The sequence below is a fragment of the Hemicordylus capensis genome, chromosome 5 (genome assembly GCF_027244095.1).
Source record: "Hemicordylus capensis ecotype Gifberg chromosome 5, rHemCap1.1.pri, whole genome shotgun sequence".
NCBI lineage: Eukaryota > Metazoa > Chordata > Lepidosauria > Squamata > Cordylidae > Hemicordylus > Hemicordylus capensis.
This window is the reverse complement of record NC_069661.1, coordinates 193,522,633-194,676,065: the sequence shown is the minus strand read 5'-3', so window position 1 is coordinate 194,676,065 and position 1,153,433 is coordinate 193,522,633. Positions and strand designations below refer to the sequence as shown.

Sequence of the window (1,153,433 nt, the reverse complement as noted above, 5' to 3'; positions counted from 1 at the left end):
ATAAATATTCCCAAGAACGAAAAAAGGGCATTTGCTGGAAGGAGGGAGGAGCAAAAATTGCCTTCAACCCCACTCTCCAAAAGCTTGCAAGGCAAGCCTCTCACAAACATTCTTAGTTTTTAGCCTTCTAGTGAGCACAAAGCTCTTGCTCCACTCTCATAAGGTTGCAAATCATGCCAGCCGGTATAAATGAGAGCAAATATGCTACATATTTTTAATGTTAAAATGTTAAAATCATTTTTTGGTTTGTAGTCAGGCTTTTACAAATTTGGACTCCATAATAATACAGCTGACAGCAGTGAAAGAAGAGAAGCTCGTGAAATGTTGTCTGTAGGGGGAAAGTTTTGTTTTGTGCTTGCATGAGCAGCACATATATGCCCTAGCTTGTGTCATAACTGGGTCTTTCTTTTTAAAAATGAAATTCCTCACCAATCTAGTATGCTTTTAGGCACAGATGGAAAAGAGTCAGTAATGGAATTCCCCTCAGCAATGCTATATCACACTTGTAACATTTGTTGTTTATAATGATGTATCATATTTCAGTTGCCTCTTCACCTCATCTTCGTGGTGGAACAATTGCCTTTGGAAAATTGATTCACATAAAGAGAGCAAGCTTCCACTCAATTTTTAAAGAAGGTATTTGACACCTGGACATGTGAATTGGAAGCATGAGCACCCACTATGAAGACAAATCAGAAAGCTAAAAGAAGAAAAATAAATTCAGATCACTGTAATGCAAGGACTATAAACATAGCAAATGTTATCTGTATATATGAAAATTTCCGTAGTGGCAAGGAACACTTAGAAAATAACAGACCAAGATATCAGCGTAAGCAACCATACACTAAGTAAGTGATAAGAGTTAATGACCAGTTGAAATATCTTTTTCTTCAACAGCAGCAAAGACAGCAGTGTTTCAGAATTAAAAATGCACTGTTATCAGAATACATGCAACTGCCTTTTACCAAGTCCCACCACAGTATTCTCTACTCTGACTACCAATAGTTTTTCAAGGTCTCAGGCCGATAAGTTTCCCTGCAATCTGTTTACATTTGAGATGCCAGGGTCTGAAGCAGGGACCTTCTGAATGCAAAACAGGTACTCCATCACTGAGCTATGAACCCTTCCACAAAATAAGACTAGAATCAGGAAATTAGACAAGAGCTTAGTCTCTTAGCCTCTACATACTATTAATGCCTTCTCAGAGTTTTAAAGATGTGTCTTCTGATTCTTAGAAATCCAACACAGTCTCCATTGAGCCAAACACAGATGACAATTTTATGTAATACCTAATGCTATGTGATACCTAATGTAATATAATGCAGTAATTTCTAGGAAAAGAGATTTCAAGAAAGACACTCCTCATTCTTAACCGGAAACATTTTCCTTTAATTTTTGAGATGTGGAGATTTTCTGTAGGTGAGGGAAGTGCCCTCTGTATGTCACTGGGGACACTGGTTTCTAATCGTATATGCCACAGTTGAGCCTAGAATTGAGAAGAGCTCTCAGAAGTATATCATGAGTCCTGGCACAGAGTAATTCTTGATCTTATGAGTAATGGCTTTTCCATTTCCTTCACTCGTTGAGACAGATCCATGACTGCATTTCCATTGATAACACAAATCTGTCCACAACACTGAAGTTAACTGGAATGCCTTTAAAACACACACACACACACACACACACACACACACACACACACGTATGTACTCTTTCCATGTACATGTAAGAGTTCCCTCAACATGTCCAAGAAGCCATTGGATTAGAGCTACGGTGTGAATCTACATGTTTACATATTTCAATAGTGAATTCATCAGGACCATTTGATACATAATGCAACAATTGTGTTTACCAGTTGACAATGGAGTTACATTGGTTTTACTGCTCACCGTGATAAAGATATACATGCATTTAGTCGGGATTGTTTTTGTCCCTTATGTAGTTTTCCCTTGGAATTTTTTGTTTTCTGTTCCCAATATTCTCTGCCCTGCCCCCAGCCCCCGCTTTTTAAAACTGTAAGATGGTCGTGTTTTTGTTTGTTTTTGGTTTGTTTTTTAAAAAGTGTTTTCACTTTCTGTTGTTCATTGCTCAACACCGTTGTCATTTGGATTAAATCCCTCCTCTCTTATATTGCCATTGCTACTTTGGAATCAGTATGCTCTTCTCATTTATTACATCCTTTTGAGAAATTGTTATTATTATTTATTAAGTACCTAAAATTGCTATGCTGTTCAGTACTTTGCTAACTTTATTTAATCCCCTGCTAAATGAATGAAGAGGCACCTTTTAAAGTGGTGATTTTCTTATATTGTATTACAGGAAAAGCAATGGGTCCTATCCAGGCCCAGAACAGCATCCCTCCAGTGGCTGGTGCTAGTGTCTACCTTATTTCTTTTTAGATGGTGAGCTCTTGAGGAACAGGGAACCATCTTATTTATTTCCCTTATTTTTCTATGTAGACCATTTGAAAACTTCTGTTGAAAAGTGGTCTATAAGTAGTAGTAGCAATCTTAGGCACTTAATAAATAATAATATTTAAGTCAGACATACATTCCTAAATGTGTAATGGACGTGCACATGGACGTGCACCAATCTCAGTCCCCTGAGTCTTTTGGGACATCCATCTCTTATTCACACTCGGGGTTTATTGTACCAGCTACACCAGACTCACACTGGCATTTATTATATTAAATATGATTTTAACATAAAACAAAGCGGTCATGGCTCCATACTCTTTGGTATCATACTTGTGTGCACGAACATTCTCCAATGGAACTAAGAGAAAGTGTTGCTAGATGTACTAGCAGCCCTCAGGGACAGATTTCTCCTCCCCATTCCACTCAGCTGTGGAGAAAGCTTTCACTGTTGCTATGCTCCTGCCTCTCTGTGAAGGTGCTGACCATCCATCCTTGTATCACTGTGGAGCATGTGGGCCAGCAAATTCTAAATAGTCATGGCTCTGATGCAGGGTGCCTACCCTTTACCTCTTCCACTTCCCACCTTGTTCAACACCTTTTCATTTGGATACAGTCCCTCCATTCTTATATTGCTTCTGCTACTTTGGAATCAGTATGCTCTTCTCATTTATTATATCAATTTGAGAAAACTGCAATGGAAAAAAAGCAAGCCTATCAGTAACTAAGTCTTTCTCAGCTACTAAAGCCATGAAAAATGACTTAGCTGAGTAAACCTCAGCTCCTTTCTGGATTCACTGCACAGCTGCAAAGTTAATGTAACCTGTTTCAAAGACTGCCACTATTTAGATAAATGTGCAAGAGGTATAATACAAATGCATTACATTTATAATCTGAACTTCTACCCTTAGCTATTCAATATGAACCACTTTTCAGTTCATTGGCTGTTTCTACATTTTCATGTTGGAGGTTTTCCCTTTGTCTTCTATTTATTCATCATCTGGAGTACTTTAAGAATACAAAGAGCAAAATCCACCAAAGTTCTCTATGTTAAAGATTCACTGATTTCAACCGTTAAGCATATGCTTACCAGTTTCTCATTGAAATCAGTGGGTCTTTTTAGTGCTCAGTTTTGCCTGGAGTGGGCCCTACATTTCTGAAAATATGGGCTAGAATCTCAAGATAGCAGCAGCACATATGGAAATAGTCGATACAGTGGAATTCTGGACCTTTCACTTTGAAGTCATCATTCCAAATCCAGCCATCTAAACTTAAATCAGAGTTGTTACAATCTAACAACTACATACTTGCTCAACTCCCAGTGGAAATCTATATCTACTAACAGCATAAAATTCCCTCTATGGATGGAATTCATTGACATTTTTGTTGGCTGTTGCAGAGTGGCAACATAGCTGAATGCCTATAAAAACTGAATTGCCACACATCTTGAACTGAGGGACTTTAATCAGTTGCAATGACACGTTTTGTATGTGTTCTGTCAATAAAGCCAACTCCATGTTCAACATTGATGTCCAGCTCTAACTTCTTTTCTCGAAGATTATTCTTTTTTATTCTAAGAGGCTAACAAAAGCCACCAAAACACTGTTCATTACACTATGAATTGTGGAAATGAGAAATATTAAATACCTTACTATGCAGATATTATCTTGAATGTATGCAGGTATTTTCTTAAGCACACTTAAAAGCATTCAAAACTGAATGCTCTAAACAGTTGCACATTCCAAATGCTACACAGAGGTAGTCCTAAGTTTTGTCATAGCAGTTCACATATTGCTCAACAAGCCACCTGTCTAAGTGAAAGGCAAGCTCACTGTGCAACAAGCCCCTTTAAACTCCACCAGTGTAACTTGTGAAGGTAGAGAGGCTCTATGGCTACTACGGAGTGTGTAACCACACTCATGCTCCTAGTCCTATCATTCACAATGGGAGTAGCAACAGGAGTGCAATCACACACTCCTTAGTAGTAATGTCCCACCCCCCTTCTCAAGTCATGTCAGCAGGATTTAAAGGGGTTTGGAAGCTGTGAGCAGGTGGCTTGCTGCACTGTACAACAAGAGAAGACTCAAAAAGAACCCAAGTGTATATTTCTGATGCATCATGTCTAGACAGAGCTACTCCAGAGAACATGAGAACCTGGTTTGATGAAAATTGCTTTGAACCAGTTTGACGGTTCAGTGTTGGTTGCCATTTTGTCTGCATGTTTACTGGTTTTTCTCTCTTGCTGCTTGGTTTTCTACCACTGCCTTCTGATTGGCTTGTGATCTTCTTTCCTCTGGTTAGTTTGTTATCACTCCAAATCAAGTGTTGTCACGGGCAACTCTGCCCTCCGCCCATTGGGGAGGGGACAAGGGAAGGAAGCAAAAAAAAAAAAAAAAAGGAGTTTCAAACTGTATTTAAAGCCCAGACAGACAGTGCCTGGCTTCACTCTGCCTCTGTATCAGGAGAAAGAGGGCTGGCTGCCTTGTCTTCCTGCCTCACTGTGTCCGCTGCTGCTGCTGCTGCTTTGCTTTTGCTTGGGCTCTGTCCTGCCCTGCTGGGCCTGCCTGCTGCCCTGCTGGTCCCCTGTTACTGCTGGATCCCCTACTGGGCCTTGCTGGGCCCACTGCCTGCAGTGCCTGTTGAAATGACCCTAACCCCGCCCCCCACCTGTTATTTTCTGATTTTGGGGGTGGGTGGGTGCCCACCTGTCGACAACCATCTGCCCACCCACTCCTGGCTGTTGAGTGCCAGTATGTGTGCTTGGCCTGATTGCGTGGAGTTCCTGGTCACACAGACATCAGCTGACGACGCTGAAAGAAGACGACATCGGATTGTTGAGCCTTCCCACCCAACAAACCTTTTCCCCTTTTAAATAGGGCCCAGATTGGTGGGAGATATTTACGTAGGTGAGTACTAGGACTGGGCAGCCAAGTTAGGAGGATACAGCATAGCTTAGGCCACAGTAATTATCTGCCTTCCTTCCCTTAGACTTACCCCATTATTTCTTGTCCCCCCCACACACACACACACCAGCCTCCCCCTCAAATAAAGCCTGCTTCTTTATTTGGGAGGGATTTAATTTTCCTAGTTTCTATGTGTGCACTACAGTGCTATAGATAGCACCATGTGTGGCACACACAGAATAATACATGCAGTGAACCATTCCCAGTCCCACACCCCCTAAAGGGACTTGGTCTTCCCTCAAAAAAGCTAGGACTTTAATTTAAATCCTCCAAGAAGATGTCTGGATCCTGGAGGGTGTGTAGCAGAGCTAGGAGTGGTGGGCAGACGAAGGTGTGATGATGCTGGTTATAGGGGATGAGGACAGTGAGAAGGGCCTACTTCTGAAGTTGCTGCCATCCTACCAGAGCTTGTTGCATGCAGCCTCAACTATTCAGTGCTACCTGATCCTGCATTTCACCTAACCCTAACCTTGCATTCAAAAGTGCATTAAAAACCATCTTATTGCCCAATTGTTTTGCGGATCGGGTGGTAGGTAGCACCCAATCCACTTTGGATATCCATGGTGCTATAATGGGGTGTTTCAAACCCGTTTGAGTTGGTTTGTCAAACAGACTGGACCAGATGGTTGGACCAGTTTCAGGTTCAAGACTCCACAGTTCAGTTCTAATTTGAACTGAACCATGGAAATGGTTCTGCACACACCCCTAGTAGAGTATATCTATTCCTTTTTAAAAAAACCTGTGTGGTGATACTGGTTTTATTCTTGAATTAAAATTCATTATACATTTTATTATACAGGTGGTCCTCATTATCTGTAGTACCAGCACCCTCAGTTTTGTGTATCCACGTTTAGGTCACAAGAACCCAGTTTCTTTATTCATGGGGTGAAAATAGGGTTATTTTCACCTATTCACATTTCTTGAGTGGCCAGAAATGATTTCTGATGTCATTTCCTGCTGCCATTCTGTAGTAATGAGCCATTTTGTGGCTCTTTTCTGCAAAAAAACCCAACAACCCCCCAAAACCCCAAACCCAATCCTCAAAGAACAAAAATTGGAGGATTTGGAAGTTTGGAGGATTTGGAATTTTGGAAGCTTTGCTGGAAAGCTGGAGAGCAAGGTACTGTGCTTATTTTTGCACCTCCTGCTTTTTGTGACTGAGGTAAATAAAAAACCTTAGTAGCCATCAGAAGCTGGGCAGCCAATAACCCTTTGCCAGTTCCAAGGAACCACCAGTCCAGCTGAAAGAAAGTACAATGATGGGATTTCAGTTCCTGCCAGCGCCCAAGAGAGATCTTAAGCTACAACTGCACTGAGAGAAGAAAGCAGCTGAGCTGGGCATCAGAGCAATGGCAGGATTTCAGAAGAGCCCTAGGATCAGAGGCTGTGTGATGGAAGCCAGTGATGATATTGACTCAGTTTCTCATAAAGAGTCCAAGGCAGGACAGCTAGCCAAGAGCAGGCTAAGGAGTCAGTTTCCATCCCATTTGGCCCACTTGAGACAATATAAGGGCACCTTTTTAAAGGGCATGAACTGACAACCACACAGTGATTGGAAAACTATGAGGTGAGTCCTTCATTCCCAAATATAATGTGTGGGTTTGCAAGGGCTCTGATGCTCTAGAAGCAAAACAACAGTAGCTTCCAAAAGTAGCTGTGTGACAAACTAGTTAAGTTCATAGAACCATTTTTGTTAAAGAAGAATAATTACTAGGGGAGATGCACAGCAAAATAATGTAAGAAAATTCATTCTCAGTGAAACCTTTAGGGTTTAGTACACAGACTTCTATCAGCCAGCTTACAACTCTGGTTGTTTATTTTCTGAGGTTTCCAGCAAACAGCCACTACAGCCAGTGCTGGCACTAACCAAAGCCACCTCATAGTTATCAGATATCAGGATGCCAGCAGGCTAGCAAGCAAGCCACAGACAGCTGGTGTAGCCTAATATAAGTGATCTATACTCCTGACTACTAAAACACAAAGTACTCACTGAGAGGGAACATCAATCGTACAAGTGATTTGGCTTTGCATACCAAATATGTGCCTCATATTACTCCAAATCTTGTTAATTAATCCTGATGAAATCATAATGAAAAGTACATTGACAATAATAGAAGCAGATGAGAAGGAATTTGAGACCCTCATGACTATTCCTGACATAGTTACACATGCCAGATTTCATATTCAGGTGAAACGCAGCAGAAGAAGTGAACCACAACAATAGAAGTGAACCACAACAATAGCATGAGACAGTCAGTGTTTTAAAAAAGCAGTACGACAGAAATCTGCAGACTGGTTTTCTCAAAATTCACTAGACTCGGTTACCGTCTTTCCTAAGAAGCCCCTTCACAGCTTCTAGCATCATTATATTTTTACGTATTTATTTTATGAAAGTTCTATTATTTTCTCCAAGGAAGAATACAGATAACTTAAAGATCGTAGATACATTAAAACTGACATGGTGTTGATAGTCAGTGCCTCATCCAGTTCTATCTCCTTATTTCTATGGCCTCTAAACTAGGGGTCAGGGATGTGTACGAATCGGCATTCGGACAGTTCAGCGGTGGAGGGTGGGGTTACCTTTAAGGAGCAGGGAGGTTGTGCATGTGTGGTGTGTGCATGTGCACCAGCCACTTCTGGTACAATGTTGATCAGGGCTGCAAGGAGGTACGCAGCAGCCCCACACCAGCGCTTTTGGCGACAGCACCTGCGGGGGAAATGTGGTGGGGGGATGGGCACCCTCCCTGCTCCTTAAAAGGTGACACACACACACACACCCCCTACTGAACAGTCCAGATGCCAGACCTCCGGACCGGTTTGGCAGCCCATTAAAGGACCACCAGACTGGTACATGCATATCCCCTACTAAGGGTGTGCATGAACCATTCGATCCCAAACTGGTTCCCCGCGAACCAGGCTTTTTCGACGATTCAATCACAAACCAGACCAGAGGCAGTCTGGTCCAAAATCAAACCAAACTGAGCACAGTCCAGGATGGACCAGTTCGGGATCAAGAGGCTCTGCTTGTATAGGGGAATCCAGTGAGGATGCTCCTTTACAAACAAAAGGGTGGGGGAATCCTTGAAAAGTTTTCTAAAGGGTGGCCAGGAAGTGGTGAGAGGGCAGCTTTAAAAATAGATTAAGGTTTTTACTGGCCTGATGGCCACCACCACCACTCCTTGAAGCCTACCTGGTGCAGCCCAAGCATGCAGCGCTCCCTCTAGCAATCTGCCCATGCAATGGTGCAGTTCTGGCCTCCACGCATCCTGGCCATGGCGTGGCTTGCTGGAGCGGCTGTGCTTGGGATGTATCAGAGCACTTTGAGGATCAGTGACCGCTGCTGGGCCAATAAGAACCTTAATCAACTTTTAAACATGCCCTCTCACTGCCCCACCCCCGGCTGCCCCTTAAAAGACTTTTCAAGGATTTCCCCACCCTGGGGGCTTGTAAAGAGGGATCCTCATCAGATTCACTTTTACAAGCATCACCCCTCAAACCACTGGACTGGTTTGGTCGAATGGATCAGACTGGCCAGTCGATTCAACCAAACCTATTCACAGATAAGTGGTTTGGATTGAATTTGCTGGTATCATCCTTTTTTATTTTGTCTTTCACTTTTTTAAAGGACTGTGACCCTCTTTGGGACAGGGAACCTACTTATTCTTTTGCTGTATAAACCACTTTGTGATTTCATTCATTCATTTATTGTTATTAAGATTACAAACAAACAAACAAACATAATATACTCCCCCATTGGGAGGGTCTATAGCTCTGACCTTGAACAGATGTAGTGTGTGTTGAAGATCCCAGTTCCAGTACCTAGCACTGCCAATTAAAAAGGGCTTACATGACATGGGAAAATCCAATGGTCTGACCCAGTATAAGGCTGCTTCATCTCCCTCTCCTGGACCCAACTGTATCTCTGCTAGTACCTTTCCCTAACCCCATGCTGTTCCATTTGCTACAGTTTTTACAATCTGACTGCTGATCAAAATGATTTATTCAGTAGATGCTATGGCCAACTGCATAATGTGTATTGACACAGAAATTGGCCTTCCTGTAGCCATCAAGCTACTTTTCTTGGACAGAGCGTATGTGAACAGTGCCTCAACAAATGTCTGCAAGCAGTGGCACATCTAGGTAATTTTGGAGCCTGGACCTAAAGACCTTTGGAGCCACACACCTCCCCACCCACCACCCCGCTGCAAGTTAAGCATCATCCCCCTATACACATACACTGTGACACACACAGGAGTTTTAACATGTGAGTTCTTGAGGGCACAAACAAATGAACTTGGAGAGGAGAGCTGGTCTTGTGGTAGCAAGTATGATTTGTCTCCTTAGATAAGCAGGATCCACCTTGCTTAGGTGGACCCTAAGCAGGTTGCATATGAATGGGAGACTTGATGTTGGAGCACTGTAAGATATTCCCCTTAGGGGATGGAGCCACTCTGGGAAGAGCAGAAGGTTCCAAGTATATAAAACAAGTATATTTATGCAAATATGCATTAGCAGAAACAATTCAACATGCAACTTAACATATTCCCATCCCACATATTTCTTTCCCTACTCCCCACTCTGTCTCCAAAGCACCCGGTGCAGGTCACAATCACACTTGGCCACCTGGCACAGTGCGGGTAGGTGGCACAGTACAGTGACCACACCATTCAGAACAGACTAATGAGGATTGGGGGGCCCACAGGAGGTGTGGAGGCCCTAGACTTTGGACCTGAAGTCCAAGAATGAGAGTGCCTCTGTCAGTAAGAATATGTATTACTCAGTAATACGGTAGATGGAGTCTCATGAAAGTCAAACTTGTCAATTGCTGCTCTCTGGTAGCACAGACTTTTAGTACCCTTGGACAGTACCTTCACATTTGCCTTCTGTCTAAATTGCTCTGATGATCTTTGTTGTTATGATTTCATGGTTTGCAGTTGCTGCATCTTTGGAACATACTAAATTCTGGTCACAGAAAACAACTGCTTCCCCAACATTTTGATTCAATCTGCTCATCCCTGGATATTTACACTTTCATTAATAGTATCTCTTAAAATGAAATAATTATAAAACTATTCTCTCAGATAGTATCCTAAGTATGCCACAACTATGGTAGTTTTCTGAATATTTTTCATCAAGATTTCACAATATTTCTAAAATAATTCTTTCACCTTTGGTCATTTCCACATGAATACATCTTTCCATTATAAATAAATAAATCCCAGTCTCTTCTTTTTTGCCAGCCTGATATTAGAATAGCTGGGGGTGGATGGGTAAATGGACTTGATCACCAGAACAAATCCATAGCAAGAACTGTAAAGGATGCCAGATGCAGTTAAAGTGTTTAAAAGCATAGCATTTCTCATTCTGAGCAGGCCTGCAATTTGATGATGAGAGGGGGAAATGTGACAATGAATAAAAATTGAGGAAGACAAACTTGTCTATAACTGTGCTGAAGAATGACCCCTTGTGATCATTTTAAGGAGCCATGAAAAGGTCTCCATGATGTACTTGCTGAAGTTTACACTGACAAGGGACTTGTCTCACAATTTATCTTTCATTTTTTGGGTACATTTCTACTTATGAAATCTCTGCAATGACTGTGTATGGCACCCACAGACTCTGGTTATATCCATCTGTCACAGGCATTAAGGGCAGCTGCATTTTAAATTACTTCATCATACTGCTTTGACAATGACTCAGACCATACAAGCACATCCACCCTAGGGGTGAGGAAATTATTCCATATTCCAGAAACCATCTCTCAGAGCCTCTTTTTAGCTGGAAGATGGTCAATCATGTACCCTACTTGGAGCTGCTTCTATGATCCATCTCCTGGGGACTGACTACAAGAAAGAGCATCACAAAAAAGACAGATCTCGTTACTGGGGAAATGTATTTGATACAATAGCTGCTATATACAAGAAACTCTGTGGTGACTCATGATCACAAAAACAGGGTTAGCGGAGTGCTCGCTCCGCTAATCTCACTTAAGGGGGGGCATTTTAGAGGGCTGGCCGTGGCAGTACACGGCCAGTCAAAACAGTGCTGGGCTCCCTTAGCCTGGTTTTGGCTCGTTGTGGGAGAGGCTATTCCCACGACCAGCCAAAACCGGGCTAAGGGAGCCCAACCCTGTTTTGGCTGGTCATGTGCTGCCATGGGAGCTGCGTGGCTCCCGGCAGCCAGCCCTCTAAAATGCCCCCACCAAATGGGGTTAGCGGAGCAAGCACTCTGCTGACCCCATTTTTGTGATCGTGAATCACCGCGGCGTGGCTCCACACCACAGGAGACTCATGAGGAGATCCCCAGCTGGGAAGCTACAACAAGACTCCTGGCATCGGGGAGGCTCCCCAGAATGCCCTGCGCACTTGTGGCCCCAGCTCCCCAGCGCCCCAACTGGCTCTGTGATGGAGCCGGTAATCATGTGCGTGGCCAATCCGGCAGCCCTGGAGCCCCCGGCTCATGTGTGGGGAGAGTGGGTCAAGCCTACTCTCCCTGCACAAGCCCTCATGGTGCACCATTATCAGAATACACGCAACTGCCTTTTACTAAGTCCCACCACAATATTCTCTACTCTGACTACCAGCGGTTCTTCAAGGTCTCAGGAAAATAACTTCCCCTGCAATCTGTTTACATTTGAGATGCCAGGGTCTGAAACAGGGACCTTCTGAATGCAAAACAGGTACTCTATCACTGAGCTATGAACCCTTCCACAAAAAACTGATTCCACTGGAATGAGGAACTCAGACAAGAGCTTAGTCTCTTAGCCTCTACTGCCCGTGTGAAGCACCTCATAAATTATTGCTTACCATCATATTCAGCATTAACAGGCTAAATACACAAGTCTTTAGCTCTGCTCTAAAGCTCCATGCACTGGACAATTGTATGTGGCTAAGTGGCCTCCCAAAACATCTATTAGGTTTCACTCTCCATTGAAAAATCTTCCTCTTGCTTTCAGGCTTCTACCAAAGCCAAAGGAGCTCCAGTTTTTATTATGCCTCCTAATATAATATCCGGTTTACATACCAAGAGAAAGAAGGCCAGTAAGTTGTGTCCTAATTGTTGTAAACATCTCCACAGCCCTCCAGCAATAGCAGGAGAGCTGCAGGGCTGCACAGAGACTTCAGCATCCCTGATCTGAAGGCTTCTTGTGCAGTGGACCAGTCAGGGAGAGAGAGCAGGAATTATTTTTTCATATCTCCCTCCCTCCAAAAGCCCCTACCACTTGTATACATATGTTCCTGAGGGTCGCTCAGTTCAATGCATATTGAAAGGACTTTTGGAGGGAGCAGAGAGATGTAAAAATTGCGCCTCCCTCACCCACTGTACCTGATCTGCTGTGCAAGAAGCCTTCAGGGCATGGACCCGCAGCCCTCCTATTGTTGGATATTGGCCATTGGATATTGTTGGATATTGGCTCTAGGTGGACAGCACCATATGCCTTTAAAGCATATTTAGATTGCACAAACCTCATAGTGAATTAATGCCAGCTGCATAAATTCTAGACTCAGGAAACTCTCCCAAGATCTCCTATAAGCACTGTTCTATCAGAGGCATTTGCATTTTATTTTATTTTTGTAAATCACTAATAAAACAATGAGGACATTAGTGAGCTAATACCAAATCATGTGTTGGAATGACTTTCAACTAGTAAAATGAAGAGCTGGTAAAACAGAGAATTCCATGATGTTCCAGTTCTTTGGGGTAGGAATGTGTGAAATCTAACTCTTTATTTTTAATAATATTTCAAGGATATAGTAGTAGTAGTAGTATTTCTGCTCTCGCACATTCTGGCATTGAATGTTCCTCAAAACTGGATATGCCATTTTTGCACGGAAGATCTGAATTGTACATTATATGCATACTTGACTGTATTGTTACTTACTTTTTGCATAGAATTTGCTTTTTTCCATAACTTTCATAACAGTATTTTCCCAGCACTCGTTGCACTGGGAGCAGAGAATCACATCTACAGTACAATCAGAGACACAAGTTCATTTCATCATGACATGTAGCCCCAATTATTTTCACCTTCAAATGGCTGTTTCAAGCAATCTCTCTGTAACAATTTAACATTTTTTCCAAGGGGAACTTCTTTAAGCTACAACCAATACACATTTTAATACACTGCTAAAGGCAAGGTAATGCAATATACCTTGGAGTATAACCATAATCCTGTTTAATGCGTGTTTTCCAGCAGAATCTTACAATTCAATTTAGATAGAACTACCTCTGTGAGCCAATCAGAATCCATTGCCCAGTTGTGTCATGTAGGACAAAGCAAGTAGACAGAGAACATCATCATCATTTTAAAATACGTTGGAAGAGTTTTGAGCAGGAGGGTATAGTGAAGAACCAGTAGGCACATTTTACTAGCATTTAGCCCAGAAGATGAAACTGGCTGACATCTTGTCTAATGAAATTTGGGGAAGGATGTGGGGAGACATGCCTGGAGCCCTCACTCAATTCCCTATTTATTCTCCTGCACTCATACTGTTGTGCTGAGGGTCAGTGATGTGTTTCCACTCGTAAGACCGCGTCTAGATTGTGAGCAATGCTAGGAAGTATTAAAGGTAAAGTGTGCTGTCGAGTTGGGGTCGACTCCTGGTGACCACAGAGCCCTGTGGTTGCCTTTGGTATAATACAGGAGGGGTTTACCATTGCCATCTTCCGCGCAGTATGAGATGATGCCTTTCAGCATCTTCCTATATTGCTGCTGCCCAATATAAGTGTTTTCTTTAGTCTGGGAAACATACCAGTGGGGATTCAAACTGGCAACCTCTGGCTTGCTAAGTCAAGTCATTTCTGCTCTGTGGAACACAGAAAACTGCCTTTTAGCAAGTCAGATCATTGATCCATCTAGTACAGTACTGTCTACATTGACTTTCAGCGACAGGAGTCTTTCAGGCAGGAGTCTTTCCCGGCCTTATCTGGAGATGCAAGGGATTGAACGTGGGACCTTCTCTATGCAAGCAGATGCCCCATTCCCTAAGGGGACTATCTAATAGCAGACAGTGTTCACATGTAGTCATCGATCCAAATGAACACCAGGACATACTCTGCTTAACAAAGGGGACAATTAATGCTCACTCCTGTAAGACCACCAGCAATCCTACCCTATTATTAGCCCTCTTGAACAACAATGTAAGTATAGGAGGACCAGGGGATTTGTGTGAGAGCTCCCAGTATGTCCTCCTAACATACACACTTCATTAGTCAGGATGTCAACCAGACTACGCTATCAAGGATACCACTTAGTGAAATCTACTTTTCTACACTGGATCTTTTGACAAAGCTATATTTTCAATATGACTCCCATCCCCCCTTTCATCTTGCCAGACCGACCCATTTAAAACTGTCTGAATGGCAGCCTGAGCTCCTTGAAGAAAGATGGGAAACAAAAGTGATGAATATAAATAAGTGATATGGACCAAGGAAAGTGTTGAGACTCCACTGGAAAGCTGTATCCTGCAGTTCAGCTGAGAGTAAGGAATAACATAGGGAACTACAGAGAGTGTCTTATGGAGCAAGTGGACAAAATAGACACATGCCTATTTTATAGGCATAAAAATATACAGTATTTCATTAAATTTCATAATAGGTTGTAGGGCAATGTATTAGACTGGGAGAAATTACAGGCAGTGTGTTCATATTGTAAGCATCTATCTTATGTACTTCTTGCTCACAACAGTTTTGCATTAACTGTCTCATTAAAATCTGACAAAATAATATCAATTGCCCTGTATATTCATGTTAACTGTACAATTTAGCATTGTGTGCTGCAGTGGGATGATATAAATGCATTTGTTCTATGTACCCAAATTTGCAAGGGGAATAATTGAGACAATAATTGAGGAAGATTGAATATATAATTGTATGTTTGGATAATGATTCCCAGCTTGGATTGCACTATGTGCTTTGATTTGCCATGGTAACCATGAATTGGATTTGAGACAGTCTGTGTTTTGCTTTAAGTGGAACTGATCAAGTCAACAATTCTAAATTTTGAGTTTGATTTGATGACTCCCTCTTGACAATTTATTATGTTGCACATCTTTTCCAGATAAGAATTATGAATTGTCTTGACTATGATGTAGAAAAAGATAGGATTCCCCATGAATATTTGTTCAACATAGGGATTTTTTAAATATTAATTGACACATTTTGGATATGGTTTATTTTGTGCAGGTTTGTACTTTTGTGTACATGTATAATTGTTCTTAACATATGCTTTGTACAAAAGGCAAAAAAGGACAAGCTTTTTCTTATAAAGAGAAGCTCTTAATAATGTAGAGGACTTTTTAAACGTATGAAAGGGATGACCTGTTCTGATTACAAGTAAGAACATAAGAACAGCCCTGCTTGATCAGGCCCAAGGTCCATCTAGTCCAGCATCCTGTTTCACACAGTGGCCCACCAGACACCACTAGAAGCCTACAGGCAGGGGTTGAGGGCATGCCCTCTCTCCTGCTGTTACTCCTCTACAACTGGTACTCAGAGGCATTCTGTCTTTGAGGCTGGAGGCGGCCTATAGTTTTCTGACTGGTAGCTGTTGATAGACTTCTCCTCCATGAAGTTATTCAACCTGCTCTTAAAGCCATCCAGGTTGTTGGCTGTCACCACATCTTGTGGCAGAAAATTCCACAAGTTGATTATGTGTTGTGTGAAAAAGTACCTCTGTTTGTTAGTCCTAAATTTCCTGGCAATCAATTTCATGGGATGACCCCTGGTTCTAGTGTTATGTGAGATGGAGAAGTAGGCATTCAGATGATAAGAAACAGTTTGGGGCAGGATGACTGAGTAGTAATCAGCCAGCCAGGCTAGCAGGTAAGGGTATTGCAGGACCCTGGATAGTTCCATGTAGAAAAGTTGCTCCCAATAATGTCCAGATCTCAGGTGTCCCCTATGTACTCCTCTTTGTTCTGACTATTCCTCCCATGCTTCACCCACTTCTTGAGAAGTGAAGCGCTTTAAAGGTTGGTGGCCTGGACCCAGGCACTCCACCCTTTCTATTAATTCTTGCATGTAACATTGGCTATGGTGGTGAACAAGCACTGGGGAATGCATGGTGCTGAGGGGGTGAGTCCCTCAGGAAAATCAGGCATTGGGGTTGTTGCTGGAGTTCCTGGTTCAGGGGTTTCTGGGCCAAGAAGCTCCTGGCTGGAAGATTCAGATCAGCACTTCCATGCTGGTACCTCTGACTTTCCTGACCAGGCTTAACGTTTGAATGGGACTATTGAATCAGCCCTGGCAATCACTGAAAAAACCTCTTCTACAGGTGTAGCTTCTTCTTGACATGGCTAACATTATGGTTATAAAACAATGTATTATATGACTGATGTAGAATCTCTCTAAGCCAGTGCTATTACATACCTTTCCTGGGATTACTATCACTGGCCTTGGAACATTCTGTACAATAAAGTTGCCTAGCAAATACAAGCCTTATCATGATTCATTGTATAATAAGTGTACAGTGTACCAGATACAGACCTGTACACAGGTACAGTTATTCACATGTTATGTTGAACACAGGCACAGCAGTACACTTCCTTTCTATAGTATGCATTTCAGGGACCTGTACCCAGGTTCATTTTTAAAATGAACTCAGGTACAGGCATTCACACATACAAACATGTATATGTGTACAGACATCTGAACACTCATACAGCATAATTTCTGAATAGGACTATAGTGTCAATGACAGGATAAGGTGAAGAGGTGGAACAATACTTGAGTGGATGATTGGATCAGCCCTAATTGATGTGTTGTGGGGGGGGGGCTAGTTTGGTAATGGTGTGTGTAGTGGGGGAAACAGCATATTCTCAAAGGCATGGTTTTCTTTATAGAGCTGGTTTTTGGCACTGAAAACCAGCTCAATTGCTAAACTTTGGCTCAAACTAAGCTTTGAGCATCCCCCAGTCTGTTGTAATTATAACAATACTCATTAAATACATCCAGTAGTAAATGTCCATAAGGCCCATTTTTGTAATGGACAAATGTTACACTTCGTATTGTTTTGTATATGTGGTTGTGCAAGACCTAATTGGCTTCCACAGCTAACTAAATTAATGATCATATTCATACCAAAGTTTCCAAGGGAATGATTGAAGCATATGAGCAAGTAATTTAAAAGCAAAACTTCCATAAGCATTTCATTATTCCCTGCAATCTCTCTTTACATAGCATTTTAGGTATTTCATCACACATGTCAATATTCTGTTTAATCCCAATCATTAAATGATAGTCATTTCATGGCATGATTAATTATTTTTCTACAGGCACATCTCAAGACCTTTATAAAGCAATTTTGTCTTTGAGTATAATTATGATGCACACTCCTCCGTTCTGCTTTCTTTGTACAGCAGGGGGGAAATCTGATGGGTGAAGACAGGTATAACGTGGAAAAAATCCAGATCAATGTCTGTGATTCTGGCAGATTGATGGGGGAGGGGGATATTCATATTATTTGTTTCTCACATGAACAAATGAAGAAAACTCCAGATCTTAAAAGGGATAACTAAATAAGACTGTGAAACTACTCAGTTCTCCTAAGTGCACTCATCTTTCAAAGAAAATGTTAATTAATTTCATTCATCAAATATTATTAGAATTAAAGCTGTGGCTTTCTACAGTAATACAAATCTCAGTGCACAACGGACAATTAAGTTGATTTGGTCACCACACACACACACTCACAGGTGTTAGTGGCACTGCATAAGCAGGGGCATAGCAAGGTTGGAGTGAGCCCTGGGGCGAAAAGTGAAGTTGGGCCCCTGCCTCTCTGCCTTTTTCAGAGAGGTGTGAGAGGGAAAACAAGCTATCACCCAGTCAACATGCCCCCCCACACACACAATCCCGCAACAGGGTCCAAGGACATGTGTCTCCCTTCCTTGTTCAATTGTAGCTACACCCCTCTGCATAATGTGAGATCATTATGATAATTTATACAATACCACAAATGCTTTACAGCACAGGCAAAAAGGAACACATCTTATATTTCTTAAGACAAGGAGGCCATTCACACAAGTGTGCAAAACCGAGTTAAGGGAGCCCAGCCCGGTTTTTCACGCTCATATGAACCACTGGGATTAGGCTTGATCCTGATGGCTACATGGTGGCAAACTTGCCCATGACGCCTCCTACTTAAATGAGGTTAAGGGAGCGAGTGCTCTCTTGACCTTGTCTTTGTGATTGTGTGTCTGCCATGGCTGCTTGCAGCCACAGTGGGCACACTCGGGGGGGGGCAGGATCCCAGTAATACACCACGCACTTGCATGGTGCATTATTGGGGCTCTGGGGGGTGAGGCACTCCATAGCGGTGCTTCCCTGCAACTTACCCCCGGAGCTGCCGGGCGAGCCACTGGGGAAGCCTCCACTCATCTGGGTGGGTGATCCGCCCACCCAGGGAAGGGTGAGTGGTCATCTGTGGGGAGGGTCAGGCAAACCCGCTTTCCCCACAGACCTCGAAGGAGCTCTTCTCACTGATCATGAGAAGAGCTCCTATGTCTGTGGATTTAAAATCTGACTTAAGAACATTACAGCTTCGATTACTTCACTTTAAGCCTGTTGATACTATTACTGCCAGATTGGGGGTGTTGGAAGGCAACATCTCTCAATTAGAAGATAAAAGTTCTTCTGTTGATTCTGCTCTGGGCACATTACAGATGGTTAATGTGAGATCATTATGATTATTTATACAATACCACGAATGTATATAATGCTTTACAGCATAGGCAAAAAGGAACAGACAATTGTTTCCCCAACAAGTTTACAATTTAATTTGACAGAAGGAAGAGGATAAATGAAGAGAAAAGGTAAGAACAACACCCTAATGCGGCACCAGTGCAACAGTGTTTTCTGTCACAAACGTGGGACACAATTTTCATCACTCTGTGTCTCTAGAAAATATGTCCTTGATGGTTGAGCCTCAGACATATTTTTGGGAGGCACAGGTAGCTGCAGAAGGAAAGGGAGGATTTTCTGTATCTGCAGCAGTTGCATTCCATCATTAGGGGCAGATCTTCAACGTTTGCTTTTGATATTCAAAGATGTACAGATAAGAAATATAAGCCATTCATACATCCCCATGCCCTGCTGCAAATTTACAGTTACAAAAAGAAAAAATGGAAGCTGCTCTGTCAGAATTATCTCTTCACTTATCTGAACAACCATAGGTCTCCTGTCCTCCCCATCTTTGTTCCCTTCCCCACTTAATCTAAATCTCCTCACTCCAGACTTCTTTGAGCTATCACTTTTGTTTCCTTATCACATGGGCCTTTCTCACTTTTTATTACATTTGCTTTTTTGCTCTCCTGTTAGCTTTCTGTCATTGTCCTCCTCCACCCCAGGGTTTATTGTAAGCTTTCCCCCCAACCATACAAGTAGCTGGTGCAACCTCTAATCCACAAGCACTCCTCAAACATTTTCTAATTGAAAAAAAGAAAAGAAAACCATAATAGTGATCAATATAATATGAGAGGAAGTGTGGCACTATAACCGGAGACCTTTTTTACTGCTCTGTAACTGTTGTATAATTATATAGATAAACTTTACATATATAAATTTACTGTTTATATATAGAATTCAATAAGTTAATAAATGCTTTTGACTTCTCAAGTAGTTGGTCCCAATAATCTACTATCAATATAAAGTTATGAAGAGTGAAAGGAATCAGTAATCATCGTTTCCTCATCTATTTCTACAACTTTTTATTAAACCCCCATATTCCCCATTCACAAAAATCCTAGTTCCCACTGAACAATATTTCCCACTGCATGAAATATGTCCAACTGCACATGAGAGTAAACCCTGCCCCACCCTACAGATCTCTGTACCCCATCTCTCAATTTGAGTTTTACTTTCCCAGCAATTGACCCACTGCGTTGGCTGTGCAGAGTTTCTGGCTTATAAATGGGTAAGCCACAGAGGGCAGGCGTGAAATGGGCCCAAAACCACCTGAATAGGGTGATTTGTCCATTAACAGAGGCTGGCAGGGGGAGGGGGGACCTCTGGAGACCCCCTCATGAGAGTTTAATTAATTAATTAATTAATTAATTTTTAAAACTTAGAACCACCACCACTCCTGAACAGGCTGGGGTCGGTCTGATATTGAACCATCGAACCAAACCAGTTCAATGTTGAAGAGGTTTGGAACTGAACCTCTTTACACATCCCTAGCCAGTAGTTAGGATATGGATTTTTCCCTTGGAGGCAGCAAATAGACATGGAGAGGAGTGCAATTATCATACAGGGCTTAGGTCATACATGCCTGGAGTGCATTCTCTCAAGCTAGCAGAGAGAACAGCAGCATTCACTCCAGATTGTTTATTAAGGGAGTCCTACAATGCTGATAACTGTTTTTTGCAAAACCAAGATGGTGCAAGCCTTCTTTTTGAGAGTCCAAAGACATAGCAAAGGCGGCGGTGGGGGTAGGTGGGGAGGTGGAATCAGGTTTAAGAAACTGAGGGTGGTGTGTGTGTCTAAGGGAAATTATAAGACTTTTAACGGAGGTGGAGTCCATCCTCTGGCATCTTTGCTGCTTTTGAAAAACATCTGAAACATTTTAGTTGTTCAGATTTTTACCAATTAGGGCTTGCCGGTCTCTCCTTTCTAGCTGCTTTTTGTTTTTATGGCTGTTAGTAGTAGAGGTACATACCTGCTGTCAAAAATCATGTGCTTTTGTTTACAAACAAATGCACGTGGCTGGAGGGTGACGTCATAGTGACGTCATGGGGGGCAGGGCGGTGCAGCTGTCAAAATGCGCTTACATCAGCAGAAATACATCAGCGGAAATGCATCAGTGGAAATATGTCAGTGGAAATGGTCAGAGGAGACCACCACATGGCTGGAAAGGGTCAGAAGTAGGGGTACGCCTTTAGCCCGGAATTTTCGCCCTCACCCTTCTACTCCTACCCCCAGAATATGTCCAGGCATGTCCTGAAGGTGGGCATGTGACCCCTCTACAAACACGCCTAGCCATCCTGGAATAGGAACAGGTTTCAGACCCCGGAAAGGTCCGTGTGTGCAGGAGTGATAATGGCAGGGCGGCCATTTTGTGTAACTCTATTGGCTGAAATGGGGTCAAGTGACCCCCTCTACGAACAGGACTAGGGGCAGTGTGTCAGAGGGAAACCATTTTACAGCTGTACAGAGATGATGGCTGATGTTAAGACTCTGCTGCGTCCCACTGTCCCATCACCGCGGAGTGCATTTTTTAAAAAGAAAGAAAATAAATTGCTAAAACTAACAAGCAGATTCAAAAACTAACCTCTTCCCACCTGACATGGCTCTCAATCCCTACCTAACAAACAGATTCAAAAACTAACCTCTTCCCACCACATGATCCCAGAGAAAAAATTAAGAAATTGTTAAAACAAGCAAACTGTTTCAATCCCCTCCCAAACTCCCCTCCATTTAAACTACAAACAGGGGACCAATTTTCAATTAATACTTTCCAGTTTTGTTTTTTGTTTTTTTACTAAAAATGAGGGTGCTATTCATACCTTAGTGCTCTTTCTCTGCTGGCTCCTGCTTGCTGTTGGAGTTACAGGAGAGAAAGAGGAAATCTTTCTGTGCCTAAGGTCCACATGGTCTTGCATGGTCTTTCATTGGCTGTCCAGTCTTGCATGCTGATGAGAGGTGGGGTCTGTCATGCTGAGGGTGACCAGATTGGCTTTTTAAAAGCCAAACCCAGCAAATCTGGCTCTTTTTAAGCCAACCCTGCTGCCTTACCTGGCCCTTATCTGATGAACTCTTCTGACTCATCTTGCTTCTAGGGCAGGACCCCACCCTCCCTCCTTGTAAATAAGACAGAAATAAGCTATCCCCAACAAAAATAAACCAGACATTTATTTAGAGTCATGCCCATTTTTATTTTTATGAAATGATACATAATAAAATAGCATTTAATAGAAAAACAAATGCAGTCTGAAGTTGTGTTTCTTCTGCATAGACACCATGGGATGTGTTGACAAAAAACAACACACCACAAGATGGTAGCAGTGTTAAATGCTACATTTAAACTTTTGTGAGGGAATTTATACAGCTTCCTCTGGAACAAGAAATTGTCTGTATTCTCTTTTTTTGAGGACACAGTTCACAAAAGAGAGCATTCTGGAATCTTTCTGGTGCGGGATAGCTTCTAACACCACCTTCGGGTCATCGGAGTCCTTAACACTTGTTATGAGATTTAGAGTATGATCCACTGTTCCACTAGTCAGCTTTAGCATTTTCAGACTATAACCAATTATAATGATTATGTGGAGCACTGCTTTCATACACATCCTTGAAGACAATATTCTAAGAAATCTGGAAATATTTCTTTCAGTCCAGACGACACATTCATGTGAGTCTTGACCACCTGCTTGAACCATACACCCGTAGCATGAATAATTCATGTAATTCTTCAGGCAGTATTTTAAAACACCATATACAGTAGTCCTCATGAGGCCCTTCATAGCAGACCTCATTTTCCTTGCTGGTATGTAATCTGAATCATTCACTTGTAGTCCTAGGAAATTCTGCACAGTAACATGACTGAGTTGATGCGTTCTCACAGCAGAAGGGTTCTGTAGGAGGGGAGGGTATACTGTTATTTTCTTTCTTTCTCTTTCTTTCTTTCTTTCTTTCGATATTTCCACCCAAATTCTCCATACGCACACTGATATGCATGTCCCTGGCTCTGCATAGTTCCACATTGCTAGAGGGTGTGTGTCAAGACATTGGTCCTCACCCTACTGGAAAAAAATAAAAGAACACTGTTTTAAGTTGCAGCCCTGGGGAACTCTCTCATCCCCCCAGTCCTATAACACCAACACTCCTTATTTACATGGGCTCCAAAAGGTTCTACCACTGCAGCCTCCAAGATTCCCTGCCAGATTTCATAAGGTTCTTGATCTTCTTCAGGACGCTTGGCAGGTGGGAATTTCTCATCAACAGAACTTGTGCTAATATACCGCTTTCTCAGGCTAGGCTTTACAACTGTTTGTTGCACAATAGTCTCCAAGGATCTCTCTGGGGACCCCATGATCACACAAACAGTGAGTCTGCAAAACAAAATGGCTCACGGAGACATGGGCTATTCCTACAGAACCAGGGTGGTGGGGCTTGTTCATAGAAAGGTCACTTGACCCCATTTCAGCCAATAAAGTTACACAAAATGGCCGCCCTGCCATTATCACTCCTGCGCACACGGACCTTTCCGGGGTCTGAAACCTGTTCCTATTCCAGGATGGCTAGGTGTGTTTGTAGAGGGGTCACATGCCCACCTTCAGGACATGCCTGGACATATTCTGGGGGCAGGAGTGGAAGGGTGGGGGCCAAACTTCTGGGGTAAAGGGATATCCCTACTTCTGACCCTTTCCAGCCATGTGGTGGTCTCCTCTGACCCTTTCCACTGACATATTTCCACTGACGCATTTCCGCTGATGTATTTCTGCTGACGTAAGCGCATTTTGACAGCTGCACAACCTCGCCCCCCATGATGTCACCCTCCAGCCACGTGCATTTGTTTGTAAACAAAAGCACTTGGGTTTTGACAGCAGGTATGTACCTCTACTACTGCTGTTGCTTTTTGGTGTTTTAATGTTTTTATGGTCTTAATTGATTTTAATATTTTAATGTGATTTTATGGAATTTTATCGTAATAACTTTTGTAAACCACCCTGGGATAAGTTTTAATAAAGGTGGTATAGAAATAGGAATGTGCTCAAAGTGCTGGCACACACATGGCCTCTGCACATGGGCAGTGGCCATGAGTGTGCCGGTGTTGTGCTGGGGTTGCTGGGAGATGCCCGCCAGTGCACAATCATAACTGGGGTGGGAACATCACGATTAAAGAAGTGATGGTGAGTGGAGGTGGAGCAGGTATGGACCTGCTCTCCTCTGTGTTAAAGGGACTGTGTAAGCCCTCAATTTTAAAGGGATTGTGCTACAATTTGAATGCTAAATCATATTTTGAGGACATCCCTATATCGAAATCAGTCAATGAAATGTAGGTTACACGGGATACAGGAAGGGTGAAAAGAAAAGCCAAGGACCTGCATACAAAAGGTCTAATTCTCGTAGTGCTTTTGCCAGCACCAGCAGCATATACAATCCAGTTTTGGCTGCCAACCCACAATCACAGCAGCAGACTCTGCTATGCTATTTTTATTGCCAGATTGATAATGGGACTGTCATTTTGATGCCCATTATTTCTATTTTGTGGCCATTCTTTAAGCCAGGTTAGCTAATATTTTAGTTGTAATAAAGGAGAATAAGAGCCCAGATGTGTCCAGAACTGAACACCTGCCTTTAAAAGTAATTGCCCGTTGTTGTTTTTTTTTAATGGACCAATTAGTGACAAAGCACATATTTCTTGTTAGAAGCTAGGTGGTTTGGCAATGTTTTTATTTTCAGTAGCAAGTTTTCTGAAGATGCAGGAGACAGCTGTGCTCAAAACTGTGCATGTCTCAAATTTTTAAAAAGAAATCTAACAAGAGGGTGAAAGATGAGTTTTCTCCCATCCAAATCTTTGTTGGAAAGTGTTTTAATTTCTATAACAAGTAATAAAACAACATAAAAACATGCTGAGCAGTGTCTCAGAGCTTATTAAACAGAGTTATCAACCTGAAACAATGTGCTGACTGCTCTTCTAATGGCAGAAGTATTGTAAAATAATGGAGAAAACAGACCCTGATTCAGTTTAAGTGTTTTGTTGTACATTGCAAAAGGCTTCTTCAGCTCCTGAATTTAAAACTGTGTTGAGAGGCTGGATGACAATTCCTGCTCTGCGATTTTGGTTAAGGCAATGCACAGCGGGATCCTTTAAAGTGGAACAGACAGGACATCTAAGAAAGAATTCTTCCTCATGGCCTCTGGTCTCCTCTTCCAAGTGAGAATGGAAGTGCTTTTGGGATAGTGGGCCAGCTTGCACCCTTGATAACTAATCAAATCCACTATTCTCCAAACTGGCCTTGGGGAAATTCTGGGTTGGGAAACTCAGGAAAAATACACCACTGACTACAATTGAAAATAAACCACACAACTAGTTCTAAGATGTGCCAAAGGGGTCTTTAGACTTCTAATTCTCAGAGGCCCTTGGACACACATAAAGTAATTCTTTTAATCTTTCACATTTTGTATGCACAGAAGCCTGTGCATATTTATGAACAGAACTCTCTGGATTGGCACAATTGACTAGGCTTGTCCACAGACTACTTTTTTTGTGGGGGGGGGGCACAGAACTGACAGAGTTTACTTCAGAACAGTTGCCATCGATTCTGAATTATGCTATATGCAGCCTGCTGTTACCTGTGGCAGACTTTCCCACTACATCTACTGAATTACTTCTTGCCATTGCTTAAGGGTGGCCTAACAGCTTTTCATGAGGTCCGCACAAAATATACCATATCAGTAGTGGCATTAAATAGCAGATGGTTATCTTACATAATGCCCTCTGAAGCCACTTGATATTTGGAATTCAAACATTTCAAAACACAGGTGCAGGGATATTGCTTACATTAACAAGCTTATGTTCTCCTAATACCATTTGAAGTGTGCATGATGGTTACTTATTTATCTTAAGGCTGTCAGTACTGAATGCTGCTTATGTGTTTAACAAAATGGGATTTGGGGGGGGGGTCCAATTTACAAAAAGTACAAAAGCATGTACATCCCAAAGTGGAGATCCTGCTGTAAGCCTTTGAGGTGTTCCCCCCTAATTTTACTGAACTCCCTCAAAACATATTTTTCTCCCACCATGAGTGTATTTTCTCTCTCAACAACAACAACAAAACCGAGTCATGCATGACTTGTAGGAGAAGAGTGCGTGTAGAGATGTGCAGCCCACTAAATGTAATGCAACTTCAAGTTTTTCACATTGGACAAGACAAGTTCACAGGAACAAGGAGCTCTTCTTCTTATTCTCTTTCTATGTAAACTACTTTGAGAAATCTTGTTGAAAAGCCGTGTAAAAACAACAATAATCATGTGTGTACATATATACACAATGAAGCTCTTGACACGATCTGTGTGAAGAGCTAGCAGGCTATCTGTGGTCAAGGAGGGTTTTACTTACATTCCTCGCAGACAATCAGAAGCAGTTCCCTGGGTGGGCAGATTGCCTGCCCAGATGTGCAGCGGCTCTCCTGTGGGCTGCCCGTGCCTTGCTTGGCCGCTCTGGGGGTCGGGCTCAGGGAAGCACCATCACGCGGTGCCCCACACCCCAGAGCCCCAATAACCATTACTTGCATTATTGGGAGCCCTGCTCCCTCCATGTGCCAGCCGCAGCTGCAACCAGCTGTGGCTGGCACATGATCAAAAGAATAAGGGTAAAGGAGTGTTTGCTCCCTTAACCTCATTTAAGAGGGTGGCTATTTAGGCAGGATTGCCACCGTGGAAACACTGGGCTTGCCCTTGAGCCTGGTGGTTCTCATGAACGTGCAAAACCGGGCTGGGTTCCCTTAGCCCAGTTTTGCATGTTCGTGAGAATATCCTTAGACTCTAAGTGTATATTTGTGACTTGGTCTCTAATGCTCGGAAATCCCTTCATCTATTTGGATGTTACAGAATTGAGAACTGGCAACCACTCCATACCTGTACACAAAATGATAATCTCAGGCATTTATTTAGCTTTAATTATCTTAAGCTAAGCACCATTGTTCTCAATGAAGGAATTACTTCTCCAGGCCTTGCCCTGTCACTCCATCTTTTTCTCTGAAAGCTCACAGGCCAATTTTCCTATGTTTCACTTCACCACCTGCTTCTTTTCTTACAATGCACATTAGGAGGCCTGTATGTCAGCAACATCTGCTGGCCCTCTTAAAACTGGAATAAGAACATAAGAATAGCCCTGCTGGATCACGCACAAGGCCTATTTACTCCAGTATCCTGTTTCACACAGTGGCCCACCAGATGCTTCCGGGAAGCCCACTGGCAAGAGGTATGTACATGCCCTCTCTCCTGCGGTTGCTCCCCTGACATTGGTATTGAGAGGCATCAGGCCTCTGATGCTGGAAGTGGCCCACAATGACTAGTAGCCATTGATGGACCTGTCCACCATGAATTTGTCTAAGCCCTTTTTAAAGCCATCCAAGCTGATGGCCATCATCACATCCTGTGGCAAAGAATTCCATAGATTAATTATGTGCTGTGTGAAAAAGTACTTTTTCTTAGTTTTACCATTCTTTTTAGTCCTGTTATATCTGGATTTTTAGTCCTGTTCTATCTGGTATAAATTGCTTTGCATTTGCCACTGTATGTGCATTTCATAGTCTTTCTATTGTCCTATAGTAAATCTTTTCCTCGATATTTCCATATTGGATTAACCCCCTAACAACACTAGAACGAGGGGTCATTCCATGAAAATGAAGTTGGGAAATTTAGGACCAACAAGGGGAACAAGAAGTTGAAAAGCAGATGGCATACAAACTCAAAGTATAACCACAGCACAAAACATCATATTCAATGACCAAGCCACTGAACAACACAGCTGAGGACCGATGAATGCAGTGTGGCTATTCTATACTTCAATGATTAAAAAACTGTCAGATACCCAGTTCTTAAACTGTTGTCATATGTTTAGAGTAACGTTTGCCTGTCAATTTACATGAGCAATTGAGCTAGTAATAATAATACAGTAACAATTACCTCTTGTAATCTTCTAGAGCTGTACAATATTGGATAAGAAATTTTGGAAATGGCCCGATATTGGCCATTTTGGAGGGTGTTGGAGATAACCCAAATCTGAAATGGGGACTCCCATTTTGGATCTGAGTTCTCCGATTCCATTTGGGGAATTCTGAAGCATTCTGGAAGTCGAAATGGTGGTGGGAATCCACATTCCCCTCACCACTACCCCACTCATGGCTGGGTGGGGGGAATACATCTTGTACCATCTATCTGCCTGCCTGCCCACTTAAGTTGTCCATGCATTTATTTCTTTATTTTTAAATAAAAATAAAGATCATCTTCTTCTATATGATCTTCTACATGATCCCCACCACACGTTAAGGTCATCTGAGGAGGTCCATCTCCAGTTACCACCGGTTCATTTGGTGGTGACTAAGAGGCAGGCCTTCTCTGTAGCTGCTCCTGGGCTGTGGAATGCACTCCCAGCAGAAATCCACAATTTTAACTCCTTGTTGACCTTCAGGAGAGCCCTTAAAACCTATCTGCTTCGCCTGGCCTTCCAGGGTTTTTAATTAGTTTTAATATTGTAACCTGGTTTTCAGGGTTTTAATTGTTCTGATTGTTTAATTGTTTTTATGATGTTTTAATTGTTAATTGATATTTATATTTTTATTTCTGTTTTAATTGTTATTGGTTTTAATGGTTTCTGTTTTAATTGTAAACCACCCTGAGCCATTTTGGAAGGGCGGTAAAAAAAACCCCGGAAATAAATAAATAGATAAATAGATAGATAGATAGATAGATAAATAAATAAAAAGTTTTTAGCTGGTTGTTTTACTTACAATTTTAAAAATAACACAGTCTGATCTTATATCATTTCCCCTGAGATTCTCAGATGTTATATCACTTTTCTTCCATATTTCTATGTTAATACAGTTTCTGGGTTAAATTATGGGTTACATAATTTAAAAATAGCAACAACACTGGATGGCCGGATTCTCTTGTAATTAAATACAAAGAGCCTGGCCATCCTTACCTATTTGTGGTGCAACTTTCAGAGCTCCCTGTCTAACTGTTTTTGGTTTTTTTTCAGAGAGAGGTTGTTTTTTTTTTTTTAACTGCCTTCATAGACATCTTTGGGGATTTTTGCCAATAAATAAAAAATCAGATTTCTAATCTGATATCAAAACTGTGAAGAATCCAAAGGACCCAGAACCAATATCTGTGGTTCCGGATTGGATTGGATCTGATCCGATCCAAAATTTGTGATCATGCTCAGTACTACCATCTTCATGTAAAGTAAAAGTTATGCATATTACATAAATCATACACCATCAAAATACACAATCTAGATGCAACACATTGGCTCATGTGAGTCATTTTCAGTGGAGTCCTCAATGCGGAATTCAGGTAAAGATTAAAGAATTTTACATCATGACATATACTAAACTTGGTTGGTTGACTGTATGATAAGAATTTTGTAATTCTCATTTGTGAATTTTCTAAGTAAAGATATCCTATGACAAATAGATGCTAAGACGTTCTTATCTGGAATCAGTAGAATCCTCTATAATAAAATGGTTAGGTGTGCGTCCGTGTCTTAGAAGGTTGGTGTCTGCGTCCGTGTCTCCCTGGCCTGTTCTGGGCATGCGCGAAGTACATGCCCAGAACAGGCCAAGGGAGACACGACCACTGGCACCAGGCGGCCATGTTGGCCAGTTCTCTTGCCACCGCCTCTGCCCGCCCGGCCGGAGAAAGGACGCCGGGAAGGGAAAGACGGTGGGGGCGGGCAGCACTCCGGCCGGCAGGGGGGGCACTCTGGGCGGCACTCTGGGAGGCGGGAAGGGAAAGGATGCCGGGGAAGGACGCCGGGAAGGGAAAGATGGGGCAGGGAAAGACGCGGGGCAGGGAAAGACGGCGGCGGCAGGACCGGCCTGACAACAGAAGCGGGGGACAGCGAAAAAAGGCGGTGGCAGCAGGACCGGCCCGACCAGAGAAAGAAGAAAAACGGCGGGGCCAGGATCCGGGCCAAGCGCGGGGAAGGAGGGCAGAACCGGCCGACTGCTGCTGAGGCGGCCGTATGGAGCCTGGCGAGAAGAGTCCAAAAGATGGCTGAGGTTTGGATGGCTGTGGCAGCGAGTGGGGCCCAGGGCGGCAGCGGCGGGGCAACGGTTGGTGGTTGCGGGACCTCCCGGCAGCGGAAGGGCAGCCCGCATTGGGCCCCGATACCAGGGGTTGAAGGTGGGAATGGAGGGAGCGGTGGCTGTCCGGCAGCTGCCCGCAATGATGAACAAGCGGCGGCAGCGGCCACGGCAGGCCGTGTGGTGTGGCGGCCCCGCCGCGGTCAGCATAGGACCCAGTGGCCGCCTCCTGCTGCTGCTTCGCTGCCTCCTGCTGCTGCTTCGCCACTGCTTAACTGTTTGCCGCCTGGGAGGAGGAGCGGCAGGCTGGTAAGGGGAAAAAATGCAGGGGGGGGGAGAAAGGGCAGGGGGAGGGGCAAGTGGGGCAGGGGGGAGGGACAAGGGCAAGAGGGAGTGGGGCAGGGGGAAGGGGCAGGGGCAAGAGGGAGTGGGGCAGGGGGAAGGGGCAGGGGCAAGAGGGAGTGGGGCAGGGGGAAGGGGCAGGGGCAAGAGGGAGTGGGGCAGGGGGAAGGGGCAGGGGCAAGAGGGAGTGGGGCAGGGGGGCAAGAGGGAGTGGGGGAGGGGGAAAGGCAAGTGGAAGTGGGGCAGGGGAAAGGGGCAAGAGGGACTGGGACAGGAGGGTGAGAGGGAGGGGAGGGGAGAGAGAGGGGTGGGAGGGGGAGAGAGGGCAAGAGTGTGGGGCCAGAGGTGGCGGTGGGCCCAGCCGGGTGGAGGAGAGGGGGAAAACGTAACCCAACTAGCACCCGTTATTTTAACAAGCTAAAAAATACTAGTACTGTTAATATATTCTGCTGTTTAAGATATTCTTAGTTCTGATATATTACAAAGGGTGGTGTCCTGATAAGGTGTAATGTATCATGAATTCTCAGTTCAGCAATTGCTCTTCATGTAGCCTTTGGAGGCATGGGCAAATATGAATTTGAGTACACCTATTTATGTTATTAGATGTTTTAATATATTCATAATTTCCAGGTCCAAGGAAAGATACAAAGCATTTCATTGCTTAAGCTTCCTTTACAGATGCTGTTCCAGGCTGCAGCATTAGAGGCATATCTACAACTTTCTCCTGTGTCCTCTGCATAACTGAACACCATCTGTCATGAAGGCAGCACAGTGGTGAGTCGGAATAGCAGCCCAGAATCATTTCTGAAATATTGCCAATGACTCCACACAACAGAGCAATGAAGGCTTCACCAGGGAGGCCAGACCTTCCTATTGTAATATCCTGAAAAATAAATGTATCTGTGCTTTTCAGGGATCATAAAACTGACACAGTCTGAAAAAGAAGTGTTTTCTAGTGTGAACTTAATCACTACATTCTTCTGTCTGCACAATTCTTTTGAGTTACTGGTCTTCACCTCACTCTCAGGGAATATATAAAATAAGCATTCTGTATGTGGAGGTGCCCCATGAGATTTGATGAAAATGTGGGAAAGAAGGAAACATTTCCCCAAGCATTAGGAAATAGAGCGAGGAAGGGAACTCTAAGTATTATGTATATATTATTAGAACAATACTAATAAAAATTTTCCTTGTATGCTAGATTTTCCCCCAAAACGTTCACGAGAAACAATGTCGCTTGTCATTCACTAGTTGTGGCTCAATGTTAGTAATAATGCATATACTTTCTAGGTTTAATATATTAATGAAGGAATTTCAAACTCATTTATAACTGTTATGGATAGTTACATTATAATGAAAAATTGTTGGGTTTTTAATGTGTAGGTTGCAATCTATAGTTGCCCTGATCCAGCAAAGAAGATCTGTATGAAGAAGAAGCTTTTGCTCCTATGCTTCCATTCTCACTCTGTAGTGGTACTAGCCCAGTTGGAAACCGCCCCAAACAGCAGTCCAAATCAGACACCGACTCCAATGAGGAATCCACAGATGTGGAGTCCAAGGGGGAAGAATCTTCTCAGAATGAAGGAACGAGACAGAAGAGCCCACTCCCGGGCTCTCACCACTGGATCCTCCTCTGGAGGCTGAGCCCATCATCTACTCCAATGGATTCTCTGAGCTTGTACCAGATGTCACCTTACCCAAAGACATACCTCCCTCAACCCTGGCCAACCCCACCATTGAGGAGACCCTAGGGCCCCTCAAGCAGTCAACCCCCAACACCTCAATCCCCTTCCACACCTCCCCAAGAAAACCCCTGCATGCTGTCCCTATCAATGGTGTGAGAAGACCAGAGAAGGCCTGCAGGCACAACACAAGAGTGCAAAGCTGGCAGCAAGAAACCTACCCTACAATTGGGCTACACAGGAAGAGGGGTTTGTCAGAAAAGGGTGTGGCCCTGCAGGAGACCTTATATACTTTCTTCCTGCCATGAAGCCTTCCTAGTAACAGCAGCTCACTCCAGGGGGAGATCTCCCTGCTCCTGGTTGGCAACTCAGCTTCTCAACCTATCTACCTTTCTTTCTTGCTTGCTTTCTTTGACTTTCCAAGCCATGTATTCTGCTGCTGACTCTTCAAGGCAAGAGCCAGAATTTGTTGTGACCTTCTGTCTTCTCCTGGACTGGAGGCTCACTGCCTGGCTCAGTCTTCCTCGATGCCTCCATCTGTAACTGCGGTGAGTACTGTCTCTGTACCAGAGTCCCACCCCAACCTGCTACCAATGCCAGCACGACATACCCACAGGTATGTCCTCATATATCTGTGGGTCAAACTACATGTGATGGCATCTGACCCATGTTTTTAAATGTGGTTTAATGACATGGTTAGAGTGTTGGATGAGGATAAGGAAAACCTGGGTTCAAATACTCCTTTCTCAAGAATTGTCTAGGCACACATATAGCCAGGTTCACACATAGTGGGGAGCCTCAGGTTCTCCTAGGCCAAGACATGGATGGAACATGAAACTAGCACTGCAGACAGTCACATATCTTCAAAAATTTGTATTAGCTGAGTTCAGCCAGAGGTACACCCCCTGCTCAGACTTTTCAAAAAGGTGCTTAGTGCTATCCCACCCTAGCTTGCACTGCCCTTCAACTGGCAAGCCTCTCTTTGCAGCCATTGGTCCTGATTGCAAAGGCATCTGGTTCACATGGAATGAACCAGAGTTCATGAAAAGCATGGATTCTGACATAGCATGTACCTCAGGGGAAGGTGATGGGATGTTGATGGGATCTGAGCTGTCAGTGATTGACCGGGAGAGAGATCTTGGGATCATGCTGAACAGCTCGTTGAAAGTGTCAACTCAGTGCTCGGCACCTGTGAACAAGGCCAATTCCATGCTAAGGATCATGAGGAAAGGGATTGAAAATAAAAATGCTAATATTATAATACCCTTATGCAAATCTATATTGAGCTCACATCTGGAGTACTGCATACAGTTTTGGTCACTGTATCTAAAGAAGGATATTGTAGAACTGGGAAAGGTGTGGAAGAGAGCAACCAAACTCATCAGGGGCCTGGAGCACCTTCCTTATGAGACTAGGCTACAGCATCTGGGGTTCTCTAGTTTGGAAAAGACGCGACTAAGGGGAGACATGATCAAGGTGTATAAAATTATGCATGGAGTGGAGAGAGTGGACAAAGAGAAATTTTTCTCCCTCTCTCACAACACTAGAAGCCGGGGTCATCCCATGAAACTGGAGGTTGGGAAATTTAGGACTGACAAGAGGAAGTACTTTTTCACATAGCACATCATTAATCTATGGGATACTTTGCCAGTTTGGATGACTTTAAAAGGGGCTTGGACAAATTCATGGAGGACAGGTCTATCAATGGCTACTAGTCCGGTAGCTGAGGTCCACCACAACAGTAGGAGGGAGGGCATGCCCTCACCTCTTGCCCGTGGGCTCCCCAGAGGTATCTGGTGGGGCACCGTGTGAAACAGGATGCTGGACTAGATAGGCCTTGGGCCTAATCAAGCAGGGCTGTTCTTATGGTCTTAGAGTGAGCTGTATTTGGCTTGGCAAGCCCACTTCAAATCTTGGTTACATATCTGTTTGATGTCCCGAGTGAAGCTCAGATGGGTTCCTGTCTTGGTGTGGGTTAAGATAATAACAAAGAACTTTGCAAGTAGATTATACGTTATGTGTAAACCCGGTCTGATTCTTGGGCTCTGGGAACAGCCGCCCTGTAAGATAGAGACAGAACTAGAATCAAGAGCCCTCAGGCTCTGGGTTGACCCTGCCCAGCCATATGACTGTGAGATGCTTCTGGATCATGAAGGGCTATATATGACTTCCTGTTTATGCTAGAACTTTGCCTGAGAAACAAGATATCCTAGGACCTGGTGCGTTACTGTCTGTGACTGCTGACTTGACTCCTCAGTTCTGACATCTAGCTTTGGCCGTGACTCCTGGCTTGCTTCACAGTCCTGACTTCTTTTGAATTCTGGCTTCAGCTCGATCCCTGGCTTCAATCTGCAATCCTGGTTGCTCCATGCCTCAGGCCTGACTTCAAACTCTCCTGTGGTTGCTGTCCATGGCCCAGCCCTGAAATCATTCAAGCATGAAGCTTACTGGGTGATCTTTCTGCATGTTAAGAACATAGGAACAGACTGATTGGATCAGGCCCAAGGCCCATCTAGTCCAGCATCCTGTTTCACACAGTGGCCCACCAGATGTGGCTGGAAGCCACAGGCAGGAGTTGAGGGCGTGCCCTCTCTCCTGCCATTACTCCCCTGCAACTGGTACTCAGAGGCATCCTGCCTTTGAGGCTGGAGGTGGCCCACAGCCCTCCGACTGGTAGCCATTGATAGACCTCTTCTCCATGAAGTTATCCAAACCCCTTTTAAAGCCATCCAGGTTGTTGGCTGTCAACACATCCTGTGGCAGAGAGTTCCACGAGTGGATCACACGTTGTGTGAAAAAGTACTTCCATTTGTTGGTCCTAGAACTCCTGGCAATCAATTTCATGGAGTGAACCCTGGTTCTAGTGTTATGTGAGAGGGAAAAGAATTTTTCTCTATCCACTTACTCCACACCATGCATGATTTTATAGACCTCTATCATGTCTCCCTGCAGTCATCCTTTTTCTAAACTAAAAAGCCCCAGGTGTTGTAGACTTGCCTCATAAGAAAGGTGCTCTAGGCCCCTGATCATCTTGGTTGCCCTCTTCTGTACCTTTTCCATTTCTACAATGTCCTTTTTAAGATGTGGTGACCAGAATTGTACGCACTACTCCAAGTGTGGTCGCACCATAGTTTTGTATAAGAGCATTATAATGTTAGCCGTTTTATTTTCAATCCTCTTCCTAATGATCCCTAGCATGGAATTGGCCTTTTTTTACAGCTGCTGCACATTGAGTCGACACTTTCAACGAGCTGTCCACCACGACCCCAAGATCCCTCTCCTGGTCAATCACCGACAGCTTAGATCCCATCAGCATATACTTGAAGTTGGGGGTTTTCGTCCCAATGTGCATCACTTTACACTTGCTAACATTGAACCGCATTTGCCACTTTGTCGCCCACTCCCCCAGTCGGGAGAGATCCTTTTGGAGCTCCTCACAATCCATTTTGGATTTTACTACCCGGAAGAATTTGGTGTCATCTGCAAATCTGGCCACATTGCGGCTTACCCCTGCTTCTAGATCATTTATGAATAAATTAAAAACACCGGTCCCAGTACAATCCCTGGGGGACCCCACTTCTTCTTCCCTCCATTGTGAAAACTCTCCATTTATACCTACCCTCCGTTTCCTGTCTTTCAACCAGTTAGAAATCCACACTTGTCTTTCAACCAGTTAGCAAACCACACATGTCTTTCAACCAGTTAGCAATCCACACTTGTCCCCTTATCCCATGACTGCTAAGTTTCCTCGGGAGTCTTTGATGAGGAACTTTGTCAAAAGCTTGTTACTCCATCTGTTGTTACTCCATCTGATCTGAAAGCCATAGGACCAAACGACACATGACAGGATCAGACCCATATAATTAAATGCCTAACCAATCTCACCGGATTATTGAATTAAAAGGAGGCATCCCATGTATGCCATCCTGAGCTCCTTGAAAGAAAGTTAGATGATGGGCAATGGACTATGTCAGACCCACCTATGTCACTGCAGGGCTCTAGAACACACAACCACACTGCTGTGCAAGAAGGCAGTATTGGGATCGCTTCCTCTTGCATGATTCCACAGCATGTGCAACTTTAATTGGGGAGATGGGAGTTACTCGCACTGTGCAATCAGAGAAGAACCAGCACTCCCAGTCTTCTTTCACAGCAGCATGGCAGTATGTTTTAGAGTCCCACAGTGGCATGGGCAGGTCTGGTATTGCCCATTGTGACAGCGCAGTCTCAACCAGCACCATGATCTAACAAACTTTACTGCTGCCACCTGGTAGATGTCTTTATTTTACTGGCTATCTCCACTAAACAGCCCTTCAGGCCTCTATCTACAATTTATACTAGGTAGAGTGGTGAGGCAACTAAGCGTGGGGTGGGGAATACAAACAGACACACAGGTGATCAAAAGCGTGACAATTCAAACAGCAGGCTTTTGTAAGACCTTAAATATGAAAAACAGTAACTATAAGTGCACAAGGAATAAATAAAAGTTGGAATAAACACACCCAGCTCACCTAAACTCTAGACTAGGTGCTACAAAGTTCTCACCAATCAGCTTCTGGTCAGCTCTTGCTCTCTGTTCTTCTGCAGCAGGCCTCTGGTTCCAGATTTTCATTAGGCCTCTCTCTGTTCTGCAGCAAACCTTGCTCCCTCTCTGCCCAGCCCTGGCAGATTCAACTCTCAGCTCTCATAGCAACTCAGTAAGCAGCAAGTGGTATCAGCTTCTTCTAACTTGGTGATTCTCAGTCTCAAAGCACCCGTAGCTGCTCAAACTTCCCTCTTTATATATTTGTAACTCCACCCACCTCTTTCGTAGTTATCAAATCAGAATTAACTAAAACGAGACAACATTTTTCAAAACCCAGACAGAACAGTTTACAGTTGGAAAAACAACTTTGAACTTATAACCTTTTTGACAACAAACACAAAATGGAGGACAGGCAGCCATTTTAAAACATAAGGAAACACAATACAAAATGGAGAATAAGCAATTGAAGAATTAAGCTTCATCTGTCACATCTGCATTACACTATGGGTTAGGGAAGTTCATGCACAGGTTTGGAGCCAAACCGTATCTGACAAGGTCCAAACTGGTTCTATGCTGCCGAGCGGGGAGCGGCAAGCAGGATCTTTAAAAAGAAGGAGAGCAGGTCCTTACCTGCTCTCTGCCACTGCATGCAGCTTCCTCACAGTGCTCCCCCAAGAACCCATGTGTGGCACCAGCATACGCATGGTGTCCACGCATGCATGGAGACCATTTGTGTGGTCAGCATGGTGTTACTGACCATGCAAATGGCAAAGGTACATATGCGGATACCATATCCATGCCAGCACAGCGCATGGGTTATTGTGGGGGAGTGCCATTGTAGCAGGAAGCTGCATGCGATGGCGGAGAGTAGATAAGGACCTGCTCTCCTTTTTAGAGGTCCTGCTTGCTGCTCCCTCCTCTCCCCTGGCACCGCCGAACTGGTTTGGACCTTCTCCAAACTGGTTCTGTTCCAAATCTGTGCATGAACTGCAGAGCATGTAAGTAATTTTTTTTCCTTGTTATAATGTGAGTCAGCTTGTGGCCTGAAGGCACATGATAGGGTGATCATGCACACCTTTTGCTCTTTAAATTGCAACTTTTAACAAGTGATTAGGACAGATACACATGTAATACACAGATTTGGGTGCCAGCATGTGTAGTCTGACCCTGTGTCTTGGCAGATGGGTTCTAGCTCTGGGAGCCTCACTGCAGGAGCACATTTGTGGGGAAACTGGTGCTAAATAATTCATAGGTGACCTGATTCCGGGTCAGGATTTCGTACGTAGCAGAGCAGCTCCCTCACTGCACTCTGTTAAAAGTTGGCCCTTGACAAGGAGTAACTTGTCACAGCCCCACTCATTTTTCACTAAGAAATAGTTAGTGGCAACTGTTGTTAAATTTGCCAAAACTTTGAAGGCAATGAATCCAGGCATAAAAATCATTCTGTGAAGTAAGTAAAAGTGTTATCTGCTTCTTTGGGCAAAAGGAATAACAAACTAAGTCTTTCATGCATTAGGTATATAACTTGTAGGATTCCAGTGGCAATGCTAGATACAGTTGCTTATAGTAATGCCCAGAGGAACTAAATTATAAATTTATTATGAGACTCTCCTTTCAAGTCTTAGAAAGTTGAATTCACAATTCTAAAATTTTAAGATAGCATCTCCACATTGCATATGTGGAGATATTTATGTAATTTATAATGCATAAATGTCATGTGCTCAATATGCAATATAGAGATGGCATCTCAGAATTTTAGAAGTTTCAATGGGATTCTTAGGGCCCAATGTTTTGTTTTTCAACTGCTTTGTTTTATGGCAGAAAGCTATAAAATATGCAGGAATGGAACCCCCCACTCTGATCATTAAGCATATTGAGTTACAAGAAAATACGAGAGGAGTAACCCCTCCCCACCCCGCTTTTGAATGGCCAGCAGAAATTCTCAAATTCTTTCAGATGAGTACATGATGATAGCATCAGTTGTGTAGAATTGGAAGGAGATTGGTCTACAGGTTTTTTGTTTGTTTGTTAAGTCTAAAAAAGCATATGCTAAATTAAACTTGTTTAAACCACTTGCTTAAATTAAACAATTTAAGTGCCTGGATGGGGCAGCCTGGATAAGGCATCCCTGAGATTGTGAGTGCAGGGGAGGTGGTGGTGGGCCCCGGGTGGCAGCAAGACAATGGCAGCCCTAGTGTTGCTGCAGGGACTGTCACATTCACCTGTTGACCCCTGAGCAGTGGCAGTCAGTGAGGGCAGCACTGGGGGTAGCAGCGAGAGGTATCTTTAAATTTAAATTAGACAGCGCTTACCAGTGGTACCACCAGCACCTGCAAGCTGCCGCGAGCAGCAGTGCTCCAACCGACATCCCACATGGCTCTGGCACTCACCTGGCTTCTGTGCATGCATGGTCAGCAACACCATGCTGATCACGCAAATGGCCTCCGCAGACATGCAGAGGTCAGGTGAACACCAGAGCAGTGCTGCCATGTGGAATGCTGGGCAGAGCGCTGCTGCTCATGGCAGCTGGATGGTGCTGGTGGTACTACTGGTAAGCGCTGTCTAATTTAAAGAGTATCTATCACTGCCTCGCCTGGCTCTCTGGCTGCCACTGCCCCTGAGATTAAGACAGAAAAAAATCACCCCTCCTCTCTCTTTCTTCACAGTCCTTTTCAATGTGCTTCACACAGAGCAGCAAAATAATAAATAAGATAAATATAGAATATAAATAATAAAGAAATCGATGTCCCGGAATTGGAAAGGAACAGAGAGACAAAGCAAAGTCATTGACCAGCTTGAGAGGTCAATTTCAAAGGACTTTTTCTTCTGCTCAACATTATTCTTCTATGAAAGATCACTTCATTCTCTCCCTTTTGTCAGTTTTGACAAGTTACAATCGCCGGGTTCAGATGTAACAGGGAACCAGAGGCAGAGCAGCCAGAAGTCCTCAAACCTGAAACGCGGGAAACCAGAACCTAACTCAACAAGAGGGTTTACTCGCCAAACTCCCATTTGAACCCTCGGTTTGTAGTAAGATTCGCTGCTCGAACCTCCAGTTTGTGACTTTCTCCATTACGTTCGAATTCAGTAATGGAGGCAGCTCCTCTCTCTCTCCATCCCAATTGGATGCTGGGGCTGTCTATCCATCAAAGGAGGAAGCCGGGCAGTCAGTTCCCCCTCCTCTATGCAGTCTCACAGACTGCAGAGAGAGGTAAGTGCTTACATCTGAATTCAGATAGGTAAGCACATGGGGGTGGGTGTGCAGTAGAACCGTGGGTCCATTGGATCCTCGGTTCCATATTATGTCTGAACCGGGCCAATGTTTGCCATAGGAGAAAGGGACAAAAATGTCTCCAAATAGCCAAAGATCTCCAAATGTATTTGGACACTAGAAATATTATTTGGAGCTATTTGAAGCCCTAATTATTTGTTTCAATACTCAATGGAATATTTGGATCAAATATGATGAAAGCTGAATATTCAACCAAAGCTTCACACAACCCTATTAGCCATGGAGTCTCTTGCCATGGCATCAGCTTATGCAGCTGTGGTGGCATAATATCCACAGTCTACTTGCAATCCTTGCATCCAATCTTTGACATTAATGCTAGTAAAGCAGCTCATAGGTTTTGACTGTGAACTTGTATTTATACAACCTTATTTTACATTAATTTATGCTTGGGCATGGTCCAGCTAATGCTAAGCACTTTGCTGTCCTTTTTATTTTATGTTATTTATTAGAAACATTTAATATAACACCCACTCCGAAGACTTTGGGTGGTGTACAAAAACATGCAAAACAAGACAGCATTAACATTACATTCTAAATTAAAAACTAAAGTAACTAACAAAAAGAAAAAACCAAATAGGTAAACTACAGGGCAAAAGCCTGGTGAAAAAGAAAAGTCTCCAATAGAGATTTAAAAATCAATAAGGAAGGAGAATTTCTATCAATGGGAGATAAGCATTTGCTTTACTCTAACTGAAACCAACAGGACTTAAATATGTGTAACTTTTGCTAGTTCACATCCTTCACATCAACAGTTCAAACTACCCATACTGATTCAGAAGTAAGTCCTACTGGGTCCAGTGGAGCTTACGTCTATGGAAGTGTATGCATAGGATTGCACCCTTAGGGACTGTGCCATGGAGTATATAATCTGTATACGGTATATATGTGGCATAAGCTCACACATCTCACTGTTCATTGAATGATTTGTGTGATGTGCCAAATATGATGTGCATACTTCCATATTTGAGTGTGTTCAATCCACGTGATCCAGGTACTCTCTCTTTTTGTAGCTGACAGATTTCAGACACAGGGGCTCTCATGTATAAATGTACACATAAGTTCACCTCGCTTTATTCACCCTAAATCTTCTATGCACTGGAAGAAGCACCTGAGTGATAGTAAAACTTTTTCTTTCTCCTCATAACGTGTAGAGCCTACATGTCAGGGAGCAGTGTGAAATGGCCATTAGCTTGACAAGCAATGCATACTGGCTTCCATGTTTATTTTACAAAATGAAATTGGGTTGATGCATCTTGCTGGGATTACAATAATTTAGCAATATGATTTTTTTAACAGTCTGAAACTAACATTTCATTTATTTTTAGAGACAGATGAGGATATGTTGAAAGCTAACTTTTATGTAGGGAATGGCATATTCCACTTTTCATTAATGATGGTTTTAAAGACATGTTTCTTTGCTCTAGCAGAGCATATAATTTCATGAGAGACTGGAGCACTAAAGCATTTTTAATTATGAAGCATTATGTTCCTATTCATATCTCACGATCTTCTCTCTTGCCCTCAAGTATAAAAATCATTTATAAAAAAAAGTTTTTGCATAAATAAATGTGGGTCACAGGCTTATAATATAAGCATTTCTATCAAAGTGTAGATGCATCTATGAGGAGCATTTTGAAATATGGCAGTACCTCAGCTGCTTAGGATGCTGTCAGTATGGGTCACAGATACAGACTTTAAAAGCAGCACATGCCAACTCATTTTAGACTTCATTGACTTACAAGTGGCAATTCAAAGATAAACATGCTGAAACATCCTCAAGTAATTGCCAATAAAGAGCTATGGACGCTGCAGGTCATGATAGTATTTTTCAACTGACCTTCCAGCAATAAGGTTGCTGTCTGCTTTTGCTCATGTGGAGGACATAGGACAGAGTAATGAGGCCCATTCACACCTTATATTCAGCACTTGTACAATGAGGGTACAGTGTGCACAGGTACAGTCATTCACATGCTGTGCTGAACGCAGGTATAGAAGTACACTTCCTATCAGGGATGTGCACGGAACCGTGGTCCAGCGGTCCAGCACTGCTGTGGGGGGCTCTTTAAGGATGGGGGACGGTGTACTTAACACCACCACCACCCCGCCGCGTTTCCCCTGCCGGCGCCTTCGTGTAGTAAAGCTTTTGGGGCGGCAGGATACCTCCCTGCTGCCTCTTCCCCCAGTCGTTGGGAAAAGGCTTCACAAAGCCTTTTGTGTGTACGCATGTCGCGTGCGCACGTCACGTCTCTGCGACGTGCGCACGCATGTGACACGGAGACGTGACGTGCGCACGTGACGTGTGCACGCGCAAAAGGCTTTGTGAAGCCTTTTGCCAATGACTGCGGGAAGGGGCGGCAGGAAGGTATCCTGCCGCCCCAAAAGCTTTATTACACGAAGGCGCCGGTGGGGGAAACGTGGCGGGGGGGGGTAAGTACACCCTCCCCCGCCCTTAAAGAGGCCCCCACAGCAGTGCCGGACCACCCTCAAGTCCAGACCAGTTCGGAGGCCTTCAAAATGGCCTCCAGACCAGTCCGGGCTCATCCCTACTTCCTATTTGTATCTTGCGTTTGAAGGACTGTATCCAGGTTTACTTTTAAAATGAGCACAGGTACAGTCATTCACAAAAACATGTGTATGAGTGTACAGACATCTGTATGCTCATATGGCATAATGTCTGAGTCAGGCAATAGTGAAGGGTGGTACATGATTTGCTGGTTGTGATGTGCTCTTTGCTTTGGGACTGTCTGCTCCTGGGAGCTTTGTTTCCGATCTGCCTTGATGTCATTAGTTTGGTGAGATAGGACCATTACCTCAGGGCCTGGGTAACGGCCCTGAATGGAATTCTAGAGCTTCGCTTTTCTTCTAAGCAGGGACGTAGCAAGGTTGGAGTGGGCCTGGAGACGAGATTTTAAAATGGGCCCCTCATTGCTGATTAACAAAGGAGACTTTCAACCATGCAATGCGATCCTATGTATGTTTTCTCATAAGTCCTAACTAATTCAGTATAGTGTGCTTCCAGGTAAGTGTGCAGCCTCAGGCAGCAAATCTAACACATTTAGCTGGCAGTACATTTCACTGAAACCTAAAGGACTTCATAATTTTTTGTCACGAAACAAGCCGCTTATAGGACTTTTTTGATGGTTTTTAAATTTAAAAAATATTAAAAACCAACAATTTGTCCAATCCACTTCAATTTAAAATATACATATTCCTCCCACATCTCTCTGCTCAAAACCAAAGCCCTATGCCCAGTCACTCCAGGTGATCTAAACGCTGGGGCTGAAATTGGGTTGTTTTTTTAATGAAGGCAAAGGGCAGATTCTTCCATATTGGGGTGGAACTACTCTTTTAAAAATATATATTTTAAACCAGCAAATTCCTCAATCTCTGAATTAAATATCCAGAGTAATTTCAATTCGCCCTGCATCCCCCCGCTCTTATATTAAAGCTCTATGGCAAGCAATCCCTAAATATCCAAGTGGGGGGGGGGGATAACCACAAAAAAGAAATCACATCCTACCTCCATTACTAAGCCTGAGAAATCAAAAGCTGGGCAGAGCTGTGGTGGGCAAGGGCAGCCAGCACTGGCCACCTCACCTCCCTCCCTCCTTCCTTCCTTGCTGTCTGCCTGCCGGCACTCGAGTTCAGGCTTCAGGGGGGCCTGCATGGAGGCCTCTCTGGAAGCCCCGCCCACCTGCCAAACAGCTGAGAGGCGGAGACTGAAGAGGCTGTAGCAGCTTGCAGGCTGCTTCACTCCCCTGGCCAGAACAGGAGGGCTAGCAGGAGAGGGGGCCAGCTGGCAAGGCAAGGGGGCCTGGCTAAGGGGCCTTGGGTGGCCCTCCAAGCCCTGTGGGCCTAGAGACATTTGTCTCCCCTTGCCCAATGGAACTTAAATTCTAAGACATTTACAGGGACCCACCATGCTCACTGGGTCAGCTGCAGTCAAAACTTTACACACCCTCCTGTCAATGGAAGCCCTTTGTTCATTATTTTTATCACTTCAGCCCATGGCTATTTTTCTGTTTGGACTATCACCTTTAGATTGTTCACATTCCTGATAATTATTCTATTCTATTCTATTCTATTTAGCATATTTGTATTCCACTCACTACCGAAGGCTTCTAGGCAAAGTCTCTTATGCTTTTGGTAGGTCTGTAGAGGACAATATGTGTTTATTTCCATTTGAGTTTCATACTTGTCTTGATGACAAAAAGGATCCCAGCCAGATTAAGTGTATAATGGAACCTTAGGTGTCTATTCCACACTAGTTTTGTCTTTTTGTGTGTAGAAAGGTCCCCCAAGTCCTCCCTCTGAGGATGTGTGCATTTCTAATGCACGTATAAGCTGTACATATCTTGCTTCTGAAATATACAATTTCCCCTTTGCACAATGTACTCAGAAGATATTTGCACAACATTTACTGCCACTCTGGTACCATACAAATAGGTGTTAACACACTAAGGTAATGGCTGTAGCTCAGTGATAGAGTGCACAAAGCAGGTCCCATATTCAAACTCTGGCATATCCAGGTAAGGCTGGAAGGACCTCTGTTTGAAACCATGCAGAGTGACTGCCTGTGTAGACAATGTTGAACTAGATGGACCAATCGCCTGACTCAGTAGAAGGCAACTTCAGATGTTTATCCATAGATGGCAGCAAGAACAAACTGGATTGCTTCAAAGATCTTTCTTAGGAAATGGTAACAATCTTAAAGGAACTTCCAGACCAAAAAAAAAGATTTTTCAGGGAGCAGACACGTAGATTCAATATACTTGGCCCCTGCATGCCCTATATGAGCCATAAACCCACGCAACAGCCTAATCACTAGCCAGTTCAGCAGAGTGTCCAAAACAGTGGCTGTTTCACAAACTGCTTTCTAGAGCTTCCTTTCAGAGTGTTTGTTTCCCCACTTTTGGTTCAGTCTTGCAGCCTGAAATTAGTCACTAGGAGAGGGGCCGCAATGCCATCTGGGCAATCACAAAGCTGAATCTATTTAAATTCCATTATAAAAATAGAATCTCCTCCTGCCCATTAAAACTGCACTTCTTAAGGAAGAAGGAACCATTCCATTTCACCAGGGTGTGTCCAGATGCTGCAAAAAGTCTTGGGCAAACTTTTTTAAAAATAAAGCACAACAGTATATTGTAGTGCAAAATAATCTCATTTCATAACATGCATCACCTATAAGTATTTAACCATAATGTGCACTTTGTATAATTATTAGCAGCATCGAATTAATTTTTGTAAAACCTCATTGGCAAAGAGCTCCATTTGAAGCAAAGGTTGTAGCAATGTAAATACACCAAAGCAGAGAAATGCCACACTGAGTTATTCCTGCCCTCAGCACAGTAGTCTGAGGTGTAACATGAGATTTTCTCAATAGAAAATCTCATCTTTAGCACCGAGTAAGAAATATGTTGACATCTAGATTTAAAACTCATTAAATAAAAATCATATTCATACCCAAGAGTGTGAATGAATTTTGCATTTTATCTTTATTTAGCTTAACACACTCAAAGCTCATTTCTGTAGCAAATCACAAATGAGAGACAGTTAATTACATTCTGGATTAGAAATCTATCAACTTTGTAATTAAAAGTTTTCTGAGAAATAGAATGCATCTTGTGTGTTCTACCTAGGGATTCCTAAAGATTAAAAAAAAAAACCAAAAAAAACACCCATCAGCAAACATATTATCACATGGCTGAAAATATTGCTGTAGATCATCCTGAGCTTTCAGAACAGAGCAGACCAAGAAACAACTGGTTAACTAAGCATGGCAAAACATTTATGAGAAGGCTCAGTAGGTGTGCAGAAAATCCAAAGCTCAGAAGGAATATAAAGACCCATTTTTAATGTAATTGTACCTTCACTGAATGCCAGTTGCAGGGGAGCAACAGCAGGAGTAGTGGGCTTCCCAGAGGCATATGGTGGGCTTCTATGGGAAATAGGGTGCTGGACTAGCAAGACGTTGGGCATGCTGTTTTTGACAGACTCAGGGGGCTGCAACAATAAAAAGGGTGCTGAGAAAAGGTCTTATGCAAACTTTCTTGTGCTAGCTTCACTCTTGATGCCACCCACTGAATAATCTTACCTGATGCATGCTGACAAATCTCCATTAAAATAAACAGACTTACATTTATATACTGAATGAGATAGTTCTCTAAACATTCTGGGGCATGCTCATGTTTCCATATGAACTCAAACTTTTCATTAGCAGGATCAAAACCTATTTTGTGGATATGTCACATCAAAAATCAGGATTAGCTGATCCCAAGCAATGTGTGAATGATTAAAATTGGCTGAATTACTTTTGTAATTATTTTGAGCAACTTCTAATCAGGATTTAAGAACCATATCCATACTCTCATTTTTAATTACAAGCTAATGCTTGAAGGGCTTTAGCTTGGCACAAGTATTGCAGATGTATTTTCTTCACAAAGTAATCTATGCGGCCTGGTCCACCCATGATAACAAGGTGTTATAATCAGTAGTTCTGGTTCCAGAGGAAACACTTCTTGCTAATGCTTCTGTGGTGCCGAACTGGTGGCTTGAACAATGGATTTGGTCAAAAACAGGAAGAAGACCTTCTTAGGAAAATAGCAAACTCTACCATGGCTATAAATAAACACAGCAGCTAAGTCTGCTTTGTAGCAGAGGACTGAACAAGACAAACCCTGGTGGCAAGAAAGATCTTCTAGTTCAATCATGTGTTTGTTGGAAGTTAAGGACTTTGAGCTGTCTCTTGTCTCAGACAGTGGGGGACAGACTAGTAAGTCAGAGGGCTAGAGGGTCAAGACATTTGTCATCCCTTCTCTACTGCTCTGACACTATCCCTTTGGAATGTAGATTGCTAATCTCAGGGACTTCCTTCCTTCCAGCAACTCACTTCCTCTCTCTCTCTTCCCTACCTGTCCTTCTACCTTGCAACATGGCAAGCTCCTCTCCCTGCACCATGTGTGCAGAGAAGATGCAGAATCCATCTGCATCCAGCTAGCTAGCTAGATTAGAGATCCTAACTCATCACTTTCCTATCTAGAATGGAGTTCCTTAATAAATGCCTTATATATTGATTTGAAAGTATGAATTGGCTCCAAGTTACTTTACTCTCAGCATACATGCATGCCTAGGTAAATTCCGCTGTGTTGTGCCTCTGTGCACTCTGCTATAATGAAAAAGGGTTTCTCTCACCAAAGAGAATTCCCAACAGTTTTAATACAAGCAAGGGCCTGATGTGTTTCAAAAACCAAAGAAACTCAATTTTTGCCTAGAAAACCTCATTTTAACTTAAGGTTAAAACTTAAGGTTACCTAGCCCAAACTCAGGGACATCACTGCTTTGCATGATTAATGTCATTATCCCTCTCTAACTAAATTGTATCCATGAAACTTGCTAACACAGCTAAGCCCACTGCTAGAAAACAGGATCTAACCAAATAAGAGTAATCACCCGATGAACAATGAATCAGGCGTTCGCATGCGTACTTGATCCTTGGACCACCATACTGTATATAAGGTGTCAGCACCATTTAGATTGTTTGTATAAATATAAGGTGCACCTGTAACCAAACTGTAATCAGTTTGAGAGCATGAGCCTACTGATTTCCTATTGCTATTTGCAGAAGCAATAAAACCTCAATTAATAATTCCTAATCTTGGGTCTGACTGATTGGTTAAGCGGACCCAGGAACAAGCGCCATCCACATCAGCCTATGGAGATTTCATGGGTAAGGGCAGGTGGACATGTGCTTCACAGGAAGTGTTTGTTAAAGGCCAATTCTATCCTGTCCTGCAATTCTGGATTAGTCCACTTCATGATTTTAAGGATCCTTGAAAGATATACTAGGTTTGACGAGTGCACCATGCATAAACCCTCCAAGCTTGATATTCCTGAGATTATTTTAGTAGCAAGTGTGGCAATTCCCCCTAATTTAGACCCCAGGATGATGGGAATCCCACTCAGTACCGATGCCCATTGGACTGGTGGGAGGGGCGGACTTTGCGCCCACTCCTTGGGAGATAGGGTTTGCATGTAACCCCACCTCCCAGGGCACAATTTGCCTACTGTCAATCATCCAGCACACCATTGCATTGGGTGGCGTGCCGGCTACCAGCTCTGTCTCAGTCCGAGTAGGAGCTGAGCTGGCTGCTGATAGAGAGCTGCTCCACTAAGCCTGGATTTGCCCTGTGGGGCTTTGGTTTGGTGGCTGTTTGGCTGGGTGCGGAGGCAACCGAGGCTTGTTTCCCCACCCAATGCTTTGATTGCAAAGTGGGGTGGGGTGGGGGGGCTGGATTCCTGAGCTTTTAGGTTAGTGGGGTGCTTGGTCTCCCCCACCCCCCCCCCCCCCCGTTTTCTCTTTTTTGTTTGTTTTCCTTGTCATTGTCTCTGGGCAGATTATAGGGAGCCCCGTCTGCCACCTGCTGGGTCTTTCTGGGTATTGTCTCTAGGCAGATTATAGGGAGCCACATAGGGTGCCAACAAAGTCACAGGCCAATGGGGGTTGAGAGCGGATTTTCTCATTCTTTCATGAGAGTGGATTATCTCATTTCCTACCAGAGAATCTACTCTCAGAACACCTCAGACATTGAAAACAACAATACCCAGTGCCCCATGGTCCTGTCTGGGATGGTTGGCACCCTATGTGCACTACACTGCCACCCGCTCTGAGCCACCATGGCGCCCCTCATGGGGAGTTATGGGGCTGCTGATATCCTTTTTATTCCCTATGGCGAAAAAGCTTAAAGATGCTCAAACTTCAGAAAAAGAATTAAAAATCATCCCTTTGCCCCCCCTCCTTTTAAAAATATGGGTGGTAGCTTCCTTGCACCCATATGATGTTATGCTTGTTGCAGATCCTTTTAAGAATAAAGTGGCCCTAGTTTCATCCATACATGCTTGTCTTGTCTTTCTTGGGGATCCGGGTGCAAGCATGTGGTAGACCTCTTCAACAAGTCTTTCTCACAGCTTTGACCCCTGGCAGTTGGCTTATATTTGCACCCAACCTCCCCCATACTCAGAACTTGGTCTTGCCAGTTCTGGAATTTGTGGAGGAGAGTGGGGAGGTTCTGATCTGTAGAGACCCTTTCCTACCTCTTATTTGCATCTTAGATGCATAAAAATGTTATGATGATAGAGTGATTTGATGAGCATCATTTAATATTTGCAATGACCTCACAGAGGCAACAGTCATAGCCAATTTATTCAAATTACAAGGAGTCCAGGAAGGACTCAGTCTCTCTGCATCTTTTATGATGTTCCCCTTAGCTACTGTTTTTAGAAGGCTATGAGATGGGGCATGACTTGTCTAAAATTTAGGGAAGATAACTTTTATTTCGGGTGGAACGTGTGGATTTTCTTAGGCGCCTTCCTAGCTTTCACTCCCCATAATTGGAGTACTGATTGTAGTAGTTTGTAGACCATTCTGTGGAGTCTCAGACATCTTTCATACTGTGCACATCAACACCTTTGCATTACCACAGCCTTCATTTTAAATGGCTTTCAGACATCACTATGCACTGTTTGCCTTGGTCTTGTTGAGCTGCCAATGATCTGACAGCAATTGCCACAATAGCCTCTGCAGTTTACTAGCAATCATAAATGCTGCTACCAAGTCCGATCACACTTCAACATCACCAGCAGCCAGGGCAGAATCTTATTCATTTTCCTCAGTGTCTGTATGGCCTCTAGCAGACCTTGCAGTTTTCTTTCCCTCCAATCTCTGCTCCATTGTTCTCTGGGTAGTAGAGTTGGAAAAATATTAGCCTCCTTCCCCTCCCCACAAAGCCTTGGACTGCCTCCTGTGACCTCCAGAACTATACCAGAAATATCACTGGGCTGCTAATTAGCTTTTATCAAGGCAGATTCTGCACCAAGAGGGAATATCCCTGAGCATGGAGTCTGTGGTTTCCAAGGTGTCTTCTCTTCCCTGTGGCTCTGCTTAAGACTGCTTCATCCTTGGCGTAAAAAAACAACCCAAAAACAAATCTGTGTAATCACAGCAAAACAGGCACCTGGAAATTTTCACTAAAATTTCCAGTGTACATGGCAGTATACTTATGTTTTTCCTACATGGAGCCTATTAGAATCAGAATATAGTATGAAGATGAATTATTAGATTCAAACAGTGTAATACAATGATTTTGTTACAGTGTAAAAAAAAAAAGGCCAAAAAATAATTTCAAGGAGGCAAATTTGGGACTGAGACAGAGCAGATTAGATGCAGTGTTTTATTTATTAAAAATGTTTTATTGATTAGAAAGATCTCACTCTGGAGTCTGAGCTCTAAAATGGGTCAGACAGGAAAAATGTTTTTCAATTGATGCTCTCTGTGAAGTACATTTAAGATATTACTTGTGCTAGTTCAATCTGATTATTAAAGTAACAGGAAATTTGAGGATAAAGGTAGAAAATGGATTCGTTTGTGATAATAGCCTCACCCTCTGCAATTCAGGAAAATGTCAGTCTCTGTTGGGTACATTAAGAGTGTGCATTTTTAGCTCACAGATGTGTGCAGTCAGTGGGCGGGCAGCAAAAGAACGCAGCTTTGCCTGAGGAGAAGTGTCACTGCTTCAGTGCTTCCACTCCCTTCATGCAACACCCTGCAGCTCAGTCTTCTTTCTATTTATTCCCTTATCAGAAGATACAATTTCTCCAGTAGGTATCTGTGGCTGATGCCCAAGCAGACAGGAGCTCCCAGAATACTTAGCAAACCTCGGCTTTTTAGGCAAATGCCATTACGTAGAAGACCCAAGCATTCTCCATAGAAACCCAAATATTACTCTATGTAAAATTGTGGCTGATATCCTGACTACAAAGGACCAGTGTAACAGAAGAAGCACCAGTGTAACACTTCCCTTGTGTGTTAGCAGCACCCTCAGTGCTAGGAGACCTGTGAAATATAGTTAATCAGGCTCCTACTACCTGGGTTGCTACCATAACAGTATTCTATGGAGAGGAGGGGAAGGAAGGAGAAACGTCTCTCTTCCTGTTGCCAACAGTAGAAGGGTAACTAGAAGAACATGATCTGAAGACTTATTGGTGGGCCAAATCAGACCCTGTAGTGCCATCATGAGTGTGAAAGGGTTTGTCTTGACTCTTAAATGGGCTCAGAAATAGCTAGAAATACCAATTTATTTTCAGATGTTTTAGAAAGCAAGCCCAGCATGATAATTTACCCATCACTACTTAAAACCTTCTAAGCTGAGGCTAGAGGAGTTTGCCTTTCATTATTCAAAACATTCATGTTGCTTCAGTTTACCACAAAATAGGTATATATACCAATAAATTACTTAGGTGAAAGGATGGAAGAAATCTTGGACAAATTTGCAGATGGCACAAAATGGAGAGGGATAGATAACACTTCAGAAGACATAAATACAATTCAGAATGACCTCGATAGAATGAAAACTGGGCTGAAACAAAATTAAGTTCAACAGAGATACAAAGTTTGGCAGCACAAACCAAAGTATGGTTTAGGATGGAGGATATCTGGCTTGGTGGTAGCACATATGAAACAGATCTGGGGATTGCTCTTGATCACAAGTTGAACATGAGTCAGTGGTGTGATGCAACTGCAAAAAAACACAGTTAAGATAATTTTAGTCTGCTTTAATAGAACCATCACTTTCAAGTAATGAGAACTAATAGTTTCACTTTATTCAGCACTAGGCAGACCCAGTACAGTTTCACTTTATTCATTTTCACTTTATTCAGCACTAGGCAGACTCAGTACAGTTTCACTTTATTCAGTTTCACTTTCTTCAGCACTAGGCAGACCGAGTACAGTGTCTGGGCACCACACTTTAAGAAGGATGCAGACAAATTGGAATTGATTCCAATCCGGAGATGATCAAGTTTCTGGAAAGGGTGAAGGAACTAGGTAAGCTTAGCCTGGAGAAGAGAAAACTGATGTGGGACATGATAGCACTCTTCAAATTCCTGAAGGGCTGTCATGTAGAATCAGACAAGCTTAGTCTCTGCTGCACAGAAGGCAGGACAAGATCTAAGGGGCTTTAGTTACAGGCAGCAGATTTTTGGACATCAGGAGCAACTTCTCAGTGATAATAGCAGTTTGACAACAAAACCATTAACTTTGGGGATGATGGACAGCCATCTTTTGGGCATACTGTAGTTCTAGGTTTCCCATATCAAACAGACTAGCATTGGACTGAATGGCCTACAAAGCCATTTCTGATTCCATGATATTCTCAACATAGCTCATCCAACTGGGCAACATCTCAAACTGAAATGCTACTTTCCAGGGCCCAATACTATATTCAATGATGTCTATGAAGTGGTAGATATGCCTTACATTGGCAATTTGATCTACTGAATTCACGATCCCCAACTAAATGCAACAATTTTAATATATCTTCAAGTGATATATACAGATGGAGATGTGATATGAAGACAATAATCAGTGCTGTTTTGTGCAATGTTTATATCCAGATGGCTGTAGGAAACATTTGAAAGTAAATGGATATGTGGCCAAACCATGTTTAGATATCCAAAAGCCAAATTACTCACATTTGCAATGTTATACAAATTGATAAGCATTTATGAAAATGCATTTCTGTTGTTTATCTTTGCACATATTTTCACTGACTTATACACAGAAAAATCAGAGAGATTTTTGACAATGGAGCTGAAGCCCTTTACAATTATTTCCAAATCCAAGGAAAGAAATTGATAAAAAGTCAAAGCTTTATTTCTACATAGTTTTGAACTTTCTGCAGCATTTATACTACAAATGAACATCATTAGTTGTACCTTTTTCGAGCCTATTAGTGCTTAATGATTAATCCAGGAAGAATTTTAATATTGAATTTAGGGTCTAAACACCATTAATCAGTTTAATTGACTCAGTTCATTATGAAAATCATAACAACTTTGTTTTCTTTCAATTAGCAGAACAAACAGAACTAAAAACAAAGCTGTTTCCAGCCTTCTCTAGAATTACTGGGTGAATAATAGTCTGCAAAATACTTATTCCTCTAAAGGAAGAATGGATATGGACAGTTTAACATTTGTGGTGACTTGGAAACCTAGCATGTGAAAATTCCCCCCAACCCAAGTATATAAAGCAAACAAACTGATTAAATATCCTATGCTTGATGAATCATTGCTTAATTTATCGTTGCAAATTATTTAGGGAGTAGTCTGAGATCCCATCCTTACATTCTTCCTCATCGCCAATGCCATGGTGCTGAGCATGGATTTGCTTTCTGCTAGCATTTTGAGGCTAAAAGGAGGAATGAGAGTGCTGCAAGTGGGCGTAGGTGCAGTTTGCCACTTGGCTTTCCCGAGGTAATTGCTATTCACTCCAAGTGAGCAGCAAATTACAAATCTGGCCTTTATTTCCAGAGACTTTTCGAAAAGGCCAAACAAGCACTTACTCAGGAATAATGTAAGTCTAGGGTATTCTTCCTCAGGACAGAGGACGAAAGTAGGTGGTCCATGAGATACTTGCTAACTGAAGGTGTATATTGTTCATCAGGTTTTAAAATGCCTCTTGGCTCTTGATAAACAGCAACATCTATTTTAACAAACAGTGATTGTGTATTTTTATATACAGCAACGTATCTGGTATCTGGCAAGCACCATTCAGAAAGCATTGCATAGTTGTAAAAAGTATGGTGATATCCTGTCACCAGAACTGCCGCGAGATGGTGGCTGGACACCTCAATTATGCTTTTGACTTAGAGTGGGGGAAATTGCTTGGCTAGAAGAGCAGTTTGTTCCAGTATCAAATTTGAACTAGTCGGAAGATGAGAAGACGTAGATGCAGTTCAAAAGTTTTATTAAGGGTAAAATGGGGATACAGAAGGCAAAAGTTTAGTTAGGCAAGGCAATAGATCTTAACTGATATTCTAGACCAGATACATTGCTGTATATAAAAATGTACAATCACTGTTTATTAAAATAGATGTTGCTGTTTATCAAGAGCCAAGAGGCATTTTTAATTTTGATATTCTAGACAAGAATATCACTGGTAAATATTTAAATGAAGTCCTAATTAGAGATTGATTGGCTTCACGAAGATAGTTGACCAGAGCCTGGCTTAAGGCTTGCCATGGAAAGTGCTTGAAAGTGGGGAGGTTGAAAAGAGAGAGAGGGCAAGGAGGCTTAGAAGGGCAAGAGGTTAGTTTACTAATCCTTCCCTGGTTTGTTGGTGTGCTTGTTGCATGTTGGTTGGCCTCTTCTCACAGTCAACAGGCAGAAAAGCAGGGAAGAGGGGCAAGGAATGACGGGCTACCACTCGCCAATATGAGAGTCCATAGCATAGTGATCCAAGCTGATTCCAAAAACAGAGATAGATATACCTTTGGCTAGAGATAGATATACCTTGAAATGTGCCCTGAGGCAGTTTCCAAGCCATATTACCCATCCTGAAGGTGGCAGATTTCATGAACAACAAAGAAGTTCTTTGCTGCATGGCATTAGTCACTTTGAATGTAAATTGCCCAACATGGTTAAAATTGCTCAACATGGTTGCATGGTTAAAATTATGTAGATGTGTTAGATGTGTGGGACAGAGCTTCTGAACTGACTTTCTGAAGAACAGGATGCTTCCCAGGTATACAGATTACACAACTCCAATTTTGATGCTCTCATTTCACCAAGTCTTTGCCAGCTAAGTTGTTAATTTAGAACATGTTGGGAAATGCACCGATTATCTGTGAGCTTCTCAAAGAGTGCTTCACTGTTATCTCCCATGGAAGGGAGGATTCCTTTCCTGATTAATTCACCTTTTGAAATGGAGTCTGCTTGCAGGCTATTGCCTCCTCTTGTGAAATAGCGGGGTGGGGGAGTCCCATTCAGTCTTTGCTCTTCTGACCTTGGGGCATGTTCCCCATGCTTAGCTCATGCTGAGTGACCAGGTGTGGGTCCTGCTAAACCCAGGTTTAGTTCATGAACCCATGAACTGCAGCATCTAAAATGGAGACTGATCCCACAGTCCCATATAGTTAGCACAATCCCATAGAAGGGTGCTTTCTGGGGTATCCCAAAATTGGGCGGTCTGGCAACAATCCTAACAAAACATGAATCCACAAACTTCTCCAAGTTGCCGATCTTGATTTTCAACCACTGCCGGGCACTGACTCAGGTTTGTAAGCACATTTGACACATCAAACACATTCCATGCATGCCACACAGATTTCTTTTCTTTGCCACAAAATGATGATATGGTATGACATCCAGTGAATGCATGGATGAAGGGTAGTTCGCTAATTTTTTCAGGCCCTAGTGGGTCCATGGTTTTGTGGACAGGCATCCATCTGTGCTTTCTGCCTCTTTCAAAAGAAACCCACATGGTCTGAAGGCCAAACTCCTTCAGTGATGGCAGAACTGATATGGCAATGATGGCAATGTCTGTATCATTGGCTTTGATTAACACACCCTTGCAACCCAATGTCATGACATGGCTTTTTACTCAGGCTTTTATTTGTCTCTGCTGCTGCTCTTTGTACTCTGTATTGCTTTTATTTTACATTTTTAATCAGATTTGGTTTATATTTTTAGCTTAATATTTTAATTGTGTCTTTTTTTACAATCTTGTTTTTAAATTTTGCTGTAAACCGCCTTGGGATTGTTTCAATGAAAGGCGGTATATAAATTTAACAATAAATAAATAAATAAATGTTACTGAATTTTTGGCATGGATAAATATGTGAGTGCCAGACTCTTCATGTGAGCAAGGAGCCAAATTATCTTGGCAGATATTTGGTCGCTTAAGATGTTTTCTGCTTTTGTTACAATTATTGTATTCTCTGTGCCAAGTTCTGCTACCTTGTCCACTAAAAAGTAGAAAAGTTGACTCTTGTTGCTCAAATCTCTTAAACTCTTCCAGTCATTTGGTGCTGTATTGCTCCTGCTGCCCTTTTCGTGGGACCTTTGCCCCAACCAAATGAGGTATCTGCTTTCAAGCTGTCCTGCAAGCAAACATCAAAAATTATATCACATGTTTCATACCTTCTACAGTACGCCTCCACTACAGGAAGAAACATATCCTTTGTGTAGCAATCAAATATACTTCCTGATATATGTAGTTTTAGGATATTAACCATTGCTGTCCCATCTACTATATCTGTTGCTGGTTCTTCCTGCAATTGGTTTCAAGAATCTTGATCAATTGAGATGTCTCATGTGTGAAGCTTCTCATTGTCTCTGAGTGTGACTGTAGATGACTGGTATTCATACTGCCAAATACAGCTATCTGTAGCTTACCATCTTTCTTTTTGCTGCCTGAGGAGCAGCAACCTGATGTCTGAAGGAGCACAACTTGTTGTTAGTAGGTCGATGGAAATTTTCAGCTTCATTGTCTAGTTCCACCATGAATGAATTGAACTGTTCTCTACCTTAAATCTTTGCCTCCGGAAGCAGTCTAATTTTCATTCAGTATATGGCTCACTTCCAGTCCAGCAATGATCCAGCAGCACCTCTGTGCTGATGGGTTCTCAGTTGTCCCAATTGCTCCTCAATCAGCCTTAATGACTTTATTAGCTTGCTTGTGCACTTTATCAAGTGAAAAGCTGAGTATTGTTTCTCCAATTTGTGAATCACAATGTTGCTTTTGTGAAATTGCTCAGCTACCCATGGGTTTAGGTTTTCTAATGACATCACAGCTCTTAAGTGGATGAGGAGCCAACAGGAATAGTGGGAATAACAAAATAAAAATTGTATCAATTCAGATAAAACTTCATGGCATAGTACAAAGTTTGCTTCTCTAAATAACCTAATAAGGGTGAGGATGGTCAGTTCCATTGAAAGTATCAGGTACCAGAAATAAATTCTCGGCTTCCCCATTTTTGTTTCTCACACCATGTTGCAAAGTCAATAATATAAAGTTACCTATCTGAATTAAATTTGAGTCCTCTAAATCTGAATTTGATATCTAGTGTGAGGAAAACTAACTCCAGGGCATAGACATGTGTAAACCAGAATGTTATAAAGCAAGAAGAAGAAAGCCAAGTTACATGAAAGTTGACTGAAATACATTTTGCCACAGGCATAGTCCATTTTTGCAATATACGTGTTGACTGGTGTGTCATGGCAGACTCAAAGAGAAAACAAAAGATTTTGATCAAATTTTGGCCAAATCTCAGGTATGATGGTGAATGATTCAGATGGGATTTTTTTTTTTTAACATTTTCTCATTGACCATTGCAACACCATATATATTGTTTTTTTAGCCACCATATTGGCTAAATTGGATTTTTGGGGTGGCTCACATTACTTTCTGAAACCATAAGCATCTGAAAACATGTTTGCGAAATCTCAGGACTGTATCACTATGAATCTGATCTTTAACAGTTAATAGATTTATGTTTAATATTTATGTTTAGCCACCATATTGGATTTTTAGCCATCATATTAAGTTTTTGGAGTACCCACTTACTTTCTAAAACCTTACATATATGACAACATTTCTACCAAATCTCAGGTCTGTATTGCTATTTGAATGATTGGGATGATTTTAAACATTTAATATTGTGACACCATATTTATTTTTTGCCACCATCTTGAGATTTTGGGTTACCTCCTGTGACTTTCTAAAACCATACATATTGGACAACATTTGTGCCAAATTTCATGCTTTTAAGCAAAAGATTCAGCTTATTTTGGCCATTTAGCTGCCCTACTACCTGGTTGAAAGTGGCCTTAAATTCTTTCAAACTTGGCACTGTTCCTGGTCCTGAAAACATCTCATTAATAGCTAAGTCACCCAATATTGTCCAGCTTCTACCTGGATATTTCCCAGTTCCTTACATAGTATTATCTAATCTGCCCTTTTGAGTAGCATATACTGGGACAATTAAACCTACCAAAGTTCATGAGAATCCAGGCTCTTTTGGTTCTAAGTGTTGGTTCTACCAATACTGCTACTGACTTCTGGAACAGCTTAATCTCTCTCACTCATAAAAAGTGATTTTCGTGTGTTTGGAACAAATGATGAAGTATTTGTATTTTTATCTAGCATTTTCAAAGCCCTCTTTACTGTTGAACTAATTACTTAATTTTAATAACATACAAATACTGAGTTACGTCACATGACACATGTGAAGTGCCTGACAGGGCCCTCCCCGCAGATGAGCAGCTGCTCGTACCCGGGCGGCTGGATTGGCCGCCCACATGGCTGCTAGCTTTGCCACGGAAAGTGGCAAAAAGCTGGCGGGAGCTGTGGGGATCGGGGGCCACACGGCCCTCTGGAAGTTCCAGGATACCGCATGTGAGCAGCCTCCCGGTCGAGGGTCTACACATCTGTCACCATGCACTGCAGTGACACACAAGCACAAAAACAAGGTTAACAGAGCAATTGCTCCATTAACTTCATGTAAGGGAGGGGGATTTATTGTGGTTAGCTGCCAGGAGCTGCGCGGCTCACATTGCAGCACACAATCTCCCCAAAGCAGGCTGGGCTCCCTTAGCTCGCTTTTGGGTGATCGTGGGAATAGCCTCACTCAATTGTTGCCAGTTAGCTAAGATTAAAAAACTAGAAGATTAACAATCTTGGTTAGTATCACTGCCTTACAAAAATTAAAAACTGATATACACATTTTGTGACATACAGGCATTTTGCTTTCAAACATTTGTTAACAGCCTGCCTACCTGGATTTATAGAGTTGTCTTCCATAGCTATCATCTGAAAATTGAGTCCTCAAGCAAATAAAAACTCAAGGACTATATAAACATAAAAATCCTGGACTAGCATCAGAAGAATATGAAGTGAGATATACTGAAGTGATACAGCCAAAACAGTCTTATACCCTGTATAGCATCTGAAGCAAAATGTCTTGAAATGTAAAACAAATAAAAACCTTCTCATGAGTTTATTTCAAAATCCTAATAATGGAGGCTCAAGAGTGATTGCTTCCTTTGATTTTTATTTTTAAAAGAAAAGAGAAAGAGAAAAACACCACTTACATCTTATTTTTTCCTATAAAGCTTCCCATAATTCTAGGTCTAATGAGAGAGCTGAATGGTGTTAATGATGAGGGGGAAAATAGTTGTCAGAACAAAGAATGTTCAGAATATTATGCCTCATATTGTGATCTGATTATTAGAAAAAACAATAACACTGTTTTCTAGCAACATGACTACATATTTTGCAGCAATTTATTAGCTGCAGTACTTAATTCTAAGAGGTTGGTATATAGGAAGGAAAAAGCTTGGGTTGCTTTCCTCATTTTGTTATGTGCTCTTTGGAATATTCCAATTCATATTGCCTTGGAGAAACATATTACATTAATTAGTCGTGACATTACTGGATTTCAGACACAACAATGCACCTTAATATGAATCTTCTGTCAAATAAATCTAAACCTATATCGGATGCACTTATTTTGGTTGGCCTAAAGTTAATTATCTGTGCACTGGAGAACTTGCTGTGGTGATTTTCCATCCCTCCACTGTAATGTTAGTTACCATGTGATGCTTACCTACCATGTGGAACATTTTCATCAGTTTATCTTTGTTTCGTTTGGGTTGGATTACACCCTAACATTCCAAGCTGGTGAGGATGCTTGCTGTGTGACAGGAAGGAATTGTATGGTGGTAACTAGTAACCAATGTAAAAGGAATCATGAGGTGATTAACTAGTAGTCATGTGATGCTAATGCTATCCTTGCAAGAATCTAACTAACCGTGTTTTAGTCTTGCCACACAGCTGCAGAACGTGTGGAGGGGAAGGGGAAGTGATTTTTGCTTCTCTTCCTTCTCTACAAAAGCCCTTTTCACATTAAAGAAGGGATTGGGGTCGTGGTGGACAATTTCACATTAAAGAAGGGATTGTCCACAAGGGATTGGGGTCGTGGTGGACAATTTGTTGAAAGTGTCGACTCAATGTGCGGCAGCTGTGAAAAAGGCCAATTCCATGCTAGGGATCATTAGGAAGGGGACTGAAAATAAAATGGCTAACATCATAATGCCCTTATACAAAACTATGGTGTGGCCACAGCTGGAGTACTGCGTACAATTCTGGTCACCACATCTAAAGAAGGATATTGTAGAACTGGAAAAGGTACAGAAGAGGGCAACCAAGATGATCAGGGGCCTAGAGCACCTTCCTTGTGAGGCAAGGCTACAACTCCTGGGCCTTTTTAGTTTAGAAAAAATGACTGCGGGAAGACATGATAGAGGTCTGTAAAATCATGCATGGTGTGGAGAAAGTGGATAGAGAGACATTCTTCTCCCTCTCTCATAACACTAGAACCAGGGGTCATCCCATAAAATTGATTGCCGGGAAATTTAGGACCAACAAACTGAAGTACTTTGTCATAGAACACATAATCAACTTGTGGAATTCTCTGCCACAAGACGTGGTGACAGCCAGCAACCTGGAAGGCCTTAAGATGGGTTTGGATAACTTCATGGAGGAGAGTTCTATCAACAGCTACTAGTCGGATGCAGAGGCGTATCTAGGGAAAATAGTGCCTAGGGCAAGCACTGAAATTGCACCCCTGTCCAAACATCTGACATCCATCTTTCAGATAACTTTACCATAATATCAGCTCAAAAATACAAGTCAAGCACGTTAATCTTTTAATATTTCAAAAACTATTTAGCAGTGGATGTAGCCAGGCCAAAAAATGCTGTAAAACTACAAATTTCAGTTTGCTGGGGCTCATGAAATACCCAAATACTATGTGGAGGTTTACTTGGGAAACTAAACAGTCTGTTTCTGTGCTATGCATTGTAGCATTACATAAATTTTAAAAATAAATGGAGAATTTGACTTTCCCCAGATATTCTGAAAATAATTAAAGGATATTCAGAGTAAATTGTGCCATTGGTTGGAATATATTCTAGTATTTCAGAAAGACAGTTAAAATGAGAGAAAGAGAACAAGAAACTCTCAGTGGCCTTAATACTAAGGATTTCACACTGATTCAAAGACACTCACCATTAATAGTCATATTATGTAGGGATGTGCAAAAAATTTCGGGCACAGAACGATCTGTGCCCGAAATGAACAATTTCGGGTGATTCGGGGATGAACCGAATCACCCCCGATGTCCCCCGATATTTTTCAGGCACGAGCCGAATCACCCGAATTTCGGACCTGAAAAATTCGGGTGATTCGGTTCATGGTTGATTTTTGGCGATTTTTTAAAGTTTTAGTGACTTTGGGGCAGTTCGGGGGCATAGTATGGGATCTGGGCAAAAGGAGTGGGGTGGTGTGGTTTTTTTCCCCAATCCCCCTGAAATTGGGGTGGTAGACTCTACCCATTGGGCACTACCACCCCACCCCAAAATTTTGCCCCTGGGCCCCTTTTTACCCCCCCCCGAATCGATTCCGATTCCGATTCGGATTAAATCCGAATCCGAACCGAATCAAGGGTGATTCGGGTGACCCAGATTCGGGCACAAAACAGAACAGGGGTGATTCGGTTCGGGTCCGAGCCGAATCACCCGAAAACCCGAATTGCACACCCCTAATATTATGGAGGCTGCCACACATGCTCAAATGGCCTCTGCGAGGCCTGGCAAGGCCTATCGCTTCACAGGGACCATTTGACCATGTGTGGTGGACATTTTTTTAATTTTTTTTTTCAAAAAATGGCCAACAAAAACAAAATGGCCACTGTCCATGCTCAAATGGCCTCTGCGAGGCCTGGCATGGCCTTGCAAAGGCCATTTGAGCATGCGTGGCATCACATTTAACTCACTTATCACAAGAAGCAAAGTAAGAGCAAATGAATGCAACTCTAGCTCATAAGCTTCAGCTCAGTATTCACCAGCCCTGATTCTCTGTACATAGTGCCAAACTGAATATGTGTACAGTGACTTATATTATATTAATTTTTTAAAAAAAATTACCTGTAGCCCCTTTGGGGGGCTTCCTAAACACCGTGTGTGTCTGCAAAGGTTCCCCCTCCCCCACCGGCCTCTTAATTCACCACCACAGCCTGTCCCGGGCTGATCTTCGGGCCTGTTCACGCCTGCAAAGATCAGTGTGGTGGCCATTTTGGAGGCCACCATGCATGCTCAAATGGCCTCTGTGAGGCCTGACAAGGCCTAGGGCCTCACAAGGACCATTTGACCATGTGCGGTGGATATTTTTTTAAATATATTTTTTTTAAAAATTGCTGCTGAAAACAAATTGGCCACCGTGCATGCTCAAATGGCCTCTGTGAGGCCTGGCATGGCCTAGGACCTTGCAAAGGCCATTTGAGCATGTGCAGCATCCATTTTGTTTTCGGTGGCCATTTTTTAAAAAAATTATTTTATTTTAAAAATGGCGCCCCCTTTCAGTTGGTTCCTGGAGCACGTGCCCTGTCTGCCTTACTCTAGATACGCCCCTGGTCAGATGGCTATAGGCCACCTCCAGCCTCAAAGGCAGGATGCCTCTGAGTACCTGTTGCAGGGGAGTAAGAGCAGGAGATAGGGCATGCCCTCAACTCCTGGCTGTCTGCTTCCAGCGGCATCTGGTGGGCCACTATGTGAAACAGATTGCTGGACTAGATGGGCATTGGGCCTTATCCAGCAGGGCTGTTCTTATGGCTATGTGACTCTCACAGATATCTTGCTGAATGCAAAAAGGGCTTTCATGGGAAAGGGAGAGAAGCAACAATAGCTTCCCACCCCCCACAATGCACTGCAGCAGCATGGCAGACCTCCTGCACTGTGAGATTCTTATGAGGACAGAAGTCTTGCTCCATCCTCCTAAGGCTATGCAGCATGTGAGCCAATGGATTTAAAGAAGAAGACAAGATGACAATAACAGAAGCATTCATTCAGATACAAAAATTTACAGAGCGCAGAAACAGCAAATAGCCACAAAAACAGTCTAATATTCATTGTCGTGGTAGTAGTAGACAGCTTATAACCTGGTATATCGCTTATATAATAGTTTGTAGGAGCCCTTAAAAGGCTATAAGTTGTTTTCTAACATCAGCATAGGAATTAAAAGCCATGCTCCAAAGATTTGTTTTCTAGATTGTTGAATAGGCAAGTGATGGTATCTAGTAACACGGGCAAGTGATGGTACTGAGTGTATCACACAGGGTTTGTACAATGCCATGAGGAAGCAGTCAGGATGCCGTTAATGTAAGAATCAGAGTAGTCCTTCTATTAATAAGTTTAAAGGTAATGGCACAGAAAATCATACACACAAAGTGGGTGACATGGAAACAACAACAATATATTCAGCATGGAGACACACTTCTTTGCCAGACCAGGTCTGTAGGATGAGGGTTGTTGCACTTTGAAAATTTCATTTTAATTCAATGAAAATTTACATTTGCATTGTAACATAGCTCCCAGTTGAGACTGGAAGAGTATAACACATTCTATGAAATGTTTTCTTGGGAAATAGATTGGAAGTTTTAACCAGTGCAGAATGTGGCAGCCTACCAACTAGTAGGTACACCCTGCTTTTCCTACTTTGCCTACCTTCAAACAGCTCTTCTGCCTGTCTTTTTACTTTTGGCCCCAATTCAAAGTCTGGTTTTTGGCTTTTGAAGCCAAAACAGTCTGTGTCCTGGTTATTTCAGACTGATTGACAACAGGCTGTCAGAACGTTGTTGCAGAAAGTTGGGAACAGTGGCATAGCAGATAAACTGAGGCTAGCGTAAATATGCCTTCCAACTAAAGAGTGCTGAGCTCAAGCAATTTGTGTGTTCTTGTACTCAATCTGGTGCTTGTTGTAGAGGCATTTCCTGTTTGTTCTGCAGCGAGCATATGTGTGCATGAATGTGTCCTCTTCCTGCAAACATTTCTCTTTAGCAGCATGATCATCTTTGCAGAGGTAATGTCATTCTCTAACTTCTGGGAGCTGAGATATGGAATGATGAATATAAGCTGCACAGTGTTGTTCTCTTTCATTTCTTCTATCTTTAATGACAGATCTTAGCTCAGTTAGATTCCATGCAAAGAACCTTATATATTTTCTCCTATGCAATGGAACTTTTGAAAGGAAAGCGGTACATTCGAGATAGCCTGCAGAATGCACCGTCTTAAAAGATCACACATTCTTCTCAAAGCTCTTTCTAGAGGGTTTAGCTACCAGGACTACAGCAAGGAACTTTGTGCCAGGTAAACTATTCCAGTTTGTCTCAGATTCACCCACTATGCCCCCACACCAGCCCTTTCCGTGTGTGTGTGTGTGTGTGTGTGTGTGTGTGTGTGTGTGTTGTTTTTTTAAAAATTAAATGCCATTCTGTTCACTTGCTACATTTTGGACATGATATAGCTAATGTGCTTTGTGGCAAACACATTCTGTTTTATATGCTGTCACCTAAATGACCCCCCAAGTGCCACAGCAGCTGAAGTACAGAACTAAGGCCTTTTTGAAAACAGTATAAATTTAAATTTGTTACTCACTGTTCACCCCAAATGCCTTTTACAATCAGTTCAGCCCCTCTCATAATGTCAGCTACCCTTCTTGGCCCTATCTGAAATACTACATTCTTATCCACTCATAGCAACTTAACCATTCCACACTGCCAACTTTCCCTTTTTCCAATCCATACTCATTTAACACTGATATTTTGCTCCTTTTACTCCTGGGGATATAGCTGTTTCAGTCCAGCCATTAAAGGGCATGCACATATACACGATTACTCAGTGACTCATATCTGAACATGTGTGGACTTGGGGAAGATCTGTAGCTCAGTGGAAGAGCATTTGCATAAATATTTATGCAAATCTCTGTAAACCCCTTTGGGAACTTTTGTTGAAAAGTGGTATATAAATATTTCTTGTGTTTGTATTCTCCTGGTCGGGCAGGGAAATGCCCATTGGAAACCCTGAAGAGCTGCTGCCACTTGTTTAGACCATGCATTCCCAACTGGGGATAATAGTACCTGTAGGGTACCTGAAGGGATCCCAGGGGGTTCTCAGCGAATGCCTGCCTCCCCATGTAGCAGCCATACTATTAATACGCCATCTGAGGATCGCCGGCTTGAAGCTGACGCATCCTCATTGAGGTGTCCACTTTAGAAAAAGAGGGAGGAGAGTGAAGTCCCTCCTCTTATCCTGATTGGCTGGCTATGTGCTGAAGCTCAGCATATCCCTTCCCTCAGGTTTCAGAAAATTAGCACCAAGTACTCCCATTGAAGTTAATGGGCCAAGTTTACTTCTCCCATTTCAGTAAGGATGCTTATGAGTAACTTAGTGTGGATGTGAGCCAGTGACTGTAGTAACCTGTCTCATAACTGTAACACTTAAATGTGTGTGTACACCCACCCACACCCCTATGGGCTACTTGAGCTGAAAATATGTTCCAGAAGGGGTAGACTTGTTTTTAGAAGCTGGGAACCCCTGGTGTAGACAATACAGATCGTATAAGACAGCTTCCTATGTGAACTATGGCTCTAGTGAGTAATATTATCTCTGAGGAAATATAATATTCCCCCAGTGTTTCTAGTGTGACTGCTGTTTCACATATGCAAGTCATCAGTTAATGTTGTGCATGCCACTAAGTGAGTTGGATCATGATCTGGTCTGAAATGTAAGGCAGTAACTTTGCTGAAGTAAAGGTCTAGATCTGGCCTGTGCTTTGATGGGAGCACCCATGGGGAAACCCTTGTACATTGCCTTGAGTTTCAGCATGGAACGAACACACACACACACACACACACACACACACACACACACACACCAGGATATAAATGTAATAAATAAATAATGTCCATGTCGATGACACATACTGAGCTCAGTATGGATTTATACTGACAGCTAATCACAGCATCAACCAGAAGAGGGTTTGCAAATAGGTGTGTCAAAAATGTTGTACACTAGATTCAGTGTGTTGTTCTGAAATGCACATTGATTGCTATGAAGCATTGTGAAGCAGTAACTTCCAGAGAGACTCCTTCCATCAGGCTGCAGCAGAGGGTAAGGCAAAGCAGTGAGACCCCTTCATCAGCTTGAGGAAGACCGCGTGCAATCTGGCATCTCCCTTCTGAGAAGAACCGAGTCCTCCACAGCCGTCAGGTTGGAGCAGCAAAGCAGTGAGCAAAAGCAGCCAGGCCTCTCCATCAGCCTGAGGAAGACCTACTGCCCGAGGAAATACAGCAGCGAGCCTGAGGAAGACATCTGGCCCTTTCCCTCTGAGAAATTCTCTCTTAAAGCATGTGAGCCCCTTGAAGACAGGATTCATTCCACAAAAACTATTGATATACATATAATATTTAAATGTAAAACTAGAAATTAATTTGAGATAAGTAAAACATAAAATAATAAACAATTTAACTGAAATTAACATGTATGTATAATTTCTCTAGCATGCCTTAAACCAGGCCTGCTCAACCTAGGCCCCCCAGCTGTTTTTGGACTACAACTCCCATAATTCCCAGCCACAGTGGCCAATAGCCAGAGATTATAGGAGTTGTAGGCCAACATCTGCAGGAGGGCCGAAGTTGAGCAGGCCTGCCTTAAACTGATTTTAGCAGTTGCCAGAGCCAGCAAAGTTAGCAACAACTTTAATTAACACTACATCATTGGTTTCCATGAAGACAAACAAGAAGAGTCATGCTTCTAGTATTGGGGGTGCACAAACAGCTAATGTAGAGCCATAGATAAAAGATGGTGAATGCCAATAACTGCTTGTTCCTATGTTGCAGCTATAGCTTGGGTCATCTGTGGGTCGTAGGCACCTAGGCACTCACCCTTGATTTGTGCCCCTAGGTGCTGTACATAAGGAATAATGGCCCATTATAGCCTATGAGAAAAATAATAATAACAAATTAAAAATAATAATAATAGGAGTGTCCGATTGCTTTGGGGTTTGGGTGGTAGTTGGCACCCATGGGTGCTTACCACCCAACCCAGTTTTTGAGGTTGAACCAGTTCGAATAGAAACAGGCTCTGTTTGGTTCAAACACGGACTGACATTGTCATGCCCTTACCTTCGGATAGTGAAGAGGAGGAGCAAATTGGCAACCCTCCAACAGAGCAACAGGAGGAGAGTTCATCTGTTGGGCCACAGAAAGAAACTGAGGCAGGCCAAGTTGAGGCTTTAGTTCCTGGGGGGCCATCAGAAGATGCACAGGAGTAGGGGGTGCAGAGCCAAGCCCAGAGCTGGAGAGCATGCAAACATTAACAACGGAGATATGAGCATTGCCAGAGACAGCTGGAAACACTCAGATGGAGCAAGCAGCTGCATAACAAGCAAGATGAATGCTGAATTGTTGGCAGCTGATCGGAGGACGAACCCAATTAGTCAAAGCACTATAAATCAAGTCCCGCAGACAGTGAACACTGCTGGAAGCAACAAGTATCTTCAACCTGCTACAGCCAAGCCTCTGACTCAGAGACCGGGGAGGACTTCAAGGAGTTGCCTCCAACCTTGACAGCGAACTTGATTTGGACACCGGATGGACAGGCTCCTTACAGGCATTGCCAATTCAATGCCCTGTTTGGTTCGAGTTTGAACCTTCAAACTGAACCAGTTCAAATTCGAACCTGTTTCCACATCCCTACCCATCTCCACTCAGTTCTTCCAGACTTCCAAGGAGTGTTTGGGTGTGTGGAGTTGGGAAGAACTAAGGATGGACCCTACATCCACAGCCAGATGGGTCGGACTGGGACCAGTGTCAGTCAAGCAATCAATCCATCCTTGATTACAGTCACAGACCAATACAGTTTACAAACAGAAGCCCAACAAAATAAACCAACAAGGTTATGATTCAGTGGTTAAACACATAGATCAGCTAGAAATGATTCTTAATGAGCTCCTCGTGAATTTTACTGGCTGTTACACAGAATTTAGCCACATTATAATATCTTGAATCATTCTGGTCAGTTAAAAGATAATCATGCCATTGTTTCAATCTCTCCCGAGCAGGGACAAGTGCATTCTTTGTGGGAGATTTTTTGGTATCTCCCTTCCAAGACTGCTGTTTGTAAGGCATTGCATCATGCCTGTGTCAATGCTCTGAGATATTTTGGTACAGTTATTAAATTTAGATATCTATCAGGGTTAAAGGTCAGAGCTTGGTTGCCCAAATGGACACCAACAGGAATAGAACCCTGGTCAATTTGACGCTTCATATCATATATCCTTTGCCTGAAGTTGGCCCTGGTATTTTCATGCCCCAGAGTTATCAATGCAGAAGGGGAGAAACCATAATGAATCAGCCTTTCCTCTATCTCTCTTTTCCACCTGGAATGGTAGGTATCCATTAGCACAAGTGAAGTTAAACCTACGGGGTGGAAAACCAGTTTTAGCCAGAATTCAAAGATATTAATTCATGCTCCGGCCTCTACTTTAAGCAGTCCTGCTTCCAGATGAAGGACAGCACTAGGCACACACAGGGATACTTGAAAAATGTTCCGCAGGAACTTAGATTAAATGGATTTGACCTTAAAGAAGTTAAAGTACATACCAAGTTGGGCTCCATAAAGGAGCTGTGCTCATACTTTAGCCAAAAAAGGTTTTATTGAAGAGGGGATAAATTGGGTGCCCCTAGAGTGGTGGAAAGACTGAATTGCTTGTGCACTCTTATGTGCATTCCACCTTACATATTCTCTATGTGCACTTCATCTTCCTGAAGCCTGGAAGATTACACCAAGGTATTTTGAATACTTAACTTGTTCTAACCTATGCCCATTTAGTGACCAGTTCTGAATCTTTGGTCTCTTTGCAAACACCAAGATCTTAGTTTTGTTTGGTCCCAACACTGGGATCAGTGTTGCAGCATATGTAAATCAGCCACTGTGGGGCATCCTGGGGCAGGGCACCCATGGATTTGAGTGAGCCCTGGAAAGGCTGGTGGCTTGTTGGATATTGATATGTGTTGTGGGGAGACCAGACTGTCAAAGGAAGTGCTTACACTTCACTGGGACCCTTCCCTGGGGCTTGCAGAGATCTAGCAACAAGGCTGAGTGGCAACAGCCCTCCAGCAAGCATATGTGTCTCTATGGGCTATCACTCTCATGAAAGAGCAGTCCTTGGGAGAATGAAACATTTTTATCATCACACTGGGCTTTTGAGCTCACCACTGTTCAAACATAATCCAGGTTTAACACAGGACCGTTCCACTCCTAAGGAATGGCCGAGACTGCATGCTTGCACACAAGGGGAAGGGCCTGGGCCCCTCTTCCACTTCAAACACCTACAAAAAACAGAACAGAACCAAGTAAGAATTCTAGGACCTATCTTTTAACCCAAACTTTGAGTTATTCTCATTGACAGTAGACTTTCCTGTGCCGGTGTGTATGGTGCCACACCAGTCCATGGCACCTCCAAGCCAAGGGACAAGGGCTCAACATTTAGATAGACAGACATTATATGTGCAGAGCAAGGGCGTAGCAAGGTTGGAGTGGGCCCAGAGACAAGATTTTAAAATGGGCCCCCCTTAACTGAAGCTCAGCTCATGAGTAAAGACCTATGTGCCGCGATAGAACATCATCCTAAATTATTTTTTTTAAGGTTTTGTAAATGCTGTTCTGGTAGCTCTAGGTCTTAACACTCACATCACTTTTGGAGGATGAATACAACTGAAGGAAGCCGGGGCGGGTGCGCGACTGGGGGAATCAGTCATGTGACCTGCCTCTGGGGGGGGCCCCCAAGGCAGTGGGCCCCCAGACAACTGTCTTCTCTTGCCCTATTATAGTTACGCCCCTGGTGCAGAGTTCGGGGGACCACTCTATACAGTTGGAGGAAGCAGCACCATCCAGGGTAATTTTAATAACACAGACACTGTCCAGGCATCCAGGGAAATCAATGCCCTGCTGACCAACCAGACTCCACACCTTAGAAAGATTGCCTTCCTGGACAGCTACACTAGATCGGGTGTGCTATCAATGAAAGGGTTCTTTGCCCGTGTGCCCCTTCTCTGGCCCTGGATGGAAGCTGTCAAAACATCTTGTACGGAAACAGCAATTAAAGGTCCTGCATGCCGGGCCATGTGCTAAGCTGTGTGCTGCATGTTGCTCAAGTAATCGAAGAAAATGGACAGATACAGACACTAGATTTTGGGGGCTATGTCTTGTTTCTTTCTTTCTTTTTTACTGCACAACAGGAAGGTTTCCACAGGTTTATACACGGGGTTGGCACTTTGGTAGTACTGCCAAACTACGTGTTATAATTCCCCTGGCATGTGCAACCTTTGTTGGGAAACAGGTGAGTTTCCTAGTTCCTGGTGTCACGGAACTCCATGTGTCTGTGCATGCATTTCTTCAGTCCTTAATTGCTGGAGACCTCTCCTGCAGTGCCCATCTTGTCCCATCCTTTTTGTGTGGATTGACAAAGGCAGGATCATAACTCGATCCTGTTATGGATTGGGTGGGCTTTATCGATTGTGGTTCTCTCCCTTGAATTGCATCAAAGCTTGGAACACAGCAATGTGGTAGGGGTGCAGAGGCTGCAGAGGCTGCAGAGGGCGGAGCAACTGCTCAGAGAGGCAGCCAGTGAGAGGCCTAAGTGTGGGCCATATTGTGTTTGAAAGAAGTTATTTTATTTGAAGACCGGCCATATTTTCAGGGAACGTTTAGGCCATTCAATGAAAAAGCAGTTGCACTTGCTTTCTAGGTGATTTGAAGCTAGTGAGGCCTAGGCAAGATGCAGCATTCAGCTCCAGAGCAAACATACAGCTCTACCTGGATCCCAATAAGAATTCCATGTACAAACATATTTTTAATGATACTGACATAGTTTATCCACAGAGGATGGTCAGAGAACAGCCAGTTTTTCTCACTATAGAACAATTTTCCCACCCACTGTATGGTGGAGCTGAATCATCTGTTATGGTGTGTCTCATGTACTCATTAGAAAGTGACTACACAAATTCATAGAGAATAAACCGATCAACAGCTATTAACCAGGATAGCTAAATGAGCCTTTATGCTCATAACTATCCACCCAATGGTGCAGCGGGGAAATGACTTGACTAACAAGCCAGAGGTTGCCAGTTCAAATCCCTGCTGGTCTGTTTCCCAGAATATGGGAAACTCCTATACTGGGCAGCAGCAATATAAGAAGATGCTGAAAGTCATCATCTCATACTGTGCGGAAAATGGCAATGGTAAATTCCTCCTTTACTCTACCAAAGTCAAACACAGGGCCCTGTGGTTGCCAGGAGTCGACACCGACTTGATGGCACACTTTACCTTTTTCCTCTAAATACCAAATGCTGGGGGGAAACAACAGTGAAGGACTATTAATTAATTAATTAATTAATTAATTAATTATTATTAATTTGATTTCTATACTGCCCTTCCGAAAATGGCACAGGGCGGTTTCAAGCTTTCAAGCTCTGCTGGTGAGATTCCCAGAGGCACATGTGCAGCCTTATTTAGAAACAGAATACTGCATTAGATTAGGCCTGCTCAACTTAGGCCCCCCAGCTGTTTTTCAACTACAATTCCCACAATTCCCAGCCACAGTGGCCAGTAGCCAGGGCTTATGGGAATTGTAGGGCAACATCTGCAAGAGGACTGAAGTTGAGCAGCCCTGCATTAGATGGAGCTTTGGTCTGATCCAGCAGGAGTGTTCTTTTTAGATGATGGGAGCAATGGCCACCACACCTGCAGCAAGCTGCAGCAAGCTGAGGTAGCAGGGTGGAACCTGGTGGCAGGGTGTAACCTCCTGAAATAGGGTAGGAGGTCTCTCCTGCCCTAGTAATTGTGTGAACCCAATTTAGCTTCCAAATAAAAAACTTTTTGCTATTAGTCAGACTTCTGCCTCTGGATCTTACAGATCAGCATCAATATTCATCCTTATTCATTGATATAGACTCTGTTAAGTGTTTCCATTTAATCAACTGCTTTGGTTAGTGTTGACACTGATTGACTCAAGTTGTGGCTACCATTTATCTTTTCTGCCTACCATGATAAAGCTCTCTTAAATCCGTCTGCTCTATGCTAGTGACAGATCATTTTTCAACTTCATCCAGTGGTGTTCATTGTGGAAGAAGTCTCACTTACTCGGCCAAGGGCACTGAAAGAGTGCACAGCATTTAAAAACCTAAGAAAAGCCTCTAAGTTGCTTCAGCCTTCCCAGTTACAATGGTCTCCAACAGAATTGTTTACTGCTATTTGACTTAAGCAATATATCACAATGTGTACTTTAGGACTCAGATTATGTTGCTAGATAATCTGAATTTGGTAAGCATGCTTGGAAAGCATCATCTCGAAAACAAGGAAACATCCATTGAAAGTTAAGTTTAATAATGTCATTTAATGTTCTGTACTGTGCATCGGAAAGGTAAAATGTTATTGATTTTTAAAACTCCTCAGGGATAATCTTATGTTATCCATGGAGTGGCCTTGGCTATTTGCTTTTCCTATCTATTTTACCTGTCACATATAAATAGCTGTTTATTCCAGGAAATTACATCTTACAGATACTGGGACTTTTGCTTGGCTAAGCATTGTCCCTTCTGAACTGCTTTTCCTCACCAGGCCTTTTTCATTCCCTTCTGCGGAGCTTTTTCTGTGCGAACGCTAGTGCTGCAGAAATGCTCTTCCTTGAGTCCACAGCCCTAGCAGCATAACATTTAAAGTGCCATTTCACATTTAAAATAATGACATGGACAGGGCTTGTTGTGTGGGTCTTTGTTACTGTGCTGTAGGAAAGACACATCTAATTTGCCAAGCCAAGATGGTTGCAGGCCTTTAAACATATTACAGTTATGATCATGATCACAATTTGAGTTAAAGACAATGAAACAGTTTACAATGCAAGAGTACATAAAACAACAATAAAATCAACATATTAAAACAGCACGGAGGAACCCATTTTAAAACCACAGAATCACAACAAGCAAAAAGGTCATAGAAGTAGATCTTTCTTTTTTACTTTCTAAACCTCTAAAGGTAAAGTGTGCCATTGAGTCAGTTTTGACTCCTGGAGCCCACAGAGCCCTGTGGCTGTCTTTGGTAGAATACAGGAGGGGTTCCTCCTGCGAAGTATGAGATGATGCCTTTCAGCATCATCCTATATAGCTGCTGCCCAATATACGAGTTTCCCATATTCTGGGAAACACACCTGCAGGGATTCGAACCAGCAACCTCTGCCTTGATAATCAAGTCATTTCCCTGCTGTGCCATCTGTCTGTCTGTCTGTCTGTCTGTCTATTTATTTATTTATTTATTTATTTATTTATTTATTTATTTATTTATTTATTTATTTTTACATTTATATACCGCCTTTTGTTAAAAGACAACCCCAAGGTGGTTTACAAAAGTTAAAATATACAATAAAAAGGCAATAAAAACATCAAGCTAAAAAATATAAAAAACATATAAAAACAGGCATAAAAACAATACAACAGATAAAAACACACAGAAGCAGCAGTAAAAACGATTATGTAAAAGCCTGGGTAAAAAGCCAAGTCTTTACAAGCTTTCTAAAAGCCGTGATGGAGTCCGAGGAATGAATGGCCACTGGGAGAGCATTCCAGAGTCTAGGAGCACCAACAGAGAAGGCCCTGTCCCGAGTGCACGACAGCCGGGCCTCTCTCATTGTCGGCACACGGAGCAGGGCCCCCTCAGATGTCCTTGTCAAGCGGGCAGCAACCCTTGGGAGCAGGCGGTCCCTCAAATACCCCGGGCCCAAACTGTTAAGGTCTTTAAAGGTCAAAACCAGCACCTTGAATTGGACCCGGAAATGAACCGGCAGCCAGTGCAACTCTTTCAAAATGGGGGTGATGTGTTCCCAACAGGCAGCTCCGAATAAAACCCTCGCTGTCGCGTTTTGCACTAGCTGCAGTTTCCAGATATTCTTCAAGGGCAGCCGCACGTAGAGTGCGTTACAGTAATCCAGCCGAGACGTGACTAAGGCGTGGGTAACCGTGGCCAGATCTGCCTTCTCGAGAAAGGGACGCAGCTGGCGCATTAGCCGAAGCCGTGCAAAGGCACCCCTGGCCACCGCCTCCATCTGAGCTTCCAAAAGCAGAGCCGGGTCCAGTAGTACCCCCAAGCTGCGTACTTGCTCCTTCAAGGGGAGTGCAACCCCATCCAGAACCGGTAAAATCTCCTCATCCCGATTGGCTCTCCTACTGACCAACAGTACCTCCGTCTTATCCGGATTCAATTTCAGTTTGTTAGCCCACATCCAACCCATCACGGCCTCCAGCCCCCGGTTCAGGACATCTACCGCCTCCCTAGGATCAGATGACAAGGAGAGATAGAGCTGAGTGTCATCCACATATTGCTGACAACTCAGTCCAAATCCCCGGATGACCTCTCCCAGAGGCTTCATGTAGATCTTAAACAGCATGGGGGACAAGACCGATCCCTGCGGGACCCCACAGGCCAACGGCCACGGGGCCGAGCAGTAGTCCCCCAGAACCACCTTCTGGACCCTCCCCCCAAGAAAGGACCGGAACCACTGCAACGCAGTGCCTCCGATTCCCATACACGAGAGGCGGCCCAGAAGGATACCATGGTCGATGGTATCGAACGCCACCGAGAGGTCCAGCAGAACCAACAGAGACGTACTCCCCCTGTCTAGTTCCCGGCGTAGGTCATCTTCTAGAGCAACCAAGGCAGTCTCAGTCCCATACCCGGGGCGGAAGCCAGATTGAAAAGGGTCCAGATAATCCATATCATCCAAGACCCTCTGCAGCTGGGACGCCACCACACGCTCCATCACCTTGCCCAGAAAGGGAAGGTTAGATACAGGTCTATAGTTGTCCAGGTTGGAGGGATCAAGGGAGGGCTTTTTAAATAGAGGTCTTACCACCGCCTCCTTAAGGCACGATGGCATCCTGCCCTCTCTTAATGAAGCATTAACGATCACCTCCAGCCATCTACCTGTCCCCTCCCTGGCAGCTTTTATTAGCCATGAAGGGCAAGGGTCAAGAGCTCACGAAGTCGCCCGCACACTGCCCAGGATCTTGTCCACATCCTCAGGCCGCACCAACCGAAAAGAATCCAACACAACGGGACCAGATGGTACCAAAGGCACGTCTGCCGGAACTGCCAAAACTCTGGAGTCCAGGTCAGCACGGATGCAAGCGACTTTATCTGCAAAGCGACAGGCAAACCGATCACAAAGAGCCATAGATGACTCCTCCCCCATGATCCGGGGGGATGTGTGGAGCAAAGTTTTCACCACATGAAACAGCTCTGTTTGTCTGCACTGAACAGACGCAATGGAGGCGGAGAAAAAGCATTTCTTCGCCGCCCCCACCGCCACGGCATAGTCCCTAAAATGGGCTCTAGCCCGTGTTCGATCGGATTCGTGACGACTCTTCCTCCAGCGTCGTTCTAGCCGTCATCCAAGTTGCTTCATTGCCCTTAGCTCCGAGGAAAACCAAGGAGCAGAACGGGCTCCACCAAGCCGGAGAGGGCGCTTGGGGGCAACCGTTTCAACAGCCCGGGCCATCTCTCCATTTCAGAGATCAACCAAGGCCTCGACAGGGTCACCAGCTCTGGACACTGGAAACTCCCTGAGGGCCGTCTGAAATCCAAGCGGATCCATAAGCCTCCGGGGGCGGATCATCTTAATCGGCCCACCACCCCTGCAGAGGGCAGATGGAGCAGTCAAACTAAACCCCACCAGGTGATGATCTGTCCATGACAAGGGAGTGATCTCAAATTCCCCCACCTCCAGATCATTTATTTGCCGGTCGGCAAAAACCAGATCCAGAGTGTGTCCCGCCACATGGGTAGGGCCCGATACCAATTGAGACAGGCCCATGGTTGCCATGAAATCCTGAGCTGCACCCATTAGGGGGGCCTCAGCGTGGACACTGAAATCCCCCAAAACAATAAGCCTGGGGGAACCCAAGGCCACCTCCAAGACCACCCCCGCCAGTTCAGGTAGGGAGACTGAGGTGCAGCGGGGTGGTTGGTACACCAGCAGAATCCACAGCCTATCTCGGAGGCCCACCCTCAAGGACAAACACTTGAAATTCTGAGATGGCCTGACCGGGCACCTGGAAATGGGGAAGGTCTCTCGAAAGATGACTGCAACGCCTCCTCCCCGACCCTCGAGGCGGGGCTGCTGCACGATCTGGAAACCTGGAGGACAAAGCTGAGAGAGACCAACCCCGCCCAGCGCATCCAACCAGGTCTCCGTCACGCATACCAGGTCAGCACGCTCATCCACAATCAAATCGTGGATGAGAGATGTTTTTGTGTTAACTGACCTGGCATTCAGCAGCAGCACCCTAATCCTCGAAGGAGTGTTCTCAGAGCTCCCTAGGGTCAGAGGGTTGGGAGAGGGACCGGAAAAAGGAACAGGCCTCAATTGCCTGGACCGATTTCCCCTGTAACGGCCAGCCCAACTCCCACCGCCATACCTCCCTCTGCCCGCTACCCGTGATATTGCTGCCCCCACTCCAGACCCACTTTTTCGCTCTCCCAGACACATCTCCCCAGACTAACCCACCACAGCTTCTTGGCTTAATTTAAAACCAGGACCAGACTTATACAATCTCTGCAATCACTGCAATACAATCTCTGCTGACTTCCTGGTTGGAGGAAGACGACTCTTCGAGGCAGAAGGAAAAGGTCTTCAGGCCCAAGGCAGCTCGCCCCACAGCTGAGAGCCCTTGTGCTCTCTCCAAGAGGCTCACGCCCCTGGCCCAGCCTGAGTTTTAAAGGAGCAGAGGCTGATGCCTGATGGTACCCACCTGGAGAAAAAGGTGGGGCAGAAGCCAAAGCACAGTCAAACACTGCCTTGTTCCCAAGCTGCCCAAGATGTTCCCTCTTCCCTTCCTATCCCACTTGGATAGGAAAGACCTATATCTAATCTAAAGGACTACATAGTGAATAGGTAAGGAGAGAGAGAGAAAGATGTTTCCATCTGCTCTCTAGAAGGAAAGGAAGGATTGTGACTCAGCACAGGAAGTGCTGCAGAGTCAGTTCAGGGGTCATAGAGTAGGGACAGATAGGGAGACCCTGACTCACTGTCTCTACTCCCAATGCCCCTAGTGGTCATTAGGACAGTTGGTGCAAAAGGTCGATGCACTAGAACTTCATCTCCAACAAATAAGACACTCTGTAAGGTACATGATTCTCTTCTACCATGCTTTCAAATGAAAACACTGCATAACTGAAGATGTATATTTTTCTAGGTCTCTACATTCCCAAAGGATGCTGTGTTCAAGAAATAGACAGCCTAACTACTAGGTTTAAAAAAAAAAAATTCCAAAGGGTGTTGCATCTACAGTTGTGATTCATCTACAGTTTTTGCCCTTCTTGGAGATTTTGTGTAATTTCAAACCTTACCAGCACCATCTGTTTTGCAGTCTAATCAGCATCTATCCCAACTTGGGACTAAAATTCTACCGCCATCAAAGTGGCTGATAAAATTGAGCTGGCTCCAAAAAAATCTCCCTCACCTATTTCCCACCCCCACTGCCTTTTTGCAATATGTTTCCAGAGTATTTTATCTGCCAAAGAGTTCTGTGCAATCCCAAAGCTCGCATCCAGCATTGATAGCAACAGGTATTTCAACCACAGCATTACTTGCTCTATATTTTCATATTCTGTAGGAACAACACTGCTATTAAGATTTCGAGAGCAAAAGCAATCTTTGCTCTCTCAACTGAAGCAATATGACAAGAATCCATCTCATGACCCCAAAACATGAAGGTATGCAGAATCCCCATTTAGGAATTCCTGATTTCATCCATTCACAATCTATCTGCATAATGTTTGATGAACGGACATGTTGGTCACAAGCAAGTTCTCTTTTACTTAGCAATAGCATTTTCTGTCTTGCGATTTCTCTTTCTCTTCAATCAACTTTAGAGAAGTCGCCAGTGAGATCTACAGCCTTTTGTTCCCTCAGCAGCTGCAATGCTGCTCAGTCTGAAAGCTATATTTCCATCTTTCGAGTTTTATAAGAGACGAGCAGCTGCTGAAGGAAGATTATAAATTAATGGCACTTCCTTAGAAGGAAACAAAAAAAGCAACACAAAATAATCAGGTGGATTCTGCAATTTCCTCCTTGCCAGTTAAGGAGGTAAAGCTTAGCACTACTCTTTCAGCAGTATCTCCCTGTTTACAGGCAATGGGACAGCAGGAATTAGCCCCATCATGAGAGAATTAAGATGCAAATGCAAAGCAAGGGGGAAAGAAATGAATCTGAGTTCCGATTCACATGCATACATTCTGTATCCTTTGGAAGGAACTGATAATACTTCCATGCAGCAGCTGAGCAGTTTGACTCAGCCATTTTCTGTGTCAGCTAGAGTTAATCCGCCAGCGTTCTTCTAAATGTTACTCCCATTTAAAGTGGTCAAGTGTTTCTGCTGATAGCCAACAATGTATCAAAGCCTGGATAGCTTTACTAGTTCTGATTATATCTCCGTAATCCCATATGCCATCATTCTTACACAGATGCCTCTTGATAGCAGCAGAGCTATCAGCCATATACTCCAAAGAGCATTTGCCCATAAAATTACACACATTTAGTTTGTGAACAAGCATACGATTCAGCACTAATACCAGTGTGATTTTGCGCAAGGATATGAAAGATCCTTGGAATGTCCAGTCCATAATGCCATACAATGAAAGGATAAGGCTGCATATGTTACAGTAAGGGTTCCCAACTTTGGATTTGCAGATGCTATTGATATTGATATTGCTATCCCATCAAGAATTGTAGCAACAACATCTAGGGTTGGGAACCCTTGTGCTATAGGAATACCCTTGGAGAGTCAGATAAAGTTGGTGGTCCTAAACAGATTGAGAATAGATTCCCAATGCTTATGCATCCAAAGATGAGCATGTTACTACCTCAATCTCAGTTCTCCATTCAACCTAAAGGTTAACTTTTAGTCTTATTTTATATTGTATCTTTTTATTAATGTTGTGAACTGCATCAAGCAGTAGTGTACTGGAGGGGGGGAGGTATAATATTTTAAAGAAAGAAAGAAGATTAATGACAAAATAATTTGCTATTGTGTAGCATACATGATTACATATGCAAGGGTCAAGGATTTGTACTGGTTCTAAATTCCTTCCTAGAGTTACTAGTTACATAACCCTAGGAAATTCTGTATTTATGGCCAGTTTTTCTAGGAGACAACAATAAGCCCAAGAGCAAAACTGGATTCTAAAGTTTCAAATTTTTTGACTGCTGAGTCAATCTAGCAGTGAAATGTTTTAGACAATGTCAACATCAATGAACAGATACTGCTTTCATATCTAGGGGTTTAGAAAACAGATGCAAATTATGCTGAGTCACCAGATTTCTAGAATTTACACAGTGCATAAAGCCCACCAGCTTTGTTATCCAAATCTAGTAAACTTTAAGACGAATTTAAATGGCCATATCAAGAACAGAAATACAGATACATTATTTTAGCACAAAGTGTTTTCCTCCACTGCTTTCAGTAGGTCCAGCTAGTCCATTTGACAGCAATTAACTGGACTCCTACTAGTGTTTATCATTTATGCAGCAGCAGAGACAACAATGGTGAACAAAATGTTTGCAGGCATCATATGCCACGTTAGTATCTGGATGAATATTTTGCTCCACAGGAAGGCACTGTGGTATTCAAATAGCTTCAGGAATGAATGGGGAGCAGGAGGGAGAGCAGAGAGATTTGCCTCCCTGAGGTGTTTGTCTCTGTTCTGCTAATTAATACATTGTTGATTAGGGTCATGTGTTTCAGACAGCTACACTTCAAGTTGTGACAGCTTTTCTATTATAAATTCCTATTTATATATTTTTTAAAAAACATAGCTACATTATTTCTCAAGCTACCTGTTAATGATGTCAAGGGAGAAAGATTACCACCACACAATCAAATGAAAGCCAGTCTTTATCTGGTAACAGACATATTCTTTCCCAATGAATTTGTAAACCTTAACTTGCTTCCATGGCACATTTTTGCGAGAAAAAGAAATATTTACCTATAAAGCTGAAACTTTTTCAATTCATATTTTCCCCCAATGTCAGTTTGGTTGACAGAGTTTTTGACTGCACAACAGAGGCAGGCCTGAATTTCTGAGGCATTATCATCTTGCCCCTAAAGGCTGGACAATGTTCAGCCCACTTTTGTTTTTGCTTCACTCCCAGCCAGTAGGCAGGAGACTCAGCTGAGCTGATAGTAGAAAGAAGGATAAAAGATTATTGACAGTGAGAAGAAGTTGGATCACTGTATTGATGAGAAAGAGAAGTATAGGTGATTGCTAACACTTCTGTGAGGTCTATCGAGTAGTGGGAGGGATATGTTTTTGGGAAGCAAGTGGTCACAAATGCTGTCTTCTGCAGTGCCCAGCACTTCTTTGTAGGATCCAGTTGGCCAAGAAGACAAGTGCCTACCAATGACTAACATGGTCCACTGGTTTTCTTCAACATATCTGAACACTTATTTGTGAAAAATCCCACCGAACTTACTTCTAAGTACACATGCATAGCATTGATTGTGAAGGAATAATGAGCTCTATTCAAATCAGGGCTGCACAATTTTGGTCCTTCAGCTGTTCTTGTACTACAACTCACATCATCTGTAGCCACAGTGGCCAATAGTCAGGGATGATGGAAGGTGGAGACAAACTTCTGCAAGTTGTGCAGCCTAGTTTAAACAAATAGTCCCAGGCTACCTTCTGCAGTTCAAATCAGTATATTGATACAGTCCAGCATTCATTCAACCCAAGCTACAGAGAACCTGGGTGAAAGAACTGTCTAGTACTAATACCCTACTAAGTTGCCACTGTTCCCCTAACTAACCTCTGCTAACTGGGCAAAGAGTCAAGTTATTATTTCTCTATGTCAACCGCTTTGGAAACTTTTGTTGAAAAGTGGTATATAAGTATTTGTTGTTGTTGTTCCTTCCTTGAAAAACCTCTTCCTTGGAAAACCACCATGGTGGCTGTGTAATTCTGCCTGGCAAATCAGAGGCTGCTTGTTTAAGCTTGACTGGGGTCAGGGGTTGGAGATAGTGGCATCTCTGACACTTTGGGGAAGGTTCCTTAGTTCAGTGGAACAGTGCATGCTTTGCATGTAGAAGGTTTGAGGTTCAATCCCCAGTTAAAAGGATCACACCTCGTTTAAGACCACTTGCTGATAGAGCAGACAGTACTGGGCTAGATCAGTGGAGTCATGGACCAGTACATTCTTCATGTACAGTTTTCTAGACCAGTGGTTAGTAAAGGGGTCATCCCTCCTCACCCCCACCCTTATCCCCAGTGATGTCATGCGCAAAGCAGGCAGGGCCCAGGGCCCATGGAGCCCAGGCGAGCTCTCAGGAGCTCATTTCTAGGCAGGCAACCCTCGCTGCTGGATAACATTCATTTTGCTTACTTGAAATGAATGTTACAGTATTCGGCAGCAAGAGCTGCCTGGAAATGAGTCTTGGAGAGCTCCCAGTGGTGGCCCCCAGCAGCCCAAATTGTTTTTTTGGGGGGTGCTTTTTATTAGTTATGCCTCATGGACCGGTCACCCAGTGCTTCATGAACAGGCACCAGTCCGTGGTGGGCTAGATGTCCAACAGTCTTACTCAGCATAAGACAGCTTCATATGTCATATAATTTCTGCAGATGACATCTCTCTGGTTTTGGTGGGCACAACCGTCTCAAACCTAGCAGTCAATAAAACCAGAGGTTATTGCTTATGCAGTTGCTTGAAGCAAAGCTTTGCACTAAGCTGTTATATGCCTTGAGTTTCATGTTTAAGAAGAAACCAACCATTCTGTTAGAAATCCTTTTAATCCATCAAATACTGACAGTCTAGGAATTATTTCGGGAGATGTAGGCGTAACAATGCCTCAATCCTTCCATCACATTTTATCTCAGATGAGTACATATCCATTAACTTTGCCCTCTTAGGTGCAAATTTGACTTTGTAAAGGTAAGCAAAGATGAATGTCAATAGAATGAGAGGCAGAAAGGCTTTGTGGGCTTTATTAGATGTCCTCATTTTCCATGAAAAAAGAAAGAACCCTCTACAGATCCTTAGGTTCACTTGCAAAACAATGTTGCACAAGCTGTTGTTAAGTAAGCAGCTGTGCACAAAATATGTAATATTCAGATCCAGAGGCATGATGCCTCTCAATACCAGTTGCAGGGGAGCAACAGCAAAGAGGGCATGCACATGCCTCTTGCCTGTGGGCTCCCCAGAGGCATCTGGTGGGCCTCTCTGTGAAACAGGATGCTGGACTAGATGGGCCTTGTGCCTAATCCAGCAGGGCTGTTGTTATGTTGTTATCTGCATTGAATTGCTTGGCGCTTGAATGGGAAATGTATGACCCGAAATTCAGTAAATTGTACATGCCATGTGCAATAAAGATGCATAAAGATGGAAATATTTTTTTAAATTGATATCTGAAAAGTTGCATTTGGAGATGAGTGTTCCAAATATGTGATTCCATCGTGCAGGAAGGTGGAAACATCTACATCAGTGATTCTCAAACTTGGGTCCTCAGGTGTTATTGAACTTCAACTCCCATAATCCCCAGCCTCAGTGGCCTTTGGTTGGGGATTATGGGAGTTGAAGTCCAATAACACCTGAGGACCCAAGTTTGAGAATCACTGATCTACATAAACTAGATTTGTACCTTGGCAAAAAGAGTGTTGCACATTCTTCCTCTTCTGCATTTTCCTTCTTATTACAAAACTGCTCCCTCTCTGTACCTGATTCCATATTTATCACTGTACCCCTTACTGCACTTTACTTCCCCACATCACTTTCATGCCCTTCTGAATCATTTTTCCAATTGGTATTCTCCCTAACTAAACATGGAGTTTTACAGCTGAGCTGAGTTCAAATACAGAAGGACACAGAAAGATTTCTTTCATCTGTTCTGGTTCGATGCTTGTGTTATAAAGCTATGGAGAGAAAGCTGGCTATGAAGAGAGTAGTGGCTAAACATGTGAGTTATGAGATAAGAATTTCCTGGTTTATAAATCTTTGCTCCAGGGACAAAGCAAGCTTGAAGTGGGCCTTGGGGCAAGAAGTGAAGATGAGAACCTGGGCCTCACCCTCTGTCTTTGCTGCAGAAGAATACAACATAGATATGGTGAAAAACATTCCCAAAACATTTGCATTTATTTTATGCAAATAAAACCACCCGCTCCCCACAATCCAACCAGGAACCAGCAGCTTGCCAATGAATCAGGGAGGTGGGAGCAGGGAGCAAGGAGTGGGCTGTTTATCAGCCAGCAGCCCCACCCCCATTGGCCTAGGGCAATCCTACTTAATTCAGTTATGAATTCACTGAATGGCTTCAGGCACACCACTCTGCCTATCTGTCCCCCACCGCCATCAGCAATATGGAAGTAATAATACTGACCACAACCCATTGCTATAAGTATGACCAAGAGGATGTATGTGAAGCACACTGAATGCTTAGGAAGCTGTTATATAAATATTGAGGCTATTCACACAAACCCCACTGGGGCAGGGAGGGCAGTGGGGGGGAAGGCAGGTTTTCACCTACCTGCCCCCAGATGATCCTTTGCCAAGTCTTCAGCCTGCTGCCGCACACCCTTGTGATCTGCGCTGCTCCATGCAGCAAAGATCGTTCAAGGCTGGGACTCATTTTCCCAGCCTCCGGATATCCCACAATGCACCGTTCAATAAGCACGGCACATTGGGGAAATCCATCCAGGAGTCAGGCACTCTAGGCACCCAACTATGTGTGCTCAGGCTGCAAGCAGCCCAAGCACACACACTACCCTGGCGCTGGGTTGCAAAGTAGGGCTAGGTGGGTAGGAAGTGCCAGATCTGTGTGGATCCCTGCACTGCACACGAGCAGCCTAACCCAGGCTGGGCTGCCCTAACCTGGGTTAGCTAGCTCATGAGAACCGTCTGTCTTTTTAAGTATCATTAGTGACTTTTTGACAGCCCAATCCACTACCCACTGAAGTCAAGTTAAAGATATTTCAGTTGCAGAGGCGTAACTATAGGGGGGGCAGGGGGGGCACGTGCCCCGGGCGCCATCTTTTCTGGTCACATGGGGGGCGCCGCCATGACCAATTTTTTTAAAATTTTTTTTTTGTTAATACAAATGTTTCCTGCTCAGTGCAGCAGCGCTGCAGCAGTCAAGGGAGCGTGTCGGTGCCCCCTTCCCGACGAGCGGTCCCTTCCGTGCCGCCTGCGCCCCCCCCCCATTGCTTTGCTGGCGCCTGGCGGCCAGTCAGTAGCCTGGCTTGGCGGCGGCGGCAGGTGCTTGTGAGGAAAAACCTAAGTATAATGTAGTATGTTGGAGGAGTGGGGGGGGCGCGGTGGGGGGGGCGCCATTTCAGTGCTTGCCCCGGGCGCCGTTTTCCCTAGTTACGCCTCTGTTCAGTTGATTCTAATTCCTTCAGAAATGTTCAGCCCCAACTGTGTCATTTGTGATATAGTATACAAGGACATCACACCAGCATAGCAATGATACCATGCAGCAACAACAGTGCTGTTTTGCAGAACTCCCATTGTGATATTCTAAGACAAATACTGACTCCCTTACAAAGTATTTTTCTAAAGTTGCATAATGTTTTGTCAGTACTCCATATCTAAGGGAACAAATCATATAGATCAAATAGTATATATACCATGTATAAAGATCTGTTCACACATGCAACATACATAGAGCATACACAAATTTGACATACATAGATGAAACACACAATTACTGAAGAAGGAAAGGTTTCTATTTCATAAACCCCAAATGGTGTTGCTTGAAGGTCAGTTAAGTCCACAAGTCCATTTTACATGTAGATTCACAAAGTCCTTCCAAATCTTTACTCTTGCAAGTTCTTATTCAAGTTGTTGCTCCTTGTCCAAATGTTACTCAACAGGTATCCTAGGTAATTTTTTACCTGTTTCTTCCTGCTTCAGCAGGACTTCATCAGGAGAAATGAAATTTAATGCTTCAAAAGTGACTCTGCACTTGCCAGTGGTTTCAAGTTGGAAATCCTGCTGGTTACAAAGTTGAGCAGCAACAACAGTGCTGTTCTGCAGAACTCTCATTGTGATGTTCTAAGACAAATACTGACTTCCTACAAAGTATTTTTCTAAAGTTGCATAATGTTTTGTCAGTACTCCATATCTGTCTGTCCCCCTTCCACTGATGTTAGACCAACATTGTAGCCAATAAACTGGTATAATTGTCAGAGGCGTTCTTACCCTGCACTTTGGGGCCAAAGTCCAGGGCCTCCACAGCTCCTGGGGCCCCCCAAATCCTCTTTAGTCTGTCCTGGGTGGTATGGCTGCCCAGCGGAGCATGATGATGCTTAATTTGCAAGGGAGGGGGGCCTCCAAAGGCCTTTAGGTCCAGGCTCCAAAATTACCTAGGTGCACCTCTGATAATCGCTCAGTCCCAATTAAAGCTGACAGACCTAGGCTGTCTTATAGATTTGTTGGTTTAACCATGCTGTTAGTGTCAGACTGCTAGGGATCTTTCAATCCCATGCCTACCAAAGAATTCTGATTTGCATAGCTAATCAAAGAGACCCACACAGACAACCATAAGTAATGGCACTAAGAAGCAATTCCTAATGACAAAATCTCCACTGGGGAAATTCATGAAAAGGCAACACTATATTACTTTGTGTCAGATATGTTGCTGACACAGCAGCAGTATAGTGTTGCCTTTCCATGAATTTTTATGTCATGGAAACATTTTCTAGCAACGCTTACCAAGCAGATTGGTATCTTTTAAATAATTTTTCAAAACAGGAAGTCATTTGAAGTAATACCTGAATCCAGCTGCAACATTCCATACTTTTCGATCCACTTAATCAAAACTACTTGACATGCCATTTGTGACAAAAAAAGAATGATTGGAAAGTAATGGCTATGTGCCACACAGGCCAAACTAACTAACGCTTCACCTTTCATATTGTTACCAAGGTAAATCAGTTAAAGAAAGAAAGAAAGAAACCTGCTGAAATATTATTGCTGAAGAACCTCTGATAATGGAGCTACCGAGGAACCTGTGTCAATTTTGTAGAACTTCCTTATATGCTAAAAAAATGAAATGAGCCACAGTACTGGCAAAATTTCAAGATTAAAATACATTTGTGTGTTTAACAAAGAGCATAGAAAAAGAAAGGACACTGTCGGGGGCTCACCGCCAACCCACCGAGCGTGGAGGGAGACAGTGAAGATCTCACCCTATTTGACTGGGTGGCACGATCTCTCTTGGAAGTGGCAGGAGGCAACACATCCTCTCCTACAGCTAGGGAAGACTACCTGGCCCCCTGTTCGCCACGAGACTGCATTGTTCCCATATGGCATAGTCTCATGAGAACCGGGCCAACTCTCACAAGATCATGGACTGAAATCTCGCGAGATGTGCCATGTGTCAGGGGCTGCATAAAGCTGGCCTGGTCGATGATGAGGGGCCAGTCTAGGAGGAGGACTGTCCAAGGAAGGAGCCCAGTGACTCCTGTAAGACAGACAGCGGGGCAGCTAGCTGAAGTTCCATCTGTGAAGATAACAGAAGGGGCAGACCGGACATAAACGTTGTCACCTGCCAGGGCCGGAGCTCTGAGGCCCAAACTTGGGTTGGCCCCCAGTAGCCCCTGTGGCTGCCCACTCACAGACACATAATAAAATTAAAAAAGAGATAATAATACCAGGAGTTCTTTCTTGTTCCTGGTGCACTCCTACTCTGGGGTCTGCCTTGACCCACATGATCCAGGGGCATAACTACCAGCATTCTAACACAAAGCCCCCTGCCCCATCGCCACTGCCTCCCCTCTCACCACCTCCTTGGTCCTGCCCTAACCCCTGCCCCCACAGGCTTTGTCAGAGAGTAAACAAAGAAGCATGATAGTGGGCGTTTAAAATCTTGACAGAAATTGCAGCAGGTGTGCATGCACCCTGATGTGATACTAGTAGGGCACATGAACTCCTTCCACCATTCCTGGCCAGCTTTTGAATTGTTTGCCGGGCATGCTGCTGGACTGCTTGTTTTACTCTCTGTCAGAGCTGGGGGGTAGCAGTAGCAGCAGCACCGAGGATGATGCAGCGGTGGCAGCAAGGGTTTGGTGGGCGCTGCGGGGGTGGGGGGCTTTGTGGTGGTGCTGCCAGCCACCACCACCCACAAATAAAGTGTAATTTTTTTGTGTGGTGCCTAATGGCACCACAAAACATTTTTGAGAGGAGGCCATGCTCATTTATTGAACACAGGCGCCCTCTGACTTGGTAAAGCCACTGGCCTGGTTGGTTATTAAAGCAGAGCTTCAGTTCATCACCTCAACTGTTGTTTTACTGCCTTTTCTTACAGAACTGGGTGAAGTGCCTTTTTCAGCCCATGCAGTTTTGCTAGGCTTTTTAAAGACTTCTTAGAACTCTCTTCATTGAACACTCTAATGCAGCTTCAATTAACAAAAAGCCCTGTGGACCTTGGTTCTCCACTCACTGGGTCATAATTCTGGTTATATTCCACCCACCCCCACAAGTCACAGCAATTTGAATAATCTAAAATATCTTGAAAGCATGATTTAGATTGCTAAATTGTATTAGTAACACTATGATGTTTTGATGCCAAATTGAGATAAACATTGAAATTACAAGTGAGTCTACACATTATGGCTTTAGTTTTCAGTTCTCTCTCTCTCTCTCTATCTATCTATCTGAAATAGCTATATATTTCAATAGCTATATATTGAAATATAGTTCAATCGCAATATATTCAATAGCTGGGTCAGCTTATCTATGAGGCAGATGATAAAGAACATTCCGCTAAACTACAGCTTGTTGAGGAGAAGCAGAGCATATATTAGGAGCATATACTTTGAAAGATGGAAGAAGGGAAGAGGGCTAGAAAATGAATGAAAGAGTCAGTCAGACTGTCTGACTCAGACAGATATTTTGGAGGTTGCATTAATGTTGTCACATGACAGTAGAAATCTAAAATTTCTCTCCCCTGATAGAAGATGGGGAGATGGAATAGGAGGCATAAGGGAAAACCACTCTCAATTTCAGGAATTCCAAGAAGTTATTCTCACAACCAGCAAAAACAGGGCTTGAGGTCTGAAGGCAGGGTTAGCACTCCTGTGTGAATCCTCGGCAAGCTCTCAAACAGGGCTCTGTCAAAAGAGGGTCACCCAGTTCCCAGCCCCTCCTCTAAAACCAGGTTTACCAAGCAGGGGAGGTTGCCTACCCCCTCCCAGTACTCGTGTGAAGCCACAGAACACTGCGGAAGGCTGCCTTTTCGGAGCTACCATAGAGCCTGCATACCAGAGTGGGCTGCAAAGCAGCAGAAGTTTGCTTGGGGAAAGCCTGTCCAGCAAAGAGCACTGAGCTTCCTTAAAGTGGCAGGCACCTTGCAAATGAGCCCAAGGGAAAATATGAACATATGAAGCTGCCTTCCATTGAGTCAGACCATTGGTCCATCCAGCTTAGCTGACCCTGCACAGAGCATCTGTGCAGTCTTGCACTGAGCCTGTGGCATCCCACCCCCACAACTCTCTTGTTTGCTCTTGCTGTCTCCCCAAATCTCTCGCTCACTCTCGTCGCTCCCACAATGCTATTGCTCACTCTCACCGCCCCACAACACTCTCACTCGCTCTCGCCACCCCCGCAACTCTCTTGTCCGCTCTTGCCACCCCCGCAACTCTCGCCCGCTCTCGCCGCCCCCTGCAACTCTCTCGCCCTCCCCTGCAACTCTCTCGCCTGCTCTCACCACCACCCGCAATGCTCTCGCTTGCTCTCGCCGCCCCCACAACTCTCTCACTTGCTCTCGCCACCCCCACAATGCTCTCACTCTCTCTCGCTACCCTGCAACTCTCTTGCCCGCTCTCGCCGCCCCCGCAAGTCTCTCTCCCCCCGCAAGTCTCTCTCGCGCGCTCTCTGTCCTCCATCTTTCTATCTCTGTCTCACAGTCCTTGCTTCCCCCTGCCACTGCCAGGGACTGTCACCTGTTCACCTGACAGCCTCCGAGCTCCCTGACACTTCACGGCGCAGCTCAGCCAACCGTCTGCCACCCGCAGGCCCCAGAGCCAACTGTCCAGCTCCTGAAGCTGCCCCCAGCCTCCGAGCTCCCTGCTGCTTCACAGCACCCCTGATTCAACTATCAAACTCCTTTCCAGCTGCCCCACAAGGCGCAGGGCCCGTCTTGAAGAATTAATAATATAGAATATCCCTCTTTTCCTCCAAGGGGCCCAGAGCAGTGTACTACATACTCAAATTCCTCCTCACAACAACCCTGTGAAGTAGGTCAGGCTGAGAGTAAAGTGACTGGCCCAGAGTCACCCAGCAAGTCTCATGGCTGAATGGGGATTTTTCTGCTCCTTCCTGTCCCCTGCAGGTCACTGGACAAGAGCAGGAGTGTCCCTGCCCTTTCCTGCAGCTGTCCTTGCCTGCAGCCTGGTGTAGTGGTTAGAGTGCTGGACTAGGACTGGGGAGACCCGAGTTCAAATCCCCATTCAGCCATGATACTTGCTGGGTGACTCTGGGCCAGTCACTTCTCTCTCAGCCTAACAGGGTTGTTGTGAGGAGGAACTTGAGTATGTAGTACACTGCTCTGGGCTCTGCTGGTTCCTCCTTCTATCTGCCACCTCAGAAGAGATGCTTCCCAACCCCCCAAACCCCCCACCGACCGCCAAGGCAAGGGCAACAGCACCCGTCCATTGCCCTTTCCAGGTGGAAACTGCAGAGGTGATGGGGCTGCTGCTCTCCCCTTCCTGGTGCCTGGTGGGGGGGAAGAGTGCATGATTGTCTACTATATGGTAAACAGAAACCTGCAGCGGGGCGGCAGCATCAAAGGAGAGAGCAGCTGCCATGGGGAGAATGGCTTCCATTAGCGGGGACCCACCAGTGCTCCCCTGCAAGAGGTAGCAGGGCCAGTGCACACAACAAAGAGTGTTCTTTGCCCATGAGTGACATTTTGGCACAAAAAGGCGCAGGAGCTCAAGGCAGCAGCCATGCAGATGTTTGACTTCAGGCACTGCTGTCTGCACACGCTCTGAAACACTGTAATCCATGTGAATTTCCCCTTCGAGGAAAGATGCTGGGTCCAACCTCTTGGAACATAGCCCCCCCTTATTTGTGTTAGCCTGCCCAATGGGCACCTGTGCCTGAGAGGAGAGAGGAGATGAGGTGTCTGGACAGTGAAACCTCGGGTCCTTTGGTAGGGGGATAGGCATGACCACAGGGTGTTGCAGGATGGCATGACAGGGTGAGCTTTGTGGAGAGGTAAGGCTGCTTCTTCTCAAGGGAGGAGGTGCAGTCCCGGTGCAAGATCCCTGGGAAGAAAGAGAATCCCCAAGATAATCCCCACCCATAGATGGGTGGCAAGGGGCACCACTAATAAGGTGATGCGAGTGTGGAGGAACTGCTTGCTCACTTGCCTGCTCACGCACTTGCCCGTCCACTTGTTTGTCCCCTCCCCACCACTTGCATGCTTGCATGCCCCTCCCCACCCACTTGGTTACTCTATTGCCCCCTCTCAGCCCTCTCCCCAAGGCCCCAGCCCCAAACATGTGTCCCTCATTCTGGCAATGAAATGTTGCAACCCCAATATGTATGTGCTTGCAAGTGTAGAGTGCATGTGCCTGCTCTGGTGTGAGATGAGTCCTGCACACCAAGAGGGATGGCGGGGTGGGGGGGGAGCGGTGCGCACATGGTGACTGGGATACTTGCAAAGTGTTTTGGCCTCATGGTGGCAATGGCAGCGGCGGTGGCGGGCTTGCTGTGGCCGCAGCGGGCTCAGCAGTGGGCAGAGCAGCTCCTACACCCACTTGCCTGGTAACGTGAGTGGGCTCTGTGCACGTGCAGAGGACCAAAATGGGTTGCAGATTGACTTCCCTGTTATTTTGGAGGCTGGCAGGAAGTGGCAGTGGCAGATTGATGGGAGGGCAGAGTCGCCACTTGGCTACGGTGGCAGTGGGGGGGGGGAAGGGAGGCTCTTACCATCTACACACACTATACAGTGGGATGGGGGGTGCCGCGGAGGCCACAGCTGTGGGGAGGGTGAGGGGGCAGGGCAGGTTCCCCCTTCTGCCTTCCCAAACCAAGCTGTTGTACAGTGGGATGCGGTGATGGGGGCTGCCACAGCAAGAGTGAAGGGGGTGGTGACACATGTGGCAAGGAGGGCAGGTGCACACTCCCCATTGCCTGCTTGTCTACCCATCCACTGTGTTCAGGGGGGCAACTGGACAGGGGTGGTAGGAGACACATCTCATCGCACTTGCCACCAGCTTAGTGCCTGGACTAGTTGTGGGACATCTGGCAGCTGCTCTCACCGGCATCTGGCAACTGCTCCAAGGGGCATCTGCTGTGTCCCTCCTGGATCTGGGGTGTGTGTTGAGGTTTGTGTGTGTTCATGTTGGCTTTTCCTTTGCTGGCAGCTGCAACTGCTCTCTTCTCTCTCCTGCCATGTTGTGAGCAGGGAGTTTTGGGCATGGGGACGGAGTTCAGTGCCTTTGACAGTGCTGCAGTTGCCAGGAAAGGGTTAACTGAGGTTACCAATTAGGGAGCAGCAAAGCGGGACTGCAGTTTGGAGCCCTCTGAGTGGTCTCCTTGGGTCATGTGCTTGCTCTGTCCACTCACGGAGCTGCTGTTGCCATGAGCGGGGTTGGAGGACCAAAAATGCTACTTGTGGCTGGTGAACCTTAAAATGTTAATCGTGTGTCACTCACACTCCCTGCTGGGTCTGCAGCATGTACCCATCTGTTTGCTATGAGGTAAAAATAGGGTTCTATCTGCCTTCAGAAGGTAACCCTATTTTCTGCTCATCTGAATAGCTTCCAAATGTCTACAACATGCCTTACAGAGAAGCCACTGAAGCTATTCCCACGATCACTAGAAAGCAGACTAGGAAGCCTAGCCTGCTTTCTAATGATCATGGGAACTACCTGGCTCACAGGCGAGCCCGGTGGTTCCAAGGTGGCTAGCCGACCTAATTCCCCATCCCCTTAAACAAGGTTAATGGAGCGAGCACTCTGTTAACCTTGTCTTTTTGCTAAGCCTGCTCTCCCCACCAAGTCTGGTAAGATTATCACTCTGTCTGAGACTGCTCAACCCCTAAGTAAGAGTGTTTTTCATCCATCCAGATGTCCATCTGAATGAATGGCAACTATTCTAAAAATTCTGGTTTTGATTTGTAGTTGTGGTACCCCTTATTCACCCATAGTTGGTTTATCACATGTCAATGAACAAACCATGCTTTTTCAGTACCAGATGCAATCTTTATATTGCCAATCACAGATTTGTAGGCTAAGGGACTAAAGGTGACTCCACAGTTGCTTGAAAATGGACCTATTTAGAAAGTGCCTTTAAGTTAACAATAAGTTTCAAAGTATATCACGAACCTAATTCTTCGCTCAACAGAAGAAAGGTCAAAGTTAGACATCATTCATTCTGCTTCAATCACTTCACATTATTTAAAGAGCTCTTATAGGAACAGTGAAATTGACAAGCTTTTAAAAATGGGGACCTCTATTATTTAGCTAATTTGTCTTGGCTTCTAAGAAACTGTGCACAGTATTGTGAAAATGCATGACAAAGCACCTAATACACAATTTAGACGGCATGCATTAGTCCACTGGAATATTAATCTGGAAATAAAGTCAGTTTTTTTCTGCTTCTAAAAACAAAACAAAACAAAACAACAACGAAATGTATTTGTTCCTTAAAGGCAAAATGTGCCGTCAAGTCGATTTCGACTCCTGGCGCCCACAGCGCCCTGTGGTTTTCTTTGGTAGAATACAAGAGCGGTTTACGATTGCCTCCTCCGGAGCAGTATGAGATGATGCCTTTCAGCATCTTCCTTTATCACTACTGCCAGATAGTATATAGTACCAGTGTGGATTAGAACCGGCAACCTTCTGCTTGTTAGTCAAGCATTTCCCCGCTGCGCCACTTAAGATGGCCCTAGGCTTACTAATATACTGGAGGCAGCAAGTTGCAGTTTAATTTAGCTGATAATAAACTTTAGAAAAGACACAGCATGCAATACTCTGAAAGGAAATTAGCATGTCACTTATTATACAAGATGGTACTCACTAGATGTACAGACATCTTTTGTATTCTTCTCATATCCTGGCTTCTTCACCTCCATTCTCAGCCCTTGAGCAATAGAGAGAACTGTGAATACTTATCCACAAACACACCTTTCCATTTCTCATTTAGCAAGTGAATCAACAGCTTCTAACAGGTGACACTGTCAGCAATTTATTTATTTTTTTACAATATAAGTGCCCCCAATTAACATCTTCCTGGCAACATCCTTACTGTAATGGAGATTCTTTTGTGTCTCAGGTGGTCATGAAGCATGAATACAGCCAGGGAAGCACTGGATTCAATAGTCCTTCTCCACTAATTTCATTCAGCCATTCAGTGGCATGGTCTGAAATGATTATCATTTAGATAACTTATCATCTGACTAATAGATTGACATTGTAAAGCAGAGAAAGAAGCTCACAGATTCCTCGGGTTACTGCAGGGGAACAATTAGGTCAACAGCAGACTCAGAAGCAGACTTTGTGATTAACAGGTTTTCAATGTTACTTTGCTTTGCCCACAGGACTGTCCTCATTGTGTGGGCCTCAAGAGTTTTCACAGACTGTTCCTTAAGTCAAGGGATCAAGGATAGGAAATACTTTAATGTTTGTGTTACAACAGGCCTCTAGTGGTCTGGAAGATTTTCACAATGTTTTATCTGTGGACTACACTGCTAAGATGCTGCCAAATAGGACAAGTTTCAAAAAGAAAGAAATCCTTGAATCCCCTTATGAAAACTCTTCTAAAAGGTCTCTTGTAGCTTCTCAGGCTTATAGGCTGTGACTATCATTGATTCTGAGGTTTGTGGCCAACATGGCAGGCTAAATATGCACTATTGATCGGATACTTCCCATGTTTTCACACCCGGCTTTTAGTTCGCATCTCCTCTGGAATGGAGATGTGTGTTCACATATTGACCAAATTTACACCAAAGTCCCTGCAAGCTATCAGGGAGCACTTCACACAAAATTATGGGCTTTTCACTGTGCATTAGAGTGTAGCCCAATTCATATCCAGGGTAAAAAAAAAATCCACTTTTTGCATCATTTGGGGGAGGGCAACTTTGAACTCACAGTAAACCCACAGTAAAGCCTGCTGTCACAGGAAAGCTCCTGGTGACCAGTTATAATAAATAAAGGAATATTCTTTCTACCGAATCCATATTTTGCTATGTGCCCAAATAATTTGTACCCACATACAGTAGTTCCATACGGAGGTGCACTAACTCCCAACCTTGCGGATCTGGTCTAGTCCTCCCAGGTCCGGGGGGAGCCTCCAAATGGCCAGGGCGGCCCCGACAAATCTCCATTTTGGGGGTTTGTTTGTTTTAAAACTTTTTTTCCTTACCAGAGCTGAGGGGTGCCTGCAGTGGGGGGGGGGAGTGGAGCAGTCCTTCTCCCTTCTCCCCCCTCCCCTACCGGTGGAGAGCCCGGAGGGACGCTGGCTGCGTCCGTTCAAGCCAGCGTCTTTAAAAAATGTGAGGCGTGCTGTGCAGTTTAGAGATTGTCACAAGCTGGGCTTCAGGCCAGTGTCTTCGGGCTTGCAATGATCTCTAAACTTTGGGCTTCAGGCCAGTGATGATCAGGCTTGCAATGATCTCTAAACTACACAGGCACGCCTCACACTTTGTTAAAGACACTGGCTCAAACAGACGTGTCCAGTGTCTCTCCGGTCTCTCCACCCCAGGGAGAGGGGGGGGGAGAAGGGAGAAGGACAGCTCTGTCCCCCCTGAAGGCTCCCCTCGGCCATGGTAAGAGGGGGAAAGTTTTTTTTTAATGGAGGTTTTGTGGGGAAGGCCCCCCGAAGAATGTTTCAGGGGCCTGTGGGGAGCAGGGCTCAGGGCTGGGGGATCAAGGGTGGTCCAGGTGCCAAAATCATCTTGGTGTGCCCCGGTCCCATAAAATACATTAAACTCCAAATGTAATCTTCACTTAATAAGTATCAGAGTTTCATAATGTCCTAGTTACCCTATTAACTGGACAAACAGGTGGCTTTTATGTGTGGCTCTTAACTAGTCATCACAGCATAGCAACTTTACAGGGGTTATTGCTGGTGCCTCCTTGCATTCTTTTAATATTATAAGTTCCTCTGTGACAGGAAAACACATCCTTAATTTACTTTGCTATAATAACTGCTCTGTGAATTGTATTTGTTGAAAAGTAATATATAAATATTCTAAATAAATAAAGCCCCAAACAGCTTAGGCCCTGGGTCTTTAAGAGAATGATGTCTTCGCTATGAGCCATACTGCCCACTGAGATAATTAGGAGAGGGTTGTCTGCATTTGCCACCAGCTCATCCGGTGGCTATTTGGGTGTTTGTGTGTCTTCTCCATTGCTGCTCCAAGGCTTTGGAATGCGCCCCATTCTGAAATAAGAGCCTCTCCATCTCTTGAAACTTTTTAAAAGGCAGTCAAAAGGATAATCACCCAGGTGTTTAATTAGATGCTGTTTTAATAGTTTGATGATTTTTAATAGTTTTAACATTTTAAATTTTAAATTGTTGTAATGTTTTAACCTTTTTACTTGTTATTGTTGTGTTGCAAACCGCCCAGAGACTTGCGCTTTGGGCAGTATACAAATATGTTAAATAAATAAATAATAGTAATAATAAAAGGGTCTAGAAGGACGAGGCCTGTTCTTAGATAATCCAAGGTGATTAGCTAGAATAATATATTGCAGCAAACAGCACTGCTCACCCTGAGCTACACCTGATGTAACTATCTCCTTTCAAGGAAGAGGCTGGTTTGAAGAGGTTCTTCAGGGAGCTGCCTAAGGAATTGTTAGTGCTGCTTGAAAGCCATGGGTTATACCACACCATACATAGTGGTGTAGCCAAACCTGAGGACCCTGCTAACTCAATCAAGCTCCATCATGAAGACACTTTTCATTGACCAATTGGAACTTCTGCCAAAGTTGTAATGATGATAAAAGAATTCATTAGTCAAAATTTAAAATCAACCAGTTATATATAACAAGAAAATCCCACCCAGGTGAAAGTGCACCCAGCCCAATGGCCAATCGGAGCTAACAAAAGATATTTCTTCTCAGTGCCTATAAAGAGTGGCCAGTTCCATTTGTACCTGTTCCATTTTGAATGTATCCTTTCTGAATACATTCAGAAAGTTTGATCCCAAAATGGGATCACTTACATTTATTTAAATACTAGCATATTGTCATGGATGATGTTGGGCTTATATTTTGGTGGAAGAGGCCTCCAGCTGTTCCACCTCCAATTAATGTCATGCTTATTTCTTTTCATGCGCTCCTCCATTGCTGCAGTTTCCCTTGTTTTTGCTCCGGCGTCCTTCCACTCCTCTCACTTACTCCTGCACTCCTGCCATTGTTGCGGCCATTCTGTGGCTTACCAGCAGACTTGAAGGCAGTTCTGGATGCCTCAAGGATCCAGCAGTGTCATTTTACTGAAGAGTGACCACCCTAGAGATGGACCATTAGCCTAATGCTTTTAGGTTGTCACCTCTATCTTAAAGACTCTTCAAACTGGGCAGGAGACTAATGCTGTAATGGGCTGGTAAGGCTAGTCATCTGGATAATACCTTTTACTTGGTCATGGCAGATTTAGAGCTTCTTGGTTATGGCAGCTTTAGAGCATCCAACACTACTGTAGCCGTAAGAAGGAGTCAGTGAGTAGGTTAGGCAGTTGTGTATTGTTCATAGAGACTGAGGTTTTGGTTTTTCTTTCCAGGTGTTCCAAAGTAAGGTTTGCCCTGATATGGGATATGCATGAGAAGGCCTCACTTCCTTCCCCACCATAGCCCTTAAAATCAACTTCTCCAGGTCTTGGCCTGCTAGGTTCTGGGCTGGGAAAGAGTCAATGTGCCAAAGATGCAGCATAATAGGGATGTGCATGAGCCAGTTTGGCGCCTCCTTTGGGAAGCGCCAAACTGGCTTGGGAGCCCGCTGCCGAATGGAGGGAGCGGTTCCCTTAAGGAGCAGGTAAGCAGGTCCTGCGGCTTTTCTGGGCATGATACTTGCTCAAGCAAAGGCCATGTGCAACTGCAGTACTGTAACCTCCAGGCTGTGCATGACATCAGTATGCAGGGAACAGCGCTGCAGCTGTGTGTGGCCTTTGCTCGAATGACTGCCATGTCTGGAAAAGCGGCAAGGCGGCAGCAGAACAGGTTAAGGACCTGCTTACCTGCTCCTTAAGGGAACAGTTCCCCATCCCACCTGCACCTGTACTAACGGCTCATGAACATCCCTACAGTATACTCAAGGGACTAAACTTAATCAAAGATATAACTGTCTAAGCCTCTCCTCAAGAAATGGTTCATCACATTCTATGTCTTTAGCATGCTTACAACATGACAATTCAGAGTGTGATAAAAAGATAGAATGTGAACTGGCTATTTTATATTACCATTACTGAAAATACTCTCGGCAACAACAGTAACAAATTCTCAAAGCAGTTTATGTAGCAAGAGGAATGAGAAAATTGTTTCCAAAAAAATGTGCAAACTGAAAAGAAACACTAAGGATACACCAGCAACATTAAGGAGACCAGCAACACCAGCAACAGCAAATGGCAAAGATGCTAGACTGCGATGAATAGTGACAGTTGCTATCCCTCTAGTAAATACAAGAGAGCTGCCACTTCAAGTTCAAGTTTATTACAGTCCATGACCAAATCAGAACTACACGTAACCATAACAGCAACCACTTTAAAATGTGCCTCTTTGCCCAGTTATCAGGAGAGGGAGAGAGAGAGAGATTGCAAAGGATCAAATATTGACAGATGGCTTATCTTTCTGTCTGTTTGTCAGACAAAAAGTGCATATATTGAAATTAATTAACATATTTAGAGAAATATTTGCTCTCTTTATTTCCTTTGGGGAAAAGTGACAGCAATAAACAATAAAACTGAATGAATATCTATATCTATAAATTAAAGCTGCTTTGGCCTCACTGACTCACTCACTCACTGATATGAAACTCCCAGACCAAACCACGAAAAATAGGAACATGCCATTTTCACAGTTAGTGTGCAGCAACCAGGGAAGGCTGCATGCTAACTAGACCTTGCTCAGAGTACAAATAAAAATAAAATAAAAATAAAAATAATTGTCAAACCTTAGACAAATTCATTACTCTTCCGGAAAATCAGGTAGAGTAGGAAAGTTGGAAAGCACAGGGAATGAGACCTCATAGAGCTAGAAAACATACTGGAGTCACAGACATAAATGAAACTCCAGACCAAACAATGAAAGATAGAAACATGCTCTTTTCACGTGTTTTCAGACCTCGCCCAGACTACCACAAAAATCCAAAATCCCAGAAAAAGACATTAATGTCCCAGAAAATGTGGAAAAGCTCTAGTAGCTTACAATTCATGCTCTCATTTTCCAAAATTCACACAGTTTAGCAAGCCTGTATGTTTAAGAGATCTCTTCTCTCTCCACCTGGCTTAAATAAAGGTTGCTATATTTATAGCAGAGCATGGGGTTAAAAATAGAAGTAGAACAAAAGCTGAAATGGACTCAATGTGTCATATTCTAGGAGCTTCAAGACAGACAAAATTTCACTGATTTGATCTTTATTAATGCTCAGATATTTTGGAGCAGCTATGCAATCTTCTAATTTGGTGCTTCATTTAAATGCCAAATTCAGTACCCAGCAGCTCCAGGCTATGAGTAGTTGTTTCCCTCGCTGGATTATGAGCCTCCTTTCTATATGTCAATAATTCTGGTTGAATGGCTGAAATGTTATTTTCAGAATTTTATGTTAAGACCATATAGAATGACTTAATGAATGAATGAGTTTCTCTAAGCCACAATTCATCCCCTTGATAGTTCACTCACTGGAGTATAATACAGAAATCTTCATAGCTATTAGGCTTTGATCTGGCTCTCATGGAGCTGGTTCAAACAAACAACAGCCCCTACATGTGTTAATGTTCCAGCTTTAACAAGAATGTGCCTGATCCGAAGTCACTCAAAGATGTGCCAATGCAGTCTCAGCATGTCCTATAATTATATGTGAGGGGTGTCCATCTTAATTGCCCCTCTACATGCACTACATATACTAAATGTGCTAAATAAATAATATAAAACCCTGTTTAAAGTTTAATACAAAATCTGACAAACACCCCTCACACACAATTATAGAAGATGCTGCAATAACGTCAGCATGTTTTTGAGTCTCATCAAGTTTGCAGTAGCCTGGACATTAATGCATGTAGAGGCTGCTGTACATGTAAACATGTTCATTTCTCAACTCTGTGAATTATAATATTCTCTTGGCCAGTCTACTTTAAGAGCACCCTTAAAGCCCAGGAGCTCCATATTAATCTTTAAATAGCAACTGCAGGTTCTAATCAAGTTCAAGACTTGAGCATGAAGTTCAAGACTTCAGCATTCAACTCTTTCCTGCCACTGTGGTCTTGATCAAGATTACCTCCCTGCAGGTGTTATTCCTCTTGGAAGAAAAACTCCCATAGATACTGAAAGGGGGTCTAATGCTTTTACACAAACACTCTGTATTTTTGCATTATTTCAACTGCTTTGCACTGCCCTGTCCCCTATAATCTCATTTCAAGCGCACAAGAACAACTTTGTGTGTATGCAGTGGCGGATTAACAAAGAGTCAGAGTAGGCTATGGCAGCAAAATTTGCCACCCCTCTCTGGGGGTGGCTGCAGCTGCAGCAAGGGGGGGGAGTCCCCCCTTTCATCGTCTTACAAATGTTGCTGAGTGGCTGGATAGGGGCAGCAGAGGCCACAGTGGCTGCTGCGGGGAGGTGGGGGAGTTGAGGGGAAAGTTCCCCCCTTTACCTTCTAACACAGCGCTGCTGTATGGCAGGGTGGGCCAATGGGGGCGGTGGTGATAGAGAGCTCCTTCCAGCTCTCCTCCTGCTTCCCAAATGACTGAATGGCCCCGTCTGCAGCCTGTTTTGCGCCTTTCTCTGCACACACTTGGAGAGCAGCAGTAAAAAGCTTAATCCAAAAGCTTAATCCTCAATGTGCTACAGATATGCTCAGTATTCAAGTGAAGTACATAGGAACATAGGAAGCTGCCATATACTGAGTCAGACCATTGGTTTATCTAGCTCAGTATTGTCTTCACAGACTGGCAGCGGCTTCTCAAAGGTTGCAGGCAGGAATCTCTCTCAGCCCTATCTTGGAGATGCCAGGGAAAGAACTTGGAACCTAGATACTCTTCCCAGAGTAGCTCCATCCCCTAAGAGGAATATCTTACAGTGCTCACACTTCTAGTCTCCCTTTCATATGCAACCAGGGCAGACCCTGTTTAGCTAAGAGGACAAGTCATGCTTGCTACCACAAGACCAGCTCTTGAGCATGGCAGGGCTCCCATGTTACTTTTGCCATCAAACTGGGAAAAACTAAAAGTAGTAGGAGCATTTCTTGTCAGCTATTTTGTTAAATTCAAAAGGAAAGGAGGGAGGAAGGAATATGAGGAAGGAAAAGGAGAAGGGAATTGTAATAGTTGATTGAATAAGAGTTGATGTCTGGTAGTATAGTGGAGTCATTGCGTCTCATCACAGCTGCCTCCATGGCTGGGGATGACAGGAGTTGTAGTTCAGCAACAGATGAAGAGCCAAGGTTGCCTATCCCTACTCTAAAAGGTGGGAGAGAGGAAAATGAAGATTGTACATATTTGACTTATGCTTGTTGGCCTATGAATATTTGACAAGTAATGTCAAATTGTTGAGGTGGACTCAGAGGCAGTTAGGCTTCAGTGTGCATAATTTACAATACTTTGCAAATGTGTGAATAGGCTTTTTGTTACCAAATTATTTCTGTAGGAACATAATAGACATGAAAAAAATGCCTAACGGAAAAATTGGTTGAAGCCCAAGAGGAATTTCCAAAGTCTCCTGTGGAGAAAAAGATAATTGCCGAGGCGATTTGCCCCCTCTTCTCTTCAAACTAAGGAGCATATACAAGCAATGTTAGTAATTATACACTCTGATAACAGAAAACTACGTCAATCAGAGCTTAAATAATGGACATAATGAGAGCACTAAAGAAGTGAATAACATCTCAAAATGATTCACGGCAATTTCCATAATTTAACTCTTTCTCTAAATTATGTCAGACTACAATAGGAGACCAAAAAAAGATACTTTCCCACAACAATCTACAAATGATGTTCAGGTTTCAAAAGTTGTCTATATGCACAATGGGCATTTTGTACATATATTAATATTTTGGAAGACGAATAAGAACAGTACTGCCAGATCAGACCAAGAGTTCAAGTAGATCAGCATTCTGTTTCTAACAGTGATTAGTGAGATGTTCCTAAAGTCCACAAGCAGGACTAGGGATGTGCATGAAATGGATTTTGCATTCTGTTTTAAGCTCAAAACAAAATACAAATGGCCAAATTGTTCCATTGAAACAAACCAGCTGACCGGTTGTTTTGACGGAACAAACTTGAAATGTTTCAAGTGTTTTGGTCATAGGGAACAATTGGAAAACCCCAAACACACGATTGTTCCCCATGGTAGTTCCTGGGGACATCTGTATAAAATTTTAACACATTTTTAACCTTTCCCCCAAGGTTAAAATTTTGTTTAAAATCACCCCCTTGCCCATTTCTTTTGTGGGTTGGGTGGGTAGGTAGTACCCATCATACCCTAGCATACAGAAGACTTTAGTGTCCCTAGGAACTATCCATGGGAAACAATAGGGTGTTTTGGTTGTTCCCATTGTTCCCTATGGCCAGGACAAGCCGCACTCACAGTGCAATGCACTTTCCAACCCTGCCTTGAAAAAGACTGCAGAAGCACACAGTAAAAGTGAATCTGTCCCTCCCAACAAAGAACACACATTTCAAACACAGTCCAAATGGCTAAAAAAAATCACTGACCCAGAATCCACTTCCAGCCACAGTCCCTGTGCTGCAGTAGCATAATTGGCACAAGTTGCTCTCTCACACACAATTGTGACTCCTTATGTTCTTAGTAGTGCAACAGCTGTCATAGCAGCACCCTTACTTAGCAGCAAGCATAGCCATAAGCTCAACTAGAGCAACTACAGCCACATTTTGAATGAGTACACCTTGCAGTGCAGATTGCAGAGCAGAGCACAACAGTGAGTGTAGCACAAGTTAGTCTCAAGGCCAGATATGGAGCTCATCACAGCAATCACTAAGAAATATTACATACACATACACAGAGCTGCCACTGTCCATTTCTCAACACAACACCATCTCACAAACAGAGAAAACCACAACTCAAAGAAGGCAGGCACCCAAGTCCTACCATCTCAAAATGTATTAAAATGTATTTCAATACATTTTGAAATTCCCTTCTTTTGTGTTCTTCCCTCCCTCCTCCCTCCCCCCAGCCAATGGGGGCACAGTTGCCCATTAGTAATGTGCACGGAACGGTCCAGAGGCCATTCTACAGGCCTCCGGACCGGTCTGGACATGGGTGGTCCGGGGTTTGGGCAGATTAGGGTGGGGGTTCCTTTAAGGGCAGGGGGAGGGTTTACTTACCCCTCCCGCTGCTTTCCCCCCTCCGGCGCACATATTTTAGTCAGTAATTGGGGCAGCAGGATACCTCCCTGTCGCCCCTTCCCCCGCTCGGCTGCAAAAGGCTTCAGGAAGACTTTTGCGCGTGTGCACATCATGTGCACGCTTCACGTCTCCGCGACATGTGCGCATGTGGCCCACACACACGTCATGGAGACGTGAAGCGCATGCGCGACGTGTGCACGCACAAAAGGCTCCCTGAAGCCTTTTGCAGCCAAGTGGGGAAAGGGGTGGTAAGGAGGTATCCTGCCGCCCCAATTACTGACTAAAATACATGTGCCGGAGGGGGGAAAGCGGTGGGAGGGGTAAGTAAACCCTCCCCCCACCCTTAAAGGAACCCCCACCCCAGTGCTGGACCACAGCTCCGCAGTTCCATGCACACCTCTATTGCCCATGACAACACTTTATCTTTATGATAACAAGTCAACGAAGAAGCAAGGAGATCACAAGCCAGTTGGAAGCCACTGCCAGAAAACCAATCAGCAAGGAAAAAGCAGGCATCCGAAATGGTGCTAGGAATGTTGACACATTTCGATTGAAATGGGGATTGTTCCACTCCAAGCTAAAAACAGGCCCTTTATTTAAAAGTGTTCAGTTTTGAGTGCTAAATATTCAAAACAGCCTGTTTTGAGTTGGAACGTTTCACCGTTGGAACATTCTGCACATCCCTAAGCAGGACATTAAGGTAACAGCCCTCTTTAATGCTTTAGGTAAGAGCTATATACCTCATGAATTTGACTAATCCTCTTTTATAGCCAATTGAACTAGTGACCACCAATATATCTTGTGGCATAGATATTTACGGATTACTTGTTGTATGAAGATGCACTTTCTTCTGTCTGCCCTAAATATCCTGCCCATCAATTTCATTCGCTGACCCTGAATACCAGTGTTATGAAAGAGGCAGAAAATAAGAAACCTTTGTATACTCTATTGCACACTATTCATGACTTTATTAAACCACCTCTCTCATCTCCTCGCCATCAGTATTTGAGTTAGAAGGCAGCTCGAGGGGGCCAGCCCCTTGGCTAATGTTTTTAAAAGGCTTCAGGGGGAGACATTGTTTGGCTAAAACTAAGATGAACTGGAAGAGGAACTTGTGGGTTTCATTAAGGGTCCCTCTACTACCTCCATAATTGGAGCACTGATTTAGTTACCATTTTAAAGGTGGGTCTTTTTTTAAAAGACCCACAATCCCCAACTCTTTAGCTTTTCCTTATAGGAAAGATCTTCAAACTCCTTGCTCATTGTGGTTGCCCTTTGCCAGCTCTGTGATATTGTTTTTGAGATGGGACAATCACAACTTGATTGATTGATTGATTGATTGTTTGGTTGGTTGAATTTATATACCACCTAGTATAAAAATCTCTAGGCAGTGTACAGAATATTATTCCAAATGTAGCCTCACCATATTTATGTCGGTATTATACTTTATCATTCCCTTTCCTTTCCCTAACATGAAAACAGTTCCAGTGACAGGCTCATGGGCAATCAGCCAAATACCTTCGTGGGCCCTCTAGAACAGGGATTCTCAGCGTTGGGTCCCCAGATGTTATTGGACTTCAACTCCCATAATCCCCAGCGAAAGGCCACTGGGGCAGGGGATTATGGGAGTTGAAGTCCAATAACATCTGGAGACCCAACGTTGAGAACCCCTGCTCTAGAATGTCACCTTGCTACCTTTTGTGTGTGTGTGTGTGTTTGTGTGTGTGCCTTAGTTCTTCATCTATCCACCCCCAAAACTTGTTCAGTCAAAAGTATCTGTTCAGTATCTTCCACACTAAGAATTGTTTAATTTATCTGATATCCTGATCCTTCTTTAGCAATCCTTTCCAGTGATATAGTTGCAAATTCAGAAGTACAGGCACTCTCCATGAAGTGCAGGCACTCCCCATGGCCATGCCCACCCCTACGGCGTGAGAAGCCGAGAAGTACCGACACTCCATCCCTGCGCATCCCCCTTCCACTACACCCCTGATCCTTTCATATCTTTGTCTAATGGTTCAACTAACTCCCTTACTGGTTTCCTGTTTCTGATATATTTAAATACAGTTTATTTGCTACTGCTGCTGCTGCTTTAATGTTTTTGGCAATATTATTCTCAGATTATATTTTTGCTTGCCTTTATGTCAATTTATATTAGTCTTGTCCAAATACACCTTTTAAAGGATCCTTTCTTGCCTTTTATTGTTTCCTTGCCAGTGTTCCCTATAACAAGGATTCCCAGATGTTGTTGACTACAACTCCCACAATCCCCAGCCAAAAGAAATCACAGCGGGGGTGCTGGGAGTTGTAATATGGGAATCCCTGTTTCAGAGAATACCGTTCCTTGCTCATGCACCACAGAGACATCTTCATCTTGTTATAAATGGGGAAGATTGCAGGAGTGCTGCTTCCTGCACCACTCACTCAGAGCGGTGTTGAGGCTTGCTGCGCATTGTGTTGGTGGCCAATTACAATGTATTTTCCTTTGGCTGCTTCTCTGTTTTTTTCTTCAGCTCAAAATATCCTCAATATTTTGGTCTTGTGCATGTTAACTCCTGCAAATTGGGCAAAGAGGCACCTTTTAAAGTGGCAACTATCATATTTTAATAAATATATGTATATATTTTTATATTTTATATTCAGGGGAAATCAATTGTTGCTATTCAGCCTAGAACAGCATCTGTTCAGTGGTTTTTGCTGGTATATTGTAGGTGTGTGCACAAAACCACCTGGCCCGGTTCAGTTTGAGTTTGATCTGGACCCAAACTGGACTGGGCCAGTTTGGTTCCCCCCCTCCGGAACCACGTCCCCCAATTTGGTTCAGTTTGTGGGGGTTCGTCCAGCATTTTTGAGAATTTCCTTTCCTTTTTTTTTTTAACTTACCCCCCTCCAGGGAGCTTATCCAAGGTGGTGGCAGTCTGCAGAGGTTTTCCCTCACCTCTAGCCTTTCTTTTTGTCAAAATTGCCAGGTTTGGGCATCTTTGGCCCTTTCTGGGCCTACTCCCTGGTGCGGTGGCCATTTTCGAGGATGCCATGCCTGTGCAGTGGGACCTGCGTGTCCTGGATCATGGTGGGGGGGTAACCTCCATGGACCTCCATGCCACCTTGGAGAAGGGGGTAAGTTGAAAGAAAGAAAGAAAGAAAGAAAGAAAGAAAGAAAGAAAGAAAGAAAGAAAGAAAGTTCCCCCAAAATGTTTGACAAACCCCTGAACTGGTGTGTGTGTGTGTTCAGTCTGGGATTGAGCCAAACCAGGGGACAGCCTTAAGTGTCTCTGCAAGGGGGGTCATGCCCACTGAGTGAATGTGTCTGCATCTATTGTCTGCAACTGTATTCTAGATTGTGAACCGCCTAGGAACTTGTGTATGGGACGGTATAAACCTGTGTTCAATGAATGAAGAACTAGATGAAGAAATGAATTAATGAATGGGTTGCTGTGAACCACCCAGAGACATATGCTTCAGACAGCACAGAAAGTGTGCATATTAGATTGGCAGAACAGCAGCCAGTTGCTGCTTCTGTGCTCTCTTGCTGCTGCTTAGCTGCTGCCAGATGTCCAGTACTGTGCTGGCGACTGTGGGATTTGATGAGCAATTGGATAGGTCCCCTGCTTTTGGTTTCTAATCCATGGAGGAGAGCTGGTCTTGTGGGGGCAAGCATGGATTGTCTCCTTTGCTAAGCAGGGCCCACCCCTGGGTGACTACATATGAGTCTGTACAAATATTCCCCTTAAGGGATGGGGCTGCTTTGGGAAGGGGCTGCTCCTATGTGTTGGAAGTGAAGGACTCTGCGCTATCTCATGCCTCAATGACAGAGGGGGATAGATCAGTGAGTCAGAGGGCTAGAGGGGTCAAGACATTGCTCATTCCTCCTCTCTACTGCTCTGACACTATCCCTTTGATATATAGATTGCTACTCTCAAGGACTTCCTTCCTGCCTGCCTCGCTTCCTCTCTTCTCCCTATCACACATGCTCGCCTCTCTCTCTGCACCATGTATGCACAGAGATGCAGACAGCATCTGTCTGCATCCAGCTAGCTAGCTAGATTAGAAATACTATCTCTCCACTTTCCTATCTAGAATGGAGTTCTCCAATAAAGACTCCTTATATTGATTTGAAACTATGAACTGGCTCCAAGTTTCTTTTGGCTCTTAGCAGACATGCATGCCTGGGCAGACTCCTCTGTGTTTTGCCTCTGTGCACTCTGCTATAATAGAAGGATATCTCTTACCAGAGAGAATCCCCTCTTTTCTCTTGAGCTCATTTGCAGGGTGCCTACCACTTTAAGAAAGCTTGAGCAAGTGCTCAATGCTGGTGATGTCATCTGTTGCTGGGCAGACCTTTGCCAAGCATTTTGCTTGCTTTGCAGGACAGTCCCCAGTCCATTCTGGTATCCAGACTCCATGGTAGCTCTGTAAAGAAGAGGAGAAGGACTGTGTTGGAGCTCAAGCAGTGCCCCTTGGCTCCACATGAGCATTGCGAGCGGGTAGGCAACCTTGTCTGCCTGATAAACCTAGTTTAACAGGTGGGGCTGAGAATTGGGTGACCCTAATTTGAAAGAGGCTGCACCTAATGGTGCAGTGGGGAAAAGCTTGACTAACAAATCTTGGCTTTTTATCCAGGCCTTTACAAGATTGTTTCTATTGCTGCTTCTTTGTGTTTTACCCATGTATAGTTTTTATCTTTGTATTATATATATTTTAAATCAGATTTGTTTTATATTTTTAGCTTAATACTTTTAATTGTTTTAATTGTATTTTTTTTAACTTTTGTAAACCACCTTGGGATTGTTTTTAATGAAAGGTGGTATATAAATTTAACAATAAATAAATAGATAAATAAATAAACAAGCAGAAGGTTGCCGGTTCAGATCCCTGCTAGTACTATATTGGGCAGCAGCGATATAGAAAAATGCTGAAAGGCATCATCTCATACTGTGTGGGAGGAGGCAATGGTAAACCCCTCCTGTATTCTACCCAAAGAAAACCACAGGGCTCTGTGGGCGCCAGGAATCAAAATTGACTTGACGGCACACTCTACCTTTACCTTTATTTTGAAAGAGCAAAGCTAGAGGGCTTGCCGATGGTTCACACGTGAGTGCTAACTCTGCCTTCAGTCCTGAAGCCCTGTTTTTGCTGGTTGTAGCCTTTATGTCTCTTTGTGTATACAGAGACTCCCCAATGTACAAACGTCCACCTTAAGAATGCCCATACTTACAAATAAGCTCCACTGTACAGAAATACTGACACATAAATAACAACCCACCCACACATATTAACGGGAACTAGCTGACCCCGCACAGAGCATCTGTGCGCTCTTTGGGGCTGGCAGCTACCTCTCCCCCCACTTCTGCCCCAGTCTCTGCTTCCAGGCCCAGCCACCTCTCCTCCCCACTGCCACTTCTGCCCCCCCTTTCTTTCCCCGCTCCTGGGCCTTGCCTCCGCGGCTGGGCCGGGCCCACCACCTCTGGCCTCCACAGCTGGGCCATGGCGGCAACCAATCCTCCTGGGTGCGCCTCAGCCAATCAGGTGCATCCGCTACCCAGCCAATCAGCTGGGCTCTGGGACGCACATTCTAAGACACACCCAGGAGAATTAATATAATAGATGGGATAACAGAATGACACAGCCTCAGCTGTTCTTTCTTAAAGGGACTGTCTCCTGTGTTACAGTCTTCAGTGCCATGCATTTGGCAAAGCTGCTGCTCAGTACAATACGTCCCTTCCCTAATAGCCAGCAGCTTGCTCTCCAAAAACAACAGTCAGGATGTGCACACTTGTCCAAGCTGCAAGTCAGTCATGCCCCACTTCATTGTTACCCAGACCCCAGTGTTTGAAGGGAGCCCCAAGCCCTCTCTCCATAGCAGCAGGCTGTGTTTTGGCTGTTAATACCTCCCCAATTTGCACACCCTTTTCTTTCTTTCTTTCTTTCTTTCTTTCTTTCTTTCTTTCTTTCTTTCTTTCTTTCTTTCTTTTTGCAGCTGTGTGCACTCCAGAGCATTGAAATTGCTATGAGAGTGCTTCAGCAGCAGCAACCCCCCAAACCAAACTCTCTCTGAAAGCCACCCCTCCAGAGCAGAGGGCTGCATTTTGGTTGCTGGCACCTCTTCTGCTTTGCACACCCTTTTCCTATTCTTGCAACCACATGTATGCAGGTGCTACAGCAGCAGCATGTGGAAAGGAATTTCTCTCTGCGTGTGAAGCAGAGGAAGAGGACACCTCAACAGCTACTAGAAAGCAGCCCGCCATGCTGGTGGGAAGCGGTGTTTAGAAAAGAGTTTGGCTTGGGACTCCCCACGAAATGCCCAGGGAGTTATTCACACTTGGCCTCAAGCTTCGGAGTAAACATTGAATGAAGTCACTTCACAGTAGACTCGTGGCATTGAGGGCAGCAGCCCCTCCCCCTGCACTCAGTTTTCTTTTGAAACAAGTCCACATGACAGGCATCAGTGTTTTCCTTCTAGCCAATGGGGTGGGGGGGGGGAGAGAGAGAGAGCTCCTTGCACAGATAGATGTGCATTTGTAAAGAGAGTATCCTTCTTATCATGCAAATGATTCTACATAAGTGTTTGCTCCGGCGTTTTCCCATTTGCTCTGGCGTTTTCAGAAAAAGTTGCTTAAAACCAGCATTTTAAAAACCCGGACATGCGTTAAGATAAGCTAGAATTCGCATCACAAAGCCTGGTTTGTGTGTGGAGTGGGTCAAAAAATCTTGAAGGGACTTCGAGGTAAGTTTGGCTGGTGTGTGAATGCACACACTCTCTTCTGAAGGAGATTCAGGGGCAGAAGTCATTTGTGTAAAGCTTCCTGGTCCCCTTCATCTACCTATTGCAAAAGTCCTCATCTACCTATTGCACTCTTTTCCATCAAATTAACCTGCCTTAATTAACCTGCCTCAATTCCATCAAATTAACCTGTCCTCCAACACTAGCATTCAAGGTAAGTTTTAAAAAATGTATTTCTTATTCAATTTTATCATTTTCCTGTTTTCTTGAATTGGTAATATTGGAACAATGTTGTGTTCTACTACTTTTAATTGCAAATGTATAGTATTTCAGCTATATTATGGTTTAAATCAGCTTCTTTGGGCTAGCCTGGGAACCTACCCACTATTTCTAACATTGTTTCTATTGGGAAATGTGTTCAGAGTTCCAAACACCTGACTTAGAAATGAGCATTTGGAACACAACTCATTTGTATGTTGGGGGACTTCCTATATAGAAATACCACCCTTAACCCATCTTTACATGCCCTTTCTGTACATTTTATATGTATGGATAACAGTGTAAATGATTCTTGCTATTTCACCAGGTTTCTGATACCTTTACTATGATCTATTTTCTCTTTTAGTGCCAAGCACTCAAGCTTCTATTTCTTGGGGTTGAGTTTGATGGTTCTGGCACTTCCCTATAAAAATCTATATATGGAACCCCTCTCCAAATGTCCTTGTGTGCATTCTCCTACAAGTCTTTGGTTCCTTTACATGCTATCATTTCTCTATCCTCATATTGCCAAATTGCTTCTCTCCCCACTCTGCAGATCTATAACACCATCCACTCTAACAGATGAGTCATCCTAAATCAGATGGTTGCTAGCTCTTGTTAGCCTCCACATACTGTAAATCTCAGATAATACATTCATATGCATGCAAAGTCCATTTTAGGTACATTTGGTAACTAGCAATACGATAGACACATCATTTTCAGTTCTATATAGCAATAAGCAGATCACTGATTTTCCAAAGAGCTTTTGATTCTTAACAATGAAACCACAAATATGCTTCTTTAGGTAATCATGACTATTCACTGGAAATGTCTGATAAATGGTTTGACTTGTCTACGCAAAAATATTCCATATGTTGTGTGAGATGCCATGTGATTTGTCTCCAAGAAATTACAATGCAGTGCCAGACCACAGGGCCAAGGTCTGAAGTGAAACTCAGAGGCTGCATTTGCATGTAACACAAAACTGCAGTTAAACGGGACAGAGGTTAGAACTCCATTATGTCCAAATGCGTGCAACCATGGTTTCACGGCAAAAGTGACCTGAAGTTTGCTTTGCCAAACTCCACTTTGAACCTTTGGTTTGTAGTGAGTTTTTCCACCATAACCCGGACATGAACAATGCCATAACCATTGTTTTGTACACTTTCTGGAATGGTAATCATAGAGACAGCAGTGCAGACCTGGCCAGGATTGTGCCTGCTCCATGCAAGTGGTGCTTCTTGCTGGACTCCTCTCCATGTATTTGTCCCACCCCCTGTTTCCAATCCAGTAAAGCAGTTGCCCACCACATCCCATCTCAAGCTTGTCAGTCTGTCAAATGGCAAAGTCACACAGGGATATGCCTTCTTCCCACCCTGTCCCTTGCTTTCCCCTCCTGGCAATCAGGAGAGACAGGGGACAGGATGAGGGGTGTGCAATTTGGGTTTTCAGTGATTTGGCTCGGGACCCGAACCAAATCACCCCCGTTCTGTTCTGTGCCCGAATCTGGGCTACCTGAATCACCCCGATTTGGTTTGGATTAAATCCGAATCTGAATTGATTTGGGTAAGAAAAATGGGTCCCAGGGGCAAAATAGTGAGGTGGGGTGGTAGTGCCCAATGGTTGGAGGCTACCACCCAAATTTCAGAGGAATTGGGCAAAGGGCTGATTTTTGGGGAATTTATGAAGTTTTAGTGTCTTTGGGGAAGTTCGGGGGCATAGCGTGGGATCTGGGCAAAAAGAGTGGGGTGAGTGGTAGTGCCTAATGGGTGGAGGCTACCACCCCAATTTCAGAGTGATTGGGCAGAGGGCTGATTTTTGGGGAATTGTTGAAGTTTACGCATCTTTAAGGTTTTTCCCCATAGAGAAGCATTGAGGTGTCAGCAAATGTATAGCTTCACACGGGGGGCAAAGGGGTGGCCTAGAGCAGTGTGGGGTTGGTGGTAGTGCCAGGTAGTGTCAAGGAAGCTACCTGAATTTTTTCAAAGGATTTGGGCAGAGGGCTGATTTTTGGGGAATTGTTAAAGTTTACGCGTCTTTAAGGTTTTTCCCCATAGAGAAGCATTGAGGTGTCAGCAGCCCCATAACTGCACTTGAGGGGTGCTGGGGTGGCCCAGAGCGAGTGGTAGTGTAGTGCACATAGGGTGCCAACCACCCCCATGGGTTTCTAACCCATGGGGTACAGGGTTCTGTTGTTTCAGAGGTATTCTGAGTGTGGATTCTATGATAGCTAATGAGATTTTCAATGAAACACCATGAATCCACTCTAATTTGATATCATGGAATCAACACTAAGAATACCTCTGAAACAACAGAACCCTGTACCCCATGGGTTAGAAACCCATGGGGGTAGTTGGCACCCTATGTGCACTACACTACCACTCGCTCTGGGCCACCCCAGCACCCCCCAAGTGCAGTTATGGGGCTGCTGACGCCTCAATGCCTCTCTATGGGGAAAAACCTTAAGGACGCGTAAACTTCAACAATTCCCCCAAAATCAGCCGTCTGCCCAAATCCTTTGAAAAAATTCAGGTAGCTTCCTTGACACTACCTGGCACTACCACCAACCCCACACTGCTCTAGGCCACCCCTTTGCCCCCCACGTGAAGCTATCCATTTGCTGACACCTCAATGCTTCTCTATGGGGGGAAACCTTACAGACGCGTAAACTTCAACAATTCCCCAAAAATCAGCCCTCTGCCCAATCACTCTGAAATTGGGGTGGTAGCCTCCACCCATTAGGCACTACCACCCTACCCCACTCTTTTTTGCCCAGATCCCACGCTATGCCCCCAAACTGCCTCAAAGACACTATTCTCCAAATTCCCCAAAAATCAGCCCTTTGCCCAATTCCCCTGAAATTTGGGTGGTAGCCTCCATCCATTAGGCAGTACCACCCCACCCCACTATTTTGCCCCTGGGACCCGAAATTCGAGCTGACATCAAATCTCACCTTTTTGCATTGAAATCAATGGGGCAAAAAGGCGGGAAATTCAAAGAGACGTCATCCCAAATCACCTGAATTTTCGGGCACGAATCAGGGGTGATTCGGCTTGGCCCCAAAAAATATCGGGGGACATCGGGGGTGATTCGGTTCGGACCCAAATCACCTGAAATTGCTCGTTTTGGGCACAGATTGATCTGTGCCCGAAATTTTTTGCACATCCCTAGACAGGATGGCAAAATGGGCACTACATGCTTTGCTCTCCAAAAATGAAGCAACAAAGATGTATGTGCACAAGCACTCCAGGTGGCAACATAAGCAGCAAAACCCCATTAGAGTGCTGTGATGGCAACTTATACAAGGGTGGTGATACCAGGGCTCAGATTTCAAAGGCAGCCCCAAACAGTAATTCTTGAATGGCTAAGGTCTATTTTCCCCCAATGATGTTGGGAAAGGGGAGGCCTAGCCTCTTCCCCTTGGGGGAACATGTGCAATCCCTAGGTTTACTCATGAGAAGCGCTAGGCACCAGAATCAGCACTGGCTCACGTGAAAGGAGCGTTTCGACATATGTGATGATGATGGATGCTGTTCTTGAGTGGACTGCTCACTCATGAGAGTGTAAGGTCATGGGGATACCACTTCACAACTCATGAGAAAAACCATCTTTGTAGATGGGGGTTTCGGGCAGAATTACTTATAATGTGTGATGACCTTATTTGGACCTCTCTCTCTCATGATCTCTCTCTCATGACCCGTGGACCACTCTCTCACAAGAATGTCAGGCCATGGGGGCCGGATGGCAGATGCCGCCCAGCCATGTTGCTCTATACAAGCAAGCCACAAGGATGGGTACCCTGGCAATAAGTCTCCCTTTCTTGGTGACTGCTCTGAAGAAGCTGTCAAAGCATGCCCTACGCCAGCCGATCCGCCCATTTGAACATGTCTATCTTTGTTTTGCCCAGAACTGTGACCTGGGGTCACAGACAACTATGGCTCCTCTCACCCGTGATTCCCCATGGTGGCAGATCTGCATATGGTGCAATGCTGGTCTGAACCTGGGGAATTTGAATGAGAGCAAAGATTTGTCCCCAGTTCCTGTGTTTCCCGTGTATGCCCACCTGGCTATGCCTGGAAACATGAGGCATCACAATCTCCTTTGGGTGTGTGAAAGGATTCCCTGGAGAGGGGGGTCACTGTGAAACATTTCTATCATTAACCAGAGAGAACAGGGGCCCCACACAAGCAGGACCCCCCTTTTTATTACCTCAACTCATGAGTGTACAGTCTGACAGCAGTCCAAAGGTTTTTGACCCTAAGGTCCTTCCCAGTAGACTGGCCCTCTCATGAGAGTGGTAGTCTGCCACAGGGGCAGGCGTGTGGTTTGGTCTCCATGGATTGCTTTGCCAGAGTGAGCCATCGTAAGAGCATTCTTGGTCACAGTGGGCCAGACCTCAGGATCCCTTGCCCTGCGTCATTTACATATCCCTACTGGGAAGTCATCATGTCCCTTCCCTTTTTTGAGTGCTCCACAAGGTCACTGCTCCACCAGAAATTGTGCTTGTGCAAGACAGTTTTGTATTGGGGCTTTTATGAGGGCAGTGGTGCAATTGCTATCATATTACTTCTGTATTGAAAGAGTTACACTGGCTACCAATAGGTTTCCAGGCAAAATACAAGGTGCTGGTTATTACCTATAAAGCCCTAAACATCTTGGGCCCTGCGTATTTAAGAGAACGTCTTCTTTGTCATGATCCCCACCGCCCATTGAGATCTTCAGGAGAGGTCTGTCTGCAGTTGCCACTGACTCGTCTGGTGGCTACTCGAGGACAGGCCTTCTCCGCTGCTGCCTCTATTTGGAATGCACTTTTGCTTTTGAATGGAGCTTTTGGAATGCACTCTCTATTGAAATAAGAGCCTCCCCATCTCTGACAATTTTAAAAAAATCTTTAAAGACGTATCTGTTCACCCAGGCTTTTGATTAAATACTATTTTAATAGTTTTAACCTTGTTTTATTTTTAAAAATTTAAATTGTTCTAATTTTTTAATTTCATACTGTCATTTATTTTGTTCTGTTGTAAACCACCTAGAGATGTAAGTTTGGGGCGGTATAAAGGCATGTTGAATAAATAAATAAAGAAGGGCTTGAATGGCACCTTTCCCATTTGAAATGGGCATTCAAATGGATTTCAGTGCCCTTTCCCTGCCAAAGGTGGGCGGACAATTCCCAACAGGAATGATAGCGCTTGACACACACCCTTGAAGATTGTGGCCAATGGCTGCTGCCCTGCATATGAGCTGATGCTTTGCCACAGACTGGTGATGCAAATGCTACAGAGCATTCTTGGATGTGGCTTGGGTGGACCAGGAAGAGGGAGGGGTTCCCCTGCCCTGAAAATGGAGATTGCCAAACTGTGGTTGGATGAACGTCTGTGATGTGATGGTTTGAAAAATTAACTGCAGGTTTGGCAACCTCCGGTTTCACATTGTGCGCAAATGCAGCCGGAGTTTCACTGGCCACAACATTTGGGGATAGGGTTGTAGCTTAGAGGTAAAGCACATGCTCTCCATGCAGAAGGTCTCAAATTCAATCCCTGGCATCTCCAGGATGAATTGGGAAAGACTCTTTTCTGAATCCATCAAGACCTGCTGCTGTTCTTGCAGACAATAGATAGTCCAATGGCCTGACTTCATATAAACAAGCTAAACAAAAACTGCAGACACTTGCAAAATTCCGAAACTGCCATTTTACTCACTTGCGCAATTCATCTTTCCTCAAAGCCTGAAGAATAGAGTGTCTGAGACTATAGAAGTTGGCCACCCATAGCCTACACCTGTAACCTTTATCTTCAGCATAAACTAGCCTTTAAAATAGACCATGGCTCACAATGCATTCCAAAGATATGGAATGTCTCCTGCCAGTAGCTTTAAAAAATAAACTTAATTCCTGGGCAAGGGGGTGCATAAAGCCATATCTTTCTAAAGTAATCCAGTCCTTGTCAACTATATAGGACTTAATAAACTCAGTACTAGTTTTATACTCAGTACTAGTTTTTATTGATAATTTTAATTAGATTCCTCTTGTTTTTTTCATTAACACAAACACTAGAACTAGGGGACATCCCATGAAACTGGTTGCCAAGAAGTTTAAGACAAAAAGAAGTACTTCACACAATGCATAATATCTATGAGCCCTTTCTCATGATTGCGTGAGAGGGCTAGCTGGTGTGGGGCAGGGAAGGCTGTGAAAGCCCGCCTTCCTCACAGACAATCTCAGAGGACCGTCTGGGTGTGCAGATTGCACACCCAGATGGTGTACTGCTACCCAGGCAGCGTGGCGGTGCGGGGGCTGGGACATACCACCCAAGCCCCTGGAAATTCCACAATGCATCACTTGAGTGTGCAGTGCATTGTGGGGATCTCCCCTGCAATGGGCAAGTGCCTATCAGTGCTTCAACATGGGCTGAGAACAACTGGCGCTGGAACACGGTCAGGTAAACATGGCTAAGGGAGTACTCACTCCCTTAACCTCCTTCAAGAGGCAGGTTCCCTAGGAGGATTTGTCACTGAGGCAACAACCACATGACTCCCACTGGTTCCCATGGGCAGCCAAGCCTAGGCTTAGGTGCCCTAGCCCGCTCTTGGCTGCTCATGAGAAAAGCCTCAATGGAATTCTCTGCCACAAGATGTGGTGACAGCCACCAGCCTGAATAGCTTTAAGAAGGGTTTAGATAAATTCATGGAGGGCAGGTCTATCAATGACTACTAGTCTGGTGGCCATAGGTCACCTCCAGCCTCAGAGGCAAGATGCCTCTGAATACCAATTTTAGGGGAGCAACAGCAGGAGAGAGGGCATGCCCTCAGCTCTTGCCTTTGGGCTGCCCAGAGGCATCTGGTGGGCCACTGTGTGAAACAGGAAGCTGTACTAGATAGGCCTTGGGCCTGATCCAGCAGGGCTATTCTATGTTCTTATCTTGTTAGCTAGTTTTAGATACCATGGACTGATGGTGTGAGGTACTGGAATTAAATATTAATAGGGGCACAGCTGAATATTGTCTATTGTGTTCATAACAAGCAACACTGTGGAACTGAACCACTTCCAGATAGTTTAGGACGTGGATATACAGCCAGCTTGCTCTCTTGGCTTGTTCATATCCAGCTATTCAGCCACCCTCTTGCCAATGACCTTCATAAACAGCATAAACATGCTCAGTGTGTTGTATTACTATATATAGTTAATGAGCTGTCACCTTCAGGTCACGATACATAATTCTCCTTGGAGCAGAAATTGCAGCAACAGGAGCCATAACAGCACCAAGATCCAGCTAACAGTTAGTTGCAGAACTGTTTTTTTCCAAAGACAATGCAAATAGAACCATTACATTTTTTTATTACGAATTAGGCATGTAAATTCATAATAATTTGACTGGCTAGAACATTATATTAAAAAACAAATGAATATATTTTCCCTCTAGAGTGTTATAAGCAAGAACTATACATAGCTTTGTAAAAACAGAGCTATAAAACAGCTAGTTTTTAACAAGACCTGCCAGGATATTTAAAGGAAATGAGTCTTTTAGAAAAACTGTGAGTCATCTATAATTACACACTGTATTCTGTAAGCTGCTCTTTGTCAGGTGCACATGTTTAATCTGTTGCAAGGATTTTAATTTTGTCAGATGGTTGGGGAATGCTTTAGGAATATTTTTTAATAGCTTTCATCAAAATAACTAATTTGGACCAACAAAAATGGAACATAACAGGCTAAACGAAAACAAATTTGCACTACAATACCTTTCTTTCAATACCTTTCATCTTTTCTATTGGAATGTAATCCTTTTTCTTCAATTCACTTCAAATGTCTTCACTTCCTTCAGTTCAATTATATTTGTATTGTTTTGCTTCACCGAACACTAGGGTGTTATGAGGGAGCATTATGGGTTGGATTCCTTGTGAGGACAGAAGTGAAGAATTTGTTTTGATTGATTAAGTGCCGTCAAGTCAGTGTCGACTCTTAGTGACCACATAGATAGATTCTCTCCAGGATGATCTGTCTTCAACTTAGCCTTTAAGGTCTCTCAGTGGTGCATTCATTGCTGTCGTAATTGAGTCCTGCTGAACCTTGAATCTTGCTGCTGGTCGTCCTCTTCTTCTCTTTCCTTCAACTTTTCCCAGCATTATGGACTTAGGTCACTTATTTATTTCTCTTAAAGTTTTTCTTTAAAGTCTTTTCTGCCCCCAAAGGTCCAAAGCAATATAATAAAAATCCAATAAAGGTCATATTATCAATGTAACCAGTATAATAAAAAAGACCTATGAAATAAGAACAAATAGGATCTAAATCAGCACATGAGGAGCAAAATCAGCATCAGAACCAACCTACCTCATCAAAGCCATACCAATCCAGACAGACAATATCTGTAATATTTACAAGTATAAACGCAAAACACGTGCGAAGTAGTCAGTAATACTTATAAAGCAACCTCTGGCACTTGTCATTTATTTGGAAATATGTCCCATGAGTTCAGCACTCAAGCTGCTTCTGCTTGTCAAAAACCATTTATTTATAAATGTATAGACCAACTTTCGCCATTGGCCTCAAGGCACTATACAGCGTAAAGTATGCAACAATTCAAGAACAATAAAGGAAATATAAAACAATTCAGAATAAAAATAAAAGCACCATCAGCAGCATCTAAAAGTGGAAGAGAAACTCTTCAGTCAAAACCAGGACCACAAAGCTCCTACTCTTTGAAGGCTCAGGTAAAAACCTTAGTCTTCAGCTGTTGGCAGAAGACTAGGAACACAGGAAGAGAACAGACATTCCAGGAACAGCGTTCCATAATTGGCAATTCCCTCCCCCCCCTGTCTACTTCATAACTAATTCTGATTCCCTGACAAATTCAAAAGGCCCAGTTTCCAGGCTGGGTGATGGTGCAAACTAATTTCAAGTCTCCTACTTCTCTGTAAGTGACTATGAGCCAACTCTCCTTACAGGTGAAATGATTTGCCCCAATCATCCATTAATTAGCATTCTTGTTAGAACTACACATTATACTTGAGATGGGGTTGCTGCCAAAAATGGCATTTTTCTACTGCATTCTGCTCTCCTCCTCCAGAAGAGGTAGGCTTACTGAGGCCCTGTGCAGACAGGGGGGAAAAGGTGTCTGTGTGTGGTATTTTTGGTTAATCCATTCATTGATCTAGGCCAGCTTTTGAATGGTGCTTTAGTTACTTTTATTCCAGTGCTGGAGTAGAGGAGGGGCTAACAAATAGCTGGCAGCAAGAGCACCGAAGGCAGACAGTACCAAAGGAAAGGTTGTGCTGTCAAATCGGTGTTGACTCCTGGCTTGCCTCTCTGTAAATAATATCTGTCTCATTAAACTGTTAATGTTCCTGATTCAACTCCACTGTCTTGTCCTTGCATACCACAACTCTTTCTTCTGGATTCTATGGGGCAGGGGCACACTGTATTTGTGTACAACTTCACTGCCTAGCACTGACACATAGAGAAGCCTCATGCCAAAGCACGCTCCTTGCTTATGGAATTTGTCTGAAGAAGCAAATGCCGTAAGTGTGATGGTGGCTGCTGCTTCTTTCTCTTCACACAAAAAGGTGTAGGGAGAGTGAAGCTTCTTGGAACATCAGCACCAGCGTGGGACTTCCAAGTATACTCTTGGGATGCTGTACATGAGCACATTCTCCCCTTTTCTTTTCTTTTTTCCTTTTGACTGTCGAAACAGGGCTTTATTGATCCTGCCACTTCTGGAAGAGAGAGGGAGGATGCAATACAGAGTTGCCATGTTTAGCAGCTACCCCATGTCAAGTGTAATGTGTAGTTCTGTCCTAACATGAAGTCTAATTAATGGTTGATTGGGACATCACTTAAAAAAAATTACTGTGTGAACAGGATTTAAGTGATCCCATCATGCCATAGATTTTCCCACTTGTTGGACACCATTGTCTGCTTCAGACAGGGAAACATGCAATGTGATGCACTGTGAAACAGGGAAGATTATAATGCACATTGCAGAGGAGACTTTGCAGGAATAGCACTTTTGACATTAGCCTCATGTCAAGCATAATGTGTAGTTGCATCATTGGTAACCAAGCCATGGCAGAAGTAAAAAGAGGCTCTGAAAAGGAGGGGAGTGTGGTCCATGACAACATGCTTGATATGATATTTGACATTCAGTCAAGCTGTATTGACTTTCAGCTACATCAACCAATGACAAATTGTACATGCGCTTGCTGCCACATATACTGAACTCATTTTAGATTACTTTGTTTGTGCACTTCAGCAAATGTTTAAAAAGCTATGTTTGCAATGATACACTAAAAGCCCATCTATGCACCATTAAGCACACAATAGAAGCATGCACATTACTCCCTGTCAGGATTTGGCACTGCTAGGAGTCAGCAGAGGCTGACTGAGTATTATGGCTGTCATGGGCTGAAAAGTCTAGATAAATAGATAGATCGATAGAATCTATATCTTGATGGATCGATCAATCGATCGATTCAGACACTGAGTGCTTGCCAAAGAATGGAAGAAACTATTTTTATTCTTATCCTGAAAAAAGCAGATCTTTAGTACTGATCTTCAGCAAGGGTGCACAAGTCAAATACCCTGGTAGGAACCAACCATGATTTGGTATGCAAGGGCCAAGGTAAATTTTCAGCGCATTAATGATTACATTAAAATTAATTATTAAAAAATAGTAATGAAAGCAATTATTAGTTACCCACAGCATGAGGTGGTAAGAGGAAGCTCCTAGCAACCTTTCCTCTTCCCTGTTCCCCGTGCACTTTCAATGCTTGCAAAGGTCTGTTTTGAAAGGGGGCTGGCCCCCATCATGTCTATGGGGCAAGGTGGCATTTTGCACCTCACCTCAGGCACCACAATCCTTTGGGCCACCCCTGAGCCCAGCAAAACAAGTCCCCGCGGGCTGGATTTGTTTTATAAAAAATGTACCAATAATTCTTCATTTCCATATGCAATTTTTTCTAGGAAATATAATTGGGATCACTATCTTCAGCTCCTGCCCATGAAGTCTGACACAGAAAATTGGTTAGAAAGAAATATACTGCAGTTTGGAAAATAGAACAGAAAGTTGATAAGGATCACTGGACTTGGTCCTAGTGATTCTTTAAATCCTAACAAAACAGGAGCAGATCCAGCAGGAAATTACAGGGAGTTACAGGAAATCCACAGGGATTTTCACAGGGAGGGCCTGTCTGCCTGCTAAGCCAAATAGGTGGCCACTCTAGGTGAGGGGTGCTATTTTGCCCGCAAAGTACTTCCCACCTTGCTCCCTGTTACCCACCACGTCCCTGGGATGGTAGTGAGTAAAGGCACTGGGGCAGGGACCATGGGGATGGGGCATCAGGCATGAATCCCAGTTATTTCTCCTTTCACTGCTGCCCCCTCCTCCTCTCCTCTGCCCACCCATCCACTTTTCCTGCTCCCAGCTCCCAGCTGGAACCAGGAAGAGCAGGTGGATGCACCAGAGGAGAAGAGGAGATGCAGCTGAAGGTGCAGGATGGGGCTGCCAGCTGGCTCACTGGCTTCTCTGGCCTTGCAGGCAGCCAGAGAAGCTGGCGAGCTGGCTGGAAGCCTGGCCTGCCCCCCTCTTCTCCTCTGGCTGCTCGCTTGCTCTGGCTTCTTGTTCTTTCATAATGGGTGCATGGCACATGCTCATAATGGCAAACCATGGTTTGTCATTATAGCTCAGTGTGCTCAAATATTGTAAGGCAGTTTATAAATTTAAAACGTACTACAGGAGAACCTTGTTACTTGTGGGGGTTCTGTTCCTCACCTACTACCATGAGTAAAGAGGCATTAGGGCTATGGGGGAAAGTGGTTAGGTTCCAGGTTGGAAGGAAAAATCAGAAAAAGCCCCCAAATGGTCTCCAAACTGCCCCAATGTGCTCCATGGGTCCCCCACGTGCCCAGGCATGTCCTCCAAAGGATGAAATGCCCCCCACAAAACATGAAAAATCATGGGGAAATGTCCAGCTTTCCCCCCCCCCAGGAAATGAGCCAGAAAATGGCTCTTCCTGTATCCTCCCCTCTCCTCAAGAAGAAATGGCAGCCGGAAGTGACCTCCATGGTCACTTCCGGTTCTCTAGGAATTGCGGATACATTGATTTTAACCATTAGTATCCACAGATACTGAGAACGGGTGTCTATTAGATACACGCAGATACGCAGAATCAAGAATAGAGGCTCCATGAATAACAAGATTCTCCTGTATATACGTTTTCACTTGTCTACCATTTGCAGTGTAATTAGATGCATTACACTTGTAGATAGTTTGCTCAACACTTTCTTTGGCTGGCTGGGGCGGAAACATAATTTTTTCATACAGATGGGCTTCATAAGAACAAAACAGAGACTCCATTTGGAGTGTCAATAAAAGCACATACAGTGAATAAAAAAATCAATATGAACCCTTTTGAAATTGGCTACCTAATAGTGTTTTGGCAGCTTGAGAGCTTAATTTTTTTTATGCCTTTGTACTTCTCTATCTGCTCTGATGTTGCCCTTTTGTGTAACTTTCATGTGCCTTAGAATTTTCAATTTAAAAAGTATTATTAATTCACAAGTCAGTTGTGGTCAGAATAGTTAACTACTGCCAGTATTTACTGCAATTAGTAATAAATGATCAAGCCTCCTCATATCTGTCCACCTTGTTAATCCTTATCCAGAGTCATGATGTTTTATACATGACTTGAATTTCCTACTCCTGAGTAGTCCCATTAGTTACATTGCATGCCCCCCAACTTTTTCAGGTCAAAGAACTCAGAATCATTTAACATTTCACTCCAGTGGAATTTAGCGGTGACACAAGCATAGCACCCTGTATGAATGCACGACTCACTGACAATGTGAGTTCTTAGCTAAGAAAAATGAACACTTTAAATTCACACTAATGAGGATCTATACTTCAACTGCTCCATGCTCAGCAGTTCAGCTGAAAGGACACACTGTGACTGATCTAAATACAATCTGGGAGCTCATCAAATGCATTATACACAGTGGCACTCTTACCCCTGGATTTAGGGGCCAAAGTCTCCACCTCCCCCAGGACCTCCCAAATCCTTTTTAGTCTGTCCTGGGTACAGAGGCGTATCTAGGGAAAATAGTGCCTAGGGCAAACACTGAAATTGCACCCCCTGTCCAAACATCTGACACCTATCTTTCAGATAACTTTACCATAATATCAGCTGAAAAATACAAGTCAAGCTCGTTAATCTTTTAATATTTCAAAAACTATTTAGCAGTGGACATAGCCAGACCAAGAAGGGCTGGAAAACTACAAATTTCAGTATGCTGGGGCTCATGAAATACCTAAATACTATGTGGAGGTGTACTTGGAAAACTAAACAGAAGTGCCTGTCTAATTCTCTACTATGCATTGTAGCATCACTATTACATAAGTTTTAAAAATAAATTGAGAATTGGACTTTGCCCAGATACTCTGGGAAATAATTAAAGGATATGCAGAGCAAACTGTGTCACTGCTTGGAATATATTCTAGTCTTTCAGAAAGACGGTTAAATTGAGAGAAAGAGAGCAAGAAACTCCCAGTGGGCATTAATACTAAGGATTTCACACTGATTCAAAGACAAACTCACAATTAATAGCCATATTATTAAGACATCACATTTAACTCACTTATCACAAGAAGCAAAGTAAGAGCAAATGAAAACAATCCTAGCTCATAAGCTTCAGCTCAGTATTCACAAGCCCTGATCCCCTGTACATAGTGCCAATCTGAATATGTGTACAGTGTCTTATATTATATTATTATTATTTTTTTAAATTTACCTGTAGCCCTTTCAGTGGGCTTCCTAAAGGCTGTGGGGGGGTCTGCAAAGGTCCCCCCTCCCCCCGCTGCCCTCTAGGGCCTCACAGGGACCATGTGAGCAAGTGCGGTAATAATATTTTTTTAAAAAAATGGCCACTGAAAACAAAATGGCCACCGTGTTTGCTCAGATGGCCTCTGCAAGCCTGGCTTGGCCGAGGGCCTCACAGAGGCCATTTGACCATGCATGGTGGCTCTTTTGTTTTCGGCAGCCTTTTTTTAAAAATTAATTTTACAAAATGGCGCCCCCCTTCAAGTGGTGCCCAGGGCACGTGCCCTGCCTGCCCTACCCTAGATACGCCCCTGCCTGGGTAGTGTGGTTGCTGTTGGCCCACACTGCACCAGACAGCCAAGTGTGATTGTGACCTGTACCAGGTGAGACGGGGGGGGAGGGGAGAGAAATATGTGGGATGGGAATATGTTAAGTTATGTATTTCTGCAAATATACCTGTTTTATATGACATTCTTTTGAGTGCTGTTGCTGTTTGTGCCCCCAAGAACCCATTTGTTGAAAATACTCTGTGTGTGTCACGATGTATGTGTGTGTGAAGGGGGATGATGCTTAACTTGCAGTGGGGGCGGGGCTCCAAAGGCCTTTAGGTCCAGGCTCCAAAATTACCTAGGTGCACTTCTGATTCTACAGGCCAGTTACCCAAAATGATCACATTTTTTGCTTGTTTTCTTGTCAGCTGTCCTGGGCACAAACGTCCCAGGTACACACAAATTCAGCGCTGGATTAACCATTAAGCAAAATAAGACGTGCTTAGGGCATCAAGGGAAAGGAGGCACCACAGAGTTTCCTCCCTAGCTATCATGCCCTTAACTCTTTCACTGCCACACTCAACTTTAGTCAATTTTTTGTAATTGTTTTTATCTGCCATGTTCGACTTTGCATTGTTAAAAAAATGTTTTCTTTTCCTCGGTGAGCGACTAAAATTTTGAGAAACTACTAAACTATATATCTGAAGTAAAAAGTCATTGATTTGTGAAAGATTACTGTAAAGAGCAGTACAAAATATTAATAAAACTTCACGTAAAAGATGATCGCATGTTATGAGCCAGCATGTTGTAGTGCTGGACTAGGACCGGGGAGACCTGAGTTCAAATCCCCATTCAGCCATGATACTAGCTGGGTGACTCTGGGCCAGTTGCTTCGCTCTCAGCCTAACTTACTTCACAGGGTTGTTGTGAAAGAGAAACTCAAGTATGTAGTACACCGCTCTGGGCTCCTTGGAGGAAGAGAGGGATATAAATGTAAAAATAATAATGATGATGATGATGATGTCTGACCCTGAAGATGAAATATTTTTCTCAATCATTCCTTCTGTTGTGGCTGTTTATAAGAAATTATAGGCAGTGGAACTGTTGTGTTTTACCTTTTACTGCTTTGTTCAGTCAGGTCTACAGAAAAATAAGAGTATAATACCACAGAAACATAAGTCAAATGAAATGGTGATAGATGTGTATAGAGACATAGCTAGTTTTATGTTTTTTTCAACTCCTGTTTTCATAAGCAATATTTGGGTTATTGTCACATTTGTTTTAGTTTTATTTGCATTAGTATTGCATTATTAATGTGTGTTTTGAAATATTTTATGGTAAGAGTAGTGATATTTCACTGGCGGCCTTCTCTGCCTTCTCCTGCCCAGGCTTCTGGGCTCTCTGACTTGTGGAACCCCAAATGACAAAGTCCGGAACAGAGGCCTGGTCTACCCACAATAGACTGCTATGGAGGTAGACCAGGTCTTTGCCATTTGGAGACCTGGTCTACCTGCAATAGATTGCTATGGAGGTAGACCAGGCCTCTGCGCCTCTTGCTCGCCACATGGGGAGACCCGTTTCTTCCTCCCCCTGGTGCCCCACCCCCCTCATCCACCCCCATTCCCGGGACACAATGCATCACAATGCATCACAATGCATCAGGCCCCCGCCCTCCTCCCCAACCCTGGACCACCACCCCTTCCCAGGCTTAATGCTCCAGTTTCCCCAGGTGAGACAGCCCCAGCTTGCCCTCTGCCCACTCACCCCATGGCTGCCTCTAGTGGAGGGGGGCACCATTGTTGGGCTGTGCTTAGGGCATCTGTTGCCCTTAATCAGGCCTTGCACAATACCAGTGTTTTCTGTCTGTCCAAGCTAAACACAGATGACTGTGCTTCCCTTAAGAACATAAGAACAGGCTTGCTGGATCAGGCCCAAGGCCTATCTAGTCCAGCATCCTGTTTCTCACAGTGGCCCACCAGATACCTCTGGGCAATCCACAGGCAAGAAATATGTGCTTGCCCTCTCTCCTGATGTTGCTCCCCTGCAATTGGTATTCAGAGGCATCGTGCAAACAGCCACCAGACTAATAGCCATTGATAGGCCTGTGCTCTATGAACTTGTCTAAGCTCCTTTTAAAGCGATCCAAGCTGGTGGCCATCTCTACATCCCATGGCAAAGAATTCCATAGATTTATTATGTGTTGTGTGAATAAGTACTTCCTCTGTTGGTCCTAAATTTCCCAACCTTCAGTTTCATGGGGTGATCCCTGCTTCTAGTGTTGTGAGAGAGGGAGAAAGGGAGAGAGGGGAAAACATTTATCTCTGCCCACCCTCTCCACTCCATGCATAATTTTATACACCTTTATAATGCTTCTCCTTGGGCTGAGCAGGCACTGCAGCCTCCAAAATGGTCTCTGTGCCAGGGAATAGGCCCGGAAAGAGCCCAAGATGCCCGAACAGGGTGATTTCTAATAAAAAGAAGGCTGGTGGGAGGAGGGGGAACCTCTGTGGACCCCCCCTGCCACCTTGGAGAAGCCCCCCAGAGGGGGTAAGAAAAAGAAATTTTTTAAAAATGATTGTCAATCCCCTCTGAACCGAACTGAATGGGGGGCGGGTTCAAAGGAGGCCAAAACCAAACTGGGCCAGGTGATTTTTTTGCACATCCCTAGTCTCCTCAGAGACTAGATGCTGTAGCCTAACCTCATAAGGAAGGTGCTCCAGGCCCCGATCATCTTGGCTGCCCTCTTCTGCACCTTTTCCAGTTCTACAATATCCTTCTTAAAATACGGTGACCAAAGCTGTACGTAGTACTCCAGATGTGGCCACACCATAAATTTGTATAAGGGTATTATAATATTAGCATTTTTATTCTCAGTCTCCTTCCTAATGATTCCTAGCATTAAATTAGCTTTTACCACAGCTTCCATGCAATGAGTCGGCATTTTCAACGAGCTGTCCACCACAACCCCAAGAGCTCTCTCCTAGTCAGTCACCGACAGCTCAGATCCCATCAGTGTATATGTGAAGTTGGTGTTTTTAGCCTCAATATGCATCACTTTGCCCTTGCGTACATTGAGCCACATTTGCCATTTTGTCACCCACTCACCCAGTTTGGAGAGATCTTTTTGGAGCTCCTCTCAATGTGTTGTAGATTTCAGTACCCTAAATGTTTAGTGTCATCGGCAAATGTGGCCACTTTGCTGCTTACCCCAACTTCTAGATCATTTATGAACAAGTTAAAGAGCACTGGTCTCAGTACCAATCCCTGGGAGACCCCACTTCCTACTAGGGGTGTGCACAAAACTGGCTTGCCTTGCATCCTTAACTGGATCCTAACTGGGCCAGTTTGGTTTTGCCCCCCTCAAACAACCCCAGTTCAGTTCGGTGGGGAGGTTCATGAGCCATTTTGAGTAAAATAATAATATATATTTTTAGTACTTACCCCCTCTGGAGTGCTTCCCCGAGGCTGAGGGGTGGTGGTCCAAGGAGGTTTCCCCTTGCCCCCTCTGCCCTTTCGTATGACAAAAATAGCCTAGTTAGGAGATATATTGGCTACTTTCCAGTCCTCTGGTACAGAGCCTGGTTGTAGGGGTAAGTTACATATTTTTGCTAAGAGATCAGCAATTTCACATTTGAGTTCCTTCAGAACTCTTGGGTGGATGTCATTTGGCCCTGGCAATTTGTTATTTTTTAGTTTTTCAAGACAGTTCACCCTTGTCACCTCAAATTGGCCCAGTTCTTCAACCACTAAACCTGAAAAGGTCAATTCTGGAGAGCATATATGGTTAGTATCCTCTGCCATGAAGACAGATGTTTGTGTGTCTGATGGTTTTTACTATTTAATTGATTTTAAGGTTTTTAATTGTTTTTGTGCAATTTTATTGTATTTTAACTTTTGTAAACCTCCTTGGAATGTTTTTATGAAAGGCAGTATAAAATTAAAAAATAAAATAGAAATAGAAATAGGTAGGTAGGTAGGTAGGTAGGTAGAGGTGCTGCTAGATTTTAAATAAATTGGTGACAGATTTGGTGACAGATTTTCCAGTCTATTTTGGTGGATTTCACAAAGACTCAGATAGCAAACTTATTGGAATTCGTTATTAAGAACTATTTACCACCTTTATCCTTTCCTCATATGTACAGGTACCTTCTGTGTCTGGATCAAAATGCTTTAGTGAGTTCATGAGCACAGAAGGTATCTTACACTGATGTAAACTGGTGGTGTCATCAACTCAGATGATGTTCATGAGGCTTCCATGCATGTGTGACAAAGTTTACTAGCAATACTGGCATATGTTTTAGAGCTTGGAATGGCAGTTCTGGAATCCACAATCTTGACTGTGTTGTGGAAATTTTTGAATGCAGATGCCAAACTGACTTGGAAAAGCCCCCTTCTAAGTGAGCAAAGAGGCGCCTTTTAAAAGTGGTGATTCTCTTTATTTGGCCCTATCCATCCCCAGCACACCATCCCTCCAGTAGCTGTTGCTGGTGTCTATCTTATGTTTCTTTTTTTAGATTGTGAGCCCTTTGAGCTATTGTAAAATCCAATAAAATTTAAAATGCAAAAAAAAAAAAAAAAGATTGTGAGCCCTTTGGTGACAGGGAGCCATTTTATTATACACACAGACACACACCCTGCTTTGGGAACTTTTGTTGAAAAGGGACCATATTACACCGATTTTGAAAGAACTGCACTGGCTGCCGTTATGTTTCCAAATGAAATACAAAGTGCTAGGTTTTATCTATAAAGCCCTCAATGGCTTGGGCCCAGAGTACTTAAGAGAGTGCCTTCTCTGTCATGAACCCTGTTGCTTATTAAGATCATCTGGAGAGATCCAGTTATGGTTGCCACTGACTCGTTTGGTGGCAACTCGGGACCAGGCCTTCTCTGTTGCTGCCCCAGGGAATATGCTCCCTGCTGAAATAAGAACATCTCTGTTTTTAGGAAGACCCCTGAAGATGTACCTGTTTTCCCAGACTTTCCCAGATGTTTTTTACTCATTGAGAGTTTTTATCTGTGTTATGAATTTTAACTGTTTTATATTGTTTTTATATTGTGTTAATTTGTACACCACCTGGAGATTTCTATATAAGGTGGTATAGAAATATAATAAATAAATAAATAAATAAATATCCATATTCATAAATGGAATCTTGCTCTTCTACTGTCTCTACAGGTATTATTAGGAAGGTGGCTGTCTCTGCATGAGTATATGTGCTCATGATATGTTCATCAGATTTATAGATCTGATGAAGAAGAAATATGGCTGATAGATCAACATGCATGTCCCTGAAATATGGTCTACCATAAGGTTGCATAGTCTTTCCTCTAGCCCTGACAGAAATTACATAACTCTGGAATATCTAGTACTTAGAAGAATAGTGAAATTTGGTTTGTAAGAGTAACAAAAATTCATAAGAGGGTCAAAAAATCTTGGAGGATGGGGCATTTAAAAAAAGTTACTTGCAGAAGAGAAGTTATGTTCATGTTGATCTTGCACAACAGAGCTGAATAACAATCTCCCCATGTTCCCTGAACCATCACATATGAGTTACTCCTGAAATACCAAGCTAACAGACTTCCTCAGGCCTATTCTAGTGTAACTACAAGAGACCACTAAGTTTCTAACCACCATATCCAGAAAATGAACTTTTCTGCCTTCTAAGGCCTTTTCTCTTTGGAAAATATGGCTATAGTACCATATGCTATTTTTGAACATGTAGATTGTCCCTTCTTATCTGAGTATGTTACTTTTTTTACATTGATGTGATAGATGACTTCTTTAGACATTGGATTGAGAAACAATATAGGGAAATGACAATAATTTATTTTCTCTTACATGTTTTTGAACTTTTCCAAGCATGCCCAGTGTTTTGGACAATTATAAAGAAAGGTTTCCAGTTTTTACCATTCTCCTCCCCTCGCTCACATTCCTTGAAGGGGGCGAGGTTGTTCCCGGCCATTCTGCCATCTCTCCAGGTAAGGATGTGGATTCCTTGGCCAGTTGGGAGAGGGAGTTGCCTTTATAAGGGAGCTCCCTCTCCCCTTCAGTCACTTGCCTGACAGCACAGCACCCACCCTTTTATCAGTGGGGGATAGCCGGTTGCCATAAGGGGGCAAAGAGGATTTTTATTTTTTTTTGCTTCAGCCAATTGGTCTTGCTGGAGTCTTTTTTGCCTACTTCTTACTGAGTCCTTTATTGGGCTGTCAATAGCGTGGGTGCGTTAAATAGTTTGTCACACTGGCAGGTGAGTGCAGGCTGGGGTAGGTAGGATGGAATATTGGTGTTCAGCCGGAGGTACCATTATGATGAAAGGGAGTCTACGGACCAGCTCCTCAGGGTTTTGTGGCCTGGGTGGCTGGGAATGGGGAGTTGCTTGAGTCACCCACTCATTGTTTTACAGTTCAAGGAGTGGTGTGTTGGGCAACCCTCCCACACCACAAGAGACTGTGTGGTAGGGAGGGAGCTGGGATTTGTATTTCCGGCAAATTTTACACCTCGGCAACTCACCCAGACATGGGATGCTGTTCTTGCTAGGAGATTGCACCCCATGAAGGAGGAATGCCCGCACTCTTGTTAGAAAGTTCAGTTAGCAACCTTTTGCATGTTTTTGACTGAGTAAATAAAGTGTGGCCATTGTCTTATCCACATATAAGACAATGGGGCCCCTGGTGGCGCAGTGGTAAAACTGCCGCCCTGTAACCAGAAGGTTACAAGTTCAATCCTGACCAGGGGCTCAAGGTTGACTCAGCCTTCCATCCTTCCGAGGTCGGTAAAATGAGTACCCAGAATGTTGGGGGCAATATGCTAAATCATTGTAAACCGCTTAGAGAGCTTCGGCTATACAGCGGTATATAAATGTAAGTGCTATTGCTAAGTGCTATATATGTGTCCTGTCTTCTGTGGGGTGTGGGTGCAGTGAATTAGGGATGTGCGAACCAGCTTGGCCTCAAGCCAGTTCAACATTGTGCTGGCCCGGTCTGAGTGCTAGCTCTTGAGCCAGACCAGACTTGGTTTGGCTCGAAGTTGAGCTGAACCTCCTGGGTCAGTCTGGGGCTGGTTAGGGTGTTTTTTTTTTTTTTTTTAAAAAAGACAGACTTACCACCTCCAATGCTCTGGCAGGGGTATTTCGGTGGTTCCCCTGCCCCCCAGTCTCCCACAGCCCATTTTGGCCCATTCTCAGGCCTCTGGCCCTCTCTAAGCTCTCAGTGGCCATTTTGGAGGCTCCCACTCATGCACAAGGGCCATTTGCATGTCTGGGTCATGACCCGGCAACACAAATGGCCTGTGCACATGTGTAGCAGCCTCCAAAATGGCCGCTGAGAGTTCAGAGAGGGCCAAAACAGTTCATGGAAGACTGGGGAGCCAGAGGGAGGAGGGGAAATACTGGACACCCCCCACATGGCTGCAGCAGCACCCCTGAGGCCTCAGAGGTGGTAAGTCCACCATTTCTTTGATCCCACCCCCCAAAATTGACCCTGGAACCCCTGAGCTGGCTCAAATTTGAGCTGTGCCAGTCCCCTCATTTGGGGTGCCAAAAATGAACTTGCACAGTTTGGTTTGAGCCCTGTTAAGACTCAAACTGAACCAAGCAAACTGGTTTTGTGCATCCCTACAATGAATCCCTACAATCAATGTGTGAACTCCATGTTTTAAAAAGTCATTTTGATATGAGACCATCTGCATTTAGCCATATTGCAAATTATTAACAGCGTGGACTATGCTTGAAATTTGTTCCAGGGGGCATAAATATCCTTGGAGGGCACTGGCTCTCAGCCATTGAGCATTTACTTAAAAATTTGCCATTTGTCCTAGAAGCTTTATCGTAAGAGAATGAAACATCCTATACTCTCTAATCACTAGATCCCCTGCTGCATATTCCTGACTTAGAACTTCATCACATGGACACTTCAGTGCCAATCATTGCATGCCTTGCCTTTGGCTCTGAATAAATATGACCCTTGCTGCAATCCATCATCTGACTAGTGAAGCTAGAAGCTCTCTCAAGTAATAAATTAATGAGACTAATTAATATGTTGAGGGAGAAGGGCATGTTATTTATACTTCTGTTAACACTGCAACACAACTGCAGCTCAAGTTTACAGGCTGTATTCTGACTGATAAAGTGAATAGAGAACAAAAGGTTTCCACTTATACTGCAGGGAAAGATATGTATCTGTATCAAATATTCCATTTGTAGGTTTGATAGCCTTGCATAATGCAGCACAATGGGATGGAACTTTCTGAGATGGATATGGGGTATCACTCCCCCATTTATAGATGACACAAGAAGCTCTTTCACATGATAGTACAGGAGTGGGCTGGAGAGGAGGCATGCTCCTACCCCATGCCTCCCATATGACTCAAACCCCAGATTGGGTATACTTACGCAACCCCTACACGATTGGGCTGCTGCATGAGGGAAGAAAATGAAGCAGGTTCTCCAGTATCCCACAATGCTTTGTGGGAGCAGCGGAGAGGCAGTCATCAGTACTGCAGCAGCTCTACTCTGTCTGGCCCTGCTTTACACAAGACTCTATGGTTCTGACAGCCACCGACAACAGAAGCTACTTAAAAAACCAGATTGCACATGCAGACAACCAAACACTGAGGTAGGAGAAGAGTTGTTTTCATCCTACATCAGTTTGGACCTAGGTAACAAAGTCAGGTTACCCAGGTTCAAACAGGGCAAGTGTGAGCGCATCCCATGGGCACAGATGACCTGGAAAAGCTGGGTTTCCAGTCTACAACCCAGCTTTTCTGTTCATGAGAACAGGCTAAATATGTTCTGTTATTCAGATTAAGGTGTAATGAGAATACTATGGATGATAAAAACAAGATTGCAAATCCCAAATAAGTAATTCTTATTTAAGTTAGGATGTCCAAATTAACAGGGGAGCCAAACCCATATTGTAGGTGTTTTATCAAGAAGCTGTCTGGTTATTACTGAAAGTATTAAAGGGATTAGAAATAGAATGTGCCTTGTGCATGTGAAACACCTGTGATAAAATGCTCCTAAAAATAATTCACTCACAACTAGGGCATGAATTACTTGATTAAAAGAGGCAAAGCTACAGTTGTTTATCAGAATTCTGATCGTTTTTTCCCTTGCAGAGGCATTGTTGAAATGCTGAGAAATGCTGGAATGCTTATCATTCTAATGCAAAAATCTAGCATCTTGCTGATTGTTCTGTTTTTGGCAGAATTATTGCACAGCGAGATGTGAAATGTTTGATGAATAGATTAGTACAATAAAATGCAAAGCAGTATATCAGGAGAAAGAAAGCCAATTACCAGAACCACTTTTCTTTTTGGTGGTAAGTGCAATATTTATAAGATCCCCCCTCTCCCTATAAAATATAGCTTGTGACCAACCTCTGTTTTTCTTGAGTCCCTTCGGGGCAAACCAGATGTTATGCGGAAGATCCATGCATAGAATTTCTCTTGCTTTTTCAAACAAGAATATTTGTTACAGAATATTCTGATTTTCAAGAACAAAAGTCTTCTGCTGTAGTCACCATTTTCCCTCTAGAGTGACTCTCCCCCCACCCCCCACTCCCTAGCATATTGACTGTATCTTGAAAGCACATGGAGTGGAAATCCCATGGAGAATAAGGAAGACATTGCAGGTAATCTACACATTTCCCACTGAAATAATTGTTATTCATAGCACATGAGTGAAACGAATAAGTTGTTTAAGCATCTATGGAACTCTGCAGCATGTCTGCAGCTCAGCTTACGTCTACCTTTCCCAGTTCACTGGCCCTCTTAAATATATTTAATGCCCACATTCTCACAAATGGGTCCATTAATTCTAATTTTATTTCCTCTTTTCGTCCTGAGAAATGAACTGAGCAATAATGCAGTGCAATAATGAAGTGAATACCCTAAAATCTATGAAGTCTGCAAATGGAGTTCACAGCAGTATTTGTGCCTTCTCAGAACTATTGGTAAGGTCTATTTTAAATTAGCAAACATGAGACTATGAGCCTGTTTTGACCATGTGAGCTCTAAGTACTGCAGTGAGGACTTTCTTCTGAGTAGAAGTAGAGCTGGCCCTAAGAAAAAAAGGCCCCCTGGCAAAGAGTGCCTCTGGCACCACCCTCATGATTAGTGGTCTTTTTTCCCTCCCTAGATCACTGTAGACAGAACTCTCAACATATAGTGAGCCACCAAGTTCAGTTTGGTGTCCCCTTCAGGTAGGTGCCCTAAGTGACCACCCAGTTCACCCACTGTAAGGCCAGCCCTGGCTAGACGCCTCACTTAGGATTGCAGCTTAAGGTACACAAGAACTGTTGATGTATCCCTCAATGAAGAGGTAATTCCTGCTTTAAACTTTTAACTTCCTTACTTATTATCTGCATATAACCTCCTAAAATATAGGATAGTAGTTATGAATTGTGTGGCATAGGAACTAAAATAGGGTGCATGGAGAAGATGTTACAGAGCATAGAGGCACCTATTTAACATGATGATTCTCTGCTCAGCAGCAGGAGAGCAATTGGCCCTATTCATCCCCAGCACAGCATCCCTCCAGTGGCTGTTACTAGTGTCTATCTTACATTTTAAAAATATATATTGTGAGCCCTTTGGAGACAGGGAGCCATTTTATTTTTTTATATCTATGTAAACCGATTTAGGAACTTTTGTTGAAAAGTGGGTATATAAATATTTGTCATTGTCATAACAGCCTCCCTTGGACATAGAAATGACCAGTTCTGACATTGTGAAACTCACAGTAAATATGTGTTAGATATCAAGAACATTGCTCCCTTAAATTAAGAGGACTAAAGTAGATTCAGATGAAAACAATAACAATAATAAAAAATCATATACCACTTTTGCCAAATAAAACAGTCTGCATGTTATCTGTAATCCTTGAAGCAACTCTGTAAGGTGACCAGTTTCATAATTTCATTTAGAACTGGCCCAGCCCTTGGGCAGCAGTGACCTTACCTACTTTGGAAAGTCTGGCACAGACAACAGGAATGGAGGAGCAATACGAACTCCTGGGAAATGATGCTAGTGATAACAGGATGGCATTCATCATCTTGAGACTGGGAGAGGCTGCTCAGGTAGGCAGCAGCTTAATAATCCAGACAGAGATGTGGCTACCAACATCGGGAATTTCCTGCTGCATAGTCTGCTTTTCTGGGCAGGAGGTGGAGGGTTCAGGAGTCTTAACCTTTCCCCACGCTTCTCAGTTAATGCACAGGGAGGTTTAATGTTTAATGTCACTCTCCCCGCTTCTCAGCTGACTTATGGGGAGGTTTAAAATTTAAATAGCCACACTCCCCACACAGGCTGCTCCATCCACTTTCAATGTGAGGGAATTATTTAGCTAAGGAACCTAATTCAAATTTTCAGGTTAGGTCAAGCACTCAAGCAATCACAGTTTCCGCGCAAACACTGCTCCCGCGATATTGGAGGACCTCCTGGATTTCATTTCTTGAACATTCCTAGCAGTGTAATCTACACAAATGATTTTGCCTGGTCAACAGTGGACCTCAACTACTAGTTTGATCATATTTCCTCAGGCTTCTAGCCTTGCAGTTGTCGTGTATGTAAGAAATCTATTCCCTGATCCAGGCCAGCTTTCGAAAAATGTTTTGTTACAGCCTAAATCCAGTGTTGGGCTGTGGGGTGGAGCCTTAACACAACAAGCAGGATGACAGGGAAGCAGGTTGGATTGTGCTGGTATGCTAAAGAACTAAAAGACTTCGCTCATTAAATTATTATTATTATTTTAAATTAATACTCCACTTCCTGATCTTTGTGTGTTACATTCTTTCATTCTCTGGATTCTACAGTGGTTAGGCCAGTTGCTGCTTAATGGAGAGGGTCAGTCAGATTATTTCTTATCATAGTGCATTGGGTCAGATTATGAGGTGCTTCACATGAGCAGTGTGAAGCGCCAAAATGGGGTATGCGGGGAGAACGGGCTTGACCCATTCTCCCCACAGACAATCACCTCGCCTTCCCTGGGCAGCTGGATTGGCCACCCAGACAATTACTGGCTCTGGTAATTACCACCAATTACCACCCTGTCTCAGAGCCGGTTGGGGTGGTGGGGTTTGGGAGCCTCCTGGCCATCCCAGAATGCCCCGTATGAGTGTGCAGGGCATTCTGGGGAGCCTTTCAATGCCAGGAGGCTTGTTGTAGCCTCCACATGGGAGGCTTCTCACACGTCGATGCAGTGCACAGCCGTGCTGCAGCCACACATGATCCTTTGACCCAATTTTCAGGTACCTGAAACCCGGTTTAAGTGGCGGGCTCCATAAGCGGGCTTGCCGAGGCTCCTATTGCTTCCAGTGATCGGGAGAAATTGGGCTAGGCTTCCCTAGCCTGATTTCTCCCAATCGTGAGAATAGCTTCAATGACTTCTCATTATATCATTAGCCATTTCTGGTGCTTGACAGGCTGCAATAAGCAGATGCAGCCCTCCTGCTCCTAGGAAATGGTTGATAGTTGGTCTCCTTCTGACCAAGTAGCTCCATCTGAACTAGTTTGTCAGGTAGTGAGCTACCACCATAGCTCAGTGGTAGAGCATCTTTTTGTGCAGAAAGGTTCAATGCCTGGCATCTACAACTGGGACTGAAAGAGACTTCTGCCTGAAACATTGGAGAGCCACTACCAGTCAGTATAGACAGTACTGAGCTAGATGGACCTGTGGTCTGACATGGTAGCTTCCTGTGTTCCTATGACTTGACAGGCATGGTGACTGCAAGAAAAACCCAAGTCCACCCTTAATATGACATTGTTTGTAAATATTAGAACCCACTAAAAATGTTGCTCAGGTAAAGCAACTGGCAATTTCCTGAAACAAAGGAGTGTCTGTCTGACATTTTAATTAACTTTCACTTGAAAGCTATTTTTTAAACTGAACACAGACTGTTTACAACTTTATTGAATATGTTATGATGTATTTTTCTGTATTTTCAATGAACAGTATAGGCTTATGTGAATAAATTTAGAATATTTGACTCAGAAAACAGTATTATTTCCTCAGAAAGCATAGTACTAAACATTTTCAGTAACTTCACAGAATTTAAAAGGTTGCAAACAGGGCTTTTAAAAAGGAAAATTGAGAATTGCACCATGATATGTGTCATTCATGCACATAGAATGTAGTACCACAATCTATATTTGCATTTCTCTTACATATTTGCATTTCCCTTACATACAGGCAAACCTCTGTATTCATGGGGGTTCCATTCTCTAGAATTACCATGGATATTAAAACTGTGAATACTGAATCACTGGGGCAATGGAATTGTGAGGGTTAGGTTCCCATAGGCTTGAAAATTGCTGGGGAAATGGGGAAAAATGGTTTTAAAGGGCCAAGTAAAGTGCCATACTGTGCTCTGCTGGCCTCCAGCGATCCAGCAATGCCCCCCAGAAGTTGGAAATAATGCTTTTTGAAGGGCATTTCCCCATGATTCTTCACTGGGTTGTTCAAGTAAATGAGCCCACAAAATTGCCCCCTTTCACAAAATGGTGGCTGGAAATTATTATTATTATTATTATTATTATTATTATTATTATTTTATTTTATTTTATTTTATTTTATTTTATTTTATTATTTTATTTTATTTTATTTTATTTTATTTTATTTTATTATTTTACATTTATATCCCGCTCTTCCTCCAAGGAGCCCAGAGCGGTGTACTACATACTTGAGTTTCTCTTTCACAGCAACCCTGAGAGAGAAGTGACTGGCCCACAGTCACCCAGCTAGTTTCATGGTTATTCCCAGCTGGCTCTTACCCATGGATACATGGAATTAACCCCCTGTAAGCCAGTTTTTTAAAGTGTATGCTGAGGTCAGGTGTCAATCACCCAACCATGGATATGCAAAACCGCAGATGGTGGATCTGGGTATAGCATAGTCCACCTGTACAGTACTTTGTTGTCTGGAGTCACATTCCATGACATTTAGAAGCCTACATAGAGTGAGAAAAAATAATCAGAACTGGGAATTTGACAGCACTATTGGAGATATTCTATTCATTGGTGAAGACTCTGTGGGGAGTAGAAGTAGAATCTGCAGAAAGCATCTTTGGCAAGGAGAGGAGACATGGGTTTAGGTTCTAAAGAAGCCTTTAATCACTTTACTTTTCTCATTGTTATCAGTCCCTTTTTACATCATCTAACACAGTACAACTTTTGCATGACCCACATTTTTGAACTTTTTGGAAAGTTCTTTTAGAAAGTATTCTTTTAGAACTGCACACTCCTTTTGTTGGAACTGTAGCCAACATTCTGCACAGAGGAATGTCAGGGTTAGAACCCTGCCATGGCTGCTGTACAATGTGGAGCACCGCCGCATTCATGGGAGCATTCGCCATCACAGAAGTGGCATTTGCCTCTTCAGAAGGTTGCTCATATGAGCAGCCTGGCTCAAGCTATGTCAGCCCAGCCTGGGCTAGGCTGGTCCTGTGCAGCACCTGGTACTTGTGTCCAGCCTTAACCTACTTTTAAGCCTGGCTTTTAGCCAGGGTGAGCACACCCTTAACCCCAGAGCCGGGGTTGTGTGCAGGCAGCCTGAGCATACACAGAGATGGGCACCTAGAACACCCATCTCATGGGGGTATTCCCCAATGCACTGTGCTCATCGCATGGTGCACTGTGGGATATCTGGAGGGCAGGAGGCATTGTCCTGGTCTCCAGAGATCCACACTGCTTGGAGCAGCACAGATCATCTGGGAGTTATGAGGCACACTCCCAGCAGCATATTGGGGATCATCTGGGGGGAAGGTGAGTTGCACCCAACATGCTTTCCCACCTGCCTGCCTGCCTGGTAGTCATGTGAATAGGATCCAGATGACCACCACTGTAATAGTGAGCAGCAGACTGTGGGAGTGAGTGATGAGGCCAGGATGGGACATCTGGCCATTCTTTGGATGCTTTACTCATGTAGAGCATCTGCATCATAGCAGCATAAGCTGCCTTATACCAAGTCAGACAATTGGTCCATCTAGCTCAGTACTGTCTGCACAGATGGCAGTGGCTTCTCTAAGGTTGCAGGCAGGAGTGTCTCTCAGCCCTACCTTGGAGATGCTGCTAGGGAGGCAACTTGGAACTTCTGCAATCAAGCATTGTTACCAGAACTGCCCTGGAGTGCTGGCTAGACACTCCAACTATGCTTTTTGACTTAGCTCAGGGATCTTGGCTAGGGGGAGCAGTTTGGTTTCAGTATCACTTGGAGCAAGTTTTGCATTTTGGAAAAGGACGAGGAGGCAAAAATGCATTTTAAAAGGTTTATTAAGGATAAATGGGGGATATAAAAAGGAAAAAGTTATTTAGGTAAGACAATAAAATCTTAGCGAGAATCTTGCAAAAAGTAATTTAGCTTAAAGTCAAAATCGAAGGCTGGCTTGACTAAAGTGATTAGACCAGAGCCTGACTTAAGGCTTGCCATGGAAAGTAAGAACAGCCCTGCTGGATCGGGCCCAAGGCCCATCTAGTCCAGCATCCTGTTTCACACAGTGGCCCACCAGATTTCGCTGGGAGTCACAAGCACGAGTTGAGGGCATGCCTTCCCTCCTGCCGTTACTCCCCTGCAACTGGTACTCAGAGGCATCCTGCCTTTGAGGCTAGAAGTGGCCTACAGCCCTCCAACTAGTAGCCGATGATAGACCTCTCTCCTCTATGAAGTTATCCAAACCCCTCTTAAAGCCATCCAAGTTGTTGGCTGTCACCACATCTTGTGGCAGAGAATTCCAAAAGTTGATCATGCGTTGTGTGAAAAAGGACTTCCATTTGTTGGTCCTAAATTACCCGGCAATCAATTTCATGGGATGACCTCTGTTTCTAGTGTTATGTGAGAGGGAGAAGAATTTCTCTCTATCCACTTTCTCCCACCATGCATGACTTTATAGACCTCTATCATGTCTCCCCACAGTCATCTTTTTTTCTAAACTAAAAAGCCCCAGGTGTTGTAGCCTTGCCTCATAAGAAAGGTGCTCTAGGCCCCTGATCATCTTGGTTGCCTTCTTCTGCACCTTTTCTAGTTCTACATCTTTTTTAGATGTGGTGACCAGAATTGTACACAGTACTCCAGGTGTGGCCACACCATAGTTTTCTATAAGGGCATTATAATGTTAGCCATTTTATTTTCAATCCCCTTCCTAATGATCCCTAGCATGGAATTGGCCTTTTTCACAGCTGCTGCACATTAAGTTGACACTTTCAATGAGCTGTCCACCACAACTCCAAGATCCTTCTCCTGGTCAGTCACTGACAGCTCAGATCCCATCAGCGCATATTTGAATTTGGGGTTTTTTGTCCCAATGTGCACCACTTTACACTTGCTAACATTGAACCACATTTGCCATTTTGTCACCCACTCACCCAGTTTGGAGAGATCCTTTTGGAGCTGCTCACAATCCATTTTGGATTTCACTACCCAGAAGAGTTTGGTATCATCTGCAAATTTGGCCACCTTGCTGTTTACCCCTACTTCTAGATCATTTATGAATAAATTAAAAAGCACCAGTCCCAGTACAGATCCCTGGGGACCCCACTTCTTACTTACTTCCATTGTGAAAACTCTCCGTTTATACCTACCCACTGTTTCCTGTCTTTCAACCAGTTAGCAATCCACACATGTCCCCATATCCCGTGACTGCTAAGTTTTCTCAGGAGTCTTTGATGAGGAACTTTGATGAGGAAGTGCTTGAAGGGCAGGGAAGGAAGTCAAAGCAAGGGGGTGCTGAAGCTCCTCAGATAGGGAAGAGGTTAGTTTACCTGTCCTTGGTCCAGTAGGGCATTCGTTGCACTTGCAAATCTCCTCGAGGGAAGGACAGAGAGGCAGGAGAGAGAAAAGGCAGGAGCGAAGGCTACCTTTTGCTTCTGTGGATAGTAATCCAAGCAGATTCCAAAGCCATGTGTTTTTACTGGGGGTACTTATGCCAATCAATATGCCCGGAGGCATTTTGCTAACCATGCTGTCTACCCAGAGAGTAACAAATTCCATGAAAGATAAAGAAGTGAATTGCGACTTGAGCATAATCTGGTTGAGTGGATCTTGCCCAATAATGACAAGGTGAAATTATGCAAAATGTGTTATTTGGGTTGAAAAGAACTGTGCAGGATAGCATATCTGAAGAGAAGGATGCCTTTAGGGGTTCAAGATTATACATCTCCAGTTGTGATGCATTCATTTCCATGGGTCCTTGCCAGTTAATTTGTTAATTCAAAGATGGGTTAGGAAATGCACCGCTTATCTTGTGTGACTCCCAAGGAGTGCTTTACCATTTTCTTTGGTGGAAGAGAGGTTTCCTTCCTTAATTGGTTCACCTCTTTTAAGTCTAGTCTGCTCACCAGTTAGTGTGCCTTCTCTTTTGCAAAAGAGAGGGGTGGGGGTGGGAATAACACATTCAGTCTTTGCTCTTCTGATCTGGGGGTGCATTGTCCCACACTTTATTCATGCTGAGCGACAGGTGTGTGTCTTGCTAAACCCAGGCAGGTGAAAAGTTCATGAGCCCTTGAACTGAAATCTCCAAAATGGAGACTGTGATCCCACAGTCCCATGCACATAGATGGGTGCTTTCTGCACTACCCCAAAACACAGCTTGTCTGGTAACAGCATGCAGATGCTCTTCCCAGAGCAGTCCAATTCACTAGGAGGGGATATATTACAATGCTCACATGCAATTTCCCATTCCAATACAGACCCTGCTTTGCAAAGGGGACAATTCATGCTTGCCACCACAAGACCATCTCTCCTCTCCTTTCATTAATGTCTAAAAAGGGATTCTGACACCCACCAAACCGAATAGATCCCACCAGCCATGTATTATAGTGTATCTGGGGCTTAACAACACATCTAGTTTTGCACTCCCAAGCAGACAGCCCTAAGGAGGCTGCCATTCATAGCTGGTGGTCAGGGCTGCACTTAGCATGTTGAATGTCTGCAATTCATGTTCACTGTCTAAGTGACATCACATCCCATGACCCAGTATAAGTCATTGTTTAGGCAGTTAGTGTAAACTGGGCTTGCAATGCTCCCAATGAGGAGGATTACCCTGTAAGATATTCCCCTTATGGGATGGAGCTGCTCTGGAAAGAGCAGAAGGTTCCAAGTTCCTTCTCTGGCATCTCCAAGATAGGGCTGAGAGAGATTCCTGCCAGCAACCTTGGAGAAGCCACTGCCAGTCCGTGAAGACAATACTGAGCTAGATGGACCTATGATCTGACTCAAAATATGGCAGCTTCCTATGCTCCTATGAATATAACAGCAAGGTTAGGGTGAGGAGAACAGCAGTTTGCTTTCCCATTGAAATCACTGGAAAGCTTATAGCATGTATACCCCCTTTTTAATGTTCTCAAAAACAGAGTTCAGGCTTTGAGCAGCACCCCTCTTTTTTTAGCAAGTGCATTGGGATCTACCAGCATGAAAGGCAGGCAAAGCCAGTCACAAAATGATGGCTTGGGGATGCATGCCCCATTACAAAATGGCAGCTTGTACAAAGATTTATACTGATAGAATAAGGGATTCTACCATCAAACTCCTTGAGTTACAGGATAATTTTGCTGCAGGACTGGAGGGGAGCAACAGGCACTGCTTTGTGGGGGAAGAAGAAGAAGAAACATTAATGGGAAAGAAAATAAAAGCAACCCTGAACAGTCAAAGGCAGAGAGCTTAAAAATGTCAGCCATACCCCCCACTCAACCAACCAATCAGATTTGCAGTTTTGGTTGGAAGGGGAGGGAAGGAGGAGCAAACTCAAATGCCCCGAGAGCCTAGAAAACCTGGAAATTTCACACTGGTTGGCTGGAAAATGACAGAAAGAGGCAGGAGATGTGCAGCTGTTCTCTGATTGAAATCAGTGATGGACATTCTCCACAGCTGTATGAGTGCAAGTATGCTGCTGTGGACTCCTAAAGCATCAAGGATGCTGCCACCGCCATTGTGTAGACACAAAAGTAGCAACCCCACTGTTTTTCCAGTTGTTGCCTATGTGTTGGCAGCAGCATTCCCACACTTTTCTCCATCTCCATATGGCTGCAAAGAATGTAAGCCAGTAAGAATGAATGGAACAGATTTTCTGCCAATAGAAATGCAATTTCACCAAATAAACACCAATGCAACCCAGGCTTTTAGCAGTGAAAATGCAATGGAGAAATGAAACCATTATTTTTCTTGCACATTCCTACTCAACGTAGCCCGCCAGCCAGGCATGGGCCTATGAGGCCTTTGTTAAGCCTCCTGTTTTTATTGCCTGACTGGAACGGCAGAAATGGATGAGTTGCCAAGCACCTGGGAGGCCACAATATATGGTAGTTGGGCTGTGTTTGGCTTAATGGGTCACAAGTGGTGCATGCTTGCTAAAAAGCAATTTAGCTCTTCAGTATTTCTTTAGATGCAAACAATTTAATGTAAAAGACAACAACTACACCACTTATTTGCAAATATGTACCCTATTTAATTTCTAAAGCTACAACAACATTTTGTTTTGTCCATTTTTTATTATAACAGAACAGAATGGGTAGCTTTAAATATCAAAGCTGTTTCCCGCCTCCCCCCCCCCCGCCCCGCTCTGTTCTGTAGGCAAAGAAGATTAGAAATTCATGTTGCTATAATCGCCAGAAATGGAAAGCTGCAGTTGATAAGCTTGGCTTCCTATATAATCATTTCAGGTAAGCTAGTGACAGCTGAAATCAGATACCAGTGATGAGCAGCTGTGTCTTGTAGATGGTTGAGTTCCTCCTCCTTTTTCTTTGCCATTACAGGTAAAATTCATTTTTTTAAAAAATGAGGTAATTTAAAGATTCAATTAAGTACTGTTCTTGAATATTATGCACACCCAATGATCCCTTTTTCATCTTAACTGCCTGTATATGCCTATAGAGAGGGAGAGTATTCAGCTAAGATGGCAATTTGCTGCTATACCTAGAATCTATTAGAGGAGGAATGTGCTGCACTGCCTCTTTAAGAAGTAAGCCCAGAAGGCCTTTGGATAAGCCGGATATCATACACTTCAGTCATTGACACTGGATATCATACACTTCAGTCATTGACACAGTTGAATCCTATCTAAATGGCTGGACTTGCATGATCCACTCAGGGGGCCTGTCCAGTCTTAGGCTCACGTGGACTATAATCTGGAGATACTTTGCAGATAAGCCAAGCTTTTTCCTCCCCTGCCCCTCAATATTCAGCCATTGTAATTGTTATGCCCCAATTTTTTTCAGTAAGATGCGAACAATGACTTAGATGATATGTAGCCCTTTGTCATCAGAAGGAGACTGCAGTTCTGTAAGTAGCCTTTGGCACTCCTGCGCTGAAGTCTTCTTTGCCAACCCTCAGTCCTCTGTCCAGTGATGGAAAGCTGAGCGTCATGTAAGCCAATAAGCTGTTATGTTATTGGAAGAGGTTTGCTGTCCTCGCCTGTTCAATAGCTCTCCTTCAAACCTCATTCTGAGACACAATTTCCATTCTACTTTTTATTAACAAATATGTTTACTTTTCTCCATATTGGAGTAGGGAGTAGGTCATGGATAAAAGTTGGATAAAGAGCTGAATGTTCCTTAGCATGAACTGTTAATGAATGACTCCTTGTGATGATTGTTGTGCTTCTCTGTAACTAAGAGAAGATAGAAACTAGAAGATAGATATGAACGAAGATTGTATCCTTTGCTTATGAATAGCCATTTGTTTTAGGAAAGATGTGGCAGCTGCAATGCATGTTGAGAAGCACTGCACGAGGAAATTATGGAGATTATGTATCATGGTCATTTTGGGATTATATGGATACTGGGAATGAGTGAATACACTGTGGAGATAAAATGCTAATGACACTTCTGTGTATGCTCTCAATTTTTGGTTGTGTGGAAACAAGGTAGGAGGAAATCCTGGGCAGAAGCGATAGTGTGGAAGCAAGGTAGAAGGAACAACTACCCAGGTTTTCCTCCTACCTTGCTTCCACACAGTCACCTCTACCCAGGTTTTCCTCTTATCTTGCTTCCACAAAACCAAAAATTGGGAACACACAGAGCTCCCAAACCTGGGTAGAACACAGTTTTTGACTGTGTGAATGACCTCACTGAGTGGCCTTGGACAAGACACCAAGGTTCTTCACATGGGCAGTGGAAGAGCCTAAAGGGGGTTTACGGGGAGAGCGGGTTTGACCCCTCTCCCCGCAGATGATCAAAGAGGCCTCCCTGGGTGGCCAGATTGGCCATCCAGATGATTACTAGCTCCATCATGGAGCCGTTTGGGGCGGCAGGGTTTGGGGGGCTTCTTGGTGCCTTTGGGGTGTGGTGCCTTTTGGGGAGCCTCCCGATGCCAGGAGCCTTGCTGTAGCCTCCCGGTTGGGAGGCTATTTGTGAGTCAGTGTAGTGAGGAGCCGCGCCGCAATGACACAACATCACAGCCATGCTGCAATGAACCCACTTTTTGGGCACTCTTGCACCCAAAACCTGGGTCTAGTGGCGGGCTTCATAAGTGGGATTGCCACTGAGCCACTGGGGCTTTCCTAGCCTGATTTTTGCCAATCATGGGAAAAAATTTGCCTCTACTTTTCTTTTAGCCTTTCTTATCTTTTAACCACTACTTCCCAACTGCTAGATGGAAATTTTAATGGACTACTTCAGAGCATTATTGTGAAAATATGTGCAAGGTGAGAATTGTCAAGAACCTTTGCATACCTAACAGTGCTATATAGGTTATAGGAATGGAAGAACAATTAACACAGTGGGGTGGGGAGCAGAAACAAAAGTGAAACATCCACACATTCTTTAATATCTTAGGCTAAGCAGGGGTTCCTAATGTTCGGTACCCAGTCATCAATGGAAGTTGTCTATAACCCTGAGCTGTAATATGGGTATAACAGAAGCTTTAAGTGATATTTCAGGTACTGTCTCAGAATACAGTGAAGCTATTCTCATGATCAGTGGAAAGCGGGCTAAGGGTGCTTAGGCCTCTTCTCACCGATCATAAGACTCACTGGACTCACAGCTGAGCCCGATTGAGTCAAAGCAGGTCACCCGCTTAAGTAGCCCTCCCCTAAGCCCAGGTTAGCGAAGCAAGTGCTCCACTAACCCGGGCTTTCTGATCGTGAGTTGCTGCGATGTGGCTCCACGCCATGGCAACTCATGAGTAGACCCCCAACTGGGAGGCTGAAAAGCAGCCTCCCGGCTTGGGGGTCTCTCCAGCATGCCCTGTGTGCTCGTGCAGGGCATGCTGGAGCTTCCAGGGGCTGCCCGGCCCCTGATCTTCCCAGCCACCGCCGGCTCCAAAATGGAGCCAGCAGTCGTGTGGGTGGCCACTTTGGGCACCTGGAGCAGACTGCCTGCTCGTATGCAGGGAGAGTGGGCTAAGCCCGCTCTCCCCGCTAACCCTCCCCAGGCTCTTCTCACTGATCGCGAGAGGAGCCTCAGTGTTTTACATATATTTATTTTCTGTGCTCTCACAACCACTACAAGCTGTTAGTTTCTACTTAAACATGAGCAGCTCTGATTTTGCATCAGCTTTTTATGTGCCTATTTGAAGTTGCAACCATGTTGAAAAATACAGTGAGGTGCAGTTTGTGCAGGGAAAGTGGGCTTAAAATACACCAAATGTGGTTTGTGCAGGGAAAATGGGCTTAACCTGCTTTCTCCACACACAAACAGTTGCTCTTTGCTGGGTGGCCACATCAGCCACCCAGATGACCGGCTGCTCCAGTCGGGCGCTCCCATGCCCAGCCATGGCTCTGTTTGGCACTCCGGGGGAAGGAGAGCACCTCCGCATGGTTGCCCAGCCCCCCCCAACCCCAGGAAGGCATTGTGTGAGTTCACAGTGCCTTCCTGGGGTCCCCCTTCTCCTCTTCTCTTCCACCCTGAGTGTGTCAGCTGCAGTTGCAGTCAGCCGCTGCTGACACATGACCAAAAGAACAAGGTTAATGGAGCACTCACTTCGTTAACCTTTTTGTAGGGGTAGGGTTTCTTAGGCAGGCTATCCGGCAGAGAACCACAGGGCTCGTCTGCAAGCCCAGTAGTTCTCACAATTGCTCAAAACTGGGTTGGGCTCCTGTAGCCCGGTTTTGAGCAATCGTGTGAATAGCTTCAGTGAGATCTATGAACATTCAGAAATGTACGTAAGAACATAAGAACAGCCCTGCTGGATCAGGCCCAAGGCCCATCTAGTTCAGCATCCTGTTATTGATTGATTTATTTATTTATTTATTATTTATTTATTGTTGCATTTATATACCGCATTTCGTTAAAAGACAACCCCAAGGCAGTTTACAAAGTTAAAACATACAATAAAAAGGCAATAAAAACATCAAGCTAAAAAATATAAAAACATAAAAAACAGGCATAAAAGCAATACAAGAAGTAACAAGTAAACACTGTTTCACACAGTGGCCCACCAGATGTCACTGGAAGCCTACAGCAGGAGTTGAGGGCATGCCCTCTCTCCTGCTGTTACTCCCCTGCAACTGGTACTCAGAGGCATCCTGCCAGTACTTTCAGGTCTTTTCATAATTCAGATCAGTAAAAATTAAAATTACCGGCTGATATCCGGACTTTCTCAATAGTACTGCTCAGGAGTTACTCTAAAAGACTACTAAATACCAATATCGGAGAGGAGAGCTGGTCTAGTGGTAACAAGCATGACTTGTCCCCTTAGCTAAGCAGGGTCTGCCCTGGTTGCATACAAAAGGGAGACTAGAAGTGTGAGCACTGTAAGATATTCCCCTCGGGATGGAGCCACTCTGGGAAGAGCAGAAGGTTTCAAGTTCCCTCTCTGGCTTATCCAGGCTGAGAGAGATTCCTGCCTGCAACCTTGAAGAAGCTGCTATCAGTCTGTGAAGACAATACTGAGTGAGATGGACCTATCGTCTGACTCAGTATATGGCAACTTCCTATGTTCCTATGTTCCTAACAGGACATCTCTAGTAAATTTAGTCAGGAAGTCAGCCACTGAGATATTTATGATTTTCCAAGCACAGACTTCATATCTGAGTAAGTATCCTGAACAGGAATAGTGCTGCAAATCCTCTTGTTGAGTCTGCAGAAGCAGCAATGGCTTAATTGAGCCAGCTGATGCATCGTTAGAGAAGGGGGCACAGCACATACTTTCAGGACCTCTCAGAGTCCAGGGAGGTTGGGCCACTTCCAACATTTTAGGCCCCTAACTATAATAAAAATAAAAATAAAAAATGGTGACACTTGAAAACAAAATAAGCGCCCTCCCAAAGAGGGATACATAATATGGAGGGAGAGAGAGAGAGAGAGAGAGAGAGAGAGAGAGAGAGAGTTAATTGGAGCCCCCTTTGAGGTTAAGACCCAAGCCAAATGGCCACCTCTCTGATTGTCCTTGCATGCTTTGCATAAGCAGGTTTTCAGGTTTAATCCTTGACATCTCCAAATCGAGCTGGGAAGGATGCCTGCCTGAAACCCTAAAGAGCTACTGCCAGTCAATGTAGACAGAACTGAGCCAGATGGATCAGTTTCCTGACTCTGTAAAGGCAGATTCATATGATGTACAAAAATGGTTTAGGATGGCATTATACTGATTTTAAACAGTGGCTGACATGGTGCACAGTCTAATAGAGCGGACCTCTGAAAAGTATAAGCATGCATATGTATTCAGTACTTGGTTTGGGCCCCTTTTGCAGCAATTACTGCCTCAATGCGGCGTGGCATGGATGCTATCAGCCTGTGGCACTGATGAGGTATTATGGAAGACCAGGATGCTTCATTAGCGGCCTTCAGCAATTCTGCATTGTTTGTTCTCATGTCTCTCATCCTTCTCTTGGCAATGCCCCATAGGTTCTCTATGGGGTCAGGTCAGGCGAGTTTGCTGGCCAATCAAGCACAGTACACTGTATACTTTTCAGAGGTCCGATCTTGTTCTATTCTTCAATCCTTGTCTTCTTGGTTCCATGTAATATTCTAATTTTCTGAGATTGTGGATTTGGGGTTTTCATGAGCTGTACGCCATGATCATCACAATTATAACAAATTAAGGCTTGACTTATCTCGCTTTGCATGTAATGTGTCTGTCTCATATATTAGTTTCACCTTTTAATTTGCATTACTGAAATTAATGGACTTTTGCACGATATTCTAATTTTCCGAGTTTCACCTGTATACCCTATGCAATGCATTCTATATGCCTTTGAAAATGGTCCAGAAACTGTAGCTGTTGCAAAATAGGGCTGAAAGATTATTAACGGGGACTGGATGTTTTGAGCATATTACGACAGTGCTTTGTCAGCTGCACTGGTTCCCAGTCAATTTCTGGGCCCAATTCAGGATGCTGATTTTAACCTTAAAGCCCTAAATGGCTTCGGACCAGGTTGCCTGAGGGAGTGCCTTGCCCCATATGTCCCAACCCGGTCCTTAAGATCTTCTTCAGAGGCCCTTCTCCGGGTGCCCCTGCCAAACAAGGTGAGGCATGTGTCTACTAGGCAGAGGGCCTTCTCAGTGGTTGTACCCTGTTGATGGAATAGCCTCCCCCGTGAGGGTTGGCTGGCATCATCACTTTGTTCTTTTAGACTCCAAATAGAGACCTTTTTGTTCACTCAGGCCTTTTAAATTTTAAATTTAAATTTAAAAAATAATTGTGATCTGATTGTAACTTATTTTTAAAATATTTTTGTATTGTATTCCCCCCTTTTTTGTCTGTTATTATTTAATGTATGTTTTTTTATCTCATGTTAATGTTTTGTTGTAAGCTGCCCACAGAACAATTTGTGATGGGGCGGCTAACAAATAAAGTTTGTTTATTTATTTTTATTATTTTATTATTATTATTTATTACCCACCACACTAATGGCAATGGTAGCTTTATATCAGATGAAATCATTACGGTGAAAGACATCTCCTTGTCTCGGTTTCTCAGTGCGAGGGCAGAGGGGAGAGAAGATAATTTGCTTTATTCCAGACATAGGATATAGCAATTCTAAACCAAATAAAACTTCACAATTAAAAAAAAAATCCTAGCATCTGTCCTTATTTATTATTGATAGATGTGATTTTGTACATGCCTGCAAAAGGAGAAAACTGCTGTATTAGTCTTGGAATGAGGGCTTGATTACACAAGTCTTGTTACATGAGAATTGTACCATATTTCCTCTGAAACGAAGAAACATGGCACATAAGCCTGCCAGAGACTAGCAGGCTCATCTCTCTGAGAGCCACTGAGAATTATGATCTTGGAATGCAGCACTGCCATCTGGGGGATGGAGAGCCAATGGCTAAGCTTCAGGCAGACAAGCAAACACACACACACACACACACACACCCTGATGATCTGCTCTTCCTAAACTGTACACAAATCTATCCTATCCTTTGAGTCTTGCTTCTTAAATGGGGTAACATTATCTTCCACTTAGACACAGGAGGATTTCCACCCACCTCCAAAGGCATAAGTGAAGTCATGCCTTTTTCATGTTTCTGGCATTTAGTAGTAAGCTAAGCTGCGGTAATGAATTCCATGAAACACTGTATTATTCCCTCTTTGCACAATTACAGCAGTAAACAAGGGCAGAGGTGATTTGCTGAACTCAGCTAAAAAGGGCTCCCACTCCAGCCTTGCAGTCTTTTGAAACTCATAACAAATAATAATACAGAAATTACCATACCCTTATCTCTTGACATCCTACTGAGCTGACTGTCACATCTTTTACATTCTGCATTTATTTCACAGCACAGCCTTTAGCCTTGTGAACAGAGTTCTTTTTCTCCCCCAGCAGAGGGCTGAACCATTATCCCATTTGGCTCACTAATAAAAATATATTGGATCACTCTTTTCAACAACTAATTGTTATGGTTACTCATCTGTGCTACCTGTAAAGTGGGTATCCAGGGTACCTCCACAGAATAGGCTGTAGCATCTGAAGAGCTTTTAGATATCAAAGAAAAGTGTTCCACTCTTTTCTGTAGCTGTTAAAAACATGCTTATACGGTAATATCTATGCTAGCACTTCAAAACAATGTAATTCATATACCCTTCTTCACAGAGCTAATATTACCCTGTTCACATGTTATATTCAACACCCATACAAAGAGGGTACAGTGTACACAGGTACAGTTATAACTTTTAAAATGAGGTTTACTTATAAAATGAATGCAGGTACATTCATTCACACACAAACATGTTAGAGCATACTAACATCTGTACACTCATACAGCATAATGTCTGAACAGGTCTAATATTGATGGTTGATATCATTTCTTGAATCAAATTTCTGATAAAGAACAGTGAACTCTATGTTTGTATGATGCCTGGTTGTAAGGGATCCTGAACTTCCTGATGCTTATAAAAGGCTACAGGAATACAAAGCATATATAAAAATTACTTAACAATCATTAAACAATTAATGGTTAATGCTTATTAATAGTCAATATAGTATTTATATTGTATCATTCAAACCAAATTATATTCGAACCAAATTCAGATGAAACTGCTGGTATGTGCTCTAGTATGGTTGAATCAATCAGCTGGTCTGGTTGGTTCATCGAACCTGCCTGAACTGGTTTGAAGCGGTTTGCAATAGAACTGCTTGAACCGGCCCGGTTCATGGTGGTTCGGTTCATGATTGAACCAGTTGTGCACATCCCTACATGGTAGTACCTTTCCTCTTTCTTGGTATACATCCCAACTGATCTTCTATGATTGTGGTTTTAAATAAGTTCCATGCTTTCTGGAGTTATTCGACCCTCCTTACTTTCCCTTTCAGCTTTCTTTTTACCAGTCCCCTCATTTTTTAGACTTTTCCTCTTCTAAAGTCCAATGCATCTGTGTAGGATTTCCTTGGCAATGCTCCACTCGCATATAGCTGAACTGGATCACACTCTGGTCACTGTTCCCCAATGGTTCTACAACTCTGACATCTCGCACCAGGTCCAGGGCACCACTCACGATTAAGTCCAAAGTTGCCTTCTCTCTGTTTGGTTCCACAACCAACTGTTCTAAGGCACAGTCTAGGGATGTGCGAAACATTTTAGGTACAGAACGATCTGTACCCGAAACAGCCAATTTTGGGTGATTCGGATCCGAACCGAATCACCCTTCTAGCCCTCTGAAATTTTTCGGAGCGGAAACAAATCACCCCCGTTTCGGCTCTGAAATATCTGTTGTTTCAGCCCTCCATTTTGTGGCCAATAAATGCCTTCTTCTTCCCCCTCCATTTTGAGCAATGACGTCTATTTGAATTTCCCGCCTTTTTGCCTCCCATTGACCAATGCAAAAAGGTCTGATGTGACGTCTACTCGAACTTTGGGTCCCACAGCAAAATAGTGGGGTGGGGTGGTAGTGCCTAATGGGTGGAGGCTACCACCCCAATTGCAGAGGGATTGGGCAGAGGGCTGATTTTTTGTGAATATTTGAAGTTTTAGTGTATTTGTGGCATATTTGGGGCATAACGTGGTATCGGGGACAGAAGAGTGGGGTGGGGTGGTAGCGCCTAATGGGTGGAGTCTACCACCCCAATTGCAGAGGGATTGGGCAAAGGGATTATTTTTGGTGAATTGTTGAAATTTACGTGCCTTTAAGGTTTTTCCTCATAAGGTGTCATGGAGGTTTCAGCAGCCCCATAACTGCACTTGGGGGGTGCTGGGGTGGCCCAGAGTGAGTGGTGGTGTATTTCACATAGGGTGCCAACCACCCCCATGGGTTGCTAACCCATGGCGTACAGGGTTCTGTTGTTTCAGAGGTGTTCTGAGTGTGAATTCTATGATAGCAAATGAGATTTTCAATGAGACATAATGAATCCACTCTCATTTGCTATCATAGAATCTACACTCAGAACACCTCAGAAACAGCAGAACCCTGTACCCCATGGGTTCGAAACCCATGGGGGTAGTTGGCACCCTATGTGCACTACACCACCACTCGCTCTGGGCCACCCCAGCACCCCCCAAGTGCAGTTATGGGGCTGCTGAAACCACCATTACACCTTATGAGGAAAAACCTTAAAGACACGTAAACTTCAACAATTCACCAAAAATCAGCCCTCTGCCCAAATCCTTTGAAAAAATTCAGGTAGCTTCCTTGCCCCTACCTTGCACTATCACCAACCCCACACTGCTCTAGGCCACCCCTTTCCCCCTGACATGAAGTGATACACCCTCCATTATACCTACTGGGGGAAAACCTTAAAGAAGCGTAAACTTCACCAAAAATCAGCTCTTTGCCCACTCTGAAATTGGGGTGGTAGCCTCCACCCATTAGGAACTACCACCATACCCCACTCTTTTGGCCCAGATCCCACGTTATGCCCCCAATCTGCCGCAAAGACACTAAAACTTCAAAAATTCACCAAAAATCAGCCCCTTGGACAATCCCTCTGCAATTTGGGTGGTAGCTTCCACCCATTAGGCACTACCAACCCACCCCACTATTTTGGCCCCAGGACCCATTTTTTTAATCCGAATCAATTCGGATTCGGATTAATTCGGATCCGAATCGAATCGGGGGTGATTCGGAAGGGCGAATTCAATTCAGATCCGAATTGAAACACCGAAAATCCAGATTGCACACCCCTAGCACAGTCGTTTAGCATGTCTAGAAATCTGGCTTCTCTGTCAATACCTGAACATAAATTTGCCCATTCTATGTGAGGGCAATTGAAGTCACCCATTATTACAACTCTGTCTCTCTTTGACAGAGCTCTGTCTCTCTGATTTACATCTCCAACTCCAGGTCACTCTCAGCATTTTTATCCAGAGGGGGATAGCACGTCCATAATAACACATGTCCTTTCAGCTCTTGTATTGCCACCCATAGTGTTTCTGTGGAGGACTCTGCTCCTCCTAGGTTTTCTAGCTTCTTGGATTCTATCCCTTCTTTAACATACAGTGCTACTTCAGCCCCAATCTGCCCCTCCCTTTCCCCCCCTGTAGAATTTGTATCCAGACCAAGAATAACAGTTCCCCACAGGTTATCCTTGTTCCACCAGTAGAACTCCTGGTTCTACTCTGTCCCCTTCTTCAGGGGCGTAACTATAATAGGGCAAGGGGAGACAGTTGTCTGGGGCCCACTGCCTTACCCCCCCCCGAGGCAAGTCACATGACTTACTCCCCCAGCTGCGCACCTGCCCAGGCTTTCTTCAGTTGTATTCATCCTCCGAAATTGATGTGAGTGTTAAAACCTGGAGCTACCAGAACAGCATGTCTTTCTCTAGTCATGAATTGACTTGCATCGTCCACAATTTACAAAACCTTTAAAAAATAATTTAGGATGATGTTCTATTGTGGCACATAGGTGTTTATGTGTGTGTTTGTGTACAGTATATATATGTGTGTGTGTGTTTACTATGCTTTTTGTTACCACTATTCAGCCTCATTTAAGATTTGTTTACTTCATGAGCTTAGCTTCAGTGAGGGGGGGCCCATTTTAAAATCTTGTCTCTGGGCCCACTCCAACCTTGCTATGCCCCTGACCTTCTGGTTTATGTAAAACGTTTGCCCCCTTCTCATTTATCTGAAAAGAGATACCACCTAGTTCCTCTGGGCAATCGCCCAGGAGGCATTTTTGAAGCTGCTCTGCAACCTTTTTTATTTTAAGCGCAGGCTGCCTGGTTCCACCTTAGTGCAAATACAGCCCTTCCCTTTTGTAAAGACTTTGCTTGCCCCAAAATGTATCTCACTGGTGCCCAACAAATCTAAACCCCTTCTCCCAGCACATCTCATCCACACATTGAGATTCCCTCAGCAGCAACCTTCTCACTGGTAGGGATGTGCCCAAACTGGCTCGGGCAGCCACGGCTAGGGTGTGGATCCGCTCCTTTAAAAAGCAGGTAAGCAGCTCTCTACCTACTTCTCTGCTGCACCACCACTTTTCCAGGCCTGTGCACTACTGAAGTGGCACTGGATACAAACAATGTTGATCTCCATAGTATGTCTGCCTTCAGGGTTGGTATTAACCTACCACACATCAGATCGCCAGTTTGCCTCAGGCATAATAACTAGAACAGGTAGCTGGGTATAAACAATTACATCTGCTTCAGTAGCAAAGCCATGGTCCCGAATACACAAAATGTTACAGGCCATATTTTCTAGAAATGGCATGGGAATCATGGTAGCATCCTCTTTGGGGTGTGGGCTTCAGATTGCATTAACAGGGAACTTCACAGCCACTTATAACAACTGGGATTGCCTGTGCCTTTAACAGCTGGGATGTTGGATAGGGCCAGTTACTCTCCCCCTGCTAAATAAAGAGAATTATTAAAATATGCCTCTTTGCTCAGTTAGCAGGGAACACAGGCCCATCTAATTGTTTAAAGTAGTCACTCAGTTTGCAGAATGAGTAAGCAAATTGCCAGAAACACAGAGGTTCTTCACAGAATAATGAACCGTAGCTTGATAGCTGTCTGCATCAAAGCTGCTTCTGGTGCTGCTGAGGCCTGGAGGTGAAAGTGTCATGTGAGATCAACAGACAGTTGGAAGGCCCTCTTCAATTACAAGGACTTTTGAAAAGAGTGGATTAGCCCCACCTTGAAGGATCCAGGTCAATTCAAACAACAGCCCAAATGATGGATAGGGTCCAAAGCAGTCGGGAGCCTCTGCCCTCCAAACCAAACTAATCCAGTCTTGCCAATATGAATTAATCTTTATTTCAATCACAGAACAGAGAAAGGAAGAAAAACTAAATAATACTAACATAATCATCTTGCCAATAGAATGTCTTATTGACATATAGCTAGTTTGCTCAGAAACAGTTGAGAGAAACCTAACTGTTCCCATTTACCAAGAACAATCCCTATTTTCTAGGATTTTCTTTTCTTTCCCTGTTAAATCACTGTCCTTATTCCTAGTATTGCCTCTTGGGCATCCCTTGTTCAGTTTTTGTTTGTTTTGCATGAGCTGAGAGAGTTCTTTAGGATTCAGCTCCTTCCTCAAGAGTCTCTAGAAATTAAATCTCCAAGTGGGTGGGTGCATCATTTCCCTAGTGCACTTGCCTACATTGGGGTGCACAAAACTCACAGCATATCATGGGCGGGATCCAGCCTTCAGCAACGTGTAACGGTGGGGCTGGGAGGCTTGCACAGCAATCCTCAGTATGAAGATTAAACAGGGTTTAATGTGTAGAGGGGCAATTCAAATGAACAACCCTCAAACACAATTGGAGAATGTGCCAAGCGTGTGACAGCATGCCTTTTAGTGATGGGCTGGGTGCATTCTCGCCATGCCCTGTCCTCCTCGGATGTAGAAAAGAGTGTTCATCTGAACTAGCCCCATGCCTCCCAGTTCACTTGGCCATATCCCCCACAACTGGCCCTTCTGCAGATGCTGGCCTACAACTCCCATCATCCCTATTTGTCACCATTGGTGGGGATTATAGGAATTGTAGTCCCAAAATTGGTGGAGAACCAAAGTTGTGCAGCCCTGCTTGACACCCTGATTTCTAGGCCTGTCCCTTATTTCCCAGGCCTCTCCCTATTTTTATCGGTGAAATGTTTTGAAAGGGACGAGGTGAGAGAGAGGCCTTAAACAACAGGCCATTGGCTAGGGAGGTGTGTGGAGAGAGTAGGCTTTGCTGCTACACCACATATGAAAGTGGCTGAAAAGCCACCCAGTCTTCGTTTTGCTGGAGGCCATTTTTCTAGTCCGATCTTTGAAAAAGGTTCTTAAAGAAAGAAGTGAGATCGCATGTCAGAAGCTACCGTTTTCTAATACATATCACTTTTGGGGCTGTAAAAGAAAAGGATTTAACTGGGGGAAAATGTCTAGTTGAAAAAGAACAAGGGTCAGGAACTCCTGCCTTGGCAGGTGCCTGCGGATAGGAATGAATCCAGCTGTGTTAAGATGGCTTTTCTGGGAGCTAGAAGTAGTCTCTGTAGAACCGTGTTTTGCTTGTAGCCTTCTCCCTCCCTCCCTCCCCTCTCCCTTTCAGTGAACCAGTTCTAATATAAGCCTGATCCAGCTGTAATAAATCCAAAAAGCAGGAAGTCCTTCTTATTCCTTTCTTCAGGGCAAGGTAAGGTGAAAAGCAGGGCACAATCTCTATGAATGGAGTAGAAACCCACTGTAGCCTATGGTCAGGTCAGTTCCTGCCATTCACTCTGAACAGAAAAGAGGCTAAAGATCCCCTAAGCTCCACTTACAGTGTATAAAGCCATCCTGGCTTATGGTGTCCTAGATATTTTTAGACACATCATGGCATTTTCCCAAAGAAATAAAGCAAGCAAGCAAACAAAAAACCACCACCATACAACAAAACCATGCCACACATAGAAGCTTCAGATCATAGGCTGGAAAGTAAGCCTGAATCTGTGAAGTTCCTAAAAGCAAAAAAAAAAGAAAGAAAGAAAGAAAGAAAGTACAGCCCTGTATTGCAAATATTTCTATGGATTTGACTGGATATTTCACCTAGGAATGAGAAACTAACTGCAGTTTTCCCAGTTGTATTCCATCTCATATCTTTTAGTTTCTTTCTGCATTTTGCTTATCCAGTAACCCCTGCCCGCCCCAGCTGTAAAAACATCTTTATCCCTATACAAGAAGACATTTTATGGTCACTTCTATAAACCCCTGCTTTCTTCTCCCAAGAGAAAAGTGGGTGGCTGGATTTCTGTTCACCTGTCATGTAATAATTAGAATTTTTTTGAAGAAAAAACTGGAAAGTATTCTGCCTTTAGGAACTCCTAACCCCACACCTATCCTGGACTGCCCATTGAAAGTAGCAATAGGATTAGTGACACCTCATTTCTCCTGTCCACTGAAATCAGCTGAGGACTTGGAGACAAAGTATAATAGCCCTATAGTGTGAGTGGGGTAAATTGATTCTTTTACCCTAAACCTCTCACTAGCGGTGGAAGCTGAACAGATTTCTTCCAGTTCCCTTGGAGTTTCATAACATGTTGTTCATTGTTCCAGTATGCTGCTCCTGTCACCTCACACTGACTGGAGACAGCCCCATTTACCTTTTCTCTGACAGAAAATCCACAATGAATGTAGGGGAAGCAGGTCAGTCATTCTTCCTTTAGAAGTCAGCAGAAGGGGATGGAAAGGGGAAGGCACAAAACAGTTATCCTAAAGAAATCCATTGTTACTCGAAGGCTGAACTATCAAGGGGTCCCGTCCTCAGTGGAAATTGCCTTCCTGAAAACAATGTATGTTGTTTTAAAAAGGGTTTTCCATGGGCCTAGAAGATAACTGATGGAGGTTGTTCGTGATCACAAAGAATAGCTTCTTAGATTGCTTTTTAAGAAATGTTTGCCCTCACAACACATTCCAGTTCAGACTCAGTATAATCAGAACATCAGCATGGTCACACAGAAACAGGAATGATAATGTGTCATATGTGTTCCTCAATTCAAAATGAAATTGAGCAACACATTCCAGTTTGGGAAAAAGATAATTTGTCTGGAAAACGGACAATATCCCAGTTTGTAGGTTTAGGGTAGGGAAACGTAGTTTGTGATTAACACTGTTCTCTGCATGCATAAGGTTCCTGCAGTGTTAGAACTGCAGGAAATGTGATGGGGCAGGGGGGGATTGTCATGAGGTTGGGAGGTAGCCTTCTAACCGGCTGCCATAAAAGATGTGCTAGCTGGTTAGAAGGCGAAAATGGCAGAGTCATTAGGTGTGGCTTATGGATTTCATTGAGGTCTCATAATTTCCCTCTTTAATTGGATTCAAAGCATTGCCTGTAAATCTCACAGACAGACTCATGACTTCACACAGCAGCACCTAATTCACATGTGGAACTCACTGTGAAAAGATGTGTCTTCACAGCGGAGGATACTGACCATATACTTTTTCTAGAATTGAGCTTTCAAGGTTTAGCGGCTGAGGAACTAGACCAATTTGAAGTGTCAAGGAAAGATGTTCTAAACTGTCTTGAAAAACTAAACATTAACAAATCGCCAGGACCATATGGCATCCACCCAAGTGTTCTGAAGGAACTCAGATGTGAAATTGCTGATCTCCTAGCAAAAATATATAACTTGTCCCTAGAATTAGGCTCTGTACCAGAGGACTGGAAAGTAGCCAATGTGACTCCAATTTTCAAAAAGGGATCCGTGTGTGTGTGAGAGAGAGAGAAATTACAGGCCAGTCAGCTTAACTTCGGTGCTGGGTAAATAGATAGAAAGCATACTTAAGGACAAAATTGTTAAGCATATAGGAGAAAAGGCCTTGTTGAAGGAGAACAAGCATGGCTTCTGCAAGGGAAAGTCTTGTCTCTCTAACCTTTTGGAGTTCTTTGAAAGTGTCAACAGGCATGTGGATAAAGGTGATCTGGTTGATACAGTCTACTTGGACGTCCAAAAAGCTTTTGATAAAGTTCCCCACCAATGGCTCTTGAGTAAACTTAGCAGTCATAGGATAAGGGGACAGTTTCATGTGTGGATCAGTAACTGGTTGAAGGACAGGAAACAGAGAGTAGGAATAAATGGACAGTTTTCACAATGGAGGTGGGTAGGAAGTGAGGTCCCCCAGGGATCGTTACTGGGGCCAGTGCTCTTTAACTTGTTCATAAATAATCTAGAAGTTGGGGTGACTAGCGAAGTGGCCAAATTTGCAGAAGACACAGATTTAGGGTAGCGAAATTCACAATGGATTGTGAAGAACTCCAAAAAGATATATCTTTGGTGAGTGGGCGACAAAACAGCAAATGTGGTTCAATGTAAGCAAGTGTAAAAGTGATGCATATTGGGGCAAAAAACACCAACTTCACATATACACTGATGGGATCTGAGCTGCCAGTGACTGACCAGATCTTGGGGTCGTAGTGCACAGCTCATTGAAAGTGTCATCTCAGTGTGCAGTGGCTGTGAAAAAGGCTAATTCCCTGCTAGGAACCATTAGGAAGGGGACTGAAAATAAAAATGCTAATATTATAATGCCCTTATACAAATCTATGTTGCAGCCACATCTGGAGTACTGCATACAGTTTTGATCACTGTATCTTAAGAAGGATATTGTAGTACTGAGAAAGGTGCAGAAGAGAGCGACCAAGATCATCAGGGGCCTAGAACATCTTCCTTATGAGGTTAGGCTACAGCATCTGAGGCTCTTTACCTTGGAAAAGAGATGAATGAGGGGAGACATGATCAAGGTGTATAAAATCATGCATGCGGTGGAGAAGGTAGACAGAGATAATTTTCCCCCCTCTCTCACAACACTAGAACCAGGGGTCACCCCATGAAACTGTAGCCTGAGAAATTTAGGACCAACAAGAGGAAGCACGTTTTCACACAGCACATAATTAATCTTTGGAATTCCTTGCCATGGGATGTGGTGATGGCCACCAGCTTGGATGGCTTTAAAAGGGGCTTAGATAAATTAATGGAAGACAGGTCTATTAATGACTACTTGTCTGGTGGGTGTGGGCCATCTCCAGCCTCAAAGGCACGATGCCTCTCAATACCATTTGCAGGGGAGCTACAGCGGGAGAGAGGGCATGCCTGTGGGCTTCCCAGAGGCATCTGGTGGGCCACTGTGTGAAACAGGATGCTGGACTAGATGGGCCTTGTGCCTGATCCAGCAAGGCTGTTGTTATATTCTTAGGTGGTGATGACCATTCAGATGGCTTTAAAAAAGGATTCGGCAAATTTATTGAGTATAGTTCTGTTTCAGTGGCTATTAGCCATGATAGCTAAATGGAGCCTCATGTTTAGAGGTAGTGTGCCAATGAATACCACTTACTGGGAAGCAAAGCACCGGGAAGTCCAGAAGCATCTAGCTGGCCTTTGTGGGAATCTGTATTGCATCTTTGATTAGATGGATCTTAAAACGAATCCAGTAAGCTTTTCTTACAGGACAAGATAAATGGAAGGCTTATGAGCAGTGGCTTACATACTTCACAGCACAACACTGACAATGAAAGGTCCAGTCCTTGCTGCTGCATGGCTTTAACACTCCTTGTGGAGAGGGGAGGGAGTTCTGCTCCCTTGGAGCATGGCATGATAACACGATGAGACGGTTATTTCATTGGGAATTGTGGAAGTACTGCACCATGTAATGGCACAATACTCTGAGGGAGCAGAATGCCCCACCTCTGCAAGCAGTGTGGGCGTGTGTTTTAAAACTGAAGCAGTGGAGATAGAATTTTTGACCATCCGTTTCATGCTGCACATTACGTAAGCCACTGTATCTGTACAGCTGAATTCATACACTGCATTACTGGCTCCTCTCACATTACCGGAGGGTCCTATATTGCCAGAGAGGTGTGAGAAGAAGCCATGATGCTGGGCAGCCCAAGACTAGGCCATGAGATGTTAATAAGGAGAAGGATGGCTCTCTTCCAAAATGAATCATCATTGCTGTGGTGATTTGGGTTAACCCATTCCTCGATCCAGACCAGCTCTTGAATGGTGCCATAGTTACTTTTAGTCCAGCCCTGGACTAGAGGCGGGCTAACAAACAACTGGCAGCAAGAACATAGAAAGCAGTCTTCACTTGCCACTTGCCTCTCTTTAAATAATACCTGTTTCATTAAACTATTAATATTCCTGATCCTACTCCACTGTCTGGTCCTTGAGTGCCACAGCTGTTTCCTCTGGATTCTAACATTGCTAGTGTAGGCACTCACTCTGGTGTCCTGAAAGATGCTACTTCTCTTTACATAGCATTGTTGCATTGCTCTACCCACATTCCCTCATTGTTCACTGTATGTTTCTCAGCATCATGGGACAATGACTGCATTACACATTTTTTTCCATATTGGGATGACTCAGTATAGGCAAAAGGGTCTTCGCTGCTGTTTCCCAGTACACAAACACTCCATAATATATACACACACAGGTCTGTAGACAATATGAGATGTTTGTATACCACAAGTATTACATGGATTGGGTAGCCACTACACATCTCAGCTGTTTGATGAAATAAACTCTCATGCTACATTTAGTGTAGGAAATAAGAGAACATCTGAAATGTCTTGAGTGTGAATATGCAGGTTGGAAACCAATAGGATCTCTTCTCATATTACTAAATTCCTACCTGGAAATTCTCAACCATAACCCTATGTGATAGACTCATACAACCTGCTTGATCTCTGGTTCTTTTAGGCTCTTTTTTCCCTTCTCTAGAGTGGATCACGATGGATCATTAGGTTACTGGCTAACATAGAGAACAATGAGTGCAGCAAGACAGAGGCCTACTAACATAATTTCTTGAATAATTGCACCAATATTACAGCAGGGAAGCAGTAATTTTTTATTCTCTCCCCTTCCCCAGGAAGCCCTCTGTGCCTCCCAAAAATATGTCCCTGAGAGTTGCATAGCCCTGAGGGACATATTTTTGGGTGGCACAGACACAGAGGGCTTCCTGAGGAAGGGGAGGGAGACAGAAATTGCCTCTTTTCCACTGAACTGGTTTAGTTGGGAAGTTCCATTAGTCTCATCTCCTGCTGCACTGGTGTACCCTTGCTCTTTATGTCAGTCAGTAGCTTTACCACAAATACATTACAATCTTAACCTGAAAGAAGTTGGCAACTTCATTTTCAAGTCTGTTATTCAGATGCTAATACTTCCAACTTTGCTGTGAAACTCTTACTTGGAAAAAGAAGAACCAACACTGTAAAGAATTGTTTCTTTGCAGAGGCTGATGTGCTAAAGCCAGCGTGGTGTAGTAGTTAGAGTGCTGGACTAGGACTGGGGAGATGCAAGTTCAAATCCCCATTCAGCCATGATACTAGCAAGGTGACTCTGGGCCAGTCACTTCTCTCTCAGCCTAACCTACTTCACAGGGTTGTTGTGAGGAGAAACTCAAGTATGCAGTACACCGCTCTGGGCTCCTTGGAGGAAGAGCGGGATATAAATGTAAAATAATAATAATAATAATAATAATAAATGGTGAATGTGGAGTAAACAGTTAACAATCAATGGTGAGACACTTGGACAGGTTAGCATTAGAAGAGGCATTTTCCAAGGGGACTCACTATCCCCTCTGTTGTTTGTAATCGCCATGACCCCACTTTCACAGAAACTAAACAAAACAGGCCTCAGATACCAAACATCTAAAACATCAAGTAAAATCAACCATCTGCTGTACATGGACGATCTGAAGTTGTATGGAAAGTCCCAGAAATTGAATCACTGCTAAACACTGTCCGTATATTCAGTAGCGATATAGCAATGGAGTTTGGACTAGACAAGTGTGCTGCATTAATAATGAACAGAGGAAAAATAAGAAAAACAGAAGAAACAGAACTGCCCAATGGAAGCAAGATCAAGAACCTGGAAGAGAAAGAACCTTACAAATACTTGGGCATTCTCCAGGCTGATAACATTGCACACACTGAAGTTAAAAGAAAAATTGGAAGTGAATACATCAGGAGAGTTAGAAAAATCCTCAAGTCCAAACTCAATGGCGGGAACACCATACAAGCCATAAACACCTGGGCTATACCTGTGATCAGATACACTGCAGGAATAATAGACTGGACCCAGGCAGAGCTAGAGACGCTAGATCATAACACCAGGAAAATTATGATCATCAATCATGCTCTGCACCCCCGCAGTGATGTCGATAGGCTATACCTCCCTCGCAGCTCAGGTGGAAGAGGAATGCTGCAAGTCCATCAAACAGTAGAGGAGGAGAAAAGAGGCCTTGAAGAATATATAAGGGACAGTGAAGAAGATGCACTTCAAATGGTCCATAACGAGAAACTATTCAACACCAATGAAACAAAGCAGGCCTACAAGAAAGAACAAGTCAAGAACCGAGCAGAAAAATGGAAAAATAAGCCCCTGCATGGTCAATATTTGCACAATATAAGTGGAAAATCAGACATCACCAAGACCTGGCAATGGCTTAAGAATGACAACTTGAAGAAAGAAACAGAGGGTTTAATACTGGCTGCACAAGAACAGGCACTAAGAACAAAGGCAATAAGAGCAAAAGTCGAAAAATCCACCACAATCAGCAAGTGCCGCCTTTGTAAAGAAACAGATGAAACAGTGGACCACTAATCAGCTGTTGTAAAAAGATCACACAGACTGAGTACAAACAAAGGCATGACAAGGTAGCAGGGATGATACACTGGAACATCTGCAAAAAATACAAGCTACCTGTAGCCAAACATTGGTGGGACCATAAAAATGAAAAAGTTGAAGAAAATGAAGATGTAAAAATATTTTGGGACTTCCGACTACAAACAGACAAACATCTGCCACACAATACACCAGATATAACTGTAGTCGAGAAGAAAGAAAAACAAGTCAAAATAATCGACATAGCAATACCAGGGGATAGCAGAATAGAAAAAAAATAGAAAAAAATCACCAAATACAAAGATCTACAAATTGAAATTGAAAGGCTGTGGCAGAAAAAGACCCAAATAATCCCAGTGGTAATTGGCACCCTGGGTGCATTTTATCTAAAACAAAAGACCTTGAAGAGCACCTCAACACCATAGGGGCCACAGAAATCACCATCAGCCAATTACAAAAAGCAACTTTACTGGGAACAGGCTATATTCTGCGACGACAACATTGACAATAAAATTCTGGCATCCCAGGTCCTTGGGAAGGACTCAATGTCTGGATAAAACAAACCAGTCAATAACACCTGTCTGACTGTGTAAATAAATAGATAGATAGATAGATAGATAGATAGATAGATAGATAGATAGATAGATAGATAGATAGATAGATAATAAAGGTACAGCATGGCGCATAAGGCTATATACACACACAAGACTAGAATCACAGATCTACAGAAAGACAGTCACCTGGCTTTTGTCACCTGGCAAAGACTTTTATCTAAAACGAATGCAGTCAAAGGCTGAAATGCTGACCGCTGAAGAAGTCCAAGCCTAGCATATTCTCCTAGAAAGCCACCTTAATGTTGTTTGAGGCAGTGTGTGCTTGCTTTTTTCCATTTCCCCATGTTTGCTTATCTTTCACTTCAATCCAGTTCAATGCCTCTTATTCGTTATACACCTGTGAAGTTTCCAACAGATGAGAGCTCCAAGAGAGCTGATATTTTTGCCTCTTCAGTGCCTTTGCAAAAACCTGGATTTTTATTAAGCATCTCTACCAGTTGATTTATGTTTCAAATAAGATGGTAATTATAACATTTATTTAATGACACAATTTATGTGCATTTAAGTTGCTTTGAAACAGATTTCCTTCACCAGACTGCTAATGTAATTTATTAGCACATATTATTTTTTATCAGATTATAATAGGGGCAATATAAAACAAACAACATGCTTGTCACTCAAGATGATCCAGATCGAAAGCCCACCCCACTTGCTGAAAATAATTATATTTATCTTTATGCACTTTCAATGCATTTTCATCATGATATACATCTGTTAATTTCAGAACTACTAAGACATTCATTTTCTGAATATCCTTTGGTTTCATTACTGGTGCACTTAGTATTCAATTTGCAAGTTTGGAATGAATGGGCACACAGGTTTTGAGCACCCTATTCTAACTGATCCCCTAACCCATTTTCAAAAGAGCCAGAAAATAAATAAATAAATAAATAAATAAATAAATAAATAAATAAATAAATAAATAAATGTGGTGTTCACCTTCAAGACCAAGGTATTGGAATAAAAGTTGTTGTGCACATTCAGGATAACATTCTATACTACGAGTGAAAGACAAAATTAGAGCTCAACTCCTGCAATTGTTGTCAGGTGGCCAGGAAAGATACAAAATACAATTCAAAGACATATTATTATATTTATAAATAATATATTTATTCAAACCCTCTTCAATTTATACATTTGAAAACCTCCTTTCCATGTCTGTTGATTTATCAGTTTAATTGCTTCACTTTGTTAAACAGTGGAACATAGAAAACATGGGGTTTATGTTGCTTTAGAACAGTTGTAGCAATTTCTTTCATGATTAAATGCTTAATGCAGGAATAGACAACTCCCAGCAAGACTCAAACAATCCTGAAAATCCTGGGGAGCTGTATTTATCAGGCTGGCATTTGAAAAAGACTAGTTATACCACATTTTAATACTGATAGCTTTAAGTGTGCAGTTGTCTCATTATGTTCATACTAAAACATAATTGGACTGAACCATACAAAGGGATGAGGTGGGTTAAATTTTAGAATCTTGAAAATATTTTAAAAAGAGAGAGAGATAGGATGAGGAAAGAGTAAGCTGAGTCTCTGTTTTACATACTAAAGAACAACGCAATCATTAAAGCGAGAGCCGAAGGCCACATTCACACGCTACATGGAACTGGGGGTCCAATGGACCCGCGGTTCTACTTCCCAACCCTGCTCTCTGGATTCGAACGTAACAGGGAGACTGCCTACAGTGAGACTGCAGTGAGGAGGGGAAATTGTGCTTCATGCACACAGAGACCAGGACCACACCGGATGCTGGGTGGAGCACCACCGCCCAGCACAGGATTGCAGTCAGAGCATGGCAGCTTGTAGGTGTGGCCTAAACACTGGTAAGCACCTGCTTATTAATCCTTAAAGCTCCCTCTTGCCACCCTCCCAGCACTGCCTTCACCGGCCACTACTGTTTGTATTCTTATGGCTGTTAAAATAAAACTATCATCTATCTAAGAAGAAGTAGTTTGTTGGTCATCTGTGAAGAGTAGAAGAACTAAAGGGCTGATTACAACACAAACAGTACTTCTGTAATAGGAGAACTGGGGGGGGGGTTGGTTTTCTATTTCATCTGAATCCATCCAATTGATTAAAGAAAAATAAATCAACAGTGCTGTGCTTTACTGATCTAGATGTCAGGGATGCTTCACTAGTAGAAAACCATGATGGTTGAGCAGTGTTTCTTCTTTTGTTTACAAGAGTATTTTTCTGTAAAGAGGCTGCTGAACCACCATGGAATTGATATGCTATACATTTGGCTGTTGGAACATAATTCATCTTATGAACTTTAACATATCAGTGGCAATGTGATTGAGCCTTGAACTCGAAAAAGCAGTCAGAAGGGATAGAGTTTGGTGACCAAGAGGCAAGTCAGACCCTGGCTGAAGTCCGACAGTCAGTTCCTGAGGCCCCAAGGTCCACATGGCAGGTGCTGGAAGGAGGCAGCAGCAGCACCCCAAGTTCCTCTGTCTCCCTGAGAATGTTCCCACTTGCAGATGGGAAGCAGGTGGGAGAAGACAGTGGTGGTGGCACTACTCACAGCACCACTGCCTTGCCTTGACTTGACCACTGCCTTGACTTGCCTCTCTCCCAGCAAAGTGACTTCTTCTCAGAACCCCCTGCAATAACACAAGGAACTCTGGGGAGGATGACTTGGCAGCAGCTTCTCCTCCTCCTTCCCTTGGTTTATGGGGTGAATGTGGCAGCAGCAGCTCCTCCTTCTCCTACCTTCCCACAGAGGAGGAATGGATACTCCCACCCCCACATTTCCCTGCTGCTGTATCCCCATCACTTTCATTCAGGTAATCTGGGAGGCTGGAATGCCATAGAGGAATAAGGTGGAGGCAGCTGCTGTGGAGATGAAACAGGGGGTGAATCCCTTGGGGAGCCCAATTCCAGACTTTGCCCTGGGTCCTCAGCAACTTGCCACTAGCCCTGGTGATGTGATGGAATTGTGCTACAATGTGAGGATAATGTGCCACAACCAAATGGTAATAGGTCAATTCATTCATTCATTCATTCATTCATTCAATTTTTATACTGCTCTTCCAAAATGGTTCAGGATGGTATACAATTAAAACAAAACCATTAAAATCAATTAACAGTTAAAACAGAGATTATAAAACACCATAAAACAACAATTAAACAATCAAAACTGTTTATGGCAACAAACTGGCCACAATAAATCAATATGGCACAGGAAGGCAAAATCGAAAATGGTCTCCCACACATTTTCTTAGAGGGCAGTCTGCTACACCAGCATAGCCCAAGGTGAGTTGAACTATATGCAGACATTTTCTTCCTAAAAGTGTCCACTTTATGGATCGGCTTAAGAAGCACTGTGGGTTCAGAGGAACCCTCCATCATCCCTTCAGCAATGGTCCATTACACAGCCAAGCAAGGGCAGAGGGGAAGGTGGGATCTGCTCAACCCTCAGGAATGTATTTATCCAAGTGGAAAGGGCTTTTTGGAAAGATGGGAGAGAAGCATGGCTCCCCCTCCCCCTCCATGCTTATTTGGACATGCAGCCCTTTAAAGGTGATACACTGCTGCACATCATGTCAGCCTATCAGCCCTAAGTGACATCTAAGTATCTGAACTAAGGAATCCCATTCTGCAGTGGACTCCATTAGGTAAGTGCATGTTCTCAGGGTATTTATGGAACAGAGAATTAAAAATAAGCACAGGACAAAAAGTTTCTACTAAGATCCTAGTTTATGGTTTTTCATAAAGCTAAAGATAAGTAAAGGAAAGCTAAAGTTTAAAGACAAAACATCAAACATCAAAATAGAATTTATTACATGATAAGTAATTACAAGGAACGTAGTCTTACAAAACAGAAGTCAGTGAGGTGCTAAAAAGCAACCTGACATCTATCTGAATTTCCCCCTTTATACACTATTTTCCCCCATTAACAAGCAGAAAATCCTAAAATTAAAAAAAAAGTCAGCATCCTTATTCTCTCCTAATAGAAAACTAGCTGTCACATAGACATCTTCCATTGTTCTATTATGTGAATCATTAGCCCTTCTTATGTAGATTTAATTCCTTCACTAATCCTATATTTGAGGTACAGGGAACAAACTGGATTAACTAAATAATATCTGAAAACCATCCTGAAAAACGCAAATATACAGTTTCATGTTAAAAGGTTACAGTTAAAAGATAAATCATTATTTTCTAGGCTTAAGCCAAATCAAATGGTTAAAGGAAGGAAGGGGTGATTTTATTTTTAATAGCCATAATCAACAAACATTTTTAAAAATTTATTTATTCATCTATGTATGTACGTATGTATGTATGTATTTAGTACATTTATGTACCGCCCCATACAAAAAGGTCCCTGAGCAGTTCACAATATAAAACCAATTAAAACATTAACATAGTTAAAACAATTTAAAATACAATAAAAACTCTAAAACCAAAGCTTTAAAACTAAAAACTAAAAGGTAAACAGGTATCTTAAAAATATTCAGAGAAGGGGAAATTCTAATTTTGTTAGGAAGCATGTTCCAGAGTCCTGGGACAACTCTAGAAAAGGCCGGGTTTCGGGGTCACCACCAACCAAGCCTGTGGCAACCACAACCAGATTTCCCCAGATGATCTTAACAGGCAATGGGGTTGATGAAGAATAAGACACTCTCTTAAATACCTCAGACTCCAGCCATTTTAGGTCTTGTAGGTAATAACCTACAAGGTTATTTCACCCGGAAACTTATTGGCAGCCAGTGTAATGCTTTTTAAATGGGTATGATATCTTCAGGCAACCCTGGAGACCAACCTGGCTACTGCATTCTGTACTAACTGCAGTTTTGAAACTACATACAAAGGCAGCCCAACATAGAGAGCATTGCAGTAGTCAAGTCTGGATGTTAGCAGCATATGCGCTAGGTCGTTTATCTCCAGAAATGGACATAGCTGGTGAATCATCCAAAGCTGATATAAAGCACTCCTGGCCACTGCCTCAACCTGAGAAATCAGGGAGAGGTTTGTGTCCAGAAGTACTCCCAGATTATGTACCTGCTCTTTCTGGGGCAGTGCAACCCCATCCAAAACCGGCAGATCTAAACCACTTCCTAAGTCTTGACCTCCCACAATGAGTACCTCCATCTTGCTTGGATTCAGCCTCAGTTTGTTCTCCCTCATCCAGCCCATTACCTGGGCTGGATACATCCAGCCCATCACTCCAGTTAGGCATTTAGGGAAGTTAGGCTATTTCTTGATGAAGTTGACATGGAGAAATAGATTAGGGTGTCATCAACATACTGATAACACCCTGCACCAAATGCCTTGATGATTTCTCCCAGAGGTTTCATGTAGGTGTTAAAAAGCATTGGAGCTCTTGTTTTGAAGAGCAACAGTCTCCAAGTGACACCATCTGGAACCTACCCAAGGGGTAGGAGCGAAACCACTGTAGAGTCGTGCCTCCCACTCCCAACCCATCCAGGTGCCCAGAAGGATACCATAATCCATGGTATCAAAAACTGCAGAGAGATCCAAAAGGATCAACACAGTCACACTCCCCCTGTCAATTCCTAATTGGAGATCATCCAACAAGCTGACCAAGGCCATCTCAACCCCATAGCCTGCCTAAAAGCCAGTTTGAAATGGGTCCAGATAAGCTCCTTCCTTCAAGGCAGCCTGGAGCGGAGATGCCACCACCCTCTCAATCACCTTGCCCAACCATGGAAGGTTGGAGACAGGCCTATGATTACCCAATTCTGAGGGATCTAATGCAGGCCTCTTCAAGAGTGTTCTAATAATTGCCTCCTTGAGGCAATTATTAGACCATTTGATGCATCCTGCCATCTCTCAGAGAAGCATTAATGATCTTAACAAGGCCCTCTCCAATAACCTCACTACTCAATCATATAAGCCACGGTGGGGAAGGATCGAGAGAACAGCTGGTGAGGTGCAGTGTCCCAGGTATCTTGTCCACATTCTTGGGAGCCACAAACTGAAATTGATCCAATTTAACAACACAAGAGAAGCTGCTGGACACCTCCACAATAGACTCAGCGGTAACTGTAGAGTCTAGTTCAGCTTGAATACGAGAGATTTTATCTGTAAAAAACTCTGTAAAAACAGATAAAAGATTTTATCTTTTAATACTTTTGCCATGTTGTGTGGTTGTCATGACCCCAGATTCAGAACTACTGCACTTGGTAGATGAGGCAGAGAGTTCAGGGAATGAGACAGTCTGGATTTAGAGACAAGACAGAGCATTCAAGGAATGAGACAGTGTGGATCTAGGATCCAGAGCCTGAGTACCCCTTGCCATTGGTCTCACCTTACCAGAAGAACTAGGGGGATCAAACCAGCACTGCCACCTCAACCCAAGGAACCAACCCTGCCATCATCCTCTGACTTGGAGGAGTTCTCTGAGGTTCTACGAATTGTAGCAAAGGCCTCCCAGCGCCAGCAAAGTCAGCACTTGAAGTATTGGGCAAGGTCCCTTTAAGGTACAGTCTTTCCAAGGAAATGTGTGAAACCAAGCCTGCCTAGGCAGTCAAACCTTGCTGAAGCAACATTATCCTATGATGAATTATACAGCCGTGTTGCTCTGCTTGGCTCTTTTCCTTGGAGCTGTCCATGGCCTAGTGCATTCACGGAACCCCTGATTCGGTCTGGAACAAGATAATGGTCCCTTCCCCTGAAAACACGTTTGCTCTGAAAATGTTCACAGATGAATTTGCAGTGCATCCTATATATGTTTGCCTGTCACTATCTTGGTTACTTTTTAGGCACCGAGTGAAGTCCATCCTGTTTATTTAGTCATAAGTACATAGGAAGCTGCCATATACTGAGTCAGACCATTGGTCTATCTAGCTCAGTATTGTCTTCAAAGACTGGCAGCAGCTTCTCCAAGGTTGCAGGCAGGAATCTCTCTCAGCCCTATCTTGGGAGATGCCAGGAAGGGAACTTGGAACCTTCTGATGCTCTTCCCAGACTTGGAGGAGTTCCCCTGAGGGGAATATTTTACAGTGCTCACACTTCTAGTCTCCCATTCATTTGTAACCAGGGTGGACCCTGCTTAACTAAGGGGACAAGTCATGCTTGCTACCACAAGACCAGCTCAGTCTTTTAATGGCAATCAGGAAAGGATCCCTCTACTTAGATTATTTTATTTGTTTGGTGCTAATTTATTGTTCCACTGCTTTTATTTATTTAATATATGTTGCTTTATTGTTTTTTAAGATTATTGTTAATGGATCTCTTAAGGGAAGCCACCATGAGATCTTTTTGACAGTCAATACATCACTTAAATACATCCACAGAAAACAGATTTGTTTTTATTTACTTTATTTGGTGAAGCAACATCAATGCAAGGCAGCCTGTGCATTAAACAGATACTGTATGTGCATATGTATGTATATTTTATTCTAAATTGCCCTAAATCAGTAAATCCAAATCAGTTTTTTTAAATAATTGTACTGGTAAAGTCAGAATTAATTCCAAAATATCAAAATTAATTTTGGAAATACTTCAGAATTTCAGAGTAATCAAAATGAAACAAGATTTTTTTCCCCATAGAGGTGAATGGGGAAATTGAGAGGAAAAAATTCACTAAAGAACACTGCTCGGTCTTAGAGCCCTGAAACCTGCCACACATGTGGTAAGTAGGTCAGGGCCACACATGTGGATAAGTAGGTCATAAATTCAAAGATAATTGGTCAATCCCCTGATATTTGGTGAATATTTGAAATATTTGTAAAAATGGCTAAAAGAGGTGAAATCTAGTTTGTTTCAAGCCAGAACTTTACAAAAACTTCTAAAACTGAAGACTCTCCTTGGACTATAATTCCACCAGCATGTGGAGGAATTTGTCCTTTTTCTTAATGAAAAGGGGTGACAGCATGCCCCCTTTACCCACTTTTATATTTCTGGAATGGAGGGCATACAATTATGAAATATGGCGCACATGTTGTCCACATTGGCAGAACTCTGTGTAATTTTTTGCAAGGCTGTGGGTAACTCTTGTGATTTTTGGGAAATTTTTTGGTGGGGAAACTAAAAATAGAAAAAAGGGCTAACTTTACAAAACATTCTGCATCAGAAGCCCTCCCTAGGACCATCATTCTGCCCCCATGTGGAGGAACAAGGACATCCTCTTGATTTTATATTAATTTTTCTCTTCCCCATTGGTAATCCCACCCCCCAATTTCCCCATTGGCCACTATGGGGGGGATCCAAATTTAAGTCAGAATTCAGATTCTGATTACAAATCTGAATCCGATCTGCTATCTGCTATCACCATTCACGAATCTGATTCCGATATTGTCAAATATGAATCAGGTTGAATCCGAATCTGAATTTTCTGATTGCGCACAGGCCTTATATGTATATGTATGTGCAAAAGTAGTATTAAGCCCTGTTTAAGGGTACAATTAGGAAAGGGGATTATTCATTTCTAAATGGGCAGATTTAAAACATGATGAAAGATTTCAAAGGGAGAACAGGAGGATTATTCTTTTCTGAAGCTTATTTATTCAAATACTCTCTAATTAATTACCTACATTTCATTGGATGCCCCCTGTGCAGCTCTGTGTCAGTGTGCTCCAGTGTAATCAGTGCCCTTGTTTATTCATGCCACCAATTACTCAAATGTTTTGAATCTTCACCCAACTCTCTGGGTAAATTAGCTTTTTACTGTGTGTATGCATATGTGGATGATAAATAGACAAGCATCTTGCATTGTGTCATATGCTTCAGCTCTTGCTGCACACACTAATAATCTTATCAAATTATGGATATGCAATCCTGCATACTTTGTTTAAAAGCTAAGATTTCCCGTTACTATGACAACGATGTTGCATTTTGTTCATTTCGAGACAGGCAGGACTGTCAGTAGCCCTATTACAGATACAGGGTAAAGAGCATTTTTTAAAAAAACCAAGGCAGAAGAAAAAAAATAACTGTTCCCATCCCTCAAACCAAACAGACAGACAGACAGCTATTCCTCTGTTGTGCTGCTGTCTATCTCGGAGGATATCATCCATCAGGATGTCTCCGAATTTAAATCATAAACATGGCCAGCAAGTGTCCATATTATTGTACTGTGAGTATATTAGACTGAATTTTGAGTAAGAAGGCCTGTTAGCGGCACGTTTGTGCTTTGAGTTTTCAACATCATGTACAACATGATTCCACTCTTGCACCACAGGAGTTGAAGAGTTAAGCTACCAATTATACAAACAGTGGGGAGGATGATGTACTCGATCAGAATAGCTGCATGATATGAAAGCTATGGAGGCACTTACTGCTTTTACTTTAAAACTACTAAAAAGAAAGACACAACGGAGGGACACCCCCCCTCCCCCGGTTCTAACCATTGTATTGCAGTGGCAGCACTAAGAAGAGTATATGGGGAGGGAGACAGAAAAGGCAAGGAACTCTGACCCGCATCACTTTTGTCTCAAGAGTTCTGAACGAAAAATATTATATTATTCACATTAATGCTCCTATCCTAAACAGAAACAAAAGTGAACCCATGGGGGGAAATGCGCTTTATACATACATTGATGTTTTGTAGATATTAACTGATGATAATGAAGAAAAGCACTCTATGTAAAAAGTGCCTTAACTTCAAGTCAGTACAGGGATCCAGCAATGGGGGGGGGACGCAACAGGGGTGGGGGAAGTTACTTGTTTGGGGGAAAGGGCTCCCCCCACCCCCTTTGGCACTGCCAATGGTGCTGTGGCATTCAACAATAGCTAAAGATATATATCCCCACTTCCAAGCATTTTAACATGAACATGCAACAGATCCATTTGTAATTACAATTAGAATGGACCCACAACAAAACATTGAAGTATCTATATCTGGTGTGATTGTGTTACCTGAGCCTGTGGCTGAGCGCAGTGAAAAAACAGAGACAAGGATGCCTGTTATAACTTGGGTCTTGCTTCATATATATATATATATATATATATATATATATATATATATATATATATATATATATCTGTGTGTGTGTGTGTGTGTGTGTGTGTGTGTGTGTGTGTGTATTCTATTTTCTGGATGTTTTTGTGTGGGCGAGGACTGGTGCTTGGCTTGTGACTGTATTGAGGGAGTGTTCAAGCTGATAAATTTCCCACTCTTTTTGTCCAAGCTCTCCTCCCCTTGTCACAGAATTCCATTATCACCCACCTGCTTCTCTGAGAACTGTTAACTGACTAAGCTCACAGACATTCTGTTCCATTCACTCTCTATTGATTGATGGGGGCATTTGGAGGGTGTTGTGTTCTTTTATCCTTTCAGACATTTTGAACACCGACATATCTGTGGGTCACCCTGACTCTGCCAGTACCTCCCACTTGCCTAAAGACACTTTGCTTCTTCCTCTCCATCCGTAAGAGTCCCAAATTTCAGTGCTTTCAGAAATAGTATATAGATTAGCATAGCAACAGAATACCAATCCATCTAGAAAGTGGGTTTAAAAAAATAGATAGGCATCTTGTTCTGAAGTCTGGATTTCCTCTACCTTCTCTCAGTACTTGGAAAGCTGGAAGTTCACGTGCATCTGTAGGACACTTCTCTACATGGGATGCTTGAAAGTTATAATTATTATGCCTTCAATACTGTTTCATATAAGTGGAAATTCTGTACGAATGCACAGTTATGTGAAATGATGCTTTGCATCAGATGGGAACACCACGCGCAATTGCACAAAGAGATTGGCCTCGGGTGCTCTTTGCCTTTCCAATATGTTTATGTGGACAATGGACAACAGGAAATAATTTTTTATTCTCACTAGGGAGACAGACACAAGTTACCTTTTAAAAACCTGAAAGCACTTTTCAGACTGAGGATTAAATCAGTAATGGAGAGTTCATCTGTTCTACTCAAAATGGAAATTCTGTTCGTATTGAACAAGAATACTGGAGAAGGAAGTATTTTATTAGCATCCTTTGGGTTTTAATTTTATCTCTAGTGCAATAGAATACAGCACTGAAAAGCTATAAATATTAAACGGGCAGGGTATTTTTTTTAAAAAAAACACAACCACCATAAGGCTGTGTACTTGCTCTAATCCCAGAGAGGGCTGCTGAATATAATTTTGAATAAGGGCATGTTTTGGCCCTATATTAGATAACATTGCAAGTTGTTTTTACAACCACCATGGAGTAAATTATTGTGATAAAAGCCAATATGGAAACAATATGGCAGAGCACAGCATCTCAAAAGGAATTCAAAATAACAAGCAGAAAAGAAGAAATAGTAAATATTTCACAAGGTAGACTGGAATCTGGTCCCTACGAGAGGCAACACCTGGCAACTATTTTGCATTATATTATGTTAAACCAGCAAATATATTCCCCCGGACTCAACTGGCAGCTTTAGAATCTTGTTACATTTATTGCCCTATTCATTCTGAGCCTCTGTGCTCTAATTTCAGCCATGACGATAAATTTGTTGCTCATTTACATGTGAAAACATACATTGCATCCATAATAATCATTCCATGTGGCTGACAGCAAAATTGCAAACCTCTCACAAATTTAAGTAAGATTCTTTTATATGCTAGCAATTTGCATTTCTAAGAGCAATTGCAGCTTCTTTCTGCCGAACTTCAAGATAAATCCTTAAGTACTTATGCAACCTTGTTATAGCATCTAAGAATCTTAGATCTGATCAAAGACCAGCTGTATCGGCATATAAGTGCTAAATTGGGATGTATCGACAGTCATATGACCCTAATATGACTTGCAAAACCTGGTATATAGAAAGTTCACTCACTTCCTGGGCCTCTTGCAAGTGGGCACCAAAAAAGAGACAATATCAAAAGGTAAAGGTAAAGTTGTGCCGAGTCAGTGTCGACTCCTGGTGACCACAGAGCAATGTGGTTTTCTTTTGGTAGAATACAGGAGGGGTTTACCATTGGCTCCTCCCACGCAGTATGAGATGATGCCTTTCAGCATCTTCCTATATCGCTGCTGACTGGTGTAGGTGTTTCCCGTAGTCTGGGAGACATACCAGCGGGTATTTGAACCAGCAACCTCTTGCTCTCTATGCAAGTTAAATAATGATAAGGAAGAGTTGAGATGCCATACACTGCTCCACAAAATCCAAACACTTTTCAGTTTATTACTTAGCTCTAAAATTTCAGCAGCAAGAGTAAAAGTTACAGGCACAGATTCACTCTTGGCACATGAATATTTAACACCATGTGTTGGTTTGATAAAGTGTGTGCAAATGATCAAATAACAGGATAATTCTGTTGTAGTATAACACATCAGTGGGGCTCAGAAGAGGAAATCTGACAGCAGGTTCCAAGTGCCTTGCTTTTGGCATCACCAAGCAGTTGGTGAACTTGAAATATAGAATTATATTCTGAATGTGTATACCAAAGGTTCTTGCAATATCTCATAGTTCAATTGAGTTACTGAATTATAGACAAACTGACAAACTGACAGAATGCCGAATAGGCATTTTCTACTTAAGCAGTTGGGGGTGGGGTGACATTACCACAATGGTTCACAAACTGTGTTGTGGACAAACATTTAGGGAAGAATCAGGATAGAATCCTTAGGTAGGGAAGCATTTCTCCCCACTAGTCAACACCTGGGAAGACAGAATGACCCTTTTCAGAGGAGCTTGGCTTATCTACAACATATCTGTGGAGGTTACTGAACAGAAGAAGGTTGCTTAGGGACCTTTGTTTCTTTTGACAGTACCCTGTGTTTTTAGGAATTGTCAGATATTCAAATGGATTTGATTCCTGTTTGATGCCTCTTCTGCTCCTCCCCTTGAATTAGTTACAAAACGCATGAATCTTTTCACACAGTAGAATATGAAGCTTCACACATGGGTCTGTGGAATACTATTTTATTTTATTTTATTTAACATATTTGTATGTCACCCCAAACACAAGTAGCTGGGCGATTTACAACAAAACAATAAAAACAAGTAAAAAGGTTAAAACATTATAACAATTTAACATTTACAACAATGTGAAAACTATTACAAACCATTGAACTATTAAAACAGTATCTAATTAAAAGCCTGAATGAACAAATGTGTCTTGACTGCCCTTTTAAAAGTTCTAAGAGATGGAGAGGCTCTTATTTCAGCAGAGAGCGCTTTCCAAAGCCTTGGGTCAGCAACAGAGAAGGTCTGTCTCCGAGTAGCCACAAGACGAGCCAGTGGCAACTGCTGGCGAACCTCTTCTGATGATCTCAATGGGCAGTGTGGCTCATAACGAAGAAGACATTCTCTTAAAGGAGTATATGGTGGGGCGGGGGCACAAGTAGTTTTGAAGTTTCAAGGATAGATATGTTAACTATTATCCCCTGCTAACTGAGCAAAGAGGCACCTTTAAAAAGTGGGGGTTCTCTTTATTTAACAGGGGGAGAGCAACGGGCCCTATCCATCCCAGCACAACATCCCTCCAGTGGCTGTTGCTGGTGTCTATCTTGTATTTCTTTTTTTAGATTGTGAGCTCTTTGGGAACAGGGAGCCACTTTATTTATGTATTTATATTTATCTAAACCACTTTGGGAGCTTTTGATGAAAAGCGGTATATAAATATCCGTCATATTCATATGTTGCCACATAAAGAGTTGTATGAAATGAAGTAGTCATCAAGCACTAACTTTCAGAACAGGAGCAGCCTCCTACTAATGCACTGATCTACCTATGTGGTTTAGACATCATGTGCCACAAGCATGTTTTAAGTTGACAGATTCATTACTCAAGCAAGCAAGACAACCATATGCTCCAGGGGACAGTAGAAGCACTAGCCATCTTGAATGTAATCAATGGCTTGGCTAGTCAATATTGCTCAGTTTGTAGTCATTTGGGTTGGGAGATTTTGATATGAACCCCACCTCGGTTTTATATCCATTTTGCTACCTTGGGCAAATCACATGCATAGAATCATGCAATCTTCTGTTTCTTCAGAAGAGAGAGTTCCTGGAGAGTATGCAGTCCTGGTGGGACCTGGTACTTGCACCCATTTCCATATCATTTCCGGAAGTGTCAAGTTGCCAATGTCAGGTCCCCGCCCCTGACATTTGTAAATCTACATTAGAAGCTGAGAGGCAAATGTTGGGTAATATAGGGAATCCATCATTAGCAAACTGACGTATCTGGTTCAGATGACACAAAAATAGGCGGAAGTACCAGCTTGTGCCGGAAGTGTGCACTCACCAGGAACCAGAAGTTCCCACCAAATTATTTTCTGGCTGTCCTCTAACCCTGCGCTTAGCCTAAGTTCCCTTTTTGTAAATTGAAACATGAGTTACTACTCTGCAGAGTTGCTGTAAAGTAGAGATGTGCATGGAATAGTATTTGCATTCCATTCAGAGCTCAGAATGGAACTCAGATGCCTGGAACATTCTGACAGAATGAGCTTGGAACATTTCAAGTGTTCCGAGGGCCCTTTTGATGGTCTGTTTACTTTCCCCCTTGCTGACTGGCTTTCTCTTTCCTGGCATCCATTCTGAGGGAGGAGGCTCCTCATTGGTAGCACCCCTTGGTGACTTCATCAAGCCACAATGAGAGGCAAAGTTTGGTTCCATGTGGTGGGAGCTTCTGGAGGTTGTGCCGAAGCTTATGGAGGTTGTGCTGAAGCTGTGGCCACTCCTCCTGCTGCTTCTTCTCTTATGGCCTTGCCTCCTGCTGCTCCTGTTTCTTCTCCTGCTGCCCTGGGCTGCCACAGATGGTAAGAGCACCAGGGAATTGGGTGGCAGAGGTGGCATGGAAGCTCCGAGTGTTCCCTCCTTGGCTAGGACATCTTGGGTTTGTTTGAGGTTGCTGTCTTAGCTGGTGCATGTGTAAAGCCAAGCACAAACTCCTGGCACTGGCTTCCTATTGGCTTACAATCTCTTTGCTTCTTGTTTGGCTTGTTATCATTCAAATCAAGTTGATTTGTATGATAATAAGCCAACCAAGAAGCAAGGAGATTGCAAGCCAATTAGAAGCCAGTGCCAAAACTAGTCAGCAAGTGAAAATCAGACCCCCACAAATGGCGCTTGGAACACTCAGAACGTTCTGACTTGGAATGGGGGTTTTCTGTTCCGAGCGCGAAACATTCTGCATATCGCTACTGTAAAGTTGAGCTGAATCAAGATTGCAAGCCACTTTGCTAAACCAAAATAAAGAGATACACAACCAGTATGTCTACTCATTTGCTTTCTATGAAACCCTTCTTCTCTCTTTTTCTTGTTGCTACCCATCTATAAATCAAATAGGCACATGTTAAGAACCTAGTGTTAGAAATGATTTTCTAACACTATTATCTGAGTTCCTCTATAAGCAAGCACATTTCTTAGATCTCTCAGAATTCTTAATCATGTTTCCTGTGAACAAGCCTGGACCTGCTGACAAAGGGCGGGGGGAGAGCGTTTTTCAAAGAGCAGCCCTTAGAGCAATATACATAGCACAGAATCTAACACTTCAAATGCCATTCTGTTAGTGAAGGCATAAAGCTTATTTATTCTTTCAGTCTAATGCCAGTATTTCCTTTCTGGTAATTTACTTTCATATAAAAGTGACTACTGCTTAGTAGGGATGTGTGAACAGGTTCAGATCTGAACCAGTTTGACTTCAGATCAGTTCGGTTTGATGGTTTAATGCCAAGCTGAACCCCACCCAGTCATGGGGTGTGTGTGTTCATGAATATTTTTTTGAAAAATATTTTAAATATTACTTACTTTGGTTTTTGGGGTAATTTTATGTACTTTCACCCATCGTGTTGGCCATTTTGGAGTCCAAAGGGTGATATTTACCCACAGTTCCTTTCAATAAAAGCTTTTTGTGTACAGAGATCGTGGCCATAATCCACAGACTTAAATCAGTTCACTTAAGCACACTTAACAGTTCAATTCCTCATTCCAGTTATCCATTTTTGTCTTAGATTTTACCAACTTTCTACACTCACTTGAAACCAGGATTTGACTTGACAAGGTCTGTAAAATCTTAGGTGGAAGCCGATAACTGGGATTGGGAGCTGGACTTGGCCGGGTTCAAAGTCCCTTCCAATAGGGTTCCTGATCCTGGCCAAGCCTGGTTCAAAATGCAATGGGCATTCAGATATCACACCAGGGCTCAGATATCATGTCTAATGGCAGCGCATACTCCTCATGACCTTTAGTTGCTCTCATAGCTGCCTTGTAACAGGCAATTCCAGGTACCTGCCCAAAGTGTTCACGGAATAAAATCCTGATTAGCAATGCTGCTATTGGGTAGTCTTGATCAAATCACAGATAAGAACCTACCTAACAAGGTTGCTATCATGATAAAATGGGATAGTCCTTTGTATAACTCTCTGGAGTGGGATATGTGGTACAAGGCTAGATATGCTGTATCATCCACTTCATGATACGAAGGATTACCTGCTCCCACAAAGGTCTGCCTGAGATTTCAGATATTTTTTAAATAGGCCCTGCTTAAATCACTTGTGCTTCTTAAGGGAGGTTGGTGGCAATGAAGAGTTGGAACTGAAACGTATTCAAAATGAAATTGGAAGAGAATGTGAGGGTTCTCCCAAGAAGATACTGAAATTCAAAGAGCAATTTCAGGGTTCCTCCTCCCACGGAGAAACATCAGAGAATGTTCACTCCATGTCTCTAGCAGGTTATAAATCATGAGTTATCATTGTTCGACAGAAGCCAAGGGCCCAGTGCTGAACCCTGACGTTATCTTTTAATCATAAAAATGCTAACATTATAATAGGGGTGTGCACGGAACTGTCTGGCCTGGTTTGGTTTAAGGCTGGATCAGCCTCGAACTGAACCGGGCCAGTTCGGTCCGCCTCCCATCGACCCCCCCCCCCGGCCCAGTCCGGTCCCAGACCTGTCCGTGAACTTTTAAAAAAAATTTAAAATGTAAAAAGGAACTACCTGTAGCCCCTTCGGGGGGCTTGCAGTAGCCTGGGTGTGTGTGTGTCTGTGCGGGTTCCCTCTCGCCCCACCGGCCTCCCAAATTTACAACTCAAACCTCCGTATTCTTCTCTATTCTGTTAATTTCCTTTTGATATTCCATAGCATTTGAAGAAATACTTATTTGGCCTGATTGTATTCTGGAGAAGTAAGCTCTATCAAAAGGCATATGAAAGTAACTTCTTTGCAATTTCATACTTCCAGTTAGACAAGTGCTGATCTGACAAGACTAGTGAAAGTAATCCTATCAGGGAAAACTGAACCTTGAGCCAATAGCTAATTATATACCTCCAACCCCTCACCTCAAGTTTGGGCATCCCAGACTCTAATCTGAGGGCTGCATTAGACATGAATCTGGGGGCAGAGAGGATGGTCCTTAAGAATTTAGTGTGAACTGTCTATGGCATTCCGATTAGTATAAATTCCCACATGCCCCATAAAGAAATTGGGCCAGAGTTTTAACCTCAAAGAGCTTTAAAGCTACTGGAATTATTTCTCCTCCTTTTATGAAAAAATACCTTTTAATGGCCATTGAAGATTTTAGTGCTATTTGCATAACATGCTCAATATGGGACTTCCAAATCCCCATGGAATGAAATACTACTCCCAGATAATTAAAATTAAGAACCTGTTCAATTCTGTTTCCCTTAACAATCCATTTTTGTGATCTCACTCTTTTTGCAAATACCATGACTTTCGATTTTTGGAAGATGATAACCAGCTTGTTCTCTTTGCAATATTGGATTATAGATCTCACAGCTCTTTTAAGACTGATTGGAGTACACAAGATGACTGCTGCATCATTTGCATACAAAATGTGGGGATATCAATTTCTGCAGTTTTAGGTGGATGAAAATCTGAGTTGTCTAAACTTTTGGCCATCGAGTTAATATAAAAATTAAATAAAGAGGGTGCCAAGCTATATCCCTGCTTAATCCCTTGCAGGTGGTAATCATTTGTGAGAGCAACCCTTGCAGGTTGTATCTCACTCTTAGGGAAATGTTCATATACAGCTTCTGGATAAGTAAGAATAAACGCTTGTAGATGGATAACTTCTTAACATTCCCCCAAAAGATCGCTTTCAAAATTGAACTGAAAGCAAATCTAAAATCAAGAAAAACCACATATAAAGCAGTATTAGATTTACAAATATAACGTATATATTAAATTATGTAAAACTGGTATATGATCAATGGTTGAGCACCCAGATCTAAATCTAGCATGCTTATCCCCAAGTACACCTTCAAGTTCCCACCAGTCTTGGAGCTTTTGATTTAGGTGCCTTGCGTATAACTTACTCACTACACTCTGTAGACTGTTTGGGCAGAGGTTAGATGGGTCACTCTTGTTGTCCTTTTAAAATTTATTTTATTTTATTTATTTGATTTCTATACCACCCATCCAAATGTGGCTCAGGTGCTTTTACCAGAGATGCTTTTGCACAGCTTTGGCTAGTGCACCAGCTGAGGCTCTTTCTCAAGTAGGCAGATCTAGCCAAAGTTACCCATGCCTTAGTCACATCACAGCTGGATTACTGCAATACACTCTACATGGGGCTGCTCTTGAAGAATATTCGGAAACTTCAGTTGGTGCAGAATGCAGCTGCCAGGGTTCTCTTGGGAATTGCTCACACAGAGCATATTACTCCTATTCTGAAAGAGCTGCACTGGCTTATGGGTCCAATTCAAGGTGCTGGTTTTGACCTTTAAAGCCCTGAATGGTTTGGGCCCTGGATATCTGAAGGACTGCCTGCTCCCAAGAGTACAAGATCATTGTACAAGATCATTGGAGGGGGCTCTGCTCCGCATGCTGATGGTGAAAGAGGCTCGGCTGTCAAGCATGCTGGCCAGGGCCTTCTCAGTCATAGCCCCCAGGCTTTGGAATGCTCTCCTGGCTGGCACCCGCTCCTCAGCTTCCACCAAAATTGTTCAGAATACAAGTAAAGACATGGCTATTCACCTAAGCTTTTAAATGCTATTAGTTTTTACTGCTGCTGCTCTGTGTTTTATGTATTATTTTTATAGAGGTTTTTAAACTTTTAAATAGAGATTTTAAAAATATTTATATTAACTTTACTTTTATATAACTTTACTTTTTGTATTTTAATTGTGTATTATTTTAACTATATTGTAAATCACATTGAGATTATTTTAATGAAAAGCAGTATATAAATCGCACAACAAATAAATAAATATTGAGAAAACTATTGCTGCACCCTAAATCCTTGGGAATGTGTGCTGTTCAATCAATACATGTGAATAGAGATGCCAACAGGGGAGCCCACCAATCTGGGTTCACTTTAATTAGGTCAAGGAGGACAAGGTCACTACCCGGGGCCTTACCCACCTTCAGGGTATCGGTCAGACCAACTACCTCAGTTAGAGTTACCACTGACCAAGCCGGTAGTAAGTCTATACCTAAATCATCCAGTTTCCACTCTGGCTAAGGGTTTGCATATAAAGTTCTAAAGTGTAGAACTTTTGTAGAGTGGAGAGCTGGTCTTGTGGTAGCAATCATGACTTATCCCCTTAGCTAAGCAGGTTCTGCCCTGGTTGCATATGAATGGGAGACTTGATGTTTGAGCACTGTAAGATATTCCCCTTAGGGGATGGAGCCACTCTGGGAAGAGCAGAAGGTTCCAAGTTCCCTCCCTGGCATCTCCAAGATAGAGCTGAGAGAGATTCCTGCCTGCAAACTTGGAGAAGCTGCTGCCAGTCTGTGTAGACAATACTGAGCGAGGACTCAGTATATGGCAGCTTCCTATGTTCCTTTGTTCTTCCCATGCATGTACTGAGACTTGGTTGATTGGACTCATTTGAGTTTTATTAAGGCCTCTGGCAGTGATCTTCCAGAAAAGATAGGAATCTCTTTCCTTAAGTGATCAAATCAACAACTGCATCTCTCTCTTTTTTTTTCCTCCTTGAGGAAAATCTTATATTGTTTTTTGAGATTTGATAACTCTCAGGAGACAAATTTGGGGAGTTTTGCTTATAGGCTTTAAAGTCAGCTACAATTTCCCCCCCTAAGCTCCTCAAATTCTTGATCGAACCATTCCTATCATCTACTACGGACCTCTCCTATTAAAACTGAGTGGATTACTAATATAGATGAAGAATTTAACCACAAAGTTGAAGCTTCTGTACCCCTCTCATTCCACCTAACCTGCACAGCAAAATCACCTTCCTCCAGTATAAGGGCGTACCTTGCTGTAGACCTTCAAGTGTACAGCAAGTCTACAGAGTTCATTAAGAATCAGCATTCTAAAATAAATGGGAAGTGCTCACTATCTAAGTGAGGCTCAACCACCCTATTCACTAAAAAAAAAGTATATAAATCAATAATAATAATAATAATAATAATAATAATAATAATAATACCCTGAAGGTGGGTAAGGCCCTTCCAAAAATGGCTCAGGGTGGTTTACACAGAGAAATAATATACATCATATATCAAATTTAGATAGATAAGTAACAAAAGCTGGATCTTTTATACTTGTATTCCAGCCTGCAATAATCCATGTACTCAAGACAAAGTTTCATGGGTTAGCCAATTGTCAATTTGTCTGCTTCAGCATACTCGATGCAGACAAGTCAATCACTGAATATGTCACCAGCAAAGTACGAGCCATGCCTCCTCCCAGGAAGCTCAAATCAGCACAATGGGACCCAGTACAGGGTGGGGAAGAGGACCTCTCCAGGTTCAATGGGGGAGGCAACAAGGACTTCGGTCAGGTGCACTAAGTGCTGAGACATTTACTTGGTAGTCATCTTCAGATGTCTGAATCTTTTGAATCAAAGATTCCCCAGTTTCTGTCTGAGTTAGGGATTTCAAGATAGCACCATCAGCTAGATCATCCACATGAGATGGCCCTTCCGCTACTCTACACCCCGGTTGATTAGATTGGTCCATCTTTAAGGTTTCTATAAGTCCAGGTGGGGGCGGGGGGGGCAGGGCCCCAAAGATCCATCAGGTCTTCCAACTCTGGAATAGGCTCAGAGAAAAGTGACTGAGTTTCTTCTGAGCCTGAACAATCTATATTGAGGTGTCTCTGTGTACTAAAAATGGATGGTGTGAATTGCTCCAGGGGATAACAGGACTACATGAGGCTTGCTGGGCAGCTTGACTCAAGTGTTTCCCATTATTACTTTCTTTCCTAAGCTTTATTTCTTTCACAACTAACATTAGCAGGTTGTTGTTTCACTAGTTTCATCTGAAGTCTTCTATGTAATGTCTTAGTCACAACTCCTGCACGTGATCCAAAACTTGCTTTACCTCAGAAAATGTAACATGATTTGATGTGCTGTTGTATTCAGTTCCTGTTGCTGGTTGTTTTATTTGTTGATGCTTTTTTGCAATTTTGGATTTGTTAAGCACCTCAGGAGATTCTGTGATAAAGAAGCAAGTTATATATGTTTTAAACATATTTCATTTATTTATATTTATATACCATCATTCAATGCATCTCATAGTAGTTTACAACAAAATGAAATAAAAAATTAAAACAAACAAAACAACTAAAACAGTTAAATGCCATTAAACACAAAATTAAAAACTTTCACTAAAAGCCTGTCAAAAATTAAATGCCACCAAAGACATTGAGCCTTGTATCTCAGCAGGGAGCATCTCCAAAGCTTAGATAGTGACTATGGAGGAGATCCAATTCTGAGTTGCCAACATATGAGTCAGCAACAATTGCAAGCAAACCTCCCCAGATGACAGGAGTGGAGTCAGTAAGCAGCGGAGAGTGTGTAGAAGATGGTGTTCCCTTAGGTAGTCTGGACCTAATCCATTTATGTCACTCCGTTTCTGAATTATTGCAAAAATAGAGCAAATAGCAAAAGCTATGTTTGATATCCAAAACCAGTTTTTGTTCTCTTCCATCCTGCTTCTTTGCAGACAAATCAAACTGACAACCAATTGCCTAGTACAGCCAGCATGGTGTAGTGGTTAGAGTGCTGGACTAGGACCGGGTTTGACCTGAGTTCAAATCTCCATTCAGCCATGAAACTAGCTGGGTGACTCTGGGCCAGTCACTTCTCTCTCAGCATAACCTACTTCACAGGGTTGTTGTGAAAGAGAAACTCAAGTATGTAGTACACCGCTCTGGGCTCCTTGAAGGAAGAGCGGGATATAAATGTAAAAATAACAACAACAACAACAGCAACAACAACTGCTCTATGAACCTGAAGTATTTCCATTAGAAATAGATATTCTGCTTTTGTTGGACAGGTATGGAATAAAGAATTGGCTTTTCCTGATATTATCAAGTATCCAATGCCTAGAACTCTAATCTGAATAATTAATTTACATGGGACACAGAAACCACTGGGTCCTAAAATTAGGGTCAAACTACACATTGCAAAAGAAGTGTTATTAGGAGACATATAAAACTGGAAAACTCGTCTTTAACCAAAAGCAATTTCAGGAGAACTTAATTCAGATTGGGACCACAGCAGATGCATGGGATGGTGGTGGTGGTAATCCTTTTCCACCTATGCTGTTTTCTCACTGAAAATTGTTCCCCAGTTTCTATTTTCCCACCCCCTCAAGAGGCTATTTGCTGCCAATCTGATAGTGCAGACTATTATTTGAAGATGTTACCAGCATCTCTCCCCGAAACCACACTCGTGTGTATGACTATATTTGCACCAAAAGTATCCTACTTTATTTTGCAAACAGCAGAGTTGCCTCTACAACTTTGTATTTCCTGCCTTAATTGAGATCTAATTGTCTAAGATTAGCATAATTATTTATTTGTGCCAGTTTACTAATGTGGATTTATGTTCCCCTTCTGTTTACCTTCACCAGGAGCATTTCCAGATGGGGCTTTTAGCTTGCTTCTCCTCCGGAATGGAGGGTGTGCATTCACATATGGACCAGTTTTACACCCAAAGTACCCGCGAGCTTTCGGGGAGCACTTCACACACGATTTGGGTATTACATTGCACATTAGAACATAGCCCAATTTATGTCCTGGGTAAAAAAATCAACTTTTTGCATCAGGTTTTTTGGGCAAATTCAAACTTGAGGTAAATCCTCACAGGTAAATCTTCACGGTGAAGCCTGCTGTCTGGAAATGCTCCTGCATGAGCTAAGGATGAGTCAGATGCATTTGTAGCATAGTTCTTTGCAACTGCACTGAAAAAGTGTGTGTATGTGGTGGGGGTGGCATTCATAGGAACATAGGAAGCTGCCATATACTGAGTTAGACCATTGTTCTATCTAGCTCAGTATTGTCTTTACAGACTGGAAGCGCCTTCTCCAAGGTTGCAGGTAGGAATCTCTCTCAGCCCTATCTTGGAGAAGCCAGGAAGGGAATTTGAAACCTTCTGCTCTTCCCAGAGCGGTTCCATCCCCTAAGGAGAATATCTTACAGTGCTCACACTTCTAGTATCCCTTTCATATGCAACCAGGGCAGACCCTGCTTAGCTAAGGGGACAAGTCACGCTTGCTACCACAAGACCAGCTCTCCATTCAGTTTAGTCCTGGTGTTTTTCTGTTCTTAGACATATGTGGATTGGCTATAGCTACTCAGATTCAGCCCCTGAAATGAAAATACATTCTGGAGCTGAAGTTTAGCAAGCTGTGTCAGAATAAAGGGAATGAATGGAAATGATTTCCTTCAGATGCAAAGCTCTCCTATGAACAATTCATTATGCAATTGGTATTGGTTTGGATGGAAATTGAAGTGGTTTTTTAAATAGCCTTTAGGGGAAGGAAAGAGACCAATTGCTCTTTGAAGTTCAAGCCAGTAATATTAAATATTTTTCTCTTTACTTCTACTTTTCAGGGCTTTTTTGAGTGGCCTATTTCCAGAACTGTTGTTTTCACTCACAACTTTTAAGGATATGAGATTAAGTGCTTCAATGTAAGGTGCAACCCACTAGGGCACCTTATGAACCCTGTCCCATCACAGAAGGGAGTCAAACAGGGTTGCATCCTGGGCCTGCTCCTATTCAATTTTAACATCAATGACACGGTGAGCCACCTTATTGGCCCAGACTTTCATCCTCCCAAGCTGGCAGAAAGAAGCATTTCCACCCTGCTCTACACCGACGATGCCACAATCCTCTCAAGGACTCCTACAGGTCTCCGATCAGCGTTGGCAGCTCTAGCTCAGTACAGCAAGAACAACCTACTCAAAACCAATTATCAAAAAACTAAAGTTACAGCTTTCTACAGAAGACTCAAGACCCATTCATGGAGTTTAGATCGCCGCAAAGTTCAACAGGCCACTTGTTTCAAATACCTGAGGGATGGTCCTACATGTCTCTGGCTCAAGAAAGGTCCACTGTGACTATGTCACCCTCACCGCACAGAGGAGCACCACTGCCATCCTAAAATTCCTACGGAGTAGAGGTGGCCAATACATTCCCACAGTGCTCAAATTATTTGAGGCCAAGCCATCGGCACAACTCGTCTATGGTGCCCACTTGGGGGACCCCCAAGAATTCTGCCCCATTGGTGTGGGTCCAGTCCAAATTTCTAAGAGCGGCACTCCAAGTGCCACACTGTGTCTCAAATGCTGCCCTACACTTGGAAATGGGCATGATAAAGGTTGAGGCCAGAGTGTGGATGACCATTCTTAACCCCTGGCTTAAATTATCCCTCAACCCTCAGGGCCTGGCCCCTTTGACCCTGCCGGACAATTTTCAATCTTCCTGGAAATGGGTCCTTCAGACTAAATTGTCATTCCTGGGCTTCTCCCCTCCCCCCTCCTACTTGCTAATGACTGTGACCAGTCGATAGCAGTCATCAAGCAGAGGGTAATGGACACTGAGCACCAGGCTGACCTAGGCAGGGCTCCAACCTTTCTGTCCTCGGAAAAACACAGATACTCTGCCTCCCCTGCCACGTACCTGTCACAGTTGGAAATCCCAAGCCATAGAAGGGCCTTTACCCTCACTCATTGTCATGCCCTCCCCATCGCTGTATTGGAAGGCAAATACAGAAAGATCCCAATTGTGGAGAAGCTTTGTCCCTGGGATACTGGGGAGGTCGAAACCACAGCGCATGTTCTCTTCTGCCCCTTTTATAGAAACAGGTGGGCCAAGCTTATATTTCCACTACTCCTCAAGTACCCTGGATGCCCAAGCCATGCCTGCACCCAGATGTTGCTCTTGGATGAAGACCCAGCCTTCGTGTATAACATTGCCAAATTCTGCACAGCAGCGTGTAGGATCTGCCTGGTCCTGACTGCCAGTCCATACCCTTGCATCAGCTCTGTATAGTGTTTAAACTACTGACTATTTTATCTTTTCCTTCTAGTTTCCCCATTTAGCTAATTCATTTTACATATTCCATTTTAGCCACTACCTTATGCATTTTACATATTTTAATGCTCATATCATTTTAATTATAGCTGCTTATAATTAATCATATCTATTATATTTTAAAAGGTTTTAATGATTTCACAGCTGCTCTTCTTTCTAAGGTGCAGCAGTTTTATATAGCAGTCTTATAGTACAGTCTTATAGTATTAGAGTAGCAATTCTAAAGTAGCAATTTTAGTTTCAAGGTACCATAACTTGCTTTTATTATCATGAATCATGCGCTATTGTTCTGTCTTATGCTGGTCTTGGACCGTAATAAAGATGTTTGATTGGTTGATTGATTAAAAGGATTTTTTTTAAAATCCACATATGGGCAGGCAGAGTAGTAAATATGTAATGAGAACTGATGTGGACTATTTTACAAGGCTGATGTTTTAATCAAATACTTTGCAAGTATTTTCTCTAATGTTAAGATTTTGCATGATAGTAAGTTAGGCTTACCATGCCTGTGCTCAGGGTTGTTGTTGTTGTTGTTGTTGTTATAAAAATGAATATCCAACCTGAAAAAAGGGAGACCTGTATACCTTGTAAGTGTGAAGTTTGAACATCTCTTGGTGCTAATAAAAGGCATTACTTCACTGACTTTGTGATATCTGTTTCCCTTTAAGTCTCTGGGCTAATGTCTTTACTTGTCCTCAGCTAGGAAAAGCGCCAGCAGGGAAATTCTGATTGACAAGCAAGCAGTCACCTGGCCACTGGGCAAGCTGTGTGTCCCATGATAATATGATCAGCAAGTAAGAAAATCTTGGTAGCTCCACTGCATGCTGATGCTGGCTTAGTGAGCTTAGTTTTGTTGTTTGGGAGTGGATTGGAGTATGCTAATTCTATAAGCACAAAGCTGATGATGCCAATCAAATCTACAGTATATTATGTTCAGACTAGTGGTATTGGTTTCTGAGCTAGCATACATGCAGAACTTTATTTCTACTGAGCAACCTTCCTTTAGACGTTTAGAAGGTCTTTTAATCCCAGCAACAGCACTGCTGCCAGTTTTGCACTCAGAGAAATAGGTCAGTAAAATCTGTATTGCCAGGAGCCTCTGTTATCTTTGAAGAGCCATGAAACAGGAGCTGTCTTCAAAGAAGAAAAATATGACAGCAAAGTCTGTACCAATAGGATCTAATAGGTCTTGGTCACAGGGAGGCTGTCTGTCTGGGTGCAGACCAGTTCAGACACAGAAGCATTGTTTATGCACCTCAGCCTGGCTATGTTGTTTAGCTCTTTGATTCAGTGTCATATTTCCGCCACGGTATGAAGAAAAACAACACAAATATCCCAATTAAGAATCCACTTTCATGACATCTTCAGTTGGACACAAAATGCAGACTGACCAACCAGAAGTATCCAAAATCTAAACAGTGAAAGCCTATTCTAGTATCGTGTGTGAGTACTTGAAAACAGCATTATGTATGACAGGGGCTGCTGTGATTCAGAGTTCATATTTATTGGACCTATTGGGTGTTGTTTCAACAGACTGATAGATGGCATGTTATCTGAGGAATAATGTAGGCATTAAATACTATCATGTTTGAAAGGTATGCATGATCCCTTTAAACAAAGTTTTTCTTCATATTATTCTGCTGAGCATAATTCAAATTGGCAGTCAGGCTAAATGTTCCCTAGACTATGTATTCAGCTATGATGAGGACTGCCATTAAAGCACTGTACACAGCCCTGTACATAGCTGTGGAGCATGATGTGATAACCTGGAATTTCCAGGCAATCCTGGTCAAACTGCTGTGGTGAAAAAGCATTTAACCAGGATCAGTTCCTGATTCTTGAACCCTGTTAACTGCTACTTACTCACAGCTGATTGATTTGGATTGTCTGGAAATCCTGTGTATTCTCTGCAGGAGTACACAGGGTTCAGCAATTACAGTTAATTCTTCTTGTCAGTCACAGTTCTCCTGGTCATCATGAGAACACTGGCCTAGTAAAGTTACTTGTCTAAATACACACATATCTCTTTTGTGTTAGGCTATGTACATTTTCCCTTTCATTCTTAATTTCTTGAAATGTTGTACTGGAACATACTAGGGCAGGTGCAGGTTCCTAGATAGCAGGCCAGGCAACGAAGATGAATAGATGTGTCCATGTGTGACTGGGATGCTATTTAGGGCATGCAGGGGGCCATTCTGGTCAATGTACTCCTTCTGTCTTTAGCCCTGGAAACAGCTACAAAATATTTCTGTCAGGGCTGATGAAAATTTCTTCCCATCCCACCAGGAAGGAGAAATATCTTGAAAACAAAGGGCAACCATGTGTTTGAGATACATTGGGCCTGTCCCCCTACATCACATAGGCCTCAGCTTCTACGGTATGGCTGCTTCTATCTGAGAGTGGCCTCCTCCATTTTGCTGCATTTTATCTCAAAACTGCACATACACAACTGTTTAAACTCCCCCCTTTGGGAGCTGACTCACCCCATAATGCACCGGGAAGGACACATCCCTCCTAGTGCAGGTGAGTCAATCAGTGCAGCACACCACTAATTGCTAATTGTTGAAATGGTGGGGGGCGGGGTGCAGGCCCTGCAGTGTTTGTGTTCTGTAGCAATGCTTGCTGCTGGGCTGGAGGAGGAAGGAAACATACATACATACATACATACTGCACAGAGGCTTTGCTGCTGCTACAAAAAAGGTGTGTGTGCCCCCATTTTTTAAAATAATATATCTATTTTGGGATGGAAAAGCCAGGAAAACACTATTTTAGAGGGATTTCAAGAAGTAGTTTCAAGGAGAAACGGTTCCAGGCATAATAAAAGGACTACAGTGAATGGGTGGTCTCCACAATGGTTGTGTTAATAACAACCTACCAAAAAGTATATGTGTTGGAGTTGCTCTGATCAGGTTTCACTACTAATTTCCATTACTTGCATCCAGTGTTTTTCTTAACTCCATGCCCTGGTCTTTTGCTAACAATTGCCAGCTTCCTGATATTGTCATCGTGATTTCTTGGGAAGATGGCATTTCTGTCACACTTAGCAAAACAATGCCTCTCATTGATTTGCTGGAGCAAAACCACTCGCTTTGTCTAGTTGTGACATTTACTATTATCTCCTTGCAAAGCATGGTGATCTAAGGGCAGTGGAAAGAAGACTCCAGTATCGATTAAAACAAAATGGATTCATTAAAAATGCCACTGACATTTCTAGTGATCTGTGGCATTCCTTTCTTTAGTATTAAACAGCAGTGTCATTTCCACTCTCAAGGCTATTGCTGTAAAAATGCACCATACAAGGCTTAGTTTTGACTAATTCCTTAGGATCTCTGTGAATGAAGGAAGACAATAAGGTTGAGAGCAGCATGAAGTGGTGCTGTAAGTTGCCTTTTTGGCATAGTAAGCACTGGGTAAATTAAATCTTATTACATCAATTTAGGGCTGTCATAAGAATGAGTTTGCTGTTACCAACAGTACCACTTGATGAACCATGGGGAGCATTGTGGCAGTGCACTGATAAAGACTCACCTGCATGACTTTGCTAGATTATGCCTGAGCCAACAGTGATGGTACAACTCCATGCACCTAATATTTGGTATTACCATATTGTAAGGTACTGCCCAGGGGCGTAACGAGGGTAGGGCAGGCAGGGCACGTGCCCTGGGTGCCATTGCATGGGGGTGCAAAGTGCCTGCCATGCCCCGCCCCTGCCCCACCTGCCATCCGGAGAGGCGCCCCCACCCCCAGCGAGCACTTGCCGCTTATTTCAGGCAGCATTTGCTGCCTAAAAGTGTCTATTCCCCTTTCTCTCCCTTCCAGAGAGGAAGAGAAAGGAAGAATAGATGCTTTCAGGCAGGAAGCCCTGCCTGAAATGACGCTGAAGAGCTTGCTCAGGCTCTTCAGAGCTTGAGGCCATACCCCCTTTGCATGTGATGGCAAAGGGGCATGGCCTCAAGCTTTGAAGAGCAGTCATTTCAGGCAGGCTTGCTGCCTGAAAGCATCTTTAAGCTTGAATTGTAGCCATGGGAAACCTCTTGCATCTTTAAGAAGGTCTTGCCTTTTTCCCTGCCAGAGAGAATTGTTGTTTACACATGCTATTTGCCTTGCAAAGTGAGTGAGTGTGTGTATGTGTGGGAAGGAAGGAAAAGTTACTGTTTTGTTGTTTTGTTTTTTAAAATAAAGGGAGCCTTGCAACCATGTATCAATTCTGCTACTCCACTATATTGTTCTTAGATCATGAACCGGGAGCACTTTGTGTACTTCAGATGTTGGCCTACAACTCCCATAATCCCTGGCTATTGGCCACTCTGGCTGGGTAGTCCACAAACAGCTGAAGGGGGCTAAGTCGAGCAGGCAGGCCTGGTGTGGAGCAATGTTTTGAAGACAACATGCAAGTTGGATGATAAAGAATTTTGTTATACTAGAAACGACTGGATTTCATTTTTCTTCTTCCCCAGAATGCTTTCAGTGCATCAAAGAATTCCACTCTGTCAAATCAACAAAGAAAATTCTGCTTCATACAGAAATCTTATTTATTCTTTTTATGTCATGTTACAAACATTCTCCATTTTCAAAGTAATACCTCAAAGTACTTTGACCTCAGCTGATTGTATATTAAAATGTTCTAAAAAACAACAAAACTTTAGCATATATAAGAGCTAAATGAATTAGCTGAGAAAACACTGTTTCAGCCTCTGAACTTAGATTTTCAAGTTGGTTTCTGCTATGTGACAAAGAAAAGCTGTGCATGCTTGCTAAATAAGAACAAAGTTATTTGTGATATAATGATCAATCAATAGCTTTATTGTCATCTTTGATCAGCATAAGACAAACATAAAGCATAAAACTGTCATCAGAAGTTAAATGTAATGGTACATTTTAGGGGCCCTTCCAGATGGAGGTTTATTCATCGGTAATAGCTCATTAGCCCTCTTCAGATGTTATAGAGTGCAGCAGCATTTGTGGTTACAGCTTAGAAAGTGGGGAGAATGTCTCGCCCTAGAACGGTTACTCATCCCCTCCAACTGGCTACTCATGGTTATGACTCTGTTGTCTGAAGGCGGAAGTGCCATGACTGTAATGGGGTTGATGCTTCCATGAGCAGCAACTTGGATCGTCCAAGGTTGCTACTCACAGAAGCACTGGCCATCACAGTTACAGCACTTCTCCCTTCAGACAAATGGAACCATAACTGTGAGCAGCTGGCTGGAAGGGATGACTGACAGCTCCAGGGTGGGACTTCCTCCCCACTTTCCAAGCTGTAACTGTGAGTGCTGCTGCACTCTATAATCTCTGAATTAGACTATTATTAGGGGCTATTTTGAATGGGATCCAGATGACATTCTCCACATCCCATGAGAGATGTGCCTACTACTATGAACCACTTGTTTATTTTCAAATCTCATTTATTCTGACTTGAAAATCCTAGCAGAATGACTTGCACGATGAGCAAAAGTGTAGGTGGACCATAGCATAATTTGTCTGAGTTTGAAATGGTGTGGAGTACTGCCTAGGTGATGACATATTGGTGAGACGGGTCCCAAGGGCATGCCCACCTTCTCCACACTGGTGTGCAGACCCTCCATGTCCTTCCCCTCAGGCACCAACACCTAACCAATCTACTGCCTCCCTTGTTTTCTGAGTGTGTTCACCTAAAACATTTCATTTAAAAACAATACTAGTATTTCATCACTTATTCTCCATCCCCAATAATTGAAAATGTGTAATGTAACACATTTTTTAAAAGGAAGCAATTTTGGTTTAAATCGTACAAAAAAGTACACGTTTTCATATTTACTCAGAAGTAAGTCCCACTATGTCTACAATTTATTCTCTGGGAAGTGTGCATACAATTGCAATGAAGTCATTGAAGGGAAAAGGTGGGGCAGGAGGAAACTAATACAGGAAGTTATTAATTAACGATCAACAACAATGTCAAAAGAACCAGGAAACACTGAGCCGACTCTAATTGAGCCAGGCTCAAGTTTGAGCCAGCTCAGCTCCAAGGCTTGTGCTCGAGCTGGCCTGGCCCAATAAAAAGGAATGCTGGTCTGAGCTCATGTCGAGCCAGGCCCAGCTCGAAGATCGAGCTCGCAATCCATCTCATGGGGTTCAAGGAGTGTACTTGCAAAGAGGGAATCTGGCAAGGCAGGGGGCAGGGAAAGTTACTTTTAACCTTTAAAACAAAGGTGCCGGGGGTGGCATGGACAGCGGAGGTGGCTGAAGAGATGGCAGAGGCAGTGGCCAGGGCTCCTCCAACCCCTCTGTTGGTCTCCCAAGTGACAGCCCGGGCCACAGGTCAGTTTGGGCCTCTGTGTACCATGCAAATGATATATCACCATGATATAAATGGCCTCTGCACACCTGTGGAAGTCACTCTAATGGGTTCCGCGCAAGCTCAGAGGCCTGAACCAGGCCGCAGCCTGCCCCGTCTGTCACTTGGGAGGCCGGCAGGAAGTTGGGGAGCCCCTGCCACCATACATGCCACCCCAAGTGCCTTCATTTTATAAGTAAAAAGGCATTCTAGTATACTTTACAAGTATACCCTTCAGCCAGTTCGTGAGCCGGCTCTGCTGGCTCAATGCCCAGACCAAAACTGGCCCTGGCTCAATCTAGTGATTTTAGAGGGGTTTCAGCAATTGGGGGGGGGGCATGTTTCAAATGTTCAATCTGCTCGTTCCTCTTGCTGAACATGCTGTCCGTTGCCAATTTAAAATGCCTTGGAGTTATTTTGAGGGGGAGGGGGTTGTTTCTAAAAATGTCCAGAGGTTCATTCTTCATGGTGACTCTTGGCGATATTACAGGATTTTTTGTTACTTTTAGCAATTTCTTTGTCTTCCCCCCCTTTATTTTTAGGTCTTTTTGTGGCCGTGGTTCCCCTAATCCCCTGTTTCCCATAGACTTTAATGCCTCGCCAACCACGAATTTGCCAATGGCGAGGTTTTGCCAGAACGGAACTCTAGCAGTTGGTGGGGAATGACTGTACCTGGAAGACAACTGTGGGAGCCGAACATGGAGCCTCCTAATATGGGCGCTTTGTTATTAAGGATGTCAGCCAATGCCCAGTTTTCCTGGAACTTGATATCCTGCTTTCTTTTCTCTCATAACCTAACATAATGAGTAAGTGTCATCAAACTAGCTGTTCCAATTCAGAATTGTAATGAAACCCACACCTATCACTTTAATGTCCTTTCCTGGCATTCATCTATGGCAAAACTGATGGCAGCAGAATCTTCTCCCAACCAATGTGCATTCATTAGGAAATCTGTATGGAGCCCAGCTCTTATAGCTGTGTGTACCTACAAAAAGGGACTCTGCAAAGGCAGGACACAACTGCATGGATGGGGGCTCATTACACATGTTCTAAAGCAGATGTAAGCACGTTGGCACTCCAGGTGTTGCTGAACTACAACTCCCATCATCCCCAACCACTGGGGATGATGGGAGTTGTAGATCAGCAACAACTGGAGTGTCAGCATTGCCTAACCTGACTCTAATGAATGTGTAGACATTCCCTAGATTATTGTCTGCAAGGAGCTTAAATGAACTACCCAGATTAATGCAGATGTAATACCAAATTGTTATGTTACTTCCTAGATTGTCCCCCAGCATAGCACTACAGTCAGTGATTAAAATGGCTTCGGGACCAGTTTCATATGACCCTGGATCTCTAGACCGGTGCTATATAAAACCTATATTCCACATTGGACTTAAAAAGAACCTCTGAAAGAATTGTTACATTTCTGCTTCTGAAGTAGGCCAAACAGTCCAACTAGGTCAATATCCTGGAGAGAGTCTGAATCCCAGAATAACACCAGGGAAGCTGACTTGAGCCTCTCGAACAATTTTTCACAAAAGAGCACAGAAGCTGGGGCAAAAGCTGGTGCCTTTATCTTAAAGAAACTTATTCCCCTTGAAATTTTCTCAGCTACAAAAAAAATCAATGATCACAGATTTGGTTTTCTTAAAAAGAACTGTAACAACTTTGTGTGTCCAAAAGATAAATTTCCTATAAACTCTGCCATGGGCATTGGTTGTGATAACTTGGAATGATTCTCTGACTTAAACCAGTGTTGGTGATCATTCTAAAGTTTATGACATATGTGTTGCTGAGATGGGAAAAGAGAGAAAAGTTGCTACTCCAGCAACTTCTAATGATAAAAGCAGACACCCAGACAAAACATAGCATGCATATAGCAATGCTGCTTGTCTTTCTAACAGGAAAGATATATGTGGGTTTCCCTTCTTCCCTTTCCTCTGTAGTTGACAGTGACTCCCAAAGATATGTCCTTGGGAGTCATGCAGACTCCGGGCTACAGAGGGAAGCTCAGATCCCTGCTAACTGAGCAAAGAGACACTTTTAAAAATAGTGATTCTCTTATATTTAGCAGGAGGAGAGCAACTGGCCCTATCTAACCCCAGCACAGCATCGCTCCGGTGGCTGTCACTGGTATTGGTTAAGGAGCAGTATATAAATGTCCGTAGTATTAGTCATATAAGTAGTAGTAATAGTAGATCCACATAAAGTGCTACTCCCCCAAAGTACATGCTGTGCATTCAGTGCACAGCACTTTGTTAGTCTGGAGGCTAACTAATGCTAATGAATTAAATAGCAGTGGACCTGTTCAGATGAGCATTGCATGCCAAACATGATAAATTTGGGGACACATAAGTCACAGGAGGACATCCATGGCACTCTTTGGGGCATCCTTTAATCACTGAGGAGTAGGGTGTTTCATCTGAATCGTTCCTCTACATGTGCACCAAAACCCTGTTTATACAGAGTGTTGCAGTGCGTGTGAAGGGGCAATTCAGATGAATGCCACCCCCCTGTGATTAAGGGATTCTCAAAGAGCATGTTGTGATGTCCTCCTTTGATGTCAGGAGAGGTATGCTCTTGGTGTGTCCCTGAGCTTGCCAGGTGGTGCTCATTGAAACTGACCCCATAAATGAAAAACAAATGTTCTACTGAACAGAAATACTAGCTGTCCAGAAGACCGTTGGATTTTCCTCCATTTTTCAAGTTGGGTTTGTTTGTTCTTCTCATACTAAACATGTGGTAAGAATTCAACCCCTTCCCCTTCTCTTAAGACAGCACACTCCTTTTGGAGTCAGTTATTACTGAGGTCACCAGAGATCAAGGATAGAACTGTGAAGGCCTGCGGACCCCCCCCCACCCCCACTGGCCTATTTTTCCCCCAGGAAACAAATGCACCAAGAAACTTGTTTGTTTTTTCTGTTCCCCCCACCCCAGTTTTCTGCCAGTCTTCACATCTCTAATCAACGGTGGACAGAGGAAGAGGAAATCTCTCAGAACTAGGACTGCAAGGATGATGATGTTCGGAGAACTGAACACCCCACACATGTATTCTTTTTTTTTTTTAAATGTAAAACTGGAGGACTCACAAATACAGCAACATTATATATAGCCACTGTTACACAGCTGTATATTTGTTTTCCACAATATTGTGAGACAGAAAAGTTTCCACTATTAATTCCCCCACCCCGAAAATTATACCCCACAACACAGTAAATAACATGCCAAATCCAAAATTAATTAGTGTATCAGGACATTTTTCATAATGAAGTTTTCTGAGAAAAATCTTATGCAAAATCTAGGAAAATTAAGAATATTTGCTGGATTCCACCCCCACCCCCCGCAAAAAAAACCTCATGTAACTTATTTACAAATTATACATATCTCAGCTCTCACTTTTACTCATCGTTATGAGGGTACATATGTTTAACCCAAGAAGGTAAATACTGGCTTTGATATATATCAAGATTTTGGCAGGGATCATCTTGGTTTCAGTCTAATTCACACTTCTTCAGTTGGCTTTAAAAGGAATGGGGGAGTGGAAAAAGAGAGGATTCTCAGTTATGAAGTCCGGTGCTCATCTAATTTGGCCTTTAAAGATAATCACATTCACTACAATTCACATGTTGAACCCCTTCTTGTGTATTGTCCCCATGCCACTTTTGTCATGTGTGTAAATAAATAGGCTTTCTATAGTATACTGAGTTACTGGATAGTACACCCTAAGGAATCCCTAAGTCTCCTATAATGGTCCCTGCTATAGCTGCTAACCTTAAGTGGCGCAGTGGGGAACTGTATTGACTAACAAGCAGAAGGTTGCTGGTTCGAACCCCCACTGGTATGTTCCCCAGATTTTGGGAAAAGTAGAACCTTAAACAGACTATGGGAAACACCTGTATTGGGCAGCAGTATTATAGGAAGATGCTGAAAGACATCATCTCATACTGCATGGGAGGGGGCAATAGTATACCCCTCCTGTACTCTACCAAAAGAAAACCACAGGGCTCTGTGGGCACCTCTAGGAATTGAAATTGACTTGATGGCACACTTTACCTTTTATAGCTGCTAAAAAGTGTAATTTCAAGCCATTCAAGTGATGTGTGTAGGGTCTGCTCAGGGAAGGTTTGTGATCCTTGAGCTACAGAGAGAAGCATTTGGTCTCTAGAACATTTGGAGAACTGTAACAAACAAGATATCTGGCTGACAAATCTTCAATTTTTTTAAAAAAACAACTCGTCTAAATGCAACAAAGAAGGCTGCATTTCAATCATTCCCCAGAATCTCTGGGCTGTAATAAAAGGGCCATAATTATTTATCTGAAGCCTCTTTTCTTCCCAATAGTTTTGCGCCACCCAAATGGATTATATTTCTGTTTTTCAAAACTTTAAAGTTTCTATTCTAATTTAGAATGTATCTACATTTTCTTGTTATCTGTATAGATAATAAAAACATCTTAAAACACTGACACAACACAAACCCCCACCCACACACACGCTTAAATAAACTTTGGGTACTGAAAGATCCTCTGAAAACCATGCTTCATGATGATCAAATAGTGCATGGCTTAATTGAGAGTGAGGTTTTTTTCTTTTGATTATGTGTTTGGATGTGGTCCAGAACCTACCCCCTTAATCAATGTTGAGAGGGAAAGGGAAGAAGCAGGGATGGTAGAAGATTATAGAGGTGTTTTCCATAACCTTTCTGCTCAACGTTTCTTAAAGTAAAATAAGACATGAGAAAATGCTCTTCTCCCTACAATTTGAGAAGAAACCACAGCAACAGAAATTGGTTAGATAATGGTGGTGTCCCTTTTATTTTTGGTAAGTGAAGGAAACATTGCATATGTTTAGTAACATGTAGGCATTGCTTACTGTTAAATCTCTTCCTGTGCAATGAGCCAAATATTCTATTACACAGCACAGTGAAAATAGCTTCAAGTATACACAGAGAAACAATTGAAATGACATCTGCATATATCACACAGTTATGGGGAGGTTATAACAAGCATTTGTTTCTAATTTGATGATTTAATTTCTGTAAGCACACTATGTAGTGTGCCCTTCATGTATGAAGTGAAAAGCAGGAAATCAGGTACAAGCCATGCAACCAGGTAGAACCTTAAACATTACTTCAGTCAGTCTTCTTGGTCCCTGCTAGAAGTGCTGCATGGACTATCAATATCATTGCATAGGAAGGAAATAGAACTGAGCTCCTTTTAGTATCCACTCCCACAGAGTCTTCGGATAACTTATTTCTTTGCTCACCCTCTTGCTTCATACAGAGGCTAATAAACATGATGAGTCATACTTAATGCTTCCTTGATCCTGCTTCGTCAGAGTAAATTTAGCAGCCGTGCAGAGACATGAAAGAACAGCCCCCTTAAGTGGAGAAACTGCCTTTTTAAGTCTAATAGCAATAACCTAAAAAACAAAACAAAAAACAAAACACCCCAGGTATAAATGTGCTTGATAATCAATCTCTCTCTCTCTCTCTCTTTACACTGGTCATACCCTTTACCCTTACAAGAAGCAGACAGTTTTTAAAAGCTATTTCCCATTAAATACATATCGACTGCTAAAACATAGCAATTACCTAAAAAACAACAACAACTGTCACTGAGGTAGGGACGTGGGTGGGAAAGAGTTATGGTTGACCTGGGGTCCAGCTGGCCTCACAGTATCCCAGGTTCCATTTTAAATCTATCAGTAGTGCTACTATTCCTTCGTGAGATAAATTTGTAAAGTCCTCCCTATTTAACCCAAAACAGGGGTGACCTTAAAATTATATCAAAAGGTCTCAAAACCACTTAAAATAGCATCTGGCTCAGAGCAGGTATTGCAGGTAAGGCAGAACTGAGCAATCCCAGCATAGACAGAGAAAGTTTAAAGCCAAGATCTAGTTTATTTAAGTATGAAAACAGGCAGTTTACAAATATAAATCTGTTTACAAAGCAGATGTAAAAAGACAGATATTCAAAATATACAAACAAGGTACCTGTTATCCTGAAGTTCAGAAATTAAAAACAACAACCTTGTATCAGGGCAATCTCTGGAGCTATGCAGCCCGGACTCAGCCAAGAGTCCAACAAAGGAGCAAACTTAGTTTAGTTTATTATTATTATTATTTTATTATTATTATTATTATTAGTTTATACAGAAGTCATTACTCAGTCTAAATGCAGGAACCCAGAACAACATTCAACCACAGACAAAAGCTGGCCTTAACTTTTATAAGAAAGAAATTTGTTAATTCCCTATCTGCCACGGGAAAGATTGTAGCTAGGTGGTAATTTAAAAGTCCTCTGTTTAATTTGAGCAGACATCCATGCTCCCAGGACCAAATTCAAAGACTGAATGTTTCCCCAGATGGTGGTAGAATAGGGGAATCTATTTGCATGATGGCTTGGCCATTTAGCACCATTTGGGTCATTTTCCCAAATGGAAAACACACAAAAGTTACCTGATTGACAGCAGGCTGTTACATGAGGCAGAGAAGGCTCAAAATGAAGTTTAGAATGAAGGAGAGGTCTGGGCTGGACTAAAGGCTGGGTTCAAGATAGAGAGCAATTCCTTAAAGCCTGTTATTTTCTAGGGAACACGGAAATATCTTTTATTGCCTGTTTTTGTTTCTCTCCCACCCCATCTGTTTTTATGTTGCCCCCTCAGCTGTTTTTGGACTACAACTCCCATATTCCCCAGCCACAATGACCAATAGCAAGGGATTATGGGATTATAGGCCAACATCTGCAAGAGGACCAGAGTTCAGCAGCCCTGCTGTAAAATCAGGTGCATATTATTACATGTTTGGATTTTTAAAAAATGTGGGGAGGAATGCACGAGTGGGCCCAGGAATAAATCAGTGAAGCTAGGACAAAATGGCTTTCATCTTTTGGATTAGGTTTTAGACTGCCACTGTTTAAATAGGCAGATCCCCATTTTATACTTATAAGAGGTTCCCTTAATTAAAAGTGCATGCATCAGTGGGGCAGAAATAATCAAAATTTTAGATTCAGTACAGGGAGTTTTGATTAAAGCCTGAGAATTCACACATGGGACTAATTCTAATGGCTCATATAGCCACAACAAAGGTATGCTTGGAAATAATTTATTGACAGTCCAATACCCACAACATTCTAGGTACTGATGGCAATATTAGACATATGCATCTTACTTTCCCATTATTTGAAGAGCACTGGAGCCCCTTGACAAAGATCATGTCATTTTTCTGAGTTCAGAACATTTTAATCAGCTAAAAAACAGGGATGATTTCAGGCCTGTTGACATGGATTGAGCAGATGGGCAGGCAGACGGTGTATCAAATGATGCTACAGAGCAAAGCAAGAGAAGCAGCTTGCCTGCATGCACTGCTGCTTGTAGGTCTAGAGCCATTTTTATGTGATCTGGACCTGAGACAAAGAGTAAAAAGTTGCTAAAAGTTGCTTATAGTGGCCGACATCCAGAGCAGCAATTAGAAATGCAGTGCAGCCACTTGCCCATGCAGAGAAGCTGCTCTTAATGCAGCCAGAATCTCCCCAAGCAGAACATATTGAGGGTGCAGGAGTGATTTTTTATTATCTTTCCTGCTTCCAGAGGCACTCTTTGCCTTCCAAAAATATGTCCCCGAGGGTCATGACAGGGAAGAGCAACATGAATTGCTTCCCTCCTCTAGCACACTCTCCTCTGCTCGGAGGACTCTTGCTGATTTAAGAGCAGCCTTTCTCTGCAGGGACATAGCTCTAAATGTCAGCCAGTGAACTTAGCTTTAATTTCCTCACTTGGTGTTAGCAGCAGCAGGCACTGACCGAACTGGGACTCATCCTTGGTTTCCTCCCAATGCTGTCACTGATCTGCTCTCCCTGCCTTTTGAAAAGTCTACGCTTCCTGCTTACCCCTTCTTTTTCAAATGGTGAGGAAAGCAAGACTGATTTTGGTGGTGGTGGTGATGATGATGATTTATATATCAGTTTTCAACAACAACAACAAAAGTTCTCAAAGCAGTGTAACTAGAAAAAGGGTGAGATGATCCCCCAAAGGGCTCACAAGCTAAAAAGTAAGACACCAGCAACAGCCATGACTGCAAAGATCATGGCCACTAGTCTTGGACTAGTGACAATTGCTCTCCTTTTCCTAAAAACAAGAGGGTCGCCACTCTAAAAGGCGCCTCTTTGCCCAGTTAGCAGTGGTTAGTGGCAGGATATGGAGGATGGCGATCCCAAGTGGTGGTAACATTTTTATCACTGTTACCACCACCACCACCAGATCAGGGAGGGCAGTCCAGTGAAATGGTGGCCATTCATCTCTCCAGTACCTCATCTCAGGCAGCCACATCTCTGGGCCTCATTGGTGGGCTGCCCTATATGGCCCCTATAATTTTAACATGTCAACATGTCAACATAGAGTAAAGAGAAGAATGTAGCATGAAGCTTTCTGATCTCATGGTAAAATTTAGAAGTCCTCCCTCCTGGCATTAAAATATTTACAGATCTATGACTTTTCATCAAAAACCATATGACATCCTATGGGATCCTAAGATTGTGAAGCTTTAGAGAACTGCTTTATTTTTAACAAAAAGGAAAGGAGGGTGAAAAGTTAATATCTACCTTTCACTCATTTGGCACTCTAAATTTTTCCCCATTGCAAAATTATTTCCATTTTCCTGATAATGATTCTGAACGTTTAACCATGACATCTGTTATGTTCTATCCAGAAGAGTATTTTTTAATCTGTTTAACTTCCCATCTGAGAGATCCTTTCTCTCATATCTAAAATACATTTATCATCAAATCCTTTCCGTTCTGTCTGATTCAGTTAACAAATTCACGGTAACTGAACATCATTAAGGAGTGAGGGCTGTTCAGTGACCTACATGAAATGAGCCAGTGATCCCAGTCCAGCTGTTTATATCACCTTTTCTAGCTGACATTAATTGGTACCATAGTAAGTGATGCACACAATCCACTGGAAATTACCCCTGTGCAAACTCCTTTGAAACAAACGGAAATTGTGCAAAAGTGTATGTGCTCTTGTACAACTTTTATTCATTGCAGAGTGGTGTAACTATGCTGCAGTTCCCGGTGGATTACGCCATGCATCATTCACAATTCTGATGACAGATTGCACATCCTGTGCTGAACTTTTTAATAACACTGATGCAATGTGGATTTAACTTGTTACCAAGATATACAAAGATACCTTGTCCAGTCAGAATCACTGCCCATATAGCTCAATGGTAAGACTTCAAGCATTATTATTATTATTTTATTTTTAAAATTATTTTTACATTTTATATCGCATTCTTCCTCCAAGGATCCCAGAGCGGAGTACTACATACTTAAGTTTCTCCTCACAACAACCCTGTGAAGTAGGTTAGGCTGAGAGAGAAGTGACTGGCCCAGAGTCACCCAGCAAGTATCATGGCTGAATGGGGATTTGAACTCGGGTCTCCCTGGTCCTAGTCCAGTACTCTAACCACTTCACCATGCTGGCTCTAGCTGATCCCACACAGAGTATAAAGCAAGAGTATAGCTCAATTGTCCCTGCAAAGCTAGTATAAAGAAACTAGCTGATCCTGCACAGAGCATCTGTGCAGTAGTGCACTGAGCCTGTGGAATCCCTCCCCCCTCTTTCCTCCCACAACTCACCCTCTCTTTCTCTCTCTCTCCACCCACAACTTGCTCTCTCTCTCCCCCCACACAACTCTGTATCTTTCGTCTCCCACAGCACTCTCTCTCCCCCCCACCTCTCTCTCTCCCCCCCCAACTTTATCTCTGTCTGTTTCCCCCAACTCTCTCTGTCTGTCCCCCCCCACAACTTTCTCTTTCTCCCTCCCCTCACAACTCTCTCTCCCCACAACTCTCTCTTTCCTCCTACCACTCTCTCTCCCCACCACAATTCTCTTGCTTGCTCTCCCCCACAACTCTCTCTCACTCTCTCTCTCCCCACAACTCTCTCGCTTGCTCTCCCCCATAACTCTCTCACCCGCTCTCCCCCCCAACAACTCTCTTGTGCTCTCCCCCAACTCTCTCCCCCCCACAACTCTCTGTCTTTCTCTCCTTGCACAACTCTCTCTCTCTCTCTCTCTCTCTGAGCATCTGTGGCTCTGGCTGTGTAGGCAAGCATCTCCTTCTCTCCCCTCGCCTCCCCTCTCTCCCAGCCAACTGTCTTCTGTTGCACAGCCACGCCCGAACACCTTTCTGCATTCTGCCGTTGGTAGCGGCACCCCCTTCAGTCCCTGTCTCATCCCAGTGGCTCCTGCAGGCACTCCTGCAGGAGCTCTCTCTCTCCAAGTCTCTCCCTATCTCTCCTCCAGATCAGCTGAGCGGCCAAGAGTCTCCCCCGGGCTCTCTGTAGCTGGCCAGCTGCCAACTGGAATGTGCTTCTCCCCCTGCCTCTCTGCAGCTGGACAACCACATTCTGTTGTGAGCTCACCCAATGTGCTTGCGAGAGTTCAGCGGCTCTCGCGAGATTTCTGCAATGTATCCCCATTCATCCACGCATGGCCCATCTTAGATAAATAAATATATCAATAGATTGCTGCTGAATTTTGGACATTTGTGGAATGCACTGGGTATATTGGTAAAATACTATGCAAAAAGAATATTGATACAAGAGTTATGAATTGATAAAACACCCTGAAAAGACAAACATCAGGTGAAAGTGTTTGCCATATTCAGTAACACAGTGCACAAAAAGCATCTTACTGTAATCATGCATACAGTCACATCAAGACTGAGTTTTGTTTCTTTTATCAATGCACGTGTGTGTTGGTAATGTAGAGGGAAACGTTACAAAGTCCTGATAGCTATTACTAGAGATGTGAATGCCCGGGGTGGGGGGAGCCTGGGAAAATTTGAGGGAGAAACAGTTTCTGAAGAATCTTTTTGTTTTGGGGGGCGGGGGGCGGGGATTGGATTATGAAATATTTTCTTTGGGAATTATGAATAAAACATTTAAGAAAAGGTGCTCAAATATATCCATGTAAGGAAAGGTGTTCTGGTCTTTACTCTCCTAAGCTTCTTGCTTGCTTCAGATTCCTACATCTTCTACAGCAATTAAACGAAACTGGTCTATGTTTGGAAATATACCAAATCAAGAAATAAAGGAACATGTGAAAAGGTAGAGAGGCTTGTCTCAATAAAGGCAATTCTGTTTTCAAAAGTCATTAAGATGATAAAAATGAAGGAACAGAAGAAGCAGAAACTGCTGGTAGGGATAGAGTACTTCTAAATGTAATATACCAAACATGATCACTGTTATGAGCAGAGCAGGTTATACATAATAGTGTGCCATCAAGTCGATTTCAACTCCTGGTGCCCACAGAGCCCTGTGGTTTTCTTTGGTAGAATACAGGAGGGGTTTACCATTACCTCCTCCGCGCAGTGTGAGATGATGCCTTTCAGCATCTTCCTATATCGCTGCTGCTCGATATAGTACCAGCAGAGATTTGAACCAGCAACCTTCTGCTTATTAGTCAAGCATTTCCCTGCTGCACCAATGATCCTAAATAAACAATGTGACTAGACCTGTGAAGGGTATTGGGAGTGGGGGAACTATTGCATATATTTCAATTTCCCCCAAAATGTACAGGTTTTTTCCAGAAAAAAGTGGGAAGGGTGGACCAGGGTTTTTTCATGTCTTCAAAATTTCCAGAAATTTTACATCTCTAGTTATTACTTAGCTATAAAATCTGTAGAATTTAAACTCCAAGGTACCTCTTGAAGCTCCCCAACTTTAAGGCATTGCTCAGATCCACCAAAGCTGTGACAAATAATAACAATGGGATATCTATCAGTTCAATTGAGCCACAATTCAATAGGTCCACCAGGGAGCAACAGGAATATTGAGTAGGGGTGTGCAATTTGGGTTTTCAGTGATTCGGTTTGGGACCCGAACCGAATCACCCCTGTTCTGTTCTGTGCCCGAATATGGGCTCCCCGAATCACCCCTGATTTGGTTCGGATTCGGATTAAATCTGAATCTGAATTGATTCGGGTAAGAAAAACGGGTCCCAGGGGCAAAATAGTGGGGTAGGGTGGTAGTTCCCAATGGGTGGAGGCTACCACCCAGGTTTCAGGGGAAGTGGGCAAAGGGCTGATTTTGGGGGAATTTTTGAAGTTTTAGTGTCTTAGTTCCTAATGGGTGGAGGCTACCACCCCAATTTCAGAGTGATTGGGCAGAGGGCTGATTTTTGGGGAATTGTTGAAGTTTACGCATCTTTAAGGTTTTTCTCCATAAAGAAGCACTGAGGTGTCAGGAAATGTATAGCTTCATGTGGGGGGGAAAGGGGTGGCCTAGAGCAGTGTGGGGTTGGTAGTTGTGCCAGGTAGGGGCAAGGAAGCTACCTGAATTTTTTCAAAGGATTTGGGCAGAGGGCTGATTTTTGGTAAATTGTTGAAGATTACGTGTCTTTAAGCTGGGGTGCTGGGGTGGCCCAGAGCAAGTGGTAGTGTAGTGCACATAGGGTGCCAACCACCCCCATGGGTTTCTAACCCATGGGGTACAGGGTTCTGTTGTTTCAGAGGTATTCTGAGTGTGGATTCTATGATAGCAAATTAGAGTGCATTCATGGTGTGTCATTGAAAATCTCCTACCTGGCACAACCACCAACCCCACACTGCTCTAGGCCACCCCTTTGCCCCCCATGTGAAGCTATACATTTGCTGACACTTCAATGCTTCTTTATGGAGAAAAACCTTAAAGACGCATAAACTTCAACAATTCCCCAAAAATCAGCCCTCTGACCAATCACTCTGAAATTGGGGTGGTAGCCCCCACGCATTAGGAACTACCATCCCACCCCACTATTTTGCCCCTGGGACCCAAAATTCGAGCAGACGGCACACCAGACCTTTTTGCACTGAAATCAATGGAGGCAAAAAGGCAGGAAATTCAAAGAGACGTCATCCCGAATCACCCGAATTTTTTGGGCATGAATCAGGGGTGATTTGGCTCGGGCCCAAAAGATATCGGGGGGCATCGGGGGTGATTCGGTTCAGCCCTGAATCACCCGAAATTGCTCGTTTCGGGCACAGATCGATCTGTGCCCGAAACATTTTGCACATCCCTAATATTGAGGAGAGGCAAAAGACATACTGGCAGGGGTGTGGGAAGGTTGGAGTGGGTCCTCCAACAAGAGGAAAATGTGGACCCCTGCTCCATTTCTCCTCCCTGTCTTTGCTGCAGAAAAAGGTGAAAAACAGAACATTCTTGGCATGCCCTTTCTCTATCCCTTTCTCTAGTTCCTGTGCAAATATTTCACACTAGCCATGAACAGAGATACTTTCACATACACATATGCATGCATGCTTTCCCCTGGCCTAGAAACATTTGTTTAAAAATATAATACCTTATATATCACCTTGTATATTTATAACATCAACAATGCTTATATCCTTTTTATTCATTCATTCGTGCACATGCTCTCTCTCTCTCTCTGTTACACATTATGTTCAACACTTGTACAATGAGTGTACAGTGTACACAAGTACAGATCTGTACACAGGCAGAGGTACATGTTATGTTGAACGCAGGTACGGAAGTACACTTCACTTTTAAAATGAACCCAGTATAGAATATTCCTTATGTGGAGCGTCTATGCCCTTGTAGTGATGGGGAAGTTGAATCAATCAAACATGTTCTGCTTCATTGCTCCTTTTATAGGGGCTTGCGTCTAGAATTAATATTTCCATTGCTGGCTCGTTGCCCAGGAAATTCACCTAGCCAACAAGTGGCCTTTCTGCTTGAGGATAGTATTCCTGCCATTACTTGGAAAGTGGCGGGTTTCTGTGTGGCAGCTCGAAGATTGCGTCGGCTTCTAATTAACAAATCCAGTGCTGCCTATAGCTTTTTAGTTATAGTATAGTTGGTGGGGTTTGAGACAGTTGACCTGTTATCTTTTCAATTGTTAGTTATGTTTTTATTTCAATTGTATATTCACTTTGTCTTATTTATAAATTTTCGAGTTGTAGTAATTAATTCCGTCCTTAAGATTGGGAGGCTTTTGGTGGTTTTAGTAATATACCCTAGGGTATTGTGATATAAGTGGTATTATGTTTTTATTTTAAACTGTGTTGTATGTTCTATTCTGTTTCCTTGTTGTGCTGGTCATAGATTGTTATAGACCTTGAACTGAACTGAATATTCACACAATACCTGGATTGCAATTTTTAATTCATGCACATCTCTAATTACGTGGGCCTGTCTGCTACAACTCAAAGAGCCCTGTCTTGTGACATTGCCAATCACACTTCCAGTGGTAGTGGAATATGAAGCAAATAAGTAAATGAAAATAACTCCCTGTATGTGGAAAGTGCCAAAAGCTTTTGATGATGGCTGTTCCAAAGTGACCTGATAATTTCCCTCAGAACACGCGTCTTAATGGTTACTGAGGGTTGCATAAGCATAGTTGAATATGCTACTCTTCTCCTGTCATCTCTAGAGGAGAGCTGTAGGTTATTTTGCTTCAGACACTGGTGATGCTGTAGCCTCTGTTTCTAATAAAAATGGATCTCCTGGTTTTAAAGTTGGCTGCTAAGACTGTTTTTGAGACCTAGATGTTGTTACCCAAAATAGGTCTGGGGGTGCCCTTTCTGTAAACATCTGCTCACATGTCCCTTAACAGCAGCACACATGGGTGACTAACCTTCCACAGTTCCTAAAGGCAAGCAGAAATGTCTGCTGTAGTTATTTCAAAGCATTTTGCCTCTGAAGCAAACTAAATTTAGAGGTATGTTTTAACGTTGTGGAAGAAAGACTCCAGCTACCTTCCTGCTGTATTGTTAGTTGCTGTTCTTCTGAAGAAAAACCAGGAAAGAGTAATCCCAAGTCATTATTTATTTTTTCCTGAACATGCTTTATACAAAACAAAAATGAATGTACTGTATTACCTAAAAATTTCATATTTTAAACGAAGTGGTGAATAAGCAAGCCGGTCACCGCAGCTCTAGGTGGCATGACTCGTTTGCCTCAGCCCCCTAGGAGGAGCACGTGATGCTTGAAGCTGACTCCCATTGATCAGTGTCCTCCTTGGGGGCGGGGGCGGAGCAGGTGCCTGCCCAGTCTGTCTCTCGGAACTGCAGAGAGTGGATGTGCGGCAGCGTCTCTCCCGGGCCGGCTGCACACACATGGCCGGGCCTGCGGGAGAGGCAGCTGTGCCGGGGGCTTTAGTCGGGGGCTTTGGGCTTTTAAGTCCATCCCCCCCCTTATTCGTCGGGCGTCCAGGCTGCAGTGCGGCAGATCCCTGCCGGCGGGCAATTTTTGGCCGGCAGCAGCCCGCATTTTAGGCCAGCTCCAGAGGCTGAGGCCATGGCGGATCGCCCACATGCCTCCAGGCCTCGGGCAATTCCCACCCACTTTTTTAGCCTGTCCATCGGGCTATCCCTGCCAGGGGCGGTCTTCGTTTTGGGCCAGCCCCTGCAGCCAAGGCTGAGGTGGATCGCCCGGGTGCTTCCAGGCCTTGGGCGATTCCTGGCCTTTTCAGCCTGTCCATCAGGCTGGCCGGGCAGCCGATAGGCCTCGTTAAGGCCCCAACTCGCAGCGTGGCTGCCGCTGCTGGGCCAGGGAGAACCGGCCGAGCTGCTAATAGGCCTTTTAAGGCCCTTATTATTTCAGGCCTTTTGAGGCCCTCGTAAGGCCCCCACCTCGTGGTTGGTTTTGGGCCGCATTGCGGACTGCCAGGCAATCTGCCCACCGGGGCCTTTCCCTGCACCCGCAGCAGCCCGGGTACCACGGGCAACTGTGGGCTCAGCAAAACCAGCACCATTAGCACCTCCTAGAGGTGGAGTCAGACCTCCAGGAGCATCGTTAGGTCAGACCTCCAGGAGCACTGTTAGGTCGAGTTTGTGCCCAGTCTCAGGTTTGGTTGCGAGCGGCGGCGGAGGGCTTGCTTCCACATGGGAGGGTGGTCGGCGGGCACAGTGAGGCTAAAAAAGGGGCATCGGGGGCCCATACCAGGCAGTGGGTGGCTAGATGGGCCCCAAGAAAGCAACTACCAGAAAGGGAGGGGGGCCGGTGCAACCCCGCAGGCGGCCTCCTGCCCTGCCTGAGTCATCTTCTGATGATGAGAGGGATACAGAACTAGAGGCTATAAAAGCACTCATTGCGTGTTTGGAGGCCATGGAGAAGCAGTGGAAGGTGCACAAGGGGGACGGGGCCACAGGTGGCTCAGGTGGGGCCCCTGCCACCCACCATCGGCTATCTAGGGCTGCCAAAAAGGTGAAACTAATGCAGGGTTTTGCTGACTGTTTAGCTGCGCTAGAGGCCTCAACCTTGGCATCACCTAACCCAGGGAGTGGCAGAGAGTGTAAACCTGAACCCGAGCCTGGAGCCAGCGGAGAGGAGCCAGACTGTGGCAGATCGGGAGTGGGTGAGTCCCCCCAAAGAGTCCGGCCGTGGGGTCTACCTTATGGCCCTCCTTTCAACCCTATGGAATGGTATCCAGGGCCACTTAATTGGGCTTCTCCGCATGCCACCTGTAACCAGGTATGGCAAGGCAGAGTGGGGCAGGTGGGGGAAGACCCTCCCCCCCACAAACCGCCCACGCAGACAAGCTCATGCTGCAATGTGGATGGCATACTCATCCCTCTGGGTGATCACTTGTTACCTGTGGTCAAGGAGCGCATCTGGAAAGGGGAGGTTTTTTTGACATTTTCCAGCTGTTATTCAAAGACCCTGAGCCTCTTGACAAGGATGGGGTGTAGGATAAGGAAAAGGAAAGAACTAAGAGTTAGCCCAATGAACACAATTGGATGAACTAAGTGGTTGGTTTCACTATTTACATGGGGGTAGTTATCCAGAAGTTCCCGGAGAAGGGCCTGGCGCTCATTAAATACTTCGATATAATTCACAGGGCATTCCTGGTCTTTGCAGGTAATGCTTGGGAACATTATGACCAAGCATTTAGGGAAAGAGCTTCAAGCCACCTGGGTATCTCCTGGGAAAAGCAACACCAGGAGCTCTGGCTCCAAATCATGACCCCCACAAGGCCTATTGCAGGGGAGAGGGCCAAGAGTGGCCATGTAATATCCAAGACTCCAGCGGCATCAATGGCTTAGGCTGAGGGCGCCCAGGGGGTTCAAAGTGCCCTGGTCTGCTGGGAGTTCAATAGGAGCAGGAAGTGTGCGTGCTCTCCATGCAAATATTGGCACGAGTGTGGTTTTTGCGGGGGCCGGCATGCAAGCCTTCACTGCCCCCGTGCCAAGGGCTTTAAAGGGGGAGGCGGGCAGCACCGCTTTGGCGGAGGAAAGGGGCCCCAGCCCAATTAAGGTCCCTGTGTTGAGAAAGATACTGTGTGACTACCCCGACAGGGCGTGCGTAGCATATTTGGAATCTGGTTTTTCTGCCGGGTTCAGGATACCCTGTCAGTTTCCACGTAGCTATAGTTTTGCACACAACTTGAGATCAGTGGTAAGTTTAGAACATGTAATAGCTAAAAAGATAGGAAAGGAAGTGGCGCTGGGCAGGGTGCTAGGGCCATTTACTGAGCCCCCTCTTACTGCGCTGAGAGTCTCCCCATTAGGGGTTGTACCCAAGAAGGCACCAGGTGAGTACAGGCTCATTCACCATCTGTCATATCCCAAGGGCAGCTCCATCAACGATGGCATACCAGCCGAGCTTTGCTCGGTGCGGTATACCTCCTTTGACGAAGCGGTGAATATGGTGCGGGCTTGCGGGCCCGGGGCCTTGTTGGCAAAGTGCGACATAGCGTCTGCTTTCAGGCTGCTGCCAGTACACCCAGACGACTTGGAGCTGCTTGGCTTTGCCTTTGAAGGAAAGTTTTACATTGATAGGGCGCTGCCCATGGGATGCTCAGTTTCATGTGCGGCTTTTGAAGTGTTCAGCATGATGCTTGAGTGGGCACTGCGCTGGTGGGCGGGGCTCTTCTCTGTGGCTCACTAGCTAAATGATTTTCTTTTCGGAGGCAGGGCAGGCACTGACCACTGTGCTTTACTGTTCCACACGTTTATGACAGTTTGTAGGGAGTTAGGGGTCCCCCTGGCCAAAGACAAAACCAAGGGACTGTCCACTAAACTCATTTTTCTAGGCATAGAATTTGACATGCAGGGACAGCTATCGCGCCTACCAGCCAGCAAGCTCCAAGTATTGAGGGAATTGCTCGGGACCTGTGTCTGGGCTAAGAAGGTGACCCTCAGATAGCTGCAGTCATTAGTAGGGCACCTTAACTTTGCCTGTCGGGCAGTGGCCCCAGGCCGCCCCTTCCTTAGGCACCTCTGCGACGCCACAATGGGGTGCGATCAACTGCATTTCCGGATCAGGGTGACCGCAGAGAGGAGGGAGGACATGAAGCTCTGGCAGAGCTTCCTGGCATACTTTAATGGGGTGTCTTTTTGGCGGGACATGCAACTGTTGGAGGCCGATTTCCAGGTACAATCTGATGTAGTGGGAGGGCTAGGTTTTGGCCTCTACCTGAGGGGACGGTGGTGCGCAGAGTGCTGGCCGCAGGATTGGGCAGACCGGGGCGTTACGAGGGACCTCACCTTCCTTGAACTGTTCCCCATAGTGGTGGCTGCCTACATATGGGCTGACCAGTTTAAGAACTTGGCCGTGCGCTTCTGGTGCTACAACCTTGCAGCAGTGCAGGTAATCAAAAGTCAGACCTCCAGGTCCAAGAGGGTTATGGGCTTAGTCCGGGCCCTAGTGCTGACCTGCCTACGCCACAACACGCTTTTTACTGCCCATCACGTCCCTGGGGTGCAGAACGACTTGGCGGACGCCCTGTCTCATTTTCAGATGCAGCATTTTCAGCAGCTGGCTCCAGAAGCGGCTGCATACCGCGACTGGATGCCTGAGTGGCTAAGGAGCCTTGGAGCACAGAGGCCTTCCATGCATTTCAAGGCCTCGATTGCACCTAGGACCCAGGTAGCCCACGGCAGTTTAGGGCATTCCAACAATTTAGGTCGCAGGTAGGGATCAGGCAGGAGTGCCCCCACCCCCCGCCAGAACACCTCATGCAATATCTGGTGCATCGCCACACATGTGCGTTGGTGGTCAGCACTATGGTGGGTCACCTGGCAGCTCTGGCTTTTTACGGGAAGGCTAGGGGGCTGCCAGACCACATGGCCAATTTCCGGGTGTGGCGTATGTTGGAGGGCTGGGCCAGGGAAACACCGGCCCAGGCCGACCAACATCAGCCAGTCACCCCAGAGGTCCTAATGTGTGCATCACAACAATTAGAGAGGATCTGCTCTTCCTCATACGAGGAGGCCCTGTTCTGAGCAGCAGCCCTGGTGGCCTTCTTTGGAGCTTTCAGGATAGGTGAGTTACTCCCAAGGGGAGTGCGCAGGGTATCAGGGCGGGTGCTGAAGAGGCGAGACCTCACCCTCAGTCCCTCTTCGGCGGAGCTTCAGCTCCGCTTTTCCAAAACAGATCAAAAGGGAAGAGGGCAGGTAATCACCCTCTACAGGGCAGTCAACCCACACTTGTGTCCGGTTCAAGCACTTGAAGCATATTTAGCTGGCAGGGGGGAAGTGGAGGGTTGCCTCTTCATCCACGCGGACAGCAGGCACCTGTCACAATACCAATTTTGGGCTGTGCTGCGGAAGGCTTTCGTGGCTGCTGGGGTGCCTATGCGGCATTTGTCTCTCCATTCATTTAGAATTGGGGCGGCCTCTGAGGCGGTGCACCTGGGGTTCTTGGGTGTAGCAATACAGCGTTTGGGCTGCGGGAAGTCAGGGGTCTATCGGAAATACATGCACTAGCATGAGGCATTCCTCCCCCCCCCCCACTTTCAGCACACTACTGCACCCTCTACTAACGTTCTCTCTCTTGCTCAGGGGTGATGTCTCCGGCGGAGTGAGCCACAGTCCTCGTCTTGGGCCACTCCTTCATTCTTGGGAGATTAAAATGGGTGCAGGGCACCAAACCTGGAACAGAGTTGGGCCTGGGGCAATGGGCCTCGGTGGAATGGCGTGGAAGGAGGGGCATGCAGAGGGCCCAATTCCTGCCAATGCTGCGTGAATTCTTTGAGGAGAATCCGGTGCCGGATATCCTGCTGCTGCATTTCGGGGGCAATGACTTAGTCAGCCAGTCTGGATTCTTGCTGTCCCAAAAGATCATACAGGACCTGGAGGTGGTGCTGGCATGGTGCCCGGACATGGTTATACTCTGGTCTGATATCACGCAGCACAGTGTATGGAGGGGGGCACACAAGCAGAACAAGATCGATAGGGCTAGACGGGGAGTTTACGCGGCGATGGCACGCTCTCTGGGCACCGGGGTGGTGGTGGTTGCATACCGCACAATGGCATACTTTTTCCCCAGCCCACCCTCTATAGGGGTGTCAGGGTACACCTTTCACCTGAGAGGATGCGGCTGCTCATTGATTGGAGGCTGGGATTGGCAGTGTTCCTGAAGGGCTTGTGGGGTGCGGGGCATTAAGCTAGGCTAACGCCCGCGGTGGCAGGCCCAGTGTGGGTAAAAAACTGGGAAATAACTGGTGCAGCACCTTAGGTAAGCTTTTTGGCTTCAACTAGGAGGCGCTGATCCCCTGAGGCTTGACAGATTGGGGATGCAGCTCAACTCCTACCACGCTCTAGGTGGCTTCCTTCTGTATGACTGAACAGCCTCGGAGGGATAGCGCTGACCGCAGGGACCTGACATTAGGTTGGCTGAGAAAGGCGTTCCCACTTGTCAGCGGTTGAATTGCCTCGAGCCAAGGTGCCAGCTCCCTAGGCCTTAGGGTAAGGTGGCCATGCGCATGGCCGACCTGTGAGTGCCCGCACTGTGGGGGTGGCACGCCAATCCCAGCTGTATGCCTTAACAAGTCCACTGCAATTGGATATGCTGATAAAGTGGCCAGTTTTACCAAAAATAACTGCGTCCGCATCTCCTTGGGTCTGGGTGCAAAACAAAATTTTCTTCCTCTTTGTCCTTGTTGTGAGAAAAAAATTGAGAAAAATTATGCATTCCATTTCACCATTTTTTTCAATGAACAGATGAAATACAACAATTAAAAAACAAAACACCAACCATTATGTCTCATCAATATTATACCAAGTTCACAAAAGACTTCCCTCCCATGTGTGTCTTTTTCTTCATAATGACTACTACTGGACCCATACTCACTTTATTCATTTACTTCATGTATTCTAAAAATTATATCCTAACCTATGCCACACACTTAAACATTTCAATGAGCACATAATAAACTACCGAGAAAATTATAAACTATTAGCAACTTGAAAATAAGCAGCAGGCAAAACAGCCTTTCTAAACTTTTTAACCAGCATTATAAAAACCAGGATAGAGACAATCAAATGAGCTTCCCTAGAAAATGCCGGGAGCCCCCATAAGGTGGCCCTAGATCTTACAGCCAGTGTTCAGGTAGCATGTGTAATAGAGTAGCCTCGGCAGATTATAGGATCTGAGGAAACACATATAAGAAGTGCTCCTGGAGACTAAAACTGTTTACGGCTTTGAAGATTTAAAATCAGCACTGTATTTGGCATAGAAATAGGTCTGCAACATGGCATCTGGTGGGCCACTTTGTGAAACAGGATGCTGGACCAGATGGGCCTTGGGCCTCATCCAGCAGGGCTGTTCTTATGTTCTTAACATGTTGTGGATGGGGTTGTAACCCCACACAGGAGGAGGCTCATAGCTTGGGACTAATTCTTGATCTACTGCTGCTGCCCCATTCAAGTTGCAACAGTGGTAAGGCGCACCTTTTCCTCTACTATGCCTGGTGTGCCAGACGCATTCTTTCTTGGGAACCTTGCTAACATAATAAATGCTATATCAGCTTCCTATCACTGTAGCTCTGCTCTTGTGGGTCTGCTTTCGAAGAGTATCCACATAATATAACTGGTCCAGACCACAGCAAGTAGACTTCTTTCAGGGTCAAGTCATTCCTTGACCATCTGCTATCAGCATCTCCATCTTCTTAAGTTTGTTTATTCACTGTCATTCATCTCATCACCACTTCCACAATCATTCAATGATTTCACCATCTCACAGGGAGCACAGGAGATAGATGGATATAACTGAATGTCATCAATGTACTTAGGACAACTTACCTTCCAGATGTAAACTTCTCCCTGCATGTTAATAAAATTAAATAATAGCACTAGTTATACAATGGAATCCTGTGGCACAATGAGCACTGCTGAGCTCACAGCTACAGCTCCCAAACTGAGGAGGAAGTCCCGCCCCCAGAGCTGTCACTCATCTCACCCTCTACAGCCAGGTGCTCACAGTTATGGTTCTGTTTGTTTGAAGGGGGAAGTGCCATGACTGCGATGGTCAGTGCTTCTGTGAGCAAGAGCATTGGGCAATCCAGGTTGCTGCCCATGGAAGTGCCAACCATCACAGTTACGGTGCTTCCCCCATCAAGCAAACAGAGCTGTAACCGTGAGCAGCCAGCTGAAGGGGATGAGTGAAAGCTTCAGGGCAGGATTTCCTCCCTACTCTGTGAGCTGTATCCATAGGCACAGTGGCACTCATGAACGTCTGAAGATGGCTTATGTAAGACCAAAATTAATAAGTGGAAGAGTCACCTCCTTTTGCAGCTTTCCAGCCAGGTAGGATTCTGTAGCAAAATGTCCTGTGACTGTTGATTTCATATGATTGTGTTGGTAAAATGTTACATTTTATATCTGATCACTGGGTGAAAAGGAGCAGATTTATTGTAAAGGAGTGAAAGGTTTGTATACATGGCTGGCTGGTGCGAGTTCTGTCAGGAGAGGAGAGCTGGTCTTGTAGTAGCAAGCATGACTTGTCCCCTTAGCTAAGCAGGGTCCACCCTGGTTGCATATGAATGGGAGACTAGAAGTGTGAGGACTGTAAGATATTCCCCTCAGGGGATGAAGCCGCTCTGGGAAGATCAGAAGGTTTCAAGTTCCCTCCCTGGTTTCTCCAAGATAGGACTGAGAGAGATTCCTGCCTGCAACCTTAGAGAAGCCGCTGCCAGTCTGTGAAGACAATACTGAGCTAGATAGACCAATGGTCTGACTCAGTATATGGCAACTTCCTACATTCCTGTGTTCCTGACCAACAGTCATTCCATTAAAAACTCAAGCCATCAGGTGATGTCCTGAACAGACCAATAGAAGAGCTCCACGGGGAAAGGTACTGACCAATCAGTTGCAAGACTGATAATTGGTTATACAGTGGAATCCTGTGACACTATGAGCACTGCTGTGCTCACAGCTCCAGCTCCAGAATGTGAAGTTGGTGGCAGCAGAGTTGTATTAGGCCAATTGGCTAGCTCTGACTGAAGGTTGCTGGGAGAGGAGGTTGGTATTTTTTAGGGAACAGGATCTCAGTAGTGTGTCTGAGGGAACTCACAGGTGAATCTGAGAAGAGCTGAGGAAAAATTGGTGGCTCAGGGAAAAGAGTGTGAGGGCAGACATATTGGAGCTGATCTCTGTGGAGGCAGGGCTGAGACGAAGCAGGTTGTATGGCTCCATTCAAGAAGCCTTCAGGAAGCTGTGGGTCAGGCCAGCCCCCTGGCCTAGTCTTCAGCAACTCAAAACTGCCATGGAATCTTCAGTGTTCAACTGCCAACTACTGACTGAAAGCCAACAGTTGACTGGAAGAAAGAAAAACAAAGGCATTTTATTCTGGGGCTTGAGTTACAGTGGTTCCAAGGGGAAAAGGGAATCTGTCTAGTGGGCTCAATACAGAATAGAAATAAGACCTGCCATTTAACAAATCCCTTCAACCTCCTCAGTATATTATTATTATTATTATTTCTTGTTTACACAAGCAGACGGGTATTATTATTATTTCTTGTTTACACAGTCAGACAGGTGTTATTGACTGGTTTGTTTTATCCAGACATTGAGTCCTTCCCAAGGACCTGGGATGCCAGAATTTTATTGTCAATTGTTATAGATATCGTCGCAGAATATAGGCTGTTCTCAGTAAAGCTGCTTTTTCTAATTGGCTGATGGTGATTTCTGTGGCCCCTATGGTGTTGAGGTGCTCTTCAAGGTCTTTTGGAACTGCACCCAGGGCGCCAATTACCACTGGGATTATTTTGGTCTTTTTCTGCCACAGCCTTTCAATTTCAATTTGTAGATCTTTGTATCTGGTGATTTTTTTCTATGTCTTATTCTTCTATTCTGCTATTCCCTGGTATTGCTATGTCGATTATTTAACTTGTTTTTCTTTCTTCTTGACTACAGTTCGATCTGGTGTATCGTGTGGCAGATGTTTGTCTGTTTATAGTCGGAAGTCCCATAATATTTTTACATCTTCATTTTCTTCAACTTTTTCAATTTTATGGTCCCACCAATGTTTGGCTAAAGGTAGCTTGTATTTTTTGCAGATGTTCCAGTGTATCATCCCTGCTACCTTGTCATGCCTTTGTTTGTAATCAGTCTGTGTGATCTTTTTAGAACAGCTGATTAGGTGGTCCACTGTTTCATCTGCTTCTTTACAAAGGTGGCGCTTGCTGTTTGTTGTGGATTTTTCGACTTTTGCTCTTATTGCATTTGTTCTTAGTGCCTGTTCTTGCGCAGCCAGTATTAAACCCTCTGTTTCTTTCTTCAAGTAACCATTCTTAAGCCATTGCCAGGTCTTGGTGATGTCTGATTTTCCACTTATATTATGCAAATATTGACCATGCAGGGGCTTATTTTTCCATTTTTTTGCTCGGTTCTTGACTTGTTCTTTCTTGTAGGCCTGCTTTGTTTCATTGGTGTTGAATAGTTTCTCATTCTTGACCATTTTAAGTGCATCTTCTTCACTGTCCTTGATATATTCTTCAAGGCCTCTTTTCTCCTCCTCTGCTGTTTGATGGACTTGCAGCATTCCTCTTCCACCTGAGCTGTGAGGGAGGTATGCCTATCGACATCACTGTGGGGGTGCAGAGCATGATTGATGGTCATGATTTTCCTGGTCTTATGATCTAGTGTCTCTAGCTCTGCCTGGGTCCAGTCTATTATTCCTGCAGTGTATCTGCAGGTATAGCCCAGGTGTTTATGGCTTGTATGGTGTTTCCGCCATTGAGTTTGGACTTGAGGATTTTTCTAACTCTCCTGATGTATTCACTTCCAATTTTTCTTTTAACTTCAGTGTGTGCGATGTTATCAGCCTGGAGAATGCCCAAGTATTTGTAATGTTCTTTCTCTTCCAGGTTCTTGATCTTGCTTCCATTGGGCAGTTCTATTCCTTCTGTTTTTCTTATTTTCCCTCTGTTCATTATTAATGCAGCACACTTGTCTAGTCCAAACTCCATTGCTATATCACTACTGAATATACGGACAGTGTTTAGCAGAGATTCAATTTCTGACTGGGACTTTCCATACAACTTCAGATCGTCCATGTATAGCCGATGGTTGATTTGACTTGATGTTTTAGATGTTTGGTATCCGAGGCCTGTTTTGTTTAGTATTTGTGAAAGTGGGGTCGTGGCGATTACAAACAACAAAGGGGATAGTGAGTCCCCTTGGAAAATGCCTCTTCTAATGCTAACCTGTCCAAGTGTCTCCCAATTGATTGTTAACTGTGTACTCCACATGCTCATTGCTTTTTAAAATAAATATCTGGATGTTTTTGCTGACACCAGTTGTTTCTAAACATTTTAGTATCCATGTATGAGGTAATAAATCGAAGGCTTTCTTGTAGTCAATCCATGCAACACTTAGATTTGTTTTTCTTCTCTTGCAGTTTTCTAAAATCATTTTGTCAATCAGCAGCTGGTCTTTTGTGCTTCTGGTGTTTGGGCAATTTCCTTTCTGTTCAACTGGAATCTGTTCGTTAGTTAATAAGTGTTGCATCACTTCATCTGCTATTATTCCACTTAACCTGCCTGCCAACCATGTTCAAATTATTATCGGTCTATAATTACTTGGAACTGCACCTTTTGCTGGGTCTTTCATGATGAGATGAGTTTTCCCAGTTGTTAGCCATTGTTCAATATCACTGCCTTGCAAAATGTGATTGAACTGTTTTGATAGTTGTTTATGAAGGCTTGTTAGGTGTTTAAGCCAAAAGCCATGCAGTTCATCGTCGCCTGGTGCAGTCCAATTTTTAATTTTCTTTGCTCTTTCACTTATTAATTCTGGTGTTATTATTAGATCTTGCATTTGTTGGTTACATTTTTACTCTTTCATCCAGCCTGCTTTTTTATTATAATCTATTGGATTATTTCCAGGACTTCTCTAATTTTCCTTGAATCTAGGTGGTATTTTTGGATCAGATACTGTTTGGTGTTTTCATTCTTCAGCTTCTTGTCTTTCATATCTTTCAATTTACTAGCATCTGATCTAAGCCTAGCGATTTTATTTTCTAATCTAATCTTCCATTTAGGTGATGTACTGCTTTCTTTTTTTACAGGTCCACTGATCTTATATCCGCGCTCTTGTGTTGTTATTGTTGCTGCACTGTACATTAGTTGGTTTGTTTCTTGCAAATTATTGGTTGTTATTTCTGCAAGTGCAGCATTGACATCTTTTAATGCCTGAGCAAGTTGTTTTTTGGCAACTGTTTTTAGAGCTGGAAGTCGAACCCTGGCGGTTGTTTGGTTCATGTGCTCAGTTATTTTTTGCTTTAGTTCTTGTTGCTTTTCTGTTAAATGACATTTGGGTTTTTGAGGTGAAGGCAAAGGGGCGGTTGCCTGGTTTTGATTTTGAAACAGTTCAGCAACAGTGGCATCCTCTATTTCCAACACCTCCTCCACCTGCGCCTGAGCAACTTCTTCAGTTGGTGGTAATTCTTCTTCCATATCTTGAACCTGTGTTGCTCTTTGCAGTTCTTCCAGCTCAACTCCTGTGAATACTTTATTTCTTATAATGAATCTTCTCTGGTCTGCCAGCCTTTGTTCTGTTCTTTCTTTATCTGGATGCTTCTCTTTCCAAATTTGGTACATTCTTTTTAAATAACCTCTTCTAGTTGGACTAGACTTGTAATAGCAGATCATTATTTCCTTGTTGGCATTTTTCGTATTTTTTTTCGGTTAAGCGACGTTTCTTCCAGTAACCTTGCAGTCTCCAGCCCTGGCTGCTCAGCTGAAGATCCTGAGTCCTGTTGCCCACTTGCCACCAGATGTCCAGTGACTATAGCACCTGGCACGGTCCTTGTTGACCCGGGCGACGATCGATCCGGTATAGATTTATTAAAGTTATGTCTCACCATATTGTTGATGGGAGAGGCACTCTGTCTGGCTCCTGTGGTGAGACCTGTCCAGTATGGTTGGACCTCTGGCATAGCTCTCACCTTCCTCAGAGCACACAAGCCCCACAACCATGCCAAGGTAGTGCCTCACTGGGGGGTTGTTGTTGTTGTTGTTATTATTATTTTCCTTCACTCTTTAACAACTGACTAAAAACGTGAATTTTACTGTTCATTTTTAATATATCTAACTAAAGCCCTATATTTCACCAGTAACTGAATTAACATCTGCAACCTGCCTAGAGAGCAGGAGGCTGTTGGTTCGAATTTCGTCTGGTGCGTTTCCCAGAATATGGGATACTCCTATATCAGGCAGCAGCGATATAGGAAACTGCTGAAAGGCATCATCTCATACTGCGTGGGAGAAGGTAAACCACTCCTGTATTCTACCAAGAAAACTGCATGGCTCTGTGGTCACCAGGAGTCGATACCAACTGAACGACACAATGTTTCTTTTCCTTTTATTACCTTATTACTATAATCACGGGGTGAGACTCAATGGTGATTTAATATTAAGGATAACTAGAGATGGGTAGCAGCAGAGTTGTATTAAGTGGGCAGAGGAGGCTTTTAAGTCAAAGAAACCCTTCACAGAATGGAATTAGTGTAAAAGAGTGTCACCAAATGAGTGTCACCTCAAAAGAGGAGGTAAAGGATACCACAGTCAGTAATAACACTGAATAGCACACATAGGTTTGGGAGAATCAACAGGAATATGTGTTTTAATTGTTTTATGTTAACTGCCCAGAGATGAAGGTTTGGGTGGTATATAAATGTGATGAATGAATGAATAAGCACACTCTCTGTTAGGGATGTGCATGGAACTGGCGCGGTGGGGGACAGGTCGAGGATGGAAGGTGGATACCTTTAAGGGTGAGAGAGGGTGCTCTTACCCCTTCCACCACTTTTCTCCTCCAGCGCTGCAGTTTGAAGGCATCTGGCAGGGTGGCAACGTACTTCCCTGCTGCCCCATTGCCTCGTTGGACCGGAAGTGACCGGAAATGCCCGGTGCGCATGTGCGCAGCGTGCACATGCACACCCAAGGAATGCAATTACAAGGAATGCAATTGTTTTGCTGTGTGCATGTGCACCCAGCACTTCCAGGAGGTATGCTGCTGCCCTGCCAGACCCTTTTACACTGCAGCACCAGCGGGGGGGGGGATGCAGTGGGAGGTGTAAGAGCACCCTCCCCCATCCTTAAAGGTGCCCCCCCACCTTCGAACCAGCTTGAACGCTGGTCCATGAAACTGGTTTGGCATTCCTAGAATGGAGTGCCAAACGGTTCCGTGCACATCCCTACTCTCTATTTGTCCTGGTAAGGATCATTCACCAGCATGATTTCTGTTCTCAAAGCCCAGTCTCAAATCATGCTGAAGTGACCCCAGACGATCTATTTCACCTGAAGGAACCTAGAACAACATGGCTTCCACATAGTTCGGCAACTGTTGCCCTCTTCAGATATTACTTCTTCTTATGAAGCTTATGTGTATAGCACCAAAAGTGGGAAGGAAGTCTCACTTCCTCATCACTGTCACTCACCTCTTCCTGCCGGCCACTCATGGTTATGCTTGATTTCTTTAAAAATCCAAAAGGAATGCTGAGCTAGGAAGCCAAGGCTCCAGATTCCATGCTGTGAGCTACAAGCATGATCCATGTACAGTCCTGCTAATAAAATAAGTAAATAACCAGCATAACTATATGCAAGTTAGTTCCTTAAAAAGAACTCCTTGCTAGATCTAGGTGCTGTGAATGCCTAAAGAATGCAAAACTGAATATTTTAAAAGACAATATTAGTTCTGTGTATGTACAGCAAGAAAGAGATCAGTAGTAGTAAGCTGTGGAAGCAAAGATTTTAAAAGTATGGATTCATTTATACAGTTTTAATACTTGGCCTTTTCTTTTACAAGGAATACAATTGTTTTGCTGAGAAGCAATTAAAGTTAAGAAATACTTTGACAGTAGATTTGATTGCTGTACATAATAGATCAATTAACATTATAAAACACTGGTTACAGAAGCATCTTGAAGAAGAAGTGTGTAAATGGAAAGGATTTACAAATATTTATCCTGCAAAAGTGACAAATAGCAGTAGCAGCTTGGATGGAAGAAACAATTAGTCCTGCAGCAGACATCTTGAATAGAAATTTTATTAGCTGGTTTTTTCTAACAGGTGTAACTTTTTAAAAAATATATTTCAAAATCTTTAGTAAGAACAATATTTACTGTTGATAAATAGTTTTACATGCACACAGTGGAGATGCTATAACTAGGCACTGATATGTGCCTAGGCACTGGTAGTCAGTCACTTGCTAGTGACTTCTGACATGACTGTATATTCATAGGAACATCCATAATTATCCTTTTGTTGTGGAGGTTAGACTGATGTCTTCCATTTCATAATACCTTGGAGGAACAAAGGCCTTATGGAGATATGCATCTTTGCCACTTGTTCCATATTTAGCTTTTGTTTTCTGGCCAGAAAGGATAAGTTCCACTGTGATCCTATCATGAGTTTAGTTACAGAGAACTCACATAGGTCCTGCACAAATAGTGTGCTCATATATTTAATTAAGATTTTGTTCACTAGCCACAAAAATATGCCTTGCTGGTTCAAGATGACTGTAAATATTTATTGCCTCAGTTAGCATAATATGCACTGAATCTGCCATCTGAATTATTACAGACTTGTTTTTTTGTTAGATGGAGGCGTGTACTTTATTAATGTATTTGTTTGCTTGCTTGCTTGTTTGTTTAACACATTAGTATACCAGCCAAAATGCAAGTCTCTGGGTGTCTTACAACAAAACAATAAAAACAAGTAAAAAGGTTAAAACATTATAACAATTTAAAATTTAAAACAATGTAAAAACTATTAAAAACCATCAAACTATTAAAACAGTATTGAATTAAAAGCCTGGGTGAACAAATTGACTGCCTTTTTAAAAGTTGTAAGAGATGGGGAAGCTCTTATTTCAGCAGAGAGCGCATTCCAAAGCCTTAGGGCAGCAATGGAGAAGGCCCATCCCTGAGCAGCCACCAGACAAGCCAGTGGCAAATGCAAGAGAACCTCTCCTGATGATCTAAATGGGCGGCGTGGCTTATAGCGAAGATGTTATCCTAAATATCCAGGGCCTAAGCTGTTTAGGCCTTTATAGATTATAACCAAGACCTTGTATTTTGCCCAGAAACTTATCGGCAGCCAGTGTAGATCTTTTAAGATAGGACTGATATGGTTTCTCCAAGATTACCCAGAGACCAACCTGGCTGCATTCTGGACCACCTTCAGTTTCCAGACTATGTACAAAGGCAGCCCCACATAGAGTGCATTGCAATAGTCGTCTGATGGTGACCAGCAGATGTACTACTGTTCTGAGGTAATTTATCTCAAGAAATGGATGCAGCTGGTGTATCAGCCAAAGCTGATAAAAGGCACCTCTGGCCACTGCCTCAACCTGGGACACCAGGGAGAGGTTTGTGTCCAGAAGCACCTATAGAGTACATACCTATTCCTTCTGGGAAAGTGTGACCCCATCCGAAACAGGCAGATCAAAATCATCTCCTGAGTTCCAACCCAGCACAATAAGTACCTTCGTCTTATCTGGATTCAGTTTCAGTTTGTTATTTCTCATCTAGCCCATCACTGCCTCCAGGCAGGCATTTAGGGAGGTTATGCCTTCTCCTGATGATGTTGACATGGAGAAAATGAGTGTCATCAACATACCGATAACACCCTACACCAAATCTCCTGATGATCTTTCCCAGTAGTTTCATGTAGATGTTAAACAACATTGGAGCCAATACGGAGCCCTGAGGGACACCATACTGAAGTTCAGATTTTGAAGAACAACAGTCACTGAGAGACACCATCTGGATTCTGCCTGAGAGGTAGGAATAGAACCACTGCAAAGCAGTGCTTCCCACCCCAACCCCCTCAGACACTCCAGAAGGATACTATGGTTAATAGTATCGAAAGCCTCCAAGAAGTCCAAAAGGAACAACAGAATCACACTTCCTCTGTCAATTCCCAATTGGAGATCATCCATCAGGCCAACCAAGGCAGTCTCCACCCCATAGTCCACCCGAAAGCCAGTCTGAAATGGGTCTAGATAATCAGTTTCATCCAAGACTGACTGGAGTTGGGAGGCCGCCACCCTTTCAATTACCTTGTCCAACTACAGAAGGTTGGAGACAGGCCTATAATCACTTAACTCTAAGGGATCCAACACAGGCTTCTTCAAAAGAGGTCTAATAATTGCCTCCTTAAGGCAAGGAGGCATCCAGCCCTCCTCCAGAGAAGCATTTATTATCTCTACTAGGCCTTCTACAACAACATCCCTGCCAGATAGTATTTGGTATACTATCAAAGATATTGTATCTATAAAAAACTCATTAAACACATTACAGCGGGTAATAGGTTGCTTAACGTTCTAATTCAAGGGAGGAGGGGCACTTACCAGCCCTCTCACAACCCTGAACAGCTCTGCTGGATGTGAACTTGTGGACACAATACAGGCTGAAAAGAATCGCTTATTTGCTGCCCGTATTGCCAGAGCATAGATCTTCAAATATGCTCTATGTTGTAATCTGTTGGATTCAAGTCGAGTCTTCCTCTACTTGTGCTTCAGTCGTCTGCCTCACTGCTTCAGCCCCGTAGTTCTTCCATATACCAAGGGGCCAATTTTAAAGTGGGTCAGAGAGGACGCTTATGAGCAATCATGTCTACTGCCCTGGTGAGTTTGCTGTTCCAATTCTCCACCAGGGCATCAAGAAGATCACCCGCAGAGCCAACACTAAATACCTCCAAGGCTTCTTGGAACCCTGTCGGATCCAATAACCTTCTCAGGCAGACCATTCTAATGGGTCCCTCACCTCTGCGAAGGTGGGATGTGACTGTGAATCCAACCTTATCCGGATGGTGGTTTGTCCATGACAATGGGGAAATCACAGGAATCCCCACCCACGGAACACCACCCTGATCAGAGTGTAAAACCAGATCAAGCATGTGACTGGCAACGTGCGGCCCTTGGGATAGGCCCATAGTTATCATGGCCACTATGAACTCCTGAGCTGCCCAGACAGGTTAGTCCCAAAATGGACATTGAAGTCCCCCAGCATCACAAGCCTGAGGGACTTCAATGCCAAACCCAAGACCAAGTCCATCAGCTCAGTTAAAGGTTCCATTGGGCAGAGGGGTGATCAGTATACCAACAGAAGTCCCAGTCTATCCCTGGCCCCCAACTTAGGTACACACATTCAATATGATCAGGGATATTCAACAGGGATCCTGGTCAGGGAGAGGTTATTCTCAACAGGGACCACTTCAACAGAGATCCTGGTCAGGAAGAGGTTATTCTTATAGACCACAGCCACTCCATATCCCCACCCATGTCCCCGCACATGCTCTTCAACAGAGTATCCTGGAGGGAGAAGCTGGGACCAGACTGGGCCACTAGCCTCCCCCAACCAAGTCTCTGTACTACATACCAGGTCTGCCCCTTCATCCAGAATCAAGTCATGGATGGTTTCTGACTTATTCTGGACAGTCACCTGGCATTACAGAGGAGCAAGGTGAGGGTCTGTGGGAGGTTGGCACTGCTCCCCAAGGTCAAAGAGCTGGCAGGACATCTGGAAGGGGAAACAGCCAATAGATTTCTGATTTCCCTTCCTCGCTGAACTGCCAGCTTTACTTACTTCTTCTAATTAAGGTTCAGTATCAATATAACTGTTACATTCTTTAAATAGAGATCAAAATGGGCAGCAACATATAAACTCCATCATGTTGCTTGGGGACTTTTTGTGGAGAGTGGCTGACATCTTAACTACATTTACTTAGGGAAGTACAATTGAAATTATAAGGACAAGCTAGGCATCCTTAACTCTTTTTTTTTCTAATTTCAACAGGATTTCCTTAACTAAATTTAGGCAATGTCAGTCAGTGCCTGCAAGCTATTATGATCAAAAGGGCTAGCAACTTGTTTTTTTAAAAAACATTGAGATATTCAACAATACTGACTTTGTGGTCAGTAATAAATTCTAGATAGAATAATTCCATGTACATGTAGTAACAATGATATGAGTTTACCTATTTATTCGGTTTCTCACCCACCCCTAGAGAATTTCTGTAATTGTTAAGTTCCATTAGAGAAAGTCTTGCCTAGTTCCAGAAAAAGCTACAACAAGCAGTTGAAACTGCAGAGTAGACTGAGGATGATAGACAACTGGAAAGTGAAGTCTATCATTGACAAAGCAAAATCATTTTGTGTAGATTACACCTCTAAGAAAATTCAAGAAATTAAATACAGGTAAAGGTAAAGTATGCCATCAAGTCGATTTCGACTCCTGGTTCCCACAGAGCCCTGTGGTTTTATTTGGTAGAATACAAGAGGGGTTTACCATTGCCTCCTCCTGTGCACTATGAGATGATGCCTATCAATAGTTTGGGATGCAGGAAAAGCGGTTATGAGAGGTTTTTTATACAACAAAATGCATACCTTAAAAAACAAAGGGGACTGAAAAAAGAGGGATTATTTCTAAAAAAAAGAAAGAGAACTTCTATGGGCTAAGGACAAGAAGAAGACTATTCAAGTCATTAAAGTGCTTCAGCAGCAGCTCTCTATGTTATTATTAAATGAAGTTGAACAGAACCTAAAATATGCAAAACAAAAGTCATTTGAATTTGCAAACAAACCAGGCAAGTTTTTAGCTTGGAAAATTAGAAGTGAGAAAAAGAATAAGTATATATCCAAGATATTAACAAAAAATGGGCTTTCCTATGACGAAAAGGAAATAAAAAGGGAATTCTTTAGATACTATTCTGAATTATATAAAGGAAACAAAGCAGAAGATATAAAAATCGACAAATTTCTCAAGACACAAAATGTTCCAAAACTTAATATCAATAATGGAAATAACAGAAGTAATAAATCAAAGCAAAGCTAATAAGGCGCCAGGGCCCGATGGGTTACCAGCTTCGTACTACAAATCTTTTAAAGATCAAATATTATGCCGGAGTCTTGGAAGTATGCCAATATTGCAGTAATTCCAAAACTGGATCAAGATTTAACGCAAGTTATGCCGGAGTCTTGGAAGTATGCCAATATTGCAGTAATTCCAAAACCGGATCAAGATTTAATGCAAGTCAAGAACTACAGGCCAATCTCACTCTTAAATAATGATTATAAACTTTTTGCCGCCATTTTGGAAAGGAGAATGAAGGTTGTATTAAGACATTTTATTCATGAAGATCAAGCAGGCTTTTTGCCAAAATGGCAATTAAGAGATAATGTGAGAACAGTCTTGAATGTATTGGAGTATTACGAAAAACACAATGATAAACAGATAGCTATGATCTTTCTGGACGCAGAGAAAGCATTTGATAATATCTCCTGGCAGTTTATGTGGAGGCTACTGGATGTAATGGGAGTTGGTAATAATTTTATTAGGGCTATTAAGACAATATATTCGGAGCAATATGCTAAAATTATTATAAATGGGGAACTATTAGATAATTGTAAAATACAAAAAGGAACTAGACAAGGCTGTCCACTTTCCCCATTACTTTTTATGTTAGTACTTGAAGTGCTTTGTAGAAATATTAGAGAAGATGATCAAATACAAGGCCCGAAAGTTGGGAAACAGGAGTATAAACTTAGAGCCTTTGCGGATGATGTAGTGCTTTTTTCTAGAAAATCCATTAGAGAAGATTGGAAGACTCTTGGAAAAAATACAACAATTTGGCCAACTGGCCGGGTTTTATATAAATAAGATTAAAACGAAGGTATTGACAAAAAATATGGACCAGAAATCTAATGATAGATTTTTTGAAATAAGTGAACTGAAAGTGGAGAAGAAAATTAAATACTTGGGTGTCTGGTTGACAAACAAAAACTCTTTGTTGTTTTTAAATAATTATATCAAAATATGGAATACAGTAAAAACTGACTTGCAAAGATTGACTAGAATGAACTTATCTTTAATGGGAAGAATTTCAGTTGTGAAGATGAATGTTTTACCTAAAATGCTGTTTCTTTTTCAGACTATTCCTATAATTAACACCTTAACTTGTTTCAAGCAATGGCAAAAGGACATAACCAAATTTGTTTGGCAAGGGAAAAGACCAAGAATTAAATTTAAAAATTTAACAGATTCTAAAGAAAGAGGTGGTCTTACCCTGCCAGATTTAAGGTTGTATTTTGATGCTGCTTGTTTGACGTGGTTAAAAGAATGGATAACATTGAGAAATCCCAGAATACTTGATCTGGAAGGATTTGATAGAAGGTTTGGATGGCATTCATATCTGTGGTATGATAAAAGTAAAGTGCATAAAGATTTTCTTAATCACTATGTAAGAAGGAGTCTAATGAGAGTGTGGGTAAAATATAAAAAATGGTTGGAATTTAAAACTCCATTATGGCTATCCCTGATTGAAGTTTTAGCACGTAAAGAGATAAATATGCAACCTGAATGGGGTACCTATAGGGATTTTTTATGTTTCCAAGGAAAGGGCTGTAAGTTAAAAAACCTAATTGAAGTACAAAATTTGGTTAGTAACAGGTTTCAGTACCATCAGTTAAATGAAATTTATAAGAAGGATCTTAAAGCTGGATTTGAGGATCAAATGTCGAGATTTGAGAAGGAGCTGTGTGAAAATGATGAAAAATTAGTTTCTAAGATGTATAAGCTGCTGCTTCTGGAGGAGACGAGATGAAGTGGTTAAAACGACTATGATAAAATGGGCTCAAGATGTGGGTCATAATATACATATGGCAGCTTGGGAAAAATTATGGAAAACTGATTTAAAGTTCACTGCATGTTATACTTTAAAAGAAAATTATTATAAGATGATGTACAGGTGGTATTTGACACCCAAAAAATTAGCATTAATGTATAAAAATGTTCCAAACAAATGTTGGAAATGTGGACACTGTGAAGGAACTTTTTTTCATATGTGGTGGTCTTGAGGGAAGGCAAAGGCCTTTTGGGATATGATATATAATGAGTTGAAGAAAATTTTTTAAATGACATTTGCTAAGAGACCAGAATCCTTCCTGCTGGGAATAATGCAAGGAGAATTTTCCAGAAGAAATTTAACATTTTTTATGTATGCAACCACGGTGACCAGAATAGTATATGTGCAGAAATGGAAGGACAATGAAATGCCCTCAAAAGAAGATTGGCTGATAAAAATTTTGGAATATGCTGAGATGGCAAAACTTACAGTACTGATAAGGGATGAAAACTTGGAATGTTTTAAAGAAGATTGGAAACCATTCTTACTATACTTAAAGAACTATTTTTCTAATATCGATTTTTCAGCAGGGTTTGAAATTTAGTAATAATAGCAGTTCGGGTAGAGTAAAATCGAGTTTGTAATGTGTAGGATATATGTTTTGAATTATTATAGCAATGGTTGATTTGTATAGTTAATGAATCGCACAGATTGGTGAGCGAGAAGTCAATATTTACTTAATTAGATGTAACGGGATTGCTAAGATATTGTAAAAACCAATAAAATTTTAAAAAGAAAAAGAAAAAAGATGATGCCTATTAGCATCTTCCTATATTGCTGCTGCCCGATATAGTACCAGTGGGGATTCGAACTGGCAACCTTCTGCTTGTTAGTCAAGCATTTCCCTGCTGCGCCACTTAATACAGGAGTCCCTCTTTATTTGTGGACAGTCTGTTCTCGCCTATAGGTCCAAATACAGGAACCACGAAGAGAAACCTTATCCCTATGGGAATCCAGGAATAAGGTTCCTCACACCAAAAAAAAGGGGGGGGGGAAGTGTGGGGAGAATAGGAGAAAAGCACAGTACCCTGCTCTCCAGGTCTCCAGCAATGCCGCCCAAACCCCAAAATTCACTGAATTCTGAGTAAATATTCAAAACCTCCCCCTCCCCATCTTTTAAAAAGAGGCATTTTAAAATGGCTCTACACTGTAAAATGGTAGCTAGAAATGACACCAAAAGTCATTTCTGGACACTCAGGAATCATGAATCGTTGAGTGTTGCCTGTTTTTTATACTACAGATAAAGAAATCAGGTTTCTACGACCTATCAGTGGATATGTGAAACCACAGTTGCTGAAACCGCAGATAACGAGGGCTTCCTGTAGATACAAAAAAGACTCTGTACCACTGAGCTATGCCCCATGGCCAGTGTCAAAGTGTAGTTCACAAAAGGCTAAGGCGACTTTTTCCTCTCATGCTGCTGTTTTCATACAGTTAATATTTATTCTGTTGCATTTAGTTACTTCAAAATTTCTTTCTAATATATGGTGATAAGGACCTCTCTATCAAGGATATGCCAGCTTTGTAATATTGATTTTATAGCATTTAAACTCACCCTCTCTTATCCTTTTCATTGAATTGTGCTAGTGCACTTTCCCCCCACAAACAAGATCTAATTGAATAAAGTATTTTTAAAAATGATGGAAATACATAGCCATAAGGCAGTCAAAGTATTAGCTCACTTAATAAACCTGAGTGCTGTAAAAAAAAACACCCAGCTCTTGGTAACAATGTAATCACTCAGTACAATTTATCCGTGTTTACTTAGGAATGTAGCTGAATGAGGAACAAACGGAACACAATTTAGTGCAGCAGTCAGGTCACATGGCCTGGGCCTCACATAATTTATCTTTTATGACAGATCCCATTTTCTGCTCCTAGCATTATTATGCAGAATACATTTGTTTAGTGAAAGTGAATTCATAGCTACAGCTTGAGTTAACTTAGTGGTAGCATTTAATTTGAATGATATTGTTCAGTTATCAGCCAAAAGTTTTTTTGGGGGGAAGCCACCCTCTAAGGAACCATTAAATGTCATTTAAGCACCAGTTTTGATGCCAAAAGCAAAGACACAACTGTTTTGTGGGACCATCCGAGGCTCCGACAACCAATATCTGTCACTGCCGTCCACGGAGTCATAACTCACATATCTGGACAAAAGCAAGTAAGTGATGCACAGTAAAAGACATGCCATTTTGGCAGTTAAATATTATACTGTAATCCATACAAGAAGGCTGAAGAATAATAATAAAGGTTATTGTCCTTCTTTAAATACCCCATATACATGCAGCACAGGATAAACAAGCTATCCAACTTTTAACTTAAACCATTTGTAACTTAACTTGTAGCTTTAACAAGTTACCCAACTCAAAAAGTGGTTGTTTAGATCTAAACAACCACTTTTTGAGTTGGCTAGGACTTGTCAACTGCAGAAAGCAAAAGCCAGTATGCAGTTTCACAGCTAACTATGGGGATGCTTCTGATTTAATCCATGGTACACAGTGATGAGTTTCAGTCCTCCACAGTTTGTTTGAGATTGATTCCAGCTAAAAGTGTGATTGAGATTGATTCCTGACTGCACACTGAAATCAGGTCTTTTCCAGGTGCTTCCATCTTCTGACAGATGGAAGCACCTGGAAAGGTATCCAGGTGGTGATTGGTGAAAGTACCTTCTCAATCAATATCTTTATTACTGTCACTGACCAGTACAGAAGAGCGCTTTATCTGTTGTGGCACCTCTTCTATGGAAGGCTGTGTCCAGGGAGACTTGCCCAGTGCTTATACAATGATGAGCATGTTGGCAGCTCTATGGCCAATAGCATACTCAGGGGCGTAGCTAGGGGAGAGGGGGCCCGTGTTCATCCCTCTCTCTGGCGGCCCCGCAGAGTGAGGGAGATAATGAAGAAGATAGGGAGGGATGGAGCTGGAGGGCCCTCAAGAGCTGAGGGCCCGTGTTCTTTGAACCCTTTCGTTCAATTATAGCTACGCCCCTGAGCATACTGGAATCCTAGAACAAACACAAAGACTTCTGGCTGCAGCAACTAGTGAGTTCTCACTTGACGATAATCAAATGAGCATGAATAAGGAGGGAAGCTTGACATGTCCACACTCAATAAGTGCTCAGAAGAGAAGCGGTTTGTCAAAGATGGCTGCACAGTAAAAACAGAGGGGAAATGTGAAAAGTAAGGGGACATTCTGAGAATATGCCCATTGGGACATCCTCCACAGATATTCCAGTACCTTCCTGGTATGTCCCTTAATCATTCATGGGGTCTGTTTATCCGAACAGCCCCTTATCACATGCTCCAAATATTTCTTTAAAACAAGTGTTTGAAGCACATCTTTAGGGGCCATTTGAATTAATGTCCCTCACATGTGATCAAGGTATGTAACATCAGGATGTTAATGGAAGATGTCCTGATGGGCACACTCTTGGTGTACCCACTCTTCTTTATGTGTGTTGCTGCCGCTATCATTTAAACTGGCAGTGGGCACAGAGATCTAGACAAAGCAGAGTAAAGCAGATTGAGCACAATCTGATTGGGGATGGAAACCAGAGGACAGGCTAGAAGAAGCAGACCCAAGGATGGTCCCACCTGACAAGGACCTGGAACATACCTCCACCTTGGTCTGAGAAGGAACTGGAGCAGACTGCAGGCTTATATCAGTGCATGCCTGGTTTGAGGAGAGGTAACTTTACTCCAAAGGGACTTTATCTACTGCCTTAGTCTCTGGCTCTAGTGAAGGAGTGATGACCACTGTATTTAACTGAATCTAAGACTAGTTTCCCCCCAAGATGTTAGTATATTTCATTTGTGGATGCCTCAGAATCAGAGGCGCTAATTAGACACTATGTTGAGCACTTGTCTTCACATGTTATTTTGAACACATGTATAGCAGTACACTTTCTACCTGTACCATGCATTTGAGAGGCCAGTAGCCAGGTTCACTTCTAAAACGAATGCAGGTATAGTCATTTGCATACAATAACAGTCTTGTACAACATAATGCTTGAAAAGTCCTAGAGTCTGAAAGCAATGTGATGTCTTCTAGCCTTATGAAGGAGAGATGGGTGAAGTCTTGGGACACGGGGTCCTTGGGGTTGCTGGAGGGTTCTGGGTACAGCACTGTAGTTTGGGGTCCTGTGCCTCATCTTTCTCTTTGTCTGAGGTCTCGTCCAGGATGGACAGGGGTTGGGGTGCGGACTGACTGCAGGTTGTAACAGTCTGGATTAGAAGAGTTCCAAGGTCTCCAACTCTACTATGTCGCATAACATGTTTCACAACACATTGCAGAACTTTGTATGTGTCAAAGAAAATGTTTTCTGCTACTTGCTGTGCAAAATTGCAGAGTGTTGAAAACCACTTTGAGGTACATATTTTCTTGCTTTACACCAGTGCAACACTAGTTTGGATCATGTCCATTATCTTAACAGTAAGACCATTACATATACCTACTTGTGACATAACTCTTCTGTGCTTTTCTTTTGACATACCACCTACTTTCTCTACATATTTTCTAAAAAGCACCTTGGTTTTGAATTGTGTTTACATCAAGGAATCATCTTCCACAGATCAGAAAAATTCAGTTTTTGAAAACCATCAGAACAGCCAAAATCATGTGGAAGCTCACCCTTGAAAATAATATTAAAATTAATAATTAAAAGAAGGCATATGAAGTAGCTTGCAGATTTGCTTTCTTTCATACTGCCTTGCAAGGTATAATTGCAAGGTATAATTTAGTGAAGTGAATTAATCAAGGACATTCTTTATAGTCGTGCTGAATAATGTCACTGTTTTAAAAATGATTTGGAATTGCAGAGTCCCTCTAGTGACTTTCTCGAATAGAATGAGTTCCATCCTTATGAAAAAAGACACGCTGCTAACCTGTGACTGATGTTTTTCAAGTATTCACACCAATGGGAAATTAGCCTGTTCACAGGTAATTTGGAAATTCTAGAGCTTTAGCCAAGGAACTGGCGGTTTTCCTCCCTCTGAAGAGAGGGGTCACTGCCTCAAAAGGTGAGGCTAGTGAGTTCTTGCTCACTTCTTTCTAACCAGCAAAATAGACAGTTATGGGGATGGAAGTCAGGATATGTGACAGCACAGATGACCACTTCAGTTATACATAAGCAACCTGCCTTTTTGTGTATGTGTGTGGTCTCTGTGCAGTCACAGCAATGGGAGATCAGTGAGCTGGCTTAATTGGTGCTGAGTGCTGTTTTCAAATGAAGCAACATCCAAAAACCACATCAGCCTTGAAACGTCTCATGAAAGTTGAGAGCAAGGCCACTTTAGAGAGTTCATCAAGAGGAACACCCCACAGGAAGGCCAAGGCAGCCACCCACTCACGGAGTGTGCTATAATAACTAGCAGTAGGGAAGACAGATAAGCTAGCTGATAACAAAGACCGATAATTTCAACATTCCAGTAGGACAGTCCCTGTGGAGACAGTCATAGTTCTGCTGAGGGAACGGTTGTGAATAAACAGATGCTTGTCAGAGTGGAATGAGGTCATATACTGAAGATAGAAAATCAGCAATCATTGGACATCTCAGGGACAGAAAACGATCTTCCTGTCATCTGTAGGATTGAAGAAGATTGACTTAACAATCTCCCGCTGGGGGTGAAATAAGGAGACTACCTTGGGCAGCTGAAGCATGACCTTTCTACAGTAGAAGCAGAGAAACCATGGATTCCACCTTAGAGCACAAAGCTCACCTGCCTGATTAGAAGCAGGAATCTCGTTTTCCAGGAGAGCAATGGGAGATCACATGAAGCCAAGGGTTTAAATAGCATTTGCAGCAGCTGGGACTATACCAGTGAGAGGCTTTACTGGTAGAGGGAATGGAGGGTGTAAATACACTAAAAGGGTACAACCTCAACTTAATTTTTTAAAAAAAATATAGATAACAATAGCACAAAACCATAACATGGAAAGGTGATATAGTGGTCAAGTGAACTTTGAGGAAGAAAAGCCCATGGCCAGAGCTACTGAAGGAGATAATGTAGTCCAAGATAGAGGCACTGGTTTGGGAACTAGTTCAATCAACCACCCTTGAGTGTATGAAGAGAGATAATTAGTTTCGCTTGCACAGATAAGTGGCTGGTTTTAAGAAACTCAGGAGGATTTCTTGCACCTCCGGTGAGACTCTATCCCTGACTTGATCTGCCAAACCAAAAGCTCAAACATCCAGGTGCCAATATCTGCCAAAGCAGAAGCTTCATGTTCTGCAGGATTGTGAAGAAGGCTAGGGAAGGGCAGGTGAGTATAAAAGAGCACCAGATGTAGGACAATTGGGAGGGGAAAATTGTGCTCCACTGAGCCAATGTATGCAGTGTCACCCCAATGGGGGTAAAAAGAAAACATTAGACTAAGGCTACAGCATGAAGCAAGTTGCCCGCCGCCGCTTCTGGTGGCGCGGCAGATTTGCCCCCAGCCCCCTTTCATTCAAGAGCATGCAGGGACTGGGAGCCAGCTCCTATTGGCCCCTGCCACTTCTGGGGGCGGGGCCGGAAGAGCCGAGCCGGCAGCGCACCTGCGCTGGCAACAGTCCACCTCTTGGAAGCGAAGAGGACGGATGTGAAGGGCAGGAGCTCCGGGTCGGCTGAGGAACACATGGCCTGACCCGAGGAGCAGCTCGGCTGGGGGGCAGTAGCGGAGAATTTGGGCTTTAGGCCCGCCCGCTCTTGCTAGCCAGTGCTCTGCCCGACACGGCTCAGAGCGTCTCTGACTGCACTCCCCCCAGCCAATGGGGGCACAGTTGATTTGTATAATGAGAAGCCAACCATAAAGCAAGGAGATCACAAGCCAATCAGAAACCAGCGCGGCAAGCGCCAGTCGCCATTTTGGCCGCAATGTGGCCGGGGACCGACGGCGGAGAGTTCGGGCTTCAGGCCTGCCCACCTTCCGGCTTATCCGGTGCTCCGCCCAGCGCGGCCGGAGCTTCCTGGCAGTGGGGCCAGGCGTGGAAGCACTGGCCGATATTTTTGTTTTGCCGGCGGCGGCAACTGCTCAGGGTCCGAGCTATTAAGCCCACCCTCTCTGGTGGCAGGCCTGCCCACATGCAGGCCTTTCTGATGGCTGGGGCCGGAGCTCGACAGAGGCAGCAGCAGCCAGAGCATCAGGCTGGGTCCTACCCAGCCCAGGTTTGGGGTTTCCCTTCAGTCAAGTGGGGGTGGTGGCAGGCTGCAATAAGGCCAGGAGGCGGGTGGGAGCGCAGCCGAGCAGGACGGCCTGTGGGTCCAGCGGTGGCCAAGTGCACCCCTTGGTTTTGTTTTAACACCCAGCCGCCCCACCACCTTTCCAGTGGTTCCTACGACCTGCGGGGTGGCTATCTAACAAAACTATATTCTAACTTCTATCTATCTACCTGGCTATCTATCTATATAAATGAATAAATAAAAGGGGGGGCTTCCTTTTTTGCCCAGTCTCCTGCAGCAGAAAACGTGCTGCGTGCACGCATATTCCACCCCTGCCCACCCGCCTCCTTGTGCACACGCATCAATTTTAAGTATACCCCAGGTCATGGGTCCCAAGAAGGTGCCGTCTGGGAAGGGGAAGGGGAAGAGGCCGGCTGTGACACCTAAGAGGCCTCCAACCCAGCCAGACTCCTCTTCAGAGGACTAACGAGATATGGAGCTTGTTGCCATCAGGGCACTTATCGCCAGGCTGGAGGCTCCAGAAAGGGAGCGCACAGTGCGAAAAGGGGACAGTGGTGGTGGTTGCCCATCTGGGTTGGGACTACGAGGGGAGATGGTGGGGAGGGCTCAGCCCCCACATGCCCTAACATGTTGTCTAGGGTGGCAAAGCGAGCCAAATTGATGCAGGGCTTTACCAATTGTTTAGCAGCGCTCGAGGTGGCTATGGCATCAGCGCCCAGTCCTGGAAACAGTGGGGCAGCGGCAGGACCTGGCGGAGTCAGTGGGGCAGCTCCAGGACCCGGTGGAGGAGACGGGGTGGTGGCTAGACCCGCGCCAGGAGGCGCCATGGAGGAATCTGTTGGTCAGGGGTCCGGATCCAGTGAGTCCCCCCAGGGAGTTTGGCCTTGGGGTTTACCTTGCACCACCCCTAGAGGGCCTTGCGGGTGGTTCCCAGGCCCAATGAACTGGGCATCGCCTCATGCCACCTGTAACCAGGTTTGGCAAGGAGGGGCGGGGCAGGGGGGGCAGGTGCCACACCAATGCTGGCTGCCCCAGCAGGGGCAGACAGTAGCAATGATGACAGGCCAGTCCCCTTGGGCGACCACTTATTGCCACACGTAAAAGAGCGCATCTGGAAGGGCGAGTACATGGACGTCTTCCAACTGCTTTTCAAGGAACCTGAGCCTGTAGGCAAGGAGGGCGAGCAGGAGAGGGACAAGGAACGGACCAAGAGGAAACCCATTGAGCGTAACTGGAACAACTGGGTTTCTGGGTTCACCATATACATGGGAGTAGTCACTCAGAGGCACCCAGATAAGGGGCCCTCACTCATTAAATATTTTGATACCATTCACAGGGCCTTCATGGACTTTGCAGGCAATGCGTGAGAGTGCTATGATAAAGCTTTTAGGGAACGGGCAGCTAACAACCCAGGACTGTCATGGGAGAAGCAACACTCTGAGTTGTGGATCAGAATTATGACACTGTCCAGACAGTGCGGAAAGCAGTGACTTAATTTCTAGAACTCCAGCAGCGTCAGCAGCCTCGTCCGTGGGAGCCCAGGGGGTTCAAAGTCCCTTGGTATGCTGGGAATTCAATAGGAGTGGGAAATGCATCCGCTCTCCCTGCAAATTCAGGCACGGCTGTGGCTTCTGCGGGGGCCTGCCAACCCCCGCATTAACTGCTCCTGGGCAAAGGGTTTTAGGATGGGAGGAGGTGGTCATCACCCAGGAGGGGGCAAGGGGCCTGCAGCCACCCATGGGGGCGGTGCAGGAAAAGGGCCCCACCCCAATTAATTTAGCTGCACTGTGGCTGCTGCTGCGTGACTACCCAGATAGGGAGCGCGCACAGTGTTTGGAAGCCAGTTTTTCTGAAGGCTTTAGAATTCCATGCCAGTTTCCACGTAGTTATAGTTTTGCTCACAATTTAAAGTCAGTAAAGTGGATGGAGCAAGGAAAATCAACAAGGAGGTGGCGTTAGGCCGGGTGCTAGGTCGTTTCACCGAGCTTCCCCTGCAGACACTGAGGATATCCCCACTGGGGGTGGTACCCAAGAAAGCTCCCGGGTGTCACGCCCTCGAGCTCCGACAGCGAGGAAGAAGGGGAAGCTGTCAACTTACCAGCCAATTCAGGAGTGTCTGAGGGGCAGAGCCCGGCTGTCAGCATTCATGAAACAGCTGTTGTAGATCCAACTAATGATTTAGAGCAGGCACGGCAACCTGAGTCAGCGGAAGGTGTGGGGGACCAATGCAAAGAAGAGCTAAGCAATGAAACACCACTGACTCCACAACATTTGTCTCAGTATCAGTTCTGGGCAGTGATGAAGAGAACCTTCATCATGGCCACGTGTCACTTATCTTCGCACTCCTTGGAGCAGCGTCAGCGAGTATGGGCTACTCGGCGGCTGCCATCCAGAGCTTGGGCCTTTGGCGATCTGCTGTCTACCGCAAATATGTGCATTGAGAGCGGGGGGGGGGAGCCTCGCCTCACCTCACCTCCCCACTTCTCCATAACACCCCTGCCCCCCCTCACCTATCTTTCTCTCTCCTGCACAGGAGCGAAGCCTCAGGCAGAGTGGAGGAGAATCCTCGGCTTGGGGCACTCTTTTATATTTTGGGCCTTCAAGTGGGCACAAGGTACAGACCCGGGAACACAATTGGGCCTGGGGCGATGGGCCTCCATCGACTGGCGCGGGCAATGGGGAATGCAAAGGGCCCAGCTGCTGCCAATGCTGTGCAAGTACCTGGAGGAGAATCCGGCACCGGATATCCTGCTTTTGCATTTCGGGGGGAACGACCTAGTTAGCCAGTCAGGTATTTCACTGTCACATCAGACCGCGCTGGATCTGGGAGTGGTTTTAGATTGGTGCCCAGGAGTGGTTCTTCTGTGGTTTGACATCACACAGTGCAGAGTGAGGAGAGGGGCGCTCAAGCAAAACAAGGTGGACAGGCTAGGCGTGGGGTTAATGCGGCAATTGCGCACTTCTTGGCCGCTAGGGGCGGTGGATGTATTCCACACGACGACATCAGTTTCTCACAGCCCGCCCTTTACCGGGGTGATGGGGTCCACCTATCGGCTGTGGGCATGAGGCTTTTCATTGATGATTTGAAGCTGGGATTGGCAGCGGTGCTGTTGGGTCTGTGGGGCGCTAAGCTAGGCTAGCACCCGCCGTGGCAGGTAGAATGCGGTGGGGAACAGCTAAGTAAAATGCGTGTGGCACCTTAGGTAAGCTTTCACAGCAAGGAGGAGGGGCGGATCCCTTGAGGCTTGACTGATCAGGGATGCTGCTTAACTCCTACCTCTATGCAGGCGTCATCCTTTTGTATGGCTCTACAGCATCGGAGGGGTGGCATTTGATAGTGGAGATCTGACCTTAGGTCGGCAAAGAAGGGCGTACCTGCTTTAGAGTGGAGGAGCTGCCAGGAGACAAGGTGCTAACACCACGGTCATTTGGATGAGGGCGGCCACAGCTGTGGCCTACCTGTGAGGGTCCGCACTGAAGGGGGAGGAGCCAATCCCAGCTAATATGCCTGTGTGCACAGGACATCTAAGCCTCAATAAAAATTGGCTGATTACACCACAGCGATTGTCTCCGTGTCTCCTTGGGTCTGGGTGCAAACAGCAGTTACTGCTATGGATGTGCAGAACATTTTGTTGGCAAAACGTTCCAACTCGAAATGGGTTGTTTTGAGTGTTCTGTTTCAAGCTGGAAACAGAACACCCTTCAGATAAATGGCCTGTTTTGAGCTTGGAACAGAACAACCCTGTTTCAATTGGAATGTTTTGACATTCCAAGCACCATTACAAGTTCGATCCTACAAGTTCGTTACAAGTTCGATCCTGACCAGGGGCTCAAGGTTGACTCAGCCTTCCATCCTTCCGAGGTCGGTAAAATGAGTACCCAGAATGTTGGGGGCAATATGCTAAATCATTGTAAACCGCTTAGAGAGCTCCGGCTATAGAGCGGTATATAAATGTAAGTGCTATTGCTATTGCTATTTTGGAAGACTGTTTTCCCCTTGCTGATTGCTTTTCTAGCACTGGTTTCTGATTGGCTTGTGATCTCTTTGCTTCTTGGTTGGCTTGTCATCATACAAATCAACTGTGCCCCCATTGGCTGGGGGAAGTGCGGAGGGAGGGGTGAACACAAAAGGAGGGCATTTCAAAAAGGAATTAAAGGGGACATGGAGGCAGAGAGAGCCCATAGAGGAGGAAAGATCGGAGACTGCAGCAGCACAGAAAGCAGGCTGGTAGGGGTGGCCTGGGACCTGCCTGGCCCAGTAGAGAGTGAGACAGACAGTGCCTGCTGGATTATCTGTCTCTCACTGTCTTTTCCTTTTTGTAGTGCTGACCAACTGCTTCCCCGCCCCACCCCCAGCTATTTTCCCCCTAATTCTACCATCAGCCCAAGTGGCATTACCTGGGTGCTGCTGTGGATGTCCCCCTCCCCTTCTTCTGTGGATTTTTTCATCTTGTAGCTAGTCCCCAGAAGCTTTAATAATTGCGGTGCTGTGCTGACGTGCTCCCCCACCCCATTTGCAGCCCCAAGCTGCACCTTTGCAGCTGCTGCTGGATTGGAATTCATTTTTTGTTTTTGTAGGCTGGTGTTTTCTGTGACGTCTGTCTGGTTCCAGCCTGCCAGGCTCTCTCTGTAGTGTTTCCCTCGTGTGCCCCCCCTCCCCACTTTTTCTGATTTTATTTTTAGGTGGGTGGGTGCCTGCCTGGTAGTGCGCCCACTTACCCTACCCCAGCTGTTGAGTCCCAGTGTCTGCTCAGCCCAAGTGCCTCTGAGAACAGCACCTGGCCAGACTCCAACAGAAGATGCCAGAAGATCAGCCAGCCAGCCAGCCCCCACCCCCCCAGTCAGGTTAGAGTTCTTTAAATAGGGCCTAGTTTGGGGAAGAGATTTGGTACTAGGACCTAGGACTGTAGGACAGGAGGGGTGGGCTAGGAGGAGAGGCCACAGTAATCCCCTTTCCCTTTCCTTCCCTCTGACTTACCCCATTGTTGCTCGCTCTCCTCCAAATGCCGTCAAATAAGGCCTGCTTCTTTAGTTTTGGGTGTGGGTGTGTGATCATTTTTCTAGCTTCTGTGTATGCACTATGGTGCTATAGATAGCACAGTGTGTGGCACACACAGCATAAATAGACCACCCTGACCCCACATCCCCTTTTGAAATACCCACCTTAAAGCCGCATCTTCTTTCTCCCCAATCAGAGTTAGGACTCGAATTTTTTAAACCCCAAGATGTCCAGGAGGGTACAAGGCAGAGGCAGGAGCAGAGTAAGAGGGAGGGATGACACTGATTGTGGTGGACAACAGAAATTGGAGCCTTCTGTGGTTGTCTGCAGGATCTCTTTTTGGAAGGCAGGTGGTCCTGCAGCACAGATGCCAGTGGCAGCTGAGCTAGGATTAGGGGAGATGTCCTCCCATCAGGGAAGAAGATCTTCCTGTGGCAGAAGAGGACAAGGCGATTGTGTCGGCTGCTAGTAGTCTAGCCAGATCCTCCCAAATCCCCCTTGTCCGTGAGACACCCCCCCCCCCAGTCTAGGATTGAGGAGGATCAGAAGAAAGTCATTCCGCTTCCTAAACCCAGGAGAGGAGGCTGGGGTGCAACCAGGAGGAGAGTGCTGGAACAACTACAGCTAGTGTGTTGTCCACTCCTAGCAGCAGCATCACCACCGCTTCCTGGTCCAACAGCGTGGTGTATCTGGCAGTGCCAAGGAAGCCGGTAATTCCGCCTCAGTGTTCCACTTGGTGGTTCACTGAGGACTTCCTTGGTGCCTTTCCAGAGGTATGGGAGGAGCCCACTGAGCCCTGCTGCAGTGCTGAGCAGTGTGTTCTGCAGTACCTGCAGGAAATGGTGGCAGGATGGAGCCGATCCAGTTCTGGGCAACACATCGCCAAGTCTGGCTGGACTTGGCAACGGTTGCCAGACGCTTCCTCTCATGCCCAAGAAGCAGTATCCAGAGTGAGATGTTCTCCATGGCCAGGGATGTGGTGACACCCCATCGCTCATGCTTGGAGGCTGACTTCCTCAAGGCTGACCTCCTCCTGCTGGGCTATCCAGAGTTGGCCATGGAGGGTGAGTGATTCATGGTCACCCCCACCCCCATGCACTGCAACAGCACTGGCAATTTGCCCCACTTTGGCCAATCCCCAAACCAGCTGTGTCACAGCCTGCTCATTAGTGCTGTTGACACATGCAGAAACTCATGCACACCACCGCCATGGCCCATGATGAGATGGACTGGTGCCATGACCCATTTGTCAGGCTGTCAGCCAGGCCCAGCACCAATCTGAGACCATGGTGTTATCCAGACACAGGCAGGCGGCACTGTTGTGGGATATATGCTTGAGAAGAAGAAAAGAAATAAGAGTTCTTCTCATTGTAAGAGTCTAGAAGCTTTGCTTGTTTGTCAGACCGTTGGTCCATCCGTATTGTCTACACCAGGCCATGACGGCTCTGTCCTCCTGTCTCTCTATGGCAAGCAGGATGGAAGGAAGGTTTGATTTTATGGTATTCTCAGCACTGAGTATAATATGCTCTGCTTTTGCTGTCTTAACTATCTGGTTTTGCTGGAACTCAAATTGACAAAGGCAGAACTTGGGTGCCTTCCTTCCTTGAGTTGTGGTTTGTTTTGTTTGTGGGATAGTGTTGTGATGAGAAAGGGACAGTGGCAACTGTGTGTGCATGTGTAATATTTCTTGATGATTGCTGTGATGAGCTCCATGTCTGGCCTAGAGATTAACTTGTGCTCCGCTTGCTGCTCTCATCTGCTCTGCAATCTACACTGCAAGTTGTACTCAGTCAAAATGTGGCTGAAGTTTCTCTAGTTGAGTTTATGGCAATACCTGCTGCTAATGGTGCTGCTGTGGCAGCTGTTGTAGCATGGAGTCATAATTGTGTGTGTGAGAGCAACTTGTGCCAATAATATTACTGCAGCACAGGCATTGTGGCTGGCAGTGGATTCTGGGTCAGTGATTCTTTTTTGGCCACCTTGTGACTGCAGTTTGTTCCGGCCACAGGGGACAATGAGGAAACTCAAAACATCCCATTGCTCCCAGTGGGTAGCTCCTAAGGATACCAAAGTGGGTTGTGTGGTAGGGCATGGCAGGAACTACCTACCAGGATGGGAGTGGAGCCATGGGGTTTGGGGGAAGGGTTAAAATTTGTTTAATTGCCTGCTTGTTCCTTTTGGGGCGTGGGTTGGGTGGTAGGTAGCACCCATCATGCCTTACTACACAACACACTTTGGTGTCCTTAGGAGCTACACATGGGAAACAATGGGGTATTTTGAGTAACTGCACAGAGACCATGAAGAACTATTACCTGTCTTTCATCAAAAAGAAGACGGTTGCACTGAGCAGGGAGTTCTGCATTTTCCTTCATACAACAATTCTGCCCTCTCTCTACCAGACTATGAAGTGCTTTTAATACTTGAAAGCTCTATACAAATACAAAGTATTATTGCTCCTGGACCTGAATACTTTCCTCAGGAATCAACACGTATGTTAAAGTCCACTTATTGCAGAAATGGGAGTCCCCTGTGTGCCTCTAAACACGAAATCCATTGTCTGAGATTAAGAAGCCTCTCATATGCATATTACTCCTGCTGAGAATGCACAAGACATCGGGTTGAGCCAAGGAGTGCCAGGGGGAAAACATGGCAGGAAGATCTTCTTGGAAGGACATTTCAAGTTGGGATGAATCCTGAAGCCCTTAGTGTGGTACTTTACTTTCCAGACTGGATCTTGCAGGCTGGGAAAGAGCAGAGGCTTCTCCACGGTTCTCCAGTCGTATGCTAGAATCGGCTAGAAAGTGCCCAATATTTTTGCTGTTCTTTTATGACATCCACTTTTGATATCATCTGTGAAACACTGAGCTCAACATCAAATTCTTTCCTATGATTCTTTGATTATTTTGTCAAATAAATGTTTTAATTTAGGATAATATATCAATATTAGTTAATATTTGTCATGGAAACAGTTATTCTAGTTACTGCAGCAGTTTTTTCAGCAGAGGGATAACTAGAGTTGTCCTTGCAACCAACATTGGTTAGGCTCTTTTCAAGTCATATTATGCATAGCTGATGGTTGCACTATTTAATCAGTTTTCTGGATCACAGAGACAACAGAGCCCGTTGTCAATAAATAATTCCACTTTAATGGCAAAGTAATAATTTAGACAGATACAGTGTGCACACCTGCAAAAAATATATGCAAGCTGGTTTACAAGCTAGAAGAACAATAAATCAATAGAAAATACATCATCCAGTTTAAGTCTGATGACACCAAATACTTATTCTTAGGGCTTTACAAAGACTACAAAACTTTTCAGATGATTTATCTCACTGTTTCTGTCTATTTACATGATATGTTACATCAAAAATGTACAAAATATAAAATGTATACAGACAAATGTTTCACAAACAAATTTTAAAGTTGTAAACTAGGTGGACTCACTGAGATGTATTGCAGGGGAAGTTGTATTATGTCGTACGTACATACATACAGGTTTTGTATGCATGTATGTGTGTATGTCAAAAATGGCAGGAATTCATGGGTTTGCATGTTATTTCAGACCACATACATAATAAAGAGCAGCTGTTATTTTAGTAATTCTCCAGAGTGGCATGTCTTTTAACAATATTAGAAACTAATCTATCATTTGGTGCCTGACATTAGTCTGACTACATTCAGTATGCATAAAATCAAAGTTTTATTTATTTATTTTTAATTAGGGCAATAGCACCGTGCAGGGAACCTGTAAATTCAATGATAAAACCAGGAAAACTGCACTGATTTCTTTGTATTATAAAGTAGATGGCCACAAGAGTAAGTAGCACCAATTACATGTCCTGAAGCTATCTACTGGCTAGTTGGGTTCTCAAAGAATTTCATTGGCACACACCCTCTTGCATTGAACTGGACATGCTCCAAATGAGGAGTTTCAGGATTGTGACTCTGGGTGTACAGTGCACATCCACACAATGCTATAGCCCTTGGATTACTTGTGTTTGTTTGAACCAGCAAATCCAATTACTCTGATCAATTTTCATTCAGTCTGCCAAGGCAGACACACTTAACTCCCCCCCCCCCCCCGGCCTCCTAAGATGTATTGGCTTCATAATGTAAATGGTAACATGCCACTCTAGCACTGATAGCTCCTGCATAGTCATAACAATTCTAAATACAGGACAAACACACCAGGTTAAAAAAACAGATTGTACAGTTTGTGTTCTGGATTTGTTTGCAACGTACAGGTTATCTCAGTAAATGAAACATCTCTTTAACACCAACAGGATAAAATACAATTTCTTATTTTGTTGTTGTTGTTGCTGTTTGTTTGCTTTCATTTGTGCAAGGCTTTTTTGTTTGTTTGTTTTTGTTAATATTTACAATACCCTCCCAGTAGACTGTGCAAAACCAACCCCCCTCCCCTTTTACAGTATAAACTTTTCTCTCCTTCACAGTGGACATCACTGTGTCAGTGTTCTTTAATGCTGAATTTCTTCATGTACAACAATTGCAATCAAAACAACATGCTTCAAACTAGGAAAAAAAGAGAAGGGAAGGAAATAACGAAATATTTGTGCTCATGCTGCATCAAGTGCACCCAGCTCTGCTGGATAAGATTTCCAAACATATCTCTTTCCATAAGCTCTCTTTCATAAGACCAAATAGATCTGAGCCAACTGTCTTGGGATCCCCCCTCCCCCATCATAATTAATTGCGAGTGGCTTCTGGGTCACTTGTATTTTAGATGGTAAGTCATCTATTCACACAAGATAAAAATACTATATATATCTATCTATATCTCTATATCAATAGTTCGTTCTTCTAGCCACTTCATTAAAAAATGATATACAGACATGAGGCTACTGTGTTCACTGATGCTCTCTCATTAGTAAATGAAGAAAGAAAACAGTGTAAATAATCAATGGTTTAACAAATTAAACCAACTGTAAAACTGTTCTAGAAATTGGTTTTAAGGCAGTGAGACAGCACCATAGGAAATGTACTCTTTTTTTCCACTGAAAAGGCTGAAAAGAAACGAAGCCCTAAGAAAGCCTTGAGTCAGTGTCAGATAAGAATTGGTAAAAAATCCTTGTTAAGAGGTGGGCAGGTGTTAAAAAAAATACCCTTGTGGTTTAAAAACAACTTGTATATAAAACGGATGATTTGTACAAAAAGAACCAAAAAACCCCAACCACCAAAAAAACCACCCCAGAAACCTTGGTGGACCACATCACTGCACACATGGCAGTTCAGTGTCAAATTGGCACTTATCCAGCATATCACAGTAGCGTTTTCCTGGCAATTGCACAATACCATTTGTGCTTATTAAGTTTATTTTCATTTTTTCTCTGACTCATTTTGGAAGGGGCAGCAGTGTACAATTCAAACACTACTGGAGTCCTGTAATCAGTGCCATGGGGCACAACGGAGGTTAGAGGACCAAGAAGACCACTAATGCAGCACCTCAGAGTAAACTGAAATGTAAAATAAAAAGGTTTGCACTGTAAACTTTGAGACAGGAAGAAACAAAAATCAAAGAGTTTCCAGTTTGGCTAACATGTGCAATCGGCTTAGTTCCCTTTCCAGTTGATTGATGGAGTCTCACTCAGCTCCATTGATACTGAAATGTCTTGAAATTAAACTAATTCAAGCTTTCCATTTTGATTTGCTTTCCTGACTTTCCAGAGTTAAGTCGCCCATCTATATATGACACAGCACTCTCTCTCACTCTCGCTCTCTCTCGCTCTCTTGTTCTCTCTCTCTTGGGCCACCCTGACATGCTGCTTCAATATTGGCAGCTGTTTAAGTGGAAATAGGTTTTACCGGCATCTGCTAACCAGACCCATCCCCTTCTAGAGAGTTGATTCAAGTGAGGGGTCCAGAATATCATCATGGTGACTGGCAGTATCACTGTCACAGCTCTGTGCACTTGAGTAACTGGCTGCTTCTTTGAGCCTCATTAGCATATTCATCTGAGGAAGAAATAAGGAAATGCTTGCATCACTGCAGTAAGAGTCCATGCCACCTTGGCTTCATTTTCCTTCCTTCTTTCTTAATCAATTGTACAGATCAAGTCATGCAACAAGGAAAATGGATTATATGGTCCTAAAAGTCACAGTACAACCAATGAGGGCACAATGCTTTGAAAAATCAGAATTGAGTTGAGATAGCCCAAGGTAAACCTTTGAATTCCTCCTTGTGTTTTTAAAGGCTCAAAAGGCAGGGAAATGACTGAAGCCAGGGAAAGAATCCAAAGGGACAGCACTGGAAAAGTCTATAAAGAATGGGGAGCTCTCGATTTGAGCCAATTTAGCCCCACATCTCTTTTCCCAGTGCCAAGGTTTATCTCCAGTTTGTATGAGGTAAAAATAGACTGTGCTTTTGTAAGGAGAATGCATTGGAGAAGAAAAGGAAACGTGATCACTTTTGCATACACACTGGGGGATGAAGTGAAGTGGACTGGAGCCAGCTGCTGAATACAAGAGCACCATCTGCTGTCCAGGAGCTGACCTTGGCAAGAGAAAATAGCATACCACAGCTGCAAGGCTGTGTTCCAGTGGAGCCTTTAAGCACATTTTACTTAACGCCAAGAGCCCTAGGGAGTTCTGAGATGCTCAGTGCCTAAAATTACTGTAATTATTATTGGTATTTATAAAGCATCCCTCTTGCCACAGTGTTCAAGGAAATGATCCACAATGACAGCATTCTAAAACGATGCATTATTTCAGATGTGCAGAGAGAAGAAAGCTAGAGACTTTGTTTTACTTGTGCCAGCACTTTCTCCATACATAGGCAGGCCTGATTAGATCAAAGTAGCATTGGTGCTGCCCTATCTGCAGTCCATGGAAGGCCAGTTGCACATCCTCAAGTTGAATAATGTTGTTAGCTTGTGCGTGTGTGTGTATGTGCACGCACTAGCAAAAGGACTGTGAAATTTCATGGATGAGACAGGAGGCTTTGGATTGGTTCATTATTTTGAATCAATAATGTCCACTTAGTCCACTTGCCTTCTTGGCCTCCTGGTGCCCCAGGATTCTTAACCTCTTCCCAGATACAGCATTTGTCTTGCATGGACAGCAAGAGGGGCATCAAGGAGTGTTTTGGCACAGGGTTGGAGCTTATTAGCATGCTCCATGCTGTAATCCTGTATAGTGTACACACTTCTATAATGCCTGAAATATGATGGAATGTTGAACAAGTGGAATGGGATTTTCAGAAGTGGATCTTAAATGGATAGATGATATCTCAGTGAAAACTTAACTTGCTTCATATTTTGACTGTTTATATGACCAAAAATGCAAGCCCGAGGAGGGCTAAAACTGAAGGGAACGTCATGTAAAACTGAGAGGTATTTATTACATTATTTTTAATGTATGGTCAGATTGTGTCTTATTTTAAGCAGCTACGTTGCAAGGAGGTTTTAAATGTTACGAAGCAGCTAAATTAGTTAAATGTAAATAAATGTAAGCTTTTTTAGACCCCTGAGGGCCTAACCTAGCGAGATAAGAGAAAGCGAGAGGAGAAGCCTTTTAATTCTACCTCCTGCTACAGTCTGATCCCATCCCCCTACAATTGTTATTTTGCCAAGGGAAACCATTACTTCTGATACCTGTGGAAACTGTTTTTTCTTGACAAATAGCAGCTGCCTGAGAAGAAAGGAGAGCTGGATCAAAACTGTGACTGGGATAGACTTCAAGCCTGCTTCTCCTCCTGTGGTCCTGATCCATAGGTTGCTCAAGCTGGCTGCTATTTAATTTTTTTTTTTAAGCATGCACTTGCAAAGTATGTTTAAAGTAGCATGTTTACTAACATGTCAGTTAGTAAACAACATCTAACATTATCTTGGGTATGCAAAGTAGATGGAATTGACCACACAGTGCAACCACACAGTAACCCAAGAACACAATACACCAGGATTTAATTGCAACCTACTTGCACTGTTTATGCCAGTCCAGATATTGTAAGAAATCTTACAATCTTACAAAATTTGCTGTAGTATAACAGCAAATCAGAAGCAATGTTGGAAAAGAACTTCTGTGTTCATATTCCTACTTGGCCACAGAGCTCACAGGGTGACTTTGGGCCAACCACTCTCTCTCAGCCTAGGGTTTTTGTAGGGATATGTGGGGAGAAAAAGAGCCATGCATTCTCCTCAGCTGTTTGGAGGAGCACTGGAAAGGAATAATAACTGGATAGGAATAATATAAATACATGCTGCACTGCCATGTCTGGCTATTATTTATCAGGTAGCCAGAAATGTAACCAGCCACCTAATGGCGCAGTGCGAAATGATTTTACTAGCAAGCCAGAGGTTGCCAGTTCGTTTCCCTGCTGGTATGTTTCCCAGACTATGGGAAACACCTATAATGGGCAGCAGCGATATAAGATATATGCTGAAAGGCATCATCTCATACTGTGTGGGAGATGGCAATGGTAAACCCCTCCTGTATTCTACCAAAGACAACCCCAGGGCTCTGTGGTCACCAGGAGTCAACACTGACCTGATGACACACTTTATCTTAGCCAGAAATGGAAGGATCTTAAACAAAGGGACCTAAAGCAACTAAAGAAACAATTAGCTTCCCAATTTTTCAAAACATACAAGGGGGCAGAAAGTCCACTTTACAAGTTTGTAGAAGGCCCAGAGAAATGATACTTTGGCACTGTATGTCACACACAGTCTAGAAATAGGAAGGATGGTGTGATACTGTGGAGAGAGGAAGAAGAGCACCCCCACTGGAGACTCAAGGGGCCAAGAAGGGAAGTGTGGTAAATTACACATATTGATTCAAACTAACCAATTTTTTTGCTATCAAACATACTACCTGGTCATCAGGAAATATGTACAATAAAGCATATGAAGAAGAATAAAAAGCTTCCATCTTACCAAGGGATCTCCTTCTGACTCTGTCTGTGGAATGTGCTTCGAGGTCGTCCCTTCTTTGGCAGATGCATAACCTTCATAACCAACATCTTCAGGTCTCAACTGAAGTAATGAAGACCAGTCATGTTGTAGGGAGCTCCATGGGCAGGTATCTGCTATCCACTTTGAGGGATCCTCCCAAGGTGCTCGTTTACCATACATCTAAATATCCAACCCCAAAATAAAGAACAAGTTCTGCATATCACTGTTTATTATACCAGAAAGATAAAAGAGACATTTCTTAATAGCAGATGGAACCTTCGGGACTGAGAAATGCAGCATTACCTTTGCCTCCACTCTGTCAGCACCTCTATTAACTGTAAGACTGCATTCTATGTAACCCTGTACTTCTATGTACAGTGGATGTGGAAGCAATTGCAGTCTCATAAATACATCTCTGCTGAGTCAGTCGGAAAGACCATCTGGTCCTGGATCCTGTTTTGAATAGTGGCCAGCCACACATCCCTGAGGAAACCAAAAGCAGAGCAGGAAGACAGCAGCCTTCCTCCACTGTAAGTCCCTGGCAACTGGTGTTCTGCAGTACACTCTCTCGGAACGTGAGGATAATGGCTAATGGCTACTGACAGAACTATCCTTCATAGGTTTGCTTAATTCTGTTCAAAAGACATGAGCCAACACCACATATTATGGCAGCAACTTCCATAAATGAATTATGTGATGCATAAACAAGTACTTCTTTTTCTTTAACCTGAGTCTACTGCCCAATCATTTCATTGGGTGACCCAACGTTCTAGCACTAGGGTGGGGGGGATATCTCTGTCCATTTCCTCCATACTAGCCGTGATTTTTTGTCATGTCCTCACTTAGTCATCTTTTTACTAAACTTAAAAGTCCCAAATGCTTTAGTTTTTCCTCATAGGAAAATAGTTCCAACCTCTTGCTCATTTTTAATGGCTGCCTTGCTCTTTTCTGCACTGTTACCAACTCTAGGATCTCCTTTTTGAGATGGGACAACTATGATGCAGGAGCTGCCATGTCCAGGATCCCATAAACTTGATGTTGAGCCTAAGAATGAAGTACCTGAACACAGCAAAAATCCAAACAGTTTGGTAATGGCTTGCCCTTTCTGTCTCTTATACACAAACTATTCAGACCATAAAACATTAAGACAAATAAATAATTCTCTCCCTCTCCCTCACCCCCTGTCTTTAAGCAGTCAGCACAATGAGTAATTAAAATATAGAAGGAATTATGATGATTTTCAGTAAAAGCATAAAAATCCGCACAAAACATTAAATGAAAAAAACTTATATTACAACATCTCAATCCTGGAAATTTTAAATTGCTTTTTGAAAATGCAAAATTATCCTTTGGGAAATGCTAACAGTTAGCATATGCTCTTTGGAATTGTGGCACCCCCTATAAATAACAATGAAACCTACTGACATTTGTCTCAAGGGACTCGGCAACTGTCTGGTGCCCTACCTGAAGTCCTTCTCTCACAGCTTCCATAATATATGGTACTAAGGAATAATTCCAGAGGTCTGTGAACCACACTCTAGAAGCATCAACATCCATAGGGCAGGGCAGAAAAAGGCGAGGACCTGAGAGAGGAACATTTTTGAAAAAAGCAGAAACAATGGGCCATGGGGTTGTGGGGGGGCAGGGGGAATAAACACAACAATCAATTTATAGTATGCATTACACATTCATATTTAAAAACATCAATTAAAATGGGGGAAATAGTATAAAATATATAGACCATAGTGGTATTTTTTCTGCATTTAGCTCATTGCTGGTACTAGGCATGTGCCCGAAACGTTTCCGAGGCCATTATTATTGTTATTGTTATTATTAATCCGATTTCTATACTGCCCTTCCAAAACTGGCTCAGGGCGGTTTACACAGAGAAACAACAAACAAATAAGATGGAACCCTGTCCCCAAAGGGCTCACATTCTAAAAAAACACCCACAAGATAAACACCAGCAACAGTCACTGGAAGTACTGTGCTGGGGGTGGATAGGATTATAAAGGCCTCCGAAATGTTTCGGCGCCGGCATGGGTAGTACTTTAAGGGCGGAGGAGGGTGTACTCACACCTCCTGCCACATTTCCCCCACCGGCGCTCTGTTATCTTTAAGCCACTCGGGGCGGCAGCGTTCCTTCCTGCCGCCCCATTTCCCCCATAAGTAGCGAGTGCACATGCGCCCGTCATATGCATGCACAGCAGACAGCCGTGCGCAAGGGGTGCACGCATGCTCGCTACTTCCAGCCACTTCTGGCTGATGGGGAAAATGGGGCAGCAGGGAGGAAGGCTGCCACCCCGAGGGGCTTAAAGATAACAGAGCGCCGGCGGGGGAAATGCAGCGGGAGGGGTGAGTACACCCTCCTCCGCCCTTAAAGTACTACCCCCGCCGGCACCAAAGTTATTCATGCACATCCCTAGCTGGTACATAAGATGACAATACATATTGCATTGATAACGTCCAGCATTTTCTTGAATGTAATATAGCAATATGGAGTGCTTTTATGAAAATATCCTTCATAGGTTCCAGTTGGCCTTTGTTTACATTTGTGGAAATAATGCAAAATACACTTCATCTAAAAAAACAAGGCATGCTATACCTTAACCGATATACTGAATATTATCCAATTTATCTATACTGCAGCAGCTGCCAACTACTGTGTGATGGCTGCCAAAGTATTTTGGGCCCATTTGAGAATGTTTAGAGATAATCTGCATTTTTTCCTCTTTTTCATTCCCTTTTTAAAAAAATGTTAAATTGCATCATCCAACCTCTTGCAATCTTATTCTTGGCTTCTGATTTCCCTGCTTCTCTTAATGCCATCGGCCAATCTACTATGATGCCATCAAAGGCCTGTGTCTGCAGCAGGTCAAGGGTCCTCTGGTTGCCATTGGCTTAGTTGAATTAACATCACAGAGGGCCAAGCAGCTTTGGGTTAGGCAGCTGAGTGCTAAGGGAAACTTGAGAGGCCACAGAATTTCAGTTTTAAGAACCATGAGAAATGTTGTTTGAATAAAAGTGTTGCTTGCAGGCCATGGACTTCTGAGAAATCTTATTGGTGAATACTGGCTGAGTAGTTCTGAAGACTTCAGTTGTACTCTGGAAGTACAGACTAAAGCAATCACATATGGTGTTCATCCATGTCCCCTCTTCCCTGGTGACCAGCCTAGGCAATGTAGCCCACGGTCTCAGAAATGTTGGAGAGGAAGGGGATTCGGACCCCACCCTTTGCCTCCATTTGATCACACTGGTTCCTTCAATCCACAGTGTATATAAGCAACAGGGAGAATTACCAAAGAAGGAAGAATGACAAAACTAATATTTTGCAATGGTGGAGGATAAATGAATGGCTTTGTATCTTATTTAGTTTTAGCAGGAACATTATATTGATGCAACTTCATCAAGTTCAACTTACTTTTCCCCAATGTTTTCATTATGGGCACAAAAGGTCAGTAACCAATTATTTTTCACATCAGCTGAGCAGACTTGCACTAAGCCCATAAGCATTGATAAGCCTCAAGGTTTAGTTCTGACCCTTAATTTGCATTATTAATTGAAGACAGAACTCACCAATGGTTACATCAGAAGAACTGTGTGTTTCTAAGAAGCTGTTGAGATGATGCCATGTCTTAGGAATCCAGTCAATAATTTTGATGAGGTCATTATTGCGGACATTTCTCTCTATTTCTGTCTCAATCAGTTTCCTCCTCAAATACCTGGATAAAAACCCTTTTACAGGCTCTGTGTGGTTAGCACACAGCACCCACCTACACAGGGAAAGAATCAATACAATAACTGATCCAAAATACAAAAACTCTGGGCCATCTAGTAAAGATGATAGGCAGTAGATTTAAAACAAACAGAATTGATTATTTATGTACTGATTGCCTATGGCAATTATTTCCACAGATTGATGTGAAATCCACTAGCATAACTGGCTAAAGGTTAGATAATTACATGGAAGATGTGGCTTGTAGTCTTCTATAAGACCTAACAGCATCATCTGTGTTCAGAGACAATATATCTCTGACTACCAGATGCTAGGGATTAATAGCAGGAGATGGGTATTGACAACATGCTCTGCTTGAGAACTTGCCTGTGGCATTTGCTTGGCCACTGTCAGTAGGCAGGCAGCTGAGCTAGATGGACTGGATTTGCACAGGAAGATAATTTGTATGTTTCTGCCTCAAAACACATAGATACTCTTCAGTTTTAGACCCTGAGGTTAGCGATAAAAGTAAATTCTCTTAAATCTAATACAGCATTTCTTTTGTTTTTGTCAGATCCTGCCACAAATACCATAAATGTGGCCTTTTAGCCACAGCATCTTAAGCTAGTGGAAACCACACAGTGAACAACCATCTGGGCCACTTGGTGCCTGATGAATAAAGTGGAAAGGTATTTTGGTTTATTTTAATAAGGAGAATATATTATGCTTAGGTCCACAAAACCTATACATCTGATATATGTATCTACATAGGAAACTGCACACTCACTGCTGCTGCTATGTGTGTGTGCGCACGTGCATGTGTATCAAAAGTTTAAAATATGTATTTTAAACACAAAAAATAATGTTTACCTGAAGTTTTGATGCAGTTCTAGGTTAGGTGAAGATGAAACTCCCTGGTTCATAGTTCCAATAATATAGGGGCTAAAGGATAAATGGATAAAGTTTTTCATATATTTATTCACAACATTTTTATCCCGCTTTTCAGTTTTTAAAAACATTTCAAGACAGCTTCCAAGATAGACATTAAAATATGCTTTAAAAGAAATATATGAATATTGTCTTGCATTTCCAACCCTCAACTTCATTTTAAAATGTAATCACGTTCTTCAGTTCCTTTGAAGTGTCTCAAAATGAAACACACTAAATGGGTAATAATGGGATTATGTAAAAATGCATCTCACAAACTGCCATTATTAAACCAGTGACTTAGTTCTTCAGACTATTTCAAAACAGAGTAAAGATCAAACCTACCATTTGTTATATTTACAGTTAAGGAAACCATTGAAGATGTCACTCAAGGAACCAACATGATGGAGGTTGTCAAGAACTATGACTATAGGAAGGTCAGCACTACTGTTATCAGCACTGCATTGTTCAGCCAAATTAGCAAGGTACTGTTGCACATCCTTAAAGAAAATAAAAGCAGATGCTGTAAAACTGAAGTAGTTCTATTTACAGCCTCACAATTGTACACCTTCCATTACAATTATTGTTAAAACCAAGTCGACCGTTCTAACTTGAAATGTTTTATCTGATCGTCTTCTCTGTATGCGGCTTGAATTCATATAGTAGAATCACAGGAATAGAAAGAAGCAGAAGACCACAGGAATCTAACCCTCTGAATCAGAAGCAGCAGCTTTATAATGTATGCCCGAGACTGGCCAAATAAGGCCCATAGGCTATAAATGGTCCACCAGGGTTTTGCTTTACTTCCTGAAACACAGGACAAGGGGGAAAGCTGTGGTAGGGTAGATCAGCTATTATGATAATTGATGCTGTTGTTACTGCTAGTGATGTTGTTCTTTCTATTAACATAACCTACTTTTTGACTATTCAGGCCACCAAGTGGCTTATGTCAATATTAGGGGTGTGTGCCCCCCAAAGAGACCCCTGGCTTAGCTTGAATTCAAGTGGGTTTGGGGGTTCTGAACTTTTAAAAAAATTAACACTCATCGCTGGGTCTGTTGGCCTCTGGGGGTGGCTGAGGGAGGGGGTCTCTCTGCCCTCCCCTGCTGGCCTCCCCCTGGTCTTCCAAGGGCTGTCTCGGCCCATTTTCAGGCCATTTTAGCCCTTTTTCTGGTGGTGGGGGCTATTTTGGAGGATGCCACACATGATGGGCCCTGATCTGGCCACACAAATGGCCAGGGAGCATACGAAGCAGCCTCCAAAATGGCCACCACCGGAGAAGGGGCCAGAATGGCTTGAAAATAGGCCAGAACGGTCCTTGGAAGACTGGGGGGATGCTGTCCCATGGCCGCCAGATCCGGTGGTGAGTGTTTACATTTTTTAAAAAACTTTAGAACCCTCGAATCAGCCCTAAGCTGTCCTGGGGGGCGTTCAGTTTGAGGTTGAGCCGGACTAGTTCAATGGCAAACCAGCTTGACCTCGAGCCAGTTCGCACATCCCTAGTCAATATAAAGCAACAAAAACAACTTATCAACATATTTTTTTCTAGAAGTGCAAAAACCAGCAGGAGATAATAAGGGTGTGCACAAGACTGGCCTCACCCCTGGGGGGTGCATTTTGGAAGCCACTGTTCATGCCCAATGGGCCTCTGAGTGGCCAGGACAATATCTTTTCTCAAACTCAAGCCATTCCAATCTCAAGTAAACAAATTCTGAACCTAAATTCTTACGACTAAATCCTATTGGTTATGCTTGTTACAAATACTGTCAACTTTCTAGCTAAGATGAAGGAATTCTACACAGCTATTATTTTACTAAGAAGACTAAGAGTGTTCCATTTCATTTTGACCTCCCTGGGGAAAGCAAGCCATTGTGATTTAACGATTTATTTGTAAATGTCTATGTATAGTAAGTTTCAGCTAGTCAAACTTACAAGTAGCTTTATTGTATTAATCTAATTTTTTTTTTAAGGAGGATATCAGAAATTATAGACCTGAGTGGTCTGGCACGAAATAGCTACAGTTTCTTAGCCTTAATGATGTCCATGCATCTTAGCTTCTTACATCTTACCTTGCTTGATTTGTGATCGACATTAAAGGTAGCAATGGCATCTTCTGTTTTTTTCCTGCCAGATTTTGTTATCACATATTCAGCAAGTTTGTTTGCTAAATAGGTCTTCCCAGTGCCACTAGGTCCTGACAGGATAATTCTGTGATGCTCCATCAGTAAATTAAAGTACCGTTGACTAATTGGCTTAGGAATTAATGTATCAAACACAAAGCTGTCCAAACTGTTTTCTTCTACTCCTGGAAACAAGGAAGGCGGGGGAGAGAAGAAAGACGTTTCTTAGTTTCATCAATAAAAATATATATCATGTTTCAGAGTAGAGGCTTTTATTGTTGTTATTTTTTAAGATGGCTTAAATTGCTAGCAGGTAAATGCCCTTAATGCAAACCTTTCCTCCAGGTTCTGAAAATCACTGGAAGTGCACGGACCTTTCCTCGGGGCCGGAAAAAAAATACACAGTGCCTTAGCCACTGACTAGATGAGTGGGAGCAATGTAATCAAAGCAAATGTGAAGCGAAAACTCACTGAGGCAGTGATGTATAAATGAAACGTTTGAGGCATTTAAAATAAAAAAGGTCAAAGTGACAGCAGCAAGGGTTAGCAGGAGAGAGTTATCACACCAAATGACACAGAGTCTTTGAAGACTCTCAAAATAGAAAGCCCCGTTGGTTGTATGAAATATTTAAAGTGCCTGTTTGGAAGTAGTTGATTTAAAATTTGAATCCCTTGTATCTGTATTAAAATTGTCTTTTACTCTAGTTTTAGATACCAAAGAAAGCAAGCCACATCAAAATAGGAAGCTCTGGTGACCAAGTGGGTAGAGCTCATAACTTATTCTTGAAGTCTGAAGGAATCTAAACCACCTCATTATGACTGCATCCTTTCCATCCATTAGTAGATGGATATCCTGCCATCAGTACAGTCATCCCTTGCGAACCGCGAGGGTTCCATTCCAGGAAAACCTTGCAGTTGGCGAATTTGTGGTAGATGAGCATTGAAATCAGTGACAAACAGGGGGTTAAGGGAATTTCAGTAGTGAAAGGACCACAAAATACAGTTAAAAATAGAAAAAAAAAACCCACCCCAAATTACCAGAAGTGAGTAAGAGGAGTGAAGGGGACCCCCCAATCCCCCAAAATGACCCTGATCCCCAAAATGACTTCCCCAACCCCCCCAAAATCATGACCCCCCCAACTGAAAAAAAATCTCACCAAACCACAGATACTCAGGCTGCGGTTGGTGAGAGCGGACACAACTTCCTAGTCATGGATACTCAAACCCGCGATTGGGAAACCCACAGTTGGCGAGAATGACTATACATCTTTTTCTATGTGGCTCCATTATGTCATCATATATACTATGTGATCCCTGATTGGCTGGGTTCATGTATGACTGAACATATGAAATATGTGACTTAACTATATGACTTCAGATGGCTTTATACATACTTTGAAACTGAAGTGTATATTTTTATATTTATATCATAAGGGTATATTTATTAGCATAAGGAAGATACTACCCAAAAGCTGAGTTAAGAATGTTTGAAAGATTAGGGAATTCTACTATGCTGAAAAGAAGATGCAGGGAAAAATTATATTAAAGATATACAGAAAAGAGGAAGAAAATTACCTTTAAGGTTCACAGTGATGATGTTATTATCTCCAACCAGATATCCACAAGGCAGCAATTCAGGCACTTCTTGGCAATGAGATCTAATGACATCACCTATACAGTAGCTAGCTATACAGTCGGAGCCTAAACCAAGGTTAGTTGCTGGATCCAACCGGAACACATATTCCTAAAACAAACAAAAAAGAGACAACCATAAGCATTAAAAGTGTCACAAGTAGAGAAGAGTGAGCCTCACTCTAGGATGAATGAATGAACAAATTATTTCTTTTTTAAAAAACCGGGTGGCATTCCTCTGAGAAAACAGGGATGGGGAAGAAAAAGACCACCAAATATGGGGGCCTCCACAGGGGGGTGATTTTTTTTGTCATCGCTCTCATTCTTCCCAAGGGTAGCTCTTCAGTGGAGTACAGAGATTCCTCACTTAATTTTAATTGGATTTTGATCTGAGCTGGAGAACAAATCTCCCCTTTTTAATGCTTTTCTCTCCTTTGAAACAGGGACTACAGAGCCTCTGAAGCTTATTTCCAGACCTCAGTCCAGCAAACTTTGGTGACATCTCTAGACAGAAATTAATGCATCCCCTTGTCTAAATGTCATTCTCATGAGCCCATCATTTACACATAAGGAATAAATACCATGCCTTAAGTGTAAATGACAAAAAGCAGGTTTGTGACACCAACATTTTAGAGACGTCCCACTTGGCCTCATGCAATTTTAAGTCAGTTTCTGACATTTACCATAACATAAAATTTATGCAATACAAAGCAATTTAAATAACACGAAGAAAAGAGAAGATTAAATAGGAGACTTAGAGTCAAACTAAACAGAGGGTGGGGACATTTATGAACAGTTTAAAGCCTCTTAGAAATCCTTTCCCCAAGCCACCCACCCCATTTCAGTGATCTTTGGCTCAGAGACAGAAGAGGCAATGCATCCCTGTTGCCTTGGCAACCTGGTTTTGCCATCCTATACTAGAAGAAAGGAACTGCTGCAGCCCAAGATAGGAGAAAGGGGTTTTTTTCCTGCAAGGATGTGCATTTGGATTCTGGATTCACTTCCAAATTCATATGTTGTCACTCTGCATTTTCTTGCTCTCTGTAGAATGTGTGCACATGTCAATGCTCATTCTGGCATGCTTAGAGCTAGATTAGGGCTTCAGAGCAATGTAGTTTAGTTTGCCCTCACTAACATTACTAAAGAGTTATTACAAATCTAATTCCCTGTTTGGCTTTAAGATTCCATCACATTCGTTATAAAATCCCTGCCTAGCTGAGATTATGTAGTGAAGAAAAAAAGAAGCCTCCCTGTTAGATTTTAAAAATTGCACCAACCAGCAGCAGATCCTTTGAAATATTGCATGAAGAAAGTGGATGGTATGAGACTGGGGATACTTTTTGCACCTTTTAAAAGCATACCAAGAAGAGGAGAGAAGGAGCTTGTGCCTTGAAAACTGGCTCATTAAGAAAGCCTTCCTCTACCTGCACTTGATCTATTTGTTCAGAGAAAGCTATGGGTACAAGAAAGCTATAACAGCAAACAGTAAACAGATATTACCAAATCTAGCCTACGCTCATGCCCCTGAGTTGATTCTGTGAGCTGCACTGGATGGCTTACCTTGAAGAGGCGTCTGATCACACCATCTAACACATCCCATTTTGTTTTACCACTGACCCCGATGGATCCTATCAAATATGCCTGCATTTTTTGGTCCTGAAAAGAGAAAGTTACATAATTCAAAGATAACAAGGCCTTACTTTGTCTGACTTACTGAATCTTTTTTCCAAAGAAGAAAATATTTGAAATATTTCTTTCAGATATGCCAGAGATATCTTAAAAGAATGATGAAAACATGGTATTAATTAGGACACTTTGTCATACATCAGTGCATGCAGATATTTCTGGAAATTATACAGCATAGCACAGACATCTAAGCACTGTAAGCATTCTCTTATACTGACACAAATATGAGGTCAACCTTTTCTTTAATCTAAGGCAGAATCTAACATCTAAGATGGCAATTTTCTGTGACTTTACAAATCTGTGTGGGCATATACGAAGTAGCCTACAATGGTTCCCTTGCTGATTTCTTGATTCAGAAATACCTCTAAGGATAGGTAGAGAATATCTAACATTTCATATCAGCAGCAGACTTTGACATATTGGCTAGGGATTTGAGCTTCCTACTGGGAGGAATTCCATAAATGGGGAAGCAGAGCAATCTGCTGTTTATAATCAATTAGTGGCATTGCCACAATGACATACAAGATGAGAAAAATAAAAGAGGACTGCATTCAGTGTTCCCTGTTGAACTCTTAACCGAATGTAGTACAGTCTTTGTAACGTATATGGCAACATAAAAATAATTATAAAGATGAACACAGCAATAAACCTGAAGTCATAGTACCTTGGATCGACCATAGCCCTTGTTTATTGTGACTATAATTTTAACATTCTGGCCTTCTTTATGGAGAGTACCATCTGTAACATCTTCCAGTAAAATATCTAGCAAGCAAAAAAACAAACAAATACAAATGCCCTTTACAAGAAGATATCTACTTGATTTTACTTGTAAATATAAACTCAACTTCCGTGTCAAATGCAATGGCAAAAGTTACTCTTAAAATGGCCCACAGTATATTTCTTTTCATTTTCTCTGCTGATGAAAGCAATGCATGATGATCTCTTGTAGGAGTCAATTATTCTGTTCCTCAGTCAGATTACAACTTAGTCAAAATTGTGTGTATGTGTATATCTAAGAAATAAGGCTGTGCAAAACGTTTCAATGTCGAAATGTTTCGGCTCAAAACGGGATGTTCTGAGTGTTTCGAGTTCACAAACTCACTTCAAGTCTAAATGTTTTGATGTTTCAAGCGCCATTTGGGAGGCCTGTTTTCCCCTTGCTGATTGGTTTTCTGGCATTGGCTTCTGATCATATGGGGATTTTGGTTATATGGGGAAAGGTTAAAGGTCTCTTAAAAATCACCTTCTTGCCCATTTATTTTGTGGATAGGGTGGTAGGTAGCAACTATTATGCCCTATCACCCACCCCACTTTGGTGTCTCTAGGAGCTGCCCATGGGGGAACAATGAGGTATTTCAAGTTACCTGATTGTTCCCTATGGACGAAACACTTTAAACATTTTGAGTTTTGTTTCATTGAAACAACTGGGTTGATCACCGTTTCGACATAATGTTTCAGCTGTCTGCATTTTGTTTCGAGCTTGGGAAAAAAATGAAAAATCAATTTCATGCACATTCCTACTAAGAAGCTTTTTTATATTGAGAAAAAAATTCACCCCCAGTATAACCAACCATACTTTACTTCCTTTCAGAGTCAAAGGAAATCACTTCGGTGCTAGACAAAGGTGATCTAACATTCCTTGGCTTTGTTATGGGTTTATTTAGAATGGGAAAGATAAATAATTCCACAAAAGGGGGTAGAGTTTTGGTAGCTTTTCAGGGATACTCATATAGAGGTAAGGGAAATGGCAGCGCTGGATGTAGTTCAGTTTACACAATCCCCATGATGCAAGAAATAATGGAATGTGGCTAGTAGGGGTGTGTGGGTTGCTCTAGGCCTCATAAATGTAGCCTTGATAAATGATACACTCCAATTGAGCATATAACAGCAATATTAATAATAAAGTGCCACACAAGAAGGAATAGGGAGGGGACTCAGAAGAACAGTCAGCCTCCATATGTCTTAAAGGCTTTAAAAGGGACTGATGACTTAAGTGCAATAAGAAAGACAGTGAATGTGGTTGTGTAATGATGGTGGTTGTAGGTGGAGAAACGAGAAGCTGATGGGAAGAGATAAGGGTACCAAAATGGGTTCTGGCCCCATTGCCCAATTACTTCCAATAGTTTGGCAAGGATGACTTAACTGACAGGAACTGATATTCCTCAGTTTGGCCAGCGACACAGATAAGAATGTCTAACACTTTGTAGCCAAAGGAACTGAAGCAGATGTCCAGGCTTCCTTTCATAAAAAGAGTTAGGGCTATAAATCAGTTAAGCTAAGCCGGCTACCCATTGGTTTGAGGGCAGAAAACTGGTCTCTAAAATTTCATTCATCACAAGTATCTGGTTGTCTATGCTTTTTACATCTAATACAAAGCTCCTTAAAAGTATTTGGGTTTGTAATGTCTCCCTATCCAAAATCTGGGAGTACAAAACAAGGTGGGTGAATGCTCCATACAGTGCACTGAATCCAGTGGCTCCTTGTAAGTGTGGGAGCTCCTGTGTACATGCGGCTTCGAATATGAATCAGGGGGACAGGGAGTCAAAATGTGCTCTCAGAGAAGTTCTGGGGCTTCTTGCTGTGCCTTACAAGCACATTAAACCCTAAAACATGACAGAAAGCACAGAGAAACCAAAAGCAGGACAAATAAATAGCAGCATGTCTCTGTTATATGTATTTGTGGATCAAACTTCCAAACTCAGTTAGAAATATTAGAGATTCAAAATCAAATGTAAATACAAACTCTAAGCCCAGTATATGGCCCTATGTATTCTCCTACATGCCTACTAAGGCATTATATACCCATGTAATGTAGGGATGTGCACAAACTGGTTCGGAGGGTCGGCGTTCAGATCGGTTTGGAGATGGGGGGGGTTACCTTTAAGGAGCAGGGAAACTGCCCTTACTCCACCCCACCCGCATTTCCCCCACTGGCGCTGTCTCCAAAAATGCTGGCATCATGCATGCGCACTAGCCACTTCAGGTACAACACTGACCAGGGCTGCAAGGATGTGTGCAGCAGCCCCAAGCCAGCATTTTTGGAGTCAGCGCTGGATGGTGTGTGTGTGGGGGTGGGGGAGAAGGGCATCCTCCCTGCTCCTTAAATGTAAACACACACACACACACACCCGCCTCCTGGGAGTGCACAGACCCATTTGTGCACATCCTTAATGTAATGTAACATTGTGCTACAGACATATTAAAACCCCCACTGAGCAGCAAGCATACACACTAGTTAATTTTGACTATGCACTGTTGAAATCAATGAGACAAGGTAGACATGACTCAGTTTGGATGCTGTCCACTGAATATTAGTATTCAAATATTCACAAATGGAGGTGGTGTTTCAGTATTTTTCTTGGTTTGTCTCTCTGTGATTTGATAAGGCAAAGCCCTTTTTTGAATTAAAATAAAAATCTAATTACCAACATTTGAGGTCTCATTTTATATAGCAAATAGCTTTCAGTAACTATCAGTGAACAAGTACAAATATGTATACACATGAAAATTATACAAAAATTTTTTAAAAATAAAACCCTTGCAATTACCTGATGTAACTGAATCAGTGATGTTCAAGTTATTCAAAGAGAGGCCTAAAGACTGCCGGGAAGAGGAGGAAGATGCACTGCTAGAAGACTCTGAACATGGTCTGCCTGGCTTGCTAGTATTCCCAGTCTCTGCTTTCAAGCGATCATTCTCAGCTTTCAATATTTCAATTTCATTCTAGCACATATAAGAAATAAGTATCTATAAGTGGGGTGATGTGGGAATTTAATATCTTTGGGTATAACATATTGCTTCATAGTATTGTTAGCTAGAGTCAAGAAGATTTCATATCCAGAAGAGACTTTAGGAAGTAGTAAAAAAAATCTTTTTTTTGCATAAGAAAAAATGCAGTGCTCTTCACTAAGATGCTGGCTGCAGTTTTAGGTCATTACAACTTTGAAATGTATTATAAAATTGCTGATGCACTGTAAACTTTTACCTCTCTGAATCCATAGCAAATAACTAGGTACAAATAGTAGAGATGTGTAAATCGATTTGAGTTGAATCAATTTGAGCTCAAATTCAGGAGATTCAAGTGGTTCAAACTCAAATCCAATCACCCCTAGAATAAAGAGCTTGATTTGAGTTTGAATTGAATCACCCCCAATTCAAGCTCAACGGGAGGAGAACTGGTCTTGTGGTAGCAAGCATGACTTGTCCCCTTAGCTAAGCAGGGTCTGCCCTGGTTGCATATGAATGAGAGTCTAGAAGTGTGAGCACTGCAAGATATTCCCCTCAGGAAGCTGCTGCCAGTCTCTGTAGACAATACTGACCTATGGTCTGACTATGGCAGCTTCCTATGTTCCTAAACTCGAAGAGATTTGAGTGATTTGAATGTCAAGTGCCATTTTGGAGGGCTGTTTTCCCCTTGCTGGTTGGTTTACTGGCACTGGCTTCCAGTTGGCTTGAGATCTCCTTGTTTCTTGGTTGGCAACACTTCAAATCAAGTGTTGTCATGGGCAACTGTGCCCCCATTGCCTGGGGGAGGCAGCAGGGAGGGGGAGGCCAAAGGAGGGAGTTTCAAAATGTATTTAAGGGACTCCCTGGAGGCAGCGAGAAAGAGAGCCATTTGTGTCTTGAAAGAAGGCTCACAGAGAGACTTCAACAGCAGCAGCACTGAGAGCAGAGGCTAGTGTGGTGGTCTGGGTTGGCCGGCCGGCCTTCCTGGCCCAGTGAATGGAGAGAGAGAGCGAGAGAGAGAGAGAGAGAGAGAGAGCGAGCATGCGCAAGCATCTGCTTGCTGGGCTGATCTTTCTCTCCCTATTCTATTTTCTCCTTTTTATTTGCAGTTACTTTTATTTTCTTTTTCTGATTATTATTTTTTTAATGAATTGCACCAGTCGCTGTGGCTTTAACCAGGTGCTGCTTGGAATTTTATTTTATTCGGATTTCCTATTCTTGCTTATAGCCAGCCCTGAGTGACTTTAATAATGGGTGCTATACTGATTTTTCCCAATTTTTAAATAATTGTACCAGCAGCCCTCAGTGCTTATAGCCAGCCCGCAGCGGCTTTAATAACTGGGGTGCTGGTTTTTGTGGGGTGGAGCTGGTCGTTTTGGTTTTAGTTTTTTGCAGCCCCTGCAACCTTTGTTGCTGCTGTCTGTCTGACTGGTGGATTAATATTTGGTTTTTATTGGCTGGTGTGTTCTGTCTGGTGCCCAGCCTGCCAGGTTCTCTCTGTTTTGATTGTCTGGGTATGTGCCTACTTGCTGGCACCAACCTCCCCCGCCCCCCGCCAGCTGTTTGAATCCTGGTGTCTGTTCGGCCCAGAGTGCCTCTGAAAGCAACACCTGACAGACTCCAGACGAAGACACCGGAAAAGAAGCTCCCAGCTGAAGACACTAGAAGGTGCGATAACCACACCACACACACACACACACACACACACACGCCTTGGTCAAGGTTATTAGAACCCAGAATTCTTTGACCAGTGTCTAGTTTGGGGAACTGGGATTAGGTGAGTAGTAACAGGACTGGAAGACAGAAGGGGTGGGTTTGGGTTAGAGAGGCCACAGTAATAATAATAATAACAATAATAATAATAATAATAATAATAATAATTTGATTTCTATACCGCCCTTCCAAAAATGGCTCAGGGCGGTTTACGTAGAGAAATAATAAATAAATAAGATGGATCCCTGTCCCCAAAGGGCTCACAATCTAAAAGAAACATAAGATGCACACCAGCAACAGTCACTGGAAGTACTGTGCTGGGGGTGGACAGGGCCAGTTACTCTCCCCCTGCTAAATAAAGAGAATCACCATGGTAAAAGGTGCCTCTTTGCCAAGTTAGCAGGGTAATCCCTGCCCTTTACCTTTCCTTCTCTTAGAATAGACTTTCCCTATTATTGCTTGGTCCCCTTAAAAAAAAGCCCCCATCCAAATAAAGCCTACTTCTTTATTGGGGGTGGGGTGTTTAATTTTTCTAGCTTCTGCGTGTGCACCACAATGCTATAGATCAGGGTTTCTTAACCTTGGGCCCCCAGATGCCCATAAACAGACCACACCCAGGCCCACACCCCCTTAAAGGCACTTCTCTCCGTGCAATTCAGAGTTAGGGCAATTTTTTTTTAAACCCAAGATGTCCGGGAGGGTGCGAAGGACAGCCAGGAGCAAAGTGGAAGGGAGGGGTGATGCTGCTGGTTGTGGTGGGTGACAGCGAGAGGGGCCTACCCCCACCCCCAGTCATCTCTATCTCCACTGATATGCTTGTGTGCAGGTTTTCTTTCCGGAGGAGCTTGGGCTCACAGTGCCTACTGCAGCTGAATTAGTAGTAGGGATGAAATCCTGCCCTATTGGGGAAGAAGCTCTTCTTCCTGTAACAGTGAGGGAGGGGTGTCATCAGCTGATACCCCAACCAGATTTCTCTCTACATCCTCCCCAACACCTGTTGGCAGTGTGACACCTCCCTGACCCCAAATGAGACTGAGGAGGAACAGGAAGTACCTCTGCATCCTGGACCTTCTCAGCCCCCAAAAGAGGGTGACAGCAGTGGTGGCTCCCAGAATAAACCATCAGCCCCAGTACCACCACCACCAAGACGGTCCCAGACTGAGAGCAGCATGACTGAGAGCAGCATACTTTCAGCTCTATAATGATGACCCACACCACACTGCCTACATCCACTGAGGGACATAGGTCAGCAGGGGGAGGACCCCAAGCATCTTATGATGTCAGATGCTACAGCACCTGCAATGACATTACCCAGGGGTCCTTCTAATCTACATTCTGTCTCTTCTTCCCCTTGAAGCTCTTCTGATGTGCTTCAAATGGATATTCTTAGAAGTCGCACACAGTAATTTTTTTCTTCTTAAGAAAAGCAAAGCTAGCTTTTACCTTTTCTGTCCATTTAATAGCATCTATTTCTCCTTTCCCCTATATTTTTTCAGCAAGCACTTGCTTATCTGAAAAGTTCAAAACTGGAACATTTACTTCTCTATTTTTTTAATGGAGGCTTTTTTGTTCTATATAACAACTATAAAGGTAAAGTGTGCCACCAGGTCAGTGTCGACTCCAGGTGACCACAGAGTCCTGTGGTTGTCTTTGGTAGAATATAGGAGGGGTTTACCATTGCCACCTCCCACGCAGTATGAGATGATGCCTTTCAGCATCTTTCCTATATCGCTGCAGCCTGATACAGGTGTTTCCCATAGTCTGGGAAACATACCAGCGGGGATTCGAACCGGCAACCTCTGGCTTGCTCGGCAAGTCATTTCCCTGCTGTGCCTAGCCCTATAGTATCTTTCAAATTCCTTTACAATACAGGAGGCCCTCATTTCTCACAGGGGTTCCATTATCGCCTACAACTGCAAATTCGGAAACCATGTATAAAGAAACCTTGAGTCTTTGGGAATCCAAGGGTTAGGTTCCTCAGCACAGTTAAGTGTGTTAAAATTGTCAAAAAAGCAGGGTGGGGGAAAGCAGAAATAAGGGAAGTACAACACAACACCTTGCTCTCCAGCTCTCCAGCAATGCCTACTTCAGCTGCAGCAGGCACTGTGAGACCAGGCCCTTGCAGGCCTCCAATCATCCAATGCCCCCGCAGGCCTCCAATCATCCAATTTTTGCCCCAAACAAAAATTGTTCTGGTAGACAAGAGCCACAAACGGCTCCGTGCTACCTCCAGGTTGGAAATGCCACCAGAAGTCATTTCCGCGCACACAGGAGCTGCAAGTAGGAGGAAATAGCCTGCTTTAACTCCTGTGATAATGGAAACTGGGTCCCTATGGACCCAAAGCCACAACTGGAAAACCTGTGGAAAATGAGAGTCTCCTGTATATGCATTTTTTATTTGCATAACTCCCATTCTCCTTTTTATAGGTGGAATAACCACTCTTCTTTACTCTTCTTTGAATGTATAAGATAACATCCAGTCTGGTTTTCCACTTCTCTGCAAATAGGTTTGTCTTGCAAAATTTAATTTTGTACATGTTTTATAAGTGTCTTTATATAAATTGAACTCTAATAAATGCTAAATGTAGAGTTAGTTTTGTCAGCTGGATCTGCAGACTTTGGTGACAAAACAATAGATCAATTAATGGCTAAGGAAAGGCTAACAGACCAACCAACAACACAAACCCTGTATTTAGTTGGCATCTTTGTGTCCTCTCCTGTAAGACTACACTTAAACATATCTCTGCAACCACTGTGAGTCCTAAAATGCATTTATTGCTTCACCCTATAGCAGGCCAAGCAATAAAAACCAAGGTAGATTCAAGGTATCTTTTCCTGAAATACAACATAGAAAGAGGCCCAAATTCTCAAGCAAAACAAAGCAGCCTATTTGAATCTAACACTCAAGGACTAAATCACAGTCTATCAGTTCTAAAGATAACAAAAGAATTAATATTTGCATTAAAGCTGGGCCGTGGGGTTAATTACCTCATATGAGTACACAAAGCAACACTTTTGAAACACAGTGTGTCCAGAGGAACATCACTCATAACTCTAAACGCTACTAACTGAGCAAAGAGGTACCTTTAAAGTGGTGATTTACTTTTATTTAGCAAGGGGAACACAATTGTCCCTATCCAACCTCAGCACAGCATCCCTCCAGGGACTGCTGTTGGTGTCTGCTTTGTATTTCTTTTTAGACTGTGAGCCCGTTTGGGATAGGGAACCATTTATTTCTTTTTTCTTTTTTGTGTAAACCACTTTGAGAACTCCTTTTTGGTTAAAGCAGTACAGTATATAAATATGTATAATCATATTATTATTAATTATTATTGTTATATTATTAATAATAATCACAACAACTCTGCAAAGTAGAAGTTTGACTATTGAAAATAACTGAACAGGCAATATGAGAAATGGAAAGAGTATAGCTAAGGAGTTAAGAGGTCATTAAGACCTTCGGCTACCTTGACATTTTGATGCAGTACTTATTAAAGCAGCCAGTGTAATTCTGAATACCCAGAAGTCCTCAGCCAACTTCCTGAGCTTATCTCTTAGTAGCATTTTACAGAGGGAAGGACAATGATAGGGGATCACTCCCAACAACTGAGACAAGAACACTAAGCAAAGCAGTCTTTTTAAAAGACAGATGGAAATCTAGGGATCCTGTTCCAGCTATATATTACATTATCTTTCAATCCCATTGAAATCTCAGCTAAATTATCAATGTATGCCTCTGCTCAACACAGGATGATTGTAACTGGAGTTTAAGAAAGAGCTTTGGCGAGTAATGCCACAGTCAATTGTTCCATTGAGCTGACCTGCATGCGGTTCATGGCTTCTCGAATCTGGTCGAGATGGTGAGCTGAGCTGAGGGCCTCAAGACGAATATCTGTTAACTTGAGCTCTTTCTCCCGGAGCTCATTTTTCAGCTGCAGAATTATTTCAGCCTCTGCCTCTGTGCATTCGCAGATCCTAAAATATACATATAGATATATAGATATATATGAAAAAATGAAAAGGTATGAGAGAGAAGATTAAAGGAAGGTTTTCTTTTAAAGGCAGTGTGCTATTATTCCATACCAAATAATGGAACAGGGCTGCTGCTGGTGACTCCTAGGAGCAGAATTTCGTCAAAGCAACACAAATGGGTTCAATTTCAAAACATGAAAAGGGAAAAATATTGGGATAAAATTATTAGCCTGCTTCCACAGCTTTTTTAGTTTGGCACTTTTCATTTATCGGAAGCATAATTGTTGGTTTGGGGTTTTTTTAAGTGCAGAAGGGCTGTATTCCCTAAAGCAGTCCTCATCTTATTAAATGGTTATTTAAAAGTTACAATTTTTCAGAACAGAAGTGATCAAAAGTAAAGTACTGGTGTTGAAGTGAATGGTTTTGATCACTTCTCTTCTGTCATTGTTCTCTGAAAGCTATGATAGACAATATATAGAGCTGATTCACACATGCATGGCTCTTAGTTGATTACTCAGCACTTGACATCTCTGACTTGATTACTAGGTACAGTAGTGAGCTACTCATGTAAACAACCTGCATTGATATATTATGGTATTTATGATGTTATGAATGCTATGATAATGGTATTTCACACATGCAGTCACTTGATGTTCCTTCCATTCACTGAGTTAATGTTAATGTGTGAATTCACCCACTAAGCCCCTTCACATGTTATGACAACTATGTGGGAGGGCACTGAAGATTACAGTGGTTCCAATTTTCCGGGTCGTGGAGAGGATTTTAATTTAAACTATTTGCTTACTAATCCTAATTCGGATGTTATTCATATCGTGGCCAAATATTGTTATATAATATGCCAAATGCGTATAAATGTAGTCTGATTTTATATTATCATCATCTTATTATTATTATTATCATTATTATTTTAATATTGTTGTATTGCTGGTCTATGACCGAAATAAAGTTTTACTTACTTACTTACAGTGGTTCCACACAGAGAAGGCTGTTGAGTAAGAACAGCTCACTACATGGATCAGTATTGTATGTGGGAAATCCCCAGCAGCATAAGCAGATTTCAAAAATGTTCAATGCTGATGTGGAAACCCATCATCCAACATAACTGGATCAGCCCATATAATGAGTGGCAAGTGTGGTTTCCATGTGACCGCACACCCATCTGCAAGGTCACATTCTCTTACAATTTGCATATGGTTGGGAAAGAAACCTTTGCTTTGACGTTTTCAATATAAAGTGATTTGGGTTTGTTTTGGGGGGCAACTAAATGAAATGATAAAATAACTTGAAAGTGTAGAGATGGCTTGATTAATTCCACAATAAGATTCTTCTCTGTCTGGTCTGTCCAACTCTTGTTACTAGGAAAGAAGCTCTGGTGCACAGGATCTCCCTGTTCTCTTCTATAAGCCATAGAATGATCAATATGTAAAATGAGAACTATTTGTCCATCCTATGTAAGATGATGGAAAGTCCTTGTACATGGTTTGATCACCCACCCCCACTTTCCTGAAATAATGTAAGATCTAACTTATGGAAATTCAGTTTTTAATACTGAATTCTTTTCTACTAAGCATCTAGAACAGGGGCAGGCAACCGTGTCTCTCCAGCTGGTGCTGTACTACAACTCTCAATAAATTATGGCTGGGGATGATGGGAGTTGTAGTTCAACAACAGCTGGAGAACCAAGGTTGCCTACCCCGATCTAGAACAATGCCCTTCTTGGTGACTTAGTTAATCTTCAGCCACAGAGCTGAAAAAAACTCTTCTTCATGTCTTATGTATTACATGTTGCTACACCTATTATTACAATATAAACCTGAAACTGTTCTATTTTATTTTTATTTTGTTCATAGAATGCCTGCAAATGTCTTTGCAGGGAAAACTGGACTACTTCATTCTAGCTCTTGGATATATAATTCCAAGCCCACATGCCAGTTTACCGGGATCTATGCTTGTAGATCACGTGACCGTTTTGCCTTTTCTTTGGTGCCCAGATTAGGGATGACCTGCATACACACGCATTAGACAGACAGATGCAAGTGAAAGAAAGTAAAGGCAATGGTTTAGAAAATAAGACTCAAGTCCAAGGTAGAAACAAACTATAAACACTATGCAATAGAATGAAAATACAAGGGGATTAAGGGGAGGGGGAAAGGAAAAAAACAACACCTGGAAGATAAACTAAAGAAGGAAAATATGCCAAAGTTTAGGTAAATTTTATTTATACTAGTCATCACACCAAATGTATGGACAAATAAACTTAAGACTGAACATCTGAATGCTTCTTCATGTCAAAAGCTTCCTGCCCAATGAAACAAAATATGTTAGGGAGAAGGCTAGGTGGGAACCTTTTCTATGCAATATTAGTTTTGAAATAGTTTTCACATGAAGAAGTATTCAAATATATGATCTCCTACCTAAAGTGATCAATCCAGCTAGAGATATAATCTACAATGGGTTCTTGCTTGTAAATTTTAGAGTGCACAAGTTGATTTCTATGGACTGGGAAGCAAAAATAGATAAACAGTATCCACACATCACTATATTTTAGTGCAGGAAATTAGATGTGAGCTGAAAACTTAGGAAAATCCTGAGGACATTTATTTATTTATTGACAGTGCAAGTGCCAAGTACTACTAGCTGTGCGTTTAGGATGTGACTTGATTGTCAAAATTCAAGTGAACTGGAATTGCATGAATCTGTAAGAGTGGACATATATAATCTCTGGTAATAACAATGAAACATGGTAGAGAAATGACTAGCTCACTACAAGACTACTTGATCCTCTCAGGTGTTTAATCATCTTGCTTTACCTATCCATTACTAGCTGGAAGTGGCTTACACCTACTGTACTCCAATTACCACGCACCTTTTACCCTGCTGAGTGGATATCATTTGCACTTGGGCTCTACTATGAATGGTACACATCTTTTCTTGAACTGCTGAGCATTTCAATCTCACTAGGTAGCCGCCCTCACATTTTCTGCCTGAACCTGTTTATCTTGTGACTATCTTTGTATGTACCTCTGTGTTTACCCTGGTAATCTGAGCCAAAAAAAAAAAAAAGGAAAGTAGATACAGAAAATATATTTAATACAAAATCCCAATGTGTTTCGAGAATACACTCTTCATCAAAGGAAAAAGATTCAATAAACCAGAGTGTTCCAGAAGATACTGCTAACTTGATAATCTACCAACTTCATATATGTGACAAAGTGAGTTCTGAACTATTAAAGCTTTTACAATACATGTGTTAGTCTTTGAAGTGTCACACAAGGCTCTTTATTGTTTTTTAGTAGTGAACTAGTGACTTGAAGGGTTTCAAAGCAGGAAAGCATGATGGGAAAGGATTATGAATGTATGTGCCAATAAAAAGGAAAAAAAGAAGAATGCTAGCATAGTATTTCTCAAGGCACAGTGAAGTATAGAAAGCAGTAGAAACAACTGGAAAAAGCAAGTGTCCCCCTCTTTGAGCAGCCAGAAAACTGTTGGGTAAATAACAACAAGAGTAATGACATTCCCATGACCACTAATGTAGGGAGCTTGTCAACAGCCCAGGGATAGGTTACTGCTGGTGGCCCACCACCATCCACCTGTGTGCTCTGACCGACACCCCTTGTGCCGATGTCACACAGATGTCGGCACAGGGGGCATGGTCCAAGCAAGGGTGAGAAAAAAAGCATCCAGCCGGTGAACAAAGCATTGGTTGGGAGTGTGCGAAGGGCTGAAGCTTGTACTCCCAGCCAGCATACGCTTTATTCCCATGAAAACCCGCATGATACAGGGAAATTTGTTCCTCCTTGTCCAACACTGGCTACACCCCTGCCCATGACACAACTGTTTAAATAGGGAAATGAATTCGGGTGGGGGGAAATCACAATTTCTGGAAGAACAAGATTCAAAAGTCAGAGAGCGACAATATTTTTGAAATGTCAGCTGGAAAATCTAAGCTTGTTTATTTATCAAAACTGGTATTTGCCAAGAAAGGGTTGTGCAGAAAGAGAAAAGAAACATACGCTGATGTTGATTGGGATGGCTTTATTGTGGACCCACAATCACCAGAGTTGTGGGGCAACTTGGGTGAGGATGGAAGGGATGAATCTGTGACTTCTTCGATGTCAGAATGTGAGGAAGGAGGCTTAGTGGACTTCTTCTTCCCAAAGGCCTGTTTGAATGAGCTTCTTAGCTAGGAGAAATGAAAGGAAAGTTTTAAGAAAACATTTGGATTATTTTTGTTGCTTTAGCTCAGTATGTTTTGCTGAAAAGTTAGTTTGCAGATGCCAATCTAGCCACTGCCTGCAGTAAGTATATAGATAAAGCAGGGTATTAACATGTGCAACACAGTATCTTTAAGAACATGAAACAGTGCTTTTTAAAATTAACTGAGCAAGGCGCAAACACTGAACGCTATGGAAAAAGTGCAGGATCACGTGGTACAGCTAAACAGATGCTCATTTAAAAGTCTACACCTGTTGAGGAATTCCATGCCTCTGGCATTCCCTTTAAGGTGACTGGTCTTAAATAGCCACTTGGTTTATAAATGATCAGGTTTTTTAAATAAATTGCATTCCAATCATGATCATTTTGTGATTATTATTTACACAGATTTCCTTAAAAGTTTGAACCCTATTAATTCTACAGTAGCACGGATAAGAAATAAGCATTTTTAAGCTGTGATATGATGCTTGCCTTTTTGCTAACATGAAGCTGGAAGGGTTGGGAAAGAGGAGGTATCTGCCGCAGTTCTGTTTTTAAAGAAGCAAGTCTGTATGTACAATGTTCTAGAAGCTCTTATCCATTATTGAAAGGGACAGAATAGCCAAAGAGCCATTTATTTCAGATGCTGAAATGGCACCAGTTATGTCTGCAATGAGAACTATGCAGTTATTCTAGAGCTGTCAAAAGCTACTTATGAACACACCGTTTACTTATAGGAAGAAAAAAAAGTGTGTTATTTGCTTTCATCACACAAATATTTTTTTCTACTAAACATTAGTGTGTTTAAGCATTTTCTTCTGAGAACATCAGTTCCAAGTTGGGAGTGTAAGCACTGATTCAAATGCAACGATTTATTATCTTTCTACTTTATTATTTTTAATAAGAAAGAAATGGATTTTGGCAACACTCCCCCTTTCTAGATTTCAAAGTTGGAGATAAAATGAATAGAGGGAAAAACTAAGGAGACATACAGAATAATCTGTTTTAGAAGGGTACAACAGCCTACTGCCAAAATGAATAGCAATCATGCCAAGATAGAGTTCTTTGAGATGCATGCCAAATTGTCCATGGGTTTATATTCACCTCACTTCCTCTAGAGTTCACCTTGCAGAAACATGAAAGAGTGTGCAATTACAAATCAAGGGAATGAAGTTGGAATCAGTATTTTTAAAATATTACCTGTGTAAACATATTTAAACAACAGAAGTAAATTCTCCCATTATTTCAGCAAAATCTAAAGTCTTCATGATCTGTGTATGCTTTTCTCAATTCAAAGACATTATATTGATCTATTTTAAAAACCTCTCCATCAGATATCTTTCAAATCTTTCAGATTTTAAAGTATTCTGGACCGTTAACCCATGTTATAGAATGAATGGGAAATGTGATATTTTCACAAATAAATTCCTATATCTCTGGCCACAAGTTAGTAAAGGCCATGATGTTATTTGTAAGGAACTATACAAAAAGATGGTCAAAATGTTTAAATAAGTAGAGCACTTACCCAATTTTTCTTTTTCTTTTTCTTGGAATCAGCATCATTACCACTGCCCATACTTGAATGGCTGGTGCCACTATTGATGCTGGAAACACTTTCTGAGGAATGTTGCCGCCGTATTCGTAAATCTATAATGCAAGAAAAAGGCAGTGTGGAAGTGTCTCTCTTTCCAAGGGACCTTCTTTTTCCAGAGTTTCAAAATGCTGTGCAAATCCAAATTTCACTTAAATGCAGTCATTTCTTTGATGAAAGCTATATGGGCTCCAAAGGAAAACTCTAAGAAATTGTATCTTCTAATTTTGGGAGTATACAATGTGTCCTGGAGGAAAGCTTTTGCTCCTGGGACATCCATACAGGAGTGGAAAGTCAATTGTGTGGCTGCAATACCTACACTAATCGCTGTTTGTTACATGGGCAGGAAGAGGAAAATCTATGGGAGGAAGCAAGCACCCTAGACATCTGGCTAGTGGAAGTCAGCACTCTAACACTTTCCCTGCAAATCAGAGCAGACTTGGTATGCCCTAAGAAACATTAGTGAGAAATCAGTTTTAGGAACATAGGAAGCTGCCATATACTGGGTCAGCCCATTGGTCCATCTAGCTCAATATCGTGTACACAGACTGACAGTGGCCTCTCCAAGGTTGCAGGCAGGAGTATCTTGGAGATGCCAGGGAGGGAACTTAGAACCTTCTGCTCCATCCCCTAAGGGGAATATTACAGTGCTCACACACATCAAGTCTCCCATTCATATGCAATCAGGGCAGACCCTGCATAGCTTAGGGGATAACTTGCTCTATAATAGTAAATGTGTACAGAAAGGATACAGAATCATGCATAACAATTGTTCAGTATGACTCTTGTCTGTTCTGAGGTACAATGTGCATAATCCACCAACATTTAGCATTTTTAAGTTCCATTGCTTTCAAGGTTTGACTGAAGGCTATTGAAATCAATGTGAATTAACACTGATTAATTTGCGTTGAAACACTGTCCCATTGCTATACATATGCTTCATATAGACGGGCACTAAAAGGCTTATCTCGTTTTAGCCAGTGACTAATTCTTCAGTATAAAAGCTTGAAAATCCAAGGCTCTCCACAGGGACTTAGCAAGGCTGGAGTGAGTCCAGAACAAGAAGTGAAAATGGGCCCCCAGGCCCCTGCTTTCTTCTCCCCTCCCCCTCCCTCCGTGTCTTAGCAGCAGAAGAATTACAGGTTACTCACCTGTAACGCTGGTTCTTCTAGTGGTCATCTGTACTTCTACACAAATGGGCTATGTGCCTGTGCAGAGACCTCGTCAGAACCTAACAAGCTGAATTCTCCTGCTTCAGGCAGGAACCCCACCCCCAGCCGCTATATGCGGTGGCACCACTCCTCATCTCCTCAGTCATGGAGTCCAGCTTCAGTGAACCCCGCAGGGAAGACGGGAGGGCATGTAAAAGTACAGATGACCACTAGAAGAACCAACATTACAGGTGAGTAACCTGTAGTTCTTTGACATGGGCTCTGTCTTTTACACAAATGGGTGCATAACAAGCAAGCACCCAAGGAGGAGGGAAGAACAGAGGCAATATAATCTGCCAGAAAATACTTATTTCAGAAACAAACATATCAACTGAAAAAGGATTGCAGGACACTCCTGCCAAATACTGCATCATTCTGTGCCCTGGAATTAATGGCATAATTATGGATAAATGAGTGGGACGAAGCCCAGGTAGCTGCCTGGCATATAGCATCCAACGGGACCGCTCGATCAAAAGCCACAGAGGCTGCCACTAACCGAACTGAGTGTGCCTTAATGGTTGCAGGCAACTGCTTGTGAGCCAATTGATAACAGAGTTCAATTGTGGAAACTATCCACCTAGACATGGACTGGGCCGAAACTTGAAGACCTTTATGCGGCCCATCATAGAGAATGAACAAGGAAGGAGTTTTCCACCATTCAGCAGACCTCTGGATATAGAAGGATAACGCCCTTCTAACATCCAGACAATGTAATCATTTCTCTGCATCCGAGGAAGGATTTGGAAAGAACACTGGCAGAGTGAGCAGGGCCAAACGGTGAAACATGGACGCCACTTTGGGTAGAAACCAGACATCTGGTCTAAGAACAACCTTATCCTTATGAAACTGAAGGCATGGTTGGTCAATCCTCAAGGCTCTCAGCTCACTTACCCTCCTGGCGGAGGTAATGGCCACCAAAAAGGCAACTTTCCTGGTCAAGAAACGCGGGTCAATTGAAGCCAAAGGCTCAGATGGCGGGCACAGCAGACCAGCCAACACCATCGAGAGATCCCAAGCTGGTGACATGACAGGATCATCTCGAAACATGTGTGTTAAACCTCTTAGAAAACTTTTTACCACCTGGTCTTTAAACCATGAAGCCTGGTCAGCGGGGTTATGCGCCACAATGGCAGCCAAATATACCTTAAGCGATGAAAGATTTAAACCAGACTCCTTAAGTGACAACAGATAATTACATATATCCTGAATGGATGGATTAAACGCCTCAAAGTTATACAGAACAGCGAAGGAACAGAAACGAGTCCACTTGTGATCAAGTGAGTTCTGTGTGGACTGCTTTCTGGCAGCAACCAGAACTTCCCTAAGTCTCAATGGGAAGTTGGCAGGACCTTCATGCTGTCAGATGGATGAACCAAACATCTGGGTGAAGCACCTGTCCCTTCTCCTGTGACAGCAGGTCCAGCAGGGCAGTCAGGCATTTTCAATCCACTGCCAAGCGCCTCAGGACCGGACCCAAGGCCTCCTGGGCCACCACGGGGCTATCAGGATTGCTCTGGCCCAGTCCAGCCTCAGTTTGCGCAGGACCCTCGGAATGAGAGGAAACGGGTGAAACACATACAGAAGGGGGCCCACCCAAGATAGGACAAAGGCATCGCCCAGAAAGCCCTCACCCTCCCCTTCCCTGGAACAATAGAGGGCACACTGTGCATTGTCTCAGGAAGCAAACAGGTCCAGCAATGTTTACAAATATGTCTCTGATAACACCTTGGTGTAAAACCCACTCTTGGGATACTACTGTCATTCTGCTCAAAGTGTCCACTTGGACATTCAGTGTACCCTATATATGAACTGCCTGAGGCGATACCGCATGTGCCATGCACCAATGCCAAAGCTCCAGAGCCAGAAACAGACGGCTCCTCGATGACGTGCCACCCTGTTGATTGACATAGGCTTTTGCCTTTGTATTGTCTGTTTGTATTATCACTGAATGACCCCCAATCAGGGGCAGGAAGCCTTTGAGAGCATTGAAAATGGCCAACAGCTCCAGATAATTGATGTGTCAAGTCCTCTCCTTGGGGGACCAGTGTCCACTCAGACGAAGCCCATCCAGGTGTTCTCCCCAACCGAGCTCTGATACGTCTGTCATGACCAGCCATTGGGCTCAAGGGGCCTGAAAGGGAGTACTGACACTCAAATGCTGAACCTCCAGCCAACACTCCACCACTGCCCGTACCCATCGAGCTCTAGATGGCTAGGATCCCAAAGGAGATTGAACACGTCTAAAAACCACCTCTGAATAAAGCGCATTCAAAGACGCGCTTGAGACAACACTCACTGCCATGTGACCCAGCAGGTGCTGTATGGAGCACATAGTCTGTGGGTCACCGGCTAGAAAAGCAGCTGCCAGCCTCTGGAGAGTAACTATGCAGCTCATCGGAAGGAAGACCTTTCCCAAGGTTGTGTTGAATATCAATCCAATGACTGAATTCGATGGGTGGGTTCCAACTGAGATTTTTTGAAGTTTATTGGAAACCCAGCTCCTACAGGTATCTACCACATTCTCGAGGGCGTCCAGGACCAAACTCCTGTTGCTCGCCAAGATGAGCCAATTGTCCTCATACGGCAGCACCTGCAAACCTTGCTCCTGCAGAAACGCCACCACCGGGGCCAGACATCTCGTAAAGACCCTCATTGTGGTCGTGAGGCCAAACAGCAAGGCCTTGAATTGATAGGGGATCCCCCCCGATCTGAAAAAGCAGGAAGCATAGATGCTGAGGGCATATTGAAACGTGATAGTACACATCTTTTAAGTCCAGGGAAACCATCCACTTGTTCTTTTCCAGGATGGTCATAATGGTCGGTACCAACAGCATTTGGAACCTTTTGTAGACTAAATGTTTGTTCAGGGCCCTGAGGTCTAGTATAGGGCATTGACCGCCATCTGGCTTTGGCACAAGAAAGTAACGGGAATAGAACCCGGGGCTGTTGGGGTTGGTGACTTTCTTGATTGCATCCTTTTCCAGGAGAGCAGCAACCTCTTGATCCAACTCTGGGGTGCAAGGAGTCACCACAATCCTGGACACCAGCTGTGTCCTGCAAAACTCCAGGGCATAGCCCAAACATATAATTGTGAGGACCCACTGGTCCATAGTCATTTTGTCCCAGCTAGCGAAGAATGGGGCCAGACGAGTCCTGAAGCGCCCCGAGTCATTGCTTCTTCTGGGAGATATTCAGGTGCTGTTTCTGAAAGGCTGGCTTACCTGATGCTGAGGGAGGTCCTCCAAGCACACTGGCTCACTCTAAGCCGTCAAAGGCCGAGTGGTAGAGAATGCTGAGACTGATACCGGGGTCGGGTTTTCGGCCTCTACAGGAGCGGATACCACGCGCTCTAATTGTATTGATGAAGGAATTTTTACGGACTGCTTCAACGATAGGGCTTCCGAGGAATAGAGAGCCAGATCCTACAGGGTTGCACGCAGGTGAGAAGCCCTATTTTTGCGAGCCTGCTTCATGAATTTCTGGCAGTGAAAGCAGGTCTCGACAATGTGGGATTCCCCCAAGCACAAGAGACACCCGGTATGAGTATCGGGGGAAGGGATCTTAGATCCGCAGCAGATACATTTTTTAAAGTTCGTCGTGCCCAGCATAAACACCGAAGGCCGCCTGCCCACTATGCTCCGTCCCAGCCAGGATCGGAGCTACAAGGAAGGGAAAAATCCGCAAAAGAAAAAAAAATACATGCAAAAGAAAAAACACTACTACACAAAAGAACTAAAGAAACAAAGAAAGAAAAACTAAGAAACTAAAGAAGCAGGGAGAAAAAACAACAAGGGAATATTTTGATCCTCCTCATTGCCGAGCTGTAGACTCCACAATGTTCACTGAAGCGCGGATGAAGAAAGACTGAGGGGATGAGGAGTGGCGCAGCCGCATATAGCGGCTGGGGGCAGGGTTCCCGCCCGAAGCAGGAGAATTGAATTTGTTAGGTTCCAACGAGGTCTCTGCACAGGCTCATAGCCCATTTGTGTAAAAGACAGAGACGACAACGAAGAACTGGAAGGATATGGTGAAAACAAAACATTATTGGTATGCCCTTTCTCTGACTCTTATGCAAAAGATATATCACACACTTCTCATGCACACAGACACTTTCACACGCACAACACACACTTGCGTGCATGCATTTCCCTATAATCATGCATCAACAATGCTTCTATCTTGTTCACCCATTCATTCATTCATTCTCTCTCTCTCACACCCCCCCCCAAGTTTTCCATGGAAAACCTAAATTTTGTCACAAAACTTAGGAATAAACTGAGCCCAGTCACTAAGGACTGCTTTGTGGAGGTGGGGAATCAGAGAAAAAGAAATTTTATGGTTTTACCTTGTTCTAAAGAGGACTGGATTCAAAAAGCTCCATTAACTGAAAATCATTTCAGTTTTTCTCTCAGCTTCGACAAGCAAGGGGGAAAGGGAGGAGTGTCAGGCAGCATTCCTCCTTTCTCCTCTCCTCATGACTGGCTGTCTGATGCTCAGCAACATTTCCCTTGCTGTTCAGCTTGGCAGTCAGGCTGGGGGAAGGATGAGCATTAGTCAGCCAGTCAGGAGGAGAGGAGAAGGGAGGGAACTTTGCCTGCTACTCCTCACCCTCTCGCTTAAAGCCAAGATGAATCTTCCAATCAGGAGCCAGCAGTGTGCCAGTGAATTGGAAAGGCAGGAGAGAGTGAGCTGTTATCCAGCCAGTGGCCCCTTTTTTCCTCAAGGGCCCAGAAATTTATCCACCGTGTTCAATTATAGCTACATGCCTAGCTCTTGATATTTTGTTGCACGTGAGTGACAGCGGAGGTTTTCCATCTGTGGAAATATCACAAATATAACTAACATTCAATTGAGAGTATCTGAAAACTTGGCTCAGGAATGGTTTTTCCCAGCAGAAGAAATCCAGGGCTTAACACTACTCTAGAGAGCAAATTAGTTCTCACTGTGACAGTAAAAAAGATAAGTACCTTTATGAGTGTGGTCAGGACCATTCAAAGCTCCTTGGATAGCAGCCTGTGCAGCTGAGTTCTGGGCTTTCAGCATTTCAATGGTTTCTCGTAGTTCTATGAGCTCTGATTCCTTTGGGAACAGCAGGAAAAGGCTCAAAATGTATCAGAGTAACCATGTTTTTTTTCTTCTGTGGTAAAAATTTACAAGATTTCAGCATAGTCATGTGGGCAAAATTGAGGAGAACATTAGGTCTCATGTATATGTCTCATCTGAGCTAATACAGTTGGTCAAAATTCCCACATTAGAAAGCTATTGATCCCTAACATGCTGCATAATATGAATTAATGTTTAAGAAAAAATTAACAATCATTAAAATATATATTCTATTTCACATTCAGTGCAGTGCTCAAATCTTTATCTCATCTTTTGACTTCATGGATGGTTTAACAAATAGAATATATAGTTTTAATTAAAACTGCTTCTACTATTGCTACATTAGTAAGCAATCCTTCCAGTTCTCATTTAATATAATTAGGATTAAAGCTGCTGAAGGAATATAACCTTAGCAGCAATGGGGAATGAGCAGCAGGAGAAAAGTATGTCTGATACAGCTGATTGAGGTCAATGTTCCAATTACAATCTCTTTGAAATAGAAAGCCTGAAAGTTTGCAAAAGACAAAAAGATCAAATTGAGAGAAACTCCTTTTGAGACAATTTCCCCCGAAAAAGAAATCTATGTGAGACGGTGTCTGTTAGCCAGCTCAGTAGACCCAACATATGTACTACCTGATGAAGTCTATTCTCATATGTTCGCCAACTATTTTGTCACTTCTGCTAACTGGGCAAAGAGGGACTTTCTAAGGTGGTGATTCTTACATTTAGCAGGTGCATAGTAACTTTCCCTATCTAATGCAACACAACATCCCTCCAGTGGCGGCTGTTGGTGTTTCTCTTATACTTATTAGATTGAGAGCCCTTTGGGAATGGGAATAATTTTCAAATTCCAATTGCTTTTTAAACCTCTTTATGAAGTTTTTTTGTTGAAAGACATAACTACTATTATTAATAATAGTAGTAGTAGTAATAGTAAATAACAGCAACATGTAAAATAGTAATTAATATAGGAACACAGATTCAGTGTGGGCCCAGTGGATTGGTTTATTAGAATGACAGACCAACCCACTGGGCCCACACATTTTACATTGTTGTTGTTAACAACTTCTACTATTATTGCTATTATTTATTATTACTATTATTACAACTTTTAACAAAAAAACTTCACAAAGAGGTTTAAAAAGCAACTGGAATGAGAAATTGCAAAATTGGGTTTTGATGGGCTCAGTCATTTTGGAATTTGTGTGTCATAATCCCAGTACATAAGCTATACGTTCATTTGTATGAAGACTACAGATGTCAGGGTGATATACATACAGAAGAGTGGGTTACAAATTATTTTGTGGCAAGCTTATAGCCAGAAATGTTCTGGTAGATGCCCTAAGGCAGCAAGGAATCATGCATGCCAGTTATTCCAGTGCTTCTGAACTTTATTGGAAGGAAGAATGCATTTACTTTGTGAGAAACTGAGTAGAATTCTGCATATACGCTTTTCTTTACACTTGCACAACTAGGGTTACTTCTTAAAACTGAAAATGCAGGCAGGGGGCCCCTGGAAAATCCTGATGCGCTAGGTTCCTATGAACACAGTCTTGCTTTGTGGGTTTCTTCAATGCATGAAATAAAATACGCACAGCCATCCAGGCACTATGTAGACATAATCTCAGCTGAGAGTTTGCCCATCAGTATCTCTTATGCTCAACCACCAAGAAAGGGAGGAACCAATAGAAAAAGAGGAAAGGAGTATGTGAAGCTGTAACCCTCTCACAAACTCTTAATTATGGTTAATAAATGTTACATCTGGATCTGGCAACAGCACCAATTCTTAATTCCAAACTACAACATGGGACCCACTTTTAATTTTCTAGCTTATACATTAATTTTACCTTTAGTATTTTGACTCTTATTCTCATCAGGTTGTAGATATATATGCAACATATTACTTATCCTGTCTTTGACTTTGAAAACAGGGCAGTCAACAGTAAACAACAGCCAATCTCCTCCACTGCCCCAATAACAAGTTAGCTAAAAGACTGAAAAATGAGTGACTTTCCTATCCCTAAGACATGTCTTCTATCTAATATTTAGTATTCTGACAAAGCTCTCAGACTGGAACAAGAATTCCAGTTGGTTTATGATCAGCTTTTGTTGCTGGATCTTTCAATACAGATTAAATCCTGAGTCACAAATGTTTTAATTAAACCCTGGAAATGAAAGATTTTATCTTCACGCTGCCCTCTGATATAGCTAAGCTAAACCTGATGGTGTGCAGTTTCTTATTCAGTTTTTATGAAGCATTGATAGTAAAGGTCATGAAAGAAAGATGCACCTGTCTGTTTATTCTTACAGCTGTCCTTTCACTCAGCCTTCTGGTTTCAATACAAACTTTAATATAAGCCAATGACTGTTTTCCACATTAAAGCATCTGCTGTTTCAAACATACCTTTTGTTCAGCTGTCATTGTTAGGCTTTGCAACCGGCCTGTCATATTTCCTAAGCTCTTTTCAAAAGCTGCTACGAGATGGGCCTGTGAAAAAGATGGAAGAAAAGACATTCATATGTCGCCAGGCTTCAAATGCAGGGTATAAAATATGGTTGAATGTATTTGTGCTAGGGAAAGCACATGTCCATGACATATCACAAAATGTTATTTCTACATAGCATTTCAATGTTCTCCAACAACATCCATGTATAGTCAACATTTTCTACACAGTTTTCCTAACACAGGATTTCCTAACTGTAAGAGCTGCTCAACAATGGAACAGTCTGCCTCATGCAGTGGTGGGCTCTCCTTTACTGGGGTGGCAAAACTGGGCTGGTTTTGAGGTTTTCAAACAGTGGCTAGACCCGCGTCTGTCAGGGAAGCTGTAGCCGTTCCATAAACTGAGCAGGGAGTTTGACTGGAACACCTTCAGGGTCCTTTCCAACTCTACAATTCTATGGTTCCGTGATTCCAAAAGAGTATCTCACTGGGCAGTGGATCTTCATTATGGATATTTTTCTCTTTAGCTGCTGAACATTCTTGGTCTGCATGTCTAACTAAAATACTAAATTACAAAATCTGAAACAAAGGAGGAAGCCTGAGAGTATAAACTGTGGAAATTATCTCAACTTTGGTGTTCTAATACTGGGCACAAGGGAATAGGGATACATGATCCCTGCCAGCGACGCTTCACTCCCCACCCCCATCAATCTTGTTTGGACAAAGCCAGAGGCAGTGGCGAGGGGACATACTTTGAGATGGAATTAAAACATCCAGTTCAGCAGGAACTCCCCATCACTGTCACTCAGCCTCACCCCTCCCCTTCACACAATGGTGGTGGAAAGGGGGAGGGATGGAGCCAAGTGTCTCCTCCCCAATTTCTCATCCACTCTCTGTCCCTTAACTTCCATTTGCAAACAAAGAGGAGAGGAAGGCAGTTGCAGTGGGAGCTAGTTCTTTCAGCCTCACACTCAGCAGCAACCCAATCGCTGGGCTCAGTGGAGGGGGCAGTGAGCACCCAACCTGCCCAGCAGCAATAGAGCTGCTGGGCTCAAGGGAGGGGATGGCAGGCAGCATCATGCCCAATAGCAACCCAGTTATAAGGCTTAATGGAGTGGGTGACAGGCAGTCCTCAGCACTGGTTTGCCCAGCAGCAAACCAGCTGGGACAAACCATCCCAGTGACAATCCAGTTGCTGGGCTCAGTGAAAGGGTGGAAGTGAGAAGGAAGTGGATAATTCCCCTGAAAAGTATTATTAACCCCCTCAAATGTGTTTTTTGAAAACTGCCCAGCAGCAAAGCTTACATGGGGGGTGGGGGGAGAGGTTGAGGAGTGAAATGCTAATGCACAGGAAAACTCCCCCTGCCCTGTACAAATTCCATGCAGTAAAAAAGGCTGCTGTAAGAAGTGAGTGCAAAAGGGAAGGAAATGTTAAAATACAGCAAGTATTGTGGGCCAAGGACCCAATCCTAAAAAGTCCCTGGGAATGCACAAGGTTTAGAATTAGATGATCCGGAAGCTCTAACTTCCATATTTATAATGAGGCAAAAAGCTGGAGAAATAGTTCTAATCATACTTTCAATAAAACTGCAAACTGTATGGTCAGTTTTGACAACGTAGAATCTAGAAATGTACATAAAACATCTTGATACCTTGTTTTTTCAATAATTTTAAATGCCAGAATTTTTCTAGGCCTCATACTTTCTCTCCCAACCCAGCTATTCCAAGAAGCTTGATTTTTTCTACTGACTGTGGACATCTTGCATTTTCCTGTATCCAGATACAACTTCCAACTTTATATACATTAAAACCAACTATTCTATCAATGCCCAGTCCAAACCTGTTTAGGCAATGCAGATCTGTTGTGCAGCTGACTGTGAGATTTGTGCCAATATAGATGTGGCCTTATCGGCAAGCACAATAATTTGGTTATTCTTTTACTCAGCATCCTAAATAAGTGAACTAGCAATTTTAGCATTACTGTCCTTAGGTATGATAGCACTGGACTTGGCCATGCCTTCTCCTAAACTTCTAAAAGTTATATTTGATAATTATCTCTTAACTGCTACCTAAGACTAGCCTAAATCAAAATACATTCTCCACAGTCCTTTTCCAGTAAAGAAACTATTTCTCTCACCTCTTCTAAAATGTCCATAAACTGTATTTCTCCTCACCTGTACTTTATATACAAAGTCAGTTTGAAAGAATCAATAATGGAACAATAATTGTGTCTGGAAATGGGAAATGGGTGTATATATCTTTTTATGTTCAGTTATTGGCTTAAACATATTTTAAACTAATTTATAATTCAAGAGTCGGAGGGGAGTATTTGATGGCACAAGTTGGGAGAACAGTCTATAAAACAGAAATACCGCAGGAAAAGATAGTGAAAGCAATTATACAGTACAATATTTACATAGTTCTTTAGCAAGATGGATATATCTGCCAATGCATCTGTTTGCTTGCTTTAAATATGGAAGATTCTGGGTTTACGCAGATAACCTATTGTGCATTTGCTCAGAGGGACATAATCTCATCATGTGAGAACTTTCTCTTTATTTACAGCTACATCCCTTATGAGGCCACCTTGAGGCAAGTCAATATGTGAAAGCATTTTTTAAAAAGCCAGACTTCATATAACAATTACAATCATCATATTTATTATGACCACCTGCTATGCTGATATTAAAACCTAATACTTTTCCATGAATGCAACTAAACTGAATTTATTCTGCCCATAATATTTTTATGTGGTAGAGAAACCATCAAGGGTTTGTTGTTGTTGTTTAAGGGAAAGCATCAAGCAAATCTGTTTGGACACTGCAATTAGTTCAAAATATTGCAGCTGGATTACTAACAGGGCCTGAGCATAGAGGTCATATCTTACCAGTTTTTAAACAACTACACTGGCTCCCAGACCATCTCCTAGAGCAATTCAAAATGCTGGTTTGAGATTTTAAAGTCCTACATGGCTTGAGACCCAGGTATCTTAAGTACTGCCTCCTCCTGAATGGCAGGAAATGTTACAATTATCTTCAGACAGTAGCAGTCCAAACCCTCATGGTGCCGAAGACCAATATGCCATCTCCCCACCCCCACCCCCCGAGAGGTGCACAATGTGTGCCAGCCAAAGTTTTCCTCACCTTCAAGCTCTGTTTATACACCCACAGCATGCAAGCACACTATGCATATTTTTGCCCACTTTGCCAATGTCTTCCCTTCCAACTCCATATCCCAACATACTGCATCCACACACCCTCTCTTCTTCTACCTCTCTTCTTCCCACTCTCATCACATTTCTCTCTCTCTTTAATCCATCCCCCATCCAGCCTGCCACTCTCCCCCTCTCTTCTTCTACCACTATCCCACGCACCCACCCAGCCTACCTGCCTGCCCCACTTATCTTACCTAGTGACAAGAGCCAAGCTGCATTAGCCCTTCTCCACGGCCCTCCTCCACTTCAGCCCCAGTTTGTGAAAAGCCAAGTTTGAGGAGAGAATGGAAGCAGGGGGGTGATTTTAAATCAAAGAGTAGAGTGCTGGCCTAGAGTGTGTCCATAGATATGTTCTAGTGGTCTCAGTACACTTTCTTTTGCCCCTTTCACTGGTCTCTGGCTTTTCACAGAGCACTACAGGAGGAACATGTCATGGGGGAAAGTCATAAACAGAAGGTGGCAGAAGCTTGTCTCAGAGCAGCTCTTTGCCAATGAAGAGCTGTCCCATGACAGCAGAAGGCAGATGAGGCAGTGGGAGAAATATTGCCACACCTCTCATTCCCCAATAATTTGCTACTTGAGGCAACTGCCTCACCTCGCTTCATGGAAGGGCCACTCCTGTATTCAAAGGCCATTCTCCATATCCTCCCATTACCAGTGAGTCATGTGGTGGCCAAAGATAAAGGCCTTTTCGGCTATGACACCCTGTCTCTGAAACTCCTTCTCACCCCCCGCCCCTGATTTACCTGGCTCAAGCCTTGTTTTCTTTTCAGTATTAAGTTGCAAAAAAAATTTTCTCACATGATTTTTAGACCTTGGTTTTAGTGCTATTTTATCTCTTATTTTTTTATCTGCTTTTATATATTATATTATATTATATTAATTATTATTAGTTGTCCCAAGAACACTTATTTTATTAATTAATTTATTTAATACATTTCTATACCACCCAAAATGCAAATTCTCTGGGTGGTTTACAAAACAACAAAAACAATAAAATGGGTGGTTTACAAAACAATAAAAACAGCCAAGATCAAAACTTATGGGCTAGAGTAGATTATAAATGTTTAAATAAAATACATAACTACAATTTGTAGTTGGAGGTTTGTGTGGAACAGTATCCTGAGATCCACAAATCTCAGAGAGCTCTGAGGAAAAGGGTGGTCAGACCCTTGGCTAGCTCCAAGCAAGACTCCCACAAGAGGACACCCCCCCCCCACTTTATAACACAGGAGGGATGTTGCTCCATTTGCTTCTTGAAACAGACTGTTGGTGTTTATGAATTGGAATTGGCAAATTAGTGAATTGGCAAATTAGTTCTACTTGCCTAAAGGGGCCTTGCCTGATTCCCTACACTCTGGCTTTGGCAGTGTTGGAGGTCTTTATTGGGCTGGCAGATCTTAATGGAATTTTTGCATGTCAGATAATGAAGGCAGGGCTGCATTCTCGGGTTGTAGTAAAGGTGTTGCCCTGTATTCTCCTGGTGTGGGGGATCCTAGTGGCATGGTATTGCCCAGGGTCTGGGTCATAGGGTCTTCCCACTTAGCTTCATCCTCAAAACTGCCTTCTTTGTCCTATAATGGGCGGGGGGGGGATCCTAGATACAAGATAATAACAAATACACAGTTCATCTGTGATCGTGAGAGACACAAGTGGTATTTCTCCACCATTTGGTTGCTAGCCCATTTCTGATCTGCAGTTTTGCACAGCAAAATAACTTACAGAACATAAAAGATTGTTGAACTTGAATGATACAAAAGAACTGAAACTACAACTGATCTCAACAGACACTGAATCAGAAAATACATAAGCCATTACAAATTATTCTCACCTGAAAATGCATTTTCTCTTCCTGTATCAAGTTTGCCAGTGAAATTTCCCATCAATTAATTTAAAAAATAAATAAAAATAAAAAAATAAAAATTGAGACACTGTCCAGAAAATTCTGGGGAAATCATTTGAGAAATTATGTAGCAATGGCAGACTCATATACTATTGCCTTCTTCCCAGGTAAGTCACCTGAACAGCACTGTAAAGAATGGTGAGTTTAGTACTGTCCCAAAGTCTATACAGAATGATAACTATGTCAAAATTATTGATTTTGATAAGTCTGTGATAAAAGGCATGTTCCCTGTGCACTGGCATACTATAAGTTTAAAGTATGAACATAACTACATCCAAATGATGATAGATCTTGCTTAGTTTCTTTTCAATATATTTTGTCAAGAATATAAATGAAAACACTCTTCTCAGCATCAAAATCTATACGTTTATATAGCACCTTCACTGAAGATAATCAAAGGCTGCTAGAAGAAATATATAAAATAAAACCCAGGCATGATCTAGTCCTTATTCATGGCAATTGGGCAGTGTGAGTGTGCATAGCTGGACTTCAAGCTGAAAAAGCCCTCAGGAGGAGGTGACATCCCAAGATCACATGGGGATCTTTACAGCCCTACTGGGACTCCTAATCTTAGTGGGCCATAAGAGAGGACAGGAACGAGATATCCAGCAACCTAGCAACTCTAAGCAACCTAGTTCCAGCGACATCAGGGCCCAGGGGACCTAAGCAGTCCAGCTCTCTCCTCCTCCTGCCCACAGCCAGCCTCATAAGTACTGTTGGTCCACTAGGGATGTAGGGATTTCCAATGCATACACTCACAACAAGGACTTCTGTCATGGAACAACCAGAGCAGCTGGCTTTAACTTGTGGTGCAGTCAAGCATGTTCTTGGCTGCTTGCATGTCAGCTGCAGTCCTAGAATGATGACATCATCTGTAAGCTAGAGAGTTTTGTCACCTGAGAGAAACAGTGCTGTCTCCCAGCCGAGGGGGCATTTCTCATGGAACATGGTCACCCATCGCCTCTCTTGCAGGCACAGGTGAGCACTTCAGAGGATGGCCACGCCCCTTGTGAGAGATGCATTGCTTGTGAAGCAGTATTTAAGAGAAAGTCAGCTGATAATGAAGGGCCGGTGAGTGAGGAGGGTTAGCATTGGCTCAAGAGCCCCATGGTCTTGTGATAGCAAGAATGAATTGTCCCCTTTGCTAAGCAGGGTCTGCCCTGGTTTGCTTTTCAATGGGAGACTATATGTGAGCACGGTAACATATTCCTCTCAGGGGATGCAGCCACTCTGGGAAGAGCACCTGTATGCTTGAATGCAGAAGGTTCCAAGTTCCCTCCCTGGCATTTCCAAAATAGGACTGAGAGAGACTCCTGTCTGCAGCCTTGGAGAACCCGCTGCCAGTCTGTGTAGACAATTTTTAGCTAGATGGACCTATGGTCTGACTCAGCATAAAGCATCTTCCTATATTCCTATGATTCCCAGGTGAACCCTGAACCACTTGGCTTAGAGGAGAGAAGGGATAAAGGTAAAGGAAACTTCCCCTCCTTATCTCCAAATGAGGACCACTAAGAGGACTGCCTAAAGGGACCAGTGTTCCCTCTAACAGGGATTCCCAGATGTTGTTTACTACAACCCCCAGCATCCTCAGCTGCAATGGCCTTTGGCTGCTGATTATGGGAGTTGTAGTCAACAACATCTGGGAATTCCTATTAGAGGGAACACTGAAGGAGAGTGTGGTGGGTATGTGACAACTTCTATTTAAACCAAGTGCCAGGAATCTGTGTACTTAGGACTCATAAGTCTAGATATCTTGTTGGAGGCAGGGACAGGGTGAAGTTGGTGAGTTTCCTATTGCTGTCTCTTAGCCTGGTGCACAACAGTGTCCCTGCTGTGGTAAAATGTGGTGCTGGTTTTGCATAAGTTTATCCCTCAGAACAAATAGCATTGGGGGAAGCATCTTACTACAGGATCTCCCTGAGTCTGTTTGCATGTGTGGAAACCTCTACATTCTGCCCACATGTGTAAATGCCCTGTATCTCTTTTGCCCTCTTGGAATTTGAGCTGAGTGAGATCCTACCATTTATGAAGTTTAAAATTCATGTCTCTAACTAGAAGCCATGATCCATCTGAACAAACACATATTTAAAAAACAACTGAGTAATAATGCTGAGAGCATTTCCTTAAAATAACTATACATTGCATGATTCAGAACATAAATTGTTCAACTAATTGCATGGTGCAGCAAAGTATGTAAAATTAAACTTAAAAGCCCTTTGAAAATAAAAACACAAATAACGTTCAGCACTAAAACAAACAATTACATCCTAACCTATTTTGTGAAAGTATGTCTCTCCTGCATTATGCATATCAAAACTGGAATGCTTATTGCTAGGCAACTATCACTTCAAGAGAAAAATAGACTTCAAAAACCTAATTGGGTTCTTGTCTTGCATTAATAAATTTTACATTTTTTACAAGGAACAATGGCCCATTTTTCTCAAATTACATATACAGTATATGGGAGAGATCTTGGATTAGAAAGACAGGTTTCTCACCTGTAACTGTAGTTCTTTGAGTGGTTTTCTATGCATTCACACTTGAATATGTGCCTGCACAGAGCCACGAATTGGAACATCCCAGAACTTTTCCTAATAAGGAAAAAAGAGCAGGGAAAATGATCCCCCTAGTGGATGCACTACCTCCCTACCTCAGTCTAGGAGACAGCTGCAACCAAATTAAGGAATTAAAGAGAAGGCTGCAGCAGGGAGGCTGGGAGGGAAGTGCCAATGCACAGAAGACCACCTAAAGAACAACAGGCGCAGGTGAGAAATCTGCCCTCCTTCTTCATGGTCTCAGTGCATTACACTTGTGATCGTGGCAAGCTTGTCTTACCAGGATGGAGGGATCAGCCTTACTAGCAAACTGAGTGGAGAACCATGGAACCAAATGAGGCATGGGATCGGGACTTGACATCCATGGTGTAATGCCGGGCAAACATAGACGACTGTGTCCAAGTCACTGCCTTGCAAACATCCTCCAGTGGATGGACAGGCTGAATATGTAACTACAATAGACTGAAGATGTAACTACTGCTCTCACTGAGTGAGCACATATGGGGCAAGGTAATGGATGTTTGGCGAGTTGGTAAGCAAGGGCTATTGCTTCCTTCACTCATATTGAAATTTATTGAGCAGAGACAGGGAGCCCTTTCATAGGGCATGCAAAGCTAATGAATAGCAACTGTGTTTTACGGAACTGCTTAATTCTCTTCAGATAGAAAGCAAGGGCACTCCTCACATCGCGAGAGTGGTACATTCTATCCACAGCAGACGTAGGATTAGGATAGAAAGTCGGTAAGCAGATATCTTGTGTAAGATGGAAGCTTGACATGACTTTTGGCAAAAGGTGATGTCAGGGCCTAGAACAACCTTGTCTTTGTGAAAAATAAGGTAAAGGGAGTCACATCTCAGGGCCTCCAGCTCAGACTCTCCTGGCTGAGAATAGATAACAGCAACGAGGAACACCGTCTTGAGAGAAGTAACTTAAAGTTGCATGAGGCTAATGGTTCAAAAGAGTGTTTCATTAACTGATTTTTTAAAAGCTGTAAGTTCTATGAAACTACTTAGGAACAATGGGAAAGGTATTCACGAAACCTTTCAAGAACTTCTTAACTGCTGGCTCGGATAAAAGGCCCCTAACTTTATGTCTTGTGGCAGCAGCTGCCAGATGTACATGAACAGATGAATGCACTAAACCTGCATCCTTTAGGGACAGAATGTAGTCCAGAATGACAGGAATAGGTGCCTCCTGGGGAGATATGCTCCAACTGGTGGCATAGGCTGAGAACCTCTTCCATTTCAAAGCATAACTTTTCAGGGTGGATGTTTTTTTAGAAACGTCCAGCTCTTTTTTCACTTTCTCACTGAACTCCTTGTCCCTTCTATCCTCCAGATTGTTAGGCAGAGAGTTCAAGTTGGGATGGAGTCTTATACCCTTGTCCTGGGTCAGTATACGTGGAGACAACAGAAGGTGCAGGTGAGTGCTCTTGGATAACTGTAGAAGGGCAGTGAACCAAGTTTGTCATGGCCACCATGGGGTGACCAGAAGAGCCTGCACCCCGTCCCATTTCAGTTTCTATATTACTTTTGGGATCAATGGTCTTGGTGGAAAGGCATATACTAGTTGATGGCTCCAGCTCCTCAGGAAGGCATCATCTAGTGATCTGGGGTCTCTGCCCACTCTGCTGCAGAAACAAGCACATTTTGCACTGATCTGAGTAGCAAAAAGGTCGGGTGTGGAGGTCCACAACTTGCAAAAAACTGTTCTCAGTATCCTTGAATCTAGGGAGCATTCATGAGACAGATAGTGTTGATGGCTGAGGGCAGCTGCAACAGTATTGCGCCTCCCCCAATGTGGATTGTGATTGGCCAATCACATGGCCAAATTCATAGGGCTAGATGACCCTGTGCCCTGTTAATTGAGGTACAAACGTGTTGTTGTATTGTCTGTTAAGATGAGAACTGGGCACCTGGAGGGCTTTCAGAGCACAAGAAATGGCTGAGCTTTGAAGCTGTGGTGTCATTGCCTCTTGGTGAAATGGGGCTTGGCCTTGGTGGAAGAAATGGGTTTGGATCCAGATGAGGAGGGCACAGACACAGTAATAGTAACGGCGTTGCTATTGAAAGAAATAACTGGAGTTGTAAGGAGATTGCCTTGTTTGTTGTTGTTGGGACCAAAACCTCTTTCAGCTGTATGCCACAGAAGAAGAATGGGGGAAACCCATAGAATGAGCTGTGGGGCAGAGTTTTTGTATCCTCTTGAGCATGTTGCCTGTCTTCTGGACAAACAGAGCTTCCCCATCAAAGGGGAACTCATTTCGAGTTCCTGCCTCTTGTAACAGTGATGAAGAGCTTAGCCAGGCATATCTCCTAAGGGAAACTGCCATGACCATAGAGCAAAATCCACAGTCAGCAAAATGGTGGGCAGAGCGTAACTGTTGCTTTGCTACTCGAAAGCCCTCCTGTAGGATGGTCAATGCTGCATTTTTTTGTTCTAGTTGAAGTTCACCCAGGAAGAGGTTAGCTTTTCTAAAATAAAATAAAGTGCTGGTATCTGGTCCAGCAAGCCTGGTGGTTGGCCACCCTCAATAGGAGACTTTCCATGGAGTGGATCATTTTGCCTGTTGCATCCAATTTCTTCCCTTCCTTATCAGCAGGTGCTGCTAGAAGCCTAATGAGACTTAAACTGTGTTGATTCTGCAACCACAGAATTAGGTACAGGTTGTTTAGTAATGTACTGTGAGTCCTTCTGCTGCACCTTGTACATGTTCTCCAACTTCTTGAAAAGTTGAGGGCATGGAGGCTGTTTTTCCCCACACTGCCTTAATAATATGGGACAATGTTGAGACAAGAGACAATGCCACCATGTTCTGGGAATCAGACTGGATTAATCCAAACACTGGATCTTCCAGACGAGTATTTCCAGCCCAAAAGAAGACACCATGCATATGAGTTGCTCCATGTACATCTTGAATTCTCCCGATGGTGTTTCCTTCAATGTGTCATCAGCTGCTTATTCCCCTGGAGAACTGGGTATTTTCATAGGCATGATAGGAGCTTTGGAGTCCAAGGCTATGTCCTGGTTTTGTTTGTTTGTTTGTTTCATCTACAGGCAGATTGTTACATGGTTCAGAAGATTGTTGTGGAGGTGGCAGCCGGCCCTCTGGGTGGGTTGACACTGTTCGACTAGGGGGTGGTGGAGATGCCTATTTCTCCTGCAATGCAGACCTGCACATCTCCTGGAATGCAGCTTTCTCCTGCAATGTATGGTCTCCGTCCACAATGGTCTGGGTTCCTGCAAGGTGAGCATCCTGTAGGAAACCTAGAAGGCAATCTAGAGCAGGTGTGGGATCTAGATCCACGGCAATGTCTGTGTCAACTATACTCCTCCCAGTAGGCATGAGGTGGGGGGAGCCATAAGCATAGTAGCTAGGCTCTGGTGCATAGACTTCATAGCAAGGCCTAGGTCATACCTTGGCCTAGGTCAGTAATAGTCCTCATGTTCCCAAGCACCTTCTGAGGAGTGGGAGCTACGAACATCAGGGGATTGGTGTCTATGCCGGTCCCCATGCCTTCGACTTCTTTCCTTGTATTTATATCTTACATGCTCCTTTCAATAAGAGTAATAGCTCTGTGGAGACCCTGTAGGGAAGAGAGGTGGTTCAGGTGAATTGGGGTGGAGTCTCCTCCTCTACCTTGATGTGTATGAACCACACATGAACCGCGATTCACAGCGTGATTCAAAACATATCCCTGACACCTTTAATGGAGGAGAGCAGGCGCATACCTTGCTCCTCCACCACTTCCTGAATCAGTGGCACTCTTCCCACCTATCTTCATGTACTAGCAGCGCTTTCCTCCAGCTGCCCTCTCATGATGCCAGCACGCACATAGTCTCCACACATGCACAGAGGCCATGTGCATGCTGGCATCGTGCAAGGGCAGCTGGGAGTGAGCGCTGCTGGCACATGAAGATAGGTGGGAGGAGCACCGCCGATTCAGGAAGTGGTGGTGAGTGGCGGTGAAGCAGGTATGTACCTGCTTTCCTCCATTTTTAAAGGAGTTGGGGATGTGTTTCGAATCACGCTTCAAATTGCAATTCGTGCACATCCCCACCTCTTCCCCTTGGATTCACTTCGGACTCTTCTGGGTGGCCATCAAAATCAAAGAAAGGCCCATAAGCCTGCTCAGGATCATTGGAAACCAAGTCAGATGAGTGCTTCAGGGATGGTGGTTGAGGCTGAGGTTCCAGAGAGTGTGGAGTTGGGATGATTGGCTGCCCTTCCCACAGATGCTTCTTCTTTCTCTTTCTCTTCTTAGGTGGCGTCAGTCTCAGTGGTAGAAAACAGCTATTTCTTCTTCTTTGATAGAGTTGTGGTCTGCCCTTCCCGTTGGTGCTTTGACTGCATTCCTTGTATTAGCTTGGTTTTAGAGCGCACTTTCCCTTTAAGGAGATGTTTAGTTTGGAGAGCCTTTGGATGGGGAGGTATAAAAATTAAATTAAATTAATAAATAGTTGCACCCTCTGGGGCCGGGGCAGAGCCTTTACTCCACTTTGTTGGTTGCTTAGAGCCCCAAACTCCCTTTGAGTTTGATGTAGCTATCAGTGGCAACAGAGGGAGCCAAGTTCCCTGGCTTTGCCAGGAGAGCCACGAATGAGTAATGTATTCTGTGCCATATGACAGAAAATGATCAGGAAGCAAAACTGTAGTTTAGAGCTGATCAACAGGCACAGTGAAAAGTCAGCATATGTTCTCAGAGAAATAACCATAATGTTAAAAATCAATGTAAAATAAGAAATTCAGTAATTTCTTTTACTTAGAAATTTAGCACATGAGCTATTCAGTTAGCATTATCTTTATCGCAGTGTGCTAATATAAGCGTAGGCTGGAGTTCCATCTGCAGTTCCTCCTGGAAAAAGACAGTCTTGCTATGGTTACCTGTGCTCTTGTAATACTTAGAGCTTATACAGCAATGTATTATTTTGTTATGCAATGCATTATGTCAGGTGTGTGTGTGTGTATCTATATCTATATCTATATTTATCTATGCAATGCATTATGTTGTCAGATCTGTTGCTGAAGACTGTTTGGAAACTTTAACAGTTTGACTACATAACAGCAAGAATATTAACTGAAATATTATTCTTAACCTATTTCATCTGAGTTGAAAGGCCTCTACAATTTACGAGGTGCAATTCAAGATCTTGGTTTTGATCTTTAAAGCCCTAAATGCTGGGAGTCAGGATATCTGACAGACCAACTAGTATCATATAGACCAGTCTGATCTCTAATATCTGATTCAGATACACTCTTTGTGAGTCTCTGCTGTCTGAGTTAGGGGAGTAGTGATCAAGGAAAGGCCATCTAGTAATGGCAACAGTCTCCTCCAAAATGTTTGGGAGGCATCAACATTTGTGTCCTTAATGCACTAGGTTAAGACCTTTTATTTGATGTTACTCTTTTGTTTTATTGTTTTAATTAGGCTGTCTGTGAGCCACTTTATACCCTGGATGTCAGTGGCTGACATCCAGGGTAGCAGAGCATTGGTGCTATGAGAGGAGGGGTGATCTTCTTCCCTTGGGGTGATCTTCTTCCCTTGGAAGCCCACTGTGCCTCCCAAAAACATGTCCCTGAAGGTTGCACTGCATTAGACCTGATGTCAGCCACTGTGTGTGTGTATCTTTAAAAATAGAGAAGTGAGGTATACATACATAATACATAAATAATTACAACTGCAATTGTTCCTTCATTGCACTAATATTTCAGACTTCATAAAACTGTTTCATAAAACAGGTAGAGGCTATCCTTGGCTGGTGCCCGCTCAAGTGCTAATATGCTAATTTTGGTCTTGGCTCTTTGTAAGAGAAAAATTCAGTGTGACATAGATCCAAAATTAATCATTGTGGTCTGGCTTAGTATAAGGCAGCTTCATATGGCACGAGATAATTACTCTTTTTTCTCCCTTTGAGAACTATAACACAATATAAATGAACTGCAGTATTATAGAGTATCTGGAAATCATTCTTGTCAAACGTAATACACAACAGAATCCTTTTACAAAGCTCCAAGCTAACTTACACCTAAGCTGGTAACTCTATTTCTTTACTTAATGCTTTTGGAAACTATGGTAACCATTCCCGACTGTATTTTGTATTCTCTTTCTTATTTCTTCAGATAACTGTCATGAGTTCTTGTGGGAGGAACTACTGAGAATGTATGAGTATGTGTCTGTCTATTATCTACAGATCATTCAGATATGAATACCATGTAATATATACAATTGACAGATAGATATGCTAAAATTGGTATTTTATTCCTTAATAAATTTGCACACTAATTTTTTCTCTTGTAGGAAGAAGTAATAAATGTGTAAGGCAGCTACTCCCAATTAGTTTCACATCTATCATTATTTAATAGCTTGTATGACTGTTAAGAGTTCATGGCTCTTCAATCGGGCACAGTTGGAGAGGGAAAACTGCTACTTAAAGAATTTGCAGCAGTCTATTGAATAGTTTAAAAAGCAAGATCAGGATTTAATCTTAATACACAGAAGCCATGGAATTCTGCACAAATTCTGGAAGCAATTCTGTGACTGGAATACAATATGAAAATAAGATAAGCATGCATTGATTCAGTTTTCATAGTTTGCATTGATTCTAGAGTTTTTTTAAGAAAAGGATTGTTGCATTTGATAGTTTTATCATCTCGTAATGGGATGTTGGAGGCAACTGGAGTGTAAAGTTAGAAAGGACAGATATGAGGGGAGTGGGAAGGGACTGAGCCCACTGATTGATTGATTGATTAAGTGCCGTCAAGTCAGTGTTACAGACACTTCTAAAACTGTCTGGACATTTAAAAGTTATCTGGAAAAGCTAGAAGTTTCTACTCATTTGGGATGCACTATACCTCTCAATGGAAGCTTTGTTTTTGGAAGCTGAGGTTAACAGCACGTCATTAAGAAGTTATCAAGATACAAGCGGATTAAATGCAGGTTTAAACGGGGTTTTGGGAGTTCTTCATGAAACAGCAGCCAAAGACAATTAGTTCAAGAAGGCTAGTCATGGACATGAGCACACAGTAGTAGTCTTATACAACCATATTATTATATTGCTTCAGTTATACAGACTGGTTCCTTCTAAGAGAAGGAGCAATCTCAGAAATGTAACCAGCTTAAATATCAAACAGTTGGAAAATGCTTACCATGCCTGAAGATCAGAACTTGAGAACATATATATGATAAGTATATTACATAACTGAGGAACACATGCCAATGTCACAAGATGAGACCTGATATTTCTTTTTTGTGGGAATTGATGTGCTTCAATAAAAGCTATGTTTTCATTTTGTGGAAACTAAAAATTTCAACTGCTGTTTTCATTCAATTTTTAAATAAGATTTCATACAATTCTTTATGGACTGGATAGGCACTTGAATCAAATATAAGAGGCTGTTATTGCCTGGTAGTAATATCACCGAAATTACTACGACTACAACCATGCACACAGATATGTGAAAGTCGCATTCAAAGAGAGTTCTGTGTGATTAACTGAATACAGGATGGCAGCCTTTTCTTAAAAGTAGCAGAACAAAATAGTAAAGAGAAAAGCTATCCTCTTTATGCCCATTTCATTATCTAATGGAGACCTAAATTAAGAGAAATTAAGTATCATTCAAATGGGAACCAAACTATATCGATTGCTGGAAGGCCATTATAGAAGGACTAGTATTTTTAAGCCCGTTAAAATAACGGGCGCTAGTACCTTTTTTGTTTGTTTGTTTCCTTTATTCCTTCTCCCTCTCTCTCGCCCTCCTTTCCTTCCTTCCTTTTTCTTTCTCTCTCTCTCTCTCTTTCATTCCTTCCTTTTCTCTCCCTCTTCCACTCTTTCCTTTCCTTACTTTCTTCTCTCTCCCTCTCCCTCTCTCTCCTTTCCTTCCTTTCTTCCACCTCTTCTCATTCCCATCTTTCTGTTTTCTTTCTCTTTTCCTCTTTTCTTTCTTTAACGGGCTCGCTCTTTGGGGCTGGCTGCTCCTCCCTCCCTTCTGTTTTTTTTTTCCTTCTCCCTCACTCCTTTCTCCTTTTTCTTTCTTCTTCCTTCCTTCCTTCTCTCTTTCTTTCTTTTCCTCCCTCCCTCCTTGTTTCTTTTGTCCTTTTCCCTCCCTTCTCTCTCTTTTCTCTCCTTCCTTTCCTTCTTTCCGTCTTTCTATTGTCCTGTCTCCCTCCCTCCCTCCCTCACCTCTCTCTCTCTCTCTGCCTCCCTCCCTCAGTCCTCCCGATCCCCCTGCTGCCGTCTCTGCCTTCTCCGTAGTCCGTTCTGCGTCTACCATTTTTCTCCTCTCTGTGGTCGGCGCTAGAAGGAGGAGGAGCCCGCCCAGGAGTAGCTCTCTCTCGGGGCCGCCCACTTCATCGTCAGTCTGCCTGCTGCGCTTCCTCCTTTCGGGCGCGCTTTTAGCTCCTCCAGCCGTTGCCTGCTCCCGGGACCTCCATGGCCGGCCGTGGTGGGTTCCCTCTCTCCCCGCCGCCCACTTCCTCCTCCCACGCCGCCGTCCATTGTCACCCCGCCGGTCCTCTTTCCCCCGCCCGGCTTCGCCTCCCGTTCCCTCCATCTCTGGCGGGGCCGAGTGTGGCCACCGCCGCCAGTGGGCCCAGTCCACCGCCAGCGGGCCAGGCCCAGTCCTCTCCCCACCGCCATTGGCCCCAGTCGCCCTGCAGCGGCCACCGCCGCCAGCGGCCGCCAGCGGGCTCAGTTCCCCCACCGCCAGTGGGCCCAGTCTCGCGGCCGCTCGGCCGTACCCGCCGCCGCCTCTGTCCTCCCCGATCCCAGCTTCTCCCTCCCCGTAGTTCCTTCTTGGTCCGCTGCTCCCTCAACATGGCCGCCGTGTCCCTGCGGCTGTATCTTTCTCGGAAGTTCTGGGCATGCGCTCTGCGCATGCCCAGAACGGCCGAGAAAGACATGGGCAGGGACACGGGATCATGCTTTAGCTCTTTATTATAGAGGATTCCTTTTGCAGAACGACTATGCCCCTATGGCTCAGGACAGATCGAAACCACTGAGCATGTCCTTCTTTACTGCTCATTCTATAAAGGCATCCATGCCACACTCATCCTCCCACTGCTGAACAAGTATCTGGGTTGACCAAGCCAATTCTATAGCTTGCTGCAACTCTCTGACTCTAAGCCTGCCAATACATATAGCGTTGCCAGGTTCTGTGCGGCTGCGATTGGCATCCGTCGGAAGTTGACAGGTTGTGAGCCCTTTTAGCCTTAATTGGATCCCGGTGACTTCACATTCGCTCACGTCTCCCTTTTCTTTCTTTTTGTTTTTCTTTTATTTATTTATTTTATTGTTCTTAATGCTTTGATAATTTTGCTTTTATTGTTTTGTTGCTTTTTGTAATTTTTAAACTGGTTTGCTTAGTTTTATTAATATTTTATGCCCGCCTTTTATTTCCTTTAGGTTTAAAAAAAAATTATAATAGAAATAGTATTGTTTAGCTATTTTACTTGTTTTAGTATTAATGTTTATATCATTTTATCCATTTTAATTTGTCTCTTTTATATGCAATTATTCTTAATTTTAGATGCTTTGCAACTTGTATTTACTATCAGTCCCTTTAGTACTAGTATGTATATGATATTTTATGGTGGTCTCTGACCGTAATAAAGGTTGGTTGGTTGGTTGGTTGATTGATTGAAAGATACAATATTGCATGTAGAAGCAGAAAGGCTTTTTAGTACCTTAGAAAGCTGAGATTTGGAATAAAAACAGGCAGCCCCTACTCTATTTCGCATCCATAGAATTTCCTGTTACACTCTATGGATGCGAAAGCTGGATTTTGGAGAAGCAAGATAAAAAAAGTATTGACACTTCTGAATTTTGGTGCTGGAGACTTCTGAGGATACCATGGACAGCCAGGAAAACAAACGAATGGATCATAAAACAAATCAATCCAGAATTTTCACTTGAGGCACAAATGACCAGGCTCAAACTTTCATACTTAAGACACATTATGTGAAAACCCAGTTGCCTTAAGAAGTGCATAATGCTGGGTAAAGTTGAAAGAAAGAGAAGAGGAGGATAACCAGCAGCAAGGTGGATGGACTCAATTATGAAAGCAATGAATGCACCACTGAGAGACCTTAAAGGCCAAGTTGAAGAGAGATCATCCTGGAGAGAATCTACTGTATCTATGTGGTCGCTAAGAGCTGACACCGACTTCACAGCATTTAATCAATCACTCAATCAATAAGCACCTTCTGCCTTCCACGTACATTAAATATAGCCATAGGGGCTCCTAGCACAGTGTCTGCTTGTGTGCTAAACATATGACGCTGCCTTGCACTGGGAGAAGCTAATTTTGCTCCTTATTCAGTGCACAACGTAACTCATTTACATACATTGTTAATACTGTGAAGGTTAATACTGTGAAGACAGCAAACATACTGCTGTCCTCTAAAAACAAAAGAAAAATGACAGTACTCTTTTCCCTTTGTCAGGCTTCACTGTACGTACCAGATTCAAGAACATAGTGATCCAAAAGAATGTAATGACTAATTTATTCGCTGGAAAGATCTATGCACTAAGTTGGGTAAAACATTTCCATGGTCAGCACACATAACTGGCATGGGTACATGATTTTTACAATGGGAATAATTTTTTTACAATGTGTTTGTGTTTCACTATAATTAGTTTAATGGTACAACATCTTGCACAGATCACTTTTTTGCCTTTTTAACTTATTCTCATTCTCTCTCTCTTTCTTTTGGCAGATCCACAAAAGCCTTTTATAAAACTATGGCCTCTTCAAGACACTTACCAGCAAATGTAAATCTGTGATTTTTGGTTTTGGAGTGGAAAACTGCAGAAATTCACAGCATTCCTTCTGTACACTCAGTTAGACTCCATTTGCCATTTTACCTCAGCAGTATTCATTGCCAAAAAGACAAATTGCTGCTCAGCTTAAAGAAAGCAACTTTGGCAGGGAGAACTGCTATAAAAATATAAAAAAAAAACAACAAAATCCTCTGATTGCATGCAGAGTTCTTCTCAACATGCAGATACTCCATATTTGAATCCTAGCAGCAAGCACCTGCAATCCAGTGGCTCCAGTGTACATGTGACAATGTGTGTACTTCTTTTGTTTGATCTTTAGGGAAAGGAGCAATCTGGGGTCTGTCCCCACACATGGAAATTAAAGAACAATCCATGTTCGATTTTCATGTTATAACTACACATTCTCCCTCCATTTGAATGCTGTCTTCCTTTGTTAATAATGGTAAAGAAATAGGCTTAGTTAGACATATGGGGGGTGCGGGGTAGGTAACACAGACTAAACTTGAGTAGGTATCACTTTTAAAAGCTCTACTATGTAAAAAGTTCTGTGCAGGAGAAAGCTAGCACAAAGTTTTTGGTTTTACATAGAGGAGCACTGAAACATGCGGTCTCTGACCTGCTATCTGAAATAATATGATTTGTTCAACTGTCTTGAGATTCCACCACCTCATTCTGTTGTATGTGTAAAACCAGAGAGACAGACATTCCTGTGTGATGGAAATGGTTTGCATACACACTGTGCATAAGGTATTGTTTCCAGGGGAGAGAATGTGATGCCAGGAATCTTGAACACCTCTGGTAACAGAGCTCAAGAAGCTTACTCACTGCACTACCAAGGCAGCTCACAGAGGAAAGGACCCGCTAATGTAAGCCTCACTACTCCACGGTGTCCCACTAACAGTCACAGAAAGGGAAATGAAAGTCAATCTGCCTAAGAAGAATCGAGTGATCTGTGGAGACTATAGGGTTATATATAAGAACTCCTCTGGACTTGGCTTCCCAGTCTGAGCTTCTCATCTCCAGGAGCAGATACCAAACATATTCTATGACCCCTGTCTCTGGCCCCTTTGATCCTGATCTTTCCCTCACTGGAACCAGACCCATAATTTGTTTGACAACATGTTTTTCTTCACCTAAAGAAAGATATTCACCCAAAGACAAATAAGGTAGGGCTGTGTGAGTTGGAATCAGTGGGATGAGCGTTTTTCCCTATATAGGACTGTGTCCAGCGTTTGCAAGTAAATCCATCTTAGAGGAATACACTTAAAATTTAGCCCGTGTGTGTTTGAAGTACAGTGTACAGTTCTTCTAAAATAATGGATGTCATCTCAAATCCTCTGATTGCAACATGGAATGGAAGTGCCTGTCTTCATAGAACTATTGCGGCTATAAACACACATTTGAAATATACAGAAAGTATTACAGATCATGAATAACTTACATTTGCTGACAGCTGTGATGTAAGGGTGGCCACTTTTTCCTGTGATGCAACCAGCTCCCTTCGTAGCTTATGAATTTGCTGGAGATGAAAGCAAACACATTGTGATTCTATTAATGCCTTCAAGCAATGTCTACACTATCTTATGCTCTGAATATAAGGCTACTCAACAGGCCAAATTATAGCAACAAAATTAGCTGACCGATTTGCCCCAAAATGTGTACATGGAATGAACACATAATAAGAGTTTAGTATATGGTTGCCCATAAAATACATGTACACATCACTGTTAAACACACACATTTACTTTTTTATGTCCTTAACATGCATGAAGAATGGCTGACAAGTTCCACTGCATTACGCATACGGTGCAGACTTGCCTGTGCTGCATTGGGGCTATAAGACGCATGGCAAGGCTACTGCTCAAGAGGGCTGTTCAGGTACAGCTTGCACTAGTGTGCTTACATGTCATGCTCTAATTGACCTCCAAGATTTCTTGGAATTATTGTGAGGATTCAAGTAATGGAGATTGTTCAAAAGCATTTTTTACAGTGAAACATTCTATAGAAAATCTTAATAAAAATAGTGCAATTTTTACCTCTGAATGTGCTTTTTCTTCAGCCTACATGAAGAAGAAAAACAAAACTGAATATTATGATTAAGAAACTGAAAATAATAGCTTGATTTTTGTGTGGGGGGGAACCACAAATAGACCTATAATAATCAATTACAATAAAAATTAAAACAATACCTTCTCTTGTTCAATACACTCTCTTTTGGGTGTAACTTCAATTGCAAAAAGCGTGTTGACAGTTGAGATTACTACAGTTTAATGCCTACAGGTCTGTCTTCAAGCAATGAAAGTATGAAAGACTGCTGGACTATCATCAACTATCTGGAAAAACTGAGGAATTGAAACTGTACACTACCCTGCATCAAAACTTAAGCACAGAAGCACTGATCATTCTCTGATACTGTCAAAGGACTTGAACCTACAGAAGTTGCAAAAGATCTGGAGTGACTCTGACCCAAGTTCTGGTCCAACTCTCCTACTGATTCTCTGTAGCTGGATATGGAATTGCCAATTCCCTTTGGGAAGAGAGTGCTGTACAACCTAATCCAGTCATCAGTGGTCAGAGACCATTCCCTCCTCAATCATCCCTACTCTCTTGTGGGTATCCCTAACATTGAGGCATTCCTATCCTCAGTTACCATTGAGAAATCCCTACCATTCCCTCCTCAATCATCCCTACAGTCTTGTGACATGGACAAACAGGTAGGCTTGTGGAAAACAATGCTCCCAAGTTTGCCAATCAAAATGAATGAATATGAAATTTATTTAGGTTCAAATAACAAAAGTGAATAGAAGGGAATGGGGTTCACAGACAACCAGGAAAAAGGAAATCACCATCATCACCATCACCACCTACTAGGGATGTGTGAGCTGGCTTGCTCGACTTCATACAGGCTTGCCTCGAAGAATCAACCTCTAGCTGAACCAGACCTGGTTCAGTTTGAGCTTGAACCAAACCAGGCTAGCCAGTTCAGAGCCGGCTCAAAGCCATACCGGCAAAGGTGGATCTGGCGTGGATCTCCCTTTACCCATAAAGGGCTAGGGGGGCTTCTCTGTTATGTAAAGTTAAAATAGAGTACTTACAAGTTGCTCTGGTGGCAGCAGGGGGAGGGCAGTTTCCCTGACCCCCACCAGCCTCTTCCGGAGTCTCCTATGCCCAGTTTGGGCTGTTTTGAGCCTCTGGACTGGAGCAGAGGCCATTTTTTAACCTCTGCTTCTGCACACGGGCTACACAAATGGCCAATGTGCATGCATAGAAGTTTTAAAAAATGGCCTCCATGCAGGTGCACAGGCCTAAAACAGCCCAAACTGGGCCCAGGAGTCTCTGGGGGTCCGGAGAGCCACCACCGCCCCCCTGAGGCTGCTGCAGCCGCTGCCAGATCCCCCTTTACCGGTAGGGCTTTGAACTGGGTCTGAACTGGTTTGAGCTTGAGCTGAACCATGGACTGGCTTGAAGGTGCCAAAACCGAGCCAGCCTGTTCTGGTTAGAATCTGGTTTGGATTCAAACCAAACCAGGAAAACTGGTTTTGTGCACATACCTATATTCTACACATCTGACAATCTGGCAAGCTAAAGAGAGAGATACAAGGGAAAGCTGCTTGAATTCCACACAGCCAACATTTTTATGGAGAAAGGGGATACCAATTTGTGTGTATAGCAAATGGGGCAAAGGTTGGGGAAAGTTTAGGAAACCATCCAAAGGGATTTTTTTTTTTCATGGTCAAGTGAATGCCTGTAATGTAGGCAGGCTCTAAGCAAATAAGACAAAGCATAACACAGCATCTGGAAAAGACAGCACTCCTAACATCTTGACAGAAATGATTTGACAGATGCTAAGGATTGAAAGAAGGGAAACAAAGATGGGAAGCACTTCCTGTGCTGTATAGGAAATCAGTTTCAATCCCTGTTCTTGGGATAGCAAACAAGTTTCTTACAGAGGTTGAAAGGCAACTTAATCTTGATGCACCTGAAACTAGGTTATGAAATAAGAAATTTTTAATATCTAAAATGGTTTTTCTCTACACAGGAGCATCTTTTCATCAATCATCTTTATTACGGTCAAAGACCAGCACAGGATATAGTACAGATACAATGAATTTTTTTAAAAAATCATTAAAATTACTATAAACCAGATAGATACACCTAAAATGCTGTAAATGCATAGCTATAATTAGCCTATAAAATTATGATTATGATTATTATGATTATAATTAGTGAAATACAAATCTAAAAACTGTGGGGTGATTAATAAAATAAGATACAGCAGGATAATCCTAGAAGTTGTAGGGAGATTAATAGAGTAGAGCTAAAACAATGGTAAGTATACAACTATGTTTAAAAGTAGGGCATCTGGAAATATAAAATAGTTAACATATAAAAGCTAACGTGAAGTAGAGGAGCAAATTAAAACTATACAATCAGTTAAAATTATCAGTAGTTAAAAATCTGCTGCAAGGGGTATTGACTGGCGATCAGGACCTGGCGGATCTTGCCCCACAGAAACTGGCAGAATTGTATGTGAAAGTCCAATTGTTATCTGAGAGCAGCATCTTGGTGTAGACCTGACTAGAGCGATCAGGGTATTTGAGAAGCAGGGGAGATATGAGGTTGTCATGGCTGTCTTTATAAAAGGGACATGAGAGGCGCACATGCTCTATGGTTTTCAACTCCCCAGAGTCACAAGGACAAAGCCTTTCCATGAGTGAGATCTTCTTGAATTTGCCTTCCAGAATGGCGGAGGGAAGGGCATGACACTGGACAATGCCCTTCTATGGCTTGATATTTCCAATTGTGACAGATCTGCATAGGGGGAGACGATAAATCTACGACTAACCGGGGCCAAAAAGCCAGGTGCCTTACTTAAATCTGCCTGGCATTCCGTGTCCAAAATCCTCTGTTTGATGGCCGTTTTCGCCCTGTCCCAGCCCATAGCAAGCAGAAGGGAGGGGGAGAAGCCCAGATGCGCCAGTTGTAGACGTCCCGTTTCTAAGAGGATTGAAAGTTGTCCTGCAGGGTTAGCGGGCCCAGGCCCCATGGACAAAGGGCTAGTTTGACCCAGTGGTTGAGAACTGTCATCCAAACTTTAGCTTCCACTTTTATCATGCCAGTTTCCAGATGTAGAGTGGCACGGTAATCAATCAATTTATTACAGCCATAGGCCATACAGAGACCATACAAAGATTAAAACAAGATTAAAAACACAATATGCCAACAGTAATATAATACATAATAATCAGGGCAAAACAATAGCTCCTATGAATTAAACCTTAAACAAGATCTTAGTCTAATAGCGACATAAAAGAATTTTGCCACCACCTTAGTAAGCTCATTATTTTGATCCTCAAGACAGAAATTCAAATAAAAGGAGTCAGCTCTTCCTGGAGAATGGCAATGGAGACACAGCAAGGCACTTGTAAGTTCCCTCTCAAGAATTTAGATTGAACACGTTCCAGTATAGCAAGATTGGATGGAGATCCTGGGTGGGTGCCATATAATAATTGTGCCAGGGACTTGGCTTCATATAGTTTGAATGCTACAGGTACGTAATGGCCGCCTCTAGAATGAAGGAACCTCAAGATAGCAGTGGAGCTCCTCTGTGCCGCTGGCCAACATGATCACAATGGGCCCTTCTTGAGCCAGAGGCATGGAGGACCATCCCCAGGAATGTAAAGCAGGTGACCTGCTCAATTCTGTGTCCATCAATATTCCAATGGTAGGTCTTCGGTCTTCTAGCGAAGGCTGTTACCTTGGATTTTTGGTAGTTTATTTCAAGTTGTTCACTCTTGCAGTGCTGTGATAGTGTTGCCATCACTCTTCTGAGGCCTACCAGGGTCCTTGAAAGGATAGCAGCAGCATCTGCACAGAGTAAAATGGAGATGGCTTTTCTGGCCAACTTGGGAGGGTGGAAGTTAGGGTTGTTGAGACAGCTCACCATGGCATTAATATAGAAGTTGAACAATAGTGAGGCTAGGATACATCCTTCTTTAACTCCCTTCTGGGTTGATATGGGGTTTGTAAGGTGTCCTTGGGGGCTACATCTCACCTTGAGTGGATGTGTCTATGTGAAGGGCGTGGATCAGATTAACCAGGTGTCAGTCAATTGAGAAGGATTCAAGCTTTTCCCATAGCTTAACTCAGGAGACAGAATCAAATGCAGCCTTAAGGTCTATAAAGGCAGTGTAGAGGGAGGTAGATTTGCTAGAAGAGTACCTTTCAATGAGATGTTGGAGCACCAGGCACTGATCAGTTGTAGATCTGCCTTCCCCAAAGCCCACTTGTTCATCTGCCAGCATCTCTTCTTGCTCTAGCCAGTCCTTGAGTTTCCCATATATGTTTCTGGCATACAGCTTGCTGATGGTGTTGAGCAGGCTAATGGGCCTATAATTGGCAGGGTCATCCCTTTGTCCCTTTTTGAATATGGGGATGATGATTGCCCACCCCCAGTCCCTGCGGATGCGGCCCTGGCAGTCAATATGGGTAAATAACAAAGCAAGGACTGGGGTCCACCACTCCAGGTTACTTTTTATAAAATCTATAGGGATGAGATCTTCTCCTGGGGCCTTTCCCACTTTAGATTGTGAGACAAGGTATGCAACCTCCACTGCAGTGACCGGTGGCCAGCTGGGCAAGTCTTTTATATCCTCTGGAGGGGGACCTAAGTTTGCCGTTACGTCCTCGTATAGGCTCTGGAAGTGCAATTCCTAGGTTGATGGAGGGATGTGGAAATCTATCGGGGTCATGCCATTGTAGGAAGAATTGGCCATGATGTGCCAAAATGTGGAGGAGTTCTTATCTTTGGCGGCCTAGACAAGTTGAGACCAGGTAGCCCTCATGGCCTCTCTCTTCTTGGTTGTCAGTAGATGTTTATATTGTTTCTTGAGTTGTGAAAGATGTGAGAGGCCCTCTAAGGCATCTGCCCCAGTACTAGCACTGTAGGAGAGGTAGGAGGATGTAAGGGCTTTCTTCGCTTTTTTGCAGTCCTTATCAAATCAGGGTTTGGATGGACGTCTAGGTGGCTTTGGCGCGTAGTCCACTTTCCTAATTAAATGTTTTTGGAGTTCATATACTAAAATGTCATACCTCTCCAAAGGGGCAAAAGATGAATCCTTTGATGTGAGGTCTCACTGGTAAGTCAGGAAGGGTTCTTCTGCAAGCAATTCTTTTACTGTTTGATCAAGCTGAGGTGTCCATTTGGCACGGCATCTCCCCTGGCCCTCTGGTAAAATACTGGGAGTGTAGCAAGTTTCCAGGTGTAGCTGTTGGGCCAAGGGCGCCAGTTGGAGGAGGAGTGGGAAGTGGTCACTATCTACGTGAGGCATGACTTCAAAGTTCACAACAGAAGGGAGCAGTTTCTCGGTAACAGCAATACAGTCTATAGTGCTTGTTTTTGTACCAGATGGGTATGTAAATTCTCCTGGGTGATCACTTTCCAGTGAACCATTTAGGATCTGAAGATTAAGTTTGGCAGTCGTTTGTGCTGAGCAGAGCCCTGCAAAATTTGCTCTCTGATCCTTTGACAGGCGGGACAGGGATAGGAGCTCAGATGCTGGGTGAGGGGTGGGTAGCTGATGTTGAGTAAATAGGGTGTGGTCATCTGGTCCCATCCTAGCTTTGAAGTCACCTACCATCACCACCAGCACTTCAGGGTCGGCCAGCAGTAGGTCATTTGTGTACTGCTCAAGCTCAGTCCATACAGAGCTCATTACAGATTTCCGTTGCTGTGGTGGTAGATATACATTAATTAACAGCGGCAAACTGGGACCAAAATGGATTAACAAGACCATAGCATATTGCTTTAATGAGGTGAGGGATGTCAGCGTTACCCGCAGAGAGGTGGAAACTAGTATTGCCAAACCTCCTTCGAGCCTTCCACACCCAGTCCCAGGTACCGCCGCCAAAGAGAATGAGTGGAATCTGTTGAGTATAAGGTCAGCTGCTGTCCAGGTTTACTGAGCTAGGATTGTGTCAAATTGAAAAAAGAAGCTGTTGCAATCTGTCTCTGCAACAAACCCAGCCTGCGAGGTTCCATGATGATTGATCCCATGCTGATCTGGGGGATGTCACAAGATAAGGGCAGTTGTGAGATTAGCGTGTTCGACAGCAGGTCCATTGGGAGGTTGCAGCTCATGCTAGGGGGGTAGTGGGTAGAGAAACCTCTGTTAGCACCATTCCTGTCCTCCTGGGGGGCTCTGATGTGTTGCTCTAGGAACCCGCTGACTCCTTCAATATCTGTCCTGTCTCCCTTGGGGCTCAACGGGGGGCCATGCGAGCACACTGCATCAGTTGGCTTGTCTAGCATGCTCAGCAAGCTATCGGGCTTAGAGCGCCAGCAATCCTGCTGGATTGTGGGTGTTTTGCCAGGATCATGCCCCTAGATGTGTCTGACCTCTGTGGGCTCCGGGGGCAATTGCTGAGAGATGAGACAGGGTGACCAATCCTTCTGCATGATCAGGCTGTCTGGAGCAATCAGTGCAATGAAACTGTCAAAGTAGGAATCTCTGGCATAAGGCACTCCTAGGCTGGGCGCTGGTGTGGTGCTGCTCCTCAGGGGGGAGGGGTATCATGTAGAGAGCCCAAGCTCCTTCTAAGCTAGAAACATGGGGAGGGGCTGGGGCAGTGAATTTTCTTCTGGGACAGCCTGCTTTCAATATGTCTCCTCTGCATATAGTGGAGTTAGCACATATGGGCCCTCTCTGGGGATAGGGACGTCCACATCTAGGGAGGGAGGTGGCTGATAGTGAGGGACCCACCCCCAACATGGGCTGACGCATGGGAAGAATGGAGGGACCAGAAGATTCAATCTCAGACTCAGGATCTGAGGATATGAGGTCATCAAAATGCACTGAAAGTTTTCTTTTGGGCTTTCTGGATGTATTTTTAGCCCATTGTGTCTCCATTTCACTCAGAGCTCAAGTCAGAAAGGGAGTCCTCTGTGCAAGTTATGATCTTGGTTAGAGCCTTTGTATTGTATTCTTTGCCTCTGCTAGATTAATTTTTAATTCAGCAAAATCCTGGTAAATTGCTTTTATCTTGGAACTTTGTGTAGAAGGGTTAGCTTGAGGTGAGCTTAAATGACTGGGAACTTTGACCAGGGCAGGGGATTTATTGCAGTTTCTTCTAGAGCAGAGTGGTCTGACCCTCACGTCCATAAAGCAATGCCAGGCAGCAAGGCAATAAAAAGTTAAATTATCAGTCAACCTTGAGAGGTGTGAGGGAACAGCAGCTGCTTTAAAAGTGAGAAAAAAGTCTTTTGTAACCAGCTCTAGAATGAAGGAAATGAAAATCTTTCAGTTCTATGGTGTCAAGTTGCAGCGTTAAAAGCTCTGATAACGAAGCCACTATGCATTTCCTGTTTGCCCAAAGTCAGGAGTCCCTCCCAGGCAACTCAGTGAGGACTTGATGTGGTTGCAGGACTCTCTGATAACTTTGTCGGATGCCAGCATCCAGTCAATGTGGCAGTTTTCGAGCCCACACAAGTGGGGGGGGGTGGCTGGCTGGCTGGAGACTACAGTCTGTGTGTGGGCCGCCCCTGTGTAAATTGTTCCAAGTCAAGCCTGAGTTTGTCCAACTTAGTAGAAATCTCATTCAGTTTGGATGTTAATGAAATTAAAGTCTGGGCTGTCAAGGGACATGTCTGTGGGATGGTACTCATTGTTTCTCTTTGCTTTGTTGGTGAAAGGAAGAGATCATGTGCAAGCTGTTTTCCCCTCCTACGTCTTCCAGATTGAGTTTGGGCACCATTTTCAGTTTCAGGGTTTTCTTTATTGTGTCTGCTGTGTACCCCCGCTTTTGATGGCATGATGGATCGAGGGAGAGGTGCCCTTGGAGGGAATTCTGTAAAGAGACTCATTAGGTAGCTGCTAGCCGATCTCCATCTTGGCTCCTCCTTCGCATCCTTTCATTATATTTGGAATATAAAGGCAGAGGTGAAGAACAAAAGGAAAAAGTAAAGTAGGTAGTTCTATAGAAGTTAGTACTGTATTCCTTTAATTGCTTCAGAACTGAGAAGAGTAGGGAGGGCTACAGACAGATGAGCCCTTGAAGTAAAGAAATAAGTTTCCTGTTGTTCTTATTCTGGTGGTATGATCAGATTGTAAATCATATGACAATATCAGAAGATGGAACTGTAGCTTGGTGGTAGTGCACATGCTCTGTATACAGAAGGTCCTAAATTCAATCCCATTTCATAGTCAGGGCTGCGAAAGAGTACTTACTGCCTGAAACCAGAGAACTGCTGCCAGATGCAGTAGACATACCGAGCTAAACAGAGCAATGGTCTGACTTGGTAAACGGCACCTTCATATATCACTCTGGAGTACCCCGAGACGCTAGGGAACACTATCCATGAGGTTACTGTGCAGGTTCAGTACACATTATTGTGAATGTATGACAGATCATGAAAAAGATCATAAGAACACTTGCAAATATGAAATAAGTAATGGGGTACTGCATAATATCAAAGACCACTGAAACTTTGTTCGTAACAGTCAACTTGCCTGTTGCTGAAATCAAGATCTTTTGGCTGACATTTCCAGTTGTGTAGCATTTCTTGATTAAGAACTGAACAATTGTGTGAGCTCTACTCCTTGAAGGTCTTGAAAACCAGCAGGGGAAATACTGATCAAGGATTATGTCCTTCAAGCACAATTCACACTAAGATTTATAATCCAAAAGCTTTCCTTGCCCTTAACAAAAAAGATTCTTCAGCTTCCATTATCACAGTGAGATACTCAAAAGCTGAACAAGAAGTGTTGTCAAGTGGCTACAAAGGAAGACAGTATGGGGTCAAGTAACATAAATCTTTAAAAAGTCTGTTCACAGCTGCTGGTTTGGTATATGATGTGGATAATCATTAACACATGACTTACTTGCCAAAAAATGATAGTTACCTGGTTGTAGGGATGTGCAAAACGTTTCAACATCGAAACATTTCAACTCGAAACATGCCATTTCGAGCATCTCGAGCTTGAAACAAAACACCCTTTAAATGAAGGGCCTGTTTTGAGCTTGGAACAAAACAACCTCATTTTGAGTCAAAACATTTCAACATTTCAAGTGCCATTTTGGAGACCTTTCCCCCCTTGTTGATTAGTTTTCTGGCTCTGGCTCCCAATTGGCTTGTGATCTCCTTGCTTCTTGGTTAGTTTGTTATCATACAGATCAAGTGTTATCATGGACAGCCATGCCCCCATTGGCTGGGTGGAGGGGAAGGGGGAGCCCAAAGGAGGAAGTTGATTCCTTTTTTGGCCATTTTTGGACTGTGTTTGAAATATGTATTCTGTGTTGGAAGGGACAGATTTCCTTTTACTGAGAGCTTCTGCAACTTTTTTAAGGCAGGGTTGCAAAATACATTTCAAATTTCAATGCAAAACTTGTGTGCACTCTGTGAGTGTAACTTGTTTGAGCCATAGGGAACAATGGGGAAACTCAAAACACTCCAGTTCCTTATGGATAGCTCCTAGCGACATCAAAGTGGGTTGTGTGGTAGGGCATGATGGGTGCTACCTATCATCCAGCCCACACAAGAAATGAGCAAGTGGGTGATTTTTAACACATTTTAAACATTTTCCTTGGGAAAAGTTAAACAAAGGTGTTAAAAACCTTTGATGTGTTAATTCAAGGCAGGGATTGGTCCCAAATAGCAGTGTGGCAGCATGAGAACTGTGCTCTGAATCTGAAAATCAGTATATAAATATTCTTAATAACAACAACAACAACAACAACAGCGAAAACAACATAGATGAGTAAGTTATAAACAATAAGAACCAAGGCTTAGGGGAAAGAAAATGCCCTTTAGTCATCATTCATGTGTCAGGAACAATTAGGCCTGAAACTATTGTGTTTCTTTACCACAGAAGCACACAGAAACTTTACCAGTGATATCCCTTTACTACTAGCCACATTCAGACATTATGCTGTATGCGTGTACAGATGTCTGTTCACATGTGCATGCTTTTGTGCTGATGATTGTTTCTTCGTTCATGTTAAAAGTGAACCTGGGTACAGGTTCCTCAAATGCATGGGACACATAGGTTGCGTACTACTTACATGCATTGAATGTAACATGTGAATAACTGTACACACATGCACTTCTGTACATGCACACATTGTACACAGAGCATGTATGTATTGAACATAACATGTGAATAGGGCTAAAAGCTGTAACCATGCTTTAAATTTTAAAAAACTAACACAAAACAGCTGGGATCCAAAGAAACCCTACAATGCCACATAAGGCTTCGTTTGACTGCCAGCAGACATATCCCTCCAATTAATGTATCCCAGTTTGTCACCAAATGTACTTTTATGTGGTAATTTTCTAATTACAAACTCAGCCAATAATACTAATATTGGCAGGCTGAGTAGATTTTCAACCTTGAATACCTGGCTTTTTAGAGGAAGTCTGAAGTGACATTTGCGATAGCATAGCACCTACTACAACATGTCAAATACAAGCCAAACTTTTATTTTGTTCCCTAAATTCAAAATAAAAACAATCTTCCACTGTGCTCCAAGAAACAAATCTGGTCAGTTATTAATACTGAAATCACCTATTGGTCTTCATAGCATATGACACTGTCTGCTTCCCAAAAGAACATGGTACATCAGCACTCCAATTTAGGCCCTCAAAGCAACATTGTAATTTCAGAGTAATCTTTCGCACATCAAGAAGCCTCTATCAGCAGTGCAAAAGCAATCCGCCAAGTGGCCAATTACGACTACTGGATGTTGAAGTGAACAAAAGCCGGAGATGATAAAACAAGCCAGAATGGCAGCGCATGATGGCTCCAAGCAGCACACAGAACAATTGGTCTCCTAGCAGCTTTTCTATAATTCAGCTTTCAAGGGAAAACACAAAACATTTTACAGAGGGCTAAATTCAACTCAAGGAGCCAATTGAACATTGTATTTTGAAAAGTTTAAGGAAAATGTAACGTTCAAGCAGCACCAAGACTTTTTCATTGTACCGCCGATGTCCAATTTTCATCTCTTTCCTGGACTATTTAACAAGCCACTTGTATGGGATGTACACTATCATGAGGAAGAGTATTTTATATACTGTCAACACTTACTGTGGAGTAGAGAGAAGAAGTGCTGGAAACTAGCGATAATGAGGACCCATGTACTAAACAAGAGAAAAACACCAAGAGGATTATTACAAAAATATTGATTAAACAGGAGTTATTCCTTGTCAAGTACAGTAATGGAATATCTCTTCAAATTGAACAATCTTCTGCAAAACGGAAGCTATTCTTGAGGCTACCCAATTAGAAACACACAAACAAACTTGTATCAGTGAAAATTATTTTTCTTTACTGAAAAATGCTTTGCTATTGAGATTTGAATGATAGATACATTATATTGTTGTTGGTAAAAAGAAAAAGAAAGAACACCAAAGCAATAATTTGCTTTGCTCTGAGAGCAAATTATCATCATAATGCCACATTTTGGCAAAGCAAATGAAAAATTTTCTAACAAACTATCTAGAATTCAGACTATCCTCAGAACAAAAATGTATCTTGCTGGGCCCATACAAGTCCCATTCTGAGTTAATGGCCTCTCTGTTTTGTCACTCTGATCATACAAAAAAACAGCTTCAAGTTCTATGTATGAGACTTAGGATCAACCCAATTTCAACCTCAGTCAAAGATATTTGCCAGATTAAAGAATTGCCTTCTAATGTAAATCTTCTTATTTCGACACTTCACTCATTCTACTTTTACTGAAGCTAAATAGCTAGGGCCAACATATAGGCCAACTGTCTGAAGAAAACCTTTGCCCATGTTTTACTTTGTTACATTTGTCATCGCATGGCAACTATGAGTAAAACAAATTAAAACAAATTAATAATGGGGGGAAAACACCTTCCCCAGAATTGTGAAGACATTATATGCCTTAAGCTATGGTTCTTAAAATGTAAAGGCTGAATAATATTTTTGACCAATATATATTATCACTCTTATGAACTGGCCTAATGAAAATATTCTTGGTATCCTGGAATTGTTATTTTTATTATTATCACTTCTACAGCACTTTTCAGAGTAAAAAGGTGTTTTAAGTGTTTATATAATTTATCCTACCAACAACCCTGTTGGTAGGATAAAAGTCAGTTCAGGTAAGTGTGGGATGGTTCAGACATCATGTGGAACTTTGGTTCAAGCCAGATTCTGCAGAATGCACCTTAGCCTCAGGAGCGTGCACACACACACCCCACCACCCACACAAGCCTCCCAGTAGCTCTACATCAAATTTAGGTTAGGAAGAAATCAAAACTGGTTGTGAGATCCAAACCTACCGATCTTGGTTTAATCTCATCAACTTGCTTGAAATAAATGAAGATATGAGGCCAAGGTTTGATGTGTATTACATATTTAGGTTCATTTCAAGCAAGTTGGTTAGATGGAACAAGATCAGTTGGTTCTGTGTGCTGTCAGACCTAGCTGAGTGACTTGCTCAAGGCCAACTAGAAAGCTTCATTGAGAAGCAAGTATGTGAATCTGATTTATTTACACCCAAACTCCAGTACTCTAGGCCAGGGATTCTTAACGTTGGGTCCCCAGATGTTTTTCGACTTCAACTCCCATAATCTCCAACCAAAGGCCACTGGGGGGATTATGGGAGCTGAAGCCCAAAAACATCTGGGGACCCAAAATTGAGAATCTCTGCTCTAGGCCACTGCACCACTCCCACAGAATTAGTATGGAACAATGCTTGTTGTCAGTTTCCTAGAAAGCTTGTGAGGGAAATGTTGAACTTCTTGGCCTAACACTAGCACTGGGGCTTTCCCTCAGTTTCAAAGAAACAATATTTTATTTCAGACAGGACTTGTGAAAAACATAACAAATAATCTCTTATTTCAGATCAGTACAGCTCATTTGTACCCTCACAGTTCAGTCACACCAGCTCTAGATTATCCCCTATCTTTCAAATTTGGATACCAAACTGAGAATGGTCTGGCCAAGGCCACCTCAGTTTGGAGCATTAAATTGTATAAATCAGCTGGGACTTCAGCAAGTGCCAGAAGAAAAGCTTGGGCTGCTGCCAGGCCTAGAGAAAAAAAAACCCAGAGAAAACTGAGTTTGTGTAGTCAGGCTATGTGGGAGAGCTTAACCAGGCAAGTAGCCAGCAACCTTGACAGGAGTCGAGGAAGTGAAAATCAGACTGATGAAAGCGAAAGCCTGGGAGAGCTTCAATAGCTTAGTAGCCAGGGTGGCCTGGACCATCCCCCTTGGCAGAAAGATAAACAGCTGTGAATTACTGTACCAGCAGGGATCTGAGTAGGTAAAGCATATGTGCAGTTGTTAGAGCTTAATTCAAAGACAGGCCATAAGGATACTTGAGATATAGGAAAATCCCATATATCTATAAATGCTATATTAGGTTATATTAATTATATTGCAGCTGCCCTCATTTTTTTAAACACAATTTTCTGCATGTGGAAGAACACATTTGAAATTGAAACTGAAATTGTTAAATAAAAATAAATCTTCAGAATGGCTAGTCTGTGCATGAGCCACATAGGGTGGCAAGGTTGGGGTTAAAACACTTGCATGTAAACCTTCAGGTGCTCATTCAAACTCGATTCCCCATTATCTAGTTTATCCCATTTTGTATCCCCCCCCCCATTTCCAAAGAGTTCAGACAGGTATACATGGGGATTATCCTATCTCATCGTCAGAGTAACCCCATGAAGGCACAAATTGCACAAATGTGTCTGCCCCAGGCCACCCAGTAAGCTTCACGGCTAAGCTGGAACTTGAACTCAGATTTTCCAAGTCACACACTCGGTCAAATACTACTGGGTATATGGGCAGGGAAAAGCAGCTGGCAGTAGGTCAGGGATGGGAAGGGAAACGGGAATAAATGAAACCTTTGAAAACCTTCAACAAACTGTTAGTTGGGGGAAGAATACCCCCCCCCCCCACACACACACACTTACCTTCTTCCATGCTATCTCTGAATGAACCAGAATGACTGATTGCACGTGGTCTCTCTTCTAAGGATGTGGCACTGCCACACAGTTGGGAATCATCGTAGAGATCAAAAGAAGAGTCTTGTGCAGGGATGCTGTTTGATCGCATCATACTGGGCCCAGGAAGTTTAAATTGGGTTAAGCTGGTCGGACTTACTGCAATATAAAGCATATGCTTTGATCTATTATAGTCACACTTGATTATAAAGAAACCTTATTATCACTACTACTGCTACTACTGTTGTTATTGTTATTATCATCATCAATCAACAAAAATATTCACAAAGTTGTTCACCTAGCAGGAGAAATGAAAAGATGGTTCCCTTTCCCAGATGGACTCACAATCTTAAAAGAAACACACAATAGAACAACAACAGCTATTAGAAAGGGTGCTGTGCTGGATTGACTAGGGACCATTGCTATCCTGCTAAATAGAATAACCATCACTTTAAAAGATGCCTCTTTGCCCAATTAGCACAGGCTACAAAATACATAGTGGCAAATGACAGGACTTTTTCACTTTTTAATGAACAGAACGCTGTTAGGATGGTTTCACATATGGTTTATTTTTGTTTCCACACCCCAGACAGATATGCATTATTTTTCTTTAACAACAGATCTTTCCTTAACATAATTTTTCTTCTTCCTAATGTTCTAAAATTATTTAGGATTATGATAATATGAAAATTGCCAATTCTATGGTATGAAGATATTTTAGCCAAGATTACATCTACTTGTGCATCTTTTTTCTCTTTCTGCTATATCTTTATATATCTATCATCATTTTACATGCTTTTACATGGGAGCACATTATCAAAAAAAGAGAAGTTCCAGATTCCTGCCTTAGTCAGATGCTGTCCCAGTCTTTTAAAAAGTTGATTTTCATGAACTGAGGAGTGTAAACCCTTCTAGTCTATGTGGAACTGGGGCCAAGGAAAACAGAATTTATCTGCCCCCTTCTCAGACTCAAATGTTTTGAACTGATGTAGCAGACAAAGATGTCTCCAGCAGTGCTGGCTGTGTTTAAAATGAAAATGTCTGGAACAGTATTTTTCTGAGAGCAATTTAACTCCATAGGAAAGTCTCCCAAAGAGAAAAGAAATCATGAAGTTGGGGAGGAAGCTGTTCTAATAACAAATTATCCTGGTCACTACTCTGAAGAGAAACCAATCCACAAACACAAATGATTGCCTTTTACCAAAGAAAGAATTGGTACTAAGAGATGAATTTAAAGTGAGAAAATCTATGCTGCTCTTTCTGAAATGAACGTTACATTAAGCAACACTCCCTGAAAATAGATCACATTGTAATACATGGGATTTCAGACTAAACAGATTTACAATGGAATCCTAAGGAGGTTTGCTCAGAAGTTCTACTGAGGTCAAATTAGGCATGACATTAAATACAATATCAGGCTCATTCATATAAGTATTAGCTGGGTTCGACAAGAGTCCTACCCAGTTTCAAGCGCACACTCTCTATTTTTGATTGTCTGCAAGGGTAAAACAGGGTAGGAGGCACCAACAGTGATCATCAGCTAGCCTTCTGCTGGGTACAAGGACTCCATCCTTGGCCACTGCTGAATGAAGTAGAAGGAAAAGCTCTCATATCCTGTGGGAGGCTAGCTGACGATCACAGTCGGTGACTCTGACCTTGTTTTTTACTCATAGATGAGCAGAAAACGGGAGCGCATGCAGCTTCCGAAACTGGGTAGGACTCTTGTCCTACCCAGTTAATCATTGTGTGAAAAAGCCTATCATCTTGCTGTCTCTTTTTCGAATAAGATAGCAGTTGCGGGAGGCAGTCTAGACTACAATGCGAGGGAAAGAGGTTAACTCTTTCCCCTGTTCTGTAGTCTTCATACAAATCGTCCTTACCCCAGGCTGTTATTTGCTTTAGAAGTGAAGCTCCATTGGCCCCACTAGAAGCTTGCCTCCCAGGACAAACAGTAGGGATGTGCAAAAAAATTTCGGGCACAGATCGATCTGTGCCCGAAACAAGCAATTTCAGGTGATTCGGGTCCGAACCGAATCATGCTGGATGTCCCCCGATATTTTTCAGGGCCGAGCCGAATCATCCCGATTCGTGCCCGAAAAATTCGGGTGATTCGGGATGATGTCTTTTTGAATTTCTCGCTTTTGCCTCCATTGATTTCAATGCAAAAAGGTCTGATGTGACGTCAGCTCGAATTTTGGGTCCCAGGGGCAAAATATTGGGGTGGGGTGGTAGTGCCCAATGGGTGGAGGCTACCACCCAAATTTCAGGGGAATTGGGCAAAGGTCTGATTTTGGGGGAATTTTTGAAGTTTTAGTGTCTTTGGGGCAGTTCAGGGGCATAGCGTGGGATCTGGGCAAAAAGAGTGGGGTGGGTGGTAGTGCCTAATGGGTGGAGGCTACCACCCCAATTTCAGAGTGATTGGGAAGAGGGCTGATATTTGGGGAATTGTTGAAGTTTACGCGTCTTTAAGGTTTTTCCCCATAGAGAAGCATTGAGGTGTCAGCAAATGTATAGCTTCACGCGGGGGGCAAAGGGGTGGCCTAGAGCAGTGTGGGGTTGGTGGTAGTGCCAGGTAGGGTCAAGGAAGCTACCTGAATTTTTTCAAAGGATTTGGGCAGAGGGCTGATTTTTGGGGAATTGTTAAAGTTTACGTGTCTTTAAGGTTTTTCCTCATAGGGTATACATGGAGCTTTCAGCAGCCCCATAACTGCACTTGGGGGGTGCTGGGGTGGCCCGGAGCGAGTGGTAGTGTAGTGCACATAGGGTGCCAACCACCCCCATGGGTTTCTAACCCATGGGGTACAGGGTTCTGTTGTTTCAGAGGTATTCTGAGTGTGGATTCCATGATAGCAAATTAGAGTGGATTCATGGTGTTTCACTGAAAATCTCATTAGCTATCATAGATCCCACACTATGCCCCCGATCTGCCCCAAAGACACTAAAACTTCAAAAATTCCCCAAAAATCAGCCCTTTGCCCAGTTCCCCTGAAATTTGGGTAGTAGCCTCCAACCATTGGGCACTACCACCCCACCCCACTATTTTGCCCCTGGGACCCATTTTTCTTACCTGAATCGATTCGGATTCGGATTTAATCCGAATCCGAACCGAATCAGGGGTGATTCGGGTAGCCCAGATTCGGGCACAGAACAGAACGGGGATGATTCGGTTCGGGTCTCGAACCAAATCACCGAAAACCTGAAATGCACACCCCTAACAAACAGCAGCTTCAGGAATGGGATTTTTTATTGAGACTGTGATGCAAGGGGAAAGAGTTATCCTCTTCCATTATATCACATTATATCACAGTCCCAATCCAGAATGGGGCCTTCTTGCAGCTGCTATTAAAAAATATACAGAAAGACAACTACATATCCAGTTTGACCCTGAGAATACTGAAATTATACATTCCCAAAACTCCAAAAATTAATTTGTATAATATATGCCCAGCAGTGTTCCCTGTAACAGGAATTTCCAAGCAGTGTTGACTACAACTCCCATAATCCTCAGCCAAAGTCGACTGCAGTTGGGGATGCTGGGAGTTGTAGTCAACAACATCTGGAAATCCCTGTTACAGGGAACACTGATGCCCAGTAAAGGAACAGTGTAATTGATTATTAAGTTTTACCTAAATTGGAAAAATATTTCCCAGTTGCAGATGAAGACATAGCTGTAGGAGATACCAGAGGAGACTGATTTCCAGTGTCTTGTAGCCCTCCAGTGGAATGGGACCGCAGCCACTCCTTCCCTTCCTCCTGACTGGCCTGTCGAGAGGATGGGGTATACCTGAAAAACACCACAGCTTAAAACCCCACAGGCAACAGACTGGAAATGAGCAATATGGCACAGAAAAGGTTACTGACTGGCATCAAGTCATACAGTTGTTTCCGTTGATGTGGGGTTTGTGGGTACTTGGGTTCATGCCACCCAAGAAAAAAAACAGACAGACAACTGACAACATATCTGCATATGATGGTACATCATACAAAGGAAACTGCAAAGCCATTAAGAAAGGTGTTGTTGTTTTTAATCAACATATGACAGGCTAAAGCAAAGACTGAGTGCAAGCGGATCGACAGAGTTGAAGCATGACCAACTGGTGACGAAGGGTAGCTGAGTGACCAATTCCTAATGACATCTGAAAGGGAGAACAGAACACAACTAGACTGAAAGCAGCAGAAAGAGAACAGCAGCTGTGAAAGAAAATACTTTTATTTATTATCGTTAGTGGCATCTGATGGACCAAATGCAGCATTTGTCTCTGTGCATGGTCCTCAGTTCCCTGTCCTACCCCAAAAGATAGATGTAAGGGTGTAGAAATACTCACAAGTACAGAAATACATTGGCAGGAACAAAAGCATGGGGACCCAATGAGACACCCAATGAGAAACCTTTTGGTGTTTCTGCCAAATATAAGAATGTGATTGCAGCTGCATACTAGGACTACAGCCCACTGGCCAGATTCTACGGCAGAGAGCGAGAAAGGGCAAATTCTTGAATGGATTAAGATGGCAAGTTAGCATGTGCAGGCATTTCAGATAGTTCCGATTTCAACCCAGAGATTGCATTTGCCTTGTGAATACAGAAGGCTCCATTCAGCCAAATTTCTTGCAAAACTAAAAGCATGCTCAGTTTTATTACCATTTTAAAAACCTGGGAGGTTTTTCTGGGAGGGTGTCACTTAGAATCTCAAACATCCACACAACGCCCCTTTGCTACCTATTTCAGCTGGACCTTCTTGAATGCATGGGCAGCTCTCCCCCTTGTAACTGCAAACAATAGGGTCCAGTCCACACCATAAAAAACTAGATTAAAGGGGTCAAAGTCTTTGATCAGCACATGGGGCAAAATGATTATTTTCTTAACATACTAACCTCAGGATTGTACCCCACTATGTGCATGCACTATATGTACCCCACTTTATGTCTCCATGGCAATGGACAGGATTTAGATAATTATTTGAAAAATCCAAACCCCTAGATTTTGGCACAATATATAATCTTATAATTTGACCACAGTTTTCTGTAAATAAAAATGAACGGCAGTACTTTCATATTGATCTCTTACTAAATCTCATCATCCCATGCTGCCAAAGTTAGCATTTAGGAATAAGATCTTTACAAAGATTTATAGCCAAGGAAAAGTAAGATCTGAAGTGGGACCCTTTTTTTCCCTTTCCACCAAAGACAGGAGTTGGCTATTTATATTTATCATTTTCCTCTTTTTTTTAAAGTTACTGACCAACATTCTTACTAAGTATGTGGAGGTAACTCCACAGCATTTAGTAATCCGGAATCTGTTGTGTGGGCAGGCTCACATATCCAGAAATACATTTTCAGGAAGAAAAACTTTGGAATCTAAATCTCTCATTAACATTTAGGTGTTGCTGCTGTCACTGTCACTTCCCCCAGAAGTGCTCTTTAACATCCATAAGTATGTCCCCGATAGTCATGCAACAGAACAGTGATGGGGAAAATAAGCATCAAAGTAGAGCTTCTAAAGGAACATTTGAGCAAACTGGGGAGTTCCTCTCTGAAGGGAAACCTCTGAAGACAGCAAAGTATCTAAAGGTTTCTACACACCTCTAGATTGCCACTGAACTTCAGCTAATTTGAAGGTTCGAGTAAAACACCTGAGGAGGTTCAGGTGAAACACAACAATGTTCTGAAGATTTTCTTGCAAATGAAGAGAAAGAAGTGAGATAAGGAATTCTTCCCTCCTAATTACTGAGCTGCGGATTACAAGCTATTATTTCCTGTTCCAATTGTTCACAGTGCCAGAATGCAAGGGAAAAATTCAAATTTCCAAAAATTATTTTCTAGATATCAGTAAAAGTTCTATTAGTTGCTAATAATATTAAATATAATAATTCATTGTTAATAGGCAGGATACACAGTGATAGGAAAAGGATGAAATACTGTAGAAAAAAGTTACAGAACGACAGAGAAACAGCAGTCATGCTGAATAAAACATTATATACCTTAATCCCTTTTTGGGTAGTGTATTTCTGTCAAGCTGCATGCTGTTAAAACAAAGAAAACCCCTAAGGACATACAGTAAACAGAACTTCAAAATTATAAATTCTAAAACTGTTTGTATCACAGAAGGTCATTTGGAGTTCCTTTAATATAACTTGCATGGAATAACTCTAATTCATGAGAGAGGCGAATAGTGCATAGGTTACTTTGCCGCACACATGTTTTTTCAGGGAGAGAAAATCTCATGGTGTTTTAAAGAAAACAGAGATTTACTTAAGAATGTACTTAACCATATTTCCAGTGATTGTGGAATGTGGACTTGAGACTCTTTGGGAGGATCATGTGGGCCACAAACTAGTGAGAAGACTCATCGGATTCCAGTTTCCTATGATAGTCTGGTTGCCTTCGATAAGCAATACACTCCAGTTCAAGTCTAACACCAGGGAACTGATTTTTCAGTGGCTAAGGGCTACATTCCACTCACAGGGACATGTGCAGAATATACTGAGCCTGATTTGAGTCCTAAAATGGTCTTAACATGTGAATGTAGATGGAATAGGCTGAGATTCTAGTATGCCGCTATAGCAAAACTGTACCAGTGTAGAAGATAAATCATTAATCCAAATGCAGATGCTGTCTTTTGCTTTCGGTGAGATATGCTAGCAAATGGTGATGCTGTCCTTTGCTTCCTTGTATACATCACTGAGAGTTTGCATAAGGGCTTGCACATCCTGTCAACAACCATTATTTTTCCTTAAAGAAAGTAGATCAGGTACAATTGCAGAGAAGATGGGTTTGGGATCAATAGTCTGCACCAGTAGTTCTACAATCCAAGGAGAGCTGCTCTTGTGGTAGCAAGCATGAATCGTCCCCTTTACTAAGCAGGGCCCACCCTGTTCTGCATTTGAATGGGAGACTACAGAACATATGAGCACTGTAGAGGGTATGGGACCACTCTGGGAAGAGCATCTGCATGCTTGCATGCAGAAGGTTCCAAGTCCCCTCCTTCGAAACTCCAGATAAGACTGAGAGAGATTCCTGCCTGCAACCTTGGAGAAGCTGCTGCCAGTCTACGTGGACAATACTGAGCAAGATAGACTAATGATCTGACTCAGTATAAGGCAGCTTCCTATGTCCCTAATATGGGATGGCGCAGTAGCTCAGTGGCAGAGCATCTGCTTTTCATGCAGGAAGTCCCAGATTCAATCCCTGGCATCGCCTGGTATGGCTGGGAAAAACTCCTACCAGAAACCTAAGAGAGCCTCTGCCAGTCAGTGTAGACTTTTAGGGCCTCCAAACCAGTTTGAGCAACTGGCTGTTCAGCTGGTTCGAAGGTGGGGGAGGTCACACTTTAAGGGTGGGGGAGGGTGCACTTACCCCTCCCTCCGCGTTCCCCCTGCTGGCGCTCTGTTTTTTAAGGCTCATTCAGGGCGGCAGCATACCTTCCTGCTGCCCCGTCCTCTCCTTGCCCGGAAGTACCTGGTGCATGTGCACATGCTGGGCACATGCGTGTGCATGTCATGTTCACGCGTGCGCACCCAGTGTGCGTATGCACCCGGTACTTCCGGGCAAGGAGGGGACAGGGTGGCAGGGAGGTATGCTGCCATGCTGAAGGAGCCTTAAAAAACGGAGGGCTGGTGGGGAGAAACTGGAGGTGTAAGTGCACCCTCTCCCACCCTTAAAGTATGACCCCCCCCCGCCTTCGAACCGGCCAAAAAGCTGGTTGTTTGAACCAGTTTGGAGGCCCTTAAAGTGTGACCCCCCCTCCTGCCTTCAAACCACCCCCGCCTGGTTCCATGCACATCCCTATATTCTACCAATGGAATGTTCATCACTACAAAGTTGCCTCTTCCAACATTTTTTATATATGTGCAGCACCTTAGATTTGTTTGTTATAATTTTGTCTTCAGTGCCTAAGGCCAGCTTCATGATAATGCAAACTGCCTAGGGTAGCAATTCCAATGGGATTCAGGTCTATTTTAGGCAAGAGCAAAAATATCTAACAAAGAAGAGATGGGTTAATATCATTAAAAACAACATTCATGTGGGATCTCTAAATAATAAATAACCAGTTGCTTCTCATGTGCAAAGATGGTATGCCTCCTCCATAGCAAGTACATGTTAAGAATAATATTTTGGAGGTTTTTAGGGATGTGCATGAAACAGATTTTGCAATTCATTCAAGCTCGAAATGAATCACAAAATGTTTGAATCGATTTATAGAAACAGCGGACAAAGCTGGCTGTTTCAATGAATCAACCTCGATACGTTTTGAGTGTTTCAAGTGCCATTTTGAGGCCTGTTTTTCCTGGGAGAGTTGGTCTACCAATTGGGGTTGGCAGGTAGACAAACCCTCCAAGGCAGGGCAACATGCTAAGTCCGGAGCAGAGGACTGATCTACCTGCTGGCCCCAACTGGTAGACCAGCTCTCTCTGGAAAAATAGGCCTCAAGCACTTGAAACACTTGAAACATTTTGAGTTACAATGGGGCTCTTCCGTTTCAAGCTTGAAATGGGCCCTTTAAGGACATTTTGTTTCAAGCTTGAAATGACCCGTTTCAAGCTTGAATCGATCCAATTTCTAGTTTTTTGGTTGCTTGTTATAATACAGGCCTATATGCTTGTGATGCACCAAGCAAACACAATTGATCAGCCATGCCTTCTAGGTGCTTGACAACCTGCCCACGACCTGCCATTTTTGCAGTTATAGGTAGGATTGGTTCACAAACTGTGCAAGACTGCGTTAATGTATTAAATGTACCTAGTGGCAGATACTGTGATTAAATTTGCTAGAAGTCCTACTGAAATTTAGCAGTCCTTTACAATAACTCCTGTGTAGCACTACTGAGTAATTTCGTAAGGATGCCGGTACTGACAACTCATATGAGCAAAATTATTGTATCCACACAATCTCTTTTGATAAATTTGGAGACATGCTTTTTGTGACAGTATCCAAGTTACTACAGAAATAAATGGAACTTGATTCAGTATTTTCTGCTCCTTTTAGTGAAACTATTCATGGAAACCAACCTTTTGTCTTATGCAACAGCTTCTTCAAAGAATGCAGCAGGGTGCTTGTGCCATCAACATTTATGGGATTTATGCATGTGTAATGTTCTGAGGTTTAGGCCCTACGTCTTATTAGTTATCCCCTCCATGCAACTTTCTAGCATTATTTTCACAAGTAGTGGTAGTGAACCTAAATACTGGGACTTATTGTGGGTGGCAAGTATTCAAAGTAAGGTAGTGATTAGACTGCAGATGTTCAGCCCACAAGATCTACCAGGTGGAACTTTTGGAACTCATCTCTAACTCAATTGCCATGTTGAAAATATCGGCCACATGTGGCTCCATGATGTGCAAATCCAGGCTCGCATTTTCACATCTGAATCATTGTGGATCCCACCCACAGAGGGATAAATGGGCTCAAAGAATGCTAGAGAACTTTTGGCACATAGATTAAAGAGTCTGGCAATAGCTTTGATTTACATAAAATCTGTTTCTTTGCAACCTGGTGCAGAATTTCATTGTACAGTAATGGCCAGGAGAAACAGAGCTGCAGCACCACAAATTCTGGCTCTCCAGAACAGGAGAGTTCAATGGGAATTTATCTATGTGCAGGACCCCATCAGTCTGTTGTGATAGACAATCACCTGCTGCTCCTGGAATAGACATCAACCTTCAGTAAAGGGGCTGAAAGGTTCTGACTTGGAAGTTGCTAGGGCAGGGCTGCACAATTTCAGCCCCCTCAGCTGTTTTTGGACTACAGTCCCCAGCATTCCCAGCCACAGTGACCAATAGCTAGGGATTATGGGAGTTGTAGTCCAACATCTTGGGATTATGGGAGTTGTAGTCCAACTAGGGATTATGGGAGTTGTAGTCCAACATCTTGGACTACAACTTGGGCCAAAGTTGTGCAGCTGTGTGCTAGGACATGATTGATTTTGCCTGTGCTTAGAGGACTACTTGGGTGTTGCTGTGGGCATGTAGTGCTTATGACCTGTCTTGCTGACTGCTTCAGCCCACATCTGTTTTTAGTCCAAGTCCAGCAGACACTGCAGCTCACACAGAGCTGAAAAAAGTAGGAAATGCTCCATTCAGGGGGATATTTTTAAGACACCCCCACACACACACAAAACTGCAGAGATGCTGTATCTGCCAAAGCTTGACTAAGTTCTAAGAAGTTCCGTAACCCAAGCAGCCAGTTGCAGGAGCAAAGACTTTTATTACAGGCCCTGTTAGCTCTCACCCTTGCATCTGTTTCTTTGAACTCCTTAGGGTCACTGGGGAGAAAGACAAACAAACAAGCAAACAAACAACAACAAAAACTTCCTCCCAGATGCTTTGGATGGTCAATGCAAATGCTATACTTTCCTAAACTTCTCACAAGTCTTTTGATATTCTCATACTAAGTTTAGATTATCAAGAAGCTGTGTCACCCCTAAATTACAAATGTGAGGTCTGATCTGCAAGTCACTCTTCCTAGCTGTACCCTTCTACCAAGACAGGTTTTTGGTGCATCTGTGCACACATACATGCATTCCAGTTTCTTTTCCTGCCTCATTATGTTCTCTGGTCAAACAGGTTTTGCAGGCTTTTTGAGGCGGGGGTTACTTACAGAAGCACAACACAGGAAAACATGGCAACTTGTGAGGTATAAACTATACTGGATATTTATCCAGAATAAATATGGTAAAAATGTCCTGGATTTGAAAGCCCTCAATGGAATCTACAGTTCTACTGGGCAACAAGGACAATAGGAGTGAAACAGGTGCACAATTAACAATCGTGTGTTTAGTTATTTGGCTGACATTTAGTTATTTGTCTGTTCCCTGATGATGTAGTGGTGCTTGTGCTTCAAGGGACACTTTTTGTTGTATCCATTTCTCTTTATGGCCATTGTTGAGATATCTGTCTCTAGAGTTAACTCACCTTTCTGAGAGAGTAGACCTCACACTTCCAGTCCTCATGAGCAGGCTCTGGACCTCCTGAGTGCTTGTAGTCAATCCAGACAGAGAGCCGTGATGGCTGAGGGGAAGATCAATAGACTCGGAGCTCGTGTGGAGGCTCGTCATCGACTGGTAACTGGGTGTGTCCTTGCTGCCAGCAGAGGAACTACTCAGGTTTGCAGCCCACACAAGACCACCCGATGTGAAAGAGTGGGCTGATGCTGGACTGGAAGCCAAAGAGTGACTTAAACTTACAACATCTGTATTTAAGTCCGAGGGCTTGCTGAAGAGGGGACTACTGCTGCCACTCTGCCCACCTGCACTGCCCATGCTACCTGTACCTGAAGAGGGAGATTCCAGGCTGCCTTGCCGTGCTAATGTGGTACTAGGGCTGGGCATTGCAGATGTGGATTTCACACCTTCTGTGTTTGATGCAGGGGCAGCTTTGCCACTTGCTTTGGCACCAAAAAGCCTATGGAAAAAACAAAACCAAGTGTTAATTGGAGAATCCAAAGCTTCACGTAATAATATCCTGAAAGCCAAGGCATGCAAAAATTAAAAGAGCCCTTTTCTGAATTAGTTGCTTCTCATGACCAAATCCACTTAAGCCGTGTTTGTTGATATACCCTTACGTTATTATTTCAAAAGCATTCATTCATCACTTGTTCTTTTAGAGATCTGTCCCACTAGATGGAAAGCTTAACAATCTTGTGTTATGTGATTGCATAAAAAGATTAAACTTTCACCCAAATCCAGTAGTTAATTGCAAAGCTTCCATAGTTAAGCAATTAAGTTATCAAACTATCAGTAAACAGCCATGGTTGCAACCAGCACTATTTCAAAAGAATTGGATTTCCCGCCCCGCCCCCATAAATGATTGCATTGATGCTAGATGCTAATTTGGGTTCCTTTCCACATATACATATGTATACATAAGTGTAAAATGGTGTTGAGGATTTTATGATGGCTTTTAGAAAGACGTCAATTTTGGAAGGCTACAAATGTTACTGAAGGTGTTGAAATATAGTAGTTATAATTTTATCCACAAACATTTTCTAAATTTACAATATGATGAAAAAAAGAAAGCAAAAAGCAATAAGCATACATTTTTAATACTAAAAGTCTTAAGAACCCATCACATTTGACAACTAATAAGTAAAAATACTTTGCAGGCAATTGACCACAAGAGGGCAGTATTGACTTTGTTTCAGTAAAGCAATGACTTGTGCTTCTAAGGAGATATAAGGATTTCATGTCCAGATAGCTGGAGAGCTGCAAGATCAGTACATCCTGAAACCCAGCTGTTGACCACAGTATAAAGGAAAATTAACCTCTATTTCTTTGGAGTCTGCTTCCAGGCTGAAAACTGCTGTGATATTAGAATCGTCAAAATAATCTATTTTCGATATTCAATGATTTGCAGATTATTCACTCAATGAAGTTCAAATTTGTATTTTTGAACATTGAGTTAATAAGAGAGAGATTATAATCAGGGAATAATAGACTTTCCTTAATAGGGAACCATTCTGAGGAATACAAGTTTTCTCATGTGCCTTTCTCAATATCTAAAAGATCCCATGGTCTCAGTTCAGCTATGGGACAGCTATTTTTCCATGTGGGGGGCATGTTTCTGAGTGCATATTATTGGTTGGATGTGGTCCAGCCAATTGCAATCAGCTGTCATGCATGATATTCCTCAGCTCTGGTTCTAGTGACATAGCCCTAGTGAGACGCTGAATAGTACCAGATTTAATCCGCCACCCCTGCTCTCTTCCCTTTGCTAAACAGCTGATAGGCACTATTTAGAGTTTCTACATAGGGCTACACATGTGCAGCCTGTTCTGATTCACATGTGTAGGTTTCACTCTTGAGGCACAGGTCTCCAGTAGATATGTATTTGGATTTCCAGTTGGCTGGATATTGTATGGAATTGCAACTGCAGCGAATAGATCACAGCCTGTTTTTTAATCCCTCTCCTCTCAACTCCAGGGCGCTTTCCAGGCTAGCTGCTGGAACAGCAGCAAAATGCTTCCATTCGGGCAAGTCACATTCAGAATATAAACAGCAGGAGGAGCAGTCTCGAAGCAACTAACAACCCGAAATAACAGCAACTTTTTCACGCTGGATGTACCATGTCTTTGCTCTATATCGCAGTGATTAAATTCACAATAAGGCATTGGAAATGAGAACAACACCCTGCTGTCCGCATAGGGAGTGCAGTGTCACGGTGCAGGAAGTGTGGAAGCACATTTCCAAGATATATCCTGACCCCATTGTAGGGTCTAGTCTGGAAAGTGCCCAGGTGGCCATATCCAATCAGATACTTGAAGGCCTTTGTACTTGTCCTCCAAAATGTTCGCAGGGTTACCTGAATTGTCTTGTACTGGGGTTTTGCCTGCCTGCCAGCAAGCCTGCCCTCCTTCCGTTCTCCCAAACTTACCTAGCAGCAAGGCAGAAGCAGCAAGGTCTCTCTCTCTCCCCAACACACACCCCATCCCACCCCTTCATACACTTAAACATTTCTGATAAGGCCTTGGGAAATCAGACCATATGGAATCAGAAGTCCTCAAGAATGACACTTTCCAGGACAGTTTGCTCCAGGTGCTCCAGTGGAGGGAGGGAGGGGGAATCTGACTCAAAATAAACCACTCAAGAACTACATTTTAGAGGGTTCTTTGGGTTTGGGATGTGGTTTTTTTCTTTTCTTTTTATGGTGGTTTTTTTGGTGTTGTTCAAAGCTTTCCAATAAAAGGAATGAGAAAAGTGGGTAGAGGGGGAAATATACCTTAAGAACATAAGAACAGCCCTGCTGGATCAGGCCCAAGGCCTATCAAGTCCAGCATCCTGTTTCTCACAACGGCCCACCAGATGCCTCTGGGAAGCCCACAAGTAAGAGGTGAGGACTTGCCCTCTCTCATGCCATTGCTCCCCTGCAACTGGTATTTAGAGGCATCTTGGCTTTTAGGCTTAAGGTGGCCTGTAGCCCTCAGACTAGTAGCCACTGAGAGACATGTCCTCCATGAATTTATCTAAGTCCCTTTTAAAGCTATCAAAGGTACTGGCCATCACCACATCCCGTGGCAGAGAATTCCATAGATTTTATTATTTATTATTATTATTATTATTATTATTATTACATTTATATCCCGCTCTTCCTCCAAGGAGCCCAGAGCTGTGTACTACATATTTGAGTTTCTTTCACAACAACCCTGTGAAGTGGGTTAGGCTGCGAGAGAAGTGACTGGCCCAGAGTCACCCAGCTACTTTTATGGCTGAATGGGGATTTGAACTCGGGTCTCCCCGGTCCTAGTCCAGCACTCTAACCACTACACCACGCTGGCTCTGTGTTCACATGTGCTGTGTGAAAAAGTACGCCCTTTTGTTGGTCCTAAATTTCTCAGCCTTCAGTTTCATGGGATGAAACTAGTTCTAGTGCTGTGAGAGAGGGAGAAAATCGTTTCTCTGTCCGCTCTCTCTACTCCATGCATAATTTTATATACCTAAATCATGTCTCCCTATAGTCACCTCTTTTCCAAACTAAAGAGCTCCAGATGCTATAGCCTTGCCTCATAAGGAAGATGCTCCAGGCCCCTGATCATCCTGGTTGCCCTCTTCTGCACCTTTTCCAGTTCTACAATATCCTTCTTAAGATACGGTGACCAGAACTATATGCAATACTCCAAATGTGGCCACACCATAGATTTGTAAAGGGCGTTATAATATTACTATTCTTATTTTCAATCCCCTTCCTAATGATCTCTAACATGGAAATTGCCTTTTTCACAGCTGCCGTGCACTGAGTTGACACTTTCAATGAGTTGTCCACCACGATCTCAAGATCTCTCTCCTGGTCACTCACTGGTCACTCAGTGTATAAGTGAAGCTGGGTTTTTTTGCTCCAATATGTATTACTTTACACTTTCTTACATTGAACCACATTTGCCATTTTGTCTCCCACTCCCTCAGTTTGGAGAGATCCTTTTGGAGTTCCTCATAATCTGTTGTGGATTTCACTACCCTAAATAGTTTAGTGTCATCTGCAAATTTGGACACTTCGCTACTTATCCCAACTTTTCAATCATTTATTAACAAGTTAAAGAGCACCGGTCCCAGTACCGATTCCTGAGGGACCCCACTTCCTGCTTCCCTCCATTGTGAAAACTGTCCATTTATTCCTACTCTCTGTTTCCTGCCCTTCAACCAGTTAGCAATCCACACATTAATCTGTTCCCTTATCCCATGACTGCTAAGTTTACTCAAGAGCCTTTGGTGAAGAATATTGTCTAAAGCTTTTTGGAAGTCCAAGTATACTATGTCAATCAGATCACCTTTAACCATATGTCTGTTGACACTCTCAAAGTCCTCCAAAAGATTAGTGAGGCAAGACCTGCCGCCCTTGCAGAAGTCATGCTGGTTCTCCTTCAGCAAAGCCTGTTCTTCTATGTGTTTAACAATTTTGTCCTTTAGTATGCTTTCCATGAATTTACCAGGCACCAAAATTAAGCTAACCAGCCTGTAATTTCCTGGATCTCCCCAGGATCCCTATTTGAAAATGGGTTACATTAGCTGCTGCTTTCCAGTCCTCTAGTACAGAGCCTGACTGTAGGGGCAAATTACATATTTTGCTAGGAGATCAGCAACTTCACATTTGAGTTCCTTCAGAACTCTTGGGTGGATGCCATCTGGCCCTGGCAATTTGTTAATTTTTAGTTTTGCAAGACAGTTGAGAACATCCTCTCTCATCACCTCAAATTGGCCCAGTTCTTCAGCCTCCAAGTCTGAGAACCTCAGTTCCGGAGAGGGTATATGGTCAGTGTCCTCCACCATGAAGACAGGTGCAAAGAACTCATTCAGCGTCTCTGCAATCTCCTCATCCTCCTTAATAACCCCTTCCATGTCCTCATGATCTAAGGGTCTGACTGCCTCCATGGCAGGTTTTCTGCTGCTGACATATTTAAAGAAGTTTTTGTTATCCCCCTTGACCTTTCTAGCTATGTGCTCCTCAAACTCTCTTTTTGGATCCATTATTGACTCCTTGTTGCTGCTGTCCTTTTCCCATGGTTAAGTAAATTTCAGAAGTGGGGTAGGGAAGGGGGATAACGATGGGCTTTTCAGATTCAGAATTGGCCCTGGATAAAAGGAAGCGACTTCCCAGCTTTATTTTTAAAAAATACCTCAGTTTGTTGAGCCCAGTTTCAAATAGACCTAGTGGAATTTGTCTATCACTGCAACCAGGGAGAGTACAATACATGGCCTTATGAATGTGGTGTAGGAATTTCTGGGGATCAGAGATTCTACTAGTACACATTCTATTATACACAGATTCTGTCACCATACATTCCTTGCACTAATCAAAAAATTAGGCCAGAGCACACACAGTTCTGTGCACATTAACACTGCTCTGGGTCTCCATTTGCTATCAAAAAATACCTTTCACAGGAACCCCCTTACCTTCTAAATGTGGGTGAGGCAATATCTGGGTATTTTGAACCCGGCTGCCTGAGGCCTGGTGTTCCACAGGCACTGGCTGAGGTTGGGCTTGATTTTGGAGAGCTGGACAATGACACACTCTCAGAATCTGACACCGCTACTTTTTCTTTCTCCTTGTCCGTCTGGTTGATGGTGACAGGACTGGAACGTCCTGAGCTGATCTTGGAAGGTTCTCTCAGTTTGTTGGTGGCAGCTGCCCCAGCAGACTTGCTGCTGACATTGGAATCAATGCTACTGGTGCTTGACCTGTGTCCACCTCTACCAGGAATCCCAGTGCTGCTTGATTTTGATGGGCGTGGCAAACTTCGGTACTGCAGAGTGGTCTTTGAGCTCACGTGCAATACACCATCGTCCTGATTCTGTGAACCGTCTAGGCTGGTTTTCCTCCCTGCGTTTGATTTCCCACCAATAGCTGCAGATTTGGGCATCTTCCCCAAGGTTGCAGACCCACTTGTTATGGTTGCACCACTTGCAGTGATGATGGTTGAAGAGCCTACTCCAGCTTTCTTGAAACCAAAGGAACCTGTTGCAGTTGATCTGCCAATGCCCGAGGGAGGTTTCTTTCCTTCATCACCACTGCTTTTCCCTGCGTCTGATGGAGAACGCTGTATGGAGGCTCCTTTGAGGGGAGTTTTTACTTTTTCGGAAGCCTTTGCATCATCTGTTTTTCCTGACAAAATGCAGAGTTTATGTAGTCATCCTTATTTATATCAACAGAAATTCAGTAAAAGAACACACATACAGTATGGATGTGCTTAGGAGTCTTCAGATATACCTATTTCACTCTGACATACTCATAGTTCATGGCACTGAAGAACTGTGACTGGAGTATATTTGCTCAAGGACTTATCTAATGCTAAAGCCAGCAGCCCAAATCCATGGAGACAATTTCAGCACAGATTTCACCTTAAATTCCTGTTTAGGTAGAATTCAGCAACACCCCAATGTGAGATTAGGCACATTAGGAGAATGCCGCAAACACTGACTTTCCCCTCCAACAATACACGTCCCACAAATCACATGCAATTATTACACTCAAGAAAGATCTTCCCCAATAGATCTTTGCCTTCTCTGTGTCTGTCTTCCATCACAACCACATGTTGTCCTATCAGCTGAAATGAATGGAAAACCAGACACATGCAGGAGTTGTGTACATATATAATATAACTGATGTAAACCGCCTTGAGCTATTTTTGGAAGGGTGGTATATAAATCAAATCAAATTTAAAAATAAATAAATAATAAATTTATGAAAATGTATTAATATTTGCTTGTTTGCCTGTTTATCTATTTATGTATTTATTATATTTGTACACCGCCCACAACCATCCATCTCTGGGCAGTTTACAGCAATATGAAACAAATTAAAACAGAAATCAAAACCTTAAAACAATTAAAAACCACAATTCTAGTTAAAATTTGTTGAAAGAAATTTATTCACCCGAGCTTAGGTGAATAAATGTGTCTTTAGAGACTTTTAAAAGGTTGTCAGAGATGGGGAGGCTCCTATTTCAACAAGGAGTGCATACTAGAGTCTTGGGGTAGCACAGAGAAAGCCCATCCTTGTATAGCTAACAGACGAGCTGGTGGCAACTGCACACGAACCTCTGTGCTGTAAAGGGTAAATATCTTGTGTACGTGCCACATACTGCTTTAATAAGATGATCCCCCCCCCCCTTTCCACAAACTATTTTACAACAATTTTGTATACTTGTAATCTTAGATAGTTTCTGAAACATGCATATTCATCACAACCCACATTAGAACCCATTGTTGTAAAATTTATCTTGGCACATTCAACTTTTATTAGGTGTTTACAATTTAAAAATACGTTGCATTTTATATAACTAAATTGTATTTACCTAGAAGTTGTTGAAAATTTCTTAAGATTAATAACACAGGCATAGTGAAAGAGTTACATTTCATCTTTCAAATGTTATATGCAAAGAAATGTGTCTATTTTCATTTGCGTTCCTCCATATAGGTTCAGTTATCCTTTATGAATATAAAAATATTAATAGTGCAATCCTGAAAAGTAAGTTCAGTAGGGCTTACTCCCAGGAAAGGGCAAACAGGAGAGCAGCCTATTATGAAAAAATGTTGCACAAGTCTAATGTTATGTATTTAATACGGACTGTTAAATGATTTTAAATATCACACTAGCTCTTATAGCTTAAGTATACTGATGATATGTGCATAGTAACTCTAATCCCGTAGAAGATTGTGCTTGAATTTCTCTACTGAAAACCGAAAGGTGTTCTGTGTTCAATGGAAAGTTTTCCTAAGACATTCTCGGGTTCTAATTAGGGCTGTGTTTCAGGACAATGTACACAATATCAGATCCTAGATGTAAAGTCTTCTGAATGTTTTCCTACCAGGTGTCTTGAGAGCACTTGTTCCTGCTTTGTGCCTAGAAGGAGTTGTCCCAACTTGTGCGGTCATGCCTCTTCTCCAAGAGCCAGTCTGAGAGACAGTCAGAGGGGCTTTCTGCCCTCCCTTCTCAGCATCTTCAAGTAGTCCAGAGGGATGGCCCTTCCATTTGCCACTATTGTCAACATTGCTGTCAAAATCGTCCTCTGGCTTCTTCAGTTCCTCATTGCTGCCCCATGGTTCTCCATCTGTTACGGAACGTTTCTCTGAATCAGTCTTCAGCTATGAGAAATTGATATCACAACCATTATTCAGTAATTGCCTGGGTTTTTCATTCATTATGGTGCAAGTGATTAGAAAAGGAAACAGTTATTTGAGGTAATATCTCTATTCCTCAGCAACAAATGTATAATAGTTTCTCAGTATGAGAAACTATGTGTCTTCAACACATTTTCCGAAAGCAGCACTTTTTACTACTGACACTAACAGTGACACCGCAGGGGGATTTCTCAAATGCTATATTACTTGAAGCAATGTTTGTTTACAAATGTCAAGGAGGATTCGAATAAAAACACTCTCAAAGGATGTAACCTTTCTTTGAAGCTCCCAGATACTGAACCCTAATGGTTATAACGGTAACATTGCCCAAGGAGCAGCAGCAGCAGCTGCTGCTACTATTACTACAGATATTTACTGCTTTTCAGCACAAGTTCTCAAAGCAGTTTATGTAGAGAAATAATAAAGACAGCTCCCTGGGCTCACAATCTAAAAGGGAACCTATGGAAGTCACCAGCGACCACCACCGGAGGGATGCTGTGCTGTGTTGGCCAGTTGCTCTTCCCCTGCTAAATGTAAGAGAATCAGCACTTTAAAAGGCACCTCTTTGCTCAGACAGGGCCCTAAAAGGATGTCTTCACAAAAGGGAGGAAAATCAGAAACCAAAACATAAAAATAAACAATCTAATGATCGGAGGCTGTTCTTCTAGATTTCTCCAGACTTTAAAAGCCAAAGCTTGGTATCTGTTCAGATATTCTCAACTATGACACTGGTCCAATGTATTTAGAATTACATAATCAGATAGGCTGTAATCTTGTGCTCTAATTACACAAGCGTAAGCCCATTCATTTTAATTGCACTAAGTAGATGTAACTGTGTGTGGTGTTTCAGCCCCCGTCAAAATCTCCATAAGCTTACAACAAGGAGCCTAGCATGAGCCAAGGCGACCACATGCACTCCAACACGGAAGTCTTGCAGGAGCCTCATAACCTGGAGCCTCAGGACATGCTCCTGACTTGTTGGGCTGGAGCTTCTGTCTTTCAGTATTCACAGTACAGAAGGCAGAATAGATTGCAGGTGAGCTGCCCACACAGGCTCAATACAGGAGTGTTCTTCATAACATGCACCCCAACTATGGGTGCACCTCACTGCATCTGCAAGGAGCATGATGGGCTTCTAGGAAGAATGGAAGATCCAGATGTTGGCAAAGCAGTCCCATTTTGGAGTGAGGACTCCATGTTGTATAGATGACACTAACACATAGGAAAATGCTAATGCTTGTAGTGATTTTCTCGGGATAGTGGGAAACTACTACCTTTCCCAGCACTTTGCATTTTTAGAAGAAGCTGCCTGACCAGGCGCTCAAGCACCCACTCAGTAGAAGCAGCAAGTACTGTCTCACATTTTCAGCACCCAAGACCCTTTACACAAAAATCAGCATACCCACACATGCCCCTTTGTTACCCAGGAAGCCCCCTTTCAGATGTCTTTTCTGTCCTTTGTTATTTTTGTTCGACTCCCTTAAATTGATCCTGGATCTATCCATGCATGCACTCAAGAGCAAAGTGTTGGACACTTTGCCCAGACAGAAGAAGGTTTGGAGATCTATCAGCATCGGTTGGGCATTCTGTGTCAAATAAGCGCTGCTCAATGAGTGTCCTAGCCCACTCATAACCCAAGGAAAGTAGGTGGGGAGGGGAGAGTCCAAGCAAGGATAGTTTCGCAGATAGAAAGCACTTCCATGTGGTGGGAAGCTGTCCATCAGTGCTGAGGGAGCTAGGCCCATTGGGAGGAGGGATAATCTCAACCAGTAGTTGAGAATGGACAGCCAGACTCTGGCCTCCACTCTCACCAGGCTTCCTTCCAATCATAGAGAAGCACTCGAGACACAAGGGGAGACTTGCAGTACTGCCCCTAGGAATTTGGATTGGGCAAAGCTGGAAAAGGGACCAAGCTGGGCACTGTACAGAAGTTGTGCCATCGACTTTGCTTCAAATAGCTTAAGGGTTGTGGTTATGTACTGGCCCCCTTTGGATCAGAGGAATTTTAGAATGGCAGCAGTGCTTTTCTGGCAGCGGCACTTCTCTCTCAAAATCTATCTTCAGAACAGCTGTCCCTCAGACTCCCTCCTACAGCAAGCCTAAGGGCTAAACTATAATTCAACTTACTCCTCCCATCCAACAGAGGCCTACACACAAACACAGGTTTACAGAAACATGATGAAAAAGGCCACTGTCCTCCTCCTGGATGTTAAAGGAGAGCAGTTAACTCTCAAAACAATCTAAATTTCAAAAATTAGACAAGCACAATTTTATTTATGCATTAGCATATTGATCCCTATGGTAAACATGTCCATCCTTTCTCTGGTTCCCTTTTACTAATTTCCCCCCCTTTAAGTGAATAGGTTTGTTGTATAGATAGGTGACCATCAGCTACATCTCTTCCCACTACTGAAAAATGACATTTTGCCCCCACCTCTGCAGGTGGCTATTATGACATCACCTGTGGCTTGTCTATTATTATGCGCTTATTGTCTCCTTGGTGATGGTTAAAGCTCAGTGGTGTGGAGGAAGCTGGAGAAGAATCAGCATCTCACAAGGGCTGGTTGGTTCTCCTCCTCCTGTCCCAAGAATAGATGGGATAATCATGGCAAAGCATTTGTGCTCCTTTTAAATACACAAATGAGTGGTGAGTCTGCCAGGTAAGACATATCTTTCTGTTCTAGAACAGGAATTTGTAATTGCTGGAGGTGATTTGAAACTACGTGATTCAGCAGATGTGGCAAGTCTTTTAGCATCTCTGCGGAACCGCAGAGGCATGGTTCAGCGCTGAGGGGGGTCTTGATTTAAAGGAGGGGGGTTGTACTTACCCCTCCTGCCACTTTCCCCCCTCCGGCGCTCCATTTTTCAACAAAGTTTTTGGGGTGGCAGTGTTCCTCCCTGCTGCCCCTGCCCCTGTCATTAGCAGGGAATGGTGGAAGTAGCCGCCGTTCCCACCCCCACTGCGCACGTCGCATGTTGCGTGTGTGACGTGCGCATGCAGCATGCGACATGTGCGGTGGATGCACGCGGGGTGGCAAGCGCATGCGTGGTGGCTACTTCCGCCATTTCCTGCTAATGACGGGGGCAGGGGCGGCAGGGAGGAATGCTGCCGCCCCCAAAACTTTGTTGAAAAACGGAGCGCTGGAGGGGAGAAAGCGGCAGGAGGGGTAAGTACAACCCCTCTGCCCTTAAAGCGAGACACACACCCAGTGCCAAACCACTGGACCGGGCCACGTCCAAACTGATTCAGATGCCTCTAAAATGGCCTCCAGATCGGTTCGGGCACACCACTATCTCTAAATGCTAAATTATTTTGCTTCCTTTTCTGTTTGGCTCTGTAAATAACCTTTGCCAAGGCTTCCTTTTAGACATAGAAGGGGGAAAGATACTACATTGCTTGAAGAAGCATCTTCACCCTGAAAATAGACCAACTTGAACAGGAAACTACAGATAAATGGACAACAATAAGGTGACCTTTGTTTTGAGAATCATCTGGAAAAGCTAAATTTAAAGAAATAAGAAAATTATTTTTCTTAAAGAAATAATTTAAGAAAATAAGCTCATAACAGAACTTGTGATGCAAGGTAAGGAACATAACCTGTTGCACTGTTTCATAAAAAGAGAAGTGGACAACTTCAGATATTAGCATCACCGAGGTAAGTGCTTTATTGCTAAAGAAAGTAGCAATAATTGGTTTCTTGCTTAGAAAATGAGAAACACCACCATCACAACATGATTAATTAGCAATAAATGGCTTGGCTTCAAATGCATGGTTTTAAATCAGTTTAAGAAAGCAACAAACTCATAACAAAAAGTCCAATGATACACATAGTTTCAGCAAGAAGGAAGTGTAAAAGAGCACAGGTGGTCACCAACAACATGGAGGTAAGCCCTTAACAGGTAAGTCCTCTCTTCCGAAAGAAAAGTGTTATATTCAATTGTAGATCCACCCACGGTGAGGTATAAACAACTCTTTCTTCCCAGCGTGGTGTAATGGTTAGAGTGCTGGACTAGGACCGGGGAGACCCAAGTTCAGATCCCTATTCAGCCATGATACTAGCTGGGTGACTCTGGGCCAGTCACTTCTCTCTCAGCCTAACCTACTGAGATAGCCTAACCTACTGAGAAAAATAATTTCTCTCACACACATTCCACTTGTGGTGTTACAGACTCATACCCAATAATCAAGTATTGCTTGTATCCTCTTTACTTTTAAAAGGTGTGGCCTATCAACTCTGTTGTGTCTCCAGAGTAGAGAGAATCTGTTCTGAAATTCCACTATTCAGACCAATGGTCCTATCGGTATGCACACATTGCTTTTGATGATTTGGTTCTGGTGCTTGCACTAGCAAACTGAGCCACTTCTACTGGACAGACAACAGCCTGTCTTGCAGGTTACTTACTCAGGGACTGCAGAAGGGAATGACTTCCCCTGGCACCAAAGTAATTCCCTCAGAATTGGTGAATGGGTCAGAGGAAGAACTCCCACCCCCCGCCACACACACACACACAGGATACACAAGCTAAGTGCACAAGTTGCCCAGATCCAGGCAGGCAAGCTAACACAGACCTTCCTATTTATTCGGTGCAAATGAATCATGCTCCAGAGCATGGACTATTTGTTTGGGGGTTAGAGAAAGAAGATGGGAATGCTATTTCCCCACCTAGAATGTTTTGTTGCCAACATGCATGCCAATATCTTTGCATGTGGAGGGGAGCGGGGTGGAGGTGGGGGCTCTATTGAGTTTATGGCAATTTCATGCATATGGGCTCTATGCCTGTGGCACATTGGATTATGCCCAGTGTGTACCATTTACATTGCATATGCTTACTCTAGACAGTCAATACTAATGAACAATTGGTATCATTTGTCAAAAGTGGCAGTTACTGAAACTGTGACTTATACTGATTACCTCATAGTGGGGAAAATAATTTAACGCAACACATTTTGCATAAGGTGATTGTCTTGATTGACTTAAAAATAACAATTAATAGGCTTTTAAGAATTTGATTTCCTTCTTATTTTTAGAGTACTAGAGTGCTATTTCCAAAGCAGAAGGCTGGGAAAATATGCAAATTAAAGAATATTTGCAATATCTTTACATTAAATGTAGAACCATAATAATCAGCTCACTGAATTGTGGATCTCACTGACAGAGGCTATAGTTGCTAATGGACCGACTGAGGGCTCAGTTGCTCCTGGAAACAGACAGGGCTAAGTAGCCTTAGCTTACAGCCTTGTAATGCAAGGTGACTGTGTCTATATAGAAAATTGTGATATACTCAAACAAATAACACTATAGTTTTAAACCCCCCAGAATGCACTACAGAATTTGTAAGGTTTCTGGAAACCATGCTGTTATGAATTTAAAAAACTCCATTAAACTCCAGCAGTGTTTATGATTCTCCACAGGAATTTGATTAGAATGTAGTTTTCCTCTGGTGTACAAAGATACATGTACAGAAAGTGACATTTGCTTGCTTTTATTCAATTAATGGGTTTTACTGTGGTTTATGACATTCCTGTACCACAAGATTTGCATCATGATATCTCTAATTGTGTTGGGAGGGGTGAAGATGGTTATGATTATTATAAAAATAAACATTGTAAAATACATATAAATTAAACTGGGGAAATGTGTAAATATTAAACAAGTATTGAAGCCCCTGAACAGTTGCCTGGATTTACTATCCTGCTGCTAGGAAGAGAGAAAATGGTCAACACTTACATGGGTATGTGCATTCTTCCTGGAAGAGGCCGTAATATTGGAATAAGAACTGACGGACGAGGTGGTGTTCAGGTCATCTGTGCTGATGTTATCCAAAGTATCACTGAGGCCACTGCTAACTGAACTGCTGTCATCCCAGCTGTAGGAATAAAAAAAGCAGATGAGATGACCATTGCAACTATTCCTTGAAGGCAAATCATAAACCTAAGTCAATAACAATTAGAAAAGAAAACTAAATAGTACCAGCTAGGATATTATATACATTATTATTCAAATAATGCATTTATATCTCACCTTCCTTGAATCATGAAGCTCAAGACAGCATAAATGGGGTTTCCAGGCAGTCTCTCATTCAGGTACTAACCAGACCCAGATCTGCTTAGCTTCAACAAGGTTGCTATTTCATTTGTCTTCAAAACATGCTCTGGGACTGACTTAACCAGGACTAAATTAACTGAGCAAAGAGAGAGCAAAGAGCAACCTTTTAAAGTGGTGATTCTTTTCTATTTAGCAGGGGGAGAGCAACTGGCCCTATCCATCCCCAGCACAGCATCCCTCCAGTGGCTGTTGCTCGCTGGCATCTGCCTTTAGGGACAAAGGACCATATTATTTATGTATTATTTCTTTTTCTCTGTAAACCACTTTGTGAACTTTGGTTGAAGAGTGGTATATAAATATCCACAGTAGTAGCAACCATTCATTTATTGCTGAAAATGTCTTGCTAGCAACTCGGTCTGCAAAAGACTGAGATGGCCTTTAAAATGTAATTTCAATTTTAAGTAAGACCGTCTATAAGTCAATAAAGCAGGCTGCTTCATAGTTTGTTGCGATCCCATTCTAGACACTGCCAAACGAAATTCATTACCTGACTTGCTGGCTTAAGCTTTATTATTAGCTTGAAACATTTCTACACATTTCCCAGAAAAATAAAGGAAACCTGGCTATGGTCTAACCAACTGTCTAGGCCAATCCATGTTTTAGATGGCAGAGAAGTTTGCAGGTTATCCACTGCATGTTTTCCAGCCAACATTTCCTATCCAAATGTCTGAAGGGGACATGCACATTTGCAAATACAGAAGAACATGCCGCTGCTATATCAGAACGCATCTGGCATATAGAATGCAGCTCGCTGCTGTAGATAAACTCCCCCTTGGCAATTCCAGAAAGGCAGCAAAATCCTCCTAAGAAATTGTGCTTCTCTTTCTGATCATCATCATTGCTTCCCTCAGTGTTCCTCAGAAGTTTTACCTAAGTAGGAACCACCGGACAAAACTGTTTTCAAATTCCTTCAGTTTAGAATCTATCCATATTTGTTGACTATTGTTAACAAAATTATTTAAACAAAACAATATTTTCACTTTAGACAAAACTGACAATTTCACCTTAGGAAAACTTCCCATTAGGGGCCACTGGTGCTAAATTAGTGTGGTAAGAAAGCAATTTGGGAGCCACTGACTCAAATGTCCATTAAACACATATCACTCCACTGGAATTAATGGGTCTATGCCTGTAACACTTAACACAAACAAGAGAACTGTGTAGTCCTGGACAGTACCAATTTGGTCACTGCAGTCATTGATATAGCAAAGTTGAAGGTGGCACTAGGACCACATCAGTGTAGTGCCAATGTAGTGCCACACCCCGATGTGTGCCAGCACAAGAGGCATGGCTGGCATCATGGGCCCACTGGTCTCTCCCAGCTGGCAAGCACTTTGTTTGCTGGCAAGATGCTTCTTTTCTCTCCCTTACTCAGAGCAAGAGAGAGAAAGGAAGCCCCCACCCCCCAGCCAGTGAACAAAGTATGAGGCAGCTAGGAAAAAACCAATGGGCTGCATGTCTGCATCTGATGCTGGCCATGCCCCTTGGAATGGTGGCAGAAGCACACTGACACACTGGTGTTGGGGCTGTTGCCAACATCATTGTGCTGCCTGACAGTCTCTCCCAGTCAGTGAGTACTTCATTCATGGGATCTGTTGGCCAGGGGATCACAGGAGGCCTCTGGACACCTGTGCCTGGGCGACATTTGGGCCACACCCCTGATTGCAATACTGCTTGCATCAGTTTCCTACCAAATCTTATAGCAGCCTAACAAGATAAACTAGAGGAAGAAAAAAGGTGATTCCTTGGTGATTAACATGGGTTACAGTCTAGAGCAGGAGTAGACAACCTTGATCCTTCAGCTGTTGCTGAACTGCTGAACTGAATTTATTGTGGCCCATCACTCCCGGCCACAATAAATTGTTGTGCTGTAGAACAGCAACAGCTGGAGAACCAAGGTTGCCTACCCCTGCTCTAGAGTGAGCAAGTGCTGGTTCAACAGGCTAGTTGAGCAGTCCAAAATAGCACAGATTAATAATCAAGATGACTAGTATCCAAAGACCAGCATCACATACCCAAGGAGGGCTTGGGCTTGGACTTCTAGAGGATCATTCCCTGTGAATATTGTGATATAGAATGGGGATCATAGTGGGAGTCTGCTCTTCAAGGAAATATAGTTTTAAAAGATCCAGTCTGGGCATGCCTAAAGTAGTAGTAGTTCTTGTTTATTTATTTTTATCTATTGTTGAATTTATATACCACCTTTCATTAAAAACAACCCCAAGGCGATTTACAAAAGTTTAAAAACATACAATAAAAATGACAATTAAAATATTAAGCTAAAAATATTAAACAAATCTAATTTAAAAACTGTAAAATACAAACATAAAAACTATAAATGAGTAAAAACACATTGAAGCAGCAATAGAAACAGTCATGTAAAAGCCTGAGTAAAAAGCCAAGATTTAAGAAGCTTTCTAAAAACTGTGATGGTGTCCAAAGAGCAAATGGCCACTGGGACAGCATTCCAGAGTCTGGAGGCAGCAACAGAGAAGGCCCTGTCCCGAGTGCACGACAGCCGAGCCTCCTTCTTTGTAGGCACCCGGAGCAGAGCCCCCTCAGATGACCTTGTCAAGTGGGCAGCAACCCATGGGAGCAGGTAGTCCCTCAGATACCCCGGGCCCAAACCGTTAAGGGCTTTAAAGGTCAAAACCAGCACCTTGAATTGGACCCGGAAATGAACTGGCAGCCAGTGCAGCTCTTTCAGGATGGGTGTGATGTGCTCCCACCGGGCAGCTCTGGACAAAACCCTAGCTGCCGCGTTTTGCACTAGCTGCAGTTTCCAGATATTCTTCAAGGGCAGCCCCATGTAGAGCGTGTTACAGTAATCCAGCCGTGACGTGACTAAGGCATGGGTAACCGTGGCCAGATCTGCCTTCTCGAGAAAGGGTCACAGCTGGTGCACTAGCCAAAGCTGTGCAAAGGCACCCCTGGCCACCGCCTCCACCTGAGCTTCCAAAAGCAGAGCCGGGTCCAGTAGTACCCCCAAGCTGCGTACTTGTTCCTTCAAGGGGAGTGCAACCCCATCCATAACCGGTAAAATCTCCTCATCCCGATTGGTTCTCCTACTGACCTGTCATTATCATCATCATCATCATCACCATCAATATGTTCTGTCATCATCATCATCATCATCATCATCATCAATATTTGTTTTGATAACCAGAACTATTTCTAGATCACAAAAAATGGCAAGAAGCTGTCAAAGAAAAAATTTAAATAAGGTGCTGCCATCAGACTTATAATAGGTAATAACAATATAAAACAAAAACTGGAGATCACTACCAACTGAATATCAAAATTACCAAGTGGTGAACTATCTGAAATAAATATCTTTCCTAAAAGCAAGGAAAAACAAAATGACTGATTTCTCAGCTGATGAAACATTCCAAAAACAGAGAGCAGCAAGAGAAAATCGATAGCCATGATGATGATGATGTATGCTGATGATCTTCAGTTCTGTTTGTCCTTCTCATCTGAACCAGAAGAGGCAGTGGAAACTCTCAGTGGGCAGGTATAGGGAGGAGGTGGAGGAGGAGGAGGAGGAGGAGGAGGAATGAATTGAAGTTCAGCTAACACAGAGATGTTATTTGGTGCTGTCCACTTCATCTAGGAGTCAGTGGTTCTATTCTGGATAAATTGTATTGAAATAGCAGGTGTGCAATCTGGTGGGGGACATGCTCGATTAAGCATGGGTATGCCAGCTCCAGCTGCAACTGTGGCTGCCTCTGGAGAAAAATAATCTGGCCATTGCTATACAGGAGGACATTGCTATTTGTGGGTCCAGCACTCACGGTTTCGCGTATCCATGGTCAAGTAATTATCAACCGATGACCTCGGTAAACGTGGGGGGAAGTGGACAAAAGAGGGTTAAACCTGCATATCTGTGGGTCGGGGTGGACAGAAATGACCTCAGAGGTCATTTCCGTTGCCATTTTGACTGCCGGAGAGATCGGGAGCAATTTTATGACTCAAAATGGAAGGCAAGAAACGTGGTTTTCGGCCTCAGAAACGACAGTGCAGCATGGTAGGACACCTTGAGGGGCCATTCAGGGGCAATGGGGAGGGGGCAAAACCTGCCATTTTCTGCCAATTTTTGGCCAATTTTCTGCATCCAGGATCCTAACCCTCCAATTCCCATTGCCTTAATGCCCCATTATTTGTGGATTCATTATTTGTGGGGAGCCCTGTAGAACAGAATCCCCAAAAATAACAGGGTTATCCTGTACATGCTTTGGTAACTTCCAGTTTAGGCTACTATAACACACTCCACATGGGGTTATCTTTGAAGACTGTCTGCAAACTTCAGTTGGTTCAGAATGCAACAGTCCACTGTTGGTGGGAGTCAGCTTGGTGGGAGGAATGAATAATCCATCTACATTGGCATTCAGTTACTTTCAGGGCACAATTCAATGTAATGGTTTTGTTGTTTAAAGACCTAGACCAGGGGTGTAGCTATAACTGAGCAGATGGGTTCAAAGAACCTGGGCCCCACAGCTCCTGAGGGCCCTCCAGCTCCACCCCTCCCTATTTTCTTCATTATCTCCCTTATTCCAAGGGCCCCCAGGAATAGGGGTGAACATGGGCCCCCTCTCCCCTAGCAATGCCCCTGACCTAAATGGATTGGGTTCAGGATAGCTCAGATAATGCCTCCATTATTATGAATATGGGATCCCAAGTGGTGACAATGTTGTTATGGAACTTCCTTTATAGAGAGGCTTGGCAGATGCTTGGTTGGGTTTGTAGCAGGTCCATTAAGACTGTAGTTGGAAGAAAGGTGATTCTTTCCCCCTGCCACAACTTGTGATATTTGATTGGATCCTGCTATTATTAGGGAATTACAAATGTTACTTATGCTTTTTAAATCTGTATTTGATTGTATGGCATGGATTTGATTGTATGGTTTTTAGTTACCATATATACTCGAGTATAAGCCGATCTGAATATAAGCCGAGGTACCTAATTTTACCTAAGAAACCAAAAAAATGATTGACTCGAGTATAAGCCTAGGGTGGGAAATGCAGCAGCTACTGGTGAGTTTCAATAATCAAAATAAATGCCAATAAAATTACATTAATCGAGACATCAGTGGGGCATATTGTGACCAGTATGTACAGTACTTTATTACAGGGGGACATTTTAGCACGGGCAGATAGATGACTCGAGTATAAGCTGAGGCTGATTTTTTCAGCACATTTTGGGTGCTGAAAAATTCGGCTTATACTCGAGTATATATGGTATGTTTATTTTTAATTATTAATTACATTTTTATACTGCTTCACCCAGATGGGTCTAGGTGGTTCACAAATATAAAAACAGATTAAAAAAACATATACATAACTGATTAAAACAAAATTAAAATTAGTTTGAAATCATTTCAGTACTCATTAAAGGCCAGGCTAAAAAGATATGTTAGGCTTTATGATGTGTGAGGATATAAGTTGAATGAATGAATGAATGAATGAATGGCAACCATCCTTTAGTCACAGGACTGAAGCTGAACAAATCATTTTTCCCTTGTTGCCAGCTGCCTGATTCAGGTTCTTCTAATCAATCTATATGGGCAGCTTACTACTGCCTTTACTACTCCATTTTGAGAGGAAACAGTGCATTGGCATCCAATCTATGTACACTCAGTGCAAATTCTTAAATCTGATTCAATAACAAACTGAAGATGTGAGTATGGGCTGCATCCAAGCAATGATTTAATTGGGAACTGGCAATAAAAATGAGCTTTATGCTGCTTGTTGAATTGAAGGACTTGGATCAGCCAATGATTTTCACAGTCCCAGTGGGCGCCTTAGCATTTGCAGTCTGTTTTGGTGTGCATTCATGCCACATCAAAACAAACACCACACTAACTATGAAAGGTGTTTTTTTCACTTGAGTGTACAACAGTAGCTTTTTCTGTGACCCTTCTTGATGTGTAAGCAAAAGCAGCTGCTGCCTCATCTCACAGCTGTTGCTTGAACAGTACACCCTTCCCAATCTATAAAAAGGAGCTGGCGGCCGCAGTGAAGTGGCCAGACATGATGGAGCTGGGTGATTAGAAATCAGAAAACGCAACCATTTTAGGAATGTTTAACAACTGTTGTTTTAAAGAAATATAAGCAGTTTTGTGAGTTTCTAAAATAAATGTTTAGAGTCTTTGTTATTTCTGCATTGCATCAAGGGAAAAGCTGGTGTGTATTCTGAAAGGTGTCATTATCTTAAACAAAAATTTCCCTAAGCAGCTGCCTGCGAGATAAAATAATTATCTCAAATTAGACAGTGTCATTAATTCAATTTGCTATATCCTGCAGATTTAATTGGCTTCTCCTGAAACTCATGCAATGAATTCATACCTGGGCTAGTTTATTGGAAATGAAGTTCACACATAAATAAGTTTTTGCTACCCCTGATGAGCCAGAACTCTGAATTTAATAAATGAATCTGCTTCATTCTCATGTAGAGCAAGTGCTGGGATGGGATTTAAAGCGCAAAAAGGGCTCATGAACAAAGGATGCCAAGCCTTGCCTTCTACTCAATACTTTCCCCTTGATGTCTAATCTTCCCTGTATCCCAGCTGCTTTTCTCCTAGAAGGGCTCAGGGTTGAAAGGGGAAAAATCAATTTTAGGATGTAGTGTACTGCTGGAAGAAAAGCAGCAGATGGGGGATAAATATCCCAAGAAGGGTATACTACATTGTTACTATGCCCAGAACAGAGTGCACAGCAATAGCTTAGCCAGGGGGATTCACTGGCTGGGGGCTGGGGGGGGGGGGGTTGCGGTGAGAGGGCACCTTACTGACTTCGGCGGTGGTGGCTCTAAAGCCTGCAGTCACATCCACAAAGGTCATGCAAATAGCCTCTGCGCATCTGCGGAAGGTGGAACTGGAATGTTGGCAGCCTGCGCTGCTGGGCTGACTCACCTCATTCCCCTTTACAAGCACAGCACTCAAACCAGGTCAAACCAGATCGAACTGGTTCAACCGAATGGACCAGACCACCAGCCAGTTCAAGTGAACCAGCTCGCAGACCAGCAGTTCAGTTCAAATTTGGTTCGAATTTGAACCGAACCGCCAAACCTGGTTCCATGCACATCCCTACAACCCATCCAGCATATAGCCACACACCCCTAGCAACTATATCCTTCTTAGCAACTACATGTTCCTATGCCCACTGAAATTCAATCACCAAAACAAACATATTAATCCCTTGTTTAGCATCTCTTCCCTGAAATTCCTCACAGGCATTCTTCGTATAGTTCCTGAAAATGACCTTAAGCTAAAACACATTGGTTCTCTTATGCCAAACGCTGAAGGTGTTGCCACTGTAGTAAGCTGTGGCACACAATGACATGTGGATCATGTGTGTATGTGGTTGCATTAGTGAGAAGAACAATTTATGCTGCTGACCTTATATAGGCAGTTTTGCTCATGAAACAGCTAGTTAAAATTAGCCTTCAAACTGAATTAGGGCAAGTAAAAGACTTTATGACTGATTCACTAACTTCTTTTTGAATTATGTTTAGCTAATTAAGGTAGAAAGAAAATAACTGGAATATTTTACGTAGAGAATCCCACTGTATTATATTCCCATAGCTGGCAAAGTCTACACCACCATATGAAGTTCAATTCATCATCCATTGTTAGTGTTCTGTCCTGGGCACTGCTGCTAATGAGTCATAAAGCAAGAACACTAACCCTGTCTTGTCAGATTCAAGATGGCACAGACTCCATAAAAATCAAGCCACAGACTGTGCAAATCAGACTAGGCAATGAATCCTTCTAGAAGTTTACAGGGGCTATAAATTTTGCTAAAGCTATTCTGTCTTCATAGGCAAATGTCTATGAAGGCTGTTAGACTCATACTTCACCTTCCTTTCCCTAGAAAGTGTAACGCATTACCTGCCATTTTCATATACAACAACCACTGAAGTGTAAATTCTGTATTACTTCAGGGTTACTGAACAGATTTAATCAGAATTTTCCCAGCTAAACTGTGTACAGCTTAGAAAAAAAATTGTAACAAACAAATGGGATCACTGTTTTTTAGCACTTCTTAATAGTTTTTCATAAATGTTAGAACAATGGTAATACATATTTTAGATATACAGTTAAATAAAACAAGTTATTTTCCACATATATGTTATAAATCAGGGGGTGTTCCATGAATGGGGGATCCTGTGTTTTCCCCATTGTCATGGATGGACCACTATCTGGTTAAGGTTGGTTTCACAGCCACAACCCAGCCCTGCAGGGTTGGAGAACCTATTAAGATGTTCCGCCTGAGACGGCTGCTGGGTCCAGTGCGATTCAAAAAAGCCTGGGAGGGTTTGAATGTTGGTCCTGACAGTGATTCTGTCGATGTCCTGGTGTGAACCTGGAACAGGGAACTCACCTGGGCAGTAGACACAACGCTCCTAAGCATCCCTTCCGGCCTGCTTTAAAAGTGGCCCCTTGGTATACAGAGGAGTTGCGGGGTCTGAAGCAGCAAGGTAGGTGACCAGAGAGCAAGTGGAGGGGAAATCGGCTTGAATGTGACAGGACACAGCATAAAGCCCATTTGAAGGTTTATGCAGAGGCGGTGTGTGCAGCAAAAAAACCAATTCAGGTCTGCAAGCCTTGCTTCTGCAGGTTCTTGTTCAGCAGAGCTGTCCTGGGTTGGGAGGAGTTTGATTCAGGCTCCTTCCATTTCAAACCAGTCCCCGGAGACTTTGTCTGCTGTGATGCTCTTAATGGGTTCTTTGCAGACAAAATATCTTGTATTCGGGCTGACGGACTCCACTGTTTTGGCAGAGTCTATTAAGGTGCTGTGCAACAATCCCTCTTGCAGTATTAGACTGGATCAGTTTCAATCTGTAATGCTTGAGAAAGTGGCCTACCACTTGTTCTTTGCATCCTTGACTGACTTGGCTGCTTCTTCTAGCAGGAAAATTGTTGGAGATGACATAGTTAATATCATTAACTCATTGCTGAGGGAGGGTAGGATACCTCCTTGTTTGAAGAAGGCAATGATTAGATGACTTCTTAAGAAGCCTTCCTTATATCCCTCAGTGATGGATAGTTATAGGGTGGTCTCCAATCTCCCATGGTTGGGCAAGGTGATTGAGAGAGTGGTGACTAACCAGCTCCAGGCAGTTTTGGAGGAAACCAATTATCTAGACCCATTTCAAACTGGCTTTAGAGCAGGCTATGGGGTTGAGTCTGCCTTGGTTGGCCTGATGGATGACCTTTACCAGGGAATCGACAGAGGGAGTGTGATTCTGTTGGTTCTTTTGGATCTCTTGGTGGCATTCAATACCATCTACCTTGGTATCCTTCTGGATCGCCTGGGGGAGTTGGGGATAGGAAGCACTGCTTTGCAATGGTTCCACTCCTATCTCTCAAGCAGATTCCAGATGGTGGTGCTTGGTGATGGTTGCTCTTCAAAACGGGAGCTATTATATGGAGTCCCTCAGAGCTCCATTCTGTCATCCATGGTTTTTAACATCTACATGAAACCACTGGCTGAGGTCATGAGGAGATTTGGTGCAGGGTGTTATCAGTATTCTGGTAACACCCAAATCTATTTCTCTTTATCATCATTGTCAGGAAATTGCATTCACTCCCTAAATGCCTGCCTACGGGCAGTAATGGGCTGGACGAGGGATAACAAACGGAAGCTGAATCCAAGCAAGACGGAGCTAGTCATTGTGGGGGACTGGAATTTGAGGGATGAGTTGGGTCTTCCTGTGTTGGATGAAGTTACACTCCCCCAGAAGGAATACATACGCAGCTTGGGAGTGCTCTTGGATCCAGGCTTCACCCTGGTATTCAGGTGGAGGCTATGGCTAGGAGTGCTTTCCATCAGCTTCGGCTGATTCAACAGCTGCATCCATTCCTTGAAGAGAACGATCTCAAAACAGTGGTGTATCAGCTGATAACCTCCAGGGTTGACTATTGCAGTGTGCACTACATTGCACTTCCCTTGTCTGTAGTTCGGAAACTTCAGTTAGTTCAAAATGCAGCAGCCAGACTGGTCTCTGGGGTAAGCTGGAGAGACCATATTATGCCTGTTTTAAAACAGTTGCACTGGCTGCCACTATGTTTCTGGGCAAATACAAAGTGTTGGCTATTAGCTTTAAAGCCCTAAACAGCCTGAGTCTGGGCTACCTTAGAGAGCGCTTTCTTCTGTAAGGTCTCTATCACACATTGGTGGAGAGGTCTGTCTCCAGTTACCACTGGTACATCTGGTGGGGGCCTTCTCTGTAGCCACTACTGGCCTATGGAATGCACACCCGGCAGATATTGTCAGTTTAGGCTCACTATTGGCCTTTAAGAGAGCCCTGATAACTTACTTGTTTGGCCTGGCTTTCCAAGGTTTTTAAATTGTTTTGGGGTATTTTAATTGATTTTAAATGGTTTTGAATTGTTTTAAAATTGTTTTTATATTGTTTTAAGCAGTGTGTTTTATATGGTGTTTTATGTCTTTTTAAACTTGTGCAACGCCCAGAGCCTTTGGATGGGGAGGTCTATAAATGTGATTAACTAACTAACCAACCAACAAACGCGTCTGAAAAATGCATCTGATGGACTGGTTAACAAAACATTAAAAGAAAGACATTAAGGTTATTCTCATGACCATAGCTATGGGGCAAGGGCGAGCTGTGTACCTGCCTTCCCCTCATGAGTGGCTATCCTCTCAGACTCTATCACGCCATGTTCCCACACAGTCAGCCCAGCGATGGAGTCCTGAGCTGGGGTTGGGAGGAGGAAGTCCTCCCACATCTCAGTGTGTGCCGTGTGAGCAGAGGAGCAGCTGCTCTCCATACAGCAGCTATTCCGCTCTGCGTGGCCACTCCTTCACCTCGTGCTCACTGCCTAAAACAGCAGTGGGCCAGGGGGAAGCCCAGCTATCTGGCGGCAATCATACTGATTGCCAGTTAGGGAAGTTGGGCTCGGCAGGTCTGGAGCAGCCAGGAATGGAGGGTTCCTGGTTCTGCGGATGACACAAGCTGCTTGGGGTAACCCAGGCAGCTTGTGTCATGAGAATATGCTCATTTTGTTGTAAACAATTACCCTAGACAGTAGGAAACAATTAATATGATGCTCATAGAGGCTATTCCCACGATCAACAGGACACAGACTAAGGGAGCTTAGCCTGCTTTCCATCAATTGGGGGAACCACTGGGCTCGCAGGCAAGCCCAGAGCTCCCAAGGCAGCAAGTCAGCCTTGAACACCCTCCCCTTAAATGAGGTTAACGGAGTGAGCGCTCCGTTATCCTCATTTCTTTGTTCGTATGTCACAGCAGCACATGGCGACACATGGTGACACACAAGTAGGCCCCGTGTGTCTACTCTACATAAAACAATTAGACACGAGTAGGTCTGTAAGCAGCCTCCCAGGCTTGGGGGAATCTCCAGAATGCCCCATGTACTTGCGCGGGGCATCCTGGAACTTCTGGGCCACACAGCCCCCGATACCCACAGTCCCCGCCGGCTCCATGACGGAACCAGCAGCCGTGTGGACGGCTGATCCAGCCACACAGCTATGAGCAGCTGCTCATCTGCGGGAAGAGCGGGCTAAGCCTTCTCTCCCTGCATAACCCCGTCACATGCTTTTCACGTGTCGTGATAAGTGCCTCATAATGTTGCATCATATATAAGACTGCAGAGAATGGGGGCAGTTCAGATTATAAATTTACGTGTAATTAGGGACATGTGAATTTCTTCCAATCCCATTCCTCTAATTGTGTGTGGGGGGGGCTCAAACCAACCAGCCCCTAACATGTGATCTAAATGAAGGAGCAGTTTGTATGAAACACATCCCAATGCAATTGTGCACATGTGTAGACACACAAACACACACCACACAAAGGGGGAACAGGATTGAAGATGGAATTGAAGGGAATAATTCCATCAAGTAACGATAATTATATAACAACTCACAGGAATGAAGCTTGTTGTAAAATAATCTCTCAGCTGCTTCTAGTTTAGCTTCAAAACATGGTGCTTGCAGCCAAGATAATGTTTATATTTTCCACAGGCAGATGCTGACAAGTTAATTAACACCAGTTAAATTTAGGTCAATATGCAGAAGCTCCTATAACGTGTATGCACAAATACAATCTTAGTCACCTTGCTTCTTTAAGCAAGGTTTGTCATTTCGTTTTCATATTAATAATAAAAGTAATTTTCTACAATCTCTTAGTTACTGCTTAAACCAACAAAGATATTTGTTAATTCATTATCTGGGTTGGGTTCATGGCTCTGAAACAATAATGTTATATTCTCTGTTTTTATCACGTTATTTCTGCTGTATGCACTCTAGTGCTATTTGATTGTTTGCTCTTGTAGGTTAATTATAGTTTATTTTAAATTGTTTTTCTATGCTACTTTGGAAACTTTTAAATATGCAATATAAATTCTTTAAATTAAAAAAACACATTTATTTATTTATTTTAATAATTTATATCCCTTTCAATTGATGGTCAACACAGCATGACCAACAAAAAATATAGTAAATATACAAAATAAATATACATAGTCAAATACAAAATAAAATTATCTTAACATAATCAGCATACATATGGAATTTCCCTGATTTGTACAGTATACATATTCACTGACTAAGCAGCTGGAACTGGCTGTGTCCTGCTGATGGGTGTACCCTTGGGGCACAGCCATTCTGTAAATGTATATGAGTTTTACATTACATTAGCTGTCCTTGATTTCACCAGATAATTCTGCTAATTGGTTGGCGAGATGCTGGAATTCTATTGGAGGCAAAAGCTCTTCCTCGTAGATCTACTAGTTTAAGGGGCTATTCTCATTATCTTCATCAAGATAGGAAGAGCAGCCAGGCTGGGGTCAGTAGCCATGAACACTCCCAGTTGACTGTGAGAATTCTGCAGGTAAGTTCAGAGGAGGGAAGCCCAGAACTTGCACCCAAGGTCCAAAATGAGAGTGGAAGAAAAACTCTTCCTGAGCTTTCCCACACAAGGAGTTCTACACACAGCGGGCTTTATCACGTGTTTACTGGTAGGCTTTACTGCAAACTTGAAGTTATCAAAAAAACCTCCTGCAAATAGTGGATTTTTTTACCCCAGATATAAATTGGGCTACACTGTGAATACGGAGGCATTGGGCCAATGCAAATGCGGAGGTTAGGTTCTCAGAGGTTGGGGAAATGGCCAAAAAAGGTGAGGTGAAATGGCCCCTTAAATGCAGGGCAACATGAATTTTCAGCAACCTACGGATACACGAGGTTAACCCTTTCTTAGCCTTTTCCCCCACGTATACCAAGGTCGTGTGTAAATTCCCCGGCCGCAGATACGCGAAACCGCAGATAATAAGTCTGTAATTAACGAGATTCTCCTGTATTTTCAAATTGCCTATATTTGGGAATATGCTTCATGAACTTTTATACAACAAAATCTTTTGTACCCTGGTAGATCTATTAGGGAAAAGCTGAATAGCTGCATACTAGAATCCTTCAGAGACAACATTATTTTGGGAATTTCCGAGCAGCAACAGCAGGGAGGAGAGCTGATTTTGTAGTAGATAAAAGAATTGCCCCCTTTTCTAAGCAGGATCCACACTGGTTTGCATTTGGATGGATGACTACAAGTGACTGCTGTCTGTTACAAGATATTCACCTTAGGCAATGGGGCCATAGCTCAGTAGGAGAACATTTGTTTGCATGGAGAAGGTCTCAGGTTCATCCCAGTCATCCCAGTCCATGCAGATGCCCATTGTGCAGGCTCAACGGCCTCCCAAATGGCTGCAGTGCTGGAGGGGGAAGGCCCGAAAGGGCTGAAGATGCTGGTTAGGGTGGCAAGGAGGCCAGCGCAGGAAGGAGGAACCCCACCATGCCACCTGGAGGGGATAAGTGATTAAAAGCATTTTTTTTTAAAGAAAAAAAAAATCATGAACACCCAGTGGGGTTCAGTCCGAAGTTGGACCGAACAGGGGGTGGTTTGGTTTGACCCCAAACGGTAAAACCGAACCAGTTTGATATCAAACACATTCAACTTCAAACCTGTTTGCACACCACTAATCAGTTGTCCTGTGGAACTGATTTCATAATGTTTTCCTTACAAACATTACACACAAATTATTTTCACATTTACAGATCCTGTTATAGAGAGTTACAAAGAACAGACTACTGGAAGCCATTTTAAATTGTAAGCCACTGCCACCACTCTCTTACTACCTTTTTCTTATAGGAATGACCTGAATATTATAAAGATTCTCTTCCTCTCTAACAAATAAGTTGGAAAAGGGTAATAGAATGTTAAGAGTTGGAAGGGACCATGGAGGTTTTGTAGTCCAACCCCTTTCTCAGAACAGTAATCTTTAGTGGCATCTTTACAGAATCACTTGCCTGACTTGTTCTCATTTTACATTTATGATGCACATATTTGCTAGTTTAAAAGAGTAAATAAATGTATCCTCTTAAACATACATACACAATAATATTTGTATTTTTCATGGGAGGGGCACTAATTTTAGTTTTTGCACAGGGCATCAATAGCCTAAAGCCAGCCTGAGTTTGATTAGAAAAACATAAAGGCCCCTTCCAACCAGCGGTGGTCAGTGTGGGTGCTGCTGGGGGGGGGGGGGCAGTGGGAGGCACCTTTAACTATAAGTCAGTAGGTGCTTACCTCTCCTCCCACCATACATGAAAGCTGTTCAGAGCAGTGGGGCAGTGCCCAGTGGCAGATGTTGGGTGGCACGGTACTGCTCTGAACAGCTTTTAGGTGCAGTGGGAGAAGAGGTAGGCACCTACTAATTTACAGTTAAAAGCTCTTCCTTCCACCGCCCCCGGCAGCACCTGAACCAGCCACTGCTGCTTCCAACTCTAAAATTGCATGTTTTGATGTGAGCAATTCACACTACATATTTCCATATGTATGTAGTCACTGAAGTCCCATGGCTGGAAATCTCATGAGAAACAGTCCCTTCTCTATCCCCTACTCACTTGTTTCGCAGTGGCCTCTATGCTCCTGGCTACTTCAGACTTTCTTTTGGTCAGGCAAATATCTGCCAGTACAATAAGTCCCCCTATCTGCCGGTACAATGAGTCACTGCCATACCTTGAGACTCAACTGCCTTTCTTCAGCTTTGGGCTTATCAGCAATTGATTACTTTGCTACCCTGAAGTCTTAACTACTCAGTTGACTGAATGCTTATTGGCACTTATTGTACAATTGTCTGTTCTCAGTGGGGGCAATGGAGGCAGTTGTGGCAGAGACATCAGAAGCAGCTGAAGTGGATCCTCTACCCCCTCCCCTGCTAATTGCATGGTGATGCAAATGGCCTGTGCGTGTATGTAGAGGCCCGAACCGGGCTGCAGCTAGCCTGGTCTGTCATTTGGGAGGCTGGCAGGGGGGTTGGAGGAGCCCGCACTGCCACCTCCGATGCTTCCACTGCTGCTTCTGTCACCTGCATCTTTAAGGTGAAATGAAGGCTTTCTTCCAGCCCTTGCTCCGCTTCTACTGGGAATGCCCTTTACTTGTAAACGAGAATCCTCACTTGCCCCTGATCATAACATCCCCTCATGCACCACCTTCAGCAGGCAGGTGGTGCCCTCCCTGTACTGGGTGTACATGGAGGTTGTGACCTGGCTGCTGCACACAGCAGCCCCTGACACAAGCATGCACTTCAATGCGGATCTGTGGACCACCCGCAGTATGAGGCATGATGCTTTCCTGCCCCTCATAGCGCACTGGTGGGGGCAGGAGAATGAGAGGACTTTTGCTGCTGGTGGAGTGTCCAGTCCCTCCCATGCAGCAAAGAACTATGAGGACTATGGAGAAACTTGAAACACCCCATTGTTACCCATGGCTAGCTCCAAGGGACATCAAGGTGGGTTGAGTGGTAGGGCATAATGGGTGCTACCTACTATCCAACCCACCAAAGAAATGGGCAAGTGGGCAGTTCTTAATTTTTTTTAACCTTTCCACAAAACCCACATATGATTCTATGGGGGGTTGGGGGAAAGGTTAAAAATTTGCTTAAAATTGCTCGCATGCCCATTTCTTTTGTGGGTTGGGTGTTAGCTACCACCCATCATGCCCTACTACCCAATCCATTTTGGTGTCACTAGGAACTACTCATGGGGAACAATGGGGTGATTCGAGATCCCCATTGTTCCCAATGGCCATATCACGCAAAACATTCCAATCGTTTCAAAACCGATTTATCAAAACAGCCAGCTTGGCCACTGTTGCAACAAAGAGTTTTGAGGATTTTGTGATTAGTTTCAAGCTCAAAATGAATTGCAAAATCCATTTCATGCACACTGACACACATGCCCAGTCTGAGCTCCCATGTGATAACCTACTCATAGCCCCCATAGCAAAATGGCTCCCCTGAGAATACTGAGCATGAGCATGTCCTCAATAGAGCCCAGACTTGCACACTCCTTCTCCTCTCTATCATACTGATGTGTTTTAACTCTAGTTATAGTTGCTAGGCAACTGTCATTGTGCTTCTCTTCCTGCTCTCATGCCTTTCAAAATGATCAGGATTGAAGCCTGAAGCTGCACATCTAAGAACTACTGGACTAAACGGCAGGGATTTTGGGGATTCAACAACATAATCTATGAAAAGTAATTCAGTTGTTCTTTGGAAAAATGCTAGTATTAAAGTTGTAAAAATTTGGGACAGTTTCTGCACGTTTTCTAGATGACATGTTTATCTGACCACTTTACCTTTAAGTACAGTAGTGACACTTAATAGTTTCATCCTCACCAGGAAAGATGACAGCATTAATGCATCTCACCATGAGATTCCTCTCTCAAATGGATGACAGGGTCTAAATGACTATAATTTCAAGGCTGAATGAAAGGGAAAAATTGCGGCTCAAAGACATTCAGACTGTGAGTCTGCTCTATGTGATTTTAATAGAAAAGGGATTTTCTATTTTCCCTATTAGACATGTTTATCAGGAAACAAAAGCATTTATTCTCCACTGGGATAATGATATGTATAACTAGTGCTGTAAAACAACAAACTGCCCAATGGCAGAGGCATTCTGGGTCGACGTCCAGGGCCCCCACAGCCCCTAGCGCCCCCCAAATCCTCTTTAGTCTGTCCTGGAGGTTGTGGTCGCCTGGCTGAGCAAGATGATGCTTAATTTGTAGGGCAGGGGGGACTCCAAAGACCTTTAGGTCTAGGCTCCAAAATTACCTAGGTGCACCTCTACCTAATACTATTCAGAGCTAGCAATATTTCTAGGATTTTAGTCTGGAAGCATGAATGTCTTCTTCTCTATGGTTAGTAGCAGCAGCTGATATGCTAATTAATGAAACACACATGTAAAGAGGGAAGGAGACCCATGTACAACTTCCTCAGTCCCTCTATGTGCACACTGTTGTACCAACAGGTGAAACGTCCCAGCTCTGCTCATGTTCCAGAAGCAATGTGTAAGAGAGGAGACAGAGTATGCTAATGAGTAATGGGGACCTAGGAAAAACTTTGGTGGAGTGGGGATAAGAAAGGAAGGACAAAGAGGGAGATATTTTTGTTCCTTTTCATTTCTCTTCCTACCTCCACTTACAGCTCCATAGAGCCAGTTGTTTCAGCCCCTTCCTGATGTTCAAGCCAGGAGGAAATTGGCTTGAGAGTAAGGGGCTCTGGCAGGTCCCTTCTGGAGTTGGCTGCATGTGAGAAAGGCCCTGGTGGGTTTCTGGGGGCAGGGTGGAACTGGGCTCAAGAGTACAGGCTCCACAGAGTCTGCATCCTCTATGATCAGTTTTCTTCTCCCTACAATTTGTTAAAAGTAAACGTGAGCAGTCACACTTTGAAACCAATCCTTTTTGCAATTATTTCAAGCGCAAAGGAAAACCCACGCACACTTTAAAGGATCACTTGGAGAAGGGCTCAGCTTTGGCAAATCATATTTTCCTGGAACCCAGTGTTCACCTGAGTTACAAGGAGTAATGCGTATGTCTCATGGTATGGGCAAGACCCTTGGGGAAAGGAATTGGACTGAGCTCAGAGGAAGCTCCTTTCAGGATACATGTCTTTCCCTGCTTTAGGCTTCAGACAGACCACCAGGTGGTAGGCTCCTTGCTCCCCTTTCAGCCTAATTCCCAGCTTCAGACACCTGAGCACTCATGCCTCATATGGCTCTCTGCTGTGTAAACAGCAATGTGTAGGCATTGTTCCCACTGCTCCTGCCAGTTTGAAGAGAGCACATTTTAAAAAATCTTGCATATCTGGGGGTCCTCAGGATATACAGAAAACAATTTTTGGCCTGTACTTTCCCTTGTTGCAGACAAAAGTGTATAAAATATTTCCATGAAGCAATGATGTTGTATTTAATCATGGAAATCACTTCATATATAATGTTATAGGAAAGCATGACTTTGCAGGGGGCGGGGGGGGGAGCAAAGAAAGAAAGCTTAGTGGATAATTAACATTAGGCTTGCTCTGCATCCTTTATTCAGTGATGTTCAATCTTTAGCAGTGATGGCTAACAGTCATTTAGAGACCTCTCCTATATGGATTTCTCTGAACTCTTTTAAAAAGCCATTTGTGCTAGTAAACACCACAGTATTCTGTAGTAATTAATTCCATAAACTAATTATCCAATGCATAAAGAAGTACTTTTTGTGTGCTGCATCTACTACTAATCAACTTAACTGCATGTACTTGAATTACTATGTTTTGGAGAGCATGACTTCTCTTCCTTTACCCCAACATCTCATTCAAAGTTTTAAAATTTGTTATGTTTCCTCTCAGCTGTCTTTTTTGCCAAACTAAAATGCCACATATCTTCCCATCATACTGAAGTTGGGCCATCCTTTTGATACTTTTATTTGCTGTCCAATTCTAATACATCATTTTAAAAAAATCAATGTCGTAATTAAATATAATTAAGGACTGCTTTCTATATGATCCTGCTCATCTACTTATCTACAGAAATTTTGTGGGGGAGATCAACTACAGAAGTCCTGTCCCACAAAGCAGCACTATGGGAGGTGTGTTTGATGGGCAGTGTGAAAAAACAATTTTTTGCTTTGACACCAAAACTTTGCTTTGGGGGTCTTGGTAGTATCATCATCCTCAACACAGAGTTTCAATATTGGGGAGATTATAACCCCAATCTATAGGCCCCAAAGCAAGTAGGAAGTCCCACCCCAGCACTGCCACTCACCCCTTCTCTCTAGCCGCTCACAGTTCTAGGTGACATTTGCGTAGACAGGGAAATGCTGTAACCGAGATGGCTGGTTTTGTTTTTTGTTTTATTTAATTGAATGATTCTGGTTAGTTTTAACTAGCTGTCTTGCGAGAGTCTTTTTAGGACCAAAAGGTGGTAGACAAATATTTTAATAAGGAATAGATGTTCATATATTTTAATCTTAAAGATGGAAACATTACAAGTGGCAAAAGATATGGCATTCTTTTTGGCAGGCTAGGTTTAACTTCTGGAGCCAGGTTTAATTTCTGAAAGGAATGCCAAGGATGAATAGAATGCTGCCCTTTAGAAGCATAACAATGAGAAATAAGTCAAACCAAGAGAATGAGAAATTGTGAACACAGTCAAAGGCTCGCTTGGGAACAGCAGCAATCAGACATGCAAAGGTCAGAGCCATAGGAAAACAGTCAGTGTACAGTACAGCCAATGAATTTGCTTGATCAGTCGGATGGATTCCAGAGAAGTATTATTGATTTAAAGGGTATGACAGTCTGCAAAAATGAATGTTCTCTTCTATAATATTGGAAAAGGAAATTTATCTCCGCATCTCCCAGGATAAGTAATTCATACCATAAATCTAATTCTTAACATATTTAATAAGAATTAATTCACACTGAGTTCAAGAAAACTTGCTTCCTTGTAAATCTAGTCATTTAACCTTACTCATAGTGGAAGGCACAGTACCAATTATAGTTCATAAAGTGTATGAGTAAAATACTAATAAGCCAACCCATGCCTAAAGCCTTATGTATGGGCACAACATAATCATTACAAGGATCCTGTTGTTTAAGGGTATTACAGAATAATCATGCGCAATTGTGGACACTCGAGGGTGGGCTATACCCCCAACAGTACAGACTTCAGTATTCAGGGTACAGAATGACTGTGAGTAAAGTGTGCATGTGCAAGAGTATCTAAGGCATGCACATACAGCTGTAAGATCCAGGTGCTATACATATATTTACTGTATTTTTATTTTAGATTTTAAAATTGTATTCTGCTTAAACCAAAGCTTTCAGGGTAACTCATTAATTAAAAAATAAAATAAAAAGTATACTAATCACAGATTATTAAAACAACGACTAAAAGAAGGTTAGACCAATTCATGGACAAGTCTATCAATAGCTACCAGTCAAGATAACTATATTTTACCGCCAGGTTCAGAGTCAGTATGCATCTGAATTCCAACTGCAGGGGAACAACAGTAAGAGAGTGGGCATGGCTTCATCTCTTGCTTATGGACTTCTCAAAGGTGTCTTGTGGACCACTGTGGGAAAGAGGTTGCTGGATTACGTAGACCTTTGGCCTGATCCAGCAAGGCTCTTCTTACAGCATGATAAGAGTAAAACGGGCTAAAAAAATCAGCAGTATTCAACAGATATGAAAGTAGATTTAAAGACCTGAGTTTTAAAAAAGGGTCTTTAACAGGTGCCAGAAAGACACAAGATTTGCTTCTAGGAACATAGGAAGCTGCCTTATACTAAGTCAGACCATAGGTCCATCTAGCTTAGTAATGTCTACACAGACTGGCAGCGGCTTCTTCAAAATTGCAGGCAGGAATCTCTCTCAGCCCTATCTTGGAGATGCCAGGGAGGGAACTTGGAACCTTCTGCTCTTCCCAGAGCGGCTGCATCCCCTGAGGGGAATATCTTATAGTGGTCACACATCAAGTCTCCCATTCAAATGCAACTAGGGTGGACCCTGCTTAGTTAAGGGGACAAGTCATGCTTGCTACCACAAGACCAGCCTTTCTCAAGAGAGAATTCTGTATATGGGGTACTACCACCAAAAAGACCTTTTCCCCATCCCGTCACTATCTACCTCACCTCCAAATGTGGAACATCTGGAGAAGGGCTTCGGAAGATGATCTCAACATTCAGGCAGATTCATACAGAAGTAAATGGGCCATCTATATGGGCTTTTGCAGGGGTAAATGCCTTTTAGCCATTATCCCACCATCCTGGCTAAGTACTTCTGGGGAGCCTGCATGAAGATCAGTCAACACCTGTTAGGATCAGCACAGGTTCTATTCTATTCTGCAATAGACCATGCTTAAACCCTGCTTGCACAATTTCCCAAATTCATTCTGAATTATGATTTTAGGGAGAATTCAGAATATATTAGCCCTATTCAGGTGACATATGAAGGATATGTACACATTAATGTGGGAGAACGGGATTACCGTTCCCAAACCACATGTCTTCTTTCCTCTCTACTGAAATCTAAAAAAATTGTCAAACTTCATCTGTTTTTCTGGAAATATTCTCTAAAACTATTCCCATACATTAAAATAACCACACTACCCTTGCACTTCATTTGGGAATGGAAGCAAAAGATGCAAAAGACTTTTTAAGGCCATCTTGACATAATGATCACAAGAGTGGCTAAAAGAGTAGGCAATCTCTGTGCTGATCGTGTTAATGTCCATACAACTCTATTAAAAGTGTGGTGTCTTTACTCCTATGAAGAACATATAATGATTTCTGAATCAACTAGTTGATTATATGTACCTTAGATTTTGTACACTAGGAAAAATAATTATGCTTTTCCATTATATTGAATCAGGAGCTAACAGCAGGAAAGAGGGCATGCTCTCCACTCCTGCCTATGACTTCCAGGGGCATCTGGTAGGCCACTGCGTGAAACAGGATGCTGGACTAGATGGACCCTGGGCCTGATCCAACAGGGCTGTTCTTATGTTATGAGCTGTGAAAATATAACACTAATATTTTAAACAAGATAATTTATAAGTTGAAACCTAGTTGGACACAAAGACTCTTTTTTATGGGGCTTAACTTTCAGGAACATCAAAAAACCTATCACTTACTTGGGAAAGAGCTATAAAAGCAATTAGATCACATATCACAGATCTCTGAGAGCACCGGAAAACCACTTACAATTCTCTCCAACTCTGGCACGCCTATATAATTTACCCCTTGATAGTATTTCGATTTTTCTGTTTTTTTATGGCCAAAGTTTGTGGAAGATGAGGTTGATTTGCTCCTAGATTTCTATATCTATATCCTTTCACATCTTTTAGTTTTTATCTCCCAGAAATTGATGAACTTGAAAAACAGTGAGGAATTTTAATGGGAATCTACTAAAATGGCTCTGCTTAATGCTGCTTGAAATATTTTCATCATCTAAAATTTAATCGTTTTTAAGTCAGATTTTCAATGCACTGCAAGGCACGTCAAATATGACAGATTCTTCATAGGCATAGACTAATACATTGAACCTAGCAATTATTTTAGACAGGTTTCACCCTATGAATATTCATGTTTCAAATACACAGTGCCTTTTCTGTGCTCTCTCTTCTTTTCAGGGTTGTTATTTCACTTCTCAGACACACCTATAGACAGGTACAAGTGAGTGAAACATGCGGAAAACCAATAAATAGAGGGAGAAATTGAGCAAGTGCCATTTTCCCCATAAGTGTATCTTCATGCTCTGAAAAGCATCAATTGTTGAATTTCTGCTTTTCATCAGGCTATTAAAAGTATAGAAGTCAAGCCAGAAAAAGGCAGCGACCCAAACACACTGTTGTTTCAAATGTCAAGGAACAGCAAAACGAGATGTCACATGGCAGTCATGTGAATGTGATTTTCAAATCTGCTCAAGGAGCATGCATTATCTCACTGCACTCCATTACTTTTAAGCATTGTTCCACAGCTGGCTCACTCCTGGTATTGGAACTGGCAGGGAGAAAATTGCTGGAAGTGATGTAACACAAGAAAAGGGAAGGATTATTTCAATGTAAAGAGCAGGTCCATGTTTTATATGTCAGGGAGGCAGATATGTAGCTGGGGCCAAAGCTCAATGGTACAACATTTTATCTATCTATCTATCTAACATATTTTAATACCACCCAAAACTTACGTCTCTGGGCGGTTTACAACCAGATAAAGACAAAGGTAAAACATTAGTTATAACAAAGGTAAAACATTAGTTATAACAAAGGTAAAACATTAGTTACATCTGCTTTGTGTGCAGAAGGGTCTAGATTCAATCCCTGGCATCTCCAGGAAAGAATCCTGCCTGCAGCCATGGAGAAGCCCCTGTCCGTCAGTGTAGATGACACTGAGCTAGATGGACCAATGCTCTGACTCAGTATAAGGCAGCTTCCTAAGTTCCACTTTGGGGGATGGGGCCATAGCTCAGTGGTAGATCATCTGTTTCTATGAAGAAGGTCTCAGGTTCAATCCCTGTCACCTCCAGAGAGGACTAGGAAAAAATCTTGCCTATTAATGTAGATGGACCAATGATCTGACTTGGTACAAGGCAACTTCATATGTATATACAGTTTGGTTGCAGAAGACAGCATGTGCACTAGCTAGAATACTGATTTGGACCTAAGAAACCAGATTAAAATAATGGTTCAGCTAAGAAACTCACTAAGTGCCCTGGAACAAGTCAAGATGTCTGTTCAGTTCAGATGTGACAATGAACCGTTACTTGCTGATTGGAGCATGAGCCTGCATAGGCCTTGGGCCTGTATACTTTCCCCTTTCATCCCCTCCTTTGCACTTTATGGAAGGAGACTTAAAGCTTCTTTTCACTGTAAAAAAAAGCCATCACTTCGCATTTCATGTGGACACAAGAAACTATGGATCAGAGCCTAGTTTGATATCCTGGCTTAACTAATAAGTTTGTACAAATCATTGTAGTTTGTATAAACTTCAACAAACTCCTAACAAACACTTTAAATCTCTCTGCCTCCTTGTGTATGAAGGAGGACAGAAGGGGAGGAGCAATGTATGAGTTCAAGGCTAACACTCATAACAATAATCCATGCTGCTTGTTGCTATATCAGAACTGGGCCTGTCTAAAAGTAGCCTACCTCACAACAGATATCTGTGCTTGCTCTGTATGAGCAATTGAAAGCTTACTCCGGAAAGAACAAGAGAAAAAGGTTAGATTAACTTGCTGGTGCTGGTTAGGGTAAGTATGCAACAGCAGGCGGCATTCTAGGCAAGTGCACATCCTCCAGCATAAATACAGGGACCCTTTTGTAAAAGCCCCTACCCAGCCCCATCCTCCCATCAAGAATGACAATGCTTTTTTTGAAGCTTTATCATTCTTGCATGTGAATTTCCCCCTCCAGCTAGGCCATGCGCAAGAGCAATCATACACATTGAAATGCCATGCATTTTTTCGCATTTGATCACATACATCATAGTATTGATATTAAAGGAGATTATACAAATGAACAATTGTAACAGTTTATAACTCGTTTAGAATTCTTTATTTAAAGCTCCTTTAAAATTCTTGAAATTTTATGCACAGGTTTTTGTGAGATCAGCCAATCCAACCACAAAAGCCCCATACCTTTTGTGGGGGATAGAGAGATTGTAAGCGAGGGGGGAGACATCTCTCCATGATGATAAATGCTCTCTGTGCTCCATTGTGCACGTGTGTACCTCACTCATCTTCCTTTCTCCAGGAAGCATTGGCTCCTTTTGTAAAAATCTCCACCATCCCTGTCCGCCCATCAAGAATGACAATGCTTTTCTTGAAGCTTTATTGTTCTTGCATGTGAATTTCCCCCTCCAGCTAGGCCATGCACACAAGCAATCTTCATTTCTCCAGGAAGCATTGGTACCTCACTCATCTTCCTTACTCCAGGAAGCATTGGCTCAAAGCACAATCATCATGCACTGCTATACTGACCTATACAGGCCTCTGGCCACTGTACTGATCAGTGAGTCAGGCTTTCTTCATGGTTTTGGCAAGTGGGTCTGACACACACAGGGCCTTTTATGGGTGGGGAGCAGGAGGAAATTGCCCCATGCCCCACACATGGAGGGGGAAATCCAAAGAATGGTTCAGTATTTGAAATAATCTGATCTGTTTCATTAAAGACAGTAAAACTAATCAGTTAAAATATAACCCCAGGATCAAGAGTTATTTCAGGATTTTGATTTATTACATTGATACCAGATGTAGTCGCTGATGTACTGCACAATGTTACACACAGGGCGTTGCTAGATACTTAGAAGATCTGGGGCCCAGGCCCTTAGCCCCACCTCTGATAATGAAACTCAATTATACCCCCACCCCAGAATAATTACAATTTTTTTAAAAAAAACAACACCTGCAATATTATAATACAGCATCTATGAAGGAGGAGGCATCAGAGAGCCAGGTGAGACTAGGAATTCTCTCTCGTGCTTTGTGCAGGTGCCTCCATGGATGCACTTCCTTTCTGGACATGGTTATGGAGGGAGGGAGTGGCCGATGAGATTCGGGGCTCTGAGCAATTAATTGGGGGTCCATGCCCCATGGGCCACCTCCTAATATCACCCCTGGTTACACACATGCTGGAATGTAATGTTTCTGCAGTTGAGCAAGAACACTGTTGCACAAGCCCCCAAATTGTGCCAATGGAGTTGCACAACAGTGCAGCCATGGCTCCATTTGCGCAATGTTCATGCTTGTGCAACAGAGCTTTTGAACAACTGGGCAGATGTTACATTCCACCATGTGTGGTAACAGTGCACAGTAACAATGCACAGTGCAGAGCCACAGAGAAGAAAGTGGTGGTGGGGGCCCGAATGAATATTCCGCCCCCAGGCCACCACTTATTGTGCCCCCAGGCCTCTCAGAAAAGGCCCTAGCCTTGGCCATCACAGCCATTCTGCACCAAATGCATCTTCTCACATGCACTCATAACTGGGTGCATCTGGGAGGCTTTTCTAGCTCCAGCTGGAAGCTATGGGTAAAATGTAGAAAGTGGACAAGAGAAAAAAAGAAGCACAGCTCTTCATTCTCCCCTACCCCACTTTCAGTCTTTGCTTTTAAAATATAAAGTCCTCTGCTACAGACCCAAGAGCTGTCAGTTTGTCACTGTGAGCTAGATTTAAATGGATCTGAAGCTCCAAGGAAAATCAGCCTCCTTCCACTGTCAGGGAGCAACAGAAATTTTCTCAGTGAAATGCTGTGCACAAAATTTCAAAGATGGTAAAAGAGCTTTAAATTTGACTGTTGCCATCCTGAAAATGCCAAGTTTTCATTTACCATAACAGCTGTGGGTGCCATTGTACACACAATAACATGTTCAATTTTTTTTTGAATGCTCACATTGTTCACACAGGGAATAAAAATTTTGTGTAACGCAAGAAATGAAAGCTATAGAGCAAATTGCATATTTGCTTATTCATTACATTCATATGTACTAATACACTGACCGATTTTTAATGAGCCATCACAAAACAGGAGGTAGAGAACATGCAGAAGAGCCATTCTATGGACTTGTGAACCATCCGTTATGAAATGGAACAGAACATGCTTATGAAAGGGAAATTATGACCATTTTTATGAAATGGAACCGAGAAAATCCATCTACCCATACATAAAGTGTGCCATCAAGTCAATTTCAACTCCTGGCACCCACAGAGCCCTGTGGTTTTCTTTTGGTAGAATACAGGAGTGGTTTACCATTGCCTTCTCCCACACAGTCTGAAATGATGTCTTTCAGCATCTTCCTATATCGCTGCTGCCAGATATAGGTGTTTCCCACAGTCTCGGAAACATACCAGCGGGGATTCGAACCAACAACCAACAACAATTCGAACCAAGTTTGTTAGTCAAGCATTTCCCCACTGTGCCACTTAAGGTGACATACATACTAGGGGTAATTTTGCATCTTATGTGTAGTCTAGTTTGGGGAGAGAAGGTAACTCTAATGTTCAGCCTGGGCTAAATGCAGCACACATGCCAGCCCCTGCATGGCTACACGTCATCATCAAGTTGTCAAATAGCCTAAAGTAAAATAGCTTTACTTTAATCCATGTCTGAAACACTGAAGAGACCTTACTCAATATCCACTACTACTTCTGGGGGAACAAAAACAAATCCTAACTCTAATGGGGAAAAATATTATCTTTACTGCTGTAGTTGACATATTAAGGCAAAATGAGTTCATCAGTATTGTTGTCACTGCAATGAATAACCTAATCTCGGTTACATTAGAAATAGTAGCTTATACGTGGTCGTATATGCTGAACAATTGTGCTGTGGATGGGGAAAATGAACATAAACATTGCAATCTATCAAATGCCTTCATTTTTCTATTTTAAAATGTTATTGAATATTTTGACATCAAGGAGAATATTCCAATTAAAATTGTGATACATTAATAGAGTACTGGGAACAAAAGTACAGTACCATTAATAATAGTTATTTTCTTATTGCCTGGCTCTCTTTTATATTATGAAAAGAATAATGATTCAATGCTTATTTTGAAATATTACCATTTTCACATTGTTCTATCATTTTCTTTCATTCTTCAAATAAAGTAAAATAAAATAAAATAAAACTTTTCAGTTTGAATGAGGAGTCAGTATTACCTGTAGAGCATACTCTTATAAAGAGCACAATATAATTTTATTGGATATTTAGAGTTAGAGATTAGATCCTCTATGTACGAACACCCAAGTGTAAACAGAATGCAGATGAATAGCCACAGGAAGCTCTTTGTGCTTTCAAGCAATACATCCCACGGATATAAAAAGCAGTCATCAGTGACCTCTGTCTAGTTTATGACACTGATAGCATGTTTACCAGTGGAAAAGTTCTTTGGTCTATGAAAGTAAAAACAGAGCCGAGATTTCTGTGTGAACATAAAATGACAGCATTGCTAAAGCAGAGGTATGTTTTGACATTGCCTATTTCCAAAGCATCTAGGCAGTTTCTAGCAGTCCACTCCTTTTTATGCATTTCAGTCATTAGAGAAGTCCCAACCAAATACAGGTGTAATGCATGGTTGGTGAATGATGTGGAGAAAGTGGACAGAAGGACCCTTTTCTATCTTAGAGAATACTAGAACTAATGGTCATACAATGAAACAGATTGGTAGGAGATATAATACTGTACTCCACACAATGCATAGTTCATGTATGGAATCTGCTGTCATAAAAGGGGAGAGTGGAACCACTAAGCCACTAGCTTAGATGCCTTTAAAGTAGCATAGACAAATTCAGGATCTACTGGTGTCCAGAAATCATGATGACAGTATAGAACCCTGAGGTGCAGAGTTGGTATGCTTCTGAGGATCAAATATGGTCTTCAGCATAGATATTATATTAAACACATTGTATAGCTTGGGGCCTACATCCTCTAAAACAGCAGCCACATAGGGGCCTGATCCAGATCAGGACTGTACTGTGAAGGTAGTGGGTTTGGCCACATCTACTTCAAATCAAACTTATTTTATCTCCAGACTTTTAAACCAATATATTGCGCAAGGCATCTTCCAGAAAATAATAAAATCACAATTGTGGTTGCTTCTACCTCCCTGACATACTGTATAGTCTGGCTCTAAGACAGCCACTCCCCCAGCCTCCGATTCTCATTAGGTCATTGTAGATGTTTCCATCATCTCACTCCCCTGACTGCTGTCAGTTGGATGGCCAGCTGGTTGGCTGGCTGCTCCTTATGTTCTTTACATGGAAGCCCTACCCACATATATTCAACATATGTACAGTTCTATGAGCAGTATATATACAGTTCTGTATGCACATAAAGTCATTCACATATTATGTTCAATGTATGCACAGCAGTACAGCTCCTGTCTTTACCTTGCATTTGAGAGGGCCTGTATTCAGAATCGCTTTTTTCAAATGAACACATGTGTCATTCACACAAAAACATGCACAAGTATACACCACAGTCCCCTGAATGCACAAACAATTTAAATTCTGGAAAGGTCTTTTGTTGGACTAAAATGCATGACTATCAGCAAAATGTCAGTCCTGATTACTAGAGTTATATAGTGACCTAAGCCATGACTTTAAGGTTCCATTTGCTGTGCCAGGTATGAAGTATAAAGCCTGGAGACATCAAAATGGCAAAAAAGGCAAAATGGCCCCCATCAACAATAGGTAAGACTAGGGCCTAGTTCTCACTGAGATGACAGAATTGTGTCTAGACAATACAATTCAGACATCACACAAGAGCTTACATGACTGAATGCTCCTCCGTGCTAATAATAATAATAATAATAATAATAATAATAATAACAAGGTGCCCTAGGTGCAATTCCAAAACAACTTGAAGAGCACCTCAGCACCATAGGGGCCACAGAAATCACCATCAGCCAATTACAAAAAGCAACTTTACTGGGAACAGCCTACATTCTGCGACGATATCTATAACAAGAGCAACAACATTGACAATAAAATTCAGCCATCCCAGGTCCTTGAGAAGGACTCGATATCTGGATAAAACAAACCAGTCAATAGCACCTGTCTGAAATGTGTAAACAACAACAACAACAATAATAATTACAAAAAGCAACATTACTGGAAACAGCCTATATCCTGGAATGATATCTATAATAATAACAGCAACAACATTGATATTTCAGCCATCCCAGGTCCTTGGGAAGGACTCGATGTCTGGATAAAACAAACCAGTCAATAACATCTGTCTGACTGTGTAAATCATCATCATCATCATCATCATCTCATCTCATAATGAAAGACCCAGCAAAAGGTGCAGTTCCAAGTAATTATAGACCGATAACCTGCCTGCCAACCATGTTCAAATTATTAACTGGAATAATAGCAGATGAAGTAATGCAACACTTATTAACTAATAAGCAGCTTTCAGTTGAACAGAAAGGAAATTGCCTGAACACCAGAGGCACAAAAGACCAGCTGCTGACTGACAAAATGATTTTAGAAAATTGCAAGAGAAGAAAAACAAATCTAAGTGTTGCATGGATTGACTACAAGAAGGCCTTCGACTCATTGCCTCATACATGGATACTAAAATGTTTAGAAACAACTGGTGTCAGCAAAAACATTCAGATATTTATATAAAAAAGCAATGAGCATGTGGAGTACACAGTTAACAAGCAATGGCAAGACACTTGGACAGGTTAGCATTAGAAGAGGCATTTTCCAAGGGGACTCACTATCCCCTCTGTTGTTTGTAAATGCCATGACCCCACTTTCACAAATACTAAACAAAACAGGCTTCGGATACCAAACATCGAGAACATCAAGTAAAATCAACCATCTGCTGTACATGGACGATCTGAAGTTGTATGGAAAGTCCCAGTCAGAAATCGAATCACTGCTAAACACTGTCCATATATTCAGTAGTGATATAGCAATGGAGTTTGGACTAGACATGAGTGCTGCATTAATAATGAACAGAGGGAAAATAAGAAAAACAGAAGGAATAGAACTGCCCAATGGAAGCAAGATCAAGAACCTGGAAGAGAAAGAACATTACAAATATTTGGGCATTCTCCAGGCTGATAACATTGTGCACACTGAAGTTAAAAGAAAAATTGGAAGTGAATACATCAGGAGAGTTCAAAAAATCCTCAAGTCCAAACTCAATGGTGGGAACACCATACAAGCCATAAACACCTGGGCTATACCTGTTATCAGATACACTGCAGGAATAATAGACTGGGTGGAGCTAGAGACGCTAGATCGTAAGACCAGGAAAATCATGATCATCAATCATGCTCCGCACCCCCGCAGTGATGTAGATAGGCTCTACCTCCCTCGCAGCTCAGGTGGAAGAGGAATGCTGCAAGTCCATCAAACAGTAGAGGAGGAAAAAAAGAAGCCTTCAAGAATATATAAAGGACAGTGAAGAAGATGCACTTAAAATGGTCAATAATGAGAAACTATTGAACAACAATGAAACAAAGCAATAATAATAATAATAATGATAATGACAGTGTTCCCTACATAGAAAACAAGACAGAAAAGAAAAGCTGGGCAAGAATACTTCACCTTCCACCTGCCATATCTATTCTTCTACATGAATGATATTTTATTTACTGGAGGAGCATTCAGTCATTTGAAAGTGTAGCTCCCATGGGTGAGGGGGGAGGGAAATGCCCCTTAAGAAAAGTGAATGCTCCCCACAGCTATCCCACTATTTCTGTTTCAGAAATCTACTGTGTTGAACACAGCTTGCCCACCCAGAAATACACATTGTCCCTTCCATGCTGCCCCTCAGATATTTCACTGGTGCCACCTCTGGTCATGCAAGCCCCCATCTCCGCCCAGACACAACTTTATCAACGCAGTGGGAACTAGGCAGCTAGAGAAAGTGAAAGCTCATTATTGCCAGACTCTACTAGCTGGAGGAATAGAAGTAGCTGAGACTCAATATTAATTCCCCATCACAGGAAGAACCAGCCCACTAGTGATTAAGGAGCTACTTCCACACGAAAAGAGGAATTAATGAGGTGGGGAAGGACTTGGGAGCACCACTTGCTTGCCAAACAGCTGCTGCTTCACACCTTTTCCATCTGGTTCCTGTTTTCATAAGCTCATGAAACAATGTGGGACTGGACCATAGGAAAGCAGCTGCCCATGCTCCTAATGCCTCAACTACTGGAAGACTTGGGGTACAGTGCACCAAACAGGGAACAACTCTTGCAAGAAGGAAAGATGTAGTAACTTCTGAACAGGAATTTGGTGAAACAGGAGACTATAAAATATTGTTTTGGCTAAGAAAAGTTGTTAGGCCCTCACAGACTTCTTGGATGTGGAATGCGTTGAGCATCCCACCTTGCAGCACCATCTCGAATTCCTGCTTATGAGCTTCTGGGTCAAACCCTCAAGGAAAGTAGACAAAAATCACACAACCATTTCCCATCTCTTTATCTATCTGTGTTCAGGGGACTAGGGATTTCTGCAGGGATCGAAGGATGGGCTCACATCTCATTTTGCTTTGATGCCTGGAATCAGTGGGGACACAGTGCATTTTCTGTAATTTGGGGTATTTCTAAACTTACTAATATTTTTGCTTATGTTGGTTTCTACTTTCCTAGTCATATTTAATTTCTGAGGAATGACATCCCACCATCTGTTCATACTTTCTTTCACTCCTTCTGCCAATATTATTTTGCTTTATTTGTGACTCATACATGTTTTGATTGCATTCTGTGATCACTATCTTGGACATATAGCCCTTTTAATTTCCAAACTGGTGTTGCAAGCTGTGAAAATCAAGTGGTTGGAAATACTGAGAAAGAACCAACAAAGCTGACATTAGCATTTGCTAAGTCAAGTTATGATGCAGGGACGTGGATTAGAATCTACAAACTGGAAGCAATTTATTCTAATTTAATATGATGCTTTTGCATTTCAGTATTCTGTGTTATCACAATATATCAGTTTTGCCCTAGAATCTACTTTTATGTGGTTTTCTATTGATCTCAGGGAGCACTTATGGTATCAAAGGGATGGTGCTCTAGGGCTGGATTTTAGAGTTTAACGGTTTAATATATTTGGAAACCCATTCCCAATACAAAATATGAAACAACTATGATGACCTAAGCATGCACACTTCAAGGGACTGTCGAAGTGGGGACAAGCCAGAGCCCTCATGCAGCTTCCCCAGTACCCAAAGCTCCCCGCAATGTATTATCAATATTACAGAGTGCTTCCAGGGCACGGAATGTGCTTTGAATTCGAAGGTCTCTGGAACATCATCATACAACAGGGGGAGTAGGGGAGTTGTGCATGGACTCCTGGAGCATCCCTGCAGTCCCCCCAAGTGTGCATGCTTCATTAGTCAGGATGCCAGCTATTCTCTTGTAGGAATAGTGTGTATATATTTCAATTGTGGCTTTTGCCTGAGAATTCCTGATAGTGAGGTGAACCAAAAGAATGAAGCTGGAGAGAGGATGGTCCTGTCATCAGGACAAAGCCTGGAAAGAGGAATGGAAATGAGGAAAGAGCAGAAGTGTGACTGAAGTTGAGAAAGAATGCAAGAGTCATTAGTTGCAGTAGCAGGATCTGAGCTAAGAGGAGAGCTAATAAAGCTCACAAAGTGCAACGACTCAGTGGAGCCTAGCCATTTGAATCTAGGCCCGGAAGAAGCTGAAAGAAGGAGCATTTCCAGACATCAGGCTTCACTGAGGGTTTACTGCAAGGCTTTACCGCGACTATGACTTTGCCCAAAAAATCGGGCAACACTTTAACGTAGAATGAAAAACCTGAATCGTGTCTAGAGTGCTCCCCAATAGCTCACAGGGACTTTGGGGTAAATCTGACCAGTATATGAATGTACACCCTCCATTCCGGGGGAGGGGGGAAGCTAAAGCAAGCTCTCCTCCATTCCGGAGGAGAAGCAGTAGTGGAGCCAGACCAGCGGCACCCTATGTCCAGCTGCCGCCCCGCTCACCCTGCCCCCTACATCTGACGTCTGACATGTGGGTTAGCCACGCCCCCTGCATCTGACATCAGACATAGGGGGGCATGGTCTGGCTCCCGAACGGGGCCATGCAGCCCCGTTCGGAAGTTCGATTCAGGCCAGCGCTGCATTTGCAGTGCGGCCAGGAGCAGCTCTTCCCTGCCTTAAAGGCAGGGAGAGCCTCTCCTGTCCAGACTGCAAATGCAGTGCTGGCCATCTAACTCCCAAACAGGGCTGCACGGCCCCTTTCGGGAGCTAGATTGGGGCCAGTGCTGCGTTCGCAATGCGTCCAGAAGCGGCTCTCCCTGCCTTTAAGGCAGGGAAGTGCCGTTCCTGGCCGTGCTGAGAACCTGAACGATGGCCATTTAACTGCTCAGGTGCTAAACCAGACCCCGCACATCAGACGTGGCGGGGGGGGGGGCATATCAGGGCTGTGAGATGCGGCCCTTGAGGGGTGGCAGCCCAGGTTCTTTGAATCCGGTCGCCCAATGGCGGCTATACCCCTGAGGAGAAGCAAGCATCTGGAAATGCTCCAGGAGGAGTAGGAAGTAGCAACCTGAAGGCATTACAATCAGGATTGTAATGCCAAGTTCCCAGTTCCAGGCTGGTCATCCAGAGGCCTCATATACCTGTCAATCACAGGAACCAATGCTGTACATCCCCCTGTTCTTTTCTTAAGAGGACTCTGAGGCTTGAGTACTCTTGGTCTCAGGTAATTCATCAGAGTTGTAATAAATCCTGCCACTTACTGAGATCAGATGAGGAGGTTCAGTTACGGCTGTCACCAGCTCATTTGGTGGTGACATGGGACCAAGCCTTCTCTGTGGCTGCCCCAGGGCTTTGAAATGTCAAAGCCCTGTCAGTATAAGACTTTCTCCATTTCTGGCTGCCTTCAAAAAATCACTTAAGAAACATCTGTTTTCTCAGGCCATTTGCTAAAACTATTTTAAAATGTTTTTAAAACTATTTGGGGGGGGGATTATGATTTTAACACTGTTTTGTTTTATTGAATTTTATTTATTGTTTTAAGTTGTGTACACTGCCTTGAGATCTAGGAGGTAGATGGTAGGTGGTGAATGAATGAATGAATGAATGTAGGCCTTAACCTCAGCACATGACAATCCTGGTTCAAACCATGCAGTCACTGACATACATGTGAGTAATACTCCCTCAGTCTTCTAATATCTTTAAACGATCCAGGAAGCAGTTCACAGGGCATGAGAAAAGGCAAGTTAGAGGCTTATAAATCATTTTGATAATCTGTCAGTTTTTAGCCTCCTTTCCAATAGGCTTATGAGATCACCTGGTGCTCTGTGTGTGTGTGTGTGTACACACGCCCCTATCAACTTTGCAATGCCTGGACCAATATGTACCAAATCGGGTACAGTTGTAGGGACACATAGGGATACCTCAGTGGCATAGTTAGTGACGATGTCATCCACCCTGATTCAAGATGGTGGGTGCATAAACATGAGATGTTTATGTTTAAGTAGGCTAACTTGTGAACTACCTATATGATTTGAACCAAATTTGCTACAGGTGTAGTTGGGGCACTGCAATTGTTGTACCCATTTTCAAGAAGGGGGAGAAGAATGTTCCATCTAATTATTGCCCTATATCCTTGTTAAGTGTTGTGAGCAAGCTCTATGCCAAGCACCTTCTTTGGAAACTGCACGACTGGATGGAAGAGCATGGCATACTGGGTGATGAATAGGCCGGTTTCAGATCAGCGCACTCAGTTACGGACCATGTATTAACTCTTCGTCATTTAGTTGATAAAGATGGCAGCAAGCCCAGGTCTTCCTTGTATGTTGCTTTTATTGATTTTAAATCAGCTTTCGATTCTATTTCAAGGTTCACCTTATGGGAAAAGCTTGCTCAAACTAACATTGATAGGCGGCTACAGGTGTAGTGACACATAGGAATGGCTTAAGGGCATAGTTTGTAATGATGTCATGCACTCTGATTCAAGATGGCTGACACATGAATGTTTGAGGTACAAGTGGGAACCAATTTCAACCAAATTTGGTACAGTTGCAGGGACATATAGGGACACCTCACATGCATAGTTTGTGATGATGTCATCCACCCCAGTTCAAGGTGGCCGACACATGAACGTTTGAGGTACAAGTGGGCTAACTTGTGAGCTGCCTAACTGATTTGGACCAAATTTAGTCCACTTGTAAGGATAGTGAAAGGAAAGTAGACAGATTAATTCTTACTAGGACAACTTATTTAATATTTAATCAGTCCTCTTAGAGTTGGTTTTCTGTAACTAATTGCAGCAAAATCATTTCACTGGTAGCATGAAATAATAATGTACAACATTATCTGGCTATTTAAGATATAGGAGCTCCTTTTGCCAAATAAACATTCTGTATTTGTTGAACAATTAGCAATTCTGAACAAAACTGTCAAAATTGAGTTCATAATGATTAAATCATCAGTTTGTACAAGAGTACAGAGTACAAGAGTACAATGGAAAGACTACTTTGATCCTAACATTAACATGCTCCTACTGCCTAAATTCACTGTGGCACACATCTTCAATTTATTTTCTGAGTGCGTAAAAGCATTGTTCATGCACCAGCTTTCTAGAGTGGCTTGCTATGCTTCATTCTTGTCTATGTGCTATAAAACGTGGTTATATTGTTGCTCCATTTGTTAAGGTCATGTCTGCTTAACATTTGCTCAGATCAGCTTGCACAGTGACACTGAGAGCTTACATAAATGTTTTATGCACAGGGTATGCAGAGATAATGGGGAGTTTATGATACTCACACAACATTTGCTACAGCAATGACCAGAGGTGACTGACCATTACACTTTCAATGGCCCTTTTGTAAAAAGGAACAGACAGCTTAACACCACCAGGGCATCATTTTACAGATGGCTGGCAGCACTCATTTTTTTGAAATCTTCAAAACACAAATTGTTTCACGAAACTGCTGGGACAGAAGCCTCTTTTCACATGCCCACTCCCATTTTCTTGGTTCATTCTCAGATTCAGGCCAGCTCTTCATGTCTTCCTGTAACTCAATTCCTTATCACAGTGACAAAATAGCAAAGGCGAACTACATAGATGTGCTGCCTCACTCCTGCAACTCACAGAGCCCTTTCTCACGAGCAGTGAGAAAGGGCTACCGGGTTTGCAGGGAAGAAGCGCTAAAGAGCTTACCCCAGCCCCAGACCATCATTCTGCTTTCCCTGGGCAGGCACCCGCCCAGGCAAGCACCAGTTGCTGCCAGCAACTCCGAAGGTTAAGGTGCCGAGATGTGTTGCCCCCCCCCCAGCTTCAATAATGCACCGTGTGAGTGTGTGGTGCATTATGGGGATACCCCCTCCTCTTCCCGAGTCTGCAAGGTGTGGCTGCTTGCAGACAAAAGACTGCTCGCTGACAGACTATGGCAAAAATGAGGTTACTCGCTCCCTTAACCTCATTTTAAAGGGCGGCTTCATAGGTGGGTTTGCCGCTGCGTGCCATCAGGATTGGGCCCAATCCTATGCATGTGAATAACCTCATATACTATTAAGACTGGTTGATGGGATAGACAAGGTGTGGTACAAACAAAATGTTTATTAAGAAGTTGTATGCATCTGTATACATCTACAAACCCACTTGCCAGCTTGCCAATGGTGAGAGCCTCCAGTCCGCTAGGGAGCAGGACACCCAGCACTTCACAGATCTCTTCAGCAGAGCTCTAGTTTCCATTGCCATTTCTAAGAAGGTAAGAAACAGCAGAAATCTTCCCTAAGCAGTAGGAGATGGCTTCCACTGTTTCTTACCATCTCCATATCCCAGTGCAAATGACAGAAGACCCACTCCTCTCCTCTGCTTGTGTGGCAGAAAAAGATGCCACACAAGAGGAGAGGAGAGCTGGTCTTGTGGTAGCAAGCATGACTTGTCCCCATAGCTAAGCAGGGTCTGCCCTGGTTGCATATGAATGGGAGACTTGATGTGTGAGCACTGCAAGATATTCCCCTCAGGGGATGAAGCCGCTCTGGGAAGAGCAGAAGGTTTCAAATTCCCTCCCTGGCTTCTCCAAGATAGGGCTAAGAGAGATTCCTGCCTGCAACCTTGGACAAGCTGCTGCCAGTCTGTGAAGACAATACTGAGCTAAATAGACCAATGGTCTGACTCAGTATATGGCAGTTTCCTATGTTCCTGTGTAGGATCTGAGGGAAGGGACGAATGAGGGCAGCCACAGATAGGGAATGCCTACAAAGCTAAGTCTAAATTGGTGGCTCCCTGTGTATAATGTCTAAATTCTTCTGAGATTTCAAATTGTAAATGTTTATTATTTTTTATTTATACAATTTCTATACCGCCCTTCCCGAAATGGCTCAGGGCCATCATGTTGCAAGAGACACTTATATAAAGAGGTCTGTTCTAATACATTCTTGCTGGGGCATCAGCCAGTCATTTTGCTTTATTTTCTAATATCTCAGAGCACTCATGTTTCCCATAAATGTCAACTTGAGTTTAAATAAGAAGCAGCCAATATGCAAGAGCTATAACTTGGCAAAGCAGCACAAAAAGTGAGTAAAATAAAATAGAGCCCATAAGAAAAAGCAAAAACAGCAAACTTGTGTATGTGGAGCACATATGCTGGTGACTAAATTACTATACTGACAGCTCTTTAAAAGATCACTTGGCTGACTAAGAAAGCAAGAGATACCAATAACTTCATAACTTCAATTTTTTGTTTTTGTTTTAAAAGTCGTTATTTGAGAACAAAAACCACCGGCTGTCTCTCTTCCCACCCCACAGCACTATGGGGTACTAATCTCTCAAGAACAAACCTTTGCTTTGTAAATGTGAGCTACAAACACAACCAAAGCAATGCAACTATAGGCATCATTTTGCAACTGAAGTATCTCCTGGGCTCTTCTAAATCCTAGCTACTACCGTCGGATCCAAGGATTGCTTTCTCTTTCATTAATCTCATTACCAGATTTTTTTAAAAAAACAACAGTTAGATCATGCCATGTCTTGCTAGCTTGTGATGTTCCTTCTGGACTGGACTGTCCAGATAGCCAAGAAAAATCAAGAAGTGGATAAAGATATCTATCATTAATTCTTCTTGCCCTACAATTTATTTTTTGACACTTTCAGTAGACATGTAGAAAGCCAGTCTTGATTTGTAAACATTTCCAGAACTGGTCAGTCCAATTTCTGGAAATCTTATGCAAAATGTAAGATGTTAAATACCACTAATGTAATAGAAGTTTTCCAGAATTTTAATACATGGAGATCCTTTTTATAGATTGATTGTCAAACGTATACTCTAACTGGCATCCTCTCCCATTTCCCCTTTATGAATTCTGTTTTGCATCTTCAAAGCAGACAAGAATTAATAAATTTGGGATAATAAACTCTGCACATTAACTTGCACATTAGGATTCACATGGGTGAATCCTAATATGCGAAAAACGTATGTCCACAGATGAAGTTGTAGCCTCACAATCGGTAAATGAAGTCATGTTTTTTTGATTGCTTATGACCCTAGTAGAATTATTAGCCATGATGGCCTTTGATAATGCATACCTGTCACCGCCAAAAAACCAGCTTATTAGGTAAGAAATAGCTTTAAATGAATAATAAGCAGCCATGACTGTATGCTGGCCAAACAGCTTTACTAATCCAACATCTCCTATCTGAAGTAACAGACTGACAGTTAAAAATGAAATAGAACATTTCCCCATGGCAATCTATCTATCTATCTATCTATCTATCTATCTATTTCTCCTGGGTGTGCCCAGGAAAAATCCGTCCCGGCAGCCCAGCTGATTGGCTGGGCTGCGGGGGCGCCTGATTGGTCCTGGCGCACCCAGGAGAATTGCCTGGCTGGGTGGCTGCGGAGGCAAGGCGGTGGGCCCGGCCGCGGAGGGCCAGGCGGCGGCGGGCCCGGCCGCGGCGGCGGGCCAGCTAGAGCCACAGATGCTCTGTGCCCAGGCCCACTAGTATTTATTATTGTATTAATATTTTGCTCTATATGGCATATTGCTGTGTGTGTTGCTGTGCACATTCTTTATACATGAATATCAGTCTTGAGCACAGCACAAGACTGTTAGCACCTGCAGGACAACAGTTCAAGAACTGAATCAGGAGCTGGTTTCCCAGCCACCCACTGAACAGTAAGTAAAGGTAAAGGTAACGTGTGCCGTTGAGTCAGTGTCGACTCCTGGAAACCACAGATCCCTGTGGTTGTCTTTGGTAGAATACAGGAGAGGTTTACCATTGCCATCTCTTGCACAGTAGGAGATAATGCCTTTCAGCATCTTCCTGTATCACTGCTGCCAGAGATAGGTGTTTCAGCGGAGATTCGAACCGGAAACGTTTGGCTTGCTGGTCAAGTCATTTCCCCACTGCAACATTAGGTGACTTTGAACAGTAAGTACCTCTTACTATTCTTTTGTCCATAGCTGTCTGGACTGGGAATTTCTGGAACTCATTTTTAAACTACTGGGCCATAGACTACACCTTGCTTATGTTTTATTCTTTCTTTGAGGAGGAGATTTTCCTCTGAAGCAACTTGACCCTTTTTTAAAATTTGGGAAAATCTAAAACCAGGTGTTTAGATTGGCTCATGATCTGCTGGAGATCATGCTAAGGGAAGCCAACATGTATAGTACTTCCTTTTTCACTGATACAGGAAACACTTCATGACTGTAACTGTGCAGCAAGGAATAAAATAGTAGTAGCATTAAATATTATATTTCAGGAAAGAGAATTCCAAAGAATCAATACAGCTGAATAATATGAAGTATATGAAGTAGGGATGTGCATGAATTGTCTTCGGCACCAGCGGGGGTAGTACTTTAAGGGCGGGGGAGGGTGTACTCACCCCCCCCCCACCAGGTTTCCCCCGCCGGTGCTCTGTAGATTTCAAGCCCCTCGGGGCAGCAGCATTCCTCCCTGCTGCCCTGTTCCCCCATCGGCTGGAAGTGGCCGGAAGTTGCAAGCGCACGTGCGCCCGTCGTGCTTAAAGTACTACCCCCGCCAGTGCCGAAACACTGAAAACCGCCCCAGTGCCAAAACATTTCGGAGGCCTTTACAATAGCCTCCGAAACGTTTCGGGCACATGCCTAATATGAAGTGCTAACTTTATGACAAGGTTAAGGGAAGCCAGAGGTCACCATACATCAAAATGAGAAGATTGTTTCCTTTAAAAAAATGAAAGGAGTGCAAGAGTTTCGAAATGGCTTTCTAGGAAATTGTTCAAAGATCAGAGATTAACACTCTAGTATTCTCACAGGAACAGGGAAGGCAGTCAATTAACAGAACACAGTCAATCAACTCATGCAGTGAAAAGATAAGGACAGTTAAAAAATAATCAAGCAACACTATCCATGTGGGAATAACAAAGGGATGCAATGAATATGCCCAAGAAAAACTAGTGGTAGAATAGGTTAGTCAGTAAACACATCCACATTTAATATGGACATTTTTCTATGGCAAAAAGAGACTGTTCATCTCTCACTGAGTTAAATGAGGCATACTCTCAGGTAAGTACTCATTAGCCCTTGCTGGACCATTTGTTTTCCAGTCAAGATACAATTGAATGAATAAATGGATGGATGGATGGATGGATGGATGGATGGATAAGTTCATTGCTGTAAAAACAGCATACATAACATACATAATGAATGCAAACATAAACAAAATATTGACAGAGTCATATCCAAATCATATCCAAGAAAATAACTTGGATATGATTTGGATATGACTCTGTCAATATTTTGTTTATTTTTATGTTTGCGTTCATTATGTATGTTATGTATGCTGTTTTTACAACAATAAACTTATTATAACTGAAACATGTTTTTAAAATGGTAAAAAGTAACTTATATTAAAAAAAAAACAACTTTACGGCCTAAAACTACATACTAAAACACTTACTTTGTGGTACAACAAAAGTAAAAGTAATCCTAAAATTATAACCATGTCTTTTATGGAGGGTGTTTGACAGGTGCTAATTTCTTCCTTAGTTTATATGCCAAGAAGGCAAAAATAGCTGTTTGATGGCTTATGTAAGGTATCATATCTGCCAAAAGATAACCTATGCATTCCTCAAGGTCTGTTAATTTATCAGTGATCGAACCCATTGTTTCCCCTCTAATTACATGATAAAGGGGGAATGTAAGATGTTAATGCTTCAGGTCCTCCACCTACCTTTGGCCACAAGGGCAGAGGTGCTGTTCCACTGAGACTTTATGAAATCTGCCCTCTAGATACATTGATGGCATGGTCTAGAATCAAAGGGAGGTGAATGCCTTTCTTACTGGCATGCTGGTAAGATTAGCCAGGTAATGCAAAACAGACCTATTTTTCTTAAGCTGGGAATTTTGAATATTGGACCAAATCAGCATCTCGACTAGTATCTCACTCGAAAAGCCAATCGTGGATTTTCTTCCTATCCCAGAGTTTAATCTTCACTAGAGAAGGTAGGGAGTAATGTTGCAAGATGGTTTACGGCATATTGGTCCATTGATTCCCTTTAACATAATACAAATAATAAGACTTCACTATATGATTTTCCAGGAGACTATCAAGTTCCTTGTAATATTCTAACAATGCAAAATGAACTCTAACAGAAATAGGGTGCAGGCCTGCTTCCATTCTTAAGTGAGCTGCAGGTGTACCATGGTGTAGGCTAAGAACCTTCCTTAGAAAATTAATCCAGTTTGGCAACCAGATTCTCATTCCAACCCCAGATCTCCAGCCCATACAAGGGTTGAGTAAATCACTTTACTCTGAAGCATCTTAAGTGCCAGTACCACAGGCTAGCCGCCCCTAGAGATTAAAAAAAGAAAAACTTTAAAGATGCCTCCCACAAAAGATTGCACAAAATGTTTCGTGCAGGGAATGGGCGCAGGTGCAGGTAGGGGAGTGGGGGCAAGTGGTAGCTTTCAGGAGCAGGTACATAGGCTTTTACCTGCTCCTCCACTGCCCCACCGCCATTGCAATTGTGGCACTGTATTTCCGAAAAAAATGCTCGCAGCTGCTTCCTTGTTCCAGCAGCTTGTGCACAGCATTGGCACGTACATCATGCATGGACGGCTGCAAATGCATAGACACGATGTATGTGCCGACGCCATGTGCAGGCTGCTGGGAACAAGGAATTAGCCGTGCATGTTCTTTTCTGAAATACAGTGCCGCAACTGGAATGGCAGAGGGGCAGTGGAGGAGCAGTTAAGGACCTACGTACCTGCTCTTTAAAGCTATTGCTCACCCCTGCCCAAAATGTTTTGGCTGTGGCAACTCGAATCATTTTGGCACCTCGAATTAGAGGTTCTAAAACAATTTGTGCACATCCCTACCACTGAACAATGTGCAGTTGTAAGTGCAACATTAAGATGTACACTTCATGAGAGAGACTCTTGAAAGAACACTCCCAGATATTTGAAAGAAGAACATTGCTCAATTTCCTGGGCATTAATTGACCAACTGTGTTTATTTTTTCTACTGCCAAAGGCCACTACCTTTGTCTTGTCATCGTTAATCCTTAGCTTTTCTTTTTCATTCACACTAATCGGTCAGACGAACATTCTTCTGAGTCCATCTCAGCATTAGAGATTAATGCCCTATCATCTGCATACATCAAATCAGAAACTTTCTGTCCATTAACTGAAGGAGAGAGAGGGAAATTGGAAATCCATAGCCCATACAATGTCATTAATATAGAAATTGAATTAAAAGGGTGCCAACAAGCAGCTCTGTTTGACACATCTCTTGAGCAAACTAGGGTCAGCTAAAGACCCTTGAAAATCCAATCTTACCCTAGCTGTTCATCATTAGCCTGAGCAGTTGTCTAGCAATGTCAGTCCCATCAAGTTTCTCACACGTTCTAAATCTATTATTAGAGTAAAAAACTGATGTCAGATCAATAAATACAACACAAGAGTGTTGACAGGTCTGTTCTGAAGTGTGATAACTACCACCCTCCATGACTATGTGTTGCTCAAAGTGGGGGAAATTAGCTTCGAATGGTTGCAGACAAGTCCACAGCTACATTAACCTTAAGGTTCCTGGGAAAGTTGATTGCGGTGTGGACACATTGGAAAAGACAAAAAAAAACCCCTCAGACATGTGCCTTGAAAACAAAGAGTTGCTTTACTGAGGGGTAATAGGGCAACATAAAGTGAAAAAAGGGTGATTAAGCAAAGGAGTGATGTACTCACTAACAATGGTCTTCCTGTAATGGGATTTGGCAGATACGCTGGAGATGTCTTAAGTAGTTCCTAAAGCTCATTCACCATATCATAGCACTAGGAAGTGAGGGGCAGATATTTGGGGGTAAGAAGAAGAGGAAGACGATAACCATTGTTTCATATCTACTAAAGATGTGCATGGAACCGCGGAGCTGTGGTCTGGCACTGGGGTGGGGGTTCCTTTAAGGGCGAGGGGAGGGTGTACTTACCCCTCCCGCCACTTTACCACCACTAGCATGCGTTATTTTGCAAGCATTTGGGTACCTCCCTGTCGCCCCTTCCCCCGGTTGTCAGCAAAAGGCTTCAGAAAGCCTTTTGCCCGTGAGCACCTCTCTCACGCGTGTCACGTCTTCGCGATGTGCGCACGTGATGCGGAGACGTGGTGTGCATGCACGAGGTATGCATGCACAAAAGCCTTTCTGAAGCGTTTTGCTGATGACTGGGGGAAGGGATGGCAGGGAGGTATCCTGCCGCCCCAAATGCTTGCAAAATAACGCACGCTGGCGGAGGAAAAGCACCGGGAGGGGTAAGTAACCCTCCCCCCACCCTTAAAGGAACACCCCCCCACGGCGTTGAACCACAAACCGCCCAATGCTCGGACCTGTCCAGAGGCCTCTAGAATGGCCTCCAGACTGGTCCGTGCACATCACTAATATCTACATGATCTAGCTAAGGTACTTTTCTCCAGTTGGCTCACACATGTGGCAAGCTATGAGGTGCACCAGAGTGGCATGCTCGCAAGAGGCAGTTCAGGCATGTAAGAGTACAACTGCAAGAGCTCAATGCCCTTTTGGGAGAGGTACTTATAGCTGAAGAGTAGTCTGAGACCATGACTGAAGTCTATGGGGGAATGACTGAGGAGTTTCTGCATAACCTGAAACATGACAGTATTTGGGAATGCTTGCTTCATATAGAACATGATTTGATTAGGTTATGTCCTGGGTATTGTCGCCATGTGCTTCATAAACAAAAGTGTGGGCAACTGCTGAAAGTAGCCATCTGAATAGAAATGGGAGGGGGCACATCTCGCTCTCTGGCATTACTCATCCAATCTTATTAACAATGGAAAGGGGGGAATGAAGAGTTTCCCTTTGAAACTTCTTATTAACAGAGGCCCATAGTTAGGGAAGGAAACTAGCATTCCTTTGCCATTTGTCTCTCTGATTTGGTCTGCCTTGAATCTCTCTGCATATGCTCAGATGCAATCTGAGGGACATCTCTATTTCATTACAGACTTGCAATGACCTGGGGGGCACTATGGGGAACTGCCTTATCAGAATGACTTATCATTCCTGAAATGCAGCAGGCTAAAGCTTCTCTTCCAAGCAGACTAAGAAAGAAAGTGGCTAAATACACCCCCCACCTTTGTTTGGGGGGTGCACTAAAGCAGTGTTTCTCAACCACTGGTCCGTGGACCAGTACCGGTCCGCGAGGCGTTGGGTACCAATCCATGAGGCATCACTAATAAAAATCACCCTCCCCCCAAAAAACCTATTTTGGGCTGAAGGGGGCCACTGGGAGCTCTCCGGAGCTCATTTCCAGGCAGCTCTCGCTGCTGGATAATGTTCGTTTCACTTCCTCGAAATGAACATTATCCAGCAGTGAGGGCTGCCTGGAAATGAGCTCTGGTCAGCTCCCCGAAATTGGTTTTTTGGGGGGCTGCCTGGAGGTGGGGTTGGGGGCGAGGGGGTGACCCCCTTACTAACTGCTGGTCCAGGAAACTGCACATCAATAATGTACTGGTCCATGACTCCAAAAACGTTGAGAAACACTGCACTAAATACTGCACTAAAGCACACAAAAATGGCCTAACAAGCGAGACAGGTAACAAGAGATATTTTTTAGATGCACTGGTATATGTTTGGATCAACGCCTTCAGGATGACACAATGATCTATTGTACTGTGACCTTTACAAAAACCTTTCTGCTCTGGGAAGAAAAGGTTCTTCATCTCTGTCCTGTCTTCCAACTTCAATAAAACATGCCCAGGATACAGTTTAAAAGAAATGTCTAATGGCTGATAATTGGTCAGTTCTTTTTTACCCCAGTTTTTGAAAATTGGAAAGAGAGAGAGAGAGAGAAAATTTAATTTATCACATTTGTTCATTGCCCCAAACTTTCATCTCTGGGCGGTTTATAACATAAAACAAGTTAAACACACAGAAAATAAAAACCTTAAAACAATTTAAAACCACAGTCAAATTAAAAAAGCATGAGTGAAGAGATATGTCCTTAGGTACTTTTTGGAATAATCTGCTTCCAATCAGAGGGATCCCTGAATGATCCAGAGTCATTTCATAACTGCTGTATGGAAGGTGGAACATCCCTCATGAGTTCTGTATCATCATCTCAGTTTCATATGTGCAGATGGTTGTTTGGAATGACCCCCATGTGACAATTACAGAACTTACACTGCCAGAGAGAAAGCTAATTTTCCAAACTCTCTCCCTGTAGTACTAGGTCTTATGCTTGCTATGCTGGTTCACATACAAATACCTCCATATGCATGGATCGTATCACCTTGCAGATGCATTCATATATGAATCAGGCCCAATAAAGGTTTATCACCCAATAAAGGTGATAAAGGTTAACAAGCAACATAATAGAAATAGCTACTATCTGCAACTGGCAAATAATGAGATACTGATAGTGGCTCACATGTCATGCATTGTGCAAGGCAGCACAGGTGGTTCTGAACCACCCGCACCACTGCAGGCATCTAAAGCAATACCTGGTGGTGCAGAACATGACTAATCTGCTAATAATAATAATAATAATAATAATAAAATTATTACGCTAGATCGTAAGACCAGGAAAATAATGACCATCAATCATGCTCTGCACCCCCGCAGTGATGTCGATAGGATATACCTCCCTCACAGCTCAGGTGGAAGAGGAATGCTGCAAGTCCATCAAACAGTAGAGGAGGAAAAAAGAAGCCTTCAAGAATATATCAAGGACAGTGAAGAAGATGCACTTCAGATGGTCAATAACGCGAAACTATTCAACACCAATGAAACAAAGCAGGCCTACAAGAAAGAACAAGTCAAGAACCGAGCAGAAAAATGGAAAAAGAAGCCACTGCATGGTCAATACTTGCACAATATAAGTGGAAAATCAGACATCACCAAGACCTGGCAATGGCTTAAGAATGGCAACTTGAAGAAAGAAACAGAGGGTTTAATACTGGCTGCACAAGAACAGGCACTAAGAACAAATACAATAAGAGCAAAAGTAGAAAAGTCAACAACAAACAGCAAGTGCCGCCTTTGTAAAGAAGCAGATGAAACTGGACCACCTAATCAGCTGTTGTAAAAAGATCGCACAGACTGACTACAAGCAAAGGCATGACAAAGTAGCAGGGATGATACACTGGAACATCTGCAAAAAATACAAGCTACCTGTAGCCAAAAATTGGTGGGACCATAAAATTGAAAAAGTTGAAGAAAATGAAGATGTAAAAATATTATGGGACTTCCATCTACAAACAGACAAACATCTGCCACACAATACACCAGATATAACTGTAGTCGAGAAGAAAGAAAAACAAGTCAAAATAATCGATATAGCAATACCAGGGGATAGCAGAATAGAAGAAAAAGAAATAGAAAAAATAACAAAATATAAAGATCTACAAATTGAAAATGAAAGGCTGTGGCAGAAAAAGACCAAAATAATCCCAGTGGTAACTGGCGCCCTGGGTGCAGTTCCAAAAGACCTTGAAGAGCACCTCAACACCATAGGGACCACAGAAATCACCATCAGTCAATTACAAAAAGCAACTTTACTGGGAACAGCCTATATTCTGTGACGATATCTATAACAACAGCAACAACACTGACAATAAAATTCTGGTATCCCAGGTCCTTGGGAAGGACTCGATGTCTGGATAAAACAAACCAGTCAATAACACCTGTCTGACTGTGTAAATAAATAATAATAAATTTAAAATTGTATAATCACACTTTCTCAGCACTACAGCCACTGGAAATAATGTCCACAGTGCTGCAGAAGTGCAATTGTACAATTTGAAGTAGTAGTGGATGAACCACAGTGGGAGTTGCTTCAGATACTCACAGCAGCTCTGCCAAAGTTCTGGCCAAGCAGAATTGCCCAAGCTGCTTTGAGCAACATGTGAACCAATATATTTATCTGCTTCTCAAGACAGTAACACCACTGTTTTCTTGCATTTTCAAATGTACATTTTGCAAGTGCAAGTACATTTATCTCATTATGATTGCACGTTAATTCTGTTGCTTTTTTCACCAAATCTTTTCCTGACAGCATTCATTCATCATTAACTTCAAAGTGTCTATTTGGATACAAGTAAAAGAAACATTCAAAACAAGAAGGAAATAGCTGCTTTCATTCATAAGCAGCAGGAAGCCACTTAGAACCTATCATCAATACAAAGACTTCTGCAATCAAAAGATTCAGATCACATACTACATACAAACCCCCACGTTTTTCATGCAATGCAGGAATCCTACCTCTAAAAGAAGAAGAAGAAGAGACAAGGCATTAAGAAGCCCTGAATTCTCTTTAAGTGGTTTTCCACAAAAATGCCTGCAGTTTTCTTAAACTGAAGCTTTTTAAATATCTCGCTGACGGTAATTCATTGCTCTGAGATACTATACTTGATAGTCATTTCATGCTGTGAGTACTGTAACTACAAATAGGGACTGAGATTTCATAGCAGATGAGACGTGTACAGCTTTCTTTTTCAAAAAAGCAAGCATTTGGATCGTTATTTTCAAAATCAATGTTTCTTTTACGGACATTTTTCTTAAGTCTTATTTAAAATGCTCAGTGTATGGCTTTGTTGAAAGGCAGGGGTTTTATTGTATAATATTCTGGACTACAGACATCCACATTTTGCTTCTAGTACACACTTCTTCCAATTAACATACAGGGCCAGACATATGGGCAACCTTCCATACCTTACCCTGATAAAACTTTTTTGTATACACAGAATCACCATGGCACTACTACATTCCCTGTCACTTTAGGCTCAGGCTCTATAGTAGCAGTGGTAGCAGTTGCAGCAACAAAAGAAGAAGAAATAGGATAATTTAAGAGGACACAAATTTTGTGGCTTCAGTTGCACATAAGGCTTCCCTTTTCCGAGAATAAGAGCTCAAATGCTCTGAAGCCATTCTGCCAGATACCTGGGGGAAAGGAGCCCATTCTTCAAAATATGTACAATGTATGGGAGAGAGGCCAGGCCATAGGTGGTGAAGTGAGGTTAGGTGGTTGACTCAGGTGGTGAATTACTGGAGTGCCAGCCAGATGCTGTTCCCCCTACACACACCACTGCCATCAGATTTATGAGTTATATGATAATAAGATTTATACTGGTACCCTAGTCTTCCAGTCTGAGATGCCTCCTGGCCATTCTAAAGAACACCTTGTTTTATTAAAGACTACTGCCTATTTACACACTAGGATGCTCAACATCTCTTTGGCCTCCCACTCCTTTCTCTTACATGTCTAGCAGCAATCACCTTGTCCTTCCAGTATCACCAGGTGAAAGATTGATTAATTACAATTTTAGAGCAGACTACCTTCCACATAGGAAAGGAGCTGAACTGAAGCAGCACACATCATCAGAAGCTCTTTCTGTGAATGGAAGGAGAAGTGTGCTCAGTGAGCACTGCTCACACAAGAAGTCTTTCTGCAAATGAAAAGAGTCCTTCCATGAACACAACTCTTCTTCCATTCACAGAAGAAAGGTGTGCTGATGATGGAACACTACACTGCCAAAGATTGGGATCCAACTCAAGGTACTGAAAGACAGGATCAGATACTCTCTAACGTATGGCAGAGAGACTAACCAGTCCCAATAGTTCACCAAACAGGAAGAGCAGTCTCAAGACTACGTGAATTACAGAACTACTGTTACAAGCCACCATCTGTGACACATGATACTTTTGCATCCCAAGCCAAAAAATCCACATGTATGGACATACAAATCTTGGGGAAAGTTGGAAAAAATAATATTAATTACCTGTCTTCTTTATACTTTACTCCTCAAATTCAAAGTTTCAGGACTTTGCTGTATCATCCCGCTGACTCCCATGTATCTGGTATATGTCCAAGGTATTGGCTATTTTTCATGGTGTTTTATCTCAAACTGTGCCTAAAACCTTAGAATGATGGTTCACAGAGTAAGAAACATATGATTCACAAAGGAAGCATAGCTGCTCCATGTCTGACTTAGTGCTCTGCTTCTCAACTGCTTCCTCAGCTGTATGTGATGGGAAGACAGGTCAAGGTTTCTCCTGGAACCCTCCCAGAAAGTGTCATAAAAGCAATTCCCACAGAACAAGCCTATATCGTATTTCCCAGTAAAGTGTATATTTAAGTGAAAGACTAAAACCTCTCTTATATTTACCCAGGATCTGTATGACTGCAAGTACTGCAAATTCATATGCCTTGATGCAGCAAACTGGGTTGTATCATGGAGACAGCAATTTTTTTCTCCTATACCTGGCATATAAGGGCATCAAGCCTTCAACAGGCAGTCCTATATTTAAATTCTCATGTATACAAGCTAGTACCATACAACAGATCTTTTCTCAAGGCACTTAAGTCATTTTGCCCCTTATTTACTAATGATATTTAACTGTCTTTCATCTTTGTAATTTTTCCATTAGCATCTTTCCCTGATAGTTCCTCATCGAAGAGACAACTTATTTTCTGTGCAAGAGAATAATAAATGCCTCCTTAAAAATGAGGAATATATTTAGCAAAAGGTTCTAAGGCTGTTAATGCATGTTTTGAGATAAAACACCATGAGGAATGGCAAATACCTGCTCCATCAATTATTATTCATCCCAAGGCAGTGCAATTATTTTCAAAGCCACACATTCCTTTAAAATCCAATAAAGCAATTTTTGCTTTAATGAATTTACCCACTCAGCAGTATGTAATGTAGCCAACCATTTTATATTCTAGATTCAGCCTGAAACTTGTTTCTAGGTGACTAAAACTCTCTCTCTCTCTCTCTCTCTTAGATGCACAGTCATAACACCTGTGTGATGTTATACAGAATCCCAGAATTTATTGTGTATGTGTATATCGCCAACACTGTGCATGGTGCTTTGAAATTTATGGCAGAACAGGCAAAATCAAACAAAAAATTGAACAAATAAAGGGATTCCAATGTCTATAAACCAACATAAGAGAGAAAAGAGAGGAATGGCAGACAAATGGATGCTGTGGGTAACAGAATAGCAGTATGCAAAATTTCAATTAAAACCATATAAGCTTAGTTACAATAGAGTATGGAACCAAAGACCATTTAGTCTTTGCAGTCTAACCCCATGCATGCCATGATATGCCTCAATCCAGAGGCAGATGCACTGACATTAAAATAGCTTCAGAGAGCCACATTTATTTTTCTGTGCAAAATTCAATGAAATAAGTTGTGCAATTATTATTATTTTCTTTTACTAAGATATTTATCCTGTGAGCCAACTGATCCACTTAGCAGGTTTAAATGCTGACAGTATTTTATGTATTTGTACAAAAGATGTTATTGTAATATCAGTTAATTTTGCGCATCTGATCCCGATTAAACTATTGTGACAACGTTTTCATTTATCTGTGGCAAGGAAATAATTGAAAAGACAATGTTTTAGCAATTAGATACAGATGTGATTAAGGGTATAACTTCAAAAGGAAACAAACTGCAAGCTGCAAACATTGCTTGCTAAAGAAACTGGGTTCAGGGGACCCTGAATAAGAGTGGCAAGACTGAAAAGGCCTGGGTTAGGAGAGTCGATTGAAGAGGGAGACTTGTCTTCTGCTCCAGGGATCAAAAGGAGCTTAGATGTGAAAGTGACAGATATGAATTAAAGAAAGCTCTTCAAAGAAATAGATTAACATCACAGCATTTTGTTTGCAGCCATAAACAGTGAGTTATGTACTCTCCTCAGTAACCTGTGGTTTATTTGATTCAGTCATCACGGTCTGTAAAATCGATATGATTATACCAGACATAGAACTGATGGCTTTCTTTTTTATTTTTGGGCATATAAGAGTTTGCTTATTTCTTCAGTGATAAGAGGTTGCTCATACTTGCTGTGTTTCCTACTCGTGGGAGAGGGAGAGGGAGAGGGAGAGGGAAAGGGAAAGAATTCCCATCCATGTCTAAACATGGATGGAGGAGAGCTGGTCTTGTGGTAGCAAGCATGATTTGTCCCCTTAGCTAAGCAGGGTCTGCCCTGGTTGCATATGAATGGGAACCCTAAGATATTCCCCTCAGGGGATGGAGCTGCTCTGGGAAGAGCGGAAGGTTTCAAGTTCCCTCCCTGGCTTCTCCAAGATAGGGCTGAGAGAGATGCCTCCCCTCAACCTTGGAGAAGCCACTGCCAGTCTGTGAAGACAATACTGGACTAGATAGACCAATGGTCTGATCCAATATATGGCAGCTTCCTAAGTTCCTAAACATATAGCAAATTGGAAATGGGATCCATCTTGCTTTCCTGCCAAAGCTACCGTTTTGTTACATTGTGAAAAGGTAAAATTTTATAATGTTTTCCTCATTAACAAGAGGTTTGAATACAGATATGCTACCATCCCACCCACCCACACCCAACCTACTCCATTAGTCTGGCATGGAATACACTCTGAGCAGGATTAACCTATGAGGGACCTGCCCAGACAGCCCAATCCCCTAATAATAATATTTTTAGCAGGCCTTTTATCTTGTCACAGCCTGCTCTTGTGTTATATGCCTGGCACAATAATAATCAAGCATGAGGCTATGGGAAACTACAATTATGTCCAAGTTCTGCAGGACACCAGCTTCCTGGAATTGAGAATATACCATTTCCATGTAGAGGCCTGGACCTGGGTGGGTCGTATTTATAGAAATTAATGAAAATGAATCACTATAAAAAGGAGCCTCTCATCCAGAAGTTAATATATGAATAAATTTGTGACATTTATGTCACATGTGATATTCATGTCAGAGGCAGCCCATTGAGCCTTTTCTGGGCAACTACAACACATCCAAGATGCTTAAAATGCTGGTGAGCATATCAAACAAGATTATTTTAAATTTAGGATTACACAGAACAGGTGCCTAAACCAATTACCTTTTTAGGGTTGGAACTACAATTGCCTTTGCGGTGCACATCGAAATTCTCTAGCCATCAATCAAACCTAGTCAGCTTAAGAGACAGAGTGCTTCCCTGACTCCTGGAATGAAATATAGGTCACAGAGACAAGTTCAGCACAAAATCTTTATATAATTAAGCCTGGTAACGTACTGAATGGTCAAAATCTTTCTATGATATTACAAGTCCAATTAGAGACTGACTATGGATCTGTTTGCTTCCTGAAGTAATTAGCTGCAGTTAAACCAGGAAAATGCTGGCACTGCAGGTGGACTCAAGCACCGTACATATCAGGAGACAGCCTGCTGCACTAAGTGTATCAATAATCTCTTCCGAAGTGTCTGGTCACAGACAAATCTAAATCTTCTAAATATTCCCTAAACTAGGATAACCAAAATTAAAAGGAAATTAAAATCTGCCCTCCAAGCAAATAATTTATAACCATTTAAAGGCAAATGTGGGAGCGAAGCAGAAATCAAGGAAACAAACAGAATGCCTATGTCAGTACAAATTCTGTAGCAGCAGGTCTGTAAAGATTAGAATTCAAGGAATGGAAAATGCACAAGTTGCAAAATGGGAAGCATCTGTCTTTCAATGACCATTTTATTTACTTCCCCGAGTCAGTCTTTTGATCATTTATCACTCTCTCAGTGTAAACTAACAATACGTTTATAAGTAACAATTTCATTTAAACAAATATAACAAGACAGCTTTTCACACTGCTTAAGAAAGCAGACTTCTTTCCTTTTTAAAAAAACTTCTTATATGTTGTTCAACAATTAGATATTAAATGCATGTAGTCAGTGCCAGAGAAACTTCAAAATGACACAATTCTCCTCTCACACTAGAAAGAGATGGAGGCTAGAGGCAGGCAAACGACAGGCAGCTTCTTTGGATTTTGTTGCCTGAAGCAACTGCTTCATATTTCTTCATGGAAAAGCTGACCCTGCTTGGAGTTAAATTCATTTTGTTGCTATATAAATATCTGCCCTCCACCTTTCTCTTTTTGTTTACAATTTCTTTTGGTAATAATTCAAAGTACTCCTGACATTGCTAGCCAGTTGGACTTTTAAAGCACAGTAGTAAGCTTCTCTGTGATTTTAGCCTTGTTGCTCCATTTTCTAAGAACTAGAGTCAGACCCCACATTTTCCTCTCCATTCGAAATTCTACAGAGCTCCCATCCTTAAACAAACAATCTACCAATCCTTAAACAAACAATCTACCACCAAATCTCATGGCATAGACTGTGCCTACCACATCTGCGGTTATATATGTTGCTGTTACATTTGTACTCTAGGTCTATTAAAAAATTCAAGTTGGGCTAGGAAAGGAAAAAAAGTTTTGCTGAGGTTAATTATTCCGCAAGAATGGCCATTTTAGTAGGTCTGAGAACATGGGGTACTGCAATCTTGCTTAAGCAAGATTATTGCTGGTCAATGCCTGGATGACCAGTTGACCAACAATTGCTGGTCAATTGTTGCTGGTCAATGCCTGGATGAGAGACTGCTTGGGAGTCCTATGCATACTGCCTTTCATGATGGAAGAATTCTTTCTATCAGGGGTAGGCAACCTTGGCTGTCCAGCTGTTGTTGAACTATAACTTCCATTGTGGCTGGGGATGATGGGAGTCACAGTTCAACAACAGCTGGAAAGCCAAGATTGCCTAGCCCTGCTTTATATTAACAGCATTTATATGAAACCCTCAAAAGTTTCACCCCCCAAAAGCATACAGCCATGTTAGACCACAACAGATTCCATAACAAAACTTACAACAATTTTGACAGCATAAAAATAGCAAATGTGCAAGTACAGAGGTAAGGACATAAATTATGGGCCAACAATGAAGACCCATTGCAACAAAACCGTCTTCAACACCAATTTATGGAAGGTGAACAGGGAAAAGACAAGGTGGGCCTCCCAAGGGAGTACCAGAGTCTGGTTGCCACAGCTGAGAAGGCTCCATGCAGCCACCAGCTTAGGACAGCAGCGGAATGCAGAGCAGTGCCTTTCCAGAAGAGCTTAAGGTGTAGGTAGGATCACGTAGAAACAGACATCCCAGTTTCCATAAAGCTGCCTTCTACAGAGTCAAAACATCAGTCCACTAAATCCAGTATTCTCACAAAAATTCTCTCTCACACACCCTACACAAATCATCTTTTGCTACCTGTGATAAATAAAACCATTTGCTAATTTCTGACATTTGCTTTAAAATTAATTTTTCTGCAAAACCTTAAGTCACTTGCACTGATTTTGTAAGACTGACACACTAAGCCAAAATCTGTGCAAATACACATATACTGTATTTTAATGCAACATCTTCTACAGTTATGTTTATTTAAGTTAGTAATGAAAACCCAAAATATGAGTTATTAAGAAGAAGCCTAACTGGATTTCCTTTTCAAGGCATAGCTGAAGCAGATGCAAAATGGAGTCAAGATTTATTCAGGATAACCCAAGTGCAAGATTATTTGAAAATAAGGCAAGCAATTGTTGGGAGACGTTAAAACTAACAGATGTTTAGAAAAATTATGACAGCTTTAACGTGCTAAAGAAAGCTATAACAATAAAAATAGAATTGTACGGCTAGATTGCATTAAAGCCATAGAGGGCGTAATGGTGTTTTTCTTGTGATATTAGTGTTGTAGTGGTATGAGTGCTGAAGTCCAGATTGTTGTTTAACTGTGAATTGCCCAAAGGCTACATGATTGAAGTGCCTAAAATCAGAGCCCTGGTAATGCAGAACAGGGCTAATGGCAAGATGAATAATTCCAGTTCTGAAACATTTAAAGAATTTTCTTCAAATCTCTATAAATGAATAAGACTTTGCGTGCCGGTACCATGCAAGGGCTGCTGGGAGAAGCATCCCATCGGCACGGCAGTTGTTTTTAAGTTAAGTTTTAAGCACAACAGGGCTTAACAGGGCTTAACAGGGTAGGACCTGTGTACCTCCTTTTAAAGGTACCCCTTGCTCCGCACCAAAACATTATGGCTGCAGGAGCCCAAATCATTTTTGGCACTTCTTGAAAGAGGCACCAAAATGATTCGGAAACACCTCTGCTCCCTTTTTCTGGTCTGCTGAGACCGCATCCTAGCAAGCTTCATAGTGCTCACGCCACCAGACTGTAGGCAAGGTGTCAGAACGTCTTCAGGGCAGCAGCCATAGGCCACAATCTTCAATGAGGCATGCAGGGCATGATCGTGCCTTCTGAGAATGGACTGCCCACCCTTGGCAGGGAAAGGGCATTTAAATCCCTTTAAATGGCATTCAAGCCCTTCTCCTGACAGCTGTTGCACCACTGCCCTCATAAGAGTCCAGCACCAAAACAGTCTCGTACAAGCACAATTTCTGGCAATGGGAGGGTGCAGCGGGGCACTGTTTTTCTAATTCTGGAAAGTGATCATTATGACTTCCTGGGAGATAATATGTATATGAGGGAGGGGAAAGGATCCTGGGGTCTGATACACTGTGACTAAGGATACTCTTGCAATGGCAGACCCTGGCAAAGCAGTCCAGGAACACCCAAGCACACTCCTGCTCCCGTATCGGTTTGCTGACCAGGGATTAGCCCTCTCATGAGTGGGCCAGTCCACTGAGGAGGGACAGAGGCTCAATACACTTCAGTCCTCTATTGAACTGTGCACTCATGAGATGCCATCCAAATCAAGGGGGACTCGTTTGTGTGGGGCCCCTCTTCTCTCTGGTAAAGAATAGAACTTGTACACCATGACCCCCTCCTGTCCAGGCAACCCTTTCATACTCCCATTCTATGTTTCTGGGCAGTGCTGAGTGGGCAGACTAGGGAAACTCTGGGACAGGGGATATATCTTTATTCTCATTCAAATTTCCTGGGTTTGGACCAGCATTGCAGCATATGCAAATTGGCCGCCATGGGGAATTGATGGAGAGGGGAGTCTCGATTATCAGTGATCCCAGGAAAGTAGTGTAACCATACCAGGCAAGAACTAACATGGATATGTGCAGACTGGCAAAGGAACTGCTTGGACTGTCTTACTGTGGCAGTTGCCAAGACAGGGAAAGGTATTTCTAGGGTACACCTCCCCACTGCTTGCTTCTGTTGAGCAACCAGGCTGGGCAGAAGCTGCCATCAGGCCCACATGCATGTCTCAATAGGCTATCACTCTCATGAGAGAGCAGTCCACTCAGCCTCTGTCATCATCACACAGGAAGAATCACTCCATTAAATTGAGGCAATACCGTTCCTGCTGGACGGTTCTTCTCATGAATGATGCCAGAGACTGCATGCATTTACCCAAGGGGAAGAAGCTGGAAACCCGCCCACCCTTCTCCATTTATGGTACAAAAATAGAGCAGACACATTCAAGAATTCCTGGGTGGGGCTGCCTTTTAAAGCCAGCACCAGGTATCACTGCCCTGCCATATGTTATCTTTGCAGCGATCTAATAAGGATATCACAGCGACTACATGTGCTTGTGAACATACTTCTTTATCAATATATTTTTGGTGAACAAACACATAGTGCCCATTGTGCCACCCCGTCCCCTTCTCTTCTGGTTGCCAGAGAAGGGAACAAGAGACACAGTCAAAAGTGGGCATCCCACAGTGTGACTTTTCCCTTTGACAGGCTTAGAAGCTCAGGATGGGACATGGCAGCATCCCTGTTGCCCAGCAACGGCTTGAAGAACATGGAAACGGGGGATGGGACAAGTGCTCGGAGAGGAGGCCAGCAAGAAGTGCGGCAGGCATGGAGCGGCCACATTCCTGGGCGGGTCTGGGCCACCCCTCTCTATGATTTCAGTTGCAGAAACAGCATGAAACCCCGGTTATGGTAGTGTCTGAAGGCTGTAATGCTGCTGCCTTCAAACCTCAGGTTGGAGCAGTGAAACTCACTACAAACTGAAGGTTCAAATGGAGTATGGCGAGGAAAACAGCAGTTTCACACATTCAGACATACATGAATTCCAACCACTGCCCCATTCAACTCCAGTTTGGCATTACGTGCAAATGGGGCCATAGAGGTTGATAAAATTATGCATGGTGTAGAAGAGATGGATAGAGAGAATTTTTTTCTCCCTCTTTCACAACACTAGAACCAAGGATCATCCTATGAAACTGCTTGTCAGGAAATGCAGGACCAACAACAGGAAGTGCTTTTTCGAACAGCTCACAATTAATCTATGGAATTCTCGGCCACCAACCTGGTTGGCTTTAGAAGGGACTTAGAAAAATGCATGGAGCACAAATTCATAGAAGGCCCCTATTAACTGGGAAAAGTGGCGCATTTCAAAGCAGTTATTCTCATTATATTTAGCAGAGGGAGAGCAACTGGCCCTTGAATATCAGAAACAAGGGAGCAACAGCAGGAAAGGGGGCACATCTTCATCACCTGCTTCTGGATCTTCCAGAGGAATCTGGTGGGCCACTGTGGGAAACAGGATTCTGGACTAGACAGGTCTTGGGCCTTATCCAGCAAGCTATTCTTATATTCTTAAGACATGAGCATACTGATCAGCCAAGGGCATACTGAGCATACTGATCAGCCATACAGATGGCAGCAGTCTTCAATGTGCAGAGCCCTTTATATATATATATATATATATATAAAAAAAATCCCATATTGGCTATTCAGAGGGGTGGCAGGATCTAGTCCCTCTTGCCCTCTCTTCTAAACAACGGATTGGAGAGATATGGCTGCTGCTTCTGCTTCTGCTTCTGAATGCGTAGCCCTGGCTGTTCTATACAGACTCTATTGGAACTGGGTTTAGGTTTCTCTTCCCTGGCACTTTTTTCAATTGCACAGAGAACAAGTAAATTTTGCTGTGATGATGATGATGATGATTAATTCAATTGTGATAAAGGCTGAGCGAGGACAACAAAAGCATATATTCTTTGAAAAAATACACTAACATATGTCCGTATTAAATCATTAATTTCCAATTTTATTATTTAAAGTGTTTACTGAATGACAGCTATTGTCTGAAGATCAGTAAAATACATCTACTGGACTCATCCCTATTGAATATCATGAAAAGATTAAACCAAATAGCCAGTATTTAGACAAGTGAACAACAGTGCAGCATTCACTCTCTCACTAATTATCAAGGACCCGTGGGAAGAGGGAAGAAATTGCCAGACTGATGAGACACAGATGGTCAGCAATGAAGTCTGGACAGGCAGATAGCATTTACTAAGTTCAGAGAGAGAATCTAAGGACTTAAACTCCAGCAAATCTCAGTGGTTTCAGTGTCAAGGTCAAAAGTTTTGACAAGGAGAAAAAATATATAATCTGTTAGAATTTGATGTCACAGTTCACATAATTCCTTTAGATGTCTACAAGAGTTGTAAGCCACATGAATGTTGAGCTTGCAGTAAAATCTTTTTTACAGAATAAACATGTGATTCCTATTCAAATCCTTATGTTAAAGCAAATACCAAGATGGACTTAAAGCAATCAAATCTGAAAGGCTAGTGAACAACTATAAGTAGATTCTAGATTGATATTATTATAATTATTAACCAATTGGGTCGATAATATTTCAGCTAAGAAAATGCAGCAGATAAGAGCAAACTGAGCCTGTGACAAGTGCCAAATCCTCTACATAATAACAGATGGTGCAAGCCCAAGACCAGGAGAGGAATTTGTAGATCACAACTGGAAGTTGAAACCAAGGAGTGGCTTTCATACACAGTGGCTGCACGTGCATATTACACATGTAGGTTCTTATTAAATAAAACACATGTGAGAGTTAGGAACATAGGAAGTTGCTATATACTGAGTCAGACCATAGGTCCATCTTGCTCAGTATTGTCTACCAGACTGGCAGCAGCTTCTCCAAGGTTTCAGGCAAGAATCTCTCTCAGCCCTATCATGGAGATGCCAGGGAGAGAACTTGGAACCTTCTGCTCTTCCTAGACCGGCTCCATCCCCCTAAGGGGAATATTTTACAGTGCTTGTACATCAAATTATTTTACAGTGCTTGCACATCAAGTCTCCCATTCATATACAACCACAAGACCAGCTCTCCTCTCTAGTTACAATATATGAACAACACATTTTAAATGCTCTTTTTCTTAAAAACAAAAAGACAACCCACTAGTTTAACTTTGGTTACCACATGATACACAAGAAAGTATATACCCTGTTTCCCCGAAAGTAAGACCTAGCAGTAATTTCTGATGTACCGCTAATTGCCCTAGTGCATTTTTTGGGGCTAAAATCAATATAAGACACTGTCTTATTTTCAGGGAAACACGGTAAGTACTGACGATGCATACAGATCTTCAGCAGGTGTGCCATCCTAATTTTGTTTATACCTCATGGTATAACTTAACTTTTGAAACAATAACTAACCCAACCATCCTGATGGTTACTTTTCCATAGTGATCTGCTGTCTTATGGAAGCTTATACATGAGGGTTTGTTGGTCACTGAATCCTTGCACTTCTCCCAAGCAGGCCCGTACCTCCCAGGAATAACTGAAGCCTACATATCCATGGCTAATTTGGATTTTCTCATCATCATCATTATTTATTTATTATTCTTAACCTGCTCTCTACTTGTCCACAGATTTGCTGTTAATATTAAAATGTTACGCCTTGCTTTGGGGAACCTGGTCAACATTCCAAGGACACTTTTGAAAACTTGACATCCTTAAACTTCAGAGAGACTTTTTAAAAAGCAGTGTTACCTGTCTGCATCCACAGTCACATCATGAACCCCTCTCTGAATGACATCTCGGGAGGCAGCTATGTCTGGTATTCGGTTCAAGCTTCTCGTATACAGGTTGAGCCCTCCATCTGTCATGTAACTGAAAATAAAAGTACACTGAATTATAAGAAAAAGCTACCATCTGGCGCTACTTATTTATACAGTACCATTTACAGAACTAAAGAGAGAGGTGGAGTTCTTGTTCTGCACAGTGCAAACGCTTTCCTAAAAAAACACTAAAGCAGAATTTTGCAAACTTTGTAAGAGAGTCTTAATAAAGGCTGGATGAGTCGTGACATGGGAGTTCCGTTAACAGAGTCTCACATTTAAAAAAAAATGCTAATAGCTGTTGTGTGTGAAGGCGAGAATAATAGCAGGATGATTGTTCTAAGTGAGGTGACTAGTTATTTGACAGGTCACTTGCCACAGCATAGTTCAACTCAGATATCCTGTTTTCCATGATGTGCAAATCCCAGTCATGCCACATATTTATGACATGCCAAAACATTCAAATGATCACTAATTTCCCCATACATGAAACTAGACATCTGAACTGGTCCTTTGAGAATCATAGACCTGAAGTCCTCACTTCACTGCAAGGGAAGACAGAACTCGCCCACCACATTGTATTAATGCTTCAAGGAGCGGAGAGAGCAGTGTTTCAACATTAGAGCATGCTCCACACTACTATCAATATGTGGTATGCTCTAATGTTAAAACACAAACAAGGGAATTGTAAAGATTTTAATATTTTCGTTAACTTTTGAAATATATATATTTTATAACAGTTCACTTTTGAAACAATACACATCAGATTTTCAACACAGTCACATAGGCTACACACTGCTTTTCCAGACCATTGTTTCATTACAAAAGGAGTGAACAATCATCAGTAAGCTCTTAAGAAAAATCAAAATGTCTCCTCACCCTCAACTTACTACATTATATCAATGTTAAGGCTCAACCAACTGCATTATTTGCAGGAAAATGCTCAAACTATAATTTTCTCTTCAAGGCAAAATGTCTCCTCTCTCTCCCAACTGTGATTGCCACCGTCATTTAGAGGGCTATAGCTGCACAAGTTTCATGGCCACCAAGTGGCTAGTGCCTATGACAACATAAAAGAACTTGGCCCCATTTGCTAGCGAGGCCACACCCCCTGCATCTGATATCAGACACAGGGGGTGTGGCGAGGGTGGTGGGGGCTGCTGGAGGCAGGCTGGACAGGGGCCACTGTTGCCCTCCGTACACCACCACTCTTTACATTTCCCTTCTCTAAAGCTTGAGTAGACATATATACTGCTGCTGTTTTAGGGGGGGCATACATGGGGAAAGCTGTTTTTTAGAAGAGGGAGGTGGTGAACAGAAAATGTACCAAAATCCTATGATATTTTCTTCTGCAGCAAACCCCACCAGTGTGTGGACAAGGTTTTATTTTAGCATTAACATTTACATCACATATATTTGTGTTTATTGTTATTTGGATTTGGCCTTACAGTAAATTCATTAATAATCTCCTTTAAACACGAGTTCAGTTATAAAGCTTTTGAATGGATACAGGTTCTCTCACAAAATTATGAATTCTGAAGTCAGCTCCGGAGGCCAGGTGTTGAATCTTGAGAGCATCTTCCTGCTGTAATCTGTAGCCAGGGCTTGATTCCTGAGAGCTTCTTCCTGCTGTAAGATGCTCCATTTACACAAGGGGAGGATTGATTTTTTTTTCCCCATCTCCCCTCCCTCTGAACCCCATGAAATGTGCTCCTAAGGGTCTCCCAACGCTCAGGAGCTAACTTGCAAGAAGCAGGAGTCAGGGGAGATTGCAGAAAATCTGCCCTTCACTCCTCACAAAAATGGAGCTTCATCCACAAATGGAAGAACCTCTTGGGGCTGATTCATTTCCATCCATACACTGAGCTCACTTTTAGAAATGATCCAGTGCCTGGCAACACTAGTGCTAGATATTTTAAGAGAGTAAAGCCACAAAATTCTTTTGTAAATGCATACTATGTGGAGCATTCTGCAAGTGGAAAAATCCTCCATTGAAGTCTGTTTTTGTAGAAAATCACTGAATAAAACAGAAAGGAAAAGCATAGCCCAGACTTCAGGGGATTTTAATTCTTATATGGGCAAATGCATTAGTAGAGAGGTTGAACGCATGAAACAGGCCTTTCTCATACTAATTCCTAATTATTACTGGATTCCCTTCCCATCCCCAAGTGTTTAAAGTAATTAAAGTGGGAATGGAAGAGCAAAGAGAGATAAGTCTTGACATGCCTGAATGAAGCATGATTTTTCAGTACTTATTATTCATTTTTTTCTTATTACAAAAACTCCAGAAACTGTACTTTAAATCATTCTGGCCAAGAGCACTGCTGCTCACTACTGTTTACCAAATCATTCTCATTACAGATGTCAAAAAAAGACAACTTAATTTATTCTCTAAGGTGATAAACTAATTAAGACATTTTTAGTCAAGCAATACAACAATTCTGTTAATCAGTATATGTCAGAAGAGAAATATTTAAAGGGAAAAAAGCAGTAGGCAGCCTGGAAGTGTTAAAAGTTTCACATTGCTTTGAATATTCTTACAGAAATCATTAAGCTGCATGTGGTCGCTTATATTTGGGTCGGGCAGAGTCAGGCTGTGGGATCTACTTCTATGTTTTTGAATGGTGGTTCAGAGACTGGGACCAGCCTAAAATGGCAGCTCAGGACAGCATGAAACAGAATTAGCTTATCTACCCCATGTGCTATAAATTGTGGTGACCTGCCTATACAAGTAGAAATCAATGGCTAAATGTTGAGCTAGAATAAGACACCTACACAGACTTTTATAATTCAGTCCTTTGTGTACAGAAGTAAACCCAAATTTATTCTGTTACCCCTTGATCCTTTGCATGTTTACACAGACTTCAACCCCATTTAATACAAATTTCAAGTCAATAAAAATCATATAGGATTTTTAGCAATTTAGCAACAATAACAAAGCCACACTTAATTCAATGTGACTTACCTCTTGGTAAGGATTTTTAGGAGTGCAGCCTTGGTTTCACAAATTGAGACTGAAATTGTCAAAATTCTGCTCCCTCACCCCCGGCTTTAAAAAATCTTCCAGGCTTTCAGATTTTAAATATTAAGTAGGCAGAAAAGCAGAATGATTTTTCTAACACAGAGAGAATGAGAAGCTGGACCTTACAACATTCCTTTTAATACAAGTTAAAACTTGGCTATTTGGTAAAGCTTTTGGGGTGGATCAAGTAGCTGAAGCTGACTTTGCTTTTGTGCTGGTTGGTGGCTGTTTGGGATGGTGCTATGATCAGGCAGCAGCGATCTAGGAAGATGCTGAAAGGCATCATCTCATACTGCACAGGAGATGGCAATGGTAAACCCCTCCTGTATCAATGACTCGACGGCACACTTTACTTTTATGATTGTTATTGCTGCAGCTATGTTCATTGTTGTTTTTCTTTAAAGCTGTTTTTATTACATACGTTTTAATTATTTTGAGTTAATCAATTTTTGATTGCAAACTCGGGTGGGTGGGGAGTGGGATAAGATCCTTTTAAATAATACTGATGCTCTATCTGCCTTTTATCTCCACATTAACATCAGAGGAGGATAATTTAGAATGGGGAAAGCGCATGAATGGAAACAAATACCCTCTCCTGGAGAACCACTTATGTCTTCAAAGCAGCTATGTGGGGGTGCTAATTAATTTTTTAAAAACAAAAATGAGCAACTATAATCACAGATCTTCCACAACATGTCTTGTTCAACTGAGTATACAGTTCTTTGAGATAGATAAAATAAACTGAAAGGTCATTTGGCAACAAAATGGAAGTCATCACATTCCACAGCCACAAAATCCAGAATCTGGGTGGAAATAACTGAGCAGCCCACACTACATTGTTAATTTGGTTTTTCCATTTGTAAATAGTCAGCATTTTAAGACATAGGACAGCACCAAGAGTAAGTTAGTCATGACTAAGCACCACTGAAATCAATGAAACAAGTTAATCATCACTAACTTAAGTTCCATTAATTTCAAGGGTATTTAGTAATGTCTAATAAAGTTTGGATGCTTCCCAGAGTGTTTCCCTGTGGTGGTTTAATACCTCTTTGTGCCTGAGGCAGGGCTAAAATACTGTCTCTCTCTTTTCTCAGGTGGGAGTGATACCACCACTGCCACTTGATTTTGTGCACATGCTTTGCATGCACACTGACCTCTGCCTCCACCTCTTCTTCTTTTATGGCAGCAATAGTCATCACCACACATGTGCAGCCTCCTCCGCCTTCTCCCTTGTTTGCTGCTGGGCTGATACTGAGAAGGGAGAGGAAGCACAAGAGGAAATTTAAAAGGGCATTAGGCCATTGAAGCTTCTCTAATGCCCTTTCTTCATTTCATCTTCTGCTTTCTCTCCCTTCTCATTATCAGCACAGTGGCAAATGAGGGAGAAGGTGAAGTAGGGCATATATGTGCCCTGACATAGAGGTAAGGAGGAGGTAGTCAGAAGCAGGTCTTTGTTGGGTGGTGACTATGCCACTTCTCAGCAAAGAGCTGCTCAGATGGCAGAGGGTGCAGAGGAAGACAGGTGAGGTAGCAGACAGCATCTTGCTTCCCCACCAGCATCCCAATAATCCTCCACATGTGGTGACTGTTTCACAATGCCTCATGGAACATCTGTCCCTGATATTTCTAGCAACCAGTAGTTGGCAGATGTTATTTGATATTACTGAATTTGATTTTCATACAATGCAACATTTTATCTCAACAAATAATAGGGATAAAAATTTGCTTGAAAAACAAAAGGCTAAGAAATCAGTCAAAAGGTAGGAACAGCATTATTTGTTGGCAAAGGCTCAGTCCTTGCTGATTTAGTTTATTGGACAGATGAAAATGCTGGTGAATTAAGTCCCAAAACTGCAGTGACAGAGAAGGCTAAATGATTTTGAGGTCCCAATAAAATTGCACCATTAAAGATTTAAGTGTGTCCATATATTGAGCCTTAGTTGACATACATGCTTTAGAAGGCTGGAACTAAACATTACAGAAGACACAGACCAGTTGCTGCTCCTGTCTCTTTGCTTCTCTTCCTTGAAACACCTCCTACAGCACAAAGCACAGCATGGCACTTCTCTTCCCCTGCCAGCTAACATTTTCTCTAAGGTAGAGAGATACACAGCCATCATTTCATGCATTGTATTGTAGTAGACATTGTAGAAGAGTGAGACGGAAGCCCTGTTCAGATCTTTGCCCCATGTATTTGCAGATCACATGAGAATGAAGCTGGATTGTGCCCACTGGCTCCACTCTCTCACCTCCATACACTGGGATGAAAGGGCAACTGATACATGTAGGCATACCTTTTATAGATTCACCCCATTGCATGGAGGTTAGGGGCAGGGCTCAGGGAGATGCCAATACCAAGGTGGGGCCAGCAGATGCAATTACACTCCACCTTCATGTGTTCACTGAACACAAGGAAAAGAAAGGTGTAAAATACTAGACCAGTGGCAACTCCATGTTACTTAAGTTAATTCTGTCCTACCTAATGGCACAGCAGGGAAGTAACCTGCTTAGAGAGCAGGAGGCTGTTGTTGTAATCCCCGCTGGTGTGTTTCCCAGAATATGGGAAACTCCTATATCAGGCAGCAGCAATATAGGAAGGTGCTAAAAGGCATCATCTCACACTGCATGGGAGATCGCAATGGTAAACCCCTCCTGTATTCTACCAAGAAAACCACATGGCTCTGTTGTCGCCAGGAGTCAACACCGACTCGACGACACAACCAACCAACCAACCAGCCAACCAACGTAGAATGGGTGGGTAATAATCTAGTGCATGCAGCAGGAATAAGGCATAATTTTGTCAGCAGGGATAACATGGTGGGGAGGGAATATCTTTCTTTAAAATTTTACGCCACACACAATTCTAAATTAACAAGTCAATATATATAATGCTGAGTAACAGAAAGAAGTGTAAAACAGATGACTGATATATCAAACAGTCAAAGACTACACAACAAAGGAATAAATAGCTCTACTGAAGACAATCACAGGGCCCTGTGGTCGCCAGGAGTCAACACCGGCTCGATGGCACACTTTACCTTTACTGCTAACTGAGGCACCTTTTAAAGTGATAATTCTCTTTATATTTAGCAAGGCGAGAGCAACTGACCTTATCCACTATCAGCACAGCATTCCTCTAGTGACTGTTGTTGGTGTCTACCTTATGTTTTTAAGACTGTGAGCCCTTTGGGGACAGGGAACCATCTTATTTATTTGTTATTTTTTCTATGTAAATTGCTTTGAAAACTTTAATTAAAAAGTGGTATATAAATATGTGTAGTAGTATTCTACTGAAACCTTAAAGACGTCTATGTTGCTGTGGAGTTAAACTCCTTATCCTTGGAATGCAACCATTTTATTTTATCATCTAACAGCCAACAGTTCCTGAAAAATAGAAGACTACAAACAATGGTCTTCTAGCTCCTACTAGATGAAGTTAATGAACGATGCCTTCCCATCTCTGGGAATATCCCTGTGGTCAGCTATAATATATACACTCAATTGAGAAACTGCAGAAAACCTTGTTACTCAAGTCTACAACAGACTGAATCTGACAGGCAGGTACACAAAATGCATGTCTGTAAGAAAAGGTTTTTCCCCTGAAATACGTCTGCCATTCATGTAGAAGAAATGCTAGGCACCACAAAATGAAAACTTTAGTTTATGTGATAACAGAGAAACTGGAACAATCCCCAATACAATGTGTTAAGATCATATAGGCCTTTTTCAGCTTCTACTGAAAAGAGCAGCAAATCCACTGTTAGCTTTAAAAGAATTGATCTAAATCAGACCTTTGCAAATTGTGGTGCACAAAACCAAACACAACCCATCAGCCACATGAGGTAGCCCATATAGCAAGCTGCCTTATACCAAGTCAGATCATTAGTCCATCTAGCTCAATATTGTCTTCCCAGACTGTCAGCAGCTCTCCAAGGTTTCAGGCAGGAGTCTCTCCCAGCCCTGTTTGGAGATGCCAAGCATTGAAGTTGCAATCTGCTTGCAAGCACGCAGATGCTCTACCATGGGGCTATTGGTCATAGAAACATAGAAAGCTCCCTTATACTGAGTCAGACCATTGGTTCATTGAGCTCAGTATTGTCTACTAGGGGTGTGCATTTTGGAATTTTCATGTTTCGATTTGTATCCGAATCAAAACATCCCCGTTTTGTTTTGTACCCAAATTTTCTGAATCCGAATCAGCCCTGTTTTGTTTTGTAGCCAAATTTTCCGAATCCGAATCGATTTGGATTTTTAAAAAGGATCCCAGGGCAAAAAGAGTGGGTGGTGGTGGTAGTGTCCAATGGGTGGAAGCTACCACCCAAATTTCAAAGGAATTAGGCAAAGGGCTGATTTTCTTTGGTGAATTTTTTTTAAGTTTACACATCTTTAAGAATTTTCCCATAGGGAATAATGGGGATTCCAGCAAATGTATTGCTTCAAATCAAGGTGAAAGGAATGACCCAGAGTGTGGTGGGTGGTAGTGCCCAATGGGGGCAAGGAAACTTCCAGAATTATTTCAAAGGAATTGGGCAAAGGGCTGATCTTTTGTGGTTTTTTGAAGTTTACGTGTCTTTAAGATTTCTCCCATAGGGAATAATGGAGGTTTCAGCAGCCCCATAATTCCACTTGGGGGGCACTGGGGTTGCCCAGAGCAAGGGGTTGTGTAGTGCACATAGGGTGCCAACCACCCCCATACCCACAAGCCTGTGGGGTACTGGGTTTTGTTGTTTCTGAGGCGTTCATTGTAGATTCTCTGGTAGCATATGAGATTTTCAGTGAAAAACAAGAATCCACTCTCATATGCTACCAGAGAATCTACACTCAGAACACCACAGAAACAGCAGAACCCAGCACCCCATGAGTTAGCAACCCTTCCCCTGGCCAATGTGGGGTCAGTAAAGAGTGGGAAGAAGCAAAAGAGCCAATGGGGAACAAGGAGGGAATTGTCAGCACGTCAGCCCATGATTTAGGTCACTGATCAGAAGGCTGGAAGAGTGGGAAATTCAAAGAGATGTCAAACACAAAATGGAGACTGACTCAGAGATCACCACAAAATGGAGGTCCGAAACAACAAAACGTTTTGTAGCCGAAACAGGGACATTTTGTTTTGTATGCAAAACTTTTGGATCTGGAAAATGGGTGTTTTGTTTTGTCTACAAAACACCCGAAACAGGCTGTTTTGGGTACAAAACCTTTTGTATCCAAAACGTTTCGCGCATCCCTATTGTCTACACAGACTGGCAGCAGCTTCTCCAAGGTTGCAGGCAGGAGTTTCTCTCAGCCCTATCTTGGAGATGCCAGGGAGGAAACTTGGAACCTTCTGCATACACGCATGCAGATGCTCTTCCCAGAGCGGCTCCATCCCCTGAGGGAAATATCTTAGAGTGCTCACATGTAGTCTCCCAGTCAAATACAAACCAGGAATAACCCTGTTTGGCAAAGTGGACGATTCATGCTTTCTGCCACAAGACCAGTTCTCCTTCCAATGTTAGCTTGATGAACCTTCAGGTTTTGCTATCTGCTTGCGACTTCAAAAACAGGGGGGTCTCTGGAGCACTTAGCAGGCCACAATAAATGGCAGGTGCACAACTCACAAAGATGTAAAAGGAACTAGTAGGAACATCATTAATGCATAGATGATTTAATTCCATTTCTAACCTATCATATCCAAAGGGCCTGAGGATAGTAATACTGAATTAATGTTGAACTAAAATACAATATGAAATTTGACTAAAAATGGTTCCATAACTGCTTAATTATCACTATTCAAAAGGTCTTACAGAGCTTCCAGTAAAGTCTCAGCCTTCAGTGAGTCTCAAGGAGATGTGCATGACCCAACTGTAGGCAAGCTAGCAAGGATACCTCTATATAAGATCTTGATGTTTGGACCTCATGCAAAGACGGTACAGAAATCGTGTACTATATTAGATCACAATGGAATATAAGGAAGTATCAAAGGGGCATAAGAAATGTAAGGGTTTATAGGTCAAAATCCAGCAGTTTGACTGATGGCAGGAAAGTAAAAGAGAGACAGTAAATGTCTTGGGAACACCGGTATAAACTCTTGGTGACTGACCCACATCAGTAGACGGTTTGCACCATATGGTGCTTGATTTTGCATCATCTGTCCTGGCTTTAGTTCTGTTCTCAGTATAAAAGAACTAAAATCGGAACAGATTGTACAAAATCAAAACTGTATTATATGTGGGTTTGGAGAAACAAAAACTTACCCACTGTTGATGTCATCAGCTCGGAGGCTCTTCCCAAGAATGTCCCCATCGCTCATGTAACCGCCAACATCTACATCAGATGAGATGTCCAGATCACTATTTCCTTTTTCACTCATGTCAATCTGGGGTATGTTCCCGAGGCGAGAAACAGCTGCACGGCGAAGAGGTGTAGTGTACATGAACCGAGAAGGGTCAGTATGGATGAAGCGACTAGCACCACTGCGAGGATACCCTGCGCCCAGGGAAGGAGCATCACCTGCCTGGAGACGAGGACTAGCTTGTCCAAGTCTCCAGGTCACTGGAGAGGAACGGCTTGTCAAAGCTGGAATGCTTCGCCCATTTACTTCAGTTGTCACAGTGCTGTCAAATGTTGTCTCCAATGTGCTGTCAAGCAAAACAAAAACTGATGAACTGTGCTTTCTATACTTCTGAGTATAGAAAAAAGTAGAAACAAAAAAAAGGCTTATGCAAAATGGAGGAGTCTATATTTAAAGCCCCCCAATCTGTCTCTCTCTCACACACAAACACACACACACACACACACTCCCTTTAGAAAGTCCTTTCTTATTCAAGACTCTGTGACACTTTCTCACAGGAGCATGCTACTTTCATCATCTTACACGAGAAGGAAAAAATGTAATTCAAAATCTAGCCTGTGGAAAAAACCAGAAATGTGTCACTTTAGTGGAAGAAGATGAATATCTCTAACACACCACAATTCAAATGGAGATTTTAAAAACCTCAAGGCCAAACTAATGCTGGCATCTTGGACAGCTTATCTGTTTTTGGCTTTCGAGCTGTGATGAAAATGATTTTGTGGCTATGACAGACAGGTTGTGGCTAAATAGGATGACAACTGTCCCCAAGCTCTACTATGTGTGTGCTCTAGCTGTAGCTAAATAATTGAACAATGGGGGACAAATGTTCCTGGGCCCCTGAGGGAAGGGGACCACTGGCTGGATGACAACTTACACTTCACTCTCCCCCTCCTACTCTCCAGCTCATTGGCAAGCTGTGGGTTCCTGTTCAGAGGATTCATCTTAGCTTCAAAAGAAGATGAGCCCTCTCCAGGAAGTATAGATGTAGCTATTAGGCATATATGTTAAAATATATATAGTTCAGAGCCAGAAAAATGCATTTGTGCAAGCATTTGTGTGAAAGTGTCTGCATGCATAGGAACGTGTGAAATTATCTGCATAGGAGTAAGAAAAAGGATGTGTCAATAATGTTTTGTTTTTCATCAGTCATTACACTTCTTTTGCAACAAAGGCATGGTGGGGGAGGGAGATGAGAAGATAATGCGGGGCTGGGGGGGGCACGGACCCATCTTCACTGCTTGTCCCAGGGCCCACACCAACCTCCCTACACCCCTGCTAGGGAATGAGTATGCTCCTGCTCTGCACAGAATTTGAAGGGCTCCTATAGTCCATCTGTTTTGACCCCCTGAAAGAAATTCAGACCTAGAGCATCCGTAACAGATAACTGTCCCTCATCCCAGATAATTAATTAGTTCCATTGTCAAACTACTTTTACTATTAAGGAGCTAACATTCAACCAAAATCTTAACAGAATCATATATATTAGCTGGGCCAGGCGCAGAACATCTGCGCCTCTAGTTTGGCCCAGCCATTTTCTCACGACTGCTGCCGCCATTGTTTTTTCGCCAGCCAGCCACCAGTGCTTACTTTCCCACCCACCGCCAGCCACCTCCACCCAGCCAGCCCGCCACCGCTGCCTCTGCTGGCCGCCTCTTTCTGCCGTGTGGTTCCACTGGTTAGCCGCCTCCTTCTGCCGGCACAGTTCCGCTGGCACGGCTCCACTGACAGGCCGCCTCCACCGGCCACCATGGCTGTTTTCTTCCCCGTCCCCGTGGCTATCCTGCAGCTCTCCAAATTCTCACAAGAGTTGCCACACATGGGATTAGCCACAGATATGTCTTAAGAATTAAATATATAGATTATCCAGGATAATATCTGGGAACTGATCACATGATTTGGACCTATGCACATATGGAGGCCCTACTCAAAGATCAACAACTGAGAACAGGGGGTGCACTGCATGTGTGTGTAGAAGGAAGTACTTTCAGTCCCTTCTATTTCATATAGGATGAATTAGGGACAGGTATCATTCAGTCCAGCCAACAATTTGATATTTTATCTTGAACCATATATTTATGTTTTGTTTTTGTTTTATTTGAATAGCAAAAATTTCAATATATGTTTATATCATCATCATGTGATCAAAAGGACCCACAATCTAAAGTAACATATACATGCACACGGGAAACACTAGAAAGATGCTATGCTGGGGTGAATATGGACAGTTGTTCTCCCCCCTGGTAAATTTAAGAGAGCCATCACTTCAAAAAGGTGCCTCTTGGCCATTAGCAGGGGTTGTTTATAGAACTATTCCAGAACAAAAATACGTATTAAATAGCATTGGAGTTTGTGATATCCCAGAACAATGCATCTATGCAAACTTATCCAGTCCATTAAATAGTTTCAAAATGACATTTCAGGCTTAGGAATCTCTACTACCATATCAGAATGAAAGATGAGATAACACTCACAACAAAAATTGTGCCAAATCACAGCACAAGCAGATTTGTAAAACAAGGCCAATATGAAGAGGAACAAGAAACCTTAGGGGAAAAAACATTCTCTTGGGAACTCAGAGGGAAAACTTGCTGAACAAGGAAAGTATGGCAGCCTCATTTAAGGCTGCTAAGGAGATTGTTGAGAACATTAAAATATGTTAAATGTTAAATAAATAAAGATGCTAACCATCAGGAAAGGGGAAAATATGCAACCCAAAGGCTGGAATAAAAAAACTGAACCTCATAAAAAGGAGGTCAGCTATATACAGCTATATAGTTTTGCAAGAGGCTGTAGCATGTGCTATAATAACTGGCCTACTATCTCAACCTCCAGTGAATTTATGAATATTGTACTGTAATTATTTTTCCATGGCTTATACAGTGGATCCTATAACAGATTTTTCCATGGGTGATAGTAGGGGTTCTCATATTTGGGTGCCCAGATGTTTATTTATTTGTTTAATTAATTTTTACATTTATATCCCGCTCTTCCTCCAAGGAGCGGTGTACTACATACTTAGGTTTCTCCTCAAAACAACCCTGTGATGTAGGTTAGGCTGAGAGAGAAGTGACTGGCCCAGCTACCATCACTCCCAGCCACATTGATTGAACCATGGGATGGGGGTGATGGGAGCTGTGGTTCAACCACATCTCAGGATCAGAGTTTGAGAACCCTGGTTATAGAATTAAATCCCATTTCCAGATTTGCTTTGGGTAGTTGAGATTGGGTCACTTAAACCTCACCTTAAGATTTCCCCAAATGCAGTTTATGTATTTGTCAAGAAACACACATACCTATATTTGAGCCCCTGTTGGCGCAGTGGTAAAACTGCCGCCCTGTAACCAGAAGGTTACAAGTTCGATCCTGACTAGGGGCTCAAGGTTGACTCAGCCTTCCATCCTTCCGAGGTTGGTAAAATGAGTACCCAGAATGTTGGGGGCAATATGCTAAATCATTGTAAACCGCTTAGAGAGCTTCTGCTATAGAGCGGTATATAAATGTAAGTGCTATTGCTATTGCTATATTGTAGGGCTCCTACATAAGTATTGATTTCACATGATTAGATGCAGGGAGATAGTGAAATGACTCCCTGACTTCACAGCCTTTGGGATGGTTGGGAAGGCCTGTAGACAGGAATGCTCACAGTTCAGAGCTAAGGGCATGTGTGGCAGCAGTTTCATCACACCCTCAGAATGCTGCAGCTGTTCAAATCACAATTTTGCCAAAGTGAAATCTGAAGGAGAATTTTGAGGATATGCCAAGGAAAAAAACTCAGTTTTTTCTCAGCCATTGGACTGTGGCACTCTTGACAGGCTAATGAAACTGCTGCTGCATCAAAACAGAGATATATCCCTACATTGCCTGTGCAACTGAGCAATTACTTATAGGGTGTGGCCACCCCCACCCCCACCACCCCGGAGTGCAACAGGGAAAAGACCCAATATCTGGATGTTCATTCCTTTCCTGGTGCATTATAGGGCAAGACCAGGCAGAAAAGGTTGTGATTTGAAACACTGCCATGGCTGCCCAGAAGACAGTCTATTTCATCAGAGAAGCAGACTCTTTAGTAAAGGTAAGCCTGCCCACCTCTAGCCCGATGTATCAGTTTAATGAGATCCAGACCACCCTGGAGATTGAGTACATGATCTGACCATTGCTGGGACTGGGTCAAACCATTAATAAATTCATCTGATATATATATTTTCTGGAACAGCACTATCAACAATTTACATGTGATTAACAGGGCCTAGGGCAAACTTGACAGTATATAATATTAGCTACTGTGGGATCAAATATTATTTTTGAAATCCTGTTTGTTATTTGATGAGTCAATCAGTAAAATCAGCAATGAAGCATTGGTATCTAGCTAACATTAATAGGTCATTTAAGCTTTCATAGTGATTTGAGAACACTTAACACTGTATACATGCTTCTCTTTTGTTAAAGTATGTGTCACCCAAATAAGTTAGAATTAGACAAAAATTAAAATAAAGTCAACAAACAGTGCAGCCTTGGCTTCACTGCCTTAAGACAAAAGCCCTCTTCAGATGTTACTGAGCGCTGCAGCGCTGCAAAAGCAGGGAAGTATTTCCGCCCTGCCTCTGTCAACCCCACCTGCTGTGCGCTCATGGTTATGGCACTGCTTGTCTGAAGGGGGAAGCACTGGAACCATGATGGCCGGTGCTTCCATGAGTAGCAACTGGGATCATCCAAGATTGCCACTTACGGAAGCACCAGCCATCACGATTATGGCGCTCTCCCCTTCAGACAAATGGTGCCATAACTATGAGCACCCAGTAGGAGGGGCTGACAGACAGCGGTGAAGGAGGCCTTCCTCGCTGTAACCACCATGGTAGTCAGAAACATCTGAAGAGGGTTTGAATGTCTCCATCAAGATTAACAAATGACAGTATTATCATAGATCTGTTTGCTGCACCTCCAAAAATCTTAGCTTTGAAATGCATTCTTCTCCACAGGGCCACATATCTCTTCACTACTCCAGCACCTAAATGTGATGTTTAGGATGCCTAAATAATAGAAGGCCCTGCCCTCTTAAGCAGAGCCCTACTGGTGCCTTGCCCATGGTAATCAGATGCTTCTCATCCACATCTAGGAGGGATCATTTCCCAGTACCATACATTTTTTTCCTACGTTCTTTCATGCATGAATACATGGTGCTGGTATGGAGCACCTTTACATGATGCACAATCAGAGGTGCACCTATATAATTTTGGAGTCTGGATCTAAAGACTTTTGTAGAGCCCCCTCCCCTGAAAATTAAGCATCATCATGCTCCACCAGGCAACCACACCATCCGGGACATACTAAAGAGGATTTAGGCGGGTCCAGGGGCTGTGGAGGCCCTGAAGTCTAGGGGTAAGAGTGCCTCTGTGCACACTGACTGTTGCCATGCGTTATAGAAGCATGAGGATAAATAATCATATCAAAACTCTTTCAAGCAAGGCCCATAATATATTAATAATGTGCAGAATGTGTGTTTATCTTTGACATAGGAGTCCAGTATTTAGATATCCAGACACAGTATCATTAATCATTAATTTTTGTTCCCTTCCTAAATAGCCACATCTTCTTGAAGCACAAGTTACAGCTTATGCTTTTTGAGCATCATATGCTCACTGTCCATTTGCTTATGGATGATTCTTAAGCTTAGATTTAATCAAGTTTAACCCTTTGCTTAGTCTTCATCAAATTCAGCTCTTAGGAACATAGGAAGCTGCCATACACTGAGTCAGACCATTGGTCTATCTAGCTCAGTACTGTCTTCACAGACTGGCAGCGGCTTCTCCAAGGGTATAGGCAGGAATCTCTCTCAGCCCTGTCCTGGAGAAGCCAGGGAGGGAACTTGGAACCTTCTGCTCTTCCCAGAGCGGCTCCATCCCCTAAGGGGAATATCTTACAGTGCTCACACTTCTAGTCTCCCTTCCATATGCAACCAGGGTGGACCCTGCTTAGCTAAGCAGACAAGTCATGCTTGCAACCACAAGACCAGCTCTCCTCTTTAAGCTCATTACCTATACAACCTAAATTCTTCTATATATTATCCTATACTTCATTCACACCTTCATTAAGGAAGTAGAAAGGAAGTGAGTAACTAAGAACTTTTAGGCAGGGGCGTATCTATGATGGGGCAGGCAGGGCACGTGCCCGGGGCGCCACTTGAAGGGGGGCATTTTTACTTTTTTTTTAAAAAAAAATGGCCGGCAAAAACAAAATGGCCACCGTGCATGCTTAAATGGCCTCTGCAAGTCCCTAGGGAATGCCAGGCTGAACAGAGGCCATTTGAGCATGCGTGGTGGCCATTTTGTTTTTGGCAGCCATTTTAAATATATATATTATTTTAAAAATGGCCACCGCACATGCTCAAATGGTCCCATCAAGGCCCTTAGCCTGGGATGGACTGCAGCAGTGAATTAAGAGGCCAGCAGGGGGAGGGGGAACCTTTGCAGACCCCCCACGGCCTTTAGGAAGCCCCCGAAAGGGGCTACAGGTAAAAAATAATAATATAATATAATTCACTGTATACATATTCAGTTTGGCACTATATACAGAGAATCAGGGCTTGTGAATACTGAGCTGAAGCTTATGAACTAGGATTGTATTCATTTGCTCTTACTTTGCTTCTTGTGATAAGTGAGTTAAATGTGATGTCTTAATAATATGGCTATTAATGGTGAGTTTGTCTTTGAATTAGTGTGAAATCCTTAGTATTAAGGCCCACTGGGAGTTTCTTGCTCTCTTTCTCTCATTTTAACTGTCTTTCTGAAATACTAGAATATATTCCAAGCAGTGACACAGTTTACTCTGCATATCCTTTATTTGTTTTCAGCGTATCTGGGAAAGTCAAATTCTCCATTTATTTTTAAAACTTACATAATAGTGATGCTACAATACATAGTAGAGAATTAGACAGGCACTTCTGTTTAGTTCTCCAAGTACACCTCCACATAGTATTTGGGTATTTCATGAGTCCCAGCATACTGAAATTTGTCATTTTCCAGCATTTTTTGGTCTGGCTACATCACTGCTAAATAGTTTTTGAAATATTAAAAGATTAACGAGCTTGACCTATATTTTTCAGCTGATATTATGGTAAAGTTATCAGAAAGATGGGTGTCAGATGTTTGGACAGGGGGCGCAATTTCAGTGCTTGCCCTAGGCACTATTTTCCCTAGATACACCTCTGCTTTTAGGATCTACTACTGAGAGAATCAGGCTTAGGGAGCAGAACACTGTTCAAACAAAACTGAATTAAGGCTTTTCCTTGCAAGATCTAGTTTATAAGGTTTCACTGCTGACCTTTTATCACCAGATTTAAGTAATTTCAGCCTTAAATAGTACCTGTGGCTTATCTGAGTTCCTCTAAGGCTAGACATAGTTTCTTCCAAGTTCTGCCTTAGATCAGCTATATTCTTTACAGTTCTCATTCTTCTTGCTTCAGGATCTTCCCCTGGAATGGGAAAATATATATACACAAGTAAAGCAAACAGTATATTGCATGTCCAATAAAAACCTGAACAGCACAGAGATCCCCACCTGAATTTTAGTTATACATATGCATCCTTTTTAATACAATAAACTGACACAACAGGAATAATTTCTATCATGTGAACTTTCATAGCAACAAAGTAGCTAATGCTACAGTCAAGATTTAAAATCCAATAGTTTCTTCAGATTCCATAAATACAAGAGCATCTTTAGATAAAAGAATACAGATTCAGCATATATGAAAGTAAAGACACTACTATAACTTTAAACTATTATTTGGTTTTGATACCTGTCAATTGCCTTTATTTCACCAGTAAATTGTACCTTGGAAGTCATGAGGAGTGGGCTTGTGTCCTCTTCCCACTCCTTCACTGCTTGTTCCCTGACCCCCTTACAAGGAGAATACATCAGCAACAGAACTACATGGCCAGGGAGAGCCTTTCTACCAAAATGATTGTGAGATCTCCTTGTTCTGCCATTACATTGTCTTCTGAGGGATGTAAGGAGTAAGTAATCAGAGAGCAGAAGAAGATATGTTTCTGTGTCTGATCTGCATGCTGACCATTTCTGATACCATGTGAAGCCTTTTCTCTGATTGTGTGTGCTTCTAGACAAAATCTAAGTTACCAACATTCATGGAATTTCACAGTAGTGCAAACAACCACACCACACCATATTCTTGTGTGCTTTTCATGATGGTGAAACCATTACTATTCACCATATCAATTCTTTTAACCAATGACATGTAGGGCGCACTCAGTCAGCTGCACTGCCTTCAAGCATGGTTTCTATTAAGAAGGCATTTTTGTTGATCCTCTAAATTCTCTTCTTAGGTCCCCAAGGGGTATGAGTTACTCTGGGGTTCATATATTTTTCTGACACTGCAAACACAGTTGCAAATCATACAAACTACAAATCCCAGAGCCACTCATTCCCCCGGGGGTCGTCAAAAAGGCAAAGCAGCTGGCTGAGTGTTCCTACACAGAGTGAAAAGGATGTTGCAGAGCCTGTCTACTGTCCCACTTGGGTCCCAGGCAAAGGATGTGGAGCAGAAGAGTGCATGAGATTGCAGGGCATGGCACAGGGTAGGCAGGGGTCAAATCTAGATCCAGTTCAACAGACATGTTGGAATCCAAGGAATTCAGCTATGACCGCAGGACGGCTTCCCACCTATCGTGATAGAACTTCCTCTGTCAGATTGACATGACTGCACAGCCCTAGTTTTAAGCAGACATATGAAAAGCTACTGATTTCCAGATGAAAACTTCTTCCTGTGCTTATGTTGACTCAGTTTCTTTCCTGCTCCCAACTTGGGGACTCACCTTCCTTTTGAATAGAAAATGGGCCACTATGCACTCCATCACACACACACAGACACACACCTCAGGGTAATATAACACCGCCTGTCATCTGTAATGACAACTTTTCATAGGATAAGCAGGGTGAAGACCTCCAATGTGTCTTCAATAGAGTGAATGAGTCTCTATTGTGTTAACAGATACATCAAGCAAGTCATCTCGGCCCAGTGCAGTTATTCCCTATAAGCCTATTTACACTGAGCTGTGAGGGCAGGTAGAGCATTCCAAGTGTCACAATCCTGCTTTAGTGCTGCTTTCTGCTTTATTTATTTATTTGATTTCTATACCGCCCTTCCAAAAATGGCTCAGGGTGGTTATGTCTCCATTGTCTTACTTCCAGACTATCTTGGACCAAGAAATCCTTCCTAAACAGGTAACAACCATTTGGGTGAGCCCTCAAAGAAAAGTAGACCAAGATTCCTGATTATCTTGGATTGGCCCATCAAGAAAATCCAGCCAATCATCAACAAACACCTGCCATCACACAGTCTGCCTTTCACAAATACATTTTCTAGGACTCAAAACCATCCTTTATTGAGGAACAAAGAAGCCTCTAATGAAAGAAAATATCCTGAAGTAACCCCTCTATTCTAATATTAAGTTAATGTTTCATATTATGTTGTGTCAAAAACTTGATTAAAGGAGAGGACAAAGCTGTTTCAAGTCTTAAAACCATTATCCATGCATGTACACCTTACAATAGGGATGCAAATGCAACGTGCAGTGCAATGTAAGAACTTGAGCTTGTGGATAGTGGTGAACATTTGTTTTCCCATTGTTCACTAGCAATTGTTCAAGGACAGGTTTTAGTGGGGTGTTACATAGGTTTCAGTACAATATAATACTACGAAAACAACAAATATTTATATACTGCTTTTCAACAAGTCCCCATAATGGTTTACAGATAGATAGATAGATAGATAGATAGATAGATAGATAGATAGATAGATAGATGCTCCCTGTCCCCAAAGGAGCCACAATCTAAAAAAGAAACATAATATAGACACCAGCAACAGCCACTGGAGGGATGTTGTGCTGGGAAGGATAGGGCGAGTTGTTCTCCCCCTGCTAAATAAAGAGAATCACTTCTTAAAATGTGCCTCTTTGCTCAGTTAGCAGAGGTCTAATGAATAGCACAATGAAAATTTTGTCATTTTCAGAGGGGAAACTGAAAAATGTATAGATATTATCAGCCATGTTTTCCTCCTGTTGTTGCCACATTATCTCATAGAAAAGGCAAAAGTCACAAATGATTATCTCTGTTTCACTATCACAACTTCAGAACTGATGTAACATAAAACATCTGGCTTCTTGTGGAAAGCAAACATCAGTTACAGTCATACAAATCTGGCTTTGTACTACAGCACAAAATATTGAATGTGAAAATGCCTCTTTCTTAACCCCCAAGTCATAAATGTGCTGAATGGCAGATAACATGGAGAGGAGTAGGAATTTCTTCCAAGTTGTACAACAGGGCAGAAACACACAACGAGTTCCTAATTTGACAAACCCTGTAATCTCTTTTCCAAAAGTGCAAATTCAAAATTTTCACAAATCATACCTTACAGAGAGCTTTAGCCCCAATATGAGCATAAGTGTGTGTGTGTGTGTGTATCACTAAGTAATCTGCAAAAGGAAGAGTCAAAGACCTGGCAAAGGAGACGACACAGACTTCCATAAATTTAATTACACAAACCTTCTGGATTCAACACTTTCAGTGACCCACATGTCTGAGTGGAGGAAGATGAAAAGTACAACCAGCTGCACACAAATCCTTTGAAGCACCTATGGCTGAGGATTACCGATGCCTACTTGCTTGTGCTGATAGAGCTAGTCTGTGAAGCCTTGGCACTCACAATTCTGTTCAAAGCCTATATTTATGGATGAGTTTTCTGCAGGGAGAGGTTTGAGCCTAGAGCAGAAAGTAGGCCATGGTATTGCCTAAATAAATCAAACCTTATTTCATTTGTGGGTTGCCTAATTTTAGATTAATGAAGCGGAAAGTTATCAACAGTGGATTTCAGCTTAAATAAAATATTTAGAATAAACTGGCTAAACTTACACAGCTACCTGGCCATGACAGCATTCACACTGAATAAGGCCCTAACATGTGGAAGAAAGAGCAACAAAATGAGAAGCAGAGTAAGAAATGGGTAACGAAAGTAGCCATTCTGTCACATCCCCTCTTCAAACTGGGAAACAGCTAGTGTGACTATGGCATTCCCATTTATACAAAGCAAGCATTATTCAAACAGGTAAGTTCACATTCTCCCAGTCCTCATTGTTTCAAGGTGAGCTCTGGTGTGAATAAAGAAGGCAATCATGTGTTGCCCCCAGCATATCCTTCAGAAGAGATTCCCAAAGTAGACTTTATTTAATCTCTATACCTAAAAGCTGTACACAACCCCCCCACACACACCTTTTTACAGTGATCACAAACTGAATTGTGTTTCCTAACATTATTCTGAACAAACACAACTCCATGCAGATGTGCTAATGCTTATGAAACTATTTGTCCATGTCAATCAGTACTTAACAAACTCACCCAATGTATCACTATACAGTACTTGTTCTAAGTCTCCAAGCATTGTTATTATAACATCCTCATCAAGCTGTGCAGTTCCCTCACGTAAACAGCCTTCTTCCTCTTCTACCCAGTTCTGGCGGGTGAAACTTGACTTAAAGGGCACAGTTTCATCACCCAATCTGCTCCTTCCTCCTTGTCCAGATTCATCTGCCGGATATCCTCGGAGCCTCTTACTTGATTTTCTGCCTCCGACAGGTGGTAGCTCTTCTGTTTCCCACGGTGACTTGTTGCTGGCATAGTAAAGTGAGTGTGCTGATTTTGATAGTGCTCTGGAAAGTGAGCCTCTGCTTCCAAGTTCTGTCTCCTTCCCATGATGAACATGGCTTGACCTAGAGGCACTGCCAAACCAGTTTTCCCTGCAAGAATATCTCCTCTTTTCCCCTTCGCTCAGTAGAGTAAGATTGGTCAAAGACTTCTGCTTCTGAAGATGAGCACCCCTGTTTTTTGCATCCTTGCCTCTGAACACTGAGAGTTCAGCAGGTCGTTGCATAATTTTTATCAAGAGTTCACTTCAAATCATGTTTCACATTTCCTTGATGGACAGGGTTGGATCTATAAGCCGGTTTCAGAAGCTAATCTTCCAGCAGTGTACAATTCACACACCATGCAGCCCTTCTCTCTAACAGTATCGCAAAACATAGCTTAAGTATCCAGTGTGCAGACCGCAAAAGACTAGACAGGCATAGTCATTTCGTCTGAATTTATGTTGCTTTTGATGCTAAGCTGGTCTTTCCAGTCCCATTAATCTGCAGTACTTACAGTCATTTTACTTGAATTTCCTTTAAGCAGAAGAGAGTTGATCAAACACTCTGCTCCAGCACAGAAGTAATCCTAAAAGCCAGCGATGTTTCCCTCTCTTCATCCAATCATCAGTCTCATCAGAGTGATTGGCCTGCATCCCTTTCAATAGCTGCCGTCTTCTAAAATCCAAAAGTACGGTGCAAAACTACACTGCTTCTCCTACGCTCCCTCCCTCACTAGATCATTCCTGTGCACAGCTCCTTACTTTAGGCAGGATGATAGAGATGCAAGTGCAGCCAGCACGTCAGAGCTCAATAAGAGCCAAAATTAACCAGCGAAGCAAAGCTCTGAAAAAGCTTCCTTGCATTTTAGTATTCAACCTGCATTCCCAGATCTATGACTGTTCACTGCTACTGCAGTGGATGCTGCTGGCTGCCATGGCAGCAAACAGCCTGGCAAATTAAACCAGAAAGACCCAAGCCTCTGTCTAGATTCAAAATGCCAAGGGTTGCAAGACAGGATGCCCCAGCATTACCTTTAGTACTTTGGAACGTTATCTTTCTTTTAAAGGTAAGATTTAGAAAACTATTTCTTTCCTGTCATTGCTATCCCTGATGGTGGTGGTTAAAAGCAGACTTACAAATGAACCTTGCTGTGTGTGCTGAATAAACCTCTTTCCAGAGTATAAAGAATTTAAGGAACGGAAATTCTCATTATCCCTTTTTGTAGTGAAGAGATTTATATAATGAAGCATTTCATTTCCACCCCCGAAATAACTGAATGCATAGGATTAATAAATCATTCCGGAATGGCTAAAAATGTTGAAAGGAAGGTTTTGTAGTCTTCTGAGGGAAAGAGCTATTAAGCAGAATAGCCCAGCCCCTCCTAAAAAGGAGAATTTCAGATCAGGTATGAAAGACAGTGAATGAGTTCAAATTGTATTTTTGATAGTCCACATAAAAAGATATGCATAAAAACTCATAAGGAAGAGGGAATTAATAGCTATAAGATTGTTTTTTCACACATGGAAAAATCTTGCAAATGATAACCATGCTGAGGAGGGGAAACTCTGCAACATGCTACGCCCTTCAGAGCTTTACTTTAACAGGTGCATTCCCAGATGGGGCTTTTAGCTCATATCTCAACCGGAATGGAGGGTGTGCATTTACACATCGGCCAGATTTATCCCCAAATCCATGCAACATATCAGAGGGCAGGGCACTCCATACACGATTCGGATTTTCTCCTGTGTACTGGAGCCTATCCCAATTTATGTCTGGGGTTAAAAAAAACAACACAAAACCCCACTCGTGGTAAAGCCTGCAGTTTGGGAAAGCTCCAGGTGACATTTTAGCAGAGGTGATGAAAAATATCATCTAAGACTAGAAACAGATGCAACCTGCCTTGTGGAGATGTAGCTTTTACAAAAGAACTCCACATGCTAGCAGAATGAAAGCATAACTACATCTCCAGCACAAATGGAGAAGCACAAAAAGCCCAGGACAATTAAAAGAAACCTTCCTAAATTTACCATGTTTTTGTTCCTTTGGTCATTTCTCCCTTCATTCAGCAACTTAACAGATTCAGCACAGGGTGAACCTGTACATACATTTCATGATATAAGCATGTCTGTATGCATGCACAATGTGCTAGAAAGATATCTTGTGGCATAACCAGATGTGCCAAGGTAGAGGATTAGCAACCTTCTCACTGTATATAGACACTTCAAACTTATCTTTGTTGAACTCTGCTTACCCTAAAGTTAATCGAGACAAGAGCCAACATAAAAAGAGCCAGTGTCAATTCACTGCTAGTGATTTCTATGTTGCTTTTTGTGGGGTGGGGGACACTGCACTGAGTACATACTGAAGATATATTTGCACATGTATGCTTTACAGAAAGTTAGACTTCCCTTCTACATGGTTGCAGTCAAAGGTCCAGTCCATATTATTTTAGACATCTGAACTGAGCCATATGTAGTAGTTCTTACAGCAACATGTTAATGGTATTCACACAATCAGAGGCGGTGGGGGGAAGGCTGCACAAAACCTACATTCACCCCCCCCCAGACAAACTCCATGCCCTTCCCGCTGCTTCCTAGCCACACAGCTCAGCTGCACACATGAGCGGCTGTCCCTGGAGTCGTGCAGTTTTCTGTAAGCTGGGACTATGTGTCCCGTCCTCTGCAAATCCCACAATGCACCATGCGATGAGCACAGTGCATTGGGGGATTCCCCCATGAGACAGGCGCTCTAGGCACTCATCTCTGTGACTGCTTGGACTGCAAGCAGCCCAAGTAGTTGCATGACCACAGAACCAGGGTTATGGGCATGCTCGTGCCCTTAACCTTGGCTAACAGCTGGGCTACAGAGCCAGGTTTGATGGTGTGGATCCCAGAGGTTCTCACGGGCAGCCAAGTCCAGGCCTGGCAGAACAGCCTTATTTCATATCAAAGAGATGACAGAATTACTTCTTGTTCATTCTACAGAAGCTTGCAAAATGTCATTTCAATAGCTCCCCTTATGATGTTATGTAAACATGGGTATTTACAGGGATAACAAAATCAAAGCAACCCTCTGGAGCTGAATAGGTTGGCACAATGCATTGTGGCAGAAGGTGTATGCATTTATATACATGTACTCTTGCCCTATATTACAAGATGAGAGGCTGATCAGCTTGTAATATAAGTGGTCTGAGCAAGCTGTTTGCCTGTCTTGTGACAGGAAGTTCAGGTAAGTAATTACTCACTTCTCTGGATACTACTTGTGTTGCATTATCTACATAAATTACTAGCTCTGTTTTATATAAAGGATGTGACTACATGCACATTCTTGCTTAGGCCTAAGTGTGCAGCACAAAGCCCTCTCAGCTGTGTTATAGTCTTTTAAATAGTTAATTGTGCACATGCTCATGATGCATTCTGACCATCTGCACTAATGGCAAACTTACAGGACGTGGATTTTCCCCAAATCAATTTTATTTCCGATAAACAGTTTTAAAACAAAATGCAATGCTTGAAATAAACATAATAAAATCCTAAATATTTATTTGTAGCCAATTTGCATTAAGGTTGTCTAAATTTCTATATAATATTTCATAATTACATGAGCTTATTCATTCCTACACTCAAAGGTATATGTGATATTTGGAATGTACTTTGCCCAGCCAAGGTCTTCACTCCTGTCTCTAAATATAAGTCTAAGTCTACACAAGCCAGAAGATAAAGTGGTATAAGCAGACTGACTAGTGAAAGGAGGAGTTAAGCAGTTATGAATACAACCTCATGAGACATTTACAGGGGCAGGAGCTTCATGCTCAAAAGACATACAAAAGGAAGGTATAGGGGGTTTTCAGACTCTGCTACTTTGACCTAGTCTATTTCACAGTCTCCAACTCCACAGAATTTTGACTTGGGTGGGGATACTTTCTGCTTTATGCAGGAGGTAAGCAAAATGGGGAGAATGTTCTGTGTCTCCAGACATGTCAAACAGTGTAGTCCACTGCCCAGTCACACAAGAATGCACCTAGTTCCCCCCACACCACAAGTTTTATGCTGGTGAGCCTGGGGGGTGGGGCTTTGGAGCAGGGAATAGACCATCTTTGCTCATATCTATTCCTGAGCTATTAATTCAGGATCTATCTTGGGCACACTGGCCAACACTTTCTTGCCTACACACTCTAGCATTGTGTCCCTTCTGTTTCTGTATAATGGTTAATTTACTATGAACTGGCCATCAGTTACCATTTGATATTGCTGGGAAGGAATTTTATCCAGGTTCCTGACTGGCAGCTGGGATTGGAATTTTTTGCCTTCCTCATAACATAACAAAACAATGGTTATGTTTTGTTACATTGTGCCATTTCAAGTATTGGCACTGGCACTCTCCTCATGCTCCCATGACTGCTCTTAAGGGGCCTTGAAGAAAAGGTTTCAGGGGCTGATTTAGGAGATGGCAGGCTGGCCACACCCTACAGTGATCTAAACAGGAACAGCCCATGGTGTTGGTTACCCTAGGCCACTCTTCCTTCCTAAAGACATCTATCGCACCAGGGCTCTCAGAGATATCAGGGTTCCTGCCATGCTAAATTTTCCTGGAAGCTGTCATTTAAATGGATGGAGCCTGTTTTAACTCAGACATGCTATGTTTCAGTTCTGCCCTCTTTCTCTTTGCCTTACTCCACACCTAACATGGGCACAAACTGATCCTTACTGAAACATAATAAAATGATATGTCATTATCATAGTCTTTATTTCAGTCTTTGACCAGCACAACAGCAAAATAGACAAAAATGGTTCAATCTACTCCTACAAAATAAAAAATCTCTATAAAATTAGTTAGTATAATAAATAGAAGAAGCTAGAAGTTAAAACTATGAACATAAAACTATATATAAAAGTTAGTCAACACTAATACTGAGTATAAAGGTAGCAAGACAGCAAAATTATGTAATTAATACAGAGAGGTATTAAATCACATAGAATATTTAGTTCTTAATGAGCTCTAAACGAATTTTGCTAGCTATAATACAGAACTTGGCCACATTATAGGATCTAGAGTCATTCTGATTTGCCAAGAGGAAATTTAGGTAAAAATTTAGGTAAAATCAGTACAGCCTGGATATGAGCTAATATCTGAAGAGATGAGCTTATGCCAAATATCACGGTAATAGTGACAGTACAAGAGTACAGGAGCTGTCGTTTCAATCTCACCAGAGCCACAGGGGCAAATACACTCTCCATATGGAATTCTTTGATATCTCCTTTCCAACACAGCTGTGCACAAGGCATTGCATTGGGCCAATGTCAGGGCTCTGCGGTAGTTTGGGACTGTTAGCTGGTTTACATAGTTGGCGGGGGCAAAGCTCAGAATTCGATTGCCCAAAAAGACACCAACCGGAATGGAGCCCTGAGCAATTTGCTGCTCCATATCATAAATTTTTTCCCTTATTTTGAGTCTGGCATTTTCATAACCCAGGGTTAGCAGTGTGGTGGGAGAAAAACCATAATAATATAGCCTTTCCTCCACCCATTTTCCCCACCTTGAGTGATATATGTCCTTTAGCACCAATGGAGCTAAACCAATGGGATGGAAAATCAGCTTAAGCCAGAATTCAAAAATAATAATCCAAGCTCTAGCCTCTATCTTGAGCAACCCTGCTTCCAGCCATAGAACCGTTCTAGGAACCCAGCTGGGGACCTGAAATATATTCCTCAGGAAATTAGACTGAACCGCTTCTAATTTAGAGAAATTAGGGTATATGTCCAGCTGCACTCTGTACAAGAGCTGTGCGTGGACTTTGGCGTCAAAGAGTGTAATAGCTGCAGGGATAAAACGGGCACCCCTGGAGTAGTAATAAGATTGAATTGCCTGTGTGCTCTTCTTAGATATGTCATTATCAAGATAACATTAACTGCACTGATGGCAGCAAATAGTGAAGGATAACTAATGGCTCAGTGGGGAAATGACTTGACTAGAAGCAAGAGGTTGCCGGTTCGAATCCCCACTGGTATGTTTCCCAGACTATGGGAAACACCTATATTGGGGAGCAGCGATATAGGAAGATGCTGAAAGGCATCATCTCATACTGCGTGGGAGATGGCAATGGTAAACCCCTCCTGTATTCTATCAAAGACAACTACAGGGCTCTGTGGTCGCCAGCAGTCAACACCAACTTGATGGCACATTTTACCTTTACCTTTCAATCATGATGTATGATTGTGGAAATTCTTCTCTTTCTCTTTCCCGCCACCACCGCCACCCCACCCCACCCCACCCCCACCTATTTGCTGGGCCAGATGGAACTTGTGGTCAGGCACTCATCAGTGAGTCAACCACATGCTACACATGCTCAAAGGCATTCTTTTTAAAGAAAGAATATCACTGTACTGGCAACAAATCAGTTTCCTTTTCCTATTTTAGGAGGAAAGCTAATGCATGCTTTTAATTAGAACTGTAGTAACAGAACAGAAAGGCAGCAAAATGGAAAAAAATGCAGAGAGCAAAATCATTCCAATCTCATAAACCACTGAGGGGCAATTTAAACATTACAGTCTCCACATGGAGGCTACCGATTAGCACTTACAGTGCCAACAATCCACATGGCAGGAGCAACATTTAAAAGGCTCTGAGTGCTGGCTCTATACATGCAGCATCCACATGCAGTGCAGTCACTATCAGAGACAGACAATTCTGGAGTGCCACTCGTATGGTGGATAAGAGCCTTTCGAATGCCACACCAACCACATGGAAATCTGACATAAGTACGTGGTTTTGGCAGCCACTACAGGGAGAGCTTTAATGCTTAAATTCACTGTGATTGACTTCAGGAAGTGATGACATCTCCAGAGATATTTTCAGAATTGTTCATAAGATGGCTAACAATTTCACATGCTCCTGTCTTTGCGGAACAAAGTAACCATAGATGCCAGAGCAAAGGTAGAAGCATATGTACATAATGAGATAATAGCAAGACAAAAAAAAACAATTACTCATTGTTGAGTATGCTTTAATGCCAAGTATCCTCTGTGGTTGCCAGGAGTCAACACCCGACTTGATGGCACACTTTACTTTCCCTTCAAATATAGTATGCTCCATATGACAATATACTCAAGATACTGAGACATCCTGGAATAATGTACTGCACCTCCTGCTTGCCTGGACATTTTCAGTCTGCTGCTTAATTTTCTGTTTTAGCCAATAATCATCCTGTTCAACAAATGTATGGCATATCCCAGTTTTCACTTACTCTCATTGCTATAATGTCATTGTAAGGGAAACATGTCTGCTTTCTTCAATTCATCATGAGCCACTAACTATACTGTCTGTACTATAGAAGTATTTGTAACCTCCTCAGTCTCATACCAGTGACATTCTGAAAAATGAAACCACAAATATTTCTGATCTCACTTGTGTGCCCTTTCTGCCATGTGTGTCAGTTTGGAGCAGAAATGTAAAATCCATTACAGTAAAGAGACTGGATACTTGCTGACTTATCTGCCCATCTGTCTAGGTGCCTGATCATTTCAGCTCACTCCAATATGAGTTTATACCATCTGTAGCTCTTTTCTGAACCAGCTTTTCAAGCATTTATTTGTACCTGAGTATTTTTATATACAGCACAAGTTTGTTTATGCCAACTGACAAGAGAATATACAAAATATTCAGAAGATCAGTAATGAGGAAGACAACTAATAAGAATTAAAATGACACACAGTTGCATGGACGACACACAGGGTATCTGAATAATGATCATTTAGATAAAACAAGCGGGGTCAGCTGAAGACCTTCAGAAGCTCACCATCCTATTTTACAAAGTTCCATTTTACAACTAGCATTTTGATTGGCTGTTTTATGCAAGTTATGTCACAAATGAATAGATGGGGCAACATTTGATGTTGTTGCTCACATTGGAAATTCATCTGAAAGTAGAAATAAGCATGCTCTTGTTTTTGAAACTGTAGGTTGTGGTTTTAAAACAATCCCATTGCATGACAAATTTTTGATAAGCAAAATTCCGACCACCACTTTCTCACAGCAAAAAATTCACAGACCTAATAAATGTCTAATTGTCTGCAATGTGGCAGCCACATGTTAAGATGATATGGAGGAAGTGGATGGAATGGAGAAAAGGAGAAGGGAGTTTACTTCATAACGGTTCTGAAGAAAGGTATCCTACTACAACAACAAATATTTATATACTGCTCTTCAACCAAAGTTCTCAAAGTAGTTTACATAGAAAAAGAAATACTACATAAATAAGATGGCCCCCTGTCTCCAAAGGGCTCACAATCTAAAAAGAAACATAAGGTATATACCAGCAACAGCCACTGGAAGGATGCTGTGCTGGGGTTGGATTAGGGCCAGTTGCTCTCCCCCTGCTAAATATAAGAGAATCACCAGTTTAAATGGTGTCTCTTTGCTCAGTTAGCAGGGGTGTCATCACAGAACTGAATCAGATAAATGTTCTGATATATTCATATCACATCAGCTCCAGAACAGCCCCTTTGCTGAGCTTATCTAGCCCATGTGACATTTACAATTCCCTTAAGTAACAGAAGCAGAGACCTATTTTGGATGAATGTACACTGGCTTGACTACTATCGCAATCACCTTGTGGTGTATCATTGGCTTGATCTTTTTTGAAATCTGAATTGATCAATTTTTGCAATTGATCTAAATACATACATGCCAGTGAACATTTTTAATGAATGTATAATGGAACAAAGATATCAACAGTACTTTGATAACCCATACTAACTGAAAGAATCAATTAGACATACACACAGTTCATATTTTATTTATTTTTATTTAAATCATGATTTTATATATTTAAATAATTATATGCTGTTTTGATATAAAATGGTGGACCATAATGGTACGAACAATATCTGTATAAACTGATTTTTTAAAAATATGTTACTCACCAGATATTTCTTCTAGGCACTGTTTGGCAGTCTTACTGTATGCCAAATCCATTTTTGTAGGACTGGTGCAGGAATCAGCAGGTAGAAGAGAGGTACTGTCATTTTCTGAATGAGTTCTGAAATCAATCAAGAGTACTGATGGTAATATTTGCAATAATTACAGCTGGAAACAGGTAATAAATATTGGTAACAGTTAATCACTCTATAATGAGTGATATGAATTTAATCAGAAGTTGGATTCTTCAGATATCATCAAAATTTTCTTCTACACAACTACAGAGTGTTATGCTTTCAGTGAAGTGTCAGACTCTCAGGGGATAGGGTGGGCTCCTAGCCTTTTTAGACTCAAACATGACTGGGGAAGCACCAAAAGAAAAAAGAGAAGAAGAAGAAAGCTGAGGAAATGAGAATCAGCCTCAGGAACAGCCAGGGGAGAAGGTGAGTTTATCCCCTGAGTCCTCCTCCCAACTTGCTACATTCAGCCAGTTCCCTCTCCTGTAGAACTCCTGTCTCTCATACTCAGAAGCAGCCCCTCATCATCAGCTGTCTTGTCTTTAAAGACACCAGTGCAGAACTGACAGGGCTTAAAGTCTACTTCCAGCCCTGCCCCCTTCCTGACCTTGCTTCCTATTTCCTGCTGCACCCAACCTAGCTGTTTCCCTGGAGCTATTTCCTGCAGCTCTCCATGCCTTGCTGTCGCAGCGCCACTGTGATCTGACCAGCCTGGATCCCTACTGCCCCCTGAAGGGAACTCCTCATCCCTACTGCCCCCTGAAGGGAACAAAAGCCCCACAGGAGAAATGCCACACCCTTCTCCAGACTCCACAGAGCCACCCAAGCAACGAGATAACATGGCATCCTGACATGAAGAAAGTTAGGAATACTGTATATCCATATTGTGCAAAGAAGGAAAGCCTACCACTGAGAATCTCTTAAAAAAAAAAAAAAAAACTAACGAAAGGGCTTAAAAATCTCTAATACACTTTTCCTAAAAGATGGGAAAGAACAAGGAAAAGAGTGTGGGGAATCTGGCTAATCATCCAAGAACGACTGGTTGCTATGCTTGGAGTGATGAGGTTTTAAATGTTTTGCTGCTTTGAGCTCTCTTCTTTATGTATCATCATAAAGGAAAGTGGCCACATGTTTCTGTACAGGTCAGCATTGAATTAGGATCTCTATGACAAGAAGGAATCAAGAAAAACGTTGATACACCATAATCACTGCATCAATAGCCTTATACACCACCTTTTGCTTAAGTTTGTCCTAAACAAAAGAAAGAGAATGGCTCATTGAATCCTTGCTAGATAAACAACATGGCCTGATACAAATAAACCTAGTTGTATTAAACTTGTATTGATGTCAATGGGACTTTAATTAGTAACCACATCTAACTTGATGTCAGTGGGACAAGAGAATGATTACGCTCCTCTGGATCAGGCCAATGTGTATAGCTGGACCAGACTATTTTGCATGGTTTTTAAAAAATAAATGTCTATATGATTGCAAAGAATTATACAGATTCCTCACAGATATGTTTTGTTTGTATGGTATTATTTGTTTTCTTTAGTTGAGTTTTAGCACTACGCTAAGCCATGCAATTTTTATTATACTTATTAAACCTGAAATAGCTGCTATTTATGTAAGGCATAAGAGATTTCCTGATAAAAACTGCAGTCTAGGAACATTTACTTCAAGAACAATAAATTAGAGTTTTGTGAGAGTATTTTTTTAAAACCCACCAAAATACCCAAGGGGCTTATTTTTATGATGCCCTAAAAGTTACTTCTAATCAAAAATATTAACACCCAATGCCCTGGTAAACAGAATGCATTTACATTTGTCTGTTCTCAAAACCAGTTAGTTTCACTAAAAGAACTTGTTTGTCCTTTGAATAGGGAACTGCAAGTTGGATATTTGGCTTTTTCAGCTCCGCTTAAAAACAAAGGCACCTTGAGATGCTTTTCTAAAAGCGTATCTTCTATAAAATAACAACCTGTCAGTTCTTTTGCTATGTTTACTACTTCCAAGTTGCTTATCTAATGGGTTTATTCAAAAGCACAGTGAAATGGATGAAGGAGCACACCTCTGAACAGAATGCCTGATCCTGATAAAACTTGAAAATACTTTTACAGTATTTATAAAGCAGCATAAACAGAAACTGACATCTTGTAAAATATACTATGCTTGAATTTGGGGTGTTTTTTTGCGGGGGGGGGGGTTTAAGTTCCTGAGAAATAGCAAAGGCAGATGAGTCATCTACTCTTATGTATGGCTTTAGCCTCTGCCATTATTAGTTTGCAATAAATTAGGGATATGCTAGGCATGACCCAATATGACCCTCCAAGGTTCTATACTGCAGAGCTTTTGATGGAATGAAAGCTTTGAAAAAACTGCCACACACTGGGACTGGGGAAGTATGGGTTATTCGATACCCTATAGGAGGCATGCTCTGCTTAGAGGCAAACAAATAAACATAATAAGATCAAGAACCTGGAAGAGAAAGAACATTACAAATACTTGGGCATTCTCCAGGCTGACAACATCGCACACACTGAAGTTAAAAGAAAAATTGGAAGTGAATACATCAGGAGAGTTAGAAAAATCCTCAAGTCCAAACTCAATGGTGGGAACACCATACAAGCCATAAACACCTGGGCTATACCTGTTTTCAGATACACTGCAGGGATAATAGACTGGACCCAGGCAGAGCTAGAGACGCTGGATCGTAAGACCAGGAAAATAATGACCATCAATCATGCTCTGCACCCCCGCAGTGATGTCGATAGGCTATACCTCCCTCGCAGCTCAGGTGGAAGAGGAATGCTGCAAGTCCATCAAACAGTAGAGGAGGAGAAAAGAGGCCTTGAAGAATATATCAAGGACAGTGAAGAAGATGCACTTCAAATGGTCAAGAATGTGAAACTATTCAAAACCAATGAAACAAAGCAGGCCTACAAGAAAGAACAAGTCAAGAACCGAGCAGAAAAATGAAGAAATAAGCCCCTGCATGGTCAATATTTGCACAATATAAGTGGAAAATCACCAAGACCTGGCAATGGCTTAAGAATGGCAACTTGAAGAAAGAAACAGAGGGTTTAATACTGGCTGCACGAGAACAGGCACTAAGAACAAATGCAATAAGAGCAAAAGTAGAAAAGTCAATAACAAACAGCAAGTGCCGCCTTTGTAAAGAAGCAGATGAAACAGTGGACCACCTAATCAGCTGTTGTAAAAAGATCGCACAGAGTGACTACAAACAAAGGCGTGACAAGGTAGCAGGGATGATACACTGGAACATCTGCAAAAAATACAAGCTACCTGTAGCCAAAAATTGGTGGGACCATAAAATTGAAAAGGTTGAAGAAAATGAAGATGTAAAAATATTATGGGACTTCCGACTACAAACAGACAAACATCTGCCACACAATACACCAGATATAACTGTAGTCGAGAAGAAAGAAAAACAAGTCAAAATAATCGACATAGCAATACCAGGGGATAGCAGAATAGAAGAAAAAGAAATAGAAAAAAAATAACCAAATACAAAGATCTACAAATTGAAATTGAAAGGCTGTGGCAGAAAAAGACCCAAATAATCCCAGTGGTAATTGGCGCCCTGGGTGCAGTTCCAAAAGACCTTGAAGAGCACCTTAACACCATAGGGGCCACAGAAATCACCATCAGCCAATTACAAAAAGCAGCTTTACTGGGAACAGCCTATATTCTGCGACGATATCTATAACAACTGACAATAAAAATCAGCCATCCCAGGTCCTTGGGAAGGACTCGATGTCTGGATAAAACAAACCAGTCAATAACACCTGTCTGTGTAAACAAGAAATAATAATAATAATTCAATTTCTATACCGCCCTTCCAATAATGGCTCAGGGTGGTTTACAAAGAGAAATAACAAACAAATAAGATGGCTCCCTGTCCCCAAAGGGCTCACATTCTAAAAAGAAACATAAGATAGACACCAGCAACAGTCACTGGAAGTACTGTGCTGGGGGTGGATAGGGCCAATTACTCTCCCCCTGCTAAATAAAGAGAATCACCACGGTAAAGGGTGCCTCTTTGCCCAGTTAGCAGGGGATGACACTAGGGATGTCACTAGGGATGACACTTTGCCCAGTTAGCAGGGGATGACACATGACACTAGAGATCCATAGTTAAGATTATAATCCATAATTAGGACCATATTTTTTAAAACACCACCCATAGCAGCCATGGGGGACATAAATCCAGTTGAGACAACGGCACTGGGTAAAGAAATTTAACCCTCCCCTTCTGTGCCATTTCCCCAATGAAATCTCTACTTCACACACTTGCACACAGCTGTGGAGGAAAACCTATGGGTGCCCATATGGTATCTGTAGGTTTCCCCCCATGAGGCAACTATCGGTTTTGGGGAAACAATTTTTTCAGGGTTGGGTTCCTGTGTCATGTCCATTTTAGCCCTTAGTGGAATGGGCATACTGAAATGTATTGTGTGCAGCAAAACATTACACTGAGATTCCAGCAAGAACCAGATGAAGAAGGGAAGACCACATAGAGGTCATTCACACAATCAAAAATTGTTCTACCCATGTTTAGGAGCTCTGTGTGTTCCCAATTTTCGGTTGTATGGAAGCAAGGTAAGAGAAAAACCTGGTTAGAAGTGATTGTGTCGAAGCAAGGTAAGAGATATTGCTACCCAGGTTTTCCTCCTACCTTGCTTCCACACAATCACTTCTACCCAGGTTTTCTTTCTACCTTGCTTCCACTCGACCAAAAATTGGGAGCATATACAGCAGTCAAACCTGGGTAGAACACAGTTTTTGATTGTGTGAATGACCTCACTGGTTTCTTATAAGAGGCTGTTCCACACCCTGCTCTACTCCCACAGAGTGCAGCGTTGCAGCCTCTGTGTTTATCAAGAGTTGTATATTAAAATTAAAATGGTTGTTCCATCCAAATCAAAATGCTTGTTTCTCCAGTTGACCAGCTATATTAACCTAACTTGTGTCGGACGACAAAATAGCTTCCTTTTTCCCTCCCTCTATGGTCTGTGTTCTGCACTCTGACCTCAATTAACCCCATAACTTAACTATTATTCTTGTTCAATGAGGCTGCACTAGATGAGAATAGAAGTCAGGGCACGATACGCTGATGTTAAGAGCCATTATTCGGTGTCTGAACAACCTTCCCCACAAAATGTTGACCCTTTGCTTTAGCTCTTATTTGACATTATGAAAGCCATAATATAAATATGCCTTATAGCTTCTGACAGGTTTCACAGCTTCAGCTCCCATGGTTGGGTTATGGATTATTTGATTTTAGGGCTAGGGCATTTTTATAACTATAGCAATGCAGAGTGTTAGGAATTTAAACTGACCACTAGAATCATACTTTTATACCATCAAGAAATTAGCCACACACACAAAACAAAACAAAACACCCCAACAACAATAGAATAGAAAAGGTTTCTCTCTTATTTCTCTCATTATTTTTCCTCCTGCTGTAGCTCAAGCCTGGGACATCATTACTAGATATGTATCACTTGAGCAACACTGCTTGAACCAAAAATACAGCCAGTGAGAGCTGGCTCAAATATTCTGGACTATTTTTGTTAGGAATTTTAGTCCTAGCTCTGATTGGCAGAATTTGGCAATCTGCCTTTTTAATTTCACAACAATGGATGTAAATGACAAAAACTGTTGATTCACTGGCATGCTCGTACTTCTGATTTGCATTTTAAGGACAGAAAAGCTTGTAGCAAGTTTAGCATAAATATCGTATGCACACCAGTTCTAGGCCTGGACTGGAAGATGGATGCAGAATAGTTGTTGCATGGACATTTGCTGACTAGATATCTGACAAAAGAGGCAAGGTTCAAACCCATACCCTCTTGTCTCAGCAGTCATCCAGCCCTCTAAGCAATAAAGGGGCAAGTAAAAAATTGAATCACGTTATTTCCAGGATATCCCACTGAAAATAGCAAAGAGATTTCCTTCAATTGGACTAGTCGTCCAGAGTATTAGTGATATGGTCTAAAGAGGAGAGAGGTCAAAATAGGTCAAAATTCAGTGGCAGAGCCCACGTTTTGCTTGCAGGATGTTTCCCTAGTACATCCAGGATGTCGGGTAACAGATGGCCCCTACCTGAAGTCTTGGAGAACCAGAGTAGTCAGTACGTGGTTAGATGGCTCTACTGTAAGGTGCAAGGGCTCTAAAATGGGGAACTCTGGCAGCAGACCTCAGGTGCTTCTCGCTCTACACCACCAGTTCTTAGGGAGAGAAAATAGGCTGACCTGAGCTTTGTGCTATGAGATGGGGATATAGCTTAGTGGCAGAGCACCTGCTTTGCATGCAGAAGATCCCTGGCTCAATCCCTGGCATCTCCAGGTAGGGCTGGGAAAAACTCTTGCTGAAACCATGGTGAACCAGTGACAGTCTGTGTAGACTAAGTTAGATGGGGCCAAGGGTCTGACTAGGTATAAGGCAACTTCCTGGGTTCCAGCACTTCCCTAGCCACATGAAAAACTCCATTCAGCCATCCAGGAAGACATAGGTGAGCAAATAGAGTCCTTACTAGCCCTTTCTAATAATTTCTCAAGGCCTAGCTCCCATGGTTTTTTTTTTCATTTCTGAAGTAACAGACTTGCTTCAAAGTAAAAGACTAGCTTCACCTCCATGACTCTCTGTTCTGAAACCTAAAACGCAAAGTTGACCACACCATCTGTCTCTGGCCTTTGGATATCTATTTGCCCATGCTGAAACCTAACTTCCAGTCTGTCTTAGACTATGAGGTGTGTCTCACGATCAACGAGGCCCACCTAGAGACGGTTAGTGGGGAGAGTGGGCCCAGCCCACTCTCCCCGCATATGAGCAGGGAAGCAGCCCTGGGCGGCCGGATCGGCCGCCCACACGATTGCCGGCTCCATTACAGAGCCTGTGGGAGATTGGGGGCCGCATGGCCCCCGGAAGCTCCAACATGCCCTGCACAAGCGTGCAGGGCATTCTGGAGAGACCCCCGAGCCAAGGAGGCTGCTTTTAAGCCTCCTGGTCAGGGGTCTGCTCGTGAGTTGCCGTGGCACGGAGCCACAGAAACTCACAATCATAGAGCCCGGGTTAGTGGAGTGCTCACTCCGCTAACCTGGGCTTAGGGGAGAGTTAATGGCCTTCAAGCGGGTTAACTGCTTGAAGGCCATTGGCCTCGCCTGCGAGCCCGGTAGTTCTCACGGTCAGGCGAAATCAGGTTAGGCTCACCTAGTCCGATTTCGCCTGATCGTGAGAATAGCCTCTGTGACATCCACCTCTGGCCCTTCAGGATATCATCTGCCTTCTCTGAAACATGACCACCGCTGCTATGCCTTCTGAACTAGCCATCAATCAACTCAACTGTACCATCTTTCTTCTAAGCTCCAGTTCTCCAAACTTCTGAGTTCCTTACTTTTGATTTTGGTAACCTGGGACTGTGCTTCTCCCCTTGCAAATTACAAGCTGCCACCTGAATGCTCATATCACAACCAGCTCTCCACTGATATTCTGATCACCTGTTTGGCATACTGAATTCCTCAGGGGTCAACTCCTGCCAACAGTTACCTCTGTGATCCTGAAGATGCTGCTCAAACTTTGGCTAGCCCTGACACACTATCAAGTTGTCCTAAGATCTGTACAATAAGGTTTATTTCTTTAGGTCCCATAAACATACATTTTCTACTCATCTCATATTGCCAGTGGTTTAACAAAAAGAAGTATATATTAGGGAGGAAAAGATTATGGTCATAAAGTAAGTAATCAGCAGTTCTACACAGATCTCAGTGGCTGCAGTGTGCAAAAATGTCAGGTTCCATGGTGCCATAATATTTATGCACCCAACAAAATGTGTCTTCTTCCCACGCCAAGATTAAATGGTGGGAAGGAAGTGGAATCCTGAAGAATGGCAACTCACACTAAAAAAAATTATCCCCATAATAGGGACAAATGGAAAGGAAAGGAAAAGAGTGTGCCATCGAGTTGGTGTTGACTCCTGGTGACCACAGAGCCATGTGGTTTTCTTGGTAGAATACAGGAGGGGTTTACCATTGCCTCCTCCCATGCAGTATGAGATGATGCCTTTCAGTATCTTCCTATATCGCTGCTTTCCCATATTCTGGGAAACACATCAGTGGGGATTCAAACCAACAGCTTCCTGCTCTCTAGGCAGGTTACTTCCCTGCTGCGCCATTAGGTGGCTCAAGGACAAATGAGAGACAGTGATTTTCCAGAGCCAGCTACCTGGAAATAAGGACAATTGGGGTATATGAAGCTAGTCTTCAAAGAAATTTGCCCCTGAAACTGTTCTTTGCAGCAGTAGCACCTTCAGGGACAAGGAGCACCTTATGGGTTTTAAGAGGGGAAACAGTTTTGGGAATCCTTCCCTTGCACTGTGAGTCCTGATCCGAATCAGGCAGGGCCCCTCATGGCTGTGTTATTTTAAAAAACAGAGGAAAATAATTCCAGAGGAGATTCTGTAGGTTATTTACCCACATAAGTTAACACTAGTTATCTTTCCATGCATCCTTATACAAGTCATTTGGGGCACGTAGTAAGACAGAGTTTTTTAAATGAACCGTCTTCCCTTTTTACAGTATTTTTTGTCTGTTGGTCTGGAAGCAATATTTCACTTGCCAGAGACCACCAGTTGAGTGGCTATTTACAAGCCTAGACTAAGAATGATTTTATATGAGGTTTAAGCAGTTTTTGCTTACATCAGTTTTTGATGCAAATATAAAACTGGCATCCATCAGACTGCTCATTTGAATTACAAATATATCTCTCGGCTTTCTATTCTGCATTAGCCACAATCGCACATTCACATAAATAGCATAAGAGAGGCTCTAAGGTAATTTTCAGCTTCATGTGTAAAAACAACATTAGAATCTGGTATGACTTCCTGAAACAGGGAATAGGATTTTCGTATCCAGAATACCTTCAAATAGTGTACAGCCTACTTTCCATATTGAATGATTTAAGCTAAACTGTATTTATTTGGTTGATTTTTATATTTTGTTGGGGGCGGGAAGACAGGATCGTTGTAGAACTTAGATTTTTACAACAGTGAATAGAGAGCAAAGGAAAACACACACTGCCTTAGTGTCCCAGGGCTTGATTTTTCAAATACTATTTTAGCAATGACTGGAGACAGTTAAGAACTTAAGCATGAAAGCCAGTTTAATATTATTATTAGCCTTGATAGCTGTATAGTTCCATCAGGATATGAGGTGGCAAGCCCTGAACACCAGGAGCTAGAGAACACCAACGGGTAAAAGAGATTGCCCTCTTTCCCCCACTTGTGAGATTCCCAGATACACCTAGTTGGCCACTAACTGAAGCATGATGCAGGATCCTTCCTTTGGTCTGATCCAGAGGGCTTTTTCTTATAGTCTTGTTGCAGCCCAGACATACCCTGCTTAGCCCTCTGGGTGGCACAGGTAAATCAAATGCCTGTGCATGATGGAAAATATTGGATCGTATTAGATCTGATATGATAAGTCTTGGAATTGGATTTTGGGACCCTTGCAAATATTGGATATGGTATGGCTATCAGATTTCCAATTGGAGGAAGGATAAGGCAAAATCGTGAAAAACTAAAATCCTATCTTTCCAAATTGTACTAGACATCAACTGGCTATTATTTGTTCATACACACATATATACATACATGTACTATCCAACATGATTCAGCATAACATGGCTCCCCTCCCACTCACAAAAGGCCTGGTCTGTTTTGAAAATTTGGAAGATTAATTAGTGTTCTTTAGCTTGCAAGCATGACCTACAATTGTTTTATCGTGGTAATGGGCTTGCAGTACCTCCAGTGACTCCAGTGACTGTTGTTGATGTCTATCTTATGTTTCTTTTAGATTGTGAGAATTTGGGGACAAGGATCCATCTTATTTTATTATTTTTCTGTGCAAACTGCCCTGAGCCATTTTTGGAAGGGTATTATCGAAATCGAATGAATGAATGAATGACTGCATACCTGATCCAGCACAAGTTAAATTTTTGCTATGTTTCTTCATCTTGAATAAATGCTATGATAATTGAGACTCAGCATCTTAACAGGCTTGAAATAAGACTTCAGCTTTGTGAGTTTTCATTTCATGCAAAATATAACCAGCTTTGTGAGTTTCCGTTTCAATCATAATTTCATTTCAGTGCAGTTTACTATAGCTTTTGTTTGAGGAAAAATGTTGACTAGATAAAGGAGACAGGAAAATGCACATATATGTGCAATACTGCTTTGGGCACCTTGTGTGGAAAAGTGATATACAATAATAACAAACAACAATGTTTCTGCAAGTTTTGTTTCTTACTGATGAATAACAAAGGGACAATATATGAAATATTGTGAGTCTGGATATTAAGCAAAGAAGGAAGAGCACCAATGCAGAAACAATGGGGGAGGACCTCAAAGATGCACTAGAAAATAGTATTATTTTAGCCCTAATGGGTTCAAGAGCATATCCCATGTATCAGCAGTGTAAATATGGACCTACCTGTGACTGTGTAGAGGGCATGACCAGGCAACCTGGGAGGTATGGTGTATAATTTTGACTAGAAGCATGTCACAAATGGAAAGCAGGAAATAATGTGCATGAGCATTCAGAGCCCTCCAACATTTTGCAGATGAAAAAAGGGATACACTGGTAACAACAATTCTCATACCATTACTGCTCAATCCTCCAACCATTACATAAAGCTGAAGACTAGATTCCACCTGCTATATGCTGTGCACTGACTAATGATGCATCCATTTACACACAAGTGTACGGGAAATATAACGCATCCACAGTTCATCCAACCATTTCTAGCATCTCTGGGGAGGAGCTAAATCTTGAAGAAAAACAACTCTAGCAACTCACATGAATAAAACTGAACAAGGCATCAAAAGGAGGCAAAAATAAGAGCAAAATGGGGACAAAGATTTACCGGGGACCAAGTCAAGAAAACAGGAACAACTAGAGCATGTGGAAGTGGCCACTCTTCCTCAATATCTGATAAAGCAAAACAGTCTTCTGTTTATCCTAAGCAACTCATACTTTCCATGGACATCACAGAGGTTTCTGTTTGGTTTTTACTCTCCTCCACCACCTCTGTTGGAAGCAATCTGGGCTCACCTGTTTCCTCCTTACTACTTCATTGTGCATAAGAGGTAATATCTGAAGCAGAAAATACTGCGGTGATTTAGCTCTTCATTCCTTTCTGCTACTGAGGTACTGAAACAGCTTCCCTTTCAAACCTCCCTTTCTACCAGAGCATCCAGATGCATGATGTTCTTCATTTAAGGGCAGAGCAGTGTAGTCTCTACAGACACAGCTGTGGGACCACAGCCACATGTCCCACAAACCTCCACAAAAGGGGGTTCTTGACAGCAGTCCAGGCTTGCCAGCTGAGGTCAGGAAGGAAGGGTTATGCCCTGACAATGCTGGCTAGAAACAACTCTGAGCTGAAACTGAAACAATGCCCCACTCCCAAGCAAAAGCTGCTAATTATATTTTAATTCTGAAATGCCTACTAGGGATGTGCACAAACCCGGTTTTCCCAGTTCGGTTTGAGTCTGAACTAGGCTTGAACTGAACCAGGAAAGTCTGGTATTGACACTCCCCAAACAAGGGCCCAGCTCGGCTTGATTTGGAGCCAGTTCAGGCCCAGTTCAGGGGTGCCAGGAACAGGTTTGTTTGTTTTTTAAATGGCTGAATTATTGCCTCTAAGGGCTTCGGGGGGTGCTGCTGATGGGGGGGTCCCTAGTGGTTCCCCATCCCCACTGCTTCCCCCCAGTCTCCCCCAGGCCATTTTGGACCATTTTCAGGCCAAAATGTGCAGTGGCCTCCATGCGTATCTACAGGCACATGTGTGGCGGCCTCCAAAATGGCCACTGCCACCTCAGAAAGGGCCAGAACAGCCTGGGGGAGAGTAGAGGTGGTTGGCAGTGGGAGGGGGAACCGGGGCCATAACAGCACCCATAGGCAATTTTTTTTAAAAAAAATTTTAACTGTAGAGCTCCCTAACCAGCCCTGAGCGAGCCCGGGGATTGGCGGGGGGGGGGGTTCCAGCTCAATTTTGACTCAGTGTTGGGCTCAATGTTGAACTGGCTCAAGGGTGAGCCGGTTCGCACATCCCTAATGCCTACCTCCAAAACAAAACACCAAGGATGTCAGATGTTTCTCATTACTCTCTAAATCCTAATACAATTTCGTCTTCCTAGCTTAAAAGATGGTTGGAATCCTCCTCTTCACAAGTAAGCAGCTGTTACTTATGCTTGATACTTGTATACACACAAACACACACACAAATGTACACATTCCAATTTACAATACTGTGAGCTATGCCTATCAGTATTCTACGACCAAAGCCGCAATACTATAAGAGTTTCAATGAATATTTTAGAAAGCTTTCTTATGTATACAATGCATTCATTTTATGCTGAATAGCTTAACAAATCTATATATTTAATTCACTTAGCCAGTGCATGTCCTGGATTTGGCAGCAGAACTCTCGCAACACATTGTGAGAGTTCCTAGGCCCAGCGAGAGTTGAGGGGAAAGAAAAAATGGTGGCAGCGGGGGCGGGGTGGGCCACAAAATGGCCAGAGGAGGAGGCCTCGGCTGGTAGCTGGGAGGCGGAGGCAGCGGGACGGCCTGTCCTGACCAGGCCAGTCCGTCACAGATATGGAAGAGGCGGCAGCCCGACCTGGCGGGAGGTGGCGGGGCAGCCTGGCCACCCAGGTATGAGAGGCGGAGGTCCGACCAAGTGGGAGGCAGAGGGACAGCCTGGCCTGGCTGTCCCAGATATGGAAGAGGTGGCGGCCCGGCCGCTGAAGGCAGGAGGCATCGGAGGCCGGGATGGGAGGGAAACGAAGCCTGCCAAATGCGGAGCCACAAGCTGCATCCCCAAGAACTGGAGTTGAGGGAGGAAGCTCCTCCCTCAACTCTGGTGTTATTGACTGTGTCCTTCAGTAAAGAAGGAAGCCCACACATCCAGCTCCCCCTCCTCTCAATGAGACTAAAACCAATTTTACTTGGGCTGGATTTCTATTACCTTAATATCATGACAAGATGTACAAGCACTGGTTGTCTGGTAAGTGCTTTGATGGGTTTTGTTTTTTTTTAAAAAACCCAGAATATGGTGATTTTCTCTCTCTTTCATTCCCACCTTTCCCATGAAGCTGTGACACTTCTACTCATTGGTCACAAGGACAGAATGGACTAAAAAGGGCTGGTCATGAATCCTAGAGTAACTTGCAACCTTTCTTTCCCCAACTTGTCAGAATATAGTAAAAGCAAGTTTGCTAACACACACCCTACTCATCCTTGAAGATCAACTTCCTTGTCACCAGAGAGCAGAGCAGTCAGCCTTTTCTCCTCACCAGCTCTCTCCCTTCCCTCCTTACAGGAAGCATGAAATGCCGCACAACTGCACAAAAGGCTCCAGGTCTCTCACAAGACATCCCTGTCTGTGAGCAGGACAGTGTCCTCATCACCATGACAACCAGGCTGCAGCCACTTAGTCATACCTTTTGCTCAGGGTCACCCTTCCTTACATTGGGAGCCAGGCTGCCTGTGGCATCACACTCTCATTCAAGCTATTTGAGGGGTACAGAAAGCCCCTTTTTTCCTGGTGAACTTCTACCAATGCTATATTTTAATTATTTAAAGCAGGTTTATTTTTGGAAATGGTTTAAATCATGGTGAAATACAAACATTTGTGAACAATAAAATATAATTACTCATTGAAAATAGCCTCTGAGTTTTAGTGAGAGATGTAGAAAATGATAAAACAGAAGTAATGTTATCTTACCTATAAATAAAGGGTGCTACTGTGGCTGTATTTGGGTGGCTGTATTGCTGTTGCTGAGGAAGTTGGACAATGGTGTTTCCTAATGCTTGGCCACTAGTTGCAGCCACAGAAAGAGCAGCTGAACTAGAAGTAAGAGTTGTGCTGGATTCCTTTCCTTCAGAAGATGATAGACCACAAGAGCTGTATGCTTTTTCATTAACTTGAGATTTTGCTGTTGACTGAGGTTGGTTTCCCTTGGCACTCCTCAGTTTTTCAGATTCTTTATTTACTGTACATGCCGGTGAAGTACTTTGCTTTGATGTTGGGACTTTTGACCCAGGTTTTGGTATCCCACTAGAGGAAGGTATTAAACTTTCCTTCTTAGCTGATGTAGCCTTGCTCCCTTTGGGGATCAGGCTTGCTATTTTTGAGGTCTTTTTTGTAGGTGTCTCTGTGACCTGGTCCTTTTCTTCTTTTACTGCCTTCTCAGTGCAAACTTTATTTTTGTCCCTGCTCTTTTCCTCTTTGTCCTTTGGCTGTAGCAAAGACTTTTTATTGCTGAGATTTTTGCTTCCAGCTTTTGGAGGGGTTAGTTTAGGTGATATTTTAGGACTGCTGCTGGTGGAACCGCCACTGTTGAGCCCACCGCTGAAGCCGTCCATTTCGCCACACTCTAAAAAGGCTTCGTCGTCTCTGCCACTGTCACTGGGACCTGAACTTGATGAGATGGGGGGCCGTAAAACAGTCCTAGCATTAACCAGCTTGAATTTCTCCAACATGGATTTCTGCCCAGAGGAAGGAGTTTTGGGCCCTTCAGAAAGGGGTGGCTTAAGCCTATCCGAAGGCGGCGTAGGAGAGGTTGCGGGACTAGGCTGCTTGACAGACAACATGGTAGAGGTGGCACTGTGTTTGACATTCATGGATTTGCTGCGCCAAGGCTTGCTGGCACTTGGAGAGGGGATGGCAGAGACCGGCTGCTGCCCAGTGCTGGTGGGATGCTGTACATTTCCATTCATGCCTGCAGATGGGTGAGGGCCTTTGGGTGATTCTAATTTTTAAAAATGGAGAGAAAGAAAGTTAAATATGTGGAGCTCATTAACCTCCTCCAAACACAATGTTTCATCCCAATTAGTTATGCATTGGAAAGTATTACTAGAGCTGAGCCTTCCAACGCCTGCTCCCATTGACCTAGTTTATCTGTGTAAGGCTTCCCCCTCCATCATTTGCTTCAGAACCTCCTTTCTTCAAACCTTTGAGAAGCTGGAATACAGAAATACTATTTATTGCTGAAATTAAATTTCTCACACATGATACGTAACTGTAATTTTATATTCACTTAAAAGAGTGCTTGATTAGAAGCTTCAAACACCCACATTTTAACAGACACTCCACATTACAAAAGGATGCGACACAGAGCTGGTGGGAAAAGGGAAGCAGAATAGGAATTTTTAAAAGATGTGATTATTTCCCTAGAACTCAAGTATCATATGAGCTGCTGTGATTGCAAAGACTACTGTGAACCAAGCCAGAGTATTGTACTGGTATGGAAGTGTTGTGATAAGAACTCAGGGCTACTAGGTTGGTAAAAACTGCCATACATAGGATTAATAAAGCATTTCTATATGACAAAGAAGCTGACTAAGAGAGTTCATGCTAGGAATGGGCCAAAGAAAGACATGAAATAACATGCTTAATGTGACATACCTAAGACTTGAGCCTCCTCAATACCTAAGACTTGACATGCTTAATGTGACATTAAGACTTAACATTAAGTCTTATTAACATTAAGACTTGACATTAAGACTTAAGTCTTAATTAACATTAATTAATATTAAGTATTAATATTATCAACATTATTATTAATATTAATTATTTATGATTATTAATTATTAATATTAATTATTAATATTAATAATGTTGATATTAATTAACATTAATTAAGTCTTATTAACATTAAGACTTGACATTAAGACTTAACATGCTTAATGTGACATACCTAAGACTTGACATACCTAAAGACTTGAGGCCTTTTCAACCACTGTGGAGTCCATCAGGTCAGCACAAGTCTACATGTTTGATACAATGGGACTGCAAGTGACAGACAGCACAGCAAGATAACCTCCCCGACTTGCTTCAGGTAAGATCTCACTAGCTAGAGTGGCAGCAGCCATTCTACCTGGACTGTCACATCTATCAAATCAGAGGTGTGTTGAGCTGATTAGTAAGACTAGCAGAACAACTGAACTCTCTGGTTGGATAGGGTTAAGGTGACCAGTGCCTGCTCTCAGAACTGACTCGCTGTGGCTTTAACAACATGGCAGTATGATATTCATTAGGTCTCAAATTTTGTCTCCAGGCTGCACCTTTACCACATGCCCTGGTATGGTGACCCAGAAACTCTACCTGTCTGCTCACCAGCATGGAACCCCCTTAAGTGAGGCATCCATCCTTATCCTTCCTTAAAGGTAGTCCTGCTTTTGCTCACAAGATAGGCTACTGCTCTACAGATAACTGGTCTTTTACCTAAGCAATTGCATGTTCCCAAGGCCCTGTTTGCCATAATGAGAATGGGGGAACAGAAGGGAGAATCAGTGGGTGAGATTGAGGGATCTTTCACTCTTCCTATACCCACCAACTCTCCCCTAGCTGTTTTCCCCTCAGGTTGGCTTATTTCTACTTTCATAACCCAGTTGAAGTAAAAAAAAAAATCAACCTAAATGGCTGAGTGAGAGGTATATTCAGGGAATAATCAGGGGCCAGAGAAATGGTCAAACTTCCCCTCTGCCCTCTAATTCATTCCAGCAACTCTGACAAACATGCCCTATGTACAGGGCCTATGTGGGAGAGCTTGGCAGTCATCCAGCCTACCTGAAGTGGGTGCTGAGGTGAGCTTGGTGTTTGTAAACCATGCAGGGGGACGTAAAAGGCAGCCCTTGCTTAAGAAACTATTTATCCTTGGGCCAGCAATGTACACATTAAAAGGTGGTGGTGGAAGAAAGGATAGGGAAACATGTTTCCCTAATGACATCTATTTCTACCTTTATGCTCAGGACTACAGACTGAATCAACACATTAAAACATGTTTAAACACGCTGAAACATATTTGGCAAGAGCAAGTTATATGAAAAACTCATGGACTTGTAGTGAGCCTAAATTAAGCTTATGTTGTCTAATGTATCTGAACGTGTTACTTGCCCATGAACATAAACTATAGAATTAGAAAAATGAAGTATTAATACTTATTAAGACCTAGTAGAATACCAGTTATAATTACTTAACCATCGTGGATAATTTCATTATTCAGAGCACATGTTTCCAGTTAGCTCAAATGAATTCCCAGCATGGATTCATGCCTTTCAGTTCTATATTATGTCAAAGAATATGAGGAACATATGTACAAAAATACTATTCTTATATGTGCAACTAATGGTTTGATTTTGAACTCTTCATACAATTGAAAATTGAAGCACCAAGGGCCTGATAAAGTAATCTAAGAAGAATAAATTGTGAAGACACTTGTTGTAGCATCATGTTTTATGTCCTGAAAACAACTTTCTGCTTCTTACACAGTAACTATTAGACACCTATCATGCTATTGATTTAGCAAAATCAGTAACTAGTTTTAATGACCAAAAAGCTACCAATCTTTAGAAATACTATCTGGCAACAAAGAAGCCAGGGTCAAGGCTCTGGTTGACCCTAATTCAGATGGCGCCGGGTCTCACGATCAGTGAGACCCGGTTTGTGAAACTAAGCGGAGAGAGTGGGCTAAGCCTGCTCTCCTTGCAGACGAGCAGGGTGGGACCCCTGGGCAGCCGGATTGGCCGCCCACATGACTGCCGGCTCCATGATGGAGCCGGTAGGGGCTGGAGAGTTTGGGGGCTGCGTGGCCCCAGTATGTACTGTGCGAGTGCGCAGGGCATACTGGGGAGACCCCTGAGCCGGAAGGCTGCTTTTCAGCCTCCCGCCAGGGGTATACTCATGAGTCACCACAGTGCAGAGCCACGCCGCGGCTACTCATGATTAAAAAAACTGGGTTTGCAGAGCAGTCACTCTGCAAACCCGGTTTAAGGGGCGGGCTAGTTGAGCGGGTTACCCGCTCAAGAACCACTGGGCTTGCAGCTGAGCGCGGTGGTTCTCATGACTGTAGAAAATCGGGCTAGCAATGGCTAGCCTGATTTTCTACAATCGTGTGAATAGCCTCAGACTGTCTTTTGGCCAAAATTGGGGCAATGAGGGGATGCCCTAAGCTGGGGGAGTGGGGGTTCAGTGGGCATGCACAACCGTTTTCAAAAATGTTGTTGGCATGTGCAATGGAAAGTTTTTCATGGCAGTTCTCTGCCCATGAAAGTATTTTGCTGATTCCATATGCAGCAGCTGCAGTAGAGGTCCCCTGGGTGAGGACACTCCTGATATTGCCAATTTTTCCAAACTGGCCTGGATACAGCATCAGATCAGTGCATTCTGTGAGAACAGCGGCTATCCCCACAAATAATGGTGGCCAGCTTTTGTTGTGAGAGTCACCTTCCACCCACACCACCCTGCTGAAAAGTTCAATATGATGCTGCACCCAGGGCACCAAAAATGGCCACCAGTGATTGATTGATTAAGTGCCGTCAAGTCGGTGTCGACTCTTAGCAACCACATAGAAAGTCGCTAAGAGTAGCCGCCAGTAGAAGAAGCCAATCAGAAGATCGCTGCTGCAGCTGCTACCTCCGGGAAATTAAGGAACTGTGCTGCTACCACACTAAATCAAGTCTCCACCCTGCCTGCCACCACAGTGTTTTCAAAATTCCTGCCCTCTGAAAAATATTGCCCATCCTGCAAATGGAGTGGTGAGTGTGGGGAGAGGCATTTTTCACTCAGCCCTTTCACAGTAAAGCCTATCCTTGTTTTCCATGTTCATAAAATGAGGATTTGGTTGTGGGAATCCCTACAGGTTGCTTTGTCTTCATTTAATAACTAAATTTTACTGTGCTATTTTCATCCTACCCATGCCACCCCAAAAAGTGTTCATTTTGCCTTCAGGCCATTATCTTATGGCCTGAAGCACAAAGGCACAATAAAATCATGAAAACGCATTCAAATTAAAATACATTATTTCCTTTAAGTCCTTTGTCCTCCTGATATAACTGTAAATTCATAAACTACTCATTTATGCTTTGTTCTGCTTATTTTAAGGACTACTGATTAACCTAACATCTGAATTCAAATGCATTGCCTCTAAAAATACGATGATTGCTTAACAGTAAATGCTTAGGATTAAGAAACATGATATTATAGCTGCTGCTTGTCTACATAGCAAATACTCCATAGCTCTTTCTTACTTAGCATCTGGATCAAAAGATATATCTGGTTCCCCCAAAAAAGTAGAGAATGACAGGTTTAACCTGATTACCTTAATGAAAACAAAACCTTATTGTTGTTAAAGGAAGAATCCCAGGGAAATACATCAATAGGGGGGAAAACTTGCTAGGGCAGAATTGTACAACCCCTAAGTGAATCAGTTTTCCAAATTCTAAATAATTGTATTTCCCAAATTAAATGTGAGCTCAAAATTATGTATCAGTTTGCTGAGCACTGACAACTGAACACTGGTGCTTATTAAATGATATCTCTATCACCACCTTGTGGTAACTTTAATACATACTGCTTTTAAGAAATATTGATATTTATATTTTCATATGAAAAAGGAAGGGTGAGCCATGAAGCAAGACACCAATAAGTGAGACAAGATAAGCCATTACTTTACTGAAGGGACATGGCATACATGTAGCAGCAAAGACGTGCTGTAGTAGAGACACTGGGATCAAATGATGCAGCAGAGTGTCAGACTAGAGAGACCTGAACTCAGCCATAAAGCTTACTGAGTGACCTTACTACTCTCAGCTTAACCTACCTCATGGAATTGCTGCAAGGTTAAAATAAAAGGTATGCAAATCGGCAAATATGACTATTATTCTCAATCTAATATTTCAGAAAATATATTTTACTTGTGTCTTGGGCACCATCTTCTAATATTTCATATATTTTCTGAACCTTGGAGATATTTCTACAACTTTGTATACTTGTAAATTGGCATTGGTTGAGCACTTACCTTTTTCATTTCCATTTGCATATTGTGGAGGCTTGCTTTTGTCAATGCTATTAAAGCTCTGACTTCTTCTATTTAAATTTGAGGCTCCCTGGACTTTGGTACTGCTGCCTGCAGCTGGAACCCTTGAGGGTCCGGGAAGCCTAGAACAGTATAGTCAGAAATGAATTTGTTGTATACTATAAAAGCATGTGATACAGGTAATTTTTAAATATAAAGCTACAAAACTGGTCAACGATGATTTTTAGGTAAGGAATGACAATGAACAACATGATTCATGGTTAGTTAGACTCAACACTGCCAACAGAAGGTCTGTCTTAATATGCACAAAAGGGGAGAGATGCTTTATAGGATCACAGACAAACACAAAAGGATCCTTTGCATTTTCCATTAATACTGCAAAAAATATTCACCCATGATTTTCATTACTATACAGGCTTTTATTCAAAAAAGTCACTTCCATATATTTCTAAGATAAATGAAACAAAACTAAAAGAACCTAGACACACAGTTTTGTTCCACTTTAATAAAAAGTTCCACTTGATTGTGAGAGTTTTATTTCTTCTTTTGTTCTCACACATTTGTAACAGTTGAGGAATGAGTTGATGAGTTGAGGAATTCAGGGATTGATATAGTTCAAATGTCCATTGCTTCAAATGAAGGCTCTTGAATGAAAGCAATCCATCTCTCCTAGAAGAATACAGTTCAGGCTATGTATTTCACTTGTTGGTATTTGCTGCCACCATCTGAAATATTCTGGGTAGCAAACTTAAAATTGAGGAAAATGATGCCTGCAATGTGTACAAATCCACATTCTGTTGTGTTTGATCTGATCCTCTGGTTCAGTTATGCAATGTTTGGCTACCTTAAACACTGTCCATAGACATGAATGTCCCCAATACAAGTACAAAAACTGGAACCTCAATAGATTTTTACTGCCAGCTTATCTGATGCAGATCAGGCATATTGCTAGCACCAGGTGGTGTTAGTTTAAGAGATATCAAACAACAACAGCATTGTGACGTGCCAATAACTGGCACAGGGAGATAGAAAATAAAATAATGCAAAGAGAAAATCGAAAGTATTAGGTTTTGTTTTTTTTAAGCAGCACTTAACTCACTGAACTGGCATATCAAGCTGAAATCACGTTCACTTTTCCCTACAGAAGTTATGAATAGATCCACATTCAGCGATATTTCCAATTTCAGTCTTAAACTACAGGTGCTTGACCCTCTCCATCTCAGTTCATGGTCCTGTTATGAAGTAGGTGGCTGGAGAACTACAATATTAGATGTATTAGATCCAGTCGTAAATTTTGGGCTCGCGCTCTCTTTCTCTCTCTCTCTCTCCATATATATATATATATATATATATATATATATATATATATATATATATAAGTTATGTCTCTGGGTGGTTTGCAATAAAACAGCACAAATTAAAACACAATTAAAATGTCAAAACATTAAAATAATATAAAAATATAATACATATATAAAATATTAAAAACATTGTTTAAAATTTAAACGTTTGACGCCTATTCTGGGAAGAGGAGAAACAGACCTGAAAAGGTAGCAAACTTTTCTTTAAAAGAAACCCACAACTTTTAAAATCTTTAAATAAACAAATAAGCAAACAAAATAGGAGCGGGAGATTTTGAGGGGCTGTAAACTCTTTAAGGGAGAAGTCTCACTGTCTGTGTTTCTGTGTCTGTGTTTGGTTTTTGCCAGGGCTTGTTTTTGTGGATGTGTGGCTTTCAATTTTGATCTCTCTTTTTCCTGGAGACAGTGTGTGGGGCAGGGGGGAGCAAGCTAGGGCTCAGGTGAGTCACACCTGGTGGGAGGGGTCACATTCCTGTTGAGCTTGGTTGCATCATTTTGAAGCCTACTCTCTACATAACAGGCGGCGGCCAGGCAGGGGGTGCACTTAGGTATTTTTGGTGCCTGGGCCTGAGGCTGAAAGGCTTCAGAGGGAGGTCCCCCCCACTGTGAGGGACCACCCCTGCTGTGAGTCCCCACTATTTTTTTAAACCCTCTTGTGCTACCCTACCCCCGCTGTACACGCCACAACTATTCCCCCCTCTTCACCGCCAGGAGGGTGAGTGAGCGGAGCAGAGCAGGCCATCCCCCTTGGCGGTGGCAGGTGCAGGCAGCCTTCTCAGCCTGCACGCATGCACAGTACAAGTATGGAATGTTGAAACCCGTAACATCATGGGAAGAGGAAGAAACCATCACGCTGGTGAAAAGGGGCAAATGGAGGGGACTGGGCAGCAGCAGCAGGGCATCAGGTCTCCAGAGCATTTGGGGGGTCCCCAGTAGGCAGGAAGCCATGGATGATACTCTTCCATTGGGTGGGAGCCTCCTAGTAATGGTGATTCAATCACTAGGGGTCTAGAAGGATGGGTCTATGACCCATGTGTAGACTGCATGGTGACTTGTCAGCCTGGTGTGAAGGTTGCAGATGTCACATGGAGTCTAGATAAGCTAGTAGGCAGTACTGGGGAGGGGAGAGCTGTTGTGGTGCACATTGGCACCAAAGATGTTGGGAAATGTATTCAGGAGGTCCTGGAAGCCAAATGTGGGCTGCTAGGTAGCACATTGCAGTCCAGGACCCCCAAGGTAGCTTTTTCATAAATCCCACCTGTTGTACGCACAGGGCCAGCAAGACAGGTGGAGCTGTGGATGAGACAGTGGTGCCAGGAGGAAGAGCTGAGATTTGTTAGGCACCGGGATACATGTAGGGACAAGACGAGCCTAGACAAAAGGGACAGGCTGCACTTGAAGCAAGATGGAAGCAGAATGCTGGTGCTTAAAATTCAAAAGGTTGCAGAGGACCTTTTAAAATGACATCTCGGGGACAGCCAACACAACTTGGGCAGTATCTGGTTCAGTAAATGCCATCCCTTAAGGTATGAGGGTGTAAATGCTTCAGATAAACCAGAAGGAGAGAGTAAAACTAGGTAAAGAGCAGACAGAAGGATGTGCTAACTGGTCAAAGAGATAAATTGCCATAAGAGAGATAGCACACACCAGGTAATATTCAGCCTATAAGTGCTTATATATTGATGCTGGAAGCCTCCAAGCCAAGATGGGTGTGCTGGAGTGCTTGGTTACTAATGAAAACATAGATATAGTGGGCATAATGGAAACATGGTGGATCCGTGAGAACCAGTGGGACACATTCTTGGATATAAACTCTAAAGAAATTACAGGGAGGGGCAAACCTAGGAAGCCCAGAATCCTCCACAGAAACTCTGTGGGTGATACAATCCAAGGCCTGAAAGAAAATGTGCTACTAGGAACACACTATCACCCTCTTGAACAAAATGCTGTCAGTGACTGGGAATTCCAGAAGGAAATGAGAGAGGCATCAAAGAGAGACAGAACTGACTACAAATACCATATGACAGAGGCCAAATTTCTAGATATCCTGAATGACTGTGCACTAGAACAGTTGGTCATGGAACCACCCAGAGAGAAGGCAACCTTGGACTTAATCCTTAGTGGAACCTGGGACCTGGTGTGAGATGTCAGTCTCGTGGAACCTTTAGGGAATGGTGACCATAGTATGATCAAATTCCGCATATACGCAAGGAGAGAATCACCAAGGAAGACACAGACACTCCAGAAGAGGAAACTTCTCTAAAATGAGGAGTTCTTGGGGGGGGGGGGCTGAAAGAGAAAAATCAAAGGAGTCACTTCACTCCAGAATACATGGAGTTTATTTAAAACAACAATAATAGAAGTGAAAATATATACCAAAAAGGAGGAAAGGTACCACCAAGTCCAGAAGGATGCCAGCATGGCTAACAAGTAAAGTCAAGGACGCTATAAAAGGGGAAGAATAATTCCTTCTGAAATTGGAAGGCCTGCTGAAATGAAGAGAACAGAAAGGAACACAAACTCTGACAAAGAAATTCAAGGAGAGAATAAGGGAGGCAAAAAGATAGTTTGAAGAACTTTTAGCTAAAACCACCAATGGGAATAACAACAACTTATTAAAACACATAAGAAGCAGGAAACTACCAGGGAGGTGACTGGTCTGTTAGATGAGGGAGTCAAAGGGATTATTAAGGAGGATATAGAGAATGCAGAGAAGTTAAATGAATTCTTTGCATCTGTCTTTATGGCAGAGAATACTGAGCGTATACCTATGCCAGGACAGAACTTCTGAGGGAAAGAGGCTAAAGAACTGAGTCAGAGAAAGGTGATGAGTAGGGGTGTGCATGAATGGTTCATGCCGAACCAGTTTGCCAGGAACCAGGCCCATTTCAGGAGTTTGGTCCATGATCAAACTGAACCAGGCCCATTTCGGGAAAACTGGTTTGGCACTGCAAGGGACAAGCCAGGCAGGGGCAGTGAGAGAGAGAGAGAGAGAGAGAGAGAGAGAGAGAGAGAAACTGCTTATCTGGGCAGCACAGTGGGTAAGCAGCTTGCCCTCCCAGTATGGCCCCAAGCACGGTTCCCCCTCCTTTACCAAGGCGCCAGCTTAGCAGCGGGTCAGTTTTGGCCTCATGCACAGATATCTGCGTAGTGGTCGCACATGCACAGCCATTTGCATGGCCATGCAAATAGCCTTAGCTCATGTGCGAAGACCAGAACCAAGCCACAGCTGCGTCACTGAGGTAAGCAGATTTCCCCCTCTCTCTTGCCACCCCCAACTGGCTGCCCCTTACCATGCCTAACCAGTTTGCCTAAAGTGGGCCTGGCACCACCGAGATAAGCACTTTTTCCCTCTCTCTCACCACCTCTGCCTGGCCACCCATTATCCTTTGAAGGGTCCCTCATCGCTGTACCTCACTGGATTCCCCTTTACAAGTAATGGCTGCCTAAACCTCCCAAACTGGATCAATCAAATGAACCAGACCAGCTGGTTGGTTTGAACAAACCAGTTTGGAACAATGTGGTTTGGTTCAAAGATATACGTATTTGAAACAAACCATGTTTTTTGGTTTGTGCACACCCCTAGTAATGAAAGGTGACATTCTAAACTGTCTTGAAAAATTTAAAGTTAACTAATTGGCAGGGCCAGATAGCATCCACCGAAGAGTCCTTAAAGTAAAACAATGACTGAGGGGAGACTTGATAGAGGTCTATAAAATTAGGCATGGTGTTGAGAGAATGGAAAGAGAGGAATGTTTTCTTCTCTAGCATAACACTAGAACAGACCTACTCAATTTAGACCTCCCAGCTGTTTTTGAACTACAACTCCCATAACCCCCAGCCACAATGGCCAATAACCAGGGATTATGGGACTTGTAGGCCAACATCTGCAAAAGAGCCAAAGTTGAGCAGCCCTGCACTAGAACAAGGGGTCATCCCATGAAAGCGATTGCCAAGGAATTTAGGGCCAAAGTCCTTTGAAACACAATGCAAAAGTAACCTATGGAATTCCTTCCACAAGATGTGGTGACAGCCACCAGCCTGGATAGCTTTAAGAAGGGCTTAGGTCAGTGGTTCCCAAACTGGGAGCCTCCAGATGTTGCTGAACTACAACTCCCATCAGCCCCAGCTACAATTTATTGTACCTCGGATTGTGGGAGCTGTCATTTAGCAACATCTGGAGGCTCCCAGTTTGGGAACCACTGGCTTAGATATATTCATGGAGGACAAGTCTATCAATGGCTACAAGTCTGAGGGCTATAGACCACCCCAGATTTTATTTTATTTATCTATTTAACACATTTGTATACCACCTATAACTTACATCTCTGTGCAGTTTACAAAAAAAAATACAAACTAAAACAGAATTAAAAATGTTTAACATTAGAATAATTTAAAACTGAACACAATGTTAAACTATTAAACTATAAATCTAATTAAAGGTGTGGGGAAACAAACGTGTCTTAACAGCCTTTTAAAAAGTTGTCAGAGATACCCTGGGTCTAAGCTGTTTAGCGCTTCATAGGTTATAACCAGCAGCTTGTATTTTGCCCAGAAACATATCGGCAGCCCGTGTAGCTCTTCCAATATTGGTCTCAATAATTACTCCATATTACTGGAGCAATATGGTCTCTCTGAGATGACCCAGAGACCAACCTGGCTGCCGTATTCTGTACTAACTGCAGTTTCCGGACTACATACAAACACATTCTTACATAGAGTACATTGCAATAGTCAAGTCTGGAGGTGACCACCAAATGTACCACTGTTCTGAGTTTATCTCAAGAAACAGACACAGCTGGCATATTAGCCAAAGATGATAGAAAGGACCTCTGGCCACCACCTCAACCTGGGATACCAGGAAGGGGTTAAGATCCAGAAGCATTCCCAGCAGTGCCTCCCACCCCCAACCTGCTCAGACATTCCAGAAAGATACTATGGTTGATAGTATTGAAATCTGCCAAGAGTTCCAAAAGGACCAACAGAGTCACACTCCCTCTGTCAATTCCCAATTGGAGACCATCCATCAGGCTGACCAAGGCAGTGTGTCCCACACTCCATGGCCTGCCTGAAAGCCAGTTTGAAATGGTCTAGATAATAGGTTTCCTTCAAGACTGCTTGGAGTTGAGAGACCACCACCCTCTCAATTACCTTCCCAGCCACAGAAGGTTGGAGAAAGGCCTGTAGCTACTTAACTGAGGGATCCAATGCAGACTTCTTCACAAGAGGTATAATAATTGCTTCCTTCCCTCCCTCTGAGAAGCATTTATGCTATCTAGTAGGCCTTCTACAATAATTCCTCTGCCTGATAATATAATCCATGTTGTGCAAGGGTCAAGAGAACAGGTGGTAGGCTGGACTGCTCCAAGCAGCTTGACCACATTGTCAAGGGCCACATAAGAGGAGTTAATGGACACCTCCGCATCAGGCAGTGCAGTGACTGTGGGATCTGAATCTAAGTCAGCCCAAATATTTTATCCACAAAGAACTCACTAAAAATGTAACTGCATGCAATTGGTGCTTCCAAATTCTGATTCAAAGAAGGAGGGGCATTTACTAGCCCTCTCGCAACCCGAAACAACTGTGCTGGATGTGAGCTTGTGGATGCAATACAGGCAGAAAAGAATTGTTTCTTTGCCACTTGTACTGCCTCAGCATAGGTCTTCAAATAGGTCTCTATGTTGTAATCTGTCAGATTCGAGTCAAGTCTTTCCTCTCTTGCATCCAGTGGCTTGCCATTGCCATTTCAGTTCCTGTAGTTCTTCCGTATACCAAGGGCCCGGTTTTGAAGCAGGTGGGAGAGGACCCTTAGGAGTGATCTTGTCTACTGCCTTGGTGAGTTTGCTGTTCCAGTTCTCCACAAGCGCATCAAAAGAATCACCAGCAGAGCGAGCATTAAATCATTCCAAGGATTCTTGAAAACTGATTGCATCCAATTACCTTCTCGGGTGGACCATCCTAATAGGCACTTCACCCCTGCAGAGGTGGGACATGATTGTGAGCCCAACGTTAACCAGATGGTGGCCCAACAATGACCACCACAGGAGTCTCCACCAACAGAACAGCACCGTGATCAGAGTAAAAGACTAGATCAAACATGTTTTGATCATGTGACCAGCAACAATTTTGAATTGTTGTAATGTTTTAAACTTTTCATTTTGTTTTAATTTTAACTAATGTTTTACTTTCTGTTTTTATTTTACTTTCTGTTTTTATTTTGTTGTAAACCACCCAGAGATGTAAGTTTTGGGCGGTATTAAAATATGTTAATAAGTAAGTAAGTAAGTAAGTAAATAAATAAATAAATGTTGGTCCTGAGATGACAGGATAGGCCCACAGTTGTCATGGCTGCTATGAACTCCTGAGCCGCCCGAAATAAATTGGTCCTGAAGTGAACATTCAAGTCTCCCACCCACCACAAGCCTCGGGGACTCCAATGCCAGGTCTGAGACCACATCTGTCACATCTGTCAGCTCAAATAGGGCCTCCATTGGGCAGCAGGGTGATCGATACACCAACAACAGTCCCAGTCTTTCCCTGGTCCCCACACATTCATTATGGTCAGATACTTTGACAGGGATCCTGGTAAGGGAGATGTTATTCTTATAAACCACAGCCACTCCATCCCCCTGTCCAAATCCTCTCAACTGCTCCGCCACAGAGTACCCTGGAGGGAAAAGCTGGGACCAGACTGGTTCACCAGCCTCCCCCAAGCAAGCCTCTGTGATACAGAATCAAATCATGGATGATTTCTGATTTATTCTAGACTGACCTGGCATTACAAAGGAGTAAGGTGAAGCTCTTTGAGTGGTTGGCACTGCTCTCCAAGGTCAAAAAGCTGGCAGGACAGTTGGAAGGGGAATCAGCTAGGAGATTTCTGAATTCCCTTCCCCTGTTAATGGCCTGCTGATTTGCCAACATTACTTCTTCTATTCCCCACCACCACTGGAATAGCTGCCACATAATCAGTGGATACATCTCTCCCCATCTCCAGACAAACCCATACACATTATAAAACAATCTCACCCAAGACTTAAACAGAAGCCAAAAGATAAAATATGCACACACACATAGGTTCCTGGGCCAAGAGACCTGGCCTTGCCCTCACTAGTCTCCTGGTTCCCCCAAAGGGGTGCCCCCCCCTTTGGTGTTGCCTGTTCAGCTGACAGCTGCAACCCTGCTGGTGGCAGGCCTGCAACTACAGGCAGCATCCCTATATAGGCCCAGAGCTGACTAGCCTGGGTAGGTGGTACACAGGAACTGCTGACTCACCCTGGCAGTTGCCTCTAAATCCCAGTTGCAGGCGAAACAACAGCAGGAGAGAGTGCATGCCCTCAGCTCTTGCCTACAGGCTTCTCAGAAGCACCTGGAGGGCCACTGTGTGAAACAGGATGCTGGACACCTTGGGCTGTCCTTATGTTCTTAATTTTAAAAATCTGTACATCTAATTAAAAGTCTAATTAAAAGCCTGGGTGAACCAGACAGGTTGGTGGCAATTGCAGATGGACCTCTCCAAATGATCTCAATAGGCAGCAGCACTCATCATGAAGAAGGCTGCCATCCCATTCTTTCCGTTTCTGGGATGGGAACAAAACAGACTGTTTCATCTTCACAGCTTTTATGCATACTTAACTTTGATGACCTATAATCACAAGTAATCTATGGCTAACAATTCTCTATAATGCCCTAAAAAAACCCTTGCTTTTATTCATAGCCACATTTCTCAGGCAGACAGTTAAGAAAATGAAGAATGACCAAAGTATAGTAAAATAGTTAAACATACATTTTAAAGTACTTACAACACTTTTATGATACATATAACAATTCCAGTATCCCAAAAATTAATTAGAAGTCACTAATTAACCAATGTATTCAAGTTCCAGTCATTCCTCATATTCTCAAATCATTTTAAGCAACACAGGAAATGCAAAGTGTAAAGCAACAGGTAATGGACAATTAACATACTTCTGGTTGAAGTTCTACAGACACTTCGACACTTTTACAGACACTTCGAAGTTTTACAGACACTTATCATGTTATAGGATTAGACAAAGAACAACTGTTAGCTCCCAGACACGATGAATGGTGAATAAGACAAGAGAGTCCACAATAAATGGGACTGAAGTCCTATGACCACAGGTGTACAACAACTGCACTTTGGTATATCTCATTTCAGGCTATCACCAACAGCTCAGATCAAGCTATAAAACTAATTCTATACATTGTATTACAAAACTGATCCATTTTTAAAGAACTATCCATAAAAAACACTGACAGAACACAGCAGAAGTTGCTGGGAGTCTTTCATGTAGAAAACAAATGCACAGATTTTAGAGCTCATAACAGAGGAGGAATTCAAGCCATGGCTGGAAACAGAATAGACAACCAATGTGTACACTGTATAAGGAGTTAAGATTTCCCTTCATTTAAGGACTGCCCATTGTTCCATTTCATTCCAGACCCACAGAAACAATGGATATGGATTCCCCTAGCACTAGAGATTTACTACACAACTTTATCAAAATCAGTTCCGACTGAAGTAGTTCTGGTTCTTCTACTCCAGTGGTTTCAAATGGTTTTCCTAGGAATCCTGGCATTTTCAGAAGTCTATCAGAGGTTCCTCAGAGAGAAAATTAATAATGGCCTTCATCACCATTGCTGATCCTTCCATGCAATGCACAGCCACTAGTGAGTGTTTAGCTTCACTCTAGAGTGCATTTTTAGTGTAGGTGGAATGACCACTTAATAAGCCATGCTAGCATTCAAGAGTGTAGTCAAAAATTCTCTGCAGTGCAGAGAGGTTCTGTGAATAACATGCAGGGAATCCTTGGCAGGCTAATCAATGTAGAAAAAGATCTCCAAAGATGGGAAGTCAAAGTCACTGAACTATTCTTTTCCAAACCTACAGTAATGCTCCTCCACAGTAAGGAGTAGCCACTTACACGCCATTTGTAAAAATACTATTATGTTTCTTTGCGGTAAGTAGTGGCACACAATTCAGTTTCTCTCTCTTGACCTGTACCAACAAACTGAAAAATGTGATGATTTTGTGATATGGAGAAAAAGTCCACTGGGAAACCAGTAGAACTCATTTTCATTTGTAAATCAAATTATGGGGAAAGATAGATGTAACCTATAAAGAGAGGTCATTATGTTTTGAACACACCACACAACTGAGCTGAAAAACATACATACATATCCTTGCTTAAGTGCAGCCACCCCTTGCTTTTCACTCACGGCTTTTGTCCATTCCAGCTGATGAATATGAACAAAGTTTCCTTCAGGTGAGCACCTTACATGCAAAGGGTCCAGGCACACAGATGCAGGGTGCTTTGTTAATTTCCCCCAGACAGAAGAGGAGGAGGAGCAGAAGAATACAGCAGAGAAAGATGTTGGCAGGGAGGACAAGACTGACAGCTGAGTTTGCTGGTATACCTGTCTGTCAGTTCAGTTGCAAAGGTGGTATTGCAGTGTGGCTACAGAACACACACACACACACACACACACACATATATCTGTCTCCATCCCATGTGTGGGGCAAGAAACTTTAGAGCACTGAAATCCCTCCAGAGCATGGAAAGTTCATTTGAATCAATGATTTTACATGCAGTATGCTAAGTTGCAACATACAGATATGCCTACAGCTATTATACAGAGCTGTTATTTTTCAAGTCATGGGCATGGCTTTTCCATAGCCAACAGAAAATTCTGCAGAGCTTGCATTTAAAATATGGTTATTATAAAGAGCTTAATGTCTACTTTGGTTTAAAGAATAAAATGCCAGTGGGCAGTGACTCCATTAAGCATCACTAGCAAGCAATAAATTAGAGATGTTAACTGACCTAGAAGGCTTTTTTTGACTGGTTGCAATTCCACTGTGATTAGACTGAGTTGCATATCTGGCTGTCAGACTGTATGAGAAGAAACAGAGAAATTGAATTAAAGAATTTTTTTGAACATGCATAGAAAGCACAAACTTACCACCAAATGATGAGTTAATGTAATGCGAGAAGAACATGGATATAAAATAAATTAATCAAAGAAAGAGTTAAAATGTAATGCTTACATCGTGAGTTTTCCCAGGTACAGACTATGTTGTAATGCAAAGCATTGTAAACCGCCCCACCTTGTGGAGAAATAAATACTACTTTCTTAAAATATAAGTCACAAACGATCATCATTCTAGCCATTTAAAAACACAAAATGTATTGGTGCCTATGTACTGCCAAGATAACTGCAGATATAAACACTTGATTTGAAGTTTGTAAGTGCCCTAGATTTTTACTCGAAAAACAACTATCAACATTAATGATATGCTCCAGTTCAAGAGAACTCAATTCTTCCTTGTTTGCTTTATACACACTTCATATTATTATATAATGCACCACAAGGACATTAACAAGCATTAATAGGATGTGTCATGGTTTCACAAAGTCCCATAAGCTTAATAAAGAAGTGCATCTTAAGTTTTTACAAAGCAGTTTACAACTGCTTTTGCAAGACTGATTTTTGTGAAGGCTTAATTAGAATGACAGACCATTCACATGACATTGCATAGCAGAGGGATCTGATTCTTTCTTCGCATATAGCATAATTATCCTGTTATTGTCCAACTCTGGCGAAGTATACTTTCACATGGAGAAGATGGTACATTTGTCCTAAACACAATCCATGGTAGCATTATGCAAAACAGTGAGGCAGAAAATGAAAAGTATAAAGAGGCACTGGCAAGGAGCATGCCATGGCAAACTATAGAAAGTAATGGCAGTGCCAAGAGATATGACTTGACAAGAGCAGGCCTACGCAAGGGTCCATTACTTGATAAAACTGTTCCTGGATAGTACTACTCTTTAATGCAGGTGAGGAATCAAACAACGGAATGCTCCCCCATATTAAAGAAGGTAGATAATGAGGTGCCAAGATATCACCAGATGTGTGGGGGACAGTATGCACAGACACAGAGGTAGGAGGCAGTACAGAATGGGTTAAGACAGAAAGGAGGTACAAAGCTGTGTTCCATCCAGGCTATTTCAATGGCCCAGACATTGCTCAGTGTTACATAAGCGTTTACAATCAGCCCGCACTGCTGCAGGCATCAAAAGAAGCACTAGTGTTCTTGCAGAAGAGCGCAAATGTATAACTGCTTTAAGCAGCATGCTTAAAGATCAGCAGAGCTCCTGAAGTTTGGGCATGCTGGTTTAAACATCTGCACACTTGCACAAGAATGCCAGTGCTTCCTTAGACACCTGCAGCAGTGTGAGCCGATCATAAATGTCTGAGTAATGCTGAACCACATGTAGGTCAGTACCTAGGCAGCATAGCTTGCATCAGAAATTGCAGATAAAACACTGCTTCTTCAATCCAGGTATTCATAACTGAGGTGGCATGTAGTCATAGGAGTCTAGAAAATGTCAGGGAAGAAAAAATTCATAGACATGGCCCTGAGCATTCTTAATTTTCCCAAGATGCAGCAGCAGCAGTAGTCACACAAGAAAGCAGTGACTGGATTGAGAAGGCCACGACTGATTCACCTTCAGCATTAGATTTGTTGTATGTTGCCTGTTAGTTCAGTTCCAAAGAGGGAAACAATTGAAAAAGCCTGCCCTGTAAGGATGATTTCCTCCATGTGACAAAACCAGTCACTTCCACGTGGTGATCTTTCACAGCAATGACAGTTGGTTACACACAGTTCTTTGTAACAGGGTGGCATTATTTTCTAGACTCTTCCTGGAAGCAAGAATGCTTCTAGGTGGATAACGACTAAATAGTCTGATTCACAGAGGCAGCTGATGGCTTGGACTTTGGGGTGACAGTGCTAGGGAAAAAAGATCTCAATCACAAAACAGTGGACTACTTCTTTTCAAGTAATAACAGAACTCACAGCATAACTTTTTCACACAGTGCATAATTAAACTATGGAATTCTCTGCCACTGAATGTGGTGATGGCCATGAGCTTGGATGGCTTTAATAGAGGCTTAGACAAATTCCTGGAGGCACACCAGTTGCCTCTAATTACCAGTTGCAGGAGAGCAACAGCAGAAGAGAGAGTGTGTGCTCACCTCTTGCCTATTTGCTTCTCAGAGGCATCGGGTGGGCCACTGTGTGAAACAGGATGCTGGACTAGATAGGCCTTGGGGCCTGATCCAGCAGGGCTGTTCATATGTTGTTATAGTGCAGTCATGAAGGAAGAATATACAGTAAGCTTGTGGTAAATGCTAAAGCTAACATTGAACCTTCTGATTTATTAGGTAAAGGTAAATTGTGCCGTCAAGTCGATTTTGACTCCTGGCGCCCACAGGGCCCTGTGGTTTTCTTTGGTAGAATGCAGGAGGGGTTTACCATTGCCTCCTCCCGCGCAGTTTGAGATGATACCTTTCAGCATCTTCCTATATCGCAGCTGCCCAATATAGTACCAGCAGGGATTTGAACCAGCAACCTTCTGCTTGTTAAGCATTTCCCCACTGCGCCACTTAAGGTAACTCTGATTTATTACTGAACCTTAAATGATTTATTTATTTAGGTGAATAAACCAAATGCTTCAATGGATTAAAAATAGGGTGCAATGTTTAACCAGTATGTTCATAAACTGAAAAGTCACCTATGTTCCTAATTTTAAGAATAATAACTTGATTTTATCATCTGTAACTGTTTTTCACTTATATGAGAAACAGCACTGGAAGAAACCCAGAACTTCTCACAGAACTTAACAGTTTGAGAAACATAGCATTTTATCTTTTATTTCCAAGACTTTAAGGATCACTCATATTTACTGTTCCTTTGTATGGACATTTAAAATGTAAGTATTATATGTTATCTCCCTTAAGGAAACTTTACAGAATGAGAATATATAATGCACTTGGGGAGAAAAGCAAGATCCTAGCCATGGTTATGTCACAGAAAGGCAATGGCCATTGCAGCCATTCAGGAAGGGTTCCCCACATTCAGTGAATGCATATACCACATGGGGCAGCATGTAAAAAGCAACCTGCTGCTCAAAAAGCAACCTGCTGCAGGGCAACATACAACAAATCTAATGCTGAAGGTGAATCAGTCGTGGCCTTCTCAATCCAGTCACTGCTTTCTTGTGTGACTGCTGCTGCTGCATCTTGGGAAAATTAAGAATGCTCAGGGCCATGTCTATGAATTTTTTCTTCCCTGACATTTCCTAGACTCCTATGACTACATGCCACTACATGCCCTGCAGCATTAGATTTGTTGTATGAAGCCCTGCCTATGCAGGCATCTACTTCCCATTTGTTAGACTAAACCAGTTCATGATTTGGGGGTCCTTTTGGACTCTCCACTCCTGCTTGAACAGCAGGTGGAGGCTGCAGCCAGAAATGCTTTTGCCAGCTTCATCTGATTGCCAGTTACGCCCTTACCTTGATCGGCTGGCATTAATGACAGTGGCCCATGCCCTTGTTATCTCCTGCTTACATTATTGTAACACTCTCTATCTAGGGTTATCTTTGAGGATGATCGGGAAGCTACAACAGGTCCAGAATACAGCGGCTCGCCTACTCATGGGTGCCAGAAAATATGATAGGGTAACATCTCTCCTGCAGTCATTGCACTAGTTGGCTATTCACTTCCGAGTTCAATTTAAGGTCCTAGTTTTGACCTTCAAAGCCTTGCGGGGCTTGGTGCCTGTCTACCTACAGACCCACCTTTCCCATCCAGTTACATCCCGTCTGGTTAGATCATCTCAGATGGCCCTTTTGTCGGTCCCAGATTTCCGAGAGGTTCGGGGCTCTAGGACCTGTGCAAGGGCCTTTTCGGTTGCTGCCCCACTTCTTTGGAACTCTCTTCCCCTTCAGATTCGTTTAGCCCCTTCCTTACTGATTTTTAAATCTCTATTGAAGACTTTTCTTTTTCGCCAGGCTTTGTCCTGTAGTTTACCTATTTGTTTTTTTGTTAGTTACTTTAGTTTTTAATTTAGAATGTAATTTATAATGTTGTCTTGTTTTGCATGTTTTTGTGCACCGCCCAGAGTCTTCGGAGTGGGCGGTATATTAAATGTTTTAAATAAATAAAGCTGACTGACTGACTAAATAAATAAATTGTGAAGCAAGCCTTGTGTGCAGCTCATTTACTGGTTCCTTGAGAGGGTGGAGCTCTTACTCCGCCCTCCTTGCATAACATGTGGGCTAATAATAATGATGATGATAGGGGATCTGCCTCTTTCCTACACAATCATACCACAGCAGGGTAGATTCACATTGGGATTTATGGAGATTTTTTTGCAAATTCTAATTCTGAACATATCAGTAAAATAGAATTCAGGGTCATGCAGTGGTACACTTGACATTTCAGTTGAGGTTACAGAAAATAAGAGGAGGCATAAAGTCCTCCATTTTATATCTTATGTCCTTTAACAAACAGATGACAAAAAATTTATAGTCATTTCAAACTCATGGGATTGTTTTGCAGCTATTCTACTTTAGTTCAGCATTTTAGGTCTTGGTTTCTTAAACTTCTTGTGGTTTCTACAAATAGGGAGTAGACAGCCTTGCACTCTTGATATTAGATTTCAGTCTATGACTTCAGGATTTATTCTGCACTGATGGATATCACTTTGCTGTTCTGCTGCTGTACATTTATCTCCTGCATCAGAAACTACAGTTTCACAACCAAATTCACCCATCTTATTAGACAATTGTTGATAATTAAGCATAAAATGGGTCTTCAGAGACCAGGAAGGTTTTATTTCATGAAAATATGGAGAAAATGGGCTAACTCTGTATAATAAATACAATGCTTATTATACTTTCAATAAAATTGCCCACTCTAGATTGCTCAGCACAGACATCTGTGATTTAAATCTGTCAACGTTATCGTGTGCAAGAAAAGAAATCATCATCATGGCATCCTCTATAATAAAAGGCTTGATGTCCATCCGTGTGTTGCCCAGGAATGTGTCCGTGTCTCCCTTGGTGGTTCTGGGCATGCGCAGAGCGCATGCCCAGAACACGGCAAGGGAGACACAGCCGCCGGGAGCAGGCAGCCATGTTGGGGAGACCGGGGGGGGAGCAGGGGGACCCGGGGGGACCGGGGGGATGGACCGGGGCCGGAGCGGAGGCCGGTGGTGGCACAGAGGTCGATGGCATAGGGCCCGGCCCGGCCGTGGAGGCTGGCGACGGCCCGGCCAGAGACTGGGTCGTGGGGGGGGCGGAGGCGGTGGCGGGCCCGGCCCAGCCGCGGAGGCCACAGGCGGTGGCCGGCCTGGAAAGGCAAGGCCGGCGGTGGCGGGGGGCCCTTGCCCGGCCGGGGAGACCGGCAGCGGCACAGAGGCTGCGGGAGGGGGAATGGCGGCGCACAACTCTCCTAGCGCCCGTTAATTTAATGGGCCTAAAAAAAACTAGTACATATACATATTATTATGAGTTACAAACACAGGTAAAACAATAATAAAGTTACTATCAAAGTTCATAGATGAGTAACAGTGCAGAAGTAAGCAATGGTGACAGTGCAGAACCTTATATTCACTCAATATAATCCTCTCTATGTATAAGAATTGTAGTAGTGTGGATTTTATTACATATTCCACTCAACCAATTTTAAAATTTCTACCGCAACTACAGAGTCCTCCTATGCACTGTAACAGACAAAATGCTTAGTCTACCAGATATCAGAAGGATGAAACAACTACCAAGAACATAGCTATTTTATCTCTCTATTTTCTGCCATCATTTTGAATATAATAAACACTCATTCAAATATGAACAAGAAGCATGTTCAATATAAGCTTAATCCTATCTATAAATATAGGATTATAAATATAGACAGGATTAAGCTTATATTGAACATGCTTCTTGTTCATATTTGAATGAGTGTTTATTATATTCAAAATGATGGCAGAAAATAGAGAGATAAAATTGCTATGTTCTTGGTAGTTGTTTCATCTGAACTTAATTAAACATGTGTGAAATGCTCTGCAGTACAGTACTGGTTTTGTGCACATCTACACAGAGAATGTGGATCCCTGAACACAGGCATCATGAAATCATGGTTAGGCATATTTTCGCATCTGAAGTCACAAGAATAAAAACAGGAGTAATCCAATGAACACAGTGCATATTTGCATATTTTATAAGTATTTGACAACTTCTCTCACAAAAGGCTTCTAGAGAAAAAATAGCAATTGTGGGACTGGGAATTTAGATAATTAACAAAATTAGGGAACAAGGGGTAGGAATAAGTGGAGAATTTTTACATTGGAGACACACACAGAGAACTTTTGTTGGCTTTTAATAAATAATTTTAAATAAACAAATAAAAACCCATAAATAATAATTAAAAATCACAATTTACATCTCCCAAAGTTAAGGATAAATTGGGAAGCAGGAGGAAATAGTGAATGCTGCAAATGACAGCAAAGTTTTTCAAGATAATGAGAGCAATGTAATGACACTCAAGAAGAATTTCTGCAACTTGATGATAGCCAACAAAATAGCAGCTAGGTTCAATCAAACAAACAAATTCCCAGGGCACATAATTGTAACTAGAAATATAAGCTTGTTTCTGAACTGGTTGGAACTACTCAGAAAGGAATGATTCAGAACAAGATATTGGGGATATGTTAGAAAGCTCACTCATTAACCAGTTAATGGTTCAAATGATTCAACTTTGACTCAAGAGAGTTAAACAACATACTATATTCAGATGTGCACCTAGGTAATTTTGGAGCCTGGACCTAAAGGCCTTTGGAGGCCCCACATCAGCCCTGCAAATTAAGCATCATCATACTCGGCCAGGCAACCACACCACCCAGGACAGACTAAAGAGGATTTGGAGGCCCTGGATTTCCGCCTGGAAATCCAAGGGTAAGAGCACCTCTGACTATGTTAGGAAGAGTTTCAGAAATAAATCTGAAAGAATCATAATGCTGTTATAGAAAAACTTTGAATATTGTGTAGGATTATGACTACCCTCCCTTTAAAAGGAACAGAAGTAGGTATGATATAGAAAGTGATATGTATGTATGGATGCATGCATGTATGTCTCCTATAAACAATCTTCTCCAAAAAGAAAAGTATAAACAGCTCTTCTATGCTTTGAAACAGGGCAATAAAGAGAGGTCACAATAAAGATTTATAGTATTTTAAATGTTTTGTTAAGAATTGGGAATCCATTTATGTGGATGAAGCTTTGTGAATAGTCTCATATTAGAATCTCAATATGAACATATTTAATTACGTGGCGCGGGAGGGGCGGGATACTGACTAAGAACTATATACTGTCAATATAGGAGCTTTTCCTGATCTTTTACAGTGCTCCTACACACTTTACCTTTACCTAATATCATTTGGATAAGGCTTATTCCTTGTTGTTAAAGAATGGAAACAAAACTAATGAACTGATAGGTTTAGAGGGATAAGGAAAGACTTCTTCAGATAATGAACTTAAGTATAGCCAATAATCACAGAATTTTATGATGTTCACATACAAAGGAAGCTTTAATTTTTTTAAAGGTACATTAAGGCAGAATTCATGCAGAACAGATCTATCAGCAGAATATACTACGCATGAACAAGAAAAACATAACTCTGGCTGGCATCCTCACTAAATCTGCGCCTATGCAATCAAAGAAAGCACATGTGTGGCAGTAATGTCCCCACCTCTGAAATACAGGTGCTCACACAGGGGGGCAATATCACTCATCTCTCTTCCTCCAAAAGCACTCTGAGCAACACACAGTTATGTCCCTGAGGGTCACGCAGCTCTCATAGACATAGCTGCACATTGCTCAAAGTGATTTCAGAGGAAGGGTAGATGGGTGAAAATCCCACCCACAAACACTAGCACCCATGCTTCCAGAAATGGGGATGCTACCACTGTACACGAGTCACCTTAAGTGGCGCAGCAGGAAAATGCTTGACTAACAAGCAGAAGGTTGCCGGTTCGATTCCCCACTGGTACTATATCAGGCAGCAGCGATATAGGAAGATGCTGAAAGGCATCATCTCATACTGCGCAGGAGGCGGCAATGGTAAACCCCTCCTGTATTCTACCAAAGAAAACCACAGGGCCCTGTGGGCGCCAGGAGTCGAAATTGACTTGACAACACACTTTACCTTACCACTGTGCACACACTTTGTTAATTTAGTCAAAATGTACAGCTTTATGGCACAGCTTTAGTCAGAACATCAGCCTCTAATTTAAGAGAATGTCTTCTTTGTCATGATCCCCACCACCCATTGAGATCTTCAGGAGAGGTCTGTCTGCAGTTGCCACCAGCTCGTTTGGTGGCTACTCAAGAACAGGCCTTCTCCGCTGCTGCCCTGAAGTTTTGGAATGCACTCCCTATTGAAATAAGAGCCTCCCCATCTTTGACAATTTAAAAAAAATCTTTAAAGACGCATCTGTTCACCCAGGCTTTTAATTAAATACTGTTTTAATAGTTTTAACATTGTTTTAAAACATTGTTTTAAAATTTTTTAATTGTTCTAATGTTTTAATTTTCTGCTGTCATTTATTTTAACTATTTTTTTTAATGTTTGTTATTTATTGTGTTAACTAATGTTTTAACTTAATTTGTTGTCATTTATTTTGTTCTGTTGTAAATCACCCAGAGATGTAAGTTTTAGGTGGTATAAAAGTATGTTAGATAGATAGATAGATAGATAGATAGATAGATAGATAGATAGATAGATAGAAAAAATTACCAGGTATTTGAAACATGTAAGGGATGGCTGGCTGCATAATAACATATAGTTGTCCTTGTGAACTTTTCTATGTGTGTCTTAAGGAATTTAAGCAAGATAAACAACTGATCGGATCCAGTATGGCAATTCTCATGCTTTTTTTAAAGTTGGTTTTGACTGTGATTTTTACTTGATGGCATATAAGCTGCAACCTGTGATGAGGTACAGGTCATGTACTGTGCAAGGCAGAAGGCCCACTGTGTGTTGGGTCTATTCCATGCTTCTCTAAATACTGGTACATGGTATGAGCTTAATGAGTTTTATATTTTAAAGATAGCAAAATGGGATATAGAAGGAGCAGAATAAAGTGAAGGAATTCTTGTTTAAGAGGTCTTTATTTGATTAACTGCTTAAGTAGTATTGGCTGCAGTCTAAATTACACATGCAAGTGAGAACTATGAATAAAATTGGGTCAAACTTTCACATATTTACCAAGGCAGTTCTGAAGAATAAGCCAATTCTAAAAGTGAAAAATAAAGCATGTTATTTTTCACTTTGACAATGAGCATTCTATAGAAAAATCTTCAGCAAAAGCTCTCACACATCTGCACAGCTTCTTGAAACTGTGTATGAACCTAGTGCATGATAGTACATAAAAGATCACATTTATTTATTTATTTATTTAGCATATTTTTATACCGCTCAAAACTTATATCTCTGGGCAGTTTACAACAAATAGAATGTTAGAATAAAATAGAATAAAATAGCATGATGGAATTGTGGCAGATCTGTGCAAAGCACAATACATACCAAAGTATCTTTCAGAATCTCTTTATGTCCCTTTTATGACCACTTTAGATACTAGCATAGTTCAGATGTAATGCTAAGCCATGGCTTAGCACTATATGAGCAAGCCTCAATGAGCTGTGGGCATGTGCATTACCCACCCACACTCTTCTCCTCCCTTCTCTTCTGCACAACAGAACAAGAGTAAAAAGTTTTGCATTCCTTTTATAACAAACTATGTTAGAACAAACCAGAATATCAAACCATGAGTTGGACTAGAAGACCTGCAAGGTCACTTCCGACTCTAAAATTCCATGGTTTTCCATAATACCCTGACTTGTTCTAAAATAATGAACTGCAGTTTTCAGAGTTCACATGTAATGTTCTTAAAATAAAGAGCTCTCACACTCCTCCTCTGGTGATTATGAGAGGAGAGCATACACAAGCAATACCACCATGTTTCAGTATTGTGGCCATTGGTTGCTTTCAACATTACATAAACAGAACAGACAGAAATTGCCCCAAGGGACGTCCCAAGGGATTCATCATTCTCTTTGCTACTTTTGAAAACCAAACTGCATGTATGTTGCAACAAATGTATAGTTTGAACCTGTGTGTTTGATGGTGGTGGCTTTAAAAACAAATAGCAGTCAGGCAGAGATCAGGACTGATTTCATGCTGCTTAGTGAGGGGAGAATTAAACACTTTGCTTTTGCTCCATGGTCCTAGTGAAAATTGTGATTCTAATGAAATCCCTGAGACTGTGATTAGCCCCAAATTGGAAGCTTCCATTGCCACCAATAAAAACTTCTCTCGGGACCATTAGCAGAGTCAGGGGTGCAATTTCCAATGGGACCACAGAAGGGAATGTTTAAATACCTTTAAATGCTAATATCCTTACCCTGACTTTCCCTCTCTATTATGCCAATTTTACTTTTTTAAAAAATGCAGGACCAAGCCATGCATTTATCATAACATACAGCTACAACCTGAGAAAGTAGCAAAGTAAAATAGGGTTCAGACTACTGATAAGGAAAAAAATTGCTTTAAATGTCAGCCACCTAAATATATTGGTGTTCCAAATGAAATACAGAGTAAATGTTAATGAATCGACCAAATCCAGCTGGTCCTCAAGCTGTGACCACCATTCCTGTACACGATTAACGTTGGTTTGTCTGTATTTTGGAATTTTGCTGACAGTTCCCTGAAGTCAATAACTGACAAATCCATGAATCTACATGTGTTTTCTTTTAGTGTCTGGGTGGTTGAAAGATCACCACAACAGCAAGCTTAGATAAATGCTGTGATGATGAAATAAATTCACCAAACATGGCAAAAAATTTTAATGTAATCATTGTTGCCATGCATTTTCAAGTGAGAGATATGCGCAAGGTCATCAGCATTGTGAACATTGTGTAAAAAACAAAACAAAACAAAAAAAGAAACCATGACTAACTTGTAATTGTACTGTAGGGATAGAAATTAATACAAATATTCAATATAGAGCTGCATGTAGACCCTACACACATACAACCATATATGCATGCTGTTCTCCCAAGCTTTCCAGTTGCGTGGAAGAGCTGTACTCATTATTGTACAAAGAACTGCACAGGTGTACATGCATAACTCCATATATCCTCCGCATGCACACAGAAATCACAATTCCACTCCCCCCATGCCCATCACTCATTCTAGTTTTCATGTTAACTGAAAAGGACTATTGTTAGTTTAACCAGTAACCTTTGGTTATAAATGACACTTCCCTTCCCCCCAAACCTGCAGAACTGCTAGATACAGGCAGTTAACAATGGGAAAAGAGAAGTCAAAGAATAAATGCCTATTTGGATCTTAGAGAAGCCCTATTGAGCCTCTTCTCACAATCCGTGAGAAGGGCTGCAGGCAGGCTGCGGGGAAGGTGGGTTAAACCTTCTTGAAGACAATCATCCCCTTTCCCTGGGCTGGCAGATCACCTGCCCAGACACCAGCAGTTCTCCCAGCAGCTCCGAGGGTCAGGGTGCTAGGATGCACCGCCATGCGCAAGTGTGCGGTGCATTATGGGAATCCCCCTCCCCACGTGCCAGCAGCCACAGCTGACACACACACAAACAAAAATAGGTTAAGGGAGCGTTTGCTCCCTTAATCCCATTTTAAAGGGTGGCTGATTAATGCTTTTACTATCTACACTTATACAGAAGCATAACTATAATGCTGGTTACACTTTCACTTACTCTTTTATTGGAGCACGAGACATGGCTTTAGAATAGTTTTCCTCCACATCCCAGTAAATCAAGATAAATGTGTACATTCTTCTTACCATGCATCCTTCTAACAGCCATTAAGCTACATTCCCCTACCTAATTCAGAATGGAATTCAAAGTCACATAGGGTATCTTATTGATTGTTTGACCTTAAAAAGAAAAAAGAACATTGCATACTCCACAATTATTTTTAATTTAATTCAAATGCAATCGCTTACCAATAACGTAGACTTTAGTATAAATAATATATTTTAGCATTCAAGCACAAATTAAGACAAATTATCCACAAATATTAAGATGAAGGAAAAATTCAATTGGCACACCGATCCATTTAATCATGCCAACAATGGAAAATTAGTGAGTTAATGGATCCCAGATAGTGCTCTTGCCATCAGTGCATTCATCTTCCTTTTGTCCATTTCCCTGGTCTGTCTTTGCATCTATTCAAGCATTAGATCACATATCTATCTTTCACTTCCTGCTATTCCTCAACAGCATGCACCAATGCGATTCTGAGAAAGGACCTTCTTGATCATCTCCTGCTACAGCAAATGCACTTCCTTAGAGTCATATGAATTGTACTAAACACGAATTTCCTTCTCCCAGCTGCAGGAGTCCTCACCTATGCCACCTCCATGGGCACAATCCATATAAAAATCTACATGTGAAGATCTATGTTGTGTGGTTTATTTGGGGGAAAATCTAGAATCAACTATTTGGTTCCAGCATATATAGATTGCAATTCAGATAGGGAGGAAGAAGATATGCCATACCACCCCACACAGCTCATTATGGTCCAAGGCAGTCTAAGCAGTCAATGTGGGTCACGCAGTAGCAAGGTGCTCCTAATCTCCCTATTTTTTCCAATAAGAACTGAATAGAAATACGTAACTTTATATTGTGTAGTACTGTATTTACCAAAATAGAAGGTGACTCTGAATTTAAGACAATGCCTTAAAAGACAGAGGATAAATACAGGTTACACTTGTATAGATCCAAAAGAAAGAGAACTCTGAATTCAAGATGACCCACCTATATTTAACAGGAAAGAACTGGGGGGAAACCTCATCTTGGATTTGTGTACAGATGATATGTCTAATTTTTCCATTCAAAGATCCAATTAAGTTTGCAATGAAAATCACACATGCAATGTCATGACAATTATCTTAAACTTAAACTTTGCATATTGAATGTGATAGTACTGTTAAGATGCAATTATTTCATGGCTAGGTTTGAAAAAAACAAACAGTAGCCAAGGAAGCCACTTTTCATTCATAATTTGGGGTTCAAAAGTGAGTTCCCAAATATTAAATATTAGACCAATTCACTACATTATTCCATACCCAGTCAACATTGAGTCTCAGGGGTGTAGCTATAATTGAGCTGATGGGTTCAAAGAACCCAGGGACCCCATTTCCTATGGCCTCCCAGCTCCACACCTCCCTGTTTTCTTCATTATCTCCCTCATTCCAAGGGGCTACCAGGGAGAGGGGTGAATACGGGCCCCTTCTCCCCTAGCTACACCCCTCTTGAGTCTATTGCATTTTCACTTCTTGTAGACATCCTTGTTCAGATACCATGACATTGTGTCTCACATAAAAAAATAATGCTGTTAAATGTGCTGAGAGAGAGAGAGAGAGAGAGAGAGAGAGAGAGAGAGAGAGAGATTTTCTATCACATTTTCATATTTGTTCATGCATTCTGAAGTGAAGGTTGTGTTGAAGGCAAAATGCGATTCCAAAACATGACCACATGACAGCACACTCACAGGGGCATAGCTATAATTGATTAAGGGGACAAACATATCCCTGGGTCCCTGAGGGAGGGAGGGTCCACGGGGGCGGGATAGCTTTCTCTTTGCTTTTTACCCAGGGTATAAATTTGTGGGGGCAGGGACCCATCTTCACTCTTTGTACCAGAGTTCACTCCAATCTTGCTACACCCCTGCAGACTTGCATATGATTTTCAATTTCAATGGCATAATAATGTACTCCAACAGCTAGCAGTTCCTTTGTGGACTTGAATGTCAATAGCTAATACACCACAGAAAAAAGAAACCACTGCAAAAAAACCCCACAAAAAACCAAAAAACACCCCTCTTTATTCAACACTCTGCATTTAAAAGCACTAAAATCAAGCTAAGTGAGTAATTTACACAAAGGAACATACTCAGAATATATGGCTTTATTATAACCATGAATTATATGCAAATAATAGGTTTTATAAATGGTATGCTTTATCTATGACTAGAAAAATCTGATCCTCTAGTTGCTGGTTCTAGCCGCATTAACAACAATGGAACACTGACAATAATTTAGATAAATAAGGTCTGATGTGTATAATCCTGTCACTGTGGATAGTTTGAGCAGTGCTAAATGCTTCTTGCTTTGAAACATGCTATTTCTTTTCAGCCTTAATCAATGAGCTGCATATTTATGCAACAATCTGAAAAGTACTTCCTGGCAATTGCCAGAGTCAATTCCCAGAGTCAGCAGAACTTGCTGCTGCCTTATAAACCAACAGCAATCGCCAGAACACCTGAGCTAGAGTGTTGCCCCTAGCCCCTCCTTTCCCCTCGACCCACCATCTGGAGCCACTGTGGAGAAGAGAACAGTAGTCAGGAGAAGCTACTTTTACATCTGCAGCCCAAACAAGGAGAAGCTCTGCCTCTTGTTGCTGTCATCCACTGACAGGATTTTTTTAAAAAATTATTTATTTAAATTTTTTGGTGGCCATTTCATTCTCCTGGGCCGGAGAAAATACTCTTGCTTGGAGCCCCTGAGACAGCCCCTGAAAATGTCCCGTAGGAAAACCTGGTAGCAGACAATTATAGGGAGCCCAGCTTCTTTTTCACTCAGTTGCTCTGACATCTACAGCTCATAGGAAAAGAAGCTGAGCTCCCTATAATTGCTAGTGGGCTTTACTGGTGACCATCTTCATGGGGTTGTTTAGATGAGTCCTGCTGTGACCTTAAGAATCAGCAGCAGCTGCCAGGATACCTGGTTATTTCTCTATATTTAATTGTATGTGATCTCCGTGGTTCTTTCTAATGCTAAAATTCTATGATTCTTAGTAAATGTACACAGAACTGTGCTATAAGTTTGTTTGGGGTATTTAATTTTTTTTTGCCGCCCCACCCCCTGCAGTTTTTTAAACCCATTGTTACAAAACAAAAGCAAATCTAGATTTTAGCTGAGGAAATATTCTGACCTACCTGGACTGCATATCTTGCTGTGTTTTGGGCTGGCCAATGTCAACAGGAGGTGAAGAATGAGAGACGTGCTGCTGTAGCTCTACCAAAGACTGGTAATACTGTTGCTGTTGGTGTTGCTGCTGTTTATAACGAGACAAACTGAAAAACAGGCCTAAAATGGCTTTCAAATTTCCATTCCTTATTTCTGCAACAAACAAAGAAGTGAAAATATTAAAATCAGACTTCCACTTTTGCCTTCATATGTTAGTAGAATGGACATGCTGTTAGTTCAATAATAATGCACTCAGTCCTGATTTCATGTCGCTTTAGAATGTTTTGTGACCTAAATCCTACATCTAATACTTTCCACTTGGAAAGTGTTCATTGGTCAATAACTTCATTTCCTAAAGCAAACACTGTTAGTGGACTGGGACTACTTAAAGATCCAGTGGATTCCAGATCATTCAGTGTGACATGTTTAAGATAACAAACTATTTAAATTTCAAAATAAAAGAACATCAGTGGTTTATTATTAAGTTGCTATTGTTGTTGTTACATTGGTTTTGATTGTTTCTGAATCCTGCAACATTCAATCAGAAAAAAATATATTTTACAAGACACAAGAACCATTGAATTTAGGAAAGAAGGAGAGATGGATCCTGCTTTAGCTCTTTGCAATGCTGGCTCTTTCTTCAAAGAACCTGCTTCTAGTGGACAGAGGAGGGAAAGCTATTGGCCTATTGGAAGCTAACTATTTGCTAGCTTGCAATATTGGATTATTGAAAGCTAACCAAGAGGGAGTTCATCTGATATGCCCTAGGAATGTGCACAGAACCAGTTCCGTGCACTCCCGGGAGGGTGCGGAGGTTGCTTTAAGGTGCGGAGAGGGTGTCCTTACCTCCCCCATCACGTTTTCCCCACCTGCGCTGCTGTCAAAATTGCTGGTGCAGGGCAGCTGTATACTCTCTTGACGCCCCAGTCAGTGAAATACCGGAAGTGGCCAGTGCCATGCACACACACTGGGCACACACACTTGGCACTTCCAGTATTCCGCTGATTGGGGCAGCAAATGGGTATACAGCCACCCTGCACCAGCAGTTTTTACAGCAACGCCGGTAGGAGAAACACGGTTGGGGAGGTAAGGACACCCTCCCTGCACCTTAAAGCAACCCCCTCCCTGCCTCCAAACTAGCTCGAACTGGTTTGGCAGTCTTTGAATAGAGCACTGAACCAGTTCGTGCACACCACATCTGGGTACAGGGTACCCAGCTTGCCCAGCGTTCCTAATCAGAGGGAGAAAGTTTCCCCAAGTACAACATTTGCTACAATAGAGAGCCAGTGTGGTGTAGTGGTTAGAGTGCTGGACTAGGACCGGGGAGACCCAAATTCAAATATCCATTCAGCCATGATACTAGCTGGGTGACTCTGGGCCAGTCACTTGTCTCTCAGCCTAACCTACTTCACAGGGTTGTTGTGAGGAGAAATTCAAGTATTAAGTACACCACTCTGTGCTCCTTGGAGGAAGAATGGGATATAAATGTAAAATAATAATAATAATAATGACACCAGTGCATGGCCAGGGTGAGATGTCATGCACACGTTAAACCGGGTGTGTACCCAGTATGCTAAGAGTTCCCAATAATGGGGAAACATTCTCCCTGAGGTGCAACATTTGTTGTTACATACCACCTGAACTGAGCTTAGTCCAGGATTTCTTATCTATCCTCTCAATAGGAGGTGGGTGCTATGTTGAGATTCGGAGTATAGCCTCTCACTGTTCTTCCTAATTACTCTTTTCAGCCTTACAAGAAGGACAGGAACTATTAGGGATGTGCATGAAATGGATTTTACATTTTGTTTAAAGCTCAAATCAAAACAGAGATTGCTGAAACATTTCATCGAAACAGCGGTTGAACTGGTTGTTACGATGAAACAGAACTTGAAATGTCTTGAGTGTTCCGGCCTTAGGGAACAATGGGGAAACTGAAAATACCCCATTGTTCCCTGTGGGTAGCTCCTAGGGTCATCAAAGTGGGTTGTATGATAGGGTGTGATGGGTGCTACCTACCACTCAACCCACCAAAAAAAATGGGCAAGTTATTATTTTTATAATTTTTATTGATTTAAAATATTTCTATACCACCCCAAACTTGCATCTCTGGGCGGTTTACAATTAAAATCATTTAAAACATTAAATCAATTAACAATTAAAATCATTTAAAAGGTTTAAAACATTTAAAACCCAGTATTTAAATTATTTAAATCTATGAATCTAATTAAAAGCCTGGGTGAATAAACGTGGCTTCTGAGGACACCAAAGTGGGTTAAGTGGTAGAGATGGCTGCTACCTACCACCCAACTCCGATAAGAAATGGGCAAGCAATTTTAAACAAATTTTTAACCTTTCACCCAAACCCCCATAGGATCCAGCAGGGGTTTGGGGAAAGGGTTAAAAAGTTAAGAACAGCTAACTTTCACTAAAGACACATTTATGGGATGTTTCGAGTTTCACCATTGTTCCTATGGCTGAAACAAGCTGCAGTCACAGAGTGCACATACAAGATTTGCATTAAAATTTGCAATGCATTTTGCAACCCTGCCTTGAGAAACACCACAGAAGCACAAAGTAAAGGCGAATCTGTCCCTCCCAACACAGAACATTTCAAACACAGTCCAAAAGTGGCCAAAAAGAACCACTGACCCAGAATCCACTCCCAGCCACAGTGTCTGCACTGCAGTAACATCATTGTTACAAGTTGCTCTCTCACAAACCATTATGACTCCTTACTTCCTAACATAGCAACAACTGCCACAGGAACACCCTTAGCAGCAAGCATAGCCATAAGCTCAATGAAAGCAACCTCAGCCACATGTTAACTGAGTACACCTTGCAATGTAGATTGCAGACCAGAGCAGAACAGTGAGTGAAGCACAAGTTAGTTTCAAGGTCAGACATGGAGCTCATCACACCAAGCACTAAGAAATATTACACATAGAAAGAGAGAGTTGCCACTGTCGATTTCTCACCACAACACTGTCTCACAAACAAAACAAACCACAACTCAAGGAAGACAGGCACCCAAGGTCTGCCTTTGTCAATCTGAGATCCAGCAAAACTAGATAGTTATAGCAGCAATAGCACAGTATATTATACTCAGTGCTGCGAAAACCACAAAACCAAACCTTCCTTGATTCCTTCTTTCATTCCTGATGTATACTTTTCACGAGAGGCACACTATATGGGCTCTCTCTGCCTCCCAGGCCTTTGAATAAAATTTGAAACTCCTCCTTTTGTGTTCTCCCTTCCCTCTTCCCTTCCCTGAGCCAATGAGGGCACAGTTGCCCATAACACTTGATTTGTATGATAACAAGCCAGTCAAAAAGCAAAGAGATTGCAAGCCAATCAGAAGCCAATGCCAGAAATCCAATCATCAAGGGGAAAACAGGCCTCCAAAATAGTGCTTGAAATGTCAAAATGTTTCTAATTGAAATGGGGTTAGGACATAGGAAATTGCCATATACCAAGTTGGACCACTGGCCCATCAGTATTGTCTACACAGAATGGCAGCAGCTTCTCCAAGGTTGCAGGCAGGTATCACTCTCAGCCCTATCTTGGAGATGCCAAGGAGGGAACTTGGTGGTTTTGTTCGGAGCTCAAAACAGGCCTTTTATTTAAATGATCTTTCCCCCCAAGCTCAAAAGGGCCTGTTTAGAGTCGGAATGTTTCAACGTAGAAATGTTTTGCACATCCCTAGGAACTAACGTACTCTCCCTGCTTTCACTCCACTGAATGAATGAGTGAGTGAGTGAGTGAGTGAGTGAATGAATGAATGAAATATTTCTGATCACTTTTCAAAATAGTGTAATGGCTGTAGAATGCTTTGTTTTCTTATTAGATGTTATCGCTTCTATAGCCATGATACAGTAAGCTTCTCCTGCATCCTGAGCCGCTTCTTTTCTTCATCCAAGAAGCCTGGATAATAAACTTGCATGAGAAGAAGCAAGAGGCAGACATGGGAGCTATTCCGTATTTAAGTCTACTTTGTATCATTTTTTTTGTAAAATGCTCAGAAGTAATTCTTGTAAAAAGTGTTACAATTATTGTTTGTGACCCGCCAGATCCATGAATGTAGGCCTAATCTGCTCTTTCCTCCTAGCAAACACTTGATTAGCATGATCACCTATTTTCTAATAAGGTTAAGCATGTACAAATAGTTGTATTGGGCTGACTGATATGAATGGAACTATTCCAGTGTTTGAGAATTACAGCCCAGTTCTTAAAATATGGGGCAGGGGGTGACAGGCGGAATGCCCAAGGTATTTCATTATTCACTATCTCCCGTTGGTGTAAGAAAGGAAAAAAGAAAGTTAGTTTCTAAACTGTGGCTTGTTTAGCTGTTGGAAAATAGATGAAACATACAGGCTGACATTCAGATTAAACTACTCATGAGTAATCTGACTGAAAATAATGATATAAGATAGTCATTTCATTTTCAGTGAGACTATTTATAAGCAACTTAGTCTGGATGTCAACCACATGTTTCAGATGTAATAAAGAATTTATCTAAATAGTTTAAAAGCAAGCTTTTGTCCCACATTCCACTCAAACAATCAAGCTGCTGTGATTTGGAAAATACCAAAACTTCTTAAAAAACAACACTACAGACTAAAATGTAAACAACATCTCAGTGCACATCTTATGGAAGGTTATGTCAACTGATTTGCTTTTAAGTGTTTCGAGATTTAATTTCTTAGAGGATGCCCTTTGGTAACCCCAGTGGATGGCTGTCCTTCTAAGAACATGTATAATTCCTTTACTCTTTCAGAATATACACTATGATTTATTGAGTGAGAGCAGCAGTAAGGAATGTCCTGTACAAAATACTTAAATTCATAACCAGAATCAGTAGGGACATAGATAATGCAATGCAGTGATACTCACAAAGCAATGCTAATGCAATGAAAAAACAGAGGTTCTGTGTATTTCCTTTCCTAACTCAATATTTCCTTCAAATATGAAAAGTCATATGCCATACCCTATGTCATTGTCTACAAATGTCAATGTTTCAGTGATTAATTTAAGATTTTTAACAAATATTTTCAAATGTAATTATAAATGCAAAACTCAGAAGTTAAAGTTATGTTAGCAGAGTTGTAATCACAACATACAAAAACACAATTTTAAAATATTGACTAACTATTATATTAAAAAAGTAATTTAGGTCAAATTTTGCCATATTTGTATTGTGCATTGGCACATGGAGGAAGAAACATTTCAATCTTGAACAATTATATAAAGTCTCTAATATTTCTAAATATTGCACCCAGTCCATACCGATCTATAAGCAGTACTGATCAGTATATAGGCTTGGGATGTTTGGAAGAGGTATACTTCATAATAAAGGTGTTTCAGAAGTGTAAAAAAAGAGTGGAATACCACTTCCAGAATTAAAAAAAGAATCTGCTTTGACTGATGTAAACATGAAGGAACTATTATATTTACAAATATTTAACAGCATTTGGCTGTGTCTTTTCGAGTATGTTAAAGAAAATATCTCTCTGAACTTTTCTATTGTGCTCATTTATATGTCAAAAAACCCGTTACTTCGAATTTCTCAAGAGATGGGAGCTTGTAATTGTGCAGAAATTTCTGATGTTTCTATCTTATATTTCCTATAGAAAGAAGCTATAAATCCAAAACTTTTCCTGCTAAATAGTTTTTAACCTCAATGGCATGCACATTATAATAACTACACCATCATACTGCAGCAAAAATACTGAGTCAAAAGGAGTCAGTACTCACCATTTCACAATTTTAAGAGACACTGCATATACCAGTCAACATTACTCAGAAAGGCATTAGAAATGAAATAAATATTTAAAACAATTTTACGTTTAAATACAAATAATTTGCAATATCTAGTATAATAAGACAACGGCTGATGCTCATCCCAAGTACAAACTCCCCAACAAAGTGTATGTATGCTTGCAAAATCTTCATGGCATACTCTATACTTGCGAAAATGTCTATATACTTAAGAAAAATGAACTTCTGCTTAGCACAGTCTATGAACACAATACACACCATTAAGCTAGGTTTGCTGTTGATTTTAATAGAGGATGAACCGTGCACTATTTCAATCTGCATCATAAATCACATTTATTTATTTTTTGATCTGTGTATATGGACAACACATGTACTTGTAGCTATGTAACTTTAAAAAGTGGAAATTGGGGAAGCGGAAATGAAGATAGAACACACAAGGAGAGTGAGGAAGCGCTAATTTAAATAACTATGGACAATGTTGTCCATAGATGTTCATTTTCTTGTACAATTATAATCATATCAAAAAATATAACACTGGAATTATGTATTTTATATCAAATATATTTTCCAACATGCTACGTTGGTTTCCACTGCAACAAAGGGTTTAAGATGCTACATTATCTGTATTGACAATGTGTTTTTCTTACCTTCAGCAGAAAGACCTTGGACATTTACTCCTCTGGCTGCCAGAAAGCTAAGGCAGACATCAACATTCTCAATCTGCAAAATGAACAAGAAATAGCAATGCAGTTAAAGACTATTTTGCAAAACAGACTTGAAGTGAGAAGGCAGCAAATGGGAAGAAAAAAAGAAATGAATACTTTACATTCATTGCATCTACTCCAGTCCTTTACTAAAGTTTAACAAGAATGATTGCTGCTAATTGGGGAGCTGCTATAAAAGCTTTCATTGTCCACTTTGGTGCTTAAAAACAATTCATAAAGGGCTGATCCAGAATGGCATGCTGACAAATCAGCAACCCACCTACTTAACATAAAACTGGATTCTTTCTGTACACTCCAAAGAAGCAACAATGAAGGCTCCGACACTGAACTGAACACTGCGGCATGTGTCCAAAGAAGGGGGCAACTGCTTCAGTGAAAACACATCAACATAAACACTTGACAAATATGTCAAAAATATTTGCCTGGAATGAATGTGATGTCATAAGTAAGGTCAGCTTTAATTAAGCTTCTTCTTCTTCTTCTTCTTCTTCTTTTTAAAGTAACTATCTTTAACCCCTTTCAGATACCACCTCCATGTTTAACACAAATGCACACAGACCACTTGTCCTGCCTCCCTGCCAACAACCAAGTGCACAGCAGGATGTCTGAACACGGCAGCGTATGTGCATTCACATGTAGGCTCTTCATGCAATCAAGAACACAGATTTCTCAGTCATGTAAATGCATCTACTCTTGTGGGTTTTTCAGCTTTGAAAGATTAGCAGATAACAGACTAAGAGCCTTTCAACACCTAAAAGCTTGGCATAATGATGTGACAAATTATTTGGGGTGTGTACGAAACGCATTTTGCATTACAATCTGTCAGAATAACTGGTCGAATTGGTTGTTCCAACGGAACGAGCCCAGTCCATCGGAATGTTCTGACCTGTTCCGACTGTCATTCTGGATTCCAAAATGGCACTCTTCTGGCCTCTGTGCATGCACGGTGGCCATTTGCATGGTGGTGCTGGGCATGCAAATGGCTGGTGCATGTGCACAGAGGACAGAAGAGACCATCTTGGGTTCCAAAATGCCATTCGGAACGGGTCGGAACTTTCTGCCTTGGAACAGGTCATTCTCTTTCAGAGCTCAAAACAGCCACACACACTTAAGGGTGTTCTGTTTTGAACTCGGAATACTCAAAACGGCCCATTTCGAGGCAGAATGTACAATTGCAGAACATTCTGTACATCTCCACAAATTATCATTCTTTGAGGAAGAATGAGGTTCAAGGAATGACAATGCAGTTTGAGGCTGGGCAAAAGAAAATAATGTGACATAGAAGAACAACTGTTTAATGGGACATGTTTCCCAAAAAACGTTGTGGGAATCATGGCTGAGATGCAAAGTGCTATTTTAGGTAAGCCCGTGTGTGTGTCCAGGAGGTTTTTACTCCTCTTCTGTGAACAGAAGACATTCTTCTGCTATTTACACACAACACCCACTCAGATTTAGGAACTTTTAAAATTTAGCTTGATGACATTGATTATAGACATCATTTTATTAGTTGTGTTGTGTTCCCCCCCCACCCCCCCACCCCCAGTTTTTAACAACGGTGTAAAAGGCTTCAAGCTTTTGGAGTCAACAGGGGAAACAGTCTTCTGCATCCATGTAACTAGAGAGGGAAATATAAGTTATGCCCCACAAGAGATGGAAAAGGGAACCTACAGTATATCCGCTTCTTCATCCGAGATTTTCTACTTGAATAGGTGACCATAACATTGTCTCTGTTGAATTTGCCAAACCTTCTGGTATCAGATAAAACCTTAAACATAGGTTACTTTGGAAACTGCCGTATATGAAATCAGACCACTGGTCCATTTAGCTTAGTATATTGTCTACAATGACTGGCAACGGTCCTTTAAGTCCAAGCTAAACACATTTCAGTTTACAAACGAAAGAAAGCTTGGCCAGATACTTAAGCTACACAGATTGTAGCTTAACAGCTACATTGGAACAGGTTGTTCTATTCATTTTTATAACTGTGTCACTCACAATATAAAAGGATTTACCTGGCAAGAAAGTTTGGAACTTTAGAGAATTGGATTTGTTTGTATAATGATTTGTCTTGAATGGAGTTAGACAGTATACATGAAAGGCATCTGTGAGGGCTTGGCCTCAGCTGGCCCTCAGTCTAAAAATCCGCTGCCACCAGTAAAACGTTTTTAGCATTTTTTACTTGTTCTACTCCCAGTCACTGAACCATCTGTCTCCCCAAAAATATCAAAAACTCAGTAGTGTGGTAAATAAAGTGGGCAAATACGTGTGAGATGAGAACAAAAAAACAGAGACACCAGTAAAATAGTTTAAAAAAAAAAAAACATGAGCAGCTTTACTATAATAACTCTTCAAAAATTCAGAAAACAGTACAGGAACAAACGGGAAAATTCAGTTAGGAAAGAGTACAATTTAAAAATACAAAACAAACAAGCTTGCTAGCCTTCTTGTCTAGCCCTAGCAGGTTCCAGTAGGCTCAGCTCCCTCACTGCCACTTTCCCCAGCAGTTTTAGCCCAACCCTACTTTGCTTGGCATAATGATGTGACAAATTATTAGGGGTGTGTACGAAACGCATCTTGCCTTGCATTCCATCGGAACAACCAGTTCAGCTGGTTGTTCCAATGGAACAAACCTTTTCCATTGGAACGTTCTGACCTGTTCTATTCTGGATTCCAAAATGGCGCCATCCCAGCCTTCCAGCTCACACAGCATGCAGCAGCTTTCCCCACTTCTCTTGCTGTCCAGCTCTGTCCTTTTATCCAATTCTGGAGATATACATAAACCAATCAGGGAGATTCTTCCCTCAGGCAGCCAGAACCTCTGTCTCTACCTGGAGACGTACACTCAAAACACTTAGTAACCTCCAAATCTCTGCAGCACAAAACTTGCTACCTCAGACTTGGCTGTCAATCAGAGGCTGCAACCTTTTAACCCCTGCAAAGCTTAGAGGGAACACAAACCTAAGAAAACAATCCACAAAACACAAAGGGAAGGATTCATTCCTTCACATCATCTATAACAGATGGTACTGGCAGCTTAGGAACATAGGAAGCTGCCTTATACCAAGTCAGACTATTTGTCCACCTAGCTCAATATGGTCTACACAGACTGGCAGCGGTTTCTCCAAGTTTACAGGCAGGAGCGTCTCTCAGCCTGATCTGGAGATGCCAAAGAGGGAACTTGGATGCTCTTTCCAGAGCAGCCCCTTCTTACTATGCTCACATGTAGTCTCCCACTCATGTGCAAACCAGGGCTGACCCTGCTTAGCAAAGGGGACAATCTATGATTACTACCACAAGACCAGCTCTTCTCCCTTAGACCAGCTCTCCTCCCTGTTGTTACTAGCTGTTCCTAGTAAGCATAAACAACACAAATGGAGTGCAAATGGAGTCAGGGGCGAGGCATAATGGGAAAATATTCACCTGTACTGTACAACTCTGAACATACCAAGTGAAAAAGGTGGGTGATGGAACAAGAAATGATGCTTGATAGACAGATGGAAGTACATGGTCCACTTTCCCCAAAAGGCAGTTATCCTAGGCTGCAAGCAAGGAATCTCTAAGTTGCAGTGAGTGTGCCAACCTTATTCTTTCTGAAAAATTGATCTGCCAAATACCATTATTCCCAATTATCTTGATCCATCACCTTTTACTTTTTCAGGGGCAAAGGTAGAACTAAAGAGTGTTAATGGGCAATTAATTCACATAGGATCAACTGGGAGCCTACCCTAACTTAAGAGAATATATCTTGCAGGAAAATAGAACCTGCTGGTAGAGGTAGCAGAGGAAGAGGCCCTTAAAATATACCTCTAGTGCTACCTCTTCAAAATAACCTTTTTTAAAAGGAAAAGTTGAGAAACATTTTCAAGCAGGGAGGGCACATAGAAGAAACATTTAAGCAGGGTACATAGAATAAACACAGAAGAAATCTACACTGGAAGCTTCATTTGATACTTGGCTTATTTTTTCAAACCTTAAGAGAATGTGCCAAAAGTCTAGAAGGTTATATTTCATATAAACAAGAAAAGAAGTACACAAAGTTAATGCAGTAAAAAACAAACATTTATCAGAGTAGTTGTTCATACAGAAATCAAAGAGTATCCAAAGGGCAACTAGCATGTCAGGCGCAGGGCGAAAACACCTCTCCAAAGTGTATTTTTCTAAGACCAACAAAATGTAAATAATATGATAGTTAACACATTAAAATAAACACATTGGTCTAGATGTTAATGATACACTTAAACAGATCTGGACTCGCTTCTCCAAAGTAAAAAGACAGAATTCAGAATTACACTAGCTCCTGCAAAGTCAGAAATGTGATTTTCAAACATGTATAAATAATATTTCCTTGGGATAGTTGGGTAAGCAGAAACTTGGTACATTTTATTGTGGGTGGAGGCGGGGAGAGAGAGATGTTATGAGTATCTTCATTTATGTTAATAAATATATGTGGAAAAATTCCTCAGAGTAATTAAGGGCATGATTGGTATTTGTAGAGCCGGGTGCAAAGGGGAGGAATGCTTTATAAAGAATAATCTGGGTAGCTTGAAGTCTGGTATTTTGGGTACACATATTAGCTGCTTAAGTGTCCATTTTTTAAACTCCAAAAGAATGTTTCTCCAACTGACGTCAGTGTCTTATGATGAATTTAAATCCAGTCCCCATCACCCTCACCCAGGGTGCCTGTATTAAATATTTTAATTCACAGAGATTACATTTGATCACCAGCTATTTATGCATACTGGGCAATATAGGAAAAAGCACAGTGGGGTTGTATCTGTTGAACCTTCCTAAACCTATTTCTAAGGGCCAAGACAGACATTACAGTTGCCATGTTAGAAAGAAAAAACACTCTCCCACTATCCTGACTCTAGTGTAAAAAATAAAAATACAAAACTCCCTGTGACATGAATAAACACCATTACATTGGGAGTCTTCATGCTGTCAATCGAGGTTATTAGAGAGATGCACTAGTAGTAGGAGAGAAAAAACAATTACCCAACCCCCCCGCAAAGGATCCATACATCTTCTTGATCATTCACCAAAAACCCACAGATCTGTGCCAGAGTGCATTTGCAAAAAAGAAAAGAAAAAAAGAAAAGAAAAGTGTGGGAAGGGAGAAAGCCTACATAGGCCCCAATGGATTCACAGAGCTTCATGACCATTCACAAACTAACTGCGACACAATAGGTGTCCCTTGCTCAATAGTTCAAACACAAAACCAACTTGGACATATAGTGTATTAAGAAGGCGGGGGGATTAAAACCACAATATGTGCTCCTTGCTTCACAGTTCTCATGCAGACCTTTGCGATCACAAATCGACTTGAGCATGGTGTATTTGCAACAAACAAACAAATGTTTATTGAGATGTAATAGTTCCACTTCCACTAGATGTGAAGTACTCTAAGGATAGAGATAACTCTTTCTGGCAGCTTTACTACAAAAATTTATCTTGGGCTACATGTGTGCCCAATTTCAGAACTCTAAGCCCAGCCATTCTGGAAATCTACATGACTGGGCAAAAGGAGGGGCATGTTGCACTTTTGTATGAAGGCAAAAGGCAGATCCCTCCATATGGGGGTGGAATTATGATCCAAAGGGGGAGATTCAGTTCAAGATGTTTTTGTAATTTTCTGTGCCATGGAATAAGACACACAGGACTTCTTTATTTTTCAAAAAATCCAAAAAACCACACATTAAAAATCAGTGGATTGAAAAATCTACCTCAAAATCAATACACAGAGTCCTCCTATCCTGTCCTACACCTGTGCCAAATTCCAGAACTCTAGGCCACACCATTTCATAAATATAAAGGGGGTCCTCTTTTCCATTGGGAAAAACCACGGGGCACTCTAGGAGAGAGCCTAACAGCACCCTTCAGTACTGGACTGACAAAAGGAAGTACTTTTTCACACCACACTAATTTATCGAATTGTCTGTCATGAGGTGTGATGGTCATCAGATGAGGTGGCTTTAAAAGGGATTAGACAAATTAATGGAGGACAGGTCTAGCAACGGCTATCAGTCTCGATAGCTATAGATTACCTCCAGGTTCAGAAGCAGGGACCCTTTAAATATCAGTTGAAGGAGAGCGACGGTGAGAGAAGGGGTATGCCTTCATTCCCTGGTTGTGGGTTTCCCAGAGGAATCTGGTGGGCCACAGTGGAAAACAGGATGCTGGATTAGATAGGTCTTGAGCCTGATCCAGCAAGGGTTTTCTTATGTTTTTATGACATCAAAAGGGCTGGGCAAAGCAAATTAATTCTTGTTTTTTGGTAATTACTGACTGCATATAAACAATTACTTACATCTTTGCTGGCATTAGTGTATAACATTCTACAAACTCAGCCTACAATGCTTAGCATATGCTGATAGTGTGTAATTAGATCTATATCTGCTGAATAAAGCTAGAGAATTGGCACTGCAAAGAAGTACAAAGGAGCACGAGCCAGGAAATCCCACTTCAAGTCTAACCTGAGCCATGAACTCACTTGGGGGCCTAAGGCAAGCTACCATTCTTTCTGCCTGCCCCCATTTGCAATATGGCATTAATAATGCTGATCTACCTTACAGGACTGTCATTTCAATTGACTTGAAATGTGCTATATGCATGCTGTCCCTATAGATTCAACAAGGCACTGGGCTATAGATACTTGGGGTTATTGTTCACTTTCATTCCCATTCCATTTTTTTTAAACTTTAAAGTCTAACCATTTTGAAGCTTTCAATGTATACATAAACATTGTTTTAATTACCTTCTTATTGCCTTGGCAAACCACAGTTATTCTTTGAACTCAGACCCCAACAGCCCCAAACACTTTTTATTCAAACTTACAAACAGATGAAAATAATTTAGATTTTGCAATTGCAGGAGTTCCAGAAGGTTTTAGCTAGCTTCCAGTCCCTCCATATTGTTTCAATCAAGAGTGGAATGGGTCTCTGCAATCAATGTTTACTTAAGTAGCAAATTATGGGGCTAAACCATATGGGGTAGAGTTTTATATCCTACCAGTGTAACTGCAGCAATACTGCCTTATCTTGTTAGGTCTTAGTGAAGCCAGGATGGTCACTCTATCACTATGACACAAAGCTATGTAGCCAATATGGAATTAAAATCAACACAGTCAGACAATCACCTGCCCACAGCTCACTGGGACAGTGGAAACTAGACTTGCCAGGCCCTCCAGTTTGGCCAAAGTCTGCGGTTAGTCTTTCTTTAGCCAGCAAGGGGAAATCCCTGACCAAAGAGGCCCAGGGACACGCGCATGCCTAGGCTCAGACTGAGACTCTGTGTATCAGTGACCCTTGTGGCAGCTTGCTATTTTGCAGCAACTTTTACATCTCAAGACCAAGATTCCTTCTGTCCAGTGAAACTGACCATTCGCTCCCCTCACAACAGATATGGGAACTTCCTGGTAAGCCTTGCTTCAGCTTGACTCTTGACTGGGATCTGATTTCTGGCTTGCTGCTTCCTTCTGGCACCTGACGGTTTGCTCAGCTTGACAAGCAGTAGCTCAGACAAGTTACTGCTTAACCATCAGCTCTCCTGGTTCCAGCTTCAGGCATTCCCCAGAGGCAGCTGCCCATGGCCCAGTCCCTGACCCAGAAGCAGTCGCCTGTGGCCAGCTTCTTCAGATGAGTGAAAAAATGCTCCCGCTGCTCACCATTTCTCACCACTACTCACCACAGCACACATGGCAGGAGCAGGAGCCCATTATCACTTTACAAGAGCTCTTGCAGCCTGCTACCACTGCCACTGCAGAACAGATAGGCACAGCTGGAAGCAGCAGCAGATGCACAGCCTGTCATCACCCATGCGGTCGCTATGGGAACAGCAGTAGTGAGCAGCTTGTGCCACCAATCACTCAGCCATCTTTTAGATGTGCTGCTGTTGGACTACAACTCCCATCATCCCCAACTATTGTCCACTGTTTCTGGGGATGATGGGAGTGGTACTCCAACAACAGCTGGAGGGTCAATGTTCTGCAGCCCTGCTTTAGACCCATGGATGAGCAGTTCAGCCACGAGAGAGGGAGAATGAATGAATGAATGCATGCATGAATGAATGAATGAATGAATGAATGAATTTGATTTGGAAGTGGACTTCACCACAAAAGGTGAGCAGGCAGAGAATCTGAAGCAGGTATGCAGCAGAGCCTTGGCAGATGTTCTTGCTGTCCCTTCCTTTCTTTGGTGCTCCACCTGAAACCACATTGGTGTGCAGTCCCATGGAGGACTAACCTTTCAGCAAGGACACATGGGACCATGCTGATTCTCTCCCTTGGTCTATGTCCTGCTCTGCCTCCCTCCATAACATCCTGCTTGAACTTAAAGTTGCATTGGCTGCTTTTATCTCCATCACAGCTCTGCTTCTCATCTTCTTCTCACTCCTGTATGCACATGCTGAAATAATATAACTGAAATACATGGATCTACTTCTCACCTACATCTCATCCTTTCCCTCTTACTGCTCCTTTGTTGGGAATACCCTGTTGGCAGGGGCGTAGCTAGGGGAGAGGGGGCCCGTGTTCACCCCTCTCTCTGGCAGCCCCCAGAGTGAGGGAGATAATAGGGAGGAGTGGAGCTAGAGGGCCCTCAGGAGCTGGGGGCCCATGTTCTTTGAATCCTTTTGCTCAATTATAGCTATGCCCCTGCCTGTTAGGGTTACTCTGCTTGCAATTTAAGTTCAAAAAAATATTCTTAAGTAATAAGCTCCTTAAATTCCAACCTCCCTGAAGCTCTGGAAAATACAGATAATTAAGAACTCTATCCAAGCTACCTGATGCTTTCTGGAAATCACAGTTTGCTCTTCCTGTGTGGCAAATTCTGTAAGTCAATGGAACAGCTCACCATCCAATGCTTCCTCTTTAATACAGTGGATTTAGAGTGTGGGTTAAACATTTATAAAACTCTTGTGAATGCATAAGTGTTAAAAGAATCGCATAAAATGTGTGAAATAATGAAATATTGAGTTCTGCACAGACCACTAAAGATACACTTATGCCATGGTCCCTGATCCTGACCCTGCCTCATCTGAAGCGGACTCTGAGCCTGACCTCCTCTTCACATTGAGAATGCATCCTTTCTCTCTTCTTCCTCCTCTAGCTTGGAAGAAGAAGCTGAAGGCACGCCTCAGCTACGCCACAACCAGAGACTGATTAATAATGCATGGGCACTTTAAGATTTCCACATCCCCTCCATGGGGCATGGCCAGGAACCACTTCCCTTGAAAATGGCTCAGTCTGCAGCAGCAACATGGTTGCCCAAGCTCCTAACCTGTTTTTGCCCTGCTCCACCACGGACCTGATCTCCTGTCTCATGACCTCTGCTTTGACTAGACCTGATTTCCCTTCCTCCTGTGTGGATCTGACATTTATTATTTATTGATCTGTCATGTTTATATACCACCTGAAATGTGTATCTAGGCAATTTAAAACACAACAGATATTTTTAAAAAATAAAAAAATAAAATGATTTCACAGAATAAAAAGTTAAAACAACTTCATGTGATAAAAATAATTAAACAGTTTAAAATTAATTTCAGTTAAAAGCCTGAGGAAAAAATGGTGTGTCTTGAACATCTTCCTAAAAGCAAACAGAGATGGAGATTTATTTATTCATTCATTCATTCATTCATTCATTCATTCATTCGATTTCTATATTACCCTTCCAAAAATGGCTTGGGGCAGTTTACACAAAGAAATAACAAATAAATAAGATGGATCCCTGTCCCCAACGGGCTCACAGTCTAAAAAGAAACATAAGACACACACCAGCAACAGTCACTGGAAGTACTGTGCTGGGGGTGGATAGGGCCAGTTACTCTCCCCCTGCTAAATAAAGAGAATCACTATGTTAAAAAGTTCCTCTTTGCCAAGTTAGCAGGGGTTAGTAGGTGATGCTCTTATTTTGACAGGGAGCATATTCCAAAGCCCCAGAGCAAGCCTCAGAGAAGGCCCGGTCGTGAGTCGCCACCAAATGAGCTGGTGGCAATGGAACCGGACCGCTCTAAGTGATCTTAATAGGCGACAGGGTTCATGTCAAAGAAGGCTCTTTCTTAAGTACTCTGGACCAAAGCCATTAAGAGCTTTATAGGTAACAACCAGCACTTTGTGTTTTGCTCTGAAACATATTGGCAGCCAGTGCAGTTCTTTTAAAACCAATGTTATAATATGGTCCCTTCAGATTATTCCAGAGACCAGTCTGGCTGTTGCATTCTGTACCAATTGTAATTTCTGAACTACGTACAAAGGCGGCCCAAGATTAGATTAGTTAGATTAGTTATAAGTTTATTCGGTCATTGACCAGCAAACATTTACAATAAACCTGTATGTATTTTACAGATAATATAACAAAACTTGGCCATAACAGAAATAATATCAGTGTCCTCATTAATTAAAAGATAATTTAAATAAAATTCATCAGACCGGCCAGGCAAATTGTCTAACATAGGAGATAAAAGTCTTAAACGGGGTTCCCTATAAAAATCACAATAAAGAATAACGTGCAAGGTGGATTCTATAACCCCTTTGCCACATGGGCAAAGACGTAAAAATAGCGGAACTCCCTTGAACCTGCCATCCAATACTGCTGTAGGAAGAACATTTAAACGTGCTAAAGTGAGGGCTCGTCTAAATTTAGGGACAAGCACCACATCAAAATATTTAGCTGGTTTAAGATTAATAGCTTGACTCCCTAAGTATAAACCCTGCTTGAGCCATGCACCTTCTTGTTGAACTTCTATATCCAGGACACGTTGCTTAACTAACTTCCGGGCTTGCTCAATTCCTACAAAAAAGGCGGCCCAATGTAAAATGCATTACAGTAGTCAAGCCTGGGGGTTACCAGAATATGCACCACTGTGCATAGAATTTCTTGGCTTCTGATTTGGGTTTGTACCTTAATCTCGATTTATACTGTACCTAGCTCCCCTGGTGAGTCTTCACAGAAAGACTGGTACTGCCTGGCACTACAAAACATCACTTATTGCACTTTGACAAAATGTTGTGATTGCTGAAGTCATTCTGTGTTTATGGAACATGATGGAAATATTGTTCCTTTCTAGGATTTAAACCACTTGTCACACTGTTAGCTGTTATCTTACCATGTTTTGAAGTATTGTTGTTTTGCCCAATACCGAGAGAGAGAGAGAGAGAGAGAGAGAGAGAGAAACAGCAACTTGCACCCAGTGTAAGTTTTATATTAAGTGGTTGACATTCTGCACAGTGCAATGTGAGTGTTTCTGAACTAAAGTGTTGCGCAAGAACACTTTTGCACAAATACTTATAATTGTGTAGTCGCACTTGCATAACTATACTTCCACTGGAAATAATGGAAGTATTGTTTTGCTAGTGCAATTGTGCAGTTTTAAGTATTAGCACAAGAGCACTCTTGTGTAACACCATGGATGTTGCTTTAAAGCCCGCAGCATTGCGTGTGGTTTAGAACTGTCCACATTACACTGTGTAGAATGTTAACCAGTGTTTAAGAACATACAGGAAGAAAGTTCTTCTGTACATCGAGGTTCTACTGAGTATCATGGCTTATGGCATGCATAGACCGGTCCCCTTCCATTCATTTGATTAACATGTAAAAAAACCTACTCAGCATAATGGTAATTATCACATCTTGTGGCAGTTAATTCCACATGTTAATTATGAGCTAGGTTTAAGTATTAGTATCTATTTAATAGGATTTAGATTTAATTAATAAGGGATGCTTTTTAATGTTATTCAGAGACAGAGAAGGGGGTGGTGGTGGTTTTCATTAAAACAAGTTGTTCTGGTAAGGGGAGACATGATTGTGGTGTATAAAATCATGCATAGGGTGGAGAGGATAGACAGAGAGAAATTTCTCTCTCACACACACAACATTAGAACTAGGGGTCATCCCATGAAACTGAGGGTCAGGAAATTTAGGGACAACAAGAGGAAGTACTTCTTTACAGAGCACATAGTATAATCTATGGAATTCTTTGCCATGGGATGTGGTGATGGCCACCAGCTTGGATGGACAGATTCATGGAGGACAGGTCTATCAACGGCTACTAGTCTGGTGGCTGTGGGCCACTTTCAGCCTCAGAGGCATGATGCCTCTCAGTACCAGTTGCAGGTGAGAAACAACAGGAGAGAGGGCATGCCATCACCTCTTGCCTGTGGGCTCCCCAGAGGCATCTGGTGGGCCACTGTGTGAAACAGGATGCTGGACTAAATAGGCCTTGGGCCTAATCCAGCAAGGCTGTTCTTATGTAAGAACTAATCTGCCTGCTTCCCTTTCACTAAGTGAGAGGACATGGGTGGGGACATGGGTAGAGTGGCTGTGGTCCATAAGAATAATATCATCCTTAGCAGGATCCCAGTCAGGGAACTAGCCTATATCAAATGTGTGTACTTTAAGTCTGGGGACCAGGGAAATAATGGGACTTCTGTTGGTGTACCATTCGACCTGCTGCCCAACACAATCCCTTACTGAGCTGACTGAATTAGTTACAGATAAGGATGTGCACAAAACCTGTTTTCCCAGTTTGGTTCAAGTCTGAACTGGGCTCAATCTGAACTGGGGAAGTTCAATTTTGGAACCCCTGAATGAGGGGTTTGGCTCAGCTTGAATTTGAACTGGTTCGGGCCCAGTTCAGGGGTGCCAGGAAAGTGTTTTTTTGAATGGTGGACTTACCACTTCCAAGGCCCTCAGGGGTGGTGCTGGTGGCTGGGGGGGGGTCTCCATCAGTTCCCCCTCCCCCTGGTGGCTGCCCCCCCCCAGTCACCCCAAGGCCATTTCGGCTCCAGCCCATTCTGACATTGCGTTGGCCATTTTGAAGCCATCACACATATGCCCTGGCCATTTGCATGGCCAGGTCATGACCCTGGTAATGCATATGGCCAGGGTGCATGTGCTGCGGCTTCCAAAATGGCCACCAACACATCAGAATGGGCTGGAATGGCCCTAAAATAGGCCAAAACCACCCAAGGTGACTGTGAGTAGGCCGACAGAGATCCCACCCAGCAGCCACGGCAGCACCCCCTGAGGTCACTGGGGGGAGGTTAAAACATAAAACAAATAAAACTGTAGAATCCCCAAACCAGCCATGAGCTGGCCTGGGTGAGTTTGGCTCAACCCAGACTGGGTCAATTGCAGAGTTGGCTTTGGAGTCACCCAGGTTGATAGTGGTTGGGGATCTTCAATGTTCACTCTGGGAGCACTTTGTCTGCAGCAGCTCAGGAGTTCATAGTGGTCATGATAACTATGGGTCTGTCCCAAGTGGTCTTGGGACTGATGCACATTGCTGGTCAGATGCTCGATTTAATTCTCTGCGCTGGATAGGGTGGTGTTACCTATGATTGCCCCATTGTCATAGATGGACCACCACCTGGAGCTTGTCAGACAAACGACTTTACCACAGATTTATCACAAGGCTTTACTGAGAGTTCAGGGCAAAATGGATATTCTGATGCAAAAAGAGGGGGGTTGTTTACCCGACATAAATCAGGCTGGATCTAATACGGAGAGAAAAACCTGAATTGTGTGTGAAGTACTTTCTGAAATATCGCACGGACTTCGGGATAAATCTGGCTGATATGTGAACGCACACCCACCCTCCCAAAAGTAAAGCCGCAGTAAAGAAGTTGTGGTAAAGTCACCATCTGAAAAAGCTCCAGGTTAAGATTGGACTGACAACCACAACCCACCTCAGCAGGGGTGAAGGACCTATTAGGATGGTTCATCTGAGGGGGTTATTGGATCCAATAGGATTTCAGGAACCCTTGGAGGGTTTTAAGGTTGGTTCCACCAGTGATCCTGTCAATGCCCTGGTTCAGGCTTGGAATAATGCGCTAATTAGTAGGGATATGCATGAATAGTGATTCCAAGGGCGATTCACAGCACATCCCTAGCACCTTGAAAATGGTGGAAAGCAGGTGCGTACCTGCTCCTCCTCCACTCTCTGCCACTTCCTGTATCAGCAGCACTAGCCCCCGGCTATTATTGCTTGCCAGTGGTGCTTCCCCCAGCTGCCCTCATGTGATGGCACACAAGGGCAGTTGGGGGAAGCACCACCGGTGCATGATGATAGCGGGGGGCTACGCTGCTGATACAGGAAGTGGTGGTGAGCAGCGAAGAAGCAGGTATGCACCTGCTCTCCTCGGTTTCAATGGTGCAGGGGATGTGCTGCGAATCATGCCTCAAGTAACAATTCTTGCACATCCCTACTAGCTATGGCAGTAAACATGATTGCTTCTAAGTGCCCCTCCCAATCCACTTCTAAATTAGCCCCTTAGTATACAGAAAAATTATGGGGGCTGAAGCAATAAGGCTGGTAGTTAGAGCACAGGTGAAGAAAGACTCCAACAGATTACAGCACAGAATGAATATTAAGATCTATGCTCAGGCAATGCAAAAAAGCAGGGTTTTTCCCCTGCGTGCATTGCATCCAGAGTTGTCTAGGGTTGGGGACAAGTACGTGGCCCTCGTCCCTTGAATCAGAGTTCAGAGCCATCTGTGACTTGCTGTGACACCTTTAATGAGTTTTTTGTGGATAAAATATCTCAGATTTGAGCTGAATTGGATTCCACAGTTATTGCAGAGTCTCTTATGGAGGTATCGACCAACTCCTCTGGTATGGTAAGGTCAGATCAGTTTCAGTTTGTGACTCCCAAGAACATGGACAAACTGCTTAGAGAAGTTCACCTTACCATCTGTTCTCTTGACTCTTGCCCCACATGGTTTATACAATCTAGCAGGGAAATTATTGGAAAGGGTCTTGTTCATATTATCTATGCCTCTCTGAGGGAGGGCAGGATGCCTCCTTGTCTTAAGGAGACAATTGTTAGACCACTTTTGAAGAAACCATGATTGGATCCCTCAGTGCTAGGCAATCATTTATTTATTTATTTATTGTTGAATTTCTATACTGCCTTTCATTAAAAACCCCAAGGCGGTTTACAAAAGTTAAAATTATAGGCCTGTCTCCAATTTTCCCATGGTCGCGCAATCTTAAAACAGTGGTGCATACATTTGTAACATCTAGGCTTGCCCACTACAATGTGACCTATGTTGGGCTGCCTTTGTGCGTAGTTCAGAAACTGCAATTGGTGCAAAATGAAACAGCCAGGTTGGTCTCTGGGGCCACCCATAGATACTATATTACTCCTATAGTAAAAGAATCACACTGGCTGTCAATTAGTTTCCGGGCAAAATGCAAAGTACTGGTTATTACCTATAAAGCCATGAATGGCTTGGGCCCAGAGTATTTAACAGAGCGCTTTCTTCTTCATGAATCCTGCCACCTATTAAGATAATTGGGAGGAGGTCCAGTTGCAGTTGCCACTGGCTTACTTGGTTGCAATCCAAAACTGGGTCTTCTCTAGGGTTGCCCTGGAGCTCTGGAATACACTCTTAAGTTACATCAGAATCTCCCCACCACTGATTGTTTCTAAACAACTTGTGAAAACACACCTATCAGGCTTTTAGAGTATAATGTTTTAAAGTTTTAAAGTTTTATTTATGGTAATTTCAACCTGTTTTACTTGCTGTTTGCTATTTGTTTAATTTGAAAACCTCCCTTAAATTTTATATAGGATTGTATATAAATGTGGCAAATAAATAAATAAAATGCCATGAGTAAACTAAGCAGATAGTATGGTAGCCTGCTATTTAGAATGACATAAACCAAAGTCTCATCCTGTAATTACTGCAGAAAGACTACACCAACACAATAAAAAGATGCTTTAAATTCCACCCCCTTGCCTCGCAGACCCACAGCAGACTAGAGATGTGCGAGCCGGCTCGGAATAGAAAGGGGAAATTGACTGAGCTCGAGCTGAGCTAAGGCCAGCTCAAAAAACCACCTTGTGAGTCGGCTTAAGAGGCTGAATGGGTATACTTGTAAAAGGGAATCTGGCAATGATCCCCCTTTACAAGTAAAGGGCTAAAGGCGGCGGCGGGGGGGGGGGGTTGAGGAAAAAGGTAGTCTTGATAGTTTTTTACCTTTGAAAACAAGCCGCAGGAGGCAGCGAGGGGACAGCAGAGGCGGCAGCAGGGACTCGTTCCTTCACATACACACCCACCAGCCTCCCAAATGATAGGCCGGTCATGCTGCATCCCATTTTGGGCCTCTGCGCACACAAAGTGTTGGGGCACATGTACCCCAACATATTAGACCCAGAGGTACCAGCCCAGAAGTATATGGAATTCAGGCCTGTGTCTGATTTCATTTTATATTAAGAATTCAATTAAATGCCTGGACTCAGGGTGAACTGACACCCAGGTCTGAACTGCTTTGTGAAGGAAGAGGCGATCCAGCATTGTATTGTGAAATGGGTACTCAAGGAAGCACAAAAGCCAGGCCAGAACAATCCAAATGTTAAAATCTAACTCACTATCAGATAATGTCTGTGGAAGAGGCCAGAGGCTGACCTCCCCTTTCCTGTTGCAAGAAGTCTATGTTAATCTTTGTCAATGATTGCTCTGCTATAGAAATTCAACATAGGTAAATGTACACAAAGAAAACACCTATATACTTTAATTCTTACTTTACTAACACTTTAACACCTTTTGAGATCAGGCTAGCAAATCTGAGACAAGGGAAGATGCCCATTTGCAGCTCAGAGATGCAGATTTGCCTTGGGCAATATCCCTTCCTCAAGATAGCAGCTAACAGAAGATGAGATTGAGATCTCTCTGGACTGGCTAATATCCTGACTAATTAAAAGACATTATCCAGAAGGTAACAGCATTGTCGCCCTTTTAGGGACCCAGGAAAAGATGAGGAGATGTGAATAGACTCTATGAGAGATCAAAGGAAAATACAACTATAAAGAGTGAGGCTTACTGGACAGAGAGCTAGTAGTCTTGTGCCTACATGCAATCTTCTGCCTACAAGCAAGACTTGCTCATGAGTAATCCAAGAGTTTGCTGCCCAAGCTGCGGGGCTAGAGGCAGGAACTCTGTCCATGGACAGGAACTGTCTGTGACTTCCACTGCGCAGTGAGAAGTCAAGACTTCCCCAGCCATGATGCTCTGACTCTCAGCCGTGCTCTGAACAAACTGCATGCTTGATCTAAAAGCTCCTGTCTCCAGCCAAAAGCTTCTCTCCTTCAGCTGAAAGCTCCACCGTTCTCAAGCCTCTGATCTGGCTAATATGCTGCCCCCACAAGCCTTGGATCCCTCCATCCTTTCCCTTCCTTCCCCAACCCACTCTACTAATTTCTGATATCCCCAACCCATGCCAGTCCTCAACCTTCCTTCCCCCCCCCGCCTTTTTCCGTCTATATCTGAATTATATTAGGCTTTAGGAAGATTTAATACACACACATATGTTAGTTAGGAACACTGGGTGAATATTGGTGCTGGCTAGGGTTGAAATACTGTTAGTAATATTGATAGAATGTTCTGCTTTCTGCTCAGCTAGATTGATGTTGTTATTCTTTTATACTCAATAAAGCCCATTGAATCATTTAGGATTGGTTTGATCTCCTTTCTTCCTTGCGCCCAGATCCTACATGGTCACTATATAAAAGAACTTGGTGACACTATGAGACAAGCCTAATTTTGTATGCTAGCTAATGAGCATATTTAGTATATAAATCAGGCCTGGACCACAACAAAAGCCACCATTACAGTGCCCTCCATGTGTGCACAGATGCCCTGCCACCAGCTTTTTTAAGTCTAAAAATTTACCAAGTTTACCTTTTTCCTTCCCCGCCCTGCATTTAGGCTCATGAAGTGGCTCGATGGCTGGACTAGAACAGGCCGCAGCTCAATCAAGCCCGAGCCTCCCAGGGTGACTCGAATCCGGTGTGGTTTTGAGTTGAACCAGGGAACCTGGTTCTCTGAACATCCCTACATCAGACCTGTGTGAATTTCAAGACTGGGGCTATTGCTTGTTGTAGACTAGTTTACCAGATACACTGAGATACTCTCCTTGCATGCTACAGTGTTGTTACACAGCTGAAAAACATTCTTGCCCATTTTGGCATTCCAGAAGACTGACTGACAGCAACCCAATTTACAGCAGCAGAATTCAAGCTTGTTTGAACACTTGACAGCTTTATATATATATCACTACTGTACTACCCCCTCATTATCTTCAAGCAAATAAAGAAGCAGAGAAAGCACTGCAGATTGCAGTGCTAAGCAAATTTTACAACAGGAAGACCAACATATTGCTCTCCTAAGCTACATATCCACAGTACTAATACACTAGATACAGCCCACACTAGATACAGCTCAGCAGAATTGGTAATGGGAAGACAAACCAGAATATCTATTCCAAACTTTAGAAGCTTACAAGTGGCACAATCTGATTTAAAAAATGTTGCTTTGTCAGCTTGTAGAGCTGAAAGAGATTAAGAGTATCTGTAACTGGCATTCTTTAGCATGAGAAGTACCACATTTTGAGACCGGGGGGAAATGAGGTCATTCACATGACCACAAGGGGCTGGGCTGGGTCGGAGGAAGGCAGGAACCTACCTGCTTTCCCCAAGATATCCATTTACCAACCAGTGCTCCGCTGCCTGAGCACCAACATGAGAGGTGTGGTGGCAAGCCCAGTGTCAGTTGGGAAGGGGAAGGAAGCTGGGGCTGATGAGGCATCCCACAATGCTCCACATGAGCAGTACGGTGCATTGGGGCTCATCTGGGGCTCCATGCTGCCTGATCGTTCCTTCCCCCACCCACCCAGGCTCCATTATAAAGATGGCTGCCAGCAGCATGGAGCCCCAGATGAGCAGAAAGTGAAGCAGGAGGTGCAAGCTTGCCCTCCTATCTCACTTTAAAACTGGGTAGCCAATCAGGGATACCCAAGGGAGGAGTGGTGGGATCAGGAGAGATCATGGGGGCCGGACGACCAGCCCTACCTGGGCTAGCCCTGACCTACACAGGTAAGGCTGGTCGTGAGAATACTATATAGGCTCAGAGTGTATATAAACGGTGATGGAGAAATGACATGGCAGACTCCAGTTATAATTGGAAGAAGAAGAAAAATACCCAGATTATATGCTATTAAGACAAAGAGTGGAAAATTTAACGGAAATTGCATGCATCTTCTGGTCCTATCTAAGAAGGACATAAACCAAACAAATCCTCACTATATTATACAAAGGCCATTTAATAAAGAATGTATATCAAATACGAATAGGGTGAGAGAATAGTAACAAATACCCTTTGTAGGAACATGCAAAATTGTACAGAACCAGAAACACATTCAACCTAAAATGGTACAAAGTGTCAATTCACTGGATGGAAATCACACTTATAGAACCAAATGTACAGTATTTCGATGAAAGAGTAGTTGAAGCTCTTATGTTTCTATATTCTACATTAAATCTGCTTCATACAAGTCCACTGTGTTGACCCAGTGACTTCTGTTTCGATCTTGATCTTTATCATGTGAAAAACGATCTCACAAAGTACCATATGCTTAACAGAACTATTAGTATTGGTCCAAATGCTTCAAGCTCCAGTAGTGTGTGGAACATAGGAAACTGCCATATACTGAGTCAGACCATTGGTCTATCTAGCTCAGGATTGTCTACACAGACTGGCAGCGGCTTCTCCAAGGTTGCAGGCAGGAATCTCTCTCAGCCCTATCTTGGAGAAGCCAGGGAGGGAAGTTAAAACCTTCTGCTCTTCCCAGAGCGGCTTCATCCCCTGAGGGGAATATCTTGCAGTGCTCACACATCAAGTCTCCCATTCATATGCAACCAGGGCAGACCCTGCTTAGCTATGGGGACAAGTCATGCTTGCTACCACAAGACCAGCTCTCCTCTCCTAACCACTTGTGTTATTTCAAAAAGACTTACTAAAGCAAAAAGACTTACTTAAGACTTACTAAAGCAAAAAGAAAAAGAAAAAGAAAAAAGCTAGAAGCCTTGAAAGGGTTTAGGGTTGGCTCTGCATGTGATTCTGTTGATGCTCTGGTGCAAACATGGAATAATGAACTCACTAGAGCAGTAGACACAATTACTCCTAAGCGCCATCTCCAATTTGCTTTAAAGATAGTCCCGTGGCATTCAGATGAACTATGGGAGCTGAGGCAGCAAGGTAGACAACTAGAGCGCAAGTGGAGGAAGACTCATCACAAGTCTGATCGGGTACAATACAGAGCACATTTGAAGATCTACGATCTGGCAGTGCAGGTGGCAAAGAAGCAGTTCTTTTCTGTACGCATTGCTTCTGCAAACTCACATCCAGCTGAGTTGTTTAGGGTTGTGAGGGGGCTAGTATGTACCCCCTCCCCCTTGAATTTAAACTTGGAACCATCGGTTACTCGCTGTGACATTTTAAATGACTTTTTTGCGGATAAAATCTCTTGCATTCGGGCCAAGCTAGATTCCACAGTTAATGCTGAGTCTACTATGAAGGTGTCCAACAACTCCTCTTATGAGGTTAGACTGGATAATTTTCAGTTTGTGACTCCTGAGGAAGTGAACAAACTGCTTCGGACTACGTGCCCCACAACCTATTCTCTTGACCCTTGCCCAGCTTGGCTTCTCTCATCCAATAAGCATATTATCAGAGAGGGTCTGGTAAATATTATAAATGCTTCTCTGAGGAAGGGCAGGATGCTTCCTTGCTTAAGGAGGCTATTATTAGACCAGTTCTGAAGAAACCCGCATTGGATCCCTTAGTGTTAGGTAAATACAGACCTGTTTCTAACCATCCACGGTTGGGCAAGGTAACTGAGTGGCCTCTCAGCTCCAGGCAGGTTTGGATGATGCAGATTACCTAGATCCATTTCAAACTGGCTTTCATATGGCCCATGGGGTTGAAACTGTCTTGGTCAGCCTGATGGATGATCTCCAACTGGCTATCAATAGAGGGAGTGTGGTTCTGCTGATCCTTTTGGATCTCTCTGCGGCTTTCGATACCATCAACCATGGTGTCCTTCTGGACCGCCTGAGGGAGGTAGGATTGGGTGGCACTGTTTTACAGTGGTTCCACTCCTACCTCTCTGGAAGATTCCAGATGGTGTCATTTGGAGACTGTTGCTCTGCAAAGCAAGAACTGAAGTGTGGAGTTCCACAAGGCTCCTTACTGTCTCCAATGCTCTTTAAGATCTACATGAAACTGCTGGGAGGGATCATCAGGAGGTTTGGTGCTGGGTCTTATGCTGATTTATTATTTATTATTTATTTATTTATTACATTTATAATCCCCCCCATCCAATGGCTCTGGGCAGTGTACAACAACTTTAAAAAGACATAAAAACACACAATTCAAAACACAGCACTAAAAACAATATAAAAACAATTAAAACCATGTAAAACCAATTTACAAACCTTGGAAGGCCAGGCCAAACAAATAGGTTTTTAGGGCCCTCTCAAAGGCCGACAGCAAGCCTAAACTGTGGGAGTGCATTCCATAGGCCAGGAGTATCTACCGAAAAGACCCATTTTCGAGTCGCCACTAGATGTACCGGTGGTAACTGGAGACGGATAGGGAGCGATAGGGATCATACCGAAGAAGGCGCTCCCTAAGGTAGTCCAGACCCAAGCCATTCATAGCCTTAAAGGTAATAACCAGCACTTTGTATTTCACCCGGAAACATATCGGCAGTCAGTGCAACTGTTTTAAGACACGGATAATATGGAGGTACTGACTGTGTGGGGTCAGGACCCAAAAGGTAGTTTAGATCTGCCTGTTCTAGATGGGGTTACACTGCCACTGAAAGATCAGGTGTGTAGCTTGGGAATGCTCCTGGGCACAAAGCTCTCTCTGGTTTCTCAGGCAGAGGCAGTGGCCAGGAGCACTTTTTATCAGCTTTGGCTGATATGCCAGCTACACCCATTTCTAGAGGTAAACGACCTTAAAACAGTGGTACATATGCTGGTAGTCTCCAGACTTGACTACTTTAATACTCTCTACTTGGGGCTGCCTTTGTATGTAGTCCAGAAACCACAATTGGTACAGAATGAGGCAGTCAGATTGGTCTCTGGGACAGCACAAAGGGACCATATAACATCATTTTTGAAAGGAGTTCTCTGGCTGCCGATATGTTTCCAGGTGAAAATACAAAGTGCTGGTTATTACCTATAAAGACCTTAACGGCTTGGTCCAGGCTATTTAAGAGAGTCCCTCCTTTGTCAAGAACTCTGATGCCTTTTACAATCTGGAGAGGTCCGGTTACGGTGGCCACCAGATTATCTGGTGGTGACTCAGGACTGGGCTTACTCATAAGAGCATCTCCTTCTCTGTTTGTTTTCAAGAAGACCCTCAAGACTCTCCTATTCTTGCAAGCTTTTAATTAGAATTAATTTTAATAATTTTAATAATTTGTTTTATATTGTTTTTATTCTGTTTCATATTTTAATCTGTGTTTTTTAATATTAAAATTTGTACACCGCCTAGAGATGTGCATATCAGGTGGCATAAAAATACAATAAATAAATAAGTAAATAAAGCAACCAGCATACTGTAACTTCCTAGTAAGGTACAAAGCTTGAATGTGCTTAATTCTTTCCATGTTAGTGTGCTTTGAATACAAAGCCACTATGACTGTCTTTGAAATCACAACATATTTATAGAGTCCGTATGTTACTTTAATATGCCAAACCACACACACTACACACAGAATAGATCTACAGGACTATTTCTCTAAATTCTCCACTGGCTGATAATTTTTTTTAAAAAAATCTATTTATTAGAATTTTTATTATTATTACTAAGAGTAGCTTTCATCTCCTTTCTTTGGCAGACTTCACCTTCTCTGCTTCCAAAGAATTATAGAATGCACATAATTAATGATGACTAATAAAGCCATACATTTCTCTCCATTTCCATGATATTAATCAGTACCATAAATATGACAATCTGCCAGCTTCTCAAGCTTATAGTAACAAAAAAAAAAAGAATTTGTAAAGCATGTTGAATAAATATTAGAATCCTAAGCACACTTGGAGGAGCAATTTGTTTAAAGAAATGGGACACACTTCCAAAGAAATGTGATCAGATCCATGATTAAAAGATAGCTTTGTTATTTTTCTGTTGTGAAAAAATAACACAACTTCTAGCTAGCCTACAGAAAAAGGCTTTTTATTCACTAAATTGTAATATGGATTCTACAAAAAGGAAGATTGAATATGTTTGGCCAAGTGTGGTTTTTTTTTCTGTGGGTGTTCAAAACACTGTGCTCATTCACATGATACATCTGGCCAACCCCTTCACAAAACAAGCAAGAGCCAGTGGAGATAAATGCAGTGCTACCCCAACACCACATAGTTGTCCAAACTGTCCTTCACAAACAATTTAAATACTACTTCAAGTTAGCTTTTAAATCACACAGTGAGGGCAACTTTGGATGTTTCATGTCCTCCCACACAACTATGAAGCAATTAGTTGGCACAGTGGATGAGCAGAACGCATGTGCACACATTCTCCTCATGTGGAGGACTGGGTTCAATGTGTCAGCTGTATCCTTAAATTAGGGAGACTAAAAAGGTTGCTTGGAGGCCTTCTGGGGAAAAAATAAAGGCTTTCTATCAGCATCCAGGGGTTCCTTGTTTCCTGGCCTAGGAACTACCCCTGGCCTTTTTCTCATGTCTTGCCCACTCTGTCTGTCTATCCAAGTCTGCAGTTTATCCCTGGCTGTGTCTAGGAGAGATCTTAAATCATGGCAAGTCCCCTTAGACCAGCATCCTCCTATCATTTTGTTATGACTCCTTATTGTGCCTTTTTTTTAACCTTCATTGCACGCTTGATTCTATAGTCACAACAATCCTAAAATCATTTTTAATTAAATTTTAGGTTTAACCATGATTTTATCTTTGGATTTTCTAATTGTCCACTCATGGACCTGGGACTACATCTGATTTTTAAAATTCAATCTGAATTTGATTCAAGAGTGACTTGGCACCTTTTAAAAAATCATTCAGGCCCCCTGATTGGTTAAAAAAGGTGCCAAAACAGGATCAAATTGATCTGAATTCAATTTGAATTGAATTTTTGGACCAAATTTGATTCAAATTCAAACCAAATTTTTGGAATTCAATCTGAATTTGAAATGAATCAAACAAATAGAACAATTCATTTCGTGCACATCTTTAATCCCCCACTCTTTTGTCTGCCCTTTGTCAGTGTCCTAGTGGTGTACTTCTATTCCAAGAAGCATTTTAATTAACTGTGCTGCTTTTGTTCTTTCCTGGGGCTTGATTTACTTGCTTTTTGCTACAGTACTGATATAATTTGTTTTGCTTGGCTCCTATTTATACTGTGATTCTCCATCAATGGTTTGCCACTTTGGGCACCTCTCTTTTTGATGGATAAAGCAGGATAGCAATATTTCAACAAAAAATAAAATAATAACAACAGCACTAATGAGATTTGCTGCTTAACCCTTCTTACATCCATCACGTTTCCTCAGCAAATGCCTCTCAAAAGCTTTAAAAAAACTGTATCCTCATTAGGTGAGTTCTGAGACCAAAAGAAATCCAACTGCAAGATAAAATGACCTGGATGATATTTACAGGGGGAAATTTACAAGTGGAGGAAGGGTTAATCAATTACCCTCCCCTGAAAATACCTTTCTCCTGCTTCTGCTCCTGCATCTACAAAACACATTTGCCAATGTAACATGTAATTCTGTGCTAACAATATCCATTCTTGAATTAAAAGCGAACCCTCTTGACAAGTCCAAAACGGAAATTATTAATCCATTGGTGTGTTCCAGTTAATTTGGGTGTGCGTCTTACAGACTTTTTCACTTCTGTTGACAAAGCTCAAGCATCAAGTAAATAAGCTCATTCATTAAAAGTCTCTTCCTAAGGAAAGCTGTACTTTAAAAAAATCATTTATTAGGTGGAACTAATAAAATAAAATTTAATAAAGAAACTAAAGCATTAAAACAGAAGTATAAAATTTGACTCTCACAATATATATTGATTATACTTGTGTGGTTGGCATCTAGAAAAAATGAATTTCCTTTGTAAACAGATGAAGTTTGATCTGTAAAATATAACACATACATATATATATAAGACAATATAAAATATTGATAGATAAGAGAATATGGGTACAATTTCCACCTTCCATAATATAAGCATATGGTTTCCGTAATAAAAAGGACATCAATACTTTCTGGAAATTGAAGTAGTGGAAGACTAGCATAAATTGATGTTTTTGTGAGCCACCCCGAGCACTATTGGAGAGTCAGTGTAGATAGATAGATAGATAGATAGATAGATAGATAGATAGATAGATAGATAGTGTGTCTAAGAGCTTTCCTGCTTCCAAATGAATGAATGTGGTTGAGGTGTCCTAAATAGGCTTAAGCTTTATTCAGTCAAGGCTTTAAGATGAGCCCACAAACCCCTGCTAACTTGGCAAAGAGGCACCTTTTACTGTGGTGATTCTCTTTATTTAGCAGGGGGAGAGTAAATAGCCCTATCCACCCCCAGCATAGCACCTCCAATGACTGTTGCTGGTGCCTATCTTGTGTTTCTCTTTAGATTGTGAGCCCCTTGGGGACAGGGATCCATCTTATTTATGTATTTATTATTTCTCTGTGTAAACTGCCCTGAGCCATTTTTGGAAGGGCGGTACAGAAACCAAACCAAATCAAATCAAATCAAATCAATAAAATATAATAAAGTAGGCCCACAGGTGTTAATACGATCAACTAAGTTAATCAACATTAAACCATCCATTATCAGATTCTCAAACCATTTACTAATAGTTACTCTTGTCTTATTAAAAGTTAGAGAGATTGACTGGTTTAGAGACTAAGCTGTGAATCAGGAAGCCCCATGTGTTGTTTTTCTATAGCCACCCTGTCTAGGGATGTGCAGAACTGGCTCGATAGTGAGCTGGACTACCACAAACCTCTTGAAGTTTCAAGTCACATAGATTCATTAACTTCGTTTCTCCAAGTAGGAGGGGGAAACAACAGTCAATCATTAGGATTTCTCAGTACATTTATTAATATTATCTCTCTAGCCATGCTTAGGGTTTGATACATATTTTCAGCTTATTTATGTTTGTAAGTAACTTTTTTTCAGATAATCGTAACTGATATTACTTATTTTGAATATTTGCAGCAGATACACCAATAGTCTGACTAAAATTCAGCATAGTCTTTGCAATTTGGAAGCAGGAATGAGAATGGGCAGTATGTTGGGAAGACATTCCTTCTGCAGGGGAAAGAATCATTCTAAGTATGCAGAAAATCTCTTAAGCAGACCTCTGCCTACTTTCCTTTCACTACCCCTACAATTGGACTAAATTTGGTCCAAATCAGTTAGGCAGTTCACAAGTTAGCCCACTCATGCCTTAAATGTTCATGCATCCACCATTTGGAATTGAGGTGGATGACATCATCACAAACTATGCATTTGAGGTGTCCCTATGTGTACCTACAACTGCACCAAATTTGGTCCAATTCAGTTCCCACTTGCACCTCAAATGTTCAGGTGTCCACCATACTGAATCAGGGTGGATGGCACCATTACATACTCTCTTGAGCCATCCCTATGTGTCCCTACACCTGTAGCAAATTTGGTTCAAATAGGTAAGGCAGTTCACAAGTTAGTCCACTTGCACCTCTAATGTTCACACGTCCACCATCTTGAATTGGGTAGATGACATCGCAAGCCAAGCCACTGAGTTATCCCTGTGTATCAGTCACTACAACTGTACCAAACTTGGTTCAATGTCAAGGTCTGGCCAAATGCCAGGGAAGTTCACGGCTTGGCTGAACGCTGTTGACTGAATGACGTACGTTGTTTTTCAGCAAGGAGTAGATGGCTGGTGACAGGATTTATAGTGTTAGTCGATAGCTCCCAGCTGGCAATAATTCATGGCTTATCAGCCTTCAGCAAGAGGCGTTTGCTTCTTCTAATAGATTCTAATTGCATTTTGCGTTTAGTGCGCCTGGGTTGTTGTGGTGTCAGTGTTTCATTGCATAGTTCCGATTGGTCCCCCACGCCTTCTGCTGACTCAGGTTGCCATGCCTGCTCTAAATCATTAGTTGGATCTACCACAGCCGTTTCATGAACGCTGACAGCCGGGCTCTGCCCCTCAGACACTCCTGAACTGGCAGGAAAGTTGACAGCTTCCCCTTCCTCCTCGCTGTCGGAGCTCGAGGGCGTGACATTCAAATCAATTAGGCGATTCACAAGTTAGCCCCCTTGCACCTCAAACATTCACACATCCACTATCTTGAATCAGAGTGGATGAGATCATCACAAACAATGCCATTGAGGTGTTCCTATGTGTCCCTACAGCTGTAGCAAATTTGGTTCAAATCGGTTAGGCAATTCACAGGTTAGCCCACTTGTGCCTTAAACGTTTGTGTCCGCCATCTTGAACTGGGGTGAATGACATCATCACAAACTAAGCTGTCGAGTGACCCTTTGTGTCACTCACTACAACTTTACCAAATTTGGTTGAAATCGGTTAGATAATCCACAAGTTAGACCACTTGCACTTCAAAAGTTTATGCATCCACCATCTTGAACTGGGGTGGATGACATCATCACAAACTACACCGTTGAGGTGTCCCTACAACTGTACCCAATTTGGTTCATATTGGTCCAGGAATTGCGATGTGGAGGGGACACATACAAGGAATGGCAGGTGATCTCATAGGCCTATCTGAAATAAGGCAAAAAATAATGTTTGTGAGAAAGGGAGAACTTCTCTGTTAGATTATGACAGAGGAGTAGCTACGATTGAACGGTGGGGGGGGTGTCCCTGAGAGGGGCCTCTGGCTTTGTGACAGCTTCCTCATTGCTCTCCCCCTCAAACTTCTCTGAAGAACAAGGTGGAAGGGCAGGGGCCCAATCTTCACTTCTTGTCCCTTAGCCTGCTCCAACCTTGCTATGCCACAGGGTGATGAAATAGTTAGGCACTATTCCAACAAGAGAACTTGTCACAATCTGAGATTTTAATTTGGCAGGCCACCCCCCTCCTGCATTCTTTTCACTTAAATAAAAACTTCATTTTTCAATCAAATTCAATTGTGTCAATATTTATAAAGTCTAGCCGTCCTTAAAGCTGGGGGAGAAGCATGAACATGTAACCTTCACTCTGTTAAACAAAGTTCATATCTATGGGTCAAACAGCAGGCTTGTTTGTAAGAGTAAAACTAAGATAAATCAATTTCTTCTTATCCTCCCGACAACCACCTAGTTGTTTTGGGCTTCCATATCTTTAGAAAGAATTGCTACTCAATTAGTGGCAGAAGGAAGCTTGAGAAAGTCAACAAATGGACACTATACTCCTGAAGCACTTTACTGCAGAGCGTCTTGTGAATTTAAATTGAAGCCATCTAGATTCCACTCCTTCTACGATCTCAAGTCCTTTTTGTCAATTATAATAAAATGCAGAATGAAAGAGGAATGAAAAGTCAAACAAGCTTTTACATTTCCTATTGACTTGGCCTTTTGACTTCTAAAGAATTAAGCGTAAACAATCTGTAGGGAAAAAAACTTATTGAAATATTTCTGCTGCTTTTCAGTTTAAATTAATCTTGCAGTTAATTCAAGAAAATGGCCATCAAGCCGCCTTGTGCATAGCTTTGCAATGTGTAACATGAACTGGACTGGTAAATCCAGCAAGTTACTAATCTGAATAAAGCCATTGCTCACTCCTGTTGAGTAGATAATTGCAAGGCAGATTTAAAATATGAATCTTTTAAATATTTTTGACCTTTGGATTTGAAACAGGAACCAATACGAACACAAACTGAATCCCTCCTCAAATAAAATAATGCTTACTGGATTAAAAGTACTTTTCACCAATTGTGAAAAGGCAAAAGGCATGGCCTATTGTGGAACCAGAGTTTTTTCCATTCCTTTTACCAATCAATAGCCCAAATTGGGTTGGGTTTTCTTCTTCTTCTTCTTTGAAGTAGAAAGGTGGAATAAAAAAGTTTATTTACAAACAATGTGCAGTACCAGTCAGGATTTTTGAACATTACAGAGGAACCTCAACCAGGGCAGAATGAAGAATTAAAATGTTACTTCCCAAATTTCATAATGCATTTCACTCATTTATCTTAATTTATATTTGGTTCCACACACAGAGCACACCTTTCAGAATTTCAGTATATGAATACGATGAAAATTTATATACCACTTTTCAACAAAGTTCCCAAAGCAGGTTACATTGTTATGAATGAATGGATGAATGAATGAATAAACTGGCTCCCTGTGCCCAAAGGGCTCACAATCTAAAAAAGAAACATAAAATAAACACCACCAACAGCCACTGGAGGGATGCTGTACTTGGGATGGATAGGACTGGTTTCAAGCTGATGTCTGAAGTATGGTTTCAAGCTGATGTTTATTATACAGTGTTGCTTGCATAACCCACAGAACAATGGGGAACTTAGAGACTGAACGATAAGAAGTCTACAGATTGAAAGATGAAAAGCTGATCATGTGATTCACCACATAAATGGCCTAAAGATCTACATGCTTAACCAAATGTTATAAATATGTATAAATGAAGCAAGGGGTGGGAAGGAGTAGCAATACCGAGTTGCAGTAAATGCTTACTTTTCCCTGCACCCGCTATGCGTTGCACTCCAGATTCCTCTCCCTGCATCTTGCTATGGGGTCGCATGTGTTTGTAAGGTTAAACATCTGGAATTCCACAGGGTGGCAAAGCAGAAGAGAGGGGGATCTGGATAAATGGCTGATAGGGGAAAGGATTATACACCTCTTCCTCCTGTATCCTCTCCCCTCTCCTATCCCCACCACTACTGCTTTTAGAATTGCCTATTCCAAAAATTACTGACAAGAGTTGTGTTAGGACAAGAACTGTGTGATGACTTTTGCCTCAAAATGAAGTTTTCTGTGAGCTTTCTGTTGAAAGTCCACTATGCTTCCTTGGCAGTTACAATCAGATGAGAGAGAGAGAGAATGACCTTTTGTTCCAATGTGCTAAAATAGGAAATGCTATACATCTGATGAGCTTCCTTACAGACTGATTTTAAAACCCTTGCATCAGTGGAAGATGCCTTGACTTGAAGTTCCTGCTATAGGAAGTGTTTCTAAGATTACAACATTTGGCATCCAACTCCATCAGCCTCTTTAAAATATTGACTGAATTCCAAAAGTAACAAGATGTCTGTTCTTTTCAGGGTTCTGACAAGAACGAAGGCTAACTCTTTTAGAGTTTAGAGATCTCTGCTGGCTCACAGGCAGCCCCACTTCTGCCACAGAGCTACCAACAACCTCTTCCTGGCCAGCCATGCTGGCTACTTTACTTATATGAGATAGTTGTCATATCAGGAAGCTCTTCCTTCCTAAGAGTTAGAAAGGAAATCTTTGAGCCTAGGCATGGTGTAGACACATACGGTCCTCTTCTCTCTCTTTTATCTTTTCTGCTGGCAGAGAAACCGACCACCACCACAAATGCAATGTTTTTAGCTCTCTCCTCTAGTAGCTTGGAGGAACATAGAAAGCTGCCATACGGAGTCATTGGTCCATCTAGCTTAGTATTGTCTACACAGACTTGGCAGTGGCTTCTCCAAGTTTACAGGCAGGAGTCTCTCTCAGCACTATCTGGAGATACCTGGGAGGGAACTTGGAACCTTCTGCATGCAAGCATGCAGTGCTCTTCCCAGAATAGTCCCATCCTCTAAGGGGAATATCTTACAGTGCTCCCATGTAGTCTCCCATACAAATGCAAACTTGCTTAGCAAAGGGGACAATTCATCCCCGCTGGTACGATATCGGGCAGTAGTGATATAGGAAGATCCTGAAAGGCACCAGCTCATACTGCATGGGAGGAGGCAATGGTAAATCCCTCCTGTATTCTACCAAAGAAAACCACAGGGCTCTGTGGGCGCCAGGAGTTGAGATCGACTTGATTGTATACTTTACCTTTTTACCAGCTCTTTTCCCCAGTTGGGTAGGCACTGGGGAGGCATAACATATCTAGGCGCCTAGATATGGGGAGGCATATCTAGGCACTATTCCAATCCCAAATTAGGGCAAAGTAAAGCAAAGTTTACTAAGTATAAACACTGGGAATTTCAAATGGATTTGGGTGAATCAGGCAGAAAGCATAAATTATTATTATTTATTCAATTTCTATACCGCCCTTCCAAAAATGGCTCAGAGCAGTTTACATAGAGAAATAAATAAATAAATAAATAAATAAATAAATAAATAAGAAAGAAAGATGGCTCCCTGTCCACAAAGGGCTCACAATCTAAAAAGAAACATGAGATAGACACCAACAGCAGTCACTGGAGGTACTGTGCTGGGGGTGGATAGAGCCAGTTACTCTCCCCCTGCTAAATAAAGAGAATCACCACATTAACAGGTGCCTCTTTGCCAAATTAGCAGGGGATTAAATAAATTCCATTAAATAAATGGAAAATAAACCAGTAAAGCTCTACCTAGCCTATACATAGAATGATACTAACTTCTGATCATTCATACTTACATTCAGTGATGCAAAGATAGCCCATGTTGTAAAAAAAAAACTAGCAACCTGATGCCAGAAATTGAACTTCGGATCTTCTGCCTGTAAAACAGATGTTCTATCACTGAGCTATGGCCCTTTCACCCTCTCCAGGTGCTGGGAGAGCCAACACTAAGATTAATTAGCAGGATCCCTGTGTGTAGACTTTGTTATGTGCTAGAAGGTCACTAGCTCATGTCCAATACAGGCTGGGTGTTAAAAGTAGGCAAAGGGGTGTCTAAAGAGATAGACACAACATGGACTTTTAGATCACATTGTGCATGTTTCCTCAGTTGTCCCACTTTAGAATGCAGGGGGTGGCTGCATGTTTGAATACACTCCCATATTTTATTTTATTTTTTAAATCTCACTCACTGAGCATCCCAAGTTAGCACTTCAGGCAAGGCTAGAAGAATTTTCCCTGACATGGTTAAATTTCCCATGTTCAGCAAGGTTTTGGTGTAGGCAATGTGCTCCCCTCACTTACTCTCTATAAGTTGTTTACACCAAGATGGCTTCACCACTAGATCAAACTAAATCTGTAGATTAATTCCCAAATCAGAAGTTAGCAGCCTCATCACAGTGCTGCATGGAGACAAAAATCTCACTTGTTAAATAATGGCCCAGCTACTGCCAAAACAAAAATAGCAAAAGCCCCACCATCAAGGGAAACTCTGCTAGAAGTCTAGTGTGGGGAACACAGGCCCTATGTCAACTATCAGTACCATCAAATGGCTACTGAGGCCCCAGCACCCTGGCAGGATTTATGGCTGATGGCAGCTCTCAGGCCACAAGAGGGGATTGGACCTCCTCAGATTTTCCATAGTGCCTGTTTTCCCCACAATGCCTCCAGTGTAGTACCATTCTGGGGTATTATAGGAAACAATGGCAGCTACTGGTAGAAGTGCACCATTTTACATTTTACAGTTGCCTATTCGCTACCGAGTTCAATTTAAGGTCCTGGTTTTGACCTTCAAAGCCTTGCGGGGTTTGGCACCTGTTTACCTGCAGATCCGCCTCTCCCATCCAGTTACATCCTGTCCAGTCAGATCTGGTCAGATGGCCCTTTTGTTGGTCCCCGATTTCCGAGAGGTTCGGGGAGCTAGAACCCATGAAAGGGCTTTCTCGGTTGCCGCCCCACTTCTCTGGAATTCCCTTCCCCTGCAGATTCGTTTAGCTCCTTCTTTGTTGATTTTTAAATCTTTATTAAAGACTTTTCTTTTTCACCAGGATTTTACCCTGTAGTTTATCTATCCCCCCGCCACTGTTAGTTACTTTAGTTTTATTTAAAATGTTATTTTAATGCTGTCTTGTTTTGCATTTTTTTGTACACCGCCCAGAGTCTTCGGAGTGGGCGGTATATCAAATGCTTCAAATAAATTCTCTGAAACAATGCTACATGGAGGGCATTGTCGGGAGGTGGCAATTGTTGCCATTGGCCAGTGACTGCTGAGAGGGATGTTGCTACAGCTGGGGGAAAATATTAATCATCATCATCATCATCATCATCTTGAATAATAATAATAATAATAATAATAATTTAATAATAAAATCATCATCAATCATCATCATCATCATCATCATCATCTTGAATAATAATAGACCTTGAAGAGCACCTCAACACCATAGGGGCCACAGAAATCACCATCAGCCAATTACAAAAAGCAGCTTTACTGGGAACAGCCTATATTCTGCGACGATATCTATAACAGCAACAACATTGACAATAAAATTCTGGCATCTCAGGTCCTTGGGAAGGACTCGATGTCTGGATAAAACAAACCAGTCAATAACACCTGTCTGACTGTGTAAACAAGAAATAATAATAATAAATTTATTATTATTATTTCTTGTTTACACAGTCAGACAGGTGTTATTGACTGGATTGTTTTATCCAGACATCGAGTCCTTTCCAAGGACCTGGGATGGCTGAATGTTATTGTCAATTGTTATAGATATCATCGCAAAATATAGGCTGTTCCTAGTAAAGCTTCTTTTTTTAATTGGCTGATGGTGATTTCTGTGGCCCCTATGATAATTATTTATTATTATTATTATTATTATCATCATTATTATTACTACTACTACTACTACTACTGAAGAAAGAAAAAGAGGCTTTAATACTGGCTGCACAAGAACAGGCACTAAGAGCAAATGCAATAAGAGCAAAAGTAGAAAAATCAACAACAAACAGCAAGTGCCGCCTTTGTAAAGAAGCAGATGAAACAGTGGACAACCTCATCAGCTGTTGTAAAAAGATCGTACAGACTGGCTACAAACAAAGGCATGACAAGGTAGCAGGGATGACACACTGGAACATCTGCAAAAAAATACAAGCTACCTGTAGCCAAAGACTGGTGGGACCATAAAATTGAAAATGTTGTGGAAAATGAAGATGCCCTAACTCATGTCCCTTAGGAAATACGGCCACCCATATTCAAAGAGAAAAAAGAAACATTCCATTTTTAAAATGCTGTGCAAAACCAAGTGGAAACTTTGCCAGGAGTAAATAGCATTCATTTACCCCCTGTACAGTTTCCACTTGGTTTTGCATTGCAGTTTAATAATACATACTGAGGAGGAGGCTGCTGATGCTATTTTCAACAGTGGGAGGCATTCTGGTCATTCTTTAGCTTTAGCTTGCTAACGTCTTTAGCTTGCTAACATGGTTCCTTTTAAATGATCATATAAATATCCTGTGATGGAACAGACATAATTTTTCCTAATCCTTTTGTTATCCTGCGTAAAACTTATTCATTCTTGCCGACAGGTGTCTAGAATATTTCTAACACCTATTCCCTTTGTATGGTTTACACAGCCAAACTAACAATGTGTAAGTCTCACATTGTAAGTTCTCAATCAAATGAGTCCATTTGGAAAACAACTATGTAACTACAAAGCACTTTGTTTCTGTTTTTTTGTTTCTCAATATTTGTGTTGTAAAGTATGCCAATTCTATAAAACCACAGTATGCCACATAGGCTCTACTCACACATTCAACCATGTTATCAAACTATGGTTTGCAGTCCTGGTCCACATGTTAAAGCACATGCCTTGCTATAATACAGTGACATAACATCTAAAGGAGACCTACACATAGTCAGTCCAACACTTACATTCCAGGAAGTAATGATTCCTACCCTTTAAAATCTGAAGAGAAAAGTCATATGTGTATTCAGCATGGGTGCATTTAAAAGGCTGTTGTGTTTAGAGTGAGACACTGTCTGGAAGTTTTCAGATGTCATGGTTTTGTGATCAGGAACAACCCATGTGCTTACCTATTCCCTCCTCTTCCTCCCCCTCAGGCAGCTTAATAAATAGTTTCCTGGTTTAATCAAGCCTAGATTTGCTATTATGTCTGAAGAAGCAAACAATGGTTTTCACAAGCACCCTAAACTAGCACTGCAAACCACAGTTTGATATGTGTGCATACAGCTCATTCCTGATCCTCCAAACTGTGATTTGGAAAATCGGAAACACGATGGAAAAACAGGTTGTCCTAACTAAGCACCACTGAAAGCAATAAGTCATGACTCTGTTCTGTCTCATTAGTTTCAATCAAACGTAGACATTACCAACTTAGTTTGGATCCTGACCACTGTCTAAGTACGGGCACACTATCTCAAAGTATGGCTGTGGGTGGAGCAGGGTAGATCATGGCAATCCAGTTGCCACATAACACTCGTGATGACAATCACTGTACTGGGCTTTGTGGGTCTCATAAATCCCACCGCCTGGGTTTTAATTCTACTGGGTTTTAATTCTCTAATGGGGTTTAATTAACCCAATTAAACCCCATCTTCCTTTAAATGCATGAAATTCCTTAAAATTACCAAGTTGGTAGTAGTGCTAATTTGGCAAAGAGGCACCTCTGAACGTGGCAATTCTCTTTATTCAGCAGGGGAAGAGTAACTGGCCCTATTCACCCCCAGCACAGTACCTCCAGTGACTGTTGCTGGTGTCTATCTTGTGTTTCTTTTTAGATTGTGAGCCCTTTGGGGACAGGGAGCCATCTTATTTATGTATTATTTCTCTGTGTAAACCGCCCTGAGCCATATTTGGAAGGGTGGTATAGAAATCAAAATAAATAAATAAATAAATAAATAAATAATAATAATAATAATAATAATAATAATAATAATAATAGTGGCAGCATTCTGGCTATGGGTATAGGGAAGGAGGAAGGTATCTCCTTCCACAGTGACTGGAGAGCTAGCAGTGCAATGTTGGTAGCCTTGGGGAAAGAACAATTCACAAGTGGTACCAGGATCTTTCATTGTGGTGCATTGCTAGCAATGAGCCAGGCACCAGAGGGGAGGGAGAGACTTCCTTCCTCTCCCTTTGGCTGTGGTTCTACCACTGCACTATCACCAACCTAGCCAGTAAAGCAAGAGGGGAGGCAGTTTAGGAAACTGGGGCTGGGTGAGTGGAGGTTTTCATGGTGGGGAGCAAATTGTGCTTTGTACTTGGAAATAATTCCTGATTTGTGGGGGAGGAGGGGAGGAGATCACTTTATTTCAAAGTCAAAACCAACATTAGCCACAAAGGGAATGCCCATGTCTATCACATGTTAACTTTATCCACATTATGGAATGTATGAATATGTACTCAAAACATAAGCTAATATAACCTTCATAAATGCACTCTTTGCTAAACAGTAAGCCTTTCATGGAAAAGTTAAATACCTTTTACTTTACGGCATTGTATTTATTCTGTGAGCAATATATTTATGTAATATGTTGTTCATTTGAATTTACTGGTTAAATAGTAATTTATTAACTCTACATGAAGAAACAGAAGTGACAGGTTAAATAAATAAGAGATAAGGCTGCCATCACAAGGTGCTAGTCTATGTCCTACATGTGCCCCAAGCTCACTGAAGCAAATATATACAGCCCACGACTCCAAAGTCTAGATTTAGTCTGTCAAACAAAAGGGCACTAATTTAAAGTTCCATTGGTTTCAGTAGAATAATTAAGGATATACTTATAGGATTATTAATAAACATAAAGCTATGGAATGGCTAATGTAAAAACTAAAGTGCTTTAGATACCTTTCCCCCTTAGAAGCAGAAGGGGTTGTGATCATCCTGAGGGAGTATTCTTCAAGCTGAGAAATTTTGCCACTCAGTTCCATTAGCCCAGCTGGTTATCTGTTAAGTGTCCTCTGAGTCAGTGAACATTTTGCGCCATTTAGTTACTTTGGGGCAGTCTGGGAGGATTTTGGCTCCTAGGGCATTTTCCCTTTTTTGAACACTATCATATCAGACAGTCAACCCACATCTGCCAGTATGTCCCATTGGCCTGCAATCCAGTTATGTACCCATAAGGATCATAACATTTCCAGCTCTTTTGGAAACAGAGTTGCTGGCTGTTATCCAGATTAATTTACTTCATAGTACTACTCAGGAGTTACCCTAAAGGACTGCTGAATTTCAGTAGGACTTGCAGCAAGTAATTTAGTCAACAAAAGAATGGTGTTTGCTGCACATAACAAATGCATTTACTTGTGTATTTGTTTAAATCTAATCTTTTAGGTGTAGGCCCAACAAGACAGCTAACATAGCCAACATTTAAAACAATACATAACATAACCTAAGCCTATTATTAATAAACAGAGAAGGCATAGGTATAGTGAAAAATAATGCTTGGAAGCATTCCTGATTGGCATTCAAATTCTAGATTGATGCTGTCATAATTTAAATAAATAAATAAATAAACATACAAATAAAAGTAGCACAGGCCTTTTCCTCTTCAGAGCTTCATTTTTTAAATTTTTTTATTTATTTTGTAATTCGTTGTTGGGTAAAGAATTAGCTCTCTCCAAAATGCACCATCAATATTCTGAGGATATATACAGATTTGGCCATTTCATGTTTTAATCTGTAGGGCTTTGAAGATTTGACTTCTTCTAAAGCTAAACATTTCCTTTTAAAAACAAAGTCTTACAAGGATGACTAACCTAACTGCTAGCCTTGACAATATCCCTTTAATAAGAAGCAGGCTTGCTGCATAGAGGCCACACTAACACTTAAGTGTTTCCAGATTTTAAATATTTAACAGGAAACCAAAATGTGAATTACTGACCTTTAAAAAAAATTAAAAGTAATATTGGATAGTGAAACCAGTCCTTGTTCACTGTATAGGCTTCTGGTGCCATATTGTCCTCTCAAGAACCTGTTGTCTGACAGCTGTTAACAGAAAGGAACTGTCAAGAAGAGCTGTCAGTTAGCAAATTAAAACTGTGCATAAGATCTAGAGAAAATTCTGCATTTTCATGGCTGGTTAAAATACTAATCTCTTCTGTGTCATTGGAGGAGAGGTGCAATGCCCTTTCAAACTTTCTGACAGAATGGCCAATCTATAGTTGAACACGCTTTAACCAACATTGGATTTTGACCCTGATTGTCTTGTATGGTTTTAGTTTGGTGTGACTTTATTCTATTACATTTCTTTTTATGTTTGTTTTTACAAGTTATATTTGAATAATTTTGAGTAGTGGAATATTAAATGCATTACTTCATTTTCAGGAATGCAACCTTTTCCAGTATCATAGGAGACAATCCCATTTTTTAAATACATACTCTTGAAAGGAAACTTTCTTTTTTTTACCAGGAAGAACTGAAAATACAAAGGGCCTAAATTTCATAGCAGATTTTTTTAATTAAAAAATCCTTGCGATCTGCAGAGCACAATATCTATCCAACACACTAAAATAAAGATATGTGCTAGGCAGAAATAAATTTGGAGTTTTATTTTGCCTCTTAAGGAGTGTGCTACCTTGTTTCCTTGGTGGATAGTTTAAAATTTTCCTATGGTTAAAAAAAAAGAGGCTGTTTTCTCACTACATGAAACCAGAACAATAGTTATGGTTCCAAATATGTTCAGGTCTCTGCTCTACTACTCTAAATGATGGTTATCATGGTTGTGCCAGATTTTAGGCAGTACATGGGTCAAAACTGGAATAAAAATTCACCTGGGCTACTTAATTTTATTCTTTGCATAAAGATGACTTATATTACATTACATTATATTATTATATTATATTATTATTATATGTTAGAGCCAGGTGGTCAGAAAACTGTTCCACCCAGCTTTCACTAATATTGAACTCCAAGGAAGCTCGTGTCTGTCGTGAACCTATATTAACCTCATTTGACCCTCAAGGAGATGAGAGTATCCTCTCTAGTTACCAGAACATTATGATGCTTATTTTTTCAGTTTTGACCAAATTCTGTTCCAATTTTAGTTATGCTTCTAGTTCTATATCCAAGGCATGGTTCTATAGGCATTGTCTAAATACAAAGAGGTATCTGATTAGGGCCTTTAAGAGCCATGTGGCTCTTGAGGGCTGCAGAGGAATGGGGAAAATGGTGAAAATAACTCCTCCTCAATTATGTATGAGAACCGTTTTTCAGTGCTCACAGTGTAAGTCTAAATGCCAGCTAGCAGGGCCAGTCTGCCTGCTAGACGATCGCCTAGGGCACCAAGCGGAAAGGGGCATCGACGGCCTAGGTCACATGCCACTAACACCGGAACACATACCTCCGACTGTTTGGCAGGTGGGTGACTGAGTGGGCACTCCCCATTCCGGTCATCTGGCCACCTGCACATTTCACTGCTGCCTGCCCACTGCTCTTGCCATGGCATGTTACAATGATGTTGTCACATCGCGCAGCGACATCATTATAATGTGCCGCAGCAGGCCAACGGCCCAGAACCAGCCAGCAGTGGCAGAAGCGTTGGGCAGAGGCAGTGAGGACAGCAAGTTGGTGGGCGCCAGGGACCACCTGCCCACTTGCTCTCCTCACTGCCTCCACTCGCTGCTCCTGCTGCCCTCCTGCCATGGCACGTTATAATGAGCTTGCCACATCGTGTGGCGACATCATAATATATTGTGTCAGAAGCTGTAGGCAGAGACAGCAAGGTGGGTGTAGGCAGAGGCAGCAAAGTGGGTGACGTGGACTGTCTGCCCATCAGAAGGCGCCCACCCACACAGGCAAAAAGGGCTTTGCCTGGGACACCTCCCAATCCTTGGGCCAGCTCTGCCAGCCAGTATTACTGCCAGCCAGTATTTGTCCATTTTGAAGATTCTGCTGATCAGTTTTATTAGATGGCCATGTAAACTGTTACAGCAGAGAAAGAAACCTCTTTCCACTCCACAGTCTCATACCAACCACAATATACTTTAACAGCCTTTAAGCACTTTACACTATTCCAGTTGTGGTAGTTTTATATTAAAAACATGTACTGATCATTTTCTTTCCAACCCCTCTACTACTAATAATTTCTAACCCACTTTGCGTTGTTTCACCATTATAGTCCAGCCAGTTGACATTTTCAGTAAGCCATCTACTATGACCTCAAGATCCCTTCATTAGCCAGTTCACATTCTATCAGCATATATATAAAGTTAAGGTTGATCTAACTGACATCAGAGGCAGCCATCTTGGGACACAGCCAAGCTGCATCCTGGCATAAAGTGGCTGCTCTGAACACAGCTAGGGCATTGCTAAGCAGCAGGGCATGAGGCAAGTAGAGTGATTTTCACTCCTCTCCATAACCTGATAAATGCTTTTTGTCTTCCAAAAATATGTCCCTGAGGGTTGTGCAGCTCAGCTGCATCCCGATGTGCTCAGGATGTCAGCCAGTGTATATTAAGAGAAACAACCCTAATCTTCATATTCTTATAAGATCCAAATTGGTCAATAAAAGAGATCTTGAGGTTGCAGGAGACTAAAATTGTCAACTCACTGGACTATAATGGTGGAAAAGGGCAACCAGGAATAGAAATTGTCTCATTTATCATTGTGTCGCCCTTTAACTCAGTCTGGAGAAAATTTTCTGGAGTTATTCAGTCTGTTTTGGATTACACCATGAATAATAATTTGGTGTCATTCTTAAACTTTGATGTGGATAGGGCTTCAGCTCAATGACAGAGCATCTGCTTTGGATGCAAAAGGTCCCAGTTTCAATCCTTGGTGTCTCCAAGTAGGGCTGGGGAAAACTCCTGCTGGAAACCCTGGAGAGTCAATGCCAGTCAGTGTAGACAGTACTGAGCTAGATGGACTGATAGTATAAGGGAGTTTCCTATGTTCCTGTTGTACTCCTCAAGCCTGACACCAGATCATTTATAAATGTCAAATACAGCTTCTTGGCATTTCCGGACTACGAGATTTGCAACAGTTAAAGTGTTGCAAAGTGTGACAGAATAGTGCAACCATTTAAAACCAAGAGTAAAGGGTTGTTTAACGCTTAATTGTAGGGTGGTGGCCATTCATATTTTCTGTCCATTGCAATGTGTTTTCAAGGCATGAAGTGTCCATATTCTCCTTGAAAAGCATTTATCTGCCCCCCCTCCTCCTGCATTTGGGCCAATGGAGTCGCGGAAGTGTGACATGTGTACCTCTCTTTTTTAAAAAATTTCAGCTGCCTTGCATTAATCTGCCAGCAGGGGGAAGAACCATTTCAAAACAAACATCATTGCAGCCTTGTGCACACAATTCTGGCAATTAAAAAAAATCAAATTGCAGAGGCCATAATAATAGGAGGAGGGGCAGGAGGCGAGAGGAGGCAATCAGTGAGGGCGAGCAGATGGGGGGAGCGGCGGCACCTTCTAATTCAGCAAAGCCGAATCTAAGAACCAAGTCCGGTAGCCTCAAAGTTTTCAGTGGGGACTGCAGCCAGCCCTCCAAGCATGCAGGGGGAGAGGCAGCTGGGCCGAGCTGGGCTCCCCGCTGCCTGTATTCCCAGCTCTGGCTGGCCCATCTTACTCCTGCTGGCTGGGCTGGGTGGTGCTTCATCTCTGTCTGGCAGCAGCAGAGCAGCAAGCGATGGGAAGCAGGAGAGAGGGATGGAGGCTGCGATCAGTGGCTGTGACTGCTCTCAGCGATTCTCCTCGGCCCCTTTCCCTGTCTGTTGTCGGGTGGATGCCAGGGCTGGCTCGACAACCCGGCCAGGGAGGAGTTTCCTGCTACTTCGAGCGCCCCGATCCCCAGCTGGGAATTGAGCACTCACTCTGCCACAACCTCGCTTAGGGTTGGCTAAGAGGGAGGGGAGGTCCTGCCTAGCCTAGCCCAGCCCAGCCCAGCCCAGCACGTCACTAGCAGTCAGCTTCTGCCTGCCTCAAGTGCAAGAAGAGAGATAATTTTTCAAAAATTCATTTTACATGAGCGGCAACATTATTTCAGGAGCGGGTGGAATGGGGTTGTAAAATCATTGCATTGTAATTTGAACCATCCACACCACAAAGCATGTAAAAATGAGGCAAGCCACCTAAAAATGGGGAAATGCAGCTACTTTCCTGCAACACATTTATAGCATTGTAGGGGTGCAACATAGCAATAGAATTTGAAACAGGGCATGGGAAATATGAATGGCACCTTGCTGACAGTGCAGCGAGCATGATATCAGAACACTGGCAATACGGAGGAGCACATATGGGACACATTGCGAATCTGTGGCAGCATGTCTGGAAAACCCCCTTGAGAACCTTCATCTCTCCTCTTCATTTCTCCTGCTTTCTGCTTTTCTTTCTTTAATCAGTGTTTGATTCATAAGAGGGCTCGTTATTGCTAAGATTACTTATAGCGCCTTGATAAGTGATTTTGAATTTCAAGTATATAATGCCTACTAGATAGTCCCTATCTACATGCCTGCTAATGCTAAAAAAATTCTAAAAAGCTGGTAAGGCTGCACTTCACATTTCCATTGCAGGACTTCACTCAACAGAGGGTGGCTTCATATGATTGCTGACAAGCCAAGTCCAGGTGAGTGTATGCTCCCAGCAGGCATGATGTCTTGAGCCCACCCAAATCTGGTTCCTGTGCCAAATTCCCAAGATTTCACCCAACATTCTCCCAAGATTCTCTTCCCAACTTCAAATGTAGGTTACAAGTGAATGTTGGATGAATCTTGGTAATCCAGCATGGAAACCAAACTAGGGTGGGATCAGACATCACATCTATTAGGAGCACACACTCGTCAGAAACCAGAGGTTTCCATCTTACACACACACACACACACACACACACACACACACACACACACACACATATAATTATTTTTTTCTTTTCAGTTTTTCCACAATACAAAAAAGAAAACACAAATAGAACAAACAAACAGACAGACAGACAGAAAAAGGGGGAAAGAGCACATAAGGACTTCCATCTCATCATTGAAACAAGTTTCAATAACAATACCCAGGTCTTGCCTGTAGTTTCATCGTTCTCCCCCCGGTAAATCATACATCTTTCGGTTTCCATCTTACTGACTCACCGGTGATCGTGTGAAGCCACCCAGAAGCAATGCTAGTCCTTTTCTTTTATATATAAAACAAATTTTAAAAATTGGTGTTATACTCTGTGGAGAATCTGTTTTAGTTAGGGGTTTATGGTTTTATGTATAGACTACCTGCTGTATTGATAAGAGGAAGACTAACCTAGTAACTGTTTTTAAGGGTATTTCTACAGGGTGGCCAGGGTGGCTATAATTGGGCAGACAGCTTCAAAGAACCCCAGCTGCCCAGCTCCTGAGAGTTCCCTGGCTCGCCCCTTACTGTGTTTTGCATTCTTTCCCTTGCTCCTAGCAGAAGAAAAACACGCAGAAAGAAAACACCCAGCTGGCAAGGAAGCCAGCTGAAAAATGAACTCAGGAGGGCCAGGTTGGCCCTTCCAGGTACTGGCCACGCAGGGGCCGTGGCCAGCACTCTCAAGGGCCAGCCGGGCCCTCCTGAGTTCACTTCCCAGCCAATGACAAAGTGGGCTGGGTGTTTTCTTTGAAGGAGAAAATGAAGAAAAGATCCAGTCCGCTTCATTTCCTCTTGGAAAATGAACTCAGGAGGGCCATGATGCATGCCCTTCCAGGTGCTGGTCATGCCACTGCATGTGACATCACATGCAGGGATGTGGGTGGTGCACAAAAGGGGCCACTGGGGAGAGGGGCTAACATTAGCCTCCTCCCCTAGCTATTGTGCCTGTCACATACTGCTCAACTGACATTCGATCCAGAGTAAGGAGGAGAAGTTCCAATAAGTGGCACTTTTTATTACAAACTGCACTTCTGAGTTACTTAAGGACTCACGGATGAATGCTGTTTGGCTCTGGTGACTTGTTAATTTACAGTTTATCAATTCACTTTAAAACTTCACTGTTTGTCAGGTGTCCCCCCGCCCCAAATATTCAGATGTAGGTCTCTAGCTTCCTTAACACTGATGCAAAACATTTATTTTATTATTAATTATGCTATTTATACACAGTCTACCAAAGGTTATGGACTTGATTTGGTACTTTATTTATCGGGCCCCTTCCAAGGGTCTAGGGATAACCAAAGAAAAATTAAAGATATCTTCATAGTTTTCGTGCTGTTCCGAGTAGTGTGGCCTTCTGTAGTTGATGTGTTGTAATTTTTTTGATGCTCAGGGTGTTGAGATGGTGTTCAAGTTCTTTTGGTACTGCACCAACTATTGTTTTTGTTTTTCAAGAGCTGCTCAATTTCAAGCTGAAGGTCCTTGTTATTTTCTCCAATTGTTTTTTGTTGACTCATTAATTATTGATGATGATGACAATGATGATGATGATGATGATTTAACATATTGTTATACCACCCAAAACTTGAGTCTCTGGGCAGCTAGTTGCCTCCCTGCTATCTCTCTATCCTCTTTTCGAGGACAGAGACAGACATTTCCAAGACAGACATTTTTTTCTAATCTAAACTAGCTCCCTGGCTGGTTTCTTTGCTCCTGTTGTTGGTTTTTATAGTTTTAGCAATTTGCTCCTCAAATTCCTTCTTGTTTGCCTTATCAACAACTTAGATTTGCTTTGCCAGAGTTTGGGGGGGGGGGTTATCTCCCTACATATGTCTTCTTACATTTAATGGCTTCTTTGACCCTTCCATTTAACCATCCTGGCACCTTCTTGGACTTATTTGTATCATGTTTAAACTGTCTTGTACACTTTACCTAAAGATTCTGTAATGGTGGCTTGAAATAGCCTCCAAGTTTCCTGAAGGGATTTGGCCTAGCTAACGCTTTTAAAAAAATTCTCTTTTAACCAATCTCCTTGTTTTTGAGAAATTCCTTCTGAAATTATGCATGACTTCATTGAACTTTCAAGGCAATTTCCTTGTAGTGACTCTGATCATGCTGCGGTCTCTGTTTCCAAGCAATTTGGCAACGGTGGCATCTTTATCCCTAACCCTAACCCTGAGCAACATCCAGTAATAAATCTGTTTTCTTCCCTCTTATCAGCTCCACTACTAACTGTTCTAAGGCACAATTATTTGTTGTACCTCCAGAAAAGTTATATCTTTGCCATGACCCAAACAGACATTTATTCAGTCAATGCGAAGATAACTGAAACCAACAATTTTTCTTAATATCTTTTCTTTTAGTTGCCTTCCTGATTTATTTCTCCATCACCAGATCACCATCTTAGCTTTGGTCAGGAGGAAAACAGTATATTACCTTCTTGCCAGCTATGGCGGATTAACTAGTAGCAACTGTAGCATTTACTACGGGCCCCACATTTTTGAGGGCCCCGCACACCCGGCTTCCATCTGCCCCTTCTGCGCTCTCTTCTTGGTGTGTGCAGAAGAACGTGCTGAGAAGTAGGCTCTGTTGACTCCTGCCTCCACTGCAGAAGCAGTGAGTGCCTGCTCTCAATTCACTTGCCTCCGATTAGCAGGCTCAGCTCAGCTATCGTGCGCCCCTCCCCTGTCAACAAGTAGTGGGCCATTACTTGCACAGTTCTTTATCTTTATCTTTATCACTCTCTGAGTGGCAGGGGGAGGGGGCAAGCAGTAATAGCTTCAAGGGTGGGGTGGGGTGGCTAGCTGGGACAGGAAGAGAAAAAGACCGTGACGCTTGCAGGAGATTCTTCTCCAGCCCTGACTCCAATGTCTCCAAGGGAAAGGGAAAAATGGAAAATACAAGTTTACTTCAAGAAATCCCAGAGGCCAGAAAGAAAAATGTTCCAAGTGAAGCTGGAGACAGACCAGGCAGGCAGATCATCTGAAGCAGAGGCTAGGACAATATCGAAGGTGTGAGCAAGTATTTTTTTTTTTAAAAAAAATTGGGCCCGGGGAACAGGGAGGGAGTGCACGAGAGCAGAACAAAGACACACACAGAAAGCCCAGACCTTCTCCAGGGAGCCTTAGCCTTTGCTTTCAAAACCTAAAGCTGCAGGTTGGTGATGCCTTTTGGACCTTTCTTCCCCCCACCCCTTTCCTTCATAAAATTTCCAGTCGCATTGCTAGTTTTGGCCAAGTGAGTTGTAGGTGGGAGGATGCACAGAGAGTCTTGCAAAGCTCATACAAGACCTTGCCGGTTACTTTTCTATGCAAGTCCCCAGTCCTAGAATTTAGCACTCTAATCACTACACAGTTCCACACTGGTTCTCAACTATGTGGGTATTAATTGTAAGATTAATGCTAGATGGTAGATTTAAATGATAGCAGACCTAACAGACTATATGTTTTGTGCCTTTTCCCAATCTTAGGGACATAGGAAGCTGCCATATACTGAGTCAAACCATTGGTCTATCTAGCTCAGTATTCTCAACACAGACTGGCAGTGGCTTCTCCAAGGTTGCAGGCAGGAATCTCTCTCAGCCCTGTCTTGGAGAAGCCAGGGAGGAAACTTGAAACCTTCTGCTCTTCCCAGAGCAGCTCCATCCCCTGAGGGGAATATCATATGCAACCAAGAATATCATATGCAACCAGCATGCCCTGCACGAGTGTGCAGGGCATGCTGGAGAGACCCCCGAGCTGGGAGGCTGCTTTTCAGCCTCCCAGTCGGGGGTCTCCTCGTGAGTAGCCGTGGTGCAGAGCCACAGCGTGGCAACTCACAATTTTTTAAAAAACGGGTTTGTGGAGCACTTTTTGCTTTGCAAACCCGGTTTAAGGGGAGGGGTAGTTTGGCGGGTTAACCGCCTGCGAGCCCGGTGGTTCTTACGGTCAGGCGAAGTCAGGCTAGCTCCCCTAGCCTGGTTTCACCTGATTGTGGGAATAGCATCTGAGTCTGCTGCATTTTGATCTAATTTTTTCTCCTTATGCATGGGCAAATGGGAGGAAGCGAGCCCAAGTTCCACGGCTGCTTCTTCCCAATACGAATGAAGACTCTATGGCATTTTCCAGATTACACACTGCAACAGTTATATTGCCGTTCACAACGTATCCATTAAGCTTCCCTCTGCATTTCTCATGTTGTGATATCATGGTCACTGAGCTGTCACCAGGGTGCAGTCCATATTTCCAGTGCCTTTATTCAGGTTTTATTTCAGCGCTTTGGCCATATAACATTGTAACACTTGCAAGAAAGTGCTGTGTTTTTCTGTTGTACGGAAGCTTGCCCTGTGTTTGATGTGTTGCAGCATGGTCTGTCCAGACACTTGGATTTGCTGATTTTTACAGCCCCTTTCCACCTATTCCTGAAATAATGTTGCTGCTCATGTAAAACTATTTTTTTTTTATTTTTCAACATGAGCTCTTGTGCAAGAGTGCAACCCACAATGGTGCAACTCATTTATCATCAACTTTCAGTTTTTGATTTCGATCATTCATGTTTTTCATTATTATTATTATTATTATTATTTGGACACTTTTTTTGGACACATTCACACTGTGGATTTGCTGGCTCATTCAGCAGATCAAGGGTCTGTGCATATGTAAAGCCTCACAATATATTTTTCTTAATATATTGTCGCCTCTTGGTTTTTCATTTCTGCCTTCGGCCCTAGGTTTCAGTCACATTTGTCTCGGAATTTGATATGTAAAGCTGTCCCCCCCCCCTTTTAAAAAAGATATCTAATGTATTTCCACTTGGTTTCATTTCCGCTTTCGTCCTTGGCTTTTGATCCCATTGGTTTCACGCCCCACATGTTTGGTGCTTCTGCTTGAGCAAAGCAGAAAATTGTTGCCCCTTTGCACAAAAGCACTGAGATATTTTTTTAAAAGAGTTTATCACGTCAGCAGTTCCCCACCCCCTCCGTGAGCCTATTGGCTGGAAATCCCCTGATAACTGGGCAAAGAGGCACCTTTTACCATGGTGATTACCTTTATTTAGCAGGGGGTGAGTAACTGGCCCTATCCACCCCCAGCACAGTACCTCCAGTGACTGTTGCTGGTGTCTATCGTGTGTGTTTTTTAGAATGTGAGCCCTTTGGAGACAGGAAACCATCTTACTTATTTATTATTTCTCTGTGTAAACCACCCTGAGCCATTTTTGGAAGGGCGATATAGAAATCGAATTATCATTATCATTATTATTATTATTAATAATAATAATAATAAATGGAGGAGGAGGACGGGCAGTGTATGAGATCCAGGTGGAATATGGACACCACATGCCTGGGAAATCCACTGCAGTGGCAGGCAATAGGGATGGCCAAAACCCTATCATGTTGCATAGAAAATTGCATTGAAGCCGCTGTGCTTTCGGTTTCAAACTGCTTCCTAATTCTGCTGCATTTTGCCACACTTTAACCATTGCAGATCTCATAGTCTGGAAAATGCCTATGTCTTCTAATTTTCTCTATATATAATTCTCTAAGGCATATCCGTGGCTATTCCCGTGTATGGCAGCTCTCACGAGAGTTTGTGAACAGAACCACCTGATTGGGCAGTGGGGATTCCATATGCAGATAGGGGGGAAGAGCCTGTGGCACCATGGTGATTGGGCAGTGGGGATTCTATATGCAGATAGGGGAGAGGAGCCTGTTATGGTTAAGGTTAGTTGGAATGCAACTGTTACTGGTCGGAAGATGTTCTTGATTGTAGAGGAGAGGAATCTAAAAGGATAGTGAGCAGGGGTCTGTGAAGAGAGGTGCTGCGAGGGAAGAAAGAGACCCTTCAGAAGAAGGAGGCTGTGAATTATTGTATTTATTATTTATTTATTTATCAAATTTGTACACCGCCCCAAACTTTCATCTCTGGGTGGTTAACAATAGCATAAAACCAGTTTAAAACATATACAAAAAAAAATTAAAACAATTTAAAAATTTAAAAATAAACCAGCGATTAAAACCCAAAAAATTTAGGAAGCTGAGAAAGCTTGGGTGAAAAGATGGGTTTTCAGGTGTTTTTTGAAAATTGCCAGAGATGGGGAGGATCATATCTCAGCAAGGAGCACATTCTACAATCTCAGGGCAGCGACCGAGAATGCCCGTCTCTGTGCAGCCACCAAACGAGTTGGCGGTAACTTGAGACAGACCTCCTCAAATGACCTCAATGGGTGGCAGGGCTCATAGTGAAGAAGACGCTCTTAGATACCCAGGGCCTAAGCCATTTAGGGCTTTATAACTAGCACTTTGTATTTTGTCTGGAAACCTATTGGCAGCCAGTATAGCTCCTTCAGTAAAGGAGTAACATGGTCTCTCCGAGTTGATGATCAACAGAATTAGATGAGGAAACAAGATGAACAAGATCTGTTAACTCCAGAAGGGAGGGAGTGAGGGAGGGAGAAAAGAGGGGAAGAAAGACAGAGGTGAAGAGAAAGTGGAGGAGAGAGGAGAGAGAAAGAAGGGAGGGGAAGAGAGAAAGAAGGAAGGGCGAGGGACGGACCCTAGCCTGCTAGCAGCCTGAGGGGAATAAGCGGCCATGGTGGTGGCAGCAGCAAGGAAGGACCCAGTCAACCACTGCTGCTGTTTGAGGCTACTGAGGCCATTGGCAGAAGGGGGCAGGGAGGCAAGGGACAGGCCCAAATCTGTCAGTGGCCTGAGGGGAATGAGTGGCCATGGCAGTGACAGCAGCGAGGAAGGGCTCAGTCAACCACTGCTGCTGTTGCTCCTGAGGGGAGGAGCAGGAGCGGAGCTTGGGTGAGGGTGGGGAGGTCTCTGGGGATAGGAGGCTACAGCTTGGCCAATAGGCACCAGCAATGCTGCAGCCACAGACAAGAAGGGTGAGGGGGATGGAAGCAATGGATGGAGGAGGAGTAGCAGGATTGTGGCTCAAGTGAGGGTAGAGAGATCTCTTAGGTGAGGGGAATGTGGCAGGAGTTGAGGGGAGCAATCAGGTACTAGCGCACAGATGCTCTGTGCAGGTTAGGCTAGTACCAATTAATATCATGCATCTTGGTCTTCAGACAATTACATATAAATGCCTATGTGTTTTGTTCCTCTTCACAGGGACAAGAACAGAGGAGAGCCAGTCTTGTGGTAGCAAGCATAAATTGTCCCCTTTGCTAAGCCCTGGTCCGCCCTGGCTTGCATATGAGTGGGGGACTACATGTGAGCATAGTAAGAAGTGGCTGCTCTGGAAAGAGCATCCAAGTTCCCTCCCTGGAATCTCCAGATCAGGTTGAGAAACACTCCTGCCTGTAACCTTGGGGAAGCCACTGCCAGTCTTTGTAGACAATACTGAGCTAGGCAGACAAATGGTCTGACCTGGTATAAGGCAGCTTCCTATGTTCCTATGCTGCCAGTGCCAGTACCATCTGTTATAGATGCTGTGAAGGAATGACTGCTTCCCGTTGTATTTATAGGAAGAGAGCTGGTCTTGTGTAGCAAGCATGACATGTCCCCTTAGCTAAGCAGGGTCTGTCCTGGTTACATATGAAAAGGAGACTAGAAGTGTGAGCACTGTAAGATATTCCCCTTAGGGGATGGAGCCGCTCTGGGAAGAGCATCTGGCTTCCAAGTTCCTTCCCTGGCATCTCCAAGATAGGGCTGGGAGAGATTCCTGCCTCCAACCTTGGAGAAGCCGCTGCCAGTCTGTGTAGACAATACCGAGCTAGGTGGACCTATGGTCTGACTCAGTATACGGCAGCTTTTTATATTCCTGTGACAATATTCTATTACTGTGATATGTTGTTTTTAATGTTTTTATATATTTTAATTTTGTGATATCATATTTTAATTATTTTAACCACTCTGGGATTTTATATGATAAAGTGAGAAATAAATATAAATAACTTTTAAAAAACTCGATTCAAAAGTTATGTTCAATGCATTTACAATCGGTACATAATGTATGCATACCCAGATCACACATCCAATTATTTATTCATACATTATGTTCAACACATGTACAGTAATACATACTTCCTATCTGAACCCTGTGGGAGTATGTACCCAGGTTCACTTTAAAAATGAACGTGTGTACAGTCATTCACACAAAAACATGTGCATGTGTGCAGACCCCTGTACGTATGTACAATGTAATGCCTGAACAAGGCTCATGTCTGATGCATGTGATTTTGGGTGTAGAAGCCTCTGGGTTGACCTCTTATTTCCTAATGAAAGTAGTACCTACAAGATTCCTCTGCTTGGGGTCAACCTCTTCTCAACCAAATTGTTTGAGTGGAGAAAAGCAATAGCCTTATGGTTAGTCCTCAAACGGCTTGGCTAGAAAATGTCTTGCACTGCCAAGCTAAAGAAACTGGCAATCCAGGCCACATATTAAGGCAAACGGAGGCAGCTGCCTCAGATAGCAGCAAGGATGTAGCGCGTGCGCACATACACATTCACACCCCACAAGGGGGAGTCCAAAAAGCAAGCTGTCACCCAGCCATTGGGCTCCCCTCCTCAGGGTCCTGGGGACATTTGCTCTACCTACCTTGTTCAACAGTAGCTACAGCCCTAGACAGCAGATTATCAAGTGAGGCAATGGCTTCCACTTTCTATTCACCACCCTGCCCATGGCCACCTCAGTTCACCTCACCCAGTACTGCTTTTCGCAGTATGTAAAAGAGTTGCTCCATCTCCTCCAGAGAACACTGCGTTTAAAAAGGAGATGGAGAAAAGGAGAGTGGTGGACTAGACTAGAGCAGCAGGTGGCAACAGGTGGGGTTAGATTTGGTGCCTCACCCCAGGTACCCAAAAAGAAGGGAAAGGAGACAAAAGAGAGTAAAATGGATCTGATCAGGAAATTTGTGGGATGCATTTTGATTCTTAGAAGCTCTGGGCCACAGGGGTCTGCCCAGATTGCCGAAGCTGGATATAGCATCTCACATAACCAAACTACTGCATAAGATTTGCAGGGGAAGTAGTAATATGAACCAATACTCACACCCATTGGTGGTATGAAAAGAGGACATGTCATATTACTCTTCAGTTATTTCTTTATTGCCTTCTCATTGCTGGCTTGCATTCCTCTTGACAGGACATCTCTCACATGTTTAATTTTCATTAATGCTGTCTACCACAATGTAAGAGTAACTTAACTGGGGCTTCTATCTTGATGTCATTGAATCCTCAATTCAAATATCTCATGATATTTTTAAAAACAAAACAAAACAAAACAACAACAACAACAACAACAACAACAACAGGGAAACAGCAGTGTCCTCCACCCCCAGATGATATCTACTTGAATTATTTGTATCTCTCTTGAAAATTATCGCCACCTGCTGCTTAGTTTTGCTTTAGGAAGCAACTGGTCAATTAACAGTTAATTTTAGCATCACTAGTTTCCTGTGTCATATAGAATGTTATCAGGCTTCTTTCCCAAATGTCTAGCCAGTTTTTCCACCCAAAGCTTAGTTATAGTTGCTAGCATATGCAGTGTATTTATTCCACAATGCCATTAGTGCCACAGTATGAGTCTGCAAACATCATAAAAACAAATTGTAACAAATAGGAAGTGAATGAGTTCAGGGACCTGGGGAAAGGGAAACAGCAGATATCATTTCCACAACATCGCATTATGAAATCTTTTAATATCACAGATGCTGCTCAATCTTTTACAGAAAGTAAGCCTCACCTCTGGATGGTAGACTAATTGCCTTGGACTATACACTGCCTTTCAGTGCTTATTGGTTATAGCTCAGTCTGTTCTGTCAGAAGTAACATATATCTTAAGAGAGCTACTTCTGAAAACCATAGTCAGACTATTTAAGTGGGCTTCACTGTGGACAAGCAGAAAGGCTATTTATATTCATTAAAAGTTGGCAAGCCCCTTCCTTCAAACCAGTAGTCCAGACACAAAGACTCCACTCACAATTGGTTCTGCTATTTGCTGTCTTTCAAACAGTTTTGGAATGAAATTATCTGAATAATCTGAAGGATACAGAGATTTGTTAAAACAGGACATTAACAAATAGTCCATTAAGCAGTGGTGTTCTCTTGCTCAGCCTCCTCACTTCCCCTGAACTAGTTTATCTAAAGAGTGAATATATATATATATATGAAGAACAGTTCACATTAAGCCAAATTGATAGCAGAACAGTCCACATTAAGCCAAACTGATAGCTAATAATACACATCACAGTAAAATGAAATGACTTCAAAACAAGTTTATTCTTACCATTTGAGACTGGCTTCGGGGACAGCCATTGATATCTTCAACCTTTTCATTTGCTGGAAAAAAAAAACACCCAGTAAGGGTTAAAAGTGTAAGAGTAAACAAGAAGACCAGAGAAGCAAGCACTCACGCCAGTGTTTTGTAGACACTGAATGTCTCTCTAAGCACACTGCAAGCCTCCAGGAAAAACCACTCTTGTTAGCAGCAGTTTCTTCCTCATGTACAAATCATCATGCAAAGGGGAAGTGCAAAGGAGGTTGCTACTAATTCTCCAGCCCTCACCAAATGACTGCTGACATGAAATCTTCCACAATTGTCTTTGTGGGATCAGGATACAGTTTCAAGGCATCTCAGAAAGTATAAACCTCTCCAGCTAATAAAATGCACACATTGGAGACATATGGCTTAATGAAGCATTCATTTCACACAATGCCAAGTGTGTGAAAACACAGTTCTGGCCATTAAAAAAGAACGGTGAAGCAGACTTAATAAGCATTCTCACACAAACTTCTTTTTTTTTTTTAAAGAAATTTTTAAAAAACTGGAAGAAAAAATATAAACTGGGAAAGCTTAGAGGTCAGGTCAGAACTTATTATTCAGTGCCCATCTCACAGTTATGTAGGTTCCAGTCAAATTGTATTTTTCTTCCCAAGCCACAAGTCAGTTCATGCCATTGCTTAGAGCACAGGTCTTACCGATGATCTGGATGATTTCTGCTAGCAGAACTCCATCTGCAATGTCTTGTTGCAAGTCCTTGATCAGCCGCTTGTGGCCAGATTTTGCTAGATAGTGATTAGCCCAGTCAGTATAAATCTACAGAGCAGAGGCAGAGGGAGAAACAGAGAGAGGGAAAAGAGACAATAAAAATTCTTAGAGACAACTGTTGCTTTGCACATGAGCAGAGCTCTGAAGCACATTCCAGTTTAAGGAGTCAGAGCAAAAAAATAAAAACTATTAACTTTTTTTTTAATTGTCCCTATGCCATCTTTTTTTTTTTTTGCTTCAGCCTTGAATGAATCACTTTAAAACATCACAATCAGTGTGACCAAGCAAAAGCCCCTTTCTGAATGCCAAGAAAACTCCTATCAGAGGTCCGATCTGATTCACTGAAATGGGCTTAGACTGAACCACATTTGACATTTGTGTCACTTGATGCATATGTGTTTTTAACCCTTATTTTGATTTGATGTATTCATTTCATTTTAAAAAATCACTTTCAGACTGTCAACTTCCTGTGTCTTCCAGTCGATGTGCCTATGCTAGCATTGCAGCATGGCAATCAGCAGCAACACACACAGAGACACATGCTTTCTACTGGCATTTTTTAAGAAAACAAACATTTCTCTTGCTGTTGAACCTAAGTACAGGTATGCATAGAGCATATTTAGAGTATGATTCAACATATGTGTTGAAAAGATCTACTTGGCAGGTGTCTGTGCTTCATACAGATCAGCAATGCAACACATCTCTGGAAGGTTGAGAAGTGTCCTGGAAAGGGTAGGTCACATATCTTTTAACTGATCCTTTGAAATGAGGAAGGACCCCCAAAGAGGGGGGAACTTCCCCCACCTGAATATTCTGATCCCATTTTGAGCTAGGTCCTGTTCCCTTCAAGCTAGTCCCAACTAAAAATGGGGGTCAGGGACACCAAAGTTGAAATCCCCATTCCGTCATGCAACTTGCTGGGCCAGTCACTTCTCTCTCAGCCTAACCTACCTCATAGGGTTGTTGTGAGCATAAACATAACCATGTAAACTGCTCTGGGCTCCTTGGAAGAAGAGCAGGATATAAATGTAACAATCACTCAATCAATCATCTGTTAAATGGGTTGCCATAGGATGCGGTGATGGCCATTCACTTGGATGGTTTTAAAAGGAGATTAGACAAATTCAGGGGTGTGTGCCGCATGCCCATCCTGGCTACTCCCGTGACAGCTATATGCTACTTCTAGGGTCAGAGGTAGTAGCAGAAAATGCTACAGAAGAGCAATGGCAAGAGAAGGGATGTGTCTTCATCTTCATCTCCTGCGTGTGGGTTTCCAGAAGCATCTTGTGGACCACTGTGGGAAATAGGATAGGCCTTGGGCCAGAAATACTCTTCGTATTTTCTGGGAATGGAAGCTCCAATTCAGAGGCTATCATTTCTAATATAGTCTGTTTATGACTGTTTTTCAGTCATCTTTGAGGAAATCCCTCAATAATTTGGAAGACTGTGCATTGATTGAAAGGACGTATACACTCTAATCTGAAGAAACTAAAAAAGAAATAAGGGGAAAGTATGTGTGCGGGGGTGGGGGTTAAACTCAGGATTCATAGAGTTTGTCATTCATTACCCAGTGGGTAACAATGTTTCTAGTTCACTGTATGCAGTAGTTGTACAAATGGTTGCTACGGTGAGACGTTTCCCCTGTCACCTATGTTTAAATGTGCAGCAATGTTCACACAGGGCTGCAAAAGTAATGTAGACACAGAGGTCACATGGTTGAAACTACTGCTTGCATTCTGGAAATATGCTTTGTTGACAGTTAGTAGAAACCAAAGATGTTAACAGTGGAAGGAAGTTGGCAGTTTGGGCAAAAGATTAATTGAAGACAAGATGACATTTAGCAAACGTTCCTTCTTGTTGCCATCGGATATGAACGACTAAACTGAAGAAAACTGGGCAAAAAAAAATCAGTTGCTCATCATTCGGAGAACGCATAGCACTATAAAATAAAGTTATAGGGAGCCTCTATAGATATGCTACAATGTGTTCCTCGCAGTCCACTATCAGGAAAAAGCCTCTATAAAAGTGTAAACCCCTGTAAAAGTGCAAACAATGTTGTCTGGTTATAAGGAGTTGACACCAGAGACACCATGCCAAATCTGCTCAAGCAAGGAGGCTTTCCTGCTTCCTTCTCCTCCTCCTTCCAACTGAATGTACCTCATATGCCCCCTATCATCTTGAGAGTCAGAGGATCCTCCAGAAAGGTGTGAGTTGTGCCTGACGTGGGAAAGGAGAGAGACAAAAATCAGGTGAAAGCTTTTTGCACCAATGAGCATTCCTGATTTTTCCCAATTCCCTCTCTCACTGCTGCTGTTCTCATATCCTTCGTCACACTATTCTTGAGGGCTCCCTGACGCTCAAGCGCAGATTTTGTGGGGCATGGATGGTACCTGTAGGGTTAAGGAGTGGGGAATTCCCTGGCAAAGCTATTTTGGATCCAATCCAATACTGATTCAATATACCCCCAAACCATATTACTATTAACTAAGTGTCAAGCTACACGTTACTATTAGTGCATGGCTTGCCCCTGCATGTTTTGGCTCTTTGTGTATATAACATGTGCATGGGGCCCTGATCTGAGTTGAGGCCGTGATAAGGGATGTAGAGTGATTTAATCGTTTGCTCCACCACCACCATTGTCCTGATCTAGATCAGTGCCCCCCCCCGCCCAACACACACATATACTTTGCATTTAGAAAACAGTTACCATTACCACCTATAGGAGCTTTCCCCCCTCTGATGCAAGCAGCCTGTGCGGGGCCCTGGTCCATACTGGGAGCATGGGGAAGGAGAGTGTTAAGCCTTTTACTTTCAAAATCTAGTCCCAATTCGGAACCACACACACCATACATGTGCTATTTACAAAATAAAAGAGAGACATTCAGTGTTAAACCACATATTAAAACCAATGAGTAACCGTAAGCCAACAAGAATAAGTGAAAAAAAATAAAAAATGTAACAGAAAGCACCACTACATTAAATACTGAAGAAAACAAAAATATTTTCCTGTTTACCTAAACTCTTAACAACAGAGAGCCCGAGGTGGGTCTGGGGGGCGGGGGCGCAAGGGTCTCCCTGAATTGCTGGGATGCCACCATTAAGAATCCCATTATTCAGGGTTGTAGCTATAACTGAACAATTATAAATGTCCCTGGGCCCATGTAGAAAGGAAGACTGCTGGCGGGAAAACAGCTGGCTCCTCCTTGCCCTCCTACCACCACCACACTGGTTCCTGATGGGAATGTGGAGAGTATATGATTATTTGCATAGGAGCAAGGGAACGAGCGTGCTGTTTTTCATCATGTCCATATAGTTCTTCTGCAGCAAAAATGAAGGGGGGTGGAGGGAGAAGAAGCAGCTAGGGGGCCTCAGGGATCCATAGTTGCTTCTTCTCCCCCCCATCTTTGCTTCAGGAGCCCATCTTCATTTCTTGTCCCAGGGCTCACTTGGTAACTTGGTAAGTTAGCAAGTTGGCAAGTTAGCCCCTGCTAACTTGGCAAAGAGGCACCTTTTAATGTGGCGATTCTCTTTTATTTAGCAGGGGGGCAAGTAACTAGCCCTATCCACCCCCAGCACAGTACCTCCAGTGACTGTTGCTGGTGTCTATCTTGTGTTTCTTTTTAGATTGTGAGCCCTTTGGGGCAGGGATCCATCCATCTTATTTATGTATTATTTCTCTGTGTAAACCACCCTGAGCCATTTCTGGAAGGATATTATAGAAATCAAATAAGAAAGAAAGAAAGAAAGAAAGAAAGAAAGAAAGAAAGAAAGAAAGAAAGAAAGAAAGATACAACCACATAATCAACTGGGTGAAACCTCTGGATTTCTTTTGTTGACTATACGTTTGCATTGTTTCAAGAGGCATGTTAGGTGTGACCAAATGACTCCACTAAAATTACTATCTGAATTCCCTTGACTCCCATCATTTGAATACATAATCCCATTTAATTCCTATAAAGACTATAAAGAAAGCATGTTGTGAAGCAGTAGGTGGACAGAATTTCAGCATCCCTGATGTGAAAGCTTCTTGAGCAGCCAAGCAGGCATGGAAGGGGAGGGGGAAAGCAATTTTTGCTGTTCTTCCATTCCTGAAAAGGACCTTTTTGTTTGCAGGAATATGTCCCTGGAGGTTGTGCGACCCTCAGGAACATATTTCTGTAAGCACAAAGGCCATTTGCAGCAAGGAAAGATAAATGAAACATGCTCCCCCTCCATGTCCCTTGACTGTGTAGGAAGCCTTTGCCTCAGAGACACTGAAGACACATGCAGCCCATTTACTATTGTAAAGCAGTCATTTAAAATATTCATAATTTAAATAAGCACCTGCTTAAAGTTCCGCATGCTTATTATGCATTCTTCTAATATTTCACTGCTGACTTTCACTCCCTCTGTCATTTGCATTCCAGATGTGGGGGGTTTTAAATCTGTATTTTCCACCCAGGGCTTCTATTTTAAAACAGAATTATCAGTTACAACAGCTGATAATTATCTAATGCATTTAAGGGACAAAGTTTTATATTTCACTTTCCAAGTATACCATAGAAAGTAGCAGAGCAAATCAAAGTGAGAACATGGCTTTGTGCATTCTTCCAATGAACTCTTCTAGTATTCTATTTGAAAGAAATTCCTTGCGAGCCTACACATAAATAAACTCACTGTTCACTCCCACATCTAGCATGCAAATGACAGAAATGATAGTGCAGATAAGAGGATGCAAGTCAGCCATTTATTAAAACTGTCTCTGTGTTGTCAGGGAGGCAATTCTTGTCTCCTCAGTGGAAGCCAAAGGATATCCTCATATGTAGAATCTGTCCCAAAAGCTGTTGCCTTGTTTGCTAATACTGCTTCCAATTATTTTTCATTATTAAAGGTTTCATGTTGATGGGCAGACTCCGTTAAATAGCTCGTCTACAGAAAAACACGCACAGTGTTAGTCACTGCCAATCATCCTCAGAGTCATCGCATAGCTTTCAAATGCTTCTCTGTAACTGAGCTCTGGAATGAACGGCAGACTTACTCATTTCCTTAAAAAGTTTCCTCTCTTCACTCACTGTTCTTTATAAAACAACAGCATTCAATACAGATTGCTTACACCATACACAGGGAGACGGCACCATCCGAGTCTTAACAGAGCAATCTCAACAAGATGACAGCATGAAGGAATACATTCTGCATTTGTGTGGTCCCAAAGTGTGTGAGAACAGCTTGCAGCATGAACCACTAGACAAGACAAGGCAATCTGAGAGCAAGGATGTAGCTTCCTCGTGTTATTATAGTTTCTGGCATTCTTGAACTGCTTGTCATTCTATCTTAGAAGAGCAAGAGAAATTATACTATCTTTGATGCCCAAATATAGATATACAATTTGCCCAGAGGTTACTAAGTGCGCAGTTGGCGACAATCTGAAATTAGAATTTAAAAATCCATTCCATTTGAACAATCAACAACAAAAAGATAGAGGACTCTGAATTGATTCAGGTATATCTGCTTGAATCTGCAGAATTATATACAGCTTGTGTGTGGGGACTATGCAGAAGTCCATATGCTCCACAAAACTGTTGACTTCATAGTTTCCATGTTAGGATGGTTAGAATGATCATCCCCTCGTAGAGAAGCAGGGCTACAGACTCTCAGATAGTGACTCTGGGCCAGTCACTTCTCTCTCAGCCTAGGGTTGTAGTGAGGAGAAACTTAAGTATGTAGTACACCACTCTGGGCTCCTTGGAGGAAGAGAGGGATATAAAATGTAATACTATTACTACTAATAATAATTATCTGACTTGTTTTGGAAAATGCTTCGCCTGAACTGTCCAACCCACATGATTTAGAATTGACTGCACCCATCTCTGTCCCCTGCCAGTACACCGTTCTCCAAATGTGCGGGAGTGGGTTTTATCTGAACCACCTGTTTACATCTATTGCAAATAAAACTTACAAGGAATATTGGAGTTCCTGTAGAGGAGCATAAATGGTGTCCCCATGCAATTAAGGAATATCACACGGGGGTGGGGGGAGACACAATCGTGAGATTTGGACAAGTTGAGCACAGTAGCATCCAAACCAGCCCTCTGTATCTATACAAAAGCTGGTTTCCGGGCTCCATCACACTCTAGTGCTATGCCATGAAACTGAACCAAGCAAGCAATATGCAGGGGTGGGACTATTCAGGTAGGGTCTGCCTCAGTTCTCTCACTGAGTTCAATAGGACAAAATCAGTAGAATAGCACCTGGGGCAAAGGTGAGACGGGGCAAAACCTGACCTTCACTCTATATACCAGGATGAGGAAAGGCAGTCCAATAATGATCTCAGCCCAACTCAGATGTGTCATTTCTTAAAGTCCTGCACTTGTGGATGGAATTCCAGCATGTGGGGAAAACCCACCAGCCATCCTCAACAGTAGGTAGCTAGATCATCACTCCAGTGAGCACACAAATACAAGTACCACAAAGTCAATGAAATATGCATAACCTCCATCCACATACATCCAGCCCAGTTATTTCTGGTATAACAGAGTTCAAGCTGTGTTTAATAATCCATTGCATATAGATACATATTACACACAGAACACATACAGAGCACACACAGAGCACACCAGACAGAAGAGAAAATTGTGAGCTCAAATTTTAGAATCTAGCCAAGAAAAAAAAAAATCACAGTTTCTGATTTTTAAAACAGCATCCATTCTTGGCTAATGTGGAAATAGGTTTCTTGAGGCAAGCTAGTTTACTGGGCTGTTACACCTCTGTGCCAACACTGTACAGCCAAGTACAAGCTATAGCCAACTTCCAGAGCTATAGGAATACAAGAAAGTAGTTCATTTTCCACAGCAAGCAAAGTTTGGACACCCTTTCCAGTCATTAACTTTGGCAGCCAGTGAGAGACTCAACAGACTTTGCTGCCAAAGCATGTACCAACCTTTGGCTGCCTGGTGCTTTGACCTTTCCACAACCTCTCAGAGTCACACTCCTAAGAGCGCCAAGATTTTCTTTTCCTGAGCTATAATGTGCAAGAAGCAAAAGATACACTGCAGTCTAGCAACTACCCCTTTGCACTCTTTCACCGTTTTTATGGGAGAGACCTGCCAAATCCTTAGTGTGGAACAGAACGTGTTAAATGCTACTCTGATGATATAATCTTCAAAATCCCCTTTTATTACAATTGACTACTGCTTTCATATCATACAGAAGTGTTCACACTATTGCAGCACAGATGGACTTTTTCAGTCACTTTGCATCAGGACAAGGACATGTTTTCTTCCCATCTAGTATGATGTCTTTTCAGATGGCAGGTCACTGCATTTTCAGAAATCTAAGATGCATGGCTGAAATAAACTGATTAAGAAAGTAAACTCTTAAATTCTCAAAGACAACTTGAATATATGTTGCACATGAACCCATCATTTCCTCTGCCAGATGCCAAAGAAATCTAGCCTGTACACTGGCCTTGGACACAGGAGATCTGGGTTCAAACCCCATCTTTGCCATTAAATTGGGGCTCTAGCTTTGAACAGGAGACCCACTCTATGAATGAGGCACTGATACAGGTGTACCTCGTTATCCATTGGGGTTCTGTTCTTGGCTGAATAATGAAACCATGGATGAGGCATTGAGGCAATGGGAATCGGAGGGGTTAGGTTCCTAGAGGCTTGAAAAATGGCTAAGAAATAAGAGAAAGTGCCATACCGTGCTCTGAGTCTCCAGCAATGCTCCTCAAAAGACAAAATTCTGCCTTTTCCTGCAAAATATTATGGATTTTTATTCCAAAAAAGAGCCACAAAAATGGCTCTGCACCATAAAATGGTGGCTGGAAATGACCCTGGAGGTAATTTATGGCCACCTAGGAACCGTGAATACATGTTTTTTAAGCCTTTTAAAACTGTGTATACCTAGGCCGTGTTTCAATTGCCCAATGGCGGATATGCAGAACCACCGATGTCAGGACTGCAAGTAACAAGATCCAACTGTATTTGAAAATCCTCGCTCTGAAACCTTGCTATGTCACTAGTATTCAAATTGAGTCACTGACATTGGGACACATGAATTGGGAATAATTTTGTTTATTGTATTAAAATATTTATACCCCACATGGTTTACATCATTTAAAAAACAAAACAAAAACCCAATATTAAAATAAGACAATAGCTGAACACAGCAGATTAAAAAATGTCCAGGGGGAGGGAAGAATGTGTTATTTAACGAGCCAAGCCAAAGAACTCATACAACAGAAGCATCATTAAATGCTGCTAAATGCCATTCAAGAGGTAGCCAAGCTGAGCTCCCAGGGCAGAGAATTCCTGGTCACTGCCACAGAAAATGGTCTCCCATATGACTCTACTACCTGCACCACTTACCATGATAGGATGTGATCAATGGCCTCCCTACTCATGGCCAGTTTGCTAATGAGGCTGGGTGAGATGTGACATGGACAAGGGCCTTCCTTACTCATAGCTGATTCGTTAATGAGGCAGCTGCCACAAGTGGGGATTGACCCCCTGCACTGACATATCACTTCCAGCCCCATGACCACCCTTAAACATCACCCCTCTTGCTCCTTGTCCTGAAGGTCCTGCCCTGCCTTTCTAAAAAAGCAGAAATCTGGAGCAGCAGGAAGTAAAGTTACGGGAATAGGGATGAGGGGGATGGGCACAGCACAATGCTACCTCAGATATTGGGGTGGAATTGGGTCAGGCCTACCCCTTCTGATATGAGTAGACAGGGAGGTTGATTTGGGAGACAGTCCTTCAAGTATTATTGGCCCAAGCAATTTAGAACTTTAAGGTAATCACCATGTCTTTGAACAGATCCAGGAAAGATATCATAAGCCAGTGAAAAGTGATAAAACAACTGAGTTTTGTGTTCTACAAAACCAGCTCCATTCATAACCCTGACTCCAGCATTCCCCACCAGTTGTAGCTTCTGAATGCTTTTCAAGGACAGTCCTGCATAGAGCCTATTACAGAATAATGATCATGTAGATCACCAAGGATTGTGAAGACGATACAAAAAGCTTGCAAAACACACATTAGCAATATTAAATAGATTATGAATACATGGTTTCTTATAAAGCTGGAAAACATTCTGGATAAGCCTGCAGAATCTGTGACACATGGAGACTAATGTGGCCCATACTCCCTGTACAGTAGACTTAGTATCCCTCCTGTTTAGAACTGCAAAAACAAGGGTACTGTCAACAATCTGGCAGGCCACAATACATGGCTATGTTGAGCTTTGTGAAGTCATGCAGGTTTGCTCTAGATACCCTGGCTTCCATGCATTCCAAGTAAATTCCAGTTCTAAAAGCAGAGGCTGGGAGACCATCTGTTGGGAATTATAATTATTAACAATAAACATGTTTATATAACTCTTTTCAAAAACAAAAACAAAAAAGGTTTAACAACAGTTTACATAATAAAAGGTAGGAGAAAATGATCCCCTAACCCTAAAGGACTCACACTCTAAAAGCAAACACAATGAAGATATCAGCAACAGCCACTGGGAGAGACACCGTGCTGGGCTGAATAGCGATAGTGTGGTGAACACGCTGGTTGAATTGGGACCAGCACTGAGGGCCCAAAGGGCTACGTTTAGGCCTGTATCTGGGATTGTCGTTTTGCTAGAAACTGGAGTGTGAAGTTTGGCTCTGCTGAGCCAAAGTAACTAAATGAAATTGTTTATTCTATATTCAAGCCCTGACAAGAGGGGAAAAGACTCGCCCCTCCCTTCTCTGAAACTTATTTGTGCATTGTGCTATGCCAAGGGTAATCATGGGACCCAGCTTGAAATTTGCTAATGTTGAGAGTAATCTTATTTAGAAGGTCTTTGGAAGCAACACATAGATATCACTACCTACATATTTTAGGGGTATATTATATTCACAAAATTAATTGCTGAAACTCTTTGCATGTTATCTCTTATAACATTTCTTGGGACTAAAAGGCACCAACTCTGCTTCGAGATGAGCACAAACCTGTCAATCTAGACAGAGACAGGAATGTTTTGAGAACATCAAAAGGGAAACAGCTCCATCTGATTTAGTAAACAAGTGCCGGATACGAACCCCAAGAATAGTAGACTCCTTCACCAAATATGGTAAGAATATGGGGGGAACCGGAGTTGCTGATATCAAACTGAAGACACAGAGAGAAATGATATGACTGTTTCTGATATGAGATATGGATAACGGGCCTGGGGAAAAGTATAAAGAAGCAACACACACACACAAGGAGGGTAGGACAGGGAGGAAGAGACGATGTAGTGGGGGTCTCTCCACTCAACCCACCCACCAGCACCCGGTAAGGGAGAACAAGAGAAGGCATGCTCCCACTCCATGGGAGGAGTAGCATGTAGCCCCTATCCTGTGAAGGCAACTCGTGCCTAACAGATTGCTGAAGTTGCTCCAGCCTCTGAGATCAGAGGGAATTCCATTCCTGCCTATTCGATTACTCTGCCAAGCCACCTGGACAGGTAGAAGCCTCTCTGCGCACTCAAGATCTCTATTCCTGAATCTCACAGCCAATGCTGGCCTACAGGATCTGGTAAATATACTTGCAGACGTTGCCTTCAGCCCAACATCTTCTAAACTAACATCCCTGCCCAACTCCCCCCACTTTTCCTGTGGATCTCTTTCTCTCCCCCTTCTGCTTCCCAGAAAAGTCTCTGTCTCTTCCTTAGGCTGTGCATGTCAGCCGTCAGTAAATCAGTGACTTGCTTCAGCCTGCTCTCCCCTGTTCCTTCTCCCCTTTCTCTGTTCTCATCTCATTCACTCTGGACTGTTAGACCGAGGCCAGAAGGGGCACCTCCTCCCTTCTCTGCTCTTTTCTCTTCACCCATTCCCCCCTCCTTTTTCTCACGATTGGATTTTCTCTTTTCTCCCTCTCTTTTCTCTCTTTTCTCTCTCTCTCTCTCTCTCTGCTTAAAATCGAAACTGTAAATGTTGTGTCTTAGCAAAAGAACAACTGTGAGATAACACACACAGAGGGTTCTTTGCTAGTGAGAGAGAAAATGATTTCAACTGCTATTCATTTCTAGTGAGGGAAAATGATTTTAACTGCTATTGAAAACATTACATTACATTGAGGAAGAAATCAAATTGATTGATTTTGCTTGCGTGCTTAATTTCTTAGATGTAACCGTTCGCCTTTTAAAAAAAACTTATAAAACTACAGTTGTGTGTGACCTCAGAGCTGAACCAGGGGTAGCCTCTAAGTTGGGAGGGGCTGTGTGCTCCCTCTCTCCCTTGCAGGGAGTGTGTTGCAGCCTGCTCGCAACAATAGCTGCTCTCCTCCCTGTTAAATATCAGACATGCACCACTTTAAAAGGTTCCTCTTTCCCCAGTTAGCAGGGATGTTCTAGTTCAGAATTCCCTGAGTCGAGCAAGGAGACTATACAGCCTTCAGGGTCACTCCATGATTCTATGAATTTTCTGAAAGCCCAGAAACATTGACATCCAATCAAAAGGAGGGAAATTCATTCCCTTTCTCTCTCCCTGACACAGCCTATATGTCATGACCTTCCCTTGAACACTAGCACAAAGTCTGACCGTAAGTAAATGGGAGCATTAAGCCAGATGAGCCAGCTCCAACTCTGAGCCTGCACCTAACAGCTGGAAGATCCCAGCACCATCCACCCTCCTAGCCTGACTGCCCCCTCCCCTGACAATGGATCGGCCTCTTCTACATCAGTACTTTGTGTTCCTCCTATCCTGTACATGAGTGCTGACAGCAGCCAGGAGAGATGTCATGCAGCAGAAAATGCTAGACTCCAGGCCAAAGGCCTGCCTCTTTAAATTTCTGTGCTCTCCAGGTAGGGAGACAGAGTTTGGGAGGGTTAGTCTGAATCTGGAAGCCTCATTCCACCTCTGGCCTTTGTCAGAGCACTTTGCTCACTTGGAGCTTATCTAGAGTTCTGCAAAGGCCTCACTTCACATGGGTTCCTGATTTCAGGACAGAGGTATTCCTAACTATATGCACTCACAGGCCCCCTGATTGATGATTGATTGATTAAGTGCCGTCAAGTTGGTGTCGACTCTTAGTGTGCACATAGATAGATTCTCTCCATGATGATCTGTCTTCAACTTGGCCTTTAAGGCCATCCACCTTGCTGCTGGTTGGCCTCATCTTCTCTTTCCTTCAACTTTCCCCAGCATTATGGACTTCTCAAGGGAGCTGGGTTTTCACATAATGTGTCTGAAGTATGATAGTTTGAGCCTGGTCATTGGTTCAATCAATCTGGTTCAATCATTCTGGACTGAACAGGTCCCCTACCCTCATAAAAACTTACTTCCAAGCCATAGTGATTGGAAGACTACTACTACTACTACTACTACAGCAAATATTTATATACCACTTTTCAACAAAAGTTTCCAGAGTGGTTTGCACAGAGAAATAATAAATAAAGATGGATCCCTGTCCCCAGAGGGCTCACAATCTAAACTACTGGATATATGAAAGCAGTAGCACATGGCAAACCACATATAATACTTGCATATTTGAGTTATTAGAAGATGTATAACAACTAGAACAGCTAACTAGACAGACCCAGTGCATAAGACTTATATTGGTAGGCAAAACACAAGCACAGCATATCTGTCTCTAGTTTCCAGTCCATCTCGGCCTGGACCACCTGGGCCTCAAACCCCTGAGAAGATCATACAGGCTCAATCATTCACATAGGCTTCTGATGCAAAATTGAACCTCTCCACTCCCCCCAGTTCTTTCACATGGCCTTTTTTATGCTGAGGTTTTCTGAACTTGCCCTTTAAAGAGGCAATACACAACAGGTACAAAGGGAAGAGCTGTTCCTCAGACCTTAATTAGAAACTCCCTGCTAACCCTTTAAAGCAGATAAACTTCTATTTGTATTCAATTACCCATAGCATACACATTTACAATAGTATGTACAGTTCCGCCCTAACTCAACAGACCCAGTTTCCAGTTTGGGGAGGCCCTCAGCAATGCCCTTGGAGGGCCACCTATTCCTCACCACTTCCCCTTCCTAAGCAAATGAACAACAGCCACTGCCTCTGAACTCTTGTTCACCTGCCTTCCCCCTCTGAACACATCACAGAAAAGCAGGGAGGATGGATCCCCAGGGGTTGATTTTCACCACTGACAGTGGTGGTGGGTTCTGCCCTGCAGCTGCAGTTGATCAAGGGTCAGCAAAAATTGAACCTCCTAAAGCACTAGGGCCTCAACAGTTGCCCAACAGTGCTGCTCTCTGATGCTGGCTCTGCAAATGAGAAAGGGTACAGAAGACACAGAAAAGGGCAACTAAAATAACCAGGGGGTGACGTCATATCTCAAAAAATGGGTTTTGTACAATGGGGAAACACTCGGTAAGAAGTAGACAATTATAGATTCATTAAAAAGAGAGAAGGGCAGAATTGGGTGTTGTTGTTACATTTTTCTTACTTTCTCAATACCAGAACTTGATATCATCCAAGAAAATGGACTGACAGTAAGTTTAGGGCAGGAAATACTTGACATCCAATAGCACTGATGGAATGACTACGACTTTAAGGAATGATTGTTTGTACTCATGATAGCAAAACAAAGAACCTTTCCAAGTTCAAAGGTATTTTTCTAAAGACAGTGTGTAGGGAACAAACAAAAGGCAATAGAGATCAGCTTTAGGCCTCCTTGGCGAGGTATCTGCATGGTTATTGTTGAAGACAAAATACCAAAACAGATTAATTTTGGTATGGACCAACATAGCTGTTCTTCTGTTTTTGATTATGTGTCTAATATCATCTTTGTCTCCAGATTAATATTAAAAACTGACTGAGGTCATTAATTACCTTTATACTTCACACGCAGATAAAAGCAGATATTACACTTAATTAGACTAAATGATAAATAAATAGTTCTGATTTGCCCCCTTTATCAGGATCCAAGAAAAAGCTTTTTAGGTCAACTTTTGCATCCAATTAGTGACAAAAATGTCACTATATATAAGGATATAATATGTTGGTTGTTGGCTGATGATGACCCATCTATCACATATCGAACTTCAATACTTGCAAAGGGTGTCAAATCTATCCATGCAGGATTCTTAGAGAAGATTGCTGCATATTGTAAACATGATTCTTTTTGTTTTGTTCTGACAAATTGGGTACCTCCTCCCCTCTGCCCCATTTTAAACTTGTTTTATAAAGGCTTTTAGTAATATACAATAAAACTGTAAAACTTGTAAACAATAAGATCGAGAGGCAAAGAGCAAACATAAGACACTTGGGCTCTGCTTGCTGTGCTAAAGCCAAATACTGTAAAATCAGATGGCAGCATAAATTTCAGGACACAAGACTCTATAGTTCTATGTAGCTGAATTTTTAAAATAGTTTGTTTTCCCCTTTAGCGCTCCCTGCCATTTGTCATTTATTTTTGGGATATTAGATCCATGTAAGAGGGAAATTATGCAGGCAAGAAACAAAAAACAGCTCAAATAATTCAAATAACTTTACTTAACTTACATCATAGTTCATGGCCTGCATTTTCAAGTCCTTACTGCGCAAACGGCAACTTCACTATTTCTCCTACACTCCCTTATTATACTATGAACTGCAGCAGCTCCACTTAAAATAATAACTAATTACATTAAATACTTCTTTACAGCCCAAAAAAGGAAAATAGGCAGATCAAATCCTTAACACCCCACTTTTCTTTACATCATGTAAAACCATTGTGCTTTTGCTAGCCATTGATTCACTAAAACTTCCAATACACATTTAATAAGAACAAAACCCCTTTAAAACCATATACATTGCAAGCCCACAAATAGAAAAATACTAAACCATTTAAGTTTGTGAAGTTTTTAAATGCCCGATGCCTGGTATTAGAATTGTGCTAGAATGAAAATCCTGGCTAAATTAAAAACAAGCAAGTAAGCAATCTTCCAATCAGGCTGACATACCAAGTCCCAACTCTCCCCGCCCCCCAAGACACAGTACGAAGACAATAATCAGAGTGATTACAGCAATGTGCTGCTATCCCTTTTGGCAGCTTTACAGGAACTCCTGACAGGTGCTTAACTGACCACAAGCACTAAGGCCAGTTTGATATGGATATCATAAAATGAAGCTTTACAACCTCCACCTTACAGCAAGATGGACCAGCAATGAAATATGATGTTTGGGGATTTCTTCAAAGACATTTGTACACCATAAAACAGGAGAGGGAAGCCTTCCATATACAGCCTGATAATCTTTGCTGGAGGAAGAAGGAGGCTGTTCTTTGTAGTCTAACGGCAACTCCGAATGGTTCAGGTAGCTGTGAATCTTGCAGTACCTGCACAGCACCACAGGAAGGAGCCAGATCATCATGCTGCAGCTTCAAAAACCAAGAGGTTAGCAGCTGATATGTTCCAGCCCTGGAACAAATAATGACTGCTCAGGCAGTGACACATCACACAACTGTTAATTGTGGTGTTGAGTGTCAGAAGTAAAAGAAAGCAACACGAGCTGTCAAAATGATCCCAAACAGAGTCAAGGGATGCTTAAACCAAGTAGTCATCATTTCTTCATAAAAGGCAAACAAAACAAAAACACCCATAAATCAGCTTTAAAGCTCAGTCCAGACCCAGTGTTTCCTTTGAACAATAAGTAAAGAGGATTGCAATAAAAACCACTCATCACATTGATATATATTACACAGACATTCACACTTGGGGAATCACACTGCACTAGATGACTTATGTTTCAGTGTAAACTGAGGATTATGAACATCTTTGATTTGTTAAAAAGAGTAATGGGAATAAAACTTAATGCTAGCAACATCACTATGCCATACACACTAAATACGGTTCTGGATAACTTGTAATTTAGACTAGACCCCAAATATTGACCAGGCTTTAAATGGCAGGCAAGAAAAAATTGCAACAGTGCAACAAGAAAAAAGTGCACCTGAACAATCAGGTGCACAAAATTAACTGCACCTGAACAATCATAATAGAGGAATGTAAAGATGTCAGAGTGGTTGTATATGAAGAATTCCTAACTATAACTGTAGGTTTTCCCTGTTTGGTTTGATCCAAACAAGAGGCACTTTAAAAACAACATCCCAACTTCATTCTGTTCAGTCTCTCCTTTGAAAAATATTGTTATTTCTTAATTATTAAGCTCCTCCGATAAGCTATGATTTTATTTTTAATTAAAAATTAGAACATTTCTTTTCCTCAGAAAGTCTCCACGTTTTTGTTTTAAATGTGCTTTGATTTGCTCTTTGTCTCTAAATAGCAATAGCAATAGCACTTACATACCGCTCTATAGCTGGAAGCTCTCTAAGCGGTTTACAATGATTTAGCATATTGCCCCCCAACATTCTGGGTACTCATTTTACCGACCTCGGAAGGATAGAAGGCTGAGTCAACCTTGAGCCCTTGGTCAGGATTGAACTTGCAACCTTCTGGTTACAGGGCGGCAGTTTTTACCACTGCGCCACCAGGGGCTCCTAAATGTTAACAATAATCTTTGAAGAGTAAGTAAAAAGGATTGCAATAAAAACCACTCATTATTTTATTTGTTTGCTTTTATTGCAGTATGATTTTATCTATATACACATTTCTCCTAGGTGTGCCTGGGGAAAATGCGTCCCAGCAGCCCAGCTGATTGGCTGGGCTGCGGAGGCGCCTGATTGGCTGGCACACCCAGGAGGAGGAGAATTGGCCGGCCCACGTTGGCGGGCCTGGCCTGGCGACCGGTGGTGGCCGCAGACTCTAGCAAATGAGAGAGGCAGGTGGGGGGGGGAGACAGAGTGAGCGAGAGAGGTGTGCGGGGGGAAGAGAGACAGAGAGAGCGAAAGAGGCGCGCAGGGAGGGGGATACAGAGCAAGCGAGAGAGACGTGGGAGGAGAGACAGAGTGAGTGAGAGAGGCGTGGGGGGAGAGACAGAGCAAGTGAGAGAGGCATGGGAGGAGAGACAGCGCGAGCGAGAGAGGAGTGGGGGAGAGACAGCGTGAGCGAGAGAGGCACGGGGGAGAGACAGCGTGAGCGAGAGAGGCATGTGGGGGGGGAGAGTGCGCACGAGAGAGGCGCTGGGGGAGACAGGGCGAGCAAGAGAGGCGCAGGGGAGAGACAGAGTGAGCGAGAGAGGCTCGTGGGGGAGAGATCGCGAGCGAGAGAGGCGCGCGGGGGAGAGACAGCGCGAGTGAGAGAGGCGCGCGGGGAGAGACAGAGTGAGCGAGAGAGGCACGGGGGAGAGACAGAGCAAGAGAGAGAGGCGCGGGGGGAGAGACAGCGCAAGCAAGAGAGGCGCGCGGGGAGAGACAGCGCAAGCAAGAGAGGCGCGCGGGGAGAGACAGCGCGAGCGAGAGAGGCGCGCGGGGAGAGACAGAGCGACAGAGGCATGGTGGGGGGAGAGACAGAGCAAGAGAGGCATGGTGGGGGAGAGACAGAGCGATTGAGAGAGGCGGTGGGGGGAGCAGAGCGAGCAAGAGAGCTGTTGTGGGGGGAACAGAGCGAATGAGAGAGCTGTGGGAGTACCAGCCAACAAATTCTCTCAACTAACCCCCTAAAGGAAGTGAACTACCGCACAGATGCTCTGTGCGGGTTCAGCTAGTTGCAATAAAAACCACCAAGATTCACCATTTTTTAAGGTTACATTTCTATTCTGGTTTAAATTTTGAAGCTGTTGGCAGCACTACAGAAGTGTAAGTGGTTAGATAGCTGGAGTTTTTCTAACATTGAAATTATTAGCAATGCATTATAGGTAATTTCCCAATATCAGCACCCTATGTTTTCACAGAAATCTTATCTAATGCAAGTGATGTGTAGCCAGTTAACTGGCAATTACACTCCTCAGATTATCAGAGGAAGGGGTTCTAAATTAAATCCCCCACTCATTTCTTCTCAACAGGGGACATCCATGAAGCAAGATGAGGTGGTCCACTCAGGTGTGGGGATGCATACAGAAGGCAGGAAGTGCTAGACTTCATCAGAGCAGATGCCACCCCACCCATTGCCTTCCCTTCTCCACTGGGGCAAGTAGGGATGTGCAAAGCATTTCAGCATCAAAGCATTTCAACATGAAATGGGCCATTTCGAGTATTTTGAGCTTGAAACAAAATGCCCACTAAATAAAGGGCCCATTTCAAGCTCAGAACAAAGCAAGCCCTTTTCAGTCACCATTTGGGGGGCCTATTTTTCACTTGATCAGTTTTCTGGCACTTGCTTCTGATTAGCTTGAGATCTCCTTGCTTCTTGGTTGGCTTGTTATCATACAAATCAAATGTTGTCATCGGCAACTGTGCCCCCATTGGCTGGGGGCAGGAAGGAGGGAGGGGGGACACAAAAGCAGGCAATATCAAAATGTATTCAAAGGGACTGGGAGGCAGAGAGAACCATTACAGGATACATCAGGAAAAGAGAAGGAAAAGTTGGATTTTGTGGTTTTCTTTTTTCAGCACTGAGTATAATATGCTATGCTATTGCTGTTATAACTATCTGGTTTTATTGGATCTCAGATTGACAAAGGCAGAACTTTGGTGCCTGCCTTCCTTGAATTGTAGTTTGTTTTGTTTGTGAGATAGTGTTGTGGCAAGAAATGAACAATGGCAGGGGTGTGTGTGGGTGTGTGTGTGTGTGTGTGTACTATTTCTTAATGACTGCTGTGATGACTCCATGCCTGGACTTGAGACTAACTTCTGCTTCACTGACTGCTCTGGTCTGCTCTGCAATCTGCATTGCAAGGTGTCAAAATGTTGCGGAAGTTGCTCTAGTTGAGCTTATGGCCATGATTGCTGCTCTGGTAGCTGTTGCAATGCTAGGAATGCAAGGAGTCAAAATTGTGTATGAGAGAGCAACTTGTGCTAATGATGTAACTGCCATGCAGTGGATTCTGGCAGTGGATTCTGGGTCAGTGGTTCTTTTTTGGCCATTTTTGGACTATGTGTGAAATGTGTGTTCTGTGTTGGGATGGACAGATTTCCACTTACTGTGTGCTTCTGCAGTGTTTTTCAAGGCAGGGTTGCAAAATGCATTGCTAATTGCAATGCAAAACTTGGGTGTGCACTCTATAAGTGCAGCTTGTTCTGGCCACAGGGAAAAATGGGGAAACTCAGACAGACATGGGTAGCTCCTAGGGACAACAAAATGGGTAGGCCATGATGGGTGCTGCCTTCCACCCAATCCACAAATGAAATGGGCAAGCGGGCAATTTTTAAACAAATGTTTAACCTTTTCCTGAAACCCTCATAGGATCCTATGGAAAGAGGTTTAAAAAAATTAAAATTGCCCGCTTGCCATTTCTTTTGTAGGTTGGCTGGTAGGTAGAACCCATCATGCCCTACCTACCACACAAAGCATTTTGTTGTTCCTAGGAGCTACTCATAGGGAACAATGGGGAATTTTGAGTGTCCTCATTGTTCCCTATGGCTGAAACACTCAAAACATTTAGAATTTGTTGATGTACAGGAAGAATGGCAGTTCAGTCCCCAAATAGCAAAGCAAAACCAGTTTGGTGAGAAAGCAGCAAAGCAAGAGGTCTTCAGACATTTCTTTAGTATTGAAAAACTACAAGGATCTATTTAAAGAAAAGGTTACAAACAAATGTGAAAAACCATGCCGCTTAGTTTCAGTTGTAGTTCATGGCTGAATGGAGAGACCAAAACAAACAGCCATCTCTGGAGATACAAAATGGAGACTAACACTGGAAGAACAAAGAGGGGAGGAGTCTAGCACTTTTATCCATGACCCTAAAACTCCCCAGTGGTCACTATGAGACACTGCAGCTAAGAGCTGATAATGCTCCCAGGGTCCTAGCTCCAACAGCTTTGTCATAACAACCGGGGTCAACCACTGTTTCGATTAAACGTTTCAGCCATCCGCATTTCGTTTAGAGCTTGAAACAAAACGCAAATAACAAAGTGCACATCCCTGGGGCAAGCTGTTCATTTTTGCCTCCTTGCCTCTCCTACCCCTGAAATTAGCAAGGAAAACCCCTGCTACCAGTGCCTGGCTTAGTAGCATAGACTGAGAGTACTTGCTTGTCAGTGTCACTGCCTCAGTTGCATGGCCTGAGAATGCTGACCACCCACCCACAGATTGGGGTTGTTATATTTGCCTCAGGCATAAGAATGGCTTGGAACATCCCTTCTCCTGAACAGCTGATCAGGACTTTCATATGCATAGCCCAAAAGCTGAATCAGGCCAGAATTGTATGTATAGCACCTGTTTACATGTGTAGTTTCTAACCCAATTAGAAATATGAACACACATACTTTCATGCAAATGTTCCCCCACCAATACTGGTGCAATAGTTATTATTTAAAACAAACAAACCCCAAAACTTTCAATTAGAGAAGAACTTGTACAAGAAAGTATACCTCTGTTGATAAAGGCAGGCGGGGGGAGCTGTAGTTTTTGGTCTTGGCAGGTGGGGAGAAATAATCTAACTGAAAGGCAAATGCTAAATACTTCATTGTGTTGATGTTAGTGGACATGGCAGTTCACAAACAAGGCTTACTCACACATGCCATATTTAATTACAAAACATGTCCATTGGGAAAGCTACAGAAGAAAGTTAGTCCTCTCATGTTCACTGCCAGGGAAAAGATGCAACTTTAATTCCTTGGACTTATCAAGGCCACTATTGCTAGGAAATTGCCAAAAGTATTTGGTAGGGAGCACTAAAGGCAGGGTTATCTTCATGCTTTCCCGGTTGACTGGCGCATCTTGATACTAGGGGAAAGGTGTAATAGAGCCAGCATGTTTGGGGAAGATCCTAACGAGGAGAGGAAATCAATCAGGTGAAAGGGCAATGAAAATCATTATGAGAGTAGACCAGAGTAACTAGTTAATCAATTTGTGTATCTGTGGTAGTATCTCAGAAGCATGCATATCTAATGGCTCTTTCACATGTTCTAACAAACACATGAGACTTTGGTTTGGGGTGGTATATAAATGTATTATAGAAAATAAATAAATTAATAACGAGAAGGGAATGGGCTCATGGTGGCAGGTTCTGCCCTCGACCTACGTATGCTCATTAGAACATTTGTAGTGAGCCCAAGGACGTACAACAATTCCTGATTACTACTGTACAGCAGGTACTCAAAGCCAATGCAATCCTCTCCTGCCTCTCTATATAGATTCATCAGAATGTGAAAGAGAGACTTCTTTATGTTACAAATCAATCTTTTGCCTTGGTTTATAGTTGTTCATCTCTGTCACAGGCCTTGCCTTCCTATCAAAATTGGAATTCTAAAATTACCCAGTTTACAGCCAGTTTACAACTGGTTTCAAATAATGCTGAAATCAAAGTGTATAGAACTTCACTTCTTCTCTCCTGCAAGTGTGTGAAATTATCAACATTTATAACTTATTCTGAAATTAATATCCACAATTAAATCAAATATTCTTAATCTCATATTCTGCTATTGTTTAATTGTACTAAATTTCTATCCCATGCTAACTGAGCAAAGATGCACCTTTTTAATTTGGTGATTCTCTTTATTTAGCTGGAGCAGAGCAACGGGCCCTATCCATCCCCAGCACGGCATCCCTCCAGTGGCTTATGTTTCTTTTTAAGATTGTGAGCCCTTTGGGAACAGGGAGCCATTTTGTTTGTTTGTATTTAAACCTCTTTGGGAACTTTTGTTGAAAAACAGTGTATAAATTTTTGTTGTATTTGTACTTGTGCTAAAATGATATTCTTAATCTTCTACAAAGAGAAAATTCAATCCCAGTGCTACATTTTAGGTTTCAAATGAATCATTTAACATAAAACAGTGTTTCTTGGGTGAAATTGGATTTTACAAGGAATGAAAGAAGTACAATCTGCTGCTCCCCACCCCCTTCTTCTCTGTACTAAATCACTCCACGCAAAACAGATATTCTTAAGTCATGTCACATAAAATACTACTCTTCTGTGCAGAAAAGTAAAGAATTCCCTTAGTAGAGTTCTCATACATATCCCCAACCCCAACCTCCCAAAAATATAATTAGCTTTTTGGTGGAGATAAAGCAATAAGGTGTTTAAAGGAGGGGGGGGATAGAAAGTTTCCTGTTTTAACACAGAAACATGGCACATTTTTAATCACCAAACAGTTCCTCATATAAAGGCAAACTGCCCACTTTCACTGGAGACAATTCTGCCTTTGCTAAATAAAGCAGATGTTAGTTAATTTACTGTGTCCATTACTTTGCTATGAGGGATCCACAGCTGGCCTTCAGCAACTGTTCAATAAATGGTTCTTTGTTTAAAAAAAGAAATTATACTACACCAAATTGGGGTGTTTATTCTGTTTGATGTACTAAAGAAACAATGACCTAAGAAACAGGCCAACACTCAAAGCAATTCCTTACCTTTGAATTTAATTCTGCAGACACAGGCAAAGAACAACATGAACAATGTGATCCTCCTGGCAATTAAGTTACAATTTCCAGACTTACCTAGAATGTCTGTTGACTGCAGTAATGGTAAATTATTGGTATGGGTAAGATCTGATGACTTCAATTGTGTGTAGGACTTCACATTAATTCTGCAAACACTTCGACCACACATTTTCAGTATTCTGTTCTAAATTGATAATGCTACTCGAATCAAGAACCTAAGGTACTGTTTTGAACAACTGTTTTGCTTATTGAAAGCACTTTTCCATACACCTCCATACTAAATGATTAAAGTGTATTTCCCACCCCAAGAAGCTGCATATCTCTAAACACCTTTGATCAGTATCAAACTCCTAACATCAACATATTGAAACTGGATTTAAAAAGTATTCTACTTTATATGTTCTACCCAGTTAAATCATTCAAAAGAATCAGAGGAGAATAGCTGTCAGGTGTTAGATACAAGGCCGGTTCAGATACAAGGCCAGTTCAGACTGTACATTCTGACTGGACACACTCCCAATGTGATTTAGATTTGAACATACATAGTTTCCACCCTGCTCCGCACACAGCCATGCGCCATTCTTCAATCACATGGGAGCTCATCTAAACTACCTCTCTACACATCTTTAAAACAGCATTTGGTATTTATAATAGTATTGTCTGGTCAATCGGTTCTTAGAGACTTTGCGGCTCAGGGGCTTTGATTCATCAGGAAACCTGCTTCAGGGCTTCATACACCTTAAAGAATGAGCAGCTTAGGGAGTTTGAAGCCCTAGAAGTTGCCCTGACACCTTTGGGGGTTGGCAATGAAGGAGATGAAGCAGTTCATCCCGCTTCTATCCTGAGTCAGGGTGTGTCGCCCAGTTGAGGCACGGGCAAGGACAGCAATGTTCTAGTTAAGCCCGCACTGTGGGGTGGTGGAATTTGTTCTTGCACAGTTCACTGATTGCACTCCATTAATAAAATTGTAGCCCCTTTTATCCATGCTGATTACGTCTGTGTCTTGCTTGGGACTGCGGTGTGGGGACAATGAAGCCAGACCCTTCACAGAAATTTGGGCATGAAACATGGGACATTTACTGTAGCTCAAACCCAGCACTGCACATACCACAAAGGCCTTACTCAGATCTGCAGATCTTGAAGGCGTGAGTTGGATGTGGTGCTTTGCCTACATGACAACTCTAAAAAGAATATTCTGTTTTCCTATGCAGAACTAATTGGTTTATAATAACACCATTCTACCACACAAGTAATGAGATCCTGCACACTGATAGTTACACACATGTAATTATCTATCTATATTATCTCTATTATCTACACATGCCTCTCTTGCCAGTAATTTTTTTGTAAATAATTCCTTTGATTAGTCAGCCTGTTAACATTGATACTAAGGTCTGTTAAGTGTACACACTGGTCAATTATAGAAACTGAAATATCTTTGTTTAAGTTCTATCACATGCTGTTATTGCTTTAATAAAATTAAATGCCATACTTCTTTAATGAAAACAATGTCATTCCTGGTTTTCAAATATTTAATGCATGCAGACATAAATCATCATTTGGGAGGCTTCCACTCACAATTTATGTATCTATTAAATCCATTTTTATTCTCAGTTGTTCTGACACTATTAATCTTCTTCCCTTAATGCAATTATCTCATGTTGATATCAAAACCTGAACAAAGCAGGAAAACACAACCCCACGGGAAAATTAGAGCAAAACTATGAAGGACTACACTGAACTTGCAGACAATGGTATTTGGCTACATGACTCAGCTCACACAGAATGTATAATATTACAGAAGTTATCACTTATGAGATATGCTTTTATCATCCTGTTCCAACCTACACATCACAGTTGCAAAATAAATCACCGTTATCAGGAACTGCTGCTCTATATATGCTACTTAATTTATTCCCTATATCTAGAGCTATTTGCTCTACAAGTTGCTACATGTGGTGTATTAGGAAGATTATGTAGCTTGATCTCTGGCAGCTTGTGGGACAATGGTTCCTGTGACCCAGCAGGAGAATGCCATTTTGATATTTTCCAGTTTGATGATTACATGAAAATTGTACATACATCCCATCTTTCTTTCATCATGGAATTCAAGGTGGTTTGCAGAGGGCTCTCAGGTGGTATTGATCAGATCTAAACTTTCTAGAAAGTCCTTTATGTAGGCAGCCACTTTATGCTTCTAAGCTAGAGCATGCTAAAAGCGTGAATTAGAAAAAGAGCCAGAGTGGTGTAGTGGTTAGAGTGCTGGACTAGGGACCCGAGTTCAAATCCCCATTCAGCCATAATACTAGCTGGGTGACTCTGGGCCAGTCACTTCTCTCTCAGCCTAGCCGACTTCACAGGGTTGTTATGAAAGAGAAACTTAAGTATGTAGTACACCGCTCTTGGCTCCTTGGAGGAAGAGCAGGATATAAATGTAATAATAATAATAATAATAATAATAATAATTTCTTACCCAAAATACTAGGTAAACACTACAATTGAAACCATTGAAACAAGGTAATAATGACTAACTTCAGTCCCATTACTTTCAATGGGATGTAGTTAATATTATCATTTGGATAATATTATATCCAAATATATATCATTTGGGAATATATCATTTGGGAAGCCCCATTTAGTTTATATGATACATGTGTCCCAAAGGCCATTTGTTAATATTTATAGAAAATAAATACATATCACTGCCTGACTTTCAGACAGGAGCACTAAAATGAGAATTTTCCTCTCTACATTCCTGGTAGCAACAAAAGCATCCAAGGCAACAGTGGTTCTAGACAATGTGTGACCATAAGACAGGAATGGTAGCAAACTATATATGCATGTCTGTCTGTCTGTCTGTCTATCTAAAATATCTATGCCACACCTTTTTGTCCCTTAGGACTCCCAAAGTAATTATTGACATAAAATAAATAATAAAACAATTAAAAATTAATTTAAAACTCCTAAGAAAACTAAATAACGAAAAAGGACCAAAGTACAAAGGAACCTCATATAACAGTGGAATCAGTAACCAGCAAATATCTTGATCTAATACTCAGCCATCACTGGTCCCAAAGACCCTCTGAATCAACAGAGTTGTCACTGATCAGTAAAAACTAAGCAACGAGGGAAACAAATGTGCCTCTTTTAGGAGGACATTTCAGAGCCTTGGTGCCACTACCAAGAAAGCCCTGTCTTGTGTCATCACACCACAATCGGTAGAAAGAAACAGAACAGGTCCTCTTATCCAGAACCTGACCTGACTTACAGTATGTGAACAGGTAGGTTCATATGGTACGCAGTACGCAGCTTGGGGGTACTACTGGACCCGGCTCTGCTTTTGGAAGCTCAGGTGGAGGCGGTGGCCAGGGGTGCCTTTGCACGGCTTCGGCTGGTGCGCCAGCTGCGTCCCTTTCTCGAGAAGACAGATCTGGCCACGGTTACCCACGCCTTAGTCACGTCACGGCTGGATTACTGTAACGCGCTCTACGTGGGGCTGCCCTTGAAGAATATCCGGAAACTGCAGCTAGTGCAAAATGCGGCAGCGAGGGTTTTATCCAGAGCTGCCCGTTGGGAACATATCACCCCCATTTTGAAAGAGCTGCACTGGCTACCGGTTTGTTTCCGGGTCCAATTCAAGGTGCTGGTTTTGACCTTTAAAGCCCTAAACGGTTTGGGCCCGGGGTATTTGAGGGACCGCCTGCTCCCAAGGGTTGCTGCCCGCTTGACGAGGACATCTGAGGGGGCCCTGCTCCGGGTGCCGACAATGAGAGAGGCCCGGCTGTCGTGCACTCGGGACAGGGCCTTCTCTGTTGCTGCCCCCAGACTCTGGAATGCTCTCCCAGTGGCCATTCGTTCCTCGGACTCCATCATGGCTTTTAGAAAGCTTGCAAAGACTTGGCTTTTTACCCAGGCTTTTACATAATCGTTTTTACTGCTGCTTCTGGGTGTTTTTATATGTTGTATTGTTTTATGCCTTTTTAAATATGTTTTTATACTCTTAGCATGTTGTTTTTATTGTGTTTTTATTGTATGTTTTTAACTTTTGTAAACCGCCTTGGGGCTATATTTTAACGAAAGGCGGTATAAAAATGCAAAAATAAAAATAAATAAATAAATATGGGCGGAGATGGTCTTTATATCTAACCTCAGACAATTTAAGACTTTAAATGATAAAATGAGATAATAATTTTAAGCCAATGAAGCAGATGATACATTATCATAGTTATGTGCTCTATACAAAGTAATATAGTTAATACTTTAGCAGATTAATTTTTAACCAATTGTAAATTTTAAACATTCTCCCAAAGTAGAGCACATTACCACAATCCAGTCTGGATGTTACCAAGGCATGGATACAGTGGCCAGGTCCATGTTGTCCAGTAAAGGGCATAGCTGGTATACAAGCCTGGTTAAAAAAAAAATTGGCTCCTAGACATTTGCTGCCACCTAGACATCCAGGATCAGCACCAGAGCCAAGATTACTTCCAAGCTACAAATCCCTACCTAAAGACAAGTGCAACTCCATCCAAAACAGACTGTAGTTCTAGATCAGTAGAAAACCCAGGTCTAGATCAGCTGTTCACTCAACAAAAGCAATTATGTAAAGGTTAAGTTTCCATCAGTTTGTTCACATCCAGTTCATTACTCATTTCAGGCACCAGTTCAGGTCCTCATCAGTCTCTATAGCAGTGGTGTAGCAACCAGTGAACGTGGGGGGAGGATGTCCCTGGGCTATGGGGTTCTGGGGAATGCCAGGGCACCCCTAACCCCAGTGCACTCCCCACTGCTGAGGTTGGCACTCCGTGCCTCCAGCACACATGCTACCATGCTACCCTGCATTGGCCATCTGCCTTCATCAGCACACCAAGAAAGGGAGAGGAAAGAACCACCCAGTTGGGCTGATTAAGAAAGCACTTGCCAGCTAGATGGGTTGCACATCTGTGCTTGGTGCCAGCAATGCCACCTGCTTCGGTGTGCTGACACAGGCGGAAGAGGTGTGACCAACATGGGGTAGAACACTCAGCAGTGGCATATGGGTGCAGCACCACATCCTGTCCCAAGGCTAGCACAAACGTTTCTACAGCCCTGCTCCAAAAGATTTCACAGAAAGGAGAGAGAGAGAGAGAGAGAGATCTGGATCCCATCAGCTTATTGATAGTACTATATCCCAAATTATGTAGTACTTACTATATGTTTAGAACTTGAAAATACTATGAGAAAGTAGATTTTTTTTTTGCCAGTTTTGAGTTGAATGGGAAACAAACATGTCATTGTGGGAGGGGCTATTAAAAACCAAATCTACCAAACAGTGGAAGTTATGTTGTTCTATAATAAGGGTAGTAAAGTGATAAATACAGGAAGTAAAGGAAGAAAAGATGTATTAACCTAAAAATTGTGAGAACAGGAGAACAAGAGAAATGCCACTAACAAGTTGTGCTGACTTGGGCTCTTCCCACTCCCTCACATAATAGGTCACATTTCCTTCCAAGTTCCTCGGAAAATGTGATGTGGTTTTACTCTGACCTCTTATCACCACAGAATCGATATGCACAGCACTATTAACTTTTAAGACTTGGGAAACAAGATATTGTTTTGTTTGAATAGAGAGTACTTAATCTTTTGGCTTTAATTTTTAGCAGGAAATTCTTGCAAGACTTTGGTAAAATTCAGACATAGATATTAGCATTTGTGCAGTGGCAAAGAACTAAACTGGAAGTCACTGAGGCTGTTCTCACAAGCAGCCTAGCTTGGGCTAGGCTGCTCATGTGGTGTGCTGGGATCTGTGTTGATCTCTATGCTCCTGCCCAGCCTAACCCTGCTCCTAAGACCGGCTCTTAGCCAAGGTTAAGCGACCAAGTGCTCCCTTAACCCAGCTGCCAGGATTGTGCGTCTCAACACAGAGACAGGTGACTAGAGCGTCCGTCTAAGGGAGAATCAAGTCAATGCACCGCACTCATGGCGAGGTACACTGTAGATATCCGGAGACCGGGAGGCATCATCCTAGCCTCCAAAGCTCTGCACTGTGTGGTGCAGCACGGATCGTCTGGAAGGGCAGTCCATTCTCCCAGCAGCATTTCTGTGATCGTCTGGGGGGAATGTGAGTTGGAGCAGTTTTCCCCTCCGCCCGTTCACCCAGTTGTGTGAATGGCCCCACTGAGCTCATTCACACAATCCCAAAACTGTGTTCTACCCGGGATTGGGAGCTGTGTGTGTTTCCAATTTTCTGTTGTGTGGAAGGAAGGTAAAAGGAAAACCTGGGCAGAAGTTATTTCTGGGGTAGCTTTTCCTCCTACCTTGCTTCTACACAATCACTTCTACCCAGGTTTTCCTCTTATCTTGCTTCCAAACAAGAGAAAATTGGGAGCACACGCAGCTCCCAAACTCGGGTAAAACACAGTTTTTGATTGTGTGAATGACCTCTCTGTATGGTAAAATCTGGACTTCATAGATATTAGCTAACTTGTTTCTGTCCAAATGAATTAATATTATTTATCTTGGACATATAACTTTACATTCCAAGAATGTATTTTCCCAGAACTGAGTTAAAATCCCAACACACTAACTTACTGACACAGACATAATTCTGCTGAGATATAGCTATAACTCTTTTCTTAACCTCAACTCCCTTTTCAAAACCATAGAAGCACCAACAATTCTACTGAAGAGATCAAATACTCATAATTATCCCTTCTCACCTCCATCTTTGCTCTCTCTCTCTCTCTCTCTCTCTCTCTCTCTCTCTTTTGCAGTATTCTAAGGATTATTTTAAATTACTCAGATTTCCAGTCTCAAAGTACAACATAGCTGTTTACCCTTTCAGCTTATAAAGAAATTTTACAAGAATGGAACTGGTGGGGAAGTTCAGATTCGTTGTTTTTAAATAAGTCAAAACTATTGTTGGAACAGAGAACCCACAACAGAAATGAATCCTACAACCAGTTGCACTGGTGAATTCCTCTTATGCTACATTGTTCCTAACATACACTCTCTGGTTATTTTCATAGGACTTCACTGAAATTCATTTTCCTGGATAAAAAGACTCCTATACATACATAAGCAGTGCATGGCCAATGTAAAGAACATCCACATTTTGGAAGTTAGAAGTTGAACATGATAATCTAGATTTAGGCTGCAATTCTGTACACACTTTCCTGGGAGTAAGTCTCACTGGACACAGTGGGGCAATTCTAAGTAAACTCACATGGTATTGTGCTGTAAGAGAGATTTAAGTAAATGTATGTGGACCTATGTTTGAAAATTTCATGTGCCTGTAAACCACTGGATACACGTGAGCTCATTTTTAAAGTGGTCCGCATCAAAACATCCTTCATGTGGAAAATCTTTCCCAGATATGTAAGCTTCCCTTTATCCAAACAAGTGAACTCAAAGGAACATAGGAAGCTGCCATATACTGAGTCAGATCATAGGTATTGTATTGTCTACACAGACTGGCAGTGGCTTCTCCAAAGTTGTAGGCAGGAAGCTCTCTCAGTCCTATCTTGGAGATGCCAGGGAGGGAATTTGGAAGCTTCTGCTCTTCCCAGAGCGGCTCCAACCGGGGAATATCTTATAGTGCTCACACATCAACTCTCCCATTCATATGTAAGCAGCGCAGACTCTGCTTAGCTAAGGGGACAAGTCATGCTTGCTACCACAAGACCAGCTCTCCTATGTGCATTCTGAGGTAGTATAAAAGCTACACAGGCAGCCATTTTATCATACGTTTTGATCACACACTGGCAACCGATGGGATGCTTCAGACATAAGGCTAAACCAGTGCTTCCCAACCTGGGGGCCTCTAGATGTTGCTGAACTACCACTCCCATCATCCCCAACCAAAATAAATTGTAGTTGGGACATCATTCATTTAGTCGTAGTTCAGCAACAACTGGAGGCCCCCGCCCCAGGATGAGGACCACTGAGCTAAATCATGGTTTGGCGTTACATGAATCAACAGTCAAGGAGGCTTGGGCTCCCCCACTCTCTCCTCCTTCTCCCTTTCATGAATGACAGCTTCCTGTCTCCTTTCACAGTTTGTCCCTAAGCAGGAATGCTAACAGGAATTGCTGTACAAGAGAGGAGCAGGGAAGCAAAGGCCCAAACATGACCACTTGTCCATGTAATACCAAACCATTGATTGTTGTTATGTTTGAACCAACTAACTGAATTACAAAATTCTCTTTTATCCTGATGCAGGCTTGATTTGGATGATACAGTCCGGCTGCTACATGATTAGCAGCAATGGTGCATGTCTCCCCCTACACAACAATATGCACAACTCTGCCTCATATGCTCACATGGTGAACATCCAAACTGCCTTTCATTGTAGTTTAAAACCTAAAAGTAGTATTGGAACTACATTATTCAGGATGGTTTATACATTCTCCCTCACAGAAGTATATGAGATAGAATGGCTGATCAAGTAGTTTTAACCATGTAAGGGCCAGGTGGGTCAGATGGTATCATCTGAAATGGCCCAAAGATTATTAAACTCACCCCCGGAATAGGCTGGTTGTCAGTATGGTTCTGTAAGGTTCTGTGACTTGGAAAACTTGAATATTTGTATCCATTCTTAATTACAGAGGGTTAGGGATGTGTAAAACGTTTCGGATACAAAATGTTTTGTACCCAAAAATGGCCGTTTCGGGTGTTTTGTAGCCCGGGTACAAAATGTTTTGTTGTTTCAGAACTCAGTTTTGTGGCGATCTCTGAGAGTCAGTCTCAGAGGTGTCCAGTATAGATTCTCTGGTAGCATATGAGATTTTAAGTGAAAAACAAGAATCCACTCTCATTATGCTACTAGAGAATCTACACTAAGAACACCTCAGAAACAACAGAACCCAGCACCCCATGGGTTAGCAACCCATGGGGGTGGTTGGCATCCTATGTGCACTACACCACCACTCACTCTGGGCCACCCCGGTGCCCCCCAAGTGGAGTTATGGGGCTGCTGAAAACTCCATTATTCCCTATGGGGGGAAATCTTAAAGACACGGGAAAATCCATTAATTCACAAAAAATCAGCCCTTTGCCCAGTTCCTTTGAAATAAATTGTGGTAGCTTCCTTGGCCCCATTGGGCACTACCACCCACCACATTCCACTGTGGGCCACCCCTTTCCACTCAACATGAAGCAATACATTTGCTGGAATCCCCATTATTCCCTATGGGAAAAATCTTAAAGTTGCGTAAAATTCAGAAATTCATAAAAAAAATCAAACCTTTGCCAAATTCTATTGAAATTTGCGTTGTAGCTTCCACCCATTGGGCAATACCACCCACCCCCATTCATTTGGCCCTGGACCCTTTTTTTAATATGGGTGAAATCATAAAGACACTTAAATTTGAAAAATTCACAAAAAATCAGCCCTTTGCCCAATTCCTTTGAAATTTGGGTGGAAGTTTCCACCCATTGGGCACTACCAGCCCCCACCCCTTTTGCCCCAGGCCCCCTTTTTTTAATGTGAATCGATCAGGATTCAGATTCAGAAAATTTGGCTACAAAACAAAACAGTGGTGATTGGGATTCAGAAAATTTGGGTACAAAATGAAATGGGATGTTTCAATTTGGATCCAAATTGAAATGGAAAATTCCAAAATGCACACCCCTACAGAGGGTTAGATGGTTTTGTTGCTTAGTTTGGGGAGTGTAATACCACTACACCTGCAAGAGATTTTACTAGCAAAGCAAACATATTCATGTCTATTATGCAAATAACATATTTTGCCTTATTTCCAATTGATATTTTAAATGGTGCCTGTGGCAAGAAGCAAAGCAGCAGTGATGCATGTTTAACATTAGGATTTTAGAGAAAACCTTGAATGTTTATATCATTTAACAGTATCCATTGCTTTGTACATTGTATGCAAGACTACAAGTTTATAAGGAGCAAAAATAATGCATTAAATGAGATGATTGGTCCTGTTCTGCAAGATTAACATGTAAATGGCATATCTGCTCACCTCCTAGGAAATATTAGGAAGCCAAAATCTAATTAAACTTGCAGTTAAAATTCAGTAGAGCATCTGTTTTTCTGTAGTTAGGAGTATTATTTATTATCTAGATTTTTAACCTGTTGACCTTTCATGAAGAGAAACAAAATTTACAAATAAAATTCATCTGAAATTCAGAATAGAAATATTAAAATATAAACATTTTCATATACAGATGACAATAAATAACTCCAAACATAAAATGGTTCTCCACATTAAACATGCTGAATAACTTTGTATAATTTAGGTTGTGTGGTTAAGACATCAATAAGGCTATTTCTTTTGTGATTAATGTTGCATGTATATTATGTGTTTTGTTATACTATAACATATTCCTACATGCATGCTAAATGTTGGTTTCCACAGTTTCCCTTAGTCAAACAAGGAGCTCTGGAGGAAGCAGTGACATAGGGACCGTGGAACAAGGGGGGACAATTGTTCCCACCAGCCACCAGGGTCTGGAGGATCCCCCAAGGCTCCCCCTCATCCTCGACCAGGGTACCCCCTTGCCCTCACCTACACCCAGCTGGCGATTGAAGTGTGCACTGGCTGGAAACACAAGGCACACCTTTCTTCTCCCCAGCCAGCATTTCAATGAAATGCTGGCTGGGGAGGGATGGGTCCTCTCCCAGGCATTTCCCACCCCTTGCATCTGATGTCAGATGCAAGGGGCTTGACCAATGCTGAGAACAGGGCCATCAGCTCTGGCAGAATTTCATTTCCCCTCTCAACGGTTGGTAGAATCACTGAAAGGGAGCTCCTTTCTTTTCACTGATGTCAGACACAAGAGGGCGGGGTTTGGGGACACAAGCAAAGGTGCTCTTACCCCTAGACTTCTAGGCCAAAGTCCAGGGTCTACACACACCCTGGAGGCCTCCAAATCCTCTTTAATCTGCCATGGGTGGTGCAGTTGTTGCATTGTGCCATTGGCATAACTGTGACCTGCACTGGGTGGCCAAGCGTGACCTCTGCTTTAGAGACAGAGGGAGAGTGGGAAAGAAATATGTGAGATGGGAATATGTCCAGTTGCCGCCAACTTGTTTGGTGGCTACACAGAGACGGGCCTTCTCAGCTGCTGCCCCAAGATTGTGGAATGCACTCCCTGCTGAGATACGACCCTTCCCATCTCTGGCAATTTTTAAGAAACTTCTGAAAACACATCTCTTCAACCAAGCTTTCTCAGCTTTTAAAAACTTGTTTTTAAATTGTTTTGGCTATTTAATTGGTGTTTTATGATGTTTTAAATTGTTAATTATTATTTTATGCAGTTTTATAATTTATGTTTTGTTAATTGATTTTAATGGTGTTTTAATGTAAACTGCCCTGAGCCTTTTGGAAGGGTGGTATAAAAATTTTAATAAATAAATAAATAATAAAAATAATAAATAAAACAAGTTGTGTGTTGAAATATGCTAATACATATTTGCATAAATATACCTGTTTTATATTCTTACTCCTTGTGAGGTTCAGTTGCTGTTTGTGCCCTCAAGAACTCACCTATTAAAAATACTGTGTGTTAAAAATACTGTGTATGTGTCATGGTATATATGTATATGTGTATGTAGGGGGATAATGCTTAATTTCAGCGAAGGGTGGGAGAGAGCCTCCAAAGGCCCTTAAATCCAGGCTCCAAAATTGCCCAGGTTCACCTCTGGGCAAACACACACTTTGCGTGCATGATGAAAAAACCAGGGGGAGGGGGAGCCGCCAGCCATAGCCAAGTTCCCTACGCCCCTGGGAGGAAGACTCCCCCCACATCAGATTAAGAAATCCTTGATAACAAAGAAAATATACTGGGGGTGGCAACTTGTGTGGACCACCATGTAAATCTTGCTTCACCAACCTTCTGGAGTTCTTTGAGAGTGGCAATATAGCAAATGTGGTTCAGTGTTAGCAAGTGTAAAATGATGTTACTGGAGCAAAATGCCTCAACTTCACATATACATTGATGGGGTATGAGCTGTTGGTGACTGACCAGGAGAGGGATCCTGGGGTCATTGTGGACAGCTTGTTGAAAGTGTCAACTCAATGTGTGGAAGCTGGGGGAAAGGCCAATTCCATGCTTGGAATCATTAGGAAGGGGATTGAAAAAAGAACTGCTAATATTGCAATGCCCTTATATATAACTATGATGTGGCCACATTTGGAGTACTGTTTACAGTTCTGGTCACCATACCTCAGAAAGGACATTATAGAACTTGAGAAGTTGCAGAAGAGAGCAACCAAGATGATTAGGGGCCTAGAGCGCATTCCTTATGAAGCAAGGCTACAACACCTGTGGCTTTTTAGTTTAAAAAAGATGACTGGGGAGAGACATGATAGAAGTCTATAAAATTATGCATGGTGTGGAGAATATTGATAAAGAGAAATTTTTCTCCTTCTCTCATAAGACTAGAACAATGAGTTATGCCATGAAACTGACTGCCAAGAAATTTAGGCTACCTCTAGCCTCAGAGGCAAGATGCCTCTAAATAACAGTTGTAGGGGAGTATCACAATTCATGGTTTTCAATGTTCTTAGTTGCAACTAACCTTTAGTGGATTATATACAGCATAAATATAGTGATGGAATTCTGAAAGACAGGAGGGCTACTTCAGAAGTAATCTAAAAGACACCAGATGTGGAACAGAAATATATTTTTCCTTATTTTTTAGGACTATATTGTGGTATTTTTCTTCACAAGAGCTAGACAGTTGTTACTCAGCAGTTGCAGGAGATCTAGTTCTCATTCTCTAAGAGAGAACATTTGGTTACAGAGAAATTGCATCTCAAACTAGTTTTATGATGGAGAAAATTCAATTTTCTCCTCAACAGCATGACAGTTGCAATATTAAGTGTGGCACGAGACATGGTCTGAAATTTTAATAAATTGTGGTGGTGAGAGAAGAAAAATCATAAGCCCTTTATACTGTACATTTCTCACTACATTCAATATTGCATTTGACACACTACATGGGAGACAACTGTGGAAATTCTCACCAGACCTGAAAATAAGACCCAATTCATCTGCAATTTTGTCAACAGTTTGGCAAGTAGAGACCATTAATGCTGTAAAGTTTGGCCAGTGAACTGTACCATCATGCCATTAGTTTCAGTTCTGTTTTTTGGAACTAGGTGGAGGTAGTATTCTGAATGTGGACTGCCAACTGAACTTCATCTAACTCCAGAAGAGTACTGAAAGCAGTCCTGGAGATTTTAATGGTTTGATAATTGTAAATAAAAACGTGTGTGTGTGTGTGTGTGTGTGTCCAGGAACAGTTTCACTCATAGTTCATAATCCTGCCTGAAAACTCTAGTCTTACTATTAGGGTTGCCAACAGATTAAATAATCCGAATTATCTGCTCTTTATATCAGGATATTAACAAAAACCAAATATACAGTAAGTGTCTGGAAGAAATGTAGGACCCTGGAAGAAATGTAAGGCAGGTGGGGGGGATTTCAAGTGATGTTCTTTTCATGAAAGTAAAATATAGTAATGAATTAAATCATTACTATGCCCCCTGCTAACTGAGCAAAGAGGCACTTTTAAAAAGTGGTGATTCTTTTATTTTGCAGAGGGAGAGCAACGAGCCCTATCCATCCCCAGCACAGCATCCCTCCAGTGGCTGTTGCTGGTGTCTATCTTATGCTTCTTTTTTAGATTGTGAGCACTTTGGGGACAGGGGGCCATTATTTATTTATCTATTTTATATTTCTGTAAACTGCTTTGGGATTTATTTATTTTTGAAAAGTGGTATATAAAATATGTGTTGTACTGTAAAATAATTGAGAATTTATTTTAGCCCATAGTGTGCGATCTGAAATCATCCACCTTACCCTGCTTAAATGCTATAGCTAGCCCCATGAAGATAACTTACAATTTAAAGCAAAACCTTAAAGCATTATTAGAGCATGTAAGTAGCGTGTAAGGAAGGAAAGGGCAGAAAAATATCAACAAAATACACCATGCTGATTAAAATTGGCCCTTAATAAATAAATCAAACAACAAATATTTTAGCTGATCAATCTACTGATTACACCAATTAAAAATTGCATTCTTAAAAAACAATTCTTTCTTACTACCCCTTATTAGTAGAGCTATATAATTTCAACCGTTTACCTCCATGGTTAATTAGGCTCTTTTCCCAAGCATAGAGAATAACCATGATTTGTTCAAATGGCAATTTTTCATTTGTGATGAGGCAGACTCAAGATGGGGAAGATGATTAAATTTGAGAAGTGACAGAATGAAAACACATGCCTGCACATTTAAGTAGAGAATAGGAAAGAGATAGTTTTATTTGCCATTCATTCTTATATCTCATTTCTTGACTTCTGTGTGAGGGAAGTATAGTTCGATTCTCTCTCTCTCAAACAAACACACACACACACACCTACACCTTCCTGGCATAATGTACAACCTAGTAAGACAATTGTGAAGAAATTAAATGCCTAATAAATAGATTCTTTGGAAGGTGTTGTAAAATCAGTATCTTGGGTGCGCAGAGTGACCTGTGTGCGTAAGCTATTTGATTTGGGAAAGCCAATTAATGTACCAAGAGAACAGTTTTATGATATACTGGGAGTTATGAATAATGTGACTAGGCTTAACAAAGCACAAGAATATTTACTGTTTTAATATAGAAACAGTATTAAATGAACCAAAATCATTTTTAATTAAAATTCAAGACCTATCCAAAGCTCCCAGAAAATTATATGCACATTGAATTTTCAACGTCCCAGTGTCGTCACTCACAAATTTTAAGAGCACACACACCGTGACATTCTATCAGAGACAATAACAGAAAAGCACCACAGTTATAATAATTTACCTGTTCTATAACATTTTCAAGAGAAATGAGGAAAGCAGTGGGGCATCTACCCTTTGCCCTCAAGAACTTAGTGGTGGGTTATTGTTTTTTAAACAACCCTAACTTCTAGTAAGAACATTTAAATAATACTTTGGGGAAAGGCTTTTAGGTCAGTGGAAGAACACAAGCTGTGCACCCAGAAGGTATCAAATTCATTCGCTGGCATCTCCAGTTAAAAGAATGTCAGTTGGTAGGGCTGGAAATGAATCTCTGCTTGAAACCTTGGAAAGAGTCAGAGTAGAGTACTGAGCAGGTCACACTAATGATAGCTGACTGTGTAAAGGGGAGGTTCATATGTAATGTATAGGAATATTTTTTGTATCAGCATTTCAGCTACGTTTTGGAATAAGTCCGTCCTAAGGGATGTCAGTGACACTTCAAAATAGTTTGGGCACATTTGGCTCAGTCATATCAGTTTTCTGACTCGTACACACATGGGAAAGCAAACACACCACAGTTCACAAGTGAAAGTGTACAATTGCTTCCCCTGAACAAGATTACCTCTGTGTAAGAAAAATGCCATGTGTCTTCAAATCATTAACTGAGTCATAGGGAAAAGGTAAGTTTTTTGCCCGGAAACTTATTGGCAGCCAGTGTAGTTCTTTTAGAATAGAAGTAATGGTCTCTTTGGGTAACCCTGGAGACCAACCTGCCTGCTGCATTCTGCATCAATTGTAGTTTCCAGACTACATACAAAAGCAGTCCAACATAGAACATTGAAATCAACTAGGAAGATCAGCATTAAATGCCATATATTACAATAAGTATTGTTAAACTACAGTGGCAAAATATCAAGTGTTGGTTATTGTATTAAAGCCCTGAACGGTTTAGGTCCAAGGAACCTTAGAGAGTGCCTTCTTCTGCATGATCCCCACCACACATTAAGGTCATCTGGGGAGGTCCATCTCCAGCTGCCACTGGTATGTCTGGTGGCAACTCGGGATCAGGGCTTCTCAACAACTGCTCCTAGGCCGAGAAATTTGCTCCTACAGAAATCCAAGGCTTAGCAACAATACTGGCTTTCAAGAGAGACCTTAAAACTTACTTCTTTGGTCTGGTCTTCCAGGGTTTTTTAACTGTTTTGAATTGTTTAAAACTATTTGAATTGTTTTAAACTATTTTATATTGTTTGTGGTTTTGATTGTTTCATTCTTAATTGACTATATCTTTGTTTTGTTGTTGTGGGCCACCCAGAGCTGGTAGATAGTGCAGTATACAAATATGATGCATGGATGGATAGTAGTCTAAAGGACTATTTAATTTCAATAGGACTACTCAGGAGGAACTTAGTCTGGATGTCAACCAGTAAGTGCAGATGCCAGTCAAAGAATGATTGACAGGTAGGAAGAACTTCTGGACCCACTTTGAGACACCATACTCAAGTACAGCAACTCTGCTGATAATGTCAGAAGAGGGGTATTGATTCTCCTTTTCCCAGGAGACTCACTCGGCCCTCCACTTTATTGGCATTTCAACATGCAGTGAAGGCTCTCATTGTGAAGACACTAATTATTTTTCAAACTGTCAAGCTATGTTCCCTGTAACATAGATTCCTAGATGTTCTTGATTACAACTTCCATCATCCTCAGCTGCAACGGCCTTTGGCTGGGAATTATGGGAGTTGCAGTCACCATCTAGGAAACCGTGTTACAGGGTAAGGGTGTGCAGAACTAGTTCATATTGAACAGGGTTCAAACCAGCCCAATTCAATCAGTTCAAATTTGAACTGAACTGGCCTTAAACAAAAAAGGTGGCCAGTCTGAATTCAAACCAGTCCAAACTGGGCCCAGTATGACCCAGTTTGATGGTTCAAGTGGCTATGCTTGTCAAGGGGAATCCAGTGAGGCAAAGGAGAATCCTGCCTTTAAAAGGCTTCTAAGGGTGGCTGGGGGCACCTTGCTGGTGGTACTGGTGGCTCCTCTGTGCATGCACAAAGGCTGCAACTGCACCACTGCCACGTGAGCCATGCTGCTGGGGGAGCACCAGGGTTTAGAGGAACCACTGGCACCTGTGCCCTCTCACCACCACACTGGCCACCCTTAGAAGCCTTAGAATCAAGCATCATCATGACTACTTTCACTTGTGCTAGTGGATGTCTGGATACAAGCCCTTGTGTATTAAACAAAGGAAACCCAGACTGAATTTCATCTTCAGCATTAAAACCACTGCACTAAATGACAAACTGATAGTCTCTCAAAGGCTGAGCTCATCCTTATTCTCTGTTTTGTGGAAGGCCAAGAGCCCACTGAAGGCCTTGAGAATCTTGTCATTAACTTCCATGGGCTTTGGACCACAGCGGCAGCTCTTCTAGATAGCTGGGTTTTGTTGGTCCCTTGGGTGGCCACTCAAGACATTTCATCTCATATTCAGTCAACACAGATACTAAAAGTTACCTAGTCTGCTAATAGACACATAAAGTTAAATTGATCTATCTCATGATATGATACCCAGCAGGATCCCATTTCCAACCAGTGGAACCTTTGCTAATGAACAAAACAGATGCATGGCTCAGATCCAGCCTTATGCTGTGTCAGATCTAAGTACAGTCAAATAACCAAGCGTGTATTTTATAACAAGGTTATAAAATTTGATATGAAAAGTGGTAATGGCAATCTTTAAAATCTAAAATGCATTTTGCAGGTTTATGAACAGAATCACTTTTTCCATAAGATTAAGCTACAGAATAACCTCTTATAAAACTGCAGTGTGGTAATTGCTGTAAGAGATTTTTTTGACTCCCCAAAACTCCTGCAACCAGGAATAAATGAGGGCTCCAAAAATCCTCACATTCATAGACGCGGGTCCTTTTTGATGGTACTGGCTGTCAAGAATCCCAAGACCCAAGAAGACACGAGGAAAAGTGAAGAGATTATATTTAATCAAAACAGATTTATTTTCTTACCAATATTCAGATGGATCACAGCATACAGCATGCAGCAAGACTACTTCTCTCACACAAAGCAGTCACAATATACCATACCCCCAAGGGAACCTCGACTTGTTCCTCTTTTTGCTAGATGCTAGGTGCCGTCAAATTGATTGATCGGATCAACTTCCTCCTTTCCTCCTCCTGTGAGCTGTGCCTGAGCCACCCTCCCTGAGGGAGAGAGCTCGGTGGGCCCCTATCCTCAGATTAGGGTCTTTAAGTATCCTCACCCTTTTCCCACCTACGCACTCAATAGTGATTGGATAAAGAGGGGGCCCTGACCATTCCTGACCTTCGGCTAACCTGAAACTTCTGACATTTAACACCATTGGCCAGGGGAGATGTGAAAGAGGAACATGGCATGGGCCAGGCGAACCCCCCCCCCCTTCAAATGGAACACCTAGCCTTGATGTACTTTCAATATGAGGTGCCGAAAAATGAGGAAGTGTGCCCGAGCCGACAGGCTGACTCTCTCTCTAGATTTAGGCAAAAAGCTCTAGTCAGCATGGGAAATGTTGCTAGAACAGGGGAGTTTGGCATGATCTCATCTTACAAGGCAAGCAAACAAACTCATGTCAAGCATTCATCTAATACAATATGGCTAACCTATCTATACACTTATTCAATATAAAATAAAATCTTACATTGTACATCCATTACCCTTAGGATTGGGGATGCAGCACTATTGTTGATTGCCATGCCCATGTGTACTTATCAAGGTCTGGCAATATAATTTAGTTTGCTTTTAAAGTAGCTTTCATTCTGCTATGTGACATTAGAGAAAAAACTCATTTTAACTCATTAGAAAGGCAGAGCTGTTCTAAGAGGTGAGCTTGAAAACTTACAGTGTTCAGCCAGGCTCCAAAGAGCTGGGATTAGTCCAGCTGTATTTTTTCTTAGTTTATTTATTAGTTAGATGTATAGGAAGGAAGGAAGGAAGGAAGGAAGGAAGGTAGGAAGGAAGTTAGTTCTCAGAGGAGAGGGACCAGAAGCCACTTGGTTCTCCTCAGAATGATAGAGATGCCTTGCTGCTTTGGTTCAATGTCTCTGCAGCCTGATGGCAATAGTTACAGAGGAATAGGAATAGAGGCCCCTCGCCTTTCTGCTGAGCAGCCTTCCTCCATGTGGAGGAAGCAGAAAGGCAAGAGGCCATCGTTTGGGAGGAGGGAGCAGAGCTAGACGGAGCATACCGCCTCCCATCCCAGAGGGTAACAGTGGGAACACTCTTTGCCTCCCCACCCTCCCTGCAACCGCCACCACCATGCCCCGTACCTCCCCCCTGGGTAAACATCTCCTTAAAGGGAAACTCTCCTCTCCTCATCCCCTCACCCTACTCTCAGCTAGTGCCGCCACTGCATAGCACGTGTGTGTGTGTGTGTGTGTGTGTGTGTGTGTGTGTGTGTGTGTAAGGTGTGCTGGAGCCACCTGGCAGGGCAGGTGCCAGGGGCAGTGCTGGGCTAGCGCAGACTGGCTGCAGGAGCCCCCAACCTCTGGAGGCCCCCCGGACCTAGGAGGCCACAGGCCAGAGCCCCAAGGTCTGGGGATAAGAGGGCCGCTGGGAGCAGGTAGGGACCTGCATGCCTCCCTTTAAATATACCTCTCTCTACCTCCCCGGGGATAAACAAACACTTTGTGCACATCCCTTCTTCAGTCCACATGCCCTCCCCGGCGAACCATTCTGAGTTATTGACTTGGTTCATGCTGTCTACCCACCTTTCTGTCTCAAATGCTTCGAACTCTTACTGAGTGGACAGAACAAACATATATAAGGGGGATGAGAACTGCTGTTATTTATTTCACTGAAAAACTCTATATTTACTTACATAACAATACAGAAGTATGACATGAAGGCCAATGTGGTGGTTCAGTCAGCTAAGATGTTGAGAACGAGGTTATATGATAGGAGATGTGACAAGACAGATTGCCCAGTATGTGAACTGGAGGAGGGGACTTGTAGATTAAAAGGAATAGTGTACAGAATAACTTGTAAAAAGTGTGGGGAGTTTTATGTTGGAGAAACAGGAAGAGAGTTAATCACTAGAGTAAAAGAACGCTTGGCAGATACAAAGTATGTGAAGAAAGAGAGGCTATGGTCAGTATATATGACCAAATATCATCAGGGAATACCAATGCCTATTAAGGTGGATGTATTGGAGGTGGAGCATTGCTTAGTACAAAGAAAGATTAGAGAGACAATATATATAGATAAACTCAAACCCAATGCAAATGGTAGGGAAGAGTTAAAGGAGACTGTGAAGTATATGGGCTACTAAGGAATATGTAATGTAGGAACACAGATACACAGCTGTATGACCTTGGTTCTCTTTGTCTCGTCTTCTCCCTCATTTTTTTAACCTCATTTTAACCTCATTTGTTGATTGAAATTACTGCTAGTGTGTGTGTAATTAAAGTTGTGTACAATATAAGCAGATTATCCACAGAAGATGGCGGAACACTGAGACTGGAGTTCAACACCGAAACGTTTGTTTGTTTTTACTATGCTTTTAACAACATTCTTAACATTTTCCCCAGATATTGTCATCTGTTTTTATGCAATGAATTTGAAGATCTTGAAGGAGTACTTGGGAGTCACATTAAAAATGTGTATTGCATTGCCAGCTTATCAATTTATATTTACTTTTAAAATGCAGGAAGTAGGGAAAGTGAGATCAAGTATGCTAAAACATCTTTTATGACAATTTAGTAGACATTTGCTATTATCAACATGGTCAAGTCAAATTTTTCAAGGAATTGAGCACAAATCTAAAGGGTAAACATAGCACTTCTTAGAAGGCATAGAAATGTTATGTATGGAACGATACTATTGTTAGAAAATGAAGAACCTGACATTCAAAGAAGCAAAAATGTGATATTGTGACCATATAAAGCATGGTTGCATCTTCTCCACTTTCTGGTGTGACAAGTTTTATGGTTTTTACTATTAAACTGATTTTAAGATTATACATGTAATTTTTATGGAATTTTATTCTATTTTAATTTTTGTAAACCACCTCGGGATGCTTTATGAAATGTGGTATAAAAACTGAACAATAAATAAATAAATAAGCAAGCAAGCAAGCAGCTCCAGAGCAATGCTACCTGGATTTGGTTCCCTTTGGTTGAGAGAGAATTGGAGACAAAGTATATTTGGAATTATTTAGATTGTTTCCAGTCTGCTTTCTGGCCTGCTACCAGAACAGAAACTGCCTTGGTTGTCCTGGTGGATAATGTACCCCAGTGGCCTATAGGCTACAGAAAGGTTCCATCACATCTCTCGTGCTATTTAACATCTACATGAAACCACTGGGTGAGGTCATCCAAGGATATGGACTCTAGTATTACCAATATGCAGATAACACTCAGCTGTACCTTTTATTCACACAAACCGATGCCAGTGGGGCAGTGGGAACCCTAAACAAGTGCCTGGAAGTGGATCTGGTTGAGATGAGGGCACATAGATAAGACGGATATGCTCTGTGTTAGTAAACAGGCAAGTGCAGATGGTGGTGCATAGCCTATTCTTGATGGGCTTGCACATCCCCTGAAGATCTAGCTTGGGGATAATCTTGGACTTAACATTATCTCTGGATATTCAGGTGTTATCAGTTGCCAAGAGTGCCTTTTGCCAGCTTTGGCTGGTGTGCCAGCTCCAGTTCTGATGTCCAGAGAAGGAGGGCCTCAAGTCAGTCATCGATACATTGGCCACCTCCAGATTAGACTACCTGCAATGTCTCTACATGAGGCTAGCCTTTGAAGACAATTTGGAAGGTTCAGTTGGTCCAGAATGATGTAACAACATGTGGGTATTCCAGAACCCTATTCTGGAGCAGCTTCAGCTGGTCAACTTTTGCTTCCAAACCAAATTCAAACGGTCCGTGCTAACTCTTGATGCCCTGAATGGTCTGGGATCAGGATACCTTAAGACCCCAGTACTCATATGAATGTCCATGCTTTAAGATCAGCCTCATGTCCATGCTTTAAGATCAACCCATGCTAACTTGGTAAAGAGGCACCTTTTTACATGGCGATTCTCTTTATTTAGCAGGGGGAGAGTAACTGGCCCTTATCCACTCCCAGCACAGTACTTCCAGTGACTGTTGCTGGTGTCTATCTTATGTTTCTTTTTAGATTGTGAGCCCTTTGGAGACAGAGATCCATCTTATTTATTTATTATTTCTCTGTGTAAACCACCCTGCGCCATTTTTGGAAGGGCAGTAAGTAAGTAAGTAAGTAAGTAAGTAAGTAAATAAAATAAAATAAAATAAAATAAAATAAGCTATGCTGTTTGGCTCACTTTTATCCTATGTTCTTATGGTGGTGACCAAAAGCAAGACAACTTCTGTAGTGCCTCTGCAATTATGAAATGCATTGCCTGAACAGATCTGCTAGGCCACAGCTTCAGCCATTTTTAAGAACACTGTACAGATGCTCTTTTAAAGCTTTTAAATTATTGGTCACTTCAGGTTGAACTACTGTGGTTTTAATAACATCTCAGTGGACGATGAGGTGGGCTATGATAGAACACATCACACAGAACATGCAGGATGGACACGTGTCTGGGCTCCAATACTTGCCCTCTGCAATTCGTTACTGAATGGGTGCTTACTAGTGAGAGAGATGGGGAAAGGGAAGAAATGATAGGCGGTCTGCCTAGCAGAAGGGAGTTAGTCAGAAGATCCAGCAGGGGCTGAGGAGAGTAAGTGAGAGGGCTCATTATTAGAACTGGCCATGAGAGGGAAGGTAAAGAATGGAAAGATCCTGAGACATTCAGGAAAAGAGAAAAGGAGAGGTCAGTCAAGGGAACCAGGATAAGACTGCAGGAAAGAAGGACAGGTACCTGAATGAGTTCAGATGCTGAATGAAGGAGGGGCTAATCCAAAGAACTAGGAGGGCAGCAGGAGAAGCTAAGGGATAGACCCAAGCAAGTTCAGGTAAAGTTGGATGGAAAGACCAGTAAAAAGAACCAGCAGAAGAGCGGCGGGGGGGAGGGGAGGAGGGAGATCCAAATTTGAGCAAGGGGGGGAGCAAGGGTTGAGCAAAAGAATCAGCAGGAGAGTGAGAACCAGATCAAAAAAGGCACCCAAGCAAGTTCAGGTGACAAGAGGAGGAGAAGTTAATCCAAAGGACCAGAAGAGAAGCAGGAGAGATAAGAGAAATGACCTCAGTGAGTTCAGGTAAGGGAGAAAAGCAGAACCAGTCAAAAGAACCAGCAGGAGAATGGGAAATGCGAGCGAAGGGCAGCTGAGCAAGCCGAGGCAGTAGGAAGAGGATGGCCCACTTTGGATAACCAGCCAAGCATGAAATATAGGAAGAGGGAAGAGAAGGGTTAAAAGTTGCAATATAACAGAGTGGAGAAAGTTGTCCAGAGGGAAACAGCTTCTTTAGCTATGAAGGGTAAGGGTGGATCTGAGTGTTGGATTATGCAAACGGCAGGAAATGCAGGGAATCAGGAAGTAGAATCCAATGCAGTTCCTGGGTTTGCCAGGGGCCACTGATAGGGGACAGGATGACTGTTCTGGCATTGTGGGGTTTAGGATCAGAAGTGATGGGTAAACCTACTAAAGGTTTAGCTGATCTCTGTTCATCATTTTACTATGGTTTTTGTATTCCAGTTTGCGATTGGATGTGAATTTCATGAACTGGTGGATATGTGGCTTTGTATTTATAACACACATATTACTTTTGGTATGCCAGAACTGGCGTTTTTTAACTCTTATTTTCCTCTCCATTGGATAATCTGGGTTGAAACTGTTTTGCATATACAGTTGCCCAATAATTAATTGAATTTAGGGGGAGTGTTCTGTGAGAGTTCTAAACTCTATTCTCTCTGACGATTAGGTTTTTAGTCGAGCCTAGAGACATTAACAAGCCTTCTCTGTATTGCTGTTTGAATCTCCCACGGATTCTTTAGGAGGTAGCTGAATGATTTTTGGAGGAGAGAGCCAGTATGAAGAGATTGAAGCAATTTAGGGTGCGATTTCAATGCAGAGACGTATAGAACTAACATATGTCTTGCCTGAGAGATCTTTCCCCTTTATTGTATTGTATTATTTATTTATTTATTTATTCATTCATTCAATTTTTATACCGCCCTTCCGAGCAGGCTCAGGGCGGTTTACAATTAAAAGACAAAAATCATTAAAAACAATTAAAACAGAAATACAAATATAAACACCAATTTAAAAAATCTTAAAAAACAAACTATCAAAACAATTAAAACCCTGAAACCAGGTTAACATTAAAACAATTAAATTTTGATATTACAATATTATAAACGGTACTGAAGTGTACTTAATAATGTATATTAGGATATATTTGAGACATATATCTGAGGTACACCTAAAATTATATATTTGTTTTTGAGCTCTTAGCAGTAGGACCATTTTTATTTAGATTCCTGTACCTGTTATTTATAATATTGAAACTCATGTGGAAGAGAACTGTACAGCACCTTGCTGGTGAAGTCTGCTGCTGTGGTTCCTATTGTAAACTGGTTATCCGGTTGGATAGAACAAGGATTCTATCATTTTCAGTTTGGCTAGAATCATAGATGACCTCTGATCATTTTAGATTGCCTCAGCCCACCAGCTTAACATATAAATTAATACATTATATTTCTCATTTAATGTTGATGGCACGGAAAAGGCTAGAAGATCCATGATTTGTTTAGGAAATTTCCTTTTGTTGAGTATTGGAGAATAACACATTACAAAACATACTTTATTAAACATATACGTTACAAGACTCAGTTATCCCACTTATTGAAAGTTTCAATAAATTTTGTTTCTTATTATTACTTATACAGGTCTTAATTCAGAAGTAGGACAAAATTAGAGCAAGGGAACTTATATTCCCCTCCCTATAGAATACAGAATCTTATCAAAAATACCTAATATAATTTTTCGTGTTTGTGATGCTCAAATCACAGAGTATTGGAGATGTCTTGCCCTGTGTTCGAAATAATTGTATCATATCTACTTTATACATCATAGTTGGCTTGGCTCTCTCCTCTTCAGACCATTTGATAGTGGAATGATCAATCACGCTGGGACAGACCTTTTCTTTTCTAATTTCCCCTTGTGGGGTTCAAGATTCTTTACTGATTGCTACTGATGTCTGATGCCTAGTTTAGGACCCTTTAGATTCAACTAACACTATTGTATTTTTCCTTCACTTTGGTTTTGAAGGATAAGACCTTGTATGTAAACTTGTTTGGTCTTGTTGGAGTCTCAGAGATGTAACCTTTCTGTTTCCACTTGTAATACTAATAAAAGCATTTAAAAGAAGAAGAAGAAGTGATGGGGGTGGACATGTAGATAGAGTCACCTGCATTGAAAGTACAACCTCACGGGTACCCTTGGCCAGGAAAAACTGGCTAAAATTTATTGCAATTCAGGCAGTAAAAGCCTGAGTAGAGCTCTGTGACAGTGGTTTACATTATCATGAGAGGACGGACTGTTCTCAGATGGTCAACCACATGCCATTTTGTCTTCCTCTTCACGCAGATAGTCTCTCATGAATTTCAGTTTTGGGGTTGATCTTCAGGGGCACTCTTTTTAACTCAAGGATAGGAGCTGACCACCCTCCCCGCTTGTTCTGGTAAAATATAGGGATGTGCACGGAACCACAGAGGTGCGGTCCGGTACCAGGGGGTGTCTCGCTTTAAGGGCAGGGGGGTAGTACTTACCCCTCCTGCCACTTTCCCCCCTCCAGTGCTCCACTTTGGAGCAAAGTTTTTTGGGCGGCAGTATTCCTCCCTGCCGCCCCTGCCCCCGTCGTTGCCCGGAAAAAGTGGAAGTTACTTCCGCGCATGAACTCGTTGTGGCGTGCGTGCGTCCATCACCGCCATGTGCATGCACGCCACACACATCACATGTTGCATGCGCACGTGCGTGGTGGCGGCAACAGGTTAAAGATTAATGGGAATGATCCTCAATGGAAAACAATAGAACAGTAGTGTATCAAAAGAGCGAGACAGAAAAAAGGGGATTGCACTGGAAGTACCGCATTGGTTTTGGGATTTTATCTTGACGACTCTAAAGCTTACTAAGATCCAGGAAGAATGACTAATGGTTTTAACACCAGGGTGGGGAATGCATGTACGTGCTGCAAGGAAGGACCATGGCTACCTGGCTTGTGTGGTGTTTTTGGTTAACCTGTTCCTTGATCCAGGCCAGCTTTGAATTGTGCTTTCATTACTTTTAGTCCAGTCCTGGAATAGAGGTGCAGCTAAAAAAACAGCCAGCAGCAAGAGCACTGAAGGCAGGTTGCATTTGCCTTCTTGTAAATAATACCTGTCTCATTAAACTTTTCATATTCCTAATTCAACTCCACTGTCTGGTCCTTTTTTATCACAACTCTTTCCCTCTGGATTCTACAGCTTGGAGGTCTCAAGAATGCTTTGGAGTATCCATTAGGGAAGTCTTTTCTGGGGAGTCGGGGTGCCCTGACGGACATCTATGAAAGTGGAATGCTATAAATGTGCTTCCTTTTAAATGGACTCACTAGCATACTCCTAGCTCCAGGAATAAGTACTGTTCCTTTCTGAACTCTCCTAAACTGGGCACCTCTGTAGGAGAACTAAGGGGGTGTACAGGGAGTCTGATTTCTGGACCCTGTAACAATAGTACTTCTGTTGTGAGTATACCACATTTTCCCAGCACTTAAATGACAACCTTTATCACTGGTATAATGCAATTATTCCTCCATATAGCACAACCATTACTATCTAGGTTCAACTGAACAGGAAGAAATATATATGCAAACAGGAGTTATGCATATGTTGCAATGAGCTAAAAAAAGCACAGTCTAGAACATAGGGTTATTCAAGCGTCATGTACTGCTGCACCATATTGTTAGCTTATTAGCATATTTTTAGCTTCTCTTTATACTAGAACATGAACTCTTGCTTCAAAGACAACCTCCAACTATTCTCCAACTGAAGCTTCGCTAACTAGCTTGTTCTTAAACTTGGTTTCCTTCACAACACATTCCACACACACACTTCAATTAGAGAAATTATGATCCAGGATTCAGTAGTTTGAAAAATGTATACTTAACAGTAGGAATTCAGGTTCATCCAAACCATTAGGGATGAGGAAAGCTGTCAGTTGCTATCTAGAGCTATTAAGAACAGACATCCATCTGCCCACTTTTCTGTTCCCCAAATAAAATCTTGACAGTTTATTTCCTAGCCTGTTTTCAAATGCTTGTGGAATTGTTTCTGTAAAATGTGTCATGGGTTCTGTATTTCGCTTTAACCATACCTACTTAACACATACACTTTCTTGCTTTTACTGCACATTTTTTGCATAATGACTGGGTACATTTCTCACCATTTCCTGAATACTGGCCTAAAATGTTGTATGCACTTCCTGTGTGTATGCTGATTGTCACGTCTTTGGCTCCCAGCATTTTCCTTGGGCTTTTTTTTTAAAAAATGAGATTTTATTTTATAATGATTAGTCATTATCCAGAAAACCATAAAAGCAATACAATTTCATGTGTTGTGCATTTTTTATGATTAGGTCAAATACAGCTACAGGTGAAAGATAATAGACTCTTTTATTACTCCACTAAAGAACTGACAGAAAAGAAGTGGGTAGGTGAAAGAAAGCTGGACTTCACCTTACTTTGAGAACAAATTGGGCATGTTTGGTTTGGACACCCCCTCAAACCAGGAAATTCTTATGGCCACCTGAAATTGCACTGTGGGTCAAAATAAGAAAACATTCATAGACCTTTTTAAATAACATGAATTGTACAAGGACATTTAATTATAAACTAGCAGGGCTGGGCGCAGAGCATCTGCACCTCTGGCCAGCCCACCCACCACCACAGCTCCCCCCCCCACTGGCACGTCCGGCTTCTGGTCGACCGGCCGCTTCACCCCCGCATGCCCGCTTCTTGCCTCACCCACCCCCATGTTTTCTGGCAGGCCAGCTGGCCAGCCCGCTTCTTCTCTGCCCCACCCCCTGTGCTTTCTAGCAGGCTGGCCGGCCGGAAAACCGGCCTGCCGCATCCTCCTTCCAGTGGCCAGCACGGCCCGGCTCGCCACCACCATCTCTTCCTCCTGGCAGCTGGGCCGGCCCACTGCCACCTCCTGCTCCTGCCGCCGCCTCCAGCCAACTGGCTGCCACCGCCATTGTTTCCCTGTCCCCGTCGCTATCCCCCAGGCAGCTGCTTGCAAACTCTCGCGACAGCTGCCACGCATGGGATTAATGATGGGTACATGTAGGAGAATTATATATAGAGAAGATTATGCAGCATGTTCATGTTCTGATTGTGCTGTAGAATTATAGCCATATTTTGCTTCTTTAATTACATATTTTCCGCATCCTAAGGATGCTATGCAATATGTTACAGTCAATGTCAATAAAACAATGTCAAGACAATGTACCTTCTAATGTCTCATTCACCACCCACGTGTAGTAGCACTTACACAAAATAACAGAAATAATTTCTTACTCTAATAACTTTGCTTCATACCTCAACTCCAAGTTTTTGGTCCAGTACTTCATGTGCCCCACCCACTCTCTGCTCCTTAATCATCAGCTAAGTTTGCTCCCAGAGAGTTCACTATGCCCATTCTGATTTCACATTTTCTACTCTCCTCATCTCTCAGAAAGCCTCCTCTATCTCATCTTCAGATCTATCCTCAAAACAAGCTTGTTCCACAAATTTAAATCAAGCAACAAGGGAGTGATGAATTGATTAATCAGTTCCTTACTAACTGGTCTCATAGATCTTGGAATGCAAGTCCAGATCCAGTTCCTAGGAAGCCCCTGGCAAAATGCCTTGATGGACCCATCAAGCTCTAGTTGTGGCTTATTTTTGCAGTGTGGAATCCACGGGAAAGAGTTGTGGTATGCAAGGACAAGGCATAGTAGTGGAATCAGGAATATTAACTGTTTAATGAAATAGATATTATGTACAGATATTATGACTTGATTAGCAAGCCAGAGGATGCTGGTTCAAATCCCTGCTGGTATATTTCCCAGACTATGGGAAACACCTATATCGGGCAACAGCAATATAGGAAAGATGCTGAAAGGCATCATCTCATACTGCACGGGAGATGGCAATGGTAAATCCCTCCTGTTTTCTACCAAAGACAATCACAGGGTTCTCTGTGGTCACCAGGAGTTGACACCGACTCAACGGCACACTTTACTTTACTTACAGAGAGGCAAATGCAGACTGCTTTTCAGTGCTTTTGCTGCCGGTTGTTTGTTAGCCCCGCCTCTACTCCAGGACTGGAATACAAGGAACAAACACCACAATGGCAGTGACTTGGAGTGCATCGCAGTGCTGCGCTGGTGACTGCCATCTATCTTTAACAGCAATGCAATTTACCTGTCACTGTGGTTGTGCCACAGTCATGAAGTAACAGGATGGGTGCATTGCACTGTTGTTAAAAACTATGGCAGGCACAATGCAGCCCCTGCAAAGTATACCAGGTTGCTGCTGCCACCCAGGTAAGTCCCAACAGGGGAGTCCAGGGCTTCTTCCTATCCACAAATCCCCATCCTTCAAAACCCCCTGAAATCGAATGCATTCATGGAAGGGGGTGGGGTAGGAGAAGGCAATAGTGAAGTCGCCATTGCTGCTGCTCCAATGTGGGCCCTAGACAGAGCCTCCGGCCTTGGCCATGGACCTTTTGATGACCCTGAGTCTCAGGCAAGGGCTTGACCTCTGACACCAGGCCAGTTGGTGTCCGTTGGCCAGTTGGCCAGTCCGTTGGTGCTGAAACAAATGTCTTATTTCAGCATTTTCTGCTATTGCTAATGCTAACTCCTCTCTAGCCTTATGGCACAACCCTTAGGAAAAGCCCTCTCCTCCTCTGTATCTCTACAACATCAAGGCAAAGACCATTTATTTTGATCTACTATGAAATCTCCTATTATGTTCCTTAAAAGTTAAAAAGTAGTAACAAATATGCATCCTCAAGACACTGAGCAACATAAAGGGGAACATCCAGGCTACATTAGTTATGACTAAGTCCCCGTCTTGAAACTGCAAGGAATCAAGTCTTGTCTTACTTGTAATATTTTTTTCAATAGTGCTTAGTCATGGTAGACTAGCTGGTCTAATAATAGTAATAGTAATAATACATGCTGACCAAAATGTATAAACAATAAGTATTTTTTAAACTTTGTTTTTATTTATTTTGAAACAGTAAGGGGAAATTAGATGTGGTTATGTGCTGGGAAATGACTTGACTAGCAAGCCAGAGGTTGCCAGTTCAAATCCCTGCTAGTATGTTTCCTAGAATATGGAAAACTCCCATATCAGGCAGCAGCGATATAGGAAGATGCTGAAAGGCATCATCTCATACTGCGTGGGAGATGGCAATGGTAAGACCCTCCCGTATACTACCAAAGACAACCACAGGGCTCTGTGATCACCAGTAGTCAACACCTACTCGATGGCACACTTTAGGTGCTCTCTGCCAGTTTTGATCATTTCTAATATTAACTTTGTAATTGGCAGTGTGCCACAGTTTTCTGTTCATATCTCCCACCAGCACCCCACAATCTGTACATATTACTGATGCACAGGAGCACATATGCATATTGATAACACCAAAGAGCAAAGACCATGTAAAGATTACAAAAAGTACATATTTGTAGCTCTGTGTGTGTGTGTGTGAAAATCAAGAGTGGGGGGAAAGCACATGGCTAATTCATTGGTGTTTTGCTGCAAACAAGATCAGATATTTCAGGAATCTCAAACTTAAGAGGAAAATTCACATCAGAAGAATTGTATGAGTGTCCCCAATTGAAAGCAATTACATATCAATGTATCCCATGTGCTCTTAAGCCACTGGCTCCTCATTGAAATAGGATTTGGGAAATTAGACATTGGCCAATGCAATTTATGACTATGCCAGAAGATGATAGACTTCAGTGCACAGAGCGCACTGGTTTTATGCATAAATTCAGTTATGCACTAAGGCAGGGTCTGGATGTAGTTATGGAAAGCATAGACAGGTGGGCTAGTATTTAGCTAGGCTCAGATTTTAACATAACTCTGTCTGTGAATCCCATCTCAATTCCATCTCCTATTAACCATGAAAAACTCCAATGAGCTTAACTGGGCATAACCTTCCAGAAGAGACAACAGATCTTTTGGGGTGGGGAAGCTATTATTGTGTCTAGACAAAAAATGTAAAGTACATTTCCATGATTACAATTAAAGTGTCTTAAGACATAATTCACCTTAGCCTTTGCTTCAATAATATGTTAGATAATTTGCTATAAAGGTTAATTTAGCCAAACCAGTTATTTAGTGGTGGTGGTGGTGGTGGTGGTGGTGGTGGTGGTGGTAGGGTTCCCCCTCTATTGTTTTCATCTAACCCAGACATCATTCAGCTGCCATAAGGTTAATTCAGAATGGATTTTAAAAATTCCTCTTGCTGAAAGCTTTTAATGTTTGCTTTTTGTATCAAAATAAACCTTTTCAAAAGTGCTGTTAGTATACTCAAAATAGGACATATTTGCTACTGTAGGGTTTGTTGATAAGTTGGTGATTCACACCCTATTCTTCCAAGTCATGTCCCACTGATTTCCAATGGGATTCATCATGAACTAGTGAGTTGTTTCAGTCCAAGTATAGAAACCAGTACTGAAACAACAACAACAAATATTTATATATCATTTTTCAACAAAAGCTTCCAAAGCAGTTTACCTAGGTAAATAATTAAGTATTTAAGACAGACAGACAGACAGATAGATAGATGGAACAAGTAGTAGAAGTGTATCTGTGAAAAAGATAGGTGCCAGTTAAGATCCAATCAGTAGCAAAACAGAAAATTTAGCTTCTTCAGATCCCTTAACATCTGCTCCAAAAGAAATCAACAGCGTGGTGTAGTGGTTAGAGTGCTGGACTAGGACCAGGGAGATCCGAGTTCAAATCCCCATTCAGCCATGAGACTTGCTGGGTGACTCTGGGCCAGTCACTTCTCTCTCAGCCTATCCTACTTCACAGGGTTGTTGTGAAGAGAAACCTAAGTATGTAGTACACTGCTCTGGGCTTCTTGGAGGAAGAGTGGAATATAAAATGTAAAAAAAAAAATCAACAGTTTCCATCCACTTATTAACTCATGAACTTAAAACTTTGAGCACAATTTGGAAAAAGGAAATCATGTCTACGAAAAGATGTTACATGCCTGCATTAAAAATAAATAAATCTTCAAGCACATTTCACAGAATAAAACTTCTGTGCTCTGGTTATTTATACTTTAAATAACCAGAGCATAGAAGTTTTATCAAATGTGATGACCTTTTATACATGATGGTTGTGCTCCGCTACACCCCAGCAACAAACCTGTCTTCCTTCTTACTTGATCATTTGCCACTATTTATTCACTACAACTTTCCCTATAATATTTCTCTCCTAAACAGTTAAAATGGTAATTGCCATTGGTATGCTGTAATCATGGAAGCATGTATTCACGAAATGCTATATTCATGGAAACGACACCAACATAGAGTTAATCCATTCAAAAGATAATTTATTATTTCTCCAAAATGTGATCCTTTTCAATCAATACTGAAATTAAAAGATAACTATTTACAGTATTCCTCAGTCTCCGATAATGCTGGACTTCTGCTATGACTCTGGCAGTTATAAGTGGCTTAGTATGACCTTAGAAGCTGTTCTGAAGGTGGATATCAAAGTCTTCACACTTTTTCTTCCTAGCCTTCCCTTCACCCGCACCTTGCGGTAACTCCAGACCATTCCTTCTTCTGCCTTACCCTTTTTATTTTAACCAACTATATTCCTTGTAGGTCCTTCAGCATCTCATTTCCAACCTGTCAGTTAGTTCTTCATCAGCTGTCAGTTAACTCCCCACTGAACTCTCTCCTCCGGCCACCCCAGTTCTGAAACCCAAATCCTTCCATCAATCAAATCTAGCCAAACCCCCTGGAGACCATAACTAGAGTCCAGGCACTTGGCAACAGTTAACATACTCGCCTTTCCGCTAAGCCTCCAAAACAACATACAAAAACAAATGTTAACTGAACCCTTTTTTCCAGAGAGTCAATTTTTTACAACATCCTTCCACTGCAACGCACAGTTTATGTGAATTACCCCATCACAGATTTAATAACTGACTACAATACACACTTGCTTTAACCCTCAAATGATGAAATGAACCTCAAAGTAACCTTCCAAATTTATTGAACAGATTCCACAGAGTCTGGCCATATTGGAGTTATAGCACCCTTCCCTGGAAGTCATTTCATGCAAGTTGGATTAAGGCCAACTGGACAGCAGGTCATAGTTGAAGAAAGTGGGGGGGGAATCCCCCTTCTTTGGGGGCTCATCATAAGCTTTGCAAGTTGAATAGCACATGAACTGCTCCTTTAGACAACAGTAAATTAGGAAAATGGGCTGACAGCAGCACATTTTGCCTACCAAGTATATGAAATGAAATCAAGAATTAGTCTGGGGGGTGGGGGAATCAATGGACATGCCTAAGCATTTGTCAGAAGTGTTCTGAACTGGTAGAGAATTCATTTTAATGAGCAAGGAACATCTGGTAAATCCCTTTGGAGTTACAGAAAGCCAAGTTTAACCATTAAAAAAACCCTCATAGAATTCTACATCTTTGCTGGAAAAAACATAAGTGGGGGCGGGGAGAGATACATTATCTGCGGCTCTGTCCATATACGTGAACATTAGCAAAGAAATATTTCAGGATTGGCAGTAAGAGAGACCTTTAAATTATTGCGAAGTCAGTAACTACTCTGATCATCTGGTGTAGGCCTCACTTCTATATTTGCCATATTTGGGGTCTATTTTATAGTAACTGACTTTATTGTGACAAATTACAGGAAAGGACTTCTTTCTGCAGAAGCATATTTCATGACAGTATATTAACCAAATTTGAGTGAAAATGCTTTGGATCCCTAAAATTCTACTTGTGTGTACAAGGAACATGCACACATAATCACAGACAGGTCATTCAGCACTGTAGATATGCAACCTTCATTCATCTGGAAGAAGCTTATATTTATTATTTATTAATTCAATGCTCCCATATACCAAGTTGACCATTGGTTCATCTCTAGCTCAACATCATCTAAACTGATCGGCAGCAGCTTTTTAGGGTCTGAGGATCTTTCCCAGTCCTATCTGGAAATGCCAGGGATTGAAGATGGGACCTTCTATATGAAAAGCACATGCTCAATCATTGGGCTAGGGTCCTAGTCCCTTAAATTCAGGAATTCAGATAACGGAAGATGTATAGCAGACCATGGGATATGCTCATTGTCTCTTTTCCAGTGACTCTAGTGACATTTAAAACTGGCAGCAGTTTTAATGAAAAAGTACAACAGAACACACTAGCCATTGTTAGTTTAAAAAATCAGATCTATAGTTACTAAGCAGGTTGGTAAAATAGAAGCAGCTGAAGCCAGCACTTTTTTCTCATTGCGTAGACAACTTAATTGAGATTAACTCCTAACAAGTTAAAAGAGCTGACTGCACAGTGCTTCAGTTTTCTCAGCATATTGGAACTGATTCAAGTTCTGGTTGCACTTTGCTGTTCACCTCAGAGTCAGAAGTATCCATTAAATTCAATAGGATTTAGATATCAATATATGAATATGCATGAACACCAGCTATGCATGCAAATCTTCCTTGTTGGGCCAGACACTATTATTTATTATTATTTGTTCGATTTTTAGACCGCCTTACAAAATAGCTCAGGGCAGTTCACAAACATCAAAGACCCTTTAAAACAATTTAAGAGCACTGGAAGGCCAGGCCAAACAGGTAGGTCTTTAGGGCTCTCCTAAATTCCAATAAAGAATTCAAATTACGGATGTCTGCTGGGACCGCATTCCACAGTCCAGGAGTGGCTACAGAGAAGGCCCGCCTCTGGGTCTATATAGTGCATTGATTAGGGATGTGCAGAACGTTTCAATGTTTCAAAGTTTTGTTTAGAAATGGGCCATTTCAAGTGTTTCGAGTTCAAAACAAAACATGCTTTAAATTAAGGGCCAGTTTCAAGCACCATTTTGGAGGCCTATTGTTCCCTTGCTGACTGGTTTTCCTCCAACCACGCCCCCTAAGCCCCTGGGTGTAGGTCAAACTCTCCTACGCCCCTGGGTGAAAGATAACATTTTGTTTAAAATCACCTGCTTGCCCGTTTCTTTTGTTGGTTGGGTAGTAGGTAGCACTCACCATGCCCTACCATCCAACCCACTTTGGTGTCCCTAGGCACTACCCATAGGGAACAATGGGGTGTTTTAAGTTTCCCCATTATTCCCTAATGTCGAAACACTCGAAACGTTTTGAGTTGTTTTGTTGAAACAGCCAGTTCTACTGGCTGTTTTTACAAAACAGTTCAGCCATTTTGCATTTCGTTTCGAGCTCAAAACATAACACAAAATCTGTTTCATGCACATCCCTAGAATTGATCAGTTCAGTTACAAATGATACAGTTCATCACATACTTTTATGAATTCAGCAACTTTATCTCTAGATTAACTGACTCAGACTGCCTGCCTAATGATTTCTGGCTCATGGGTCGCAGGAAGAACCTGAAGGTTCAACACAATGATCCAAAACTAAGATTAGATATTATATGGATTGCCTAACAAAATAACAGCAAAACACGCAACTACTTCAAGGATGGGATGGAAGAAGCAGCAAAAGACAAAGTCCCTTTACTTACTTCTAGTGTCTAAGACAGCATTATTCATTGTAACGCTTGGGGGCCAGTGGTGGCCCACCTCAATCCTAAATGCAGCCCTCTGACTAACTACCTGTGTGAAGTGCTGTCTGACTGAATACTCTGCACAGCCCCCCTGGCACCAATGCTATTCCCAGCACCAGCTGGGGCTCCTTTAAGGGAAACAGCCCTCTTGTGCCCCTGTACCATCTTGGAAGGTGTGCACAGAGTGCTGGAAAGTGTAGCCCTTCCTAGCACTTTCCCCATAGAGTTCTTAAGAGAGGACTCCGTTTCTCTTAAAGGGCCCTACCATCACTGAGAAAAGTGCAGTACTATGTGGAGGTCAGCACAGTGGGAAATGGCTCTCACATTGAAGGCATTTTTGCCAAAGCAGCCCTCACTTTAAAAATAGTTTTGAAGTGAGCATCACTGGTCTAAGAAGTCGTGTATATGTTCTGTGTTGTTGTCTAGGAGGATGAAAATAACTTTCTAACCAAAGCCTGAAGCAAACCACATACTTTGGCAATCAGCTGCCTTTTTTGTACATATTTACAACAAGTGCTTATGGCAAAATTCATAGATGCATAATAAAAAATAAAGCCCTGGACCCTGGAGTACTATCTTTGAAAACATACAGCAAGACTTAATTTGAAGGCTCAAGACTTCACACATTACTTTTGCTGACACAGACATAATGTAGTTGATTTTTTATTTCAGAAATGTTAATCTGCTTTACCCAGAAATTCAACACTGCTAACAGTAGGCTCTAAAGTCAGATCACTTTAATAATCCATACAATTGAAAAACTGTTATAGATTCACTTTTAAATGTCTGTTTGAGCAACAAATTGACTTGAATAAGAACTTCTTTTAGAAAGGACTTTCTATAAGAAAGCAGGCTGAGTCTTCAGTTGTTTCCTACAATACAAAGGCTTCAAAAATGTCTAGTTAAATGTATAGCTTGGAATACAGTCAATCTCTTTCAAAAACTGCATGTTTGCTCTATTGTTGAAAGATGTTTGAACCAAATAGATTTGAACCTTTTAGGCACTCGCAATATTTCACATTCTGTTGATACATTTCATTGTTATTTTATTTGCTGGTAGACTTTCTGATGCCTAACAGGTTTCACAGCCGTGATAAGAGTTACTATCGAGTGCGCATTCGATAGCTCAGAGAGCCTACTAATGTAGCTATTTCAACCAAGAACTCTTCTGTACAAGCCAAAAGCTCTTGTTAGGCTCTTGAAAGTGCCAACTTTCAAAAGAAAAAGGTACAGTATATTCCTTGTGTTTGCAGACTTAGGGTTGAATAAATGATAGCAAACATTTCCTACACTCTCAGTGCCAAAGGAGCTGCCAGTACCTCATTTGGATATTTTCTATAAGCTAAAACTCATCCTTTTAAAAGTCTTCGAAAGGTCAGTAGAGATCAGGCAACAGGCCACTTCCAGTAAACCATATTATTTCTAGTTAGAAGGTATATGGGGATCTGAAAGGTGAATAGACACCCTGCCTCCAAGGCACTGTATATTATGTGGAAAATTAATGAACACTACAAAACATAACCTGAGGGCAGGGAGGGGGTTTAGTGCAAAACCTGTGACATGAGAACATCCCTGCTGGATCTGGCCCAAGGTCCATCCAGTCCAGCATCCTGTTTCACACAGTGGGCCACCAGATGCCTCTGAGAAGCCCAGAGGCAAGAGGTGAGGGCATGCCTGCCCTCCTACTGTTGCTCCCCTGCAACTAGTATTTAGAGGCATCTTACCTCTGAGGCTGAAGGTGGTTGATAGTCACCAGACTAGTAGCCATTGATAGACCTGTCCCCCATGGATTTGTCTAAGACCCCTTTAACATCATTCTAAGCTAGTGGCCATCACCACAGTCCACGGCAGATAATTCCACAGATTAATTATGTGCTGTGTGAAAAAGAACTTCCTTTTGTTGGTCCTAAATTTCTTGGCATTCAGTTTCAGACAACCCTTAGTTCTAGTGTTGTGAGAGAGGGAGAAAAATTTCTCTCTGTCCACTCTCTGATTGATTGATTAAGTGCCATCAAATCGGTGTCGATTCTTAGCGACCACATAGATAGATTCTCTCCAGGATGATCTGTCTTCAACTTGTCCTTTAAGGTCTCTCAGTGGTGTATTCATTGCTGTCATAATAGAGTCCATCCACCTGGTTGTCCTCTTCTTCTCTTTCGTTCAACTTTTCCCAGCGTTATGGACTTTTCAAGAGAGCTGGATCTTTGCATAATGTGTCCAAAGTATGATAGCTTGAGCCTGGTCATTTGTGTCTCAAATGAACATTCTGGATTGATTTGTTCTATGATATGTTGGTTTGTTTTCCTGGCTGTCCATGGTATCCTCAAAAGTCTTCTCCAGCACCAAAGTTCAAAAGCGTCAATGCTTTTTCTATCTTGGTTCTTCAAAGTCCAACTTTTGCATCCATAGAGTGTCATGGGAAAAACCATTAAAAACCATTCTCTCTACTCAATACATAAATTTATACACTTCTATCATGTCTCTCCATAGTCACCTCTTTTCCAAACTAAAAAGCCCCAGAGGCTGTAGCCTTGCCTCATAAGGAAGATGTTCCAGGCCCCTGATCATCTTGGTTGCCCACTTCTGAACCTTTTCCAGTTATACAATGATACGGTGACCTAAACTGCATGTAGAACTTCAAATGTGGCTGCACCATAGATTTGTATAAGGGCATTATAGTATTAGAATTTTTATTTTCAATCCCCTTCTTAATGTTCTCTAGCATGGAATTTGAGTCAACACTTTAGGACAGTCTATACCTACCATGTCCTTGTCATGGTAGGAGACAGCAAGAGGGGAATACTCCAGGAGTCGTCCCCACTGATATGGTTGTCCTTTCAGGAGGAGGGTGGTCTTACAGTGCAGCCGCCAGTGGTGGCTGAAGTAGAATTACGGGGGGAGGTCGTCCCCTGTCAGCGAAGAAGCTCTCCCTGTGGCAATGGAGGAGGAAGTGTCGGCTGCTAGCCAAACCAGATCACTCTCATCATCATCCACAATTCCCCTTGGCAGTGCAACCCCACGGCCTGAGACTGAGGAGGAGCAGGAGGAAGACATTCTGCTCCCTGTTCTTGGACCTTCTCAGCCCTAGACAGAGGTGGTGGTGGCGGCAGCCCCCAGAAGGAACCAGAGGCCCCAGTACCAGTACTACAGAAATGGGGCCAGACCAGCTCCCAAGGCATGGTGTGCAATCACTTTAAGCTCTGCCATGGTGAGCTAAGCCATGCTGTCTGCATCCACTGCAGAGCACAGGTCAGCAGGGGGAATAACCCTAAGATCTTCCCAAGTTGGGAATGCTGCAGCACCTGTGACAGCATCACCGGGGGGGAGGGGCTGCTCCTGCTGGCAGCAGTAGGCCTGGTGTGCCCTTGACTAGCAGCAGCAAGGCAGCTGCTCCTGCTCCCAAGCAGTGAAGGTTGCCTGTGCAGTGGGTGCAGTCAGTTCACAAGTGGTGTGGTCACCCAGAGCCTCATCTCATCACCCGGGTCATTGCCAAGATTACTGCTTTGGACAACCAGCCATTCCAGGTCATGTAGAACTCTGGCTTCTGCCAGCTACTCCTATTGCTCACCTCCAACTATAAAATCCCCTCATGCAACACCTTCAGCAGGCAGATGATGCCCTCCCTTTATTGGGCATGCAGGGAGGCCATGTTGGGGCTGCTGCATGCAGCAGCGCCTGACTCCAGCAAGCACTTCACTGCTGGTCTGTGGCCAAGCAGGAGTGGGTTCCACCAGTAAAGTGAAAATGGGGCTTTCCTAAGGATAGAGCAAGGGGAAGGAGAGCCATTTAGAACTTATAAGTACCATTGGTGGCAGCGGCCATGCCGGGGGGCTCTCCCTCACCCTGCTGAGCTCCTCCAGAGTAGCCAGGACTGGCAGATGACTGAATCAGGCCTTCTTCAGCCCAGTTTGAGCCTCTCTGCATGTGCAGTGTCCACAATGCCTGCACTGCAGTAACATCATTGGCACCTGGGCCCGAGAAGGAGCTGCTGGTCCTGGCTACTCTGGGGGAGGCCAGTGGGGTGGGGAACAGCCACTACCGCCAATGGGGCTTGTAAGTACTAAATGACTCCCTCCTGCTTGCTCTAAGAGCCCCCATTCCCCTTTACCAGTAGAGATCTGAACCGACTCGGTTTGAACCGGGCCTGGTTCGGTTCAAACTCAGACCGGCTAAGACCAGTCCAGTTCGACCCCGAACCTATGAGCCAAGCCAGTTTGACGTCGAACTCAGCTCAAACCAAGCCAGTTCAACATTGAGCCCAGCTCAAACCCTCCCTATTCCAGGCAAAACACAAAGTGCTGGTTATTATCTATAAAAATCTGAATGGCTTGGATCCAGGGTATTTAAGAGAGTGCCTTTTTCTTCACGAAGGAGGAGGGAAGGAGATATAGCCTTTTGGTAGCAAGCATGAATTGTCCCCTTTGCTAAGTAGGATCTGGCCTGGTTTGCATTTGAATGAAGGCATGTGAGATATTCCCCTCAGGAAATATCTAAGATATTCCCTTCAAGGGATAGGGCCGTTCTGGGAAGAGCACCTGCATGGAAAAGGTTCCAAGTTTCCTCCCTGGCATCTCCAAGATAGGACAAGATATTTTTTTAATTATTATTATTTTTTTAGGACAAGATTTTTTTATTGAACCAACAAACTACCAAAGCATACAGTACGTTGCCAAAGCACAATTATCTCCAAGATAGGGCTGAGAGAGACTCCTGCCTGCAACTTTGGTGAAGCCACTACCAGTCTGTGCAGACAATAATGTGCTAGATGGACCAATGGTCTGACTCAGTATATGGCAGCTTCCTATGTTCCTATGAACCCTGCTGCCTGTTAAGATCACCAGGGGAGGTCAAGCTGTGGTTACCCCCAGTTTGTTTGGAGAAGACCCAAATCCGCACCTTTAGTAGGGTTGCCCCAGGGATCTGAAACGCACTCCCAAACAAAATCAGAGCTTCTATGTAACTAACTGTTTTTAAGAAACATCTGAAAATACACCTATTTTATCAGGCTTTCATAATGTTTTAATGTTTTATTGATAATTAACTTAAACTGTTTTAGATGATCTATTGTTTTAATTGTGGTTTAAGTTTTAATCTGTGAAACTCCCAAAGATTTGTATATGGGACTGCATATGAATACTAATAAATAAATAAATAAATAAATGTATCATGTCAGAATACTTGTGAATGAAAAGTGTACATGAAGTTTTAATGAAAGCCATGTTCAGGAGCATTATGGGACAACTAAAAGATCTGAACATTTTATCAATAAAGTCTACATGGTTATGTACCCTGTCCAAAATTAATTTTATATAACTTAACAGAAATAACAAGGAATTAGCTGGGCCGGGCGCAGAACATCTACACCTCCAGCTGGCCCATCCATCGCCACTGCCTTTTTCTCCCCCGCCGGGCTTTCTGGCCAGCCAGCCAGCTTATCCCCCCCCCCACTTCTCGGGGGCCCCCTGTGCTTTCTGGCTGGCAAGCCAGCTGGCCTGCTTCTCCCCCCCCCCCCCCCCCCGCTTGGCTGACTGGGCTTTCTGCTTGCCAGCCAGCCAACCTACTTCTTCTCTCCCCCTTCTTTGCCCCTCAGCACTTTCTGGCTGGTGGGCTGGCCAGCCCACCACCTCCCACCACCCGCCCACCAATTCCTGGCAGCAGTCTCTTCCTCCTGCTAGCTGGGCTGGCCCACCGCCTCCTCCTCCTCCCGCCGGCTGGGCTGGCTCACCGCCACCACCTCCGGCCACTGGCCAGCATTACAATTTCCTCCCCCATCCCCGTTGCTATCTTATCTGGCAGCTGCTTGTGAACTCTCGCGCGAGCTGCCACATGGGATTAACACCAGGTATGTTTAAGAGAATTATACATAAAGCAGATAGTGCCTTACATTTCCCAATATTGTGCTAAGCCTCCTCTTCCCACACCACAAACAGATTAGGGTCATGCACAGATTCGAAGCACAGATTTGGAACCTTTAAAAGTGAGGAGAGCAGATGCATACCTGCTCCCCCACCGCTCCACGCAGCTACCTGCAGTGGTGGCATGCCCCCGGCAGTATACACATGGCTGTCATGCATGTGCCGAGGCCACGTCTGTGCTGCTGCCAGGCTGTCGCCATGCGAGGAGTGCTGGGCAGTGTGTGCCACCACAGCAGGAAGCTGCGTGGAGTGGCAAGGGAGCCAGTGCAGACCTGCTCTCCTCACTTTTAAAGGTGCCAAATCTGTGCTTCGAATCTGTCCATGAATTGAGATTTTGCACATCCCTAACACAGATAAATAGATTAAGATTAGCATTTCATATTCTCTTAACTCAGGGTCTTTTAACTCACTGCAGAGAAGGAAACATGAATGGCTTTAATAATGTTTAGTTATTGCTTTCTTGTCTTTGTATAGAATCTATTCTAGAATACTGACCCTTAACAGCATGATATGTGAAACTGCAAATCCTTGATACTTTCACTGAAGGTATCTGATATGCTCACTCTTCTGGCTGTTAATCCCACCAGATACATTAAAAAAGAAATACAAATCTTAGACAACACAAAGTCTAATTTGCCAACTCACCTCTCTCGTGCAATGAAGGGCACTAAAGGGGCTAGTACAGAATTGCTCTTCTCTGTCTCTACTCCACTGTACAGAAATGACTGAAACATGCACCAAAAGCAGCTACAGTTACATTAGCACTTGCCTCCTACAACTTATCCATGGAAGTAATATTTGAAACTGGCACTGAAATTCTATTTGGTTGCGAACGGGAAAGGAATGAGTGTGCATGATACTGAATGAAAAGGGAGGTGGTATTCAAACTGTGGTTTGTACTTCAGAAACATTGGAGAGTCTTTCATAAACATCTCTTCTTCATCTGACTGAATTCTTCATTTAAAAAAACTTGGCTTTATAAATATGCAAAAGACTTTCGATCAGTGTTTTCCCTTTAGAAAAGCAGTCCAGCCAAAAAAAATTGCCTCTATTTTTGGCAATTGATTGAAAAAGTGGTGTAAAACCACAATGCAATCATGGTGATATAGTTGAAGTTGTAAGCTCTCAAATTCCAGGCAGCAGGGTGGATTTCAGCTAAATCTTCTGGAATAATTCCTTTTAAAATCATCTTGAATGCCTGTTATTAATATTTAAGTCATTTCAATCTAGAATATCTAAGGATAACTCTCCTTACTGCTCTCTTTAAAAAGGCAAATCTTTCTTGACTGTGTGTCATTAATAGCTTCCACTGTCTACAATTTCTGCTCCCATCAAATTCACATTTTTAACTTGCATGGGACAGCCACAATAGATTAGGGTTCAGTCAAGAGAGCTGATTTACCGCAACCAAGTTTCTAGCTCTCATGTGTTGATGTCATGCTTATGTCATGCTTATAGGATTGACCTACGAATATCCTTTTTAATTTAAGCATTGAAATAAAAGAACAGCTGAAAAATTCTGCCACACACCATTTGGGTGATCCAGGAGTGTTAGACAGATAGCTTAATTACACCAGTTTTGCAGCAGAACCAACATAGCCCAAGGCACTGAGTTTTGCATTAAATTTGGCTTCCCATTTTTACCCAGCATCAGCTTCCAATATTTCTGATCAAGGGCTTTCTAAGGCTTTAATCAAGAAAACAATGATGGCTCCAAAGAAAATCTACAACCCCCAATTTCAGCAAAACCAATAATAATCTAAACTAATTTCAAGAGAAAATGCATTGCCTTGCTTCCAAATTGTCTGAATCCTAAAGGTTTTGTGATTATTCCTTTACGATAAATTGCTATGGGTGGGGAGTTCCTTCAGTGGCTGTGGCTGCTATCCACAAACCAGTCAAACAAACAATTCCCCCTTCCAACTGATTTTACCACAGACCAATGTCAAAGGAGTATGCTCTCCCCAGTGCATAGAAAGAGACGGGTTCACTTCCACATACTGTTATACTTTGCTCTATCCAAGCAAACAGAGAGAGAGCGGGGTGGGGGGGGGGGAACACAGGTTTGTTTTCACCTAACCAACACATAAAACACAAAATGGCCTAGCTCTATGGGTAATTAATTTCTAAAGCAAAAGCAAGAGGTGTCTGGCTTGAAATATCTGTTCTTTAACCCCAGTCTGTGGTTTCTCAAAAATGGGAATGATAGAACCCTCTTCAGACAGTACAGCGTATCTAGTTACAATGCCAAAGGAAGCCACATAACCCTCTGCTGGCCACAAGTTTATCTGAAGAGGCAAATGCAAAACTCAAGGAAAGATGTTCCCTGTGCTTAGAAACACTGGTGCCCCATCACTTCTAGTCACAGAGAGGTTCTGGTGTTTTTTTATTATTGTTCATGTATTTGCTGTTGATTAGTTTTTAAACTGTTTTGATTTTTTTAAATTGGTAAGCCATCTTATGAGCTAGGCACAATAAATAGATGGCTGATCGGCTATGTACAGGCAGTCCTCGTTATTAGTGGGGGTTCCATTCGAACCAATTAACACAGATACAGAAACCACTAATAATGAAACCTTCACTCTATGGGGATTGAGCAAGTTCTTCCTGACTCAGCAGTTTGGGAACCTTGCCATATTACAGGCTCTCAAGTTACACAGAGACATGTTGATATGAAGAAACAATGCAACACCATCTAAAACTGTAGCAACCAGTAATAAGTGGTGTGGTCCTCATACTATTTAGAACACCTTGATCCTCTGTATTGAGGCAAACATAATGCACATCTGAAGACCTTCCATTTCCATCCTGATTTTTTTTAAAAAATAATAATAATAACTGCACATAAGTTAATTTAACACCAAACCCATATTCTGAAATATTTGTACTTTCCCCCCTGGAACATTCAGCTGGAGTAACTGGAGAATTTGTATATGCCTGGGTTCCAACGTAGCATGGAACTGCGGGTCCAATGGACATGTCGTTCTGTGTCCCATCCCCCGCACTCTCCAGTCTGCATTCAGACACTGGGGAGAGGGGCCTCGCTGCAGTCTTGGAATTGTTTTTAATGAAAGGCGGTATATAAATTTAACAATAACAATAACAGTCAGCAAGACTGCAGAGAGGCAAGGAGCTGGCGGTGTAGGCTTCCTTCTTGACAGAAGGACAGCTCACACAACCAATTAGACTCAAGTGAGGGAGGAGCTTCCTCCCTTAACTCCAATCCCGTCAGGGCAGTCCTGTCGGGACAAACTGCAGTGCCAGTGTTCAAACATAGCACTGGCACCGCAAAACCAGAGTTAGGGGCGGCGAAACTCCACTCTGACCAAAGGTACACAGTGGAGTTTGGCGAGGAGACCCGCAGGTCCCTTTTCCCCAGTATCTCTAGTTTGCTGAAATTCAGACATACAGCTTCAGAAACTGGAGGTGAAGGGACCTCCAGTGTCCTATTTCATCTCAACCTGGCCTATAGCATTTTGGGGCACTATAGCATTTTGGGCCTATAGCATTTTGGGCCAAAGTTCTGTGCTTTCAAGTCTCCATTATTTCAATGGGTGAGATTTATGCATGTGTTTCATATCCACTGTCAATAAATGGGACTTTAGAAAGCTGAACAATTGCTGAATCACGCCTATTGGCTGAGCCTCATAAAAGTATTCTTTTGTTTTCCATGACCGTTTGCTCTGATCTTATGGACCAAAATGGCTGTCTGACTTTGGCCACACTATGATACCTCCCAGACAGCTTCATCACAGCACAAAGAAGAAATCTGACAATGTTCCAGCTCTGTAGGATATTTAGCATTATGGCTCATATTGCCCTGCTTCGCTTGTATTATGGAACCATCAAGGACTTCAGGTTGTATTAACCAAGTCTAAATGTATTTCTCCAGCTATTGGCATTACATATTACTAAAAACTATTTGATTCCTGAGGAGAACCATCATGGAATTTAAAAACCTTTCACATAAATTAGAATTTACATTCTGAAGTTCTGTAAGAGAAAATAAAAGCAGCCAATGTCTGTTCAAGCCAAGAATTGGCAGCTGAATTTAAAGTCAGATTCAGTTCTTCAACATGGAACTTAAGGACTGCTTTAGTTATCAGCATTTCCTCAGAGTTTTCACACAGTCAGAGGCAATATCCTCTCTTCATCTGCTGTTTGTTCGTAAGTGTGTTGGATTACACAGTGCAGAAACAGACACAAAACTGCACATTGTACCATATTGTGGTCAGGAAGCTAAGGTCAGTTGTGTGCCAATTTGGATTATTCCCAGTAGCTGAGGAAAACACAATAATATAGTGTTCACAGTAACAAAAACATATGCTCCCAAAGATGAAAGGAGCAAGCAAGCTAAATATTCCTCATTCTAACGACTGTAGTTTTGTGGTGCTTCCTTTTAACAAAGAAACAAAACAACTCAGCACAGTTCCTGATACGCAAATTACTTCCTTTCTAGGTAGAGAAAATATCTGAATTGTTTCCTTCTGCAAATTTCCATGCAATATTTCATGTAAGGAAGGAAATGCAGCCCTATAATACAGACAAACAAGTGCATCTTTTCTGTGCATTGATGTTGATTATGCAGCAATTGAATACTTATAAAAGAAGGGGGCTATCTCTTAAAAGATACTATTTTACAATATACTATTTTAAAGAATCCAGTTTTTTTAAAGTGTTCTCCAGCACTTACATTTATTATACAAGACACAATTTAGCCAACTGTATGCATTACAAGAAACGTAAGCATATATTTTATTGGACTTAAAAGTGCTTCATGTGGTCCCTGTAAATGCAAAGGAGGGCTTCACATTTTTAAACCTTAAAACGTTCTAGAGTGCCCAATTCAACATTTATTTATGTAAATGCAAATATATTTTGATCTATGTATTCACAATGCATGAAAACAATTCATTCAAACTTTAACAGAGATTGGGGCTTTTCTTACGATCCCAAAAATCGGGCTAGGAAAATCCTAGCCCGGTTTTTGTGATCGTAAGAACCACTGGGCTCGCAGCCGAGCCCGGTGGTTCTGGAGCGGCTAACCCACTCCTGTAGCCCACCCCTTAGCCCGGGTTTGCGAAGCGAGCCCTCCGCAAACCTGGGCTATCTGCTCGTGAGTAGCTGCGCCGCGGCTCTGCGCCGCGGCTCCGCACCGTGGCTGCTCGTGAGTAGACCCCCGGCCTGGAAGCTTAAAAGCAGCCTCCCGGCTCGGGGGTCTCCCCAGTATGCCCTGCATGCCCGCGCAGGGCATACTGGGGCTTCCGGGGGCCACGCAGCACCCAAATTCCCCAGCCCCCACCAGCTCCATCTCTGAGCCGGACATCATGTGAGCAGGGAGAGAGGGCTTAGCCCGCTCTTCCCGCTCACTTCCCAAAACCGGGTCTCACGGATCATGAGACCTCGTCCAAAATGTGATAGCTGCTAGTTTAGATGGCCTTAAAAGGGGACTGGACAAATTCATGGAGGACAGGTTTATCAGTGGCTATTAGCCATGCGGGCTATATTAATCTCCACGGCTGACACCCAGCACAGCCCTGCAGCAATTGAAAGAGAGATGCAGATCCACAAGCAGCCTTCAGCATCCATGTGTGAGCACTATGAGACAGTCCCCTTAGGGGACGCAACTGCTCTGGGAAAAGCACCTGCATGCTTGCGTGCAGAAGGCTCCAAGTGCCCTCCATGGCATCTCCAGATAGAGGCTCCTGCCTGCAGCCTTGGAGAAGCTGCTGCCAGTCTGCATAGACAATACTGAGCTAGATGGACCAATGGTCTGACTTGGTATAAGGCAGCTTCCTATGTTCCTAATTGGGAGAATGAAAGTAACTTCCATTTTTTAAAAAATTATACACACAATCACACACAGAGTTAGGTTTAATTATTCGGGATGAGGTGGAAGAGCTGTCAATTACCTATTAGAATGTAACAATATATGCATTGTCATAACGTTTACATCATGTGCTTGATTTTCAATGGCTGTATTATGCCACTTACATTTTCTTATCTAAACCACTTTCAGAGGAAAATTATATAGTTGGAATTCATTGGCACCTAGAAAACTACATCAGTTCCAAGAAAATCTGGAATACATTTATCAGTGTTGGGATGTATGAAGTGCTCATGAAGTACTTCACCACCATGGATATCATTTCCTTGACATATCCTTGTAAGTGCTGGGCAACCACATCATATTTTGTATGTTAGAGGAGATCTTTGCAATGAGTGCCATCAACTACATCTAAATTTTTCATGAATCCCTTGATCATCCAACCGTCGTGCCATGTTATAATGTGTTGCAGCTGATGTGATGAGGAAATCATCCCAAGATTGGTTCAGTATGTAAGTTATCAAACTTTCTTGGCAAAGAGGCACCTTTTAACGTGGTGATTCTCTTTATTTAGCAGGGGGAGAGTAACTGGCCCTATCCACCCCCAACACAGTAACTCCAGTGACTGTTGCTGGTGTCTATCTTATGTTTCTTTTTAGATTGTGAGCCCTTTGGGGACAGAGATCAATCTTATTTATTTATTATTTCTCTGTGTAAACCACACTGAGCCATTTTTGGAAGGGCGGTATAGAAATTGAATAAATAAATAAAATAAAAGGAGGCGGCATGGAGAAGGGAAGAAGAAAAGAAAAGACACCTGTAATTACAAACAAAATGTATTTTTTTTTCATATTTCCCAGCAACTCATGTACATTTAGCTTCAGGGCTGAGAAAGATTTCTGCCCAAGGTTCTAAAGAGTCAAGTTTGAGTCTGAGTCAAGACCCCTGCTAACTTGGCAAAGAGGCACCTTTCAACATGGTGATTCTCTTTATTTAGCAGGGGGAGAGTAGCTAGCCCCATCCACCCCAGCACAGTACCTCCAGTGACTGTTGCTGGTGTCTGTCTTTTTCCCCTCTTTTTTTTTTTTTTAGATTGTGAGCCCTTTGGGGACAGGGATCCATCTTATTTATTTATTGTTTCTCTGTGTAAATCATCCTGAGCCATTTTTGGAAGGGCAGTATAGAAATCGAATTATTATTATTATTATTATTATTATTATTATTATTATTATTAATCCTTCCTAGGCTGAAGCCCTAGAACTAATTTTCAGCACACAGGCAGTCCGGACGCACATCCAGTGATAAAGGTACAGTTCTTATAAAAGCCGGGTTCCTTCAGCAGAATCATGCTAAACAGAAAGAGAGATAGAAGGAAAATGAAAAATACAGTAGTTTGATGCTATCACCATTGATTTTGTGTGCCAGTTTTCATGTCACCCTCTGAGCCTGTTTTGACTAATAGCAAACAGTATACGAATCAGCAAAATCCCCTCGTGGATTGTGAGCATCAGGCGTTCTGAAGTGCACTTGTCATTCAAAAAACCTTTGACTTGTTGCCATCCTACAGGAAAAAGCCTCTGGACTTGTGTAGAGGGCCTATTCATTGCTGTTAAATAACCAACAACGACCTCCACATCTGTGAAGTTACTCGCTGGAGAGGAATACATTCTAAATTAGGTATACTGAGACAAATTCATTCAAATAACCTAGCTATTTTACTGTGAATTATCTCCTATCAATAATTTCCCTTTATAGAAGGAGCCGCCTTATTCCATCTCAGGCCAATGGTCCAGCACTGTTAGCTTTGGCTAGCAGCAGCTCCTACTTCCAACTACCTCATGCAAACCACATGCCACTAAGCTACGGATGCGCTTTATGAAAGAGAACATTCCTGTTTTGTCTTTAAAGAAATGCTGAGAGTAACAAATATTCCGGGTTGGTTGCAAAGCCAGGTTTCCTGGCTTCAGTCTTGACTAGACATTCCTCTTCCTCATTCACTGAACTCTAAGCTCAGTTTCTAAATAAAGCTATTCACAACCCTGATCTGTATTGCTATGAAAACACTGCTTCCTTTACCTCTCTTCTGTACTACCAAGCAGGAGTGGCCACAGATAGGGGACTAGTGATGTCCCAAAGTTTGACATCGCCAAGTTCGACTATTAATTTGCCTCATTCCTAATCCACAAATATATCACTAATCAAACCTCATTTCCCTGATAAATTCTTCTACAGCTTGAAAAATTGGGTGAGAATATGGGAATGAGCAGAATGGTGTGCTTTTAGTCTATTTGCTGTTAAAATCCTGGATACAAATCACAGTTCAGAAAGAGCTAAGCAAACCATCCCACAGGGTGGCTGTTAGGGCTCTAAGGAAACCTTTTCCACCACAAGCATTCTCCAATAATGCTTGAAATTGCCAACCTAATTTTGAATTGCACTCTGAGAGGTTTATCATCTCTATGGGCAACCCAAGAGTCCCATTCAGCGATTCATATTGTGTGCATTCTCAGTCTGTACACAACTATGAATCTATTTAAAGTATTGCAATTACAATCAGCCAGAAATTCTTGTTTAATGTAGCTACCGCTACGTAAACTATACAATCCACTAGAGTGTCTTTTCTGCATTGGCAAAAAATAAAATCCTGTTTACTGGTTGGCACGCATTGCCAGGAAATCCCATTGTTGCTGTTAGAGGTGAGTAAAAGTTCTGAGCGCTGATTTATGCCTTACTCACTCTAAATCATGTATGAGCCATACAGACCTTGCCTGCTGGATGAAAGCATACAACAACACTTGCTAGGAAGTTGGCTTTCAATGCATGACCATCCTGATTACTAAGATGTGGTGGTTTTACAGATGTCCTATAAATCAAACCCTGATGCACAACAGGAAGCAGAGGCTGCCAAGTCCTTGGGAGTCCAGCACAGCATCATCAAGATGCTGGGCCAGGTGCTAGAAATTTGGAATGCAGCTTTGCTGAACAATATTTGGAAAAAAATGCTCGGGAGACTAGATTGCCTCCTCTTGAACTTGTTTTCCAGATTGACTGCAGCTGCATTAATTGGATATTTTCAGCTGAATAATGAGTTTGAGCAAGTGTTGAAAAGTGGACCTTTACCTAATGAGAAAACAGGCTACATTGTCCGAAAAATGATAGAATATCAGGTGGGAAAGGTAACCAGGGAGGTTCAGGTCTCATTGAAAACTAGCCACCAATTTCAGAAGAAAAAACCACCCCCAGGAACCACTGTACTCTCTATTTGTTTTTCATCTGTGTGTGGAATGAGTTTTGTTCAGGGTGGCAATATCAAGGCAGTGTGTGCGCATATGCATTCAGAGTGGGGCCTTCCTGATTCAACCTGAGCAGGATCTAAAATTAACTGAGCAGACATAAAAAAGCTTGTGCACACACACACATACACACACTCCCCTTTAGAAGGAACACTACCAGGAACCCTCTGTGGCATTCCTTCACCTAGGACTGCTGCCAACAAATAAGATTTTTAAAAAACTGTCCCAAATGGTTTTCCTTTTTGCCCCAGGGCCAGAATTTGTTGTCTGCAAAAGCCAGAATTTGGGACTGCTTGTCAGAGTACAATCTGACTTTTCTTGCTTGCTTGCTAACAGCACCATTGATGCACATAATTAAGTCGAATCAAACTTATATATGGGGTTGTTGTTGTTTACATTTACATTTATATCCCGCTCTTCCTTCAAGGAGCCCAGAGCAGTGTACTACATACTTAAGTTTCTCCTCACAACAACCCTGTGAGGTAGGTTAAGCTGAGAGAGAAGTGACTGGCCCAGAGTCACCCAGCAAGTCTCATGGCTGAATGGGGATTTGAACTCAGGTCTCCCCAGTCCTAGTCCAGCACTCTAACCACTATACCATGCTGGCTCAAATGTGTATATACGTATATAGTGTAGGCATGTACAGAGCCCTGTGCACATACAATTATTCAACATTATGTTCAACGCACATACAATAGTACACTTTCTATCTCTACACTGCATTTGAGGGACCTATACCCAGATTTACTTTTAAAGTGTGATATTTCCCCATAGCTGAGGTGAGCACGCAGGTGGCATCTGGAGAAAGCATCTTTTCAGTGGACACTCCAGGTATAGAACACCTTCTCCATGAAGGCTCACCTAGTACCTAAATTGTTATAGTTTTGGCATCAAGCAAAGACCTTTTAATTCTCCTAAGCTATTTAAGATAACTCAAGTTTCTATTGTAAGATTTTAAAATAATTCTATTGTTTTAAATTGGTGCTTTCACTGCTATTCTGGTTATTGAGGCTGTTCTTATGATCAGCCTAAACTGGGCTAGGAAAGCCAAGCCTGGCCTTTGCTGATCGTAAGACTCTCCGGGAGCTGCATGGCTCCTGGCAGCAGCAAACCCATCAAAGAAACTACCCTCTTAAACAGTGTTGAGAGAGATAGCGCTCTCTTAGCCCCACCTTCTTGATCATCTGCCAGCCTCGGCTCCTTGCAGCCAGGTCTGGGAGACTGCGGGGATCCCCGGCCAGCGTTGGGGGGATCTCACATTCATGTGATGCATTATGGGAGTTCTGGAAGGCGGGGCGATGCTTCCCAGCCCCCGACGCGCTGTACTGCTGGGTGCAGCCAGCGATCCACCCACCCAGCAAAGACAGAGAGGTTGTCTGCAAGGAGGTAGTGTATCCTTTTTTGTTGTTGTTCTATTTCTAGACCATGCTAGAAAATATGCTTTAAAAACATATTTAGAGTCTTAAATCAACCAACAAATCAAATCTCAACAGATATGGAAGATTATTACAATTATTGTTGTACTTCACTAACTTTCCCCACATTTTACACATGCCAAGTTGCAGACATGGTTAGTAGTTGGCAGCTCCTTAGTCTTTATACCCACAAACTGTACGATCCTGCCTTAACCACTTCAGGATTAGCTTCTCTTTGATTTGATTTGCTTATTTTCCAACTCTCTCAACTTGGTTTATATAGCACTTGCATAAGAGCCACCAGAAATCTGCACACTTTACCCAAGAGAATTATCTGCTTGCACTTACCAGACAAAACATTGTGAATTCCTTGACTGAGAAATTTAAATGTTATGCAATCTTTCAGTAGATTGTCTCATTCCAATAAAAACATAAAACAGAGGCTAATGACCTTAGAAACCACCACAGCAACTTAAAATCCACCAAACAGATCCAGCTGTTAGGATTAAACAGTGGCAACTACTTTTGTTTCCAGAATTGATTCAGCAGTGCCATGTTTCGTTGTGACCAAATGACACCATCAAGCGGAGCCAGCAAGCAAGATCTCACTGCTGCTTGGCTATACTTGCACTGCATGGCTACTTCAGGCTGAAAAAGAGGAAAGCGGACTATGTTTTGCATGGGGAGCCATGCAACTCTCTTGGGCAACAGCACTACAAAATGTGTCCAGATGAAGCCTGTAGCAGATTGTTAGGAAGAGAAGGCAAGCATAATTTGGGGGTGGGAGGGGGGACAAAGAAAGAGAGAAGAATTGTTGTCAACCACTCAAAATGGAAACTTCTGGAGAGCTATAGAACTAGAGAAAGTGGGCTGTGACATTCAACTGCCCAAGAGCTCCAGAGGTACCCTGTTTCCCTGAAAGTAAGACCTACCCTGAAAGTAAGACCTAGCAGTAATTTCTGATGTACTGCTAATTGCCCTAGTGCATTTTTGGGGGCTAAAATTAATATAAGACACTGTCTTATTTTCGGGGAAACACAGTATTTGCTGGTTCTGCAAGGAGAGTCCCAGAAGTGATTGTATCACTCTTTGGTATCATCTGTTAGAATGGAACTTGGGAGAACAAAAGGAGAAATTTAAAGCAGTTTCTACTCTCAGCATGTTGCATCTAATGGACAAAAGTGTGGAAATATTTAATAGGAGTAATCGGCTTCACATCTCCTTGTTAGCAGTTCTCCCAATCATGTCTGTTACAGAGAACTACCCCCCAGTACAATATCATTTAGGCAACATTAAGATCTGGGAACCTATTTCTATTTAAGAAAAAAATATCTGGGGATCTATTTCTATTTAATGATCAGTTCTATAGATGCCAGGGTAGATATCTATATCAGTCAACTCTTCCATTTCAAAAATAGGCTTGATATTAAGAATATTAAACTTTCCTGGAGTCTGCTTTTTTCCTGAACAATTTCACGTCAATTTGGTTCCCTAACCAATGTTTTTGTTAGCTAAAGTACGCTGCCTCCTGGATTCAAGCTAAGTCTGAGTGATCAAAGCACAGCACTTGGAAGCACAGGTCAGCTCTCCCACAAGATGTAATGATCTTTCACAAATGAAGGTCAATTACCTACATCTGTGCTAGTTCAGTTCCAGAGTTTTACAAATATACTGCACCAAACTATAGATCTGAGCTATTCAACTGGTTCTCATTTTCTTTCCCTGGAACTAAACTAGGAGGCAACTAGTTTAGAATTTGAAACATTATTCTCTGTTTGTAATCTACCATAAAACATAAAGCACTGAAGCATCTTAAAAGGGCCTGGCATCAACATGCTGCTGGTACCATTTTGAATGGCCCACTGCTCATTCCTGCCCTTGGGTCCCCTGGAGAAGATTGAGTCCAGCCACCTTTTTGCCTACATGCCCCCAATGTAGGGTTATTGAGGACACTGTGAAAAAAAATGACAGCTACAATTTCCCCCTTAGTTCCCCAAAATGATGAGTCCAACTGGCATTTCCCCCACATCCCTCCCAATGCAGAGTCATTCTGTGGCATTGTGGGGGAAATGGCAGCAACCAGCTGATGGGCACTGAGAGAAGCAGAAAAGACACACCACAACTGTCACCTGAATCTTAGGGGCCCCACCCATGAAAGAAGAGCCCTAATAAAAGGCACCTTGTTAGTGGCTCCCCTCAAACTGCATCAAGAACTGTACATATCTTTAACTTTGTGGTTCTGCATCAAAGGAGTAGAGAAAGCCCAAGAGCACAACAATTAGACTTTCACTCCTGGTTGTTTATTAATCGTATTTATATACCGCCTGATATATATATATCCCTAGGGGGTGAACATAATTTAAAATACAAAACAGGATAAAATGATTTAAAATAGAATTTAAATATAATCTAAAATACAGAACAGGAGAAAATGATTAAAACAATTTTATGAAGTAAAACAAACCGTTTAAAATTAACTAAAAGCCTGAGAAAACAGGTGAGTCTTAAGTTTTCTTTTTAAAAACACCCAGAGATGGAGAAGCTTTTATTTTGACAGGGAGTGCATTCCAGAGCCCTGGGGCAGCCACAGAGAAGGCCTGGTCCTGAGTAGCTACCAAACGAGCCAGTGACACCTGTAACCGGACCACCCTGGATGATCTCAATAGGTGGCAGGGTTCATGACAAATGACAAACCCTGCCTATTTTTAATGGAAACAACATTATCCTTCTTTAGAAATGAGCAAAAGGCACTCCTGTTCAGGGAGGCCACATCATCCCAGAGACTCGACAGGAGCCCCAGGTCAAGGAACACCCACAACTGCTAACTTGATATTTAATGGGGGCCATCCAGAACAGGCTGCACACCTGCTCCTGGATCAGCTGAAGACCCAACCAACAGCATCTCAGTCTCGTCTGGATGAAGTTTAAGTTCATCTCCCCCATTCCAGTCATATATAGTTGACAGATACAAGTTTAGAATTTCCACGGATGACTCCTCAGCCCAAACTTCTGGATGACTTCATTAAGTCGTCTCATGTTGATGTTAAAAAGCATGATGGACAGAATAGAGGCCTGTGACAACTCCTCTGCCAGAGACCATGGGTCAGTAACACATTTGTGTCCTACTTTCTGGGTAATAAACAGAGCCACCTATATATGGTGTCGTCCATGACTGTGACCATCAGGTGGCCTAGCCGGATATCATGGGATTGAAAGCTACTAGTAGAAGGTCCAAGAGAACTAACAGTGTCAAAATCCCCCAGTCCTGAGATACAAGTAATCCACCACAGCAATCAAAGCAGTTACAGTCCCAAAATGGGGCCAAAAAGTCAGATTGAAACAGATAGACAGACAGACAGATAGATATCCTTACCCTGCTTGTTACTTTAATGGAAACTTACATATACTGCAAGCATAGCAGGTCCACGTTAAGAAGGAGGGACATCTAGGGAGCAATGAACTGCTTTCTGCAGCTGTATTCTAAGAGAGACTTGGCAATATAATGAAGTCTGGAAGCCAAGTGCAGTGTCAAAAATCTCTAACAATCAGGAGACATTACTCCAAGGCCACGGAGGAAGCAGCTGGGTGGCAAAATGACCTACTATACTCATATGTGGAAATCCAAAGTTATTTTGGAATTCAAGATAGCACTTCAAGCTATCGATAGAATGCAGAGCAGAGCTTATATATGTCAAGCTTAACACCTTTCTGATAAGACAAGGAAGGTAAACAACTGCAGCAATTGCTCATTCCATTTCCAATTCACTGAAAAAGCTAAACTAGAACCTGAAAGCGGTAGCCAAGCATAAATGTAAACCAGATGATTAATTCATATTTTCCATTATCTTTAACAGAGATAGAGTCATCAGTTTTCCCTCAGAAATGAGCGTTCCCACATATCCAATTATATTCCATAATTGCCCAAACACAAGCAGATTTTCCTTACATTTGGAAATTCTGACAAGGTATTCATTACACTTTGAGTGAAAAGGACTTTTATCTGATCAGTGTCAATGGAAACATTCCTGAAAGTATAGCACTATACACCACACAGCCATGCAGGAATGTCATGTGTTTAATGCATTTGCTAACCCCAAGAAATTCACCTAGGAAACTACTGAATACATCATTTGAACATGTAAAAAACTTTTGGTAGCGAGAATCCACATCTGCTCAGTCTAACCTAGACGGGCATTGAACAATGACAAAGCTGCATTCACACTAGCAGTTTACCACTGGTTTAAAAAAGGTAAAGTGTGCCGTTGAGTCGATTTCAACTCCTGGTGCCCACAGAACACTGTGGTTTTCTTTGGCAGAATACAGGAGGGGTATACCATTGCCTCCTCCTGCACAGTTTGAGAAGATTTACTGCTGGACTAATCTCTGTATATGTCCCTCCCACTGTAGGGATTATACTTGATCAGCAGTTTTAACATCAGAGGATGTAATAGTACTTTCAAGAATCTAAAGCAAAAGTCGCTCTGGAATTCAGGGTAAATTCAAAGTAAATATTCAGTGCATCTTAACCCCAACAGCAAAGCAAATGGGAGCAACACTATCCTGTAGAGTTAAAGCTGTGATGAGAGTCAACTGCTTTTGTTTGAAAGATAGGTACATTCTACTGAGAACAACAAAAACAATCCATTCCACCTTGAAAAATAGGGCCATAGCTCAATGGCAGAGCATCTGCCTTGCATGAAGAAAGTCCCAGGTTCAACTCCTATCATCTCCAGGTAGGGCTGGGGAAGACTTTTGCCTGAAACCTTGGAGAAGGTGCTGCCAGTCAATGTAAACGATACTGAGCTAGATGGACTAATGGTCTGACTTAAGTATAAGGCAGGTTCCTATGACCATAGAGACGTCACTTAGTCATATCAAAGTGTAGGTTTTGCTGCATATTGCAATGTAATCGCACAATAAATACAGATCTACCAAACTACTTAAATTGGAGGGGATTTAGAACAAAAGCTTCAATCTATTAAAGTTAAGGGAATCACACTAAAATCTTTAGAAGTCCCATAGGTTTCAACAGGACTTCTATCAAATCAATTGTTTTGAATACAAATTGACTTAAATGGGTTGGTTTATTGATCTGAAAGCCTAGATTTCCTCACCACCAATACATGTAAGGGTTGATCTCATTTGGCAGTGCTCTTTGATGTGCTTTCCCCAATTAAGTTACTAATGGAAAAATGTTCAAGGGCAAATGGTTTATCAAGTTAGCAAGCACACTAAGCCACCACATATATTCACTAGGCTTCAATGCACTTAACTAAACACTAAATTGCACCTACGGTCTCCAGCAAAGCACGGAACTTACTAGTGCATGCATGGGGCTCTCCCTGCTGGTAACAACTTCAGGTGCAAGGATGATTTACCCTGCTAGTTTACAGTTGGAAAACATTTCCTAGTTATGCAATGCAACATCACTAGATCACAGTCTTGAACTAATGAGCAAGAAGGATCATCCTAAGAGCACGATTAACCAAGCTCAAGTAGCTTCAGTGGTTCATGACGAGCCTAATTGAAATAAACAGATGATGCAGAACAGCAGTGTTGCATTGATTGTATCCTCTAGCACTGTTAATCACCATGTACATCAATGGCACCCCTGTTAAGGAGCTTCATAGGCTAAGATTGTGTAATCTTACAAAGTAGCCCTCTGTGTGCAAGCAGGATTCTCCTAGTGTCTGCATGGTCAAGAGAAGGTGATGAGGGCACAATCCAGAACAGTAAAAACCCCATCCCGTTAAAATGAATGTGACCTAAGCAACTTAGCTTTCTCTGCTTTGTGTATGTTCTTAACCATATATAGCTGTATGTTTCCTAATGTGCACACTTCAGAAATGTGCACACATTCATGTGCTACTCATAAGGAAAATAAACCATTTGTATTCAGTTATTTAAAGAAAGATTCAAGAACTTGGAAGTGTCCTGTTCAATTCAGTGCTCTTACCACCTTTGCAAATAATACTGTTCAAACCAAAAACACTTTCTCCATAGTAACCTGGGAAGGCACAATATTAAAGAAAACATTCTTTGAGCTTCTTTGAATTTATCAAGAGCAAAGAAATATTCAGGGCTCTGTTATAACTAAAAATCTAGCATATGTACTCTATTAAACTCTATGTAAAGGTTTATCTGACAGTGAAATTCTACTGGACATTTGGTAGAGAAGAAAAACTGTAGTTATTTCTGTACAGTAAAAAGCTGAAATAAATCTAGAGCACTGGACCATTTCAGAGAGCCTTCTCTGAGCTTTATTGTACATTTGCAAGTGTGGTAAGACTGATACAATGAAACTATCTGCACCCCAGGATCTGTGGCGAACAGGCAAGATAACAAGTCATCTTTTCATCATCCAATCAACAGCTCACTTTCACAAGGCAGGTACAGTCAATGAAATATCTTCTGAACGTAGTCTTAAGGCATGACACTGTCACAGAACTATTGGTAATCTTCAACTTATGGGCACTATCTACCCAGAAGTTCTCTTGCACAGGATTATTGGAAATGAACTGGCAAGATGGGCAGGGTTCCCTTGCTCAACACTCCTTTGTTTCACTGGGATCTGTGCAGGAGAACATCCTGGTGGAATGATTTACTATATTTAATTATAGTAGCTTAAGAATGTGCAGGAGAACACCTTAGAGAAGGCAGAAGGGATTCTACTGGTACTACTATTCTAAGATCATGAGTTATCTAAAAACCACCCTACATATGTAAGTAATGCATACTAGCTCTTACTTTTAACTCGTAATAAATCAGAGCATTTTGGACCTATCCAAAATAGAGGTACCCACACATTGTCTCACCCTGGTAAATTATGTATAATATACATATACATGTTTTGCAGTTCTGCAGAATGTCTACTTATATGGGTTGGGAACACGCACACGCACGCACACACACAAGTGTTTGTTTTTGTTATTCAGTCTGGAAACACTTCCCTTTGGGAATAAGGGTGAGCGTGGGAACAATGTGCTTCTTAAAATACAGTACACCAGCCAAATGTCAATATTGCCCTAACCACTGTACTTTCACAGCTTTGCTTATCTGAATCTCTGCATGAAACAATACAATATGGGATGCAAGCAACATACTAAAGAAAATAAGATCATTTACCCCCACCCCAAACTTGATTACTGTATATATCATGCATAGCATTATCATGCCCACCACAATACCAGACAAAAGCTGTGCATAAAGTAGGTCATCCCCTCCAAAGTTCAGATCCAATCGGCAGGTAAAGTTTCAATCAGAACTAACCTTGCTATCCTCTGTCTCCTTGGTTTTTCCTTGGAGTGCTTTTACTTCTCCAAAATCACAGGCTGACTTTAATGTAAGCTGACAAGAAAGCATTGAGCTCTCTGCCCTAGGAAGCTCCAGAGACTTTGATGGATATTGCTGTGACCCACTTGTGCCAAGATTTGGTATCGGACAGGCAGTATGAACAGGCTTTGACCCTATAGGTGGCTGTCTTAGCTTTGAGGCAACACCAAGCACAGGCATGGCTTTTATAAACGTCTCCGCTTTCTGCCAAAAAAGAAAATTGCTTCTGACCTCAGCCGGGTAGTCTTGCGCTTCAGTTAGTTCCAGAACAAATGCTTCAAACAAAAGTTGCAGTCCTCTTCTGAAAGTATTTAAAACAATCTAACGGCTTTTCGCAAAGGAGCAAACTCTTTATGTTCATCTCTGCTCTTGTTCTCCCCCACACAAACAGCATTTGGTGAGTCAGTGGCTGCGTAAGACTAAACGCTCCATTGGGGCATGAACTTTTCTTGAAGGTAACTGCCACAAAGCCGTCTGTCTGGGATTAAAGAACTCATAAATTTGCTGCCCCGTCTCTCTACACCATTATATTGCTGTGCATTAGTGAATGAAACAGAGAAACGAAGAGACCAGGAGAACCATCCTTGTATTCCAACTGTCTAAGTGGCACTGAGAAACACAGACCTCTTCCTGATTACATAAATAACCAACCCACATCTTTTAAAAAATCATTTTGAAGAGGGAAAAATGAAGTTGAGCAGCAGCCAAAGCAAACAGCTGTTAGAAGTGTTTTGAGCCGGAAACAATCATAGCAATGAAGCTGTTTGTCCCATTCCCAGCAATTTTTCACTGTTGACAGCCATAAGCTACAATACTTCATTCCCTGTTCCTCCCATGAAATCAGGTTAAATTCACACAGAAGTGTGGCTAGCAACAGACACTGCATCTCAGTATTGATACAGTCTGCCTCTGCTGTTATATTTCCATTCATAAACAAAGGTCAAGAGGGACATAAAGTATATGCCTTATTTATAGGTTTTAGGGTTCACAAATATTCATATCATTAGGTTTCATAATATTCATATCAATCTGGTATTTTCCCCATGCCACACAGGTGACAATTTGCTAGTTTAGAGTGTCTAAAACCTTTTTACTTACCTTTATTGAAATGTAGAACAACTAGGAGGAGTGACTGAATCAAACAGAATAAGCAACATGATGACTTTGTTCCTCAATCATTTCTTTTTGAACAGGGCTGAAACCACTGACTTGAGTTACTCCCCTAGAGTAACAAAGTTGGGTTCTAAATACATTGGCTGACATTTTGTGCAATACCATGTGGGCGTCTGAAGCCAAGCCTGCAGTGTTGCTCAAGAGTGGTCTAGCACTAATACTTAAAAATGGACAAATGCACTTGCATGACAATGCCTCCATTCGCAATAACAGAAGTATCCTCATGCAAGAACAATTGCACATTGTAAGTATTAGCACAAGAGTGCTCTTGCACACCATAGGCATTGCTTTAGATGCCCACAGAACAGGCAGTTCAGAGCCACCTACATTGCACTGCACGGAATGTCAACCATTTACTTTTGGGAATACAAAACTAGACAAAACATACATATGGCTAAAATGCACACACAAAAATAATGAGGTGGCCAAACCTGGGCTGGGAATTTGTGTGGGCCTGGGTTCAAGACCAGGCCCAGTCCAAGCCTTCTCAACACCTGAGGTGGCATTATGAGATGCTGCCCCGCCCAACATGCAGAGTGCCTAGTGTCCCAATTCCCACCCCTCAAGAACCCCGATCTTTCTCCCACAAGCCCCTGAACTCACTCTCCCAGGCCTCTCAGTGTTTGGAGGGTCTAACCACACCCAGATTTCCACCTCCTTACAGTCACTCTCTTCTCCACAGCAACAATTCCCAATCTTCCTCCAAAGTTCCCAATTTCCCCTCTTCAAGCCACTTGGCACACAAAGCATGCCATGTCCCAATTTCTGTACCACCATTATTCGCACTGCCGCCTCGCCTTACTCTGCCTTCTGAGGCAGTCACTTCACCAGGACCCATTGGTGGGTTGGCCCACTCATCTCTACCCATCTCTACCATGAATATTTGTGGGTCTTTATAGAGGCTGCTATTCATTCTCCAAGAGTGAATTGAAAAAAATAGTGGCATAACTTGCAAGACTCTTCAGAGAGTGAGCATAATGAACCAGGGGTTGAGGGAGGCCAGCGGCAGCCTGGGTCCAGGCTTCCGCTGTGGCCCCCTAGCCAGCCCCGTGCATCTGGCATCAGATGCTAAGCCCTGCCCCCTGTGTCTGACATCAGATGCAGGGGGCAGGGCTTGCTTGCAAACCGGACCATGTGGCCCCATTTGCAAGAAAAATCCCCCAGCCAGCCTGCCTGTTCGACAGAGAGAACTGCTCCAGCCACACTGTGAATTCAGCACTGGCTAGGGATTTTGCTTGCCAACAGGGCTGCATGGCAAGCCCCACCTCTGTCTAATGTCAGACACAGGAGAAGGGGTTGGGGCACGAGGCATGACCCCTGAGGGGCTGCGGCCCAGGTTCTTGGAACCTGTTCGCTCAATGGTGGTTCTGCCTCTGCAATAAACTTGTGAGCACATGTGAATTAGAAGCTGTTGATAAATGGGAATAGAAATGTTCTAGGAGGCAACATCAGTACAAATACAGGAGACTCTAGTTTTCCATGGGTTCTCCCATTATGGTTTTGGCTATTCTTACCTGATTTCCATTATTGCAGGGGTGATTTTCAGTTATTCATGTTTCCTGCATGCATGTTTCACACTTCTAGCGACATTGCTGGTTTGGAGGCAGTGTGCAGCCATGTTGGGGCTTTTAAAACCAGTATATAGAGGGGGTTTTTTGGCTGGGGTTTTTTGGCTAGAAATTCAGAGGATTTGGGGGGGCATTACTGGAAGAGCTGGACAGCTGGAGGGTTCAAGGCACTGTGCTGTTGTACTCCTCTTATTTCTGCTTCCCCCCCTTTTTTGTAATTTTTAGCACTTTAAAATGTGCTGAAAAGCCTAATCCCAAGATTCCCATAGGCTCAAGGTTTCCAATACTGCAGTTTCAACATTCATGGCAAGAATGCAAAAACAAGGGCATCTTGTACAGATAATTGTCCGAAATGGTTCATCAACATGTTGGTTGCATCTTTATTTTGGTTATAAAGTACAATATATATTGCTCCTAATCCTTGGCTTTGGCCCTTTATTGCTATCTGGACTGATTTGTACATCTGTCCAGTTTCATTATGTACAAAGAAATTGATGTAGTACTCTGTCACTGGTACAATTTGAATTTAGCATGCCTCTGCTAAACTCACAAAAGCTGTGGTGTGATCAACTTTGTAATGAAACAAAGTGTGGAAATTCATGATGATAAAACTAACATGAAAAATATAGTGGCCATTTGATGGAGAGCAAAATGTCTAGGACATGGACAAATGGAAGGCATCTGGGATATATTAAATTTAAAAAGCTGGGCAAAAGGCAGACAGCGAATGGGCATACATATTTTCAGCTGAGTGTGTGCTTGGATGCTTTCAGAACAGTGAAACTAGTGAATAGAAGATGTTAATCCAAAAAACCGAGATACTTAAAGCACACTTTAAGTATGCTCTCAAGATGGCATTAGATGGATTAGTAAACCCTTAACAGGTTTTAACTACTTTCCCTCACACAAACAAGATTAAGACACCTATTCTGTTAGTACACACTATGGGAATACTTCCTCAATTCTGTCTTAATCTACATGGTTTGTTTTAAATTGTCAAAGAGTGCACAATCATTAGCACAGATTAAAATAACAATATCCTGTAATAGCTTTTTGGAAAAATGGAAAAAGCATATTTTCCCGGTGCAAGTAAAGGAGTAGCTGAAATATTTTACAGAAAAGCAAGCAGTAAAGGTAAAAGTAAAGGTAAAAGTAAAAGTGAAGCATGTCCAAATTGTCAAGAGTTAACAAAATGCAACTGAAAAATTATATGGGAGTGGGGGGAGTTAAGACGCAGTAATGGTATATACAGTGTAAGTACTTATGCAGTGACATATTGGTTTGACAGTATGGACAGCTGACAAAGCTAAATGAAAACAGCAGTTTCTTCTCCAAGAGGAGGGATAAAAAACATTTCTAATCAATTTTAATTCATACAGGAGGTAAAATGCACACAACTCCTAGAGAAACTGCTACAAATAGTCACTTCGGGGGCTAATAGGTGCTTTGAGGGGGTGTGATTTGGGGTGGGCAACAGTGGAAAGAGAAAGAGTTAACCTCCCAGTATGCTACAGTCTTGGTCAGGAACTGGTCTTTCACAGCTGTTTTGGGGGAAAGAGGTGGCACTTCCAGTTGAATGCCCATCTCTTATGTATGCAACCTAGTTTGACCCTAACATCATGCTATACTGTATACTGATGAACAAGCCTTGCAAGATCTTGAGTTATGAATACAAGTCCAAATAAATATAACTGACTAGTAGGTGAGGCCCATCATTGACCGGGCAAAGTTAAACTGCTAGGAATGTTCAAGAAATCCAAGAGGCCCTCTAATACTGCAGAGGTAATGTTGGTGGAAACCATGATACTGGAGTGCTTGACCTAACCCCCCCAAATGGGGTTAGGCTCCTTAGCTAAATAATCCACTCTTCTGACAAGAGTGGTTGCAGCTGCCTGTGCAGGCAAAGTGGCTATCTAAACCTCCTGACATGCCTGCTAAGAAGCAGGGAAAGTTGCTATTTAAACTGTATGCCAATTAAGTTAGTGAGGGTAGAAAACTGCAAATATCTGAAGCTAACCCCTACAATAACTAAATTGGTATACAGGGAAGTGGCCCGCAAATGGGCAAAATTGCTATTCAGTGGCCACCTGTATACGTCATAGAATTTTTTATTAAAGTGCTTGCAAAGGGAAAGTAAAAAGACAGTTTGGAAAATGTAGGATTTCAACTTCAACAAACCATCATTTTATTGACTCATTACTATATGGTAAATTTGAATCATTGTGTAGTAACTATGGGTCTGAGAAAGATCTTCTGCTTTTCTTGGGTATGATGTGATTTTGGAATTATTTATCTGATTATTGAATGTTAAAAATCGGTTGAGAGTAAAAACCGTTAAAATATAATTATATTCAGAATTTCTTCTAAAAATATTTTCTACTCTATTTTTGGAAACTTTCTCAAGTGCTGCATCCACTTTGACAAGCTGTTTTGTAACTGTTGGTTTAAAGCTGAACATTAATTATAGATCTAGAACAGATAATAATACTTGGCATTCCTATGACACATTTCAAGTGCTCAGAATGTTTCACATACCTCATTTCAGTAATCCTTTCAACAGTCCTCTGGAGTAGATCCTCATTATTAATTCCATATTGTAGATTGAGTCAAGATGGAGCAGGAGTGTTGTCCAAGGCTAATTCAGGTAGATCTGAACAGGAAAGCTACCAGCCCACATCCTACACTCGTGCATTGAAATCCTTTGCACATTTACTCAGAAGTAAGCTCCATCATGCTCAGTGGGTCTTACTTCCAGGTAAGTGTGCATAGGATTGCAGTCATCAGCATTTCTGGATGCCCTGAGGGCCTTAGGAAGCCATGTGGTAACACAGAAATAAATGTATTTAAATAAACAGTATTATACCAGTCCCAAAAACAGTATTATACCAGTATCGAAACTCCTTTTCAATAGCATTTTTCAGACTCAAGGAAAATATGGCAGCAAGATCTGAAAAATGTAGGCATAGGAACCACTCGTCTTATTCACTGATTGATTTGATTTCTATACCGCCCTTGCCCAAATGGCTCAGGGCAGTTTACACAGAGAAATAACAAATAAATAAGATGGATCCCTGTCCCCAAAGGGCTCACAATCTAAAAAGAAACATAAGATAGACACCAGCAACAGTCACTGGAGGTATGGTGCTGGGGGGGGGGACTTATGTAAGGGAAAACTTCCAGTTCTCTGGCTAAAGCTCTAGAAGTTTCTGTAGTAGCTCTGGGCAGGCACAGAGACCATGAAGATGGCAACCCATTACCACAAACAGCTCAGAGTCAGTCAACATAACTAAATACTAAAAAACGATCCAGGTGGGATGCAGCAAATTTCAGAACTATCAGTACAATTTCTGTCTTGGATAAAGATTGGAGAGCATTATATTAAGAATTATTTAATATCTAGAAGAATTAACCTTGAGGGAGAAATTAAAACCAGACTTGTAGAATTATTTGTTGTATTGTAACAAATATGCAAATGAGATTATTTGGTGTTCTGTAGACTAAAACATAACATCTAAAACATGACATGACCTCCTAAAATTAAGTAAGGAGGGCCAATATTTCCTAAAGGGTAATGATTATTATTTGCCATCTCTCATGGGGATATAGTCAGTCAATTTGGCTAAGTCTATCAAATTTCAAGTATCCAATCCTTCAATCTAGAAAGAACCTTTCAGTTTATTTGGAATGAATCTCTTTCGAGCCATTAGCAGGTGCTATACTCATTCTCAGTCAATTAACTTGATTTGCCCTTTCCAATATTCAAGAAATACAACCAGGGAAATACATGGAACGTGAGATTTAACCATTAAGTTAATTGTAAATAAAATCTCTTTTCAGAAATATCTCATTCTCATGGACAATCCCACGACATATGAATCAAATCAGCCTCCACCTGCATATTCTTTCAGACTGTCATATGATGTTAGGTACCACTGATACAGTACTTTATCTTTTAAAAATCCATTGTATTGGCACAAGGTGAGAATGCCAGGACTTTTGTGCATATAGATTATCAAACGCTACTGAAGATTGATTTACCCAGCATCTTTCCCCTTCTATTCAAACCCATTTGCCCTTTGGATCGCCCATTGATAACAAATATATATCTATGTAGGATAGAAATCCCTTTAATTTCTCAAATTTTGGTAGCTTTAAGGGTATAGTCTCTTTCCTTATATTTAGAGTGACATATCGGAAAAACTAAAACTATTGAGGCATATTGCCACCCTGTAATTCAGTCATCTCCCACCTTCCATGTCTAGTCCATTTGTGGTATCTGCACCAATTTGAACTACAGCATTGCAGATAAGCAATGGAAACAAAGATGCACCTGGACAAGGCATTCTTTGTCTCATACTGTCACTACTGCGGCTATAGAGTGATTGAATTTTAATACCAACCTTGATTTCTCCTATTTATCTTCATTTTCCCATTGAAGAATTCTTATAGGCACATACACATACACACTTGTTCTGTTGACAGTTAGAGCACATCAGTCTCTCAATTCACTCAATGTGCAATAACATTTAAATTGATAGCATAATAATATAAGGTTTTTATATTAACAGTAATGGTGAGATATGACAGAAATGTATACAATGACAAACAGTTGGCAGGTTGAGAAGAGAAACATTATCCTGTCCTTCAAAATGCTAGAACTCACGTTTGTCCAATGATATTGTTTGGCAATAGGTTCAAGCTTTTAAAAAAGTACTTCTTCATGCAAAAAAAAACCCAAACCAATTTTAGCACAAAACACAATTGGAGATGGGCTATAGGTCAGTGACAGAACACATATTTTCCATGCAAAATATTCCAGTATCTAAACTAAGGCTGAGAGACTCTGTCTGAACCCCTAGAGAGCTGTTACCAGTCAGTGTTCAACATCCAGACTAACCTGTGCTGATTGCCAGGGTTTTCAACTGCATGGGGGCATTTTGATGATCCCCAGAACTATGCCCCTGAAGGCTGGGGAGACCCTTAGGGGCATAGTTTTGGGAGACACAGATGGTTGGAAAGGTAAGCAGGGATTGTCAAAAATTTCAGTCCTCCCTCACATGACAGAAACCCCTTACACATGGGTGCAGGGTTACTCTGGATGTCAGCCAGTGTAGAACATACAAAGCTAGATGAACCAATGGTCTGACTCCATATGAGACAGTTTCCTGCATCACATTTTTTTGAATTCATTGCCACAAGATGTGGAATGCTGACTAAATACATAGCTTAGAAAAGGATTATGCAGTTTCATAGAGGATAAATCTATCAGTGGTTGTTATTAGATATGGAAACGAAGACTAGAACTGCACATTCAGAACATCGCACTGAACCCAGATGCTGGGTTCAGCCAACATATGGTTAACTCCATCATGGCTCATTTATAAATGTCCTAGAGCATTTGGCTGACCAGAGATTCATACTGGGCCAGATGGACCTTAAGGTATAATGCTCCAGGGAAATGATTATGTTTTTTAGGAACTTCTGAAATGAAGACCAACGGCAGTCAACAGTATTGTCAAATCTACTGGGAAGATTTGGAGTTTTCAAGCCACTGTGTATATGCCTTAAAAGCTTTGAAGTTTGGTTTGGTTTGAGATTTGTGGTGTGGTTTGAACTTTAAACTTTTCATTTAAATCTGACCCATAAGCCAGCTTCCTTACCACTGTTCCTAAGAGAGAACACTCACACCTCTTCAGCATATTTTTACGATAAAGCAACATTTATGTTCATAATTAAATAGGCTCCTCTAACATTTAGGAGAGTAAATCTTTACAGTAACTCTGAAATATTCCATATTCTCAACTTTCCCTATTTAATATATACAATTCTATTTTCACACTACCTGTTCAAATTAGTAATGTGTACTAAATTTGTACCAAATGCTGAAGCTCATGTGCAGACTATTTATCTAATATAATGGTCTCTTTTTTCCTTGGGAACTACATACCTTGTCTGCACACAAAGCCAGTCAATAGGGCAAAACAGATCGTGTCCCACCCCCACGACCATGCATGCACATATAGCACATCAAGCCATTACAGGGAATTATGGGTATGTGCATATTCAGATACTCCATCCAGTTTCTCTCTCTACTTAAACAAGAAATAATTGTGTCTATTCAACATTTGTTTGCAAAATATTGCATTTTGATTGTGAAATATTGCAAAAAAATAAGGTCTGGAGAGAAGTATTGCAGAAAAACAGTTATGCTCAAGTTTAAGATGTAAAAACCTACATAACACAATTGATGTTAATAAATTATCATCATCATCATCATCATCATCTTGTGATGTTAATAAACATGGGATCATTGTGTGACCAATCTACTATATTGTTATAGAATGAGTGTACCTAGGTTTCTCTCGTCAGAAGGGCCAAAATTGGTTAAGAAAATGTCTGGGCAAGCTTTTCTAATGAACTATAAGCTCCTCCTGTTACCTCCAGCCTCATCCCACTCCCAACCACCTACTAATTTAAAGGATCAGCTGCTGAAGAGGAGTTTGCTGATTATCTTCCAAGAAGCTGGTAGGGTGGCAAATTAATGCTTTCATCTTCTATAAAAGGATTTTTCCTTTCAAGAGTATTGGCTCACAGCTCTTTGATGCTGATCAATTTTTGTTACTGCGGGTTGGGTTGAGAGTTTTGAAATCACAGCTTTGCTGGCATTTATTTCTGGACTAGGAGTACAGAAAATTGCTCCATAAGGTTCCCATTCTTGTATTATTTTATTTTATTTTTTTAAAGCAGAAACATCTGTTGCAGTCATGAGCAGTCTTGGCCAAGTCTGGCAACAGCAGTTAGACACTTTGAAGTCAATCATCTTTGCTATCACCAACATATATTCTTAGTCAATGGAAATTACTACACAGAGAGACTGCAAGAAAATTCATACAGGCAAAATTATATCCCAAAGAACAGGTGAAAAGAGTCACTTGTGCTTATTGAAAAGGGAAAAGGATTGAGACAGTTTAATGGCCTACTGCAGATGTAGAATAGTTCAACTTTCTTTAGTGGTACGACCTTTGAGACATACACATATGATTTCATGGAGTTACAAATGGGTCTAAATGGAGAATGTAACAATGAATCTTCAGTGGAAAATTGAGTGCCATTTCAAATGGTCATCTTTGGCTTTGTTTCCCACATGCAGTCTCTGCGTACAAGACATCATGGAGAATGTAGTGTGTGACCCAAAAATACGTAGATCAAAAGGTGCAGTTGGGGGAAAGTGTGTCACAACAGTGTAAAGTAATGTTGAGCCATCGAGTCGGTGTCGACTCCTGGCGACCACAGAGCCATGTGGTTTTCTTTGGTAGACTACAGGAAGGATTTAACATTGCCATCTCCCGCACAGTATGAGATTATGCCTTTCAGCATCTGTCTGTATCACTGCTGCCCGATATAGGTGTTTCCCATAGTCTGGGAAACATACCAGATTCGAACCAGCAACCTCTTGCTGGCTAGGCAAGTTATTTCCCCATTAGGTGGCTGCTCACAATAGTGTACATGGCAATAAAAGTTTATCCATGTACTTTTGGAACAATCTTTACTTGACTTCAGGAATGTGTGCACACAAGTAAAATTGCACAGAAAATGTCTGGCAAAGCCGACCACGTTAACTTAGAGTAAACAGATAAATAAAAATAAATATGCCCTGCATTCCTAAAATTAAATACTCTAAAGCTGAACCTAAGGCTATTACAACAGGCACAGCCTAGTAGAAGAATTAGTGTAAGATATAGGGGCATTCCAGAGTGATTCTATGAGGTCCTCCTTGTCATCTCTATCAATATATTTACATATCATGAGATGGTCCTTGTGAGGTTGAATGATGAAGGAAATGAACCCAAAGAAGAATGATTTAATAGGAGTGTTGGCGGAATTTCCAGTCTTAAAAAAACAATTTTCTACTTGCTTCAAACCAGTAACAATTTGCTGTTGGCTTTCGCTGGTAACAAATCACAACACCCTTAGCACTGTCAAAAAATCCAGAACTGTATCAACTCTAAAGTATTTGGCAAGTTCTAACAATTCTGGTGCCAGAGTAAGGGGGAAAAACCAGGATTTTTATTGGAGGCACACCGAGAGATTCCCAAAGTCAAGAAAATAACTGTCCAAACAACTGTAGCTATTGGTAAAAACAGCTGTTAAATCTTAAGAGTGGCTGACCTGGCTTGATGGCACTAGTGCTGCTCTCAAAACAGGCACATTTTTCTGTCCTGAAGCAACCTCAAAAATACTGCTTGGTTCATTATGGATGATATGCAGCCAGGCATATATGATAAGAAAGAGGTCACACCAAGTGCATGCTTGCAGTGATGCAGGCAGAGACCATCTTTTGGATGCTTCAGTATACCTCTAAAACATAGCCTTTCAGCCATTTCCTGTCCTTAGCCTGTTTGGAAGACAAATGATGGCTGCACATTCCAGGCAAAAGATCATTCTGGCAAGGCATTTCCCTAAATGCCTCCCAGGCCCATTTGAAAGGACTACAATAGACCAGAGGAAGTGCCCCTTAGGGGTGTGCACGGAACCGGTTTGTGCAGTTTGGTCTGAATTCAGACTGGACTGCAGTCCACAAACTGGTTCGGTCGAACCAATTGACTGAACTGGTTACAGTCTGACTGAACTGGTTACTGGTTCTCCAGTTCAAGCGCCTGTAAAGGGGAATCTGGCAATGATTCCCCTTTGCTCCCCAAAATAGTAAAAGGTAGCAGGGGAGAGGTGAGAGAGTAGCACCTTTAAAACTGAAAGAGAAGGTGCTTACCAGTAAGCCTGTGTGGCACCCCCGCCCCACTTTCTCATTGGTGGCAGTTCCATGCTCTCTTGGATAGGGTTTGTGGCCTGCATCACCTCGGAAGAGTGGGGTTAAATTCCTTCTTCTTGAGTCAGGGAGAGGTGATGCCTGGCTTCTCACCAGGAGATCCAGACCTGGCTATAACTTGTTTCCCCTGACCCACAGAATCATTGGTGTGGGCCCCTCTACATAGCCTGGTACACTTGTGGCACTCCCTTAGGAACCACCATGCTTCCAGCCAAAAATGCCATTCTTCCAGCCAAAAATTCACATTCAGAGAGGCTTGTAAAATGGAAAGGCAAAAAAACTTTATTTAAATGCTTTGGTCTGAGGCTCTCTCAGCTTTTAGTTACAGGTAGAAGAAATACTCAGTAGGTTACAAAAATACTTCAAAAAACACCCCAGATGATGCTGGGGTGGCACACTTTAAAAATCGTGGTTATCCAGTTGCAAAGAACCTGGATGTAGGAAAATGCAAAAGAACCCTTAAAAGCTTACAGACAGACCATCCCAGAACAGTATCATGGATTTTCAAAGCACACAAAAGAAATATAAGTTTCTAACACAAAATCTAACAAACTGTTCCCTAGGCTCAATCCCCTTTTCATTGAAAACTCACCCACCATCTGATGATAATCTGGCTTCCTGCAATCCTGTCTCTCAAGGATCTGCAGAGGTCCTTCCATGAGAGAAATCTCCAGGCTAGTTTTTGACCATGAGGGAGCAAACCTCCATTACGCCTCACTAAGCCTTTCCACCTGTGCTCTCACCTCCAGCCTAGCTTCCTCTAAGAAAGAACTATTTTCCCCTTTAGGTCCCACCCACCTGGTGTGCAGATTGGCTGATCGCTGGAGTTCAGCAGCCTGTCAGTCAGGACAGGGTTCTTAGCTCTTTAGGGGAGAGGAGTGGCTGATCAGAGGCTGATCCCTACAGTTGCAAAATCCAGCAATACTGGCAATTGTTATGGTTCTACATTAACCAAATAACAGGTTATCAGTTATAAAGGATCCTTTAAGTTTTTTTTTAATTATCTAAAATATGTTGTAGATAAAGATGATGTTGAAATGATTATCAACTTATTAATTGCTGCGAAGATCTCCATAGCAGCATATTGAAAGAAGAATATACAGTAAATCTTCCTCTGACTGATTGCTTTTTTAGGATATGGGATATAGCTTTGATAATAAAACTTATATAAGAGCTAGAGACAATCAGATATATGAACTTTCTTTATTAAGAAATGGTCATTTTTTGGCATCTTTTTGGAATGATAAATTCAGTGAAGATGTACATCCCTACTCATTGTTTTCTTTAATATGAAATGTGAATTTACCATAGTGAGGTCTTTATGGTTATAATTTTGGTTTGTTTTTCAATTGATATACATAATTGATGGTTGAAGCTAAGTCGGATCTTTCGGTATGTTTTTTTAAATAAAACTAATAACATAAATAAATAAATAAACAAAGAATTTATTCACCACTTCCTCCTTCCCGGTTTTCTCCCATTTAAGAACAACCCTCTGAAAATTCCACTACAAGAACTGTGTCTTTCTCTGAAAAGAGACTAGTCTGACAAAACAATGGTTAGTTTTATTTCTGCTACATGTTCATATCTAGTAATCAAAAAGTTCATTTCTTTAACCCTCTTTCCAATCACCTTGTTCTGCTCCTTAATGGATAAGTTGCGCTTAGCCCTCTTTTGTTCCCAAGTTAAAATAGGAAAGAGCCATATGCACAAACATTTGCATCTTGGCCTGCATTTTTTATCCAACACATGTGAAACATTTCCTAGAACACTGTTGCTTCATTTCATTTCAGTTTTGAACATATTTTGGGAGGGAAGCAACAATCATTTTTATGATTGCATAGGACACCATGGAAACAAGCTGTTAATGCAATCCTGTGCATGTTTTCTCTAGAGAAAATCCCACTGTATTCAGTGGAATGTGTGTTTAGGATTTCAGTCTTAGTGACATACTTCCTAGTTCTACTGTTTTCTGGAGAAAGTAAGTGATTATCTTTATCAGTTATTCATACATTGTAAGACAAGTGTATTTGCAAAAGTTACTAATTCCCGTTTGATGGGGGGAGGGGTTGCCTCAAGGCACCCAAGGCAAAGTCTTAAAAATTTCACCATTAAACAGTTCAAAAACCCTGCACTACAACAAGCAGCTTCAGCATCTTTCAGTTATTCAGCTTAAAACACTTGAGAAAACAGAGAGCATTCAGTTAAAGAATGAAGACCTAACAATGGTACCTAGTTCAGTCACTGAGATTTATTTTTTTCACCAGCCTCCCAAGATGTTAAAACATGCAATATATAGACCTGAAGCATAGTTTTCAAGCAAGATTTTGAGTAGTTTTCCAGTCGAAATTCCCATGAGCAGGTGGTTGGACTAGAAGGCTATTTTACCTCTTCTGTGGGATACGAAGTCCAGAATAGAGAATACTTTGTTAGCAACATTTTTTTCTGCTAGCCAGTAGCACATTCTTATTTATTTATTTATTTATTTATTTATTTATTTTATTTCTATACAGCCTGATACTTTCATCTCTAGGCAGTATACACAATTTAAAATATTTAAAAGTCACAAATTAAAATACATGACAATAAAAACAACATAATAAAAGAATTATTAAAACTCATTTTTAAAATTATTAAAATTAATTCTAATTTAAAGCCTGAGAAAACAGGAGTCGTGAGGTTCTTCCTGAAAACAAATGGAGCAGGAGATGCTCTTTTTCAGTAGGGAGCATATTCCAAAGTCCTGAGGCAGCCACAGAGAAAGCCCGGTCCTGGGTCGCCACCAAATGAGCCAGTGGCATCCGTAACCAGACCTCTCCAGAATATCATAACAGGTGGCAGGGATTATGACAAAGGAGGCACTCTCTCTAATAGCCTGGATCCAAGCCATTAAGGGCTTTATAGGTAATAACCAGCACTTTGTATTTCACCCAGAAACATATTGGCATCCAGTGCAGTTCTTTTAAAACCGGTGTTATGTAGTCCCTTTGTGTTGTCCCAGCGACCAATCTGGCTGTTGCATTCTGTACCGATTGTAGTTTCCAGACTATGTACAAAGGCAGCCCCTTGTAGAGCGCATTAAAGTAGTCAAATGCTGGAGGTTACCAGCATTTGTACCACTGTTTTAAGGTCATTTACCTCTATGAATGGACGTAGCTGACATATCAGCCAAAACTGAAAAAAGCACTCCTGGTCACTGCCAGAACCTGAGAAACCAGGGAGAGCTTTGGGTCCAGGAGCACTTCCAAGCTACATATTTAATCTTTCAGGGGGAGTGTAACCCCATCCAGAACAGGAAGATCTAAACCATCTCTCGGTCCTGACCCCCCACAGTCAGTACTTCAGTCTTACTTCGTTTCAACTTCAGTTTGTTATCCCTCATCCAGCCCATTACTGCCTCCAGGCAGGCATTTAGGGAAAATATGCCATTTCCTGATGAGGCTGGCATGGAGAAGTAGATCTGGGTGTCATCAGCATATTGATAACACCCAGCACCAAACCTCCTGATGATCTCTCCCAGCGGTTTCATGTAGATGTTAAAAAGCACTGGAGACAGTATGAAGCCTTGTGGCCTTCCACACTTCAGTTCTTGCTTAGCAGAATAACAGTCTCCAAGTGACACCATCTGGAATTCGCTAGAGAGGTAGGAGCGGAACCACTGAAAATCAGTGCCACCCAATCCCACCTCCCTCAGGTGACCCAGAAGGATACCATGGTTGATGGTATCAAAAGCCACCAAGATATCCAAAAGGATCAGCAGAGTCACACTCCCTCTGTTGATAGTCAGTTGGAGATCATCCATCAGGCCGACCAAGGCAGTCTCAACCCCATAGCCCACATGAAAGCCAGTCTGAAATGGGTCTAGATAATCTGCATTATCCAAAACGACCTGGAGCTAAGAGGCCACCACCCACTCAACCACCTTGCCCAACCATGGAAGGTAATAAACAGGTCTGTAATTAGTTAACTCTGAGGGATCCAGTGTAGCTTTCTTCAAAAGAGGTCTAATAATAGCCTTCTTAAGACAAGAAGGCATCCTGCCCTCCCTCAGAGAAGCATTTATAATATTTACCAGACCCTCTCTGAAAACATGATTATCACATGAGATAAGCCAAGCTGGGCAAGGGTCAAGAGAACAGGCTGTAGGACGCACACTCCGAAGCAGTTTGTCCACTTCCTCAGAAGTCACAAAGTGAAAATGATCCAATCTAATCCCATAAAAGGAGTTGTCTAGGTAGCATATAGGCAGCCGATGAAGATGATATAACTTGTGCCAACTTCAATGGGAAATTAAATTGCTTTCATACTAGAAGGTATGCTGTAATCAAGCTTTCAATATCCCCCTCCTCTCTTTCTCTTACCTCAAAAATCAGTTAAGTATTTGGCTTTTGGTCAGCTTAGACCTAATGAAGTGTTCCTGCTTAATTGACTTGTGGACCAGTCTGTCTGGCTCCCATGTGTGTACATAACATTTATCACTGTTCTCTTGGCAAATCACCTCATTTGTTTCATCTTCTACAAACAAGAGAAATCAGAATAGCACACAGCTGTGAGAACTTCAAATCCTGCAGATGTTGGCTGCTTCCTTCCTGTTGCTGAGTGTTCTACTTAGAAATATTACCTTACAGATGTGCCACACACTGAAATCATGCCAAAGTTATTTATTGCATGGATCTAACCTTCAAGAGCAAAATGGGAGATGAATGGTAACATTAGCCACCATCTTGCCTCCATTGTCTTTGCTTTAAGATCTTGGGTATCAAAAACCCATGTGGGAACTGTAAATGTAAAGGCAATGCTTGTATTGGGGGGATGCATCTCCTATTGCATTTTCAGTAAGATCAACAGCATACAGCGACAAAAGATACATACAGGATACTAAAATGTTTGTTTATGAGCCAGTATTCAAGTAAAAAAAGTGAACTCAAGACAACTTAACAGCCTATTCTTCCCACTACTATCCACTCAAATCCAATCACAAGCCTTTTAATCACACTGGTCCAACAGAAGAAACAGGTAGAGTTGTTAGTATTGGTTAGCTTGAAAATATCTATTGAAGGCTTTGAAATATGTCCACTTGTATAAATAAGTATTGCATAGGGATACTGAATGCTTTTTGCAGATCCACAGCCCATTTTGCAGATCCGCAGCCCTGTCACCAGAGGACTGTGCTGAATGCTGGACACTGATTTAAAAAAACTTGAGGCTTTATTGCCAGCTAATGTAATCATCAAATTCTATGTGCTGATTTGTGATGCAAAAAACCAGCGAAGCAGTGGCCCAATACATTTTGCTGCCTGAGGCAAAGGACAATATGGCAACCCCACAACTGCAGGTGGGTGCGCTCGTGGGTGGGAACACATTTGACATCCTCTGTGCCCCTCCCTTCTCACACCTACGCCTGTGGCAAACACCCAATCCGGCGTCATGGAAGAGCTGCCCCTGGCTGCATATCTCTGACTCTGATCTTAAGCTGGTGAGCTTTTTATTTTGTTTTGTGCTTTGGATTTTTAAAAATCTGGAGATTTAAAAAAAATGTTGTTGCTCATTAACACAGAGGTTAATGAAACATTTATTATGTTGTGACTGATCAACAAACATGGTAGCCTCAATCACATGCAGGCTGTGTGAAATCCCTTGCTGACTGTTACTACTTCCAATAGAAAAATGGAATCTGTGTGGATGATTCTCCAGAACTGCAATGATAAATCTAGATCACCTAACTTCCAGGAGGTACCTTCATCCTCACTTCTGCTGGTGCTAGAAAAGGCATTTGAACTAGCCTTAGAAACAAGAGCAATATTGAACAGTAATTCTCAAGAACTATAATAATAATACCCCCAGTGAGGCACTACCTTGGCGTGGGTGTGGGGCTTGCATGCTCTGAGGAAGGTGAGAGATATGCCAGAAGTCCAACCATACTGGACAGGTTTCATCAGAGGAGTCAGACAAAGAGTGCCTCTCCCATCAACAATATGGTGAGATGTAACTTTAATAAATCTATACCGGATCGGTCATCGCCCGGGTCAACAAGGACCACGCCAGGTGCTGGAGTCCCTGGACATCTGGTGGCAAGTGGACAACAGGACTCAGGATCTTCAGTTGAGCAACCAGGGCTGGAGACTGCAAAGTTACTGGAAGAAATGTCGCTTAACCAGAAAAAATATACGAAAAATGCCAACAAGGAAATAATGATCTGCTATTACAAGTCTAGTCTAACTAGAAGAGGCTATTTAAAAAGAATGTACCAAATTTGGAAAGAGAAGCATCCAGATACAGAAATAACAGAACAAAGGCTAGCAGACCAGAGACGATTCATAATAAGAAATAAAGTATTCACAGGAGATGAGCTGGAAGAACTTCAAAGAGCAACACAGGCTCAAGATATGGAAGAAGAATTACCACCAACTGAAGCAGTTGCTCAGGTGCAGGTGGAGGAGGAGGTTTGGGAATAGAGGATGCCACTGTTGCTGAACTGTTTCCAAATCAAAACCAGGCAACCTCCCCTTTACCTTCACATGAAAAGCCTGAATGCCATTTAACAGAAAAGCAACAAGAACTAAAGCAAAAAATAACTGAGCACATGAACCAAACAACCACCAGGGTTCGACTTCCAGCTCTAAAAACAGTTGCCAAAAAACAGCTTGCTCAGGCATTAAAAGATCTCAGTGCTGCACTTGCAGAAATAACAACCAATAATTTGCAAGAAACAAACCAACTAATGTACAGTGCAGCAATAATAACAACACAAGAGCTCAGATATAAGATCAATGGACCTATAAAAAAAGAAAGTAGTACATCACCTAAATGGAAGATTAGATTAGAAAATAAAATCTCCAGGCTTAGATCAGATACTAGTAAATTGAAAGATATGAAAGACAAGAAGCTGAAGAATGAAAACACCAAACAGTATCTGATCCAAAAATACCACCTAGATTCAAGGAAAATTAGAGAAGTCCTGGAAATAATAAAGCAGCAAATAACAGCAGTGTCAAAGAAGATAAGCAGATACAAAGCCAGAATTACACAACACAGGCAGAATCTCCAATTCCAGTCGAATCAGAGACGTTTCTACCAAAGTGTAGAAGGAGAAACTGCAAGAAATGTAGAAACACCAAATAAACAAGAAACAGTGCAATTCTGTGAGAAATTATGGGACAATCCAATAGATTATAATAAATAAGCAGGCTGGATGAAAGAGGTCAAAAAATGTAACCAACAAATGCAAGATCTAATAATAACACCAGAATTAATAAGTGAAAGAGCAAAGAAAATTAAAAATTGGACTGCATCAGGCGACAATGAACTGCATGGCTTTTGGCTTAAACACCTAACAAGCCTTCATAAACAACTATCAAAACAGTTCAATCACATTTTGCAAGGAGGTAACATTGAACAATGGCGAACAACTGGGAAAACTCATCTCATCATGAAAGACCCAGCAAAAGGTGCAGTTCCAAGTAATTATAGACCGATAACCTGCCTGCCAACCATGTTCAAATTATTAACTGGAATAATAGCAGATGAAGTAATGCAACACTTATTAACTAACAAACAGCTTCCAGTTGAAAAGAAAGGAAATTGCCCAAACACCAGAGGCACAAAAAAGACCAGCTGCTGATTGACAAAATGATTTTAGAAAACTGCAAGAAAAGAAAAACAAATCTAAGTGTTGCATGGATTGACTACAAGAAAGCCTTCGATTCATTGCCTCACACATGGATACTAAAATGTTTAGAAACAACTGGTTTCAGCAAAAACATTCAAATATTTATTTAAAAAAGCAATGAGCATGTGGAGTACACAGTTAACAAGCAATGGCAAGACACTTGGACAGGTTAGCTTTAGAAGAGGCATTTTACAAGGGGACTCACTATCCCCTCTGTTGTTTGTAATCGCCATGACCCTACTTCCACAAATACTAAACAAAACAGGCCTCAGATACCAAACATCTAAAACATCAAGTCAAATCAACCATCTGCTGTACATGGACGATCTGAAGTTGTATGGAAAGTCCCAGTCAGAAATTGAATCACTGCTAAACACTGTCCATATATTCAGTAGCGATATAGCAATGGAATTTGGACTAGACAAGTGTGCTGCATTAATAATGAACAGAGGGAAAATAAGAAAAACAGAAGAAACAGAACTGCCCAATGGAAGCAAGATCAAGAACCTGGAAGAGAAAGAACATTACAAATACTTGGGCATTCTCCAGGCTGATAACATTGCACACACTTGAGTTAAAAGAAAAATTGGAAGTGAATACATCAGGAGAGTTAGAAAAATCCTCAAGTCCAAACTCAATAGCGGGAACACCATACAAGCCATAAACACCTGGGCTATACCTGTTATCAGATACACTGCAGGAATAATAGACTGGACCCAGGCAGAGCTAGAGACGTTAGATCGTAAGACCAGGAAAATCATGACCATCAATCATGCTCCGCACCCCCGCAGTGATGTTGATAGGCTATACCTCCCTCACAGCTCAGGTGGAAGAGGAATGCTGCAAGTCCATCAAACAGTAGAGGAGGAGAAAAGAGGCCTTGAAGAATATACGTATAAAGGACAGTGAAGAAGATGCACTTAAAATGGTCAAGAATGAGAAACTATTCAACACCAATGAAACAAAGCAGGCCTACAAGAAAGAACAAGTCAAGAACCGAGCAAAAAAATGGAAAAATAAGCCACTGCATGGTCAATATTGGCACAATATAAGTGGAAAATCAGACATCACCAAGACCTGGCAATGACTTAAGAATGACAACTTGAAGAAAGAAACAGAGGGTTTAATACTGGCTGTACAAGAACAAGCACTAAGAACAAATGCAATAAGAGCAAAAGTAGAAAAGTCAACAACAAACAGCAAGTGCCGCCTTTGTAAAGAAGCAGATAAAACCGTGGACAACCTAATCAGCTGTTGTAAAAAGATCACACAGACTGACTACAAAGGCATGACAAGGTAGCAGGGATGATATACTGGAACATCTGCAAAAAATGCAAGCTACCTGTAGCCAAACATTGGTGGGACCATAAAATTGAAAAAGTTGAAGAAAATGAAGATGTAAAAATATTATGGGACTTCTGACTACAAACAGACAAACATCTGCCACACAATACACCAGATATCAATGTAGTTGAGAAGAAAGAAAAACAAGTTAAAATAATCGACACAGCAATACCAGGGGATAGCAGAATAGAAGAAAAAGAAATAGAAAAAATCACAAAGCACAAAGATCTACAAATTGAAATTGAAAGGCTGTGGCAGAAAAAGACCCAAATAATCCCAGTGGTCATTGGCGCCCTGGGTGCAGTTCCAAAAGACCTTGAAGAGCACCTCAACACCATAGGGGCCACAGAAATAACCATCAGCCAATTACAAAAAGCAACTTTACTGGGAACAACCTATATTCTGCGAGGATATCTATAACAACAGCAACAACACTGACAATAAAATTCAGCCATCTCAGGTCCTTGGGAAGGACTCGATGTCTGGATAAAACAAACCAGTCAATAACACCTGTCTGACTGTGTAAATAAATAATAATAAATGATTATTATTAATACATTAATAAATAAATTATTATTATTAACATTTTATATCCCACTCTTCCTCCAAGGAGCCCAGAGTGGTGTACTACATACTTAAGTTTGTCCTCACAACAACCCTGTGAAGTAGGTTAGGCTGAGAGAGAAGTGACTGGCCCAGAGTCACCCAGCAAGTATTATCGCTGAATGGGGATTTGAACTCGGGTCTCCCCGGTCCTAGTCCAGCACTCTAACCACTATACCATGCTTATTCAGTCAAAGTTTCTGTCCCATAGTATTCAGAGGTAGAGTTTTCAGCCCACAGTTAACTTTCCAATGAAATCAATGGGATTTAAAAGTGTCTGGACTGGACTCCATGACAAAATAGTTACAGACAGGGGCGTAGCTATAATTGAGCAAAAGGGTTCAAAGAACACGGGCCCCCAGCTCCTGAGGGCCCTCCAGCTCCACCCTTCCCTATTTTCTTCAATATCTCCCTCATTCTGGGGGGCCGCCAGAGAGAGGGATGAACACGGGCCCCCTCTCCCCTAGCTACGCCCCTGGTTACAGATATAGCTAGCAGTGGACTCAATCCCATTGGTTTAGAAGTTTGTTTTGCAAATTCTGCAACTTGTCAAAACACAAGATTGTTTTTATCTTCGCTGTAATCTTCTGAGGCATTATAATGACCCTCTCATAAACTTTACTTCCTCTCATGTACCATTTAGCCTTTTCATATTCTATCCTTTTGGCTTTTGAAAAACTTAACATGACAATTGCATATGAAACCTCTCTGCCCTTTTATCCTATCCAGAGCCTGCCGCTTTTGTACACTATCACAATTTCCAAGTTACTGCCAAACAACTATCAGATTACATTTGGGTTTTGCATGTGACCTAACAAACCTATGTAAAGCAGTAAGAGTGTATGTTTTCAACCTCTCTCTCTCTCTCTCTCTCTCTCTCTCTCTCAATCTCTCTCTCTCTGCATGTAAACCTGGACAGCTCCAGACAAAGTGGACCTGCTCATTTCACAAATTAATGCAATTCAGAGTTGCCGAGCATATGCAGGAATACTAAACAGTGGTTGTTATTGGTTTGAGCACATGCCCCATAATGCAATCCTACTTTCCTCTAGTCATGATGCTTACAATCATTTTTAGTAAGGCAATTTTCCCCTCATGTTCTCTGGTGAACTTTAGCAGAATCATAATTTTTCAGCATAGTCTCAGTCTTCTTCATGACTAAATGTTAATCCTCTTTGAAATGTGGTTATTTTTGTGGGGGAGGGAATATTCTTCAGGGAGTCTTTATCTACAGGCCTTGAAGAAGCAGCAACGGCAGACATCCTGACTAAGTTACCCAATGGAAGTTCTACTGAAATTAAGTAGTCCTTTAGAGTAACTCCTGTGTAATACGACGACTAAGTAACTTAGTCTACAGTCAGGATGTTAGCCAACATTCTTGGGACTGTGATGCAAGCACATTTAAAAAGTGTGGAATTTGCTAGTAGGAGTAGAATTCAGCATCCTGATAATCTTGGCTTTATTTTTAAAACAAACATAATTTAAGTGCTTAATTTATAAAATGCTTCTGAGTGTTCAAAGTAGTTCTGTCCATATACTTGCTGTAAACCTTACAACCCTGTCAGGTAACTCAGCAGGGCCAGCCCTACCATGAAGCAGTCTAAAGCAGACCACTTTAGGCAGCATATGGTGGACCAGTTCTCATGGTGGCTTAGCAGCCCACTCAGCACCCTCCCTCATAGACAGCCCATAGAGGAAGGAAAGCAAAAGGGCACCACACTGGGTTTCCATTTCTAATAGAAAAGGAAGAAAAGCGGGGTGATTTGAAAGGAAGGAATGAGTTAGGAGTGTGATTTTAAACAGAGAAAGAGGGAGCAGAAGGAGCAAGGGAACCATTTTGTTCTTTCCTTCAGGTGGCAAAATGTCATGGACTGGTATTGTAGTTCAGTGTTAATAAGCTCATATTGCAGATGGGGAACTGTGTCTGAGAGAAAGCAGCTTGACTAAAGCAATCTAGTGAGTTTGTGGTAGAGGCAAGATTCAGATCAGGGACGTCTTGATTTGTAGTTCAGTCTTAGTCATTACCTCCAGCTCCAAAATGAGGCTTGAAAACATACAAACAATGCCAGTTGAAATTTCAAAAGCCAGAGGGAAGGCTCTGAAGGACTTTCCATCATAGCAAGAGTGAAGGTAATACCACACACTAATGTGTTGTACTAGCACAGAGCTTTTGCAACAATGGCTGCCATCCAGAGCAAGGAAGCAACAGTGCAGCGAAGAGCAGCAAACATCCCTACTGGAGGTGCCAAACCTCCTCTGGGAAGCTCCAAACTGGTTCAGGCACCAGCATTCGAACCGGCTTGGCAGGGCAGGGAGCAGTTCCCTCAAAAAGCAGGTAAAGAGTTCCTTACCTGCTTGTCCCCGCCCCGCTGCTTTTCTGGCAGCGGCACCCGGTCTCGAAAAGACCATGCGCAGATGCGGCACTGTTCCCTGCTGCCTCGGCATGGCGATGGCATACACATGGCCAGCGTGCATGCCATGTGCATGCTGATGCCACACAGAAGCTTCAGGGAACAGCGCTGCAGCTGCATGCAGCCTTTTGGAGAGCGGGTGCCACCACCAGAAAAGCAGCAGGGCAGGGGCGAGCAGGTAATGAGCTCCATACCTGTTTTTAAGGGAACCACTCCCTGCCCCATCAGCAGCTGCTTGAATAGCTCATGCACATCCCTAATCTCCAGACTAACTGCACCAGTGCATCAGAGGAGGGACAATTTTTGAAAACTTCCCTTTCCTCAAGATAGTTTTTGTGCTACTTGAAAATATAACCCTGAAAGCTGCACAGCCTTCCTAGGAAGGGAGGTTGCCAAAAACTGCCCCTTCCCCAGTGCACCTATGCAATTAGGCTGCTCTTTTCACTGCACCAGTGCTTCCTATGCTGAATGTCAGCCATTTGATTCTAAGTTATGCCCTGGAATCTTTTCAACTTCCATCTATGAATAGGCCTGTAACAAATAATTAGTTATCCTTTGGAATTCTACTCCCCTGTTGCTGTCTCCAGTGCTATTCCTGCTTTCACAGTACAGGTGGACCTTATTATCCCCATATTCCATAGCCATGGATTCGCGTATCCACGGTCAAGAAAAAGACACCCGACCTTGGCATATGCAGTGGGGGGAACTGGAGGTGGCTAGAAATGACCATGGAGGTCATTTCCGGCTGCCATTTTCTTTGACAGAGCCACAAAATGGCTCCTGTCTTTGTTTAAAAATGGGGGGAGTCCATTTGTTCAGATTTTTGGCTGATTTGGGGCCACAACATGACTCAGGAGAACAGCAGAGCAAGGTAAGCAGCTCCCCCTGGCAAAATTTGGCCAATTTTTGGCTGACTGGGAACCTAACCCCCATGATCCCATAGGTTCACTTAACTCAATATTCATGGTTTCCATATCAGTGGCTGCAGTCCGGAACGGAGCTCCTGCAAATATCGAGGTCCACCTGTACTTTTGGAAATGATGTTTTCTTTTCTATAATCTCACTGTAAACTTCACGTTCCAATTTGTCTCTTAGTGTATCATCAAGTTCTTCCTTAGAGCTACAATATTCTGAAAGTCATGTTAAAATTCTCTTGCAAAGAAGGAAATAGATTCACCTTCTAGCTAATCTCTCTTGTGGGACTGAACATTTCTGCTTTAATAATAAATTGGAAATAAATGCCGTGGAACTATTTTCTTCCTTTAATATTATTTATCCCTCCCTTCCTCCAATGAGCATTTTCATTTTAAGACAAATAAATGAAGTTTTCAAACTTCTCTGGAGCAATCTGATGGCATATAAGACTATGGCCACATTCAAATATCACTAGCTTGTTGTGATGGTTGTTTGTGGCTTTTTGATGAGCAAATGTTAGCACAGGCCTTGGGCTTGTGCAGTCTCTCTCCTCTTTGTCCCTCTTTTGTCTGTATGAGGAGGAAAAGTAATGCTTCTGGTCATAGTTTTGAATATCCTACAGTCTCCTTTTACATCTGAGTGTGGGAAACTGTGGTTTGCCCAAACAACCACAGTTAATTCCCAGGGATATAAAACCACAGTTTTATTCTGCATTGTAAGCCAGGCTTGATAAACTGTGGTTTGACCACAGTTTCCCGTAATAAGATGTAACAGGAAACTCCAGAATCTTTCTCCATTTGCTGCACTTGCTGACATCACTGACTGACATCACCAATTGCTGTAAGGGTAATTCCATGTCTTTGCAACCATTAACTGAACAGTTGTAATCTGGTTACTCCTTGTTCTTTTAATCTATTCTATGCCCTCCAACATTTCACTGATGAAACTAGGAACATGCCTGTGAATGTGTAGGAGGCATGGCCAAGCAACCTGGGAAGTATGGCATATAATTCTAACTACAAGGATGCCACTAATGGAAAGCAGGGAATGAAATGCATGCAGAGCACATGATTTTAGATTACCAAAGCAGATGAGCCGAGCCCATACCCTCCAACATCACAGATCAAAACAGGGATGCACTTGCAAGAACAAATTCTCATAGCAAAGATTAGTGCCCAAGTTCCCAACCACTATTATTTATTTATTGCTGAGACTGGATCCCATCCGCTATATGCTGTGCATTGCCTATGCCTTAGTGTTGCGCACCCATTTGCATGCAGATAAACTAGAGACACATTGCATCCACCTACCCATTTAGGGAGTTAATTTCTAGTGATTCTGGAGCTATATCCTGAAGAATAACATCTGTCGACTTAAAGAGGCAAACTTTGATACAGTTTGAGAGCCATTGCTCTGTTCCTTGACCAGTCAGTGGCACCTCAGCCTAAGAGATCTGTACCAAAGTCTTCATATCACAACTTTATCACACTTATCATACAGCTACTGCCCCTTCAGATGGTTCATCGTTACTACGACGACGACGATGACTACTAATATTTCTATACCGCTCTTCAACCAAAGTTCTCAAAGCAGTTTACACAGAAAAAGAAATAATACATAAATAAGATGGTCCCCTGTCCCCCAAAGGTTCACAATCTAAAAAGAAACATAAGGCAGATACCAGCAAGCAACAGCCACTGGAGGGATGCTGTGCTTTTGTTGGATAGGGCCAGTTGCTCTCCCAATACTAAATATAAGAGAATCACCACTTTAAAAGGTGTCTCTTTGCTCAGTTAGCATGGGTTCCTAAAAGCCAATTCCTAGAAGCCTCCTTTTGGGGGGCCATGTTACTAGGAGTCACCTGCAGTTCCACTGCACTGCTTTGATGGTTTCCTGATCCGCATTACACCAAAATGCTTCTCCCCACATGCCATCCGTCACCATCCTTAGATGTACCATTTTTCTAACTAGAACTGATTTGGGCAAAATAATAAACAGCTGCCGACCAGCTGCTACTTCCTTCTCCACCTCAGTGTGGTTAGCAGAAGGGGGAAAGCCAATCTAGAAAACCTAGAGGAGTTTTCCATATGGACAAAAGGAGACAACTGCAATTATAGGAACTTGTCATGTATCTCATAATGAAAACTCTGAAGAGCAATAGAACTACACCTCAGGATTCACAGCTCTCTACTTGCGCACTGACAAAAAATGTTAGACATCTGTATAATAAAGTGATATTTATACATCATGCCTTGGATTGTAGAGAACATGCATCACTGACCACTCTGATGTCATCATTTGCTCAGCTTAGGAAAATATTGTGATCTCTCTCAGTATATTTCACTAGGAAACCCAACTCAGTATATTTCACTAGGAAGCCACCTAAAGCCCTTAAATACATGGATTTCAAACACACCCTATAACTAGATTTAAATTTATGGCCCCTTTTGGTTTGGTTTTGAGGTGTCTCCCCACCCACCCCCCGTTCTCCTTCATATAATGATAGGCTGAAAGGGTTTTCTTCCTTTTTGAGAAACTGGATAGTGAGAGCACAACACTGTCATTAATATAGACAACAGTCCAAGTAGAGAATTAAGTGAGAATTAGAAGACACATTCTTGTTTCTAGAACTGGCCATTGGTTCAGCATTGAAGGTAAAATATTCATTTTATAGAGAGTGGAACAATGCTCAGTGTGTGCTCTCACGTCTGGTGCCAAGTAATATGCTGCTAAGCAAAGTTAATATTCAAGTCCACCCTTGAATACATCTCAGTACAATACTTGCTAGAATACTCTAGTATAATAGGCTTACATTGCATGCCATGGGGAAAGCCCTGTCTCAGAGACACAGAGGGCTTATTTTAAATGTGAGGAGCATTCAGACAGATGCTTCTCCCATGGATAACTGCCTGTACTGTATCACATTCTATTTCTACACATTCAGACTAGCACTAAAACAATTCATTCACTGCAGCTACTCACATTATCACCAGTGTGCACTGGTGCACAGATAGGACTGGTTTAGTGCACACTGTGAACTGTGGGATCAGCACGTACAATAAAGTCATCGCTTCCATTTTACAAAAGAAAAGACAGAACTTGAAACCTTTATGCTAATGTGCACTTACTCTAGGGCACAAACATCCAGTTTAGTCTTATACTACTTTGTGGGATGAGTTTCAGTAACTGTGGTTTGAGGAAGAAGACATGGTACTTGCCAGAGTGCAGCCTACCACTTTTCTGCTCAACCTCTTGTTCTTCATGACTTAAACCATCTAGATTAGGGTAGCACAACTTTGACCCTCCTGTAGATGTTGGCCTCCAACTCCCATCATCCCTTACTCTTGGACACTGTGACTGGGGATGATAGGAATTCGGTCCAAAACCAGCTGGAGAGCCAAAGTTCATTCATTCATTTCATTCATTTATTCGATTTCGAAGTTGTGCAGCCCTGGAGGACTGGCTGGGTCAAAGAGACACAAAAGACTTCCCTTCAGGAATGGACAGTGCTGGACCACTTTGAAAAAGGTTGCCATAAATTGCCTCTTTTAAAAAAAAAAAAAGCTGTCCTTGGATGCCAAGAATCTCAGCAACCATTGGCCAGTCACATATATCTCTTTCTCAGGCTATGTGCTTGAACAGGTGGTGGCTGTGAAACTCCAGACACTTTTGGAAGACATTGATTACCTGGCTCCATTTTAATCAGGTTCCAGATCTGATTTTGACAATCAAGGGGGAGTGCAAAATAGGGCAAACTCCCTTTCTGGTCAAACACCTCCATCTTTTCCATATTAAGCTTCCATTTATTGTCCAGTCCATTAATGATCTCAAACACTGATTTAGCACATCCACAGCTTCACATCTTATGAGGAGGAGAATAAGAGGGATGTTATCATCATATTCCCTTCTTTAGGGAAATGCTCCCTGCCCTGCTGAACTAGTTTGGCTGTGGAAGCCTGGGCCAGTTCGGTGTCTTCCAAAGGACACATTGAACTGGTTAATGTATATCTCTATCACAATCCTCTTCTGGGGAGGAGCAGCAGCAAGGCTGGGTATAGGAGCCCTGCACGTTTCTGATTTCATTCATTCATTCATTCGATTTCTATACCGTCCTTCCAAAAATGGCTCGGGGGGGTTACACAGAGAAATAATAAATAAATAAGATGGATCCCTGTCCCCAAAGGGCTCACAATCTAAAAAGAAACTTAAGTTAGACACCAGCAACAGTCACTGGAGGTACTGTGCTGGGGGTGGATAGGGCCAGTTACTCTCCCCCTGCTAAATAAAGAGAATTGCCACGTTAAAAGGTGTCTTTTTGCCAAGTTAGCAGGGGTTAATGATCAGAAACATGGACTCCCAGCTAAGACTGGTGCAGCAATTGCAATCCCTCCTGAACAGATGTAGTCTAGCCACATTGATCCATGCTTTGGTAATCTCCAGATTATACTATGCAATGCACTGTGAGGCTGTCTGTGAGGCTGCTCTTGAAGACTGCTGGAAACCTCAGTTAGTTTAGTACCCAGCTGCTAAACTGCTAACTGACCTAGAGGTCCCTATCTCACCAGTTGATAAACAGATTCACTGGCTGCTGGCTCATTTCCATATTCAATTCAAAGTGCCGGTGCTTACCTTCGAAGCCCTAAAAAGCCCTTATCTTACATGAACTGGCCTGGCTGCTTTGCTGGAGAGGTCCCTCGCAGAGTCCTTACACCTCTGAAGTTAAGTGGGTAGTAACCAGATATACCATAGGGCTTTTTCAATTCTGCTGTCCAGGATCTGGAATACCTTTCCCAGGGAAATAAATTGGTGGCAAATTTAGTGTCCTTTCTGTGCCAGAGAATACTTCATTATTTGCCCAAGCCTTCCAGCATATCAGCTAGCTGGTTTACAGTCACATACACAAACAGACACACAATTAAAAAACTTAAGAAACTGTTAATGGCTCTTTCTGAATGTCAGTTTTAAGCACATTGTTGCCCATACATTACACAGAATCCAGACAGTTTTATCTCCAAGCAGCAGTGCTGTTGTAATGGTAGCACGTTTCTTTTGCTGTGCTAATTGGGAAAATGTTATTCTTTCACCATATATTTCTGTACAGAATGAGAATATCTATAAGTTAGGCTGTGCTCAAGATTCCTAATAATTTCCATGGATACTTCTATCTTGCCAAATACTGGCACTACATGTTTTTAACACTTATTTGCAAAAGTGGATATGTGATTTTCATTAAGATAGGATTCTCTGATTTTTTAAACATATCATCGTAATTTGCATCACTCCCCATTCAAAAGCACAGACCTAGCCTGATTACATGACTTTCCCAAGAAATGTAATCACATCACCTCATACTTTGAAAAAAAGATGCTCATGTACACGTCCTTATTTTCTCCACAAACAAAAACCCAAACCCAAACCCTGCTCTGTGGTGTGTGTGTGTGTGTGTGTGTGTGTGTGTGTGTGTGTGTGCGCATGTGTGCGCATGCAGGTACATGTGCACATGTGTTATAATACCTGATATGTACATCCCTAGGCAGTGTATAAAATTTAAAATATAAAAAGTAAAGACAGATTAAAAATCCATAAAACACCATTAAAATACCCATAAAACAAGTTGTTTAAACAAATTATTAAAAATTATTTCCAGTTAAAAGCCTGTGAGAACAGGTGGGTCTTGGGGATCTTCCTGAAAACAAAGAGAGAAAGAGATGCTCTTAGGAACATAGAAACATAGGGAGCTGCCATATACTGAGTCAGACCATTGGTCTATCTAGCTCAGTATTGTCTTCACAGACTGGAAGCGCCTTCTCCAAGGTTGCAGGCAGGAAACTCTCTCAGCCCTATCTTGGAGAAGCCAGGGAGGGAATTTGGAACCTTCTGCTCTTCCCAGAGCGGCTCCATCCCCTAAGGGGAAGATCTCACAATGCTCACGTGTGGTCTCCCATTCAGATGCAACCAGGGCAGACCCTGCTTAGCTAAGGGGACAAGTCATGCTTGCTACCACAAGACCAGCTCTCCTCTCTCCTTATTTCAGCAGGGAGCATATTCCAAAGCCCCGGGTCAGCCACAGAGAAAGCCTGGTCCCGAGTCACCACCAAATGAGCTGGTGGCAACTGTAACCGAACTGGATATATGGCTTAATTGTACAAAGTTGTTCCTTCAGAAATATGGTCCTAACTCCTGGCTATTGCAATCTTTCCTCATTCTTTCCTCATTTAAAGTAACAGACGGGCTACTGTAGAAACACAAAAACAAGACAAGTGGAAAACTTGTACTGTCTGGATGTTCAGAAACCTAAAAAAGTGAAACTGTTGCCTAGATTTTTTAGATCCCCCCCCCCAGACCTGAAAATGGGTATAACAGCAATGGATAGTGAAACCAACATTACTTTTTATTTAAAAAAATAAATTGTTCTTTATCTGCTAAAGAAGATTTAGCTGACAAAAATATTAGTGGGAAAACAACTGAAGTACAGGAAGAGGCCTGCAAAGCTGGACACCCACATTTCCTGTGATATTCGCTTCTATCCATTTAGCAGAAGTAATATGAGAACTTAAAATCAGTTGAAGGCCTGCTTTTCCCATTCATAGTTTGTTTTAGCCAGTTACTGCCTTTGTATACCACCCCTCCCCCATTATTCTGGTAAGGCAGGGGCTCAGGTTATACACTGCAGACTGATTTAACCACACGTCTGCCTCCAGTTTGTTGACGATGGTCCTTCCAGTGTTTCTTGGCTCACTAATGCATAATCATTTTTAATTTCCTCTCTTTGATTTATTTTTTGTCCTCGGGAGACAAAGTAAGTGCTTTGTGAACGTTAACTGCTATCTTGAAAACAGCTATCTATCTTTGGATTTTGGATACAGTTGTCATGTCCTTGGACAGTTTTGTAATACCGTATTTACCCGAACCTAAGACAACTCTGAATTTAAGACAACCCGCTTAAAAGGTAGAGGTTACATATAAAAATAAATTGTTCTTTACCTGCATTCACTCAAATGGAACAGGACTCTGAATTTAAGGTGATCCCCCAATTTATAACATCACAGAACTAGGAAAAAAACTAGTCTAGGATTCAGGTAAATACAGTAATTGGTTGAAACATCACAGAAGAAATCTGAATATATCCCCCCCACACACATTTATAGTATTCCTTCAAAGCTCTATGGTTATTACTATTTTACCACTATGAAAAGCAATTGTGCTTCCTGAATTTTGAAACAACCAATCACACAAAATTTTGAAACACCCAATTACCATTTGATAGCATGTCAAAACTAAAGACATTATTTTGTGGTCTCTGGTGGTTTACCTACTGGAGAAACACCTTAAAGTAAAAGACAATTACAGTATCCCCCTTGTAGCTTGCATTATGTTAAATATCACAGGAAATACCAACCTGCTTTGAAGTTGCTTCTGCTGCATTGTGAATGCCAATTGCATATATTATGTACTGAGTTTTGCCACATTTGAAATGAAATAATACTGTGTGTGCATGACAATGACTATGAAAAAGGAAAACTATGAATTGTGGTGTGATACAGAGAATGGCTATTGCCAGAGCAACCCCACAGCAAGGAGGCTATGCTACAGCAATATTACAAGATTAAGATGCGAGGGTGTGTACTACACACATAATGCTTCCACAAATTCACTAGCAATGACATATTTCCAGTTTACTGCAAATTAAGTTCTTTTATTCAATAAACCGGGGCACCTTGTTAATGATCCTAGTTCACGCCACCTATATTCCAGCCCTCATAGTTTGCTGGATCCAGGTCAAGCCATTGTTGGCTCTGAAAAATGAAAGATCCCCAAGTGTAGATTTTTCCCATTCCATAGCTGAGAGAGGGAAACCCACCTGCTTACGGTTGGGACAGCAGCCAGGGATACTGGCCAACGTCTGCTATAATTTGGACATCTGCTGTCCAAATTATCAACTTTATAAAACACTCTTGCTTTACACAGATATTTTGGAAAAGTAACTTATAGTGTTTGCTTTTCAGAGCTATTAAAATTATCAGTTTGTTCTTGCTTTCAAGCTAATTGTCATTTCCCTGTGAAGCAATTAAAAAAAACTGATACTTTAATGTCAGAGGGGCTGTTATAGTAGAATAAATGATGCATTTCTAAATTAGTCAGGATACTTTTTTTGGGGGGAGGGATGAAATTGGTACCCTCATCCGCTGGCCCCCATTCTGTAGTATAATATATATTTAAGATTTTCAAATCATTTTAGAATCAGGTTTCTATAGATTTCCTGTTTAATGTTTTTACAATATTTAAGGTTAAAAGCCAATAAAAACATCTGTCAACTCTGGTTTTTTGAGGCATTGGAACATATGGAACCCAATATATTCTAATATAAATCTGAATTTATTAAATTTGAAAGTAAAATTGATCTGCATGCCAACATGGAGGGTAACCCCCCTCCCCACAAAATGTTTATTTTGCTGTGAATTCACTATAAAATAGAACATAATATCAAACCATAGAAACATAGGAAGCTGCCATATACTGAGTCAGACCATTGGTCCATCTAGCTCAATATTGTCTGCACAGACTAGCAGCAGCTTCACCAAGGTTGCAGGCAGAAGACTCTCTCAGCCCTATCTTGGAGATGCCAGGGAGTGAACTTGGAACCTTATGCATGCAAGCCTACAGATGCTCTTCCCAGAGCAGCCCCATTCCCTAAGGTGCTCTTACAGTGCTCACATGTAGTCTCCCATTCAAGTGCAAAGCAGGGTGGACACTGCTTAGCAAAGGGGACAGTTCACGCTTGCTATCCTAAGACCAGCTCTCCTCCCACATATTAAGTGCACAGTCAAAAACAAATGGGATATGATTTTGATTAAGTTGATTGGGAAAAAGGTAGCCCAGATTTCTAAGCAAAGAATACAAGAAGCATGAAAAACAGAAAAGTGGCTTTAGCTTGAAAATGTTAGTTACATTTAAACAAATCTGAAACTGCAGTTCATTAAACGCATCAAGAGTAAGTGGATCTTACATTATCAAGATTTATGAAGACAGACTTATATCAACAATAGGTAAAGTAAATCACCTGTTTTATAAGCTTTTTGGCTGGAACATCATAACCATCCAAAGTGATAATTACAGATAAAGTAAGAATGCTGACCAAAGACTTTAAAGAGTGTTTCCTAGTCCAATAGCAGGATTTATTGTTATGTTAAGCATAACAATGTTTTCTTTCTATGATCACCTTATGACCCGTATCATGATACACTAAACATCTCTTCTATAAAGTTAATATCTAACCCAGTACTTTTATAAGACCAATTATATTTTTTAAAAAATTAAGAACACATGCAAGTCTTTTTCCTACATTGATTAAATACTTTTTAGCCTACTTTTCTTAATAAAAATAAGCTTATGAGTTCACCTAACTCTGTCTCTGTGTGTGTGTGTGTGTGTGTGTGTGTGTGTGTGTGTGTGTCCCTATCAACTTTGCAATTCCTGGACTGATTTGGTACAGTTATACACACAGGAACACTTCAACAACATAGTTAGATGTCAACCATCCCAATCCAAAATCGAGGATATACCAACATTTAAGGCACAAGTAGGCTAAAGTAAACCACATAACCTATTTGAGCCAAATTTGTTACAGCTGTAATGACACATAGGGACACCTCAATGGCATAGCTTGTGATGATGCTCAATTCAAGATGGTGGACACATAAATGTTTGCCAGTGTGGTGCAGTGGTTAGAGTGCTGGACTAGGTCCAGGGAGACCTGAGTTCAAATCCCCATTCAGCCATAATACTAGCTGGGTGATTCTGGGCCAGTCACTTCTCTCTCAGCCTAACCTACTTTACAGGGTTGTTGTGAGGAGAAACTTAAGTATGTAGTACACTCCTCTGGGCTCCTCAGAGGAAGAGCAGGATATAAATGTAATACATACATACATACATACATACATACATGGTTAACCTGTGAACCACCTAACCATTTTGAACTAAATTTGGTACAGGGACACACACCGTAGTAGTGTAGTTTGTGATGATCTCATCCACCCCAACTCAAGATGGCAGATGTGTGAATGTCTGAGGCACAAGTGGGCTAACCTGCAAATATGGTAATTATCAATTAAGTTAATAGTGAAAGTAAATTAGGCAGGTTAATTACTGTTTTATCACCAAAAAGATAAATTTGGATAAGTTCCGTGAAGGCAAAATGTGAACAGCAGTTACCCACTACAAGAAGTACAAAACCATTACATTTTCTTAACATGCAGGCAAGTAGTTGGTTCACAGTGAGAAAAGGCAACCTTTTCATTTAAAAGTTGTGAAAAGATAAGAAATGTTGGGCTTTTTTTTTTTTTTTTTGCAAATAGTTGTCATAGGCATGCTGGAAGACCCCGAGGAGGAGCAGAGGAGGGAACAGAGGTTACAGCAGAGAAGGGAGGGCAAGGACGAGAAGTTGCAAAGGAGAGTGGGTCCGATGCATGGGGAGTTGAAAATGAGTTAGAGCCGGGTGAGGCAGCTCTTGTGGAGGAGGTGCGATCAGTCTCAGCTGTGGAGAGGTGTTGGTGCAAGAGACAGCAAGAGCTAAGGAACTGCATGCATAGAACAACAGGCAAAGCTGCTGAGTCAAGAACTCTTAATTAACAGCACCGGGAGTCAGCCTATTTAAGATGACTGCACCACAGATACCCTGCTGTTAGCAATGTCAATTTCCTGTGAGCTAATCGGCTGTGTTCATGTTTTGCCTTGACCGTGTTTGGACCCTTGACTGTGTTGACCGTGCCCATGGACTTTGATTTGGACTCCGTTGGATTGATTGGATTTGACTTGGACTGAACCTGGTTTGGAGAATTTTTTCCTATAAGACTTTGCTATTCTACTTCTGCCTCTGCCTGTTTTACACTCCATCTGGCTAGCCTGACAGATTTACGACAATAGTATTCTTTCCCAAGTATATTTCCCATTTAACATTGCATTATAACATTCGATACAATGATATTTTTGCAAGGAATAAATTTCTGGTTACCAGATACTTAAATTATTTATGAACCAAATTAAAATATAAAGTGTTCTGCAATTAAATATTTTATCATTTCTAGATGTTTCTATAAGTCTGCTAAGAAATGCTGCCTGCTTTTACTCTGGGCAAGACCTCACTGTTACTAGAGTAACATTAACAGTATAAAAGGAAGTCGAACAAGAGTGAGAATTGAAGAGGAATAGATCTGGGTGGCTACCCTCATGCATATTGGGACATGGAACCATACTGGACCATGGCAACATGCTCCATGGGGGGCTGCCTTTAAATGTGGAAACTGCAGCTGGTGCAAAATGCCACTGCAGGAGCCCTTGTCAGAGCATGCTATTCCAACTCTTTTCCCTTTGCACAAGCTGTCAGTGGGTTTCTGTGCTAAACTCAAAGTGTTGGTTAATGGGAAGCATCCAGTTACTTAAGCCCCACTGAAATTAATAGAACTTAAGCTAAGTTGGTGGAGGCACGGTAGTGTGCACAGCATCTCAAGAGTGCCTCTCTCTGGAAGTGACACCCTCAAAGCCTCTCCTCTGCACTGAACACACTTACAGTGTTTATCTGCAGAGACAAATAGGAGAGCTGGTCTTGTGGCAGCAAGCCTGACTTATCCCCTTAGCTAAGCAGGGTCTGCCCTGGTTGCATATGAATGGGAGACTACATATGAGGACTGTAAGATATTCCCCTCAGGGGATGGAGCCGCTCTGGGAAGAGCATATAGGTTCCAAGTTCTCTCCCTGGGTTCTCCAAGATAGGGCTGAAAGAGACTCCTACCTGCAACCTTGGAGAAGCCACTGCCAGTCTGTGTAGACAATACTGAGCTAGATGGACCTATGGTCTGACTTAGTATATGGCAGCTTCCTATGTAAATAGTGTACGTGTGGGAAAGGTTCTTTTCATTACAGGAAGGCTGGGACATTCTAGCCATCCAATCACAAACAGAATCTCTACTTACAGAGTGTGAAGGCAAGCACTGTGCAAGAGCAGACAAGCACTTTAAGCATGTTTAGCATGAGGGTGAGTGCATCCGTGCCAGAGTGAGGCTTATCAGTGCTTTTATGGGTTGCTGTACACAGGTGTACACATGGGAGGAGAGCTGGTCTTGTGGTAGCAAGCATGAATTGTCCCCATTGCTAAGCAGGATCTGCCCTGGTTGCATTTGAATGGGAGACTACATATGAGCACTGTAAGATATTCCCCTCAGGGGATGGAGCCGCTCTGGGAAGAGCATATAGGTTCCAAGTTCTCTCCCTGGGTTCTCCAAGATAGGGCTGAAAGAGACTCCTACCTGCAACCTTGGAGAAGCCACTGCCAGTCTGTGTAGACAATACTGAGCTAGATGGACCTATGGTCTGACTTAGTATATGGCAGCTTCCTATGTAAATAGTGTACGTGTGGGAAAGGTTCTTTTCATTACAGGAAGGCTGGGACATTCTAGCCATCCAATCACAAACAGAATCTCTACTTACAGAGTGTGAAGGCAAGCACTGTGCAAGAGCAGACAAGCACTTTAAGCATGTTTAGCATGAGGGTGAGTGCATCCGTGCCAGAGTGAGGCTTATCAGTGCTTTTATGGGTTGCTGTACACAGGTGTACACATGGGAGGAGAGCTGGTCTTGTGGTAGCAAGCATGAATTGTCCCCATTGCTAAGCAGGATCTGCCCTGGTTGCATTTGAATGGGAGACTACATAGGAGCACTGTAAGATATTCCCCTCAGGGGATGGGGCCGCTCTGAGAAGATTACCGGCATGCTCCCATGCAGAATGTTCCAGGTTCCCTCCCTGGCATCTCCAAGATAGGGATGTGCAAAAAATTTCGGGCACAGAACGATCTGTGCCCGAAATGAACAATTTCGGGTGATTCGGGGCCAAACCGAATCACCCCTGATGTCCCCCGATATTTTTCGGGCACGAGCCGAATCACCCGAATTTCGGGCATGAAAAATTCGGGTGATTCGGTTCACGGTTGATTTTTGGTGAATTTTTAAAGTTTTAGTGACTTTGGGGCAGTTCGGAGACATAGCATGGGATCTGGGCAAAAGTAGTGGGGTGGGGTGGTAGTGCCAAATGGGTGCAGACTACCACCCCAATTTCAGGGGGATTGGGCACAGGGCTGATTTTTTGAGAATTTTTGAAGTTTGGGTGTCTTTGGGGCAGATTGGGGGCAGAAAGTGGATCTGCCCCAAAGGAGTGGGGTGGGCTGGTAGATAGTGCCTAATGGCTGGAGGCTACCACCCATCCCCAATTTAAGAGTGATTGGGCAGAGGGGTGATTTTTGGTAAATTTCTGAAAATTTCATGTCTTTTTGATTTTTGGTAAATTTCTGAAAATTTCATGTCTTTGGGGCAGATTGGGGCATATTGGGGCAGAAAGTGGGGGCTGGGGCAGAATAGTGGGGTGGGGTGGTAGTGCCTAATGGGTGGAGGCTACCACCCCAATTTCAGGGGGATTGGGCAGAGGGCTGATTTTTTGAGAATTTTTGAAGTTTGGGTGTCTTTGGGGCAGATTGGGGGCAGAAAGTGGATCTGCCCCAAAGGAGTGGGGTGGGCTGGTAGATAGTGCCTAATGGCTGGAGGCTACCACCCATCCCCAATTTAAGAGTGATTGGGCAGAGGGGTGAATTATGGTGAATTTATTTGTATGAGGTTTGTCTTCATAAGGTGAAGTGTGCTAAATTGATTACTTCCTCATATTATTCATAGTAAAGGAAAGTGTGAAAAAGTGAAAGTGGGGTCATGAGAGTTGTTTAATTGAAAAATAGCTCATTTGCTATGATAGAATGTGAATTCTCATTCTATCATAGCAAATGAGCTATTTTTCAATTAAACAACTCTCATGACCCCACTTTCACTTTTTCACACTTTCCTTTACTATGAATAATATGAGGAAGTAATCAATTTAGCACACTTCACCTTATGAAGACAAACCTCATACAAATAAATTCACCATAATTCACCCCTCTGCCCAATCACTCTTAAATTGGGGATGGGTGGTAGCCTCCAGCCATTAGGCACTATCTACCAGCCCACCCCACTCCTTTGGGGCAGATCCACTTTCTGCCCCCAATCTGCCCCAAAGACACCCAAACTTCAAAAATTCTCAAAAAATCAGCCCTCTGTCCAATCCCCCTGAAATTGGGGTGGTAGCCTCCACCCATTAGGCACTACCACCCCACCCCACTATTTTGGGGCAGATCCACTTTCTGCCCCCAAACTGCCCCAAAGTCACTAAAACTTCAAAAATTCTCAAAAAATCAGCCCTTTGTCCAAACCCCCTGAAATTGGGGTGGTAGCCTCCACCCATTAGGCACTACCACCCCACCCCACTATTCTGCCCCAGCCCCCACTTTCTGCCCCAATATGCCCCAATCTGCCCCAAAGACATGAAATTTTCAGAAATTTACCAAAAATCAGCCCTTTGCCCAATCCCCCTGAAATTGGGGTGGTAGTCTGCACCCATTAGGCACTACCACCCCACCCCACTACTTTTGCCCAGATCCCATGCTATGCCCCCAAACTGCCCCAAAGTCACTAAAACTTTAAAAATTCACCAAAAATCAGGATTTTGCCCAATCCCCCTGAAATTGGGGTGGTAGACTCTACCCATTGGGCACTACCACCCCACCCCAAAATTTTGCCCCTGGGCCCCTTTTTACCCCCCTGAATCGATTCGGATTCAGATTAAATCCGAATCTGAACCGAATCAAGGGTGATTCGGGTGACCCAGATTCGGGCACAAAACAGAACAGGGGTGATTCGGTTCGGGTCCGAGCCGAATCACCCGAAATCCCGAATTGCACACCCCTACTCCAAGATATGGCTGAGAGAGACTCCTGCCTGCAACCTTGGAGAAGTCATTGCCAGTCTGTAGACAATACTGAGCCAGATGGACCAATGTTCTGACCTGGTATATGGCAGCTCTCTATGTTCCTATGTACAGCATCACCTTTTTAAAAAAATGATATCCTATGAGGGCTTTAGTCATGACTAATTTTCTCATTCATTTCAATGGTACTTAGTCTGGATCCTACCCTTTATGTTTAAAGCCTAAATGTTTTGGGACCAGCATTTTCTTTCATACTAACCTTCCTGCCTGCTAAGAACATCCATGGAAGCCCTGTGGTATATCCAACTATTATCTGAAAACTGGTTGATGGGGACACAAGACAGGGTCTTTTTGGCTGTGGTGTCTCTGAAGCTCCCTCTCTGTTGGGAGATCCATTTTATAACCATTTTGTTAGCATTTCGTAGATCAGTAAAATTATGTTGTTTCACTGTGCCTTTGACTTGGAATAGTTTTTCTTCTGCCCGCCCCAATTTCCTGAGATTCTATATTGATGTTGGTTATTTTGTGCTGCAGAGATTTTGTATGAAGTGATTTTATTTCTTTTAAAATGTTGATTGCTTCTTTTATTAACTTTTTTTATTATGATGTAAACTGCTTTGGTGGCTTCTTTGGGACAGAATTTTATTATAAATATAAAGAAACTGAATTAAATGTGACACTGGTACTGAACAGAACAGAACGTGACACTGGTAATACCACTAGGTTTTCATGGGAACTGATTAGATATTCATAGGCTGCTCCTTATCTTACTAAACATTTACTGAGGTCCAGTTCTTTCTTTCCAATACTTTGGAGAAATGAATTAAGGGCCCAGGACAGACATAAAGGTCATACCTATGTAAGCGCATCAAGAATGTATATTCACTCGGAGGTGCCATTTTGGGGAACCAGTCTTCCTATGTTCAATCTGGTGACTGCCATGATTTACTTGACTGAGAAAAAGGGTTATTACTGCTACCGAGTTTTCATGAATCACAGTGCCAACATTTTTATTTGGTGTATTGATTATGCCTCCACATGGGATTTCTGGGTTGGGCCTTGAGCCTCATGGTTGCATAGTGTGCACACAAAATATTTACATGGAGATGCCTGGTAAACTCAGTCTGCCAGGTTTAAACATCTGGAAACATCTCTGAGGCACCCTGATCAAACTGTAGCTTTAAATGTTATAAATCATGCAAAGCCTTCATCTAAAATGTTGACAGATTATTTGAAAATTTTTTACAGGTTTTAAAAACAATTTTTACATTTATTTATTGATTTAATACAAACTTTAGATGGCAATTTGTGTGTGGAAACATTATTGTCTATGGTTTTCTAAGTGTTGTGCTATTTAAAATTCATTGTTTTTCACTGACTTTTGTTATCATCATTTGTTAGACCAGGGATAGGCAATCCTGGCTCTCCAGCTGTTGAACTACAACTCCCATCACCTCCAGCCACAATTTATTGTGCTGAGGATGATGGGAGTTATAGTTAAACAGCAGCTGGCAAGCCAAGTTCCCCTACCCCTGGGTTATATTTAATAAAGATGGGTAAAACTGGACTTTTGGCTCAGGTGAGACCTGTGCAGCACTAAGATCCTTCTTTCCTTCCTACTCACTCATTCAGCTTTATCAGGTCAGTGGGGAATAGGGCGACTTTCCAACCACAAAACACTTAGGTTTAAACAAAGCCTTAAGAACATATCAAGGGGGAAATAAATGGAAAATTGCGTATATACGTGGTATACACACAGAGAGAGACTCTATTCTATTCACTGCTATGCTTATGTCGAACGATGCAGCTTTGAAGTGCATTCTTCATTAGATGTTCTTAGTGCATGAAAATAAACTACATTCATTCCTCCACCTATCAAATGTATATGTCGTCACTAAAGAGAAACAGTGTCAGCACAGCCATCCCCCCACCCCATTGCCTGCCGCCCCCAAGAATGATCACTTAGTAAGTCAGATATATTCTTAACTTGTGCTGCTTAACACCAACACCATCATTTTGCCAACCATTACTTTGTGGCCAAGAAAAGTCCCAAAACAGAAATCCAAATGTATCATTAATTTATTGCATCATATGTGCATTTTCAGAAACCATTCAAGCAGCAGACAAAAGCAGTACTGTCTGAAGCACAGACAAAAACAGAGCCCAATCAAGACAGCAACCAATAAAATGTAATAGCTGTTTAAACATATGGACACATATAATAGATGTTTAAACATGCTGCTGCGGAGGCCATGGTACTCAAATCTAAAAAGATAAGGCAATGTTTCCTTACAAAGCATAACAAACCAAGGCACACATAGGCCAAAATAACTCCTTGCTTACTGTGTGTTGAGGGACAAAATAATCAGTGGAAACACAAACCTCTTTAGAGTTATTAGAACGTCAGTGGAAAAGTCAGATCTGAACAAAGTGTCTTGTGTGTGCTTAGCATTTCATTTTTATTTATAGTCAGAAAATATGGCAATGAAAAAGGAAATGAAACCATGTGTGCATTATTAACAACATTGTTTTTTTAAAAAAACCAAAACACTCTACACTGTATTAAGGCTAAGGCTACTTTCAAGTCTTTTTGTAGAAGCTCAATCCCTCAAAAGTCAGGAAACACAAGTTAGACATAAAAAATTGACTTTGGGTATTTGTTTTGCATTACAGACATGATAGTAGCTTATTAACAGGATTAAGTTTTGGAAAGTTGACAGCACAGCCTGCTCACCAAGACGAAGGAACTGGTGTCCTTCAAGATAGTTTGTGTAGTTCTCCAAACTCTTAAAACAATCCTGAGTAAACTAACTTTTATTATTTTAAAAGGAAGATTCTAGACCTCATTGTAGAGTAGTTTGATGGCAAACTTTTATATGGTAATCCTAGATGTCAGTAAGTGACACACCTCTACCGTATTTAATTCTGCAGTGTCATCTTCCAGACAATCTTCTTCACAAAAGGGTGAACTGAAATATTCAGTGTTGTATATATGAATCATATGCATTCCCAGCAAACCATCCATTTTATACTTTGGAGTTGTGTGTCTTCATACATTTTGAAACAAAAGTACTTCGTCGAAATGATTATTCACTACAGTTCTACTTAGCCCAGGGCTATGCAACTTTGGCCCAATTTTAGACATTATACAAAGCATCGACACTGTATCCAGGTTAGCAAGTATGGAAAAGTAGCAGAGTTGTGGTGAGTTTGGTTAGCTTTAACTTCTTTTTAAAATCTTTTATTAAGTTTTGGAAGTGCCTATTATGTTGGGCCTATTAAAAGATAATAGTGAGGCGTCTAAGTGATCCCTCCTTTTTTGTTTCCTTGGTGGTACCTCCACGATCCTCTTTTTCTTATGAACAAGCATTCACTTGGAAGCCTGACATAGTTTGAAGTAGACTGATCCATCTACTAGGTGTTTAGGTTGGTCACTTCTTTTGGGCATAGGCAGCCAGGAGGGACTCATCCCTCAAGGATTCTGCCTTGACATCCTGAAAAGGATGGGGTAGCAAAGGTGCATTAACATTAACCGTAGCAACTTGTATTGTATATTTATAGGAACATAGTAAGCTGCCTTCGACTGTGTCAGACCATTGCAGATGTGGCCGGTGAAGGTGGTGCCGGGAAGGTAACAAGAGGAACCTTTAAAGCAGCAGCACACTGCCCAACATCCCCCACAGATGCTACCCCGCCTACAGCAAAGGGCAGCATCCACGCAGGATGCCAGCTGCCTCTGGACCATTGGTCCATCTAGCTCAGGGTTCTCAACACAGATTGGCAGCAGATTCTCCAAGTCTACTTGCAGGAGCCTCTCTTAGTCCTATCTGGAGATGCCAGGGAGGGAACTTGGAACCTTCCGCATGGAAGCATGCAGATGCTTTTCGCAGAGCAGCCCAACCCCCTAAGGGAAATATCTTACAGCGCTCACATATACTCTCCCATTCAAATTCAAAGCAGGGCAGACCCTGCTTAGCAAAGGGGACAATTCATGCAGACTTCCAGAAGACCAGCTCTCATCCTAAATCCATCCAGCATACCTCCCTGTTTCATGGAGGTTTTTTCCTTTTTTGCTGAGGGCTTGTGAAGGTTAACGCTTCACAAGGTGTTTTATTTTAAATCATAGTTCTGTGCTACTGTTCAATAAATAAGGTTTTAGCCACAGTTATCTCAGTCCCCCATGTCTGTTATTCTTCTGGACCTGGGCACAATGAAAACCTCCATTTTGTAGATTGACTGATTCTATTTATTGTGTCAATTCCTTCAGATACAGAGACTAAAACAACTATTCTAAAGACATAGAGACAGTAGGAGTGAAAACCAGCAGTGAAAAGTGATGTTAATAAGCCCACAAGAAACATCAACCTTGTTACAGAATTGACATAGAGGAGCCTCAATATTTCATTTGTCTTAAAGTATTAAGGCAATTGGAATGTGGAGAATTATTAACACTATAGTAACATCAGATAGGTCTTTACAACTTTTACAGTTGGTGGGAAAAAATGGAAATCTGACTTTCCCAACCAAACTTTAAGATGCAGTGCCAAAGAAAAGACTGTAAATTGCTAGAACTTGGAGACATATCGAGCTATTATCAGGTCTCTGGGCTTCCTTCAAGATTCTTCAGCAAATCCTCAATAGTATATAACAAAGCTCTCTATAAGTCAGGCCTTTGGAAGGGATGATCTTGAAATTACAGATTGAAAATGTACAGAGATGTTAAAGAAAGAGTTATTTAAACAGATTGGACAGGAAGCCCCAAACCACCAGAAACAGAACTGAAAATAATTCTGCTTGCACAGAAATTACATCAAGAGACAGATAAAGTCTGTTGAAAAATAGAGCCATTAATGTCAAGTGAATTCATAACTGAGTCAAATTTGCCATGAAGACGAAACCACTATTTTATCATGGCTGAAGTACAGGAAGCCCAGTTACATGTCTAGTGCTTAAGAATGAGCCAGGAAGTCCCTGGTTGAAATATTTGGGTCAAATAGATCATTCAGACCTGCATATTTTTGTTGTTCTTAAATAGCAGTTGCAGGAGGCTAGGCTTATCTGAGTGGATGATGCCAGCTTCCCTCCTGAGGGAATATAGCAGACGGCGGGGGGTGGGGGGGACTCCAATCCATATCAGGACCATGGCAGAGGGTGAAAGCCTACTTTCATCCTGTAGTCTCAATCCTAATGCCAGTCCCCCTGCAATGGCACTATTTAGCCCCTCAAAAAACCAAACATGTGCAACCAAACAACATGACCAACTTTGGTCCTCAGCTTAGCTATGAGCTCAATGGATGGCTATAGTGTTCGTCTTTACAACAAGAGGCAGCATTAGTTTAACTTGGGTTGTTGTAAGGTTTCCTAAGATCACATCTGTGAACTGCTTAAAGCATGGGGGAAATAGTATACATTAAGGCTGTAATGCAATGCTTCCCAATTTCCCTGCCACATTCTGAGGTGGTGGTAACATGGGAGAGAGTGGATTTCAGTGATTTTCATGGGGAAGGAGAAATGGGGGCACATGCTCAGTGGTAACAGCAGTACTCCCTCACTGGCTTCTGCCTTTTTTTTTTTTTTTTTTTGCCAGAATGTCACCTTTAGAATGATGTGATGATGTCACATAGCAATATATGCACTACTGGAGAAGTATCACCGCTACCATAAAATTGAGTGGGGTAGCAAGATAAGCGCACGGCTAATGAAAAATAAAAGCTTATTTTGGCCCCCCTTTCATCTCCTGCTCCCCCCCCCCAAAAAAAATTGAAGCCAAAAGGTCTCACTGGAAAATTTTGATTGAGCCCTAAATATTACTGCTGCTACTACCACATAGACACATCTTTTCACCCATAATATAAATTCTTACTCAAAAAGTAAGAATTTATATTCTGGGACATAAGATGTGTCTATGTGGTGGTAGTAGTAGTAACAGTAATATTTAGGGCTCAATCAAAATTTTCCAGTAAGACCTTTCGGCTTGAATTTGTGGTGCATTTCCCACCACAAATTCAAGTGGTGCATTTTCCATAGAGTGACTTAATATATAGCTTTTAAAAATTTACTTCTATTTCTGAAAAGGCAGAAACAGTGAAGCAAGTCAACCCTAAAGAGATACTTAATATTCAGGAAAGTATATTGTCCCAGTTCCACTCTAATAAAATTTAGCAGGTACTGAATCAGTCTAATCTAATCAATCTACACCAGTGCTGGCTATTTTTTCACTGTGACATGTTGAAGCAGCTCTGATTTTGAAGACTTGGAAAACAGCCATTTTACTTTTGCATTTCGTGCATTTAAACCAAATAAATTAGCATAACACACGTTGCAATGGATGTGTTTCTCCTGGTCCTGCAAAGGAAGGAAGGAAGGAAACTTTATTGATCTTATGGACGCTGTGCAGAAAGAAAGCTGCTTGATACCTTTCCTAATATATCTTAGAACCTCTGTGAGCCTGTCCTATTATTATCAGATAAGAACATATAGTTGAATGATTAACTGCAGCTTCTTTCAAGAGCATATATGCAGCCCCCATCCAAGCATTTATCAAAATTCCTTTATTGGGGTTAGGGAATAAGTGAAAGGAACCTCAGAACAGGAAACATTAATTACTATGCTCAAGCAAAAACAGGAGCACACATTTTATATTAGATCAGGGCAGGAATGGTCCTGGTAGACAGCAAGCAATGGCCTAACAACTCTACTTCAATCAGTTATGTTAGCTGACACAGTTACAATGCTTTTCATGCTTACATGGGTGTATTTTTCATTGTGTCCAACTGGATTTGTCATTTCCCATGGCTTCTAGCACTCCTAGACACTGCACTGGACATGCAGTAAGGTCTGAGGTCTGAGTTCCTGCCACCACCACATTCCTGGGAGCTCTCCTGACCACCTTGGTCAGTTTTCCCATGGGGCCAGAATGAGGCAGGTTTCAAGGACCCAATCCATTTCCCACCCAATTAGAAGTTCAGATTAATTTTATGCAAGCAATTTTATTCTGGATAAAATAAAAGTCTTCAGAGTGATGCTGATGTGTGCTATGGAAGCACGGGCCTTATTTTTACTTAGTCCTCAATAAGGTCATCACATAGCCAAATCTGGCTGGCTCTGTGACATCATAACTGAAGAAGGGCTATTTTTCAAATAAAAAATGTGTCAAAGCTGCAGCTGATGAGGGCTGTCACAATGGTGAAAGTGCTGCTTCTACCACTTGAATTCCAGGTTGTTTGTGTGTGTGTTGGAATGTGCATCAGGATGCAATTTTTCTCTTTAACACTGTCCTGTTAAAAAAAATGGTGAGAAAAGTATCTTCCAGAAAGGTCCCTCCACCTTTCTGAAAATGTTCCAAAAAGCACCCTCCTGTTTCTGCTTAGCTACAATTTAACATACTGAACTACTGATTCGACTTAAGAACCCAAAGGAGGCTCCTGGACAAGTGCTGAAGACAACGAAATGATGACATGAACAGCTGGCAAGAAATGCAAGCATTGTTGCCAGTGAGCAGGATCAAAGACTGAATGCTATCAGATAACATTGCTTAATCAGGATGTCACAAAGGAGCAGTTTATCTATCAACAGTCATGCTAAAAGTAATGCTAACAGTCATGCTAAAGTAAAAATGCAAACGTTGTTACTGATTGTTTAAACTGAGTCAGGGAATTTAACCTAACTTCTCAAATGACTATACATCCATCAAATAGTAATCTCATAATAATAGTAGTCAGAAGCAACCATAAATTAAAAGAAAAACATGGCATAATCTACTGAACTGTGTGGATTCCTGGAAGAATCCAACTCAGCTTGACGACCTTTGTCCAAGCTTTACCCAGATTCAACTTCCATTCATTCTGTAGTAATTCTGCTTTGTCAGAAGATTGTCCTTGGTTTCTGCATTGTCTACATCCATCCAATTGGCATGTTTTTACAAAACAAGTCGCACAAAGAATGCAAATGATAAAATTATCTTCTCTGAAAGCCAGAACAAACTTAAGCAAGTGGTCAGGGTATCCATGACTCAGGACAAATTTTTACCTCTGAAAGTTAGTTGGGAATATAAGGTTCCAGAACTATGTCTCTGGCATGGTCCAAGTGATTTTCATAATTGAGTCAATCAGAAATTAAATGTATTAGGCTACGAGGCAATCTTGAAAAAATTGCTTAGAAATTTAGCTTTATATGGCAATACCCTGGGAGCTATGTAAACCTTGCTCTTCTTTTTAATTTTTGGGTTAAAAGTCCTCCATAAAAAAAATCCTACAGCTTTTTGCTAGGACACATGTAAAGGAACAGCTTTAAAAACCTAATTTTGTACTTATTCGGTGTACAGGTTTTGGACTATACCTTTTGCACTTCTTGCCCAATTTTGGCCCCAGAGGATTCAAAATGACAAAAAGGTATGCAATGTATTGAAACAATGCAAAATGTATATAACATATGGAATAAATCTGGTTTTTCAAATTTCACTGAAGGAAAACATAGCTCCTAGACACCCAAGAGTTGGTCTTTCCATTGAAAATTACACACAATTTTTATTTAGTTGTGCATTCAGCTTGTTATCAGAAACTATGCAATAGTCAGAGCAATTCTAGGACAAAATATCACCTTTTTAATCAGTGGGAACTCTGCCAGTACCATATTGCTATATGTGTGCTCAATTTTCACTTCTTATAAAGCAGAGGCGTAACTAGGGAAAACGGTGCCCGGGGCAAGCACTGAAATGGTGCCCCCCCACCGCCCCCCCACCCCCACCGCGCCCCCCCCCGCCCCCCCAACATACAACATTATACTTAGGTTTTTCCTCACAAGCGCCCACCGCCGCCGCCAAGCCAGGCCACTGACTGGCTGCCAGGTGCCAGCAAAGCAATTGGGGGGGGGCGCAGGTGGCACGGAAGGGAGCGCTCGTGGGGAAGGGGGCACCGACGCGCTCCCTTGACTTCTGCAGCCCTGCTGCACTGAGCAGGAAACATTTGTATTAACAAAAAATAAAAAATTTAAAAAAAATTGGTCATGGCGGCGCCCCCCTCGTGACCAGAAAAGATGGCGCCCGGGGCACATGCCCCCCCTGCCCCCTCTATAGTTACGCCTCTGTTATAAAGTAGTGTAGAGCCAATGCATGGACATTTCAGAATAATTTCTTTAAGAACAATGGTAACTGCATATTCTTTCATGGAAAAATAATCTTATTTTCCTTATTTGGCAGCAATAAATAAAATTGGTTCTCATAAAGCTAAAGCAAACAATATTAACATATACAGCTCTTTAACTTGATAGACATCAGTGCTTTCAGTGAAAAAAACCATATCAAGATCAATACTGATCTTGCAATACATATAACTGTACAATGTATATAACTGTACATTTAATTTTACAAGAGCAAAAATATAAACATTTTCTAAAAGAAAATCTATTTTACATTTCTTCGTTTCAAAATCACAACACCTGGTTCAAAAGCATTCTCACCAAATATATCTTCAGTTTCAAATGCAATATTAGATAACTTTTTCTCCATGGTTTTACCATTCTGGTCTATTCAATCAGTGCAAAGTAACCCAGAGGCATGACAGGAATGCTTTCCTCCTTGACATTTCACTCGTTTGCATTTACAGTGTATTCTCTCCAGTATATTATCTGGCACACTTGTAATCCAGGTGATGGCAAGCACCTTGTCTTCTACATGCCATCCGTGGCCTTGAGGTGAAGGAGCATTCACCATGTGAAACAGAGAGTGCTTACTTGTAGCAGCTTGATAGTTTCCCTTTGCTATGCTTGCTAGTTTTTGCTTTTGTATAGAGCATTGCATGTAGGTGGCATGTTCCACTTAAGAAATGAGGACTACTATGCAGAACATCCTGAGACACAAACCCTACTTAGCCATTACGATGTGGGAGTGTACTAGTATTATCTGTACAATAGTACATGTCTTTGTGTGAATTACTGTTTCTGTGTTCATTTTAAAAGCGTACAAGATCCTCAGTGCCTGGTACAGAAAGGCAGTGTAATGTTCAGAAAGCAAGTGTATTCAACATGTGTGAATAACTATCTGTGTACAGATCTGTACCTTTGTACACTGAACACTCGTATGTGTTGGCATTATTCAGCTGTTCTCACGAACAGCCAAGACTGGGCTAAGGCAGCTAAGCCTGGGCTTGGCTGCCTGTGTGCGAACCAGCGGGCGTGTGATCCATATGCCCTGACCCGCCCAGATCTGGTAGTTGGATTGTCTGCAGGGCCTTCCTTGCTGCCCAACCTCAAGCTCTCTCACGTGATCATGAGAAAAGGCTCAATATGTCATAATGTGCGAACAGAGGCGTATCTAGGGAAAATAGCGCCTAGGGCAAGCACTGAAATTGCGCCCCCTGTCCAAACATCTGACACCCATCTTTCAGACAGCTTTACCATAATATCAACTCAAAAATACAAGTCAAGCTCGTTAACCTTTTAATTTTTCAAAAACTATTTAGCAGTGGACGTAGCCAGACCAAAAAATGCTGGAAAACTACAAATTTCAGTATGCTGGGGCTCATGAAATACTCAAATACTATGTGGAGGTGTACTTGGAAAACTAAACAGAAGTGCCTGTCTAATTCTCTACTATGCATTGTAGCATAGCTATTACATACGTTTTAAAAATAAATGGAGAATTTGACTTTTCCCAGATACTCTGAAAATAATTAAAGGATATGCAGAGTAAACTGTGTCACTACTTGGAATATATTCTAGTATTTCAGAAAGACAGTTAAAATGAGAGAAAGAGAGCAAGAAACTCCCAGTGGGCCTTAATACTAAGGATTTCACACTGATTCAAAGACAAACTCACCATTAACAGCCACATTATTAAGACATCACATTTAACTCACTTATCACAAGAAGCAAAGTAAGAGCAAATGAATATAATCCTAGCTCATAAGCTTCAGCTCAGTATTCACAAGCCCTGATTCTTTGTACTTAGTGCCAAACTAAATATGCGTACAGTGACATATTATATTAAAAAAAAATTACCTGCAGCCCCTTCAGGGGGGCTTCCTAAAGGCCATGTGTAGGGGGTCTGCAACTGTTCTCCCTCCCCTTGCTGGCCTCTAGGGCCTCTCAGGGACCATTTGAGTATGTGTGGTGGCCGTTTTTCAAAATAATTTTTTTTTAAATGGCTGCTGAAAACAAAATGGTCACCGTGCATGCTCAAATGGCCTCTGCAAGGCCTGGCATGGCCTAGGGCCTCACAGAGGCCATTTGAGCATGCATGGTGGCCATTTTGTTTTCAGTAGCCATTTTTAATTTTTTATCATTTTTAAGAATGTCGCCCCCCCTTCAAGTGGCGCCTGGGGCACGTGCCCTGCCTGCCCCACCCTAATACGCCTGTGTGTGTGAAGAGGGCTTCATTGCTCATTCACATAGGAGGAAACCATGGATTTCCATTGCACTTTAGTGATTTGCTAACGGAATAAATAATGTGAAGCATACATACAGAGGAAAAGGAGAGAGAATATATGAGCCTGAGGCCACAAGTTCAGTTAGCTTAATAGTAGGGATGTGCAATTCGATTCACTAGCGAATCAATTTACCATGAATTGGAGCGATTCACAGATTTGTTTGCAAATCGAATCACCCCTTAAATGAAGGGGCTTAAATGAAGGAGCTGATTTGTTCATGAATTGAAATGCTTCCAATTCATTGTGAATAGATTTGCTTAGTGGGTGCCATTTTATCTCCATGTTTTTTCCCTATTGTGATTGGTTTTGTGGCACTGGCTTCTGATTGGCTTGAGATCTCCTTGCTTCTTGGTTGGCCTGCATGGCACGCATAACTGTGTCCCCATTGGCTGGGGGGATGGAGCAGGGAAAGGGAAGTCCAAAGGAGGGAGTTTCAAAATATAAGGGGCTGCTTGGAGACAGAAAGAGCCATTGATTTTGTGCCACAGAGGAGATAACTTTAATCAGAGATGGAGAGTATATGCAGCAGCACTGAGAGGAAAGTACAATGACTGTGTTCTGGGCCTGCCTGCCTGGTCCAGCAGTGAGTGGAGACACAGAGACACTGCCCAACAGATAAAATTCAAAAATTTATTAAAAAATCACCTGATTGCCTGATTGTTTTGTGGGGTGGATGGTAGGTAGGTTGGGTCATGCCCTAGCACCCAGCCCACTTTGGTGTTCCTAGAACCTACCCATGGGGAACAATGGGTTGATTGGAATCCCTCATTGTTCCCTATGGGCGATTCATGAATTTTTCATTATGACCAGCCAGTTGGATGAATCTATTCATTTTTTGTGATTCAATTTGAGGTTGAATCTAATTTAAAAAAATGATTTGTGCACACCCCTACTTAATAGTCTTAATACACACAGAATATTCCTTTTTTTAGCAATAGCAATAGCAATAGCACTTACATTTATATACCGCTCTATAGCCGAAGCTCTCTAAGCGCTTTACAATGATTTAGCATATTGCCCCCAACATTCTGGGTGCTCATTTTACCGACCTCAGAAGGATGGAAGGCTGAGTCAACCTTTTAAAAGGCATGAGAAGAAATCTATAAGCATAATGAGAAGAATTCTATTATTCTATAATGGCATAAGCATCTACCTTGGAAGGGCTTTGAGTAATGATTTTCTGCTAATTTGCAGAATACTATATTCTTATTTAGCTGTAGAGGACAACTCCGTTATCCACAAGGGTTCCATTCTGGGGGAGCTGCAGATAGCAAAACCATAGATAACAAGGCATTAGGGCAATGGGAATTTGGGGGTTAGGTTCCCTAGCCAGTGGGAAATGAGCACAAGGGCAGAAAGTGGGAGAATTGAGTGTGTGTGGATACCCTACCATACTCTATATGACCCCAGCTGTCCAGCAATGCCCCCCCAACACTGAAATTTTCCCTCTTATCCCCCCCCCCCGAAAAATCACAGTTTTGTTTTGTTGGTGTTTTGTTTGTAAAACAACCAAAAATGAGTCAGAAAATGGCTCCTTTACTTTAAATGGTGGGCGGAAATGACCTCAGAGGTCATTTCTGCCCACCCTCAATATGTGGATACATGAGTTTTAACCCTTTAGCTGCCAATTTTTCATGCATATACTGGTGTCGGGTGGCAATTACCCAACTGTGGATACAGTTGCACACATGGAAGAAACCGTGTATGTCAGGTCTGTGAATAACAAGGTTTGCCTGTAAACATGTTCACATGTAGTTGATATTTACTATAATTTCTCAACTAGAATGTGTATATATATTAGTTGTGCAGTTTTTTGGTAGTGATTATTTTTTAAGAGATAAAGGATACTTGGGTCAAACTTTTTTTTTTAACGCTACAACTTTTATGACAATTTAGATTTATTAAAGTTCTCAGTATGTGATCACAGCCTACATAAATAGTTGCACTTTAAAATGATACGGGGTTGGGGGACGACCTAAATATAATTAATGGCCAACATCAAGTCTAAATTTGCACACATGGAAGAACATTTCATGCATGCAACCAGAAGGGTGATTTTTACCAATGCCTCCTTCCCTCTGCAACCCACTATTCCTCCCAAAAATATGTCAAAGAGAGTACCACAACCCTCAGCTATATGATTTCAGAAGGTACAGAGGGCTCAAGAGAGAAGGGGGAATTGGTGAATATTTCCAGTTCACAATATATTATTCTGTGTGCAATGTTAGTCTGGATGTTGGCAAATACACACACACACACACACACACACACACTTCATGCTGAGCCAGCATGGTGCAGTGGTTAGAGTGCTGGACTAGGACCGGGGAGACCAGAGTTCAATTCCCCATTCAGCCATGATACTAGCTGGGTGACTCTGGGCCAGTCACTTCTCTCTCAGCCTAACCTACTTCACAGGGTTGTTGTGAGGAAAAACTTAAGTATGTAGTACACTGCTCTGGGCTCCTTGGAGGAACAGTGGGATATAAATGTTAATAATAATAATAGTAGTAGTAGTAGTAGTAATTGGCACCCTAGGTGCAATTCCAAAACAACTTGAAGAGCACCTCAACACCATAGGGGCCACAGAAATAACCATCAGCCAATTACAAAAAGCAACTTTACTGGGAACAGCCTATATTTTGCGACGATATCTATAATAACCAACAGTATTGATGATAAAATTCAGCCATCCCAGGTCCTTGGGAAGGACTCGATGTCTGGATAAAACAAACCAGTCAATAACACCTGTCTGACTGTGTAAATAAGAAATAATAATAACACAATACATATGAGAAAACTAAGTACAAGGGAAGTGCATTATTTAAAAATATATTGGGAAGTTTAAAAAGAAGTCTGGAATCAGAGATATCACTACGTAGAACCTAAAGACAATGTCTTCATTGTGGTGGTTCTGCAAGAGGCAATCTCTACCCTATAGGTGCAGTCATCAGCTCCTGCAACATACAGACCCTTTGGCTTTGTGAAAAAGGATTTCCATTCTGTAATTATCCAAGAATATGAATTATAGAATAGTTATGAAAATGCCAAAATGGCAGAATTAGAAAGTTGTCATTCGTCAGATTCTGACTGGCTTTCAGCCTAGCTCTCTACATTACACAGGACAGGTTATCCCCACTGGAACTTCAGGCAATTAGTTTTTTGGCTTCTGTATGTGCCTTTGTACTTAAGCTTCAGTTCTCTGCAGTTGTTCATTTGTGTGCTTCCTTATAACAGTAATTGTTCATTTCAAGTACCTATGACCATGAAATGAACCTCAGCTCTGAATCATATCCAAACATCTTGTGTGTGCATAGTTCTACTTTCAGGCTTTGGAAGGTGATGTGCAAAAGGCGCTTAACGGAAGCCACAGTGATAGAAGTACCATGCATTTTCAATCACCAGACATTCTGAATATAAAAGATTTAAAATATAACCCTTCACTACTTTTCAGGGGGAAAACAATTTAATTCCATACATAAAAAGTGTTTTGTGTATTATGAAAATGATTTATGATCATGTCACCAGTATAGTTTCTGGGTGTGGTTTTGAGACCCATACAAAGAGGGTAAATGGCAAACAGGCAGAGGCAGGAATTCACTTTCCTTAATCTGGAGCAAATGGCACTCTTCAGTCACACAGAGTCACACTTTTAAATACTATGAAATTGCTCCAGTAGGCCCTACATTAGGGTGATTCAAGATCTATATAATTATGTGTGAAAGCACAGCAAGAATCCCCAGGCTCTTCATACATTTTAATTCATCTACATAATATTGTAAATATTGTTAAGCCCATTCTGGGGAGACAAGCACAAATGGGATAAGCAGCTTGCCAAAGGTCATACAGCAATTTGGAAGAAGAGCAGAGAAGAAAACCCATTAATTTCCTCCAAGTCCTGCAATATTCCAACTAGACTAAACATTCTTCATTACACAATACATAGAACACCACATTATTGCCCATTCATGCAAAATAGAAACACCAGCCAGAAAAAGATGCAATTAGTCAAATGAGAAATTGCAGATTGTATTTTGCACATTTTCAATCTTACATAACATACATAAAGAACAATATGATTTCATTTGTCATAATTTTAACTATTTTAGTTAAAATTTAACATAAGCATTGAACTACATAGTCTCCAACACACACAAAAATTAGGAGAACCAGCTAGAATGATTCATTGGGACTATTTGCCTGGATGGACCATCTGGGAATTTTTGATACTACCCATTGAGTAGTGAGCAAAATTGTTAAGAGCCAGGTATCATCTTCTACCAAATTTCACCTAAAGTGAAACTTTGAAGTGAAACTGAAAGTAAGAAATGCCCATAAGAAATACCTGAGGAAAGCAAAAGGAGTTTTCAAAAGGCTTGCAACGTTTATACAGGAGTTCTGCACACTCCTAGTTTATGAAGGACCTAGATGGAAAACAGACAACTTTTGTACACCTGACAGAGGCAATTAATTTGATTAAATTAATGATTTAATCAAATTATTAGTGATTTTATGGATACATAGTCTCTGTTTTTCAGTTCAACACTCAAAGGGCATTTTTTATTTAACCAAAAGGTAACAAGGTGACAATTATTCAGAGAATAATTGTAGAAACATACTACAGTACTATTGCCTAGTACTCCCACAACAGCCTCTTGTGATATGCAGTGATACTGTAAGGGATCACCTAGCAATATATCCACTTATATACCGTTACTGTACAGCAGAGGAGTGGCTAATAATGTTAAGACTTGTTTAAAAAAAGATCATAGCTCTGTGATCTTTAGTTTGCCTGCACCATATAAAATGGTATAGTAGTTTGCCTATACCATATAAAAGAGTGCCCATGATCAAAGGACAGTAGTTTGCCAATACCATATGGAAATCAAACGAGTCCTGGCAAAATAGCAAGGTTGGAGTGGGCCCTGTGACACAAGGTGGACGTGAGACACGAAGCCCATGCCTTCTTATTCAGAGAGGCAAAAGAGGGAGAGCAAAGAGCAACCTGTCACCCTCCAGGTAGGCCTCCCTCTTAGGGTTGCCAACTAGGGACTTTTATATTGGACATGAGACTATTTGGGGGACCAAACAACTTCTTTGGCATGTTTTGTGGCGTCCTAAGTTCTGGAGAGCAGCTGGAATATTTTGATCATTCTTTGATCACAACTTTGCTCTCATGAACAGCTTATCTTCCTCTATCTCTTGCTTCCTGCTTTTCCCATCCAGTGGGAAAGTCAGAGGGGAGGTTCTGCTTTAGTGGCAGGTTTCAGAGCCACGTGATGTAGGAGCACAGACAGGTGGGCCCAGAAGGTGCAGTTTGCTTCTTTCGTGTGGTGATGGCGGTGGTGGGAGGAGTGAGAAGTTAGCAGTTAGCTACCTAACTTCAGCCAATTAGCAATTAGTTAATAAACATTTCTCAGTTAGCAGCTAACTAACTTTATTCAATTAGCAGCTACATCAGCTGAGGAAAAAGACACGTTTTAAAGTGATGAATCTCTTCTATTTATCATGGGGAGAGCAACTGACCCTATCTAACCCCAGCACTGCATCCCTTAAATGGCTGCTGCTGCTTTGGGGACAGGGGGCGCATCTTATTCTTTATTTTTATTTGAAAATAATAGTTGTTTTATGATGTTGTTAATTGTTAATCATTGTTTTTATGCTTTATAATTTTTGTTTTAATTAACAACTGATTTTAATGGTGTTTTAATGTAAACCGCCCTGAGCCTTTGGAAGGGCGGTATAAAAGTTTTAATAATAAATAATAAATAAATAAATAAAAGCACTGCAAAATCTTCTGTTGAAAAGCTGTATATGAATATCTGTAGTTGTAGAGAATTGCAAGAGAGTGGGAGACCGTCCTTGTACCACTGCACCAGCATGTAAAGAGGCTCACTCAGCAGCTAGTTGGCTGCCCTGCCTTGAGTCAAGAAGTGAAGTTACTGGCCTGGCTGGGAACAGCAGGCTGGGTGAGCCATGGGGAAGGAGGACAGAGAATGGTGTGTGTGGGTAAACATAACCTGGAGATGAATTTATCATTACGAAGCAGGGGCCTTGAGAACTCAGCACCTAGACAGCAGACTGAGTAGACATACAGCTCACCTGGTCATCAGCTTCACAGTGGTGAGCCATATTCATTCTCAAGTTATCCAGTTTTTATCAAAATATTCACATGTAATACCAATAAACGTATGCAAATGTTATGCAAAGTGGAGAACTTTTTTGAGATTTATTTTTTCCTTTTTTGTGAAAAGCGCCCTCTATTTCTACTTTTTTGGTGGTAGATATTGAGCCGGGTCTCACGATCAGTGAGACCCGGTTTGTGAAGCTGAGCGGGGAGAGCAGGCTAAGCCCGGTCTTTCTGCAGACAATCAGGGTGGGAGCCCTGGGCAGCTGGATCAGCCACCCACATGATTGCTGGCTCTGTGATCGAGCCGGTAGGGGATGGGGAGTTTGGGGGCTGCATGGTGCCCGAAAGCTCCAGTATGCCCTGTGCGAGCGTGCAGGGCATACTGGAGAGACCCCCAGAGCCGGAAGGTGGCTTTTCACCTCCCCTCTGGGGGTGGTGCTACTCACGATCGGGAAGCCCGGGTTAGCAGAGCACTCGCTCCGCTAACCCAGGCTTAGGGGAGGGCTACAAAAGCGGGTGACCCGCTTTGACTCAACCGGGCTCGGCTGCGAGACCAGTGAGTCTCACGATCAGTGGAAAGCAGGCTAAGCGCCCTTAGCCCACTTTCCACTGATCGTCAGAATAGGTCCATTGCCTTTTTTCACCATCTGGATCTGGCAACCCTACCCCCTCCCTCAGGAGCCCAGGGAGATTTGTCAGCAGCCCTTGAGTAATTGAGCTATGTCCCTGCTATGAACAGAGGTGTAATTACCCCTGGACTTCCGGGCCAAAGTCCAAGGCCTGCACACTGCCTGGGGGATGCAAATATAAATTTTTTTTTCTGCTAATGCATATTTGCATAAATATACCTGTATTCTACCAAAGAAAATCACATGGCTCTGTGGTCGCCAGGGGTCGACACTGACTCACTGGCACAACTTTACCTTTTTACCTGTTTTATGTTGTTACATTCTTTTGAGTTCAGTTGCTGTTTGTGCTCTCAAGAACCCACGTGTTAAAAATAGGTGTGTGTGTGTGTGTGTGTGTGTGTGTGTGTGTGTGTGTGTGTAGGGGGATGATGCTTAACCTGCAGAGAAGGGAAGGAGTGGGGGGCCTTCCAAAGGCCTTTAGGTCCAGGCTTGAAAATAACCTAGTTGTACCTCTGACAATGAAGGGCTGAAAGGTTGGATCCAAAGTGCCCTTTCACTTTGAATGTGAGAGTGCTTTCCACTTATGGAAAGGCTGTTGAGAACTACATGAAGAAAAAACTAAACACAAAGCTATGTTTTCACAAGTGGTAGAGTGGCAACTACTTTTTAAAAATTAGCTATGCTAGCACTGAGCAAAGTCTTTTGCAAGTGCTTGCACAAGCATTTGCAGAACTGTGCTAGGGGCTATTTTAGTTCCACTCACATTACTTCGGTTCTAACCATCTGGGTTGGGACCCAAGTCTGCCCACCTCCACCGCCACACATACACATACACACACCAGGATCCATTAGTGCTGCTTTAAAGATGCCAGGGACAAAGCATGCCATAGTGCAGGACCAGCCCTGTTCCTTGAGCACTGAAAAAATCCTGTGATGACCTCTACTCATCAAGCAAGGCTTCTGATCTTTTCTTTGTCCTCTTGAACAAAATGCAATACATGGCAAAGTACTTAGGGAGGAGTTTCAAAAGCAATCTGTGATACAGCCTAGTCCAAAAAATCAAAAGAGGAATTCTGTGCATTATGGCCAATATTTATGTACGGCAGCATTTATACCATTCAAGGCACAGAATCTCATCATTGTTTTGAAGTAATCAACAGGTTACAATGTAACTTAAAAAAAATACTTTCTCCTTAAAAAAGAAAAAGAAGATAAAGCCTGCAAGCCATGTTCGCAGGAAGGTGAATGAATGAAATGGAAATGGAAATGGAAAGGAAAGGTTGTGCCGTCGAGTCGGTGTCAACTCCTGGCAACCACAGAGCCATGTGGTTTTCTTGGTAGAATACAGGAGGGGTTTACCATGAAATGACTGTTATATTAATTGTGATCTAATTATTGAAAACTTCAGGATTTCAGACAAGTATCTGTTCTGAAAAACAGTCTGTTCTGAGTAAGAATTCTGGAATTGGGTGTCTCCACTTAAAAAAAAACAAGTTGTGAGACAGAAAATGCTGTTTGGGGTTTTTGTTTTTTACTTGAGAAGGATGTGCTTTCTGTTGGCATCCTTTTATTACACAATTTGTGTGTGTGGGGGGGGGGTCAAATAAATGATTAAAAAAATCCCTGCAGAATAATCTCCTCATTTCTGCAGATGGATTTCTCCATTGCACTGCAATATGCAGAGGAGAAGACTTTCACATGGGGATACAGGTGGAACCAAGTAAAATTTACTACTGCTCTGGAAACAGACGAAAGCACAGAAGTCCGTTCCATAAAACTCAAACCGCAACACATCACAAGCAAAGGAGTTGCCGCTTAGCTTCAGTGTCATGTGGGAGCCTGTTTCATGTTTTACACCAAAGGAAAACATTCTGCCAAGTTTAAATTAAGAACAAAAGCCAAAGTTATACAGTGCATCAGTTGTGGATTTGGCAAGAGTAGATAACAGATAGCCTCAAAGCAAACTCATACCTTTTATGGAAACCAAATATTGACCACACTTGGCACACAGAAAAGTGCATGGACAAACAAAACTGCTGGAAAAACAAATCAAAATTACATAGGAAGCTGACATCCATTCTTTAGAGTGGAAATGTAAAGACAAAATGAGTCATAAATTTGGTATTTTTGGACAAGATAAGCTCATGTGTCTGCTGGTAATGTATGATTTAATTTGTAATGAGACATGTAGTGGTTCCAGTATTGTTCCTAAAGGTCTAACCAAATAATCAAGTAGGAGGACAAGTTAAAATAATGGTTGTTATGGAATAGAACACTATTTTTAATTGCTGATCTCATTTTGTAGAATATGGACAATCTGAATAAAAGAAACAGTATTTTCAATAATTATACTATGAGATTAGTGTCAGATATCAAAAATAAATTTTCTAATGAGCTCAGACTTCATTAGCTATCTAGTGTATTTTAAGAAATCAACTTTACCTGTAAATGATATTATCAGAATGATTTAATGTTTCTCATTGTTTATCCAATTTCACCCCCTTCCATGATCTTAAAGTTCCATCTGATACATGTGCCATATATAATGTTAAACACTAATAATAATTCCTCTGAGATTTGGGTGCAATCCAGTAAAAATGAAGGATGCCTTCCACTGAAATAAATGGAAGCAATTAATAGTCCACTTTTACCAAATTTGAGCTCAGCTGCTTCAACAGAGATCTATTCATTAACTTTTCTGGAAGTGAATATGCTATACGTGACATACAAAGAGAAAATATCATTGGCTCATATACGTGGCTTTAGATCATACTTTTGGGGGAAGGGGTGATGCTATTCCTCACATCTTCTAACACAGCAGTATAACATTTGTTGACTTTTCTCTTTCATGCAGCAATAAAATTAAGTGCACACAACACACATGGGCATCAGATGAAATACAGATCCTTTGTGGAATCCAATAAAATGGTTTCTGACAGACATTTTGCCACTTTATAACAACAATACTAAAACATGCTGAAGTCGGAAAACTGAGTACGGAGAGGAATGATTTTAAGTAATTTTTTTTTCTCCTGACAGTAAGCATTATACCCCCTGGATCAGAGCTGGCATACAATTTTGTTGTTTTGCACAGATACAGTTCTATGAAACCTTGCATTCTGCAGATCTCTAAATATTTTATATTGCACTGTGTGATACCTGACTTTACATGCTTCAACAATATCTCTTCTCCCAGAGAAGCACTACAGTTCGAAATGAATTAGCAATTGTTAGTCTTTTTATAAATCTAATACACTTCTGATATTTGTTGTACAAGTGGACCTCAGCATACATGGGTACAGAAAGGGTTAATACCCGCGTATCTGCAGTTCATATGCAGCCAGAAGTGACTTCAGAGGTCATTTCTGGCAACCATTTTGTTTAAAGGAGCCATTTTTGGCTCTTCTGTTGGAGAGGGAAAGGATTCCCCCCATGATTTTTCATGGAAAATTGACCAATTTGGCGTTTTTTGGAGGGTGGCACTGCTTGACAGAGACCCACGGAGCAAAGTATTTTGATGTTTGTCTCCCCCGCCCCAATGCAGGAAACTAAAAAACAAGCATTCCCATGGCCCCAATGCCTCATTATCCATGTTTTATTACCCACAGAAATCTGTGGGGATGGAATCCCCACAGATAATGGGGTACACCTGTACTCTGTTACTCACTATTAATTTGAGCTATGTTTACATCCAAATTAAATGAAATTTATAAAATGCCTAATTGATATAATCACCTGTATAATCCAATGCCTTGATCCACCAGGGAATTCTTTAGTAAAGGATCAACCTCAGCACAGTAATCATTTAACCATCTTGAGAAGAATTCAAGGACTATCACAAAATTCTTTTCCAAATCAGATACAACACTCTATACTTGGTTAGCAATGTTACAGGGAATCAGTAGATGAGTCTATTTTGATTTGAGGAAGAGAGCTGATCTTGTGGTAGAGAGCATGAATTGCCCCCTTTGCTAAGCAGGGTCTGCCTTGGTTTGCATTTGGATGAATGTGAGCACTGTAAGATATCCCCTTAGGAGATGGGGCCATAGCTCATCTGAAGATCATCTTTATGCAGAAGGTCCTAGGTTAACTCCCTGCCATCTTCAGGCATGGCTAGGAGGGACTCTTGCCTGAAATCTTGGGAGAAATTGGCATTGTACTGCCAATCAGTACAAACAATACTGAGCTAGATGGATCAATGGTCTGACTTGGTATAAGGTAATTTCCTATGTTCCTATAACTTAAAGAGGAACATCACTAATGAAAAAGCTACAGTTAATCTGGAGGATTTCTACACCTTCAGTGCTGTATATTTTCTATATATTTAATTATCTAAGACATACCCATGGCTAATCCCGTGTGTGGCACCTCTTGCGAGAGTTCGCAAGCAGAAGCACCTGATTGGGCAGTGAGGATTCCATATGCAGATAGGGAGGAGGAGGAGCCTGTGGCACTGTGGTAATTGGGCAGTGGGTATTCCATATGCAGATAAGGAGGAGGAGCCTGTGATGGTTAAGGTCAGTTGGAATGCGACTGTTACTGGTTGGAAGATGTTCTTGATTGTAGATAGATAGATAGATAGATAGATAGATAGATAGATAGATAGATAGATAGATAGATAGATAGATAGGTCTGCAAAGAGAGGGGTCGTGAGGGAGGAAAGAGCCCCTTCAGGAGAAGGAGGCTGCTGTTGTGTGAATTAGATGATGAACAAGATGAACAAAATTTGTTAACTCAGAGAGGGAGGGAGAGAGAAAAACATGAAGGGAGGAAGAAGAAAGATTGGGGAAGAGTGAGTGGAGGAGAGAGAAAGAGAGAGAAAGAAGGGAGGGGAAGACAGACAAAAGAAAGGGTGAGGGACAGGCCCCTCAGCAGCCTGAGGGGAATGAGCGGCCATGGCAGCAAGGAAGGGTCCAGTCACCCACTGCTGGTGTTTGGAGCTACTGAGGCCATTTATATGCAATAGAAATTTGAGGCTTAAAATGGTAAGACTTTTCTCTTTTTTTGGTACTTGCTTTAACTAACTCCTGTGCCCCTTTGATTTCATTCAAACCAATGACTCTCTTCCCACACTAATTCAAAGTTAAGATTTTAAAACATCAACAAAAAGTAAAACCTTTTCAACATATACAGCTCATAAAGTAATTATCAATCTTTTCCTTGTTCCCAACAGCCTGCTATGTTACTCTCCTGTCAGCCTTTATGGAACCTCTTCAACAGCAAGAATCTTTCTAGGCAGACCCACCATTAAGAGGTTTTTCTGGGCAACTGAAGAAGGTTGCTTCTTTCAATCTCCTTTGAAATGTCATGGCTCTCTGACAGCCTTGATGTCTAACAGATGGTGTTAAATGATTGTTTCATTCAAATATACACACAAGGACAATGTTTGTTTAAATCAATCCTTTTCTCTTGAAAAGTGTCAGAATTAATGCCTTGTTTACAGTTATATAAAGTTGTGCACTCCAAAGAGAAAATGAAGAGTTTCTGTGATGTCTAAGTGTCTTTCTCTAATGATATTAAATGCATTTTAAATGCAAAATACCAGACTGTTAGCAAGGTTTACAGACCATTTTTTCTTTTAAAAATATTTTGGCATGTATGGTTACATTTTTGGTTATTACAATTGAATCTATAATTAATCAGCAAAATATATGAGTCACATTACTATCCAAATCAAAAGCAAGGAAATTGTGATTCCATCTGGAAAAATAACTTTTCTGCATTATTTTCAATTTTATGTTTTCCCCAGCATACACTTTTTATATTACTGTCTAGTGACATTTTCCTATGCTGAATTATGACCATATGCAAAATATGAAACTATGTACAGACTACCTCAGAGAGAAGCAAGAGTTAATGATTCTCACGATTGCTTTCTGCACATTTCACTACAAATGAACATTATTGATTTGGTTTCATTATTTTTCCTTATATGCTCATATTAGATGTATGAAGCCTTGGAGACCCATTTTGCCTCAAATCAAATTGACCTAATCTAACTCCACTGAACTTGTTACAACCCAAATCAAACTGCCTTCTGATTCAGGTTGAATCACACCAAATTGGGTCCTATTAGGGGCCAAATCTATTCAGGGCTGAATAGGCCTCCAAAGCAACACACACACACACACACACACACACACACACACACACACACACACACTCCGTACTTACGAGACAGGCTTCTCTTAATGTAATTTTATCTGCTAGTGACATGGCTGCTATAGCTTCACTTTCAAGAAGAAATTCCTGGAAGAGGAGGGTTTTTTAAATTTTAATTCTTCTTGGGAATGGCACAGGATTTATTGGGAATCACTTTTTTATGGAACCAAGGCCATTGTGGCAGCCACAGAAAAGACTACAATTCCCTATTCTTAGGACAGAAAGGTTTAAAAAATAACCTCTCTTCCAGGATCTTTTTTTTTTTTTTTGGAAAGTGAAGTCATAACTGCTCCCTCACCACTGAAAGAAAAAATAAATTAAAGAGAGGCCTGTCCAGAAAGTACAGGAGTCAGGGGTCTCAGCGTGGCTGATGTTTTGGCCCTGAATTTAAGCAAAGTATTCAAAATGTGGCCCTAACAAATTGTACTGGCCATTTTAAGCACGAGTTGAATCTGTTTTGCTGCCTGAGCATCATGGCAGCCTCCATATTGAATAGGAGCTACTTCACACAGCCCTGTCATATTTTATATTCAGATATTATATCATATTATATACAGAAACAAGAGGGGGGAAATCACCCCACCACAGCTCATGCCGCAGTTCAATTTTTAAAAGGAAAAGCAATCCTGCTATTATTTACTGATTTTTTAAAGTGTCCTTAGCCTCAGTCACAGACTAAAAGTTAACATCTAGTTTGACTCCTAGTCATTGCCTTTGAGAAGGAAAAGAAAAAGAAATATATATATATATTTTTAGAGCCAGTGTTGGTTAGCTGCAGCACCAAAATTAGTTGTGAAATGCCATCAGTTAGATGCTAGTCCCAATCATGGCTAGGTTTATTACCATATTTACCCAAATACAAGATAACTCTGAATTTAAGACAAGCTCCTTAAAAATAGAGGTTAAATACAGGTTATACTTATACTTGCCCCAAAGGAAAAGGACTCTGAATTTAAGATGACCCCCTGATTTCTATCATGAAAGAACTGGTGGGGGGGGATTAGTCTTGGATTCAGGTAAATATTCAGGTACAAGAGGTACAAGTTAAGTACCTCTTAACTTCTATAAATCTAGCCCTAGAAATTCTTTGCCTAGATCAGATTTTGTGAATTTGAGAAACATTCATATTACCTCTGGACTACACATGCATTAGGAATCCTCGCTGATGAGAATTAATTTACTTCTTACCATCTTAAAAACTGGCACTTCAGTATCACACCCAAAATGGTACAAACAGCATTACTGAAGGAATACCAACCAAACATTTGCCCACCAGGTCAATACTAGCTATTAAATAATGATAAAGATATGTGGAATCCACAACCCTATAGCAAATTGTGCTGGTCTTAATGTTTCTTTTTCTCAAAATGCTCACTTTTTCTTTTGTTTTTCCTTTTCTCACTTCTGCTATGAATGGGGATTTTCCCTAACTCTCAGAGTTCAGTATCAGCCCCATAACTGCATTCAGTTACATACTCAACAGATAAACAAAAATCATTGTTGTAACCTTTACAGAAGATATACTTTAAAATTAATCTAGCAACAGTGAATACTAAAACACACCCCCATTGGCTGATGTGATTATGATATAATTACTTCGCTCTTCTGCGCACAGTAATGATGTCAATGATGTCAACTGAAAATTGAGAGGCTTATTCTGCAGGTTTTACTCTGTTTTCTTCTGATACCTTTGCTACCAACTAACAGGCCCCAAAAGCCTACCAGGCTATTGAGGTGAACAAACTGCAGTCTTTCAGAGGGCGGAAGGTTGGGGGTTCTTCCAGCTACTGTCTTTTAAAGCCTTCCTTTTGCAGGCTGCAAAAATCATGACTTGACACTGCAGGCCTTTGGTGTATGAGGAGGCTGAAGCCCTGATTTGGGAGGGATATTGGTGGACACTGGGGAACACTCTCTTTCTCTACCACCATCTTACGTGAGCTTCGAAGTGGGTGTGGAGTGGTAACAGCAAAAAAAAAAAAGCATCTGTGCAGAGGGGGGATTACTAGATTAGACTGAAAGGCCATGGAAGTTGTGCTTCCGGAGCTTCTCCCATGTTCCTAAAGCGGGGGGGGATCCTGACTTGGGAAGGTCAAGAAAATGAAGGTAGGAGCAGAGCAGGAGGGGTCTGGCTAAGAAGTGTGGGAGGAGTGAAGTGCCTTTTACTTGTTGGGGGGTTGTATATGCAAACCCTGATCTTATGCTGGGGCTCAAGAGAAATCAAGCACACCTGTGGCACTACTTAACTTCAGATAGGTATCCCCCCCCCCTCCAAGAAAGATTCTATCTGCCCAAGAATTCTTGCTCCTTAATCCTGAGTGTAAGTGGGAGAAGGCACATCTGTCAACAATGAAAGAAATACACTCTGTAGTTAATGGTGATAAGAAATATATATTGTCCTTGTTTTGCTGATAATTAAATTGCTTAATGTTGATATTGCTTAACTTCTTTCCTTCCAAATGTCTAGTTAATTTGCAAACATTGCATCAATTACCAGTTACAGTCACCCTGCAGGAAGGTTTTGAGGCAGATTTGAGGCAGTTTAATTTGGGAAATTAGATGGACCATCCACGGAGCCCTCGGCTCCTCCCTGCATTCCCTACGGTCTTTTTCCTGTGCATTCCCACTGGCTTACTCCGGGTTTTTCCTACAACCAATCACAAATCAGAGAGGAGGAGAGCAAGAGAACTTTGTTGCTGTTAGTTTGACAGCTACAGAGGAGTGGAAGACGCCTCCAGGTCAACTACCAGGAATCAATAAAGACTCTGATAGTGAGTTGCTACACGTCTGCAGCCTCGCCTACTGAAGACAGGACATTATCATACTGAGGTTATATTTCAAATACACTGAAGCAGTAAATTGCCTTCCTTGATTAGCTACTGAAAACTCTAAGAATGGTTTTAACTATAATTTTCTTGTTAACTTTTACTTTTTGTATTACTAATTTTTAAAGAAATTTAAGCTTTAAAATATTCATTACTCAATTCTTCCTCCTCATTACATTAACAATATTTTTAAAAGTTTAATTGTTTTTTAGACATCTGGATATTTTAGATCCCGCCCCCCCACAACACACACACACTACTTCCAAACTTTCCTCTGTAGAAGACTTCATTCACAAGTGCATGTTGCCATTTTCACCAATAATTATATGGGCATAAAAATTGTCAAACACTTTCATCAGGGAGATGAAGAAGAAAGAAAGAAAATTGTTTCAAGCAACTCCCTGGATGTATTTTGAAATGTTTAAAAGATGGCTTTGTCAACTTGCCATGTCCACTGCAATGTTGTTTTCAGTGTATGCAAGCTACTGATATCTTCTGTCTTGTGCACTGAACTTTTAAAAGGTGGCCTATCCCAGTGTTTTTTTCAGACACAGGACCCACATTTAATCCCAAACTACAGTACAAGACCTACACTTATTTTTTTAAGCATATATGTCCATTTTCTCCTTTTACATATGTGACCATATGTAAAAAGGAGGGCAGAGCTTCTCTATTTTTAATAGTTATATGGAGAAGGAAATCTTAGCAGATACATCTTGATACAGGCATGAAAAAACTGCATATACCAAACTGTCTTTGATGCAACTACTGAAGTTTAGAAATCTCTGTTCTCCTTCGCAGCTGGTCACCCTGTAGACTCTCTATTTTTCCTCTCCAGCCTCACTCTTTCTCTTTAACAAGAATTCCAGATACAGAAGGACGATTATGGTGGCATCACTGATGCAATCCATCTTGGGTCAAAGTCTGAACAACCCATTTGTGGGTGCCGACCTATGAGTAGAAAGGCTGTGACTTGTAGAGATGGACTCTGTGTAGAGATAGGCAGACCTGAGGCCACTGATTTCAATGTGCTTAGCCATACCTAACTGTGCATAAAAGTGAGCTGCTAGAAACAGAATAAATATAGGCATAAAACTCAATCTGAAAGCAGCAGTGTTAAGTTTTTGCACAAGACTTTTTCACGAGACTAACAAGGACAAAGCAGCATACACACACTCAGAAAATAAAGGCATTGCTAACCGACGTCTTCAAATCTTGAGGTTTTCATTTTTCACAGTACTAATCCAACCTGACTATGCAGATCATCTGGCAATTCTTTCTAGGCTTTGCATACATTTTGGATACATGAAGCTAAATCCTCTAATCTTATTAAGGAGAACAGCATAGAATATAAAACAAACAGAATTGCTTTGTAATAATTTGTATTATTTGAGTCACATGAAAACCACCATACGTTTCACTTACATCCCTTCCTTAGCTCCAGTTTCATTCAGATATCACAAAAATCCTTGTAAATGAGGCCAAAAGAAGTTTTTATTGCCTTATCTAAAACTGGGGATTAATTTGGAAGCTACATTGGCTAGAAGTTAATTTAAATCTAATTTAGTGGAGTAATCGGATGTCAGAAGGTTCCCAACCCTTGCAGAAGTAAGTCCTAACACGAATGTTGACAAGACATAAGCAAGCACTGTAGCATTACATGGGCTTCCAGTCAAAAGCTGAGACTGTAGCAAAACTGACCAGTAGATGGCATGTGCCACATACAATACAAGCCAAAATTTATGCATAAGTTGCTGCGGAAAAAGAAATTTCATACTGTTAATTCCTATTCTGTGTGTCTTGACATTCCAGAACCTTCCTAAACACTTCCTAAAGTAGCAGGCAAGCTCCCCTATCTCCAAGGAGAGGAGTAACCCCATCCTTCCAGACCAGACTAGAAGAGCAGAAGCCCTGTGGGTGAAAAACAATAAACTGTGTCTTCTGCACCACTGGTAGAATTAAACAACAAATACCCCAACATAGGCAACTACCATTAAAGAGAGGACTTCTGCAGCTTAGGTCCAAATTACGGAAAAGAATGCCTTCTTCTGCACGATCTCCACTGCTTATTAAAATTATCTGAGGAGATCCACCTGCACTTGCTATCAGCTTGTTTAGCAGCGATTCAGGGTTGGGCCTTCTCTGTAGCTATTCCTGGGCTTTGCAATGCATTCTTTGCTGAGATATAAGGTCTAACATGTATGATGGCTTCCAAGAGGACCTTAAAAACTATAATGTTCTTAATCAGGCTTTTGGCAGATATTTCTGTTTACTCTTGTTTGGGTGAAACAGCCTTGAGTTTTTATTTGGTGGTACAAAATAAATAAATAAAAATTAGAGAGAGAAAATACAGGGAACCTCCTAGAAATCCCTACCTACCTCCCCACATATACAGCAAAAAGATGAAGCCTTCACAGATCTTGCTGTCCTAGTTAGGGATGTGCACAAATGGTTCATGCAGGTGCAGATGGGGCAGGGAGCGGTTACCTTTAAAAGCAGGTAATCAGGTCCTTACCTGTTCCGCTGCCACCCTGATTTTCTGAGCGTGGCGCTTGCTCTACTAATGGCCACATGTGGTTGTGGCACTGTTCCCTGCAGCCTGTGCGCAGCGTCAGCATGCATTGCATTTCAATTCCTTTCACAATTTCAGCCAGTGCACGGCGTCAGCATGCACAGGCTACAGGGAACAGTGTTGCAACCACACACAGCCTTTGGTAGAGCAAGCGCCATGCTCCGAAAAGTAGGGTGGCAGCAGAGCAGGTAAGGACTGGATTACTTGCCTTTTAAGGAAACTGCTCCCTGCCCTATCTGCTCCTGCATATGCCATTTACAGTGTGTTGTGCTACAGTGCACAGAAAACAAGGTCCTGGTCAATGCATATAAGTAAAAAGCACAAAGGCAAAATAGAGCCTACTAAAATATCTATTTGGGGATTGAAAAGAATTTACAAACACGGAAAATAAAGGAAGCATTATTTACAGAAAAGTTAAAACCAGTGGTCAATGCTTGAGAAGTATTAGCCAAGTGTTATCTGAGTAAGGAATTTAACAGCTAGGGAAGAGAAGAGGTCTTTTTCTGTGATCAATTGTAATCTGATGATGGCATGTACACTTAAACCTTTTTAACTGATTTGTAAGGTAAAGTGTGCTATCAAGTCGAGGTTGACTCCTGAGCCCACAGAGCCCTGTGGTTTTTCTTTGGTAGAATACAGGAGGGGTTTACCATTGCTGCCTCCTGCGCAGTGTGAGAGGATGCCTTTCAGCATCTTCCTACATCGCTCCTGCCCAATATAGTACCAGCGAGGATTCAAACCGGCAACCTTCTGCTTGTTAGTCAAACATTTCCCCACTGCAACACTTAAGGTGACAACTGATTTTTATCAATGTTTTATAAAATACTTGCTCAATAAAGGATCTTTGTGAAGAGAACTGAAGTTTCTTAATAAACTTGTTTGGCTATCTTATGTCCAGCGTTGAGCACAAAGAAACTGGCACCAGTCCCATAACTGCTTAATTGCTTCTGGCTCTGTGAAATGGCTCAGTGGCCTAGATGTCTAGAAGGCACCTCCCCAATCCCTGATATTAAGGGCATAGCATCAGTGGAAGAATGTTTCTTTGGTACTTTTTTTGAAGTCAGAGTAGGATTTCAAACTTGAAGCAGTGCACCAGGGATGTGCAGAACATTCCAGGGTCAGAATTTATGACTCAAAATGGGCCATTCCAAGTGTTCTAAGCTCAGAACAGAGCGCCCTTCAAATGAAGGGCCTGTTTCGAGCTCAGAACAGAATTACCATGTTCTGACTCCTAATGTTCCTAGTGTTCCAAGCGCCATTTGGGATTCCACATCATTCAAAGTCTGGAAAGCCCATTCACAGAGATTCCAAGCACTTGGTTAAGCATGATGTGTGCCACATATCAGAGTTCAGGTTCCTACATTTGGGATAGATGAATGCAGACTAATAGGGCATCCTTCCAAGGAATGCTGGAGAAAGCAACTAGGAAGCATGTATGTGTGCAAGCCTGCTCTCAGAAAAAAACAAACCCAAACCCATAACTAAATTCAGAGTTCCAGGAGCAATTATAGGAATCAAAACACAAGAAACAAAAGATAGATGCTCCCAAATACAGGCTTTGTGTGTGACAAAGGATCAGAGCAGGAATACTAATATTCTAGGTGAAGAGTCATGGAGGCTGAATAGGTGAAGCAGTACTATCTAGTAGGGACGCAAAGCATAGAGAGCTCTGGATGTGTCAGTTTAGTGGTAATTCAATCAGTGCAATTGTGAAAGGAATTGAAATGCAATCCAGTTTGGGGAGGGCTCTGTAGGTATTAATTATTAATATGGTACTGTTACTTACTGAAAGCCTAGTGGAAACCTGGGAAAGGGAGGGGGAAACCCCAAAATAGTTTTAATAAGCTACTAGTTTGACTCGTGCAGAGCATCTGCGCGCTAGTACTTGATTGCTTCCCTCACCCCAGAGCCCCCCTCACCTCAGAGATCTTTCCACCCTCACCTGACCTGCACTCCTGCTTGTCCTCCTCCATCCCATTGCTTCCATCCCCCTCACCCCTCTTGGTCGCAGCTGCAGTGTTGCTGGTGCCTATCAGCCAAGTTGCAGCCCCCTATCCCCAGAGACCTCCCTACCCGAGTCCTGCTCCTGCCCACAGGAGCACCAGCAGCAGCAGCAGTTGACCAGACCCTTCCTCACTGCCACCACTCCATGGCCACTCATTCCCCTCAGGCTGCTGACAGGCCCGGGCCCATCCCTTGCCTGCCTGCCTCTGCCAATGGCCTTGGTAGCCATTCCCCTCAAGTCGCTGATGGTCTTGGAGCCGTCCCTCACTTTTTCTTCTTTCTCTCTCCCCCTCCTTTCTTTTTCTCTCTTTCTCTCCTCTCCACTTGCTCTTCCCCACTGTCTTTCTTCCTCTCCCTTCTTTCTCGTTTTCTCCCTTCCTGAGTTAATAGATCTTGTTCTTCTTCTTTCCTCATCTAATTCACATGACGACAGCCTTCTTTTCCTGAAGGGGCTCTTTCCTCCCTCACAACCCCTCTCTTTGCAGTCCCCTGCCCACTACACACACACACACACACACACACACACACACACACACATACACACCTCTCCTCTACAATCAAGAACACCTTCCGACCAGTAAGAGTTTCATTCCAGCTGACGTTAACCATCACAGGCTCCTCCCCCCATCTGCATATGTTATCCCCACTGCCCGATCACTATGGTGCCACAGGCTCCTCCCCCCTATCTGCATATGAAATCCCCACTGCCCAATCAGGTGCTTCTGTCACAAACTCTCATGAGAGCTGCCACACATGGGATTAGCCACGGGTATGCCTAAGAGAATTAAATATATAGCAGATGGATAGAAGATGGTGACCCAGACAGAGAGCAACAAGCTTGTAAAAGTATCTGCTGAGCTGTGAAGCAATAAAGGTTTGATTTTTTTCCACAATCTCCTTGTATTGTGGTATAACATTTTGGCAAGCCAGATAGGAGGGTGAATTTAACAGATGATGAATTTATGAATTTAATCCCAAGAGATGAACGTATCCAGTTCTGGAGGACCAAGTACTACAAGAGGGAATTTCTGAAAACCATAATACAGTAAGAGGGGCATTGTTAAGAATTGCACAGGAAAGAGGCATTATGGCTGGTAATGATTTAGAAAGCCTGCTTATGGAGGTGGAAAGACTTTTGTATCAACTACAAGAGGAGCAGTTAAAAGAACTGTGCAATTCCTTGAACATTTTGAGGCCAAATCATTCTAAGATTGCAAGCAAGAGTCATTTTGCTTTACTAAAAAATGTAGTGCAACATTTGAGTAACGATGAATAAAGAGAATTAGAAGATGAGGGCCTATCCACATTATTGAAAGTGAAAGATCAGATCAGAACTATAACTAAAGAGAAGGAGCTACAGAAGCAATATCCTGAGAAAGTAAAACCATTAGAAGATCAGCTCCAGAAGAAAATGGAGGCGATAGACAGGAAACTTTTGAAGGAGAAAAAATCACCTATGGGAGTGGAACCAAATCAAAGGGAAGATTTCAAAATAACTGGACAGATAGGTAATCCTCTGGCAAAAGGTCAGACTAAGTTTCACCAAGTTGGCCTATTAGATTGAGTCCAAAAGGGTTACAGTGAGGTGGAAATAACAGAAGCTGTAATTAAGGCTATTTCCCCTGCACTTAGCCTCAGAAACTTTCTGGAAGGGAAGAGAAATATTAGCCTAGCAAAACTGAGACACATAATGAGATCCTACTACCAGGGAGTTCTCCACACAGCAGGCTTTACTGCAAGTTTCCTATGAGGTTTACTGTGAACTCAGCACCATCCAAAAAACCTGATACAAAAAGTAGATTTTTTAACCCTGGATATAAATTGGGTTGCACTCTAACGATCAGTGAAAAACTTGAATTGTGTGTGAAATGCTCCCTGATAGGGACTTTGGGGTAAGTCTGCCCAATATGTGAACGTGCCTACTCCATTCACGGAGATGCGGGCTAAAAGCCGGGTGTGGAAAACTTCCAGGAAAAAGATGCAACAGAGTTGTAGTTATCTTTGTCAAAAGCAGTGCAAGAATCCCAAGAGACAACCCGGAATTTCCTAGTCAGACTAATGGATTTGAGACAAAAAATTCTGTTTGCCTCACAGGAAGCAGGCTCTGGTTTAAAGTATGATCCCACTTCTGTACAAAATATGTTACTCCACTCCTTGCTGAAAGGACTTAAGAGTGATAATATCCGGATCTTAATGAAACCCCATTTAAACGACAGTCAGATCACTGATGACCTTTTATTTGAAAACCTGAACAAGGTTGTCAATAAAGATAAAGAACCAGAAATGGGGAAGCGGGGCCTGGGCTAAAACTGGAAAAACTCTAACTGTACCACACCTGCATCTAGAACCTGAGCCTGAGGGGAGTGCAGTACTACCACCCAAGCAAAAGAGCAATCCCTTGCTGAATGAGATGAAGGAGCTGAAAGCCAGCCTTGCAGAAATTAAGAAGGTTAAAGCTGAAACCAACCTTTTAAAGCAAGCTGTTCAGAGTGCCAACCAACATGCAAACTACAGGAATATAAGAAACACTGAGGCTCTACACACGATCTGTGTGTAGAGCCTAACTGGGCTCTGTGGGGAGAGCGGGCTTAGCCCACTCTCCCTGCAGACAAGCAGGGAGCTTGCCCGGGGCAGATCAACCACCCACACAACTACCAGCTCCATCATGGAGTCGGTAGGTGTGCCGGGGATCGGGGAGATGCCCAGTGCAAGTGCACGGTGCATTCTGGGAGAACCCCCAACACTGGGAGGCTTGATATAGCCTCCCAGTTGGGGGTCTCCTCATGAGTCAGTGCGGCACAGTGTCTCACGATCGGGAAGACGGGGTTAACGGAGCGCTCAATCCACTAACTTCATTTAATAGGGGGGTACTCAGTGAGGTTTGCTGCCAGGAGCCACACAGCTCCTGTTACAGCACATGGCCACAGGAAAGCGGGCTGGGCTTCCTTAGCCTGCTTTCCTGCGGCTGTGAGAATAGCCTCACTGTTAGCCTGTATCAAAGAAGGGGTTGCAGAACCTGCCAAAAAACTAGACAAGGGGACATATACAATCATTGTTTCCAGTGTGGAAGTGAGAAACACTACCAGTCAGGATGTTATGCCAGGAATACTCAGGTGAGAAATGGCAGACTGTCTTTCCAAAGGGAGCAGGAGTGACCACTCAGATAGCACGGTCCCCAAATCAAAACAAAGGACCCTGCCTGTACATCTGAATGTGGCAGAAGCTACTTATGATTTCCATCTCATCCCTAAGCAGAAAGCCAGGATGATCCACTTGGTGGTAAAGAAATGTATTATTTGGTTTCTTCCTCACCAAGTCAAGACCCCAGCTTTATGGGATATAGGAGCACAAGTGTCATCCTCCAGGAATTCTCCTGAGGAAGCTTTGATAACTGTTAGAAATAGACAGTGATCTGAAGAAACTGAAAGCAGCAAATGCGACTCCAATACGTGCGGGATGGATCAAGGCCCAGTTTCAGTTATCCTTATATGATGACATCTTGACTGTTCCTATGCTTGACAGTTCACATGAAATGGAGCACATGAAATGGTCATTGGCTACAAAGTTATTGAGGAGGTTGTAAATGTCATAGCAGCAGTTCAACCAGTAAAGCACTAAATCCAATTTCTTCAGAAGAATGAAGCATTCGTCCCCACATGTTTACACTGGAAAAGTTGAGACTTTAGTAAACTGCGTTAGAGGCAACAATTCTGGTCAATTATGTGGCCTTAAGGTAGGGAAAAGGGATGTATGGATTCCTAAATAAAATGCCATATATGTGAAGTGTTGGATTCATGTACAGCCTCACCAGGAAAGCCTGACTGCTATATATGAACCAGACTCAACTGCATTGTGGCCTGAGGATCTGTACCTTGAAGAAACTTCAGTCTGGATATGAAGAGGAGCACTCTGCCAAGTAAATATCCCAATTAGTAACCCCACAAAAAATGATATCCTCTTAAGAGGATGAACCCCACTGGAAAGTCTCCACCACATCATCTGAAATCTCGGTGGATATTCACGGACTGAAAATATTTTAAGTAACTTAGGATTCAAGAGCCAAAAGCAACAGGCCTACATGTTCTGAATCTCATCAGATGATAGGAGAAGAGAAAAATATGTTGTTTGAGCCAACTGTGGATCTAAGTCACTTCTCAGAGCTACAGAGGGAAATGGCCCAAAAGACATTGAAAGAAAAATCAGAAATATTTTCCAGAGCTGAGGGAGACCTGAGACAAATCCCCACACTGCAAAATGCATATCAATCTGCATGCCCAACAACCAGATCAGAAGACGTACACTAGGGATGTACATGGAATGGATTTTGCATTTCATTTTGAGCTCAAAACAAAACACAAAATGCTTGAAACATTTTGTCGAAACAGCGGCCAAGCTGGCTGTTTTGACAAAACAAACTCATAATGTTTCAAGTGTTTCAGCCATAGGGAACAATGGGGAAGTCAAAACACCCCATTGTTCCCCATAGGTAGCTCCTAGAGACACCGAAGTGGGTTGTGTGGTAGGGCATGATAGATGCTACCTACCACCCAACCCACAAAAGAACTAGGAAAGCTGGTTTGGGGGAAAGGTGTTTTTTTTTTAAAGTTAACTGCCCACTTGCCCATTTCTTTTGTGGGCTGGGTGATACATAGCACCCATCATGACCTACCACACAACCCACTAATGAATATTGTTACTACAGAGGCTTTTGAGTTAATGTCTATTAATTTATTGCATTTAGACAGAAATAAAGGAGGATATGAATATATCTTAATTCTGGTAGATCATTTTACAAGATTTGTGCAGGCATAGCCTACTACCAATGTCTGAAAGGACAGCAGTGAACAAAATTTATAATGATTTTATTCTGAGATTTGGTTTTCCCAAATGACTACATCATGATCAAGGTACAGAGTTTGAAACCCATCTTTTCAAAAGACTTCAGCATTATTGCAACATCAGCTCCACCTGTACAACACCATATCATCCTCAAGGTAATGGTCAAATAGAAGTAGCAAATCATGCACTGCTGGCTATGATGCACACTTTGCCAGAGAAACAAAAGGCCATTTGGAAAGACTCCCTTAACAAGGTAGTCCCTACCTACAATTATACACAACATGAAGCCACTGGATTCTCTCCCTTTTATTTGTTGTTTGGGAGATCACCATGCTTACCAATAGACATTGCATTTGGGCTTTCACCAAGCACTACATCCTCATCAAAAGACTACATATAGACAGATGGAAACAACAGATGAAGGAAGCATACAAATTGGTATCACAATATTCCCAAACATCTGATTTCCGGGGGAAATGCTGTAATGAACAGAGAGTACATGGTAAAACCCTTAGCCTGGAGACAGGTAGTTCAGAATCTTTCTGGAAGAGGAGGCCCTGGCAAATGGAAAGCTTATTGGGAAGACAAAATATATCATGCTCCAGGGGTAGGGTGTACTGTGTATCCCAGCTCTAGTGAGTTGGACACTGACTCCAATTCTTCAGATGACGATCATGTATATTACGCCCTTCTACCAAATACAGGACACATGGTGGATAGCGCTCTTGACGCAAATGCACAAATCATTTCTCTTCCGGATGAGCCAGAGCTTACTCTTGCTCCCCTGACCTTTCCAATACTGCATGTCAACCTATGGATTTACCTGAAGAAGGTATAGAAAGAGTGGAATCTTTTCCTGCACCTGTGGGGAGGTGCCAGAGACTGATTCAGAGACTGAATCCAAATGACAGGTCGTCCAGTGAGAGAGAAATGAGCCCCACCTATGACCAATTAGGAATGCCCTCCTATCATCACCTTCCTTCAGCTGTAACTGCTGTTCCTTGGTGTTTTCCACAAAATTAACTGCCCTATTATTGTCCAGTTCCAGTATTTTATCCTAGTTGATAGGTACCAATGCGAAATGTGGAGTGTTGTTTATTTTTTATTGGGGGGGGGGGGGGCAGGGAAGAGTGTGAAAGGAATTGAAATGCAATCCAGTGTGGTTAAGGCTTTGTTGGCATTCACTGTTAATATGGTACTGTCACTTTAAAAGGAAACCCTAGTTGAACTCTGGGGAAGGAAACCCCAGAATCATTCTAGTGTATTTTTGTTTTGTTTATTTAAAAAACACTTTTATATACCACCCTATATAAAATCACAAGGTGGTTTACACTTTAAACAAACAGCAACTAAAACCTACAAATCATATAAAATAGATTAAAATAACCATAAATAAAATTTAAAACATCATAAACTAAAAGCCTGATGAAACAGGTGTGTTTTCAAAAGTCGTTTAATAACAACCAGAGATGGGAAGGTTCTTATTTCATTTGGGAGTGTCTTGCAGAGCCTCAGGGCAACTCTAGAGAAGGCCCGGATTTGGGTCGCCACTGAGCGAGCCAGTGGCAACTGCAAGCAGACCTCCCCCAATGATCTTAATAGGTGGCAAGGTTCACGAAGAAGAAGGTGCTCTCTTAAATAACCTGGTCCCAAGCCACTTAGGAACCAGAGTATTGTATTTTATTTGTATTGTATTGTACAATACAATACAGAGTATTGTATTTGTATTTTGCCTGGAAACTAGTGTTGGCCTAGAGAAAGAGCAACAAGCTTGTAAAAAGTACCCGCTGAGCAGTGAAGCAAAGTTTTGATTCCCCTGCCACACACAATCTCCTTGAATTGTGGTATCTCAATCTCAGAGAAGGGTGGATTTAGTTCCTGCACAGCCCTCCTGGGGCGAAGGGGAGTGCCTGTGGGCCAACAGTCGTGTTTGGAATAGGAGGGCTGCCAAAAAATGTACCCCAAATCAGGTGAGGGGGGAAATTCCCCCACTCTCCAGTGTGACTCCAAAATCAGCCATCCCTACCTAGATAAATCAGACTGAAGAGGAGAAAAATCAGTAGCTCTGTGGAGCTCCAATGAGAACCATGTTACCCTGCCATGATGCTGGGTGGTCTGGGAGGGTGCAATAGCGATGACAAAAGAAGTAGAGGAACCATCCTATTGCTCCTGGAGGAGGAGGAGGAAGTGCTATTTTTTACCTGATTAGAAACCAATCCCACCTTTTGCCATGTAGTAGAGTTAGCCAGAGCCACCTTAAGGGGCGCAGCAGGGAAATGCTTGATTAACAAGCAGAAGGCTGCCGGTTCAAATCCCCACTGGTACTATATCAGACAGCAGCAATATAGGAAGATTCTGAAAGGCATCATCTCAAACTGCGTGGGAGGAGGCAATGGTAAACCCCTCCTGTATACTACCAAACAAAACCACAGGGCTCTGTGGGCACCAGGAGTCGAAATCAACTCAATGGCACCTTTAGTGTTCAGCCAGGTAAATATGTTGCAATTTCTAACAGCCACTGCTGAGAGTAAGTTGTCAGGATTATTAAGATAGTCGACGCAAAAGGTCGATGCACTGGAACTCCATCTCCAACAAAAGAAGTAGAACAGAGTTATTTTGTCCTTCATTAGTTGTTACCCTTCCAGTGGAACAAACTGGCTTCTGATGCTTAGTAGTAGGATTGTTTGTTTATTTTTTCAGATTTGTAGACACACACACACCCCAAAAAACCCACAAAAATTCCATCTCTGGGTGGTTTACAACAACATAAAACAGATTAAAATGACAACCTTAAAACAATTTAAAACCATAGTCCAGTTAAAAAACGTGGGTGAAAATATAAGTCTTTAGAGACTTTTAAAGAGTCTCTACAATTATCATTTGTTGCATTACAAAAGTGATCATCAGAAAGCTATAACTTTTACAGAGGTTCTCAAACCTGGGTCACCAGATGTTGTTCGACTGCAGTTTCCATCATCCTCTTCCCCAATGGAATGCAATTTCCACCGTCCTCTTCCCCAGTGGGATTCAATTTCCACCGTCCTCTTCCCCAGTGGGATTCAATTTCCACCTTCCTGGCTTGATCTAGCTTTGGCCACTGAGGCTGGTGGTGATGGGAGTTGTAGTTCAGCAACATTTGGCAACCCGTTTGAGAACCCTTGAATTGTGGACATTCTTAAGGACAATTTATAGGTTACCTGTGTGGTTTGGTAGCCATAAAAAACAAAACAAATAAGAGTTCTACATGGGGTTAGGCTTCTCTGTTGCATTGTATAATAATAGGGGTGTGCATTTTGGAATTTTCTCGAATTGTATCCAAATCGAAACACCCCCATTTTGTTTTGTACCTGAATTTTCTGAATCCAAATCACCCCTGTTTTATTTGGTAGCCGAATTTTCATAATCCGAATCCAAAACGATTTGGATTTTTAAAAAGGGTCCCAGGGCAAAAAGAGTGGGGGTGGGGGATAGTGCCCAATGGGTGGAAGCTAACACCCAAATTTCAAAGGAATTGGGCAAAGGGCTGGTTTTTTGTGAATGTTTTTAAGTTTATGCGTCTTTAAGAATTTTCCAATAGGATTCTGCTGGGATTCCAGCAAATGTATCACTTCACATCGAGGGGAAAGGGGTGGCCCAGAGTGGAGTGTGGTGGGTGGTAGTACCCAATGGGGGCAAGGAGGCTACCAGAATTATTTCAAAGGGCTGATTTTTTGTGATTTGTTGAAGTGTATGTGTTTTTAAGATTTCTCCCATAGGGAATAATGGAGGTTTCAGCAGCCCAATAATTCCATTTGGGGGGCACTGGGGTGGCCCAGAGTGAGTGGTGGTGTAGTGCACATAGGGTGCCACCACCCCCCACCACCCCAAGCCCGTGGGGTACTGGGTTTTGTTGTTTCTGAGGTGTTCAGTGTAGATTCTCTGGTAGCATATGAGATTTTCAGTGAAAAACAGAATCCACTCTCATGTTCTACCAGAGAATCTACACTCAGAACACCTCAGAAACAACAGAACCCAGCACCTCATGGGTTAGCAACCCATGGGGGTGGTTGGCACCCTATGTGCACTACACCACCACTTGCTCTGGGCCACCCCGGTGCCCCCCAAGTGGAGTTATGGGGCTGCTGAAACCTCCATTATTCCATATGGGAGAAATCTTAAAGAAACATACACTTCAACAAATCCATTATTCCATATGAGGAAAAATCTTAGAGACATGTAAATTTTTAACAAATCACAAATAATCAGCCCTTTGCCCAGTTCCTTTGGAATCTGAGGAGTGGCAGACTGGCAGGCATCCATTGGGGCACCCAACCCACTCTTCTGCCCCTGAATCCATTCCCAGGCTGACATGCAGTAGCCATAGTAGGCTGGCAGGCTGGGCTCAGACGGGCAACAAGGCAGGCATAGGCAGCAATGCTGCAAACTAGTTCTCTCTCTCTCTTCAATGAGGCAGAATGGCGACTACTAACTTGCTGAATGAATTGAAAACCCCTCCTTGAACTCCCCCCACCCTTGCCCCTCCTTCGACCCTTCCCTTGGACAATGTGGGGTCAGTAAAGAGTGGCAAGATGCAAAACAGCCAATGAGGAACAAAGAGGGAATTGTCAACAGGTCAGCCCATGCTTTAGGTCACTGATCAGAAGGCTGGTAGGGTGAGAAATTCAAAGAGATATCAAACACAAAATGGAGACTGACTCAGAGATCACCACAAAATGGAAGTCCAAAACAACAAAACGTTTTGTAGCCGAAACAGGGACGTTTTGTTTTGTATACAAAACTTTTGGATCTGGAAAATGGGTGTTTTGTTTTGTTTTGTCTACAAAACACCAGAAACAGACTGTTTGGGGTACAAAACATTTTGTATCCGAAACGTTTCGCACATCCCTATATAATAATGCCATTCTGTAGGATACCCAGATCACATTGTTACCTCCCACATCATCAGTGATTAGATCCCAGTGCAAGGCTGGAATTTAGTACTTAGCCAAAGAGGACTATAGACCCTGCTGGTATAGTATTGATATAACCAGATGGTAGTTGTGAATGTAAAGCCTGGGAAGCCCTGCCTGAATCATACGGAAGTAGTCCTTTATGCTTAACTGCCTCTGTGTCGCTCATAGAGCCAAGGAGTAAACAAACCTAGTCTTTCACAGATATCCCTGAAAAGAAAAGAAATAGATCTTGTCACACAAGCAGTTCACCTCTAGGACCAATAACAAAATGGAAACTCAATCCTGAAATTCATATTGCTACAAGAACACGGGTTGCCATCCTTAAATATCCTCAAATGGTGTGAATGACTGGAATGTATATATGTGTTTTATATAAATGAGCAACTATGTTGAGGAAGAAATATATATAACTGAGAACAAATTTCTTTTTAACAGAATCAGGAGAAATAATGAGTTGCTTTTTAAGACACAAAGTGTCATAGTTTTCAAGACATTGTCGTCAATGTATCAATTCACTGAAAACTGAAAAGGCTCTTGTCATAATGTTTAAGTAAAGCCTGACATTTATTTTAAAACAGTCTCTATGGGATTGGAAATGGGAGTTCTAATAGAAGCACCTGCTAACTACAGATCCAAAACACCTTCTGAACAGGAAGCCTCTGATGACAATGTGGAATGTATGAGTTTCACCATCGTTGAAAAAAGCCATTAATTAGCAATTTAAACATTTACTGACTAGTTTCATGTGCAATAGATCCCTTTGAGTATTCGGCGGGGAGGGAATCAATTTTACTTCCTTTAAAAATATATATAAAAGAAATGTATTCATCTCTGAAATAAATTATGGGATCTATTTAAAGAGTCAATCACCTGATGTGAGTTTTTAAATGGGTCAAACTATCGCAAGAAAATATCAGTCCAAATAATGGTAGCCCTGTTCACGTGAACATTTTATGTTTGCCAAATGCGCATGAGATTCAGCATGTCTGCAGTGGTTGGCTCACCCCGGCCACCATGTGATCAGTGGACATGTACAACTGAACATACATAGAGCTCTCTCAGCATAAACAACCTGGACAGGGCCAGCTCAAGGGTTTTTGGCACTCTAGGTGACGTATGACTTTGGCACACACACCCCACACATACTGTTGGAATTATATTCTGTACGGTACAGAATATAATTTTAACTGAATGGGAGGGAGGAGGAATGCCAAAATCAAACTTGGCAGCTGGTGCTATCTGCTGGGGAGGGGGCCATTGAGGAAGCAGATTATAACTTTTAAAATTTTAAGAGCCAGTGTGGAGTAGTGGTTAGAGTGTTGGACTTGGACCGGGGAGACCCAAGTTCAAATCCCCATTCAGCCATGAAACTAGCTGGGTAACTCTGGGCCAGTCACTTCTCTCTCAGCCTAACCTACTTCACAGGGTTGTTGTGAAAAAGAAACTCAAGTATGTAGTACACCGCTCTGGGCTCCTTGGAGGAAGAGCGGGATATAAATGTAGAAATAAAATAAAATAAAATAAAATAAAATAAAATAATAATAATAATAATAATAATAATAAAATGCATAAGATAAGATGTCCCACTGCACTTCGTTGCATGTCCACATGGCATTTACCCCTGCCATACACTCCACCCCTGCCATCATTGTGAGCAGCTGTGCGAGTAGGGGCAGCACCCACAACTGCAAACACACACACCACCCAAGATATGGTGCCCTAGGCGACTGCCTAGGTCCACAGAGTGCTCAGGCCAGGCCTGCACCTGGAAAAATACTGAACACATGAAGAGGACTTGTACCATATATCACAATTTTGGATGGCTTTATCCAGCTCATGGTACACCAATTATGAAAATGTCTGAGAATCGCACTAGATATAAATCAGGCTACATTCTAACATGCAGTGAAAACCCCAGATTGTGTGTGAAGTGCTCCCCGATAGCTTGCAGGGACTTCGGGGTAAATCTGGCTGATATGTGAATGTACTCCATCCATTCTGGAGAAGATGCGAAGCCGGATGTAGAAAACTTCCTGGCATGAGGGCCATGAATGAGGCGCGTGTAAACCCGTCCCCGAGATCCCAACCCTTTGATTCATGTAATTGCTAAAGCAATTGGCCCTTGCAACACAAACCAAATCTGAGCTACCTTAGAATCAAGGTAACTGGCACCAATTGCTAGGCCAAATTTTACACCACAACGTAGTTGGATTTTTTACCACAACACACTCCCAACTAAAACCAGGCTACCTTAGAATTAAAGCAACAGCCACCAAATTATTGGCTACAATTTTACTCAACCTCAACTCCCCACTGCTCTCCAGCTTCCTTTGCCAGCAGACATTGCAGCTTTGATCCAACAGGGGCATGGGGGACACCATTTCCCCAGCACAAGGCCAATTCATGTGTAGGGAGCAAAAAATTCCCCCAGGGCACCCAAATAGTCAGGTAGGACAACCCTGGATCAAAAACTCGGCAGGAGAGTGGGATGAATACTAGCTGTCCAAAAGACCACCGTCCTTCTTGCCAAGACACAATATATACCCCTGCCTACTCCCGCCTCTCGCTAAGACTTGCAAAATAAGGGAATGTTGCATCTCCTAATCAACGCATGCAACCAGCCGCCTTGCAACATGTGCAGTGGGGGGGACATCACTATCTCCAGAGCCACCCTTGCCACTTGGGGACCTAAGAAGGTAATTCAGAGGACTCCAACAATGCATTTTTAACAGAAGCCATGGTGGAAGACAACGTGACTGGTTGAGTGCTCCCAACAAAGAGCAGAGTGGACATTGCACAGCCTGTCTCCTGCTTCTACCTGCGTCCCAGATAAAAGAAGAGGAGAGGAGAGGACAGGGGGAGGTAGGGATAAGTTATGCCCTGTCCAACAGACATGTCAGAAACTAAGAAACTCTACTACAACAGTAGGGGGCTTTCCACAGTTCCAACCTGTTGGAGGTTCCCTGTTGTCATGACAGAACTCCTTTCGATAATGGCCCACAAGGAGCATATTGGCCTGATATAACTGTCTGACCAACATGACAGCACAGACCTAATAGATTTAATCATACAAATATATCATCCAGTGTTATACAAGTTTATATTTATAGAAGTATTTTTCTTCACTGGAAACAAACAAACAAACAAACAACCAAGGAACTCTACTACCCTTGTTCAGCTAAAGTAGATTAGTTTCTACATATTCTAATCCAATTATACAGTTTATTAAGTTTATTGTTCCCTCATCTTATTTAACACTTAACAAATAATCAGATTACAAACCAGATTTTTCAATGCTTGTTTCCAACAAAAACCTTATATAATAATTATAGTGATGAGTTATGACTAGAAGACTAGCGCCCACCCCCCTCCAGTTTGCATAGACTGTTATATGAGGCTGACATCCCATGCATGGTTAACCTGAGAGTAAGCTCCAATAAATTCAATTGGACCTTTGGAGAAACAACCATATGATCATGTTGCAAAATGCTATCACTTTTCAGATACATGGATTAAACAATACAATGCAAATATATCAATTCACACTAAAATCCCCCATATATTTGTGCATATCCAGGCTGTACTGATTCTTTTTATCTTAATTTCCTCTTGACAGATCAGAATGGCTTTAGATCCTATAATGTGGCCAAGTTCTGCCTCGTAGCTAGCAAAATTCATTAGAGTTTAATAAGAACTAAACACTTTAGCACCTGTATGTATGTTGCACACTTGCTGGATATGCTGATGCCATACAAAGTATAGAATACAATATAGAATGAGATTTGACACCGTATTAGGCACACAATTTTGCTGTCTTGCCCCCTTTATACTCAGTATCATTCTGATACCAGTGTTGATTAATTTTTACATATAGTTTTATGTCCATAGTGTTAACTTTTAGTTTCTTCTACTCACTATACTATGTTTTTAGGTAATTTTATAGAGATCCCTTATTACTTTGTAAGAGTAGATTGTCTTAATTGTTTTTTGTTTATTTTGCTGTTATGCTGCTCAAAGAGCGAAATAAAGACTATGCCTGTGCCACTAAAATGCAAACTAGTGTTGCCCTAAACTGTTCCCTGTGACATCAGTTGCCAGATGTTTGTGGTCCTAACATTGAAGGATAAGCTAGAGCATGTGAGTAGCCTGCCAGATAAGAAAATGGTCCATATACTATGGTCTATTGCCTCTTAAAAGTATTTTATAATGTCTGCATTGTAAACCGTTAACAACTGGGCTAACATAGATATATTGAAGGTGACATGTACATTAATTTCTCTCTCTCTCTCTCTCTCTCTCTCTCTCTCTCTCTCTCTCTCTCTCTCTCTCACACACACACACACACACACACACGTACGTTACAACACTCACATCAGGTTGTGAGCCCTTCAGTCAGCACCTCTGACTAAAACAGCAAACAAAAACCCTTGCATCTGAAGAGCTCACACCTGAAGCAAAACTTGCAGAAGTAACAGAAAAGGAGAAAAGAACAAGACAAAATCTTGAAATGTTGTTTGATGCCCAGTCAACACAAAACTGGCCATATCCAATATTATCTACCTATTCATGTTTAGCACCCTGTCATCTTTAGCACCCTGTCACCAACCAGTTCATCTAAAAACCAGTTTAATAGCAAAAAGGCACCTTTCAGAGTGGTGATTCTAAATTTAGTAGGCGAAAAAGCAACTGGCCCTATCCAGCCCAGCATTGCATCTCTCCACCTACCTGGTGTTTTAGACTGGGAGCCCTTTTAGACTGGGAGCCCTTTAGAACCATTTTATTCATTCATTCATCTAACCTATTTTTATACCAAACTTATATCTCTGGACAGTTTACAATAAAACAAAATAAATGACAACAGAAAAAGTTAAAATGTTACAACAATTTAAAAATTTAAAACCAAGTTAAAACTAATACAACAGTATTTAATTAAAAGCCTGGGTGAACAAATGCATCTTTAAAGACTTTTAAAAAGTTGTCAGAGATGGGGAGGCTCTTATTTTAGCAGGGAGTGCATTCCAAAGCTTAGGGGCAGCAGCAGAGATTAAGGCCGTCCCTTTAATCTATGGTCAATAGTATCCAAAAGGATCAAAAGAGACACACTTCCTCCGTCAATTCCCAATTGGAGATCATCCATCAAGCTGACCAAGGCAGTCTCCACCCCATAGCCCACCTGAAAGCCAGTTTGAAGTTTTCTCCAAGACTGTCTGGTGCTGGGAGACCACCACCCTCTCAATTACCTTGCCCAGTCACAGAAGTTTGGAGACAGGCCTGTAGTTGCTCACAACTCCCCCAAAATAACAATAACTAAGAAATCCCCAAAAATAAAGCTATAAATAACAAGAAGTTCTGGTAATAACTAATCTACCCAATTTCCTTTCACTATGTAATTACTACAAGATAATTGCCAGTTTCACAAGTTAGCCCAATTCCACCTCAGATGTTCACATTCCTGCCATCTTGAACTGGGGTGGATGACATCATCAAAAACAATGCCATTGAAGTGTCCCCATGCATCACTACAACTGTACCAAATTTGGTCCAGTTGATCTCATAAGCTTATTTTCTCATAAGCTTACCTTCCTTAAGGAAAGAAGGCTAAAAACACCAAATCTGAAAAACACAAGAATGGAACAGTGGATAAAACTGGTAACAATCCTTCAGAAATTGAGGTCTGGGAAAATACAAAATACAAAAGAACTTTACCTGGCAGTGACTTACAACATAGTAGTACCCAGAAAACTTCCCTGGGGAAAGAATCCCATGATCAGGAGATCACATTTGAGAAAGCCCTCTTCCTCGTTACCACCTGATAATGATCCCAGTTAAGGAACAGACTGAAAGCATTCTCAGCCAAACACTAGAAGTTCTCCTACCAATGCTATACATGACCTCCAAACAGCTGCCTAGAGCTACCATGCACTCCCCAGCTAAAGCAGCAGCAGCAAAGGCAGTGGGAAGATGTTTTATTTTATTTTATTTTATTTTATTTATTTCTATACCGCCTGATAAAGAAATCTCCAGGTGGTGTACAAATTAAAACATAAAACAATGTAAAACAGTTAAAATTCATAAAACAGATAAAATCTCAATAAATAAAAACACATTAAAACACATTAAGATGTTGATAGTGAGAAAGAGTGAGAGAAGCCCTTTCTCCTTCTCAGGGGCGGAGGAAGACCAGTGGTGGCTTGGGTTCAGCCCGCCGCTGTGGCCCTAGGCCCGCCACCTACATTAGACACATCTGACATCAGACGCAGGGCAGGTGGTTAAGCCATGCCTCCTGAGTCTGCCATCAGACGCAGGGAACGTAGCTTAGCTTGCAAACGTGGCCTCATTTGCGAGTGAAATAACACCCCTGTATCTGACGTTAGACGCAGGGGCATGATGTGCCATCCCTGAGGGGCAGCGGCCCGGGTTCTTCAAACCCATTCATGCAATGGTGGCTCCACCCCTGCTCCTTCTCCTCCCAAATGCAACACGATATACTGAGGCTCTACACACAATTGGTGTGTAGAGTCTAATAGGGTTCTGCATGGAGAGTGTGTCAAGCCCAGTCTCCCCATAGATGGTCAGGGGGCTAGCCCTGGGTGGCTGGATCAGCTGCCCACGCAATTACCGGCTCTGTCACGAAGCCAGTTGGGGCAGCGGGGATCGGGGGTGGCCCGGACCCCGGAAGTACCAGAATGCCCCACACAAGTGCACAGGGCATTCTGTGGAGACCCCTGGAACTTTTAGCCTACCAGTCAGGGGTCTCCTCATGAGTCAGCATGGCACAGAGCCGCACCCTGGTGACTCATCATCACAGAAACAGGGTTAGCAGAGTGAGCCCTCCACTAACCTCATTTTAGGGGAGGGGTATTTAGGCAGGCTTCTCACGACCCTTAGCCCACTTTTGAGCAGTCATGAGAATAGCCTCACTGAATACTATAACCTCTTAAATCAAAGTTCATGTAAATCAGGAACATCTTTCTGATAAGAGTGAAAGGTAGAAAACAGGAGGCACTGAAATTCAAATTAGCTTTTCTCTATCTCAACTGAGTGTTCTACAGCAAAATGTAATTATGCTTGCACAGAATTACTATGAAACATAGAAGCAAAATGGGGAAATATGCACAAATTAAGTTTTACTTACAGACAAAATGTGGACCCATACGTTGAAATACATCAAAAACAGAAAAGAGGGAGTTGTAGACATATGCAGGGCTAATTTACCTGTAAGCCTCTGTTTTGTTAAACTGGCTTTAACAGTGGTAAAAACAAGCAGTAAAAATACTGTGTCTTGAAATGAAAGGAATGTTCCACAAAATCTCCCTTTGTATTTCCATCTCTTTCATGTCTACTTCAGCATATTTCAAATGGCAAAGCCCCAGTAACAAAATAAAAGCTTATGCTTCTGATTAGTTGTCTACACAGTAATCAACTCTACTGAATATATGCATAAATCATTACCCATTTTGTGTTGAGATTAGCATTGCTTGTTTCTTGCATATCATGACTGTGCTGAATAGATCTAACCCTATGGCAGAAGCCTCACAAAAGCACTTCACCCGAGGCAAAATGTAGGCAAAGGGATAATCCAGTTTATGAAAATGAGAACCCCTTCATAATTTACACTAAAGGTTAAATTAGGACAAAAAATATACATGGGATAAGACAGAAGTCTTGAGACCAAGTAAGAGGTATTGTAATCCCCACCATTATTACCAGTATTATTGTTAGTTTATGGTGTGGATTAACTTTCGAGGCTCTCTGAATTTGGCAACTAATGGGTGTAGTGATTTCCCCTTCCCTTTTCTTAATTGGCAGAGGAGCGTGCTCAGAAGGTCCTTGGAATCTTCTGGAGGTTTCAAGCCCAGCAGAAGCAGAAAGCTCCTGAACTGAGAGGGAGAAACGATTTGGAAACTATCTGTTTTATGAACTTTCTTCTTTATTGCAGTTTCTCTTCAATCAAGTTGTGCACCAGTTTGAGACTCTGGACAAACACTATCAGCACGTTGCACATCTGTTTTCTTTGTATCAGCTGCCCACCCACAAGACCTCTTGCAGGAGTGGTATGAACTGTGCAAAAGTGCTACTGGCGGGGGGGATCTTAAAAGAAAGAGACTGGTAGTTTGTGTTTGGTTTTCTTTATCAAGCCACATGCTACTTTGTGGATGAGTAGCTATCATAGAATAGCCTTATGGTATCATTGTATGTGTTTTATGGTTTGTACCATTTTGTAAACAGGTATTTTAAGTTTATTTTTATGTATACTTAAATTCATATGTACAAAGAAACTTTAAATACTTATAAATCCTTGAATTTGGCATTAGATTTTTTCTTTCTTGCAATCACTGGTGGAAATACACTGTCTCAGAAAATATAGAGACTTGAACCCAACCTGCCCCCCGCCCCCCATTTCTTGAGCAAGAAGAGGGGTTACATGTCCATGAAGCGTTTTGTGCACATCCGGGGGTGTGGTGGGGTGGGGAACGGTCACTTTAACTGGAGGAAGGCATGTCTTACCTGCCTTTCTGTTGCTCCTCAGCCACCCCAGTGAGGCGCTGTTTGTATTAAGCAGCCTGGGATATCTATTTGGAAACATCACACTGCCCAGCTGTGTCCTGCTTGGTGTTGGAGACTCCCTAACCCCAACATTAGACCCCAAGGTACCAACCCAGAACTATATGGAATTCAGGCCTGTGTCTGATTCCATTTTATTAAGAGATCAATTAATGCCTGAACTCAAGGTGAACTGACACCCAGGTCTGACTGCCTCGGCTAACTGTTCTGTGAAGGAAGAGGCTATCCAGCATTGTATTGTGAAATAGGTACTCAAAAAAAACACAAAGGCCAAGCCTGAGCAATCCAAATGCTAAAATCTAACCCACTATCAGATAAAGCTGAGCTCTCACTTCCTCCTGCAAGGTCTATGCTAATTCTTGTCAATGATTGCTCTGCTATGCCCAAAGGGAATGCTCAATTGCTGTCTATAGAAATTCCACTCTATGAAAATGCACACAAAGAAAACACCTATAGATTTTAATTCATATTTTATTAACACCTTTTAACACCTTCTGGGACCAGGCACCAGAAATCTGGGGACAAGAGAAGATGCCCATTTGCAGCTCAGAGATGCAGATTTTCTTTGAGCAAAATAGAATGTCCCCTCCCCTAAATAGCAGCAAACAGAAGATGGGATTCAGATCTCCCTGGACTGAGCTGATATCCTGAATAATTAAAAGACAATATCCAGAAGGTAACAGCAAATTGTCACCTTTTGGGGACCCAGGAAGGGTGAGGATATTTTGAATAGACGCTATGGAGATCAAGGGAAGATACAACTATAAAGAATGAGGCTTACTGGACAGAGTCAGCAAGCTTTGCCTAACAAGCAGATCTTAGCTCAAGAGCCATCCGAGAGTTTGCTGCTATAGCCGCGGGGCAACAAGCAGGAACTCTGTCCATGGACAGGAACTGTCTGTGACTTCTGCTGCACAGTGAGAAGTCAAGACTTCCCCAGCCATGGTGCTCTCACTCTCTGCCTTGCTCTGAGCAAACTGCCTGCTTGACCAGCCAGCTTGACCATCGCTACCAAGCTGCTGTTCCCAGCTACAGCATCTCTCCTTCAGCTGAATTCTCACCGGTCTCAAAGCCTCTGACCCTGGTAATATGCTGCCTCCACAAGCCTTGGATCTCTCTTCCCTCCTCTCTACTAATCACTGCCATCCCTCTCCTAAGCCCTCCCTCCTTCATTCTTTCTCTGCTTCTCTCTAAATATTTTATTAGGATCTGTTAGATTATTAGATAGCTGTAATTACTGATTGCACACACATATGTTAGTTAGGCACATTGCACCACACCTTGAATTAGAAACATGTCTTTAATTTGGATGTTTTGATCCTGAGGCTTTCTATAATAAAGCCCATTGAACTTTCTGAGTGTGTCTCTATCTCTATCTCTGTTTGCGTGCCCAGATCCTATATGGTCACCATTTAAAAGAACTGGTCACTTTGTGACACTGATGAAATAAGCCTAATTTTGTATGCTAGCTCCTAAGCATATCTCGTATACAGATCAGGCTTGGTTCACAACATTGGGAACAGGAAGTTCCCTGTTCCCAGCAGTCTGTGGGCAGCGTTGGGAAGGAAATGGCATCTGAGCATGTGTGAATGTCATCTTGAGTGGTCAGCAACAATATGCTATGGTGTAAACCACTTTGAGAACTTTTGTTGAAAAGCAGTATAGAAAAGAAGAATAAAAAGAAAATGTTGTGAACATATACATTTGAGAACTGCAATGGAACTGGGATAGGAGTAAGCATGAGCTATAAACTAGGAATATACTGGGTCAACTGTATATCTCAACTGGGTCAACTCACTGGATTGCCTTGTCACAGTGTAAGGCCAAGGCTATAGGTGCATATATGTAGAAGATTTTTCTCCCATCTTGGGACTATGATGTTAGTGCGCTAGAGTATGGATCTGAAGTGCAGCAGGCTGAAGGCATTGCAGAAGACCAAATTCCAAGAATTCCTTAGGGATATGTGTCATTTCAGAATGAATGAATTAAAATTTGAACTGAATTTGGCCTTCAGTTCAATTTTCATTTGTTCTAAAACAAATGCCTACAGGACCCAAATAAACAAAATGGAACATGAGCCATTTGGTTAATTTGCTACCTTCTTCTTCTTCTTTTTTTAAGTGAGTGGGAGGCTAATACTGCAGAACATGGCATCCTCATTAGCCTTCATTTCCAGTGTAGTGATATGACTATTAATCTACAATTTTTCAATTAAAAAAAGTTTTCAAAGATGTCGAAAGAAATATAAGATGGTGGTGTTGTAAATCTGTTGGCACGGCTGACCTGACAGGGTTTACGATCCCTTCAGCTCTATTTGTGTGAGTCAAAATAAAGTTCTGTAGCTAAGAGAAGAAACTTAGCTGCATGAACGAAAGCGAAGAATGATTCTCAAGATAAAGTATTATAAATAAAAGAAAGTCCCTTGAAACTAAACTAGGTACCCTCCCCCTCTACAATAACTGAGTAATAACTGAAATAAAGGAGCAAGGAAGAACAGAACAAGGACAGGCTGAAACAGGGAAGATTGAGAAAGTACAAATATGAGGACACTGTCTGCGAAAAGGCAAAGTTGCTGACAGTAATCTGTGCCAAGAACAGTCTGCTTAATATAGGGCTCAAGATAACCGGCAGCCAATCAGGCTTTCCTAACTCAGCACTTCTGTTTCCTCTCCTGTGAGATCTTGTGCCTGCGTGTCTCCCACTGAGCCTTTCTCTTGAGATGTCTTCTTAACACAGGTGAAATTCCAGTTTCCTCCTGATCAGTCTCCTCAGCCCTCATGTCTGCCAGCTGTTCCAACTCAGCTCCAGAGTCCAAAGAGGATTAGACTAGCTTCCCGCTATAGACTTGCTGCCTGACTGCCAAACAACAAGGGTGCTGTGCTCAAATAAGCTTTTATTTCGTGATCACGAATGGCAGAGTACAAGGCAGAATGGCTGGCTAGTACTGCGCACCAAAGCTGCGCAGTTGGCCAGTTCATATAGGTTTCAAATGAGCAAGCATATCAGTAAAGCAATTAATACATGTCATTAGTAATTAAACAGATACATTCCAGTGGTACTCTTAAAGTATTAGAAGATGAGTTACTACTTCACCTTTTGGGTTGACCCTACTCCTTATCGTATCTCCTGGTACCAGGGATGTTTCTTTTTGCTAAGTGAGGGATTTTGCTAATGGACTAGTTGCATACCTATGTTATCTATCTCCTGACAAGTTCTGGCATTTGTTATCTTTTAGCCGATTGGCCTCCAATCTCACATTCTTGAGAGGGGCCCTGCATTCCTGGTTTGAACACTACGCCTGACTGAATGATTTTCTTTGTTTCAAGCCTTGTGGCTCTTTGTGCTGTTCAGCAGCCCAAACTTTGAATTAAACTGTTATACACTTATTTGTAGGCTTGGATCAAACAATTCCAATTAAACAATTCCCTATCATATTGTCCACAAAGACCTCACAGTCTAAAAAGAAATACAAGGTAGACACCAGAAACAGCCACTGAAGGAATACTATGCTGAGGTTGAATAGCAATAGTTGCTTTCTCTTTGTCACATCTTTGCTCAGTTATAGAAGTAGTTGTGATAACTTGGCACAAAACTTGCATGTTACTTTACACACAAGGCAGACTTTTATTCCCACTGATTTTAAAGTTTAGAAGAACCATCATAGTCCCCTCAGGACAGCTACTATCATGAATTTGGTGCAGGATGCTATCAGTATGCTGTTGACACGCAAAACTATTTCTCCTTATCATCATCATCATCATCATCATCATCATCATCATCAGGAAATGGCATTTGCTCCCTAAATGCCTGCCTATGGGCAGTATTGGGCTGGATGAGGGATAACAAATTGAAGCTGAATCCAAGCAAGATGGAGGTGCTCTTTGTGGGGGATCGGAATTTGGGGGATGAGTTAGACCTTCCTGTGCTGACTGGGGTTACCCCTGCCCCAGAAGAAACAGGTACACAGCTTGGGAGTGCTCTTGGATCCAGGCCTCAACTTGGTATCTCAGGTGGAGGCTATAGTCAGGAGTGCTTTCCATCAACTTTGGCTGATTTGACAGCTGTGTCCATTCCTTGATGAGAATGATCTCAAAACAGTGGTGCATCAGCTGGTAACCTCCAGGCTTGACTATGCACTCTACGTGGGGCTGCCTTTGTACGTAGTTCCGAAACTTCAGTTAGTTTAAAATGAGGCAGCCAGACTGGTCTCTGGGGTAATCCGGAGAGACCATATTATGCCTGTTTTAAAACAGTTGCACTGGCTACCGCTATGTCTCCAGACAAAATACAAAGTGCTGGTTACTACCTTTAAAGTCATGAACAGCTTGTGTCCAGGCTACCTTAAAGAGCACCTTCTTCTGTATGATCCCCATTGCATGTTGAGGTCATCTGGAGAGGTCTGTCTCCAATTACCACCAGTATGTCTGGTGGCAACTTGGAACCGGGCCTTCTCTGTAGCTGCTCCTGGCCGATGGAATGCACTCCTGGCAGATATCTGCAGTTTAGGCTTGCTGTTGGCCTTTAAGAGAGCCCTGAATAATTATTTGTTTGGCCTGGCCTTCCAATGTTTTTTAAATTGTTTGGGGGTATTTTAATTGGTTTTACATGATTTTGAATTGTTTTATAATTGTTTTTATATTATTTTAAGTAATGTGTTTTAGATGGTGTTTGATTGATTGATTGATTGATTGATTACATTTATACACTGCCCCAAACTTTTGTCTCTGGGCGGTTTACAATAGTACAAAACAAGTTAAAATATATACAAAAACTTAAAACAATTTAACAATTTAAAAATCAGCCACGAATTAAAACCTTAAAATGCCTTTTTAAACTTCTTGTGCACCGCCCAGAAACTTTGGATGGGGCAGTCTATAAATGTAATAAATAAAATAAATAAAAATAATAAAATTTTGAATGCAGAAGTGGTTTTAGTGCCATGCAAAAAATATTAATAATTTTTTGAAAGAATATTGGAACATAATTATTTGGCTCTAGGAAAGCAATTATATCCCAATTCATTATTTACAGTGTTTGTTCCATTTAAAAATAAATAAATAAAATAAACTCCATTCCCAAGATGCTGCATTTTGTATGTGTTTATATGCAACATCCAATATGTAGGACTAACTTCTACTTGCAAAAATTCTTTCTGTGTGACACTTGAACTCAAGTGCTGTTGCCATGTGATTGGGAATCAAGTGGGCCTAGGCAGTCCAAACTACTCAGTTTGTTGCCAATCTTAGAGATGAAATTATGGTATAGGCCTGCTGGGAGAGGCTCATGTTTTCTGGGATAATAGTATATGCAAACTGGCAGCAATTTTGCTCTGTAATAAGGCTGTCAGTTCAACATAGCAAACAATCTGACTGCTTAGGCACATAGGAAACTACCATATACTGAGTCAGACCATTTGTCCATCTAGCTCAGCATTGTCTTGCCAGACTGGCAGCAGCTTCTTCAAGGTTGCAGGCAGGAATCTCTATCAGCCCTATCTTGGAGATGCCAGGGAGGGAACCTGAAGCCTTCTGTTTGCAAGCATACAGGTGCTCTCCCCAGAGTGGCCCCATCCCTTAAGGGGAATATCGTGTAGTACTCATACATGTAGTCTCCCATTCAAATGCTTGCTACCACAAGACCAGCTATAAATCTGCAAGATCTTCCGCCTGTGAAGACTCAAATGTCTTTTATAAATTTCAGAAGGAGGAATATCTGCCTTTTTCTTTGACCATCACATGGAATCTTACTATGCAGTAACCGTTTTTGAAAATACGCTTACCAGTAGTGTTAGTAATGTGATCACTTTCAATCATTCATAGGAAATTACTAAGGTAGCTATTATGATCTACTGAATCATTCATGCAACATGCTAAGCACAAGCCACTTGTCATGCAAGCTGATTTGAACAGATTAAATTTTAAATTCAAAGTGCATGTGAACTGTAAGGCAATTACTCTGTATCACTGGAGCTTAACTTTCTATAGAAAAGACCAGAAGCTCATTTTTTTGCAAAAGAAAAATTGAACTAAGGATTTGGAGGAGAGGGGGTGAAAGGAGAGGAAATGAACCAAATCCAATCAGCCAAAAATGTAGTTTTAACAATTAGATGCCACTCACTAAACCAAAGCCAGTGTGGTATGGAAATGAAATAGGTCTTAATTTGAATATGAAGACATCTTCTTGAACCAGGAATGAAGTCTGTTTTATTCCTCGCCAAAGGGATGATTTAATCTACACATATTTCTGAAACGAATGTGCCAACATTTAAGACTATGTATTGCCAACAGGGACTTCTTTCAAAAGATCAATTCAACAGTCTTATGAATAGTTCATGTACACAAGAAGCATACAATTAGCCAGGCGCTTGACAAATCAAAATTACTGTAAGAGCAGCTCACTAAATCAAATTGTACAGACTTTATCCTCCACCCTGAAAGACCTTCCTTTTAAAAATACGAGTAACCCTTCTTGAGAGGTTGAATTCATCAGTGACATTAAAACTCTGTACTTCAAAGGCATCAAATACTGTCTGCAGATCCAGTCACTACCTTGAAATACAAAATTCTTGCATTACAATAACAGGATTTGATTTCATAATTCAGTGTAATACTTTAAGCAGTAAATGTAAGGGCTTTATACAGTGACAAGTTAATTATACCATAGTCCAAGAATTCATTTGCAAGACCATATTAAATTGTAACACTGCCATGAATGTCCTTCAGTAGAGTCATTTATCTAATCCTTATTTGGTACACTGGAATAAAAATGTAATCCTACCAGGTTGCAGAAGACAGCATTCTGCTCTTTAAATTAAGCAACAATTCCTAATCAGTCAATTATAGCAGTCACCAACAGATCTGAGTAAAACCATTAACAATTGACACCATCCTGAAGTGACAGAGTACATTGTTATGGCTTGTCATACTGACATATTTGAAAATACCATTTAATAAGACTGAAAAAAGATTACAGGAATGCCATTCTTCTGTTTTCTTTCATGAGCTAAATTACCCATCAGCTTTTGAGGAAACATTGCAGCCTGAAGAACAGTTATGTCAATGAGTAGGTTCACATTGTTTTGTATTGGCAACAAAATATTTGGTTCATAAAAGGTAGGTCTGCTAAAACAACCTCATCACCACTTCTTATGTCAAGCTCAGCAGGCCCTACTTTGTACTGGGCAGGATACAAGTCTCTGCCCTAAGCCTCCATTTCAGTGGCCCAGTTCAGAAGGCATGTCAAGTCAAGACGGTATACTGGTTTTACATTATATCCCCTAGCCTTAGGAATGTGCAGTCTCACCTTGCCCTCCATTCATGAGGGGAAGAAGAATTCTACTTCCATTCCTGGGTCAGAACAAATCAGGATCTGTTGTGACATCCAAACTGGCTGATACAAGCTTCAGATCCTGAGTATTTCTTTGAATATTCTTGCTAGAATAAGCCAGGATTACCTGGTTCAGATGTCATGATAGATCCTTGCTTGTCCTAGGATTAGAAGTATAATTCTTCCCTGCTTTTTGCACAAAGAGGAGAAGGAAGCATACGTGTCAAGGGCTAGTGTGAAACTAGGATTCAGTCTTGGCTCTGCATGATGCCTGATGCCCTGATCCAGACCTCTGTCTGGATCAGAGGCCAACACACACACAGAGACCAACGTCCAAAGCTGGTATGACATTGACTTTTTGCTTTTGGTATCAAAATGTCTATGACATCACTTGACTATTTCCACTAATTTAGCAGTCTAATTTGGCAGTGTTGGATGTCTCTTCCCTGATATGGAGAAACTTTTTTCTCCCTTGCCATCAACCTCTCCCTTCCACTTTACCTTCTAGAAGTTCAGAACAAAACAGAGTAAATAAAAAGCAAAGAGGATGGAATCAAATGGACCTGTATTACATGTTTGCGGGCAAAGCAGGTATTGAGCCATACATCCCTATGCAATGCTTTCATGTAAGGACCTGCTCCAATCATCATCTTGTTAGAATAGACAGGTCACACTATAAAAAGTCAAAATTCCAGGGTTTTGTTTTGTTTTTTTAATGTTTTCCTTGCATGGGGTCTAAATAGCTTTTGGGATCCTGGCTTTTGTATTTTTAATTAACCTTCAGGTGGACCACTTGGATCATATTCAGAATTTGCATAATGGGCAAGATGTGGCTGAATGGGAATAAAAGAACTTGGATTTTTGAACTGCAGTAAAAGGACAAAGAAAAACAAGGAAAATAAGGTTTTAGAAGTTCTGTCCACAGTTAATAATCAGTTACAACATTCAGTGATGATGTAGGACAGTCTGGCCCTTGCTAAAATGATGCAGTATTCCTATGTGTTAACCCACACCTAAACAAATATCCAGATGTTTTCTGCACAGATGAACATAAAACCATATTAAAGATACGTCCTACAGGAATGGAAGTACATTGTATAAACTGAACAACTGTGAATCTGGTTATTCTAAGATGGATGAAATTCTTCACCAGATAGAATTTATATCACAACTCCAAATCTTCCAGCTGTTTTCCATATTTTACAGCATGATCCAACTTGTATCCAGATGGAACATAAATCAGCCAGTTTAATTAAAGTCCTTGGTTTAACAAGACATTGGAAAATTGCCGAGAGAGAGAGAGAGAGTTAGTTTAATAATTATTTTAGATTAATAGCTGCATATATAATTTTAAATATAATAGAAATACATATATATAGATAGATAGATATAGATATAGATATAGATATAAATTTAAGATTAAAATAGGATTAAGATTAATTATTCAAAACAAAGGGTTGAATCTTGAAAGCCTTATTTGGACAAAGTTTGGGGTTTTACATAGATCAAAGAATAATGCTATTCAGATGTTGATATCTTTTCTTTGAAAAATGACAAACTGCAGAAATTGAATTATTTCAGCATGGAAGCTAGTTAGGTTTAAGTCTGACTCACACACCGGAGTGACCCTATGCAACAGCCTTGGGCTGCCATAATAATTGTTTAAGTCATCATTGTAGTGATAATCAGTAGGCCATGCAACCAATATGAAAGCACTAGTTCAAATGGCACTTCCATACAAGCCCAGCCTGAGTGCAAACTTGGACAACTGCACATTTCCACACAGACTACAAAGAGACTACTTCAAGTGTAAACAAGCTGAAGTGAGCTCAAGTTGAAATATTTCTTAAAATAGAAAAAAAAATCTGGATAAATGTATTTTCTGAAAACAATGGAACTTTAGACAATCAATATGTATAATACTTATACACTCAAGCTTTTGATTTTCTTCCAAGTTAATTTTCTAATAAGTATACATCAAAATGTTCAGGAAACTATGGTAGAGGCCTGCCAGAAAATTGTCTTAGTTCCATTATTACGTTCATTTTCATTAGTAAAAACTTCATTTATATAGCTATTAATTGCCACTATTTTTTCATTTGCTTTCCTCATTTACGTTAATTGCCTTTCAGTTGCTTTCAAAGAGATGTCCAGCTCTTCTGTGAACTGATATTTCTGTATTTTCCACTCAAATAGTTGCATTTTTATTATTCTGCTCTCTCTTCTCAAGGGATCAGGCCTACCAAATTTCAGACAGATCAGAAAATGGGTTCCCTTTTTATAACCAATTTTAATTGTAGCAAAACAGTGTGGAAGGGAATACTTAAACTAAGTGTAGAACTTCTATTGCTCAAAGAATAGATTAATGGAGGAATGTGCAAATGCTCAGTCTCCAAAGATAGGAGCCAATTCAGACATTCTGCCCCATGTGATCATGCAGGGGCAGGAATAATGCACTAGATGAGCAGGGCTGGAATGGCCCACTCATGCTTCTCTGCAGCTCAGACCGTATAATCCAAACCAGCCCACCACATGATCAATCCTATGAGCTGCTCCATTGATAAATATAAATGTTAAGAGTACAATGATGGATGAACCAGAAGAACATTGCAACATGACATTGAATTGGCATAATTAACCAACTCATAATGGATGCTATTAGCATCTAACTAAACTAGTGTAACATCATTATGCAAACATCTTTAGTGGGTCAGGACTGGGTGGAGAAAGGCATGGTATGACCAAGATGGAGTTATTCACCTATAGCTAAGAAAGGTATGCTGGGAGTTATTCACACTTGGCTTCAGGCTTTGGGGTAAATGTTGAGTAAAGCCACTTTGAACTACACTCGTGGCATTGAAGGAAGCAGCCCCTCCCCTCTGCTCTCGGTTTTCTTTTTAAACAAGTCCACATGCAGGCATCAGTGTTTTCCTTCTAGCCAATGGGAGTGGGGGGGGAGCTTCCTACAGAGATAGATCTGCATTTCTGAAGAGAGCATGCCTCTTGTCATGCTAATGATTCTCAGCGCCGCTCCCTGCATTTTCAGAAAAAGTAGCTTAAAACCAGCATTTAAAAAATCCAGAAATACCTAGAGATAAGCTAGAATTTGCAAGACAAAGCCTGATTTGTGTGTGGAGTGGGTCAAAGAATCTCGGCAGGGTAAGTTTGGCTGGTGTGTGAACGCACACACTCTCTCCTGAAGGAGATATGGGGCAGAAGCCCTGTGTGTAAAGCGTCCTGGTGGCCAATGAACAAAGCTGCATTAGTAAAATCTGACATGCCTGGTCTTGGACAGTGATCTTTTATAATGCTGTCGCCAAGGAGAAGTGCAGCAGAACAGACTTTCCAAGCACAGAATGAAGTTGCAGTTACATTTATTTAAGCTATATCTATAAATGTAATATGCCTACTATCTAGAATCAGCATTGGGTAGAAATCAAAATAGTGAACATTTGGCCAAGGAATAAAATAATGTGCAACTTTTATGAAGCTGTCCATTTGATTTTGGCCAGTGCTTGACTGTACATTACCACAACTTCATGCGTATCAGGTTTCCCCCCCTTATGATATTTTGAACAATTTGTTTGAACACAAATACAAACTATGCGTTGGTTGCCAACTTGGTATGAATGGAGAAAACATGAAATTAACCAACACAGTTTAAAAATATAAGTAGCAGCTTAATTATAAAGGGCATACAGGAAGGAGTGTTATCATTATATACAAAAAAAGCTTTAAAACCAGACCCTGCATTTAAAGATTCTATATGGCATGAAATCCAAGTCTGAACAAATACAAAACATATAATTTAATTATTTAATTAATTAATTAATTAATTAAGTTAGATTTTTATACCGCCTTTCATTAAAACAATCTCAAGGTGTTTTTCAAAATATTTAAAACAATATAAAACTATAAAGCAGTTACACAATAATATATTAAATTGGAATATAAAAATACATATTTAATATAAGTTTTAAAAACATCCTATACCATAAAATGGTTAGGTGTGTGGCCGTGCTGCACGTGTCTTTTTGGGCCGTTCTGGGCATGTGCAGAGCGCATGCCCAGATCAGCCCAAAAAGACACGGCCGCCCAGAGACAGGCGGCCATGTTGGAACAGGAGAAGCGGCCGCCGCCAACGGGAAAAGAGTGCTGGCGAGGCGGCGGTGGAGCCGCGGCCTCGGACAGAGGTGGCGGTGGCCGCGGCGGGGCGACTGGCCCTGATGGCAGCCGCCGCCGCCACGGTGAGAGGGCCGGGAGGAGGAGGAGCGGCGGGCCGAGGAGAAGCGGCCGCCGCCAACGCCAAAGGAGAGTGTGGGCCGAGATGGCGGTGGCCGTGGTGGGTTGACTGGCCCGATGGCGGCGGCCGCCGCCACGGCAACAGTGCAGTACACGGTGAGCTGCGGCAGCCTCTCCTTCTCCACTCTCCCCGTCGGGTCTTGGCCTCCAAGAGCAGCACCCCCCCCCCACTAGAGCCCGTTATTACAACGGGCTTACACATACTAGCACACTATAAAATAATAAAAATACCAAGCAGAAGCAACAAATACAACACTCATAAAAGTCTGGGTAAAAAGCCAAGATTGCACTTGCATTCTAAGAACTGTGATGGAGAATATGAACATTATTTTGATATGTATTTTTGAAAAGTGTTTACCATCATTCACATACACATTAAGATATACATTAAGAGTGTCATAATATAAAGCAGAATCCCGTGGATAACTCCTGTAAATTTCATGAGAATCTTTCAAACTTTCCTTTCCTTGCCTGCAAATCTGTTCCTTCACAGTTATTTATCTTGGAGGGAAAAGAATTATATAAGAACTGGCCCTGATATTTTGGATCTCTCAGAATTGTTCAGCTGCTTGTCTCCTCAGAGATTTCAGCTATCCATTTAGCAAGAATGCATACAGAATTATTATTTTCTACAGAAAAAGACTATACAATGCAAAGTGGGACATTTTTTGAAGTAAAGCCAGATTTTAGTTTCTAAATATAAAGTCTTCAGCATTGTCTTGCCTGAAGCATTTTTATTTTTTAGTATAATCAATACTCTGACAAAATAAGATGAATACTCACACCCTACTGAAACCATACTAAATTCTGACACGGTCATTATTAAATTTAACAAGCATCCCAAGACTGACATGCTGACATTTGAGATGGAAATTCATCACCCAACTACATAGTTCAGCAGAGATGTGCTTTGCCCTGCTCCAGTTGAACTATATAAGTCAGAAAAGGTATGATCCCAAATCAAAACTGAGACCTAGGCATTAGGGATGTGCACGGAACCAGGTGGGGAATGTTCAAAGGCAGGGGGGGTTGTCTTTAAGGGTGAGGAGGGTGCACTTATCCCTCCCTCCACTACTCCCCCGCCAGCACTCGATTTGTTGACAGTCCATTGGGACAGCAGCATACTTCCCTGCCGCCCTGTTGCTCCCTTGACTGGAAGTGCTCGCGAGCACACACAAAAACCCAACGCACACTTGTGCGCCAGGTACTTCTGGTCAAGGGGGCAACAGGGTGGCAGGGAGGTACACTGCCGCCCCAATGGACTTAAAAAAACTGAATGCCAGCGGGGGGGGGAGCAGATGGAGGGATAAGTGCACCCTCCTCCGCCCTTAAAGACAACCCCCTACCTTTAAACCGGCACAACTGCCTGTCATTCAAACTGGTTCAGAGGCCTCATAAAGGACCTCCAAACTGGTTCCGTGCACATCTCTACTAGGCATATCATGCAATAGAATCTGGGATGGCCTCATCCCTCTTGTTTATGGCCTGGACTTCCATCAATCCAGATTCAGCAGGGACAGGAAGTCGTACCCTCTGAGCTAACGTAACAGGCTCACAACCAAAGGTACAGGGGTCCACTGTAGTTTTTGGATAACAGTTCAGCAACTTGGATGATGTTTCAGCATATCTTTAAAGTTAAAGAACGGACTGCCACACTGACTGAAATGCCCCTTTTAAAAAGATACCAAGCTATGTGGGAGCTGCTTTCCCATAGAGATATCTCATGTGGTGGAGGTGGCGGGGAGAAAATCACGTTTGTGTGGTTTGAGATCTGCATGATGCTGCCTCATTTTTAAGCCTTTAGACCAAGAGCTTGACAATTTCCAAGTGTCAATTCACCATGGCCCTGGAGAATTAAGTGTGACATCTGAGCCAGGTGATGAGTAGAAGTGATCAGGAGAAGTGAGCAAACAAGGCTCATTCCTCCTGTAAGTTATTCCCTTTAGGGCAGGGGTGGGGAACCTTGGCACTTCAGCTGTTGTTGAACTACAACTCCCATCATCCCCAACCACAATGGCTGGGGATGATGGGAGTTGTAGTTCAACAACAGCTGGAGTGCCAAGGTTCCCCACCCCTGCTTTAGGGAATGGGGCTGCTCTGGGCAAAGCACTTGCATGTTTGCACGCAGAAGGTTGCAGGTTCCCTCCCTGGCATCTCCGGATAGGGCTGAGAGAGACTTGTAGGGGAGAATGGCAGTTCAGTCTCCAAACAGCAAAGCAAAACCAGATTGGTTAGAAAGCAGCAAAGCAAGAGGTCTTGAGGCCATTCTTTAGTATTGAAGAATTACAAGGATTTATTTAAAGAAAAGGTTACAAACAAATGTGAAAAAGCCTGCAGCTTAATTTTGGCTGTAGCTCATGGCTGAAGTGAGAGACCAGAACCAACAGCCATCTCTGGAGAGACAAAATGGAGACTAACACTGGAAGAACAAAGAGGAGAGGAGTCCGGCACTTTTATCCATGACCCTAAAAAAAACCTGTGCAGCTGAGAGCTGATGATGCCAGGGTCCTAGTTCCAACAAGACTTCTGTCTGCAATCTTGGGGAAGTTGTTGCCAGTCTCTTTAGACACTACTGAGCTAGATGGACCAATGGTCTGACTCATTATAAGGCAGCTTCCTATGTTCCTGGTCACATAGTTCCATCATTTCCCCAAACCAAATGGATGTGATGAGGATGGTGATGAGGAGGAGGGAGCAGGCAAGAAGCAAAGTCTGCATCCCCATAAAACAGAGGGCATTGCTAAGAGAAAGCAGCAAGTCTGTTCCCTTGTGGAGTCGAGGGTATAGCTGGGGGCAAGCAGTGAATCATTGCTGGGCAGAGGGCAGTTTGGCTCCACCATTTTGGTCTGGCTTGTAGAGCTAAAGAAAATTTAGATGCCCTTTTAAGCCAGAAGTCTCAGACTGCAGCCTTCTTACAGAAGTTGGTCTACAGCTCCATGATCCTTGGCTACTGGTAGCTGGAAACATGTTTGGGCAGGGCATATCTACTTACTCTCAGCCCCTGAACTCAAGGTCTTCTGAGCTCAGAGGATTACCTCTAGGGCAACCTGGAATGGGTATTCATCCATGCATCTGTATCCCTGCAAGCTCTCAATTTTCTTCATTAGAAAAAAGATAGAGGAAAGTTGCAGCCATGCATCAACTATCAGGCCCTCAGCTAGACCAATTTGAAGAACAGGTACCCCTTGCTGCTCATCCCTGAACTCTTCAAATGATTCATTTGTTTGTTTTATTTTTATACTGCTTAACCCAGATGACTCTAGGCAGTTCACATAAATAAAAGCAAAATAAGCAACCCATTAAAACAATTAAAAATTAAAACCATTTAAAAAATCACCGAAGACCAAGCTAAAAAGATACATCTTTAAGGCTCTTTTAAAAGCTGGTAAAGAACTGAAGCCTCAAATATCTATAGGGAGAGCATTCCACAGCCCAGGAGCAAATGCAGAGAAGGCCCGATTCTAGCTGAATTGCACATTCAGTGATACTCTCCATTATGTACGCTGATCTGTGGCCACAATATCATTAAATGGGCACAGAGGAAAACAGATAGCATAAGGATGCAGCTTAGCATCACTTAGTGTGTCAGCACTGAGTGGCTTAGCAATCGGGGCATGCTGTAGTAAGGAAGCTACTGCTACTATGGATATTTATATACCACCCTTCAACCAAAGTTCTCAAAGCGGTTTACACAGAAAAATAAATAATACGTAAATAAGATGGTCCCCTGTCCCCAAAGGCCTCACAATCTAAAAAGAAACAAAAGGTTGACACCAGCAACAGCTACTGAAGGGATGCTGTGCTGGGGTTGGATAGGGCCAACCTATCCAACAGAACTGCTGCTGTTCTATCTTTCATGACAGAGGCATGGAGGTCTGCAACCGAGAAGTTAGCATAACATAGTTTATGTACAGTTTAATGTAAGGCTTGAAGGGTGGTATTATTAGCCAGGATATCATCTGGAGCTCAGTAAAAAGAAGATACATGGTTTGATCTCATATGAATTCTCAACTAGAATTGGAAGCAGATTGTTCGGACAGCATCTCTGGAACAAAACAGACAGACAAACCTAGGGAAGGGCAATATTTGAGGGGTATCGCCCTTATTAAAGTTATAGGACTTCTCTCCTCAGAAAACAGCAGTGATTTCCAACAGTTATCATCAAAAGAACATTAGGAAATGTATTGTAACAAGTGGAGAGCTGTTGGTAGAGGTGCAGACAGAGGGAAAGTCTGACGAGCAAATTATTTCTGAGGGGAGAAGAAAGACACTTTTGGGGGAGGAAATGTGTTGGGGGGGGGAGGTTCAAATGCTTGGGGCAGGTTTGCACCCCTGGTTGTGGGGCTAGGAAAACTAGCCATAGTTGCCTAGGCTCAAGTGACTCCTTCACTTTACAGTTGGCATGAGCTCCTAGGATAGTTAAGATTTACATTAAATCCCTGTTGCAGATAATTAATAAATACAATGACTGTGTTTACTCCAGTCTAGGTCACTTGTTAGGTCTTCTTTCTCAGATACAAGGGCAAAAGTTATCAGGAATATTTTCCCCTCCCTCAGTTCTAATGTGGGAAAGTGTACACATGAAGTCAGAATGTGAATTATACAAGGTCTGGAAAAGAAAGTTCATGTGAATGGGCTCCAGTTTATTATAAGTGACAGAAATGCACTAACTCTCAAGTATGGCTATTAAGCCCTTGGCAAGCTGGAAATGAGAAATGAACAAATGTGATAAAAAATTCACATGCACAATTGTGAAATCAAATTTCACTTCAGTTATTCATGTCAGCCCTGCAGTAGTCTCAATTATCTTACACACTTTGCTCCATGACACTCTGAAAGCTCCAATGGGAGGAAGTGGCTGTTCTATGAATTGCAGTGTGCAAATCCTTGAGACAGAAAACAGCAGAGTCAGCTAAAGGAAGAAGAAAACTTCAGTGAATTTTTTGTAAGATGCTTGTTTAGCACAAGCTGCCATTTTCCATCATGCACAGCATCTCGAACGACAAGACGAATCCCCCAAAACATGGAGAAAATGTTTAGAAGGGACAGTAATTGTTCAGTGCCATTGTTTCTCTTAACTACTGCTGGGTGCCATTTCCACTTGGCTACTGCTTCTTTCTTCCTGGAATGGTCATGTAAGTGCTCTAAAGCAGCGGCCCTCAACCTGTGATCCTCCAGATGGTGCTGAACTACAACTCCCATCATCCCCAGCCACTATAACTTATAGCTGGTGATGATGGGAGTTGTAGTTCAGCAATATCTGGAGGACCACAGGTTGGGAACCCCTGCCCTAAACCAATCAAGGATTACAAGAGTCATTTCAGACAATAAGTCTGACTGATCTTGCCCATCATGTGGGACATCATGAGAGTTCATCTCTGACTGTCACTCCCAGCATGCCATCTGGCAGCCTCCTAATTAAATGGGGGCAACTCAAGCCCCTACACTGGATTTCAATACTAGTTACATAAATAGTTTTTCAGGCATGCATGAGGTGCTGTTCACTGCCCTGCCACATGTGATAAGGCTATGGGATTGCACATTGGGAGGGGAGCAGGACATGTGCACTCACATCCCAGTTACATGGTAGGCAGAGCCAGCTGGACATATTGTCCAAACTGGCCCAGTGTGAAAGGGATGGCATCATCATCTAGTCAGGTTTGACTACATGAATAGAGCATTGGGGAAAATTAAGTCTACAGTATATGCAGTAAGGGCATTGCCCAGATTAATCACATAGGTGATCCCAAGTACTCAGAGATTTTACAGTAAAGATGATATCACTACTGCATATAGTCAATCAGATCTGGCTACATGATGACATCACTGAGGCAAATGTCAGTTCACAGATACACAGGAAGCTCCCATATACCAAGTCAGACCATTGGTCTGTCTAGTTCAGTAATGTCTACACAAACTGGCAGCAGCTTCTCCAAGGTTGCAGGCATAAGTCTCTGTCAGCCTTAACTTGGAGATGGCCAGGGAGATAACTTGGAATCTTTTACATGCAAACATACAGATGCTCTTCTCAGAGTGGCCCCATCCCTAAGGGATCTTACAGCGCTCACACATGTCGTCACCCATTCAAATACAAACCAACTGGACCCTGCATAGCAAAGGGGAGAATTCATGCTTGCTACCACAAGATGAGCTCTCCTCCCCAAGAGAGAGAACAAGGAGCGCAATAAAGTAAACATGGGAAGCTTTTCAAGTGTCAATCAATTAGTGAAAGGTATGCTGCAGCAGATAGTCCCAAAAACATAGGAAGCTGCTGTTATACTGAGTAAGACCATCTAGAATATTGTCTACCCAGACTGGCAGTGGCTGCTCCAAGGTTGCAGGCATGAATCTCCCTCAGCCCTATCATGGACATGCCAAGGACGGCCCTATACCCTAACAGGAATATCTTACAGTGCTAACACATGTAGTCTCCTATGCAAATGCAAACCAGGGTGAACCCTACTTAGCAAAGGGGACCATTTCTGCTCATTACCACAAGACCAGCTCTCCTACAATGATATGTAGTTTCAGCTCAGCAATATGTTACTTCCTTTCATATTATCCTATTGCAATGATGAAATGTTGACTGGCTCCATTCCAGGCTTCCTGACTACTGTTAGAATCAGGATGCTGCTGGACTAGATGGGTTTTTGGTCTGATAAAGCAGGGCTCTTAGATTCTTATTAATCTTAGTTATTTAGATTGGAAGCTGCCTGCGAATATATCATTCTACTTATTGACATATGCTAGTGCACAACTGGACATAAGTAAACATTTAATAGTCTAGTTAATTTAAATCTTTCTTTGCAAGTTTTAATCTCAAATTTAGGTGGAGACAGAGCACCTGTGCCTCCTGCCGGCCCACCCACTGCCACTGTTCCTCACCACCACCACCACCACGCCTGCATGTCCGGCTCTCTGGCTGGCCACTCCCCCCCCCACTTCTCCCCCCCCACCCCACCCATGCTTTCTGGTTTGCGGGCCAGCTGGAAAGCTGGCCCGCCACCTCCTCCCACCCCTTCCTCTCGGCAGCCAAGCCAGGCCGGCCCGCCACCTCCTCCCGCTGCCTCCTTCCAGCAGATGGGCCAAGCCAGCCCACCACCACCTCTGGCCAACCAGCAGCCAGGACAGGGCCAGGCCGGCCTGCTGCCGCCGTCATTGTCTCCCATCCCTGTTGCTATCCCCCAAGCAGCTGCTCTCACAAGAGCTGCCACGCAAGGGGCTAGCAATGGGTACATTTAGGAGGATTAAATATATAGAAGAAGATTGGGTTTTTTGTCTCTCTGAGAACAGGCAGATATTTCTGATTACAATGACCTTAAAGAGTGAATCAGATTATGTAACATAGAACTTAAAGCCCAGATATAACAAAGCTGCATATATGGAAATAGGAGAACTACGCAGCCAGCATTTCCATCATGGCTGCTATAAATGCGGAGACCATCTGCTTTCAGTTTTAACTTGTGTTACTTGCCTCCTCGGTAGTGCTAGCAACTATGTGAAAACTTCAGAGAGGAAATTCCAGCTGTGTGGTTTTCCTTCCAGATGCATGTAAATGTGTTGGTTCTCTGTGCACATCAGCAGTAACAGTCATGCATTATAGCATATGTGCTAACAGGCTGTTGTTGTTTTTTAAATGATTGGCAAGAGACTCAACATTTTATCTTTAAGAGTGCTTTTTTAATTGTATATTAAGATTTAACTAGCCAATGGATTGCCTGGATCATCTTGAGCACACTGGAAAATTACATTTTTGAATGCTGAACAAAAGCCTTAAAAAGTTTATTTCATTGAATGGACATTGCAGAGGTTTTGCCCATTTTCTCATTAGCATGTGAAAATACTATTTGCTATTTCACGCACGTCTCATGTCTTAATATAGTCCTAGCTCTGTCTTTCATGCTTAAGCTCATTTAGCTATCAAAACTGAGTTGTTCCATGCTCCCATTATAGTATTCCCTTCACTGGTTTTTGTTTTTCAGTCATGCTCATTTCCATGGACATATCTACAATGCACAAGAGGGAACATGGTGGCTCTCTCTGCAGGCTATATTTTGCCAACTGTCTTAATAAGATGTCTTTATCATACACAGAAAGTTTAAATATTGGCTTATCTTCTTAATGTTTCCAACAAATATCTCACCACTGGGATTTTCACAACTTCCCATGTTATTTTTAGGATTTTAGACATAGAGGGTGTGTGTGTGTGTGTGTGTGTGTGTGTGTGTGTGTGTGTGTGTAGAGAGAGAGAGAGAGAGAGAGAGGGAGATCAAGTGAGTGACTGTGTCAAAACACCACCATGGCATTTTAATTCTATATTCTTAAATATTATCAATAAAAATTTAAGTGTGCTTATGCTGGTCGATCCTTGTTGGAAGTGAAGGACTCTGCGCTGTCTCATGTCTCAATGACAGAGGGGAACAGACTAGTGAGTCAGAGGGCTAGAGGGGTCAAAACATTGGTCATTCCTTCTCTACCGCTCTGACACTGTCCCTTTGATGTCCAGATGACAGCAAGGAAATAATGCATGATCTGAACAGAAATGTGGAAGTCAAGCAACTGGGCAATATTGCACACTACTTGGCCATTCAAGTACAAAGAGAAAGAGATGGAAGTTTCTTCATCAACGAAGAACAGAAAATTAAACAACTGATAAACCTGCTGAGACTGGAAGATGCGAATCCTACACCAACTCCAATGGAAGTGAACTACATAAAGCAAGAAGATCAAACTGAGCCACTATCTGACAACCATAGATATCGTGAAGCATTGGGTAAGCTTCTATACATTAGTACACTCACTAGGCCAGGTATCAGTACAGCAGATAGCTTACTTTGCAGAAAGACTGCATCTTCAACAGTCAAGGATTGGAATGAGATTAAGAGACTTGTTAACTACCTAAAGGGTACCACACACTTTAAGCTCATGCTTCCAGCTAGCAGTGGACCAAAACTAGAAGCGTACGTAGATGCAGACTGAGGTGGAGATCTAACAGAAAGTAAATCCACCAGCAGTCACATAATTTTCTATGGAGATGGAGCCATAAGCTGGTCAAGCACCAAGCAAGACATAACAGCATCATCTACCATTGAAGCAGAATATATATCAGCTACACAGGGCTGTCATGAGATACAGTGGCTGTGTCAACTACTAAAAGATCAAGGTATAGATGTACCACAGCCCGTACCAGTGTATGAAGACAACCAAAGCTGCATTCAACTCTCCAAACAAGAAGATGTAAAGAGGTGTACCAAGCATATCGATGTGAAGTACCATGTAGTGAGAAATCTGCAAAAGGATGGACTAATCAAGCTGATCTACTGCCCAACAAATGATATCCTTGCAGATCTACTCACTAAGCCACTACCAAGACCATGAAAATGAATCTTGTGAACTGAATCACGAGACATCGAGAGGGGTGTTGGAAGTGAAGAACTCAGCACTATCTCATGTCTCAATGACAGAGTGGGACAGACTAGTGAGTCAGAAGGCTAGAGGGATCAAGACATTGGTTATCACTTCTCTATTGCTCTGACACTATCCCTTTGATATGTAGATTGCTACTCTCAGGGACTTCTTTCCTTCCTGCCTGCCACTTCCTCTTCCTCCTTCCTTTTCTTCCCTCTTGCAACACTCACACTCCTCTTTCCCTGCACCATATGTGCAGAGATCCAGAAACCATCCCTCTGCATCCAGCTAGTTAGCTAGATTAAAGATCCTATCTCTCCACTTTCCTATCTAGAATGGAGTTCACCAATAAAGACTCCTTATATTGATTTGAAACTATGAACTGGCTCCAAGTTTATCCTACTCTCAGCATACACACATGCCTAGGCAGACTCCACTGTGTTGTGCCTCAGTGCTCTCTGCTGTAAGAGAAGAGTATCTCTTACCAGAGAGAATTCCCAACAATCCTGACACATTCTTTAGTATAAAATAAGTACTGTGTTGGTTTATATGGATGATGAACTCCCTATACAATTAATATAATCCAATACAGAGTGATAATTTGTTTTCTCAAGTTCCCACACTGCACAAAATACTACTAGCATATACAGTATGTACAATGCTGTAATCAAAAGAAGAGTAAGACATGGAGGCAGAATCACCCCAACTGAACAGCATATAACTGAAACAATAATGTTAGTGCAATGTACACTAGTTGGTTTTACATCTTATTTAAAAACAATCAAAATATTGATTTTGATAGGCCAGTATTATCATACTGTCCAGTTAACAGGACAGTAAAAGTTCAGTGACAGGACACACTGGCAGTGTTAACGGAAACAGCTTAACTTTGATCATACTTCAAAACAGTGCAAATTCTATTCACATTTTATGAATAGATACTTGATCCAAAACACTGCAGATGTCCATTTACATGTATGACAAATGGGGCAGAATTCAATCCACACTGGAGAAATATGATTCTGACTGCCCGCTCCAGCTGGCCATGATTGCTGGAAAGTATAAATAGCAGACACATTGGAATATGTAGATCCAATGTATGTGATATTTATACCCAACTTTGAAGGGTAAAGATAACATGTATCTAGATTGACATTCACTGAAATATATGTATCATGTAAACCTTCAGATAAAACATGTAGGAAGGAGGGGGGCAAGGCAGGATCCTATTGTTCATCCATTCGACTTTGGCTCTGTTCAGTCCAAAGCAACTGGAGTTAAGAATGGCCAAGGTTTCCATTTGTAACTCCAAACTGTGCTGCAGACATTCACCAAACTATGGCCTGCAAAATTCCAGTTCCAGCAATCTCCATTGCCCAGCTGTGGGCAAAGTGTCACCACATCAGCAAGGTGTCTGCCATTGGCCATGATCTTAAAGGGGGCATATCCTTCACGCTCTGCTAGCTTCCTCGGGTGGATGACAGCTTAACTCTTTCATCACTCTGTTCCTAGCTATGTTATCCTAATTAATTTTCTGGAAAGCAGTAGATCGCAGGACTAATACTTGGCAGGGGAGGGACACATCCCCCAGCAGGGCCATCCCTAGGGGAATGTGGGGCTCAAGGCAAATCACACACGAGTCCAGGGCTGCAGGTTTGCTGCCTTCACAAAGTGCAGAGAGGAGGGAAGGGAAGGAGGTGGTGGTGAACATGGCATGCAAGGTCCCCTCCTGATTCTCTGCAAAGCAGTTCATCAACTGTCCTCTTTTCCTCATGTTTTTTTTAAGCTATTTTGTATGGTATTTTAAAGAGACTAGAGCGGAGCAGCAGCGCACACTCTGTCAGATCCATTCAATGCAGTCCTTTCTCCCACCCCCTTTGTGTTCTCCCTTTTTTATCTTACTGCAAAGCAGTAAACTACTTTCTCTCCTCTTTTCCTCATTTTCTCTTACTACTTTTCTCGATGCCTCTGTGCCTTCATGCATGCGCACTCAGCCTTTCCCGTGGAGCTCAGTCTGGACATGGGGAGAAGCGGAGTGACAGCCCCAACACTGCACGAAGTGCAGGAAGCACACATGGTGCCTCCTCTCATCCTCCGAGTGGTCTCAGCAGCAGCAAGAGAGAGTAAGAAAGCAACAGAGCAGTGCAGGGCAGGGAAAGCGAGCCCAGGTGGTTGCACACCCCACCCTTGCCTCCCTCTCTGCCATTGCCAGGTGAGAGAGGGGGAGCTCTGAACTTCTAATTGAAACACAACAAACATAGAAAGAATGGTTCTACTTTACTGGGAAACAAAACATTTGCCAGTGCCTTGCAGCAGGAATTAGTAGAAGGTTTGTGTCTCTTTAAATGTCACAGCACATGTTGCTGTTGTCTGGCAGAACAGGGAAGAGAGGGAAGGATGCGGGGGGGGGCAGAGCGAAATCTCCGAGAGGCGGCCACTGAAAACCACAGCACTGCTGCCTCTATAATTGCTGTTTGGAATAGGCACAAAACCGTGGTTATGGCAAGTCAGCAGTCGGGCGTAACGCTTTGACGGCAAAACCTCAGTTGTCGGTGGCAAACTTTAGGTGTAACCGAACGTTACAACTGGAGTTTGGCGAGGCAAACTGGAGATAGCTTTTTATGCTTAACTGCAGTTTCATGTGTTCAAACGAAATGGAGTTCCAGCCTCTGCCCCAATTTACTGCAGTTATCCTGTATGTCTGAACCGGCTCACTGTGTTATGTGAAAAAACATTTACATACTTTTCATATATTGGGACTACTCACTTGTGCTAGTTTCAGTATTAGAGAAATGGTTCAAGTCTTTTCCCTCTCAGATCAAGGATATTAATTTCCCCCACAACAATGTGTGATCATTCTTCAGAGTGATTGGCTATCTTTTTGTTCTCACTAAACAGTATCAAAGACTTCATAGAAAGGCCTTGCAAACTACCCAATGGTAGTTGCAAACTACCCAATGCAGCATCCTTTTTTTAATTTAAAAGAGGCAGAGAAATGTAATAAAACAACAGCAAGTAAAATAAGGTAACTGCTAATTAAATAAAATTGAAGTGATTATGAGGATGTTAAAGGTCAGTGAAATTACACTTGCCAGTAGAGTATCCTCTCTCTTGCATAGTAAAGAAGCCACAGAATATCTGCTGATGAGCAAAGCAGCAAAGTAAATTTAGTTTCAACTATTTACAGGAATATAATCCTCTGAAGATTTCCTGACTCTCTTCTCAGTTAGCACTTCAGAAATTTCAGCGTGCACTGGCTTATTTATGATTTACAATATAGACACATAATATATCAGCATGAATCTAAAATTGAAACACTATACTAATTATGTTTAGTTTGGTATACAATATCAATAATATGTAAAAGTAAGCAAGAATGATTATCGTGCAGCTCAACTGTGTGTCAACTCAGAAGCAAAACCCATTGAACTCAAAGGGGCTTACTGTCAAGTAGGTTTGCATAGAATTGCAGCCTTATCTTGATGAACTGGTTTCTTCTCAATTGTTTTAAAAATGTTTATGGACTTTCTGTTGAAAAGCAAACATATCTGCACTGTAACAAGAGGAATCAATGTAAATCAGTGATCTATTGCCAGACAGCCCAATTTCAGGGTAGCTCAGAGAGCATCCTTCTGTACTACGCAGAAAAACTGTACAGCCCAAGACTGTAGGATCGCAGTCCCCATGGTGAACCTTTCACTTGCTTGTGCTTGGCAAGTTTGATCGCTCAGCATGAGCAAAGGATGGGGCAATATGTCCCAAGGTCAGAATAGCAAAGACTGGATTGGACACCCCCACCCCTCTCTTTCAGAGAGAAGGAAATAGCCAGCTAACAGACCCCATTTCAAAAGATAAATTAATCAGGAAAGGAATCCTCCCTTTCATGGGAGATAACAGCGGAACACTTCTCGGGAGACACACAGATAATCGGTGCATTTCCCAATCCATTCTAAATCAACAAATCAGCTGGCAAGGACTCGGGGAAATGTGCACATTAAAATTGGAGGTATAATCTACAGGTAGACACCTGAAGGGAGGTATCCTGTCCTTGAGATAGTCAGCTCAGAAGTTCTATTCAACAAGTCCAACAGATTTACAAAACTTTACATGTGCCTGTGTTAGGCAGCTACCCTTGGAGTGACTAAGTTAGAGTGGCAATAGATTTTTTTGTCTTGCATGGAATCTGCAAACAGAATGGTATACAGAATGGCTTGGAAACTGCCTCATGGCACCTTTCAAGGTATATATTCCTCCAGCTGAAGCACATGGCCTCAGAATCTATTTGGATCACCATCCTGTGGATTCTTCTCCCCTGTTGTTCTGCCCACTGCCCATGAGAAGAGGCTAACCAATGTGCAACTAATGCACCAACAAACCAGGGAGGTATAGGTAAACTAACCTCTTGCCATTCTAAACCTCCTCAACCCTTCTCTTTCTGTCCCTGCTTTCAAGCACTTTTCATGGCAAGCCTTAAGCCAAGCTCTGGTCAAGCTCCTTGGCCAAGCCAGTGATCTCTAATTAGACATTTAAGCTAAATTACTGCTAGCCATATTCTTGCCTAGAATATCAGCTAAGATGTATTGCCTTGCCTAACTGAACATTTGCTTTCTGTACCATATACCCTTAATAAAAATTGTTGAAGTGTATTTCTGTCTCCTCATCTTTTCCAAGATGCCAAAACTTAGAAGGAGAGCTGGTCTTGTGGTAGCAAGCATAACTTGTCCCCTTAGCTAAGCAGGGTCCCCCCTGGTTGCATATAAAATGGAAACTAGAAGTGTGAGCACTATAAGATATTCCCATCAGCCACTCTGAGAAGCCACTCTGGGATAAGGTTTCCTTCAATTCAATTCAATCAATTCAATCATTCAATTTCTATACCACCCTTCCAAAAATGGCTCAGAGCAGTTTACACAGAGAAATAATAAATAAATAAGATGGATCCCTGTTCCCAAAGGGCTCACAATCTAAGAAGAAACACGAGATAGACACCAGCAACAGCACTGGAGGTACTGTGCTGGGGGTGAATAGGGCCAGTTACTCTCCCCCTGCTAAATAAAGAGAATCACCATGTTAAAAGGTGCCTCTTTGCCAAGTTAGCTGGGGATAACTTGGCAAAGAGGACCCCATCCCAAGGACAAAGGGGTAAGCCTACTGGAGTTTACCAGGAGAGCTGGCCTTGTGGTAGCAAGCATGATTTGTCCCCTTGCTAAGCAGGGTCTGCCCTGCTTGCATATGAATGGGAGACCTGATGTAAGATATTCACCTCAGAGGATGGAGCCACTCTGGGAAGAGCAGAAGGTTCCAAGTTCCTGGAATCTCCAAGGAACTGGAATCTCCAAGATAGGGCTGAGAGAGATTCCTGCCTGCAACCTTGGAGAAGTCATTGCCAGTCTGTGAAGACAATACTGAGCTAGATAGACCAATGGTCTAACTCGGTTCTTATGTTCCTATGTTCTTAACTTGCTCAAATTGATACTAAAGCCAAACTGCTCCCTAAACTTAGCTAATTTCCCCACTTCGAGCCAAAAGCATAGTTGGAGTGTATAGCCAGTACCTCGAGCCAGTGGCCCTCAAACTGTTGTTGGACTACAATTACCATCATCCCCAATCACAATGGCCATCTGCAGCCTAAGACCCCTGATGTAGATAGCACCTGGCTTGATTCTAAATGGCTAAATTCCTTTATTACAATCACTGATCAGCATAGATTCTTAATGGCTGAGATCACTAGGAGTGCTGAGCAAATTTAAGCCCTATGCCAAAGTTATTCCTGTTATATACAAAGATATATACAACCCTTAAAATTCTCCCATATTGTTATTATTACTGTTAAAATACTGATATCACAGTACAAATAGCACTTTTTTGCTATTTAAAACACTGAAAAATTAAGGAGGTAATTAAAGTCTTAGATAATTCAGAGAGGGGAGTGAATGGCAAATCAGCCATGGTGAGTAGGGAAGCGATGAAACTAGCTAAACCTGCTAAGAGGAGGTGTTCAGTTTAAAGATACAGGAGCCCTGAAAAACTTCCATAATTTATCTGCTCACACTAGACATGCTGGAACTGCAATTGCATTTTATCTCAAAAATGTCCCCACAAGCAATCAGGCCTCAAAAAACACACGATCAGAATGCAGAAATCAACAGAAATCAATTCTTTGGAAATGATTAATATGGATACACCATTTTAAAAAGGGAGTGGATGAAGAATGTCAGTTCCAGAGAAAAAAGTTTGTGTGAAAGTCAGATACCTTTTAGATGTGACCTTCAGACACATAAGACCCATGTATCCATGTAGCACGCCCGCAAATTCACATTCTCTTCCGAGTTATTGAATTGTGACACATGTGCACAACTGATTGATTGTGTGTAACTCCACTTATCCAAGAGGTGACCCCTTATGATTGGAAGCTATGTTCAAATTACCCAACTACATGAACAGAGCCTATAGCATGAGTCATGTGCCTGCAAATTTGGCACCCACCCTTGTGCACACTGCCATTTTTTGGGGGGGGAGGCCCTATATGATCTTCTCTGCACATATGAACTGACCACTCATTCAACTCCAGTTTATATGGAAGCACCCCACAGAAAAGCTATCCAGACAAATCTAGTTACTTTGCTTCTTACTCTGTTTTTATGAACCATATAGAAGATGGTTCATAAAAAGGTAGAAGAGAAGCAAACTAGAAGCTTTACTGTACCTCATGTGCTAGTAGATAATTTTCTTCCCTTGGCTGCTTTTGCCAAAAATACCTGTAAAATCTTGGTGCAGTATAATCCTAATATATTCTGCAACTGCATGAGTAAGGGTTTTTTGTTTGTTTGTTTTTTTAAAGTTGAAACTAATTGTTATGCAACATTCAGTTATGCTGAGCAGCCTAGGAAAGTAGCAGAAAGTGAACACTCACTATAGAAAATTCATTCCAGTACATAAAATCGGTAAGCATGAACATAAATAAAACTCCACAGTAGTAATAAAAATAAACTGAGAATCCCGATATTATCTCCCATAAATATGCTAAATGAACCCAATTAAAATGAAGATAGCTTCAATTTGTTTTTAAAAAAGTATTTCTAAGGTATTAACTATTATGCCTCTGATTTATAGTGTGACAGTCTAAGAATGTCACCACATATACGTTCTCATTAAATTTGAAAGATATTACAGTTTTGCATCCTGTATATACCAGAAACCAGAACAGAAACCAGAATAGCTGGTTAGAATATACATGTTCGGTGGTTTATCTGAATGCTTAAAAATTTAGGCTGCATTCACCCAAAACTAGCTTTGCCATTAAGGAATCATCCAGGTAAAATGGAAGTACACAGGTGAACAGATGAATATGGTTGCTTTTCCCTATTAAAGCTAAAGATCACAGCCTGGGGATACTTCTGAATCCAAAATTGCTTCTGAATGCTATGGCATCCATAGCTCAGAGTCCCTTTTCCCAACTTTGATTGGTACACAGATGCATCACCTCTAGTAATACCCAGGCTTGATTGCCATAATACGTTTATGTGAGGATGCTTTAAAAAAGTCTTCAGCTGGTTCATGGCAGCCACACAGCTAACACATATATTTAAGGAACTTCACTGGCTTCCAGGTATCCAAAAGATGATCTCTAACTGTACAACCCTACCCAGCAACTGATATGGTCATCTGAAGCCTTTTCTAGATACCCTCACTTGTAGAGATTAGCCAGCTGAATTTTGGGTCAGCTGGAGCAAGACTTCTGAAATACATAGATGAGGGAGGTTCACATGGAGGAAGACAGTCCTTCAGGTACCTAGGTTCCAAGCTGCTTATGCACACATGAATAGTGTTAATGGTTAGTGATAGTGACAAATACTATTTTATTTTTGCATTGAGGAAAAACATTCCTAATCTAAATAACAGGTGTAACTTTGCTCTGTGATACACCAAAGCAAAAATCGCTGCTTCTAGATGAAAATGGAGGGTGAGGAAGAAGAAAAACTTCAATGTGTAGGAGTGTATCCTTGGAAAATAGTCAATTTCATAGAAACATCTATGTTAGCTTTAACTAAATCGCTTAAGGATTGTCAAAGGTTTCTGTACGTCCTAGGATACAGACCTTGGTGCTTTTTTCTTTTCTTTTTTGCTATCCCCTTAAATAATTCCAAATGTTCTTATAGATGTTCCCTGTCATCTCATTCAGTTATTATTGCATCTCTTATCATTACATTTCCTCAGTTCTATTTATCACCAAAGTTCTACTGTATTTTCCATAGATAAGCAACGCACCTTATGCACACATTTCTTTCAGCCCACAACCCAAGTTGACTGACATCTTCAGCTCCTATTAACAACATGTATCTGATTTCCTCTGTTATTGTCAACAGTAAACCCATTACCTCAACACATCTTACACAGATGCCTTCCATACAGATTAAAGAGACAATCTCCTACTTAGGACCTAAGTCTTCAGGGTCCACTTATGGCTGTTCATTCCTAATCTGGTAGCAGATATTAGACCGCCTATGATTACAAGAGAGAACTAAATCAGGATGCTAGCCTCTCCTGCACATGGGAGATCTTGATACATAACAAGTGAGAGAGAGATGTATAGTCAAGTACCATTATCCAATCCAGGTGGGTTAAAGGAGTTTACCAACTGTGAATAATTATACTAATGTGAGTGATTAGGAAGCATCCCCTACCAGCAGCTCGCTACACTTGGATACCATTCTGCCTTCATCTATCTGATTCCCTTTTATTTTCCTTCCTGACATTTTTATGATAAAGATCTTGGTCTTAAAGAAAGTAGGGAGATATTAAGTAGAAGATGCTTTCAAAAGGAAGCAGCATATCAACAGTTGATCAACTGCAATTTATTTTAAAGCTTAGTGTGCATTTACTATACATGTTCTTATAGTTCACACATTATATACAGGGCTGAGGAAATCCACTCTTCTACTAGTCTGCAATGAGCAAAAAATGATGCCTGGTGAGTGAAAAAAATCTTGATGGATAATGCACCAACATAGTTTGAGATCTGGCACCATACCCCTGCTCCCTATCTATCTATCTATCTATCTATCTATCTATCTATCTATCTATCTATCTACTGCCCTTCCAAAATGGCTCAGGGCGGAGCCATTGTTCTTCCTGGACTGGCAACACTCAAGGAGTCCTCAAGGAATGAGAGCCCAAATAGCTATGATTAGCAGCTACTCTGGCTAATGGAACACATGGATGGATGGAAACCTGAGGGATCGCCTGCTCTCAAGGATTGCTGCCTGCTTGATGAGGTCATCTGAGGGGGCTCTGCTCTGGGTGCCGACAATGAGGGAGGCTCGGTTGTCGTGCACGCAGGACAGGGCCTTCACTGTTGCTGCCCCCAGACTCTGAAATGCTCTCCTGGTGGCTATTCACTCCTCGGTTTCCATCACAGATTTTAGAAAGCGTGTTAGATCTTGGCTTTTTACCCAGGCTTTTATTTGATTGTCTCTGCTGCTGCTCTTTGTACTCTGTATTGCTTTTATGCTTTTGTTTTAAACTTTTAATTGGATTTGTTTTATATTTTGAGCGTAATATTTTAATTTGTCTTTTTTACAATCTTGTTTTTAAATTTTGCTGAAAACCACCTTGGGATTGTTTTAATGAAGGGCGGTATATAAATTTAACAATAAAATAAAATAAAACACATGGAGGAAGCAAAGCAGCAGGAAAAGGAGCTGGAGGAAATTCCCCACTTCCCAGGACGAGGCACAAGATCTCTGCATTCTTGAATTATTTTTGTGCTGTCTCTGACAGGCAGCAGTAAGTTTTGTCATGTGCAGAAGTGCTCCCCCCACCCCTGTTTTTGTGGTGGTGGTGGGGTGCTGCCCTTATCCCCTTTCCTGACTAGCCACCCAGCGATCAAAACAGGCAGGCTGACCCTGGCCAGCAAAGAGGAGCAGCAGCCAGCAGCTTCCAAGGGCACTTGTGAGTCCCCTCCTTGAAATATGTTGGCTTGGCAACCTCAGCCTTGGTGTGTTCACCAAACGTCAGAAGGGCAAAGTGGAGCGAATTGCAGGAAGGCCAGGGCTCGAGAGCATGAGCTCCGTCCCAGACACAGAGCATATTATGGAGTAAAACGGAGTAGTGCATTCAGCAGGATTGCCCATGAAGAACTTGGTATCTGCAGCTCAGTGGAAAGCGTGTTATTTAGAATCCCCCCCCCCCACAAAAAAATCCAACCTTTCCCTGTGCATATTCTGAAGGAAATAAAGTAGTGCATTCAGCTAATTTAAGTGGCAGGATTGCCCATGCAAAATGTGCTATCTGCAACCCTGTGGGAAGCATTTCATAGCTCAAGGAATCATCAGACTAGTAAAAATTTTGTCCGACTGGTGAACTGAGCCAATGTTTCTTCACCCCTAATTATAGGATTGCATTATATGATCAGTACCATGATGAAAGCTTCCTCCCAACAACTTTTAGCCTTCATGTGAATGAATGAGAAAGAGCACACACATTTTTCCAGATACACGCTAAGGGGGAAAGGATTCGTAATCAGTAATATATTTAAAGTTAAGATGATTCTGACATGCAATTATTAATTAAAATTGAAAGGGCCTGGAAATTACAGGAGCAGAAATTACATTATATAGCTTCTACTGAAGAATGGGCTTTTAAGGTCACAATGAAGCACACTTGATACATAATGAAAGATAATAGCCAAAATCACATTCTAATGAGCTACAGTACTGTACTATTATGCAGTAATAGTTCTAAATTATTGTGCCTAAAAAGAAGCAACCAGTCCTTTAAAAAAATAAATAAATGTACAAGTAGCTACATTTAGAAAGGAAACTGTTCAAAGATAGTCCTGTCTTTGGCCTAATACTAGTTTTTACATGTTGTCAACCCAAGATGGCAGCGTTACCTTCAGGGATGGCAGTAGCTACACATACAGAAGTGCTGGAGGGTATCCAGAAAATTCAAACAAGAAGATTTGAATGTCTGCTAACTCATTCCTATCTTGGTTGAACTGAAACACTAGCAGACAAGATTTTGTGTCAGGGTAACAGAAATGCCCCCTCTTCCCCAGTATGTTAATGGATCAAAATGGGTTTTTCCCCTTCTTTGCTGTGTCAAGACAAATAAATGCTTTATCACTGTAAATAGAGTTCTGGGTTATTTTTCCCTAGTATTTCTAAGCAATTTCTTTCCTATTGCCTACTCCCACTATTCAGATTATCAATGTGTTCTGAGAAAGACAATATTTCATTTCATTTCATTTCATTTATTTATTTATTTATTTCTCTATTTAACATATTTTAATACTGCCAAAAATGCACGTCTCTGGGCGGTTTTTAACCAAGATTAAAACTGCAGCATTGATACACTTATCTGTTGGGACCATCACTCATGCCTTTACAATTTCAAATCTAGACTATGTTCATCAGATCCACTTAGGATGATCATATATGAAGATGGTTCATGAAATAGTTTTGGTTGATAGGGGTGGGATATATGTGCTTTAAAATAAAATAAAATATTAATATAAGAGACTATCGTATATAGAGTCAGATCACTTAGCCCATCTAGCCTAGTTTTGTCTACTTTGACTGGCAGCAGCTCTCCAGCGCAGAGTGGAGGGCTGGTCTTGTGGTAGCAAGCATTAATTGTCCCCTTTGCTAAGCAGGGTCTGCCATGGTTTGCATTTGAATGAGGTACACATGTAAGCACTGTAAGATATTCCCCTTAGGGGATGGGCCTGATATGGGAAGAGTACCTCCATGCTTGTATGCAGAAGGTTCCAAGTTCCCTCCCTGGCAGCTCCAGATATGGCTGGAGATATCTCCAGATATGGCTGAGAGAAACTCCTGCATGTAACTTTGGAGAAGCCACTGCCAGTCTGTGTAGAAATACTGAACTAGATGAACTAATGGTCTGACTTGGTATAAGGCAGCTTCCTAGGTTTCTAGGATCTTGGACAGAGGTTTTCCCCATCAACAGCTGTCTGATCATTTTCATGGAGATGCCAGGGACTGAACATGGTGCTTTCGTCATGCAAAGTATGTGCTCTACTGCTGAAGTATGGCCCTCTGCCCATGGTGGATGCTTCAGCAAATGCAGAACTCTTTCCTTTTTCATAGATATTATTAGTTTTCAGAATACAAAGATACGAAAGTAAGGAAAAAGAAAAGAAAAATAATATAAGATCAAAAGAATAGGATGCATCTCCAAACTTACAATATCCACGAATAAAAACAGTCTTACAAACTTATTTTGCAAACTTATTATCCACAAATAAAATAAAAATAGTGGGCCCGGGCGCAAAACATCTGCGCCTTTAGTTGGGCCCAGCCATCCCACCCGATGCCGGCATGCCCAGCTTTCTGGCTGGCCGACCGGCTGCTCTCCTCCACCGCCGGTCCCCCCTGGGCCAGGCCATCCCACTGCTGCTGGCTAGGCTACAGTGGCCTGCCGCCGCTTCATCCATGCACGGACCAGGGCCTGCTACCACTGCCGCCCCACCCCAGTGGGCAGGCCAGGGCCAGGCCATTCCACTGCTGCCTCCCACCTCCTTGCTGCCACCATTATTTCTTGCCGCCGCCTCCTCTTCCTAGCTGGTGGGACTTCGCCCGCCAGCCCTCCACCTCTGCCTCCTGGCTACCTCAATTATATATATCTCTGCTTCAATGCTAGAACTCTCACATGCTCTAGAGCTTCTGCGCACTAGTACTTGATTGCTCCCCTCACTTCAGAGCCACCCTCACTCACAGACCCCTCTCACCTCAGAGATCTCCCCACCCTCACCTGAGCTGCGCTCCTGCTCCTCCTCCATCCTGTTGCTTCCATCCCCCTCACCCTTCTTAGTCATGGCTGCCAGCTATTGGCCAAGCTGCAGCCCCCTATCCCCAGAGACCTCACCACTCTCACCAGAGCCTGCTCCTCCCCCCAGGAGCAGCAGCAGTGGTTGACCAGGCCCTTCCTCGCTGCTGCCAACACCATGGCCGCTCAATCCCTGTGGGCCACTGACAGGCCCAGGCCCATCCTTTGCCTGCCTGTCTCCCTCTAACAATGACCTGGTAGACCAAAACAGCAGCAATGATTGACTGGGCCCTTCCTTGCTGCCAGTGCTGCCATGGCTGCTCATTCCCCTCAGGCTGCTGACGGGCTTGGGCCCATCCCTTGCCCTTCCTTCTGTCTCTCTTCCCCCTCCCTTCTTTTTCTCTCTTTCTCTCTCCTCCACTCGCTCTTCCCCCTCCCTTCATTTTCTCTCTCTCTCCCTCCCTCCCTGAGTTAACAGATTTTGTTCATCTTGTTTCCTCATCTAATTCACACAACAGCCTCCTTATCCTGAAAGGGTTCTTTCCTCCCTCATGACCCATCTTTTTTCAGACCCCTGCCTGCCCTTTTATATTATCCCTGCCCCTGCCCTATATATCTATATCTATATCTATATCTATATCTATATCTATATCTATATCTATATCTATATCTATATCTATATCTATATCTATATCTATTCCTCTTCTCTACAATCAAGAACATCCTCCGACCAGTAACAGTTACATTCCAACTGACGTTAACCATCACAGGCTCCTCTTCCTTATCTGCATATGGAATCCCCACTGCCCAGTCAGGTCCCTATCTGCATATGGAATCCCCACTGCCCAGTCAGGTGCTTCTGCTTGCGAACTCTGTCAGCCAATCGCCTCCTCCCCCTCTTTCAGCCAATCACCTTCTTTCTGCCATATCCCCACGCATGGCCCATCTTGGAGAATTAATAATATAGATCTTATCGTCAGAGTTCTCTGATCCGACCAAACATCATTTTTAAGCAAAGTCCAAAGGAAAAGGTATGATAACTGAAACCTGAATCTCACTGGTTTTTATATCATTCGGGAGTCCAGCATATTATCTACCAAAAAGTATTGAATGATTGCTTCAAGGCAAACTGAAAAGAAAAGATAAAAAGATAAAGGAAAATAGTGGAGTGAAGTAATCTGTAATTAAATTCAGTTTTTCTCTAGTCAATTTAATTTAAGAATAAGAAAAAGACTACCAAAAATGTATCAAAAACTTTGTTTAGAAGCCAATCAGACTAGTTGGAATCCCATTAAAAAAACACAAAAAACCCCACAAAAAACTCATTGAGAACCAAAGTAAAAATAAAAAAGTGCAGAAACAAGGAAATTCCAGAGATATACAGACTAGCAACTAATAAGTATTAAGAAAAATAACTAATGACATAATAGACTAAAAAGAGCAATAGAATAATCATTTTTCTTGAATTAATTGAAATTAAAAAATAATAAAAAGAAAGGGATTAGTAAGAAAATGGTAAAAATTTTATCTGTAGGCCACTCCAATTAGTTTTAAACTGTTGAAAAATCACTGAGAGACTCAATGAAATCTAAAATGAAAATAAAAAATGCCAGAACAGAAAGGTAACAAAAGTGTTCAAGTCAGTAAGTATAGGAAACTTATTTCCTAATAGAAAAAAAAACCTGGTAAACTAGAACAATGTAGTAATCTATGATGGAGTAAAAGAAGGGCCTTTTATCAAAAACTTCATCAATAAATCAGGCCAATTGGTAATGCAGTAAAAATAAAATAAAAATAAAAATAAGTGCAGGGACAAGAAAAAACCACAACAAAGTTATCAAAAACTTTGTCAATAAACCAGTCCAATTAGTAATCCAATGAAAACTAAAGAAAGAAAAGATCATGCAGTTAAGACTTATTTTGAATCTAAAAACATATGTATCTAGATCTTTTTAACTTCAGAGAAAGGATGATGCCAGAAAAGTAAAGCCCATCTGTACTTGATTGAATTTGTGGAACATTCAGCTGTATCAATGATTGGATATGTAATCTTCACCTTAAGTCCCATCATATAGTCATTTCCAAGATCTGACAGAGTAACACGCGGATCTCCACACGGTTGTTTATGAATGCAACTATCCTGCAATAAAGCCTTATGTTGTTCAGATTGCAATGTCTTAATAGACATCATCTGAGAACTAGCCTCTGAATTGGTTTGAAACCCCTCCTGTTGACAAGATAACTTTGCGGTCATACTGTCTATTTGTGAGGAAATCTTATTAAGGTCTCCCATAACTGAAAGAAAAAATTGGTTATAAGACATCATTTTAACAGACATGTTGATCCTTGTTTTAAAAAAAAATCTTACTAAAATAACTCTGCAGAGAAAAGTAAATGCTAAACAAGCCAGTCTTACTTCCCTACTTTGTTTAACACCAAGCAATTTCACAGAGAATAATAATGTTCAATACGTGTATGGTCTTCAAAAAGCAACTTCATAAAGGAGTTTCCTTCAAATTAAAAATACGTGGTATGCCCAAACCAAATTCCCAGCAAATGCAGAACTCAATGGGTTTTCTCTCAAAACAAGTGGGTCTCCAGCTGCATATCACAATAGTAGATACATAAAAATACTGCAGAGTGAATGGCAAATTACTGATGGGGAACAAAATGGAAGCATCCTGATCAGCTGTCACCACCTTCCATGGATAACTGACAAGTTCCAGATAGAATGTGTCCACGTTTGTTCAAGTTTCCATTGCAAATCAATTGATTGTTAATCATGTACTGAAACATTCCTTTAAAAAATCATTCCTATTTAAATGCAGATGGTGGGAGCGTGGCCAATATTCAGCTAACCTTCCACTGACACACCACGCTTTCTGTTGCATGAGGAATTTTGGCGACTTCTCAATCCAGCCACCTATGTCCCTGAGCATCCCTAAACTCTCAAAGGGAAGGTGAGATCAGTGAAATTCACACCTTCCTTTATGCAATGGAAAACCCTGGTGCATTGGCAGAGGGTTAGTCTGGATGTTGGCTAGTGTCTCAGTTCCTCTGGACAGCATCCAGGCTACTTAGCCATGACTAAGCACTATTGAAATCAATGAGACAAGGTAGCCATGACCAGCTTAAGTCAATAGGACTTCATCATGACTAACTTAGTTTGGATGCAACTCACTATATTTAATATTCAGTCATTTCATTATATATATATCAAAACACTTCTGATGAAACTAAAAAGAATGCATCACAACATAAATCAAATTATAGAGGAGGAGGAGGAGGAGGAGGAGGAGGAGGAGGAGGAGGAGGAGAAGAGGAGGAGCATATTACTTATTATCATTAGCAAACATATATCATGCTAACATGTATTAAATGAAATTAAGATTTTGTTCTTAGGGGACTAAAAACTGCAGATTGCAAACAATGATTACTCATCTGACTAATAAAATATAAGATTAAAGGTGTGACTTCCTAACTGGCTTGGATATTAAAAAAAAAAAATTGGCCTTCTAGAATTATTATATATAGTCCCAAAAAATAGATGGCACTTTTTGGGCCATGGAATTAATATTCAGTTTTTCATTCACATATGGCCACAGATGAAAATGCACTGTTACAGCATACATTCAAATACATCATTATTTACAAAATTAAGCCTATTCTTGCAAAATTTTAGAACCACATGAAATTGCAGGAACAGCTATTAGAGTGCCTTGTCATTATTAACATGTGTTTCCTGCACTGCATCTCAAACATAAAATACAAAAGGATGACAGGTTTTATCACTTCTGACAATTCAACTATATTACTATTTGCTCCCTGAATGTTAAAAAAAAAAATAAATCATTAAATGTACAGGAATGTCAGACTTAGTTTCTTATTATGAATAATGTGATACAGCAATGTGAAAGTTCCCCAAATACAACCAACCAAATTAATAGAGTACTGTACAACAGAGAGAGGTCTGAACAACACTCCAGATCAAATAGGACAGTCTCTAGCAAGTAAATTGTTCTCATTTAATTATCACAATAAACAGTAATTCTTATGATCTGCTGCACATATTTGTGGAGAAAAAGAGATTTGGAGGTCCCTGCTCTCCAGTATATAGAAAGCTGTCATATACTGAGTCAGACCATAGGTCCATCTAGTTCAGTATGGTCTACACAAACTGGCAGTGCCTTCTCCAAGGTGGCAGGCAGGAATCTCTCTCAGCCCTGTCTTGGAGATGCCAGGGAGTGAACTTGGAACCTTCTGCTTTTCCCAGTGTGGCTCCATCCCCTGAGGGGAATATCTTACATCAAGTCTCCCATTCAGATGTAACTAGGGCAGACCCTGCTTAGCTAAGGGGACAAGTCATGCTTGCTACCACAAGGCCAGCAATCCTGGTAAACTCCAGTAGGCTTACCCCTTTGTAGCTGGGATGGGATCTGAAGAAGAGGGAAGAGGGGATGTGGAGAGTTGGAGAGTAGTGCAGCCAGTTGCTACTCAACTTGGAACCTGTGGGCCAGAAGGACCACAAATTGAGAGAGACCCACCTTCTGGACAGCCAGCTCAGCACTGATTGGCCAGGGGCAGGGCAACCATGGCAGACTGGAATCAGAGGCGTATCTAGGGAAAATAGCGCCTAGGGCAAACACTGAAATTGCGCCCCCTGTCCAAACATCTGACACCCATCTTTCAGATAACAAAATGGCACCCCCCTTCAAGTGGCGCCTGGGGCACGTGCCTTGCCTGCCCCACCCTAGATACGCCCCTGACTGGAATGGAGACTGTTCCTTGCTGGTCCATGCCTGTACTAGGTGAAGAAGACCCAGTGTAAATTTTGCCTGGCATACTGCACTGACAATAGTTCTGGAAGTAATTGCCACCAACAAAGACAGAATTCACTAAAAGTGAATTCAACCTGTAAATATTTATTACTTTCAAAAGAATCTTCTAATTTAAATTGGATGTCACTTTTGACGAGAAAGTGAAATCTAAGGAGCACATATGGCTGCATACATTTAAAAGGTTTTGGCTTGGCATTCGATCTCAGTTGAATTCAGAGCTTTCAATGTTAATAAGATGGTAAAGTGTCTCTTCACAATGTTAGTATAGCAATATAACACACGTTCATGAGTGATCAAAGTTGGCCTTACCACTTGGCAGCTGTTAAGGAAAACCCTGTTACTGAGTAGCAAATGGAAGACTTTTCTTTCCCAATAGCATGCAGTTTGGGATGAAGCTACTACTGTATAACACAAATCCTCATCATTTGAAGAGAGCCTGCACAAGATATGCTCCCAAATTTTAATTAGGAGAACTATCATATTACATTTTTCATATAAGAGAAAAAAGACAAAAATTTCCATATTAAATGAAAAGCAGAAATACATACGATATTAGCCAATTAGTTACAACCAGTTTACTTTCAAAATATGACCCAAATGTGCATTTAGTTATAAAATGTTTTTCCTCTTTCCCTTGCAGGGATTCGATTGTAAACTTTAAGACAAAGAAAGAGCCAGCGTGGTGTAGTGGTTAGAGTGCTGGACTAGGACCGAGGAGACCCAAGTTCAAATCCCCATTCAGCCATGAGACTAGCTGGGTGACTCTGGGCCAGTCACTTCTCTCTGCCTAACCTACTTCACAGGGTTGTTGTGAGGAGAAACTCAAGTATGTAGTACACCGCTCTGGGCTCCTTGGAACATAGGGAACATAGGAACATCGGAAACTGCCATATACTAAGTCAGACCATTGGTCTATCTAGCTCAGTATTGTCTTCACAGACTGGCAGCGGCTTCTCCAAGGTTGCAGGCAGGAATCTCTCTCAGCCCTATCTTGGAGAATCCAGAGAGGGAACTTGAAACCTTCTGCTCTTCCCAGAGCGGCTTCATCCCCTGAGGGGAGTATCTTGCAGTGCTCACACATCAAGTCTCCCATTCATATGCAACCAGGGCAGACCCTGCTTAGCTATGGGGACAAGTCATGCTTGCTACCACAAGACCAGCTCTCCTCTCCATGCAGGATATAAATGTAAATAAATAAATAAATAAATAAATAATAATAATAATAATAATAATAATGAAGTTTTGTCTTAGTAAGTAAAAGAGCAACCCTGAGCACTTGAAGGGTAAAATGGAAAATAAATGGAATAAATCAACGTCAAATCAATGTCAAAGCAACTTATCTTTCTTTGCACAATGGGTGGTGTATCATATATCAGTGATAGCACCGTGTATCAGCAAGTTAACTTTCATGTCTTATTAAAAGTCCCTTGCTCAGGCTTTGTTCACTGGCTGTGTGCAGGAGGAGGACAAGCGGGTACCCTGGGGGAAGGGGCACCATGGTGCCCCCTGACCATGGTGACCCAGAGTCATTTGTCTCCCCTTGTTGTGGCTGCACCACTGACCAAGCAGATGTCTGCAGTCTCTTGAATCCAAGAGGACAGAATAAGCTAGTAGTCTGAGCCCATGGTTAAAATTCTGTCTCCATAGTATCACATGGTCAGACTTGAGGTTTCTCTGTTCAGCATACTTTACAAAAGACAACAGGGTGTCAGCTAACAAATCGGAATCCAGACCAAGCTCTTCACAGGGTACTCTCAGACAACCCTTCTGCAGCACAGTGGTGCCATGTCAGTGCCTTTGCACCAACCTATGGAGAGTGGAGCAGAAGCAAAGCTTTCCCTTTCTGCATGCTATGGACCTGTAAGGACTATGGTAATACAGAAACGGCTCATATTCTTCTCATGAACACTCCATATGTTCACTACACATGTTCAGGAGGAGCAGGACTATGAATGCTGTCCCTGATCCTGACCTTTGTTTTTTGATGAGAAGGAAAGAATTGGGTTTCTACAAGTGTATGTGCATAGACCTTTCCATTGATTTGGAACCCTAATGGAACAGGGCTCCGAATTTCATGGAGGGCCTGCACACGTACCACTATATGTGTGTAGAAACGCCATTCTTCACCTCAACGCATAATAATTTAAATATTTAGTGGGACTGAAGCTGTCAAGATAAGAATTGATATTGTATGAGACAGTCCTGCTCTGTTTATTATATGCTATTCTTCTGCTTCTTGGCAAGTTTGCAGACACACTAATTTATAATCAGTGAGGACCTATCCAAAAATTAATATAAAATTCCAAATCTAAATACTGAGAGGATAAGTATATAATTACAAAAGCCAAATCTCAAATCTCTGTAGGATTTTAAACCATTGCAGGATTCTAAAAGTACTTACAGAATAAAATCACATTACTTCATAATGATTTGATGGAGGTAGAGTTTTGGTTGGCTTATACCTAGCTGAAGAGAGAGAGAAAAATTAATGACCTCAAGAAAAAGAACTAGTCCCAAGTGATGGAGGAAGCTCACAGAAATACAGGAACTTTCAAAAAGATAAGAAATTGTAACATATTATATTAATATGGGCAGAAACAATTGCAAGGACTGTTTTTCAAAGTACTCTTGTTTTGTGAGTTAAGTCAGTAGTGAGTGCTGCCCGCCAAGATCTTGAATGAAAGAAATACTTTGGAGCAGTTGTTTTAATATTATGCATTAACAATATCCAACATCATATCATGGAAGTTGCATTGCCTCCCAGAGACAAAGCTTTTAACGATATACAAATCTGAAGAATTTTCACAGTTTTTGAAGGTTTTTTTAAAATACTGGATGACATCCAGACTAAAGTAGTCATGACTCAGTGCAAATTGAAACTAATGAGACTTCAATCAGTCACATTAATGACTAACTTGTCTCATTGATTTCAATATTGCTTAGTCATATTAGTGAGTCTGGATGTTGCCAACAGATATTACTTGAAAAATAATTCAGGAGATCTTAATCTGTGCTCTGCTATCCAATAAATATGGTGATATCTATAAGATTAGAGAGAGAGAGACAAAGATTGCCTTTGGAATATCAAGGAGAAATATTTTATCTCTGAAAGGCTTTTATTGATTAAATGCAATTTAAATTTTCACCAATATTTTTAACCAAAAATAGATAGTTATCCAAAAGATACATTTTCTTCCTTGCATGGTGATTTGGATCCTGATAAGATCTCTTGTGTTACAGTGACTTTACAAGGCAAAGTCATATTCACATACTCTATTAAGGAGCGGAAAGAAACTGAGAAGTCAGCTATTGTATTTTTCACCATTCTGTCAGTCATCAAGTTAATAAATATGAGATGAAATTTTGAAGATGGATTTATTTGTGCTGGCAGTGGAATTAAAAAGTAGCTATAGTTCTCACTCTTCAGCCAGGAGACATACTGCAGAAGTTTCATGTTATTAAATTAATACAAGCAACCACATGACTTCAGTTCATTCTGGAGGAATTTGAGAATGTCTGGAAATAATCTCATTATAAAGTTTTACAGAATAATGAGAATTAGACAACAACTGCAATCCTATGCACACCTAAAATGGGATTAGGTTTTGCTTCTCCAAAGTAAACATATATAGGACTGACATGAAAGAATTCCAGTACCTTCAGAGTTCTAATTTGAAAGAGAGAATCTATACAGGCAAACTTATTTAAAACATTTAAAAGCCACTTTTCTGTTAAATTTAAAGTGGCACTGAAAATGAATAAAACAACAACAGTAGAATGACAGGATTATAAAAACTTAAAATGATATACAATAAAAATGCCATAATTTCAACCATGCATCTAGATTTGATGTGTATAAAATCCTCCTTGATGTTTGGCAAAATAATACTGAGTAAGTGATACTTTAGATAGCTTGGTTATTCATATGGTCTCAAAGAGAGATTTTGATATTGTCTATAACATTCTGAAAATATTAAATAATCTAGTAGTACATTTGGCAAAAAAAACCACAGTTAAAGCAGAATGGAGAGTATGTATAAAGCTTTTTTCACATATAAAATCTGAGATTGTCATTAATATTCTGCAAAAACTAAGGAGATGCATAGTTTATTGACAGTGGCTTTCAGCCAGCCTTTGTGGATTTGGAGCTTCAAATAAATCTACTAGTCTGGTGGCTATAGGCCGCCTCCAGCCTCAGAGGCACGATGCCTCTCAATACCAGTTGCAGGGGAGCAACAGCAAGAGAGAAGACATGCCCTCACCTCTTGCCTGTGGGCTTACCAGAGGCATCTGATGGGCCACTGTGTGAAACAGGATGCTGGACTAGATAGGTCTTGGGCCTGATCCAGCAGGGCTGTTCTTATGTTCTTAAATGAATTCAGAAACAGGGATTACTTCATAACCAACAAAAAATGTCTCTTAAAATGTCACTGAGCACATCTAGGGGCTGGTTTAGAAGATACTGGTTCAGAAGTGTCGCCAGACAGCACGATTTCAGGGCAGCCCAGAGAACACTCCTCTTTCTATACTATGTGGGAAGGCTATACTGCCCAAGACTAAGGGATCGCAATCCCTATGATGAACCCTTCACCTGCCTATGTTTGGCAAAACTCACAGCAGGTTGCTCTGCTTGAGCAAAGGGTGGGGCAATATATTCCAAGGTTAGAATAGCAAAAACTGGATGGTACGCCCCCACCCTTCTCTTCCAGAGAGAAGGAAACAGCTGGTGAGCAGACCCCATTTCAAAAAGATAAGCAATCAGGGAAGAAATCCCCCCCTTTCACAAGAGATAGCCATGGAGCACTCCTCCCGAGGCAGTGCATTCTCAACCCATTCTAAATCAACAGATTAGCTGGCAAGGACTTAAAATTAGAAGTGTATAATCACCTTGGGGGAGGCCTCCTGTTCTTTAGATAGTCAACCCAGTAGTTCTATTCAACATGTCCAGCACATTTACATAATTTTGCCCATGCCCGTGTTGGGCAAGCTATGATTAAGAAAGTAGCAATAGATTATTTGTCTTGCATGGAATCTGCCACCCTCTGGGTAAGCAGAATGGCTTGGAAACTGCCTCAGGGCACGTTTCAAGGTGTATATATACCTTTAGCCAAAGCACATGGCCTTGGAATCTATTTGAATCACTATCCTATGGACTCTCATACACACAGGTGGTAGCCCTTCCACTCCTTGCTCCTCTTCTTTGCTTTTTCTGCCCTTCTAAGCCTCCTCAACCTACTCACCAGGCTCCCCATTTTCAAGTACTTTTCATGGCAAGCCTTACGCCAGGCTCTTGTCTAAGCACCTGAACCAAGCCGATCAATCTGTAATTAGAACCTCAGGCTAAATTATTGTTAGCCATTCTCTTGCCTATCAGCTAACATTTATTGCCTAGCCTAACTGAACATCTGCCTTCTGTACCCCCATATACCCTTAATAAAAATTGTTGAAGTATATTTCTGTCTCCTCATCTTTTCCAAGATGCCAAAACTTGCTCAAATTGACACTGAAGACAAACTGCTCCCCATGCCTAACTAATTTCCCTACTTCAAGCCAAAAGCATAGTTGAGGAGTCTAGCCAGCACCTCTGGGCAGTTCTAGTAACAGAAGATACTTCAGAAGATACTCTGACCAGCACATTCTAATCATATGTGGGAGGAGGATAGGTGCTCGTGTTTCCCCCCGGCACACCATGCCACCATTGTTTAATCATGTGGGAGCATGATTTAACCAAACCCTCCCTCAGTACACAGATTAAATACTACATTAAAGTGGCTCACATACTGAGCAAAGTTCCTTGTGAGTTGCAATGGAACATGTGCACCATCACGGAACAGCTTTTCTTTGCACTACAACAAAAATGGTGCAAACGGAGTCGTGCAGTGTATGCCCTTTGGCAATAGTGACTGCATTTGCACAACTGCATTTGCACAAAGAGTGCTCTTGTTCAACTGTGCACACATACTGCTGCAATGTGCACTGAGCTTTGCACAGTAAATGAGCCATTATATGAAGCTGTGAGTTGAGGGATTGATCAGTTGAACAGCCCCCCTCTTGCAATTAGATGATGCTGGATGGCACATTATGGGGCAGGGGGAGGATGTACATGCCCATGCTACTCCTCCCATGTGATTTTGATAAGCCGGTCAGAGCATTATTCAAATGGCACTATGTATATTTTAGTGTCTATGAATAGCTAGCATCAAAACATATAAGCTGAATAAAGCAAGTTAAGTTCAGAAGCTTTTGCATATTTAATTAACACCCTCCTTAAATAAATAAATACCTTAGGGGGAAACGTATGAGATGAGTGTACACAGGTTGTATGGTGGCAAGACAAGCATAATCAAATGCTAATTATGGAATATTATGAACTAAATTATGATTATATTTGTTTTATATAAATTGAGGATATAAACCTTAAAACAATGAACAAGGGATACAAAAAAGCAAGATATACAACATTGTTTATGTCATAATTATGTTATTTATTATTTCTCTGTGTAAACCACCCTGAGCCATTTTTGGAAGGGCGGTATAGAAATCAAATGAATGAATGAATGAATAATTAGGAAGTAGAAAAAAGAGATGCAGTTTATTTTTTCAAACATTTGCTTATATTTCATGCCCAAACTCAGGTCAAAATGCAATAGTAGTACCATCTAGTCAAAATTAAATACTTAAAAGGTCTCACTGTTTCAATGGTACCATAGTAGTGAAGAGATCTACTTTCCCATTGAACTTAGTCATTTCATTTATTTATACTATCTTATTTTTATACCTTTATAACATCTCAGGGTGGTTTACAGTTTAACCAAACAACTAAAATATAAAAAAATCATGTAAAATTACCATAAATTAAACTTTAAAACATTATTTGTTCAGCAACCCATAAAAAGTCTCTTTCCATGCACATTCGAGAGAATAAATAAGAACACTACAGCAAGTGAAATGTCTAGCACAGCCCTTAATGAAGGCAGGCAATACCATATCTTTGACTTGCCATAAGCACAATTCTTCTTATTCTCCTCCTTAGGCCTCTCGCTAGCATTGTTCAGATGTAGAAGCGATACTGGGATCACACCTGCTGATTATGCCCTAAGCACATTCAGTGTAATGTTTAGTTTAGCCTGCATGGTTAGGCCCTGCCCAAGGAACCAGCGGCCTTTGACTAGCCTGGTGTCCCCGACCGTTCATTAGAGCCTAGGCAGGTAGTTTGCACTGGATTCAGCTCTTTCAGACATTACGCTAATCCATAATCACACCAAATGCATTTATGGAGTGGGCCAAAGATGTGATCCCACTTCTCCCCCATCGTTGTGTTCAGACATATGACTAGTGAGGGAAATGCATGGTTTTAAAGCACTGAAAAGGCTAGGTAGCAGCTGATGGAGCTGGTGTGGTTTCAACCTCATCTTCTGAACTGGAGAAGGAAGGAAAAAGAAAGGGGACCAGCGGATATGGGATCCCCTGGATTCTGGTGGGCCTCACATCCTGCTTCTCCTTGGAGTCCTCAGGGTTTGTCTCAGATTAGGAGTGGTTAGACTCAGGAATCAGGACAACTGGCGGGGGAGGGGGGTTCAGCAGGAAAATAGTGTGGAGAAGGGCAGAACCCCCTTCCCAATTCAGCAATCCTGCTATATTCTCCCCCATAAAAACTCTACCTGGTATTTATTACAAAAAATGCTCAAAACATGGTGCTCATGTATCACATATATTGTGTCCCTGCAGGCAGACATCTACAAACATACTTGCCAACTTGCCAGCACCACACAGATCTCTGCACCAGAGGTCTCATTTCTGCTGCCATTGTTGAGAAGGTAAGACATAGCAGGAACCCTTTCGGAGCAGAATGAAAGGGTCCTCACTTTCTTACCATCTCCATATCCCAGTGCAAATTACAGAAGACCCAATTCTCTCCTAAGACCTCTTCCCATGTGCCAGAAAAGGATCTGAAGGAAGGGGGGGGGTCACCACCAATAATAGCTGGCTAGTGAGCTAAGCCTATATTTGTAGATCTCTGCCTGGAGGCGTCAGATGCAGGTGGATGAGGTAGCTGCAAGAGGCTGAAAAAAGTGGCAACAACTCCACTGCATCCAGAGAGGAGGAGCAGAAACATGTCTTCATCTTTATTCCTGCTGCTGGCAGGCCCTTGGAGACCCTTAAGTGTTCCTACAAAAAGATGGGAATGGACCACAAGCAGTGTGTGTTTGGCACTGCAAAGTAAGAGGATATTGGGAAAGATCAATTCTGTAAATTAACATATCCCTTTTCAAAACAGACAAAGCACAGATATTACACACTTAGCCACCACACCAGCAGTATACCACACCAGATATCAAATACAGACATCCAGTTTAGCAGATGTACATGTGCAGCCACATGGGACCACTATGAGGAAGGTTATGCTGTTTCAGGATTAAATTCCCACACCTGTGTGAGCAGAACAGAACAGCATTATTTTTAATCCCCTGATGAAAAGTGACCTGCATTTATGAAAAATAATAGAGCAAAATATCACCCATGAATCTTTAGCTTTTAATATTCTATCACCAAATGAAGTCAGTGTACAGGGATTTGAACCATTTTAGCTATTTAAGAAGGACTGAAGAATCTATGTTGATCAATAATTAAGATAATTCAATACAAGGAAAGAGTCAAACAGAGGTTTCCAAGTTTCTCAAAGGACCACTTTTTAAATTAATTTTATCTCAAACTAATTAGAATATTCATTCTGTGTATCCCAAATTTTTCTATCTGTTATCATGAAAAAGTTTTTAAAAGCATACAATTAATTTTCTAGTGTGCTTCAATGCAGAGGGAATATAATCATTTCTACTCAGGTCTTAATCCAGCAAACTATTTGGGAAGCAATTCTCTGTGGAGTGGTGCTGCATAACCTTTCCATCAAGCTCCCTTGAACTGAACCAAGGTGGTCAGTGAGCTGCTTATTACATCTTTAGAAAACTGAAGATACGTGTACAATCAGGTGGCTGTTTTTACGTAATAACTGCTTGTGCTGATGGAAAGCCACTTCTACTATGACCTCATATAGTCTGAACTCTGTGTACATTTGGCAAGCCCCTGTAAGCAACTGGTCTTATCTGATTCAGAGCTGTGCTAAAGATCAATGTGCACAGATTTTTTGCACATGTTATTATCCATCACATGACTACCTTCACTCATGGTATTATTGAGTCATGATGACAAAATGAATTTTACCCCATAGGAAATGCGAAACATTTTTTTTCCTTTTGCTTTCTTTGTCTTATTGTCCATCTATACTCTGGCTGAGCTAGTTTTGCCACAACACATCTTCAGGTTTAGGCTCTGACAAAATTCACCTCTCTGCCAGGAGCACAGTCCGGTTGATACCTAGGCCATTTTCTTTCTAAAGTTCTGCATGTAGGGGAAATGGAAGCAAAGGCTCACTCTAGCCAAAAGTCTCCAGTTTACAATTTTCTAAAAGCTTCCATAGAAATCTAAAAATGAGAGTAATGTACATCCCCATATGGCTCCATTGGTGTCCCCAAGAGAGCCACCAGCAAACTCAGGAAGTTCAACTAAGAACTCCCTCTCCATTATATGCCTTTGTTTTAGGTTTATACTGGTGAAGGATTTCTTAGTTGAACTTCCTAAGCTTTTTGGTGGCTCTCCTGGGAACACCAGTGGAGCCATATGGGGATGTACATTCCTCTCATTTTTCGATTCTCCAGAAGTACAGAGGGACATCCAAGTTTCAAACTCTAAAAATTATTTAATTTGGGCCTTCTTCTAGAATCATCTAAGGAAGTATACAATAGTCAGGGGAAACTAGAGTACTTAGTCCCTTCTTTGATATGTTCTTTGGCTCACGAGCTTGTAAAATGTAACACTTCTGCATACTTATTTTGTAACCCTAGTTATGTGTGATTATTTAGTTTGACTACAGTCTCTGCTAAATAAACCACATCTATATACTATGCCACCCTAAGGGGAAGGAAAATGTAAAGGCCAGGAGAGATGGTCTTGTGGTTGCAAGCATGAATTGTCCCCTTTGCTATGCAGGGTCTGCCCTGGTTTGTATTTGAATGGCAGACTACATGTGAGCACTGTAAGATATTCCCCTTATTCCTCACATAGGGGATGGGGCTGCTCTGGGAAGAGCATCTGCATGCTTGCATGCAGATGGTTCCAAGTTCCCTCCCTGGGGTGCACTTTCAAAGCATATTCTTAATCTAAACCAACAAAGATTTATTTTCTAAAAACTCTCGTATTAAGACACCTCGGGTACCGTGTGTCAACCAGACTCTTTGAGCAATCTTCTAAACAAACCATTATGATTAGCAATTTCAGAAGAAATCCTTTCACGATCGATGCTCCCTGGAATGAGGGGGAAAACAAACCTCAAGATTGCTCCAGAGCCTTTCAATAACTGATTTGTTAGATCAAACAGACCGCTTTGCAAGTAGGGACACGGCTAGATAAAATTTAGAAACTGTGCCGAACAGTAGAAACTTTAGGAAGCAGTAGGAAGCATCTTTAAGATTATTTGCTAAATAAAAGTAAATATTAAAATATCTTCTTGAGGCAAGTAGTGGAGTATGATTATTCAGATTAGGTTTTTTTGTTGATTCAATTATTAGCCTTTACAACCTAAATGGTGAAGTAAGAGTGTGGAGCTTTCAAAATCAAGGGCAGGGAAGGGCCTCATGTAGACTATCAGAACCTATTAAATATGTTCACAGCAATATCTTCACCACAATTTCTCAAGTTACAATAAAGTACAATCGACATACGGAAATGCTTGTGTGTGATTGTGCAGCACTGACAGTCAGATGATACATGTAAAACTGATGACTTATGTAGCGACTTTTCAAACATTCTGCTAAACAGATTATCACCACAGGGAAGTGCTTTTTGGAAGCTGGAATATTTACTTAGGTCCTAAAAGGTTGCAGTGTAGGCCACTCACACAAACTTGTGTGGCTTATTTCTTGCTAAGCTGGTTTCTCATGCTGGTATGAACTATAGTGACAGACTTGTCAAGTGAATACATTTTCTCATATGCCCAAATCATATATGCCTATAAGATGTAGTCTGGTACACAGCTTGAGATATGGCAATATGAATCTACAGAACTAAATTCCATTCTAATTCCAACCAAGTGGTAACAAGTAGTTCTAAGTAGAACAAATGGAGCCTAATTTCTGCTTCTTTTAGCATGGTGCCGTTTCCCTAAGAAGGAGGAGAGCTGGTCTTGTGGTAGCAAGCATGACTTGTCCCCTTAGCTAAGTAGGGTCTGCCTTGGTTGCATATGAATGGGAGATGATGTGTGAGCTCTGTAAGATATTCCCCTTAGGGGATGGAGCAGCTCTGGGAAGAGCAAAAGGTTCTAAGTTTCCTCCCTGGCATCTCTGAGAGAGATTCCTGCTGGCAACCTTAGAGAAGCCACTGCCAGTCTGTGTAGACAATATTGAGCTAGATGGACCAAGGGTCTGACTTGGTTCCTATGTTCCTATGTCTCTCATACGCTGTGAATTTGGCATCTATTCAACTGCCAGCACATGGGTTACAAAAGATGTGTTATCTATGATGTGAGTGGCCATCATCTTGAAATTATGGCAGGCTGGCCAAAAACAAACGAACGAACAAAAAACAACACCCCACCACCAACAACAGAGGATATTCTCCCATTTGCTATGGATTTGGTTTTTAAATGCAAGCATTAATAGAGGGGCCTGATTTGTAAATGCAAACATTATTAGAGGGAAATACACAGATGGATACAAACATAGTTATCTCCTAAGCCTTCTTCCCTTTGGGAAGTAGGCTAAAAAAACAGGTAGTACAGGTCACCAGGAGTCGACACCGACTTGACGGCACAACTTTATTTTACTGCATGGATTTAGGATTGCATTCTTCCCAACTAGAAATTGTCTAAAGCCCTGTTCAGTCATTATGGATGATGGCGATGCTGTATTCAAAATGCAGCATCCCTGAAAGCATACACACAAGCAGAGGCGTATCTAGGGGAAATAGCGCCTAGGGCAAGCACTGAAATTGTGCCCCCTGTCCAAACATCTGATACCCATCTTTCAGATAACTTTACCACACTATCAGCTGAAAAATACAAGTCAGGCTTGTTAATCTTTTAATATTTCAAAAACTATTTAGCAGCGGACATAGCCAGACCAAAAAATGCTGGGAAACTACAAATTTCTGTATGCTGGGGCTCATGAAATACGCAAATACTATGTGGAGGTGTACTCGGAAAACTAAACAGAAGTGCCTGTCTAATTCTCTACTATGCATTGTAGCATCACTATTACATAAGTTTTAAAAATAAATAGAGAATTTGGCTTTTACCAGATACTATGAAAATAATTAAAGGATATGCAGAGTAAACTGTGTCACTGCTTGGAATATATTCTAGTATTTCAGAAAGACAGTTAAAATGAGAGAAAGAGAGCAAGAAACTCCCAGGCCTTAATACTAAGGATATCATACTGATTCAAAGAAAAACTCACCATTAATAGCCATATTATTAAGATATCACATTTAACTCACTTATCACAAGAAGCAAAGTAAGAGCAAATGAATACAATCCTAGCTCATAAGCTTCAGCTCAGTATTCACCAGCCCTGATTCTCTGTACATAGTGCCAAACTGAATATGTGTACAGTGACTTATATTATATTAAATTAATTTTTTTAACCTGTAGCCTCTTTGGGGGGCTTCCTAAAGGCTGTGGGGGGTCTGCAAAGGTTACCCCTCCCCCACTGGCCTCTAGGGCCTCGCAGGGACCATTTGAGCATGTGCAGTGCCCATTTTTTGAAAAAAAAAATTTAAAAAATGGCCGCTAAAAACAAAATGGCCACCATCCATGCTCAAATGGCCTCTGTGAGGCCTGGCCCAGCCTACGGCCTCACAGAGGCCATTTGAGCATGTGCGGTGGCCATTGTGGTTTTGGCAGCCATTTTTTTAAAAAAAATAATTTTAGAAAATGGCACCCCCCCTTCAAGTGGTTCCCGGGGCATATGCCCTGCCTGCCCTATACTAGATACGCCCCTGTGCACAAGCACCGTTCCCTCACTGATGCACTCTGAGGTTATTCATACGCATGTGCAAAACCAGGCCAGCCCTGTTTTGCATGTGTGAACTGACCACAGTGGCAAACCCGCCTAAGAAGCCTTCCTTTAAAATCAGGTTAAGGGAGCGAGAGTTCCCTTAACCTCATTTTACTGATCGTCTGTCAGCTATGGCTGTAAACAGCCGTGGTTAGCAGATTTGGGGAGAGGGGATCCCCATAATGCACTCCACACTCACATTATTGAAGCTCCAGGGGGCAGGCAACGCATCCTGACACCCCAAGCCTTGGAGCAACAAGCGATCCGCCCGCCCAAAAGCAACCATCTGCTCGTCTGTGGGGGAGGTAAGCTTTTTGAGTCTTCCTCCCCTCGCCCCATCAGAGCCCTTTCTTTGCTTGTGAGAAAGGGCTCACTGAAACAAAGAGGAGAGATCCTCTTTGTGATGTGAAATGCTGGGGATCCCCAGTGCTCTGGTCATGATAAGAATCTCTCTATGACTACAGCACCTGTCTCTTCAGAGCCCTGAATAGGGCTTAAGTGAAAAATAGATTTTCAAATTGCTAAATAGGTGTGTGTGTAAACCCTCCAGAATCCACATGGGCTTTTCTCCTTAACCTTTAAGGGAATCTCTATATTCTGGGAGAAGCTTACATGGATGTTACCAAAACTTTCTTTGTAATTCCAATAGGTTCTCTTATCCTTTTATTTTATTGTATTGAGCTCAATAGAGATTTATCTCTTTCCTCTCATATTATATGGGTACCAGTGTTAGCAAGTGAGATGAAGTTGATGATCAAAGTGCTACACAGTGTTCGGTTTCCTAATGTACTGGCATCTCTTCGTCTCAGTTCTTCATCTGTAGAATAGGAATATTGCTACTAGTCCAGCTGAATTGATTGATTGTGTGTGTGTGTGTGTGTAATAATAAAAGAATTATTATATTATTAATAATGAAAGAATTATGACTGTAAATCACTGTGCATTAGAAGTGCTAATTAAAAGATAAGTAAGGCTATTGTCTGCCAAGAACAGCAAGTCTAGCCTCAGTTAATAGTTGCAATCATAAAAAAGGAGATGGCTGGATCATGTATGCCGAGTGCTAACAGATGTCTTATCAAATAAAGCTTAAAGCTCAAAAACTGTAAGGATATGACCAAGAGAAATTACAAAAGAAATGTAACTATAGCAAAAACTATTTAATATTGACTGCTACTGATCATGTCAGATGGAAAGGTGTCATCCAGGCCAATGGCACTTCAAAAGACTGAAGCAAACTATTATTATATTGATCAGTTAATAGCTACTTGTCCATCACTTTATTTGACAGAATGCTGGCTGATTGTCCAGTGGATGGCTCTGAAGGAGGTGTTAATTTTATGAAGTAACCTGAAGAGGGAAAGCCTTAAAGTCTGGGGAAATGACATTCACCTGATGGGAGGGGTTGATGTGAAAGTGAAAAGTGATTCACACACAAACACCCTGCCACCACCATGTGTGTGTTGAGGAATAAAAATCTGCAGTGTGGAAAACTGAGTGTGCAAGGGACAGAAAGAGACACAAACTGAGTTTGGAAAGGCTGGAAGACAAGCTGGGAAATAGTTGAAGCAACGTTTTATCTATGGGGATCTGATGAAACCTATTGCTGCTCATATTATTTATTTATTTAAAACATTTATATACCACCCAAAACACAAGTGACTGGGCAGTTTACAACAAAACAATTAAAAGAGATAAAAAGATTACAACATTACAACAATTAAAATTTAAAATGTTAAAATTATTAAAAACACAATTAAAGCAATGTCTAATTAAAAGCCTGGGTGAACAAATGCATCTTGACTGCCTTTTTAAAAGTTGTAAGAGATGGGGAGGCTCTTATTTCAGCAGGAAGTGTGTTCCAAAGCCTAGGGGCAGCAACGGAGAAGGCCCGTCCCTGAGTAGCCACCAGAGGAGCCGGAGGCAACTGCAGACAAACCTCTCCAGATGATCTCAATGGGCGGTGGGGCTCATAGTGAAGAAACACACTAGCAGTAGCAGTGCTCTTCTAGGTATCACCATCCAATGATCAATCTGTATAATTGTAAATAAACCCAATATTACAAAGACACCATCAGCCCCAGTGATCTCTCTGCTGAAGGAAGCCAGAATGCACCCCTCAAATTTCTCACTGCTCAGGGAAGTGAGGAGTACATTTAATTATACGGTATCACAGCCTGTAAGAGGCTGAGTTGCAAAGATAGCAGCCTAAAAGATGAAACATTCCTAAGAAATGCAATGTGATAGACAAAAATAGAAGGGGCTGTATGTTCACATTCCAGGGCTGATGCAAAGTTATTTTGTACAGGGACTCTAACTACTGTTCCCTCTAAGGCATGTGCATGTGCTCACAAGTGTTTCAATGTCTGCTCATTTAATTTTAGATTCCGCTCCGGTTGAATTAGGAAGGCCCCACTCTGAATGCATGTGCGCACAGAGTGCCTTGATACTGCCGTCCAGAACAAAACTCATTCCGCACAGAGATGAAAAAAATTAGAGGGACCACTGACTCTAACACTCCAAACATGAGGTGGCCTCATCACAGATGCTTTCAGCCCTGGGCCATAATAAAACCAATAAATATGTATATAATTTATTTATCATTCATGTAGTACTTTCATTTTACAATCTGAAGTATTTGAAAATTTCGAAACAAAAGCCTAATTAGCCAATAAATTGGATGCATATATTTTAAGTGATGAATCACACTATTTCCAGCTTTTATTTTCACACATCAAAACTTGCATTCATAACTGACACTAGGCAGCTAATGGAACAGACTGCAAGTTGCTATGACAACCATGATGTACTCTATCACTAAAGGAAAAAAAATGTCAAAACGTAATCCACTCTAAACAAATGGCATTTCTATCTTTTGTTTCTGATTTAACTTGCAGCTCAGACAAATACACATGAGATGTGAAGATCAGCAGAAGGTGAACATTTACTGTAATAATATCTGGCCAAATAAAGACCTTACGGCACACTGACAACTTATGGAATAGTTCAAGTTACAGCAGAAGCAGCAGCAACTTCATGGCTATTCCTATAAAGCAGGGCACAGCAAGCCTATAGGCTGCCATGAAGAGGTTGGGAAGGGGGAGGGGGGAGATTAGCAAACCAGAAACAGAGTTGTTCCACTTGCAGTTTTATGCAAGAGCCTAGTACATGGTGATACAAATAAGAGAGGCCCAACTTAGTTAAAAGATTTTGCACCATAGGATCCATTACTCTGCTGAAATGGAATTAGCCTAAGAGAGTTGTGAGTGATGAGAAATTAAATGGAATCCATGAGTGTTTCATACGTAGCCCAAAGACATTGTTCAACGATTAGCAAAGTGGTTGAGTGTAAATAAGGAATCTTGCAAAAGAGCACTTCACCAACTCGAGTTAAAGCCATACAAGATAAGTGTGGCCCATGAATTATGACTGCCTGTCTTTGCAAAACACTTAACATTTTGCTGCTGTTTCCAGTGAAATCTAGTGGATGTAATACTCTTCATTGATAATGTAATGTAATACTCTTCATTGATGAATCTTGGTTTCATTTATTGGGCTATGTTAATTCCCAAAACAATGCTATTGACATGCTGAAAAGCCAAATCAACTCCACAGTATCTCCAGTGCTATATGTGAAATTACTCCACAAAGTTTGGGGGGTGGAATCTCAGGAGGTTTAGCAGGGATGTTGCTAGGTACTTAAAAGATCTGGGCCCACAGCTCCCTGTTTGATCATTAAACTCAATAATACCCTCACCCCCAGAATAAGTATGTATGTTTTTTAAAGTCTATAATATTATAATACAGCACCTAAGAAGGTGGAAGCAGCAGAGAGCTAGGTAAGGCTGGGGGCTCTATGATGTGCCTTCACTGGTCTACTTCCTTTCCGGAAGAGATCATGCAAGAGCGAGGTGACTGACATGATGAGATTCATTGGGGGTGCGTGCCCCATGGGCCATCTCCTAATGACATCCATTAGAAGCCAATGGAGGATATTCCCAACCTATTTTGTAACATATTGTAACAATTCAAATAGTCTTGTTTAAAAGGCTTGTCCTATTTAGCAGCCGGACCCATCGTATTTGTGTTTGTACCATCAGGATGCAAAGAGTGTGGACAAAATCCATATCAGCAGTTTCATCAAGAGCAGAAACTCAGGAAATCAACCAATGGGTATTCAAACAAGTTGGACACATTTCAAGAACATATTTTTCATGCTATGTAATAAATCCTAAAACAAAATCTAAAACAGCAACACTTAATGACAATTATTCATTAGATATTATGTTTCATTACAATTATGTGTTGTTGCAGTCCTCATATAAGGCTCATCAATTGATGAGACCTTGACAAATTTTCTTTGGATCTAGGAGCCACCCCAAAAATCTAAGAGCCAGGCAACGGACACTTGACAAAATTACCAGACTTACCAATGAGCACGGTATTCAAGGGAGGTAAAACAGCCTTCTATTTTTCCCCGTTTACAAGAAATATAGAACAGAAACAGGGCTGCCTGGGACAAATACAGATTTTATTAAATAACTCTACTTCCTTCCTACTGCTTCCTATTATCCTTGAAAACCTGTACTTCCCCCAGTTCTAAAAAGGGCCTGAAGTGTTAGGCCAGTCTTGAGTTTAAACTCACCATGAATAAAGGAAACTTTCCCAAAGTCCAATAGAATTGTATGCCCTTATGCAAAGATTATTCAGAAAGATGACTATAAGAACTCTATTTGAAGGTGGGGTTTTTTAAACATAACTTCTATTTTTGTCCAGCCCAAATGCAGAACACAGCCGAGTTTTGCAATTATTAATCCTGAAGATAGTGTCCCAAATTTACTTATCAGTAGTTCAGGGATAACAACAGACACTCAGGCAGGCAGCCAATTAATCTCAGGCTACGTATCCACTCCTGACCTGAGTTTAGAGCTCTAGACTACCCTCATGTGAAGATTTACATTCCTCGGTGTGCTCTGACAATTCCCTTGAAGCATTAGCATTTCCAAAAGTAGCTGGAAGCAAAAATGACCTTAGTTGGGATCAAACCCCCCAAATTAAAGCAAAAGCCATCATTTGTGTCAGAAAAATTATTCAATCTATGTAACCTCTTGTTTAACATTCTCTGCATTAAAATATTTACAAAACAACTACAGAACATATGGGGGGGATCGTAAGAAAACATGGGGGCTGACATCCTGACTAAGACAGAGGCAGTGTGCTAGGAAGTCATCCACGTGCTGTGGAGAGCTCTTTTAGCTCTGCAATATGAAGCACACAGGGTCGGGGTGATTTGCACCAAACTGCTTCCCCATCCCCCCTCAAAAAAATAACTCTTTATCATGCTGCTGATCTCTGATTTTCTCTCTGCATGGAAAACAGAGATGGTTTATATGGAAAAAGAGAGAACATGCATTATGGGAGTCCCCCATAAACTCAAGATGAGCCAGTCATGTCCACCTCATACTTTTCTCTTGCATGAGGAGAACTGGTTAATGAATCTACAGGAGGAGGGCTGGTCTTAGGAACATAGGAACATAGGAAACTATCATATACTGATTCAGACCATTGGTCTATCTAGCTCAGTATTGTCTTCACAGACTGGCAGCAGCTTCTCCAAGGTTGCAGGCAGGAATCTCTCTCAGCTCTATCTTGGAGAAGCCAGGGAGGGAACTTGAAACCTTCTGCTCTTCCCAAAGCGGCTTCATCCCCTGAGGGGAATATCTTGCAGTGCTAACACATCAAGTCTACCATTCAGATGCAACCAGGGCAGACCCTGCTTAGCTATGGGGACAAGTCATGCATGCTACCACAAGACCAGCTCTCCTCCACACAAGACCAGCTCTCCTCTCTTCTGGTAGCAAGCATGAATTGTCCCCTTTACTAAACAGGGTCTGACCTGCTTAGGATGTGTCAGCACTGTAAGATATTCCTCCTAAGAGATGCAGCCACGCCAGGAAGAGCACCTGCATGCTTGCATGCAGAAAGTTCCAAATTCCATCTTGGCATCTCGAAATAGGGCTGAGAGAGACTCCTGAATGTAACTTTGGAGAAGACACTGCCAGTCTGAATAGACAATAGTGAGCAAGATGGACCAAAGGTCTCACTTGGTATATGGCAGCTTCCTGTGTTCCTATGTTCCACTTCCATAATCCCTATACTTGTCTAGCACAGGGGAAATGAGCATCTTACCTGGACTTGTTATATTCTACCCCATGGGGGAAATGCTTTCTTAAATTCCCTTGAACCCAGCAAGAATGTGAGACCCAGAGACTCTGATACCTCCAGGGGTCTCACCTCTTTCAGGGGGCAGCAGCTGTCCAATTGACCCATGTGACTTACTGCGGATTGGAGGAAAATTCCCCCACCCCAAGCTTAAATCTTATATGTTTTACCTGCAACTGTCAGCTAGGGATGTGCATGAATTGTTTCAGTGCCTCTAATTCAAGGAGCCAAAACTAGTTGAGTTGCCCGGGCTGAAACATTTTGAGTGCTCAGCAATACTGCTGAGCACTCAAGATGGCATCTGCACATGCGCAGATCTATTTACATTATGACAATGCATGTGGGATGCTGGGACCAGGGAACTTCCTGTTTCCAAACCGGAAACCCCTGCATGGTGTAGCTTGTAAGAACAGAAAGTGGGGCTGTTTGTTATGGACTGCTCTGCACTGGAGCAGTGGAGGAGCGACGGAGGTGTTGGTAAGACCTGCCTCCCTCCATTTAAAGTGCCTGCTTGCTGCTGCCCCAGGTGTGCATTAAACATTTCGTGCTGTCAGCTGCTCTTATCATTTCATGCTGAACCTGAACTTGGAAAATCTCTGTCTGTAAATACATCTGTTGGATTCTTAGAACATGCTAGGAGATAACTAAACTGTTTCCTTTTATTTCTGATAATAAAACAAACCATCTCTTCCAACGTAATCTCTTGTTCCTGTAGTTTAACAAACTTTTATAAAGGAAACCTAACTCTGAGAGTGGGCTTTCTGAGGTGTTCTGGAAATCGTCATTCTCTCATGTGCCTGTCTGCTGATCAACTGAGTAGCAAGCAAACCTGTTTCTATGGGAGGGTCTAACTTGGATCCTGCTTGGCAAGGACTGGGAGGATAAAGAGGGGAGTTAGGAAACACCAAACCTTGTGCCTGAAGGGATATAATTTTCCCTAAGAGGAGATGGTGGCAGCTTATGTTTAAGTAACAGGGATCTGTTTGAGATGAAACAGAGTGGAAGTTAAGCTCTGAACTCCCAGGATATCCATGTGTCCTGGATACATATATAGCATGTATCCAGTCTCAAAATCTCTAACCATGACAAGGTCATAAATGACACATCCTCCAATTTCAGATCAGCATCCAGTTGAGAAAACCAAATCTAGATATTATAACATTATATTATAATATATAATAAATGACATGATTGATAGAGGTGGTAAATTTTATTAACAGTGTGAGGCTTTACATTTTTTGATATTTTCAGATCTTGCTCAGTAATCACTTCCAAAGTATGTTACACTCCCCAAAAAACGCAACCAAAAAATCAGAGTTTAAAAGTCTGATCACACCTGCACATTTGGCATACATATAATTTGCAGTTATATTTATTTTGGATGTGACAGTCAGCTAATGTGATCAACATATAATTTGGTCTTGCCCTTATACCAAGTCTTTTTGGTCTGAAATGGGAGCTGGGCAGCCGATGGGAGCTGGGCAGTATCCCGTTTGGCAAAAGCCATCCTTTAAAGTGTGAGGCTACAAAGAATTCAGATAAAACAGAACAGGACAGAGCAGAACCGCATAAAGAGCAGATGGGAGCCTGTGCCAGCAGGTCAAAGAGTCAAAAGAATAGCATACTTCAGGGGAGAGATTCAGTGTATCGGTGCTTATATGCCAATGCCAGAAGCCTCCGAGTCAAGATGGGTGAGCTGGAGTGCTTGGTTGCTAACGCAGAAATAGATATAGTGGGCATAACAGAAACATGATGGAACAGTGAGAACCAGTGGGACATTGTTATCCCTGGGTATAAACTCTACAGAAAGGACAGGGAGGGGCGTCTTGGAGGAGGGGTAGCACTGAATGTTAAAGAAGGGATAGGATCTAACAAGTTAGAAAACCTAGGTGGACTGGAGTCCTCCACAGAAACACTGTGGGTGACTATACAAGACCGGAAAGGGAACGTGCTACTGGGGATGTGCTATCGCCCTCCGGATCATAATGCCGACAGTGACTGGGAGTTGCAGGAGGAAATCAGGGAGGCGAAAAGGAGAGGCAGGGCTGTAATCATGGGTGATTTCAATTACCCACACACAGTCTGGGTAAATTCACATTCAAGTCAGGACAAAGAGGTCAAATTTCTAGATACGCTAAATGACTGTGCCCTAGAACAGTTGGTCATGGAACTGACCAGAGAGAAGGCGACCTTGGATCTAATTCTAAGTGACACCCAGGACCTGGTGCATGATGTCAGTGTCATCGGCGCTTTAGGGAACAGTGACCACAGTGCCATCAAATTCAGCATACATACGGGGAGGGAATCACCAAGGATGTCTAACACAGACATTTTGAATTTCAGAAGAGGAAACTTCTCCCAAATGAAGAGTATGGTGAAAAGAAAGCTGAGGGGGAAAATCAGGAGAGTCACTTCGCTCCAGAGTGCATGGAGTTTACTCAAAACCACAATACTAGAAGCCCAGTTAGACTGTATACCCAAAAGGAGGAAAGGTACCACTAAGTCCAGGAGGATGCCAGCATGGCTAACGGGTACCATCAAGGAAGCCATAAAAGGGAAGAAGACTTCCTTCCGAAATTGGAAGGCCTGTCCAAACAAAGAGAACAGAAAGGAACACAAACTCTGGCAAAAGAAATGCAAGGTGAAAATAAGGGAGGCAAAAAGAGAGTTTGAGGAACATTTAGCCAAAAGTATCAAGGGGAATAACAAAAAACTTCTTTAAGTACATCAGAAGCAGGAAACCTGCCAGGGAGGCAGTTGGACCATTAGACAATGAGGGAGTGAAAGGTATTATTAAGGAGGATATGGAGGTTGCAGAGAAGCTAAATGAGTTCTTTGCATCTGTCTTCACGGCAGAGGATACTGAGCATATACCTGTTCCTGAACCAGGCTTTTTAGGGATGGAGGCTAGAGAGCTGAGTCAGAGGGAAGTGACAAGGGATGATGTTCTAAACTGTCTGGAAAAACTGAAAGCTAACAAATCACCAGGGCCGGATGGCATCCACCCCAGAGTCCTCAAAGAACTCAAATGTCAAATTGCCGACCTCCTTGCTAAAATATTTAACTTATCCCTGAAATCAGGCTCTGTACCAGAGGACTGTAGAGTAGCAAATGTAACACCGATTTTCAAGAAGGGATCCAGGGGCGATCCGGGAAATTACAGGCCGGTTGGCCTAACGTCCGTTCCAGGCAAATTGATGGAAAGCATCCTCAAGGATAAAATTGTAAAGCACCTAGAAGAACATAGTCTACCTGGACTTCCAAAAAGCTTTTGACAACGTTCCTCATCAAAGACTCCTGAGGAAACTTAGCAGTCATGGGATAAGGGGACAAGTACATGTGTGGATTGCTAACTGGTTGAAAGACAGGAAACAGAGGGTAGGTATAAATGGAGAGTTTTCACAATGGAGGAAAGTAAGAAGTGGGGTCCCCCAGGGATCTGTACTGGGACCGGTGCTTTAATTTATTCATAAATCATCTAGAAGCAGGGGTAAGCAGCGATGTGGCCAAATTTGCAGATGATACCAAACTCTTCAGGGTAGTGAAATCCAAAATGGATTGTGAACAGCTCCAAAAGGATCTCTCCAAACTGGGGGAGTGGGCAACAAAATGGCAAATGCAGTTCAGTGTTAACAAGTATAAAGTTATGCATATTGGGGCAAAAAACCCCAACTTCACATATACGCTGATGGGATCTGAGCTGTCGGTGACGGACCAGGAGAGGGATCTTGGGGTCATGGTGGACAGCTCGACTCAATGTGCGGCAGCTGTTAAAAAGGCCAATTCCATGCTAGGGATCATTAGGAAGGGGATTGAAAATAAAACATCTAAAATTATAATGCCCTTATACAAAACTATGGTGCGACCATACTTGGAGTACTGCGTACAATTCTGGTCACCACATCTTAAAAAGGACATTGTTGAACTGGAGAAGGTACAGAAGAGGGCAACCAAGATGATCAGGGGCCTAGAGCACCTTTCTTATGAGGCAAGACTACAGCACCTGGGGATTTTTAGTTTAGAAAAAAGACGACTGCAGGGAGACAAGATAGAGGTCTATAAAATCATGCATGGTGTGGAGAAAGTGGAGAGAGAGAAATTCTTTTCCCTCTTTACACAACACTAGAACCAGGGGTCACTCCATGAAATTGATTGCCAGCAGGTCTAGGACCAACAAACGCAAGTACTTTTTCACACAACGCGTGATCCACTTGTGGAACTCTCTGCCACAGGACGTGGTGACAGCCAACAACCTGGATGGCTTTAAGAGGGGTTTGGATGACTTCATGGAGGAGAGGTCTATCAATGGCTACTAGTCGGAGGGCCGTGGGCCACCTCCAGCCTCAAAGGCAGGATGCCTCTGAGTACCAGTTGCTGGGGAGTAAAGGCAGGAGAGAGGGCACACCCTCAACTTCTGTCTGTGGCTTCCAGCGGCATCTGGTGGGCCACTGTGTGAAACAGGATGCTGGACTAGATGGGCCTTGGGCCTGATCCAGCAGGGCTGTTCTTATGTTCTTATGAAATATTGGGGGAAACTAAGAAGAAATGGAGCCCTTTCTCACAATCAGTGAGAAATGGCTCCAATCTGCATGGGAGGGAGCCTTAAAATGCTTACCTCCTCAGCAGATGATCAAGGGCTCTTTCCTGGGTGGGAATGATCACCCAGATGATTTCTGGCTTCTGCTAGCAGTGTGGAGGGTCAGGGGATGGGATGCATCTTCCCAGTCCCTGGAACTTCTATAATGCACCGCGTGAGAACGGGGTGCATTATAGGAATCCTCTCAGCACTTCCCGGGAGGCTACTTGCATGTAAGTGCTGTGCGGCACCGACGCGTGAGCACTAAAGCCCGGTTTCAGGGTGCCCTCACACCAAAAACTCAGGCTAAGTAGTGGGCTCTCTAAGCAGGTTTGCTGCTGTGCTGCCACCAGGAGCAATGCAGCTCCCAGCGGTTCACACATGCTGGCAAAAACCAGGCTGGGCTTCTTTAGCCTGGGTTTGCCTGCACACGTGAATAGCCCCATAATGTATTAAGTGCTTTTAATTCCATTTTCTTCATTGTGGCTTAACTAAAAGGCATTACACTAAAAGATTAGTATGAATTTATTTCCTGTTCATTGGCTGGGGCTAAGATTTATATTGCTGACAAAGGAAAGTCACTGGATCCATCCCCGTTAATGAACAGATATGAACATATATGGTTAACCATATTTTTAACAAAAATGACTTCTCACAGAAATTTGAAAGAAAGTTACCAACAAACTTGGTTAAAAAATTGACTTTATCCATAGTTTATTGGAATTACAGATTTTAGGACCAAGTCAAACCTTATGCTGTTTCTTTCTGAATTGTAAAAGGGATAAGATGTATTTGTTAGTTGATATCCTATATATGCTACAACTTTGAAAAACCATGGCCAGGGAGGAAAACACAAACTCTCTTTTTCGGGGTAATTGACCAGAAGGCAACTAGGGATGTGCGAACTGGCTCGAGATCGAGCCAGTTTGCCATCAAACCAGTTTGGGTCGAGGGTTTGCCCTCGAGCTGCAATAGGCCTGGTTTGGCTCAACCCTGAGATGAACCCACTGGGCTGGCATGGAGCCAGTCTGGTTTTCGAAAATTTTTTAAAAAATTAAACCAGGAGAGGGCTGGAAAGGCCCCAAAATGGGACGAACTAGCCCTATGAAGACCGTGAGAGGCTGGTGGGGGGATGAAGCTTCAGAGACCCCACACAGCCGCAGAAGCACCCCCCAGAGGCAGCAAAGTTACCCTGGGCCTGGTGATGAGTTTTTTTTTTAATTGAACTGGCTCAAACTCAAGCTGAACCAGGGAGGTTTGGGGGTGCACAAAACCAAACACGCCCAATCCAGTTTGACTCCAGTCTGGACTTGAATCAAACTGGGCAAATAGGTTTTGTGCACACCCCTAGAGGCAACAGCAATTAAAACAGCAAGAGTAATAAATCCAGTCTGCCTGTCCCATATCTTTCTGCAGCTTTAGACAGATATCCTGTCTGGCAGACGTACTCCACATGATGCCTTGACTCTCTGGTTAATGACTTCTGGAGCTCCCTGAAAACACAGTGCCTGATCTTGTAGGGACTCAACCTGAATGTGCTTTGGCCACCTAGAGCCCAGTGCTGCCAATCTGGGGGGCGGGGGAGTATCCATTAAGAAGCACAAGTGCTCATATGATAAGCAAGCTCTATCCATGATAGCTATGAGGTGCAATGGGGATTTGTCTTGCTCTAGAATTTCAGCTAGAGAATACTTGTTTGTATCGATGCTTGGGGTAAGGTATGGAGTTATACTAGAGGTTTTGTGCTGCATGTAGTAAAGGCAGCAAAAGCATTGTGGTGAGTGGGCAGTGGGGATTCCATATGCAGATTGGGAGAGACAGTTGGTGACAGTTAAAGTCAGTTACTGTGACACTGTTACTGGTTGGAAGATGTGTTTTATGTTGCTCTGTGTAAAAGAGAGAAATGTAACTCTAGTGTAATTCAAACGAGAATAAATCCTTAGTTGTTTATCCTGTGTGGCAACTTTTACTGTCAATTCCTAAACGAAGACAGAAGGATTGTTGCGCCGAAACAACACAGCTATCCTGATATCCTTGAGCGATCAGGGTGAGTGCTAGAAGTTTCCTCAAGTGGTGGCAGTGGGTTGATTAACCGCTAGAAATGTCTCAAAATCTCACGGCGAGGCATCACAAGCTGATCTGTGATGGAAGCACAATTGTGTGAAAGAAGTGAGTTACACACCACAATATCCTTGTAGAAGAAAATAAAATGAAATAGAACAAAATGTGTAGAAAACCAAAGCACAGTAGGAAACCTCTCCAAAAAGAAAGAAACAATTATACTTGTCTATATAAATGACAGTGCAAATTAAAGCAAAAGTGGCCAGCTCTGTATGAGAATCAAACCAGCCAAGTCCAAAACAGAACAGCTCTGGCAAGAGTTCTCTCACTTGGCTTGATCTTGCAATAGAAGCCACCGCTTCTGACCACTCAACACAGCACTTTGTAATTATAGTTTCCGTCACACAGATTTGGTCTTTCAAATTAGTACCATAAAGGGAGCTCAGCAGAAGTCAGTTTTATTGGCCCAGGGGAAAAAACTACTCTGTTCTTTCCTGTGCAGAAAGGATATTTGCATACTCAGGAAAACATGTGTCCCCAAAAGGCCTCTGACCTTAACTAAATGAAATATCTGCATCAACTTCTATTACTCCATTTAGGATAAGACCAAAAGAAAAGCCCTGCTGGATCAGGTCCAAGGCCCATTTAGTCCAGCATCCTGTTTCACACAGTGGCCCTCCAGATACCTCTGGGAAGCCCACAGGCAAGAGCTGAAGGCATTCCCTCTCCCCTGCTCCCTGTGACTGGTATTTAGAGGCATCTTGCCTCTGAAGCTGGAGGTGGCCTGTAGCCCTCAGGCTAGTAGTCATTGATAGACCTGTCCTCCATGGATTTATCTAAACCCCTCTTAAAGCCATCCAGGCTGTTGGCTGTCACCACATCTTGTGGCAGAGAATAGCCTTTTGACAAATTACACACAAAAAGCAAGTTCATGGGATCTTCAGTTACATGTAGGGATTGTATTTTTGATGTGAAAAAACCTCACTGCAAGGCCCAGCCCATCCACTAAGCAGACTTAGGCAGTTGCCTATGGCACCAATTCTTGTTGGGGGTGAATAAACAGTGCCAGAATATAGTATGCTCAATTATTCTTTCTCTCCCTCTTGTATTGCACCCCTGGAGAACTGCATAGTGGTTTAAGAATATAATACACCTCATTCCCAAATAAGCAGTTCATCTCATAAGTTATACTCCCTCTCTTGAATATGAATTGAGTGCCTCAGTATTCATTTTTAAAAAAACGGCCTCAGACTGGATTTCCAAATTGACAGCAGCATCTTTCCATCATGTTAGAGTTTTGTTCCCATAATAGACTGGGGACTCTCTCCCACTATATCCTCAAACCAGCACAGGCTGGTCATTTGACCTCGATAATGAGCAGGCTTCTTGCCTGTGTGTGTGTGTGTGTGTGTGTGTGTGTGTGTGTGTGTGTGTGTGTGTGTCCCAAAGTCAAACTTTGCTTAGGGTACCACAAGCCCTAAGACCAGCCCTGCATGCAGGAAATTAGCACACCAAGGAAAAAACTTTAATTTAGTCCTCTCCCTGATATTACATGCAGGGATACTGTGATGTGGAGCAGCAGCATTCCAAAATATGTCACCCACCAACCCTTTCTGTTGGAAATGAAACACTCCAAACTTCTAGCATGGTGTTCTGTATAATGTGTAGAACTGGTCTGGGGAGGAAAGCAGATGTGATGTGAAATAGTCACAACACTCAAGCCACTATAACGACATCTAACAGAGATCAATTCTTTGAGCATCCAGCCAAAGAAAGAGTTAATATCTTACATTTTAAATATTACATAGTGAAAATATATGATATTGTCTTGCTGGCTCTGCATTTGTTCTTCTCTGGAGTTAACAGACCAACACTAGGCTTAGGTAGGTTATTTTCTCCTCACATGTACAGTTGATTTCCATCAAACAGGCATCCTAATTAGTCTTTACTTACAGTCACTTCTTTCAAAATGACACTGGTTTCTATTGATAAAGGAGAACACAGAAATAATTACAACCACCTTTCTGGCTAGTTCTCTGTGATATTAAAGGCATCCATTTCTTCAGCAGCACACAGACAATTAATGCAATATATCATGTGTGACCTAAAGTGACAAGGCATACCATCCGAGCAAACATCTTCAGCGCAGCACTGCCCCTTGATATTTTGAATACAAGTAAAAAGGAAGAAGAATTCAGGTTGATCTACATAATCACATTACCTCTTTACATTCATTTCTAGGCTATTCTTTTAGCAAGCTTATAGCAACTGGAGAGAAGAGGAAGATACTATATTAAAATGCATTTGTGACTTTTTAGTTAGTGCTAATAAAGTGATGGGAATAATTCCCAAACCTGCAGACAGGGGAAAAATACTAGGAGGAAGATTATTTATCTATTTCAACATTAAACCAGTGAACTATAAAGCCTTGGGAATTAAGATGCTTAATACTTATTCCACCATTACTTTAATATATGAATTTCAGTTTGTTTTCTATTCCACTGTGACTCAGTTTATTCATTTACCAACTCCTAAAAATGCCATAAAAACCAAGAATAATGCATTCAAATAGTCTAATTCAAATTACTGAAATCTCTAAAGAAACTGTAGAAAGAGATGTATTATAGACATAGTGGACTGGCAGTCCACTATTAGCTCCTCCGTCAAATTCAAGATGCTAGTGATTTTTAATCTCAAAAGCCCTTAATCGTGAAATATCCAGTATATCTCAAGAGAACACCTTTTCCATACAAATCTCCTCATTCTTTGAGTTCTGCTGAAATAGCTCGGATCTGTGTGTGATCCATATGTGAAGTGAGTCTGGCTAATGCATAGGTCAGAACAGGGCCTTCTCCAGTGGCATTGACAGCATTGGACTGCTTGGGCAAGTGGCCTGGATCAATTATTTAGTATCCCTGTCCTCTGTGCTGTCTGACGTTGGTGGATGCATTGGTGGTTAATGGCTAAAAAATTGGAGGAGAACATTGGATAATTGGAGACTTCAGAAAGCATGAAAAGGTTAAATTAGAGGTGGGGACTGTGGACCTGAGCCCATTGGGCCCAGGGTCCAAATCTTGCAATGCCTCAGCCTTCCCAACAGTGACACCCATATTGTGAAGCAGTCTCCACATCAATGCCTAACTTGAACTATCTGTATATATCTTTTACTAACTAGTATAGTCTTCTTAAAGTCTAAATTTCTCTCTCTCTTATTTTTCCTTCTTGCTTTCCATTGCTGTTTACAATTACTCTTTGCTGAATTATGTATTTATTATTTATTTAAAATATGTATACCCCACCCCTCCAGTGCACTACTGCTCGGGGTGGCTCACAACAATAAGATAGACACAGATACAATAAAAGTAATAAAATTAACTAATTTTTTAAAAAGTCAGATTAAAAACCACAGTTATTGAGTTCAAATTAAAACTGAAAATTATAAAAAGCTAAAGACGCTAAAGCTAAAGAACCTATCAGGAATTATGTTAACAATCGTCATGGGGAGGCTGCTCCCTCCTCTTCTTGGTCGTGTTGGTCCATCACCTGGTCTGAGTCAGATGGATGTGACTCCGAAGAAGAGGAACCCACCCCTGCCTTGCATGTTCACTCTTCTTGGTAATGTTTGTGTGATTCAGGCAGGTGATGGGACAATGTGACCAGTAGGAATAATGAACAAACAAGGCAGGGACAAGCAACTGCGCAACCATCAACCAACCATATTAAACACAACTGTACTGATGGGAAAGGGGATTATAATGGTGACTGTGGTGCCATCTTACAAAGGTACACATCTCCTACAAATCCAAATGGTCTAAAATGGAAAAGGTTGGGGGAACGGTTTATAAATTACAGTGTTTGCCAGGCAGCATCCTGCACTCCTGAGAAGCACCAGAATCATCTACCCACTCATCCCAAAAAGAAAGGCTGCTCATGATTTCTGCAAGATCTCATTTGCACAAACAGCAGTGTATGCAGAAGAAATATGCCTCTCTCTCTTTTTTTAATTAATAGTTGCCACATGACCCCAAGACTGCAAAGATTCAGCAGTAAAGTCACTTAGGAATATGAATAGACATGACATTGACTTACAGAGCAAAACAAATATTCATCTTCCCCAAACAATTTATTATTGAGTGGAAGGAGTAAGAAATTAGAAATGAAACCAATAGAAAGCCGCTCTCAAAATTGGGAAACGTTTTATACTATAGAAAAAGGATTTTTACAAACAGAAGACAAATGAGTATAGCTAAGAATAGCACATCAAGTATTTATTAGAAAGAATTACTAAAAGCATTTCGGGTAGGGAACTGCACCATAAACGCACATTCTTTCTCATTGTTGTGCACACCTCGCATGTCTATTTTTGAGGTTGCCCTTCTGATGTTAAAATATTATATTGTTCCCATGTTCAAATTATAACTTTTTGTACCTGAGAAATAAGGTATTGTCAGTAGCACATTTGTTGCTATTTAGTGAGTGGAATGTAACCATGCAGGTGAAATAAAATCTATTGGATATGATTTGTGACATGATTAGTGTCAAGAATCACAATCAGGGGCGAATTAGCCTTTTTGCCACCCACAGGCAAAAAGGATTTCTGCAAACAATGTCACTGTGCGGTGGCAGTAAGCTGCAGGAAGAAGGGTTGAGGGGAAACATTTCCCTTTGCCCAAGGTGCAGCAGTGGCAGCTGCAGCAAGGGTGGGGGTGGGGTGAGAAGAACCCCCCCCAGTGTATTTTTTTAAACTGCCACTGCATGGTGAGCTCCTTCCAACTGCCCTCCCTCCTCCCAACTGTCTGCACAGGCTTCTAGCCTCTCTGCTGAGCAGCCTGTTTCTGGCCTTCCTCTACGTGGAGGAAGCAGAGAGGTGGGACTCGGGAGGCCCGTGCACTTAATTGGGAGAAGGAGCATACCACCTCCCATCCCAGTAAAAGGGGAACTGACCGTTCCTCACCCCCTCCCCCGGCAGCCTCCCCCACCAGCGCCACAGCACATCCCATCCTTCCTCCCTGTCTAAAACATAAAGGATTTGTTAAGCGGAATTCTCCCCTCCTCGCCCCCCTCCCCACAGCTACTGCTGCCGCCATGCAGCAGCGTGTTTTTTTTTTAAACACCGGGGGGGATTTCTCCTGGTCCCCACCCCCACCCTCACTGCAGCTGCTACCGGCATCCCTAGAGAGGGGCAGACAAATTTGAGGGGCAGACAAATTTGCCACCCCTCAAATTTTGCTGCCATAGGCAGATGCCTCCTCTGCCTCTCCAGTAATCCACCACTGATCACAATTCTCTTTCTAGCTGATACCTGCATCACTTTATGAATTAAAAGGAAAGTCATTTTTAGGTGGCTGTGCCTTCATTTTAGCCAGGGTGATTTGCAGGACAAACCCTGGGGAAAGGTCTAAAGCCATCAAGTCCCACTTGTGGAATACCCATAAGCAATATTTATTTAGTAACTCTTTAAGCCACCATTCAGAACAAGATTCCCAGGGTAGCATGTATTTTAAAATAGAAAAGTACCTAAGGTACAAGTGTGAAATCAGTTTAAAATAGCACCTATGACAAAGCAATAAAATGCAGCAGAACCCACAAAACATCAACTAAAAACAGTTGCAAAAAATGTTTAAGAGTCTGCATGGAAGTGTGGCAACTACCACCCTTCCTGACTATGCTTAGCTTCAAATGGGTGACCAGCCCACAGTTATGTTGACCGTAAAATACTTGGGAAAGGGCATGTTGGAAAGGTCAAAAGAGAGTAGACACATGCCTTGAAAACAAAGAGTTGCTTTATTGAAGAAGCCATTTTTCATATCTACCTCAACTAGACAGGGGTCCTTCTCTTCAGTTGGCTTAAGCATGTGGCAAGCTATCGGGTGCACGTGAGTAGCATGCATGGGAGCAAAGCAGGATGGGATGCAGGATGGGATGCATGATGGCCAGTGCAAAAGTTGCAAGAGATCAATGCCTTCTTTGGGAAGGGTTTTATAGGCACAATTATCCGGAGGCATGATTGAAGAGTTTCTGTGGAGGAGACTGATAAGGTGTTTTGAAAGCTTAAAGTGTTTTGGATTACTACTTGCTCCACAAAGGACATGAATATTGAGTATTGATTAGGTTATATCCTGTGTATTTTTCCTGTGTGCTCCATAAACAAAATATATTTCACACAAGATTACTGAAGCCAGTTCCCTGAATAGAAATGGGAAGGGGGACACCACGCTATCATTATTCATGCAATCTTGTTGCCGACAGGGAAAAAGGGGTGAGAAGTTCACTTCCTTTCAAGCAGTTTCACAGGGGAGGGAGAGAGCTAGCATTTCTTTGCTATTTTCTCTTTTATTCCTCTGATTTGGTCTGCCCTGAATCTCTCTGTATATGCTCAGATGCAATCAGAGGGCATTTCCTTTATTGCATCACAGCTTTACCCAGGGGCGCCATGGAGAAATGCCTTATTAGAAGGATATGACATTTTTGGAATGCAACCAGCTAAAGTTTCTCTTCCAAGCAGGCTAGGAAACTGGCTGTTTCTTTTGTTTGAGAGGTGCATTGACGCACCTCTCAAAATGGCATAGCAAATGAGTCTAGTAACAAGCATGCTGGATTGCCTTATCATATTTGATCAATAACAATAACAATACATATATTTATCATATTTCTATACTGCCTGGTATATTTATCTCTAAATTAATGGCCACTTAAAAGATAACAGTGTTGATGTCAGACAAAGCTTCTCAAGCCTATGCACATGTTATATTCAACACTGATACAAGTGTATAGTGTACACTCAGATCAGGGGCGGAGCCACCATTGAGCAAACGGGTTCAAAGAACCCAGGCTACCACCAATCAGGGGCCACGAGTGCGGCCTCAGAAACACACCCCACATATGATGTCAGACATTGAGGCATTATTTTGGTCCCAAAGGGGGCCGCACGGCCTTGTTTAGAGCTGAAATCAGCCCATGCTGTGTTGGCAGCATGTCTGGAGTGACTCCCCCTACCTTAAAGGCAGGAAAAACCGCTCCAGGTCTCGCTGTCAATGCAGCAGGGCTGATCAATCTCCCTCCCAAATGGGACCGTGCGGCCCTGTTTAGGAGAGAGATTGGCCCGCGCTGCATTTGCAGCATGGCTGCAACGGCTCTCCCTGCCTTTAAGGCAGGGAGAGTCGCTCTGGCCCACACTGCCAAATGCAGCATGGGCCGATTTCCTTTCCAAATGGGGCCGTTTGGAAGGGAGACCATGCTCCGCCGGGTCTGACATCAGACGTGGGGGCGTGGCTAGCCGGACCTCTGCATCTGACATCTGAGGCAGGTTGCGGGGCCAGGGGCCACAGCTGCGGCCGCACATGGGCCACCTCCAGCCTCACTCCGCTCCTGACTCAGATACAGATCTGAACACCGATACAGTTATTCATAGTGTTGAACACAGATATGCAGTACACTTCTTCTCTGTACCATGCATTTGAGGGGCCTGTACCCAGGTTCACTTTTAAAATGAACACAGGAACAATCATTAACACAAACAGATGTATGTGAACAGAATCGGTATCACATAATGTCTGAATAGGGCTTCTTACAAAAATACCGATGTTTGTTTTTGTTCTTTAAAAATCAGAAGCTGGTTAATGCCTCTCATTCTTTCTCATGAGTTTTCTACAGGCTGGACTCTGAGTGTGTATTTCACTCCTAAAGATTATGAGATGTGCAAAGTTAAAGTTGCTGGGACTATTATACAGTGCTAGTTCTATCAATGCTCCCCACCCCCTCAACTTTTTAATCTCTAAACTTGCAGGAATAGTTTGACCTTTTAAAGCAAAATAATGTAATTTGTAGATTCAAAGCTGCCCAGTAAGTTAAGGAGCATTAAGAAATATAGGTTAGATAAGCAATCTGTAATATATGACTCACACCACTTTTTACAGTTTGGGCTGTGATTCTTATACTGTTAGCTGGTTGCATAAAGCAGACATTTTCCCCTAAGTAAGTTTAAGTAGCTGGATGATACCCCTCTTCTGTCTGCTCTGCAATTAAAATCAGATCTACTAATTACTACAGCAGATAATTTTATTCTAAGTAGTGCTTGACTGTTTCTCAAAACATAGCAACGTATGGTAATCAAACAAACAGAAGTCAGATATGGTCTGGTGCCCATCTCACAGCTTTAAAAAATATATATCTAAGTTTGATATTTCTTAATACTTTATCATGTACATTGCCCAATGGAGATTAATTTGTCTCCATATAGAAAAAAAAAGTAAAAAGGTTCTGCATCTATCTATTTCTATTTATTTATTTAATACATTTCTATACTGCCCAAAAATGCAAGTTCTCTGGGCGGTTCACAAAACAATAAAAACAGCCAATAAAAGATTAAAACATTTCAAGAATTAAAATGAAAAAATTAAAACTATTAAAACACAATTAAAACAGTATCTAATTACAAGCCTGTGCAAACAAATGTGTCTAGAAGGAAATGGTGTCTGAACATGTGTAGACGCCATCTTGAGTGGTCTGCAACACCCTGGAGACCACTCAAGACGGCGTCTGCATATGCTCAGATGCTATTTCCAGATGCTGCCAAAGGCTACTGAGAAGGGTTGCCAGAACCTAAGGGGTATACTCGTGTCAAATGGGCCATAAGCCAGAATTTGGCTTTTTTAAAGCCAAATCTGGCCACCTAGGACTCAGCTGGAGCAGCGTAGCTTTTTCAAACAGACAGCCTGGCTGCTTAATACAAGCACTTGAAAAATAGAAAGTACCTTTTAGCTTGAGAAAGTATCATAACTAAAGCTGACATTTGTAACACCATTTTTAGATTCTTCTCTGACATACACAGAGCAAGAGTCTCTCCCCTCCATTTTGTGATTTGTTCATCTGCATGTAGAAACCATTTGGTCTGCTTGTTCCCAGCCATTCTGTCTCAGCCTTGCAATTCGTAACATATCATAAATGTGTGTGCCTTCCTGTATAGCCTCTGTGATCAGAGACAGGAATGAAGTTGATAAGAACCAGCTCTGTCGAAACATTGAATTTAGGGTACTAACACAATGCCTGCTTGTGATCTTCAAAGAACTAATATGGTGGTGGTTGTTTTATTGCTGACTGTCAGGTTGTTTTATTGCTGAATATGTGAAATTTGTATCCATTTTGTATAAAATCTCGAGCAGCCTCCATCTTGGGGCTGCACTGTCTTTCTGGAAACGATTCCCAGCATCTAGCCAGGCTCTTTTTTACTCTGCAGAGATAAATAAAGCTTTTTCTTAAACGGTCTTCGCTTGGTGAACTGATTGGCATAGCGCACCAGGTAAAGAATCCCGATTTCAGGTGAGGGGGTGGCAGAGGAGCAATGGAGGGACAGTAAGACCTGCCTTCCTCCAGTTAAATTCCTCCAACCTCCCCAGATCTGCACAAAATGCTCTGTGCACATCCCTAGTATCCCACCCTCTTACCTACCTCCACTACCATAATTATCCAATAAATGAAGGAAAGGGAAGCAGGGCAGGAAAAGGAGGATAAATTACTGTACTATGTCTGAAGGCTGCACAGCCTTCAGCAACATATTTTTGGTAGGCACAGTGGGCCTCAGAGATGAGAGATGGTTGAAAATTGTCCCTTGCGTATGTCAGCCACTGTTGTAACAGTGCAATACTAGTCTGGATGGCAGCCAGCAGTATGTGCATATTGAAAAACAGAATCTAGCTTTCTACTGAATGTCCCTGTATTCCAGTACATGGACCTTATTACTACTGCTTAAACAATCACTTTACAAAGTGAAATACCAAGGAAAAATATTCAAAGTATTTTCTATGCATAGACCTTTCTCTGCCTTTACTTTATGAACAGATTCTCATTTCTTTAGTTGCCTCCCAACTATACCACCCCAGCGAATTTCCCCTCCCAAAGAGATCTTCCATTTATATTCTGGAAATAGCAATAAAACTGCAATCCATCAAAGCCACAGAGCTCCCATAAAATAAATTATCTGAACACTTACTTTAGAAGAGAAATCACTGATGGCAACCATCTTCCTGAAGGACAGGATGGGCATTTACTTGCATATAGCAATGATTTTATTGTACATTCTCTCTTGCTCATAAACTGACAGGAAACAATATTTATTTTCTACAGTGATAGGCATTAAAGCCATTAGTTGTTGTTTTTTTTAAAAAATCCAGGGTCATTAGAAAGAAACACTGACGTTTGCACGTAATATTTTCTTCAAATTTAGCTCCTACCTCTGAACACTACACAACACATTTCCTGCCAATTAGAAGCCATGCAGACATGCTTGAAGAAAACAAGAATTGAATCACACCAGTACTATCCATCTTACAGATCTGTACAGAGTGCAACCACATCAGTTTATTTTCACATAACTAGTCACTGGAAACTGTGGCTAGGATCCAAAGAATTGTACTAGTAAGTCTATGCAGTCATCTCTCACCAAGCGCTATGGTTCCATTCTTGCAAAACCTCGCTGTTGGCAAATTTGTGATTGGCGAGGCATTTAAGTCTATGGGAAAGAGGGAGTTAGGGGAACCATGGCCGCAAAAAGTCCTAAAAATAAAGGGGAAATCCCCCCCCAAAAAAGCTTTTTTAAAAATCTGTAATATCGCCATGAGTCACCAAGAAGAATGAACAGATCAAACCTCAGGACATTTTTTGAACCCCCCCCCCCAAAAAAAAAATCAAAGGCATTTTAAATTGGCAAAGGACAGCAAGGTCAGCAAGGGTCACTAGGAGGAATGAGCAGATCAAACCTCTGAACCCACCCCCACCCCCAAATCGCTGGAATCTCCCCCCATCACTAAAAGACTCGCCAACGCGGATACTCGGGTCGTGGTTGGCAAGACCTGTCACAATTTCCTATTCGCATATACTCAAAATCACAGTTGGCAAGGGATGTCTGTATGCTCAAAAGTGTCTTGGACTTGCATTTCTCAAATAGCAGTTACCCATGTTCTATGGCAACCCACTTTTAAAACTGAAGGAACTTTCAAAATCATACTGCAGTATAGCATGGAGATCTGGTGTTGAGAGAACCCCCACAAACAAACACACATACCACCCTAGGATGCCCAAGCCCTTAGGCTCACCTAATAGCTGTTTGAATATTAGTCAGAGTAAGGAGGAGCTGGTGCAATTCACATTTCATCTGTCGATATTTATATAGCTGTAGCTCAGTTACAGATAGTCTTATATTTTTCTATGAGCAATTATTAAAATATTCCAATAGTCTGTATAATTCTCTCACTATGCTCCTCTTAATGGCCAGTGTCCTGTGCGTCTTCTCAGTGTCCTTGTCCTTGTGCTTCTTCTCATTATTGGCTACTCTAACCTGATTTTGTACCAATACACTTATTCATCATACATACTTGAGTGATTTTGTCAAGTAATTTCGGTTTTAGAGCGGGATTGTTTCTGAGCTTGTATAACATTTGCTACTTCATAATAGCATCCAATGTCCACATTCCTTTAAAAAATTATTTGGTTTTGTGCAGATAGATCAATTCATCATACATAATGTATTAATTTCTTGTGTTAAGTTTCTATCTGGGAGGGAAGAAGCCATTTCTGGCATAGTAAAGGCTCAGTTACTACACATATTTATCTCAGGGCTACCTCTCCCCTTGTCTGAGCTCCCCCCCCCCACTCTCTCTCTGGCTAATTTTGCACTTCAGGTGTACAATTGCATAGGTGGATGATGCAGCTCCATCTATTTATTTATCTTATTTATATATCACCTGATATATGTATCTCTAGGCGGTATACATAATCCAAAATACAACAAATATAAAATAGAATTAAAACAATTAAAAATAATTTCACAGAATAAAAACAATTTAAAATCTATTCAGCTGCATTTCAGAAAAAAGTAGTTAGTCTACCAACCCATGTAAAGTAGGAATGTGTAAAACTATGCCCTTTCCACATTTCATTCTGATTTCCAGCATGTTCAAAATTAATAAGCACTAATTATGACATCTCTGTTCAAGTCCACATTCTTGTTGCATGTAATAGTTTTGTAATTTTTTAAAAGATCAGTGACTGGATGCACAAGTATTCAGTTGCAAGCTCCCCACTGGGGAAAACTTCTCTGTGCAGTATAAACCCCATTGGGAGGACATTGTGGTACGTTATGATCTGAAATTGGCTTAAAGTTGCCACTAACTTTCCCTACTGGGAAGCACATCTAAGCCCTTTTGGAAGACTGATGTGTCGTGATTTGAAATTTAGAGTTGGGAGGACCCAAAAAGGGACTCATTTTGCCAATGCTGTATTTGAATTTTTGCATCACATTGCTGCTTTTTGTTCCAGATGAAAAAAATGGATTATGTTGCACATCTAGGATACTTTCCCACAAACTCAGATATGCAGTCTTTTTGCATTGAAATCAGCATCCATAAGATGAAAGGTAATAAACTAAGGTTAGTGCCAAGCCAAAGAGATGCAGCCCGTAGCAAAATGAAATGTAACAGGAGTGTTTGAGTACAGTCTAGACGATATGGAAGTCCTCTGCTTAAACTAGAACTAGGCAGGAGTGGGCAAACTTGATCCTTCAGCTGCTGTCGATGAGGGTTGATGAAGATGAGTAACTATCATTATCCCCAGCCACAATTTATTGCAGCTAGGAAAGGTGGGAGTTGTAGTTCGACAACAGCTAGAGAGTCAAGTTTGCCCACTCCTGCACTAGAGTGAAGTACTTACTGATGTAGAAATACTCTCATGCTCCAGCCTACCATTTAAAGATGCAAGCTAAACAAGCTACTTGAGGGATTCTACCCAGCTATTCTGAGAATGGAGCTTTCTCAAAAAATAGATTTTGGTCAGGCCTAATCTGTGTTACTCCTGTTTTTCTTTACAAATGAAATTGGCTTGAGAAATATAGCTGCTTGTTAGTATATAGACTCCATAACTGTACCAAATTTTCACTATCAGATTTTCAGGAACGGGTTTGAGGGGGCATAAAGCCCTACTGACAGCAAAGCTTTCCCTTGCAAAGGACTGCTTTTCATGATAAACAATGGCAGCTCAGTGATGGTTCCAGTTTGGCATCCTTCCTCATATTTGTTGTCACTGTACACTGTTTGTCAAAACACAGTTTTGTAAGAACAAATCCATGTTTTGGGAACTATAGTTCCCTGTTAATTCATAACAGCGCTTAGCAAAAACATAGTTCATTAAAAGATGTGCAAAGAAATGTGAGGAAGGTCTCAACCTATATGAAGATGAAGTCTTCTCAACCTACAGACTGACTTGTATGTCTCCAGCTTGCCACCTTGACTCAGAAAGTAATTCCTGGGTTGATCTGTACCCATGTGTGAACTGATACCTGTCAACAGTTGAAAAGGTCCTTACTGCGATGAGGAAGGATAAATCTGAAAAATATGCCCTTCTTTATCTCAAAAACAAATAGGTTAGTATGGATGGGCACAGACTACAGATGAGACCAAGAGAACAGGAAGAGAAAGGCTGGCTTATGCTACTTACCTGCCAATATTAGCAGAAGCAAAGAGTGTCTACTACGATGAGAAATGGTAAAATTTTATTATTGTATGCGCAAGACGGGGCTTTGCCCCGACTGAATCTTTGCGAGCATAATTTACTTATTTCACTAGGTACCATTCTATGGCCTAATCAGTTACATGTCTACAGTTCATCTTCTTGCTAATAAAACACCGAAGTCTTGCATCTCAGCTGTAAAGCAAAACGGTAGCACAGTAATTTACCATGACTATGAATGAAACACCAGAAAAGCAGAGCTCAGATTAGATCATGTCAAAAAGGTATCTTGAAAACATCCAAGATTAGTCACTTATGATCATTTTGCCTTTCAATCTCCTAGCAGTTATGGTATCGAAATAAGATCACTGGCACTAAGGCTCAAACCACACATAATAGCTGCAGACAAGCTAAACCTGCCAGAATCACATATAAAATGTGAAGAATCTAATTTCAACATTAAAAAGTATACAAAAATTGAGTTGCAAAACCTCACCTACCTTCTGTTGGTTATCTTCCTGCAATGCCTCTTCTCAGGTGCATTTATCCTAGTTGAGCTTCCTTCCCAGCTGAGGGAGAAATGACACCAAGGGGCAGGGTATGGGAAGATAATATGTGGGAAATGGTTGAGTCTCCACGTGCCCCTTTTGCTCTTAAAAACTGGACATCATATGAGTTTAAATACATTAATATGCCATTGTCACAAGAAGATTGATCCCAACTGTGAATAAACAGCACACATCTAACACCTCACAGAAAATATTTACAATGTACTTGTGATGGTGAATTAACCGAATTAAGGCTGGTACCAAAAAAAATTCCAAAGTGGAATTTGAAGAGCAGTACAGGGTTCCTCCCCATGAGACATTTTGGAGAATGCTAAGAGGTTTTTGTCCATATCTTAAACCATCCTGGAAAACAGTTTGCACTACCTCTTTCTGTTAACCTGCCAGTTGAAAGGTTTTTGATATATTTTGCGCAGTCTATAAAATAAAGGTACTCAGAAGTGCATGATAGTGATCCTTCCCATTTCTTCGATTTCTAATCATTCTCACTAAGTAGAAAGTCCTGAACTAAAAACCAAAATGAATTTTGCTGTTATGGTATTTAGGACCAACAAAAGAAAGTACTTTTTCACACAACACATAATCAACTTGTGGAATTCTCTGCCACAAGTTGTAGTGACAGCAAACTCCCTGATAAATGTAAAGAGGGGTTTGGATAACTTCATGGAGGAAAGGTCTATCAACAGCTACTAGTCTGAGGGCTATAGGCCACCTCCATCCTCAGAGGCAGGGTGCCTCTGAATATCAGTTGCAGGGGAGTAACAGCAGGAGAGAGGGCATGCCCTCAGCTCCTGCCTGTGGGCTTCCCAGTGGCATCTGGTGGGCCACTGTGTGAAACAGGATGCCTGACTAGATTGGCCTTGGGCCTGATCCAGCAGGGCTGTTTTTATGTTCTTATAAGCTGAAGCCAGACAACTAAGTAAGCAACCAGGCAGGGAATCAGGGCAGTAAGGCTAGAACCAGGCAAACTGTGGGCTTGGTTAGTCTTCCAAAGGAGCTGTTGAACCAGCGGCAGCCAAGGCAGTAATGAGAGATCATATAGATTGAAGAGGGCCACACCCTTTCCTGTACTTCTAAGAATGCTTTAATCCAAAGAAGTCTTCTGTGCATGCTTTCCCCTCCTCCTGAGCATACCAACTTAGTGGCAAGCCGCAAGAGGCTAGTCAGGTACTTCTCATCCTTTCCTGGATCTCACCTCAGGCCTAACATTGTCTCCTCTCCTTCAAGGCAGGTGATTCCAGAATGGAGGGTGGCCACCCACTGGGAGCACCAGGTTCTGCATACCCTCAGATGTTCTCATGGGAACAGTAGGCTCAGATGGTAGTGGGGCCTCTGCAGGGGCGGCAGGCTCAAACAGTTCTGGTATCAGTGGTCCCAGGGGTCCACTAGTCAAAGTTGTCCCTTCTACTCTGGCCAACTCTGTCTCCTCCTGTGGTCACTCACCTCCAGGCTCTAGTTTGGGCTAATCCTGACACATATCATTGGTTCTGGCATGGCTCAGTGAAAGGGCAGCTGTAAATTTGTGTGTAAATTTTCTAAGCATGAACCAAAAAGCATAGTGCCCACGTAAACAACCATTTAATCACACACCTATACTTGATGTGTGGTAAAATCTGCCTTTCTAGTGGGACAACTAAGCATACCCTGGGATAGTCTGGTCACATGTATGGATCAATTGTGGATAAAAATCTAATGCAAACCTTATGTACCAACTGCCATTTCTTATCACTTCCCAAGAAATCCATATAATCTATTAGATATCCATATATATGTCTAAAAATAGCCACATGCAAGTTTAGAACTTTCATAGATGAGCATTCTTGCTAAATTCTTGCCACAACTACCTCTTTCTGGACACTTAAAAATCTTTAACCTCTCTCAGGAGTATTGCGAGAACCTTCATTTTGAATTAGGGTACCAAAGCATCTTAAATTTGGGGGGACTAAATAGTTAAGTTACCCAATCAAACATTTTGAAACTATCACATTAAATAGTCAAGTAAATCAAAGTGATTTGAATAAATCAATAGTCAAATAAATCAGAGGGCAACTAAGATTATCAGGGGCCTAGAGCACCTTTCTTATGAGGCAAGGCTACAACACCTGAGGCTATTTAGTTTAGAAAAAAGATGACTGCTGGGAGACATGTTAGAGGTCTCTAAAAATAATGCATGGTGTGGAGAAAGTGAAATTCTTCTCCGTCTCACAGAACACTAGAACCAGAGGTAATCCCATGAAATTGATTGCCAGGAAATTTAGGACCAACCAACGGAAGTACTTTTTCAAACAACACGTAATCAACTTCTGGAATTCTCTGCCACAAGATGTGGTGACAGCCAACAACCTGGATGGCTTTAAGAGGGGTTCAGATAACTTCATGGAGGAGAGATCTATCAACGGCTTCTAGTCGGAGGGCTATAGGCCATCTCAAGCTTCAAAGGCAAGATGCCTCTGAGTACCAGTTGCAGGGGAGTAACAGCAGGAGAGCGGGCATGCCCTCAATTCCTGCCTGTAGGCTTCCAGCGGCATCTGGTGGGCCACTATGTGAAACAGGATGCTGGACTAGATGGACCTTGGGCTTGATACAGCAGGACTGTTCTTATGTTCTTAAACTGATTTTTTTCAAGGCAGAAATTATTTGCACAGAGAAACAAAATTGATTTGTATGTGTAGTATACAGAACAAATGAGTCAGTGATCTACAATAATTAAAATAAACGTTCAAGTGAGATTGTGACAGCTCTTCCCTATCTCCTCTGAAGGAAAATGCAGGTGTACCAATATAAACATTTGCAAAGGCTTTCTTTCCCCCGTGTATGGAGCAATCTCTTTGTGTATAGTAATAATAGAAGGGGGAAATGATTAGGTATACAGTTATGAAAGGTTGGAGGGAGCAGATCCACAGCACATCCTGCTTGTGACTAGAATAAGAATATTTTCTTCCTTCCTTAACTAGATACAGTTTAAACTGGCACTCAGTTCAAAAACTTCAAAACATTAGATGTCACATCCCAGACTACAGCTGCATCTGAAAGAGCCAGTTTCAGCAGGGGCTGAAGACTACTTTTCCACAGACCTGTCATGCTTGTTAACATTCATTAAAATTACATGCAAAAAAATCCATGTTCTGCTGCATACATCTGTGATTTTAAAAATTGCCCAAAAATCAAAGTTAAGGAATGTTCTGCCCAAGCAATCAATTAATTGCAATAGTAATCTTCCACTACTAATTAATTGTCTAAATTACAAGTAAAATTGTGTAGGGCTGGTCAACATTCTTGGGCTTGCTTGTTCCTCTGGTTTTATTTATTATTAATGTATTATTTCTTGTTTGCACAGTCAAACAGGTATTATTGACTGGTTTGTTTTATTCAGACATCGAGTCCTTCCCAAGGACCTGGGGTGCCAGAATTTTGTTATCAATATTGTTGTTTTTATTATAGATATCATCACAAAATATAGTCTATTCCCAGTAAAGTTGCTTTTTGTGTAAAGTTGCTTGGCTGAAGGGGATTTCTGTGGCCCCTATGGTGTTGAGGTGCTTGTTGTTGTTGTTACAATGAAAGCGATATTTGCATTATGTAGTATTAGTGCTTTGTAGTAATCTTTTCCAAAGATGTTTCTCAGACATGTCAAGAAGCAAAGTGAAAATAAGGGAGTGTCACTATTTCCAAGAGAGAGAAAATGTTTCAAAGGTTAAACAAGGTCAGAGGGCAGACTTTAGCCCTGGATTCTGACACAACAAGCACAAACAGACATAAGGTCACACTTACCACAATGAGAAGATGTGTTCAGGTGATGGTGAGGTGGATGATCATCACATGTGCTCTTCATTATTAACACATTATCGTTGTGTGGTAAGTTTGATTTCAAGAAGATGTTGTGGAAGACATTCTAGGGTTTCTCTCTTCCCACTTTCTCTGGTAGCTTTCCTATGATGCTGTTAATGAAATTGTTCCAGGGTGCTGGCTGGAACACTCTAATTGGGCTTTGGGGCTAATGTGGGGAATCAGCGTGACTATATGGAACAGTTTGTTACAGTGTCAATTTGTGCAAAGTTTAGGTCTGGAAATGATGACATGACAGAAATATGGTGCAATTAGATTTATTGAGGATAACAGGGGTACAGGAAAATAAAAAGATTGATTTGGCAAGGTGAGGAGGCAATCTTAACTAACAATATTAACAAGAGTCTCACATAGAGGTGTTTTAGCTTAAGGTCCAAATTCTCAATTAAATCAGGGTAAGGCTTTACTTGAGAAAGGATCCAGATGTAAACTTAAAGAGGAGAGAGAAGGGAGCAAAGAGATTTTAAAAGGATAAACAATATCATTACTGGTCCCAATCTGTTGGTGCGTTGGATGCAACTGCAGCTTGGAGTACACAGGTAGATTTCCTCACGGGGGCAACGCAGAAAGGCAGGAAAAGGAAAGGGTAAATGCCGCATAATTACCACCCGCAAGCTAGGGAACCAGGATAGTGTTTGTTTCCTGAACAGGTCCAGGGTCCTTCTTTGAGTTCTCTGTTGTGATCCCCTGCTCCCAACGATATGCTTGAGTACAAATAGGCAAAATCATGCCCTGGGGCAATGCAAAAGCCAGGTGCCCTGACTGCAGGGGCTGAAACTCATGTGTAACAAAGAAGTTCATGTTTTTATTAACCAATCCACTGGGTATGATCTTTAAGAAACAAAAGATGGAAAGGCTGGTCGAGAGATCTGTGAAGAGTACTGAATGGGTGAATTCAGACTAGAACGTCTCTTCCTGGGAGAGAGAGAGGTTTTCTTTTCCTATTAATGACCCTATCTCTGGGTCCTTGCCAGCTTGTTGTTGTGGTAGGAGTCTGAGGGTGTGACATGATTATCTAGGGTAGTTGTAGAAGCAATTAGTGAGGCTAATCCCATTGCGAAGTGAATTAGCTATTTCTCTTGTGAAGGACACTTTGACCAGGTTCTGCTTGCTAGCTTTCTCCCTTTTGCAAGTGAGGCCATGGGGGTCTACCTACAGTCATTTGTTCTTCTGACCTTGGGCAGCATTGCCCTATGTTTGCTTGTGCCAAGCAACCAAATCACATAGTTTACCAAATATGGACATATGCATTGTTAACGATTCCGTGAGCTCTGGTATCCAAGATGGAGGTTGCAAGCCTACAACTCCAAATCACACAGAGGAGTGCCATCTGCAGCCTCTACACATTCACCCTTCAGGTTCCACACAAACCCCCCTGAACAATCTCTCCTGTTCAGAACACACACCCCAAACTCTCAACCCACAGCTCAAAACACCTCCTACTCCCATGCAACTAAATCCAGCTCACTCGCTCTCTCCTCTCTGTCTCTACTGCCTTTCTTAAATCCCTCCCGCTCTGAACCTTCTGTGCCTGGTTACTAGGTAACCCACACGCATGCACTCACTCACCAGCTCCTATATACGTTCCACCACAATAGTACCTGTTGTTTTAATGATAGACCTCTGTATAAATTTAGGAAGGTATACTTTAATTTTCAAACTTACATTTAATCAAGTTAAATTCACAGTCCATTCCCCCAGACATATCATAAATACATAATGTTTAAATAAATAAATAAATAAATAAGACTCTATAACTGTAAAAAAGAAATAATACATCTACAAAAGCACCTAGGCTGGGTGCATGTCCTTGTACAGCTTAAGCATTCACTGCAATTGCCATTTTAGGTACATCATTTGTTTTTTCAGCATTGCAACTCTTCTTGCCACGAGTTTTACATTATTATAATAAGAATATATATACAGTGCTTTTCATCAAAAATACATACATACATGCACACATGTGCGAGCACACACACTCTAGCAGTAGCCACACGGAGAGGAGAGCTAGTCTTGTGGTAGCAAGCATGACTTGTCCCCATAGCTAAGCAGGGTCTGCCCTGGTTGCATCTGAATGGGAGACTTGATGTGTGAGCACTGCAAGATATTCCCCTCAGGGGATGAAGCCGCTCTGGGAAGAGCAGAAGGTTTCAAGTTCCCTCCCTGGCTTCTCCAAGACAGGGCTGAGAGAGATTCCTGCCTGCAACCTTGGAGAAGCCGCTGTCAGTCTGTGAAGACAATACTGAGCTAGATAGACCAATGGTCTGACTCAGTATATGACAGTTTCCTATGTTCCCATGAAGCTTGCTATGCTGGGTTAAATGAGACAGTTCCTTTCCCCCAGTAGATAAGAGGCACCACTTTAAAAGGTGTGTCTTCCCCCAGTTAGCAGGGGCTTCATATGGTACCACCAGCCAATTTTGAGGGCAAGAAATTGGCCATCAGTGGAAGCAAAAAAAAAGTGCAACAACTAGTCAATACAAACATCCCATAGCAATGCCTCCCTTCCACCAATGCATGTACAGTGCACGCATCTGCAGGTATACCCAGAAGTCGTCCAAATTATGGATATGTTTTTATAATGAATTTTAATCATGTTGCTGGGTGGAGGAAATTTATATGTGCAATAATATTTGTCAGGTTGAAAATGGGCTTGCAATTCATTTTATTTCTAAACCTCTAGCATTATATCATTTGGAATAGCACACTTTAAATTAATGAATGTGCCAAGAAGATTAGGAAAAGTCAGGATCATTTTGTTTGTATATCTATGCAGCTGTAAACAGTGGAAAGGCCTTGGCTGTCTGTGAGCTCATCAGCTTTCTGCCAAAAGCTTTGTAGTGATAGTCCCTACTAGATCCAATCTGTGGTGTCGGCAGTGACATTGCTGTGCCTGTGCAAATAATTTAATGAGATGGAGGGATCCGCATGTTAGAATGTTTGTGGTTTATTTTAATTCAGATGCCAAAATGTTTGACACAATGAACTGCTGATGAAGGAACATTTGGGGAATTTATCATTTTTCAACTGTACCACACAATGTAGTGATCTGTGCTTTGAATATCAGTTATAAAATTTGAAATCCATGCAGAAATAAACTAGAAATCCTAAAACAGTAACTCTAAACTTGCATTTTCCTACCAATGAAAGGGAAAATGTACACATTTTAAATTTTAAAAAAACCAAACCAAGTCTAATACAATACATATTTTGTAGATGTATTATTTCCTTTTTACAGTTATACAGTCTTATTTATTTATTTATTTAAAAAAACATTATGCTCACACACAGCCTTTGCCAAGTACCATTATGTACTAATAGCTGTCATAATTTCAGAATTGCAGAAATAAGTGATCCAGGTGGTTGGAAGCACATAAAACTGATCCATAAACAAAAATGTCAGCTGAAGCATATCACAAGGTTAATTATCATAGCACCAGGTAAAATTAGGAATGAAAGGAAATCCACTCTTTTCCCTGTCTAAGAAACACCAGACCTGCTCTATTTATTATTTATTCATCTATCGTATTTTAATACGCCTGATATGTACATCTCTAGGCAGTTTACAAATTTTAACACACAACATATAACAGAATAAAAATAGTTAAAATTCCACATCATACAGTAAAAACAACTTCATAAAACACACAAATCAGTATAAAATTAATTTTAGTTACAAGCCTGAGAAAACAGGTAAGTTTTGAGGGTCTTCCTAAAAAACAAACAGAGAAGGAGATGCTCTTATTTCAACAGGGAGCATATTCCAAAGCCCTGGGGCAGCCACAGAGAAGGCCCAGTCCCGAATCATCACCAAACGAGCTGGTGGCAACCACAAACAGAGAAGATCATAATAGGTGACAAGGTTCATGACAAAGAAGTTGCTCTTTTAAAAACCCTGGGCCCACACTGTGAAGGGCTTTATAGGAAATAACCAGCACTTTGTATTTTGCCCGGAAATATATCATCAGCCAGTGCATTGCTTTAAGAATCGGTGTTATATGGTCCCTTCGGATTGTCCCAGAGACCAATCTGGTTGCCGTATTCTGCACCAATTGTAGATTCTGGACTAAGTACAAAGGCAGCCCCATGTAGAGGCAGAACAGACAGTTCTAAACTATCTCTCGGTAGGGATGTGTCCAGTGGCAGAGGAGGTTACATTTAAGGAGCAGTGAGGGTGCCCTTACACACACACACACCCGCATTTCCCTGTGCCCAAAATCAGCACGGGGCAACAGCATACCCTCTTGCCGCTCCAGTTAGTGTCAGACTGGAAGTGGCCAGTGCGTGATGTGCAAATGTGTCTCTGTTGCCTGACACAGATCTTCAAATGTGCTCAGTGTTACGACCTGTCAGATTCACACTGAGTCTTCCTCCACTTGCACTTCTTGCCGCTTCAGCTCCTGTAGTTCTTCTGAATACCATGGGGCTTTCTCTGAAGCAGATCAGAGAGGATGCTTAGGAACAATTGTGTCTACTGCTCTAGTGAGTTCATTACTCTATGTTTGCACCAAAGCATTGACAGAATCGCTAGCAGAGAGAACTCTGAACCCTTCCAAGGCTTCTTGGAATCCTATTGAATCTAATAACCTTCGCAGGCAGACCAACCTAATAGGTCTTTCATCCCTGCAGAGGTATACTATGGTTGCTCTAAGCAAGCAACCATAGTATACTGCTATATAGAACAGTGTGACACATTACAGTACAGTTCAATACCTCACATCAGGTGAAGACAAACCACTACAATGAGGATCAAAACTGGGCTTATTTCCCCCATTAATTAATTTCTTTTCCTCTAGTGAGGGCTTGCAAATCAGTACACCAAGCACTGGTTGCTGGCTACCACAAATGTGTATCCATCACACACACACACACACACACACACACACACACACACACACACACACACACACAGTAGTGTATTAATTGGGAGTGCGTGTCAATGCTCTGCAAGGTATGGCATAAAAATAACTTACTGGATGTGTTTCTTTGAGCATGATAGACACCAGCTGTAAATAAAATAGCAGCTATTCATTACATTTCCCCCTGTGGCAGTACAGAAAGAGAGAAGCAGGAAGATAATAGGGTCAACCCCAGTTTATTTCTGTCCATATAAACACACACACACACACACACACACACACACTCACACTCAAACACACAGAGCACAGCACCGCAGGTATTTCTAACTTTCAATGTCCCATTCAATGCAATTGGGGTACAAAGTAACACCACCAACACCATCAGCTCATACTCTCCTATTATCAAATGATTAATCAAAATTTGATATGACAGCTGTTCACCTGTAATTTCTTTTCATATTTAAAATACTGCATCAGCTTGACTGCTCTAATATAGTGTTGAACAATAATGTGTTGAACAAAAACTTCTATATGTGCTTGTGCAATCACATGCAGAACAGCATACTGTAATAAATACAGGGTTGTATCCTAAGACCTACTGGCAAAACAGCATTAAAGTATTTCTGGGTACACAAACCCAGTAAAGCAAGTACTAAGTGCTCAGAACACTTGCTTGCACTTGACTACAACCTTCTAGGTCTCTATTAAGTTTGTAGGACAATATAGTCAACCTTCCCGGAGCAGACAGAGGCGCTCTTACCCCTGGACTTCCATGTGCAAGTCCAGGGCCTCCACCCTTCCTCTTTAGTCTGTCCTGGGTGGTGTGGGTACCGTGCCACCAGCCCGGACGGCACCAGGCAGCCAAGTGTGACTGTGATCTGTACCAGGCGGCTGAGCATGACCTCTGCTCTATTATTAATTATTATTATTATTATTATATTTATTTATTTATTATTTATTTTTTACATTTATATCCCGCTCTTCCTCCAAGGAGCCCAGAGCGGTGTACTACATACTTGAGTTTCTCTTTCACAACAACCCTGTGAAGTAGGTTAGGCGGAGAGAGAAGTGACTGGCCCAGAGTCACCCAGCTAGTTTTATGGCTGAATGGGGATTTGAACTCGGGTCTCTCCGGTCCTAGTCCAGCACTCTAACCACTACACCATGCTGGCTCTCTAGAGACAGAGAGGGCAGTGCGGGGAGAAATATGTGGGATGGGAATATGTTGCATGTTGAAATGTTTTTGTGAATGCATATTTGCATAAATTTATACCTTATTTTATATTCTTACATTCTTAGTCCAGTTGCTGTGTGTGCCCTCAAGAACCCACATGTTAAAAATACTGCATGTGTCACGGTGTGTGTGTGTGTGTGTGTGTGTGTGTGTGTGTGTGTATAGAGGGAGATGATGATGCTTAACTTGCAGTGGTGGTGGTGGTGGTGATGGGGGCTCGAAAGGCCTTGAGGCCCAGGTTCCAAAATTACCGAGGTATACCCCTGGGAGCAGCCAGAGAACCACTCTTCACTCTCTCTGGAGGCACAGAAGTCACTTTTACACAGGAATACTCCTAAACAACTCCAACTTTCAAGGGTCCAAGAAAATATTTTCCACTAATTTCCCATACTTTTGTAGGTAGGTCTACTGCTCATTTCCACACAGCCCCAAATACCAAATTAAACAGACATATAAGAAGACAGAGCGCAAATCTTCACAGTTCTACGAGGTCTCACATATTTGGTTGCAGGTTGCCTCCCTTTCATGCATTTTCTTTTCAAACAGGACAGGAGATCAAAGCTGATAATATCCTTGTCTGATGACTAAGATTAAATGTTAAGCTTTTGAAATATTTGAGATGTTTATAAAATATTAATTACAGCTATCAAAATGACTCTCCCATATATTTATTGAATGAAAATACAATTTTATTTTAATTTAAGTGAAATGAAATGTTTTCTACCCTTTTCAAAACACTCATTTTATTTAATTGCATGTGTTTAGGTTGCATGTGTGTCTGTATAAATGACTGTGTTATCATTCCATAATGCTTTAAGTTCCCTAAAACGTTATTTATCATACTGATATTGATGAAAAAGCTTGGCTAAAGCAGTGAATTCCTTTCTTGTCAGTGTGTGTCACATAGCATATGTATTCCAGGTTCTATTCCTATTAATAGATTATGTGGATCAATATGGGCATGACAGAGTTCAACAATGGAGTGCTAAAATCCAAATTAATTTCACACACATTAGATGTAAATGTGTACCAGTACAGCCACAAATGGATGCAGCTGTATTTTGCAAACCCTTAAGGAAGCCCACTCCAGCATTAGAAACAATCATATTCCATATTTCTTTGGAGTTCAGCCATTGGTTCTCATTACCATGGGACTCACATGAACACAAACAGAAACAAAGGATATCGAGACACGTTAGCTTGCATCCAACCTCTGACCCATGCATCAAAAGAAAACATTTCTATGTACATGGTCGGGGCGGATCCAGGGGCGGTGCAAGGGTGCAGTTGCACCCCTTGTAAATTTGGATCCAGATCAGCAGCTCCGTGGCGGCGGCAGCATCAAAAAAGGGTTAAATTACTTTCTGCTGCTATTTCAGCCCTCTCCCAGCAGGAGAAACAGCAGCAGCAAGCAGCAGCCTGATTTGTTCTCCAGGAGCCTTTTGCTCCTCCCCTAATCTGTCCAGCCTTTGAATGTACTGCAATTTGCCATGAGGACAATGGAGTTGCTGGATGTTGGGCTTGTCTCCCCCCAGGGAAAGTAAAATATTAAAAAAAAACACCAACCCTTATCTGTTTGTTTTGTGTGTGTGAGAGAGAGAGATTAAGCAATCAACCCCTTGCTTAAGCCACTGTATTCCTTCTCTCACCCCTACCCACGTGTGTGTGTATACACACACACACACACACACACGAGAGAGAGAAGTACTCTCAATTTGTGTGCATGTGTTTCTTCTTTGTGTTTGTGTGAAAGAGTTTTACACTTTAAAAAATAGTTTTCAGTTCCAATACAAACTTGTAAGAAAAACCCTCTGCATCCCAACAATATATCTTCTTGTGGGAAATTAGTTAGTTCAAACGTATTAAAAACTTTTAAAAGATTGAGGAGAAGAGTGAGTGAGCCAGCGTGAGCCAGCGTGGTGTAGTGGTTAGAGTGCTGGACTAGGACCGAGGAGACCCGAGTTCAAATCTCCATTCAGCCATAAAACTAGCTGGGTGACTCTGGGCCAGTCACTTCTCTCTCAGCCTAACCTACTTCACAGGGTTGTTGTGGAAGAGAAACTTAAGTATGTAGTGCACAGCTCTGGGCTCCTTGGAGGAAGAGCGGGATATAAAATGTAAAAATAAAAATAAATAAAATAAAATAAAATAAATGCTCTAACAAAATGGATCTGTTTTGGTTCTGTCTTTTGTTCCTGAAGATACTAAACTCCTTATAGCTCTAATCTGGTCTCTGTATGTGGGTTTCTATCTCTCTCTCTCCACACCCACATCCATGCACCATTAAATATATTTATATGTTGCTTTTTTTTTTTAGCAACAAAGAGGTCTTAAATAGCAAAATATGAGGAAATGGTTCTCTCTCAATACGATTCCCCTTATAATCATTACTATTTTATTTTGCTTTGTGCTAGTAACAGTAGCTCATATATAAATAACTTACATATTATCTTTTTAATAAGCTTGTAATGGACTAAAATACCTCAACTTTTTGAAAGTAGCTTCACAAATGGCTAAAACGAACATTAAGCCGCCTCCTCCACCACCAAAAGTCTATTTTTATACACTTGCTTTAAAACAAGGCTTTGCAAATCAGATCACAAGAAACTCATTTTAAAAACTCTCTTGCCAATGAAATCCTTGGTTGTCTTTAAATCCTAAGAAAAAGGGGTAACCATATATTTATTTATCCTATGCTTCCTCCAAAGAGTTCAGAGTAGTGTACATGATCTTCCTCCCCACTTTTATCGTCACAACAATCCTGTGAGGCAGATTTGGAGGAGAGAGAGAGAGAGTGTGCCTCACTTAAAGTCCTGCAGTGGGTTTCATGACTGGTTGGGAAATGTCAAGTCCCCCAGTCCTAGTCTTAACACTGTAATCACTACACCACACTGGTTCTAAACAGTGTGTGTGTACTGATTGCAGGAGAAACCTGATGCAGGAGAAAAAGGAGATTAATTTTTAGCGGTGAAGTAAACTAGTGGGGAGGAGAATGTTGGATACCTTTAGAAAGCATGAAAGGGTTTAATTATCAATATGTGGGGAGGCTGTGGGTACCTGGCAGGCCCTGTTGGCCCAACTCCTGGATCTTTTAAATACCTAGCAACACCTCTGTAAGGGAGAGAGGAAGAAGGGAAAGTGGCAGTATTATGCATGCAAAAACTAGTATTGGCTGGTATGTTGTTCAGAATTTCTTCTAAAAGATTTTTTTTAAAATTCAGTATTCCTCTGAGTGTGTTTTGGTGTAGAAAGTAGTGCATTCAGCTAATTTAAATGGCAGGGCAAGGAGTGGGGGGCAGAATGAGAGAAGTGGGGGAAGAGGAAGACAGAAATTGGTGTGAGGTGGCAGAAGTGGTGTGTGCTGGCATAAGACTATGTGGGGCTCCCCAGAGGTTCATCGGAATCCAATCTGGCCTTCCACCAGATTTGATACCCCTGGCATAGTGCATTTTCAGAAGAGAAAATCTAAACCACAATTTTCTATGGGGGTGTGTGTCCTATTGCACCCCATGTTATTTCATCCTGGATCTGCCCCTGTACATGGTGCAAAGGTCTAACCCTAAGCCCGTGATGACCAATGATATTTTTTTTGCTTGTAGAAGAGCACCGAATGGCACCCTGCTCTATATCATTTTTTCCTATTAAAATCATATTTCCAATTCCTTCCCTTCTTTCAAATCTACCCCTCCCTTCTTCTTTTTCTACTAGGAAGGAGAAGAGGAAAAGCAGTGTGGTGCCATATTACCTTACTTCCACTTCAGACTATTTCTGGGGGTGGTGCCAGATGGCTTCCATATAGCCCCTGAAAACTGGCCTACAGTCTACCACCAGAAGTGGCATACTTAATTTTTCTCCACATGGTAATGCCAGGCCTGCTCTCAGCTACAGACTCTTGTACTCTCTGAAAAAGCTGCTCTTGGAAATCCCAAACAAAGGCTGTTGCCAGAAAGGGGTACAGAAAAATTCCTTCGCAAAAGTGTAGCAACATTGCACTATTTTAGATCCAACCCAGTGTTGTTTTTTTGCCAAGTCTCAGTGGTCTTTCTGCATTGATTCTACATGCAATACAAATATATATGGAGTATATGTATTCGCCTAGAGATGTATATATCAGGCAGAATAGAAATATGATAAATAAATAAATAAATGTTAATCACGGTTTATTATAAAACTCTGTTAAGATCATGGAGATTCTAACCTTGCAATCTATTAATAGATTATGAGGATCAGTATGGGTATGACAGAGTTCAAGACTAGAGTATTAAAATCCAATTAATTTCACACACATTTGATGCAAATGTTTACTGGGGTGGACTGGAATTACTGTAAAAAGAGATGTCGAAGGATATATTTCAAAAGCCAGAAAGGAATCCAGTTTCACCAAGTGTCCTATTGTTACAAATAGTGCAATCCCATGCATGTCTACTCAGAGATAAGCCCTGTTGAGTTTAACAGAGCTTACTCACAGTAAAATGTGTACAGGCTTGCAACCTTGCTATACACAATGGCCAGGGTCCTGACTTAGACCTACTCAAAGTAGACCCACTGAAATAATGGCATTTAAGTTTGTCCTGAGCAAATGAATTCCCACTATTTCAGTGGGCCTACTTGATTAAAACTAAGCCAGGATCCCAGCCAATTAGTTCAAAATTGGTGTTAAAAATAATGTTTTCTCCTCTCTTTTTTTGGTTAAAAAAAGGCCCCCCAAATCAACAGAAATCATATGACCATGTTTATATAGCACAATTGGCCCAATAATTACTGAGTTAATAAGATTTAATATGCATTGTGATGTGGCCAGCTTGATGATGTCATCACAGTCAAGCACAGTCAAGAGTGACACCATGGTAATTCTTCATCTAGAGAGAATTTCAAATCAAACAAAACCACCCATCTAAACGTATCACAAACTTTGCCACAAAGCAGGTTATTTCTACACCATCTCCTGGACTAAATCAGGAAGTTTCAGGAATTGGGTATCCATTAATGTCCCTTTGAAAATATCACCTTATCAGAAATGGTCATCCACCTATGGACTGGTTGATACAGTGTAATTTTCCGATGTGGGCTGACTCTTACACAGTCTTAGTCTTCTACATCATTGGCCAACAGCAACAATGTAACAGAACTAGATAGGGACTGTATTTTTTCCTTTCTTTTCAGGAACAGCACATTAAGGGTACTTTGCCTTCGGATATGCTTCTCTGGTGCACACAGTTGTGTTGGTCAGGGAATAACAAAAGACCTCATTGCTGAAAGTGAAGCATCCGGCACCTCTGGTTCTGGTAAAAAGCCCCCCACCAGAGTCATTATTGCCATTTCAGATATCCTATTCTATACTTTTGCATTTGAAAATTGACTCTTCCTCCAATCTCTCTCTTTTGCTGAAGTACAGAACATTGCACTCACCTCTTTTGAAGCTCATTTTGTTAATTTCTGCCCCCAACTTTCCATTTTATCTGAAAGGTTGTTTTGAATTTTATTCCTGTCTTCTGAAACATTAGCTATCCTTACCAGTTTTGAATCCTCTACAAATGTGAGGATGACTTCCTACTCTTCCTCTAAGTCACTGATACAAATATTGGGAAAACAGCACCCTACTTGAAACTTCAAGTTTGATGAAGAGCCATAGAGGGGAACTATTTGAGTATGGTTTTCCAAACAGTTGTAAATCCACGTTATGGTATTATAACATACCCTGCACTGGACTAGTTTAACAAAAATATAGCAGGATTTACTTCTTCTTAATACGTAACAGCAGCCCTGCTGGATCAGGCACAAGGCCCATCTAGTCCAGCATCCTGTTTCACACATTGGCCCACCAGATGCCTCTGGGGAGCCCACAGGCAAGAGGCGAGGGCATGCCTGCCCTCCTACTGTTGCTCCCCTGCAACTAGTATTTAAAGCCATCCAGGTTGTTGACTGTCATCACATCTTGTGGCAGAAAATTCCACATGTTGAATTCACAACCTTATATCATCTTAATACTTTGAGAAGATTTAGTGCTTTCATAATTTATCATACCATTATCACATGAAAATGAAAGATAACATTCACATTATTTTACTATGTAAAATATTAATGGAACAATTGAGATATATTCTAGATTTTTGGAATATTCAGAAGCTACAGGTTCCTGCTTATATTATTGTATGCACGCTCCAACACTCTGAAGATACTCTGGGGCTATTTCACACGACCCCACATGCAGTCAGGTGGGTGGGGCAGAGGGCAAGGTTTAATCTACCTTCCACCAGATGACTGCTCCGAGTCCTTGGGGCACACAAGATATGTGCCCACATGACCAGCTCTTCTGGGAGGAGCACTCTGTGCTGCTACCTCCTTTAAAGGTTTAAAACCTTTTAGGGAGGGTGGTTGGTTTAGGGATAGCTGGCTGAACCGACCATCGCCAGTTCCATGCTCATCCCTAGCTGACATCCAGACTGAGTTACTCAATAGTATTAAAGGGGTTACTGTAAAGGACTATTGAATTTCAATAGGATTCTAGTGAGTAATTTAGTCAGGATGTCAGCCAGCAAATTACTGTACCTTAGGGAACTAAATTAAGTCAAAGTATGAAATGGTAATACTTCCATCTTGCCTTAAGTGCAATTCCTAATGAACCCTTTATCACATTCTTATGCAACCTATTTTTCAGGAGTCTGAAGGAGAATTTATAAGTTTATTTTAATCTAACACTTCACAGGCAAGATTAATTTTCTTGTAAAATTGCAATTGCAATAATGTCTCTGAAGACAACAAAAAACAATACTTAACAACTCTTCTCAAATAAGAAGCTGAAAATACTTTAGAAACTAATCAAGATGACTGCATGCTGGTGACAATACAAACATTCATTGTAACAATATAAATGGAATATATTCCATCAGCTATGACCTAGTTCCGCCCCCCCTGCCCGACAGAAGATTTTAAAAATTACATTTATATATTTGTATTTTTTTATTGTTCAGTTTTTCATAAGACATCCCAAGGTGGTTTACAAAAATTAAACTACAATAAAACTCCTTAAAAATCACTTTTAAAATCTTAAAAATAAATTGAACAATAAAAACCATAACACACCAAAAAACCAACCATAAAAAAGATAAACTGAAGCAGGATAGTCAAGAGACCCAGATTTCTACCAATGTTTGCCATTAAAACGACTTACAATAATAAAAGCTGGTGGAATAATAAAAGCAGTTGGAAGGCTACTCTGTGAAGAGCAGACACAGCTGAGAAGGTGAGCAAGCTTTTCTAAACATCTAGCCTTTTTCCCTTCAAACAAACTAACAGAAAGAGGGGAGATTTGCAGGGGCTGTTTCTCTTTAAGGGGTAGGTCTTAGTCTCAGTCTCAGTCTCTCTCTCTCTCTCTCTCTCTCTGTGTAGGGTTAGGGTTTGGATACCCCAGGGCTAGGAGCTGATAGGGTTCCAAATTCCAGTGTTTACTTAGTGCCTGCTTGAAGGGGGTGGAGTCAGCTAGGTCTGGGAGAGGCCCCACATTCCATTCCTTTGACTCACATCCTGTGTGTCAGTTGGAAGGCTACTCTACATAATAGGCAAAGGCCTGAGAACATAGCGAACAGAGCATAGCGGACAGGAATAGCAAACAGGACATAGGAGTTTTGCAGGAGTTTAGCAGGAAGTGTGCGGGGGAGTTTTGAACAAACCCCTGTGATCACAAGGAGCCTGGTGGAGAAGAGAACGTAAGTACATATCCCTTCCTCGTATCCCTCATATTCTTGGGAAAGGCTGTTTGGACAGTTAAATAGCTGACAATTACAGCTGAGACCTATCCTTCTAATAAACAGATAATAAACTACTTACAATAAACTATCTATAAATACTGTAAACAGCCAACAAGACAGTATGAAGACAGAAAGTCAGCAGGGGAAGGGGCACTTCCTAGTGTATTGCACAGAGTGCCACATGTATAACTATTTGCCCCATGGGCAGAAGTCATGGGTGTGTGCTTGGTGCAAGGAGCTCCTGTACCTCAGTGAATAAATCCGTTCCCTTGAAACCAAGGTGGCGGATCTGGAGAAGCTCAGAGAGACAGAGAGGCATGTGGACGAGACCTTCAGGGATGTGATAGAGGCATCCCACTCCAGGGCTGGTAGCTCCTCTGCTGTCAGGCAGAATGAAGGTCTTGGGCAAGGAGGACATCGGTCTGAGGAAGAGGGAAATGCTCCTTTAGAAGGGACCCCTTCCGTGCATGATGAGCTCATATCCTCTCGCACAGGGGATACTCCTCTGGGGGGTGGGGGCCTCCTTGTAGTGGGTGATTCAATCATTAGAGGTATAGAGAGATGGGTTTGTGACCCATGTGTTGACCGCACAGTGACTTGCCTGCTTGGTGCGAAGGTTACGGACATCACGCGGCATCCAGACAGGCTCCTAGGCAGTGCTGGGGAGGAGACAGCTGTCGTGGTGCACGTTGGCACCAATGATGTGGGGAAATGTAGTCGGGAGGTCCTGGAAGCCAAATTTAGGCTGATAGGTAGTGTATTGAGGTCGAGGACCCCCAAGGTACCATTCTCAGAAATGGTACCTGTTCCATGCACAGGTACAGTGAGACAGGCAGAGCTGAGGGGTTTCAATGTGTGGATGAGACGTTGGCGCCGGGAGGAGGGGTTTAGATTTGTTAGGCATTTTGGGGCAAGCAAGGCCTGTACAAAAGGGACGGGCTGCTCTTGAACAAAGATGGAACCAGACTGTTGGCGCTTAAAATCAAAAAGGTTGCAGAGCAGCTTTTAAAATGACACCTGGGGAACAGCCAATGGGAGCTGGGCAGTATCCCATTTGGCAAAAGCCATCCTTTAAAGTGCGAGGGTGCAAAGAATTCAGATAAAACAGAAGGGGACAGAGTAGAACTGCATAAAGAGCAGATGGGAGCCTGTGCCAGCAGGTCAAAGAGTCAAAAGAATAGCATACTTCAGGGGAGAGATTCTGTGTATAGGTGCTTATATGCCAATGCCAGAAGCCTCCGAGCCAAGATGGGTGAGCTGCAGTGCTTGGTTGCTAACGCAGAAATAGATATAGTGGGCATAACAGAAACATGGTGGAACAGTAAGAACCAGTGGGACACTGTTATCCCTGGGTATAAACTCTACAGAAAGGACAGGGAGGGGCGCCTTGGAGGTGGAGTAGCACTGTATGTTAAAGAAGGGATAGAATCTAACAAGCTAGAAAACCTAGGTGGACTGGAATCCTCCACAGAAACACTGTGGGTGACTATACAAGGCCGGAAAGGGAACGTGCTACTGGGGATGTGCTATTGCCCTCCGGATCAAAATGCCAACAGTGACTGGGAGTTGCAGGACGAAATCAGGGAGGCGTCAAGGAGAGGCAGGGCTGTAATTATGGGTGACTTCAATTACCCACATATAGACTGGGTAAATTCACAGTCAGGTCAGGACAAAGAGGTCAGATTTCTAGATACACTAAATGACTGTGCCCTAGAACAGTTGGTCATGGAACCAACCAGAAAGAAGGTGACCTTGGACCTAATTCTGAGTGACACCCAGGACCTTGTCCGTGACATCAGTGTCATCGACCCTTTAGGGAACAGTGACCACAGTGCCATCAAATTCAGCATACATGCAGGGAAAGAATCACCAAGGATGTCTAACACAGACATTTTGAATTTCAGAAGAGGAAACATCTCCAAAATGAGGAGTATGGTGAAAAGAAAGCTGAAAGGGAAAACCAGGAGAGTCACTTCGCTCCAGAGTGCATGGAGTTTACTCAAATCCACAATACTAGAAGCCCAGTTACTGTATACCCAAAAGGAGGAAAGATACCACTAAGTCCAGGAGGATGCCAGCATGGCTTATGGGTACAGTCAAAGAAGCCATAAAAGGGAAGAAGACTTCCTTCCGAAATTGGAAGGCCTGTCCAAATGAAGAGAACAGAAAGGAACACAAACTCTGGCAAAAGAAATGCAAGGTGACAATAAGGGAAGCAAAAAGAGAGTTTGAGGAACATTTAGCCAAAAGTATCAAAGGGAATAATAGAAACTTCTTTAAGTACATCAGAAGCAGGAAACCTGCCAGGGAGGCAGTTGGGCCATTAGACAATGAGGGAGTGAAAAGGATTATTAAGGAGGATATGGAGGTTGCAGAGAAGCTAAATGAGTTCTTTGCATCTGTCTTCACGGCAGAGGATACTGAGCATATACCTGTTCCTGAACCAGGCTTTTTAGGGATGGAAGCTAGAGAGCTGAGTCAGATAGACGTGACAAGAGATGATGTACTAAACTGTCTGGAAAAACTGAAAGCTAACAAATCACCAGGGCCGGATGGCATCCATCCAAGAGTCCTCAAAGAACTCAAACGTGAAATTGCCGACCTCCTTGCTAAAATTTTCAACTTATCCCTGAAATCAGGCTCTGTACCAGAGGACTGGAGAGTAGCAAATGTAACACTGATTTTCAAAAAGGGACCTAGGGGCGATCCGGGAAATTATAGGCCTGTTAGCCTAATGTCCGTTCCAGGCAAATTGATGGAAAGCATCCTCAAGGATAAAATTGTAAAGCACCTAGAAGAACAGGCCCTGCTGGGAGCGAGCCAGCATGGCTTCCGCAAAGGTAAATCTTGCCTCACCAACCTTTTGGACTTCTTTGAGAGTGTCAACGAGTGTGTGGATCAAGGTGATCCAGTCGACACAGTCTACCTGGACTTCCAAAAAGCTTTTGACAGAGTTCCTCATCAAAGACTCCTGTGGAAACTTAGTGGTCATGGGATAAGGGGACAAGTACATGTGTGGATTGCTAACTGGTTGAAAGACAGGAAACAGAGTGTAGGTGTAAATGGAGAGTTTTCACAATGGAGGAAAGTAAGAAGTGGGGTCCCCCAGGGATCTGTACTGGGACCGATGCTTTTAATTTATTCATCAATGATCTAGGAGGAGGGGTAAGTAGCGAGGTGGCCAAATTTGCAGATGATACCAAACTCTTCTGGGTAGTGAAATCCAAACTGGATTGTGAGGAGCTCCAAAAGGATCTCTCCAAACTGGGGGAGTAGGCAACAAAATGGCAAATGCAGTTCAATGTTAGCAAGTGTAAAGTGATGCACATTGGGGCAAAAAACCCCAACATCAAGTATATGCTGATGGGATCCGAGCTGTTGGTGACTGACCAGGAGAGGGATCTTGGGGTCGTGGTGGACAGCTCGTTGAAAGTGTTGATTCAATGTGCGGCAGCTGTGAAAAAGGCAAATTCAATGCTAGGGATCATTAGGAAGGGGATTGAAAATAAAATGGCTAATATTATAATGCCCTTATACAAAACTATGGTGCGACCACACTTGGAGTACTGCGTACAATTCTGGTCACCACATCTTAAAAAGGACATTGTAGAACTGGAAAAGGTGCAGAAGAGGGCAACCAAGATGATCAGGGGCCTAGAACACCTTTCTTATGAGACAAGACTACAACACCTGGGGCTTTTTAGTTTAGAAAAAAGATGACTGCGGGTAGACATGATAGAGGTCTATAAAATCATGCATGGTTTGGAGAAAGTGGAGAGAGAGAAATTCTTTTCCCTCTCATACAACACTAGAACCAGGGGTCACTCCATGAAATTGATTGTCAGAAGGTCTAGGACCAACAAACGGAAGTACTTTTTCACACAATGCGTGATCTACTTGTGGAACTCTCTGCCACAGGATGTGGTGACCGCCAACAACCTGGATGGCTTTAAGAGGGGTTTGGATAACTTCATGGAGGAGAGGTCCATCAATGGCTACTAGTCGGAGGGCTGTGGGCCACCTCTAGCCTCAAAGGCAGGATAGGATGGCTCTGAGAACCAGTTGCAGGGGAATAATGGCTGGAGAGAGGGCATGCCCTCAACTCCTGCCTGTGGCTTCCAGCAGCATCTGGTGGGCCACTGTGTGAAACAGGATACTGGACTAGATGGGACTTGGGCCTGATCCAGCAGGGCTGTTCTTATGTTCTTATGAAAGCTACTGAACAAAAGCAACACTTACTAAAACAAGGAGGTAAACTGTAAATAAAACTGATAAAAAATTATATCCTACAAAAATGGGCAAAAAAGGAAGATTTCTACTTAAAAGGTGGAAACACAGGCACTTGGCATGTTTGCTACAGAGATGGTCCTTAGTTGAGCGCCACCACAGAAAAATTCTTCTTACAGGGCTGATTCACCTGCAGGTGCCTAGGGGGAAAAATGGTGAGGGGTGCTGATGGCCCAGGTCACAGGTTGCCTTTAGGCAGGAGCAAGGCAGCATGCACAAGTGTGTACCCCTTACCCACTCGCTCTCCTCACAATGGTAGCCCGCTGCTCCTGCTGCTGGCCTACTGTAGCACATTGTAAGCACATTGCTGCATCACATGGCAACATCATTATAATGTGCTGCAGCAGGTCAGCAGCAGGAGCAGCAGCCTTTGGGCAGGTGAGTGACAGGGACCATCCTCAGCCAACACGGGCAGAGGCGTCTGCCCGTGCAAATGGGGCATGGGGTGCCCACTTCGCTGGGGTTAACACCAACCCTTGGGCTGACCCTGCCTCCATCCAAAAAGTCACCCATCTTACCTCTGAAAGTAACGGTGGGGTATCCATATAAAGGTCTTAGCAACAGATCTGAACACATGGGCAGATTCATACAAAATTAGGTGGTCCTTCAGATGCATACATTTCCAACACTTTAAAAAAAGTCTCAGACTTTAAAAAGGTGAAGCCCATCACTTTGAGCTAATTCAGATGAAACACAGGACTATGGTTAAGTCTGGTTCTTTCTGATATCCCTGAGGGCCAGGAGTATGCACTCTGTCTTCTCACATTTGCATGAGTGTCTGCTTCCAATTTAGATTACAATAAACCAAAATCAGTTGTGAGAACTGATCAATCATGGTTTATTCTAATCTACTTACTTTAAACTGCAATCTGTACCCAAGGGTTGAAGTGAGTTATAAATTGTAGTTCATGTCAAGTAATTGATTTAGAATATACAGAGACTGGTTTATTTAGACTTCTCAACAGCATTTGGTTTATTGTAACCTAAATTGGAAGTAGCATGGGAAGTGGGAACGTGTGTGCCTCGGCCTTGGGAATGTCATGCAGGACCACGCTTAGCCATGGTTCTGCTTTATGTCTGAACAGCCCTCTGAATTGCAGTTAAACAATACAAGTCACTCTGGGCGGTTCAGACGTACGGGATAACTGCAGCTAATTGGGGAAGACGTCAGAACTCCATTACGTACGAATGCATGAAACTGCAGTTACACATAAAAAGCTACCTCCAGTTTGCCTTGACAAACTCCAATCGTAAGCTTTGGTTAGACCTCAGGTTTGCCACCGACAGCTGAGGTTTTGCCACCAGATCGTTACAACTGACTGCTGACTTGCCATAACTGCGGTTTTGTGACTATTACAAACAGCAATCATTGAGGCTGAGGCGCTGCGGCTTTCACTGGACACTTCTCGGAGTTTCAGCCCTGCCTCCCAAATCCATCCCTCTCTTTCCTGCTCTGCCTGGCAACAGTGCCGTGGAATTTAAAGAGACACTAATTCTTGCTGCAAGGTGCTGGAAGGTGTTTTGTTTACCTGTAAAGTAAAACCATTCTTTCTATATCTGTTATGTTTCTTTCAATTATTAGTGTGGCGCTCCCCTTTTCTCACCTGGGCAGTGGCAGGGAGAGAACTGGGGGTGGGGAGTGTGACCACCTGGGCTCTCGCCCTGCCTTGGACTACTCTGTTGCTTGCTTGCTCTCTCTCTTGCTGCTGCTGCTACCACTTGGTGGATGAGAGGAGGCACCATGTGTGCTTCCTGCACTTTGTGCAGTGTTGGGGCTGTCACCCCGCTTCTCCCCACAGCCAGAATGAGCTCCAACGGAAAGGCTGAGTGAGCATGCATGAAGGCACAGAGGCATCGAGAAAAGTAGTAAGAGAAAATGAGGAAAAGAGGAGAGAAAGTAGTTTAGTGCTTTGCAGTAAGATTAAAAAGAGAGAACACAAAGGGCGTGGGAGAAAGGACTGCATTGAATGGATCTGACAGCGTGTGCTCTGCTGTTGTCTTCTTAAAAAACAAAACAAAATAGTCAGAACATCATGAGGAAAAGAGAAGAGAGGAAAAGTGAACTGCTTTGCAGAGAATCAGGGGGGGACCTTGCATGTCATGTTCACCACCACCCACTTCCCTTTCTTCCTCTCTGCACTTCTTGGAAAACCTGGAGCCTTGGACTTAAGTGTGGTTTGCCCCAAGCCCCGCACTCCCCTAGGGTCAGCCCTGCTGGAGGATGTGCCCCTCTGCTGCCAAGTATTAGTCCGGTGATCCACTGCTTTGCAGAAAGTTAATTAGGATAACATAGCTAGGAGCACAGTTTGGAAACCTGTCATCCACCAGAGGAAGCTAGATCAGCACAAAGGACACACCCCCTTTGAGAGTGTGGCCAATCGCAGTAACCTTACTGATGTGTGCTTTGTCCACAGCTGGCGGGAGAGCTTGCTGGATGTCCTGGAATAGGAGTTCTGAGGGTCACAGTTTGGTGAACATCTGCAGCACGATTTGGATTTACAAACTGTAACCTCAGCCATGCTCAACTCCAGTTAGCCCGTACATCTGAACGGGGCCTATCATAGTTTGTACAACCAGGTTTGTTAACTAACCATGTTTTTATAAACCACTGTTTCCTGTATTTGAATCAAACTGTAGCTTGTTAGAAACCACAAACAAAAGCTTCAAACTTCCTTTCAGTACACTTGGAGGCGGGCCTCACGATCAAAGAGACCTGCCTGGGGAGGGGGAGGGCTTAGCCCGCTCTCCTCACAGACAACCAGTCAGTCTGCTCTGGGTGGCCGCAGTGGCCACCCACACGACTGCTGGCTCCGTCATGGAGCCGGCTGGGGCTGGGGAGTTCGGGGGCCATGCGGCCTCTGGAAGCTCCAGTATGCCCTGCGCAAGCATGCAGGGCATACTGGAGGGACCCCCGAGCCGGGAGGTTGCTTTTAAGCTTCCCGGCCAGGGGTCTATTCATAAGAAGCCACGCTGCAGTAACTCACAAGCAAAAAAACCAGGTTTGTGGAGCGCTCGCAGGCTTGCAGCCGAGCCCAGTGGTTCACACGGTTGTAGAAAATCGGACTAGCGGAGGCTAGCCTGATTTTCTACAATCGTGTGAATAGCCTCATAGAGAAGTAAGCATGTCAGCCCAAGGCTTGCTGCAATGCATTCTCTTGATGAATTATAGTTTGTTGTCACATGGATGTGAGTCTGAGGCTTTGGCAACTTTGGATATTCCTTTCTCGCCACAGAATGAGATCAAGAACAAATCAGACTCACAATCTATCTTGCATTGCTATCCTGCTCTCCCTCATGCATACAATGTATAAATGAATGACTACATTTGTATGTTATTTTCAACATATACTTTTTCATTTTCTCTGTTTTTCACATGCAGCCACACACTATGAAAAAAATGTCATTTGTTATATAGCTCTTATAAGTCAGAAGATCTTTAAAGCACTTGTAGCCATGACAACAACAAACTCCAAGCATAGAGCTTCAGAAGGCTCAACAACCTTTATTTTCTCACCACTTTACACTGCTTGAATTACTGCGGCTTCAACTCATTTAAAGCACTCAACTATTAAAGACATTGTTCTAACTTGGGCATCTGCATGAAAAGGTGATAAGTTAGGCCACCTCTACCTAAGCATCATTAAGCTCAAACACAGGTACAGAAATGATGTCAGGGGAAATAACATTGTTAGATCTATTCATGTGCACTTTGTGTAAACATGAACATAACCAAAGTAAAAATGGAAATCAGAAACAATCTCACTGATCACATATTAATCTCTAAATTGTTTAGAGCTAAGCAGCACATCTAACATTTTCAGACATTTCTTTACTTGGTCCTAAGTATTTTTACCATTTCAGCACCCTGGTTAGCTCTAGGTTAGCAGCTTCAGGATCACCTGTTATCAGAGACTCATTTATTTTACCTTTGAAAGAGGAAGGTCTAGTTAATGATCTTATATGGTGTAAAATCATTCCTAGGCTTTCCCATTCTGTGTTCCCTGGACTAATTTCTCATGCACATTCCAGACCCAGCCAATTAGGTGGATTCTCTTGAAACTACTGGCTGTGGGGAACTGCATTTTTAATTAACATGTAAGAGTTTGTGGAAAGCGGGTTCAGAAAGCCAATTTTAGGCTCTGCAAGGAGTCCTAGAGTGGCAATTGATAATTTTAGCCAAATGTTCCTAGCTCTTAAGGAATATATGTTAAACTTTAAGAGACAAAAATTTTGATTAGTTAAGGAGACAGCATATGTACCTGTCCAAACAGAAAGGCACTGTACAGATGTACAAAGGCAGGATAGAGGCTTATAAAATTATGTATGGTGTGGAGAGAGAAATAAATTTTTCTCCCTCTCTCACAGCACTAGAACCACGGAGCATCCCATGAAATTGATTGCCAAAAAATTTAGAACTGACAAAAGGAAGTACTTCGTCACACAGTGCATAATCTACGGAATTCTCTACCATAAGATGTGGTGATGGCCATAAATTGGGATGGCTTTAAAAGGGTACCAGACAAATTCATGGGAGATGGGTGGAAGCATTTGCATTTGTTTCTCAGCACTTCATTTAATTAAGAATTCAGGATTAACAAGATAATTGTGTAGGATTCCCTTTGCACAATGAGACTATAAAACCTCTCTTGCTATTAAATTATGTTCTAATCATATAGTTTCCCTTATGCATTTAGTATAAATCTACAAGTTGCATACATAAACTGGTAATATTTTATATATGTGTATATAGGATTATTATGGATATTATGGGGAAAATGTTAACTTATGCCACAGTTAAGGTGGAAAGCTTCACATTTTATACCTTGTGTTCTTCTCCAGTTCTTCACTTGGGGGAAAAATTTCTAGATTTGTCCATACTATGACTTGTAATGGATAATAACTTGGTATGTATGATATAAAAGTACTCTTGGTGGCTATAATGCTACCTCCAGGTTCAGAGGCAGGATGCCTTGGAATACCAATTTCAGGGAAGCAACACCAAGAGAGGGGACATTCCTTCATCTCCTGCTTGGGGGCTTCCTAGATGCATCTGGTGGGCCAGTGTGGGAAGCAGGATAGTGGACAGATAGGTTTTGAGTCTGATCTATAAAAAATGTTCTTATACACAAATACCTATTATTAAATGATGGCAAAACATAGGAGATAACATACCTATGGTGGTTTGGGAAAATGGAGGAAAGATAACTTTTCCCTGAATACAATCATTAGGTAAAACTGTTTCAAAGTTATGCTATGGAGCCCCTGGTGGCGCAGTGGTAAAACTGCCGCCCTGTAACCAGAAGGTTACAAGTTCGATCCTGACCAGGGGCTCAAGGTTGACTCAGCCTTCCATCCTTCCGAGGTCGGTAAAATGAGTACCCAGAATGTTGGGGGGCAATATGCTAAATCATTGTAAACCGCTTAGAGAGCTCCGGCTATAGAGCCGTATATAAATGTAAGTGCTATTGCTATTGCTAAGTGCTATGTTGGTGTGCAACAAGTTATATAAAAGATATTAAATCACAATCTTAACATAAATTGCTCAAAGTACCACCAGACCAAGGCTGACTATATATCTATAGTGCAACTGTCCCCTCTTTTAAACGTTTTGGAGAAAAGTCAAAACAGTTCTGGAAAAGATTTTGGGATATTATGTCCCAGGAGGGTCACTTTTCTTCCTTTTGACATAGACACATGACACAATTCAAACTGATGCCAGGGAACTGATGGCATAGATAATCATATGTGAAATATTGGATACTTTCAAACATCAAAAGGTTTCTGAGGACACAAATAATCAAAACATGCAACTGTTCAATCTGCTCTATGCCCAGAATACTATACTTAGGGATAACTCAAATCTTGAGGCTGAGCACCTTGTGCAAGCAAATTTCAAATGTACTCTTGCCACATAAGTATGTATCTTAAGCCATACTGTCAGCATCCATAAAAAATTTTTATCAGCCAAGGCATTATTTGATTGAAAACTGAAAAACCAAATGATACTCATATGCAATGCAGGCTCACCTATAATACTGGAACAAAGAAAATCGTGAGATGCAACCAACCCCATGCCATATATTCCAGTACCTCAGGAATTTTCTGAGAAAAGGAGATGGGAAGTATGGATTCTGATGAAGTCATATTGAAAGTCTGTCTATGATTTAGGGACATGGGCAATTTTATTAGGATAACGGAACACTGCACATTCTTTGTTCTATTGGTGGAAAATTGGTCAGCTTCTGTATGTCACTTGGAAAACACCTTTTTAATTATACAAATAGTTCTAGACCATGTTTAAATTAAGTATGTGAATCATCCATCTATATTGTGGGATTTACCTTTGTCTCAATATGTTGCCACTATAAGTTATAATTATAGTACTGATAGTCTTTGGCTGCTACCTACTGGACACAGCACTCCTGCTTGTGTTGGGTAGTAATTGTGAGGCAAAGTCTATTTTGGAGCCTGGATGATGGCCCCTACATAGCTGTAGCTCATCAGGGCAATCAGAACCGTGGCTGAAGCTGGCAGCAGGATCTCAGCAGGCAATGGTTCTCTGCTGCTCAAGGGTGAAGGGAAGAGCAATTCCAACTCAACAAACCCCCCTGCTCAGGAAAGGGAGATTCTGATGGTAGACCCAGCCTTCCCGCAAGCCCTCCAATCCTCCTCCTCACTGCCTCTATCAAGACAGTATAGAACTTCCTGTTCTGGATAAGGTTACACTCCCCCAGAAAGAACAGGTTTGTAGCTTGGGAGTGCTCTTAGACCCTAGTCTCTCCCTGGTGCCTCAGGTTGAGGCTGTGGCCAGGAATGCTTTTTACCAGCTGTGACTGATTCAACAACTCCGCCCATTTCTTGAAGAGAATGACCTGAGAACAGTGGTACACTAGCTGGTAACCTCCATGCTGGACTAGTGCAATGCACTCTATGTAGGGCTGCCTTTGTATGTAGTTCAGAAATTTCAGTTAGTTCAAAATGCAGCAGCCAGATTGGTCTCTGAGGTATCCTGGAGAGACTACATTATATCTGTTCTCAGACAGTTGTACTGGCTGCCGATCTGTTTCCAGGCAAAGTACAAAGTGTTTGTTATTACCTTTAAAGCCCTGAACGGCTTAGGTTTAGGTTATCTGAGTGAATGCCTTTCTCTACAAGACCACCACCAGTCATTCAGATCATTAGGAGGGTCCATCTTCAGATGCTTCCAGTTCATTTGGTGGTGACCTGGGATAGGGCCTTCTCTGCCATCACCCCTAGATTGTGGAACATGCCCCCGTGCATATAAGAGGATTGTCTTCATTGGAGGCCTTCAGGAGAGCCTTAAAGACCCATCTTTTTAGCCTAGCTTTTAATGATATTTAATTTAATGTTATCTAGTTTTAATTGTAATTTAAATCTGTTTTAATTGGTTTTTTATTTTAATTGTTAATTGATTTTAATAGTTGTTGTTTTGTAAACCACCCTGAGCCACCTTTGGAAGGGTGGTATATAAAACAAATACATAAAATAAATTTACTAGAGAATTAAGAATAAGTTAATTGCAGGGTTATCGTATGCAGCACAAATCACTAACAGTGATCAACTCAGAGGCTAGAAATAGCCAATGAAGGTACAACAGGCTGCCAATCCTACCTAGAAGCACATAATAGCTCAGTGATTGCTTGTAATTTTTGTTCCAAAATCTTTGTCCCTAGTTCACCAGCACAATCTCCCAGAACTGATACCTGTGAAATTAAGAGTAAATGCCACCTCATAAGAGGGAATATGAATATGCTCTCACTATAATCTAAATGTTGCCACCTTAAGTGGTGTAACAGGGAAATGCTTGACTAACCAGTAGAAGGTTGCCAGTTTGAATCCCTGCTGGGATGTTTCCCAGACTATGGGAAACACCTATATCGGGCAGCAGCGATATAGGAAGATGCTGAAAGGCATCATCTCATACTGCGCGGGAGGAGGCAATGGTAAACCACTCCTATATTCTACCCCCCAAACCCACAGGGCTCTGTGGGCACCAGGAGTCGAAATTGACTCGACAGCACACTTTACCTTTTACCTTTATAAGCTAAACACTTTGGCTGACATACTGCATAACAGCATGTCAGCCTAGTAATGTTGCATTTGTATCCATTGTACAAACTGCATTACACTGAAAACAATGGGCTTACTGGTGTGTATTTTTGCACAAGAGTGCAATTTGCACATACACAACACTACTAGGCTGATGTACTGATGTGCTGATGAGTGTCTGTCTTTGCATACATACCTCTCTTTATCTTTCAGTTTATTTGGACAGGAAACTCAGCACTGAATAGAAGGCAATTTCACATGACCACAAGTGATCTTGTGAAAACGTGAAAAGTGACAGCATGTGACAGGAACATGGCAAGTGACAGGAAAGAAAATGGTGGTTATGAACACGACTATACATATCCAAATTCAAGTGGCAATATGCTTCCAAAGTCTTTTTTAGGTTTACAGTGCTAGGAAGACGTCGTTTGACCGAAGTTATGCAAAAGTCTAAAAAAACTCAGGGGTTCTTTAAAAATGAGAGAAAGAAAGAAACCCACACCATTTGTATTTTGGTTTATGAGACTTCACACATTAATGTCATCTTGTCAAGTTTCTCTCCAGGATTTGGAGGGCTGTAAGATAGTTTTAAACACTGACAGCTGAGTTCTTCATAATTTCAGATAGTAGGGCTTTGAGAAAAATGTTTCAGAGGATTAGAGTTGTGATGAAGTCATTAAAGGTGGCAACCTTGGGTGTGACAAGATCTCCATGATGCCACATCAGCCCAATGACAGAGAGTTTAGGTAGTGTTGGTGAATGAATAATTGTATCCAACCAATGAAGTAACCAGAACAAAATTCTCCACTCCAAACACCCTTTATCTTGTGTATGCCAATAACTATGAAGGGCCATTCATTTCAGCAACTCAAAGCAACAGCCAAAAAGCTGACCTGCTGAAACACAGAGCGTTGCCATTCTGTTACAACTCCTATTTAGCATGCCTTAATGAGTTTAATTCTGTATCAGCCATGTGAAAGCAGCAAGAGCTTAAAGGATAACATCAGCCTGCAATGAAAGAAGCCAGCTGCTGGCAAAAGGCATAATTTATGTTATATTATGTTATTTTAAGATTTATATATTGCCATTCTGCAAGGAGAGCACCCAAGGTGCTGAACAGCAATAAAATAATACTGAAGACATTAAAAAGGAAATATTTTGAATTTAACTTTTTAAATACTTTGGTTTCACTACAAGTTGGCAACTTATATGACGTCCGGGGAACATCCAATATAGGAATGAAGATTCATTTAAAAAACACACACACCTTCTCATCATATTTACTTTATTCCTCAAATCTTTATAAAGAGACTCTGGATTGCTCACATTGGATATTACTCCTTGTTTTAAGTTTATTTCCAAATAAAATGTGTATGAAACAACCCATTACTTGAAGTCTCAGGTGACTGGGTCTTTCTTTACAGTGGGCGGGACACCCCAGAGATAATTGTACTTGGAATGATTCTGTATTGGTTGTCACTTTTAGACAAGTCTCTTTTTTTCAGTGTCTGTTGGTTTTGGTGCCAAATGGTTCCAGGAGTCCCATTTGTGCAAAGGGGTAAACTACTTAAGGGAGGCACCTTGCCAGAGCTGAGCTAGGAGAAAGCTGAGGTGGGAGGGGCTTGTTGAAAACTCCTGAAAGCTGGAGTGAGCTCATTCTACACTCCCCCCCCCCTTGCAGGTAACACCACATAAGGGAGGCGCCTTGCCAGAACTGAGCTGGGAAGGGCTGGTGTGTTACTTGGGCTTGTTGACACCTGGTTTTAATGTTTAATTGATTTTAAGGTTTTAAATGTAACTTCTACAAAATTTTATTGTATTTTAACTTTTGTAAATGGCCTTGAGATACATGACAAAAGACAGTATAAAAATGGAACAACATAAATAAAATTTAAAAAGGATAATGAAGCTGACAAAGGGAAATTTCAACCAGTCAGATATGTTCTCTGCTTCTGCCAGCTTACTGACACAAGTAAGGGATTCAGTGGCAGGAAGCCTCTTCATCCGAAGCAGCAGGGCCAAAAGACAGGAGTAGTAGGAAGGAAGGGGACCCCCTAAGCCCTCCAGTAAATGCTCCAAAGATAAGGACTTTCTTACAAAACATTCTGAAAATCAAATGCCCAAACTTTCATTCTGGTGCAGCTCATTTTTGTGAGTGTAGGCAGTTGTCCAACAGCTAACTGTGCTAAATTAAAGTGAAGCACACATGCTCTGTGGACAGTACAATACAACTTGTTAGCAAATTAAGACAACATTGCAAAATCTGAGCTGCTTGATAAATTGTCCTACTGTCTGAATAAGCATAATGTAATATCACTCTGATTGTCTTGTTCTTAATTTTCCCCAAGAGAAGGAACAAGGAGAGTTCAAACTAGCAGTACGGGTTAGATTTCAGAAACTGATCGGTATTGGTATTGGACTCTAGCAACTGGCAGAGACACAATATTCACTTTCACCTTCCGTCAGAACTGTATGGTTGCTATTGTTACTTCAGCCCTCTGTCATTTGTTGTGCCCTTTAATCTCCTCTCCCCTCCTGACTTGCCCTATTACCAATCAAAGCATAGGAAACACTTGAGACCCATGCCTGCTTACTCAAAACACCACTCATCCACAGAATTGCAACATTACTCACAGAACTGTAGCTGTATATCAGAAGAGCAAAAACATGAGATCTTTTAAGTTACCCCTTATTTACAATCTGCTGGTTACAGGCAACAGGGAGGGATACATGTGGAGGCAGACCTTTGGGTGGCAGAGCCTTGGGAATCTAAGAAAGGATTTGTTTGGCCAACTTTTTACCAGTTTTATCAGCTCAACTCGGATTATTAGCATTTAGGGTTTTCTTTTTTTAAAAAAAGAGTAAGTGACAAATTATCTTTGTCAAAATGTATTCATTTCAGGTTATAAAAGTGGAGTGAAATATATTTGATATACACAAGACTCCATGTCAGATGTTTAGTTTCTTTGAAGATTAAATGTCAAGGACAAATACTTTTTCAGTACACAGCTATTCTTGGTGTCCTGCTAAAGTACTGATTGCACACACCCCTGGGCGGTGGCGGCGGGGGTGGTGGTGGTGTGCCAATATTATACAGTAACATACACACACAATATCTATATAACTATCTTTAAGGGGAAATGGAGAGCAGTCGATCACCAATATAAAAATAAAGCTTCCTAATCGTGCTGAAATACTTGTGAATGCATCCCATTCATAGCTCTTCCAGTTTCCTCAAAGTAGTTTTACAAGCTTACTCAAGGGCAAGTGAATAAATGGTGACTGAACATGTGGTAACCTCTATTACACTCTTCTTGAGCACTGTCTATCACTAGGCACAAGTGCATACACAAATAGACACATACAGAAAATTCCACCCAGTACAACCTCTGAACATCACCATGCATTTCAGGAAGAAGTATTTGACTCTACTGCACTGACAAGCATGCATGTTATACAGCAGCACTGCTTTGTGGTTTGTGCACACATACAAAGCACCCATCTCCTGAGCCTGACAAGGCCACAGCTGCAGCAATCACTCAAATGCTCTCCTTTGCCAGCCTGAGGCTAGCAGGTGTCCTTTGAAGATACCAAGAAACCTGGGCAGTTTGTCTCAAACAAATGGCTACAGAAGAGCTCTCATGCAAAAAAATGACTCCATTATGTGAAGACTTGCAGAGGCACTTTCACCTTCAAGTCAGAAAAACTTTCATTTGTGCTAGCTGACCATAAACCAAGGACATGAGCATATCATAGAAATTATACTATAGGCTATATCATAGAAATATTGTCATGTCACCCCAAGTGAACAAAGAGGCACCTTTTACATGGTGGCTCCCTTATCTTTAGCAGGGGAGAGTAATTGACCTATGCATTGACCTATGTAAAAAGAAAGAAATCAGCTGTTGATAAGTCAATAGTCTAAATTATTATTATTATTATGATAATGCAATCCTCACTGTCAATGAGTTTGGCCTGCTATGCAACAAAACAGATACCGATCACACTACAGAACTCAAAAGAGTACATTTAACATACTTTGTGTTAGAAAAAGGACGCCTTGCTGTTTAAGGTGTCGTTTTCCAAACACAAAGCATGTTAAATGTACTCTTTTGAGTTCTGTAGTGTGATATAGACCAAAATACCACCACTAAATATTTAGTAGAACTTCAGGGGCCTTGCTACTTCAATATTCCGAATCTAGCCCTAATCCTACATGAGCTGCAGGGAGGGCTTACAGAGAGAATACAAAGAGATGCCATCCGCTATAATTACGAACAGTGTCACGTATTGTCTGTTGTTATACACTTGAAATTCTAGTCCTATCCATAAGTCTTGATATGATCCAACAGGGACTTTTGTGCATATTTAGTCAGAGGTTTCTTTGTGGTTTTACCCCCACAATTCTGAAAATTATGCAAAGCAAGTCTTCACCAAAAGAAGGTTAATGATCAGATCTCCTTTATCTGTAGAGGATATTGTGCATCTACCAATCAACTTACCTGAAGATCTAATCATTTGGGTTTGGTTTTTTTAATGTCGCAATTCATTCCATCATCCACAGAACTAAGAAGCCTTGCTTTTGGTTTAAGCATTTTCTTTTAAAAATTGAAAACTGTGACATTTCCCCCCCACCCCACCCCCCCCAAGCTGCCCCAAACTCATTGATTAACTGCCTTGTCAATTCTAGAGGCAAGGCTTTATTATACTTGAGCTATCCTCAGTGACCAAGGACATGCTTTTCATGCAGAAGGTCCCTGGTTCAATCCCTGGTATGTACACTATACATGATTCCAAAAAGCAGGCTACAAAAGACCTCTTCCTGAAATCTTGGAGACCTTCTGTCAGACATTCAACAGTACTGAGCTAGATGGATCAGTGGATTTGATTTGGTATAAAGAGGCTGAATAAATCACAGCTGAAAGTTAACTGGTACCTTTCATTCTAAAACATACGTGTTTAAATTCATGGCCAATATATTGTACTGAATATGTATATTCAGTACAACTGGTACAACAACATAATGAAATGGAAAGACTACAGGGGAAACCAGGCTCATTGACTGGGATAACCCAGCAATGATTAGGATAAAAGTAGATCATATTCAGGACTGCAGCTTCAGTCTTTATCAATCAATTGATAGACTTTGAGGAAACACATTAAGACTGTAAAAAAAGGAGCAGGGTAGTTTGGACATTCTCCAGAGAGCATGAAAGAGGATCTTATTAAAATTAGCATAGAAGATATCCAATTTCTTTCAATTATAATAAATTATAATAGAGACAATTTTCAAAAAACATGAAGTCAACAATATTTGTTCATTCCACATATAATACCACCAATAACCATCACAGGGTAATGCAGTTTTCACAGTTACTATCAGAAGGCTTTGAGAAGTGTAAATTGTCATTCTCATGGCAAGGGATAAAGTGTTCAAACAAGGTCAGCAAAAAGTTAACAATACTGCATTCTACAGGAGATATTTGGCAAATCAGCAATGGCAGGAAAGTGAATGCTTTGACAACCAATTTGCTAGATAATTTCAAGACTCTTTGGAAGTCAGATTATCACGTAGTAATGAAAATCAGCTGCAAGGAACAGAATGCTCTGGAGCAATAACCAAAAACATAATGGCATATTTAGACTGTTTGTAAAGTGGTGTGCTTCTAATATAGCATACTGAAATAAAGTAAAAACCATTTTAAAAGGAATTTTAACAAAGGAATTTGAACCAAACTAGCTTTTTACCTTTTTTTGATCTTCTAGCTTGTGACTGAGTGGATTCCTTCCATGCCTGCTCATTTCTGAAGATAAATCCATCACATCTGTTCCTTGTCCCACAAAATGGAATTTGTTCCTCACAACAACAAACTAATCCACAATGTAAGGGCTACAGAGACATGCTGCTGTTTCCATCACACACCTTTGTTGAACTTCACAGATTCCAAGGAATGATTTAAATATCCATTGACTGAGTAGAGAAAAAAAAAATCACGATTCTCCCTCAGGACCTTCTGAATCAACATATCGTTCTGAAAAGCCAATACATCCAAAGAGAAATGTTCATCCACTCCTTTAGCTCCAACTGCTATCTGTTCCTTTCTATACAAGCTTCCATTTTTAAAGGTTACATCCTGTCTGTGAATCTGTTGAGAAAGAAACATTCATTGTAAGTAACTGTTGGTATCTTGTATTTCAATCTTCCTATGGTTTTCTTTTTTGAATTTGGAATAAGCTGGCATTTTGGTTTGCTAGTTCAACAACAAGAAATAAGCAGACATAAAATATTCCTTCAACCCTTTCTATGCATATATTTGCCTAGAAATGTCTTACTGAGTTCAGAGTGCTTACTCCCAAATAATCATGCATTGGATTGCCATCCTTTTTTCCATTCTTGTCGATCACACTGCATTCAACAGCATTTAAAGGAAATTTATTTACTAGAAATCCTATTGATCTCAATGCAATTTCCAAAGACACTTAGGACTGCAACCTCATCACTGATTCTCACAACTACTTGAAATTGCTGCACGTGAGGTGCTAGAACATAATCAGCCATATACCCAACATCATTGTGTGCATTTGGCTTTTTACACAACCTAGCAAATGTACCTGTTTAACAGTTTCTAATGACATTAAAACACAGAATCCCATAAGTACACACTCGAGTACTTATGAGAAGGGCACCACTCAGGCAGCAAGCAGCCATCAGATGGCTGATGATCATGAGACTCAGCCATTACCTACCTTCCTGATCTGATTAACCACTTGCAATGATCAGGGCAAGACACAGTATCAACATGCTAAGGATCAAACAAGATGCAATGAAAGCAGGCCTATTTAAAGCCAGATATGCCTAAATCACATGTAAAGCAGGGAGTGGAGCTTGTTTTTAAGCGCAAGAGGGATATAGGGTAAGGGTGTATACACACACACAAACACCTACCTTCCTGTACTCTATGGTCCCCTTCAGACACAACGGCAAACTGCAGGTCCCATGGACCAGTGGTTTGCCTTCACCACCACCACCACCACCCCTGTGCGAGCTCCCAGACGATCCAGATCTGGAGTCTGAGCCTGAATGAGGGGAGGAACTGGCTGTGTGGCAGCCAACCAGAGATGGCAGCCAACAGCTGCGGCAGCCAACCAGAGACGGAGAAGCTTCCTGTCCTCAACTCTGACTACAAACAGCAGTGGCCTTTGGACAACACAACACCACTGTCTTACCAGAGGTTTGGGGGGCTGAACCAAAGAGGAACTGAAGATTCCAATTCAGGTTTGTGGCCTCGGGTCACTTTTGTCATAGAACTGAGGGTTCCCACCTTCAGATGACCCCAAACCTCTGGCATGGTTGCTTTCAGTTTGCTGTGATGTCCAAAGGCAGTCTACAAATACTTCTCTCCTCAGTTAAGCTCTAGTCAGGCCATAGCCAGCATTGCATGAGGAGGCACTGCTACGGCTGCTGGCTGCCTCCCCAGCTCTCCTTCAGCACTGGGCCTTGACCCAAACTTGCACTAACCACTACCATTTCTCACTAAGAAACAACACTGTTCTCACTGAGAAACAGCAGTAGCTGGTGTGAAATGGGACAGTGAGCTGGTGCTGGCTTAGTTATATCATCAGACCACACTGTGTAGCTGTCCTAGGCAATGCAGGCAGCGGGTGGCGGGGGGACGTGGCAGGCTGCAAAAGAGGCCCATCCTCATATCTTGCCCTAGGGCTGCCTCCAATCTCCCCAGGCTTTAGTACTGGAGTGAGTTCTGCTGGGAGAAAATGACTTGAAACCAAGATGCTAGAGGAAGTAAAGGAGTGTGCATGAGAAGGATTCTGCTCCTCTCACACACTCCTTTTGCTCTTAGCTTATTAGTAAAAAGAATATACATCTTTTCAAACTCTCAGATTAAATAGACACTTCCTTCCAGATTCATTCTCTCCTCCCCTGCCTACTTATCTATGAGTGGGACAGAGCCGAGAGTAAATAAATGAGTCTGTAGCTATCATATCAAGTTTGGCTCCAAGTCAAAGCAATTAAAAGGATCAGAAATGCATACAAAGCTTTGTAACTTATTGTAGGAAGACAAAAAAAATGAAGAAATTTCAAAACAATACTAACAATAATCAATGCAGGTGAAGTATTTTCAACCATGTACAATTCTAAAATCTGTAGAATACTGATTTGCTTAGTGCAATTAACAGTTAATTTCATTTGTACAAAATTAAAAGAATAACATTCACATTAGTTTCAATGCTATTTCAATTTGGTTTAAGTGCATAACATTTTCAAAACATGCATTGTCTCAGGCAAAAAGATGGGAACAAAGTAACTTGTCAAAGCAAACTTTCTTCATTAATTCTTACAACCTTTCTCTAAGGCATGTCTTTTTTTAAAAAAAAAAATCTGATTAAGAAACAATTCTTGTTAGAGTTGTGCAATGTTTCCTGGCTGGACAAGTCTGATAACAGCCTGCAGAATTTGATTATCTGCTGAAAAATATGGAAATTCTTATGAAATCCCACCTTCACATTTATCCTATGCCATTTAACAACAACAACAACAACAACAAAAGTAGTGAAGCAAACCCATTTGCAAAAAAGAAAAGACAGAAAGAAACTCAGAATGGGTTGCTGCAATTTTACCTCAGGAGCCCTTTTTCATACAAATCGTTTAGCAGATATATCTTGTAGGAGGAGCCTAATTGTCACACTATTGCTCAGGGGGAAATGCCATAACCATATATTTTCTACCAAAAACTGGAGACTCTCCTGATTCATTCAGTCCCAAGAACCACTCACCACTAGTCCAGCAATTTGTTATTTCCACACCAAGCATTCTCAGAAATTTATCCCTGGCTGGCTGGAATTGGCTTGAATTCTGACTCTAGCCCTGTCAAAAAGTCAAATGGATATATACTATATCTTCTCCCTCCTTCATTTTAGAGTTAATAGAACTCCACTGTACAGATTGAGATGCCATACCCAGGACCCAAAGCTTCTGTTATTTATCGTTTCATTTCAATCTTGGAGAGGCTGACAGTCACCTTTTATCTCCCCCATCATTCAATTTGTTGGTCATTGAGCAAAAGAGAAAGAAAATATATTGAATGTGTACTCTAGATAGGTAGTCAATAACATGTGTTCTGTCCCTGTTTTTCATCACATTTTCCCTCTGGGTTTAATGTGCAACAAAATAAGTTTGTTTCAGGCAAAAACACCACAGCTTCAGAATAAGTGGAAGTATTTAAAACAAACATGGTTATACCCCAAGGCTACAATTTCCTAATACTCATATGCTTCTGGCCACAACCCCCTGCAAAGTAGGAGGTGTGCAATTTGTAATAATTATCATCCACTGAGTCTAGTAGAAGGAAAGTAGGTGCTGCATACAATTAGTGCAGTCAATGGCCTTGCCCACAAACTTACAAATAACACAAAATGAGCACAAGAAAGATACAGGAAAGAAAAGAAAGGGGAAAGTATATATCAGTGCTATTGAAGTCTGTTGCTTGATAATGTTTGAACTACTTGGTAAATCTGTGACTTCACCATTTATTAATTTTAAAAAACTATACATTAGGCAGCATCCTAACTAAGTTAGTCAATAATTTCAATGGAACTTAAATTACTAGGAGGCAGTATGCCTGCAAATACCATTTGTATAGAAGGAGCAGCAGGAGGTAACATGCTTTCATCTCCTGGTTTTGTGGCTTACTAAGGTGGGCCACTGTGTGAAGCAGGCTGTCGGACTAGATAGGCCTTAGGTCTGATCCAGCAAGGCAGTTCTTATGTAGTCATAATTAACTTGTGTCATGGATTACCTCAGTGCATAGTCAAGACTTTGTCTGTATGCTGCACAATGACCATGAAGCAATCCAAGAACCATCTTGGATCCGGGCAGCCTCCAGCAGGGATTGTTGCACTCAGGTTTTCAGCAGGAAGAAAATCACACACCTGAACTATAATAGGCTGCTGAATATTCTATTGTGAGGCATGTCTTTAAAAAAAAATTTTCCACCTCAGAGCTGAGAGGTCTAGGGAGAAGATATACCCATTAAGAGCCATTAAGAAGAGCTGGTCTTGTGGTAACAAGCATCAATTGTTCCCTTTGCTAAACAGGATCCACTGTGGTTTGAATTTGAATGGGAGACATGCATGAGCACTGTAAGATATTGGCTGCTCTGGGAGAGCATCAAGTATGCAGAAGCTTCCAAGTTCCCTCTCTGGCTTATCCAAGATAGGGCTGAGAGAGACTCCAGTCTGCGACCTTGGAGAAGCCACTGCCAGTCTGTGTAGACAATACTGAGCTAGACGCACCAGTGGTCTGACTCGATATAAAGCAGCTTCCTATGTTCCTTCTACTGTGAAATTCTGAAATCAAAGAGTTGACCATTTAAAATCCATTTAGAAAATCTAGACCCAGATACAGGAAAGAAAGCTATTTTGCTAAGTTCAGCAAGAAGGACTGCTGTCTAATCCAAAACTCTCTGCTAGCAGCAGTGGTGGGGGACATATAGATCAGATAAGGAGAGCAAGAAAGCAAGACAGAGAGTCGAGAGAGGTACAGCACAGAGAAATGCACAAAACAATAGTGGGGGGAGCAGAGAGCAGCTTCTTCAATTAAGGTGGGAGGTGCATGAGACAGAACACAAGAGAAATGATAATGGCCTCAACATTGCTCCAGTGATAGGGGGATCTCCGGTGGTAGGGGGATCTATCCCCTTAAGTACAACCCATGCTCCAGATGTGTCCATCCCTCTCTTTCCTTAGCCTGCCAGGAAGTTAAGCATACACTTATTTAATTACAAGCACTTATGTGAAGCCTGAATAGTCAAGGTTTAACAATGACATATGCTGTTAAAGTGCTATGCATCTTTAACAGACTTCTATGCATCTATTAATAGTTATATTTGAATATTGATTTGTGCCTTACTGAAGCCCATGAAAGCCTCCCATGAACTTTAGTCAGTTTTGAATAAACATGTTTCATTTTCTTGATAGGGATTCATAGCTTTCACTTACATAAATGCATCAAGACAGGATTTTGCTACATTTTAGGTTACATTCAGATATATGCAGAAATAGATTTCACACAAATATGTGTTGCTCACAAAAAGCTGAAAACCAAATTAATATATCTAAGAATAACTACAAAGACAAGGATACATGGATCATAAGAATTAATGTTTTAATCTAACCAATGTCTTGCTCAAGCTATTGTTTCTCTATTGACAGGAAATTCATTACCCAGTTTGATCTACTTACATTTTGAGACATTTACCATTTAATTCCCTTAATTTTTAACCTTTGGCTGATTTACAATAGCCTTAAATTACTATACATTTCAGGTAGCTGACTATACTGTATTAGATTATGTCACTTTCATAACCGTCTTTATATGTATTGGGGGTGGGAATCCAATATTTGGCATGAGAATGAGTATTATATATATGGTGAAACTATTAATAACGATAAACCATATGAATCTGGTCTTAAATCAATACACTCCATAAGGTATTTTTGTTGAATTTAATGTTAGATTTTCACATTTGGACACACAGAGACTCACACAATTTCTATCAAGGTATCTGCCAAATGCTTATCCAGACAAATGCTCCAGATATTAGTGAAGTGCTATTTCTCCATTCTAAAATAGAAAAAAAAAATAGAATGGCAGAGCTTGATTACTGAACAATTGTTTGAAAGTGTTACCTTTAACTTATTTTATTTTATTTAACTTAAAGAAGAAACTGAAGCAGAAGAGAACATATTTATTTTTACTAGCATTTCTGGCTAGTCTGTTCATCACTGTTCAAATACAGTGATAAATTTCTAGCTATTCTGTAAACATCAGGCAGAATTAATAGTACAAAGCTTTCCAAAGTAAAGTGAAATTAGAAAGCTGTCAACAATATCTTTAAAGCCTTATTTGATAGTTTTATAGATGTCTCCAACATTGACAACTAATGGGTAGCTTTCCCCAGTTGCTTTTTAATAGTTAGAAGGCTACTTCTTTGTAGCTGACCAGTTGGTTTCTCATGGCTGTTGATTTTGCTTTGTTTTCCCTGGAAACCATAACAGCAAGCTTAATTTGTCTTTCAAGCCTAGTATAGCTCAATATGTATTGATGTATTTTGGAGCCAGACATCTAAACTGTTTTCAAATAGCTGAAATAAATATATATCTTTTAAAACATAAAAAATGAATGTAACCACAAAATACACACTAGAATCCACCCATTTCCTGCATCAGCAAGTGCTCTGACACAAACATGAAGATCATAGGCATGCAAGAGCTTCCCCAGTCACTAAGACAAGGGACCCAATTGATGTGCATGGATAGGTTTCTCCATTGAAATTAAACTGCAGCAAATAATGTACAGAATCAATCCAAACATCAAACCTGGGTTTTGGGCAAAAACAATGAGAAGCTGTTGCTAGATTTATTGTGCTACACAGTTCTCAAAGTCACTACACATTCTTGAAATGAAAAACTTGTTAGAGTTCATGTTTTTTTTTATGTGCCAAGCACAGAATTGACAGTCTTGAACACACCTTTCAGCTACTGCAATCATAAGATTACAGAAGCTATCTGATATAGCATAATCAGCCAGGGAGTGATAGGGCTTAGACTTATGTTTCTAGAAGCCTTCTCTCAATGTTAGAAGTTTGACCCAACCACTTGTGCTTAAGTTACAAAGGCAGATCTCTTTCAATCCTACGTTATTACATGGCCACAAAAAGGGTAATAGGAAAGAAAGACCTTTTCATCTACTGCTGCTGCAAAATGCTGCTCAAGCAACTGTCTAAAGCCACCTAAGGAAAAGCAGAGTCGTGAGACCATCTTGGAAAATGCTTTTCCAAAGAAAAATGAAGAAGCACATGGTTTTGTATTATTGCTGTTGATTTCAAGGGAGGACATTGCATTCTTCAAAAGGTGTTAAGGCACCATCATTATTTATTTATTTATTAGAAACATTTAATATACTGCCCACTCCAAAGACTCCGGGTGGTGCACAAAAACATGCAAACAAGGCAACATTAAAAATTACATTGTAAACTAAAAACTAAAGTAACTAACAAAAAACAAACGAAGTAAACTACAGGGCAAAAGCCTGGCGAAAAAGAAAAGTCTTCAATAAAGATTTGAAGATCAGTAAGGAAGGGGCTAGATGAATCTGAAGAGGAAGAGAGTTCCAAAGAAGTAGGGGCAGCAACCGAAAAGGCCCTTTCATGGGTTCTGGAGCCCCAAACTTCTCAGAAATCAGGGAACGAGAAAAAGACCATCTGAGATTATCTAGCCGGATGGGATGTAACTGGATGGGAGAGGCGGGTCTGTAGGTAGACAGGCACCAAGCCCCACAAGGCTTTGAAGGTCAGAACCAGGACCTTAAACTGAACTCGGAAGCGAATGGGCAACCAGTGCAGTGACTGCAGGAGAGGTGTTACCCTGTCATATTTTCATTATGAGAAGACTTCAATTGCCAGTTGAAAATATACAAAGGAGGACGATTGCTCTTCCTTCCTCCAGGCTTACATTTCCCAAACTATGCTCATTAGGTGACAAATATTTAAATGTGCTTCACTAGAATCACTTCTAATAAATAAAAATAATGTGCTTTACTAGAATCACTTTTAATAAATAAAAATAATTAGCCAACTATCCTAAGAAACACGAAGACAGCAAATCAAAAGTGGCACCATGCTCAGGAATTACAGTACTTGTGAATTTGCTAATTTTCAAGAGAGAGAAATCGTTAACATTCTTAACACACTATAGGAGAAATCATAAACTTCTTTTTAAAAATCTGTTAACCACTATAGGGAAAACTTTTCTTCCAGGAGATCATGAAAAGAAGAAAAATTATTAAAACATTCAGATTCTCATGAAGCCCAAAAAAGCATGAGAAGACAATAATCAAATGTTTATGTACTAAAATGTAAGAATCTTTTAAAAGTATGTGTTTAATAAATATAGCATTTGCTCCCAAGGTGTTTTGTTTAAGTATGCAAGGAATCACCTTTCTGCTAATGATATGACAGATGAAGAAAAAGTTAACATAATGTTTGCATAGATTTAACACAGATGATACACTAGAGTAGGTTAGTTCCCTTAACTAAAATCCTTTCAACAACAGAAGTCATGTGCAAGACTTAATGTCATCTTCTTATGTGTAGTCAGCCCTATTCATACATTAAGATCATCCACACAAGCAGCCCTACCTGAACAGGCCTGCTCATGTGGAGTACTGGGATCTGACCCAATCCCAGTGCTCTTCACTGGGGCAGCCCGAGTTTTGTACCTGGGCTTATAGTGAGATAAAAGGGTGTGAGCATGCCCTTCTAGCCCACTCCCTAGTCATATGAAAGTTTGGGCTGCCTGCACTGGTGCACTGTAGGATGCAGGAGGCTGAGGCATGCTTTCCCCCTCCCCCTTGTTGATCTCTCACATGCCAGCCATGCGGGCACACGGTGTGAGCAATCGCAGAGCACAGAAGATCATGTCGGGGGAAGTAAGCTGTGTCTTGCCTTCTCATTGCCCCCAGCCCCAGCCCTTCTCGGAAAGGTTATAAAAATGTCATTAGTATGTTGTACTTGCATAGAGATGTCTATACACATGTGTACATGTTTTTGTGTGAATGACTTGTACATGAGTTCATTTTAAAAGTAAACCTGGGTACAAGCCCCTCAAATGGAAAGAAGAGCTAGGAAGTGTACCACTGTACACTGTGAATTGCCTGTATATGGATCTGTACATGTGCACCCTGGCTGACATGACAGGCAGTCCTCAGTTGATGGTAGGGACAGACTGCTGTGGAATGAATTTAAAACTGTTTCCAGGCAGCAATGCAGCATTCTTTTCCAATGGAAACAAATTAAACAGGAGGACATCGTTACATGAGAATTCATTATCCACGGTTTTGCATATCTGTGGTAGGATAATTGGCAACCAACCTCAGTATATGCAGGGGTGTGGGGGTGTGTGTGTGTGTGTGTGTGTGTGTGTGTTAACCTCACATATCTGTGAGTTGATGAGGTTGGCTGGAAATGACCTCCGAAGTAATTCCAGCCGCCACTTTGAGTGCAGGAACCATTTTATGACTCATTTTCATGTAAAAATGGAATTTCCCCCAGTGATTTTTCGTGTTAAAATTGGGATTTTGTGGCTTGGGGTGCAATCACCGGACTGCTGAAAGCAGGCAGAGAATGGTAGTGCCCTTCATTCCTCCCTTTTTTAATTTTTTCAGTGGGGCTTTTTTTTTGTGTGTGTGTATTTTCAGTGGGTTTGTTCAGGCATCTGGAACCTAACCCCCCATAGCAATGCCATAGACTAAATGCCTCAGTATCCGTGATTTTCAGTATCCATGGTACTAGCTGGGAACGGAACTCCCATGGATAATGAAGTCCTCCTGTACATACATTAAACATAACGTATGCATAGGGCTACTGGCAACATTTTTTGAGCCAAAACCAGATTGGATTACAGATCTTCTGTGTCACATCTCCAATGTCTTTTTAAAAAAACCTTTAAAGTACTTGTGCAGAGCTCCAATTTTGATTAGAACTGTAGCACTGAAGAAAAGGTACTTAACCCTTCTTTATGATGTGTGGTTGTGGTCTACAAGAACACTGTCTCACTTACCAAGATCCCTGTCAGGGAATTGGCTCATATCAAGTGTCTGTACCTGAGCCTAGGGACCAAGGATAGATTGGGACTACTGTTGGTGTACAAATCACCCCATTGTTCAATACAGTCCCTGACTGAGCTGCAGGTTGGCATTTGAGTCACCCAAACTACCGGTAGTGGTGGACTTCAATCTTCACTATGGGACCAGGTTGTCAGGAGTGGCTCAGAAGTTCATAGCGACCATGACAACTATGGGCCTATCCCAAGAGGTCTTGGACGGACTCTGGACTGACTCTTGTTGGTCACATGCTCTATTTGGTCTAATTCTGATCAGGTAGGTGTTCCATGGGTGGGGACTCCTGTTATTTCTCCATGGATGTCTCCTGTTATTTGTCATGGATGGACCATCATGGGCTGCAACCCACCTCTGCAGGGATGAAGGACCTATTAGGTTAGTCCACACGAGAAGGTTATTGGATCCAATAGGATTCCAAGAAGCCTTGGAAGGGTTTCGAGTTGGCTCTACCAATGATTCTGTCAATGCTCTGGTGCAAACTTGGAGTAACAAACTAACCAGGGCAGTAGACACAATTGCTCCTAAGCGTCCTCTCCAACCAGCTTCAAAATTAGCTCTATGGTATTCGGAAGAACTACAGGTGTAGAAGCAGTGAGGTAGACAACTAAGGTGCAAACGGAGAAAGACTCAACTCGAATACGACAATTTATCAGCTTTGGCTGATACGTCAGCTACATCCATTTCTGGAGGAAAATGATCTTAAAACAGTGGTGTATATGCTGGTAACCTCCAGGCTTGACTACTGTAATGCACTCTATGGGAGCTGCCTTTGTACGTAGTCCAAAAACTACAATTGGTAAAGAAGGTGGCAGCCAGACTGGTCTCTGGGACAACCCGGAGGGACCATTATAACCAATTTTTAAAGAACTGCACTGGCTGCCAATATGTTTCCAAGCAAAATACAAAGTGCTGGTTATTACCTATAAAACCCTTAACGGCTTAGGTATAGGGTACTTAAGAGTGTCTCCTTTGTCATGAACCCTGGCAACTATTAAGATCATCTGGGGAGGTCTGGTTATGGTCACTGTTCCCTCTAATAGGGATTCCCAGATGTTGTTGACTACAACTTCCAGAATCTCCAACTGCAGCGACTTTTGCTTGGAGATTCTGGCATTTGTAGTCAATAACATCTGGGAATCCCTCTTAGAAGGAACACTGGTTATCATTGCCACCAGCTCACCACCAGCTTCACCACCTCATTCAGGGCTGGGCCTTCTCTGTGGCTGCCCCGGGGCTTTGGAATGCACTTCCTGTCAAAATAAGAGCTTCTCCGATTGCTTTTAAAAAGACTCCTAAGACACACCTGTTTTTTCAGGCTTTGGGTTAAAACTGATTTTAAACTGGTTGTTTTACTCTGTGAAATTTTTTAAATTGTTTTATTCTGTGAATTTTTTAAATAGTTTTTATTCTGTGGAAGTGTTTTCTTTGCTTTGTTTTATATTGTACAGTCATCCCTCACCAATCGCAAAGGTTCCGTTCCTGGAAAACCTTGCAACTGGCAAATTTGCAATAGACGAGCAATAGGAAAGCATTGGAAACAGGGGGTTAAGGGAATCACAGTCACGGAAGGGCAAAAAAAGAGGGAGAAAACAAAGCATCACCCTCTGACACCCCCCCCAAATTACCCCTGACCTCCGGAAATGACCCCCAAACCCCCCAAAATCACCCTGACCCTAGAAATGACCCCATGACCCCCAGAATAATCCCTCCCCTTTTTTGTTTAAATGCAAAACCGTGGATACTCAGGCCACAGTTGGCAAGACTAGTGACAATTTCCCAGTTGTGGATACTCAAATCTGCAACTGGAGAACCCAGGGTTGGAAAGGGACGACTGTACCTTGGTGGTGGGGGTGCACGCATTTTCCCCCATTGGGTAGAATAATGACTTCAGGGGAAGATAACATTAGAAAAACATTCCCTCAGCTCCAGCACTACTGCTCTAGTCAAAGTCAATGTCTCCCTGTGACTGCTTTTAAGTTTAAAGAAAATGTCAGGAGACCCAATCACATATTTTCACATCAAGTCTCTTTTGGCTTTCAGGCATATCTAAATGCATGCTTACAAACCAGCTAAAAACAACAACAGAAAGTCAATTCCATATACCAGACAGCAAAATAAGTGGCAAGGAGACACACAAATCTGAAAGAGCATGAACAGGTGTGTCATACAGGTATTTCTCATTTAATACATATACATCCTTCTGTTTCCAAACAGTCCCTGTTTCAAATTCCATCAGCACAAAGTCTTTCCTAGAGCGAATGTCTTTTCTGCAACAAATTAAAGCCTGTGTTGTTTTTTCAGCTCAGTATTACAGGCTGCAAAAATATTAACAGAATATAAAATAGAAGTTAAACAGTGATATGGGGGGTGCTTATTACACACAAATCTTCCCACCAAGAATTCACAGAGAGAAGTTCAGAAATTCTAATTTGAAAAAGCAAATGCCAACTGTCAATCAAAACAGCTTATTGTTGGGTTCAGATGATTCTGCAGATTCACTTGCAGGCTTGATGCTTCAGAAGTAGCTTGCACCTGAAAGGAAGGAAGGAATGTACACACTCTGTTGAGGCAATTTATTATTTGCCAAACTTTGCTTTAAATATTAAAGCAATTGATGCCCATATCTAACCTTCTTATTGATCAAAAAAAGGAGTCAACGCCTAGAGGAGATTCCTTCCAGATACTATAGTGACATGTGTCAACTTCACTTATTATCGCTTTTGTGGAAGTAGAGAACAGAGCCTGAAATGTTTGTCAATAAGACAACGACTTTGGAAGACACTAATTAAAGCAGAAGAACTAGGAATGCCAAAGGGGTCAGACAACTGTGGCACAAACACATTACTACAGTCTGGAGGCAGAGCTCTTGTTCAACAACAGACTTATCTGTATAACCCAGCAAATCTCCTCTTCTTCTTTTCCCCTCCTCATTCCTTCTTCTGATGCCACCTGTAGCCACCAAAGGCCCAGTTCTTGGACCATTAGAGCATTCCAGAGCTCTAATGACAGCTAAGCATCTTTCTACTAATAGTATTCCAGGATGGGTAATAGGTGAAGTAACTAAGGCTGACTAAAAATAAACCTTAATTTGGAAAATGTAGCCTCTGACGCCCATTAACTTAAGGCCTCATTAAAGTTTGATTTAATGCTTGCTAAAATTGAGCAATATATGCACCATAAAGCAAGGGTGTCAAACTGCGTCCCTCCAGCTGTTGTTGGCCTACAACTCGCATCATTCCTGGCTACTGGCCACTGTTATTGGGGATGATGGGAGTTGTGGACCAACAACAGCTGGAGAGACGCCGTTTGACAATCCAACCATAAAAACAATTATAAAGTGGCGCGAAGCAGTCAAAATTTCTTTCCAGTGTATTGGATAGGAAAATCGCTGGAATTGGAAGTAGTAGTAGTAGTAGTAGTAGTAGTAGTAGTAGTAACAGCAGTTCCTCCTCTCAGGAAACAGCAAAGATCTACCAACTATGAGCATTAATGCTCTTAGTGTCATCTATATAAGATGAAGTCTTTACTGAACCAGCTATAATGATGTTTTAATTAAACTTCAGAAAATTCAGTCCTCCTTCCTCTTCTTCTTCTTCCTCCGCTAAATGCTGTCCACATCACCAAGCAGTGAAGTTCTAAGCACTAACAGACTTCATTTTCTTCATATTAGAGAGCACTGAAGATTTGTGATGTCTTTTTAACATTTGTATTATCCTCTATAATAAAAGCCCTGTGTGTGCGGCCGTGCTGCCCGTGTCTTTTTCGGCAGTTCTGAGCATGCGCAGAGCGCATGCTCAGAACTGCCGAAAAAGACACGGCCGCCCAAAGACGGGCGGCCATGTTGGGTCCATATACCACCCAATACGACACCCTACTTGATGCTTCATTCTGACACCCTTTTCAGCTCCATGATCCCCTCAGAGTCGCACACCATAATGGCCACACGGGAGCAAAACCTCAGCCACGACAATCCACTTCTCCAAATTCGATTAAGCTCCCATGTTTTACGCATGCGCACATGCCCGCAGAGAACGACGGGGAAAGAGTCAGGGATGCCCTCAACGAAGATGGCGCTCGCCTCCTTGGCGCGCTGGAAGCCAAAGAAAACGGCCGCTCAGGAGGTGTTTCAATTTTGCATTCCGGAGTAGCGTTTTGCTCTTCTTTTGCTGCAGAGCACGCGCGAAGGCTCTAGCGGGAGTAATTGCGGAGGAAAGGAAAGAAGCAAGGCAGGAGTTCAGGTAGGCTCGATGGCGGGGATTGTCAGTGCCAACAGTTCGCCCGGGGAGAGAGCGAGCCTTTCCCACAGAACCATGAAAAGACGAGAGGGACAGATCCTCCTGCCTCTAAAGGGCACTTCCTGACTCAAGGAGGAGAAACCCGTTTTTAAGAGAGCGCCGCCCTCAGAAAGCAAAGGGTGACGTCACTATGACGGAGCTTCCGCGTGGGGCACCGCCTCCCCTGAACCCCTACTCAGGTGTTGTTTCGTCGTTGTTAGTGGTGTTTGCAGACAACTACCACCAAACTGAAGACTTGGCTTTTTAAAGCATTTAAATGTAACCCTGACAACGCAAATGGAGGCGGCAGTCAGAGTTATACTTCTCTGAGAACAGATCCCGTTGAACGCAGTAGGATTTACTTACGCGTAGACATGCACAGGTTTGCATTGAACGTCTTTCTCACTCAGGCAGAGAGAATAGTATATAGTATAGCATATACCCTGCAGTGTTGTGCAGTGTTAATATTTAATGTTAGAGGCTGGACTGAGGTTTGTTTGGATTTTAAGCCTCAAATTCTCCATGTAAAACAAGATCAGTCAAGTTCTTTTGTCCCAGCCCAAATCCTCAAGCTCCACTGCCTTACATGTAGACATATTGCACTTCTATATTAAAAATTCCCCTGCATTTAAAAAGCCCACGTGTGAGCAAGGAACTTCTCTCTCTTTTGATTACTGATACTGTTGCCCCGCCCCCCTGAAAAATGGGCTGCATACAAATTTGATGTCCAGTCACATCCTCTATAATAAAACCCTTGAGTGGGGCAGGAGGGAGGGGCAAGAGGGAATGGGGCGGGGGAGAGGGGCAAGGGCAAGAGGAAGTGGGGCAGGGGGGAGGGGGAAGGGCAAGAGGAAGTGGGGCAGGGAGGAGGGGGAAGGGCAACAGGGAGTGAGGCAGGGGGGAGGGGGAAGGGCAACAGGGAGTGGGGCAGGTGGGAGGGGCAAGAGGGTGGAAGAGGACGCGGTGAGGCAGCAGTGAAGCCGGGCGGGGGCGCGGAGACGGACGGAGATGGATGGTGTAGACGGTGGGTCTGGACGGCACTCTTGGCAGTGGCGGCGGAACTCTCCCCTGCTAGCGCCCGTTATTTTAACGGGCTTGAAAACACTAGTTTACAAATATACAACAACTTAGATGTAGGAAAGCAGGCACTCCTGAAATGCAGGAGATCTGCTGGCCCACACCCAATCCCATGAGGCAAAGGCCCTGTGTTCCCAAACTGATTTGTGGATGAGACTGCAGTTTGGCAATAGAAAAAGTGATTTGCATGCTATGATGTTCAGGGGCAGCTCATTAATTATGTGTAGTTAGACACTTGGTGTAGGCAGAGATCTGGATCTCGGTGTTGGCCACCTCACCAGACCCACAGCAAACTACCTCCCTCCTCCTCTGTGGCTGCCACATCCTATTCCCTCCATTCTCCCTCTTTTAAAAAGGCAGGGGGTAAGGGTGTGAAAGGAGCAGGAGACAAAAGGCATTTCCTACTGCTCCAGCATTCTTGCCTCTTCCTTTTGAGCAGACAAAGAACAGGATGTGACAGGGAGGCAGAGGAGGAGGAGGGCAACCAACCATTATGGTGATTGTGACTGCCGGAAAAGAAGCTGGCTGGGGGGAAGGGGGCGCTTTGTGTTCCAAAGGCTTGCATGGATTGAATCTGGAGTTCCTGATCCTTTTGGAATGCAGGGCAAGGAGTTGCTGGCAAACTCCATCACCTTGCTGTGCTCTTGAAAAGATTGCTAGGGTCAGTTCTGATCTAAGCAAGCCTTTTCAAGGAACATTGCAAAAGAGGGCAGCCTCTGATTCTGGCTCCACTCCCTTTGCAAAGGCTTACAAGGGTCAAGAACAATCTTACCCTCACAAGTCAGGGGTCCAGGGCTATGAGAAAACTGGCCAGTAAGCAGCCTCGTCTCCTCAAACCACATCCCTTTAAACCTTGTAGGTGTGGGGCTGGCCTTGTTGGGGATAACCATCAAGGAGATATTTGTCACCTTACCTCAAGTGCCACAATACTCTGGGCCACTCCCACCCATATTCTAACCCTGACATCTCCAGGTAGGGCAGAGAAGGACCCCTGTCCGAAACCCTGGATAGCTGCCAGTCTATGTAGACCAGGGATGCTCAACTTCAGCCTTCCTGCAGATCTTGGCCTACAGTTCCCATAATCCCTGGCTATTGACTGCTGTGGCTGGGGATTATGAGAGTTGTAGTCCAAAAACAGCTGGGGGGAGGGGGCTGAAGTTGAGCAGCTCTGATTTAGACAATCTACAGGTATACCCTTATCTGAAATTCTGGAGAGGCACTGCCAGTAAATGCAAACAATGCTGATTTAGATTGATTAATGACCCAATTCAGTAGGAGGCTGCTTCAAATGTTCCTCACCTTCGGACAACTCACAGCACTCGCTCTCCTCCCTGAAAGTTAACTGTGTGAGAGCAATAGCAATCCTCCAAGCACTCCCCTTGCAGGTATATTGTCTTCCCCTGCAGGTAACTTGTCCATTCAAGACACATCCACAGCTATTAAATAACATTAAGGTTATTTTGTATGAAATCTCCAACTCCCATCCAGAGTCATTTTATGCAAAACCATAGTGACAGACCCATTCACAGTAATCAGACAGCAAACTCACAGCAATACTTTAACTGAAAAGAGGAAAGCAACCCATGGCCATGATAAAATGTTTTTTCATTTTCCTCTGCAACCTTTCAGACAAATTGTTTCTACTTCATAAATTCACATTTATAAGCATTGCACAAACTTTTGAGCTTGGCCATTTCAGCAAAAAGCATCATCTTCTGCTTGCAGCAATTTATCAGTAGATGCCATGTAGCTAATATGGTTTTTTAAAAATAAAAAAATCTAGACTTTAGCAAGTCCCCCAAGGAACTGTAAAAAAAAGGAACAACTTAGGACATTTCACAGGAGAGCATCAGGATAACTTGTACAGTATGTTGCAATGACCTCAGGCAGGCCCCCACATATACAATGTGCTATGTCAGGTGTATGGGATATGCAGTGAGAGTGAAGCTCTCAGTCATGGTAAATGACTACAGAGGGCTGTTGCCAAAAATAAATGGAAAACTCCATGGGCATGCATGGAACACAGCCTGTGACACTTGGCAACTCAGCCACTGGTGTTGGGTGTAGATGTGCAACCCTTCATCAGCAACTGAACGTATGCAACAGTTTGTAAGAAGCAAACTGTATGGCTTTCAGTCATCCACTCATTCTCTATCCTGTATCTCTCACCTATCTCAAAGAGTTGTTGTGAAGCTAAAGTACTGCTGAACTTCTTGCAGAAAAGGTGGAATACAACAAAACAAATCAAGACTAAGTTATGTTTCCTTGTCTGTTGTATTAAAAATAAGCTATGCTTCTCCCTTGTTTTGACAACACTTTCTTACAGGTATTGTGAATTTGATTCGAGATGCCTATCCTGGTTTTGGGGGTTTTGTTTGTTTGTTTGCATGTACTATAGCTTTTGCACATGGGGGAAAATCTTTAATATACAACCCCATGCCTGAATTCTGAAGTGCTACTCTCCCAGGAAGGTTTTCTAATGTTCAGATCCCTCTGTGTAGCCAGCCAAGGGAGCTATCAAGCCATGTATTGCATCTGTGATAAAACTGTGATGTGTGTGTTTTCAGCTTCTCTAAATCCCATTTCTCACACTATCTGAGCAGGCAAATAGCTCAGAATATCAGCAAACAGAATATCAAAATTTCAAATGCTCCACCTTAAGGGGACTGGATAATATATAAATCAAGAATACTTGGGGTGCAATTGTATATACAACCACCAGGGTATTCACTGGAGGCATTTAGTCATAAATATGGAAGTGTACACTACATTCAGATACTTGCAGTCAAATGAACGGTGGGTCAATGGAGGCATATACTAACTCACAACGCCTGGAAGGCCCCTTCTGTGAGCACAACCCACATCTGGAGTACTGCATACAGCTTTGGTCACTATCTTAAGAATGATATTGTAGAACTGGAAAAGGTGCAGAAGAGGGCAACCATGATGATCAGGGGCCTGGAGCACCTTCCTTATGAGGCTAGGCTACATCATCTGGGGCTCTTTACCTTGGAAAAGAGGCAACTAAGGGGAGACATGATAAAGGTATGTAAAATTATGCATGGAGTGGAGAGGGTCCACAGAGAGAAACACTAGAACCAGGGGTCATCCCATGAAACTGAAGGTCGGGAAATTTAGGACCGACAAGAGGAAATACTTTTTCACACAGCACATAATTAATCTATGGAACTCTTTGCCATGGGATGTGGTGATGGCCACCAGCTTGGATGGCTTTAAAAGGAACTTAGACAAATTCATGGAGGACAGGTCTATCAATGGCTACTAGTCTGGTGGCTGTGGGCCACCTCCCACCTCAGAGGTACAATGCCTCTCAATACCAGTTGCAGGGGAGCAACAGCAGGAGAGAGGGCATGCCCTCAGGTCTTGCCTGTGGGCTCCCCAGGGGTGTCTGGTGGGCCATAGTGTGAAACAGGATGCTGGACTAGATAGGCCTTGGACCTGATCCAGCAGGGCTGTTCTTATGTTCTTAACCTTCTTTCTGTTAACAGAAGCCACCTGCAATAAAGCAGGATCCAATCCATATACAACTGTAATATGTATCATCTAATGAACCATAATCACAAGGTGTAAATGCTAAAAATGACCCCCCCAAAACCCCAATGACACACATTGCAATGTATACATACACTTCACTTCTCAAACTCAAAATACTATCCTCTTTAAAGGTAAGCTTTAATATTGTGGAAATTGTAATAGTAGCTAAATGAACAAAAATGGCACTCTGCAAGCAAATCTCATAAATAAAATATGACTGATGCTACAACAAATTTTGTTTCATGAGAGGCACACCTAATACGTTGCTGCATTTACCAAAAAAAACAAACAAACCCTCGTCAGCTATTAATGTAAGAACATTATAAGGAGGATTGACACACAAATATGGAGGAAATATTTGTAACCTATTCTTCTCAGGCACAGCATTTCTATTTATGGGAAATATTTAAGGCTGCTACCTTACCGAGGAGAGTTTAATGCAGTGTCATTGAGGGGGAAATACTCATCATGTAACTGCTGTCAGGAAAAGATGTGTCAGTTTTGTGTATAGTTTCAAATAAACCAGCTGCCAAAGCTGTCAATATGACATATAATACATCACTAATAGGTACCAATTTTCTCGTCATTAGAGGAACGACAAGAGCCAGCATCCTATGTTACATGTCACTGATCTCTCAGAAATTTAACACATCACTGAAATATACAGGGACTAAAATATTCAGGGACTTGCTAATCTAGCTCCTGTACAGAGGAATATGAAGTCTCATTTCCAAAGTGGGCATTTTTTGTATGTCTAGAAGGAGTTGTGGCAGTGTAGAGGAGGAACTGAAATTAACAGTTATATCTGTTGACATTTGAAGGGATATCAATCACAGATTTTTGCCATATTCCTGTACTGAGTTGGTCACACTTAAACCCAGTGAAATTAAAGAGCCTCAGTGGACCTAACGTCCACCTTAAGTGACACAGTGGGGAAATGCTTGACTAACAAGCAGAAAGTTGCCAGTTCGAATCCCCGCAGGTATGTTTTCCCAGACTATGGGAAACACCTATATCAGGCAGCAGCAATATAAGAAGATGCTGAAAGGCATAATCTCATACTGCGCAGGAGGAGGCAATGGTAAACTCCTCCAGTATTCTACCATAAGAAAACTACAGGGCTCTGTGGGCATCAGGTGTCGAAATCGACTTGACAGCACACTTTACCTTTTAGTGTACTGTGTTGAATTGTCATCTTTAGTGTCTTCATTCTAAATGTTATATTCTACCAAAAAAAGGTTGTATTACTAATTAGCATTACCAAGTATCATGTTAATATTGGTTTGCTCCATTACAAGAAATTCCACTCTGTAGTACAGAGTGAAAGGCACAGATGAGCAAATATTTCTAATGGAGGGGAAAACCCACACAGTCTGAAACATCTCCACTGAAAATCACAGAGCGGAACTACTTCTTACCAAGATTGCTGAGTTATTGCCAAAAACAGCCTCTCATCTCACATTTCTTCCTCTGCCTGTGTCTTACCAAGTTCAATTTGCCCGGGGTTCTGGCCTCAATATGCTATATGTTTCCCAGCCCTCTCTAGCAGCTGCCAATGCTATGTTGTTTGGGGATGGGGAAATTCATCACAGCCATTTCTTAGAGAAAGATTCTTCATAAAACACCCTGAGAAAAATGGTGTTAGGACAGATAATGTTGGTTTCCTAATGTAAACTTGGGACCACATTTATTTTGACCAGTGATTACAAAGGAAATGCATTTTTAATCTCATTTGTAATCCCCTTCCTCACTGGAGTTCAGGCTAAAGTATGGGAATGGGGGGGGGGGTTTGTTACCACATTTTATTCTCATAACAACCTCTAAACCAGGTTATATTGAAAGAGAGATATGAGCCCCCAAATACCTAGTGAGCTTGGTGGCTAAGTGGCAATTTAGCCTCTAATTTCCCTGGCCAAAGCCAACACTCTAGCCACTGTACTACAATACCCCTATGGCAAACCGGCATTCTAGTAGACTATTGGCTTTCTCAACATGAAGTATATGGTCACTTCACGAATTATACAATTCCTGCACAGAAATCACTTCCATGACCACACTAGATCATGCTGCTGTGATCATTAGAGCTGTTTAGACGGCTGCTGTGACTGCTGAGTTGAGAGCTGCTGTGACTGCTGAGTGTACCCATCAGTTCTTACCCAATGTTGTTATTGTTTTTGCATACAGGGACTCTGCAGTATAGAACTAGGATCCCTTTTTAAATTGAATATATTTCATGGCAATTTGTGCTCCATAGTAACTAGCAATTCTGAAATTCCCCATTAAAACAATTCCCATCACTCTGCGTAAGTCACTGCTGCCCTTTCATATTCAGAATGAATATCACAGTCTGCAAATAATTTGAGGGATTTTTCTGTTTTTCCCCCCTTTCGTATCAAATTTTCTTTTATTCACAATCACAAGTCAGATCTAACACCATTTCCAGTTAGTTCACCTCATTTGGATAAATTACTCAAGTTCGTAAGCTAAATACGTTGGGTCAGCCCAATGCAATGCTTTCCTCTCATCTCTAATCCATTATTTACACTGTTGGCCTTGGTCACTACCCAATTTATTTCAGCGTTCTGACTGAAGAAAGTAAAGCAAATTAAAACACACTGACAATAACCCAGCAATTTCCAGGGCACACAGGAGCAACTCACTCACTCACAATCTCACATACAGAGCATCTCTGTCCATAGTGGCTACTATATGGACAAGATCAATACACTGGGTGGGCAGCTCCATACGTTCCACTGGAGTGAACAGAAAACTCACTTGAATGGGAGCTTGTTATGCATCTGTGTACACAACACACACAGAACTCTGAATTGGAATTACGGAGCACAATACTTGGCACACTTGTGTGAAAACAAGTATTATTGATAGGAATAATAAAAGTAATGATAGGAGGACTCAGTTGAAACAGGAGCAGCTTCTTTATTGTTTTAACTCTGCTTGAACTGCAGAAGGTCTCCAGAACAAAAGCAAACACACACACACAGCTTGCTTAACACTTCCATTCCCCACAAGGCCTTTGGCCTCTCCCCTTGGTAGGATCACATTTCACTACATTTCACACTTTGAGTTTCAAACTACCCAACCTAGTAAGGAAGGAAAAACAATGAAAGCAAAACTACAAACTATTCCTACCTGGAGGTGATGAGTTGACGATCAGTCATCTCTAACAGCACCTGGGGATTATTTTCCCCCTCAAATGGATGCTGTTTCTAGCTATGCACTGCTCAGTCTCTGTAATGTGCAGGCTTCATCTTGGTTTTGCCCCCAATACTAAGCAGTGTTTGCCTTTAACAAATCATTTAAGGGGTATAGCACTTCTGCCAACTTTGGTAAGGTTCTGCCGAGATACTGTACCATGCCAAGGATCTCTGCAACTCAGCTACAGACTCTGGAGATTTAATCCCAGAAATGGATTCCACCTTCTTGGGATCTGGGCTCACCCCACGTTCATCTATGTCAGGCATCCCCAAACAGCGGCTCTCCAGATGTTGCTGAACTACAACTCCCAGCATCCCTAGACACAATTTTTTGTGGCTGGGTATGCTGGAAGTTGAGGTTCAGCAACATCTGGAGGGCCGCAGTTTGGGGATGCCTGATCTATGCGGTGTTTCAGATAGGCAAGCGTTATCTGGCGCAGAAGGCACACTTTCATTCAACTTTAACCCAACAGCTTTAATGCAGCAGCCAGTCTCTCATCATGCTCGTCCTTGGTAACGCCATAAACAATGTCATCCATGTACACTCCAGGTTTTGCTAAACCTCTGACATGACCCTTTGGAACAGCTCTGGAGGGGTCTAGGAGAACTCTCTGTGGCCAACTCACTGTGGGACACCTCAACACAGCCGACTCACTGCAGGGACAACCACTTCAAAGCAGCTCCCTGCTATCTCTTCATTCTCCAACAAACCCGATAGTGCTCCGCACTTAAAAGCAGTTCCCAGCTCTCTCTTCGCAAACAAACCCGATAGTGCTCCACACTTCAAAACAGTTCCCTGCTCTCTCTATAGGGATGGGAAGTGGGCAAAGGAGGCACAGAACAGCCCGCTCTTGCCAGCAACCAGCGGACACACAATTATTACTTTATTTGAATTTGAGTTTAATAGGATGTCACCAGGGGTGTAATGAGGGTAGGGCAGGCAGGGCACGTGCCCTGGGCACCATATCAGGGGGGCACAAAGTGCCTGCCATGCCCCACCTCAACTGTGGTCAGAGAGGCACCCCGCCGCCCAACTCCCAGCGAACACTTGCTTATTTCAGGCAGCATCTATTCCTCTTTCTCTCTCTCCAGAAGCCCTGCCTGAAATGATGCTGAAGAGCTTGCTCTGGATCTTTGGAGCTTGTGGCCATGCCCCCTTTGACATCACATGCAAAGGGGGCATAGCCTCGAGCTCCGAAGAGCTTGAGCAAGCTCTTCAGAGTCATTTCAGGCAGGATTTCCTGCCTAAAGGTATCTATTCTTCTTTTCTCTCCCTCTCTGGAGGGAGATAGGCAGCAAAGGCTGGCTGAAAAGGCTGGCTGAAATAAACGGCAAGTGCTTATAGCAACATAGCATTCATCAGACTCCACGATAAGAGGGCCAAAAGGCTGTTTATAATAATAAACAAGAAATCCTTGATTACTACTATGCAACAGGTAAATAATAATTCTATTAGTTCCTTCAGGGTCTAGGGAAATGGGACTTAGCTTTGTATGCAAAAAATATTCTGTACACAAATGCTGCAAACCACAATTTCCAACAGAGGAACCCTTTCAGTTGCCATGCTTAAATACCACAGAGTGCAAAGTCTTTTTCCTTGTTGGGCTGCAAAAGTCTTTAAGAAGACTTTTGCGTGCGCGCGTGCCCCTTTCCCTGCTGGGCTGCAAAAGTCTTTAAGAAGCCTTTTGCACGCGCACGTGCCAAAGGCTTCTTAAAGACTTTTGCAGCCCGGCAGGGAAAGGGGCGGCAGGGAGGTGTCCTCCCGCCCATTTCTAAAGAGCAAGTGGAGCGGGCTTGAAGGGGGCAGCAGGGGGCTTGAAGGGGGTGGCAGGGACGTATCCTGCCCCCGAATGTTAACCACGGAGGAGTCATTCGGATATTGAAGTGGGCGGCAAGGAGGTATCCTGCCGCCGGATTTCTATACTAAATACGGCACCAAAGGTGGAAAGCGGCGGGAGGGGTAAGTAAAGCTCCCCCGCCCTTAATGGAACCCCCCACCCTAACCCTTCCGAATCGAACCACCCCGTGTCCGTACCGGTCCAGAGGCCAGTAGAATGGCCTCCGAACCGGTCCGTGCACATCCCTAATCATTGCTTCCAGTCAGGCCATCCTACAGGCCTACTAAAATCAAAGTCTTCTGGTGGGGAGGACTTCACCATGCTAGGCCTCAATTCAGCAGAGGTGTCTGGGTTTCTTCTTTTTGCTTCTTTTCTGCCACTCCAGAGACAATAGAAAGTGGCCCCAACTTCTGACACCATGTTCTTGATAGGAATAATAAAAGTCATGATGTGAAGACTCCGTTGAAACAGGAACAGCTTTATTGTTTTAACTCTGCCTGAGCAGCAGAAAGTCTCCAGAACAAAAGCAAACACACACAGACTTACATACAGCTTGCTTAACACTCCCACTCCTTATCAGGCCTTTGGTCCCTCCCCTCGGTAGGAAAACATTTTACTACAGGATGCAAAGAATTCATAGCACCATGTCATTGGACTGGATTGACAGTTCCTCCCCATCACTACTGAAAATTAAAGTGGAGGAGTTATTTCCATATAACCATAAGATCCAGAAAAGTCAAACCTGCTTAAATCCCATAAAATCAATGAGTCTTGCATAGGTTTCTTTGTACAAAAAAAAAAGATATGGCCCATTTCCATTACACAGGGAATGTGGAGTTTAACATTTTAGAGAGCTAACACATCTTCTTTATTGTTGTCTTGAGGTCTCAAAGGTGAGAGGAGGTGCTGACCCCTTGGTCTCCTAAGAGCTTCCTACCTTTATACTGTAGCTCCACAAAAGCGGGTTATTGTAACTGTGCTCTAGGATTCCTGCTTCAGGCAAGAGTGGTATTTTAAGAAAGGGACTGCAGAAAATAATGATGCCCAGCAGCAGCTCAGTCCAGAGGAGCTCCGTATCTATTCTTCCCACCATCCACATGAAGGTAGGTTTTTATTTCCTATTAAGGAGCGATATCGTCCTATCATGACTCAGGAGAGGAATTTTGACCTCAATGGAGTGTTTTATGGATATAAACTTGACCTAACAAATGTCACTTTAAAACTGCAAAAATCTGTTTAGTTGACAGAAAAACCTGTCAAGTCTGCAAGGCAGTTATGTTGTAATCAATCTGAATGCAATATCTCATTATCTTCCTCCTTTTTTTATTCAATCTCCTAGCCAGCTGTGAAGACATCAAGGGAAGGAATGTTGGAAACTCTTGTATGTGTTCCTCAGTCTACAATGGGCTTATCAGTTAAAATGTTTAAAATGACTGTTAGCTAGGGGAGGTGTGGTTTATCACATGGGCATTGTGTCCTCTATGATACTAGAATCAGATTAGCCAGGGATGTGGGGATCTCACCTGGGAGTAGCATGGGTTTGTTGGAGCTATGCAAGAGCTTAGATAGTTCACAAGCAAAACCATCAACACTATTGTTAATAAAATGATAAATAACCTGTACATTTGCTGAGCACTTACTTCTTTAAAAGTCCTTCTGTTCAATTAAGCCAAGGAAATACCAGAACCCAGACTGGTATATAACAAAGGTCCGGAGACTTAATTAACCATCAGAAGTCTAGTAGATCTCCCGAGCACTGCTGCCCTCCCTTCCACACTACACCATTGACTATATATAGCACTTAAAAAGAAAGAGGTACTGTCCACTGGAATAGTAGTGGGTTCAATGTTTCTATGTTCTAAACCTATCTTTGATTTCTACCTGACAATAGTCTTGATACCTGCTTAGTTTCCTATAGACTGCAGCCTATGTATTTTTAGGGTAACCATTGCTGAACCACTGTTAACCACTGAATGGTGGTTAACCAGGTTAACCACTGAATCAAGGTTAACCAGTAATCATAATTCAGTTTGATTTGCCTGAAGAAATCAACACAATGTCCCAGCTAAGGATCACAGATCAACCACTTTCTAGAAGTCCACTACTTTCAACAACAAGAGTTATGATGCTAATGATCGCCTTTCATCCTTGTGAATTATCCAAGCAATTCATTGACTCCCTGAGAAACATATCAATCATTATTGACAGGAATAAAGGGTGAAAGGAGGAGGACAGGTTTTCAGGAGCCTTGCTTTCTCAGAGGTCATTTTTCACAAGCCAAGGGACTTGACAGTTTTCTATGGTTAAAAGAAAAGTCATCTTTCAGTGTTGATGTTTGAAACATTAATATCTCATTACAACCGAGATCTTGTAGAACAGCATGCAGGGATGGGGCAGTACTAAGCAAGGTAAAAATAGAACTCACAATTTTTATAGGTGCCAGATGCTACTCCTACTCCACTCATGATATTCAGATGGTTTTTTTAATGCTGCAATTCCTCTGTTGCACTATGCTGCAGCATAGCAAGCTGGTACAGTTAAGACAAGAGTGGGGTGTAAAAGATAATGGTGTTGCGGAGAACTGGTGGCCAGTTTTAACATGTAAATATTATCCAGGAAGTGGCTGGTTCGAGTATCTCTCTCGGCAATGGCTTCACTTGGTATGTGAACCAGTCGTTAGGGCTGATTTTTAGGGGTGTGAGAACCTGGGTCGATCTGAACCGGGTTCAACTCAAACCAGCCTGGTTCAAGTTCAAACTGGAATGGTCACCCAAAAAAAGAGGGGATGGTCTGAGTTCAAACTGGGTCAAACCCAGTTTGAATCGAACTGGTTCAACAGTTCGAATGTGGTGGCCATCATTAGCTGTGCTGTTTACAATTTTTCTGCCCTCCTCATTGGTTTTTGGCCCCTGCCTTCCATTTGGCTATCAATCTCCTTGCAAATTCTTCAGGATTCATCTCCGTCTCCAGAGTCTCTAGAAATTATAGCTCCATCAACTCCAGTGCACCTGAATGTAAACAAGTGCACAACACTAAGGCACTATGTAATGCACAGCATATAGTGAGTGGAATCCATTCACCACCAATGTTCACCAGCAATGTGTATTAGCAGAGCTTGGGCAGCAATCCTTGGAATGAGAATTGGTTGTTACGAGTGTATCCTCATTTTCATCTGTAAGGTGTTACAGTGTATGAGCTTGGCTCATCTGCTTTGGTAATCTGGAATCATGTGCTCCACATGCATTTGATTTCATCCTTTCAATTTGTGGCATCCTTATAGACAGAAATATTTGTTAAGCACCCAAGGTTGCTTGGTCATGTGCACCATGCCTCCCAGATTGCTTGGTTATGCCTCCTACATTCTCACAGGCATGCTCTTATTTTCACTGGTGATGAAATGTTGGGGCATATGCTAATATTGACATATACCTAGATCACTGCTAGCCTTCAGAGCTTGGAAGAGGCTATTTCCTGCCCCCAGTCAGCCAACATACAACCTAAGGGCAGGGGCAGATAAAAGGTGTGTATGTTTGAGGGTTGCCAGGTCCAGGTGGTGAAAATAGTCAAAATCTATCACCAAAAAAGTGGAAATAGTTGGTGCTGTTCACCAAAACAGTATATAAAATTCTCCACTTTGCATTAAAAAAATTGCATAAAATTTACATATCCTCATTTGGTATACTATATGCATGTTTTGCTAAAAACAGGATAATCTGAGAATAAATACAACTCACACACCCCTTTTCCCACACAGTTCAAACCCTTCTGACTGGATCACAGGATCCCATGAGACAAATGGTGCATTTTCTTTCAATTTCAAGGGGGAGGGAAACCACCACAGATGCAATTTTTTTCAATTTCAAGGGAGAGGGAAACCACCACAGAATACTTTCTATATAGTTCAAACACCAGTAACCTCGTGAGGCAAATGGTGCATTTTAATTTCATTTGGGTGCAGGGGGTGGAACACATCCCTTCTCCACTGTTCAACACAAGCCTCCCCTCCAGAGTGGTACATACCAGTATTCACGGAAACACGGAAGCATAAGTTTCCTAACCTGGAGAGAGCTTGCTGGCTGCTCATGCAGCTGAAGAGTAGCAGACACACACAACACAGTCAGGCGAAGAAGTCCCTCCTTCGGGTCACTAGGCCAGACACAGTGATTCACTGAGAAAACGGGGAGGCCGGCTGCTGCAAAAAAACCCCATTTGGCTGGGGAAATGGGATGGGAATTGCCAGCACAGCAGCAGCGAAAATGAGCTCTTCCTGCTGCCACAGAGCAAATTACACATGAGTAAGCCCATTGTTTCCAATCAACCTACTCTTGGGTAACAGCCACTGAGTGATCCAGCTGAGTGATCCTGCGCTTGCAGCAAGATCGCTGGAACTCCGGACAGCCTTTCCAACATAAATAGTTTGAGTCCACATCTGGGACTCTGTGTGTGTGTGTGTGTGCGCGCGCGTGCGTGCATGCGTGCGTGCGTGTGTGAGAGAGAGAGAGATATGGGGGGTGTGGGGTGGGATGGAGAGTGTGAGAACGTACTGAGGATAAGCACTCTGATGGCTTCAGGTTACAAGCTGTTGCTTGTAGGCCCTCTCTCTGGGAACCTGATGTGACATACTGGAACTTCTGCTTGTAGGAATACACACATATTCTGCCTGCCTTCATACTTATGCTCAACTTCTAAATAAAGCAAATATTACTAGGTGCCACAAGTCTCTCATTGAAAAGTAACAGCCGAGCAGTGCTAACCTAGGAACTTCATGCCACTCCGAGAAGCAGTGTGTGTACAGCAATATCATTTTTTCAGCTAATGGACTTAGATATTGCAAAGTGAAACAGGGCCACAGAAAAATAAGGAAGTTGTTCCAACATACTCAGGAGACTCCTAGGCCTGCAGAAGCATATAGGTTTGTTAATTAAAAGGAAAGGAATTATATCCAGGACCTATGGAATTTCAGCCTCCAGAAATTCTCCTCCTCTATGAAGCCTGAACATCACTACAAGGCTTCTGCTCCACAAAGTCCTGAACAGAAGTGGTACTCTTAGGGGGAAATGGCAATGCCTTTATCTCCTCCTTTGGACTCCCCAGAGACAGCTGATGAGCCGCTATGTGGGGAAAGGATGCTGGACTAGATACACCTAGAGTTCCAGCAAGGTGTTGCTTATGTTGTTATGGCAGGCGACTGAGGCTAGGAATGATGGGAGCTGTAGTCTAACAATGTCTGAGGACCCAAGATTGGGAACTCCTGGCATACAATATAACATTATATTGCAGGTCCCACTTTTGTTGAAAGTAATGCTGACCTACCTCAAAGAGTTGCGTTAAGACTATTGAAAACATATATAGAAGACAAGCCAAAATTTCCTGCCTCTGGGGTAATATTTAGGAAGATACTATTTTTTAAACAAACCATGCAAAATAATGAATGTTGCATGCCAATTCAATAGAAGTGTGTTTTGTTTGTAATGTGATACTGCTATGCAGATGTAATAGATTCTGATATACAAATGCAAATTTGTTTCACTCTCTCTCTTGCATCTCAAACATTTGCTACAGCAAAACAGAAGCACATCATTATTGAAGTATACTGTTGAAATTTTAAAAAGCTGGTATTTGCGGAGGGGGTGTCCTTAGGCTAAAAGTAAATCCCTTACTCATATTCTATTGTTTCCATAACCTCTAGGCCCCAGTGTCAAGTCTAATCTTATCTTTCATTTCTTGATGCGGTTTATCAACCTCCCATTTCTTTGTTTTCAGCTGACAAGTAGATACAGCACTGCTTTTGTTGCTAACATTTGATTGCAAGTCTTTACTCCACTGTACAACACTCACTTTAGATTCATTTCTCAGATCTGCAGCCTTCTTTCATTTTGGCATCAGTAGAATCATCTCAGCCTGTAAGCACAACTCGGTTGGAAATATATTCCATCTTTTCAAAAGTCCCCCCCCCCAAGATTTTACTTTCTCCATACCCAGTGGAATTGCACAAGAATCAATTTAGTCTACCACTTCTACTCTTTCTCTTTTCCCTTTGTGAGTGAGATCATAGAAAGTTCCTAGGTTCCCATGACATGAGGGGCTGATAACAGTAATGAAATGTCAGCCTCTGATTAAGTGAATGTCTAGGGAATATAAGATTGTGTTATCATTACCACTGCAACTATGGTCCAAACATCCATATGTATGTGCTCATATGAGAGCGTATATGTATACATGCAAAAATGCAAGCTTAAGTTGTACTACAAAATATGCATAAATATTTTATACACGTTACTATTATTTGTACTGCTTCTCCAAGAAGCTCAGAGCAGCATACATGGAGTTATCCTTACAAGAGCTCTATGACATACATTGGACATAAAGAGTGACTGGTCTTATCTTACCAGTGATATCATATTGCCTATGTTACTAAGGCTAAATAAAATGTACTAGCTTTACCTGTGAAGAGCATCTGCACACTAGTACTTGATTGCTCCCCTCGCCCCCTGAAACAGCCCCCCTCACCACAGAGATCTCTCCACCCTCACCTGAGCTGCATTCCTGCTCCTCCTCTATCTGGTTGCTTCCATCCCCCTCACCCCTCTTGGTCACTCCTCTATCCCTTTATTCCACCCCCCTCACCTCTCTTGGTAATGGTTGCAGTGTTGCTGGCACATATAGGCCATGCTGCAACCCCCTATCCCCCGAGACCTCCCCAAACTCACCCGAGCCCTGCTCCAGCTCCTCCCCACAGAAGCAACTGCAGCAGCGGTTGACTGGGCCCTTCCTCGCTACCGCCACTCATTCCCCTCATCCCTTGCCTGCCTGCCTCCCTCTGCCAATGGCCTCGGCAGCCCGCAACAACAACAGTGGTTGACTGGGCCCTTCCTTGCTGCCAATAGGAGCCAGTATGGCCGTTCATTCCCCTCAGGCTCGGGCCTATCCCTTTCTCTCTCTCCCCCTCCCTTCTCTTTCTCTCTCTTCCACTTGCTCTTCCTCTCTGTCTTTCTTCCCCCTCCTTTCTTTCTTTCTTTCTTCCCCTCCTTTTATCCTCCCCCCCCCTCTCTTTCTCCCTTCCTGAGTTAACAAGATCTTGTTTATCTTGTTTCCTCATCTAATTCATACAATGGCAGCCTCCTTCTCCTGAAGGGGCTCTTTCCTCCCTCATGACCCTTCTCTTCGCAGACCCCTGCCCACTATCCTTTTACATGTATAGATTCCTCTCCTCTACAATAAGAACATCTTCCATTCAGTAACAGTTGCATTCCAACTGACCTTAACCATAACAGGCTCCTCCTCCCTATCTGCATATGGAATCCCCAATGCCCAATTACCACAGTGCCTCAGGTTCCTCCTCCCTATCTGCATATGGAATCCTCACTGCCCAATCACCATGGTGCTTCTGCTCACAAACTCTCATGAGAGCTGCTACACACAGGATTAGCCATGGGTACACCTTAGAGAATTATATATAGAGATGGTATCTGATGTGTGCCGGAGATGCCATACATATATGAGAACATTTGTCACATATGTTAGATTGTTCTCTCATCAAATAAAATGGAAAAATAATTCTCTCCTTAAATGGACAATCATTTGGTCTCCTCTGACCTTTGGACTATGCTCTTGTCAGCTTAAGTGGTGCAGAGGGGAAATGCTTGACTAACAAGTAGAAGGTTGCTGGTTCGAATCCCTGCTGCTACTATATCGGGCAGCAGCAATATAGAAAGATGCTGGAAGGCAACATCTCATACTGCGCAGGAGGAGGCAATGGTAAACCCCTCCTGTATTTTACCAAAGAAAACAACAGGGCTCTGTGGGTGCCAGGAGATGAAATCGACATGATGGCACACTTTACCTTTACCTCGGGTTATTTAAATGGTTATGTAAGAATCAAAATGGCTTCTGTATAGCTATGTTCTGTCCCAATCACTTTTAGAGTTCTTTGACAGTTTCAACAGACATGTACTTGGACTTTTGAAAGGTTTTGACAACGTTCCTCATCAAAAGCTCTTGGTTTGGCATGAGCTTCATAGTCATTAGATAAGTAGACAAGTCATATTATGGACTAGTAACTGGTTAAAGTACAGGAAGCAGAAAAGTCCAGTAGAACTGGGTAACTTTGACAATGGAAGGAAGGAGTAGAGTCCCACAAGAATCTGCATGGCCTCTGCACATCCACAGAGGCCGGAACCATGCTGCCACTCTGTGGGTGGATTGCTGGAGGGAGTGTCATGCTTGAACTACACCAGGGGGGCTTCAAAGGGTGGCAGCAACTGCTGCCAGGATGGTAAGAAGCTTAATCTATTTTGCAGTTTGGTTCAAATACAGTCCGAATTCAAACCAAACCGCAAATTTTGGTTCATGCACACCCCTAACAACTGGCCATGGATGAGTCAGGGATAAAGGCTGTATAAAGAAGTCTTTGGGATTTTTGGAGTTACTTTTAGTAAAAGTTATTTCTCATGTTCAATATTTTCCAAAAAGTTGCATCCCCAAAACAGTGGCTATGGTTTCCAGGACCTTGGTCAAAACCTTGGGAGTGGAAAAATATATGAATATTTATTTGATTCTAACCCTCAATAAACCTGTCTCCTGTAAACTCTAGTTGGGAATTGATTAATTTATTATACACAAGCTTAAAGGTTCTTTACTTGTGTGAATTCAGGAATTTATTCATGTACAATTAATGTAGGTAGAGGACCTTGTGCTATGGTGGCATTGCCCCCAACCTATGTCTGTTCATTCAGGGCTGTCCTTAGAGAGCCCTTGTGAGATGTGGGGCCCCCTTCCAGTTAATTCTAATGGAGGTTAAAAGAGCAGGGCCCAGGGCAGTCACCCTGCTTGCCATGCCCTAAGGACAGCCATGTGTTCATTATAACATCTGTAGGGGCCCCACACAGCTGTGTGCAGAGAGAACTCTCTGCTCTGTCTTTGCAGGGGTTATAATCCTTATAAACCTCTGAAAGATCATACCTGTTGCTATTTCCTTCTCAGTTTAGGTGAGCAATGTCCAAATTAGGCATACAAAACATGCAACAAACTACAGGTCTCATGGGGCATACTTACAGAGAATGAGCTTTCATTTAAGAAAAGCCCTATGCCTTTCAGGCTTGCGACAAAACCCTTCCTGTGCAAAACAGAATGTAATGAAAGCACTGAGGTGATAATACAAACAACATGCATTATCTTTTAAGCCAATAACATAGAAATCCTCCCTATAATCAGGTTAGTCAAGAGACGGTCTCTTGAGTACCAAGTGTAAATATTCAGAAATAACCAGGCCAGAGAGTAATGGTCTCACTAGTCAATGCCAAGGTGTCTCTAAAATACTTGCCTCTTCAAGACAGACATGTTTATGTTCAAGACTGTGAAGTACAAAACCATTACAATCCAGATAAACTTCAGGCCTTAGATGTTCATCTGCCAAGTGGCACTATACAATTTTCACTCCAAGAGTGTACCTGGCAAAAACTTAGAAATGTTACAAATGCCAAATCAATTTCATGTAGGCACAAGCCTGACTTTCTTCTGCATCCACAAAATTCACCTGGTAAGTGATAAATTTATTTATCACATAATAATGTGATAAAGATTTTGAGACACTGCATGTAAAAGGAGGGTGAAGTCCCTAAAACACAAAAGAAGTGTTCAATTGTATTATCTCCTCATGGATTAAATGAGCAATGGCATCATTCTGTGTTATTAAATCCTGTTTTTCCTCATTTCAACAACATTTTTATCCCTTTTCAATTCCAGGTCCGTATTGTCTTCTCTCCAGCCTCAATTATCCCTTCTCAATATTAATCCTCACTCAAGTGGCCTAGATTTTTTTGCCCTTTTGTACTAACATCACATCATTTATAATTTGATGCCCAAACTAATTCTTTTACCCTATAATCCCTATTTGCTGCTACTGCATACAACTTGCACCTTATAAACTGCAGAACCATTCAGTTCTCCGTACACTTACCCTTATTATATTGTACCTCAGCTCTGTCAGTGTGAAGGATTACTACTTTCTTTTCCATTAAATAAATCTGGTTCTTTATTTTCCTTTGTCTGGGTAAAGTGTTACCTATAATCTCATTTTTCTTCCTCAAACTTTATCTCAGGTCTTCTATTTTATTAAGACATGTACCGTGTGCAGGGTTTGTATGGCTTGCATTAAAAAGAAGTTGCATCATGCAATACAAATTATTTGTACTGCCTGTTAAAGGTCCCAATAATAACTGAGAACATTTCAGCTTTGGGGAGAAAGTGATCATTCTGACCACCAGATTTATTATATATAGTAGATGACACTATGTTTTCTAATGTATTGCTAATGGTCTACATTTTTTCTATTCATGACAAAAAATACAAAAAATACATATTTCCTCTTATGTTGAGCAAACACTTTCTATGCAGCTAAACTATGCATATACCAGACTGATCCTTTAGATCTCAGCTGGAAAGTTACAATTTTGCATTGCTACTTGGCTGGCACAGCGGGGAAGTAGCTTGCCTAGAGTGCAAGAGGCTGTTAGTTCATACTTCCCAGACTGTGCCTAGCAAATAAATATATATTTGTAGTCACCTATATCGGGCAGGAGCAATATAGGAAGGTGCTGAAAAAGGCATAATCTCATACTGCGTGGGAAGAGGCAATGGTACACCACTCAGAGCCTCTGGATGGGGCGGTTTATAAATGTTGTTGTTGTTGTTGTTGTTATTAATGGTAGACCACTCCTGTATTCTACCACGTAAATCACATGGATATGTGATAGCCAGGAGTCGACGTCAACTCGACGGCACAATCTTTCCTTTCTTTCCTTTACCTACCACTTTGCTATAACACAAACATAAACTATTATCGCCACAGGCTAGGAGAGACTGTAAATGTATGTTGTCTTGGATATAATCTTGGATAATGTTCAACCATTTTTTCTTGGCTTAGAAACAGATTCTCTTAAGGCATTTCTGCAGCCGCATCCTATCCCCTTTTCATAGATATAAATAAAAGCGTGCATTTGGGCCCCTCTGTTAGGAAACTCCTCTGCTAAAATCCATAGTATTGGCAGGAGTAGCAAGGAATTGTTTAAGTCTTAACAGGTCCAATGGATCTCATAGGTAGGATGCGTCAAAAAAGCTGACAGAAAAGTACCCTTCATCTTCCTCAAAGGCAGGGAATGACAGCCACTAGTGCAGGAGCACTGAGCCAATACACTAGTACTCTGGGAGGGTATGGCTCAAGGTCAGGTCTTAGCAAAATGTAGCAAGCTGCAGCTTTACACCTCTGTAAGGACTCCAGCAACAAACAGGGCTTGGCATTTCAATTTCTAGCTTTGCAATGGCTAAACAGTCAGAACCTAGCTTTGTGGTCACTCACTACCTCATCATTTAAGCAGGATTGGAATGGAAGACCTCTCTGTTTAAATTGGATACATTTTCATCACTATCTCTTTGTAGGCAACTAGATTGCAGATCCTTGGACTGGTTTAAGAGAGATGCAAAGATTTTGTCCTTCTCAAAATTAGTGGCATTTCATTTGTGTTACAGTTTTTTGAAAGCCAATTTGGCCCTTCCAAGTCTCGTCTGCATTGTTTTAATCCCAAATGGTGCAGGCAAAATATACATCTAGCCCCAGTCCACCCAAGCATTATTTATAATTGTTTTTGCAACCAGAATCACAATTATATTACCTGAACACACATATGTTATTTTACCTGGAAATATTCATAAGCCCATATTTTAAACAAAACCATTAAATGAAGGGGGTTGAATCCTCAGCCTCAGTACTGTCATCTTAGAATTTTACTTAGAATGATATTTTTAAAACCCTAAGAACAACCTCCTAGACAGTTAAGGCAAGCATGTGTTAACAAAAATCGTTTGCTAAGGCTACAAAAATTTCCATAATACCAAAATGCTGGATTCTCCGAGAAAAAGATTAAATTCAGATTCCTGGAGGGCAGGCATCAATGACTACATGAAATGAAAGTTCTTATCTGAGAATCTTTAATATGCTATATCTCTAGAAATGCATAATGAAGTACAGTTATATAGGTCTCCTAAATAAGCGCTGTTAATTACACACTAATTGGGACATTTTCTAACATTAATTAAAATCTATGAAAGATCATTTAACAGTTGCATGTCATATCTTTGTCAAGATAGGTACCATATTAAATAAAAAGTTACAAAGCATTGAGAATGGCTTATTGTGTGACTCGATTTAACAGTCTTATCGCCTATTTACATTGACATTTTAAGAACAGTTTGCCTCACTTAAGCAGCCCTAGGTTCCCAAGTGTCTGCAGATAATGTAGGTGGAAGGAATCACACAATCTCATTCCTGACAAGTGTGTGCTCTTTCAGAATACAGAGATGAAACTGCTGCACCATCCTGTTGCTGTAGTAGTAGTGGATGGTTACACCTTAGCCTACAGAATTCAGGTCCTCAATTTTTATTTTATTTTAAGAGGAACCTTAGGTGGGCTTGCAAGCAGCATACCTACCATTAAATAGCTGGGACAGGATGTCTGTCTAACCTTTAATATTTGCAGTAACTGATCACAGATGGCAATCTAAGAGGGCAATACTGAATATTTTAGGGTAGAGGGAAATATGGAATCAGCTGGGAGACTATATAATTGAAGTGCTCACTGTAATTATAAATATGCATTGCAGAATATTTAGACAAACACATCCATAGTTTCATTGCTTGCATGTTTTTAAGCACCATTATTCTATTAATGCTCTTCGGGCAACAGTAGCAAATATAGGGGTGGTGGTAAGTATCAAGAGTTTGCATCCATACAAATCATTAAAATAAGATGGGGTTTCCCCCCCACTTTTGACTGTTTGTTTATACCTAGACAAAATGAATACAGTTGGATGGACAAACCATGAGACATACTACTCCTACCAGAGATGTTTGCAGGTTGCAACGAACTTAGTTCTACAGAACCCAAGCAGCCACTTTTTAAAAACTGGTGATTTAAATTTATTTTATTTAGTTATTTATTTATTTTTACATTTATAACCTGCTCTTCCTCCAAGGAGCCCAGAGCAGTGTGAAAACAGAGCGGTGCAAGTGTGAAACCACCCTAATATTTATGGTTTCCTGTCAAATAGATAGACTTCACAGATCTGAATCTATAGCACAATAGGTAGGAACAGATCTACCACACTGAGTGCCCATGGCAGCTGCCCCCCATAGGGAGCTGCCTCTTCTGCAGGCCACCCCACCCCACCATTCACCCCAGCCCCCATGCCTGCCCTCCCTCCCTTCTCCTGCTGGCCCCTGCAGCCCCTGCTAACCCCCATCACCAACATGGCCAGCTTGCTTGCAATATAATGATGTAACTGTCCAGTGCCTGTTATCCCAGGGATGACAGGTGCCTAGTGGTGGCATCATTATACCACACCATGGGTGGAAAAGGAAAGCAAGTTGGTTGCAGCAGTGAGCAGAGGACAGCAGCGGGCAAGTGGGCAACAACAGTGGGTGAACAGAAGCCACTGACAGGTGAGCTGTGATGGCAGCCCTTCAAAAAAAATTTAGACATGGGCTGCCACCAATGTCACTACATCACCAACTAAAGGAAACAAAAACGAATCTGCTAATGAGCTGTTAAAGGCAGAACCATGTTCACATATATGAACAGTGCATCAAATTAAAATAAATAGATACGAATAAAATTGTTCCTTGCTAATGTGAAAAAAGTTGGAGGGGGGCCCATGGTAACTGAAGACAAATGATTGGAACGTCTGGCTATTGGCTGCAAAAGCTGTGGCCAGGTTCTCACCCATCAGTCACGGATTATATTTCTGGGATGTCTTGGAATATTCATAACACTGTAACTGCTCAGGAGCTAAAACTCCTGTTTGAGTGGATTGGCTTGAATACTATTGAAAGAAGAGATACAGAAGGCCTGTTTACCATAGTAATGATCTATCATATTGAAGAGGAAAGAGTACCCTAGTACTCCCTCCCCAATGACTTCAAAGATTATCACTTTGTTTGTTGGAGAAAATGCAATGCCTGTCACTGCTTGCTCTAAGGAACCAAAGAAAGAAGTGCAGGCTTGGATCCCTTTGATATACTTTCATTTTCCTTTGCATGGAAGAATGCAGGAGATTAAAGAAGGAGAAACAGATGCTTGACTTCCATTCTGTGAATTGACAGATAAGCATGTGACCCTGGCTTCTGACTCTTCCCTCATGCACAGTGGTGTAGCACGGCTGGAGGTGGCCCCAGGGTGCCAATAAATTAGCATGAGGGGGTGTGGCCAGCATCAGGGCATAGAGCAAGGCAGAGAAAGGAAGCACCCAGTTGGCGCAAGAAGTCACTGGCTGGGAGAGACTTTGGGTGGTGCACCCATGTCCTGATGCCAGCCACACCCCTTGCGCTGGCTTCAGAAGCACATCAATGTGGGGGTGTGACCGACATCAAGGAACGTACTAAGTGACAGCATCTCCCAGTCAACCGTTTTCTGGTTGGGTGCCCTGTGGGGAGCAAGACGGCCCCAAGCAGCCCCCAGACACTAGTCACCAGGAGGCATTTGTCCCCTGCTTCTCCTCATGATTTCAGTATGCATATCCACTTGTGTTAACACAACCTGTATTTATCAAAATTATGTATGTATTTATGCCTGTACTCATCAATTGCCTTACCTTTATAATAGCCTCTTTTTTCTTTCTTTTTTGAGCACTCAGGAAATTTTTCTGCCAAAGCTATTAAAACAGAAGTCATATTCCAAAGAGCTCCACTAACAAACAGGCACCCCAATTTTTACATTAAGCAGCTTTAGACTTCCTGCTTCAGAATAACTATGTTACCGGAGGGTAGATATTTTTCCTCAAAGAATTACTCTCCAGTTCTAAGCCTCATAAAAAAACCACTGCTTTGAAAATCATATGTATTACACCAAAGGGAATTCTGCTAGAATGAATCAGTAGTTGTGTTTTAGATTGACATCCTAGGAGCGAATTTGTTTTAATGAAAAAATTGTGTAGCACCTGCATGAAAATTAATGGGGTGAACACCTAGTCAGTGTTGAGTGTAATGCATGGACAGCTCTATGGAGATTTTTTGATGCCTAATTGAATAAAGCTGTGCAAAAAATGTGATGTTGTGTAGCTAATGACAGCAAGTGAACCTGAACAAGCATAAAATGGATGAAAGGCAGCCAGATTTTCAAAAGAAATCTTTAACTGAAATCTACAAAAAGGCAGTGGGCAGGGGGAAGAGGTGTGGGAGGGAGGGCTTGCCAATGAGCAGTTTCATGCCTGCTTGAAAGCAGAGATTGGGATCCTCTGAAATGGCAAAGGTAGGATATTAGAATGTGTTGCAAGTCTCTCAAATGCATGTCTTGCATCTCAGCATTAAGAAATCTGCAGAAAAACTGCATGAGCACCATTTCAGTCTGCAACCAACATGGATAATTCATTCTGTTTTATGTCTTATAAAGATAAAAGTGTGAGTCAACTGGCTACAGCCTTCAGATTATGAAATCCTTTATCATAACTTCTGAAATTTGGGTAGTTTTCTTTTGGCAAGAAACCTTTTTCCTAAACTAAGAATATATTAAGATGGAGACATTTCTAATAAATACAATAAGTTCTTTTAGGAAAGTATAAAACTTTGAAAAGAAAAGATTTCCATAGAAACAGATTAGCAAATCAGTGCAGATTTCCTATCTATAACACATATCTTGAGCCAGTTGTGTAGAACAGAAACAGAGCACCATATTTCTCAACCTTAACCACAGATACAACATGTCCAGTTGTGAACATTTTATGGGCCAGTTTACTCACACAAACCAGCCGCTGCTTTTCTTTATACCATTCTAGACTGAACTGGACCACAAAGATAACATTATTTGTTAACTAGGCTGCACATGAATACAGAGTGCAGTTACCAAAAGGCATTTCTGTGATTGCACAACAATGAATTTGAGGTGGAGAAGGTATAAGAGAGGAGCAACTAAGATGATCTCAGAAATGAGGAATTTGATTTTATGAGCAGGGATTAAGAATTTAGCCTCTTTATGGGGGAAAAAAAGACCTGAAAAAGACTACAGTAAGTATATTAGAGGGGGTCATACAGAACAGGAAGATGGATGAGAAGTAAGTGTTGTCTGGTTCAGCCCAGTATTCAAATAAGGAACTTTTTGCTACTCAGCCTGAATCATTCATGACTGAACACCTTAAAAAAGCAAATTGAAATCTATACTGAAACCTGACAATTATTCCAGTGGTGATGAAAACATTTACTTGGTGGGCTAAGTACAATTATCAGTCTATGTATACTTCTTATATATTTGTTTTTAAGCAAGTTTCCTTCTTTAAAAAATACAGCTAGATCCAGGGAATTGTGAAAACAATTCCAGGGAAGGAAAACTGCTGACACTGTTTCACAAAAAGCCTGCACAATATATTGTGCAAGAGTTCGTGCAGTGCTATAACACAGGATATAAAGCAATTGTCATCCTTGTGTTTACACAAAAAATTATGAAAGTGCAAACACACCTTTGAATTTAATTTCACTTATTATGTATAGTGCAAACTGTAAAAAATATCATTCAATGAGTGGTAGATGCCTTCTGCATGCGGAAGTATGCTTTGAAATCTAAACCATTGATTAAAAAAATATGCCCTACTTGCTTCAACATGAAGATTTTCAAGTTAGTAGTGAACACCGTTGGAAAAGGGACTCTTGTTTTTGCACTTTCATAATTTAAAGTAAACAAAATAAAGAAAATATAAGAGCCTATCCAAACTTGCATCTGTTCTCCTACTCTTCAGTTGAAATGTAACAGGTCATGGTTTGACCAGAGGCGTATCTAGGGTAGGGCAGGCAGGGCATGTGCCCCGGGCGCCACTTGAAGGGGGGTGCCATTTTTTAAAATTAAAAAAAAATTAAAATGGCTGCCGAAAACAAAATGGCCACCATGCATGCTTGAATGGCCTCTGTGAGACCCTAGGCCATGCCAGGCCTCACAGAGGCCATTTGAGCATGTGCTGTGGCCTTTTAAAAAATATTATTATTTTAAAAAATGGCCTCCACACATGCTCAAATGGTTCCTGTGAGGCCCTAGGGGCCATTGGGGGTAGAGGGAACCTTTAAAGACCCCCTACATGGCCTTTAGGAACTCCCTAAAAGGGGCTACAGGTTAAAAAAATTAAATTTAATATAATATAAGTCACTGTACACATATTCAGTTCGGCACTATGTACAGAGAATCAGGGCTTGTGAATACTGAGCTGAAGCTTATGAACTAGGATTGTATTCATTTGCTCTTACTTTGCTTCTTGTGATACATGAGTTAAATGTGATGTCTTAATATTATGACTATTAATGGTGAGTTTGTCTTTGAATCAGTGTGAAATCCTTAGTATTAAGGCCCACTAGGAGTTTCTTGCTCTCTTTCTCTCATTTTAACTGTCTTTCTGAAATACTAGAATATATTCCAAGCAGTGACACAGATGACTCTGCATATCCTTTAATTATTTTCAGAGTATCTGGGAAAAGTCAAATTCTCCATTTATTCTTAAAACTTATGTAATAGTGATGCTACAATGCATAGTAGAGAATTAGACAGGCACTTCTGTTTAGTTTTCCAAGTACACCTCCACATAGTATTTGCATATTTCATGAGCCCCAGCATACTGAAATTTGTCATTTTCCAGCATTTTTTGGTCTGGCTACGGCCACTGCTAAATAGTTTTTGAAATATTAAAAGATTAACGAGCTTGACTTGTATTTTTCAGCTGATATTATGGTAAAGTTATCTGAAAGATGGGTGTCAGATGTTTGGACAGGGGGTGCAATTTCAATGCTTGCCCTAGGTGCTATTTTCCCTAGATATGCCTCTGATGGGCATAGAGAGATGGGTCTGTGACCCGCGTGTAGACCACACAGTGGTCACCTTAGAAAAGAGTTGACTAAGGGGAGACATGACTGACGTGTATAAAATTAGGCATGGACTGGAGAGGGTTTACAGAGATAAAATTTTTCCCCTCTCTCACAACACTAGAAGCAGAGGTTACCCCATGAAACTGAAGGTTGGGGAATTTAGGACCGACAAGAGGAAGCACTTTTTCACACAGCGTATAATTAATCTATGGAATTCTTTGCCATGGGATGTGGCGATGGCCACCACTTGGATGGCTTTAAATGGGGCTTAGACAAATCCATGGTGGACAGGTCTATCGAGGGCTACTAGTCTGGTGGCTGTGGGCAACCTCCAGCCTCAGAGGCATGGTGCCTTTCAATACCAGTTGCAGGGGAGCAACAGCAGGAGAGAGGACATGCACATATCTCTTTCCTGTGGGCTCCCCAGAGGCATCTGGTGGGCCACAGTGTGAAACAGGATGCTGGACTAGATGGGCCTTGTGCCTGATCTAGCAGGGCTGTTCTTATGACTTCAATGTAAATCTGGCCGAAATGTGAATGCACACCCACCCTCCCCACAGTGAAGCAAAATGAAGTTGCCATCTGGGAAAAGCCCAGGAGGAGGAGCAGATGTTGGAATATACTAAAAAAAACCCTTGAAGACAGCGGGTAATATGATCTGGAGTACTAAACCAGGGGGACCACATTTGAAAGGACCAAGCACCAACTACTGCCCAAGTATATATACACTTAAGTCTCCATTCACTCCCATTTCACTATTCTAAAATGGGTACTACCTGCAGGATACCATAACAGTACTACCTGTTATGGTATCCTGCTGGTCCTTAAAACAAATTCCCAGTGTGTATTCAGACAAGCAACATACTTCTGTGACCTTTGTTTCAAACAGTTAAACAGAATAATTGAAAGTATAACATTATAATTGAAACCTACAGTATGTTTATTGGCAGCTCAGCTCCAGAGATTGTACCTTTAATCTTCAATTTCCATCTCTTGGTCATGAATAGTATTATAATCAAATGCATCCGCAACCATCATAAGAATGGATTGTTTGTCCAGTAATGCTATTCAGTGCTGACAGGATCATAAACAGATGGAATGAGAGAATAATTTGATTACAATGCATTCATGACTAGAATTCATGCTTTTGAACTTACTTTCAATTAATATTTTCATGAAAAACGGACTGGGTTACCAATTCTTCATTTAAACATGAGCAGGCAAAAAGGACAAGAAAAACATGTGGAGCATATTTAATGTGATTGATGCTCCTAACAAAAGCACTCCAGGGTCAGAGAATTGTGGGTGTATATTTTATTGCTGGGTGCTGTAAACAGAAGAACTTTATCACAGGTGTATATCTCATCTTCATATTTGTCCCATTAATTAATTTCCCTTTTCCTACATCTGAATATTTCTGTCTACTGTGAACAAGTTATGTGAAAATTATCTACATGTATATAACTGTTCAAACAAAACATTTTTTTAGTTTACAAGGCCCACTCTATAGCTCTCTATATTCTCTGTATATTCTATATTCTCTCTATATTCTCTCTGTATTCTGTCCATCTATCTAATTTGTACACTGCCCCAAACTTTCATCGCTGGCGGTTTACAGCTACATAAAACAGGTTAAAACACAGGAAATAAAAACCTTAATACTTTCTTCCAAATATTTACTATTATAGTGTGGTTATTAGGGATGTATGAAGCTTTGGTGTCTGGTCTGACTTCATGCCTTCATATATATACTTTTGCAATTCACACATCTGAAGTAGCAGAAAATTGTCTATGGAAGCAGAGACAACAAACTAGTTAGTCCAATATTCTTGTTGCTGCTAGTAAGTCACATACAGCACTGCACACCGCCCATGGAAGGGCTGAGCACTGTTAATGGAACCACTCCCAGGGAATTGACAGATACCCCTGCCTATGTTTTGGGCTTGTGTGGGGGAATTGGCAAGCTTGAATGCAGCAGCCCACCTTCAGAATAAATTTGTGCAAAGCTTCAGTTACAGGAGGAACTGAACAGAGAGGTTGGAGTTCAAAAATAGAATGAGGTTTATTGTAGGGTTTAGGGGTACAGAAAAGAAATATGGTAAATAGGCAATATAATGGCCACCTAATGGCACAGGAGGGAAGCAACCTGCTTAGAAAGCAGGAGGCTGTTGGTTCAAATCCCCGCTGGTTTGTTTCCCAGAATATGGGAAACTCCTATACTGGGCAGCAGCAATATAGGAAGGTGCTGAAAGGCACCATCTCATACTGCACAGGAGATGGCAATGGTAACCCCCTCCTGTATTCTACCAAGAAAATCACAGGGCTCTGTGGTCGCCAGAAATTGACACTGATTTGACAGCACAATCTTTCCTTTCCTAGGCAATATAATATTAACTAGCAAAACTAACAAAACCAACAGATCAATAAGACTAAGTTATGGCTCACAAAGGGGCAATTTTGCTTGAGTTTCTGAATTACAGTGAGGGAAATAAGTATTTGATCCCCTGCTGATTTTGTCCGTTTGCCCTCTGACACAGAAATGACCAGGCTATAATTGGAATGGTAAGTTTATTGTAGCTGTGAGAGACAGAATAACAACAAACAAACCCTCAAAAGCCCAGTGCCCAAAAGTCAGCGATGGATTTGCATTGTAGTGAGGGAAATAAGTATTTGATCCCCTATCAACCAGCAAGATTTCAGGCTCCCAGGTGTCTTTTCACTATATGCAAGTAACGAGCTGAGATGAGGAACACCCTCTGTAAGGGAGTGCTCCTAATCCCAGCTTGTTACAGTACCTGTATAAAAGACACCTATCCATAGAAGCAAGCAATCACTCAGCTTCCAAACTCACCACCATGCCCAAGACCAAAGAGCTGTCGAAGGATGTCAGGGACAAGGTTGTAGACCTGCACAAGGCTGGACTGGGCTACAAGACTATCGCCAAGCAGCTTGGTGAGAAGGTGACTACAGTTGGCACGATAACTCGCAAATGGAAGAAACACAAAATAACTGTCAATCTCCCTCGGTCTGGGGCTCCATGCAAGATCTCACCTCGTGGAGTTGCAATGATCATGAGAACGGTGACAAAGCAGCCCAGAACTACACAGGGGGAATTTGTCAATGATCTCAGGGCAGCCGGAACCATAGTCACCAAGAAAACAATTGGTAACACACTACGCCGTGAAGGACTGAAATCTTGCAGTGCCCGCAAGGTCTCCCTGCTCAAGGCAGCACATGTACAGGCCCATCCGCAGTTTGCTAATGCACATCTGAATGATCCAGAGGAGAACTGGGCGAAAGTGTTGTGGTCAGATGAGACCAAAATCAAGCTCTTTGGCATCAACTCAACTCGCCGTGTGTGGAGGAGGAGGAATGCTGCCTATGAGCCCAAGAACACCATCCCCACCGTCAAACATGGAGGTGGACACATTATGCTTTGGGGGTGTTTTTCTGCTAAGGGGACAGGACACCTTCACCGTATTGAAGGGACGATGGACGGGACCATGTACCGTCAGATCTTGGGTGAGCACCTCCTTCCCTCAGCCAGGGCATTGAGAATGGGTCGTGGGTGGGTATTCCAGCATGACAATGACCCAAAACACACAGCCAAGGCAACAAAGGAGTGGCTCAAGAAGAAGCACATGAAGGTCCTGGAGTGGCCCAGCCAGTCTCCAGACCTTAATCCCATAGAAAATCTGTGGAGGGAGCTGAAGGTTCGGGTTGCCAAACATCAGCCTCGAAACCTTTCTGACTTGGAGAGGATCTGCAAAGAGGAGTAGGACAACATCCCTCCTGGGTTGTGTGCAAACCTGGTGGCCAACTACAAGAAACGTCTGACCTCTGTGATTGCCAACAAGGGTTTTGCCACCAAGTACTAAGACATCTTTTGTGAAGGGATCGAATACTTATTTCCCTCACTACAATGCAAATCCATCGCTGACTTTTGGGCACTGGGCTTTTGAGGGGTTGTTTGTTGTTATTCTGTCTCTCACAGCTACAATAAACCTACCATTCCAATTATAGCCTGGTCATTTCTGTGTCAGAGGGCAAACGGACAAAATCAGCAGGGGATCAAATACTTATTTCCCTCACTGTAAGTTCACTCAAGGCTGGCAGGACAGAAACAGTCTTCAGAGAGAACAGTCTTGGATTTTAGAAGGAGCAAGAAGGAAAGGAGAGAGAGGTTTGAGAGCAGGGATTAGCTACTACCTCAATCCATCTGGTGGGCTGTTTAGACCCATGTGGCTCTGTCAGTACCGAGGGACCTCTCTTCTCTGGGGTAGGCAGGAAGGCAAAAGGCAGGAGCAGGAATCCAGAGACCAGGTAGGGGTCCAGGAACCAGATAAAATCCAAAGTGGGTCTGATCTCGAGAGACTAGGCTCTTGCAGCCAAGAGGGCTATACAGACCAGGTTAGGCAAAAGGGCCAGTCTGGAGGCACAAAGCTGGAGCAAGAGTCAAGGAAGGGCAAGATGGAGGTACCAATGCCAAGATGTAGTGAAAGGCACCTGGTGCATCTGGGGTAGAGACACACGAGACACACCAATTGATTGTGTCTTGATTACTTATAGCAAAAATCTTGCCTGGGGGCATTATGCTGATCACACCCTGAAAAGGTGGACAAAAGGGACAAAGCCCAGGAGATATTATTGTCCTGTTCAAATGTGCTGGGTGTGCTTCATTTCAGTACAAAGGCTGAAAAGGTTTAAAAGGCATGTGTAGGTGAAATGCAATGCATGCATAAAGTTTATCTTGTGTCTTTTTAAAATATCTGGGAGTGACTAGAAATGTAAACACGCTAGCTTCCTGTGCCCTGAGCCAGCCATTAAAATACTTGTAAGCAAAGAATATGATCGTCTACCTTGTTATCACTCCTTCCTGAGGAGGCGATATCTTGATATGATCCGCTGTGCTAACATAAGGCGAATACTTGGCTTATCCTTGAAAGAATAGTGCTTGATTCAATCACATCTACTCTGGCATTCACCACCAGAAACAACCAAGAGGTGAATGCAGGGAGGTTCTCCTGCAGTCCCAAAATTCAACTTGACTGGAGAGCTACCTTTTCCCAGGCTGCATGCCAGGTGACATGCCCTAAGAGTTAGCTCATGCAAACCTAATGGAGATCTCACGGTCCCGTGGGATCTGAGCAGCAAAATGTGGGAACTACCAGCTGGTAGCCCCAAACTAGGTTTAGAGGTGCTCCTGGGAGCCCCCAAGCAGGCTCTCTTGGTAACAGTGCATGTGCTATCTCAATTCAATCCCCATATCGCATGAAAGCTTGTCATTCTTAGAAGCCATTGAGTTTTTGCAAGTTCACTAGAGCTGCAGACATGGTTTGGGGATTGAAATGTGACAGTGTGCATACACAGGCCCGTAGCCAGCTGGTGGCATGGTGGGTACCTGCCACACCAATAATCCTCTTTCATCCTCAGCCTCACTGACTGTTTTCACTGAACGTTTTATAACCTGACTCGACTTCTGCAATCCCCCACCAAAAAAAATTTTTTTTTGAGGCTGGCTACAGGCCTATGTGTACCTAGTCCTTCCATGGGTGGAGTGCTGCATGTGAGTCACTGTTCCAGATATCTCTCTGTCTGTCTGTCTGTCTCTCTCTCTCTCTCTCATATACAACACACACACACACACACACCAATATCAGATTCCAATCTCACAGTTGGTCCCTTCTCCAGGATTGTGCCCATGCAAAAATATAGGGAACAAAAAAAGAAGTGGTATGAACCCATGAAATACTTACAAAAGTAAACTATAAATTGATCAACTGCACAATACTCCTGCTAAATGGGAAGAGGTACCTTTCAAAGCATTGATTCTCTTACATTTAGGAGGGAGAGAGCAACAGTCCCATCCAATCCCTGCATAGTATGCCGCAGGTGTTGTTGCTGGTGTCTACCTTACTTTTTTTTTTTTTAAGATGGTGAGCCCTTTTCCATCTAGGGCTCACCATCTAAAGAGCCTAGGACAGGAAACTATCTTATTTATTTTTCCCTGTAAACTGCTTTGAGAACTTTTGTTGAGAAGTGTTATATAAATATTCCTAGTAGTAATACAAAACCAGAGGTGCACAATATGAGACATAGATTATTGCAAAATTTTATGTTGAGAATCTTCAAAAAGCAGATAAGGGGCAAATATAATTCCACCAGTACTGCAGGTTCATTTCAACATAAATCTTTTTTTCCTTGATCATTTGCACCCATTTACAAGCTAGAAATCTATGAAATGTATTAGACATATGTCTGTGTAGCACTTTAATTTTTGATAGTAATGTATTATTAATGTAATCATTTGAACAAGGCACATACTGAGGATAAGGAAAATAGAAGGATACAGGAATTAGAAATTCAATAAGAACATTTATTACACGGTATTCATAAGTTAATTCAGTAAAATAAATTAGGTGATTGTAGCTTTTAAAACATAAAAAAAGAAAAAATCAGTCAAAGAGAAAATCCTTTGGAAAGGGTGGGTGACTCATTGTAGCAAAGACTGACTACATAACCCTAATTATAATCTATATTCACTCCGGATTTTTTTTAATGGATTGTTCTTTATTGCAGATTTTAATTTTTTTTTAAAAAAAAATCTCTCTTAATTCACCCCCCTTTACCCCTCCCATTGACTTCATTCTGTAATTAAACTTTTCTTTGTAATTTGTGTTTGGTTAAAAACGTAATTATATTTTCAAAAATCCAGGTGCTGCTGAGATAACCTTAACATGCTTATTACAAAAGCAAGGGAACAAATGTATTTGGTAATTGGAAACTTTATTTTAAAAAAACAAAACTAGAGAAGCTAGTAGCTCTTTTACTGCTAAGCTTGTCAACTCTTACAAGAATAATGATATTGAGATGCCTTGCCATACCACACATTACATTCACCTCTATTTAAACTCAAGACTCATACTGTGCTTCACAAACAATATATCTGTGTTCAGTCAATCTTCTTTATTACGGTCCAAGACCAGCATAAGATAGCATGAGAATATCTGTGTTCACCATATACCTTTACTGCTAGTGAAATGTATCAAATGGGGATGGAGCCATAGCTCAGTGGTAGAGCATCTGCTTTACATGCAGAAGACCCCAAGTTCAATCCCAGGCATCTCCAGATAGGGCTCGAATAGATTTTGCTTGAAACCTTTGAGCTTTTGCTGGTCTCTGTAGGCAATAATATTGGTCCATATTAGATGGACCAATAGCCTGACTAAGTATAACACAGTTTCATACCTACCTATAATATGAGAACATAAGAACAGTCCTGCTGTATCAGGCCCAAGGCCTATCTAGTCAATGCACACAATGGCCCACCAGATGCCTCGGAGAAGCCCAGAGACAAGAGGTGAGGGCATGCCCTCTCACTTGCTGTTGCTCCCCTGCAACTGGTATTTAGAGGCATCTTGCCTCTGCGGCTGGAGGTGGCCTATAGCCACCAGACGAACAGCCATTGACAGACGTGTCCTCCATGAATTTGTCTAAGCCTCTTTTAAAGCCATCCAAGTGGTGGCTATCACCACATCCAGTGGCAGAGAATTCCATAGATTAATTCCATAGATTATCAAAAGTATTTCCTTTTGTTGGTCTAAAATTCCCAGCCTTCAGTTTCATGGGATGGTCCCTGGTTCTAGTGTTGTGAGAGGGGAAAACAAAATTTCTCTCTGTCCACTCTCTACTCCATGCATAATTTCATACACCTCTATCATGTCTCCCTGTAGTCACTTCCGGATCACCTATAACTGATAAGCCCAGTTAAAATTAATGAAAGCTATACAAGAGTATTATGAAATCTTTAGTAGGAGTTATAATCCTTATGTTGGTTTATTCTTGGTATATAATAAGTGGGTTATGCTATCCTCAATAAGTGTTCTATGATACTACACACTACACCTTTGCTTAGCCGAAAAGCAATAGTGCTCTATGGGTTTTTCTGATTAGACCGCCAAAATGGAAATAGGAGTGTATTAGAATGGAAAGACAAGTGTTAAAGAATGAATTGCAAGAACAGTTGAATGACAGAGCATACCATTGTTGGATAAGGAGCTGCAAGTGCAATTTGAAGCAGCAGAAATTACAGAGGAATTTGAAGAATTATGAGAAAGAGAGTCCACTACTGGTGTGGCAAGAGCCACTTGAATCAGAAATTCAAATCAGTGCTTGACATTCTAAGTAACATAGCACAGGCACACCAGGGAGACACATCTGAACTGCAGAAACCTTCCTAGCTGTGCAACATCAGGCCCGCCAGTGGGCAAACTTTCTCAATCTCCTCTGCCTCCATAAGTGCCTTGTGTCACCCAAAGGTGTACCTGAAAGTCACACAGTCCTCAGTGACATATTTGTGGGTGGTACACAACACTAATGAAGGCAGAAAAGATTAATGAAATTCTTACATACACACACCTATTGCGGTAACGGGGAATAGGGGGATGCACAAAACCGGCTGGCCCAGTTCGGTTCAGTTCGGTTTTGCCTCCCATTAAAACCCCCCAGATTGATTCTGTTCAGGGGGAGGGTTCTCAAGCATTTTTACATTTAAAAAAATTTTTTAGTACTTACCCCATCAAGGGGGCTTCTCTGAGGCTGTGTGGGGCTCCATGGAGGTTTCCCTCCCCCCCCCCCCGCTGGCCTTCCCTATGTGAAACCGCCTAGTTTGAGCATTCTTTGGCCTGTTCTGGGCCTTCTCCCCTCGCGGTGGCCCTTTTGGAGGCTGTTGCACATGCACAATGGGCCTCTGCATGGCCTGGGTCATGACCCAGCCATGCAGGGGGCCCCTGTGCATGCGCAACAGCCTTCAAAATGGCCGCTATGAGGGAGGAAAGGCCCGGAATGGTCTGAGGAAAGCCCAAACCAGGCAATTTTGGATATAAGAACAGCCAGCCGGGGAGAGGGAACCTCTACAGACTGCTCCCCATGGCCTTGAAGAAGCTTCCAGAGGGAGTAAGTACTAAAAAGGTTTTTTTAAAACGTAAAAATGCTTGCAAACTCCCCAAACGGCCAGAGGGGGAGGGTTCAGTCTGAGGTTGAGCCAAACCGGGGGTGGTTCAGCTCGACTCCGAACCTTTGAAATGAACTGGTTCTACATCGAACCAGTTTGACGTCGAGCCAGTTTGCACACCCCTAGCGGCGAAGCTCTCCATAGTGTGGATTAGGGGTGTGCATGGTCTGGTGCACCCCCGGTCCGGCACGGGGGGACTGTTGCTTTAAGCGGGGGGGGTGGTAGTACTTCTTTCTCCCGCTCTTCCTCCTCCGGTGCTGTGTCATTTGAAAAATCTTCTTGGGGTGGCAGAGTTCCTCTGCTGCCCCTGCCCCCGTCGTTGTTTGTAAAGCCTTCAAAGAGATGAGCGCTAGTGGCGCACATGCGCCCTGCATGGCGCGTGCTCGTCTCTGACGCTGCCGCGCATGCGCCGCATATGTCATGGCGCACACGCGGCAGCGTCAGAGACGAGCGCCGCACAGGGCGCATGCGCACCGCTAGCGCTCGTCTCTTTGAAGGCTTTACAAACAACAACGGGGGCAGGGGCGGCAGAGGAACTCTGCCGCCCCAAGAAGATTTTTTAAATGACACAGCACCAGAGGGGGAAGAGTGGCGGGGGGGAAGTACTACCACCCACCCACTCCTGCTTAAAGCAACAGTCCCCTGCCCATCCGGACCGCCGGACCGGTCCGGCAGTCTTTTGAATTGTGCCGGACCGAACCATGGACACTCCTAGTGTGGATACATCTCCCTGGCATGCTCATGCTACATTAGTCAGTTATGTCTTTTGATCTGATACCCAATACAAATCAGGATATAAATATACTTATATAGTATCAGTAGATTAAGTTGTTCGCCATCTCCCCCAAGGCAGAGCTGCTTCCCTCTCCCAGCAATCTTAGATTTATCAGAGGGAGAGATAAATATATCTGTCTCTATCCAAGTCCAACACACAGCCTATAGCACTGCAAAAGAAAAAAGAAAAAAGGGGTGAACAATGTTCAGTTCTTGAACATGGGCCCCTTCATAGCCTGATACATCCCTGTTATGTTTGTATATTTACATATTGATTTTAATAAAGATTGTGTATACATTTGCATATTTTGATACCAGTCTTGGAGGTTTCATAGCTTTGAATTTAATGTATTAAAAATGTGATTATACACATTTCCCTAACCGTTTAAGCCTTATTAGGAGTTACAATCCTTACGTGGGTTGATTCTTCTCCCAGTAGTATTTAATGAGGGTGACAATCCCATCATATGTTTTATGTTCAATAACTAATTATCTTGTTTGAAATCCCTACAGCCTTAAATTATATTGTTATTTTAAAATAGTGCAAAAGTGTTTTTTAATTCATTTCTCATAATTTTGATCCTTGTAATCAGACGTTGCTACCAATTCCACTTTTTGTTAGCAAATGCAATATGCCAGACTCTGCTATCAAATAAAGTTGCTTGGTATTATATGAAGTGATGGCAAGAAAGCATTCCACCTGATTCTTGCAGCATTAAAAGCAAATATTTCATGCTTCAGCCAATCTCTATAGGATTCATAAATGAAATCCACTCCTGCCTTCCTGTACAGTGTCCCTGTACAGGACACTTTTTGTTGTTGTTGTTCCCCATCGGAAGTCATTATTCTTCAGCAGTGAATAATATACTCTATTCACTGCGATGTCTAGAAGCAGCGCTAAAGGAAGCTTGGATGAAAATGGATTTCTCCTTGCTTACATCTACAATTTAGAGTTATTACTGTTGTGAGCTGGATGGCTTCAGGAGGGTGAATGAACGGTCAGAGCCTTGACAAGAGATTGTTAATGTTACTTTAATGGCTGTGGATGATTCCTGAATGGGCAATGTACCTGCAGGGAAGGGCGGAGACTAGGAAGTGGCAGATCAGTGTGAGGAAAACAGTATTTTGCAGTTAGTTAGCATGATGTGTGTGTGTGTGGGAGAGAGAGGGAGAGGGATGCAAGTTTAGCTGCAAACAGGGAGAGGTACAGCCTTCAAAGACCTCTCAAATTGCACTTTGGGGATTCTGCAGCCTTACTGGAGCATATGTTTGCTTCCACTTACACTCTGCTTTTGTGTGTTTGTGCAGGCATGGCCAGTGGCAGCCCAGGCTCAGCCCACTGCTGCGGCCCCCTAGCCCCGCCCCCTGCATCAGCATCTGACGTCAGACGCAGGGAGCACTTAGCCACACACCCCTCACCTGACGTCAGATGCAGGGGCATGGATTGGCTTCCAAATGGGGCCGCATGGCCCTGTCCGGGAGCGAAATCGGCCATTGCTGCGTTCACAGTGTGGCCGGATCAGCTCTCCCTGCCTTTTAAAGGGAAGGAGAGCTGCTCTGGCCATGTTGCAAATGCAGCACTGGCCGATTTAGCTCCCAGACAGGGCCCCACAGACCCATTTGGGAGCCAAACCACACCACCCATGTCCAAATCATGCCACCCACATCTGACGTCTGACGTTGAGGCATGTCTGGGGCGCATGGCACTTTGAATTCGTTCGCTCAATGGTGGCTCCCCCCACCGTGTGTGTGTGTGTGTTAAATAAAGCAAGTTTCCCAAGGAAACTAAACCTGGTAGCACTGCCCCCCAATCTTACCACCACTTGGAAGTGGGGGAAACATAACAGTAGCAGTCTTTATGTAGTGCTTTGAGTATTCACAGTGCTTCTGTCATGGATATTAAGAACAAAATCACCCCTTTTTTCCTTCAGTCATTCAATTCAACTCTGGCCTAGAAAATGATGACTTTAACCTGAAGCATCATGATTGTGCTTTTTAGGGTAGCTTTAAGATATTATTATTATTATTATTATTATTATTATTATTATTATTATTATTATTTCAATTTCTATACCGCCCTTCCAAAAATGGCTCAGGGCAGTTTACAAAGAGAAATAAAACAAATAAGATGGCTCCCTGTCCCCAAAGGGCTCACATTCTAAAAAAGAAACATAGAACACACACCAGCAACAGTCACTGGAAGTATTGTGCTGGGGGTGGACAGGGCCAGTTATTCTCCCCCTGCTAAATAAAGAGAATCACCACGGTAAAAGGTGCCTCTTTGCCCAGTTAGCAGGGGGATATAGTTAATCCTGTTTCGTTAAGATAGTTTACTCCCTGCTTCTAAAGTATAAGGGTAAGAGAAGGAATTTAAGTCCACAGGAAAGGGTTATTTCAATATTAGAGTTAGAGTAACAACAGAACCATGGAAGATGTCTGTATGAAGACTAAGGCTTATCCACATGGCCTCTGGCAGGGTAGAAACGCCCAACCTGGGTAAGAGAGCCAGATGTGCTTATAAACAACAGGGCAGCAGGAGGGGGAGTGTGGCTTTGTGTGAGGCAGCAGCTGGGTAGGACAGCTTTTCCTACCACCTCAGTAAAATGCTGGGGATGGAATCTGGGTAGCACTGGCCAATTCAACTCCTACCCAGCTGCAGCCTCACACATGATCATGCCTCCTTCCTCCTGCCTCGATGTTTGCAAGCACACAACCAAAAATCAGGATTATGCCCAGCTCTCTTACCAGGCTGGGCGCTTTTCCTATCCTGCCAGCGGTCATGTGAATGAGCCTCTTGTTTTCTATTAAAAGAGGACTGGAATGCTAAGTATTTCTCTTTGGATTTGTTGCTTCTCACTTTAAAAAATTAGCATAGAATGAGGAAATGCAGATTGATGCTAGCCTCACTTGACTCTCTGGACAGCTTGTAAATAAGATTGTGGTGACACTGAATTAAGAACTGAAATCATGTTTTATGGAGATCCCTTTGTAATGGATTCTGTTTTGATGTCTTATGCTTTGTCTGTGATTTATGTCCTATATGTGCCATGCTAAAAGCAATACAATTTGTAAATACTTTTTAGAGATTTCTCTTGAATTTTTATATATTTTTGTTTAATTCAGAACCCTGGAAACCAATCTATTGGTGTAATCTCAGAATTGGAGCCTTGCATTCTAGAGTTCTGTGCTATAGCTTAAGGCTAATCTAAATACTGGTGTGTAAGAGGTCACCTAACTTGAAACAATCCTCTCCACTTTGTATAGATTAGCTTAGTAATGCGTACAAAACCCCCTGTAATACATTATCATCTCCACAGTGTAGATAAGAGATATGGTGACTATAAGGGCTTGCCTAACTGAAGTAAAGTTTGAATCAGTGTGCATATTTCTCACACTCATAGCCACTACATTGCATCTACTTTCAGGTGCCTACACTCGTAGGGAAAAAGTAGGGTCATTACTAAAGCATTTCAGAGCTGAGTGACATATTTATTTTTGGAGGTGGCAATGTTCACATGGTGGGCAGCGGGAACACAGAGCTAAGCAGAAAGGTTCAAACCAATCTGTTATATATGAAACACTAGTCCTGTTTCAGAACAGCATGGGGCTCTTCCTCAACAGAATGTGAAAAATGTAATATGATGTGAAATGCTATATTCTCGCGTTAATATCCTTTCTCCCAGCCCAATCCTCAGTTATTCAGCTGAATGTATTTCAAAGTATTATATATAGATTACATTTTTGAGAGACTGACTTCTATGAGCATCTGTAAGAACTCTTGTATTAAAAAAAATACCTAAAGTTATCATGTCAGAGAAAATGTATGGAAATTTCTACAGAGGGCCTTTTCAAATAATGATCTTGGCAAACAGTAGCACAATTCCATGCAAACTCCCTCAGTAGTTTTCATTCAGTTGCTTACAAAATATGAAGTGTGTATATTAGGGCTGTGCCAAGTTGGGTCATTAATTTTGGAAATGGACCAACACTGGCTATTTCAGAGAGTGTCGGAAATATTCCCAAAACAAAATAGGGAAGCCTATTTCAGTTTGGAGTTATCCAACACTGTTTGGGGACTTCTGGAGCATTTTGGAACTCCATGTGGCAGGAGGAGTCCACTTTTCCCCCCTGATCATGGCTGGGGGCAGGGGGGAAAGACATCTTCTGCCATTTATCTACCTGCCTGCACATCTATTTTTTAATTTTAAAAGTTTTTAGCCTGTTTTTTACTCACAATTTTTAAAAGAATTCTGAAGATTCTCTGATGTTGCATCACTTCCCCTGAGATTCTCAGATTTGTCATAAATTTTCATCTGCAATTCTCCGGGTGCAATTTCCAGGGTACTTTTAAACAAATAATCTAAAAACAATGAATAGTCAGATTCTATTCTATTTACATACATGGAGTCCAGCCATCCTTATCAACTTGTGGGGCAAATTTCAGAGCACCCTGCCTAACAATTTTTGTTTTCATTAAAAAAAAAAAATTAAAAAAGCTTTTCCCCATGAACTTCTATAGGGATTTTCACAGATTAAAAAATTGGGTTCCTAACCCAATCCCAACATTCTGAAGGGTCCGAAAGGACCCCAAACTGACATCTGTGGTTCCAGATCGGATCAGGTCTAATCTGATCCAAAATTTGTGATCATGCACAGCCCTAGTCTTATCCACATGAATTATTGATCAAATGAGAAGCAAAAAAGGCTTACACATCTTTTCAAAATGCACTCAGTGCTGAAGTTCTCATAATGCCAGATTTCTGTGGAAAGGGGTTGGGGGTGGGCATGCTTATTCAGCAGGTGGGTAGAAGGGGATTCTTTACATGCTTACATTGACCTTGGCCATCTTTCAACTTACCATGCCCTGAGTAATTTTTCTATAACTAATGAGAGAGAGTGGTTGAGTGGACAAGAAAGGACAGACAATTAGTATTTGTCACATTATAAAGCAGGCTTTAAATAGGTAAATAAAACAGTTCATGTGCATTTATTTTCATTTCATAGTATTAGAGAAAGCTTACAGAATATACAAGGCTATATACATGATTGTTCCTGCAAGGGCACGCATTTATTTTCAGTCTCGTGCAAGTAGCTAAATAGTCCTCTGATTAAAGACAGAGACAAATAATAAATTAGTGCCTCCTGCCTGAATTATGCTAAGATCAACCTCTTCAACTGTTTCCTGAAAACATCCAAGCCTTTCTCCCTGCTTGAAGCTGGATAAAGGACAAATATATATAAGTATGTAAATAATATGTGTTTATTTTCTACGTATCTGGAAAATGTTTGAGGCTTTATACACACAAATACCCGTAATAACTCTCTGCTTGTATACATAAAGGACTGACAATCACATCAAGTAAACAAAGCAAGAAGAAAATGAAGAGTGCTAGGTCCTTCCTCACAAGTTGTTAAACATTTACTATACACTATTGTTTGAATGTATCCTTTGCTTAGTAATCATTACAGATGCATCCATGGGAAGCACAATGCAAGGATGGGAAGAGGCAGAGAGGGAACTATAATCAGCAAAGGGAGAATTCATTGCATTGTCAGGGTTTCAGAAGAGGAGACATACATATGGAAAGCACTGGACAGACATGACAAAGAGGTATGAGAAAGCAAAGTAGGACTCATGAGCACAGAACCACAAAAGAAATGCTTAGGAAATGCTGGAGTCTTGCCATATAAGGAATGAGAAATGGTAACTAAGGAAACTGAAAGAGAAAGAAAGCAGACAGAAATATGATTGACTAGCCAAGACAAAGGAAGGAATGAGGAGTGAGTGTAATGAAGGAGAAAAGGTCAAACACAATAATTTTCCTACATGGTTTTACCAGCATCTCTTCGCACAGCCATTAAACCATAGCTTTCTATTCTATTACATTATTTCATGACCAGTAGATTTCATCCACATTCAGAGGTAATGAACCTTCAACCTTCATTGTTTTTACATAATCAAGTGCTATACCCAGGGTGAACAGAGTTGAAAGTAATGGATATAGAGCGTTAATATCACAGCTGAAGAAGAAACTCCTAGTTATTTCTATGCGCAATTGACATACTATTCACAGGCAGGTCAGCAGTACTATTGTCAGTATGGATTTTTAGAGTGGTCTAAAAATGGTCCATACTACAAAGGTTTCCACAAGTCAATAACTAGTTACACTTGGTTTAGCCAATATCACACATTCATCACATTTCTAGTAACCAATTGCTGTTTTCTGGAAGTCAAATAGGTAGGAGATCAGACCAAATCGGAACACGAAATGAAAGCTTTGTATTTTCTTGAACTTGGCGGCAGCTCCCCCATGAGACAAGGTGAGGCGATGCTCTAAGGCAGAAGGTGTTGACATCCTGTCCTGCCCTCCACCACGGCTGTCACCTTTCTGCCCAGGGCTACCACCTACTGTAGCCTCACCTCCATTGCTGCCAATAACTTCCCCATGCAATTTTCCTTCACCTGGAGCCCCACCTTCTGCCCAAGCTAGTGCTAATGCGACAGAGGAAAGAAAACCAGCACAATTGTTACAATCCAGTAGAATGCAGAAACTGTCTGCTGGATCTGCAAACTAACATCGGCATGCTGGAGTGCAAAGTGCACTCAGAAAGTGAAACCAGTGCAGGGGGAAGAGGGGCACCATGTGGACCAATAAGTTGGGTTTGAACTGACAATGTCAGCTCTTTCTCAGAGTGAGGAGGTGGGGCTAGAGAGACAAGTGGAGCAACACGTTGCCTTTGCCTCAAGAGTCCCATTCACTGCTGCCAATCCCACATGGCGGCAGCAGTAAACAGGGATCAGAGGGAGACAATTTCCTCCTTCACAAGAGCCCAAGCAGTGGACTGGGGGTGGTGGTGGTGGTTTGAGGTGAGGGGCGATGGAGAAAGGCAGCGTGGCGGGGAGCAGCAGCAGCTGCAGAGGAAATGAGCAGCAGTTAGGGCTCGCTGTGTGGGAGGCATGGGGGTGGGGGTGCGTGCACAGCCAAGCATCTTAGAGGGAGTGGTGATTCTTCTAACACACAGGTGATGAAGCTCTCACATATTTATTTGCCATTCATGTAATTCATCACCCTTCATTGAGCATCTGTTATCTTGGAGCTATTTCTTTAATTCCCCTGTACACATCTTCATGTGCTAGAATAGTTCTCACTCTCAGATGTTTAACCAACAACCTTTTACAAGTTTCAAGAAATCTACTAAAAAAAATTGCAGTTAAGCATTTCCATGAGCTTTTATCTAACAATTATTTGGGATCCTTGAGCATTTTAAGCCTCTCTCAGTACTTGACATTTAAGTTCCTATCAAATTAGATGGCTTTTAGCCATCTATACTCACTCATTATTTTAGTCGTGCACACTGGCCAGGGGCTTGTCCCATTTAAAATCTCTTTCACATTTGCTTACTCCAGCTTTTTATTATTCAGACATTTGGTCCTTTTCATGTTTTCTCTCATTAACACAGAATTTCACAAGTCCTTGGTGAATAATTAGCTATAGTAGGATCCTTAACTCTCATATATACATTTTTAATTTATTAAAATGATCAGTAAATTACTGATGTATCATGAATACTGGCATACAGATCCACTGGCAAACTACCAAATAATTAAGAACAAAAAAAGCCACTTTTTAGATTAATCACACAAAACCAGCTAAGGGGATGTGCACTGCAATATTGATCAAGGGTAAAACCAAGAGGCCTTGGTTGATGCCTCCCCTGAATCTATTTTAATACACCTGTATTTTAATAACACAGATACATTTGGTTTCAGAAATAAGTTTTATTTTTATCTTTTCAAAATACATTTCTTATACATAAAGATTATACTGGCTTCCCAGTAGTCTACCATCCAAACTACAATCAAGTCAACATCTGCTTAGTTTCAATAATGCTGCAGCATCTGGTGTTCTCATGGTTCCATCTTTTTAATCCAAAAAGTCCCCGTACTTACCCCCAACTGCTAAGCCCCAAGGAAAACAAAAGCATATCACTTCTAAAAAGAGAACACATTTGTTCTGTTCCAGTCTGAGATACTGTTATTCCCAGTACCTGAACTCTTTTTTAAGTTCTGTAGTAGATTGTCTGCACTGCTTAAAAATAGGAAGCAGTTCAGTGAGGATCATGAACGAGATCGACAGTTATTTGAATTTGTTCAAGGAATATTTTTAAGAGGAGATATTGGCCAGAAATATGCAAGTAGAATTCAATTTTTGTAGAAGTTAATACTATTTATTCCCAGTTTCATTAAGTAGGAGTTCTACATGGTTCAGAATTCCATATTGTTCAGAATTATCTTAAATGTTCTAGATTAAAATCAGCTACAAAGTATTAAGTCAAGTCAAGTCAAGTTTTATTTACGGTCCTAGACCAAACAATCCATGCATGCAAACAGCAGAACAATTTATAGAAAACTCTATAGGTTCTCATTATACATCTTAAAAGCAATATAACAAAATTTGGCTACGGAGTTAAAATTTAAAACATTTTCATCAGAAAGTAAGAATTTAACAAGTTGTTCAGCAGATCGATCTGTCTGTTTACAGACCAGAGGTAAAATTAAGTGCTCCCTTGGTTGCCTATGTAATTTACAGGATAATAGAATATGCTCAATAGATTCTATTTCCCCACTGCCGCATCTGCAGTAGCATTCTTCCAAGGGAACACCACTGTATCTCCCGGCTAATAATGCAGAGGGAAAAGAATTTGTTCTTGCCCTTGTAAATGCCCACCGGAATTTGCTGAGTGTAATATGGGACAAATAATTTGCTGGTGAAAGATCCCATCTAGTTCTTACTCCTTTATAGAATTCTGTCAAAGAGGCCCGGTTATTTTGCAGTTCAGTATCTGTCAAACGCTGTTTTACTATTCTTTTCACATTTGACAAGTCTAACTCCAGCAGTTGTTCAGGGTCTATTCCTAGAGCAGCAAGCTTTTTACTAACTACAGTGCACCACTGCGGTTGTGGGTTTAACGATAGAAACTGAGGAATTAGGCCCACCGGGCGTAGGTGGACTCTCAACCAAAAGTAAATAATTAAAAGCCAGGCACGAGATTCGATCTTTATGAGGCCGGCCTCCATGCGCAGTGTTACATTTGAGGTGCATCTTGTAGTCCCAAAGATAGCTCTCAAAAAGCCGGATTGAATTCTTTCTAGCATGTCAAAGTTCGCATAAGGTCCCAGTTGGATCCCGTATAAGAGCTGAGGGATAGCCTTTGCTGAATACAGTTTTAAAGCCGCAGGAATGAAACCTGCTCCCTGCATTCTGAAAAATCTGTTAATTGCCACCACACTGCATTTTGCTGAGTCAGCTACCATTCTCATATGTGCCGCTTTCCCAGCATTTTGTTGAAAAACTACCCCAAGATATTTTATTTGATTGACCTGTTCTAATTTGTGTCCATCCAAGGTCCAAGTAAATATCCTTGGTTTATTTTTAAAGCACATAATTTTAGATTTATTATAATTGATCATCAAGTGTTCCTCTTGGCAATAAGATGTTAGAACATCTAAAGCTCTTTTGAGCCCGACCCTGGTTTGAGATAAAATAACCGCATCATCCGCATACATCAGGATCGGGATCTTTTTGTTGGCTAATTTAGGTGCGTGGATATCAACATTTTGCAGCCGATTAATCAGATTGTTAATGTACAGATTGAATAAATAAGGGGCCAACACACACCCTTGCCGCACACCTTTCTCTGTTGGAATTGAATTGGTGAAATTGCCGGCAGTGTCCAAACGTACTCTTAAAGAGGAGTTCTCATGGAGCTTGATGAGCAATAATAAAAGCCTTTGATCTATAGATGTACTAGCCAATTTAGTCCATAGTAGACTCCTTGAAATTGAGTCAAAGTCCATTTTAAGGTCCACGAAAGCGGCGAACAGTGGTCCTTTATGGACCCTAACTTGTTTGTCCACAAGTTGTTGTAAAATTAAGCAATGGTCCATAACCGATCTATTCGGTCTAAAACCTGCTTGCTCATCATGGATTATATGCTCCTGCTCCATCCAAGAGCAAAGTTTTACACACAGATGTTTGGCGTACAATTTACTTATTATATTCAAAAGGCTAATTGGCCTGTAGTTAAAGGGATCCTCCCTATTGCCTCTTTTATAGATCGGGACCACCATGGCTGAGCCCCACTCCTGAGGGAATTGTGCAGTTTGGTCTATATAGGTGAACAAAAGAGCCAGTGCTGGGGCCCACCAGTCTATATGAGCCTTTAATAGTTCTGGAGGGATGTAATCATTCCCGGGTGCTTTTCCACCCTTCAGCTGCATAATTAGTTGTTCCACCTCATAGGTGGAGACCGTAGGCCAGGAAGGTAAAGTATCTATATGTAGGTCAATCTGGGGTTTAAATGTGTGGTTGCTATAAAGTTTCCAAAAATGTGATTCCCATAATTCAGGGGCAATTGGACAGGCCTGTTCAGAGTTTACCTTATTTTGGGATAATGAAATCAGCCTCCAAAAATTTGTTAAATCATTTTTCCTAGCTGCTTCTATCAAAGATAGCCATTCCTTTTGAGTTGCAATCGATTTCTTAGTTCTAAGAAGAGCTTTATACTCCTTTTTCTTTTTAGACAGTTCTAAATGTGTATGTGTAGACGGGCAGAGAATAGCATATTTTGAGAGCATGACAAGATGCTTTTTTGTCCTTATGCATTCTTGGTCAAACCACTTTTTGGTATGGCCAGTTTTCTTTTTAGGTTTGGCGTGATGATCTTTAGTTAGTAGAGATTTAATTGATCTTGTGAGAACCTCATACTTTTCAAGAATATGGGCATTTTGGTCTCTTTTAATCAGTGCATCCAGCAGCCCTTCCTTAAGTGATTCTCCGTTCTTCGAGTTAAACCATTCGGAGAAAACTTGATTAATTTGGGAATTCCATTTGATTCTGGGAGTCCCATCAGTGGCCTGTTGTGTAAAGGGCATAACTCTAGAACTCATATCTTGCTTCATGAAGGTGTAATTTAATACTAAAGGTATTAAAGTATTAAATTGTATACACCAACAAAAGTTGGCTTGGCTGTGATCTCTTGAAAAAATATTTAGCCTTTCCAAGGACATGCAGATTAACACCCGGTAAACACTGAACTGATATATAGATTTTCCACCAATATAATAATTGAGATTTATTAAACAAAGATAATATTTGTAGTAAGAGTACTTAATTTTCATGAAGGGTTCACAAGACTACAGATTAATAAATGATTATTTTAAAACAACATTTAATTTTAAAGAAATTCTGGATAAATTCATGGATAAATGTTTCCATGGCAATGTTCATATCTAGAAGAAAGTGTTTTGTGGTGGTGCATGTTTGTATACAAAAACCAGTAAATTGCTTCTTTGCATTTTAATTCCCGTCTTCAATCACTTGACTCAACCCCCTGAGGGAAGACTCTGGTAGAGTGACTAAAGCACCACAGAGTTTGAAAGTATTTTTGCTTCTGAAAGAATGGCTTCTGGTGTGAAAGAGAAACAGAGACCTGTGACACCTTAAAGACCAATCATATTTATTATAGTATGAGCTTTCATGGGCTAGTGTAAGGGTGGCCAACCTGCAATTCTCCAGCTGTTTTTATAGTCCAACTCCCATCATTTCCAGTCACAATCTCAATAAACGGCAGCTGAGGAGGATAGAAGGTGTGGTCCAAAAACAACTAAAGACATTCATGTTGGAGACTCCTAGGCTAGTGCCTAGTTCTTCAGATTGATGAAGCACTGTTCTTGTTTTGCGCACGCACGCGCGCACACACACACACACACACGTCAAGAGTAATGCCAAAAGGCCATAAAAATGTAAAGAATAGCAGCAGGTCTGCAGAGCCCAAATGGACATGAAACCAGAATTGGTAATAATCATCTCTATGCCCTGCTCATTTAGCACTTTGAGTGCTAAAACTCAAAACCCTTTGAGTGACCACAGAATCCATTCCGCCCCTCAACTTCTCCTGGAGAATGTTCTAAGAAGAAGAAAAGCAAGTCTTTTTATGTTTTTGTTCTGATTGCTCTCACACACAAAAACCAAAAAGGTGAAGCATCCTCCTCCCTCTCTTTGCCAGTTCTCCCACCCTATTCCCAATCAAAGCTATGTATGACTGCACAACGGTGTTCATGAAGATCAGCAGTAAGAAGGGATTGCTAAAGGCAGACAGGCCTTGTCAGTCTCTCCTTAACATAAGTGCATGCTCCTGAGCACATCATTTCCTAGAGTGTGGGGTTTGTATTTCTTTCTCCTGAACTAAATTTTGGGGAGCAGAAAGAAGGCAGATGATCAAGATTCCCAGGGAGGGTGCACAGACTTGCTCCCACATATTTGTAGGCAAATCCTTCATCAGGTTATGCAACTATTTTAGGTATTTCTCACTGAGGACCTGTGAATAAGGTCCTGCAGAATATAGTACAGGAGAGTTGCCTATCAGGCCATCACACAGTGCCGGATTTAGGCAAAAGCTAAGTAAACTACAGCTTAAGACCTCACATTACGAGAGGCCTCTGAACACCAAAACATTTACTAAATTTCAAGTTTTACATAACTGATTGGAAAATGGAAAAGGGGAAAGGAAAAGAAGATTCTAACAGACATTACCATTCTGATGATACAAAAATACTCTTGTATGGCTACATAATTATTTATCATATTGAGGTTATAAACATGTGCAGAAATAACTGTAAATTATATCAAAATTTTATTAGACCAAGGTCCATCTTCATATTTTTTGTTTGTTTGTTGCTGGTCATAGACTGTAATAGACAACGGAACTGACCAATGCCCACCATCACAGTTACAGGGAATGTTCACCTCTTCAAAGAAATGCGGCTGTAACTGTGAGGAATGCAGCGAAGAGGGGGGTGAGTGCTGCACTGGAGGTGGGACTTCCAAACCATTTTGTAAAGCTATAGGGCAGGCCTGCTCAACTTCGGCCCTCCTGCAGATGTTGGCCTACAATTCCCATAATTCCTGGCTATTGGCTGCTGTGGCTGAGAATTATGGGAGTTGTAGTCCAAAAACATCTGGGGGGCCTAAGTTGAGCAAGCCTGCTATAAGGCCTCTTAAGCTTGACATAGCTTAGGGTCTCAAGATGTCTTAATCTGGCCCTGCCATCATATGCAGCCACCTTGTTAATAACAACCATCACTTCCTCATCAATGTTTTTTTAAAATTATTATTATGTCAGTATTGTGTCAGAAGCTGTGGATGGTGTCACATTTTCTGCATGGCTGGAATTATGTGGCAAGCTTTACTGATAAACATACCATGAGGACTGCAACAGAAGCACTCTGTGTAGAAATCCAGAGCAGCATAGCATTGCGAGATGAAGAAAATGCCTGTATGATGATATCTGGACAAATTCTCCCAATGCTTGTGAAATAACGTTATTTAAAAAGTTTCTGCACAATGGTTTTAGTGAAAACTAAGAACAGCATTAACATTTAAAAAGATCAAAAGGCAATACTGCTTTTGAAGAATGGGATTCTGAGAATTTTCATGCCAACACATACTATCCCAAATATATAAAGTTTTCCTCAAGATGCATTAGGACAAAACTCAAACAGCACACTAACAACAAAGAAGACATATTGCTTTCTTCTGAATTCAGTGCATCTTTAGTGCACTGAGCATCAGCATTTAACAGATTATTTTACTTATAGGAGTCAATGGGAGCTATTGCTATTCAGTGATCTGTTCTGCATCCATGTTCACAAAGGAATTAGACAAGGCCTGCTCACCTTTGCCCTCCCAGTTTTTTTTTGGACGACATCTCCAATATTCCCCAGCTACAGTGGCCAATACCAGGGATTATGGGCGTTGTAGGCCAACATCTGCAGGAAGGCAGAAGTTGATAAAGCAATACAGAGACAGGGTTCAAATCGAACAGGAGCCCATGATGTTTCCTGCCATAAGAAAGAGCTTTGGGAGCGTCAGATAATGGCACTCCTCCACCCTTTCTTTGCACATAGGAAGAATGCTCCTATTTAACAACAAACTTATTTGACAACAAACTACAACTCCATATTGCATATCAATTCAAAGAACTGTGGTTTGATAACTAATTCAAGTTAGAACAAGTTGGGATATTAAACCAGGATCAAATCATTTTATGGAATGTTGGTGGACAACTTTATCTGAAGTGTTACACAAAGACTGAATGAATGCTGCATGTTAATTCATAAATGAATATGCAAATGATGTAACATTTCAGTACAAAGTGGCCTGCCCTACTATACATTAGAAGACATAGGAACATAGGAAGCTGCCATATACTGAGTCAGACCATAGGTCCATCTAGCTCAGTATTGTCTACACAGACTAGTAGCAGTTTCTCCAAGGTTTCAGGTAGGAATCTCTCTCAGCAGTATCTTGGAGATGCCAGGGAGGGAACTTGAAACCTTCTGCTCTTCCCAGAGCAGCTCCATCCCGAGGGGAATATCTTACAGTGCTCACACATCAATTCTCCCATTCATATGCAACCAGTGTGGACCCTGCTTAGCTAAGGGAACAAGTCATGCTTGCTACCAAAAGACCAGTTCTCCTCCACAGACACTAGTTCACCATCAGCAATTCCTGGTTTTTGTCTTTCAGATTGTCATCACTGCTGAAATACCAAGAATTTAATGCAAAAGCTGTTACTAATAGAAAAAGGAATAGACACTAAGAATTTTAAAGGGCACATAATTCAAGAAATTCTAAGTTGAAGTCCCCAAAGCAACAAGGTCACACAGACCACATTAAAGCAATAAGATCTAATAGCACAGACAGTTAAGACTGGGTTCACATTACACAAAGCACAAAGAAGATGGATCTTGGCTATTTAGAGAAATAGCTTTGAGCATCTTCGACTTTTATTACTGAAATTGAAATGCACATCTTTGCTTTATCATTCCATGCCAATTCTATGCAAGATTTAAATAAGATATTTCTAAGCTATTTATGCTCTGACATTGAGAATGTTCTTGCTTTAGACATATTCAAGCACACCCAAAAATTGAAGCAATTTTTCTTGAGCTAGCACTAGACTGAAACTGAACAGAATGCAAAGAGGAATGCTGAGCTTGTGATCAGACCAATCAGAAGAAACCATAAATAAAGAACAGCAGTGATTTCAGAACTGCTTTAACATCTTTTTCCTATGAGCTTCATATATCAAAAGGTAAGCAGTATGCAACAACAATGCTTAAAATGCTGGATTCCGATAATCTCTAATGTCAATCTAAATGCCAATGTTTACTGTCAAGGCAGTTAACTTTACAACTAAGCTTACAAATCACACTTTTATTTCTCCCCCCCCCCCCGCGCCCCGCTTCACACCCACACATGGTTAATAAAAGCAACATCCAGCTTCAGTAATGAGTGCACAGACTTTCTCCCTGCATATACAATTTGTACGTCCTGTTACCTGAACAAGGCTACTGGCAATGCGTACAAATGTAATGAACTGCTTCATGTGGAGGGGCAGGGGGGATGTAATTTGAAAGTAAGCAATTGGTTGCTTTTAACCAATTCTGATTTAATTTGAAAAACCTCAGTATCTCTGCTGTTGTACAAATTAAATAATGGTTCCAACAACATTAAAGGAAGACAGGAAAAGAGAATAAAAATAGCAAACCTAGGGGCAAAGGTTTTAAAAAAGATTGTTTTCCATGTGCTACTTTACAGGTTTTTACTAAATAAAAAACAGAAAAATTAGCATCATGCCATGCTTTGCTATCCATTGTGCAACATGCCTTGAAAGAAAAAAGCCCAAGTGCTTCTCAGAGTACTAACAGATGTTCCAAATACTCCGGGGCAGTTTCTGACCAATCCACTCTGTAGGTAGCATCTTGTTCTAGATGACACTGTCTGTGTGCTCTTTTACTGAACTCTCTGGGTAAGGTACCTTTATCTGGCATCCTTCTAACTTGCCCTGGCCTTTTCAGTCGGCCGCATGCCCAGGGCTTTCTACACATATGCTGTTGAACTTGCACAGCTTGGAGGAGGAGCCTCTTGCTGTACTACGGCTCCTCGCCAATACACTTTCCTCTTACCCTTAACATCTGGTTTGTATTACCCCACTTTTCATTCAAGGTCCAGAGCGGTGTTCATGGTTATATTTATCCTCAAAACAACTCTGTGAGACAGGTTAGTCTGAGAGATATGTGACTGGCCCAAAGCCACCCAGAGAGTTTCATGATTGAACAGGAATTTTAACTTAGGTTCTCCCAGTCCGAGTCCAATACTCTGGCCAGCCCTGCTCCCAGATATGATCCTAGCCCATTTCTCTTGTCATCATTTGGTGGGTCTTCAACACTGATTTTAACAGTGAGCCAATTCAGCTTCTGTAATATATTACCTGGTGTAGAACAATATGTTTCAATCTGGGCCTTGAAAGTGTACAGGCCTTTAAATATCTCTCAACGTATTATTTAGAAGCTCAGGTCAAAGCACATGGTTCTGCTACCTCCTCATTTTGTCCTTACAACCATCCTGTAAGGTCAGTTAGGTTAAGAGAAAGTGATTGGCTCATGGATAGCCACACCAGCTTTATTATTTGAACCTGTGCCCTCTTGATCCTAGTCCAAGACTCCAACCTGTAACAGTACTGGCTATCATGAATAGTTAGGTTACTGGCTGGTGACCAAGCCTGATAATTTATTTTAATTTACAAATTTCTGCATACCCAGGGGAGTGATATGAGTATGTAGAAACCACTATCTTATTTTTGTATGGCTCTGTTCACTTCCAAACTGATAGCACTCAGCCACCTGAGTTCATTATTAGGAGTGATGATGAATCTATTAAGCACAAAAAAAGCAGTCTTAAATTTCTTTTCTGTTCATTCTAAAGGTTGCATTAACCTTTAAAAACAAGGTACAGGTGTTAAGGGGTGAAGGCAAGGAAAAGAAAAACCTGCTTCAGAGGAACTTATACCGCGATAGGTTTTAAAAGAGAGAATGATTTTACCCTTAAAACAGGCACTTTCCCACATATATTAAATGTCATCTGAAGTTCATTTGTGAATAAGCATTCCATCTCTATGTTCACATTTACAACACAGAAGCAGCAACCACATTTATCAGCCTAAATCAGCTTAATGTGACCAAGGCTGAAATCATATGCACCTATCCTACTTAAGAGCAAGGTCCATAGAGACTTACTGCCAAGCAGAGTTACATAAGATTGAGTTGTAGAGTTGCTGTCTGGCATATACTTTCTTGAAAATGCCTCACTGAAATATGTGAGACTAGTTTTAAGATCTGATTAGGACTTGGAAGGCAGCACTTTAGAAAGATTGTACTATATCTGAGGGCCAGAGGGGAAGAAAAAGCATTTCAAAGAAGGGAGTGTTCAGAAAGTAAAAATTCAGTGGCCAACGTGTCCCAGCAGAGAAATGCAGGCAGTTCTGAACCTCCCACACCACTGCAGGCATCTAAAACACTAATCCACGTTGCTGTGCAACATGGCTGTTCCACTACTATGTACCACTGCGTGACTGCACACTGCGATGCAACTTCCATTATTCCCAATGTAAATTATGCTGCAATGTGCTATTGCACAATGGTAAGTGGTAGCAGAACAGCCCTACACCCAGCAATGCAGGTGTGCATTTTAGATGCCACAGTGGCTCAGGCAGTTCAGAACCACCCACATTATGCTGTGAGACACATCAGCCACTATATCTATTATATAGGGATATCTATCACCAGTATGTAGATGCTTCATATCACTGGTACTTACTGGAAGCAAACTGGGATACAAAGAATCTTAATGATTGTCAAATACATAATTCAGAACAATAGTGTACAGTATTTTGTGTTACACTGGGTGTGGTTGGGCTCTCACCTTCTACCATAACCACTCGTGCCAGAGATAAGCCATCCCTGAAAATTGGGGGACACTTCAGGGCAGCGTTTAGTATGTCAACAGGGATGGGAGCCAGAAGGTAAAAGTCAGCAGTTCTTCTGCAGCCATGTAGAAGGACACTGAATGCACATATGGAGCTGCTGGACAAGGTAAACATAACCTACATTTTTGATTAAAAACAACAGACACATTCAGCCTAGAATCTATTGGTTCAAACATCAATATAAGTTGCAAAATACAGATTAAAAAGCAAACAACAAATACTTTCTCTCCTAGAGTAACCAAAAGTTTATTCTCCATTGCCACCATTTCATGTCTGGATTGGATATCGATTGCGAAGGTGTTATCAAAGTTTTACAACATCTGGTGAAATTCAGCTAGTTTTTGACATCCCAAGTAACATTTAAATCTATCACTAGGAATGATCAAATACAACTCTACACAAATATTATCAACTGTAATGAAACAAAGTATTCACTTCTAATGTTGCTCTTTTATTATTGTCAGCTTATCTTCATTGATGCCATGCTAGCTATGCACAAAAAGCTCCAATGATTTCACTGGATATGTATGTTTGAAATGATACTCTTATTCAACAGAGCAGTTATCAAAAGTGTGTACTTTTCCTTAGGTTTCCCATTAATTTAATGGTCCACACGCAGTCCAGTTCACACAAGCATAGAAGGATGTGTTCAGCAATCCTCTCTCTCTTGTTTCCATTAGCAATTTTGATAAGCAATTTTTCCCAAATGATGACTTGAAGGGCCTTTTGGGGTTTTTATGTTAACTCCCAACATATCTTTGAATGATTGTTAATATGGAATGTTTTACGATTCAGATCTTTTATCCCTTCTTGGAAAGCCTTACTGTGATCTCTCAGCTGCAAGGGAAGTGTGTGTGGGGGGGGGGGCGGACAATCACCCACCTGCATCCAATTACAGTCCCAAGTTCTCAATTAACTATCAAGTCACAGTAGCTTCAGAAATCAACTTCTAAATCTCTAGAAAGTTCTCCTTAAACACAGCCAAACCTTTTGTCTATTGTTCCAAAGTTCCAATTTCTGTACTTGTTCCAAAGTTCAGAACCTGATATTATTACAGTCCTCCACAAATTCAAATATATGCACCTGCTAACTAGCGATCAATGAAAAGAACATATTGATTTTCAGGATCTTACCACAGAAGGAACAGGCAAGACACAAGAGAATTTCACATGAAGAGTTACTTACGTCATCTAGGTCACAGAATGTCAGCCTCTATTATTTGTCAAGAGTCGACAAGTAGGAGTAAACATATTACTTTAACTTCCAGAAACTGCATCCTGACAGCTATTACTAATAAGACGCAACTTAATCATCAACCATGCTGGCAAGCAGGTACTGGATACATTTAATATGTAACCTCGTCTTCTTAAACCTTTAAAACTCAAAGGCCTTACAGAATCAAAAGTTAACCGCCTTTTTTTGAGCAAACATTATCACTTCTTACTCTCCATAGCAGAATTTTGGCATTGCACTCAGAAAGCCATCAACCCTATTACTTCAGCAAAAAAATCATTATACCTTTGGTTTCTTATACTGAACTAACTTGTCAAATGGTCCACAGGAAGGAAAGTGAGATGTGGGTATGGATTTTCCTCATTGTCAGCAGCTTGAATTGTTAAGATCTCTTATTGACACACCATCCCGCTCTCATTTCAGTACATCATTTGTTCAGCTGCATAGGCTACCAAATTCCCAAGGGATCAGAGCAGTTACAATGCTTTCTCAAAAGATGATGTAATGTATAGTGTGGTTCAGTGGAGAAAGCATAACTTGCTACACACATAGCTAAATGCAACCTACAAGGAAATTCAGAATATGTTTCTCCTCTACCCACATAATCAAATCAGTAAGAATGGGGAAAGTATCCAAACACCACAAGAGTGTCACATTTGCAAGAAGTTATCAAGTTATCAGTCAGGCACTCTTTACCATCCGGTTCTTGTGGTTCTTTCATTGTAGAATGAAGTAGTGAAATGGATTCTAGAACATGCTTAAGAAGAAATATCACTACAATGACCCTGAAAAATAATGAGATTAAAAGTAGGTTTGCCTGTGGGGAAGAACCAGCTAGTCTGTGACTTCTTAGGCACGCTGGAAAGTATTTCAGGTTTCCTGTCTGGCCAACCCACCTGCATGCCAGGCTTACTGCAGGTGTGGAGGAGATGGGGAGAGCACATGGAGGCCAAGAGGGAAGTCAGGTGGAGCCGGCGCCAGCCCAAGGCCAGGCAGGAGCAACACGGGCGGCCAGTCTAAGGCAGATGGCCCAGTGGGATAAACGGCGTCCTCTGATGACATCAGCCAGGAGGTGCAGCTGACAGAAGTGATAGCCATAAGAGACACAAGGGTGGGGTGAGGAGGAGGAGGGAAAGGGAACAGAGGGGAAAGGGCTAAACTGGAGGGTCTAATAAAGCACATGGAGAAGAATACTTTCTCTGAGGCTTGGCCCAGGTGCTTCCAACTGACCCTTTTAAAAGGGCCCAGGATATACCCTGAATAACAGTTCCATTTTGAATCCTAGACTCCATCTTGGAGTAAATAAGTAGCTGGCTCCTAAAGGCTATGACTCATCCTCCTCAACTGTCCAGAAATCTAATTGGAAGATGATCTCTGCCAACGGGAAAATCCTAAGAAAACCTTCTTAGGAGCCAAAAAAGATACTTCCCTAAGCATGCTCTTCCTCTTTGAGATTAGACTCTTGCTCAGACTGTTCTATATTGTCCATATTTATCTGAATCAATCAACACAGGTTAACTGTTAATTCAAGAATGCAACTTAAAAGGCTTTGTATGCAGCAGTTGTAAACGTATCATCTCTTTGTACAAAATAAATATGATGCGATGTTTTATATAAATATAACACCAATTTATTTCTTTAATAATGTGTACCTGCCTATTTTCAATGAACTGAAGGCAGCTTACAAAATAATAAAATATTGTAAGACAGTAAAACAATAAAATCAACAGTAACATCACATATCTAAATGTACCAGACAAGAAGAAATTAAACAGGTGAGCAGGCTACAAGACTTATTAAAAACAGTCTTTTCTGATATTAGTCTAGTTTTAGTATCTCCATTGCTAGAGGTGAGTGGCTTTTCAGTTCCAACAGAGATCCACCATCACTTTCTTCAGGAACTCACATTGTTTCTTACCAGCAGTAGGCGCCACTTTCACATGGACAAAAATGACTGAGGAGTGGAGCGAGAGAGTGAAATAGAGAATGTACTGGTGGAATAGCACCTGTTCTAAAGTAGTAGCTTCCCAATATCTAGTGAAGAACAGGGGCGGAGCCACCACTGAATGGGGGGGGTTCAAAGAACCCGAGGGGCTGTGCTCAGTGACCGCGCCTAGTGCCCTAGCCACACCCCCTATGTCTGACATCAGATGCAAGAGGCATGGCCACATTAGCAAATGGGTCAGTGTACCATGTTTGCACATAAACTTTGGCTGGCATCGCATTTGCAGCATGGCCAGTAGCACCTCTCCCTGCTTGCAAAAGCAGAGAGACACATTCCCGGCCAGGCTGGGAGCCCAGCGCTGGCTGAAGCTTTTCAAAAACGCTGAGCGCTGCGCTCCCAGCCTAGCCGGGAACATGTCTCTCTGCTTTTGCAAGCAGAGAGGGTCATGCTGTAAATGTGGCACTGGCCAAAGTTTACTTGCAAACAGGGCGTGCAGCCGCATTTGCTAATGTGGCCACATCCCCTGCATCTGACATCAAACACACCCGCATCTGATGTCAGGCACAGGAGGTGTGGCTTGGGGGGCGGGGGCTGACGGGCTGGATAGGGGCCGCCGGCATCCTCGCTTTGCCACTAGTGGAGAAGACCAGTGCTGATGCTGAAAGATCTGCAAGGTCTTTCCTTTTCTTCTTCTCATCTATATTCTAGCAGACAATCAGAGTGCTGGGATTTATTAAATTGATATAAAACAGAAAGGGCCTCTTCACATGATCATTTGAAAGGTTGCAGGTGCCCAGCTGTGATCAGGATCAGGGCAAGCACAGGATCCCCATCACCTCTTGGGTCCAAGGGAGAGGGGAAAGAGAAAGAAGCTTCCTGTCCTTCATGGAAGAGTGGCTGCTAATTCCCCGATGGAAGGAGAGACACAAGAGCTGAACCCTGCCTCTGCAACCCAGCTTCTGGGGGACAGGGAGGTTAGCGGTGCTGGCCTATGCTGATCACTGGAGGTTGCTAGGAGTCAGATAGTTGGACCAAGGGGAAAGGGAGGAAACGTTTAACCAAGCCTGACAGTCACACACACACACACACACACACACACACACACACACACACACACACACACGAATCAAGAAACAAAGGAAGGTCCCCAGAAACAGAAATGCCCCTGTACTACCTGTCCTGAAGTGAAGAAAGGGGAACCCAGATTCTCAGTAGAGAAGGTGGGCTGCAGTGCTGAGGAAGGGTCACAACCTAGTTCAGCAACATCTGGAGGAACCCTACTAAGGGAACCACTGGCTAGAGCATAGAAAAGACATAGCTAAACATCTCATCCTTATTCCCATACTGCCCAAGTTCTCTGTTCCCTTCACCTATGCTTGTGTTCAGCAATGGCTATTGCATTTACATGGGAATTCTTCACAAGGTAATACACCAATATTAGCTGACCAATATTTGAGCTTCATAAATCTGTGCAGTTTTATCTGAAAGGCAAACATATGAATCACCTTGTATCCCTAACATCTTCTTTCGGATCAATCTTGGGTTACTTGTACGATCTAGTTCAAAAATAAATTTAACTTTGTGGGTTAGTAATCCACACAACTCCATCATCAGAGCAGGTTATGAAAAATAATCACATATACAAAATGAAGTATTTTCACAGTACAAATGTACCATGGCTGTATTACCATTATTCTCTATGATAATCTAATAATCCATTATAGAACTAGTGAAAGTTAAAGCCAATTTCTAACACTAATCCTCCTTTAACTATCTTTAAGAATAGGCAGCCACCATAAGTAAAAATGTGAGAAATCCACATTTTTTATGAGCACGGATGGAATTTGGGGGGGGTTACATTTGTAATTTATTGGCCTTCAGAAAAATACTAGACTAGTGGAAAAATAAAATGTCATGAACAGAGGCGTTTTTAAAATAATTTTTGTCAATTCAAATGCAATTCAATCTTAAGGACACAGATAAATTCAACCAATGAAAACCCTGTGAATAATTTAAAAATATATTAGTTTTAATATATAACCACAGTGACTAATGATGTCTGGACTGTGAATGCTTCAGAGTAATGACATTTTAATTTGAAATTCCATTAAACGGTCTTGCTGCAATCCCTCTGAAAAACTTGAGAATCTAAACCCATTTAAGTTAACAAGATGTTGCATGTGCAAAGCAAAAGGCAATACTGATGAACAAAATGCACCCTAAAGTGATTGATTAGAATTCCACTGCAAAATTCTCCAACAGTGACCAAAAGTCTGTGTATCAGAAACTGTATGCATCATGGTGCATTAGGAAAGGTATAATCCTGCAAGCACTACCACCGTGCAAACCTCTTTGAAATCAGTGGAATTTGTGTAAATGTGGAGCATTGGGGGGCGGGGGTGAATACTCAAAACAAACTGTTCTGTACTGCAGTTTTCCAAGCAGAGTTGTACACAATGTTCCCTTCAAGGTGTGCCCACATGCACACCTTCACAAGTTTTTTTAATGTCCACTCAGTTAATTTTAGATCCTGCTCGTGTGCACACACTGCCTTGATGGTGCAGCCAGGGGGAGGGGAAATCATTCCACAAACAGGTGGGGAAAATTAGAGAAAACACTGGTTGTACACACTTAGATTTCTTTGAAAATTGAGTTTAGGTCTACCTCACTCTTTGCTCAATTGTGACTTAGGCTAAAGTTCTGCAAATTAGTACTTATGTGAGAAGGTACAGCCTGTCCACTTCAATGTCAGGCAGTTTATTTTGTAAGCGTTTTAACTGTCTATTGAGGTTTTTAGTTGACTTGTCACAATAAGCTTTCTATTTGAAAGTTTGACCCTGCTGTATTGGAGTCAGCCAAGTTAGCATAAGAACGCTATTATTCAGCCAACATTCTTTTACCCAAACTATTAACTATTAAGTAAAAAGCATATTTTCAAAGTAAGTTTAGGAATAATAAGAATCCTTACAGACAGACATCCTGAAACCTGGCATAGCCAGGTCCCAGGAGCAAAATCTGGAGCATGCCCCCCACTTTGCTTGCTGCTCCTCCCCCTCGCCTTCACTCACTGCTCAAATTTTCTCCCCTTGTTTCCCACCATGGCATGCCACCGGGACAAACCTTGTTTTTCTTGCTTTCCCACGGCTGCCCTGCACCACTGCCCAGCCCTCAGTCAGCCAAATGGACAGCACCATCTGAGAGGTCAGCACAGCAAAAACTTGCTCAACCCGTCAAATGGGGTCTTGCCTGCCAACTCATAAAATAGCTCTGCATGTATGCATTTCCCAGCCAGCACAGAGTTTGGATAAGCACTGTGGCTGAGTGCGTCACAAAGGCCCACTGTATATATCGCTTTTAAAAACAAGTTCCCAAAGTGGTATAGATAGATAGATAGATAGATAGATAGATAGATAGATAGATAGATAGATAGATAGATAGATAGATAGATAGATAGATCCCTGTTCCCAAAGGGCTCACAATCTAAAAAAGAAATATAAGATAGACACCAGCAACAGCCACTTGAAGGATGCTGTGCTGGGGATGGATAGGCCCAGTTGCTCTCCCCCTGCTAAATAAAGAGGATCATCACTTTTTAAAAGTGCCTCAGTTAGCACAGGGATTGGAGGAGACTGCAAGCGTGGTCCTTGCAGCTCCAGGTAGTTCATGTTTTATGCCCGAGCTCGCACAATGGTGGTGATGCCCCTGGTCATATGCCTGACTCACACACATACAAAACCCCTTCTAAAATAGCATATGCACCTTGCATTTCTTCACTACTCCCTACTCCATACTAACTGATGAAGCACAGCAGACAACTTCCCTGAACACTAAAATTAAGCTAAGCAGGTACTGGCAAACAGAACAGAAGCAATGGCTAGAGCACCCACCTCCAGGCTTGACTATTGTAATAAGCTCTGCTTGGGGCTGCCCTTAAAGACCTCAAGGCTTCGGTGAGAGCAAAATGCTGCAGCGCACCTCCTGGCAGGTATTATAGGTACACACATATCCAGAGCATTTGAACCAACTACAGTGGCTTCCTAGTGTAACTCAAAGTGCTGGCGCTCACCTTTTAAAGCCTTCCATGACTGAAATCCACATATATGAAAGACCAGCTTTTTCTTTTTTCTTTTTGCATAGTCTCTTTGTTCATATGGCCAGGACCTTACTTCAGAGTCCATCATCTCATGAAGTGATAACAAATTGTATGGCTGCCCCACACTGTTCTCTGGGCAATCACAAAACATTGTAGCCAGCAGCAGAGCCTTGACATTTGTTGACCCAAGGTTGTGCAATGACCTTCCTCTTGATGTTCGTAAAGCTCTCTTTTGGGAAGAATTCCACAGTAGTAAAACTCACCTCTTCTGATCAACATATATATCAATACTATTCGCCAGTTACAGCCTTTTCTCAACTGGCAGGCCCAAAAGTAACTTATGCCTTTGTTACCTCTCGCTTGGATTACTGTAACGCGCTCTACCTAGGGTTGCTTTTGAAAACGATTCGGAAGCTTCAACTAGTCCAGGATGTAGCGGCCCGCCTCCTCATGGGTGGCCATAGATTTGATGGTGTTACAACTCTTTTACAGTCACTGCACTGGTTGCCTGTTTGTTTCTGGGTCCAATTTAAAGTGCTGGTTCTCACCTACAAAACCTTTATGGGCTTAGCACCTGTATATCTCTGGGAACACCTCTCTTGGCCAGTTGTATCCTGTCTTGTGAGGTCTTCTCAATTGGCCCTCCTTAGTGTCCCAGGCCTTTGTGTAGTGTGTGGTGCCTGGGCCTGTAGGAGGGCCTTCTCTGTGGCTCCCCCCCCTTCTTTGGAACACCCTTTCACACACACACACCCAGATTCATTAAGCCCCCTCCTTGGTGGCTTTCAAAGCCCTTCTCAAGACCTACCTTTTTGCCAGGCTTCTGCCCTTTGATTTGGTTTTTTTTTAGTTATTGCTATTGTTACTGTTCACCACCTAGAGTCTTTGGAGGAGGTGGTATAGAATAAATTTTTAATAAATGAATGAATAAATAATATTTTATTATTTATTTATCATATTTTTGTACTGTCTGACATGTACACCCTATATGTACATATGATTTTGGTCAAGCACATATATCCACAGCAGTATAGTTTTTCACTTGCTGTGGGTGTGATATTCTTCCTGGTAAGGCCAGAAAGGATGAAGGGTTGGTATCAGTGCCAACTTCCAGCCCAGCAAAACAAAAACGCAGGGACTTGAAGATCTGGAGACTGAAAATTGTAGCCCTCCAGCTGCTGTTGGCCTACAACTCCCATCATCCCTGGCTACTGGCCACCATGACAGGGGATGATGGGAGTTGTAGATCAGCACCTACTAGAGGACCACAGTTTGACACCTATGCACTAGAGCCTCAAAAGCTGGTCTGAACAATGTTTTTGGAAAAGTGTTGATTAAGTATTGGTTGAGAATGCAATTTTTCAAAAATTGTTGAAATGCTCAATTTTCAAACAACAGAGAACCAAAATGGGTTAGAGCCTTAGCACTGTATCCTCATGATGAAGATGGCACTTGTATACACATTTTATATTTCTTTGTGACTAAAGTCATGATTGCTGTGTCTGTCTCACAACACTCTTGAGTCATATATTAATGGCCCAGGGAAACATGACCTATCAAGACTAATTGTTTAATAATCCTGTTGTGGAAGTACTTGATGACTCAGAATAGTCTTTGCCAGCTTCTTTTTCTAGGGATATTGTTCACATCAGAGCAATTAAACAACCATGTGTAGTAGAGGTACTTGGAAGGTAAGAAAGGCATTTGTGTCATAATGCCTACAACATTACTTACTGTGTGACACAGAAAAGATTTAAATTGGTGAATTAGAGAATTGTTTAAATTATGGTTAATTTGGCAGTACAGGAGAATTATTTAGCACTCTAGACCTAGTCATTGACAAGTATCTTGGGTAGGACAATGGCTTAGGTGAAGTAACTGTAGCTCAAGAAGATATTATACCTAAACATTGTATCTACACAGTTAGTATTAGACCTACACATTCACACTAAGTGAGCTACCTGTAAGTGAGTCGTGAGATACTGAACAATGTTCAGAGTCATTGGTTACTAGTATCATTTATTCAAGCTGTATTGGTCATGGCAAACCATGACATGGCAGACCTAGGGCATCCTATGGCCTGCATCATCTCTGCCAACTTCCAAAGATGAGATAGACATAGGCCTATCTCACCCATGTATGTTGGAATAATATCACAAAGAATAATACATCAGTGCATAGATCTAATAACATGTTATATATCACAAAACCAGATGAAATAAAGGCAAGGATCACAGATTGTTTATGTGCATATATACCAATGCATCCAATGTGTAAAGGGGAGTGTGACTCAGCTGTGATGTGTACGGCTTGAAAGCAGGATGAATGAAGATGAACTAGACACTTCTAGTAGGGGGAAGTATATTCTAAAGTATCTTGTTCTTTGCCTAATGAAAGGTTCTAAAGTAGGAAACTATTAAGGAGAGGAAAGCTGGTCTAGTGGTAGCAAGCAGGAATTGTCCCCTTAGCTAAGCAGGGTCCACCCTGGTTGCATATGAATGGGAGACTATATGTGTGAACACTGTAAGATATTCCCCTTAGGGGATGGATCCGCTCTGGGAAGACCAATTCCAAGTTCCCTCTCTCGCATCTCCAAGGTAGAGCTGAGAGGGATTCCTGCCTGAAACCTTGGAGAAGCCGCTGCCAGTCTGTGTAGACAATACTGAACTAGATGGACCTATGGTCTGACTCAGTATATGGCTGCTTCCTATGTATTTATTTTTTAAAAATAACAAAAGTTTTTTAGATTCTTTTGTTGTTGTTTAATTTTTATTTATTAAAGGCAGAACATTACATAATATCACAGAATGCATAATAACTCATACAGTTTAGCTTCCTAGAGATCAGGTCTCAATTATTATAGATGTTACCAATCCAAAACATTAACCCAAACAAATCTGAGCATTTTATGACTAGCACACATTTTCCATATCTGAATATAACAGGCATGCAATAGTCTACCATAATTTATTTAATAAGAAATATTAAATCTTGCCAGATTGCAAAGAAAGAATATGGTTTTTATTGTCCTATTAGAAGATGCAACAAATGGGTTAATTTCTCTGTCATAGTTATAAAACAAAGCTTCCTGTACCATTCATCTAAAGATAATATCCCATGCTTCAAATTTTCACCATTCTGGGAGCTATCAATATATAATTTACCAGCTCTTTAGATTTTATTACTTTACTAGCTGGGCCAGGGGCAGAGTATCTGCACCTCCGGCCAGCCCACCCACCGCCGCTGTTCCCCACCACCACCACGCTGCCATGCCCGGCTTTCTAGCTGGCCGGTTAGGGCTGCAACCCCTCCCCCTCCATCACCCACTTCTTCTCCCCCGCAACTCACACTTTCTGGCTTGCTGGCTGGCTGGCAAGCCAGCCCACTCCCTCCTCCCACTCCCTCCTCCCAGCAGCTGGGCCAGGCCAGCCCACCACCTCCTCCTGCCTCCTCCTCCCAGCAGGCGGCCAGGCCAAGCCAGGCCAGGCCAAGCCAAGCCAGGCCAGCCCGCCACTGCCACCTCCTCCCACTGGGTGGCTAGGCCAGGCCAGGCTGGTCTGATGCCACCTCCTCCGGCCAGCCAGGAGCCAGGCCAGGGCCAGATCGGCCTTCCGCCACCTCCTCCAGCTGACTGCCAGCCGGGCCAGGGCCAGGCTGGCCTGTCGCCACCTCCTCCTCCCGGCAGCTGGGCCAGGTCGGCCCTCCGCCACTTCCTCCGGGCTGGGCCAGCCCTCCACCACTGCCATTGTCTCCCATCCCTGTTGCTATCTCCAGGCAGCTGAGCTGCCATGCATGGGATTAGTGATGGGTACATTTAGGAGAATTAAATATATAGAAGATTGTCTTCAGTAAATATTCTGAACAATGCTAGCTGAGGGTCTATTTTAATTTCCTAATTAATGATTTTACCCATTTCTGTAAATACCAAGTTCCAAAAGGTTCTAAACCTTGGGCATGACCACCATAGATGAAAATATGTGTCCTTCATTACAGAGCATAGATTTATTTTTAGTAATATGTGCCAATTTCACAAGAGTAATGTACCATCTATAAATTATTTTATGAAAATTTTCTCTAATTTGAGCAAAGGATGAAAATATAGGTTTAGAAAGCCAAACCCTATTCCAACCCCCTTCATCAATAAACATCCATAAATCATCTTCCCAAACTGATTTTAATTCAACCAATAATGAGATCTTATACTCCAACATAATAGCATAGAGTATGGATTTTAGCCCTTTAGTTTATGTATCTATATCTAATATTTATTCTTCAGATTTAGTAAGTTGTCTTTTGGCTGCTTGGATATTTTGTTGAGAAAAAAAGAACACAATTGTAAGAAATGTAGCCAAGTAAGATTAAATTTAAGGTTGAGCATACCCTATCCACTGTCATCTGACTTAATATACAACACTGTATGAGAAAGCCTTGGCTTTTTATTTGCATGTATCAAGAACAGAAATAATTTTTGACATCTTTGGATTGTAGAAGATAAACTAGATGGAAGAACCTGAAATAGATACAACTCAGGTAATAAAATCCAGCACTGGCCCAAGAAAGCTGACATCTATCTCAACTTCAAATTTTTCTTTTAATATTCTTAATGACTGGTAATTCAATTTAACATTGATAATTTATTAGAAATGACCAGTGAGGTGGCCAAATTTGTAAATGATACCAAACAAATTATTTTAGGATAGTGAAAGCCAAAAAAGATTGCGAGGAGCTCCAAAAAGATCTCTCCAACCTGGGTGAGTGGGCAACAGAATGTCAAATGTGGTTCAGTGTTGGAAAGTGTAAAAGTGATGCATATTTGGGCAAAAAGCCCCAACTTCAAATTTACACTGATGGGATCTGAGCTGCTGGAGACTGACCAAGAGAGGGATCTTGGAGTCATGGTGGACAGCTGGTTCAAAGTGTTGACTCAATGTGTGGCAACTGTGAAAAAGTCCAATTCCATGCTTAGAATCATCAGGAAGGGAATTGAAAATAAAGCAGCTAATATTATAATGCCCTTATACAAAACTATGGTGTGGCCACATTTGGAGTACTGCATGCAGTTCTGATCAACATACCTTAATTAAGGAGGACATTGTAGAACTGGAAAAGGTGCAGAAGAAGGCAACCAAGATGATCAGGAGCCTAGAGCACCTTCCTAATGAGGCAAGGCTACAACACCTGGGCTTTTCAGTTTAGAAAAAAGACAAATGAGAGGAGTCATGAATCATGACAGAAGTCTATAAAATCATGCATGGTGTGAAGAAAGTTGATAGAGATCAATTTTTCTCCCTCTCGCATAACATTAGAACCAGGAGTCATCCCATAAAACTGATGGCCAAGACGTTTAGGACCAACAAAAGGAAGTACTTTTTCACACAACGTATAATTAACCAATGGAATTCTCTGCCACAAAATGTGGTGACAGCCAACACTTGGATGGATTTAAGAGGGGTTTAGATAAATTCATGGAGGACAGGTCCATCAATGAGTACTAGTCTGAGGGCTATAGGTCACTTCCAGCTTCAGAGAATGGATGCCTCTAAAAACCAGTTTCAGGGGAGTTACAGGAGGAGAAAGTGGATGTCCTCAGCTTTTGCCTGTGGGCTTCCCAGGGGCATCTGGTGGGCCACCGTGTGAAACAGGTAGGGGTTTGCATGAACCAGTTTGAAAGACTGGTGTTCGAGCCAGTTCGGAGGTGGGAAGGGAATTGCTTTAAGCTGCAGGGAGGGTGTCCTTACCTCCCCCACTGCATTTCTCCCACCGGTGCTGCTGTCAAAATTGCTGGCACAGGGCAGCTGTATAACCTCTCACCACCTCGGTCAGCATAATACTGGAAGTGGCTGGTACGCATGCCTGTGTGTGACATGCGCTGGCCACTTCCAGTATTATGCTGGCAGTATTATGCTGGCAGTATTATGCTGGCAGCAAGAGGGTATACAGCTACCCCGCACCAGTGATTTTGACAGCAGTGACTTTGACAGCAGTGAGGGGGGGGCATGGCGGGGGAGGTAAGGACACCCTCCCTGTGCCTTAAAGCAACCCCCCACCCTCCTGTAAGTGCACAGAACTGGTTCCGTGCACATCCCTAGAAACAGGATGCTGGACTAGATGGGCCTTGGGCCTGATCCAGCAGGGCTGTTCTTATGTTCTTAACTAATTCCCTGTCTTTATTAAGTTTTGGTATCATTATTAAATGAACCTGATGTGATTAATCAGGAATAGGATTGGCCTGTAATAGTGAATTAAAGAGAGAATGCAAATAAGGGACAATTTCTGATTTTTGCAGTAATACCATCAATTCCAGGAGACTTATTAAATTTTAAATCTTTAATTACTTGCTCTATTTCCTCTTTGGTAAACCGTTGATTTAGACTCATTCTGTGAATTTCAGGAAAGGGAGTAATCTTAACTGAGTCTAAAAATTTATCTATTTTATTTTGATCCATTTGACCAGAAGAATAAAGTTTAGAATAAAACTGCACAAACTATTTATTTATTTATTTAATAAAGAAATTATTTATTAATTAGAATAATTAGAACCTTTTTGAAAAGTGAGTTAATTTTAATCTGCAAAACCTTCCTTTTTGTTAATAATTACGATCCCTTATTACCGTACTCATAGAATTTCTATTGGGTAAATATCAGCTGAGTGGCAGTTTAGAGACTTTAGAGTCTAAAGCCTCTAACTCCTTTCTCTTTTGTAACAATTTTTCACAAATATAATTAATTCCCCAAATTTTATGCTGTTTCTCAAGTTCCATTATCTCCTTTTGGAGAGACTCCAAAAAGACGAATACTTTCCTTTTAAAAAAAGTTAATTCTTTTATACATTCTCCTCTTAATACTGCATCAAATCCCAGCCAACAGCCAATGGTATGTCTGAAGAAGAATTTCAGCTTAAAAATCATCTAAGAGACTTCTCCAGTTTCTCAAAAGAGAAATTTTTCCTCTATTTTCTCAGTTTCTCTATTTTCTATCAGTATTGGATTAAGATACCAAATAGGAGAGATGGGTTGTAAATTTCTACATTCTAACTTAACAAATACTGGGGCATGGTCAGATAAACCTATTGATCCATATTCTGATTATACTATATTCAACCCGAGAGCAGATGATACAAAGACATAATCAGTTCTAGAGTAAGGCTTAAATCTTGGGGTGGGCAGGAGATAAGTAATGTTGCTTACCCATCTCACCCTAGTCGGTCAGCAGAGAAGCAGAGTTATGTCCTGGGCCCCAGGACAACAAGGCCAAGGGTGCAGACCATCAGGCCACGAGTTAGTGGCCTATCGGGAGTGGGGCGGGAGGCTGCTTCCTGAAGCTTCCCAGCCCACTCACTCTTTCTAATCTTCAGCCCTGTCGGCGCTTGCACTCACCTGCCCATCCTAGTCCTGTGGAGGAGAGCCAGTTGTGGGTTTCAAGGATGAGTAGTAGGAATTTTGGCCCCCAACTATTTGGCTATGGGTGGAGTTTTTCTTACTCGCCTTTTCTCCATGGGTTGTTTGGTTGGCATTGGTTTTGAGAGGTTGCCTTCAATTGTTAGTATGGTCACTTTGGCAGGTGAGTGAAGGCTGGGGTACATAGCGCTTCTGTTATCAGTGTTCAGCAAGAGGTATCTTGGGGAGAAAGGGGACTCCATGCAACAGCCTCTCGGGGTTATGTGGCTCAGGGTGGCTGGGCATGGATCCCCTTTAAGGAGTCGCTCACCTCACCCACTCAGAGTTTTGTAACTTGGGCAATCCTCCCTCAACAAAACATTTTTGTTGGAGGGGGTGAGCCAGCTGTAGGATGGCCAAAAACCAAGAAGAACAATAGTGGAATTAATTGTCTAATGAGAACAACATGCTATGTTGTTTTGTAGACTCCATCATGCTACCTGTTTCTACTTGATGATTACTTGCCACTAGTAAAGAGTCTGGATTACACTGTATATTCTTGATATGTCAGTATAATTATATTTTTATACATATGTATTATTGGAGAACAATTTCGAATAAACAGTGATTACATTCATCACTAACAGTTTGCATGGCTATCTATGACATTAGCATGTTATTCTCATTAGACAATTAATTCCACTATTGTTCTTCTTGGTTTCTGATCACTTATTTTCGGGTGGTTTCTTGTTATCTTTTGTGATCCCCGTTTTTTGTTTGTGAGCTGTAGGATGGCACCTGGCAACCCCCAAACCCAGCTGATTTGCCCAGGTGAGATTATAGCTGTCCCTAGGAAGCTGGATCTCACGGGAAGAGTTGCAGGGGAGTTTTAGGAGTTACTTTACACTCAGTTTTAGGAGTTATTTTTTCTGCAGCTGTATTGGTTGCAGCTGTATTAAGTTAATAAAGAGTTTAAATCCATCACTTGTGTCTTGTCTTTCTTGGGTATTGGGTGCAAAATCCTATACTGATGGATTAGGTATTCTCCAAGCATCACATCAAAGCAGTGAATATCTTTTTTTTTAAAGAGCTAACTTTTTTACATCTTTACATTTGTCCATTAAAGGATCCAGAACTGCATTTAAAATCCCCACCTATCATGATTTCACCTTGCCCAAATTTAATCAGCTTTGCCAAAGTTGATTGTAAAAACGTATGCTCATTTTTTTCAGACAGTAAACTGAAGCAATAGTATACAGTATTTAGATACAGACATTTCCCCTTAATAAAGATAAACCTTCCTTTGAAGAGTTTCTTAACAGTGAGATGCTGTATGGGAATCTTCTGGGTAATCAATATAGCTACACATCGAGCTCTATTTGATCCCGGGGCTATAAATTGTTGGCCCCCAAAGACCAACAATTTAGAACGAATGGTTCTAAACTATGAAACTATTAAAAACTATGAAACAATTTTTAACTATTTTAGTTAAAAAACATAAGGACTCTTCAATCCCCCTAACTAATAAAAATGCTACAGAAGCTTTGGGCCAATTCAAAACGATAGCTTTTTGCACTATGAATTAAATAATATTCACATCATGCCTCTAATTTGAACTGTGCATTTATTCCTGTGTTTTTGCACATTTGTATCTTCTTTTTAAGATGTGTGTGTGTGTGTGTGTGTGTGTGTGTGTGTTAAAAACACATACATGCTCCGTTCAAATGGGAGGTATAGTGCAAGTATTTTGTACTACAGGACCATAACCAAGTACAAAATGAAACATATGAAGAAGACACAGGAATACAATTCTGTGCATCTGAAATCTGACATAAAATTTAACTAAGTCATTCACACAATCAAGAACTGTGTTCTACACAAGTTTGGGAGCTGTGTGTGCTCCCACTTTTCTTTTGCGTGTAAGCAAGGTAGGAGAAAAACCTGAGAAGAAGTGATTGTGTGGAAGTAAGGCAGGAGGAAAACCTGGGTAGCTTTTCCTCCTACCTTGCTTCCACATAATCACTTCTACTCAGGTTCTCCTCTAACCTTGCTTCTGCACAACCAAAAATTGGGAGCACACACAGCTTCCTAACCCAGGTAGAACACAGTTTTTGATTGTGTGAATGACCTCAACATCTTGAACAATTGCAGTTTTCTCTTTTTAAAAGAGGATACATATTGCTATGGTAGTTAGAAAAATACAATTTTGAAAATATACAGATGCCAGAAACCAAAGGGGATAGACATGATTTGGCTTTTTGGAGAGGGCCTCAACTAATAGGGCAGTTACTTGTTCAGGATCATCCAAGTACCAGCATCACACAACTAACATCTGAATATAGGTGTCATAGTCTTAAGCTTCACCATGATATCCATACTATGCTTGCTTATTCACAGAGCTAGATGTCTTCAGAGCATTATTTCCTGCAACTTCATTAGCAATGATCCCACTCTTCATCTTATTCCAAACAAGATGGGGATATCAAGGATATTCTTCATTTACTTATCCTAGTCAGACTGCAATTTTCATTATGAGGTTTATAGAGAGCTACTTTGTTTAGATCTTCTCACCCACCCATCCCAAAGGAATGAGGTGGGTCATCATCCTTTAAAATCAAGCTATAAAATATAAACTTTTATAGATATAGATAAATATAAATTTTAAAGAGACAGCATGGTGTAGTGGTTAGAGTGCTGGACTAGGACCAGGGGGACCCGAGTTCAAATCCCCATTCAACCATGGTACTAGCTGGGTGACTCTGGGCCAGTCACTTCTCTCTCAGCCTAACCTACTTCACAGGGTTGTTGTGAAAGAGAAACTCAAGTATGTAGTACACCGTTCTGGGCTCCTTGGAGGAAGAGCGGGATATAAATGTAAAAAATTAATCATCATCATCATCATCATCATCAGAATCTCACTAAATTCTAACACACAGGCTAACACCATGTACCTTCTAGGTTAGGCCATTGAATACTTATTTCAGAACTTCCAAACAATGATTTGGTAAATCACCCAAGTATGAAGTCCTCTCGACTTCAACCAATCCAAATACTTCCCTCATTACATTAACTTGGTTCACAAATGTTACAATCAGTACATTTTTGTGTGAACATACAAAATTGTGGCTATCTGCAATTACAGCTAAGCAGGAGAAAATGCAGTCTAAGAATTACATGCCCAAGCAGTTTAGGTTGATATAAATCAAAACTAATGTAAGGAAACGCCATGAGCTAGTTTAGATTTTTGGTCCCCTTAAGTGTATGAGGGAAGAACTTAGGTGTGCACATCTCCCCTCCCACTCAGTGTGCTGGCACACCGTCACCTAATTTACTAATGGATTGCCACTCGATGCACCGTTTTAATACTACTCTAAAGCAGTGTTGCAAATAGCATATTGAGGGATGATCTGGATGAACAATAGCCCCCACCCTCCACAATTAGATAATGGCATGACGGATGGGAGGGCATGTACACGCTCACATCTCTCCCCAAAGGAGAAACCCACATTGACTGGTCTGGAACATTGTCCAAATTGGTCCCATGCGTTTCACCTAAATACAGGAAACCAGAGCAGACATGGAAGCACAGTTTGACCTGCACATAGAAAACCAACTCCATTAGGATGCATGGCACAGACATTCCAACAATTGCAGCTTCTTAACAGTCAAGGACAGCCATATCTAGGAGCACAATGCAGTAATCAGACTTTAAGAGGAATCTACTGTTCTCAGGTGAATACAGTATAAAAACCTGGATACCTCCATAAGCTAGAGAATTGCAAATACTATAGTATCTAAGATCCCAAAGATGCCAAAACTGCATGCCTAAAAGGCCAAACTTCAATCTTTGTTTCTCCAGGCACAAACTTAGTTAACTATCATTACTTTAGCTTTGTGTATTCATTTTCAATTAGTCTGCTTTCATCCCGTTTTTTGCAGTCAAAACATTTCAATGCATTACAGTGGAAATCTAGAAGAGGCTGCAGCTCCTCAGTCCAATCTTTCATCTCCATATTTCAGAAAACATGCATCAGATTTTAAATTAGAGAATCTGGTATTCACCAATAGTCACTACATGTAATAATGAAGACAATAGCTACAGTCCAGCAAAAAGTTAGGCACACTTACATCACATTCATTTTAATGGAATAAAACTGAAATTCTATGCATTACCACTGAACACAGCAGAACTTGCTTCTGAATAAAATGCATATACTGTAATTGTGCTGCACATGCATGTATATATACACTGATGCGTGGCCAATGTCCTAAACAGCCATATTTGGAAATCAAAAACAGCAAACATATATACAACCTCCCCACCAATTTGAGTGCTTCAAGAGATGACAGAAACACAGAATGGGAGACTACATGCATGAGCACTGTAAGATATTCCCCTTAGGGGATGGAGCCGCTCTGGGAAGAGCATCTGCATGCTTGCATGCAGAAGATTCCAAGTTCCCTCCCTGGCATCTCCAAAACTGGGCTGAGAGAGACTCCTGCCTGCAACCTTGGAGAAGCCGCTGCCAGTCTGTGTAGACAATACTGAGCTAGATGGACCAATGGCCTGACTCGCTATATGGCAGCTTCCTATGTTCCTATCCCTCCCACCACCACAGTGTTCAAGAATATGTCTTGGAGCTGTACACTTCATGGGCCATGGGTGGATTGTTGATAAAATGTTAATTAAAAATACCCTGTGGTATAAATAATTCTAGAGCCCTTTATAGTTCAGCAAGGTTTGATTTTCAAAAGCTTATTAGTTTTGTGTCCTTCAGCTACATACCATTGTTTTGGCATTTCACTCTTGTACTTAAAACTTGGGATCAGTTTCATCTGCAACCTACTAAGGCCATTGTGATAAGATTAAAATATGCATTAAAACAAAACATTTTATAATGAGCTAATAGTAAATTACTTATATATTTCTCAAAAATGTTAAAATCTATATTATTAATTCTCCTGGGTGTGCCTTAGAATATGCGTCCCGGCACCCAGCTGACTGGCTGGGCGGCCGAGGTGCCTGATTGGCTGAGGCACACCCAGGAGGCAAGTGGCGGGCCCGGCCTGGTGGCAGAGAGAAGCGGTGGCGGTGGCAGGCCTAGCCACGGAATTGGGTGGGGGAGGAGGGAGGGCAAGAGAGAGGAGGGAGTGGGGCTGGAGGGAGAGGAGAACAGCCGGCCCCCAAAAGCTCACAGATGCTCTGTGCAGGACGGTTAGTCTAATAGTTAAAATCTAATAGTAAATGACTTCAGGTACTTCCAGTCCTAGGAGTCTCAAAACAATTCTAGTTAAAACCAACTACAGCTGCTAATACTTTCACCTATCTTGCTACTGCATTTGTATATAAGCATATGAATTGCATTTCATGTTTGCATCTAGATAATTCTATGATGATGACGATGATGATGACGATGACGATGATGAATATTTATATACCACTGTTCATCAAAAAAATCTGTCAAAGTGATTTACATAGAAAAATAAATAAGATGGTTCCCTGTTCCCAAAGGGCTCACAATCTAACAGAAACATAACACAGACACCAGCAATTTCTGCTTGATCTGCTGTTCTAGCGGAACCGGGCTACCACTTCTCCCCCCTGGTGTTTGCTGGGCTGTTTGCTGGGCTGTTGTTTCTCCCCCCGCCTCCCTGCCGGGCAGCCAGCCATTCACTGGGGGCATCGCTTCTCCTCCCTTGGTGGCTGGCTGTCCCAGTCGCTAATCATCAGCTCGCTCGCAAATTTTTGTGAGAGCTGCCACACATGGGATTAGCGATGGGTACATCTAGGAAAATTAAATATATAGATAGAGGCAGCCACAAACCAGAAGCCCAAGCAGCAAACCTCACTTCAAACCGAGGGTTCAAATTTGAGTTTGATGTCTGAAACCTCAGTCTGAGTTAGGGTCCAAACTGCAGTTTCACACATTCAGTTACGCTAAACCCTGCCAACTGTAACTCCAGTTTCATGCAATGTCTGATTGCAGCCAAGCTTTTCAACAGGTTTACTTCTAAAGAGGTGAGACCAAAAAGGGACAATGAAAGAATATGATCAAGTCATCAAGAATTGGCTGGTTCTGAAAGCAGAATCAAAGTTAGAGAAAGCAAGAACGAAACTAATTCAAGAATAAATTACATAATTAGAGATGGTGAGACTATACTGAAGGAGGAACCAGTGCTGGATTTAGGCACAGGTTAAGGAAGCTACACTTAAGGCCCTCACATTATGAGGGGCCTCTGAATACTAAAAATTTACTAAATTTCATGTTTTACATAACTGATTGGAAAATAAAGGAGAAAGGGGGGAAGATTCTAAAACAGACATTATCATTCTGATAAGACAAAAATAAACTTATATGGCTACACAATTATTGATCATATTGAGTTTATAAATATGTGCAGAAATAACTGTAAATTATATCAAAGTTTTATTAGACCAAGGTCCACCTTGTTTGTTGCTGGTCATAGACAGTGGAACTGACCAAAGCCCACCATCATGGTTACAGGGAGCATTCGCCTCTTCAGATGAACGCTGCTGTAACTGTGAAGAATGCAGCGAAAAAGGGGGTGAGTGCTGCACTGGAGGTGGGACTTCCAAACCAAGCCTTTTAAACTTGACATCGTTTAGGGCCTCAGCATGTCTTAACTGAGCACTGGGAGGAACCAAAAGAAATAAGCAAGAGGGACGATGTATATTTTAAAGGGTTGTTTTTGGTGTGTGTGTTTTTAAGAAGAGGAAGAAGGTGAATATTGGGAAAGAGCATTACAAGGAGGAAGGAAAAAGAAGAAAAATAGCTCAAAGGGCAGTAGGCTTGACAAGCAGATTAGATTTGGACGAACAGTGAGTAGAAGCTTCATTTTCTTTTGTGTCAATTAATACCAACTAAGAGACTGGTGGAGTAGAAAGAGCTAGTAAAGTGGAAATAGAAAAATAAGACAAGCAAAGAATTTTAAAAGAACTCAGTTAAGAAAAAGGATAGAAAGACTATTAAGATACATGAAAGAGAGTAAACAGAATGAAAAGCTGGACCGGCATTTTTTTCAGGATTGACAGAAAGAAATGGACACATTTTTAAACTATTCGAAAGAACTGATAAGATTTGGCAATGGAATTAATATGTGGAGGAAAGAGGAGGAATAACATAGGGCACCCAACTGCTGAAGTGCTGGGGAAAGTAGAGAAAAAGAAGAGCATTATGCTGACAATCAATTTTGAAAGTAACAAAACAATTAGATAGCCTGTTGGGGTCAAAAAGCTATTCACAGTAACCAACATGTTAATCTCCATTTTCATGATCTGAAGTTTGTGCAGCCTTTTCTTGAGGCAATAATCTATAACTGATAATTGCACACTATCAAACAGAAGAAAGGTAGATTACGCTCAGTGTCTAAAATAATACATTTTTTACAAGTGGATGCTGGATGTTTCACAATTCCAAACATTACTTTCCAAACCAAATGTCACATGAAGCACAGAATTAAACAATTGTGTGGCAGCGGGGGAGACAAAGATGCAGTTATGATAATGAAAGTAAAGTAATGAAAGTCGATTTCAACTCCTGGCACCCACAGAGCCCTGTGGTTTTCTTTGGTAGAATACAGGAGGGGTATACCATTGCCTCCCCCCAAGCATTATGAGATGATGCCTTTCAGCATCTTCCTATATCATTGCTGCCCAATATAGTACCAGCGGGGATTCGAACCAGCAACCTTCAGCTTGTTAGTCAAGCATTTCCCCGCTACATCACTAAGTAGTACTCCTTAATTAACATATCTGCTATTTACCTAAACAACATATTACTATCTACATGTTCTGTATTCTTTACACTGAAATAATTCCTTACATTCAAACAGGCTCTTCCATAGCTAAGGAGAATGTCAACATTTGATAGTAATACAGAAGGTCACAATGTATCTCTGCCGCTATTTTCTGGACACAGTAATTCAGTACAATACAGACTAAACTCTTTCCTGGAGCCCATTTGTAAGCCAACATTTTAATTGCTGAATCCCAAATCTATTTGTTGGTAGAAAATAAGACTACTCTACTATCGACATTCATTGGCGATAATCTGTAAGAGACATCCTAAAATCTGTTGTCGCCAATCTCTCAATGGGAACAGCTCAAATGTCATCACAGTAGAAGTGCAACACGTCCACCAGCTGTGGCCTGAATTCACAATGTCCTTACAAATGTTATGCAAATTGTGTTAATTATGTGTAAATAAAACATGCAAATTTGCCACAGCCTTCCAGCTAATTGTGTGTTCCTAATGTAGCCCTCTGTGCTAAACAAGCTCTCCTCCCCTGTGGCACACAATTGGGTACCGTCCAGTTTTGTCACCAGATGGTGACAGCGTTCTTTTTGCTGCTCCAATTAAGGTGCCATCTTTTTATTATCTTCATCCTAGTGTCACCCCAGCTGTGGATATTTTAAGCTACTTTGGATATCTGATGGGTAAGGGAACAGCCTGAGAATTCCTGTCAGTATTGAACCATCCATATATATATATATATATATATATATATATATATATATATATATATATATATATATATTTCCTCCTGTTCAACAACATGTAATTGAGTAAGCTATCAAGCCAAATCACAAGATGATTCCTGACCACTAGGATAGCTAGCAAACGTCTAGGCTATGAGCTGCTGATAGAAATTAAAATAGCCTCAGGTTATTCTAACTTGCTGGGACACTAGAGATTACTTCAAGGATTTCAACGTTCAAAAAGTAATTGAACGTTGTCTCTGCAGTTGTCCAAAAATCCAGCAATACATATATACATCTTCTATGGACTGACCTGCAAATAGTACCTCATAAATCAAAGTTACCACCAGGATTACACTAGTGAAAGAAAAATCTAGTCAAGTTATTCCAAAGCTTAACAAAAGACTCTCAGACCCAAAGCATTCTAATAAAGGAATCCTGGTTATATAAATGTGCTAAGAAATATGAGACTGACATTTCCAGAAATATCATTTGATTTTGACTTCAGTATTTTCATATTCTTGCAACAAAATTAGGACTGTGGACTGACAGTGCCCATTGAAACACAAAGCATGGGACTAGGTAACGTACATCAAACACAATACAAAGCATCAACATAATTTCTCAAGATACCACTTTAACACATTGCCTTACCTCCCCCATAAACAGCCATAAAATTGCATGCATTAAATTTTAAACCATGTAACCTAGGCTATCCATTTGCTTAATGTCATGTTTAAAAGGTTTTCACTTCCTATGCAGAGGAGTCTCCATATATGTACTGTAAATACACAGAGATGAGCATAGGCACACATGAGCCATATTGCATACACACATCATTATTTTGGAAATAGGGTATTATTATTTTTCCACTTACAAAATGGAGTTACTGAAGGATCAAGTTTGTCAGCAGAATCCAATTCAAAGCCTCAGCCTGCCGATTTCAGAGATTTGCTGCTGTACCCTCAGGGTGCTGCTCTGTAGCTTTCACCCTCATCTCTGCTTTGAGGCTGGAAAAAAAGCAGAATGTTAAAATGTGAGGGAGCAAGCTTCCTTTCTTTGTCTTTAAACTCACATGGATCTCTTCCTTCTCTGTCTCCATGAAGAGAAAATGCTCCAAAAGACTGCGGAGCATCAAAGTCCATTCTTTTTGATTCCTTTTTGAGAAAAGCATGCATTCCAAATAGTAGCCAAATAGGCTGCATTCTTTTTAGGGATTCTGGCTCTCTCTTGTCATTCAGGGAACCTGGGTGCACACTTTTGCCTGTGCAAAACAGCGCAATCTTTTGGACAGCAAATGCACAGCTGTTGTTTATTAACCTTTTGCAATGAACTTTACTACGCTGCAAACAGTTATTCAAATTTACATGTTAATGTCTTTCTACACATTATGCAGACACAGAAACACTGTACTATGCAAAGATTGAGAAATACTCTTTCTTACATTAAGCCATAGTAAAAGAAATAAAAATATCCAGAAAAATGGTAAAAATAACTTTGAAAGACAATTTAAAAAATAAATAAATCCAAACCTACTGTTGGACAACAGCCAATTATGTTAACCTATATTACAGAGGAAGAAAACTCTATGTCCATTAGAATGAGCTGAATACAATGGCAATCAGCTGCATATGTCCAGGGAAAATTATTTGTCTGTTCTATTACAGTAATTTACATATCTTTGTTTCTATGTGGGAGAGACAGAGTGGAAACCATTTAGGTGAGGTGAATGGGAAACAAAATTTAGTAAGTGGAAAGAGTACTTGCTTTCCCAGCTGCTTTTATTTATCTGTCTTAATAATAAGATACATTTGCACTCCTATTTCATCAAACCTTCTTTATTCATCTGCTTCAGCAGCATTCACATTAGGATTACCAAATTTTACCTCAAAAATATTGGCCCGCCTGGTAACATGGCTGGGAACTGGACTCTGCAAAAGGCTGATCATGAGGATCACAACAAACAAATATGTGAGAGTCTGGCTGGCCAGGTTAGGGCCTGTATTTGCCCGTCAAGGTAGAGCCTGGGCAGAATCTAGATATGAATGTTCTTTCAGAACTCAGTCCTGGTTACCTGACAGATGGTTATTTTTCTGACTGAAACAGAAAAATACCATCTGGTTAGCAACATATGAACACTAGATGACAATGGTACTTTTGTAGGCATTGTCAGGATAATGCACCTTACTTTTGTACTGTACACACCAGTCTTAAGTATATGATTAAAGGTAAAAGTAAAGTGTGCTGTCAAGTCAATTTCAACTCCGGGAGCCCACAGAGCCCTGTGGTTGTCTTTGGTAGAATACAGGAGGGGTTTACCATTGCCTCCTCCCAAGCAGTATGAGATGATGATGCCTTTCAGTATCTTCCTGTATCGCTGCTGTGGGGATTCGAACCAGCAACCTTCTGCTTGTTAGTCAAGCATTTCTCTGCTGCGTCACTTAAGGTGATTACCCAATGCCAATTTCCAATCAGAAAATTCATGTCTAGATAAGGCATGGGGAAACAGCTCTATGTTCGTTTGTTTTCTGCAGTGAGGAAGCCTCAGAAGGGAAAAAGCAGGCCCTGTATTCCGGTGAATACAGGATTCCAGTTCAGAAGAAAACCCTCACTTCCCTATCAGTGTGACCGGTAATGGAGTTAAGGAGCAGCATTGATTATTAATATGTATCCTGCTTTCCTTCAAAGAGGTCATGATACATAGCCTTTCGCGTTTATCCTCACAAACACCTTGTAAGGTAGGTTAGACAGAGAGACACTGAATGAGCCAAGTGGCCCCACAGACCTTCATAGCTGAAAGAGGATTTAAATCCATGCGAAGTCTGACACACTATCCACTATACCACATTAGATGCAAGTCCATTAAAGGCCTATAGACCTGTAGGTTTTGCAAAATTGCTGTGACTCACACTGAGCTTATGAGATTGCAGGGACAGGACTAGAAACGACACCATACCTAGTCTATCACTTCAATAAATTTATTAGGTGGTGCACAATAAAAGAAGAGTTCCTGGCCACAGTCTAAGATGGCTGGGATATCAGCTTGCAACACTGGAAAAACATTCCTGAAATATCTGTAGAATGTAATGCTTTGCGACAGCAATAGGCAAACCCCCTTCACAGCATTTAGTTGCTGGCAAAAAAGATCAGGCACAGATAAGAGGTACAGAACTCCAAACAATAAAACACACTATCATCACCATGAAAACTGTAAACTAGATAATTAAGCTTTATATGCTAAAATTCTGTTTGCATCTCATTTTCACCTCAGTATGGGAAAACAACACCCATTACATTTTGAAGGAACTAGGTAGATGGACCTGCTTTATTTGTTTCATACCATATCTAACCTGTATGCTCTTCTCCAGGAGGACAGGTAATGCTCTTTTTCCAGCCCTGCTCTCCAAGTTCCTGTTCAACTGGAAGCAGTAGGGATGCTCCCTGGAGCCTTACAGCTACAAAGAAAGGACTTGAGCTAATAGCCCCAGGACAGTAAGGAAATATCAAAATGGCAACAGCAACAACTGATATTTATATACTGCTTTTCAACAGAAGTTTACACAGAGAAATAAAAATAAATAAAAATGGATCCCTGTCCCCAAAGGGCTCAGTGTCTTAAAAGAAACATAAAAGAGACACCAGTAACAGCCAGTGGAGGAATGCTGTGCTGGAGCTGAATAGGACCAGTTGCTCTCCCCCTGCTCAATAAAGAGAATCATTGCTTTTTAAAAGCTGCCTCTTTGTTCAGTTAGCAGGGGAATGCTAAACATCAAACTAAAGCTCTTGATCCTGGTTATCATAACAGATTATCCTGCCAAGCACAGCAGCTAGTCAAGTCTCCTTTTGACACAGCTCACCCCCACATTTCTGTTGTCATCCATTCATTGTTCCCTTGCAAGCTCCTGGAAAAGCCACATGTCTACTTAGACTCCTGAGACCTAGGTCTTTACTCCCTGTACCTATTGATGCTCCACTTACCCCAATCCACTGGGATCTCAAATCTTAAAAACAAACAAAACCCTGGGAAAGATATTAGTATACAGGATATGACAAATAGATAGAACATTCAGTAACAGGAGAAATGGATGTACAAATAATTAAATGCAAAGCCGCTCCCCACCCCTTTTGGCACGTTAGTGACAGTACTGGGCAAGCAGGGGGCAGAGTTGTGGGCTCAGCCCGAGAGGCAGACATATGGCCCCACTTCTTGTCCTCTGGCACGCATTGCCAATGGACCAATTAGAATTAAGGAGAGCCTGCATAAGCAGCCTGCTCCGTCACTTTCCTCTCGGCTTTGCAGGCAAGCACTCTCCCACCCGTGCCTTAACTCAGTGAAGGATATTCTGGTCACCTTTTGGGGCCAAGTAGGAATTTTTTTGGTCACAGCTGACTGGCTGTGTTTGTGGTCTTTTTTTGCATACTTCTCAATGATGTATTTCAATGATTGCTGAAGTTGTCACGAGGCTCATTTGGTCACTTTGAAAAGGAGTGTGGGTTGGGGTAGGTTAATCACATTGGTGTTGGGCTGGAGGGCTGTTGTGGTGAGTGGGAATACGGAGGAAGGCTTGGTGATCTTGCAACTCTCAAGCTGGATCTGCTCCCACTCAGATGCATGCCAGTGAACGCCACTCAGTATCTCGCGACCTGAGTTGAGGTGGGCTGTCAGGCATCCCCTCATCGGGTGTAACCTTGTGGTCGAGAAGAGGTTCAGTCTGGTACCAAGCCGAATCAAAGCCCAGCCCTTCACCCTCCAGTGGATGTGCCTCCTAAGAAATTGACCCACATAGGGGATACTCACGCTTTAGTTAATTCCTCATTGCAGGTTTTATATTTATTCTGGCCCTAGTTTCTTCCAACCACACGTCTTGATGTTATTTAGGTCTGGATTTGGAATTACACTTGTCAACAGCCAGGACTGCTCTAATGCCTTTAAGTCTTGGTTAAACAAGAGGCTTTTAAGCTTTCCACAGCCTGGATATATACAGAGAGAGCGGATACATTAAAATACTATTACAAGCCCAACTACAGTGACTGGTTGTAAAACCAGTAACCCTAAATGCAACTTTTCCCAGTGTCTTAGAGCAAATTAAATACAAGACAAAGTTCTAAAAAATTCTGATCCTGTGAGCCTATAGCCTCCTTTGTTTGAAACACGTTATGTGTCTATGCAAATTTTCATAAAATAAACTAGATCTGTTTGTCCATTTAACAATAAAACACTCTGTTGGCAAATTATGCATTTTAATATATACCATCTATTGCAAGTCAGCAAGCAGTACCTATAGATCCTTTGTCTCTCTTCAGTGCTTTTTCCTTAGTATGTTACCAGCCATGCTGGTAATAGTAATTAGCAACTGATTCTCGTATCTCAGGAGATAAAAATCAGATTCACAATTTGCAATGTGGGGGGAAAAATGTTGGGAAGGGCAGAAAGACACACCAAGACAGAAAGAAAATTAGAGCAGCTTGGCCTAATGAGCCAGCACACACAATGCAGACTTAATAGGCAGCATTGACAGGATTCAATTATAAAGAAGTCTGCAGCCTCATTACTACCACTGGTTCTCACTTAGGACATTACTGCAGGAGGACCAGAACATCAGACAAAGGGAAAAGGTGAACACCAAGGAGAAGAGATTCGTAGCCCATTAGATAATCACCCAGAGGCTGATTTAGATATTACTTTTCCCTACTTGCATCTTTCCAGATGCCTGAATAAAATAAAGGGCTCTTGTAATAACAGTAGCAGGCAGTTATCTCGATTCATAGAAACAGTTGAGTCTTATTATAGGCAGATAGGCAACACTAAGAGTGAAGCTTTTTCTTACTTTAAACTAACTGCAATCCCAGAATTGGCAGAATGTGGGTGGTGTAAACTGGCTCTAGCTTTTTAAACAGTCATGTTCCCTATATAATGTGTTACAGACCAATACTTGTCTAGTCACCAGGAACAACATTACTAACCATAGGTAAGCAATCTGCATGATAATACTGAAACTCATGTAAGGAATGATCAGAGAGGATCAGAAACTCATATAAGGAAGGATCAGAAATCTTGGGGCCAGTCTCACAATCAAAACATGAGGGTGACTGGGGCAGGCAGGGAAGAAGCCTTGCAAAGCTTACCTCCCCTGCAGATGATCATCCTGTGATGCTATGCACCTGCATCACATGCCCAGACTCTCAGATGCTGCTCGATAGTGCAGGGGCTGGGATTCATTGTTCCGGACCCTGGATATTCCACAGGGCACTGCGCCAGGTGCAGGGTCCCGTCAGTCTTCAGCACCGGTTGAAGGCAGCCGGCCCCGGCACACGAATAGAGAAATGAGGTTAAGGGAGCACTCCCTCCCTTAACCTCATTTAAGAGGTGGGTTTAACAACAGAATTGGGTAGCACTGGCCCACTGGGATTGGGCCTGATCCCAGCGGTTCTCACACACAGACTAACCCAGGCTGGGCATCCCTTGCCTAGGCTAGGCTGCGCATGAGAACAGCCTCCTAATGCAAATGAGCCAACAGTGCACTATTCCCAATAGGTAAAAACATTAGGCCTATAACTAAGTGGCAACATTTTCCACAATTAACCTTCCAAAGAGAGCTCTATGTCTTAATCTCCCATTTGTGGCATGTCTTCTGCTCAAATCATTGTACAGCATCCCATCGCACTTCCAAATCTGCTTCTGTTTGCTAAACAACAATTTCCCACTACAGCCAAAAGCTTTGCAACAGAAGCCACAGGCATTACAACTGCTTTCTGGCGAACATAGTCTTGTTTAATTTCCTGGGTGAAACAATCGCAGAGGATCAGAAATCCCCTTTGTGAGCAGAGACACAGAGACTGAATATCTTTATCCTAAAGGTTAATATTTTTCCTTCCCCACCTGACGCTTCCTAGCATTCAGATTGTTTGCTCAAGTTTCACTCAAGATATTAGGCAAAACTGAATATGCAAGACTCCAAAGCAAAGATTTAAAGTTGTGCCATAGAAAATTTTGAGATGCATACCAAAGAAAAAATATAATTGGTCCCTTTATGCACTACAATTAGTTTGTATATTGATCTGTAGAACTGATATTTCCCGCAGTCTTATAGCCAAAATGGAAATAATTTTCCAGTACAAATTCATTGCTCTTTTAACATAGTACGTTGCAGTAGAGTCAAACATGCCAAAATGCTTAATAGCCAACATTTTTCTAGGTGAAGAGTTCTTGAGAATTTTAACCATAAATAAAATTGTTTTATTGCAGCAGAAAAACAGGCAGATGGGTCTGCTAACGTAGCATTTATCACAAGAGCTAAAAACATAGTCATTTATTTCCAAGTGTGTATTGTCCAAAATGATGATGAAATGATAAGACTCCATGCATTCCAAGTTACTGCTCTTCATTAAAGGTTTAGTATATATGGCTACATATATCTGAAGAGCTTCCTTATTCTTCATCTCTTATAAACAGCAACTGAAGTGTTCTGGGTATTAGTATAGTAATCTTTTGCCACTTCTGCATTCAAAAATGCTTTCCCTCACCTGATTGTAATGGCCTTCAATGGCCATGGTTTCTGTGAGTGTACTCACTTCGTGGAACATTCCAGTGATTCCTTCCAGCTCTCCCATTTGAAATAGGAACAAACAGAACACTGGCTGATAGCAACAGGGTAATTTATTATTAGGCTCCAACAACAGAATGAAAAATAGATACAAGAGGAGAGCCCAGGAGTAATAACTCTGCCCACAGCGTTTTGAGGGGAACACAGCAGGATTGCATATTCTCTTAGATAAACCACACTGATAATTCAGAAATTCTGCCAAACATCTGAAAATTCATGTTACAATTAGTTAAAGCTTATTTAATAGTAACTACAATAATAGTCAAGAGTTGAGAAGCACACTGAAGAGGGTTTTGAAAAACCTAATGTCCAAGCTTTCATAACACTTTTTAAAAGGTCCTCACACACCTAAGTCTAAGATGCCATGCATGGCTTCTGATGTGAGTGCTGAGTGCCAGCAGTGTTCCCTTTAAGGTGTGCAATGCACAAAAGTTTTTTGATGTCCACTCAGTTCATTTTGGATCCCACTCAGGCTGAATCAGGAAGGCTCCATTCTGAATGCACATGTGTACACACTGCCTTGATACTGCCACCCAGAACAAAACTTATTTTGCACACATGGGAAAAAAATTAGAGGGAATAAAGGTAGCCAGTCACCATACAAGCACCTCCCAGCCCCCGAGTGTGAAATGTACCTGCAGGACAAGCAAGAGTTGAACTCATAGTTTTATTATTTATTTCCCTGATGTGTGTGAGCATCCTGGGCAGCAGAAAGATGAGAGTGACACCTAAAGTGGAAATGGAATGATAAAAAAAAATATGCAGTCTGTGGAAGAATGCATCTTCGGTCTTTTACTATATTGCATAATATTGTTTTACTTATCATTAAAAAGACCAATTGAGACATTTGATGTTCCGCTGTGCAGAGCAGCTTTGGAGATGCAGCCATAATGGAGGGAGGAAGCAACATCTGACTTGGCACAACTATACAGCTGCTGCCTCCTGTATTCGCAAGTCCAGGAACTAAGAAAATGGTACACTGGTCTTGCGTAAATCTCCACTGGTGCCTATAGTAATGAATACAATAGATGCAATGATATTTCTTTCACAGCTGTATCGATAGGCTTCTGCTGTGTACAGGAATGCCAAATGTCTCAACCAATCAAAACAGCCTGTTGGAGAACTTTTACTGGTGGTTTACATTAAGACACCATGGCCAGTGGTTCTTGTTCAATGAAGCAAGCATATCAGCACAATAATGGGAGTTAATAAGCAGAAAGGGATGGTGTATTTCTTAATCAGGATTATACTTTAATCATATTTCCAGTTCCTTCAAGCCAGCATGGCCTTGACTTTACCTTATTACAGTCATAGATCAGAGTATACAAGACAGTAAAACAATCAGCAATAAGCATATGACAAAGTAGTTAAACAAAATAACAATACTAAAATACTGGTGCTAAAAAGCCATAATACTGTTTCTGGAATTCTAAGCCAATACTTGTGTCTAAGTGAGCCACCTAATGACGCAGAGGGAAAGTAACTTGCCTAGGGAGCAAGAGGTTGCTGGTTCGAATCGAGACTATGGGAAACACCTATACCGGGCAGCAACAATACAGGAAGAGGCTGAAAGGCATCATCTCATAATGCGTGGGAGATGGCAATGAAAAAACCCCTCCTATACTCTACCAAAGAAAACCACGTGGCTCTGTGGTCACCAGGAATTGACTGAATGGCACAACTTTACTTGACTTGTGTCTAAACAACAAAATTTTGTTACTTGGTGTGTGATGTTTGAGTCTTTATCAACTAAAAGATACATAATATAAAATCCATCCCAGTGATCTGGAATCTTTTAAAATAAGGGTTGAAGATCAAGATAAGGGTTGAAGATCAAGATAAAATACACAACACAAAAGGACATGAGCAATTGACTCAATATCATCAGAGCCGCATGGACATAGCTGTTGGGAAACCAGGATATTACAATACCTGCCCTCTAAAGCCATTGAGGGGAGAGCATTAAGGCGGGCTCTAGAAAAGGCCCATCAACACTTAGGCAGAGTAAGTATAAACAAATAAGCTGCTAGAGGAGATCTCAAGGAATCTGTATGAAGTCAATATATACTAAGCCAGCATGGTGTTAGCAGGGCACTTGCTTTAATAGCCTCTACCAAGAATCGGTCATAATTTGATAAATTCTACTCCCATATTATCTACTTCTAGTAACAGTTTAGGACAAAAAGAGGAGAGGAAGTCTGTCTATTACACGGGGCAGCAATTCTGACAGCATAGTAACAAATGGCAGCATAATATCTTGTAAGGAGAGGTTGTGGTGTTGTGTCAATCCAGATCACTGTTGTGATTAACAAATGATCAATCAAGGTTCAATTTCATCTCAGCTCTTTGCCCAAAGATACTGTGAATGAAGTACTGCCTCTACCTTGAACTTGCTGTAATTTTAAACCGCTTCACTTTATCACAGCTCTTCATCAGAATGACTGGTGCCATCAACTTGCCAGAAGAGAATTAATAACATACTGACATCTTCAACCCTACTGTGTCTATGACATCTAATGTACTTTTACTTTGAAGTGAAGATAAGAACAAAGAGACCTTAGAATCCACCTGACATTAAAAGAAAAAGTCAGCAACATTATAAAGACTAAAATCATATTTATGTGCAAGTATGTGCCGAAAATGTTCACATTTAAAATTCTTACTCTCAGGTGTGGCTTCTACACTAGCCCTTTATTTGGGAATAATTATGTTCATGCGTTCACTTTTTAAAGGACATCCAGAGGATATTATCAACAAAAGTCATTGTCTTGCTTCCTCCTACATTGTTTTGGGGAGCCCATTTATTCTGAGAGGAACAAAAAAGGAAGAGCAATGAAACAGAAACAGGTGTAGATCACCTTAGCTCTGTTCCATCCAATTACATTTACAACCATTCCCCTAATCTTCCTTGTTATGCTGAAGCATAGGTATTGCAATAAATTAATCATGATTTTGATTTTTTGCTTGTTGCATACCTTAGAGATCCAAGGAGGCAAGCTCAGCATCTTCCTGTTGCACTGAACCTTGAAGAGGTTTGCAAAATGGCAAGATGTCCCACTACTTTACAGACTGTCCAGGCTCAGGGCAAGTGATGGTGATCTGATTCTCTCTCCTTTCTCTGACTTGTGTGGAACTGTAGTACTTGAACAGCAACAAGATACCTTGCTGGCTTATTTCCAAGCTCCACAAGTCAGAAAAGGTGTGGAAGAAGCACAGGCATCGCTAGGAAAGAGGGGCCTCATGTTCATCCCTCTCCCTGGAGGCCCCTTGAAGTGAGGGAGATTATGAATAAAATAGGGAGGGGTGGAGCAAGGGGCCCTCAGGAGCTGGAGGCCCTGGGTTCTTTGAAACCATCCATTCAATTATAGCTACACCCCTGGGAAGGAGGCAGAGGGGAATCTCGCTTACTTCCACGGAGCCTAAGGAGGTTTGCAAAACAGCAAGACATCTTACAGCACAAGGAAAAAAGACTATTGTGCTTACACTTCACCAAAAGGAAGTGCAGGAGAAAGTCTAGGATTAACCCTTCCTTCACTCCTCACTCATTCTCAAAGATGTCAACTGAAACAATACATTATCATCTGCCTGCTTCCTTATTATATTTAATGCTTTAATTTTTTTAAAAGGTATTTAAGAACAACATTTGTTCAGCCAAGCGCAATTTTAAAGAATGAACTTTAACTTTAAAGAATGAATTTTAAAGTAGACCCTTCCTCTAGTTTTTCAGGTCAGCATATTCCGCCTTCCCTTTGGATAAAAGATACCACTGGGAAATGACTTGATTAGCAAGCCAGAGATTGCCAGTTTGAATACCCGTTGGTATGTTTCCCAGACTATAGGAAACACTTATATCCGGCAGCAGCGATATAGGAAGATCCTGAAAGGCATCATCTCATACTGCATGGGAGGAGGCAATGGTAAACCCCTCCTGTATTCTACCAAAGACAACCACAGGGCCCTGTGGTCACCAGGAGTTGACACCGACTCGACAGCACACTTTACCTTTACCAAAAAAATGAATCATAGAACAAATTAATCCAGAATTTTGACTCAAGGCACAAATGACCAGGCTCAAACTATCAGACTTCTGGTACATTATGCGAAAACCCAGCTCCCTTGAGAAGTCCATAATGCTGGGAAAGGTTGAAGGACAGAGAAGAAGAGAACAACCAGCAGCAAGGTGGATGGAATTGATCACAACAGCAATGAATGCACCACTGAGAGACCTTAAAGGCCAAGTTGAAGACAGATCATCATGGAGAGAATCTATCTATGCAGTTGCTAGGAGTCAACAGTGACTTGACATCACTTAATCAATCAATCAATCACCATGTTAGGTACCTTTGTTAGGTACCACATTTTTCATTCCACTTACAGCTGAGAGCAGATGAGTGATGCTTCCGCAGTGCTAGAGTGCAAACTGTACTCTAGAGAAGGGTGTAGGAAGAATGTCCATATGGTACATGATCAGAGTCCCAAAGAAACAGGGCTCCTATTTCTGGCTGTGGGACATCAGAACATGTTATGCTTTCATCTTTCAAGGTATAATATTGATCAATCTAGCCCACTACTCTCTACTTTCCCTTTCTACAGCTGACAACGACCCAATATATATATGTAACATTACTGTTGGATTGTGCCCTGTACATGCAGATATTGCTTCTTTCCAATTAATCCTGGGCCAAAATTAGATGTCCTTAGGAACAGCAAGCCGCTCATACAGAATTTACATGATAGTTGAGACTGACATGATGTTACTCTCCATTGGCATCAACCCAGGACATACCAGTGCTTGTTAGACGTACAGTGGCCCTTGAACACCTTTTGGTTTGCATTTGACAACAGTGGTAAGCTTATTTATTATATTTGCCCAAACATAGAGTGTGACACAATAGTCATTATCTCTTTTTTGCACTTGCATAGCAGAACTACCAGAGAGTAAAAAGATATGGAGTCATTTAACACCAACTGTTTCCATCTTACATATCAAGCAAGTCCACAAATAAAGATTTTCTACAATAGTCACACTGTACAAATATCTCCTCCTCCTCCTGCTACTACTACACAGAACTTCTGGATTTTGTGAAGGTGGGGGCAGGAAATCTTGTTATTGTTTCTTTATGAATGCACTAAAAGAGACTGTTCCAAGTACATGAATTGCATACTACTAAAATTTTCTATAATAGTACCTATGTGCAAGTTAGATGTAATCAACAGGTGCATATGTCTGTCCTGGTTCATATTCTGAAGAGTTTAAAACAAGGGGGTATCTTAGCACCATTTTTCTGTTGCTTAATTTTTATTTAGGATGGTTGAGCACTTCTTCACTCAATTTTTATCCCCCCCCTATTAGCTAATAAATCATTATCTATACTATTATATGTAGGTGATGTGGTTGTAATGTCTCATACCCAAGCTGGAATGAGGAAGTTGTAACATGCTTTAGCTACCAATTGTGCCAATGAGCACCTGACCATCAATTATTAGAAAACCAAAGTGATGGTATTCTAAGAGACCGATTATTCATAAGTGGTCAATTAACAGAAATTCTATAGAGCAGGTAGAGATCAATAAATATTTAGGAATATTTTCACGCCACTAGATTTTGGATTGTGCAAAGCAAAGAATAAAAACTAGCTTAACCCGCACAGAGCATCTGCGCACTAGTACTTGATTGCTCCTCTGACCCCGTGCCACAGCCCCCCTCACCTCAGAGATCTCTCCACCCTCATCTGAGCCGCACTCCTGCTCCTCCTCCTGCTCCTCTTCCTCCTCCATCCCGCTGCTGCCATCTCCCTCACTCCTCTTGGTTACTTCTCCATCCCTTTACTCCATCCCCCTTACCCCTCTTGGTCATGGCTGCAGCATTGCTGGTGCCTATTGGCCAAGCTGCAGCCCCCTATCCCCAGTGACCTCTCCACCCTCACCAGAGCCCGGCTTCTGCTCCTCCCCACAGAAGCAGCAGCAGCGGTTGACTGGGCCCTTCCTCGCTGCCAATAGGCACCACCATGGCCACTCATTCCCCTCAGGACACTGGCAGGTATGGCCTGTCCCTCGCCCTTCCTTCTTTCTCTCTTCCCCTCCCTTCTTTTTCTCTCTTTCTCTCTCCTCCACTCACTCTTCCCCTCTGTCTTTCTTCCCCTCCCTTCTTTTTTTTCTTTCTTTCTCCCCCCTTCCCTTCCTGAGTTAACAGATCTTGTTCATCTTGTTTCCTCATCTAATTCACACAGTGACAGCCTCCTTCTCTTGAAGGGGCTCTTTCCTCCCTCACAACCCCTCCCTTCGCAGACCCCTGCCCTAGTGCTTTTATATCTCCTCTACAATCAAGAACATCTTCCGACCAGTAACAGTTGCATTCCAACTGACCTTAACCATCACAGGCTCCTCCTCCTATCTGCATATGGAATATCCACTGCCCAATCACCATGGTGTTTCTGCTCTCACATGCTCCTCCTCCCTATCTACATATGGAATCTCCACTGTCCAATCACCACGGTGCTTCTGCTCACATACTCTTGCAAGAGCTGCCATGCACAGGATTAGCCACGGGTACGCCTTAGAGAATTATATATAGATATGTAGATAGAAATAACCAGGGGAGAGTTGCTGCTATTCTCAGATGTGTGTGTGTGTGTGTGTGTGTGTGTGTGTGTGTGTGTGTGTGTAGTGGACACTTCATTCCATCTGTTAAACTTCTTCTTCTTCTTTTAGGAAAGAAGGTACTGCAATTTCTCTTTAGAATGCAAATATGTATTTATCACAATTATAAACACCTTGAAAAGTGTGATCCAAGTTTCTTAGGGCAATTTTCTCAGTACTCTCCTGTGTTTATTTAATTATTACTGATTATGCCAATGAGTATGTATGATGGTTCTGTAGTTTTGAATGTAGGATTATATTGTGTTTTCATACATGTACTTTGCACTGGTCTATGACTATAATATAAATCATTCATTCAGTACTCTGCTGTGTTTCAAATTCAGTCTTGCAACTGGAATCTGGCCTGATCACAACTGGGGCCTGTGCGTGGCAGTATATTTTCATTTTTTTAAAATCTGATTTTTTTATCTTGTGGGTTTGGCACATTAACCTTGGTCAATACATATCAAATCTTTTGGAAGAAGACCCTTATGGATTTGCTATCATTTTATTTCTTATATCCTTGGGCTATTATAAGCTGTCATTAAGCAGTATATCTGTGACACTGAGCTACAAAGGGATCTGAACTCTGTTCCATTATATAAGACTACCAGGTAGACTCCTCAGAGATGTGTCCCAGTCACTTCCCTTCAGAATCTTACAGTTTTTAAATAATGGAGAGCATTAACATTAGCACATCATAATGCCTGGCCTTAAGCTTTACTATAGGGGAAATATTGCAATGTTCCTTATATTAACAGAATCTGCCCTTGTGACTCCAGTGCTATTGAATCAGTGTACTTGTATATTGCTCTTATATTAATAATTTTATTTTTCCTATTATTGCCAAATTCCCAGGCAGATCCTATGAGTTTAGTTCTTTGCTTTTATCAGATCACGATCAATTAATTACTGGAAAATTAGCAAAGTTTATTTCGGCCGCCATTTGTATTAGTCAGAAGATACTTGAATCATGTACAATTTGAGTTATGTCTGTATGTATGGCTTTTTCTATCTATTTCTGCTGAACCATAGACCATAATAAATTTCTGACTGACTACTACTAAAATGGACCGATATAAAAGTAAGACGCTGTACAACATCATGACTTCTTAACAGCTCTTATCCTCTGGTATAGAAACTTTGAGACAGCTTTCCAGTGACCTGCCTACATTATCTCCAGTTCTAAAGCATAAAAGCAGAGAAGAATAAGGAGCACTGAAGGCAGACTGGACCTTCCTGGCTGCGTCAGAGCAAATGCTCTCACATGCCTTCATCTGCCCTGAATGATGGCAAGGGCATTCAACGGAGGAGGAAGAGCGTCTCAAACAAAAATGGATAGGGGTCTTAATAATATAACTTTACTTGATTAAGCTGAATAGCTGGTTTTTTTAAAAAAAGGTTAGTTCCCTTACGGCGGGACACCTATGGTGAATTGTGAATTGTTTATCACGTGAACAAAGGGGAAAGATGCAGAAACCCATACATAAACCTTCCGGACTTTAAAGGAGCATGAAGCAATATATCCTTGTATGTTGCCACAAGGTTGCTTCTTGCCAGCGAGCTGTTTATTTTGCCCAAATTCAACTGCTCTTTTTTTCTCCTGCTTTCTCTGCCAAACACCTTTCAAGCCCCAGCCAGGCTGGTAGCGGTAACCAGCAAATTCCAGGAGATTGATAGCTACTCCAAAGGCCATTAAGCAAGCAAGCTATACAAAAGCTAGAAAGATGGTCATCTCTTTACTTGACAGAACACAATTACATTCGTATAGCTTTAGTCAAAGAATACTTGTTCATGCTTGAGTTTACTCCTAATTAATTTACTGCTGAGTGTAATAAGGGCACTCCTGAGTCAATCAGGATAAAGAAAGAGGGAAATAGAATAAGAAAGGAAGAAGGCAACTGACCCAAAACATTTACTATTTTAACCAGTAATTGCCATTTCCCCCTTAGTACCTGAATCATTTTTTAAAAATCAGCTCTGCTTAAATATAGCAATTTTGCATTAAAAAACAATCCTTTGGGCATCAACCATTTAGTTTAAAATATATGCAGAAATATAAAACTGAGAACTATTCATGATCACCAATACTAGTTTTGATGCAAGTCTCATGCTTTAAAGTCCTATTGTTCTTGCCATTTAAAAAAACAGATACCACTGCAGCTTCTACACCCAGGACTCTGCCCAAAATGAGGTACAAAATACATCTAAAATCAACTGAGGTGTCATAGGTTCAAAATTATCTGTTCAGAAATCAATCTGTTCAAAATTAATGGCACCAGGTCACTTTCTCACACATCTGCATGATGACCCATTACATATATAATCCTAATGAAAGCCATGCAAATGAGGCTAAAATCCAGCATATCAGGCAAGTTTTAATCATGGCAATTCCATGATACTTGGTATGGGAAAGGAGTGATTTAGCCAGCACTACACACAGCCATCTTTGGACTTTCCAAACTCAATCAACCAGTTTCACATGTCCAGCATGTATGTATAGGCAGGGGTGAAGACAGAGAGAAAGCTTGAGAAGCAACTTCTCACTTTTTTTAAAAAAAGGGGGGAAGAAATACACTCGGGGGGTGGTATATGGATTATTAGATTTGGTGGGATAGTTCAGTAAAATGAGAGTGGAACTCAAATGCTCAAGAGCGATCTGCACCCTTGGTTATGGGGGATTTGGGGTAGGATAGCAGAAGGAGCTTGGCCCTCTTAACTTTTGTGATGACTTCTTTTTACAAGGTTCAGTGGACTTGTGGATTTTATTAAGGACCACCATGCCTTTCATCATCATTTGAGCACCGATTAACAGTTATTTATAGGAATAATTCCCTAGTAGGAAACCATGTCATAATCAAGTGATTGCGCTGGCTGGCCACACATACTCTTGGCACACACTTTGTGGTGACCCTTTAGCATTCTTGAGTAAGTCTGGCACTCCATACTCTACATATTTATGTATACTGGACACCTAAAAAATTAATATGTGAATGAGGCAATCATGTGTTTGTTTGCACATGTGTACCATCTTGGGCCTTTATTGCCAATGGGAGGCCTAGCAGACCTTCTCAGTCATGTGCCCCAGACTGTGGAATGCCTTGCAGGGAAGATCCACTCTCTTCCTTCCCTCCCAGCCTTTTGTAGATAACTCTCTTTTTTATTCAAGCTTTTGGATAGTAGGTAGGATGGTCTTTTTGATGTATTCATATGCGGCTCAGTTTGAACATTATTAGCTTTGGTCATGGGGTGCATTGGTTCTCACTGCTGTAATCTGCAATTGTTTTCATCGATTTTACATGCTCTTTGTTTATCTTGCATTTATATATGTTCTACTCCTATATCATGTTGAAATGAACTGCATGACAGACAATATATTTTATTGTCTATAATATGCAATATATATTACCATACACACCAATGTATATGGGACACCAACGGATATCAGGAAGCTGTGGTTATGGCTGCAGCTTCCTGTTGTGTATACACTCTTTGGCAGAGTTCTGCTTAGTGTGTGAAATTAGGGAGGTCAGATTTAATGCTGGAGCCATAGATAGCACTATCACTCAACAATAAGACTCTTTCATCTTTTTTCCCCCAGCATCAAAAGATGCAACTTTTTGCTCTTTATAAACAGGCAGCAGTTCTTATGGATATTTTTATTTTCCCTGTTCTTTACTAATTTTAGAACATTATAAATATTTGGTTTGAATCACAATTCATCAATATTATTTTTACTTTAATCACTGCTTCCTTCAGCCAAGGCACTGTAGAAGAGGAAGAACAGAAAAGCGTTCATTTCTAGTATAGGTGGATTACCTCTACACTTTCAAAAGAACACAGCAATTTCATTAATCCCTTAAAACTAATCCCAGACACATATTCTGACATTTGTCTAGTACAATCCCCAGGCCATAATTTCTATCTTAATTCAGACATTAATGCTATTACCCAATAAAACACACCAAAAGGTTTGACATTTCAAACTACCATATTGGGCTTTAGGTTGGTTTTTTAAAAGTTTGGTTTTTAATTTTTATAAACAAGGACAACTGAAGTCTAGTAATTCACCTTATTTATCCTAAGCAATGACCATTTCTTAAGAGCAAAGAGGAAGGAAGAAGGAAGCAGGTTTCCAACTACCAGACAGGAGGGGGAACAACTTAAGAAATAGCAGAGAGGGAGGGGGGAATCAGTAGAGAGGAAGAAATAGAATTGGGCATGAAACAGATACTGTTAAGATTGGAAAGCAAAAGGCATCAGGGAATAGCATCTAAAACCTTAGAAAGTAAATTGGAAGGTCACACAAAGGACATTTCATCTGTACACGCAAACCTAAGAAGCATAGCAAAGAAGAACAACGGAACGGAAATATTAGGGCACATCATTTTGAGGTTATCGGAAACCTGGTGAGATAAAGTGAAAAACCTAAAAGTGGTAACTACAAAGTCTTATACCTATTGTAAAGAGATGGTAAAGAAAATAAAGTGTTTGATTTAAAGATCCTATGTAGAATTACTCTCATTAAACCAACCACCCAAGGAGCTGCTCAGCACTTAATATTGCTTAATTCCAAATTGTAACAATCACAGCCTGAAATTATTCTATAAACATCCCAAATACAGTCTGCTTTTTAACACGATACTGCTTTAAAGTTACATAGTGCAAAATAAAACAATAATTATATTTTTTAAATTGTGGTCGTTTCCCAGTCCCCGAGTCAGGGCTGTCCTTACAGAGCCCTGGTGGGGTGTGGTACCCGGGACAAATCAGCCAGTGTGGGGCCCCCTTCCAGTTAATTATATTGGGATTTAAAAGAGTGGGGCCCGGGGTGGTTGCCCTGTTGGCCATGCCATAAGGACAGCCTGCCCTGGGTAAAAGGGCTGACAGCTCAAAATGGCAGATTGGTCAGTCTATCTGGAATGGGTCTATGGTTCTCCAAAGGCTCAAAAGGAGAAAGCATGAATAAAGAGAAGCTTAATCAGAATCTATTAAGAATGAACTGACAGAGCCAAGTGGAGAGGAGCAATCAAAATAAGTTGCAAATAAAGTTCCACAGCGGACATATGGAACAAGGATGAAGGAATGCAGCAAGACAGGAGTCTAACAGAACTTCACAGTGTGGCACCAGTGCAGGAGGGAAGCAGCATTTTTTTATGCCTTCCCTTTCCCCAGAAAGTCCTCTGTACCACCCAAAAATATGTCCCCAATGACTGCTCAACCCTCAGGGGCATATTTTAGAGTATTGCTGAGAGCTTCCTGGGGAATGGGAGGTCATTAAAAATTGCCACGTTTTTGCTGCACTGCTGCAGTTAGTTGGGAAGTTCTCTTACTATACTGGTGCAGCCATGCTCAGTATGTCAGTCTATGAGATTAGTTCAAAAAAAGATGCTTCCAGATGAAGTGTTTACTCCACAATAGTCACCTCTGTTCACTTGCTGGGGGGGGGGCATGTGTACATGATATTGGCAACATACCACTGTCATCCTGTTTCCCCATGCTGCTCCTATTGTTTTTCAAACGTCAGAAAATCATATTTTAGTTTGAAAGGATGAAAAAATAGTCCATTCTTCTAATTGTAGATGTGTTAGCACTGCTGATCTGTCTTTTTTAGAGGTATGCTTTTAATGAGTGCAATGACACTTTGAGCAATTGAGCTCTATCACCATGCCTCTTCACTTCCATATCTGGGCACATGTTCACCACTAGATTTCCAGTAACCAAACACCAATTTTAGCAGTGTATTTATTTTTAAATTGACAATCAATTAGAACTCTGACACTTATCGAAGTTTTTTTTCAAGTTACATATTTGCACAATACAGGGTAATTGTGCTAATAAATGTAGAAAAAAGACAATGAACTGGTGGGGTTAGGGAAATAAACAATTAACAGTTATTTCGAGCTGTAGGAAAACATTTCAGGAAAAGATTAATAAAGAGTTGTTTCAACAATTGCTTCAGTATTTGGAGAACTGTGAGCCACTTTAAATAGACAACAGCTCTTCACTGACTAACAAGTTGAAATTCTATTATTTTAAGCACACTTTCCAAGCATGCCTGTGGTGGAGGAGGGAAGGGGAGAGGGCAAGTAATGCAGTGACGCATCTGCCAATGTGGATGAAATGCTGCTCCCCGTGGCATTATGCAGTTGGGCGGGGGTGGGTTTGTACCCCTGGCCCTTGAACCAGACACAGGGACTGCCATTTTGATTCCCACATCACATGGTGCAAGCCAGCCAATGAGAGCTTGGGAGTGGCTACATAAGCAGCCCTCGCTCTCAGTTGCTTCTGAATGAGCAACGTGGTGTGAGCTCTGGGCTGCTTACTTCTAATTAAAGCAACTAAAAAAGCAGCAGTAGCAGAATCGGTTATCAGGCTATTGGTGGGGCTCATGGATGGAGCCCTTCCAATCCTCAAATTTATTTATTATTTATTTATTTATTCATTCATTCAGTTTCTAGACTGGCCTTCCAGAAATGGCTCAGGGAGGTTTACATTAAAAAAACAAAACAATTAAAATCAATTGACAGTTAAAAACAGCCTATAAAACACCATAAAACAATCAAGTTAAAAATTCAGAACTGTTTAAAACCCTGAAAAACCAGGTTACAAGTTAAAAACAATTACAACAATCTAAAAACCCTGGAAGCCCAGGCCAAGCAGATAGGTCTTGAGGGCTGTCCTGAAGGCCAATAATGATTTCAAATTACAGATTTCTGCAGGGAGTGCATTCCACAGCTCAGGGGCAGCTACAGAGAAGACCTGCCTCTGAGTTGCCACCAGACATACAGGTGGTAAATGGAGACGGACCTCCTCAGATGACCTTAATGTGCTGTGGGGATCATGCAGAAGAAGGCGCTCTCTAATGGTGAATTGCAGCGGCAGAAGGGCTCCAGTGGGTGACTCAGTGGTTCCTCTTCCTTGCAGTTTGGTTTCTTTTTGTTCTTACTTGCTTTATCTTTAACTGTTTTGCTGTAACGCAGCTTCATTCTTCTTGCTTCTTTGTTTATTGTTATTCTTGGTTTAAAGTTCGCCTTTTATAAGTGAAGCTGCTCTTCCATCTCTAAGGGCATCTTGCCCCCCTTTCGGTTTGCTGTTTTATTTTCTTACAGTTGTTTTGTCCTTGTTGTTGCTTGTTGTACTTTGTTCTACTGCGTTTCTCAGTTGTTATTTCTCTCCCTCAGTTTGATTCTCCTCTTTATGAAGCTGGGTATTGTGCTTATTTTGCTTGTCTTTCTTAGTTATTAATTGGTTCCTTTGTGAACTTTTGTATTTGAGTTGGTTATCATGGTTGACACTATATTACTGAGTTGGTGGAAGAGTTGTTGAATGCTAGTTGGTACGAGGAGGGTGCTACGAAACCTCACATGGTTTTGTGATGATGAGTCGCTAGTTATAAATATACAAAAGACCAAAAAGATGGTATTTGCCAAGAGACCAATAGAACATGAATGGCAAATTTATGTTCTATTGCAGGGTTGAGCAGGTTAAGACCTATAAGTACCTGGGTCTAGCTTTTCATGCAAAAAGTTCATGGGGCCCACAATGTGAATACGCGGCAGCAAGTGTGTGGAGGAGTGGAACACTTCATGAATTTGCGTGTCATCCTTGTGCATGGGCCATGCTAGTCTTCGCTGTGTCATTCCAATTTTAGTATATGTGCTGATTCAGGAGCCGGGGGTTCTCTTGGCAGAGGAGAAATCTGAAGGCTCGGCTACATGCCTGACCTTCTTGGGCACTAAAATTGATACCGTCACTCAATGTTGCTGCTTACCAGCTGATAAGGTCTCAATATTGGGCTAGCTCCTGGGTAGGCTACTAGAACCCAAAAATTACATTACAGGAGATACAGAGTGTTATCGGTCATCTGAATTTCGCATGCCAGGTTATAGCACCTGGGACTTTTTGAGGCATCTATGCAATTCCCCTATACTAAGGGGATTCATGCCCCTCATCATGGCATCTGTTACCCGTGAGATTCGGGATGATGCCAGACTCTGGACCAAATTTCTTTCGGATTTTAATGGCATTTCCCTTTGGTGTTCTAAATTTTTACTGGAAGCCAAGCAGCAAGTGCATTCTGATGCAGCTGGTGGACTGGGTTTTGGTTTATTTTTTAGGAATAAATGGTGTTCAGCCAGGTGGCCAACTAATTGGGTTACATCTGGGGTTACTTGTGACCTGACCTTTTTGAAACTTTTTCCTGTTGTAGTGGCTGTACATGTGTGGGTCTGCAAGTTCACCAATCATACTATTCAATCTGGGTGTGACAATTTGTCCACGGTTCATGTAATAAATTCTGGGACTTCTCGCAATCCTTGGGCCATGCGGCTTGTACAGCATTTTACTTTACAGTGCTTGCAGCATAATATTTTGTTTATTGCTTGCCATGTACTGGGTTTGGACAATAACATTGTGGATGCCTTGTCTCGGATTCAGGAGAAGCATTTTTGGCCCCTTACACTGACAGCCAAAGAAGCTTCTGAGGACTTTCCAGTAAAATTGTGGAATCTTGGGAGGCAGAAATTGAACAGGCTATCTGCCTTTCTTTGGTTCCTAACACCAGGAAACGTTATGCTGTGGCAGTACGTGAGTTTGGAATTCATCCAGTTTTGAGAACATTTGGCCTATTCCAGTGGGTTACGCTTTTGCGGAGTTTGGTGCCTAGGTCTATAGGTGCCTGGTTGGCAGCTCTCACCTTCCAGGCTAAGAAGAACAGGTTCTCAGACTCCATCTCTGACTTTCAGGTGCATTGTGCTCTTGAGGGTTGGGCAAGGGCATCTCCTGCTCACCCTGATTCTCGGGTGCCAATTTCCCCTTCTATATTAGATAAGATATTGAGGCTAATCACACTATTGTTGAAAATCGGGCTAGCCCGATCGACTGCGAGCCCGGTGGTTCTTATGCGGGTCACCCACTTAAGTAGCCCGGTACTTAAACCGGGTTTGCAGAGCGAACGCTCCACAAACCCAGTTTAAGCAATCATGAGTTGCCGCGACATGGTTCCGCACCGCAGCAACTCATGAGGAGACCCCTGGAGGGAACGCGAAAAGTTGCCTCCCGGCTCTGGGGGTCTCTCCAGAACTCACGCAGGGCATGCTGGAGCTTCCAGGGGGCAATCGACCCCCACTCCCCCCAGTACCCGCCGGCTCTGTAACGGAGCCGGCAGTTGTGTGGGTGGCTGCTTCGGCGGCCCAGAGCAGACTGTCTGCTCATGTGTGGGGAAAGCAGGCTAAGCCCGCTCTCCTCGCTCACCTTTCCTAGGCGGGTCTCTGTGATGGTGAGACTCGCCTCATTATATATTAAGTCCATATGTTTTTCAAATTTTTAAGTTTTTTTGTTTCAGGCAGCTATTCTTGTGGCATTTTGGGGTGCATTTTGGGTTAGTGAACTTGTTGCAACTTCTAAGCATGATACTGCACGGCTCAGGCCCTGTAATACCAACATGTGTGTATAACTCATAAGGGTGTTGAGCTGGTGATTCATCAGGCTAAGACTGATCAGAAAGGAAGGGGGACCACTGCCCGCCTTTCCCTTAGTGATACTGACTCTTTGTGTCCTGTGTCCGCGATGGCAGCCTACTTGCAGGCCCACGGGTATGGTCAGGGCCCCCTTTTTTGTCATGCCGATTCTTCTGAGCTTACCCGTTACCAGTTGTGGGCAGTGGTTCGTATTGCGTTGTGCAAGGTGGGTCTGAATCCAGCGGAGTTCAGTACCTCTCTTTTTGTATAGGTGCACCATCTTCTACAGCAGCAGTTGGCATGTCAGAAGGTCAAATTAGTACTCTTGGGCACTGGCACTCATCTGAATGTCATTGGTATATTCATCCTTTATGCCATTAGTGAATACCATTATTATTATGAGGTACTAACCTGTTGTTTTTTTCAGGGGTGCAGATGCCATCCCCAGTTTGGATTCTTATTCTTGGCCACAGTTTCGTGTTTTGGGCCAGTCGTCAGACACATCAAACCAACAAAAGCACCTAGTTATGCCTAGCTGGCATGGCCAAAGTGGAATGGCTTGGGTGTTGTGGGATGACCTGGAGCTTCTTCATGCCCATTTTGGATGAGTATATTGCCAAACATGGTGTCCTTCACTTACTGGTGACGCATTTGGGTGGTAAAGATATTGTGCTGTTATGTGGGAGTGCTTTAATTTGCAGGCAATAGCTGATTTCCAAAGTTTGGTGGCCTGTTTTCTGGATATTGTGCTGGCTTGGTCCTGCATGATTCCCTGGTTGTGGTGGCGTGGCCAGGGCACGATTCAATATTTTAATCAGGCTCGGTGAAAGGTTAATCGGGAGGTTGGCCAGGCTGTCCTGACCATGGGTGGGTATGTTATTACACATCCCAAAATACGGATCCGGGATGAGACTCTGTATCGGAGCAATGGGGTCCATTTGTCTGATCAAGGCATTGATTTATTTTTTCAGGCTGTGCAGTGAGGCATATGTGGATTTTGGCTGAGTAGGGTAAGTGGGGCTAAACTGAGGTTTGCCCTGCTTTTGTGGCCGGTAAGTGCAGGTCAATGTAAGTTGATTATTCAGTGTCTGACTAGAGGACCATTCAAGGCGAGCGGGCAAACTGAGGAACAGCCCTTGCAGGTTTTGCGGCCCTTAGGCTGGGATCCACCGCTACTCAGAAGGTAGTGGTGGTACCCACCACTCAGAAGGTAATGTGGAAGGTAGTGGCTGGTACCCACCAAGTTTTGTGACCACTCAGAGTTTTGGCCTGGGTGGGTAGGACTGGCTGGCCTCCCCTCAGTGGGGTTTATGATGTCTGGCTCTCGTGGCTATTATGATATCTGGATTTTTCCAGGCTGAATTAACACCCAGTCTTTTGCCCAGTTCTGGGCAGTCCTCCTGATGAGGCTGACCCTCAGTGGGGTACCCACACTCTTAATTGTTATGCCTCATTGAAGGTTATGTAATATTAACTAATAAAGTGGTCCCAATAACACGTGTCTTGTCTTTATTGGGCCTGGGTGTACAATATGGCAGGATACACACATGAAAAAAGTGCTATTGCCACAGAAATATGAAAAGCCAGTGGCAATTCCAGATGTTGTGTAAAGTAGAAGAGCAACCACTGGGCAAGAGGCAAGAACCTCTTGCCTAGTCATTTTGAAGGCTGCAGTCTTTTCTACAGAAAAAAAAAGAAACTGCCATAAAATGAAACATAAGAGATTTCTAGCCCTAAATAAAGGGAATATATCAACAAGGTCTATATAGCTTTCATCCAGTGGCAACTTCTAAGATGTACTTTCAGAACCAGAGTTTCCAAATCACTTCCATTTTATTCCATACTAGTAATACTTCTGGAGTACTCTGTCCAGTTCTGAGTGCTGATTTTAATAAAGATGTAGACAAATTGGAATGGCTTTGGAAGATGGTCAGGGGTCTGGATTTAAGTAACTTAAATTACTTTCCTAATTGTGGCTGATATGTGAAATTTCTTTACAGTAAGAGCAATTAGACAATGGAACCAAATACCTAGTGGGTAATTGGAGAACTCTCTGTTGCTGGAGGTCTTCAAACAGAAGCTGGACAGCCATCTTTTGGGGATGCTCTAGCTCTGGAACAAGCAGGGGGTTGAAAGAGATGGCCTATAAGATCTGCTCCTATTCATGCCCTTTTCAAACAACTAGTCTAGATAAAATGAACCCCTTTTGAATGAAAAGCGGGGGCACAGTGGTCCATAACCCCTTATCCCTGTGCATTCATTTTAAGGCTGAAATAAAGCCCTCGCATGTACAACTGTCTGTGCACTGGGGGCTTATCACAGGATTGGAAACCTTACTTTTTCAAAGTTTCTGATTATGTAGAGTCAGTATTGTGAGCACCAAGTTGTACATAAGGGGCTCTATTCAGCCTTTAAAATGGATGCATCAGGTGGGGGCTGTCTGGGACAATGACATGCACAACCTCATCCTCTGCATGAATTCATTCAAAGCTAGAGTTGTCAGAGAATAATTATTTCTGGGACACAAGAGCTTGTTTCAGATATGCAGTAATGCACTCTCTTCATCAGTATTCAGAGTAAGTGATTATTTCTGGTTGTTCATACATTCATTACTTCATCTTTATTCCTCCATCATGCCTCTGTTCATTTACCCATTTTTACGTTTGACTTAAGAGTGATGTTAGAATGTTATACATCCAGAGTAGCTTGATACATCAATTGTTATGGATCAACACTGAAGTTTCACAGTCCTTTCAGAGAACGTCTGACCTTCTCATAGACAAGTCAGAAGTAGTCACAAGTCAGAATTAGTGAGGGTGCTGGCACACTGTAGTTTACCTATTGACATAGGCCATGCATATCAAAATGTATGCAATGCATACAAAAACAAGAAACACCTTCTATGTTCTACCCATTATATGTCAACAGCCAACACTGAGAGGGAGTTGTCCAATACTTGGCCTCTCTTTAGAATTCTTTTAGAATTAAAGTTCAAATATGGTAGATATTACATTTATTGCAACATATTAGAACTGACCATCACACATTGATGAGAAACCAGTATACACCACATGCAGCAATTGCATAAACCAAGCCAGTTGCCCTCTTCAGTACAGATGTCACAAACTGATACTCATGTTTAAGTACACTGCTCTCTTCTCCATATACTGCATACCCCATATCTACGTTAATCTAATAAATAAGTTGGATAGGCACTCATGTGTCATGAAGGAGAGATCACCTCCCCTGTAACATTTAACAACAAATATTTATATACTGCTTTTCAAAAAAAAAAAAAGTTTCCAAGGGGGTTAGATTGAGAAATAATAAAACAAATAGATAAATAAATAAGTAAGTGAGTAAGTAAATAAGTAAGTAAATAAATAAGATGGATCCCTGTCCCCGAAGGGCTTACAATCTAAAAAGAAATACAAGAGTACTGGAGGTACTGTGCTAGGGATGGATAGGGCCAGTTACTCTCCCCCTGCTAAATAAAGAGAATCACCACATTAAAAAGGTGCCTCTTTGCCAGAGGAGAGAAGTTGTCAGACTGTTTTCACCAGCCCAAAATCTACAACAATGGTAATTTGGCATATTTCCTTCAAGACTTTTTTTCAGTTTTCCATATGCCTTTCAGAAGACAAACTAATCACTTTTCCTCCTCACAATACAAAGTCATGCCTCTCTATTCCTTTGTAGTTTTCTCATTACTGCACTCTCCCCTATTTAGGCCTAACATGAAAAGTGATCTGTGCCTACATGAATTATGTTGCTGTCTACCTTGATTCCTAAACTAATATATTTCTGAAGAGTTTATGTTTGCAAGAAATGAAACTTCAATGACTTGATTTGCAACTGAAATATGTTATGAACTTAATGGTTTCAAAATAACAAGATATATGAAGCAAGTCACACCACACAGGTCTGCTCAAGCAGAGGTGTTATTTCAGTGCATTATTTACTGATCAAAGCAAGATGGTGAGTTACTCCATGCTGCTTCTGGAGATAACAACATTCCCATTACAATACTGGTAAAAGCTTATGTTCTTTGCCCAGGTGCACCATCACACACCTCCAGTATGGAGAGGAATACACTCTCTGTACCCCACATGTGATAAAGCTTAATGGGGTGTGTATGCAATGGCAGATATCTTCCTGATAGTCATGCTCTTTGACCTGGAAGCACTCTAAACCCAAATTAATGGAGGGTTCCATGTGCAGTGATGAGTAGTCAGTAAGCATAGAGGCTGACATCCAGACTCATAACAAGTCAGGGTTGTTGCAAGGAAAAACATGACCATGTACCCTGCTCTGGGCTCCTTGGAGGAAGAGTGGGCTATAAATGTGAAAAATAATTAAATAATAATAAGTCCCATTAATTTTAAGAAAGTAATTACGGCTGAATGTCAACCGGAGAGACTAGTTTTAGTTGATGCAGAAATGAGAAATTTTTCTTTCAGTCCATAGAAAACATTCTGAGCACCAACATCAGTCTATAGATTAAGAACTTACACCAATGTCCCCCTAGATCTATGTTAAATAATAATAGACCACAAATCTAACTCAGCAGTCTTATGTTCTTGCTAAGGGTCAACTTGTAGAATACATAGTGATACAACTACACCACAAACAATTATCAGTTTCATACTAGTTTAGCTTGACAGTTTAAAAAATAATAATAGAAAAACACTAGTGTATATTCCCAGGAGAAGGATAACTATAATAGTGTCTAGATACATTGTAGCTACTACAACTGAGACACTGTCCTTATTTTAAAAACATCCATGGAAATGCATCAATGGTCCATGTCACAGATAATGTGGCTAAGATTTGAGACTTAAAATAATTTGGGTGATTCCTTTAATAAAGCAATACCATAAAGATTACCAATCAGCATTTGAGTAGTCACAAGATATATATGAAGAACTCACATTTCTCTTACATACATGCTATTTCCTTACAGATATCACTGCAAGCATACATGCACCCACAAACCATCTGCCTGTTCTCAGAGCAGTTAACTCCTACATAATATCATTAGCCAGAAACAGCTTTCATCCCCATGAGTTTTCCGTCACTAAGTTCTACATGAATGCCCCAAGAGTTATCAGCCCGACATGTCTCTGAAAACTCTTACCTTTTTGAAGCATTGGCACGTTCTGCTCATTAGCCTCTCAAGGGAGTGGCCCTCTTCAATGGCATGGACTTATTCCCTTACTTACCATCAGAAGACTGATGTTCCCTACTGTACACACACGTCATGCATACTCAACATGTCCCCATCACTGATCAAAAGTTCACGAGATCAAGGAGTGCTGCTCTTATGGTAGCATGCATAATCTGCCCCCTTTGCTAAGCAGGGTCTACCCTGGTAGTTTGCATTTGAATGGGAGATTACATGTGAGCACTGTAAAATATTCCCCTTAGGGGATAGAGGCATCTCCAAGATAGGGCAGAGAAAGACTCCTGTCTGTAATCTTGGAGAAGCCACTGCCAGTCTGCGTAGACAATAAGGAGCTAGATGGACCAGTGGTCTGACCCGGTATAAGGCAGCTTCCTATGTTCTTAAGTTTCCCTCAGAAATGAAAAGGGAAACACCAAATTTAACTGTCCTTCCTAACATTAAGAGGAAATGAAATTGACCTCAAGTTAAAGAAATAGGTCTATAAATACTGGTCCTTTCCACACAAGGGCCCTTTAGCATTCTGAGGCACTGCTCTTCTTACAATGTGTCTCCTCATAGCACTTTATATATTATTATACTGTATATATTAGAGCTATATATGATCAGGGTCTGAGATTTGAGAAAAGAATGTTAATGTCCCTTAGAGATCAGTTGTAGAGGTTTCCTTATGTAAGTTAATAGTTAGAAGATGGTCTTGGGTACAGAGATCCCTCTGGAATGTTTGGAATAGGAAAAGCCATCAGAATTTGAGGATGGTGACATCCTACTCCTCCAGCTACTATTGGGCCAAAAGCAACAACATGAAGTTCAGCAGAGACAACTATAAAGTCCTGCTTTGAAGAATGAAAATCAAACTCATACATACAGGGGGGAGGGGGTTGGTCTGGCAGCAGCATATGTGAAAAGCACGTAAGTGTCTCGGTGGATAACAAGCTGAACATGAGCAAACAGTATGATGGACCTGCTAAAAAAGTTAACAGACTCTTAAGCTGCATTAACTAGTCAAAGTGTCCAGATTAGGAGAAGGTATTCTTCCACGTGTTTCTGTGCTGATCAGACCTCACTTGGACTACTATATCCAGTTCTAGCACTGCATTTTAAGAAGGACATTGATAAACCGAATTGGTTTCAGAAGAGGGCAGCAAATATGCTGAGAGAGCTGAAAACCATTCTGGAAATCTGTTCCCCAAGTTCCATGTGGGAGGGACCTGGGTATGTTTAGTCTGGAGAAGAGAAGTGGGGGACACCACTAAGGGGAGATATGACAATTGCCTTCAACTATCTGAAGGGCAGTCATAGAAGGAGAAGTGGACTTGTTCTCTAATGCTCCTGAGGGCAGGGCTAGAACCCATGGGTTGAAATGGCAAAGGAACATATTTAGACTAGACAGTAGGAAGAATTTCCTAGTAGCAAGAGTTGTTTGACCGCTTATGCAGCGGTGGGCTCTCCTTTACTGGTAGCTTTCAAACAGAAGCTGAGCAATCATCTGTCAGAGATACTATTCATTCATTCGATTTCTATAACACCCTTCCAAAAATGGCTCAGGGCAGTTTACACAGAGACATAATAAATAAATAAGATAGATCCCTGTCCACAAAGGGCTCACAATCTAAAAACTGTATTATATGATTATATAATGCTAATACTATAGCAGTGCCCTGCACTGAGCAGGGGATTGGATGAGAAGACTAGCTGTAAAAGCTCAGTTGGATTGAGCAGATAAGTAAGATTTGGGAATGTTGAGTAGAGAAGTGAGATTTCTTTACCACCAGCACCACAAAATAGCCCCTCAAATGAGCTCTAAGTCATATTCATTCAGATTCACCAGGATGTTTTCTCCACCTGAATGCAAGCTATTATCCCTGCTGCAGGGCTGCCTCACTTTCCACACTTTCTCATTAAGCCACACAAAGGATGGATTTGGCAGAGTGGGAAGGATGCCCAAGTACTATTATGGCAACCACACAAGACAACTCCTTATTCCAGTAGTCAACTGAAATTTTGACATGACATCTGGCCAGATCCTCTAAAGCAAGGATTTCTGACATTTTTTTAAACAAGTGTATCCCTTCCATTACAAAGTTTCAGCTCGGGTACCCCATAGAGATGTTTTAACACATATGTGTGTTATACATATTTATGTGGCTGCAGCATGTGGAGGCAGGAAGGCTCTGAGTGCCTGCAGGGAGCCCTTCAAGTACCCCCTGATGGGAATCTCTGAACTAAATAATCCTCCATCCATGAGCCTCCAGAGTTCAACTATCTTAACTTGAGCATCCCTGCAGAGACCAGTAGTCACAATGAATCTAATCTTAACCAGATAGTAATCCATTTAGGACAGTTTGATTATGAGCAGACTACCCCTGCTAACTGAGCAAAAAGACACCTTTTTAAGTGATGATTCTCTTATATTTAGCAGTAGGGGAGCAACTGGCCCTATTCAACTCCAGCACAGCATCCATCCAGTGGCTGTTGCTGGTGTCTGCCTTCAGTTTCTTCTTCGATTGTGAGCCCTTTGGGGTCAGGGGACCATCAGATTATTTTTCTATGTAAACTGCTTTGAGAACTTTGGATGAAGAGCGGTATATAAATATTCATAATAGTAGTAGTAGATTCTTATCCCCAGGTCACCAGTCACTTGCTCAGAAAAGTGGGCTTAATCATGGTTTTGATCTGCAACTTGTTTGAGACTAGATGCTTTGGGATAGGTCCATGGTTGTTATTATTATTATTGATTTGATTTCTATACCACCCTTCCAAAAATGGCTCAGGGCAGTTTACACAGAGAAATAAAAAAGAAAGAAAGAAAGAAAGAAAGAAAGAAAGAAAGAAAGAAAGAAAGAAAGAAAGATGGATCCCTGTCCCCAAAGGGCTCACAATCTAAAAACAAAAACAAAAACCCTAAGACAGACACCAGCAACAGTCACTGGAGGTACTGTGCTGGGGGTGGATAGGGCCTGTTACTCTCCCCCTGCTAAATAAAGATAATAACCACATTAAAAAGGTGCCTCTTTGCTAAGTTAGCAGGGGTTATCATGGAAGCCATTCATTCTTCAATTGCATCCCACTAAGAAGACCTTGGTGTGGAAATTGAAATCCCCTAGAACAATAAGCCCCCCAAATTTTAACACCATATCTGAGGCTATCTCTATCACCTGAGCGTGGTAGGGGGCATGGTAGGGGGATGGGATATATGAACAAAATCCCCAACTTTTGTTTGATTTTGCAAGATACTCTTTATTTTTACATTTATATTCTACTCTTCCTCTGAGGAGCCAAGAGCAGTAAACCTGGTCCTGTTTATCCTCACAACCACCATGTGAAGTAGGTTGGACTGAGAGAAAAGTGACTGGCCCAGAGTCACCCTATGAGTTTCATGGCTGAACGGGGATTTGAACTCAGGTCTCCCTGATCCTATTCCAGCACTCTAGGCATTATATCACACTGGCTCTCCCTATGGGCCACAGCAAACTGCCCCCTCCCCAGTCTTCCCAATGTTGTGCCTGAAATGGCTTTAAACCAAAAGAATTCTATGTAGGTCTCTGTAATACATAACCAACCTGCGATGTGAGGGAGGCTATTAAGAACACTAGAGATTAAACACACTCACTCCAACAGCACACCAACCAATAAACAAAACCAGCTCTAAACCTGGCAAACTCAAATGGTATTTCCAAAATATACAACTTTAGTAAAATGCTCCATTAGTCCATAATAAATCTTGGTCTCAACTCAGGTGCTTGGTTGCACTGCCTACCTTCCCAGTATTAGAAACAAGGTCTACACTGTGAGCCCCAAATAGGCTATTCAAGACACAGAATCATGTGCCAGACTGTCTAATAAAAACTTACTCTAGTCCATTTCATAGCAAAGGCACCATCACAGTACTGAGCAAGCAGGGGCTTATCTAGGGTGGGGCAGGCAGGGCATGTGCCCCGGGTGCCACTTGAAGGGGGGGCGCCATTTTTTTAAATGAAAAAATTAAAAAAATGGCCACCAAAAACAAAATGTCCACCACGCATGCTCAAAAGGCCTCTGCAAGGCCCTAGGCCATGCCAGGCCTCACAGAGGCCATTTGAGCGTGCACGGTGGCCATTTTGTTTTTGGTGGCCATTTTTTAAAAAAAATATTTTTTTAAATGGCCACCGCACATGCTCAAATGGTCCCTGCAAGGCCCTAGGCCTTGCCAGGCCTCACAGATGTCATTTGAGCATGCATGGCAGCCTCTAAAAAGGCCACCATGCCGATCTTTGCAGGCCCAAACAGGCCCGAAAATCAGCCCAGACGGGCTGCGGCAGTGAATTAAGAGGCCGGCAAGGAGAGGGGGGACCTTTGCAGGCCCTTCCTCCCTACACAGCCTTTAGGAAGCCCCCCCAAAGGGGCTACAGGTTTAAAAAATTGTTTTAATTTAATATAATATAAGTCATTGTACACATATTCATGTTGGCATTATGTACAGAGAATCAGGGCTTGTGAATACTGAGCTGAAGCTTATGAGCGAGGATTGTATTCATTTGCTCTTACTTTGCTTCTTGTGATAAGTGAATTTAATGCGATATCTTAATAATATGGCTATTAATGGTGAGTTTGTCTTTGAATCAGTGTGAAATCCTTAGTATTAAGGCCACTGGGAGGTTCTTGCTCTCTTTCTCTCATTTTAACTGTCTTTCTGAAATACTAGAATATATTCCAAGCAGTGACACAGTTTATTAATAATAATAATTATTATTATTATTATTTTATTTATTTATTTATTTATTTATTTATTTTCTATACTGCCCTTCCAAAAATGGCTCAGGGCGGTTTACAGAGAAAAAATAAATAAATAAGATGGATCCCTGTCTCCAAAGGGCTCACAAACTTTTTTTTAAAAAAGGCATAAGATAGACACCAACAACAGTCACTGGAGGTACTGTGCTGGAGGTGGACAGGGCCAGTTACTCTCCCCCTGCTAAATAAAGAGATTCACCACATTAAAAGGTGCCTCTTTGCCAAGTTAGCAGGAAATTTATGCTGCATATCCTTTAATTGTTTTCAGAGTATCTGGGAAAAGCCAAATTCTCCATTTATCTTTGAAACATATGTAACCGTGATTCTACAATGCATAGTAGAGAATTAGATAGGCACTTCTGTTTCATTTTCTGCTAAATAGTTTTTGAAATATTAAAAGATTAACGAGCTTGACTTGTATTTTTGAGCTGATATTATGGTAAAGTTATCTGAAAGATGGGTGTCAGATATTTGGACAGGGGGTGCAATTTCAGTGCTTGCCCTAGGCACTATTTTCCCTAGATACGCCTCTGTGAGCAGGACTATCTCAAGCACTCCAGTACAAAATTGGTCCAGGTCATAAACAGCATTCCCTCTAACAGGGATCCCCAGATGTTGTTGACTACAACTCCCAGAATCCCCAGTTGCAACGGCTTTTGCTAGGAGATTATGGGAGTTGTGGTCAACAACATCTGGGAATCCCTGTTAGAGGGAACATCGGTCCTAAATATAAATAGATGAAATGTATATACAGTGGACCCTCGACTTACGAACTACTCGACATCCGATGTTTTCGACTTACGAACAACAAAAATGGCCGCACGCTTACAAATTTTTTGAGCTACAAACTGAAACCGTTGGCGGTTTAGATGCGGTTTCCTCGACTTACGAATTTTTAGATGCGGCTTACTCAACTTACGAATTTTTTTAAACCTCCGTGGGTGCGCTTTTCGACTTACGAAATTTTCGACCTCCGAACGTGCATTTGGAACGAATTAACTTCGTAAGTCGATGGACCACTGTAAGGGATTTAGATGCAGCATTTGCCATAAGTACACCAGCAAACAAAGGCTTTTCATACTACAACCTAGTGAATTTTTTAATACCTGGAATTCTAGAAAAAGAATAAATCTTGTGAAGTTCCATTAAAAGCACTGCATCCAAGCCCAGCAATTTATGCCACTTTGCAGATTTTGCTGACAAAGATGCAATCTTCCCATTTTAAATGATTTCCCCAAGGTCATCATGCCAAGCCATATTGTCTTATGAAATGGTGGAAGGAAGCCAGGATTAGCCCTCATGATTCAAGAGGGAATTAACACCCACTGCATCAAATGTGCAGTGTCAACAAGTAAATCACTGTGAACACTTGATGAGCTGAAAATTGTACCGAGGCTTCTGCAGAGCTTGCAACACGGTAGGCTTGATGGTTACCATAGTAATCATGTGACAGCTTCTGATTTATTACCTTGTACTGCATGATTGTAAAGGTTCTCAGGCTACCTTCTGTGGCGTTTCGAGATTCGAAAGCAATACTATGATAAATGTTGGCCATCTGAAAGACGTGCTCGGTGGAATGCAACATTCGAGAGTGGTGCTTTAAATGCAAATTGGGTGCTTTTTTGCCCTTCTGAGAACATTAAAAACACATGAAGAAGATGCGCTCCGACCTCTGACATCATGATTCGTTGCTGCACACATTGTAATTTTCTGTGGGACTAGCTCCTGAATATTTAAGTAGGTCAAAAAAAATTTTTTTTAAGGTAATAAATCCCACTAAAGACAGCATGAGCAATGCATTGATTACAAAAGTGACTGTGCTTTTGAGCAATAACCAGCATTCAATCACATGGTGCAACATATTTTTTAGCTTTTGAAAGAACCCTTAGGCAGACAATAACCTACATTATTTCAATACATCCAAGTGAAAACTTTAATCAACTACTTTATTTGTATTCATTTTAAATATTACTGGGGAAGAAGTTAAAAATAAGATTTTAAAAACTGGTTCTTAACAAAGCATAAGCATGCTGTTAGCAGTCTCTTACCATTGTACATCCTAACATTGTTAAATTGAACTCCGCGCACAACTGCAGCCATCCTTTTAAGGAAATATTACTTAGTAAACATCTTGAAATATTCCATTTTAAATTTATTGAATGGTTTCTGCCCACAGTTCTTTTGATTTGCACAGCAATAAGAGGCTGAAAGAAAACAAGCTTTTGTGCTTATCAAGCACAGGCGTTCCTTGCACTAATTTGTGTATTAGCAAGTCCCAAGTGGGCACCTTATTATTGATTCTGCCATCTACATTCTACAGTCTGACAGGAAGGAAATTGTGTATAGGTTTAATAAAATGATCTCCTCAAGCACTGTTGTTAAAGCATTGGTTATCTACCTGTATATTTCAAATGTTTTTCATAAGCAGGGAAGGGGAATCCAAGTTGTCACAATACATTTTAAACTGAATACTTTTGTCACCCATTTTATACAATGCTTATTTTCATCAGTTACTTCAAAAGATCAGCTTTGTTTTAAATGGCCCAACACTGAAGGAGGCCTTATAGCTGGTAGTCAATTAACACAGTATAACTATTTACATTTAGAAAAAGCGCTACAAATAACACCTACAAATTACAGCCACAGCAGTGTTCATTAACCTGATAAATGTTAACTATCCGAATTTGAGGTTCTCACATTGGCATCATTATTTAAAAGGCAACAGCTACAACCCTTTTATTGTAGCAAAACCAATTCCAGGACAAATTCTGTTCGAAACAATGAGCACAAATGTCTGTTAAGGGCTAGTTAAGAAAGAAGTATTTGGGGGGTGGAGGGAGATTATGATTTCATCAAAATTAATAAAGGAAAGTTAGACACAGCTTCCAGCAGCAGACAGTTACACATCGGTAAGCATTCCATCCTATTTAATTGAATCTGTCTTGACTGTTCTACACTGCTGGGAGTTCATGGGTATGTCCCATGAGACCATCCTATTGGCTTTAAATCACACATGGAAGCAAACTTAAGAGACAGTAATGGTGCTCTAAAGTCAGAGGAATGAAGCTGCATCCCTGAAATTGCTTGATTAAGAGAAGGGATTCTCAGAAGTATACTGGCATTTTTTTCACACTCCTCCTTTGTGGGACTGTAACTTTATGGAACACAAAAAATGGACACAAACAGGAATGACCATGATGTACTCCAAGCTCTTTATAAGCACTGTGCTTTCTATAACAAGCAATTTCTTCTCCTTCAGTCTACATCAGGGGTGGGCAAACCTGTTCCCCTCAGCTGTTGTTGAACTACAAGTCCCATCATCCCCAGCCACCATTGAGCTGTAGATCAGAAATAGTTAAAAACAGAATGTTAAAAAGAGAAGGCACCGGTTTGCCCACCCCGGCCTGCAACAACTAACCATGATGAGCAGGGCAGCTAGTGGTAGGAGGAGTCAGAGGTAATAATAGGCAGATCCATGGCTGAGAACTCAGAAACAAATACAAACTCCCCTTTATCACAATTACAGCACAAACGTATGCATGTGTATTTCATGTATATACTTTCCAATTCAGAGAGCTCAAGGAGGTTCACAACTTTTATATAAAGCAGGGTGGATTTGATTTAAATCAAACTGATTTAAATCACGATTTAAATCACTAGCAGGGTGGATAAAAATCAAAAAAATCCGATTTAAATCAAAAAAATCCAATTTAAATAAAAAAAATTGGATTTCTTTGATTTAAATTGGATTTTTTTATTATTTTTATCCACCCTGCTAGTGATTTAAATCGTGATTTAAATCAGTTTGATTTAAATCAAATCCACCCTGATATAAAGACTTACAAACTGAGTGGAGAGGGTTATTACTTTAGCAATTCACACTTGCAGTAAGGGCTGGTTATTGTTATACAAATATACCCTCCAACACAAAGGTGGTTTGTTTGTTTTTTTAAAGAATGCTAGTTATTTCAACTGATCATTACAATTTACATAATTAAATTGTGGATAATGACCCTCATTATCCATGGTTTTGTGGATAGGTCTTAGAGACGCATTTTGTTTATCCACGGCAGGAAATATTGGCAATTTTTGCCTATCCACAGTTCCTGAGTGGCCAGAAATGACTTCTGATGTCATTTCTGGCTGCCATTTTGAAGCACAGAGCCATTTTGTGACTCATTTTTGTTTAAAAAACAACAACAATCTTTAAACAAAAATAAGATCATTTGGGGAGATTCCAGGAGAACAAGGTACTATGATTTTATACAATTATTTCGGCTCCCTTGCTGCTTTTTTGACATTTTAAAATAGAGTAAGGAACCTAACCCCTGGATTCCCATAAGGGTAAGGTTTCTTTATTCACAGTCTCCATTTTCACACTAATTGGCAGGAATGGAACCCCCATGAATTAAGGGGGCCTCCTGTACCTTATTCATTGATTGTACAAGATTGCTGAAATGGTTTTCCCTATGAAAACCTGCAGTGGAGCTATGCACAGCCTCCACCCTGCTCTCGAACACAAAACAAGTTGTATGATGGACTTAGCCAGAAAGCCAGAACCAAATGTCTTCCCTGCTTTATAAAATCAATGGGAATCATTCAGTTTCTAAAAGCTTAGGGAATGTTGAAGGATAAACTGGAATTTTAAATTCCTGCATCAATTGTGCCTGGCAATTTATTGCAGGTAGCAAGAGTAATCGGCAGAATCCTATTTGCCTTATGCATGCATGTTAGTAAGTATCCCTGCTCCCAGTGAGGGATTTGAGTCAATAAAGCTGTCTTGAAGATGCATTTCTGAAATCCTTATTTATGTAAATACCACTGCGGGGGGGACGGGACACAGATACACTCAAAATGCGGAGGCCTTCACATTTTCAAAGTTCACTCAAGGATGTGGCTCTTAAATCACAAGCAGAATTAAAGATCTGAAATGAAAGAAATGTATATATGTATATACACACACATACACACACACAGGAGGTGGGAGGCAAATAGGGGCCTATGATGTCTTTTTGCCCATGATTCTGACAGCTCTTGGATGTTATCTGAACTTTACTGCGTTCAGTGTAACGTCAAGATGCTTTTATTCATGTAAGTGGATCTATTGTAAGCGGATGAAAAAATGCAGTCATTCCACATGTATTCGCTTTTGCCTCTATAGAAAAGAATTATCAAGATCAGCAAAATAGCTGGTCTTGAGGTATCATATTGCTGACTAGTCAAAATATCTACGTTAACCTAATATATATGTCAGCAGGGTGATCCACTGGGGACAGCAAATGGGAAAGCAATGCAAATAAATAAGAAACCCCTGGTGTGAACCTAATTTCTTACCAGATAGGTTAAGTTTCAGTTCATTCTTCACCCATTACCGTGTTCAGTAACACTCCACTGCCAGCAAAACAGCATCAAGACAGGCAGGCATTATACTCTTTTATAAATGCCACATCTATTAAAATATATTGTGTCTCCGTCCTCCCATAAAATTATTCCTTCTGACCAAAGAAAAAGGTAATCAGGATTCTTTCCCAAACAAGCAAAGTAAGCTTTTCCTCAAACATCATAAAAGAGAAGTAAGGGGCAGAAAATGTTTTCTAAATAAACCTGACAAATTTTATTTCTCAAGAAATTTTATTTCTCAATAAATAAAAATGTATTTAATATTAATATGTCTCAGTGCAATTTATTTAATTGTGAAAGAACAATAGATAACTCCCCCAGTGGAAGATGGGGTTACTGCTTCCCTTCCCCATTTTCCTCCCGAAAAGGATATACATTGTTACCACAATTGCTCACACGTACACTACCCACATGTACACTACCCATCTTAGACTAACCGGGGATAATTTAGCTCGAAACTGAATTTTCAAGTGTGCATAACAAAACAGACCACAGTTTGGACACAGCCAATTGTGTCAAGGTTGCCCTAGAGGAGCAACAGACTCCAAGATGAGTCTTCTGAAACAAAGAAATAAAGCAGAGGAACACTGCAAACAATAGTATCTGACAAGCTTGATACTGCCACAGTTGCACAGGGAATGAAGGTAGCTCCCAGGAATTAGATAAGGAGGAGGGGGTGAAGGTTCTATAGTAGTTACCCTAATCTGAATGTAAGAGGAGCCCTTTTAAAAACAGGGGTTAAACAGAAGTTATACCTATATTTACTCAAAAGGAAGAATACTCTGGATTTAAGATAACCCCCTGATTTATAATATTGAAGAACTTGGCGGGGGGACCTAGTCTTGGATTCAAGTAAATACACTAATAGCCAGAGGAGGAGAGAGGTGGGAGAAGGAAAAGGAATAGAGAAGAGAGAGAGAATTGAGAGTAAGTACTAAATTCATGTCCAATAACTGCTGCTTCTTATGAAATGCCAAAAGGCATGCCTTTTCAACCAGGGGAACATTCGGAGTCCTCACAAAGGTTCTGCCAAAGTGGAGAGCAAGGAGAAGCAGTGAGGTACCAACATGACACCAAGGTTTGTGATACTTCATGTGTCCACAGATAGATGAACAAAGAGAGCTCACAAGGGGTTCCAAGTTAGCCTGCGGCAAGCCCACATAGAGAATGTCCAGCCTCAGAGGTTCTAGAATTTCACTCAGTGGTCTAGGGGGATGGTCCTATGGCAGGCCCACAGAGTCACTCTAAGATGTTAGGTTCCAGGAGTGTCTAGGGCAGTCCAATGGATGTCTTCCCACAATATCCCATGCAAGGAACACTCAATGATAGTGTGTTCAGCTCAGTAGTGATTCTGAATCCCATAGTCATAAGAACATAAGAACAGCCCTGCTGGATCAGGCACAAAGCCTATCTAGTCCAACATCCTGTTTCACACAGTGGCCAGAGAGCCCACAGGCAAGATGTATATGCATGCCCTCTCTCCGGCTGTTGCTCCTCTGCAACTGGTATTGAGAGGCATTGTGCCTTTGAGGCTGGAGGTGGCCCACAGCCACCAAACTAGTAGCCATTGATAAACTTGTCCTCCATGAATTTGTCTAAGCCCCTTTTAAAGCCATCCAAGCTGGTGGTCATCACAACATCCAATGGCAAAGAATTCCATAGATTAATTATACGCTGTGTGAAAAAGTACTTCCTCTTGTTGGTCCTAAATTTCCCAAGCTTCAGTTTCATGGGAACGACCCCTGGTTCTAGGGTTGTGAGAGACGGGGACAAATTTATCTCTGTCCACCCTCTCCATGCCATGCATAATTTTATACACCATGATCATGTCCCTCCACAGTCGCCTCTTTTCCAAGCTAAAGAGCCCCACATGCTGTAGCCTAGCCTCATAAGGAAGCTGCTCCAGGCCCTTGATCATCTTGGTTGCCTTCTTTTGAACCTTTTCCATTTCTACAATATCCTTCTTAAGATACAGTGACCAAAGCTGTACGCAGTACTCCAGATCTGGCTGCACCATAGATTTGTATAAGGACATTATAATATTAGCATTTTTATTTTCAGTCCCCTTCCTAATGATCCCTAGCATGGAATTTGTCTTTTTAACAGCTGCCATGCACTGAGTCAACCCTTTCAATGAGCTGTCCACCACGACCCCAAGATCTCTCTCCTGGTCAGTCACCGACAGATCAGATCCCATCAGTGTATATGTGAACCTGGGGTTTTTTACCCCAATATGCATCACTTTACACTTGCTTACACTGAACCGCATCTGCCATTTTGTTACCCACTCCCCCAATTTGGAGAGATCTTTTTGCAGCTCTTCACAATCTGCTGTGGATGTCATTAATCTAAATAGTTTAGTGTCATCTGCAAATTTGGCCACTTCACTGCTTATCCCAACTTCTAGATCATTTATGAACAAGTTAAAGAGCACTGGTCCCAGTACCGATCCCTGGAGGACCCCACTTTTTACTTCCCTCCATTGTGAAAACTCTCCATTTATACCTACCCTCTGTTTCCTGTCCTTCAACCAGTTACCAATCCACACATGAACCTGTCCCCTTAACTCATGACTGCTAAGCAGGGGCGTAGCAAGGATGGAGTGGGCCTAGGGATGAGCTTTTAAAATGGCCCCCTAACTGTGCAAGCAGGCAGGCTGCCATGGCCCAGCTGCCCCCCACCCCCATGAGGAACAGAGACCGGGCTGGCTGCCTGCAGGTCTTGCCACACTCGCGCCTGGTGGTGGTGCAGCTCCCACGACCCCAGGGAGTAATTTTTGACTGTTCTAAACCCTCTACCAATAAGTTTCAATGGGTAAGCCCAAGTTCTAGGATTATCCAAGCTTACATTATTTTATACAAATCTGCCATTCTAATGGCGCAGTGGGGAAATGACCTGACTAGCAAGCAAGAAGTTGCAAGTTCGACTCTCTGCTGGTATGTTTCCCAATCTATGGGAAACACCTATATTGGGCAACAGTGATATAGGAAGATGCTGAAAGGCATCGTCTCATACTGCACGGGAGGAGGCAATGGTAAACCATTCCTGTATTCTACCAAAGAAAACCACAGGGCTCAGTCAGCACCAGGAATCGACACTGACTCAACTGCACACTTGACCTTTACTTTACCATTCCCACCATCCTTAGCATAGTTTTCTTTTCAGCTAAGAACAGGCATGTGTTAAAGTGAGTCAGTTTGGTGAATTTTATTTGCTCTTTTCCAATGCTGGATATTCTTTGTGAAATGGAGAACAGAACTATACACTGTTTTCTAAATACAGTATGGCCATATCATGGGTTTATATAAAGGCATTAATAGCAGCAATTTTATTTTCAGACCTTTTCCAGTTGTGAAACCCCCTATTTATCCTGCCTTATGACATACGTGGGGAAACCATTGTATCATAGGAACACAGGAAGCTGCCATATACCGAGTCAGATCATTGGTTCATCTAGCTCAGTATTGTCTTCACAGACTGGCAGCAGCTTCTCCAAGGTTGCAAGCAGGAATCTCTCTCAGCCCTATCTTGGAGAAGCCGGGGAGGGAACTTGGAACCTAGATGCTCTTCTCAGAGTGGCTCAATCCCGTAAGGGGAATATCTTACAGTACTCACACTTCTAGCCTCTCATTCAAATGTAACCAGGGCAGACCCTGCTTAGCTAAGGGGTCAAGTCATGCTTGCTACCACAAGACCAGCTCTCCTCTCATTTCCCACAAACCAAATGAAGTGGGAATGTGCCCTACAGAATATTATTTTCCTTCTTTAGCCATGTCTGAACTTCCTGGGTTGCACTTGCGTGAAGTACATGAAGCTCCCCAGAGAACACATGAGCTAATTCGATTTTGTAAAGCCTTTTATCTCACTAACTATATTGTCTTACCCTGCCGTGAACATATTGTACTCATGTAAACCTATCAAAATCATGGTGTCCCTTTAAGAATCAGAGAATGGAGTGGGTTGGAATTCTGCCATCAGCCTATACAGCACGACAGCAGAAAGCAGAGACTCTACAATGAACTTTCCTTAGGTAGATAGTGCAACGTTGAACCAGCCTTGCTGAAGAAGTTTTAAACATTTTTAAAAGTTTATTTTATTAGTGTTACAAATGATATCCAAGACTATTGGAAGAGGGATGCATTAGTGATGGTAAAATGTTATCTGTAGGTATATATTTCTCCATTCTGAAGCAGAGTATCAGAATAAGGAACTTTCAAAAGCAATCTAGACTCTCATTGGGCTAGTTTAGATGATATTTTCCCTTCAAAACTAACCTATACAATTAAAAAGGGGACATACTGAGAGTGCATCTGTCGTGACATCCTTTGCAAATGTCCCAACACCCTCCCAGCATGCTCCTTTATCACATTTCTTTATTGTCCTAACCATCTAACTAACTCTACATGAGCCAAAAACAGTATTTAGAGCATGTCTAGAGGGGCAGTTTAGACAACCCCCCACCCCTACGTGCAATAAAGGAATGTGCCAGGGGGGCATTGCGACATCTGCAAAAGATGTCACAACAGGCGCCCTCTCCGAACTTTCCCCCTTTAATAGCACAACCCAGAAAAATATCGTTCAAATTGGCACTTTGGAATTGCGCAGCTATTTCTCATTTCCCTTTTAATAAGTGAAACATTTACTACCTTGAAGCATACAGAGGCAATAGGAAAAAGGCTTGTACAGTATAAGCCATTACATGCACAAAAAGTGGCTTTGCTTATGGTACCAGCACACTAGAATCAGGATACTAGGCTAGAAGGTAAAGTCTAGTTGGTTTGATTTTGCTGCAGTATCTCCAGGTGTTTACTAAGCATTCCACTATGAAGTAAGTGCTCAGATCACATGAAGTCTCATGTGCAACATATCCCATTTTCTCATGTCACAATCCTTTTAATATTACCCCCATTCCTCATTTATTTCTGCAGAATGATTTCTTGCCACACTGGCACACTTAAACCTTCTCCCTCTAAGGCCAGTCATGCTTGAGTGCCGACAAGGTCTCCTTTCTCACTGAAGCATAAAATCTTTATTTGAAATGTGGGTGGGGAAAGGTTCAAGTAGATTCACTCCTCACTCAAGACAATTACAAATATCCACACTTCCTCAAACAGATACTGACTAGTCACTTACCAAGTGCAGAGTCACATCTAATAATACTTAACAGCAAGTGTACTTCTCATATTGTTTCTATCCCCTCCTCCATCAGTCATCATCTTTGTCTACTTCATGTTGCCTTGACTATATCTTTGTTGGAGGATATTTCATTTCTAAAATTTCTTACTTAAAAAACCTAGTAAATGACAGGATTTAATACATGGCATGATTGTAGAGCCATGTGAAATCTTTAAAAGTTCATAGTAATTCCATATTATATTTTTAATGTGTGCACATATAGACATGTACAGACACATAAAGGTAAAGTGTGCCATCAAGTCGATTTCGATTCCTGGCGCCCACAGAGTCCTGTGGTTTTATTTGGTAGAATACAGGAGGGGTTTACCATTGCCTCCTCCCACATAGATGATGCCTTTCAGCATCTTCCTATATCGCTGCTGCCTGATATAGTAGCAGCGGGGATTCGAACCGGCAACCTTCTGCTTGTTTGCCAAGCATTTCCCTGCTGCGCCACTTAAGGTGACACAGACATATAACATGGCAGAAATTAACCTCATTCTGCATATCCAAGTCCACAGCATGAATGTATACCATTCCTTTGCTTTGAATGTTCTGTAGACTACATTGCATCGTGTAGGTACCATGAATAGTTATACCTGGGGAACCCAACTTCCTTAACTGTTGTAGCATTTACAGTTTGCCAGGAAGCAGCATGCATCTACAGTACTTTAAACAAACCATTAAACCAGACATTAATGCAATGCTATCAGCAGAAGGCCAAGCTGACAAAGTAGAAACAACAGAAAATGGTACTGGATGTACACAAATCAATGTTTAAACATCACCAATTTCTAGCGGGAGGAGAAGGGATCATAATATAGGGTAGTACAATCACAAGAAAGGAAAATAAGATGTGGGGCAGGAAGGGAAAGACAGAAGAGTAATAAATCCAAGTGCCAGAACTTTAGGTTAGTGATGTCCTCTCTTCACAGCAAATATCAGGAGGATGTATTTAAGTACAACCTAAATGAAGGGGTCCACTTGTACATCTGAAGAATTCTGATTTAAGGAAGTAAAAGATCAGGGTATACCAAAAACATCCTTTTGGCATTCAGGTCTGTCTATCCCTTTGAATGCAATGCAATTTGAAACCTGAAGACTTCTAAAAATTGACCAAGGTATCTATATTCGTTATAAAAGAATAAGTTAGAAGCAAGACAACTCATGTGTTGTCTAACTTACATAATGTAATGGGATTGCATTCAGAACAAAAAGTCACCAGTGACTAAGAATAACGTCACAATTCCTAAGAATAATGCCAGATGGGCGCTGGGGACTGTACCTAGCTAGGCCTTCCATATAAGACTGAATTTTGTAACTAAAATGAGCGCACAAGAATTCTGTCTTGATTCTCCCACACAGAAACGTCCAACACACTTCTAATTTAATACAGCTTTGGATTCACAAATTTAAATTTAGATTCACAGTGTTAGTTGCTGGTCTTCAACAGAAATGGCATCTCAAGTTATTAGTCGGGTCTGGAAGCACAACACTGAAAACATGGCTCATATACATTCTATTCCATACTCAGTTCTGTCGATACCCTCTTGTGGGTCTCGGCCTCACCTCAGACCACTCTCTCCTCCATCTCCCATCCAAACACCAATCATCATAAGTCACTCTTAAATCTTAGCTGTTGAGAGAAAAAACTCAGGAGGAAACTGTATGTGTCATTACATTCAGAGCTGACAGCCTCAGGGCAGTGCTACACATTGATTGCTGCAGGAAACACCAGGTTGTACTAGTGTTTCCCACAGCAATCATAACATGGAGCATTGCTCTCACTCTGGCCTTTGAAGAAACCTGCCTGAGCATATACAGCTACACAGAACTATATGGAAGCAAGCTGAAATATAGGTTGAGGGAAAGGTCTCAGCAGCTGACCTTATCCACTTTTGCTGATGCAAGACAGACTCAAATAGAAATGAAGCTGGCCTATTAATGGCTTTGGAGATTAAGATCAAGACTCTGAAGTGTATCCTCAAGCAAGCAAAGAGTCAATGGAGTGTGCAGAACTTGGGTGTGATATGCTCTTGAGGATTGTTCTTGCTCAGAAAGGCATGCTGCTTCATTTATATACTTGAGAGTCGCTGCATTGGCTTTCACCTTACATACATCTTGCTGTGCTGTCATTTTGATCTAAATCAGAAGTTACATAAAAACTGGAATGAATTAACAGATTTTGCCTCACCAACTGTGTTACTTTCAATTGCCCTGAAGGATCTATTTGCTTCACTTCAGATTTATTTTATTTTTTAAGCACAGAGACACTGAAAGTTCAAAAGCCAGTATTTCCATATATAGCTTCTGCATCTAGCAGTTCACATCCAGGTAAATGTTATGGCAAATGCTGTGAAAGAGTTCTGCATGGTTACCATCCACCTGGGATTTTTCTAGTGCATTTCACCAGTGATAGCAATTAGAGTTCATTTCAGCTAGTAGCGAAGGGCAAGCTCCCAATAGATAGTACCTAATATTAAAAAATGTTCCCAAGATATTTCATTCATTCATTCATTCATTCAGCCCTTCCTAAAGCTGTTCAGGGCAGTTTACGTTAAAATAAAAGACACATAATAAAACAATTAAGTTTTTAAAAAACAATTTAAACCAGATTAAAATTAAAATTAGAACTAGATGATATTAGACAGGCTAAATAGATGGGGCTTTAAGGGTTTCCTGAAGGCCTCCAAGGAAGAGAATCCTCTTATATCTATGGGGAGCACGTTCCACAGTTATGACCACAGAAAGACAACCCAAGGCATCCACAACATAGCTCTTTTATAGTATGACCTGCCTTTTAACAAAAGGTTTTCAAGTGACTCTTTCTATATGACTCTTCCTACATGAACCAACTACCTGGTAAGATCATTATTAGTGAGATAAGGGCCCTGCTCCAAATTCCCCCAATATGGGAAGCAAAGTCATCAGGGCTGATCCAATACCCCCAGTGCCTGATACAGCATGGCAAGGCACCATTATGCAGTAATGCCCTTATGCAGTAGCACGCTCCAATCCAGTGGGACACTCCACTCCCCTCTGAGCAGCATACTCTGCTTCTCCTCCTTACCCAATTGTATACTAGCTCCTCCTCCTACTCCCTGGATGGCAGGTGGGGTCGCATTTGCAATGGTGGAGAGAATGTGGCAGCAAGACAGCACTCACCCACCCTCTCCTGCCACCTGAGGCAACTGCTTCATTTCACCTGGTGAAAGGGCTGGTCTGGAAAGTCATCTCAATAAGCAAATAGGCCATTTTCCAGTAGCAATTGAAGGATTTTGAAGTGACCTCTTGAAAGAGGCACAACTATAACACGCTTCTGGTTCTCAGGCAACTGTATAAAGCTGTATAATCTTTTGGCCCTTAAGCACTGCTTGCTATCCTTGAACGGTTTGGAAAGAATTTGGCTGGATCAGATGTAACTGGAAATTATTGTTGCCATTATGATTTGACATTTGACATGTGTTGATTTTTATTTTGGTGTAATCGAAAGGCACTGTACCGTTTTTAAAATATGGAGTAGAAATATAGATGGCATTATCTCACACATTACATAAACACAATTTTTTTCAGTTGCCACAGGATTGAACAAAGGTGACCTGAAATAAATGGAAGCCATGATTAGCTTTTGAAACTATGGAGTAGAAATTAACACACTATTATATCATACATGAAATACATTTTTTCAGTTGCCACAGAGTTGCACAGAAGAGGTCTGAAATAAATAAGAATGTTTTAATAATTTAAAAAGTGTATATATAAAAAAACCGGTTTTCTCCTTCTAGATATCTGCAAACACATTCATACGTGATAAAACATACCAGTCATTGAGATTTGGGCTGGCAAAGATTACCTCTCAAAGCAAACAGACTTTCTAGGATGCAAGAAAAGTAGCACAGTGTTTGTGTGTGTGTGAATATATATACACACACACATACACACACATACACACACACTACATACCACACACACAGGCTGTATTACATCTGTAGAAAATAACTAGATATTCAGACATCCAGGCTAAAGGCATGCATTTTCGATATGATAATATAGTCAGTCGCATATGAAAGCAACCTGCTAGCATAGAAATTACAATGGGGAAAGATATACCACCACTATTTAAAGAGATTGAAAACAACCAATTTAGCTGAGAGCAACTCTGTCTTGTTGCCTCACCAGCCCCAAACCTACACAACTCCTAAGCACTGTCAAAAAGACCTCAATGCTTGTGTGCAAGCCCTAATTTGATCCAACACTTCTTAAGACAACATTTGAAGGACACAAATAATGAGGATCTGAACAAAATATGCTAATTTCAAGAAAATAAAAAAAACAGAAAGAAGCGGGCTGAAAGCATTTAATGCAGTCAAACATATTCTCTGCAAGGTTGTCCTCCTAATTCATAGAATACGGCTAATCCTCTTGATGAATGCAGCATGTGTTGCACTGTAAATGAAAATTGTATAGCCTCTAAACAAGAGAGGCAGCAACTGCTACAAATGCAAATCAAATGACTGTCAGCTTGAACACTGCCTTTTCATCTTCCCCTTTGCTGTAAGCAAACAAATCACACAAGCAACATTCAAATAATACCGCAGGGCCAAGCAGTGGGGGTGTGGTGGGGGGAGGTATTCCCAAATATCAGTTAAAATGCTAAATTGAGCACGAACAGAAATATGCAAAAAGGCGGGGGTTAGTTTTCTTATGCTCATCAACGCATCACCACCACCCTGTGTGTCTTTCCAAAAAGTCTTTCCATTTGGAACTATTTAGCACTCTGACTGTAAAAACCTGGGTTCACCCTCTACTGTTTGAAGACCAGATAATTGTTCAGTGAGACACAACTTCATTCATTTAACCAAGTCTCAACAGATTGTTCAAATTATCCCTGCTACCTGAGCAAGAGGCACCTTTTAAAGTGGCATTTTTCTTATATTTTACAGGGGAAGAGCAATTGTCTAAGCATAACCTCTCTCCAGTGCTATCACTAATGTGATAGCACTTGTGTTGATGTGATATGCGCCTTGTGTTTCTTTTTAGGATTGTAAGCCACTTTGAGACAGGAATCCTTTTAAAAATTATTATTCTTTTCACTATGTAAACCACTTTGTGAACTTTTTTTTTTGAAAAGTTGTCTATAAAACAATATATTCATCCCTCTCATGTATGTGATTGTGGCTTCAAAACTTCAAGAAGCTCCATTTTGTTTACATGCATTCACATTATTATTTCTTGTTTACACAGTCAGACAGGTGTTATTGACTGGTTTGTTTTATCCAGACATCGAGTTCTTCCCAAGGACCTGGGATGGCTGAATTTTATTATCAGTGTTGTTGCTGCTGTTATAGATATCGTCGCAGAATATAGGCTGTTCCCAGTAAAGTTGCTTTTTGTAACTGGCTGATGGTGATTTCCGTGGCCCCTGTGGTGTTGAGGTGCTCTTCAAGGTCTTTTGGAACTGCACCCAGGGCACCAATTACCACTGGGATTATTTGGGTCTTTTTCTGCCACAGCCTTTCAGTTTCAATTTGTAGATCTTTGTATTTTGTGATTTTTTTCTATTTCTTTTTCTTCTATTCTGCTGTCCCCTGGTATTGCTATGTCGATTATTTTAACTTGTTTTTCCTTCTTCTCGACTACAGTTATATCTGGTGTATTGTGTGGCAGATGTTTGTCTGTTTGTAGTAGGAAGTCCCATAATATTTTTGCATCTTCATTTTCTTCAACTTTTTCAATTTTATGGTCCCACCAATTTTTGGCTACAGGTAGCTTGTATTTTTTGTATATGTTCCAGTGTATCATCCCTGCTACCTTGTCATGCCTTTGTTTGTAGTTAGTCTGTGCGATCTTTTTACAACAGCTGATTAGGTGGTCCACTGTTTCATCTGCTTCTTTACAAAGGCAGCACTTGCTGTTTGTTGTTGACTTTTCTACTTTTGCTCTTATTGCATTTGTTCTTAGTGCCTGCTCTTGTGCAGCCAGTATTAAACCCTCTGTTTCTTTCTTCAAGTTGCCATTCTTAAGCCATTGCCACGTCTTGGTGATGACTGATTTTCCACTTATATTGTGTAAATATTGACCATGCAGTGGCTTATTAATATTATTATTATTATATTCGATTTCTATACCGCCCTTCCAAAAATGGCTCAGGGTGGTTTACACAGAGGAATAACAAACAAATAAGATGGCTCCCTGTCCCCGAAGGGCTCACAATCTAAAAAGAAACATAAGATAGACACCAGCAACAGTCACTGGAGATACTGTGCTGGGGGTGGATAGGGCCAGTTACTCTCCCCCTGCTAAATAAAGATAATCACCACGTTAAAAGGTGCCTCTTTGCCAAGTTAGCATGGGTAGTTCACATGTAATTAGTCTGCATTTTGCATGAGGTATCAGGACAGGAAGATGTGGGGTGGGTAGATTTTCACTAGAATAACATTTTAAAATACATCTGTATTTCAAATTCTGATATTCCAATTGATTGAAATTTGAGGTTCAATTAAAAGTTGATTGTACAACAAATTGGATTGTTACTGTTAGTCCTCTCGGTACAAACATGTATCTAATAATTTAGCTCTGACATCTGTGAACTGGTAAGGGCTGTTTCACAGCATAATGCCACCTCTTTCTTTAAGCTGCACTGATGGGAAAATAAATAGGTTTCAAGAGATTTGCACAAATTATGTCTTTGATATGCATGCATCCTTGTGTAGTATCTGCATACAAATATGTGTTGGAATGTAACAGACAAACATGCCAAGGAGCCGAGATTTTCCATAGCCCTACACATGTACACACATTGACTATAAAGTCACATGTGAAGGACCCTGTGACAATTTAAGTAGTGGCTTTCTCGGAATAGGGCTCTCCTATAAGTTAGTAAATACAAGAACTTGGTAAGTATACTATTCTTGAATGAATTCACTATAAAGTTGTTTGATCTGAAAAGTATTTTTCAGGTTATTTTATAATGGCACAACAATAATGGTATATTAGTAAAGATCCTGCTCCTTGTGACAAAAAATAAAAATAAGATGAGGCACTATCCACCATTTGATAATCTCTCTCATATGCACTAAATTGTGTGTCCACTCACGTGTGTGTACTATCCTGGCATAGAATAAAATCCTATGTACCAAATGGTAACTTGCATGTCTGTATAAAATCACTATGTCAGTTGCCAGCAATGCCTTGCAAAGTGCTGGGGAACAGTTTAGTTGCCCTCCCACTTCTCCCCGCCTCACTGGCAGGACAACTGAAATGACCTCCTTACAAAGTGATTAAAGGTAAAGTGTGCAATCAAGTCGATTTTGACTCCTGGCACCAACGGAGCCCTGTGGTTTACCTTTGGTAGAATACAGGAGTGGTTTACCATTGCCTCCTCCCACGCAGTATGAGATAATGCCTTTCCGCATCTTCCTATATAGTTGTTGCCTGATATAGTACCAGCGGGGATTCGAATGGGCAACCTTCAGTTTGTTAGTCAAGCATTTCCCCACTGGGCCACTTTAGGTGGCCTTTACATGAATATTATGTGATGGCTACTTGATAAATAGTAAGCTCTGCTGTATTCACCCATAGAAGGAACTTGTATTGACTTACCTAGTTACACGTGAAGCATTCAGCAGAAACTCCACAGTGTTTTTCCTTGCCTGGAACCGTAACTAAGCCCTGGTCTACACCTGTAGCAGAATGAGGTAGCAGAATCCCAAGCTGGTGAGTGGACTATGACACTTCAGGCTGAGCGAGGAATGTCTTTTTTTTTTCTTTTTCTTTTTCTTTTTTTAATGCTTCCCCATGTCAAAAAGCCCTCTGCAAGTTAAACCTAGCATGTCAGGGAGAATAGTATCCCACTTCGGTTATGCTGTTTTTTCTGATTACAGGGAGAGATTTTTACATAAGGAATATTTTTAAAGTGATCCCCACCTGCAGTCTGAAATGGTGCAAACCATTTTACCACTTAAGCCCTTCTGATTGCATGTTTGGTCTTAGCCACCACTTTGTTGTTTCTTCCCTTCCAGCCTTGGCAGTTCCAAACAGTCAATTCCTTCAGGGAACTAGAAGCATTAAAGGTTAAAAGAAGGGGAGATGATGTCTTTTCTTCTTGTCAACTTTTCAATCTCTGGACTGAAAGGATTGTTGATTATTTTCCAATTAAGGTAAAGTTGCTGTATGAGCACCCCCTGGTGGCTACATGCATTTTCAGTGGCTGCATTTGAGAAACGATAAAGTGGAGGTGGACTTATACTGGGTTCACATTTTCAGAATACCATGGAAGTTACCATGCCTTGTAACTAGTTATCCAATATTTTTGGACCCTTACTATTATACTGAATCACTAGAAAGTCTAATAAATGCATTGTGTATATTATATAGTTTGTTAAGCACAGGACCAAAATAAATGCCAGTTCTGGAATTCAAACACTGACCTAAATTCTGTCCTAAAAACCAATGCTTTAATGTCTTATATGTCCCATTGTCGGTTTTCAACAGATTAAGGAGGCTACTCTAGATTTTCATCATGGGAGACAAGGAAAAACAACAACAATTCTATTTCTTCAAGGAGGGACATGATGAATTCAGTGACCAATACTATTTCGTGTTCTCTTATGCCAAATCTTTAGCTTATTTTAAAACAAAATGCAATAGTAAGAGTCTATAAATTTCAGTGTATTGTCTTCTTGCAAACAGGTTGACAGAGGGATAAAGACGAAGTAAATGATCCCCTCCAGGACTACTGCTTTTTGAAAGTTCAAATTCATTCATTCAAAAGGCAAGAAGGAAATAAACTGGTAATTTCCCTACAACAATACATAAAACCCATTTCCATGTACTGTTTGCTTCAAGTAAAATAAAAATGCAGCAAAGCCCATCATTTCCCTGTAGAATTAAGACCAACTAACATTCAGGAAAAAAGATTTTTTTAAAGAAGTGTGAGAATCTAACACATCATTGAAATCAATGTAGTTCCCATTGGTCCAAATATTATATTCTATCCACTAAACACTGAAGAATCATTATGCAGCTGTAAAGCTAATGAAAATAAGATTCTATTATCTGGTTTTCCCAACACACAGGAGGGAAACAACAAAACATCGACATCAGTAGAATCTCCATGCGAGGCATCTAGCAAATAATAAAATCTATCTCAGGAGTAATGGGCAATGGCCACAATCCAAACAAAATGCTGGGCTGTGTGCAACAGTCCACAAAAGGATATGCATATTAACCGGCTGTGATCCAACCATAAGACCCATCTTTCGCTCTCTACATTAATCTGCAGCTTTGCACGCACCAGTTGCACAATTATGCATGCTTATCTCTAGGCCACACGTGGAGTACTGTGTTATGGCCAATATAACTAAGACTGATTAAAGTTATGAGACACAAAAGTTACCACAGCCAGATTTTCCTTGTCAAAAATCTTTACTGAAAAATAGAAGGCAGTTCTTGGCCACAGATTTACAGCAAAATTAATTTTAAAAAGAAAAAAGTTACAAAATCATTAATATTATGTGCTTGGCCAGTTTTTAGAATCTTGCAGACTGTAATAAAACAATCACAAAAATAGTTAGACATTATTATTTCTAATGTCTAACCTCAACGGCAGTCTGCTTTCAGTTGATGTTGGATGCCAAGATAAGGGTAAGATCCAAACCAGCAGCATCAAGGCCAGAGAAAACAGAGCAAGATCCAAGGGGCCAGAGACAGAGGTAATGAAGAGGTATGATCAGGGCCAAGCCAACGGTCAATTTCCAAAGAAAATGGACAGGCGACAAGGCAAGTCATAAAAAGAAAAGTGCTCTTGGGAATGTGGCTCCGTGTAAATCATCTGCATTGCATGCAGAATGAAGGTGCCAGGTTCAGTCCCTAGTATCTCCAGGTAGGGCTTGGAGAGAATCCTGCTGGAAACCTTGGAGAGCTGTGGCCAGTCAGGGTAGACAATACTGTGTTGTTGTTGTTATTATTATTATTATTTCTTGTTTACACAGTCAGACAGGTATTATTGACTGGTTTGTTTTATCCAGACATCGAGTCCTTCCCAAGGACCTGGGATGCCAGAATTTTATCATCAATACTGTTGGTTATTATAGATATCGTCGCAAAATATAGGCTGTTCCCAGTAAAGCTGCTTTTTGTAATTGGCTGGTGGTGATTTCTGTGGCCCCTATGGTGTTGAGGTGCTCTTCAAGGTCTTTTGGGACTGCACCCAGGGTGCCAATTACCACAGGGATTATTTTGGTCTTTTAAAATTATTATTATTATTATTATCATTATTATTAATTCGATTTCGATACCGCCCTTCCAAAATAGGCGCAGGGCGGTTTACAAGGAGAAATAACAAACAAATACGATGGCTCCCTGTCCCCAAAGGGCTCACATTCTAAAAAGAAATATAAGACACACACCAGCAACAGTCACTGGAAGTACTGTGCTGGGGGTGGATAGGGCCAGTTACTCTCCCCCTGCTAAATAAAGAGAATCACCACGGAAAAAGGTGCCTCTTTGCACAGTTAGCAGGGGATGGGCCAAGATGGACCAAGGGTCTGACTCAATACAAGGCAGTTTCCTATGGTCCTATGATTACTCCTAGCAATGAGATGCTCAGACTGAGGAAACAAGCCAGAAAGAAACATTTGCATAAGGCCCACCAGAGCTCTTACTGGTTCCCCAGTTCACTTCATCTGGGCAACGATACCTTCTCTGGCAATCATACAGGTGGTACTGCAACACAGCAAGGATAAGGCCACTAACTCCTACTATCCGCAAGCTGCCATGATGGTGCAGGCAGTAAAGGGTCTGCTCCAAGCTGCTGGTCTGACACTGGCACCTCAGACACATCTACCTTAAAACTGCAGTGCCAGTTTAATCTGGACAAGATATAGACAGCATTTTGATATCAAGATATTCATTGGGGAAACAGACACAACTGCATTTGATGCAAGCAACTTTTTATTTTACCTTTTCTATGTAAACTGGCATCTCCCCATCTCTGGCAACTTTTAAAAAGGCACTGAAGGCACATTTATTCACCCAGGCTCTTAATTAGATTTATAGTTTTAATATCTTTAATATTGTGTTTTAAATTATTTTAATTGTTAATTGATTTTAAGTTTTTAATGATTTTAATGGTAAACCGCCCAGAGACGCAAGTTTTGGGTGGTATAGAAATATCTTAAATAAATAACAGAAAAGCTACTTTGATAACTTTTTCATTGAAAAGCCATAAAAAACATCAACAACTTGTCTGGGGGCTGTGCAGCAGTTACAGTAGCAACATTGTCACACAGGAGGAGGAGAAACCACCATACAGTTGTGTTTACTTCTCCTTTGCTCACACTATACTCCTGTGTCACAAGGTAATAACAAACATGGGAAGGAACCTTGTTAATGAAGAAATCAGGGAAGTATAAAGCAGGATTAAGGCTCCACATGTTTAACAGGTACTGCCAGCGCCTGAGTAGAGGAAGTGTGAAACAGTTCTTAATGCACCTGTGCTTCATTTCACCCTTTTCAGAATTCTTCAGCAAATATTCTCTTTTTATGCTGTTTGACAGAAGAGCTGAGAATTCTGCAACATTCATCCAAACAGTAAATCATACCCCATGAAGAAAAATGCCCACGGATTAGGATGAGAGAATTTAGATGCTTTCATGGGAAAGCAACAGACATACAATCCTGCAAAATAGGATGAAAATAAAAACAGTGCCTTTGGCCTGTAATGGTAGTATTTAATAACCACGCACAGCTTTCAAAATGGGCAAATAGGCACAATCCACAGTTTTAAAGTATAGTAACACTACCCAAGGTCACCTAAACCTGGTTTAGCCAATTAACCAAGGTTTTCTCTTAACCAGAATGGGGCTATTCTAACGATCAGCAAAAATCGGGCTAGACTCCGCTAGCCTGATTTTTGCTGATCGTCAGAACCACCGGGCTCGCAGCCGAGCCTGGTGGTTCTGGAGCGGCTAACCCGCTCCTGTAGCCCGCCCCTTAGCCTGGGTTTGTGGAGCGAGCGCTACGCAAACCCGGGCTATCTGCTCGTGAGTAGCCGTGGTGCGGCTCCGCGGCACAGCTACTTGCGAGTAGACCCCCGACCAGGAAGTGAAAAGCTGCCTCCCGGCTCGGGGGTCTCCCCAGTATGCCCTGTGCACTTGCGCAGGGCATACTGGGGCTTCCAGGGGCCACATGGCCCCCAAGCTCCCCAGCCCCCGCTGGCTCCGTCTCGGAGCCAGCAATCGTGTGGGTGGCTGATCCGGCCACCCAGGGCTCCCTTCCTGCTCACAGCCCCAAACCGGGTCTCATGGATAGTGAGACCCGGTCCAATGTGTTCATATTTAATGTGGAGCCAACATAAACCTTAACTATGAGTGTAAAGTTGCAGAGTAAATTCACATGCAAGGGAAGTGCTTAGGGAAGGGACCATGGTACATTGCATCTGCACTAGCCCTCTGCCTGCCATTATTTATTTGTTTGTTTGTTTGATTTTTAGACCACCCTTACAAAATAGCCCAGGGCGGTTCACAAACATCAAAGACCCTTTAACAATTTTAGAGCACTGGAAGGCCAGGCTGAACAGGTAGGTCTTTAGGGCTCTCCTAAATTCCAATAAAGAATTCAAATTACGGATGTCTGCAGGGAGTGCATTCCACAGTACAGGAGCGGCTACAGAGAAGGCCCGCCTCTGGGTCACCACCAGACGAGCATTAGAGAGCAATGCCCTTATAAAGATACAACATTACCACACAGGCAATATCATGTGTAATCTCCATTAATGTGACCTGCATACCATTGATTTTTGATGAGTTGTGCCCATCAGCTTTAACTTTTAAAATTGCTTCATTACACTTGTACCAATAGAATACCATCTCTACCTAGTGGTAATATTAAAAGGCCAAAACTGAATGATAGTATTCATTTAAGCCAAGAAATAGCCAATCTACTTTTTATTCAGAAATTAAGAAAACCCACAAAGTTGGGTATACTAATACAGTCTAGCATGCCTGCTTGGTTAAGTTTAAGTTTTCTTAATCAAGGAGGTCATTCACACAATCGAAAACTGTGTTCTACCCAGGTTTGGGAACTGTGTGTACTCCCCATTTTTTATTGTGTGGAAGCAAGGTAGGAGGAAAACCTGGGTAGAAGTGATTGTGTGGAAGCAAGGTTAGAGGAAAACCTGGGTAGCTTTTTCTCCTATCTTGCTTCCACACAATCACTTCTACCCAGGTTTTCCTCTAACCTTGCTTCCACACAATCAAAAATTGGGAGTACACACAGCTCCCAAACCTGGGTAGAACACAGTTTTCGATTGTGTGAATGACCTCAAGGTCTGAAGAAGCTTCTTATCTGCAGAAGTCAACTTGACCAACAGCTCTTAACTGAGTCACATCTAAGAGAAAAGTCGTGGAAAGAGAATCCTAAGATGACTGTGTAATTTATAAGAAGATAACTTTTATAAATGCAAAAGTAAATTTATACGATACACTAACTAATACAACACACTTCTTAAAAGCAACTTATATGGCTTTAATCAAAACCAAGCAACTCCGACAATAACAGCTACAACATCTTTTAAAAACCACCCCCAATATAAAATGTAGATTTGTATCATTATTTGTAGACATATAAAACAATCAGCTCAACATTTGCTACAGGTCATGTCTCATGAATAATCAGAAAGGGGAGAAGAGAGGATGAATAGAGGCTAGGCCTGCGCTAGGGTAAAGGTTGGATATATTATTCAGATTACTACATGTCAAGTTCTGCAAAAAAATAAGAGAAGCATGTATTGGCATGTCAAACCTCACCAAGATGCCCTTCTTCCTTTAACATTAAAGCATGGAAAGAGGTCACCATTTTTCCCCCTACAGTGCTTATAAAAAGGAACCCTTGGGGACCACTATAGATCTTGCTAGACATGGAAGTATTTTACACCTTTTTAAACAAAATAAAATAACGGCCCTCGTTATGTGTTGTTTCAGCACTTGCGGTTTCACATATCTGTGATTGGGCAGTATATAACCAGCCTCGTTATCCAAGGTATGTGGCTTCACATATCCGCAGTTTTTGGCAGTGCAGTTCTGCCCATACATGGTCATGCTCTTGCTGCATGTGCTCATGGGTTGAGAGAGGAGTTTGGAGGAGGACAGTGGAGTGCTCTGATCTGCATGTTTAGTTTCCCCGTGCTTCCAAAACCCATTTAAGGTAGCATTTGGTATCCCTAGGGAGCCATTAGGAGCCTTCAAGAGCCATTGCTCAGGAAGTTTTGGAGGCTTTTTGGAGCCATGTAGATTTGTAGAGCTTTTGATAGCCTTTTGGAGCCTTTTTTGAACCATTCCTGTGGAGGTTCTTGCAGCATTGTGCTGCCCTCATAAGATGCTAACATATAACTTTAATTTTGATGAAATTTTATTTTTAATTTTAAAAAGCGTTTATTATTACAGGGCCGAATTATTTATTCATTTATTAAAAATTTCTTATATACCGCCTCCGCCAAAGACTCTAGGCAGTGAACAACAATACCAATAACAATTAATTACAATAATAATAATATTTTATTATTATTATTTTATTTAAATTGCATTTAAAATTTCAATTTAAATCAAACACTTTCTCTATTGAAAATTGATTCTCTTCTTACTCCTTGATTCTCACATACTCCTCTGTGTGTGTTTACTTGAATTGGTTTAATTTTATGCTGCTGCTTTGACCAATTTACCAACCAATCGAGCTGAGGGGCTTGTGCTGCTAAGGGCTGGACTTGAACAATGGGGTGAGGAAACATCATGATTATGCATTGCTCGAGAAGCGGGAGAGTGGGAGAGCCGAGGTGGCCAAGGTACAGTGCTGTGCTCCATCCTTATTCCTGCTTTTACCCTGTCTTTTCAGTGATGTTTTGATCATTTTCATGGGTTCCGGAACCCAACACCCCTATTCCCATTGACTTAAGGTACCATTATCTGCGGTTGTAGGCCAGAGCGGAACCCCCTCGAATAATGAGGGCCACCTGTATCAGCGATATGTATAAATTTTATAGTATAAATCTGAGTTCTTTAGACCAATTCTGAACTGGTGAAAAATTAACAGGATCCAGCAATCTGGGCAAATAGTTCCATGTGCCACAGGAATTATTAAATTTGTATAGGCTAAGTAACACACTCTTTAATATATAGCAAAACACTTTTGAAAAATAAACAAAGTATCAAAAGTTGTGTGTGTGTGTGTGTGTGTGTGTGTGTGTATGATATTATGGGGTCTGCTATTTATGGAAGGTTAAAAACACAATCCCCACCACATGCACATACACATCTTAATATTTTGAGCTCATCTAAAGTAAATCTTAATCCCAGCCAACATATTCAAGACATAAACAGGATTGTTAATGATAGTCTTGCGTACTTTTTAATAGTTTAGATTTTTGAAGCAATGCATCCGCTAAATACCTCGACTGGGATGAGATATAATGCAAAAACATGGTTTGTGCCAACTATAGTTAAGACCCCTACTATGGTTTGAGCTTCTGACAGACTATGGTTATGGCCCTACTTCCCCACCCCACCCCACGCCCATCTGTTCAGGATTCAGCTTTATACTTTTACTCCTGTCTCCATGGTACAGCAACCTCTTGAGAATGGCTGAAACTGGTTTTATCAGTTGTTTTGTGAATTCAGGAATTCAGACATACAATAATGCAAACCAAGAGTTAGCACAAACTGTGGTATGAAAACCAACTTCAAACCATGGCTTGATTTCCTGGTTTATTACTCCCAAACAAAATGAAGTTTCATGTACAGTCTCAGTTTCAGCCAATGCAAAACCATGGTTTGGCTAAACAAACAATGGTTTTGTCTTATGTCTGAACCAGCATAAGTACATACAGTGGTTGATAAACCCTGTGCCGATGTGCCAGGGCTGTTGATGCAAAGTTGCCAAGACATTCTGTTAAAACATTTTGGATTGTAAATAGCTGTGTACATTATTACCTTATGTCCTGCAGGAGAAAGCCACAAATTAAGCAGAGTGTTTTGGAGTTCATGAGAACCAGTAGGATAAAGCTGAATATCTGCCACATAGGGATATGTGAACCAGTTCAACCTCAAGCCAGTCTGAGATCGAACTGGTTGAGTCAAACCCCTCAGGCCGGCTCAAGGGTTATAGAGGCATTATATAGATATAGATACAAAAACTCATTGTCAGATTCAGCAGCTGCCTCAGGGGGTGCTGCTGCAGCCATAGGAGGGTCTCCAGCAGTTCCCCCTCCCCCACTGGCCTCCCTCCAGTTTCGGCCCATTTTAGCCCTTTCTGAGGTGGTGGTGGTCACTTTGGAAGCCACTGTGCATGCACCCTGGCCATTAGCGTGTATTCCACACATATAATTGGCCTTTTTCACAGTTGCCGCACATGGAGGCAACACTTTCAATGAGCTGTCCACCATAGGAGGGTGGGTGGAGGAGCTGCTGCTGACAAGGAACTCAGCAATGACATCAGCTCCTCTTCTTCTTATTCTGCTTCCCTATCAGGGATGGGATGAGAAGTCACCATCAAAAACCCTCCCACTTGCTAACAGGGAGGCTGAGAAGAGCCTTGACTGGCTTCACAAAAGGAACATGAGCCCACTGCCCACCACGAGTAAGTTGGGGGGGGAGAGGGGGGGAGCCCAGTGCTCCATGGAAGTTCCAATGCAGAGCTTTGCCCCAGGGCCCTCAGCAACCTGGCACTAGCACTGCCTTCCTGTCTCTAGAAGACAAGCCGAGGTGTAACATGGAGATACTTTCACAGGCCACACAGTTCACACAGTCATTTTTATAGGCTAAAGTCTGCACAAGTTGTTTTATGCACACCAAGCAGCTCCTGGGAATTGTTTCCAAGTCCCTAGATCAAAATTAACTGGGGTGGGGGGCGTGGGGAAACTTTGAAAAGCCGATCAAGCCCAGATTATCCGTTAATATGAACGGGCCTTCTGAATGAGTTCACAGGTAATATGTGGATACCTATGCACTCCTTCAGAAGCCTAGATCAATATAACTTTAGAAGAATCCTATTGAAAGATGCACTTGATCAGGAGAACACTTACGAGCATCAGTCCCTAGCCAAAACCAAACTGGAGAGATGATGACCAAGGACACCACACTCCCTACTGGGTTTAAATGCTGCTATTAAAGCAGCATCAAATTCTGTAGTTACTAATCCAGTCCATGAGCCAGATTTGCTCAGAGGAATTGGGCAACAGCACAGCTGCCTTGCCAGCTACATGGCTAATCCCCACTTAATCTTTCACACAATGCCCAAATATTTGGCCCAGCACAGGAAGGGGAACAGAAACACAATTCAGAAAAATTATGGTCTTCTTCTATCTTCTGAAGGGAGAACAAAACTAAAGGTCAGAAGAATAACAGAAGGAAACTTGTATGCATTAACCTGACTTGCTGTAGCAATCTCTCCATGATCAAGATGATGTCAGGGGAAATGCAGCCAAGCATGCTTTAGGAAACAAAGAGCATCTTAGCACACAAACAGTGATGAGGTCAGTATTAGTGTTTAAAGCTAAAGACTAGATCGTCTGAAGAATGAAATTTGCATGATGGTGGTGTCTGCTGCTGAGGAAATCGTCTATCTATCTCTAATCTCTTATCTTCCTGGTATTCTCATGGGCTGACTTTTCCTTCAATGTTAGCAATGCAGATCTTGATTAGACAAAATTTTGACAAGACAGTTTGCAGAGAGTAATGCTAATTTAAGACCAAGGCTGCAATGCCACGCACGTTATGCTGGAGTAAGCCCAATGAGCACAGCAAGGCTTACTTCAAAGTAAACATGCATGGGATGGGTTGATAGGCTGCAGTCTTATGTGATGTAAACCGCCCTGAGCCAGTTTTTGAAGGGCGGTATATAAATCAAATCAAATCAATCAATCAATCAATCATAGTTGGTAGCAAACCCAATATTCAGTGCAAGTGACATCTGGGTAAAATACACATCAGATCTGGCTGCACAGAACACAGATTTATTCTTGAATACTAACATTTCTAAAAATCAGTTGAATTCTGTGGTGTAACAGAAAAGCATAGCTTGAGAGCCGTTGGTATGACAACTCTTTTTTTTTTTTTTTAAGATTGGTATTTTTCATTATCAGTTCTACAGTAGGATTTCCCCAGTATACAGCTTCTGTACACCAATATCTGCTTCCTAGATTCATTTAAGGAGATATCTGGGCTATCACATTTCTGCACCCCACCTAGCCAGTGTAGTACCTTTAAAAAAAAAAAAAGGCTTTCCAATTGCACGTGCTGGATGGTTTTCGCCTGCTGTTCCATGAGGGATGAGCTTAATTTGGCCCATTTGCCCTGCACAACCACCCACATTATTCAGAAATGAGTAACAACAACAGTAGAAAGTGTATTTATAGTATTGTTATTCTGAAGTTGCCCATGCTTTCTTACTGAAGTTAAATACATGCACTGTTCTCAATACTGTAGCATTAACATATTGGGTTATATATTTCTGGTAAGTCAGTGTGGCTTCTGTTCAGAAGATAAACCCGAGAGTTCCTGCTGAATTCCAAACCAGAGCTAAAAACCTCAGGGCTGAACATTATCCCCTGTGTTATGTCACAATATTTTCATCATTTCAACAGGAAGCTCAGGATCATTAACTTTAAATTGCAATGATACAAGAACCACAACATTGCCTTGGAGGCTGACTTAAAAGGACAAGTATGGCAACATAAATGTAAATGTTCTCTACCAGCTTGAAAAAACAAAACAAAAAATGCCTACAGTCTCCAAACCCAACATTTTATACCTTCAGACATTACTGGAAAATGCCATTAATCTTTGAAATATGGTAAAAATTGCTTTATGCTATTGTGCATAATGGGATGTCACTTTATACGAATAATAATGATATATTTGAAGACTGATAATCATAGAGTGGGATTTTCCAGCCATTTTTATTGTTATGTTCAGGAACTTGATTTGTGCCAGGGTTCACAAGGACTCAGCCTGGACATCAATCGATTTTCAAAGCCAAAGCTCATCGTTGGAGCATTTTAAGTAAAAATAGACAAAAAGGCCTCTGAGCAGGTACAAAGTGTGTTTCTCTCACCATGGATTAGCTAAAGAGGATCAACAAACACCAGGGATTAGGGAGAAGTAGACTCACAGTCTTGGGTCCTGGCATCCTAAGAATATGCCCTCTGAAGGGAGTAAAGTAAAGCCTAATGTTTTCATTTCCTATTATTTCCCCCAAGTTATCTTAAAGAATATTTAAAAGGCTATGTCAAGGAGAGCAGACCGAAATACATAAATACCAAAGTATCATAAAGGACCTCCATCTGTTTGAAGGAAAGTGCCTGTGAAAGATCATTTTAGCAGAGTCTCAATGTAAGAGTTTAGCAGTGCTTACAATTAGCATATTGCGCATATTGCCTGTGCATATTGATTTACTTATAAGGGAAATTAATCTCCTGCAGATTTTGCAAGTTAAAATCCCTTGTCTCTATTTTAAACCACTCTCACTCCTTAGACTAACCAGTCATCTGTATGCTTTGAGCAATAGCTTCATAATGATATCTGGCATGAAATAATTTTAATGAAATAATTGTGCATTTGTCTGGCCCTTGACAGAGACCAAATAATACCAACTTCCATTGTGAAAGACTAAAAATTCTGCAATGTATCTCTAATAATGAATCACTGATAACCTCAATATCAGCAGAATTAGCTAACAGAGTCTTCTCAATTTTGACAGATATTAGTGGCTCCCTGAATCAGGGCAACAGCATACATCTCATGACTAGCTACAGAAATCAGTTCTGCTGGAAGGTCTAAAACGTTGGAGGTGAAGAAAGATTTTCGGCAGTCTCTTCACAGGCAGTTCCAGTACAATGATAGGAATAGTCTACTCCTGACAAGATTGCTATATAACCAACATGCTAAGTTTTGATTTCATAAGAGTTTGTGTGCATGAAAGCCATAGAAATAAGCTATTAAATTCAAGTTGGACTTAGGCATTAGAGAAAGAGAGAGTAGGCCAGTAAAAACACACACCACCCAGTTAGCCTTAACCATGAATGTCATGATACCATTATACTAAAACCTATTCTAGTTCTTCACCACATTGTAGCAGGAAGCTTGTAGCTACAAGATTTCTTAGGCATCAAAGAGCATATTGGTGGTAAAGGAGGAGAGCGAGAAAGATCAACTCAGAACAGCCATAACCTAATTTCACGTAGTGTAGGAAGCTATTATTTTTACTTATAATGTAATATTGTTAAAAGTACCTTATGCTTGATGGTTATCCCAGTGCCTGTGCACTCATTGACCGGATCATGGGAAAGCAAAGAAAATTTACTTCTTTCCGAATGATTGCGTAGAACACTCCCAACATATTTTTCAGAAGCCAAAAGAGTTGGAAACTTTCATTTTAAAAATGTTTAAAAAAATAATTAGGAAGGAGTTCTGGAATAGGGACCAAGCCTCACCCATGTACATCACTGTGTACTAGGCAGCAGCTTGAAAGGTATAACATCAATTAACACTAAATCCAAAACAGTTAAGCATAAGTTGTTATTTGGAAGTATTTCTAGTCCCGAAGCTCTAAATATAATTTACCTGAACTGGGGGATGGGGGGGGGCGGGCAGAGTGGAATATTCAGCTTCATGGCAACGGCAATGACTGAGAACAATAATTATGATCTACTTTCTCAGGGGCAACAAGAGCTTCTCAGGTTCCAGATTTTATTTGAACGTATGCAAGTAGTTATGTGCCCTGGGCAAGAGATAATTTCTTTCTGGAAATGAAACAGCACTGGAAAAATGTCTTTCTGAATACTATGTTATCACATTTATATCCACTTCCCTTCCAGGAAACTCAAGGAGGCAGATCCGACCAGCAAAAGCCATATGTACCGTCCCTAGGTTTCTGCATTATTTGCATTCAAACCCTGTTCTGGAGCCTACATAACAATAACGCTTACCACTTGCATAACTCTTGAGTGTTCAAAGTGCTTCACAGATATATTGGTCTGGTTCACATAGTTGTTCAGTTCTAGGCTTAATGTGAGGTGCCAACATAACATGACTGTGTGATCCATGCCAAGGTGGCTTATGGCCCTCGATGAATCCAAGACTCCCACCTTGGCATAGGTTCACACAATCATACTAATGTTGGTAACCCACATTAAACCTAGATTTAAATGATTGTGTGAATCAGGCCATTATCTTGTTGTAATTGTCACAAAAACCCAATAAGACAAGTATTCTCAAACTAGGGTTTGATTCTCAAACATCCCCAGAATTTGTTGGACTACAACTTTGATCAACCCCAGCCACAATGGCCATTGAGACCGAGGATTTTCAGAGATGATCAGATGGGGATGATTGTTGTCCAACCACATGGAGTTGTCGTCCAACAACATCTGGGGAGCCAGTAAGCAAGTATTATCCCGATACTGCAGAAGTACAGGGGCCTGGGGGAAGAACAGCTTGCTTTATGAATTTGTGCCTAGTGAGCTTATAGCAACAACTGGATTTGAGCCACAGAGGTTCCAGATTCATAGCTTAGTCTCTTAGCCACTGTGCTACACCAGATTACAGCATGAACATCTTGTGTAAATTACTGAACATTGTCCCCTGAAAGGCTAGTTCCACCTCTCATGGAAGATTCCTAGACAATCGAGGAACAAGATGCAATAAAGAACACAAGCCCTTTTCTAGTTCACTCATATATTTCTCTCCATTCCAAGGCAGATAGCCATGTGGACAAGTGGATATCATGCTACCTAGACTCCCAGTTGCATGACTGAAGGGCTGGGACTATATTACATGTGTAGGAACTGCATCTTCAGCAGTACATCTTGACTCAGTTTATCTGCTTGCAGTCTCTTAAGGAGGCTGGGAGGCCAACAATGCAGTGAGGAAAACCTATGGGCAGCAAGTTAAGCTTGTCTTGAGGACACCTTATTGGAGCCTGCAAACTTGATCCCCCTTGCTGGCAAAGACAGGTTCCAAGACTTATAACCAGAACAGCCTAACGTCTGAAATCTCATCTGCCACAAAACATCTTAGACACTCAAAGATCACACTAAGAAACCATTAACGAGCAAATCTTTATGGCCAAAGTAGCCTCTAGGCATGCATGTGTTTGAAGGTGCAAGTGTTTGAAGGTGCATTCCTGCTTTTAGTGCAACCCCAGGATTTTACAACTTTACACACAAAATATCAATGAAATAAACATTCAAACGATCCCCTTCCTTAAAGTATCCTTGTTTCCCTACAAAGTTGTCCTACTCCAGGGGTTTTCTATCATATATGGAAACAGGTGACATGTGTAGAGCAGAGTGCACACTGCTGAGGCATGTGTATGGGTTCTCTCTGGACCATATTTAGAAAGATGTTTTTGAAAACTCTTAACCTTCATTTAGCAATAAGAAGGAATTCAACAAATGGAAATCACAAGTAACACTGTAACATTTCGTTATCAGAATCATCAGCATTTCCTTTTTCTTTATAGAAGAGTTTCTTTTCCCTTATAGCTACATACAGAAGCAGGTAAAGGTAAAGTGTGCCGTTGAGTCAGTGTCGACTCCTGGCACCCACAGAGCCCTGTGGTTGTCTTTGGGAGACTACAGGAGGAGTTTACCATTGCCATCCCCCACGCAGTACGAGATGATACCTATCAGCATCTTCCTATATCACTGCTGCCTTATATAGGTCTTTCCCATAATCTGGGAAACATACCAGCAGGGATTCGAACTGGCAACCTCTGGCTTGCTAATCAAGTCATTTCCCCGCTGCGCCATTAGGTGGCTACAGGAGGAGGTAGATTACATGAAAGGTGAACATATGGAGCTGCCTTCATAAGAAGTCAGGCCATTGGTTCATCTGGGCCAGTGTTGTCTCCTCTGATTGCTAGTCTTAATTGGAGATGTCAGGGACTAAACTTGCAGCCACCTACAGGCAAGCCTTGTGTTCTACTATTCAGCTGGATGCCATTTTGGAAGTGGTGGTAATGTTTACTTGCACAATGCTGAAGCATGTGCTAAAAGGCAAGTTATCAAATGCAATTCAATCTGGACACTATACTTCAAAACCAATTAACATTTTTCTTCTTGCATGCAACAAGAAACACATACCAACAAAGTCACCAAAAAATCTATTTTATGGCATTTTACAAACCTCAGTCACCCAAGAAAGCTCACTGTATCTATCACAGAAGTAAAAAAAGACAGGATACTGGTACGGGGCAGGGGAGTGTAAATTTAAATAGTTACTTAGCAATAAAGTGCAGTGATCATTTTAGTACTTTTATAAAATATCCCATAAAACATGCCACTAGACTCTATAGCAAGGGTAAGAATGATCCGGAACATCCTAGCACAGTTAGGTACTTGCCAAAAAGAAAGAGAAAGAGAAATGGAATAGTGCTAAAAGGATTCAATCCCATCTACTCTGCCTTACTCCAAGCATGAGATTGCAGGTAACAATGATGAACAATTTACAGTTCAGCCACAGGAACCATACAGTCAGCCCATTATCTGGCAATCCATTTCTGTGCAGCCTTCTTTGGCAAGCATGGTCTTTGTTCCAGCAAGCAATGTGGGTGTATGAAAACCTGCTTCTGCACAAACATTACTCCCAATAGATCCAGAGGTAAGAAGATGCCCTTACCTCTGGACTTCTGGCCGAAGTCCAGGGCCTCCACACAACCTGGGCCCTCCCCCCCAAATCCTCCTTAGTTTGTCCCGGGTGGTGTGGTCATGTTAAAAATGTGTTTAAAATACTGTGTGTGTGTGGGGGGGGGGGGTGTTCCAAAAGCCTTTAGATCCAGGGTCCAAAATTACCTAGTTGCACCTCTGAGATCAGGCCATCTGTATGCCATGGACTAACTGGTTAAACAAACTGAATCCAGCATGATCAGAATTCTATTACTTATTATATTCCTGACATTTGAGTCCTTTGTAAAGCATGCTGCTTAAAAGAGAACCAAAGCCTTATTCTTCAAAAACACAGTTTGCATGAATGCTAACTTTCTGCACATGTTATGCACTAGAGGACATCCATATACATATGTATATTAACAGGGCTTTTCCCATATCAAAAAAACATCTGTTGCATCAAAGGTGTTGTCTATTTCCTGATCATGAAGATACTGAAGCAAAGATGGAAAAGGGATTGCACCTCAGGGACAGTACATGCTCTCCATGCAGTAGGTCCCAGGTCCAGTTTTTGCCATCTCCACTTAAAGGGTCCTCCTAACTAGTAAGAATAGGAAAAACCTCTGCCTGAGATGGTAGAAAGTCATCACTATTCAGAGGCTATTGCACTGGGCTACACAGCCCAAAAGCATTAGTTTATTTTCAAGAAGCATTGGAAAAAGGTCTTTAATATATATATTTTTTTTTTCCCCTTGTAGAAAGCCAAAAGAAAACATGCATCCAAAGCTTCAAAGCAATATAGGATCTGGTTTTGCAACAGTGGCTCCCATACCATAATACTTAATGGGAGAAAATGGTCTAGGTTTCAGCAGCATGGGCTACCATGAGGAGATTCTCGCGATCCACCAAGAGCGGGCTAAGGGAGCCTAGCCTGCTTTTGGAGGATCGTGTGTTGCCATGGGAGCTGCGCGGCCCCCGCCAACAAACCCTCCTAATTCCCCCTCCCCTTAGATGAGGTGAGCAGAGCGAGCGCTCTGCTAACCCCATCTCTTTGATTGTGTATTGCCGCACCATGACAACACACAAGGAGATCCCCGCCAGGAGGCTGAAACAAGCCTCCCGGCCCTGGGGGTCTCTCCAGGATGTTCCACGCACTCGCACAGGGAATCCTGGAACTTCCGGCGGCCATGCGTCCCCCAATCCTCACAGCTGCTGCAGGAATGATCGTCTGCAGGGAGAGCCCACTCCGCCTGCAAACCCCATTCAGGTGAGTCTCACTGATCATGAGACTTGCCTCCATTGAATATTATACTTGAATTTAGAGGTATTAAAGATTTTGGACACAGGCCTAACAGCTAACCAAGAATTTATTTAATTCTAAGTACATCTATTTCAGACTTGCTTCCAAATGAATATTTAGGATCAAGATATCGGTACTCCAAAGCTTACATAAACACTTGTCTTTCCTCAGCTACCACAAGCACAAGAGTTGGGCATCTCGCTAACTAGGCAAAGATGTCCCCTTTTAAAGTGGTGCCACTCACGGTAGGGAGAGCAACTGTCTCTATCCAACACCAGTGCAGCATCTTTCCCACACCTGTTGCCAGTGTCTAGCTTGTCTTATTTTTTAGATTGCAAGTCCTTTGGTGACAGGGAACTATCTTATTCCTTCTTCTGTATAAAGAATGTTGAGAACTTTTTGCTGAAAAGTGATAAATAAGTAAGAGGAAGAGTCAGGCCTCTTCTACCATACCATCCTGCCGCAATACATATCATCATAGGTGCTACTAGTAATGATGGCTATATCCTGTCTCCAGGTTCAGAGGCAGTCCCTAAATACCAGTTGTGGAGTATTTCCAACTACTGAATACCAGTTGAGCAACAGTAGGGAGAGGAGTATGGTCTTCATCTCCTGCTTAGGGGCTCCCCCCCCCCGAGACATTGACAATTGTGGGAAACAGGATGCTGGACTAGGCCATCCTTTGATCTAATCCAGCAAGGCTCTTCTTATGAAAACCATCATCTCCCTATGCACAATGGGAGGAGAACTGGTCTTGGGGTAGCAAGCAGGAATTGTCCCCTTTCCTAAGCAGGATCTACCCTGGGTTGCATATGAATGGGAGACTACATGTGAGCACTGTTAAGGTATTCCCCTTAGGGGATGGGGCTGCTCTGGGAAGAGCAAGTGCATGCTTGCATGCAGAAGGTTCCAAGTCATGTAGAGAGCCAGCGTGGTGTAGTGGTTAGAGTGCTGGACTAGGACCAGGGAGACCCGAGTTCAAATCCCCATTCAGCCATGAAACTAGCTGGGGGACTCTGGGCCAGTCACTTCTCTCTCAGCCCAACCTACTTCATAGGGTTGTTGTGAAAGAGAAACTCAAGTATGTAGTACACTGCTCTGGGCTCCTTGGAGGAAGAGTGGGATATAAATGTAATGATGATGATGATGATGATGAAGTCCCCTCCCTGGCATCTCCAAGATGGGGCTGAGGAAGACTCCTGCCTGTAACCTTGGAGAAGCCGCTGCCAGTCTGTGAAGACAATACTGAGCTAGGTAGACCAGTGGTCTGACTCAGTATATGGCAGCTTCCTATGTTCTACAAGACCACTTTCCTCTATAAAGTTCAGTACATCTTTTCATGCAATATCCCCCCAAACACTTTGAATTTTCATGTCCAATGTCAGCTGGGGAGGGGGAAAGGTGTGTGGATGTGTGTGTATACATGTGCATATATGCCCTTTATAAAAATCAAATACATATTTCCTCTCTTGTGAGTCACTACAAACAGGTTGGCCATTCTAACCTTAAGGCACTTCAAAATCCCATTGGTAACACTTTCCCCACATGAGCTAAATAATAAGGCAATCCATTAAGGCTGCAATCCTATGTAGACTTACCTTGGGGTAAGCTCCACTGTACACAGTTGGGCTTACTTCCCAGTAAACATTCATAGGATTGGGCTGCATCTTCATAGTAATCTAATTACGAGCCCAAAGAAACCAAATTAGCATTATATCCAATGATAATTTTGTAATCATATCCTCGGTATCTTTTTTACTCTTTTCTGAATGCAAGACCATTAGGCCCAGAAGTCAGGGCTCACTGGGGTGGGGGGAGCAGGGATCCCAGGAAGAGTTGATTGGCCAGTGCAGTCAATGGGTGGGGCGGGGAGCAGGGATCCCAGGAAGAGTTGATTGGCCTGTGCAGTCAATGGGTGGGGAGGGGAGCAGGGATCCCAGGAAGAGTTGATTGGCCAGTGCAGTCAACGGGTGGACTAAAAAGTCAGAATCAGACAAGACTGCCAACCTTTTCCCAGTCAAGGCCCTTGTCCACTCCTTTTAACAGCTGTCAGGCCAAAGCCAGCCAAAAAATACCAACCCAACCCAAAATGTTGCAGAAAGCATCACTTGCTCCATTTCCCCACAGGAGCCAATGGAGGAACTAGAAAAAATATCTAGGGTGGGGGGGCACAGAAGTGGCAAAGTGCATTTCTGTCTGGACAAGCAAGCTGTGTCCCACATGTTAGATTTCTGAAACAGAAATGGGGGCAGGCAGGGTCAGCTACTTTTCTAAGGGGATACTTGCTTGCCCCCACCCTGTTGCACCCCCTTTACAGGTGCTTTGGCAGAGAGAGAGAAATTACTAAAATATCCAATTAGAGGGGGCTGATTTTCTTCTTTACCCTATGGAAATGGGGACTGAAATCCCCTCCTGTGGCCGTTGGTGTCTTAGACTGTAATGCTGCCCCGTGTCCCATCTCTCAGCACTCAGGTAGCCCGCAGTCCTCAGCACCGGATGCACGCAGCCGGGAACCTGGGGGGCGCTAGGACTCGGAAGCGTCCAGGCAGGCAGCAGGGATGCAGGAACTGTAACCTAGGCAATTAACAACAGGCTGCTTTCTTCTACTTTCGCCCCCTCCCCTCCTAGCTCTCCCTCTCTCACATCCACAGCCAGCGCTTCTCTTCACGCCCCCCTCCACCCCGACACCCAAACTGTCAGCCTCTGCTTTGCATCTCCTCACTTCAGATCCTGCTGCCACCCTGTGCGCCTCCTCCTCCTCCTCGCTCGCTCGCTCTCCCCCCAGCAGCCCACACACCCCTAATGCCGCCAAGCCTCTTGTCTTACGGGGAGGATGGATGTCCAACGTTAACTCCTTTTAAATGACTGCTTCGGGGAGATCAAGGTGCCATCTATCTCCTCCCAGAGAAAACGCTGATCGCCACAATAGTCTCTCTCAAGGCGGGGCGGGAGTGGGTGGGCACTATCTTTTCGCCCGGGTGGGAAAGAGGCAAAATTTATTTGCACCTCCGCTCTCTGAAAAAAGATCAATAAAGTACGGCAAACGTGCCGATCCTCAGCTGCCGGCCGTGGGGTGGGGAATGAATGGTCGCGGTTTTGCCTGGGTGCTCTTCAGGATTGTAGGTTTTGAGGCAAAGTGCATCATGCATTTGACTCCCCGCTCCTCACAAGAGAAGAAGAGAAAGCGGGAGAGAGAGACCGGCAAAGAAACGCGGCGAGCGGGGGGGGGGGGGGGACGGGGACGAGAAAAAGAGAAACTGGAAAATGGGGCGGGGGAGCGTATGTAGGAAGGGACAAACAAAGAAGGTAAGAAAGCGTCATCCGCGCATTCGCTGAGAGCCCCCGCGCAACACATCGCCATCCTAACGCCTGCAAAAGCTGCCCTGGGCCAAAGGTGCTGCTGCTTTGCAAAAGCCTCTGGAACAACCGCTCCGGGTCCGTAAAGTGGCTAGTCCATAGTATACTCCTCCGCCACAGCATGAAAGGTGCATCATCCCCGGCACTAGTGCCTGCCCAGACCTACCCCTTGCAAGACAATAAAGGGAGAACAGGATCGCTTTTAAAACCCTGTTCTCACATACACCCCACCCGGCCAATTTAAAAACAAAAAAACAACCCGTATTGTTAAGGGCGAAGGACCAGTACAATCACAGGAAATTGCATCATTTCTTTAATACAGGTAAACTGAGACTCGGTTCTATTTTTAAAGAGAACTTTTGGAGCATATAAGTGATAACCGTCAGAGAGCAAGAGAGACACATCCAGATGAATATTGATAGAGCCTCGAGACGTGTCTAGGACCAAGGGTTCACCACAGCCTTACCTGTCAAATGTCATCCTAGAAGTGTTGGGAGAAATCCTCAGTTAGCTAAATTGCACCACTTCAGCAGGTTACTATGGAAATCGTCTTCAGGATCATGCGAAACAAGCCACCTCCATCCTCTTCCACAGCCACGCAGGAAACTGAGCTCAGAGAGCCAAAATATACCACAGGCTCTCTATTTGTGTGTATGTCTGCCTCTGTCTGGAGGAGTCACGCTGCCTTTTCCTTCCTCTCTTTCTCTCTCCCTTCCTCCCCCAGAGGACTCAGCGGGGTGATCAGATCTTCTCCTTACTGCCAGAGCCAGGAAGTGAAAGGACAGTCTCACACCAGCAGCCCCAGCCCAGGGCTTTGCAACGAGAGGAGCTGTTTCCTAGCCACACAGCTGGAATTTAAAGGGGCAGCGGCACTTACTGATTTTCCCCCTTTCTGCCTTGGAAAAATGCAACAGTGACCGTGATGGGGGGGGGGGTCGAGCATCGGGAGGGGGTCATGCACAGGAAAGTTTCCAGCAGGAACAATGCAAAGCCCTTGTGGAAATAGAGGTTTCCATGCAGGTTAAGGATCTATTGTTTATCTGCTAATATTCCTGCTTATGCATTATGAATGCTTATCCAGGAACTGTTACACAGCAACACCCAATGGCTTGAGCAAAATGAAGCCATTTAGAATAACAGAGATTTTGAAAACTTGCCTGCACCAAAGACCTGACCATTTAAATTGGGGGCGGGGTGGAGAGAAAATGATTGAAAAGTGTAATTCTGAGCTATTAAGGCCCAAGAAAGGGTTGACTGTGTGAATCCCAGGATAACACCCAAAGCCTACTGGGAAACATGGCACCTATATCAAAGGCAGCCTGAGAATGGGAGGTCTGGATACGGAGTTTAAAAGCACACCTGAGGGATTGTCTAGGTTCTGAACATAATCTTAAGGGATTATCTAGTCTTTTGCTGCAGGTAGAACAGAATGTACACTAGCCTAGCAAAGTGAGGGAGACTTTTGTAAGGGACACTAACTTTGCATCATTTCTCAGAAGTAAGTACCAATAAGTTCCATAGGACATACATAGAATTGTACCCTTGTAGCCCAATGTAATGCATGCTTATTTACTCAGAAGTCCCACTGTATTCAGTGGGGCTCATTCCCTTTGCCTACAATCCTCTAGCTACCTGAAAGTAAGCACAGTCAAACTCAGGGGAATTTACTTCTGAGTAAACATACCTATAGCATCAGGTTGCAGGAGAATACATTTTAACATTGCATCTGTCATTGACTCTCATATTGTTACTGTGGAACAAAGAGCAAAAGGAGCCAGCGTGGTGTAGTGGTTAGAGTGCTGGACTAGGACCGGAGAGACCCGAGTTCAAATCCCCATTCAGCCATGATACTTGCTGGGTGACTCTGGGCCAGTCACTTCTCTCTCAGCCTAACCTACTTCACAGGGTTGTTGTGAGGAGAAACTTAAGTATGTAGTACACCGCTCTGGGCTCCTTGGAGGAAGAGCTGGATATAAAATGTAAATAATAATAATAATAATTAATAAAGGGAGACCAATTTGAAACCCAATGATGAGGGGGTTCAGGATATAACAGTCAAGTTACTGAATCCTGGCCTAAAAAGGTTTTCTGTGCAAGCAACACAAAAGATTGCCAACTGTTTTTACTGATCCTGTTCTTAAGTCTTAAGTCATCGTCAACAACATAATATACAGAAATGCAGGAAATATGCCCCCCCACCACAATATAAAGATAATGGTGGGGAAAGCTTCACCCGCTTAATGTCATGTCAGGTTGTTGTTAAAGGTACAGGAGCAGAAAAAAGAGTTCTCACCATACTGGAAATGTGCAATCTAAATGGACATTTTTCACCCAAGACAATGTTGATGAAGGGAGGCAGGGGGTGCTTTATTCTCCCCCTCCCCACCTCCTCACTTAGAAACATTTAACTTCAGAACATAATTGGACTCTCTATGCTGCCATTGCTGCTAGAAGCTGTGTGTACACCTGCTCCCAACCAGACACAAAGAACAGCCAGAAAAGCTCATCAGGTGCCCATTCGCTCAGATTCCCAGCTTTGTCACAATGCATAGCAAAACCTAGCCCTCACGGAGACTGGGATCAAAATAGCAAAATATCCACAGATGTGTTTTCCACAGTTTATTTCTTACACCTTCTGAATATGTGCCATCTTGTGTTTGAGAGGATGGAGGAGAGAGCCCATCAGTGGAAGACTTTCTTCAAAGACGCTCTTCAAGTTCCTGGCTAGCAATCAGCCTTAGTTCCCTAATATGTAAACCAGGAGAAATTATGACTTGCCTCAAAGAGTTTTGGTAGATAAAGGAGACTATAGCTGTTCCGAACATGGAAAGCACTCAGGGGCTCACAAATTGTCATAATGTATGTTCATTTCTGTACCCTTTAAAAGACTATCAGGGAGACATAGAAATTTGATGAATAAAGACTAGATTTTTCAGCACAAAACAATGAATGACATTTTATATCAGAAATCACAGAATGTATGTAACATTATGTAACATGCCCAAACCTGCCTGGCAGCTATTCTGCTGACCATCATCACCTGTAAACCCATCTCCCAATCACTGCCCAAGCTGCTGTGATATCATAAGAGCATAAGAACAGCCCTGCTGGATCAGGCCCAAGGCCCATCTAGTCCAGTATCCTGTTTCACACAGTGGCCCGCCAGATCCCGCTGGAAGCCTACAGGCAGTAGTTGAGGGCATGCCCTCCCTCCTGCTGTTACTCCCCTGCAACTGGTACTCAGAGGCATCCTGCCTTTGAGACTGGAGGTGGCCTTTAGCCCTCCAACTAGTAGCCGATGACAGACCTCTCCTCCATGAAGTTATCCAAACCCCTCTTAAATCCAGGTTGTTGGCTGTCACCATATCTTGTGGCAGAGAATTCCACAAGTTGATTGTGTGTTGTGCGAAAAAGTAGTTCCACTTGTTGGTCCTAGATTTCCTGGCAATCAATTTCATGGGATGACCCCTGGGTTCTAGTGTTATGTGAGAGGGAAAAGAATTTCTCTCTATCCACTTTCTCCACACCATTATATAGACCTCTATCATGTCTCCCTGCAGTCGTCTTGTCTTTTTTCTAAACTATAAAGCCCCAGGTGTTGTAGCCTTGCCTCATAAGGAAGGTGCTCTCATAAGAAAGGTGCTCTAGTCTATATCATGTGCACAAACTGTGGCAAAAACAGCCATCTAGGCTAAACTTTTTTCTTCTTCTTTCAAATATGCAGCCGCTATGAGAGCCCCTCACCTGAAAATTCATTGAGTTCTTTGAGGTGCAGAGTTGGTCTTGCAGTAGCGAACATAAATTCTCCCTTTTGCTAAACAGGATTTGCCTTGGTTTGCATCTGGAATGTGTGATTACATGTGAGCACTGTCTGCTGTAAGATATTCCCATTAGGAGATGGTAACTTAATGATAGTGCATTTGCTTTGCAGGCAGAAGACCTCAGGTTCACTCCCTAATATCTCCAGGCAGGTTGGGAGAGACTCCTGGCTGAAACCTTTGAGAGCCACAGCCATTGCCAGTCAATGTAGACAATACGGAGCTAGATGGACCAGTGGTCTGACTTGGGATGCTTGCTATGTTCCTATGATAAATGGAAACTTAAAATTAAGGCTTGGTGGGAAAACACTATAAATATCTACACCAGAAATCCTGCAGTCTGCTCTGTTTCCGTTCCTGACCTTTATTTGGTTCCTTGTTTCTTCCTTTCATCCTTCTTTCAGATCTCTGAAGAAAGTACTACTCTGTTCTTGCTGTTTCTGCTGGGGATTTGCAGAAACCCCCTGAAAAATTGCACTTGTCTCATAAAAATGTTTCCTTTTAAGTTTTCTGATGTTTTTCCTTAGTTAAAAACAAAAAACAAAAACAACTTGGAATGTGCTTAGAATGACCACTTTTTCAAAATTTCAATTTTCAAACAGTTTCTGGACTATCTTTCCAGAACATGGTTATGCTATCTCCTAGGTTCTAGGTAAACTTTCCCCTGCCTTTTATTTTATTTTTTTTTACCCCCTCAGTTTAATTCATAAGGATATAAGAACAGCCCTACTGGATCAGGCCCCAGGTCCATCGAGTCCAACAACCTGTTTCACACAGTGGCCCACCAGATACCTCTGGGAAGCCCAAGACAAGAGCAGTTACTTCTCTGCAACTGGTATTCAGAGGCATCTTGCCTCTGAGGCTGGAGGTGGCCTATAGCCCTCAGACTAGCAGCCATTGATAGAACTGTTCTCCATGAATTTATCTAAACTCTTCTTGAAGCCATCCAGGCTGTTGGCTGTCACCACATCTTGTGACAGTTAATTCCATAGGTTAATTATGCATTGTGTGATAAAGAACTTACTTTTGTTGGTCCTAAATTTCTTGGCAATCAGTTTCATGGGATGACCCCTGGTTCTACTGTTATGTGAGAGGAAGAAATATTTCTCTCAACTTTCTTCACAACCATGCATGATTTTATAGACCTCTATCATGTCACCCCTCAGTTGTCTTTTTTCTAAACTAAAAAGCCCCAGGTGTTGTAGCCTTGCCTCCTAAGGAAGGTGCTCCAGGCCCCTGATAAACTTGGTTGCCCTACACCTTTTCTGGTTCTACACTGTCCTTCTTAAGATACGGTGACCAGAACTCCAAATGTGGCCAAACCATAGTTTTGTATAAGATATTAGCAGTTTTATTTTCAAACCCTTTCCTAATGATTCCAAGCACATAATTGGTCTTTTTCACAGCTGCTGCACATTGAGTCGACACTTTCAAGGAGCTGTTCACCATGACCTCAAGATCCCAATCCTGGCCAGTCACTGACAGCTCAGATCCCATCAGTGTATATGTGAAGTTGGGGTTTTTTGCCCCAATATGCATAACTTTATACTTGTTAACACTGAACTGCATTTGCCATTTTGTTGCCCACTCCCCCAGTTTGGAGAGATCCTTTTGGAACTCCTCGCAATTTCTTTTGGATTTCACTACCCTAAATAGCTTGGTGTCATCTGCAAATTTGGCCACCTCACTGTTTACCCCAACTTTAGATCATTTATGAATATATTAAAAAGTCCCAGTCCCAGTACAGATTCCTGGGCAATCCCACTTCTTACTTCCCTCCATTTAGAGAACTGTTCATTTATATGTATCCATTGCTTCCTATTCTTCAACCAGTTACCGATTCCACACATGAACCTGTCCCCTTATCCCCTGACTGCTAAGTTTTCTCAAGAGTCTCTGATGAAGAACTTTTTCAAAAGCTTTTTTGAAAGTCCAGGTACTGTATGTCAAGTGAATCACCTTCATCCGCTGTTGACACTCTCAAAGAATTCCAAAAGGTTGGTGAGGCAAGATTTACCTTTGCAGAAGCCATGCTGATTCTCCCTCAGCAGGGCCTGTTCTATATGCTGAATAATTTTATCCTTGAGAATGCTTTCCATCAATTTGCCTGGAATGGACGTTAAGCTAACCGGCTTGTAATTTCCTGGATCCCACCTGGATCCCTTTTTGAAAATGGTGTTACATTGGCTACTTTCCAGTCATCCGGTACAGAGCCTGATTGCAGAGATAAGTAATATATTTTTGCAAGGAGGTCAGTTTCACATTTGAGTTCTTTAAGGACTCTCGGGTGGATGCCATCTGCCCCGGCAATTTGTTAATTTTTCATTTTTCCAGAAAGTTTATAATGTTATATCTCATCACCTCTATCTGACTCAGTTCTTTAGTCTCTATCCCTGAGAAGCGCAGGTCAGGCACAGGTATATGCTAGTATCCTCTGCTGTGAAGACAGATGCAAAGAACTAGTTTAGCTTCTCTGCAATATCTCCATATCCTCCATAATAATCCCTTTCACTCCTTCATCAGTGGTCCAACCACCTCCTAAGCAGGTTTCCTGCTTCTGATGCATTTAAAGAAGTTTTTGTTATTCCCTTGAGGCTTTTAGGTAAACGTTCCTCAAACTCTCTTTTTGCCTCCCTTATTGTCACCTTGCATTTCTTTTGCCAGAGCTTTTGTTCTTTTCTGTTCTTTTCATTTGGGCAAGCCTTCCAATTTCTGAAGGAATTCTTCTTCCCCTTTATAGCTTACTTGACTTTACTTGTTAGCTACGCTGGCATCCTCCCGGACTTTCTGGTACCATTCCTCCTTTTTGATATACATTCTGATTGGGTTTCTATTATCGTGGTTTTAAATAAACTCCTTGCATTCTGATGTGAAGTTACTCTCTCAATTTTCCCTTTCAGATTTCTTTTCACCATACTCCTTGTTTTAGAGAAGTTTCCTCTAATGAAATTCAAAGTGTTTGTGTTAGACTTCCTTGACTAGTCTCTCTTTGCATGTATGTTGAGTTTGATCACACTACGGTGACCGTTCCCTAAAGGTTCCATGACACTGTTATCTCACACCAGGTCCTGGTCATCTCTCAGGATTAAGTCCAAGGTCACCTTCTCTCTGCTTCGTTCCATGACCCACTGTTCTACAGTACATTCAGCATACCTAGAAATTTGGCCTTTTTGTCATTACCTGAATGAAAATGAATTTATCTAGTCTATGAACGCTTTCTCATGACTAATGAGAAAGGGCTACCCTGTCTTCGGGGAGTAGGCCCAGAAAAGTTTACCTCCCCAAAGACAATTCTCCGGGTTTCTCTGGGCAGGCAGATCACCCGCCCAGACAAGCATGGGGTGCTTCTGGTGGCTCCAGGGGTCGAGGTGTTGGGACGCATTGCCTCGCATCGCTCTGCCCCCTGGAAATACCATAATAACCGTGTGAGCATGCGGTGCATTATGGGGATCCCCCCTCCCCTCCCTGGGCTCCCCGCAGTCTGGCAGCCACCCATGACTGCTAGCAGCCACAGCTGACAGATGATTTTTAAAAACCGGGGTTAGGAGAGCGCTCGCTCTCCTAACCCCCTTTTAGAGGGAGGCTTCTTGGGTGGGTTTGCTGCTGTGGTACCGCCAGGACCAGCCTGATCCCGGCACTTCACACGTGCATGAGAAACTGGGCTGGGCTCCCTTAGCCCAGTTTTGCATGCCCGTGTGAATGGCCTCTATGTGTGGGTAATTGAAGTCACCAATTATTACAGCTCCTCTCTCTTTGACACGTCCCTGATTTCCTTCTGCCACTCCCAGTCACTGTCAGCATTCTGATCTGGAGGGCAATAGCATGTCCCTAGTACCACACTTCCTTTCAGGCCTTGTATTGTCACTCACAGAGTTTCTATGGAGGACTCCAGTCTTCCTAGGTTTTCTAGCTTGTTAGATTCTATCCCTTCTTTAACCTAGAGCCGGGTCTCACGATCAGTGAGACCTGGTTTGGTGAGCTGAGCGAGGAGAGCAGGCTAAGCCTGCTCTCCCCACAGACGACCATAGCAGGAGCCCTGGGTGGCCGGATCAGCCGCCCACACGATTGCCAGTTCCATGACGGAGTCGGTGGGGGCTGGGGGAGCGGGGGCCAATTGGCTCCTGGAAGCTCCAGCATGCCCTGCGCAAGTGCGCAGGGCATGCTGGCGAGACTCCCAGAGCCAGGAGGCAGCTTTTCGCCTCCCCTCCAGGGGTCTCCTCGTGAGTAGCTGCGGTGCGGAGCCGTGCCGTGGCTACTCACGATAAAAAAACTGGGTTTGTGGAGCGCTTGCTCCGCAAACCCGGTTTTATGGGAGGGGTACTTGAGCAGGTTACCCGCTCTAGAACAACCGGGCTCACAGCCGAGCCTGGTGGTTCACACGATTGCAGAAAATTGGGCTATTTGATCCAACAACACAGAAACAGCACAAAACATAGTATAAATAGTACAAATCCATAATGTCAGAATCTTCATGGTACCATTAAGTATAACTTGGACCATCTCAGACCTAATCTTACATGCAGTCGCACAGAATCTGGCCACACACACAGTGTTATGGGGGCATAGCAATCAGCTAAAAGATAAGAGGTGTATTCATCATCCGTTCGATTAGGCATGTTTAATAAGAGAGGAGAAATAAGGGAAATACAAATATCTCTATAAAATGAACCATATAAAAGAACAGGAGTCACAGACTCAATGGCCTGACCACAGGGATAAATCCGGCTGTTAAAGTGAGCTTGTTGATACCTGCCCTCCAACCATGCAGATAGATGCCTTCAGGGTTACCAACTCTTCAGAAAGACAGCTCTTGTGCATTCAATAGTTTTGGGCCTACGGGAATGATCAGGTAAAGCCTTTCAAGGCTTTAAGAGATTAATATACCATCAGGTGATGGCTGGAGCGTAAGCTGCTGTTCAAGGTACAGGAGCAGGTGCTAGTTTTAAAGTTGGCAAGCTTACAGCACAAGCATAGGTTACAATTTCTAGCTCACTCTAGAGGGTCTATACCGAATAAGCAGTTTGGAGGTGGAACTGCTAAAGGATATTTTAATGAAATGAAATCTAAAAGTAAAGTTAATAAGATATAGCAGAAGGTAGCTAATAATGTTAAGGCAAGCTAAATGATCAGTTACTCAATTTTCAGTTAGCTGCTGCATACTAATGACACTACATAAGCAGATAGATTATATGTTTGCCATTAGCCAAATCCAACAAAACGTAATTGAACCACACCTAAGTATGAGCTATGCTGCTTCATAGGCTTGTAAAACAGGGCTCTTAACTTTAATAAGCAAAACAACTATACACTTGGGAAAGAAGGCTTCAGATAGCAGGACTTACTTATAAAACATAAGATATTATGTAATGACCAAATTGCGTGGCACAGAAGACCATGCTTAAATATCGCAGATTTGATGGCACATTTAGTAACAATGGCTGATGTCCAGTGCTGCAAAACACAGGCAATGCCAACCCACTCATACAGCTGTGGTCTTGCAGTGAAGAGCTGGTCTTGCACTTTTTTGCAAATACACAAAGACTTTGAGTAGCATGCCTGCACTCTGGAAGGACTAGTTAGATTGGAAACACATCATTTCACCAACAGTGACATGTTTCCAATCTAACTAGCGCTTCTGGAGTATGGGTGCTCTACTCAAAGTATTTGTGCTCTTGCTCAAGATGCACTTTAGTGTGAGCCTACAGCAGTGCAGATGGATCAGGTCCACCCACATTATGCTGTGCTGGATGTCAGCCACTCTATTTAATGTAATTTGCATTCCAAATATGAATAGCCATTTCCTGTTTTTGAGATTTTTACTTCCAGCTTTTGAGCCTTTGGAATATATCGCCACTACACTCCCCCACCCCCACCCCACCCCGATTTATAAGGGTTAGAAACTGAAGTCACAGTCCAACTTTCTTCATGTGGAGGACAGATTGTGGAAACTCTTAATGTGAGACCAAGGAACAGGGCACCATCACTCCATGAGTGAGAGGAAATGCTGCTCCCTGTTTGTGAGGTGGCTCCGCTGTTGATTATTCAGCCATGATAATAGAGTGCCCCACATGGAGAGATAAGACTCTCCCCTCCTCTATGACACAGTGGCCTGGTTCACAATATTATTCAAATCTAGATTTAATGTGGGTTACCGACATTGACATGACTGTGTGAATCCATGCCAAGGTGGTTTATAGTCTGTGAGTCCCACCTTGGGATGAGTTCACACTATTATGCAGATGTTAGTAACACACATTAAACCTAGATACAAACGATTGTGTTTACCAGCCACTGAGTGCCCCACGGCCCATGGACACATCTGTTCCTGCCAGAAGCATCCTGAATATTAATCCCTGGATCACTGGATACAACAGTGGAGGAGTAATGGGTTTTTAATTGTTGAGCCATGGCCTGGTGTTGCTTCATGCTCACAGTGGAAGAATGGATTATGAAAGCAGTGGCTCTTTATCAAGTAACCGGGAGGCAACCTGCAGTTCAGATGCATTTGACCTGGAAACAGGGGCATAGCAGGGTGGGAGTGGGCCCTAGAACAAAAGTAAACATGAGCCCACTCCCCTTCCCCCCACCCCACATCTTTGCTGCAGAAGAAGTGTAAGGTCAGGGTAAAAAATGAAACATTCTCTGCCCATCCTTTACTCCTATTCAAATAATATCACACGCAGGGCTGTCTTTAGGGCAGGGAAAGCAGGGTGAACACTCCAGGCCCCACTCTTTAAACCCCCATTAAAATTAACTGGAAGGGGCCCTGCACTGGCTGATTTGCCCCAGACCCTGCACCCTCTCTAAGGACACCCCTGATCACACACTCCCAGCGCATGCACACACACACACACACACACACACACACACACACACGCACAGACTGCCCTGGCTCAGAAAAATATATATAATATATATACCTACTACCTAAATATATGGGTTAGGGATGTGCATGAACCTGTTTGGAGGCCCTTTGTGTGTGCCCGTGCGCCCGTTGTGTGCATGCATGGCATACGGGTGTGCGCGCTCAAGACGGGCGCCCAGGCACCCGGTACTTCCAGCCACTTCCGGCTGAGGAGGACAACGGGGCAGCAGGGAGGTATGCTGCTGCCCTGAAGACTTTTAACAGTAATGAGTGCTGGCGGGGGGGGAGCAGCGGGAGGGGTAAGTGCACCCTCCCCCGCCCTTAAAGAGCCACCCCCACCACGTTCAAACCACCCAGCTGCAGTTCTGTGAACATCCCTAATATGGGTCCTAGAGAGGGCTCATCCTTTTTGAAACCAAGATTAATCCTCCAATCAGGAGCCAACAGTGAGTAGGGAATGAAGAGCGAGCGGTCACCAAGCCAGTGGGGGGGAGGCTTCCTCAGGTTCCTTTGTCACCCCCATCTTCTATTATAGTTACACTCCTGCCTGAAAACAAGTTCAATTTAAATCAATCAGATAATCTAATAAAGTCATTGAGTTATAGAAGTGAAAAGAACCTTTCATCTTTCATACTTAATTTCCAAGTAAAATGTAAGATCCAGAATGCTACACGCAGCAAAGGTGTTTCCTCTTTTGCACAGTATACACAAGTTTTATTGTTAATCCAAATTAAATACTAGCCCCTCATAATCGCCACTGCAGATCAGACTGTCCACTTCACACACCAGCATGTAAGGATGCAAACTCTGTTCCTTTGTTACCCTGATTCTGACTATTGATTTAAAAGAGTTCAGGGACAAGTAACCCACACTAAGTGATCTTGAGGAAACTATTTAAAAACATGAGCACAGAGGACAATTAAGTTGCTTGGGTTCCAATTTCACCATTTCATTAATGCAACTATATATAATATGTATTTCAATTCCACAGTGAGTAAAATACTGGTGCAGTGATAATAATTGTCATAATTCTTTATTTGCCAAATGATAATTGTCATAGCAGGAACCACGTACTGAAGATTCTGCCCTGTTGTTATAAGCATTGGGGGAGGGGAGTTTATTTCAATCTAGTCTTTTAACAGAAGAATCTTCTTGTTGAAAAAAAGAAGGCTGACAGAATAACCCCTAATATATGCAAGTTGTTTAACTTTGTTGAGTATTTTTTCCAGTATTATGGAAGAATTGCAATATGTTAATGAGCTATATGTTTTTCTTATTTCATATTAACAATATACTGCTCAAATGTTTTTCTAAAGAAAATACACTGGGGCAGAAAGAAAATAGGGAGTCCTAATATATTCTCACTTGTACCTCCATGCATCCTAAACAAAGGGAAATTACCTAACTGAAAGGGGACAGGAAGGGAAGATCTTGCAGGTCCTCTAGAGATGTTTCTAAATCCATTTTACCAAATTCTGAATAAGAAAGTGGTAGGCTGATTTCCAATGCAGTTTCTTTCCCATGAGATAAAAATGCATATCTTTTATGCAAAGCAGGAATTTGTTCACATGTAAATATATTTCAACAAGATTTAGGACAAATAGGAGTGATGCATTAATGTAAAACTGTAGTGTTTTGGCTTGTACATTTAAATGAATTCAGTTATCATAGATTATGTACACATGTGTAAGTGTAAAGGCAAAACAAAGAAAAGCTTACAATTGCAAAATAATAAACCCATCCCAGTGGGGTAGATATATTCAACTGATTTGAAATGACATCATCGTAGTTAGACATGTGACCTTGTCCACAAATCCTAGAGGAGTATCACAAGCATAAAGGACAGATTAGCATCACTTTCTATGTATATTAACATGGCCCTCCCTCAGCTGCTGAAAGTCATCATGTCAAACAAAACCTAGGTTTGAAAGGTGCCTTTTCTTCCCCCAAACCACATGTGAAAGTAAAAGAAATATTGTTTTTAAAAGTAACTAAGAATGTTCCAAAAGGGAGGGATTCTCTACTAGTTATTTTAATGCAGCCACAAAACACAATCTGGAATAGAACAAGCATCATTACTATTAACAATGATCACCCAGGAGGCAGAACAGGGGAAGCAGGGATGGGATATCGAGTATTTTCCCTCTGATGTCATTAATTTATAATGTCATTTTTCTATGCTCAGGATTTTCTGGTGCCACTGACATATTATCTTGGGATATAACAGGTATATAACAAGTATTTCACTCCTGCTATTATTCTTGACTACTGCAGAAAAATAGATAGGAAAAGTCATGAACTCTTAACACTTTATTTGGAACTCCTACTGATTTCATTGGAACTTCTCTCCATATAAATGTACTCCGTAGCAGAGCCTAAATGAATACAATGATTTGATTCCCTTCTTCCCTGCCTGCCCCCCTCTAGGCTGAGGAGCTGCAAATGAGGAATACTTAGAGAAAAAGGACCGAAGTTATCTCCCTGCAATGTACAATTTTTGCTGCCGCTCCCAAATATTTAATAGCTGGAGTCTTCAAAACACTCTCTCTGGAGGAATCTCAGTGAAAAGGTAGGACTCCTCGACACAGTAGTTTAAAGACAAAAGGCTAAGGGTCACGTCTAGCAAGATTTACCATCTACCACCTGGATTTGGCACTACCGTCAGTATTTTTTGTGCACTGGCTGCTGTGTGACTTGTGCTGACCCTGCTACTCTGTTTGGACTAGCAGCAATCAGTGCAAGGATCAGCACAGACCCCATGTGGATTGTGAGTGTCAGGTGTGCTGATTCAGTAGCCTGTCACTTGCAAATCCATCCACCCCAAAGCACTCAAAGATCCTTTGGTGCACTAGAGTGCTACACCTACTTGCATAAAAATCTGGTCCACAAAATATGATTGGACAGAAGTTTACATCTTGAACTCTCTTTTATACATGTTTACTCAGAAGTAAGTCCATCTGTGCTCAAGGGTGCTCACTCCCAAGCAAATATGCCCTCTAACCTCACTATGCCCTTGAGCAGTGGCGCAGTAAAGATGGGCAGAGCTAGCCGAGCTCTTTAGGCAGCTTAGCCAACAGAGAAAATGATTAACTACTGTGTTAATTAGTTTAGATGCATATACTGCCAAACAAGGGTGGAGCCACCATTGCACAAACGGGTTTGAAGAACCCGCTGCCCCTCAGGGGCCGAGCGTCACACCCCAGCCACGCCCCTGCCCCTAACATCAGGCAGAGGGACATTATTTTGGTTGCATATGGGGCTGCGTAGCCCCATTTACAAGCAAAATCCAGCCAGCCCCGCATTGGCTGTGTGGCCAGAACAGCTCTCCCTGCCTTTTAAAGGCAGAGAGCCACCTAATGGCACAGTGGGGAAATGACTTGACTAGCAAGCCAGAGGTTACTGGTTCGAATCCCCGCTAGTATGTTTCCCAGACTATGGGAAAGACCTGTATCGGACAGTAGTGATATAGGAAGACGCTGAAAGGCATCATATCATACTGCATGGGAGGAGGCAATGGTAAACCCCTCCTGTATTCTACCAAAGATAACCACAGGGCTCTGTGGGTCGCCAGGAGTTGAAACCGATTTGACGGCATACTTTATTTTAGAGTTGCTCCCGGCCATGCTGCGAACGTGGCACTAGCCAGATTTTGATCATAAACAGGGCCGCGCAGCCCCATTTGTGAGCAAAACCAGTGCCACGTTCGCAGCATGGCTAGGAGCGACTCTCCCAGCCTTTAAAAGGCAGGGAGAGCTACTCCAGCCACACTGTGAACACAGCATTGGCCGGACTTTGCTCGCAAACAAGGCTGCAAAGTTAGATAGAGGGTACCTGGACCAAGTGTGGTGACCTACTCTCCATTCCATTCATGAACAGATTGTGCAACAAACTGGCCTACCTGATCTCTGAAGTCTAGACGCAGCACTATTTCAGTGTTCATAATCCACTATCATCATCTAAAGGTCCCTTGTAGGAACAGGAGTTTGGAGATTTCTTCCCCAAACAAAAAGACTGCATCTATACACAGTCTACTCTCACATAGCTAATAGGGATGTGTGAACTGGCTTGAGTCAAACTGCGGTTCAAATTGAACCGGCCCAGTTCAGGCGGTCCGAGTTTGAACCGGACTGTCTCTAGGTTCTAAGAACTAGTTCGCGGGCTGGTTCGGGGGTGTACTTGTAAAGGGGAATCTAGTGAGTATTCCCCATTACAAGTAAAGGGCATACCCTATAGTAGTGCAGGGTGGGGGGAGAAAGGGTACTATTTACCTTTCATTTTGAGGCGGTAAGGACAGCAGAGGCAGCCACGGCGGAGACAACCGTGGAGGTAGTGGGGATTCCTCCAATGCACACACACACACCAGCTTCCCAAAGAGCAGCCCAGGCCAAAGGCTCTTCTGGAGGTCAGTGGGCGGTGGGGGGTTGGAGGAAGTGCCGCTGATGTCTCCGCCGCAACTGCCTTTGCCGTCCCTGCTGCCTCAAAATAAAAGGTGAAAAGTACACTTTCTCTTCCCCACCCTGCACTACTATAGGGAATGCCCTTTGATTGTAATGGGGAATCCTCGCCGGATTCCCCTTTACAAGTGTACCCCCTAAACCAGCCCATGAACCAGTTTGGCCCAGTTCAATGGGCCGTGGGCCGGACATGGTTCAGCCAAACCTGAGACCGGACCAGGCCAGTTCAAATCCGGTCCAGATTTGAACCCAACTAGCCAAACAGCACATCTCTAATAGCTAACCTACTTTACAGGGTTGTTGTGAAAATAAACATAAACCATGAAAATAAACATAAGCCTCTGGGCTCCTCGAAGGAAGAGCAGGATATAAATGTAAATATAAATAGCTGCTATTTTGAAACTATCTGTGTTCTTCTAACAACCTACGCAGACCATACCAGAACTCTGGGCTGCTCAGACCCACTTCTCCAATTCAGACAGCTTATCTCCATGGCAATATTTTCTACAATTCAGGAACAGTAGCTGCTATCAGCAGGGATAGCTAAGCTGACAGACCCCACAGATCTCATCAATAAGAAAGAAGCAACACTTTCTTTGGGGGCGGGGGAACTAAAACTGCTAGGCCCAGGTAACAGCTGCAGGCAGAGATCAAGTTGAAGGGGAAATACATATATATATTTGCAGCTGAGATACAAGATTTCTTTCTTTTGACTATCATATTCATAACAACTGACAGTTTGATGTCTCCTGAGGACAGACAACCAGAACTTAATATATGCAAGAGCTTAATATATGCAAGATCCCAAGATTCCACAACACTAATGGCTATTATGCCAAGGCTAATGCCTGTGTAATGTAATCAGGTCTATGCTCAACCAGTAGCAAAGTCAGAAGCACAACAAAAGCTTCAAAAACAAACAACTAATCACACCAGCAGACATGTCCATAATGTCCCTAGCAATTCAATCCTCTCCACTAGTAATTATGAAGTCACCAGCAATGCAGTCACATTAGCCATCCAATCAAAGGATGTCCCAGGATGCCTCCTAATCTAGTAGAGATACACATGCTTTTAATACACAAAACACATTTGGGTAGCCAGGAAGAGAACACAGCACCCTCTCCAGTGCAGACCACCCACAGTGTAGCAGGCAGGATGGCAGCAACTGACATTTATTTTCACAAATTTTAGGACTCCACAAAGTCTGGGATTTGAATTCCTTATTAATACAACACAGACAGCCTGCAAACAACTACACTTTTGCCAGTTGAATTGGCAAGGCCAAACAGGGAAGGAAAGCACTACACAGACAACGTCACAGTCCAGTGAGTATGGGGGGAAAGAAGACATAGAAAACCCTTGGTGTCCACAGGTGAAGAGTTCAAATCCTGCTGTGGAAACAACGGTCCTCATGAAATCCTGGCTTCATATCCTGATTTGTAAGCTATAAACTATAGCTCCTGGGCTTGGGGAAAAAATATAATTATGGTTCAACAAGCCAGAATTCCTCCATCACAGCTCTGAATCTGAGCTGAGAAGGAAATAGAGGGGGCATGAGAACACTCCTTAGGTTCATATTCATGCTCAACAACCATGGTTTGTTGATTGTGTGAACTCTGACACTCTCTGTATGTTTCTATAAAATATATATTCAGCTTCTAATGCTCATCAGAGAGGCTGTGGGCTCTAAAATAATAACTATTCTTATAGAATTAGAATGTTGGGTGAGTTACATTTATATAGCTGCAATATAATAAGAATTTCTGTTTCTCTGTACATGGAACTAGTCATTATTATCCTAAGAAAAAAGTCTCTAAATCTAGGTACTTCATATATTTTTGAGTAATGCAACATCCTATAATAGCCTGACCTTTTCAATGTCTTGTAAATTGATTGTCTGACCATGCCGGTTCTTCTTTGTTTACAGCCATGGTAACCTCAGCATAGGAAGTAACATGGGCAAAGCTGTGTGAGTCATACCGTCCGTGTTTATTATCACTCTGAATCAATGCGCCTGTCTCTTCAAGGCTGATGCAGGCTACATGTTGTGTGCCTGGGGTGCTTCAGCATGCCAGCACTGCAGGCATAATAACTACAGGCTGGTTCATAAGGTCCACCACAGGTGGTCCAATTGTGAATTTCAATGGTTGACCGGCATTGTCCGCAAATTGTCATCTCTTTGATGAATTATTATGACAGCATGATAAACCGCCAGCAAAATGGATAATGCACTCAACTTTCAGCAAACCAAATGTGTCTTGTTAATTAATGTGGTTTTGTAAACATGAAAGTCATCTGCTACTTTTTCAGAACAAAAGTAGCCCAGAACGTAGATGCAAAAAGACAACACTTTTCCAGTTTCATATTTTAAAAAAGGGGGGGGGGGGAATGCAACACATAAATAAGCTTTATTGAAAAAAAACCTCAGTGCAATTTACGCATTGCATTCTTACATGAATTTCAGGAGAACCAGCACATCTAAAATATCGTAGTTGATATATGAAATTCTCCAGAACAGCACCAAATGGATATGAATATCCATTTCGGGACTGGGTTGTCATGAGCGGCTCAGGAATTCATAGTGGCCATGATGACTATGGGCCTATGCCAAGTGGTTTCTGGACTGATGCATGATGCAGGTCACATGCTCAATTTGGTCTTTTGCTCTGATCAGGGTGGTGTTCCTTGGGTGGGGACTCCCGTCATCTCCCCATTGTCATGGACGGATCACCATCTGGTTAAGGTAGGACTTGCAACCACAACTCACATCTGCACGGGTGAAGGACCCATTAGGTTGGTCTGCCCAAGAAGGTTATTGGATCCAATAGAATTCCCAGAAGCCTTGGAAAGATTTCCAGTAGGCTCTGTTAGTGATTCTGTCGATGCTCTGGTACAAATGTGGAATGATGAACTTACTAGAGCAGTAGACACAATTGCTCCTAAGCGTCCTCTCTGACCTGCTTTAAAGTCAGCCCCGTCATACTCAGAAGAACTATGGGAACTAAGCAGCAAGGTAGACAACTAGAGCACAAGTGGAAGAAGACTCAGTGTGAATCTGACAGACTGCAACACAGAGCACATTTGAAGATCTTTGCTCTGACAGTGCGAGCAGCGAAGAAGTGGTTCTTTTCTGTCAGCATTGCTTCCACAAATTCACATCCAGCAGAGTTGTCTAGGGTTGTGAGGGGGCTAGTTCATGCCCCATCCACCTTGAATTTGAATTTGGAGCCATCTGTCACTCACTGTGATGTCTTTAATAATTTTTTTGTGGATAAAATATCTTGTATTCATGCTGAACTAGACTCCAAAGTTATTGCAGAGTCTGCTGTACTCTGTACTGTAAATACTTGACTTGTTTCATCTGGCAGTGACATTATTAGAGATGGTCTGGTAAATATCATAAATGCTTCCCTGAAGGAGGGCAGGATGCCTCCTTGGCTTAAGGAGACTATTATTAGACCTTATCTGAAGAAACCTGCATTGGATCCCTCAGAGTTGGCTGATTACATAGCTGTTTCTAATCTTCCCTGGCTGGGCAAGGTGATTGAGCGAGTGGTCACTTATCAGCTCCAGGCAGTTTTGGATGACACAGATTATCTAGACCCATTCCAAACTGGCTTTCAGTTGAGAATGCCTTGGTAGGCCTGATGGATGATGTCCAATAGGCTATCGACAGAGGGAGTGTGACTCTTCTGATCCTTTTTGATCTCTTGGCAGCTTTTGATATCATTGACCATGGTATCCTGCTGGGTCACTTGAAGGAGGTGGGATTGGGTGGCATTGTTCTACAGTGGTTCCGTTCCTACCTTTCTGGCAGATTCCAGATGGTGTCACTTGGAGACTGTTATTATGCAAAGTTAGAGCTAATGCGTGGCCTTCCACAAGGCTCCAATGCTTTTTAACATTTACATGAAACCGCTGGGAGAGATCATCAGGAGGTTTGGTCTGGGATGTTATCAATACACCGATAACACCCAGATTTACTTCTCCATAGCAACTTCATGAGGAAATGGCATGACCACCTGCCCCTAAATGTCTGCCTAGAGGCAATAATGGGCTGGATGAGGGATAACAGGCTGAAGCTGAATCTAAATAAGATGGAGGTACTGTCTGTAATGACGAGTGTCTAATGACAACGGGTACAGCAACCAGCCTCAGAATTGATAATGAAGACATTGAAGTGGTGGATAGCTTCTGCCTTTTAGGATCAACCATCAACAGTAAAGGATCCAGCAGTCAAGAAATACGCCACAGACTAGCACTTGGTAGGGTTGCAATGAAGGCCTTGGAAAGGATATTTAGATGCCATGATGAGTCTACACCTACAAGCATCGTTCGGACAATGGTTTTCCCCGTGACACTCTATGGATGCGAAAGCTGGACTTTGAAGAAGCAAGAGAGAAAAAGCATTGACGCTTTTGAACTTTGCTGCTGGAGAAGTCTTTTGAGGATACCATGGACAGCCAGGAAAACAAACAAATGGATCATAGAACAAATCAATCCAGAATTTTCACTCAAGGCACAAATGACCAGGCTCAAACTATCATACTTCGGACACATTATGCGAAGACACAGCTCCCTTGAGACGTCTATAATGCTGAGGAAAGTGGAAGGAAAGAGAAGAAGAGGATGACCAGCAGCAAGGTGGATGGACTCAATTATGAGAGCAATGAATGCACCACTGAGAGACCTTAAAGGCCAAGTTGGACAGATCATCCTGGAGAGAATCTATCTATGTGGTCACTAAGAATCGACACCGACTTGACGGCACTTAATCAATCAATCAATCAATCAATCAATCAATCACTGTCTGTAGGGGGCTGGGACCCGAGAGATGGTCTAGATCTGCCTGTTCTGGATAGGGTAACACTCCCCTTTAAAGATCAGTTTCATAGTCTGGAAGTACTCCTGGATTCTAAACTCTCCCTGGTTTCTCAGGTTGAGGCAGTGGCCAGGAGTGCTTTTTATCAGCTTCAGCTGATATGCCAGATATGTCCATTTCTGGAGACAAAATGACCTTAAAACAGTGGTACATATGCTGGTAACCTCTAGGTTTGACTACTGTAATGCACTCCATGTGGGGCTGCCTTTGTACGTAGTTTGGAAACCTCAGTTGGTACAGAATGCGGCAGCCAGATTGGTGTCTGGGTTTACCTGAAGGGACTATATAACACTGATTTTGAAAGAACTGCACTGGCTGCCAATATGTTTCCAAACAAAATACAAAGTGCTGTTTATTACCTGTATAGCCCTCAATGGCTTGGGTCCAGGGTATTTAAGAGAGTGCATTCTCTGTTGTGAACCCTGTCACCTCTTAAGATCATCTGGAAAGGTCCGATTACAGCTGCCGCTGACTCGTTTGGTGGTGACTTGAGCCCAGGCCTTCTCTGTGGTTGCCCTGGGGCTTTGGAATGTGCTCCCTACTAAGAGCTGAGATAAGAACATCTCCTTCTCTGTTTGTTTTTAGGTACCCTAAAGACATATCTGTTTTCCCAGGCTTTTAATTGAAATCTAAATTTTAATGTATTTTATTGAATGAGATTTTATCTGTTTTATGAATTTTAATTTTAAGGCAGTATAGAAATATAAATAATAAATAATAAATGGCCTGTATTTTAGCAGTTCATTATATTAGCACAAGGACATTTGTTTCAGAAAAGGAATTTATTTGCGTCTCTTGGCACATACAATGCCAATTATGAAGACCATAGCAGTGGTACATCTCATTGCTATTGCTGCCGCCACCACCATGTTGGGTTCAGAAGAAAAGGGAAAGGAGCAACTGTAGCAAGGAAGACTGTACCAAGTGAAGCTATTTGTGAGCTGAGCACAAACCCTGAAGAATGTTGGTTTAAGATCACAAAGGGGACGTCTCCTAAATCTCATACAGCATTTTAAGTAGTTTTACTCCATTAAGCAGCTCGCCATTGGGTAGTATTGTGACTTTTTTTCTTGTCCTACATGTAGTCTTGCGGTCTAAAAACCTGTCTAAGCCTCATCTGGAGTCATTTTATACACACGGGTAAGACTTCCTCTCTCAAGTTGTCCCGTTAGTTACATTGGATCCTCCCTCCCCACTTTTTCAGGCCACAGGCTCTTGGCACATCCTCTAATGATGTGAGTGGTATGCTCATCTGAACAAGGTTTTGGAGTGCATATAGAAGGGTGATTCACCTGAAGTGGCACCAAGTGTTGCTCAACAGCTGTACACCTTGCTACACAACTTGCAGGCATACTTTTCTTTGTTGCAGTCCTCCAGCATATTCCCTGTCAGCGGTTGGGATGTTTTTGCAACACAGCACTATTCTGTATTCAAACCACACTTCTTTGGCTTGCTTGGAATGTGTTGCCAGAAGAGACAGCACCTTGGAAACCTAACAGCTGTTCATCAACTGCTGCTCAAACAAGGTCCAGATTCCTCTAATGGTTTCCAGCATGGCAATCACTCTTCCCTCCTGTTTTGTGGATTTGTCAACAAATCTTAAATTACTTGTGATGCCCTCAAATCATCTCAGTTGCATTTTAGCACAGTTGCATTTTAACACAGGGCCCCAAATGTACTGCCTGCAGTCCCTTCAGCGCTTCATGATTGGCATGAAACAAATCAGTCAGGCAGAGGCGTATCTAGGGAAAATAGCGCCTAGGGCAAGCATTGAAATTGCGCCCCCTGTCCAAACATCTGACACCCATCTTTCAGATAACTTTACCAAAATATCAGCGGAAAAATACAAGTCTGAAGGTCACATACAAGTCACATATCTGAATATGTGTACAGTGACTTATATTATATTTTTAAAAAAAAAAATTACCTGTAGCCCCTTTGGGGGGCTTCCTAAAGGCTGGGGGGGTCTGCAAAGGTTCCCCCTCCCCTCCTGATGACCTCTAGGGCCTCACAGGGACCATTTAAGCATGTGCAGTGGCCATTTTTTAAAATATTTTTTTTTAAAAAAAAATTGCAGCTAAAAACAAAATGGCCACCACGAATGCTCAAATGGCCTCTGTGAGGCCTGGTATGGCCTAGGGCCTCACAGAGGCCATTTGAGCATGCGTGGTGGCCATTTTGTTTTCGGCAGCCTTTTTAAAAAAAAAAAAAATTTTAAGAAATGGCACCCCCCTTCAAGTGGCGCCCGGGGCACGTGCCCTGCCTGCCCCACCCTAGATACGCCCCTGCAGTCAGGATTAGCAAGCAAACATACACTTTCAGTTCTGCTAGGTCAAGGTGCTTCCATGGGAACACACAGGAAGCTGCTGCCTACTGAGTCAAACCATTGGTCCATATAGAGCAGCATTGTCTACTCTGTTTGGCAGTGGTCACATTCGCACGTAACGCAAAACCTGAGTGGAAGGGGCCTCCAGTTGAAAATTTGTGTATGTCTGAATGTGTGCAACTGCAGTTTGGACCAAACATCTACCCGCAGTTTCCCTCCCGAGACTCTGATTTGTACCTTCAGTTTGTAATGAGTTTTGCCACCTTTAATGGTGTCAGCATTATGTCCAAACGTGGCACTGCCATCCTCCTCTGTAGCAACCAGAGTTGAGGGAGGAAGCTCCTCCCTCGGCCCAGCTGTGGTTGGCTGCCAGGTCTGTCCTTCAGTCAAGGAAGCCCATGCAGCCAGTTCCCACTCCTCTCTGTGGTCTCTGTTACTGCAGTTTGCCTCTTGTCCATTATGTGTGAATGCGGACAGGAAAGCAGGGGGAGTGGAGAGTGGAACCGTGGGCCCATTGGACCTGTGGTTCCGTATTGTGTGCAAATGCAGCCAGTGGCTCTCCAGGACTTCAGGAAGTATTTGGATTCCTCCTTCAGGATTCATGATGGTGCTCGAGCGCGCGCGCGCGCTCTCTCTCTCTCTCTCCTTCTCTCTCAGATTGTGGGGTAGGAAGTTACTTCAATTAGTGCCTCCTGCTGCTGGACTCAATTTCTCTTGGTCTGGCCTCTCACCAGAGGGCCCATACCCCACCTCACTACTCTACAGTGAGAAAGTGATAGACTTATTGTAGACCACCTTTTGTCAATACTGTTTTTCATGTAACTCATTATCTTGGCACCTTCACTGGCAGATGAGTGAGGTTCAGCAGACTGTTCAGCGCCACACATCCCACCTCTACATCTTCCTGCTCTCTCCACCTGGAACCAGGCTCCAATCCTTCCCCCTCCTCTGGTCTGTATCCCACTAAGACAGTGGTTCCAAAACTAGGAGGCTTCAGATGTTGCTGAACTACAGCTCCCAACATCCCCAGCCACAATAAACTGTAGTTGGGGCTGATGGGAGTTGTAGTTCAGCAACATCTGGAGGCTCCCAGTTTGGGAACCACTGCACTAGGAGAAATGGGAAAAGACTGGAGATGTATTGTGAATGGCTGATCCATTGATGCCAGGCTTACTGAAGCTGACATTATGGTTGCTCCTTTTGACTTTGTTCTGCTGGCTAAAATCCCTGCTTCTACGAGGTCAGATGCTTCCAAATGCTTTACTTGTTCTCAACACTAAGTCTGACATTGTGGGAGGGGCTAGTTTCATCTGCTGTAACTCAGGAGCACAGAACTATGCAGTGCCTCAGACTGGTTTTGAGACACTATCATTATCAGGGGAAACAAGATTGAAATTTCCAAAGAGAAACAGATGTTCACCACCAAACCAAATGGCTTAACATTGACATAGGTTAGTAATCACTCCATCATAGAAAGCCCATTGATTTCTGGGGTAGTTTTCCTCTTAATTAACTTATAATGGGAATGAGAGAGAAACTACCCCACCATAGAAAGCCCATTTATTTTGGGGTAGTTTTCTACCTGTGTCATATTTTTATTAATAACATAAATATAATAAATGGTGAGGGGCCATACTTGTGGATATATCATGTACAAGAGTGCAGATAAGAGTTTGACAACAAGAGCATAGCTAGGAATGTAGTGGTTTGCTTATTTACACACCTTTGTACACCTGGGGGTGAAAATTACCCCAAAGTCCAGATGAGGATTAAAGATTAATATTTCCCTGGCACAGCAAAAACACTCTCCCATGGGTTGAGGTGATTATGACATCAGTACTGCTCAACCTCCCTGCAGTCTCCTGACATGTTCAAGAAGACTGACTGAGTTTGTGTGCGACTTTTTTGTGCTGATTCCCGAAAATGACTGAAAAGGATTTTTTTTCCTGAAAGGAAATTCAGGAAATCTTCCATTTGTTGATTCCTGCATTGCATGTTTCCTTGCTAGCAAAAATGATTTCATAGGAGTGGAGATGAGGGGAGTGAAGACCACAAGCTTATTATTAGAGCTGGTTTTATAACTCAAAAATTCCCCGCCCCCACCAAATAGCCCTCTTATATGGCCAGTATAAAGGAAAAATATTTTAATATGTTTCTTCTCTGCCTTTAAAGAAAAAGAGGGGGGAACAACTGTGCAAAGAAGGGGTCTATGAACAGTGCCTGTTTCCTGCTATTTTTGTGTTTTGCCCTAGTAACAGATGAAAAGAATGTCTGTCAGGACAAATGAAATCTGCTCCTCCCACCAGGAAAGGAGAAATCTCTTGGAAATAAAGGCTCGATCACATAGGTCTTGGCTGCTTAACTGTGACAGTCACCTCTTCCTTCATTACTTCTTTCTGACAGTGGCCTCTCCCTTCATTTCATCTCAGAACCTCTAGGCCTTAGTGCTTCTATTTGGCTTTTACACCCCTCCAACCTTGTTCCTCATAAGCAGAAGAAGCTGCTGAGTTCCTTGTAAGAGCCAGAGAGTTCAGGACCTTTAGCAGTTGCATGACAGGCAGATATTTAACAGATGTAACTTTACATACCAAATGAAGATGAAAGTAACACTTGTGCTTTTTAACAGCTGAATGCAGGGCTAGATCTACACTTGAGAGCAAACATATGTAATGAATACTGTCTGCCACTATGAGAACCACACTGAAATTTCTGATTTAAATCATAATTTCCCCATAGGGATCAATGGGAAACCCTCCAAATAACTCCAAAATAGCTGGTCAGAAAGCTCTAAAATTAGACATGGTGTTCCTACATGATTATAGCATTAAATGTGTGGATGTTCAAGGAGATCAAACCACCTGTTGATTTTCAATGAATTTTAATTTGAACTTCCACACATTTAATGCTACCATCATGTGCTACCCATATGAATATTGAGAACTTTATGCCCAACCATACTGGAGATATAACATGGGGTGTAGAAGCTGGGGTACTACTCCTTTTATATCAAGATCAGAAGCAGTTTCCTCCAAATGAAGCTTGGAAGATGGACAGCGTGGGGGATTAAATTCCAAAACATTTTGTAACTTTCCTCCATGAAACAAAGTAGTTTTGACATTTTTAAACAGTTTTAGAAACTTGGGGGGGGAATCATTAAAAATCAATGAGTGAACCAATATCCAAACATTGTGTATCATCAGACTTCTTGTTACAAGATTGCTGCTTTCTTAAACGGACTGTTTCAGGCCATTTCCTGCTAATAAAGCAAGTTGGGATGATGTTGTCTCTCATTCTGTAGGAAAGAAACCAAATGGCTGCTTTCTTTAGCAATAAAGCACTTACCTCTGTGTTGGTGATGTAAATATCTGAAGTTTTTCACTACCCTTTTTCTGAAATAGTGCAACAAGTTATGTTCCTTGCCTTGTACCATTCCTTACCTTGAGTGATCATTTTTGTTATGAGTTTTTCTTAAACTTGGCAGAATCTATGCTTTTCTTTTCTTTTTTGAGCAATTCCAGATGATTCCCAAAACTAAGGTTGTCTTATTGTTGTCAATTGGTCTAGTTTCCTGTTCAAGTTGGCCTATTTCCAGGGCGAAGATACTTCTCCAGGCAATATAGTATTGAATGTCTACCTGTCATGCAACTGTTAAAAGTCCTGGACCCTCCGGCCCTTTAACAAAACTCAGCAGCACCATCTACTTATGAGGTACAAAGTTGGAAGGTTGTAAAAGCCAAATAGGAGCACTGAGGCCAACCAGTTCTGAGGTAAAATGAAGCAAAATGAAGAAAGGCCCAATCTGCCTCAGAGACATGAGTTAAATAATTCAAATGTAATAATGGTTGCTTTATTTTCAAGAGATTTCTCCTTCTTGAGGGTGGGTGGCGGTCAAAGGGCAGATTTCACCAGCCCTAAGAGAAATTCTTCTCAGTCGTTACTAGGGCAAGACAAAAAGAGCAGGAAACAGGCACTGTTCAGTCCCCGCTTCTCCACACAGTTGCTCAACACCTTAAAAAAAAATTAAGAAGGAGAAGAAAACATATTTTCCCTTTATATTGGCATGCCATAAGAGGGTGATTCTGCAGGGAAGGGGAAATTTTTCAAGTAATACAACCAACTCTAATACTAAACTCATGGTCTTCACTCTCCTCATTTCCACTCCTATGAAACCGTTCACCATTCCTTCTCCACACAGTTGCTCCCTTTTCAAAAATAAAAAATAAAAAAGGACAGGCAAATCAAATAAAAATACAATATTGAAGGATACTAACTTTTTTATAACTTATTTGTACTGACACTGAAATGGTCCTGACACACCAACATGGATTTCTCACTGAACTACTTTTCTCACTACATCTACACAAGCATTTTGTTGCTTCTTTTCTGTAAGCACGTGCACATATTTTTCCAGTGTGCTTTTGTTGTGCTCTTGCACAGTGGTACAACACACTACTTGTACCTTCTGGGTTATTCAAAATCACAGTTGTTTTTTGGTCAGATTATTACAAGAAACTTCAGTCTCCATGCTCAGTATGACCAGGCTTCAAAGAAAGACAGCAGACATGATGTCCCAGCACAGCCAACATGACTGCTGTCAGTTTTGGGATGTACGGCCAAATAGGAATTTCAAGCTTTGAAATTCTGCGTATGAGCAGATTTCAGGGGGTGGGGTGGGAGGGACAGGTGACTTGTAATCACTTTGTGGTGAGAACCGGACAATAAACACTTCTTAGCAGACATCCTCATTTGCTCACAATGTCCATTCATATTCAAAATTCCCAGTTATGAATTTGGGCAGTATCACGAATGCAGAGTCCCCCCGCTTTTTTTTTTTTTTTTGTCAAGGAAACAAAAATACCACAATGAAACCAGTGGCTTAGCTAAATTGGGGAAGAGGTCTGCCATCCACAGGGTTAATAAGGCAGCAATTCATGTATATAACACATTTGGATCTTATATTATTAAAACATTGGGGAGAAAGTGTGAATTGGCACCAGTAGAGACCTAAACATAAAGTCAAGTTTTGTATTTATGTCTCTATCTGGTAGTGTAGATGTTACTTTTCACCCTGAATTTTAGATGTAGTATTTTAACACAAGTAAATATGTGCAGGTTCACATATTTTACATGATTTTTTCAAAATATATATAATTATTAGCTTAGAGGGTATATTACTCTATAACTTGAATATACAGGTGGTCAACAACATTAGAATGATGGGTCTTTTGTGATTATATTTCATTTAACAGCTTTTCTTTATAGAAGAAAAATATTGTTCTAACAGTACATACTGCATAGGGTGCTATCCTACAGAGTTTTCACTCCAGCATTCTATCCTGTGCAGTTAAGAAGATTCAGATAAGGAAGCTAAAGGTGGATTCCTACATTACATTACTCAGGTGTTATCTGCCATCTCCATTTGATAACATGAACATGTGAAGATTCTCTAATCAGCCAGTAAATAGTCGCTTCTTATCCATTTGTGCTGAATGTGAATAAAGATGGAAGGTGAATTGGCTATCACCTATCACATAACGACTACTACTTAACATGGACACACGTTGGCCTTCGCTTCTTAAAGTTCTTCATGTGGTAATATAATTTATAAACTTTTTTTTTACTTGCTATACTGAAACATTTCATTAAGTTATGTGGAGTAATAATCTAAGAGGACAGGGGGTAAAAATATAATTCAAACAAATGCATTTATTTTCCTTGCAAGGTTTTTGAGCTAAGGTATATACATATGGACCTCAAGACACAGGGTACCACTATTTGCGGTTCCGCATACCCACAGGTGTCTAATTAACACCCAACCTCATTTTCTGTGGATACAAAAGAGCTAAAACTCACAAATCCATGGGTATGTACAGTAAAGCTGTATGTACCAGCAGTTCCTAGGTGGCTGGAAATTACCTCTGAGGTGATTTCCAACTGCCATTTTGTCAATATGAGCCATTTTGTGGCTCATTTATTTTTGTTTTGTTGTGTTTTTTAAAAAGCATTATGCCATTATCTTTCCTGGACAAACTGGGAATTTGTGATGGGGGGGGCATTCCTGGACAGCTGGACACCCACGGAGCTTGGTAGAGGAGTTTATTTGCCTTTTCCCCACATTTTTTGTGGGGTTTTGCCCTTTTTGCCAGCCTCCAAGAACCTTACCCCCACAAACCCATTGACTTCAATGCCCTGATATCCGCAGTTCCATTATCAGCAGTTCCCCGGCAGAATGGAACCCCTGTGGATAACAGGGTTCACCAGTCCACATAAAAAATTATATTTGTTTTAAAATGGAGAAAACTATATTACATTCTTTCAAAAAAGCCAGGATCAGTTAGCTGTACATATGTTTTCTTATAAGGATCAAGATATTTGCAGCCGAGAGCATGGTTCCTATTCCTCTGGAAGAGGGGGACTGACATTCAGATGAATACACTGGTGTTATGGGGAGGGCAATTTTCATCACTCTTCCCTTTCCTCTGAAGCCTACTGTGCCTCCCAAAAATATGTCGCTGAGGGTTGTGTGAGTCTCAGGGACATATTTTTGGGAGGCAAAGTGATTGAGTAAATATGCATAAGATCAGGTTGGAAAGTAATGTAACAGGGCTGCTTCTGGTCACTACAGTCACAGATGTGAATGGATCTGATTGTAAGTCTCAGCACTCCTTGGCACATCCAGCTGATGGCACATCCGTGCACATATGCATGCATACACTGTGCCAAGAGGATCCTCCTTCCCTTCCCTGCAACAGCTTTCTCCATCTCAAAGCTCTTTTGTTCCTGCTTTTTGCAAGTATATTATTATGTGCTATGAAACTAGGTAAGCAAATAAAATTGCTAGGGAGGAAAGGAGGTTTTGAATGTGTTATGGTTGAAGTCCAAATGGTTTGAACTGTAACCTCAGAAAACCACTGTGCTTTCAGAACGGCAAAAAAGAAAAGAAAAGTGCATAAACTTGTACTCTATTCAAATGAAGTAACTATCACTAAATAGGGTCAAACATGAAAATGGCACTGCATTCTTAAAAGGCATGTTAAAATGTGATTTTAAAAACATAAAACAGCTGTTTAACATCATTCAATCACCAACACATTAGCAGACCCTATAGTTGCAAATGGGTCAATTTCTAGAAGTAAAAAATCCTGTTAACTACCAGGACCTGCATTTTCAGTGGTATATTTCTACTGAAATAAACTGGTTGTATTAACAAGGAAAATGGCTCACTGATTTTGGATTCTGGCAGCTGCAACAAAGACAAGGAGGAGATGCATCTCATATGTTTTGTTTTCCAAAGGTTTCTTTTTTTAAAAGCCATCCATATGTTCCATTAATGATTTCAGATGTTAAGCAGCAGGGATCAAAAAGTCATACTAGAACACAATCCTTTTAAACAAATGGGGTCTTACAAGTGTGTGTATGAAGGAGCAGGTGCTCCTTCAAAATGACTCTGCTTTCTGTGTCCTTTCTAATGGTTGTTGCTGCAGCAGCTCACTTAGATAGGACCAGAATACCTGGCATCAGGGGTGTAGTTAGAATTGAGCAGATGGGTTCAAAGAACCCAGGCCACCCAGCTCCTGAGGGCCCCCCAGATCCACCCTTCCCTATTTTCTTCATTATCTCCCTCATTCGAAGTGGCCACCAGGGAGAGCAGTAAACACAGCCCCCTTCTCTCCTAGCTACGCCCCTGCCTGGCATTGAACCAAAATGGAAGTCACCAACGTAGACTCCAGATTTTCTCCACAATTCACATTCATCTGCTTTGCAGGTGTAAATATTTATTTATTTATTTGATTGGTCATATTTACATACCACCCTATATAAAATCTCAGGGCAGTTTGCAGTTTACATTCTAATCAAACAACCAAAACCTAAAAATCATATAAACAGATTAAAATTACCACACATAAAATTTTAAAACTTTAAAACTTTAGAACACCATAAACTAAATGCCTGATAAAAACAGGTGCATTTTCAAAAGCATTTTGAAAACAACCAGAGATGGGGAGATTCTGATTTTATTTGGGAGTGTGTTCTAGAGCCTGGGGACAACTCTAGAGAAGACCCGGTATTGGGTCGCCACCAAGTGAACCGGTAGCAACCGCAACCTGACCTCCTCCTATGATCTTACTAGGCGGCAGGGTTCATGAAGAAGGCACTGTCTTAAATCCCCATTCAGGACTTTATAGGTAATAACCTACATTTTGTATTTTGCCAGGAAACTAATTTGCAGCCAGCGTAGTTCTTTCAAAATAGGAATAATGTGGTCTCTATGGGTGATCCTGGAGACCAACCTGGCTGCCACATTCTGCACCAGCTGCAGTTTCTGAACTATGTACAAAGGCAGCCCATCGTATATCATGAACACAGCGATGCTGTTGACAAACAGACAAAAAGTTCAATGGGACCCTCAGTAAGATTAATGCCATGTTCTCAACTAAATCCTCAAGGACTACAGGGAGCAAGGAGGGACAAACTAGAAAACATACGCTCCCCCAGTGGCTGCTTCTCCACATTACAACAGCAGGTTTTAGAAATGTAGGAAGCTGCCAACGGTGGAGGTGGTCTCTATTTGTGATGAAGTGTGCACACGCCCTCACCATTGCCCCTGTGTCTGACATCAGACACAAGGGGCATGGTCAGAAGCAGAAACAGGGCAGCTCAGCCCTGCTCACAAGGCGCTTCAACCAAGGAAGATGATGTGCTTCCAGCCAGGCTGGAAACAAAGCTCTGGCTCAGGCGTGGCTCGTGAACTCTCCTCCGAGGGGGGCGGTAGGCGGATTCTTTAAGGTAAACGGAGCTGGTGGAGGCTCGCCTCCGCGGGAGCCAGGTGAGTGGCGGAGGCGATTCCCCGCCGCGGGGGCTGCTGGGCAGCATAGAGCACTGGCTCCATTTTCCTTAAAGAAGCTGCCCGCCGCCCCTTCGGAGGCGCATTCATGAGCCGTGCCTGCTCTGGCTGAAGCGGCTCACAAACAGGGCTGCTCAGCCCCATCCGCAAGGCGCTTCAGTCAGCACACTGGGTTCCCAGCCAGTCTGGAACCCCGGCACTGGCGGAAGCAGCTCATGAATGGCCTGTTGCCTCATCTGACCATGCTCCCTGCACCTGATGTCAGATGCAGGGGTGTGTGGCTTTGACTGCAGGGGTGGTGCTGGGGAAATGGCGGCTCGGGTTCTTTGAACCCAGGCACACAATGGTGGCTCTGCCCCTGGCAGGTTTGTAAATGACCTGGACAGATGAACAAACCATAAATTATTGACTCAGCCAGTGGTGACATGGTGAAATGAGATTATGAACAGGTCATATGAAGAGTGATTGTGTAGAGCAAAACGAAACAGAGGATCAATATCAGCTGAGATGGCTTCAACAACAATACAAGAGCAGCTGATGAAAAATATTTATTCCAATGCATTTTAATAATATCATTTTCACTTGACTTCCTGAGAGAGATGTGTTCTTACCAAAGCACTAAGCAGACTGATTGTATAGAGCCCCTGAAAGTCCCTAGGCCCAAATATCATAAAAACCTAGTGCCACAAAACATGAGTCAGTCATAGGAAAGTACAAAAAGCAAGATAATTGAATGCAGGTGGGGTAAAGATGCGGGGGGAGTTAAAAATCAGCAGGAGCTGTCAAATTTTACATTTTAATACATATATTTTTTAATGCTTATGCCTCCTCTTACAGAAGTTTACAAAACCTTACAGAAGTTTACAAAACAAAAAAAACCCCAAAGTCATTGCCGCAAAATATTAAGCAACAGAAAACAGAACAGATACAGCATATACAAGGGGGAAAGCTGGGGAATGTGCCCAGTGATCCATGGTACAAACAGATCTGAAAAATGTCAATAAATACCACAATTGTACCACACCAGAGGTGCCTATTTGGAAGCAGCTGAATCTATGAACCTGATTTCTTCATCCTTTTCTAAGAGCCCAAGATCTATCTGTCATGTCTGTTCTGTCCCTTCCTGAAGCAGGACTAATGTCTTTCCCAATCATTGCCCTCTATCAAAAAGAAGACACCTAGACACTCTGCTATTCCCTGGCAGGTTTCACTGCCGTGGTGTTTTACCTTAACACAGGAGTGTCTGTGTGCCATAAGAATTTATTGTCCTTTTAAAAGAAATTATACCAGGTTTGAGCTCTATCATAACTGTCAATCTTCCCTTTGTACTCCTGAAAACCTGACCAGCAGGTGTTCATTTTATCTTCTGGGTCACCTTTTAGTTAAAAAAGCAAAACAAAAAACTTCTGATAGCTCTCCTTTTTCAGTCTTGTAAGGTTTTTTTGAGGCAGAACCACATCAAATGCAGCTAAAATCAATAGGACTGCCAGTATACAATGTATAATTAATATGCTTTTTCATGTTAAAAAAATAAAAATCCTTAAATGGTTCTGTGTGTATGATAGGACAATAAGGAGTTGTGGACCTGAACTTTGGAGGCAAAGAAGCTGAAAAAAGCTTCAGAAGCTGGAACTATTTTATCACTACCATCCCAGTGGATCATCTTGTAGATCAGGGATTCTCAACATTGGGTCCCCAGATGTTACTGGACTTCAACTCCCATAATCCCCAGCCCCAGTGGCCTTTGGTTTGGAATGATGGGAGTTGAAGTCCAATAACATCTGGGGACCCAACATTGAGAATCTCTGTTGTAGATTATTCCACTTCCAACATACTGGAAAAAATGGTGCTACGCATACCTCGTTGTTTGGTTTTATTATAGCCAACACAATAAATGTGTTCAAGGTTATTGTCAGCCATTACTTGCATATAGTGTTCCCTCTAACAGGGATTCTCAGATGTTGCTGACTTCAACTCTCAGAATCCCCAAGCAAAAGCCATTGCAGCTGGGGATTCTGGGAGTTGTAGTCAACAACATCTGGGAATCCCTATAGAGGAAACACTGCTTGCATGCTATTTGGTGACCCAATTTCTTCCACCTTCATATGAAGAAGGGGTCATGAAACCAAATATCAGAATACCACAATAGACAGAAAATAGGGTTCTATTCCTTGCACAGTGAAGCACTGTCCTCCACTGTCTTAGAGAGCACTAATCACCACAGTTTAGGATGCGTATGGGTGAGAAGCCAGCCTTGTTACTGTAGGGCATGAAAGCTCACAAACCAGACTCTGGCAGCAGGGCTCAAATGCCTGACTCCTTAGCAGGTTAGCATTAGAATAGGTATTTTCCAAGGGGACTCACTATCCCCTCTGTTGTTTGTAATCGCCATGACTCCACTTTCACAAATACTAAACAAAACAGGCCACAGATACCAAGCATCTATCTAAAACATCAAGTAAAATCAACCATGTACTCTACATGGACGATTTGAAGTTGTATGGAAAGTCCCAATCAGAAATCGAATCACTGCTAAACACTGTCCATATATTCAGTAGCGATATAGCAATGGAGTTTGGACTAGACAAGTGTGCTGCATTAATAATGAACAGAAGAAAAATAAGAAAAACAGAAGGACTAGAACTGCCCAATGGAAGCAACATCAAGAACCTGGAAGAGAAAGGACGTTACAAATCCTTGGGCATTCTCCAGGCTGATAACATCGCACACACTGAAGTTAAGAGAAAAATTGGAAGTGAATACATCAGGAGAGTTAGAAAAATCCTCAAGTCCAAACTCAATGGTGGGAACACCATACAAGCCATAAACACCTAGGCTATACAGATCAGATACACACCTAGGCTATACAGATCAGATACAGATAAATATCAGATACACTGCAGGAATAATAGACTGGACCCAGGCAGCGCTAGAGACGCTAGATCGTAAGACCAGGAAAATAATAACCATCAATCATGCTCTGTACCCCCGCGAAGATGTAGATAGGCTATACCTCCCTCGCAGCTCAGGTGGAAGAGGAATGGTGCAAGTCCATCAAACTGTAGAGGAGGAGAAAAGAGGTCTTGAAGAATATATAAAGGACAATGAAGAAGATGCACTTCAAATGGTCAATAACGGGAAACTATTCAACACCAATGAAACAAAGCAGGCCTAAAGAAAGAACAAGTCAAGAACCGAGCAGAAAATTGGAAAAATAAGCCACTGCATGGTCAATATTTGCACAATATAACTGGAAAATCAAACATCACCAAGACTGGGCAGTGGCTTAAGAATGGCAACTTGAAGAAAGAAACAGAGGGTTTAATACTGGCTGCACAAGAACAGGCACTAAGAACAAATGCAATAAAAGCAAAAGTAGAACAATCAACATCAAACAGCAAGTGCTGCCTTTGTAAAGAAGCAGATGAAACAGTGGACCACCTAATCAGCTGTTGTAAAAAGATCACACAGACTGACTACAAACAAAGGCATGACAAGGTAGCAGGGATGATACACTGGAACATCTGCAAAAAATACAAGCTACCTGTAGCAAAAGACTGGTGGGACCATAAAATTGAAAAAGTGGTAGAAAATGAAGATGCAAAAATATTATGGGATTTCCGACTACAAACAGACAAACATCTGCCACACAATACACCAGATATAACTGTAGTTAGAAGAAAGAAAAACAAGTCAAAATAATCGACATAGCAATACCAGGGGATAGCAGAATAGAAGAAAAAGAAATAGGAAAAAATCACCAGATACAAAGATCTACAAATTGAAATTGAAAGGCTGTGGCAGAGGAAGACCAAAATAATCCCAGCGGTAATTGGCACCCTAGGTGCAATTCCAAAACACCTTGAAGAGCACCTCAACACCATAGGGGCCACAGAAATCACCATCAGCCAATTACAAAAAAGCAACTTTACTGGGATCAGCCTATATTTTGTGACAATATCTATAATAATAACAACAATGATATTGATAATAAAATTCAGCCATCCCATGTCCTTGGGAAGGACTCGATGTCTGGATAAAACAAACCAGACAATAACACCTGACTGTTTAAACAAGAAATAATAATAACAAATTAATAATACTACTTTATTTGTTAGCTGCCCCATAACAAATTGTTCACTGGGCAGCTTACAACACAACATTAAAACATGAGATAAAAACACACAACAGATTAAATCATAACAGACCAAAAAGTGTGGGGGTGGAGAAAACACAAAATACAATACAAAACAATTGAAAAGACTTTTAAAAAATCAGATCAAAATTTAAAATGTAAAAGTCTGAGTTAACAAAAAGGTATTTATGTAGGTCTTGCCAACCCTGCATAAACTGGCACTTGAATAGTCATCTATCTTCACCCACATCATCAGCCCCTGGCTCTTCTGATCCTAATCTACCCAATCCGACACTCAACTCCAGTCTGTCTTGACAAGGTGTGTTGCCTCCGATCCTTTCATCTGCCTGCTCTGCAATCAGACCTCCCTTCACTGCAACTGCCTCAAAGCCAATCCAAGGACTGACAGTTACACACAGCTAATGCTTAATTTGAGCTAGGCCTTGAAGGTTCACTGGCATCAAGCCCAGGAAGTTAAGATGATGATGAACCATGGAGCTAGAATTTTGGATATCATACATTTACTGGAACTGTCTTCAATGATGCCATCAAAGTGCATCCCAGAATGTGTGAATTGTCTTGTTTTCACTACTGATTCGTTATAGCCAATACCAATAGTTCCAGAGATTGGAACCTGAGTTGTATCACAGTCAGTATTACATAAATAACATTTAGAGAGACAGGAATGAGTAGACCCAGTGTCAAAGTTGTCATTGTGTGGCCAAGGGCCATCAGAAAGGACCCACTGTTAATCCCTGAGACCATCTCTGTGCTCATAGCATTCATGCAGTTTTGGCAGAGTGACTCTCTTGGGGTGCACCTGGGTCGAACTTGGAAGGTTAGCATCATATTACTTTAGCATTGTAGATATTGCAGTATTTTTTAAAAAAAAAGTCTAATAAAGAAAAAAACAATTTTGGACTGAAACTGCTTTTGATAAATGATCATTATTCTCAAATCAGGAAGGCATGGAGAATTGCTAGGTACAGCAAAGACAGCTACCTGGTCCATTCACTGTCAAGTATTTGTGCTTGACTTTAATAAACCTGGAAACAGAATGAGAAGGCTGATGTCCATTCACCAAAAATCCAATTTTTGACAACTTCTTTTAGAAACTGATACATACCTTATTACATTTGTGTATTTTTTGTATTCCTACTAAGAATCTCTTTGTTGATAATGACAGTAATGATGATGATTATGATAATCCCCATGGTAAGCACTTGTAAATCTTATGGCAGGAGCTGGGATCACTCACTAAAGGGAGACTGTTATTTAGTTTATCTAGTTTATTTATTTAGTTACATTGATATGTCGCCCTACTCCCATAGGACTCAGGGCGGCTTACAAGCAAACGTACACAACAACACAATTTCATAAAAATATATCTTACATAGCCTCATAAACCACAATCCCATACAATACTCATTCCACATGACATAATAACCATGGATCACAAGATCACTGTATGACCAGCTATCTCAGCAACTGAACACCCAGCGGAACATTTCAGTCTTACATGCCTTACGAAAGGCCAACAGAAAGGCCAATATTGTTACCAACAATATTCACATGGCATTATATAGATATATACTGGTCCTTAGTTTCATTGTTCTCTTAATGATTTCCTCACAATATTAAGAAAATATTGGGCTTGACAGAAAATTAAATTTTGACAGAGGTATTTACCTTCTTAGCATTGTGGGGGAAAGTATTTTTTAAGGAAGGACATACTGGCACCATAATGTTTCTAGTCTTTCTTGGCATCTCCAAAACCAATCCTGTCTTTCCAGGTTTGAGACAAAAATATCTTTTTTGATCTGGTCTGCACAACGACAACAGTTTTTAATTCACTTTTTCAGTAGAGAAACCATACTTCAGTTATTTCATTACAAGGAGTTTTAAAGTTGTTAGCCTTCACCACAGAGTTCTTTTATCATTTATGACCTCCAGCTTTAAAAACACACATCACATGAGTGAAAAATGATATTGACTAACACATTTGGGTCTATGTTTCTGGTGGGCCAGTGGCTTGCAGGCAACAGTTAACATTCAGTTTTTAATGTGTAATAAGAAAGGTGTTGGGACTGATATCTTTCTTCTAATCCCAAATAAGAGGATCCTAAATGTGGATTCAAATAAATGATGGAAAGACACTTCAGATGCTCACAGGCATGTTCATGTCTAGCTGTACTACAGGTACAGAGAAAGTAGTGCCACCCTAAAGCAAGATACAAAACACGAAGTTCCAGTGCTGGTCATGGGTTTCTGAAATAGATTCAGAAGCTCCACAAAAAGCATTCAATTTCAAACAAAACAAAACTCACCAATTTGACTCCACAAACCAAGCTGAAAAGTATCCATGTGTTGAAGTGGTGTTGTCCTCTTATTCTATATCCCAGTATTTTACTTCAGAAACAGGTCCTGCAGTGTCTGGGAAATGTGAACAATTGTTTGGACTCTCCTTAGTAGCAGGTACCTGTGAAAATGCATCAGCATGACACTCCAAAGAGTCTGTTGCTGAACACTTACAGCACATAGAAAATGGCTACTGGGTCTATCACCCCTTGTTGTTTTGGTTAGGCTTTGTTGTGGTGGTTGTTCCAAACTGGTAAGAAGAACGGGAGTTTTTGTATGGAGAGAATCCTAAAGGCTGATCAGAATGCAATATTCTTGCTTCACAGAAGAATATATTTGGAAAATGGCAGAGACTAATCAGAGTACAAATCCCTGAGGATCCAGTAGCAAACGTCTACAAGCACCAATAATTGGATTAGGGCCTCCTTCTATTCACAGATAATTCTGTGACAATATATGTGCTTTTTCCATTCCAACACTGTTTTTCATATGAATTCTGAGATTTTTGCAGGTATTCTTCCACAAAGGGAAAATGTTATTCCAGAATTTATGTTAAGGAGGAAATCAGGAATACTAAACAATACATCTGACATACAACAGTATCTTTTTTCTCACAGCTTCATGATTGAAAAGACAGGTCGCATGCCAGTGAATTGAACCCTGGAATATCAGTTTTGCCTCTCTTCACTAAGTTGACTGCCTCCACCTCACTATACTGCAGCTCCCCACTCCTCTGGCTGGAGAAAGATAAGAAAGCACCCCACAGCAGGATGTCTAAGTTAGGAGGGAACTGTATGGCTTGAATTGACTGATTCCCCCAAACCTAAAATGATGTAGACTGGAGAGAAAGGATCGTGCAAAACATTATCCTGTTATTTGGATGCATGTACTGCAGCCTGCTCCCATCTGGTACCCAGCCTTGTTTACTCTCCTCAGATGGAGAAAGCAGAGGTAGCAGCATTACCAAGGGCACAAGGGAGTGAGGACAGAAGTGTGAGATGGACATCTCACTGTTCAATTGGCTAGTTTGAACATTTCACCTGCAACACCAGAGTCACAGCATGATTTGAAGAGTATGAAACAACAATTCATCATCCCCAGTTGTAATTTATTGTGGCTATGGGTGATGGGAGATGTGGTTCAACAGCAACTGGAGAGCCTAAGGTTGGCCACCCCTGTATTAGGCAGCTGCATCTCCCCCTATATTAAGCAGTTGCATCTCCCTTCAGCCAGTCTAAAGAAAGACTGTGAAGGTTATAGCCCATGTAGAGTTCTAACTCTACATATATCCTATGTAGAGGTGGGCAGCATTGACTGCAAGGCACACCTAACTCTGCATAGGATTTTGGCCAAAGTCTCTAGTCCGTCTCTTCAAGGACCGATGACATGGTTCAGTCACTCTGTGCAGATAGTGAAAGAATAGCCCCTGAATCTGTTCTTCAAAGAATGCAACAGTTCCCCAGAGGGAAAAATACAACGGTTTGCCAAGTTAAGAAGCTTTTGTTCTTGCTTAACTCAAGATGCTTTGATCTAAATTTGACAAGGGATGAGCATATTACATAGTAGCAACAGTTTTTGTCTTTTAGACTTTTAAACAAATAGCCTGTGGGTCAAAATCTGCTCTGAGATATGTGCACACAACTCCCACTGACTTATGATGATTAAGTATGAAAACGGCTTGGGAAACTTGAGCATCAGACACAAGGTTTGCTTTCCAGAATTTTAACCCACAGTTAAGTCAGCGCACTGATGGATGTGACATGGGGCCGAAATTACTGGACTTGTGTTTCAGTCAGATGCCATTTAAGTGTTGTGATGTGATGGCATAGATTGCATGCTATTAGCTTTTTTTTTCTTTTTTTAAAAAAGTTAATAGTGGTTTTATGGAGCCCAGATTGGAACTATGGATAGGGAAGGAGTTCTATAAACTTAGCCATGCCATGTTTCCAATCTAGATCACCCTACTCCCAAATGAAAGTCCCAGGGGAACCTTCCACACTGGGCTGGTTCAGACAATTCTTTTCGTCCATCGCACGTAATAAGGATGTGTACACACAGTGAGTGAACACATCGTTTCTAGCTCCAGGTGCACAAGGACCTCTCTACCTAATTGCATGTGGGAAGCAGTTCCTCGAAACTGCTCCTCTACATATGCGAAAAAGACTAGTTTAAACTAGTATTTCTAGCTCATGCAGAGGAGCAGTTTGGATGAACACCCCCACCCAACACATGCACATAATTAGGGAAAGCTGACGCTGTGGGCCAGGAGAGAGAAGGACTGCATGCTCATGGTGCATGCACATCCTTTATATGTGGTGGACCAGGTGGGTGAAGTATTGCCCAGACTGGCCCACTGTGGCTCTGAGGGTACCTGCCAATATCAATGCATAGCTCTCTCCCCTAAATTGTTTACATTGTTTTAGGAATAGCAAATACTGTGAGCTGCAAAACTATCTCTATCCTTGGTGTATAACATTATCCTCTTTTAATAATGCCTAAATAAACAGTTGCATCAAAGATAGCAATTATACCTTCAATAATCCATGCTTTTGTCTCTAACTGTATATTTACATGATCCACAGGTCAGGACCTACAGTAATCTTTTGTGTCAGTGTTCATAATTTTTAGCTGCACTTCATTTTCCACATATTTGGCTGTTTTCGACTAATTGACCATGTCCCTTTAAAATTATTCTAACAATTGACTTTTGGGAGCAAGCTAAGATAGAAACTCCGCCAAATAAATGCCATTTTTCAAACGTGTGGCTCATTTTTGTGTATGGTCTCTTGAAAATGAATCCCACTGAGTCCAATGGGCTTTACTCCATGACACTGTGCATAAAATTGTGGATACTTGTGGTGTAAGACCCCTTTAGTCCCAAAATGGCCACCTTTGGCCCCAAAATGGTGCCCTGAAAGGCTGCAGTCCACAAACTATTTAAACTACTCTGCATACACTTAAGCCACCTTGAGTCACTTTAAGCAAATGGACCAAACCAGTGCCAATGCAAGTGCACTATTCCTCTTTTTAAAAAACACACCTGTCTGCAAAAGAATCCAGTACACCTGCATTTTTCCTCACAGTAGTAGAGTGAATGAAAGCCTCCTATTAAGTCATAGGTAGGGAAACCCTTAGAGTGTTTCTTCCACAAGCCATGATAAATGGAAAATATGTAGGTTCCCTGGTGGCCTCAGTAATAATAACTCTAAAGCTCTGTCATCATGAAGGAGCCCAGGCAGTATACTAACAGCAACAAAGCAATAAACTGCAGACTAGCACTTCAACCTATCTCTAGTGAAATGGAGCCTTTTCTTGTGAATGAGAAACATATTGTAGCAACTGGCTTTTCTCCTCATCAAGAGCTTCACTCCAAGGAAAGAAATTTCTCATCCATTTCCCAATGGGATAAGGGTCCATTTCCCAATGGGATAAGGGTCCACCAGGTGTCTCATGTTGTTAGTTATTAACTATGGCTTCAAGCCTATGTATGATTACATCCTACTGAATTCAGCTGCCCACAGACTTGGAGCTTTAGATTTACTAGGGAGTAAGTCTCATTGAACTCAGTAGGACTTACAATTTAGGATAGCACTGCACTTGTGTTGTTTCAGGACAGAAGATGTTGTATAAAGTCCTGCAAAATGTCAGAGGTTTTCTTCCAGCAACCATGAATCTGAGGTGCTGGTGATGTAATTAACCATAGCTAGGAATGACACTTAATTCCAGACCAGAAAATGACTATCTTTCAGTGACAGAAGTCATTGGGCCCTAACCTTAAACAGTCTGTTTCCCTCTTTGTCTGCAATTAGCCTAGTTTTTCCCCAATATAATTTTTTCAAGTCTGAATTCCTAACAATATTTTCCTCAGAATTTACTTACAAACAGTGATAAATAATGACATTTATCACAGAGTTAAAATGGTTGCAGCATTTCTTGTTCTAGTAAAATCAATCACTCCTGACTGGATTACTGATGACTGAGATCAAGGCTTGTGGGTTTGTCCTGATCATATAAGTGCAATCACTTCTTTACAGGAAGCAATACACAGAAAAATGCAAAGTTTGAGCTGAAATAGGCCACCTACTTGAGTTCACTGCCAATAGGGGGCTTTTACCTTACTGTCTATACATTCAAAAGCTTTGACTGGGCAATAAACAAAAATGAAAAGAATCATTTCATGTGTTTATGGTAATGAATACTACAGGAACAATAAAACAAGATGAAAAATGTTCTGAGTGAAAAGCTGACTCCCAGGATGTGCATTACAGGAAACTGAAAAAATAATGATAGTGATTGATTGGCCTCTGGGTGCCTTATGCCTGCTTCACATTATGTCTCAAACTTTGGGCATGGGCCAGAACCAGGGAAAGAATGCTGGGCTGGGCAGAAAAAAGGGTGAAGAAACCTTGACCACTTGGACAGTTCCTAAATACTAAATAACACAATCAACCTATCTTTTCATTGTAGAGAAGTTATTTATAATAGAGGGTGCCTAGAGCATAATCGCATGCTTAGGCTAGCCAGATTTCGAATCAAACAGGGTTTAGAATCAGTACTTGAGTTCAAATAGCACCGGAGCTCAAGTCTCTCTAGAAAACACTTTTTAAAAGAGACATGGACGCGCTTCACATGATTGGTGTGAAGCGCCTTTAGGGTTAGTGCACGGAGAGCGGGATTAGGAAGCAGCCATCCCTGGGTGGCCAGAGCCGTCCCTGGGTTGCCATCACAGGACTGGCAGGGGCAGCAGGGATCAGGGACCAGCTGGCCGCCATAAGTTTCAAAATGTCCTGCGCAAGTACACAGGGCATTCTGGAGAGACCCCTGGGGCTGGGAAGCTGTTTTAGCTTTCCGGCAGGGGTCTCCTCGTGTGCTGCCATGGCATGGAGCAGTCTCATGCGCCCGCAGCCCCCACCAGCTCTGTGACCGAGCCGGTAGTCATGTGGCCGGCTGATCCAGCTGCCCAGGGCTGCAGACATGATCGTCTGCGAGGGGAGTGGGCTGAGCCCACTCTCCCTGCAGAGCCCGGTAAGACGCTTCACATGAATTGTGTGAAGCGCCTCGTGGAAGCTTTGCCCCTAATTTCAGCTACAGAGGAGATTGTGGTTCCTCCCTTGTGAGGGAAATACACTTTTATTCTGCTCAGAGGCACCCTCTATTATAAGCCAATTACCACAGTGGGAAGATGGGCCAGTTATTTAGGACTAGAGTTCCTCCCTATCACACAAGGACCAGGTACCCGCCAGAGGTCCACAAAAGGAGTGGCAAATGGCAAGCCTATATCATGTTAAATTATGAGGCTGTTCTCATGAGCAGTCAAGCCCAGGCTTAGACACCCAAGCCAACCTACATTCACCCACACAATCGCTGTTAGTCCCTGCTGCATTCAAGCCATGTACCCACATGACCCACACTGCCAGGAGCAACATTGATGACTATCCTCATCCGCGCCAGGGGTCTATGCAAAGAAGGGGTCCATGTGCGGCACTGAAGCCCAGCTCAAAGCACTGAAGTTAAGCCACCGAAGTCTGGCTCAAAGCTGAGTTTAGGGATGTAGGCATGCCCTTAACGCAGCTCCCAGGATCGTGTGTCAGCATGAGCTGTTTGCAGCTAGGAGAATCCCCCAGTGCACTGTACTCGGTGCACAGTGCACTGTAGGATACTTGGAGGCCAGGATAATGAGTGCTGGCCATGCTGCTAGGAGCAGTGAGGATAGTCATCAATGCTGCTCCCAGCAGTGTGGATCATGTTGGCACATGGCTTGCGTGCAGCAGGGGCTAACAGCGATTGTGTGGATGAAGGTAGGTTGAACCCTGCCTTCCCACCCATGTGTGAGGTCGTTTGAATAGCTCCAGTGTATTCTCTTAAGTCAAAGACGCCATAGAATAGGAAAGGCACCAACAAGACAGCTAAAGGTTGTTCACACCAACAGCCCTATGGGGATAGGTCAGGGCTACTCCAGGTAGGGCTGGTCGTGTGCAGTGCTGGGATTGCTCCTGATCCTACCACTCCTCCCTCGGCTGGCCCTGCTTTTGGACCCAGGTTACAAGTGAGGTAGGAGGACGTGTGTACTGCCTGGTTGTGTGGCTGTTGGGCCAGCAGCTGCTCCTGGGCTGCCAGCAGCCATTACAATAATAGAGGCTGGGGGAAGGAGCAGCCTGGTAACAGGGGAGATTTCCCAATCCCAATGCACCTCTCGCGTGGTGCATTGTGAGATTCCTGGCAGCCCAACTTCCTTACCCCCACCTCCTGATCACCGCACCACTCACAGCCATGCTTCTCATCTGGGCACGCAGGCAGCAGAGCCCTGTTCAGGCTCTGGCCATGTGGGGGTAGGCAGGTAGGCTGCTCCTCCCCACAAGCTCCCCCAAATGGCCTCCTATGCTTGCTTCTACCTATAAGCGGACATTCGGTACTAAAACATCGCTGACAGCTGCTCTCCAATCTTCTTTTGAAATCTTCCCAGAAAATATTCTTTCAGTGGTTTATTTCATTGATGAAGTAATCTTTATTATATTAGGAACGTATTCCTAGTATTTAAATGAAATCTACCTTCTTGTGGCAAACAGGCAAGTTAGGCTTTGTCCAGTGCATGGATGGGAGTCCCCCGGGCTTATTTGGAATTCTGAGGAAGGGCAGGGTCTCCCATTCTCCCATGTACAGCCAGCAGAGCCATAAAGGCTTTGCAGACTAGCTAACCATGCCGTGTTCCCTCAGAGAGGAAGGAGAAGCCACTGCCCCATGCTGTTTGTTTTTTGTCCTAGCAGCAGCCACCTTTGCCTCATTAGGCAAGACCAGCTGATCCTGAAGCAAATGATGAGCAGTCCTGTAAAAAGACAGCACAACTTTTAATGACTAGTTAACATGAGCTCCCAGTGGTGGGTCTTCCTCCTCCTCCATGCAGAAGCCCTATTCACACTTTATGTTCAATACATGTACAATCTATGCACAGTATATGCATGTACAGATCTGTATGGACGTAATTATTTACAAATTATTTTGAACATGCATACAGCAGTATAATTCCTCTCTGTGCCTTATTTAGCCTTATTGACACATTATGTTGAACACAGGTTAGATCTGTGTACAGTGTATGCACATACAGATGTGTGCATGTACAGTTATTCACATTAGCCCTATTTACATACTATGTTCAATCAGCTACAACATTGGCCTGATATTACATCCCCAAAAACCAAGGGATGTCCCTGTTTTGAGGCAAATGTTAATTGGAAGCCCTGGGAAAGTTCTTCGTTACACACACATATGCCTTTTCCTCACATTTTCATAAATTATTAGGAAGCTGTGATGTCAGTGTTCTAGGAAGAGAGAGGAATAGGTAAATATAAATTAGCTGAGGGAATTAAAACACCTCACAATAGAGACTCTCAGTGCATATAAAACAGCATCTGAAGAAGCCCCTTGGCATCTTGGGTATATAAGCAGCCCCTCAGAACTCCAGGAATGGATTCTGAATTTCAAATATTTCTCTTTCGTCCTTTTCTGTCTCATATGCATATTTGTCCACCTGCTAATCCTATTACAGAAGAAGTTGCACACATGCACAATAGATTAGAGGCTTGTAAAAAGATCTACATGTGGTGATGGCATGTGTATGTATGGAACATTACCGCATTATTAATACATCTATGATTTTCTAAATATAATGAAACAACACCAGCCTCTTCTAGGGTTGCTACTTGGATGTGAATGGATTTGACTCAGTCCAGTCTGAGCTTTTGCTTTTGTTTGGTTTCAATTAATTTTTAGCTCAGCTTCATGGCCGGACTTCATGTGACATTAAATGCATCAATGACTAGTTAGGGGTTTATTTTTACATTAAAAAAGCAGTCACACAGGGGTCCAATCCAGATCAGGCCACAGAATGTAGAGATTGTCCAACCATTTGTTTCTGTGTCATCCCACCCCGCCCCCCGCGCACACGCACACACACGCACACGCACACACCATTCCCCTAGCTGAAGGTTCTGTTAAAGCAAATAGTGCTTTCATGGGCCCCTAGCAGCTTCAGTGGATATTTTCTGTGGGAAAACAACACAGAATAGGGGGTTAAGCATGCCATGGTCCTGAACTGGAATGAGTTCCCACACAACTGCTATTTTAAAGAATTTTAAAAAACCTCCCCCAGCTAGACGATGGTGCATTTAACAGCATGGGCTTGTTCACTACCCTGTTGACTGTCAACAGGCTAGAAGAAGCCTGAGTAGGAGAGCCAGGTGTGCTCCCGAATTTTTGATGTGTGCTTGCGAACGTTAAAGTAGGAGACAGGGAGAATGATTGTGAATGGGATGGCAGTTGGGTCGAATTATTTTTCCTCCTACCTGGGAGAAATGCTGGGGACAGAATCTGGGTAGGGCATGCTTGTCCTACCCAACTGCCACCGCACACACAATCATTCTCCCCATCTCCTACCTTAATGGTTAAAAGCACATAAGCAAATATTGGGAGCGTGCCCAGCTGTCAGGAGCCTGCCAACCCAAATTAACTGCTCATAAATCTGGACACAGTAGCCAGATGTAAATAGGTCTCAGATTTCAGCTTTACTGAAGAACACTTAGTTCAAACAAACAGGCAGTCCCAGAATACAACACAAATAGTCCATGCCCAACAATTCCCCTTGACTCCAATCAACCAGACCTTCTTGTGGAGTTTCAGGGTCTAGCTTCCAATGTCACGATCCTTCAGACTAGGATCATGCAGGCTGATTAGACTCCCGCACAGCAGTCTGCTCCAAGCACAAGCTGCAGAATTTATAGCCGACAGCCTGGTGCACTCAATCCACCCCCGGCAGCTGCCACAAATTCAGTCAGTCTCGTGCTGCCTTTTTGCTAACAGCCGGCTGTTTTTCTTCCATTCGGTCAACTGTCGCTGACACTTCTCGCGCCTACATTGTCTAGGAGACCATGGTCGTTCCTCCTCTTGCCCAGACTCTGACCCTTCCCTCAAAAGATCATACTGCCCCATTGGCTCCTCCCGCAGCAAGCTCTCACCCTGACCTGTTTCAGATGCCTCCCAGCTCAGATCGCCAACCTGACCCTCTTCTGACATCTCCCTGCCTCCTGGTACATCCACTGCCCCCCTCCTCCGAGTCCTCAAGTGGGGGCATGACACCAGCTCTCCTAACCAGGCCGGGTGCTTCTCCTACCCCACCGGCAGCCATATGAACAAGCCTCATATCTAGTTGAACCTCAGTGGTAGGCAATGTGAAATTTTAAACTTTTATATATTTAATTGAATTTAGTATACAGAATATCATATTAGTAGCGGTATGAACAAGGTTGCCACCTTTTTAATGGCCCTGCTCTAGATATATAGAGGCTGTTCTCACATGCAGCCAAGACCTGGCTAAGGCAGCCAAGCTTGGTCTTGGCTGTGCGTGAGAAGCAGTGGCAGGCAAGCAGATGCTGGCAGTGCCACGGCAGCAACCCTGCCTGCGGAGCCACCCTCTTAAACAGGGTTAAGGGAGTGAGCGCCCCGTTCTTGTGATTGTCTGTCAGCATCAGCTGCTTGTAGCCAACACAGAGACTGCAGGGCTCTTGGCCAATGCCAAGGGAATCCCCATAATGCACCACACACTTGCATGGTGCATTGTGGGATTTCCAAGGGCTGGGATGACACGCCTGGCCGCCAACCCTCTGTGCTGCCAGGGGCAACCGGCAATTGTCTGGCCGGGTGACCTGCCCACCCAGGAAGGACGGAGGAATTATCTGCAGGGAAGGTAGGTTTGAGCAGCCTTTTCCACCTCCCGCCGCCAAGCCCTTCTCACTGATCATGAGAAAGGGCTCACAGATATTTAGCTATATACTGGCATGCAGAGAGGTGATGGGAAAAACTTTACTACTAAATTCCTTTGAGTTAGGATGCTGTGAAGGCTATGAAAGCATAGCCAATGAAAAAGGAAGCTATTCTAAATATGAATAGTGGTTAGATTTAGGAAACTCTTCTTTCTTGGAAAATCAAGAAGGAATGTGGGAGAACTGGAGTGCAACTGGGAGCAGGCCAGGCTGCCCAAAGTAGGAAAAGTATGAGATGAAAGAAGAAGTATACAAAGCAATGAGAGAAAAGCCACAAATAACATTGACCAGCAGATTGGAAGGATGCAAAGAGCAGCTGAAAAATCCAAACTGCACTCTCTACAGCATTTATCTACAAAGCATAATAGGTATATCCTTACTCAGGTCCTATAACTGTCTCTAAGTGGTTTAAGACTTTTTTTACTTTGCTGAAAATGCCATTTCTGTTTGCCTAAATAGCACATTGTGTGAGGCTTTGGTTAGCCATTTAATCTCTTTTCCATTGTTCACAGATCAATATGGTTCAATGCACAGATGGAGATCACCAACATATTACAGAGTTCAGGTGTCCATTACACAATTTTAATGGAATCTCTGGCAATTGGTCTGTGTGATATATAGCACTACACTTTGCAAAATATTTTCTTAGTCACCAGCAATATGAGGAAAATATTCTAAATGCTTATTATTCGAAACTTTGCATCCTTTGAGGTATAGGGCTCCTCTTTGATGTGCAGTAATTTGTTTTATGTCTATAGTCATTTTAATTTTTGTCCAGAAACCATTAATTGAGCAACAGTGTTAAGCAAAGGAATAGTATCTTTGAGCAGATTGTCCTGTTTGGTTGTTTCTTGCTTACCCAAAATACGTTGCATTTCCTCATACCGCTTTTATCCTGGCATTAACTCCACATCAGTGGAGCAAACTCTTCAAGATGAGAAAAATGAAATAATATCATGTTCTACCTTGTCTCTGTGTTGCTTCTCTTGCAGCAGCTTGTTGCAATGTAGCAGGCTTAGGCCCTGGACAGGTCTTGCGATGTGGGATCAACCATTGGCTCCCCCTGCAGCAGAAAGAGAATAAGCCACTTCCTCTTAGATGCAACCCTTGCCTCCATTTCAAAGTCTCCTTGTTCCTGGTGTGGTTGCTCTTGGTTACTTGTTCATCTGTCTGCTTGGCTTTTTTCAAACTCTGGTGTGTTCTTGATCCCTGGCTACTGGCTCACCCCGATTCCTGACTGTCCACTCTGCTCAACTTCTGGTGTGTTTCTGATTTCTGTCTTCTGGCTCACCCACTGATTCTAGACAGCCCACTGAGCCTGACCCCTGGCATAATCCTGGCCTCTATCTACTGGCTTTAACCCTTGGTCCCCAACTGGCTGCCACTATCCACAGCTCAGCATTGACATATACACAATCTCTGCAGAGGAGTTACACACAATCCAAAACTGTGTTCTATCCAGGTTTGGGAGCTTTGTCTGCTCTCAATTTTCAGTTGCGTGGAAGCAAGGTAGGAGGAAAACCTGGGTAGAAGTGACTGTGTGGAAGCAAGGTCGGAGGAAAACCTGAATAGCTTTTCCTTCTACCTTGCTTCCACACAACCACGTCTACAAGACTGTCGCTAGGGGGTTGCGGGGTTGGGGGCGAATCAACGTGTGCAGGGGCCCCTTAACATTTCATATGATTACAAAATCATACTGATTGGTGACATACTGCGTAAATAGTGTGAATGAGTGAGTGAGGTTTTTGGACATGTCCAACCAGCTTGGCTGCATATAATGCATTTGTAAGGAGAAAGAGAAAGAGCACAACACAGGCCCCTTGCTCCACAGTTCTCACTCAGACATTTTGGATTGCAAAACAACTTAAGCATAGTGCATTTACAAATAAAATAAAATAAAATAAAAATAGTTTATTCAGCTGTTTACAGTTAACCCCACTTTCATTAGGTAGGAGTGTGCACAAAAACAGACTCGTACCAAACTGGGTCTGGTCCGGTTTTGTGCACATTAGAGTTGGGCCAGTTCTGGCTCAAGTCCGAACTAGTTCAGACCCAGCTCAGGGAAACTTTTTTAAAAAAAAAAATGGCAGACTTACTGCCATTGAGAGGCCTTGAGGAGTGTGACTGCAGGGGAATGTCCCCCCTACCCCTCTTCCCAGTCTCAAATGGCCCATTTGGGGCCTCTCTGTGCTAGTGGTGGCCATTTTGGAGGCTGCTGCACACACAGTTCCCAAAACTGGGTAGAACACAGTTTTTAATTGTGGGAATGACCTCATAGAATAAGCAAATTGGGAAGCAGAACCTGTACCCAAGTCAATACTCACAGCATATTGCAGTCTTTAACATATTTGTCAATATTGCCTCTGAGCTAAATGTATCTGTAACCAATTATCCCTGACAAAAATGGTGAAGTAAAATAGAAGGCTCTATAAATGACTCTATTTTTATTGTTACTGAACAGTCAACTTTTTGAAGTTGAGAATTCTTTCAGAGCTTCACTATGAATTTATCTAGCCATTATGGCAATGTAACGTATTAAGTCATCCTATATTTACATTCTTTGCTAGAATTTTTTCATGCAAGAAGTTTAGACATCGTTCCTGGACACACGACTTAAGATTTTGATGCCACCACAGAAAGGCATCAGCATGCCTGGGCAATTCTTCTGAATTGCTATACTGGTGATGTTTTTCAGGTGTTCCAAAAAGAAACATCTTTCCACAGGGCAAGATGTCTGTTTCCGCCTGTTTCCACTTGGGACACCCAGTACCCTGGTTTGTGTGGGTTGTTTTATCAAGCACTAGTTGATAGAAGGGTGACCTTTGAACAACATAACTTTTTGATCCCTCATATTTCTACAGATTTCTTTAAAGAAATAAAAAGGATAAACCAGAAAGAAATTATGATTTAACACCAAAGAAAATATTCACTATTTCCAACATCATGCATTAAAAGTTCTCCGCCTTCCCCCCACCCCTGTGCAATTTAACCATAACTAGGAAAGTGCCTTTTATTTCAGTCATTGTTTATAATGGGACGTTTAGTTTAGATGTTGACTCATTCTTCCTATCACGTGGTGAGAATAAATAGCAAATTTCAGAGCAAAACAAATCTTCATGCACAAGAGTTGAAACACCTTTTTCAATCAAGGGAGAATGTTTATTACACATTTGAAAAGATAGATTAGCACAAGGAACTTTTTCACACAGGGCTTTTAGTTTGCATCTCATCCGGAATGGAGGGTGTGCACATATCGAACAGATTTACCCTGAAGGCCCTGTATCAGGGAACACTTCACACATGATTCAGGTTTTTCATTGTGCATTAGAGCCTAGCCCAATTTGTTACATCGGTTGGGCTGAGAGCACAACTGGCCTAAAGTAACCCAGAGCCAGAGAACTACACCACTGTATGTAATGATTATGAGCTCAGCTCTCCACTGTCTTAATATGGCACCCAAACTACTGCAGCATACTGGCTTAGATTATCTGAACAGGAACACCAAGATTAGCTCAAAAATTGAAGACTACAATGTTAGAAGCTAATCACCTTGTACCAGAACAAGATGCATTCAGGGATCATCTTTGTATTCTGTACTGTTAAGCACTAAATGAGTGCTGGTTATTCAGTATGACACTGATAATCATGGTGGCCATAATCACTTGCTTGTTTATGGCCTCATGGTCTCTTCTCATTTGTATGTCTACCACTACACACAGGAGCCATTCACATGCCCTACTGGGTGGGCAGGCAGATTGGGGGGGATGAAGGGGCATAGCAAGGTTGGAGTGGGCCAGGAGACAAGATTTTAAAATGGGCCTCCCCTCACTGAAGCTCAGCTCATGAAGTAAAGAAATCTTAAATGGGGCTGAATAGTGGTAACAAAAAGCATAGTGAAAATTTTATATTTATATATCCTATGTTGCACAATAGAACATCAGCCTAAATTATTTTTTAAAAGGTTTTGTAAATTGTGGACGATGCAAGTCATTTAATGGTACTAGAGAAAGACATGCTGTTCTGGTAGCAACAGGTCTTAACGCTCACATCAATTTCGGAGGATGAATACAACTGAAGGAAGCCCAGGAGGGTGCGTGGCTGGGGGAGTCAGTTATGTGACTTGTCTCTGGGGGCCCCCCCAAGTCAGTGGGCCCCCAGACAACTGTCTCCCCTTTCCTTATTATAATTACACCCCAGCGGGATGCTTCCCAAACCTTGCGTTCCCCCAAGACGATCAATGTTTATCTGGTGGGAGCATGGAGCGTGATCCCACACTATCCCTGCTGCTCCATACAGCCTGGGTGGGCTTCCCAGAAGCATCTGGTTGGCCACTGTGAAAAACAGGATGCTCAAGTACATTGGAACAACCCCCTCCCCCAATTTCAAGTATATATTGATGGGATCTGAGCTGTCGGTGAGGTGACTGACCAGGAGAGGGATCTTGGGGTTGTGGTGGACAGCTTGTTGAAAGTGTCAATTCAATATGCGCCAGCTGTGAAGAAGGCCAATTCCATGCTAGGGATCATTAGGAAGGGGATTGAAAAGAAAACTGCTAATATTATAATTACAAAATTATGGTGCAGCCACACCTGGAGTACTGTATACAGTTCTGGTCACCACATCTAAAAAAGGTCATTGTAGAACTGGAAAAGGTGCAGAAGAGGGCAACTAAGATGATCAGGGGCCTAGAGCACCTTCCTTAAGAGACAAGGCTACAACACCTGAGGCTATTTAGTTTTTTTAAAAGGCAACTGTGGGGAGACATGATAGAGGACTATAAAATCATGCATGGTGTGGAGAAAGTGGATAGAGAGAAATTCTTTTCCCCCTCACATAACACTAGAACCAGGGGTCATCCCATAAAATTGATTGCCAGGAAATTTAGGACCAGCAAACGGAGGTACTTTTTCACACAACACATAATCAACTTGTAGAATTCTCTGCCAGAAGATGTGGTGACAGCCAACAACCTGGATGGCTTTAAGAGGAATTTGGATAACTTCATGAAGGAGAGGTCTGTCAACGGCTACTTGTCGGAGGGCTATAGGCAACCTCCAGCCTCAAAGGCAGGATGTCTCTGAGTACCAGTTGCAGGAGAGTAACAGCGGGAGAGAGGGCATGCCCTCGGCTCCTGCCTGTGGGGTTCCAGCAGCATCTGGTGGGCTACTGTGTGAAACAGGATGCTGGACTTGATGGGCCTTGGGCCTGATCCAGCAGGGCTGTTCTTATGTTCTTAAGTAGATGGACCTTTGGTTTGATCCAGCAGGGCTCTGCCTATGCCTTTCTATACAAATCATAAGTCTTTATTGACTGTGTTCTCACAACCATGGGGAGCGTGGTTAAAGAGTTAACTGTGTCCCGTGGAGTATGAAATGAGAACCTGGAATTTCCAAGCAATCCTGGTCAAGCCACTGTGATTAAACAGCATTTAACCAGGATCAATATCTCAGTCCTGGTTAAATGCTGTTTAACCACAGTGGTTTGATTACGGTTGCCCAGAAATTCCAGGTTCTCATGTCATACTTTGCAGGAGTGCATGAGGCTCAGTGATTGCGGCCGGCTTTTTAACCATGCTCCCTGTGGTCATGAGAACATGGCCACTAAACAGTTATATCAGTTACATGTTGGTTTAATTGTTGCAGATCCTAACCAAGAATCCTGGCAACTCTGTAAATCACTCCATTTCATGAATAAAGTTCAAGCTCCCAGGGTTCCAAGTCAGATCAATTCCAAAGCTTTAATCCACATTAAATCTGGAGTCTAAGGCGGACTGTCAGGCAGCCTGGCAGTGCAGAAAAATAGCCTAACAACACCTCCCTCAAAAACTAGTTGATCAGACTGGGAGCGCAACAGATCTGAGAGCTTTATAGTGGAGTGGACTGTGCCTCCAATCACTTTGCATACAGTTTTCAGATGGCTTCACTCACGACCATTAAAGAGCCCCCCAAAATGTTCTTTTCTACAATGACTATGCACTTGGATCTCTAGATAACGTAATAAAGCCTGGTTTCTCCTACTCTGAAGCACTGAAATGTACATTAGCAGTGCTGCAATATGTATGAACAAAATGTGCTGTTCCTTGTAAATGCAATACATTGCAATTTTTTTAGAAAAGTAACTGTAGCAATGGATTATGTGCTCTGTTCTCCTAGCATATGTGCACTCAGCAACTTCAAGCCAACACCAAGGTTTGCCAGCAACTTTGCGTTTCTGCTTCTTAGTGTACTGTATGTCTACAAACTGGTATGTCATGAAGAGCTTCAACTACTTAATTTCATCATGCAGGACCAGAACACAAAACCCAGCAAATTCTGTTCATTTTCTGAAAACACATGCTACAGCCACCTACCTGGAGCTAAGCAAGTCTAGGTCTGATCAGTACCTGAATGAATTCCATGATGGAAGAAAGGTGGGATACAAGTGCAACACATAAACAAAAGGATGGAAACTCTGGAAGGCTGTGGGCCAGTAAGCTAAGGAGGTCTAGGATTATCAGATTCAAAACAGAGAAGTCTGGGCTTGCTCAGCATCTCTGTATGCGCTCTTCCCAAGCTGCTTACTCACCAAAAACACTGGCTTTGACTCCAATTTCACAGAAAAGATGGGATGTGTGTATATGCAATGAATGCCATAGAATGTGTTATGTACATAAGTGGCATAGAATGTACAATCTTGGAGTTGATTGCACATTTCTAAACTAAACACTAATGGTTGCCAGTATTGGGGTGTGTGTGGAGAATGAGCCACAGCTGTGGTCCATTCTTTCTCCACTTGGCTGCCTCGTTCCCTCTCGCCTTGACCCATCACAGTGTTAATGCCAACCCAGTTGAAATCCCCAACCTGGCAAATGATTCGTCTGAGCACCTGGGGTTAACACTGTGGCAGGGTGAGGCAAGATAGAGAGCGAGCCAGCAGGGCAGGGTGAGAAGGGTGAGAATAAGCTATAGCTGTGGCTCATCCCGCCCGCCCCCACTTCTTTACAGTCCCACCTGTACCAGCCACAACTTCCAAACACTTGCATATAGATAGATAGATAGATAGATAGATAGATAGATAGATAGATAGATAGACCTTGCATAGGTGGTAGCTTTTCAGAAGCTCGGAAGTGGTTAAAGTATTATTTCTTGTTTACACAGTCAGACAGGTGTATTATTATTATTATTATTATTATTATTATTATTATTATTATTATTACATTTATATCCCGCTCTTCCTCCAAGGAGCCCAGAGCGGTATACTACATACTTGAGTTTCTCTTTCACAACAACCTTGTGAAGTAGGTTAGGCTGAAAGAGGTGACTGGCCCAGTAGTTGCATCAGTGCCCATGGGACATGCTCACTTCTCTTGCCACTTGCCAAACATTTCTAGACATCAGTAACTCTGACTGGCACATGCTTTCACTTATGCATTATAGTTTCCCCCACCCTTTCTTTAAAGTGTACATGGCTCTTCGCCCGACCACTCTGGGAAGTAGATTAGCTTGATTGGACCAAGGTGATGTACATGGCTGGATCTTTCTGAATCTTTCCAGGTCGTTCTAATCTGAATTCCATGCTCCAGCCATCCAACCTTCCACACATCACTTTGGGGCCTGTGCACCTACATTTACCCCTGGTTACTTTATTTAAATCTTAGGAGCAGCAAGGCTAATTCTAGACATGGATAGATGTGGTTTTGTTCACGGAGGATCATCCCAAGAGTGCAGATACAGTACAAACCTTTGCCAAATCTTCAATGCTGCAATCAGTAGTGCTTTCAGCTAAGATGTTCAGCTGCAACCTTTGAAATTTTAGCCTTCTAATGCTCAGTTGAGCCCTTAATCAGCATTCCCACCCCTACAGCAGCCTCCCAGGTTGCTGAATCCAGGTACCCACCAAATTGCTTCATTAACTTCAATTCTTCACTGTTCTTTTGTTGAGGGTCAATGCCAATAAGCATTACAATGGGATTTTTGTTTCACACTCTGCATGAAAGAGGTGCTTAGCAGGAAGAAATATGATTAATCTAGTTAAAATCAGTTTAAGAAATGATTGCAAATTGAAATTACTTGCAATAGTACAAAAGTCTGAAAATAAATGCCACATAGCAAAGGCAACACGGAAAGTGTTACATCAGCTGAAACAGCTGATCTTTCTGCTTGTAGATTTTTTTACACAGACACACTGATTTATGAAATCCCTTGCCAAACACTGGCTTTTTGAAATTACTTGTATGGATTTCAAGAGTGTACCATATCCAGTCTCATAGCAAGGGAGCCAATTATACTTAGTGCTGTTGTTTATCAGGCCTTCTGATAATCTGCATGTTTTGAAAGTCCCATGTATACATCATATAAATGGGATTGCGGTGGACAGATCTAAATCAGTTATGGATTATTCTGCATAAAGTAAAATAATGTGTGCCATTGAGTCAATGTCGACTCCTGGCTCCCATAGAGCCCTGTGGTTTTCTTTGGTAGAATACAAGAGGGGTTTACCATTGCCATCTCCCTCACAGTATGAGATGATGCCTTACAGCATCTTCCTATATTGCTGCTGCCCGATACAGGTGTTTCCCATAGTCTGGGAAACATACCAGCAGGGATTCGAACTGGCAACCTCTGACTTGCTAGTCAAGTCATTTCCCCGCTGCACTATACTAATGTGAAAATTCAAGCAAATGAAACTATCCTCTTTGGAAAATGTTTGTTATGCCTGAAGATGTTATTTTGCCATGTATATCCATTAATCAAAGAAGAAAATGTGTTGAAAGTATTATAATCTGAGTTAAGCCAGTTGTCTCCTCCCCAGCCTCCAACAGATCACCATTGTCCCAGCATTGCTTGTAGATGGAAGATATTAGGACCAGTGGGCAGCCTGGCAGTGCAGAGAGATGGCCTGATAGCCTCCCTCAGAAACACAGTAGCCAAACTGGGAGAAGGCAGCAAGTCTGGGAGCTTTGTAGTAAGTAGCATGGGACTGGCTTTCTGGGATTCCAGCGAGACCTGCTTTGAAAGGGTTTGCGGGAAGAGTGGACTAAGCCTGCTCTCCCCACAGATGCAGCCAGATCGGCCACCCACACAAATGCCGGCTCCATCATGGAGCCAGCGGGGGCTTGGGAGTTTGGGGGCCATGCGGCCCCTGGTAGTTCCAGCATGTCCTGCGTGAGTGTGTAGGGCATGCTGGAGAAACCCCTGAGCTGGGAGACTGCTTTTTAGCCACTGTCCTGGTCAGGGGTCTCCTCGTGAGTTGCTGTAGCACGGAGCCACACCATGGCAGCACACAATCCATTAACCTCGGTTAGCGGAGCGCATGCTGCGCTAACCTGGGCTAAGGGGTGGTTTACACGAGCAGCAAAAATCGGGCTAGGCTTTGTTAGTCGTGAGAATAGCCTCATTAAGTTACAAATCATCAAGAACTCCTGATGATAGAAGATCTATTTATCAGCATCTCTCATAACCTAACTGAAGCTGCAAATTGCATCTATTGCAGCATATTTTTCAAAAAAATAGATATTTCATGCCTCAGTTAAAATCATTAATGTAGGAAAATGGCCTTGTAGGCCAATTATATCAAATGCACAGCAAGCATAGAGCATGATCACCTTACTCGTTGTCAATATGACCTTTTCTTTCCATCATGTATTAAGTATTACAGTGCATTTGAGGTACTCAGTTACTGAGTTTCAAAATTTTTCATTTCCAGAGCAATGCAGTGGACAACTATGGTTTCTTAGCATTTCTGTTCTCACCATTTGAAAACTTCTCAAAAGTTTTGAGTCAAAACATTATTATGAGAAAAGTCCTTATCATCTGATAACCAACTCCCACCACCACCAAAACTACATGATGTGCTGGCATGACTTCATTATGACACAAACAGTAGGTTTTATGGCACTGCTTAGAACTTAGATCAGCACAAAATTTGGCCCTAAATGGTTGTACCTGGCAGTAGTGGTATATGTAATGACAAGTGCTGTGACAAGTGCCTACAAATACTTGATGATTTCAATGAGAAAAATAGTCTTCAATCAGTAAGAATTAGTGAGATGCTGTGGTGTTGTTTCAAGTCTGAATCTTGCAGTGACCAATTACAAGATCATGGTCTTGATCTAAGGCTGATGCAATGTCATGATGAACACACATTGCTAGTCCTTACCAAGCTGTTAAAGATCTGTGCGTAAAATTCACACACACATACACATATACCCACACACACACATACACCATAGTTACAAGTGAAAAAAGAAAAATGATCATTGATCCATGTCTGTTTTTCTCTCTTTATCCAAAAGTCAAGTTAAAAAATCCATTCCCTGCTTTATTTGCAACCTATTTCATCTTTTGAAATACACACAGTAGCTTACATGTTATACCCAGGGAGCCTGCATTGTGTACACTTACACATAAACACTGTGATTTCCAAAGAGATTTGAATTGATTACTGGAAATGCAGAACAAAATTGGAGAGGCAGCATGATTTGCAGAGGAGGACCAGGAATCAGTATGAATCATTTCAACAGTAACCAAATTCTGTTACAGAAAGATAGGTATGCTTATGCCTTCTCTCCACTCCCTTCCTCACCATTGATGAGATCATGTACTGTATAACATTGACATTAGAAATAGGAGGTTAAAGAATCAAGAACCTGAATATTATACTTTAAAGGCCTTGATGGCAGCAATAAATAACAGAGATAGCATTGACAGCAGACACATTAATTAACTCTCTCTCTCTCTATATATATATATATTTATATATCTCCTGTGAGTTTTAGAGTTCAGTGAAGAAAAGAGCACCCACCTAGTTTTCTTCTTATGTTCTCGATAGTTTGCCATGCAGAGCAAGTTTCCACACATTCTCTTAGATATATAATTGCTGGAAGGAGAACAATCATAATATCATTTTTGTATGAAAGCTAGTTGTTTCTGAGACACACAAGAGGTTACTAGATACTGAGGTCATTCACACAATCAAAAACTGAGGTCATTCACACAATCAAAAACTGTTTTACCCAGGTTCAGGAGCAATATGTGCTCCCAATTTTCAGTTCTGTGGAGGCAAGCTATTTGTTTGTTTATATAACATATTTCTATACCACCTGATATATGCATCTCTAGGCAGTGTACAAATGTAGGAGGAAAACCTGGGTAGCAGAGGCGTAACTATAGGGGGGCAGGGGGGCACATGCCCCGGGCGCCATCTTTTCTGGTCACATGGGGGGCGCCGCCATGACCAATTTTTTTTAAATTTTTATTTTTTTGTTAATACAAATGTTTCCTGCTCAGTGCAGCAGCGCTGCAGCAGTCAAGGGAGCGCGTCGGTGCCCCCTTCCCCACGAGCGGTCCCTTCCGTGCCACCTCCCCCCCCCCCATTGCTTTGCTGGCACCTGGCGGCCAGTCAGTGGCCTGGCTTGGCGGCGGCGGCGGGCACTTGTGAGGAAAAACCTAAGTATAATGTCGTACGTTGGGGGGGCGCGGTGGGGGGGCGCCATTTCAGTGCTTGCCCCGGGCGCCGTTTTCCCTAGTTACGCCTCTGCTGGGTAGAAGTGATTGTGTGGAAGCAAAGTAGGAGGAAAATCTGGGTAGCTTTTCCTCCTACCTTGCTTCCATACAAGCACTTCTACCCAGCTTTTGCTCTTACCTTGCTTTCACACAATCGAAAATTGGGAGCATACACAGCTCCACAACCCAGGAAGAACACAGTTTTTGATTGTATGAATGTCCTCCTTATGTATCTATAGCACAAATATTCACTTTGATGGCTATGCATAATCAGTCCTGTAGGGAAGACTGCCATTGCCCATGTCACATCAGCATAACAATAGTCAAGTTGATATGACAATATTTATTAATGTATTTATTATTTATTCGCTTTCTATATCACCCTTCGAAAAAGGGCTCAGGGTGGTTTACACAGAGAAATAATAAATAAATAAGATGGCTCCCTGTCCCCAAAGGGCTCACAATCTAAAAAGAAACATAAGATAGACACCAGCAACAGTCACTGGAGGTACTGTGTTGGGGGTGGATAGGGCCAGTTACTCTCCCTCTGCTAAATAAAGAGAATCACCATGTGCCTCTTTGCCAAGTTAGCAGGGGTATTGGCTCATAAAATTCTGTAACTAAAGAATAGCACAAAGCTCAAGAGCAGTTATGTAGGAAGCTGCCCAGCGACCCAGGCAGAACCCGCCACGGTGGCCCCAGGCGCCCTAGCCACGCACCCTGAGTCTGACATCATATGCAGGGGATGGCCAGATCCTTAAACAGAGCTGTGTAGCCCCATCCGCAAGGTGCTTCAGCCATTGCCAGGTTCACAGCATGGTTGGGAGAGCCTTTCCTGGCCTGGAAAGGCAGAGAGACGAATAGCCAGCCAGGCTGGGAACCCAGTGCTGGCTGAAGCACCTTATGAATGGGGCTGCACTGCTCTTTTTCTGCATATGGCCATGGCCCTGCATCTGATGTCAGATGCAGGGGGCATGGCTAGGATGCCAGGAGCAGCTCCAGGGGAGTGGTGGCCCGGGTTCTTTGGACTCATGTGCACAATGGTGGCTCCACCCCTGCTCAGGATAGTGGGGGAAGAGGAGTATAACTGTAGTTGATGATTGGGGAAAGTAAACAATTTGTCAAGTACCCACAATGCAAATCAATCAATCAATCAATCAATCAATCAATCAATCACCTTTAATTCAGTTTCAGATTATCATAAGAGCAATAACAATATAATAATTGACATACTAGAAACCTAGAGGTGACACAATACAAGCATGGAATTCCATGGTATGGAATTATAATAACTATAGAAGTCTACAACAATCAGAAGTAGAAGTAAAATTTAGAGAAAAAATACGTCTATCTAGAACAAAAAGCAAGACTGGAAACTAAGTGGCCCGTAATGGCCAAGATCCAAAGGCTGTAGTGAACAGTAGTTAGTAATGCTAAATGGTAGTTAATAATGGTAAAAAGTGGATACAAATGTTTACAATAGGGTTGTAAAAAGCATTAAAAATCAGAAAAGGTCATAAGGCATAAAATAGAAAAGCAAAAATGCATTAAAAGTTATATAAAAGGCATTAGAAAGGCATAGAAAGGCATATAAAATCATACAAGGGCAACTACAGGCATAGAAAGAGTTTTGCCAATTTAAGGCAAGGTAAGAAGCCGAGAAACTGTAGGACTGTAAAACTGTAGGAGCAAAGAAAAGGAAGACCAATTGACCACTCTGTTAATGGCAACAGAATAAGAAGCAACATGCTCAATTTACAGATAAGTATATTTAAATATGGGAGGGATATATGTGACATCATCTTTCTCCCGAGGTGGGAGGACCACATCAGTTAGGTTAGGAGCAGTTCGTTGGTACATAGCAAAAGATCACTATCAGGCTCAAATATGAATAACTTGAAGCTATTGTTTAATCAAGGGTTTCACAACTCATGAGTAATTTCCTTCATTTCACACTCTTTAAGTCCTCTCTGTTTTGTTCACAGAATCCAGACCTTGTTCTCTGAGGAAAACCCAGGTAAGTGCTTCTCTAGACTCTTTTGGCAGGGATGTTGCAAAGTCGCACCCTTCCTCTGGTCCAGGTTTCAGGCAGTGTCTCAGCACATCTGCCTGCGGGTCCTACATAGTATGTCTCCTTGGCAGATTTCCTGGTTGGATGGAGTGCAACTCTCCGTTATTGTATTCCTACTGAGCGAAAAGCTTCTCTTTATTCTTCCCTTTCTCTCTCTACTTCCCTCTCTCTTCTCCCACCTTCTTCTCCTCTTTTATAGGACATAGGAACATAGGAAGTTGCCATATACTGAGTCAGACCATTAGTCTATCTAGCTCAGTATTGTCTTCACAGACTGGCAGCGGCTTCTCCAAGGTTGCAGGCAGGAATCTCTCTCTGGAGAAGCCAGGGAGAGTACTTGAAACCTTCTGCTCTTCCCAGAGCGGCTCCATCCCCTGAGGGGAATATCTTACAGTGCTCACACTTCTAGTCTCCCATTCATATGCAACCAGGGTGGACCCTGCTTAGCTAAGGGGACAATTTGTGCTTGCCACCACAAGACCAATCGCCATCTTAAGTGGTGCAGCAGGGAAATGCTTGACTGACAAGCAGAAGGTTGCCGGTTCGAATCCCTGCTAGTACTATATCGGGCTGCAGTGATATAGGAAGATGCTGAAAGGCATAATCTCATACTGCATGGGGGGAGGCAATGATAAACCCTTCCTGTTCTGGATGATCAACTGGGGGCTTCCAATGCTTTGTATATGAAGAAACAGAGGAGGAGTTTAACACACATCTGCGGAACTCTTTGAACTGAAGAGTTTAGGATAAATGTCAGTATATTGTATCCAAAACACCCTGCACCTTTGAGAATAAGGGCCATGTTATGTTAATAATGTGCTTGGCCCTGTTGTGCTTAATTTAATTTTTAAATTCATTTTTCTGACCCCTACATGTTGAAGTTTCAATTCTTTGCTCACCATGGTCATGAATGATGGTAATACCATCCCCCCTCCACAAAAACAGACACACAGAGCTACCACTGAATAAAGAAAAACTAAGTATATCAAAGCCAAACAGGTTATTCACATAACATAGAGTTTGGCCCCTAAGAGGCTCAATTTTAGGATGCGGTCACACAATCAAATGGCTATAGGGAGCCACTTTCAATCCAACAGTGTGGAGGTTCCTTCACCTATTGAAGGAGAGAAACATTAGTGCTGAATTTCCTATTTTTCCACCCACTGGAAAGAATGCCAGCACAAAGCTTGAAATGGCAATCATATCAGAGACAGCCGTGATGTCTGGTGGTGTGGTGTGAGAAGACTGTTTATAATCGTCAGTTAACAGCTGACAGGTAGTGAGATTAATTCATCATCAATCACACAAAGAACCAACTGAGCATCTGTTCACACAGCTATTGACAAAAAGGCTGAGTCTGGACTTAATCCTACAACTGGATATTCAAGCTATGCAAAGGATTTATCTGAAGGGGAAGTGTAGGGGTGTGTGTGTGTGTGTGTGTGTGTGTGTGTGTGTGTGTGTGTGTGTGTGTGTGTGTGTGTTTAGAGGGGAAATAATGCATTCAAAACACCTCTTTTGCCTGTCACAGCTGTAACCAAGAACCAGCAAAGGGAGGATTTACATTACAGAGGATCTTTCTTTAGCTTCCAGTGGGCATCTCAGTATGGAAGCACTGGATATTTCACAACAAACGTGAAAGCTGCTTTAGTGCATTCTTAGTAGTGAAATGTCTTTGAGAAGACTAAGAGTTGAGATAGAACTGAGAGTCTGCTTTCAAGAAAATGAAAATGAAAATATTACCATAAGGGGTTTTTTTAGCCTACTTTCCTTGAGGAAAGTAAGCTTATGAGATCATCCGGCATTCTCTCCCTCCCTCTTTCTCTCTCTCCTCACGTGTGGCCACATTCAGACATAACATGAAACTGGAGACTGGCGAACCTGCAGTTTCAATTTTAAACTGTAAATTGTACCACAGACATTAGTCAAACTGTAGCCCACCCAGTTCCAGGAGAAGGGAGCCCTTCCCTGCTGCTTGGCCACCAAGGCCGATCCCAGCAAGCTCTACGGCCAGACTCTGGACAAAGCATCAGCACAACAGCCATAATTGGCCACAATCTCAAAGGGAGCATACCAAGCGTGATCGTGCATTTTTGGCATGAACCACCCACCCTCGGCAGGGAAGGGGCATTTAAATCCCTTTAAATAGCATGCCATGCTAGCACTTCTTCTTACAGCAACGGCACCACCACCAACCCCAAGAGCCCTGCACCCGAATAGTCCCACACAAGCAGAAGGGGGGGGGCTGGTAGGAATGCTGTTTTCCTAGTACTCTAGAAAGGGAAGGGAACATGGAGACTTCCCAGGAGGGGATATGTATATGAGGGAGGGCAAAGGAGGCTGGGGGGGGAGGGATCCTGTCCCACGGTGACCTGGGATGCTGTTGTGCCTTGTCAAAGCAGTCCATGCAGATCAAACTACACTCCAGCTCCACTGGCAGCTTGCTACTGATGGGTTTGCCCTCTCTTGAGAAGGCCAGTGTACAGTGGACCATGCAGCTGTGACCCCTAGGTCTCCCAACGGACTGTATGCTCATGAGTTGAGCTAACCCACCAAAAACAGCACCCAACTCTCCATGGTAAAAAAAAAATAGAACAGAAATGCTGCAACCCCACCTCCTTCCCTGTGAAGCCTTACATGCACACAAAGGAGATTTTGACACTCCGTGTGTTAGTGACGCATGGCCCACGTGCGCCACTAGGGGGAACACTGGGTGCATGGATAGATCTTTAAAATCCATTTAAAATTCCTGGGCTTGGTCTGACGTTGCACTGTATGCAGATCTGCTGGTGCAGAGAGGGGAGCCCCGATTTCCAGTTACCCCAGGAGAGTGGGGTACAAGAGAGCACAAGCAAGGGTTCACATGCCCACATGGGCAGATGGGCTGGCAGTGGGCATGCCTTGACAGCTACTTGGTGGCAGTCACCAAGATAGGAAGAGCAGTCGCTGGGATACCTATCCCCATGACTTTCCTATATAAAGCAACACTAGCGCCCCAATGGTCTTGCATTCTCATGAGAGAGCAATCCATGGGACAAGGGGATGTTTTGCCATCAGGCATCATCAGAGATTTTGTTTGCCAATTCTCTCTGCTCCCCTCTGATGGTCCTTCTCAAGAGTTGTAAGGGGGTGTCCCCGTGGCCTGGCACTCCCTTGAGCCTGGGTCGGCATGCTCCTTCTGTTCCACTGCCATCTCTGAGCACTCTGACTGGAGCACTGCTGACCCTGGTGAATGGCTCTGCTCATGAGCAAGCTTAAGGAGCAGGGGAAGGGGCTGTCCCCGCCTTCCCCAACTTTTCTGAGAGAGAAAAATAGAACGTGGCTGCTAGAGAATCCCTGCTTAGGGTTGCCTTTTAAATCCAACCCCAGGCTCACACACCCCTGCCAGATTTTTCACTCCTGGCACTGTGATAGGGTGTCCTGCTTATGTTGCCACCTGGAGTGTGTTTGTGAACATACATCACTGTTGCGTCTTTCTCAGGCAGCAAAGCACTTAGTGCCCATCCTGTCATCCAGTCCCATTTGCCTCCTGCTTGCCAGAAGAGGGGAGCAAGGGGAGAGTGGGAAGAGGGAATCCCCGTGTGACTATGACGCTTGACAGGCTGACAAGCCTGGGATGGAACATGGTGGCATCCCTGTTGCTGGGCAACTGCATCGCTGGATCAGAGACAGGAGGGATGGGGCTGGTGCTCACAGAGGCTGCCAGTGAGAAGCGCTCCAGGCATGGAGCAGGTGCCATCCGGGCGCATCTTTGCCACTGTCTCTATGATTGCAGTTTGAAAACTGGCATGAAACTACGGTTATGGTGGTGTCTGGGTTTGGACATAACACTCTAGCGGCCAAACCGGAGGTCTTGGCATTGAACCTTTGTGCAAACTGAAGGTACGAATTGGAGTTTGGTGAGGCAAACTGCAGGTTGCTTTTGCCGCAAAACCAGAGTTTCACAAATTCAGACATACTGGAGTTCCAACATCTTCCCCTTTTAACTGCAGTTTCATGTTATGACTGAATCTGGCCTGTGTGTCTGTCCCCACCATCTACTTCACAATGCCTAGACTAATATTAGGGATGTGCAAACCGGCTCGACGTCAAGCCAGTTCGAAGTTGAACTGGATCGGTTAGACGGTCCAGGGTCAAACCAAACCACCCCGTTCGGTCTGACCCTGGACTGAACAACCCCCGAATGTTGGGGGGGGGGGCTTGTGAACATTTTTCAATTTTTCAAAAAAAATTGTTTACCTTACTGCCTTCTCAAGAGTTGCTGGAAGAGGTAGGAGGTTTGGTTCGGTGGGTGGGGGTTGGCTCGGCAAGGGGTTTGGTTTGCGGGGGTTAGTTCGGTGGGGGGTTCCCGCTCCCCCTGCCAGCTATACTTATGCCCCCCTCTGGCTGGTTCGGCTGGCTGTTCAGCCAGTTTTCTGCCTTCTCCTGGCAGCCATTTTGGAGGCCAATTGCGCAGGAGCACGGCCTACAACATGGCAGCCGGGCAGCTGGGAGAAGGCCGAAAACTGGCCAAAAAGCAGCTGGGGAGCATAGGTAAAGCCGGGGGGAGGGGGGACCTCCACGCGACCCTCCCACCCTACCTCAAGCAACTCCCCAGAAGGGAGTAAGGTTTTAAAAAGTATTTTTTAACACTGTAAAACATTCATGAGACCCTCCCCCGAACCAAACCGGTGGGATTCGACGGGGTGCCAGACCAAACTGCCCCAGTTGGGTTCGAGTATGGTCTCGAACAAACTGGGCCAGCCGGTTCCATGTACATCCCCAACTAATATGAACCAAATTATGTATGTACAGTTGTAGGGACACTTAAGAACACCTCTATGGCATAATTTGTGATTATGTCATCCACTTCATTCAAGATGGCGCAAGTGGTCTAACTTGTAAACTGCCTAAGTTAGTTGAACCAAATTTGGAACATCTGTAGGCACACATACGGACACCTCATGGTGCAGTTTGTGATTATGTCCTCCACCCTGATTCAATATGGCAGATGTGTGAATGTTGAAGTCTGAAGTCAGCTAACTTGAGAGGATAGTAATTATCAATTTAGATTATACTTAAAGGAAAATAGGCAGATTAGTTCTTACCAGAACAACTTGTTAAACAATGTTATGTCTGATATTTGAGGTTTCAGAATTCTGAGCCATTAGAGGAAGAAGCAGATATCCAGTCTAAAGAAGACTATACTACTTCAAGCCTTGTACAGTTATCCTGGTAGCTTGATGCAGATTTAATGTAAGTGAATAGTCTGGATTTTTATCTTTAGTTCCAAGTGCACTTCTAGGGTTGTTAAATATTCAGTGCTACTCTAGCTCTGTTCCCAAATTATGTTCAGTGCTTGTGAACATAACTTGTGTAAACAAGTACAGATCTGTACACAGGCACAGTTATTCGTGTTATTTTGATTGCAGGTACAGCAGTACAGTTCCCATTAACTGAGCAAAGAGGTATCTTTTTAAAGAGGTGATCCTCTTTATTTAGCAGGCAGAGAGCAACTAGCCCTATCCACCCCCAGTACAGTACCCCTCCAATAGCTGTTGCTGGTGTCTATCATGTGTTTCTTTTTTGAGTGTGTGAGCCCTTTGAGGACAGGGAGCTATTTTTAAAAAATTATTTATATCTATGTAAACCACTTTGGGAACTGTTGTTGAAAAGTGGTAGATAAATATTTGTTGTATTTGTATATTCATCATATCTGTATCCTGCATTTCAGGCAACCTGAACCCAGGTTCACTTTTAACATGAATACAGGTATAATCATTCATACAAAAACATGTATGTGTGTAAAGATATCTGTATATTTATGCAACATAATGGACCAGGTCTCACGATCAGTGAGACCCGGTTTTGTCTGGTGAGTGGGAAGAGCGGGCTAAGCCCACTCTCCCCGCTCACGAGCGGGCAGGGAGCCCTGGGCGGCTGGATCGGCTGCCCACACGATGGCCGGCTCTGAGACAGAGCTGGGGGGTGGGGGGAATGGGGGCTGCGTGGCCCCCGCAATCCCCAGTATGCCCTGCGCGAGCGTGCAGGGCATACTGGGGAGACCCCCGAGCTGGGAGGCTGCTTTTAAGCCTGCCGGCCGGGGGTCTACTCATGAGTAGGCATGGCATGAAGGCGCGCCATGGCTACTCACGATCACAAAAAGCAGGTTTGCAGGAGCGCTTTTGCCAGGGGTTCTCAAGCAGGTTAGCCACTCCAGAACAACTGGGCTTGGCTGCGAGCCCGGTGGTTCTGACAACCAACAAAAATCGGGCTAGCCTCTGCTAGCCCGATTTTTGTTGGTCGTGAGAATAGCCCCAATGTCTAACTAGGACATCTGTGCCAGATATTAAAACATAAGAATTGCCTTGGTCAGGTGGATCAGAATCAAAGCAAGCATCCATCTAGTCTAGTACAGTCTCTAACTTGACCAACTATATGCCTTGAGAAGTTCACAGGCAGGACATGACAGCTTGCTTTTGATGCCTTCATTCAGCAGAGGAACACTGTCTCTAATCATAGAATCTCCATTTGGCTTGTTGCGGCTAATATCTGCTGATAGACCAACTTTCCATTAGCTGGTCTAACAATAAGTCCAACACATATTTAAACAATACAGCTTAAAGGCTGAAGGTCAAGATTTCCACCCTAAAACGAGCCTCCAAACTCTACCACAAAAAAAACCAATGTCTTTATCAATAGTAAAATTATGTTAATTTAGCAGATTTCTTAATAGTTTTGGATAGGTTAAGAGATGCATAGGGGATGCAAAAAAGCAGAAACTAAGAAGAAGAAAGGGGTTCTCAAAATCCTGCATCTTCATCAGGGTCCCATTTATTATTATGAAGGCCATGGGCCACCCTCCCTTGCACTCACCCCAGTCCACTTTTTGCTGCATAATTAGCTGGGGCTAATAGCTTCATGCCAGCAGGAAACCCTGCTCTAATGCATGTGTGGAGTAATAGTGCCTGTTTTAAACAATCTGATCCTTTTTGGTCTAGGGATGAAATACAGAGTATATTTTTTCTGATCACTCTTACACATTGCCAAATGTAATGTTAGAGGAATCCAAATCCATTTGGTAAGGCAATCAGAGCCGTGTAGTTTTTATTAAGTTATTTATTAGCTAAACATTGATAACAAAGACATCATGACTAAGAAGGCTTTCTCCTTTGAACTAAAATTTGCACAGTTCAAATCCCATTCCCTCAGTTGGTGGATTAATGTCTACATTATCTCGGTTTATGAAGGCATCTCTGTTCTACAGGCTTTGTAAAGAAGTGGGGGGGGAAGCTGTTTTCCTCATGTTGTCAGGATATACAGATTTGTATATATTTGCCAGGAGCTCATACTCAGGGCCAGCACAGCATGTCTTGGGGGTGGCGTGTGGGATAAAGTGTATTACCATTAAAAAGCTCCCATGCTGGGTATTAGACATTATTTCTCTCCTACATTATATGTTGTAATAGGATCTGAATGCAGTAATGCCTCTTTGAAATATAGCTGGAAGTAAGGCCCTGCAGAGAGAGCGAGAGTGAGAGACAAATCCATCTTACAAGCTACCCTACTCCGTGCTGGTGCCATCTTCAACGAAGTCTGCTTGATACCCTTCTGTTGAAATTAAGGCAGAGTGTTTATATATATTCGGAAACATGCCGTAGTCTTATCTGGTTTGTAACCTAGCAACCTCTAATTTAGGTTTCTTGCTGTTACTTTATACAGCAGCTGATCTATCTAGCCAAGTTATCACAATGTACTTTTGAGGAGTGATTAAAAGATGCGGTGGTTTAAAAACATAGGCAATACCTGAAGCCATATTGACTTTGCCAACATATAGTTTTACCTATTAAGACATGCACAAATACACACACTGTTGAAAGTCAAGTTTAATCAGACAGAGTGGATGTATAAAAGCCGACACAATCGCTAGAAGGAGATTTGCGGGCCAAAGCAGCTTCTTGGGATAAGATTTGTACTGCAAAGTGCCTACTGCTAATTCAGTCCATAATAGTTTCTTCCCCTTCACCATTAAAAAAAAAAAAAAAGTTATTTTGTTTTCGTTTTCTAGGTGCTTCTAGAGGATCTATTGTTTGTTCTCTTTATCTTTTTCCTTCTCCCTTTTTGTGTTTTCAAAACAAGAGGTTTAAAATGGATTTTTAAAATGTGGTTTTCTAGTATTTTACTGTTTTGTTTTTATGATCTCTGTCCTGAGTACACCGAGTGCCAGGAAAGTTCAGGTTTAAAAACATGATTAATCATACTTATTTAATAACCCCCTTTAAATTGGTGCTGCTTATTTGGAGAGGGACATAACCAGATGCACATTAAAAAGAAAGCAATAAAGATAGAGCATGATGAACATCTTGACAAAATGCAATTTCTGCATTGCTTTGGCCCCCAAATGAATAAGACAGCATGCTGTAGGCAGCCTTCTTCATCCATAAAGCAAAGGCCATTATATTAAACAGGGCCTCAGAGCTTTCTCTGTAGTGTGGCAAAGCTCTAAATGACACATTCATCAAAGGTGTTTGGAATATTCATTGCAGATGTTCACCTTTATGAAAGACATTTGGCACATGGCAAAAGGAACCTCTTCACATACAGGAGGTGAAGAACAAGCATTTCTTTCTTATGGCATCATTTAGCACCTTCCTCCTGGAATTGAAGCATTATTGTACTGCATCCCACTGCATGTCAGAAGGCAAGTATAAAGAACAAGGATGCTTCCAATAGCAACCAGACGGTAAGGTTTTTGTTTGTTTGTTTTGTTTTTTGGTTTTTTAAAAACTGAAAAATCTGTGGCTTATTGTTATAGTGACATGCTTGTTTGCAGGCTCCCCTTTTTATTTTTTTTTAAGCAACTCTTCCATTTTGGGAGGCGACAAAGCAGACAAGTTTGTTGCTGGAGTGGAGAGAGGGAGAGAGAGAGAGAGAGAGAGAGAGATGGTTCTTGAGCAGCAGAGGTACCTGTGAGGAGAGGCTGAAGCTGCCACTGGATGCACACAGACTTGCCAGCCGGCAACGGGGAAGCAGTGGTGCCCCCAGAAAGCAAGGCCACTGAGAAAGAATAGAAGCGGCATCAAGGTTGATGAGGCAGGAGGGTGAACCCAGTGAGGGAGGTGGGGGCAGAGCAAGTGAGGGGGAGGGGCAGCACCAGCTCTGACCCAGGGGAGGTGGCCAGCAAGGGGGGAAAGGATGGCCTATTGTGTTTACCTGAAGCTGTGAAAGGCAATGAGCCAACACTGCTTATATCCCATTCTTTCTCCCCAAAGAACTCAGGGAAGCATAGCCAGATCATTCCCACTTTATCCTCACAATCCTATGAGATGGGTTAGACTGAAAGAAGACAGGGCCACAGTCACTTCATGACTAAGTGGGTCTCCCTGGCCAATACTTTATCCACCACCCCCACACTGGCTCAATATTCTTAATAATATCAATACAAAAATCAATAATGAAATATACATTGACATACAGGGTAAACTGAAGAGTGAATGAACATGCCCAGGTTCATAGAGGCCTGAATCTTTGAAGCAGAGGTTTCTTCTCCCAAATCCCAGTAAAATGCTGGGGATTTCTTTTCTAGGGCACCACAACAAATTGAGGCGTTTTCAGTTTGGTTGTGTCTCAGTTAAATCTGAAATATAGATATTTCTTATAAAACAGATGGAATTGCGTGGAGATATGGGATAGGAAGTGTCAGAGATTTCCTTCCCTCAAGATAGAGGGATAATTCATTTAGATTTGATATTTATATGGACAATGTGTGTTTTAGGTAGCAGTGGCAAGGAGAAAGAATATTTGATACATTCATGGAAGGCTGTAAACAGCCCTATTCAGACATTATGTTCAACACATGTACAAGATGTGACCAGTGTATGCACATGCAGATCTGAGCACGTGCAATTATTCAGACACTGAGCTGGCTCAGATAAGATGGGGTTGCACTGAGAACAGATCTGCTGTGATGTCAGTAGAGGATGCTCCAATGTGCTCCAGCATCTCCCTCTATCATGTGAAGGGGGTATTAATCTGAGTCGCCCCTTACATGCACCCCCAATACTTGATGGTATTGGGAGTACGTGGTCATTCAGATGAACAGCCCCCTCATGTGATTATGGGGGGCGCTGACAGCATGTCAATACATCCTCTGCTGACATCACAGTAGTCACACTCTTGGTGTGACCCCACTCTTATTGCATGTGCTGGCAAGCATCTTCCAAACCAGTGCATTATGTTAAATGCATGTACAGTAGTTGTTAACTGTACTTTGCATCTGAAGGAGTTGGGGGTTAACTTTTAAAATGAAAGCATGTACAGTCGTTTACACAAAAAGCATGTCCATGTGTGCAACCCTATTCAGACATGATGCTGAACGTGCATACAGGTATTTGTATGCATGTTCAGCATCATGTCTGAATAGGGTTAATCTCTCTAAAGATGAGGTAATCATCCGGTTGGAACACAGCTGTGAGGGAAAAATTCCTCAAGCAATGCAAATAAAGAACTGAAATCTCCCCCAAGAGTTTGCATAACAGTCACAAAGAAGCTATTGATCAAATGGTGTCTCAAGAAGTCCAGTCAAAACCCCGAGTTAAGGTTCAATGGAAAAGGACCCTGAGCTAACATCACGGCTGATTAGTGTGGGGGATTTCCCAAAGGGGTATAAAATAACAACCGTGTCAGCATAATAGGGTCAGTCGCTAGTTTCAGGGTGCAGCACCAAAAATAGGAGACCAGACCAACTCAGCAAAGAAGCAAGAAGAGCTTCTGCTGAAATCAGGAGAGGCCAGCGAAGGCACTGCAGCGCCGGAGGGTGGGGGTGGTGAGAGGCACTGTTACGGAATAATAAGCAGGTGCTTACCAGCATGTAAGCAGCACCTGCAAGGTGCTGCACTCCACCCCCAATCCCACGCAGTGTGGCAGCGTTCCACCTGGCATCTGGCGTGGCTGCGGCGTGGCCCTAGCCTCTGCACGTGCATGGAGCCTCCACACACATGCAGAGGCCAGGGGAACACTGCGGACGCCGGGGGGAGCGCCGCTGCCATGCACAAGATTAAGGGTGGAGTGCGGCACTTTGCAGGTGCTGCTTACATGCTGGTAATCACTTGCTTCTTATGTCTTAAAGGTGCCTTTCGCTGCCCGCCCACCGACCCCGGGTGCTGTCCTCACTGGCTGCTCCTGGCTGAAATGGAGTTTCAGTGCTCAGTTCCCGGAAAGCAGTGCAAATGTTGTTGGCAGCAGAGGCCAGTAAGTAAGTGTGTGTGTGTGTAAATAAAATATATATACTGCCTTTTAGTTTTAAAAAAAATCCCCAAGATGATTTACAAACAATTAAAACACAATAAAAGTATTAAAATGGAATATAAAAATTCAAATCTAATCAAAAGTTTAAAGAACATACACAACATAACCATAAAATACGAAGTAGCAGCAACCAAAACACAGCAGTAGAGCTTAGAGGTGCTGCACACAGGCTGCAAGGCACAGCACCGGGGCCACACATGGCCTTTGGTAGAGTGAGTGCTGCACCCGGAAAAGCAGCCGAGCGGCAGCCGAGAAGGTAAGGATCTGATTACCTGCTTCTTAAGGGAACCACTCCCTGCCCCACCTACCTGACTCCGTTTGGGCACATCCCTAGTGTAAACCTACCTTCAGAGTAGATTTGGGCTTAGTAGGAGCAACCTGTACTGCCCACCACCACCCCAACCATAACAAGGTAGAAGAAAACCATGGTCTCTTAGTGACATAAGCCCTATTTAAACATATGTATGCATGTCTATTACACATACAGTATACTTGTTTCTGTGTGAATGACAGTACGTTTGTTCATTTAAAAACTGAGCCTATGTATAGACTCTCTCAAATGCAGGCTACCAATAAGAAGTGTACTTCTGTATGTGTGCTGAACATACATAATGTTTGAATGTACGTGTATATAAATCTGCACATGCATACACTGTACACAGATTGTATGTGCATTGAACATAATGTGTGAATAGTATGACGTTCTGACAAAACTCTGACAAATATTAGCTTTCAGAGGAACACAGGATTACAAACATGAGTAAGATTTGCTGCTGTGCTTTCCCCAAATGTATGCACTTTCATGAAGATAAACCTAGCTTCCTTCTGTTTATCTTTGGCTGGCCAAAAAATCCTACTATCCAGCTGATAATTGCGCACAATCACAAAATAAATAATAATAGACCTGAGGTCTAATAATAAATCAATAGACCTCAAATTTCCTCTTGCATTGGCAACATTATTTTGCTGGCAAAATAAATCCTTCTAATGATTAGACATAAGTGATTTAAAATTATTTTTAAAATGTCCACAGGAATCCAGTCCTTAGGTTCCAGAAAGCTTTCTTTTAGCAAGGCTTACATGGCATTCCAGAGTAACTCACATATTTGTTACTCTGCATTTTTCTAGGAAGAGAGTGTTTGCAACCACAATCTCTACCTTTTTAGTTTGCTGACAGATACACGATTGGAAGCAGCTCAGGCCAAAACACAAAGGCTAGAAAGAATGAATTCATATATAGAAAATGCCACCAATGCTATAAGAAACATTCAGAAAGAAATATTAGGGAGCTTTTGCCTTATTACTAAATGATCCTGGAAAAGGTGAGGGGTTTGTAATGCTACCAGTATTGCCTTGTGGTAGTCTGGATTTCTCATTGCTAATGTGGCATCTGCCTTCAGGCAGGTACACTAAATTGAATCACTGACAGCCACTGCTACAGGCACAGCTCTTTGCAGAAATAGGCTGTAAAACTGTAATTCTCAATGGTTCAGGCACCCAGAATGACTAAACTGCCTTTGGCCCTTTAGGGATTTCTGCCCCCACCCTTAACTTGATATTTCATGTAATGTGTAATTCCATCCACAGACTAGGCTTCACAAACAGTTGCTTAGATGGATCTGATAATTAGTCACATCTCTGACTCCAACTTTCTCAATTCAGTTTCAGTTAACCTCGGGCCAGGATGAGTTCACCAATCAACGTATTCATTTCCACGTCTGACAGCGAAGTTTGACTGTGAAAGCAATTGGAATTATTTTCCCTGCAGCTTCACTGCCTCACTTGTGCTCTTTCTTAAGCCTCCTGCCCTACAGAAAAGGAAGTGTATAATGCATCCAAACTGAGACAGACACACATTCGTAGTCTTGGCTTATGGGAGCAGAAAGAGCAAGGTGTCTTTCTGGACAAAACAGTAGCATTGTTTTTGACAGAAGATAATTTTCTGTTTTCAGTAATTTTCATTTTCATTCAGAAGGAGGAAATGATCCATGGCATGGATACATAATTGATTCTGACAGCGTTGTCTATTCAAATAGGAGAAAACTAAGATGCCATGTCGACATTAGAAGTGAAATGCAAGTAAGCAAGCAACACCTGAGAATAGGCCACGCATTTGCTGTTTGTATTGCCCACTGCCAGTATATATTCAGAAAGTAAGTCATCATTATTTTCTTTCTGAATGGTCAATTCCTTTTAATTGCTTTGCTCAGCAATTATGGATGCATTTCTCTACACCACAGAAATACAAATGGGAGAAGAGACAGGTATCAATGACAACAGAAACACTGTGTTTCAAGTCCCTTTCACATCCCAGAAAATGCCACTGGGAATTATGGGTATGCAAATAATGGTTCAAGCATGGGAAAACTGCTTTCCTTTCCACAGAGAAAACTGACAGTGAGCTTTCTTCTGTAGCTGTTATATCTGCTCCAAACCAAAGTGATGCATACCTTTCGCCTTTTGTATTATAAAGGCAGTTTTCTTGGAAATACTTCTTCTTGTGTGAGAATCTAAGTCTGACTCACATGAACATAGGAAGCTGCCTTATACCAAGTCAGACCATTGGTCCAGAATAGTTCAGTACTGCCTACCTTGACTGGCAGCAGCTATCCAACATTTCAGGAAGGAGTCTTTCCCAGCCCTACAGGAGATGCCAGAGACTGAACCTGGGTTGTTCTGTACACAAAGCAAATGCTCTGCCCAGGGGTGTAGCTATAATTGAACAAAAGGATTCAAAGAGCGGGGGGGGCAGCTCCGCAGGGGGCCCAGCTCCACCCCTCTCTATTTTCTTCATTATCTCCCTCACTCTGAGGGGCAGCCAGAGAGAGGGTGAACATGAGTCTCCTCTCCCTTGGCTCTGCCACAGAGCTCTGGCCCCATCCCATGATTTGCAAGTATAAAGAAACCCTATTCTGCTCTGGCTGTCTCCTGCCATAACTATCTGCAGGATACCCTGACATGTTTCCTCAGCAGGGACATTGGGTGGTGGCTGAGAAAAGGCAAAGTAAGCAGTAAAAAATGCTTCTGATTTGTATTAGGGAGAAGTTAATGGCCTTGAGGTGTTGAGATGATGACTGAGATGGTTTGGGGCAATGGGAAGTATGATGGTGAGATAGGACAGTGGGATGAGACTCAGAAGGTCCTACCTACATCGGTTCTCCTACAGACAACATGAGATATTTGGCCTCAACACCTGCCTCAACCTTAGTGCTGGCCAACGCCTGCCTCAGCCTTTATACTGGCATGCCAGGTCAATTAGAAAGAAGACATCTCTCCTCCATGATTTAGTGGTGGAGCAGAAGCTAAACTTGTGTGTTTTACCAAGAACATGCTGGATGAGGGAAGTGGAGGCAGGATCTATATAAGTGGCCAAGCCCAGTATTTGTGGAATCAGGAAATGACAGGACTGAGAGAAGATTTAAGTTTCAAAAATAAAGAGAAGATATTTATTGTAGGGAAGGGTACAGAGGATAGAAATGTGTGGTTAACGCAATATTACTTATCAAAAATACATTTAACTGCAATGAGGCATTTTAGCTTAGAGTCCTAATTGTGTAAGTTCCCAGGCAGGCAAGAGAAAGAGGCTTTTTAGAGAAGGAGGTGGTTGGATTTAAGAAAGGGGAATGGAGATAGAGTTTGTGCCCAGTGAGGGGCAAATGTTCATATCACCTGGTCAGGAAGAAGGACTCTGGGAACTACCAATGAACCTCGTTCCTCAGGAACAGATCAGGCCAAGGTGGCTGCAAGAAGGTTGGAGGGGTTAGTCGGTAGAGGTGAACCCAGGAGGGTGCTTCCTCCATGGAACCAGCTTCCTATGTTAGCGAGGAAGACTGGGCAGATCAGGCTGGGCAAGAAAGCCATTCTGGAGAATGACACGAAGCACTGAACGCAGCCTTGCGTGGTGGCCAGTGGCCAGTAAATTTCCCAAAAGACTGTTTGTATCCCCAAGGCAGCTGATGTATAAAAAGCACAAAGATCACAAGGAGCACAGCGGATCATGTGGGACTTCTTATACCCAAAAACATATCCTTGGGGCACATTCCAAGTCGGACAGGTTGTTGGGTGGGACTGGCAAGAATCCCATTGTTGCTGATCTTTCTTCCTGAGTGTAACAATATGGGAATTGCCGAGGTATGTCAAGGATTTTGTCATGAAAACAGAGTGTATAGACGTGAGAAGGGAAATATGCACAGTTGGAAAGGTCCAGTAACCCAATCAGTACTTTTAATGGGTGCATCTCTTAGGTTCGTATTGCTGGCTTATCCTCTTTTGTGAGGGGGAAGATTTGCCTCTGCAAGTCTTATCTGTGTTCTTCCCATTGAGCTAACTGGCACATTAGCTGGTGGCTATCCTTTTTGCGAAAGGAGAGGAGGGAAGGCAGGTCACTCGGAGTGCAGAGTGGCACTGACAGAGAGTTAACCTGCCTTAAGTTAACTTCTGGGTTCTACTTAGAATATCCCAGCATGGGGAGGGTGTGCATCTGCACCCCTTTCCAATTTGCTTGTTAAGAGCCAAATCTAGGGGTGACTGGCCCACAATCACTAAGGGACCTGTCCCAATGTGCTATAAACAGAGAGCTCACAATGATGTGAGGCTCTTGAGCATATACAGAGTAAGATATCCAAGCCTGGAGACTTAAATACAAATGAGGGGGTTCCTGGGAGCCGACAGAAAAGCGCTGCTAGTAACAATACATACAACAAACCATTTCCAATATATGCATAGACAGATTAAGGGAATGGGGGCCCCCACCTCACAACCCTGATCCCTGCATGCCTTTTCAGTGCTCACGGATGCTGTTATCTTCCCCAGCTGGACTGGACTCTCCAAGGCCTACCAGAGTTGTGGTGGGTGCAGATCAGCAGGAACTAGGGGAAAGTGCATGCTGACATCATGTCAGCACAGCTTTTTTGAATGAGGTCTGGACCTTTGGACTGGGGTCCAGAGCCCATCCTGTCCCTAGTGTGTGGGGATGGGGGGGGGGCATGCTGCACTCTAGGGCTGACCGGGAAAATAAAAGAGAGCTACCTGCAGTGATGCTGGCTAGGAAAGCGAGAGGAAAGCTACCTGCCAGGCTCTGTTTTCCCAAACTACTCCGAGGAGCTGCCAAATGATCTTGTCCCTCCTATTCCCTTGTTGCTAAAATAAAATAAAATAAAATAAAATAAAATAAAATAAAATAAAATAAAATAAAATAAATAAAATAAATAAAATAAAAACCCTTTCTGAATCAAACAAAAAAACTTTTTTGAAGACTGCATCAAAATACACCAGGGGAGCACTTGAGAGCTAGCTGGTGCAGACTAGTCAGCCAGCTCTATATAGCAAATGGCCATCTGAGTACTCAAATGAGTGGTGCAAGGTCTGCAGGCCACTGTTTCTTCAAGAACATGTCATTTTCTTTTATACACCACAGACTTCTTCCTGACAATCAAGAACTGCCTATACATAGGGACCCCCAAACCTCATTTTGCAGAGAGCCCAAAAATGTCTACAGCCAGCCCTGGCTGGGCAAATATGCACTGGGCTATCTGTGCTAGCAGGTTCCACTATTTATCGTGGTTGAGGATTTCAACATTCAGACTGGCAAACAACAACAAATATTTATATACTGCTTTTCAAAAAAAGTTCCCAAAATGATTTACATGGAAAAATAGCAAACAAACAAGATGGATCCCTGTCCCAAAAGGGCTCACAGAAATGTAAGATAGACACCAGCAACAGTCACTGAAGGTACTATGCTGGGAGTGCATAGAGCCAGTTACTCTCTCTCTGCTAAATAAAGAGCATCACCACGTTATAAAGGAGCCTCTTTGCCACGTTAGCAAAATCTATTCTCACCTGTCCAAGAGGGCAGGACTCGATTTAAGTTACAGGAGAATAGATCTTGATTGAACATTAGGAGAAACTTCTTAATGGTAAGAGCAGTTTGACAATGGAACCCATTACCAGAGAGCGGGTGGGTGGGCTCTCCCTCACTGGAGGTCTTCAAGTAGAGGCTGGATAGCCATTAGCTGGTGATGCACTAGCTCTGGATTTTCTTCAGTATGCACAAGGCTGGACTGAATGGCCTACAACTACAAGGGTCCCTCCAACTACATGATCCTATTACTCTGCTCACTACATGAAGAGGTTTGCTCTCTCTTTAATAATTTTCTAATTATTACATTCTAATAATAAGTAAACAATTTTCCCCCAAAAGCAAAGGATTACAGTTTATGAGAAAATGTAAATTAAATATTTATAAACCTTAAGAGAGAAAAGTAACAAATACAAAAATAATGACAGCATAATAATCAGATTAGGGGTTTTTTTGCACTAACATATTCTCAAACAAGTGATGGCTACAGGTTGGGAAACAAAGAAAAGCCATAGGAGAATTACAGTAACTATTGCAAATTACAGTAAAACTAATTAAAAGACTGGGAGAACAAATGTGTCTTAACTGCCTTTTAAAAAGCTTCCAGAGATGGGGATGCTCTTATTTCAGCAAAGGGAACATTCCAAAGCCCAGGGGCAGCAATGGAGAAGGGGCAGCCCATCTCCGAGTAGCCACCAGACGAGCTGGTGGCAACTGCAGACGAATCTCTCCTGATGATCTCAATGGGCGGTGGGGCTCATGGCAAAGAAGATGTTCTCTTAAATACCCAGGTCCTAAGCTGTTTAGGGCCTTATAGGTTATAAGAGCCAGCGTGGTGTAGTGGTTAGAGTGCTGGACTAGGACCGGGGAGACCCGAGTTCAAATCCCCATTCAGCCATGATACTAGCTGGGTGGCTCTGGGCCAGTCACTTCTCTCTCAGCCTAACCTACTTCACAGGGTTGTTGTGAGGAGAAACCTAAGTATGTAGTACACCACTCTGGGCTCCTTGGAGGAAGGGCGGGATATAAATGCAAAATAAATAAATAATAATTATTATTATTATTTAATAACAACAACAACAACGAGCATCTTGTATTTTGGCCAGAAACTTGTTGGCAACCAGTGTAGATATTTTAAGATAGGCATGATATGGTCTCTCTGAGATGACCCAGAGACCAACCTGGCTGCCGCATTCTGTACAAATGCAGTTTCTGGACTATGTACAAAGGCAGCCCCACATAGAGCGCATTGCAGTAGACGTCTGGAGGTTACAAGCAAATGTACCACTGTTCTGAGATGGTTTATCTCAAGAAATGGATGCAGCTGGCATATCAGCCAAAGCTAATAGAAAGCACCTCTGGCCATTCAACCTGGGACATCAGGGAGAGGTTAGGATCCAGAAGCACCCCCAGACTGTGTACCTGTTCCTTCTGGACAAGTGTGACCTCATCCAGAAGTGGCAGATCAAAATCCTCTCCCAAGTTCCGTCCCCACACAATACTTCAGTCTTATCTGAATTCAGTCTCAATTTGTTATCCTTTATCCAGCCCATTACCATCTCCATGCAGGCATTTATGGAGGTTATGCCTTCTCCTGATGATGCTGACATGGAGAAATAGATCTGCGTGTTAGCATACTAATAACACCCTGCATTTTGAAGAGCAACAGTCCCCAACGGACACCATATAGAATCTGTTGAAGAGGTAGGAGCAGAACCATATCTAGGAGGTACCCACTCACTTGGGAGGAAAAGCTTCAACATACCAAGGCCGTTCACATGAGCAGTCCTACCCAGGTTTGGGCAGCCCTACCTGGTTAGGGCTGCTCATGTGAAGCACAGGGATTGAAGCCAACCCCAGCACTGCCTTCCTGGGCAGCCTGGGACTTTTACCTGCCCTTTTACCCCGGTATAGTGTTTTGTGTATGCTCGGACTGCACGCAGCAGACGTGCAGACACAGAGCCAGGAGCCTAGCGTGCCTGGCTTGAGGGGAAACCCCTCAAATCACCATGCTCCTTATGCAGTGCATTTAGTGATACCTGGAAGCCAGGCTTCATTTTCATAGCCTGAAGAGATCCGCACTGCTCAGAGCAGCATCGGTTGTGTGGGTGCACAAGCCACGCAACACACAGCAGACAACTGATTGTCTGTGGGGAAGGTAGGTTCAACCTTGCCTTGGTAAGGTCATGAGAATGACCTTACCATTTAAAAGGAAGCCAAATTGCTATTGCTTTGGCATTTGAGGTTGGATTTCTAGCCTATTTAACTTTCTGAGTTAGCTTGTTAATAATCATAGATTTACTATGATAGGAGAACTCCAGCGCACCCCATTATTCTTTCCTTCCCTCAAAGAAATCTGTTTTTATAAGACTTCTGTCACTCTTCAGAATATTGGCACATGCATACCAAAAATGCTGCCCTGTGCATGTGCACATTGCCTCATGGTATTCTTTGTAGGTTGGTTTTTAGTTTGCTATCTTTGACACCTGTACAGTCTCCTATGCATGAGGCACCCGCCAACTTTCATGTAAGAGGCAAGACAAATTAATAATAATAATAATAATAATAATAATAATAATAATAATAATAATAATAATAAAGTAAAAAAATCCACAACAAACAGCAAGTCCCGCCTTTGTAAAGAAGCAGATGAAACCTAATCAGCTGTTGTAAAAAGATCGCACAGACTGACTACAAACAAAGGCATGACAAAGTAGTAGGGATGATACACTGGAACATCTGAAAAAAATACAAGCTACCTGTAGCCAAAAATTGGTGGGACCATAAAATTGAAAAAGTTGAAGAGAATGAAGATGTAAAAATATTATGGGACTTCCGACTACAAACAGACAAACATCTGCCACACAATACACCAGATATAACTGTAGTCGAGAAGAAAGAAAAACAAGTTAAAATAATTGACATAGCAATACCAGGGGATAGCAGAATGGAAGAAAAAGAAACAGAAAAAAATCACCAAATACAAAGATCTACAAATTGAAATTGAAAGGCTGTGGCAGAAAAAGACCAAAATAATCCCAGTGGTAATTGGCGCCCTGGGTGCAGTTCCAAAAGACCTTGAAGAGCACCTCAACACCATAGGGGCCACAGAAATCACCATCAGCCAATTACAAAAAGCAGCTTCACTGGGAACAGCCTATATTCTGCGATGATATCTATAACAACTGACAATAAAATTCAGCCATCCCAGGTCCTTGGGAAGGACTCGATGTCTGGATAAAACAAACTAGTCAATAACACCTGTCTGACTGCGTAAACAAGAAATAATAATGTAAAGTTCATGGGTGCTTCAGCAAGAGTTTCATTGAGAATAACATGTAGGCATGTGCCTAGAAAGCAGATAATGGCTTTGGATATCTTGCCTGCAGACAACACCATTCTGAGCTGAAAAAGAAATAAGCATTCTTATTTACCATTCTGAGCTGAAGAAGAATTTCAGGGGGAAACGGTGCTTAATGTGAATATCTTGGGGTAAGCTTTATGAAAGGCGGTATATAAATTGAATTGAATAATAAATAAAATCAGCTAAGCATTACAAGCCGGCCAAGTTCATATAGCTGGTATGTAATAGGTTAACTTCAATTTTGCCATACCCTTGGATCTCATTTTACAAACGGCACAATTGCTGTAAGAATATCTACCTGTTCAACAAATTCAGGCTTCCCTCATATGGCTTCTTGAGCAATGGCAAAGCATAATTACACCCCAAAACATCAAACTGGCAAACCATGCATATACATAGCATACAATAGCTGACTATCATTTAGAAAGAACATAGTGAAACACATTTAACCACCTTTAAAGTGATAATGATCGGGAGAAGACTAATTGCACATTTAACTTGTCTGACTTCGTCAGATGCTGTATTAGAAGAATAAGAATTGCCACTCTGCAGCAACTCATTGAAAGAGGACAAAAACTGGAAAAAAGCCCTCTTAAAAAGTAAGGTCTGAGCTCCCCCCACCCCTCAGCATTACTTAACTTGCAATTTATTTATTTATTTATTTATTTATTTAACATAGTTTTAATACCACCCAAAACTTGCATCTCTGGGCAGTTTACAATTTAAACTGTGCAATTAAAAAGTGCATCCAGGCACAGAGGTATAATTGAGTGGGCGGGGGGTGCCTTGGTCTGCAGGTCTCTGCGGGCTGCCAGCTCTCCCCCTTCCCCTGCCTTTCTGGGTGCTCTGCCAGCCGCTTTCCTAGTGGGTGCCTGCCTGTTTGCTTCTCCTTCTGCCCCCCTGTTTGTTATCTGCTGCCCAGGGCTGGCTGCTGTGCGGAGGTGAGGCTTTGCAGGACGGGGCTGGGGGGCGGGTGACTTGGCAGTTTCCTGGATTCCATCTGCATAGAGCTGCCTACTCAGGGCTATATAGGGTGCTGCCAGTGGCAGCAGGCTCGCCACCAACGGGGTCACCACTGAAGGGGCAAAACCAAAGGGGGTCACCCCTTTGGGGGAGCCACTTCAGTGAGGGCAAGGGTCAGGCTTCCTGGCCCAAGTACCTGCATGTGGGAGGGCATTTAATAGTTTGCCTTCTGTTTTAGTTGAGACATGGGTGAGATTCTTTTATAATGTGTCTGGGTTCGGCTGGAGATGGGAAACAGGGGCCGTATCCACTGATTATGGGGTGGCAATTCCAGTGATGGTGGGGAACAGAAGTAACGTTGGCAGGTCAGTTGGTCATTACAGGGAAAGGGGGACCAGAAACCTAATAGCTGTTCCCCCTTCCCACTGCCCTGTCAGCTCTTTGACCTCGGGGAGCAGTGCCAACCACCCTTGGAACTTCCCCTTGCTCCTTTGTAACGCCAGGTCGGTCCAGAAACCATTCATGATTTGATTCTGGATTTGGGAGCCGACCTAGTTTGTATTACAGAGACCTGGTTGGGGAGGGCTGGTGGCCCAGTTTGGTCCCAGCTTCTTCCTCCTGGGTACTCTGTTGAGGAGTGGGTGAGGGACCGTGGAGGTTGAGTGGCTGTGGTCTATAAGAACAACATCTCCCATACCAGGATCCCTGTTGAGATGTTGGACCATATCGAATGTGTGTACCTAAGTTTGGGGGCCAGGGATAGACTGAGACTTCTGTTGGAGTACCAATCGCCCCGCTGCTCAACCGAGTCCCTAACTGAGCTGACGGACTTGGTCTCAGGCTTGGTGTTGGAGCCTCCAGGCTTGTGGTGCTGGGGGACTTCAATGTTCATTTCGGGACCAATTTGTCCAGGGTGGCTCAGGAGTTCATAGGGGCCATGATGACTATGGGCCTATCCCAATGGTCTCAGGACCGACTCATATTGCCAGTCACACACTTGATTTGGTCTTTAACTCTGATCAGGGTGGTGTTCCGTGGGTGGGGAATCCTGTGATTTCCCCATTGTTATGAACGGACTACCATCTGGTTAAGGTTGGACTCACAATTACTTCCCACCTTCGCAGGGCCGAAGGGCCTATTAGGATGGTCCACCCGAGAAGATTATTGGATCCAATAGGATTCCAAAAAGCCTTGGAGGGATTTAGTGTTGGCTCTGCCGGTGATCTTGTTGATGCTCTGGTGGAGAACTGGAACAGCAAACTCACCGGGGCAGTAGATACAATTGCTCCTAAGCGTCCTCTCCAACCCGCTGCAAAATTGGCCCCTTGGTATATGGAAGAACTGCGGGGGCTGAAGTGGCAAGGTAGACGACTGGAGCACAAGTGGAGAAAGACTCAACTCAAATCCGACAGATTTAACTAGGGTTGTGCATTTTGTATTTTTTTGCATTCAGCTTCAGCCAAATCTGAAGCCCCACCCAATTTGCCTCCTCAACCAGCGTCCGCCTCCTCTGCTGCCTCCCCACCGTGGCTGTGCCCAGTGCCTTGCGCTGCCTATCACCGCCTCACCCAGCTGTCCGCCTCCTCCGCTACCTCCCCACTGCAGCCATGCCCAGTGCCTTGCGCTGCCCACTGCCACCACCACTTCACCGCCCAAGGAAAGAGCTCAGCAAGCTCCCTCCCTGCCACTTCCTTCCACTCTGCCACACATCCGGCCTGCTTTCGCCTGCCAATCTGCAGGCCTGAAGAGTGGGAAATTCAAAGAGACATCAAAAGGAAAACTTAAGGGAGACTTTAGAGACTGCTAGCAGCAATACCAAAACAGGTCCAAAATAATTTACCGAAATACAAATCTTCATTTCCAAAATAGGGTAGTTTTGATTTGGGTACAAAAATCTTCGTTGAGACATTTTTCATTTTCAGGTGTACAAAACATCCAAAGGTGCCATTTTTGGACACAAACCATTTTCTCTCCTAATTGAAATGCACATCCCTAATTGCAACATAGAGTACATTTGAAGATCTCTGCTCAGGCAATACGTGTGGCAAAGAAGAGAGTCTTTTCTGCCCGTATTGCGTTCGCAAGTTCACATCCGGCGGAGCTGTTCAAGGTTGAAAAGGGGCAGATGTGCGCCCCTTCCCCTTTGATCAGTACTTGGAACCAACAATTTCTCCCTGTGACTTTTTAATGAGTTTTTTGCGGACAAAATTTCTCATATTTGGACCGACTCGGATTAAAACTCCACAATTGTTACAGAGTCTGATGCCGAGGTGTCCAGCAGCTCCTCTTATGTGATGACCATGATGATCAGTTTCAGTTTGTGACTCCTGAGGATGTGGACCAGTTGGTCGGAATAATACGGCCTACCATCTGTCCTCTTGATCCTTGCCTGACATGGCTTATACTATCTGTCAGGGAGGCTGTTGTGGAGGGCCTGGTAGAGATTATAAATGCTTCTCTGTGGGAAAGCAGGATGCCTCCTTGTCTTAAGGAGGCAAACATTAGACCGTTTCTGAAGAAGCCTGCCTTTGATCCCCTCAGAATTAAGCAACTACAGGCCTGTCTCCAACCTTCCATGGTTGGGCAAGGTGATTGAAAAGGTGGCAGCCTCCCAGCTCCAGGCGGAGGAAACTGATTATCTAGACCCATTTCAAACTACCTTTTGGGTGGGCTATGCGGTGGAGACTGCCTTGGTGGGCCTGACAGATGATATCCAATTGGGAATTGACAGAGGGAGTGTGACTCTGTTGGTCCTTTTGGATCTCTTGGCGACTTTCGATACTATCGACCATAGTATCCTTCTGGAACATCTGAGAGTGTTCGGGGTGGGAGGCACTGTTTTACAGTGGTTCCACTCCTACCTTACAGGCAGATTCCAGATGGAGACTGTTTGGAGACTTCCCTTGGAGACTGTCGTTTTTCCAAATCTGAACTTTCCTATGGTGTCCCTCAGGGTTCTGTATTGTTTCCAATATTGTTTAACATCTACATGAAACCGCTGGGAGAGATCATCAGGAGATTTGGACAGGGTGTTATCAATATGCTGATGACACCCAAATCTATTTCTCCATGTCAGCATTACCAGGAGAAGATATAACCTCCCTAAATGCCTGCCTGGAAGCAGTGATGGGCTGGATGAGGGACAACAAACTGAGGCTGAATCCAGATAAGACAGAGATACTTATTGTGTAGGGTTGGAATTTATGAGATGATTTTGATTTGCTGGTTCTGGATGGGGTCATGCTCTCCCAGAAGGAACAGGTACACAATCTGGGGGTGCTTCTGGATCTGAAACTCTCCCTGGTGTCCCAGTTTGAGGCGGTGGCCAGAGGTGCTTTTTATCAGCTTCATCTGATATGCCAGCTGTGTCTGTTTCTTGGAATGAACGGGGTGGTACATATGCTGGTAACCTCTCAAAACAGTGGTACATATGCTGGAAACCTCTAGGCTGGATTACTGCAATGTGCTCTATGTGAGGCTGCCTTTGTACATAGTCTGAAAGCTACAGTTGATTCAGAATGTGGCATCCAGGCTGGTCTCTGGGTCATCCAAGAGAGACCATAATACTCCTGTGTTGAAAGAAATACATTGGCTGCCAATACGTTTCCAGGCAAAATACAAGGTGCTGGTTATTACCTATAAAGCCCTAAACAGCTTAGGGCCTGAGTATTTAAGAGAACGTCTTCTTCACCATGAGCCCCACCGCCTCTTAAGACCATCTGGAGAGGTTTGTCTGCAGTTGCCACCAGCTTGTTTGGCAGCTACTCAGGGACAGACCTTCTCCATTGTTGTCCCTGGACTTTGGAATGCACTGCCTGTTGGGCAGTATACAAATCAAATCAAATCAAATCAATAAATAACTTAGAGCCATTTAGTTACCAGTTGTGAGTCTTGTAGGTATCTGGCTGTTTTTTATTTAAAGATACAGCCACTAAAATGATTCACTCAAGGCTAATTATATTGTGATTAAAGTACATCCAAGTGCTACTTGTATCCAAACAATGCTGTTGTCAGATTCTGCCTGCACTTATGCCAACAATTTTTAAAAAACAAAAAAACACCCATCTGTTCCTTAAGCAATCAAGCTCTCACCCTTTCCTTCTCTGTAAACAAGTTGTTGGAAGGTCTTGGTGGAAGCAAAATCAGAAGTATACCTGTGTTCCATTTATTCTCCAGTAGTGGTTTCTATTCTGCACTTCAAGTGTGTTTGTCTCATGCCTCTTGGGTACCTCCTATCAAAGTTTAACTATGCAAGTACATCTGGTATTTACTGAGGTGGGAGTAAATGGGCTTTTCTAAAGGATTCGCCTGCTCTCTACTAATACCTACTGCATGTCTGGCTAATCTGTTTTCTTTGTGGTGTATTATCAGGCTGGGTCTCCTTCCAGCCTTCACATTTTCCCCACAAAATGGTCAGATATAGACATATTTTATTTTAAAATAACATTAAAACACGAACCTTGCAATGTTTGAATCTGAATTTAAAGTGCAGTTTGATATTCTTTCTGTACAGAGAACCTAATTTTTCATTGACCACTAACCAGCAAGCAATTCAAACCACATGACAATCACTGTGTTTGCATTTCATGGCTGGGTTGTGGGCAGTTAGCCTAGACGTGAGGGCCAGGAGAGCTAGGTAGGCAAGCCAAAGGTCAGGCCAGGTAATCCAATAGGAGCCAAGAATAACAGCAAACTGGATTTCGAAGCAAGCAAGAGCACAAGTCAAGTAGTAGGAGAAATGATCAGAAAAACATGGGGATCAAGTGATTTGAATACTGAGGCAAACAGGCTGGTTTCATGTAGCAACTTCTCATTCCCTTCATATTTAAGGAGAGAGCCAATGATAGACTCATGTGGTGTGGCTAGGCCAGAACTTTGGGTATGCTATGTAGTGACTTGCCACAATGGTCAGCAGCAGGTACATGAAGTCTTAAGACTGGGGAGAACCTGACACTGTGTATTGCTCTGTCTGCTTAAGTTCTGATTCAAACCAAATTCACAGCACATGGGAAGGGTTCTAGGGGATCTCAAAAGTGATTTGTTTTTTCTTGTTTCTCTGGAATGCGCTCCCTGATGAAATAAGAGCCTTCCATCTCTGACAACTTTTAAAAAATCTTTAAAGACACATTTTTTTCACCGAAGCTTTTTAACTAGACTGTGGTTTTAAATTTGTTTTACAGCATTTATTTCTGTTTTAACTTTTTTATGTTGCTGTAAACCACCCAGAGATGGAACTTTAGGGAGGTGTACAAATATAATAGATAGATATGCCATATTGGCATGTAAGCACCTGTACACTGAATCTCTTCCCTGGTGTGTGCTATCTTTCTTTTGACTCGTTGACCAGCTGGCACAGCCTTCTGTCTGCTCTTTATGTGGTTCTGCTCTGTCCCCTTCTGTTTTATCTGAATCCTTTACACCCTCGCACTTTAAAGGATGGCATTTGCCAAACCGGATACTGCCCAGCACCTGCTGGCTATTCCCCAGGCATCATTTTAAAAACTGCTCTGCAACCTTTTTTATTTTAAGTGCTAGCAGCCTGGTTCCATCTTGGTTCAAGTGCAGCCCGTCCCTTTTGCACAAGACTTGCTTGCCCTCAAATGTGTCCCAGTGCCTAACACATCTAAACCCCTCCTTCCAGCACCAACGTCTCATCCTTGCATTGAAACCCCTCAGCTCTGCCTGTCTCACTGTACCTGCATGTGGAACAGGTAGCATGTCTGAGAATGCTACCTTGGGGGTAGCCTGTAGGCTTCCAGTGGCATCTGGTGGGCCACTGTGTGAAACAGGATGCTGGACTAGATGGGCCTTGGGCCTGATCCAGCAGGACTGTTCTTAATTTTTAAAAAATGCTTAATAAGCTTAAATTAAAATGCAGATCTTACAGGTTTAGTGTGATCCAGTGTAATTCATTGGTATGTTTTAATTTTGTCTCTGTCTTGTGTCTAACAGGAATTTACAATTTTAAAATTAAATAGAATTAATGCCCAGTCTAAGTTTTTTCCCTGCACAAGCAGAATTTCTGAGAAACTCCCTCTAATAATGTCCATCCCTGAATACAGAGGTGGGGAAATGCCAGCCTCCCTTTTAAGGCATAGGGCGGGTGGGGGAATGACCTAGCACAGAAGAACTAGCTCCTGCTAAATTCAATGGTGTGTGCAGCCTCCTCTCAGGAGTCAGTGTAAGTGCAACTCAAAATATAATATTTATTTATCTATCTATCAAATTTGTACACCACCCCAAACTTTCATCTCTGGGCGGTTAACAATAGCATAAAACAAGTTAAAAACATATACAAAAACTTAAAACAATTTAACAATTTAAAAATTGACCACAGATTAAAACCTAAAACATTTAAAAAGCTGAAAAAGCTTGGGTGAAGAGGTGGGTTTTCAGATATGGAGAGGATCGTATCTCAGTAGAGCACCAATTCACAGGGTTGTTGTGAGGAGAAACTCAAGTATGTAGTACACCGCTCTGGGCTCCTTGGAGGAAGAGCGGGATATAAATGTAAAAATAAATAAATAAATAAATAAATAATTCCACAGTCTTGGGGCAGCAATGGAGAAAGCCCGTCCTCGTGGCCACCAGCAAGTTGGCGGCAACTGGAGACGGACCTCTCCAGATGACCTCAATGCACAGTGGGGCTCATAATGAAGAAGATGTTGTCTTAAATACCCAGGGCCTAAGCTGTTTAGGGGTTTTTAAGTTATAACTAGCACTTTGTATTTTGCCCAGAAACCTATTGGCAGCCAGTGTAGCTCCATCAGCAAAGGAGTGATGTGGTCTCTCCAAGATGAACCAGAGACCAACCTGGCCGCCGCATTCTGTATCGTGCCACCACCTGTGCCACAGATTGCCTAGCCTGTTCTAAGGGATTAAGTTCATCTCTTGATGCCAAGAGAAGAAGCTGAGAGAGGCCTGAAGAAGCTGAGAGTAATATGCAGCATTCTTTCAGGACATTGCAGAGGCATTCCACTTGCATGCCGACAGCTTATCAGCTCTTATAGAGAATGAAGAAGTTGGAGCAGGAAGTAACAAATAATTCCTTAGAATAGACCTGTTTTTCAGGGGATCAGTTGAAATTTCTGATTATGAGAATATGTCTGTAGCTGAAAACACTGCGGTAGCATACTATATATGTCCACAACTTCTAATTATTCATGCCTGAACAATGGCTCTCTAGACATACAGATAGTATCAGTCAGTGTATCAAAGCCCAATCCTAAACATAGCTGCTTGCAAAGCTAGTGTAATGGCATATTCTACAAGATTGTGCTAACATGTTAGTCAATATTCACTTTCTAAGCACCTATTTGCTGACTTAGCAAACCTTAGTGAAAGGAGCCAAAGTGCAAACTTAGCTTCTTACATGAGAACAATTCTTTTCCAGAGACTTTGTAGCTGCTTTAAATAAGACACTGGATAACATTTTGCATTTGTGATTTTATTTATTTATTGGCTCTATAACTTAACAGTATTTAATTTAACGAATACTAACCTTTTCCAAACGCTGTTTTACATTTACAGTTTCTCATCATACTTTATTATTAAGGACAAACAGGATATATCCGGGTGGATAAATGCTGTTATAAATCTATTTGTAATTGTGCTAATTCTGGTCTAAGATGCCACTGGAGAATTATTATGGGATGCCTTCTTTTTCACATGTATGGCTCTGGAACATGCAAACACCACAATTCTATTTCTCAAGCACAATCCATCAGCAATGCTTTTCATAGGACCCACTGAAATGAATGGATATTGAACAAGAGTATATTTCATTTCAGTGAGGCTTGCAAAAGAGAAAGCCCTAGTGGAATGAATCTGTTTTGGAAGCAGAAGTACACCTAGGTAATTCTGGAGCCTGGACCTAAAGGCCTTTGGAGCCCCCCACCTCCACCTACAAATTAAAGCACAAATTAAGTGTTTCTTCAATCAAAGCAAAATCTTTATGGTGATATTATTTCCTCAGTCTCAGCATCATCATGCTCCACTGGGTGACAAAACCACCCAGGATTAAAGGGGGGGGGGCAGGAGCTGTGGATGCCCTGGACTTGGCCCCAAAGTCCAGGGGTAAGAGTGCCTCTGTCTGGACAAGGCATGTTTTAAGTTCTACAGCTTACATCTATATTTCCAGCAATCCTTCCACTGTCAGCACAACTTCTATTGCAGATCTCAGTGTTTAGTATTTACATCATTAAGCAACCCAGATGCTTAATAATTTAGATATAAATTATTCCAATGTGACATAGATTATTTTCAGCAAGAAAATGAAGATATAAAATACCAATATACTGTGCACTAGTATTTTATATCTTCATTTTCTTGCATAAAATAGTCATAATAAGATTGGATGATTTTATAACTGACAAAATCTACAGGTTATGGCTGTGATCCTTGCTGTATTTAATGTGTTTAAGACTGAGGAGATAATATCACTGTAAAGATTTTGCTTTGATCTAGAAATAGGATGGGAAGCACAGCACTGACTGCAAAGGGGTGTGGGAGATTTGGGGCAACACAGCAACCCCTGCATTTGGAGCACGCCTACATTTCTGCTATTGGTATCAGCCATTTACAGCTTACTGCCAATGACTACCTAGAGCTATGTTGCTGCAAGTGTTTGATTACAGCATACCTAACTGTACAGTTATACTACTAAAGTATGACCTACAAGTCATACTTTTAAGTATGATACAACCAGCACTGCACAACAGCAAATGCAACCAACACTTAAGCTGGTTTTAAGGATAAGATTCTGGTCAACATGGAGATATGCCAATTTGTTTAGATATTGTGAGTGCATTGGTGCAAGGCATAGTATAGTCAACAATAACAACAAGAAGTATTTATATATTGCTTTTCAACAAAAGTTTCCAAAACTGTTAACATAGAGCAGGCCTGCTCAAGCCCTGCCCCCTAGCTGCCCCTGGACCACAACTCCCACAATCCCCCACCAGAACAGCCAACAGCCAGGGACCATAGGAGCTGCAGGGCCAACACCCACAGGAGGGCCAAAGCCGAGCAGCCTTGACATAGAGAAATAACAGACAAACAAACCAAGATGGATCCCTGTCCTCAAAGGGCTCACAGAAACGTAAGACAGACACCAGCAACAGTCACTGGAGGAATGCTGTGCTGGGAGCGGATAGGGCTGGTTACTTCCCCCCTGCTAAACAAAGAGAATGTCCACATTTAAAAGGTGCCTCTTTGCCCAGTTAGCAGGAGTTCCTCTATAGTGAGTATAGTCCCATACTCTATAGTGTCCTTTCTTTAGGGGGGGGGGGTATTTTCAACTCAGTATTCAAATGAGAAATTGATTCTTGGTGACCTTAACAAACAAGCAGGAGCAAGCAACTGTCTATGCTTATTAATGTCCTTCTGTAACATGAGGGCATTTTTAAATTGGAGATGACCGATGGCTTATTTTGAGCATGCATAGGTTCCCAAACCAAAATGCTAGAGAAAATCAAATCTGAATATGCAGTAGGGAGAATAATTTTATAAATCTGTATTCAAAAGTAGTTCTAAAATGAATAGAATCAAAACCACAGATCCACCCCTGGCTCTAGGGCATGATATGATGAAATCTATGCATCTTCCATTAGGGCGTTCATGTAGTTTAATCATTTGTGTGATATGCTAGTCTTTGTCAAAAATTCTTAATTGGAAGCAGCCTTTTCACATGCCTCTAAGAAATTATGGCGCTCAGTCCCATTTTTGCTTTTCTTTTTTCATTAGCTGAAACTTAGACTAAACACTCTCAAATTCCCCTCTGGGACAGCTCTAGATGAAGGCCTGGCTGTGTCAGAGTGAGGTTAATATGATGGGTTGACAGTCCAAAGGTGCCTCTATTCTAGGCAATCTTTATTTAGTCAAGCTAAAAAATTCAACAGTCTACAGAATAGAAAATACTGCAGTAGGCCAACATCCAAGTGAGAGGAAGGCAGGCAGAGTAAGACAAAGCTAGGGTCACAGAGCAGGAAGAATAGCTTAACAAGCAGCAGCTGATAGAAATCTTCTAGTTCAAGAATTCCCAACCTTGGGTCCCCAACGGTTTGTTAGACTACAGTTCCCAATATCCCAAACCATGATAGCAGGCCATTGTGACTGGAGATGATGGATACACTGTAGACCAGGACTGCTCAACTTCAGCCCTTCTGCAGATGTCAGCTACTTACCCACTGTGGCTGGGGATTATGGGAGCTGTAGTATAAAAACAGTTGGGGGGCCAAAGTTCAGCACGTCTGCTGTAGACCAAGAACAGTCAGGGACCCAGGGTTAGGGAATAATTTATAGGGGAGACTTTTATAGGACAGTGTGGTTTGAGTCACATGCCTACCTGATCAGAGTTGTGGGTAGAAATCCTGATGTGCCTTTACTCTCCACAGTTCCTATTCTTGGACAGCCTTTAACTGGGTGTGTAGTTGCTTCCAGGGCTAGACAGCCCATGGGCTTGCTGGTCTGAGTCAAAACTTAGTGTCTGTCTTGGTCCTGCCATTGGCCATGGTGATTTACTTGAACAACAAAACATGGTAGCAACAGGCATCAGAGCATGCTTGCTTCAATTCAGATGGCCACTGCAGTCGAAGAGAGTCAAGTGAAATTTAATTTGAATACCATAATCTGTCTCAATGTTACCATAACTAGTTTACAACAGCAATCCAAAAAAGCAAGAAAAATACATTAACACAATAAATTACCTCACATGATAAATCACTAAACAAACAGCTCAGTATACAATTAACTTTATGTAACAATTCAATGGACGCTGACCACTCAAGGGTCACATAGTTAAGTGTTGCAACTTGCAAAGAGCGAGTGCAGATACTATCTATTCACAATTATACCACTCTATGCTAAGAGCATGGTGGAATGAAGAACATAATCAGAATGTTTAGAACATCAGTGTAAATATTTATGTACATCAAAAAATTAAATATATGAGCTGTGGTCCTGCTATACTATTTTGTACTCTTGTTAATTTGTCTTCTGCTTAAATCAAGTAAAATGGTTAAAAGCTTACAATTTCATGTGTTCAATAATTAATCACATTTAAGCAAAAGTTAGCAAGCATTCCTGCTATTAATGCTACTATCAAGAATGTTCTGCAGTTAACTTTTGACCCCAAATAGAAGTCAGATTATCAGCTACAGGAAGCCAGTGCCAAAGTAAAACTTGGTAGTATACAGGGAAGCTAAACTATACTTTTTTTAAAAAGACAATACATTATTAAATAGGAAATATGGCATCTAGAATATTGGCATCCTACATGAAAGATCCTCTAAAATGGGAAGGGATGCATTCTGAACAGAGTTCAGCTTCAAGCACCATGCCTATATGCTTAATCCTTATGCCAATACAAGCAGTCCCCAAGAGTTTGGGCACTGATTAAAAGCCTTATCCAGTCCATTCATGCAGACCTAGCTTTTCAGTGGAAGCCAAACCCTACACCACAAAACTTACTCTGCTGGGTTTTCAGAGGAGGCAGAGTGCTGGGGGTACAAAAGTGGCAACATCTGAAGACTGCCTAAATTAAGTTTCTGCAAAGCAGCAGGTGTGGCAAACCAGGGCTATGAGCAGTCAAAATCACACCTTGCCTTCTGTTCCACCAGCTCTCTGTCTCATCCACAAACATGTAAACCTGAGCTTGAGGTGCAAAAGCACCACAGACTGCAGTAACGGAGTAGTTGTCAGCTGATTGTCCCGGCCAATCGATCCCTGGCCTGAGAGCTTGCTCAGTTTGAGCAACTTGTTGCTTTGAGGAGAAGTACAGACTCCTGGTAACTTGCTTGTCTTCATGCCCCTCCCCAACTGCCATCTTGACCTTTGGCCTGGCTCTGACCACACCCTTACATCTGACCTGCTTTCCCCCCAACTTGACCTTCAGCCAGACTCTGGTTATTTTCCTGACTCTGGCTCTTGAAATGCTGATCTGCTTTCTCAAGACTGTCTGCTTTGGATCATGTCCAAAGATGCATTTTTTTAAGCCTGGATTTTAGTAATCTTTGAATGTTTTAAATAGTTTTAAATTGCTGTCTTAACAGTTTGTTTTATTTTGTCTTTATTGTCTTTATTTTTGTGAACCACCTAGAGCCTTTGGAGTCAGGTGGTATATGAATTGAATTGAATTAAATTAATAAATAAAATAAAAGTCCTATTCTCTGTCCCTTGGGCCAGCAACCTGCTTTGTTTTCTCAGCACAAACGAATCTTGGCTGAGATATGACAGTTTCCCAGAGTGTCACAAAACTGGAGTTCCAGTAAACTATTTTTCAGTGGTGGAGAATGAACTTCACTTTTTCATTTGTAAAAGAGCACACACAAAGACATGCTGATATTTCGTAATAATTCTGATCTATCCAAATAGAGCATAATAGAGCTACTACTTACATTTAAAGCATCTGAAGACTAGAGACTGGCATCGTTATCCTCAACATTTGCAGCAGTACATCTGGCAGCATGTTTTGCTGTCCCCATCAGCTTATTGTTGCTTGAGCTGGTTTGCATGAGACATGAGGAGATATTTCCTCCACCCATTTTCTTAAGTGCATTTACTTTTTGTGTGGCACCATTTCTGAACTGGGCATCACTCCATGATGAATAAACAGCCCTGCCCTTCAAAACAGACTTGGACACAAGGGTTTAGGTATAATTGAGCAGATGGGTTCAAAGAACCTGGGCCACCCAGCTCCTGAGGGCCACCCAGCTTGTGAGGGCCCCCCAGCTCCACCCCTCCCTATTTTCTTCATTATCTCCCTTGCTCAGAGGGTCCAACACAGGCATCCTCTTCCCTAGCTACACTCTGCTTGGACACAATGATCTGTGATTCAGTGTGCACCAATACAACACCATTCAAAACCCAATATATAACAAATGCATTGTGAATCTATTAGTGAAGAATGGGAAAGCCTTGAATGAACAACTGTTCATCAGTTAAGATGGAGTTGTTAATCTGGCATCCTACTCTTGAAGAGCATACACAGCAATTAACCTATATCTGTGAATTACAACATGTTACTGTGTGCTGGTTTTCTTTTTTCTTTTCTTTGCCAGAATACATGGTAAGTACCTGAATAAGTACTACATCTTGGTTCTCAGCAGATTGTGCATATATTTTTCAGTAGCTATTCGCTCTTTTGTAGCAGTTTTGTGCAGCTGATGTCTACTGCTCCTTGTTCTCAGTAGCAATCAGCACTGCATCCATTAAGTGGAGCTTGCAGTAAGATACACAGCATGGATTTGTGAACATTGTCCATTCCTGGTGTGATGATGAACATATTAGTTGCCCAAGCATTATGCTTTTAGTGACAGAAGCTCTGCCCATGTTGTTGTGGTTTGGCATGGCTCGGAATAATGAATCTTATTAGCAGCTATTGTTTCCTTTGGAAATTACTTACTATACAGAGCAGGTATTAGAGATGGATTCGGTGTAATAACTATATGTGCATGCTAGATGTCACTCTACAAGATCCAAAATATGAAGAGATATGGATTGTGTGTGTACACATCAAATACACTGCAATATAATGTTATGTGTTTTAAAATCTGTCTGCTAGTCTGTCAGCCTTCTCTTCCTGAAGAACTTTGTGTGAGAGAGGTACTATCAGAAGCAGAGAGGAAAGGGGAAACTGTTGCTTCTGTCATGAGAACATCCCTTGAATGTCCTAGGAACTGCAGCAGGGAAACACAAAGGAAGGCTGAGTATACAGGTCTGCATGCTTTTGTACCAAGTGTGGACACTTCCCCTATGCCCACAAATATTTACAAGAGTAGATGCTCCTAGTAAAGATTAGAATTAAAATTTAATTAAAATATGATAAAGTGAAAACTATATAACTGGGTAGCAGGGGCAGCAGTGCAGGGTATGAGCTGTGTCAGGCCTGATTGATTCTTGCTGGTGGTCAGATCCTGTGCAGACGCTGCTGCACAGAACTTGGCAAAATTATGTGTTATGAGAGGGTTGCAGTCAGAGAGTAGTAGGCAGATGTAGAACTGGCTTGTGCAGCCTGTCAACCTTGTAAGTAGTGGGAGCATGAGGGTCCTGCAGATGTCTCTATAAAATAGGCAGTGTAGGAGGATGTGCTTGGTGGTTTCAACTTGCTCAGCATCGCAGGGGCACAGACATTCTGGGAAGGGAATCTTCTTGTATCTTCCATCTAACACAGCCGAAGGGAGGCGTGCAACAGGCTAGAGTGAAGGCTCTTCTGTGGTTATGGGCCTTGAGCTGCATTACATAGACAGCAGGTGCCACTATGTACTTTAGGCTTTCAGTGATAGGGAGGTTTGGGGGATTTAGGTCAGATTGGCACTCTGTGTCCATTATGCATGGTTTAAGAAGTGTCCTGGCCTGCTCATAACCCAGGGAAAGTAGTTGGTTTGGAGGAGAGCCCAAGTTATGTTAGTTTCTCCATATATGTAGTAACCTCGTTTTGTCCAGCAGAATTTTAAGATGACAGCAGCACGCCTCTGTGCATTTGGGGTAACATAGTTGCCATGGCTATTCCTGGTGCCGGATGTGTGAAAGACTCCCCCGCCCCAGGTATTTGACCTGCTCAGTTGTGTACCTGTTTATATGCTAAGAGTGTGTCTTTCATCTCCTGGCAAAGGCCATGATTTTGGTTTTATGGTAGCTTATTTCCAGATGGTCCTCTTTACAGTATTGAGCGAGGGCCCTCAGTGCTCTTCTAAGTCTTATCGAGGTCCTAGAGAGAATTGTTGCATCATCTGGGTAAAGCACAATGGAGATATGTTTCTCTGCCAGTTTGCGGGGATGAAAGTCCGGGTTGTTTAAGTGGCCCACCATGGCATTTATATAGAAGTTGAATAGAAGTGGGGCAAGCTTGCAACCTTGTTTGATGCCCTTAAAGGTGGGGTAGGCTCTTGGCAGATGACCTTGGGAATTGCATCTGACTTTCAGGGACATGCTGTCACGAAGGGTATGGCTGAGAAATAGCAGACACCGGTAGATCCAAGAGCCTTCAATTTTTTCCCACAGTTTGGCTTGCAAGATGGAGTCGAATGCAGACTTGAGGTCTATGAAGGCAGAGTACAGAGAGACTGTGTTGTGAGTGGAATATTTCTCAATTAGGTTTTGGAGTACTAGGCATTGGTCAATGGTGGATTGTCCCTCCCTGAATCCGGACAGTCTCTTAGTTTCCAATACAGGTGTCTGCAGTAGAGCTTGCTGAAATTGCTGAGCAGGCTGAAGGTTCTATAATTTCCTGGGTCATCCCTCCTACCTTTTTGAAGATGGGAACAATAATTGCTAACCCCCAGTCCCTAGGGATGTGTCCGTGCTTATCAATAAAAGTAAATAGTGATGCCAGAATGGGAGCTCACCATGCTGAGTTATTTTTTATTAGCACAGAGGGGATTAGATTGTCAACAGGAGCCTTCCCAGGTCTTAGATGAGAGATCAGATCCCTGATCTCTACAAGCGTCACTGTCGGCCAGGAAGGCTGGTCATCTATGTCACGGTTTCTCAACCACCGGCCCCTGGACCGCTGCCGGTCCACCGAGGGTTGAGTGCCAGTCCATGCCTTCTATCCACCCGCCCCCCAGCAACACTTTCTCTCCCCGCCGGGCTCCCTCCCTCCCCGCCATTTTTGCCCACCCGCTTCCTCTACCAGGGCCCGCCGCTGCCACATGGCCCAGGAGATGGCTGTGGGGTGTGTGTGAGCATTCTACCCACCCCCCGGCGGCAGCTGATACAAGAGCGATGCCGTGGCCTGCTGTCTAGCCTGGCATCGCTTCCCAATTACGAGGTGCGCTTGCGTGCCCGGGGTCGTGCACCCTGCCCCAGCCTGGCGCGCCCCCAACAAACCCAGGTAGCACACCCATGTTTCCCAAAAAAGGTCCACCGCTGGCGGCAGGGGCTGGTCGACGGGTGACCCTATGGCCAGCTGGGCTCAGCAGTGCTGATGCAAGCTGCTGACCGAGGGCAGGCAGCGTCCCAGTCTGGCATGGTGAGGCTCCAGCGCAGGCACCGGCGGCGGGGTCCAATCCATTGTGCATGACCAACAGCCAATGCAGCCCACCGAGCGAGCCACCTTCCCACTGGCTGCCTGCCCAGCAGGAGAGCGGGGAGATCCGGCGAGGGGCCGGCCAAGCCAAGTGCCCTCCTCCGCCTCTGAGCTTGGGGAACCCCCCACCTCGGCACCTCCTCACCAGCCACTTCTCTCCCCCGATGCCAATTGCCTGGCTCTGTAGCAACCTGGCAGCAGGCAGGCAGACATTCAGCAGATGAACACACACACACACACACACCCCTTTTCTTTACTTCTACGCCAGGAAAAGCTTCCCCTCCTGGTGATCACCATTCCCCTGGTGATGCTTGCTATGCCGCTTATTCCCACCACCCATACCCATTGGGGGCTAGATTTCTGCCCATGCAATTGTGGAAATGGACATTGGACCCAACCCCCCCCCCAATTACCTGATGTGCCTTGAAATCTTTTCCCATGAGTTACAGTACTGTGTGCATATACTTTATAACCCTGTGGGTTACCAAACCCTTGTGTGTGAAACTCTGGGCCTCCAGAACTGCCGGAGAACAGGGACCCCTGGAACAACGGGGAACGGACTAGGGCAGAAGGCAGGGGGAAGCAACGGGGAGAGAAAGCTCTGGGAAGGAAAGCTTTGAGGAATTCTCATCAATTATTCTTGTAAACAGCAGAGATAGAGCAAAGAGTACTTCAAATGAATGCCTGACAATGCAAATGACATTGATATGAATGATTCAGTTTCTTGGATTAATATAATTTTTTTCTTGACACTAGTGCTAGCCTCAGACCAGCACCTGTAGTGTGAAACCCACTTTCTGTGTAATACAAAGAGGAGGGATGCTTGAAAAACTACTTTTGTAAGTCTTTGCATGGTGTTGGCTTTCCCATGTGGCACCTATGGCTTTTCACATGTGGCACCTATGGCTGGAAGCCAGTGCATGTGCAGTGGATACCATGCCAGAGAGGTCCTTAGGATCACAGCCTAAGAAATCCCATACTACCATTTTTAAAAAGGCACTTTCAGTAGGAGTAAACCCTCCTGTTTAAATGACAATGCATTTTATTGTTATGTATTTTGTACAGATTTTATTGTATTTATTCTATTAGCATTTTTAATTCAATTCATTTTATTTTATTTTTATTTTATTTACAGCAATGTAGCGGTCCTTGAAACTCCACACGAAGAATTTAGCAGTCCTTGACTCCAAAAAGGTTGAGAAACACTGCTCTATGTCATGCCGAAGACATCTATGGTCCCCTACTTCACAGCTCACTGTTAGTTAGATTTATATGTCACCCTACTCCCATAGGACTCAAGGCGGCATTGGTGGAATGCAGCTGTCCAGATGTGTCAGGCCATTGCTAGGGTGATGCGCGATGATGCGCAAGAATAGGGCTGGGTCATTGGTTCTGACTGCTTGGATGAGATGTGACCAGGTGTGAGTTCAGTATGGGGTGATTCTAATACATATGACTCCGGAGCACCACCAGGAGATACACGTGGCAACTGCAGCTCTTGAGACAGAATGGGTGATATAGGAGCCCCTTTCTTTGGAGGTGCTGTATCTGTGATTCAGGGCAGCTTACACAGAAATAAATTAAAAAAGATGGAATCCTGTCCCCAAAGGGCTCACAATCTAAAAAGAAACATAAGGCAGATACTAGCAACAGTCACTGGAGGTACTGTGCTGGGGGTGGATAGAGCCAGTTACTCTCCCCCTGCTAAATAAAGAGAATCACCACATTAAAAGGTGCCTCTTTGCCAGGTTAGCAGGGGTTGTAGCAATGATGTTGATGATGGGCATGCTCCCCCATTACTTAGACCCTTGGGTCTAGCATGTGGCGACTGCAGCTCTTGAGGTGTTGCAGGTTGGGTAGGCTCCCCTTCCTTTAGAGTTGCTATCTCTGTGTGGTCTTCTTGGGGCTCTTCAGCATCAGAAGGAAGCATGCATAGAGGTTGTAGTCAGAGGCACTCTTACCCCTTCTAGGTAAGAAGAGGGCCTCCACACCCTCTGGGGACCCCCAAATCCTCTTTAGTCTGTCCCAGGTGGTGTGGCCACATTAAAAAATGTGTTTAAAATACTGTATTAAAAATACTGCGTGTGCCACGGTGTGTGTGTGTAGGGTGATTATGCTTAATGGGGGGTGGGGCTCCAAAGGCCTTTAGGTCCAGGCTCCAAAATTACCTAGCTGCACCTTTGGTTGTAGTCTTGGTGCTTGGCTTGGTTAGGTCACTGGTGGTTGTGCTATTGAGTCCTTCTGGTGTGGTCTGCAGGGGATAAGTATCCATTACATTATCACTGTCTGTGAGTTCAGAATTTGATCAGGAGAAGAGTGTTGTCAGTGACTGTGTTTGGGCTTGAACAGCCATGAGTGGCTTTTTCAGTTCTACAAAATCTAAATCTATCTGAAAATCTTCTATGACTTTCACTCTCTCCCGGCCATATAGAGTTAGTCTGCTCAGTCTGTTTGAGTTCAGCAAAGTTTGCAAGCTGTTTATTGAAGTCTAAGCTTGTTCCCCTGGACGTTTTTCACACCCAGCTTTTAATTCGCATCTCTTCTGGTATTGAGGTGTGCATTCACATATCACCAAATTTACTCCAAAGACCCTGAGATCTATCAGAGAGCCCTTCACACAATTTGGGAGTTTTGTTGCACATTAGAGTGTAGCCTGATTTATATCCGGGGTTTTAAAAACCCACTTTTTGAGTCAGTTTTGGGGGGCAACTTCGAACTCATAATAAAGTCTCGCAGAAAACCCACAGCAAAGCCTGCTGTCAGGGAACGGTCCTGGAGGTTTTTCACACATGACGTTTAGCCCACATCCCCTCCTGAATGGAAGCTGCAAGTCCACATATCAGCTGGATTAGCCCCAAAGTCCCTGCGAGCTATCAGGGACCAGTACACAACTGACTCTGCTTTTCCCCAAAGTATTGTTAAAAATTACTGCGCATTCTAGCTTGGCCCAAATTATGTTTTGCATTAAAAAATCCTCTATTTGTGACAACTTTTCTTTGAAAACCCGAGCTTTCTTGAATGCCGCAGGACTTCTCCTTTGATGTGTAGATTGGCCATTGGCGGTAATTTGCATTATGGTCTGCTCTGAGTGATTTGCAGTTGCAAGTGCTGGGGGGGGAGGGGTTGTGGCAGATTGGTTCTGCCACTCTATTCTTCCATAACCAGCTGTCAAGCTCTCTCACCTCCTCCTCTGTCTCTGATATGATTGGAGTATCTGCTGATACTCCTCATAGCCTCCCCCTGCCTTGGAGGGTCAGCAAGTTGCCTGCCCGCATTTCTGGTCTGCTGTTGGGAGCAAGACCAGCCCTGCTGTCACTGTGTGACCCCTTTCCCTGCTCACCCTTGTGGAGCGGGGCAATGCCTTTGAAGCAAAGCACCTCTGGGCTGTGAAGACCTCCCTGTGTCCCACCCGCCTGCTTGCCTTCCTTCCTCACTCTCACCCGTGGTGTGTGCCTGTTTTGTTTTTCTGGCTGCCTGCTGTGTCAGATCATGGGCTGGGGAGTGGTGGCAGAAGCAGTGACAAAAATCACTGCTGGGGCACATGAACCAGGAGGATGCTGGGGATTGACTCCCTGCACCAAGCAAGAAGCGCAGGGATGCAGCTACAGTAGCAGCAGGGGGGGCAAGTTGAAGCAGAGAAGCTTCTGCAGCCATACTCCCTCACTGCTGGGGGTCCCGGTCATGCCCTCCCTTCCAGGCAACCCCCTCCCCATCCATGCCATCACCCCCCACCAACACCCCCGCCTTGCCTACCTGGCCAGAGAGACTCTAGGAGTGCCACCGACTTCTCCCAACATCACCCACTTCAGCCCAGTCATGTGAGGGATGGAGAAAAAAACCCAGAGCAATCAGTGAGAATGCACAAAGGAGAAAGATCACGGAGTGAAGAGGGGAGCCGATGGCTATGTGAACTGTCCATCTAATTCCCCAAATTAAACTGCCTCGAAACAGCTGCAAAGTAGATTCACTCCTCAAATACCCCGAGACAAAAAGCCATGTGTGAAAAACCTCCTGGAGACATTATTTGGAAACAAATGCAGGCGAGTCATATCCAAGAGAGGGAGTGCAGCTTATGAGACTAGCTGTTCATTGGAGGCTGAAGTGCAGTGAGCAAAGAAGACCTAAGGTGAATCTGGCACCGGTGCTTCAAACTGTGCTCAGCAACTGACCAGTGGAACTCTTAAGCACCAATAGGATGTGTTCCCAACAACCAGTCCCAGTTAGTAGTTTATTGGCTGCATTTTAACAAATGGTGGTTACTACTATTGCAGAAGACAACACTGGAGATTACCAGAACATGGATGATGGTGACCACACACATACTTTCTAAGAGAGGCCACAGCTGGCACACCAGCCTCAGCTGATGGAAGACACTCTGTGCCATAGAACCCATTTGGGTCTCTAGTGACAAGCAGGCTAATTTTTGGCTAGATTGTGTGCCCTGTGTTTGCATGGGTGGACAATCTAGAATAATCTTTTTGCTTTGGTGTTGTTGTTTTTTAAACGTCTCTTATCAGTCATTGTTCCACACCAGAGGTCAGCCCAATTAAAATTTTTCCACATGCAAATTAGCTTTTAACAGTTTTCTGTTGAATAACACTACACAATACTAATTCTAATTTGCTTCCTCAGCTGAACAATGTACAAATAAAACTGCATATAATTGACATTTTCCCTGACTGCATAATACATTTTTATTTTGTTCTGTTCGTTCATTTGCATCCATCTCCTCCCTACCCTTGAAGTAGCTTTAAATAACAAATAAAATAGTTTTTAAAACCATATGTCTCTTTAAATTTATTCAGGCATTAAAAAAAACTAAAATCAATAACAATGGATTCAACAATAGCCTGAGACACTCAGCTGTTGCCTTCTCACTACATTGCATGAATAGATGGTTAGTACTTGAACACATGTAACAAGGTGTCACAATATTCATTCTCTGGGGGAAAGGACAGAAGCTGAAGATGACTGCTTTTTTCTTCTTTATTTTTGCTATTTACAAACTCAATAACAACCCAGGCATTTCACAGACCAACTGCAAAGAGGCTATTTACATTACTGCATTGTTGCATGTCTCTTGCCATGGCTGAATGCCAGAAAGGGCATTGTCCAGCTTACTGCTCCCTGGAGAGGGAGCTTCCACACTCACTGCCATAAGAGGCACCAAATCTTGTTTTTTATGTGACACAACATCTATAGTCTGTTCAAGACAGAGCTTTTGAGTGTAGCCTTGTCTGCCAGTGTCTCGCATACAGAGCTACAAGAAGATTAATTTTGTGCTTTCTTCAAAGCAATCTGAATCGTGCTGCTGCTTAAAGCTCTTGTTAAAGCAAGCCGGTATTACCCGTCCGTCTTGCCCTTCAACTAGCAAAGTGTCACCACTGAAATGCTGCAAAAACAAGGCAACTTTGACAATATTTCTAGATCTGACATTTCCATTTATGGCATGCAACTAAACGAGATGTCAGACTTAACGATTGCAGAGAAGCACGTATTTGAGGATGAGATTTGAATTTTGGACTACATTTGAGATTTGCACTTCGGAGAGCCTAGTTCCTTCTGTACATGCTATCAGATATCAAAGGTTGTTGTCTTGGGGATGCTATTCTAGCAGATGAAACTTTGACTTTGAAATTGTGAATAAGGAATTTCATGCTATTTTGGCCAATGGACCCTTGCTGTATGTCTTGGAATGTTTCACAGATTGCTGTATATCTGTAAAGAACTACCTTTATTTTCTCCAATAGAAGATGACTCTGAATTTAAGTCAACCCCTTAAAAGATTAAATACAGGTTATACCTCTATTTATCCAAAAGGAACAGGACTGAATTTAAGACAACCCCCCAATTTCTAAAATTAAATAACCCTGGAAAAAACTAATCTTGGATTCAGGTAAATACAGTATGAACTCCAGCTGCCAGAGAGAAATACTTTCAACACACACAAAATGAGCAGCATGGAATTAATAACTCTTATTTACTTAAGAGTTAATAAATTTTTCCAAATGGAAAAATTTCCTGGGGAAAATTCCCATAGTATACTTTATTTTTCAATGCAAAATGTTCCATTTTGAAAATTTCTACTTAGCTGCTTGAGAAACCTTTAAGATTACTGTAAAGAAAAATTAATATGGTGGAAGGGTTTATTTAGAGCATCAGAATGATTTGTAGAGTAATTGGTTTTTAAAGAAAATTTAATGCAAATTGTATTTAAATGAGGGAGAAATTTGCATTGAAAATTTTCCCAATTCAAAATTTCCCTCAAAACACACATATCTGACATTGTTAGAGCCTGGGATCACATCTATAAACCTGAAGTTTAATCAAGTTTAGAACTATTACCACATGGCAAGATTTAGTGCCTACAATCACTCATATCTAACTTGCATGAACTTGCATTTCTGAAAATAGTTTTATTATATTTTCATGCAAGTGTGGTAGCAGACAGTACAGGCCATCAGGAGATGATTTATTGTCAAGTTAATGGATGCATCACGGCATCTGTATTCCTTTAGCACATGGCAGGATTATAAATATATTGGTCTGAAACACTGGGAATCAACGCAGCTTCTTGGCTACACATCTGCAGTACAAAAGAATTATGTACTGACGAGTCTGAGTTCCAGGCTTCTAAATGGTTTTTTGAAGTCATAAGCTATAATGATGGTAAAAAATGGGCATGTGGATGGCAGAATTAAAAAATTCACTAGAGATTTATCTAGGGGAGTGATGAGAATACTCCAGGCGCTTTCAATAAGTTTCTTAAGCTCAAACTTTTCTATTGCCATTCTGGCAGTCAAGTGTTCTATTAGGGATACAGCTGAAAGAAAACAAGCTGTATTCTCAGTCCCAAATGCTAACCAATTTAAATGGTTAGACTATTCTCTTTAAAAAAAAAAAAAATTGGAACCTGAACCAGAAGGAAGCTAAGGAATATTGTACATTAACAGGACCAGCTCATTTATTAAACTGGGGGATAGTCAGGTCTTGCGAATATGATCCACTTATCTACATTTAGGCAGAAGAGCTTTTGTCAAACTGATTGGTGGCACAAGCTGTTCAGCTGCAAAGTGCCAAAACCTCTCATTTTAATGCTAGGCAAAAGGCTCCCCCCGCCCTTATTTGGTGAATATATGAAACCTGGATGAGTTTCACAAAGGAAAACCAAATACCAATAGTAAGCTCCTCCCTATTCCCCCCCGCCCCCAACATGATTGTAGATGTGTGGGTTATTATTATTATTATTATTACATTTATATCCCGCTCTTCCTCCAAGGAGCCCAGAGCGGTGTACGACATACTTAAGTTTCTCTTTCACAACAACCCTGTGAAGTAGGTTAGGCTGAGAGAGAAGTGACTGGCCCAGAGTCACCCAGCTAGTTTCATGGCTGAATGGGGATTTGAACTCGGGTCTCCCCGGTCCTAGTCCAGCACTCTAACCACTACACCACGCTGGCTCTCAATAACAATTCAACTTTTGGTTTTGGGGGGCTTGTGTGCAATAGGCTTCCCAATATATTCTTAAAGTGGACATTACGCTTGATTTGTTTTGGGGTTTTTTAACAACATTTTTTACTTGACTACACTGCTTAGAGACTGGATGTTTGAGGCAGAATAAAAATGTAACAATGAATAAATAAAGATAATATACTCATTTTCTTTCCATGACAACAATAGATGTAAGGACTGCTGAAATATTCCTACATGTATTAGACTACATTTAGATACAATGTAAGTGGCTAATTAATTATGTGGAATAATATTCTATAACAGCATATTTTAAAAATCACTGTAAGTCATTTAAATTGAACAAGAATCCCTACATGCAATCACATTCAGGCCACAGCAAGAATACACCTGACCCAACATCACTAAAGCTTGTGCTGATGAATATGAGCACATCCTTAATGGTGAGCAAGAGGTGTTCATCAGAATAACCCTTTGTTTTATAGCTGCTTCCCTTGTAAACACAAGTAGTCTTATGTTGGATTAAGTAAGACTTTATTCAGAAACAACTCCATTTTCTCCCTCTCCTTTCCCTCCTTTTTCTTTCTGACTCCATTCACCACATTCTCTACAGGATCCTGCCTGGGACAAACTTCTAAAATAACAAAACATAAAAGATTACTAGATGGAATACAACACATCCCTCCCCTTTATAACAACCAGATTAACTAATTTAAAATTTAGTGACAAAGTCTTGAAGTCTTTTAGGTGGTCTCTTGCCATGCACACTTCTTCTAATTATTGGATTATCTGGCACAGGAGCTGTTTGTGATTTTTCTTCTGGTACCAAGGATTGTCCATCACTTTGATCAGCCTCATTTGTGAGGTCTAAACTGGATGCAATATCAAGTTCCTCTCCAGTTCATCTCTTATCAGACCCCCTTCCCTCTTTTCTCATAGTATGCACACTTGAAAGTCTCGAACTGTTCCATTTCTTTCATCCAATATGACAGAATCTCCTCAGATTTCAATTTTTTTTTGTCCAGAATATCAGAAACATCCCTTTCTCATTTTTTAAGGCAGCTGTACTTGAACAAAATTCCCCACCTGAAATGTTTGTTGTTTTGCACCTCGTTTCTGATCTACATACAATTTATATTTTTGTTGCTTCTCCCTTACCCAATCATGAATATCTGCATCCTCAGGGTGAGATGGCATGGAAAGCCCTATTACTTCTTGCCATTGATTACTTTGGTGGTAGCTTTGCATCTTCTCAGCAGTTCAAATAGAGATTTTCCTGTAGTAGAATGAGGAGTAGTTCGATAAGCAAATAAAGTTTCATGGATTGCTTCTTTCCAGGGCTGTTGTTGCATAGTAGCCCATTGTAAACTTTCCTTCACTAACCTTTTCATTCTTTCCACTAAGCTATTCCCTTGAGGATGGTACAAGGAAAGAGTCTTTCCATAGTTGTGCAAGGATTGCTTAATTTCAAATGAGGTAAGCTGTGTCCCATTGTCAGTCACTAGTTCTTTAGGAAGAACTTTTCTTAAAAAAACTACAGCCATGACCGGAATCACCTTGTTTGTAGTAATGTTGTGAGCAAATGAATCTTCTGGCCACCTGGAATAGTAATCCACCATTACTATAACAAATCTTTGTTTTGTGGGTTGGTTATCAAAAGGCCCCATTATATCCAGGGCACATTTCCCCCCAAAACCATTGGGTTAAGCCCCAAGTAAATGGGGTGGTAAAAGTCTTGTGCAAAAAGTCATTTGCCAGATAAAGCACAAGACATACAGTGCCTGATTAAATTTTCAGTGTGTTTGTCCATACCTGGCCACCAAAAACTTTCTCTGATTCACCTTTTTGTCAACCTCATGCCCAGTAGGGGTGCGCGAATAGTTCGAGGTGGTTCTGGTTCTACGTCGAACCAGTTCAGTTCGATGGTTCTGGGGTAGAACCGAACCACCTCCAGTTTGGTCCAAACTCTGACCGAAACCCCCCCCAACTGTATGGGGGGTTCACGATTTTTTTTTAAAAAAAAATTAACCTTTAGCCCGTACGGGGAGCTTCCTTTAGGCCACGGAGGGGTCCGCAAAGGTTCCCCATCCCTCCGCCGGCCTCCCTCATCACCACCGCAGCCCATTCAGCCACTTTATTAGGCCTGTTCGGGCCTCCGTAGACTTGCACGGCAGCCATTTTGTCAGCCACGTATGCACAAATGGCCTCTGCGAGGCCTGGAATGGCCCAGGGCCTTGCAGGGGCCATTTGTGCATGCGCAGCGACCGTTTTTTGTTTTTTTAAATTAAAAGTGGCTGCTGCGCCTCCCTCATCATCTCCATAGACTCGCACAGCGGCCATTTTGTCTGCCACTGCACATGTGCAAATGGCCTCTGCAAGGCCTGGCATGGCCCAGGGCCTCACAGAGGCCATCTGCACATGCACAGCAGCCATTTATTTTTATTTTTAAATGGCCACTGCGCATGCACAGCAGTGGACAAAACAGCTGCTGCGCCTACATACAAAGGCCTAATAAATCAGCCAAATGGGCTGTGACAGTGATGATGGAGGTTGAGGGGGGAGGGGGAACCTTCACGGACACTCCCACGGTCTAGAGGAAGTCCCTCAAAGACTTTTAATTATAGAATTTTTTAAAAAAATGCAGAACACGCCCCCCCCCCCCGGACCAGACCAGCAGCAGTGTGACCCTGGCCAAGATGGTCAAACACCATCAACCAGATTAGACAAGTCCTCAGTCAATAAAACCTCCATCTTCTCTGGATTAAATTTAACTCTGCTCATCCTTATCCAGACCTCCAAACAACAATTCACTTTCCATCATATTCCTAGAATTAGAAGATGGAAATAGGGTATAGAGCTGATGATATATATCATGTGATGATACATATAATCAGATTTTATTAGTCCATTGACCATAATAGCAAAACAACTGATGATATATTTGCCCAGGCTTCAAAAAAAAACCTCTCTCAACAGGGACGGATTATAACATGCTGAGGCCCTAAATGATATCAAACTTAAAAGATCCCATAGCATTATAAAAGATATTATTCTAACAAAGGGGGCAATAAAACAGAAACAATAAAACTTTATTTTTACTTGGCAAAGATGTAACAAAAAACTAATAATCTTAACAAAAATAGTTATCTTGCATTAATCCTATTTGCATTAGAAATACCTTTAAATGAAATCACATTATATAAAACTTGAAATTTAGTCTTTTTTAAAAAATTCAGAGACCCCTCATAATATAAGGCCCTAAGCTGTAAATTACTTAGCATGTGCCTAAATCCAGCACTCTCTCCCAGCAATTTCATGTCAGTATTAAAGAATATGGGGAGCAAGATGGAATCTGTTTCATCCAAATACAACTGGGGTTGAGATACTACTAATGCACTTCTACACCTTGTCCTTCAATGGTAAATTAGGCACTAGGTAGACATTAGTCTAGGGTAGGAACATCACCATCATAACCCCAAATTCATTGCAATACCATCAAGCAGCATCACTGTATTGCTGCTCTCAACTTCCTCTCCTTTCCTAAACAGAATGCACACACATACCTGTCAACATCTAGACTGAGATGGTTACACCTAGAATGTGGGGTAATGTAGCACATGGCCATGAAATATGAAATACAACAAAGAACACAAATGCAAGCTTTGTTTTCACATGAAAACATACAGATGCATTTTTCCTTTTTAAAAACAAGCCTTACAGACCAAGTTAATAAATAGATTTTAGGGACTGAGGGCCAAGCTATACAGGATGTGAAAGATCCAGGAATAATTTCTCCCATATGTTATTTTTTTAAATGTGAAAGCAACTTGAATTATGGCCATTACACTGAGGAAGAATTTTCCCCCATACTGTTTTCTTGCCTGAAATCTCTCTCTCTCTCTCTCTCTCTCTCTCTCTCTCTCACACACACACACACACACACACACACACACACACACACACACACACGTTAGTTGTTCCACAGGGGTAAAACTTACATATATTTATAATGGGCAAATGCCTTAGTGGAGAGTAGCTATCTGTATCAGGAAAAACAGCATGCAGGGAAAACCAATCCAATCCTGATCCAATTTGTCATCCCTGTCCCCACACTGCTTCCCCCAACCCTGCCTTTTTAAATAGAGAAATCTGATCACAGATCACTACAGTCTTGTCAAGTTTGGCGACAAAGCAGCAAGCCCAAGTTATGGGAGCTTGCCTGCAAATTATCTGCAAAATTGGATCCATGTTGCCTTGTGGCCAAAACTGCACATTACGCTAAGCCCCTCGTTAATGCTGGCAGGCTTGACTTTTCCTTCAAAAATAGCAGTTGTGGAAAGGGAGGGAGCCAGTATGGATTGGGACACGATGGCAGGAAGGAGGCTTCAGCTCTTTACCATGGTCCCAAACCAGATTTGCCCCTCTGAAGCTGCTTTTTGACAAGGAACAAAACATCTAATTGGCACCAGGGGAAATAGCAGCTTCCAGTGCAGAAGGAGGGCCAATCTGGATTTGGGTAGAAGCAAGGCGTAAAAGCCTCCTTTTCACCCCTAGAATTCCAATCTAGGTCAGTTTCCATTTTTGAATCAAAAGTTAAGCCCATCAGCACTAATGATGGGCTTAACGTATTGTCTAGTTTCACACCCAGCTACTGAGTTACTGGACCAAATGGGGAAACTCAGAAGAATTGTTGTGCTTACTGTATATCTGCCAGGTGCCGAACAGGATTCCATATCAAGGAAATCAAGTTTACAACTATTGGATCTCATTAAGATTACAGTTGTGTTCTATGCTAATTCTTGTTTACTCTTTGTATGCTGATATAATAACTCGGTGTCTTGTTAGAACTGTCATAATGTTTGCAAACTCATGCAATTTGTTTATTCTAAGATATAGCCTGTACTGGATGAGAAGCATGCCTGAAGGTATAATGTTTGTATCAAACAATACAGGCAACCAATTATTATTACTAGCAATTCAAGAGAATTAAACTTCTGCATAATTCACACAAATAAATGGGCAAACAGACCAATGGAGAATAACTTGTTTTCTCTCCTTTGGCTAGCTACTGCTTGATGCTAATTTAAAGACCAGGGAAGAAAATGAATAAAGATTCTCAACATGATAGTTCAACTTTCCGCTTGAAATCTTGAAGTATGGAATTTTGAATTTTAGAAATCATAGGCAGTAAGTTGTGCAGTGCTGAAGTCTTCCCTATGTGTCCTGGGCATGACTAATTCAACCAGAAATAGATATGGCCAAACTGAAGATGACATGGGGAGGTCGGCAGCTACTCATTACTTTATGCATGTACTTTAGCACATGCATCTAGCTACTAGATAAAGAAAGACTGTGGAGGAGAATTGGTGGACCGGAGACTGACTGTGATGAATCACGCAAGCAAACCCCCAGCTTAAGAAACACAACTCCCTTCTCCCAAGGATCCCTGTCCTGACTCCCCATGGGTAGAGGCTTCCTCTTTCCTCTCATGGACCTTACCCTTCTGGAGCATGTGCCACAAAGTGATAATCAAAGCAATAAACCATTTCAATCTCCTTTCCCTAGACTCTGGCCTTCTGGCATTTGACTGGTAAGGCTGGGAACTTGGGGATTCTTGAGTCAGATGCAGTTGTGTTGTCTAAGGCACTGAACTTTACAGCTGGTGGATGTGACAAAACTCATGACAGCTGTATTTACAACATTCTTGATCCAGCATAAGGAAATGGATGAGAAATAAAAGCTCACTTTGGTCATTATACAACCGGGAATGCGGTATTCAGGTAGAGGAGGAACAGAAGCATGCTGGCTAGCCACATACTCCCTCTGTTGGATACAGACTTCTAGTGCATTGACCTTTTGCACCAACTATCCTAATGACATTCGAGCATTGGGGCAATCCTGGGGCATTGGGAGTAGAGGTAGCTAGTGAGGGTCTCCTTTACCTGTCCCTGATTTCCTCAACTCTATGACCCCTGCTTTGACTCTTCGGGTACTTCCTGTAGTGAGTCAGTCCTCTTCCTTTCCTCCTAGAGAGAAGATCGAAACATCTCTCTCGCTCTCCCTACCTCTTCATTATGTAGCTGATAGATAGAATAGGTCTTTCCTATCCCAAATGTATTTCACTAATAAACCTATTTAGTTTAGACTCTACAGTGGTCTCCATGCGTGTTCCTCCATGCGTGCAACAACTAAACTCTCCACTCTGAAACTGGAGTGAAACTGGAGTGCCAGCTTCCTTGGAGCTTGGCTAAATAATCACAAACCCCAACACACCCTCACTCCATGGGCATGCCCCTTGTAATCCACAGGTTCAGCATTTGTCTAAAGAGAACAATACTGAACTCAGCAACACCATCATCATCATCATCATCATCATCATCATCATCATCATCAGTTTTATTATGGCCATTGGCCAGCAGAAATGGTAGCAACAAATATACACAATACGTCAATAAAACAATGCTAAAACACAATATGACAGATTACAATCAATAATAATAAGCAACACTACCTCTGTGAGATTTAGAATCCCAGGGTTTTAAATCATTCAGAAGACATGCCCCCTAGGTTCACTTCTGCCTTCCTCAGACAAATGTTAAACTCAGGGATGCTGGGAAGGCATTACTACAGAGCACGTTAGTCCTGCGGGGGCAGGACTAGTCAATAAACTTCCATTCTCTCTCTACCCAGGTACAGCATAACCCACTGTATAATGACTGGAAAAGGCTACAGAAACAAATCCTTTAGTACTGATAATAACAGTGATGCTTTATACATTATTTCATCTGCAGTAGCTCAGGACAAGTATACATTGGGTTATCTCATTTTATCCTCATAGCAGTTTCGACCAATAGACAATGACTTGACAAATATAACTCCAGTGAGCTTCTTGGCTGAATGGAACCAAGTCTCCTAATTGAATTCATAGGTACATAGGAAGCTGTGTTATACAGAGTCAGACCATTGGTTCATCTAGCTCAGTATTATTTACTCTGACCTGCAGTTGTTCTCCAAGGTTTCAAACAGGAGTCTTTTCCAGCCTTGCCTGGAGATACCATGGATTGATGGTCCTGGGAACTTATGCAGACAAAGCAGACACTCTACCACTGAACTACAGCCCCATCCCCAAGTCCAGCACAATTTAAAATATGGAAGTTTAAGGGCCATAATGAGACAATATGAATATTATATTATTGGGGCTTGCATTTTATGTTTATGCAGCCCAAATATTTAGGAGCCAGACAATGGACACTTACCAGACTTAGTGACAGTCATTGTGGAAAAGGGGTGGGGGGTAAATGGGCTTCTCTTTATCCGCTTTACAGGTAACATATGTAGGGCAGAGGGCTGCCTGGGGCAAATAAATATTGTATTAAATAATTTTGCTTCTGAATATAATTTTGCTTCTGAATTTGCTTCATGGTTAAATTTCTAGGCTGGTGAGATTGGGACAAAATCATGCATGTCTCCCTGGCACCTGAGATTTGGCAATCCCTGTTGTCTGGGGACCCTAATCTGGATCATGACTGCAGTAGGGGATTGGTGGGGAGCGCTTTAAGCCTATGCCCCACAGTGGAGGTCCTGATATGGATCAGGCACCCTCACAACTGCTATTGGACCTGGAAGGAGAGCTCCCATTCATGTCAATTTCTTGAACATGTTGTATACCTTTTTTATAGTGTCAGGTGTTTTGAAGAGCATTTGGTGCAAAAGGCAGGATATGAATATAACAACAATTAAATTAAATTAAATTAAATTAAATTAAATTAAATTATTTATTTTATATTAAAAGAATATTGAACTTATTTGAAGAAACCTGCATTGGATCCCTCACAGTTGGCTAATTACAGACCCATTTCTAATCTTCCATGGTTGGGCAAGGTGACTGAGCGGGTGATGGTCCCTTAGCTCCAGGCAGTTTTGGATTATCTATACCCATTTCAGACTGCCTCAGTCAGCCTGATGGATGATCTCCAATTGGCTATAAACAGAGATAATGTGACTGCTGATTCTTTTGGATCTCTCAGCAGCTTTCGATACCATCGACCATGGTATCCTCCTGGGTCACCTAAGGGAGGTGGGATTGGGTAGCACTGTTTTATAGTGGTTCTGTTCCTACTTCTCAGGTGTCAATTCGAGACTGTTGCTCTGCAAAGCAAGAGCTAAAGTATTGTCTTCATACTATCTCAATGGTCTTTAACATCTACATGAAACCGCTGGGAAAGATCATCAGGAGGTTTGGTGCAGGATGTTATCAATATACTGATGACACCCAGTACTATTTTTCCATATCAGGAAATGGCATTACCTCCCTAAATACCTGCCTGGAGGCAGTGATGGGCTGGATGAGAGATAACAAACTGACGTTGATGGTATAGCTCTGCCTTTTCTGGATCAGGTACATAGCTTGGGAGTGATCCTGGATCCAAAACTCGCTCTGGTTTTTCGGTTTGAGGCAGTGGCCAGGAGCACTTTTTATCAGCTTGGGCTGCTACGTCAGCTACTTCCATTTCTGGAGGGAAATGACCTTAAGAACATAAGGAGAGACCTGCTGGATCAGGCCCAAGGCCTATCTAGTCCAGCATCCTGTTTCTCACAGTGGCCCATCAGATGTCTCTGGGGAGCCCACAGGCAAGAGGTGAGGGCATGCCCTCTCTCCTGCTGCTGCTCTCCTGTAACTGGTATTTAGAGGCATCTTGCCTCTGAGGCTGGAGATGGCCCATAGCCACCAGACTAGTAGCCATTGATAGACCTGTTCTCCATGAATTTGTCTAAGCCCCTTTTAAAGCCTCCAAGCTAGTGGCCAGCACCACATCCCATGGCAGAGAATTCCATAGATTATGTGCTTTGTGGAAAAAGTACTGCCTCTTTTTGGTCCAAAATTTCCTGACCTTTGGTTTCATGGGATGACTCCTGGTTCTAGGGTTGTGAGAGAGGGAGAAAAATTTCTCTCTCTCCACTTTCTCCACTCCATGCATTATTTTATAGACCTCGATCATGTCTCCCGTTAGTTTCCTCTTTTCCAAACTAAAGAGCCCCAGATGCTGTAGCCTAGCCTCACAAGGAAGATGCTCCAGGCCCCTGATCATATTGGTTGCCCATTTCTGTGCCTTTCCCAGTTCTACAATATCCTTCTTAAGATACGGTGACCAAAACTGTATGCAGTACTCCAGATGTACTCTTTCTCTAACCGAGCATAAAAACACCTGTTAAAATGGTGATTCTCTTATATTTAGCAGGGGGAGCACAACTGGTCCTATCCAAAGACAGAACAGCATCCCTCCAGTGGCTGTTGCTGGTGTCTACCTTGTGTTTCTTTTTAGGCTGTGAGCCCTTTGGGGATAGGTGGCCATCTTATTTATGTATTTATTTTTCTGTGTAAAGTGCTTTGAGGACTTTTGTTGAAGAGCAGTATATAAAAAATTAGGGGTGTGCACAGAACTGGTCCGGTTCAGTTCAAGTCCAAACCAGACCCAAACTGAACCAGGCCAGTTGGGTCTGGCACCCCCTCAAGTCCCCCCTCCAGTTCAGTTCAGTTCAGTCTGGGGGGGTCCATGAACTTTTTTTAAAAAAAAAAAATTAACATCCCCTCCGGAGGGGTTCTCTGAGGCAGTGGGGTCTGCAGAGGTTACCCCTCCCCCCGCCAGTCTCCCTTCCTTCTAAAACCAGCCCATTAGGTCATTCTTCAGCCCATTTGGGCCTTTCCTCCCAGCTCAGTGGTCATTTTGGAGGTCGCCACACCTGCTCAATCGTTCTTTGTGTGGTCTGGGTCATGCCGATTTTAGAATGAAGGCAGTTCGGTGGTGGGAGAGGAACCTCCGTGGACACCCCCCCCACACACACACACACACTGCCTTGGAGACACCCCCCCCCCGGAGGGGATAAGTTTAAATTAATTTTTTAAAGCTCTTGAACCCCCTGAACGGGCCAGGGGGGTCAGTCTGGGGTCGAACCAGGCAGGGGGTTGTACGGTTTGACACTGAATTGTCATAAATACTAGTATATTAGTATATTGTAATAGTAGTGGTGGTAATAGTAATAGTAGTATATCGTAGTAGTGGTGGTGGTAGATGTGGCCGAATCATAGATTTGTATGTGGGCATTTTAATTTTCAATCCCCTTTCTAATGATCCACAGCATGGAATTTGCCTTTTTTTTTTTTTTAAACTGCTGCTGCACACTGAGTCAACACTTTCAATGAGCTTTGCATCACAACCACAAGATCTCTCACCTGGTCAGTAACTGACAGCTCAGACTCCATCAGTGTATATGTGAAATTGCGCCCCCCCCCCCCCCGCACAATATGCATCAATTTACATTTACTTACATTGAATCGCATTTGCCATTTTGTTGCCTACTCCCTCAGTCTGGAGATATCTTTTTGGAGCTCCTCACAATCTGTTGTGGATTTCACTACCCTAAGGAGTTTAGTGTCACTTGCAAATTTGGCCACTTTGCTGCTTACCCCATCTTCTAGATCATTTATGAACAAGTTAAAGTGCACTGGTCCCAGTACAGATCCCTGTGGGACCCCACTTCTGACTTCCCTCCATTGTGAAAACTGTCAATTTATTTCTACCCTCCGTTTCCTGCCCTTCAACCAGTTACCGATCAACACATTAACGTGTCCCCTTATCCCATGACTGCTAAGTTTACTCAAGAGCCTTTGGTGGGGAACTTTGTCAAAAACGTTTTGGAAGTCCAAGTATACTATGTCAACCGGATCACCTTTATTCACATGTCTGTTGACACTCTCAAAGAACTCCAAAAGTTTAGTGAGGCAAGACATTCCCTTGCAGAAGCCATGCTGGTTTTCCTTCAGCAAGGCTTGTTCCTCTATATGTTTAACAATTCTGACCATAAGTATGCTTTCCATCAATTTACCCAGCACCAAAGTTAAGATAACTGGCCTGTAATTTCCTCAGTCCCCCCTGGATTCCTTTTTGAAAATCGGAGATACATTGGCCACTTTCCAGTCTTGTGGTACAGAGCCTGTACTACAGGGACAGGGACAAGTTACGTATTTTTGCTAGGAGGTCAGTAATTTCACATTTGAGTTCCTTCAGGACTCTTGGGTAGATGCCATCTGGCCCTGGCAATTTGTTGATTTTTAGTTTTTCAAGACAGCTTAGAACATCTTCCCTTGTCATTTCAAATTGGCCCAGTTCTTCAGCCTCTAAACCTGAGAAGCTCAATTCCGGAGAGGGTATATGGTCAGTATCCTCCATTGTGAAGACAGATGCAATTACTCATTCAGCTTCTCTGCAATCTCCTTATCCTCCTTAATAATCTTTCATGCCCTCATCATCTAAGGGGCCAACTGCCTCCCTGGCAGGTTTTCTACTTCTGATATATTTAAATAAGTGTTTTGTTATTCCTCTTGACACTTTTATCTATATGCTCCTCAAACTCTCTTTGTTTCCTTGCATTTCTTTTGCTGGAGTTTATGTTCCTTTCTTTGTTCCTCTTCATTTGGGCAAGACTTCCATTTTCTGAAGGAAATCTTCTGCCCTTTTACAGTTTCATTGACTCTACTTTTTAGCCATGCTGGTGTCCTCCTGAACTTGGTGGTACCTTTCTTGGTATACATTCCAACTGAACTTCTAGTATTGTGATTTTAAAGAAGTTCCATGCTTTCTGGAGCGATTTGACCCCCCTGACTTCCCCTTTCCGCTTGCTTTTAACCAGTTCCCTCATTTTTGAGAAGTTTCCTCTTCTGAAGTCCAACATAACTGTGTTGTACTTCCTTGACAATGCTCCACTCACATATACTGTAAGCTGAATTAGATCTCACTATGGTGACTGTTCCCCAATGGTTCTGCAACTCTGACATCTCACATCAGATCTTGGGAACCATTCAGGATTAAGTCCAAGGTCGCTTTCTCTCTGGTTGGTTCTCTGATTAACTGGTCTAAGGCACAGTCATTTATCATGTCAAGAAATTTGGCCTCTCTTTCATTACCTGAATGTGAATTTACCCAGTCTATGTATAGGTAGTTGAAGTCACCTGTGTGAGCAGTTGAAGTCACTGCTTTCTGTTTGACACCTCTCTGATTTGCTTCTCCAGCCCCAAGTCATTCTCAACATTTTTATCCAGAGGGTGATAGCATGTTCCTAGTAACACATTTTCTTTCAGTCCTTGTATTGTCATCCACAGAGGCGTAACTATAGGGGGGGCAGGGGGGCACGTGCCCCGGGCGCCATCTTTTCTGGTCACGTGGGGGGCGCCGCCATGACAAAAAAATATTTTTTTAATTTTTTGTTAATACAAATGTTTCCTGCTCAGTGCAGCAGCGCTGCAGCAGTCAAGGGAGCGCGTCGGCGCCCCCTCCCCCACGAGCGGTCCCTTCCGCGCCGCCCGCGCCCCCCCCCATTGCTTTGCTGGCGCCTGGCGGCCAGTCAGTGGCCTGGCTTTGCGGCAGCGGCGGGCGCTTGTGAGGAAAAACCTAAGTATAATGTAGTATGTTGGGGGGGCGGCGGGGGGGGGGGGCGCCATTTCAGTGCTTGCCCCGGGCGCCGTTTTCCCTAGTTACGCCTCTGGTCATCCATAATGATTCTGTGGAGGACTCTAGTCCTCCTAGGTTTTCTAGCTTGTTGGAGCTCCCTGCTGAGTTACGATCCTCCCCATCTCTGGCAATTTTCAGAAAACACTTGAAAACCCATCTTTTCGCCGAAGCTTTCTCCGCTTCCTAAAAATTTTAGGTTTTAATTTCTGGTTTATTTTTAAATTGTTATACAATTTTTAGTTTTTGTATATGTTTTAACTGTTTTATGCTATTGTTAACTGCCCAGAGATGAAAGTTTGGGGCAGTGTATAAACTTGATAGATAAATAAATAAATAAATAAATAAATATCCCTTCTTTAATATACAGTGCTACTCCACCCCCAATCCTCACCTCCCTGTCCCTTCTGTAGAGTTTGTATCCAGGAATAACAGTGTCCCACTGGTTCTCACTGTTCCACCAGGTTTCAGTTATGCCCACTATATATCTATGTTTTCACTAGTAACCAAGAACTCCAGCTCACCCACCTTTGCTCGGAGGTTTCTGGCACTGGTATAAAGACTCCTATACACCGAGTCTCATACCTGGTGCTGGCATGTGCTATCTCCCTTACCATCATTTGACCTTTTGGGCCAGCTGTCATGTGTTTCCTTCTGCTCTACTCCTAGCTCTACTCTGTCCCCTTCTGGTTTATCCGAAAGGTTTGTACCCTCACACCTTAGGAGATTTTGCTCGCTGAGCCAGATATAGGTGTAGAAACCTGTACTAGATATAGAAATATGAACCAGGTATAGAAATATGGTATAGGTATAGAAATAAATACATACATACATACATACATACCACCCATTTCCTATTGGAAATCCCCCCAGGTATCATTTTAAAAGCTGATCCGCGAACGTTTTGATTTTAAGTGCTAGTAGTCTGGTTCCATCTTGGTTCAAGTGCAGCCCATCTTTTTTGAACAGGCTTCACTTGCCCCCAAATGTATCCCAGTGCCTAACAAATCTAAATCCCTCCTCCCGGCACCACCATCTCATCCAAGCATTGAGACCCCTCAGCTCCACCTGTCTCACTGGCCTTGCACATGGAACATCTAGCACTTCAGGGAACACTATCCTGGGGTCCTGGACTTCAGTATGCTACTTAGATGCCTACATTTGGCTCCCAGGACCTACCAACTGCATTTCTCAACATCGTTGGTGCCAATGTGCACCACAACAGCTGATTTCCCCTCACACTGCCTAACAGCCTACCTAGAGGCAGTCTGATGTCCGCAACCTTCGTACCAGGCAGGCAAGTCACAGTGCAGTCTACACGTGGGTCACAGACCCAGCTCTCTGTGCACCTAATTATCAAATCACCCACTACTAGGAGGCCCCCACCCCCTGGAGGAGAATCCTCTATGCAAGAAGATATGAGTTCACCACCCAAGGAAGTGGTCCCTGCTAAGGGAGTGTTTCCCTCTTCCTCAGACTGATGTCCTCATTCCCTGAGACCTTTATTCTTCATGACAGCAGAAGGATCATTAGCATGGGCATGGGATGCCTCTACCACATCCCTGAGGGTCTCATCCACACACCTCTTTGCCTCCTTGAGCTTTTCCAGGTCATCCACCTTGGCTTTGAGGGAATTAACTGGTTCCCTGAGAGCCAGGAGGTCTTTGCACCAAGAGCACACCCAGGACTTCTGCCTCTCAGGCAGATAGTCATACATGCAACATTTTGTGCAATACACTGGGAAGCACCCACTCCGTTGCTGGTAGTCTACCTTCATAACTGGTTTGTTTGGCTATATAGAATATATAGGGCTTGTTCACTTGAAGCTGCATCTTGGGTACAGTTGTCAGCTAATTAAAGGTTTTAAGCTCTGTCCTCCAAGAAAATTACAGAAGTAGGATAGTAATCACCTTCTCCTCGTGTTGTGTGTCTCCTCTGTGATGAAGGGGGACCGCTTGTGTGCCTCCCCACACAGTTCCCTGCCAACCTCCCACTAAACTCCTGCTAAACTCCTTCGATATCTGTTTGCAAATGTCTGTTTGCAACATTCCTAGGTGCAAAGCTTATCTGATCTGAGCCCTGTTGTCAAGATCTGCTGGCAAACTGACTCTCCTCAGGAATGTGACCCCTCCCACAAGCTGAGTCACTCATGTGGAACTAATCCCCCAATCAGAATAACCCCCACTAAGATTAACTGTTCTGCTCTGTCAAACACCCACACTTCCAGCCAGCCAGAAATCAAAGCTCGAAAATTACTAGCCCTAACAAACTTAGCTTGTCCTTTCCCCTTTGTTTTCTTGTTGATTTGTTGATTTATTTCCTTTCTTGGCATCTTCTTTAGGAGAGAAATACAAAGCTTGTTGCCTCCTCTGTCTTTGAAAGCTGTCTTCAAGAGCACCCTTAAAAGGGTGGTACATATGCAGGTAACCTTCAGGCACTCTACGTGGGGCTGCCTTTGTACATTTTCCAAAAACGACAATTGGTACAGAATGCAGCAGTCAGATTGGTCTCTGGCACAACCCAAGGGGACAATATAACACCAATTTTAAAAGAATTGCACTGGCTGCTGCTATGTTTCCGAGCAAAATACAAAGTGGTAGTTACTAAAAATAAATCCTCCAATGGCTTGTGTCCAGGGTACTTAAGACAATGCCTTCTTTGGCATGAACCCTGTCGCCTATTGAGATCATCTGGAGAGGTCTGGTTACGGCTGCTAATGGCTCATTTGGTGGCAACTTGGGACTGGGCCTTCTCTGTGGCTGCTCTTTGGAATATGCTCCCTGTTGAAATAAGAGCATCTCCTTCTCTGTTGGTTTTTAGAAAGACCCTCAAGATGCACCTGTTTTCTCAGGCTTTTAAATGAAATTAATTTTAAACTAGTTAATGTTTTTATCTTGTGAGACTGTTTTTATTTGTCTTGTGAATTTTAACTGTTTTTATTGTTTTGCATTTTTGAGTTTTAACTCTGTACACTGCCTAGAGATCCACATATCAGCCAGTATTAAAATATGATTGATTGATAAATAAAATAAAATAAAATAAAAGCTAGCTTTGTGTCATCCCCAGTTGAGGCTGTTGGCTGAAAGGGTTAAGAACAAGAGTCTTCATAAATCAGCATAAACCCATTTGTCTAGCTGTAAGTGTTCAATGGCTGCTGTCACAGAATAGTGCCAGGAATTGGATTGTAATGAACACTTTTAGGAAGAGAATGCCAATATCTTATGAATGTGTACACAAAATGTTCACTGCATGCTTATTTAGGAGCCTACCTAGTTAGTTAATAAAAAGATTAGCAGGGGAAACAGATCATTTACACTGTGAATTAACACATTAGCATAATTTGATTATTTATTATTCTCCTTTCAGCAGCAGATTCATTCATATCCACTGGCTTTTCATTCTTCACTATGTGTGCAGTGCACTGTACAGTTAATTTAATTTTTCCCCACCCCCCCGTCCCTCCTAACCACACACATCAATGTGCAGACGTGCATTCTGGATTCCTTCACTTCTTCACTGATTTGTCTCTTCTTCCCAACCTGCGGCACAGTACTGTTTTCACTGACAGACATTTTGATTAGTCTGTAGTATACACAATTTAATAAGACATGAAGAGAGGATCAACATAGATCTGGCATACAATATATCTATTTCCGAATGGAGCACATTTCAAATGCAGTATTGATAAGCAGCACTTTTTATTCCCTGTTTTAGTGGTAATTTCAAACCCACCCACCCCCATTTGAGCATCATTACCATGACACAAAGTATGACTCTAGTCATTTTCACATGGCCTTCCAATTGTTGAAGTGGAATAGATGAAAGGAAAGTAAGATTGCACCACACTATTCCTGGCCCCAAATTCCAAGCGCACTGTGCACACTGATCTGATTAACATACAACTATATGCAAAAAGCAGCCTCCAATCTTGGGGAGATAGCCTGCTTGCATACAGGTTGTACACATGTGGGTTTTGTGCATACCAACACAACATATAGAGGTTGAGGGTGGGGTTCTGCTCCCCCTTCTCCATTGCAGTCCTGCTCCCCCTCCATCTGTACAGCCCACACAGTCCGAGAATCAGGTGAAAGGGTGTTACATGGCTAAGCTACAAATCAAGAAGCCTCTAGGTTGAATTATGCCTCTGCTATGAAATCGCTCAGTATCTTGAGGTAAGCCAGTCAGCCTCTACTCCTCATCTACAGAAAGGATAGAAAAATGCTGGCCTACCTTATACGGTTACTGTAAAGATTGTCCTTTATCTATTTAAAAGATTTTCTATTCCACCATTCTTCACATGTGAATTCATGCTTACAACAGAATTGTTAAGCACAATAAAAACAGCAGCCTCTAGAATTGCATTAAATAAATAAATATTTTTACCTACATAAAAATAAGTAATAAATAAATAAATAAAATTGTAAAAATGCAGGGATAATAGACAATCATTACAACAGGACAGTAACTGAGTAAATGTATATATAGTTAGGGGAAGACCTGCTGAAATAACAGAGTGTTTAACTTCTGTTTAAAATTGAAGAGGGAGATCAAGGGGCAGGGAGTTCACGAGAGCTGGGGCCACCTCTGAGAAGGTTTGCTCACATATCACTGATAACTGATTGTAATTTTGATTAGATTGTGAGCCTTTTGGGGACAGAAATCCATGTTTCTTATCTAAGTAAACCGCTTTGGGAACTATTGTTAAAAAGCAGTATATATTAGTAGTGGTGGTGGCGGTGGCAGCAGCAGCAGCAGAAGCAGCACTTCAGAAGGCGGCAGGACATGAATGAAAGCCTCTCTAGGTGATCTCATGCACCTGACAAAATTATATGAGACTAGGCAGTCCTTCAAGCAGCTTGGCCCTAAGTCATTAAGGGCTTTATAGGACAAAACCAGCACTTTGAATCACACCTGGAAAAACACTGATAACCAGTGTAGGTGGTGCAGTAATGGAGTGATACAGGCTAGTGATGTGCACGGAACCTTTATGGGCCTCCAAACCAGTTTGACCGGTGGCTGGTTCCACTGGTTCGAAGGCGGGGGGTACTGCATTAAGGGCAGGGGAGGGTGAACTTACTCCTCCCACCGTTCTTCCCCCACTGGTGCTCCGGTTTCTTAAAGTCCCTCGGGGTGGCAGCATACTTCCCTGCTGCCCTATTGCCCACATTTATTAGAACTAGTCGATGTGCCTAGCCGAAGTAGCCTATATGGCTACTTCCATATAGTTCCGGTAAACGGGGGCAATGGGGCGGCAGGGCGGTACACTGCTGCCCTGAGAGACTTTAGAAAACCGGAATGCCGGCAGAGGAAGAGCAGTGCGAGGGCATCCTCCCCCGCCCTTAAAGCAGCAAAACAAAAAACAAAACAAAAACCCACCTTTGAACCACTAACAGAAGAGTTTAGCCCTGGACCTGTGTAAATCTAATGAAAATAATACAGATTTGATATTGCACAATCAGTTGATGTTTGGCCCCATAATGATCATATCTAGGAGGGCACTTGTCTGTAGCTGCTTGTGTGACTCAGATGGGTGGAGAGAGACCTTCCTACGTCATTTGTGCAACACTATGGCAGGCTTGAAGGAACCTCACCAGTTTGCAGGTGTCTTCTTCCATGTGAGCGGACTTGCAGATGTGGTCTTACTTTCTAGACTCGGGGGTGTAACTACAATAGGGCAAGGGGAGACAGTTGTCTGGGGGCCCACTGCCTGGGGGGGGCAGAGGCAAGTCACATGACTGACTCCCCCAGCTGCACACCCACCTGGGCTTCCTTTGGTTGTATTCATCCTCCAAAACTGATGTGGGTGTTAAGACCTGGAGCTACCAGAACAGCATGCCTTTCTCTAGTACCATTAAATGACTTGCATCATTCTATTGTGGCACTTCATGAGCTGAGCTTCAGTGAGGGAGGGCCCATTTTAAAATCTTGTTTCTGGGCCAACTCCAACCTTGCTACGCCCCTGTCTAGACTCTTTCAGTGGTGTGTCTTTCTGCCATCAGGAGCTTTTGTTAGAGGTCAGCCTTCAAGTATACTCCGATGGCCTTGACCTTGGGGTGTACTTTCAGGACCACTGGTATGACCATTGTTGACTGGAGCGAGTGGCGCTGGGTATTACTAGGGACCTCACCTTTCTGGAGTTCTCCCTATTGTGTTGGCAGTTCACATTTGGGCTGATTCACATAGGAACTCTGTGGTTGAATTTTGGTGTGACAACCAGGCCATTGTTCATGTTATAAACAGGGGCGCACTTAGGATCAGACCTTGGACTCCAGGTCTGGGGGCCTCCCGAACATTCCCCCTGGGGTCTCTGCCATGGCCCGCCCACCTGCTTGGCTTCTGAAATGGTGGTGGGCCAGCCAACATGTGCTTCTGCTGGCCTGCCCCGCCCGTGGGGGGGACCCTCCTAATGTCCCTGTACTTCTGAGTGCCATTGGGCGGGAGCCCTCCAATTGTGGCAAGGAGGCCGTGCTGCCACAGTGTTGGGGGTGGGGCACCCGGGGTACCTCCAGTGGCGGCGGGGAGGCTGCACCACCAGTGGTGCAGAGTGTGTGTTGCTGGCGAGTGGGGTGGGTAGGGGGCCTCCAGTGGTGGTTGCGGGGAGGCCACATTGCCACTGCTAACAGCTCGCAACAAACAGAAAAGAAAAGCTGCTGTGATCCACTAGGCCCTGCCGCCAGCCCCAGCGGCCATGTGCTTCTCTCTGTGCTGCCCAGTGGGCTGGGCCTCCATGTGCTGCTAACCACGTGCACACAAGTTCCAGCCCTGCTCCTCTGCCCAGCCTCACATGCTTAGCAGCAATAATGGTCATGGTGGCAGCAGCTGTTTCTCCTCCCTGCAGACCAGCGTGCAGGGCGGGCAAAGCAGCATCTTGTAGGGATGGGATCTTTTCAATGAGTTGCTCCTTTTCTCTTTCATGGGGGGGGAGGGCGAGGGGCAGTACAGCGGTGTAGGAGTGTGGCTGAACCGGTACTTCTCCCTGCCCCAGGAAGCACGGGGCGGGGGGCGGGGGACAACAACAAGCGTGCTAATCCCTTTGCAGCAGCAAGCAGGCAGGGAAGAGAAAGAAAGGCTACTGGAGACTGGAGAGAGGAAAGTAAGTGAAGAGTCCAGAGAGTAAATGGGTGTGAGCTGCCTAATCCCCTCCCACCTGCTGGCTTTGGCTCCAATGCAACTTGCAAACCGTGTGGAGGCTGAAGCCAGCGAGAGGGAGAAGGGATAGGGAGCTCCCCTTGGTTCTAACTTCCTCCTTTTTCATTTCTTCCTCGCCTTATGTGTTGCTTTCCCAAGGCTGCCTGCAGCTCCAGCCAGCCACCTTCCTCCAGAAAGTATTTTTCTTTTGTCTCCTCCAGGGCACAAGGCACACGCTTCCTTCCTTCTCGCCAAGGATCAAAGGCATTGGGAGTCAGTGTCTTAGTTTGAAAAGGTGGGGATGTCAGCCACAGGCACCACTTCTCTCTGTTGCTTCTGCTGTGCATGGGGCAAATGGTGGGAGAACAAGCTGGAGCGTCCAAAACTCTGCCTGAATCTGAATTCCCTACTGACTGATTCCCATAGCCTTTGATCCTTGGAGAGGAGGAAGCTGTGCTTTTGGAGGGATGCAAGCAGCAGTCTGAATCTGGGACTAGCTAAAGTTTACTGTAAATTAATCAGCTATATGCACTTAACTGATGATGCCCGCCTGTTGCTTCTTCTGGAGCTGATTGGTGTGGCAAAGTTCCAACAGCAGAAGCAGAATATGCAGTGGGGTCAGGGGGAGGGATTAGAGGGGTAGCAGCAGCAGCTCCTGGAAGAGCAGACAGGATGGTACTGGTCAGTTCTGCTTGAGCACCAGCCTCGGGTAGGAAAGTGATTCATGTAAACAAAAGCCCTGTTTTAGCTGCCTGGGTTGGGTTCAGTGGTGTTGTTTTTTTTAAACTTTTGGGGAGGGGCGGTGGCATGGAGTTCCTATGGTCACACTGTATATGGATTTCCCAGCCAGTCTCATTCCTCATTTGCATGGCCCTTTAGTTTCCCTTCCCAGTGCACACCATTACTCTCTTTTCTTGTTTGCAACCACAAGTTGAGTTACAGGCTACTTTGGCATTTGGGTTTCTCCTTGTTGGGACAGGAAAGCTAGTGGTGGAGGGAGCAATTTTCATTTTCTGTTACCCAAACTAAGCAGCTTGGTACTTTTTAATTTTTAAATCCCTTCACTGTTTGTTTCTTGTGCAGCTTCTTTTCTCTCTATTTACCCTTTCTTCTTGTTCCTCATGGCTAAACCTCCAATTACTTCAGTGACTAGAGCACTGAATTTTAAAAAGTTGCAGAGAAGCTACATGAGCACTTTGCATCAGTTTTTACTGCAGAATATGTTAGATGGGTAAATGAGCAACAAAATGGCAAATCAGATTTGATGTAAGCAAATGCAATGTGATGCACAATGGGGTAAAACATCTTAAATTCATAAATACCCTGCTGAGATACAAACTGGTGTTGCGCTATATTTGAGTAAGGAGATGTGTTCTATGGGGAGGGCATGGATGAAGTTACAGTTGGTCTCCACTCTAAGGTTGTTCCAGTGTGAGTTCTCAGTCCTATTTGAGAAGAGAGATGGAGGGAGAGAACACAACACAGTGAGTGGTACAGAGCATGTGAAGTGTCTTGCTACTGTATATGCTGGATCCACAGATTGAGGAATGGGAAGCTTATCTATGCAGTGGCCACCTGCCCTTCTTCTTAGCTAGGCTCCAGTGTGCTGTCATGATACATAAACTTGTTAATGTGAGGAATGGAAGACTTACTTCTGAGTGAACATGACTGAAACTGGGTAGTAAAATGTGAACCTTTTATAACTTTGTAGCTGCTATATTGTAGAATTCTTCCCCACCAAGCCCCCAAGTTGCATTAAAAAGCAGCAAAAATCCCATCTCCCCCCGCAAAAACAACCACCCCCAATTGCCTTGTTTTTAACATCTTTACATTCTTGAAGATTCAGTTGCTTAAATACTGGATCCTTTAGAGACAGAGGGGGGAATGGGTAAAGAAATATCTGGGATGGGGATATGTTGTGTGTTGAAATGTTTCTGCTAATGCATATTTGTTTTATACAGTACTAGCTGGGCCGAGTGCAGAGCATCTGCACTTCTAGTTTCCCCCCCTCTTCCCCACCCTTGGTTTCCCCTCTGTTCTCAGCCCCCTATTTTTATTCCCTGCCCGCCCGCCACTTTCTTTTCCCCGCCCACCCACAGTGTTTTTATTCCCCGCCCACCATTGCTTTCTTTCCCCCTGCCGCTGTTTTCTTTTTCCCCTCGCCCACAAGCCTGTCTGCCACCACTTTCCTCTCCCCCTGCCAGCAGCTTGCTCACATACTCTCACCAGAGCTGCCACACATGGAATTAGTGACGGATACACCAGATAGATAGATAGATAGATAGATAGATAGATCTTACATTATTGTGAGTTCAGTTGCTATTTGTGTCCTCAAGAATCGACGTGTTAAAAACGTGTGGGACGTGTGGGGGTGGGATGATGTTTAACTAGTAGTAGAGGAAGGCCTCCAAAGGCCTTTAGTGGTGGGGGGCTCCAAAGGCCTTTAGGTCCTCCAAAATTATCTAGGTAAACCACTGGTTATAAATTCTCAGTCTTCTAAGTCAGCCAGGATTATGGTCCTTGTGTGGGCTTTTGAATTGCAGTGTCTGCGCCATAAACATTTTGGTTTTGGCCAGGCATGTGCTGGGCTTCCAAAATGGCATAGCGGATGCTTTCTCATTTTCAGGAGGTGTTTCAATCAGCTGGCCCCCTTTGCCAGCTGGAACCCCAATCTCACGTCGCAGTGGAACTGTGCCGCTGCCTTATAGGCAGCTTGTTTCAATGGCTATTTCCAGAGGCAATTGGGGTGTACTAGGGGGCAGTGAGCAGCGGCAAGTGGTGAGGAGCTGGTAAGCACCTTAAACAACCTTTATTGCTGCTCTCCGCCCGCCGCCTCCCTCACCCTTCGATATTGAACTGGTTCACATCAAACTGGGCTTTGTCTAGTTCGATCGCGGGCCAAACCGGCCCCAGTTTGGTTTGTGATTAAGCCGCTAATTAGCCCGGTTTGATGTGAACTGGTTTGTCATTGAACAGTTTGTGCACACCCATGTCTAAAGGTGCCAGGATGGAGCTATAATTGGGCAGGCGCAAATCGAGAACACACCCTTCCCTGCCTCCAGAGCCTGGAGATGCACAGCCCTGACTCAGGGGCCATCTTGCTGGCTTCCCCCTGCCTCCCCTCCCCTCCCCTACCAGCCAGCAACTCCTGCTGCTGCAGTCCTCTGCACTCATGCTGTTCACTGCAGTGCTCCTTCCTGCTTTCTCCTCACAGAGCACTGTGGTGCCCATCCCCAGCAGCGCAGTGTGCTATGGCGGATTAATGTAGTAGCAAATGTAGCATTTGCTACGGGCCCTGCATTTTCGAGGGCGCCGCACGCCCAGATTCCAACTGGGAATTACAGTTAAAACATTACCTGTTTTATTTGGTCCATGTTAGATAAAATATCCCTTTTCTGCTAAATGTGCCTTTACACAGAAAATAAATAAATAAATAAATAAATAAATAAATAAATAAATAAATGCATGATCTTCATTCCCACCCCCCTGGGGTCAGAGCCAATTGGAGTGCAGTGCCTGGGCAGTAAGAATGTGCTGCTGCTACCAAGGGGAAGGCCAAGTAATATGATTACTCTCGGCAGCCACTCTCAGCAGCCAACCTCTCCATGGTTTCTCCTCTGGACATGCATGGACAAACCCTGCCTAGCAACTACTGATATCACTACTACCATAAGCAGTCCACAACAGCAGTTCTCCCAAACTGCTGCATGCTGGGTGCAGGCACTGACCAGGATTTTCAGGGAGTGGGAAGAAAGGCAGGGTGACTCCAGGAGCTGAAAGCAAGCTGTGAGCAGCTTTATGTGTTAGGATGCTGTGTCATCCTTTCTCTCTAACCTGCTGCAAAGCAAAGTTTCATAAGTGCAAGTATCAACGCTCCTATCATAACCTAACTTCTGACTGGCCATTTCAGATTCCTCTTGTACTTCGAGGATACTTTCTTATCCCATTTCATTAAGAAAGGGGATCACTATCTTCTTCTAACAGCATAATGCTATGGAACACATGGGGGGAAGGGACAGTTAACTCACCTTTCTCATTAACTGAGGCCACTTTATTGGCAAAACTATTACAAGTAAGCTCTGACCTGACAAGATAGCTGCAAGCTTCCCATCTTTCTATAGCCACACCACAGCTAGGCTCTGACCAGTTGAGAGCAGCTTAGGATGGGCAAAAAGGGTCCAAGTGGCTTGTGCAGCTTTTCCACGCCCACGCCAAGCTGGTGACCAATGGTAAGGCAGGGAGTGACAGGACAAAGCATTGCCAGGAATTGGGTAGACTTGGAACTCTGGGATGAGTTCGAAAGGACTAGCCAAAGGGAGGAGCTGTGTGGAGCATCATCAGCAGAGTCAATCTCTGCTTCTTTTTAGATATTGGAGTAAAATCACGTTAGAGATTGTTGATTTTTACCCACAATAGGTAAAACAGCAGAGCACTAAGGAATGAGCACACACTCCAGTTACAGAGTAGGTAGCAGAGGATGGTTTGGATATTGCAGCTATTTAGAGAAAACACATGGAGATCCTTGTGTGACTAAACACTAAACATTTATTGGTTAAATACACTTAGACAGGAAAGACCTATATCTAATCTAAAGGACTACATAGTAGATAGGTAAGGAGAGAGAGAGAGATGTTTCCATCTGCTCTCTAGGAGGAAAGGAAGGATTGTGACTCAGCACAGGAAGTGCTGCAGAGTCAGTTCAGGGGTCATAGAGTAGGGACAGATAGGGAGACCCTGACTCACTGTCTCTACTCCCAATGCCCCAGTGGTCATTAGGACAGTTGATGCAAAAGGTCGATGCACTGGAAGTTCATCTCCAACAAATCAAACCTGGATTTGCATTGCATCTAACAGGGCCCAGTGAGAGCTTCCTGTGAACAGAAAAACCTGGGTTCAAAAGCCACAGTAGGAACAAGTTGACAGGGTTATATATTTGCTTACATTTCAGCCTCATTTCACTAAACAAATATAAGAATAGAAACATTGATTTTGAAACATTGTGTATTCTAAAATATCCTACAAATGATCAACAACATTAATTTATGTTGAAAGCTTCAGTCCAAAAACTCCACAAAGGAAAAACCAGATTGAAAAACAGGAGGAGGCTGGATAAGAGATGGTGGCAGTATGAGGAATTTGCTAATCGAGAAAGTAAGTAGTAATTGCTACAGAAGTAATATAGCACCTGGAATTCACTTTGGAGACCCTACCTCTGGAAATCCACATTAATTTAAATTCTTGGGCTCTGCTGAAACAGCTATCAACCATTCCAGTTATAATGACCTCTCATGTTACATTGGTTAAACATTTGTTGGATTTTAATTAGTTTTGGTAACTACTGGAGTCCAAGTAAGCTTCAGATCAATGACTGGAGGGAAGAAGTTCTGTAACTCATTCCCAGTTTCATGAACCATTCAGTACGTCATGAATATAAATTTGCAGATATAGTATGTAAGAAGGCACCGAATGAAATACAAGAGTAGCCACTGAAATGACAAGAACGGCCTTATCCTCTAGTCTGGCTATATGGTGTCAAGGGTGGCATTCACACCATTGCCAATTTATTACAACCAGTCTTTTTTATAGTTTTGTCAAAGCTGTGAGGAAGATGAAAACAAAGACACAAAGTCACCTATCTAAGATAAGATGTTAAATTAAATTGCCTACATTGAACCATTTCCTTGCTGATTTTACAGCCACATCAGAAAACAAAGAGATGAGATATGCTACCATTGAATGTGTTTCATCAGGTCAGAAAAACATACTTTCAAAGACAGCTAGAAGTAACTGGTGTAAATAGTCTTGAAGTGTACTGTGTATACATCGTGCAGTGTGTATACATTGTGCACTGTGTATACATCATGCATGTATATGTGGATACAATATTAAAGTTGTGAGAAAAATACACGCCAAGGCTCAAACCCACCTACAGGTCATGCCCTTTAACCAGGAAATTCTTATTTCTGTTCCCAGATGCCTAGTGTCACATTATTTGGTAGGAAAAAGAAAGACCAAGCATGTGCTCAAAGGTACACACTTTAGTATTACTTCACATATCAGAGTTGAGCACTGGCACTGAAAACCGCCCTGAGCCTTTTGGAATGGCAGTATAAAAGTTTTAATAATAAACAAACAAACAAACAAACAAACAGCAGCATCTTATATAATTGGGCAGATATTAGAGACACGGGATTATTAGGCCCTAGATCTAGGATTCGTCGGCCCTAGATAGAATTAGGCCCTAGAACTAGCACAATCAATTCTTAATACTGAAAGAGTGTGGATAAGGATTATGGAAATCGCATGAGTGACATGCTCTTATTAGAGAAGGACCCACTGCCTAGATGCTACCATGAACAATAAAGTCAACAATCTGGGAATGATATGGCAACAATTTTGCTGGTTATGGCAATGAATCTTTAGTGAATATGTGTGGTATAAATGAAGTAAGCTGTGCTGGTTTTTACCTAATGAGGATTCAAAAGAAGTTATAAATAAGCATTATCATTTTCAGATGGTCCATGGGGTTTCCCCCCTGCTTTCATTAGCACAAAGATTATTTCAAATTCTCAGCTGTAGTCAGCAAACCCATCAATACTTCCCAAAAGGCTATTTATGAGGCACCTGAGAGTGATTCTCATGGTATGGAATGCATTACAAAATGAGATTAAGTGGGAGGATAGTGAGTCTCAATAGGGCATCTATTAACTGGCATCGTTTAGAAATACGTCTTCCTGTTCAAGGTGACCGTAAGCCCCTGAGTGTTAAATATAAGGAGCAAATTACAGGTGTAGATCTTTCTGTAACTGCCCTGTGGTAGAAATACATTTCTTTTTAAAAGCCTCCGGTGGAATTTTAATGATAGAAAATGGTTCTGTTAAGAAAGTGAGGAGATGGAAAATTTTACTAAACCCAACATAAAATTCTACCAGGTCAAAATTAAAGTTTTGTGGCAACGTTTCTTTTGCTGCCAACATGTATATGACTTTATCCTTTTTCTTTTTCAACTTTTCCTCCCTATTATTTAAAGCAAGGTAAAAACAGGGTTTTTTCTGTCTCTAAAACTGCTGAAGCCAGACTTAACAAGTAAACATATCAAAGGTGATAGCTGGCATCTAAAAGCTATTATTTTATTACAAGAAATAGAGAAGTTATGTTTCGCCCTGCAGACAGAAAGCCACTCAGGCAAACGAGAAGATGCTAATGGCCCTTCAGACAAATTTCTATCTTTAGGGTGTGGTGAACAGACTGGTGGGATTGGGGCCAGCTTTGCAGGCCCAAAAGGCTAAGCTTAGGCCTGTATCTGGGATTGCTGTTTTGCAAGGAACTAGAGTGTGGACTTTGGTTCTGCTGAGCCAAAGTAACTGAATGGAATGGTTTATTCTAGTCAAGGCCTGACAAGAGGGGATGACTCGCCCCTCTGTGCCTTGAAGCTTGTTTGTGCATTGTGCTATGCTAAGGGGAAATCGTGGGAACTAGCTTGAAATCTGCTAAGAGTAATCACATTTAGAAGGTCTTAGGAAACCACACATAGATATCAGCTACCTACATATTTTAGGGGTACATTATATTCACACAGTTAGTTGCTGACCGTCTTTGCATGCTATCTTTTAAACCATTTCCCTGGACTGAGAGGCACCAACCCTTCTCTAAAATGACCACAAACTTGTCAATCTGGACAGAACAGCTCCATCTGAGTCTGTAAATAAGTGCTGGATATGCACCCCAAGATTGGTAGACTCCTTGACCAAATATGGTGAGAGAGTCCGGCAGGTGGAACCGGGGGTTGTTTACATCAGACTGGAGACACAGAGAGATTGATATGACTGTTTCTGATATGAAATATGGACAACAGACCAGGAGGAAGGTATAAAGAGGGACTCCCCCGCTCACACAAGGGAAGGGAAGACATGCTCTCACTCCATGGGAGGGGTAGCATGTGACCCCTATCCGGTGAAGGTACTCGGGCCTAGCAGATTGCTGGAATTAACACAGTCTCTAAGATCAGAGTGGCTTCCATCCCTGCATACCCGAATACTCTGCCAAGACACCTAGACAGGTGAACACCTCCCTGCACTTTCCAAAATCTTCATCCCTGAGTCCTACAACTGACGCAGACCTACAAGAACCAGTAAATATACCTGCAGGTGTGCTTTCAGTCCAGCAGCATCTAAACTAACATCCCTGTCCAACTACCCTCCCTCCCTCCCTCCCCTTTCTGTCCTATGGATCTCTTTCTCTTCTGCCTCTCAGAAAAGTCTCTGTCTCTTCTTCAGCCTGTCAGCTTCTCTCCCCCACCCCCCACACACAGGGTCATTGCTAGTAAGAAAGAAAATGCTTTCTGCTACTATTCATTTCTAGTGAAAGAAAAATGATTTTAGCTGTTACTGAACACACTACACTACGATGGGGAAGAAAACCAATTGATTAATTTTGCTTGCATGCTTAATTGCTCAGTTGTACCATTTGCCTTAATAAAGTTTATAAAACTACAGCTGTCTGTGGCGTCTCTTCTCCTCATCACTCCCGATTGCTCTATGACCTCAGAACCAAACTAGGGGTAGCCTCTGTTGGCTAAGTTGGGAGGGGCACTGCAGCCTGCTCGCAACAAGGGCATTGTGGGATTTGGAGTATGTTTGTTTTGGTCCCATTAAATTTGCATAAATGTAAATTTTATTGGAAGAAATAAAAATGTTTCTTTTGTTCACCATCTGCTCTTAAATGTCATTTGCATAGTTATGTTAAAGACCTGCCTAATACAGGTGAACATGTATCTGGAAATTCTGTAGGATTGCCTGACTAGGATTAATTCATTTCTTATTTTCTTCCTTTATTGTGCTTCAATTTGATAGCATGAGGCTACAATCCAACATGCGGTGCTGCTGTCAGTTTGCAGTGTTTCCAGTGATTTTTGTGTGGGAACCCCCTTGGTTTACAGTTAACTCCATATAAGAGTTTCACACAAACCTAAGGAGTTTGTACCATTACCCAAACTACAAAGCATAATAGGGCATTGCTTGGTGAACAGATATTCCAGTGCACTGCTTTGTCATGAACCAGAACAAAAAATTAATTTGTAGGCTTTTTCAAACTATTTGTTAAACTAGTGCTGTACTTGTACTATAGGGGTGTGCAGAACTGGTCCGAAATGACTCGGTTTGACCAGTTTGAACTCTAACTGGACCAGTCTCAAAAATAGGATGGCCAGTCTGAGTTCGAACCAAACTTGGTCCATTATGGACTGGATTGAACCAGTTTGACAGTTCAAGAGTAAAGGGTTCAAGAGTAAAGTGTATGCTTGTAAAGCCAAATCCAGTGGGTTGCACTGCTTGTGGGGGCGTACTGGGGTTTAGAGGAGCCAGTGGCAGCACTGGCGATAAGGTGCCGTCTCACTGCCCCACCCCTGGATGCCCTTATTAGTCTTTTAAAGACAGGATTCTCCTCACTGGATTCCCCTTTACAAGCATAGCCCCTCAGACCATCAGCTGGTTTGACCAAACCAATTTATGGACCGGCAGTTTGGTTCAAATTTTCTCCAAATCCAAAACGAATGGCTGGAAATGGTTTCATGCATACTCCTATTGTACTACCCCCAAGTGAGTGTTATTAGGACAATAACCAATCACCATGCAATGATGGTGCCAATGGCACCTTCCTTCCTGAAGTGCATGATTTATGGTGGAAACTTTGGCCTGGGCTCTAGAGTTTATAATCTGGCATCATGGACAGGTGAAGACATAACACTGGGGATCCCTTAACTGAAATTCAAGATCAAGTGGGCCACGGAATCACATGCTCCCTCTACCTAGTTAGCAAAGCCTAACTTCATTTAAGTGATTCCCAGCATTATGACTGGAGTGGCCCAGTGTAACACAACAGGTATCTCTGTGTTGTTGTAAGATCTTTGGGAAAGTGGGCACTCCAGATAAGTAGATCTATGGACATTTATCATTTGCTGGGTCTGAAATCACAGGTTTATATCCAATACCCATGGATGCCTATCTGAAAAGGAATCCAAATAAGGATGTAGTCTATCCACATTGTATTACCTTCAGATGGATATGCATTCATGTGCATATCAAATGTATATCCTTATTCATGCTCTGCCACAAGCAGAGGCAGTCCATCTATGAGGTCAGGTGGCTGACCTAAGTGGAAGATTACTGGTACTCCCCCCCACCCCGCATCAAAAGCAGTTCTTGACCAAGGCAGCTCCCACTGTCTTGTGGGTGGGAGGGGGATGTATTTGGCACATGGCAGTTGACAGCTGGCACTGTCCAAAGACAGTCGAAATGAACAGAAGAAATGAAGGTGTGTAATGAATCCTCATAGAGATTCATTGAGGAAAGCTTATTAGTCAGCAAATAATCCAAAAACATGAAAAAATAGTGACCACACATTTTACTCCATAACTCCACTTCTACAAGGGCTAGAACTTAGCTTTTTTTAAAAGAAAAGAAAAGAAAAAGAGAAAAGGAAAGAAAGTTGGGAATCTGGGGGAAATCATAATAGGAATCCAAATCTCAGTTCAATTCAAATGGAATCTGGTGCAATTCGATTTGGACCCAAATCTTGCCAATGGGCCATGGGGCAATTTCTTCTGTCTCCAAATCTCCCAAAACAGCTAGATTCGGGTACAAATCAGTTTGTACCTGCATTGATTCACACATCCCTATTCATATGCCCTTCCCTAATTTCTTCTTCCTCTCCCTTTCCATTAGCAGTTCAGTGACCTGCGAGCGAGGAAGCAGAAGAGGGCTATCATTGCTGCAAAGGAGGAGGAGGCAGAGCGGTGTGTGTGTGTGTGTGTGTGTGTGTGTGTGTGTGTGTGTGTGTGTGTGTGTGAAAGGAGTGGTGGCATTTGATGGGGGAGATGGGTGCACACGAGGGGGGATACCATTAGGCACACTGAGGTCTTGGGCCAACTTATTTTATCCAAGTCATATATAATTGTGCTAATATCCAGCCTTGGATAGGGCAATTAAAATTTACAAAACACAAATTGAAAGCATGACTTCTAATTTTTATAGTGTCCTAAATTATCTGTTTGGCAAACACAAGTTCTCATTGCCTGATATACAATTTTCTAGTTTCTTCCTTCAGCTGGAAGTATGAATGTGCTCCAAGCAAAATAGTGTTACATATTATTATTACACCCAGGCTTTTAAAATGCTTTTAAATGTTTTTAAACACTTTTTCTCTTTTTTGTTATATCTGTTGGTAGGTTTTGGGTTGTTGTTTTTGCTTTAATGTGCTTTTAATTGTATATTTTATTTTACTGTTTTATTGTTTTGTGAGCCACTCAGAGAACAATTTGTTATGGGGTGGCCGTATAAATAAAGTTATTATTATAATACAATGGAGACAGCCACTGGACAACACTGTACACACTTTCCATTTCTCATATATCTAATGCTTTGGGAACTACAGCATTGCTATTTTTCAGTGCAAACAACATTGGGTGTTATTGCAGCAAAAATAAGCTTACAGAGGCAAGGGGAACAATGGCCCCCTTATGATATAAAATATAACTTTTTTAAAAGGTTAGTATTTTGAAGAACTTTATTTTTCCTAGATTCTATGTTCATCAGTGAGTTCTCTTTAAAATTCCAGTTAAATTCTAAAAGTAAATCAAAGGAGTGTACTGGCGCATACACATAAGCTATAAATGTGTGCTGTTTTGAGAATTCTAGTTGGATACATCCTATGAATGAAATAGTTTCTATCTGAGCAAAGGGGGGAAATTATCATAGTAAATGATACATCTAGCTCATTATCTTGTCTTTAACAATTGCACCAAATGCTGTAGAGCAAGATGGAAAAAAAACCCTCTACAATAGGCAGATAATCTTTGGATATTTCATCACTTACTATATGATACTCAACTCAGTGTGCATTTGAATTTCCAAAGCACTATAGAATTTTTCTATCTGATCCATCTAGGCAGGTTTGAGACTCAACAATCTCTTGCCTGGCAGAATGTTATTCCCTTGCTGATTGCAACAATCAATGTAATACTTCAGGGAGTAAAAGACACTGGAATCACAGAGTTAGTAAATTGGAGCTAATTTCCTCACAATCGGCACAGTTGATCCCCCCCTCCACCGCAAGAAGTGGCTGATATTAGGGCAAAAACAGCAAAATGTAGCATAGGCATAGAAAGCAGAGATTTGTAGCATATCAGCCGGCCATTGCTCAAGATGAAGAACTTGTACAAATGTTTATTTTTAGGAGTAAAGACAGTTGTTTCCTTCTCTTCTCTGCACTACCCTTCCACTAGGCCTGATCCTCAAAGGACAGTACGGCAACCATTTAAACATAGTGCAGGAGGAAAATCTTTCTGCGGGGAGCTAGACTTCCTGCAGAAGTAAACTCTATTTTCCTAATAAACAAAGAAAAATAAATAGTGATATTAAAGGGTGATGGCAGAAGAAAAATTAATTAAAGAAATTAAAGAAGAAAAGGTTCTGAATAGCGGACATGGTTGTATGAGAGGGTATATCCTTGCATAAGTTCACCATTTTAAAAAAATATTTAAAGGATTACATGGGTACTCGTGCCATAAAGCAGAAAAGCACTCACCCTGCATAGGACTAAATATATGAAAATTTAAAAAAAACACTTAAAAATGCTATGTTAGACATGACAGAAACTTAAGTATGTAGTACACCGCTCTGGGCTCCTTGGAGGAAGAGCAGGATATAAAATGTAAAAACAAACAAACAAAATGACATTAATAGTGATGAAATGGATATTAGCCAATAGATGTTTGTCAGAAGTAGGAGTGCAGCAGGGTAATTTTGGACCCTGAACCTAATGAGATTATGCCCCCCACTTCAAAATAAGCATCCTCTACACACACACACACACACACACGCCCCATGGTTTTTCAAAGAACATAAGAACAGCCCTGCTGGATCAGGCCCAAGGCACATCTAGTCCAGCATCCTGTTTCACACAATGGCCCACCAGAAGCCCCTGAGAAGCCCATAGGCAAGAGGTGAAGGCATGCCCTCTCACTTGCTGTTGCTCCCCTGCAATTGGTATTTAGAAGCATCTTGCCTCTGAGGCTGGAGGTGGCCTATAGCCACCAGACGAACAGCCATTGATAGACCTGTCCTATGTGAATTTGTCTAAGCCCCATTTAAAGCCATCTAAGCTAGTAGCCATCACCACATCCTGTGGCAGAGAATTCCATATAATAATTACATGCTGTGTGAAAAAGTACTTCCTTTTCTTGGTCCTAAATTTCTCAGCCTTCAGTTTCATGGGATGACCCCTGATTCTAGTGCTATGAGAGAGGGACAAAAAATTCTCTCTGTCCACTCTCTCAACTCCATGCATAAATTTATACACCTCGATCATGTCTCCGCACCAAACTAAAAAGCCCCAGATGCTGTAGCCTTGCTTCATAAGGAAGATATTCCAGGGCGTTTTCCAGATTACACGCTGAAACAGTTTCACAACATGTCCGCTAAGCACCCCTCCACAATTCCCATATTTCAACATTGCGGTCATTGCTTTGTCATCAGGATGCCATCCATATTCCCAATGCCTTTATTCATACCCTCTGTTTCCTGTTCTTCAACCACACATGAACCTGTCCTCTTTTCCCATGGCTGCCAAGTTTACTCAAGTGCCTTTGGCTGAGAAATTTGTCAAAAGCTTTTTGAAAGTCCAAGTTACAATGTCAACCAGATCACCTTCATCTACCCCTGGTGGCGCAGTGGTAAAACTGCCGCCCTGTAACCAGAAGGTTACAAGTTCGATCCTGACCAGGGGCTCAAGGCTGACTCAGCCTTCCATCTTTCCGAGGTCGGTAAAATGAGTACCCAGAATGTTGGGGGCAATATGCTAAAATCATTGTAAACCACTTAGAGAGCTTCGGCTATAGAGTGGTATATAAATGTAAGTGCTATTGCTATTGCTATTACTCCTGACACTCACAAAGAACTCCAAAAGTTTAATGAGGCAAGACTTGCCCTTGTAGAAGTCATTCTGGTTCTCCTTTATTTATTTATTTTTTCAAGAACCTAATGATTTGTCAAGAACCTTATGGTGGTTCCTGACAAAACTCACTGCAGATCAGTACTTCTGTAAAAAACACACACACACACACACACACACACACACACACACACACACACACACACCATGGTTGCACAGTGAGACAAACCTGGCTGGAGTAGAGAGCAGTTGAAGGACCCAGGATGACTCTGGGGACACCAGCAGGGAGAAGGCGGCAATCTCAGGTAGTAGTGGGCACACACTGTGCAGTACTCATCACTCCCTGGAGCTGCTCTGCCTCTGCCCCTTTTGGCTTCCCACACCCTCCTGCTGCCCCAAAGAGCTAGACATTGGTGGTTGGACAGGAAGGAAGTCAGGCAGAGAGGCGGCAGCGCACAGTCCCAATGCTCTGATTCAGCCAACCCCCACCTGCCAAACAGCTGATTGTTGGGTGGAGCAGCAGCCTGCCCGTGCGTGCCAAGAGAGCCTCTTCCATTGGCAAGCACCGAGCTGCTGGCATGGAGGAATCTCCATTGGCGCCCACGCCCAGCACAGGTCAGGGAGGAGATTCCTGGTAGCCATGGGAGTACTGCTGGAAACCAAGATCCAGGGAGAATGGCTCCATTGGTCAGAAGCCCTGCGTCCTATATTATTAGAAGCTCCATCCCTGCTGCCAATGTTTACAACATTTTCTGCAGAGCCTTGTTTGTTTGTTTGTTTGTTTGTTTAAACTTTCTTGTATACCACCTCCTCCAAAGACTCTAGGCCGTGAACAATAACAATAGCAATAATTTTTAAAAAATTAAAGGGCAAACGCCTGGCAAAAAAGGTCGGTTTTGAGAAGGGCCTTAAAAGCTACTAAGGAGGGGGCTGAATGGAAAGGGTGTTCTAAAGAAGTGGGGTGGCCACAAAGAAGGCCCTCCTATGGGCCCAGACACCACTCACTACACCAGGGCCCGGGACACTAAGGAGAGCCAACTCAGAAGACCTCACAGGACAGGATACAACTGGCCAAGAGAGGCAATCCCAAAGATATACAGGTGCTAAGCCCATAAGGGTTTTGTAGGTGAGAACCAGCACTAAATTGGACCCGGAAGCGAACAGGCAACCAGTGCAGCGACCATTAAAGAGGTGTAACACTATGAAATCTACGGCCACCCATGAGGAGGCGGGCTGCTGCATTCTGGACTAGTTGAAGCTTCCAAATTGTTTTCAAATGCAACCCTAGGCAGAGCGTGTTACAGTAATCCAAGCGAGAGGTAACAAAGGCATGAGTTACTGTTGCCAGGGCCTGGCAAAAGCACCCCCAGCCACGGCCTCCACCTGCTATTCAAGCAGGAGCCGCGAAGCCAGAAGGACCCCCGGATCATGAACTGTATGTGTCAAGGGAAGCACAACCCCGTCAAGAGATAAACTCACGCATGGCAATTGACCAGATTGCAAACTGAACAAGAACAACTTGGTCTTGGAGGGATTGAGCCTGAGATTGTTTGGGCCCATCCAGGTCCTGACAGCCTCTAGGCACTGAGCCAGCACATGAACGGCATCACCTGTTTGGACAGGAGTAGAGATATAAAGCTGAGTATCATCAGCATATTGATGAAAACTTAACCCAAATCGATGGATGACCAGGTCCAGCAGCTTCATGTAGATTTTAAGGAGAATGGGAACAAGGACCTAGCTCCATTCTGTAACCATGTCAGGGAGAGACACCATTGAGCAGATGGGTTCAAAAACCATGTTTTGATTGTTTTAATGTTGTTTTTAGAATATTGTTTTAAAATTTTAAATTGTGTTTTAAATTCCTTGCTTTTAAATTTTTGTTTTTGTTTTTAATTAATGTTTTACTCTTTAATTTTGTTGTAAACTGCCCAGAGACGAAAGGTTTGGGAGGTATAAAAATATGTTAAATAAAATAAAAATAAATAAACCCAGCCGCAAGCCATAGAAGGCTCATGCAAGCCCTTACGGAGTTTATTCCCAGTCTGCATTGGCTGGCTGGGTGCATTTATTTCCCTTTCTCTCCTTTGCTGGAGGGAAAGGACAGGAAATAAATGCACCCAACTAGGAAACACTGGCTAGGAATAAATTCTGGAAGTTGTGTTTGACTCTTTTGTGTATGACATCACGTGCACATGGGCATGGCCTGGTCTCCGGAGTAACTGCACGAGCCCTCCAGAGCTCATTCCCAGTGGGTGTTTGCTGGCTGGGTGCATTTATTTCCCTTGCTTTCCCTTCAGTGAGGGAAAGCACTCTAGTTCTAGAGGGCACTCTAGAGGGCTCGCGCAGACCCTCAGGTGATCAGGCCACACCCATGTGCATATGACATTACACGCAAGCAGCATCACTGGCGTGTGCAGTGCTCACACAATGGGGCCACTGGGGACAGAGCAGAACTCGTACCTCTTGTTTCCTGGCTGCACCACTGAACCATGGACAGAATGGAGCAGAGCTTCTGAGCACATCAGCATGTGGGCAGGACTTCAGAGCACACTCTAGAGGATATAATAAGCAAGTACAGAATCCCTACATTTTAAAAATGCCCGAACAGGGCTAGAACTACATAGTCATGTTACATAGAGCAATCACAGTGGCAATGGAAATGCATGCTGGGTGTAGAATTAAACTTCGCCAATGACACTGAATTGTGATTTTTGGGTTTCTCTGCAATGGAAGTAGTACCTGAAAGAAAGACATCTGTGTTTCCTGCAGCCAAAGGTTTAAGGAACTATCATCATTCCTGAGGAAACAACATGTCCATAACTGTCTTACAGAACAAGTCAATCAAGATGGTAGTTAACAGAAGGATAAAAATGATAAGCTTACCTCCATCGGAGGCTACTGCATTCAGATTCTCTGTTTATGAAAGCTGAAACATGATAGGTATTTTGCACAATTGGGTTAGTTAATATGGTGAAGTGGATGAAGGGATTGGTTTTGTCAGTGGAAGAGCCAGATCCAAATCCATGCCCACTCACAGGATGGCCTTGGGAAAGTCTCTATTTCTGAAGGCCAGATATTTCCCAGAATAATTATTTCCTTGAAAATGATAGCTTATTTGTCTTATTGGCACATAAGGGCAATTATTGTTAATTGCAAATGGTTATTTGCCCAGGGCAATGTTTTCCCATGGGCATTATTTCCTATGGCATGGTGAAATCACATGATACAGATACCTTGCTAAATAGGTCCAGGCCTGGTCCAGGCTGAGAGAGAGCCTGAGAGCTCCATGTATCCAGCCTTGAGTTTCAGGATGGAAGAAGGGTAGGATACAAAGGGTAGGATGTTAATAAAATAATTAGAGAACATCTTCTTTGCTTTGAGCCCTATCACCCATTGAGATCATCCAGAGAGGTCTTGGATGATCTCAATGGGAATGCAACTGCCACCAGCCCATGTGGGGGCCACACAGGGACGAGCCTTCTCTCGCTGCCCCAAGACTCTGGAATGCACTCCCTGAGTGCAATGAGCCTACCTATCTCTGACAACTTTTTAAAAGTCCCTAAAGACTTATCTTTTCATCCAAGCTTTTTAATTTTATTGTGGTTTTAAATTGTGTTTTTTTAAAAAATTATTTTGTGTTTTAACTTGCTTTATGTTGTGAACTGCCCAGAGATGGAAATTTGAGGTGGTATACAAATTTGATAGATAAATAAATAAATAATAAAATTATATCATAGCCTAATCTTCCTCATATGGTTATTATCAGGGGAGAAAATGAGATGATACATTGTAACCTGTCCTGAGATAGGAAAGGAATTTAGATATATAATGTGATAGCTGCACTTCTTTTTTGATAAACATTCCACGGGAACACAGAAAGCTGCCTTCTACCAACTCAGACAACTGGTCCATCTAGCTCAATATTGTCTGTAATGATTGGCAGTAGCTTTTACAAAATTTCAGGCCAGAGTCTTTCCCAGCCCTATCTGGAGATGTCAAGGATTGAACCTGGGACCTTCTGTATGCAAAGCAGATGCTCTGTCGCTGAGCTATGGCCTCATCCCTATCTTCTATTAACTTAAGAGTTGGCCCTAAGATTACTTGGGGAGTTGGCCATAAGATCATGCAAGCCATGCTTTCCCTAACATACCCAAAGCATCCCAAAGACTAACTGCAATATGGATATTAGCATACAAGACTAAGCAATTGGAAGAGCAATTGACTAGTAAAAGCTGAAAAATACATAAATACAAACAAGAGAAATGATAATTTATTTATTTATTTATTTATTTTTACATTTCTATACCGCCTTTCGTTAAAAGAAAACCCCAAGGCGGTTTACAAAAATTAAAACATACAATAAAAGCAGTAAAAACGCAGTTAAAAAGCAGTAAAAAAATAAGCATATTACTGGTACTACTCATGTTAATGAGTGCAGTACCAATATTTGGAAGCCCCAAACTACGAGTGTGATTCACTAAGGTGAACCAGGACTTCTGGATTTGAATTGCGGGGGTGGGGGGGCGGTCAACCATTTGCTCTTTACTGGTATAGCATTGCCATATTGAACAGTGTTTCCTTTTAAATTCAGGATAATTTAAAAACCAATGTATGGGTTTGACAGGTTCCGAGAGGAAATAAGCAGGAAACTGCCGCGCGGACAGAGATCTAGGGCATGTGCCCCTGTGGATTGTTGACGGTATGTTTTAGGCCTTTGAATTTGCTGCATGAGCCATTCATTCAGGGAATGCCTTGAAAAGAGGGGACTGTTCCCCAGCCTGCAGAATTGATTACCTACCCTTTCAAGAAAAAATATCTGTGCTGCTATCTATTTTAAGCAGCATGTCATTTCAGCAAACTGCAAGCTATGTTAGCAACCTCTGTCAGCCCATATTCTGAGGATTTCACACAATTATCAGAGGTCACAGAGCTTTGATAATTATTTTCACTTTTCACCTGCTTTACCAAGGCAGCTGTAAGAGATTAATTTCAAGCTATGAGAAAATTCCCCAAGGTACTAGGAGCATCGGATTGCACACGCTGCAGCTCAGCCACTCAGTCTAGAGAAAACACCACTGCAGCATAATTATGCAGTTTATGTCTGCAATGCCAATGGTAGTATTAGCACCCTAGAGACTAAATCCGAGATCATGATTCCAAACATGAATTCTTAATTTTTTTTAAACCTGACTACAAAAAATAGGGTGTGGGGAGAAATCTTGCAATGCCAGTGTCAGTTACAGCAACACTTTACAGCTGGCCATAAACGTATGTTTCAAGGTTTCATTAAAGATACAATGGACACCTCTTGAAAATGAATCTAGCTAGCTTTCCTTATGACAGCTTTCACTTGATAATAGGCTTAGATTTGTGTACAAGGTCAATCATTTAAAAGGTTCATTTGCCAGAAAACCTATGAAACACAACAACAAAGCAGCAGCAGCTATTTGCTGTGATGATGTTTTAATCAGGTTAACTACTACTAATCTTTCATTTTTAATAAGGATTGATGAAGTCATTGTCTCACTACAAGATTTATCTTCTACACAAAGATCATTAATGATGCGCAGCAGTCTGGTTTATGCTATTTATGTATTTATTTGGATTTCTATCCTGCTGTACTCAAAACTTAGGGTGGACAATGCACTAAAAACTCAAGGTGATTTGCATCCCATTTAAACACAGATAAAACTCCCATTGATTTTAAAGAAGCTAGATTGCATTTCTATTGATTGATTGATTGATTGATTGATTAAGTGCTGTCCAGTTGGTGTCGACACTTAGTAACCACACAGATAGATTCTCTCCAGGATGATCTGTCTTCAACTTGGCCTTTAAAGTCTCTCAGTGGTGCATTCATTGCTGTCGTAATCGAGTCCATCCACCTTGCTGCTGGTCGACCTCTTCTTCTCTTTCCTTCAACCTTCCCCAGCATTATGGACTTCTCAAGGGAGCTGGATTTTCGCATAATGTGTCCGAAGTATGATAGTTTGAGCCTGGTCATTTGTGCTTCGAGTGAAAATTCTGGATTGATTTGTTCTATGATCAATTTATTCATTTTCCTGGCTGTCCATGGTATCCTCAAAAGTCTTCTCCAGCACCAAAGTTCAAAAGCATCAATATTTTTTCTATCTTGTTTTTTCAAAGTACAGCTTTCGCATCCCTAGAGTGTCATGGGAAAAACCATTGTCCAAACTATTCTATTCTTTGTGGGTATAGATACATCAAAGCATCTAAATATCCTCCCCAAGACCTTCATTGCAATCTTACCAAGTGCTAATCTGTGGCGTATTTCTTGACTGCTGGATCCTTTACAGTTGATGGTCAATTCTAAAAGGCAGAACCTATCCACCACTTCAATGTTTTCATTATCAGTGCTGAGACTGGTTGCTGTACCCGTTGTCATTAGTTTATGACTTAAAGTCGTAGTCCTATTTTTTCATTGTGCTCCTTGACTTTCATTACTAGAACTTGCAGATCATCCACATTCTCAGCTACCGGAGTGGTGTAATCAACGTAGCACAGGTTATTGATGTTTCTTCTTCCAACTTTAAAACCACGCTCATCTTCTTCCAGTCCAGCTTCTCTCAGTATATGTTCAGCATATAAGCTGAATAAATAAGGAGAAAGTATACAGCCTTGCCTTACTCCTTTGTCAATCAGGAATGAATCTGTTTCACTATGTTCCATCTGGTCTGTGGCTTCTGTGTATAGGTTTCTCATGAGACTAATGATATGTTCTGGGATACCCATTTTCCTAAGGATATTCCACAACTTGACATGGGCGAAGCAATTGAAGGCTTTTTTGTAGTCAATAAAGCACATATTGACTTCTTTGGGGTATTTTTTGGCTTTCTCAACTAAGACAAATACCAGTAGCAAGGTTCTCAAGAATTTTGTGGAATAAAAATGTATTCATTTGTTTCTGAACGGAAGCAAGAAAAAGGATAGATAAATGTTCAAAGAGCAAGCATTCCATAACTGCATTCCAGAAAGGGCCCTGCTCCTTGTGGATGAGAAATGGACATACATTGAGGGCATCCATTAAGGACAGAACCTGAAGTAAAGCCTCATTATTTGATCTCAAAATTTCCGGGCAACCATGTGGGTGAAAGCGCTTCTGATATAATCTCTTAAAATGAAGTAAAAGCTAGCTTCACCGTTCAAGTAGCTTGGCTCAAAGTTTGTTACAACAGCCAACTTTCACATTCTGTTTGGCAAGTAGGAACCCATAATTTGGCAAGTAGGAACCATAAGAACAGCCCTGCTGGATCAGTCCCAAGGCCTATCTAGTCCAGCATCCCGTTTCACACAGTGGCCCACCAGATGCCGGGTGGGGGGGCACAGGCAAGAGCTGAGGGCATGCCCCCTCTCTTGCTGTTGCTCCCCTGCAACTGGCCTGAAGGCTGTCAGATGCTGAACTCTACATCACCTCTAGATGAAGTCTGAGACCTCTTGCTTTATAGTTTAGGACAAATCTCCTATTATCTAATGTGGTAACCTACTGCTGTGTAACTTGGCAGAATTTTAGAACCCAATTTCCCACCTGTTTAATGACAATCTTGACAACTCTAATCTATCTGTCAGATGGAATGAGATTACTTCACTGTAGAATTGGGCTATTTTTCAAAAAACTATTTGCACATACTTATAAAAGTACTGAACAAAAACATAGTGGCTGACATCCTGACTAAATTTACTAGAGGAAGTCCTGTTGAAACTCCTGAGTAGTACTATTGAGTAACTTAGTCTGGATGCCAACCAATAAATACAAGTGAAGAGTATTCTTCTAAAAGTATTGTTACTAACAGGTTCATTTCAATGGGGCTTGTGAAACTTTGTGAATATTTTTTTCCCTATAATGGTCACAATAGATGTATTCATATTCAAAATAATTCAAGAAGCAAAATCCATAGCTGAGATATCAAGAACACAATTTCCTCGAGGCCACACTATAGCAGATATTCTTCATCATGAGTTAAACTCTCTTCTGTGTTTCAGTCACATTCATTATTACAGAAGCAACACAACTCAATGACACAACACAAGTTTGTTGGGTCCAAACTTCAGGTCATTTTACTCGACTCCCCAAAATCATTTTATCATATGTATTTTTGTTTTAAAATGCTTCAGAAATTCAGTCTACATACAAGAATTATAAACTTAAGCACAACTGAGTTACAGCATCCACTGAAAATGAATTCCAAAGTTGTTGGTATGAAGACTGGCAGATGTTGGCTGATCGTGCTTATTAGCATTCAAGCTAGAGGCGTGAATTGAAAAGAGTTAATAGTTTTCAGAAAATGCTACCGAAAAAGAAACATGGTTATAGCACTGATTTTTGAGGGAAAATTATTTATCTGTAGCTTTTTAAGAAGCCCAAACACTCCATCTACCCTCTGTCTTCCCAAAAGACATACCCTAAACCTATGCACTATTTATAGAGAAACAAAACCAGACTGGCTAACAAAAAGTATCTGAAGAAAATAAAATATGACATTGTGTATTCATTGAAAAAATAGTTTCCAACCAGAATTACAATCAAATAGACAATTGGCATATTTTCAAATATGGTGGTGCACACAGGTTTTTCCCTGTTAGAGAACTCAGGAGGGGAGATTTCTTTATCTGCCCCAGCTACAGCAGAAGTGCACAGGTAAGGGAGCACTGCTAATATTGTCTGGAAACATGGAGTTAGAGTTCTAAATAAAGTAGTTTATTTAGGAAATCCATCAGGGAGATAGACCTATATGCCTCATTTCTAGTTACATACAGGAAGGGGGGGAGGGAGAAGAAGGAAGTCTGTCCCTCCAGATGAGAGAATTAAACCTGAGACTATCAGTCTAGCAAAGGAGAAGTAGAGTAGAGAAAGGGAATGAATCAGCAATTTTCTTTCCCCCACGTGGACTTGCTCTGAGACAAAGGCTGGGCTTAAATCCACCATTTGCCAGTCTCCATTCGTTACAGCCAACATAACAGGAAATGCTTCCTAGTTATTTCACTTCTACTTCTTTGTTCAGGTGCTCCACAATCTCTTGACTGTCTTGTTTCTTTTCATAACAAATGATTAAGTTATTAGCATAAGTCAAAATGTAAGACCATCTTTCATTTCTGAATCTTGAGTATAAGCAGGGGTCAGTCTTTCCTTGTGTAAACTCCTTCTCGAGTAACATCTGGTTCAGCTTCTCATTCCATGCTCTAGCAGCTTGCTTCAAACCTTAGATGCTTTTCTCTCTTTTCCAGGTTCTTCAGATCCTGGTGGCTGTTGCATGTAGACGTCTTCCTCTATTTCTCTATGAAGAAAAGCAGTTTTCACATCTAGGTGATCAACTGGCACCTTTCTTGCTGTTGCTATGCTGAGAAGTGGTCTTATTGAAATATGCCAGGTGCAAGTATCTCATCATAGTCTTCCAATGTGCAGGGTTCCTAGGCCTCTTCTTTTCTGGCCATGTAGGAGAGTCTCCTGGGTGGAACTCTTTTGTTAGGTCTTTGTGAGTGTCTCACTTCTGGCTCAACTTCTGTTTCTCTTTCTGGTTCTGGTTTGCTGGTTAGCTCCAGGGTTATGGGAATTTCTTCTACTGTTGGTTCCTTTTCCTTCTGGATCTCTGGTCCAATTTCTGGCATTTCACTTGTGATTGGCCTTTGTCTTTCATCAAGTATACTACATTGCATATTCTCACTGTTCCAGTGGAAACATCAAGGCTTCTTCATCCTTTTCCTCCTAGTGTATATCTGCAATTCAGTTTATTCCTTTCCTCTTTAGGAACATATGTATATGCTTTTGATCCAAACACTCTGATATGTATTGTTGGGTGTGTTCCCATGCCAGAATTCAAAAGGTGTTGCATCTGTTGCTTTGGTAAGCAGTCTGTTCTGTAGGTAACTGGAAGTAGGGATGTGTGAATTGATTCAGATTCAACAAATCAATTCAACCCATATATGGTCGATTTGGGTGATTCGGGCTCAAAATGAACCTGCCCAGACACTACTGGCCAAATTCCAGCTTGAATTGAATCGTGCTAGATTCTATTCAAATCGATTCAAAATTCGGGTTCCTCCTATTAATTCCCCCAGATTCCCAGCTTTCTTTTTAGAAGAAGAGGAAGAGGAAGAAGAGGAAGAGGAAGAGGAAGAAGAAGAAGCTAAGCTCTAGCCCTTGTAGAAATGGTGTTATGGAGCAAAATGTGTGGTCACTATTTTTCAGGTTTTTGGATTCTTTGCTGTATAATAATTTTTCCTCAATGAATCCCTATGAGGATTCATTACACACCTTCATTTCTTCTATTCATTTTGACTGCCTTTGGACAGTGCCAGCTGTCAACTGCCATGTGCCAACTATACCCCCGCCACCTGCAAGGCAGTGGGGTACTACTCAGTTTATGTTCTAGGAATTTTTCAATTATTTAGGTTCTTTGGTGTCTAATAACTTTTCCACAGAATGAATCTCTATAAGGATTCATTACACACCAAAGAGTCTAAACTCCTCAAAGATTTCTAAAATATAAAGTGAGTATCCCAGTGGCTTGCGTGTTGGGGGTAGTTGGCACATGGGATGCCACTAATTTCCCACCCCCACCCGCAAAGCAGTGGGGTCAAAATGAACAGAAGAAATGAAGGTTTGTAATGAAGACACCAAAGAATCTAAACATTTCAAAAATTCCTAAAAAATAAACAGTACCCCAGTGTGTGTGTGTGTGTGCGCGCGCGTGTGTGTGTGTGTGTAGTTGATACATGACACTTGGCAGTTGGCACTGTCCAATGACAGTCAAAATGAACAGAAGAAATGAAGGTGTATAATGAATGCTCATAGGGATTCATTATGAATAAAGGTTATTAGACACCAAAGAATCTAAACACTTCAATATTCCTAAAAAATAAACTGAATACCCCACTGCCTTGCAGGTTTGTGTGTGTTGCGGGGGGGGGGGTGTAGTTGGCACATGGCACTTGGTACTGTTCAGTTACAGTCAAAAAGAACAGAAGAAATGAAGGTGTACAATGAATCCTCATAGGGATTCATTATGAGGAAAAGTTATTATACACTTAAGAATCCAAACACTTGAAAAATAGAGATAGCACATTTTGCTCCATAACTCCACTTCTACAAAGGCTAGAGCTTAGCTTTAAAAAAAAATAAAGCTAGGGATCCATGTTAGAGTTAGGGATACAGCAACTTCGAATCCCCATTATTTCCTATGGCAGAAATATACCAAATCATCAAAAACCAACCAAGTGCCCCACTACCTTCAAATTTGGGTGTTAAGTGACACACATGGGTACCTACCAACCACCCAACTTTGGTGCCCCTAGAACCTTTAAAAGTGGGCCAAATAAATCCAAGTTCAAATCAAATAGAATTAAACTCAAATCTAATCTGATCAGATCCGAGTTTGCAGATTCAAATTCGAATCAAATCTGGCTGATTCTATTTGACCTCAAATCGAATAGCAAAAAATCAATTTGTGCACATCTGACATGACTGCTTCTCCCCAAAATTTGCTTGCCAATCCTGCATCCTGCAACATGCACCTTGTCATCTCTAATAGGGAATGATTCTTTCTTTCAGCTATGCCAGTCTGTTGTGGGATATAAGGCATTGTGGGTTCATGTTGAATGCCTTGTTCCTTTAGGTAAAGTCACCCCCATTGTAACTTCTTAGTTTTCTGCCAAACTTGATGCTCACTATTGCAACATACTCCAGAACTATTGCAACAATTTCTCCAGAACTTCACTTTTCTCTTTTAGCATATAAGTAAAAGTGTATCTAGAGTAGTCATCAATGAAAGGAGAGAGGCTGTTCTAAATTGTCTTGAAAAACTAAAAATTAACAGATCTCCAGGGCCAGATGGCATCCACCCAAGAGTTCTGAAGGAACTCAAATGTGAAATTGCTGGTCTTCTAGTAAAAATATGTAACTTGTCTCTACAGTCAGGCTTTGTATCAGAGGACTGGAAAGCAGCTAATGTAACTCCAGTTTTCAAAAAGGACTCCAGTGGGCATCCAGGAAATTACAGGCCGGTTAGCTTAAATTTTGTGCTGGGTAAATGGATGGAAAGCATACTTAAGGACAAAATTGTTAAACACATAGAAAAATGGGCCTTGCTGAAGGATACCAGCATGGCTTCTGCAAGGGCAAGTCTTGCTTCACTAACCTTTGGAGTTCTTAGACAGTATCAACAGGCATGTGGATAAAGGTGATCCGGTTGACATAGTATACTTGGATTTCCAAAAACCTTTTGACAAAGTTCCCAAAGTTCTTGAGTAAACTTAGCAGTCATAGGATAAAGGGACAGATTCATGTGTGGATTGGTAACTGGTTGAAGGACAGGAAACAGAGGGTAGGAATAAATGGACAGTTCTCACAATGGAAGGAAGTAGGAAGTGGCGTTCCCCAGGGATCTGTACTGGGACCAGTGCACTTTAACTTGTTCATAAATGATCTAGAAGTTGGAGTAAGCAGTGAAGTGGCCTCATTTGCAGATGACACTAAACTATTTAGGGTAGTGAAATCCACAACAGATTGTGAGGAGCTCCAAGATATCTCCACACTGGGGGAGTGGACGACAAAATGGCAAATGCGGTTCAGTGTAAGCAAGTGTAAAGTGATACATATTGGGGCAAAAAAAACCCAACTTCTCATATATGCTGATGGGAGCTGAGCTGTCAGTGAGTGACCACGAGAGAGATCTTGGGGTCGTGGTTGACAGTTTGTTGAAAGTGTTGACTCAATGTGCGGCAGCACTGAGAAAGGCCAATTCCATGCTAGGGATCATTAGGAAGGGGGTTGAAAATAAGAATGCTAGTATTATTATGCCCTTATACAAATCTATGGTGCGGCCACATCTGGAGTACTGCGTATAGCTTTGGTCACCACATCTTAAGAAGCATATTGTAGAGTTGGGAAAGGTGCAGAAGAGGGCATCTAAGATTATCAGGGGCCTGGAACACTTTCCTTACAATGCAAGCATCTGGGGCTCTTTCCTTTGGAAAAGAGGAGACTATGGGGAGACATGATAGAGGTATATAAAAATTATGCATGGAGTGGAGATAGTGGACAGAGATAAATGTTTCTCCCTCTCTCACACTAGAACCAGGAGTCATCCAATGAAACTGAAGGCTGAGAAATTTAGGACCAACAAAAGGAGGTATTTTTTCACACAGCACATAATTAATCTATGAGATTCTCTGGCACGGGATATGGTGATGGCCACTCTTTTTGGTGGCTTTAAAAGGGGCTTAGGCAAATTCATGGAGGACAGGTCTATCAATGGCTACTAGTTTGGTGGCTATAGTCCACCTCCACCCTCAGAGGCAAGAAGCCTCTGAATACCAGTTACAGGGGAGCAATGGCAGGAGAGAGAGCATGCCCTCACCTCTTGCCTGTGGGCTTCCCAGAGGCATCTGGTGGGCCACTGTGTGAAACAAGATGCTGGACTAGATAGGCCTTGGGATTATCCCTCAACCCTTGGGACTTGGCCCCTCTGACCCTTCCTGTAAATGGGCCATGTGGACTAAATTGTCGCTACTAGGCTTCCCGCCCCCCCGCCCCCACTAACTTGCTATGGGCCATGACCAGGCGAAAACAGTCATAAAACAGAAGATAATGGACACTGAGCACCAGGCCGACCTAGGCAGGGTTCCATCCTTCCTGTCCTCTGAAAGGATCAGATATTCTGCCTCCCCTGCTGCGTACCTATCACAGCAAGAAATCCCACACCACAGAGGGGCTTATACCCTCGCCTGTTGTCATGCCCTTCCCTCCACCATACTGGAAGGCAAATACAGAAAGATTTCAATTGCAAAGAGATTTTGTCCTTGTGACACTGGGGAGGTAGAAACTGTTGGGAGTGAAGGACTTTGTGCTGTCTCATGTCTCAGTGACAGAGGGGGACAGACTAGTGAGTCAGAGGGCTAAAGAGATCAATACATTGGTCATCCCTTCTCTACTGCTCTGACACTATCCCTTTGGTATGTAGATTGCGATTCTTAGGGACTTCCTTCCTGCCTGCCTGGCCACTTCCTCTTCCTTCTCTTTCCTTTTTTTCTCCCTTGCAACATGCAAGCTCTCCTCTCTCCCTGCACCATGTGTGCAGAGATGCATCCATGTGCATCCAGCTAAATAGATAGATTAGAGATCCTGTCTCTTCACTTTACTATCTAGAATGGAGTTCACTAATAAATACGCTGAAATAATATTGATTTGAAACTATGAACTGGCTCCAAGTTATTTTACTCTTAGCATACACACATGCCTGGGCAGACTTGGCTGTGTTGTGCCTCTGTGCACTCTGCTATATTAGAAGGGTGTCTCTTACCAGAGAGAATTCCCAACAGAAACCACAGAACATGTACTCCTATTTTGCCCCTTTTACAGAGACATCCGAGAAGTTTATATTTCTGCTACTCCACAAGTAACCTGGCCACCCAAACCATATCTATACCCGAATGTTGCTTTTGGATGAAGACCCGGCCTTCACATATAACACTGCTAAGTTCTGCGAGGCAGCGAGTAGTACCCATCAGGTCGTGGTTGCCAGGCCATTCCCTTGCATCACCTCTGCATAGTTTTAACCCCCTGACTATTTTATCTTTAAAGACGCCTTTTTAATATATACCCCAATTTAGCTACCGCTTTTTGCATCCTATATATTTCACATTTTATATATTCATAATTTTTTAATACAGCTGTTTAATAATCTCATAGATACCCTTTAAGGATAGCAGCTTTATAGTATTATTATATAGCTTGATACTATTAGAGTAGTGATTTTTATAATAATATAGTTTTACGGTTCCATTATTTATTTATTTATTTATTTATTTATTTATTTATTTATTTAATCAATCAATCATATTTCTATACCGCCTGATATGTACATCTCCAGGCGGTGTACAATATTTAAAATATTTAAAAGTTACAAATTAAAATGCATGACAAAGAAAACAATAGAATAAAATAGATATTAAAACAAGGTTTAAAAATTATTAAAATTAACTCTAATTAAAAGTCCGCAAAAACAGGAGAGTCTTGAGGTTCTTCCTGAAAACAAACAGAGAAGGAGATGCTCTTATTTCAGTAGAGAGCATATTCCAAAACCCTGGGGCAGCCACAGAGAAAGACCGGTCATGGGTCGCCACCAAACGAGCCGGTGGCATCTGTAACCGGACCTCTCCAGATCGTAACGGGCAGAAGGATTCATGACAAAGGAGACACTTTCATAAATAGCCTGGACCTAAGCTGTTAAGGACTTTATAGGTAAGAACCAGCACTTTGTATTTCACCTGGAAACATATTGGCAGCCAGTGCAGTTCTTTTAGAATCGGTGTTATATGGTCCCTTCGGGTAAATCCAGAGACTAATCTGGCTGCCACGTTCTGTACCAATTGTAGTTTCCGGACTACATACAAAGGCAGTCCTACACATAGTGCATTACAGTAGTCAAGCCTGGAGGTTACCAGAATATGTACCACTTAAAACAGTGGTACATATTCTGGTAACCTCCAGGCTTGTCTACTGTAATGCACTATGTGTAGGACTGCCTTTGTATGTAATCCGGAAACTACAATTCGTACCGAACGTGGCAGCCAGATTGGTCTCTGGATAATAAGTAATTCGCCTCTAGAAATGGATGTAGCTGACATATCAGCCAAAGCTGATAAAAAGCGCTCCTGGCCACTGCCTCAACCTGAGAAATGAGGGAGATCACTCTCAAGTTACCTACCTGATCTTTCAGGGGGAGTGTAAACCCATCCAGAACAGCCAGATCTAAACCCTCTCTCAGATCCTGCCCCCCCCCCCCAGTTAGTACCTCATTTGGATTCAACCTCAGTTTGTTATCCCTCATTCAGCCCATTACTGCCTACAGGTAGGAATTTAGGGAAGACATGCCATTTCCTGATGAAGTCAGCATGGAGAAGTAGATTTGGGTGTCATCAGCATATTGATAACACCCAGCACCAAACCTCCTGATGATCTCTCTCAGCGTTTTCATGTAGATGTTAAAGAGCATTGGAGACAGTAAGGAGCCTTGTGGAACTCCACACTTCAGTTCTCACTTAGGAGAACAACATGGTGTCTCCAAGTAACACCATCTGGAATCTGCCAGAGAGGTAGGAGCGGAACCACTGTAAAACAGTTCCACCCAGTTCCACCTCCTTCAGGCGGTCCAGAAGGATACCATGGTCGATGTATCAAAAGCCACAGAGAGATCCAAAAGGATCAGCAGAGTCACACTCCCTCTGTTGATAGCCAGTTGGAGATCATCCATCAGGCCGACCAAGGCAGTCTTAACACCATAGCCCGCACGAAAGCCAGTTTGAAATGGGTCTAATCTGCATCATCCAAAACTGCCTAAATTTGTTTTTATTACCATATTATTTTGGATCATGCTCTTCGGTTCTATCTTCTGTTGTCTTGGACCATAATAAAGATAATTTGATTTGATAGGCCTTGGGCCTGATCCAGCAGGGCTGTTCTTATGTTCTTATGAAAGTCAAGAAATATCTACTTCCTCTTGATGACTCAACTTGCATTGGTCTACAGACATCACTATGAATCAACTCTAGGGGGCACTGTGACTATTTCTCTGTTTTCTGGTGGAAGCCTTTATTGGTCCCTTTGCGTTTCAAACAGCATACACATCATGAGTCATTATATTTGCAGGGCTGAACTTTCAAGTCTTTTGCTAAATCCCCCTTCTCAAATTGAGAAATTATTTTAGAATCTCTATGTGAAACTCTTCTATGGTACAATTGTTTACATTGTTTATGAAGACATTCCATTGCAACATTGGCTTTCCCGTTAATACAATCAATCACATACAAGTCACTTTCCTTTAAAGAACCTCTCATTAACAACTCTGGTTTGTCTCTGATGTAACAGTAATCACCTTTGAACTCTATTCAATGGCCTCTGAGCAGGGCATATTTGACTGCTTTCAAGTGCAGGGACATAAAGAGCTTCCACAATCCTTAAAGTTATGCTCCTTCTCTTTGGCAGCTTGCATCTGATTTTTGCTTTCCCTCTGCAGTGATCTTTCTGCCATCCAACAGGCTTATTGAGGTTTTTAAATTCAAGTCCAATTCACTTGTTTTTAATCAGATTTGCAGTTGCACCACTATCAAAACCTAGATTCCCATAGTCATTTTCAACATTGTTTTCAGCAGAATCAAAATTTTCAAGTTTACCCCATATTGCTTTTCTGCTGTTTCCTTTGAATCTGTTTCAGCTCTGTGTTCACGCTTTGGAGTAATTTGAGCTCTGGGTACTGAATCATCCCTCTTGGAATTTCTTTCAGCTAGGTACTTTGGTAAATTACACAGGTAATTTCTGTGGCCAGGTACTTTGTTCTGAGAACAATTCACTTGCAAATGGCCTGGCTTCCTACATAGCCAACACACCTTGCTCTTTTGTTTGGTCTGAAACATTGTAACCTGACTATTTTGGTCAGAGAGTCCACTAGGGATTGCATCTGATCTTACATCAAAATCCTGAAGTCTTGAAATCAGAAACTCCAAATCAATTTGTTCTCTTGATTCCAAAATGTAACATATCACTTGAAATCTCTCTGGCAGACTATTCAAAATAAACCCAATAATTACTTATTCTGGTAATTTAACATTTTCTTCTGAACACCTTGTAATGTCTAGGATTTGATTAACATGATCAGTTAAATTCTGTCCTTCTCTGAGTTTCATAGAACACAGTCTCACATCCAGATCAATGCTAGTATTAGTTGTCTTTCTAGATTAAAGGCATTATTAGATCTCCCAGGCTTCCTTAGCTATCCTGATCTTTCTTAAATGCACAGTGATTGATTCACTCACATGCAAGCAGATGAATCTGTAGACTTGTTTTATTTTGGCATCCCATGCTGCTTGTTCACCAGCTGCTTCAGGTCTGTTCTCTTGCAGGATGCTTTCCAGTCACTGAGCCATGAGAAAGGACTCCATCCTGAATGACCATGTTTCAAAATTAAATCCATTGAGCCTTGGGATTTCTGCCTGTCCCTGTGCTGCAGTCTCCGTGGCAAAAAGGTTCCCTGCTATTTCTCTGGAACTCTGCCAATCAAGCAGGCTTTCCACTTACTTACTGTACCTTTTTGTCCATTGTGTTCACTGGGCCCAAAACCCTGTTAGAGAGCTCATGAGTAGAGATTTCTTTATCTGCCCCAGCTACAGCAGAAGTGCACGGTTAAGGGAGAACTGCTAATTAATATTGTCTGGTAAAGTAGTTTGTTTAGGAAATCCATCAGGGTGATAGGCTGAGACCTATGTCTCATTGCTAGTGACATACAGGAAGAGGGAGAAGGGAGAAGAAGGAAGTTTGTCTCCCAGGTGAGAGAATAAAACCTGAGACTATCAGTCTATCAAAGGAGGAGGAGTGGAAGAATGGTTAGAGAGGGAATGTCCTTACTGGCTATTTCTACCCCTAATGCCCCTGGTAGTCAATAGGGTTGCTGATACTAAGAGTCGATGCCATGCAGGAGCTGCATCTCCAACATCCCAAACCTATGCACTATTTATAGACAGACACAGATAGACAGAGACAGATACACACACACTCGCACACATGCACACACATACACACCCTAAACCAGACTTGCTAACAAAAGGGATCTGAAAAAAATAGAATATGACATTTTGTATTCATTGCAAAAATAATTTCCAACCACAATCACAACCAAATAGACAATTGGCATTTTTCAAGTATGATGGTGCACACAGGTTTTTCTGCTTTATTTCTGTTTCCATGTAAGCCTTGATAGCACTGGACACAAGGGGCACATGCGCCCAAGTTTGGCTGGGTGCTCCAAAGCTTTTGTTTGCTTGCCCAACCACCCCCCACTATTATTATTATTATTATTATTATTATTATATTTATATCCCGCTCTTCCTCCAAGGAGCCCAGAGCGATGTACTACATCCTTGAGTTTCTCTTTCACAACAACCCTGTGAAGTAGGTTAGGCTGAGAGAGAAGTGACTGGCCCAGAGTCACCCAGCTAGTTTCATGGCTGAATGGGGATTTGAACTCGGGTCTTCCCGGTCCTAGTCCAGCACTCTAACCACTACACCACGCTGGCTCCTTGTTTGGATGAGGCAGGAGGTTGTGGTGAACAGGTGCACTCTCGGATGAAATTAGAAACTGCAGGATCATTAAGAAATGGGTGTTTTTTAAAATGCAGTAAAAATGGAGGGGTGACAGGCAGCCTTCATGCCCAGCAGCAACCCGGCTGCTAGATTCAGTGGAAGGGGCAGAGGGAGGCTTTTGTGCCGAGCAATGAACCCATTGTGAGGTTCAATGGAGGAGGCAGTGGGGATGCGTCTATGCGAAGGAAGTGTGTAACCCCTTCCATTAAAAGTGCTGTTAATGCCCTACAAAATTATGCTGTGTTTTTTAAGTGTTTGGCAGCAAAGCTGCCATCACCACTTTAAAAAAGAGAGAAAGGTTGAGGTGCACTAATGCACAGTAACACTGCCTCCCAAATTTGACATGATGACAAGAAATACTACAAGGAGTGATTGCGAAGGGGAGGGGAATTTGAAAATAAAGCAAGTACTGTATACCAAGGACCTAATCCTCACAGAATCCTAGCAAAACCTTGACCAAAACAGCCAGATATAACAAGGATGTACTGGTGATTAATGGCTTCAAAAACTGGGAGAGAGTGTTGGATTTTCTCAGAGAGCTTGTAAAGGTTTAATTATCAAAAAGAGGGGAAGTTGTGGGCCTGGACCTGGATCTTTTCAATACCTAGCAATACCTTGCATGTAGGGCAAATGTCCTGACATATAAGCTAATTTCAGTGCTGTTTTCATGACATTAGTATTTGTACAGTGCAGATCAAATATTCTAATTATGTTCAAATTATGATTTTCAAATACATTCTAATGGTGCTCAATCAAGAGTTTTCTTTAGTTTACCACACCACTGATGTAGTCAAAACTATTTGCTGTTATCTGACTTTAATTAATTTTTTGAGACAAGGTACACACGCACATACTTTGGTTCTAATCCTGTAAAGTTTAAGCAAGCTTAACTGCGGACTATATTTGTGCATAAGTGCAACCTTTGCTGGTGAGCCATGCAAGGTGGCGGGGGCAGAAATCAGCATCTGAGCTTAACAAGAGTCCAGTCCTGTGACCCGCAACACGTTTTTATGCAGCTGGCTGACTTCTGTTCAAAAGTTCACTTCACATATTTCAACCTCAGAGTTAGTTTATGCTTAAAACATAAAATATGTAAACATGCCAAATTTAATTTGAGTTAGTATTCCTATAAATATTTCCAGGGGTATAATGCCAAGCAATTTATATTCAGAAGCATTTCTAACCCGGAGCCAAAATAGTCAATGCACTATTCTTATTCAAAAAGATGTTGGACTCTTTCCAGCTGTCCAATGATGAGGCAGAATAGAATTTAAATCAGCAGATACATCATGTTCAGGATCAGTAGCTGATATTAACAAATGTTTGGACCTCTGCCTCCCCGTCTTTCAACAGCTTAGAGATGCCTGTGTTCTTGTTTAATCACTCAATCTGCATGCTATTTGATTGGAATTACATTTGCCCTCTGCTCAAAATCTGGACATATTTTATTTTAGTGGCACTAATATGTCAAATCAGTGTCAAATTTCAGTTGTTTAATGACTGGTCAATACAATCTGTAATTTAACAG

General features: G+C 42.3%; 1 protein-coding gene, 3 long non-coding RNA genes and 1 other non-coding gene across 22 annotated transcripts; 3 read left to right on the top strand and 2 right to left on the bottom strand.

Annotated features, from left to right (window-relative positions):
• Positions 1-246,474: 246,474 nt before the first annotated feature.
• NAV3 (neuron navigator 3) lies at positions 246,475-1,087,441 on the bottom strand. 18 transcript variants are annotated; one of them, XM_053252192.1, is made up of 45 exons: positions 1,087,147-1,087,441; positions 1,086,023-1,086,260; positions 1,051,433-1,051,507; positions 1,041,616-1,041,713; positions 921,483-921,615; positions 870,753-870,856; positions 827,988-828,385; positions 542,389-542,506; positions 541,697-541,749; positions 488,977-489,049; positions 482,524-482,707; positions 467,463-467,531; positions 456,242-456,381; positions 450,166-451,192; positions 436,342-436,457; positions 423,084-423,192; positions 415,627-416,010; positions 406,307-406,426; positions 345,577-345,715; positions 339,535-339,811; positions 337,121-337,829; positions 331,653-332,141; positions 326,724-326,765; positions 324,372-324,529; positions 320,716-320,904; positions 317,849-317,901; positions 306,800-306,823; positions 306,205-306,282; positions 286,273-286,356; positions 283,733-283,844; positions 277,489-277,610; positions 277,068-277,088; positions 275,783-275,952; positions 271,598-271,751; positions 265,886-266,060; positions 263,002-263,099; positions 262,212-262,307; positions 260,595-260,763; positions 258,969-259,204; positions 257,245-257,399; positions 256,843-256,914; positions 255,834-256,030; positions 253,722-253,840; positions 252,240-252,437; positions 246,475-249,324 (listed from the first exon to the last, which is right to left on the bottom strand). In XM_053252192.1, the coding sequence occupies exons 7-45, from the start codon at positions 828,057-828,059 to the stop codon at positions 249,205-249,207; spliced, it is 6,921 nt and encodes a 2,306-aa protein (XP_053108167.1). In that variant the 5' UTR covers positions 828,060-828,385; positions 870,753-870,856; positions 921,483-921,615; positions 1,041,616-1,041,713; positions 1,051,433-1,051,507; positions 1,086,023-1,086,260; positions 1,087,147-1,087,441; the 3' UTR covers positions 246,475-249,204. The 18 variants fall into 18 exon arrangements, with proteins under 18 accessions (XP_053108167.1, XP_053108159.1, XP_053108161.1 ...); XM_053252184.1 differs by lacking the exon at positions 870,753-870,856; XM_053252186.1 differs by lacking the exon at positions 870,753-870,856 and having other exon boundaries at positions 1,087,276-1,087,441.
• Positions 294,118-304,798, top strand: LOC128326088 (uncharacterized). Its single transcript, XR_008307844.1, has 3 exons — positions 294,118-294,193; positions 295,323-295,406; positions 304,700-304,798. It is a non-coding gene; the product is annotated as an uncharacterized LOC128326088 (long non-coding RNA).
• On the top strand, positions 777,939-823,634 carry LOC128326086 (uncharacterized). Its single transcript, XR_008307842.1, has 3 exons — positions 777,939-778,118; positions 816,584-816,746; positions 822,453-823,634. It is a non-coding gene; the product is annotated as an uncharacterized LOC128326086 (long non-coding RNA).
• On the bottom strand, positions 942,420-942,523 carry LOC128328583 (U6 spliceosomal RNA). The gene has a single exon (XR_008309313.1). It is a non-coding gene; the product is annotated as a U6 spliceosomal RNA (small nuclear RNA).
• Positions 1,087,442-1,088,994: 1,553 nt separating the features above from the next.
• LOC128326087 (uncharacterized) lies at positions 1,088,995-1,096,486 on the top strand. The gene is made up of 2 exons (XR_008307843.1): positions 1,088,995-1,090,221; positions 1,090,678-1,096,486. It is a non-coding gene; the product is annotated as an uncharacterized LOC128326087 (long non-coding RNA).
• Positions 1,096,487-1,153,433: the final 56,947 nt, after the last annotated feature.

What these genes read in the sequence shown, in the direction of transcription:
- NAV3 (XM_053252179.1), bottom strand. Translation starts at nt 624,246, where the DNA reads ATGCCTGTGCTTGGTGTTGCCTCAAAGCTAAGACAGCCACCTATAGGG. An exon ending in CAATGACAGCTGAACAAAAG is followed by an intron (nt 283,845 to 286,272) that starts GTATGTTTGAAA and finishes CTGTTCCCAAAG; the next exon opens with GAATCAGAGCTCATAGAACT. An exon ending in GAACTGCATCAAAACTTCAG is followed by an intron (nt 256,031 to 256,842) that starts GTAAACATTATT and finishes TTCCCTGTGTAG; the next exon opens with GTGGGTGCTGTGTGCTAACC.